Source organism: Apis florea, unplaced genomic scaffold, assembly GCF_048593485.1.
Source record: "Apis florea isolate Af1SG1 unplaced genomic scaffold, ASM4859348v1 contig_3170_pilon, whole genome shotgun sequence".
Classification (NCBI taxonomy): Eukaryota; Metazoa; Arthropoda; class Insecta; order Hymenoptera; family Apidae; genus Apis; species Apis florea.
This window is the reverse complement of record NW_028256714.1, coordinates 4,212,003-5,365,435: the sequence shown is the minus strand read 5'-3', so window position 1 is coordinate 5,365,435 and position 1,153,433 is coordinate 4,212,003. Positions and strand designations below refer to the sequence as shown.

Genomic DNA, 1,153,433 nt, shown 5'->3' with positions numbered 1-1,153,433 from the left:
TGACGTAACAGACTCGCGGTTGGAACAAACAAAAGCAGTTTCCCTCCTCTTAGAGCAGAATGCACCAATCTGTGCATGCCCTCTCTTTCTCTTTTCTCTCCCATTTTTATCAAACCTGTAAAACACTGATGATAAGCGGTGAAACTACTAAAACTCCTAAAGAACAGTCAACGACATCATCTCGTATTGCACCGCTATTTATACTTGGCGAAACGCGCTTTAAAAGGCAAACGTCATCGGCAGGTATATCGCGAAGATAAGCCGAGAATTCACAAGAAACTAACATCTCTTCGAAGAAGTGTAATTTCTTGGAAATATATTTGCGCTATAATGATTATAGATATTGATCAAATCGAGGACAATATAAATACATAATATAGAAAAATTAAATAAAATATGATACATAATTTGATACAAGGATGTAATTAAGGATCTTTCCGCAAAAAGGGTTTTATGGTTTCTGAATTATTGCCATCTAAAAAAGTATTCTATATCATAATGTAATTACCAGATATTGATGAGATATCAATAAAAAAGCAATTTAGTACAGTTTTTAAATTATTTTATATAATAGGCAGATCCGTTTATCTCATTTAATAAAAAATATCTTTAATTAGAAAAAAGAATAATAAATTATTAAATTAATTATGTTTCGCTGTTTATTAAATGATTTTAAAAATTTTTTTCTTAACATCAAATCATAAAGCAATTTATTAATTTCCTTAAAATTGATATAAATAAACTATTCTCATCTTATAAGATTTTATATCGATATCGATAAAAAAAATAACACTTGAATCAACTTGTATGATTATTTGTTATTTGATATTTCTTTTGATAGTATTATAATCTTTTGAAAATTTCTTTTCATAAAATGCATTTAGTCTTGATAAAGAAAAAAAAATATTGAAAATTATTTAATATAATCAAAGAATAATTTATAATTTAATAAACAATTGAGAAGTTCTATGGAAAAAAATATATCTATATAAATTTTTGTTTCTTTCATATTATCAAATTTAGTATCATTTTTCTATTTTCTAATATAGAATTTTCTAATATCATAAAATTATATTAAAATTTCTTGATAATCGATTTCCTTGAAGACACATAACAAATTTTATTTGCTATTATTCACAATCAATTTAAAAAAAGATAATAAGATATTAAAATTGTAATCAAATGAATTTTGTAAATAAAATTTAATAATTGAAATTTAAAATTATAGTTTTTTAATTAAACTATCACTTTGAATAATTAATAAGAAAATTACTTTTTGAAAAATTTTCTCTTTCTAAATATTATTAGAGATAGATTACACATGTTGTTATTATTAGGTTAACACAAATATTGAAAATTTATAGATGCGGATATAGAAGTGCTTGGATACTGAAGATTTATTTTTAACAATTTCTTTAGAAAAAATTTGCGTATACGTATAAAGTATACATACGTTCATTCATACGTCAATTCATAAACGTAATTTATTCTTCGTTATGATATTAAACAAGAAAAGTTAATACTTAAACGAGAAAAGTTTTACTGTAATTTCCTCTTTTTACTGTTTCATCTATATTTTTTATCTTATTATCAACATAAATTTTAATTGTATCTATTCCATATTTATACTTTATTTCATTTTCAATCAATCTACTTGTTTTCAAATTATATATAATATATTAATAAATATTAAAATATTTATAATCAAATATAATAGAAAAATATTTTTAATAAAGAATTAAATTCTATTTTATATAGATCTAACTTGTAAAATAATTATTAATTATTTCAAATAATACTTTTAATAAGTAATATCTGACTTTTCTCTCAATACCATTTCATAGATTATATTAATAAAAAACAAAGAAATGACAAAAAAAACTCAAGAAAATATCTTGTATCATAATCAATTTACAAAGATATATCTTGAGATAATAATTAAAAAATTACTTGAAATATGATTAAAAAACAAAAATATATATAATAATAATAAAAAATTAAATGCTAACTACTAATATAATAAAGAAATAATTAAAAAAATAATTAAATAAAAAAAATATTCAAAAAAATTATTTTCTACCACAATCACTTTTCTACATGAGCATATTTTGAGTTAATAATTAATTTCATACAAAATAAATATTTAATTATACGAGAAGAAATAACATCGAAATAATAACGGTACCTTCATCAACTTAGCTAAACGTTCTATCATCAAAGAAGTTTGAGAAACGGTGACCTATTTGCCTTTCCTACCGTCTCTCTCTTTCTCTCTCTCTCTCTTTCTCACTCTTTCTGTCTCCATCCGAATCTTTGCTTCATTTTCACATCGAAGAATCTCGGAACGTGAGAAAATCAAGTCCCTTCTTTCCCGCCGCTTACCAGGTCATCTTCAAACTCGTCGTCATCGGTATCCGAGTCCGAGCGACCTCTCAGCTTTCGAACTTTCTTTTTCACCTCTTTCTTCACCACCCTCGTTATCACATTTTCCGGCTGCGTGCAATCATTCGTCGGTTGTTAAAGAAAATTTCTACCAAAAGTTACCAATCGACTCAACCGGACGCTGGACTAGCTTAACTATCTCTCTATGTACTGGGATATCTCGTCTACCGATTCGATAAATTAGCGATACATTCGTCGTTCTTTTAATTTTTATTGTTATGACTATATACAAGGTATTTCAACAGGATTTAGCCAGTCGATAGCTTTAAAACGGTATGTAATAAAAAAAAATTTTTTAAAGAAAAAATTAAATAGTTTTAATTTAATATTTTATATTTATATTTTGTATTATTTGGTATACTTGATTATTGGAAATATTTTCAGATCTTATCTTTAAGATCATCTCTATTATTTTTTTAAACGGAATATAAATACGTTATAAAATAAAAAAATGCATTGCATAAAAAATGTACAATTTCATTAAAAAAAATAAATCTTACAATCTTCTTTTTATTTCTATATTAAATACATGGACTATATTGAACTTTGCACTTGAAATTTATTTAATTTTACCTCACGAGAAATTATTTTTTTATTTTATCTTCTATCTTCAATAATTATTTAATGTATTTTTTTTGAAATTAGAATTTTTAAGATTCTTCCGATTTTCAACGAATATTATTTTATTTATTTATTTCTTTTTTATATTAGATATAATCAGATAATCAATCATTTATCATTTTATATTTGTATTTCTAATGAATATTCGAATTTAATTTCTCTCTTTTAATTTAATAAATATAACTCATTTAATTTTTATTGAAATTTTTAATTAATAAATTTCATAATCTTTCAACAATTGTCAAAAAGAATAATTCAATAATTATAAAATAAAAATTTAATATTTGATATTATAACTATTATTATAAGTTTAATATGTTAAATGTAATATTATTATTTGAATTTTTAAAATTCGGTTTTTTTGAAAAATATTCATTGAATCTAAAAAATGTACCATATTTCTTTTCTATGTATAATCAAAATATGTAATAAAATCATATAATTTTTCTATTATACTATGATTTCTACAAATTAAACAAAATAATAATACATATAGCTTTCATATATATTCATTTACATATATCAATGTAGTATGTACATTATTTACAATTGCAGATAACATAATTACGTTATTTAATCTTCATTTTTATTAACATTGAAAATAATAAATATAAACTCAAAATATTTTTTAAATACAATTCTAAAACATCATTAATTTAGAATTAATTTAAATTAAATTTCAAAAATAAAATTCAAAATCAAATGATTATTTAATAATTGAAATAAAAAAAATTACAATCTAAATCTACTATCTTTCAATTTTTCTATTGATGCTACAAAATAATTATAAATAATTATTGATTTTAATTTATTATATATTAAGCCATTAATAACTATTCAATGTAAACTTTAATGTAAATTTATCCGTAAAAAAATTAAAAAAATATATTTTTCTTACAAAATAAAACGCGGATGTAATTGCGCGTAATTAATCATATTCAATTAAGTCTACATAAAATAGAAAAAAATAACAACTCTTCGGATGAAAAATTTCAAGATTACTACAAACGGATCTTATATTGTAAAAGATAATTTTATATAATAAATACGTGTTATAAACGGTTTTTCCAATCTCAATCATCGAGTCAAATCGAATTTCACCTGGCGACCACATGTCGTTCTACAAGTTTCTAATTTTCCACTGGAAATTACGTTTGTGTGTATATATATATATATAAATCCTGTTCTAGGAATGAAAACAAGGAAAAAAGAAAAAAATAATGATTCGAAATGTTGTAGTCGCCTAAAATTGATTACGTTTGGTCGGTTCGCAAAAATGTTGAAAGAAAAAACGATAAAGAAACAATAAAGGTATACGCGACTGTGTCAAGGTGAAGGCGCGTCTCATCAACCACTTGGTGAAAGCAAATGGAACATCCATTTGATTGTAACTGTTCTTTCAAATCATGTGTTGGAAATCTGGATATTAAATTCTATTTTAAAAAAAATTAATATCCAAATTTTTATGCAAATTTATTATTTTTATCAACATAAAGAAAAATAAATCTATATAAAAATTGCTTTCAAATTGCTTTTCTCTAAATATTAAGACATATATTTTATTATAGATATTTTAAGTGTTTTTTCATTATATTCATTTTACACATTTTTATATTTTTAAATTTTTCATAAATATATAAATATCAGCAATCAAATAATATTTTCTAAATAAATATATAATAATAAATTATTGAAAAAATCATTTTTCATAATTACTTTCCTAATATATATATATATATATATATATGTATATATATATATATATATATATATATATATATATCTTTTAAAAACTATTTATTGAAATGTGAATCATAAAATATCTCGAGTTGAAAAGGGAAATACATATTATATTTTTATATTAAAATCTAAAATATAATAAAATATATATTTTTAGATAATTGAAAATTTGAAAATAAAAATTTTAAAAATCTTAATTTGAATATTTTTTCTATCTATTATTGTAATTTATGATAAAATGATGTGAATAGTTCAATCAGTTTGAATTCTAATTTATATGCAAAAATTAAAAAAATTATTTATGTAAAACAATTTTTAAAAAAATATTTTTAGTTATATTTAATTTTTATGAACTAATATAAAATTATTAATGTACACTATAATGATTAAATAGTATTCTAATTATATATTCATTTCAAAAAAATATAAAATTAATTATAAACCATATATTATAAAAAGTAAAAATATTTTTTTAAAAAAAAAATAAAAATTATTGAATGATGTTATAAGATCAACTGTAAAGTTGAACGTAGTCATACATAGTGAGCCTACAAAAGTCGATGACATCAGCATCCGCCGTCACATCTCTACCTAGGTCACTTTTTTTTTATCATGATGACAAATTTCTAAATCTAATCTTTATCAATTGTGTTTTAAAAAAAAATAATGAGAACTTTTATATACATAATAAAATATAAAATAGCTAAATAATTTCCTTTATGAAAATTTATCTCGTAAAAGCAATTATATTATTATTTCTAAATAATAGTGTATTTATTATTATCTATACGAAGCAATAAATATTTAGCATTTATGCTATACAGAATATGTTTCACATTAAAGCAACTACAAAAGCTTTCATATATTTGCAAATTTGCTCAATTTTATATAAAAGAGAACAATTATAGGAAATAAGTAATAATTAATTGTAATAATCATCCTACCTTCTTGTATAATTTTATCCATGTTAAATCACCCTTATTGTCCGTGTATTGAAGTCCGAAAAACCACACCTCACGCAATCCGATCGTTTTTACAACTTGATCAAAGAGTTGTTTTCCTGTAGTCGTCTGCTGGATCGCGAACTCCAGTTCGGCGTCCATCGTCGTCACCCTCACATTCATCTTCACATACAAGAAAAGAAACAAGAATTAGTAATATAAAATTTAAAATAAATAATATTATTCGATAGAGAAAAGAACACCACTTTTAATTCTTTTCGTGATATAGAATATAAATTTTTTTCTTAAAAACGAATAAAAATTTAACAAGAGCACTAAAAATTATGATTTTAAATTATATTTTTTTGCAAATATCATTTAAAATAAATTCGAAAAAATCAGAACAGAATAAACGCTTACCATTTTAGCACCAGCAACCATGGCTACGATGATACGAGAACGTAAACGCAAATTCAAATGAGATCAAAACCGTTAAAACGATCTATGTCGATAAATGCTTACTTATTGCAGGTCAGAACACGAATAATTCGAATAGTGCACTGTAAATTTATAGATGTATTGTTCAAATTAGATAAACACTGAATATCACAAAACTTAACCGCTTAACTGTCGACTTATGCCGGTCTCAAGTCATACAATGAGCTAAGGGGCAAGTGCAGCCGGCAGCGTCTTTCCCCCCACTTTTCTCCTTTAAAGCAGTGCATCGTTGTTCTTCTCTTTTCGAATCATAGGTAGAATTTGTAAGAGAAAAAGAGAAGAACGAAAATGATCACGTGAGGAAGCCGGTGCGCGTAGCCATAGCCAATCAGCGTTTAGTTAAAATACCGGGTGTACAAAAGGAATTAACTTTTCAATAACGGTTCATATTCACCGACATAAATGGAGTTTTTAAAAAATTATAAAATACTATAAAATAATTATTTAAATATCTATGTAATATGTAATTTATAAATTTAATATTTTAGTTTAATTAGTTTTTCTTATATAATAATTATAAAATAATTATTGCAATTTATAATTGATATATAAAACTATTGATATATAAAACTATACAAAATATTACTTTATATACTCTATTATTATCCATTATCTATTATCTATCTTATACTTTATTCTTCTTTTGATTACATTTTTTATTTTTGTGTAATTATTGAAAATTAAATTTATTAAAGTTTCATATTCAAATTAATATATTTATTCATTTATAAATTTTATTATTTTTGTATATATAATTTCTGTATATATAATTATATTATATGTAATATATATTAAATAATTTAACTATTTTTAACTTTTAAGAATAATTTTTTATTCCTATAAATTACACAAAATTATACAAAATTATATTTGTTATTGTGTATTTTTAACACAAAATAAAATTTAAAATAAAATTAATAAATATAATAATTTAATTTTTTTAAATAATTTATTGCATTTCATAAAATATATATACATACCGTTTTCGGCATATTGGCACTTTTGTTTTTTCGTGTCAAACAACGAAAATGTAATCAATCTGTAACAAAAATTAATTGTAATTATATAATAAAATATATATTAATAGTAAATTGTAAAATATTAGATCAATATCAAGAAAAAATAAAATTGAAAAAGCTAAAAAAGTGTTCCAAAATATTATAAATGCTATATTTGAGAAAATGTCACATTTTTATATATTTTTTAAACACTACTTTTAAAATTTATTTTTTTTATAAAATGAATATTATTTTATAGTAATATTTTTTATAAAACTTTTTACAAAATATATATTTAATAGATATTTAACTAGTTGCAAATAACTAATAGTAATTAATGACAATTATTGATACTAATGAAAAATAACAAGATCATTACTAAAAATTAAATTCTCACAACTGATTAATTAGAATTTACTACAAAATTCTTGTCAACAAAAAAAGAAGTAGCACATTCACAGTTAAGAATTGCATACAAGTCTCCATATTGGAAGAAGAGACAGGTTACAATGTAAATCCGCGTGACCGACATCCGCTCGTAGCAAGGAGTGCCTGCGCACTGTGTCTAGCATTCCCCTTTTATCTAGGACTACTACGTTCGTTGAACCATTGATATCTCCTAACTTTTTGTTAATACCGGTAAAAAAGCTTTGTACGATGTATATGTCTAACTTTTTACGAAATATAGAGATAGAAAGTATCTATTAATAAAGTTTCCATTTCCGACTACTGCGTTCGAAGTCCAAAATACTCATCACAAAATCTCTGTTTATGTGAATGGTTAAAGCAGCTTTTGCGAATACTGCGCAAATTTAATATTTTTATTTTGACCTCAAGCATAATTTTACAAAAAATAATTGAATGAATATGATCAAATTTAAAATATTTGAATGAAAAAAAAATTTTTAAAAAATATGTAAAAATTTTGTACATTAAAAACGTTCACATAACCAAAGTGATGATGATGAACAAAGAAAATGTTATGATGAAAAATGAAATCACTTTCAAGGTTGCTCATTAACACGAAATATATACAATTTCAATAATGTACAGTAATTTATAGTAATATATATAGTAAATAGTAATTTACACAAAGGTTATATACCTTTATTTCATAAATATTAAATACATTGTCATAATTTACGTAAAATCAACAAAATAATTTTATATGTATACTAACATAATATATAAATCAAATTTTAAATAAGATACCAAAATATTTTTTAATTAATAAAAAAAAAGTTATAGGAAAAAACTTTTGCATACTCATATATTGTGTAAAGTAGTGTAGCTAATTGCTGAGGTTAGCTAGAAATGCGTAGGATTAACAGAAACGTAAGCTTCTGTATTCTATCGTCTCATTTTACTTTAAAGGAAAAAATGATTGCTAAATAGTATACGAGATTAGATATTTTATATTGAAATTATAGTAGTATTCATATATCGATAATTGCAACATTGAATTACTTGAATATTTTATTCTATAATGAATAATTATTTATCTACATTTACAGAATCTTTATTTTCATGACGTGTTTACTGCATGGTCCTTCATACGAAAAAAAGGTTGGGATGTAGTATGTCACCTTCAATAAATAAAATTATAAAGCAAATATGTTTGCAAAACTATTATATAAATATAATACATAAAATTGAAATGTCAGTCATGAATGAGAAATGTATTCATATTAGAAATTATTCAAGGCTATTATCAGATAACTTATAATTTAAAGAAATAACCTATATATAGTTAGTAAGCAAAAAATTTTCAAAAAAAATGAAAAGCAAATATATCTATTATTATAAAAATATTAATATTGAAACATATGATACTTTAAAGACAATTAAAAAACAAACTATTCTAAAATTTATATAAAATGTATATCTACTTAATATACTGAATTAGAATTCAGTATATAAAACTTACATTATTGTGATTATAAGATATAAATTCTACGATACATGTGCCACACATTCACAGTAGGCCAGTGGCACTTACACTTGCACTATGCCCGTTAAAGAAAATGACAGGAAATTGTACGATCCACACCCAAAAATCTCGTCACGTTCGGACAATACTGACACCTCACTGATAATATGGCTGCCGCCTGCCCACCCGCTCGCTTAATTTTCTTAAAAAGGAGGGATAAATCATGAACTATGCAGATAAGATAGATGAAATAGTCTATTATAAAATAGCAATTCAATACTAAATACAATCAAAGAATATATTATATTTTTTCCCCAAATTTTTTAATAATTTTATCATATTTAATATTTGTATTTTTATTTTTCATTAAATTATTTACTTTTAATTTTAATATATTATAACTTTTTCAGTTTCTAAATTTTTTTATTAAAATTTACTAGATGTAACAGAAAAAGTATATATATATATATCCTTCATATTTAAAATTAAATTGCAAAATTTTATAAATATAAACTTTATAATATATTATAAAATTTTATAATAATTTATTATTTGTTTTTATTTTAATGTTTGTAAAAAATTATTTATATAAAAATAATTAATGTTAAATTATATACATTTATATTTGTAAAGCAAAAAATATAAAATTACTATGTAATTGTTGTTTTTAAATATAATATATAAGTATTTTTTTGCATTTTTATCAATCTAAAAATATCATTATTCATTCTTTATTACCTCTTTTATATATCAAATGAATATTTTTATATAAATTTTATTATTATTTCATAAATTTAATGCTCTGTTTTGATATTGTATATAAAATTTTGTCATTCTTAAGATTGTGATCTTATGGTATTGAATGTTCGTAAGAATGAAGATTTTTACATTTGCAAATAAATTATAGTATATTCTAAGTTTCTAGTATTTATATTTAAGTGTTGAAACACTGTATTCACAAGAAATGTAAGTAAATGGTAAAATTATGATAGTAAAATTGTAATAGTGATATATCATTTTACTATAAAAATAAATTCTTATCGACTTACAAGTGAAATTTGCTGCATTTCATTTCTTGTTCATTCCTTCATTTTTAATTTGTTATTTTTTAAATCCATTAAATACCATCATAATCTAAACTATTTAATATCAAATATCTTTCATTTCTCTTAACCTAATTTGATAAAATTCTGCTTATGACAAGAAAAACAGGTACAATATAGTTTAATGTAATATTGATTTTAACTTAATATATATTTGCACAATCATCTTTAATGCAAATTAAATTTTTTCAGATTTCAATTAGAGACGATAAATTGAAATATTTATCTCTAAATTGAATTTTATATATAATTTAATTTTATTCGTCTTTTTACTTTAAATCAAAACAAAATTTTAAATGATGATAATGATATATCTTTTTTAAAGAAATATAATAATATCAAAATAATGTTTTTATTATAAATATTGTATATTTAAAGTTTTAAATAAGAAAAAATAAGAGAATTTAAAAGAGAATGTGTTATTTTTAGGATGTACCACATGTTTTTCATAAATAGCATATCCCATCCACACTTCTGATGCTTTCAGTATGAGAGAAATAGAAAAATATGGTTAGTTACTGATACCTGTTTTATCCCAAATATTATCATAAACATTAATTATTACTTTTTTATTACTTGCAATATAATATTACAAAAAGTATGTACATATAAGCATGCATATCATTTATTTTAAATCTATCAAATTCAGTTTCATTTTTTTTTTTAAATTTTTATATTTTTATATTTTTTTCATACTATGTATGAATAAAATAAAATAAACTATAGCATATAATATAAATAATATAATTTCTGTTACACATAAAAGATAATTGATTTAATCATAATATAATTCATTTGATTTTGGTTTAATTATTATATCATAATAATATGAAATTTTTATTAATTATATGATATAAAAAAATTAGTTTAATAAGATATTAAAATAATTGAAAAAATTATCTTTTGAACATAAAAAAAATATGTAATATAAATAATGAATTATTTTATTATTTACATTGATTGTAATGTATATAAAAAATACAAATACTAAGCAAGAAAAAATATTTATTTTATATTATTATTTGTGTAGGCAAACTGGAATAAAAAGCGACGTTTGGCCAGCGAGCCTGTTATAGCAGTGGAATATCCTTTACATAAAAAAAAAGATATGTTTTGTTGGGGTAGTACTATACATGGGGAATTAGGTTTGGGTGGTATAGAAGATGAAAATATTTTGATTCCCCGTGAACTTGATTTTAAAAAAGCTGCAGAAATACAGCAAAGTAAACTTATTTATAAAATCATATATTTATATATATATATTTTTGTTTTATTATTTATATTTTTAAATAATTTTTCTTTATAGTTGCATGTGGTGAAAATTATACAGTAGTTATTACTCAAATTGGTGAAATATATTCATGTGGGAATAATGACTATGGACAACTTGGTCATGAAAAAGGAAGAAAAAGATTACGTAAGTAAAAAATATAAATAATCAAATTAGATTTATATTAAATTAAATTAATTCTATATTTAGAATTGATACCTGGATTGGATGCATTTGTATTCAAAAAAGCAGCTTGTGGAGCATATCATACTTTAGCAATAAATGAATGGGGACAATTATTTAGTTGGGGATCTAATACTGAAGGTCAACTAGGTAAAGTTATTTGTAAATATTAAAAAGTTATTCATAGATATTATATTTAAAAGTTTTTATTTGTTATTTTTTTATGTTTATATTTTATAATTTTATTATAGGTTTAAATTCCAAAAATTTTATGGAATCTTCACCACGTATGGTAAAAACTTTAGGAACAAGTGTAGTAGTACAAATAGCTTGTGGAATGAAACATGCATTTGCATTAACAAATAATGGAGAATTATATAGTTGGGGTTCTAACAGTGAAGGGCAACTTGGTTTAGGTACTGATATTAAATATGAAATAAAGCCCAAATTTATCAGTGCCTTTATTGGAATTCCTATTGCCTTTATTGCCTGTGGAGGATATCATAGCATAGCTATATCAAAATCAGGTACTAAGATATGAAATACATAAAAAATCATTTTTATAATAATGAAAATAATTAAATTTTTAGGAGCTGTATTTGGTTGGGGAAAAAATACATTTGGTCAATTAGGACTAAATGATACACAAGATAGAAATTTACCATGTCAGTTACAAACATTACAAAATGCAAAAATATGTTATGCAGCTTGTGGAGAAGAATTTTCTGTATTTTTAACAGTAGTAAGTATTTCAATTGTTGAAAAAATAACTTTATTAATAATATCATTTAACATTTAAATTAGGATGGTGGAGTATTTACATGTGGTGCTGGAATGTATGGTCAATTAGGACATGGAAGCAATAGTAATGAAATTTTACCTCGTCAAGTGATGGAACTTATGGGTAGCACAGTTACACAAGTATGTTATACAAAAATAGTTTTATATCTTATATCTAATAATATGTTTATATTATTAAATATTTAATTTTAAGATTTCATGTGGTAAAAGACATACTTTGGCATTAGTACCATCAAGAGGTAGAGTTTATGCATGGGGTTTAGGTGGTGCAGGACAATTAGGTAATCATTCTACTCGAAGTGTAACAACTCCACAAGTAGTACATGGTCCATGGATTGCACCAAATGGTTCAACAATAATGGATGTTAATAAGCAATTCAATTCTCGTACAATTGGTTATATTGTTAAACATATTTTTACTGGTGGAGATCATTGTTTTGCCACAGTAATTTCACAGAATGTAAATATTTTTACCATAAAGTTTCTTACAACAAATTTTCTTACAACTACAAATAAAATATATATGAATGTAATTTATTAATGATAGTAATGTATATAATATAATATATTATATTCAATTGCTTTCAGGATATTGTAAAACCAGATGATTGTAGAATACTAGAAACCACTTCTCAAATTCTTACAATAACTGAAGATCAACTAATGGCATGTCAACGAGTTCTGCCAAATTCATCTATTGATCATGAACTTATGACGTGAGTAGAAAAGTTAGTACTTAAAGCTATTTTAGATGTGTAGAATTCATTGAATTTTTTTAAATTTATTTTTTCAATTGATAATGAAAAATTATGATTTTGCTTTTTTTTATTACATACAAATAGTAATATAAATTATAAATTTTATGAATTAATATACTTATAGATATTTAGAAACTGTATTTAAAAGTTTATCTTGTGTAACTGGATCATTCTTACTTAAAAATGATGCTCATTATGGATGTTCAAGTAAGCATCATGGGGTGGATCTTGATCAAGCTAGTAGATTATTTGGAATTATTAGAGAGTTGGATAACAAGACAATTCAAGAATTGGTATATAAGAAATATAGATTTTACGAAATATTATTATATTTGAAATTGCAACAAATTTATTATTCTTTTTTCAGATATTTACTTGCATAATAGACAGTTTGATTCCTTCCTTTGTTAATTTATCATCTAAAATAATTTGTACGGAATCTTTAAGAATCTATTTAATATTACCTTTATATCATGGTTTTGTAAATCCTCTTAATTGTAATTCATTGCATAAGCCATTCTGCAAAGCTGTTTTAGCATTAAAGCCAGAGATTCTTAAAACTGTTACAAGTTGGTGGCTTAAGACACCGCCCCATTATTTTGAGAGATTAGTTAGAGTTCATAAATCAGTCGTTTTACATTATGTAAAACAGTTTAAATTAAATAAGGTAATATTCAAGAGTTATTTATTTTATCATTATAAAAATAAATAATTAATACATCTTAAAAATTGTTATATAGGCTATATCATGGGATATGACATTGCAAGTTATCTTAGATTCTTTACATTTATTAAATAAATTGAATAATGAAGGCGATGAAGGCAATAAAGTACCTTATTCTACATTTCATTTACCAGAATTAATAGAACTTATAGATATAAGAACTGATTATATAAAATGGATTTCAGAAAAAGAATCTTTTTCTGTATGTTATGCATATAATACTTTCTTAATTTTCTTAATTTTTTATTATAATATTTTCTTATTAAATTTTTGATGCAGTAAAATTCTTTTAATTGAATATTTATAATTTATTTACATAATCTTTTTTCAGTGCCAAAAAGTATTCTGTAATTATCCTTTTCTTCTTGATGCAAATGCTAAAATTATACTTCTTGAAACGGATCAAGCTATTCAGGTAATAAAAATAGAAGTTTGTATTAAATAAATTTATATATTTTTTATATTAAATTAACTTATCTGTATTAGATGCAATCTGCAATGAATGAAGCAGCAACCTTAGCTGTAATGAATCAAATGTTTTTTGATCCATTTTCTATACCACATCATAATCAGTTTGTAATATTGAATGTTTCACGGGAAAATATTGTTGCTGATACTTTACGAGAATTGTCACAATATAATTCTAGTGATTTAAAAAAGCCTCTTCGAGTGAGTATTAGTACATAATTTTATTCCAAATACTTTATTTATAAGACACAACTCATAAAGTTACTTTATAAAGGTAAAATTTCATGGTGAAGAAGCAGAAGATGCAGGTGGAGTTAAAAAAGAATTTTTTATGTTATTACTAAGGGAAATTTTAGATCCTAAATATGGCATGTTTAAACAATATGAAGAAACTAGAATTATATGGTTTAGTGAAGATTCACTTGAAGATGAAAATATGTATTTTTTAATTGGAATCCTTTGTGGACTAGTTATCTATAATTTTATTATTATTGATTTGCCATTTCCATTAGCTTTATATAAGAAATTGTTACATGAACCAGTTGGTTTAATTGATATGAAAGATATGTCACCAGTACTTGCCAAGTAAATTATATTTTAATTATAAATCTCTATTTTATGTTTTATACTTTATTATATCTTTCTTTTTTAATTTAAAATGAATTTACAAAATAAATTTGTCAAAATATATATAATGTATATAATATATAATATTTTTAATAATTATTTAATATAATCAATATTATTTTAGAAGTATGCAAAATATATTAGATTATGAAGAAGCAGATTTTGAAGAAGTTTTTGGTTTACATTTTGAAATAGTTAGAGAAGTATTTGGTGAAAAGAAAATATATGAACTCATACCTGATGGTAGTAAAGTTCCTGTTACATGGAAAAATAAGTATGCATATTTTTTTAATTCTTTGTTTTATGTTCTTATTTTAAACATTATATTTTAATGAAATTATTTCTGTTTACAGAAAACAATTTGTTGATTTGTATGTAGATTATACATTAAATAAATCTGTAGATCTTCATTTTCAAGCATTTTATAAAGGTTTTCATAAAGTTTGTGGTGGTCGTGTATTGGAATTATTTCATAGTTATGAACTTATGGCTGTAGTAGTAGGAAATGAAGATTATGATTGGGAAGAATTAGAAAAGAATGCAGCATATAAAGAAGGATACACAAAAGATAATCCTACTATTGTATTATTTTGGCAAGTATTTCGTGAACTTCCATTGGAAGAAAAGAAAAAATTCTTACTATTTTTAACAGGAAGTGATAGAATACCTATACAAGGCATGAAAGCAATCAAAGTAAGTCGTTTCATATGTTTTATTTCATATTATTTAATATAGTATTATAATATTTTTTATTTTAGATTACAATACAACCAATGAATGATGAACGTTTATTACCTGTTGCTCATACGTGTTTTAATTTACTTGATCTTCCTCGATATCAAACTCGAGAAAGATTACGATATAAATTATTACAAGCAATTCAACAAACTCATGGCTTTTCATTAGTATAAACTTACTATTGTAATCATGCCATATATAACTCTATCTCAGGCTTAAATTGAAATTTTACTTATATTGAAAAATTATAAATCATTCTATACTTTTTTAGAGGCTATATATCTGAGTGGTTAAATGGAAAAATTTATATTATTGTTATTCTATTTTTCTACGATTTATTTAATCTAAATCTAATTAATAATATTTTGTAATCATGATTGTACAAGGAATAGATATATATTTCAAAATGTAAACAACTGGTTCAAAAAATAATATGCAAATGTTATATTATGTTATTTAAATATTATTCAAATAGGATTTACTAAATTTTTAATTTTATAATTTTATTAATGCTTTATTTTAAATAAAATAGTATTTAAAATTATTATATTATATTTAGATTTCAAAAAAGAGATGAACTCAGGGAAAATTATTAGTAAATATGTAAAAAATATTTGTTAATAGTTTAATTTTTAAAAATTAAAAATACAATTAAATTATTTTAATTGTATTAATTATTTGATAAAAAACTTGCACGACAGTGTTAAGAAGTTATTCTGTACATGACAAAAGTTTATTTAAATTATAAAAAAATGAAAATTATTATTAAAATTTATTTAAATAATTTATTGCTTTACTTTAGAATAAACATAATAAATAAATAGAAATATGATTTATTCCAAAACTGGATGTCATTCTATAAATTGTATAAAACAATTTATACACTGTTAATAAATAAACACATTCACAAAACAAAACCAATATAACAACATATTTGTGAAGTAAAAAAATTTTATCTTATATTCATGTTGTATCTTGAAATAAATTTTATTAAAAAAAAAAAATTATATAATAATATTATTTGTAAATATCTTTTATTTATACACATCAATATATTACATTATTAAAAAGTTTCGTTAATCGTTTAATAGACACATCGTCAATTTCTTTTTAAATATTTTCGATATTAATGATTTATTCATTAATTTATTCATTTTTCGTATTTTACTTTCGATTTTTATTCTAACATTGACTTCGTTATTCGTTGAAAAAACTGAATTAATCGATATCTTTTATTTTACAATGACAATACTCCATAGAAATACATATTTCATTTAATTGTGAATTATTCTGTAAAATAACAGTGTTTTGCTGAAAGTATTAATTTTTATTTATATTTAAAAGAGAAAGACGGAAAAGAACATGATAAATATTTTTAAAATATGTACTATTGTTATTTTTCGTTGTTATTGTTCAAATATGAGAGTACAAGTCATGGCAATAAAAAGCCAGTGTTCCATCAGTCTCAATATATACAAAGTGTATTGAAATTCGAAATTTGAATACGTTTTAAGAACCTTTTCTATATTTCGTAAAAATTCTATTATTTCAAACCAAGAACTGGCAAGAGCAAAAAACACGTATAAGTTATACGTGTACAGTTCTAAGTTTTATATATAAAAAAATAAATCGAAACATATATATTAACCAAACATTGAATTATTTTTATATTTATATTTATATTTTTGGTTCTTTTTTTCAATGCACAAATTTCGAAATTCAATGAGAATGACCCTGAGTGATTTTTTTTTGTTTTTTTCGTTTAAAATTTAAAAGAATTTCTGCAACATTCGAATAAGAAACAAAATATGCGTCATGCTTCTCTCAAACGTAAAAAATCGAGCTCAGGATAAAATTACGAGAAAAGTAAATAATTTTGAATAAATTTGCTAATGATGATAAGAAGGAGTAAAATATTGAGTGCCTGGTGGAGCTCGATAACCTGGATATGTATTATTCAAAGCATGTTGAGCGAAAAATCCGGAATAGTCCTTTTGCACCCTACGAGGCCTAAAAGCAGGACCTTTTGCCAATTCCATTCTAGCTCTGTTTTCAGCTTCTGCTTGAGCTTTAACTGATGGTGGTGGCCATTTCAGATCGCCTCTCATATTTCCACTTATTGGAGCCTTAGTTGCAGCAGGTTGTGCTTGATAAACTGGCGCTGGTGCCTAAAATAATATTAAATTATTTATAAATGTATATTATCATAAATGTTGTTTTATTATATATTATCATATATGTTGTTTTAATTTCTAAAATTATCACGCTTTAAATTTTTTTTCCATTTTGAACATATATAAAATATAAATAATTGATGAAAAAATTTTCAATTATTATTATAATATAATCAATAAAGAATAAATGCATTATTAAAATATATAATTGTTTCCTAAATTATCTTTTGAATTTTTTATAATTTCATTACATTATTAAAAAATTAATTATGTCCATTATTATCAATTTTTAAAATCAAGATTATCCCATTAAATTTCGATAACTCAAATAATATTAATAATGAAATAAAGTTTTAAATAAATAAAATTTATAGCGAAATATATCAAATGTTTTTCTTGCATATAATTAATAATAAAAAAGCATTTTTAATCTAAGAGATATTTTTTATAAAATAATCATTTGTTCTCTTACAGAAAAATTAGAAATATGAAATTAGAATATAATATTCATACAATATTATACCTGTGAGATTGGAGGCTCCGGGCGAAGTATGATTGTGGATGGTGGTGCTTCAAATGCCGTAGGAGCTTGATTTTGTATCGATCGTAGAGAAGTATAATCTTGAGGATGCTGCTGTAATTAGTAATATGCGATCAGATTAAATCTATAAAATATATAATTGTATAATATAACAAATAACAGATTGATCATGACAGATCAACGTATTAAATATCTGAAAGACATCTTGAAATTAACAGCCGTTGACTACACGTTTGTTTCCAGAGTAGAGGAAAAAGGTGTTAATAAGTTCCTTATCGCGCATATCTTCTTTGAAGCCACCTGTTGAATTTATCAATTGTACATAGATGTCGACTTTTTAAAATTAAGATCATTTAGAAGTTTAATTTTATATTTATAATTTTTGTTATGTTCATATTTTTTCTTATATTTATTGTTTATAAATTTTTTTTGCATACCTTTTGATTTATTTAATTAATTTTAACCTTATTTTTACATGATGATATCATTTATGAAATATCTTATTATTTTTACGAAAAACGAAGTTTCAAAAAAAAATTTTGTCCCACATTTTCATTTTGTTCTTTCACATTTATTTCAATTATTATTATACAATATATATCGATATAGATATATAGATATATCGATATATATCAGTTTGACACAAGTCGACATCTATGTTTCGATCACTTACTTGAAATTGCTGATTCTGTTGTTGTTGACTGTACCAATTTGGTTGAATCGATTGTTGCGAGATCGGCGAAGTTGCCGGTGGTGTAACCGGATGCCAACCCTTTGGCGTTGATTGAAAATATGACGGTTGTCGCAGTGTTCCACCAGGACTAACCGGGGATGGAGAGGATGGTATGGCACTCCGAGTCGAGGAACGAGCTATCGTTGAGGGCGGCTGAGGTGATGAACCTGATGAGGGACTGCTCTGGTACGAGGCGAGATCACCGATTCCACGGGTCTTTCGAAGGGAGAATAAAAGGGAAAAACAAAGGCTTTTGTAGGTATTTCTGTGTCGAATGGTAATTACTTTTCAATCATCCTTTCGAATTGTTTTGTTTTGTGCGTGGGATTCGAAGATTTTTCATTGGAGGAATTTATTATTTCGGGGTATCCGCCTCGACAACCACAGTGGTGTAGTCAACCGCGTCGTAAAGTGTGCATTTACAATACGTATTAATGTTTTACGGGCATATGAATCAGCAACGTGCACGAAATCCTAGAACGAGACTGTATTATGTTTCTCAAACATTTGTATATAGTTGTAAGGATGTAAGGTGTCACGATTGATTCGAAATAATATTTAAATGAAAAATGTATCTGAGAGATGCTATACGATAATTATAGAATATTATTTTTACAAAAGGAAAATGATAAAAGATAAAAAATAAGTTATTTTAAAATGTTCCTACTCTCCGTTCTTCTGTTTAAATATACACTTAATTTTCATCATTTATCTTAAAAAATGATTACAAAAAAATTCTACTAAATTTTATGTTTGTTTTATATTATTGCATTAGAGAATATATTTTATTAATAATTATCAAAAAGTCAATAATACAAGATAAATAAATTTTATTTTAATTGATATCTATCATGTTCTGTTTTTATTAGTTTTTACATCCTAGATATTAGGTTTTTCAATATTTTAATTAATATTTTTCACATTATTATTTTCAGTTTTATTTAAACTCTAATTTCATATAGTAGTGAAAATATCGCATACAAAGAATTTAAATAATTAAATTATTTAATTTAATACTATCAGATTTATTATTTCTATAGATAAATTTTAAATTTCTTCAGTGATTTCGCAGTATCGTTCTAGGTTTAACTGATTACGATTTCACAGCAAGCACGAAAAGAAATATGTACATACATATATTTATTAAAGAAAAAGAAAGAAAAAAAGGGAACATTTGCATAACAGATATACGAATAAACAACAAGGTAAAAGAAAAAATAAGACAAATATCACACGTAATTCGGATGCAAAAGTCTAATCGCATTCGTTACAATAAACATCGACAAAAAGTTGAATTGAAATCGCGTTTAAAAATTCTACAAAATTCGATAATTATGATTCAAGGATATAATTCATATTATAAATAGATATACGTAATCATTCTATTTAGTATCATTAAGCATACGTATCTATATTTTAATACGATTTTTAAAAATTATGAAATTTACCTTCGCTTGTACAGGTCCTTGTTCCACAAAGTCAAAATCTTGATCTTCCGGAGGTGGTGGCCAAGCTACGCGCTTAAGACCTGAAATGAATTCAAATAATCTTTATTAAATAATTGTTATTATAATACTCAAATTGAAAAATTGATTAAAACAATATATATAGGCACATATTGTGAATTTTATATTAGTTACAAAAATGTGCACAAGAAAGCAGTGTATTTACATTCATGTATGATTTATCTAATATTTTCACGGATGTATCTGTTATAAAATAATACGTCAGTCCTAAAAGTAAATTGAATAATTTATTATATTATATTTTCTAATAAATTTTTGTTAACTATATCGATAATTCAATATAAATTCTCATCAATACTTTTCATCGTATCTCGTATTTATATCATCGTACTTGGCTAAGAAACGTTGGATCGAATTTCATTCCTCGTGTTTGATAAAAAGAACCGTGGAAAAGAGTAGTTATTGCGTCAATAAAACGAATTATTATTCTATACCGCAATGTGATACCGGCCAAGTTTATATTTGCGCGATTATTACCGAAGAATTTTCACAATTTCGTTTCGACCTTGCAGTATTCTTAGGATCTTTGGTTTTGAAGCCTTGAATATTAAATATCAAAAACATGAATACAAAAAATATATTTTAAAGAATAAAAATTAATTTGTTATTAATGGACCTCATATATATTTAAATAATTTAAGATTTCAATAAATAATTAGCATATTAAAAGATCCTTGTCTCCATTTTGATTGTATATATTTCAATAATACGGCATTGATAAATTAAAATAAAATTTTAAAATATTTTTGATAACACATTATTCATATTTAACATGCTTAACATATTAAATATCTTAAATATACTATTTTTTTCAATACGATGAAATAATTTTAATTCTATTAAAAAACTAAATATAATAAAAAATTTGTTTATTTATATGATTTTTAATTTTATAATTATAGTTGTCTTTTTATAAATATTTATAAAATTTCAAAATAGAATTTATTTCTATATGAATATAATTTTAATAAATAGTAACTATTATATTCTAAATGTACAAAATGTTTGTGTATTGTATCACACTTGATATAAATTAAATTGATATTAATATTAAATTGTTATTACTACTACTTTCTAGAAACTTTAATCTAAAAGTTTCGTGTATTTTCATAAAACAAATACATACATATAAAAATTTGTATGCATATAAAGTTTTAATACAAACTTTATAAAATAAACTTTTGTTAATAAAAAATATCAATTCTTTTGATATTATTTCTATTTCAAAATAGTCTGAAGTATAATTACTTGTATATGTAATATGTTAAAAAAAATTATAAAAATGTAATTTCTCGCGCACTCAATAAACGTTGCACAAATCACAGTTTATAATATGCTAAATTCCTGACACAATAAAACCACAAAAATTGCATCACTCATACGAAATCATGATTTATAAATCATATACACACGCCGAACATTACATATATTAAACTTTCACTGGCAACTAGCAATTGGAACGAATATTCTCCACAAAACGTACCGTTATTTTACACGTTTTTCTACAAGAAATTCACTTAGTTAAATACAGAGAAGAAATCAAAGAAGAAGAAGGAAACGACATTGCCAAAACGAATACTCGCCAACAACTGATGCTATCCCGAAGTCACCTATACTTTTCATTATCGCAGATCATTCTAACCACCGATTTTGGTGAATTTTTGGTAACTGGCCAATACCTGGGGATTAGTATAAAGAAGAGAAGTGATGTTATAAATTTAACGAGTATCAGTTTTAAAAATGATATTTCGTTTAATTATTTAATTACATTTAAAGAATGATATCTTATTTTCTATTAATAATCATATCATGTTGTTATCCAAATATATTAATCAAGATATTTTACTGCGTTTGCATCAAGTTTTTTAACATTTTATCAAATTTAAATTAAATATCAAAGATTTAAATAATAAGAAAAAAGTGGTAGTTTAACATTGTATATTAAAATATTTAATTTTTCTATTAAAATTAAAAATTTTATATTAAAAAAACAGAAGAAAATATATTTTTATTTTAATATATTTAAATGCAAAAATTAATATTTATTGTATAGAGATTACGACATGTATATTGATTTTAAAATGACTAGCACATTTTGTAGAGATTATTAGACGTTATTAGAAGAAAAAAAAAAGGAATTTAATTTTTCTTAATCATGAAAATAATTATGATAATTAAATGAAATCCTTTTTGCTATTAAAAGAGCAAAAAGGGTCATCATTCAAAATTAACACAGGATGATCATATCCTTATTTGTTATCAAATTTGGATCAACGCGATATGACACTACGATCAAATTATCAAGCAGGGATAGAAGGGATAGAAAGCAAAATCTAAGAAAGGATCTCTCAAAGCTTTTCGTGCAAGTGATATTGTTAGTGTTCACCTCTCCGTAGATACGTTAAACTGGCTTGACTGAAAGTGATATTAGTCTCCCTGGCTCATGATTAACAGCTTGCAGCATAAGATTCGCTTCTTGTTAGTCTTCTTCATTTAGGTTAATGCGCGACTTCGTGCTTCAGTGGCTGAAATCTTTCGATTAATTTTCTTTTATACAATGCATACGTCGTCTTTTCGTAACAGTTAAATTTAAAATCGTTTCTTGCGAATAAATCATGTTATTTTTAAATAATGAGAGAAATTCGTTAAAAAGTCTAACTCGTGTATCTTTCATTAGAATGATACGAATAAAATATTTAACTTTTTACTTCGATCTGGCCAAAGAAATATTTTCTTGTGTCTTAATTTTGACTTCTCGCCAAATATGTGAAACGATAGAAGAACACTTGTATCTTAAGTCAAGAACAGTGTTAATTTTGAAAAATTAAATGGATAATTTAGAGAATTATATCGAATTAATATCAAATTAATTAGATTCTTAAAAAATATTTTAAAATTGTGAAATTTATTTATTACACATATATAGCTAAATTTTTCATTATTTTTAAAAAATTTGAAATCGTTTGTTAAGATAAATTTAAAACAATTACACTCTCTTTCGCTACGAAAGTTCATTGCACTGAATGATACAAGTTTCTCTAAACTTATATATCATTTACCGATTTATTATTTTACATTTGCTTATTTATTTAAAAAATAATATTATATATTACAGGAATAACTCATTTAATAGCAAGAAACAATTTGTCTAAAAGAAATTGAACGATTTTTATTTATTTACCAGCTTGACCAGCTCGTTGCCTAGCCTCTTCCTCTTCGAGCATTCGTAGAACCGCGCTGTTTTGTAAATTCGCTGGTTTTGCAAGCTGATTGAAATCAATTCTGAAAAATCCAATAAATATATGAGTTATTAGTGTATAATAACATGAATGATTATTATTAATATTATGAAGTTTCTATAATTATACTTTCCATCTGATTATATTATATTCTAACAATATAATTTCTATTGTATTGTAAAAATAAAATACTCTCTATTCTCTATATTTCTTTCTTTCTTTTTTTTTTATTATAAAACTTAATTATAAATATTATTTTTTTTTTACAAAATAAATTCGTTTTTATCTTTAATAAAAAGATAATAAAAATTCAACATTTTTGAAATCTCATGCAGTTCAAAATTTTGATATTTATATGTATTATGTAGATATTATAAAAATAGATATACATTTCGTAATGATGTACAATAATATTAGAAACAAAAATTGAATCAATTATTAATTTGTTATATTAAGAGCGTTATATCGATTTTTTTTAAACAATTTTTCTATTCAATCAATTATTTTTTTGTTTAAACAAAATTACACATTTCCCATAAGAAAAATATTACGAATTGAAATCACGAAATTTATTCGGAAGAGCAAACATGATTAACAAAAATGATTCGCTAATGTATTACAAATTCATATCGAACAACACTACTACTAACTGTAATACAAATTTTTTCTGTTAACTATGATAAATGAAAATTGTTGATTAGCAACACTTTTTTTCGTAGAGATGCGATTATGAAGAATGAAGTGTAGGAGGATCACCTGGTCTGAGCGAGCATCTTCGTTACGAGGGAAGGGCGCACGATACCGAAGGGAAGTCGTACAACTGACACGCGAAAACCGGTGGTGAACGGTACACCCCGAGGCCACCAAACGCAAAACTAAGTCAAGTACGACAGTGTTCGTGGATTTTGCGCAACAGCTATAGGCTCTGAGAGGGGTTTATTTCTAACTCGTGTGATTCGGACCTCTGAAAATAACGATTCGCGCGCCAATGACGACGAGAAGGCTGATTCATCGACCTGCAACCGGTCAGCATCCACACGTTGACGGAGAATCGATATGAATTCATCGAACGACACATGTAGACCAGGTGCAGCCTCTATTTTCATTGATGCAAAGTGCTCGCACATATCAATCACTTCTCTCAATGCGTTTTACTATTGATTCTTAAACTCACTTCCGGATTTATATAATACACGGGACGGAAAGTTTTCAAATAATAATTTGAAAACAATTATACACTTCATGAAATATTTATATTATTTCAAAAATAGATTAATTTTTAAATAACTTTAAAAAAGTAATTTTAAAATAATATAGTTTAAAAGTGTTTCTTAAAAAATTTCAAAATTCAAATAAGAACAATGTATTCAATTTATACATACATAAATACATATCTACATAAATATATACATTTTAATTAATTGATAATTGAACAAATTGTATTTGTTGTATTGTAAATTTTGATAGAGAGAGAGAGAGAAAGTATACGTGTTCAAAAGAAATTACAAGTTATAAAAATAAAAAAATTAAAAGAATTAGATTAGATATAAATTTTAATTTTAGCGATATATGTACTTGAATGATTTTTGCGAGAAAAGAATTATTTTTATTTAATATTATTCAAAAAGTTTCTTTTTATTATATTATAAAATTGTGAATTTTTTTTTAGTATAATTATCTTTTTAAAACAAAATTAGAAAATTTTCTAAGAAATGAAAAAGAAAAAACTCAATAAAATAAATAAAATGTATGTATGAAAATAAAATTTACATCAGTACAATATTGCAATTCTTAGTTAAATATAATTATATGTCATAAACAATTATAATTTATATTAAGACATAAATATATTATTATTAATGCATGAAAAAAATATAATAATATTAAAAATATACGAAAATAGTATACATACTATTTTTGTTTCTTGAAAATTTTTTTTAAATTGTATACTTAAACTGAAATTGGACGTAAATTATTTTTTGCTCTATATAATAAACAAAAAATAATTTTAAAACTTGCATTGCACATTAAATTTCCGCATAAAAATTAACTGTAGATAAAACTATAGATAATATGGGTCATTAAGTTTATTAATTTTTAAAAATGCAAAAATCGACTTACCCAACTGCGCCATTAGATAAAACTTGAGTTTGTCTGTCCAAGGCTTCCTGTATTGCTTGAGGCGAATACAAATTGATAGGAGAGTTGAATTGTTTATTCACGAACATTGTTCTTTGTGCGGACATACTTGCGCTTTTGTATAATTAATTTCTAATTCTGAAAAATAACAAGTGATAAATAATATAAAAAATTATATGTATAAAAGTCTCAACTTCTGCATTTTTTTTTCTCAATAATGTAAAAATTATTTTTTTATCATTGATATCGTGGAACGAAATATTGAATTTTTATATGTATAAAAATTTTTAAATGTAAAATTAATGATAAGAAACGATAAAACATATCATAAGGAAATTTGTTATTATAACAACCAAGTTATTCACAATACGTTAAGACATTATTTATAATAAAATAAAAATTTTAAATTATTTTTCGATTCATGCTATAATTTTTTTTTTTATTTACATTTATTATAGCCATTTTATTTTATATCTTATATATAACTGCTTAAAGAAAATTCATTTTTTTGAATAATAGATAATAAATAACTTATATTCTGACTTGTATTGTGATAAAACAAATGACCTTCGTAGCACAAACAAATGTACTAGTAAAAATAGAAATAATTAACATTTATTGTATGTATAGTTATGTTAAATAACAAAATTGTTATTCAAATGATATACACGGTATATGTATGTATAAAATGATATATTATGAACATATTACGGTATGCTTCGATAAATGAGGTCAAATTAAGGAGAAACAAATTAGGCATAAAATATAAAGTATAATTATCGTTTGGCACTAACACAAGATAACTAAATCATTCTATTAAACAAGCTTTAATTTAACATTTATGGCTACTAATTTAGAAAATTTTACGAATCTCTTATATGTTATGCCAACTTTTGTGTCGTAATTTTGACAGTAATTAACTAGGCAGCAGTTTCCAATCTAAATCGCGAAAAGAATCACACATTTTAATTGATAATTTTAATCAATTATATCAATAACTAAAATTTTCGACATTATTCAATTTCTGATTTTAATAATTTTTCGTAATAAAACGTTCTAAACTTGAAATATAAAGGCTTGCAAAGATTTGCCAAATAACAATGATATAACTAAATATTTGCATAATATTGTTAACTCAAAGACAATTTATTTTACAATCAAAAAATATTATATTTTTAAAATGTTTCTTAATTTATGATCGGACTGTTCACAAATAATTTATATTTGACTATTTGCAAATAATTTAAATATTGCAAAGTGAATCATAAGTAATTTTAAATATTACAAAATAGAGTTGTAAATAGTTTCAATATTATAATATTAAATAAAGATATTTAATATTGCTCGATAAAGTATTGGGAAACACTGAACTGTAGTTATTCTTGATTGGACGATACATTACTGCGGATTGGCACGTGAATAATTATAAGAAGAGGATCGAACGCGCGATCTCGTAACATAAATACTATTAGCCAACGATGATTCATCGTCGAACTGATCGCATATTGTAACGAAGTAAAGTACAAACGCAAAAAGTAGGTCACGAATCATCGTCACGATGTTTCGGGATCGTTCGTCGAATGTTTGGATATTTGATATCCAAACCGATGATGGTTGTACGAAAATTCGTGCCAAGAAATGTATTCAGGAGTGTAACATGAAAATGGGGTCTGAATCACGAAATGGAAAAGTAATCAGTAATCAAACATTTTCGCATAATTAATTGTTAAGACATATTTTAAATTTATTGGCACATATGATTTTTAAAAATTGAAAAATGTTTTATTTATGTTATTTAATTAAACTGATAAAAAAAAGAACAAAAAAAAGTAAAAATTTTATAAAAAGTATATTTGTTATTTATATTTGTTTAATGATAAAAAGTTTATTTTTAAAACAGATAATCTTCTATGATTTTATATTTAAGATAGAAACTCTTTAAACTTCTTAGAAATATAATTTGAAATAATAATAAATAAATCGTATATTTTATTTCAGTTTAATCGAAATGCGAAGTAATATTATAATATTGATCATAACTCAAGAATTCCAAAAATGCAATGATAGATATATTTTTTTCATAAAAAATTATGAAAACATTTATAATTATAATGAATATTTTGTTACTATAATATTTTACATATTTTCGATAATATTATTATTTAATTAAATATTTTTATTTTGAAATAGATCATTTTATAATAAAGAAAATGGTAAAACAATGATTTATATATAGTAATAAGATCTCTAATGATTCAAATGAAATAATGAAAATGAAATAAAAATTACATTGATCTTCTATAATAGTTCATTTATAATTATTCATTAATATTTTTTTATTTAATTGATAGTAATATTTATAAGAAATTTGAAGTTTATTAGTAAATAGTAAAATAGATTTCAAAATTCATAGATTCATTCAATAATCAAGAACAAAAAATATTTAAAACAATTAAAATTAGAAACTACTTGTTATGTTTATTGTTTATATGAACAAAAATCACATTATTATAAAATAAAATAAATTGTGATTGTATTGTATTTAAAACTTGTTTATTAATATTTGAAATCATTTTCAATTTTCAAAAATAGAAAGAATATCTCATATTCCTACTTTAATATATAAATTATACATGATAATTGAAATAATGAATGAAAAATCCATAATGAGTAAAGCAAATACGTATAATACAGAATAAAAACACAATTCTAAAGCCTTTTATATTATAAAATAATAAAAAATTTATTATATGTGTAATGAAAGAATTATTTTTATTTAAAAAAAAATTATATTTGTTTTAAAAAATATATCTAATATCTCTAATATTTTTTATTGAAAAAAAGCAATTTTTGGATACAAAAAAAAAAGAAATAAAATAAAAGAAAAAAAAATAATCTAAATCATTTTTTAAAACGAAAATGTTTAAAATGTCCAATCATGCATTAATTAATAAAATTAATATAAAAATTTAAATAGTAAATAAACTGTTTTTATCTAAGTAGAAGTATTTCATACTGGTTAAACTGTCAGCCTGGAACTCGGTTACGCTGTCATTAATGGCCGGAAACTCGAACGAAAACAGCGAAGAATTGAAAAACGAAGATGTACACGGGCAAAACGCACGTTTATCTTATGAAAGTTTCGGATTCTCTCTGACGCGTCACTGCTGGGCAGCCACCGGTAGTCTACCGAAGTTATTTTTGCTACGAAATTCCTCCGAATATATCTACATCATCCGCAAAATCTCTACATCTCCCTCTTTTCACTGCGTGACCCGAAGCACCTAATGATACTTCTGGATCGTATTAGATTACAGTGGAATTACAGATTCGACAATATATCGAGCCAAACTTTTCAAAAGATTTAGATGACAATTAATTTCAGAAATCTATTTTTTGAAATATACAATCTATACAACTCCGTTTTCTTTATGTAACTGTCTATTTAAATTTTTTAATATTTGGACAAAGCTTATATTACAATGCTTATATTATATTATAAATTGCTATTAAAAATCTAGATTTGAAAGATGAAACATCATATCAGTTTTTCAAAAAATTATCTATTTTGATTAATATTGTATCTAAAAATTTACGATCATATTTTTTAGTTATTTTTTACAATGATATTTTTTTAATTATAAATATATATTTACATAGTAAAATGTCTCTGACAAAAGAAATGTTCAAAATTGACTGAAATTTTGTCCTTGTTTGCTAAATAAACATATATATATTTACTACGAAATAGATATACACTATCTATTTTAACATGAATTACAATGTTCATAAAAACCTGTAATTATGCTGTATAATTATGTTATGACTTTTTATGATTACTTTTTTTAAATCACAAATAATATTTAATTAAAACTCAATAAAAAAAAAATGAGATTGAGTAACATTAAGATTTTTATTTTTAAAAAAAATTATTCTGTTTTAGTAAATAAAAACTAGTTTTAGTAGATAAAATTATATTTCTGACAATAACTGTACTTACGTATTGTATAATTTAATATCGATAAATAAAAATTAAAATATTCAAATCGATCGTTTGATATTTGACGAATAATATCATTCATATCATGGTCGATAATCGTTTAAAACGACTGTTACCAACGACCGCTTTAAAAATCAATTGTATCGTATCGCAACTGGATATACAATCGTTGATATATTCAGTCGATTCCGTAATCGTTTGTTACCGACAGTTTCTTTTTATAATAAGTATAAAATTCAATCATTCTTAAACAAATAAAGCACAAATAAAGCATAAAGCGAAAGCAAATAACTTTAATGTTTTAAATTTTTTTGTGTAATATAGAAAAAAACCAAACGTATAGATAAATTAATGGATTATATGCGGAGCACATTTCTTATCATACGTTCCACGTAAATATTTAAATATTCTTCGAATTGTATGATAACAAACTATTTATTCGGATAAAATAAACGGAAATCATTTGACACTTATTTATACAAAAATCATGAAAAGTTATTATGAAAAAAGTAAAAAAAAATGTGATTGAATATATATATTTTTATTTTTTTAATGAAATAAATATGATATAATGAAATATTAATTATGTAAAATATGTACACTTAAATAATTTTCTATTTTCACATATCACATTGCATAGTTTACATGAATTATGCGAATATATAAATCTTTGTTCATCGTTAATATTACTAAAAATTTTTACTAACACGATTCATATATTATTTTATACTATGGTAAACCTCATCGCAAATATATTTTAAGAAACATAATGTTACATCGAAATGCGTCGTTAATATATAATAAATTTTAAATCATAATTAAATCACGTATATATATATATATATATTTGTTATTAAAATACATATTATAGTAAAAACTTGTATTATTTTTCTAGTTTTTTCTTACACATTTTTCTTCAGTTAATTTCGTTCCGCTGTATCGTTATACAAATGAATCATCTCCTAAATCACTTGATGAAATTTCTGGATTTACAAGACGAAAAAGCATGAGGATCACAACGACGAGCACCTACCTTCGCGTTAAAACGCAAGGCACGCGGGTTCCTTCAGTGGCGAAACACACTGGACGGAAAAGCGAAAGCACGAGAGAAGTAATGGGAATCATCCCCTCTCTATCGGAAGAACCGTCGAATCACTCTCTTTTCCTCTTCTGACTTGTTAGTTATTTTCGACCCTTATTCTCCACCAATCTTCATATCTGACAATGTTTTTGGCAAACGTAGGAAATTGTTTTGCGTTTCCTGAAATTCTCTTTTTTTAAATTGTTGATAACTTTCCAATAAATTTTGTTGTTTACCATCGCAGATACCGTTTTCTTTTGAAATTAGCATATACTTATATCTGATGATAATGTTATCTTGATATAAATTATCCAATATTGAATATTGAATTGTTTATTGCTTATTCGATTAATGAATACATACATAAATATGTGACACATACATGCTCATAATAAAAATTTTATATTTATATTACAGTCAAAACAGAAATTTATTTTTAGATATCTGTATACTTCCTTACTAATATTTTTAAAAAATTTCATCTTGAAAAATACATGGATAAAAGATTTTTGCATGATTATAAAAAATCGATGCATCAATATTATAAAAAACATTTAACTATAATAAAAAATCTTTTTTTAAAATTTATTATAAAATTTAATTTTTAGTACGGATAAAAAAATTTAATTATAAAGTTATTTATGATTAAATAAATAAATTTTATGATAATTAATTTGAAATTTTTAAATACATTAATTATTTTTAAGACAAAACAAAAAATAAATTTCTATATTCTTTAATTATAATAACAATATAAAATTATGAAAAACAAATTATTTATCTTTTATAATATATAATTTCCTCTTTAAAAATAAAAAAAATAATTGAAATACTTTTAGATTCATTTAACTATTTTTATAATTATTATAAATGTGCAGATAACAATTTAATATAAATAAATATAAATATAAAAAAATAAATATAAATAATATAATAGAATAAAAAATATAAATATAAATATAAAAAAATCAAATATTACATTATGAAATAAATTATTAATAGAAAAACAAGAATAATTAAGTATATTAAATAATTATGTTTGGTATATTCATTTAAGCAATTTTACAAGTAAAAGTATAGCATTTATGTATATAATCTAATTTCTTACCAAGAGAGTCAGATAATGAATGTTAATGTTACTATCTCTAACTGCTATATACATTAAAAATGTAGAATTTATATCATAATTAAGATATTTGACTGTAATAATAATCTCTATTTGTATTATTTGTAATAATATTAGTGAAGAAAGTATGTATTAAAGTTTTTATAATACATATCTCTGAACGGTCGATATTCTACGAAAACCATTGTTCGAATGCAGTCCAATGCGAAACATTATTTCTTTAGTTAGTATTATGAAATAATAAGAATTAATGCATTTATTGCTATCTTTATTATTATTATTGATAATCATTTCTTGTAATCAATAATTTAATATAAGAAATAAGAAATATAATAATGTGAAAATATTAAATATAAAAAAATTCGAACATGCCGCTATAATAGCAAATGGAAGATTATTTCCCGCCGTTGGGAAGAATAGAAAATCAATAATAGTTACCGGCCTTACCGACTTTGCGATGACGAAGACCCTAAACGACGCAGTTTCTCTTTTATACGTAACCATCTTTCTCCTTCCCGCGTGTAGAAAATTCACAATTCTCCATCTTTGCTGTACTACAGCGCCATATGTCCGCCATTGGTCAATCGTCGCTGCCGCCGCAACCGACGCCGCCGCCATTATAGATTCCGTTGTGTGTGACTGAGTCTCGTTCTCCAGGGTTTTCCAGGGAAAACTCTATTTTTCCTCAACATTAAAGGTGAAATATCTACGTAACGAACGTGTAGAAGATTTCAAAGAACGTCAAAATGAAAACATATAGCAGAAAAAAGGGTGATAGCACGAGCAACGTAATCATTCATGTGAACGAGCTGTGCCGACTGTGCTTGGCAAAGGAGGAGGAGATGGTGCCGATTTACGACGATGAAACTATTCCCTTATCTTTGCGAATAATGGCTTGTGTTAATCTGGAGGTAAGTTAGAAGATTTAATTTAATAAATATGTGACAAATTTAAGTTAAAGTCCCATCAATTAATCATCTTTCGTACGTATATGGGAATCTTATCGAAAAATAGGAATCTAGTTTATCTCTCTGCGTGAGATTCTCTTTGTCTCTCTCTCTCTCATTTTTACCCCACTCTTCGATTTTGCTCTGTATTTGTGAGGGTCACTTACACATTCGATGTAGGTATAAAGGAAACGTTTAACCACAGACGAGGTATAGAACCGTCTATGATTTAACTTTAGGTCTCGGGCAACGCGCGACACACTGCGCAAAGCAACTACCGGCTTTACCGAGTTATCGACTTTACGTTCACGATATGTCGACGCCACCTTCCCTTTCATTACAGGAATCTAGACAAGGCGTATCATTGCATTACAGATCATTTACCCTATGGATTTATAGAAATCTGTAATATTATAGCCAATGTATTAATATTGACACTTTATATTTGTTCACTGAACTTTTTGCCTTTTTCCTTTTATTTTAGATATAAATAATTACAACATATAAAAAAGACAAAATATCTAATATTTCTTTTTATTAATATTTCACTATATCATGAATATTTTTTTTGAATTTATTATATATTTTTTCAATATTTTCATTATCTCCATTGTTTCAAAATTTTAAGACTTGAGATTTAAGTTACAAAATATAACTTAAATATAAGTTATTATATAAAATATAAGTTAATATAACTTAATTAAAATGAAAACATGTACAAATTTATTTTTATATATTGCTGAAAAAAATGATTTGCAAGTATTTAAACAATTATTATAAATATTATTTTATATAAAACAATAATTTAAATATTGTATTTTGTTTTATAAGTTTATATATAAATAATTAATATACTAGTAGAAAATTAATAAAATTTCATATATTAATAATATTAATAATGTAGGTTTATGAAGAAGATGGTCTTCCAAATATGATTTGTCACCCATGCAAATATCAATTAGAAAAATCCTATCAATTTAAGAAAAAATGTGAAGCTGCTGATGCAAAACTTCGTAAACATATGAAATTAATTCAACAATTAACTGGCCAAAGTGAAGAAGGAGAAAGTCAGGATAGCAATAGAGATGAATTAAAAGATTCTTCAAACAGTGGAAAATCTAAACAAGTTAAACAATTATTGGCAGATTTAGTTTCAATTAAAGGTAATAGTGGACAAAAAGATGGAGATCCGATTGAAGTGACAGAAGAAGAACTTGTTGGTGGTTATATTTTAGGTATATTGAAGGTTTTTATTTGTTTTTAGAATTTAACTAGTATATAGTTTTTTTTTAAGTTTATTTTATAAATTATTATATTTTTATTAAATATAGGAATGAATTCTGAAAATATAGAGATGGAAGAAACAATGTCAGAAGATCCAGAAAATATCACATTAGTACCTGCAGAGGAACGTGCTGCTAAAGCACGTTGCACAATACGTACATCACGTATTAAACAAGAACAAGAATCAGAGGATGAAGCAGAAGAAGTACAAAGAGCAATTGCAAATGCTGATCATAAAAATGTTTATATGATGGAAGTTACAAGTAATAGTTCAAGTCAAGGAGAAACATTAAAATTACAACCAATTGGTGATACCATGGGTAATAATTTTATATATATATTTTATATATATATATGATTTCTATACTATGAAATTTGTTTTTTCTTAATGTATTTAAATTTTTTATGCAGTTGAAACTAGTGAAGAATTAAAAGTATTTCAATGTGATAAATGTCCAAAAGCATTCACCCGAAGAATAATGTTAAAAAGTCATCAATCTGTTCATTCTACACAAAGAGGTTTTACATGTCAAGCTTGTGAAAAATGGTTTCCTACTAGATCAGCTTTGGTGAGACATGAACGTACTCATACAGGTAATGTTTGATTTTTAAAATTGAATAAACATGTGCATTTAAATATTTATTTTTAAAATTATATTTTATATAGGTGAAAAACCGTTTGGTTGTAATATTTGTCATCGTGCCTTTGCACAAAAAGAAATTTTACTTCGCCATCTCATGACTCATTCTGGTCAAAAACCATTCCAATGTCAACATTGTGATAAAAGTTTTACTCAAAGAGAAGCATTAAAAGTACATATGAGAAGACATCAAAAATTAGATCCAAATGATATTCAATTGCATCATTGTCAACTTTGTCCTAAAGCTTTCTGTCATGCATCTGGACTTAGCAGACATTTGGTTACACATACTGGTAGAACATATAAATGTGTAGAATGTGAAAAGTCTTTTACCGACAAAAGTTCGCTATTAAGACATAGTCGTATTCACGCACCTAAAAAAATATTAACAAATTAAATTTATTCTAAGATATAAATATTATCTCGTTTACAATATCAGTCATCATTAAATTAAAATTATGCTATTACATTTCTATAAACATTTTTTTAAGCACATAATATAATTTTTTTTTAATCTCTTAGAATAATTTATAAAACATATCTTAACTGTAATGATAATTATGCACTAATTTGTTCATTATAATTTCAGATATATTTTTATATAATATTCTATGTTGATTATGTTTCTCTATATGTCTATATCACCGAAATAGAAGATTAAAATTTAATATCATATTCTGCTTTTCCTCAGAATTAAAAAAAATCTTATAAACATAGATTTAGAATTTTTTCTGTTTTAAGATAAAAACATTTCTTACTTATTGTAATTTTATATATTACAATTTTTTTTTACATAATTTTTTCTTTTTTTTTTTTAATTTATTATTTGAATTCAATATTTAAAGTTAAAAAATTTATATAATGTATATAATTTTTTGAAAAGTAAATTTTTAGGACTATTACATTGACAATACAACTTAATTATTAGTTTATATATAATAATATGTTGAGTTTTTTTATAATTGCTTGAGAATATTTTAAATATTAGTAAAATGATAGAAAAGAATTTATGTAATCTACATGTCATTTTCACTTTATTAAATTTTATTTTATAATTATGATTATTAGTTTTGAAAAGTTATCAAATTATGTTGCATATAACGAAATTATCAACATTTAAATATTTCGAAATATTATGAAATATTAATACAAGAATTTTTTTATAAAACAAAATAATTTTCAGCAAAAAATTTCTTTCATATTCTATAAATAAATAGTATTTCATATCCTATAAATATAAAGTAATAGTATTTATGTCTGAAAGATAAAGATCTATATTTATATTTATATGATTTTTTTTATTCTTAAGAAAAGCATAATATGATTTCAAAATTTGATTACATATTATTTTAATTATTATATATATTTGGAATTTTAGTAATAATACCGTTTTCATATTATTTTTGAATAATTAAAGTCGCATAAAAAATTATAAGTATATAAAATATAATTCTATTTCATGAAATGTAAAGTTTATATATGTATCTCATTTGATATTTTCTTTTTCATTATATATTGTTATGTATATATTATATTTCAATAATGTATATTGTTAAAATTATGAATCAGTAACAGTATTTTAACATATTTTATAAAAAGTTTTTTCTTTATTCATATTTTCATGACTGTATTGTATATAATTCCGTGAATTTCTATGTATATATATATATTATTATAAGAATATAATTAAACATCTTATATGTCTTTTTACATTGTTTTGATTATTCCCAATTAAATTTAAAAATAATATAATTATACATAATATATTGTACATATTATAGTAAAAGCATTAATAATTCGTAAATTTATGCTAGTAAAATTATAATCAATTATTTAAAAACAAATTGATTTGAAAAGTGTGATTTAAAAAGAGCAAATATATTTTAACAAAAAAAAATCGTATTTTTTTTATTTTTCCTTATATCTAAAAATAAAATGATACAAATATATAATATTACGTTTCATATGTATATGATGTATTATAATTTATTTATTATAGAATATTATCATAACATACTGAATAAATTCGTTTATAATGGGTGAAATTATTAAAACGAAAAAAAAAATAAATTATTTGATTTTGTTATTTTTGCCATTATTCATCTACAAAATCTAACTATAATTTATTATACATGTTGAATCACAATATTGTAATTTATCAGAAAGGATTATATTCAGAAAATTATGAGATTTATTCCATAGATATATTTCACATTCGATATATAATGTTAAGAATAAGTACATAAATTTGTACAATAACAATTTACTAATCATTTATTTGTATTATATTCAATGTTTTATCGATATATTTTTCTGCTTTTTAGGCAGTGTATTTAAATATCAATAGCTGATAATTGGTATTAATGATAATTAATATATTAATAAATATATCTAGGATAGATAATTTTATACAATTTTCAAATGATATCATATAATACATATGTGGTAAAAATAAATAACATATTTTGTTTAAATTATTGTATCTGCAATAAATTTTGATGTTCTATAATTTACAATATTATATTCTTAATTTTTTAAAATACTACATCATACACATATAATTAAAATGTGAATAGAAAATAGATATTAACAAACTATATATAAAGAAAATTTTACTTTTATATTTTTTGCATTATCGTTAAGAAAAATAATTATGAAAATGCAAGTTATTTATTGATTTTACTTTACAGCTAATCGCAATTTGCAATTTGTGCAACAGAGCTCTAATTTATATAATTATCTAATTATAAAATATTAGGAGGAATTGCAGAAGGTATTAACTTATAAATAGTTGGAGAAAAAAATAAATAAAATCAGTGACAATTTAATATTTTATTAAAAAATCTTTTTTTATTATGATTTGCATATAATCTTGTGCATCTTTACACTGCCAATACCATTACACGATAGATCGGTACATCAATCTAACGGAACGAATTTACTAAATTTTCACATTTACACTTCTGTTGATGTTCAAAATACGATAATGTCACAGATCTTCACACTCTAAATTGAAAAAATCGTATAATTTTCGAGCTCCGCCACACGATCTGTATTAGACCTCCACAAAATAAGGTCTAACATTCGATTTTGCGTTATTTGCTATACATTACAAGATCGAAAATGTCTATTAAAATTATCTAATTAAACAAAGCAAAGAGGGAAAAAAATATATATATATATATATGTATATAAATATATGAGAGTTAATAGTATCGCCATTACTTAAATTTAAATATAATTAAAAAATTTTTTGTTTTAATTAACAATCAGATTTAAATAAATGCGATATTATTAACTCCTCGTCAACATTATACTGCATATGTCACAAAGGTTTAACTATGCAAAAAGTAAGTTCGTTTATAATTGGTCGCTTTAATTAATTCATTTTCCCACTTTGCTAAAATTAATGTACATAGTCGTTACCAGTTTATATTTGCACTCGAACGATAAATAATTCTAATGAAGAAACATACATGAAAGCACCATTATTATTAATTATTGAATTTGCTAGAATATGTAAAAACACAAGTTATTAAAATATTACATTAATATTCTCTAAAAGGAAGTTGGTCAAACTTTCATGTACGTTCATATAAAGTACTAAAACACTGTTAAAAATTTGAGAGAACGTTTTCATCTCAAATATTTGCTTTGAGGCACGGCCCGATGTTGCCAATTTATACATTTTTGAAATATAGATTGTTTTTCATTTTAAGTATTATTGTTCTTTTATCATTTTTTACTTCCAACACACACCACTTACAAGCCACAGTAATGAATTGCATCACTGAATAAACTACTTTACTGTTACGAATACATATGTAGGATAAGATACTCATAACAGGTTTAGTTTAGTTTATTTTTCCTCATTGTCAATAGTTTCATTATATCTAATGATTGATAAACTTCAATTCAGTTTTCAAATAGTAGAGAAAAATTGACTGCTCTTGTCTGCATACTGGATAAACAAAATTTGTACTATAATACCACATAATACCAAGTATCTCGTGATGTGGAGAACCTAATATGTCATTCTTCTTGCTAGTACTAAATTGGCAAAAGGAATTGATGGACTTGGCGAAGTAGCGCGGAGGTCGGAAAATCTCGAAGAACGTTTACGAGATATATGATTATTGAGAACGATAGACGTTTTATAATAAGAAACGTCAAACTGATTTATCTATATTCTCATCAATCGAGAATTAGAGTTTTTGGCTGTTCCCAAGTGAATCCTTCTCGACCGAAATGTCCATATGTACTAGTTTGTTGATAAATGGGATTACGAAGATTCAATTCTCTAAAAAAAAACCGATTATATTGCTATTTATAATATTTAATCAAATTTAATTATTTATCATTATACGCAGTGCATCATGTAATTTTATAATTATTTATATTTAAAATATTATTTATGATATAAATATACTCACTTAACGATTTTCCCAGGTCGTAAATCAAAATTTTTATTAACTATATCTAAAAGTTCATTTTGAGATAATTTAGAAGTACCATAATCAAAAACTGTGATTGAAAGAGGTTCTGCTACTCCAATAGCATAAGAAACCTAAAAATTTGTTATAAATATTTATATTTTCATTAAGAAGAATAAGATATTAAACAAATATTTCACTAATAATAATAATAATAAAAATAAAAATATCGGTAATTTATACTTGTACAAGGCATCGTCTGCAAAGACCAGCTTTCACCAAAGATTTAGCAACCCATCTTGCTGCATAAGCAGCAGATCTATCAACTTTTGTGAAATCTTTGCCAGAAAATGCTCCTCCACCATGAGCTCCCCAACCACCATATGTATCAACTATAATTTTTCGACCAGTAAGACCTGCATCACTCTAATAATATAATAAATAAACAAATATTAATATAATTTACAAAAATTAATTTAAAATTATTAATTAACTAAATATATAAAATATAAAAAATATATATTTTACCTGTGGACCACCAATAATAAATAATCCACAAGGATTAACGTGGAAGATTGTTTTATCATCTAAATACCTTGCTGGAATTACTTCTTTAATAATTTTTTCCATAACTACTTTACGTAAATCTTCCAAACAAATTTTTTCACTATGTTGCAATGATACTACTACAGTATGTACTCTTATAGGTACACAGGCACCATGATCCATTACATATTCACAAGTGACCTATTTTATAATTTTTAAAATATCAGAAATAAAATATATTCAAGAATATATATATAATTTATAATAATTATTATTATTCTCAGTAATATATATTACATCATGGCACTCAAGAGTAGCAAATACTATATGACATCATTGTAGATATTGATATAAATTATTAAATTTATTTAAATATTATTAAAATATATATTGCTTCAATTTATTAATAGTGTCATACTTGTGTTTTTGAATCTGGTCTTGCCCACCATAATTCTCCACTTCGCCTTAATTCTGCAATTTTCTGATTTAATTTATGTGCCAGGACAACAGTTAATGGCATACATTCATCGGTCTCATCTGTTGCATATCCAAACATCAGACCCTGAGATAATAATTTGAGTTATAAACTAAAATTTATAAGATGTAAACTTGAAGCAGGAAAAAGATTTATTGTGCTTTTAATTAATTTGCAATATTGTGTAAGTTCTTAATATAGGAAATTAAGCATTAATAAAGTAATAACGTGCACACAACATACAGTTTCAATGTGTTAATTTACATTTGGAATTTGCACATAACTATATATAATATACTATAAAATTCATTTAATAAAATACAAGAAAGGTGTCACACAGAGCAGAATTACTAATCAATATTGGGACAACTATATACAATATTTTTTAATTAACAATTAAATTAATAATTTTTATTATGTAATAAAATGTTATAGATTACTATTTACAGAGTATATATTTTAATAATAAAATAATATAAATTTGAGATAAGATTTCCAAAACTAATTAAAATACATTTGAGTTACATTTGAATCAGCAATTATGAAAAGAAAAATGTAAAATTACTAGTATATGAAAAAAATTTTAAATTTAAATATAATCATGAAATAAATAAAATGTTAATAAATATTTATAAAGAATTTTTAAGAAAGAGTAAGTATTAACAAACAATATTACAAGATTGTAAAATCATTTTTTTTAACACAATTAATTAGATAATTGTGTAAGTTCTTAATTAAACTGAAAGATACTAGAAGAAATACTAAAAAAGAAATACATTCTAAGTTATCAGCTAAGTTCCAATAATTTATACATGCTTTCATAATAATCATGAACAACAATTAACTATTACTAAGAAATGAAAGTTTGATGTAATAAACCTATACATAACAAGAAGAAACATGAAAAAAGAATAAGCTATACGATACTACTATTAAAATTAAACATATGTCTATAAATATATAATAATGATATAAGAATATTCTATTACTACTGTACATAGAAAACAATTGAAAATAGGGAAAACAAATATATACAAATATATTATTCAGGAAACTAAAAAGGAGTAACTATGCTAGGCAGTAGAACAAAAAGAAGAACAGAAAACTCGAATGAGCAGATCAGAATACTAATTGACCTGATCTCCTGCGCCAACTTCTTCATCACTACGGTTTTCATGAACTCCTGCTGCAATATTTGGTGATTGAGCATCAAGCGCCAATAAAACACTGCAGAGCTTGAAGTCAAAACCTGCAGAAATTATATGAATGAGATATAAATATTCTCTACTATGAACATCAACACTTTCATTATACTGATGTTTCACTGTATCATATTCCAGTTTATTCTGCTATTTCAACATAATAATAGTGTTACCTTCTTGCTTTGGAAAGAAATTAAAAATATAAGTTATTTTAATGTATAGTATATATAATAATACCATATAAATTTTCTTACAATTAATATTATATATAATTTTAAAGCCTAACTAAAATATTTAAAATAAATGAAATGTACTTTTATATAGATTGATATATTTTGTCATAATAATTATCATAGTATTTATTTAGTGATAAATAATTTAAGAACCTATAATAGAATTTATTTATATATGAAACTTCCTAATAAAATTTTTATATTATAAAATATATAATTTATATTTGTATGATTATAATACTTATTTGTAAACACAGATTCACTCACTCACACATAACATAAGGAAATATATGTGTAAGAACTCTATAAAATACATTATAAGAAAGAAAGAATAGGACAAAAAAAAATTAAAAAAAAAAACAAAAAAAAAAAAAAAAACAAAAAAAAAACAAAAAAAAAAAATAAATAAAAAAGAGAGTATGTTAATGAATTATATGGCTGCTCTGCGGCACGGGCTGAGAATGGGTTATGTACCTGATCACCTGCACCCAAGTCCTTCTCTTCCCTGGCCAAATGAACACCATCAGCGATATTTGGAGATTGTTGTTCGATCGCCACCAAAAGGTTCAACGTATGCCAATCGAATCCTGCCACGATCATGATATGCTTACGTTACATATTCATACGTGTTCTTTTATTTATTTTTTCCGAAAGATAATGAACAGGATATTGGTCATCCAATCGATCGAGTCATGGAATTTTCTCCAACAATTTATTAACGTGTATGTAGCGTAAAGCACATCTTTTTATAAAAACTTGAAATTTTTCATTATTCTTTTATATATATGTATATATATATATATATATGTATGTGTGTCTGTATGTATGTGTGTATATACATATATATTGTACATTTACAAAAAAATATATTTTTTTTAATTTAATAAATAAAAGAAGCATTCTAAAAATTTTTATATTTAAAGCTGGAAACTTTCGTGCCATGATTCGATCGTGTATTTATAAAATTTAATTCTAAAGAACCAAATGAGGCGAATTTTATGAAGGATAAGATAATAAAAATATCATCCGGCCACAGGGCATATATATATATAAGTTAGAAATTTTTTATGTTAGCAAGGAAATTTTTAAATGTTTTAGATGTACAGATAAAATAAATTTAACAAAATTGTAAGGGTTGCAAAGGATTTAACAAACATACATCACTGAAAAGAGAAAACCTAAAGAAATAAATAAAAATATTTTTTACCTTTTGAAGAATCATCATATCCAATGTGTTTAACAGTATCTCGAACAATTTTTTGATAATCTACCACAGCTTTTGATGTAATTTCTCCACATAATAAAACCATCCCTGTTTTTGTCACAGTCTCTAAATAATTCAAAAATATGATATATACATATACATATATAAATAGATTATATTTTGAAGATTATAATTTGATGAAAATACTTTATATTTAATAGTAGTAAGTTAAATTATATATATTATATTAAGTACTAGGTCCCTTCAGAATTCTATGATTCAAAATTAACTCAAGGTCATAGTAACTAATTTATAAATAGAGGTTATAGCATCAACTGCTTCAAGTCATTAAAAAAATTAAAATCATTTTGAGAAAACTCACCACAAGCCACTTTTGCATTAGGATCTTGCTTTAAATGTGCATCTAAAATAGCATCACTTATTTGATCACACATTTTATCTAAAAAAAGAAAAAAAAATAAAGTACTTTATATTTATAAAATAAATAAAAAATTTTTTAAATTATGAATAATTGACTGTTTTTATTCATATATGTGTGAATTTCATGATAAATAAAGCATATTCATAGAAACAATTGCATAATCATAAAATGAAATATATGCTACATTATTAATTGATTCAAACTTGCTATATATACGTTTATAAAATTTTATTAAGATGCCCTATTAAAATTAATATTATAACATCTATTCTACAATAAATCAAACAATATTTAACCATTTTATTCAATAAAAATTTTTAATTTTATCTTAAATTATACAAAATAGTTAATAATGTGAATTAAAAAAATTATTATAGTTCAATAAAAATTCATTAAAAATAAATATTAACTAATTTAGAGTTTACACGTGTAAAAGATAATTAGTGAATAAGTAATATAAAAAATTGATGAATAAAAATATCTTATATTTAATTTTAATAAGTTAAAAACAATTAGGTTAAGAAAAAATTTTAATATATACGTAAGAAAAAATACATATAAGTATAAAAAATTAGAAATCATAAATTGCAATATTAAGAAGCACATGGCGACGCCGGAATACATATTCGCTTCTGCTTGATATCAACTTTAAAAAAATATAATTTTAGTACCTAAATGAATCAATATTCAATATTTTATAAATATTAAGAAGAGAATTTAAACAATGAATAAATCGCAATATAATACCATCCCCACATTTCGAAGCTTTTAAGGAAAGTAAGAAAGCGGGAAGGAAGGGTAAAATTGCGGCGTGCGCACACGGTATATATGTATGATCCGTTCATCGAGTTTCATGGCGGCACACGCGGCTCTCCGACATGGAACTCAAGACGAAGTCGTACAATATCGGAAATACAGAAGAGTCATGAGGTGAACGCATGCTTTTTAAGGTTCCTACCTGGATGGCCTTCACCAACGGACTCTGAAGTGAAGAGAAAACTGCCTTCCTGTTGTAGCTCGGGTGGTGTATGCCCGTTAGCATATCCGTTCATGTGATGAGCGGTCTCCGGCATTTTCTTTCTTTTCGTGATCGTGGATATAGACTTCGGTTTCTTTTGTCTACGTTCCAATACTTTGGCCACGTGTTGCAATTTTATTGACACGTTCAGCTCGTTCGATGTCGCTAATACTTAGAGAAAATGAGAAAGTTTAGTCCGAACTTTATATCCTACTTTGGTTTCGCACGAGCGAACCTTACACCAGCACAGCACAAAACGTAATAGTCAGACAAGCGCGGAGCAAATGCACTATTGTACAGTGTAGAAAGTAAAAGAGACTCCCCACTCTGTAGTGACCGCTATTTATAACCTCGGTACCTTCGTTTCGTTCGGCTAATTTCGAGTCACGTGACACTCTATCACCCAGGAGATGATGGTCGGCGCGGAATTCGATTAGATTTGTGTGAATTTTATTTTTACTTTTCACGTTTTGATGTTTAATTCCGATATTTAATATTCCTGTAAGAAAAAAGATCACATTTTATTTTTTTTCTAAATTTCACAATTATAATTCAATGATTTAATTAATTTTAAAAATAATTAAAAATTATTTACAACAACAATCAATATATTATTATGTCATTTATTAATATATTTAATAAAAACAAAAGCATAAAATATAGATATTATTTTTTTTCAATATTTAAAAAAAAGAAAAATCTTCAAAAAATCTGTTATTTAGAATTGTATTTTTTTATTTATATATTTTTTTTATTTATGCAAATATATATGTATAATATATGTATATGCGTGTGTGTATAAGAGCAAAATGATTTAATAAACTAATTATATTAGTGTAAAAATTTTTATATTAAACGAAATTAATATAACGAAATATTCATGATTTTTAATGATCACATATTTTCATTAATAACATATTCATGTGAATTTATAATCTCCCATACAAACCATTATCTTAATCAAATTAAAAATATTCGTCACCTCGTTAATACAGCGTCTTGATTCTATAGAAAATCGCTGGTTATTCGAATGGAAAACTTTCAAACAACCGGATAATTGTATATTGAACTTTGAGCTTTGAGTTCAAGCCGACTTGAATTATCAAACTGCTGTACGTTTTGTATATTTCCTTCGAAAGAACAGAATTGCTACTGAGTAGATGTTATGTATTATTCGGACTTTTATATATTGTAGGATCTCCCTCCAAGTTTGAGAAATACTTGAGTGGGGTTGAAGAAAGCATTCATATAGTAATGCATGTTGCAAGATGTAAGTATTTATGTATATATAATTGCACAAATTTTTAAAAAAATATTAGAGTAGGATAAAATAATGAAACGATAAGATGTTTTTTTATTGCAAATTCTATTAATTTCAAAAAAAAGAAAAACTTTATATATATAATTAAAAAAAATGGTAGTGAAAATGAAAAGAAAAAGGAAAAGAATTTGAATTAATGAAATGAACAATGAAAAATAATTAATGCAATTTCATTAATCATTTTCAATAAGCATATTTTGTCAACAAAATATTGATAGTAATATATACATGTATATAATATGTATTTAATATATTTTTATTATATAATTATAATATATATATAATATGTATTTCAATGCAAATATTTATATTCTTTTAGATATTCTCTAAAATTAATTTTATAAAAATTTTCATAAAAATTCTATCTTGTTAAAAATTAATAGTAAAAAAATATTAGAATAATTTAACATTGAATATATACAAATAAAAGATTGATAAATAAATTTTATCTATTATTATTGCATTATATTATTTAATCATAAATCGATTTGTAAAGTATTTCAATTCGTAAATGAATCAATTTAAATTTCAAAATTAATATTTTTTTTATTTGAAAAATTAATAAAAAGTAAATTTTATCATTATATCATATATATCTGAATTATTTAAAGTAAAAATCATTATTTAACTATATCTTTTTATTCTTTTTCTATAAATAAAATAATATTATATAATTAAATAATAAAAAAATATTATATCAATATTAAATTATTTAAAACTGAGCAAATTTTTTATAAATCATTCTATATGTAGAAACTTTTATATCTTTTACATCTTTACAATAAAATTTACGATAATATATATATAAATATATATATAATTATATTTTCTGAGAATTTTAAATTTTTATTAATTATTCTAATTAATTTTTTATATTTAGTTATTTAATTAATAATAATAATATAAATTTTAAATTATGAAATGAAATCATAATTTTTTTTTTAAATTATACTTAGTATTAATTTTTTTTCCTTATATAAATAATAAAAGTTCAAATTATTTATTTTGTTTAATTTATGAAAATTAAATTAATAATAATTTAAATATAAATTAGATAATGTATTAAAACTGTTGATTCATATTCATTTTTCATCAATGTTTTATTTTTAATAAATTTATGTTTGTAATGTTTGTAATGCAATTTTTTTTATCAAATTGAAATTATCTTATGATATAATATGTTCGCTATGTAATTACATTCTATTATACTAATCGTACTTGTGATTTTTCCTTTTTGTAGAAGACACGTGCAATCTATGCAATCTCATTTATTTTGTATTTATATTATCTCATTCTATAAACATGCAATCTTTCTTAATGAAAAGAAAAAATAAACATAGTTATGTGTAATCTTTTCAGAATGAAATCATAGAACAGTCTGAATATCACTGAGACAATTAAACATGAGACATGCGTAAACTGCAAGCAAGCATTTCCTTTTTTGCAATTAAATATCTTTTTATTTAGGTAATGAAACGTCTGTGAAATTTAAATCTTATATTATAAGTTTCTTCTAGGATTTCTTACCAGGTATTTGTGTTATAACATTTTATTTTGTTTACAATTCGCTTATTATATATTTATTGTAAAAATAATATTTATTTCAACTTAATTATTAAATAATTTTTAGAAATGAAATTTTGTATTTTGTGAAATATTATCTTCTCAAATTTATATGATTACGTACATAATACGAAATTTGTTAGAAAAAAATAAAGAGATGAGAAATACAAACTACTTACATATATATATATACGTATGTGTTATAACATGTAGTTTATTTTTGTTAATCAATATAATTATTATAAATATTATATAATATGTTTATAAAAATAATTAAAAATTATCTGAAACTATTATTATCTGAATATAAGATAATAACTAATAATTTTCATTAAATAAAACATGTGAAAAATAAATCCAATTTTATAAATAATAGATATTAACACTTATTTTAATCATTGTTTTTTATAATTTTTTTTTTTAATGTAATGGTATCGGTCATTTATATTGTTCCATTGATTGTATGGTTCAACGAATTTTAATTAAATATTTTTCTGATGCAAGTTTTATATCATATTAAAGATATATAAAAATAAGGAAACTAATTATTAAAATGACAATTAATATAACCAATTGTTATAGATTTGTTAGTAAATTTGTAAAAATATAATTAAAACCGCATTACACAATATGAAGTCGCTTCCATACTTAAATTAACGCTATTACTATTTCAATAAAAAAACGAGAAAAAAACAATAGTGAAAATTAAGAAAAGTAAAAAAAATAAGTAATGAAAAAAGTTTACTTATTCTTTAATAATATCTGATAATAATAAATAAATAATTTTATCTTATTATTAAATAATAATGGAATAAATAAGCATTTTTTATTATTCAAGCTGAAAATTATAAAGATATTAATTATAAATGAAACTATACTGTTGCATGATATAAGAAAATAAAAAACATATTTCGATATTTCTAAATGTAAATTAACATTTTAATAAATAGTGTTATACATATTATTTTTTACAATTTTTGCTTGTTTCAAAACATTAATTTTTTAATTAATTCATTTCACTAAATGATTTAGCTAATTCATTTGATCTAGTATTTTATATATCTATATTTTATAGTAATCAAAAGAATTGTGATGTATCATTTTTTTTTTAATTTTTAACAATTTGGAAAAAGATTGTTGTCTTGTTAATTTAATAATTGTGAAATTTAGTCTGAGCGATCTTTATTGATAATGGTAATTTTTTTTTTTTAATCTCATATTAATATATAAATAATTTTTTTTATTTTTTTCGCAGTCTATTGATTTTTACGAGCTTACAAGATTTTTTTTCCTTTTTTGTTCCAATTATATTTTCCGGTGTTTTGTATTTGAAAATTTCGAAAAATATTTTAAACTCAACTAATAATTTTATTATCTATTATTTTCGTAAAGATTTATTTTTTATTTTCACGATAAAGTTTATGTGTAGTTTTTTCGTTTTCGATACATATAATAAATATATATATTTTTAATTGAATATATATTTATATTATATTCAGATATTGTATAACATATCTGAATAAGAATTATTTATTTAAATGATATGGAAATATTTTATATTTTTCTGTTTCCATCGTTTTAATTATATTTGCATAAAAACAAATTATAGTAAGTTCAAATCATTTTCATAAATATAGATCCATTATTAAAAATTTCATTGATTCTTTTCAAATATTTATTCTTTGAATGACATTCTTTTAGTAATAATTTTTAAAAGATAATTCAATTCATTGGATTACTGTTGATGATTAAGAATATCATATTAAACGTCCCTTGGACGTATGAAATCAATATCGTTTCGGAGTTCATTGAACTGATACGTTTTTGAACTAGCATTCTTAGAATTCTATTTAAAACGATTTATATCGCATTATTATTGATAAATATTATTTATATTGCATACGAATTTCATAACTTTATTATTTAATGTAAAATTAAAATTATTATTTTATTAAATATTATTATAATTTTATTAAAAATTATTTAAACTTGTTTATGTGTTTTAAATTTATAAAATTTAATAAAATATATATTCAATTAAAATATATATTTTAAGATTATTTGAAGATAAATTGTATACTATTATAATATCAACGTAAAAATATTTCATTCAACAGAACATTTTTCAATCGAATTATTATTATTATTATTCTCAAAATATTATACATTTTATATAGTGAAATTCGAGTATATTGTTAGTAAAATATCCTACCTTCAATTCGTATATATTCATATAGACAAGATCATTTTTTTTTTATCTATTGAGAAGAACATAGTAAGTATATACGTTGACATAAGTTATCTTACTTTAAAATTTTAACCGTACGAAACGCTTTGTTGAATTGACTTTTCGTTGACTTATTGACTTTTCAACTTGAATGACACACTATATGTATCTAGTATTGTCAATGGTTTTTTATTATTATTTTAGTATTTCAAGACTACATTTACAATTATATTATATTTTTCAAAAAGATTGTGTAAGAAATGATACATTAAAAGTATCTATATTTTAATTCATGCAATTTTTAATACATCATTTAATATACATATGCATTCTATCACACAAGTATATGTACACACATATAATAATAAGAATAATAAAATATTATCTCTAATAAGAATTTATATATATATATATATATAAATTATCTTTTATATTGTAATATTATATTTATTAATATATGCATATTATACGTTAAATATTACGAAAATGATTTTGTTTTTTTTAAATTAATACAAAGATCAATTTAAATAATGACAAAAAAAAAATACAAGTAAAATTGATTTGTCTTTAATTCGTACATTATTAATTTGTGTAACTTTAATTATATTCATATAGTATTCTTATTTTAAATTTAATAAAATATCAGAATATTCATGGCCAATAATATATATATATATATATATACATAATATATGTATACATAATTAATGAGATCGATATCATATCGATACTATTAATCATTAATATCAATCTACAAATTTTAATTTTGTGTACCAAATAATGTCAAAGACATAGGTATTAAAATGAATCGATACTTTGAAAAAAGTAGCGATTTCAGTTTCATACGTTACATAAGTTTTAATCCATTTAATATTTCTTTTTTTAATTTTCGATATCCTTAGATATTTCATAAAAATATTCATATTTTTTTATAAATTAACAATAGAATTTTAAGTCTCAATTTTATTTTGATATATATATATATATATTGATATTTTATTTATCCATGTATCTGGTTGGAATAAAATAATGGGGTAAGATGAACTTCTTATTTTATATAATTATGATTGATTCACTTTATAATTTTTATATTTTAAAATTATTTATTGCTTCATTAATATAATATAATATATAGTATAATATATAACGAATATATATGAATTATATATCTTTAAAGAACTGAATACAATGCTTTAACTGTTCAATATAAATTTTACACCAACTATAATAAGATTGACTTATTCGCATATCAAAATCATATTCATTAAATTAATATGATCATCTTACCCCGGTACCTCCGCCATTTTACCCAATACTTGGGTAAAGGTCGTCGCCCATTTGACAGCACCTCAATTGATCGGCAACTAATCGGTATCGGCATATTCATGTTAATTACATGTATTTTAATAGCAGTGCGCCAATTCAACGGCAACAATTCAATCATTTATCGACATGGTCTCACATCTTTTCGCTAGCAACCTGAATCTTTCGCCGATCAAAGTACGATCGTATGCTGCACGTACGGTGACATCGACTTTCTATTCAATTCATCTTATTATGAAATGTATATGATGTCTATATTTATGTTTAGACAATTGAAAGTTTCTGTACCGATGTCGTGATGCTGTTAAATTGGCGATAGTTGTGAATATGTTGATGCCAGTTATCCATCAATTGTCGGTTAAATACTAAAAGATTGGATGGCAACTTTTAGATGGCGAATTTATTCACAAATTAGTTTTTTATAATTTTATGACCACATCATATCTTGATGATATAAAAACAACTATAAAATTATTTATACATATATTTTCATTTTGTAAGATATGTAAGATTGGCAAAAATATTAATTTTTTTTTTTAATAAAAAATGAAAAAGTTATTTTTATTTTCGCCTTAGTATCGCCATCTTATTTTTTACTGCTATATTTAATTTATATATGTTCGTAGTTCATGGTCAATTTATATATACATATGAGAAGATATTGTTTGACATTAACTGATTGCTATATCATTAAAGCAATTTCTTTCTTTCTTATTTTACTAACAAAACATAATTTATTATCTTAACGGTAGGAAGAAAATATAAACCAATAAATTGGTTAGAAAATGATAAAATTTTCACTAATCACTATTACAATGAAATAGGTCAGGGTGTTGTGTTACATTTATCCTATTTTTTTTTCTTGATTATGATTATAAAAATACAATATTATCAATAAAAAGAGATTATTAATAGAAATAAATGAATCCATATAATTTTGAATTTGTTATAAGACAAGAATAATAAGACGGAAATAAATGTATTTACATATTATTTAAGTGCTGAGTATCTATGCCAATAAAAATAAACTAGATAAGAAACATCCGCAAATTATTATAAAAAGTGAAGAAAAATTTTTCTTTTTTGATGAAGTTAAGTAATTAAGAATTTTCTAAAAATAAAACAGATTATAATTTTTAACTTTTGAATAATAGGATTAGGATTTATTTAATTAGATTTTAATGTCGTAAATTGTAAATTATTATATCTAATTTTAAATTTTTCTTATTAAATAAAAAATGATATAAATGATGAACTAAATAATATCTATAAATCATTATAAAAAATTCATAAAAAATTTAAAAATATAAATAAAATTTATTAACAATTAATAAATAATTTCGTATATGAAAAATATTTGAATCAATTTTGAAAATAGAAATCGATACTATATCTCTGAAGTATACAATGAGTTAAATGCACATTTATTATCATATCTTTTTATTTGTATGGCGAAAATATTGTAAAATTTAGATTAATTGTAAGATTTTTTATTATTTTTAATTTTAATATATTTGAATCATCTTAAATTAATAAAAACTGACTAATAAAAAATGACTAATGAAAATTGTAATCATATATCATCATATATCATTGTAATCATTGTATATCGTTATTATATAATTTATACAAATCAAAATTACAATTACAAAAAAAAGTATCAATAGTAAGATAAGAATAAAAAAATGACATATAATAATGTATATAATAAGATGTTAATTTAATAAATTTTAATAAAATGTTTGTCTATCGCAACTTTTTGATAATAATTCAAAAAATTGATTGCGTTCCAAATTACTTTTTATTAATTTATTATCAGAAAATTAATAAATTTAGATAATCAATTTAAATTATTTTTTAAAAATTTTATTAAATAAAAAAATAAAAAAACCAAATTAAATAAAAAAGTTTTTTTAATTCCTAAAATTATATTTTTATAATATTTATATTATAGCTATCATCGATTTCTATAATGTTTATTTCAATAAAAGTGATTTATATAAAATACAATTTATAATTTTTTTTTTATGAAGATAATTTTGTTGGAGAACTTATCAATTTCTTCATTTTCCTTTTTCTTAAAATAAATAAAAAAATTAATTAATTTAATTTAATAAAAACGAATCCTATATATATTTTCAATTACAAATTTTTATCTGGGGTTTGCCAATCAATGTTTAATTAAATTTCAAATAAGCCAGAATTTTAAGTAAAATTGTAAAAACTGTTATCCATATTGTTTGTAATTAAGATTAGTAGAAAAATTCAAGTTTTACGCGCAAAGACGGTGACAAAGTTGGTTCGAATCAAAAGTTCAGTGACCCTTGACACTGACTCGCGTAATACATGACTGAGCTTATGTATGCTAGAGAAGAATATAAACAGTGAAAGATAGAAAATGACAGAGAAAGGAAAGAGTAGTTTGCCTTGACCCTGAAAACCCTTTGGTTCTGTCGTCTCATACTTCGTTTATAAAAGATAGATATATTCCGTCTCTTTTCTTACTTTGACTCGTTTTCTCTAACGTCTTCGTTGCTCTCTCTTTCTCTCTCCTAATGTATATACATATATGTATATTTGGTGTCTTTCACACAGAAAAAGCTGACCATGCGATCGATGTTCAACGAGGCAACCAGCTGCTTGAAATAGATGAGAAGGAGCCTTCTAAATATTAAAGGAACTTATTTCGACTTAATATGCTTTTACTTAAGGAAAGAGTTATATTTTTTAAAAGGCTACGTTTCTATTCTTAACTTTTTTCTCACATTATTCTTTTGTCTCTTTTTTTTATATATTTAATTTCTTTTATTTTTATTCACTTCACAAGTGTAAACTCAAGAGGTCAAAATATTTCTATTCAAAAATTTCTGTTTCTTTTAAAGTAAATTTTTTTTTAAATAGTATAGACTTCTTAATACGAATGGAAAAAATGTTTATCTGTATAACATGATACTATTGAATGTCTTATTTACGTATAAATATGAATTATGGTTTTCTTAATATTTAAAATATTATGATTTGGAATATCGAATTTTTATTTAGAATAATAAACATTTTTATTAGTATTTATTTTTGACAAATTACATAATTATAACATAATTATATTTTCAAAAGTACATAATGATGAAATATTAATGTAATATTATTTTTTATCGAATTTATGATTTGAATATCGAGAAAGTTACGAAATAATGATGACGAATGAATTCTTGTAATTTATCCTAGAATCGTAGTTTATCAAACGATATACCGAATCATATGATTTCTTAACCACCGATTAAATTGAATCATATAACATGTATACATACATATATAATTGAATAATATCGTATAAAGATTTCATCACTTAATTTTTCATATATAATATAAATTAAGTAAACGTTAAACGTACATTTCCTGATGCACTATATTTTTTATCTTTTTTATTTCTAAAATTTATCGATACATTTATCAATCACATTAATTAATAAAAATTGTTTCTGTGATCAAAAAATTAATAGTTTTTATATTATAAAATTAATAGGTTTTATATTGAATCAACATATGACTTTATATAGTTATTGAAATCTTATAATTAAAGTGAGAAATTGTTTAGTCTAAAATTTTAACGTGAATAATAGATAAAGAATTGTTTTTAAAAATGAAATAAAATATAAATTTTACCTATAAAAATGAAATATGTAAATACTGCCACAATGATGACTCCCAAATTCTCGTAACAAAAACAAATTCACATAATAATATATATATTATTTTAAAGATATTAATATTGATATAATACTGATATAATAAATATTCTATTTGTTATGGAATGAAATAGAGAAAATGATATCATGAATATCAAAATTTGTTACATGAAAATGTTCTTTTAATGTGTCTTCACCTAGCGGCAAAAAGTTGTATTAAAAGTTATACCATATTGTATTAAAAGTTTGTATAACGTTATATTTCTATACATAGATTGTATTATTGAAAATTTAAAATGAAAATTAAAAAAAGGTCTAATGCAATAAGGGTACCACCAGTTAAAAAAGCAATAAAAATTAAACGAAAATCATCAGGCTTAGAAGAGGAATCAACTGTATCCAAAGCAATTGAAAATGTTAAAAAAGTACTTGAGGTTAGACGGTGTTTAAGTATATATTATGTATTTAAATAATATTGTTAATATAAAATTAAAATATATTTTAATATTATAGAAAAAAAAAGTTGAAGTAATAAACACAACTTCAACTCCGAAAGTAGAAAAATCATATAAAATTAATAAAACCAAAATTAGACAAAAAAAAAAATTCCAAAAAAAACATTCAAGAGGTATAGTATATTTAGGACATATACCTCATGGCTTTTATGAAGAACAAATGACAGATTATTTTAAACAATTTGGAAATGTAACTAGAGTACGTGTTGTTCGGTCAAAAAATGTAAGTAATTATTATAATTATTAATTTATATATAATATAAATTAAGAATTTTATATTATATATTATATATTTTATTTCCAAAATCTGTTTATTTTACATTTTTTACAGATTTTACATTTAGAACCAAATTTTTAAATTATAATCAGTAAAACTATATAACTTATTCAATCATTTTATTAATAAACATTTTTTTCATTTAGTTTAAATTTATTATAAAATATTATTTTGTTCAATTTCTAATATATGATTGTTTTTGTTACATCATAATAGTATAAAAATAATATAAAATATATGATAATATATATATATATAATAGATAAAATATATATATATAATATAATAATAATAGATAAAATACAATCACATAATAATATGATAATATAATATGATATTTTTAGACTGGTAGAAGTCGTGGTTATGGATATGTGGAGTTTATGTATCCTGAAGTTGCTAAAATAGCTGCAGAAACAATGAATAATTATCTTATGTGTGGGAGATTATTAAAAGGTACCATAAAAGTTACACAATATTATTAAATGAATTTTTTAATTAAACTAAATTAATGTAATGTAATGTTTTTATTTAGCTACATATATTCCACCTGAAAAACAACATAGTGGTTTTTTTGATGGTAGATCATGGACAAGAGAAATTTATCCTAAAATAATAAATAGAAATAAAGTTACTAAGATAAGAAATGGAAATATTGATAAAAAGAAGCATATAAGGTTCATACAAAGTACAAAGGATAAATTATCTACTTTAGAAAAGAAATTAAAAGAAAAAGGTTTTGATATGAAATTTATACCAATAGGTGATTCTGAATAATATTAAGGAATATTTTTTAAAATAATGGTTTTGCGATATAAATAGTTTAACTTTACTTTAAGCTTTTTATTTGAAATAATAAATTTAATTGATTGATTTATTAAAAAATTTATAATTTCATTTAAAATATATATTTCATTTAAAAATCCGATTTTTATATATCTTGTAATTATAAAAAAAAAGCATCAAATTGTAAAATTATATTTTCTTCATTTAATTTTTATTTAAAATTTTTTGCAATGTAATTAATAGTTTCAAAAATATTTCAATTTCCAATCTCAGGTAACTTATATAATAAAGCAGATTATAATAGATATTATAATTAAGAATTGTAGAAATTTGTTATTTGATTGTATGATTTAATGTAATTTAATATTTACAATTAAATTTTAAATATTTAAAATTACATAAATAATTATCAAGATACATTAAACTTCTCTGATTCATTTAATAATCCTGCTTTTGTCCTCTTGCACTTCATGCGTCTATTTTGAAACCATACTTTTACCTACAAATATTAAGAAAATTTTATAGTTAAAATAAACATTTTGTGATTTATTAATATTTACAATAATATTTTTTATTATGATTTTTGTATATAATTTATACAATGATAATAAATTATTTTTTTTTGTTGAGATTAGAAAAAAATGTTAAAGAAATAAAAAAAATAATTTAAGATGAATTATATATTTATATTTTTTCATAAATGCCCTAATATATATGTACATCAAATTATTTTTGAACAATGTTAATATCCTAATACATTTTTATATAGAATAAAGATTTAATGTATGTAAGTAAAAACTTTTTACTTAAAAGAATAATACAACTACTATAATAAATAATAAACTACTAACAAGTGCATATTGTTGTATTTAATACAAAAATAAAATAATCATATACTTTAAATTATTAATTTTTGTTCATATTATAATATTTTTTTTTAAATTGAATTAAAAAAAAAATGATTTCTTACTATTATGTATTCATTTTTATATTAAGTAAATAATATTCTTATAGTAATTAACTATTTAAACTTCATTATTCTATTTATATTATTCAATTGCATTAATTTTATTAAAAATTACTATAAATTTTAATTATTTTAATCATAATCATTTAAAAAAATTTTTAAAATTGAAATTATTTTTTATATCTTTTTTCTTTTCTTTTTTCCAAAAAATTCTCTTTTCGTAATTTTTCCAACATTTCTGCGATTTTTTCACTTCTTTCACTTGCTTTCTTCTTTATTTTAGATTATTGATAGAATACATTTTGAACAAATTTAAAAATAGAAGAATTAAATATCAATGATGCTAATCTTACGTTTGGATGCTGAAAACTTTGATTTATTACTAGTACAGTAAAATATAGAAGGAAGTATTCGTGACGTCACAGCAAAGAAAATAATATTGTGCAAGAAGGATAAAGAAAATATACTATTACTTTTGATTATGCTCCTCACTTATTTTAAAAATAAGATATTAAAAATTAATTAATATTTAATGTTTTTTAATTTCGTTTGAAAAGAATTTCAAATTAAAATTTTTATGAGAAATTTCTTTGAAATCTTATTTTTAAGAAGCAAGTTTAAAAATATAAAAATTTTTAGTAAAACATTATTTATTAATTAATTTTCAATATTGCATTTTTAAATTGGTGAGGGTATAATAATATCTCGCATAATATTGGTTTCTTTGTATCGTGACGTCACGAATACTTCTTTGCATATTCTGTTATACTAGTAACAAGTCGAAGCTTTCAGTGTTCAAACGCGAGATGGAGCCACAGATATATAAATTTTTTAATTTTTGTTCATCTAGCCTATGAGTAAAAAATTCTTTATGTTTCTATATGTTTCTATATAAAAATTTATATATATTTTTATTTTGATATACCATATATATGCATATTTCATATATATTTCTATTTTATCGTGCATATTTTTTATTTTATTTTAAATTTTTATATGTCGGATATATATTTCATATTTATATATTTTTATATTCTTAAATTTTAGATGCATATTTTATATATAATTAATTATATATAATTATATATAATAAATATTTTTATATATAATAAACGTTTTAAGTGTTAAATAAACAAGATAATAAAAAATAACGAAATAAATATAAAGTAAATAAGTAGTATATGAAATTTTGTAAAAAATTATTAAAATTAGTTGTTGGGATAATATAATATAATATAAAAAATATAAATATATAAAAACACATTAAATTCTAAAAATTTTTTTACAATATTTATGTTCATGATATCTTGAAAATCACTTTATTCTAATAAATTATTATATTTTCATAAACAAAATTATAAATTCGAATAATTTTTATTTCTTATAAAAAATTTTAATTCTATATTAAAAAAATATAATTCGAAAAGTGCATGCGAAATTTTTCTTATTTTCAAAAATTTTTTATAAGACATATTTATAATCTGTATATTTATTTTATAATCAATGTACATGCATATTAATAACACGGATTTGTAAATTCTTAATAAATATACGTATTCAAAATTACAATTTCTATTAATAATGGATTGAAAATATCTCATATCATTTTAAAAATATTAGATTATTAAAATAAATTAATTAATTAGAAATTTACCTGACGTTCTGTTAAATCTAGAGCAACTGCTATTTCATAGCGACGTAAACGTGTAAGGTAATTACTATGCGCAAACTCGTATTCAAGGTGTCGAACTTGGTGTTTCGTAAATGCAGTTCTTTCTTTACGAGGTTTATCACCAATTAATCTTTTGTTTGTCTCTGAAATAAAAATTAATGATTTTAATAAATTGTAATAAAGATATGATTTTAAAAACGATAGATACAAAACTTTTAAGAAATAGAATAACATTTTCACATTTTATAAAAATTATTATATAACATATTATACATAAAAACAGTGAAAAATACAGTTAAAATCTAAATTTTAGAAGAATAGCATGTTATTTTAATAATTATGGATAATCATGTAAGTAGATATTGATTCATCATTGTTTTTTTAAAATTAATTAATAATAGAATTTTTCAAAACTTTTCTTCTAATAAAATAGAAGATTAGACTTGATTAAGTTTCAATTTGTCATAAAAAAATTTTCCTGAATCATATATATCTTATTGTTTGAATGATATTAAATTTAAGACATAATATAAATGAGCTACTCGATACTGATTTCATTGCAATGATATCGTGCGATTCGGCAGGTTATGTGACAACCTTTGTGTATAAGAGGATGTTTTTATATATAATATAACATATTACGATTGCACAATCTTGAAAATAAGTAACACAATAGTGTCGAATTATTATTGCGAATTTGTAACAGCATTATATCATTTATCAAATATCCTTTTGAAAAAAATATTGATTTTTATAAAGCTTATATTCTTCATATATCCACTTGAAAAAAATTAATAATATTAAATTATGTCACTTCTATTTCATGTAACATTTATCATGTAACATACAAAATATTTTTTCAACAAATATTAATTTAATTTACTAATTATTTTATTATTATTATTTAGAAGACTCATTCTGAATATCATATATTTGATATACTATATCTCAAAAGTATTTAAACTATTTTACAAGAAATTTAATTTTTAATTTTGATAAAAGTTTGCATATATACAGCATAATGAAGCAATTCTAAATATGTATTTTTTTTAATGGGAAATTTTTGTAAGATAAATTTAATTCCAAATTTTCAATATCTTTTCACATTTAAAAATTTTTTTATGATATAAAGATAAAAAAAGCACTAAATTCTGATTATTTTATAATTTTGCTCTGTTTCGTATCATCATGAAATTACAAAAAGTGCATTAAAAATTTGAACTTGAATTTTTAATTTCATCTTTTTAAAATTTAATATTTTGGTTGCAAAGAATTGCTCAAACAATTCATTGTACGTGCACAAAATTTCGTTAAAAACAGGAAATTCATTAGAAAATAAAAAAAAAAAATGTTCGAATACTTTCACTTTATATATTATTAAATTGTTATCCTCGATTTCTTATATTCGTTCTATTATACGTATTACATATAACGTAATCCTAGTAAGATTTTAACCAGTGTTTTTTATTTACAAAGCGGCGGTCAGATGAAAATAGCTTCATATTCGATGCGTCATTACCAAGCTGCTCCCGCGTACCAGTTAATAAACGTGCCGCTATAATGTAGGTTGTCGGAATCACAGGATTATCTACGGGCGATGATGTATAAAACATGGTCGGATCGGTGGTAAAGCCCTTAGCCTTGCTTCCGTACCGCTATCTCATTTACTATATTTGTTAACTGACGTCAATCGAACAAGTATGGTATATGCAATTTTTTGAATATCATATTTTTCCTTATTGGATTTCTCAATGTGTATCAATCTTAAAAAATTTAATTTTTCAATGGAAACTTTATATCGCAATGTTATTTTTATATCTATTTCAAATAAATCTACCATGTTTATTAACTGACGTCAATTGAACAAGTATATATAATATTTTTGAAACGAATCTTAATAAATAATAAATTTTTCTGTTGGATCAATGTCAAAAAATCAAGATTGAACATATACAAGAAATAGTTATATTAGAAATATTGAATTTTATAAATTTTCAAATTCGATTTCCAAGGAAATTATTTTTGAAATGAAAAAATTATTATTTTTTAATAGCAATATACATCTTTAAATATATAAAAATGTTCAAAAATATCCCAATTCATTTTTATACATATTATTTATTTTAAAAATTATGAATATATACTTTATTTATGAACATATGCACAGTTTAAAGAAATATTTGAAATGGAAATAAGAAAAAAAGTTTATCCTTATTACATTTATTACATATTAAAACTATACTACACGTGCTATTTGTATAAAATATTTTAAAATGATTTTATCGTATTAAATTCTTTACTATAAGGATAAATTTTTATGATAATTTCATCTTTTATTACTTGTAATGATATGAAATGAGAATGGTAGTTACGTTGCTTGATAAATATTTAGACTACGCTGGCTCCATTATAGCCATATTGGCGACGGTAATGCCATAAATGAAGTTAATATTGCGTTCATTATTAACCATTGGAAATGGTGAGTTCGAATTATATATTATAAATATTCTCCCATGCAATATTTTGAATTACATTCTCTCAAAATGTTGATATTGAATTTTTGCTTCAATCTTGCATGCTGATATATTTTATGTAAAATTATCTTACCACGTTCTTGTTCTACAGAGCACACCTCTTTCTCAAAGGAATTATTACTCCATAAATAATATTTTTGTTCATTCTCAGTGTTTTGCTCGGAGTTTTGACACGATGGAATCTCCCAAGCGTGAAATATTCTCGTGGTTGTAGAAATTTGACGATCTTGAGTTTTTTCGCAAACAAAATCTAAAGATTGTTCCGTAGAATTTACGTTTACTCTTTCCATCGTTCCATCTATTGTATCCTTTTCATCGATACTAGAATTTTGGTGCGAGTATTGCTGCCATCTTCTTGTGAGGAAGAAATTATTTAATAACAAATTATTCTGATTTTAATAAAATGATTGTTTGATTAATGTAATGATGACACTTTGTGGTTAAAAAATAAAATAAGTTAATAATAGTGTGAAGAATTTAAAATTGAAATTGAATTGTAGAGAAAATTGAAAAAGATTTTTAAAAAATAAGAATATAAGAATGTAAGAATGTAAGAATGTTATATATCAGAATTTTTTTCTTTTTATGGTTATTCTTTAACCATATTAATTATTTTAATTATTTAAAATAAATTTGAAATGAAAATAATTTATATTAAATGGACATAATAAATTTACCGATATTATATATAGTATAATTATAATATATCGTTCATTTTTTGCTATAATTAATTAGCGAAAACTATATTAAATGTTCTAAAAACTTCATTTCAAAATATTAAATTTGACAATTGAATGAGATATTGTTCTAAAAAAAAATTGAAATAACAATGTATCTTTTTTGTATTCATTAATAATTCAAAAATTTTTAATTTTTTAATTATATCTTGTAACAAATGAACGATAAGTGAAAAATTTTCATTAATAATCACAATTCTTCGAATATATAAAGTAATTATTTTTCTATACCTGTATATTCGGCAATTTCGATTTGTGTTAGAATGTTGAATGTTTGTGGTACAAAATGACGACAGATTGAGTTCACTTAATGCGTTAACCGATGTTGAAATATTGCAAGGATTTGAAAAATTGTTCCAAAGATATCCGTGGGTGAACGAAGGCTCGCGATTTCCATGAAAGTAAGTATTCTGAATATTCAATTCGGAAGAAGACGATGTCAGCGATACTGATGGATTTTCGAAAATATTTTCGGAATATTGTTGATTTGTTGTAGTCATATTTTCTAACCAAGACATTTCATCTAAAATCAAAAAAATTTTACGTTACTTTTATTTTTTAGAAAATTGTAATGGAAGATATTAAAATTATGCGATATATAATCAATAAAGTAATTATTTAAAAAGTATTAGGTCATTATATAAATAATATTATTTTAAGAGAATAATTTTTTGTTTTTTTTATTCAGGAAATTTATTTAATATTGATTTCTGTAATTTGAAAAATTTAACTAAAAATAATAAGTGGTATTTACATTGGTTTAGAAAAATATGATGAATTTAGCATATTAATATTATTTATGTATGTCATTAATTTTTTATTATTGCTTTTTCTATATATAGGTACGATCAGTTTAAGAAAAATGATATTATTTGTGATTTTTTGAAAGAAATTATAGTTGTGATGATTTAATTTTGTTTTAAAAACATATAAATATTTTTTTGCAATTGAACTTTAAAAAAAATTCACTGATGATATTACAAGATGATAAATATAAATATAATACAATAAAATTTATATTATATTTGACACGTATAAAATAATAGAATTTATACAAATTAAAAATTAAAAAACTAAAATGAACACAAGTATGTATAATGATTAAAAAATATACAATTAATAAAATATATAATTTTAAATTATTCGAAATTAATAGGAAAAAAGAAAAATATAGCAAAATATTCTAATACTTACCTAAGCGCAAATATTAACAATCCTGTTATCAGATTAATATGAAGGTCTATAAAATTTTCATAAAATCACGTAAGATCACTAATTAAAGAATTAAATATTTAATAATTGCATAGCTCTAGGGTCGAGATAAATTTTACTCCTAAAGTAGTTACAAGATCACCCACTACTTGTGAATTGTATTAGCACCAACTTGTAAATGTCAAACAAGCACATACGACCATTCTGCGACAGGCTAGTGAAGATCCGAATAAACATGTAGTTGGAGAACATGAGAGTCGTGGGGATGGAGTAGGGCTGAAAGGACAGACAAATGTTCCGAGTTAGAGAGTTATTCTGTCAAGTCCAACCAATCCGAACCGATCTCGATCAGCACGAGAAGGAACAACTAGACGATATTTCTGAGATTTCGGTTATTTTGAATGTTGACCATGTTTTTTTGTCACCTTTTTTTTAAATCTAAGACTTCTAACACAAATACGCATTATTTTGTAATTTAAATCTGTAATATATATGTATACACGTGTGCACCATTACCGTTAATAAAATTCTATATAATAATTTTTCGAATTAGAATAACTTCTTATATTTAAAAAGATCAGAATTGTTTTAATCTATCTATCAGTTTTTTCTATCTTATTAATTCTATCTTATTTTATTTTTTAACTTTTTGTTATTGATTTTAAAGTTAAAATTACGATTCTTTTTTATTGTGGGAATAAAATAATATATATATATATATATATTATGATTACATATTTTTTTTAATAAATAATTCAGAATATATTATTGCCAATATTTTACTTTCTGTTGTCGTACTATATAATAAAAAAACACAATATATTATAGTTATATATTTTGAAAATACAATTGTTGTACAATAACACATACTATTTTTATTGGAAATTTTTCTTTAGAAGTCAGAATAAATTTTTATTTCATTTACATTTGCATTTCATAAATTTCCTGTTACAAGAAACGTCCATTAAATAAAAATAGATTTATGAAAAACAATGACTATAAAATTCATGTTCTTCTCTCTGTTTTACTTAAATTTTGTATATATATATATCATATATTAATAAATAGGGTACATACAACAAAATGTATTTTCAACACAATTTTTCATTGCACCATTGTCAACCATTATTGCGTCAATGAGCGTATAAGTCAATTCTGGCTCCACCTAAGAAAACAGAAGAGAAAGAATAGGGACGATGAAAATGGATAGCAATCTTCGTTCTTCGTGTTTTCGAGGGTTGGTTTCCTTTCTCAGAGGGTAACTACGAAGATTCTATTAGTCATCGGTATTGTTTACTTTCCTTTTTCAACTTATTTATATCGAGTGACGTATGCTTGGGAAAGGACTTTTCCTCTTTGAACATTTCCAACATCCGCTTGACCAATAACGATCTTCTATATGAAACGAGAAACTATTAAATGCAACATAGTCTATGGAGACATATATAAGTAAGTAAGCAAATAAATATATATATATATACAGTGTGAAAAGAAAGTAACAAGATTAATAAAAACATAAGATAATAAATAATAATATTTTTAGAACTTATAGGATTGAAAATCTTTTTTTCTTCGAAAAATTCGAATTGTTTAAAAATTAGTCTATTTGAATTTTGTTTAATTGTTTTGTCATATTTCAAAATCAATTTTAAATTAGAATCATTTCGATTTTTGATTTTAATTTTAAGTGGCATTTAAAAAAGTTTATTGATGCTCGTATCAAGAAAGTAAGAAAGATTATATTATAAGTTAAATACAGGAATTGATTTTTTGAAAAAATTGTAAAAATTGTTACTGTTAACGATATGTGTATAATCTCTATATAATAACTATTACACGATAATGTATCTGCTCAGTAATACATCAATAATGATATTTTTAGATAAAAAAGGATTTCTATATTTAAATATTTTTTTATTTATTTTCTAGATTTAGCATCAGCAGATTTGTTGTTATAATTAAAAATAAAATTGAAAATTAAATAATTTCAATCTGATATTCAATAAAATTAAATTAAACACAATTAAACATATTCGAGTAGAATAATTTTTTAAAATTGTTTTAAAACAATTAAATAGTTGATGTAAACGTTACATTGAATTTTTCAAAGTCTTGTGAATTTTTACTAGTCTTATTACTTTCTTATCGCTTTCTTGTACCTTCTTATATACATTCAGTAGCAAAAATATATATATATAAAAGATAAAGCAAATATTAAATTATAAAATATTTAAATTTTAATGTTTTATTACGCTTTATAAAAAATATATCCAATTGAAATTGTTCACAAAATATGAAAAAATGTTAAAAATTTATGCTTATTGAAAAATAAATTGCTCTAATCTTGTATTGTTTATTGTGCTCTATATACACAACATTTTTATTAAAATAAGAGATTTTTCATAAGATAGTGTGAAAATGAATACTTTTGTATATGATTGATTATATAGATTCAAGAGGGTGCTTTGCTCGCTATGATTAATTCGTCGCGCATTTTAATATCATATTATTTGCATTTGCTTTTGGGTAATATAAAGTATGCATACTTTCATGATTGCATTCAATCTATATATCCATCTGATATCTATTCATATACATATAAGAAATACCTCGCAATTTCTTTCAGAAAATTTTTTCGGACCAATGAGTAATGCATTAACATACAATAATAACATGCATTATTATTCATTTGAAAATATCCACTTAAAATCTGTTATAAATTATCTATGTAAATGAAAGTTTTGCATAATCATTTATGGAAAAATGATTATCATTGTGATATATATTAGAACTTAGAGGAATAATGGGCATTGAAAAAAGCAATAAATTCTTGAATTTTCTTCTTATAACATTTTTTTAAATTCTGTGATATAAATTAACGAATAAAAAGATATTATGGAAGAAATTTTATGATAAATGTTGTAACATGATAAATATATTAAAATTTTATTTTTATCTATCTAAATAATATAGAGTTTAATAGAATTTTTTAATTATAATAATTTATCATATTACAAATTTTCTATTGTGTTTTTCAAACTATCAATCTATAAATATCTTCTATTAGAATTACTATTACTTCGTTCACATATTTAGATATTCCTAATAGTTACATATTTTTAGATATGATATCTAAAGTTTCTCACAAAGCTTCTGAATATGATGAGTTTAAATTTCGTTGTAGGTATATAAATCCGTAGTTGCTGCCTGTATTTCTCATTAACCATAAAGAATAGTCATTTATTCATACGCTATCATCAAGTTAGAAGTTACACACACTCCGGTTGCAATGACACCGAGATATTAAAAAAATTAAGCATGTATTAATTCTTCACACTATAGTTATAAAATATAAATTAATTAAATAAATAATTTTACATGTGTAAAATTTATGAAATTGAAAATTTAACGTTTCCATATTTAATTTTCGTATAAACAATTGCGAGATAGTAAGTCATAAAGATTAATAAAACATGAAAATTATACTTATCAAAGACTGATTATCAATTTGTTTATTCCTTTTACAAGAGGAAATTCAATTTTCTTATATTTTATCCCATTACAACTCTTTATTGTGTTACAATTTATATATTTTATCAATAATGTATTAACATTTGTTTCCTCACAATGGATTGTAAGCACACTTAATTTATTATCGATTTATTTTTGATTTTCATTATTGCCTTTGAAAAAATGTTTTCTATTAGATATATCATAATTACTATTGTACGTACTACTTTATGAATATGTATTTACATCTACATTATATGAACGACGTAATATTTGACATTAAACAAATCATGTCACTTCTTACATGCATTACAAGATTCATATTTTTAATATTTTTCAAGTATTTTTATTATTATGTACTTCATGAATATTTAAACTTATATTGTTTTCAATATTTTTATTAATTTTTATTAATTGTATAATCTGATTATACTGTTAAAATTAAATTTGATTCGTCATTTTAAGATTTTCTTTTTCATCGAGATATATAGTTTAAAATTTTTTAACTGCCAAGATTATTTTCTTTAAATAAAAAAGTTTAACAGAGTGAAAATACTGATGGTTCTTCGAACATCGAGGCGAAATGTTTACTTTACAATAAGTCTTTATTCATACGCGATAAATAGTTACAAGTGAACATCGAATTGTTAAATTTTATGGATCATCAAAATGAATACAATTTATTGTCAGCAATAAATAAGAAATATTACGTACGTGTATATTGAAATAGGGATTTGATCTCTTAACACGAGTGGGCGTTGTCGTCTGCATTTGGAATGAAATCATCGATCAAAGAGGTATACAAAGAGTTATTTACGGAATTCTTGTATAAAGATATGATCTTACTGTCACGAATTCTGTTTGATCGAGTCTCTAGCAAAAAAAAAATCTTCTTTTTAAGACACAATGAAAGTGATTTTAAGAACGATTTAGTGTTCACAAAATTGCAAAAGTTGAAAATTTAAGAAATTAAATCTTAATTAAAAAATAAATCTGAATGATTATAAAGTTAGTATCATTTTGAACATGTTTTCAAAAATTATTCTCCATTTAATTTATCAATTATCAAAATAAATTTAATTAAAATTTAAATAAAAATTATTATTACATGTAATATTATTGTATGTGTATGTATTGATGTTTGCAATCTAAATATTTATTTCCTATCAAATATCTTTCTCAATGAATAATACTCGTATGTAAATATAAAACAATAAATATGAAAATATTACAAAACAGAAGAAATGTTCATAATATCCGTTTACTTTTAATTAAAAAATGAAAAAAACTTTTACAATTAATGATACCCATATGCGAATAATCGATACATGTATAAACATGAAAATATATAAACGGAACACGATGAAAGGTCCAAAGTATCCCATTGAGAATGAAAGAAGAACACTTGTACAACCGATATTTTATATGAAAAGGATACGAAAAGAATAAAGTTGTACCTTTATCGACATAAGAAGTGGTACAAGGCGGAATAAGGACCGGTATAATGAGGTATACGAAGTTTCGTGTGGTCTACGAATGTTGCTAAGTAAGGGATTGATTCACGGGCAGCTATAATACCGCCAAACCAAAGCCCTAATAGATTCAGGTCAATGCCACTACCGTTCTTCGAAGTCGTTCATTATGTGAGAAGAGAAGGCCCCGTTCTCATGCCACACAGGTTGCAAGTTGCAATACCTGTGCGGCAGGCTGGACCCAGAGATTCGCAACGAACGCATAGATATATCCACGCTGTTCATTCATTTAATCGAAAAACGAAATAATCGCTTCGTTTACAGATTAATTTCATGAGCTGTACATACAGATTAAAAGAGACCAATCGTTGCAGAAATGTAGAAAGATCGAAAGAGTTATGGTAACTAGTTAACTTTTTAACATTATTTTTCGAGTACAAAAATTTTGAATAAGCTGAGATGAAAATTTTTATTTTTCGAAAACTTTTTTCTTTATATGAAAAATTTTTTTTTTTTATCTAAAGTTTGAACAGAATTTATAAAATTTACGATAAAAACGTATATTTTGTTTATTAATATATAAAAATATTTTCTATTGTTGTGAATAGTGTAATGATCTTAAATAACATCTTTTGTTTTATACAAATATATTAATGATATGATACTGTTAAGTAAAATTGATACTTGATTTAATAAATATTCTAAAATAACTTGATTGTATAAAACTTTTATTATGTAGATTCTAAAATATATATACTCCGTAAGAACACTTCTTAGAAACGTTCCTAATGATAACGCATCTTTCCATAAAAATTCCACAGGAACAGATATCCTCTTAAACGAAACATATAAATTTGAGCAGTATTTTAAAAATTTTAAAAACGAAAAATATTTATTATTATTTTAATGCAATGTTATTAGCAAATTTATGCGATATTATGTAATTTTTATTAAAATGAATTGATTTATATTTTATTATATAAATTTCCTCATTTTTAAATAAATATAAATAGAATGTTTCATACTTTTCTAAATTAAAAGAGTTTGCTCTACAAGTGAAAATGAAAAAAAAAATGTCACATGAAGTTAGTCTATTAACATATTGTAACAAAGTTGTAGACAATTTGAGTATATATATATATATACAGCGTTCAGACGAGATAAGTAGAAAATTTAAGGAATAATTACAAAAATTAAACAAACACAAAATATAATATATAAAATATATTCATTGAAGTTTATTTTTCAATTTATAAGCAATTTTGTACCAGATAAAGTGAAATGAAGATAATGGAGATAATGTCTTCCTCTATTGCTATCTCACTTCATCTGGTGTAAAATTAAATTATTTTTAATAGAAAAATAATAGAAAAATAAACTTTAACAAATATTTTTATTTTTGTGTTTGTTTTCTAAATCTATTCTTTAAATATTTTACCTGGACATTCTCTATATAACAGCAATTCAAAATTAAAGAATATAAAAAATCTTCTTTCAATTCCAATTTTAAAATATCGTATCATTATCCTCTTTTACCTTTCTTTCAGTCGATTTTCACATCATTTTTAAATCATTTTTCCAATCTTACTATTACATACATATATACAATATAACTAAATAAAAAAATTGAACCATAAACTAGAGAGAGAGAGAGAGAGAGAGAGAGAAAATGTATCAAAAATATTTATCGTATCACATTATTCGAAAACTTTTCATCGACCATCATAAAATAAAATATTAGAATAATATAAACGAAAACAAGCCATTTAAGACTACTTTAACGAGGCGAGATACCTCTTTCCACAAGATATCGAAACAAAAGCAGAAACACCCGAGACAAGCACGACACTTACATTATCCTTCCTTCCACTCTTATCATCCGTTACCTGCTTTACTTCCAATAAGTATATTCTCGCGTTCGCTTAAAAAGAAAAGAAAAAAAAGAAAAAAGAAAAAAGAAAAAAAAGAAAAAGAAAAAAGAAACGCGATATATTTCAATAATCTAATGCGCCGGGTGGAAATTCTTATCTCGGAGCGAAAAAAGACCAAGGTGAGTTGATCCGAAGGGAAATGCGAAATAATATTGGACTGGAAAGAAGATTGAAAGGAGAAAGAAAGTGAGCTCGAGAGACAGAAGAGCAGCGGGCAAAGCGAGAGACAAAGCGAGGAGGAGGAAAAAGAAGGGAGGAAGAGAAAGACACGTGTACACGCGCGCACACACTCGCGCGGGCACGGACAGAGATAGAGCGAGCGAGAGAGAGAGAGAGGGACGGAAAGGCTTGTATTCGCCACTGGCAGGACCCTTTCCAAAGTTAATGATTCGATCATTGCGATGGGTGGTAGCAGGGTGGTGGGAACGAATGGCGTGGGTCGAAGTAGTAGGAGAAGTGCCAGAGAAGTACAGGAGAGGATCGGTCCGCGCAAGAAAGTAAGCCCGATCTCAGTTCGAACGGTTCGCCGAGATCGGTTCGCTACGTCTTCTTCGGTTTTACCGGTTCGGTGCGCGGCTCGACGTCCTTCCGCTTAATTTATCAGCTAACGAACGAGGCGACGTCCTTTTAAAAGAGGGATAATGCCGAAGCACAGAATCTGCACGATGCCTCGTCTCACGTACAGAAATCGTTTGACACCCCTGATGCCCGTGGCTGGTCACTCGAGTCCCGGTGTGAAGTTGTCCGTTGAGTTTAGGTTACCGACTATTCTCAAACGTACGTATTGTCGAATTGCTAATAGACCTCGTATCCGTTATCGTCTTATCGTCTTTTCGCTCTAAGGTTATTGTACGAGTTGGGCACGAATAACGTTAGAAACCGTGATAGATGTATTTTGAAAAAAATTTTTTTTTTGAAGGGCTCGGTGTAAAATAGGGAGATGACAGATTTTTATAAGTTTGGAGGGAAGTTGAGAAAATGTTATGTTTAGGGGAAATGTGGAATCATATTTGTTTTAGGTAATTTTTATTATACAAAAAAAAAAAAAAATCGAATTGATATATTTATTTTCATCTAGATTTTTGGATTATATAATTAAGAAATAAATGAATTTGAAAATTTTGATGAAGATTGTTATTTCAAGATCACGATTAATTGAAATAATATCAATTTTAGTTTTTGACAAGTTTACGTATATATATATGAAGAAAATAATTAAGATATATTTATTTATTCAATTTTTGTTCGATACAATTGTTGAAATTTTTATCGAAAAAAAAAAAGATATAAGCATAATTTTATTTATATAGAAGAAATCGTTTCAAATATGTTCGATTATATATAAAAATATTGAGAGAAATATAACAAGATCTGTATGATATAAATATGGCATTGTTAGTTCTATATTATTTATGTCAATTAATCTAGAAAAAAGAATCAAAATTTCATTTCATTTAAATCCCTATTATTATTATTTAAAATTTAAAAATTATGCAAAACTTCTAACTTTTGAAAAAATTGATGAAATATATTTTGCAAAACATTTTATGAATAATTTCATTTTATAATTAAATATATTTATTATTAAACAGAAAAAAAAACATGGATATAAAAATGTGAAAGTTCTTTTATATAAATGCATCGTTCTTTCAATTAAATGTTAATGAAATATTTAATTTTATGAAACTTTAGTATTTAGATCTGTTCATTTTTTTATGATTAATCTTATGTAATTTCACTATATATGTTGAAAAAAAATTGTTAATGACGAATCTCATTGTCATTTCTTTATATATAAAACATTATAAATTTTTTAAATATAAATTCTTTAAAATATTACGTTATAAAAATATCATAAACAGTTACGTAAAGTATTCCAGAAATACCGAAAATATACTTAAATTTTTTATTATTTGGCATCATGAAGTACAGTGAAGTTATATCACAATAATTGAACCGGTTTTTTAAACTACTTCTTACCAATTTTTTTTTAGCTAATTTAAATGATTGAATATCCTTATGTTTCGCAAATGAACTCGAAGATATAAAGAATTTTTTGTTAATTTTTCCTGAAATCAATCACCATATATAAATAATTTATCTTGTAATATATTTATACAATATTAACAGAAGACAAAAAAGAATAATTTTGGCATAATTATTCGAAATAAAATTATTGTACATTTTTTTGATATACAAATATAAATTATTTGTTTTCTTTTTCTATTATATAAGATAACATTTGTAATAGGATTGATAATAGATAATAAATTTTTTAAAGTATATTCATATTAAAATATAAATCCATAAATATTTATGGATGTAAATTATATAAATTACACAAACAATCCCTAAAATAAGAATAATTTATAAATGAAAAATATAATTAAATGAAAAAAATTCTTAATTGCAAAAAATTGCAATTGTGATAGTATAACGAATGTATACATACCATACATGCCACAATGTGTATTTCGATTTAAGCAACTTGGATTTCACCATTAATTACTGTACATAATCGCTTGTATTCGTTAATGCTACACATACCAGTTTATACAAGTATTAGTAAGTACTTTATACATATTAATCACGCATGTCGTTGGACGTCTTGTTACCAAGTATGTACATACGTGATCAGAATTTCATCAATATGATTTATAATTTATATCGTTGATTATAAAATGTTTATTTAAATTATTGCATATCTATACATTAAAATGTAAATATTTTGATGTACAATCATTTATATCATTTTTTTCATTAATTTTACATTTACCATTTGAAAAATTATTTTATGAACACTATTTGATATTATATTATAAATATTTTATTATATTTTTTAATAATTTTTTAATACAAAGCTTTTTTATAAAATTTTAATCTTATTATTTATAAATCTTATAATTTTATGCTTACGTAATGCTTTGTTTGTATTTACTCACATATATCAAAAGCTTTAGAAATAATCATATTTTTGCATGAAATAAAAAATCTTTTATAAATATTACAAAACTAATTGCTTAAATAATAAACATTTATTGATATTGACTATTGATTAGACAAGGAAAATTGACAAATAGAATGTTTAAAATTTGTTTAAAAAGCGACAATAAAAATATATTGGTTGTCTTGATGAATCAAAAATTTAATTTTATCTTACATTTAAAATTAAAAATTTTGTTTCAATCTTTGTTTTAAAATATATTATTTTGTTATTCAACTTTTATTGTAATAAAGAAGTTTAATACTTAACTTTTGATGATATTATTTGGTATTCCTCATTGCTTTCAAACTTTTGGACAGTAGTGTATGCTATATACATTTACCAAGTATTCGTATCAGTATCAACCTTTCGCATGAAAGCAAATGCATGTAATTTAATCCATGTAAGCTCATTGCATTTTGTTTCATTGGAATTTCAATTTATTTCAGTCACAATGTTATTTAATATTGTTGTCAATTTTTTGCAGAATGGTGGCTTTGGTGGTTGCTTGTACCAGGATGTTTTGCATCTTGGACCAAATACATCGAGGAGTACGATTCTATCAATATTGCCAGATGTGATATCCATTGTGGTGGTAATTACCCTGATAAAGTAAGTGTTATTAATTATTTAATTTAATTTATAGTTTATCGTGCAAATAAATCGAAATTATACAGAAAGATTGACGAATGTGTAGATTTATTTTCTATTATTATGATAAATATTTCGAGAAAGTGATTTTCACGATAAATTTACATAACAAATTGGGACAAAAGTAAACAAAAGTAATTTTCAGGATAATTTTACTTTTCGAAGCACATTTAATGTATGAATAGATTGTAACAACCTCGTTACAAATGAAGAAAATTGAAAACGAAATAGAAATTTGAAAATTTATGAGTACTAAGATATGCTCTAATTTCTAATTTTATAGTTAACCATTAATTTGATTTTTAGACTAGATTACCTAATACAATAAATAGAGCGTTGTATAACCGTGAATTAATTCAAACGTTTAAAACTCACTTGCCATTGTATTTCAAATGTCTAGAATTTTATCTAAATAATCATACATTGTATGTAAAAATCAAAGACACTCGCTTTATGACATGTACTAACAATAGATATTTACTTAGATTAAATACTTCATTTGATGAATATTTTAATGGTGACATGAAATTGAAGTTTTTGAACAATCCGAAAGTTTTTCAGTTTCTTTTACATTAAGATTCGTAAGAAATTATTTAATATATTTCTCTGTTTTATATATTTCTGATAAATTATTAAAAAATAAAAAAATATTAATCAAAGTATAAAATAAAATCTTTACTGGATATTATGAAATTTCAATAATAAATTATTATTATATTTATTTGATGTTTCATAATAGAGAAATTTAATCTTTTCAGCATTTTTTAAAAATTAATTCTTTTTAATTTTTGAAAAATTATGTAATTGTTTGTCAAGTTTGTCAATTGGGCTGTCATAAGCTAACATATTTATTCTACACTTTACATCACAATTTTAAGAGCTAGAATTATAAGCAAATATTAGTAATGAGTATTTTCTTCTGTACAGTTTTTCTTATCTAGGTTAAAATGTTATTAAACATTTTTTCATTTTCTAAAATATGTCGAAATATTTATCCATGTCAAATTATGATTATTCTATTGATTTCCAAGATTTAAAAAATTCTAGAAATGGAAATTTGTTAAATTTTTCACAAAACATATTTAAATATCTATTACAAAAAAAGAAAAAGACAAAAATATATATTTTCGAGTTCTAAGAGTTTCGAAATCTCTGAAAATTTCAATTTCTATGAATTTTCAATCAATCCCTGAAAACAAACTAATACAAAATTGAAAAATCACTGGATTGTAAATCAATATATGTTTTTAACCTTTGAACAAATCTGTTACAAATCATAGAATCATGAAAGATATTTATCTTTATTCGAAAATTAATTGGATATGAATAATTTATAAATGATAGTATCACAGTTTATATAATTTTATTAATTGTTGGCAAGCATCGTCAATTCATTATATTGCTAGAGCTTGATATATTTTTTTCCAATAAAAATAAATATTTTATATAAAGTTTTTTTTCAAAAAAAAGAAAAAACCTGAAAAGTTAATATTAAACAGTATAATTAAACGTATTATTTGGAGTACGTGTATGTACATGTATGTGTGTATATATGTATATTACTATTAAATATGTATATAATTATGAATGTATCGTTTTGTTTTATGTATGTGTGTATATACATGTATTGTATATGTATTTGTACCGTTGTATTGTGATATATTACTTTGTTTTAGTGTATGGAAAATTGCTTGGAATCCAATTATACAAAACCTGGTTACTGTCCTGATAAAGCATCCATGACACCCTTCGAAGCTGTTTGTTTAATAGCTTGCGTAGATGACTCTCGTTGTCCAGATTTAACAAAATGTTGCAGGCATGATTGCGGTGTCACGTGTATGCATCCCATCGGTTTGAACAATGTAACTGGTATGCATTGGATTTTGTTACTTGTCATTGTCACTGTCGATATGATACAACAATTTATTTTTTATGTTTCCTTGTATTAAATATAATATAGGTTAATTCTTACATTGATTTCGCACATATTACGAATAAATCTTTGGATTGATTAAATTACTTACTTTTTGATTTAGACACAAACAAATTTGATAAACAAGGAAAATGCTTCAGATCAATTTTTCGAAATGATTTTAGAAAAGTGTACGTTAAAATATGTACGTTAAAATGTTATAACGTTATTATCAATACAATTACACATGTAATCACACATTGTAAGTACTTATTTTTGTATGAAACATATTTTGAACTTTGCGTTTCTAAAGATCTTTTAATTTTTGTATTTCGTGATGATCTGATTATTTATTTGTTTACAAATTTATTAAATTATATACATAAAAGATAAATGTACGTACACATACATCATGAAGTATTTATTGCAATTTCAAAATTTTCAAGATTGCAAATTTTTTTGCAAGATTCACAATCATTTAATTAACTCTTATTTAAAAATGGTTTATTGGTGAAAATTTTGCAATGGTAATCCATCTATTTTAATAATAGATAAAATTTATACAATATTAATAATATAAATAGATTGATAGATTTGTATATGTAAGATACGAGTAAGATATAAATGAAGTTTAAAATAGTGATGAGCAAATCGCGGCTCAACTACTTAAGTAAGGGCTATCGTTGCATTTCATTTATCTGAATTGAGATGCATATGACAAAAAATTTTAGCCACAGGCATGATATATTATCAATATGAAGCATGCATTAAAGTGAACACTTGAAAAATATTCACCCACGATGATTAATAATTCCCAGGATTGTCAAGATACGTTTCCTTGTAAATAATATGTTGAGAATAGCAAATTCTTTATAAATTCTATTTCAAAATAAATTATTAATTAATTAATGTACTTAAATATTTAATATAGAATATTAAATTTTTATTTTTGTTATTTATATTTAATACAATACTATTTTAATCTTAAAAATAATTCTTAAAGATGAAAATGAAGAATATATTGTTCGTGTAAAATATATTAAAAATTTTGAACAATCCTAATCTTCTACTGTTACAACTAATAAATTATTATTAATAAGATCAAATTCTCATCTTTTGCATATTTTTGTATTTTTTTCAGATTTACCTCTAATTCCCGAAAATATACAAATCAGACAACAGAAAAACAATTTAATTCTATTGTCTTGGCAAAATTCGAATACCCAACGAACGAATGATTCCGTCGAGAACGAAGATGTAAGATATTTAGTGGAAGAACGACATTTACTTGGGCCCAGGTATATAGAATCTAGATTAAGTTCTTGGATGGTTCGTCAGATATCGACGAAATCGCACGTAACGATACGAGAACGATTAAAAACGGGACACTGGTATCAATTTCGCGTAGCAGTTATTAATGGGAATGGTTCTCGAGGATATTCTCAACCATCCAGACCGTTCAAAACGAGAGGTAAACAAGAATATTATTCCTATAACACTAAATCTAACTATCTGTAATCAAACTAAATCAAAAATTTTAACTATTGGCTGATGAAATTAAATTAAAGTCATTTCGTGAAATGATTATTTCCATGGAAATAGATTGTTTTGATTAATTTTCATTTCAAAAAATAATTAATAATTTATCTTACCACTGTCGCGTTATTTTTATTTGTCTTTACATTACGTTAAAAATTAAATTCCATCAACAACAATTACAACTTTAATAAGTATTAACTCGTCTAGAATCTTCTAAAAGTGTCTGACGATTTATATTTTATATATATATCGATCGTTAGTCGTGTAATTAAAAATTCGTAGGTTTCTTTTTAATCATATTTATGCGTATGACTTAATACTCGTTTAAAATTTTATTTATTTGTTGTTACCTTTTTTTTTCTTTGATATAAAAATGAAAGATACATTTATATAAAAAAATTATTGAAAATTCGCGTTTTACTTTCAGAACCACGGAATCCAAAAGAGCCACAAAATTTAACTTTATCCAACGCACGATTGATAGATGGAAAATTACGTATAACCCTGAGATGGATTAAACCAGCTTCAGATGTGCCAATTACGTTTTACAAAGTGTTCTGGAGCCGTCTCGTCCATGGCCCCACTAATGATTCTATTCTTGTTTATCACAAAACAATTCTCAAAGTAAGTTTTACACGTCTTTCCATATTTTCTATGTAATTAATATTACTAATATCCTTTAATTATTAACAATCCATTTTAAATTTAAATTTTAAAAATTAAACTTAATCATTTCATTAAGTAGACACGTACTAATAATTAATAATTTAAACACGTTTGAATATTATGAAAAATCACAACTTCATTTATCGATATCTCATTTTTGCAACTTTAGATTAATTATAGATGTGTTAAAAATGCTGTCTTTCTGTGTAGAATGCGTATATATGTTGCATCAATTTCTTGTTGAATTATCTTTCGAACATAGAGAAAATTTGAAAAGAAAAATGATTCTCATCTTGTCGAATTTCAGGACAAAACTTGCTACGAGCTGAAAGATTTGGAGGTGAGGTGCCAGTATTTCCTCCAGGTACAAGCTGTCGCGCTGTACGGTGGCCGCCGATTAGTTTCGCGAAAGGCTTCGAAAGTTTTCAATAGCACCGATTATATGATATACGGTAAGATAAAATTCCAGCCTGATCTTCTTCCATCTGCTACTGGTATTTCTGTCGAGCCTAATAATTGGGATAACAAACGAAGAAGTGCCCTTTCATTGAAGCCGATATGGGGAGACGATCTCGCAGATGCGAGCGATACCATGGCGATCTCCATCTACGGCGAATGACTTGTCACTGCGGAGAGGTCAAGGCACGTTTAGTTTGGCCGATGAACCACGATGTAAAGGCCTACAACGTCTCCTGGAGGGAGGCATCCTGCTCGACACCGCAGGAAAAACTCGTATCCCATCGAAAGAAGTCTTGGTGGAAAGTTGTTCAGGTACTATGTCTATACTAATGAAATCTGTCGAAACTTGATTTTTTTCTTTTTTTTTTTTTTACTTTCTCTTGTAAAATAAGAATTAGCTTAGCCTCTTTTCATCTCTGAAATTCTTTTTCAAAGTTTATCATTAAATCGATTATTACATCATATGTAAAAGAGAGTACATATTTAAGAAGAGAAATGCATTACGAAAAATAAGTTTATCGTATAAGTTTTAACATCGTTTCAAGATATGTTTCATAAACATTATTAAATAATTGTCTTTGGATAATCAGTCATTTGGATGACCAAACCTTGAATAATCGATAACAGGAGTTTTGCCTTGCAAAAGATTGGAATTTTATATTTTATTTTTCGTAACTAACAATATCGATTTTATATTGATTAATATAAGATCAGTGAAATATGAATTAATTAAAATAATACTAAGATTATGAAATTCGTTTAAATTATTAGCAGTTAATGTAATTTTGAATTTCGAGAAGCAGATACACTTTTATCCCTTACAGACATCGCACCTTGAAATAAAACATCTTCAAAGTGAATGCACGTACAACGTGAACGTACGAAACATATTCAACGAGATAAGTAGTAAGGACGAAAATGGTGTCAGTATAGAATTTTTCACTACCGGTTGTTTGGGCGAGTCGGAAGAAGACAAGGATAACAATTTTTCACACGGTAGAACGACACAATGTAAAACTAATAATAAATTGTCAAAAAGGAAACGACATTATGCTACTTATTTCTGATTGATAAATTTAGATTATGTCGTAAAGTATATGATTGCCATCTTACACGTTCAAATGTACGAATGAAAAGTTAGTTTTAATACTTAAAGCCATATATTCGTATCGCTAATTCATCATGATAAACAAGATTTTTATTCTATAATATATCATCGTTGATAATAAATTAACTATATTATGATTGATATTTTTGAATGTGATCAATTGTTTTTTTTTTTTGTTACATTTGTTACTATATATAAAACAATGTTCATTTGGAAAAATACATAGATATAAAATAATTCTATTAAAAAAAATTACAAGTGAATTAGAAATGATAAAATTTATATAACATTCCTTGTAATTATATTCAAAATTTTTAATTTTTGATATAGATTGATATTATTTTCTCTAAAATATTCAGAATTTTTAATATGTTAGCTCAATAAATTATTTTTCCAAATAAAACATTATATGATACTATATTCAATATTCTCTTTCTCTATTATATGCTATATATACTGTTACAATATCTTAATAATCTTGTGATTTTATTATGATAAAGAGTTAGATTTCTAAGATTATATCCTTTAAATAATAGATAAAAAAATTACATTACACGTAAACATATATTGTATTTTTATATTCCATATATCATAATCATTTTTTAGCGAATATACATGTATATTTTAATTAATTATATATGTAATGAGTTCTTATCTTTTGGAGTATTTACATTTCAAAAAAAAAAAAAAAAGAAGAAGATATTCATTGTGATATTATAAGTTTATATCAATTGATATGAAAATATAATTTAATGCTGTAAAATATAGAATGTTTATTTTTGTTCTCCTTTTTTTTATAATTATAATTTAATTCGATGAAAATGATATATGCATATATTTCAATCATCTCTACTTTTTATAAAATGTTTTGTACTAAAATAATTTTATTTATTTAAAAGAAAAAATTATAATTAAAATAAATATATCATGTTATAATTGAATAAAAATATTATAATATGAGAAACTTTTAATCATAAGTATCACATATACTATTGATTAGTATTACAAGATTAGTATTATAATAATTTAATTTAATCTTGTCCTGCTTTCAAAAATAATAAACATACCGAATATGCTTGATTTAGAATCTGAAAAAAAAAATAGCTATATTATTAATATTAATAATCGAAATAATTTTCTGTGCAATATACATGATGTTAATATATTCACTTTTTCGTGGAATATTTTAATCGATTCAAAAACAAACGCAAAAGTTGAGTTACAAAAATGAGATTTATTTATTAAGTTATAAGCAAGTGAAATTTTCGTTATACGAGACAGAAATAGAATAAAACAGCTCTATCTCCGACATACCATTGCATTACATCGTTTTGTTTCTTTGTCTCGCTTTATATAACACAAAACTTGAATTGCTTATAATATAATAAATAAGACTGATATTTTTGAATACCAATTTTTGTATTTATTTTAGTTTCTAGAATCGAGGTTATCTATAAAGTTATATCTCACGAATATATTAACATTCTATATTTATCTACATACCAAACAACTTTTACAACGATATTTTTATATACTCAATTTCTCATTAGATATTCTACCTTCACAAATATCCTGTATAATATTTCTTTTTTTTTTTAATTTCACACATTTTTGTTTATCTTGTAGGATATTAATTAATTTACTTAATTATCATAATCATAAGATGAAAACTTACCGACATAAAAGATGGTAACGTTAAATCAATATTTTGAAAATTAGATATTTTACATTTTAATTCGTTAGCCAAGCTTATCATAAGAATTACACGTTGAAAGCGTACGTCGTGAAAATACCACTTTTCGTATACCACATCATCTGCTATAGACGAGCTCTAATAATTTGAAAGAATTATATTTTATTATTAAGAAAAATAATATTGTATTATTATTATTATTATTATTATTATTATTGTATAAATTAAATTAAATTACTTTTTTTGATATGTAATTATGTTTTTGCAAATAATTGAATAAATCATACCGCTTCAAATAAACGTTGAATACAATAACATAATATATAAAATTGTATTAATGCACCGAGTGTATACGATACAAGTAAACATTTTTCAAAATACTTGGCCGTAGTCTGAAAAAATTATTAGCTTTTCTCTTTATGAAATAAATGATAGACGAACGATAAAAAGAAATATGATTCTGCATTAAAATATTGGAATATAAAATGTACCATTGCAAACATAAAACTGAGAAAGCAGAACCGGAAAACGTAGCTTAAGTAAAGAAATCCAATATTGGGAGAAATCAATTTTTTCAATATAATAGTCGTCCTATAATAATTATAAGTTTCTTTTTATTTAAATTATATTATTAAAACGTTGTTGAAATATTTGTTATGATAAACGAAAAAAATATTAAAATACACGGATATTTAAATATTTTATATATAACTAAAAACTTTTGATTAATCATCGATACAAAATAAAAATTAAAAATTAATCATGTGAAAATATTGAAAAAAAAAAATAATAATATTGCTCATATTATGAAATTTAAATAAAATTAAAATTAAACATTAATAAGATTTACCAATTAATTAAACTTATATGAATACTTACTCGATTACAGTTTCAAAATGGCGGGTTAACAACTTCATTTCCTGTCTGATCGTTTCAACATTTTCGTTTTGCCAAATAATATCTTTGTAAAGATCCTTCGTTATTTCACGTTTCTCTTTAAGTATGATCGCAAATTTGATTTTAAGGTATTTGTATTGTGCCGTTATTAAAAGACACAAGTATATGGTATAGATATCCAGACTAATTTTCCTCATTATCATATCTTCACCGCCAAGCAATTGAAGAAGAACGCCACAAATAAAAATATCGTTCGAGAAAGGTTGTTTGGAGAAAACGGCTGGCATTATAAAATCCTCGTAATAAAACTCATTCTTTTGAAACAATTTGATCAACGGCGATAATATCCATATCATAAGCGAAGCAACACTGGCAATTATATAAATTTTTAAAGGCATCTCTAACGGTTTCACCGTGTCGATTATCACGCTTCGAAATATTTCGTCCTCTGTGATCAGAAGATGATTCAATTTTCCAATTAATTTATGTAACAATTTTTTACGACTATGTAAATATATGTTGAAGACGATCACTTCAAACGAGATGGCTATGTTCACCGTACCATCCTTCAACGCTTTTTCCCCCGACACGTTGAAAAGTCCGAGAAAACAGGCAGTCACGTATATCACTTCTATTATCCAAGCGATGACGAAATAGATTTTCAAAACTATGGATAATTTCTCACTTATATTGTTCATCGGTAAAAAGTTTCCCGAAATCATGTTTACGAGGACGTTCAAACGATTCAAATTTTGAAAATTCATCTCCCTTCTTTGCTTAATCTTCTTGTAATTTTTATGTGACAGAAAAAATAATAATTTTGATGAACGAAAGGAGGAAAAGTCTGGAAGAAAAATTTTTATGTATCTTTCTGTTCAAATTTGACTCGTGAAGAAATCTTGAAGTTCGAATTTAAAAATTTATTATACGATAAATTTAGTGACACTGAAAATGATATAAGAGCACTTTTCTTTTTTAATATCGTATTGTAGCTTACGAATATTGTGTCAATTCGAGATGTTGCTTGTCACTGCATTCTTCATCTGTTTATTCTTTTTCTTATTTTTATCAGCATTGCTGTATACAGATTATATCTAGTATCGTGCAATTTAAAATTCTTTCAGTATATAATTATCGATCGTATAATTACAACTAAGTATCTTTCCCTTTAATCGTATTTATTGTGGGAGAAAGAATTTGTATATACAATCTATATACAATGTATAATTTACATCAATTATCATCAAATTGCTTAAAATGTCTCATAGTTTCTTCTTCTTCTTTTCTTGTTTTATTTTTTTTGATGTAGAAATTGAATTTGATAAATTTATAAAGAAATTAATCACTTGAAATGAAAGAGAGTTGAAGTTTCTTTCCACCTTTGTCATTATATTATTGATTGAAGTGATAGTTTGTTTCTTCTATAAGCATGGGATTAAGAAAATTACAAAACTTGATGTTATCTGTTTGTAGATGGAAAATACGTCTTTCTTAAGTGAATTAAACCAATTATATTTTATAAAGTGTTCTAGAGTTGTCTTATTCAGCTAAATTAATGTTTCTATTCTCGTTTCATCATAAAACAGTTCTATAAGTTGTATATATTTTTATGTGTACATAAAATAGTATCACTAATGTTGCTGTTGATTGGAATCCAATTGTCAGGAAACATTGTATAATATATTATTTAATATACAATATTTGTTTTCAAATATAATAACAATATATCTCTGCTTTCGTGCATTTTCCAGGGACATCTTGTCGCAGAAAAAGAAATGGGAAACGAAAGATAAAAAGATAAATTTTAATAAATTTCTTTTGCTATTTGTTTCACAAGTTATAAAGGTAAGCATCACTATTATATAATTTGATTCGTTAAAAATTATCACATAATTCTTTGTTTATTGTTGATTTTGTTTCAAACATTTCCGCATTACTATACATAGACATGTCTCATATCTTTATAAAGTATTTTAACATTCTCTTGTTCATAGTTTGATTATTGATTTTATTCTTGTTATCATAAAATTATTCTTAAAGTAATTTTTAAATGTATATAAATAATATTATTAATTCATTATTTATTCACTTTAAATTAAATTTTTCTCAAATTAATATTCTTTTAATTAAATATTATCTCAATGTTTCATTTAAATACAAATTATAGAATTAAATATATATATTAGAAATATTAGAAACACACACAATTCGTTTACTTGCTATTTTTGCATTTTTAAATTATATTGGAAATGGTTTCTATCTATTCTAATTCGTTTTATATAACATATGTATCGACTGTTATTACAATAATTTAATTTAACTCTGTCTTGCTTTCAAAAATAACAAACATACCGAATATGCTTGATTTAAAATCTGAAAAAATAATATTGATATTTATAGTCAAAATTAATAAATTATTTATACGCAGAAAGTTTTTCAAAATGAATCGATTAAACTTTATATCATTGCATGAATAGAAATAAGAAAAAATTTATACGAGAATCTCGAAAATCGAAATACATTTTTTTTTGCACATTCATAAATATTTTTTTACAAAAAGAATTTATATTTTAATATAATAATCACTCACAAGATAAAAACTCACCGACATAAATGACGGTAATGTTAAGTCGATATTTCGAAAACTAGATAATTTGCATTTTAATTTGTTAGCCAAGGTTATCATAAGAATTATATGTTGAAACTTCACGTCATGAAAATACCATTTTTCGTGTATTATATCGTCTGCTACAGTTGTACTCTAACGATTTGAAAGATATTATATTATTTAAATTTTTAAACATAACTAATTAGTTTTTTTTTTTTACGTCATTTATGTATCGCAAACAAAAATAATAATGCATTATTGTGTAAATTAAATTGTAATTTTTTCGTGAATTATTGAAGAAAATCATACCGCTTCAAGTAATTGCTGAATGCAATAACACAATATATAAAATTGTATTAATGCACCGATCGTATACGATACAAGTAAACATTTTTCAAAATACATGGTTGAACTCTGAAACAAATAAATAGCTTTTTCTTTATAAAAGAATAAACAAACGGATAAGGAGACGTGATTCTGCATTAAAGAATTGAAGATGTACCGTTGCGAGCATAAAACTCAGAAAGCAGAATCGAAAAACGTAGTTTATGTAAAGAATTCCAATATTTGGAGAAAGTAATTTCTTCAACATGACGGTTATTCTATAATGATAATGATAATAAATTTTTATTATAAAATTATATAATTAAATTATATAATTTAGAAATTATATATTGGCAATATATAATTATTATTGTATACGTTCAATAATAGCAAAATTTTATCAAAAATTTAGAATTTTTATAAAGTATCTTTTAAATTGTTATATTTTTAAATAATACGTATTCAGATTATATTATATGATATGAAATTTAATTACACAATGAATTACTGCTTAAGAAGAATTAAAAAAAAAAAATAACATTATTAATATATAAATTAATAATTCGAAAGATTCAATATTAATCATATTTGCACTTACTCGACTACAATTTCAAAATGGCGGGTTAACAACTTCATTTCCCGTTTGACCATTTTATCATTCTCGTAAGAGAAATTATTTTGCCAAATAATATCGTAGAAATCTTTCGATGTTCCCCGCTCGAGTATCATCGCAAACTTGATCCTAAGATATTTGTATTGAGCCGTAATTAAAAGTATCAAGTGCATCGTGTAGAGATCCAGGCTGACCTTTCTGAGCAACGTGTATGCACTGCCAAAAATCTGCAGGACAACGCCACCGATGAAAACACCGATTGGAAACGGTTCGTTTGATATGACTGCCGGCACTTGATAATCCGTATAGTAGAACTCATTTTTTCGAAACACCTTGGTAAACGGCAACGATGCCCAAATCATAAGCGAACCAACGCTAGCGATTATATAGATTCTAAGAGGCTTTTCCAACGGTTTCACCGTACCAATTGTCACATCTCGAAGCGTTTCGTCCTCCACGACTAGAAGGCAATTCAACTTGCCGATTAATTCACGTAACAAATTCTTACGATTGTGCAGATAAACGATCAGGATGAACACTTCTAACGAGATCACAATGTTCACTGTACTATCCTTCAACGCCCTTTCCCTCGACACGTTGAAAAGTCCGAGAATGCAGGCAGCCAAATACGCCAGTTCTATCATCCAAACGAGGATCGTATAGATTTTCAAAACGATAGATAATTTCATTTTTGTATCGGTTATCGGTAAAATATTTCCCGAGGCTATGTTTACGAAAGTGTTCAAACGATTCAAATTTTGAAAATTCATTTTGTACCCTTACTTTTTCCAATTTTTATCGGTATAAAGATAACAGTTTGGATACAAATTTATTAGAATGAAAAAAAAAATTTTTTTCTTTTTCGACGATGTTAATTTATTATTACTTTTTTCTACGATTATGCAGTTATGTTCTTGCTTGCGAATGATCTATCATTTCAACGTATTCGATACAATTGTTGCTCGTCATTGCATCGTTGATTCATTTTTACCAGCATTACTATACACAGGCTACGCCATATCACGTGCAATTTAAAATTCTTTCAGCGTATAATCATCGATCGTTGGTCGTTGGTTGCAATTACAACTCGGTATCATTCTCTTTAATTTGAACAATTATTTATCTAAAAAGATCCCTATACGTATATATTCGTACGTATAAATGTACAATTATTGTACAAGAATTGTTTAAAAATCTATCTACTTAGTCACTCTCTTTTGATGTAGAAATTTATCATAAATTTATAAAGAAATTAGTCACGTGAAAAGAAAGAGTCGAAGTTTCTTTCTTTCATTATAATATTGAAAAGATAATTTATATTACTTTTAGAAACATTTCAAAAATCTAAGAGAGAATCACGAAACTTAACATTATTCATAGCTCGGTAAATGGAAAATTGTATAACTCTGAGATGGATTTTAGATGTGCCAATTATATTTTATGAAATTCTGAAATTGTTTTATAGTCGTTTATCATAAAACAATTTTTAAAGTAAGTTTTATATATATATATGCATATATTTTTATGTATATAAATAATATTATTAATTCATTATTTATCCAGTTCATATCAGAAATATTAAAAATTACAGTTTCGTTTGTCGATTATTTTTGCATCTTTAAATTTATTAATTATATTGGAAGTGATTTCATTCTAGAATTATTCTTATTCGTTTTAGAATATATGTATTATAATTAAATAAAAATTCCATAATGTAAGAGACTTAATCATGAATATCATCATATATATATCATTGATTTAATCTTGTTTTGTTTTCAAAAATAATAAACATATCGAATATGCTTGGTTTAGAATCTGAAAGGAAAATAGCACAATTATTAATAATCAAAATTATTAGATTAACTATAGGTATAATATTAAAGTAAAAATCGATTGATCGTATGAAAGAAAAAATATGAACAAATATTAACTAATACACATAAATAGAAGAAAATAATTCGAATAAATCGAACTATTCAACTTTAATTTATTTATAACATAATAAATAAATCTCGTATCATTTTTGCGTATCAATTTCATTTATTTATTTAGTTTCTAAAATCGATTATTCAAAAATATCTTGATATATTAACATCTTACATGTACATATTTATAATTTGTTATTAAATATCTTCATAAATGTATCATGTATAATATTTTTTCTTTCTATTTTTTATTCTATTTTTGTCTATCTTAAAATATAATATTAATTAATTTATTTTAGTATAATACTTCATAATCATCAAATAAAGACTTACAGACATGAAAGATGGTAATGTTAAATCAATATTTTGAAAATTGGATATTTTACACTTTAATTCGTTAGCCAAGCTTATCATAAGAATTACACGTTGAAATCGTACGTCGTAAGTGTACCATTTTTCATACACCACATCGTCTGCTATGGACGAACTCTAACAATTATATTTTATTATTAAAAAAAAAGGAATAAGTACTTTCTTTGATATTTAATAATGATTTTTACAAGTAATAAATCATACCGCTTCAAATAAATCTTGAATGCAATAACACAATATATAAAATTGTATCAATGCACCGGTTGTATATGATACAATTATCGTATACGTGAGTTTTTCTAAAAGTGAAGTCTGAAAAAATAAATATGTTTTTACTGAATGAAATAGAGCGAAAAGGACAGAAAGTGCAATTCTTTTCACTTAATCAAGTAGACCAAAATGCAATTAAAAAATTGAAATTTACGATATACCGTTGCAAACATAAAACTCAGAAAGCAGAACCGAAAAACGTAGTTTAAGTAAAGAACTCCAATATTCGGAGAAAGCAATTTCTTCAACATACCAGTCATCCTATAATAATTATAAATTTATTATTTCAACAATTGAAGTGTTTTTACCTTGTAAATTATCATATAGAAAATATGATTATATATTATGACAACCAAAAAATATGCATCTAGATATAATTTAAAGATAGGTATGATTAATTATCGATACATTGTATAATAATCGTTAATTATAATAATGAAATATAAACATAAATAAATTAACTTCAAACTTGCACGAATGCTTACTCGATTACAGTTTCAAAATGGCGGGTTAACAACTTCATTTCCTGTCTGATCGTTGTATCATCGTCGTACGGGATATTTTGCCAAGTGTCCTTTCCAAAGGTTTCACCCTTTTTCTTAAGCACAGTCGCAAATTTGATTCTAAGATATTTGTATTGTGCCGTTATTAAAAGGTTCAAATGCATCGTGTAAAGGTCTAAGCTGATCTTCCTAAATAACAAATATTCGCCGCCAAACAGCTGAAGGAAAACGCCACAAATAAAAACACCTGTTGAAAAAGGTTGCTCGGATAAAACGACTGGCATTGTAAAATCCTCGTAATAGAACTCGTTCTTTTGAAATAATTTGATCAACGCGGATGATATCCAAACCATAATCGATGTGACGTTAACAAGTATATATATTCTTAAAGGTTTTTCCAACGTTCTTATCGTGCTAATTGTCACGTCTCGAAACGTTTCGTCTTCGTTGATCAGAACGTGATTCAACTTCCCGATTAATTCACGCAACAAATTTCTACGACTGTGTAAATATATGTTCAAAATGATCACTTCAAACAAGAGCACCATGTTCACTGTACCATCCTTCAACGATCTTTCCCACGGCACGTTGAAAAGACCGAGAGTACAGGCAGCCAGGTATATCAGTTGTATTATCCAAACGATGACGAAATAGATTTTCGAAACTATGGATGATTTCTCATTTATATTGGTCATCGGTAAAAAGTTTCCCGAAATCATGTTCGCGAAAGCGTTCAAACGATTCAAATTTTGAAAATTCATCTCCCTTCTTTGCTTAATCTTCTTGTAATTTTTATGTGACAGAAAAATAATAATTTTGATGAACGAAAGGAGGAAAATTCTGGAAGAAAAATTTTTATGTATCTTTCTGTTCAAATTTGACTCGTGAAGAAATCTTGAAGTTCGAATTTAAAAATTTATTATACGATAAATTTAGTGGCACTGAAAATGATATAAGAGCACTTTTCTTTTTTAATATCGTATTGTAGCTTACGAATATTGTGTCAATTCGAGACGTTGCTTGTCACTGCATTCTTCATCTGTTTATTCTTTTTTCATTTTTACCAGCATTTTACTATGCACAAACTATATCTCGTTTCGTGCAATTTAAAATTCTTTCAGTATATAATTATCGATCGTTAGTCGTACAATTAAACTTAATATCTTTCTCTTTAATTGTATTTATGTAAAGAAAGAATCTTTATATATATATATATATATATACAATAATGTAGAACTTATTGTCAAATTACTTAAAATATAGTCTCATAGTTTCTCCTTTTTTTGATGTAGAAATTGAAAGGGTGAATTTATAAAGAAATTAATCATGCGAAAAGAAAAAGTCGAAGTTTCTTTTCATCTTTGTCATTATATTATTGATTGAAGTGACAGTTTATTTCTTTTAGAAGCACGCAATCAAGAGAACTATAAAATTTGATATTGTTCAACAACAGTCTGGTAAATAAAAAAGACGTGCCAATTATTTTATTTTATAAAGTGTTCCAGTGTTCCAAGTGTTCAACTAATCATTTATCATAGAAACATTCACGAAGTAAGTTATATATATTTTTACATAATATAGTATAGTATTCTTGTTGATATCGTTGATATTAAAATTTTTGCAATTTCTCAAAAAATATTGTATGATAATCAATTTGTATTCTATTTTCACATATTTGAATTGCATTTTCCAAAAGAATCTCTTGTACTAAAAAACAAAATGGAAAATTAAAGATGGTCTTTTTTAAAATTGATAATTTATAGAAAGAAATATTCCCTTCCTTTCCAACGACTTCTTAACAATTATCATATTTTTGTTTATTGTCGATTTTGTTTTAAACATTTTATACATTATATTACACATACATATAGATACATACTTACAACACAACACTCATCATATTATGTATCATACAATGAATCATTTATATATATATATGTTGAGTTAGATATTGCTTAATTTTCGTATATGTATTATTTAAACATTTATAAATACATTTACTTATACATAGTATATATACAAATAATATACAATAATATAATGTATATACAAACGAATACATACAATTTCTTTTACAAATAATAATTTAATATGCTATAAAAATATATTATTATTTTTCATGATGTGAGAAATATTTTTCAAGTAGTTAATGGTATATGTATGCAGTAATAACATTCATTGAATTTTGTCACTTATAGAGATTGATTAAAATTTTTTTTTTAAATTTTAATCGTACAATAAAAATTTGCTGATCAAAAGACTAAGGTATAGATTAAGTAAATTGCAAGAAACAATACCTGCGGTAGAATATCCAAGCAGATGGTGATAAATTGTCCTTTCTCCAATTGCTTGAGTCGGCCTGTAATTGAAACTCAAAGTGCCATTGCTTGTCTCTACACTTTTAAAAACGTTTAGCTGCAAATGAAAAAAAAAAGAAAAAGTATAATAGAATAGAATAATGATTTTGATTATCATACAGATTTTTTTTACATTCAAATTATACAGATAAAAATAATAAATCTAGTTAGATATGTTTGTATATATTTTCTTATAATAAATTATTATATATCAATTTACTTCTTTTGTTTTTTAAATAAGAACTAACTATTTTGAATGTAATAAATTTCAGAACGCTTCTTTTTTCTTGAATTAAACGGCATAGAAGTTTTCGTTCTCTTATTATTCTCGTAAATATTCTGATAAATATACAGAGAAACGGAAGAAGTGAGAACAGAGATCGAGTCGAGACTTGGCTTTTACATTCGTGAAAGAAATTCAATAAGTAATCGAAATTCTCAATTCTTCTTGAAACATCGATTTTGCCAACAATTAGAATTTTAAACCTCTTTTGACTTCTGAAATTCTTAAAATATTCTTATGATTCGTGTGAAACGAACGAAAATAATTTAAAAATTGCGGAGTATTCGATTTTTATAATATCTTTCTAAAAAAATTTCTAGAAAAAATTTACATTAGATTCTAATTACAGGGAAGAGGGAAGGAGAGAATTATTTTAATATTTATTAACTCGTTGCTTATTAAATATTCATTAATATGCCAAGTGTCAAATATATACATATGCAACGTTGATTGAATTAAATTTATTACGTAAATTTACCTGTTGTTCCGATACTGACAATTTTTCAGTAAGGATATACCACATCACGGTCTCTTGGCATCCAGGAGTAGTTAAAGATCCATCATAATGATAATACGTTGTATGATCTTTCGGTAAAAAGAGAGACGGGATAAACTTGCTTTCATTCAACTCTGCACTCTTCCCGATTCCGTTAGATATTAATTCCGTTGCTTTCAGAATTGGCATTATTTCCATATTGTCTTCGCTATCCAACTGAAATGGCATTTCTATATTGCGTAAAATCAACTCTTATTTATGAAATATATGAGTTATATTAACAATGAATAATAATAACGAAAAAAGTCGTAATAAATATTTAATAATAAACATAATACCTCGAATAATGTGGCGACAACAGCTATGCCATTCTCGTGCTTCGATGCAGCGCTTGTATTGCCATATTGTTCTTTGTAATGCACGAAATGTAACTCCAATGCATCACGATTGTTGTCCACAGTGTGCTCGGCAGGCCAATGAAAATGTATTTGCTCAAGGATATAAGTGGATTCAAGATTTGCCCCTTCGAGATGTACCGGTACACCAGATAATTGAAGTTGTACTGTAAAAACTTATATTTTAGCAGGTATTTAAAAAAAATAATAATAATAATAAAGTTAAAATTTTCTTTCTAAATAACGAAGAAAGAAATTTTTTCATGAAAGAAGATGTTATTTGAAAGTGTGCCAATTTTATAATTAGATAATTAGGTTCAACAAATAATTTTACTATCAGCTTCTATCTAGGATAATAATATTCTTTAACGATTTGAAAAATCGTTTGGTTTGATTAATGAAAAAGAAAGGAATTAGTTATGAATATATGTTTTGCACATTTTAAATTTTGATTTTACGATGAAATTAACATCATCGTTAAAAGTTTTTTTTTTTCTGCTTCTATTATACTTACCAGAATGACCGTTGTTCGTGATTTTGCATTCAAACGCAAAATCATATCTTATGAATTTAAGTTCACCAATATCGGTATTAATGGTATCTTCAGTGACGATGTTGATTGGTGATTGTTTCTTTCCAGTCACGCATAGACCTGGCCAATATGTCGGACCTAAACGAAGAAAAATGGAAAAGGATTATGCTTCTTACGAAATAAGAAAATTTAAGCGATTATTCCAACAGATTAAAATAAAAAGAAATAGAGATAGAAACTTTAGTCTAATTAACTAATTAATAAAAATTAAATTACACATTTATTAACTCAAAATATAATAAACTTCAATATACATTTCTACGTATTAACTTTTGTTTTTAGTCTTTAGAATTTTGTTTCGATGATATCTAGATAAAATTTTTAAGTAAAGTTAAAAATAATTACCATGCTCTCCCGAATACGACCAGTCAGACGCTCTCGCCGCGCATAAAACTGAAACAAAACAAACGTATCAGTTAAAAAGTTGAAAATTTAAATCAAATAATATCTATTTATTTGAATTGGATAACTATTTAAAAAACAATTTCGCTATTATAAAAATTGAAATTTATCCCTAACTTTGTTGATCGTTTGTATCACTTGAAATTATAATAAGTTAATTGTCAATAGTGTTGATAATAACGTATGTAAGATACATGAACTTAAACTCAATATCTTGAAACTTTTAAATAGGAATATCGAGCGAAACACCAAGAAATTCGCTCTCGCAATAAACTCTGTACGAGGTTCCGTGAAACGTCATGTTATGATTATCAATTTTTATTAATTATTATTTTCATTTTATCCTTTAATGATAATATTAATGAACAAAAGAGAAACGAAACTATATAGATTTGAAATTGAACAGAGTCCTAGATAGAATTGGTCGTATATGTTAAACCTGTTAAACCGGTTTTCGATAAAATGGATAACAACTTTATACTAAATTACAATCAAGTTCAAGAACTCTTAAAAAATATCTTGCATACTAGAAAACACATACGTTATATGTACTATCGTGGTTAAAAAGAACATTTTTATTGTAAAAAATAGTGTCAAATCAATATGACTGTGAAAACTTGTCCCGCTTAAAAGAAATATAGATATTTATATCAGACTACATGGACTTTCAAGATAAACAAAAAAAGAAAATATAAAAATTAACGTACTCAAGAATCTCAATTGGGGTTTATTTTTCAAGCTCTGAGCAATTGAATTCTTTATTAAAAATGCCTGTTGGCAAACTATACGACAGGCCAGACTCTTCAACAAATTATCAACAACAAATACCATATTATTTTAAACGCATGATTGATCATGCTTGAATTTGAATGCATGTAATAATACGCATGTGTATTTTTACTATTAATATTTAAGAATGAAATCCATGTAATTTGTTATTTAAAAAAAGCTTACCTGGAAATTAGTTACTACAAATTCCACGACAATCAGCATTGTATGGTGACTTTTACATATCATCTAAAACCATAGACGAATCGTTGTGTAACAGTCAACCTGCCTACTTGCCGAAATCCACAGGAGCAAATCAAAACGCATCCCTATAAAATTTCGAATTAGAAAGGTTGAATGTGTTTTCCTGCACATGTAACGTGACGTAACCGTTCTCTCTGAACGTGTGCTTCGTACTAAAGACAGCTCACTTCTGTGTAATGTAATGTTACGTTAACACGACAAAGTTATGGTTATAACGACATATAATGACAAGAAAATTGTATCCAAAGAAATGTAAACGTTATAAGTACGATTTAAACAAAATTACTTACCTTTTCTCATCATTGAAAGCTATATAGCTATATAGCTATATCGATATAGACAAAATTGGGCAAAATCTGATTAATGATTAAAGATTAAATTAAAATCATAATTACTAGTGATTAAATAACAGACTGTGGATTTTTATATTTTATAAAAAATATTATATGAAATATAAATTATATCTCTAGGAGTAATTTTTCATGTAATAACTTCTTTCATGAAAAGAAAAATTTTTAGAAAATCATGCCATTTCAGAAGTCACTTTTTATTTTATCCCGATATTTCAATCGGTTGTTGAGATATAAGCACGTAAAGTTGAATCTAGATCTATGACCTAGTGATTTATATTTTTTCCTAGAATTGTATCTCTTATTTATTTGGAATTAAGGGTTGAGAGGTGCGAGAGAAAAGTAAGTGACGAGAACGGAGGTAATATATTATTAAAAACACCTCTTTCTTTACACGATGATATCTCGAGAACCGAAAGTGGTATCGAGATAAACAAAAAAGCATTTCAAAGAACAAAGTTCCACGCTTCTAACGATCCTTCATTCGTTAACCAAAAATCATTATCTTCGATGTTATAACGGTTTAAGTTTTTCGTAATTTTAATACAGCTTCGTGATGTAAATTACGCGAGAAATATATTTTATTTCTGCAAGATTATCGCTTACAATGATCTTATATACAATGATATATGTTGCAGACCTTTAATTGATTTAAAAAGTCTTTTGATGAAAGTGAGTTGGATCTTTATTTAATCGACTTGTTCGGATTTAATTACATTGATTGCTCAAACTGGTTTTTGCGGGTCCCATAATTTTTGAACGCGTAAAAACTGTAGCCGAACATCTTATATTAATATTATTTATGTAAAATATGCAAAACATGTACAGTATGAATGAATAATATATTTGCATGAAAATCCTCAGTCTAATAGTTAATCAATTCTCAATAATTATTGATTAATAATTAAGGAAAAATAAAATAATAATAATAAGAATAGTAAAGTAAAATTGTAAAATTAAAAACTATAATTATTTCAATAATCTTTAATCATTTATTATTTACATAATTTTAGATTATTTATTTATTTTGTGATATGCTAATAGGGTTTTCTTTAATATAATTCTCATTTCAAATATTTTATTTCATAATTTACTCTCAGTAAATTTATTATTTTTTTTTCTTTTTTAATAAGAATAATCTTTATTTAAATTTTATTGTTGTTCACGTATAAAATGTAATGTTTCCAACTCTATTTTAAAAATTTCGATTGTATAATATGCATGATAATCATTCAAATGAGAGAAAAATCTAATCATTTTGAGCCTGGTCGTCAGTTTGCCTATGCACAGGCGCTTCTAGCACAAAATTAAATTACAACTTGAAAAATAAACCCTTACCAACATTTTTATACGTTAAATTTTGCTTGAGTGATGAAGTATTTTACGTGTAAAAGTAAATAAAAAATATAAAACAATAATTAATTCTTATTTAAGATCTCGTTTTTAAAAAAAATCAAATTTAAGAAATATGTAAAATAAACAATGAAATACATTTAATAATTAATGATTTGCATCTTTATTTCATAAAAATTCAAAATCTGTAATAAATCGTTATTTTTTTATCATACATCTCCATTTAGTTATTTGATATAGAACTTTTTCCTTTAAAATATTAAATATATTAATAACTTAAAATCTGATAAAAATGGATCTGACTTCCTCCTGTAAGGTCCTCAATTTTATAATTTCATCGATGTGTCGGAAATAAGAGGTCCGGAAACCAATGATTGAGTATATGAAGCAAATTATTAATGTACCACATCCTATTGCACATATATATGTGTATATGCACATTGAAATACTCGCAGAACAGAGTAGTAAGTATTTACAATCTGTCATGAGGGAACGTTTATTGATGCAATAATCAAAGATTGTCGATAAATAATATGCATTCATAAGTATTTGCATATGTGTGTGTACGTACATATGTGTATAAGGCAAAAATCATGGCGGGATTTGCAGTAAACAAAGCATTGTATCTTAGTAAAACATTAAAGAAATTTTCTTTTTACAAAAGTTTTTATTGTTAAATTCGCTTTGACATCAACTACAATGCTATAAAATCAAAAATATACTAATTATCAAAATAATCACTTATCGAAAAAAATATATATATATTCTTTTGTAATTTTAAATGTTGCGATTAAAAACTAATATTCTTCGAAATATTTTTTATGGAATTAACAAAAATGATCTAAGAAATCGAGCGAGTTGGAGCGAACATTACGTATAAAAGAATTTTTAAAATCTCTTAAATACTTACTCAGCCTCTCTAAAGATATTAAATTCGCATTGGATATATTTATATTACATATTTTTCTTGTAAAGTTCGATATATATGTGTGTTATATATGCGTGTTACAAGAGTTCATTACCCAATAAATTCGATAAGTAATGCGTGCGGCAGGAAATAAAATTAACCTCGATGATCGTTGGCTAAACTGAACATTACGGAAGTAAGCACTGTATATGTACTTACGTTTCTATTAATGACACGATTAGAATGATGCTGAAATTCTGAGAAAACTTATGCGATGTTGTGCACGTTCTGAATTGATACTCGATCGATCCTTAAAGGAATGTCGGTGTTTTTAAATTGCTGTTTTTAATGTTGATGAAGAATCTAAATGACTTTTAATGAGCATAAATTAAGCTTCCGGTTATTATAGAAAGGATTTTCCTCAAGGGTCAATTGTATTTTCATCAATTTTTTTCCCCTAATTATTCTAATCAATCTCAAACTTGCGAAAGATGATCACGACAAGATGAACACAAAGAAAAATGTGTTTATTACATTTTGGTACTGTTACACTATAATTATTTTCGTTTTTATTTGCGTAAATCAAAAGCGTTATTGTTGTGCTCTAAAATTGTTCTTCGTTAAAAATAATTTAAAAAATTCTGTATTCGGATTTACACTTTTTCTAGAAGAAGAAAAGTTGGATTTCTTCTTTTATAACGCATTCGTAAATAAATAACTAAGCACACTAAGCAGTTTGGAAGCAGTCAAATTTTTGCATAAAGTAAAAAAATCTCTTTTAATCATACGTAAAAAATATTTATTGACATTGACAACTATTTTAGGCAAGAAAGATTGAAAAATGAACGGAATGTCCAAAATTTGTTTAGAAACAAAAATGATCATATTGAAGAAGCAAAAGATTAATTTTAAGTCAATTTAACATTTTATTTTTTCGCTTCAATATATATTATTTTACTATTCAACGAATTTTAATTGCAATGAATAAGTAATAAGTAAGTTAATGTGACTTTGATCATGTTTTTATTTGAAATTCCTTATTGCTTTCAAATCTTTGAACAGTAAAATCAAAGTTTACGTTGTAAAAAGTGTATAAATAGAAATTTCTACAATGTGAGTATTTAGATTGCAAAAATTCAAATGTTCAAACGTTGTAGTAGAAAGAACCTTCCCTTTATGAAAATAATGGAATATCGATGGAATATCAAATTGCAATATTATTCGATCTAAGCATAATTATTTCCTTACCTATGATAGTTGTAAAGATTATGCAAAAATTCTTCATTGTGAAAAACGCTACCTGGAACTGTCAGAACTCGATGACACGAACGTGATAACGATGAGCATACAACTGGTGTACACGACGTTAATTTAGCTAGATAGCCCCGAGATTGACGAGACCCTACTATGTATGATTTACTTTGTGCATTGTGTTAAGCATTGTGATTGCTGCATGTATAAATAAAAAATTAATTTCTTATTTTTTCAGGAACACAAGCACGCTAAATTTTAATATTAATGTTACTTATGTGATAATCGAGTCAAATTTCAAAAAATAGATAGAATATCTTGCCATTTTTCATTATACATGTAATTTAAAATTAGATTAAGATTCTTGATTAATTATTATTATCCGGCTAATCCGGCTAATATATTTTTTACGAATGTTAAAACAGGAGATGAGAAAGGGATTACTTTGAAAGACAATCAAAATAGAAGAACAAATAGTATCAATAAAGCTTAGTAAAAGTTCGATTATTTAATTTATAAAATAAAAATTAGATATTTCTCTATTTTAATTTAAATCTGCCACAAGAAAATAATTATTATAATTATATTATATAAGTAATAAAGTATAGACAATCAAATATGTATTTCAATGATAAATGATTCCATTTGATGAACTCTTCTCTTAATATAATAAGATAATCAGATCTCCTTTAAATCTTTATTCAAATATGATATTGACAATATGTTTTAAAGTAAAACTGTACTCTAAAAAGGAATGCAAGTAAAAATATTAACCATTTGTTGAAAAAAATATCGATTTACCTAAGTGATGAGATAACATCAATAAAAGGATCAAATATTTTAAATCCATTGTCCATATACGCACAGACAACACGAACGTCGTTTTTATCCAATGACATGACATTAACAACAACTTTCACTTAGATTTTTTTCGCAAATTTCTTGATAACGTCGACGGAGTATCAGACAGAGTTTGCACAAGCTACTGAATTAATAGACTATGCTCTTCCTATCTATCTCTAGACAAAGTTATAAATACAGAGTACTTATATAAATATTTCAACGATTTCGTTACATTTTGCAGCAAAGATGTCGTAGAAATGTTCATTTTCTTCTTCTAAAATATTTTTAAAGATAAAAGATACAAAATTATAAATGTATCTTATTCATATGTCACAATCAAACGAATGATTGATATTTATGTACATACTTTTATAAATTAAATTATATAAACTTCAAGCAATGTTAAAGATTATGATATCATATAAGAATATGTTGTTCATTTAAATAAAGTGTTAAAAAAGTATTTTTATTATAGAAAATGTATATTAATAGAATGAACTACGTTACATTTTATTAGATATTCAAAACCTAATATATTTTTATTTTCTGTTAAAAGTATACATAAAGGGATACATTAAAACAATGTTTTACTATTGTTTGCTTCAACAGAACATATTTATGATTATTTCTTAAACACAATTGAAGGGATATTATATAGTTTATTAAATAATTACACCATAGCGAATAATTATATAGATATTTATAATTTCAAATAAAAATAGTCAGCAAAATTTAATTTCAAAATTATACTTAATTGCTGTTTTATACATATGACATATATTAAAATATTATTTTATAATTTATAGAATTCACATATCTATTAGAATATTATATTACAATTTTATGTCGATTTAATGAATGGATAATACTATTTAAATTTTATACGAATAAGTATTTTCCATACTTATATTAAATACATACGTATGCACACATATTTAAACATTTATAATGATTATTACATATAACAAACGAAATTACAAGCAAATTTTCCCACGTTTATACAGTGTACATTTTATTATTCAATTATATGTATACGTGCATGTGAGAATAATTATGATCATTAAACAAAAATTTTTCTAATTTATTCTTATTAATCATTGCTATTTCTCAAGAATTTATGTAACATAAATATAAGATCGAATACCTACCATTTTATTGAAGGAAGTTCGAAATATCTCCGATCTCGCGCAAGTATGTGTATATGTAACATTGTAAATACTAAAAGCAAGAAAGTGAAACAGAGAAGGACAGAGTGTAAAATGAACGCGGCGTGTTCGTACGAAAATAGAAAAGCGGGACGAAAATCATTTAGTGTTAGCCAACGTGCCGCTACCCCAGTTCCTTGTATCCCTCGCTTCATTCCGTTGTATGCGTAAATAAAATGACGCGAGTCCCGATCAGATCCTCGTTGAAAAGCCGAGATTCGAATTCGACATTGACCGATCCGGATCTGAGAGAGCGCATAAAGGATTGTTGCCGAAAATTGGTCGCGTTTATGTGCACTCAGGTTGGCGTTGGTGGACTCGTGGTTGGTTACGCTATAATAGGTGCTTTCGGTTTTATGATGATCGAATCTCAAGGTCAGATTTCGCCGCCGTCCACAGTTTGCATCCGCGAATTAATAAGAAAACAGTTCGCCGAAGAGTTATGGCTTGGCACTGCTGGCAATCAAACCGTAAACGTGTTCGATAAAACGGCGTTTCACACGGTGTCAAATCGAATTCTACGCCGGTATCAAGACAATTTCACCGGCGATTATAAGAAGGAGAATTGTAGCGGGTTAACGTCGTCCGATCTCTGGTCCTTTCCAGCCGCGATGATGTTTTGCCTTTCCGTGTTCACGATGATCGGTTATGGAACACTGGTGCCTCAAACAACCTGGGGAAAGGTGGTCACCGTTATTTACGCCGTATTGGGGATCCCACTTTACGTTTTGTATTTTCTCAACATGGGAAAAGTGCTTGCGCAGACGTTTCGTTCGTTGTACACGTGGTTATACGAATGCTCCGGTAAACGGAAACCTGGCCAAAGGATCACGGTACCTTCGACCGCCTGCCTTTGGGTGATATTCGGATACGTGTTGAGCGGTTCGATAATGTTCGCCGAGTGGGAAGGATGGAATTATTTGGACAGCGCTTATTTCTGCGTGACATCGCTATGCAAAATTGGGATGGGCGACCTTGTACCTGGTTGGACGCACGGCGATTTAACAGCTGACAGTCAAACCAAATTGATAATTAATTTTGTTTATCTGTTACTCGGTATGGGACTTATCGCTATGTGTTACGACTTAATGAAAGAGGATGTTTACGTGAAAGCTAAAGAAATAAAGGAACAGTTTCTCGAGATCATCGATGCCACTCACTATCAAATAGAAATGTGTTGCAAATCGGAAGTATTGAATTAAAGTTTTTATATCAATCTATCGATTTGTATCAAAAATTTGAATAAAAGAGAAATACGCTTTATTTTTATAAAAAGTATTTGAAGATAAGATAGATTTGATAAGATAAGAGATAATCGTGAAATTATTTTTAAAATTTAACTATTTTAACGTGTATTGTATAATTCTAATAAATATACATATACGTATATATTAAATATACTTAATATGAAATTCGTATTGAAGAAAGAATTATCGAATTTTGAATTAAATGTTTGTTTGTTTTTTTTTTTTGTTTTTTTTATTTGATTTTCGTCAAATTAAACAATACATTTACAAAGTAAAATTTAAGTATTATCAAAATGATATATATAAATAAGAGACAATGAGTATCTAAAACAATGATATTAATTTTTTTATAAATATAAAATGAAACTTTCATTTTTACAATTAAATGTTTATTTAATTTAAATTATGAATTTTAGAAATATAGAATATTTATTTTTTATAAATAGTATACTATTACTATAACTTAAAGTGTTTCCTTAAGTATCATCTGATTAATTAATTTGAATTATATTTTATAGCATACAGTGAAAATATAAAAGGAAATTATATTAAAATATCAAAGATTTAAATCATTGTATTTCTTTTTTTTTTTTTTTTTTTGATATTTAAAAAAGAAGAATTTCAACAAATGTTGCAATTATTCATCAAATTGAACAATTTTACAACATTCTTCGACATATAGTTTCAAGAATATTACGGGAAAAATAAAGTAAGTAATAACATTATTACTCATCATCTTTAATTTTGATTTTAAATATTTATATTTAATTATTTAATTTTAATTATAGACGAAAATGATTGTTTTTAATACATATATATATATTATTATTTCTTATATTATATGGATTTTACTATTCAATTTAAATATTATATTATAATTGTAAATAAATAATTAAAAGTGCTTCGTACGTCTTACTTACTATTAAATGATTAAAAAGATAAATATATATATTATAATTACATTGCTATAATTTTATAATGTTGAAATCTAAAATTTTTTTATAACTTTCTATATAATATATATATATATATATATATAAGTTTAATATTTTATTTATAAAAAATAACAAGCTAAATCAGCAACCCTTTATTCGAAGACCCCTTTTTTATATATTATATGATTATATATGTATTATATATTATACGATATTTTTACATTATTATATACAAATATATTAACAACCAATTGTAATGAAAGATTAATTAAAATTATTAAATATTTTGTTTTATTTTAACATAGTCTATGCTTCGTTTTGTTACATTTAGTGCGTGACCTAAAGTTAATATCAATGCATTTTTGTTATGTGTATATCATTTTATGAATAATTCAATTGATTCAATTTATATGAAAATTAGAATTATATCTTTCTTTTATTTCATTTTACTTTTTAAAAAGACATTATAAAGATTTATAAAATATCATATTATTTCTTGAAATTTGTAATTGTAATTGCTTGTATAATATATTTTTTATAACATTTATGTAGTAATCATATTATATCGATAAATTGTTAAATTTATATGATATCAAATTATAAGTAGAGAAATATAATATTATTTTTATACATTTTTTACATAACAAAAAATGCAAAATAATTATTTTACTATATTTTTTATAAAAATTATAAATATATCAAAAGATAAATGTAATGAAGAGATAAAAATTTCACATGTATAAATATATATATTTTTAAAAATGTAATATTATAATAAAAAACTAAATATATACAATATAAGAATTTTAAATTTTGAAACAAAATTTTATTTAAATACTAACAAAAAATGTATAGAAATTAAAAAATAATTAAATAATCTTTTAACAACTTTAAAAATATTTTACGAAATATTTGTTAGTTTAACATTTTAAGATTTAAAAATATAGTTATATAACAAAAAGTATTTATAATAAATATATATATATATATATATATTTGGTTGAGAACTTTAAAAGATCGTATATTATCGCACATTACTAGTTTTACTATTATCACAGATGGATATCATTAGTTTGCATCTGTTTTGTATTTCATTTATAATTTCATTAATACATATGATTCTTTAATTCCATTTATTTCATTTTATTTATATTTTTTTTTCATATAAATACAAGTGGCATAACCTAATAATTTATAAATTAAAATAAAAAGGTAAACATATATATATATATATTTTTTTTTATAAGAATTAGTTGCTCTATCAATAATTTTTCAATAAAATTTTCAAGTAAATATTGATACTAATATATATAATTTAATTTTTAGAATAAAATATGTATATATTTAAGTACTTACATATATATATATATATATATATATACATTTCAATTAATTATTTATCTTATTTATCTATAATTTTTCAAAATTTCCATGACTAATGAAAATTCTTATAATGGACATGAGATGTCACTATATATCTCAATATGCTGTTTTTCACATAGTATTAAGTATATATATATATACCGTATATCACATAACCATAAAATAACATCTTAAACTTTCCTAAAATGAGATATGGAAGTTAGTTACTGTTAAAAATAATTGTGAAATTGTATTAATTATAAAGTGATAAAATGTTTATATAAAATAATTATTTGAAAAGAATTTAATTGTTCAATTAAATAACAATTTTAAATAATATTAATCATAAATAACATTATTTAAATGGAAATTATTCGACGTACTCAACAATTGAGTTATATAATTTTACCAACATTTTTGAATTCAATCTCTTTTCATATAAAATATATACATTCAAATTCAACAATACCAATTGTAACACAAGAAATAATAAAGAAAATAGGACAATTATCTTTACTCAAAGTTGATAATGATTATAGCATTTCTGTTTTAAAAGCTGCAATTATTTTTACAGAACATTTACACAATACAAAGATTGATAATGAAATCAAACCTATGTACAGTCCATTTGAAAAAAAATCAATTTTGTTACGAAATGATGTTGTAGAAAATCATGTATCTAAACAAGAAATTCTAAAAAATGCTGCTATTTTAGAAGAAGAATATTTTGTAACACCATTGCAAACTATTTCAAAAACACAATGCAAATAACAAATATATTAAAAGAATTAAGTCCACATTTTATTAACTTTACAACACAAGGACTTAAATATGGACCTCAAGGTAAAATGTTATTGAAAAACCTTGAAGAACAATGGTTTTTACATTGTATTACAATGTCACGTTATAATATGTTTTTATCAGATGAATTTAATGATACTATAAACTTCATTATAAAAACTGAAATGAGTGATATACCATTTGGATTAGCTACAGTAAAAAATTCAAAATATCAATGGGATTCTAATATATTAACTATACAAAAATCAAATTTTCATAGAACTGCAGAAACAGCTATTTTTAATAATGATGCAGAAACAAAAGATTTATTTTATAAAGTACAAAAAGAACGTAAAATTTGGTGGCGAAAATTAGCACAAAATCCTTCTATATTTAAACTAACTGAAGCAAAAAAAATAAAAAATTATACTATAGTTGATATTGAAGCACAATTTTCATTTGGCAATCTTACATTAGAAAGAATAACTTACCATACAGATGTTCAAAAACTATTCTCTCAGGTATTTTGTTTCTTTTTTTTTAAGAAACTTTGTTTTAACTTTTACAAGTTTAACAAGTTTAAAAATAACAATTATTTTTATGGACCATTTTATTTTTAGGTTAATAGTAAAAAAGATTTTATCAACATACAAATGGTTGAACAAAGAATGTCTTTAGATTGGGGATGTTTAGCACTACTTTGTGACATATGTGATATGAATAACTCGACTACAATGCATCTTCATTCCAAATTAGCACCACACAAAGTTGCATTTCATATAAAAAAATCAAATGATAAAGAGAACATTCAAAATGATGATTTAAATCGCTTTGTACTTTACTTAAATAACATCTTAAGGACAAAAGGCCTGAATACAATATTAACCAGTTCAGAAAAAATTATAGATACATGCTTGGTACCTTTCATAATTTCTGTTAATACGACTAGTCTTGAAAATGGCATTATATATATAAAAGATAGAGCAACAACTCTAAGTGAAGCAATACATGTAACCGATTTAGTAAAGTATATAAGTCTGCGTTGTTAATCAACTAATGTGATTATTTGAATAAAATTAATATATCAAAAATTGAAAATATATTATTAGTATAATTATAATTTCTAATTCCTAGGACATGTAACAAATTTTGAAATGATAATCTTCATTTCCAATTATGTACTTTGTATTTTAATATGTTATTCATCATTGAAATGAAATAAGTATCACACATACATTATATATTATTTAAAGATGCAATATGCTGAAAAACCAATGAGAAAATAACAGTTTAAAATATAAATGTAACTATATAGGATAAAGATGAAAAATTATACATGGATGTTTTATGATGAAAATACAACAAAATGGAATGCTTTACAATTAATAAAATGTATACTTTGTACACGAGCATTCCTCGATTTCTTAAAGATTGCCAAAATTTATATTATATAAATTTAATTAATGATGATATTGCTCCTTTGAGCAATATAGAATTCTTTATGATAATATTTTTATACAACTAAGCAGGTAGTTGTAATTTCTTTCCTTTCAATACTTTGGTAATATAGAGGTAGAAAAAGTCACAATAAAGAATTGTTTGCACTAAACCAGCAACTATAGCAATTAGTTCATAATAATTTTCTGCATAGTAACGATACACCCAGTTTAACAGATATAAGCCTCTATAACATCCCAAAGCGAAAAGATAATGACTGGTAATGCTCTCAGCTTCTCCTGTTTTTGATACCAAAAATAATTGTGGCAATATTGCTACAGATTCCAAATAAATACTAAATGTCCATAGAATTTCTATAATTGTGAACTCATGATTAATTAATAATGCCAACAGTGATGTGGGTAGAATTAAAAATTCAATTCTGAAAATGATTAAGATATTATTAAATGATGAAATGAAATATAACTAGATTTTATAAACAAATTTTTTAAAAGTACATATATATTATTATATACATATATATATTATTTTAATATATTACTATTATATATTACTTAATAAGTACATGCATTATATAAAAAGAACATACCTAAAAGTATCATGATTATGATCATATGTAGCTTTGAATTTCACATACATTAAAAAAACTGTTGTATAGGAAGTTGCAATAAAAATGATTTTCATAAATGTATTGTATGCTGATATATATGTTGTTAACAAATCTAGATAACGCGTTGTATATACAATTGCAAATAAAATTTGCGATTTGCCACTAATACCTATAAAATATACAAAAAATATTATTAAAAATATATTATTAATAATTGATGATTATATTAATAAAATATAAACAATTTTAGATATAATAAACACATAAGTTATATTAATGATATATACCGGCACAGCTTCGTGTCTTCCATATTTTGAGAAGAAGAATAATAATTGCAAGAAGATGTGATAAGTCACCTAAGAGTCGAAATATATTCATATTTTCGGTTATTTAAAAGTAAATTTTATAAGAGGATCGAGAAATACTCCACACTCCTAAGTCACAAAGCATACAAAATATGACGTGGCTTTGGCTGCAACATCAGCAGATGGCTGACCGATCAACATTTAAGTTACATCTTTAATGTCCCCAATAAATATACGTAAACGCGTACAAAATGTACATAAACATTTTATTTTCGATTTTCAAAATTAGATTAATAATAGAGATATTAATCATAATAAAATAGGAAAAAGAAATACAGAATATATGAAATGCTTAATAATATTTTAAACAAATATCTTCATTAATAATTTTGTAATATTATTATTTATATAGCACATATTTATCACATGTCATTTTTAAATTTTAAATATTATATCATTTTAAATATTGTTATGTTTAAAAAATTATACATTATTACGAATGTTTCGTTTTATATTGAATTACTATATTTGAATTGTTACTAGATTAAGTTTAAGATTGATATATATATATGTACATATATATTAAATATATAATACATATTACATATTCAATATTCTATATTCAATAAGAAATTCATTATATTGAAATAAAAAATAAACAATTTTTAATTCAATAAACTCTAATACATAAAAATTAATTTGATAATAAAAAAATTACATAAATATCTCGTTCTTAAACATCTTATATTATTTAATTAAATATTTGTAAATCACGTATTATTTTAATAATAACATTTTAAATACATTTATATATTTTTTGTTAGGAACACTAATTTAATTACATTAAATTATAATATTTTAAAATTTTTAGTAGTATTTAATAATAAATACGAAAAAATATGTTTTATCAGCCAAATTTATTTTTGTCTATTTTTGTATAAATCTCGATCATCAAAATATTATTAAAATTTATTACAAGATTTATAGAACTTTTTAGCAAGTTATATTAATAAATTGATATCAAATTTGTATGAAAGTTTGTGTCAAATTTACATCAAAAACATATCAAATCTTGACAGCAAAAATATATCAAGTTTTGTTACATTCCCACGTTTTGTTGGCTGCACTGTAATAATCATATTTCTTATAACTTTAAGATAGTTTAGATTTTAGATATGCATACTTACTTATAATTACATATATTTATGAGTTCATATATAAGAATTCAAATTGAAATAAAAATAAGAAAGAACGTAAATCACATATTGAAAATTTAAAATCTCGTTTGATGAGCTATATGTAGTTACAAATTACATATACAACTGTGAATAATTTTTGAATAATTATTAATAATGCATCATGTTATTAATTTGCAATTACGATTATAAAGAAATAATTTATTAATAGATTTTAAAATAAAAGAACAAATAATACAAAATAAACGAAAATAAATAACGAAAACTATTTTATTTTTAGCTAATTTATTTTTTCTGAAAATCGTTTTTGCTATTTTTTTAAATTAAGTTATAAGGAAATAATTATTTATAGAATTTATAAAATATTGAATATTATTAATTAAAATTGAATTTGTTCGAAATTATTTATAAAATATACTATTTAAAACTAAGAATAAAATAAAAATTATTAAATAAATATATATATATATATATATTTCAAAACAACGATTAAATTGCATTTTGTAAATATTTATATATTGCTTTAAAAATAAAAACTTCCATAATTTTTTTTTGTTCATATGTATGTCATATCATAAAAATGATTTTATCTTTGCTTCAAGACAATTATTTGAAGTCGTATCTATAAATATATATGGTTTAAGTTCGTCACTTTTATTAATTTAGAACAAATGAGAATAATACTAATGTAAAATAACGGTTTCTCTGTTCAATGGAACATTACTTTCGTTCATCACGTTGCTATTTTCTAATGTCATTGACAACTATTTTATTCTGATATCTGGCAATTGTTATATTTTATAATATTTGAGTAAATTCTATCTGGTATTAAATTATGCTATGTACTTATCTTACTTTTTTGTTCATATCAATGTGATAAATTTTGGTACTTTTATTTATATAAGAGTATCAGTTTAAAAAAGTTGTTAATTTATTAAAACGTGTATATTTACGTAGATATAATATAATCTTTATTAAGAGTTATTAATTAACAGTAAATAACCTGCATTATACATATTTGTTTTATACGAAAATTTTAATATGACGCGATGGTTTTATAATCGTTATTATTGAATTAAAATCAATTATCAAGATGACATCGCCTGCAGTTTCAAAGGTATATTTTATAATTCTGAAATTATAGATATATTTTATAAAATCAAAAAAGAAATATTATATAGATATTATTATAATATTATTTAGAACCAAAATCATTTATAGAAGTTATTATTGTACAAAAATAATAAATATAATAAGTAATAAAATAAATAATAAATATAAATTTTAAATTTTTAATTCATTTTCATTATTTATTTATATATTAATAAATTGATTAGATTTTGTTTTATTACATTATTTTATTATATAAATAATTGGCTATAAACCTTTCTCACTTATTTTTGATTTGAAATATGTTACAGTATAAAGTATAAAATATTATATTTTTTATTTTATTTTATTAAATGTATGACTAAATAAATTTTTTTATAAATTTATATAAAGTTATCTTAATAACAAAAATATTCAATTAATAAAATTTATTAATATTAATTTTATGTTATTGAATCAAAGTTGAATATTTAACATTTTAAAATCTTAGTGTATTTAATTTTTTTATTGCTATATTTAATTTTGCTTATATTTAATGTTTTAGAATATACATTCTTTCTCATCATTATTCTCATAAATTGAAAATTATTTTTATAAGTGATAAAATATTAATTTTGAATAATAGTAATTATGTATATTTAAAAAAATTATACTTTTTTTTATTTTTAATATAAATAAATTATTGAAGTATTAAAATTAGATAATATTATTATTTACTATATTACTACAACTATAATTTTAGGTTTTAGTTGCACCTTCCATACAAGAATTTAGTATCAGAGTACCAAAGTATGTAATTTTTTTTTAATTATAAATATTTTTATAGAATTAATTTTATTAAATAAAATATTATATTGTTATTTTAGAAATAATAAAAAAAAACATAATGTAATGCGTTTTAATGCAACATTAAATGTTGATTTTTCAAAATGGACTCAAGTGAAAATGGAACGTGAAAATAATATGAAGGAATATAAAGGAATAGAAGAGGAAATGCCAAAATTTGGAGCTGGATCTGAATTTGGACGAGATGCAAGAGAAGAAGCAAGAAGAAAAAAATTTGGTATTACAAGCAGAAAATATAAGCCAGAAGATCAACCTTGGATTTTAAAATCTGGAGGAAAAACTGGAAAAAAATTTAAAGGCATAAGGGAAGGTGGTGTGAGTGAAAATGCTGCATATTATGTTTTTACACATGCTGCTGATGGAGCTATAGAAGCTTTTCCATTGCATGAATGGTAATTTGATTATTTGAACTATTAAAAATTTAAATTATTATTATATTATTTTATTAAAATTTTAATGCATGTAATTTATATTTAGGTATAATTTTCAACCAATTCAGAGATATAAAGCTTTGAGTGCAGAAGAAGCAGAGCAAGAATTTAGTCGTAGAAATAAAGTAATGAATTATTTTTCATTAATGTTACGGAAGAGACTTAGAAATGATGAAGAAGGTGCAGATGATGAAGAAATAATAGAAGGAAAGAGTAAAAAGCCGAGTAAGAAAGAGAAAGATTTAAAAATATCTGAAATGGATGAGTGGATGGATAGCGACGATGATGATTCTCTTAGTGATGATAATGAAAGTAAAAAAAATTCTGATGAAGAAGATGATACTAAGAAGAAAAAGAAAGGCAAAGGTGGATGTTATATCTGATACTCTTAAGAAATGCATGTGGTAATTATTCTTAATAGCTGTCTAGTTATTACCACATTTTCTTTATTTTTGCTATTAATAATATGATAATAACATGATAAAATTATTAATTGTGTATTTATAAAATTAATATTTTTACTATGCAAAAAAATGCATTTGAAAGCATATAAGAATAGAGTTACGACATTTGTTCTATCTTATTCTTTTTTTTTTTTTATTATGTGATTGTTATATGATATAAAACTTTTATCTAATTTCTATTTCTATACTTTGAATTTTTACATGCATAGTATTAATATTTTCATAATAAATTGATATGTCCAATGATTTTGAAAAAAATAGTTTATAGTAAGTTTTTTTTAATTCAATTTACACAAATAGATATTCAGTCGAATCTCGATAATTCAAATTTTAAAAAAAGAATTAAAATTTTCGAATAGAGAAAGAAATTTCAATTTTTCGAGTAAAAAAAATTTAATAAATCAAAATTCAATATATAAAGATTTTATACAAAAGTTAATATTTTTCCAATTGTAAGAAAAAAAAAATTTGTATATATTGTCTTATCTTTAAGTAATTTAAAAAAAAAAATGAAATCATAATCACTTATTGATTATATTTTAATAATAATTAAAATAATTAAAATTTCAAATTATAAAAATTATAATATCATGTATAGAGTAAAATAATAATATAATATAATATAATAATTATTGAAGTAAATTTCGACTTACAGAAATTGCTAGCTATTTTAAAGTCAAATTGCAGGAATAAAATAATGTAGCTAAAAATGCGTTTGAATTAAAGTTTATACTTAGAGATGTTAAGATTTTCATAACTGAATGGAAGGAAATGAATGTTATTGTAATCTTAAAGAAGATTTTTTAATTATAAAGATTCGAGTTACTGAGATTCGTCTGTATTATGAGTTTATTTTAATAACAGAACTTGCAATAAATAATTTTTCCATATTTTTATATAATTTAATTTAATAATAAATTTAAATAAATATTTATATTAGTTGATATTAAGAAAAAGAAGAAGAAAAATGCCTCAGACGATGAAGCATTTGAAGAAAGTGATGATGGGGATGAAGAAGGTCGAGAATGTGATTATATTTCTGATTCATCAGATTCTGAATCAGAATTGGAACAACAAAAAGAAATTAAATCAGTTGCAGAAGAAGATGCATTAAGAAAATTACTTGCTTCTGATGAAGATGATGAAGATGATGAAGAACAAACAGATAAAAAAGATGGTGATGATGAAAAAGATGATGATGATGAACATAAAGATAAAGATGAGAAGGTAAAATTAAAAATTTGAATATTATGGTAATATTTATTTTGAATAAAATATTTTACTGATTTTTTTAGGATAAAGATAAGATTAATAAAGATACAGATAAAAAAAGAGATAAAAAGAAAAAGAAAAAACAATCTAAGAAAAAGGATTTAAAAAAACTTACATCAGGAAAAGATTCTTCTAGTGATTTTTCTAGTGATTCAGATTCAGAATCTGATACAGTAAAAGAAAAAGATAATAAAAGATCTAATAGTGCACATAGTTCAAGATCTGCAACACCTACACCTGCTGGAATATCAGATTCTTTAAAAAGAAAACAATCGGGATCTCCAGATTTATCACAAGCGAAAAAATTAAAATTGGATAATTTTAATTTAGTACCAGTAAATTCTTACATTCCAGGAGTTAGGTATGTTAATTAATATAAACATATAATTATAAATTATAAAAATGTTATAATAGTTCTTAATTTTGTAAGTTTTTGTAAGTATTATTTTATGGTATTATTATAAATCTATTTTGTTATTTAATTAAAATTAATTAATTATTTAAAAATATCATTTTTAACAAACTACTATTGTAAAATAATTTATTACTATTATTTTGGTTGAAACATATTTATTGAATTTTTATTTTTTTTATTTTTTTAGTTTTTCTCATATCATAATCTTTTATTATTAATAATAAATCTTTTATTATTATAATTTAGAAAGATATTTATAATTCTGCAATATAATTTTTAATGTAATTACGTTGCAGTGAATCTGGAATTACAGAAGATGCAGTACGACGATATCTTATGCGTAAACCAATGACAACAACGGAACTTCTACAAAAATTCAAATCGAAAAAAACTGGCCTTACTTCTGAGCAGTTAGTTAATGTAATGACTCAAATTCTGAAAAAAATTAACCCAACCAAACAGACAATAAAAAATAAAATGTACTTATCTATTAAAACACAATCTAATTGATATTTTTTAATATTTTTATATTATAGTAAAATAATTTATAGCATAATTTCTATTTTAAATCTTAATATATTATTTATTTTATGTCATATATAAAGGTAATACTTTGTATAAGAATAAAATATATGGAATAAAAAAATGTTTTTTCTTTTATTTAATAATTAATCTATTCTTTAGTAAAAAATAATGGATTAATTAGATTTAGATTAAAAATGAAATAAAAAAATGATTGAATGAAATTAAAAAGAACTATACAAAAATGAGAAAACATGGGAACATATAAAAAAATTAAAAAAAAAAAGAAAGAAAATGGCGGGAAACTTTTGAAATTATTGTAAAAAAAAAAGGAGAATAAAAGATGAAAAAATGAATACAGAGGATATAAATCAATTTATAGATAAGAAAAAAAAAATTTTAATTTAGTTCATTATAATTATATAAATAATTTAATGTTAATTAAAGTTACACAAAAATTTATGATTAGAAATTATTGTTAATTTTTATTTTATTCTAGTTTATTTTATTTTTATTTAATTTATTATTATTAATAAGAGAAAAATATGCACGAGACGAAATATGAGGATAAAAAACCTTTGCAAATACGAATTATTATTAAGCTATTTTCTATTGATTCATGATAATATGAAATCAAATTTTTATTATTTATATAAAAATAATTAATGAATGGTAATTTATTAACACATAAATAATTAAAATTTTCATTCAGTATGTTCTTTATTATGTTAAAAGAAGTTAAAAACTAAATTACGCCTAATATATGAAGTTCAAATCTATGGAAAATATATGGAATCACATATATAATGGAAAATGATAGAAATCACATGATTTGAAGAAATTTAAACCATTTGATAAAGCTGTGACTTTGAGCTTATCAGTGATATTATAATTCTGAGTTTTTGCAATATTGCCCTCACTGACCCAACTATTATCACATAGTAATACAGTAACTTTAATTTAAAATAGAAGTAACCATATTACATTTTGTATAATTGTTTCTTGATGTCTTATTATCGTGGTTTTAATGAATTTAGTGAATATTAAATATTGTTTTCATATTCATTTTTTTATATTCTTTATATGATTATATAGAGAAACATTGAAGATTCTTTAATTACGCAATTGTGAATTTAATGTGAATTTATTGAGAATATATAACATGTCTTCAGTTCGTGGTATTAATGTAAGAGAAATATATTATATAATACAAAAATAAATAAATATTACACATAATCTTTTATGATTAATAATAGATAAAAATTAGTGTTATAAAATATATTATAAAATATTTTAATTAAAAATATTTTTCACAGAACTTGAAAGGTAAAATAATAGCAATTAGAAGAGAAGATCAGTCAGTATGGGAAAGAAGAGCTCCTTTAGCACCTGCGAATGTTCGTCGATTAATTAGAGCAGGAGTAAAAGTAATTGTACAACCTAGTAATAGAAGAGCTTATCCTGCACATTCCTATCAAGCTGCAGGTGCTATATTGCAAGAGGATATTAGTTCTGCTTCTGTTATTTTCGGAGTGAAACAAGTTCCTGTGGATCAACTTATATCCAATAAAACTTATTGTTTTTTTTCTCATACCATTAAGGCACAAGAAAGTAATATGCCACTTCTAGATGCTATACTTGAAAAGAATATACGTTTGGTAGATTATGAAAAATTAACAGATATTAATGGACAAAGAGTGGTTGCGTTTGGAAAATATGCTGGTGTAGCAGGCATGGTAAATATATTACATGGACTTGGATTAAGATTACTTGCATTAGGACATCATACACCATTCATGGTAAGATTAATTCAAATCAAAAAATTAAGTTAAGAATTAGATATGAATATTCTGTATAATGTAAAATAACATTATTTTTGAAAGCAAAATTTATTATTTTTATTATTAATTTATTATATATATATGTAGATTGGTAATAAAAAAATATTTGATAATAAAAACAATACGATTTTGGAGCTTGATAATATTTCAAAAGAAATAAAAAGTATTTAATATACACAAGTCTTAATATCAATTCGAAATTCAACAATGATCAACACGAAATAAAACGAAATTTAAAAGTTTGTCCTCATTTACAAAAATTATTCGCACTTCTTTTTTTAATTTATTTTATTGCATTGAGATGAACATTTTCAGGTTTAAGTTTTGAATTTTATGAAATGAATTTTTTAAATATCTTTGATTGATATCTTTTCTAAATTATCTCTTCTGTTTATATTTGATATACCATATAGCGAAAATATAAATAATTAATTTTTATTATATTTTATAATTTAAAAATTGATTTTAAAATACCAAATACCATTGTTGGTAACAGGAAATAAAATAACAAAAGTTGTTGAATTTTTTTTAGATATCAAAAGAAATTAGTCTATTCTTATTTTGTCATCGAATGATTTATGATAGGAATTAAATTTTAATGAATATGATGTCCTGAGTGAAATGATTTAATTATTATAGAAAGATCCTAAATGACCATTTTGTAATTGTGTTACAGTTAGCTGTTTAACAGTTAATTCTATAATAAATTTATACATACATAAATAACGATCATTATTGTTTACAGCATATTGGACCAGCGCACAATTATAGAGATTCTTCTATGGCACGACAAGCTATACGAGATGCAGGATACGAAATAGCATTAGGTGCCATGCCAAAATCAATTGGACCATTGACTTTCATTTTTACCGGTAGCGGTAATGTGAGTCAAGGAGGACAAGAAGTTTTTCAAGAGCTTCCACACGAATATGTACCACCTGAAATGCTAAAAAAGGTTGCTGAACATGGTGGTAAGTATTGCAAGTTTATTTCTGATCCCAATGAAAATATACATTGATATTCTATATTCTATAAATTATGCAAATTAATCCTGCAATTATTTTGTGAATATTTTTTTCATATATATAGATTCATTTAAAACATTAAAAACAATTGTTTCAGATACGACAAAGATATATGGATGTGAGGTAAGGCGAAGGCATCATTTGGAAAGGAAAGATGGAGGTGGATTTGATTCTGAAGAATGTGATAAACACCCTGAGAGATATATTTCGACTTTCAGCAAAAAGATTGCACCATACGCATCAGTGATAATTAATGGTATTTATTGGGCAGTTGATTCGCCTAAATTAGTAACGATACCAGATGCGAAATACTTGTTAAGGCCAGCTTATACACCTTGGCTACCATCAAGCGTTGGTGCGCCTTCTTTACCTCACAGAATGTTAGCTATCTGTGATATATCTGCAGATCCTGGAGGTAGTATCGAGTGAGTAAGATCAATATCAATATTTTTTTTTCGCAATATGAATAAATATATAATGTCAATAATTTATCAAAGATGCTTAGAAGAAGTATTTTAATTTAAATAAATGTAATTTAAAAAATGTTCATTTTCATTTCTAAAATTTTCCTAGATTCATGAACGAGTGCACAACTATCGACACACCATTTTGTTTATACGATGCTGATCGTAACAAGGATACGAAATCTTTTAAAGGACCCGGTGTGCTAGTCTGTTCAATCGATAATATGCCAACTCAATTACCAAAAGAATCTACAGATTTCTTTGGAAATCTTTTGTATCCTTATGCGTTAGACATTATTCAATCGGATGCAAAGGCACCGTTGGAGGAACATAATTTCAATCCAGCCGTGCACGGTGCAATAATCGCATCCAATGGACGGCTAACACCTAATTTTGAATATATTCAAGAATTAAGATTGTTGAATCACCGTTGTAAACATAAAGCAGACGATAAAGCACAAACTAAAAAGGTATAAAAATAAAATCTTTATTCTTCTATTTTCGTAAAATAAATTTTTGCGACAAATATAAAATAATATAGAAGCAGCATTTTATAATTAAAGTTTTAATTATCATGTTTTTTAAAAATTGAATTTACAAAAAATATATTATTGATTGATTGTAATGAAAGATTAATTGAACAATACTTTTTTTATATTTTTTTCATAATATCATTAAATGAAAAAAATTTTAATTTTAAAAGTTACTTGCTTCTAGGAGTTTACAGATTTTACTTCAAGAATTGCTATCTTATATAAAGCAAATTTTATAAGAAGCAACATTTTAATTTCTTTAAAAATCAATGCACATATTTTGTATCGGTAAATTTTTTATTTAAAAACAAAATGTTTTAGATATTAGATATTACAGATATCAATAATTACAATTAATTGTAATACATTAAAATATATTATTTTGTGTGAATAGGTTGTTGTCCTTGGTGCTGGGCATGTTTCCGGCCCGTTGGTCGAATATTTGCACAGAGATAACAACATACGTTTAATTGTTGCGTCCCAATTGAAAGAAGAGGCAGACATTTTAGCAAATAATTTTCCTGGCGTGGAACCAGTTTTGTTAAACGTTGTTGAACGTCCCGATACATTAAACGACATTGTTAAATCGGCGGATGTAGTGGTTTCGCTATTGCCTTACTCTTTACACCACGTCGTTGCAAATGCATGCATACATGCTAAAACTCATTTAGTAACAGCAAGTTACATGAATGAAGATGTTAGATCCTTACACGACGAGTAAGTCATAATTTTAATTTTAAGATATTAAGAAAAGTGGAGGAAAAGGATGGTATTGTGGATCTTTCGATTGATAAATTGAAACCATTCATGATTTTCGTATTTATAATAAAGGCATCTAAAATAATCCCAAATGATACGTTGCTTACGATAATGCCTGGTTAATTGCCGAATTAAAAAATTTTTTGTCCATTTAATCTTCGCGAATTTATCTCTACCAATTCTACTTTTTGAGACTTTTTGATAGACAAAAAGCATTGATTGAAACGGTTTAAGTTAATAACTTATTCGAGACTAAACTAAGACATCGCTATTTCTTAGTATTGTGTCAGCTATTTATTAAAACTCATTGCTCGAATCGATGCTTTCGATATGTTGTATACATTGCTTAAGATATGCATTTCAAAACACGAACACTTTCTATCTCTCGTAAGAAATATTCGTCTCTTTTACTTTTAAAAGAAAGAAACTGTCAATAATTTTCAGAATATCTATCTATATTTTCGAATAAGTGACAAGTTCTGGTTCTTATTATGCGACAATTAACTGGGCATTATATTATTAAGAAAATCATAATTGTGCAAGAAATTAGTAAAATAATTTAAAATATTTGAGAAAAATTGGAGATTCATTTTACCACTCTTCTCTCTATACATATATTATATGTATATTTAAAGATATCATTGATATGAACACAAATAAATGATAGTGATTAAAAAAAAAAATATAAAATATACATGAAAATTAAATATACTAACGTGTTAATTGTCAGGGCTGTAGCAGCAGAAGTAACTATACTTAATGAAATAGGCTTGGATCCTGGTATCGACCACTTGCTAGCTCTAGAATGTTTCGACAATGTTAAACAAGCTGGTGGGAAAATCGAGTCTTTCATTTCCTGGTGTGGCGGTTTACCCGCACCAGAATGTTCATCCAATCCTCTGCGATATAAATTTAATTGGTCACCACGAGGAGTGTTGCTCAATACTTTGGCATCGGCCAAATATTATTCTAATAGACAAGTAAGCGAAAATTATAGAATTTGCAGTTAAAATATGTCGAAAGAAAAATGGCTCATCATTTAGAGAATTATAAAACATTTATCTATCAGAATATTTCCCCCTAATGTCAAAATCATGAAATTTTATCCCCATTATAAAGGTTGTAGAAATAGAATCAGGAGGAAGCCTTATGTCTGCGGTTCAAGATTTAGATTTTTTACCCGGTTTTGCGCTGGAAGGTTTTCCGAATCGGGATAGTACGATTTATAAAGATTTATACGGACTCAATAATGCCCACACGATTCTACGAGGCACATTAAGATTCAAAGGTTTCTCTAATACTATACGAAGTTTGCAATATCTTCGGTTAACCGATCCTAATCCACATCCAAGTTTACATCCAAATGGTCCAGATATTACATGGGTATGTATACATACATATAATCATGGGAAAAAAGTTAATTATTTGAAAGGCTAGGACAAATACAAAATTTACTATATCTATAGCAAAAATTATTTATTAAGTTGTAAACGATTTAAGTTTATCTTAAGTGAGATAGAAACTAGAGAGCTATCTATCTCTATCTCTACACTTCATCCAATGCAAAAATTTTATTTGTAATTTGATAAATAAATCTTGATACTTTTGTACATTAACTTTGACTTGACGTTTAGAATTGATAGGAAAATGTATCATCCAAATTTATCTGTATCATTATTTCAGAGAGTATTAATTTGTAACCTACTTGGTTTAGCAAATGACAACATTTTTTACGAAAATTTAAAGAGAAAATTAGCAGAGGTGTTAAATTCGGAAGAAGGCGTGAAAGCAATCGAAGATTTAGGCCTTCTTCAGGAGGATTTAGTATTAAAGTTAAACACTCCACTCGATACATTAACCCATTACTTATCGAAGAAGCTATGCTATGATCAAAACGAACGGGATCTAGTAATTTTAAGGCATGACGTGGGTATACTCTGGCCCGACAATAAGAGAGAAAACAGAGAAATCAATTTAGTATTATACGGCGATAGACAAGGTTACTCTGCTATGGCACGAACAGTCGGATATTCGACTGCAATCGCAGTTGAAATGATCCTTGACGGTATATTCTTTTCCTTTTTTAATTGATTAAACGTTTTTAAACTTTGAAACTTGACAAATTTTATTTTTTCATTTCACGTTAATAGGCGAAATTCAAAAACGAGGTGTGATCCTTCCATTCACTCCGGACATTTATCGACCTATATTGAATCGATTAAAAGCTGAAGGAATTGAATTTTTTGAAACGTCCAAGTGGCTCTAATCTTTCCATCATATTAATTACAAGTGATTCTAAACATTGTGTAAATAAAAGAAAGTGTGTAGAAAGAATTGAACTAGTTATATTGATTTGTCACATTGATTTATCCTTATGTAATACCTTCAATACTTTCTTTACAATTATTACAAAAAGTGTTCTCACGTATTATTTATTTTTTTACTAAAGCGTTTTTTTATCACTTCTACATCTTATTTCATAATCTTAGATTTCTTTAAGATTCGACACGAATTTAATCTCGATATTAACCAGCGTAAATTATTATTCAAAACTTGTTTCTTATGTGAAAAATTATAATAGTTATGGATTGACGTTAAATCATGTAAAATAATACATTGTATACATTATATCTAAGCATGTAATTGCTCGTGTAAATATATGCACAAGTACTTTTATTCTTCTATAAATAGATTCTACTCTGGAATTCAACTTGCTCCCAAGCAAATTGTTAGGTACGTTTAGCAGTTAGAATATATTTTACTGCAAAGACGGACAAGTTATTCCTTTACAAAGTAGTTTTTATTCAGTGTGTTACGAAACATTGAATGGATTTTATAAATTATTTTTTGATTTAATTAAGTAGACGATTTTGACTAATCTTGCTTTATAGAAATAAGATGTAAAATTTAAAAGTTTTCTAAAATCTTTTTGTAATTCTTATAATTAAATTGATAAAAATATCAAAAATATTTTTATCCAACTTTATATTATATTGAAAGTTTTTCTAAAGATTTTAGATTAAATAAAAAAAATATATTTATTGAAATTTCTATAATTAAAAAAGATGTAAATTATATTATTAGATGATATATATATAAATACATGATAATATATTTATGAATTAAATGAATTTATTAATTATTCATTAAAAATGTTGCTCAATTTTGTATAATTAAATTATTATTTAATTGTTATTTAATTAATAATTAAATATTTGTTTAAGTTTTACTATAAGTTTAAAGTTTTTAACATATATAATAGATTATCTCGTCATAATTATATATATAATTAATTTAATATATGCATATCTTTTTACAAAACAAAACTGTTGAAAGCAATGGAATCTCAAACTTGTGTGATTTGTGGAGGACATTCAGTTCATAAGTGCAGTGCCTGTGAAAATGTTTATTACTGTAGCAAGAAACATCAAAAAGAAGATTGGAAGAAACATTCAAAAGTTTGTAAATCCTTTAAGGTTAGAAATATTTTATTAATATTTTTTATATTAATCTATATTTAATCAATTTCTCATTATCATTATTAAAATATTATATAAATATAACAAAATAATATGATGATTAATTATATACTTTATTTTCAAAATACAATTTCTTGCAATCCATATTATCCTATATAATTTTAATCCTTAAAATTTTTTTACTTTATTTGAATTATCAAATCTCAACAACTTTTTATTGCAAGTCATTTGTGACAAAAATGAGTAATTTTATTTGTTTTTACTTTCGTATTACGTACTATTACATCTTTTACGTAGAATAGAAATTTAAAATTTACTTTATTTATTAAACAGTTATACTTTGATATAGTTTTTCAATTGAAATATTCCAATTATTTTATTTTTCGTAAATTATATTATAATATATTAATAATTCGAAAATTTATAATTAATTAAATATCATATATACATTTATTATTTCAAAGTTAGCAGAAAATCCTTCATTGGGTCGTCATTACGTAGCTACGAGAAATATCAAAGTTGGAGAAATTATTCTACGGGATGATCAACCCCTGATAACAGGTCTTATGTACAACAGTGTCCCCGTGTGCCTTCAATGTTATACGGTATTACATCAAGAGATTGCAACACCTTGCGAAAAATGTGGCTGGCCTCTTTGTCAAAACTGTAACGAACATGGATTGGAATGCAAATTTTCATGTTCTCGCAGAGATTCTAAGGTAATTATTATTCTCAAGATTGCAAATTTTTAAAATTCATTGAGAAGAACTTATGTTAATATCGCAGATATCAATAACCGAATTTGGCTATCCCCATCCGAGTTATCAATGTATAAATATTATAAGAGCTTTGTCATTGAAGGATACTAATCCAGAATCTTATAAAAAGTTAATATCCCTCGAAAGCCACTGCAATGAAATAAATAATTCTAAGGAGCCATTAAATATTGCTCATTTTATCAAGAGGTTCTTCAAGGCAGATGACATATCGGAAGAAGAAATTGTAACAATCATTGGCATCTTGCAGGTAAATATTTAATACTGTAAATTTATAAACGTATTTCATTGATAATCTGAAGAATTGAAGGATATATTCCAATAATATGTACAATAAAATTTCATTTTTATTCTATTTATGCATTTTATATATATATATATATTTTGCTCTATGTTTGCTGGCTGGAAGACTAGTAATTCTGAATAGTCGATCATTGTTTTTTTAAAAATACATAAACAATAAATAGATTCTTCTTAAATTACAGGTTAATGGTCACGAAGTTCCATTAACCGACTCACCATACGTAGCGGTTTATGAAATGGCATCATTACTTGAGCATAATTGTAGAGCCAATTGCTCAAAAAGTTTCACCGATATGGGAGGATTGATTATTCGTGCTGCACTACCTATTACGAAAGGTGATCATATAAAATACAGATAATTTATTTAATTATGTTCTCTTATAATAATAATTAATAATTAATATTTTTGTGTATGCGTTGTAAGCATGCGATATAAATAAATTCGTATATTTACGTATTTATAGTTTGAAATAAAGCCTGTTGTACGTGCGTTATGTTTATTGAATGAAATAAAAAAAAAAAGGAGAATTTAGAAAGAACGAAAAAAATCGATGCTTGGTAAACGATTGTGTGTTACAAAAGTTATAAAATCCTTTTTCTCTTTTTGTAAACTATTGTAAACTATTCAGAGATCAATTCATCATTAATTATTACGAATTATTTATTTTTAATTGTTTATAAATACATATAACCTTATAATTGTAATAATGTTCTAGGAGATCACATTTCTATATGTTATACTGATCCATTATGGGGTACTGCAAATAGAAGACATCACCTTCTTAAAACAAAATTTTTTGAATGTATTTGTAATCGATGTCAAGATCCTACAGAATTTCAAACTATGTTCAATGCTTTAAAATGCAATAAAATGTGAGTTAATATTGATTCATATTTCATATAAATTATTCTTATTAAAATTAAGAATATTTTTAAAAAGATTCCATTTAATAAAATAATGTATATGCATATTTGAGTAAGAAATTGGTGAAAATAATAAAAATTTGTCAAACTTTTCGTATAAATTTTGAATTTTCTTGCTATAAATTTTTTCAAACTAAACATTTAATAGAATTTCCATAAGAAATTAAAGAAATGATTTTGTTTTATTTATTTTCAGAAATTGTTCAGGATACGTATTGCCAAAAACTTTCCTTGAACAAGAACAAGATTACGTATGCAAAACTTGTGAATCGATCGTTTCTTGTACAGAGATTGAAAAAATATTGGAAGACATTGGTATACGCCTATCAAATATGAAGAAAAACGATATTGTTGCATGTAAAGAATTTCTAGACCGATATAAAAATAATCTTCATCCAAATCATTATTATAACATCGATGTGACGATCGCCTTGACTCAATTGATTGGACAACAAACTGGAGGATTGGCGGTAATCGAGGAAGATCTTCTGATTGAGAAAATAAAATTATGCAAAAAATTGGATACTTTGCTTAAATTGCTCGTTCCAGGTATATGAAATATATATGATATACTTTTTTCCAGAATATAATAACTAATAAATATGAAATTAAATTAATCCTTTAATTTTTAATTGGATTAAGGTCACTAGTACATTGTGACGAAGTAACAAGAAAACTATTTGTGTACTCTCTGTGATTCCATTTTTACAAGGAAACTGATATCGGTGATTGATACACGCCGATTTTCATGAAATTTTGTATAATTGTTTGGACCAGCCTAGATAGATTTTCCCCATATTTGGTTCGTGCTACTTTTTTACTTTGATACCTTCTTGAATGATGGATCTGACTTGTCATTATAACTTAATGTGAAAGTTGAGCTACATAGAGTTTGAACTACTAATTGTATATGTAATAAAATTAATTTTGTTTTTTTGTGTTTGTTGAATTAAGAATTAATCATTGATAAATTTCTCATTTTTATTATTATTATATCTTTCGTATCAGAATCATCATTATCTCTTTGGAAGAAGGAATGAATCCTCAAACTTTGCATTACAAACTGATCTTTGAATTTTGGATTATTATAATTATTTTTATACGATATATTTATTATTGTAATTATTTATATACGAAATTTAATAATAAAATTTTTCAGTGCTTTTATTTCAATATAATCATTTATATAGAATATAATAAATAAAAATGAATTATGATTTATGAAAAAATATTAAAGATTCAATATAATCATATTGAATAATTATATTTGCTATGTCAAATTTTTAATATTTATTTTTAATTTCATCTTTCGAAACAAAATATCATAAATATTTATTTTCATTTTATACTTCGTTTTATCAAAGATATATTAAAACGTATGACTAATATTAAAAATTAATAATTGAAGTTGCATGTGATTACTTGTATGTGAATTTTGTGAATTTTATCATTTCTTCATTCTATTACATCTCAGAAATGAAGATAATTAATCAACCCATGCTATAATAACATTATTTTAAAATAATTATATTGACAAAATTTTATCTGGATCACCTTGTATATAAATATACTTGACCTAATATACTATGTTAGGTGAAGAATTCTTGAAAACCCTATTCGTTCTAAACCAATCCCTACGACGACTGAACGAAGTTGGACGTGCTCGTAATCAATCGTCTTACCGATCTCACACATGCTTGGCTATCGATAAATAGAGGTATAAGAATTCATTAATTGTAAAAATAGATTATAAATATTCATATTCAATACATATTCATATATACATATTCATATATCTATTAATATTGTTAAATCTTATATTATAATAGCAGATAATATTCAATCATAATTTTTTAATAAATATTAATACAAAACAAAAATTGCAAAGAAAGTTTCATTCTTGTTTCATATTTTTTGCACTAAAAATTATCAATTCATAAATATTGTACTTGATAAATATACACAGATATGTAAAATATTATTAATATTGATAAATAATTTGTATTTTTTGTTTCAGCTGAAAACCGAATTCGAGGTTTAATTCTTTTTGAGTTACATGCATCTCTTGCAGAATTAAGTAGAAGATATAAAAATGAGGAAACTATGATATCATTAATGGTATGAATACATATATTGAAATAATATGACATAATATGTGTATTTAAATGTATATGATAAAAAGACTTTTAATTATTACATACGAAAATATTTGAATTCTTTAGATTATAATTAGATTAATGTTAATATTTCAAAAAATATAAAGTGGTCAAATTTATTTTGGTTGATATTCTAATTATTCAATTGCGTTTTTTTTATGAAATTAAAATATGTTTAAATATTAATATATTTAAAATAATATATAGAAAATATGTCATATTATATAAAATATTATATATAATTTATATCCGTATAATTTTTTATATATATTCAATTATACAATTCATGAAAAGTCACAAATAAAACTTCAATATCGATCTTTTTCATTCATTGATCGACAATCATTATCTTCGAAATTATAATAGTTTAAATTTTTTTCTAATTTTAATAAGACTTAATCATAATGTAAATTATGAAATAAACATTTTTATTTCTAAAAAAGTTTTGTTTATAATTTTATTAATAATATATTATAGACTTTAAATTGGTTTAAGAAATTCTTGATCGAAGTACTTCCTCGATTGAGATAAATTGAATTTTTAATTTTCTATTTAATCAATTTTTTCGGATTTATTTGAATTAATCAAACAGGTTTTTGTAATTTTTTTTCATAATTTTTGAATACCTAGTCGAACAAATCGCAAATATTATATTTATATTGCTGTAAAATATGCAAAACAATATCAAAAATATTATTTTCATAAAATTTATAGTTTATAGATTATAATATTTATAAAATATTCCTTGAATAATTACGAAACATTCATTTTTTATCATTATTTATAGAAATACATTTTTAAAAAAAAATTATTAATGCATTTATAAAAAAGAAAAATTTAATTTATGAATACAAATACTGTCATTTATATTTGAATTCAAGATAAGATGTTTAAAATGAATAAATTTTTCTTTCTTTTTACAGCAGGAATCAAAAAAATATTTAATTGATGGCTATCAATTATTAAAATATGAACCAAAAATTTTGCCAGAAGGAAAAATTGCTCAACATGCTGAAAAAAATTTAGAAGAAATAACTAAGCTTTTAAAACGGTTTCATGTGAAATAAAATTCATAATAATTATGTATTAAATATGTAAAATTAAAAAATTAAATATATATTTATATTTGTTCGAAACAAATATTATAAGAAATATCAAATTGTAAGGATTCTTTTTAAAGAAATAAATATACCAAAATAAATTTGGTCTTGTTAAGTTTTTAATAACTGAATTATAAAAAGTATTAATTATATGAGATATCAAATGATATTTATACATAATACAAAAATATATTATGGTAATTTAATTTATTTTACTAATTTTATATTTTTTTTTAAACTTATAAATAAATTGAAAAATAAATTGAATTGCGAATAAAATAAGTAGAAAACTTATTTAAGAACATGAAAACGTAATAAAATAATCGATAATATAGATATATGTAAAGTATTATATATAACATTTTTATAATTTTTTAAATTTTTAATAAGAAAATATATCTTTATTTCAATCAATCTTAAAACATAATATAATAAACGTAATATATAAAATTCTTTTTATGTATCAAGTTATTTACATTTTATATTAAATTTATTTTAAAATTTATAAATAGGAAAAAATTTGTTATTTAACGCAGATCTTCTAATTTTTTTTTGCTGTCATTTAACCATTTAGCCATCGAGTTTGTAGATTCATAATTTTTTTGTATGCTTGTTATAAGCATTGTGAGCCATTTTATATCAACCTTATGACTTTTAATTGCAGACCTGTAAATAATTTTAAAATTTCTGAAACATATATGAATATAAATATACATAGCATATATATTTCATAAATGAAAAGAATATCTAGAAGTGTGTACAAGTGAGGTGAAGTCTAAATATACTTGATGTTAATATATTTGTAGGATATTTTTCTCTATTTTATTTTAGAGGCTAAAACAAACACAAAAATTGATATACAAAAATTTCTGATTTTATTATTTATTTGGAATTTATTTATTAAGTTATAAAGAAATTTAAATTTGCATTAGTTGAAATAAAATAGAGATTAAATTAGAATCATTTCACTCTTCGCGATTCGCCTTATAATTCAATTATTTATATAATTTAATATAATAATAATAAAATTCAATTGATATTTTTGTTTGCCAATTTATATTTATTATATTTATATATGTTTAGAATCAAACTTCTAAAAGTGTTCTACGAATATATTAATACAATATATATATATCTCACACCATCTGAAAGTACCTTCTTTTCCAAAAATCTTTTATATTTTAGGAAATTAGTCTTATTAGATTCATTTAATTTAATTTAAAAAAATTACGAATTATCATCAATTTATTAATTAGATGGAATTAACGATTTAAACGATTTTATTTTTTTTTCCTTTATTTAATGCAAAATAAAATTATATTATAATTTAATATGTAAGATTTAAGATTTGTGCATATTAATTTTCGTGTTTATTTTAAATCTCTAATCAAATTTCTTTATTCGAATATTCCGTATGTTAGAAAATAATTTTTGTTAAGATAATGAGTCAATCATTCAAGTATATATATATTTATATACTTGAATATATTTATATATTTTAAAAATATTGCGTTAAAGTTCTTTATAATCCTCTTCCAGAAAAGATATTCTTTACCTACTCCATTATTAAAGCTTTTAGATACAATATTCCTATTTTTCAAGGTAATGAAAACGTGAATTGCTTATCGCTTGTCACTTAAAATCTTTTATTCTAAACAATCAAAATCTTGATATTGATTCTCGAATCTCGATTCAACAACTGCATGATTTTAAATCACCAGTCATTACTGCATATTTGCACATAATCATAAATTATTTTTAAACTGAATAAACTTAGCTAGTGCCGATAACTTAAAGTATAATAATAATGTAAAACAAATAAAATAAATTATAGAAGTTGATATTTTATGATATTTTATCGAAATTTTAGATATTTTAGTAATAAAAAAATTAATTAAAAAATTAAATAAAAAAATTCAAAAATCAAAATTCATTTACAAACCTTGACAAAAATACTGCAATAAACATAGCCCAGCTTTCAATATTACCAGGATAAGTGAAAACAAGTTTTTGCATAGCTATAATACTGGTCGGTACTAAATTTTGCATAAAATAACTATAAGATAGAGCACATGCAACATGTGCATGATTTTCAGAAGTAATATATTTATTCAGGAACAATACTTTCTGAGCACATTTGCTAAATATATGTACATTAGTTTCCAATAATATCCTGAGTAATCGAATCCAATTTCTTACATTACCTGTAAATAAAAAATCCTATTCGAGAACAAAAACAAATCAAATTATGTATTTGGTTTGTAATAAATAATTAATCAGTTCTGAGCGAATTGTTAATTTTGGAATAATACTATATTACTTACTAGGATGTGTAAAAATTGCTTTAGAAAGAATAGTAATAGCTTTTTTAACATCATTTCCAATTAAATAAAAATATGCAGATAAATTTACAACATGATAACCATATTCAAGATGATTTTCATACAATTGCAATTCATTTAATACCAATGTAGTTAAATTGATATCACCATGTAATATTCCTAATGATGCAGCTGCTAAAAGGCCAGTTATAACAGGCGGTTGTATTTGTATACATTGGAAAAGCAAAGTTTTTGCATCATTTACTTTTTGAAAGGTATATGCTATTGCGCCCATTGCGCACAGTGCATATGATTTCTCTATTTCTGTATTTGCCAAAAACTGCAACGTTGTTTCGTATGTGGTATATGCTTCTTCATATTGTGCAGCTAAAAATAAAATAAATTTTATTAAATCTATATTTTTTAAAATCTTTTCAGTGAAATATGATATTAAAGATAGTTTTGAAACAGGGCATTATCATTCATGTATTAATATATTAATAAATAAAACATATTAATATAAAAATATAATTACCTTTGAATAAAGCCAATGCTAAATGACATTGAGAATTATAATTAATATTTTGAATTGCTTGACATAATTTTATAGCTTCATTATATTTTTTAAGTTTTATTAATACATGTGCTAGATTTATACAGACTAGATCTTTTTCGTTATTAATACTATTACATACAGCTACTGCAAATTGTTCTGCAGCTGATTTATAAAGTTTCTGTCTTTGTAATAGTAATCCATATGCATTTCGAGCATAACAATCATTTGGATGATTTTCTATAATATAATACAATATATATATATATATATATATATACTATAATGCATATATACTAAAATGCATAAAACTAATATCTATATTTTTATAATTTTAATAAGTAATACAAATAAATAATAATAAAGTAATAATTAAAAGAAAAATAAAATAAAAATATAAATAAAAAAAAATTAATAATATAAATTAATAATAATTATAATACAAGAACATTTGACAAATTCCTTTTATTTGTTTTATGATATTATTTGAATAATCGAATTTATTAATAATTATAATCGATTGTTTTGTTAATCAATATTCTAATATTCTAAATAATATAAACTTACCTATATACCATGTCATAACATCAGCAGCAGCAAATACAGCATTCATATTTTCTGTAACATATATATTTAAACTGTTCTTTTTGGAATCAGAATTTAAAATCATATCAAGTACCCAATGAGTATATCCTATGGCAGCTTGGCTGTGATATCCTAATTGTGTTGCATGTCTAAATAAATCCATTGCTTCTTTTCGGTGCATCATTTCGGCAATTAAAGCCTGCCCTATCCAACTATTTATGTATGCTGGATCTGCACGCTGAGCTCGAGAATAAGCTTCATTTGCTTTATATAAATTTTCTGTTACAAAAAGTATATATAATTATATCATTGAATTATACATGAAAATATAATTAAGGAGACTATTATTTAAATATTTAATTGCAATTTATTTTGTGTAATATAAGAAAAACATTATGATGATTCTACATATCTTAAAGAAAAGTTTATGTTATAATTTATTTATTTATTTATTATATAATTTATTATTTATTAATTATTGTAAAACATAATATATTTATTGTTATGTAGATTATTATTTTTAAATACCTGTGTACAGATACAATGTTCCTAAATTACACCATACTATAGCATTATTTATTTCTGTATCAATTGCCATAATATAAGCATGTTGTGCTAATGCAAAGTTTTTTATATATGGTGACATACAAATAACTCCCAAGAGATTCCAATGTATCCATATTGAAGGATTTAATTTAACAGCATGTTTTGCAGCAGCAAGACTTTTACTAGCAAGATTTTTATGATTGATTGATGGATCATATTGTAGTTGCATTAAGTAGCACAAAGCTAAATCATGCCATAATAAAGCTGATTGTGGAGAAAGAGAAAGTGCACAACAATAACATCTGAAAAATATGAATTTGAATTTTTTTTAAGCTATAAGAAAATTTGATATTTTACTTTTATATTTGATAGAATCTTGTGATCTAGAATCTCTAATGTTTCATATACCTTATAGATAAGGAGAACATATCTTGTTTTTTAAGCAATACTATATTTTCTATATCTTCATATTTTATTAAAATGGATGATACTTTTAAATAACTGTATTTCTCGGGTAATATTGCTACTTTATAACATATATCACCAAGTAATTTCCAAATACAGGATGTATCTTTACGTTCTTTAATAGCTATAATCAAACTATTCATTGCTTGTTGTAAACAATCATTGGCGCGACCCAAAAATTGTTTAGCAATATACTCTTTTGCTAGTGCTAAACAAGTTTCAGCTAATCCTTTTAAAGCAGGAATATAACGTGATTCATATATTAATATATGTTCAAAATCATTCTTTGCTTCATTATATTGACCAATAATCTATAAAATAATAAAATAATATTTTTTAAAATAGTTGTTAAAAATTTCGTAATATTTTAAATAAATGTAATAAATATAACAAATTTTTAAAATAATAACTAACCAATTTTATATTTGCTAATTGTATCATTGGATACAATGATTTTGGACACAATTCTAATACTCTTTGATAAGATTTTAATGCCGATGTATAGGCACCTCGTATAAAATACGCGTCCGCTAGTGATTCCCAACAATGACTGAAATAAATGATACATCAATAAAATTAGAAATACTTAACTTTAAGATAAAATTAATAAAACTGTATATATACTGTTAATTTTACTGTATTTTTACTGTATGGTAAATTTTAGTGTATTTTTTTAAATGATTAATTATCTATTTATAATTTGTGAAACACAAAACATAATAAATAATATATGAATAATTTGTGTGATTAGTTTATACAAATTGCTCAAGAATTTATTTTCAATATTAATGTATATGGTTGCTCCAATTTTATTTAACTATAAAGTAGTTTAAAAAAAAATTTATGAAAGTCATGTTTTAAAACATTCGAAATAATTCTAATATAAAATAACAAATATATATATAGCAAATAATTTAATTTATAAAGATTTTTACAACATATTGAAAAGAAATATACAGAATTATATCATTATAAAATTTGATATAATTGCATTTTAAGTTTCTATGTATAAAATACTTTAATAATACTGGAATTTTTTAGTTTTAATTTTAATGAATATTGAAAATTATTAATCTATAAGATTACCTGTCATTAGGATCAACTCTGATAACATGTTGAAATGCTTTAATAGCTTGTTCTGCATTTCCTTGATCTAGATATTGCAAACCTAATTGTAACCATGCCCATCTAGGACCACTACCTTGCACAGTTAATACTTGTAGCAATTTAATATTTGCATCCTATAATATATATGTCATTATAATAATTGATTAAAAAATGATAAAATATTAGTACATTAATATATTAATAAATAATTATAAATATTATTAAATATATATTAATAAATATATTTTATGATGAAATTCATTGTGCTTACTTGATTTTTAAGAAGTCTATATGCTGTACTTAGACCAATACCAGCTTCTTCAGAATTTGGATTAATTTGTAATGCACTTTGATAACATCTTCTAGAACGTTCCATGTCATTACCATATTCGCGATAATAATGACCTAAATAAACTAGACATTTCCAATTATAACGATCAGCTTTTATTCCATTTAAAAAAGCCATCAAGCTGTAATTATATTCTGCCATTTCCCAATAGATTATACCCAAAAGTAACCATGTTTCAGAAGTTTCTAAGACTGAATCAAGAACATTCACAGCTTCATCTAGTTGTTTATTTTGTTTTAAATATAACGCTCGAAGAATATTAGCTTGTGATTTAATTTCATGTTTTGATTCCAAATTATTCAACAAATTATATGCATTTGGCTGATTTAATAATATACTGAGACGTGCATGAATAAGATCCAACTGCATTGAAGTATGTGTCTTTAAATGCTAATTAAAAATTAAATAAATATATAAGTGCATATACATAAACAAATAATAAATAAATATTAAAAAAATTTATCATAAAGGATCAAAAATCAATTTTACATTTTAAAAAAATTGTATATTTTGTTTTCCAGAGATTTTTTATTAATTTTTTTAGAAATGAAATTTATCTTACAATCAATTGTTAAATTATTTCAATTTAAAGATGATTTCAGTATGATTTTAATATTACAAATATTCCATCTATACCTTATATTTTTTGGGTATTAATTATAAATTCAAAAAATCAGGAATTCAATCAAAAATGAAGTTTGTAAATGGAGAAAATTCTTACTTGTTCATATATTTGTAAAGCAGTTTCCCATTTATGTTTATTATTACACCTACTCATTGCTTCTATTAATATTAGTTCCATTTTATATTTTAATTCATCTTTTAATTTATATTCCTTGATTTCTAATACTCGTTTGGCAGCTATTTCTGCATCTTCCCAACAATAAAGTTTCATACTGATTTCACTTAATGCCATCCAACCATGTATTGAATGTGATTTTAATACAAGCATATCTTTTAATATTTCTCGTGCCGAAATCAAGTCATTTGATTCTTTTAAATATATTGCTTTAGTAACTGCAGCAATTTCAGATTCCTTATTTAATTTTAGAAGACATTCATAAAATTGTGTCATATCAATATCAGAAAAATTTTTACCTAATATATTTTGTTCACAATAAATACGACATATATATTCTGAAATTAAAAAAAAAAATAATGAAATTATTCTTACATATATATCAATAATCTAAAACTCAAAAGAAATTGCAAAATATCTATTAAATATCTTATAAATTTTAGATTTTTTAAGTTAATGTGATTATACATAGATATAAGAATAATGAGGATAATGTATAAACATGATATAGGCTAATTGATAAAATCATTTAACTAAATTAATATTTTGCATAAACATATTTGGAAATAATAAATATAAAAATTAAATATTTTAATTTACAAAAAATAAAAAAGAGAGAGGAGAAAAAGAATTAGCAATTAAATTTATATGAATGCGCATATAAATACACAATAATTCATATTCATGAATATACAATAATTTTGAGAATATTGCCTAATTATAACATGAGAACAAATAGTTTAAATATTAATATTGTTCCATCTTGATCTTTAGATTAATTATCTATTTCTTTTTTTTTCTTTGCTACATTTGTTCTAAAACAAATATTTTTCATATATGTTTTAAACATATTTTTGTATAACATTCATTATAAAAATAATTTGATTTTTAATAGATATTTAGTCTTATTTAGTTTACATTAGATTTCAAACTCTTAATTTCATTTTATTTCATTTCTCTTTATAATGCTCTTAAATTTTTAAATATAGAATATATTAAGAAATATATAATAATAATAATAATAATATATAATAATATAATATATATATATATATAATTTTTTATGTATATTTTTATGTATCTGTGTCTAATTTTTGTAATAGAAACAGTACTGCAACAATTTTAGAATATAACTGAAATTTTGAATTGTTGAATATTTCATGACTTTATATTTCAATAATATAGAATAATGAGATATTCAATAATTATATAATTATAGAAGTTACAGAAGATAAAAAAAATTCTGTGTCTGTAATATATATTAATTGTAAATAAAATTATAATAATAATAATATTCTTCAAAAACATCAACATAAATTCAATATAATCTACATACAAGTATTCAAAAGCATTTTTATATTATTTTCATACATTAGTTATTAAAAAAGTTATTGTATTATTTTTTTGAATATTTTACCTAATGATATCATATCTTGTGGAAATTGCTGATGCATATTTATAGCTTCTTTCATTAAAATAATTAATTCATCTTTGTCATATAATATTTTCAAATATTTTTTATAAAAATGTTGTTGTTCAATTGTCTCAAGATCATTAATTGAAGATTTAAAAACATTTTTTAATAAATCTTGATATTTATCTAACTTATTAATATTATCTAATAAAATTCTTCCAAGTACTTTATCAATCATTTTAATTTTATTATCATCCAATTCTTTTTGTAATTCACTTAAATCCTCAATGCACTGACTTAAAGTTGCAACATCTTTGAGTTGTAATGAAAGTTCTGAGATTTTATTCAAAATAAATGTAAATTTAGAGTCACTGAAAATAAATGATACATTTGAAATATTAGATTTAAAAAATAAATATAATTTTAAATATTATTTAATAATAAATTTTAGAATAAATTTATGAAATATATATAATATTTTTATACCTTTCAATCTGTAAAAGTTTGCAATAAGCCAATACTAATTTGTTATAACAATCATTATCATCCAAATTTTTTTCATAATAAGTTATTAAACCATGCCAAGCTAATGGATTATCTGCTTGAATTTGTATACCTTTTTGAAGAATTAATGGTACTTGTGATTTATATTCATCTATTTCTTTCATTGCAGCCGCCAATAACATAAGTGCACCATAATTACATTGATCTTTTTTTAATATCTTTTTACATTTTTTAATTACATCTAAATATTTGTTTTCTTTAAATGCTGCACGAGCTTCTTTTAAAGTTATTTTTATTTCATCTGACATTTTCGTATTAAAAATTTGTTATAAATTAAAAAAAAAAATTAAACGTGTGTCTAAAACTTAAATCAGATATAAATAATTTTATATGTAATTTTTATATCTAAATATTAATTAAATATTATGTTAAAATGTTTAATTAAATATTTTTATAAAAATCTTAAAAAGCTTTATTCATAACCAAATACGATAATATAATTTCAAATATATGTTATTCATAATGTTTATTTTTAAGTTTTATTTTCAAATTTTTAAAACTTTTATTTTACATATCCTTACATTTTTTAATCTATATACATTACAATCACATTATTATAATTCAAATAAAAAATATATATAAAAACACAGAATAAAATACGTACAATCTCTTTTAATTTCATTATTACATAACGAATATTTCGTTTAAATTGATGATATTTTAATATAAATATTTTTCATTTAAATTTTTATATTATTATATTATAAAATTTTTTAAAGAAAAAATTTTTTTATGAACTATTGTAAATTATACGGCCACAGGCCATAGATAGCAAGCAGAATAGATATTATACATTAAAGAATAGACAACATTTAATGTATTTTTTATTATATCTAAAAAAGTTTCAAAGAACCATTTTAGTATCATTTCGATGTTATAAAATTTGGTAGTAGTTGAAATTGAAATTAAGTTTTGTGAAAGTATAAATAAAATATATAATAAAATATTTTATAATATTAAATTTCATAAAATTAATCAAAAATAAATTAAGAAATATTCTATAACAAAAATAAAAATTAACATATCAATATATTACTTCTTAATGAATTTGAAATAATTATTAAACAGTTAATCATTTTAATCATCAATATATACAATTTTTTTTTTATATATTTTATAATATTCAATTGTAATTTTTGAATTACATGCAAAATACTATATGAATATGAATTATATGAAAATTATATTTTTTATGTTTTTGTATTTATTTATAAATTTTGACAAGTAGAATTATAAAAGAATTATAAATCAAAATACCTACATAAGTATGTACCTAATAAGATACAATAATTTTGAAAAATAATCGAAAATGCATTAAATTAACATTTCGTATATCGTTTGTATATCGGTTGTATAAAATAAATATAAAAAATTTAATATGGAAATAATATGGAAATAAAATATGGGAAAAGAATAGAGTTAAAATAAAAATTTTGGAATTAATTCTATCTTTAATACTGTAAATTGAATTGCATAGACAAAAAGCAAATAGAAAAAAAAAATAATTGTTAGCTTTATTGAACACAAAAAATATCTCTTTAAAGATAGAGTAAAGTAAAGTAAGAATTCAGAATTAGTGCTACCTTTTGATTGTTAGAAAAATATAAGAAAGATATTTTGAATATTTAAGAGATAATGTTGACTTTCAATTTTATATTATTTATAATCCATATACACATATAATGCATTTATAATATAGTGTTTCTTACTCAATTTAATATATCACAATCTAAATATATATATAATTAAATTACTCTAGAAAATATAGGATAAAAATTTTATGCTTATACATTTCATAATTTTAGAAATTGAAACGAAAATATTATTCATTATTATCTTAATAAACTTTTTTTTTAAATATCTTATGGTTTTTATAATAAAATGAAGTTTTAAAATTTTAAATTATTAAATGTTATTCAATTGTTTTTTTGATAATGGGTTATTAATAATGGGAGAAAATAGTATTGAAAAGGGAATTAACTACCAAATTTCTAAAATCTAAAAAAGCATTTTATATTAAGTTTATTTTGTACTCGTCTATGATATTATATTTGATAAATTTAGATCACCGATTGGATATTTTATATCACTTAAATTATAATATGGTGAAAAGCATAAGGAATACTTTTTTGAAGTTGGTATTTCAGAATATATGATACAAAATAGTATAAAATGTCATGCATATTCTATTTCTTATCTGTAGATTTATAATCTATGGTATATCATCTATATTCTACGCACATATGATGATCTGTGAGTATAGTCAGTTTTTGTATATTATCTTTGGTAAAACATAAGATGGTAGCATGAGAATTCTTTATAGTGTGGGTAGTATGAAATAACCAATAGTCTGGTTGTGGCAGTGGCAATTCACGATTCTACGCGTCATATATGGACAGATGTAGAATTGTATTCATTGTAATGAAGTTATTATATTAAATATTGTGTAATATTATAAATTAATATATGCATTTTGATAAATGAATAGATTTATTTTTCATTACAAATCGATTTGTTAAATGTAATGTAGCAATGAAGTTTTTATGTCATTATTGCTTTCACAGAAATATGGTTATATTTAGTATATGACGACTTCAGTGTTTTGGAGCACGAAGCAGTGCCACTCCCTTATAATATTTAAACAACATTTTTATTATATCTGATAATTAGAAAAATGGAAGATATTTTTCAATGGTGTCGTGAAGGCAATGCTATGCAAGTGCGTGTTTGGTTGGATGACACTGAACATGATATGAATCAAGGGTAAATAGAAGAAATTTAAAAAAAATGCTATTTTTTGTTTTTTTTTATCTTGTTTTGAGATCAAATTTAAATACATTGTCTTTTTATTACTCTTACTTAAATAATTTTTTAACTTTTATACTTGTTGTTTAATTAATTATATTATATTAGTGTATTTTCATTCATTATTTATATATAGGGATGATCATGGATTTAGTCCACTCCATTGGTGTTGCAAAGAAGGACACCTAAAATTGGCAGAGTTATTAGTTAGCAGAGGAGCACGTATTAATGCTACCAACAGAGGAGATGATACTCCTCTTCATCTTGCTTCTGCTCATGGACACAAAGAAATAGTTCAATTGGTAATGTCAATTAGTAAAATATATTTAATGCATAAAATGAAATGAAAAAAGATTTTAATTTTTAAAAATTTATTTTTAAGAATTTAATGAAATTTATATTTATAGTTGCTTAGGAATCGCGCAGATGTCAATGTTACAAATGAACATGGTAACACTGCTCTTCATTATGCATGTTTTTGGGGTGATCAAGCAGTTGCTGAAGAATTAGTAGCTGCTGGTGCTCTTGTATCCATTGCAAATAAAGATGGAGATACTCCTTTAGATAAAGCACGAGGTCACTTAGCCAAAAGATTACATGGTAAAAATATATTAAAATATTAAAAATAAGTTTTAAAAACTAAATAATTATTTTTTTTAAATTATAAATTTTGGAAAAAATTAAATTAAAATGTATAATTACTATTTAATTTTAGAAAGTCAAATAATTAATCTCAATAAACTTGATTAATTTCACAAATGTGAAATTAATTATTATTTACTTATATAAGATTTCATATAAGTGTAGTAATTAATTGATTGATTTTATGTCAAAAAATAAGTCAAAAATATAGAATAAAATTTTTTTATTTGAAGTTTTGTTTTCAAGATCAAATTTAAATAATTTTTAAATACAAGTAAAATTGCTTATTTTCCGATTAGACATTCAGATTTTTTTACATAAAATCAGTCCATATTCTTATAGGATATTCTATATATTTATGATTAACAAATTATTATATTATTGATTATTTAGATTTAGCTGTAGAATATGGACAAGATTTAAAGAAAATTCAATTTAAAGATCAAAGCTGGCTAGGTTTAAAAACTAGAAGTCGTAAGTAATGATTACATTAAATCAGAGAATAGATCAGAAAATAATATAATTAATGATCTATAATAATAAATTTATTAATCTATAATAATAACATTTATTCATATTATTCAGGTGATGCTACATTATCACGACACAAAGGAATAAACATGGCAGATCTATCTTTACATACTCGATTAGCTAGTACACCAAGTGGTGAAACATGGCGCGGACGTTGGCAAAACAATGATATTGTAGCAAAAATTTTAAATATACGTGAATGCACGGCTCGAATTTCAAGGGATTTTAATGAAGAATTTCCGAAATTACGAATTTTTTCACATCCCAATGTACTACCTGTACTTGGTTGTGTTAATCAACCACCAAAATTGGCTACAGTTTCGCAATATATGGCACGTGGAAGTTTGCATAGGCTTTTACATGGAGGTACAGGTGTCGTTGTTGATACTGCGCGTGCACTTAGGCTTGCTCTTGATGTTGCAAGAGCTATGGCATTTCTTCATGGGCTTGAAAGACAAAATAGATGCAGATTTCATCTCAATAGTAAACATATAATGGTATATATTTTGTTAATGATGATATTTTAATATGTAAACGTCAGAATAATAAAAATATTTCTATTTGTAGATAGATGAAGATTTAACGGCTCGCGTCAATATGGCAGACTCGAAATTTTCATTCCAAGAGGTAGGTCGAATTTATGAGCCAGCATGGATGTCTCCAGAAGCTTTAAGTAAACGTCCAGCAGATATAAATCTCGAGGCCAGTGATATGTGGAGTTTCGCTGTTTTATTATGGGAACTTGCGACTAGAGAAGTTCCATTCGCAGATCTTTCGCCAATGGAATGTGGCATGAAAGTTGGTTACTTTTTATATATCATTAATCTTTATTTTATTACATACATGTTACATAAATCTTTATCAGTATAAATATATTCTTTCTTGTATTTGTTATAGATCGCACTAGAAGATTTACGCGTTAGTATACCTCCAGGAATTTCACCACATCTTGCTAAGCTTATTAGGATTTGTATGAATGAAGATCCAGGGAAACGTCCATCTTTTGATATGGTCGTTCCTATACTCGATAAGATGAAACGTTAATTTTTGATATAATTTTTTTTACATCGTCAAATTGTTATAAAAAAGAAAGGAAAGAATTACATATTTCCAAAGAAATGTAATGAGCTTAATCAGATTGCGCTTATAAAACGTCTCAATTGTTAATCTCGATTAATCTGTGTCAGATTGTTTCATTGCTTCGATTAAAATGACTGAAGTATATTTTTTATACAATCGTATTTGAATAAATAATGTGCCTCGAAAAACTTTCATAATATAATATTCATATATTATAAGCAATTATATTATTTATTATTTATATAAATATAAATAATAATATTTATATAAATATAAATAATAAACAATATATGTTTTATAATTATATTCATATTTTTGAAATAAATATTAATTCATTTATATATATATATATATATATATTATAATAATCAGTTTTATATAGTTATTAATTTCATTCACAATACCATTTATTAAATGTTAATTATATAAGTTTGCATATTTAATATAACAGTTATTTTTTGGATTATTTTATTTTAAATATGGCCAGCTTATATTATATTAATGTTAAAAATTTATCTAAATATTAAATCTTGTAATTCTAAGATATTGTATATTATAAAATTAAAACGAATAAAATTACAGGATGTTTGTTTTATTTAGATTCGATATATTTAAAGAATTAAAGATATTAAAAAAATGTTCTTATAATAATTATTTAGTAAAGAGAATTATGGTATAAAATTAAACTTCTTTTATTAATTGGAGTTGTTTCAGAGATTTCAAAGCCACTTCGATTTTTTTTTTAAGCAATGTACTATACTTTTGTATTCCTAATAAAATAATATGAATAGTAAGTAAAAAAAATTTACATCATAATAGTTGTTCAAAGTTTCAATGTTTGCATTAAAATTGTTGAAAGACAAAAGACATATCTAATTGTTCACTAAGTGAATATTTTATTTTTACTTTTTAATTTAAAATTTAACTTGCTAATAAAATTATTAGCAATATTTCATTACTTAAAAAAATTTAATTGATACTAATAGAAAGAAAAATTGAATTTTATAATTAGCAATTATTATTTATATTGCTTATCATTTTATAATATTGATATTATATATATTAGATATTAATATTTTTTATTATTTTGTTTCATATTAATATAATAAATATGTAAAATTATATAATGATAATTAATATGAATTTTTATATTATATAACATCTAAAAACATATATACAAACAATATATAGACATAACAAATAATGAAAAGATATATAAAAAAAATTGTAATAATTCAAACGATAAAATTATTCTAAAATAACAAGTTTATTTTAATAATTTGATGATTTCAATTTCAATATTGTATCAACATAAACCATATCATTTTAAACATTTATTATAATATAAATTCATTATTTGACGAATGAGTTTGTATTAAAAATTATTGAAATCATTTAGATTATTATTTTTTACTTAAAATAGAAAAATAAATTTAAATAACATTTTAAAAAATCGAAATTATTTTCGAGAATTTTTTGGGACTTATGGAAAAAAAATCTTTTTCACATTATGATTCGTTCTCTTTGTAATATACACAAAGAGATAAAATTTATATAAATATGAAGTTTATATGAAATATATGAAGTTTCTTCATAATTTTAAAAATAACGAAAATAAATCAAATTTATCAAAATTCATCATTGCCCTACAATCCTCCTCCCCACTCTATTTATAAATATATTTCTACTTTCAACTCTTATCTTCTATTCTGTTCTTATATAACATATTAAACAAACTTCAATTTGATATCTGTAAGAACAAATGGGAATTATATGTAGTTAATTATATATAGTTAATTATACTGTTTCTATACTTGTATTTGTGCGTATGTTGTAATCTTTCAATATTTTTAAATTTTTTTCTGTATGTGAGATTATAATTGATAACGTATAATTGTCTTTCATAGAAATAAAAGCATATTTTCTAAATGTGTAACTTTTATGCAGAAGACATCGAAGTAGAAGGAACTTGGTTGACAATGAGCAAACAAATAGTAACTGTAAAACAAGGGAAATTAGGAGGAGCAGTACTTAAAAGTGCATTAGGATCATTATACATCGCTTTTAGAGGAATACCTTTTGCTGCTCCTCCTGTTGGAGACCTCAGATTTAAGGTATATATATATAATATATTTTATATTTTATATTATTTCACATTGCTAACTAAAATTTATGATAGCAATCATATTTCAAACATTTGTCAGAAATTCGAAAGCATATATTTTATTTCGTATTAATATATGTAATATATACATTTTATATATAAATTTAATATTAATATTAATATAATTATATATAATTATATTATATGTATTAATATTTATATGTTTATTAAAATAATATTAATTAATTATAATATTAATATCTATTAATTATTATAAGTTTTTTTCCGAGTAAAACAATTTTAAAAAATTTTCAAGTATAATTAAAATTGATTACTTCAACAAATTACAATTCTACAAATTAAATACGAATAAATCATCGATTAATTTACAAAATAAGCAAAATGTAAAGTAAAATTTTATTACTTATATCCTTCATCCTTGACTCTGCTTTAAAATTGTATCCAGTCAACGAATTGTAAGTTGGAGAATTTAAATTTTATGAAAAATATCAGTTGTAAATAAAATTATTTTATATATTTTTATCTTATCTTCATATGTTAAATTATCGCTAATTTATTCTTATTTGTTTTAAAAAAATAGTCAATTTTATTTACATTGTTAAACTTTTTATTCATATTATATATTATAATTTTTAAACTTTTTATTCATATTATTCATATTATTTTATATCTAATAAATAGGTCTGTTATGTAAATGATGTTTATATATTGATAAGAAACAAATATTTATTAACCTATTGTTGAAATTGTAATTTTTCATGTAGATTTCAAAATAATTAAAACAAAATTAAAAGAAAATATTTCAAAATAAAATAAAATTAATTTATTTTATTTTTAAAATTAATTGTTAAAATTAAGATTAATTTATCAAAGAATTCTTTTAATAAAAATTATTTAATCTTATCTCTTGAATGTTTTATATACTAAGAATAAAACTTTGTACTAAGAATAAACATTGAATTACGTTTAAACATTTGTAATTTTTTATAAAACGATTACTTAACATTAAAACTCATAATTGATTTAATAAAATGATTTCTTAATTTTAATTTATATTTTTGCAATATCTCTAAATATTATTTTATATAATACATTAAATATATATATATATGTAATATAAATCGAAAAACTTAGAAAAAAAATTAATTTTTCAAAATTTCTTCCATAATGAAATTTATCCAATAATTTGATAATTTTAAATAATTTGGATATTTAAAAAAAATTAAAAAATTCAGTTTATATTAATTTACAGTTATATTATTTTATAGGTGTTGATTATGAAAATATTTATGTTTCCATGTACACATCATATTTAGAAAAATATATTCTTGAATTATTCATAAATAAAATAATAATAAAATAAATAAATAAAATAATTCATATAAATAATCAAAATAATTATTAGTTAACTTATATATAATATATAACTTAATTAATAAACATTTAAAAACTAAAAGTTAAAAATTAAATATAATAAAAAAGAAATTAAGAAAATTTTATATAATGAAATTCCATATAATTTTCTGATAAACTTTCAATCTTAAAATTTTCTGATAAACTCTCGATATCGCAAATATATTTATCCACGATGAAGAGCAAAATACGATTAATATGATTTCTAAATCTCTTATTAATTTTAATAACTCATACTATGTAATTTAAATAATATTTTTAATTTCTCTTTAAATTAGGATCCGCAACCGCCTCAACCATGGACTGGTATCAAGGATACATCCCAAGTGAAAACACACATATGTTTACAACAAGAGGAGATCGAGCCTTTCAAATTGTTTGGCAATGAAGATTGTCTTTACTTAAATGTTTACACTAATTCTCTTAATCAATCGAAACCAGTTATGTTTTGGATACATGGTGGCGCATTTGTGGTAGGCAATTCAAGTTTTCAGGAAGGTTCGAGGCCTGATTATTTACTCGCGAAAGATGTTGTTGTTGTTTCAGCTAACTATAGACTTGGGGCATTCGGTTAGTCATATTTTGTTCATATTTTTTTTTTTTATTTCAAATTTTAAAAGTGTAAACAAGCAAAGAAAACAATCGCAAAAAATATTTTTCACTTAAAAATTTCAAATTAAACTTTAAATTTAAGGATTTTTAAATCTTGGCCACCGAGTCGCGCCAGGAAATCAAGGACTGAAAGATTTAATCGCTGCTTTGAAATGGGTCAAGGAAAATATTTCTAATTTCGGCGGGGATCCTAATAACGTTACTATTTTTGGCGTCAGCGCCGGAGGAGTTTTAGCTCATTCTCTACTTTTATCGCCATGTGCACGCGGTAACAATCAATTTCGATTAATTAATATTATGTTCTATGTACGTGATTTGTGGAAAAATTAATTTATTAATTAATTCCCTTAATGGAATGCTGGTTTTAGGATTATTCCACAAAGCGATTATGCACAGTGGATTTATGCAATGTTCTTGGGCCAGGAATCAAAGTCTTCCTGAACGTGGCTTTAAACTGGCCTCTCTTCTTGGAAAAGATTCCTCCGATCCCGAGGAGGTTGTCGAATTTCTACGAAGTGTGCCAGCTGAGGATATCATCAAGGCTCAATCTTCTATCCTTACACGCGAGGCAAACGATCTTTTCTTTTTTTTTTTATTGACATTTATATCGTGACATTTATTATTGAGACGAATTGAAACAAACGAAAATTTCGTCTTGTAGGAAACGTTATCCTATAATCTTGCGTTTGGAATCAATACCGACGAGATAGCAGAGTATCCTGTATTACCAGAACCTATAGAACAATTGTTGAAGAAAGATGCGAATATACCAATCATAATTAGTTACACGTCACACGAGTTTATTATGTTCATGAAAGGTGAGTTTTGTTTACAAAATACGAAATCATAAATAATAATACATCGATGTTATCGTTACTTTCTATTATCTTCAGACATAAGCGAAAAATCGTTGACTACTTATAACGAATATCTACCCACGTACGTGAAAGCTTTGGGGACATTGAAGAATTTAGGAGATGCGGATATCAAAAATTTAATCAATGCGGTGAAAGATCGATATTTTGGGGGAAAATTGATCGATAAAAATAAATTATACGATCTATCTAATTTTATGACCGATACGTTCTTCGGTATTCCTGCTATGTTAATGCTAGAAGATCGAGTGAAAAGATCAACTGGGCCCAATTACTTTTGCAAATTTTCGTACGTTGGCAACGAGAAAACATCCACGGATCTCCTAGTGACACGTCACATTTCTGGTGAGGCCGTCATTTTTCTTTTCAATCCGCGTAATCATCGCGGTGTGCTCTTTTTTATTCAAACAAAATATTTAATTTTTCTATCTCTTTTATTATTAAATTTTAGGAGCATCTCACGTGGACGACATCGCGTATTTATTATATTTACCGAAATGTAAAACTGAAAATCCTAATCCACCGGCGGTTGGAACGAAGGACAGGATTACGTTGGAACGAATGACCAGGATGTGGACCAATTTTGCTAAAACAGGGTAAATTTGATTTTAAATTTTAATAAATACAAAGATATCTTTGATATCTAACTCTATAACAAGTAATCCGGAAATTCAAAAAATTATGAAATTTTTAGAATATGTATTACTTGTAAGTATGTATTACTTAGCAATTTTTTTTTGCTAAAATTATTTTAAGGGGGTGAAATCAACTCGCAAACTATAAATAAAATACAGAAAAAGTTTTCAGGCAATTACTTTTTAATAAATATATATTGCTGAAGTTTCAAAAATTTATATTACATATGTCTTTTATTAAATATTGGATCAACCAGATGGGAATAGAAGAAAAAAAAGGGAAACTTATATATTATAATTATTTTATAAGATTTCTTTATCTTTAACGTAATCGTCAAATCGTTTTTAATTTTTTTTATGCACCATATATTACCAGAAGGACAAAAAATATTATGGTAATAGTACAATTATATTTTTATTTCGAATGTTTATATATCTGACATAAAGAATTATTTAATGAGCGGTTAACAAATGCAAGATTTTATTATTGAAATTTTATTATTGAATTCTTGAACTGATCATTGTCCATCTATATTACAAAATAGTATATGTTTTTCGTTAGCATGTAGAAATATTTTCATTACATTATTAAGAAAAGCATAGAAATGATATAATCACTTGATGTATAATTTTTCTTTAATATAAAAAAAAAGAAAAAAAAATTAAGAAAAATAAAGAAATTTGACGACTTACGTTATTTTAAAATAAAAAGATTTTATAAAATAATTATTTATATAAACGTCTTTTTTTTTCTATTTTCATCTGAAAGGAGTTATAATATATATAACAAATTTATAACAAATATATATAATAAAATTCATTCGAAAATTCAGATACAAGCTATATTTTATACTATAATTATTATTTAAGTTGCTTTATTTTTTTGAATAACAAATTAAAATTATTAATTTTTTTGTTTATAACTTATTTTTAATTGTATAACTAATTAATAAATGTTTTATCAGATGACAGTCAATATAAAAGTATATGATTTTAAATTTGCGTAATACACATCTACATTACTACTACATATCCCCCAATAAAGTTTCATAATTTTTTTAAATCTTTTTCTTGTAAATTTGCGTTAGATGAAGCGAGATGAAAATAGAATCAGACAACTTTATCTCTCTTACACCATTTCTCTTCTCTCTTCTTTAATTAATTAAATAAATTGCTTATAACTTAATAAATAATCGATCTCAATCGAAACTTTTGTATATCAACTTTTGTGTTTTGAATCGATTTTACAAAAATAAAAAAAAATTATAAAAATGTTCCACGAATATCCCGTAGAAAGAATGTGATTAACGATTATATTTTATACGTTTAATTTAGGGAACCTACTTCGATTCAAGATGAGTTTGTTAATGTCAATTGGAAACCTGCAACGGCGAATAATCTTTGTTATTTGGATATAGGGGATGAATTGCGCCTATTGCCTCTTCCATCACATCTTTTATCATACAAATTATCTTAGTCAATGAAAAATTAATATTTTTCGAATTTTAATTTTTTTCCTTTCATATAATTTTAATTTTATATATAATTTATGATAATATATACATATTAACCATTTTCTTATTTCATGTGTATATATATATTTGATTTAAGTACATATGTATATATATATATAAATATACACATACACACACACACACATATATATATATAAATAAGGAAGTTTTAATGCATTATTAGATTTATATTTAAACTTAATTATCAACACTTGGATACTTTTTATATATGAAAATTATTAAACATTTCTAAAAGAATTATAAATGATAAGAAGAAAAGATAGAATCTTCTCCCTATATATACACAATGTATTTCGTTTATGATAATTTACAACTTTTCAATCACGTAATGAAAAAAATATATTAAACGAACAGTTATGAATATTGAATGTATAACAAACGATAATAATTAATTATGATATTTATATATTGCTATATTCGTAAGACAATAAATAATAATATAATAATGGCATTTATTATGGGTAGATATATATATATATATATCTTTATTATAGTATATATATCTAAGAGTTGTTTTAATTTTATTAATTTTTTATCTTCCCTTTAGATGCTTCGTACTAAGATAAACGTTTGAATTATGTTTAATTATGTCGTAAATATTGTTTAATTCTTTCATCCAAATTATCTTACTGATATCAAATTTCTAATCATCTGTTAACTCAATAAATGGATTAGGAATAAAACGAGTTAAAGTAAGATTAAAAAATAAATTTTAAACACTTATAACTTATATATACAATAATTTTTTATCATTAAAATTTAAATTTTTTATTATCAAAAACTATACACTACACTATAAGATAGAATTTAATCGTAATTTTATGTAATAACTTATTAATAAACAAAAAAAAAAATCTTATAGCAACAATATATAATTCACAAGCGATCATAAATTGATATGATGCTAACAATCTTTTCAGAGAAAATTTTTTTATAAAGTTCAAAACTAGTAAAATACAAATATTGCTCTTGCATAACATGTTTTTTTACATTTATATTTTTATCTATTTTTTTTTTTATAGTTTATCATTATACATTTCCATTTATGTCCAATTATGAAGCAAAACTTTATTCTGTTATCATGTTAATTAATAATAATATCATATCTAATTACCAATTATATATAATGTAATGATATTTTAATTAAATATATTTATTAAGTAATAATAATGATAATAAAATTTTTAGTAATACTTTGTATCAAAAGATTATATTAGTTAATCAATCTTAAAATTTTTTTTTAAATTAAATCGAATATACAGAGTGAAGAAAACAATTCATATAATAATAACGATTCATATGTTATACATATAGGTAAAAAAATGTATATTGAAAAGTTAATTGTTTTCAAAATACAATCGTTTTTTACAATCTTGTTTTATGTTAGCATCATGACTTATTGATTTATTATTAATTTCTCGATATTTATAGAAAATGTTTCATATATGCTTTTCTTCCACATTTCCACACATATTTGGCATCTTTTTCTTGAAAGTTCACAAACTCTCTCAAAAATTCCAGATATCTATCAAATTATTTGAGCATAATATAAGCATACTGAATTCGGTTGAATCATTTGGTACACTTTTATCATATTGAAGTATATATGAAAATTGAATGAAGATATTTATAAATATAAATATTAAGAAAAATTATATGATATATAAATGCAAATAATAATTATAATGCTAATAAATAAGAGACAAAAAATAAGAAGATAATTGATCTATATTTATTTAAAACTTTTTTTTATTCATAATGATATATCATATACGAATTTTGAATGTTTTTTTTTTTTTTTTTTTTTTGATAAATGAAATTAAGTTTTATAATTTTTTTTTATAAAATAAAGTAAAATATAAAACATAAATTAAATTTCTTCAATCGAGGAACATTATTAGGGATATTTATTAGGGATATTTATATGCTATTTTTTGATTGATTTTGCCTATTGATAAATTTATTTTATCTTTTGATCATTGTTTGCATTGATCATTTTTTATTTTAGTGTTTTTTTGAATACTTTTTGATTGCAATTATTTGCAATTGTTTGCTATTATAAAACTTTTAAAAATCAATTTAATGCGTCGTTAAAATGGATAATGCATATATATATATATATATATATATATATATATATATATATATATATATACATATATATATGCATTAGAGATGGAAATAAAAACGAAAGATAAAAAAAATATAAATATAAATAAAAAATATAAATGCAATATATTTATCTTCGAATTTGAATGACATATTTAATTCTATCATTAACTATAATATACGATTTCATTATGCATATATTTTTAAAATTATAATTTTAATCGTGTATTTAATCTTATGTAAATTTCATTTTTTTCTTTATTTCAATATACATATGGAATACTATATAATCATACTTTTAAAAATATAATCTAGACTAATCATGTATCTAATCTTATATACAATACATTTGTTTTAAGTGTTTAAACATGATTTTAAAAATATCAGAAATATGAAAAAAAATATTTATCAAATGAAAATTACGTGATATGAAAAAGAAAATATCATAATGATAATTGTTGATCTTGAGATAATGTTGAAGAATTCTTTTGAAAATCAGAATTTCAATGGAACTTTATATATATAGAATATGTTTTTTTTTTTTAAATTATTTTTAAAATTACTAGAAATGCAAATATATATTAAATGAAATCGAAGAAAAAAATATTGTGATAATAATTGTTAATCTTGAGATAATGTTGAAAAGTTCTGTGAAAATTAAGAAATAAAGTCTCAGATAAAACTTTATATGTACACAAATGGATTTATTTTTTATTCTTGTATTTTTTATATACGTGTATTTTTTGTAAATTATTTTTGAATTATTAACTTTTAAGATTTACGCATTACAGATATCTGATGTAGTAAAGATTGCTCGATTAGAATATATTCTAGAAAGAATCGACATTTGGCCCAATATAAAATTTCATAAGGAACAAGAAAGAAGAAATATGTGATTTAACAAGATTTATACATATTATAAAATATATATAAAAAAATACTGATTAGTTAAAAGTTTTTAAAATAATAATTTGAACGTGGCAGATTAGTATCATGGCCATCAAAATCGTTATATTGCCATGCATGTTTTTCTATATAACAATAATCAATAATATAAAACATAATAAATATTAATAAATAATATATACTAAATAATAAATATTGCACACTTATTATATACTTATACATTTATACTATATATACCTTACTTCGAAAGTGTAATGGAATTACAATAAATATACAATAATGCAAAAATAACGCAAAAATGAAATGTTAAAAAAGCAATTCTAACAAAGATTACAGAAATGTATTTTAAATATATTTAATGTATTAATATATAATAACGAAATACACATTATTATATAGAATTAATTATATATAAATAATAATAAAGCAAAAAATTTTTATGCCCAAGTAATTTATAGCGAATATTCTAATGACATGCAAATTTAAAAAGTTGACAATATTACTATTCAAAAAAAAATACTTACAAATACATAAAAATAGATAAGCTAAAATATTAAAGATGCATGAATTACCAAGAATATCATATTAAAAATTTTTTGTTAATATTTCAGAAACTCGAATGAGGACTCGAAGCTAAAATTTTATATTCAGGTTTCTTTTCTTCCCTCTTTTCCCATTCCTTAAAGTTTCAGATCATTTTTGAAGAAATGCAAAGATTTTTTTTTTTTATATTTTCTTCGATAGATTTTAATCAATTAAGAATCGATTAACTCTTGATTTTCTTTAAACGATAAATGTTAAACGTCTTTTTATATTTTCAATATATTTTAATATCAGTAAATATATTTTACATATATTTTATTATAAGATCGTATTTATATACGATATATTTATTTACATACATTAATTATTAAATTATGTCGTTAATATCATTTATTATTTATTCAAATGTATTTAAATGCATTCAATATATTTTAAGAATTTGTTATCGATGAAAAAAGTATAATTATTTTTTGATTGAGTTTATAATTATATTTTATAATTATGTTTGATTTGACAAGATGAAAATCACGATCCGTAAGTTCAGAATAGAAACATTGAATATTTGTATTCAGTTTAGTGATCTAAGTTCATAGGTTCATAAGTTTTTCATCATTGAACGAATTAGGGGAAAGATTGATAGAGTAAAGTACTTTTTATCAAATTCTTTTTACAAATAGCTTTCATTAAAGCGACAAATGAATTTGATAGAGGAAAACTATCGATAATATATTTTTTATCTTGTGATTTTTTTAAAAAAAGACGAAACTGCTATTTTATTACTAATTATGATTATACAAATTATACATATGTGCAATAAAATTATACAAAATATTATTAATAGAACTTCATCTATACATTCTTAATGCGAGTTGTAAGTATTTATTTTTTCTCAATATAAATACATTGCGATAACAAAGTGATCAAAAAAATTAACCACTGACAAATTGTCGATTTATATAGTTTGAATATTTTATAGAAATTGTTCACACATTTGTTCATGTAATTATTTCCAAAAAAAAAAGAAAAAAAATATAAAACAATTTTTGAACGATCGATTTTACAATAATAGTGATATCATTATTGTTGTGTCTATTCTTGTCATTGTAATTTCGATAAAAAAGTATTCTTTTACATTTTATTTTCGCCTAAATTCCTCCTGAGTAGAACTAGAACAGAACTAGACAGATAATTCTGATCAAACTCGTAAAAAAAATTAATTATTCATAATTTAATTAATTCATCTATTTTGAACGTTGGTAGGTCTGATGAAATAAGTAAGTGTAGTAACAATCTATTTTATTTGAAAATATTTCGAAAATTATGCGGTTATATGTACAGTAATTGTTCCAAATATTGTTTTCTAAGAATCATCGAAATCGATGATTCGTTCGATGATTTGTTTGTAAATAATTATATCTAATCTTGCTAAACCGTTAGAGAAGTATAGACGGTAAGGAATAAAGTATGGTAAATTGCTGCCGTAGTTTATCGCTGCCATTAGTTATATCGTAGACGAGGCATAGGATAGATCTAGTATTTAAATTTCGTGATGACATTATGAAATAAATGTAAAATAAATGTAAATGAGTGATATTTCGATATGTTTTTAATTTGGTGCGTGTAGAATTATCAAGGTGAAGAGAATAAAAGTAAAAAATATATAATATTTTTTTATTCTCATATACGAATTCGTGTATTGTATATGTATGTGTGCCGTGTATTTATTGTATTATATAAACATTAAAAGGTTTGATTTTCACGATTTTCACGTATTAGATTTGAAGTTTTTAAGTCAATGGAGAGACTTTTGTCCATTAATTAAATTTTACCCATTAATTAAAAGATAAATTTAAACTTGTTATTTTTTGTTATAGTAGTAATAAAAATTGGCAAATCTATATAAAATATATCTTAACAAAATTTTATTGGATAGATATCGCTATTATTACAATTTAAATCATTATAATTTCGATTGCTCGATTAATTGTTTTACATTAAGTTATTGTATATGAAACGATCATTTTATTAATTTAAAAAAAACAATTCAAACGTTGAATAATATGTATTGCATGTCAATTTAAAGTTTAAAAATAAATGATTGCATACTATATATTTTTTATTTTATCAATATTGTCTTATAAAGAAGCAAGCTGTATATCGATCTATATTATAGATTTTAAATTTCAATATAAAAAATTGCTATTGACATTAATACGACTTTTAGAAAAGATTAAAGAGTCAAATAATTTTCGATTGAAAAATTACGATTGGAAAATATAAATGTAAAAAATAAGCGAAGGAATTATTAATAATCAATTAAAATTAATCAAATCAAATTGTAACAATTTCAATTTTGTTTTTCGCATTCTGGATAAGATGAATTGAATTTGAATTTAATCAAATTTCGATTAATATTATTTTCATTAAAGATATAGCCATCAACAAAAATATTTGTAATATATATATATAAGAAAGTATAAAGTAAAACTTTGTAATATAAAGAAATTCAATTAAAAAAATTCTAATTTTTTTAAAAATTTATATAAATATGATGACACAGCATTACTTATTTTATGAAGTGATCATTTTTAAATCGTTAAAAATATTTTAATTTAAAATTTTGCTCTATCTCATACTATTATAAAATTATCATATATAAAAAAGTTATTATTATATATATATAAAATAGTTATTAAAATATATCAATTATCAAGTTCAAAAGAATAAAAAAATGAAATTTTGAGCTTTAGTTTCATTTATATCGTAAATCATATTACATAAATAAATTAATATTACAATTTGAAACTGATTATTATTATATATTAGTCTTAGTTGTAATTACAATTTTAATATCATTCAGTCATCAGAACATCAGTTCAGATTAATTAGCGAATAACATTTTTTATTTTATATTAATTTTTCCTTATTTTACGAAACTGTAATGAATGAAATGATATTTTTTCCCAATCCATTCGTTTGTTTTAAGAATGAAACAAATTAAAAAAAAAAAATTATGTCGATTATTGTCAAAATTAGAATAGTTGAACATTAAAAAGAAAAAAAAAAAATACTTCATATCAAATAATATGAATCAGTATATATCAGCCATAAAATAGTTAACAATGTTGTTACAATGTTATATATCAATTGTTGGGAAATTGGTAGATATATTTTTAAAATTCAAGATTTCTTTTAAAATTCATTATCTCCTCTCCTATAATATCAGCGTATCATATGTTCGTCATATGTTCAATCTGTTAAGGGAAATCCACGTGCGATTTCAAAATCATTTTTAATATGAAGACCACTTTTGTCTACTCCGTATAACGTAATTTTCTTGATAAATTATTTCAATCATTTTTTTTGTAAGAAATCGCTCCTTTTCTCTTTCGCAATCTTTCGATAAATTGAAAATTCGAATCTTGAAAAAATCTTGAAAATTTCTTTATCGTTTTATCGTCGTGATTCATTCCAAATGATAATCGTCTTGCACAAATCTAGGATATGAGTAAATAGTAGTATCTTTTTCATCGCTATTTTATCAGAAATAACGTTTGATACCGAGATAGTTTTGAAAACGAATTATTCAAATAATTAAATTAATTAAGTTCGGAATATTTATCCAATCATATCATATAACTGTAAGAATCAAGCCTAAAATTGTTTATTAAATACAAGAGTGCCAATCACTTTTCATAAAAATGACTCTTCATAATCACGCTGCATAGAATGAATTGAAACGTAGAGTATGTTACGTTAAAAATATAAATTCAATTCTGAAAAGAATGCCTCGAAGTAATTATATATATTTATTACACACCTTTTATCCTTTTATTCAAAAAGAAAAAAAAAAGCAATAATGTTAAAAAAGTTTACGATATAATAAAATTTTTAGCACCGCCTATTAAATACAGACATGACTAATATATTGAATGCTGCCTATTCAGATGTTAAATGCTAATACAATAAGTAATATAATTGTCTTTTTTGTAATAATCGATGACATCATAGCGATATCGCCATCCCTGCTATAGATTGCCTCGTAAGTTTTAAAATTTTAATAATGCCGATCTTGGACAATGATGCCTCATTTTCGAGAAAATCGATTTTTATCAAAATTTATCTTTATTAATTGTACGTTTCAATTTTTGCCCAATTTTTGTTTTTCTTCTTTATTTATTTATTTTTTGTACATCATTTTTTTATATGTAATAACATTTGTTACTTTTTTTTGATACTTTCATACTTTTCCTGAATATCTGTTAGTAATAATCTATTATTCTCGTTACGTTATTCTTTTTATTTTCCGTATTATTTGAATCAACTCAAAGTATATATATTTGTCTTATTTGTGTTTTAATATCTGAATCAAAATACATTGGAAATTAGATATTATAGAAAGACAGTAAAGTTTATTAGTGTTGGTCTTCTATTATTTTTCTAATCTATTCTTATGTATTCATAATATGATACGTTATCTCTTGTTACGAGGCAATATTCTTTTTTATTTTTTGTTATTTAATGTCGATGTTGAAAATTTGTCTAGGTATTTTTTTTTTTTTTTTTTTTACCTAAACATAAATACCACCGAGTATTTATCGTTTTTTTTTCGAAAATTTATTATAATAACTTTCGTTGCAATTTATTTACCTTTCTATTGCTATTTTAAAATCTTTAAAAGTTACATATTCACTTCACGACGAAAGTCGTGGACAAAAAAAGTGCGTGATGGGGATAAAAAAAAAGATGATAGAAGATAAATAGGGTATAAATATAAATCAAAAATACACATGGAAAATGTACGGATATCTTTTAATCCAGGGGGTATTAAAATTATTTAGTTTTATTGTGTATATAAAACGCTATATTTAGATAATTATATTTTTTATATAAATACAGGATTCGAGATTAATCTAATCTTACATGTAAGTACGTTCACTAGCAGTTAAGCACTCTTACGAATTACAAGTGATAGTTTATCTTAAGAATCGAAATTTAGAGAGAGAAAATTAAAATGATTTAAAATACGCAATCTTAAATTAAAATTATATAAAATTAAAATTAAAAACTGTGAATATTTATACGAAATAGCAACGATAATAATTGGATAAAAACTTAGTGGAAAAAAAATGAGTGATTTAATAGTAATAGTACAAGAAGGGAAATTAAAAGGTGCGGAACTAGAAAGTAGCCTAGGCTCCCCGTACATCGCTTTCAGAGGAATACCTTTCGCTGCTCCTCCCATTGGAGAGCTCAGATTCAAGGTACGATAACAATTTTTCTTTAATAATAATTCTATCTTATGATTCGAATTTTATATATATATATTTATATATATATATATATTTTATATATATATAACGATAATTGTCGAGTCGATTTATTGAAATCTAAATAATGCTTTTCTGTGACTGTAACAACGTTTAACTTGATTCGTGAAATTTTTTATCAAAAAAAAAAAAAAAAAAAAAATATAGGACCCGCAACCACCTGAACCATGGACTGGCGTAAAGGACACATCCGAAGTTAACGAGTACATCTGCCCCCAGGTCCAAGATGCTCCACCATTGATTATCGGCAACGAGGATTGCCTTTATCTAAACGTCTACACTAATTCCCTTGCTCAATCAAAGAAATCAGTCATGTTCTGGATTCATGATGGTGCATTCACAATAGGCTCCTCAAGCTTTCAGCACTTCAGACCTGATTATTTGCTCGCGAAAGACGTTGTCGTCGTCACGACTAACTACAGGCTCGGAGCATTCGGTCAGTTTCGTATTATTTATCCATTTATCGGATCGAATAAATCGTAACTTTGGAATAATTTCTCTCTGTCATCATTGGACTTTTTTCTCCTTCTTCAATTTCTCAAAAGAGAACTTTGTACATAAAAAAAAAAAAGAAAAAAGAAAACGAATGATCCAATTAAAGAATAAGAATTAATTAATCAATTAATCGATTTAATTTTCGATGTATTTGAAGGATTTCTGAATCTGGGTCACAAAGTGGCGCCAGGGAATCAAGGGTTGAAAGATATAATCGCGGCGTTGGAATGGGTGAGGGAAAATATTGCCAGCTTCGGCGGAGATCCCGATAACGTGACGATTTTCGGGGTTAGCGCCGGGGCAGCTTTAACTCACGCTTTGCTCATGTCGCCGCGCGCAAAAGGTACAATTCAATTTTTATTCTTCTCAAGCTTATTTTATCGGCTCGAGTCGGGTTGTTCCAATTTGATATTTCAGGATTATTCCACAAAGCGATCGTGCAAAGTGGATCGATGCGAAGTTTTTGGGCGATTAATCAAAGCCGTCCCGAGCGTGGCTTCAATTTGGCCAAGTATCTTGGAAATTTGTCCAACGATCCTGTCGAAGTAGTCGAATTCCTGCGGACAATATCCGCCGAGGATATCGTACGCGCCCAGACAGCTCTCCTGTCGCAAGAGGCAAGTATCTTTTTCTTTCGTATCTATCTTCTCGCGCTTCTGATCAAACATTTTTCTTAATTATGTTGTAACGAGCGAAGTTTCTTCAAGTTTTCCAAGCCTAAAATAAGTCTTTATCGAGAATTTAAATGTTAAAAAGTTGCGAAGAATCGAGTACGAATATTATACGTAGATTATAATTTCACAAAAATCGATAGATCGCAGCAATCCAAGCTTTTAAACAAATTTGGAAAAATCTTGGATAAAAATGATTCCTGATCGATTTCGACTAAGACGCGAATATTTTTACGCAATTTCCCCCTTGAAATATATATCTTATCTCTTTATCTCTTTTAGGAAAGATTAAGTTTTAACCTTGCTTTTGGAATGAATAGCGACGAAATAGCGGAGAATCCTGTTTTACCAGAATCTTTGGAAGAATTAATTAAAAAAGAGGTAGACATTCCCGTGATGGCCAGCCACACGTCCAACGAGTTCATTATGTTTTTGCAAAGTAATTTTTTTCATTTAAGAAGAGAAGATAAATAAGACTGTAATGATAAAATCATACGTATTCGTTTCTTTCTTTTTCAGATAAAAGCGAACAGCTCATACGTTTATTCAATTCGTATCTATTGACGCATGTGAAAAACTTAGGATCGTTGAAGATGTTGGAGGATGAGAAAGTTAAAATTTTATACAAATCGGTGAAGGAGCGTTACTTCAACGGGAACTCGATCACCGCCAATGATTTCAACGAATTGACGGAATTTTTGGGCAACGTTTATTTTGTCATTCCCGCGATCCTGTGGCTGCAGGATCGAATAAGAAGGGTAACTTCACCCAGCTACTTTTGCAAATTTTCGTACGTTGGCAATGAGAAAACACCCACCGATTTGCTGGTGAAACGACAAGCTTCTGGTGACTATATTTCTTTTTTTTTGAAATTTCCAATTATTAGCTGTGCAAATAACGATCTTTCCCCCTTCTTTTTTTTTACGATCATAAATACTTCTGAATCTACCACTAGAAAATGTTGCTTGCTGTGTATGGAAATTTAATTTTTAATTTAATTAATGTGTTAATTATTGTGACCAACTTAATTTAAAATTCAATATTTTAATCTTATTATTTAACGTTTTAAAAATCTACGTGAATTTTTATTCTAATTAAAATTAAATGAATTAATTCGAACAAAAATAGTATAAAAATAAATCATCGATCACTATTATTATATTATTATTTGTTGGATGATAAATGGTTGAATTTTTTTATATTTCCACTTCACAATCGTTCGTGGCGCCATCTGGAAGAGCGTTCTTTCGTTTTCAAGAAGAGTCGCGATGAAGCATCATTCGTTGCTTACTCTTTGTATTCCAGCTTAGGGAATCAGCTGTCGAAGCTACTGAAATGGTGCTACTGGGAGACGCAGTATTTTACAAAAGATGCAAAAGGTACCAAAGATTCGAAGCCGGAAATTTTATATTTTGAAAGATGACGATATCTTGATACGTAATCTTGTAGCTGATTTATGTAATAAAATCTTGAATTTGGAAAAAAAAAAGGAGGAAAGAACTTATTTGCACTCTTATTTATTTAATGCACGTATCTTATATACCAATCTTTGTTGCATCACGATCCCATAATAATTATCCCATAATAATCGTGTTTTAAGTGACAAATCTGTAATTTCTTATTTAAAAATTAATTCGAAATTCAAGGCCATGTCGAGAAATTCATCTAAATTACATCTCAAATAATTTATCTCAGGAACATCTCACGTGGACGATATCGCTTACTTGTTATATTTGCCCAAGTGTAAAGTTGAAAATCCGGATCCACCGGCGGTTGGAACGAAGGACAGGATCACGTTGGAACGAATGACCAGGATGTGGACGAATTTCGCTAAAACGGGGTAAATATGAAACGTGTAATTAAGAAATTTCGTAGAATATTATTCCCCTACGTTTTTTAATTCCAGAGATCCCGTCTCGGTTAAAGACGAGTTTGTCAACGTCGATTGGAATCCCGTAACCACGGACGAATTCTATTATTTGGACATTGGGGAGGAGTTACGAATTCTCCCCGTCCCGGAACATTTATTATTCTTCGAACGGGCTTTATAATTTTTTTAGGATTGACGAAAAATTGATTTGTGTCGAATTTTTATTCCATTTTATTTATATATATATATTTTATAACAATACATTTTTAATCGCCTTCTTGCCCTCAGATGCAAGATGGCCAAATGATGCAAAGGATGTAATAAATACACTTGTTACACTTCTACCTCTTGTAAAATGTTATTGACAGCTATTTACACGCATCGACTAAGCAGACGGAATCTTATCTCGTTTGCCGTGTATCTGGGAATACCTGATACGAAACTCTGAAATCATCAAACAGAATCTACGGAGCAAAGTATGTAAATCTCGAAAAAATCGAGTCTTGTTTTCGCGGAAAATTTTTTTTTTAATTTCGATTAAAAGGAAGACAATACAAGATGAGACAATACAGCGTAATAATTACGTTTACTTAAATTAAATACGTATCATTTTTTTTTTATTAAACCGTTTATGCTAAAAGCGAACTGCTTAAACATTTTTTTTCTTTTTTCGTTTTCTCGTATCATGAATATGTGCACGTTTTTTTTTTCTTTAAATTAACTTGTCTTAACAACATATGTGCGTTTCGAGATTAAAAAAAAAAAAAAAAAACAACTTACTTTATTACGTATATACTATATTTCCCTTAAGAAAAAAACTAGAAAATTACACTTTCAAGTGTAATAAGTCATAAGGTACCGCGTAGAGCTTTCAGTCGAACGATTTTCAATATTCCCGAATTATTTTTATTCGCCAAGAATATTTTCGATTCTTTCTTTTTTTTTTTTTTTTCTTAATCCACGATCTACTTATTCCAAAAGGCGAAGGCCTTTTGTATCCTTTCGTTATTCGGTTTCTTCGCTGTCGTGGCGATCGAGGGATAAACGCGTTCCGACATTTGTGGAACGTTTGTGCCGGATGACTTGGATGTCGCCACCGTCGTCGCCGCCGCCGCCGCCGCCGCCTCTTTCTCGAATAATTTCGCGGTACGACTCACGTTTCCGGTCGGGACGAATTTGCTACGAATTCTCCCGATTAATAACCTCGGGTCCTCAATCTCGCTGGACACTGAAAAACACAAACGCCGAATTTCAACCCGATCTCAACTCTTAATCATCGAACGAAGTTTAATCCAATGTAATCGATTAGAAAAAAAAAAAAAAAAAAAAAAGAAAAGAAAACTCGTAACGGAAAAGTGTTGCACATTGAAAAAACACACCTTCATGCTGCCGATTAATTTCACGCGAAGCTTTATTCACACCGCCCAGCGTAGCTACCTCGATACTCCCTTTTTTGGTATGTCTCTTTGGATCCGAAACTTTTATGCCTCCCACGTTCGCCGATATTTCCCCGATATCGTCGTCGAGCAACGTTCCGCGATCCTCGAACTGTCCCAACTTTTCCAACAAGCCCTTATTATTATTATTGTTGTTGTTACTCTCGTTGTCAGCCGCCTCCTCCTCCTTGATCGCCGATATACCCAACTCGTTCACCTGTTGGGAGGACGTGGACAAGTTCGAGGCGCAGTCACCGATCCCGGAGTCGCGCGAGTCGCCCCTGAAAACCCGGCGAGGCTTCTGCGTGCCCCCCTCCTGATCCATCTTCTCCTTCAATTCCTTCTCGATCTCCGTCACGATGTCCCCCTTCTCCTCCTCCCCCTCTTCCTCGACGCTCCACGCCGCCGATCTCATTCGCGAGAAATCGATCCCCTCGACGTTGGCCGACGATCTCGTCGTCGGGTCGCCGTCAAAATCGATCAAATTCCTCTCGATCGATGAGATCGTCTCCTCCTTTATCGGCGATACGCGCTCCTCCACGATCCGCGCCACCGTTTCCTCCTCGATCCTCTCCATAGAACGCGCCGATTCTTCTGACCGAGACTCTTCTGTCTGGACCACGCTCTGCATCTCCTCGAGAGTATCAGTTCCCCCCCGGATTATTTCACCGGATTCTTTTCCCGGGGAACACGATACACCGTCGTCGCGATCCCTCGGTTCGTTTTTCAACGAGGGGGCGGCGTCCTTGCTCGTCCTCCCTTCCAGAGAGGAGTGTACGGTTTCTTCGGGCAAGATGCTCATCTCGGTTTTGTAACAGAAGGAGTACACGTTCTTCGGCACGCCTCTGCCGTCCCCCCCTTCCGCTGTCGAGTTGCACGACGATCTCGACCCGTCGCCGGCCGATCCCTCGAAATCGATCGTTCGAGGGGGGTCGGCAGAGGTGGGGGTTGGCGAGGATTCTATCGTGGTTGGGCCCCGTCTGCTGTTCGCCGAAAGGATTGCCATCCTTCCGAGTGCACGAATGGCGTTTCCCGTTTTCTATTGTAACAGACGAAAAGCGCACACGAAACGCAAATACGAAATCAAATCCATGCTTGGGATTAGTGATTTTTCTTTTTCATGTTTTTTTCAAGAATTTGGAAGATAATTTTTACAAATTGGCAAGCTGTCCACTGATTCGTGCATTGGATATATTTTGTATTTACAATCTTTTTCTTTATAAAGAAATTATGATTTGTCGTTAATAAGAATGGAAAAAAATCGTGCGTTCGTTTTTCACTGAATTTTCAATTTAATAGAAACACGGATGGGCGAGAAAAGTTAATGGTTCAAGCGAGAGACGAAAACTTGAAAGGCTACACAATCTAACACAACAATGCGATAAAATATTATTGTAAGCCAAGTACAAGCAAGATGTGTGAGAATAGATCTTCGTCTCTTCGTCACAATGTGAAAAAGTAATTCTTACCTGCCATTTTCTTCGCACGATGAATTTTTTCAGCTTCTCAGTCGGCAAGGCTATCCTACTCATTGCTTCCGCGTGTTGCGCCATCCAAGAGTGCTCTAAACACTGTCTAGCCGACATTCGCGATCTATAAATCACCCGTTCATATGTTAAATAATTGTAACGCTTAAAGAGATATTCTTAACGATACGATATAATTTCTAGAAACGTCGTATTTCAATAATTGACTGTTGTTCAACAAAATTACAGATTGTTAAAATTGTTACTTTATATGCATGTTTGGATAATCGACATTATACTTGTGCGACGGACACTTGTGTGTAATAAAATTTTAAACAAAAATTGATGTCGATTATGACTCGATAAATAATAAATTAATAAATAAATCGATTCTCAAAAAATGTTTCAAGTTTCGAATATCCATCTCCTCGTGAAAAAGTATTTATTTATTAAAGATATTATTATTTTGTCACGTACTCCTTTCGCTTGACAAGCAAACCGCTGATGAAGTCCTTAGCGTCGTTCGAGATCGCATCGAAGGCCTCATCCTCCAGGTCGTAGTCGGCTCGAGTGATGTTGGCGAAGGTTTCGGCGTCGTTGTCGCCCATGAACGGGGACAAACCGGTTAATCTGATCACGTTTTACGATCATGTTCATTACTCGAGAGATCCTTAAAACGTCGAGTTAAAATTACAATTTTAATCGTCACTCACAGAACGTAACAGATGACACCGACGCTCCACATGTCCGACTCGGTGCCTATCGGCTCGTAATTTATAATTTCAGGCGGAATGAACTCCGGGGTGCCGAAGAGAACTCTGATCGGCGTGTCGGGTTTCAGTGTCTGCGCCAGGCCAAAATCGATCAGCTTGATTTGATGGGACGTTCGTGTCCTGCACATTATGTTTTCTGGCTGGAAAGAATTGGAATTTATTTCAAATTTCAATCAATATGAAAAAGAAGAAAAGCATCACGAGAGTCTCTCTGTGATTAAATTTCATTTATAATAGAGATTGGCATCGATTATTACTAATATTGCGTAAGATATTAAATTGGTAGTGTGTAATAAGAGTTTGTCAAATAATTTTCAAAAGAATGAATTCGTTTAAATTGCAATATTATTCCAATATTAGGAATGTTACAACATTTATTTTCCTATTTTCTTAAAATTTAAACAACGATCCAATTATATTTGCAAATCTTTTGATCGACGAAAAGATACAAAATTTTAAGCTTTAATTTTAATTTTAATGATATTAATGATGATGTTAAAAAAAATAATCCTCACCTTCAGATCCAAGTGCACCACTTTGTTCTGATGCATGTACTCCACACCCTCGCAGATTTGTCTCATGAACAGTATGCTGTCCCTTTCAGTCAAGGTGAAGTCATCGGCGACCACCCTCTCGAAAAGTTCGCCACCGGAAATACTACGAGTAAATAAAATAAATATATCGAATCTTTCAAACATTCTTGACGAAATGACGAAAGCTTACTATTCCGTGACCATCACGATCTCTCGAGGGCTCTCGAAAGCGGCAGCCAGCAGGAGAAGTTTCGGATGCCGCAGCATGTTCATGATCCTGATCTCTTCCCGAACTTGCTCTCGATCCTTCGTTTTAATCGTTCTCACGAATTTCGCCGCGAAATTCGTATCCGACGATTTTTCGATTATCCTCCTCACGGTTCCGTATCGGCCTTTACCCAATTCCTCCAATACCTCGTATCGATCGTTGAACAAATGCCCATCCTCCATTTCGACTATTCGAGCTTCGAACGGTGGATCGAACTCTTCGAAAGGAAACATTCTCATAAATGGATGTTGCATTTTAAGAAAGTAGGGATGTTGTGTGAAAGTTTCGATTAATCTTTTCAAATTATCTATCTTTAACACACGTATATACTTTCAATGTTGGGATGAAATATTTTACGAGAATAATGTAAATCGATTTTTAATGAGAAATAATTTACTTAGAATATTTGCTCGAACAATTTTTACAATTACCTTCTTCATCCTCCTCCAGCCACATTTCACCTTCTTTCGGGATTCGAACAAATTGAGATTCGTCGCCGGGTTCGCTAACCCCGTGGATATTTTCAGCTCTCACGCGGAAACGATATCTTTCACCGGGTATCACGGTGTCGGAAGGAACGGTGATGCTGAGCGAGAGGCAGGATTCCGCGATCGTTGTCCACCTATTTTCACCGGCATGATTCATCTCCACGGTGTAACCGGTGACCGTGCAACCGCCATCGTAAGGTGACGACCGCCAATTGATGGTTGCTGTACCCGTGGAGCAGCATATGTTTGGAATACCTGCCGGTGGGTCGGGTGGACCTGCGAAAAAAAAGATAAGAAAGAAAGGTCGTTTCGTTGTGAAATCAATTTTGAATAGATACATCGTTAAGTATTCGTCGAATATTTGACATTTTGAAAAATGTTAATTTCTAATCTTGCTTTGTTTCTTATTATTACAAACTGGAAATGGATAAGAGAATTGTTAAAAAAATTTATTTTGTTTTGCAAGCAATTTCGTCGAAATATATTTTTCGAATATTTGAAATTTATTTGAAATAATCGATGAACTTATAAATTTATTTCTTTTCGGATTATTCATCGCGATAACATATCTCTCGAATGTTTGGTATTTTACAATCATTTTTATTTAAATTTCTAATCAATTTGTACTATTCTGCAACGCTAATTAGATGTTGGATTTTTTAAATGTTATCTATATTCGTAATGTAAACAGTTTTTAATCAGATCCATTAGTAAGACGATTTGTAGAAACACGTGGAACGCGTTTTTTCTCGATCTATCGTTTACTTTTCAAACGACTAGGTTTTTTTTTTTTTTTTTTTTTCTTAAAAGCGATCACTGATAAACAGTAAATGAAAGACCTCTTGTTTAACGATTCATTTGAAATTATATAAACAAGTATGGTTATTTTTCCTCCGATATGAATCATCAATTACTAATTACATAGATTAAAATCTTTAAATTAGAAGAGGATGAATTTTCACGTACGAATCGAAAAAATGAATCTTATTTTTAATCTTTGTTCTAAAAGAACAGAGAAATATCGAACAATTTTTAATTTCTTTTCTTTCTTTAAATTAGAAAATTTTCCAATTAACAAAAATAATACATTGTTACACAAATGTTACAAATTTTATCGATAATTTCAAATATAATTAAATTACGAATTTTTATCGAATCTTACGAAATTAAATGAAAATCATTATATTTTATTATAAACTCTTTAATTATTGCACTATTACATTAAAACCATTTAATCATATCAATTTTTATTAAAATGTCACATCTTTAAATCGTTGTCCTCCTATATTATCTACGCACAATCAATGACAATCATTCATAAAGATAAACATTTATACAACATTTCGACAAATTATTTCATTTTGCCAGCAGTAATTACTACACCAATAATAAATAACTTTCCATTACCCATTCTTGCTTCTTGTCAAGAATCTCTCTTCTCCTTACAATCACTCGAACAAAACCAATCTAGAATAAATTAGAATATTAAACGTAGTGAAAATTCCCTTGTCGTTTTACTGTCTCCAGTCATTCTAGACGAATATCGATTCACGTACACGGTACACGTACTTTTTCACCACTGTTTCGTCCTCTCGTGATCCCAAGCGAAGAGGAAGCGTAGACGAGGCATATGGTGGGGACGCAACGAAAAACGAGGAAAGGAATTATTGCGCGATACGTCACGTGAGACTGCCGTCTACCTTGTACATAAGAAGCGGAACTGGACCGTGTGACACGCGCTTACGCACGTGGAACAGTGCTTGTTTCGTTCTAAATTGCGTTTGGCGACGTCGAGTGACGTGTAATCATTCGTTATTTAGGCATTATATCGGAACAGCGGAGTTTTACGAATATTCTTAAGCTTAAGAACTACCTCCTCCAATCATAATTGATTGATTCTTTCTTTAAATTCAAAATTTTGACAGATCTCGAATTATTATTCGAAATTATTTATTATTTAGAATTTTTTTTTTTCATTATTTTCCTCTCTTTTCTTTCTGGATTATGAAATTGTATTAATTAAAAAGATTATTATCATTGTTATATTGTATAAACGTTCTCTTGAAATTATTCACGTACATTAAAAAAAATAAAATAAAATATTTAAACTTTTAATAAATTGACTGTTTAAGAAATGCAACAAATTAAGAAAAATGTATAATTTCGTTCGATCAAGAAATATTGGAATTAATTTTTTTTTCTATTTCTATGGCTTCTACGATTTTATTTTAACTCTGAAATTAGCACGATTAATTATTGCATTGTTAATTATCCGCATTTATCGTCCATATAAAATTTGTAATATTCTCAGGAAACTTTACCAAGAAGTTTATTTATTAATTAACGATATAAACAATTTTACTAATTTAATGAAGAAATTTTTCATTTTCATGCACTGATTCTCAACGAACAATTACTCACATTTACTTAGATTATGCATGTATGTTCAGGTTTGAAAGGGAGATGCTTTACATATCTACTATCTCATGTTTTATTACGTTACTATCGTGGAAGAACTGGAAGAAGATATTACTTGTTTTCTTCCAGTTCTATTTATACGGTCAAAATCTTTATAATTTCTGCATTATATGAAATTTTGTAGAATATGTAGAGCACAATGATCTACATGGGGTAATTTTTTTTATTACTGGAATTATCATTTTGAATGAATAAAATTAAGCTTCAAAATTTCAATATTTTCTTCCATTTTTAAAGTATGACTTTATAAATTTTCAAATTTTGTAATATTCTATTGTAAAAAAAAATATATATATATATTTTCAGACGAAATTAATATAAAAGAAAAAAGAAAAAAAAAAGAAATAATGAAAATATAAAGATTATGTTATGATTTCAAATACTTAAATAGATATTTTATCAAGAAAAAAAATTATTACATAATACATCATATTACTAGGCGATAAAATAGTAAAAAAATTATCAATCTATTATGTTCTATACTAATAAATTTTCAAATCAAATCATTTTTTAATTAAATCAATTTTCTAAAGATAATATAATTTGTGCAATCCACTTTACATATTGTACATCATTTATTATACACTGATAACTCTAATTACCATTTTTTACATTATAATTATCTATTTATATCACACAGTTTTTATATCACACAAATACGGATATTATGTCATACATAAGAAGCGCATATCGTCCCGCACACAGGTTAAGCGAGTGATGTAAGCTCATTTCATAGCTTTGTAAACATGAATCGTTTTCTTGTTCGTGTTCCGTATTTAAACACATATACAGATATGCTTGAATTTATGTCTTGCTTCTACTCGAGACCCACTTACGTAATGCCAATGTAATTTCTTTTAGAATCACTTCTATTTGATTTTATACACGATTAATAACGACTCGTTGACTAATAATAATTCGTTTCGACGTATATATCTCGCTATACGTACCTTCAACGGCAACGCTGAAACATCGTCGATCTTTCCCAAGTTTATTTTCCACGGACACCTCGTATTTTCCGGCATTATCAGCCGTCACATCGTCGGATATCAAGCAAGAGACACCTCCGCCATACGTGATCGCAGTCTTTTTGTTTGGAATTAATTCTCGCCCCTTGAACAGAAAATATATTCGTTTAAATACTCGATTAACCTTGCACGATTGCGAGCAGCGAATACGAGCGACTGATAGTCGCTCACATATCATTAAGCTTATCGTATTTGATCGTGAGCGATGTATAGGATGGGACGAAGTTTATGGTATATGTGAGGTGAAAGTAGATTTGAATGACTTTTTTTTTAATTCTAATAATAAAATTTGGAAATGTATAGTTCAAAAATTGATTTGAAAAATAAAAATTTTATTTATTCGAGAAATAAATTATATTTTAATCGATTTGTTTGTCAAGTGTTTCAATAATAGAAGATAAAAGGTAATGAGGCTGTTTGTATATCTATAAGAAAGATAGATTTCACCTTTTAGATAAGAAGTTAAAGATAAGCATTCAAGTAGTATCAAAAGGAATATATTTAAATTTAGATATGAGAAAAATTATTGGAAAATAGATATTTCACTTTTATGATTTCGTAGTAGAATTAAATATCAAATATCCATATCAATAAGTAAAATATACAATAAAGTATACAAATATTGAGATAATTTATTTTAAATATATTAATATTCATATAATATCATTTAGAATGAAATAATATAGTGGAATAAAAATTTTATTTGAATAATTATTTGAAAAAGAGTTCATTCATGATAACGTTTAATCCTAATTAAAAATTCTATGATTAAAAATGAATAATAATAATAAAACTGTGGACATGCATTATAGTTTCTTAATTTTTTTTTAATTAGGGATAAAGTTGAAAATTATTTAATTAAAAATAAAAAGATTAGCATTTCAATTTAATTAATATTGATTAATACTGTGCAATCAATTACAAGTTTTGAATGATTCAATATTTTTATGTTTTGCAATACACTTCACATATTTTCGAGTGATATTTTAAGAAACACCGACATATTACAAATAAATTATTTTATTTATTAAATATTTAATATTTAATAAATAAATTGTAATAGTATCTCCATTTTGTATAATCTTGTGTAATCCTACTGTACTAACTAATTTTAATTAATTTTACTATTAATAGATTGATCAACATTTTTATTTTATATCTATTTCGTAGTTAAAAAAATTATTCTATAACTATTATTTCTATTCTAATTTTTAAGGTTATTTTTCATGTATGAACTTTGAACAACATGATTATTTTTGCTTATTTGCGAGCTCGAATCCTTTCTTCATCTACTAGAAGAAAAGAATCGTATAAAAAATGATCTTGAAAATTCAATCACTTTAATCTATTTAAAAAATTCCATATCTCTTATTTTTAATACTAATAATCTTCTTTATCTATTAATCTAACCCCTCCCCCCCCCCCAAATTCTTCAACACCACATATATTTTCAATCCACCCTATATATAATTCATGTCCAACCATTTTAACTTCTATTAAGTTGCAATTATGCCCTATCAAGGTGAATTTAAACTCGATATTAACTATATTCAATGGATGTAAATAGGAATAATGACTCTCTTGTCCAAAACAATAACGTCTTTTTAATCCTTCCTTAATAACAAGAACTTCTTGTATTTTTTTTTTTTTTCCTCTTTCTCTAAACTCGATTAAACAAATCTTCGATATCTAGAAAACTAGAGAGAACGAACGATTGAAAACTGGACACATATGGATACTGGATAGATATTCACCGCTCGAAGCCATTTGACCGCCGGTTCCGGATGACCTCGATACGTGACCCTGAGGACAACCCTGTTTCCTCTGAAAACGGTGACATCAGCGGGCACCTTCACGATACAAGCCGCAACGGACTCCTCCTCCTCCTCCCCGCCGACAATCTTCTCCTCCTCCTTCATCACTATCTCATCATCCTTTTGTATCGAGCACTCCTCCTCCCATTTCCTCCATCTCTTCCGGTACGTGCTTCACGCATATTATCGGCGTGTTATCGTGCTTATTAACGTTATCTTGCCTCGTCTCGTTCTTATCAGTCTTGCAAACGTTTGAAGTCATCGTCGATGCATTCACCAATTCCTCCTCGTTCTCCGATAATCTCGTCTCCCTCGATCGTTTCTGCCTGACGAACGTCTCCTCCTCGTCCGACGACGTCCGCTCATCCGGTTTCCCTCGTTGCACTCGTTGCGTCGTTTTACGCGCGAATTTTTTAAGATTGACATCTTTCCTGTTCCCAGTTTTCTCGGGCAGTTTGGTCGACTTTCTGTCGAGTAACGGGCTCGGTGGTAATACATTTCTCCTGACAGGCAAAGGGGACAGGATAGGACTCGGCGTGGATCCTCGAGGTAACGACCTGGCTCGCAACGGAGACTCGTTGCGTCGTCGTTGAGGCGACGCAAGAGGAGCGTCTTTTCTCGTCCTTCGTAAGGAGTTGCTGCGATTGCAACTGGGCGGAGCTAAAGGCGGCTTCTCGTTTCGATTTTCGTTCGTGGATCGATTCAATCGTAGCTCGGCCGAGCAACTGATCGACGGCCCTTTACCAGCCACGGATGCTGTGCACCGTATCTCGCCGACGTCTCGCTGTTGCACGTCGTGTATCCTGAGAATACTCACGCTGTCGTCTTTTTCGATCTGGGGAATCAGTTCCGTTTATAATCTTTTTTTTGTTTGCAGAGAAACAAACGTATCGTGTGGAAATCATTCGAAAATTGCACTTTGACATACCTTGCACCTTGGATTTTCTTTAACGTCCCTTCCATTGATCGTCCACGTGATCTCAATTGGTTTTCCGCATTGCACTCGGGCACAGAAACAAGCAATGTCTCCTTTCGATGCGACGACCGACACTGGAGCCTTTGTGAACTGTGGCGCCAATTTCGCTACACCTTTGTAATCTGTGCGTGCAAAATAAAAATGTATGTTCACCGATGCATTTAATATCTTGCAAATCCTTTGAGAAAGGAATGTAATTAAATGTAGAAATGAACTAATAGTAACGAGTATACCTGAAATTTTATGGATTGTAAATAACTTTATCCTGATTCAACATACGTACCTTGAACGATAAATAGGCCATTGCTGGATGCTTCCCCGAAATTATTACGAACGAGGCAAGTGTATTCGCCAGCGTCTTGTGGACAAACGTTGGATAATCTGAGAGCGATACCACCATCGCTGTACACGACATACTTGTGCTCATCATTGTCGAGTATCTCGCGACCGTCTTTCAACCAAATCATCGAGAAGGGCGGTGTACCTGAAAGCATAAAAACCATTAATTAATGAAACAGCTTGATATTTTATTTTAAATTTACGTTTTAACCCTTTGCGCTTCAAGCAACTCCACACGATTTACTTCGATGAATTTTTTAGCTAACTTAAAATGATCTCACGGACAAATTAACGTATAAAACTTTTATATTTTAATATTTTTATCTTTACATGACGAAGAAAGGAAATTTGTTGAATATTTATAAAATCTATATCGTTGTTTTGTGTGATATTTTAATAACGAAGTAATTATCAAGATGGTTCGTGAGGGCAAGTTTGAAAGCAAACCCAATAACCCTCACATTCACTATTATCTATTATTCTTATTTTTCATTTTCTTATACTACAATTTCTTAAATAGAAATAATTTCGTTATTTAATAACGAATTACCGTATTCCATGCTTACAAAACTTTGAAAATAATATTTCTATTCCCACGGCTGTCAAACTTGGATACACTTTACACGTGAAGCGATACTTTAAAGAAATCAAACATAAATAAATCTACTACATCAAATCGAATGATACCTGAGAGCCATTGGAGCGCAAAGGGTTGATTAAATTGACAAGCGTTCGCGAAAATTGTGCTCTTGGCGCGAAATTCTTTAATGGCTCTTAGCGTGAAATTCTCGTTATCACTCGTTCTCAATTATTACCCGTGAGTCTCGTGTGCAGCTCGTAGCAATGACCTTCCACGACGATCGATTCCTCGGCGAGTGGGTGAAGAAATCTCGGCTGATCCTTGTCACTCGTGGATGGATTGGAAGGGCTAAGGACGGTCACCTGTTTGTTGGAAACAATTTGAAAAACAAAATAGAGATAATAATTGCACGTGTAAGTAGAACACAGATAACACGATTATTATAAAGCGTTCACCTGGCAAGTATTCCTCGTAGAGCCAAGCACGTTCGTTGCCACGCAGGTGTACTCACCCGCGTCGCTCGATTTCACTTTCGATATTTCGATCTTTGCCGTTTTCCCGTCGAAATACCTTTTTATTCGGCTCGATCGTTCCAACGGCCGTCCATTCCTGGAATCGTTATCCATTTTTTAGAAGAGGAAGAAAGAAAGAGAAATTGGGAGAGGGTTTAGAATTAGCTTTTCCTGAATTTCACCTGAACCACGTCGGTGTCGGGCTAGGCGTCCCTCTGATGCCGCACTCGAGGTGCAGCCTTCCGTTCGTTCTGCCGCTCGTGTCCAGGAGACTGCGGCTGAACGATGGATACGTTCTAGGCGATGCACTTCTTATTCTGATCGTGCGAGCGACCGACCCAAGTAATTGACGATCTTCTCGAAAGAGAGAAATGTATTTTGAAATTTTAAAAAAAATTATTACAGCTGTTATATTTAATCTTTTGCACGCGCAACGATAACAATAATTAATAATTAATAATTTACATTGCAAGTAATATGCACGTATGCATGCACAATTTAATTCTCTCTCTCTCTCTCTCTCTCTCTTCAGTAATAAATAAAAAACAATAAAATCTTGACGTTATATATTTCAAAATGAGAGAGATGAGTTATTAAACGTTGGAACCATATCTCATTTATCTTTTCGAATACGTAAATTCTCATTTATACATTTAACAGGATTTTTTCCTTTATTCTTTTTTTCACTCCTTCCGCTAAATAATAAAATTGACAAAAATAATAAAAAATGACAATAAAAATTCTCACGACGTAATTTGAAAAAATTTTTACTTATTCCTTCTCTAAAATTTACGACAAAAAGAGAGAGAGAAAAGAAAAGAAACGTTGGCGAAATTTACGCACTTATAACTTCCAGACGAGCGCTGGCTTCGATACGGCCGTAATCGTTCTCCACGATCACCCTGTAAAGTCCCGCGTCCTCCAGTGTTACCTCGACGATTTCCAATATCTTCACGTCGTCCCTCTCCTTCATCGAGATCCTCGCGGTTGGGGTGACCGTTGTCCCGTTCTTGTCCCATTTGGCCCAGGGCGTCGGGTGGCCGACCACGGCGCACTGGAAACGCACCGTTTCACCCTCCTCGACCACGCGGTTGTGGGGGACCGCGTAAAATTTCGGCGGACTGATCTTTGGCCGCTTCGACAACGTGCTTCGCGGAAGAAGCTGAGGGGATCTTAATTCTCGGCCATCTGTAATTGTTCCAATTCTCTTATCTATTGTAACAATTCTTGTGTGAATCTGTATTCGTATGTTAAGAATAATGTTATCCAGGAGACCTTAATTCTCGACCATTTGTAATTGTTTCAATTCTCTTATCTATTGTAACATTCCTTGTGTGAATCGTATGTTAGAATAATATTATTCGCGATGGGTGTTTTAAACACAGTTTATCGCCACGATTTTGGAAAACGACAAAGTCTTAAGTTTTTTACATTAAAGATCATCTAATGCTACGATATCTTTGAAAATCACAATTGTAAAATTGAAAACAAGATCTGCACAAGATCTATTAATTTGTGTATAATAATACGTTTATACATTGTGAACGATGATTAAATTTAATAAAACAGACGTAAATTTTACTTTAAGAAGAGGAAAGAGTCAGGGAAAAATGTACACTTACGCGAAACTGCCGGAGACAAACTCCTGATCGGCGTGGATCGTGGTGTCGATCTGGGTGTCGATCCTGCCGAGAGAAGACCCGCGGGTCTCGTCAATCTTTGGCTCAAAACATTCTCTTTCCCTTCGGGCACTAAACACGAACAAAACGGAATAAACTTTTATTCAACTTAACTTTTCCAGCTCGAGTTAACCTTCACATTTTCATCCGTTTCCACAACTGATCATTCGTTCCAAGAGGGAACGTAAATTTTCAGCCTTTGAAAAAACGAAGGCTACTTTTCCACGCATTTGTATCAATGTTTGCCTTATCGAAATTACCATCCACTATCAGGCACGCCGAGGTAAATGCCTTGCCGAGGTCGTTATATGCCACGCAGGTGTACTCGCCCTCGTCTTCCGGATAAACATGCTGGATGCACAAACGTGCGGTTTCACCGTCGAACTCAGCCGAGAAATCCCCGCTCATTTGCAGTATCTGAATATCATTTAAATACAAAAATTCATATTCACACTCGAACAGTTAGTTAATCATGCAATGTGCGAAAAATTTATCACACAGATCGATCTAAATCAATTCATCCAGACTTTATCCAATCAACTTCAGCAAAATGAATCAGTTGAATATTTAATCGTATGTAACGAAATTATAATTATACATCAAATTTTTAAATGTACTGTTTGTTAACACCTGCCTTTCCTCCGCGTTCCCAGCGTACCAGTGGCGGCTCGGGCGTAGCGTGCACCTTGCACTCGAGAGTGACAGCGTCGCCGTCGCAACACCTCAGATCTCGAAGCTCCCTCGTGACCATAGGCAAAGTGAGCACGTTCCTGTCAATTGTACGCTCTTATTTCTCTTAGCTTAAACCGCGTTTGGTATTTCTTTTTCTTTTCTTTTCACCGATTTTCAAAATACACACGCTTACCCGTGCGTGATCCCATCTGATTTCTTCATTTTCTCCTCCTTGCCTTGGCCTGAAACGATGATCGATTTTCGTCGAAAGCGAGATCGAACGTACGAATCACAAATCCTCTCACCTTTCGCGTAGATCTGCAAAGAAATCACGGCTTTGGCCTCCCCATGGCAGTTCCGCGCTATTACGGAATACGTCCCCGTGAAGTCGAGTTTCGCGTACGGTATTTCCAGACGGTAGTGAGATCCTTCGCCGACCAGCCGGAAGTGGGCTGCGTCCTTGTAGTAATCGGCCTGAAAATGGCGATTAAGTAATTTTTCTCATGTAAAATTTAAAATATCTTTAATGTGGTCTTTGCGAGCGGATGCATGATTTGTAGTTCGATATGATTTGAATTCGTGTGTAACATCGTGTCGATGTATTTTTCAGCAAATTATATACCAATTATAATTTGTTTGTTGATCAATTTAAATCTTGCGAATTCAAAGGAGGAGCTGAGCTAGAAAAAATCGAATAAAGATGACTTGGTGATTTTTCGAAATGAAAAAAAAAAAAAAATGATCGAATTGATCGCGTATTATCCACTCGACTGATGAATCAACAAACAAAGTTGTGAAACGTACTTGATTAAAACTTGTAGGAATGTTTGTAGACGAAGAGAATTTGATTTAAATGGATTTGAATAACGTCACAAGCCCTGAATCATACTGTGTCCTTTGTTCTTCTGCGAACACGCGAAACTTCTGAAATCTTTCGCTAGTAAACGCAACTTTTATCGCTGACAATGATAACACGTAACTTGAGTGCGTGTATAAATACCCAACGTGAACTCGATATAACCATCGAGTACGAAAAGGAGAGGCGCTACGAAGTTTAAAGTCCAAAAAATTTACCCTGTTAAACGGGCGATCTCCAATCTTCTCCAATCTTCGGCCTCGACCTGAATTCCCGCATTTCCGTGACTGCTACGTCCACATTGAGGCCATCCTTTGTTTATTCCACGATTGATTTTTATTATTTTTACCATCGATCTCTCGAGAAATCTTTTATTTCATTCTTCTCTTTACTTTTGCGAAAAGTAAATATTCTTTGTAATGATTTTAATATTTCTCTACGAAATTAATGTTATTCTTATTTTGAATTTTGATTGAAATTAATATTGCCATCGTAGGTTTGAATTCTTTTTTTCCGAAAAATCGAATTCCATTTCAACATTGTGAATCTTTTCCTTCAACTTGTCCAATGTTTTTACGAAACTACATTTGATGATTCGCATCGATTAATCGAATCCCCTTCAGGGGATCGAAATTGAATTAAAAACGTTCTAGATACATAGAGACGAGACCAGGTAAAAAGGAGAGGGAAGGGTAGTGATAAAAGTGAGATGGGAAACGTCTTCGTCGGGTCTCTAGTCCATATAGGGAGCGAAAGTTGAACAGATCGTTCGAGACTGATCTCGTTGCACGTATGACACGAGTGCCAACGCATATTACCGTTTTTCATCGCTAATTGCACGTCTCTCCGCCTGGCACGCCCTCTCAAAACCCTTGAAAAATTAAGGTCGCTTGAAAAAAAAAAAAAAAAAAAGAAAAAGGAAGATTCGATTGATTTACCTTTCGCGACTTAACAATTATAAATATCCTCCATTCGATCGCACTTTAAATCGCGCTTTTAATTGCTTCGTTTATTACCTCAATTTTTCTCACTGTCTGTCTGATAAAAGATTTATCCAACATCCTTTCTTGGATGCTAATAAATATTCAAGAAAAAAAAAAGATATTTCGATATATATTGTGGGATATCTTCCAAGAGTAGATTACAAAATAAAAATGAAATTTAGTTGAAATTTATTTATTCAGTATCTCTTTTGGCTTTTAAAAATCGAATATAAAAAAATATTCACTCGAAAGAGTGAGATGATGGAGTGATAAATATAGAATCGTCTCATTTATTCGATAACAAGCAATTTAGCACTTTACGCCTTATTTTACTTCATCGAATAAATTCTTCGATTAAAATGTTTGAAATCGAATGTAAAGAAGAAATATTATCCTCTCGCTTTATCTTCATTTCGTTTCATCTAACGCAAATCTATTCCTTATTTCCATTCTTTAAGATCGAAATATATTTCCATTTCATTTCTTCATCGAATACAAACTTAACCCTTTAACTTAAACTTTCGTATACCAACAGCTGTAAATTTTGCACTTTTTAGGAATAATAACGATCCAAGTTAACGATCGAAGACGAAAATTGACATTGATTTATCAAGAGATTGTCATGGAGAAATGAAGTTTTCAGTATCTCTAATGCTAGAACCCGTATCGTGACATAATGGACCTTCTGAGACCCATCTGTCTTTCATCTGTCTCGGTTCGCCTACGATGAAATTTATGCGGACGACACTTCCCGTTACGGAAGAGAGGCGCCATAAACTGAGGCAGAGCCGGCTGCTGCAAGGACTTGTTGCAATGTCATCTTATATAGATCTATATTTACGCGTGTAAAACGCGGATTCTCGACGTGGTAAAAGAGAATCTATTCAGGAAACACGAGCAGAAATTCTGCGACGTGTTTTTGAGAAATATTTACGTATTTATTGAATTCACAAACGACGAATACAAGTTATTTTTAATTTTTTTTGTTTTTTTCCCCCTCGTGTGTAATAATATATACGTGCACGAGTAATGGCGCCATAATTTTTAATCGAATTCGAGAGAAGTCGTATTTATTAATTAATTTATTAACTCAATTATTATCATTTAATTATACGAAGTTTGATGTATTGCGAATTACATGATTAAATTCAGTGCGATAATTTTTAATTAAACTCTAGGATGAAGGTGCATGCGATATTTTTACGAGTTGGTTAAGCAATAAATAATCGAACAATGATATTTTTATTAAAATTCATACGATAATTTTTAACAGGAACACTGATAATATTAATAATTAAATTCAAAGGTATTATTTATTACGTTTGTTTCGTGGATGTAAACGAATCAACGATAAATAATCAAATAATAAATCGAACATGGATATTTTTATTAAAATTAATAACGTGACAATTAAGTTTTATTGGAATTGTTATTTTTTTCAAAAAAACTTTAAATTTTATATTTTTTAAGCAAATATACTTGATATAATAAATCGAATAACGATTCTTTTATTAGAATCGTTGTAATAATTCTTCAATCTTTAGTAGTGCTAATATTTTTTTTTAGTACATAATAAATGTGCATAGTAATATGCGATTCGTTAAAAATAATATTAATTTAGAAAATGTAAAATTAAAAAAAACTTTATTTAATAACTCTGCTCTTATCTTTTTTTTAACAAAATTTTACGATCCATATCGAAAAACTACGCTTTTATTTAAAGAAAATATATCGAACGATATATTAAAGCCAATACAATAATTTTTAATCGATCCCTAACAGAGAGAGATTTTTGACATTATCTATTCGTAAATGGAATCAACGATTGTTTATGCATTTAAGAAAAATTTCAATATATATATGAATCTATATATGCGTAAAATGCATATGATATTCGAAGAACAAGACACTCTTACTTAAAGCTCCATCCATGTTCATAAGAATTTTATTTCGAGTGAAAGAGCAAGTCATCGACCGGATAAATTTTCCAAATATATTTTTGACCGATCAATCGTCGATCTCTATCGCGAAATCGTTTCATTTAACAGCGCCGCAGCTGCAGTTGAAAACAAACTTGGACGTATTTGGCGCGCATTCGCAGTCGAGACGCGTGCAGGTCGACGAAAGAACGAGAGAGGAAACTCGAACTCGGCCAATATTGCTGTGAACAGGCGCTGACATTCGCGCTCAAGCGTCGACCAGCTCGATAAATGTCCTAAGAGATCGATCGATGACTCAGAGTCGCGGAGATCGCGGCTTTGAGATCTTGAACACCGATTAGATGATATTTCAATAAACTTGAAAGGAACATTGTTCGACGATTGATTTGATGATGAAATCGCGCGGATTTGATTTTTTTGATGCAGATTAAAAGCAACACAAGTATAATAGACAAGAGTAACGAAATTAAGAATGCTATCGAAGGCTGATTGAGGAAGAAGAATTATCTTTATTGTAATAAAGATAAATAAATTGTAATATGGATATATAATTGATAATCAGAGGAAGGGGATTTGAAATTAATTGTGCAGTTGAAAGGGACGATGTTATCTTTGAAGTAGATATATGTTTCAAAAGGTTGCAAAATCATATAGATATTTAAATTGGACAATTTTAATAGCTTTTTAATTTATATTTTTGTAACCCTTGTGTTATGTAATTTTGATTTATATAAAAAATAAAATCTATACGATTTTGTCATCTAGCTGAATAATATTTGATTTTTGGATTGAGAGTGAATTTTGATTGATCGTCGATTATAATAAAAATATGAATAATAATGAACCGAGTTGAATGAAGAGAAAAAATTGTATCAAATAGACGTGTTTTGCGAGATAAAAAGTTTTTCATATAGATTAGGTGTCAAGTAGAAGAGAAAATGTCTTCTGTAAGGTAAACAAGAACGTTAATATATGTAAATTCATAGATTTTAACGTCAAGTTAAATAAAATGGAATATTGTGCATAAAACAAATAAAAATAAGATTGTATAAATGAATTTACAAGTTTTTGCAAATTGGATGTCAAGTAAAAAATACAATATTAAGTGTCACATATACGAGTGACAAACTTATGCAATATCAATTAAGAGAAAATAGCACAAAAATGCATAAAGACTCAATTGGTAATGATTGAAACATTCTCAATTATTTTTAATCGCAAACTATCTTTTTATAGTCTTACATTTCAAATAAAAAAAAAAATTGATATTCACGGAACGAAGATTGTGAAAATGCAGCTATCACAACACACTGTAATAAAGTTAAATTCTTCAAAATTCAAAAAGAATTTATATAAATTAAATTCAATTTCAAATTGTACTTGTAATACAATTTGAATTTGTACTCATAATACAATTTTTTATTATTCCATAAGAGAAAAAAAAAAAGAGGGAGAAAATCAAAAGAAATTAAGTAGAAAAAATAAAAAGGATTAATTTCTGCTTACGTTTCAAATGTCCACATCGAACACACTCCAAATCCAAAGTAGAAAAATCGGTCGGTCAATCGGTTTGATAGATCGGATCACTTTCTTGGTCAGGAGATTTTCAACGAATACACGGAATAGTCCGGACAAGAGATATCCATGTCACTTGTCGATCGCAAAAACCACGATCTGGAGGGATCGTTGGTGGACGAAGTGGCTATTCGTTGGCCAAAGACACGAGACGACTGTTTTGCCGCCCGTGGTTTTACACTACCGATCCATCGACGAAGAAAGTCGACTTCGTCAGGAAAAGTGGGGAGCCTCTTCTCTCGCGCTCTTTTCGATAATGCAGATATTAGTGACGCGGCTACCAAATACGCCTGTTTATCCGGTCACCGATCGCTTCCGGTTTCTTTTTCGATTTTGCATAAACGCATGCCTAATTTACTTATTGACAAATATCTTTTCTTCCATTGGAAATATTTTATTTGCGTGATTTGGTTGGCGTATTAAATAGAAGTGTATATATTATAAAAATAATTGTGAAATATTTTTGCGTAATATAGAAAATACTTAATGAAAAATATTCTCTCTCGTATTTAAAATACTTTATTCTAAATTTTTAAATTAAACGTATGCTATATTGAAATAATTCTGAAATATATGGATGTTCTATGTTTTTCATGCGATAAAAAATTTTTTTTATTAAGAAATTATACGGAAAATATAAAATATTAATAAGAAAAATGATAATTATTATTTTTCTTATTTGCTATACAGCAAAGTACGTATTTAATATTTATGTTATACTAGTTATATAAGTATAAATTTTTATCAACACCACTAAGAGCATCGATTTTAAATAGAGATTTATTTCACTCTTTAAATATCATGTTTATTTTGAATTTTTCGTATCTTTTTGCATATTATATGTATCCTGTTATTAAATTGTTTTATACAATAAATAATATATCGATACTAACGTATGATATAAGTATCTGTAGTATCACATTTCATATTTTTGTTGTAACTTAATAATAAAATAATTTATAAATTTTTAATTACACGATATTTTAGCCTTACTTGTAGACGTAAAGCAAAAATTGGATATAAAAAAAATCTGTATCTAACCTAATATTTATAACGAATGAATCTAGATTTCAGAAGTGTCAATATCATGTTCAGATCTTTTGACGATTTTCGTTTCAGGTATGCTTTTTAATAATCAGACGCAATTATGATCCATCGCTAGAATGACGTCAACGTATTTAAAATTACTATTAATTAGCATTCGTTGACCGTAGTTTCGCGCGTGCTATCGCCGGAAAAAACTCGGAAGAGTTCAAACTGTCGATGAAGACGTGAATGGCATATCGCTTGAACTATGCGCGATGATATTCTTTCGTCGTTTTCCTATGTACCTCTTTATACCAATTTACTTATTAATCATTATTGCAATTACTGAAAACAATGACTCCTCTACGTTTCATCTAACGTTTAATAAAATCTTGTCACGTAATTACATTGGATCATTTAAAAATTATTTGTCTAAAAGTTAAACGACATTGCTTTTGTCCATAATCACTTGTACTACTACCATTCAATAACTCTTACCAATTATAACCTTATTATTGATAATCTCTGTTGCTAAATAGATAATTTTTTAATACCTTGAACATCTTCATTTTCTAACGTTAATTCTCCTTTTAAATCCGATGATCATATAATTACGCTTATTAAATAATTTAACAATTATTTTGAAAACACTGTTCCAATTACAATATTTTCATTTAAATGCCAAACGTTAAAATTAACGAGATAGGATTTAAGAGCAATTAAGCAACAAGTTGTTCGTATCGGCCTGTGCCCAATATTTTCTTTCGCTCGTCGATAATCGCGCCACAATACCTCTCGATCTGATCGTCCCAAATAACAATACCGTGCACGTATAAGGAGTTTCGGCGGATCGAAGCGCGCAATTCCGTATCCATTGTCATCAAGAAGGGGGGAGGGGGGGGGGAGAGGAGGGGCTTCCACTCGATTGAGCAATAAATTTCTCTCTTTCTTCTTGGGAGCCGGGTGTCTAACCTCACTTACTGTTACCTTTTAAAGAGCCGTCCAATATCAATGCCGTTTCCCCGACGCATATAATGCTTGGCCCATTTATGGGCATAATGCTGTATGTTACGTTGTCATTTCTTTTTCGCGATCACCTTGACCCACATCAACACGGCATTAGGGACACGTCATTTCACCAATTGCACAACGCGCCTCTCTTTCGCTCGATCAACCACCCGCCGATCCATGGATCGTCTATTCGATCGATCATCTCGTGCGATCGTTCGAGCTCGAATTTTCGAGATCGAGCGTGCGGTAAATCAGAATGGTGTGATTTGTAAAGTTGACGAGTTACATCAAATTTATAATATTTGCGTGAACCATTTTTTTTTTTTTCTTTCTTTCTTTTGGATGTACGACCGTGCACAATTCGAGACAAATTGCACTCGCACTTTTAGCAACGCAGCGTTACGAAATTCTTCTTATGTGTGTGTTTTAGCTATCTATATAGGTCATATAGCTATATGTTCGGTTTATATCTGAAATTTCGTCTTGTGGTTTTTGATTTCATACGATAAATCACCGAATGTGTATACCGTAATTGCTGCGGTCGTCCATTTTCATAAAGAATTGCGCGGCAAACGTAGATTTATAAACTTGATACTTTTTTCTTTTTTTTTTTTTTTTTAATATTCAAAGACAATTAACAAAGAAAATTATCGCGAAATATATATTTTGTGATAAATGTATCTACTGGAGTCTCTTTTAATAATTTTCCATCATCTATTTCCATAAGCAAATTCTGGAATGGCAGTGATAAAAAATTGAAATCGATGATTTACTCGAAAATCTTCTGATTCTAATGTATATGCTGATCACGTAACGAACGTACACGTCGTGAGTTCCATAAAATTGGTGAACTATTCTAAGATCGTTTATTTTAATTTTGAGAGAAGAGATATACTTACTGCATGCAATCATGAATTACTCATGTAAGTCGTTCGAGCGATGAAAATACGATATTAAAGATCTTACCCTGAGGAAATCGCGCAGCCATATTACTTCCGGTTTGGGGTCGCCGACGACCTCGCAGGATATGATGACGGTGTCTCCTTCGATTGCCTCTGTGGATAGAGGTTTCGTGACGAACAGAGGCTCCTTCGAGTATCTGAGAAATTGAAAGTAAATCTTTCTTTTTTAAGAAAACCTTTTCATCTTTTTATATAATCAAAAAAAAAAGAATATATATTTTTCCATTGTTATTATTATCATTGTATTAGATATTTCTTAAAATATCCAACGATATAACTAGGAGTTGATTGAGTCTAATTTTAATATTTATCTCGAACGAAAGTTGATGTAAAGTAATCGTCGTTGAATGTTATATCGAACTCACGGTATGTCTGGCGTCGATATGACCGTCAAAGTTGGCACTCCATCGACGGACACCTCATCATTTTGCGATTCGGCGCCAATAATGGCGACCCGTGTCGACGTCTCGGCGCATCCAACCTCGTTCGTGGCTGTGCAACAATAAACACCGGCATCCCTTGCTGTGACCTTGCCCAAGGACAGCTCGACCGTACCATCGTGGTTCAAGGTCATCACTGCTCTTCTGCTTGGCCGCAAACGAATTCCGTCTCGATGCCTGAAAAGGAATGTACATCGAATTCATTTCGATAAAAATTTGATGTCATTCGATATCACATTATCCGTTTATATCTATTTAAACCTGTGAATTTTTAAAACCTGTCAACATTCTCATTTATGCTATTTTAAAATTTCATTCGAGCGAAAAACGAATTCTATTAATGGAAAAAATTGTAACAAAAAAAGTGATAATAAATATTGTTTCGTAGAATTGTGAAAAATTATTATCATTAATTCCTCTTTTCCAAGTATAGATATTTACCATACGATACCGACACTGGGATACGCCTCAACTTGAGCAGTCATCCGCAGATCTTCCCCTAATTTCACAGTATAAAGCGGATCCAAGCCGCACAGGAAATCCGGGGCTATGTAGGCGCGAATTCCTTTGTCCACGACCAGGATGCATCGGCAGGACACCGAGCCGCTCGCGTTCTTCGCCATCACGGTGTAACAACCAGAGTCCTCAAGCATCGAGTGAATAATTTCCAACGTGTGGAAATTCGAGTCGTTGTTCCAGAATACGTGGCGCTCTTCAAGATCACGAGAATATTTAATTTCGTATGAAGAAATGGTTGGTTAAGGGTATATTTACCGTCTTGTCGAATCTCCGCGCTGTCTTTGTACCACGTGACCTCAGGAGCCGGATGTCCTGCCACTTGACACGTGAGTCTCACAGGGTAGGACATTTGCACTCTTCTGTCCCGAATTCTCATTGTGAATTGGGGCGGCCTGTCCTCCGTCTCGTCCCCTAAAGCTCTGTGATATAAAAATTTCACATCGACGTACTTTACTTAAAAATTACTTGCATTTGTTATTCTATTCATTGTTTTGTTGCTGATTTATCAGTTATTTTAAAATTTGAATTTTAAGTCAGGATTAATATCGTGTATATAAATTATGATAAATAAAATTGAATTAAAAGAAATTAACAACGATATTAATAAAAATTAAAAAAAAAATATTTTTTTTTAATTTATCGTTATATGTTTTTTCACTCCGCTTATTATATTTTTCTCCTTTCTTAATCTTATCTTAATTTATTCCACGCTATTTTTCGAGGATTAAAATTGCTTTCTGCTAAAATTAGTCGCAAAAGTGTTACGGAGAATTTGCAATTCACTTTCACGTAAATTGTGTACTAATTTAAACGCTGATCTCGGCGTCGATTATTTATACCTCGATTTAAATTTCTCATCAGCCTCGATGATCTTTGGGTCATCGACGACGAGCAATCTTGCGAACGACGAAACCTTTCCGACCGAATTGCCCGCCTCGCAAACATATCTCCCGCTATCTTTCTCTTCAACGTTCTCAATCGTGAAGCAACATTTGGATCCGCTACGAGAGATCGACCACCTCGTGTCGCCGTCTGGATCGATTTCCATCGACTCGTAGTACCATTTTATGTCCACCTTTGGATCACCTCGGATCTGTAACACAGATTCGTATAAATCTTTGCAATTATTTTTTCTCTCTTAAGAAAAACAAGGAAAAAGAAAAGTCAGAAATTTTATAAAAATTTCACAGGAACTTGTTTTTCAAACTACAGAATTCGTTGGCAAAGTTGCATTCGATTTCTTCATTATCGAAAAGTACAGTTGTTCGGTGAATAATACACGCGTGTAATGTACTTTATGACACACGCGAAACGACCGTGTGCCAATGTAAAAAGGAAAAAGTTAAATTTAAAGTCCTCTTAAGTAAAAGATATGTGATCGCAGTTGCAATTCAAGCAACAAATTGTGTTATTAAGATCCATTTCGTATTTTAAACGTAATTAATTATAAATTTACCTCGTTTATTATTCATAACGGAGAGACATGTCGATGGAAAATATTGGTGAAAAATCAAAAAAAAAAAAAAAAAAAAAAAGAAAAACATCTCCACGTACTTTTATCATAACCGATGATTGGATAAATATGGACAACACGTAAAGAAATTGTAATCAAATGTAAAAATTCCTTCGCACAAAGATTTCTGTAAATTTCTCTACAATTTTCTTCAGATTAATTATCGTTGTCGCCACGTCCAAATTTTACTCACGCGTGAAAATCGTAGCCGAGTTTAATAATAAATAGGGCGAAACAAAAGTGGCGAAACGAAGGTTGGATAATAATAGCGCACTTGCCTCGCACTCCAATTTGACTGCGCTACCCTCGAGAACTTTCAGTTGACCTGGAAGGATCTTCGTGAACTCTGGAAGGTCGACGGTGTCGCTGACCTTGACGGAGTTCGTCATAGTGACAGACTCCCCCCATCCGTAACGATTTCTTGGAGTTACTTGGAACTTGTACTCGCCCCCAGGCTTCAAGTTGAACGCGTCGAACGCGTTTATCGGTGTCATGCCCAGCTGATATTAGAATAAAATCGATCGATTGAGAAAGATTGAGAAGAAATAGGTGAAAAGGGAATAAATTTAATAAAGAAGAGGAAGAAAAGTAGATAAATGAAATAAAATTAATTACAAGTTGGGGTAAAGAACAGTGATTTTTGTGATTAAAATCTTGTACGAGATTCAATTTTTTATAATCGGAATTTTGTATTTAAATAAGGAAAAGAATGATGATTGAATAAAACTTTTTTGTTTTGAGAAAGAAGATAAAATCAAGAATAAGTTGTTATTCATTACAAGTGTTCTATTGTTATTTTCTTCCGTCAGAAAAAGAAATTAAAAATAAATTATTATTAAAGATTGGCAGTATTTTATACTATAATAAGGGAAAAAAGTCAATTGATTATCCTGATCGTAAATAAATTAATACTGATTAAAGAAGCTACTATGTACTATAATTTAACAATATGGCAATAAGATGTATCAATGAGATAAATAAATAAAATAAAATTTTAAATACATATAATTTCTGAAATGGCATAACATTATAGATATATCTTACTTGTTCTCCTTGAGAAGTGATGCATAATAACACACAGAAAAGAAAAAAACTCATGTTATTGCATAAAAATTCAGAATATCTAATTTTAATGTATGAGACCTCGGCGTGTCAACAAGTTTACTTCTAGCGTGGCACGATTCTCATACATTATATCAATTGATATTTACATTTACCATTATTGGTATTTTTTCTTAATACTTTTCAAGTTGATTTAATATTTGATTTTTCAATTTCTTACGACACGTATTGCTTAACTCTTCGAAAACTTATACGTATCGGTAAGCAATATCGATGATACCTCGACCCATCGTGCACCACCATCGCTGCCCAACAACCAAGCATCGACTCTGTAAGCAATGACAGGCGCTGGTCCTCTTCTTTCAGCTTTTCCCCAACTTAAGGATAGCCAGTTCTTTCCCCCATCAACCACCACCGGCTCGCTTGTAATTGGTCCTGGAACATCTGGAACGGAGACGAATGGAATTGATTTTGAAAAATATTGTTTCGAAGAAAAAGAATTTTTGTAGAAAAGAACTTTTCTATGAAAATTCTGATTCTAATATGAAAATAGATTAGAAGTAGATTTTCAAAACTGGCAAGTATTCATTATTCGAAACCAGAAATTCTACTCGCAATTCAACACTCGCAAATACCAAAATAGAATAATACAAATCTTACTAATAATATTTGAATCTTATGAAATGAATCTCTTACATTGAATTTATATTATCTACACATTGAACTTGATTTTATTACTAATAATTGCCACACGTTACAGCGTAATCACGATGATCTCACTGTTTAACTTGAAGCCGGTACTGCTTACAATCTTCTCGCCACTTAAGACGATCCAAGACGATAAAAACCGCGTTAAGAATCGTAAACAGTTACCACGAAGAGGCTAATATATAAAATACGTAAATTTCATCAAATTCACAAATTTTCTAATTTTAATCTAACCTCTATGCCCGTAAAGGTACTCCAAAAAATCCGTGATCAAGCAATCCTTCTCGGACCACGACCGCCTCAGACGGGTGATCGTCACGTCCTCGTCGCCGTTGTTCACGACGATCCCATGATCGTGCGGCTTCATCCTCATTTCACACCCCTTCTCATCGTTTCATTGAAAACCAGAGTCATGGAAAAATTCCACGTATTCAACGAAAGTTCGAAAAATCGTCGACACCACTCATCTCACGAATTCTCTTGCAAAATTTTTTCTTTGGCAGAGTAAAAAGAAAAAAAATGTCAAGGCGATTGTGTGTTTATTTGCCTTGAAGCCTCGCTGGTAAAAAGTGGGATGACGTACGAGATGACTCGCGTCCCGACGCCGACTGAATTTCGAATTTGTGGACGCTCGAGGATGTTGGAGGGGGGAATCACCGAAAATAACCCGAGTGAGTGAGGTGTTCCCATCGGTGCAGGTACACGTAGTGGGTGGTGTCGCGTATTTCATCCGTCATTACGGCTCGATCGTTACACTTTGTCGTTTGAATTTGATGTGTCGCCTGTTTCACGGATCGATGGATCGTCGATCCACTTTGTATCCAAATTTCTGGCCAGATTTTGACGACGAGTTGACGTTTATTGTTAAACCGTTCACTCGTTGGCAATTGTGTTATGGCATTGGCGATGATTTAAAGCAACAGCTGTTTCCAATGTATTAAGTAAGAGTTCGTGGACAGTTATTTTGTCAATATATGCACGCCAACCGTAGGTTTTTTGGATTATTTTAATTTTAATTTTGTGAACATTTTGTAGTTTTACTTTATCAATTATACGATTTTTAAGGTATTCTCTCTTTCTTTTTTCATATTCAAACATTTATCAATTTCATGATAAACTTAATTGTTGCTGATAAAATTTTCGAAACGAACGAATAAAAAATAGTTTTATTCACGGTTATTGAACCTGGATTAAGCTCCACTTTTGTTACTTCTTTCCAGGAGACGAAAATTTATTTTTTTGTTTAAATTTATGGAGAAGAGATGTATTTGAAAGCGCGCTGCCTCTAAAATTACAAGTTCCGTAATACGATCTAGAATGTTTATTTATTGAATGGCCTACTTTGTAGGAATCAGGTGTTCCTACAGTTCGCTATGTTTATTTTTGCACGTTTTCTGGAGTTAGGAGGGGAAGTATATTATCATTAAATAATCTATTATACTTTTTTTATAAAATGTTTAATTTTGCTATAATTATTTTCATATAATACGAATAAATATAAAAACGACACAAAAGAATAATAATGTTATATAATAATATCCAGTCTGAATATATAATCTAAACGTAAGATTTATCGAAACACTTGTATCTATCAAAATAAAATCTATACAATTTCACTGGACAAAGAATTAAACGATATACAAATATTGAAAAAAGTGTTTGTATATTATTATTTTATAAAGAAATTCACACAAAAATAATGTATAATGGACCATAAGATAATTTATTTTTTGGCGAAATTAATGTTCAAAATTTTGAATATTTTGTTTGATAGAACATTATAATTTGTAATTTAAAATTTTGCTTTATTTCACACTATCATAAAGTTTTATTTAAAAAATAAGAGAAAAAGAATTGAAAACTGTAAAAATTGATTTTCTTAAAATATTCTAAAAATGTAACTCATCATGCACTAGAGTTTTTCAAATTTTCCATGTATCGCTAAGATATTTCAAAGAATTAAAAAAATTAAAAATTACTTTATCTTATTCATCGTTTCAAATAAAATTTTTATCTTAAAAATTTTAACTATTCTTCTAAGCTTCATGAACGCCCAAAATTTAACCAAAATCAGGATTTACTGGTTGATTTTAATAATAATAAAAGCTTGTTAATCGAACTTGCGTAAGAATGGACTTTTGTCTCTCGCTTTACATATCGTGCAATTTAGAATCACGCAAATATTTGCATGAAATTAATTTACAACAGGCCTCGAGACCTTTGGGTCTAATTTGAGAATCGCGATTCCCTTCCAATCTCTGTAAATTCTCTTCCCTGTGTACGCATTTAATCATGCTATCCGAGTTTCTTCTCCGTTTCATTGTCATTGTGATGTATTACATTTATTTAGCAATACCAATTTTATATTTTAAAGGTTTGGTCAAGGAACCGTCACATTTGGCTCTGTTCCAGCATCGAGTTCAAATATTCGAGTGAATCGAAAATGTTTATAATTTTATTCGAACGATCATCACGTTTCTCTTGAAATTTATTTTATTATCTTTTATTGCAATTTTTATTTTCAATTTCTCGTTGGAAAATTTAAGGCTAACCATTTGATATGTGATTCACAGATAACATTATTTTCTTTGTTTAATCAAAGAATTTTGGCGAATTTTCAAAATATTTATCTTACAATTATAAATTAATTATTAATGCAAATATTTCAAAATTTAATAATAATCTAAAGGAATGGAAATCATAGGAAATCATTTTCTTTTTGAATGCAATCAAAAAAATATTTTGCAATTGCAACTATTTTGCAATTGAAATTTTTCAGAAATAATGTAATTGAACATTATTAAAATTTTACTTTTTTGTTAAAAAGTACAAGTCATTGAAGAAAATCAAAAACATGCATTTTTGACATGTTGTTTAAAATTTTTTAATATTTAATTCATTAGAAAAATAAAACTGACTAAACCTAAAATAGATTGACTGTATATTTCTCAAAGAATTCTCAAAAAAATTTTTGTTCCTAGATGCTTGAGAGGTGGCAAAGGAAATTTGACATACGATCAGCCTAGACATTGACGTCATTTCATGTAAAGTCATCATGATCCAGGTCTCGTTTGGACTATGTCCACTTAAATCTGAGCCAAGTGTATGAGTAAAACCCAGTCACTGTCATAGAACTTCTAATTATAATTGCTTGATTATACGTTTTAACGCAATTAGTACTGCTTGACATTATTATATTCACGAAAAACTATTATGGAGAAGGCATTGCATAATTTTCAAAATCAAAATTTCTGTGAAAGAATTTTCTTTTTGTTACAAATATTGAATATTAAATGAATTGTCATCGTTATCTATGTATATTTATTCAATCCCAAAATCTTATACCTGGAAATCATTGATTGTTACAAGATACTTATATAAGATTCCATTAATTCTAGCGATGTTTTAATCGTTTTTATAGAAAAAAATATATTTTTAACATTTTCTAGTTAAAATGACTTAAAATAACATAGTTTCTATCGCTTGGATTTACACCACTATGATTCTCAATCCTTCAATTGATTATAGCAATTTAATTTCCTTTTCTTCATTTTCTCAAATTAAAACAAAACAAATACTTACTCTTCACGTAAGAGAGTTCCTCGTCACGGCTCTCGCTGGACAGACCAAGAAAACTTCCGGTCTCGGTGCGGCTGCTCAAAGAACTCCAGTCGGGTGTCAGTGACCTGGCACGTTGTTTCACCTGAAACAAATGAATGTACAGATATGATATAATTAGATACAACGAATTAAATTTACCTTGATCGAGAAGAAACTTCTGTCACAACCGTATCTGTTTTTAACAAGAATACAGTAAGTGCCTTCGTCTGTTGCTACCACTCTCTTCAGTGTTAATCTCACGTAATCGTCGATCGTTTCCTTGTGAGATCGGAGACCGTCCGTGATGTCTTTTAATCCTTTCATCCATGTAACTGGAAAATGAATACGAATTTAAGCATATCAATTGCTATGCTGGTGAATCGAGCCAATTTATCGAAAATGTTCACAAGATATGTCTCTATCCTGTCGAACTCTACAATTGTTATTATTTTATTAACTTTGTAATTGTTACTGTTATTAATTAAGAGTAACGGACTCACCACGAGGTTTGGGAATTCCGGTGACCCTGAACGAGACACTCACGTCCTCCCCAGAATTGACCGTGATCGATTTTTCCGTGGGCCTAGAAACGAACATGGCCGGTTTCCCGCCATCGATCGCACTCGGTGAAATTACTTCGACCGTGGCAATGCTGTCCACGTGGCCGTAAGCGTTAATTGCTCTGCAGATGTACGTGCCTTTCTCCGATTCAGTGACTTCGGGTAGAACCAACGTGTGAACACCGGATTCTGTAAATGTCTTCGCTTTTGGGATCGAGACTGGCTCCCGCCTTTCGCCGCGGAACCATCTGACTTCCGGTGCCGGTACACCTGTGACAATTGTAAAAAAGTCTTTTGTTGGAATCGATTAATAAAATTTGACGACTGTTTATTATTACAATCATAATAATTGTAATTTATTGATTTTGCAATATTTATGTAATAATGTTAAATATTAATATTGTAATTAAATATTTATTATTTCTGTTCTTTGATTGTTTACATTTCGTATGTAGAAAATTCAAATATTTTTATATTAGTTAATTTTCTCGAGGAATTTCATAAATTTCATTAACTTGATTAATTAATTGATTAATTAATACCTTTGACCTCAACTTGGAGGGCAATGGTGCCGCCAGTGGGAACACTGTAGTCGCTCAAATAACTGGAGAACTTTGGCCTTTTGTAAGTTTCAAGGCTGAAGTAATCGTCGAACAATTTCTCGTGTTTACCCACGATTCGTCGATCTCGTTCTTGAAAAATACACGTTTTTAAATAATTTTTTAAGTAAAGTAAATTTACTCAAAGATATTTAATAGGAATACCATTGAATTGAACAACGTGCGATATTTCTTCGGTTCGTAGATCGTTCATAGCTCTGCAAGTGTATCGACCATTATCTGTAGATTTAGGCGCAGCAATCTCTAATCGATAGATATCATCGTCCAGATAACTTTGTTTGTAACGATCGCCTCGAAGAATGCAACCGTCTTTCAACCAGGAGATGACGGGTGCTGGGTTGCCACGAACTCGACATTCCAGGATCAATTCATTGTCAGATGGTCGATAAGTATCTATTATATTAATACGATAATACTGTGAATGTAAAAATTTATATTTTCAAATTATATTACAAATTCTAACAATATTATTTTCGTACAATTACAAAATCTTATAAGTCTGTAAGTAATCACATTTAAAGGTTTTGGAATCTTTCTCAAAAGTAGCAAGAGTTTTCATGCAAAAATTAAATAGTTAAAAGATACATCTTGACGTTAACACCACGTGTAATTCTTTTTAATTTTTTTTACGTTAAGAAATTACGATATTTCTTCTTAATACATTTTCTTACAAATATTCAACACTAGGTTAGTACATTACTCACCTCTGATCGATCTTGTGAAAGTAGGGGGTGACAATGTTGGTTGGAAATCGGGGTAAACTTTTAACGCGGATTCGGTACTTGCGATTCCATGAACATTCTCGGCAACACAGGTATACAATCCAGAATCTTCGGGGAGTGGTTCGTGCAATTCAAAGTAAGCCATACCGTTATCGAATCGAGTTTTATATTTGTTCGTGGTTATGTCGAGTTTCTCTCCATCCTTCGTCCAGTAAACCCTTGGTTCCGGGTGGCCAAGGACAGTGCAGGTCAATCTCGTCTTCATACCAACCCCTACGGTCCTATTCGTCAATCTTGTGCAGAATGACGGCTTCTTTCCTTTCTCGCGCGGAGCAAGCTGTAAGATAAAATTAAAATCATTTTTTTTTTTGACAAATCTTTTTTCCGATATTTGACAATTTTTTTTTTATCATTCTTCACGAGATAATCTTATTCTTGGTTTTTATATAGACTTATAAATATGTAATTTTTTAATATCTTTGAATCTAAATACTTCTTGAATATTCTTAGAACAATACTTTAACAACTATTATATATTTGCTTAATAACAATTTTAATTATTATCTATATTAATATTTTATTTCTTAATAAAGAACTTATATATTCTTACCTTGTCTTTAATAGGAGGTAAATATATGGAAAGATTCGATCCATCCAGATTCGTTCGTGATGTCATCTTTGGTCTCCCGCCATATTTCGGTGGTTTGCTAACACTAACAGCTGTGATAGTCGCGTCACTATCCCCCGTCGAATAATCATCGTACTTTAACAAACTGATGGATCTCGCTCGAGTAATTCGATCGTCCCTTTTTCTTCTTCTCCTGTAATACGTTCCTGTATCGAAATAGTATCTGTCGATCGAAGTATCTCTCAATTTATAATCGAGAAAATCGTCGATCCTCTTCCTTGTTAGAGAAGTAAGAGAATCTCTCCAACTGTATGATCTGGAAGTGCTGGAAAGTCCAGAATCGAAACCAGAATCATATCGATAAGATTTGTCTCGTTTGTCTCGCCAAACAAGATCCATATCGGAAGAAGTGGTTTTTGTTTTTTCAATTCTAAACGCGTCTTCCGTCATTTTTCGGAACAATTGATCGGATTCACCTTGTCGCATTCGTGACCAAGTGTCGTCTCTTATCTGTTCTTGTCTTCGTTTTCGAAGTCTGGATGCTTCTTCGTCGTATCGCCTTCTTAAACGTTCTTCTTCCTCTTTCATCGTTCGTGCTGCTTCTTCTCTTCTTAATTGCCTGTCAGCTTCCCTTCTATCTCTCCTCTCTTCGTCTTCTCGTCGCAAACGTTCCATTTCTTCTCGTTTCTGTCGCTCCTCAGCTCTTCTTCTTTCCAAACGTTCAGTTTCTCTTTTTTTCATAGCTTCCTCATCTTCTTTCCATTGCCTTTCCGTCTCTTTTCTCTTTCTTTTGCGTTCTTCCTCCCTTTTGATTTTTTCTTCTTCTTCTCTGCGTAACTTGGCCATCTCTTCCTGCCTTCTTTGTTCACGTTCCATTCTTCTACGTTCGTGAGCTTCGTCTTCTTTTCTTAGTCGTTCCTCCTCCGCTTTTCTCACTTTTTCAGTTTCCTGTCTTATTTGCTTCTCTTGTTCTTCTCTTCGACGTTTAGCTTCCTCCCGTTTTTGTTCCTCTCTCTCTTGTTTTTTCTTCAATCGTTCTGCTTCCTCAGCTTTTCTATGTTCTTCTTCCTCTTTCTTCAACTTCAGTCTCTCCTCTTTCTTTTTACGTTCCTCTTCCTCGCGTTTGAGCTTCTCCTCTTCTTCTTTTTTCGCACGCTCTTCTCTCTCATGTCTCCTTTGTTCTTGCTCCTTTTTACGTTTTTCAGCTTCTTCTCGTTCCTTGCGTTCATCTTCCTCTTGTTGTAATTTTCTTTCCTCTTTCTTTTTTCGTAATTTTTCCTCCTGTTGTTTCAAAGCTTCTGATTCAAATTCTTTTGCTTTTTCAATTTCTTCTTCCTTCTTTTTACGAATTTCTTCTTGTTTCGCTTTTTCAGCCTTCTCTTTTTCTTGACGTTCTTTTTCTTGTTTTAATTTCTGTGCTTTTTCTTCTTCCTTTTTACGTTCTTCTTCCTGCTTCTCTATCTCCTCCTTTTGCTTACGCTCCTCTTCTTGTTTCAATTTTTCAATCTCCTCTTTTTTAAGTTCCTCTTCTTCTTGTTTCAATTTCTCTGCTTCTTTTTTCTTTTTACGTGCAGTATCTTCTTTCTTTTTAGATTTCTTTTCTTGCTCCAACTTTTTAGTTTCCTTTGTTTTAAGTTCTTCTTTTTGTTTTAATTTCTCAGCTTCTTCTTTTTTCTTTTGTTCTTCTTGTTTCAATCTTTCAGCTTCCTCTTTTTTCTTACGCTCTTCTTCTTGTTTTAGCTTCTCAGCTTCTTCTTTTTTCTTATGCTCTTCTTCCTGTTTTATTTTTTCAGCTTCCTCTTTTTTCTTACGCTCTTCTTCCTGTTTTAATTTTTCAGCTTCCTCTTTTTTCTTACGCTCTTCTTCTTGTTTTAGCTTCTCAGCCTCTTCTTTTTTCTTACGCTCTTCTTCTTGTTTTAGTTTTTCAGCTTCCTCTTTTTTCTTACGCTCTTCTTCTTGTTTCAGTTTTTCAGCTTCCTCTTTTTTCTTACGCTCTTCTTCTTGTTTTAGCTTCTCAGCCTCTTCTTTTTTCTTACGCTCTTTTTCTTGTTTTAGTTTTTCAGCTTCCTCTTTTTTCTTACGCTCTTCTTCTTGTTTTAGCTTCTCAGCCTCTTCTTTTTCCTTATGCTCTTCTTCTTGTTTTAGTTTTTCAGCTTCCTCTTTTTTCTTACGCTCTTCTTTCTGTTTTAGTTTTTCAGCTTCCTCTTTTTTCTTACGCTCTTCTTCCTGTTTTAATTTTTCAGCTTCCTCTTTTTTCTTACGCTCTTCTTCTTGTTTTAGCTTCTCAGCCTCTTCTTTTTTCTTACGCTCTTCTTCTTGTTTTAGTTTTTCAGCTTCCTCTTTTTTCTTATGCTCTTCTTCCTGTTTTAGTTTTTCAGCTTCCTCTTTTTTCTTACGCTCTTCTTCTTGTTTTAGCTTCTCAGCTTCCTCTTTTTTCTTACGCTCTTCTTCTTGTTTTAGCTTCTCAGCTTCCTCTTTTTTCTTACGCTCTTCTTCTTGTTTCAGTTTTTCAGCTTCCTCTTTTTTCTTACGCTCTTCTTCTTGTTTTAGCTTCTCAGCCTCTTCTTTTTTCTTACGCTCTTCTTCTTGTTTTAATTTTTCAGCTTCCTCTTTTTTCTTACGCTCTTCTTCTTGTTTTAGCTTCTCAGCCTCTTCTTTTTTCTTACGCTCTTCTTCTTGTTTTAGTTTTTCAGCTTCCTCTTTTTTCTTACGCTCTTCTTCTTGTTTCAGTTTTTCAGATTTCTCTTTTTTGTTACGCTCTTCTTCTTGTTTTAGCTTCTCAGCTTCCTCTTTTTTCTTACGCTCTTCTTCTTGTTTCAGTTTTTCAGCTTCCTCTTTTTTCTTACGCTCTTCTTCTTGTTTTAGTTTTTCAATTTCCTCTTTTTTCTTACGCTCTTCTTCTTGTTTTAGTTTTTCAGCTTCCTCTTTTTTCTTATGCTCTTCTTCCTGTTTTAGTTTTTCAGCTTCCGTTTTTTCCTTACGTTTTTCTTCTTTTTCTTTCTGTTTACGTTCCTCTTCTTGTTTTAATTTTTCAGTTTCCTCTTTCTTCTTATGTTCTTTTTCCTGTTTAAACTTTTGTTGTTCTTCTTCTTTTTTACGTTTCTCTTCCTCCTGTTTTAATTTCTCAGCTTCTTCGATCTTTCTATATTCTTCTTCCTCTTGCTTCAGTTTCTCAGCTTCTTTTTCTTTTTTTCCTCTTCCTCTTGCTTTTGTTTTTTAGTTTCTTCCTGTTCACGTTCTTCCTCTTCTTTATCTATTTTCATTTTTTCTTTAATTTTTTCTTTCTTTTTCTTCTTATCTTTTTTTTTCTCTTCATCTTTTTCCCACACTATTTCCATATTTAATATTCTATCACGAAGCAGATTTATATCTCTCATTAAATTTGAAATAGGTGTCTCCAGTTCCACAAGACCTTCTCCACTTAAATTATCTTTCCAAAATTTTTCAACCTTCTCACTAGACATTTCCAACTCATTTAAGCTTATCGTCAATATTCTCAACATTCCGAAGATATCTGCTATTTCAGAATGTGATGGTTCAACCATTGGTTTATCAGCAGATTGTTGACGAATAATATCAATTGCCCTTCGAAGTTTCTTTAAAGAATCTATCGAAGTTTCTTCAATTTCAGATCTTTCCAATACATTTTGAATTCCTTGTTTCAATTGTTCAAGAGGCTTAATCAATGCCTTCAAAGCTTCATTCTCGATTTGAATTTCTATACCCAATAAACCTTTGTAACTTTCTATCTTATTATCAATCGATTCGATAGAGTTGTTCATCTCTTTAATAGAATTCATCAATTTTGTCGATATTCTCATCACTTCTTCCATCGAGACAGTAGTTTCTTTTCTTTTTCTTTCTACATTCTTAATTTGAACAGTCGAAACAATTTCCAAAGCAGCTTGCAAATTTTTCAAAGGTTTCTCCAAATTTTCAAGATATGCAGTTGACGATTCTTCCACTGTCATAATCTTTTCCTTCAATTGCATTAGAGGTTCAGCCAGTATTCCAATTATAGTTTCATCTATACTTGAGGTCTGTTTCTTCTCAGAAAATTGTTCCTCAATCAATGATATACTCTTTTCTAAATTTGACAAAGAATCTACGATAGCATCGATACTAGCTTCTTCTTCTTCTACACTCATATCAGTTTTGTTTTTCAACACCATGAAGCTTTCGTACACGTCATTTAGAGGTTGCACCAGTATTTTAACTGTCTCATATTCAATTTCTTTTTCCATCTCTTTATTTCCAGCAATATTTTTCTCCATTTCAATGATCGTTGATTTTATAACTTCCACTGGTTGCACTAATTTCTCAACCATTGTCCAATCTGGTGTATCGATCCTTGAGAACTCTTCAGCAATTCCAGGCTCTGGTTCTATCACAACGCATTCTCGAATCTCAGCTATAGATCTCTCTATCTCTTGCAATGGAACGGCCAAACATTCGGTAATCCAATTAGTCGATTCCTCTGGAATTGGCTCTACATCAGGCGACATTACTCTTTCTTCAAGTATTGAGATACTTCTGTGAAGTGTCATTAAAGGCTCAGCCAAAGCAGTCAGCAAGGATACTTCATCAACAGGTCGATCTATTGCGGATTCAATCAGCATATGATCCTCGATCAACGCGATCGAATTGCAAAGTTCTTCCAGAGGCTCGATCAACGGATTCAGAGTAGTGTCCATCCTCTCTTCATTATCAAACGACTTCTCTTTAGCAGACTCGATAGTGGTTTGCTCAAGGATAACGGACGCTGCTGCATTTTTCAGTTCCAACAATGGTTGCGCCATAGTCTTTAGCAGAGATAGATCCTCCTTTTCCGACAATGCAAATGTCATCTCGTTCGCGTCCATCGATTTCCGTTCTTCGACAACTATCGCCAAACATTCCTTCAATTCGCTCAGAGGTTTGGCCAAGCCTTTCAATGCCTGCGTCTCCTCCTCAGAAATTGACAGAGCCATTTCAGAGGGTGATTCTACCGTACCTTGATCCACTATCATAGGTTCTGTCACCTGAATCTTCAGTTCTTCAACAACATCCGCCCAAGTTTTCAAGGACGACACGTCCTCGGATATGGTGTCTGCTATCGGTTCAACGATCATCTGCTGATGATCTACAGTCGCCATGCGTTCTGCCAGATCGTGAAGAGACTTGGCAAACGTCTCGAACACACTCTCAGCTTTGGATAATTCACTAGCGATTTCCGGAATGGATTCAGTGACCTGCTGAATGGCGGCCACCGAGGTCTTCAAATCTATCAACGTTTGCGCCATCGTCTTCAACTGAGAAGCATTTTCTATCTCTGACAAACTCTGCACACCTTCCTCGATCATCATGTGCTCTTGGATCGTTGCGATTGATTTTTGAAATTCTTCCAGTAATGGTTTCAGTGTCATCTTCTCGAACGACACTCGATCAGTCTCCATGATTTCCTCCATTGTTTGCTCCATCACGTGTTCTCCTTGAATGGCAGCGATGAAAGATTTCTCCAATCGTTGCAATGGCGGTATAAGCTCGCTCAGTATCGTGACAGATTTCTTCGTTTCCGATGTTTCCAATGCTTCCGTCTCTTGGAGTTTGATCTCTTCTATCGTCGAAATGGATTCTTGCAACAATTTAGCAGGAACAAGAATGCGCGGGATTTGAGTTTCGAGCTTAATTGCTTGTTGTGATTCTATCTCTTCTAAAATTGTGGCAATCACTCTTGGTCTCGAAACAATGGCGGTGCATTGTTTCTTGAATTCTTCCACGGATTTTCCAAATGCCTGCAACGCGGACGCATTTTCGACGTCTAGAATTTGTTGGCCAGGTTTCTCTATCGTTGTCAATTGCTGAACAATAGCTACAGACGTTCTTAGATCGCTTAACGATCTTTCCAAATTTTTTATCGCGGCGAAGTCTTCGGTATCGCCTGTCAAACTTATGGTTTCTTTGGCAAAAACTAACCGTTTCTGTATTTCTGCAACCTGCTCGTTCAATTCTTCCAACGTAGATTTGACTGGTAATTCTTGTAATGCTGGAATTGCCTGAGAAATCTCTTCGACAGTCTCGTATTTGGTTATTGTCTCTTTCTTCATAGCTGATAAAAACGATTCCTCAAGCTTGCGAAGCGGCTGCACCATATTTAAGAAGATCACAGCTTCCTGTTCTTTCTTCTTCCCTAATAATTCACTTTCTTTGTCTATATTCATAATCGTATTTTGCAACGCATTGATCGGTTCTATTACAGTTTTCACAAAATCCTCGCTTACTTTCTTCTTTATCGAGGCTTCTTTCACGAGTTTCTTCACTTCCTGTTGCTTCATTGCACTCAACAATTTTTCACTAGCTTCTTCCACTGATCGTGCAAAAGCCTCCAAACGGGAATTTTCTTCTCCTGTTTTCAATTTTTTCGTTTCATCTTGCTTGGCAATCGTGATCTCTTGAACAGCTGCTACGGATAACTTCATTTCTTCCAACGTTTTTTCAACTAACCTCTTCGTCAAACCAATTTCACTAGTAATCTCTGAAGTTGAAGCTGATTCACTCGTTTGATGTTGAATGATGGTTATAGATTTCTGTAATTCTTCCAGAACAGGTTGTAAATTCAATTTTTCAACAGCCACTTTATTTTTCTTCAATTTTTCCGCAGTTTCTTCTTCTACGATTTTTCCTTCCTCCACCGCAGTCAACAAGGCTTGTTCTAAGATATACAATGGCTCTATAAGAACATTCAATTTCATTTCTTGTTCTTTTGGTATTTTTAATTCTTCGACTTCCTTTTCTTGTTCGATTCGCAAAAGTGATTCGCGTAAAATATTAACCGTGCTGCTAATCTTCTGAAGAATTTCAACATCCACCTTTGCTTGCCTTTGTTTCTCACCTTCCTTCAACTTCATTTCAATTTTTTGTTGATTAACCACTGTCGAGCATCGTTCTTCCAATTGTTCTATCGATTTAGCAAAGGTCTCTAATACAGATGTTTTCTCAATCTTCATTTCTTCGGTTTGTTCTACGACTATTTGCTGAACCGCACTAGTAGACATTTTCAATTCCTCAATTGCTACAACGATATTTTTAACAGTTTCCAATTTAGACGTTTCTGAACTCGCAGTTAATTGTTCTTGAACATTAACCATGCTCTCTTTCAATTCTTCTAAAATTGGTTGAAGAGCCATCGTTCGAGGAGTTTCCTCTTTTATTTCTTCCACAGCTTCGAACTTCTGCCCACTCGCTTGTTGAACAGCATGCACCAGAGATCTCTCTAATTTTTCGAGAGGATGCACCAATGGAGTCAACGTCTGCACATATATCTTTTCCGTATCCAATGTTTCTGTTTCTTCCAAGCTTTCTTCCTGTATCTTCATAATAGTCTCGCGCAATGCAAGAACCGGTGCAATAATTGTCTCGAGAACTCGTGCATCCAGTTTTTCAATTTCCTTCAGCTCAACTACCGTTTCCTTCACCTCCACTTGCTGCTGACTGACCACAGCTAAGCATTCTTCGAATTCTTGCACCGATTTGGCAAAGTGTTCCAAGACAGCTACCTTCTCTGTATCTGATAATTTTTCTTCTTCATTCGATTCAACGGTAATCACGCTTCGAATGATATTAAGAGAAGAATTCAGTTCTTCCAATGACTTTTCAGCTGTTTGCACGAGAGAAGCTGGCTCGATGAATTGTGTTGTCGTTGCGTGCAGTTTCATTTGCTCTTGCACCATTGCTACACATTTTTGAAGTTCTTCAACGACAGGTGACACGTTCAATTTTTCCGTGGAAAGTGTTTCTTGTGACATCTCTTCCGCCTTTTCGGTTTTTATCGAGACAGCCTGTTGAACAGTGGAGGATAAACAAGTTTCTAATTTCTGTAACGGTTCTATTAAGACATTTAATATATCTGTTCTTTCTTTTTCAATCATTTTGGAAGAATCGAGAGCTTCGACTCGTTGCATCTTTTCTTCCTCGATTTTATTAATTGTTTCTTTTAAAACTTGAAGGGGATTAATCGCCATTTCCAGTATTGCTATTTGTGATTTTTCCAATTGTTTAGGAACCAGTTGCATTCTTATTTGCTGCTGAGACACCACTGCCAGACATTTTTGGCCGATTTCTTCCATGGATTTCGCAAATGATTCCAAGATCGATGTTTTATCAATTAGATCACTGACTCGTTCTGTTTCAAAGCACATTATCTCTCGAACAGCCGCTACTGAAGATCTTAAATGCTCCAATGGTTCTTCTATAGCTTCCACGAGTGACATCTCCAATTTATCGCTTGTTTCTTCTTTGGATGGTTCCAAAGGTACTTGTTCTTGAATTACTGCAATCGATTTTTCCAATTGGTTCAGAACAGGTTCCACATTCAATTTCACCAAAGATTGAATGTCTTTCAAACTTGAAGTAGATTCTTCCTTAATCGTACTCATCTGTTCAACAGCTACGGATAACGATTTTTCCAATTGTTCCAATGGTTCGATCAAACTGTGCAAAACAGTTGCTGCCTCCTTTGTTTCAGCCAAAACTAGAGTTTCAACCTCTTGTGTTTGCTGTTCGTCAAGTTTCGATACAGTTTCGCGCAAAATTTGAATTGGACTTGCTATAGTCTCCAAAGTTTGTTGACCAAATTCGAGTTTAGCCACTTGTGGCTGCTCTATCAAGCTTACTTGAATCTTCTGTTCACTAGAGACAACTGAACATACTTTTGCTATTTCTTCCATGCATTTGGCAAATAATTTCAGAGCCGTTGTTTTCTCTTCACTCGACAATTCTTTAGCCTCTTCCGTTTCGAGAGTTTGTATGGCTGTTACAGCCGACTTCAGATTTTCTAATGGGCTTTCTATTAATTCAGCAACGGATGCTTCCATTTTTGTGACAGATACATCGAGTTTTTTCGGTTGCAGTGCTGTTTGTTCCTCTATCACGGCAATAGACTTTTGTAGTTTTTCCAACACAGGACTTAGTTTCAATTCTTCCGCAGTTTTCTTCACTTCTTCAGCCGTTTTTATTTCTGATACGCTCACTTCACGAACAGCAGTGCACAATAATTCTTCCAGCTCTTCCAGAGGATGGATCAGAGGTTTCAGAACCTCGACTATATCCTTATTCGTTTCGTCCAGACTTCGAATTTCTTCGATCTTCTGTTCTTCAATCTCGATAGTTGTTTCACGTAATAGTTGAATAGGTTGAACCATCACTTCCAAAACTTGCTCTAATTCTTCTTTTTGGATCTTTTCAGAAGCTTTTACTTTTACTATAGATTGACTGACAATTGCCATACATCTGTCTCCCAATTCTTTTATTGATTCGACGAAGGATTGAATAGCCAATGTCTTCTCTATATTGGATACTGTATTTACACTTTCAGCTTCCGTGGTTATGACTTTTTGTACTGCACCAACAGAGAATTTGAAATTTTCCAATGATCGCTGTACCTCATTTGTAATTTGTACTTTGCCTTCAGAATTCTTCATTTCCTCACTCGTCTCTAGGATCATTTCTTCTTGAATTGTAACGATGGATCTCTTCAATTCTTCTAGAACATTGGCTACTGGAATTAATTGTAACGATTGAATAGGTTGTCTCATTTCCTCGGTGATTTCTTCAGTTGCTAATGTTTGTTGCTGAGCAGAGACGTTCAAAGATTGCTCCAAATCTTCCAGAGGATGGATAATAGTATTCAAGATAACAGCAGCTGTCTTCTTCGTAGGCAAATCTAATGTTTCAGTCTCTTCTAATGTTTGCTCTTCTATCTTCGCAATTATTTCGCGCAAATTTTGTACTGGACTTACTATTTGTTCCACGAGATACATGTCTAATTTCGTTTCTTCTTCACTGATTAATGCTTGTTGTTCTATTAATTCGACTGATTCTATTGAAGGTGAAACAGAACCAATTAGAGAGACAGGTTTTACTTGTTCCTGAGAGACCATGAGGACTTCTATGAGCTCTTCCAGAGGCTTCGCTGTGGTTTCTTCGATATCTAGATTTTCTTCTTTCGATTTCATTACTTTGATTTCTTCGACCACCTTCATACTCTTCATTTCAGTTGTCTTTCGTATCACTTTTATAAGTTCAGAAATTATTTCATTCACGTTTTGTGCATTTGTAGACAAGAAGAAATATTCCATAGGAAACTGCCCAGTTATTTGTTGAAGTGAAGAAAGTTCATGTTGAAAAGATTTCAGTGGTTCTAAAAGTACTTGCAGCGACACCATCACATTTTCCTTCAATGCTGGAGCTAGATCTTTTTGAGTTAAATAAAGAATTTTTTCTGTGGCTTGTTCCACATTTATTAAGGTATCTAACAGACGAATGAATTGCACTTCTAATTCTGGGATCGAAGAAGAAGATAATGTAGTTCGAGTCGATGTACTCGTTGCTTTTAAATCGTAAAGAATTTGTATTAAGGCAGTTAATTCTCGTATTCTTCGTTTTTCTTCTTCAGATCTCGAGGAAAGTGGTTCTTCTAAAGCTACAGATACGAGATTAGTTAATTCTTTGAAAGGTTGTTGCATAATATTGATTGACGATGCTGTTTTTTGTATGAAATTTATTTTTGCTTCTTTCCTTTCTTCTTCTGCTTTTTCTTCAACTTTTGTCAACTCTTCCATTTTTTCGCTCAAAGTTTCTATCATCTCTTCTTGTTTTACCGTTTCTTTATCTCTTTTGATCGTTAATTCTGTACTTTCATCTTTTTGTATCTCGTTCTTTATTTTGTCAGAAAGTTCTTCAATCTTTTCTTCTATTTGTATTTTTTCTATATCTTGTCCTTCTGTTAATAATTCTGATTTTTTGAATTCTTTTATTTTTGTTTCTTGATTTAGTATTTCTTCTATTTTTTTAGATTTTTCTATTTCTATATCATTACTCGTTTGTTCTTCTGTTTCTTTAATTGCTGGTTTAGAAATTTTTTCTTGTTCTTTTTTTAATTCTATCTTTTGTCTGCTTACTTCTTCTACATTTTTTTCAAGAGTAGATATTTCTTGCGATTTTTCTAATATTTCAGATTTTTCTTCTTTGCTTACCAATTGTTTCGTCTCTTCAGATAATGTCGTTTGGCTATCCGAAATTTTAATTATTTCTTCCGTCTTTGCTATTAGAATTTCCGGTTTTTCTTCTTTTATTATTGATATTTGATTATCTTCAGAGGAAGCTTCTACTTTTTCCACGATCTTAACCAATTCCTGTGGCATTTCAGATAAAATGTCTACTTTTTCTTCTTTTATTGCTAGTTCTTCAATTTTTTCAGCTAATATTTCTACAGGTTCTTCTTTTCTTATTATTGCTTCTGTTTTCTCAAATTTTTTTTCTTCTTGAGTAAGTTCCTCAACTTTCTGAGGTAAAGTTTCCAAATTTCCTTCTTTTGTTTTTTCTGATACCGCGATTATTTTTTGTTCTTTTTGTGTAGTTCCTTTTATTTTTTCATGTGATTCTTCTATTTTTTTCTGCTCTTCAATTTTTTCTATCAATGATTCAATAATTTCTTCTTCTACTTTTGGAGGTATAATCTTTTCACTATGTTCTTTTATCTCTATTACTTTTTTCTTTTCAGTATTTTCTTCATTCTCTTCTACATTTTCAAATACTTCTATTTTCTCTGCTTTTGTTATCTCTGTTTCTTTCTTTTCTTGTATTTGTTCTTCTACTTTTTCTTTTTTTTCCAATATTTCTGTTTTTTTACCTTCTTCAATTATCTTTCTTTCAACGATTTCTTTCTTTTCTATCACTTTTTCTTTTGTTTCAATCAATGCTTCAATTTCTTCTTCTTTCTTGATTATTTCATCTGTCTTTTCGGATAATATTTCTGGCATTTTTTCAGTTTGTAACGATTCTTCTATTTTAGGCATTGCTTCTGCTTTTTTTTCTTTCATTATCTCAAGATCTTCAATTTTCTTTTCTTTTATTTCTTCAAAAGATTCTATTTTACTTTCTTTCATTATTTCAACACTTTCAATTTTTTGTTCTTGTTTGATCTCATCAAGAGATTTAACTTTTTCGTTTTTCATTTCTTCGAGAATTTCAACTTTTCCTTCTTTATTTACTTCAGAAATTTCAATTTGCTCTTTTATTACTTCTTCAGGAATTTTTATTTTTTCTTTGATTTCATAGATATCAAATTTTTCTCCTTCAGTTTCAAGTTTCTCTTCTGTTGTTATTTTAAGAGTCTTAGCTTTTTCTTCGAGAACTTCAATTTTTTCTTCTGTCATTCCTTCAAAAGTTTCGACTTTTTCTTCTCTCTTCATTTCAATTTCTTCAACTTTTTCTTCAGTAGTTTTAATCTTTTCTTTTTTCTGAATTGCTTCGTGCATTTCAATCTTTTGTTCTGTTATTTTTTCGAGCGATTCAAGTTGTATTTCTTTCGTCACTTCAGGAGCAATAATTTTTTCTTCTTTCATTTCTTTTAAAATCTCCACTTTCTCTTCTTTTATTTCTTCTGCGATTGCGACTTTTTTTTCTTTTATTTCTTCTATTGTCTCAGCTTTTTCTTCTTTCATTATCTCAAGAGTATCAATCCTTTCTGTTTTTACATCTTTCTGAAGATCATCTGTTTTTTCTTCTTTCATTCCTTCAAGAATCTCAATTTTGTCAGTTGCTTTTAATTCAGTTTCTTTTACTAAAGATTTTTTATTATCTTCACCAACTTTTGAAACACTTTTTATTTCTTTTTCAGATTCAGACTTTATTTCTTCTATCGTCACCGTTTCTTTCTCTGGTGATAATTTTTTGATAGTCAACACACTTTCTACTTCCTCCTTCGAAACTTCGATAATTTCATCAATAATTGTCTCAATTTGCGTAATAGTAATCGGTAAAATATTTTGTTCTTCGATTTTTTGACCTTCTTCTTTTTCTACTTTCTTTTCTATCGTTGTTTTCTTCACGTTTATCATTTTATCGATCTCTATTATAGAATCTTTTACACTCTCCAAAACATCCACCATGGCAGACAACGTTTCCACAAGAGAAGATCCTTCAGATTCCCCTTCTCGAATCAATTGGGCTCGATGAAGCGACAAAGAAGAAGCCAATTCAGTTGTAGAATTAGCCAAAGCTTGAAAAAGTGTCACAGATTGACTCGAAACCATCGATATTTCTTTCTTTTCAATTTTCTCTTTTAAAGTACTCAGAGCTGATCGAAGTTGATTAGTCGGATAAAGAAATCCTTCGACGATGGCTTCTTCGTCAACTCGTTGCTCGTTGTACGTTTGCATAAAATGTGTCTGCGATAATGTAATTTGTTTCTGCAAACCTTCCAAAGATTTGGCGATTATTTCGTGGATCGGTTTATCTACACTCTCTTTCAAAGTTGCAATCGTGTTTCTCAAGTGATTGAACGAGGTCGAAAGATTGTACTGAAGAGTGAACTCGGCGGTGCTAGATCTTCGTGAATAATCAGTCTTGCCAATTTGCTTCAGAACAGAGATGGAAGCATTTTTCAAGGAGTTCAATGCACCTTCGAACATCGAGGCGCCTTCTAGATTGGAGACTCTATCCAAGATGGCCGAAGCTTGCCTTTGAAGACCTTCCACAGCCTTTGAAATGACGCTTCTTCTTTCGTCTAACAATGCCCCCTCTGGAACTAAGCTTTTTCGACTGCTTTGAACCATCGAAAGACTACTCAAAAATTCCACCAGAGGTCCAACGAGGCTTCGAAACTCTACGATGATAGCTCTTCGTTGATCCAATAGCTCGAGTTCCTGAGATGTGATATTAATGGTGTTTATTAAATGATCTAAAGGTTCCACCAAAATTCTTGCCACGTCTGTCTCCAATGTGTCCTCAGCTTGATTCTCGAGAATCTTCATTCGTTCCTCGATATTCTTCAAGGGTTTTGAAATCTCACGAAGAAATCCAAGAAGCTCTTGTCTAGAATGTATGTCTTTTACAACGATTGGTATCGTGTCTTTGATATCTCTGAGAAGATTCAGAATTGGTTCGCAATTCTTTTTCAATTCAGAGTCTCGATCGAGCTTCTGAATTGCGTAATTGATCACTTCTGTCTCGATTACATTCAAAGGTAAGATTAAATGATTTAAAATTACCAATTCTCGAGCGCCATGTTGATGAGACTGTTGGAGAACCTTCTGCAGATCATTCAGTGGCTGCACGAGATTTTGTATTAAGGAAATGGTTTCATTGACGATCTCTTCGCGAGATTCTACGGATTTTCCACGAGTTTCAATCGTTACTTGCATCGAAGAGATTGTTTTCCTGAGTTCTTCCAAAGAATTGGCCAACAGAGAGACTGGAACAGTGATGGCTCCAGTCGTAGGCTCTTCGAAATCTTCTAAAATATTCGTCACATCCATCTGAATCGTATCTAACGTCTTCGACAATGAGAAAATCAAATTCTTCATTTCTTCTTCCTTTTTTGTTTTCTTCGTATCTTCTTTTCCTTTTGGCAATTCTTCTATCGTCGTAAGCAATTGTTCCGTTCTTTGAGAGCTGATCTCTTCACCTGTAGTCTGTTCCATTATCGATTCAGTGAATTGCGTTTCAGGTAATATTGTAGTACTTTCCATCAGAGTTCCTTCAGGAATAGTTTCTTGAGAAATATTCGATGTAATTTCTTCCTTCTCTCTGACAATGGTTTCCAAGGGAATAGATTCTTCCTGAATAGTGATGTCTTGAGAAGTTATTGTTCCAATTACTTCTTTTTCTTCTCGTGTCATCGATTTTACCATCTCCTTCAATTCTTTTTTGTAAAGCACTTCCTTGATGGAAATAGGTATTTGATTCTCGATCTCTTCCACGATATCAATTATAGGCCTTAGCGATTCTTCTTCAGCATGGTCTCCAAGAACGTCCATGACAGTTTGCAGAAGATATTTCATGGGTCTGCTCAATCCTTCCAAAGTAGATAAGTCTGCTGGTTCGTGATACATCGATATGGCGTTTCGTAATCTTGTCAAAGGTTCACGGAGTCCAGTCAATGCCTCTATCAAATTTTCATCACTAGGAGGCTCTGAGTATGAGGTCTCGATAGCAATTTTGTTCACGTCTCGTTTCAAATCCTCCACAGTGGAGCTCAGAACAGATTCTTCTTCATCTTTCGCACTGTCATCCGATATAGTGGACAACCAGTGTTTCATGGGATCCAATGATTTATTAATTCTATTAGCCAGAGCAAATGATTTAACCTTTTCTTCCTTCGGTTCTTCCTTTTTAGGAATTAATTTCTCTGCCTCTCTTCGAGCTTTCTTCTTCGCTGCTTCTTTAGCGATCAACGGAGTGTCCTTTTCTATTTCTTCCAAAAGTTCCAAAACGGGAAGAATTAAATCTGTCTTTGCCTTGCTGTCTATCATTCTTTGAATCAAACTCTTCAATTTCTCAATTGGATTTAACAGATCCTTCAAGATTTGTTCCTCCTCAGGCTCGTGTTCCTGGGTCAACAGAGATCTCTGAAGGCTCAACAGACTATCCTTTAGCAAATATATTTGGCCCACGATTTGTTCGTCTATTGGATTCTTCAAGTTGGCGATTGCTACTGCTGTCGAACCAATATTCTGTCGAAGATCTTCGACACAAATGGTCAGACTCGAAGTGTGAGCAGGAAAACTTCTCTCGTGTCTTTCTAAAGCTGACGAAAGAGCGAAATGAACGTTGCTAAGATTCTGATCCGTGTTTAAACTTTCCAAATAATGCTTGGTCGCTTCTTCAGCCTCTATCAATCGGGCCACAGTCTTCGGCAATTGAGTCTCGATTTCTTCCAATGTCGTCGACAGATCTTTTATCGAGTTGATAGCTTCTTGTGATTGACAATGGAACAACACTTTCGATACCGTTACCTTTAATTTCTCTATAGGAATTGTTATTTTACGTATCATTTCAAGTTCCTGGAACGTTCTTTCTTTCGAAGCAAGAGCTTCCCGAAGATCTATCAACGGTTCCTTCACATCCAACAGACTGTTCAACGTTTGATCTTCTTTAAGTGTCATCGCTATGTGAGCTGCATCAGACACGTATTGTCTGAGCTCTACAAGGCAAACAGTTATCTCCGAAGAAGCTAGCAATTTTTGAGAATTCGCCGCACCATTTGTAACCGAATCCACATCTTCTATGCTTTGCAAAGCAGAGCTTAAAGCCGATTGAACGTCTATCAGTGAATCTAAAATTCTATCCGTCAAATTTTGTGGCTCTCCTTGCGTCGATTTCGAAGATACTGTGTCTTCCAACTCGTTCTCAGTTCCACGAACAGTTTTCTCGAGGTTGTTCACCATGTCCAGTACAGATTGCAAGGATTTCTCGTTCAGATTCGTTATCGTCGATTTCAATTGAGAGATCGCAGGTTCCAACAGCTCGAACACTGTTTCACAGTTCTCAGCCATGGATGTCGACGTAAGAGCGCATTGGAGGGAATAGAGAAGACCTTCCAGGCTTACCAGCGATTCTACACCTATCTCTCGTTTCTGAGGAGTCTTCAGTCTTCGATACATCTCGTCAACTCGATCGAAAATCGAAGACAGCCGAGGATCGAGATTACCCGCCACGTTTTCGTACGATCTCAAAGCTTCTTGAAGAGTGAGCCTCACCTCTTTCAGAACATCTTGCTTAGATTCTTCTATCGTTGTTTTACGATCTTCGATCGGCTTCTCGTCTTTCACCTTGTTAATCTCCTCGATGGCCTGCCCGACAGAATCTTGCAAAGATTCTATCAGCTTCGTTCGATGTTCCGACAAAATTCCTCTCGTCTCGTAAGTCTCCAAAGCTGATCTCAGTGTGTCCAATTTCGCCTTCAGTTCACGGGTCGGAGGTATTAATTCGTCCATGACTTTAGACGCTCCTACAATTTTTGTTTCGATCGCGGAAAAACGACCCAAGGCTCGAGCCATGTCCTCAACAGACTTCGAAAGAGACTCAACCACAACGGTATCTACAGTTTCTATCGTTCCCTTAGTTGGATCCACGGAAACGTCGTTCAAGAAGAAATCCAACGTGTTCAGAATATCATCGAATCTAGCCACTAATCGCGAAGCTCTTCTGTCCACGGTCAAAACCTCTCTCACGTTCTCGTCTAGCTTAGAAACCGCGGATGTCATCCTGATCAGAGCAATAGGCTTCTCACCTTTTGCACGACCGGTCAATTCGTGTTCGATCTTGGTGATCCCCATCAGAATCTCGTCGATGGGATCGGTGAGGCTTTCCAAAATCGCGATCAAGTCCATCTTACGGTTCTTAACGTTCTCCTGGCGTTCTATCAATTCCATGCCGCGAAGAAGCTCCTCGGTCGGGCCTCCAATGGATTCCAAAAGGGAGATCCGTACCGTCTGATTCAACGATCTGTCTCCTGCACTCTTCAATGCCTTAGACTCTATGGACGAGACTTCCTCGCACAGCGTTTGAATCGGTTTGATCACGTTCTCTTTCACGATTGCTTTACACTCTTCCTCGCTGCCGCTGTTTAATTTGGTCTCCAAGCTATCGATGCTGACCAAAGTATCGCGAACTATCAGCACAGGCTCTTTCATTTTCCTCATATTGTCCAACAATCTCTCCTTGTTGCTCTTCGACAAGGATTTATCAGATTCACCAACGCTCCGTTTCTTTTCGTCAGATTTGTCAGCCGCTTCTTCCACGTACGGTTCTTCGATCCTCTTTATAGACTCTATTCGTTGAAACGTCTCGGTGTTGGCATTTACCGGCCCACTTTCTCTACGTTTTCCATCGATCTCACTGGCAATCGATGATTCCTCTGAGCTACCTTTCTCTCGTCTGTGCTTCTTCTTTCGATGCTTCTTCTTCCTCTTAGCAGCGCCGGTTACAGAGTCGAAGGAGGAGTCGCCGCCTATCCCATCATCTACGCTGGAACCGGCCGTTTTCTCCCCGCTCAGACTACGTTTCCTCTCACGAATGTCTTCGCTCCCCTTCTGGATTTGATTCTCAGAGATGGATAATCTTGCGGAGGAGAGAGCATCGGCGAAGGTGTCGCTGTCGTCTTGCTTTAACGAGGATACGGGAGACATCGGTGAGACTGGTGAAAATGGCTCGTCCCTTTGGGCGCTGTGGAAGCTTTCCGATTCCATCTTCTGACTCTTCTCGCTTTTCTCGCTCTTCGACGAGGAGCTCGACTTTTTCCTGGGCGGTCTAATTGGCGGTTTGTCGTCCTCGTCCAAACTGTACTTGGCAGATCTCTTCAGGGAGCTGCGAGAGTCTTGATCCGGGGATGAGAACACTCGAGTCACGTCGTCCATTATGGAGACGTCCTCGAAATCGGCCTCGGTACGAAGATCGTCGCCGTCTTCCGCGCTGACGAAGTAGTCTGGAGACACGTCGATCACCACTGCTTCCATCAACAGGTTGCCAGAGTTAGAGGACTCTTTCACGAATCGCATTGGCGGAAGTTCGATCACGTTGTGCTCTATAAAGGGTAAGGAATGAGAGGAAATTTGAATTTCATAGTAATCTTTTCTTTTTTTTTTTGTAGAATTTAATAATATGCAATCATAAAAATTATAAATTTACGAACTATACAATCGATGTCTTTTTAAAATTTTCAAACTTTTTCAAAATTCAAAATTCTTGAAATTATAAAATATAGAATAAATTATATAATAGTTAATAATAAGAATTTTATTTAAAAACGAATGTTGCTATGTGTGTATATTTGTAAGTAATAGTAAAATTGTACATGTACTTGCCTGTAACATGTTCAGACAATTGATCAGCGTACATCTCGACGATTTGAAGAGCTTCTTCCTCGGTGAGATCAGGGGTTTCGTAGAGGCTGACGGAAACTTCTTTGCCGTCGAAGCTGAATGACACTTCTCCTCGATCGTCTAACGTGACGGAATGGTCGGTTTGGGGCGTATCGTACAATTGAGACGTTCTTTCTTCGTGAATGGTCGAAAGCGACAAATTTCTGGCAAGTTCGTGGCCGTTTGGAGATTGTGGTTCCTTTATTTCCTTTCGAACGGGCAGTTTATCTGTTAAACGAATTAGTAAATAATTTAATAATTATTTTCTTGATAAAAATTCGTTTCAAATACCTTCGAAGCCAAGAAGAGAGGCAGAACTGCTGACAGTTCCCATGCAATTGGTCGCCTCGCAGGTGTAAGTCCCAAGGCAACAGGTGCCATCTTGTCCGGAAATGATCCTGTGAATGTCTCCCGGCTTCAACTCGACGCCATCTTTGTACCATTTGAGAACCGGTTGCGGAACACCGATCACTTTGCACTCCAAGTTGACGGCGCCCTCGTCTGACAATATGGCGCGCAAACTCTCAAGAAATTTCGGTTTCTTGTAGTGCTTGGGAATGATTAGTTTCAGAAAGCAGGAAGTGATGCTTTGACCGTGATCGTTGGAAGCAACGCACTTCCACTCGGCCTGTACGACAATGAATTTCTCGTAATTTCTTTTTTTCTAATTATTATATCGCTTTCTTAAACGAGACAATACACTCACTTGATCGGCGAATTCGAGTTTTTGCACATCGAGATGGCAGATGCCAAGATTCTCCTTGGCAACTCGATATCTCTCGTTCTCCTCCACCGGTGTATCGTCCCTGTACCAAGAGAAGCTTGGCTCTGGGGAAATACTGACTGCGAAATTTTGAAAGATAAATATCACTTGAAATATTGCGTTCATGAAAAATCGTGTCTCTTATAATTAAATTATAATTCAAAGATTTAGAGAAATTGGAAATTATCGGAGAATGTTTAATATAAATAAGAATAGATTCGTTATATTTAAATTAGAATTTAAGTATATTATAAGAAATAATTAGAATAAAAATCAGTATATTAATTTTAGACTTATTAGATTTATGATTAGAAATTAATAATATTTAAGATATTTGTTTATATTTCTAGTGAGTTTATTTATTTGCAAATAAGATTAAAGAAAAAAATTTCACTTTTATACCTGATTTTAATCTAAAAGAATCTATAATAATGACAGAATTATTATATAAAAAAAGTAATTTACCATTTATAGCATTCGATTTATGATTAAAATTGTATCGAAATTTGCAATCATTACCTTGTACTGTAAATCGAAAATCCTCGTTGATCCTCGCCTCGCAACTTCTAAGACCTTTGATAAAAATGGGCGGTTGATTCGTATTTAGCAGTTGCAGGCGTTCTTCTTCGTTTAATTGATTTTGAATATCTTCGATCGTTAATTCGGCTGTACTCCTTGCCTCTCCCATACAGTTTCTTGCAATGCAGCAATAGGAACCTTATCGAAATGAAAATGAAAAATATTAAAAAAATAATATCACGAAGTTATAAAATTATAATTGTTAATGAATTAATAAAATTAAAAATAAATAATTTGATAAATAAATTCAGATTACAATTCTAATAAGAATATTTATTAATCTAAAAAATAAAATAATTGGTCAAAATTTTTTCCCATTTTAATTAGATTCTGAAAAATAAAAAATTAATAAAATTGAAAATACACAACTTTGAATAATTGATATGAAAATTTCTAAAGTCAAAATTGTATTAAAATTTTTAAAAATATTAAAATTAAATGACTAGAAATTAAATTAGCTGATAATCGATAATTGATAAAGTTCATGTTTGAACAGTCTAATTAATTCGATATTTCAAATTTTTGAAAATCGATACCTAAGGAGTTGGTCCCGGTCAATTGATAAACATCTCCTGGTTTTAGTTCCTGACCGTCTTTGAACCACCTGAGCAATGGCGTAGGGAACCCTACGACTTTGCACTCGAACGACACGAGACCTTCTTCCGTTAGGACAGCTTTCAAACTTTCCATGAAGCGTGGTTTCCTGTAGTTCTTTGGAACTTGACGAATAAAACAATACTGGTCAATTTTTAAGAATACCAATCTTATATATCATGTAATAATTCTATTTAATTAATTCTGAATTCTTAGAATTTTTAAGGATCATTCCTTATTTTTTAATCTTTTTAAAAAACATGGAAAAACTTTATTTTTTGACTTGATTATTATTATTTACTTTGATATAATTTGTCAATGGTTAACGAGGATAGTTGAAAAATTTAAATGAATTTAACTTCTTCAAAACTGATAATACATTTCAAAGTAATTTTTACAAGGATAGTTTAAATTGTTATATTTCATTTTGAAAATTAGATTTAACCTTATTTTTTAAAAATTTTTATTATCTTGGAAAAGATAAATGTATTTTAAATTTCAGAACAAAAGGAAAAATATATTTCTCTCGAATTAAATTCTTTATCAAATGATGATAAATTTACCCAATATTCAAATAAATTTAAATATATGGTAAATCGAATTAAAAATTTAAAAAGAGATAATTTTTCTACTTACTGGACATTGCAACGTGACAAGTAGTAAACTGTTTCATATCTTCAGCGCTCGTGGCGACGCATTTCCACTCGCCCTCGTCCATGGCTTCGACAGGGTTCACCTCTATGAAGTATCCACCAAGGCCATCTTCCATCACGTGGTATTTTTCGCTGGCCTCGATGCGCCCCTCCTTGTTGTACCACGTAATTGCTTTCGGCCATGGTGGTACTTGAACTAATGTAAAATCACAAAAATTGAAACGTAAGTAAATTTTATAGATTAATTGGAAAATAGCTCAATAATCTAACAATAAACACAGAAATATCTAATCTACGTTTGTAATTATGTTTGTATTTGAATTTAAATTTGCCAAAAGTATTCGTATAACAGAAAAACAAAGAAGGAAGATTTTTGTACCGTGACAAGAAAGCCTGAGAGTGTCTCCAATCCTGCAACACTCGTCTTGCAGAATCTTCGTGAAGGTAGGAAGAGGTCCGGACGGTGTCAAGGAATCAGCTGGTTTCAGAGAACCCTCCCTGCTACCTTTTCCGACTACGTGTACCTGAGAAAACGAATCGATACACCATAATTTGAACAATTTTATTTGTTTCAATTGAATTTTTTTAAAGTTGTTATTAAAAATAAGAAACAACAAGAAGAAGAAGAAAAAATTCATTAATAACGAATAATTTAATATTATTTATCTTATTACTTTTTTTTCACTAAATTATCAAAAAATTTGAGAACATTCTTAAAATGCTTATTGCGAACTTTCTATTTTATTATACAATCGCTTGATCTAAAACGTTTAAATAGTTTTAGGCGAAAATAGAAATTTCTTCGAGAATGGATTCAAGAATAATTAAGTAATTACTTACTTTTGAAGAGGAGTAAGCAATTCCCATACAATTCACTGCCTCGCAAGTATAAATTCCAAGGGATGTTGGATCGTCGAGGTTGGCAGTTAAAGCGAACACATCGCCAGCCTTGATTTCTTTGCTGTCCTTGAACCATCTCAACACGGGGGTGGGAACACCGACCACCTTGCACTCCAAGGACACTGTTCCAGTCTCTGTAAGAAGAGCTCGTAGCTCCTCCACGAATTCTGGTCTTTTGTAAGCTTTTGGGACTGTAAATTAAAATAAAGAAAAAAAAAAAGACAGAAAGAGTTATAAAGAAGTAACTTAAGAATTACTAAATGCGACGTAAATAATAATCGTTCTTTTATTTATAATAAAATATTACTGAGGATTTTCTTCTTGAGTGTGCGTAACACTGAAATGGAAAGTAGAAAATGATTGCATTTGAAATAAAATACAAAATAATAAAATAAATCATTGTTTTGATTATCTCAAATATTCGTCTTAATGATTCTTCGTAAATAAAAATTCTTCTAGATCAAAAAATTAAAGAATAAGAAAAGTATAATAAAAACTTATGAAAAGAAGCAAGTGTTTAAAATTTAAAATTATAAAAGTATTGATATCTACGTTCAAAAATTCCAATTTATAAAAGAGTACATCAATATCTTTCAAATTTATTTTTACAATTAAGAAAATTCAACAGAAACAAAGTTCAAAATTACATTCCTTATAAAAATTTCCCAATCTTATCAACCACAATTCGTTTACGTTTCCAACTATACAAATTTCCAAATATAAATGAAAAAAAATTCTAGTTTAATTTCTTTTTTTTTTTTAAAAAGCAAGTTACTATAGAAATTTCGCAACTTCTTTGGCCACAATCTATCTCTCTGTCCCAAAACGCTCGTTCGGCTCGGTTTCTATTTTCGGCAACAAGAGACTGAGCTTAGCCGACTCCGAGCCGAGTTTCTGGAAGTGTCTCGCTATCACCTCTCCTCGAATTTGACACGCGTATCCTTACCGATCACGGTGAGACGAGACGTGCAGGACGATCGCCCCCCTCGATTCTCCGCCATGCAGGTCCAGTGCCCCTCGTCCTCGATCGTGACGGGCGCCACGTCCACGCAGTAGAAGTTACCCTCGTGGACGAACGAGAATCTCGTACCGGCGTGTATCTGCTCGGCATTTCTGTGCCAAGTGATCTGGAATTCGATAAGAAGGACACCGTTGCGAGATTTAAACGGCGGCGAGCGCGTTGACGTCAACGACCTGTCAAACGACAACGCGAGCTCGTGGAAAATACGTTATTCGAGTGTAAAAGATTGTTTAATTTACGAAAAGAGGGAGTGAGTAATATCCAAGCAATGCGTTCCTTTTATTTCACAATTATTTTAAATAATTGTGATTAGTAATTGGTATTTTTATGCGGTGATCGTCACGTGTAGATAGATGGAAGAATTTTTGGTTTTTAGAATTATGTTGTATTCGATATCTTTTAATTTTATAAACAATGTTCACGCTAAAAATACAAATAAAATTCTTACGACAATTTTTAATTTATTTAAAATTTCAATTACTTCAAAAAAAAAAAGCTTGAATAACTCATATTTTTTCCCCTTTCCATTCTAATTTTCCAATCTTCTCTGTCATCCAAAATCTTGCCTTCTCAGATTGCCTATACAATACACAGTTTCTACAAGATTAATTTTTGAAAACAGAAAGAAACAGAAGAATTTTAAGGTTTTAATTTTTTAGAATTATATTACAAACAATATTCATATCGCCATCCATAATCTCACAGAAAGAAACAATACTCCCTCGAAGGAAAAAGCTTAAACAACTACTATATATACATGTATAAAAAATCAAAATTCTCTTTGCCATATTTTTCCTCCTTCCATTCCAATTTTCTACAACCATTACGCAATCCGCTCAAAGAGAGCATCGCGGAAAACGAGAGTTTACAGCAGTTTCTCTGCGGAGAGCAGAGACTTAACGCGGATTTAGCCGATCCGGGGGCATACCTCGAGGGCCGTAGTATACGCGCGAGCGTAATAATAGTCGTAATACGACGCGTAACGACCGTTCCGTTCGTTTTCTTCGCCTTCCGTCTCTGAATCCCGGGTCATGGACCTCTTGGCTCCCTTTTAGCGCGCGTTTCCCGCTTCGAAGGCAAAAAGTGGGAGCAGAGATCCGTAATAAGCGACCGGGTGATTTCGATCGCAACCCTTCCGGGTTGATCACCGACGTTGGCACGGATTCCATCTTCGCTTCACCCGGCCTACCAATTTTGGAAACGTTAGCTGCTCCTTAATTCGAGTTTAGTTTGAGAGTTTTATATTTTTGTAATAGGTTTTCGATTTGTTTCTCGTTCAAGCGGGTTTATTTTTAATTGTAAATTTTAAGTGTTTTTTTTTTTTTTTTTTTTTAAGTGTCAACAGTTATGTCGTTTACTTTTCTGAAAATTATATTCATTTGGCGAGAAAAATCGTAATGAGTTTGGTTTAACAAGTCTTGAATTATTATTGAATTATCCTATGCTTCAAATCAGATGTTTATTTCCATTGCGTAATTTAAGAAATAAAGGTATCTAAGAGTTTTTTTAGAAAAAAAGAAAGAATCTACTTTATCAAAATTGAAACTTAATTACTTATTTATTTAATAATTAAAGTAGTGCGGTTCTTAATTAATTAATTATTTAATATTAATAATTACCTTCGGCGTGGTCGAACTTCGAATTTCCACGAGGAATCTGGTCCTGGTGCCAACTTTAACAGCAAGGTCTGTCAATCTTCGAAGGAAGATCGGTGGATCACCCTCTTCCGAGATGGCCTCGTCGACGCTCAGATGAATCTTCTTCGAGGATCCTTTCTCGAATCCTTGGCCAACTCTCGTTGCCACAAGAGCGTAATGCCCAGTGTCGTCCTTTTGAGACTGCTTCAGGGTCAATTGGACCACGTTCCCCCTCATTTGTACCCGGTATCTGTCGGACGGTATCGGCACATCCCCGCGTATTCTGTAATTGGATCGAAAATCGTCGTTGAAAATACTCATTGAGCGAGTGTTATGTATTATCGAAGATATGAATTTTTTCCATGATTATTATGATATTTTTATCGCAATTAAATAATATGCTATACATACGTCATTTTGAAAAGTTAAGGAGTTGAGTATTTTGTTACACGAGTAATATTATCTATGTGTCTTTTGTTTCTTGGAAATTATTAATAGCTTACGATTTTACGCTGGAAAAGTGATTTATTCTGAATTAGAAAACATTTAAAAATTGTAATATTTATCATATATTATATTTCTTATTTGTCGAATAATAATAGGAATGGTTTTAATAATTAATCGATCCTCGAGATTCACGCCACCTTTGATATTTACTGTCGTTATAACGTGCGTGGGAGGCAGGAAAATTTGAAACAAGTTAAAATAAACATCGGGGGACTAAAATATTTCGTTCAAATTCTTCCAATTAAATAATATTGTTCGAAACACGGTAATATATCTCTTTTAACGATTCCAATAAATTTCAACGAAATTCAATCTTCATATATACACATTGTTGAAAATATCCCAAGATTAAAACGCATTCTATTTTCACTATTTGTTAATTCGTGAATCGTGAGATTTTACAACATCTCGAGCAAATGGAATAAACCCTTGTCTCGTCTTTTTTTCTTCGATTATCCAATCATTCACGAAATCGCATGAAAGACAGGTAACACTCGTGGATAACACCAGTGGTTACGATTTCTCGGTATACGTGGGCGTTCTATAAATACCGTTGGAACAAATCGTTTTTTGCTTTGAAACAAGACCGATGGAAACGAATTCACATCCTATGCGAATTCCACGCATTTCTACCTTTACGAATTGCAACTCATCGAGATTTCATTTCAGAGTAAAAAAGTGTTTGATAACAAATCTTTCTTATCGATGATCTTGTAATTTTTTGAAAGAAAATATTAAATTAATAGAATATTCAGAGAGATCTCGAAGAAAGTTCTTTTAAATTTTCTTTTTTGAATAAGTGCACGTGAGCTATTATATCATATAATCAATATAATCATTCGAATTAATGATAAAGAACAAGTCAGTCGACAAATAAGTCAGTCAATATCAGAGAAATACCTTTTGAACTTTTTGTCCACATACACGAAGCTACGCGTATAATAAATTAATGAGTGTCAATTGTTTAAAAAGAATGAATAAAATTTTTTATTATCAACAAGAAACAAAAATACTATTTATACATAGTCGCCTAACATTTGCAAGTAGCAAGAAACTAATTTATGTGTATCGTAAAAAGAATTTACATTCGATTTCCCAACGATTTCGTTTCAACGTTGAATCCTTCATTTCGTCATCCGTGTTTAAAATAATTCCCAGTCACATTTCTCTTTCATTCATTCAAGAAAACCGCACCGCGAATATGAACGGTGGTCGAATCGTAAACGCGCGATGGAAATCATAATTTTTTCCCCCTTTTCAAAAGGATCGCACGCATTAAATTCATCCGCGTCTAATCCGAGCTTCTGAATCATTTAATCGGGATAATTCAATTCAACCTTATTTATCCATTCAACGAGGTAGACTCTCGCAACTGTACACCCTTTAAGGGCAATTTATTCCACCAATTTTCAACAGCTCGCAAGAATTTTCTAAGAATTAAAACTTACGATCTTTAGTTGTTACATCTCCATGTATAGAAAATAGTATGCATAATAGTGCTGAAAAGTCTCGGACCAATGATCGATTGGAAAACACAGACGAGTCGATTGCCAGCAAGAAAGCGCAACTAGGAACACTTTCTAAAGGAACGAGGTCGGTTTTGCAATATCCAAATGCCAATTTCTGCCTGCCGCCGGGGCGATGGCCGATGTCCAATCGGACCGGCGATCATCGTCTTTCTTCTATTTTTTCACCGGTATGGCAGACGGTCGGGAAGATTCTATTATTTGCGCCGCTCATTCAATTCGCCCGTTTAGAAAATCTTCGTTTGCGCAACGCGCGCCATACCGCGTTGTAAAATTCGCGCCCTTCTCGACCTCGCGTGCACAGGCGCCTCTCCTCGTCGAAGCCGTGACGCAATGTCTATTTTGTCTAACTAAATAAATTCAGCGATTCGTGATCGATCCAATCGTCGTTTACCAAGCCTGCCATCTGATTTTCGCTGATCAACGAACAGTGAAATCCGTGGGAGAATCAAAAATATTGGAGAAAATTTGAAATAGTTTGAATAGACCAAGTATTGAGATGTTTCTAGAAGCAAGGAAACACTATTTTAAAATGTCGTTTCATTTGGCTGTTTGTGGGACAAAATGCATTTACAACGGTGGGTGTCCAGAATAATATTATACAAAAGTTGTAATAATATTCTCTTAAAGCGAACAGATCTATTTTAATTATATTAAAGCAATATCATATAATTTTCCATCTTATTCTCACCGAGAAAGAAGAAGATATCATATATATCTTTATATCTATCACAACTTTGCCCCAAAGATATCGTATCATGGAGAAACAACAGGAAGAAAAGAAGAAAGATATTCTCTAGATCGTAGCAAGATATCTCAAATCCATTCAAACCCTTCAAAAAATTCGGGCAATACGCGCGTTTCCCGCGGTCGAACGACACGTTTGCGCCGCCATGCTTGCACGGCCGAGTAAAAAGACGACGAAAATAGGGCAGTAGAGCAATGCCAAGTGTTTGAGGCGCTCTAGATCATTTGTTTGCTCGAAATACGTTGGAAGCGTGCAACCGATTTTTATTTAGACGCTTTTAGACGGAGAATGGAAACGTGCAAGATCCATCCTTCGATATTCAATATAATCTATGAGGATTATTTCGATAAGAACAGTCTCAATAAAACGATTCCTATTGATGCACTTGCAAAATTGATAAGAATATTTCGAGACTTTTACGAGATATTTTATATAGAGAATAAAATTTCAATTGGTGATGGAAATTTAGTTTTTAAATGCGTCATAATATAAATAAATTGAAATTGAAATTCTTTCTAGAATTTTATATTCGAATGATTACAGGATTTGGGGGGTTATGTTTTCAAATTAAATCGATCATCAATTTGAAACAAATATAAGTTAAAGTTGTTTTCGTATTTTGTCAAACCAATTTGAATTATTATTAAAATTAATCAATCGTTTAAGACAACAACAATTCTTTACAACAATGAAGATCGTCGTACCGGTATCCAGAACGTTCCCTAAACGATCCCGCGATCGAGTGTTTGTTGCCATTGGCGCATTTGCAACAGTCGCTTCCCATCTTCCCACCACACTTACTGCACACTTTTCCCACTATTTTTCCACGAATCAAGATTCAACACCACCAGTCCATGCATTTATCACTCGCGAGTTCCTTGAACCAACTGTCCCGAAGGAATGTGCCAGGTTTCGAGGGTCGAAGCAAGGGTCGAAGAGGCGGATGAAATCCGAACCGATGCATCGATCCTTCCTCTTCCCTCTGCCGCCCACCCTCATCGATGCTTATTCGATCGATAAACGTTGAACGGACGCCTCCTCACACGCATTGGCACCGCGTTATTATTATTATTTATCGCGGTATCGACAGGTATCGACAGGGTTGCAAAAATAAAACCGAAGGAAGCGTCCTCTCGTGCCTGAAACGTATGCCCGATGACTTCACCTCGACTATTGAAACCTATATATATTCCGTTTCATTATCACACGTTGCAGAACAAACTATTAATATTCACTTCCGTTGTTTCTCTTCCTTCAACTGCCCAACCACGATTTCCCTTTACTTCACTTTCGAGATTCTTCCTTGCCCATCCGCTTCATCGATGATGACAACGATTCACTCACGTCAAAAATTAGAGAGAAGAGGGAGGGAGAGGGGAAGGGCGGGGGGCAAGGAAGAAAGGAGATATTTGGAGACGCTTTGGAGGAAGGGAAGGGAGGTAGCGTCCGATCGTCGAGCGATCTGTCAGCCAGATTCTCTCTGTTCCGATTAACGTGGAACGCGTGTAAAATAGAAGAATAGAAGAGAAAGAGAGAGAGCTGATTTTTGGCCGCTCGTCGATCGTCGCGACGCTCCCTCGGAAGACTGATAGCGGGATGCCAGAGGAGGATCGTCCGCGCCCGATTTTCCACCTCCACCATCGGCCCACCTTCCGCTACAGTTGGAAGGAAACTATAAGCAAGCGTCGTCCACCATCCTAGACGCGAGAGAAACGCCAAGGGGCAGCGCCACTTTCGCCTTTTCGCGAAAATTTTCGCGAGCTGGGTCGGATTTAGATTGCGTTTAGAAGGGGCGAGGTAGGGTGAGAGAGAACGTGAACGCTTGCCGGGATTTTCGTAACCACGTAGGCGGGAGGAAAGCTTCCGTCGTCGTTCGTCGTGACGTAGCGTCTGAATGGTCAGGGGAAGTGTTGGCCTGCCAACAGATGCGTGTCGATCGGATCTCGATTTTCGAATCGTTTTCGATCGTTCGTGGGAGGAATTTTTCCACCGTGGAATTAACTCGACGACGTGGTATACCGCGACAGGTTTTACGAGTAATTGGTTTCTTTGAACGAATGTTGTTTTGTACGAAGAATTAATTTGTACATTCAGTTTTTTATTCTTCTGACGAAATGTCTCGTTTCTGAGATCGAAGGAATTCTTTCCTCAAGTTGTACTTGCGATTATGTAATTTTCACTCGGTATTTGTAATGATAAGAGTTAGTCCGAATTTTAAACGTAATATTTGGATATTTTGGATTAATAAATTGTTTATTATTACTCCAATGTTTGATTGTTAATCAGATTTGAAGAACGAGGCAGGAGTAATGTGATCCAGCTGACAAATCGTTTGAAAAAGACAACAAATATCATCGATCTGTCAATCTTCTTGTCTTATTTAAGCGGCGAGGCTAGATGAGGTCATGTTTTACGTTCCCGAAATAAGCGTTCAATGACTATCTTTCACCTTCCTAGACAAAATTTATTATCTTAATGATTGCTAAAGAAACTACCTCGAATTCAAGAAAATTGAAAATTTTCATATTTAAGTCATTAAGTAATCCATGCGTGCATATTTTTTTAAAAAATATTACGCAATCTTATAGATCTTAATAGGCTGATAATTAAACTACGATTTTTGAATATTAAGTAATACCTTTAAAAAAGATTACACTTATTTTATATTCTCTATAATATATATAAGATACTATGATGATACTTAATTAAATTAAATTAACTCTCATTCATAATGGGTGCAACTACAATCCTACTGTACGAGGCTTGTTATATTAAAAAATTTTAATTCTGTTATTCGACACATATTGAAAGATTCCCATCTATTCGCACTCCTTTCTTAATTTTTCGTTAAAACGACCAACAGTTTCAAACTTTAATCAACACTTCTTTCTCGTTTCTTCTTTCATTTGAAGGATGTCATTCGCTTGAAGAAGAATTTGACGAAGAATTATTTTCCTCTCCTTTTCCACTATGAAAATCGGAAATAATCGATCGATTACGTTTCCGGCGTTGGAAAATTCGATCCGGGAATTATGTGCAAAAATTACGGCGGTGCAATTTGGTAACTTCGCGAAAATTAAGTGCGCGACAGCTCGAAATAAACTGCGTTCGATCCTTGGCACGTTTCAAGGTTTCCACGGAATTAGGGCCAATAGTCGAGAATGAACGATAACGGGTAAACGACGGATACTCGATCATTGTAGTACGAGACGAAACAAAACAGGGGCCGTGAACTTTTGCCGGTTTAACCCGTCCTTCGAACATCGAACAGATTCTACTTTCATCCTATAATTATTCTGGTAAACTGTAAAATTCGTGGAATTTGTGCGAAAAGTTTTGAATGAATATTTATCGATTTATTTAGAATCTAATTTATATTGTAGATCTGTAGAAATTTTAAACAAATTTTTTAAGATCGATCTAATTATACGATTTGACGGTGTAGAATTAAATAATTATATCGAACAAAATCAATCAAAACGGATTAATTTATTACACAGAAATTTCTTTAAAAAGAAAGAACAAAAAGATTATATTTTTATTCCAATATTAAACACACAAAATTAAATTCGTCAGAATTGCAAAATCTATCATATCGATTTCAGATCATTTGTTATCATAAAAAATAATAATCTGATACGTAAAAGGCAGAATAATTGAATAAAAATCCGATAAATTAAAAATAATCCACGAGTTTATCACAGAAGTTTATTCAAAAGGAATGAATGATCATAGTTCAGTAAAACGTAAAAAATGTTTGGTTATTACTAAACTTGGAATACATTTCTATCACTTTATCCAATATCTAAACAAATATTCGAGATAAATTAAAATAAAGAGATAATCCTTACAGTTCAAATCGTAACTCGTCGAAAACATCGGACCATCGTAATCTCGGCTCGATGACGATGTCTTCACCGACGCGTCCCTGAACCGGAAGTGCTTGGTCCGGGTCCAGCCATCGTGGCGGTCCTTTAGCTTTCGTCATGTTGTCTGTAACCAATTGCAATTGTATGTAATCAAACAGATCATTAATAATAACGACTACTATATCTCTTTTAGGCCCAATTTTTTAGAAATTTTGCACAGAAATTCTATTTTCATAAAATATATAAAAGATAAGATAATTTCGGTTGTTAAATCGATAAAACGATAATAAATAATAATTAAATTAATTAAATCGATTATTTATTTCGATGAATTGGGAGGAACATTTTGAAGAAATAGAAAAGTTTATTAATCTTTAATTAAATGCAACATATGCTTCGTGAAAATTTCCATGAATTTTTCCAAGATGGAAAAACATTACCATATATTTCCATGTATTAATTTTTTTCTTACGCGCAATCATTTCTTTTAATTTTGCATTTTTTTTTTTTTTTTGTAATCTCACGTTTCGAATCAATATCCATATATTGGGGGAATCTCCTTCGATTTTTGGTATGGTTTCAAATATGTTGATTCGAAGAAGAGATATATCCGACGTTCGATAGTAGGCGAAAATTTATTATTCGCGATCGCTACCTGGTATTTGGCCGCTCACGTGGTCTCCAAAATGGCCACGGAAAACGTACGCGGCCAGACGAAAATCGCGGGCGTAAATATAGATGTCTGAGTGGAGAAAGCGGCGGTCAAGATGGAAACCGCTTTGGAAGAATATAAAACGTTGCTTGCTATCTCTTCCCATCCATCGAGTTTATGTACAATGTATTCGATGCCTGTAAAAAATTCGCGAATTTCGAAGGAATTCCGAGCACCCGGCATCGAACCTGTAAATAAATACGACAAAAAAAAATAAACATGGCCGCGAATGTCTCCGACACTTGGTTCCATTTTCAACGCGACACTCGTCACATTTTTTTTTTTTTCCCCCAACTACATCGTCGTCGTTCCGTGCCGCGATTGAAACGCCCGGTTAAAAACAGTTTTGCTCTTATTTTTAAACGCAGATTCGTAAACGCGTGTTATTACCGCGTATAAATACTCGACCACCGGCAAGCCTCGAGATTTTTATGTAACAACGATCGTTTCGGAATCGATTACAATTACGTCGATCGATGAGGAAAGCGAGTCAAACGTCATCGATGCACATTTCTATGGAAACGGAGAGGTCTCGTTCGAAACTTTCTAACTCTATTCTTCTCAATCGAGATAAATTGTATCGAATTTTTCTTCCGTGAGATATATACACAACGAGATTTAACGAGATAAAAAATTCGATGAAATTTTCGCCAACATCGAGATCCCCTTCCATTTCCAAGACATTTCCTTCCCGTTTCTTTCTGCCTCTCTGAGACGCAGATTCGCGGTTAATACGCGGTAACCGCTTACCTGTTAAGGTCATCTCGTCAGACGATGGGAAAACCGATTCCTCCTCGCATTGACATCACTCGCGAAGGGGCCACACTCGCGTTCGATACGACGAAAGAGTTGCAACCTGCACGTCCTTCCGGTCGCGGCGTACGGCGCCTCGGCCGCCGAAGAAGCTTCCGTCTCCTCCCTTCGACCGTGCTCCTCTCTTCGCGCTGGTGACCCGTGGCACAAGCACACCCTGCGCCACGAAATCTGACGGCGGGAGGCCCTGCTCCGGTCTAAAATCGTCTCGACACGCCACTCTCGGCTTCGTCGTTTTAACGAAACGCGCACATGCGCGGTAGGGGCGAGCCGAGCTTCCTGTACGCCTCTTTCTCCCTTTCTCCCCTTTCGAGAGGAACGCCCCTCGCCCCTCTTCCTTCGGCCAACTATCTATTCCCTGATGTAACCCGGCGCATCGATGTTTTTTTATCTTTGAATAACTTTCACTCTCTCTCTCTCTCTCTCTCTCTCTCCTCGTAAATGGTGAGATTTGACTTTCTTCTCTTCTTTCTTCGATTCTTCTTGTTTCTTCTTTTTCCCTCCCGCTTTGTTTTGGATTTTCTTCTTCTTCTTTGGATTTGGTAGGTATATAGTGGTTATTATTGTGACCCAGCGCATTTCGTAACTTTGAATAATTTTTTTTTTTCATACAAGCGGGCTTTCTTCTTTTCTTGATCTTTCTTGGTCTTGGTTTTCGATTTTTCGATTTCGTTTTTTTTTTTTTTGGATTGTAGGTAATTGATTATTATTGTGGTGGCTTCCTATCTATCCCTGACGTGACCTGGCGCATTGCTTCGAATAATTTTGAATTTTCTCTTCCTCTCTCGTGGTACGCTTTTCCTCGACCTTTTTCTTCTTTTATTTTATCTTCGATTTGAATTTCGTTTTTGGGGATTGCAAGATATTAGATTAGTGACTTTTTCTATAATAATAGAGTCCAAAGAATTTCACAGAAAAGTTTAGAATTGGTATAATAATTTTTAAATTTTTGGTTTGGAAAAATGAAAAATTAATAGTTTATTATTATAGAATTATAGTTTACTGAATCTTAGGAGAATTGTTTATACATTGGCTAGGTAATAGTAATAGCATAATATTTATGACGAATTAATTTATTTAATTTTCATTAAAATTCATTATTTCCTTTGCATAATATTCCTACTTTATATCTATCGAGTTTTCGAGTGATTGTTTCGCGGGATCATTATTCGAAAAAGATTTTTCTTCTTTGATTTATCATTCTACAGATGACAATATTTTAAATTTTCTACCATTTTCTAAGTACAAATAAATATATATATTTCTGATTGAATCTAAAGTAAAAATATTCGAATCGACGTATTATCTTTTTGATTCAAAATTATTATAAAACGACATTAACGAAGGGGATGAATTTCTTGAATTTGGAAGAGATAATATTTAATTGACTAAAATGGGATGATTGATTTGCCAGCTAATAATATAGTTTAATGATGAAATGCGATGTTAATTTTGGAACAGGAGGAATTCGAGATTCTTGACTAATAATACGAATTTAGTGATTGATAGATTTTTGCAAGATCTGTAAATAATTCGATCGATAATCAAAAATTTGAAACTAATGAATTCAAGTATGAGCAAGGAATACCAATAATTCCGTTATCATGATTATTATCTTAAAGCTTGCTTTTGTGTTAAAATGGAGCGTCAGACTTAAATAAGGAACAGAGTAGATTCTTGGCCAACAGAAACGTAATTGTCGTGGTCATGATATCGGTAGAGAGGCTTAAATTCTAGATGAAATTAAAATAGAATGTAAGGCTTATACAATACGCATAAACGTTTTGGCTAAAATTGTAAAGCGATTGCTTTATTTCTACAATTTATTTCTTAACTCTTAAACAATAATAAACATCGTGAAAGATCTCTTCTTCCTAAACTTTTACCGTAATTATTACACGAAATATATATATAATTCAAAATCATAAGAAAAATCTAAAAATAAAACAGAAAGAAGAATAAATTTAAATTCAACAGTTATGTACACATTTATTGCACGTAAGAATATCCATAATAAATAGGAATAAATAATAGTTACAACAAATAATAATAATAATAATAATAATAATAATAATAATAATAATTTATAATCATATACTATTAAATATATCTCTCTTGTAAAACATGTACTATCATTTTTGATACTCGTTCCGCGTGAAATTCTCAATTGAAATACAACAATTGGCTCATCATCGAACAAGCCATCAATCGATGCACTGTTGTTGCACTTGACAGATTGCCATACGAATGCATCTCGAAGTCTACAACCTTAAAGGTCGAGAATCGGCACGTTGCAATGCCGTCGAATCGAAGGTCAAGAATTTGTTCTTCGAGCGATCATCACGAGTAAGCACGACGATAATCACGACGATCTCCAATATCAGAGATTCGAAAATTTTCAAATACTCCATAAATATTTCCCCCTATTTATATCTTCCCATTCGTGATAAAATTTCGTCGTATCCTCGTCATGAATTTCGTTTCGACAACCACCATCCTCTCGACACTCTTCCCTTGATCTCATGCTGGATCCTTCTATAGAACAGGAGCGCTATGAAGGGTATTGCAAGGGTCTCTTTCTTGAACAGATATACGTAGACAGCCGCGAGCAACAAAGTTAGATCAGTTATATACTCCACCATGGATCTCACGTTATGTTTGGCCTCTATAGCAAGTTGTTCCTCGTTCAATCGACTCTCCCGCCAAGCTTTCTCAGAATACTCCCTCCCTCGTGAGCTCGATCCACGTCTAGAGTGGGATCGATACTTCTTGCTCTCCAAAGCTTTCTGCAGACGTTCCATCTTCGACTCGACGGGTGTCCCCGCTCTGTTCCTGTCCCTGGAACTAGATCTTGAAGGCGTCTTCGAGGAGGATCTCCTCGATCGACGACCACCACCTTCCTCCACGGACCACTCTCGAACGAATCGTTGCTCTTCCGAGCCGGTCCTCGAGGGTGGCCTTCTGTCTTGGGACGGTGCACGAGCTCTGCTCTTCGACGAGGACCTCGAAGAAACTCCTCCTCTTTCGGTGGACACGTTCCTCGACCTCGAGACCGGGGACTGGTTCCTGGAAGACGGCCTGCTCGGTCGTTTCTCCTTCGTGTCTCTCGCTGGAGTCGTCCCTCGAGAACCTTTCATTTGTTGCCTCTCCTCCTGTTGTCTCTTTACAATTCTACCCTCAACGTTCTGCCTCTCAAAACGATCCCTCTCTCGATTGCTCGCCTCCTGATCGTCCGAGATCGAGGACCTCCTCGAACCAGTCGAATTCTCCCCAAACTGTCTCCTCTCCTCTGAGCTTCTGTGGTAATTCTGATAACGAGAGAGGGAGGAGTGCTCCCTCACTATCTCGGTATAGTGATTGACGACCGCCATCCTCGCCTCGATGTCCTCCTCGTCCACCTCCTCCTCCGGCGTCGCTGTTCTCATCTTCGCCTGAATTCTTCGATTCTTCGCCGCTTCGCCCGCGGATAACACGCTGTCGGTGTCTGACTCGGACATGACAGGCACCCTGGCAGGCTCGGGTGTGACCTGTCTCTCCTCGTTCTCTCCTTCCTCCTTCTTTTCCTCCTCCTCCTCGTTCTTATTCAACGGATGAACATTGGGAGGTAAGGATCTTCTAATAGGTTTCTCGGGTGGAACAGGTCTGCCGAAACTGTTCACAGGAATCGGCTCCTCTTTCGGCTTCTTCAGAATTGATTTTGGAACTACGGTGCTGGGAGAGACGATCGATCGGGCCGGTTGCGAGGACGACTCGGTTTCGACGTGAAGAATCGGCTTCCCTCTCGGATGATAGGTATCCTCCTCGTCGAGTACCTGTCTGGCTAGGATTCTGGCTTTTAGAAGCTTCAAATCCTCGCTGTCGGCGCTGCTGACCTCCTCCGAGGATTCCTCCGACGATTCCACGCTCTCCTCTTCCTCTTCCTCCTCCTCCTCCTGTTTTTCTTCTCGCTTCGTTCCCGGTTGAGAGATCGGTGGAATTTGGTCTCGAGGCGGTTCCTCGATGCGCGCTGCCTCGTTGCTTGCTGCCTGCCAGGCTATCGATTTTTCTTCCTGCTTCTCCTCGACCAATGACACGTTGGTGTCGTGCCACCTGCGCAATGGCGTGTCCTCCAACGGTTTATTCTCCAATCCCCATTGGGTCGCAATAGGTGACTCTGAATCGCTGGGTAAATTGGGATCAGATCTTGCCTCCACGTCCAATAAGAAGGTAGTAGGGGCCAACAGTTTCTGAGGAGCTTTTACGGTTTCCGTTTGGCTGTCGCTCAGTCTTCTGCGATTCTTCTTCGACTGCCAGGTGATCAGGTTCGAGGATGGAACGTTTGGATTGGACAGCCGCCGTTTGAACGAAGATCTTTGACTGTCCAGAGAGGTGATATCTTCGGTCCCTGTTTTGTTCGCTGTCGTTGTCGCCAGCTCCCCGGTTTTTCTCTCGAGTTGGCTTTTTCTTTTGGCCAGCTCCGATGCCTCTTCGGCCGCCACTGCACGATAGAAACGTTCCATGGCACGCTCGTGGAGCAGCTCCGTGGAGCTGACAGCCTCTCTCAGGGTTTCTACCACTTGGTGCTCCGCGCTGAACAGTTCTGGAAGGGAGAGGGACATAGGCGGTGGTATCAGGTCCTCGATGTCCTCTGCCCCCTCCGTTGCACCCCGTTTTGCCTCTGGAAATTGGGAAATTATCGGAAAGGAAATTAATTTTTATCGTTTCGAAAAATGTTTCTATATACGAATGATTGTTAAATAAAATACTTGAAACTTTTTTCATTAAAAATTTAATATTGAAATTTTCTTTCAGTTCTTAATTTGCTTATGGAGAATTAATATTTTTAGCGTAAAATCGAATCGATTATAAATGTCAATTGCAAATTTTTCATTCATCATTTTTAAATCTTCGTAGCAATGCTATTAATTTCAAAATATTAATGTCAGAATTATTGATCTGTAGTCATTTAAAAATACTAGTTTCATTTTTTAAATTTACACGATTTTGTGGCGTAATTTACATCTCAAAAATAAAATTCCAACGAATATGTTTTTCCAATTAAATAATATCATAATACCTAAATCTTTTCGCGTTGGGTCATCCATTTTCTTCGCTTGATCTTCCGGGTACAAAACCAGCATAAATTCCGAACTTCCATGCATAACGGTGACATCATCCTCTCTAGGAGAGATAGGCAATCCTAATTTGTCGTACAAAGTGTCACTTTTTGTTACTTGCGGTGTTTCAACCTCGTCGACGACGGCTTGCTGCTTCTTCAAAGTTAAACTTATCGATGGACGCGAATAGTTGAAAGTTTCTTCTTCGTGCTGTTCCTGAATCTTGGGCATCGACAATGGCGACATGCTGCGCTCCCTGGACATGGAAACTGATCGCGAACGCGATTCTCTGAACGCTGAACGCTTGTTGGATTCTTCCATTGTAGGTGGAGTCACTGTCACGGTTGCCAGTGGTATTTGTATTGATGGAGGTTCTTTATTTTGAATTAAAATCTGTTTGCAACAATATTTTGTTATATTTATATCAAACTTCATAATGTTTATGAATTGTTTATGAAGAGTGACAGGTCTTTTTTTGTTGATTTTTGTTGAAGATTAATTGAACTTGTATGTGAAATAAAATTTCGTCAAATAATAAATTCATAATGTATTTTTAAACATATAATTAATATTATGGATTCAATGGTAATAAATAGAGATAATTCTAAATGCAAAAATAAATTTTTATTAATATCCTTTCGAGAATTAATTAAATTCTTTTTTCTTTTACTCAATCACTGATTTATATTTAATCCTAATATTAAATAAAAAAAACTAAATTTAATTATATAAAAAATCTAACTTACATTGTATTAAATATTAAAATTTTTAAAAATTCAAAACTCTATCTGTATCTATTTTCTTTGAACTTTATATTAAAATTTAATACATAATTTTTTAACTTTGATTTTGAATCAATATCTATTTAAATTTTATTATTACAATAAAACTACTTGCCTCGGTGTTTGATAGATTCGTGTTAACAGTCGAACGATCCACGTGATTTCCAACCTGATTCTCCTGCCTTGAACTGGAATGATCCTTCGATCTGGCCGGTGGAACAGGTGGCTTCGACTTATCCATTGTATCCAAAGCAAAAGTCACCCTGCTGTCAGCTCTGGATGGCCTTCCTGTTAATCTTTGAGCCGATATCGATCGACTAGCCGGCCCAAAAACGTCGTCGTCTCGGGCCTCCTCTCTCGTCAAACTTCTGGTTCTCTGGGTTGGAACGGCGAAACTCACTTCTCGTTTCTCTCGCGATCTGATTTCTCTTTGACTCTGCGATTTTCCGCTCAACAAGGGCGCCACAATACTGAATTCGTTCGAACAAACGTCGTGTTACTTATTTTTATTCAAAATTAACGAAGATATAAAGTAAGAACACGTTTGTTCTTGATAAATATTTTTTTTCTTACGTGAAAATATTAATAATTTCATCCTGATAAAGTGACAAAAATTTGAAGTTTTACTTTTAGGAGAAATTGGAGAGCTTATAACGAAAATGATTTTTGCTTCAATCGAAACTTCATCTTCCATGATTTCATGACTCAATTATATATAATGTTCTATATAATTAACGAATAATAATATATTTATCGTTTATAATGTTTATAATGAATGTTTTGTTGAAGAAAAATTTGTTTTAAATTCAAGATTAAAAGATTGACAAATGCATTTTTTAAAAATATTCAATATTTATAGAAAGTATCTATAATTTTACATTATTAAACATTTTTTAATTAACTATGCTATTTAATCGAATAACAAACGTACCCTCTTTTCAAATCTGGAATGAAAATTACATCGCTCTCCTCGCTCGGCTCGCTCACTCCATACGGATTCTCTGCTTTCACTCGAAATTTATACTCCGATCCTTCGATCAGCTCGGACAACGTTGCTTTAGTTTGCCTACTCGTGGTTGCCTTCAACCACACGTCCCAACCGATCTGAAATAAAACGATTATTTCAAAGATGATAATCAATCAAAAAAGGAAGAATAAGAAAATTAAATTTCAAAAAAAGAAGAATCTCATTGCAATTTTTATCGCTAACTCTATAATACTCGACGATGTATGTGCCAATCTTGCAACCACCGTCGTCTTCCGGCTCTTGCCACGTCAATGACACCGATCTTCCTAACGTCATCGTGACTTTCGCTTTTCCAGGCGCAGCAGGCCGATCTAATAAAATAAGAAAAAATACAGAGCAATTTACTTTACATTTGGATCACAATACAAAAAGCAATTTATACAATGAAACGATGGTTCGTATAAAATCATCTGTTTATATCGCAAAGAAGAATAGAAAAATTCGAGGAAATTGAAAGTTATACTTATAATAATAAAATAATAAAATTGTTTACGTAAAATTTTTTAATTTAAAAATTTCAACAAGCTCATCCTTGCTTTGTAATTCGTTTCTCTCCTACGATGGAATATTAAAATTTACATAACTTGGATTATCGATTAACTTACTATGTAATTCATAAATAATTTAAATACATAAGAAATTTGGGTGTAATCTTTTATATGTAATTTCATACTTTCATAACCAAACACCCACATCTGATTCAATTTTCAAAATGATTAATTTTTATTCGTAATCATAATCATCATAATAACAACCTGTCACAGTCACCAGAAAGGACGACGTGTCCTCTCCAAGCTTATTAATCGCTTTGACCACGTATTCTCCTCTGTCGATTCGTTTGGCATCGGGTATCTTCAAGATCGATTCGCCGTCCATCGACTCGAAGACGTGCCTTTCGTCGCTTGAGACCACCTCGCCATCGTGGTACCAAATCACAGAGGGTGGAGGTCTTCCAGCCAACGACACCTTCAATCTAATCGTTTCGTCTTGCTCGAAGAGAAGGCCGTCCTCGTATTGACGCGGAAGTCGTATCTTTGGGGGTGCTGCGGATAGAAAATAGAGAATATTATTGGAAATTTTTTTATTATCATCGAGTGAGAAATTCAAAAATTGAAAATTAACCTTCCAGAATTAATCTTGCTTTGGTGCTGGCGTGGCCAGCTCGGTTCGTGGCGGTACATTTTATTTCTCCCTCGTCGTTGAGCGCGGTTTGATGAATGAGAAGAACGCTCTTCCCACTCTCGGTGATGATCCTCGTCCGCCTGCTGCTGAAGATCTCGAAACCATCCTTGAACCATGCGATTTTTGGCAGGGGTGATCCGGTAAATCGCACCACAAATTCGGCCTGGACGTAAGAATCAATTAATAAGAGAATTATCATTTTTACGTAGATATGAATTAGAACGAAGAAATCGAAAGATTAGATGATTAGTTTCTGTAAAATTTATAATTTATTATGAACAAATTTCAAAACTGTGCGTTTCAATCATAAGATTTTTAATGAAATAACATGCTACGCATTTATTGCAAGAAACATCATTTTCCAATACATTTGATAAGATAACTTCGTATATTCTGAAATATCCTTTAACACAATCGATATTTATATTTTACTCAATCGTTCATCAATCGATAATAGGACGTCGATTATTCAAAATTATTATTGAATTCATATCTCAGAACACCGATCGTGTCCAAAAAAAAAAAAAATAATTAATTTATTGATTTTACATTTTCAGCTACGTTCCTTAATTTTTAATTCGAATAAATTTATCCTCCAGATAAATCTATTAACTTATCGAAGCAAAGTACTTGTCTACGTGATGATCTATCTCAGCCTCTGTTACAAAGCCTTTACCTGCTCGTTTTCGAGCACGGTGGTGTCCTTGACCTCAAGGTCGAACTGGGGCGCGGACGCAACGGATCTCTGCAAGGTGACGGTCAAAGGATCGGAGATCTCGCTGGGCCGGGACAGGCCAACCGCGTTCTGGGCCCTGACCCTGAATTGGTAGCGCCATCCTGGCTCGAGGCCGCTCAAGGTCAGTTCCGGGAAGGTGCAAAGACCCGGCGTGCTGCGCGCCCAATGCTGCGAGCCCAGTCTTCGGTGCTCCACCAGGTAGCCGACGATCGCCGAGCCACCGTTACTCGGTGACCTCTCCCAACGAATCGCGACCACATCCGGCTGAGACTCGTCCGCGCCTGGTATCAAAATTGGCTTCCCCGGTGGCGCCGGAAGTCCTGCAGTAGGAATCAGAAATCGTGCTTCACCTTTTTCGTCGCGATTCGTTTGAAATGGTGAAAAATGGCGAGGGGAGATCTCGTGCTTCTTTGTTTTATTTGTCTCGAGAACGAGATGGAAATTGGAATCGAATTTATAATTTAGTTTAATTTCTAAAAAGGGCTTATGAGGCTGTAGTTCTGTTTTGTAATATTGTTAATATTATTTATTAATGATAATGAGTAGGTATAATTGTGCAGAATGGAATTTTGTTAAGTGTGTAATTATTGAATTATTTTCAAGCAACATTCCATAACGTATTTCTCTCAAAGTTTTTTTTTTATTTGAAATAAAAATTCACAAATTTGTTTAATTTTACAATATTTATATTTATAGATACAATTATTTTAACGAAGGATTTAAAATAAAATATTTTAAGATCCACTTTTTTCCTTCATATTTCTCGATTTTTAAAAATTCAGATACGAAAAGAATCCAATAAGACTGAGAATCCATTTTTAGATTACTGTTTATTTAATCTCGAACATACCACAGCCCCGTATCGTTAACGGACAAACATCTCGAACCATTTTCTCACCGACTATTTCACTCAACAACTTTTTAATATTTTTTTTTATTTTCGATACTTTTTAAAAATCGAAGGCGATGTTCTATTTTAGAAATAACGATGTCGATTCGACTCGAGAAATGGCGTGCAATGGGGCTAACTGGTTAATAAGTTCACAGAAAGTTAGCACGTGCCAGGGCGATGCTCACATGCGAACGAGATACACGCAGGTGGCGCTCCCAAAATAAAATTTGAAACTCTTTGGCAATCTTAGGGCGGCTGCCTCGCTGTTCTGAGGGCACTATGCGAGAATTCGATATCAGATTCATTGGCCCGACATGTCTTCGTCACTCTTTTACAACGTGCCTATCGTTTTTGAATCGATTCTGCGATTCCTATCTAAAAGTTGTGCCAATTGATTACGTATCGAACATGTGCGTTGAATAGAAGAAAAAATTATTTGTAACAGATGTTCATACATAGTAGATTCAAAGAAGTATTTATATTAATATTATATTTACAAAGAAATTTATTGGAAATTAATTTTTCGAAGTTATATAAAAAAAATGAAAACTTTTATTGTTGATTTTCAATTAAAATGTTTCTATTAAGTTTTTTTCAATAAAAAGAAAATTGTTTATGTTCTTCATATTATACAAAGTTTCATTAATAATGAAAAGTTAAAATGTAATTTGAAAATAGAAAAATATTCAAATAAATTATTATCCTCAATCTAATAATAAAAGATTAATAGTGTTAACAATAGTGTCTAAACACGTCTAAAATCTAGAATTCAACGTTCTTTCGAATACTTTAATCGTTCTAAAAATAAAAATGTGATATCTTCAAGGAAATAACACTTAAATTAAAGAAAGATTGTTTTCAATTTCTTTTTTTTTATTAATAATATTCATTCGTTTGAACCATCAAACTTGTATTTGACAAAAAACATGCTAATAAACAAGTTAATACTTAAACCAATAAGTTACATCGAATCGACTATAGTACAAAATACAAATGTAACGATATAGAGAATATTTCTAATCCGAGCAAACTTCACGTTCCATCGTTCAACCGACCGACCAATCGTCTATTAAAATAAACGCCCCCAACGCGGAGGAAGTTAATTTTGGATTTACCGGTTGATTTGATAGTAAATAAATCCACGACCTCCTCGAATAAACCATAGAACCATCTTTCACTGACAGAAATACAGTCCCTCATTGACTGTACCACCACGAAAATTTCCAACGTGATCGTTCCAATTCCATTCCCGATTTAATAACTCGATCTTCGCCCACAACAATCCATCTCTGCTAGAGGAACGAGAATCCCACTGACCCAATGAACTTGCCGATCACCCCAATTCCCCGTCCATTAACGATCACTCAAACGTTGCGCGGGCTTGATAGATACGTCGGCAGAAGCAGCCTAATTTTAGATATCATCCCACTATCGAGTCAAGCCAATCAAGAGACAGCCACGAAAGAAGCATCTTTATACCGGAAACTCTGTGTCACCAGAGACGCGCCCTACGATCGTCATGTCTCCTCCGTCACCCCTTCGTTCCTCAACGAAGCCACGTTTCTTTCGATCCCAATATTATCTAGAAAATTTAAATCGAAATAAAATTCCCTTCTCTCGAGACGAAACAAATATACGAGATATACAGTTCTATACAGTTCTGTATATTCGCGCGAAACTTTGACGAAGAGAGTAAGAGAATCGAAGCCTCGATCAAGATGGCGATCGACAGTCAATCCCGGGTGACGCATTGAGCCCTGATCATCCCTCGGGATCGAGATGCGTCCAAGCGTCGAACGACGCGTAACGAGCAGAAACGAAAATCAGTGTGTGTGTGTGTATGTCTCTCTACCTGATCCCTCCCAACGTGGCCTCCTGGTGGCGGTCAGAGGCTGGCTCTTCGAGTAGTGGCTCTTCGTGGTGGCGTTGCCCATGATCGTTCCTCCTCTTCCTCTTCCACGTCGAGCCTCGCTCGACGATCACTCCGTTGCTGGCCACCTTTTCCACCGTTCCGCGATCATCGAGCTTCGAAATATCCTCATCGATCACCGGATCTTATGGATCGATCGGAGGAAAGCCTCGAGGTGTATCCACGGCGAACTGTCTTCGATGATGGCTGAACCGAAGTCGAAACAGAGAAAGAGGGAGAGAGAAAGAAAGACAGAGAGAGAGAGAGATAAATAAGGGGAGAGAGAGAGAGAAAGAGAAAGAGCGTGTTCGGCTCGATATAGCACGAGGCTCGGTGCAGTACTGGCGGACCTCTTCGTGGCCGACGACCGTGGCGACGCCAGCCTCTTTGGGCTTCCTCTTGTCGAGCTATCTTTGTCTCTCGCTCGCTTTCGTCCCGCCTCGAACGGGCGCGCTTCCTAAATTTCACGAAATACACGTAGACGTAGTGAAGAAAACGTGTCTGTCCGCCCGTCTGTCGTTGATTTTGCGCCCGGGATGATTGAAATTTAACTTTGTTTCGATTGTTGTTGTTTGAGGTTATGTAAGTGAGTTGGGAAGATGGCGGTTGGAACGGACCGTTGCTGACACCTCATGCGGAATAAGAGAGTTAAAGAGGAAGCAATGTTGTTTGTTGAAGATTGTAATGCTATTTGTGTGAATAAATTTCTTATTACAAGTAGAAAGTACAGTTTATTTGCTTTTGCAGAATGAAAAGTTTGTTTATCGAATCGAATGAGTGGTGAGGACGAAGATTACAATTCGTCTCGAAGCATATTCTATTAGATTTGGAAATTAATTTCCAAATGCATCGTAGCTAAATAAAATCTGATTAGAGGAGCATGCATGAAGAAGGATTTCTTCAAAGAATAAATCGCTGTTTAATGGTGGCATAAAAAAAGTGTAAAATTAATTTAGAGTCTTCAAAATTAATTTAGATTTGATTAATAAAATATTTCAAAAGAATATATTGTAAATAAATTTTCAACGACGTAAGAAAAATGGTGTATCGAAATATTTCCAAATTAATGAACGATCCAACCGGATGTCGTCCAAAGATGAACGAGATTCTGATGTCATCACCATCAGATATTCCTGCTTCCAACGATCTGATCTCTCGTTTTCTCCGATACTCCCACTGGAATGTATCATATGCTTATATTTACTAAGGCACACCTTGCTTTTCACGGTATTTGGTCAACGCCGGTCACCGACCTTGCAGCTCGCGCGAGCCATCAAACAGATATGATACTTTTGCATTATGCATTAATTGCTAAACGATTTCAAATGAAGGAACAACGTGAAATAACGAGAATATATTCATTCATCTTCCGTTCATAATATTAATTATCTCGCAAAGTAACACACGAGACTATATAATTACTTCTATCATTTTTTATCATTTTTATCTTCTGCGTGAAAATGAATCGTAATTTCAATCATTCTGCGATGTAAAATAGTATTATCGCTATTTAGAAGATATCTTTAATTACTTCCTTTTTCTGAAACATGAAATTCTGATTATTTTTTTTTTTTGTTCTCCTTTCACAATTAGTATAGCTTTAATCATTCTGTAATGTAATATTCGTATTATCGTCGTTTAAGGCAATTTTTAATTACTTCCTTTTCGTGAAACATAAAATTCTGATTATATATTTTTATATATTTTTCATTTCTTCTTTATACAATTAGTCATTTCGATTATTATGTTGTGTAAAATATAATTGTTATTAAAAAAATTTACCTTTCATTTTCTTCTCTTTCTTTCTTCGCAAATTTTCAATAAATATTGATTTTTATTAAAAAAATTCTGAGAGGAAGAAGCGAGAATTAAAATTGATGAACAGTGTATAGGGATATCCATGTCTTACGATATATAGTTAAGTATCGATGTACATGCTTCTCTTTATAACGTCGAAAGAATTTGAGGTTTCGTACTGGATATGGGAACAAGCCTTGATCGTCCTTCGTGGTCATCTTGCATGCCTCAAAGTAGGTATCGAGAGGCCATGTGGTATCTCGTACCTGTAAACAAAGATGATAAAAAAAACAAAATTAATTTCTTCAAGTTAAAAAATCGTTGAAATCAATATTAAAGAAAATTGATTTATCCTTGTGCCCAATTCGCAAATTGATAAAATTTCAATCAGTCGTGACTTGAATATAATCGTTTTATTGAAGACGACGATTATTTTAATTTTGGTAAATCACAATTTTTCTTTTTGTCGTTTGTCATTATTAATTGAAAATTAATTTATTTTTACGATTATTTGATTATTTTAAGCAATAAGATATTGAGTCACTTCTATATTTGATTGATTTAACTATTTAATTAATATTTTTACGGATATAATAATTAATTATTAATAAATGGTAGATGTTCATTTACTTTGTTTTTTTTTTTTTTTAGTTTTAAGTTTCATCAAATACACAATAGATCCGGAGGTATTCGTGATTTTGTCTGGAAGTGGAAATATTTTAGTAACGTGACCTTAGTAGGAGAGGTTAATCGCGTCTATAAATCACGTTGCGAAGAAATATTCTTCTCCGTGACTGTGAGAAACATATCGTCACTTGGATAGTGGTGATTTCATCGCTTACGATGTTTTTTTTTTTTGCGAACGTCATGATCTTCATCTTCCTTTGACTTCTCGATAGAGAAGGAAGTAGAAAAAATTTTTAGAAATTTAAATAAAAATTATTAATAATACAAATGAAGTTTTTATTTCAACTTTTAAACGAATAATTATTTATTATTAGGATGAAATTAAAAATTAAAAATCCTTCAGTACGTGTCGATAGATTATGCAAATGTTGTATTAATTCAAGAACATAAAATAAACCAAAATATTATTCTTTTAACAAATTTATAAAGTAATGAGATTTTTATACGGAATAAAGAAAAATCAAATCAACTTTTTGTTGCGTATAAAAATTCAAATTTCAATAAAAAATGGACATAAATTATTTGTATAATAAGCCATCAATATGATCGCTATGTTGAATCTTTAAATTTTTAATGTTCCTTTTTCTAAAATTATAGAATATTCAAATTTTAGTATTCTATCTTTTTCTTATAATAAATTTTTTCAAACTCGTGTATTCAAAACACGAAGAGATTAAAATTTTCTTTCTCTCCTTATTATACAATCCATTATATTTTACATATACAAACTTCTTCTGTAAAACAATATTCAAATAGTTTAGTTACCAAATACGAAAACAAACCATTAAATCAAATCAAACAAATCAAAACATCCCCAAATCTCGATCATTTCAGAACTTTTCCAATCAGCTATAATTTAAAATCTGATCTCGTGCAATAAAATTCACGAAGAACTAATCTATCCTTTCCTCTTCCAACAAATATTCTATCATTTTCTTGTAAAAGTACCTGGATGCTTTGAGAATAAACTTCCACCCCTTTAAAAAAAATTTTCTCCCGCTCAGAGAAACTTCTTTTCTTCTAAAAAAAAAAAAAAGAAAAAATATAGCTCCATATATATATAAAACACTTCGAAAAGCACATTCGTGAACCACAGCGTCAAACCAAATCAAACGAAACGAACCTCCAAACCACGTTCAACCTTCAGAAATTCCACTGCCATTCAACCGCACGCCTAATTCCGAAACCCGATCCCGTACGTCCAATAAAATTTACAAAGGATTAGCCATTTTTTCCTGTTTCACCCGGCATTTTCGCGGCCTGCTCGACGGGAGGAATACAAAAGAGGACGCGGAGAAAGAGGTCGTCGAGGCGGGAAAAAGAGACGGAAGAGCAGGAGGAAGAGAAAGGAGAAGGGGAAGACGGTTAATCGGTGCCAGAGTACCGTTGTACCTGAATGGAGCAGCGAGATGGCTTTCGGTTTCCCTGCAGCCTCCGTCGCAGCTGCAGCTCCGCTCTCTTCGACCAGTGACTTCGACAACCGGAACACGTGACTGCCGCGCGTGTACACTGTGACGCGCGCCACGATTTTTCCTCTCCCCGAATCGAGCGAACCATTTTTCCGTTTTTACACCGAGGGTTGGCAACCACGTGCACCTGCACCTGGGACAACAGCTGCCACGTTTGGCCGACTCGCCTGTAAACACGAGTCAGTAGCCACTGAGACTGTTCGTCTTCCCTCGATTCGAAAATATTGGAAATATTGGTCGTGTTTGAAGGTGTTTGCGTTACCAAGAAGAAGGACGGCGATGGATGAAACAATTTCGAGGTGTTTGTGAGTGAGTTTTCGAATTTTGAACGTGGAGGATAAAAGTGAAGGACTTGTGGTCGCTGTTTCGTAAGGTGACGGATACGTGACCGGTTTTGAAATGGTCTCGAGTCGAACCTTTATCGTTCCTCGATCGGCGCGTTATCGTGGCGCGGATCGGCTCGAAAAGTTTTTTCATCGTTCGATATTTTTATCTACCCGCTCGATTTGAATTTTTAATTTTTGCCCGCTCACGTTTTCTTTCTTTTTTTTTTTTTTTTCCTCGATCGACGAGTTCGAGCGACGAATCTGCGATATGTAAGCCGAGGATCCGTTGGTCAAGGTTTCGAAGGAGGAAGGAGAAGGTTCGAACCACGTTCCAACTTTCACTGTGCTCTATGCTTCTTCGAGCATGCAAATTGCTCGAGACGCACTATTCGAGACGCACTATTAATCCTGCGGGGAGGGGGAGGCAACAAAATGTCTCCTCGACAGGCGAGATAAATCAGGATCGCGTTACTGTGAACGCATGCCGCGGTATGCAAACCGCGAGGTGCTGCCCTTTTTCTTTTTTTTTTTTTTTTTTTTTTTTTTACGCAGTCAACGAATCTGATCGCGCGTAACACAATTCCGTCGATCGTTTGTGAAATCGATCGTTCACCCGGCCGATACGTGTGTGTCTCGCGTTACGTGTTACACGATGCTCCACTTTCCATAAATTACGAGAATCCTTGATGTAATTGTTGTGTGCGAGTTTATCCTCGATAGAAAAAAGAAAAAAAAATATATATATATTCGTCTCGTTGATGATCGAATCGAGTTCGATTTTCGAGGCGTCTCCCATTCTGAGCTGGAATGCAAATTGGATGGGATTCAATCGATCGAGGATTGGACGATATGTTTTTCGTGAAAAAAAAAAAAAAAAACAAGGGTGCTTGATATCGTTACTTTTGTATGCACAAGAAAGTTAAACACGTAGAAATACGATGCAAATCGAAAAAGCATATCGAACGATGATGACTTTTAGTTTTCGAAAGAATCGTTGATATCGACTTTTATATTTTGATATTTTTGGTTGGCCTGTTATGTAACGTTATATAACGTTGGATATATAAAGAGATATTATTTCCTCGATGTAATTAATCGAAAATTGAAGTACGATGAAGTAAGAGATTCAGCCATGCCCACGAGGAATCTGGAGGTAGTGGATATTTTAGAAGCCCTCGAATCGAAGCTCGCGTACATTCCAGGAGGACGTGATCGGGAAGGAAGACCTTTGATGGTGGTCAATGTTCCCTCAGAACTTCAACCGACCACGAAGCCAAGGTTGGAAGTATTGATCGCCTATTTTTTGTCCATTTTTAGGTAACTATTTATTTTTTTTTTTTTTTGGAGTTAGGATACGAATATTTTACTATAACGTTTATCAATTCTAAAAAGTCTTAATTTAATTTAGTGTTTTTACATTAAATCTTTATATAAGTTTGATTTAAAAATTTGCATTTTTTTTTGTAAGATACGAATGGAGTAATATATTGTGATTTATTCCAACGGTGTATCGCTATCAGCATCGATTGGTAAAAAAGTAATAAACTCGAGAACAAAAAATACAAAATTATATTTTTATTCATTCCATGAAATCAGAAAAAAAAATCCATGCAAATTACTTTAACCTAACTTTATTCGATTCTCATCCATTAAATCAATCCGTTCAACTTCATTTGATATTCAAATATTGTATTGAAAAGTAACTTGTATGATTTATTTTTACTTCATAAAAAGCCACGAAGAAATTAACTTCTGTGATCTAACACATATCGATATCCTTATTATGATTCTAAACTTTGTCAGATGTGATGACGTTTTGCATAATTGAATGCAAATGACACTTTGTTTTCACGGTATAGCGAGGAGACGAAGAGGAATGGATTGGTCTTGATAGTGGACGCGAGAAAGGGTGCATGGAGGGTGGCAAGGTCTTGCATCAGGTTGTCTACTGTGCTTCTGGGAGCATTCGTGGCATCCGTCATCGTGGTGCGCCCTGATGGCTTCTGGGACAAGAGGGTGGACAGTTGCACTAAATCGCACAAAGAAGGAGAGGTTTGTTGCATCTATGACACTTCTTAAAGTCGACCCTCTGAAAACTCGTTTCACGAATACGTTAAATTTTATGCACATCATCACACAATTTGTTATTCATAATTGATAAAATTATTTTGCGAAATTTGATTCGTCGATAAATGTTGCGAATGGAATTAAAAGTTACATGGATTGATATTAAATATTTTACGATAAAAGATTCAATTGCAAGTTACTCTCGAGATAACTAAACTAGTGATTCTTAATTGGTATTCCTTGGAACATCGGTATTCCGCGAACCTGTCACAATACCAGAGTAAACGTAACTCGTTACAAGTGTTCCGTGAAATCACGAAAGCGGTTAGGATATTGCTACGATTCTTGCCAAGAGGAATATTCGTGCAGATATATACATATTTCTCATGTACATTTTCATTCATAATTTTACGATCGGATTATGAATTTCGATGCATCATCGAAACGTGCAAAGTATATATTATTTATTTTCATTACATAATATTTGAATTATTTACATTCACAATTTACATTCAAATGTATTCTTAAATTATCATACGAATATATAAATCAGCATAAGAAGAAAAATATCTAATTCGAGGTTGTTCAAATAATATATGCGAAACAGAAAAAAAAAAAAAAAAAAGAACATATTTCCATCATGTAATCCGCATAAAAAAAATCCAGAATCCATTTATCTGTTCGCATAAATTTCTTCGAAAATCCAAAATGTTAAGAAGCCACTACTATAAATCGATCGAGCCACGCAAAGAAATCGTACGGCATTATAAACACGTCACGCGTATTATCTGATATGAAGATACATTGAAACGCCATTGAAATGGAACGTTTCTAATTTTACTCGAAGGTTGCACAATTCACGATTTTTCTATCGACTGTGTATACCAGCCGACAAACTAGTTTTCCTTCCAACCGTTTAATCAATCCTCGACAAGAGTCGCGGTGCTTGGTCGATTCGAGGCACATGTTATCGCGTGAAATATTCACGCTTACCTGTTAAAATCGTGACAAAAATGCACGATGGGTTCAATTGCAAGCGTGAACACGTATACACGTGAATTAATTAGTTGTTGTTTCAGCCGACGTACCTCACCCTGACGAGGCTCCATCTCCACGTCGATTTCGCACAGCTGCCGTACGAGCTGGGTGGCAACAAATTTTACGATCACGTGGATTGGATCCAGAAGCGCGTGGTAATCGTCTCATCGATCTTTCCGTGTTGAATCCGTGTTAAATCTTTGGAATCTTATTTTGTGGTGTGAATGGTGCCATGGTGATTGTAGCTGTATTAAGTAAACAAAATATATATATAGTGAGGATGGTATTGGTAGTATTAACCATTAAGAGTGTTGGATAATTATAACGTAACATAAATTTAGAATATTTGATTCGGTGAATGGAGGGTTTTCTATGATAGAAATTGGTCACACAGTTCATTTATTTTCTTTTGCACAGATGTAAGATAATATAACAATATATGATATTAATAATGAAAGTAAATATACGTAGTGGAATCTGATATTGAATTTTGCTGTTGTTTAATTTTATGTAAATATAGATTTTAACCGAATGTGATTATAGAAATTGGTTGTAGCTTATTAATTAATCGGTATACAACTACTTTTTGCAGCCATTGTATTAATAAGTTTCTTGTGAAGAAACGGAAGTTCTATAACGCTTTCACTATCCTTTCCTTCCTATCACACGTTCTCTGTGTCGATTTCACAGAAAGTGGAGGACTACGCCAAGGATGCGTCCGATCTCATCGCTAAAATGGCAGATTTACACCGAAGACTGATCAGTTTGGACGGATTTCGAATGTCAGAGTCGGACGACGATTTGGAATCTTATTGGGGGATGAGCAACGAATTGACAGCTCATGCACGACACATTCTTCAGTCAGGTGAGTTAAGATTACGCACAATGCGATAATATAAATGGTTTATTTGAATTATTCAAAAGAAAGAATGTCGGATCGAGGATCATGGATATATAATTTAATTTAATCAATTAATTGCAATAAAAATTTTAATAGATTTCTTTTCAATAATTTCCTCCTTTTAACTACAATTATCAGTGATTTTTTTATATATTCGACATTTTTAGAGGATCAATTCTAGGAGCTAAATCAAGCACAAAAATTATTATAAAAAAATATTATCGGTTTTATTTATTAAATCACAAACATTTCAAATACACATTAGAAGAAACAATGTGAAAACGAGTAAGATTGCAGTACAGAGACATGTGTCACCAGAAAAATTCTTTAAAAGAAATTTTAACAGAATGATCGAAAGTTCAATCACGAATCCAAATAATTCCATTGATCCATTATCGATCGAAAAATCCCATTCATGCCAGTTACTCAAAGGTTGACTCGTGTGTCATCGTTATCGATCGCTCGAACATCTATTTCCTGGCCTACGATACAATCAACCAGTTGTGCAGAAGGATCGACACTCGGATATGGATAGATTGGCCGGAAAAATTGAAAAACCGGCTTAACCGGATGTTGGACAGGATTTCTTTGGAATCGAGTCGCGTGCTCGATGGATCGCGCAAGAGTGTAAAAACACTGACAATGCCGGGCTCGTGTCGTTTACGTTTTTATCTCTTACTTCTTTGTCGTTTTTCTGGCATAGGATACCGCTATAAGATAGGAATCTTATTATGTATCTCTTTCGTGAAGATTATTGAAAGAGGGTTTTATGGCAGAACTTATATGCAGAAATAAATAATTGTTTTCTGTGTTGTGTATATTGTTGTATTATATCATCGTATTTTTAGGTGAATCGAGACGAATAAACGAATAAGTGAATTTTGATAAAATATATCTGTAAGATGCGATAGAAAGAGATTTTATTTAATATTACTTGACGATCATTTCGAGGAATTTGGATTTTAATATTTTAATATAATGAATTATATAGTTTTAATAGTAGTAGAGAGTTTCACAATGAATCTTATTGTACTTATTTTTGCATCCAAGCAAATAATACAAATGATAATTCTGTTATATTATTTGAGTATAAAGCTGAACAATTTTAATTTATAGGATAATTAATTAGAAGGGGAAATTTCATTCTTTTTAAATTATTTGAAAATTAAAAAGTTTGAAATATTTTTAAGTTTCTGATAATTTGAATAATTTTTTAAAAATGATTCTAGCAAATAGATTTATTTGTAAAAAGAAAGGAAAAAAAGAAACGTGATCAAACGCAATGCAAACTTTATAATCATCACACATTTTTTAACAATTTAATTTCTATTTTAAATTAATCGAAGAAATTTTTCCAGATAGGGAAATTAAGATCATGCATATTATGATTTTAGGAAGAAATTTAGTCGGTTCGATGGCCAGAGAATCTTCGAAAGATACATTGGACAGTACAAAAAGAATTCACGAGCTTATCGACTCCATCGAACTGAAGAAGGTATCGTTTTCGAAACAACGAGGAAATGAAAAGCAAAAGGAAAAAAAAAAAAAGAACAAAGATTTATTTTCAAAGATGATTAAACAAGTTTTGTATTTTTCAGTTGGACATAGAAAATTCTTGGTCAGAAATGGAGAAGAATTTGGATACAGCCAGGGTGATTGGTGATCTCGAAAAAGGTGTGTCACGTGTTACAGATTGGATCTTGGGACCAGCTGATGCCATGTTGAACTCTTGTTGCCAGGTTGGATTTGACGTCTCTTCCTCGGAAGAACTTCGCAGACGTCACGAGGAACTCGAATTAGAATGCAGGGTAAAATCGATATATAAAAGATAAAAGTAAAAAATATTGATCATTCAAATTATTTGAAATCTCTACTATCCAAATCAAAGCAAGAGATGACTTCGAATAATAGAATTTTTCGATTTTGTTCAATATTCATTCTAGTGTTCAGTTTCAAATTTTCTTACTTTCTATAAATTAAACAATTTTATTAATTAACAATTAACGTTTTTATTATTTTATTCCGTATTTTCTGTATTTGTATTTTTCATTCAACTTTCTAATCATTTCGATTACTTTTAAATATGTAGAAATAAAATTGGAATTATTATTAATTTCTTCTTCCTTCTTTTCTTCTATATAATTTTATCTTGCATATTCGTTATATTTGTTCCATTTATATTCCACGATTTCATTATATTGAATCAAATTCATAAATTCAACTAATTAATCCTGTTATATTTTCAATCATTCAATTATTCACCGATATTTTAGGATTTATAAATTATAAAAAAAACCTTGTAAATATTTGCAAATTTTTAATTACAATATGCCAAACTTTTCTGTGAAAGAAGATTCGAAGATTTTGTTAAATAAAGTTTAAATCGAAAATTATCTCGGGTTGAAAAGAATTTTTCGATTGAGCGAGAAATGAAAATGAAAACGTTAATTTCAATTTTTAGGAAACTTATGGACGATACGCGGAACTGCTTCACAAGATCGACAGTTTACCAAGCACGCGTCTATCCGAGGATTTGAAATCTCAGAAGGATTTCATGGATTTCGTGTGCAGAAGCTTTGCAAACAGGCTCGAGAGACGGCGAAACGTGTTAATCACTTCGCAAAGATTTTTCAGACTAGTTTCCGAGGTATTATGTCGCTGTTGGACAATGAAGAGAAATATTATTATACCTCCTATTATTCGTTATTTTCAGTACTTTGACAAAACGAGCGAGGTCTTCGATAAATTAGTGATGGGCAACAGAACTCACGATTTTTCACAAGCTGGAGCCAATCTCTTGAAATTGCAACAGAGCCAAGGAATCTTGGGTAAATAATTTCTGTTGTGCATAATAGTTAGTGACTTTCATAATTATTAAATTTCTAAAATTCATCTCTGTCTAATTTCCAAAAAGAAATGAATCGTTTTCTCTTTCGTATATTTCTTTTTTCTTTTTTAATTTTTGCTCGAAAGTGGAGGTAAAAATATTGAAAAATTTGGGAATATTGAACAATCATTGAATATAATAACAGATAGAAGAGACATATACGATGATTTATTTTAGAATCTTTGGAACGCGAGTTGGTAAAAGAAGGTGAAAAATTATCGGACATTTTGTCGATGCCAGTGAAGGACGCGCTTGGACGCGATGTGCATGTTGACTATGGCGAAGATATAGTCAATGTCAGAGATATTTTGGATGCGACGAACGCCAGGAAGAATATTTTCAATGACAGCGTCGAGCTGCAGAAGCTCTCCCTAAAGCAGACAGCGTTGATATACACTTACGAAAACGATGGCGAACAGGTGAACGAAATATTAGAACAATTATTGTTGTAATAAAATATTTCTAACTCGACGATGTACGTATTATATAAAAAAAATTCTTTTTCTCCAACTTTCAGGCTGTAAAATGGTTGAACGATTTGTACAATGTTTTATTGAAAAATCATATGGAGATCGGTTGCAACGCGATCGAGATACAGTCGCAGAAAGAGGAACATCAATCGTTTCAAGAAACTGCCAAGGTGAGGAATCGAATAATAAATATAAATTCATGATTGAAATTAATTTAAAAATTAAAATCGATGCATTTATGATATCATATCTCAGAAAACATACAGCTATTATTAGATTCTCGACTTTTTATTTATTTACAAAGTGAAAAATTGTACGAAGTGGTTGAATTAAAGTCACGCGCGTATCCTTTGAACGTGTTCCAGGGAACGTACGACTACGGTTGCCAATTGGTGAATGGTGCACGAGTGTTAAGGTTATCGTGCAGACTGCCACTGGAAAGTAACGCGATTCTGTTCTCAAGGCTGCGACAGGCTTGGAAACGGCTACGATCCGTTGGCCAAGAACAATTAACCAGACTGAGAGTGTGCGCCGTTTTTCATAGAAGCGTCGAAGATGTACGCACGGTGACCGTCATTTAGAAATTTAAATCCGAAACTTTAAATTTTCATTTTATAACGAGCCCCTCGCTTCCATTTTCTCAAATCTCCAACGTGTTCTTCTTCTTCTTCTTCTTCAAGCACTGTTCCAAGCTGCACGACTTAATAGAGATCGTGGTATCTCTGCGTCGGTCATTGAGACTCGAGGATCTAGCCGCGGAGGCGCGAGCCAAGGCCGAGATAAGGAACATCCTGGGCAATCGCGAGAAGCTCCTCCTCGAAGTCGGTCGAATGGTGAGGCTGGGTCGACTGTTGAGGACTCGGCTGAAGGAGCCACTCTGTCATCAACGGCAAGTACGACGGCGATTATTTCGAAAGAGATGGGTTCTTGTTCGAGAATAAAAATTAGTAAATCGATAAAAAATATTCTCTTTTTTTTTTTTTATTGCATTACAACGATCGGTCACAATAATATTTTATGATATAAGCTTGCAAGGGAATCCTATTGGACTTTGAAATTTGTATCCTGGTCACTTAAATATCTTAATCGCAGAGATAACCCCATTATGATGTTGTAAATGTTTGGGAATACAAATATAGACAGCAATTTCGATCTGTTTCGTAGACAGATCACTGGACTCAATTCGTGTTGAACAGTACAACGATATCTATTTATATAATAAATTCAAAGTTTTATTACTACAATTATGAGCGTTTGTGTTTACCAATCAGATTCTTTAATACAAAGTGATTTTCTTCCAATCGCCATTGATCTTTTTGTAAAAAATTCCATTATCAACGATATTGAATACTCATACATTTTCTCAATAATTCTCTAGCTGTTAAAATTTAAAAACAATATCGTTGAGGAAACCGCCCTAACCCACTTTTATCGAACCCACTTCTGGCAAGGTTTCCAAGCTTCCAAGCTTCCTCTAACGCGTCCTTGGCGTTTCCTCCGCCATTATATGTGGTGCAATCGGGCGATAAAACAGCGCGCACCTCGGTCGAGCATCGCAAGAGCAGGATAAGAGTTCGAGGCGGAGTTGTCGAGAGAAAGATCGAGAGCATATAATATAAGAGGCGAGGAGGGCACTGTGTGTAACGTGAACGGCCACCTCCGTTTTTAACGGAGGCGGTGTGTCAGTCCATGGCTGCACGTCGACCAGATACCTACACCTTGATATCGCTGCATGTAAGTCAGTTTCGAAATACGATATAAACGCGGCCTGCTCTCGATCTGGGTTCCTAGAACCGTGTACCAATTCGAGGTCGAGACTCGATTGATTCCAACTCGATCGTTATGAAACGAATCGAATAATTAATACCGATAAAATTTCCACCTTTTTTCCAAGTAATCTCGTGTCAACGACAGACATTCCACTTTTCGGTTGTGAAATTATTAAATAATGGGATGGGATTGTTGATTCGTTTGACAACGAAACAAATCTAAGAGATCTCGATTTTCGATAAGTTGTAAAACGATAAGAAAATCCAAAATGGCTGATGGCATGTTGATCGTCGTGTTTTTCTGGCTGCGAACGTGTAAATAATTGTGGCGCCCAGTTGGAGGAATCCGGCCGGAGCGAGCCACGAAGAAATAATAAGTGGAAAACAAATATCTATTATTGTTAACACGATTTTTGAAACGAATTTGATATATTACTCGTGTAATCGATGCAAAACCATAGATAGAGAAATATCTTTTTCCTGTTGAGATAAAAAAAGTATCTCTAATTCACGTGACTTTCGTATTCGTAAGAAAAAAAGATCGATTTCAACGAATCGATCTTTATTATATTTCTTCCTCCACTATTTCTATCTTGTCGAAATTTCATACAAATATGCAATTCATTCGAGCTTCGTCCACATGTTAAATATGGGTCAGTTGCGTGTGCAGATACACGAATACGTCCTATTTTCACCCACACGGAGGAGTTTGTGGTCAGGGCCAAGAAATTGTAACTCGTAGACCGTTTCGAATATTCACGAATTCGTTTCGAGAAGACGCGCGAGAGGAGAGAGATTCCGATCGCTGGAAAATGCAATCGTGCCGGCATCCTGCCAAAACAAACAAATCTCGTTCCGAAACGAGAACCCTTATTTTCCTCCACCTTTTGTTACTTAACTATCGGTTGAAAATTGTTTTCAAGCAAGGGCGGCCGCCCGTTCTCCAACGTTTCTCCAATGTTTCTCGTTTCGCGCACGTGCGCGGCTCAACTCAAGAGATTGTCAGTGAAACGCGGTTGGCCGCGGTCCACGAACTTCGAAACGTCGATCGGGGGCAGAATCGAGCTTCGATCTTCGACTCGATTATTTTTGGCTCTTCGAAATCTTCGAATCTGTTTCACGTAATTTTATAAGGATTATCATCATTTCGAGATTTTTTTCTCTTTCTTTATTCGATCACACTGTTATTCTCTCGATGTGCCAAGCTTGAATTTTAAAAAAAAATTTAGAATTACTGTTTCAAAGTTTCTGTTTTATTTTCCTTATTTCATTGGAGAGAGAGAAATTAAAAATTGAAATAAAAATTACTTTGTTTCTTAATGTCGATACAATGTTTCTTTTTCATTGAATATTCCTTGGCGCGTTAATGCATTGAATTTTTGCATAAATCGAAAGAAAAGTTGATGCATCTTTCCATGAATTAAATATTTTGCAAGATATTTTCAATTTATTTTGAGTTTTAAATTTTCTTTAAAACTTTTCCATTGCAATTCTCTATCTTATCGCAATATGTTGTGCATCGAATTATTTATTGTACGTTATCCTTGAAGAAAAGGAAAAGTTCCACTCTATAATTTAATAATAAATTGATTGGAAAATTGGTTCGGCGGCAAAGATTGAAAATACCGCTTAAAAGTGACGCTTTGCAGATTCGCCGGCTCTTGGTTCACCGAAATTAGAACTTCGCCCCACATTGAAGCCACCATCTGGTCTTCGACCATTCGTCGTGGCGCTGTCACTGTCGATTACGTAATTCCTTAGAAATTTTGACGTTTTCTCCACGCTAATTTTGCCGATGCATTGTGCGTGTCGATGCATCGCGAATAAGAGATTTGGCACCGATTGTATTTTCTTATTGCGATCAAGTGAAACGAGATTGATCGGTCATATTGATACGCGCATATTTTGATGCATGTTGACTATTTGTTTGTTTGTATTACGTAACTGGACATAATCGGAGATGATGCATTATTTAGCACGCTAGAAACAAGTTGATGAATTAATTTCTAATATCATTAAATGTATAACACGATTGAAGAAAATCAAATTCTTTTTTCTTTCTTTTTTTTTTTTTAGAAAAGTGAATAAAAGAATAGGTTTTATTCTATACTGTATAATGATGAAAGAACAGGCGAGCTTGGTTCAAGTTTTAGATTGAGTTAAGAAAAGAAACACGGTCGTAAAATGGTAGCTTAACAGGCTGTTAAAAGTATAACTTTCTTAAAACGTGCCAGTTTTATTTTTGCTTTTAATATTATCTCTCACTTCACGTATTATTCCAATATAAATACATCCCTTATATGTATTTCTGTAAAGACATAACATAAACAAAATTAAAAATAACAGCAAACGATAAACTCTCTATATTCCATCAACTCGATCGATAGAAAATCATCACACATCTTATATACTTCATCTCGGAAGTTTCAGAATATTTTACACAATATCCTCCAAGATTATATATCTCATTCAATTTATTATAATCCTAATTTTTAAAATCTACAATCCCAATAATTTCTAACAAGATTTATCACGTTTCGATAATAATTCTTCCAACGATATATCTCGCATTCCATCGAAATATCCGCAAACGTTCAATTAATCCAATAATAACGAAATGATTGCTGATCCTCGAATCTTCTTTCACTTCTTTTAGAGTCGAGGTAGCCCAGAGTCGACGACTCCAGAAAAAGTTTATTAATAGCCTGAACGAGGAAAATTTATTTTTTCTAGAATGTCCGAAGCCGAGGATGCCTCCTCGGGCAAAGGCAGTAACCTGACAGCGGTGGAGGCGATCTCGGCGAGGTTGGCGGAAGTGACTCGCCTCGCCGAGAAGTTGGACGCGAAACTTTGCGAGGCTGGGGCCAGGACTCGTCCAGTTCCAATGTCGTCGTCCGCTGTTTCCTCCTCCACCTCCTCCCTCCTCTCGTCCTCGAACGCGCCCCCCTCGAGTCAAACCCACCCGATTTCTGCGCTCACAACTTCGTCGATCGGGATCACCGCGCCGTTGATCACTTCCTCGACGGTGCAGCTTCAGCCGAAATGCGTGTCCACGATACTCTCCTCGGCGACGAGCAACGAGAACGTTGGCAAGGAATGCACGACCAAGGAATCGGTGGAGAACGGCACGGGTGTTGGTGGTGAAAGGATGGAGAGCAAGGCTGAGGAGAAGGCTGGAACAGGGGAAGAATGTAGGCAGGACGATTTGAGCGGGATGATTGATGAGAAGTTGAAGGAAGAAGTCGCGGAGGTGAGTGAAATTTAATTTATTGTAGAGATGTATACCTTCTGTTTCTTCCTTTTTGAAATTTATTTTATAGCAGCGTTGTAAAGACGCAGTCTGGTGATGATGTGGTGGTCCTTCTCAATGAAGAATACTTTAGTGGAATTTTCGAAACAGATTGTAAAATATTAAAATATTAAAAATGGATCGAGAAGTTATTAGTAACAATCTAATTGTAGTAGTTTAATCTTATTTTTATAGATAAAATAGTATTAAATAGTATAAATATATAAATTTCATAGATAGATATACTTCCAATCATTTTTACAGCAATTGTGAAAAGTAGAGAATGAATTAAATACAAAATATTGTATAATAGCATAACGAAGAGTACAAAGACACGTGTTTTTTGCTTGATCAGAAAGATCAAGATATAAATATAAAATGATAGCTAATACAATTCATGTAACGAAAAGGAGGAAAAGAATAAAAAGAAATATTTTCCGCTTCGTCTAAGTCTTAAAATATTGGACGATATTCTACGATGTTTATATTACGTAATAATCTTACGCAATGATGTATTTATATATTTACATTTGATTTGGGTGCAGGACGTGATCGAAAAGTCATTCGACGATAATCTAGCCGAAGATTCGAACATGGACGAATACGTAACTGCGACCGAATGTTCAATCACTCCGACAATTCGTTCGAGGAGCGAATCTTTCGTTACGTCTCCAGAATGGGAGGACCTCGCTGCTCCAACATCCGTGGCACGTACTTGCTGCGATACCGGGTGAGAAACGTATCATTGTAAACAATAGTATTCGTTAATTGATAAGTTTCACAATGGTATCGCAATTTTCAATTTTTTCCTTCAATTTGCAAAGGTGGAACATCGAAGAATCTAATCTTAAACAGACAGAAGTTTCGAGAACAGAGAGAATCGACCCTTTGATGGATAATCCAAAACCGGAAGTCGCGGAGACGAACGAGGAGAAACAGACTGAGAAACTGGTGTCGATGGAGAAAAGAGTCGAAGTGTGTAGCAAAAAAATGTGCAGATTGAATTTTGTTCTTCTTTTTTTTTTTTTTAATGCGTTGTTTTATCTTTCGTCGATTCAGGAGAAATCCGGGAAGATAGTGAAAGAAGTTACGGAAACGACGACTTTACGAGTGTCTCACGATACTCGTTTAGATATTGCGTCTTACAAGGTGATATCCAACACCACGCAAGATCATCGAGAAAACGTAGATGTTAAGGAAATCAGGGATCTCGAACGAATCGTGTTGCCGGATGTTCACGAGAAAACGAACGGATCGCACTACGAGATGGATTCTGCTAGCAAATGTAAGATTCTTCATTATCGATATTTCCTTTATTATTCAAGAACAATGTAATTTTTATATATTGTGAATTACTGTTCTTTAATACGAATGTGTTGAAACAAATTTTTATTTAAAGGTTAGGATTTAAGATTTTTTTCCAAATTAAAATCTCTCAATCTTTTAAATTTACTGATTTCACTCTTTTTTCTGGTGTTTCCTTTTGATTTGTTTGTTTCACTGGAAATATTATATTATAATCATTAAAAAATAATTTAATCTTTGTTATACTCAAAATTGTTCACATCATTCAATTTTGATTTAACGTAATTTTGGAATTTTAAATAGCAGTGATTCAATTGGATTTGAAAATCTCTCGATGAGAAGACAAATTTTAAGTTCAATCTTAAGTGAAAAATTATCTGGATATAAAAATGCGAACAATACGCTTGCATGTAACTACAATATTTATAATAACAAATATGTTTGTCATAAAAATTTATATTGTTCAACAGCGGAGTCGTACAGTCGCAGAGACGAATTATCCACGAAAACGGACGATACCGAACGCGTGGTAAAATTCGCGAAGATCTGCGAAATAAATCAAGAATCGCGCACGATCCCTGTCGACACGTCGACAAAGGATATCGCTCTGTCCTTGAAGGAATACAGACGACGCCACGAGGACAGTGGGATCGAGATGTCGCCGACGAAGAAAGACGAAAACTTGGAGGGTCAAGATTTCCTCGAAGCGGCGAGGAAGGTGAGTTCGATCGAGGCTATCTCGATAAATGGTGATCGAAGAAACGGATATTGCAACTGTAATTGTAACCACGAAGCTGCATGCTTCGATCGTTTTTCCATGCAACAGAATTTTATCGAGCTTAACAGTGTCAATGATAATCGTTGTTTGCCATTACCTAACGCAAGCTAGTTGTTTTTCTATGTGTTTTATGTGTTTCTATGTTTTGGATTGAAGCAATCTTTTTCTTTTTTTTTTTTTTTCGTATGTATGCGTTGAACTTGGTTCGATCGATTTTCCTTTTTTTTTTTTCTTTATAAAAGAATGAATGAATACGTTGTAATATCTTTTATTGAAAGTATACATTACTCTGTAATTGTTTTTACCGATTAATTATAGCCTGATGATAGTTTATACGTGATACTTTATCATCTGTTAAATGAATGTGTTGTTAAACGCAATCTATAAAGTACTGATAAGTAATATTATATGCATAATCAAAAATATCCCGAATTATAAAAACATTCCTATAATTATATAACGAACCAAAAATTACTTTCGAATACGTGTACACGATTTTATTTACATTGTTATAAATATATTGGATTTGTTATTATCGAAACTTGTTATTTTAACTCATTCGCAATTAATATTAGAAAATCAAAATTTCTTAGGTTAAAGTGTGCATAACCATTATAACAAACATACACGTTGCGTGCATGGCTTACGTTTGTAAATAAAGTGTTACCCAAGAATCAGGAAACACGTGTTTTATACCCTAACATAAAGGAAACTCGTCGTATTTCAAAGGAACGAAAATTATCGACAATTAGAACGGGCGATTCTTATTATCGCATTGATGTTTTTTCGAATGTAGCGGGTCACGGGTAATCGGCTACGGCTTCGAGCATGATCGGCGGTATTCGGTCGCGTTCGTGCGCGTTCGACAACGCGCATGCGCGGCAAATCACTTGGGCGGCATTCGAAACGGGATGATCCGTCAGTCTTGAGTCGACTGGCTTCTACGACCGATCGATCGGTGATGTGACACGATTGTGACATGTGTCACGCGAGTGTTGTTGCTGCTGCGGTTTACGTTGTGGCTGTCATTGCTTGAACGTGGGTCGATTTAGGTGATTGCCCGATAATTAATCAGATAAAATAGCATAAGAGTATCTTTCATATTTTTTCGAAACTTACTCGTTATACCATATATCCGTCTTTTTATAATCGTATCAATTTTTATATAAATCACGTAAAACAGATCGAGTCTCGTATTAATTAACGAAGTAAAATTTATCTTTTATCATTAATCCCACGAATCGTAGTATCCCATTTTCTCTCCAGTGTTACGAATTCCAATGGATTTTTTATACTCGATTTTTATATTCCAGAGCAACAACATTGCCCAAAACTCGTCCGATTTGTCACGATTTTCCCTCGACCTCGATTTCATCCTGTCCTTGGGTATGCTGCTCACGAGCTCGTCTTACCTTGAAAACGTAATATCATCTTCCTTTCGTAACCCATCTCGAAAATCACGCGATTCCCATCTCGTTCGAAATAAATTCCTTCCTATCTCTCTCGTTATCTCGAAAGAAAGCTCGGCGAAAGTGGCCATTTTCGTCGTCCTTGCACTTTTACCTAACTCAAGAACAAAAAATATCGAAAGAATCAAAACGGAAAGAAAATAATGTACATAACATACACGTAACTACCGTTCTCCACTCGTTAATCTCTCAGCAACGCTTTGGTTGCCAGATAACGCGTAATTAGCCTGACATAACGCCACCGATAATACCATAAACAGCAACAATGGCATCGCTCATTGTTACACGAGGAGGCGGGTGAAGGGGGTTACACACGATTTCCGGGCCGCGAAATCCACGAACCGTGGAATCACGATTCTAACCTGACTGTACACGCGCGATCTCGCTTAATTTCTCGTCTCCTCTTTTTCCACCAGGGATCGTCTCCGATCCCCGTGGGTCGCGGTGTGGCGAACCTCACCGTTCGGAGAACGCCACCAGTCAGTCCGGTTTTATCCTACCATTCGTTCGTCCGTGTCGGTGACGTCACCTTACAAAGATACCTATGAGGCATGAACACATTGACGTTCGATCGAAACGTGGTACTACGCTCGTTGCTTTTTAATCCAAGAAACGTGTTTTAATCGTACACGCCACGGTGATTAGTGGCGCGCCTCTAATACAGGAGGTGACGAACCGGAGAGATTCCTCCGGTTCTTGGTTTTTGGATGGAGATTAGTTTTTTCTTTTTCTTTTTCTTTTTTTTTTTTTTTGAAGACGTTGATGTTTGTTGGGGAGACTGGCATGAATAACGGATATATTTAACTGTTAGATCAGAATCGAAAGATGTCGTAGTTACGATAATGGAGTAGTGAGAGTTTTTATTCAATTTTGATTCTTTTTTTTTTTTTTGGATGAAAGATCGATTTCTGAATGGTTCGATCGTTAGATTGATCGATTACATTTCGAGATACGATCGAGATACTTATTTTCGTTGAGAGAAGTTAATTTTAGGAATTACACTTGTTTTCATCGAGTTTCGTTTGATAGGTGAATAGGAGAATATTTTATATGAATTTGAAATAGAAATATTTACGATTGCGAAGAATTCTAAGGAAAAATGTTTCTTTCGAACAAAATTTTCTTTCAGAATGTTGAAATCTTGAAACTCGAGAGACATTTATTTTTGAATATTCCAAGTATGAAAAATCTTGAATAGAGTATTTCATTTTAAAAAAATTTCAAGATTCTTTTAAAACTCTCGATTGTTTGAACGCACGATCGTTTACGCTTCCCACATTTAAATAATGAATAAACGCATTCATTTTAAAATAGCGGAATTTCAAAATATTTTCAAAATTCCGAATCTTCGTTCAAGCATTGAAGAAGACTGTTTCATGACTTCTTCTTAACAATAAGTTCAAAATTTTCTCAACGGAGGTATTCATTTTAAACTGGGAAAATTGGAATAATTCCTTCAAAACTCCATTATAAATCTTAAAATAGAATCAATAAGTGAATTCAAAGATTCATGAATAAATCCATTCATGTTTCAAATCTTTTTTATTTTTCAATACTAGAAACGAAATTAAAATATTTCTGAATGGAAGTATTCATCTCAATTTCTCCAATTTTGAATCGGAAATATTTGAGAACCTCTTCAACTTCCATTTCAAAAAACAAAGTTCAAAATTCTACGAATGAAAGTTTCAAATATTTCCTTAAACAAATATATTCATCTTAAAAAGAAGTTTCCAAATTCTTTCGATCTCTAAAAAATTTCTTCCATTCCACTAGAACTTAATTCTCGACCATTCTCTCCTCCGTCGTTTCGAATCACCCACCCAGATAATCTTTTTCCTCCGAGAGATAACTCGAACCGACGTGGCCGACTCGGCACCTTCTCGGCAGAATTCGCTCGTTTGGCGAATCGCCAAAAATAACGTTAATCAGTGGAGAAACGTAAACGATTCGCCGATCGCCAAGAAAGAAAGGAGACGAGTCGATCTCGAGTCGCGTGATAAAGGCGGTCTCTCAACGGAATGCGGAACGTTGATCAAAATTAATTCGACGGTGGATGGACGCTTTGGCTGTTAAACCTTCGCCCGCCTCTTTTGCATATCCGCTCGGCCGTTTGGAGGCAGGCCAATCGAATTCCGTGTTTTCGCTGAAATACTGCCGGTCGAATTCCCCGCCACGAACTTTGATATATCTCAAAGGTAGAAAGTCGGAACTGCGATTCGTGGGTGTAAAGTCTCTGCCCTCTTTGTGTAACGTAATACGTCGTCGGGGAGTAGTTTCAAAGAGGGAGGGAGGAAGAGAAGGAAATTTGTTCGATTTTAAATATTATCTCTCGTCTCGTTTCTATTCCTCGTGTTTTAGAATTTGATTGGACAAGAGGGAAATAAAATATTGTACATTGTGGCGAATTGATATTTATCGATCGAGAAAGGAGAGATTATTATTAATTCTGACTTTTGTTTTCTGCTTTCAAGTTGGCAGATTGGTTATGTAGTTGACATATTGAGAGAAATGGAGATATCGTATATCATTACAGCGAATTAACAATTTATTAATGTTATAATGGCGGGTTGAGTTACGTAAGTAACTTGTCCTGCTCGAGTTGATAATTTAATAGTTTGTAGGGTTAGCGAGAATTGGATTTGATGTGTTAAACGAAGCCTAAATTTTCGATATTTATGAAGCTTTGAAATTTGCAAATTTTTGAAAATCTCAAATATCTGAAATTTACAAGTTTAGTTTGTTTAGTTTTTCATATTTTAAATATTCGAAACGTTTCTTATTTGAATATATATATTCAAAAATATTTTGTCTAATATCTTTTCCAAATTATGAAAGTCACTTGAATTTCAAAGAATTAAAATCTTCGAGTTATATTTTTTGTACATATCAAATGCATTTATACACAAAATTTAATATTTTTCCAATTGTAATTCAAAGAAAGGGAAATTCATCGATTTATTTTATTCGAGACAATTCTAGAGAATAAATATCAATAAATTACACGACACATAATTACTTCGAATTCTACGAACCATCAATGATAAAATGTTTCATTTATAATAAGATCATCTCTATAAAAATCTACGAGATACGAGTCTATAAATCGTGCATAAAATAGTTTGCATCATCGCAACTTTATATTTTCGAGACTTTAATCTCATTTTCTCTCTCGAGTTACAAAAAACGACTTTAATTGTTCGAACATTTAGAAAAATTAACTCCAATCCCCTCAAATCCAAATCTCGCTTTGTTAATCTTTTTCGCGCGCATATCATTCTCCTCGATACGATTAAAGTGACGAGGTACGAAAAGAAAGTCGATCACCGAATCGATCCACGCCGATATCTCGAACGATTTTGTTTTGCCGCGAAAGAGAAGAGTTGCGAGAATGGTAGACGGGCACGACTCGATGGAAACGACGGAGAATAGCGAGGGTCCTCGTGAGAAGGAATCACGAACAATGGTGGAGAGCAACGAGGATGGAACCCAACAAACCACCAGCCCGACCACCACCATAAGCACCATAGCAGTGCAGAGCGGTGAAACGCGTCTGGTGATCGCTCTACTTCAAGTAAGGAGCATCGTACCTTATCGTACACGACTAATGTATTAATTTCTCTCCACGATGGTCTTTTTTTTTTTTTCTAAAAAAAAATCTCTTCCTGGAATATTTTTATAAATAGAGAACTAATACCTTCTAACAATCTCGTCTTGCTCGTCTTCTTTTTTTCTTTTTTTTTTTTTCTGTAATATTCTTGGATTCGTTTCATTTGTATATTATTACGATTTCGAAAATTTAGAAACGATTGTATGTAATTTATGATTTTGGAAATGGATCCAAAAATATTACTTAGATTTGATTTTTATGGGTTTTTTGATTGATTTTTGTGCGTAGTTTTTGCTAGTTTTTTTTTTTTTTTTTAGATTAATTATTTGAGTGTTATCTGCTGTTTTTTTGAAATTGGATGAAACATTTTAAAGATTGAAATATGTTTTATTTTCAAGATAGATTAGCAGTAATTCATGTTTTATAATATAATGTGATATGTTAAACAAGAAAGTCATAAAAAAACGTGAATATAAAAGTAAACTCATATTTCATTGGAAGTAGACGTTTTATTATACATTTTGACGAAAAAAAAAACAAGTGATAAACATATCTTATCATTTTTTTTCATCCTAAGATTTATTAGACTCTCGTATAATTTTTATCCAAAATAAAAATAAAAAAATTATCCCTCGTAATATAGAATTGAATTATTTTTATTTTTAGCTTAGAAAAAATTTATATTGATAAATTATTTTGATTCTAATAATGAAAGTAAAAAGTCTCATAATTACCTTTATTATTTTGACAATTATATTTTATACAAATAATTCTCAAGCTTGAATAGATTTGAATAATTTCCATAATCTATTACATATATTATTATAATATATATAGGCCTTATCTCAATCTCGAATGAATCATAAAGACAGAGTATACCATTATACCAGTGATACGATACATTGTGATTTTCTGCACATACCCTCATTACGTTATGCGAAACAGAAAACGCAATTTTGATAAAGATACGTCTGCACTTGCGTATCATCGTATCATATCGCATGGTTAAGTATCGTCAAGTGTACAGGGGAAACGTTGAATCGTGATGAGTCGTTGTCCATCAAAAGTGCGAAAATACAGCAATGAAATCCGTTCACCAATTTCATCAGATTTTGATCTTCACGTCGAAGAAATAACTAGTTCGAACGAAAATTTATTGCTTTACTCTGCTATTTCTTAGTTCAATTTCGATTATAAAATCCATTCATGAATTCATGATTCGATTAAATACAATTTCTATTCAATTATAATTACAGGTAACACAATCTTTGTTCAATACAATGAATATTTTTGTTTTTAATGAAAAAGATGAAAATTAATTACAAGCCTCGTTTCTTTGACATTTAATTTAATCTCTTCTTAAGTAATTGGGATAAAATTATAAATAACGATTGATAACAATTGTAGATTTATCTTTAAGGTTGATGTCCTGTTTATTCGTATTTTGTACAGTGTCTAATAAATAAAATTAGAATCTATTTTTCTTGCATTGATCTTTAGGTATCGTGTATTAATGCAATGATTCATAATTTTATATCAAAATAGAAAATTTATATTTTTCGCGATAGAAATAAATTAAAGAAGACAATGCAACATTTTCCATTTAAAATAGCTTATTGTATTGGATATCATTCCTTTGATACACGATGGTAAAAAACCGACAAATAGTGGATCAATTCTGTATCAAATTTAGATACACATATAAGAATATAATGGCTGATAATGTAATGATGATTCACGGTTTAATTTTCTTAAAAGCAATTAAACAACTCTATTCCAAGTCCATTCTTCCTTCTACGATTGTTATCTTAATGTTCCATTTTAAGTGTTCTCCAAGCACATTTTATCTTCATCGATGTGTATTATACTTTACATAACCACTTGAAATATGATATCAAACATGTTTCCATATTAAAATCCAAAAAATGGTAAATATTATCAAAATATTATCAATATAAATTAATCGATTTATTTATATTTATGATTTTTCAAACATACTTTTTATTTTTCAAACGTTCGAAGTTACATCGTTTCAATTTAAATATTCATATTCAATTTCATCAATTTTTAATATCTTTCTTCCAAAATCACGTAATAAGAAATATTATTTCCTGAAATCAAGCTCAAATTTCAGCTGCTTATTATTACATATTCATTCCTGTGAAACACAAATATACAAACACTTAATCTCCAAAATTCTTGCGAAACGCAACTCGAAATCTTAGAGAAAAAAATTCCTTATATTTCATTCTCGAATCGTCAGGAAAGCCATCAACCTCCCCTCGTTTCGGGATTTCGCCATTTCCCTTATTGTCGAAAGACGCGCGTCATCAGGCAGCCGTCAAAGGAACGATCTTCTCTCTTCGATCGCGATCTATTCAGGAGGAAAGACGTGGCCGGTCACACGCGTCCATGATCTATGGCGTTAGATATTTCGGGAGCCCGTAGTCCATAGCTATTTCCGAGTCCTCTCGAAACCGTGAGCGTTTTAGGCATCTCATCGAGCAAAACGAGCTCTTGGAAACTCCGCGAGGGATAAATTTAACCGCTACGGTTCCTACCCTTCGTGAAATCGCGCCGCCTCATTCCTCATCAAGCGTGGCCCGACCGGTCGGTCTCGTCTTCGTTACGCCACCGAAAATAATTGCCGGTTTCGCACGAGAGAAAACTCTCGCGCAACGAGAGTGTATCGGCTCTCGAAAGGATTCGTAAAGGAGAAAACGCACTTGTTGCACGCGATTATGTAATATTCTCTGGGGGATACGATGGAGCACGGTGGGTACTCGAGTATTGCGTATGCGCTTGCTCGAGGTATTTATAGGCACGGTTACCTTTCTTCTTTTTTTTTTTATTTTTTCTTTTTTTTTAGAGGCGCGTTATCGAACGGACAGGGATTCGATTCGAAGGATTTCGTGTCGTTTCATGGTGTTGAACACGGTGGTGGTTAATTTTAATAGGTTTGAAGAAGTTTGTGGAAGGCTGGGGAGGGGAAGGGGTTTGGAAAGTCGGGGTTTTATCTCTCTGCGTCGACCTGGAACCGGTCGAACCGAGTACTTTTTTCTCTTTTTTTGGTGAATTAGGTTCGAATTAGGTCTCTGCTCGGAGTAATGTACGTTTAAAAGAGGTTGATCCGATCTTCTAGTTTTAATTATCGTCCAATTTCCAAAGGGATTTTAATTTATTAACAGCACTCAGAGAAATTTTAAGGACAGATCCAAAACGGATCTCTGCAACAGGTATTCTTCGTCGTGTTTATAATATGAATAATTCGTAATAATTCATTCTTACGTATTTAAACAAATATTATACACCAATTGAATATTTATTCTAAAATTTCGTTTCAGTCGATAAAACTGAAAATCATTAAACCCGGCATTAAATTACATTACAATACGGTATCTCGCGTTAGTCACAGCGCTTTCAATGCAAATACGTAGATAAGTTTAACGGCCGTGGCCGTAAAATAAATCGTGAGGGGTGGAGTTTAAAAAAAGGAGAAGAAGAAAAGAAAGAAATTTATATTCGATCGTTATCCGCTTGTCGCTCCAAGTATACGAAATATTACCAACAGAATCTGTCTGTCACGCGCACCACCTCCCATCGAGAGGATTCCCTTGGCTCTCGAGATAACTTTGATTCGTGAACGAACGTGTCAGACCAAGTCAGACTGGCGTTCGTTTGTTCGAATAGTTAGTCTAAGACGCGCTGGATTACGAGCCGAGCAATTTAGCAATTTGTTTCGTGGCGGCGATTCGCGGCTTCATAGAGATATTATCTGACGATGCAACGATAAGAAGTGGCGCTCGCAGTGGAGGACAACTAAGGAATCTTCTCCCTTTTTCCCTTCGTCTCATCTTTCTTCCATTTTCCGTTTCTTTCTTCTTTCATTTTCTTCCTTTTTTTTGTTCTTTCTTCTTCTCTTTTTCTTCGAGTTTTCTTCACCTTTCTTCCGTCTCTTCCTTTCGTTTTTCTTCTGTTTCTCCATCTCTCTCCATCTTCGCCACGGGAACAACAAACGATCTTATCGTAAAAACACGTGATAATAGCGGCACAACTGGTTCATTGCTTCGCATCACGTTATTATCGGTTAAAGTTACATCACGACGTTATCGATTACACGCCTCTCGGAATATTCATTTGCATTTCGAGCCAGAATAGTTCCTCGTGTCGAAATAATGACTCATTGTTTTCATGAGTTCGCTCGTTCTTGCGGATTTTCAGTCGGGTCAGTCGTGGATCAGTTAATTACCTCGCTTGGGTAATTTACGAATTGTCGGATAATTATTAGAAGAGCAATTAGCTGGTCATTGTTTGGATGATCTTGGAACGGTGATTAGCAAGATTGTTAGAATTAATAGTCGATATTTTATTAATTATTAATAAAGAAGAATGAGTATTAAAAAGTAGAAGAAGAGAAGGAGGAGAGAAGAAGAAGAAGAAAGGAAAAACAGAATTGTGGAAGATGGGATATCGATGTTATCCGTATATTTTTATGGCGAAGTTAAATACCTACTGTTAATTATATTATTATACTTATACAGATAACATGATTAAAGAAGTGTTACAGAGCTATACACTCTTAATTATTGTATTTATTAACTTTTCTTCTCTTTTATAACAACGTGTCTATTTCGACACGAATCAGCGTTAATTTACAACTTCCTTCCGTTGAACGAAGTAATCAACACGTGCCTTGACATTTACATTTGTTACATTTATTCTGATTTTTATCAACGTTTCATTTCAATTATTTTACAGATATTAATAATGTTAACAATCTTATCATTATTTCATACAATACAATTTATCGTACCAATGATTTATCATACAAATATTTCATGCATTTGTAACGTTTCCTTTTTTTTTTTTTTTTTAGAAAAATAAACTCAAAGATTCAACGACATACGATGAATGTATTATTTTCAACGAAACTTGCAAACTAGATGTAAACGTGACTCGTATACAACTTACAGAGACGAGAAACTATAGTTTCAAAAATACTATAGTGTATTTCGACTTAGCAAAAAATAATTGAAAAAATATATAGAACGCAATGATCATTAATTAATATTAATAATTAATACTAATTCCGTATAAAAACTTGGATTTTTTTCACAAAGAAAGAAAAGAAGGTGAAAATATTTATACCATATATAATCCATTGCTATATTAATTCTGTCAACGAAACTTGTCACGTAAAAAAAAAAAAAAAAAGAAAAAAAAGAATAAAAAAAAAAGGACAGACGGACAGGTAGGAAGACACATTTAGTTGGTAGTTGGAGGTCGATCCAGGAGGATCTACCGTGGTATGGATCCGCTGTACACGTTCTCGTGTAATCTAACAAACCGGTATTATAGGAGACGGCGGGCGTGATCCTTCCTCCGCACCTCTGCCTATATCGTAGCTACGACCTTACGACACTGGCTCCTGCCTCCGAAGGGGCCGAAGAAAAAAAGAAAAAGGGAAATAAGGTGGACGGCCCAAAGACGGGACCCCATGGTGGCGGTACAGTCATCTTCAAGTACCGCCTTCGATCTGGGATCGAGATAGAACGTGGGCTCAAACCTCGCGCGAGGACGTTGTACCTTTGCCTCTTTTCGATGTTAATTCGTCCCTTACAACCAAACTCCGTTTTATTCATCCGTGAATTTCGTTTCTCTCGACGTGAAAACCGAATTTTTGTCGTAATTTAACCTTGGTTGGAGGTTATTCACGAAAACTTACGAATATTTCGAAAAATCGAATTGGATGGATCAGGTTTTTTTATTTATAAATTAGTATTTTATACGTGGATTAGTTATTTCTTGAAAATTGAAGCATTTTGAAAAGAACAATTTAGATTATCTTTTGCTGGTTTACTTATTTCAAGTCAGATAGAAAGTTTTATATAGGGAGTGAATTCTAGTTATCCCTAGATTGATTAAAGAAAAAGATACAGCTTACTTTTCGATCGATCTTGAAAAATAATATAAGTAGTGTACGGAATATTTTATACATATGGAAACTTTTAACAAGTGAATATTTAATAATAATATATACGAAAAAAAAATTCTAGTTATCCCTAGATTCATTTAAGTCCCAATAGTATAAATTTCTACTTTGAATAATATTAATTAACTATGGATAATGATATTCATATTCCAACCAAATAAATATTCCAAATTTCAACGAAATTAACAAAGATCCTTCACACTTTCACTCGCTAAATAACCAGAATATCTCTCAATCTCTCGGGAATTCGTGTCACCAGAAGGCTCTCGTTCGATTTCCGGGTCGATTTCATAAAGGAAGGGGACCGCGTGGATAAAAAGAGCGTGAACGGGAACGGTAATCACGCAGGCTGGCTCGTCCTAATTTTCTGGCCGCCGAATATGGCCGCGGTCCAGCGCGACTGGTCTTCCATCGTTCCCTCTCGAGAGGGCACGCGCGGCTGTACGCGGTACACGCGGCGTGCACGCGTGACTTTGCGAGACCGCGCGCAATCCGACTCGCTGCAAGCCCTCACTTTCACTCTGCCCGCCGTGGAATCCGTTTTCATTGTCATCGTCTTCGCGTGGAAACGCGGATGTATGGATATGCACATTTACGTTTCGACACGGTTGAACACAAAATTCGCAGGGTTCAAGGTTGAGCCGGTCGTCCGTCGTTTCTCGAGATTTAGGAATCAAGAGGAGATGATTTTGGATTTTGGTAAATTTATTTAAAGGTATCCAGATTTTTAGGATACCTTATTCAGTGGATATTTCGTAAGAAATGTACGCTTTTTAATTGTTTAGAGTGGAATTTGATCATCAACAAGGTACTCTGGGAATATATTGTTACCAACGACGATATTTAAAATATTATTGATCCCCTTTAATAAAATCGTTTCTTGTTTCGCACGAGAAGAATAGAAAAAGGGAAAATTATACGTATTATAACAGATCTCTATTTGAGCTTCGCTTATTATAATAACAGGTGGGTGAAGATAAAATCATATACGAGATGAATAGTAATATTGATTATGTCAGATTACACTGTAGTGTGAGATAGTTGAAGGCTTTGGCTTCTATTGATTTGTAATCCTTCGACTTCTGCAGTTCCTTCTTATAATGTAGATATATATGTATACATATGTATTATACTGACGCATAGCACGTGACCCGATTTCTCCATGTCGTCTTACGATCACATTTACCTTATCCTTTTGAATAATTGTAAGAAATGCATATAATAATTTATATCGTTTAATTTTACAATGAATATTATTTATATAATAATTCGTACGAAAATTATTTTCTTTGTGTTTATATGATTTCCATTTTGTACAATTCTATTATACGTATCTTCTTCGCAAATATTAAAATTCCTTCTAATTTCGTGTGCTTTTTTGAAAAATTTTATCAAAATAATGAGATAAAATTGAATATTACTTGAGAAAATTTTTTGATAAAAAAGGAATGGATAAAATTTTGATTTTACTAATTATAATAGTAACGATTTTACGATATTTGATTTATATTTTTTTATATTATAGTATTACGTGAATTTAAAATGCTCTTTTAAAGATATGCTATGTACTATGACTTAGTATTCAGTATGTCAAATAACGAGTAATTTGATAATTCTAGTTTCACTACTGTTTTACGAAGTATAAACTCGAGTAATTCAATATTCCGTCTGATTACCATATTACTTATTTTTCACGAGAGATATTATTAACTCTTACCTTGACCCGCGGCATATTAATTAATATCTGAATTACAAAAAAACGATTGCAAAAAAATTCATAAACTTGTAAATGATATAACGTTATTTATATTCAAGCGTACGAAAGAAAAAGAGAGAAAAATTTTGCACATTTATAAAAACTATTTTTTCTTTTCTGTTTTAATCAATGTTGCATCATAAACAACAATCACGAAGAAATAAGGAAAGTTTTACATGCTTCAAACGACAGAAAACAATTTTCTTTTCGAGAATGAAAGAAAAAATTTACATATCTATAAATAACGATATGCATTCTTTCTTTTCCATTTCTTTTTTCCATAGTCACGTTGAAGAAAGAAGAAAGATGAAACTTTCTCATATACATACATATATAAATATACACATCCTTTCATTTTCGAATGTAATTTTACACAAGCAGACATTTTAAATTTTCGCATATCAATCATTTGTTGCAATAATCGAAAGAATAAAACATTTTGATTATTTTATATAAAAAAAAAATCCTTTTTATCGATTTAATAAATGAGCTTGCAATTTGAAATTCTAATTTCACTATCGTATTACCTTTATTAAAATCCTTTTTTTAATTTTTACATTACAATAACAACAAACGTGCAACAAATGGCACGATTTCTCGTTTTTGCATATTCAAAAAAGAAAAAAAAAAAGAAAATTGACAAAGAATATTTACCACTCGCATCAAAGTACAACACAAACAACTTCCAAAGAAGATAAGAAGGAACGATAACGCGACATGACAAGAAACAGCTCGTGGACACGTCACAGTGTTAAGTGTTTCCCGCAGAATTTTTTTCGCTCGGTTTTTCGCGCGATCCGAATCGGCCGATATTAAAACTCGTTTTGCGATAGTATCTCGGCAGGGTATCTCGATCGGGCTCCTCGTCGTGGCATGCCAACGCCTTTGGAAGAGAAATTGCGGTGGTTTGCCGAAGAGTTGGTGCCCATGTTGGTGAACTACCTCCTCTAGCATGCTCCTCTGTTGAAATCTCTCGCATCCGCGTCGACGATGCACAGAGATATTAAAGATTTATTTTTACATTTTACGTTTCGTTATCGAAATAATTTCGAATCTAATACGTCGAATTTATTAATATTTGAATTGAATAAATCGGATTTATTATTTAAAAAACGTATAGTGTATTGTTTCGCATTATTATTTAGAATAAATGATGATTAAAATCATCAGATTTTTGAAAATTTTTCTTAATCCATTTTCTTAAAAAAAAAAATGAAATTTTCAAAAAAGATTCATTTTAATAAGAGATAAATCATTATTAAATTGAAATTCATCGCGTGGTAAATTTTTTCTACTCGAAACCTCTTTTCGACGAAGAGGTCTGCCATTTTGGGAAAAATCGAGAAAATGATTTTCAAGGGTCACTTTTGCGGCGGGGAGAGATCGTCACGATGATGGATTAGGATCGTTTAGCTCTTAGATAAGGATACCTCGGTTTATTCCTCGCGACTCGAGCAATTTGTTTCGTGGTTTCTCGCGCGAACCAGACGATAGGTGTTCTTTCGTGATGGATGTTTCCAGGGGGATGCGTTTCTCATAAGTAATGGGGGATTTGGCGAGTTGAATTGATTATTCGATCGTGAGAGAGTCCGTTGGCAGAGATAAACGCGGTTTACAGTTCTGTACAGATGTTACCGGGTTTTATGAGGCTCATACGACTTTTAGAAGGAAATCTATGAAAAGGAGTTATTCGTTCTTTTCCACGTGGTAATTTTAATTAATTTTCTTTTTTTACATTCGCGCAGATGAAATAAAAAAGATCAATTCAATCATCTTATTAAGTTGCATGTACACGTGCACACACGTTATAATAATAATAATAATAATATGGAGTCATTTTTAAATTAATCAGGCAGATTTTCTCGAATTTCCCGATAATATTTTCTCGGCAAATGATTTATTACGACGATTCGTGCAAATATAATATAAACAAAGATATGATTTTTTTCAAGATCGAATAATGATATATTATTATACGTTTACGGAATAAAAAAACTTTTTTAACCGAACCGAAAAATCACAAACAACCGAAGAATTATGATGGATTTTTATCTATAATCTCTCTATAAGTATAAATAGAGGTAAAGATAGCCGAACTTTTAGCCTGTATTTCTAAAAATTCGTTCGTACGATATAAAGAAAGGGGAAGAAAAGAGAGAAAAACGGGGTGAGGGAGAGGGGGGAGGAAGAAATATTGTCGCAAACGGATGACAGTTTGGAGAGATGAGATCGGCCCGGACGAAATTTTGGCAGGCTGCCAAAGATGAAAATGGAAGCATATCTCGTCTTTCTGTGGCCCAACTGCCGGGTCGACGAACCCAGCACAGATCTCTCTAGTTTCTGCGCCACCTTTCTCCCCCTCCCTCTCTCTCTCTCTCTCTCTCTCTCTCTCTCTCTCTCTCCTCTTTCTCTCCGCGCATTTTACCCGCGAGCTCGCGTTTAGAATTAGAACCATCCCTGGCCGCTCCGGAAATCCGTCGTCGCTCTCGTTCCAAATGTTTCTTCGTTGAGACGACGATGGCGTCTCGATGATGCATTTTGTAACGTTCGAAGGATTCTCGTGGAGTTTTCTAACGATTTGGTTAGAACGAAATTGTTTTTCGACTAAAGTAAAATCTTCAAATTGTTCAGATTTCCACGATTGATGGATCCAAGAAAAAGAAGAAGGTTAAAATGTTACCCAATACTTGATTGGCTATGCTTTAAAACGTGTAACGTACACGAAAGTAATACGATCGATAATTAGAAAAATTGTGGTGGAACAATGACTCAAAGGACGAGGTGATTCCTGAGAAAATTCCAGGCGAATTAAAAAATCTCTCCCTCTCCCCCTTTTGAAACTTAATCTCAAAGGATGAGGAGGAGGAGGAGGAGGAGGAGGAGGATGTAACGGTTGAACTTGGACGAGAAAAAAAAGTGGCGGGGATCGTGGGCGGCAGAATTCTTGCGAGAGAGCGGCGCGTAAACGAAGGATTTAGAATGACGATTCGCTACAAATAAACTCGTTGGTTGGCAGAGGAAGAGATGCGTGATGTCACCACCGAACGAGTACCAATGTCGTTTGCGCGTAATAAAATTTCGCGGCTAGCCTAGCGCTAGCGAGGATAACCGCAGTTTCTATTCTTCTGTCCTCTGTGGAAAGTTCCGTTATCTTCGTATGAAAAATGTTATACACGTTTCATCCGTAGAAATTTCCATTTGAATTGTCGAGCAGATGTCTCTTAATTAATTGTGAAACGTAATTAGAAAGTAGTATCATCTTAGGGGGGATCTTAGATATGGGTCTGCAGATATTGGAGATTTAACTTTTATTAATATTGTTATTTGCACTGGACAAAAAAAAAATGGTCAAATGGAAACGAAATAGTATTTGAGCAAAGATATAATGTTACTTGTATCGATACGTGTTAATTAATATATAAATTTTTAATTTTTGCATTGAAAATTGTAGATAATTTTAATAAATAATTAATGTATATGTATTAATAATTAGGTATTAAAGAGTATTTGCTTGATGAAAATATTTCAGTTTTTAATATATTGTTTCAAAGAATTTTGATTATCGAATATTTTTGGAAATAATTTAATTTTCTAAGATTAATATAAATACAATGGATTAGAACAAATTAAATCTCATTGATATTTCGAATTAATTGCAATTTACAAATTTTAATATATAAATAGATCATAATACGTGGTTCAAATGTTTATAATTTGTTCCAATAATAATAATATTTCCTACATTTTATTTCATAATATCTAAATTTACATAAGTTGAACGTATACTGGCATCTACTATCCATCTTCTTCTATAAATTTTCACATTTTATAATGTGTGAAATTTAAACACAATGAATTAAACTTCTAAAATATTTATATGTTCTTATGTTTGTGTGGAATCATTGTATTCAGTGTAGTAACTGTGCTGTAATCTGTTTGGCTTGGAATGTATATATCTTTAAATACGTATCTATCCGTGAATATCTATGTGTGCTGTGACGAATGGATGCTGTGAAGAACGAGATTCTAGAACGAAATTGTAGTTCTTTGTAAAAACACATTATACAATTCAAAAGATTTTATATATAACATGGTAAATGATAAAATAAAATTTATTTTATTAAATTTATATTTATTCCTTATGTTTAAGAATAGTTTAATTTACAATTTACAATGGTTGAATAATAAAATATTTTGGATTTTATAATATAAAATGATATTTTTATTTATAGTATTTACATATTTGATATGAGAATATATTTTGAATAATTACATTGATTATTTTTCCAGATAAATTATTTTGCAAATGAAATTAGAAATTTTTAATTTTATGACTGGAATATTGAATAATTGTAAATAATTTATATTTGCTATTAGATTAATTTCATAAAAATATATATTTTCTTTTAGATTAAATTTTATAAATGTATATATGTATATCTATGTATAAAATTTTTGTATATTTTATAGACTTACAGATAATTTTCAGATTCTTTCATATGTTTCAAATTACATTCAAAATATATTCGTAAATCGATGGACTTTGATCATAAATAGTACAAACACGTATATATTCTCTACTCAATTCTTCCACACGTAAGAATTAACTATATATACCTATTTAATTATAGCTTTGATCACTATGATGATTCTAACATGTTGATTGTTAATTCAACAAGTGTAACAAAGATTACGAAGATAAAATAAATTTTGCATTTATATTATTCGATATTTTTAAAACTAGTTTCATTTTACAATTAAAATTAAAATGGAATGATCTACAATGAACGAATATACTGTAATAATTTTTCTCGTTAAATTACCATATTGCAACCAACGAATAAATTTACATGAATATGCAAAATGTAAAATGTAAAATTCAAATTATTATTGTAATTAATATAATGCTAAATTTTCTCGATAATGAATTATAGAAAAAAAAAAAAATTACAAGAAAAAGAAACTCGCTTTATTTTCGTTTTTTACGAAACGACGTCTGTAGAACACAAGGTCTCAAGGTCCTCCTCGTTTATTTTTATATACAACTATCATAATTCATATCTGAAATCTCATCTTCTTTTTTTCTTAACGATGCCTTTTACCTTCAACGATGAAATCTCATCAGTGATTCAAATTACCGTTAATGTAAATGAAAATTAAAAAGAAAAAAAAAAAATTCTTCATAATTTGACGCATTAAAATCGAGAAAGCGTTACAATTGTTCGATCAACGATGCATTCGATTAGAAATAATTGACATTTGAGCGTCGATTGCACGTAAATCTCGCTGGTTATTCTCAAGTGTATGATTGTCGCTGCTCATGAATCTTATAATTCTTCATTTTCATATAATTACGCCTCGTATAGAAACGGAGAAACGGTTAGGTAAGAAACGACGTAGAGATTTGAAATTTTTAACACGTATTATATATATAATAAATTCTTATGAAATTATAATGATACAATTATAATTTTTACAATATATATTATAGAATTTCAATTTAAATTGTGTTAAAACTAATTGTGCGTCTTCAACAAAATTTTCTGACAACATTAAATTAGATTAAATCTTAAACGATTCAATAAATAAATTTAATACCAATTTTAAAGAAGAAATCATTATCAATTGTTCATATTACGTTACAATTCATAATCGTCAAAAAAAAAAAAAAAGAAAAGAAAAGAAAGAAAAGAAAACAAATAAAAATAGATACTCAGCAGTCATATTTTTTTCTTGTCGCAACGAAATAGAACGTACACCTTCGACTCTATGAATAAACTCATTTGCATACAGACAGACGCACAAATATCTTTATAATACATATAACAAATTTTCAGATTAACACAATTTATCATTAAAATTTTTTCCTTGCAAATATATCTTTTAACTCCGCTCTATTTTAATTATTTTAAAACCATCTTTCAATTTATAAACAACTTTATAATTAATCGTTGTTAATTCATTCTTTTGCTTATCTTATCGTTCGTTAACCCAGTCATTGTGTACACACGAATTTGCAAACACGATCGAACGGGGAAACGTTGAAATTTTACGGCCCTCCTTGAGATTTGCGAAAGATTGATCTCCCCTCGCTCCTCGAGGCAGAAAAATTGGGTCGACGATATTTCAGCACGTTGGATAAACAAACGCGTCGTCGAGATGGTTTCTGGATGCTCGTTCGCGTCTCTTGAAAACGATTTGAAATAGATCCGGGGTACAAAAGGAAAATTCCACGGACTCTTGACGGACGCGTGTCTCTCTAAAACGTGCACAAAATATTTTCGTAGATTTATCGTGTTACATTGGACTTAATTTCATTTTTAAATGTAATTATTCGTCGTCTATTATACACGATAATTTTTAAGGATAATTAGATACGAAATTTAAATTAGAAAATAGTTAGAAACATCTAATGGAACACGTAATCCATTTAATTTAAGAAGACAGAAAGAAGAAAATTTGTTACAATTAAAATTAAATTTTTTTGCATCATATTTTTCGATGCAATTCTTTCCAAGTGTATTAAAATCTTAATAAATAAAACGCAACGTCCAATATAAACCTCTATACACGTTTTTCGAAAAGATCCTCCAAAGGAAATGATTCCAAACGTGCGCATACGTAATTTTCGCTTCGCAATCGGGATGAAAAAGAAAAATCGAATCTCATAACGTTGCAACGAGGTCGTTCGTACAGCTCAATGAAACGCGTTCCCATTTTCCAATTCCAACGACTAGTCGGTTTTTGCAGGTGATCTTGCGTGAGATTTCCTAAAATGGCAATGACATCTCGCTCAGTATTGCGCGTCTCTCGCCTTGTTACGAGTTTCACGACCGCCAATTATCGAGAAATATTATTGTTAACGAATATCACGCGTGTTATTAATTATCACAATTCTTTTTATTTATTTTATTATATTTTGCTGTCCGGCTTTTTTTAGAGCGGGGAATGGCTGAGATTGAAGGTTCTGGAGGTTCAACCAGAACTAACGAAGCTCGGTGCCACGGTGAAGGAAGCCACCGAGCTCTCGAACGCGCACGACGAGGTTCTGCTTCGATTGCAGGTAACTGACACAAACTTATCTAGAAAATTCGTTTCATTTTAAAATTGTTAATTTTATCCTATCTATGCATAGTTTAATCGATCTTCTTTTTTGACATATTCAATTTATTAATATTTAATACATTATTATTATTATTCTGTGAATATTACGAAATTACGAAGAGATCTCAAATTCAATTTCTTATATACAATTTTTATATTTAACAATTTTGTGTTAATATTCCTTCTGTTCCGTTGAATTTCAATTTCAAATATTTCTGTTTTTACATTGGAAAGATACATTAAAAAGGATACGTAAATTGGATTAAATCAAAATGAAGATCCGGGTAACGGATGTAATTATTATGCGGAGAGTAAATAAGTTTTCTTTTTTTTCTGTTCTCGACACAAGAGCAAACAGAGTCCGGTGGAGGAGTTGCTCCGTCAGGCTGATCAGTTGATCTCGAACCAGAGGCCAAGAGCGGAAGTGTACGCCGCGATGGCGGAAACGTTGGGCCAAGCTTGGCGCGATGTGAACGAGCTTCTGGAACGTCGAAAACAAATCCTCGACTCCAACGTGTTATTCCAATGGTTCGTACAATTATCTTGACATGTGTAAATAAAACAAAATTGTAATATAATTGTAATATAATATATCAAATACTGTCACAGAAAATTGCGAATGATAGGCACACGAAACATAATGAATTAATTAAAATGAGACAATTCCAATAAAATGTGTCGTAATCTCAAAAATTGATTGAATTTTTCGAAAAAACTCTGAATTTTCACTTTCACTGATTGATTCTAAATTCTTTGTAGTCAAGCGTGATAAGAATACTTCATCGAAACGCACGATAATAAAATGTTACAGCCGAGCGGAGGAGTGTCGAGAGAGCATGAGGGCACTGGAGATGGCTTGCAACGACACGTTGCTGCCGATCGAGATCGAGGCGGTGAAGAACTTCTTGTCGAAAATCCACGATCTTCGAAAGAACATGCTCGAGGCGTTGATGGGCGCGTTGCAAGAGGGGAAGAATTTATTGGACCGGCTGAAGGAGATAGCGAACGAAGGCACCCTGGACTCCAGGCCTGAGAGAATTAAGCTCGAAGCTGATCACGGTGAGTTTTAATTGTTGCGATTAATTGTGGAGCACAATTATATCCATTGTACGTACACCTTTCGTTTTTAATCGATGACACAACCGACGTGTTCCTTTCGCCTCTGTTTTGGTATGCGAGAGGAGTAACGCGAGATCGAATCGAATGCTCAATAACGATCAGCAGTTATCACGAGATTTTTAGATAAGAATTAACATTATATTTGTTTTTTTTTTTCTTTTAATAGAAGACGAGACGAGTATATACAGTTTGAAAATCTTTATATTTTTTTTACTAGATCGATAGAAGATAGAATTATTAATAATTAAAGAGATACTTAACGATTGTATTTTTATTCTCAAGATAAGGCTTGTTCATTTTTATTATTTCTCTTTTTTCAGATGTATCTAAAAATTTTTATGATTCGTTATGTAATTCGACGAAAGAAGTAATTTGTAATTAACAATAAAGTAATATGAATCATCTTATTCAGAGACACGCATATTTAACGTTCAATGATTACATTTTCTAATTAAAAGTAAATATTCTTGTTTCCAGCAAAATCTATCATCGTTTTTCGAGGGAAATATTTTTTAAAATCAACGCTCTTCGTATTATTTGCAGCCGTGTTGAAGGTTGAGAAATGGTTGGAGGAGCTCCACGACAGGAGGCGGTTGATCGAGGCATCGTTTCGCAGTAGAAAGACACAATTGGAGCAATGTTTGGCTTTAGCTCTGTTAGCGACCGATCTACGCGATCTCGAGGAGATCTTGAACGATAGAATCGCTGCTCTGTCGAGCAGCTGCGATCAGCTGGGAGATTCCGCGTCGAGCGCGGAATTGCTCCTGTTCGAATTGAAAAAATTACAGGCTGAGGCTAAGGTATTTTATTGAATTATTACTCCTCTGAATTAACCACCTCTAGTTTCTTCATTAACATAATCGATAAATTAACTTTTCTTATTATTTATTTTACAATCTAATAGGAAATATTTTTATCGAATTATTACATATCTTATTTTATATATACTTTTTTTTTTAGTTAATTATTTTTAAGATTTGAAATTATGAGATATCTTTCGACAGAAAAGGAGAGAGAGAGAGAGAGAGAGAGATTTAGATTTGAATAAATTTGGAAAATTGATTTTCCGTAATGATTTGTAGTTCGATTATTATGTTAATTATATTGAGATTCACAAATATAAATTTTTAGAAATGGAATAATGAATTATGAAACGATGAAAGAGAGAAGTTTGATTGAAAAAAAAATATCGTTTAATATAATTCCGTTTATACGATGATCACAGGAATTTCAAGACAGATCGATCAAAATAACGAAATCGACCGAACGATTAGTGTCATCGGGACACTTTGCCGGTGAACAGGCGACAGAACAAGCTTATGCGATCCTTGGCGCCGCGGCTGATTATGTCAACGATTTAGATCAGTACGAGTCGTTGTTGAATAGAGCGGTGGCCTTCTTTGATTCGGCAAGATCGGTGAGCATTGACCTTTTATACTTGTTCCATTTAAATACTTTGTCTACATCGTCTACGAAAGAAAAATCTAAACTAAATAATTATTATCAAATATAAATAATAAATTTTGTTACATAGAAAAAGTAGAATTATTTATAGAAAATAATTTTTCATTAAAAAAATAATCGCGAAACATTTTCTTTTTTATTTAAAAAAATTACGAATAATTTATGACGATAAAATATTAGGAGGGGAGTTAAGTTTTGCAATTTTATTCTTTTTCGAAGGCAATCACGAAGTTGGATCAATTGGAGATTCAGCTGGTGACCACAGAGCATCCCCCGTATTCGACGAGATTAGCTCGTTTCCATGCCCAGACCGTCGCCACCATCGAAGACGTTACCGCGAAACCTTTGGAGGAAGGATACGCCCTCTTGGACATCACAGGAAGAGGAGCGCCTGGGGCTGAGGTTAGAGATCGAGAGATTAACTCGTGGCAGTTGAAATTGCGAAAGCATGCATAGCGAATAGAAATCGTTCGCCAATGAATTTTCAATCAGCATTATTTCTCGACGATCGTATTTATTCGTATTTCGATTGTACCTTTCTAAGTAATTTAAAATTATTGTATTCAACTACAGAGTGTTGAAAAATTTACTTATATTTCTGAAGGATCTGTATATCTTTTTTTTTAAACTTCAAATTAGAATCTAATTAACCGATATTGAATATATTTGTATTTGTGAGCAAAGACATTATATCGAGAATGATGGATGAATTATGAAAATTCTTTTACGTTTATTAAACTGTATCAGAGATAAAAAGAAATGTCAGAGAATGAAAATTGAACATATTTGCGTGCATTCCTCTTTCGAATAAGATTATATAATTTTCAAGAAATATAGAACGTTTGCAAGTACAATAAAAATGAAAGATAGATTGAAGAAAATATACAGGGTATTAATATGTTCGAAGGACACGGGTTTGGCGAGTAGATTTCTAGAGACTAAAACAAACGCGAAAGATTGGGTATACAAAAATTCCGTTTCAGGCTTATTTACGAAGTTATAAATACGTTTTACGTTTGCTTTAGACGAAGCGAGACGAAGACAGAGTTTAAACAACACAAACATAAATTGCTTATTAACTCGATAAATAAACCTCAACCCACGATTTTTGCACGCCAACCTTCTTTTTCTTTGTCTCGATCCCTCTCAAAATATATCTCACATTATCACACGTAATAATGAAAAAATTACCAAACATATCGAATACCACATTCACTAACGAACCACTAATCACGAGTTAATCAGGATTATTGATCTTAATCAATAGAATAATATTTGCGTTTAATTTTTAAAAATTCTTAAACTTAAAATAAACGATCATAATTTTCCACTCTTAACAGGGTGTGAAACGGGCGGTGGAGGAGTTGGAGAACCGGAAGATCCGGTTGATGGAACGGTGCACGGCTCACGAGAAGGAGAATCTCGAGATATCGAGGATCATAAACACGTTCCTGGACAAGCATGACGAGCTGAGAAAGTGGTTAATGGGCATACCCGAAGCGTTTCTTCAGGGTCACCAAGACATGGGCAGCGACGTCACAATGGCGGAGGATTTCTGCAGGCTCCACCGCCAGCTGTTGCACGATCTCGAGCAGAGAACCGACGAGGTCGAGCATCTCGAGTTCGAAATTCTTCCGATCGGGGAACGGCTCGAGGAGTCGCAGAAGTTGGAATTGCGATCCAAGGTCGAGGAGTTGAGGAACTCCTGGTCGAAGACTAAGGATTTGGTGGCGAGAAGAATCGATTTAGGATCACTTTACCTTCAATTCCACGTGGTGGTCGAGGAATTGACGAACGAGATCGAGTCCATCGAGGGCGAGTTGAAGAGGCACGTTGACGTTTTGGACGAAGGAAGGATCGAGCTGATTGGAAGACGTTGGAAGGATCTTCAACCGCTTTATGTGAAATTAACCGGTACCGGGAAGGCGTTCTTGGATGCTGCTGTCAAGGTACTCGATTCATTTAATTTTTTAGGCCTTTTTCTTTTTTAAAAAGAGCGCTCTATCTTCCAGATCGACGATCCCTATTTGGATGTGCCAAGGGCTTGCATATGCGTTCAGATGCTTTTAGAAAAGTTTGCCAATAAACAGTTGACCGTGACCGAATCTTGGGAGAAGTGGCGAACCACGATCGAGATTTTGAGGGAGAAACGGATCGAGCATGAACGAAAAATAGAAGAAAGTACAAAGGTACAAATTTCTCGAATTCAACTGTTTTTATTTTTATTATCAAAAGAAATTTATCGCGTACTGTTTATATTCGTTGCTCGACAAATATTATTCGATTCTGTTTATTCTTTCCAGACGATGGAATGGGTGTCTAAATTCAGCGACCAACTGTATCCAGTGATCACGTCTCTCTCTCATCAGACAGTGAACATTCTTCAAGATCTGGCAGGATCCAAGGATCGTATCCTGCCCGAGTTGAACAAAGCCGTGGACGAGTTGGATTCGAGGATCAAAGGATTGAATGCTTTGGCACAAAAGGGTAACGTAACGTAAATTCTAGAGATTAATTTTCCACGATTCGAAAATCTTAAGTGAAATTTTAAATTCGAAAGGCGAAGTGCAAATCGAGGATGAAATCTTGAAGAGACTTCGCCGTATGCACGAGAATCTTCGCACGACCGCCAGGGATTATGAAAATCTCCTCGAATCGTTGATCTCTATCTTCAAGAATATCGAAGAGGTATAATTGATATAATTACACATATCGTTTACAATTTTGTAACAATTAAGAATTTGTCGACAACATTTTTCAAATTTAATTTGGCCAATTTCAAAAACGTATATAGCATAAAATTGAACTAACAGTAAATTTGAAATCAATCTGCATTTATTCTATTCGATAAAATTTATTGCGATTTATTACGTGTGCATAAAAATACTTTTTCACGAAAGGTCGAGCACAAAATCGAACAGTTGAAGAGCCAAGTGTCGCGTGTAACGTCTCTGAGAAAATTGTCGGAAGTGGAGGCTCTATTCAACGAGCTCGACGCGATGAGATGGTCCATTTCCGAGAGGCAAGGTGAGATCGGATCGAAGGTGCAAGAAACGATGGTTAAAATCGAGCGGCAGGAGCCAGCTGAGGCTGGTGTTCGCGACATGGAGAAATTGAGACGCGCCTTCGACTCGTTGTCCACCGATTTCGAAGTGTTCTGGTCACAGACGACCACTAAAATCGAAGAGTATCGGAGAACTTGTACCTTCGCCGAGGATCTGGAGAGGATCGACAACGAGCTGCACGATTTGAACGAACATTTGAAAAAGGTGGATACGAAGATCGGTGAGAATCTTCAGACGGCAAGGGTTGCCGCCTCTTCGTTCGTGCAGTTCGAGAAAACTGTCACGGTAAGAATTGTTACAATTCTTTCGGGGTGGATGACAATTTTTAGCAAAATTTTGCTAACATGTTTTTTTATTTCTGTCTTTAAATTGTTGTTCCTGGTAATTGAAATCGAGAGATAGATAAGATTTACATAATCAAGTTGTTCATATAGAAATCCAATCTAATTCTCTTTGTTGAGACTTAATAATTTGAGATTTAACGAAATATTTTATCCAAATAGATATTTCAAATTTGGAAATAATGCTTCAATTGTGTTCATTGTCTCATATTATGTCTAATTCTATAATGAAAATATTTATTAACAATAATTAGATATTATCTAAAATTTTTAAATTTGGAGTTCTACTATAATAAATTTTATTGTATTCTTTTTTGTTGTAATTAATAAGAAATTAAATTATAAACATACTATTGCTAAATAATATTTTGATAATCTTTTCTTTTAATCTCAACTAATGGTAACAATAAATTTTTTTACGCCAATCGTAGGAATATAATGCAGGTAAGCAGAAAATGTTTAAAATAAATCAAGCGAAGAGTATTTAATATAAAATGAAATTTGAATATAATATATGCAAACACTTATATATTTTCAATTTTTGAAACAATTGAATTAAATTTATTTCTCGTTTCATAGATTTTGGAAGAGAGGATCGAGACTTTTGTGAGAACGACAGAAGAGTCGATCAATGTTTTGACGCCTCAAATCGTGAAAGACGTTTCTTCGTTGAGAGAAAGATGGAGAAATTTGAAGAGGAAGATCGAAGAAACGAAGAAACGAACGAATTTGGCCATAGAGTATTTCATGCTCTTAGAGGAAGCCAAGGAATGGAATAGGGAGGGCAGTAAATTGTTGGTGGTGATAGCAAGGAAGGCAACCACGGTAAAGACGCCTAAAGACGCAATGGTATTGCTTCAAGAGATCGAGAGTTATCTGAAGCCAGGCGAAGAGATGCAGGAAAAGAGAATCGAAAAATTAAAAGAATTGTCGACGATTGTTTTTGGTAAGCGAGAAAAATGTTCGATTCAAATTCGAAAAATATTAAAATTTTCGTGTATTTTTATATTTTTCTGTATTATCTTTTTTTTTTTTTATATTATTTCATTATCAGACACGGATAGATTACCACAGTTCAACGAAGTCGTGGTCGAGAATCGACAGATGTTGGATTCCTTCGCCGTCATTTCATCCGAGCTTCGAACATTGGCCCAAAATTTGAAAAATGCCGAAGATTTACAAGAGAAATTAAGAATAGAAAAACGGGAAGCGGATGAAAAGTTAAAAGCCGCGAGAATGGAAATGGCTGCCGCGGAGGCAGCGAGAGAGGAAGCGGAGAACGCGAAGAAAATTGCCGAGAAATTAGCAGCCGAAACATTGGAGAAAGCAACGATAGAAGCGAAAAGATTGAAGGAAGAGAGGAAAATTCAAAAAGTTTCTACTCCTCCTCCATCGTTTTCGGTGTCGGCACAAACGGAGAAGATCGAAACCGATCAAAGTTATGTCAAAGAAATGATTACTTCCGCCACCATTAAAAAAGAAATACACATCTTACAGAAGGTGACAATTGATAACAAATTATTTCAATTGAACAATTTTAATCGTCAATAAATGTTAACTATTTGTCCAAGAAGTCTAAAAGACGTGCTAATTTTTATATAGCTAAAACACATTTCAATTATTCAATTAGTATAAAAAATATATATATAACATTATATAAGACAAATTATGTCTTTATAACAAATCATTAACACAAAATTTTAAACGAAACATCGATTTTTCACCTAAAAAAAACATGAAAAGAAATTAGAAATTTTGTGATTAAAACCTATTCGAGAAACAGAGAAATCCATGCCATTGAATCTCCTTTTTGTTTTATCCCGATATCTCAATCGGTTGTTGAGATATAAACACTCAAAGTTTTCGTAATATTTAATACGGCGCGAAGATTATGAATGGGGCAGTGACCTATATTTTTTCCTGGAAATGCGTACTACGAGTTTTTCCAGGAATCGCGTCTATCGCTTGTCTGCGGTTTGGGATAGATCAGTGAGACGAGGTGCGAGCGAGAGGTCCGAATAAGAGATAAGGATGGAGACAATAAACGATCAAAAATTACCTTTCTCTTTACACGACGATATCTCGGGAACCGGAAGTCGTATCGAGATAAATAAAAAAGCATTTTAAAGGGGAAGCTTCCGCGGTTCTAACGATCCTTCGCTCGTTGATCGAAAATCATTATCTTTGAAGTTATAGCGGTTTAAACTTTTTTTAATTTTAATACCGCTTGATCAGGTTTAAGGTAAATGGTTAAAAATCATCTTTTCGTTTACACGATGATATCTCGGGAACCGGAAGTCGTATCGAGATAAATAAAAAAGCATTTTAAAGGGGAAGCTTCCGCGGTTCTAACGATCCTTCGCTCGTTGGTCGAAAATCATTATCTTTGAAGTTACAGCGGTTTAAACTTTCTTTGATTTTAATATCAGGTTTTATCAGGTTAAGGTAAATGGTTAAAAATCATCTTTTCGTTTACACGATGATATCTCGGGAACCGGAAGTCGTATCGAGATAAATAAAAAAGCATTTTAAAGGGGAAGCTTCCGCGGTTCTAACGATCCTTCGCTCGTTGATCGAAAATCATTATCTTTGAAGTTACAGCGGTTTAAACTTTCTTTGATTTTAATATCAGGTTTTATCAGGTTAAGGTAAATGGTTAAAAATCATCTTTTCGTTTACACGATGATATCTCGGGAACCGGAAGTCGTATTGGGTTAAATGAAAAAGAGTTTTAAAGAGCAAGATTCTCTGTTTTTAACGATCGTTTACTCGTCGATTGGAAGTCATTATCTTTGAAGTCATAGCGGAATTGAATTTGTTCTAATTTTTAATAAGGTTTAATCAACTTTTGGGATAAATCACGTTGTATAAATATGTTCATTTCTGGAAGAATATTGCTCACAATTATTTTATCAATATATATATTGATGAAGATTCTAAAGAAAAAGTTATTCGGTTAAAGTAAATTATACTTTTATTTAATTTGTGTTTAATTATGTTAATATTGTTGATTTCATAATTTTTGAAGATAACTGTGATGACATTAGAATTATTTCATATAAATTTAATATTGAATTTGCATTCCAGACGGAAATTGAGAAAAGAGTACCGTCTCGTGAACCAAGTCCACAAAAGAAAATCATCACCGAAGAAATTCGCGAAAAATCAGTTGAAAGAGCGCACAAGGAAAGTGGTCCACCATTGGCACCAGAGTTTACGATTCCTTTACACGACGCCACCGTACAGGAAGGAGAGAAATTCACTTTCCAGTGCAATCTCGTTGGCCAACCAACACCGGAAGTAATATGGTACAAGGATGGAATCTCGATTTTGAATAACCCTGATTATTTGACCACTTACATTCATGGAATTTGCACATTGACGATCGAAGAAACTTTTGCCGAAGATTCTGCGAAATACACTTGCAAAGCCTTCAATATAGCTGGATCAGCGGAAACGTCCGCCACATTGACTGTCAAAGGTGATTTTGCAAGTTTTAATATTTCATTTCATGAGAAATTAAATGTCTACTTAAATGTAACTTTTGATAATAGAGAATTATACTATCGTTTCTAATATTTTTAAATTTGTATCAATTTGGTAAAATTTATTTTCTTCTATAATAATATTTAATATTTTATTTCTTTCTAATATTATGAGAAAAATAGATACAATCTCTTTTCGAAAGATAAATATTTTTATCATAAAATAAAATGAAAGTAAAAGAGAGCGTTTCAATATATTTTTCTAAATTGAAGTTAAACATGTGTTACAATCTTTTCCAGAGATTAATTTTATTTCAAAATTAATTTTCATTTGCTGACTTCCAGTATTACAAATTTATCCTTTTATAAATTTGATTTTTAGAAACTGCACCGGAAGAGCAACCGAGTCCTCCAGTTTTCGTGAAAGAGTTGATGGCCTCGGTGGCTTTGGAAAATTCTTCTCATCGACTGGACTGCATAGTCGAAGGTAATCCACTGCCAACCGTCCAATGGTTCAAGAACGACGTGAACATCGATAATTCCCCCGATTACGTTATCACTTACAATAATGGCGAGGCTGTATTAAAATTCGAGGAAGTTTTCTTAGAAGACAAAGCTACTTACACGTGCAAGGCCACGAACAGATTGGGCCAAGCCTCCACTTCCGCTTTTCTCGATGTTGAACGTGAGGAATTATACATTTTATCGCTGAATAACAATGTTTGGAAAAAATTTTGTATCCAGAAGTAAGATTCATATTATCGTTTTATCTACAGCTGCGGAATTCACTTCGGAGAAACCATATTTTGTCACACCTCTTTCGAATGCCATGGGAAGAGCAGGTCAAAGAGTGAAACTCGAATGCGAAGCAAAAGGGAATCCGATGCCCACTTTAACTTGGTATCACGATGGAAGACCCGTCGAAGAAAGCATGAATTTGAAGGTAATCATTTGATAATTAAAATTTACATTCACAATTTTATATTTGGTTTGTTTTAATAAATATCTCTAAAAATTTCAAAAGCAAAATTTGTTTCTCCTTAATTTTTTTCTCTAGAAAATTTAAAATGCACATTTTTAAAAAACAAAATATCAATATTTCTTCTCTATAACATTCAATTTCAATTTCAATTGATTTTCCAATAAATTTTGAACATAATGTTTAGTGAAATTTGTTTTTATTACTGATATAAATTTTTGTTTTTCTTCTCATCAAATCGATCTTGACGTTCATTGAATTTTTCCTTTATTAATAGTTAGTTAACACGTACTCTTGTAATCTTAAAATAGTCCCAGAACGATCGACGAGTTGAAGAATAATATTACAGCCACCATTGACGAAATAAAAATCATCTAATTTCAATGACCTCCTACATCTCCATTCCCTTTTAACTTATTTTACATTTTAATATTACCACGATAATAAAAGCAACTCTCTCATTAACCAATCCAATAAAACCAATACCATTTACAAAATAAACAAATCCAATCAATCTTAAAGAAGAAGAAAAAAAAAAAAAACAAAACGACGTAATTTTTCAACGAAAACATCGTCGTTTCCTCGTCTCCTCTCGCTTCTCCTCCATTCGAGGCGAGGCGACCGAAGCAGCGTTAATTATAGCCGGATCGCGCCGAATTCGAAATAAAGCAACGCGATCCGAAAACGAAGAATTGAAACTTGCACGCTCAGGGATTCGCTGTTTTAGATACAAATGGACGGTGGACGGAGCAGTTTGGTCATCTCGGAGGCGTTCGCCAAGGATGCCGGATGTTATACGGTCGTCGCCAAGAACGAAGCCGGCGAGGCCACCGTCTCTTGCAACGTGTCCGTGAAGGGGCGGCTTCCGCACGAGACGAGCGACTCGGAATTCGCCTGCAGCGACATGGAGCCCGTCGTGCCCAAGATCCAGATGCCGTTGAAGGACCTCAAGGTTCAGGAGGGCCACTCCGTCCGCCTGGACTGCGTGATCGTTGGACAACCCGAGCCGGAAGTGAGTGTTTTGTGAACTCGTTCATTTTCTGTTTCTTCTTATGGAATATTGGGGAATATCGAGTTTCTGAAACGATCGAATTCGTAAATGTGGTTTCGAAGTTTCTCTCGAAAGTACTTATTCGATAATGGTGAATTGAGATTGGATTAAAATATTAGATTCCTAATAAAAGGAGAGGAAATAAGAGTAAGAGTCTACGAGAATTTTACAATTTTTCAGATATAATATTAGAAATGAGATTGTTATTTTGAAAATTGGATTTAACGTGATTTATTGAATTTATTTTTATAACAGAAAATTTGTAAATCTGTTGGGACAGGTGATTTGGTATCACGACGATCAACCAGTGAAGGAATCGGCCGATTTCCAGCTGTTGTTCCAGGGTGACAAGTGTTCCTTGGTCATTCACGAGGCTTTCCTAGACGATGCTGGCGTGTACAAAGTAGTCGCCATTAATTCTGGCGGTGAAGCATCTAGTCAGTGCACATTAACAGTGACGCGTAAGTTGAATCGTTGAATGTAGATATTTAATAAATGTTAAAATTATCTTTACTACAATAGTTTTAATAATATTGTAAACGTAAATATTTTAAACTGTTAAAAAAGAATGAAGAACGAGAAAAGAATGATCGTGTATCAATTTTTTATATTTGAAATATTTTTCAAGAAATAAATTTAAATTTAATCTTTAATTTAATTATTCCAAACATTTTGTACGCAACGTGTTCCTTTGTAAATTAAAAATTTCATATTCGTTTCAATCTTTATATAATTATTCAATCTATAAACAAATAACAATATAATGTTTCAGCGGTTACTGTTTCGGAGAAGTTGGACAGAGCGCGAACAGAGATCGAGGAAACATTCGTGGCGGGTTCACCACCAAGATTCGTCAAACTTCCAACCGATTCTCTCGTCGCGGAAGGCGAGACCGCCATTTTCGAGTGCGCGGTGGTTGGAGAGCCGAAACCGGAACTCAGATGGTTCTCCGACAGTGGCGAGGTCACTGAGAACGAACGTATTCTGGTGAGTGTTCGCTAAAATAAAATTCATCATTGGAAAAACATAAGATTCCTGCTTTCTTTTTTGTATTTACACGAAATTACGATTCGTTATACGATTTCCAATATATTCATTACACGATTTAAAGAAGAAAGAACGAAGGATCGTATTTTTCAAAAATTATTTATTAATAAGTAAAAATATTTACTTATTTTTATAGAATAAAATAATTAATATACTAATGAAGTTTTAAAAGAATTTGCGATCTGTAATGAGAATCTTTTCATAAAAATAGTATTTGTTTAATATAAAACTGCAATGCAACCTCGAATATAATATACATTCCACTGTTAATTTCTATTTACAATCAATTTTCGAGGAAAACAATGGATAAAAATAATAATTCATTCGATATATTTTTCATTTTTGAAATGTGCATTCGCTTTAACTATATCAATATATTCACAAAACTTTGAAAAGGCAATAACATACACAATTTTTGTTTTATCATTCAGATCCAGCGAAAGGAGGATGGAACGAGCATCCTGAAGATTTCTTCGGCGATTCCCGAGGATAAGGGAAATTACGTGGTCAAAGCGTTCAATGAACACGGAGAAGCGAAGGCTTTCGCTCGATTGGTCGTCAGATCGTTGGGTGACTTTAGGAGGAAGGAAGAATTTGTGAAGATGGAGGAGAAACTGATTGCTCCTACGTTCAAGGAGAGATTCGAGGACAGAAGAGTGACGGAGGGTGTCTCCACGAAATTTGAATGCATCGTGGTTGGAAAACCATCTCCAAAAGTAAGATATAATTCTTCTTTCGTTCTATTTTCGATTGTGCAAATCATAATTATTAATAATGGGACACTTGGGTAAACAATAAATATATGTAGGATAAAAGAATATAGGATATAGGCGTAGAAAATAGATAATAGCTATAGGACATGGATGTAGAGTGTATACATGAGATATAAATGTGGAGCATAAGTATAGAAAGATGCATAATATAGAATATAGAATATAATTTCTAATATTTTATATTAGAATGAATACTTGTAAATATAATTTTTACGTATAAACATAGAAATTATCTTTTCTCAATTCAATTTATTAATGAATATTAAGATTCATAGAAAAGCCTTATGTATTTTTTATGTATTAAACAAATTTTGCTTCTAAAGAATTTTAAAGGCACAAATCTATAGCTATTGTGTTTTTGATGATTAATAATGGATACATGGCTGGAGTATCTCTTTAATCACAAGCTAAGTTATAAAATTAAATATTTAAATATTACAATTTATCACATATATTTGGACAAAATAATAAACATTTCGGTATCGATATTATTGGATCAATATCATAAGATCAATATCAGTTTCAATATTGACTGTCACTCGACTATATATCACTCTCGATCGCAAGGAAAATCATTTATCAGAATGAGAAAAAGCAAAACAATCGACAGTAAATCGTCACTTGACGAGGATAAATTAAACGAGAGAAGAAAACAATCCCCCAAATAAGAAAATTATTATACAACGAATAACAAAAAACAAACGAAGAGAGACGTTGAAGTTTCTGTCAAGCAACTGTCGTGAAAGAAAAACGATAATCTTCGAAACAGAAGACATGGTACAATCAGAGCGCAAAATTTATCTACGAAACAAGGATCCACACAATTCCATAATCCATGAACATTATTCGAAACGAGCGAAGCTTCGTAATCCGAACGAAACGATATCCAATAAAAGCTTCAAACTCTCTGTCAAACAAACGTATCACGTATCACCAACCTTCAAAACACGCGTTCAAAACTCGCACCAACGTGTTAAACGTCGCTAAACATTTCGCAACTGCCGATCGACGAGCAGTTAATTACGATTAAATCGAGTCGTGGCGTTCGAATTTGTTGAATCGCTTTTTCGAGGGAAGATGGGTCGCAGAGTTGGCCAGCCTGACAGGAGGTGGCCAACCAAGAGTAATTTCGTTAGCCTCCGGGTTATATTTAAACGGGAACAATGTACCTGATGTGGAAATTCGCGGGTGCAGCCGCGCCGCGAGGTTCTCCGCGAAATTTTCAGTGATAATCTCGTTGAACAGGTATCGGTATCGTATTTCGTACGTGAACTTTCACCTTTCCATCTTTTCACAATTGTTGATTTTATTTTGTAAAGAAGATTTCTTTCTTTCTTTCTTTCTTTCTTTCTTTATTCTTTCTTTTTTTTTTCATTCGAAATATAAGTTTTTACGAAAGTTTGGAGAGTAAAGGAAACGATGGGAGGAGACACATTTTTTTTTTGTATCAAAAGTAAATTTGTGTACGTGCAGTATTGATAGAACTTCCCGTGATACGATCTTCTACGAGAAGTTGTACGTAGAAACTGGTTTCTTCGTCGAGTACCATTTCGTGGAATTTTCTGTGCCATTCGTGGGTCGAGTATCGTATCGAGTAGTTTGTATTTCAGAATTTTGTGATGCAATCCGTTTGGAGTACGTGCTCTCATTTGTAACTGTACGAGAGAAGGCGTTCGATAGTCGAGGAAATTTATCTTCCTTAACTGTAATTTATTTTCACGTGTTTTTCGAAGTATTAAAAAATAGCGACAAGCTGTGAAATTTCTTTCTAATCGGTGACGATATTTATCAATTAACGTTATTATATTAATCGTGAAAAAAATATGTAATTTTGGAATTAATACATCGAATTATATTAATTGATGTAGAACGTAATTTTTCAGATTCAATGGTTATTTAACGATCGCCCCGTCCACGGCAAGGACTTCTTGGTCTCGGTCAGCGGGGATCGACAAGTGCTTACGATTCCAGAGACCGGAAGTACGCATGCCGGTACGATTTCCTGCGTGGCGGAGAACGCTTCTGGAAAAGCGATTTGCAGCGCTCGTCTAGAGATCGGTGAGCAATTTATACTTAATCTAATTCAATCTCGAATCATTTCAAACAACTGTTGGTTTTTCTTAGAAACCAACAAAATTTTTTCATTCTAATAATATTTTCTATAAATTTTCTATAAAATTTTTTCTTTCATCACAATTTTTCTCCATCATCTCTATCATTTCTTTTTTCTCCATCTTTATCTATACTACTACCATAATTTTCAATATTTCACTTTTCTCAATCTCCAATCTTTAATAAATTTTTTTCACACGTTAACTTAAAATACCGTTCCACGTGGACGAGTATCAAAAACGCGGTTCCCTCGAAAATAAAAATAATACCAATTCCCCGGCAATATCTCTCAAATTTATGCTCCCATCGTGTATTCTCGTCGACGAAAACAAATCAACAAATTCCAGAGTACAATATAAAAAAAAAAAAATATCCCCCGGTTATTAATTCGATCTGATTTCACGATTACGATTTTTTTTTATTGCCAGCCGCAATTTACGGTAAATTGGTTAGCGCGTTGCCAAAATATCGGTCGAGACCGGCAACGGTGCCACGGAGTTATTAATACGCGTTTATCCAAGTCGAATGGCAGCTTCATTCACCGCGACTTCGAGCGCTGTCATAGCGAAAGCGAGAAGCCTCGATGATCGAGAAAGGGATGGATGGATCACGTAGGCGCGGATAAGAGATACGCAGCGGCGAGATGTTGCGACAGCGACGAACTCTCTGAAATTCGACACCTCTCTCTCTCTTTCTCTCTCTCAGTGGCGTGAAAAATTGCTCGACCACCCACGGCTTGGAAATTCGGTTTCGTTTCTTTTGTTGCCAGCAATTTTTTTTTCTTCTTTTTTTTTTTTTTCGGTATCTCTTCCGTTTCCTTGGTTCGAAATTTTTAACTTTTCTTCGTTTGAAATATTCATGTTGTGTATTTTCCATTATCTTTTCCCTTAATTTTTATGTATTTATAAACTCAGGGCCGCATTTATTCTTCTGTTTTTCTAGGAATAACCTCTTCTAAAGTTTAGTTTATTAATTTTAATTTATTAAATAAATTTAATATCCAAGTATTTTATCTCGCGTAATTAAATTGTTTTTTTTTATATTGGTTTCATAGAAAAGCCGAGTAAATTTGATTCTTTATCGCTCTTTCCTGAATCTTTGAAAGGAGCCAGTTTTCATCTTCTCTGTGCCGTATTTTAAATATCGCGAGTTTGTACGCGTCGCATTTGTTTTTCAAATTAATTGCGAAATAAGGTTTCCATCGAAATAACATGGACGAACGGTAGCTATTCTTCTCGGCTCGTGCATGGACCGAAATGGTAAATATTGGTTTCCGTTTCGCCATCGAGTAAACTCTTTTCGACGGGGTACGCCCGTATCCCATGATCCATTACCGCGAACCAGCCTGTAATATAGAAGGGAGGGTCTTATTTTTAACCAGGGCGACTAAACAAACTCTTTTCTCTTCTTTCACCGACGAAAAGTCACTTTGAGTCACGACTAATATTAGGTCGGTGCACATGCCGCGGCAATTAAATCTGACGTTTCTACGCCCACCTGTACGTGTCCATGTAGAACACGATCCGTGTAGAAACATTAGTCTGCCCGATCGATTCGCTTTGCTTCCGATCCTATAACGTGTAAATTGTCCGTGAAACTCGTGATTTTTTGTAAAATTGTTTGGCGAAAACGACGAGCTCGATTCCAGATTGATTTTCCCTTCGTTCAAAGTGCTAGTTTGGACGTTTGCAAATTCTACAGAAGCATGGTGTATAAGTGAGAATAAGAGAAACGTGTTTTATATAAATTTGTTAGTGTATGATTTGTTATTATAGGCAAGTATTGAACGTAGCTTGAATATATTTTTATTTGTGAGGATTATTTTTTAAAATTCTTCTCTATTAGCGGAATTCACTGTTACATTTTTTCAATAAAGTATTTGTACACACATTTTTATGTAAATAATCTTTTTCTTAATTTTCATTTGTAGTTCATGTTTGGCGAAATAGTGGCCAAAACATTCTATGCGTGTAATCTATTATTATGTAAACATATGTATACTCTCGCTCAAAAATTGTTGCATTATTTATTTAAATTTTAAGTAGCTGTTAGATGTGAAGAATATTTTTTTAATAATAATTAATCGTGTAATTCTCTGTGATGATTTTATGAAAATATTCGTTCAATTTAATGTTTATGATCTCCAGCAAATATCTATCAATATTTTAGACGTATCTTTTAAGATTTTTGATCATAGTTCAAATCTATGATAAAGAAAATTTGTGTTTGTGTCAAAAATTTTGAATTTTCTTTCCAGTATATTGAATCTTTTGCTAATTTTTAATATTATTAATTTTACTAATTTCTTTCTAATAGATTTTATATTTTTAGCAAGATTCTTTTTCTTTTTTTCTTAAATTTTTGATTCTGATTCTGATTGTATGGAAAATGTTGGATCTTAAACTTTTGTGTATAATAATGTACACAGTTTCGTACAAATATATGTTTTTACTTTTCTTTATACATTAATTTTTATTGATAATATAAGAGTAACGATTGCTTTACGTGGATCACATCGAACTCTTAATATTTAGAAAGTTAATGCTTATGGATCAGGATTAATTTCTGCAATGTAAACAGTCAGTGTTACCGAATTAGTAACAACGTGACCATCAAACTGCTAGTGTACCTCCAAAGTTTGAACTTCAGAAATAACATCATTATGGTTCAGTCTGATTCAACATTCCAGAGGAAAACATAACGATGAATTTAACATCGTTCCAAGAATATATCATATCATTTGTTATTATTTTCATTAATCTAACTGTTGTGAACATTTTGTCATGAAAATTGAAGGAACTAAGTTAAAATACTTGATTATTATAAAACATTACTTTATTAGACATCGTTCCATTTATTCCAAAAACTCACAAGTAACAAGATTAATGACTTTATCAATTTATATAAACAATATAAAAATTGACAAATTCTTCAAAAAAAATATTAAAAATTTCGTATTTTAAAAATCTTTATCAAACATTACTTCAACGAAATTTATTTTTAAAACACAATTACAACAAACTCTACTCTTTCAATTTATCATATCATATTTATCTCCCATATAAAATCATCAGATAACGAAATAAATTGAAAAAGTGTATATTAAAATATGAGTCTTTCCAATTCTTCTTATGCACTTTAATTTTTCTTCAATGAATTAAATTTTCTTTAATAAATACATTACAATATAAAAATAACCTAAATACACATCTAATCAGAAAACCATGACGAACGATAAAATTGAAATTAGACAAATTCCACATTATTTGCACAACTGAAAAATTCAATTCACCTCTCAAATTTCGTCAAATTTCGATGAAAGCACACAGTCCCTTATCGACACGAATCCCCTTCCAAATCATCGACGAAATCACAATCGCTCGAACGAGGTGCACCATCCCCTCGAGGACAGGTCAGTTCCATTCGATTTCCGTGTTCTCTTCGCCCCCCTTCGTGTGTTAGGAGGCCTGTCTTACCCTTTCTCTCTCTCTCTGTCTCTCGGCCGGTGCACACACGCATAAAGCGCGTTATTTTTGTCGACACGAATACCCGGCGCGTAGCCTAGTCCAGAGTCGCTAACCCAGGGAATTCGAGCGCGTCTTCTTCGGGGAGCCTCGCTCCTATTCGACTCCGACCATCCACTCACCCCATAAATCGACAATCGGGAGCTGATTCACGAATCTGGGACTTGTGCTCGAGGTAAATGGAACGAGGGGTTTGTGATCGGTTGTGATGTGATTTCGAGCGTGTTTCAAATTGCAATTTTGGGCTAGATCGCGTATATCTAGTTGATTCGAATTAAAAATTGGACTTGGTGATTCAATCTGTAAATATTACAATACTTGTAGTGTTTGAGGCTGATCAGAAGAAATATAGTTTGAAAAAAGAAAATTATACTGTATTGCAATTACATAGTCGTTGAATATATATTTAGTATCTAGTTTTAATTAAAGTACGTTTTACCACCAGATCAAAATATATATAACGAGATTTATTGCATTAACAAGTTTATCTATATATAGAGAATTTTGTCAAGTCTTCTTCTTTTTTTTTTGAATTTTAACAAAATTATTAAATTTAATAACTTTCACCAAATTTACTCGAAACTCGAATTCGACTCGATCCTTTTCACCTTTCCACGCCGAAACAGGTGACCGTAATTCGAAACGTCATTCGAAATCCCGCGCTCGGGTTAATAAGTCCCGGTGATTTCGTCTGCTAGGTGAACTATTTCTGTCTTCGATTCGTGGGCAAGGTATTTTCTCGGCGAAGGGCTCCTGCGGATAAAAGTGTGATAAAACCAAGAGTTCGATACGAGTCCAAACTTTTATGATCTTTCGACAAAACTGATAAAGTTTGAAAAGAGAGAGAGAGAGAGAAAAAGAGAGAGAAAGAAGAAACGCGAGGGAATAAATTTTAGATCCTCCGTAAATAACGCTGGACCAATGACTCGAACGGATGTTTCGTGATTTCGTGCGTGAATTCAGGACGAGTTGTGCCGAATTTTCGCGGTCCAGATATGTCGGGATGAATTTCTCGGTTGGGAGAGTATCGCTTTTTGGTTCTCGGCCAATGTACACACACTTCTTTCGATTAGCGTGAAACTTGTCGTGCGATGCAAATTTTGATCAATTCTTTTTTGGGAATTAATCAGACTTGTTAACAGTTCGTGTTTATTCTCTAAATTGATTGAAGCTTGGAAAATTTTTATCTATATTTTTTTACTGATCGTAATTGAAAAAAGAATGTAATGATTGTTAGAAAATGCATTTTATCAATTCATAAATGGGATCATAAATAAATGGATCATTTATATATTTTTCATTAAACGTACGTATATATGTTTCTTCATTTTTTAAATTATAAATAATATATCGTGTTTTAATTTTATATAATTTCACAGATGTGTACGAATAACAATGTTATGTTACTTGAATGAGCAAAGATGAAAATTTTATTACTTTTGCTTTACATGTTGGTAATAATATTTATTAATATTTGTAAATATATATTTTTATTCTATCTTTTTGCAATATAATATACAAATGTATATGTATTAGTAATTCTCTTTCTCTTTCTGTTTTAAAGCTACTGAAACAATGAAAGAAATTAAAAAAATTACAAGAGTATATCTCAGATCAAATTAATGCAAATAAATTAAATTAGCAAAGCGGCATTAAATTTCCTTGTAAATACAATCTTACGGAATCACAATTTTCTAAATGTAACTTAATATTACAAAAGAAAATATTCGTATCCAATTATTACTTATTTCTAATTGTCAGAGTCTCGACTCATTCATTTCAACAGCAGCAACAACCTGCTATGAAACAAAACTGCTTCTTTCTCCGAAGAAAAAGATGAAATCGAGGTCATCGTTATTATCTCAAAATCTCAAAGGAATAAATTTCCATTAAAAAAAGAAGAAAACAAAAAAAACTAGTATTCTCGATGACCATGCCCATAAAACACGCGATTCTCATTAAGATTCTTCGATGTTTCCTCCGTTTACACGCCAATTACACCTTTTTCCTATCCTTCGAGAAAAGAGAAAGGTGTGAAGATATTTCTAGAAGGGGATCGAAGACGTGTCTAGGACGTTCATTCATTCCCACGATCGACACCACTTTTTTCATTCGTTTGACAAATGTCCGAGGCAATGTCTACGTCCTCGAGTTCCGTTTCCGGTTGCCCATTTCAGAATCGAATAAAATCTCGCGGAATTTCTGCAGGGCGATTTCTTGTTGCAACATCCACGCGGATTCCAATCCGACGATTCTAATGTGGCATTAAAACGGGCCAACTATTAATACATCCGTGATTCAATATATTAATGTGACTCGATTTTCGAACTTTCGTGATTTTCGATCGATATATTTACATGGCTCTTTAAAATTAACGCTTTTAAAATAATATAACGAAGAATGATAAAGAGGAGAGTATTTGTAGTCTTTAAGTTTCAATCATGTAAATCGATTCATTTTTTCGTTAATTTATGTTATTAAAAATTGTTTTTCAATAAATCGTAAAAGGAGAACTTTAAGATAATTTTGGATTTTGTTATTTTTCTCTACAACTTTTTTCTTCTATAATTTTTTTGAAGATTGATAAATTAGAATGTTTCCATTAATTTAGCTTCATAACATGTATGATGATTAATTCTTCATCTTAAAATTCTCAAAATAGTAAAAAGTTGTCATGAATTTATTATTCTATTTAAAAATTAATTGTATTTTCCAGAGGAAAATTGATGTTTTACGCGAGTATTTTCCAAATTTTCCAAATGACAAAAATAAAAATTGATAAAAATCCATCAATTTAAAGTATTCAAAGAAATATTCAATATTTTTAAGCGACCTTTTTGTTCATGTCTCTATAACACAGTATAATATATTTCACACGACTTGTTTTTCTTTTTTTCTTTGATAAATGTGCCCCATTTTGTTGAGTGAAATTATATTTGGTATGCGTGCCTTCCTTCGATGCCAAGTTGTCCGGAGTTTAGGTTGACCAGAGAACGTGAATGAAATTCGGCACATTTTTCGATGACATTCGTCTTAGCTTACTTTGTAGCTAAGTTATTTTCATACGATTTGTTGTGTAACGACGATCTTGGAATTCAAAATCGTGTACATTAATTACAATAATTGATTATCATTCTTTATACCTCTGTTTCTTACTTATTCACATAATACTGTTACTTTTAATAATTATTTTATTTTTTTATTACTTTAAGTTATTATATTTTAAGATACTAGATAATATACAATCAAAATATTAATCAAAGATTACATCCATTATTTTCTCACTCATTACTATAATTGCATAAATTATACATGTATACAGAAATTATAGTTTTATTCTGATCTGAGATCGGTTAATAAGACAGATACTTATAAAATATTCAATTATTACCTAAATTTTTATATCACATATTTTATTAAATCGTATTATAGTTTATGTATCACTTAAAAATATTTACTATTTTCACGAAACAAATAATAATTAATATCTATCTTATCTTAACGATAGAATATCAAATATATCAACTTTTCCATGAGGTCATCTTTGGCATGACAAGAACTCAATGACTCACATCTTTCACTTTATATAATCAATAAATAAAAAGCAGAAAAGAATAAAATCAAATTCGGCCTAAAGCAAGCTAACAAATTAAAAAGTAAAAAAAATAATAACTATCCATCATTACTGATACGATTAACTAAAATTCACACCCAACTTCCGGATAACGAAGAGCTGACGAACCCCCTGACTCTTAGACCACTTGTGTCAGAGCCAAAAAAAGAAGAAAGAATCACGATCTATTCTATTGATATCCGAATTAATCATGCTCGTCAGGTGGCAGGTCGGTGGAGGAGGTGAGAAAAGTTGCGGAAAAGAGGGTGGTCGACTTAGTGGAAAGATCGCCCGCCGACGAAATGCACGCAGCCAGCAGCAGCGAGAAACACTTCTCCTCGGAGAAGTCCGAGGGCGAGGGTGAGAGCCAGGTGTTGACCAAGATGTCGCAGACCATCACCGAGTCCACGACCACCCACAAGACGACCAAGAAGGAGTACATCTCGTCCACTATGTCCTCCACCTTGTCGAAACCTGGACAGGAACCCACCAGCGTGTCCGTGAAGACTACTGTACATAGCACGGAACAGTCGTCCTCTCAGGATGGAGCGCCTCCTGTTGTGCAGGTTTGTTAACCTTAAGGTGTACATTAACAAGTATAATTCTACGAGTAATGTGAAGTAAAATGTTTCAATATTAATTTCGTGTAATAATTATTTGGATTTTAAAAAGAATTTTTTAAAATTGTAAGTTAATTGTTAAAAAAAATATATTGGATTTCCAATGTGTTTGTGAAATTTTTGTAGATGCATAAATTGATGAGAATATATATATATATATAAATAATTATTTTTAATGAAAGTAATTTTAAAGATTTATTCCAAGGAGGAAGTTAAACAAAATTCTGTTCGTGCATCGTTAAATTGTTTTAATGCATAGCAAGATTAATTTCTTTTCTTTTCAAGTAAAAAGGATAAGAATATTTTATTTTGTGAATTTTATTACTTTTGAAAAATGTACAGTTCGTGATTGGTAAAGAAATATATATATTTCGAAGTAAAGAGAATTGAAAATTACGAGAGAGAAATATTGACGGTGAATGTTATTTTGTTTGAACAGTCGTACAAAGTCGAGGAACACGAAAAGATCATTCAAGACCAGCCAGGCGAGATTCGCCAAGAAAAAACCGTGGTGGTATCTCAAGACGAGGAAGGGATCAAACAGAGGGATGTGAAAGCTGCGCAAATACCGAAGCCAACGAGAAAGTCGACTGCGCCGAGATTCGTTTCGCCTCTCACAGGGATGATCGTGGATCAGGGCACTGATATTATCCTCGAAGGAATTATCGATGGTGAAAAAAATAAAGATCATATCCTCTTAACTTGTGATAATAGTTATATGAAAGAGTATATCGTAAAAAATCTATGCAAATCTTAATTCAAAAATTCGCCTGTGAATCACTTTTCACTATTGTACATAATAACTATAAAGTGGAAGAATCATCTTGCATTAAGTAATTAATATGGTCAATTTTAATTTTGAACGAATATTTCCTCTAATTACATTGAGAAATAAAAATGGATTTAACAGATTAATTAGGCAAGTTGAATGATAAACTAGGAAATTTTATTTTCTAATTATAGGGTTCCCTCAGCCTTCAATTTGCTGGTCGAAGAACGGGCAGGAACTGAAAACGAAAGATGGAATGACGATCACTTATACTCATAATCATGTCCGTTTGGAACTGAAGAACGTAAATGTTAAGGATGCGGGACGATACACTTGCACGGCGAGCAACGAAGTCGGTTCTGCTAGTAGCACAGCTGATCTCGTCGTAAAAAGTATACAATTTGATGATTACATGTTTTTAATCGAAAGAAATCTTGTTAAATAAATTTAATTTTTACAACTTGTTTAATGTTATTCCATAAATTTCAGAGACGATATTCCCGCCGGTATTCGGCAGAAGATTGCAAGCGCAAGTTGTGAAACGTGGAGAACGTGTCAATATGGAGGTAGAAATCACAGGAACACCGGAACCCACGGTTACATGGTTCAAGGACGATGTCCCTATCAAAGAACGTCCACCCGAATTGAGGATTAAGCAACAAGGAAATTGTTACATGCTCATTATCGACAAAGGTAATTTAAAGAATTATTTATATTGACAATTTTAAAGTTGTTAATTTTAAATAAAATGGATTTTTAGCTGAAAAGACGCATGCAGGAAAATATATGGTTCGAGCAACGAACGCCGGTGGTGAAGCCCAAAGTATAGCAGATTTTGCAGTTTTTGAGCCAACGCCTGATACTATGACGGAAGTTCATAAAACTGTTATTTACGAGAATGTGCAAGACAAGAAAGTCACTCAGGTAATTATTTCCTCTGATTAATAATTAATTTTTCAACAAAGATCTCTCGATATAAAATTCAATCTTCAATATAATTAATTTTCTAATAAAAGGAAAAGAAAGAAGAAAGATTCGAGTCAATCTCTAAATAATATCTAATTTGAAATAAAATACTTTTCCTAATATAAGATTGATTTTAACAAATTTTGTTAAAATTTTTGATACGAGGCAAAGTATAAAAGCACTGTATTCGTATTTAGTCCGACGAAAAGAAGAGAGAGGTTCCTTCTAGCAAACTTCCTTCATCAACCACGATTCAACAGATTCCACCGTTAAAAACAACACCCATCGTGTCATCCACCTCGATATCGGAAACCACCAAAACCGTAGAAAAGATAGAGGAACCGGAAAGCAGGATGAGTCGTTCGGAAACAATCTCGTCCACGGTTGAATCACATCAATCGCAATCCAAATCGGAGCAAAAGTTCCACATGAAGTTGGAGCACAAGACGCCAACCATACCGGAGCCAAGGAAGGAAGAAAAGACGATAACGAGGGAAGTGATTCGCGAAGAAGTCGAGAAGAAAGGCATCGAGCCGAAGGCAACAGTGATCGAGGAGAAAACGAAGATCGAGAACGAAAATATCGAAACATCGACGATAGCTAAAAAGGATGCATTGAGTTTCTTCGAATCGATGACGAAGGAAACGGAAGCTACGCCCAAAGGTCCTAAAGAAATGATTAAATTAGTGGATGACGCTGATGGCCACGAAGTGAAGGTTGGAAAATTGACGAAGAACTATGAGAGATCCACTACGTTCCAGGACGTGAAGAAACCTGAACCGAAACCTGCAGAGATTCAAACGACGAAGAAAGCTGTCCACGAGATATTCACGAAATTGGAACAAGGAAGTGCAGCTTCTCGTGGAGTGGACAATAAATTATTTGATTTTCCGTATGAACCGTATAAGCCACCTTCGGTAGAGACGAAGAAGACAGTCGTGGAAGAAACAGTTAGCTCAGGATCATCGTCTGTTCAAGGATCTCTGATAATGTCGTCGAAAATGGAGAGTAAAGTGGAAAGTAAAATGGAGAGCAAGTCAGAATTGTTGGAGGGTTTTAATTTGGTGCCAGAGCCTCCACCGGAGATTGGTTACATGCCGAAACCGGAAGAGTTAAAAAAAAAACGCCCTGAAGTATCGATCAAGGCTAAACAGCTCCAAGAATCCTTTGATAGAACCCTGTCCCCGATAGATGCGCCTGTTGGCGGTGTGAAGATTTTCCCCACACTTTCTCCAAAGGTGGCCCCAACGTTTTCCATGCCACCACCATCCTTTGAGCTCGAGAAGAAAGAGGTAGTCGAGGAGCCTTGCGTGAGAAAGGAAATCCACGAGAAAAGGGACTACGTGTCTTCGTTCAGAGCTATGTCTCCTAGCAGACCTTGGTCATCATCGTCTGACGTGGAAACCAGGTCACACGTATCCACTGATCTGTCAGAATACAGGTGTCACTCTGCAGCATCGAGTCATCAGGAGATACTCAGATCTACCTCGCCCAGACCATCGGCTGACGCCTTGGCTATGGAGAAATCCTGGGCAAAAAAGTGTGCCGAGTCTAGCAGGAAATCATGGCCTCCGCAGGAAGAGTCGAGATTCAAGCAAGAATGGCAGACTCCTGGTGAAGACTATAAGAGTTCGTCGAAGGAGTTTAGGAAGGAAGTCGAAGAGACGCCTGAAGGTGGTATCAGAAAGACCAGTATGGAATCATCCAGCACGACGGAGAGGAGATCCTGGAGTTCGAAACAGGAATCTATGGAGAAGATTTCGAAGAGGGCTCCATCACCACCGAAAACGCAGCCGATCATCTACAATGCGGAAACGATTAAAGTAGATCACGTGGTGAATAAAATGGAAGAGAAGTCTTTATATGAGAAGTACACTAGTGAGAGCGACGTTAAGAAACTGGAAAAATCTGAAAAATTCGAGGAGAAATATTCGAAAAAGTGGACAAGCTCGGATGATTTAAAAGCTCCTGGTCTTGTCAGGAGTGTGGAACCACCTAAAAGACCTGTGATTCAATTGTACCACCTTACCCCATCTACTGAGCAAATTATTCTAGAACCTGGCCCACCTCCGGAAATCGGATATATTCCAGCACCGGTGGTCAAAGAAAAGAAGATCGAGAAGATAGAGAAGAACTTGGAAGTGTCGTTGGAGCATCAGCCAGCTAAGATCCCTCCAGGAGGAATCAGAACTATTCCTCCTGTGCCGAAGAAAGAGGAAGCTCCAGCACTGCCTCCGAAAGACGTCAAAATGACTCCACCACCGATTCCAGCCAAACAATCTACACCTGTCGAACCTCTGGAACCGTTTCCATTCAAGCCTTCCCCTGCATCTGCACCGATGAAGAAAGTGCCACCCCCTCCAACTCCTACGAAATTCGTCAAAGGAAGTTTCATTCAGGAAAGCGACTACGAATCGGACATGGACGGTCACATGAAAGCAAAATGGAGGCCGTACGAGAGTGACGGCGAGGAGCCACGTTACAGAAGAGTCCAAGCTCCAGTGCCCAAGCCGACTAGACCTAGATCGACCGAGCCTGAACCACTTCCTCCCTCTAAATTCGAAGTGCCTGCATCGACTGTGGGTCCACCTAGACCAGTGGTTACCAAGGAGCAACAGGAAAAAGTGTGCAAGAAAACTATCACTACCACTGTCAAGAAGCAAGAGAGAGAGATAAAACAGCAGCAACAAAAGTTCCAAGTGGGCCAACCACCTGCTATCGAATTGAAACCAGGCTCTCCACCTATCTACGTCCAACCAGCCGCGAAAAGTCCAACTCCAAAGAGTCCACCTATGAAAAAACCAGAATCTCCCAAATTCAAGGTGAAAACGTTCCAACAGGAAAGTGGTTACATGGCAGACACGGACGAGCCTTTCCAACAGAAGTCGTCCGTTCAATCGGTGCAAAAGAGCTTTGGTAAACACGAATCTTCGTCGTCCATGACCTCGCACACAGAGTCTCGTACTTCGTATTTGGAAAGTCGATCGGAATATTTCGAGAGCAAGAGCTACGACAGCCGACAACAACAGCAACAGAAGAAAGAATCGTTCGTCGCACCATCCGCTCCCTTGGTTACGAAACAACCTGTACAACCACCAGTTCAGCAGCAACGTAGCTCGTTCGTCGAGAAGAGCTATGTATCTTCCGCGTCCCCATCGAGATTCAGTTCCACGAAGGTTCGAGAAGTGTGTTTGCACCGCTTTAATCTACGTAGAGTGATCGTAGTGGATTTGTTTGGAACGAAGAAGAACGGTTCTTTGTTTAATCGAATGAAGTGATGCTGCGTCTAACAAATGTCGTTTTTCTTCGTAACTTTTTGTGTTAAGCTAATAATTGCAATGTTGTACGTTTTTAACCAATTTATTTATACAAGTGCACACAAACAATTGGATATATAGTTCTGTTGCTTTAATCAGTTCTCAATCGGTAGACATTTTGATTAAAACACTTTTTATTATAATAAAATTTATATTAGAATTTTAGTTTTAACAGAATTAAGTCTGAAATAATTTTTGATATGTATTTTTTATTTTATAATAATTTTCAACCCGTTTTCTAAGTTCTTATTACACGAAATGGATATTTTGAATGTCTCCGTTTTATTTCGCACGTATAAATTCAACATAGCGACACATTTCATATTGAAACAAATATAATAAAGATTGGAATGTAGGAAATAATAAACAAAATATTTCTAGAATTAGTTGTGCAAAAACTGATTGAGGACTAATTGTATGTTTTTGTGTTTTTCGTTAACTATTTTGTGAACAACTGAAATGTATTTATATCGAAATAACATCTTTACTTTTTTCCAGGAAACTATTTATACTACGGATCAATCGCACAAGAAGCTAGAGACAACGAAAAAAATTTTGCCGCCCTCTCCAAGTCCTTCCAAATTCGTGAAGGGCGAATTTCGCGAAAGTGACTACGAGAGCGATTACGACGGCAGAATACCACCCCTTTGGAAACCGCGAGGCTATGAAAGCGACGACCAATCTTTCAGATCCGTGAAACCGAATCTCGCTGGTCCAGGTATTTATAAATCCTGACGTAAACGAGAACTTCCTCTTACGATATTATTGAATACACACGAATTTATTAAAAATTATGCATAATATCAATCACACTAGTAGTTCTTTTTTCCATAAATACTGTAAATAAAATTACGTCTACACTATGTAACAAAATCTTTTATATAAAGAAGTACAATTATAAAATTTTAATTATAAATGGGATGTATATAATCTGTATAACAGAAACAGAAAATTGATTCAAAATACGTTGTGTTAAATAATATTTCTGCATATCTGGAATTATTACAAAAGTATTCAAATTATAAGTGATATTATAAAATAATAATATTTTGTTATTTAGTGTAAACGAAGCTTAACATTTATAAAACATTGGTTATGGGAAATGTCAAAATAAGAATTGCTTTCCAACAGCGTCAAACAGAACACAATCGACTGGCCAATATCGATGGGTCTCTCACTCTTTTACGACTTTTTTCCAGCTTACAACAAGTAGTCCTCCTGGCAAGCTTTCTTCCCTTCTCGTTGTTTACCTCGCAAGACAAGTTCTCCTCTCTTCCTGCTTCGCTTGCTTCTCTCTTTTCTTCTCGGCCACTCGAAGTACGTACTTTGTGCACCCCAGCTTTCTCTCCGAGTCTTTCTCCCATCATCTTTTGTGGCTAACTTTCATTTTCTTCTTCTTCTTTTTCTTCTTCTTCTTCTTCTTCTTCTTTTTCTTCTTCTTCTTTTTCTTCTCCACTACTATATCACGCTGGTTTCACCCTCGTTTCAAGACACATCCGCGTTTCGCACGATGCTTCGCGCAAAAACGAAACGAAAAATTAAAAAAGAAAAAAAAAAAGAATTCAAAACCACAACACCACGGATAATGGAAGCTCGATCGTCCATCGAGAACGAAAAAGGAAAAATTCGATCAACGACGAGTGAAACCAAAGTCGGCGCGCCCTCTGTCCGCTTATGTCTTCGCCTCGTCGATGAGGTCAGCTGGGGTCACTCATTTTGTACCGATAGGAAAGCCCAAGGAGCCTCGAGCGCCGTTCATCGAGGAGCTCGAGAAAAAGAAGGAGGACAGAGTCACAACGCCGACCAAACCGAAAACAGTTCTTCTTCCCGGCTCTCCACCTGAGATAGCCTATGCACCGCCTCAACCGACTTACTACGAGGCTCGATCGGGCATACCTTTCCACAACGCGATCGGTACAGAGACGAAGAAGACGGTCAGGATGGACGAGTCGACCGAGAACAGCAGAAGGATCGTCACTGTCGAGCAAACGAGTCGGGTGATCAAGTTCGGCGATCAGAAACCCACCGACTTCAGAGGCTTCGAGGGCTCCGATCAAAGGCAAAAGGCGGCGTTCAAGGTGCCCACCCCGAAGAAGTTCGTTCAAGGTCAGTTCAGAGAATCGGATTACGAGAGCGACATCGACACGAGGATCAGGGCGAAGTGGGCTCCGCCCGAGAGCGACACCGAGGAGCCGAGGTACAGGAAGGTCCAAGCGCCCACGACGAAGGCACCAAGATCGGCCAGCGCCCCTGTCAGACAGGAACACGTGGTGTCCCCGTTGGAGTTCGACACCGGGCCACCCGTGTTGAAGAGGCAGACCTCGATGACCCAACTTCGATTGGACGAGGGCAGGGCCACTCAGGTGAAGAGGGATGTTGTTGGCTCGGGGCAGGAGGAGGTGCTGAAGCCCGGCTCGCCTCCCGAATTTGGTTTTATCTCGAGGAGCGATGTGAAAAAGGCGGCTACTCGTAAGGATCACGATTGATGTCTATATTTTTGCGCACGCTTGCCGGCGGGGGGTGCTTTTGTTGTTTTACCGTTCGGAGAGGATTTGTACAGTTTTATATATGTAAAGTTTTTGCATTTAAACTCTTCTTATTTTAAGTAGAAAAGGGGGGGGGGAAAGAAAATTGAAATCTGTTGAAAAAATCCTCGCTATAGAATAATAAAATATTTTATTTTACTTGATATTATGATTTGAAAGTATTGCTGTTTTGGTGATGTCTTATAGTGTCTCTGAAGAAGTTAAAGAAATTTTGAAAAGTAATAATTATTGTTGTGGAAATATGATATTGATGTATATGTATGTATTATAAAGGAATTGTAAAAGCTTTTGTTCATAAAAGCAATTAGGACAAAAATTAGGAGTTTATTTGATAAGAATTATTTGATAGTTTATTTGATAGTGAAATTTTAAACTTTATGTTTTACAATTACTAAAATGGAAAAATTAATTTTGCATTTAACAAGAACTCGCATTAAATTAAGACTTTTATTTTCAAGAATTTTTTAGAAAAATATTCACATCATAAATAGAACTTATGAAAAAGTTCTTTACATTTTATCTAAAACTCATACTCATTTTCATACCCGAAGAAAATTTCTCTTCGTCTTTGGTCATTCTTCTCTAACCGTCTCTCTTCCTTCGTGCGCTTTCTAAAAGAAACAAAAATAAAGAGTATCCCGCTGGCGAGCATTGTTATCCCGTAACACGAAAAATCTGACACATCCGCAGACGTCGCGTCGCGACACATGAGCGACATGACCACCAGCTTCAAGTCGAAAACCGAGAAATTCGTCAGCGACATCCAGTCGGATCTGAAGCAGGGCAAGCCGATCCTGAAACATCCGGCCGACAGTCGAGCAAGCGATGGCGACGAGCCCAGAACTTACAGAGAGGAATCTCGACACTCGGAACATGGTAATCGATTTAGACTCTGTAATTCCAATTCCAACGTAGAAATTAAGTGTAAATTTTAATCAATGTGATAGAAATTAATTTGATTATAACGAAACCGAATAAGCATTTGCTTAAGAACGAGAAATTAAGTTTATAAAGGATGTACGATTACGAATGAAGCCCCCTTTATCAGAGAATACGTTACGAATTTTTATCCAAAATAACATTTAGAAAGAAATCTCAACGATGCCTTTGATGATTCGAAAAAAACAATCTTTACTACATTGTTATATTTATCATAAAAGAAGTTCAACAATGCTCTCCCCTCTCTCGTTTCTTCAAAAAGTAAATCTTCAAAGCAAAACATCTTCGAACAGAACGAACCACGCCGCTAGCAATCCACAAAAATACCATAATCAGCGCAATAAAAATCTCCAAAAATTAAATCGAAACCAAAACCAAAACCAAAAAAAAAAACGCAGGAACGAAGCACATCGACCCAGACACCGGCCTCATATACTTCAAGTACGACTTCGGCTACGAGTTCGGGATCGTGCTCCCCGGCGAAGGCAAGAGAACAGTGACCAGCACGAACAGGACCATCCAAGGTCAACGGAGAGCAAGCGACATCGAGGTGCCCATCGTCCACGAGTTCACCACAACCAGAAGGGAGAACGGTTTCGCGAAGAGGAGCAGCTCGACGTCGTCGCGTCAGGGCAAACCGGCGGGGAAATTCGGCACTTCGAAGAGCGTGAAATGGGAGCCGACATCCGAGAGCGAGTTCTCCGAGGCGGAGGACGCGAGAAACGCGAGAAAGAGGCAGCAAGATGGCGGTAGCGCCATGGCGCCACCTAGCCTCGTTATACCTTGTTCACCATCGCCGTCCAGATGGGATCACACGACGCCCAGTCCGCTTTCCCTGAGTCCAAGCTTACCAAGTCTCTCCCCCAGATACAGTAGTGCCACAGGACCACCCAGCAACGTCGACTCCGCAGGTATTCACCTGCTTCTGCGCCGATATTAATCAGCCTGTTTCATTTCGTCTTTTGTTTCGTCCACCGAAGTCTTTATCTCTTTTCGTCATTTCGATATTTTTCACTTTGCCTTTGCATACGCTGTATTTGCTTTCAACACATTGCTTTTAACACATTCAATGCGAATTTATGGAGATCTTCTATTATATGGCGGATAACGTGAACGTCGTGGAGATCTGTTCCTTGACGATTGACGTATACAGTCGTGATGTTTTTTCATGATAAACGAAGGATGGAGTTTTTCATACATTTTGGATTTTTCACTTTTTATTATTGTTGTTTTTGTATTTATAAAAGTTGAATATCTGCCACGAGGGAATTGTTTCGATTTTTGATGCCGCATTGAATGTGTTAAAGTTAATATGCATTATTTTATGTTGGCTTTGGTTTAGATCGCTTTTTGAAAAGGGATTTGTTATTTGTTTGGAGGCTTCGCTTGCGAGGATTTGATTTTACGTGTGTTATTTAATGATTCATCCTGGTGTGCATTTGATATGTTACACGATTCGTTTGGGGTGTTATTTCTAGTTTTCACCCTATTCTTGTTTACCTCAAATGATATTGCAAAATTCACTTCTGTCTGTTCCAATTTCTTGTGTTACACTTGGAGAGAAAGGAAAAAAATATTTATGGATTTATCTTGATGTATGCACATGGAACACAATGTTTTACTTCTATTTTTCGTTTCTTTCACACTTCTGTTTGTTTGCTTTTCGATGTTTTTCCTCGTGTTGAAAAATTCTCTACTCCTCTGCATCTTCCAATCTCGATCTCTTCTTCTGCTTTTCTCTTTCCCATTGAAAGAGTATCGTGTATATAAATATACACGTGCAAAACAATTTCAGTTTTTTTTTCTCTCTTTTTAAAGCTATTCTTCTTTCTAGTTCCTGCCAAGCCTTAAATCTCTCGATACAGTGATACACTACTTTTTCCCACTATACTCGAGATATATACTCGTACGTTGTTCTAGTTAATCGAGTTAAATCGAGCTGATTATTCTAGGATCACCGTGGCCAACCACTAATGGAGTGGCCTCGAGCAAAGAAGTGATTCAGCCTTACCTAGAAATACTACCGAAAAAGGCACCCCTTTTCATCACGGTACCGTATCCACAATTAAACGTGACATTTTTATCAACGTTGACTCAACGGTTGATTAATTATTCACCTTTCAAATTTTTAGCCTTTGAAAGATATAGCGGTGGTGAGCGGGCAAACAGCAAGATTCGAGTGCATCGTTCAAGCTGAACCTCAGCCTAACATCCTTTGGTCCAAGGACGGGAGGATTATTGAGAACTCTTCGTGCTACGAGATCCATTATCGAAATGGCGTTTGTCGTCTGACCATAGTGCGAGCTTTTCCTGGTACGTTATTAATATCATGGAATAACGAGTAGAAAAATTGAATTAATTCTAAATTAGAAACTTTTATATTTTATACAATTTTGAGAAATGAGTATACAGAGTTTGATTTTGAAAATTTATCCAATATCAGATGATTTTTTGATTGTTTGATTTGGCATTTTAAAAAAGCACTTTTTTTGCTTCTATTTCCAAGAATTGAAAAGAGAATAATGCGGGATATTAAAATGAGTGAAAATTCTAATGCTATTAATTATGCTATTAATGAAAATCATTATGATAAGAATTTCATAAACAGAATAAAAAATTTCTGATTTTACAAATGGTGGTCAAAATGAAATAGTAGAATCTTTACATATATATATATATTTTATTAATTATATCCAAAAACATTTTGAAATCAATATCAAACGTAGCAGAAAAAAGAATTTCACGAAATTAATAAATTAGAATCTTAAGGATTAATTAAAGATTTCTATACAAAACATTTATGAATTTTTCTTAATTACTATTTATTAATTACGAATTTCTCTTCTTCTTTTCCAGAGGATGCTGGCACTTACGCGTGCACCGCAACGAATAGCTTAGGTTCGACAGTAACTTCTGCCACCTTGCAGGTGCCAGGTAACAGACGATCAGTATACGCGCCTATTTAAATATAACGGTCGAGAAGGGATTAAGTAAAAAAAAAAAAAAAAGAAAAATAGAGCAATCTAATACGAAGGTGGTGGAACATTAAGCCTCTAACTTCAACCGAACTCATTCAATTCTCCATCATTTCGCTTAATCGATCTTTTCCATCTTCTTCGAACAAACGAATTCAACGAATACGTATATATATTCCTATTATCGTATGCATTATTATCAGAGAGAAGAAAATTTTCAATTTTTGAACGAACAAATTATTCAAAAGTAATCGAGAGAAAAGTCGAAATATACGCTCGTGTATAAGCAAAAATTATTCACGTCGATGAGATAAAATGCGAGCGTAAAGAAAAAAAAAAAAAAAAGAAAAAAAAAAGAAAAAAAAGAAAAAAATGAAAATTTTTTATTTCAAAGCAAAAATATATTAGCGCGTGTATATTATTCTTTCGAAGAGTGCGACATTTTTTTTTTCCTGCATTTTTTTTACGTGAAAACACGAGATGATTTTACGACAGGGGCGAGGAGAACTAGTCAAAAGTACGATAATCGAATAGTGAGAAGTCGAAGAAATATATTTCGCGAACGCTGATGGATACGCTTTTTATCTTCTTCCTTTTTTTTTAATTTTATTTTCCTTTTCTTTTGATCAGCGCGTAGTGAGCTTTCTCGAATGCATTTTTCTCTGTCGTTGTTGCCGTGGAACACGCTTTCAGTAGGTCGTTTCTCTTTCTAGACTGATTCTATTCTACACACCCTCCTCTCTTTACTATGCTCCTCCATCTCCTCTTTTCATCCTCTTTCGTTCTCGAGTAACTTTTATCCTTTTTTATCTATCTTTCTATCTACTAGGCATGTAGCATACGTATTTATAATTATTCCCCCGTTTTCTTTCTCTCTTTCTTTTTTTTTTTTTTCTTCTTTTTTCGAAATTTTTTTCGCCCGCCCTGTCTATAGATTAGAATCGCGGTAATTTTAAATCAATCGTGGCGAGAAATTACGTAAGATTAAAAAATTTTGCAATGGACAATAAAAATCAATTTATTATTATGAATCGAGCAATTTAATTTCTATAAATTAATATAATTCGAAGCGATCGCAATTTGATTCTATTGTATTGATCTTAATGTCAAATGTTAAATTTTAATTTATTCAAGACACCGTGATTCTCCACGAAACAGATGCTAGTCAAGCTGTCCTCGAACAAGAGAACAAGATTAATTTATTTATCGAATGAGCGAGAGAAACGTTCAAGGGAAGGTTTCGATTATCGATCTTCTTTCAACTATAGTCTGAGATATATAGCATTATTAATATTATTATTATTATTATTATTGAAGAAGAAGAAAAAAACGCTTCGTTGCTCAGTTTTGAAATAAAAATATATATATATATATACAAGAACGAAAAAATTCGTTTATTGTTATCATATACTTGTCACTCATCGCAGCAAACAATTTATTGGTATAATGTGTAAATAAACGTGTGCTTCCTCTGCAATACAAAAAACTTGGGTACTATGGTGTAACGAATTATTTTCTCATCCCTGTTATTTATCCACTATTCCTCTTCTGTGTCTCTCTCTTTCTCTCTATTTCTATATGGCTGGTTGTTATTTCTATTTATGGCAATGGTGCGATTTTTTTATACACACGATGCTGTGATCGAGCATCGTTATGGTTACGAAATGGTAGGTGTTTATGCTAATTTAACTGGGTATCAGCATGATGTAGCTATAAGGGAGTGGAGTAATTAACGCTTTCTCGTTCCGTTTCGAATTTATTTTTAATTTGTTAATTATAAGTGTATCGCGGATGTTTATTAATTCATGCAAAAATTTGATGCACAAAGATTCGTGGTATAGATAACGTATATGAAGAAAAATATCCACGAAATATTCAGAAATATTTGCATTCTGTTTGAAGATTTGAAGAATAAGTCAAATCTTTGTACAAGATTCATTTATTTGTAATAATACAAACATCTGTAGTCTAATTATAATAATTATTTTGTACTATTTTTAAATTCGTTTTAATATCGTGACAATGAATAATTTTTCATATTAAAAGAATTTTTATATTTTGAATATTATTCAAAAAAAGAAAGAAACTATTGCAATAGGATAGAAGTATTAATAATTTTTAAATAAATTATGAGGTAAAGGTATTCTTATATAGTGTATTTATTATAATTATGATATTCAATTATAATTATTATTCATATATGCTTTCTTGCATGAAAAAAATTAACTTATATTAAATTACATTAAATTATAGTTACGTTACATTAAAAACAGTTAAAATATTATATAAATAAATTAGATAACATTTCACAAAATCTAATGAAATCTATTAAAAGAGGGAATTCTTAAACCATTAACAAGTTAATCAGCATTAATAATAAATATAAGTACAGTCATAAATTGGTAATAATAGTATAAACAGTATATATTATATTCTAAATAACGACAAATTAGTCATGATTTTGAAACCAGCAAAAACAATTCGTTCCAAGCTATTACTCAATCATGATTTACATTTATTGAGTGGCTAAAAATTCTAAAATCGCTTCTCTCGACAATTCAACATAAAACGATAATGAAAAATAAAGTCCAAAAAAAAATTCTCAGAAGCCGAAAACCGATCAAACTTTTTCCAGAAATTTCTTACTTATAAATAATCGAAAATATCTTCGGATCAAATAAACCGAAGCATCCTCTCTCGAGAAAGAAAAAGAAATAATAAGAAAAATAATCATTTCTTGATTACACTAAATCGTACGTAAATTTCACAGTTTTCGTATTATTCTGTTCTGTGATACACGTGGAAAATTTACGAACAATTCTTATTCGAAGAATAAGTATCGATATGATGGCTCACGAAATTATTTAAACTTTTTTATATTTTAATAAAATTCGAATGAATTTTCTTTATTTTTAAAATCTTATAAGTATATATATAAATGAAATAGTTTTTTTTCAAAAATCAAAATATCATTTTCACGAAGATGAAATCAACGCTCAAATTTTTAAATATAACTTTGCAATGACGCGAAATAAAGTAAAATCACGAAATGTTCATAATTTATAATGCTCATTCAAAATATAAAAAGATGTTGAAACTTTTTAGATTTTTTTTTTTAAATCTCCTCAAAGAGATTTCTCGACAAAAAAAATTGCTCCACATATAATCTATTATATTCTACATACTTCGACAAAATTATCGGATTAAATGAATTTCCTTATAAAATATGTTCAAATAATTTTACGGGCCACTTGCATACAATTTGAAAGTACTCTAATTATCGAAAACTCTCAAATATATGAACTGTCAATATTTGACAGTATACCTTTTTTGACAAGATATTGCATTAGGAGTTAAAAATTATTTCAAGACTTCTTAACGTAGTTTAGAATAATGTAACTTTCACTTTGACAATCGAGAAAATAAAGCATCGTAAATAAATATGTCGCAATAATCGTATCGAAAAGCATTGTTTTCCGTCTTGTTGCGCGATTAGTCACACGTATTTCAGGCATCCACTTATTTTCGGAAAGCAAAAGAAATATATAGAGCGCAACGTCATTGCTTAACATTCGAATTACTAACATCATCGTGGCTTGTATAAGCTTGTTAATTGAGCTTTTCCTTAATCACATTTTGGAATCATGCATATTCGTCGAAAACAAAATCGAGGATATATCTGAATGATTGACTATATATTATCCAAAAATATTTTTATTTTATAAAATTATTATTATTATTGAAGTTGAATATTTCTAGAAAAATCGTAATTGATTCCTAATTGACGAAATTTAATATCGTATTTGCGAATATTTTAACGTCTTCAAAGAAACGAAATTGATTAATGCTAACACGAATATTTTGTTAATTCATTGAAGGAATGAAGTTGAGAGTCATTTCTGATGATTGATTATATTGAATATTTTTGGAAAAATTATAATTAATTCATAATCGATGATCTGTCCTTTATTCTTCTTTTTGAAAAAAATTAATATAAAATTTAGATTTATAAAATTCATAAAATTAAAAAATTTGTTTAAAATACAATTTTTACGTTATTTTTATTAGAAATGGAAATATAAGGCAATAAAAATAATTTAAAAAAGAAAATTTTAAAATTATCAATAGATAAATTTCATTTTCATATAAAATTTTTAATATAATCGAATCGTAATATTTCTTCGAAGAATATATCTAATTTTAAAATTAGCAACATTCGATATATACACATGTTACATTGTCCGTAAGTTTGGAAACGCGATTCTGCTGCACTGCTTTGAATTTCGTAATATGTAAAACAGGATACTATTACGTTCAAAAGTGATGAAATTTAGGCATTCCTTATGAAACGTGGCAAGATAATATTCGATATCGAATTAATAAAAAAAAAAAAAAGTGAAAATAAATTAATCAAATTTTCAAACTATAAAAATACTTCTTCTTGCAAATCAAAAAAATTGCTAAGGTAAAAATTCGATAAATGAATAATAAGAAAGTAATAAGAAAAATGATATCATATAATTATACAAACTGCGATTTAATCGCATAATGCGATGACAGATAATATTTTTAGAGATTTGGAGAAATTAATATTTTACTCGAGCATTCGTATGCAGGATGAACGATTATTGGATGATGCGGTATGAAAATAGACGGTAAGGTAATCCCGGAATGCGATGGAAAATATGAGTCGACGATCCAAGAATAAACGAGAGAAAAACAAGCGATTGCGATTGTTAAAGATCCTGTTACTATTTCTCTTTTCTTTCTTTTTTTACAAAAAACGCGTCATAACTGTTCGTTCGTGTCATTCAATCTCGTCTGCTCGCGATTCTTGCATGATTTTTGTCAAATTTTTTTCCCATGATTTTCAAGGGGTTGTTGAATTAATTAGTTGTGCGTGAGAATTATTATTATTAGCATAAAAATATTGATATTTATTAATGTGATAATTTATTTTTTTATTTATGAATCAGTAACTTGATTTCATACAACAATTATTATTCAACTGAATAGAAATATGAGGTTAAGAGATGTAATACTTTTACGAAGATGATGAGGAGTTATGAAAATTAAAAATATTTTAGCATATTTATGTACAATATGTTTGCAAAGAAGAAAAGAGATATTTAAAATATGGTGGTGGAATTTTTAAAACACCTTATATAATTTGAAAACTGTTTTAAGGAACGTTAATAAGTCTATAAAGATAACAAAATGCTTAAAGATATGTACTAACAATAAAGCTATGTCATAAAAAATTTTTAATCTTTTAAATTTAATAGGTATATTCATAGATAGATACTTTATGATCGAACCAACATCAAAGTCGATTTAACTGAAAAAAATAATTGTGCAATTTTTTTGCAAGGTCAATAAAATATAAAGAACGAAAACATATAGACAAAATAAATGAAGAATTTGTCCAAGGAAAATCACGCAGTTTATACAATCTTCACATTAAAAATGATACAATATTGTTTAAAAGATTCAGTAGAAAAATAACCCAAATAATAAATTCTCAAAAGTGAGACAAGTAAAGAAAATAAATTCACAAGATTCATGATACATTTTATACATCTAAAAGATATTTACTATAAATTTTTAATACGTATAAAAAAAGATGAAAGTTTCAACTTTACAATTTTCTTCGAACTTTTCTTTCAATTATCCTCTTGAAAATTTTGTCTGTATCTAATATTATATTCAGTTGAGTGAACCTATAAAATCATTTAATAATTTTTCGTATCACATTTTAACGTACAGTTCGAAAAACATAATTGATTGAAATCATGTTGACAGATTGTCTTGTTTCGATTCTCGATTCGATCGTTAAATGAGTGACGTAACGAAAGCGGAAGTCATTGTTCGAATTACAAAACAGAAGTTTCGTTTAATCGTTCCGCACGGAATTCAAGGAAACGTAATAAGATGCGATCGCAAATCTCCGGGAGGTCTGGCATGCAACACTTGGATAAAAATAGTTTTGGTTCGACTAAATTTTACGAAGACGCTTGTTCATCGAGCGAAAACGTTGTTGCATCCTCTTTCTTTGCCCCTTCTTTGAATCGGAAGTCGAGGAAACTGCGAACGAAAATTTGATATTCCAATGAAATGACAATTAATTCAAAACTTGACACGATTCTTATCGACTAAGATGTTTGTGCCGTTTGGCATTTGGATGAAATAAACATTTTTATCTAATTTTATTTATACTTTATTGCTGTATAATTGAATTTTAAATAAAAATGAAAATAAGAGTTTACGATCCAATTATTGTGGATTTTAAAAGGCGGAAAACTAGTATGTTTCATGTTTCATAAAATAGATTTTTTATCAGATTAATATTTGTTTACTGTTTTTATTATTAATTATATTAACTGTGTGTATTATTATATTAATCTGTGTGTGTGTAAAAAAATATGCATGTTTATTTATATACTTGCTTCCAGTGTTATTTTATGTATATACTTGATCTATATTTATTTTCTTCTACAAATATTATTGCTTGTAGTTGCTTATATATTAGATTTCATTGCATGTATTCTTATTTTGCATCAATGTACTAGAAATAATAAGGAAAATATTATGAAGGAAACTTGTAAATAAATTCACAAGATACATTTACATACATTGAAAAAGTTAAGTAATAAGTTTCTTCTCCGACTTTTCTTCAAAAAAGTGTCAAGGATAATATACATTAATTTTATCTAATCAATGGTATAAGGAATTGGTTTTTATTTTTTTTCTATTACAATCTGCATATATATTGTATCAAGTAATTTAATCTATTTTTTCCTTTTTTTTTAAAAACAGAATCGTAATACTAAACGGAATATATTTATAATAAAATAATTGTTATTAATTTTTTCTTAAATATTCATAATGTTTTATTTAAATAGACACAAGTAGTTGACTTTTTCACACATGTCAATTGTAACGAATCTAATTATTCTTGTAATATAAATTCTTTTTATCAGATCTTTTTCTGTATGCCAAAATATATAGTGTGCACTCATAGAAGCCTAAAAAACGAACTATCAAAAAGAATATAAAAAAATCATTCTACATACTTTCTCAAACAATAACACATTCATGCCTCCAAACACAGCACAATGCTTATTACAAAAATTCCACCTCTTTCAATAATAACAAACACTTGAATCTAATTCCAGCAGCATCTTCTCCATTTTACAAAAATAACAAAAATCTTCCTGTTCATTCGCACAAAATGAAATAATAAAAATTCGCCCTCTTTGAATCATCTCACGACAAGCGCCTGAACCTAAATTCCAGGAGTGCCTTCGCCATTTTACGGAACGTACAGGGACCAAAACATCAACGAGAGGGCGATGGAGAGCCCGCCCAGGTACGTGGCTCTCAAAGACCTATTTCTCCCGCAAGAGAACGACGTGAAATCGATACCTGCGGATCGTCAACATTCTACGCGACACGATTACTCGGTCCCGTGGAATTTGAACGTGGATCCCAGGTAGGTGGCGATCGATCGCGATCGATCGTTCAACGTCGTCGTCGTCGTCGTCGTCGTGGTCGTCCATTCGACTAATATCGAGACGTGCTCTGGTTGATTTCTAGTTGCGCAGGTGGCGGCTATCGCGAGAGGCGAATTACGACGGAAGAATGCGAGGAGATAACGGATCGAAATACGATAGCGCGGCGACTCGGGTATTCCGATTTCGAGGCGAACGATTCGTTTCGCGATGATTTCTGCTTCGATCGCGAGTGTTCCCGCTCCGCGAGGCCGAGGACGGAGGACGGAGGTAAGCCTTTTATTTATCCACTTCCGCGTCGAATTATTATTTTCGTTGTATTTTGTTGGCCAAATCCTTATACTCTGATTTGATCGAATTGATTCAATTTTATGGAATTGTTATTTTTGGATTTTACGTGTGCTTTGATTTTTGGCGAAAAAAATGACGATATTTTCCTGTGAAAATATTTTATTTAACGTTTTAAATTTAATGGGATTATGGAGTTAGACATTTTTGTATCTTATCGTTAAATTCGTGCATTCTGATTTGTGAAAACATTGATATTTTTTTTCTGGAAAATTCGATTTTTCGAGAAGAAATTCTTAACGTGCGTGAGATTTCTTTTTTATTTTTTGCCATATGTAAATTTATCTCGAATGCTTATCTCGATTTGAAGAAACGGGATGATATTTTTTTTTTTTTTATTATCTTATCATGTTTTTATTAAATTAGATTTTTATGAATTGTACGAGTTTTGAATGATTTACATGAATATGAAATTTCTAATTCTAACTTCTTACTTGAACAAGAAAAAGTACTTCTTTCTATTTTCATATGCAAAATCGATATAGATTTTTTGATTTGGAAAAATCTATAATACTTTTTGCATAATGTATCTGTTTTATGAATTATAAATATTCATAATTTTACTTAATAAATAATTATATTCATTAGTTTCTAATTTTCGAAATTAGATTCCATTAATCATTCTTCAAAAAGAATGCATCTATTTTATTGCGATATTATAAAGATAATGTACATACAACAGACAGATATATTTGTTCAGTTAAAAGTATCCGACAAATATATATTTATGTTAATTAGAAAGTCGTCTCATCCAAGCGAAATATTTGCAAAAGTGCGAACGTGATCTAAATTATGCTTCGAAGAAAGTGGAGAGAAATTCTCGATTCTTTGAAAATTTCTCAACTTCATTAAAAATTACACACCTCTTCCGATTACGAATCTATAAAAGAGATTCAATGCGACCGCAAAATGGCGAATCGAATTCGAAAGGTCCAAAAATACACTTTGACACCACTCAACGCGTTACACTTATTCGCGTAATCGTTCCGTTTCCTTGTTTGTTTCACAAAATCTTAATAACGAACGAATAATTCTTGGAATCGAAAAAATTCGAGCAAACTTATCCACCCACGTCTCAAACAATTCTTCGATTCTCGTTAAATCTTATTCATAGATTCTCAATCTGAATCGTGAACTTCCAAAAAAATTATTTTTCAATTGTTGCTACAATTATTCTTCTTTTCAATTATACATAGGAAATTTTAAATAAAATGGAAATTGTTAAAAAATTGTTATATTTATTATAACATTTATTTATACTTAAATTAATAATTTATTCCCTTATATTAAATTTCGTTTATTAATACGAGGCAGCGAAAATATAATCAAATGTTAGTTTCAATTTTTATATAATTATGAGAGAAAGAGATCGCAAGTTATCTAACAAAAAATATCAATTAATCTCCATTAATTTCGATTCATAATTTTATCATACTATCAAATAATTAAAAATGCATTTTCATGTAATCATTAGATCAAAGGTTATTCAACCAGTGAAAGAGGTTTAGGAAACGCAACTTTTTACCAAATATCAAGCGTACATTATTCTCGATTCGTTTCATTTCAATCTCGAAATGATTAAAAATGCATTTTTGTGCAATATAATCGAGACAAAGAGTTCGACGCCATTCGTTTCGAGCATCGACCACAGATTAGGAAACAATTGTTACCAAAGACATCGAGCATCGTCAATCTGCTCGCGATGCCGCGTCCATTAATCTCGATTCATTGCCTCGAAGGAACGTTGCAGAGTAGCTGGCTAACCCACATTCAGGGTCCTTCGAACGATTACTCTCGGCCGTCCGCGAAAATAGCATACGTGTCGTGGCCAGGTGGGTATCCTCCGATCATTGCTGATTTCGCACGTATACACAGAGGGCAGATGGTGTGTACGATGCACGAGTCTTCTGGTGGTGAGGCGATCGTTGAATCACAAACCACGACCACCCCTTTCCGCCACTCCGTCCCTAGAAATCCATCCAGAACTCGAAAATAGACGCGTCGCTATGCGCTACCTTGGCGAAACGCGATGATTCATCCGATGACCCATCTTTCGAGTGGATCGTCTACGTTGTCCATCCATCCATAGGGAAGTGCATTTTTATATCTTTTCTCTTTTTCCTTTCTCCCGATTTCTTCTTCACATCTTCCATTTCCATTCTGATAATTCTTTTAAAACTCACTGATCCAACCTAAGGTAACCTAACCTCCAAAGTTTGCGCGTCAAAATTCGTTTCACGAATATTTCTATCGAGTGAACAGTTTCTGCCAGTTTCTAGAGTCCTGCGTGAACATAACTTTCAACGAGTTACAAGCGTACTTACAAAGCCAGAAATAAACGAAACAAAATCCAAGTCTCGATCTTTCACGTAGCCGCTACATGATAGTTTCACGAGTGAAAGATATGAAATATTATATGAAATTAGAAATTATATTTATTCAGCCCGTAATTTCGGGAACAAATGGTCGTTATTCTGAATTTTCGCGAAGAGATAAATATCAATCTTTTTGAATTTATTTTCTAATTCCAATATTTTGTAATGTTTCCATGTACGTATAATTGTGTTGCCAAATTATCAACTGCGTTAAATTAAACAGGGATTTTAAATATTTATTTATTTCATATCGACATTTACACCGTAACATTTTACCTTTTAAAAATTACACATATAACGAAGTTGTATTATTGCATTTAGCTAGAGATAATTAAATTATACAAGAAATCTACTAATTATTAAGCAAACAGATTGATAATAAACTTCAATAGTTTTTAACGTTGTCCACTTAAATAAAACATTTACAGAGATTTGAATCATTTTCTAACGGGAAAACTTATTAACCCAATAAAAAAGAACGTTTCTTTTAACACTGAAGGAACTCTCGGAACACAAACAATTAAACGAGGCAGAGAATATTCTATTTTGTCACGATTGCAAAAGATCGCCGTTTTTCGCGTAAGTCGTGTGTTCACGCGTGTGCCTCTCTCACCTCGTAACATGAAACCGAACGCATTGTACGCTTTATACGATTCTTGCTTGCCGTAATGTCTGAATTACACGGTCGCGCGGTTTGCATTTGACCCACAACTCGCGCCTCCAGTGTCGGATTATGCAGAGGTTACCGTTTGATCATTCTCCTCGCCACTGTTCCCTAATCGATCGCCGATCTACGAATTTTACACTTCGATATAAGTATCTTTTCTTTGTCGATTTCATTCATATCTCTTCATGAAGAATCTACGTTTAAATATTAAATATTATTATTATTTCCAATCTATGCTCATGTGATTTTTCTTTCTTCGTCGATCGATATTTCTTCTTGGAAGAAGATTATGAACAAATTGGGAATTTTCTTTTGATATAATATTATGATGAATTAATTAAAGATAAGGCTGAGCTTAATTTTCATGAAATACTATGCCTCTGTATCGATAAAAAAAATTGAATAATGTAATATCCTAATACTTTAATTATCATCTTTGTCCCTATTTCTATTACATTATCTTCTTCGGATATTTTAATTAATTAAATATTTGTATCATAACAGTACATGAACATTTTATAAAAATTTATTCTGAATATCGAAAAGGAATTTTTCTAACGTTATTTTCCTCGAACAGTGTATTCTCTTCCATTCTTATTAATATGAAAATTTCGTGTTACATCGAAAAACACGTGAGCACCTTCGTTATTGCCCGCTCGAGTCTCGCTCCGATTCGTCTCGACGCTATAACGGTTGGACAGAATTTTTCGCGTATACGTGGCCGGCGTAACGAACAATTAATACAAATTGGTCGCTCGTGATATTATCGGGGCAGAATTCTAGGGAAGAGTTTAGGAATGAAAACGAATTTACGACCGTTGCTTCGACGAATCTAAACGTTCGACTCGGGCTAATAGCGTGTCTGGCACGTACAATGCCCGCCCGAAAGCGATAAATCGTTTCATTGTCGCGTTTTAATTTATTGGAGGAACGAAGAGGGAATATCGGTTGGAAATATTCGACAAGTTGACCTTCGACATTATATATATACATTTGTTCGATCTGTTTCACTCGCGAAAATTTATGTAATTTATTGCTAGCAACAAAGTCGAATAATAACGGTTTTAAAATTCGTCGAATTTGTTTCGAACAGAGGAGACTGAGTGTTGCTCTGTACGATCGTCATCTGATGCAAATTGTTTAGAACTTGAAAAATGAACTACGACCAATAGTTTTGTATCTATTATGTTTTTGAATTTTTAATTTTTTATTTATTTTGTTTGAATATTGAATTGTAGGTGAAAAAATGATTAGAAAAGGAACGATAAAAAAGTTATTGCGTTTTAATTATTTATCTGCAAATATTATTATGAGAGAAATAAATGAAGATAAAAAAATTTCAAATTGTAAATTTCTTCAATGATGGATGATCAAGCGCAATGAATTGTTTCTCAACAATTCAATAACAATAAGATTAAAATATGTTTAGAATGCTAAGAATTGATTCTATCATTAGAATGTGATTTAAACTTAATTCAAACTTATAATTAGCAATTTCAAAAAATATAATATTCGATTATTTTATTAAATAAAACGATTTTTAAAATTATACATTTCTCTAAACTATTTTTTTTTTTTACATTATATAAGAATAACTTGAAATTTAATTAAAAATTTAATTAAAAAAATATATATATATTCGTTTCATTTAAAAACTTGAATGTGTATCACATGTACTTTTTATATTCATTGTAACCATTCTTCTCAAACGAGTCCATATCAATTCATTATTCATAATGTGAAAGCGAACTCGTTCATATCGCTTGAGATTATCGTTGATTGTAACTTATATAATTTTAGAAGACACAAATTTCATACATGACACAGATGCATGAGAACAAGAGATTGTTCAAAAACCTGTTTAAATGATTTGTATTATACACGTACAAATTCGAGAAAAGGAAGACGACAAATATGTACGAGTAGGACAAATGATTTTCGCGTTGAATAGTGAGGAATGAAACAAGAAGTCTTTGAGAGCAAATACGTATTTTAAGTGGATCATTTTATGATTAAAATTTTGTCAGAAAAATCACCTGAAGATTATTTCGAAAGAAGAATAGAAGAAAGTAGTATAGTTGATCAACTAGTTATTTGTTCTTCCACCTTTATTTGACTTGGCTTATAACTTTTTTTCTTTTCCACTTTCTTTTCACAAAAGGAATTTTGGTTCAATAGAAAGTACCTAGATAAGAGAATTTTTGAACGATTTTGAAATTTCAAAGGAAATTTGATATAATTGCCAACATTTATATTTATTGAAAATCTTTTAAAAATAAAACATGTTAATTCGATCTAATTCGAACAATATTCTCCACTCTAATGTCAACTCATATATATTTCCTCGAATAATTTAAATATCTATACACAAATAAGGAAATAATAAGTAATAAGACAATAAAAACATTAGGGAAGTATCTCACACTTTATTTTTCTAAGTTTAAGTACTTCCTCAATTACATCTATTCTCTTCATGAACTTGTTCCTACGTGTGCACATAAATTAAGACTTCTTCAACCGGATTGAGCGGAGATGTAACATTCATCAAATCATTAAAATCAAGAGAATCTTCAATTTCACTGTGAAAAAAAAGAAAAAGAAGAATTATATTCCTAGCATCTAGGTAAGATCACAATTGGCCCAGATTCGAGTAGGAGCAACGGTGTTCTCGATACGACACGCGTTGCTGGTGTGTCACTTGTAAAAACTCCAACGCCAACGCTCTGTGAGGGAATAAGACGTGGTCGACTGGTGTCGTGCGAGCAGGAAAATTAAACGAAAGAAAAAAAGGAAAGAGGGAGACAAGTAAGGAAAGAAAGAGGGAGACGGAGAAAAATACGAGAAGCGGATGAAAGAGAGGAACGCGCTTTATAGAGTGCGTTAATACGTTAATACAGTGTGGGATACCTTTCCAAGGTCAATTTTATAGGCCACAAAAATTCGTATGTAAGAATTTCGTCGAGATTTATTTAATAAGTTGTACTGTTTCACTTCATCTAATCCTTAAATTGCTTATAATTTGGTAAACAAGCCTCAATCGACATTCTGTATACCAATTTTTATATTTATTTTGATCCATATGTATCTGTGATTCATTAGAAGATTATCTGAGAAATATTTAAATTCTTATGATTATTTAAATTTTAATCTTATTTCATTATCATATTTTTGGACATACATCTTACATTGAAATCATACTTTGAAATATCATAAGGCGTTAATATATTACATACAAAAATTTCTATCGTTTAAAATTTCTTATTCAGAACCACTGTTATAAAAATAATGATTCAAGTAGAACCAAATATTAATTTTGCCAACAATCCTTTCAATTCTCCTAACAATTAAAAATCCATCCAGCTATCCATCTATTCAAATTAAATAATACTGAATCCAATTTGAAAAGACAGAACCATCTTGCCCCGTTTCATCCAACAAAATGGTTTACAATTTTATAATCGACCAATTTTTGTATTCTTCCTCGGTCTCGAAATGCGTGTTCAAAAATATATCAACACCCTGTATACGCTAGACACGAGTAGCGGTGGAAGGAGAAGGCGGCGGAGAAAGGGGGCGATCGTGGAACGGTTCGAGGGGACAGAGGTGTGTGTGAGAAGTGCGTAGATGCGTGGGCGTCTGTCAGTGAGCGCGAGAACGCTGCGTGAGCCGCGTGTCGACTTGCGGCTCCGCTCGGGCCACGGGTTTCTCGTTTCGATTAATCGTTTATCGCATTCACGACGATTATCAATCGATTTTTCCATCCCCTCATTTGGTTCGAATAACAGGTATTCATACTCGATGGAAAGGAGATTTTTTTTTTTGGATCATGGTCTTCCACGAGGAATGGTTAGGAAAGAAAGTTTTGATTTGAGGAATTTTTCGAATTCTGGTTGGAATTGGGGATGGTTCAGTGACTTTTGAAATAAGTTACGTGTTGGTATTATAAAGAGGAATTTGTTTGTTTCAAATTTTTATTGATCATGGTGTGTTGATCATGGGTTTCTGTTTTATTTATTTTCTTTTTTTTTTTTTTGCAATTTAATAAGTAATTTAAAGTGAAAATATTTTGATATTAAAATGCGCGAAGGAAAAATATTTGATATTGAAGTATCAAGATTTAATAATTAAATAAATTGTTTTGAGGAAGAAGAATTGAGAATTGAGAGGAGTAGTTGATTTGATTTGTGATTTGGATGATTCATTTGGAAAATTAGAAATGGAATTGTTTGTTGATATTATATAATATAAATAAAATATAATAGGAATTTGTTATTTGAATATTGGTTTTTTAAATGATTAGAAAGTTAGGTGAATATGTCATTAAGAATATAAAAATCTTCAAAAATCAATTGAAGATAAAATTATATTATGACTTGTGTGTTTTTTGTGAAGAAAGAATTGATTCGCAATTTGATGTTTAATTCAATAGGTTATTTAGGGAAATAGGTAATCAATTGTTGATGACAATTGAGTCATTACCTTTACCGTTTCAAGGAGAATTTATATAAATATCTTATTCATCATTATCCATTGATGAACAAAGAATGTATTAATAGTAAGAAAGTAATAATAGATTCTCTACTTTATTTTTTTTCTAAATATACTTAAATGAAAAAATTTTTAAATAAAAATATTACAAATGTTAATATTATATTAATAATAATATTAATATCAATTTTATTTTTCTAAAATATCAATAATCATCAAATCAATCTGAATAAATAATTATTATAGATACAAAAGCTTTGAATTTTTTTTTTTTTTTTGAGGATTGAATAATTTCAAGATTATCAGATTTGAATTCCTGAATAAGAAATGTATATTCTGAACGACGTTTGTTTCGAACAACTAGGACAACATGATGCTCTTAGCATAATACACGTTTTATTTTTAAAAAGACCGACACAACGTGAAAGTTTTGATGAATAAATTTTTAACATTGAGCAAGAAGTTTAGGAGAAAGGTTAAGTTTATGATATTCTATCTACTGTCCTTAATATAATTCTTATTCAAATTTAATATTCAAATTTGTATATAAAAATTTACAAAAAGGTTAATTGGAATGCAAATTATATAGAATTATATTATTTATTTTAGTGAAATTTAAAACTTTTCAAAACTTTTACTATTCTTCATTTAATTTTCTACAATGAAATAAAAATTTATAAAATTTAAAATTATTCAATAATTGCCTGTTTGATTTTTTATTTTAATTATAAAATTATACATGAATCATTTGAATCTTTTTAAAGAATTCAAATGAACTCACACAAAATTTTAACTAATAACAAAAATATTTCAGGTGAGAATTAAATGGAACATCTTGAATTAATTAAAAATCATTTGAACAAAAATAGTCTTTTTATAGAATTCAAAATAACTTTCTTGAATAATTGTATATTCTTAGATTCCACTGGCCAGATATTGTCATAACATTCTTTTCTTTTTCCTAAGCTCTTTGAAAAACTTTCTCATTATCTTTATATCATTAATCAATCTTGTGATCTAAGTCGCTGCAAATATAAACACTTATCATTGAATGCTCATCATGCCAAAAAAATATATATCGAGCATCATCGACGAAGTTTTCTCTCGAAATAACTTTAGAAAACAGAATACGAGAAATTGAATTCAAATGATATGAACAAAATTTGACGAAATTGTGGTTATTATTGTATAACGATGATACATATTTAAGTTTTAACACTGTAATAAAAAATGCATACAACAAAGTGTGCATACAGAGTAATTATTCATGAAAGTTCACAAATTAATGATTACAGGTTACAAATATTATACATATCTATTAAATTATTCCCTATTATAATTACTTGATTAATTATTATAATTATCACGTAATGAATATAAATAACGTTCTCACGAATCTTCTTATATCTTTATCAAAATTTTTAAACATTTTCCCTTATATATCGATTATTCAAATTAATTGAGAAACAGTTCTTGGATAACTGATCGCCAAATTTCTCAATAATTGTCACGAAACAACTAAAAATTAACCAGAATTTAAGAATTATTAGACATTTATTGAGATAATCGATCATTTGAGTAATCAACCTTCGTTGAATAATCGACGTTCTATTTTTATCAAGAACTCTCTTCTTTTCTTCGTTCTTTTCGGGGAGGAGGAAAAAAAAGAAAAGTTTCCCTCAAAGCTCTCTTCATCTCTTCATAACGAAGAAATATCCGTAAAGGAAGAAGAAGGGAAAAGAAACAGACCATTTGTTACCAAAAAAAAAAAAAAAAGGGGTAGAAAAAAAGAACCAGGAAAGAAAAGTGGGAAAGGGAAAGCGATTCTATTTCCATCCAAGCGATTAATCTCTACGAGATTGTGACGAGGGTGTGAAAAATTTCGTATCGCCCCGTCCTCGTTCCACGAACTCGCGCATCTTGTGCAGGCGTCGGGACGCTCGACGTCCACCCCACCCCTTTTCCATCTCTAAAAACCCCAAGCCTCCTCCCCCCTCCACCAACTCGACCCACGTCCTCGTGGAAGGCCGTGTTCGTTTTCCGCGGCGGCATCAGCCGGCAATTCGCATTCGACCGACGTCTTGGTTTAAAGAGTCTCGGGGACAAGAAGACTTTTCGATGATGACTTGACTTCTGCCGACTGGAGTGAGCCGCGGCCTCAGGCAGCACCGAATCACAAATATACACGAAGATAGAAGATAGAAGAGAGAGTTACATTGGAGACGAAAGGACGAGAGAAATACATATCGATAAGAAAAACAAGAATAATATAAGAGGATAAGAGGAAGAGGATTTAATTATTTCGAGTATATATATATATATGTATACGTGTATATATATATACTATATATATATATATATTCGCGAGTGACACGAGGATCTGTTCCTTTTCTTCGAATTTTTTTTTTCTCGGCTGCGTTGCGTACCTTTTTTGTTGTTGTTGAGTGGCCAGTGACGGAAGTTCGTAGACGTAAGTTCTTCTGGGGGGAGAAGGAAAAGAGGGAAGTAAGGAAGGAAGAGGGGGAAGGGAAGTACGGGGTGAGATTGTTCCGGCCTCTTCTGCGTACAATATTTTTTTTCTGTGCTCGACCACACGAAGAATCGACCGAACGACTTGGATTCCATCGATTGATCCAAGATGAAGCGACAAACGTCCCAGCAACAGCAGCAGCAGCAACAGCAGCAACAGACGATCGTGCAGCAGCAACAGCAGCAGCAACAGCAAATGAGCATGCAACAGAGGACCGAACGACACGTCACTCGGCAGCAGATCACCAGTCAGCAGAGAGGTCAGTTTGCCGATGATTTATCGCGATATTGTTCGATCCACTTTCGAAATTTCTGTGCGTAAGAAAGAATATGGGAGGATCGAAGGGGAATCAGTGGCGAGAATCGTTTAAACAGAATCGTCTAAATCTAGGTTCAGAAGATTCGAAGATTCGTTTAATTAATCATTGAGAAATTGGGATATATTTTTAGAAGAACTCGTTTCATTGTGTTAGCTTGTTGCACATGATGATCATGATTAAGCATAATAATAATAATTAATTAATTAATTAAAATTATAAAATTCGAAACGATTGCATTAAAAGAACAAACAGGAATTTGTATCAATAATGATCAATCGATACAATTTTTTATGAGCAAAACGTATTAAATTTATTATCTATATATAATTGTCAAAATTCTTCTTCGTCAAGATTCGATCATTTTATCTGCAACAACCTAATACAGTTTAGAAATTGACAGTATTTTATCCAAATACTCTTCTGCTTAAAATTAAAAATCCCTTGTCTCTCTCATCTGTTATCGATCAGCTATCGAATCAAAAATCAATCAGTCTGAACCGGCTGTTGACAAAACGATAAGATACAAAAATTCAATCTATCCGCGTGAAGCGCCCTTCTTAATTTCTCGATTTCATTTGCCTCGACGAAAGAAACGAACGTTTCTCGACGAGAGGAACGAAATCCAGAGGAACCGTAAGATTTCTCAGCAGAGGCTCTATATCCCCTCGACGAATATTCTATTTTCGAGCGAGAGCACCGCCCCTGCGCGAGCTCTAAAGATAGTTTTCCACGTTGTTCGACGCCAACGTTTCGAAAATTCCTGCACGCGCGACGCATAAACGCGCCCTCCCCCTCCTCCCTAAGGGCAGCCCTCCCCGAGGAGGGTTGCCCGGAGGATCGTGTAAAAACCCGGCGCGGTGCAGCTGTCAAAATCGCCGCCGTGTCGAGGCCATCTCGCTCGGCTGCATAACTGTCATTGGCCCGTGGATCGCGTCCTGGTTCCTCTCTCTCTCTCTCTCTCTCTCGCGCGCGCGCGGGCGCGAAGAGGGGAGGAGGGAGGAAAAAAAATGCGGCTTCTAAATTCGGCCAGACACACTTTTCACGGGGTACCATTTGCCGAGCGCTCGTTACCTCGAGAATCGTGCTCCTCGATGATGATGGCCGATGGCTAATTGGGGAAAATGGGGCGGCTATCGAAGATGAAATCGTCGAAATGGTGGATTATCGGGAAATCGAAGGATTAGAAAAGATTGTCGAAAGAGCTTCTTTTTTTAAATGTAAAATTTAAAAGAATTATTGAATGAAATTCAAAATGGCAAATTTTCTTTTAATAATACGTTGTCAAATGTATTATTACGTATAGATATTGGTAATTTATTTTATTGTATGAATCTAATTGAGAGTCTTGAATATTATTCGTTAAAATCGTATCGAGAAGTAAGGAGAATATGATAGGAGAAAGGATATTGTAAAAAAAAGGAATTAGAAGAGCTGAGTAATTGATGTAGAAAAACGTTGAGAATTACGAGTGAATTTTTTGGCCTTTGTAGATCGTCGTTATGTTTAGAACGTAAATTTTAACAGCTGTTTTCGAGAATAATAAGTATTATGATAATGACACTGGTGATAATGACCCTTGAGTTTTTGTGTTTTCAATTCCCTTATGTTTTAACAGTGTGTAGTGCGAAATCGAGGCAAGGAACTAAATATATCGATGATGATTCTTTCGAGAAATGTTTCAAACGTGAAAGAATTATACTTAGGTCAAAAACTGAAAAATACGACATTTAAATGGGTATTTGAATTTCTTAGGCTGATTTTTTTCGATTAGATAGTCATAAATGATGTAATCTGTTATAATATTTTTGTGTTTAACGAAGTAAATTATTAAAAATTGGAAAATGTGGGTATTTCTACAAACAAAGTATTCGTTCTTTCATAGAACATCATGTTACTTATTTAAATTACTAATCTTATCTTTGCTCCACTTATTCTTATTCATTTCTATGGTTACTTCAAGCTTATACTTGTACGTCCATTCACATTAGACTTCGTATTTCGAGACAGGTAAAGTTCAAAGAACTTTTACTTGGAAGTTATAAAACACTCGAAACTATATTTCACTCACTAAATAACAAGTTTGTGCAAAATTTGAAAACTAAATAACTCATTGAACAAAATAATTGTAGAAGGATCGAAATTCAATTTAACAAAATTCTTCGAAAACAAAAGTTGTATATTATATCATATATGGACAGAAAATGACAGACACTTAATAATTTCACTTAAGAAATTTTCGATTCATCTTTATAAATATACCTTGAAAATAATCATAAGTATAGACAATAATCTACAAAGACTTCTCGTAATATTTTATTTTCAAAAAATTACATTAAAATCCCTATTTTCATCAAAATCTTCAATAGATGTCACCAATAGATAATAATTTAATATTCCAATAATCCTTTACTATCTTTATTAACATGCTATTTTATTTTTTGAGATTAGAGTAAATTACAGATATTTAAAACACGGAATACAGAAGTTTCGTTGCAACATATTTTCCTATTTCTCTTAAAGTAAGTACTTACACATGTTTCCTTTCGGGACAAAAATATTCGTCCAACCCTAATACCTTCAATATTCTCACTTTGCATCCTCCAAATCTAAATACAAACCGTGACGCATGTTGTTAGAAACGCGACAGTTGACAGGTCTGCAACAAAACGTCAACGAGAATTCGAGCGCGAAACGTATACACAAATCGTCCATGCACATGAAATCTTCTTAAAACATTTCGAATATAGTCACCCTGTAATGTTTAATTTGTATTGCCAGACGCAGGATCGTTATTACAAGTGACGAAAATTAACGATCCACTTAAACCTCTTTCTCTCATAGAAATACTCATACTTTCGTGATGAGTATATACAAATTGAAAAGGATTTTTCTTCAGATATCGTATTGTATATGAAATCCATCATGTAAGAATCAAACAATGACAATTCTCCATTTATCATTATTAAATTATATATGTTTATGCATTGATGAAAAATTTAAATGACATGTAAAAATACATAAAATATCAAAAGCAAAATTATGATATATTCACTTATTTCAAGTTTATTTTTACATGTATGTTCACGAAAATTTAATTTGCATAAACACTCTCACTCAAAATTCAACTTATCTTGATCATGTTATGATCATGAACATTGATTAATCAAGAATTCAAAGTTTCGATGGATTTTTCGAATTTTTCGCAACAAAATTGTTTAATTTATTTAAACGAAAATAATCTTGAAGAACGTTGAACAAAAAAAAAATATAGTTTACATATAACTCATTATATACACGCATATAAATTTCCATTAAAATTAAAATTATCTAGTTAGATAAATTTTCTTGTAACATAATCAATTTCATGAATCACTGTATATAAGATGATTCTGTATCGCCATTAAGCGAATTCCGCGGAAGACAAGATTGGAGGCGTTCCAATATGGGGATGAAAATACTCTTTTCATTGCTGCCCTGTTTACGTTCGTTGCGCGATCTCATGCAAAAAAAAAAAAAAAAAAAAATCGAGTTGCCAGAAATACGAGGGAAAAGGAAATGTAGGAGAAATAAGATGTGTGTCGGATAAAGGGACAAAAGAAAGATGAGGAGGGATGGTTGAACTTGTGTACGTTCTCAGTGAATCATTTGGCCGAAATAGGGCTGGTCTCACACGCAATATTTTCGTCGCTTTAATCACCAGCAATAGAGCCACTAATCTCCACTTTTTTCAATTCTTCGTCCATGATCTTAGGCCTTGTTCTCACAATTGATAGGAAAATAGATTCGTAAAGTCTTCTAAATTGAAGAATCGTGATCGATTATTACTTTGACAGAATTTTGTTAAAGATATTTAATGAGAAAATTTACAATTATTTATCTAAAAGAAACCTGTTATTTGTATTTTTTATCGTGGAATCTTGGAAAATATGTTTTCAATTTGTTCCAACTTGATATGAATAAATATTTATATAATTTATATATTATATTATTATTGCAACAAGTATTTGAAAGATTATAGGGGGTAGTTTGGATGGATTAGAAAAGATACGATAGAAATGGAAATTTTATTGTAAATTTTTTTCTCTGTCGAGGATTTTGAAAATATTTGAGATATTATTTGAATGTCAGAAATTTGATGAAAGTGAGTAGAGTGTATGAAGACAGGAAATAAGAGATCATAATGAAATGGCCAATAAAAACTGACATAAATTTATTCTCTCAAGGTCTTACGAATACAGATTGCTTCAAAATAAGTGTCTTTCAATCTTCCTTCCTATAAAATATTTATGATAAAAATTTCTTTTATATAAAGTAATTTTTTTACAGTCTGTTTTACCTATCAAATTATTTTATTAAAAATATTTTACGAACAATAAATTTGAATTTATGTAGAATGAAACTAAATTCTATACATATCGTTCATTTACTAAAATTCCAATTTCTTAAATTATTAATATAGAAAAATAATTATCTTTTCTTTTTTGTCTTTGAATTTTCAATTGCACATATTTCGTCAAGTAAAAAAAAAAAAATAATAAATAAATAAAAGAAAATATGCCATTGTTATTCCAACAAACGCGTCGCTCGAATTGACACGAATTATTTTGAAACGATCTGTATATCTATGTGTATGCATTCGTCAAGTTTTATCTCTCTAAATTGTACAACATTTTATGTAACGCTCTCGTGTAAATTTTTTTTTTTTTCGCTTCCATCGATAGCGAACGTGAGAAACCGCCTCGGCCAAGAGGGAATATCGAGTGACACGCACACGGTGCGGTTGATGTAAGAATTTTCAAGTGGTTGCGCATTTCTTCCGCCGGTCACGCGGGTGGAACAACCGTGAAGAAAGTAACGTAATTTTCCACGAGTCACGGTTATAGCCTACGACTGTGAATTTAAACGCGATTTAAGGCGTTCAGCCACAATGTCCGTGCCAACTGCGCGCTTTCGTTTAATAAGAGATCATGGTAGCTATCGACAGCACCCGTGTTGCGTATATTGTTGGCCTCGTTATATGCGTTATTAAAAACGAATTATCAAGCGAATTTCGCGTTTATATGCCGATACGAGAGATGAATCACGAAGAAATGTCGATGATTTGGAAATGAATTTTTAGTTAAAAAAATTTGGATGGATATTTATTTCTTTTTTTTTATTGGCGAACAAAAATTCTTTGAACTAATTAATTATTTATGTAATTCAATCCATATCGTGTAGATTAAGTTTTCGTGGATTGAAGATTACGGCTCGATATGTTGTTTTCTTTAATATAGATCGAAGGGGGTAGAAGAAAATAATTTAATTTTTAAATAATGAATTGATTTTTTTTATATCTAAGTGTATTAATTTATTCGCAAGCCAATGGAAATAGCCAGGATACTGTATATCGAAATCGATTGCTTGTTTGTCGAGTAAGTATTTATCGTTATTTTGAAGGCATTTAAGTTAAAATCAGAATATAAATCACTTATTCGTATTTTGTCATTGTTTCAAGACGATTGATCTAAAAGTTACATGTAGAAAATAACAAATAATTTTCTTTGCAAATTTATCAACTAAATGTTCTTCGTAAATCCTTTCGATAAATGTTTTCAACATCAAAATGCACGGATGTACAAATGTTTGTGCAAACTTGAACAACATATAATAAAGTTTCTAAACTCTAACTGTCAGATGTGCATTCTAATAAAATTACCATTCAAGATAAATATGAATACTACGTATCAATTCTTCCGTCGAATGAAAAGAAAAGAAAAGAAATTTAAATGTCAACAACGACATACGTATTCACCAGCAGCTTTCTCTTATCGATAATATTCGCATATTCAAATATTTGAACATTCTTCAAGATTCTTACACAGGTGACGTTCTCGCCAATTCGAATCATCCTCTTGCGATTTCTTGTCAACCTTTGAATAAATCAAACTAATTAATTGTAATAAATTTCCGTCCAACTTTTCAAACAATAATTGCATCCTCGAAACACTTATAATTTTAAACGTTTGAGCATCGTTATAATCAACTATGATTGGTATACGATATTTTTGTCGAGAATCCACTTTTCATCAACCTCGAAAACGTTTCAAATTTATCAGATTTATGATAAAATTTGAACGGTTAAAATATAATGGAATAATGGAGTCGACTTAACTTAAGAATTTCGTAGAATTTTATCAAGATGGTGAAAAGGAGTTATCTGCAATTTTATATTTGTGTTGAGAATTTGAAGCGTTTTGTGTTGTTTCAATTATTCGATAAATTTTTTCGTATAAAGGATCGAATTTCGAAACGAAAGAAGGGTGAACTATAGTTATAATGTATTAAAAAGTTTATAATACATATGATATCAGAATTCAAATTTGGAATTTGATGAATTTTTTATATTGGAAAATTTTAAAACGAAAGAAAAGAAATTTTCATATTAAATCGCTGAATTATTTCGAAATTAAATGAATTTATATAAAAATTTCATTGACTTGGGAATTTCTTCGAATTTCTAAGCAAAAGTAAATCTTATATAAACTGCAACAAATTTTTGGATCATTTTTTTTAATTTTTTTAAATTCTAAAACATTTTCTAAAATTTTAACTTCAAAATTAACAAATTTCCATTCGCAAATTGGTTGCAATAAGTTTAAAACAAATTCTAAACGATGTGTTAATAACATTTCAGTAATATTGCCAAAGATCTTTTAGTAATATTGTTAAATACGTGTGAAGAAAATTGAAATGTGTTGGAAATAACGTTATTGCTTATATGTAGATCCATTAAGAAACACAGTAATTTTCAACAAACAATCGTTTTTATGACAGACCTAAATAATTTTCACTTTGGACAATAACAGTGCGAGGAAAATAAATTCTTGAAACAAATATTTTTATTTTCATTGAATGATTTTCATATTTCTTTTTTTAAAATTATAGCTACATGAACAAATAATAATATCAAATAGCAAACGTATAATTTAAAACCTAACTATTTTCAAAAAGAACATTTCATTAAAAAATAAAAAAAGTTTCGAAGAGTTCGAAATAACTTCCAAGTCGTATGAAAGAATCAATTAATAATTAATATTCAGTGTTTAAAACAGCAAGTTTTTAATATATCATCTATATTTCAATTAAAAAAACAAATATTTCATTTACACCCAATCATAAATAGCATAATATTTTCTCGCAGAAATATCTCAAATAATATCAAATTTTTCTCAAAAATTCATTAAAAATGCATCGTCCCAAAGCAATGTCAACGGACGAATAATCTCTCCTTTATTGTTCCTTCAATCCGTTCGACATTGACTCTCTCTGTGTCTGCCAACAAAGCGTATCTGTCTCGCGCAGTCGAATTAGAGGAGTGCCAGAGATATCATCCACGATATCACGTCTAAAAAAAAAAAAAAAAAAAATATTGATCGCGTGTAGGATGCGCGAAATTGTACGCGAAAAACGATCCTGGACGACTTTGACAAGTTCGTGATCACTCAGAATTGTGGCGAGCTCGTATTTTTCAAAATGTTAAATCATCGTTATTAATAAAGCGATACCTTGAGTTGAGTTGCACGAACTTAAAATCTGCGAACGTTCCAACGACGAAGTTTCGATCGTTAATCTTCGATAGTTAACGATCCATTAACGAATCGATGAAACGTTACTTGTATAATAAATAGAGTCGGTTGATTGGTTTATTTATATCGAGGACGTGGAGTTAATTAAAATTTTTGTTCTCGTCTTGATTTTTTGGTTATCTGGTGTTTCGTAGTAATATATAAATTTTTATTCTTTCTTTAAAAGTTTTTCTTATAAAAATATGCATTTGCATGAAAATTTGATAATTGATAGTGGATCGTAGAATTTTTAGTTTAAGCAAGTTTAATAATTGCATCTGCTCAGTATTTAGACCGAGATGATATTAAATATGTATATAGTAATAGAAGTTTAAATGTAAAGAGCATCTATATATCATCGATCCATAAATTAAAGCATCCATCGAGGTGTCACTTCCTCTTTAGTCTACTTAGTCTAAAGATCGCAATTGTCTAAGAATAACTACTTAATAACACAAAATGCACAATGTACATAGATACAATTTCATGTTAAATTTAATTTTACTTCCAAAATTTCTCACCTATCCGAAATTGAAATATTTATAATATTTTTCATTGCACAATTATTGTTTGATATTTATTATAACTTTGTTTCTTATACGTGTCTAAATAATTGAAAAATAATCAAAAGAAGCACATTTTATCATTTAAACATCTCACATAATTTTCCAACCAACATTGTAAAATACTTATTGCATAAGATTTTTCATTTATACTATAAATCACAAAAATATGACACGAGTGTTACTACTAACCGAATAAATAAACCCTAAAAAAGAAATCTCTCTCTCTCTCCACCCATTTTTCAACACGACTCTAATTACCACAACCGTACTCAAACCTCGTATTCAAAACCAGCCAACCTTCTTACATCACTCGAAACACCCCCACTCGAAATCAGCTGATCGTGCCGGAAGCAGTCGGCCGACCTCGTAAACAATAACCTGACCCAACCATCGATCAGTCAACCCACTAGCAGAAGGAAAATGGCCATCAACGATCATGAACGAAAAATCATCAAAATTAACTCTCCTTACACCCACGAAAAAAGCATCCATCCGAATCGTACATGTATAATATTCTCATCGACCTAACCTAACCCGTTCCCACTGTTATTTGCAATAAACGATTTATAAATATTTTCCAAGACAAGATCAGAGAAAGATTCGCGAGGGGTAGGGTGAAAGGAGGAGGGATGTAATACAGCGTTTGGAGCTGTTTTATTTTGGTCAGTGACTGGCTTTGCGTAACGTCTCCGCCTATTGGTCGAGGTGCATGTAGTAGACGCGTCGCGGCGCTGGGCGCCGCGCAAAGATAGTTGCTCCTAAAATGGCCCACGGTAACGCGATCCCCATCTCGATGCAAAAATAGGATCCCGCGGTTATCCGACCACGTTACGTCCTTCTCTCTCTCTCTCTCTCTCTTTCTCTTTATGTGCGTGTCCTTCTCTCTTTGCCGCTGCTCCCTAGGTAGCGTTCCTCTTTGTCTGCCCCCCGCCCCCATTTTGTTTGTTCCAAGCGAGAATGGTACCGATCTCCTTTTCTCTCAGCTATCGTCTATACATCGTCCTCTTCTTGTTGTTGTTGCACGTATATGTGTGCGTACATTCTTGTTAAAAAATAAATTTTGGAATAGTTAGTTATTGGTCGAGGTTTCGTTACGAATTTGAATATTTGAAGTTTTGAAAATTGATTTTTCTTTCTTAATATTGATATTAAAGTTGAATCTTATTTTACGAAGAAATAGAATTGTGTTAGTTTAATGAATTAAAATTATTTAGGTTAATCTATGTATGATACTCTTTAAACTGAATTGAATTTGGAAAGTATTTGATGTTGAAAAATGTGAAGAAAGAAATTTTATTTCTTTGTATTAGTATTTTTTGTTTCCAATTTGAAAAATATATTTGGTCGCTGTGAAAATATAATACGTTTGCAATAATATTTTTTAATACAAGAATTTAATATCTCAAAATTAATATATCTAATATATTTCACTGATATTATGAGATACATTAACGAAATGTTGAAATATTGTTCAATTAAAATAAAAAAGTAAAGAAATCTCCTTTCTAAAAAAAGGCACAGATCTCAGTTGTAATTATCATTATGCTTTTTCTTATCTGAATTATATGAAATATTGAAAAATTACTCAAATCCAATTCGAATCTAATTTAGATCAGTGTAATTCAACGATTGATTATTAAAAATAGATATTTAAAAAGTAATGTTCCTTAAAAATTAAAAAATAAATGTTCCAAAAACTTTTTGACCGAGAATGTATTTCGCATACGTGACCTCATAGCAGTTCTTCCTGGCAAGGTTATGAATGGCTCGTTGTCACGAGCTGAACTGAGCTGTTGATGGATTTAAGGATTTCCTTCGCTCGGTTTCGGTATGATCGATTTGCATATTCTGGGTGGCGTGAGCAATCGAGTTGCGGTTTTTTACTGGCTCACAAAGTTCAACAAAGTTCTTATTGGCATCTTAACACGAATCCTTGATGGAAGTTGACTGATTGTTGGATGACTAACATGATGTCTTGGAATGGTATCGGGTGTAAAAAGTTTAACTTTGTACAGGAGGCTTGTCGTCCCAATATCATTAAAAAAAAAAAAAAAAAAAATTGAAGATTTCTCAATATTCTGAAAAATTAACTGCCACGTTGTATATTTTAATTGAAATAAATTTAAAAGGAAAAATATTAAATATAGGAGAACTCTTGAAAGATAATTGAATCTTTAACTTATCTTTAATTTCTGTTCAACTGTTCTTCGTTTTGTTTTTTCACTCGTCAATGAATAAAAATTTCTTCCAAACTGATAAATCTTGGAACAAGAACAACAATTTTTGAAAATTATTATACATTATCACATTAACCTTTTTATCATTATATATTTTATAATTCTTCTACAAATTAATTCTACAAATTACAGATATTCTTATTCTTACTTTCATTACTATTGATCACTACTTTCTTGCCATCATGTAATTACGTACAATCATGACAACACTCTCAACTTCTTAATCTCTCTTTTCACTCTTTCCTCGAAAGTTATCCCGCGAGGCTTAAATTTCTGAACGATCGCGTCACCGCCTCCAGATCGCTTCAAACCGTGATAACGCGAGAATGGCTCGAACATTATTGTCGGAAGTTTATTCTCAAAGCCTCGCCTCCCTCCACCCTCTGTCAATTAATTTCCTGTAGCTGGCGCCCGTTAATCGTCGAGTATATTGGCCGCGCAATCTCGATCGAGAGGGTCCTTTGGCCTCTCGTCGAACGAACGACGGAAAGAAAACACGGTCTGAAGAAGAAGCTTCGATCCTTTATTTTTCCATGGGCGGTGAGGCGGCGCAGATGTTGGCGATTGGATGATTCAGTTCTCGGCGAGAGTTTTGGTAGAAGACGAAATTACTTAATCCAGGAATCCGTGTGTGTAATAAAGATCGGTTATATCGGAATTCTTGCGTTGTAAACAAGAATTTAACGATTGATGAAACATGATTTGATGGATGTAAGCTTCTTTTTTAGGGGGAGGAGAGCGAAAAGGAGTGTTATATGGAATAATAATTTTGTTATAATTTTATTTCTTTGAAGAAGAATATATATATTTTTATTCTACAGTTTCTACATGAAAGAAAAGTGTTTCATTCTTTCCTTCTGTAGATTACTCAATTTTATACAATCTTTTGATTCAAAAACTTATTGGATTTGATTTTTCCGAAATTTAAAGATTGATGAAATAGATAAAAAAATTCCTACGATATTAAATATAAAAAATACTATTAATAATGCAAAAAATTTTTTAAAAAAAAGTATTCCAAATTAACGTACAAAATGATTCACTTATATAGAATTAATCGTGCAATATAATGGCAAAAATATTAATTTAAATACAGAAATATATGGATCACAAGTATTTGCTTAATTAGCAAATAGACTTAATTGCGTCGGATGAGTCTAATAAAAAAGTTGCACGTCGACATGGGGCGTGACGACGACAGAAGAAAACGGCGTCAACGGTTCGTTTCCTCGATTCGTTCTGGCCCAGTTAGGGAGAACGAGAGGAAATGCATTAGTAGGAAGCATCCCACAAACGAGCAGGAAATAAAAACGACGAGTTTCGAATGAATCGAATCTCGTAGCGTATTTTTATTTTCCTCGAATCATCGAAGACTATAAGGAAATTGTTTTATTATTACGCGAAAGAGAAATGAAAATTGGATATATATTAAATGAACGACGAGCTTTGAAATGATCGAACGAGAAAGTTTCGTGATGCGTTTAAGAGCGAAATTTTTTTTTTCATCACTATGCACGAAAGGGAAATAAAAATTAGAAATATTAAATCGATGATCGTGCGATGAAAGTCCGACTTTCATTAGCTTTATTTTTATTCAATGAATTCAGATGTGCGAAAGGGATTAATGACTCGTTTGTTTTCTTATTTGCAGTTCAAGGGGAGATTGTGATGCAGACGACGCCCACCGTACCAACGTGAGTACTTTAACGATTTCTTATCCCGTATATATTTCTTGCCTTTCTTCTAAATAGATTACAGAACAGAAGAAGTAATTCAAATTGTATTTTCTAGAATTTCAAACAATAATTTGATACATTAATTTACGTGAGAATTATTATCTAATCGAAAAAAATTCAATGGAAAGAATCTCGAAAAATTTAATTTAATTTAACTTTCTTATCTTATCTTGCTGAAAGCATATAATAAATTCTGAAAAATTAAATTTTAATGTACCACTTATATCGAATCAAAGATTTCGAAAAAAAAAAAAAATTAATCAATCAAAGAAGTTAAAATTTCTAGAATATTAATACAAACTCTCTTCTCGTAGAGATTTAATAATTCGTAGAAAATTAAATTAAATTTAAATTCATCTTCAGATTTACCGGCAGACCCGGCGATCCATCGCCGCCGGTCTTCGAACAGATATTCAAAAACGCCAGATTCGCGCAGGGTGGAAACGCAATTTTCGAAGGTCGCGTGAGAGGAAATCCAAAACCTATCGTCTCTTGGACGCACAAGGGTGCACCGTTGTTGGAGTCGTGGAAGATTCACATGTCTTACGACGAGAAGACCGGGGCCGTCACGCTTCAAATCAACCAGATTGGCCCTGGAGACGAGGGTGAATACACGTGCAGTGCCAAGAATCAATACGGTAAACTATTTCTCAAAACATTCTTTAGGACATTGTTTAATTTCTATTTAACGTGGATTAGTGGATTAATTATCTATTAATTAGAGGCTCTTAATTAATTAATCTTGAAATGTTATCTTTGATACGTTATAGATTTGCAAGAATATGAAATTTTGCAAGTGTAAAAATTCCATTCTACTCTTGAAATCTAGAAATTGAATGTAGTATGCTTTGCTTCCTAATTGCAATAGAGAAGATCCTTTTCTTATGATGATTCGTCGTATCTGTATGTAAAATACTCACAAAAATCAAATTTAAAATTTTTATTGGAAATTTTCAATAGAAAAAAACAAAAGAATATAAAAATTGAAGCTTATTGATTATTATTGTTTTATAACCAGATATTTCCTGTTCTTTTCATTTTCTGATTTTGTTTTCACTCTTCGCTTATTAAATGAAAATTCATAGAATATTTTAAGAATTTGTTACTTCACTATATCGTAAAATTAAAAAAGAAAAAAAAAAGGAAAAGAACACAATGATTTCTGTTCACCAGGCGAAGCAATCTGCTCCGTTTACATTCAACCAGAAGGATTTGGACCTCCTCCGCAGCAGCAAATGGGTGGTTACAGGAAGGAATTCGCGCAGACTTTCCAGTCCAGTGAACAGAAGACTCAAACGGGAACACAGAGCTTTCAACAACGTAGCTATCAACAAACAATCGATAAACGAAGCTACGTTAATGGAAGTTCCGTCAGCATCGAAGATTTCAAGGTTTCCTGTTCATTTAAACAGAAAATAAATACAATTCCGATCAAATCAATTGTAAACAGAATATCTGGATCTATTTTTTACATGTTACTTTCTTATACGATTTCTTTTAATACGAACGTTTTTGTTCGTATTCAGCTACACAATAATTTTTAACACGTTTTATCTATTTTTTCTTTTTTACAATTTTAAGAAAATTTTTCTCCCTCAATTTTCTCGAATTTTTAAATTTTTTTATTTCAACATTATTTTTACATACTTTCCTCCAACATACAAGTTTCATTTTTCCAAATTAACTGAGATTACAAGATTTTTTATTATGCATCAACTGTCCGTAAAAGGAGACCCAGAGATGTATTTAAAAATGACGCATATTGCGATATTTCTTTTTGAAAAATGCTGTTTTTTGGAACAAGGATTAATAGCATGATTAATTTGCAGGTGGACACGTTCGAATACAGATTATTGCGGGAAACAGAGTTTCGAGAGTCGATCACTCGCCGCTTCGTGGGCGAATCCGACGTGCAGATTTCGACGGTGGTAGATCGTAACCTGGGACCGGTTGCACCTCCGCAAATCACGCAGAAGCCCAGAAACTCGAAGCTCGTCGAGGGATCCGACGCCGTTTTCACTGCGAAAATCTCTGGCAATCCTAAACCGAGAGTAAGCAAACCGATCTTTTGATTTGTATATTTTTCTTTTTTTTCTGTAACGTTCCAAACTTTCTTCGTATATTTTTCTCTTTTTTTCTTTCGACGTGAAAAAAATTGATATATTTTTCTAGAAAAAATTGGTAACAAGCTAAAATTAAAATTATCTACGAACAATTGATGAAAATGGTAAAGAATTTATAAAATATTTCAAGAAGAGAAATCGAAAGTTTGTAATTAAATTTCTAATCGAGATATGTGCTTTTCCATGTTTTCCATCTCGATTTATTAATTTTATTGCGAAAGATCGTTTGTCAAATGTTTAAAAAAAAGGACAAGAAGAATAAATCGTATTTTTCGACGAGCATTTTTAATTCGATTGTAGCCAACAAAATAGAATTTTAAAGTAGAAAAACAAATTCAATTCTCTCCTCTATTTTTCTATTCCAGTTAACTTGGTTCAAAAACGGGCAGAGGATCCGCGAATCGCAACGCGTGGAGATGAGCTACTCGAATCAACAAGCCTCTTTGAGGATCAGAGTCGCCCTGCCGGAAGACAGCGGCCATTACACCTTGCTCTCGGAAAATCCTCAAGGGTGCACCGTCAGCTCTGCATATTTGGCGATCGAATCAAGCGATCAGGTGGATCAAGCGTACCAGGTCCAAAGGGAGACGGTGAAAACTCAGCAAGTTGAAACGATCGGCGAAACCGATTCTGGAAAAGTTCTGCCGCCGAATTTCGTTCGCACCTGTACCGACCGCGACGCCACCGAAGGAAAAATGACCAGGTAAAGGATCGATCAATTAATTTCTTGTAATACAATTGGCCAAAATTTAATCACTTTTTATAGAATAATAAATTTTACTATATCTCGTGTCTTTATCTCTTCGAATAATTAGCGACTAACAAGTTTTGTACGTGAAATGATGAGATTTTAAATGACAAAGACGTATTAGAAAATTAAAAGTGTTTTTTCTTTTTTTAAATTAGTGTGCCATGAATATTAAATTTTCATCAGAATTTATCAAGATTGGCAATAATAAATAATTGACTTTTTGATATTTTCTGACGAAATCTCAATTTCTTGCACTTCTTCAAAGATTCCTACCAGAATAATAATCAATTGTAAATTACAAATAAATTCATTCTTTGTAACATTTCAACATTTTTCCTCTTCCATTTTTTCCCTCCTAAAGGATGGACAAAGGAAACGATTATGTAAACGTGATTTTCAGGTTTGATTGTCGCGTAACGGGCCGCCCGTACCCCGAGGTGACATGGTACATAAACGGCCAACAAGTGGCCAACGATCTGACCCACAAGATCCTCGTGAACGAGTCTGGTAACAACTCTTTGATGATCACGAACGTGAGCCGAGCGGACGCCGGCGTGGTGACCTGCGTCGCAAGGAACAAGGCTGGCGAAACCTCGTTTCAGTGCAATTTGAACGTGATCGAGAAGGAGCAAGTGGTCGCGCCAAAATTCGTAGAACGATTCACGACTACGAACGTGAAAGAAGGAGAACCGGTTGTTTTCATGGCCCGTGCGGTTGGCACTCCTGTACCTCGCATCACCTGGCAAAAGGTCTGACAAACATTTTATGAAATAAATTAAATTAATATACATATATATACACGCTTTGATTAATAGAGAATGAAATTTATTAGCACGTGAATTATTAGTTGGACGATTTATATTCTCTTAATATATTTATGTTTCAACTTGAGCTAATTAAAATTGAATTTTGATAAATTTTCTTTTCTTTATTTTATGTAAAATTAAACTCTTTCGGTTTAATAAATATCTTAAGAATTTCGAGGGAAGGAAATTCTTATATTTTAAATAAAATCTTCGATTAAATAATGGAACTTAAATTTTCTATACTTAGTTCGATTTTACGTAGGAAATAAATTTTGGTTACGGGATGTATAAAATATAAATTGAAATTCGTTGGTACAGGATGGAGTGCCGATAACACCTGGACTGGATGTGCGTATATCGACGGATGGTAGCGGAGCTTCGACTTTGGACATACCCTACGCAAAATTATCGGATGCAGCTTGGTACCAGTGCACGGCGCAGAATGTGGCCGGCTCTACTGCCACCAGAGCACGGCTTTTCGTGGAAACACCGAAAGGAGCAGCCCCCGAACCAAGACGCCTGAACTTACCCCGACCGACGAAAGTCATCGAACCAGAGTGAGTTTTTACGATATGATTTCTTTCGATACCAAAGTTAAAAATTACAATCCTAATAAGAATACTTTACATTTTACGCGAGTCGAAGGAACAAAGATGGTAGGAATTGATTATTTATCATTCTATTTTTAATTAATAGTAATAAAAATTGTATAATGAATAGTAGTATTAGAATATATCATTCGACAAAGTTTCAGTAATTGGGATTTGGTATTAATTGGATAATATTGAACGAAAGAAACGATTAAACTTACATTTTATTTATGAGGAAACGAGATGAAGGTGAGGTTGATTGCAGACCAGCGCCTGGCCCCGAAGTGATTTATTTGAGACACGTGGAACGCGCCAAGCCATACTTGCCCCCACCCGAGGAGGACAGAGTTTATCCACCGCCACGTTTCATCATACCATTGAAGGACGTCCATCAGATCGAGGGTGGACGAATCCACTTCGAGGCCAGAATCGAACCGGTGGGTGATCCCACTATGAGGGTAGAGTGGTACGTCAATGGAAGAGCTCTTGACGCGAGTGAGTAACTTAAATCGGTTATTTTAATAATATTGGAACAATTGATCAATATCATATCCTTGAATTAAATATAATATATTAGTTTTAATTCTTTTAATTGAACTTGTTAAAATCCAATTGAAAATTAAAATGAAAAAAACTTTCAGGCTCCCGGGCGACTTCTATCTTTCGATTTGGCTTCATCTCTCTCGATTTAATTAGCATCGTTCTCCAAGACAGCGGTGAATATTTATGCCGCGTCGTAAGTTCGACTGGAGTCGCTGAATCTCGAGCTACCCTCAGCGTGACACGTGAGTTGTATTTAGTTTAGCTATTTTCTACCTATCTCTATATATTAAGAAAATTAAATCCAATAAAATTCACAGCAAAAAATTATTTAAATATACGTACATACATTGCCAAAAAAATTGCAAAACAAGTCCAAATTCTATTGCGTAATTACCAATAATGCAAAATGGAATTTTAAGAGAAATCTGTTATTAATTTTCTTCGATTCAAAATTATTCGAAATATCCATCGTTTGAAATATATTTTTCTACGAAGTTTTCTATTTTTCTTTGAAGAAAATTTATTGAAAAGAATGTTCGACTCGAGGGATAATCTGTTATTCCAGCACGCGCAACAATCGAACAGACTAGCCAACACCCCGACAGTCTCCAGTACATCCAACAGCTCGAGGATTACAGCAAGTATCAAAGGCAGGAGAGTGTGGAGGACATCTCTCCACAGCGGCCGGTCTTCATCCGGCCACTCCAGGATCTAGGAGAGCTGCAGGAAGGTCGTAACGCTCATTTCGAAGCGCAACTGACCCCTGTAAGCGATCCCACGATGAAAGTGGAGTGGTTTAAGGATGGTAGACCAATCACAGCTAGTAAGTAACTTTCCAATTTCTTATTTATCGAATTTCATTTATTCAACTATTTTAATTTTCAGGTTTAACGTTTTAACGTTTTAATTGTTGCAACGTTTGATAAAATAATATACGATTACTCGCAGGCTCAAGAATCACAACCATCTTCAACTTCGGATACGTCTCGCTCAATATATTGCACCTACGAGCTGAAGATGCGGGTTCTTACACTGTCAGAGCTGTGAACCGCTTGGGAGAGGCTGTCAGCTCCGCATCTCTTCGTGTCTTTGGTAAAAATTATTTTTATTTGCAAACGTGTTCGATTGTTTTTCACTGCGCAATAATTTTCCCATTTTAGAATATTAATTTGTGAAATAAGATAATCAATATTTATCTTAAACTGTTCTCCTCTTTATAATCGGTAATAGAATTGGAAAGGAGATAATTCTATGTGGCAAAAGATGATAGAAAATTTTCAATTTATTACATAAATCGAGTAATGCAATTTATTGACCAATATTGCATTTCAATTAATTTTAATTTTAATTATCGCAGCACGCACAAGCGTTACAACAGATCTGGGAATCCCCGAGCAACAGAGGTACATCGAGGCTGCCGAGGAGTTGGAAGCCTATCAACAGGCGATGCACCAGAAATACGTGCAGGAGCAGCCTGAACCGACAAGCCCACCGGAATTCAAATCTCCTATCAAGGATCAGAACAGCATACGAGAAGGAGGATTCGCTCATTTCGAAGCACGTCTGGAACCAGTTGGCGATTCCGACTTGAGAGTCGAATGGCTCAAGGACGGACGCCCTGTAGAAGCAAGTAAGTCCTTTCTCACGCTTGAAAATAAAAGAAATATAATATTTCGAATCAAATTTTGATCAATCGAGTCGTGATAGAGCGGAATTCTGTGAAATCAATTCTAGAAAGCTTTGATTCGAAGCTTAAAAATCTTTCGAAACCATCGATTACTTTCCACTTGTTGAAGATATTAACGAGACTTTCAACACACGTTCCACAGGTTCACGGATCACGACGTTCTTCAACTTCGGTTACGTGGCACTCACCATCAAATACGTAACGATTCACGACGTCGGTATTTACACGTGTCGCGCTTACAACCGCGTCGGTGAAGCTCACACAACCGCTCAGCTGAGCGTGATAAGCAAGAACGACGTTATTTACGACAGTCAACACCCGACCGGACTGCAGAAGATCCAAACGTTGGAAGATTCGAGCAGATACTCGAGGCAGCTCCAGGAGGAGACCCAGGTGACACAGGCCCCGCGATTCTTGGGCACCTTGAAGGGCACGAACAAGATCGTCGAGGGCCAACGCGCCCACTTCGAGGCGCGCGTCGAACCCCAGAGCGACTTGACCATGGCCATCGAATGGTACCACAACGGAAAACCGATCACCGCGGCTAACAGAATTCAAACTTATCACGATTTTGGATACGTGGCTATAGACATCCTTCAAGTGAGACCAGAGGACGCTGGCACTTACACCGTCGTCGCTAGAAACGCTCTTGGGGAGGCTCGATTATCCGCCACCATGGTTGTAGAAAGTGAGTCACCTTTTTAAATCGAGAGATTTGCTCGTATCATATTTAAATTTTGCTGGAACCGCAGATACTTTAATCCGATTCGTATTTCTGTAAATTCGTTTTAGATCAAGCTAGATCTAGAGTCGATTAAAATTGATAAAAGTCTTCCTTTCAATCGGAATAATCGACTAGCACAATTTACAAAATTTCGTATTGAATAAATCGCACTAAATATCTTTTATTTGTCAACAACAGAGGAAAAATATCGAATTGTAATTTCAGCTCGTTCAAGCGTGGATACGAGCAGCATGCACCGCACTTCCTACGAGAAAACGCAGCGTTTGGAGGAGTCGAAATTCGTCGAGCCCCAATACCACATCGAGGAGATATCGAAATCGAAACCGATCTTCGTGCAACCGTTGAGCGATCCTAAGCCGGTGAGCGAGGGAAAGAACATCCACTTGGAGTGCCGTTTGGAACCGATGGGCGACCCAACGATGAGAGTCGAATGGTTCCAAAATGGCCGCCCAGTCACCGTTGGATCCAGATTCAGGACTTACTACGACTTTGGTTTCGTCGCTTTGGACATCGTGCACTCGACCGTGCTCGACTCTGGGGAATACACCGTCAGAGCCACCAATCATCTTGGCACCGCTCACACTTCCGCCTGCGTCAGAGTGATAGGAAAGTCAGACGTCGTCACGGAAACGCAGCACGAGCAGTCCCTCGAGCAGATTCAAATGCTCGAGGATTCGTCAAGGTTGGTGATGTTTGAACCTCGAATATCCAGGAATTGGGATCGTTAGATATTCGTCAAAATGACAGAGGATCGAATTTTTATTGTTGGAGTGGAGGAGATTATTTCTTTGACACATTCGAACTAGTATTTCTTTGAATAATATAAATCGTATCTAACGTAATGTGTGTGCAATATCAGAAGAAGAAAGAAATGGTTAATCATTTTCGATAGTAAGTAATTGATAAATAAATATTTATTCTTGCTTTGCAATTATTATTACATATACTATACATAAATGTTTCTAATTTTTATCGCGATAAAAATATACTATACCCTTATATTTATTTTCATCGTACTATTTTAATTACAATCGTTAGTGTTATATTTATAATTCTGGTACAAAAATAAGATACTCCTTATATACATCATACATTCCAATTGATCTCTTTCCATTAGACAAATAAACTTTCTCGATTACGATGTAATAAAAACAATAAAATATACGAAATGCACATTCTCAACGAACAGATACCGCAAGACCCAGCAAGAAGAAGTGACGGTGATGCAAGCGCCCCAATTCACTCGCCCCTTGCACAACATCGAAACGGTGGAGCTGACCAACGTGCACCTCGAGTGTCGTCTCCAACCTGTCGGCGACTCAACAATGAGAGTGGAATGGTTCGTGAATGGCAGGCCGGTGAAGACCGGCCACAGATTCAGACCGTCCTACGAATTCGACTACGTCGCCCTCGACATCCTGGGCGTCTATCCCGAAGATTCAGGCGTGTACACCTGCCAAGCGAGGAACCAATTGGGCGAGGCAGTCACGTCCTGCTCAGTGAGGGTACACGCGAAGAAAGATCTGCTGCTGGAGTCCCAACATCCCGAAGGTTTGGAGAGAATACAGTACTTGGAGGATGCTTCGAGATACAAGAGGCAAGAGATGGTCGACGAGGTTGTCACCGTTAAACCGAGATTCATCACGGCTCCGAAAAGTCAAGAGAATCTCCGCGAGGGGGAACACGCTCACTTCGAGTGCAAATTGGAACCAGTGACGGACTCGAATTTGAAAGTTGAATGGTTCAAAAATGGTCGTCCGGTTACGATAGGTATGCGCCGATTTTAAAGTGTTATTTATTAGAATGAATTAATATGATTTTCTAAATTTAACACGCAAAAGATAATTTCTATAAAATTAAATTTTCGCGAAGGTTTCAATGAGAGTTAGGATTGATTATAATATATTTCCTTTAGTCTCACGTTATAAACATTCTTCAAATATTCTCAAATCTGATTTTCTTGATGTAAAATTATTTTTATATATCACAATGTAAATTATTGAACAAAATTTTAATAATTTAGATTAAAATTCGATATTCTACAATCTTCTTACAATTCTTCTTATTCAAACAAATTTGCAATATAATTATTATCAAGATTATAATATTTAAAAACAAAATATTTCTAATCCATACTTTCGAATTCATCTATTGATATTATTCTTCATGATACTTGATCATATTATTGATCATTACGTTTTATCAATAGTTTGCTATTATTTCAAGATTTATTCGTTGATCTCCATTAATTACTGTCTCTTATTAAATAATTCAATTTACTTATAATATTTATTGGAATAAATTTGAGAAATTCATATTATTGAAACTAAATTTCATCAATAAACTTCATTACAGGACACCGATTCCGTCCAATACACGATTTTGGCTACGTTGCCCTGGACGTGATTGACCTGATCGCCGAGGACTCCGGCACCTACACCTGTCGCGCTGTCAATCTGGTTGGCAGCGACGAAGTATCCTGCACTCTAACCTGCCGATCAACTGCGCAGGTTCTAACCGATTCGAAGAACGAGATTGGCCTCGAGCAAATTCATTATCTCGAGGACAGATCCAGATATCAACGACGAGAGGATGTCGAGGAGACGACCACCCAAGCTCCCATCTTCACCACTTCTTTGAACAACGTCGAGATCAAGGAAGGGCAGAGAGCGCATTTCGAGTGCAGGTTGATTCCAGTTTCCGATGCAACGATGAAAGTCGAATGGTTCCACAACAATAAACCGGTGAAGGCCGGCTCCAGATTCGTCGAGACAAATAGCTTCGGCTTCGTGGCGTTGGACATCATGTACGCATATCCTGAAGATTCCGGCACGTACACCTGCAGAGCAAAGAATATTATAGGAGAGGCTATCACCTCGGCAACCGCAGTTGTGCACTGTGAGTTCTTTTTTATTATCTAGTTATTTTTAAATGTGACTTTTAAATATTTCAAGTTAGCAAGTTTATTATTACAGTTTTCTTTTTGAATTTTATTTAAAAATGCAATACAGTAAGTATAAATTGTACAATTGATTTACAATTTGATTTGGTTGGATAATTTTTTTTAAAAAGTTTTACTATCTCGCTCATCAAACATATTCAAACTCTGAATTTTAGTCATAAAAAAAAAAAAAAAAAGAATCAATATCTCTGTCGAAAGATTCGAAATCGAAACTTTACAGTAAATAATAATTGCTGTATTGAAATAAGAATAGCTTAAAAAATTGGCACATTCATAATTTTTATGCAATTAAAACGTGTTCAAATCGTCTGTAAATTTGACATCAAACATTATAGATTACTTTTTATTAGAATTTATAGTATAGATAATGAAAATTCAATTAAATTTTATGTAGTCTTAAATTGTTAAAACGAAATTATGTGTATATTATTCAAATTGAAATTAATTGCAAGAAATATAGGATTCGATAATAGGATTATTTTTAATCGCGTTAGTGTCCAATTATTACATGCCCAATCTTTTTTAAATAGCGAAAAAATCGATCTACACCGAGTCCCAAAACGAGGAGACTCTTCAAAGACTGCATTATTTGGAGGATACCTCGCGATATCAACGAAAAACCACAACTGAGGAGATCGTTACTCAAGCCCCAGTATTCACGATGCCCATCAAGGATTTGAAAGTCGCTGAAAACCAAGCGGCTCATTTCGAAGCTCGTGTAATCCCTGTCGGTGATTCCAAGCTGAAAGTAGAATGGCTTCGAAATGGAGTTCCGATTGCAGCTTGTAAGTGATATAATAATAAACGTTATTAAAAAATTTATGTAACTTTTTCGAATATTTTTAATTTTGCAATTAAAAATAAATTATTCGGAACTCAAGAGATAATGTCAGTTAATAATTTGAACGAGTAGTATGTCATTGCAAAGCTAAAATTGCCAAATTTAGAAAATCTTTAAGAAAATCTTTTCTAATAAATATTATCTTAATAGCTAATCGTGTAACAACGATGCACGATTTCGGATACGTCGCTCTGAACATGAAGTATGTCAATCCTGAAGACTCAGGTACCTATACTTGCCGTGCAGTGAACGATCTTGGAGAGGCAGTGACATCGGCAACGCTCTTCGTTCAATGTGAGTCGAAAAAAATCCATTCAAAGTACAGAATCATTTTGAAAATGAGGCTTCAATCTCTAATAATCTCGCTTCTCTCGTGAGCCAGCTTTCGAAACGCGTAGAAGCAACGTAGCTTACGTAGATCACTTTTTTTTTTTTGTATTTTTGTGTGCAGCGATTTTTTCGCTTTTTTTTTTTTGGTGTTAGATTTTTTTTCTTTTTTTTAACGTTTCGATGGATTTTCGTACGACGAAACTCGCGAAGAAATGCAGAAGAAGATTTTTTACTCTTGGCCGCAACAGACTTTTTTCAACTATTTTTTTCACGTACATCAACATGTGCCGATCACACATCGCAATTGTAAAACTTTTTCAATATATCATATCGTTCATATACATAATACTATGTTTTAAAATGATTTAACATTTTTCGAATGTTCATTGATTGATATTTGCAGTAAAACTAAATTACATATGATAAATCGTAATTAATCCTTTCGCTATGGTAAACTCACCGGATTTATAATTTACGCTATAACACTTGTTATCTCAGAATTATTCTTTATTTCTTCTAGAAATATCCTCGTAAGAGTGTGATTACACAATTGATTTTTCTACAAGAATATTACACATTATTGTCAATGAATAATCTCAATATCAATTTCTAACAAGACAATTCGAAATATATAAATCGACAAAAAAATTTAAACGCATAAGAGTTACAAAAAAAAGAGTATAAGTAGAAAAAGAAACACAGGCAAATACATCGTTATTATCTCAAACAACCTCAAACAAACTCAAATAGCGAAAGAATTAATCTAAGCACTGTAAACCAAGGGCCAAAAATATCATCCATCCTTAACAAAATCCAATTTCCACGATCTTTTCACGAGAGAGACACGCACTAAAAAATAATCTCCATATATCTCATGCCACGACACGTGTACAACGACACACTGACAAAACCTATTCCGAAACACAGCCAAGGCGGCCCTGCAATTCGAGTCGCAGCACGAGAGCGCTTTGTCGAAGATCCAAGCGCTGGAGGACACGAGTAAATACCAGCGGCGCGAGGAGGAGGAGATCGTGGTGAAGGAGAGGCCGTCGTTCACGGTCCAACTGAACGGGCCCACAACCCTCGTCGAGGGCCAAAGCGCACACTATGAGTGCCGCATCGAGCCCTACCCCGACCCAACCATGAAGGTGGAGTGGTTCCATAACGGGAAACCATTGTCCACCGGTCACAGGTACAGAACCACTTGTGACTTTGGGTTCGCCGCGTTGGACGTGCTCACGGTGTACGCGGAGGACTCTGGCACCTACACCTGCCAGGCCACCAATAGACTGGGATCGGCGAAGAGCTCGATCAATCTCGACGTGAAATGTAAGTAAGCCGAATTGTGGAATTGTGGAAACGAGGATTTCTCGCCTCGAGGATTTTCGTAAGTGTAAGAGAGGGGAGTGGAAGTATCGTTCCTTTGTGAGTTTATAGATTATGTTAAATATTATTTATTCCAATCTCGCTTGGAATATTTTCTCTCGTATGTTATTATTATCTAAGCTGTCGTTGTATCGTAAATATTCGTGATGCGGAAAATATAAAATCCAATTTGAAATCGATCATAATTCCACGAACTTCCAAGAAAGAAATCACGCACGGGGACAGCAGGTGGATGTAACCAGGCACTTTGTGTTACCTAGACACCCTGTTTTTGTAATGCTTATTAGTTAACCGTGGCTTCGAAACGTAGTTCTGCTTTTTTTGTAAATTGTATACACACACGATGTATAATCACCTCCCCCCCCTTTCTTTTTTGAGTGTTTCATCATGTTTTTTCCCCATTGTTTCTTTTTTCTTTATATTCGTTCACGTGTACTTCTTGTACTCTTCCGTACTTACACGTACGATTGATCAAGAAACGAATAATCTTCTTTCGATGATTATTCTCGACCCTTCTGTCCTCCAAGCGCAATATTTACTTAATAAAGAAAGAAAAAAAAGAAGATAGGAATTTAGGATTATTGAATAAAAACGCTAAATTACAGCTCGCTCCTCGATTATTCGCGAAACGCAACACGAAAGCGCCCTGAAGAAGATACAATATCTTGAAGACGATTCGCGTTACAAACGGGTAGAGGAAGAGGATCTGATCGTCGCCGAGAGACCGAAATTCGGTCGGCCATTGAAGAACATCGAACATTTGCCCGAGGGGAAGAGCGCTCACCTCGAGGCGACGTTGACTCCTGTCAATGATCCAACTATGGTGGTGGAATGGTTCAGGGATGGAAGACCTATTCCTCAAGGACACAAGTTCAAGACTACCTATGACTTTGGATACGTCGCTCTCGATATTCTTTACGCTTATCCGGAAGACTCTGGAACTTACATGTGCAAGGCAAGGAACGCTGTTGGAGAGGCTGTTACCACTTGCGTCATCAGCGTCGACTGTGAGTGTTTAAATAAATTTTTATGTGAAATTAAATATAACTCTTAAGTAAATTCGAAAGAAATTAAAAAAATATCGTATGAGGAATTTGATAAAAAAAAATTGGAGAATGATAAAATCTAGAGATTTTAAGAAGAGTGATGATGGTAGCGAAATATTTTTATAGTTCTTTTTTTGTATTGTCGTAATTTTAAAAAGAAATTATAAATATTTGACAATCTCATATATGTCGTGCGTTATAACCTTTCGATTCGTATCCAAATTTATAAGTCGTCGAGTAATTGTTTTATATATTAAATGTATTTTGTGAGAAGTGGCAGAGCTAAAAATTATCTGCTCTTTTAAACAGCGAAACAAGGCCTATATTTGGACACGTTAGACGCTCAGCGTTTGCAGAAGATTCGCGAGTTGGAGACCGTGGAGGTGAAGCAAGAAGTTGAGAAAGAGGTTGTGCACCAAAAGCCCGTATTCTTGACGCCCTTGAACAACCTGGATCATCTAAAGGAGGGTGAACACGCACACTTGGAATGCCGCGTCGAGCCTATCAACGATCCAAATCTAAAAATAGAATGGTATCTTGATTCGTATTACGAATTAATTATAAATTATTCGTTCGTGTGAAAATATTAGATTTAATAAAGTTGAACCGATTTTAATCAAAGGTTCGTGAATGGAGTTGCTGTAAAGACAGGACACCGCTTCCGCAAAACGCACGATTTTGGTTATGTGGCTCTCGATATTCTTTACACTTATCCTGAAGATGCCGGCACTTACATGTGCAAGGCCACGAATTTGGCTGGCGAGGCTGTCAACACATGCACCATCAAAATTGGCTGTAAGCAATTTCTTGCAATTCATAATCATTGGAATGGTACAGAATATTTAATATCGAACAAAAATTAAAAAAAAAAAAAAAATTCGTAAATTTTAAAGATTAGAAAATTGTATCTTCGCTTTCCCAGCAAAAAAAGAACGATTCCTCCCCCCTCGTTTCCTACCCTTGAAATCTCCCGAAAGAGCTTGCAATGTTAAGCGTTACGAGAGTAGAAAGATATATCCACCGCCATACTTTCGAAGAGGAGACGCATTTAAACCTAGATTTGGCCCATTTTCTTTAACCACGTTTAAATGTGACGAGCAATTCATGGATTCCGGTAAAGTGCATAAAGATCGTTTATGCGACAAGAATCAATACGAGCATGCTAGATGCTCATATAAATCATATCCCGACGATGAAATTTATTTCGGAAGGGGAAGAAAATCTGAATTAAATTTTCGAGATAATAGAGATTGTAGGAAAGACGAATACGTGTAAGCAACCGAAATTTCGTCATATTAGTCGACGTGTCACGTTTGAAGGATTGGAAGACAGATCACGAAGCGACTATAGAAGTAAATGTAGAAAATATGATAGAAGCGGTCGATATTTGTCGTGCTTATGATAAGAGAAGAATATAATTGATAAATTGAAATAGTAATTTATATACTTACGTTTCTTATTATTATTGGTGAGATTATTTTTAATAATAATTTTTTTTTCCCCTAGCTCGCCGCAGCATACTTCTAGATACGCAACATCCAGATGGCCTTGAAAAGATTCGCGAACTCGAGGCCCAAGGTCGTCCAGCCCGCTTAGAGGTCGAAGAACCTCCAGTGACGCCACCGAGATTCGTTACGGAACTCAGGGTAAATATTTTTTTGAAATTTATTTCAAATTATTTCAAATATTTTCAATCAATAATCTCTTTGTATAGTTAATTTTAAATTTATAGTATTCAATAGTGTAATAAATTTTAAATTCTTGAAATTCTTGAATATAATTAAAAAAATATTCTAAATAATAATTTCAAATTTTTCATATCTGCTAAATTTTCTTTATTACAATACAATTCGTAATATTTCGAACTCACAAATGTTCAATGCTCAATGTAGTTCTTAAAATTTTCTTTTTATATAATCAAAACACGATCTCGCGCATTTAACGCATATTTTCAACTCCAAAATACTTTATCCAGGGTACTACCGAGGTCTACGAAGGGCAAACAGCTCACTTCGAATGCCAAGTTGAGCCTCTTCACGACGCCAACTTGAGGATCGAGTTCTTCCACAACGGCAAGCCACTTCCATCAGCTTCCAGGTTCCACGTGACGTTCGATTTCGGATATGTGGCTTTGGATATCGGCCATGCTGTTCCCGAAGACGCAGGAGAATACTCCGTACGAGCGATCAATGCTCTAGGTCAATGCGTATCCTCGATCGAGCTGAGGGTAATCCCACGGGACAACATTATTCTCGATTCGCAACGTCCTGAAGGAATGGACAAGATCCGCGAATTGGAAGCTCAGCAACCTTGGAAGAGACCGGAAGTGCCAGAACCGCAAACCAGGCAAAGACCTGTGTTCACTCAACCATTGCAGAACATCGATGCCATTCCCGAAGGACATACAGCTCATTTCGAGTGCAGGTTGATTCCTGTTGGAGATCCCACGTTGAAGGTTGAATGGTTCAGAAATGAAATCCCTCTCGAGACAAGTAAGTCGAGTTCTTTCATTTTTTTAATTTAAAAATTCGAAAATTGAAATTGAAAATTAAGTTAAGTTTAAGAATTTATTGGGGTTAGAATTAGAAAATTACGAAGCATATAAAAATTTGGATATATGTGTTTATTTGAGAATTCAAAGATTAAATTTGTAAAATTAAAATTAAATATGAAAATTTATATGAACATTTATTCTTCAGGTTCACGAATAACCAAAGTTCACGATTTCGGATACGTGTCGTTGGATATCACTCATGTCAGAGAGGAAGATGAAGGTGTCTACATGTGTCGTGCTACCAATCCACTTGGTGAAGCAGTTACAACTGCTTCGATGAAGATCAGAAGTCAGTATTTAATTTTACATTTATCAATATATATCTTCAACTAAATCTAGCATCTATATTAATTTCTATTCTCGATTTCTCGTATTTAGGTAAAGCAAGTATTCAGTTAGACACCCAACATCCCGAAGCCCAACGGAAGATCGCCCAACTTGAAGCCGATAAAGGACCGAGTCGCACTGAAGAGCCAGAAAAAGTATTCGACAAACCCATCTTTACGCAATTATTGACTGGACCCACAGAATTGTGGGAAGGTCAAACGGCTAGATACGAATGCAGAGTCGTTCCAGTTGGTGATGCCAGTTTAAGATTCGAATGGTACATAAATGGAGTCGAATTAAAAATGGGTAAGGACTTTACTCATAACGATGAAAACGAATTAAATAATCTATTTAAGTACCCCAAAAGGTATAGCTATTATACAAATATTTTGCATTTTTTGATGATATTCTATCGAGTTCATCTACTTAAAACTTTCAGTATTTTATTTTTTTTAACTCTATTTAATTTAATCAATTTTGTAAAAAGACCCAAAATATTTAATAAACCTAGATAAAACTTAAATATTCTTCAATAGGATCTCGGTTCCATGTAAGCCACGATTTCGGCTACGTGACTTTGGATATCCTGAAAGTAATCACGGAGGATTCAGGTGTGTACACCTGCAAAGCGATCAACAAAGCCGGCGAAGCAGTTTCCTCGATATCTTTGAAGGTCAAAGCGCGCTCGGCCATCGATGCTGAAAGTTTGCAACCGGATGCGTGGCAAAAGATCCAATTGAAAGAGGCAGAGATGAACAAAGTGCCAGAAATGTTCGTAGACACGACGCCTCAACAAGCGCCAGTGTTCACCAAACACTTGGAGAGCTACGACAAACTCGTGGAAGGTCAACACGTGTATTTAGAAGCTCAGGTAGAACCAAGAGCAGATCCGAATCTGCGCGTGGAATGGTTCAAGAACGGAATTGCTCTTCAAACTGGAACCAGACTTCGCAGTACCTTCGATTTTGGCCTCGTCACGTTGTCCATCAATGGCCTCAGATCCGACGATTCCGCCATTTACACTTGCAAAGCCACCAATCTCCTCGGGGAAGCTGTGTCCACCTGCAGCCTGAAGATCGTCGATCGCCACTGGTTGCTCGGTGATACTCTTCATCCTGACGCACTTCCAAAGATCGATGCTCTGGAACAACCTCACGTCACCACAGCAGAGCAACCAGAACCGATATACGAAGTTCCAGTCTTCATCACTCATTTAAACAATGTCGAATGCGTGGAAGGTGACAATGCGCACTTCGAGTGCAACGTGGAACCGTCCAAAGATCCAACGATGAAGATCGAGTGGTTCATCAATGGAAAACCGCTTCCAACTGGAGCAAGATTCAAGTCGACTTACGATTTTGGCTACGTTGCTTTGGATCTTACCCATGCTTACGAGGAGGATTCAGGAGTGGTGATTGTTAAGGCAACGAATTCGAAGGGATCAGCCCAGACGTCAGGCACCCTGAAATGTACCAGCAAGCAGAGCATCTATCTGCAAACTCAGCATCCCCAAGGAGAGGCTGGATTGGAGAAAGTGAAGGAAGTGGAGGACGCTTATCTGTCCAAATTGAAGAGACCAGATGCTGGACCGGAACAAGAATATCCAAAACCTGTATGGACAGTACCTCTGCAGCCAGAGTTCAAGCTGGGTGAATCTGAACCTCTTCATCTGGAAGGTCAAGTTGAACCCAAGGATGATCCAAATTTGAAGATCGAATGGTACTTCAATGGAAAGGCTCTGGAGCATGGGTCTAGGTTCAAGATGACCAGCGACTTTGGTTTCGTCACTTTGGATCTGACCGACGTGTATGACCGTGACTCTGGAATTTACACTTGCAAGGCCTACAACAAGGCAGGAGAGGCCTTCACTTCGACCACGATCTATTGCTCGACTAAGGAGAACATCATCGAGAAATCTCAACATCCAAAGGGCAAGGAAGGTCTCGAAGCGATTCAAGATCTGGAAGAGTCGTTGAAACGACAGGAAGGAGCTCCACCGGAGAGCGAAGAAGGTCATCCACCTGTGTTCACGTCTCAGTTCGAGAACCTGACCAACTTATCTGAAGGGGAGATAGCTCACTTCGAGGCATCTCTTACGCCAACTGGTGACCAAACAATGGTAGTCGAGTGGTTCTACAATGGAAAATCGTTAGAGGCCAGTCATCGCACGAGAACGGTCTACGCCTTTGGCATGGTCGTTCTTGAAGTTCTTGGAACTAAGATAGAAGACTCTGGCACTTACTCCTGCAGGGCTACCAACAAATGGGGCGTGGCTGAAATCAGTGTGCAATTGGAATGCGTGGACAAGTCTAAAGGACAGAAACCAAAGTTCACCACCCATATCCAGTCTCTGGAGGGTCTGAAGGATGGCCAATCAGCGCATTTCGAGTGTACTCTGATTCCAGTCGGAGATCCTCACATGAAAGTCGAATGGTTCCACAATGGACAACCTCTGAGACACTCGTCCAGATTCAAGATGGTATCCGATTTTGGATTCGTCGTGATGGATATTGCTGGTGTGATGGCTCACGACACTGGAGAGTACGTTTGCAAGGCAAGCAACAAATTCGGCGAAGATTACACCAAAGCCACGTTGAAATGCTTTGGAAAGAGCGGGGTATACCTCGACTCGTTGCAACCCGATTCCCTGGCTAGAATCAGGGAGTTGGAGAGTTATGGTGGTGAACAACCTACCACGCCAACGACACCAGTGGCAGAGCCGCCCAAATTCATCACGCAAATCTCAGATATCACGAAACTGATTGAAGGACAATCCGCTCACTTCGAGGCTAGACTTACACCCGTCAATGATCCAGACTTGAAAGTCGAATGGTACTACAATGGAAAGAAACTGCCTCATGGACATAGATATAGAACCTTCCACGATTTTGGTATCGTTATCTTGGATATATTGTATTGTTACGAGGAAAATTCTGGAGTTTATGAGTGCAGAGCTTTCAACAAGTACGGCGAGGACACGACTAAAGCGACCTTAAAATGTTACTCCAAGTCGAGTCTCATTTTGGAATCTCAACTTCCTAAGGGAATGGAGGGTGGATTGGAGAAGATCCAGACTTTGGAGGACTCGATGATTCGTACAAGAGACGAAAAGATCGTCGAAGAAAGAGGAAAAGCTCCTGTCTTTACCGTGCCCTTGAGCAACATCGATGGCCTTCGCGAGGGGGAGAGCGCGCATTTTGAAGCTAGACTTACACCCACTGACGATCCAAAACTAAAGGTAATTGCATTAATTCATTGTTTATTATATAATTTTAATATAGAATGGCAAATGTAGAAAATTTTTTAAAATTTTACATTCCAATATTCATCACAGAATTTTTATTAACAAAGTCAACATGTTCCAACATAATTCGATTTAAGATAATCGCTTCCAAGCATCTTCGAACAAAGAAAGAAAATAAATTATAAATTATAAAACTATTCATAGGTCGAATGGTTCTGGAACGGTAAACCACTGCGAACAGGCACTCGTTTCCGCACCTTCTGCGATTTCGGCTTCGTGATTCTCGAGATCTCACCGATCTATCCAGAAGACTCTGGCGAATACAGTTGTCGAGCAACGAACGACTACGGCGAAGCAGTGACCACCTGTACCATGAAATGCACAGGGAAACGAAGTATCATCCTCGAGTCTCAACTGCCAAAGGGAATGGAGGGCACCATTGACAAGATAGCCGAGCTGGAAGGTCTTGGAAACGAGCCAGGCGAAGTGATCCCGGACGATGATACGGGGAAACCACCGGAATTCATCACAACTCCGTCCGACTTAACCCTAACCGAGAATTCCTTGGCGCATTTCGAGTGCAGATTGACACCCATCAACGACTCCAGCATGAGAGTGGAATGGTTCCACAATGGAAAGCCTCTTTTGGCTGGAACCAGGATTAAGACCATCCACGACTTTGGCTTCGTTATCCTGGAGGTGGCCAATTGTTACCAACGCGACTCAGGCCTGTACACGTGCAAAGCGACCAACCGCCATGGCGAAGCAACGGTCTCGTGCAAACTTCAAGTCCGTGGACGACAAGGAATCATCTTGGAACCTCAGCTGCCTACCAATTTCAAGACCGGAACGGAGAGTATCCAGAAATTGGAGGAGGCTTTGTACAAGAAAGATGAGATATTGACCGAAGAAGAGACGCCCAATCCTCCCAAATTCACCGTCGAGTTGAAGGATATCGAGGTGGAGGAAGGCGCGCCCAGTCATTTCGATTGCAGAGTCGAACCTGTCGGCGACTCTACGATGCGCATCGATTGGTTCCACAATGGAAGATCGTTCGCCACTGGATCTCGCGTGCACCAGATAAACGACTTTGGTTTTATCTCGTTGGATATGTCGTATACCTATGCCAGAGACAGTGGCGAGTATGTTTGCAGAGCTACCAATAAGTGGGGTTCTGCTACTACCAAGGCTACCATAACTTGTAAATGTAAGTAGAGTTATTAGTAGTTACTTATTTTCTAGATTTTTTTTTTAAAAATTAATATCTCTGGATATTAAAAGTATTCGAAATTTCGTCAGTTTCCAATCTTAAAATAATTTATCAAATAAAAAATAATATATCAATTTTCAAACATTTCAGCTAAGAAAACCATAGATTTCGACTCACAGCTGCCTTCAGGCATGAGTGGCGAGAAATTGAAGGAACTAGAACGTGGTCCAGTCAGCGAACCACCGCCTGCTGAAGAGCCACCACGTCAACCACCGAAATTTATCACGCATATACAATCAGCAACAGTGGACGAATCGGAAGCGGTCAGGTTCGAGTGTCGCGTGGAACCGAAGGACGATCCGAATCTCCGTATCGAATGGTACAGAAATGGAAAATTGATCCCGGCTGGACACAGATACAGAACGATGTACGATATGGGATTCGTGTCTATGGATATTTTGTATGTCTACCCTGAAGACTCGGGAGAATACGTGTGCAAAGCTATAAATGATCTCGGAGAAGACACTACTAGAGCATCGGTATCATGCAAAAGTAAGTTTCTTGATTTTATCTTTTGAAAAATTTAAAATTTGTTTATATATTATGTATATCTTTTGTAAATTTTAATAATATTTTATAAAGTTTTCTTATTATTTTTTTCATCAAGTTAAAAGTTTTATCAAATAAATTACTTCATAATCTTTACAAGTTTGCTACTAACTTTTCAAAAAGTATAATTACTTTTTGATAATTCTTATTTCAATAATACGAAAATAAAATTTTTATCAAAAATCTTATCTAATAGAAAAATTGCCAATTCTTTTATTTACAGAGTTGCCCAACATCATTCTACAGAACCAAGTGCCAAAGGGTATGAAGAAGTCGGAAGCGTTGATGCAGATGGAAGCGACCATCAAGAAGTACACCTCGGAAGTCCACCTTACAGAGGACGATCTCTACGACGCGGACAAGAAACAACCGCCTCGTTTCGTCACCCAGATCCAAGATCAAACCGAGCTGGTCGAGATGAACAGCACGAAATTCGAATGTCAATTGGCGCCAGTCGGCGATCCAAACATGAAGGTCGAATGGTTCTTCAATGGCAAACCTCTACCGCACAAGAACAGATTCACTCCTATTTACGATTTTGGTTACGTGGCCATGAACTTTGGCTGGGTCTATCCTGAAGACAGCGGCGAATACCTTTGCAGAGCCACGAATCTTTATGGAATGGACGAGACACGGGCTGTGATTCGAACGGCTGGCAAGCCTGGAATTATTTACGAGTCCCAATTACCGAAAGGCATGAAGAGTATCGAAAAGATCAGAGAAATGGAAGCTGCATGGCAAATGTAATAAACATTTTTATTTTTTATTAATCAATATTTCCCTTTTTCAAGAAACGTGTAGAATAGTTTTAAATATAGTTATAATATGACATTGAATAATTACCTTATGCGTGAATATTCTGCACAGAGTACCTGAGGAAGAAGGTGAAGAAGAGAAGGTAAGAGCGCCTCCAACATTCGTGAGCAAACCAGAACCAGTGACCGTCGAAGAGGGCGATTGGTCCAGATTCTGCTGTCGTGTCACTGGTCACCCAAGACCTCGTGTCATGTGGATTATCAATGGACACACCGTGGTCAACGTGAGCATCAATATTTTTATATTCTCGAATAAAGGAAAAAAATTATTTAATTTCGTTGGATTCTTCATTAAAAGTTAAAATCCCCCATATAATACAAAATTCTACGATTAAAATTAAATTACGATTATAATAATATATTAAATTTTTCTAATTCACGAATTCCCTTTATTTTGTAAATTTTCACAGGGATCGCGTTATAAACTGACTTACGACGGCATGTACCACCTGGACATCCCGAAAACGAGGCAATACGATCACGGAAAAGTGGAGGTGATCGCGAGAAGCTCGGTAGGCGAGGCACGCACCGAAACCACATTGACAGTGAAACCACGAAGCGACGATTATCGTGGCGTGTTGAAGAACTCGCCAAGACGTAAGTTGCCTATCCCGAAACATATATCCCAATACATGAACATGTCGTCGCATTCTTTGCGTCTCATCATTTATACCTCACTGAAACATAATATTCTATTCTGTTTATGAACTTCTGAACACATGATTATCATAATACAATAATCAATTATTCGAACAAATAAATTGATCGATCGATCCACCACCTCGCAAAGAATGCACGCACATAGAACAGAGAACAATGTTAGATATATTTCGTCGATATATCGAACATAGGCACTATATATAATACTACACGAAAAAAAAAATATATATATAAAATAATATTAAAATTAAATAGAATAGTATAGTATTACGTATATAGTATGCAATCGAAAGATATTATATAAACGACAACCGCAACACAGTACCTACATGAGATATCGATACGACACATACATTTCCATTCGAGTACAATAATAACACTCGAACATATACCTTACCCATGTATTGTCCCTTTCCTCCTTCTTCCGCCAAAAAAAAAAGAAAGAAAATGTTACGAAAGGATTCGAAAGATCGTCCTCGGGCGACACAAGCAGCTTCTTCTTCTTCTTCTTCTTCTTCTTCTTCTTCTTCTTCTTCCTGTTCGTCTTTGGGGTTCGGAATTTCTACGGGCGTATTCGAGCAATGTCGGCTAAAAGGTATCTTCGTTTCGGCGTTTTCAGGTATGAGAAACATAAATCAAAGAGAAACCAAGTCGTTATTATAGATTATTTTGTTATATACTTTTGTATATATATAAATATATACACACTGTATGTGTATACACACATATGTATTGTCATTGTCTTTCATTTTCTTGTTTTACCAAACATGAAATGAATTGTGCACGGAGAAAAATATTGATTATCGTTAATAGAAGTAACGGCGGATCATCGAATTTATTTTTATTTTTATATTAATTCGTATTTTTTTTTGCACGATATATTTTCCTCCGTGTAATCAATTTTTATTGCACTGGAGAAAACGGGTGTATTGCTCAACTATTATTTTTTCATATTTTGTATTTATCTATATATATATAAAATCATTTCATTTAATCAATTTTATTTAATGTATTATTTATTATTCATTACATAACAACATTCATCTAATAGATTTCATTGTTATTAATTTTGTAAAATTAGTTGTGAGCAGGGTCCGTATTTCTCAGAGTGCTATTCAACATCGATGTAAATAATACTCGTCGTGGATTTATTTAAGAAACGTGTATATAAAATCCCTCGTTACCCATTTCCCTTAAAACGATATTTTCAAACAGCAGAGATTCAGTGTTTCATAAAAAAGAAAAAGTATCGTCTTTATTTCGTCGTAATTTATTAAAATTTTGCAATTCAGAAATAACTACTTACTGGATCTCTCTGTATGTGTCAATGAGAAATGTTCAGTTGATTGTTCGATGTGATTCCAACGAGATTGGAACCGTGGTTCCACGTGATCTAACTTGAATCATCCGGATGTCCACCTCTGTCTCCGGTTGCCTGGTTTCCGGGCGTCCTGTCCCTCTCGCGCAGCTGGCGTCGTTATGTGTTGCATCGCCAATGAAGTACTGTGTCGTAATTCCCCGTGATTTTTTTCTGTCTTCTCTAAAATATAGCGTTCCTCCTCGATTCCACTTTGTCTCTTATTATCATCTCGATAAATTTGATAAATAATAATTTAGCTATAATCTAATCTTTATTTATTATTTTCATGTAAATCCTTTGTTTCATTCATCTCGTTATTTTTTTAATAATTAACGAAAAATTCGGAATTATACAACATTCAACACTTTTTTAAAAAAATTTTGCTGATATTCGAATGAACTGAAATATTCTAAGATACTTTAAGGGTAAAGTTTCTTTAAAATACGACTGTATATATTATTGTTTCTTGTCAATATTTCAATTATTTATTTGTAGTGATATAAAAATTCAAAGTGATCGAGGAAGCGCTATATTTTCGGTCGAAAAATTGAATGTTTCCGAAGTTCGTCTGGCATGCGTTGTGACGTGTAAATTCGAGAAACATGGAGGTCTAACGTGTATTTTCCCTAGCTTGGTATGATTACGGGCTGACCCAATACCAAACGGAGCGACAGAACACAGAGCTCGAAAGAGTTTTCGACGAGAGGCACCACAATATCTCTCAGGGCATCGAGATCGCCACCGAACACCTTGGACAGAAGGTCTACAAAGAACCAGAGACAGAGTGGCAAAAGTCTGTGAAGAGTAAGAAGAACGAGGACTATTACAACAAGCTGATGACCCTCGAGGAGGAACAGGTCTTAAAGGAGAGTAGATTGAGAGAATCCAGCCACCAGTTTGCCATTCCCGGCGAAAAAGTTGTCGCCCATTCTGTGGCGAAGGGAATGGCCCAACAATACGAGGAGACGCTGTAAGTAATACTTTCCATTTCCATTTTCCTTTAATTTTATATACTTTTATATTCATATTCATATTTACAAGATCACAAAAAGTATATATAAATATATATTGTTATTTATTTGTTATAACATACTTTATATCTCGTTCTTGACAATACAATTGTGTTACATATTAATGAATGGACACATTATATTTGATATTTGCACTTATACTTTTCTATGAATATTTATATGTATCACAAGTTACATTTATTAACGTTATACGCACATTTTATATTTTCTAATTCAATTTACGAAGCCATTATTCAAAAATAAATAAATAAACGAGTGGAAAAATTTCCAGGGAAGACAAGAAGGACGAGAAAATTCAGGAAACACAGCAGACAACCACGACGAAATTCGTGAAGAAGCCACACACGACGGAAGTGGACATCGATATGGAGCGCGTGAAAGGAAGGTATCCTCCAGAGCCGTCGGAATCCACGGTGCACGGGCGCGAGGTGCACGTAGCCAAGCAAAAGCAGATCCAGAAAGAGGTCAAAGGCGACCTGGAAATCACCAGGAAGATAACTGCCACGGAAACGACCGAGGTGGAGCACAAAGCGAAAACTCAGGAGCGCATCGTTCAAGGTCCAACGAAACCGGCCAAACCTCCTGTGTTCACGAAGAAGATTCAACCTTGCAGAGCGTTCGAGCAGGAGCAGGCACGATTCGAGGTCGAATTCGACGGCGATCCATTGCCGACCATCAAATGGTACCGCGAGGATTTCCCTATACAGAATTCTCCGGATCTTCAGATCTACACGTTCAGCACGAAATCGGTGTTGATCATTCGCCAAGTTTTCATGGAGGATTCCGGTGTGTTCTCCGTGATCGCTGAGAATCGCGGCGGGAAGGCGAAATGCAGTGCAAATTTGGTGGTCGAGGAGCGTAGAAGGCAACCGGGTAGAGGTGGAGTGGTGCCACCTAGCTTCCTGTCCACCATTCAAAGCACTTCGGTCACCACTGGCCAACTGGCTAGATTTGACGCCAAAGTGACCGGAACTAAGCCTTTGGATGTTTATTGGTTGAAGGTAATGGGTCTTCTTTTTGATTTAATATAATGGGATGATTATTAATTATGATCTGAAAGAATAAAGAATATTGAAGGAAGCTAACCTTTCGTTACAATAATACGATAATCGTATTGGTGAATAATGAGAAGAATTGCAAATTATAGACTTCTACCTAAACGAGTTTTTACAATTTTACTTTACAAATAATTCTTCTTTTTATAGTACTATTTAAATAAGAAATTTATACAAAGATACATACAACACATTTTTATATTATTACATATCATCAATGTAGAAATATTTCAATTGAATTTATTTAGAACCAGTTGTAACCAATTCTAGATAATTATTAAATTGATTTATATCGTTTCTAATTTATTTTTTATAATTACAGAACGGCAAAAAAGTGATTGCAGACATTCGTTACAAGACGCTCGAAGAGGACAACATCTACACCCTGTTGATTCTGGAAACTATACCAGAAGATTCGGGCAAATACGAATGCGTCGCGATAAATAGCGCTGGAGAGGCGCGTTGCGACGCCGAGTGCACGGTCCGTGGCCCTCAATCTCCCGCCAAAACCGCGAAACCAACGACACCTGGCGTCGAGAAGGCGCCGCAAGTGTTGGAGCCGTTGAAAGATCAAACTATCAGAGAGGGTACGTCCGTTGCGTTCGCGTGTAGGATCACTGGGAAACCAGTACCCACGGTGCAATGGAAGAAAGGCGACAAGGTATTTGTGATAAAATAATACGATTGGGTTAAAGATCCAGATTTACCCGTAAAACTAAAATTTATTTATCGTTCCAGGTTATCAAACCATCTAAATATTTCCAAATGCAGAAGGATGGCGACCTCTGCACCCTGAGGATCTCTGAGGCATTTCCCGAAGATGAGGGAGTTTACAAGTGCATTGCCAAGAATCCAGCCGGTGATGTCACCACTTCAGCAAACCTCAGAGTTCTTGGTAAGATGCAGTCTCATTCACCAATGCAAAAATTTCAATAACATTCTAATCCTCTTTGGCTATAGTCCTGAATAATTTGAAAATATGAAATTAAATAAATTTGACTTGTAAAACCATGAAATTTTTCAACTATCTAATTTTCTTCAAAGTTATAGCGGTTTAAAATTTTGCTAATTTAAATAATAATAATAGGATTTAAGATAAATGATTAGAAATTATCTTTTCTTTATACGATGATATCAGGAATCGAAAGTCGTATTTGGATAAGTGAAAATGTGTAAAAAGAGCAAGGTTTCACGCTTTCAATGATTTTTCATTGATTCGTCAAAGATCACTATCTTCAAAGTTAATCGAAAATCTAATTTTTTTTGTTTAAAGAATTATCTTTTAAATTTTTAGACACTTTCAGGCATACTATAACATGCAAAATCCTAGGTCTAATAATCGTTGTAAATTAGATATTTATTTATTATATATTAAATAATGATTATCTTGCTTTAGCCCCCGATGCAGCTGATGTTCTCCCCAAATTGTCACCACTGAAAGATCAAATAGTGTTTGAAGGACAACCGGCACAGTTCAAGACTCAAGTTACTCCAGCTAAACCAAAGCCAACGATCCAATGGTATCGCGAAGGTGCCCTAATTCCTCAGTCACCTGATTTCCAGGTGAGTTATCTTCCAAGATCGAATTAATTCTTCCAAACAATGGGATATTAAATATTCATAATTAAATTTGAATATAGAATCAATAAAATATTTCAATGTACATTCTCTTCTAATTTCGATTCAATTTCGAACTTAACGATAAATCGAAATTTTCCAGATGATTCACGAAGGCAATAACGCCGTATTGCTGATAGCAACCACGTACGAAGAAGACACTGGCACCTTCACCTGCCGGGCTACCACTTCAGCCGGCACCGTAGAAACCTCCGCCAAACTCATCGTAAAAAGTAAGAATTGAATAAAAGATACAAATTCAATTGCTAACACGAGACGCGATTGAATCTACGGGATATGCCTCTAGAGTGTTACGGAGAAACACGTGCACACGTGAAACGATTTCTCTTCCATGTTCTAAATGGAAAAAGAAGAGAAAGGAAGAAAATAAAAAAATTCAAAAGTTACTAACAATAACGACAGTCTGATGATTAATATAATGATTAATTTCAAAAGATTCAATTTAATTCACTTAATTATTATGTCAAAATTAATAGTTTTTTCATTTAAAATCAATTTTTTATCTTCTCATTTAAATTTTAATTTTTTAAATTTTATTATCAAAGAATTACTGAAATCAAAAATTGAATAATTATGCGTATTGATAATAATTGAATCACTCAACAAATATATATATATATGTTAAAAATAATTAACTTTGTGACTTAATTGGAATAAATCGTTTCAAAAGTCACGTGTTCCTTCGTCGATTATGGTTCATCGAGGACACCCGTGCGTATTTTTATTTTTTTTTTTCGCTTTTTTGTTGTTTTTCTCTACAAAAGAAAAAAAAATGAAGAAACCTAACCCACCAAGCGAATCGTTACCAATGTTCAACCCTTTGTTCCCCGCTCTCGACCCTTTTTTAATCAAAGTCACGAGCGAGCCCGGGGAGTTTTATACTAACTCGTCGTGTTTTTTTTTTTGTTCTTTTTGTTTTTCAAAGAGAAAAAAAAAACATAATAAAAAGTAAAATAGAAAAAAAAAGTACACAAAAAATAGTAGACGAGCGAGTGAAACGAGGAAAGTGATACATGTTTTTGCAGAGAGGCAAAAATTTTTGTCTCGAGTGTACGTGTTGTTTCACAGAAGAAAGAAAAAGAAAGATAGATAATTATAGAGAAGTATAGATATAATTATAATCGGTAAACGTACGTAAAAGGGAAAGAGTTATTAAATGCAACAAATTTAAAATTTAAGATTAAAAGTGAGAAATATCGCGGAGGTGGTGCTGAAAATGAGATCGGTTTTAATCTTGAAAAAAACGGTGAAATGTTTTGTAGAATTGAACTCGTTTAAGGTGGAAAACGAAAAAAATCGAAGCGTGTCGAGATTCGACCTGTAAGACGAGCGTAGCCGATTTTCCATCCGACAAGGTGCGATTTACGAGAGCGAGACACACGAGACTACGAGCGTCTTTTCGAATGGTCGAATTCGATTCCTTTTTTTTTGATTTTGATATTCGATGAGGTGGTGCTTTGGACAAGAATCGTTTGAGAATTTTGAGAACGAATCGCTGCGAATTCTCCTCTTTTGCTCCGCTTTATGTATATAAATCTCGATGGCGGGAATTTCGAACAACATCGAACAATGGAATCGAGATAAGAAAAAATGTTGTGGTGGAGAAAATATGGATGAAAAGAGAAATTCGGATTTTTTGGAAACGGTACAACGAACACGTAACTCGTTTTCTCGTTCGATTTAGCGTCGATGTTCATTATTGAAAAAAGAAAAAAAAAAAAGGAAAAAACATGATAAAATATATATATCGTAAAAAAAAAATATATATATATAATATATAAGTGTATACATTATTCACACGATGCATTAAATATATTATTATATTAGGAATGATTTGTTAGTTAGTTCTACACTGACGTGATGATGAATTTTATTTAGTTACACAGCCTACACGCAAATAATTTCTCCTTTAACGTTTTACTAATCGATTATTTATTATTGTACAATGGAAAGGCCAATAAAAACCAATGTTTTAAATACGCACAAGCCTCGTTTGTTGCCGATTCGATACGATCTAGCATTGCATACATCATATGCATTAGGATTGATTAAGGGTCTACTGAAATGTTTATTATTGATGGCATCTCGAAATTCATAGTTACGTATCCATATATACGTGAGTGAAAATTTGAAATGTTAAACGCAAAAATTAAAATGAAACGAAAAATTAGATTATAAAATTTCTCTAAATATCAAATTTAAAATATACAATTAAAAAAGAATATCATAAAATGTTAATTTTAAGAAGAGTGAGGATAAAGAAATGTTCTACGAAATATTTTAAATATTCGAAATAAAAAAAAAAGATGACGAAATGGATTTGAAAAGAATTCGCCACGAGAGACTTTAATACTTTAAAAATTACGAAATCAGTTAACGCAGTTGAATTCAAAGAAATTTTTCCTGAAACACATTAAATACCTGGAAAATTGCCCTGAAAATAGAAAAATCATCGTATAAAAGAATTTTCCACGAGGTTAAATATCCCCAAAGTAATCCCAAACAAATATAAAACCAAAGGAATTTCCTATGCAACATTCTAAACTAAAGAAATCTATCAAATTGATTAAATTCACACCAAAAATTATATTAAAAGAAATCGATAAATGGTATAATATGTAGTATGATATCAAAATTAAATAAAAAGAAAAAAGAAAGAAAAAGAAAAATCAGGAAAATAATCACAAAATCCTGAATCGAAAGAAAGCCTTTCTCCCGCATAGAAGATTATCGTCTCGGAATGTACGAATGTGCCAGGCTGCGGACAAATATAGGAGCAGCGAATGTAAATTGACTTTTGCACTCCGCGACGTAATTGCCAGCCACGTTTCCAAGCGTCATAAATTCGTCCGCGTTTTGCTTACGAAATGCGTACCCGGGAAACACACCGGGGTACACACGGGATGAATCACGGCTCGTAAACCGGCTCACCACCTTGAAAATAATCGCGAAACTTTCGTAACGGGGTGGGTGAATCGTTGGATGGAAATCGAGGTGGATAGAAATAGAAACGGGCCGTTCTTAATCAGCGTGACGATCGATCGGACAATGAGTCGCGAGGATTGTTAACGAGCGATCCCCACGGTGCAACACTTGGCAGATTTATACAACGGCTAAAATAAGGGGAGAGAAGATGCCCAAGTGTTGCTACTTTGCTTTGAAAACCGAGTCCAGATGCAGGGCTATATTTGACATCGAAAAACGAAAGCAAAATCCGTTGAGTTTCGTTCGAGAAACGCGCGAAGTTTAGGAGTTTAGGCCGGTTCGGGAGGCTCTTGGAACGTTCAAGTTGTTTCACAGTAGTTGGCCGTGTATATTAAGACGATGTTACGGGGTAGTATATAACACCTTTCACCGATTCGTTTCTATTTGAGGCGGGAATTTTTGAAAGAAGAATATTAGCAATTGGACGAAAAATATTCGTGGGTGGATAATAATAGTGGATTAAAGATAAATTAGGAATTTGATAAAAAATGTTTGGCACATAATAATTGAATAATTGAAATCTTATTGGTTCGCATCTATTTTAGGCGGGAAATTTGAAAAGAGAAAATTAAAAATTTGATGAAAAATAGCCATATCAATGGATAATAATAATCGAGTAATTAAAATTGTATATTAACATTGAATTTAACAAATTTTCTCGATATTTTTTTTTAAATAAAATAACGATCAATATCTTTTTCTTTATGTAAAAATAAAATATATCCAGTAAATTCTCTAATTCTTTATCAAATACGTTTTATAAAATTAAATAAAAGATAATTTCAATTACGTATATTTCACCTATCTAACCCAATTTTTAATTACAGAGTAATAAATCTAATTTAATTTTAAAACTTTGTTTTTATAACGCCAATAATAAACATCTTCGATTTTTTTTCTTTCAATTTTCGTTAAGATAACGAATAATAAGTTATTAGTAAATAAGTATTCATAATTCGATGTAAAATATACCAATTTTTAAATTAATCAAATAAGACAACGAAAGTTTCACAAATTTTCACAAGAATTCTTAAACGATTAAGAAGATCCACTTATTCCAAATTCCATTGTTTCTATCTCAATGTTTTCCCATTATACTATAATAAAATAATTTAAAGAAAGAAAAAAAGTGTATTCTCCTTAAACAACTATATATCATAGAAAGAAAGAAAAATCTTTTCTTCGCATAATTTTCATTTTTCTATTCGAGATTCTGGCTGCCTCGAGATTCTATTCATGGCTGCCTCGATGGATTAAGAAAAAAAAAAAAAATTTTCGTTTCGTCTCCCTCGTTATATGTCGCTCGTTGACGCGAGGGATTTCCACCGGCATATACCGCTTATATACTCGTCTTTTACGATCCACGTTTCTGTCTGTACCCGGTATCACCTTTCTCTCTGGTAACTGGTTTAACGAGCGTGAAGAGGTAAACGTATTTTCCTCATCGCTTCTGGTAGTCCGCCTCGTTTCAAAACGGAGGGACGGCGGAGGGTGCACCAGTGCCGTGTGCACACTCGGCTAGGCCCTCTTCTTAGGCTATTTCTGACCACGTGACGTGTATAACATTACCCGGCTATATTTGGTCGCCGATGAAGAACTCGGCGAACATACGGCAAAATTCACGTGGGGTCTAGAATCTTCTTGCTTCGATATCGTGCACACGAGTCGTGCACGATACCACTTTTCGATATTTTGCTCGAGAGACGATTCGATTGGATGGATTCTTCGTCTCGTATCATCGAGTGTGATGCGACACGGTCCAATGAATTATTTTATTGCATATTGTCATTCGAAATATAAAGGATACCAATTGTGAGAAGGATTTCAATTTTCTTCTGTGATTGAAATATGAATTATTTAAATGATAGGATGCAGTGCAATTTATAATTTTGTTCTGTATTGTCACTGTGAATCCGTATTTAAATAGATAATGCCACACGATGATGTATGAGAAAGAGTCGAATTTCTTCTGCGATAGAAATAAATATAATTGGACGATGTCTTGCAATTATTTTAAATGATTTTATTTCGTACCATTATTAAGATAGATATTATTGTAATAGCAGAGAATTGCAACACATTTTTCTCGAAGATTAATTTAGTTAGATTTTGTTATTTTGATTTGAAAAATTGAGAAATTTTACGAATTGATTTAATTTCTGATATTTAATAAATAAAATTGCATTATGTCGCAAAATTTTCTGTGATACTCAATGACGACATGACAGCAGAGGATATACAACAAACATGTAAAAAAATATTGGGTTTTTATTTATCGGCCTTTCAACACTTTCATTGTTTACTCCTCGATTCGAATTATTTTATGATAGATTTTATGATATTACGAGAATTAGATATTATTGTGGATATAAATTTTTTTTAAACTTTCAAGATTTTATGGATAGATATTTTATAATTATAGAAAGTGCAGAGTGAAAATAAAACTTATGGCAATAATTAGTGCCAACTGGAAAATTTATGTAATTACTCACTTTTTCCTGATGTTTAAATGAAATTACTACATTTCTTTTTTTTAATTTCTTTAATGAAATTATATTATTACCAGGTAATAACAAATATAATGAAAAATCCAAACTAGCAATGAATCTCGAATAGAAAATCGTTTGTATAGGAAATGGGAGTTGACAAACAGATGACTATTTATTAAATATCGATACAATTAAATAGTAACAAAAGTTTTCTTAAACAATCATTAAATGCAGTTTCTGAAAATATAAATTGATCGTATAGGGCTTACAAAATACATAAAAATTCTAGAATAACATTTAAATCATAAACTTTGAAAATAATAATATACAATTAACGTAAAATTAAAATCATTTGGCAACGACTTAAACGAAATCCTGTTAATATTAAAGAATTAAACCATAATTCAAATGTCAATGATATAATATACAATAACTTACATAAAAATTAATTTACTATAATTAATCTCATACTTCGAATCGTAATTTCTTCACAAAATAAAAATCTTAAAAAAACAAAAAATCATATACCACGAGTCCTCCATCTTCTCTAAATTCTTTTAAAAAAAAGAACAAACGATATTCTACGATACAAACAATTTCATAATTTCTTCTCTCGCTCAGAATAAAGATTATCACGAAATCATTCTTAAAGAAAGATTAGAAGTGGAGCAGACCCGTAACTCCCCATGATCAACGCGCGTGACCGGAAACAAAGAAGATTCCCTCGCGTTCCATTGCGTGAACCAGGCCTGCATCCAGCGCACGATGCTCCGTGTACGGAACGATGGTATTCTCGTGTTGCCCACCGCGTTTCAGCCTCGCGAGGAGGATCATCGTCATATTACTTGACCGGTCCTCGCACGACACCGTTACGAACCGACGACCTGATGCAAAATTAGACCGTGAATCCGGTCTGCACGGCCGTTTGATTAATCGCGGGGAGGGGTCGTAATGAATCCGCCATCTTCTTCAACGTGCCAAAGCCTCGAACACGGTCTTAACTTTGTTTAACGTAATTATATCGTCAGATGAGAGACACGAGCGGTGAAAATTTCCGTCAAATTTAATTATAATTGGTATAACACGAAGCAGTTTTGTTGTAGAATTTCTCTTACAATTTATTGTAACGTGTTGTTTGACGAGGAAGAATATGATGTATTGTAAGACGATTTGTTCCAAACTTGAAATTCTCGATGCAAATCGTTCATAAAAATGACTAATGGATACATTGGAAGAAGAATGTTATTTGTTCCTTGAAATAAGAAATTCTTTTATGGATTATTCTCTTAATTTGATTTTATTTAATTATCGTATTTATTCGGATCACTTTAAGCTATTTAATATTGGAAAAGATGGAAAAAAAGGATTTTATTGCTAAGAAATTTTATTGAAAGTATAAAAACATGAAACGAATACATGAAAGTAATTCATTCAAAATTCATTTTGAGAAAGAAGATGGAAAGTAATGGGGAATGGTTTCACAAAGAATTGACAATTAATAAATTTCGTTTTAAATAAATGGCGATTCTGAATTTTCAAGACATCATCGAGTTAAATTTTTAATAAAATTATCGATGAAAAATAATCATGAGAAAAGGGAGAACGAAAAGAGAAACAATCCCGGCGTTTTCGTCGATCATAAATAAATGTTAGATTCGACCTAGCTGGGTAAGAACCAAGAAAATTGATATCGTGCATGAGATTATTTCGAGCGTGTGTGTGTGATCGTGCTATGAGATCAAGGCTGTTAAACCGCTATACGAGAGGTAATTATCGTCCCCCACTGTGAACTAATGAATTCGAGATGCCGAAATAACCGACTTGACAACAACAGAATCAAGATCGTTGTCGAACGAAATATAGCGAAGTATTTTTCTCAAGGTTTTCAGAGACCCTTAAGATTCCATCCACCATGATATCACGTGTATCCTGGACAAGATTCTTCTTTGCGTACACGAATCGTTTTTTAGATCGAGTGTAAGAGAAATTTTAAAATTTTGTTTATATAAAATGTAATGTATCACGTATCATGATCGTTTTAGAGAATTTTAAAAAAGAACGGATTATTACTTGAATAGAAATGGATTTTTGCTCTGGAAGAAAAAATTCCATTGCTTTGATCATAAGAAGAAGGATAAGGCCACGTGTCGAATTTAAAATTCTTTAAAAATAGATTCCTCTTCGTGTACACAAAGAATAAAGATCAAGAGACTGGCTATGATATCAGATTTTTCAAAATCATAATCCTCAAGAAATATATTCCATGCTTATTTGCATTAATTATCATAAAAAAGACAAAACCAAAACGATTCTCTGAAAAATCAATGATGACATCAGTCTTTTGAAGTTGATATTTCTCATTTCATCGAAACAAATTCCTATTGTACACACGATATTTAATTTTAATCCAGAATCCTCGAAAGAAAAATAAATTCTGTCCCCTGGTTTTATCCTTTGATCTTCGTTCCTCATCCTCCATTTTACTATTCCAGATACCTTTTCGTATACATAAAATCCAAGAAATCCATAAATTTCTCATTATGCATTTTCAAAATTAATTCCTTGAATTCGAAATTTTATTAACGATCCCCCAAAGATTCTAAAACAAATTCCTCTTTACGTACAAATATTCAAATCCAAAATCTTTAAGAACAGAAATACAAATTTTACTCCTTCAATAATCCGATACTCTAGAAAAACAAATTCTCCAAAATATCCTCCCTCTATAAAAAAGATTAATTCAATCTTCCTCATCTCCAATAATCCTTCGAGAATTCCATAAAAATTAGATTGTCCATCCATAGAAACGAATTCCATCCCTTCAATCGCATCCTCTCATCCTCCAAAAGGATTCCAAGAAGAACAAATTCCTTGCTCGAACCTCGCATCATTTACTCTTCTCCATCGACTTATTCGCACGACCTTGAATCAACGACGACCGAACCACCTGAAGCCATCAAGAGGAAGACAAACTGCCAAACATCTCGTCTGTCGGGGGAAGGGAGAAAAAGAAACGGGCAATGATTCATCGTGCGTGCGTGCTCGGGCCCTTCTTTTCATCTTCCACCCACAGCGGCCAGCCGTTGTCGACGACTGTTTGCCCGTTCGGCCGGGCGTCGATGGAGGGAGAAGGCAGAAGCCGCCGACGAAGCCGACTATTTCGGCCATCCCAGCTGCCTCAGTGATTCAGACCCGCTAGAAATAATACGACGGTGGAGCGGGTGTCAGCGCACTCTGGAACACGGGAACGAATTATTTCTGGTTGATCCGCGGCCCCTCGATCGCTCTTCGGCGAGGGAGGCCCTCGATTCAACATCGAGAGAAACGTCGAGATACACGGTCACAGTGTTGGCCATCGTCACGGATCGGTCGACTTACTCTGGCTCCTTCCAACTTCAAGCTTCGAGTTGTTAATCCCTTGTTATCGTTAGCTCGGCTTTGAACTTGTGTATTTTTTTATTTTCGACGATACATCGAGAAATATATCGGCTCGATTCTTGAAATTAACTTTTAGTGGGATGTGATTGGAAGGAATTTTGAAGTAGGCAGTTGCTTTGAAAGTATTGGAAAAATTTTTGACAATTGTAGTAATAAATAATAAAGGTATACATAGATACAGTAGAATTATATCCTAGATAACTTAATCTAAATCTTTAAATATAAGAATACATATTTTTCTATAAGCAGTAAATTTTTGACAATTGTAAATAGCGATGAAAATTAATAAGAATTTAAATATATAATTGTGATATATTATGAATCGATATGTTATTATGTATAAAAAAGAGATTAATAGAAATTGAGTGAAATTAGCATGAACGAGGGAAAGAAGAAGGTCAGGGACAACCACGTCTCGCTAAACGTTGATTTTATTTTTATTTCTGTACATGACCACTCCAATCGTACGAATGATTCATCGAATAAATTTTTGTGTGTCATCCGTTAAATCCTAGAGTTATTGTATCACTCCATCCGTCATCACGTGTCAGCCAAGGAACGATAAACAACAACCATTGTCTTGCCTACCTATATCATGAATCACGCTCCTAAAAAAAAAAAAAAAAAAGAATAATCATAATCGTCCTTATCTTGAACAATTACGTATGAAACGAGTCTCATACCTCACCAAAAAAAAAAAAAACGAATCTCAATTGCGAATAATTATTATCACAAACACATATATATATATCACTCACGAACGAGAAATTAAAAATTTAACAAATTTAACACGGAAAGAACGAGAAGAACCACCACTTGTATATTTCCACCGACGAGTCTTTCCCTTTTCTTCACTTTTTCACCAACGTGTAATTGTATACCGAACGAAAATCTCGAAATCTCAAAATTCTCGAATTGTTGTGAATTAAATTGAAAAAAAAAAAAAAAAAAAACCATGCACACCACCTTCGCGACGCTCGATCCGAGCAAAGAGTCAGACGTGTCCAGTTCAATCGCGGCTGCACTTCGATCGAACCAACTCTCTCTCTCTCTCTCTTTCTCTCGAGAACAAACCGATGCGGTCCGATCGAAGGCAGCCAGCTGTCAACAACACAACGAATGTTGATAACGAACGAAAAACTAGTAGTGCACTGAGTAATTCACCCTCTGTATCACTGAAACACCGCACGATATTTCTTCGAACGTTGGATATGTCTACGCGAAGGGAACGATGATGGAAAAGATTGAGAGAGGACGCGTGATCGTGGCGGACGACAGACTCGATCGTCTCCGGCTTCCAGTGGATGACTATTAAGGCTAGACTAAGCTCGGGGTAGAGAGTGTGCGTGCGTGAGACACGAGAGTCCAACCCCACCAACGAACTCGGCCACTGAAAGTAGCCTCCGCATGCATCATCCCCACCACGTGTTCGGGTTTTTCATTTTGAGTGGGAAACTGCGTGGCGACCGCCGTCACCTCCTTCTCTAGAATAATGACCCGCCGCCGGGTTATTAGCGAGCTTGGAATGCTAGACGGGGCTTCCGCGTTGCACCTACTCTCCGTGGAAACGTTCGTGTCTTACAGAGAGACGAGAGCGTGCAGACTTGTGTGCTGGAAGGCTGTGCACAGCGATGGGCAAAATAAACTCAATAATTGAATAAAGTTACTTCGGGTAATTTATTGTTCAAAGTATATAAAAAAAATTGAGATTATACTAAGAATTAATTATAATAGCTAGGAATAAATGTTCGAGCATTTTAATAAGTAATTAGTTAAAGTAAAGTTTATTCTTCAACGAGTCAATGTCCGACTCTGGCTGTGCACTTTGTCTCGTTTCGTTGGAATTTTTGGAAGAGAATTTTTTTTTTGGTTTCGTTTGATTTGACGATGGAGATTCGAGGGGAGAGGAAATTATTGGAATTTTGATGGTTTTTTTTATATTCATGAAGATTTAGTTAGAGATTTGATTGGAATGGAGGAAGATATTGATAGGGATTTGAAAAAGAAAAATTAGGAAATTGTAGATATTCAGATAATAAATGAGAAAAATTTCGAATTGGAGAATTGATTGATGAAGGATTTTTTAATAATTTTATAAAAAACGAAGATTAGAATTTTGAAAGAGAATTCTACGATTACAACTAAATTATAATAATTAGAATATTTGAAATTTGAAATTTGTCAATGAAAATTGTTCAAACAAGTTTTGATATAGTTGAAGAAAGTAGAGAATAATTTAAAAATAATTTAGAAAACAAGTTTAATAATAAATAGTGTAGCAGAATTGTAGTGTAGAGAATTTAATAATAAAGACGATTTCGATGCCAAGAAATTTCTTTACGATATGAAGAGAAAATCATTTGTACATGTTGCAAATGTTAATGAAATATATTCTGAATTAACAGTTGAAAAATTTGTCAATGAAGAAGAGAATTCCTTAATAATTTGGTAGAAATTATTTGAGAAGAAAATTTTACGATAAAAATGTTGATGATCAATTTCTTTATTTGAAAACTGTTAAAGTTGGGATTGATTCATTAAAATAATTTTAAATTTAGGTAGAAAAATGGATAATCAAAAAAATTCAACAGTGAAGAAAGGAATTCTTTTATAATTTCAACAAAATTATTAGAAATTTAAAAATCAATTAATATCATTAAATTACAAATATCTAACAAATTATTTTAAATATAATTCAATTTAATCTTCAAATTCTATCATTCGAATTAAAAATCCGAAATAAAATAATTCAATAGCAAATAATCGAACAAATATTATTATATTCGTGAGATATCAGATAATATTCATTATACATGTAATTGATTTGTAAATTATATTAGAAACGCATATTTATAAAATTAATAATATTCATTCATACAATTTTATTAAACTTTCGCGTTTATTTTGACACAATTCAACACAAGAAACAAAAAAATCCTATTAATTATTTATTCTCACGAAGAAAGAATTGTTCACGGTTAACACAAAAATACCCATAAAAGAGATGAAAAATAAAAAAAAAAAAGTACAAAACCGCGAAAAAGTTTCGTTTGGATTCTCCCTAGCCGATGACGAATCGTCCGTTTCTCGTCGTGTTTAAAAATAAAGTCACGCGAAGTTTAAGACCAGACCGTGTTCTACGATTTCGTTGATATTACGGCAAAGCCTCCTGCTGAGGATGAAAAAAGAAATCAAAGTAAGCATCGTGCCTGCGCCGACCATTTTCAACGTTTCGAGAATCGGTTAATCCCTCCTTTCGAAAACAATTATCGTCATAAATTCAATCTCTCTTCTTGAAAGAAGAAAGGGGGAAAAAACGAAAGAGAAGGAAGGAAATCAGAAAAAAATCATGGCGTTAAAACAAACAAGTTTCACGATTTTTTAATGAAATTTATTCGACTCGTACGACAACTACGATGCCGTAAATTCGTTACGCAAAAATACATCGTGTTTTGAAATGGAGGATCGTGGAATCAGATGTGATTTATTTTTAAAAATAAATCGCGCTTCATCAAGATTATTATTCCACGTCAGAATATTAACAATCCGAATAACTCGACTTTTCGAAGGCCGATCCGCTGGCGATCTGCCTTGATTTCTCTTCTGCGAGGTCGACTTGGCCCCGGTCCATAGGCCCCATCCAGACATTGCGAAACGTGAATTTTCAAGTGCATTTACACGCGAATACCAAGGAAAATTTATAAGACCCGTTACATTGCCGTGTGACCGTATTATGATTAATTGGAATTGTGATTTATCCGCGATTTTGCAAACTGGCCGTGTGTCGTCATTCATTGTTTTTATGTCACAGTCAGTCACAAAAGTATCTTCAAATATTGTAATAGGAATTCGCCTATTTTGAAAAATTGGATTTTAATGAAAACAAAATTACGTACACGAAACAATTTATTTCGTATGTAGAATTTTCTCTCAAAATATTTTTTAAGGGATATTAAAATCTGAATATTTCAGTTTAAAATTTATTATTTTGAAAAAGAAATATAATATTTCAAAAATCGATTTCATCCTTTTAAAGTTATTAAACGAATAAACATGATTCTAATGAATATTATTAGATTTTGATTATTACTGCCAATCTTAGTATTTATTTTATCCAAGATCAGGTTGAACTGTTTACTCATCTTATTTAGGTTACAGTTTTACATATAACAAGAATTTCATCGTCTTATAGATTTATTAAATTTAATATTAATATAGTAATGACAAAGTTTGTATTAAATCATTTATATGTACAAAAATTTTATTAATTTTAACAGAAACTATTATTATTATTTGACAGAAATTTTAATATTTTTTTTTTATCCAATAGATGAAGAAGAATTAAAAAAAGATCTTAGATCATTGTGATTTGTTTACAGTGTTTCATATGAAACAGAATTATTGCTGGTTTTGATAATATAATTTATTAGTTGGATTTGTCTATCAAGACTTCTGTGATTGACTATATGTATCATATTAAAATGAAACATGATTCGTTTCCTGTTTGCAATCTCGGTTGGTCTAATTATTCCATCCTTCCTTCAGACTCGTTCATTTTATTCGAGTTGTTCGGTGGCTGTGGTGGTAATAATTAAAAATATCCTCTGCTTGGATGGGCTCTCGTTTGGCATGTTACAGCACAAATGACGGCATTGTTCGTGAAATCGAGATACAAGGGGAGCACAGAAATTGAGAATAAATCATTTTGGATCGTTTTAATTTTTCGTTTCACAGTTCACGAGTGTTTCATCGTGAACTAGAGACGTAAACTTTTTATTGTTGGATACGTAAAGGAATTTTGACACTCGATTTATCAATGGAAGTAAATCTTTTGTTTTTATGTATATTTAATCGTTTTCCTTGACACTACAATTTTTTAATTCGATTGAATTTTCGTTATTTGTTCTGTTAATGTTTTGAATAAATATTTCGAATATGAATTGAATAAAAAGAATTTGTATACAAACGATACGTAATTTCTATAATTATAATTATGAGTACAATATTTTGCATATTCTATGAAATATTAATTAGATGACATATATATGTATGATTCATGTGTATGACTCATATAATAACATATGTCTATTATTTCTTCTGTATGTGATATTTCAAAGTTGAAATAATTTTGAAAGAGTTATGGAGAGAAGTTAATAGTAAACGAAGAAAATTAATTCCAATGAAAGATATTATAGAAGGAACAAAATAATTAAATAATTGATTTATAATTTTTGATTAACTGAATTTTTCTTGGATAATTTATTACATGATAAATAATTTAAATATTTATATAAATTTATAAATTGTTTTCACAAAAATCAATCAATATTACAACTTTTTAATCTTTTAAACTATATATATTTACAAAATGATTATTGAAAACCATTATTACATATCACCAATTAATCTTAAGCATGTATTAGATTAACTTATAACTTATAACAAAATACAAATGATGTAACAAACTTATTTCTATAATTAATTATAGTTATATGATTATATCTATCTATAACTAATTAAAGATAATACACCATATTCCACTAGAACACAAGAATCATTAAATCTTTAAAACGATAATTTAACATACACTAATAAATCACTTACCCGATTCACTTTTCATTTCGCGTACTAGTCTGCCAGCTTGTTTTTAGCATGATAATCAAATATCTCTTTCCCTGAAACGAGTGATGATTCAACGATCGCCATCGTGAAACGCGATTTAAAATTATTCTGGCGCGTGTATACCATTGCAGAGAGGAAAGGAGCGTATTACGAGGTTCCTGCTGAGACGGGACCAGATGTAAAACCGTCGACAGATTATGGAAGAGATATTATCCTAGAGCCATTGACTCTAGATGAAAATGGATTGCCACTCGAAAGTCTACCCTTGCAATCTGGTGACGAATCGTTACCTTGGAGAAAGGGACGGGTTCATCATCGACCTCGACTTGGCGACGTGACGCCATGGAGGAAAACGAAACCAAAATCTCGCGATACATCTTTGGACAAGTTGCAGACCGCGGAAGGCCAAGTGAAACCTTGGACAGAGGAAGCCGTAGTACTGAAGAAAACTCCGCAGGTGCCTCGTGAAACGCCGAGGGAAAAATTGGAGGAAGTCGAGTTGAAACCAACGAAAATCGAGAAGAAAGATATTACAAGAGCTAGCCTCGAAGCGGTTGATCTGAAACCTGTTGTTAGAGAAGTGACGAAAGAAGTAAAAACTGAAGAAGAGAAAATCACTCGACTGGATAAGACTACGGAAGAAGTTTACGTGGAAGAAGAAGATTCTAGATTTGTCAAAACCTCGAAAAAAATAGATGAAACTGTTCAAAGGAAAAAAGAAGAAGCTAAACCTTGGACCGAAGAGAAAGTTACGTTAAAAAAGTCAAAACTCGATAGGAAAGAGATCCCTAGAGAAACTTTAGAGACTGTGGAACTGAAACCTTCAAAGATCGATAGGAAGGAGATTGAGAAAGCTACTTTGGAGAAGGTAGATTTGAAATCTATTCCTACGACAGTAACTGAGAAGATTACTGAAGAAACGATCTCGAAGGCTGAATACCTTGAACAGGAGGACATTTCGATGTTGGATGTGACTAAGATCGAAGAAGTGAAGAAATTGAAGAAAGAAAAGATAGAAGAAAAAGTGGAACAAGCGAAACCTTGGACGGAAGAAAAGATCACCTTGAAAAAATCTAAACCAATAAAGAAAGAGATTGAGAAAGAAAGTATAGAAACTGTAGAACTAAAACCATCGAAGATTGAGAAATTACCTGATCAAAAACCAAGTTTGGAGAAAGTAGACTTGAAACCTATTCTAACGACTGAGAAAATCACCGAGAAAAAAGTCACTGAAAAAACTAGGTATTTTGAAGAAGAGGATACTGTTTTATTAGAAGTATCAAAGACTGAAGAACTGAAGAAAGTAAAGAAAGACAAGGTTGAAGAAAAACCGGAAGAAAAGCCTAAACCTTGGACTGAAGAAAAAGTTACATTGAAGAAGATCCAGCCTGTGAAAAAAGAAGTTGAAAAGGAGACGATAGAAACGGTTGAATTGAAACCATCGAAAATAACGAAAACTGCAATTCGAAAAGAGAGTTTAGAAACGGTGGATCTTAAAGCTGTCACGAAAGAAACAGAAAAAACAGTGAAAGAAATCGTGCAGAAGACTGATTACGTGGAACAGGAAGACACGACATTACTTGATATTTCTAAGGATACACAAATGAAGAAAACGAGGAAAGAGTCAATCTCAGTGGAAAAAGTGGAACAACCTAAACCTTGGACTGAAGAAAAAATAACACTGAAGAAAGCCAAACCTGAAAAGAAAGAAATATCGAAAGAAACGTTCGAGACTGTACAATTAAAACCATCCAAGCCAGAAAAGGCAGATATAGAAAAACCGAGTCTCGAAGAGGTAGATTTAAAACCTATTCCTAAGAAAGAAGTTCTTAAAAAACTTGAAGAAAAAGAGGTGGTCGTTGAAGATGACACGACTCTTCTTCAGATCACCAAGGACACTGAAACTGTCAAGATCGACAAAAAAGTAAAGAAAAAGGAGGAAGTTGAAAGAAAAACTTCGGAAACTAAGCCTTGGACTGAAGAGAAAATAACCTTAAAGAAAGCGAAAGTCGAACAGAAAGAAATTCGAAGGGAAAGTTTGGAAGAAGTGATCTTGAAACCAACTAAAACAGAAAAAAGAGAGATAAAGAAGGAAACATTGGAGAAAGTAGATTTGCAAAAAGTAACTGACAAGACTCAATTCGTAGAGGAAGAAGATACAAAAGTTTTGAAAATAGACAGAGAAGAAAAGATCGAGGAAGACAAAATAGAGAAAGTAGCGACTTGGAGAAAAGAAAGGAAACCGAAGGAACAAATACCATATCATGAAGAAGAGGATAAAACGATATTGGACGTAAAAAAAGATGTCGAATTCATTGAGAAACAGAAGGAAGTTCCAGTACCTTGGGCGAGAGGTAAGAAAAAACCTACAGAAAAAGTTCCTTATCATGAAGAAGAAGATATTACTCTTCTTGATGTTGAAAAGACTGAAAAGACGACTGAGAAACAGGCGAAGGAGGAAGTACCGGTTCCATGGGCACGAGGAAAGAAAGCAAAGAAAGAAAAACCTGAAGTTCCACAGAAAGTGCAATTTGAAGAAAAGCCAGTGGATGAAAAAGAAAAATTGGAGCCAACGCAAGTTCCATGGCTTCGAGATAAGAAAGTGACAAAGAAGATACCAGAAAAGAAAGAGGAACCGGTTGAGGATATCAAATCTGTCACATTGAAACCGGTCAGGCACGAACATATACCGGAAGAGAAGGAGAAAATAGAAGAGATAACATTGAAGCCTGTTAAACGCATTCCACGTGAAGAAGAAAAGAAAGAGGAAATACAATTGAAACCCATTCCGAAACCCAAGCCTGAAGAGAAATCACATGAAGAAGTGATGTTGAAACCATTCCAAAAATCGAAACCGGAAGAAGAGAAACCGAAGAAACCGGAATTAAAACCATTCGAGAAACCTAAACCTGAAGCACCAGAAGAGGAAAAAATACAGTTAAAACCATTCAAACAAGAAAAACCGGAGGAAAAGTCGATTATAATCCCACAAAAACTTCCGGAAAAACCACAAGAAGAAATAAAGGAAGTTGAAGAAGTATCATGGCATAGGAAACCGAAAAAACCGTCGATTACAGAAGAAAAACCTGTTGAAAAAATACCAGAAAAGATAGCAGAGGAAAAAGTAATTAAAAAGGAAGAGGAAATGATCGAAGATTTCAAATCAGTAGCTTTGAAATCGGTTAAACGAGAGAAAAAACCTGAGGAACGGGAAGATAAAGAGGAAATCACATTGAAACCAGTGAAACGTACTCATAAAGAGGAAGAAAGCACGGAGGAAATTAAATTGAAACCGGTAGAGAAACCAAAACCAGAGAAAAAGATCGAAGAAAAAGAAGAGAAACCCTTGAAACCGATCGAAAAAGAAAAACCAATTGAATCAGAATTGCCTTGGCGACGTGACAAAAAGAAACCTATCGAGCAAAAAGTTACCGAAATCCCAATTGAAGAGAAAAAAGTGGAAGAAGAACAACAGGAAGTTAGTTGGCGAAAACCACGGGAAAAAGTGATGAAGGAAGTACAAAAAGAAGAAGTGGAAGATTTCACGGCAGTTAAACTGAAACCAGCAAGAAAAGAAAAAAGACCGGAAGAAAAGGAGGAAAAGGAAGAAGTAGTATTGAAACCAATTGAGAAAATACTAAAAGAGGAAGAAACAATTGAAGAAGTGACACTTAAACCAGAAACAGTCGAAAATGGTGAAATTCTTGAAGAAAAAACTAAATTGCCATGGCGACGTGGTAAAAAACCAATAAAGAAAGAGATTAAACCCGAACAATTATTAAAATCTGAAGAAGAAGTATCTAAAAGGATAGAGGAACAAATAACACCTAAACATAAAGATGAGAAGCCTGACGAAAAAGAAATACCAGAGATTAAATTAAAACCAGTTAAACATATAGAAAAACCAGAAGAAGAGAAACCTGAAGAAGTAAAATTGAAACCTGTAAAACGACTTCCTAAAGAAGAAGAGGAAAAAGAAGTGGTAACGTTGAAACCAATAAAGAAAGAAAAACCAGAAGAAGAAAAACCAGAAATTAAATTGAAACCAGTAAAACGTATAGAAAAACCAGAAGAAGAGAAACCCGAAGAAGTTAAATTGAAACCTGTGAAACATCTTCCTAAGGAAGAAGAGGAAAAAGAAGTGGTAACGTTGAAACCAATAAAGAAAGAAAAACCGGAAGAAGAAAAGCCTGAAGAAGTTAAATTGAAACCAGTAAAACGTATAGAAAAACCAGAAGAAGAGAAACCCGAAGAAGTGAAATTGAAACCTGTGAAACATCTTCCTAAGGAAGAAGAGGAAAAAGAAGTGGTAACGTTGAAACCAATAAAGAAAGAAAAACCAGAAGAAGAAAAACCAGAAATTAAATTGAAACCAGTAAAACGTATAGAAAAACCAGAAGAAGAGAAACCCGAAGAAGTGAAATTGAAACCTGTAAAACGACTTCCTAAAGAAGAAGAGGAAAAAGAAGTGGTAACGTTGAAACCAATAAAGAAAGAAAAACCGGAAGAAGAAAAGCCTGAAGAAGTTAAATTGAAACCAGTAAAATGTATAGAAAAACCAGAAGAAGAGAAACCCGAAGAAGTGAAATTGAAACCTGTAAAACGACTTCCTAAGGAAGAAGAGGAAAAAGAAGTGGTAACGTTGAAACCAATAAAGAAAGAAAAACCGGAAGAAGAAAAGCCTGAAGAAGTTAAATTGAAACCAGTAAAACGTATAGAAAAACCAGAAGAAGAGAAACCCGAAGAAGTTAAATTGAAACCTGTGAAACGACTTCCTAAGGAAGAAGAGGAAAAAGAAGTGGTAACGTTGAAACCAATAAAGAAAGAAAAACCGGAAGAAGAAAAGCCTGAAGAAGTTAAATTGAAACCAGTAAAACGTATAGAAAAACCAGAAGAAGAGAAACCCGAAGAAGTGAAATTGAAACCTGTGAAACATCTTCCTAAGGAAGAAGAGGAAAAAGAAGTGGTAACGTTGAAACCAATAAAGAAAGAAAAACCGGAAGAAGAAAAGCCTGAAGAAATTAAATTGAAACCAGTAAAACGTATAGAAAAACCAGAAGAAGAGAAACCCGAAGAAGTGAAATTGAAACCTGTAAAACGACTTCCTAAGGAAGAAGAAGAAAAAGAAGTGGTAACGTTGAAACCAATAAAGAAAGAAAAACCGGAAGAAGAGAAGTCTGAAATTAAATTAAAACCTGTGAAGCGTCTTCCTAAAGAAGAAGAGGAAAAAGAAGTGGTAACGTTGAAACCAATAAAGAAAGAAAAACCGGAAGAAGAAAAGCCTGAAGAAGTTAAATTGAAACCAGTAAAACGTATAGAAAAACCAGAAGAAGAGAAACCCGAAGAAGTGAAATTGAAACCTGTAAAACGACTTCCTAAGGAAGAAGAGGAAAAAGAAATGGTAACGTTGAAACCAATAAGGAAAGAAAAACCGGAAGAAGAGAAGTCTGAAGAAATTAAATTGAAACCAGTAAAACGTATAGAAAAACCAGAAGAAGAGAAACCCGAAGAAGTGAAATTGAAACCTGTAAAACGACTTCCTAAGGAAGAAGAGGAAAAAGAAGTGGTAACGTTGAAACCAATAAAGAAAGAAAAACCGGAAGAAGAAAAACCTGAAGAAATTAAATTGAAACCAGTAAAACGTCCTGAGAAACCAAAAGAGAAGAAACCAGAAGAAGTGAAATTGGAACCGATTCCAAAGCCTGTTCCTGAAAAAGTTGAAGAAAAATCTGAAGAAGAGGAGGAAAAAATATTACCATGGCGTCGTGGCAAGAAAACGAAAAAGATCGTCGATTTCCGAGAAGAAGTAACTGTGGTACCGATCGATCAAGAGAAAGTGATTACAGAGGTAAGCAAAGAAGAAACAAAGATCGTCGAACAAAAAGTGGAGGATAAAAAAATAATTCAAATGAAGGTAAAAGAAATTGAAGAGGAGAAACCGGAAGAAATTGCACTTCCATGGAGAAAACCGACGAAAGAGGTAAAAGAGATCATCGAAGAAAAAGTCGTAGTTGAAGAAATTAAACCTGAAACAAAGGAAGATAAAGTTATTGAAGAAATCACTGAAACATCGGAAGTCTCTTGGAGAAGGAGGCAAAAACCGAAAAAATCGAAAGAAGAGAAAGAAATAGTTGACTTGAAACCAGTCGAGAAACGCGAAGAGTTCGTAGAAAGAATAGAAGAAATCGTTCTTAAACCCGTCAAAAAGGAGAAAGTACCCGAGGAAGTCGAGAAAGATGAAATTCGTTTGAAACCTGTTCCCAAAAAACCAAAGGAGGAAGAAGTACCCGAAAAGGTGACTTTGAAACCTGTCAAGAAAGAGAAACTCGAGGAAAAACCTAAGAAAGAAGAAATACCAGAATTGAAACCGGTAAAATTAGAAAAACCGAAGAAACCTGAAGAAGAAGAGATAAAGGAAGAGCAAGTGACCGAAGTATCATGGAGGAAACCTAAAAAGAAACCGGAAGAGGTACCTGTATCTATAGAAAAAGAAGAAGTTTCCACGCAAGAAGTTCAAGTGATCGAAGCGACTAAAGTGGAAAAGATCGTTGAAGATGTAGAGATAGAGAAGAAAAAAGTCCAAGTTGAAGATCGTAGGAGGAAGCATAAACAACGTACGCAAGTCGAGATATCTATCACAGATAAAGATAAAAAAATTGCTCCGAGATTTATTCAGAAACTTCAACCCGTTATCGCGCAACCTGAAACAACCGCAAAATTCACGTGTACAGTATTTGGCAATCCATTCCCCGAAATTACCTGGTACAGAAACGAGCAGGAGCTTCATGTGAGTGAGAAGTACATAATGACCATCTACGAAACGACCGCATCGTTGGAGATAACGAAGGTGAAGGAGGAGGACGCTGGAATGTATTCTTGCAGAGCGTCGAATCCGGCTGGAGTAGCCACGTCTACCGTCAATCTCGTGATATTTGGTACTAGATCTGTGTGTTGTGACGTCTGTGTGATCGTTTTCTAACATCTTTCAAATTTATTATGAATATTTTAGGAAGATGTTGTTTTTTTTTGCGCTTGCGTGTTTTCTTTTTTATTATTTACAGGATAATTTTATATATTTCATATCGACACTTTAAAATTAAAGATTTTCAAGTGTCAAGATTGCATGTCTCATTTGCAAAAAAAATTAATCATTATCTTTATTGATAATTGTTTCCAGTTTTCTCCAGTTTCAATTATAAATAAAAATAACTCTAATAAAAATAATAAACTGTAATTTACAAGAATGTATTTTGCACGAAGTTTTACAGTGCTGTGCTATTCCCCCATAATTGACATAAACTTACCACAATATTTTTTTTCTCCGCAGAAAAAGAGGAAGAGGGCATAGCGCCACATTTCGCGACACCGATAAAGCCTCTCATGGTGGAGGAGCACAAGCCAGCTCAGCTCGAGTGCATCGTCACTGGCACACCGATGCCGGAAGTGAAATGGTACCGTGGGGAGGAAGAGCTGAAACCGGAAAAGGGCAGAGAGATTACGTTCAATCCGGAAACTGGGGAGGCGAAATTGTGCATATTGGAGCCGACCGAGGAGGATGAGACGATATATCGTGTACGAGCCGTGAACAAATTCGGACGCGCCGAATGTAGAGCGAATCTGGTGATCAGTAACGTGGTGAGGGTGAGCAGACCGGAAGTTCTGAGGGCGCCAAAGATCACCAGACCCCTGCCAGCCTTGGTCGCCGAGTTTGGAAAGCCTTTGACCTTGTCCGCTGATTTCGAGAGCAGGCCTACACCGGAAGTGAAATGGTACCGCAACGGAGCCGAGATTGTACCATCTGACAAACGTGTGATTAAGATTTACGAAAATACGACAGAGTTATACATTCCTGAGGTGACGAAGAAGGATGGAGGGAAGTACGAGGTCCGAGTGGAAAATCCTGTCGGTGAGGCGAGAAGCTCTGGCTCTGTGACGGTGAAGGAACGAGAGGACAAGGCGGACGAGGTGAAAGCACCAAGATTTATCGAGCCGTTGCAACCGCAAATCGTAACCGAGGGAGAGGTCGTGATCATGGAAACACGTGTCGATTCCTACCCGGCAGCCTCCTTCCAATGGTTCCACGATACTCGTCCTTTGGAGGTATCCCAGCTTTTCTTTTCGTTCGATAAATTTTTTTACTTTCTGGTATTCTCATTATCTTCAAAATTTTTATATACATATAATAGTAAATATAAATATCTGTCTAATCAAATAACAAAAAATGTTTCTTGATATCCGAGATATCAATGTACAAACATAATACAACAAAACGATACTTGATTTAAAAATAAGAAGTAAGAAAATCGATATATTCACATCTAAAACCGTGCCAAGAATTCACAAAAAAGTGCAATTAATTGTATAATTTATCAAATATAATAACTTTCCGTTGCAGTCCACGCCACAGATGAGGATCGTAACGCAAGAGAACAAATCGATCCTAATGATCAAGGAGATCAAACCCGAGTACTCGGGCATATATACTTGTCGTGCCGAAAATGTTGGCGGATCTGTCACCTGCACGGCGACCATAAATCTGCTGGATACACCTTGGGAAGAAACCGTGGAGCTGGTTTCACCGACGTTCGTCAAACGGTTGTCACCGGTCAGGATCATGGACGGTGAAAGCGCCAACCTGACGTGCATCGTCCAGGGAAAACCCACGCCTAGGGTCGAGTGGTACCACGATAATAAACCGATCAAGGAGGGCAAGGAGATCACGATCGTGCAAGACACGGAAGGCGTTTGCAGTTTGGCCATAACCGAAGTATTTCCAGAGGATGCTGGAGAATACACTTGTCGTGCCGTGAATCCTGTTGGGGAAGCGGTTTGCACGTCGTCGCTTATCGTGGAGGGTGAGAAATCGAGTTTTATTGTTTCTTGATTATAGGAGAAAAGGATTTGTTGTTTATTAGTAAATGTTATGATAACTGAAATTTTTTAATTTTTTTGATTCATTGAATGATATATTCATTTTTTGGATACATATCATGCAAAAAATTTTTAGGCTATATGAAAATTTTATATCCCGTGAAAGAGCACAGTGCCATGATATTAAATTTATACTCAAATCAAATTAAATTTCACAATAATAATATAACGTTAAAAAAATTTAAGAAATTTATAACGAGGAATATTTTGATTTTTAGCGTACGAGTATGTACCGGATTCAGAGATCGCTTCTTCGATTGTCGCGACGTCTCTTACTACAGGGCAAAGCGGTTCGGAAGAGGATCTTTTATCTCCAAAGGTATTTTTTACGAATTTCAATCGTATATCTCGATATTTCTTTGATTATAACTCATGATTATTTCTTTCCATCTCTAGGAAACACCTTTGTTCGATACGGACGAGGAGTCTGCGCCGGAGATAGTAAAGAAACTTCCTCAATTAATTCCTACCAAAGTCGGAGAACTAACCAGGTAAAAGATGAAGAAGATTAAAAAAAAATATTGTTAAAATATTTTTAATAATTACTAAATATATTGAAAATTAACGTTATCATGATAAGTATTTAATTGTTACTCAATTATTTTAAAACTTTCTTATTTCAATAATAATTCGTCAGGTATCTTCTATACATAATGTACCTAAAAATTGATTATCTTAATAATCGGATAAATTAAATTAAATCCAAACAATTTAAAAAATTACATCAATCATTATTCCTTTTTTTAGATTGGAAGTGAAGGTAAAAGGGAAACCAAAGCCAGAAGGAAAATGGTACAAGCAGGGCGTCGAGATCGTGCCGTCCCAAGAATTCCTGATCGAGGAATTCGAAGATGGCACTTCCGTGTTAACGATAGCCGAAACTTATCCCGACGACATGGGTGAGATTGTGTTCGAAGTGCACAATCCACTCGGCGTATCGACCACGACCACCTATCTGTCGGTAGAAGGTAACGATTCATTGATCCTGAACGTGAAAGACGACATTAAAAAAAAAGAAAAAGTAGTGAATGCTTCGCTAATCTGCTTGACATAAGTTATTTTCAGCTGCGCTCTTCTTCGATCGGAATCATCATCGAGAATCCCCCAACGCTCTCCCCAAACCTTCCTCATAAATATCTCAAAACTCACACTGAACACTTACATCCTATCATTTACACTTTTTTTTCTTTCTATTATTTTATTAAAATTTTCACCAGCTAGCTGAGACCTTTTAAGTTCCATCTGTTGGCCGTCGAATCATTGCGTAAAATTGATTCTTGATTTGATGATTTTTGAATAATTTGGATCGAGAATATAAATTTTATAATCGTGAAAAGTTTCACAAAAAATGGAAATTTCAAATATAAGAAGAAATTTTTAATTTATTTTTAAAAATATCTCGTATAATGAAATTTTTACATATAAATTTTTTAAAATTTCGAAGAATTTTAATTATTTAAATTATTTTCATGCAAAGTTTTATAATAAATACCGATACTTTCTAATCTAATATTTTCGAAATTTTACAGTAATAATTTCAAATTTTATTAATTCTAAAATATTAATAAATAATCTGTTTTGAATATTCTCCAATAAAATTTCGAGATTTCAACAAATTGCAACAATAATAACAAAATTTCATTAATAAATATATTCTAAAAAATTTCACAAAAAATTGAAATATCAAGCAATTTCACGTAACAGTTCGAAAGTCAAGAAACGAGAGAAAATGCTTTGTATAACTGAAAGCTTGAGAAAATTTCAGCACCGTTTGAAGGATGGAACTGGAAGGGTCGAAACGTTCCACACGTATCTAACGACAGTTTTATCATTTAGGAATCGTCGGAACGAAGGAGTACAGGAAGCCATCATGGGTCATCCAGATGGAGGAGATGCAAGAAGCTCTAAGAGGTAAGAGCCGCCAATCTGAGGCGATCGATTGCATGTTGAGTGAGGCGGAGTGCACCTTTTCCACGGATAGCCTGGACGATCGAGCCATTAGGGAAGAAGGTTCTCAAAGGGACAGCTCGACGATGATCAGCGAATTCTCCTCGACGAGAACCTTGATGAATATCGACGACGAAGGTAAGAGGTGTTTCGAGGAAGAAGATCCTCACCAAAAAGGGTTCTTCCTATCGAGAAGGTTCTCAGACTCTTTGGAAATCGAGCAAGAGATCACCACCACCGAGTATTCGTGGGAGATGAGCGCATCTAACAAAGAAACTTCTTCTTTCGAATGCGTAGAGAATGTGTCGTTCGAAAGCACGAAACGCGAATCAAAAAGTGGAGAGCAGAAAAGCAAAGTGGATAAAAAGACGAGAACCGAGAGGGTGAGTAAAGTGATGAGAAAGAAGAAATTGGAGAGTACAGAGGAGAAGAGTGTGGCAAAAAAGTGCACGGAGACAAAATCGCATCCCGTGAAAAGCAAGCGAGATTCTGCAGTAAGTAACACGAGTGGCAAATTTTCCAATGTGCACAAGGTGAGATCGTCGACGCCTCTGACAATGGAAAAGTCGATAAAGGGAAGTGTGAAAGCTAGATCTCCATCTCCTGACCAGGCGAAATGTTCAAAGATGAACGAATCGAGCGAGAAGCACAGAAACGTGAAGTCTCCTTCACCGACGAGATCGAGGCAAGTAAGATCCAATGACAAATTGATCGCGACGAAACCGGTAAAATGTGCGAAATTCAAAGAAGAGGAGGCCTCTATAAGCAGCGACGAGGTCGCGTGTAGAAGAATGGAGAGCGTGGACAAAGTATCGATCGAGAGTGAGAATAGAAGTGAAAGGAGAAAGAAGATCGTGTTGGATTTCGACGAGTTTCCGCCTCCGAGATCCGAGAGGAAGACTCAAGCTAGATCCGATCTTTCGAACATCCAAGAAGCTAGTTTTTATCTTTCGCCTATCGAGGAGAACAGCGAAGCCTCAACCGGAAGTGGGCAAAGCAAACAAGTTGTCGAGCACTATGGGAAAGTGATGGAAACATCTATGGAGTACGATCATGCAAGGAAGTATCACACTTATCCAAAATCGAGGATACCCGTTGCCAGATGGTCGAAAGAACGTCGTTTCGGCAACTTGATGATGGACCCGAAGATGTACCCTTTGGAGCCGAGAGAGATCGATTTGGAGGCATTCCAACAATTGCATACGGCGGATAGTCAAGAGGAATTGCAAGAGTTTTTGTTGCTGGAAAGTCAGTGTAGCGGAAACCTCGGTCTGGCTGGAAATATATCGACTTCCGAGGTATCGTGCAACGAGCACCACAGCGAAGATGAAAGAGGCACCATGTCAGGTATTATTGTCGATCGAATTATTAACCATTTAATATCGATTTCTTTTTCTGTAGCTTTTCACGAGATTGTCGTTTTTTTTTTCGCATGATGAATCTTTTTGTGTACGCGTGTTTTTGTTCTTCTTTCTAACCAGATTACTGACATCGGAGTCACGCGAGTCGCACAATCACCAATCAAGAGATCAGGTAAATAATTTGTTGGAGATTTTTGATTTTTTATTATGTGTTCTTTTTTTTTTCTTCTTCTTCTTCTTTGTTTTAGTGGTTTTAATCGAAGTGTTCTGTTCATAGCCACGCAATCTGTACCACGATTCATTCAAGAGATTACCGATGTTTATGCGAAGGAAGGTGAAACCGCAGTGTTTGAATGCATATACTCTGGCAATCCTGTTCCAGGTATTGTAAAAATATCTTATGTTACTTTTCGTGTAATTTCGATTTTTATATTTTTTTTTATACTTCTAAAAATCAGCATATTAATCTTAACTTCTAGTTTATCTTTATTGATTAACATCGATAATTTCTAGACGTCGTATGGTACAAGAACGATAAAATGATCATTAATACCCCGAACGTGAAAATACGTCTCTTGGATGAGGAGAAAAAGACAATATTGACAATTAAACACGCGACCGAAGAAGACGATGCCACTTATGTGTGCAAAGCAACAAGTGAGATTGGTTTAACAACGACGAAAGCTAAACTACATGTAACAGGTAGTGTTCTTTAAATTTATCTTTTAAGCTTAATATATTTCAATATATTCGAATACATACGAATATCATTTTTAATTATAATATACAATTATTCAGAAATAACTGGCAAGAAAATCTTCGAGGACGAAGAACAGTTCGAGGAGGAAATAATAGAGGAGAAACCTAAGAAGAAGCCTGAAGAAGAGAAACCTCACAAAAAGAAGAAGCCAGAAATGAAGAAGGCTAAAGAGACGAAGGAAAAAGTGAAAGGGGAACGTGTGAAGGTAGATAAGAAGGAGTTGCATAAAGAGAAACTGGTTCCCAAGGAACAGCCAGAAGAAAAGTTAGTTGAATTACTTATTAAATATTCATAACGAACATATGAATACGTGCAAATTACATTGACAATTTGTTGTTCAGGAAAATTGTGGATATCGAAGAAACTCAGGTGCTTGAAACGACAGAAGTTATCGAAGAACAACCGACAGAGGTAAATGAAAAATATCAAGTACATTAAAAATCATAGATCGTTTAAAGCGATATTAAATTAATATTGATGAAAGAAAATTGTATAAACGAGAGTCAAACAAATTTTTCCCATGTCTTAATAAATTTTGAAAATTAATAAGCAATAATACTTCTAAAAAAAATTATATTATATAAATTTATCTCAATACCTAATCAAACTTTTAAAAAAAGGATTCAAAAAAAAAACTTCAGTTTCTAATCGATTTTTTCTTCTACTCTCCTCTTCTCATCCCTTAATTAATATTATTTATCATAATCACATCGATATTAAAATTATCCAAACGATCAATTCTTTCTTCTTTCACAATTCTCTTCTTCTACTCCCCTATCCTCCCTCCCCGACCGAATAAATCGATAAATAATCCTAATTCGATGCAGGTGACACGAGCAAAGAAAGTGGTGCCGATCCAAGAGCCTCTAATAACAGAGGCGACCGCGTCACTGAAGAAAATCGACGATGAGAAAGCGCGGGAAATTATACCGAAGACGGAGGAACGCGCGAAGAGGGTGGTGGAGGAGCGAGAGGGAGTGGTGGTTTCAGAAATGGCCATCGAGGACACGGCCCGTGATTTCACAATAGAATCGGTGGTGGATCGTGCACAGGTCACGTCAGAAATATTGCAAACCGTCTCCGTGTCGGAGGTGCACACGGAGGCCAGCGTCCAAGAGATCAAACGAGTGGACACGAGGAGGAAAGCGAAGAAAACCGTGGTGACAGAGGAAGAGGAGCGGCCAAGAGAAATCGTGGTTGAGGAGAAACCGAAAAAGAAGAAGAAGGAGAAACTGAAGCTGAAGGAGGAAGTGACCATCGAGGAAATAGTGGAGAGACAAAGGGAAAGTATCGCGAGAGAGGTGGAGGAAATTATGGAGACTCTTCACGCGAAAGAGTTCGGGCCAGGGGAGGCTCCTCTTCGAGAATTGGCCACCATCGGTTTCTTGGTACGCCAGGGTGTCTCTGTGAACGAGATCAACGAGAGCTTGTATAGAACGGACAATTTCCCTGCGTTGAAAACCCCCGAGGCTCAGAATGCGCTTGTCCAATTGGTCGAGAGGGAGGGTCATGGGCCATTGATCACCCAAGTTCTGACGGAAGAAACGACTACCGACGAGAGTGTGGTGGCTGCTACCGTCGGCTTCCGCGCCTTTATGAGGATGATCGAGTTGCAACACGTCACTGTTGAAGAGGTCCTCACACATTTCGCGCCGGAGGACTTCCGGCCGCGAGCTTGGGAAGTTACGGAAGCCACGGAAGTAAGGAATTGTTTTTTTACTTTTCTTCTTTGCGTTCCAACATGATGTTTGTGATGATGCGTGTAAAGATTTTAGAATCGCTTGAAATTCGATTTGGATTTATCGAAAATTTAACATTCTAGTTCAAAGTTGTATCAATTAGTAAGTTGTTAATATTAAAAATGATTTTTTTAAATAACTTGATAGAAGAGAAAACAATATTGTGGAGAGAGATTATATTTTGTATTTATTCTCGAAAAACTTTTTAATGAAAATTTAAGTATAATTGATAAAATATGATTTAAGTATAATTTTAATTAGAAGCATACTAAATACAATTATTTATAGGTTGAAACAGAGGAACGGATTACGGAACGAGTGGATGTCATCCACAAAACGGAGGTCCATTTCATGGGTAAGTGGAGAATGCGGTGTGAAGTTTGAAATATACAAATAAATAAATAAATAAATAAATAAAAAGTACCTATAAAACACGAACAATGCAATGTTACGAAATCATTGCAGCTCGTCCTTTCCATTTTAATAAATATTTAAACCATCATTATTATCATATTTTGGTGTGTGTTTGCGTGGCTGCCTATATACATAACTTGTACATGTTTTCTTTTTTTTTATACTTTAATTTTTTGTATATAGTCCACGGCTAATATAAGCTCGAATAAGCATGCGTTTTATTTTCGTTTTTTTTTTTTCTTCTTTTTTTGTAAATATAATTTAATAAGAAAGAAGAAACTGAAAGTTTCTTCCCATGTTTGTATTTTATATATTGTACATCTTGAATGATATTGAATAAAAGACGTTTTTTTACCATGTGCCATAATCCTGTGTGTTTTTTCTTTTTTTTTTCTTCTTTTGAACGTCTTTTTCGCTCTTTTCACTACTTGTCTTCACCCCGTTCCCAAAAACTCCTACGAAAGAAACTATGGATTTTCTGATTGCAGAGAGGAGGGACGAAAGAAAAGCCGTCCGCACACAGGATATTCGTGACATTAAAGGTTTGAAGCAACGAGTTTCAATGCATGGGATATACATTCGTATTATTCGGAATTCGAATCACGAATGGATACCATCATTAATACTATCTTTTATCATTTTCTTCAACGCTAAAATTTCAGTGTCCACACAGTCGACACCACATCGACATTCCAATTTTTTTACTTATTTTTCAATTTCTATTTAAAATATTCCTTGTAGATTCAATTTTTGAATCTTAATTTATGATATAATATATGTATATTTTTTTTCATATCTTAATATTATGATTCATATTATATATAATCAACAAAAAAGTTATATATAAATTATATTTTTAGAGAGAATTCTTAATTCTTGATTAGTATCAAATATATATATATATAATTTTTGAATATTTAATCAAAATTGAATTGTTTATTATGTAAAATATAAAATAAGCATTGAAATATTTAAATATAAAATGATATAAAAACAAATATAAAGTAATTGAATGAAAATATAAGGTAATTTTCGTGATATTTAATTATGGATATCACGATTCAACGATGCCAATCAAGGATTCATTGAATCAAGAAAATGTGGTGATTCTGAACGGATACTAAATTTTTCATCAAACATTCCGCTATAAGCTTGAATCGATCATCTTAATTGTTTAATGATAAAAAAAATTCATATCGTGTTTTTAAAGTTCATTTGCGCTGACTAATATCGGTTATTGTAGATCAAAAAAGTCGTTGAGAAAAAAAAAAATGTGCGTGATCGATTATACGATACGGTCTCTACGTAATGATTATATTTTATTATTCTTTCAGATGCATGAAGCTTTACTTGATCGAATAATAGCAGTAAAATCGTTCTGCTTATGCCGCTATGCTTTCCACGCGCCGTATCCATCTTTGTTCTATTATATATAAATCCTCCCTATTCCTTATTATTTAATCACCTAAATTATTCGTATAATCCGATCCACATGACCGAATCAATGATCCAGCATCATAAAGCTTCTCGTTTTGAGCTTCGCTCTGCTAATCGCAATTTCAATGTAAGTAGAATTTTGTTTTGCGCTTCGATTCATTGTATCTCATACACACATATATGCATTTGGCAACAAATTCACCATAATTTTTCTATTTAATGTTTCATGTATCTTTCACGTGTTTCGTTTTACATTTTTTTTTTCAGAAACTGTGAAATAAAATATAGAATGTCATTGTGAAATTATGCGATAAAATTTCATTTACTTGTAATATCACATTTATATTTTTTAAAAAGTTTACAAATTTTCTCTTTCATCTATAATTTTTAACAGAATTGATCGAAATAATAAGTGAAGAATTTCACTATAAACTGAATTTCAATTTCAATTTGAGAATAAAAATTTATTCCAATATTTCATAGTTTCTAGATGCAAAGTGTAACACCTCATCCATTTCGTATTGATATTCTTTACATAGTAATTAGTATTGCAATGTTAGAATGCAAATGTACCGTATTTCTTGTTACTGTTACACATTCAAGTTACACACTCACATGAATCTATAACAATATTGCATACAAGATATATTAGCGACTTATTTTATACCAAAAAATTTACTTTCTCTCCTCTTTTCTTTTTATTTTTTGCATTCTTTTTTTTTTTTTTTTCTTAATTTTATAGCCGTAGTAGCAAAGCACGATGTGTAACAGACAAGCGTCTCCTTTTTTTTCTTTCTTTTTTTTTTGTGGTTTATGTTGGTTTGACTTCTGGCCGGCTATTATATATATTTATTTTCACTGCCACTACACGATATTTACACACCGCATATCACTTGTTATTAAACAACGCATGCCCCGGGTGCCTGCGACTCAAGCACTAGTCACACTACTCTTTTAGATACCGCAGCAAACATTCCAGAGACATCGTAATTCGAACCAAATAAAACCCAATATTCAATTCTCTCGAATAAGTCATACCATGACATAATGAGAAACACTATAAAACAATCCATTTCCACTGTACAAATGGGCACATTATCTATACTATTTGACAGACAAGGTTCTATCTTTTGACCTATTGAGGATGATAAAGAGAAATTGTAATTTTCTACTATTTCGTTTCGCCCTATCGATGAAATTATGTATAGGATATTTGGCATAAGTGAATATTTTTTTCATTTCTTCTTTATGTTGTTCAAAATATAAATCATGTTTATTTCTATTATTAATTGATTAATTAGCAAATTTTAAATTGTAATAATTTTTAAATAATTTAAAGCTATAAATAGTAAACACTTTATTGTAGAAGATAATTATAAGATAATATTCTAGTTTGACAAAAATTGTGTAGAATTCATATGAATAAATATCTAAAAATTAATGAAGAATATATTGCATTCTGTAAAACTTTATTTTTTTTTTTTTATCTCAAAGATTTCGTTCCAAGAATACGCATAAAATATCCTATATACATATATATAACTGTCTATTTTTCTTTTTTTATATTTAAAATTTAAATATTTTCCTCAAAAGATCAATACTTCGTTCAGCACAATGAAAGCACAATGAAAGGAAATTGTACGATACCTTTGGAAACCGCGTAGAATAAAAAACACGCTGTTCACACTTTATCCGCTGTAATCCACTTATTTTTATTTTCTTTTTTGTTTTCTTTTAGTTTTTTTTACTTTATTTTTACCTTTTATACAAGTTCCGTCCGGCGTGCAATGTACGTAATAGTAGGTTTTTTGTCTCACTCTTGTATTATATTGAAGCACGTTGAATTCTGTTGTCTGAGCAAGCAGCATCCGCATCAATGGTTCGTCGCATGAAACGCTGCTGTAAAAAAAAAAAAAAAAGAGAATTAAAAGTAAAGGAATGATATTTTTACGTCTAACGGCAAGTGAGACTGAGCGAACGAACGAACGAGCGAAAGGCAGAACGTGAGAAAGAGAGAACAATCGCGTTTATGATTATGACACGAATATTCTCACATACTTTCCACAGAATACGAGGACACACGGCAGGCACACACGACACTGCGCGAACGAAAATTAACGAAACCGAAGGAACAAATCGAAGAGAGAAAAGAAGATAGGGACGAGGGGGTTCAAGTTGTAGAGATTGAGGAGATTGAGGAAACCGAAACCGGGAGGAAGAAGAGAAAGGACGTGGAAGAAATCGAGGAGGAAATCGAGACAATTATCGTTGAGACAGACTCGAAGGGCAAACTGACTCAGAAACAAAAGAAACGTGATGATTTGAAGAAACGCGTGGATGTAGAAGAAGAGGAGATCATAGAAAAAGTGAGAAAAGAATTGACACCTAAAAGGCCACGTATTGGACAAGATGAAGTTGAGATGGAAGAAATCGAAGAGTTCGAGATAAAGAAAGACAGATCTATGCCTTCCCTCATATTAAATGTTTCTAGCCAACGTCACCAAATAATACCTTTGGATCGTACCATTGAACAAGCACCTGGTAAACTGGAATTGGAGAAAGCCAAATTAACAATGGATATCATTACGCCATTAACCGAACATTTGGTCCCTGTTCAGGAGAAAGAAATCGATGACATTAGCCAAATTAAACCCATAGAACGAAAAGCGTCTTTGTCCATCTCGCCAGTGGAACCTTATTCCATCATGGAAACAACCGTTCAAGCCTCCACTGGCGAATTCGCGGGTACTTTCAAACCTACATCCTACGAAGCGACACCTGGCATCGTGCCATCCGAAAGTTTGGTAGTCAGCGAAACTCTGGCTAACGACGCCGAGTTATCCAGTTTAACCATTACTAAACAGGAAATCACTAGAACTGCAGATGTTAGTATGACTCTTCAGGAAGCTACGACTGTTTATGAAACCATGGTAAGTCAAAAGGAAGCTCCGACGGAAGATTTCGTGTCACCATTGGCTGTCAAAGCAGAAGACACTATCCTTCCTCAAATGGGATTATCTGTATACGAGATTCAGGAAGGACTAACAGAGGATAAGTTAGAACCCTTGAAGACTTTACCGACTAAGCCTAGAGTGAACGTCACTGCGGTTGAACCATTGTTCGTGGAAGAGGTTAGAGCAGAAGACAAACCAGGAAAGTATTATCCAGAACTTGTAGTTCCAACAGAGGTCGCCACTAAAACCGTGATTCCTCAACGACAACGAGTGACTGAGGAAATGTACGCACCTGAAAAGGAGGGCATGTATGTTCCAGGAAGATTACCACCTAGTCAGAAAGCACAGATTGGAATATCTTATGGAAACGAAACTGCTATAGTTCAGCAAAATATCATACAGGAAAGCGAAGGGGTATTTATTTTAGAAAGAAAAACTGACACTTTTGAAGCTACACCCAATGTCACTATGCTTGAAGGAGTTTCCGTGTCTACAATTCAAACTCAAGATACAGAAAGCGATTTGGTGATTGAAGAGATGAAGAAGGCAGTGGCTGACTTGAACATCATTGAGATCGCATCAGCAGTGACAAGTGAAACTGTGCTATCTGAAAAAGAAAAAGAATATCAACTCGAAGACAAACCAATTACCAAAACGGCTGAGATATCTATTTCTTCATTGGAAATCGGTTCTATCGCGAGCACTATCGTTCAAGAGTCTGAGGGAATATATCATCCTGATCAGAAACCAACCAAAATATTGGCAGAGACTTCTATCAAACCTGAAGAATATGTGCAGATATCTGAAATTCAAACAGCGGATTATCCATCTGATTTTAAAGAAGAATTGAAATACGTGCAAGAAAGTGGAACAATTGCTGTACAATTAATGGAGGCTAAAATGATCCAAGAAACTATGACCCACGATCGAGAAGCAAAGATAGAGGAATTGGTGAAACCAGAAGAGCGTGTTGTAGAGACAAGCTACGACGCCATTAAAAGTGTCGAAGTATTCCAAACTACATCCATAGAGAAGGAAGCTGATCTAAAGATCTTCGAAATGCCAGAATCTCATCGTGGAAAGACAGTACCTACTCATCCTGTTGTTTCATTGGAGATCGAAATGACTCAACCGGAAGATAATTTAGGCATGATCAAAAAGGAAGTTCCATCGTCTGGTATCGCTAAAATAGAACCTATTGGTTTGCAAGAAACCATAATAGGTGAAACTGTGATCGCTGAAGATGTAGCACCGGTTCAAAAAGATAAAGTTCCTGAATTCAAGATAGCCGAAATGACAATGAACGAGATAGAGAGTTTGCACACCACAATGGTGATAGCCAATGAGAAAGCTGAATATACCGAGATTTCTGAAGTGAAAGGAGCTTATGCTAATACAGAATTCACTACACAGGTGGCGCCAATATTCGAAGAGGTTAGAACTCACTCACCAACAGGAGAATATGTTTCGGAAGAAAAACCAGTTTCTAGCGTAGCTCAACCATCGCACATTCCATTGGAAAGTATAACAATTGCTATGCAAGAACTGGCAGAAAAAGAAGATTTGTATACGACTAAAATACAGCCAGATAAAAAGACTGCCATTATAGAATTGACCGAACCTAGACCTGGTCCAACTGTACTTGAAGTTATTCCTCACGATCGTGAGAATGTGTACAGTCCTGATGTAAAACCACAAGATTACACCGCTGAAACTTTAGTATCTGGTCATACAGTTGCATTAAAATCTGAGACTTCGGTGGAGCAAAGCACTGCTGACATGAGCATCGATCAACCTAAATCAAGAAAGGCCATACCTCAACGAGATGCTTTGGAAGAATTGATCGTGACAGAGACAACTGTTGCCGAGACTGAAAAGACCAGAGAAGCGGATATTCTTCCAACTATTCAAAGTGCGGAGATTGAAATTCAATCGAAGACCGAAAAATTAACCGTAATCGAGGTGACAAGTATCCAGAAAGAAGAAAAATTGGAAATAGAGGAAATACCAAAGGAAAGAAAAGTTATTCTGGGTATCACTGGAGGACATGAGGTGGCTGAGATGCAAGAGAACGTTCTAGCAAGTAATGTTAATATTTTAAAAGAAGAAAAAATCAAAGAGGAGCACGTTAGTCAACAACAAAGTGGATTAGAAGTGGTAGAGCAGACAGAAATATCAATCTCTGAGAAAGAATCTCCACTTCAAGAAGACGTGAAACCTGATACTAAGAACATTGATATTACATTCCAAGAAGGAGAGGGTATCGTTGTAGGTATGACATATCCTGAGGATAAAGAGGGAATATTTACTCGAGAAGAAAAACCAAAAGGTGTAGAAGCTACAGTAGATATCATTACGCAAGGAGTAGCATCCAAGTTTGAAATTTTGAGTGACATAGGTTTGAGTAATTTGCCGGATGAAACGATTCAAGAGATGAAACCTAAAACTACGATATTGCCTATTGAAGCTGCAATTGCTGAAGAAGTACAGACTAGAGAAACAGAAGCACCATTCAGTGAGATTAAACCTAACAATAAGAAAGCGAATCTCGAGTTCGTGACAGGCGAAGGTTTGATTATTTCAGCGATTACAGCTGAGGACAAGGAGAGTCTACTTCCAGAAGCTGAAAAACCGGAAATCAAATCCGCCAATTTCGACATTTCAACGCATTCCGTAGCTCAAACCAACGAGACTACTACTACAGACAATGTAGGCGAGTTTAAACGAGAAGAAATGCATACAGCAACAGCTACAACTGATCATATCACATTCCGCAGTGTGATTACATCTGAAACAACTGCTGGTGATCTTGAAAAATCGATGGAAGATTTCGTTCAACCGGACAAAAAGATGGTCAATGTTTCTTTCCAGGAGGAAGAAGGAGTAACAATCATTGAAACAATTACATCAGATAAAGAGAAAGAGTACTTCAAGAAGTTAGAAATACAAGGAGAACAGGCTACTACAAGCTTTGATGCACATAAGGTTGCACAATTAACAGAGATCAATCCAGCTGCTATTTCTGGAGATTTAACTGTGCCTGCTCCAACCACAGTAGCTGCCAAGGAAGAACAACTACCATTTGAAAGTATCGTTCAAACAGAAACCATCGTGTCTGAAACTGAGAAGGAATTGAAAGATAAACCTGTAATCACTAATAAAGCAAAAGTTTCTGTCAATGAAATTATCAGTGCAACGACTACTACTGAGATTCCAGCTGATAAAGAGGATATTCTTCAAATATCTGAGAAACCATCTGAGAAACAAGCTAATGTACAATTCGTTGGACATATGATTGCGGAGAAAACAGAAGTGACTATTGATTCCAGTGCTGGTAAATTGGAGAAGATGGAACCAGTCTCCGCATTAGCAGTGCCATCTACCGTCCCTTTGGAAGCTGTAATCAGCTCGGAAACTCAACCAACTGAAGTTGAAGGATTGTTTATCAAAGACAAAAAACCATCGAAGGCTCTAGCAGACTTATCTATAGTAGAAGAGCAAAGTATACAAGTGTCAGCCGTGATTTTGGAAGATAAAGAAGAAGAATACAAGTCTAAAAATTTGCCAGAGATAAAGACTGCTGGAAAAAGCCTGGTTTCTGGCCATATGGTAGCCGAGACGACTATGCAGATTGTAGATTTCAGCACTGGAGAATTCATTCAAGAGAAGCCATCAGGTGCTACCGCTGCACCAGAACATGTTCCGTTCATTTCATTGATAGAATCTCAACCAATTATACAGGAAAGCGAGGACAAATTCATACCAGGTCAATTACCAGAAAACAAGACCGCCATTGTAGATCTTGAAGAGAGTAAGAAAATTGTAATTGTGTCTCAAGTGACTCCAGCAGACAAAGAATCTTCATACATCTCTGAAGAACAGCCATCAAAACATGCAGCCTCGTTTGGGTTAGATACTATCCATGGAATTGCTGAAACAACCACCATCTCCGTAGAGGATTCAATAAGTGAAGTGAAATTAGAGAAACCAGACACTAAGAAAGCACTAACCAGTCAGGAACTGTATCAAAGTTTGCTGGTCACGCAAGATATCGTTCAGGATCAAGAGAATACCTTCGAAGGAGAGTTCAAGCCAACTGTTCAAAAGGTAGAAGTATCTATCGAAGAAGGTAAACGTGTGATTAGTGCCATCGAAATCAGCGCAGCTGATAAAGAAGAGATATTAAAGACAGTCCAAGAAGAAAGAGTAAGATCAGCAGTGCCAACTATCGTCTCTGGACACGAAGTAGCAGAAAGATCTGAAATTATTCCTCATTTGAGTACTGAAGAAATGGACATCGTCAAACCTACTATAGCCACTGCACAAGTAGGTCAAAAACCATTCGAAACGATTGAAATGATGGAACAAGTACTGGCAGAAAAAGAAATAGACAAGATTAAGGAAATATCATTGCAGAAGACTAATGCTCGAATTGCTATAGATGAAAACAGATTTATCGCTATCACAGAAGCGACCACAGCACAAGATGTCGAAGCTGAATTATCGACAATTAAGAAACCTCGCGAAGAAATAGCAAAACCATCGATGGAGGGTAAAGAAGTCGCTGAACAGATGGAGATAAATCTTAGAGAAGAACTGGGAGATTTACCTGTAGCATTACGACCAATAACATTCGAAGCTCATCCAACACAGATCATATTGGAAAGCGTTGATATTAGTGAGATTGTTCCGCAAGAACATAGCGCGGTATTCGAGGAGAAGATGAAAGTGGACGAACGAAGTGCAAAAGTGAGTTTCGTTGAAGGAAAGAGCGTTAATGTTTCTCATGTTATTTCTCAAGATAAGGAAGACGCAATGATTATACAAAAACGTGAAGAGAGCACAGCGGAAGTGACTCTGACAAAGGTTGGAATGGATGTGGCACAGAAAGCTCAAGTATTTACTGAACAGAGCACTGGATTGATTCAGCCATTCGAGAAACGTGAGGTACAAGCTCATCGTAAACAGGATGCTCTAGAACCGATTATTGTAGAAGAAATTCCAAGTGCAGAAAGTGAAGGAGTTTTTGACAAATATCCAAGAACAGTTTTCTCCACAGCAATGCAGACGTTCGAGCAAGGTCATGGAATATCGATAACGGAAATCACTTCAGCGGAAATGGAGTCTGCGCTGAAGGAAAAGAAGCCGGATACTTCGCAGACGGCTAATAGTACTCTCATCATGGAACGTAACATCGTTGAAACAACCATGATTGAATCTCAAATCAGCATACCGGATAAGATAGAACAAGCAAGCATGAAGCCTCAAGTAGCTGTTCCTGAACAAGATACTTTCGAGAGCATCATAGTGAACGAGAACATATTGCAAGAAAGTGAGCGTACATTTGAAGGTGTGTTCAAACCTCAGACTCAAAAAGCAGATATCGATATACAGAAAGTCACATCTTTTCAAGTGACAGAGACTATCACGGAAGACAAAGAAAGTGTTTTCGATATAGTACCTAAACCAGAAGGAATTAAAGCTACTCAGGAAATCAGTTTACACGAAACCGTGGTTGGATCTTTAGTGGAAAGTGTTCAGAGTATTCAGGAAATTCATGAGGAGAAACAAATATCGTCTCAAGCTTCGATGACTCAAACTGTAATAGAAACAGCTGTAAAAATAGAGACAACTGTTGGTGAAAAAGAAGACACATTTGAAGGGAAAGATTTCAAACCTGAACAGCAAAAAGGTAAACCTCAGATGGAGGGACTCAGCACTGTGACTGTCACGGAAATTGTTTCTAATGAGATTGAAGATATTTTACCAGCAACAGTTGCTCCTAAAGAGCAACAGGCTCAGCCTACTCTTATAGGCAGAGAAGTTCCGGAAGTGACACAAGTGATTGCTGCGTCGACTATCGAAGAATTCGAAAAAGTGACTCAATTGCAAAAACAGCAAGGCAAGATAGAAATGGAAGAGATGTCTTCCGTCACAATTTCTGAAGTAATTTCTAATGAAACCGAAGATATATTCGCTTCAAAAGCTATGCCTAAAGATCAGAAAGCAAACTTTAATATTCTAGGCCGAGAAATCGCAGAAACATCTCAAGTGACTACTATATCGGAAACAGAAGATCTTAGATTGAAGAGACCCGAGGAACAAAAGGGAAAACCTAAATTAGATGAACTGACACCTCTCACAATTTCACATGTGATATCTGAAGAAGCAGAGGAAACATTGCTAACAGCTGAAGTTCCAAAAGAGAAGACAGCTCAGCCAAGTCTGACCGGAAGAGATGTTGCAGAGATTATGCAAGTATTGACTGTTGCTAGTGCCGAAGAAATCGTAGCATCCAAGGCTCCGGAAGAACAGAAAGGTAAGCCACAAGTGGAAGAATTGGCACCTTTAACTGTCTCGCAAATAATTTCTCAAGAAACGGAGGAAACATTACCTACACCGGAAATACCGATCGGAAGAGAGGCCCAGCCTAGTCTAATAGGCAGAGACGTGGCACAAACGATGGAAATATTGACTATGGCAAATGTCGACATTTTGGCTGAAGATAAAAAACCTGGAGAACAAATAGGGGTTCCTCGTTTGGAAGAATTTGTTTCTTTATCTGTGTCACAGATGATTTCCACGGAAACGGAAGACGTGTTAGCCAGTCCTGAAGTACCGACAGAGAAAATTGCTCAATCGAGTTTGACTGGTCGCGATGTTGCAGAAACAACTCAGATATTGACTATGATCGTTGCTGAAGAATTAACAGCCGACCGTACACCAGAAAAACAAAAAGGAAAACCAAATATAGAGGAATTGACTTCCGTTACAGTTTCTCAAACAGTATCTCATGAGACCGAAGAAACATTGGAGAAACAGGTAGCTCCAAGTGCAGCGATAGCTACATCTGCATTATTAGGAAGAGAGATTGCTGAGACTAGTCAAGTTCTTACAGTAACTAGCGTAGAAGAATTGGAAAAACCTGTTCTACCAGAACAACAGAAAGGAAAACCAAATGTAGAAGAATTGACTTCAATTACAATTTCTCAGACGATGTCTCACGAGATTGAAGAAACATTAGAGAAACAAATAGTTCCAAGTACAATGACTGCTAAACTTGCACTGGCAGGCAGAGAAGTTGCTGAAGTCAGTCAAGTTCTTACCGTGGCTAGTGTAGAGGAATTAGAAAAAGATAAACTACCCGAACAACAGAAAGGAAAACCAAATGTGGAGGAATTAACTTCCATCACGGTTTCTCAGACAGTATCTCATGAGACTGAAGAGACATTGGAGAAACAGATAGCTCCAAATACAATGATTGCTAAACCTACATTGACAGGTAGAGAAATTGCTGAAATCAGTCAAGTTCTTACTGTGGCTAGTGTAGAGGAATTAGAAAAAGATAAACTACCGGAACAACAAAAAGGAAAACCGAACGTGGAGGAATTGACTTCTATCACGGTTTCTCAAACAATGTTTCATGAATCTGAAGAGGCATTGGAAAAACAAGTAGCTCCAAGTACAATGATTGCTAAATCTGCACTAACAGGAAGAGAAATTGCTGAAGTCAGTCAAGTTTTTACTGTGGCTAGCGTAGAGGAATTAGAAAAAGATAAGCTACCGGAACAACAGAAAGGAAAACCCAACGTGGAGGAACTGACTTCTATCACGGTTTCTCAAACTGTATCTCATGAGACCGAAGAGACATTAGAGAAACAGATAGTTCCAAGTGCAGCGATAGCATTACCTGCATTATTAGGAAGAGAGATTGCTGAGACTAGTCAAGTTCTTACAGTGATTAGTGTAGAAGAATTGGAAAAACCTGTTCTACCAGAGCAACAGAAAGGAAAACCAAATATAGAGGAATTGACTTCCATCACGGTTTCTCAGACGGTGTCTCACGAAACTGAAGAGACATTAGAGAAACAGGTAACTCCAAGTACAATGATTGCTAAACCTGCATTAACAGGTAGAGAAGTTGCTGAAGTCAGTCAAGTTCTTACCGTGGCTAGTGTAGAGGAACTAGAAAAAGATAAACTACCCGAGCAACAGAAAGGAAAACCAAATATAGAGGAATTGACTTCTATCACAGTTTCTCAGATAATATCTCACGAGACAGAAGAAACATTGGAGAAACAAATAGCTCCAAGTACAATGATTGCTATACCTGCTCTAACAGGTAGAGAAGTCGCTGAAGTGAGTCAAGTTTTAACCGTAGCTAGTGTAGAGGAACTAGAAAAAGATAAACTACCAGAACAGCAGAAAGGAAAACCAAATATAGAGGAATTAAGTTCTATCACAGTTTCTCAAACAGTATTTCATGAGACTGAAGAATCATTGGAGAAACAAGTTGTTCCAAATGCAACAACTGCTAAACCTGCATTTTCAGGTAGAGAAGTTGCTGAAACCAGTCAAGTTCTCATTGTGACTAACGTAGAAGAACTAGAAAAACCTACATTACCTGAAGAACAGAAAGGAAAGCCAAGATTGGACGAATTGACGTCCATAACTGTTTCTCAAATAGTATCGAATGAATTAGAAGACAAATTACCTTCTCCTGAAAAGCCAAGCGAAAAAATCGCACAACCGCAGATGGTTGGCAGAGAAGTAGCTCAGAAAACGGAGATTCTAACAGTGAGCAATGTCGAAGAGTTACAGAAATCGGAGAAACCAGAAGATCAAAAAGGAAGACCGGATGTGGAGGAACTGAGCTTTCTCACCGTTTCCGAAGTGGTGTCCACAGAAGCAGAAAAAGAACTGCCTGCTCCAAAAGCTCCCAAAGAATATAAAGCGCTTCCACAATTAGGTAGTATCGAAGTAGCAGAAACATCTGAAGTATTGACAATAACAAGTACCGAAGAACTTCCAAAACCTAAAGCTCCTGAAGAACAGAAAGGAAAACTTCAATTAGAGGAATTGCTTTCTTTATCTGTCTCAGAAATCGCATTTGGTGAGGTGGAAAAGAATCTCGCCACTCCAGACGAACCCACCATGCAAACAGCCAAGCCTAGCTTGATAGGTATTCAGGTTGCTCAGAAATCTCAAGTGATCCCATCAGCTACGGCTGGAAAATTGCAAGAAGAGATGAAACCAGATATCAAACAAATAATTCCTGAACAGATACCATTCGAGAGTATTGAGCAATTGCAAGAAATGGCTCAGGAAAGCGAGGGTACCTTCGTTGTGGAGAAAACAGCCAAGTCAGTCACAGCTGAGATGTCATTCCGCGTGTCTGAAAGCGTGGAAGTGACACAGATAATGACTACTGAACAAGAATCGAAAGAGATGATCAAAAGCGTTGCCAAAGAAGTTTCTGCTCAATCTGACGTGATCAAACACGAAGTTGCTTTGAAAACAGAAGTCCAGTTAGCGGACGTGGCTGATGAATTCAAAGTGATGAAATTGGAAGGCAAGATGGCTAGAGGTGTAGACGAGATTCAACAAAGTGTAATCGTTACAGAACCGCTGAGTACCGATGAGATTGAGTCAGAAATGCCCGAGTCTATATTACCTTTCGCAAAGTTAGCAAGCGTTACTGTCGAGGCAGAACATCTGGAACATGTTGTGGGTGAGTATTATTGTTATCAAGATATGAAATTGGCATCGACGGGACGGACAGATACGTGGACAATTAGGAACAGACCAGGAGACGCTTGGACATTTCGATTGTTGACTTGTCTTCGTGAGATCGTAGGGAATAACTCGATCGAAGCACGATCAACTCAGTGAAAATGATTATTCATATCTACGAATTTGTTAGGGTCGTGATGAGTAGGATAATGATTGTAAGATGGGAATAAAATGTTGTGTAAGGTAGGTATGTAAACAACACACAACAAAATCTGACACTAGATGTGGAAAGAAACATAGAAACAATACAAATTAATTCTTCACACATAAAATACACAACAGTTCATTCATGTCAAACATAAAACAAATAATTCGTATAAGATGATTTTGATGTTCATCGCATTAAATAATTTTTCTATAATATCCTTTATGTAATAAAATTTGTATCGACACATGTCCTAAGACCAGTAATGGGAAGCAAATTGAACTTTCTAGACAACATATATCATATAAAGAGCCAATATATATATTCAATCCTGTTACAAGTTGCAAAGTACATGCCGAGACAGTTTTATTACATAACGAGTATTATAATCGGATAAAATCAAGAAACAATTAAAAATTTTCAAAAGGCCTCGAATGAAACTTCGGCAGCAACATATTCGCGATTATGTGAGAAGTCAAACCAAAAAAAAAAAAAGATAAATAAAAAGAAAAATGCAAATAGTGCAAAAACGATTGTACCACGAAACATTAATCATATTACACTTCTTCTTGTATACATTTCAGAAACTACAGAAGTACCAGCGCAACAACATCACATCACAATCACACAACACACAACAAAACACGATACGCCACAGTTGATTGAATCAGATACAGAGGTAATAGAAGAATATACAACGAAATTCAGACGCGGAAGCAAAGAACACGAGACCGCGGCAGTTAAAACAAAGAAAACGATTATACGTAAGAAAAAGCCAGAAAACGAAGAAGACAATGTCGTCGTCATTGAGGAAGAATTAGAGGATATCAAGCCAAAAATACCATTCATACCAAAAAAACAATTTATGCCGATTGAAGAAATAACGACAACTACAGATGTCGAAGAGATAATACCGACGAGAATAGACGAGGTCGAGGAAACAGAGCAAAAAGAAGAGGAAAAAGTAGAAGTGACTCAAGTTCAAGATATGAACGAAACAAAGAAAGATATAAAAAAAATTATAGAGAAACGAGAAAAAACACAACACGTAAAAGAAGAAACTACAATAGAAGAAAAAGATAAATCAAAAACAACGGTGGTAACAAAACCAACTGAAATAATAGAAACAGCTGAGAAAATCAAACGAGAAAAATCTCTAAAAGAAGAAGTACCAGCAGAAGAAACAATAAAACCTCTTCCTGCTCCAGAAAAGATTAAACCAACGGAAGTGGAAGAAGTTCGAGAACAAGTGACAGTTACGGAGGAAATTACGAAATTGGGAAAACCAAAGAAAACTACTAAAAAGAAAATCGTCAAACGACGTGGAAAGGAACAACAAGTGACAGAAGTAGTTACAGTTGAAGAGGAAGGAAAGGCTCCCGAAACATCTGTAACAGAAGGACCAATTGAGGAAGTTGTCGAAGAAATAATAAAACCTCTTCCTGCTCCAGAAAAGATTAAACCGACAGAAGTGGAAGAAGTGCGGGAACAAGTGACAGTTACAGAGGAAATTACGAAATTGGGAAAACCAAAGAAAACTACTAAAAAGAAAATCGTCAAGCGACGTGGAAAGGAACAACAAGTGACAGAAGTAGTTACAGTTGAGGAGGAAGGAAAGGCTCCCGAAACATCTGTAACAGAAGGACCAATTGAGGAAGTTGTCGAAGAAATAATAAAACCTCTTCCTGCTCCAGAAAAGATTAAACCGACAGAAGTGGAAGAAGTGCGGGAACAAGTGACAGTTACAGAGGAAATTACGAAATTGGGAAAACCAAAGAAAACAACTAAAAAGAAAATCATTAAGCGACGTGGAAAAGAACAACAAGTGACAGAAGTAGTTACAGTTGAAGAGGAAGGAAAGGCTCCCGAAACATCTGTAACAGAAGGACCAATTGAGGAAGTTGTCGAAGAAATAATAAAACCTCTTCCTGCTCCAGAAAAGATTAAACCGACAGAAGTGGAAGAAGTGCGAGAACAAGTGACAGTTACAGAGGAAATTACGAAATTGGGAAAACCAAAGAAAACTACTAAAAAGAAAATCGTCAAGCGACGTGGAAAGGAACAACAAGTGACAGAAGTAGTTACAGTTGAAGAGGAAGGAAAGGCTCCCGAAACATCTGTAACAGAAGGACCAATTGAGGAAGTTGTCGAAGAAATAATAAAACCTCTTCCTGCTCCAGAAAAGATTAAACCGACAGAAGTGGAAGAAGTGCGGGAACAAGTGACAGTTACAGAGGAAATTACGAAATTGGGAAAACCAAAGAAAACAACTAAAAAGAAAATCATTAAACGACGTGGAAAAGAACAACAAGTGACAGAAGTAGTTACAGTTGAAGAGGAAGGAAAGGCTCCCGAAACGTCTGTAATAGAAGGACCAATTGAGGAAGTTGTCGAAGAAATAATAAAACCTCTTCCTGCTCCAGAAAAGATTAAACCGACAGAAGTGGAAGAAGTGCGAGAACAAGTGACAGTTACAGAGGAAATTACGAAATTGGGAAAACCAAAGAAAACTACTAAAAAGAAAATCGTCAAGCGACGTGGAAAGGAACAACAAGTGACAGAAGTAGTTACAGTTGAAGAGGAAGGGAAGGCTCCCGAAACGTCTGTAACAGAAGGACCAATTGAGGAAGTTGTCGAAGAAATAATAAAACCTCTTCCTGCTCTAGAAAAGATTAAACCGACAGAAGTGGAAGAAGTGCGGGAACAAGTGACAGTTACAGAGGAAATTACGAAATTGGGAAAACCAAAGAAAACAACTAAAAAGAAAATCATTAAACGACGTGGAAAAGAACAACAAGTGACAGAAGTAGTTACAGTTGAAGAGGAAGGAAAGGCTCCCGAAACATCTGTAATAGAAGGACCAATTGAGGAAGTTGTCGAAGAAATAATAAAACCTCTTCCTGCTCCAGAAAAGATTAAACCGACAGAAGTGGAAGAAGTGCGGGAACAAGTGACAGTTACAGAGGAAATTACGAAATTGGGAAAACCAAAGAAAACAACTAAAAAGAAAATCATTAAACGACGTGGAAAAGAACAACAAGTGACAGAAGTAGTTACAGTTGAAGAGGAAGGAAAGGCTCCCGAAACATCTGTAATAGAAGGACCAATTGAGGAAGTTGTCGAAGAAATAATAAAACCTCTTCCTGCTCCAGAAAAGATTAAACCGACAGAAGTGGAAGAAGTGCGAGAACAAGTGACAGTTACAGAGGAAATTACGAAATTGGGAAAACCAAAGAAAACTACTAAAAAGAAAATCGTCAAGCGACGTGGAAAGGAACAACAAGTGACAGAAGTAGTTACAGTTGAAGAGGAAGGAAAGGCTCCCGAAACATCTGTAACAGAAGGACCAATTGAGGAAGTTGTCGAAGAAATAATAAAACCTCTTCCTGCTCCAGAAAAGATTAAACCGACAGAAGTGGAAGAAGTGCGGGAACAAGTGACAGTTACAGAGGAAATTACGAAATTGGGAAAACCAAAGAAAACAACTAAAAAGAAAATCATTAAACGACGTGGAAAAGAACAACAAGTGACAGAAGTAGTTACAGTTGAAGAGGAAGGAAAGGCTCCCGAAACATCTGTAATAGAAGGACCAATTGAGGAAGTTGTCGAAGAAATAATAAAACCTCTTCCTGCTCCAGAAAAGATTAAACCGACAGAAGTGGAAGAAGTGCGAGAACAAGTGACAGTTACAGAGGAAATTACGAAATTGGGAAAACCAAAGAAAACTACTAAAAAGAAAATCGTCAAGCGACGTGGAAAGGAACAACAAGTGACAGAAGTAGTTACAGTTGAAGAGGAAGGGAAGGCTCCCGAAACGTCTGTAACAGAAGGACCAATTGAGGAAGTTGTCGAAGAAATAATAAAACCTCTTCCTGCTCCAGAAAAGATTAAACCGACAGAAGTGGAAGAAGTGCGGGAACAAGTGACAGTTACAGAGGAAATTACGAAATTGGGAAAACCAAAGAAAACTACTAAAAAGAAAATCGTCAAGCGACGTGGAAAGGAACAACAAGTGACAGAAGTAGTTACAGTTGAAGAGGAAGGAAAGGCTCCCGAAACATCTGTAACAGAAGGACCAATTGAGGAAGTTGTCGAAGAAATAATAAAACCTCTTCCTGCTCCAGAAAAGATTAAACCGACAGAAGTGGAAGAAGTGCGAGAACAAGTGACAGTTACAGAGGAAATTACGAAATTGGGAAAACCAAAGAAAACAACTAAAAAGAAAATCATCAAACGACGTGGAAAGGAACAACAAGTGACAGAAGTAGTTACAGTTGAAGAGGAAGGAAAGGCTCCCGAAACATCTGTAACAGAAGGACCAATTGAGGAAGTTGTCGAAGAAATAATAAAACCTCTTCCTGCTCCAGAAAAGATTAAACCGACAGAAGTGGAAGAAGTGCGGGAACAAGTGACAGTTACAGAGGAAATTATGAAATTGGGAAAACCAAAGAAAACAACTAAAAAGAAAATCATTAAACGACGTGGAAAAGAACAACAAGTGACAGAAGTAGTTACAGTTGAAGAGGAAGGAAAGGCTCCCGAAACATCTGTAATAGAAGGACCAATTGAGGAAGTTGTCGAAGAAATAATAAAACCTCTTCCTGCTCCAGAAAAGATTAAACCGACAGAAGTGGAAGAAGTGCGAGAACAAGTGACAGTTACAGAGGAAATTACGAAATTGGGAAAACCAAAGAAAACTACTAAAAAGAAAATCGTCAAGCGACGTGGAAAGGAACAACAAGTGACAGAAGTAGTTACAGTTGAGGAGGAAGGAAAGGCTCCCGAAACATCTGTAACAGAAGGACCAATTGAGGAAGTTGTCGAAGAAATAATAAAACCTCTTCCTGCTCCAGAAAAGATTAAACCGACAGAAGTGGAAGAAGTGCGGGAACAAGTGACAGTTACAGAGGAAATTACGAAATTGGGAAAACCAAAGAAAACAACTAAAAAGAAAATCATTAAACGACGTGGAAAAGAACAACAAGTGACAGAAGTAGTTACAGTTGAAGAGGAAGGAAAGGCTCCCGAAACATCTGTAATAGAAGGACCAATTGAGGAAGTTGTCGAAGAAATAATAAAACCTCTTCCTGCTCCAGAAAAGATTAAACCGACAGAAGTGGAAGAAGTGCGAGAACAAGTGACAGTTACAGAGGAAATTACGAAATTGGGAAAACCAAAGAAAACTACTAAAAAGAAAATCGTCAAGCGACGTGGAAAGGAACAACAAGTGACAGAAGTAGTTACAGTTGAAGAGGAAGGAAAGGCTCCCGAAACGTCTGTAACAGAAGGACCAATTGAGGAAGTTGTCGAAGAAATAATAAAACCTCTTCCTGCTCCAGAAAAGATTAAACCGACAGAAGTGGAAGAAGTGCGGGAACAAGTGACAGTTACAGAGGAAATTACGAAATTGGGAAAACCAAAGAAAACAACTAAAAAGAAAATCATTAAACGACGTGGAAAAGAACAACAAGTGACAGAAGTAGTTACAGTTGAAGAGGAAGGAAAGGCTCCCGAAACATCTGTAACAGAAGGACCAATTGAGGAAGTTGTCGAAGAAATAATAAAACCTCTTCCTGCTCCAGAAAAGATTAAACCGACAGAAGTGGAAGAAGTGCGAGAACAAGTGACAGTTACAGAGGAAATTACGAAATTGGGAAAACCAAAGAAAACTACTAAAAAGAAAATCGTCAAGCGACGTGGAAAGGAACAACAAGTGACAGAAGTAGTTACAGTTGAAGAGGAAGGAAAGGCTCCCGAAACGTCTGTAACAGAAGGACCAATTGAGGAAGTTGTCGAAGAAATAATAAAACCTCTTCCTGCTCCAGAAAAGATTAAACCGACAGAAGTGGAAGAAGTGCGGGAACAAGTGACAGTTACAGAGGAAATTACGAAATTGGGAAAACCAAAGAAAACAACTAAAAAGAAAATCATTAAACGACGTGGAAATGAACAACAAGTGACAGAAGTAGTTACAGTTGAAGAGGAAGGAAAGGCTCCCGAAACATCTGTAATAGAAGGACCAATTGAAGAAGTTGTCGAAGAAATAATAAAACCTCTTCCTGCTCCAGAAAAGATTAAACCGACAGAAGTGGAAGAAGTGCGAGAACAAGTGACAGTTACAGAGGAAATTACGAAATTGGGAAAACCAAAGAAAACTACTAAAAAGAAAATCGTCAAGCGACGTGGAAAGGAACAACAAGTGACAGAAGTAGTTACAGTTGAAGAGGAAGGAAAGGCTCCCGAAACATCAGTAACAGAAGGACCAATTGAGGAAGTTGTCGAAGAAATAATAAAACCTCTTCCTGCTCCAGAAAAGATTAAACCGACAGAAGTGGAAGAAGTGCGGGAACAAGTGACAGTTACAGAGGAAATTACGAAATTGGGAAAACCAAAGAAAACTATTAAAAAGAAAATCGTCAAGCGACGTGGAAAGGAACAACAAGTGACAGAAGTAGTTACAGTTGAAGAGGAAGGAAAGGCTCCGGAAACAACTGTAACAGAAGGACCAGTAGAGGAAATTGTTGAGGAAATAATAAAACCTCTTTCTACTCCAGAAATGATTGAACCGCCCGAGGTAGAGGTGATAAAGGAACAAGTGACTGTTACAGAAGAAATTACCAAAGACAGTAAACCTAAAAAAGTCACAAAGAAGGATGTAACTAGACGTAAGGGAAAGGAGCAACAGGTGACAGAGATCGTTAGTATTGAAGAGCAAGGAATGGCTCCGGTCACATTTGTTACGGAAGGTCCAGTGGAAGAAATAGTTGATGAAATTGTAAAATCACTTCCTGCGCTTGAGGATGTCAAGCCTGAAGAAGTGATAGAGATGCAAGAACAATTAGTCATTACCAATGAAGTTATTAAGCAGGAGAAACCGAAAAAGACTACGAAGAAAGGAATAATTAAGCATTCAGGCAAAGAACAGCAAATAACAGAAATAGTTACTGTTAAAGAAGAAGGAGAGCAACCGATTACGACAGTGTCTGAAGGTCCTCTAGAAGAAGTTCTTGAAAAAATCTTAATCTATCCAACATCTAAATATGTTGAAAAACCATACGAAGTAGAAGAAGTACGCGAACAAGTAACTGTCACAGAAGAAATAGCAAGAGAAGGTAAACCCAAGAAAACCACTAAGAAAAAAGTAGTAAAGCGTACAGGAAGAAAACAACAAGTGTCTGAAATATTAACAGTTGAAGAACAGGATCAAGTTCCAATTACTACAATTACCGAAGGTCCTACGGAAGAAATAATCGACGAAACTCTTAAAGTTCTGCTTGCTCCAGAATACGCTAAACCAGATGAAGTGGAAGAGATTCGTGAACAAGTTACTGCCACACAAGAAATGACCGAGGAAGGCAAACCTAAGAGAATTATGAAGCAAAAGACCATAAAACGTAAAGGAAAGAAACAACAAATGACGGAAGTTGTAACAATTGAAGAGGAAGGCAAAGCTCCTGTCACAATTATCACTGAAGGTCCTATCGAGGAAATTGTGGAAGAAGTTGTAAAAGCATTTCCTGTCCCAGAACATGTAGAATCAACAAAAGAAGAAGCAGTTGAAGAGATAACAGTTCCTGAAATTGTTACCGAGGAAGGTAAACCAAAAATTGATAAGAAGAAAATTCCTAAGAAAGTTTCTAAAAAAGTACCTGTTCCTAAAGAAGAAAAAGAAGAAGTTACAGATGTTCCTGAAATTTCTGAAATTCCATTAAGAAAACTTAAGAAACCTGTTAAACTTGAACGTCTCAAAATAACTAAAGTCGAAGCTACGAAACTTGAAATACAAGAAATATCTGTGGATAAACCTCAATTTGCACAAATTAAATTGCGTAAGACTCCAACCGTAAAACGACCTGAAAAGAAAGAAAAAATTCCTCGAGTTCTTCTTCGAAGTCGAATTACACCCATAGAATGGCCTGCAGCGATAAAATATTTGAAAATCGAAGAACTCGAACCGAATGAAGTTCAAAATGGTATTTTGTCTCGCAATGTCGAAGAAGCTATTATTTTACCAAAACCTAAGAAGAAAAAGGTAAAACGTTTGGAAAAGGAAATAGCCAAACTAGAAAAGCTGGATCAAGAATTCGAGGAATTGAAAAAGGAATTACCTCTTGAAAAACTTGAAGAGCCTCTAATAGAGAAATCAGAAAGGAAAGTGAAGAAAAAGAAGCCTGTTGAAAAGGTTAAAGGCGAGAAGCCACAATTGATGAAGATCAGTATCAAAGAGCAAAAACCTATCAAACCGAAAATCGAGGAACCAGTTACTCCTTTGTTTGCACAGATTAAATTAAAAAAAGCACCTGTCAAATCGAAAACGAAACAAGACAAAGATGAAACCAAGTTCCCTAAAGTTTTATTACGCAGTCGTATCACGGAATACGAATGGCCACCATCTATTAAATATCCTGTTATTATTGAACTTGAACCTAATTATGTGCAGAATGGTGAATTATCTCGCACTATGGAAGAAGCATTGAAACTAAAAAAAGTGAAACACAAGAAAGTAAAACTTCCAGAAAAAGAAATAATAGAATTGGAAAAACTGGATCAAGAATTCGAGGAATTAAAGAAAGTTCCATTGGAAAAAGTAGAAGAAATAGCGCCATATGAACGTAAGCCTAAACCCAAAGAATCCGAAGAGGAGAAACCGAAAAAATTGAAAATAGGAAAAGGAAAGCCTCGGTCTACGGAAGAAGAGGAGCCACAAGTAATCAAATTGAAGAAAATACCGGAAAAAGTTCCAAGCGTTTCAGAAGAATTTACTCCTGTTCCAAAGAAGAAAGATGAAGTAGACAAACCCGAAGAAGAAAAAGAAGAGAAAGAATATCCTGAAATAAAGCCATTCGAACCGTACGAAATAGAAACAACTGAAATAAAATTAGAAGAACTAGAAAAACCAGAATATCCAGAGAAACCAGAGAAAATACCTAAGAAGATATCAACTAAAAAACCAAAGAAGGAACGCAAGACACCGGTTCAGGAAACTGAAGCTGTTCCAATAGTACCCGGTATTCCAAAACCGAGAGAACCTGAAGAAAAAGAAGAAATTAAGAGAAGAATTCCTGAATATGAAGCTCCAATGCAAGAGCCAGAGAAAATTAAATTAAAACCTTGGAAGAAATCTGAAGATGAAAAAGAACAAGAAAAGAAACCTGAGGATTATCTAAAATTCGTTCCCAAAGATGACGATATTGTCGAGACTGTCGAGATTGTTATGACCGTGATCATGGAAGAAACACCAGAAAAGAAACAACGAAAGATCAAAAAGAAGAAAACCACAACGAAACGTGGAGACGAAAAACCGAAAGTTATCGAAGAGACAACGGTAGAAGAAGAGGGCGTAGAACCTGTGGTGACGGTCGAAGAAATTGTCCAAGATAAACTCGAAGCCGTACCGGTCGAATCGAAACCTATGCCTGTCGAAGAGATCAAAGAAGAGATAGTAACGAGTGAGATCGTGAGCGAGGAAGGAACAAAGAAAACGGTGCACAAAAAGCGCATCACAAGGAAACGCGAAGGTAAAGAACAGATCACCGAAGAGGTGGTCGTGGAAGAAGAAGGTAAAGAACCATTAACAGCAATAACAGAACTTCACGAAGACACTACACGAGAAATACACGAAAAACCAAAACACAAAAGACCAACAAAACCAAAAGCTGACGAGAAAGTGACGGAAGGTAAGCCCATTTCTTACGTATTACAATTATACCATCACCATAGCCTACAGTTATATTATATATATACGCCATTTTTCATTTATTGAGCATAAATGATATACGATTTAAACAATACAAAATACAAAGACATGATGGACAAATATACTTGATGTTATACTATATACATAACTTGTAATCGATGTATATGTTTATAAGCACTTTGTCTATACGCTTCTTCTATCTTTTCTATTCGTTTATTCGTTAAATAATTTGTGATATGCTATAAAGAAAAGCTTGAAACGAGATATTTTATTTTAATGATCAAATCTAAAATATTTTATTCTTTTCGCAGATATCACGGAAGATGTTGTAGAACAGGTAAGATTTATAAGATAGTTGATTTTAAAATTATTTATATTTTAAAATGGCTACAATTATGGATACAAAATTTACTAAGATTGAATTTATTTTAAATAATAGAAAATTGTCGAGGAAATCCAGAAAGTGCCAAAGGTTGTCAAAAAGATTATTAAGAAAAAACCGCTTAAAGCTAAAGATGAAGTAACAGAGGAAGTCGTAGAGGAAATAATAATAGAGCAACCTGATGAACAAGAAGCACAACCAATCGTAGAAGAATTAGAAACAGTGACAATCACTGAACATGATGTACGAAAGACACCGAAGAAAAAGAAGGAGGTCGTCATTAAGGAGGAGGAGGAGATCTTTGAGACGATCGAAACACCCACCCAAAAAATTATTAAAAAGAAGATTCGTCCTATGAAAAAAGAAGGAGAAGAAATCGTGATGGAAGAAATAATTCAGAAACCACGCGAGGAAACAATTGAAATGGAGGAACAAAGAATAGTAGAAGTGATCGAAACACCTACAAAGAAAGTAGTGAAGAAAATAAAAGCGATAGTAAAAGATGACGGTGTTCCCGAAGAGATTGTTGAAGAGATTGTGATCGAGAAACCGCAGAAAGAAAAAGCAAAACCTATCGTGGAAGAAGAAAAGAAAAAGATCAAAGTAACAAAGATTGATCTAAAACAAGCACCCAAGAAACCGGAAGAAATAGTTGAAGAAGAAGAAGAAATAATCGAAACCATCGAAACTCCAACACAAAAAATCATCAAAAAGAAACCAAAAGATAAAAAGAAAAAGATAGTGGAAGAAGTTATACAGAAAACAGTAGAAGAAGCAAAAGCAATGGAGGAACGTGAAATTGTGGAAATCATTGAAACACCGACAAAGAAAATAATCAAGAAAAAGAAAGCGATTATCACAGAAGGCAAAATTCCTGAAGAGGAAGTTGAAGAAATCGTAATTGAAAAACCTATTAAAGAAAAAGCTCAAAAGGATGTTGTACCTCAAGAAGGCATAGAAATTACTGAAATTATTACGGAAACTACTGTCGAACAGTTGCCTGAAAAGAAACCTAAACTAGAAGAGAGTAAACCCTCAGAAGTGGAAGAAGAAAAGGCAGAGATCACGCAAATAGAAGTGAAGAAAGTACCAAAGAAGAAGAAACCAATTACATCGATTGAAGAGAAAGAAGAGATCATAGAAGAAATAAAACCTGAAGTGAAAAAAGAAAAAGCGGAACCAACTGAGAAAGAGAGCGTTGAGTTAACCGAAATGATTTCTGAAGTAATAACAGAAAAACTTCCTGAAGAAGTTAAACTTAAGAAAAAGAAAATTGCTAAGATTAAGGAAACAGAAGAAAAGATAATAACGAAGGAAGTAGAAGTAAAAGAAGCACCAAAGGAAGCTGTGCCTCAGACAGAAGAACAACCAGAAGAAGAAGTACAAGAACTAATTACAGAAAAACCAAAGAAAATTAAAGCAAAGAAAGAAGTCACGTCTCAAGATAGTATCATAACTACCGAAGTTATTTCTACAATTGCAGAAGAAGCGTTAGAAGTAGAGAAACCGGAAGAAGATAAGGCTGTAGTAATCGAAGAAAAGGAAGAGAAAGGTAAAATAAAAGAAAAGAAAATAACTGTGAAAAAGGCTCCTAAAAAGAAAGTTATAGCAACGGAAGCTGAAGAAGAACAAGTAGAAGAAATAATAGAAGAGATAACACCAGAAGAATTAAAAAAGAAAAAGGCTAAAAAGACTGTCCTTCCTAAGGAAGAAATACAGACAACTGAAGTGATTACTGAAGTTACAACAGAAGAGATAAAAGAGAAAAAACCAAAAGAGGAGAAAATTGTTCCCAAAGAAGAAGAAAAAGTGGAAGAAGAGGCAAAGATTAGTGAGATTTCTATAAAGCAAGTACCTAAAGAAAAGAAAAAGAAAGAAATTGTAACGAACGGTGAGATCATTGAAGAAAAGCCAAAAGTAAAAGAAATTTCTGAAGAAAAACCTAAAATAAAGGAAACTCCAAAGGAAGAAAAACCTAAAGAAGAGAAACCAAAAGAAATAAAACCAGAGGAAAAGAAACCAAAGGAAGAAAAACCGAAAAAGAAAAAAATAGCAGAAAAGAAACCTATGGTTGTAGAAAAGGAACAGTTCGAAGAAAGAATAGAAGAAATAGTAGAAGAAAAGCCAGAGAAAGTCAAACCCGAAAAAGAAATTATACCAAAGGAAACTATAGAAACTACTGAAGTTATTTCAGAAATAGTTGCCGAAGAATTATCAACGAAAAAACCTGAGGAACGCAAAGCAATATTTGTCGAAGGAAAATCAGAAGACAAAGTTACAGTTGAAGAAGTCTCAGTAGAAAAAGCTCCAGAAAAGAAAGAGAAAAAAATACCAGAAGAGAAACCAATCGAGGAAATTCCTGAGAAACCAAAGGAAATAAAGAAGAAGAAGAAAAAGAAGATAATTAAGAAAGATGATATCGAAGAATGGGTAGAACCAGAATATGAACGACCAGTACTGGAACCTATGCCTGAAAAGATACAATGGGAACCAAAAAAGAAGAAAGAAAAGAAACCTTTACCAGAATCCTTGCAGAAATTGGTACCTCAGAAGATCGAAAGAAAAGAGATTAAACCCACGAAGTTAAAGTATTCAGAACCTACAGAAACTGTTCAGTTTGCTGCAATTAAATTAAAGAAAGTAGCGATTCCAAAAAAGAAGGAAATCGAAGAACCCAAATTTCCGAAAATTATGTTACGAAGCAGAATTACATTTGTTGGAGATTATCCACCTGAAATACAATATCCAAATATAACCGAATTGGAAGAAAATCCAGTTCAAACGGGTATTCTATCTAGAAATACGGAAGAAGCTCTTGAAGTTCTGAAGAGAAAAGTAAAGAAGGTTAAACTTCCCAAGAAGGAAATGACAGAATTAGAAAAATTGGATCAAGAATTCGAAGAATTGAAAAAGGTTCCTTTGGAAAAAATAGAAGACAAATCCATATATGAACGTCCACCAAAGAAACCTGCGGAAAAATCAGAAGAACCACAACAGTTAGTTGTTGGAAAAGGCAAGGTGCCGGAAGAAAAGATAGCAGAACCTGAAATGATAAAATTAAAAAAGATTCCTGAAAAGAAACCGGAAAAAATTGAAGAACCGTTGAAAAAACCGATCAAACCAGAACCTGAAAAGGAAGTTAAGCCAGAAAAGAAAGAGAAACCAAAGATAAAATTAGAACACGAAGAACTGAGACCATTGGAGTTCGACAGACCAGAGCTCGAAAAATATGTGCCCGAAGAGCATGAAGAACTAGAGAAACCGGCACCAGAGTCAGTACCAAAACCATATAAAAGAGAGGAAAAGAGAAAACCAGATCAAGAAATAGAACAAATTCCATTGATAAAAGGAGAATCCAAACCACCAGAACCAGACAAAGAACCGGAAGTTAAGTTTAGAATACCTCAGAAAGAAAAACCAGAAGAAGAGCCGGAAAAGATAACGTTGAAAGGCTGGAAAAAAGACAAACCTGAGGATGAAGGTGTCAAAGAATTTCCAACGAAGGAAGAAGAAAAAGAAATTCCTACGGCACCCAAAGAAGAAGCGGAAGAAATTACCTTGAAGCGCAAAATAAAACCAAAGAAACCTAAAGAAAAAGCTCCTAAAGAGGAAGAGGTGACACTCAAGAAACCAGAAGAAAAGAAACCGGAAGAAGTTCCAGAAATAATTGAAGAAATCACGCTGAAGAAAAAACCCGAAAAACCAATGGAAGAAGCTCCGGCAGAAATAACTATCAAGAAACCAATTGTAGAGGAAAAAGAAATAGAAGAAGAGGAAACAATTACTGAAGTAACGTTGAAGAAAGAACCGAAGAAACCAGAAGAAATTGTTGAAGAAGCAATTGTAAAGAAGCCAAAGAAAAAACCTATAAAGAAGGAAGAAGCCGAGGCCGAAATTACGATTAAAAAAGTTGAAGATGAAGAAGTCGAAGAGATTAAAGAAGAAGTGCTTATACAGAAAAAGCCGAAAGAAAAGCCTACTCCAGAGGAAACAACTGAAGAAGTTATTCTGAAGAAACCAAAAGAAAAGATATCTGAAGAAGTAACTGAAAAAATAAAGAAACCTAAGGAAAAGAAGCCTGTGAAGGAAGAAGCTGATAAAATTACTGTAAAGAAACCTATTGTAGAAGAAAAGAAGGAAGAGGAAATTCCTGAACAAATAACACTTAAGAAAAAGAAACCAAAAGAGAAACCAGTTCCAGAGGAAGTAAAAGAAGAGGTTACATTAAAGAAACTAAAAGAGAAAGTGTCTGAAGAAACAACAGAACAGATAGAAATCAAGAAACCCAAAGAAAAGAAACTAGTTGAGGAAGAAGCAATTGATGAGATCACCATTAAAAAATCAGTTCCTGTAGAAAAAGAAGAAGAAGAAATTCTAGAAGAAGTGACTTTGAAGAAAAAGAAACCAAAAGAGAAACCAGTTCTAGAAGAAGAGATAAAGGAAGAGGTTACATTGAAGAAACCAGTACCAAAAGAAAAAGTGCCAGAAGAAACAAGCGAACAAGTAGAGATAAAGAAACCGAAAAAGAAAAAACTTGTAGAAGAAGAAGCAGCTGATGAAATTACTATCAAGAAACCTGTGCCTGTAGAAAAAGAAGAAGAAGAGATTACAGACGAAGTTATAGTGAAAAAGAAGAAACCTAAAGAGAAACCAGTTCTAGAAGAAGTGAAAGAAGAGGTTACATTGAAAAAACTAGTACCAGAAGAAAAAGTGCCAAAAGAAGTAAGTGAACAAGTAGAGATAAAGAAGCCGAAAAAGAAAAAACTTGTAGAAGAAGAGGCAGCTGATGAAATTACTATCAAAAAACCTGTGCTTGTAGAAAAAGAAGAAGAAAAGATTAAAGAGGAGGTTACATTGAAAAAGAAAAAACCAGTTTCTGAAGAAATAACTGAGGAAGTTATATTGAAAAAACCAATTTCAAAAGAAGAAGAAAAAGAAATAACTGAGAAAGTTGAAATAAAGAAACCAAAGAAGAAGCCAATACAAGAAGAGGTTGCCGATGAAGTGACCATTAAAAAGCCAATTCCTATAGAGAAGGAAGAAGAAGAAGTCATAGAAAAAGTGACTTTGAAGAAAAAGAAACCGAAAGAAAAACCAGTTCCAGAAGAAGTAACGGAAGAAGTTACACTCAAAAAACCAAAAGAAGAAGAAAAAGTACCTGAAGAAGTAACCGAAAAAATAGAAGTGAAAAAACCTAAAAAGAAAAGGCCGACAGTAGAAGAGGCTGCCGATGAAGTAACGATCAAGAAGATTGTTGAAGAAGAAAAGAAGGAAGAGGAAGCTCCTGAAGAGGTTATACTAAAACCAAAACCGAAGAGGAAATCAGTCATAGAAAAAGAAGAAGAGGTCACTGAAGTGACCATCACAAAACCAAAACCGATTGAAGAAGAAAAGAAACCGGAAGAAATTGAAGTGTCTCTGAAAAAGAAACCAAAGAAGAAGCCCATTGTCGAGGAAGAAGCTGCTGAAATAACCATCAAAAAGTTGGTTCCTACAGAGGCTGAAGAAGCGCCTGAAGAATTCACCATCAAGAAAAAGAAGAAACCAGAAAAGAAACCGACGGTCACGGAGGAGGTCGAAGAAACTGCCGTGACCATAAAGAAAGCTCGTGCTCCCGAGGAATCGAAAGAAGAAGAAGAAGTGTCGACCGAAATACAAATAAAGAAGAAACCTGAACGCAAGATTAAAGAGGAAGCGACTGAAGAACTAACTATTAAAAAGATCGAAGAAGTGAAGCCTGAAGAAGAAGAAGAGGTGCAAGAATTCACCGTGAAACGAAAACCTCCTAAGCAGCCTCCTAAACCGATCGAAGAGATCTACGAAGATGTTACTCTTCGAAAATTACGTCCAAAGAGGAAACCAAGGCCAGATATCAATGAGGTGACCGAAGTGGAAAACGTGACATTCCGACCACGGTCCACGAAGACAAAAGAAGATGTAGAACAAGAATTCAAGATCTCGTTGAACACGTACGAGGAAGAAGACATTTCGATGTCCGGTAAAGTTCGATTGAAGCCCAAGAAACGGCCAATGACATACTCTGAAGAGGCTGGAGAAGAAACGATCAAGATAATACAGGAAATCGAGGATGATTCCGGACCTATCATAGAGGAGATCATAGAATCGGATGAAGAGGCCAAGGATCAATATAGTATCGAGGAATTGGAAACTGATGAAATGAGGCTTCCACTCAGAAAGAAGAAAAAGAAGGAACCTAAACCCTATAAAGTGGAGGATGTCGAGGAGGGTGACGTGAAACTGAAACTGAAACACGAAAGGAAATACTCCGTGGAGGAAGCTGACGAAACGTTAGCATTGAAGTTGAAGGCCAAAAGACGCGTATCTACTTACGAAGAAGGTTGGAGGGGATTTCACAATTATCGATTTCGCAGATAACGTTTAATCTGATGTAACGTGCTTTCAGCTATAATATAGAAATTAATATGCTTCGTCAGGTGCATTTAGTGAGTATGCTTGCCCCTAAATCCCTATGCCATCGAAACGAAGCCTAAAAATCTCCCGCTTCTTAATCCATTGCGAATGAAAAGCATATCGGTACTTTGTATAACGTACTTGAATAGCATTAGAACATTGTAACGAATTTCTAGTGAGAATAGGTATAGATCTAACGATACTCATACCTCGTCGAGAACGAGTATGATTAATATTGTGTAGTATATCGCCGCTTCAACTTTAATTGTTATGTCAATAGATGATTGTAATAATAAATATCAATTTGTATGATTAATACTGCTTACCTTTATTATAATACTTCGTTTGACACGTTACAGAAGAGGCCTCGCTTAGTATCACCAGAGAAGAAGATATTTCAGAGGGAGGTATGTATTTCTATCGTCCGCATAAAACACTTTTTATTTTTGTTTATCGAGTTTATTTTATTTTGGATATCGATAAATATTTGAAAACGATCGAAATGTTACAGAAGAAATCGAATACGTTGTCCGCGATGGCGACACAATGTTCTCGATTTGTTCGTACGTGGCAGAAACCGACGAAGCCATTAACCTCGTTGAAGGAGAAAGAGTTTACATTATCGGTAAGCATTTATCTTTTTACGCGTTAAAATGGTATGGTATAATATCATAAAACTGGGTCAACGTTTACTATTCATTGTACATATTTTTTCCAGACCACACGAATCAGGATTGGTGGTTCGTGAAAAAACATTTGACAGAAGAAAAAGGTTGGGTTCCAGCGCAATATCTTCTCAACGAAGTCCATTATACTCATTATCTACAACGCAAATTACACGAGAAAATTGATAAATTACCTGTATTTGAAAGTATGTCGTATTTTATTTATGCGTATGGAAATATATTTGAAGAAAACAATTTTGAAAATAACATTTCCATTTTTTTAATACACGCGTAACATATTAATTAATTGAATAAATTTGATGATAAATTAATCTTCAATGTTCCAGAACCTGGGCCTGGAGAGAAAACATCAGCACCGAGATTCATCGAAAAATTGCAGCCAATTCATACACCGGATGGTTACACGGTTCAATTCGAGTGCCAAGTGGAAGGTTTACCAAGGCCTCAGATAACATGGTTCCGACAAACTGCCATCATCAAACCGTCCCCTGATTTCCAGATGTATTATGATGATGATAACGTAGCGACTCTGATCATTAGGGAAGTATTCCCTGAAGATGCAGGCACTTTCACCTGTGTCGCCAAAAATGCTGCTGGTTTCGCTTCCAGTACTACGGAATTAATCGTGGAAGCGCCTCTTTCTGATCATGGATCAGATCTAACTGGTCCATCCAGAAAGAGTCTATCAAGGTACTTTTTTTAATAAATGGAAATTATTTTAATTCAGACATCAATTTCTTTTTTCTTTATGAACTTAATTTTTCTCTTAAAATAAATTTTTTTTTAATACAATTTTATAATTTTCATTTTACATTATTTCTTTAATATTTAATTTTTTTGATGCATCTTATTTACATCTAATGTACAATATTACAATATTTTTACAATCTTCTTTTTAATATAAAATGCATAATTAAATAAAAATTAACTTCTTTCAGACATTAATTTCTTTTACAAATTATCTCATATCTATTATTTTGATGGATACTTTTTAAAATTTTTATACAATAACTTTATTTTTCATTTTAGAAATATATATAAATTGAAATAAATTAACATTTTAAATTACAATTTTTGCAGAGAATCATCGCTCGCCGATATCTTGGAAGGAATACCACCGACGTTCTCCCGAAAACCAAAAGCGAAATACGTCAACGAGGGTGAAGATGTGATACTGGAATGTCGATTGGTAGCAGTACCGGAGCCTGAAATAACGTGGTACTACAAGGACACGCAGATCACAACCAAAGAGAACATCGTAGTTGCTACTGAAAGTGATATGCATATGTACTGCAGCGTGATTAAAATTACCAAAGTGCAAAAAAAACAAGAAGGAAAGTACACCATCGTCGCTAGAAACAGGGAAGGTGAAGCTACCATTGAAATTCCTATGAAGGTTTGTTGAATTCGAATACAATAATTATTAATTTGATAATATTATTATTGAATATTTATTCTTTTTTAATCTTTTTATATATCTATATTTTAAAAGTTTTTTTTCTATTTAAATATAATACACAAAAATATATTTTCTTTGAAAATACAGAATTTACAAAAATTTACAACATAATATAATATTTTCTTCCTAAATTTGAATATATCATAATTTTTTTCGTAATTCTATATTCGAAAGGTATAGAATTTAAAGTTGAATATAACTTGAATTTAACATCACACAGGTGAAGACTGGTAAACATGAACCACCAGAGATTCTAGAGCCATTGCAATCATACGTGGTACGAGAGGGTGAAACCGTGGTATTGTCGACACAAATCGTAGGAAATCCAGCTCCTAAAGTGACTTGGTACAAGAATGGTAAACCACTGAAGGATCTGATCCCGAAACAAGATGGCCACGTGAATACGTTAACGTTGATTCAGCCCCAAGTATCTGACAGTGGAGATTATTCTGTCACAGCCATTAACGATCTTGGCAAGGTTGAAACGAAAGCTACATTGACAGTTGAAAGTAAGAACGTGTTAATGTTAACCCGTTGCCATAAAAAGCTTATTACTCATTCGCTTTTTATTCTAATATTAAAATTTTTTCAATATACAAGTCACACTGATATCCAAACTGATCAATCTTATTAAATGAATTCTTTTGATTTTTAAAAAATTGAAATGCCAATGACATATATTGTGATACAAAAATCAAGAAATTGTTCAATTTAGATAGTGAATGGTTCATATTTCTGTTAGAGAGTCCATTTAAATTTCCTTTAACATTTTTTGCTCGATCTTAAATAATTTTTTTTTTTAATTTAAACGATATTACATCATGCTTATAATATATTAATGCTGCAAAATTCATTGCTTCGCTACATCGTTTTTTCAGTAAACTTGAATCCTTCGCTGACCATTAGCTTCCAACAACACGCGTACGAACACTACACTTTAACTAAGGGTAGGATATGCTTCTGCTTGCATTTATTCACAGTGTATCTTAATATTTTAATAATTCTACATTTATTGAATAATTCTACAAAATTCTAAATATATAAATATTTTTGTAGAGATACCAAGCGGAGCACCAGAACCGCCACTCTTCACGGAACGATTCCAAGAACTTACTGTTCCGCAAAAAGGTACCTTTAAATTGGTCGCGAAGGTTACTGGAAATCCTGTACCAGAAGTCACGTGGTTAAGGTACTATCACTTATTTTATTATCTTTAAAGATCACATTTTTAATCCTTTGTAACTCGAAAAAGGAAAAAATTACTTAATAATTCAAAATGACATCTGATGGTCGAAAAACGTTTACAAATAATAACAAATAAATACGTACATAAGTGAATACATAAAGTTAAAAAAAAAAGCATTATTTAATTTTTTTCAACAGGAATAATAAACCCCTGGAAAAATCGCCGAATATCACTGAAACTTATGACGGTGAGAACATCGTGTTGGAGATCAAAAACGCGGATTCAGAGGTGGATGCAGGAGATTACAAATGCATCGCTAGTAATCCAGTTGGAAAAGCCTCTCACGGTGCCAAAGTTACGGTGGACGTGGAAAAGGTAACGTTCACGAAAACTCTGGAGAAGGAAGTGACCGTCGACGAGTACAAGACCTTAGAATTGATCTGCGAAACATCGCATACGGTATCCACAAAATGGTGGCACAACGACAAAGAGATCAGTGGAATGGATCATCGTGAAATTATTCAAGAAGGACGAGTGCACAAGTTGGTGATCAAGAGAACTAGTCCTACTGATGAGGGAACTTACAAGTGCACTGTGAAGAATCAATCAACATCCAGCAAAGTTACTGTAAAAGGTGAGAATTATAATTAATTAAACAGATATTTTCTAATCGGCACATACGCGTTTTATGGAAAAAATGCAAATTGATTAAAATTCGTTTGAACAATTTTTGTCAAAAGAAATTATAACATTTATATGATCTAAATGTACAGCTACCAAACCAGAGTTCGTGAAGAAGTTACAAGACTGCGAAGTAAAGGAGCGTGATGTCGCCATTTTGGAAGTCGAGATCACGTCACAGACAGCGGATGTGAAATGGTTCAAGGATGGCGAGTCCTTGGGACCAAGTAAAGAAAAATTAGAATTCGTGAAAGACGGTACCATTAGAAAATTATTAATCAGAAGCACATCCGTCCATGATGAAGGAGAATACACGTGCACCCTTATGGATGAGAAATGTACAGCGGAAGTCACTGTTATTGGTAAGTATTAATTTTCTATTTAATTTATTGTAAAAGTTAATGAATCATAAGACGAAGTCTATGCTACTCTGTTCATTAATCAACGAAATTACTAAAATTCTTCTTAGATTTTTTCTAAAATTTAGAATTAAAGTTTAAAATCCCAAATTTAATATAAAAAATGAAATTTCGAAACTTTTTCTCCTTATTCCAAAATCATTAAATCATTAATTGATCCCAAAGTTGTCGTTATTTGTTATTATTATTTATTCTTATAATATATTATCAACATTTTACAAATTATTCTAGAATTACCACCGGAAATCATCACGAAGATGCAAGATGTGACGATAGCAAGAGGCGAGCGTGCAATTTTCGAGATAGAATTGACGAAAGGAGACGCTTTGGTTCGATGGTTCAAAGATGGCCAAGAACTACAATTTTCCGAACACGTACAACTATCGATAGATGGCAAGAGGCAGAGATTGAAGATATACGATACGGAACCAGAAGACGCAGGTGTTTATTCCTGCGAAGTTGGCCAACAAAAATCATCTGCCAAGTTGATCGTGGAAGAACCAGGCGTGGACTTTATCACTAGATTACCAGATGTCACTCTTGTACCGTTGAATGCAGATGCCGTTTTCGTCATAGAAATATCGCGGGATGTTCCAGTTACATGGTTGAGGTAAGAAGAAATATTATAATGACAAACAAAAAAGTAATTTCAATATATACAAGATAAAACACGTAAATGGAATCAATTTTATAAATACTGATAATTTTTTTTTATTTATATTAAGTGAAGATAAAATTATTATCTTCTTTTCTAATAAAATTGTATATATATTATGTTAATCGATCTAGCGATCGATCTCGAATATTTCTATAAATGAATATTAATCTGTTCATAAAATAAAAATTATTGATTTAGTCAAATATTTAAAAAAATGAATTTCGTAAAATTTATTATATAAATTTTGTGGAGAATTATCAATGATAAGAAATACATTATTCTATTAAAAAAAAATAATAAATTTGAGATTCATTTAGATATATTTATTGTCATCTATTTTTTTTATTAATTTACAAAATATTATTTACTGAAATAAAACTAATTAAATATATACATATATAAAAAGATTAAATAAAATATAATAATATTACAGGAAATCAGAAGTAATTAAGGAGTCATCGAAATATAGCATCGTCGATGAAGGCACAGTGAAAAAACTGATAGTGAAGAAATGTACCACTAAAGATATTTCAGAATACACAGCTGCTGTAACAAATGTGAAAACATCATCGAAATTAAGGGTCGAAGGTAATAGATTAAATATTTCTTATTTGTCAAATGGCACTTTTAATATTTTTAAATAATTTAATCAATCGAAATATACGAAATATATTATCATATCTATAAAATTTTAGTCATTGAAGTGGCACCAAAGATTAGTCCAGACACACCCAAGAAGTACAAGGTGAGAAAGGGTGAAGACGTCGAAATAGTGGTGAAATTCAGCGCGACACCGAAACCAAACGACGAATGGACAGTAAATGGCCATGTGGTTACGAAATCGAAACGTGTTGTGCCATCGATCGATGAAGAATCCGCGATTTTAACTATCAGAAAGATTCAAGAAGAAGATGTTGGTGATTACACTCTGAAACTGGTGAACAATGTTGGAGAGGCTAACATAGAAATCAACGTCGTCATCGTTCGTGAGTATCCAATGTTTTTTCCTTCTGTTTTCTTCTTCTTTTTTCTTTTAAAATTAAAATTAAACAATCTTGTCTCTTTATCGAGAAATTTTACTTCTATGTTATATATCTTTTTATATTCTATTTTTATATATGTATTTGCAGAAGTACCAAGTGCACCTGGAGCACCAGAACCATTGGAAATAACTGAGAACAGTGTTACGCTTCACTGGAAGAAACCAGATTCAAATGGAAACTCTCCTATCGTCGAATACATTCTAGAGTATCAAGAAAAGACTGAAACTACGTGAGTGTACTAATTATTTAATTATTTTAATTTGTCCAAACTAACAAAATATTTATAAATATCAATAAAATAAACCTATGAATTAATTCTACTTAATAAACTTTTATTTTTGGTAACAAAAACGATGAATGTAAACGGCAAAAATTACATTTTTTTATTTAAAGGTGGACCAAGGTTGCAGAAACAATAAAAGAAACAACTCACAAAGTAACGAAATTAACAACGAACAAAGAGTATACCTTCCGTGTAACAGCTGCAAACGAAGCTGGACCAGGCGAAACATCGCCAACTTCTCCATACATTAAGATAACAAAACCATCAGCTGCAGAACCACCAATTATCTTAGAACCTTTGAAGAGTGTTGTCGTTGGCCTTGGAGAAACCGTCAGTTTAACTTGCGTCATTGGTGGAACACCGGCGCCTGAGATTACTTGGTACGAATTTTGAATCGAAAATTTAATTTACTAAATTTAATTGATTCGAACCAATTTTTCTTCTGAACTATTACTACAAAAAATATATTAATAATAAATTTAATAATATCATTGCTCCAAATTTAAAGAATTAACAACATTGCATATTATAATTTAATCTGCAATAGTATTAACAGTATTTGAAAATCACATATGTATCTATATTTTTTAAATTTTATTTCATTTATTTATCATTCTATATTGTCTATATTAATCTGATTATACATTCATCGGACAATCTACTCATTATGAAATTATTGCTTTGAAATTGAAATAAAGAAATAGTCAGTCAAAACTATTTTTCTTTCATAAAGAAGTAAAATTTTAAAATGGCAAAATATAAATATCAAAAATTAAATTAACAATAATCAACAAAATTAATATTTTCAATCAGGTTAAGAAATGGAGAAATTTTCGAAGATACCAATATCACGTACGAAAATCGTGTGTCCAAATACACAATCACGAGGACAACGGAAACTTCATCGGCAAGCTTCACTGTGAAAGCGAAGAACGACATAGGAACAGCGGAAACAACGTGCGAGTTGAAAGTGCAAGAGCCGCCTAAGATCACTTACGACGAAACACTGGCAAGCCAAAATCTTCCTGTGAACGGCCAATGGAAGATCGAGATTCAGACGAGTGGATTCCCAAAACCGGAAGTAACGTGGTTGAAGAACAACAAGAAAGTCGACAAACATGTGTCTATTGAAACGGTGGAAAATACATCTACCATCTTTATTTCTTCGCTTAGCAGGGAAGATAGCGCCACTTACACGGTGAAGGCAGTGAATGAAGCTGGCAGCTCTTCGGTTGAATTACATCTTAGAGTCATAGGTATTATTGTTATTTATATTGTTATTCTATTGTTATTTAATATTATTATTATATATTATATATACTATTGATATTATTTTGATTATCAATTCAGTTTATTGATCGTATGATTAAGAAGAAATGAAATGCATTGTTATTATCCATTGTATCTTAAATGGATTGTTAATTCGGATTTTCTTATTTTTCTTTCTTTCGAACTATTTATCTAGATAAACCTAGCAAGCCTCAAGGACCAGTGATCTTTAAAGAAATCAGGCAAGATCGTGTCACTATCGAATGGCGGCCACCGGAAGACGATGGTGGAATCGAACTCGAGAAGTACACTATCGAGAAGTACGAACCTGGCAAGACTTGGACGAAGGTGGTCGATATCGATAAAGAAGTAGAAAGTTTCTGCGTGCACAAATTGCAACAGAATGCCGAGTATAAGTTCAGAATCATCGCAAGGAACGCTGTTGGAGCCTCTGAACCTTTGGAATCGGAAACAGTCAAGATGAGGACTTCCTTTGGTAGATTGAATTTTTATATTTTTAGTAAAATTTTATACGATAGATGGATCAAATTTTAATATATTTTATATTTAATTCGTTCTTTCCGTTGCTTTTTATAATATCTATTAAATTTTTTAAAACAATAAGCAGTGGGGTTGTTTGAAGTTTGTTCAAATATTACGAATAATATATTCTTTCAGAACCACCTGGACCACCAAGAGGACCTCTGGAAGTATCAGGAATGACGAAAACATCGTTCACGATAAAATGGCAGCCTCCAGAAAACGATGGTGGAACACCAATAACAGAATACATCATCGAGATTAAAGAAGAATCGAAGAAAGCTTGGCAAAAAGTCGATAAAAATTCTCCGCTTTTGACGAATATTTTCGCAGAAATCAAAATTCAATTGTTTTATTTACATTAAAATATTTTACAGATTGGCAGCACAAAACACGAAACGACATATTTCGGCGTATCGAATCTAAAGACAGATGTGCCGTACAACTTTAGAATAACAGCTAAGAACAGCGTTGGCACTGGTCCTCCATACGTGGCTGAAGAACCAATTGCACCAGGCAGACGAATCAGTAAGTCATACAGCAATCAAATTTAATCATGCAGAAAACTACAATATTAATTGTCTAAGCTTAATATATAATGATATAATTTGTCCGATTTTGCAATTGAAATTTTAACCTCTCGAGCGTTATGATTCATTATTAAAATTGTATCCCATATTGTTAGGAATTATTTTATTAATTTAATTTTTATATTTATTTTATATAATATTATTATATTATACTGTTATTTATTTCTTATCATATTCTATTTTTTTTTATTTGATACATACATTGCTCTAATATATACATTGAATAAAATAAATAATGTAATAATTTTTATAATTTAAAAATATTCTTATTTTAGCTATAGCATAACAATACGAATAATCGTAATCACTCGAGGGGTTATAACGCATAATATAAAAATAATATAATAATTTTGCAAAGCTTAGTAGTACTCTATACCTATTATAAATGTTTTAATTAGCATTTCTAACAATTTCAAATATAAATCATCCAGCATTTCAACTGCTTATTACTGCTTATTTATTAATTTCGCTATCGCTTAGAAATAACAAAAATGACTGAAAGCACTATGTACGCTCTGCTTGGTATATTTCCGCCGACGAAAATAATTATCAGCAAAAGTAAGTTATTCACAAAACATACTCTTATTGCTTATTGTTATTAAACAATAAACGTTCGTTCTATTTAATAAATAACGTTTGATTTGTAGCACCACCATCGAGTCCACAACATGTGCAAGTGATAAATGTTACCAGCAAGAGCGTAACGCTCAGTTGGTCTCCACCAGCCAGCAATGGAGGAACAGAACTCACAGGTAATTAAAAAAAATATATACATAAAATATGTATAATATAAATAACAAAATAGAAACGCTACAAATCTCTTCCGTAATTTTTAAATAATTCTCTTCAAGTATTTATTTGAAGATTCGCTATTATATATCGAAAGAATAAGGATTTAAAATTGGTATATTATTTAATATCGTAATATTAAATTGTATCATCGTTCTCTATCCAAACTAATTGAATTTTTTAATATTTAGAAAATATAGAGAGTGATCAAATAATATTTAAAGCTTAAACTACTCCATTGTTTTTGGATATGTGAAAAAACTTTAGTAACAAAAGTTGTTTAATATGAGGAGGGCTATAATATGGCAATAATAATTTTTCTACAATTATAGAAGATTTCGGAGATTTTAAGCCCCATCTTTTAAAATAGAATCATATATTTTTATACGTGTTATTTGATTCAGCTCGATATTTTCTATAAAAGAAATTAGTATGCCGAAAAATTATTAATTTATTAATTTCGTTAAATTAATAAGAAAGACAAGAAAAATATAGAGATCGAAAAGAATCGAATCTCGAGTCCACACGTATTATGTTTACTGATATCAAGTGTGAGAAACGAGGATAGAGCGAAAACATAATACCAGTATCTTCAAAATAGCAAACGTCAATTGCTAATGTATCGATATCGATTACTTTTAAGATACTTATAAAAATTCGAAACGATCGTATAAATGTTACTTATCTTTCATTTAATAGCCACAGAATTATATACTTACGATGCCGTGATTCATTCTTACTAAGAATTAATACTTCTTGAAAAACATCAACTAATAAATATACATACAATCAATGATATTAAATAATATTAAAATTATACGTATAGAATTACGAAAAAAATAATATAATGTTCACTTGCTTCAATAGGATACATAGTCGAAAAGAGGCCATTGATTGGAAAAGGAGCAAGATGGACGAAAGTTGTCACCTTGGACGCTACCACGCTTCAATATTGTATAGAGAATTTGAAAGAGAGCGAATTTATCTTCAGAGTCTTCGCTGAGAACAACATGGGACTCAGTTTACCTACAAACTCAGAACCAGTTACCTTGATGACACATGCCAGTAAATATATTCGTTACCCTTTTTGAATAATATTTAAATTTAAATTTAAACCATTTAATAAAATTTTCTTTTGAATTTTTTAATTTGAATTAAAATTTTTATTTCGTTTTTTTCAAAATTGCTTTTCAAAATCGCGTATAAATTTTAATCGATCATTCCCATATTCAGATGTTCCATCACCACCAACTGCACCATTGGAAATAAGGCAGATCGCAGCAAACACAGTCGTTATTTCGTGGGGAAGACCGGAATCAGATGGCGGTGCGCCATTGGAAAGTTACAAAATTGCCATCAGGGATGCAAAGAAGACTATGTGGATGGAAGTAGGCAGGGTGAACGCAGATACACAGAAATTGAACATCAGGGATCTTCAAGAGAATCACATGTACCTGATCAGGATCTTTGCCAAAAACGAAGTCGGCCACAGTGATCCTCTAGAGTCTGATGAACCTGTCAAAATCATACCAGTTTCCGGTGAGCTTCCAATATTTTTATTTTAAGAATCTACATTTTTAATAAAATCTGGAAAATATTTGAAAACATTTTTGGAAACAGAAACTTTAAATTATTTTTGAAAAGTATTTCCATTTTCAAATTTCACAAATTTCAAAAATAAAAAATGCATAAAAATTTCTGCAAATGTTTCAACGTTGTATTCTCATTTAATTTTCTAGAATTAGCCGTAGTGGAGCCAATCGCAGAAATGACCGAAAAGGGTGAAACCGCATCGGTCAGCTTCAGCACAGAGAACACGAGTTCTTGGCTACGCGAGCACAATATGGACGCCGACATCCATTCGTACGCGAGAGCAAGACTTCTTAGACAAGACGAGTACTTCTTCCGCATTTGGCATTACGCTAAGAAACTTTTCGAATAAGCATTTCTTTACGATTTAACGGCGTGAAGAACGAGATTCACATTCTTTCTTCGTCTTATCGAGGACCATAATAATTTAACGCGTTAGCGAGACAAAGGAAACGAAACAATAATGAAGATAGATTTTTTTTATTAATTTAACGTGTTATACTTCGATTGATATTTCGTTCTTCTTCTCTTCTATTTTTTTTTTCTTCAACGAAATTTGAGAAAATCGTATTTCTATAAAAATTGAAAATTATTTTCCTCTTTCACGAAACTTTTTATTGTAAATATTTTCGACGTTTGATCTCTCACGTGAACATCGTTATATGTATAATATACGAAAGATTAATGACATTACATCGTTCCTCTTTTAGAATCACGTATAGAGACTAGATCTATTTTAAGGATCGATACAGGATGGGTGTAGAATCTAGTCAACGTAGAGTAATGATATTATTATTATTATTATTTTCTTTCTCATCTTTTAACGGACCAAGACTTCCTCATGCATACTTGGAATCAAGCACAAACGGAAGAATTACATTTCTTCCGGTTCACGAAATAATCGCCATGATTTAGTAATGAACGTGTAACTGAAAATTCGTAAGTCGAAGAAAAAGAAAAAAGGAAAGATAATTTGTGAAAAAAAAAAAATTAAGAAACTTTATCGGTAATCTTCATGATATTTAAGTAAGCATTTTTAATTAATTAATTTAAATTTCATTGAATGTATCATTATTTGAAATTAATTAATTTTAAATTAAGTTTATGATAAATAATATCAATCGATCTCGTGAAGATTCGGTATAACGTTTCTTTTCTTTTTTTTTTTTTTTTTGAATTATTAAAAATGGTAAAAATATTCAAATTTTATCTTTCAATCGAACGGACGAATTTTCAGTCGCATCGAATTGTATTTAAATACGTTGTATTTAAAAAAGGAACACCCTGATTTCCTCGAGATATTATTATCCTTTCGGTAAACGAGAAGCTTTCTATTATCAATCATTCGACGAAGAAAATTTCCTCCCCCGAGACTCGATTCGTCGGTGAATGTGATAAACGATCGGAATCGATCGAGTATCTTGTGTAAAGAAGCGATTTAGAGGATTAGTTGAACAACCCTCTTTCCACCAATCCTCTATTATCCCTTTCGTTAGTCCTATCCACCACCTTTTCTATTTATATTATGAATACGAACGGAAAGAAACGTTCGTTTACTCCTACCCGAGTTTGCGAGGATTACTTTTAGTATTTATTCGTAAATGTATAATATTATATTTAATTGTTACCATTATCGTTATTAATTAATTAATTAAAATCGTTCGTTAATGTGATCGGCATCGTTGCTGATGCTCGTACGACTGGTTATTTGAAGAGACTAGAGAAAACGAGGGAATGCCACGCGTGGTTGGTGTCGCGAGACGTAATAAAATATAGGTGCAAGAACAACAACAACGTTCACCAACTGCGTGTCGCATACTTCGCGTTATATTGTAAGAAATCTTTTTTTTTTTGCGAATTAAATTATTGCAAACGATATTTTTGATGTTCTTTTTTTTTGTTGATTATTGTATCCTTTTCCTCTCCTTGTTTCATATATATAAGTTGTTTTATACAAATCTGTGTGTAAGTAAATATCTGTATTAATAAAAAGATAAAAATGTTCTGATGGAAGGAATCAATTCTGATATCAGAACAATAAAATACTCGTATTGATTATAAGAAATAAAACATTTTTTAAGTTACATTACAAATGTTAAAAATCTAATATAATCTAATATAATTTTTGATGAAAAAATTATCTCAGAAAAATTCAAACAAATCTATAATAATTACGAATGCATCTTTTAAATAGATTTTTCTCAATCTTATTCTAAATTATATTAATTTTTACTTTTCTAATTTTATTTAATTATTTATTAATTTCATTAAATCATTTTATTTATAACTAGAAATTAAAATTAAATATCAAAAAGTGTATTTAAGTATTTCATATTCAAATGTTCGTTTGAATTTTTGAATACACGGCTAATTATGCGCTAAGGATTAAATAAAGAGAGCAAATAATAAGTAAAAGATAAAGATAGGATAAAAATTAAGGAATTAGCGCCATCTCTGGAGTGCCGTAAATAAAACAAATAAAATACTCAAGAGATGGCGCTGAAAGTTAATTCTTTACTTTATCTTTATCTCTATTTTATTATTTGCATCCTTGTCTACATTTGATAAATTTGCAAAACTTTAGAGATGGCGCTAATTGCTAAAATTTTACTATATATTTTTGTTTCACTTTTTTCATTATCTTCTATCTTTCACTATTCTTATCTAACTTGCATCGAATGACCATGGATAAAATATAAAATATTTATATTCTTTTGTAATTATTAATTTTAATTTAATGAATACCAATATAATGATTTTTATAAACGTGTTCATTCATTCAAATTTATTAATTTTATTCAAAATTCTTATAAATAATAATTATTATTCGAAAATCAGTAAATTTTTATATAAAAAAATAATGAATGAAACATGATTAAGATGATTTTCTAATTTGCTATCTTCTCATTTTGAAAAAATAATCAATATCTATTACTTGATACATAAGTATTAATTATGATATGAATTAAGAATTTTTACATATTTATAAGATTTTTTATGTTCATGATATAATCTATATTTTGATTTCTAAAATCAAGAAACGTGAATTCAGATTTTTAGCTTTTCGAAATACACTGTTATATTATAACAGACGTATTGTTACAACAACATTTTACATATTATTATTAAGATATTAAAATATATACGAAACATATAATTTTTAATAAATAAAAACACTTTAATTATATCGTAAATTAGTTTTTTGCATTAAACGTATTATTTGAATATTATTTATTTTTAATTTTTCCGATTGCATAAAATTATTTTATATATGCATATATATGCTAGAATGGAAATTATGTTGTTTTATGATAGATTACCTTCAGATGTCAATTATATATACTGAAATGCTAACAATAATTATTTTATATTGTTTCTTCAAGGTTTAATCATAATTAATCAATTTTGTTATTTTATTTTATATTATATTTTAATTTTATACATGTATTTCTATTTGTTACATTAATTATTTATAGAAAATATATTACGTAAGACAACATTCTTTTTTATCGATAATTTAAATTAATATATTGAATATTTTTATACATATATTAATTATTTCCAAAAACATGGAAGAATTTGAAAGATGGATCAAATAACGATAACTTTTCATTTTCTATAAATATAAAACAATGAACGTCATATCTTAGGAAAAACTTAATTACACAAAGCCAGGAATAAAATAAATCCATAAGAAAATCCTCTTATCGTTCTTTCATTCCGCTTCTGTCTCGCTATCATCCTTTTCAGGGATAGTTCTCATACTTAATTTTGGATTATATTTTCTTCCATGTAGAACGATAATTACACAATCTCTTACAAATCGATTATTAAGTAACTAATATCTATCCAATATAATATTCTATTAAGTGATATATAGCTACTATAATACTACATGTGATATATGAATATAATAGAATACGTATTATGTATTATGTATGCGGATATTCATTTTTTTTTAATCATCTGATAATGTTATTTATGCATTTTCTGACAAACATCTTTCATAATTCTTAAATGAACAATTAACGCGTATTTAGCCGAATGATTTTTTTTTTTTCAACAATCGATGATCTTATTGGTCTCCAGCCAGGCAGGCCTCCGATACGTGATAATGTGGCAATCATATTTGAATTGGTAATACACGAGAAAAAAATAATGACACGCCCATAGGTGTGAACGATTCACATGATTGCCAATCAATAATTACCAAAGGTGATGATCTTCATCTGTTACCTTGAATTATATTAATTCAATTTTTTTTTATTCCAATTTCATACCAATCAATATTTTGTAATTATAATCTTTATTTTTTAATCCTTAACATTAGAATAATATTTTGAACAATATTAATTTTTACATAAAAATGTAAATACTATTCTGATGTATCATGATATAGAATAATTACAGTAAATATACATAATGATGTTTTTTTTTTTTTGATTGTTTTCTTGATATGTATTCAAATCATTTTTTTTTTTATAAGTTAAGAATTATATTGCAATCTTAATAAATATTTAAGAAATTTATACGTATTATTAATGCTGCACAATGTTATACATTAAACATTTATCAAACGTATCATGACTTGTGGTATTTAAATTTATATATTTTTTATTTTTTATTTATTTATTATATATTTTCATTTAATGAAATGTTAATGAATAGTTTTTAGTTTTAATGAAATTTTGTAAGTGTATACAGCATAATAGAATCTATATTGAACAATCTTTTGAACAATCAATGTTGAAAGTTTCAGTTTGTATATGTTTTCGATTTTTTAAATATAATTATATTTTTTTAATTTCAAATTAAAATTTTGAATTAAAAATGTTCAGAATTTAATGTTAAGTAATAGAAAAATTAATAACTAAATTCGTATTTAAAACATCGAAAAATTTTATTAAAAATTTGAGGGTTGATTTTCATTTCCCATAAAAAAATTATTCCACGTGTAATGTATTATATTTTACATATATGCAATAGTTCATTAAAATATGAATTTTTTTAATTTCAATTGTTAAATATTCATCAATTTGAACACTACTTACAAAACTAATTATCAATTTATTTATTAAATTCAACAGAGTATAATGATTTTTATAAATACATCGCAAACTTATTTCAGAATAACTTAATCAGAATCACTTACTGTGTAAGAGCTTGGAAAGTAGGTTAGCCACGTGACCAGAAAGTGATTCAAGATCTCGGAAAGAGGGTGAAAACGAATGGACGAAATTATATCCGAAAGATTGCAAAGATGTTAAACTCTCGATAAAAAAAGGTAAAGAAATCATTGCAATATAGAATAATTAATTTTTTTATTTTTCGTTTTGTTTCTCATTTATCGCATTTAACGCATTAACGGAACCCGTTAATGTTGTCAATTCCGTTTAACTTAATCCAAGTTAATCTTATTTCCGTATTAAAATGATATTGTCATTGAATGAGATACTTTCGTTATTCTGCAGTTGTATTGTAAAAATATACATGCAATAAGTAAATGTATTCGTTCGTCACGCCTCTAAACGTAGAATGAAATCGAGGATAATAAATTACTGGCACGTGAGAGAACTTCACACTTGGAAAGAACAGACGGGTTTATGATGGATATCGTTAAAACCATATCCCTGTTTTATGCGGGACGTGTTTTTATATGGTGATTTAGAAGAGAAACAATGGCGCATAATTTAAAAGTGCTAAAACAATTAACCATTGATATAAATTTTAATTTTACACGCGATGATTAATCGAATTAATAGTTAAAATTACAATGGTGCATATTATTCATGGTATATCGAATAAATCTAACTGAATTATTCAATTTTTTATTTTAATCATGATGAGTCACAAACAGTTAATGATAATCTTTTTTATAATATATCGTTGAATGAAATGATTGTGTAGAATCATCAAAATCAAAATTCATGACAAAATGATACTATACTTTACGATTTTCAATATTTCCAGACTTTGACGCAATGTATTCAAATTTTATATACATATTTATTCTTTTAATTTCTTTTAAAAAATTGGTCTATTTTAATATGAAAAATTTTTTATATGATAAATTTTAATTTAGTCACAAAAGTTTATCACATTGTATTCAAAAAAATACTCAAAAAATAATAATTTCCAACATTCTTGTTAATTGTATTATATATATTAATCTTTCTTTGTAGTAAATGAATCAAATTTGACTTATAATCATATGATATTCTTTTTTTGTTTTCAGACATACAATTTTGAGGTTAGTCCACTAAAATCGTATAGTGTTTTATCATTTTGTCACAGAGTATGCTTATATAAAAGTAAGTAAAATGTAGCAAAATAAATTCAATGTATTGGCATACTGGCAATCAGATAAAAATCTAACCTTGCTTCGCAGGTGTGGTCTAGTAATATAATTTTTACATTGGTTTCACGGTGTTACCGAGATATGAGTAACAACGACTTAATCGGTCGATTCCCGCTCGTTTACGAATAATAATTTGAAAATTGCACATGATAACTCAACTCAAGTTCCCTGTATGTATAAAGCATTCTATCTTTCTTCCTTCTTCCCTTTCTCTTTTTTTTCTTTCATCACTTTTTAACCTTTACGCGTGATTTAATTAATTATATTGATATCAATCGATTAAGCAGATCACAATTCAAATTGACTAAGCATGCGTGATTGGCAAAAAAATATTTATGAAGATAATGTAACGACGGAAAATTAGAATTGTCTAAAAAGTTTTCCAGCAATATCGTAAAGATTTGGAGAAAAGAAGGATATCTTGTGGCGCAATAATATTGCCCTTGTTCTAGATCGTTTCTTTGAACAGTCTATGTTCAACCTCGAGCAAAAGTGGAGGCCAAACACCGATAGAAGGGGAAAAATATTGTCTACAATGATGAAACTCGTAGCAATTACTAATAATTGAGACTTGTACACGTGAAAACATCAAAAAATTAAATGTGTATTTATAAATAATAATAATAACAGTAATACAAGATTTATAACAAGTTTTATAAACACTGTTTTTCGATTGATTATGAAATTAATCTGCGTATTCGTGCGTATATCGATATTTAATTAATAAACGATTAAGTCGATTTATCATAGAAGACCGCCTTGTGATTTTAGATATACACATATCCTCCTCCAATTTATTTATCATAAGAATTTAGATATATAGATCCTCCCACTGCAGAGCGCATCAGGATAATTGTTACATATTGAAAACATCGAGGCCGATGATTATGTAAAATAGAAACTACTATTTAGCATAAAAAAAAAGAAAACAAGTATTTAGATATAGAAAATAATCGTTGAGATATACACAATATTGCAAATATGTTATTAATAATAATAATATATATGTTATTAATAATATATGTTATTAATAATAATAATTAATAATAATAATGTAATTTACTGGATAATTTATCATTATAAATTAGATTAGATATTTAATTATTTAGGTGTCAATTATGATATTTATACACTGCCTTGTAACTTTTTTATATATATCTATATGAAAATTATCTTATGATATTATAAAATATGAAATAACAAAGTATTTATTAAAAACATAATTTATATAAATAATATTTATGTGTATTTAATGGAATGTGTACTTTAGAAAATCTAATGATTTAATTTATCCATACCTTGAAATAAGCGATATGCAAATTAAATAGTGATACAATTTTAATTTGCTGATTTATACACAATTTTTCAATTCAATTTGAATAATTAAATAATTGAATCCAAATTGTAATTGATCCTTCTTTTTTAAGTCGCTGCTTTTTTGATGCAATTTTAATAATTTTAATAATTTAGTTTCATTCACTGAAATCATCCAATCATGGAATTATGTACACAGTAATTCACAAAAACATTCTAATTCGAATTACCACAGTAAATAAAATTATTACCACTAGAACAATAAATTAAGATACATGCATCGAGATTATATAAATTATGCAAATTTATTCTTTTTATCACTGAAAAGCTGAAATTGTTTTTTAAAATTCCGATATATTTTTTTAAATTTAAGTTTGTAATGATAGATTAAAAATAAAATTTTTTATATATATAAATTTTCAGATTTTAATATTACGTTACTTTATTGTAAAAGAAATATATATATATAGATGAAATTTATCATAAGTATTCAAATATAAAATTAAAATTTTCATTTTAAATGAAGTAAATCTATTGCATGATAAAATTAGCGATAAATCTTTTATCGATCATTGATCGATAATTATTGTCATTTTCTTATTTTTTTTTCTTTTTTCTTTTTTTCACAAACGTACCCACTTTCGTATCGAAAGATTATGCAAAGATTTCGACAATCGTACGGCTTTGTTTTGTGTAATACGAAAACTTAAGAAATAATTAAGACGTTCAATGATTCATCGAAGTTGGTTGATGGATCACCTTAGACATTCGGCTTTCTATTCATAATGATTTGTGTTAATGAATTTGCAGAGAAAACGTCGATTCGTAATAATTCAAAGAAAGGAAACGAATTTATCTTTAACGAAAATTTAACGCCTGAATAAAATAAAAAATTGCAATTTTACAAATTTATTAAAATTAATAAATCGAAAATGAAGAATTAAAACATTAAAAAATTTATCATTTTCAAAGTTAAGAAATTTTATAGATATTTTGGAAATTTAAAATTTTCAAATGTAATATGTAAATCCAGAATTTTTGAAAAGCCGTTGAAAATTTAAAAATTAAATAATTTCTAAGTTTATGGTTTTAAAAATTAAAAAGTTGAGTATTTTCGAAGTTTAGCAATTTGAAAATTCGAAAATTTGAAAATAGAATTCTCGAAAACTTTAGAAAATGTAGAAACGCTATCCGTATAGTCCTTGGCATAAACGTAGATATATAGAGCATAAATCAAGGACTTTTTACACTTAGAAAGCCTGCCGATTATTTTTTGTAATTCATAATAACAGTATCATTAATTATTATCTCTGTTTTTTTAATTACCTTCATTAAATGCCAATAGCGTGGAAAGAATGTAAGTTAAATATAAAAAAATTAGTTTATTACTATACGTATTATACTTTTCGAATATATTTCTTTCCTATATATTCTTCGACCTCATAATCTTTATTATTGGACATAAAACACTAATTTGCATATCAATATTTATATATTTTGAAGATTTCGAAGAAAACGATAATTGTTCGTTTGCAATAACTTGCATTGATTAATAAAAGCATATTATAATTTTAACATATATAACAGTGATATTAAATCAATAAGATTATACCTTACTGAATTTAATTAAGAGATTTCATATTTTACTGTCTATGATTCTTAATCGATTGTAAAATTTTAGCATATAAATTTTTCAATACAATAATGTATTTAAATCATTATTATTTATTTCAATATTTCAATACAAATTATTTAGAATGGTTGATTTTTCAAAAACCATTTTTTCATTGTTTAAATTTATATTATTGATCTATTTATTTTATTGATCTCAGAAGAAAGCTGTGTTTCTTTTATATCCAATAATCAAATATTTATTAAAATCACTTGAAAACAATATATTTTTCAAATATTACATTTTCATTTCAAATAATAATGCCAAAAAATTAAAACTGATTCAAGTATCATTCAACTCCTTTAGCCAAACATTAGCGACGAATTAAAGAAGGAAATGAAAGTGAGATCGAGGAAACGAAGAATAAGAATAACATAATTACATCACTATTGTTGTTTCTGTTGGTACAATTCGCTTTCGTCACTTCTCATTGTGTATCTTATCGCGTTAACTACGTTCTATAAAAATTATCTCTTTTTCCAGTGCATAAATCTGAACTTTGAAAGCGAAGCCTACCGTTTCTCGATACGCCTTGTGTTAAAGGCACGATCGTGCTAATTATCGCGCCACGTGCCAGTTTTCTGTCAATATTATCCGGTATCCAATCGTAGACACGATCCAAAGTGAAAAACATACAACGATTTATAAATGGATAAAATTCGTTCTTCGAGTTCAAACTTGACCTCAAGGTCAAACGAAACAATGGGTGTCTTTTGTACCATTCTCTCGACTCGAGATAAAATCACGAATGTTGAGGATAAAAGTTCGATGACATCGATGAATAATTTAAGAATTGAAAGAGAGAAAGAGATAGATTAGAATTTATTGAAAAATTTTTTAAATTTGAAAATTGAAAAATTTATAATTTTAAATTTTTGATATATAATAAATTATGGGATTATATAGAATTTATATAATTGTTTCAATAATTTTATTCTATCAGTGTTGCTGTAGAAAAAAATTTAAAGGAGAAACATGATTATGTGAATTTATGCAAATTTGATCTAGAAATAGAAAGGCGAATTTGAAGTGAAGTAATTAAGGGCATATTTAAAATGAATTATTACCTTAAACTCATATTTCTTATATTACTCTTAACGTCACTATTCAACAGATTGAACAATCTCTTTGAAAGTAACTTATTAATCTAAGTAAATGTTAAATAACCGTATAATTTACATGCATTATATACTGATATCTATAAAAAAAAGGTGACTTAAGGTCATACTAAGATCATTTCATTTATACGCATACGTGTGTAAACGAGCTATACATTTTTTGTTAATTTTTATTACACGAGTTGTGCAAAAGTTTGATTAATTAAGAAACGTATTATCATGCCACGTAACATTGTATAATATCAAAATAAAATTTTGCATTTTAAATTACATATATTTTTTCCTGTTCGCCTGTTGTGCAATTGTGCCAATCATCGTAATTGATAAACGATCTCAAACGTTAATGTTGAAACGTTCATTGATTCGTCGAAAATTTCCAGAGATTTCGATCAAGAACTCAATATTGTGAATTAAAATTTATTTATCTTTTCTTTCTATGAATTTCTAATGAATTTTTTTCTACATGTTACGTTTTCTTTGTATAATCAGTATCCTCTATAGTGATATTCGTTTCGTAGTAATATGGAATTCAACTATGATGTCATGTGAAAAATATTTGCATATAATTATATTTGATTTAAAATACTAATAATTTACGTGTTAATAAATAATTTGATTTAAATATATCATATTTTTTTATCATTTAATAATATTTTTATTAATTTAATAGTATTTTACACGGCAACAAAAACTCGATATGAAATCGAGTTGATCAAAATACGATTCATTTGTAAAATAAAAATTCAAATAGCAACTTATCGTAACTATTGTGTAAAATGAGTCATCAAATTCTGCCATTTTAAATTATTTATATGTAAGCTGCATAAGTTACATAAAACATATGTTTTGAACAGAAGTTATATGATATCAAGTTGCAATCATTACTTTAAATGACTAATAATAAAATAGAGAATATTCACAGGATTTTAAAGAATCTCTGATCTCTTGATATTAAGTTATAAAACAATCAATTCTATTTTACAAAAGATTGAAGAATAACCTTTGCTCTCGTTTAACTGACAATTTGACCAACAATAGTAATCAATATCATCATAATCATAATCAGTATCAGATCATTTTTTATTATTCACGTTAAAGTTTCTATAATAAATCAATGAATGAAAAATTAAAATTACACCTTTTTATATTTGTCGAGCGATGATTATCTAACACTGCAAAATACAAATTAAAAGTCGCTATATATTAATTATTACAATTAAAGAATTTGAAGAATGAAATCTCTAAAAGTTTTTCATCTAAAAAAAAGAATTACATATTTTTGTTTTATATCGTATAATTTTCGTATACAAAGTTTATCTACGTGCTGTTTAATATCTATATATATTTCATATATAGACATATCTACACATATTTCATTGTCAATTTCAATATTTATGAATTCGACATTGTCTTTTTCGTGTACAAAGTTTATCTACGTGCTGTCTAATATCTATATATTACATATATTTCATAATATTTATGAATTCGACATTGTCTCTTTCGACTGATAATCATAGGATCCCCTGTTGTCATGTCATTTATTGGAGAGTGAATCATGCTTGGAGGAACGTTAATATAATAATGATCGTGATTTTGGGAGCTTTGTTAGCTTTCGGTGTCATAGTGACTTATATTGGACCATATTGCAAAAAATTATGCACAGATCATGGTAAGCATCGTTTCGTGTTCCATTTGAAAATCTGTAACTCAAAAGAAAGAAAATGAGATACAAATCGAGTCGAAAATGATATCATAAATCAATGTTATGATTCATTTATTATTTCTAATTGATTGATTTATAATTGTGAAAAGTATTTTTTATTATAAATTTATTCGTAATACGATTTAAGAATTATTTGTAATACGATGTGTCAACCAAAAACCGATAATGTTTTCAGCTTCGTCGTTATTTTTAATTGTTCATCATAATTGTGTATAAAAATTATAAGAGAAGACATTTATATTTAGATAACATGTGAAATTATAAAAATTATTTTTACAATGAAATTCTACGATTTATAATTTGCCTCTCTGTAAATTCGTGAAAAAATTAATAACATTAGAACCAAAATTAATAATCTATATTTAACAAATAAGGGAAAGGAATCAATAAATCATTCTTTTTTAAATAATTATCTGTGATTATGATCGTGAAAAAAGAAAATTCTCTTAATTATTAGCAGGAAAATAAAATTTGATACTTGATAAAAATATTTCGAAATTTAATAAAAAAAAAAAATAATAAATCAATGATCGTTTGTAAAAATATTATTAAAATGTCGTGGAATATTGATTTATTCGATGGAGGAAAAAAAAGCAAGATTAATTTTTTAGATAGAAACAAATCAACGAACAGCGAACACACTTTGGCGCGCTTTATATTTAAAGAGGAAACTTTAAATAGAAATGCATCTGATAATAAGAACAAACATTTTATCGATTCGAACGAAGATAAGAGGTCGAAACAGATTGTGCAAGAACAACAGGAACAACAAATTTTAAAAATAATATTACCTCACAATCAAAATAGGTAATATCGTAAGTACTTATTCAATCATTTAGCAATTAGATTTTGTTAACAAGACTATGAATCTTCATTATTTTCTTGAATTAATTTGACATTAAACTTGTACAAGAAAATTTTATATCTATATTTTCGAAAAAATAATTAATAAATGAAAGTATATATTTATTTTGTAATTAAATTAAGATTATCAAAAAATATAGAAAGAATGGAAGAGTAATCGTAGAATTGGAATATTATATTAACCCTTGGTTGTCATTTAGAATCGAAATAATACAGGATTCGATTAATTGCATCAATTAGAATATAATATTTTATTATAATGTTCAAAGTATATTTCAAAATATTTTACAATAATAAATATTCTCGACCAATAATTGATAAAAATAATTCTTCTTTTATATAATGCTATCATATTATCATATTACTATGTTATCGATAGATTTATTCTCATATATAACGATATAAGTACGAAACATACAAAAGCATAAATTATTATATAAAATGTTTGAAATGAAGGCTATATTATATAAAAAAAGAATATATATATAAAAACAAATTATAGATACATCCATCTCAAGATAATTTATCATCCAAAGTAATTATTCTTAAAAGTATGTAAACAAAAAAATGTATTTCTTAAAAAAATATTTACAGAATTGTTGATTCAATCATTATCAAAAGTGTAATTATTTCATGATTATTGAATTAATCATGACCATCATTGATTACGACTTTGATTATTTCTCTTATTTATCTTATTAATACAATTATTACTGATTATTTAATTATTTAATAATCATACGATTTCACATTAATCATAATCTTCAATCAATCACTAACTCTGATTCACCGTACAAACATACACGTACGAAATAAGTATGACTGAGAGTTAAATTACACGTTATATTGTTTATATCATCTTTGTACATACTGTGAAATAGATAAGACAAAGTCTAGTCCATTAACTAGAATTAATCAAATCATATTAAATCGATTATTACTATTATTTTTTTGCAATTATTAAAAATATATAATAAATATATTTGCTTTTGGCAATAATAATTTGTATTCACGTAGAAAACAATATATTTAATTATTTTCATAATAGTTGCTTAACTTTATTCATAACATTTTTAGATAACATTTTAAATATTACAGATTTGTTAAACTAAAAAAAAAAATCTTCAAATATAACAACAAGAAATTTGTATCGCTTAATCTGACAAAATGTTACAGGAAGTGGTATTGGTCACCTAAATTGAAAAATCAATTAAACATTGCTGGTTCTTCCTCGAAGAGATATCAAATCTATGAGAACCCTAAATCGAATAGCTCTTCTGTTTCTCCCAATGGGATAAAATCTCCAAATCAAGACAATTCGATCGGTGAAAATTCCAAGAAATCTGTTGTCGTAGAAAAATTGAAGAATTTCAAGAACACGATTTGTTCCAGGTTTATAATAATCTATAATTTATAAACCGAAGATTCTAATAAATCGTTCTGAAACTTCATTCAATATTTTCGAGCAATATATTATTAACCAATCTTAATTAAATTTAAACAGTTAATTTTTTTGCTAAATCTTTATAAGATTTCATTTAATAACAATTTTTGATTTTTAATAAAAATTAATTTCGTAACATCTCTTTCTTTATATTTAAAATAATATTATGGAAAAATATATAATAATTTAAAAAGAAAAAAATAAATAAATATATATCAATTCTTAATTATTTAAGAAAATCGAAAACTTGATTTTCTATTATATCTATTCTATCAAAAATTCTAACGATTTATTATTATCCGTTATTTCCAATTCATATTATATACCGTCTTGAACACATTGCAAAAATTTCCAGATCAGAGAAAGACATTCTTACTACTGGAAATCAGCTCTCTCCAATCGCGTATTCGACGATGCTGAGAAAGAGACGACCTGTCGACGCGTCCACGTCGACAAGAATAAGCGCGAATGGTTCGAAAAATCGTAACGAAGATCGCCACGAAGAAATCGGGGGAAATTCGAAGCGATCGCCGAAAGCAATCTGCGACATAACGATCAGGGATATAAGGATGGACGAGTCGGAAGTGTTGAATTTCATCGAGTGCAAAGGAATATCGACGTCCGTTGTAACGACCAACGAGACCTCGATTATTTCCATCGGGTTTCATCGTCAGCAACCCAGCGACGAAGCGTCTCGTAGAGACACATCCTTTTACGAATGCCTCGGGATGAATTTCTTCAAAAGTTTTCGTCAAAGGTTCGAGGATTCGTCCATTTTTAAATTGGAATCGCGGAGAAGATCGATTCCTCGTATTCAAATCTCCGATTACTCGAGGATGCAGAACAATTCGGGCCACGAATCCTCGAACAAAATATTTCCTCGAGCCAATGTTTCCAATGAATTTGTTGACAAGTTAAAGCAATGATGATGGAGAAGTCGAAAGTCAATCGGTGTCAAATCATATTCTTTGAAAATAGCTTTAGAAGCGTTTAAGAAAAGAAGAGAGTCTCTTTATTGTTTAAACTTTCTAAATTATTAGATTTACAGAAATAATTATTTAATTGATATCAATCAATTGAAAATTTAAATAACGAGAGAGGTTATTTATGCTGGTTGACTTTTGAAATCCTTGAATAATAACACGATATCCAGAATTTTTAAGAAGACATTTAGTCGATAAAATAATTTATTTTTCATTCTGCGAATCAGAATAAGAATCTCGGTTAAGATTCTTAATTCTGTTTCCAATACTGAGAATTATCTTTTTTTATCTCTATATTTGTAATTATCCTTAGATATGTGATTTTTATTAATTTCTGTACAATCATAGGTTGAGTAGCAGAAATTAACGAAAGGACATACATTCTTATATTTTTTATACGTATACGTATACAATATAAAATTTGCACGATAATTTTATTTTTTTAGGAAGATGAGTAATTGATAAGCTCTTTTTATTGGTAAGCATCCTATTCATTCGATGATTTCGAAACTTTTTACAATTGACCATACTTGCATATGTCATACGAATATATTGTTTGTATACAGTATTGCCGTATAAATCTTATCAGATAATTTTATTTCATAATGATAAAAATAAATAGTGGATACGTTTAATCATAACATTACATATATTTTTTATAATAAATTATACGTGTGAATATCTTTCTTTCACGCCAATATATTCTTTATATATAATGTTATATTGTATAAATCTTATGAAATAATTTTTTATCCCTTATGTTAATATTCAAGTATTTTATCCGAAATAAAATTAAAAATTTTTTATTTCTTTTTCAAATAATCTTCGAATTCGATTTATATTTTAAATTTAAAATTTTATTACTAAAAAAAATATTATTAAATTCAAAAATCTTGAGTGTTGACATGGGATGATTTTATAAACATTTTGTAAACGAATGGCAATAAAATATACTACTCAAAATTGTCAACATATTTCTTTTCCTTTTACATTTTACAGACCCATATAGATTTTTAAAATATTCGTAACGATTGAAATAACTTTCTAATTATTTCTCTATATCGATTATTCCGTTTAAGTACTATTTATTGAAATATCAACAAAAGTCGACAAAATCACAAAAAATAGAGAAAGAAAATTTTTTAGTACAGCTTTAAAAATAATTCCTCTTTTAGATTATCACACACACATACACACACACACACACTAAAAAACACTTGTATCATTTCAATTATACAGACGGAGAGACAAAGCGCTATAACTTTCAATAATTAACGTTTTAAAACAAATTTAACATCCGTGTAACTTCTCTTTTCGATATCTCGATCCGATCAATCCACGATTCTATTCACCGTGCTCATTGACACGATCAGATAATGGCGGACAACGAACGATCGAAAAACGAATTCTATTTCGCACAGCACAGTGAACATTAGTATTCTTTAACTCGACGTTCAATTACACCAACACAATTACACCAACCAGATAAGGATCGAGCTGAAACTGAAACAAATCGCGATTTTACTTTCTGAAAAGGGGATTTCTTTTTTTTTTTTTCTTTTTTGTTTTTTTCTTTTTTCATCGAATATTCGATGAATGATGATTTTCCTCCTAGTTTATATACCTAATAATCCCGCAAAAAAAAAAAGACAATCTTTTTAAATTACAATTAATTACACGATACGTCGCATCATTGTCAACAAGATTTAAATCGATCTACACACCTCCGTTACGCAATCGCCAATCCTCCCTCCTTCTGGCAATTCATGTAAAATAATTGTTATGATATGTGAATAACATAGAGTCGTAGTAGAATGAATAGAAGAAATCATATCTGCATACCGATCACGGTAATTAAACGTCGATAACTGATAATTCATTCAAATTATTCGTCGATGCAGAACCCGATTCATTTTGTCGTGGCCGCTGCTTTTTTTCTTTTTTCCTTTTTTTTTTTTTTTTTGCTCGCTCGACATTTTATTACGCCACGAAATTTTTATTTTTTTCAAGTTCGCGCGTGTTTTTTCTTTTTTTTTTTTTTTTTATCGCGATCGATCGTACGTCACGCGTAATAAATTGTTTTTAACAATATATCCGGTATCCTTCGTGAATTAACTGCTGTTAACAACCAACTAAACGTGATCCACGGAAAACGGAAGGAACGATCGACGATTATGATTGGAGGAGAGGGGGATCGATACGACCTTAAAGATCGATTTCTGTACAACTCTGGTCCACGATACATAGGATGGTGTACTTTTCTTGGATAATGATCGCGTTAAATGCCTCGGGTGATCAGCTGTTTCGTGACTACAGCGCGAGTGATTCACTTAACTCGTTTTCACTTAACTTCCAGGAAGGAAATATTGAATACCAAGTAATGTATGTTCATTTGCATGGCGAAGAATAGCGATTCGTATACTGTTGTATATTTTTTTATATCGTATTAGAATGTGTGGGTTGTATCTTTGAATTTGTTATTCTTCTGAAAAAATGTTTTGACAATATTAAAAATTATATTAATGCAACAATATTAATAAGTATTCTTACGAATGATACAAATTTCCACTGTTCATTTTTTTTATTTTGAAAAGAGAGTGACACGTGTAATGATGATGATTCATATCTTTAAGAGTTCTTCGAATGTTAATATAATCGTATAAATGGAATCATTTCTTTAAACTTATTTTTTCTCGAATAAACTTCGATCGAATTATCAATGCTTTTCTTCTAAATTTGATAACGTGAAACAGTTGCATTATATTCTGAGTAACATGGCCACGATATTAATGTTATTTCCGCAGTGTTCTTTAAAAGGACATTCTTAACGAAACTCATTATTTGACGTTTCTTTTTTTTTATAACTTTGTAATTGCACGTTTCAATGATATTTCCTTATTATAATCCAGAATGAAACGTATCTACGTATAATAAATTCACGTTGACAAAAGTGATGATGATTATTGATAAGTATATTTGAATGAAATAACAAATATCTCTAAATATAAGCTTAACAAGAAACTCTTACTTTCTTGTCTTTAATTTGCACCTTTATCTCAGGATCGAACAAATATCAAATAACAGAGAATAATCTAATAATCTTGCACAATATAGAATATATAATCATTAAATATTTTATTCTTAGTTTTATTTAATTTTATTACCAATAATTTATACCTTTATTTTACAAACAATTAATCAGAAAATAATTTAATTATTTACTTTGATTTTACATTTAAAGATCTGAAAATATTTCAAAATATCAATACAAAAATAATTCATATTATTCGTATTATTTGATATTAAATAAAACTGTATTTAGATTTTTGAGTTAAATGAATTTCTTATTAAAAAAAAAAAAAAAAAATGTCTGAAACAAAGATACGATCGATCTTGCCGATAATTCGTTTGATAATAATTCGTATTGAACCTGTTGATCGGTAACGACTAAAATGTTGCGCAACTGATTTATTTTCTCATAACGATCGATAAGAATAAAATGTCGTGACAATCCATTATATCTCGATATTTTCTCTTTCTTTCTTTTCCTTCGGTTGGCGCGCGTGATTTCGAGACAATCTGGCCATGGATCTTATCCAGCTGCGCGAACCACTTGCGAACCTTGAATTCTTTTATCCTTATTAGACGTTCGATCTTCCAAATGAGGATACCACCTATCTACACCTTGCTCATTCATTTGAAAAAATCGTTCTTTGACCGGTTCATGTGTCATTATATCGTTTGAAGAAAGACGTAATCGCGTAGCATGACATAGATAGTGACGAAAATTGTAAAATTAAGTTCAATGAAAAAAATATGTAAGAAATACCTCTCTGATCGCATGAATGCTTGTAACGTGAAAAATATCCGAAATTTTTGATATTTAGAAAAGTTATTCTTGAACTTCTTTTCTTTTATAGCATGAATTAAAACGATCGAGTTATCCATATACGTGACATCATGATTAAAAGAAATCATCAAAATTCGCGAGTAAAATTGGTAGAAATAATAGCGAGCTTTGATTTTTAAAACTCAAGTCAATGAACATTTTGAAAATATTAAATTTTTATGCTTCGTTATTCATATATGTCGATATACCGAATCGAGGATACTAATTTTAAAATAATTAAGTTCGAACATTCGTAAATAGCTTTTGTATAATGTTACAAGTATAATTAACAAGTACAACGGAGTGCAAAAGAATCCGTTCATTTGTTATAATTACGAAATGTGTATAATTAGAATAGAATCGTGACGCATTATTTTCTAGACACGATTCTAGTAATCGATTGATTAACGATGATATAAATTTGTGCGAATTATACTTTCATTTTATTCTCTTCTCTTATTTCTTTTATATCATTGTAAATTTTTCCACGTTTCAGTGTTGATTATCAATGAGATTTCGATCTAATCCAAACACATCGTTTGCTTGATCCTTGAACAATATCGGTGCCTGTTCGATCGATCATGCTTACCTTACCTCCACTTCCTCAAACGTGTCGTTCGTGGATTCTTGGTAATAATAAACATTAGAATAAACCATTTAAATCCAATGATAATAATACACGTCCATTTCATTTGATCGGTTGATGAGGTTCGTTAACGATTTAATAATAATAAGGTTTAACCACCAATCGCTGTTATGTCTAAGAAAAATGGAATTATTCCTTCGCGTTGTTTTGCATAGCAGCTGCTTGGACGAAGAGCGCCATGACAGTTTCACGCAACAGCGTTACTTGGAATTTCAAAAAAAAAAAAATGCTCCTCCACTTTTCTGTGTATAAAACCATTTCCTCTATACTTTAATCGATAATTTAAACGTTTCCTCGTATTAAAGAATATTGCACCTAGTTTTGCAATCCTTCGTCAAAGGAATCAAAATACGTTTGCATTGCACATCAAGCTCTATGTGCTTTATATTCTTCGTAAGATGAAATTGTTTCGTCTAAAGCAACCTTGAATGGAATATTTAGTAATATTCGAACAAATATTATTGTAAATTAATATCGTGGCAGTAAACTTTTGAAGATCGATTCGATAGATAAATATCTTTGAATAAACAGCATGAGACAAATGGATATCAGAAAATGTAACTAATTACATATGTTGTTGAAATTTGTAAATTTCAATTGAGATTATGCAGAGCTGTGTGTACAACAGCTTTGAAATTTTTTTTTTTTTGGATAATGCCAAAACTTGTTCCTGAAACAAGCAAAAACTTTTTTAATACAAAATTTCATTCGTATTTGACAGGCCCATATTCGTTTGATCGTTATTGCGTAATTATATAATCGATATATTTGTATGAATATTAATATCTTGAAAAGCTCCTTGCTTCGATAACACGTTCTCGTTAAACTCGCAATAAAAAATCTTCAAAGAAGAAACAGAAGCGATCGAGTAATTTTTATGCAAAAATTCGCATTAAGTGCGCATTTTTAAAAACACGTGTCATTTCTTACACGTGCCCATACATTGAAAAATACCCAAGACCCAAAGTAGAAACGATAAAAACTCAACTGATTGAAATGGGAATGAAACCCTACTGAAAATTATTCGCATTCCATTCAAGATGCTTCAGAATCTTGTTATGGCGTAAATCGTCGCGTTTTTATCATTTTTCGATTGCTGTTTGAAAAGTCCAAAAGGCCTTGGCAAGGGTATCCTCAACGGATGAAAATCTTCAGGAATAACCGCGACGATTCACCTTGACAAATTGATAAATGCAGTTTTTAGTTCCCATCCCAGGAAACGTAATTAAACACTTCATATGTGTTATTCAACGTCTCGAAATCGAGGCGAGTACGTGGAAAGAGTAATTATACGGATCAGATTCACCTGTTTGGTGACGTGTGATCAATTCTATCAAACATTTCGTAACGCGAAATTAATAAAGCGTTTCTTAAAATCGATTATTTCGTAATCGTTCGTAACCTTGCATTTTGAATCACACGTGGAAAATCACACGGAATTTATATTAATAAATTGAAGAATAATTATTTCGAACACGAAATCTATCGTTATCTAACTCAACTTGCAAAATAGAATTTTTATAATATTTAATTTTGTAATTTGAATATTGAGATCGAAAGGGATAGAGTTTAAATAAAGATGTACACGTATCTTCAAATATCATAATAAATATATTTTGGATATTTCTTGTTTTCTTGCATATCTTGGATATTCTATAAAGTTTTGTACATTTGATGTTACGTTCTTTATTCGATAGAAATAAATAAAATTTGAGAAAAGAATTAGGTTATTTCTCGATTAAAAATTTATATCTGAAATAAGATTCAGAATAAATTATAATATAAAATGAGTACATTGAGTAGTAATGTATAGTATGATATATAATATTAATAATTGTATTAAATATGTAATAATACTTTAGCAACAAACATTGGATGCTGCATATTAAGAAACCAATTCTCATTGAAACCAAATAACAAATAATTTATATCATGAAACGACAAATAAATCGTTTAATCGCAAATATATTTGCTTTTCATGTTTCATAATATATAAATATTTGTATCATTTCAAAAATAGATCATTTTTCAATTAAAATGTCCAGTAATTTGCAACAATATAACAATATAACATCATGAAATATCAATAATAATAGAAGAGCAATGAGAAAAAAAAGAATCTATGTTATCTCGTATATTAACCTTGCCACTTTGGCTCTGTGTCGATTTAATCCCATCTTATTTAATAGTAAAAAAAAAAGTATAATTAGCGAATAGTTTAATTTCTTGTTGTTCTAAAATTGTATCTTAAATTATTTAAAAAAAAAAGTATCAATTATCAAATTCTTGCAGGGAATTAAAGTAAATTAATTAAATATCTTATTTCCCGTTCCAGTTTCATCAAGAATCAAGTTTCAAGAACGTTTAATTACGTTTAATATTCTTTTCATTTATGATCGAAAATAAAAGCAATAATATAATTCAATCGAGTTCGTCGAGCTTATTCTCGAATGGCAATTAATTCTGTTAATTTCCATCGTTTTTCCCCCCCCCCCTTTTTCTTTCATAAATTTCCTCTACGCTATACGTGAAACGGATATAATGGATTTTTATCATTATCCACATCTTTCTTCTTTTCTCTCAATTAACGTAACGACAAAGATCTGATTATCAAGTCGTAAATTATCCAGTAACCTGTTTTGTATAGATATAAATAACCCATTGACGAATCTCTTTAATTGGGCATGCACTTGTTTCTCTGTTGGAATACCAACGACGAGCTACAATTCCGAATTGCCTTTTTCCAACTCGTTCGAAGTATGTCATCGCAATTATCATAGTGTGCCATATGCACGTATGATTTTCGATTGTGTCCTTGTCAATATCTTATCCTTTAACTTACGTTAATTCCTAACCAACCTAATCTGAGTGTTCGAAATAAAATTAGAATCTGAATAATCAAACTGTCAGGTCAACAGATTCTGTTCATTGATCGTTGGAGAATGACGGAACTTTTCAACCGCCGCTCGTTTCACGTTTAACCGATCGGATCGTGCCGTAACGCTTGACGATTACACGCGTTCTAAATAATTACAATAATTAACGATCAATTTGCATCCCTCGCTGTGTTGGGTTTCACTCGAGATCCACGCAAGGTCGCCGAGCACACGTAGCACGCGTGTCTCGTTATATCACGATCACGATACGCGAGTGAATAGAAGGAACAAAAGTGTAGGGATTCATTGTCTTCCTGCAATTTTCGTCCCATGCACGTTGCGTACGTGTAATGATATACCGGTTGATTTCAATTTTTCCCTGATTCTTAATTTTAATTTTGATTAATCGAATTAATTGTTGTTGATCGATCGATTTTTGTGAAATTTCTTTTTATCGATCGTTTAGATTGGAACAGAATACAAAATCATTGGGGGACAGTAGAAGAAGGAAGATCAGATTTTTCAGCAATTATTAGAGATGCATAGCATAGTGATTAATCAAGACTGTCCATCAAACACTTTATCATCGGTAATTTTAAATTACTTTAATGAAGGAAATATTTGCCATGAATTATGTATATTGAAACGTAATTACCAATTGTTATGAATAATTCTAATTCTCTTGGTATGATTTTTTTACGCGTAATTGAACTAGGAAAATCTTGAACGCTGAATAAATAAAGTTTTATGGCTTGGTGCAAGAACATGTTAAATTCAGTTTGCCAATGATTGCATGTATAAAAAGAAACCTTAATTTTGTAATTGGCATTGATACTTCTTGCACCAAAGCCGTAGAATTGTAGAAATCGAGATTCAATTTAATACTAGAATTATTACAATCGTTAAATTTATCGTCAAAGATCCGTTCGATTCTCGTTTATTTTGATTTTATTTATAATATTTAAGCTTGCACCACAAATCGGTAATTCCATCGTTAAAAAAAGCTTTATTTTTCTCGAATCGAAATTAAAATGTTCGGACATTTGAACGCCTTTTGCCACCCCAGGTTTTTTTCACTGGTAACGAAAAGATATCGCAATATGATATACCGATATCAACGTTATTAGTCATCGATTTTAACATCGTTCCTACTAATGTATTCCCTTTTTCGCAACCACTTCACGGTACAATGTATCCGCGTCTTATTTCTCACTCTACGTAAAATTTGAGTTTCTATATATCTATCTAAGAATATCGGATCGATCGCGAAACAAAACAGAAAACGCGAAACAATCGAAAAATGTAAAAATCGTTGGGGCGATGGGGAAACAGAAAATGGTGCGCCTTGGAAATGGAATCCTAGTGAGATATAACGAATCTACTCAATGATAATACGAAATTGATTAGACGAAATACTATTATACTTTCATCTTAATAATTAACATATTGATTGATAAACATTGTTGAAGAATAAAATATAATTTGTTGAAATATAATGTTTTCTATGATTTAAATTATTGGAGAATATTGATTAAATTAAATTATTATCATTGATAGGTAATAATAAAAAGAAAAAGAATAAATACATGCATTAATATACGAGATGTTCAGTTAATCTTTATATATAAAATACTTGTATGTAAAAAATAAATCAGATAAGAATTGAATAGATGTTTCAAAGAGAATATAAAAAAATTTTCAATAAGTATAGTTAATTTTTTTGTAGATGAACGCAAAATATACGTTATATAAAAATAACGTTTATTTTTTTTCTAATCGTGTAACTTTTGATGCACAGTAATCGATGCAGCTTCTCTTATTCTTATCTATAAAAAAAAAAAAAAAAAAAAGTATCGAGACGTGCCAAAAAATTGTTAAAAAAATATTATTTGTAATAAAGCTATTATAAATGAACAAGACACGTACGATTGGTATTAAGTGAAATGTATTATTGGTTATCTGTATAATTACTTCGATATGGAAAATTGAAACTTGAATCGTTAACCGCAATTCCCGCGATCGGGATAAATCCTCTCATATTTTTCCTCGTTCCTACGTAACAACATATGATAATTTTAACCACGTATCACCGTTCTTCCCCCTCCTCCCCTCCTTCCTCCTCCACTCCTTATATTTTTCTTCATCCCACGTCGCCCTTACCTTCTAACCTCGCATTATCGCATATATATCGCAAATAAATCGTTGATTTCAATTGGCTAAATGGAGAATAAAGACAGCCTGTTTTTCGTCACGATGTCACCACGAATCACAGAAATCTCTATACGGTTGCTTATCCGCAATAAGTGGTTCATGGATCGCGAGGATTCCAACGCGGGAATCCCTATGAAATATGTCGAGTCTTAACCTCATGTCGGCCATAAAATGTGCCGGCGTTCCAACGACTTAACTCGGTCACCAGAGTGGAATTATGGTCGAATTATGGGAACGATTTCGAGAAGATCGTCCCACGAACAAAAATTCTCTTCTTTCTCTCTCTATTCGCTTGATATTTATTCTCGTTTTATCGATCTCTTGCTGTCTCGAGTGTTGGTGGTAAAAAATAGTCTAGGGATTTTTTTTTCTTTCGAATGCTCGATTGTCATTAAAATATGGAAATCATATTATATTGGTTAGATTATCGCTTTTGTTCGTGTCGTTGTAAGTTTCGGATTAAATTTCGATGAAAAATCCTTAATTTAGTTTCTTTTCCTCTCCTTTTAATACTCGATCATCGTCTAAATGTGAAAATTATATTAATTCGAAGAGAGATAGATAAAAGATATCCGATCTAGTTTCTTTTTTTTTCCCCCCTCTTTCCTTTGAACTTTTCATCATCGTCGAAGTGTAAAAATTCTGCTGATTAGATTATCGTTCGATTTATTTCTATTTTCATTTGATCGACGTCTCGCTATAACTCTATTGAATTAAATTTCGATGAAAAATATCTGGTTTATTTTATTTTATTTTATTTTTTTTTTTCTTTCGAATTCTCCATTATTGTCGAAATATGAAAGTTGCATTATCGCTCCATCTGCTTGACCTTTATTTTCATTCAATCGATTCACTATAACAGATCTCAGGTCATATATTTCGATGAAACACACTTGGTTTAATTTCTATTTTTCTTTCTCTTTCCTTCGAATGCTCGATCATTTCAGTCGAAATATGGAAATCACGCCCGTTAGATCATTATCGATCTAAACTCGAGAAAACAATCACGCTTCGATGCTAACGTTGATTAACGCACGCAAGACAATGAGAGGTTAGAACTAGGATGAGCGTTCCTTGAACTCGCTGAATCGTTTGTTACAACCATTAATCGGATTGAAATCGCATAACACAAAAAACAGACGGTTTAAATTTGACCAGCACTACGACAAATTGAACGAAAATATAAGAATAAAAAAATTACTGCGTGTGATCATAAAAAGTCGCATGGCCTCTATTCTTTTCGGTCCAATTCGAATCGATTCTTTGTTTCATCTTATTTCACGTTGGAATTTGCTCACATGTTCGATTAAAGCCTGTTTCAAGGTAACGCGGATATTGACGAGGATCCACGAGAGTGAAATGGATTTAAAACGCTTGTCTTAGCCTAAAAATCGACTTTTGAAATTTTGTGACTCGATGACATTTGGAAAAAATGGAAGAACTTTCTTGTAACAGCTCTTATAAAAAATGACGAGTCGAGCGGACATATGTAAAATCAAGGACAAATGGAAGCAAATTTGACATAGATGTACTTTGCCAAAAGAAGAAATGTCAAGGAATTGATCGTTTTGTACGAATAGATTTTTCGTTTGTCTTTTTTTCTTCTTTGAATTCATTTGAATTCATATTTTGCATCGCCAAAATTGAATAGAGTAATAGAATACAATTTTTAAAGAAGATTGAAGAATTTTTTTAGAAATATCAACCAAATTGCTCTATCTTCTTATCATTAAAATTTTTCCAGATATAATTTTGTGATTTTCCTTTTCTTATCTTATCTAACATCTTCATTCGAGATGAATATGATAGGATCGAAGTCTCGATATGTAATAATTTACTAATTTATTGTAATTAAAATATAGATATTTAAGGAAAATTTAACGAATCTTTATCCAGAAGGAATTATTCGATAGAGGTAAAATGAAAATCAGAAAGGGAGAATAACGAATATTTCAAAGTGCGTTTTAAGAAAATTTATGTTATCATATTTTCATTTTCATTATATTAACAGTTTCCTTGAAAATAATGCGTATGAACAATAAATCGTGTTTTCTCTTCTATTATTCTGCCGATTGTGAAAATAAGACAATGCAAACTCATTGTTTATTTCTCACAGTAAAAACCTATTGAAATTTCGCTTTACGACGTAACACATATTTCAATGATATCTAACAATAAATGATAATTGATATATATTTTTAGATTAAATCTCCCATCCGATCGAATATTCGTTTTCTCATTTTATTTTAATTTAATCTTAAGAAGTACATCAAGTAACGATTCACTATATATTTAACGTATGTTCATCGATGGAAAAAATAAAATAACCAGAAGATTTGAAGATTTGCTTAATTATATAAAATGACACTTGCATAAAAATAGTTTGCAATTAAAGCAAGACGATAACTCATCCAAAAATTCTCCTTATATATATATATAAATTTGTTTTATCTTCTCTTTTCGTAATTAATTTTAATTAATAAAAAACTGTAATGATATCGAAGAAAGACACGTAAGAATATTCCTTGTCGCCCAAACAATCAATTTAATCAAAATGTATTGATTTGTATTTTCCATGGTTATTTTTTCCATGAATAACCAACGCAGATGATCCAATCGTCCACATAAGGGTGAACGATGACCCTAATGATCGTAGTAGAACTGTACTCTCATTAATGTTATTGGGAATGCAACAGTAACAATAACAATCCTATGATCCTTAAACGAACGTCCTTGTACATTATTCCAGTTTTAAAAAGTACATACTTCGAATGCAGGTCAGAATTGCAATACATCTCTCTTACGAAGAGATCTGATTAACATAAATTAATATTTTCTAATAATAAGCCAATAAAGATCGTATCGACGATCGTATAATGGCAGATTTATCGAAAAACCGGGATGTAATGTGAACACATATTAATAAATATACGCTTTTTTAATTGCGACTGCCTTCGAGATATAGGCTCGAAGAGGCAGGCGCCTCCTTCATTCATATGACGCGCATCGTAGGAACGCGTATATCTTGTTCAGAGATCCAGCCATTTTCGAATATCCGGTGTCGGTGTCGGTGGTGGATCGCCGCGATGGCGAGCCCTCGTAATTATTAAAAACCTCTCTGACCTGACAGAGTGGCCTTCGTGCCACTGGCACGCTCATTGTTAGCCCGTCAATCTCAGAGTAATTTCCCGCGTTCTGGAACCGAGTTCGACTTCGATTGTACACGCAGTATCGACCGTGAAGATGTTTCTAAACGAGTGAAAAAAATAATAATAAAAGAACGGGGGGAGGGGGGACGAAAGGAAGAATTGGGGAGAAAGGATTGTGGAAGATGATTTATATTTGTAAACAAGTCGATTAACGATTAAATTGGGTGGGATCTTTTTTTTAACGAAGCAATTTTTACGGTACGTATTGTTATGTGTCATAGATATACGTATATTTATTTTGTGATTGTGATTATTCAAAATGGATATTTAATTAAAGTACCGCTATGATTATTTTTCTTCTTTTTTTTGTTGTTTTTTTTTTTATGTTAATAAAAATGCCGTTGAGGGTTAAAGATATATCTGAATCACTTAATATCTAGCCTTTGAATATTTATGCAAATTAATGATTTTAAAAATGTAAAAGAAATGGAACTTGAATACAGAAATATTGAATAATGAATATAATTTAATTTCAATTATCTTATTTTTGCATATTATGTTTGTTTTGTTGCACATTTTTCAATCTTTAAATTCTCCATAAATATTTGCAATTTTTTATTAATTTACATTTATCTTATATTTTAAATTTTTCTAATTATTTATTTAAAAATATTGTAAATAATTTGGGAATCTCGTAATAATTTTATTTCTAATATAATGTTTCGTCATAATGACAATATTTACGAAATCTTAAAAACATTACTCCAAGTTTCTTTTTTAACGTTTGCTGATTCTAAAACGTAAGAGTTCGAAAAGTGTGTTAACAATTGCAGAACATTGTCTGACACTTGTAAAACGCCCATAACACGTTTCTATACTATCTGGACAGACGTGTCGACGTGAAAAATCAATCGGAATGAATCAACGGAGATTCACGAGATCACAGGTATCTAAATATAGCGCGATGAAAAAGGCAATGCAAATATCGTTCACGCGTAGAGCTGTGAGATTTACTTACGACATTTATACCCGGTTGTTGACTCGCGCCAACATTTTTCTTCGCGCAACAATTACAAAGAATCCAATACAACGATCTTTCGCGAAGCAAAATCACCATGCTACACGAACACCGTTTTCTTGGATTCTGAAATTGTGCAATTTTGCAAAACGTATTATTCCGTCAACGACGTTTTAAAATTCAGAGAAATTAGCTGTGAAAGCGAGTGACTTCGAAACGTGGTTTATTAGTTGTCTGTGCTTGACAAAATATTCTTCGAAGAACAGAAAATATAATTGAACGAAAATATACAATAATCATCATATGGATTTTTGAACTTTGATAGCATCTCTATATCGTTTCTAATTTTATTATAAAATTTATTTTCTGTTCGAAACAAGTGTTAATCTCAGAGAAGGAATATAATAAGTTTAATTAAATATAATAATTTTTATCTTATGAAACAACTATAAAATCTAATCACTCGTGAATGAATTTTGGTCATTTCTTTCTCACTCTTCGACTGTTTGAGATCACGAGGAATCGTTCAAATTTACTTCTTTCGAACCTCGTCACTTCCTTACACATCCTCCTTCCATCTTCAAGAGGATACTCTCAACAGGATACGAATCGATCGTTTGTATTGACACCACACCTCGATCGCGAATTATAAAAGAAAAAAAGAAATTAGAAGAGAACAAACCCAATCCTATTCCAGTAGCGGAACAAATTCCTCGTTAGACACCCACCGGCAACCCGGGGATCGCAAAACGATCTACCAGTCGCTGGATAATTGGTCCTTGAGTTTGGTTCCGGCCGAGGTCGAATTGCTTTCTGTTTTGCGTTGATCCGCCCCGCCCGGACGTGAGTAATCGTCCAGCAATCGGTGCATGTGTTACACGGTGGTCGGCCGGCACAATCCGTCTGTTCCACGGATGAAAAGAGAGAGGTAGAGGCATTGAACTCACCCAGACCTCATTCGTTGAAAAAAGTTTCGTTTCTATCGTGGAAAGGTCCACGTGTGATACGCCCACACCTTTGCTCTTCTTTCTTTTTTACTCAACTTCTCTCTCTTTTTACTTTTTACCACAGCAATCTACACCAAATACAGAGATAGATCGTACGTAATTTTTATACTCCTGAAATCGAATTTTTACTTTTCCTTTTACTTTTCTCCCCCTCTCTTTTTTTTTTTTCTTTTTACTCGCAGTAATAATTCTATGCAGAAACGAAACCTACGTGATCGCGAGAGCACGCGCGCGATGTCACGAATTCTCGACCTTGCGACTGAAATCTAGTAGAATTCCACTAGGAATGCGGTATCGTTGGTAATATTTCTGTTTCACGAGACACTCGTTGCGATTTTTATGCGGTTCCGCTTCGATTCGATCCGCGTCGACACCACACGCGCCGTTTCTTTGTGCAATCGCACATGAAACGCACGCCTCCTCTCTCTTTTCACCGTGCACGCTCGTCAATCGATCGACCACGTCGCGTTGATGTCACGGATCAATCGAGAGTTTTTCGATAACGCAAGACGCTTGTAAATTGCACGCGTTTATCCACACGATTTATTCCCTTCTTGCGCGCAGCGGATAATTACGAGGCGATGCTCGTTACTTAGCGCCGGCCTAATTTCGATCAATCGATATATTGAATCTCTAACCGATCGTGTCGCCGATTTATGAAACTGGATGACGCACGATAATAATCTATTGGCCATCAAACGACATTATGCAGCGGTTCGTTTCCACATTAAAATATATATATGTGTGTGTGTGTGTATATAAAGCATTTATGAATCTCACCGGTTTTACACACCCTCGATGATGAATATTAATACGGCAAGCACGGACTCGCGTTAAATATGCCTATGAGATGCAGATAATCGTTTCGTTCGATTTGAAAATGGCCGATCTGGAGTCGTTCGCTTATCTCGAAACGGGCTGAGATCGGTGTTGTGGTGGGGGGATTGTTCGCGCTATTTCGCGTTTCTTTCGAACGTACAAAACGTTTTATAATTTATAACCAAGCGATAGGATAGAGTGTCGCGTGGAAAAATTAAATAATGGTTTCAAGTGACGAATGCGCTTGACTTGCAAGATGGCATATCGATGTATTTACGTCGAAGATTATCGTATAATTGAATATATTAATTTAATGTTCTCCTATTATAGAGGGAATATGTTTCGATTGAGACTCGCATTCAAAAAGATATCGATCACCCTGAAACTTTTTAAACATTAACATTTTCGTATTGAAAAAACGTTTCAGAATTACGATCGTAATGTACTTTATTACACGAGAGATTCACCCCTGTGGAACAAAAACGAATGTGTTGCTTAACACTGTCAGCACACTTTTCGCGCGTGCGATTTAAATTGCGCATCACGTTGATTACGACTTGTTGCCAACGTGATTACCCGCGAACGTCAAAGTAACGCACCGTCGTAATGATCGTCGATTCTATCCTCCAAATCACCTGATCGAAGGTATTCCAGCCGTTTTGTCGTCGATTAGCATCATAGCTATAGCGGTTTCCTCGGTAAGATTACGTATTTGTTTATTCAGTTGGAAGGTTTACGAAGAAACTCGACTTTTCAATTTGTCCTGGAATGGGGTGAAAGAAATCTGGTATAATTACACGTGAAACGGAAGCGCGATCGCAGCGCCATTCGAGGTTAGGTTTGAAGTGGACAACTTATCTTCTCACCTTCTCGTAAAGTAAATTTCGATTTTTCGTCGTGTGACATTTTTACACAGAGCTTTGTGATTCTATTCTTAATTTATTATTTTTGATAAAATTGACAGATTTTAGGTGTGTGATTTATACATTTTTAAATTGTATAATATAGTGTTAGTTTCAAAAGTATCATATCGAATTTTTAACATCATTTTGTATATTTATTATTTTATTCAATAATATATTATATTATAAATGATAAAAATTCATACGTTAAGAATTAAATACGAGATTGGATACTTTTGAATTCAATTTGTACGTAATAATTGATAAGAAATTCCTGCTTTTTTCAAGAAAAAAATAATACATAACTTCGTAATGAATTTAAGTCAAAATTTTACGAGAAATATCTTTTATAAGATAAACAACTCTATAAAATCGAAAAGCTGTAATGTAAATTTTAACGCCTCTTTAAATTTATTAATCATATGATAAGAGATAAAAAAATTAGTCCATCCTGATATTTTTTGACAAATGATCGAATTGCAATTGTCGATCATCGATCACCAATATAAATATAATACCATGCGACAAATGCAAACGATATTCTGACTTAGCGTGTTACGTAATCAATTGTAAAAATTAAAAGTAAAATGACAAATGGACGAGTTTATTACCGGTATAATTACCATAATCGAGCCCCTACGTTCCGTTTACAGTTCCGCCGCGATCAAGGCTCGCTCGTAGACGATCGATCTGCATTAGAGAATTAATTATTCACCTATTGTATAAGTTTCTTGTTTGCACAACAAGAAACGCTGTATGAATGCGATCTCTGTAAGATCCTGTAAGACAAATCGTCGATCGTATTCGTGACAAAAAGCGGCAGAAAAAAAAATGCAAGAGGGAAGTTGTAGGAAAGGTAATAAATAAATATATAGATAAATTGTGGGCATTGAAAGCTCTATCTCGTGTTAAAAATCTTATCAATTCGTGAACTTTTCTTTTTCTCGAAGGCGGAGAAGGTTATTCGTCTATAATGCTATAATAGAAACATTAGTAAAATGCGGTCGATTTGCATAAATATATGTAGATATATTCTTATTACGTTTATACCAGATTACTGCTATTTGATATCATAATATTGTTGGTAATATTGTTCAAACCAATAGAGATATTACGAAATTCAAATTAATTTAATTCATTGATTCAATTTTATTAAAACAATAAAAAACGATAAATTTAGACTTTGGACGATTTGGATGATACGTTAGATTTTTTATTCGAGCCAAAAAAAAAAAAAAGAAAAAAAAAATTTCTAAATTTTAAACGACGTGGAAATATGAGCTTAGAATTTGAAGAATTTGGAAACTCTCAAAACATCGATTAACCTACACTCGATTAAATCTTGATCTTAAACTTGATAATATCTCTATAACATACGATAATGGCTTTTCTTCGTATAATAAAATTTCGTTAAAGAGAAAGTTGGAAAACGATTACGACATATAGTTATAGAATTAAGATCGATTAGAATTGGAAAAGAATTTTATTTTTCTGATTACAACACTATAAATAGCAACTCTTCTGAACTTATCAGAACTCCAAATATAAAAGAGATGCTCCAGTCGAAGCAAAAATCTCATTAATTATTTTCATTATTTCCGATCATATTATAAGAGCACAAAATTCCAATCAAAGCAAATGAGAAATAACAATTAATCAATTTCCTTATTACATTTCACTCGTACTTTCGAGAGTTACTAAAAAGTTAAGAAATAACGTTCACTGAAAATTCCCCAAAAATTTGTCAATCTTCGTATATTCGTTTAAATCGCATTAAAAACGCAACATTAAAAAATATATCTTCGAATCTTTAATCCAAGCTATTATCGACCGCTTTTCTTTCTTTCACATTCCAATTTTTCGCACAAAAAAGAAAAAATCAATAATATAAGCGTTACGATTCATCGAACGATTTCCCTCCCGTTTCTGCCGCTATCTACATATGTGCCATGTACACGTAAGACGACCTTAAACGCGTTTCCGCGATCTCAAGCGACAATTAACATTTCGTGGTATGCCGTGTGGGGCTTCGTATCGCGTTCAAACAACGAGCGAGCGCACGTATTCGAGCCGTATTTTCATCGAAAAACGCTTGGACAAGACACGTCTAGGAGTTGCACGCCTAGTTAATCAAGGTCTCTCGCGCGAGAAGAAGAAGAAGAAGAAGAAAAAAATGGGGAAAAAAAAAGAAAAAAGAAAAAGGAAAAGAAAAAAGAAAAAGGAAACTTTTGTACACTTTCCTTGGAAGCAATCAGTGTCTCGCGTATTTCGTAAATACATCAATCAGCGGTAATCCCGAGCGTAATAATGAGTCACACGAGGGAGAGGAAAAAAAAAAGAGAGATGACGATATATCACGGGGAAGAATTGCGTTCCCGTGAAACACGAAACCGCACTAACTTCGTCCGTTCAACGCGTCTCAACTCGGAGAATGTCAAACTATTATCAGATTTATCGGTTTATCTTTTTCCTTTCTTCGTCGTTTCGTTTGTTCAGCGGGAATGTATCGATTAAAAGAAAAATTAAAAAAAAAAAATGTTCGAAGAACTTAAAAGATTTTATTATTATTCATTTGGCAGAAAGATGTTTGGTTAACAAATATTTCGATTAATCGCGAATTTTAATCGTCTAAAAACCAAAGATTAATCTACTAAAGATCTAGAAGAAGAGAGTCGATTAACCGCAATTTTATTAGAAAAAGAAAACAAAATCATAAATACGTAGATGTAAAAGAAAAATCATTTAATCATCTTCGTCGGGATCATGGATTTTAAAATCTAAGATAAAAAATCTCGATTGGCAGCGATGTTATTCGATTTAAAAATTGAACGTAATTTTATTCCCCTCCCAAAAAAAAAAAAAGAATTCGCCTAGAAGAAATAAATTTATGATAAAAAAAAAAAAAATATATAACGACTAACCAGAATGTTAAACGATCCGCATTATGACAAAGAATAATCTGTTTGACTATGATTGATAGATATCGATGACAGTGAAAGGGTTAAAAGTGGCATTCAGAACAAGCCCTTATCGTTTCGCTGTAATGAGAAACAGGATCGTTGCAACAGTTGACGCCTTGAACGAGGCGGATTGATACACTCGCGGTGCGAAAATTACAATCTCGAAATACCTTTCCACGTATTATTCATTTAAATCGTGGCCGCGAGTACCCGCGAGACTAATTGGAAATTATTGGAGTTACTTGGAAACGGTTGGAAAATGAGAAGCATAATCAGAATTATTGAGTTTGTACATTTCCATGATAATGAACAGGCACGTGGAAATTTTTGCATTATTTATCTTTTTGAGAAGAAATAATAACACGAGAAGAAGAAAAAGAAACTTTCAACTAACTACACGCTTGCATTTTTCGAGCATCTTTATGTTTACATTGTTTGACGTATTGGCCGGAAGTGAATTGTGAACTCACACAGTTTGACATTTAGACATTCCTTTGTGAGAAAATTTTTATTTCGTGTTTTATTATGTAATATATCATTCCAAAGATATTATTGCATTATAGCTTCATGATCATAATTATTTCTATGTTTCTCAATATAATGATACATGTGTAATTAGAAAGAAGCAAGGTTGTACAATTTTTTTACACGAATTGAAAATAACATTATAATATAAAATTGTTGAAATGTAAATTAGGCATCTTTCAATTTCATGCAATGGAAAATATTATATAAACGTTTTTAACCTCTCGAAGGACGAATTCATTAAGAAGTAATTATCTTTCACTTTTCTAACAAGAAGCCTTTTCATTGAACATCAGTTTAACCTTTTACAAAAAAAGAAAAAACTTTCATGCATTCAGAAATATTTGCTCACAATTCTCATTTACAATGTGACAAACGGGAGAAAATTAAAGAATTGTTAAGAATTTTAGATTTTTGAAACAACAAAATTATATTATATATATATTCTCAATTACGAATGAATTCAGTAAATCATGTAACGACACGACACGTCGAAAATCAGAATTTATTTCCAAACGAATAAATCATTAGATGAAACACTCGTTAACTCCTTGATCATATCGTGTTATGTTCGAAAAGACATTTTAAATATTATAACTATATATATATTACTATTAATAACTTACATTAATAATCATGTAGATGGCACCATTCCAGCAGGTAACGTTTCAAACATTTTTATCTACAAAAAATTTTTACTATCCCAGATATTGAAAACCTCTTTCCCTCTAATAATTTTGTTTTGTTTCAAGAAATTTTATCATACTTCGTGTATCTATTACATTATTGATTTGCATTTCGAGTAATTGATTGCAATATTTTTTCAAGTAAGTGTACAACGAGTCTAGTCTAATAGTGCAAAACGTGCGCTTTGCATTTCGCAAAACGCGTTCAATTCTTGCCTTTCTCATTCGCTCGACCACCTCTCTAAATTTTGATATACTTATATTTAACAAATCCATTCAAATATATCACATCTACGCGCCTAAATTTTCCCCGCTTCGACGCTTCGAAATTGGCTCGAGCCAGAAAAGAAGAAGAAGAAGAAGAAAAAAAAAAAGAAGAAAAACTGAAGAAAGAAACACAGCAATATCTGTATATCGAATACGAATCGCAGACCGGTTTATGGGACTGGGTAATTCAGGAACCTGCGTGGATTACGTCTTACGTTACCCTGACGCAGAGCAAGTGCCACTCCGTTTCCGTGCTCTTAGATCGGCCTTGATGCATGAAAGTAAGATCATTTAGAACAAACGTCGATGCGAATCAAGTACGTACGATCGTTTCTACACACGTGTGCATACGTGTGCGGTATCATCGAGATCTATGCAATTTTTACATCCTTAACGATCGAACATGTGGATCCTTAGATAAAATCGAAGGCCGATCCCGAAACTTCCGGCATGCACGTTGTTTAAAAAGGACGATGAATCCGTTTCCAAAATTTTCGCGATATTTTAATCGATCGATATTCGCGATAATTGATTGAAGAAAAAAAAAAAAAAAGAAAGGAAAAAAAGAACGGTTCTTCTCTGATCCGATCTCCGCCTCAGGAATGGAATTATTCATAGAATCGCGTGAACGCGGAACAGGTGTTCGAACAATGTAACGATACGAACGGTTTCGATCCGAATCGTCGAGCGTGATCGAGGCATGGATCTTTCGTTCGGATCAGTCGGTGACTAACCGACTTCAGCTTCGAAGGGGAATCCTGGAGTGGAACTGGATTCCCCTTTTTCCGCCGGCGAGACGAGATCGATCCGCTCTCCATCTCGTAGAACATCTCGTGAAGAGAGAGAAAGAGAGAGTGTGACGAGTAGTCGTTGAAAGATCGTTGCAGAAATTACAGGAGTTTCCCAAATGGTTGACGATGACGTTGCCGATCGTGACGTCGATCGAGAGGCGGAAAATCGAGAAACACTTAGATCGTAGAATATATTACGATGGCTATTTGTAGAAACCGGTTCGTGGAAAAGGACGATTTTTCCTGTTAATGAGTGATGCTATTTCCAGATTATTGGTTCCGTGCGAAACTGAAACCTATTATTTAGAGATCAACGAACCATTTAACGAGGCAAACCCGTTTCGATGATATTAGCTTCGAGACAATTCGAGGTACAATTGCTCGATAAAGAAACGATAACGAGATGGGATAAGACGGATCGACTTCGGATGGGAGGGAGATCGGCCTTGAGATCCGATTTGCAGCCGATCCTCGCTAACGATCGAGAAAATCGTTCAAAGAAGGAGAATTTTTGTTCCGTCGATGTGTAATTCGATTAATAAACGAGGCGTTTCAAGAGAATACGACACGAAGAATACACTATCGATAATAAACGATTTCGATCACTTCGGAACATTCACTTCTACTAAGAGTCTATCGAGATTTTCAAACTTTCTTCCAAAATCTTCGAAAATCAAACAAATAAAAAGATTCAAAAATCAATCATTATTATCACTCACTGACCTTTTTTTTAATTTAATATCCCAAAATTCACAATCGTAAATCGTCGCGAATTTATGAAAAATTTAAGTATTCAGAAAAAAATTTACAATCTCACTTGTTGAACACTCGAAAATCTTGGTTCCACGCTCGAAAGAACAAAAAAAAAAAAAAAAAAAAAAAGAAAACAAAAATAATAAAACAAAATGATAAATTGACACGAGAAAATGCTCGACGAGGAGAAGAGGACAAGAGGAAATCGTGGAAATACCTCGTGGTGTTCGTAAATGAGGTCTGCGCGATCGGTGGAAGAACGACGATGCTCGAACAGGCGAGGACGACGACGGCGGTGGCGGTGGTGGTGGTGGCGACGGCGGAGGAGCTGGTGGTGGTTGCAGCCGATGGACCACCCGAAACGGGGGTGGGGTGGGGGCACCCCTGACCCCGGCATTAGCCGGCGGTGAAGGGAGGCAACGTTTATATGCGGCGGCAATCCGCCCCGTAGGCGCATTCGCTCGTACGCTTCATCCAAAGCGGACTTATACCGAGAGGAATCCGTCGTTCTGTCGTCGTATCGTCGTCGTTGTTGTCGTTGCCGTCGAGCCGGATCGAGGTCTCGAAGGGAGAGCATAAGAGCGTAATAAGACGAACTCTCGAAAAGAGAAAGAGAGAAAGAGCAGAGGAAGAATCGGGTGATCGTTGTTGCCTCTTGATCCATCGAGTTCCCTCGGCCGGACGGCAGTGAAAAGCTCGGGCGAAAAGAAAAAAAAGCAGCCGATCTCTTTTTTCCTTGGGGGCTCGAAGAGTTTTTCGGTCAGGAAGAACAGCACGGCGAGTATGATGGCTGTAGCAGCGGCGCAGAAGAACCGCGAGATGTTCGCTATCAAGAAATCTTACAGCATCGAGGTGAGTAGTTCGAATAGTGAATAAGGAACGAGTTTGGGGAAATGAAGAATGCGTTACGAATATTTCCTACTTTTCGAAAAATATTTCGACGGATGAATACATGTAATACGACTTGTTGATTGATTTCGGGGAAAAAAAGTTGTTGACAATTAATCAATTCGATGTTAACCGGTGATATTGAGCAGTGGATTTAGAAAGAGAGGGAATTTTGTAGATATTTATTTGGAGAAAGTTATTGGGGTTACGGGAGTGTCAAACGGAGTGTCGCGAGAAAAGCGCGGGAACTTTGCCGCACGTTTGAACTGCCACGATTCTCGCGCGTCACGCTATACTTCATTCATCTCCCCGTTTAATCTCGTTTCACTTTCTCTGTTCCCAGTATCATTGACACGATACAAAACTTTCGAACGATGATTCTCAGCTTGAAAATCTATCGTGATAAATATCTCACGAGATTTGTTTCGTTAACCTCTAACGCGGGATATATTATTTAGAAACTTGAGAACACCTATATCTTTGGAAATACTTTCATACACGGAAGAGTTCTCTTTCGTTTTTTTTTCTTCCTTATTTTTTCTTTTTTTTTTTTTTTTTTTTTTTGCCTACGTGACTTTCTTGATAAACGTCCGGTATATTTCGTAACGGCTGAAAAAAAAAAAAATAAATGACAACCGATCCTCGTGTAAGCGCGTGCATGGACACACGTACACAAACGCGGTATTTCACCTTCGTACAGGCCGCTCGAGTGAAATTCTCAAACTGGAAATGATGAAGATGCCCAAAAGTATAGAGAAAGTACACGTGATCGATTACTACGATGGTTACGTAATGTTGGTAACCTTGCGTTTATACTTTATTGCAACAGTATCGATCGAGTTCGTTTCGATCATTCGATTTGATCGTTTGATAGTTAGTCTCTAGCAACTAGAGTTGATTTAATAGTTCGATTGTTATATTTTTGATATTTCAAAATTGATAATTCCGTTCCAATATATACGATCGATTTAAAAATTAAAAAAAATGTTTTGCTGCTTCGTATGAATAATTTAATTTTTTCTTTTTTCGAAAAAGATGATATAATTTTATAAACGAGATTTTTATAATCAAATCCATAATTGGAGCATATTCCTATATCCTTCTATGAAAATTCAACTCCATTCTTCATATTTATTCGTGGAAATTATCGAAATCGATAAAACAAATGTAAAACATCATCCGAACGAACCGATAAACTTGAGCGTGGAAATTCAATTTTCACCAATCTTTCTTCCATTGCTTTCGATTCAATGAAAACATATACTTCATAGAAAAAGAAAAAAAGAAACACAACATCTAAACAAACTACTCCATTGCTTCATTCATTTCATGAAACTATAAAAAAAAGAAAAAAAAACAAATTCAAAAAATAAAAAACGAGAGGAGAGAAAACGCGACGCAGAATGGAAACCGAGATCGTAGCCAAACAGAGGCAAACAGGTGAAAACGACGCGTAAAATAACAAATCGACGAGAGTTACGCACAGCCGTGCTTCGATCTTTCACTTTTCTATCGATCGCTGGAGGAACGGGTATTTATACACGATTTTGCGGAAAAAGGAACACGAACGCGCGTCCAAGGTCCGCGTTTGATCATTCTCAACACATTGGTTATGTGTGTGTTTCACGACAATAAAGAAATCAAAAAACGTTTAATAATGTCAATTACGGCTTATCGTTTCGTTATCGAATCCGTGATCCCCCTCGATCCCGCTTGGAAAATCGCGCGCGCGCGCCAAATCGCTTTCAAATCGTCGAACGATCGCGCAATAACGACTTTCGATCGAAGCCTCCTCTCTCGAGGCCGTGATTCTTTTTTTCCATTCATAAACGAGGGAGGTACGGGCCCTCGGAGAATTAGAAACGCAAGGACTCCTATCCGCGTTTTCTCGCGTGCATTTTTTCTTTTTCCTTCTTTTTTTTTCAAATCGTGCGGCGACTGAAGATTAATTGGCATCCCGGTGCAAGGTCTGGTTAGTTTCTTTTTTTTTTTTTTTTCATTCATACCCGGCCTCATCGTCGTAGATTCAGATTTATTAGTCGCACGCACTGTCGTTGCGTTCTACTTATGCAATCGTTTCTTTCATTATTTATATATGTGTGTATATATATTTTCTTTTAGTTCGTGATTTCTTTTTTTTAAGTGTAATAAAATTAAATTGCCGTTTCGTGTGCTATAAAAGAGAATTCGAATCGAAATTGATCATTGCGAAAATATATAATCGCTGATTTTGTGATACGATGTTTAAAATATTCATAAAATACGCGTAATAGTAATAAGATAATAAAAGTGTAACACGCGAGATGTACATTCATTAATATAGGAATTTTTTATTTCCTCGCTCATGTCGATATTTTATAAATTGTTATGAATTTTATTAATGCGAGGAACGTTAGAAATCTTGGAAAATGAAAGAGACGCTATAAATTTGAGGAAATATTACGAATCTTTGAAATTCTATTTCTTCGAATAACATGTTTTTAAAAGAACATTTTTTTTTTTTCTTCCAATCGACATTAGATATGCAATTCAATGATCGTCCAACTTTTATAATAAGGAAAATAAAAAAAAGATCGATCTTCAGTGGAGGACGTGAGTTTCTCATTTCACCGGCCGAGAAGCAAATTGATTCACACTTGACCCGTGGCCATTAATCCTTTACTTTCTCCGTAAATTAAACCTGTATCGTACAGGCAAACAGTGATGAGCAGGCGTATCTGATGAAATTTTGGAAATCATGATATCACGTGTCCGAGTTAAGTAAATAAAATCACATTTCGATGATTATTATAAGTGGAGATAATTATAGTAATCACAATTGTGAATCAAGTAATTATAACGTACAACGAACGATTACTATTTATATATGTATGTGTATATGTCCATTATATACATGTTACAACTGAAATGTGCAGACAAAAGAAAGACAAAAGTGAAGCTTTTTAAAGAAGTTAAAAGCTTAAAAAGCTTGAAATTTTTCCAAAAAAAAAAAAAAAAAAAGAAAGAAAGAAAGAAAAACGAAAAATTAAGAAAAAAAATGTCACTTTTGAGAATAATATATTAAAATATTGATATATTTCTTAAGAAATATTAAATTTCTAAATTCGTATGAAAAACAACGAAATTTAAATATTCTCGGCCAATATATTCATTAATAAAAATAATTCTTCTTTTATATAACGCGCTGTTACGGGAGATTATTCTCACGTGCGCAATAAATAGAAACGTAGATTTTCAGATAAAATGTTAGAAATACAAATCACGTTAAAAACAAACCGTAATAACGTATGTAAATCTACATGAATATACATTAATACCATTAAATTAATAATCAATGCTAATCACGCTTCTCTTCTAATCATCGATCAATAAACATTAATTAAATATATCCTTCGTCGAATAATCGTTGAAATTCGAGAAAACTTGTCTTTTGCAAAAAATTTAAAATTCACTTGCGCCTGTTAATGCACAATGAAATATCGCTTAAGTGAGCGTACTTACGTATGCGTTGTGTTAACGAGAGTGGGAAAGAAACGACGTTGATAAGTCTGACTCACTCGAACGGAACTCGTGCACACGCCGGATCTAGATAGAGATCGGATCCAGAATCCGCTACGCGCTCGCACGTAGTTCGATCTCTATCGATCGTGTTCGCGCCATTCCAACGAGGGGGTGAAAAATCATTCGACCTTTCTCGCGTTTCTCATTACGCATTCGTAATCAATTTATTTCATCGACAGTGTCGCCAATTGTCATCGTTACCTATCCCACTCCTCGTTCGTTTATCTATTTATCTTGTGCAAACACGATCCGTCTTATAATATTGTTTAGAAAAATTCCTACGGTTTACCCAGTCGCGCCCATGTGTGTTTAGATTAATTAATTTCCAATAGAGTGGAAATCCATCCTATTTGAATATCGTTAACGTCGCTTTTTCAACGAAATCAATGAAATTCGTATTGTAACAGATTCGCTCCGCCGAGTATTTCAACGATCGTTTATGCACTCTTCCAATTTGCACAAGGATTGATTAACAAGCTCGAATATTATTTTAAAGCGATTGAAATATTATCTCTTGCCTATAAAATTATCCTTTTATTGCGGAAATGTACTGGATGTTGATATTAACTCGCGTGGAACATATTTAAAACGCGATAGAAGTTTATCGAGTTAATAAGCAATTTACGTTGGCTAGAGCGGGATAGATTCAATCGACGTTTTTGTATACCAATATATCTTATATTTCTTTTCCAAAGATATCGAATATCTTTTGTACAAATTATCCTTCGAGATAAAATTCATGGATGAAAATGAATCCACATCATTCTAATGTTAAGAAGTTCTTCAAAAATGAATAAATAAATAAATAAATTCTGTTTCGATCTCTCGAATCTTTTCGATCGATCCAATTGATCGAGCCACGTTTATCAGCTACGATTAATTAGAAAAATATCGTAATTAACGGCGATTAACACCCTCGAACGAGAGGCTGGCCTTTGCCACGCGGCAAGGATCGCATAATTGTATCGCGTTGCAAAATCGGCCGACCTCGGATCCCGCATGATAATTATATGAATATCTTATAAATATGAGAACGTGAAGTGATTGTAAGTCCAATGGTTGAGTCCCTGAACGCTGCTCTAATCTCCGTTATTCGCCTTTGGAGGCTCGCCACGCGGTTGACAACGCCTCTAATCGACGACACCGACACGGTCAATCGCGACGCGTTCCGAATTTGCATACGTATGCGGCAATAATCGGGTTTGGCTCGTCTATCCACTATGCTAATTGTTCTATTTAAATGGCCTTTTTGCTTATTTAAAACATCTCTGAATCTGAAAAGAAAAATCGTATTAATGAACCAGATGCATTATGCATATTGATCACGTAATGATTTGCGGTTGCTATCATTTTTCCAGTATTTTTTCTTCTTCTTCTTCTTCTTCTTCTTCTTCCTCTTCTCCATTTTCGATTTCGAAAACGTTTATTCTTAACGACGGATGCTTATGAATGGAATAGTTTACGCAATTGTTAATTGTTAATTGTTATGGATTAAGTATGAAGTAAAGGTGAAGAAATTTTTGAAGAATTGGAATACTCGTGTTTTATAGAAATTTAAATTTAGGAAGATTATATTTTTTATCTCTATCTTCATTTAGATTTTAATTTCGATCGATATATTATTTTAAATGAAATTATTAGATTTATTCTGGGAAAATTGTTTTAATTTTAAAAACAAGAAAATTGCTTTGAAAATTTTCTTTCTAAACCTCGAGTAATTAAACACTGGCAAAATTGTACGATCGTTATTTTGAGATTAATTGTACAGTTGCACAAATTACGTATCATTAAATTTTTGTTTGAGAATAATTATCACTAAATAGAAAGAACAATCTCTTTCCAAAATTATAACTTATCCTAATTCTCTTCTTCTAATTGTGAAGAGATTACCAGGATTTTATCGAATGTGTAATTTGAAATTTGTCGAGGGAAACTCGTTTCGTTGTTTAACCGGTAGTTGCATTTCAGTGATGCATACCAGGTGTTACGTCACTAAACTAATAGCGCTGTACGACTATGATTTTAATGGCGAAATAATGATCGACCTTGAATACGTTTGTCACGCATCATTATCCAGCTTGATCGATAAAAAAATATCCAATTCCATGCAAATATATCAATCAACCGCGAAATTGAAACGTTCATTTCGCTTCATGTGTAACGAAACCCGTGATTAAAATTAGGAAATTCATTCGATTTGTAGAAAAGAAATTTGTATAATTGATACTTGAATGATTTTTCCACCATTACTATTTTCATTGTCAAATCTTTCGATAAAAAAATATACCCCCAAATACACGAAACAAAGAGCATAAATTATTAAAATCAGTCGAATTAAAATCAGAATACTCTCAACACGTGGTGCACAAATGTAAATTTATCACCATCCAGCTCAATTACGATTCACTTTTCACTTTTCTTTACACGAACTCGTGCCACACAAAACGCTATTCTTATCGCGTGAAACAAAGAGCAATCCATTATAAATCGAGCCTGCTAGCTACGCGCGTGTACATGACTCACGATCGAGTTAATTAACCAGGTGGCACTGGATAAGAAACTTCAACTTCAAAGGATTCTAATTGAATCGGGAGACCGGCTACTTTTTTTCTTTCTTTCTTTTTTTCTTTCTCTCTTGAACACAGGTGACAATATATTTTAGATCAAATGCATCTAGTGACGCACCAGAATCTATAGAGTCATCGGTCATTTATCCATCGTCGAAGTACTTGGCCCAGTTCGCGCGATGCGTTGTTAAGGGATTACTACACGTTTTCTCTAAACCGTGCCAACCGCTTTGAAAAATGGAACTGGGTGGCCACCTTGCGTGCGCCATTCATGAAAAGCGGTCGTTCTGAATTTGAATGATGCCTCTCCACTCTTGCATCGGCCTCTCGCGCGTCCAAGAATTTCTAACGAGCCTCTAATTGTCGATATATTCTATATAACCGTGTTATGGTTATACACCGTGTGATACTCTTTCGAGTTTGATTCTCGAGCACAATTTTTGTAAAATATTTTTTCAACTTTTCGTTTCATCATCGTAATTATCTTCTTCTATTTATTTTTAAGGATAAATATTTTATAAAATAGTATAGAGCTTAAGATAGAAATAATGAATTTTTTCCTGTTATTAAATCGATTTCCCACCTTTCTTCATTTTTAATAATTAACGAATATTTCTTCTTTATCTTCTTTACATCCACGACAATGCAAGGATCAGATCACACAGAAAGTCATCGATGCAAGTTCTTCTTTGTGCTTTATATCCACCGTGCCGGGATCCCTTAATTTCCGATCCTTCAACGACAACCGGATACCTGCCTTCAACCTTAATTTCCGCTTCTTTATCCCAACTTGTCCAACCTTTGAGAATTAGATAAACTTTGATTCCTCGTTAAGAAGAAGTTCGCTGAACAATAAGAATATCCTTATATCGTTTAATTTGTATGCTTGATTAAATATTGATTGAATAACAATTTTTTGTTTTGTTTTATTTCAGAATGGATATCCGGCGAGACGACGATCTCTCGTGGACGATGCTCGTTTCGAAACTTTGGTCGTCAAGCAAACGAAGCAGAGCGTTTTGGAAGAAGCACGTCAACGGGCGAATGGTAAGTTGCTGTTTTACATTGCATGTAGGATATGAGAAATTTTTATCTGAATTAAATAGGTGTATCCCTTTGAATCTTTTGAATGTTCGTACGATTGATTGTATTGCTCGTATTATTGCATGTGTATTATTTTTATCAATATGATTAATATAATCATGATAGTGATAACAAATCTTATTGGTTTGCAATTATTTGCGAAAATCTTCGTACGTTTCATAATCGTGATGATGATTGTAAATTATTTTATAAATTATCGAATTATATTTTATTATTCAAATGTTCTTCGATATTTCTGAAACTTTTTTATAACTAATTGATTTTCGCAAAATTAGAGAATTGTATATGTAGTGGCCTCTTCTTGAGGACTATACGAGGACTTGTTTAATGAGTGAATGAAAATATGAGTTATGCAACAATAATATCGATGTTGCATGATAAATTCATTTGCTATTAACCTCGATAGGCGAAGAAACTATCTGTCCACATGACACGGAACGTTATGCTTCGTCGAGCGATGATGAACAGTTGGAAACATTGGCTTGCATCGCCAAGAATGGAGGTTTGTATTTATCTAAAATCTTTCGATGGTTATACAAGCATGTTAGATATTGCATTTGGCATGAGCACGCAATTGTGTTTGACTTGCAGAGATTAAAACGGAAGACAGTGACGTAGTCAAACCAGATGAAGATTACAACAATGGTAAGTATATTTATATGTAATAATCTTTAATTATTCTATTCTTCCAATTACCTTTTTTTCCAAAACAAAATTGTAAATTCTAATAAATTTTATATCACTCAGTAAATTCGAACCGTGATAAAAATAATTATATTAATAATATGATTAATAATGATCATAGAAATTTCAATGAGATGGGTGAGATTTTCAAAAAAACTAATCGAAACTAATATGAAAAACAGTATAAGTCAAATCAGTTAAAAATAAAGATACAAAAATATTCGATATTTAATTTTGCTTGTCAGCACTCGTTCAATATTAAAATTCGAATGTGAAATCAACTTCTGTACTTTCGATTTTAACAGAAATCGAAAAGATCGAGAAAATTTTCGAAAGTACGAGAAACAAAAAAATAAATGCACAAACGAATGCATTAAACGAAGCACTTTCTATCCCAGGATGGCACAGAACACACTTGACCAAAGAGGGTGGAACAGAGAACCTTTTCTCCCTCGTCACTTTTTCGAATCCGCTTTGTGCATTTAGAATCGTATTAGCCCTTTCTGAAAACGCCTCCGCGCGATAAATGTATTTCTTTCTCTGCCGTCTCGATCTTTGCCACGGGGCACGTCCGACAATAAGAGGTACTTTACTTCTTGTCCCTACTTCCTCCCTCCGAGTGCAACGACGCCCCGTATAAAAGTGGGCACACCGCGGAAATGGACTTTGAATTGCTCGATTATTACCGGCCATGGAAAATCACTTAGCCGTTCGGGACATCGCGTTGAAATTCGAAAGGAAAGTGGCGTCAAATTTGATAATTTAAACGGTGGGTCAAATCATTTTCGTACGAACTCTCTTAAGAGAATTGCAAACGATTTGCAAAATAAATTTAATATTTTCACTCTTCGTTTAAACTGTGTTAGAATTTTTCTCAACGAATCTCGAAGATTCGAAACTCATCCTCGATTTTTCAAAATATAATTAATTCACGCGATAAAGACGATCGATCTAACGATCTCTTCATGGTTTCCATTCAGACGCTGGACTGACCGAGGAGGAAGTGGTGTTGGCGAAGACCATAGCTGAATGCCCGGAGAGCGAGCACACGGTGCAGAAAGCGGCACTCGTGCTGCGTCTGAGGGAGGGGATCGGTTCGTTGGCGAGGATCTTGAAGACGATCGAGAACTTCAAAGGGACGGTGACCCACGTCGAGTCTCGGCCGTCCAAGAAAGAGGGCCTCCAGTTCGACGTGCTCGTCAAGATCGACATGACGAGGCAGTACTTGCTGCAACTGATCAGGAACCTCCGCCAGAGTTCCGCTTTGGACGGCGTCACCCTGCTCGCGGACAACTCCGTCAGCATCAAGGACCCCTGGTTCCCGAGGCACGCGTCCGACCTCGACAATTGCAACCATCTGATGACCAAATTCGAGCCTGACCTCGACATGAACCATCCCGGTTTCGCTGACAAGGAGTACCGTGCCCGCAGAAAGTTCATTGCTGAAATTGCGTTCGCGTACAAGTACGGTGACGCGATACCAACCGTCCCTTATACAGAGACGGAGACCGAGACTTGGACCCGGGTGTTCAACACCCTGGTCGACCTGGTCCCGAAACACGCTTGCGCCGAATATAGGAGAAATTTCAAGAAGATGCAGGAGGAGAAGATCTTCGAGCCTCACCGTATACCCCAGCTGCAGGAGGTGAGCGAGTTCTTGAAGAAGAACACGGGATTCACCTTGAGACCTGCGGCCGGATTGCTCACGTCCAGGGATTTCTTGTCGAGCCTCGCGTTCAGGGTGTTCCAGAGCACTCAATACATCCGTCACATCAAGAGCCCGTATCACACTCCTGAGCCGTGAGTTTGTTTCTTCTTTTCCTTGGTTAAATTCCTTTTGGAGAATGTTTTTAAATATAATCGTGCGTTATATAACGAATTGTTAGAATTTTATTGGAATTAAATTTGGTTACTCGTTTGATTTAATTATAATTATCATATTGTCAATTATTAATTCATAAAGATGGACTCGTGGTTAGTCGATTCTTTAATTTTTTCTAATTTTCTATTTCCTTAAAGTTCTTTCTTTCTTTTTTTTTTCTTTTCTCTCGTTTTCATATAATTCTTCTTTGAGATCTTCTCGCACGAAGGTATAATACGGGAGCAATCGATACTGCGTTATGATGAGAGCGACCTCCCGTTACACAGAGAACGATAATAATAGAATTACCGTGCCTCTCTAAGCTCGTAATGGAGCTCTAATTGGCTTTTAACGACACGATGGCGTTGATAATTCGGTTTCACAGTTACGGACACTATTTTCTCCATCGAAATAACCCTCGTCAAAATTTTCGATTTTGACGAAAGTGTATCTCGCGAAAGAAACGTCTCAAAATTATCACATCGATTTTCCTCTTCACCCAGATCGAACATTTTCAAATTATAATCAAGAATTCTTATTGTACAATTTGTATTATAGATATATATCGACTCTATCTCAACGTGGAATATTAGATAATGAAATTACGCTTCGTAATTAAAGATGAAAGCTTCGCTATTTCTGATTTCGGTCTTCCTACACTTTGTTCTCTCAGTTCAATTAATTATACGAATATATATATATAAAATAAAAGTAATATTATCACGTTCAATCTTATCAATCTAACTTCTCTTCTTCGCAGAGATTGCATCCACGAGCTCTTGGGGCACATGCCGCTGTTGGCCGATCCAAGCTTCGCCCAATTCTCCCAGGAGATCGGCCTCGCTTCGCTCGGCGCCTCCGACGAGGAAATCGAGAAATTGTCCACGATTTATTGGTTCACCATCGAGTTCGGCCTCTGCAAGGAAGGGCCGGATGTGAAAGCCTACGGCGCCGGCCTTTTGTCCGCCTACGGCGAGCTCCTTCACGCGCTCACGAGCGGCAAATGCGAGCATCGACCGTTCGAGCCAAAGTCCACCGCCGTTCAAAAGTACCAGGATCAAGATTACCAACCGATCTACTTCGTGGCGGAGAGCTTCGAGGATGCCAAAGAGAAATTCCGCCGTTGGGTAAGTGTCGATCGATCGAGCTTGGAGACTTCGATGCCTGGCATCACCGCCATATCTATAGACCATGGATTTTTGCCGTTTTTTTAATGGTCATAAAAGATTAATTTGTATAATTTGCACTCTACGCTTAATATGGATCAATATATTTTACGTAGAAATTAGAATGATTTTTCTTTCCGTCGAATATTAAGATGTTTTATTCTTTAAATAAGTATAATAGTCGAGAGAATAAATTAAGTTAAATTGAAACGATTATGTTTTAACTCTTGCGCTCCAATCACTATTCAGTGTAGTGCGATGACTCTCCGGCATTGATGCAGCAATTCGAACGACAATATTTATATATGTTTGATTTTTTTTTAAAATATCGCTTCATGAGTAGATTCCTAAGCTCTTTAAGTATAATCTTATAAGGTGTAGAATAATATACTATTAAATAGTTAGATTTTTATGTGAAATAAGACCGCGATCTCGGATCGAACTATTTTCGGCGTTAGTCCGAGTTTGACATTCGTGACGATCGAAATATTATTTTCAAAGTTTCTGAGTTTTGTGAGCGTGGAACTGTAATGAAATTAGTTCAAGTGGAGATGAGTTTGATTTTTCGTTATTAAATAACGAAATGATTTCTATTCATTAAGAAATTGACAATAGAGAGAAAGAAAATAATGAAGTAATGAAAATTGAGATGCTGTAAGAGAAGGAGAAAAATAAGAATAACAGACTGTGAATGTGAGAACAAGTTATTGGGATATCAGTTCAACATGAATTTTTCGTTATTAACTTCCGTCAACTGTGTTCCAGGTGTCTACCATGAGCCGGCCTTTTGAGGTTAGGTACGATCCGTACACGCAACGCGTCGAGATACTGGACAGCGTGGACAGGTTGGACAACCTAATGGCTCAAGTGAACACCGAAATGACGCACCTCACGAACGCTGTCAACAAACTGAAGACATCGTTCGCGTAAAAAACAAGAGGGTCCGCGGTGACACGATACGACTTCACGTATCATCGAGCTTCCTAAAGTTTGCCGATCTTCGACGTATGCTCTTCAAAATGTGTTCGCAGGGAAATATCGCGATATATTCTTTACTTCGTTCAAATTTGCTCATTCGCGATTCTTCACTCCTCCCCCTCAAGATATCCATATCAAGCCGAGTGTAAATAAGTATTATAATTTGTATCTCTTGTTTCCTTCCTTCCTTCTTTCTTTTTTTTTCCTTTTCTTCTCTTTTCCTTTTCGAAAAAACGTCGAAAATCTCGCCAAGTCATCATCGTTCACATTCGATCGTTCGTTCACTCTGTGTATAAAGTCGCCCATACTACGCGTATCCGGATTACCACGTTCAAAACGCGGATTCACTCGTATTGTTCTCCGTGTACGATACGAGTATTCGATCAGTCGACCCCTTGTCTCTCGTATTATTTATTGATAGTGATATTCTTGCAAGAAGAAGAAGAAAAAAAAAGATAGTATTATCGGTGGATGTTCGTGCCTCGTGAAAACCGAGCCGAATCCGCTTTGAACGTTCCATGCATACGTACGTATTCGGTTATTTTGTTCCCTATTGTATTCTATATTATTATTGTATTACATATTACTATCGTAGAATATTACAAGTAGTCGCGTTTTTTCCTTAGTTCGCATCGCGACACAACAACGGTGTCGTCTTCGTGTGTCAATTGCCAATTGGGCCGAACACGAGGACGGCTATCAAGTATTATAAAGCAACGTAGGTTCTTTACTTTAATTAATTAATTAACGTTATCGAGCTTGAGATACACGTGCTCGTTCTTCGAACAGCAAGATTCGTTCGTTCGTTCGTCCATGCATCTGTGAAATTATTATATAAAAGATATCGTTGAATCATTGTTACGTGGATGTTATTTATGTATTTTTTTTTTTTTTCTATTTTCGAAATTTTAGGAACGAAGAACGCATTCGTATCTCGAGTATGATATGTAGTTACTGTACACACACACACACACACACTTACACACGAACACAACTTCGATGACGAAGTCACGGATCAATGTTGCATTAGAGACGCACCAACGTAGCGTGTAGTGCCGAGTAATTGCTTGCGCACCTTGCACCATACTCCCAATAACTCGTTACCAAATACTTCTTTCCCCGCGCTCGATGCGCGCACCTCCTCCGCGCTTGCTGTAGAAAATTATTGGCGCGCCCGTTAGAATTTCCTTTGTATTATATTGTAAAGTATTCTGAGCATAATAAAAGTCTAAGATATAAATCTTATAAATCCTCTTCTTTCGTTTAACATTTTCATTCTTTCTTTCTGAATACTCGAATAAAATGGAAAAATTGTATTATAGTGGCTTCAAAAAGTATCGAACTTGCGAAGAGAACGTTCCTTTTCTTCAACGTGAATCGAAACCACTATATCGTTCGATCGATGATAAATTTTTGTAAAAATTTTGGATTGCACGTTATATAATCCACGTTCGTTTTAGCGCCAGCTCGATACAAACACGCGTGCAACACATTTCACGCACGATGATGAAAAATGGATGATCATCATCGAAGTGAAATCGCTTCCGGATCATTCTTCTCGAGGCGAACGTCCCCTCGAACAGATTCGTAGCCATCTTCCGTCTCCACTTTTCGTTTTCGATTGAAAACATCATGGCGATTCCCACATAAAACCCCTCGAAGAGTATTTAGCCATCATAGGGCGATCAGCACCCGCGTTCTCGTTCGAGATCATGAAACTTTTTGCGGTGCTATGCGCGCTGATGATACAATGCGCCGCGTCAAAATCATGGAACAACGATAGTAAGGTGAAAGCCCCGTATGCCTCGACACCCGATGTGACTTCCTTCTTTGCCCGTCAGGTTATTCGGAGGAGTTCTTCGTGTTTAACTGGTTCGGATATTTAAAACGTTTGTCTTTGATAATCCTGATGTTGTCCGGTATTATTCTCTACTATATTCCGGAATCACGTCCACGTGAGTAAAAAAAGAAAAAAAAAAAGAAAAAGAATAGACGTAAATGCGGAGTGGAAGAGACGAGGGTTGTCTAATTCTATATATATTATATAATAATTGTAAATTGAATTCTCGACTCGAGGCAAATATTTTATCTTACTTTTTTAACATCATCGTGTGGAAGGAACGTTGTGTTGTAACATGTAAATGTGATTGAGAAAAAAGGACGAAGACATTTGTTTTAAGCGATGCTTGAATTAGTAATTTCTAGTTTATTCTAATTTCTAGTTTATTAAAATTGCTCGATTTGATTGATCGAAGTTTGTAAAATTTAAAAGAGAAAAATATTAACTTTTTATATTAACGAATCAGATGTCTATATATCTATATATATCTTTATTCGATCTAAATAGCCACGAATGCTTCGATAGTTTAAATGCAAATTACAAATATTTATTTTCCACGAATTTCATCCAATTTTCGTCAAGTTTACAAGTTATCGTAATATTTGTTTTTCAGATGCTCGTCGAATATGTTATATGTTGATCGATTTTACGGCAAACGGTTTAAAATCTGCACTGAGTGCACGGGAGAGCGAATACCTGTACGAGAAGATTAAATCCAAGTACGATCGTATTCGATACGAGCATTCGCTCGCTTCGCAGAAATATATGTCGCCAGAGATTCAAGATGACAACGAACACATCCATCGACCCCACAAAAGTATTTCAAAAAAGTCGAAAGTGTATTTGGCCGATGATATGATGGGGTCAGTGAGGAAATTTATCGAATTTTATCGAACGATTGCCAATATTATTCTTTCCTTCTTTTTTTTTTTTTTGTTTTAAAATGGCGTTAATTATATATTTAGAAATAAGGAGAGGATAAGGAAAAAACACAAAGATCGAATCACGTTGTCCAAGTCACGTCATCTTCGCAGCAGCATGAAAGATATCTCTATGGGTGATTGCGCGGAAATCTCCAAACCGATCTATTTTTATCCCGAAAAATTGGACGATTTTCAGAAATACGTGAAAACAAGTTTGTCCGGTTTGAAACGCGATAAGAATTTAGAGAATTACACGCTTTTGATCAGGTATATAATTACATTATCGAACTCTTACTCTTTGCTATTATTACTTTTTCCCCGTTTATTATTTATAAATGTAAAGCGAACAATTTTATCAACAGATTTCTATATCCAATAGACCGTAATGCAATGTAATTTTTTAATTTCCAGCAAGGTGCCTCTATCGGTAAGAATGGGTCGCTTCTCTTCCGGCATATTTTTCCGGCATCACAAGAATACGTGACATCACATTAGCATCCCACTTCCAGATTAAGCAGAGAAACTTGTTGGCAGAAACGTGGTGATTCGATAAAGTTAATATGACGTCACGTGTTCTCATCCTATCGAAATTCGCTACTTTCAGCGGCGGTAATTCCAATTTGTAGTAAAAGAAAGAAATAAACCATGCGTATACAGATGATTTTTATCGTCTTTGTTTCATTCGTTGCTTTGATTAAACTGTTAATCTTTTGCATATATTAAGAGATTATATATTCGCGAAAATCTATTTCGCTCTGAAACTCTCGAGAGGAGAAATTGTAGAGTGCAAGAGATTAACACGTAAGCAAATATATCAACGAACAACGATTAGCAATGGTATCGTGACATTTGGCATTGCAGTTCTTCAACTTTTCTGTGAAGAGAAAAATGAACGGACAAATTCGAATTCAGCTGAGAATTGATAATATAATTTCGTTTAAAATTTCGTTCTTTTACAGTGGCAGTCCACAACAAATGGCGATATTCGATCAAAAGTTCGATAAGGAAGACATGGTGATTGTTCAAGATCCGTACATGAAAGTGGAGTACAAGGAATGCGGCACTTCCACCGACAAACTGTCGGCGAAAGTGGAAGCCTCAAGCTCGGAACACGAGGGGCCAACTAGAGACCTTAACGAGAATGTAATGGACCCAATAAATCGAAGAATTTATAAGATTTCGTTCGAAAAACAATCTTTATTTAAAATACTCCCTAATAATTTAAAAAATTTTGCGTTTTCACAATTCTATTCTACTTTCTTTCTTTAATGCAGGACACGGAAACGTACATAAAGGAAATTGAATTCAGCTCGATCCCGGAACACACCGGGTCAGGATATTCTATGAACAAGTTGTTGTATCAAACAAGTCAATGCCAATGTGATCAAGATTGTTGTAAATCCAATGAATATTCTTTTGGATCTTTGAATCCAACTTTGAACAAGGCAGCTATGTCAACGCAGTATTTGCCCGAGGTAAAAAAAAGAAAAAAAAAATGCGTTAAAGTAAATGAAAGATTGTTATTAACAGGCAAAAATTACATAAGAATATCATAATTCCATAAAGCATCATTTAAGATTGTCTCGAAGCTCGAATCCAAAATTGCGTAAAGTGTTACAAGAGAACAACGAGAATCTGTATACATCTATCGATTGCAATAATCACATGGATACTTGTCCTATGAAGCACGTTAATTCGAACACTCGAAAGGTTGATTTTAGAGAGGAAAATATACACGGGCATAACGAAACATGCGCTGAACAGGTATTACGTTATTGGTTCGTGAGAGAATATTTGAATATGACTTTTTTTTCCTTTTTTGAACAGAAACAAATGGAGAATAAATATGCGTATGAAAATATGACCAAATTACGGAAAAAAAGGTCTAGGAACAACGAACCGTCGAGTGGTTACTATTGCAACGATTTTTCATACCTCACTGATCGAGGAGGAGAAGCTGACGACGAAAATTCTCAACAAGTGGAACGGCCGATTCGAAAGCACTATCTCGACGAGAAACCTCAAAAAGAGAATACTTTGTTGGAAAGTTCGGACGAGTCGATTTTGGATTATTACGAAGGACTTGATATGGAGCCTATCCTGAAAAGTAAGTAGTTTAAACATTATAAATTGGAAATATTACTGCATATTTCGCAGAATCTTCAATTAAATTTTACTTTTCTCGTGTATATCTTTTCTTTTTAAATAAGTTTTCAAGAACACGATATTTGAACGATTCGTGGAATATCTTTGAAAGTTAAAATTGTAAAGATTATATTAGCCTTTTCAATATTTCATCGAAAGAAAATTTATCTATGCTCTATATATGCATAAAGCGTTCTTAAAAAGAGATTTCATTAAAGATAGAATGATTGAAACTTGAAAGTTTATTGGAGAAAAAAAAAAAAAAAAAGAAAAATCAAATAATCTTGAAAATCTTGCGAAATTATTAAAAAAAAAAAAAGAAATCATATCAAAATAACAAATTCTAAATTTCACATTCCACGATGAAAATTCAACGAACAAAATTATCATCGAATTATGACTTTATTTTTAACGATCCAGATCGATTCAAACCGGCTCTGCTACGAGCGGTGAATTGGATCTTCGGTGGTTGCCCGGAAGCATCGAGAAAAGCGGCGTTGAAACGCAACAAGATCGAAAAGGAAGAGAGCCAAGAGACCGACGAATGGTGCCTGTAGTCAAGGGCTTTGAATACCTCGTTGCAAATCGTTTCACACCGTCGGCAAAATCGTAGTTCTGTCGCATCGAACATTTCACGTAATACATCTCATCGATCGTTAAATTTACGAAGTTTATCGATAAATTTAAAAAAAAAAAAAAAAAAGAAAAAAAAACATTTTGTCCGTCTTTAATTTGAATAAATGTGGGTTTATCATTTTCTCCCTTCATATTGCTTATCTTAACTAGAAACAGGATACGAGCGCATCATTCAAAACTCGAAATAACGACGAAACGATCCGTGTTTCCGCGAATCCATTAATTCACAAACAGATTTTCTCTGGATTCCTACCGCGCATCCGGAAGTGGGCGAATCGAAGAAATCGTTCCACGAGGCATTGATTCACTTTACGAGGTTGGCCGTGGCACGTTCGCCAAGTTAATATTTACAATAGCATTTAAACTGTTTATATATCCGTGGAATACCTTTACAGGATCGATTCCAGAGATTTGAACAGAGTTGAGAAAACATACAAAAAAAAAAAAAAAAAAACGTTAGAGCTTATTCATCAAATTACAAACAATTGAATACGAAGCGAGACGCGAATAGAACGAGATATCTCTATCTCCGTTCCACCACCGTCTCGCTCCCATTCCTGTCTCACTTCACCCAACCGCGACTCGATAAATTAAAGCCTCAGCCGACATTTTTCTCTACACCAACTTTCGCTCCTTTCTTTCGAAACTGTTCCACGAACGTATTAACACCCCATATACAACATTCTCTCTCTCTATATATATACATATATAACATTCGTGGAGACGAATCTTTGAACGCGGAGTATTTGGCCTAAGGAAAACGCGTGTTGCCGAGTTTTCGAAACGGGCGACCTTCTCCTCCTCCTCCACGTTGGTGCGCGCTCTGCCGCTGCCGGAAGTGGATATCGCGTGTATATATGTGGCTTAAGAGCAATAAAGGAGGGCCGGACTCGCCGAGCCGCCAAAAGAGAATGGGGAGAGACAGTCGTGCGGAGACCAAGAACCGCGTCGGATCACGCAACGGAACCGCGAAATTCTCAGGAACCACGTGACACTGAGAGTAGGAGGAGAAGGAGGAGGAGGACGATCGATCGTTTCCCTGTTTTTCTTTTTTTTTCTTTTTTTTTCTCTCTCTCTCTCTCTCCCTTCCCGTTTCGATAATAACTAAGCCGCTTGGATTTCTAATATCGATCCCTTCCGCCCTGTTTCGCGCGGTTAACCGCGTACCTCGCCTCCCTTCCGCGACACCGTAAAGGGAACTTCCAACCCTCCCGATAGTAGGAGCGAAAGTATCGTCGCGAGTTCACGTGTCACGCTCCGCTCTTTTTTTTTTTTTTTCCCCTTTTTTCCCCCCTTTCTCCCGTTTGGAAAGAAGAGTTTAAAGAGAAGTCGTCCCCGCGATGCCCGACTGTTGTGCGAGCTGATAGAAAGTGTATAAGCGACGTGGAATGCTCGAGGAACGGTACATCGGTGTGTTCTAAACGATTGGTGAGTACGCAATGGAATAAAAATAACGTCGATATTTTTTTTTTTTTTTTCGTTCGATATTCTCGCTCTTTTACCTGTGCACTCGATTCGTAAACAGGGGCCGACTTATTATATAGATAGTAGAAGAAAACATGCTCGAACTCTCGTTCGCCCGATTTTTCGACATTAACGAGGATGCATGAGATGTCACATACACGTATTTTTTTACTTTATTTGCAGCCTAGCAATTGTATATTACCTATACAATTTATCCATCGTGCATCCACTCGCGCGTATTGACATCGTAATTGCAATTCTGCTTACTTAAATTTAAGGGGAAATCCGGTGAGAATTAGGCGGAACACGTGAACGCGCAAGAACAACATACAAAGAAAATCGAGTTGAACCGCGAACCCCGATTTATCCGACTCGGTTTAGATTCGCGACCAAAACACGGTCAGTCGAGCCTATCGGCTCGGTTCATCCGTAACGCGGCTTACACGCCGGGATGGTACATTGTTAGACGCCGGAGTAAATTCTTTGAATTCCACGGGACATGTGCGAACTGTTCTATTAATGTACCCATCACGGGTTCCCTTCTCTTTCCTCGGACGACCGCGCGCGCGCGCGCGCACCTCGATTCCCGCTCTTTCTCCGCCGCTGTTTTCTCCACGCCCCTCCCCGCCCCTTTCACCCGGCGCCGCGCCGATGGAACAGGAGAGCCACGGTGTATTTAAACTTTCGTTCGAAGGGGAACACGAGGCGAATGCCTCGGCCCAGATGGACCCGTTCTTGTCTCGATGAAGAAGACACGGGACACCCGGTAAATGGAAACCCGCGTTTACGATATTCGTGAACGTCGAACGCAGTCTCGAGGATGGAGGAATGTAGAGATTGACGAGAGGGTTCGAAAACGCGCAATGCTTCTCTCTTTTTTTGATAAAATTTTAAGGATTTCTCGATTATTCGGTATACATCCAATATTTCAAGACAGTTCGTATATCGTTTTTTTAACGAAGTTAATCGGTAACTAGATCATAAATGATTTTAGCGTTTTATAATTTTCATAGTATCAAAATTATATAAAAATTCTACTAAACGATAATACGAAATACGACAATAGTGCATGCACCTAATTAATTTGTAAATATATTACTTATATCATTTACATAGTATTTTAAAAATTTAATAAAATCTTCAAAAACTTATTTAAAAATAATCAATATAAATTTCGATGTTTTTATTCGAAATTCCCTACGATTTTAAATTCTCAGTGTACAATGCAGATACATTTTCTAACCTTTCTCGCTATTTTTTCTTCCATTTAGATTCTACGAAACCTGAAATAATATAGCAACTTTTTTGTCTAGCAGATTTCCAAATTACAAATATCATTTTACTTTTCCTATTTCGTCAAAAAGAACAGACACGTATAATAAGTTGTTTATAACTGTTTGATACCGATGCTGAATAATATTCAATCGTTAATATTCACAGATCTTTAAATGCGTTAAATTTGTTTGCTAGCCGATATCGAGCCGATATTATTAACTGGCCGCACTCGAGACCACAAATTTCGACAATGTTTTCCTTGGCAGACGCGATCGGTCTACCTGTGTCAGTGCTCGAATATTTTATATGAAATTCGGAAACGTTATCGGCGACCGTGGAAACCGGCCAAGGAAAGATGTAACCGTGACAAATTTTTCCTTGGTCCTCGGCCACGCGTGCGGAAACCGCATAAACACGCCCCTCGTTTCTTCTTCCTTCGTTCCTGCCGCTTCTTCTGCATTTCAATCTCGAGTTACACAAGTTATGTTACACTTTGTGCAGCGACAAATGCGCGGAGTATGACGTCAAATGCAATTAGAGGTATTCGGAGGAAGAAGAGTTCGTTATGCGAGGTGAAGGTGGCCGTGATTGGAGCGCCAGGTGTCGGCAAAAGCGGTGAGTATTACGTTTTATCACGAATCTTGCTCCATCTCTTTGCTGCATTGTCTTTTGCCTCGGATCGAAACGAGTGTTTACCTTTTTTTTTTTTTAATTAAAATTTAACGTATTCTCATCTTTCAAAACGTTTGAATTTTGTTAATATTTCTGAGATTCGAAAAGTACATTTTGTAATTACTTTGTACGGTCTATTAAAGATAGGATAAAAAAATTGATGAAAGCTTAGATTTTATTAACTGAAATTTTTCAACGTTCACTAATAAAATTAGTTATTTTTATTGATGTATTCATGCAAATTTCCATATACTTTTATATATTTCGATCGAAGCCACGTTTCGATGGAATTGTTGAAGAGTAAGAGGAAAATAGGGAATGTCTATTTTTGATTAGTGGCTGAAAGAGTGTGTATTTATATTTCAAAAATTGAAGAAAGAAAAAGCTATCAGATTCCAAGGCACACCGTCGTTTTAACTTTAAAATTGAAAAATTTCTTCTTTTCAAATCGTTTTTTTTTTTTATCTTCAAAAAGATCGAGAAATCACAAGATTGAAATCGAAATCTGATTTTCTCAATAAATTTGCTCAAAATATTTCCCGCTCTTTCCTTTTATCCATAAGTTATGTAAAATCCGCTTTTACTTTCAGCGCTGTTATTTTGTTTTCATCGGTTGACGTGCTCACAACGCGAGTGTTTTCATCTGCATTTTCACTTGACTCGCTTTCGTGAGCAAGCTAATGCACGTGGTAACACTTAATTTTGTTTTTAACCAGGACGATAACGAGCGTGACATTAACCATAATCCTTTGGATACAATATCTTGCAAACTCGCGGTCAGAAGATTGATACGACTGAAGAAACGTTCTAAATAGCAAATGATCGTCCTTCGTCAACGTCGTTTCTTGCGATGCATATGTATTATCATTATATTCGTATCTTTGCTCTTTGTAACATGGAAACATATTCGATATTATGATTAAAATTTAATTTTAACTTTGATTTTCCTCTCAAAAGAAAAACTTTCGTTTTTAATATTCAAATAACAAATTGTTGACGTATGTCATTCATGAAAATCTTCATTCACCCGACAAAGAGACATATTTTACATCACATTTATATAAAAAATTTTAAGAAAGATGCACAGAATGCACAAAATATATCAAATACTGGTTGAAACAATTGATAATGAAACAGTTCTTATATCATACATAACACATGTATGTGTTAACAAGAAAAATCATAAAGTAAGAAATGAAGTGATCAGAAATAAAGTAATCACACGTTTTAAGTTTTCGCTTATTAATAAAAATATTATTAGCGATAAAACATCGATAAAACATTCGATTGTTAAATTATTTCGAGCTCGCGCAAGAACGATTGAAGAAAAAAGAATCTCGAGCCCAATTAATTCAAGTACACATGTCCACGCGACAGATGTGTGTACGATAAACGTGGTTAAGACCCTGAGAGAAGGCAACCGAGCGTATTTTTGGTAATGGCACGTGTGAGGCATAGGTGAGTGCATAATCGGTCAAGTCTCGGCAACGTTTCACACTGACCGCAAAATATTCGATATAATTTAACAAATTTTATCATCGAAATTCCTTTGGATCCTCGTTTTAATCGAGCTATTAGATCTTCGTGTCAATTTAAAAATCTTTAAATAAAATAGACGAAAAGAGACAGAAAAGAAACGATTTTATATATATATATAATTTATACGGTTTCCTATACGATTCAACGTTTTCGTATTCGAGGGTATTTTTAACTCGAACAAATAATTGCTCGATTCGTTGAAAGAAAGGGAATAAAGGCGATTCGTGTATTTGAGAATGATCCGTGCGAAGAATTGGCACGAGAATCGAACTTTTAATGATCCGTTCGAGGGAAAGCGTCCAAATGATGCTGTTCGAATCTTTTGAACGTAAATACATCATCGATAAATTCGAAACGAATTTTCAAATGATTCTGTCAATCACTGAGATAAAGCACGTCGAAAACATTTTGCATTTTTTAAAATCCCCACTTTGGCATTGATTCTTGTTACCTTGAAAAGTCGGGAAGTTTTTTATTTTTATTTTATCAACCGCCTCGCCTCAATATAAAAATCTTTCGCCTCTCCTCTTGGAAATTTGCGCATCGATATTGCCAATACACCACACCGGCCTCGATTCGAATCATTGTCTTCTCGAAGGTTGTCTGCTCGAATGAAACTCGCCCGCGTGGCGCTTATAAAGCGGGTCACTTTACATTGTGTTTAAGACGAAACACACCATGGTGACGTTTAACGTTGGTGCAAGGTTTTGTGGCGCCGTGGCAGGTTCGAGTTCGAGGTAAAAATAGTGTGGTGTGCCTCGAAGCGGGTCACTAGGCTGTAGCTCTCGTTTCTCTCGCGATTGGATCGCGATATGTCGGGACGCGTGGTATCGTATCGTGCAAGATCGCGTACATTTCCACGTTATCAGAATGGAAATTGATTTTGCTCCCTGGAAAATGGAGGAAAAGAGCTGGAGGCTCGAAGGCTTGGTTATTTGTGTAAAACATACGTAAAATCGATATCCATGCTACACGTGACGTAACGATACTTCGAAAAAAAAAAAAAAAAAAGGAAGAAAGAATTTGTATTTTTTTTTTTTTTTTTTTTGTAATCAGCTTGCGCCCCAAATAAATAATTCGAAATGGGACACACGACTCTAAGAAAATGTAGGTTGATTACTTTCTAACACACGTGTGTGCATGGAATTTGTATTGACGAATGAACAATCTAATACATGTCACGCTCGTAAACGTCTGTCACGTTAGATGAGCGGAATAAAATACAAGTAGAGTAGAAAAGTATGTATGAATACTAATAAAAATAGAATCGAATCGCGCGTATTGTCCCTCGTAACGTGTATATACCCGTCCTTTGTATCGAAGTAATTCACGATCTCGTTTTCTAATTAAATAGAATATAACGAACGATTAAAAAAAAAAAAAAAAAAAAAAAAAACGTTTCAATAACGCGCACGTTCTTCTTAAATTTCAGCATTGACAGTGAGATTTCTAACGAGGCGGTATATCGGGGAATATGATCACCAGTCAGGTAAGGAACATCTCGATTTACAATTGGCGGCGTGCTCGCGATAAGATGCGGCCTCTCGATGCGGTATAAATTACAATGTGAATGGTACAATAGAATGAGGCGTTTTTTTGAAAAATTGCCAGCAACTGGTGTGCCACCTCGGGGACCGTGTGTATACTCGGCCTGCGCATACTTTGGTCGTCCGCGTCTGATCTAAATTTATCGAAGACGAATTTGACACTAGAGACAGGACGGATACTAATGCGAGGTTGATATTCGAAGAAAAAACTTCTTCTTTTGTACAAATAGAGAGACGTGGGTAGGGGGGGGATAGCGAGCGGTTTCCTCTAGCGAGCACGTGCTTGAATCGAGATCTAAAACTAGACTGTACTGGAAAGATCTACTTAACGGCCACAACGGCTACCTGATCTCTCTGTTGCAACCGAGTTTTAGCGGTGAAAATTTATTACGTAATTTTTCCTCGTCGTGGCTGTCGAGGATGTCGAGCATCGAATCGTTGTGCACATGCCTATAACTTGTCATTGGTATTAACAAATTTTCCTTTCTTTGTGCCAATTTTCATTTATTTTCTATTTTCTTCTTCTTCTTCTTTCTTTTTTTTATTTTTTTAGAGAACAGATACAAACACGAGGTGTTAGTCGATGGCGAGCCCATCCTTTTCGAAATTTTGGACACCTGCCCGAAGGTAATACTTTTATCGATGATCAAAGAGATTCGAGTCAAGTGATTTCATTAACAATCGACAAAATTAAAAATATTCTTCTTTTCTGTTCCATTTACAGAGCGAGGATGAGTTACCTTCTACGGAAACTGTACAATGGGCGGATGGATTACTTTTAGTCTATTCGATAACAGATAGAGGCTCCTTCAATTTCGTGAGGAAAGCGAAAGAAACTCTCGCGGTGGTTGATCCCGAAGCCACTATGCCTCTTGCCTTGGTTGGGAACAAAGCCGACATGGTACACTTGAGGCAAGTTAGCACTGAAGAAGGAGAAATATTAGCGAAGGATTTTGAATGTTGGTTTAGCGAAGTATCTGCCGCGGAGCAAGTATGTTTTTCTAATTTTCTTATCTAAGTGTAAGATTTCTATACCTGAACTTTATTGTGAACGAGTAAACACGTTTCTCCAGGTCACACAAGTTGCCGAATCTTTCCACGAATTGTGTCGAGAGGTTCTGGCAGCAAGAAGAAGGAATAAACAATCTTTATTGGATAGAATGCTTGGTAGCAAAGCAACGCGTGCTTATTCACGAGGTAAAAGTGACTCAGCGCTTCCGAAAGATTAATATATACATATATATATATATGAAATTATACATTTTTACTTATATGTATATCATTTCGTACAATTTATACTATATACAAATTTTATAAAAGAATCGTTTTTAAGAAAATTTACGATGTAATCTTATGGATCAAAAGTAAACGGCACATAGTTTATTATATATGTGTGTGTGTACTCGATATTGAAAGTTACCAAAGATTTATGTAGCATTGTGTAATAATGTTTTTAATTTATATGATATTATACTATGTAAATGATATGTAATACATAAATTTTAGAGATTCATATTTCAATATTTTATCAACGTGTAAGCAAAGAGTTTTTTAATACATTCTCGTGTTTTCTAATGGAAAATTTTATAGTTTTAGTATGAATTAATATCTATGTAAAAATTTAATGCAATATATAAAGTATTTAAGTCAAAATTTCATATTCTATCGTGTTATAACATATAAAAATTGTATAATTCGTTCATTCTGTAAGGCTGATTACAAATATGTAACCTATGTGAGTATAGTTTAGACGGATATAAAAACATAAAATAATTAATCTATATTTATTTTGTACTTATAATGAAATTATGACAATAAATATTTTACTTACTTATTATATCATTGTGATATGTAACACTAAATCTTAACTTCAAAATAGAAGATTTTCTTTATGCAATAATGTTCACGTAATAAAACATTTTTAGTTCTCTTTCAACACTTAGGTCACATAGATTCACTTTATATACAAAATTAGAGAACTATTTATTTTGTATCATCATATGTTTCTAGAACATCTGCTAAATGTTCATTATCTCTTGGTTTTTTAAATTGTTTTCTTTTACTAATAGGTTTCTTTCGTTTAATCGGAGCAGGTTTTTTAGGACCATGATCTTGCATGGATCGTATTCCTTGCTTCTCTAAATACTCATCGATTTTTTGATCGTCCATAGCATCTACTGCAACAGATCTCCATAATTTTTGAAATTCATCATCTATTGGAAATTGTGCAGTTTTATCATTATAAAATACTATCTTTTTTTTATCTAAAGGTCTTGTTATAAATAATATTTCATTTTGTAGACTCTGAAATTGATAAATGCTTATAAAAATTGCTGTTATATTATAGCGACAATATCAGAACTATCGCATTTCTATTTACCTTTAAATGTTTATCACAGTGAGGCAGACTTTCTTGTATATCTTCTAATAATATTCCACCAAGACCTTTTAAATCTTGTTGCTTTAATAATCTTAAGAGAGATTTCTTATCCTTAATTTTATACATAGCTTTAAATACGAATCTACCATCTGAAGTTACTTCTATCTTTGGGTTTTTAACAAGAGCTTCCGTTTGAAGCCATTGTTTCACCTGATATAAAGTTTTGTATTTTTATATATTTATATGTCATTAATATATTATCAAATTTACCTTTGATCCAACATCTAATTGATTTGTTTCATCTAAAATTTCTTCTAATGTTAAAGGATGATCATCTCCTTCTTGATGCCTAGCTTTCATATGTTTTACAATTTTAGCTAGAACACCAAATTTGTATTGCGTACTACCAGACATAGTTTTGTAGTTAACCATATCCAGTTTTGGTCCATTAGACACAGAGGATGGTTTAGGTTTTTTCTTAAATGGTTCATCTCGTATTGAATCTTTCTCTTGTTCCTTTCTCTTCTTTTCTATCCTGCAAAAATAAAGCTTATTACTTACAATATTGTATCAAAGGTTATGTTCGTATAGGTTATATTCACAATTTATACTATATTATAATTTTAATTTGAATATTTACATTAAATTCCGAATATTGCAATAATGAAGAATGTTTTTATTCCATATATAATTTAAACATAATTTTTCCTTTTTATAAAAGTAAGTATGCTTCTATAAACTTAGAGGTTAAGAGAGAAAAACCATAGATAATACTTACGTTGGTGTACTAAGAGCTTTTTTCTTAAAAAGCTCTCGTTCTCTGAGTAATGCTGGATCCATTGTATTAGAAAATTTAAATTATATAAATTTTAAAATTCTTTTTCGTATATCTTGAATTGTCACTTTTCCCACATTCTAAACACCGAATGAACAATCTACCAATCAGAGATTCTCAGTTACTGTATGTTATATTCGAGCATCGAAGTAAATGAATTTTACTGCGCATGCGCCTATGTTTTCGATTAATCGTTTCATAATTAAATTATTGAATCGTTTGACAATTTCAAATATCGAAATACGGTGGCACGAATAAAGTCAACGGTTCAGTGAAACGTGTGCAGTGTCTATAAAAACCGAAAAAATTGTATATTTACAAATTGTGTATTTATAAATTATATTAAATTAAACGTGATTTTTGTTTCTAACAAGTGAACATTGATATTTTTCTGTTGTGATAATCTTTTTTGTATAAATAAGAATATTCGTGACTCGATCTCGTGAATCTCTCGATCTCTCAGCCACGCCATTACATTCATTATATATAAAATCCGTCAAATTTGTAATTTGAATTCGATATTGGTCGTTGCAATGAATTTATTTTATAATTTTACACAAGTGTGAAGATTTTCTACGATGAATAGCTAGTAATTCTCAAACGTGTTCCTCTCATTCTGATATTTGTGATATTTTACGAGCTATACAATAGGTTTCCTTTACTTCGTGATTTTACGAACGCCGCGTCAAAAGGATAAAGCAACCAACGGTCTTAAAAGCACTTTCTTCCACATGTTTAAAGAAAGCGGATAGAAAGAACGCATTGTTCTCCTTGCTTAAGGTAAAGTTTTAACTTTTACATAAAACGAAAATTGACGTGTTTATTTTGTCACATATCATACGATCGTTCTATTTTATTTACGCTTTATTTCTTTGGAACCCATATAAAATTTTATTTTTCATTAATTTTAGACTCTCTATTTTCTCTTATTGATCGATTTACCCAATATATTTAAATTTTCTAAATTCGTAAATAAATTTTTCCATCTTCTCCATAATGCATGTAAAATTACCAACTTTGAACATGCATGTAAATTTTTATTCCCGCGTTAAAAAAACTTGTGATACGCATTTGGACAAACTTTGTAATTCTCCCAAAAGCAATCACGTTTTAATCGAACGTACAAGCGAAACGTATCGTAAGAAATCACTGTGCGGCACGCATGCATACATTGTTATATACGAGTGGAAGCAAAACAATTGTTCGCTAACATAAACATCATTCCGAGCAGATTTGCAGCGCGTCGTGATGTTTACATTCGATAACCCGTTCCATAACTTGTTATCACTTCCTCACCTAGGAACGTTTCCCGTTCCTATCGCGCGCGTTCATTCGATTTTTCATTTCTTTCGTACCGACCGAGCAACATGACCGGGCGTGCATCGGTATCCGCGACAGAAAGTAACAGGAAATGCCGTACATGGGGAACGCGCGCGGTGCGCTCCGATCGTAACATGCGCGTGAAGCGTGCGCTTCAAGCTCGTGAACAGAGATAGAAGAAGAGGGAAAAAGCAGTTACAGGAGTGAGAGAGGGAGTGTACGTGGCAGGGTTGGTTGGTGGAGATAGCACGGAGACCGGGATCTGCAAGCAAGGCGAGCGGTAGAGGGCGGGAGGAGGGTGGAAGGGGGTGGGGGGGAGGATAGGGAAGAGAAGGGTGGTAGGGCTGGTTAAATGACGGCTAGTTGGCGGCGCGGGGATGAGCGGGCGGCTGGTGCGTGGAAGAGAGGGATGCTGGGGCGGTTCAAGCGAGATCGAGTTCACGCCAAGTGAAGTACGGCAGTTTGTGTCAGACCACGGAGCACGGAAGATGCTCCCGGTTGTTTACGGAACGGGTGGACCACCCTCGTCGCGGTGGCGGCGCCGCGCCACTATTTTTCACGGTTCCGCGTCTGGAAACACCAGGAACATCGAGAATTCTTCTTGGATCATCAGGCCAACGTCCACTGCCACCGTGATGACCACCGCTTTGGGCCTTTTAATGATGTTGCTGCCTGCGGCGTATCCGGAGAAGATCTCCATCGGTGAGTGCGGTCCAAATAGTGTATATTATCGTCGATCGAATTTTCGCGAAATACGCGGAATGGCTATGAAAGCCACGAAAGAGGAACGGATGCGGAGGAACCGTTGTGCGACCGTTCCAACAGTTATGGAGGGTTGTTGCACTCGACTCGACCTGTATGTGTCTATTCAACGGTGGATGGAAGTAAATACTCTCTGTTCTTGATGCACAGTTGCTTCACCGTTCGCGTGAAAGCATCTGCACATGATTCTCTTTGACTTTGTGAGGGAGGGGGAATATGGGAGGAATCGTCGGTCGTGTAAATAACGCGTTTTTCACGAGAACGAACGATCATCGTCCTTTCTAGATGCGATTGCTTCGCGTTTGATACGTGTGTTTGCTTTTTATGAAAATACACGTAACCGTAATAAAGTAAACAGTTATTCGGGTCGGGTTTGAAATGAAACGGTAATTTTGTTATTGTTGTTTTAACTCGTATGCTATTTCTAGAAAGAGCGAATGAAAATCTTTAATATTATCGATGGGTTGTTATGATTTTTCGAAAAAATTATCGAGGTTTCAATTGTGATAGGAAGTGTTTATAGAAATCGTATATTAGGAACGTTCGAATCCTTATGAGCAAGATTGTTCTAATGTAGTATATGAGAATTTCGTATCATTAGGAGTCTTAAATAATATCAATTTATACTTTCCTATTCACGTGAAATAATATGAGTAATATTAATATCATATTAATACGAAGGATAATATAAAATCTATGCAAATATCGATATTTTTATGATAGACGTGGTTATTATAGCTCTAGCTATTCTTTTTTTTTTTTCTTCTTTCATTGAATAAATACACGCGCATTTTTACGAATAGATAGGTTCGAATAAACCATCTGATAGCAAAATCGTGAATGGAAACTCGCGATAAAAGTTTGTTCAATTCATCATTGATTACATTTCTGGTTGGAATAAATGCGAGCATGAAAATATTCATTATTTATCCAACCGTTCCTTCGTCAAAAAAAAAAGATAACGAGAGGAAGCGTATTTTCAAAGCTTCGGGTATTTATCCGACGTCATAACCGACAGTCTATTTTTCCAATCTTTTGTCAATCAAAATTACCGCTTTTCTATCCGCGTTCAAATTCAATAATCAAATGTTACACATTGATCGTACACACAAATCGTATTTCGACACGATCAAATCCGGTTCAATCTTTATCTCAAACTCTCCCGGACTTAATTTAAACGAGTTCAAAGTTATTTCATATAACACACCGGCAACCTTAATATTAATTCTGCCACCGAGTGACGCCATCGTGACGCATATGTAGCAGGAAGCGCAACTTTGACTCGTACAAAAGTAATACGCGCGTTCGAAAACGACGAAACGATGAGAATTATTAAAATTTTATCATTTACACTCTTCTTTAGCATCTTTCTTTCACGCCTCTCTCTTTCTCCCCATCTCTCCCGACAACTTTACCGCGAGAAATCTCTAAAATCGGTCGTGAAAATCGTCGAGCATCGTGCAAAAACCGTGATATTACCAGCGTTAAAAGCCATCGCAGTAAGGATTACCGTCAATGCCCATCTCGTACGCTACGTAACGTTACGTGTCGAGAAAAATGACTAGGGGAGAGAGTTAGAGGAAAACTGTCGTGGCCTCGTAAGACGGAGAAAGGACGACGATGACGAGAGATGTCGTGAGGGTGGATAACGTAACGGAGAAAGTGGGCGCGAGAAGGAGGGAGGCAGGGACAAATGCAGAAACAGGGGTTGGGTAAGAGGGTACGGAGTGAAGTGGAAAGAAGGCGAGACAGAATAAGACGAGGGGGGTGGAGGTAAGAGAAAGAGAAAGGGAGGAAGAACGTTGAGCGAGGAGTGAATGATGAATGCCTATAGAAATATCGGTGTCCTTGTTCCGCCCGCGCGAGGTATGCAGGTAGAGAGAGGTAGTCGGCTAAGTCGACGAAAAGACGAGGGAGGAGGTCGTGGCACGAGAGATGGTGGTGACGAGGATGAGGATAGTTGGAAGGTTCGTTCGCCTTGGCGAGTTATACTTTCTTTGCTACTCGAAGCCCATTCTCTCTTTCTCTCTACCTACTTCACTACTACCATCACTCGCTCTGTATATTTTTATGCGGAATTATGCGAAAACTCATGGCGAAAATATATCAACGCGTCATCGGTACTTGACCTCGCTTACGGATCTCTCTCTATCTCGCTCTTCGTTCGTCTTCGTGGATCGCGACACGATAATTTTCCCATTTCTGCTCGACTTCTTGTTGCATATATGAAATCGAATCTTTTTTTTTTTTTTCCCTAAAATCGTTATCAAAACTTTGAACTAGTTTTCGAGACAGTGTTCTAATATTAGAAGGTCTTCGCTTTTTTTTTTTTTTCTAATTCAGCAACGTAGATACCTGCCATAATTTTAATTTAATTATTTCCTATAAAAGTGTAAGGATAAGGGTAGACAATTAGTAAAGATCCAGTCGTTGATCGTTGATAGTTTTTTTTATATTAAACCTAATATCCTCTATGTACAATCCCATTAAAGTTTAATTCTGGTCATAAACCCTTCTAGCAGAATAACGGTAGGTTAATTGCCTTCGACGTTCCCTTTAAATTCGCTGTTGTTAGCATATACATTAGATATTTCGATGTATAACAGTTTTAGAAAACCTTGGTACATTGATCCATGTAGAAAAATTTGCTTAAACCAGAAATCTTGATTTTTTTTTACAATTTACAATTGCCAGGCAAAATTATATTTAAAAAGTGAAGGAATGAAATTTTACAGATTGATTTAAAGTTCTTCTCTAATAAAAAAAATTATTACTTTACGCATACATATTCGTTGAATTCTCGATGTGGTCAATTTTCTTCTGGGTCTGTAAATTCTCTAGATTGAAACGTGATTCGATATGGTCACTGCAACCTTGTCAACATTTGAACGTTTATATATCAACAACCGATCGCTATTATTTAAAATTTCCAAGCAGCATTCGCTTCACTGATACGTGTACAACAAATATGTCATATCGAAAAAAAAAAAAAAAAAGAAAAAAAGAGAGAGACTGCAGTATTCAAAAATTGCATTTTAACCAACTTTTCCTCCAATTCGATCACTGCTCGCATTCCGTTCTTTTGACATGGTCGCGCGGATTGTTTTCATTTTTTATTTAACTCGTTACTTGTTTTCATCCGTCAAAATATCCAAAATATCCCTCTCCTCGCGATAATTATAATATTTCGCGCACGGCGTTCTAATTAATAAGTAGAAGTACACGTCGCGTGCATTCGTCCTCCTTGCCACTTTGGTGTTATATGCACCTTTTCTGGGAATGGATAAAATTGTTTTTCCAGGGATCATTAGCGTATATACTTTCAAATTCTAGGGGAGGGAATTTCGGGAGGGAGAGCTCCAAGTTGGAGATTCTTTTTTCAAAGGTGGAGCGCGTCGTGCGGGCGGAATCGCGGTCAAGGTTCAACGGTGTGGAGGGAGTGGGATTTTTTAAACAGTTGAACTTAATTGCGAATTTTACTTACGTCGTGCTTACGACGTCCTCACGTTGATGAACAAAGAAGACGAAAAAAATTCCATTACAGTCACTTGCGGCAGCCACCTCCTGCCTTTTCAACTTCCCTACTTCGCTTTTAATGTTTTATTTTTCAGACCTATTTTCCCGTCGCGCGTAACATTTCCACGAGCTCGTTCAATTCAACCCACTTCCTTTGACAGGGCATTTTATAGCATCCCGGTTAGATCTTACAATTAGTCAGAAAATTCTAAAATTAAGACCATCGCGCGAGACTTTATTTATCTTGGAAAACGTGTTATACACGCGTACACATTAGTTACACGTTAGTGTTATACAGTGTATTCAAACGTGTCAGATGTCTATCTAAACTTGATTCGAAAAGATCGATGCACAAAGGAACTGTATAGCGCTCCGATTTATTCGAACGAAATCAATAAAATACTTGATAATTCTAATGCGAATCGTTAAGACGTTTAAAATTAACTTTGATTTTTCTTAGAGATTTTTAACCTGTTTATTAGGACGTATCTCCAATAATATAACTCTATTACAAATTTTCGAAACGTGTATTTTATTCCCAGATTTTTATCGAAAGTTCCACTTTAGTTCTTCTTAAGGCTTCGTTTCGAAATGTATAACATTCAAATTATTATTATTATTATTACTGATTCGTACTACTGATTTTATTATAAAATTAAACGCTTCTTTCGATCTACTTGACGAACGCGAGGAACTCCGAATCTCTCAGGTTGAGGATCGAAGGAAAATTCCAAAAATTTCCGTGTAATCCAACGCGAGACATAGGCGAGGCGAAGGGAGGCGAATTGTAGAGCGGTTCTTCCTCGGCTCGGTCGAAATGGAATTAGAACGGGTGCGGAGTGGTCGAGCGTTTGATTCGTTGGAAGACAGAAAATTTCTGTCTTCCGGCTGCGCCGGTTCGCATCTCGAGCAAAGGCAGCACGCCTTTGTGGGGAGGAAGATAGCGGTACCTACCACTCAAGCGACCTGCCGTCCGACTAATGCGATTAATAGCGCGCCGCTATCAGACAAGGGAGACAGGGTTGCCTCCGTATCGTCGTGTTCATCGTTGAAGAATTTGCCTGCCGCTGCTGAAGCGCGCGCGTCGGGACGAAATCGAATTTTAACGCGTTCCGTGGCCGGGAAATTAGCGATCAGGAACAAAAAGCGAGAAGAACTCGAGAGTATCGAGTTGTGAATTACTTTCCAATCATGTTTCTCCAATCTTCATCTTAATTGTTTCAAGTTGCAAGTACTTGAACTCCTTTTTTCTTTTTGTATCGTTTTGGGGAAAGATAAGTATTTATTAGGCACGAATCGATTCTGAGTCTGTTTCGAACGAAATGAAATGATTATTTCTAACTCTTAAAGGTACGATATCAATTGATTGCTTGTATATAAATGTATTTCACGAAACTTATCTCTGATAAATATTTCTGGACACGAATATTAATTTCTCGATAAATATCTCTCGATCATCTGACAGGATAAATCGTTTACGTTATCACTCGGTTATTAAAACGAAGCGAAAAAAGCGCAATTACTTACACAAAATATTTTTCAATCCTCGATGGATCTCGATCTCACGAATCGATAATCGTGATCGTTACATTAATTCGTGGTACACAGTTATTATCTGGAAAAAGGTTGGCATCCCGCGCGATTCTGCGAATTCTGTCTCGGGATACCAACGGATGCCAATTTATTATTCGCATAATCGGGCGCAATCGGGCCGCGTTATTCGCCGGCCGTGTAATGCGAGACCGGCTCGGCCGTGTTTCTATAATTGATGCATCGGCTCGCCTATTAGAATGACAAAACCGGCGGCCCGTGTATGGCCGTCCACGCATATTCCGCCTTGCTCGAACACGCTTCGATATCTCTCGAAAGCGCGCCATTGAACTCGCCCGATCTAGGAGGAGGAATCCGTTGAAATTAGCCAAAATTCGTGACGGCTGTTATCGTTACTTCCATCTTCCTCGTTCACCCGATGCTAATTGCATCGATGATTCAAATTCGATCGCTCTATTTTTACTCGCTTCTCTCTATAATTGCGTTTAATATCAGAGTTAGTTGTTACTCATTACTAATTCCTTTGCGGCGCATAATTACGGTGTGTTGATGCGCGAATCGAAGAAATTTTGAGCAGAAAATCTTTTCCTTTTTTTTTAAGTGAAGTAGTGTTTATCGATTCGATTAACAAATTTGAAAAGAAATATATCTTTCATCGAATTTATTTTTATATTGGTCTCTTATTTTTTTATTTTTTTTCATTGTACCAGTTAAAAGGATCTAAATCTAGTTAAAAAAAAAAAGAACAATAAAATACGAATCGAATTCGAAGTATTTTACAAAAAATACTATTTTATATGCGTACACAGGGTTTGTTTGGATAAAGATAGAAAATTTAACGGATGATTCTAGAGACTAAAGTAAATACAGGAATAGTATCGTACAAAAATATCCGTTGAAGTTTATTCTTCGAATCATAAACAATTGAATTCGATATTAGATGAAGCGAAGATGAACAGAGTTAAAATGGAACAATATTATCTCGATCTCGCATCATTAACCGCAAAATTAAACTGCTTGCTGAAATTCAATTCAAGTAGCCGAACCGTTTCGTTTTTTCCTTCAGAATCATCCTTTAAATTTTCTATCTCCTTCGTATATATATACCGTGTAAAAATAAAAAGAGAATTTAGGAAGAATGATAGGCAGGTATCACTTCACACATCTCATCGATCATTTACAACGTTCCTATAGAAATTTTGAGCATCGATATTGCAATGAAGAACGAGCACAGTGCTTGTTCCAGTGAAGTTGATCTTGTGCGAGGGGGTGACAATAGTTTTCTCGCGTGAATCTTCGATTGAACGCATTTTGTATTCTATAGAGGATGGATAACTCGATTGATAAACTTTTTTAGATCGAATTCGAAGCATTAATTGAGACGAAATACGGTTCTTTTCATTAACAAAATCGAATGTAATAAAAAAACAATTTTATCGTATAAACGTTACACAACATGGTAAAAGAATCAGCAAAGAATGTAAATAAACTAATTAGTATAATAATTTGCATACATCTAGGCAAAATAAGAAGCATTATTTTGAATTGCTATTTGAAAATGATCGATTCATCCAATTAATAATCTCAAATAATTACGTTTTAATCGAAGTCTATACAAAATCATGAAATAAATCATGAAATACGTTATTTATTTAAAATAATATCTGTAAACACGGTCTGATAACTCATTATCTTTTAGAGCACATATGAAAATATATAGAATTACTATTATTACCGATTCAAAAACGATCACCCGAACAAGCTGCGGCATTTCTTCGAAATATTTTATATTCGAGAGCATTTCAGACGACATGCTCGTTCCACAGTGTCGTTCTCCACTGTCTGATCGTCGGTATCAATGGAACAGGTACATATAACCTATACCTGTTCCGTATCGGAAAATAATGTTACTTCGGTGTGGCACACGAGCTTTGCGGTATCGCTGAGGCGGAATACACCCACCATTACGAGCAATGTAGCAATAGCAGAGAGACGTAGAGGCATCAGACACGGCCAAGAGTAATCCGATATTACCGAGCCGCTTTTCCACATAGAGATGGGGTATGTCTTTGGCGGAAGACATCCTCGGGGTTTTCAGGGGGGAGCCTCGGTGTCGCCTCGTTGTAACGAAAGATACGTTCAGTGGTGTAGCTAAGCGATAAGTCGTACATACGCTTTGTCAGGTCACCGATATCTCGCAAAGTGTTTTTTATTTTTTGCGTTTCCTATTTCTTATCGTAAGGATATCTTTCCGCGTATTAGAGGCAATTCTTTTCTTCAAATTATCCATGATTGTGGAGAATTTTGTCGAAAGAGTTTGGCCTGTAACGATTATATTCCATTTCATTTGCGAGTTAATATTTCTGAAATTTGAAATTACGTTTCTTGATTCATCTAATGTGATTTTTATACTGAATTTCTTGGACATATTTACTTGTTAATTGAATTATTTAATTAATCTTACTTTCTCTGAAGTATTCTTTAAGATTCTCGTCTTGTTTAACGATAATTTGATTATTTTTGGAAAAAGTAATTATTCTTTTATTTTTATTTTTGTTATTATTCATTTACATTTATTAGCTTGTATCCCATAAACAATCTTGTTTTCAAAAAAACAGATATTTTTATTATAACTTTTAAATTATACGGAAGAAATGTACGTTCCTTTTCAAAAAGAAAAAAATAATAATATCTCTACCATTCGCTCTTAAAATTTTCTTTGACATATAATAATTGACATATATCGTATAATTTAACATAATCATATTAACGTTTGCATTAGCCACGATGAAAACAATTTCTGATCCTCTATCCTGCATTTATTCATTTCTATTTTCCTTCCTTTCTTACATATGAAACACTTGATTAAAAAAACGATGCAGTATGTCCATAATGTCACATAATTGCACACGACGAATGATCACATCTGACGTTAATCGAATAGGATTCTCAGTAGCATGGCATGTGTCTATGTCGCTTCTATTCTCTCGCATTAATTCGATCCAAGGAATAACGTTACCTTCGACATTTGCACACATAATGGCCGATACGTATTTGTATAACGCGTGGCTCCGTCGCTTTATCATTGGAAACGCACGGTGTACAATTCTGCATAAAATGACCGTCCCATGTCGAATTAACGATGCCTCGTTTTCTTCTTGTAACTAAAGAGAGAGAGAGAGAGAGAGAGAGAGAGAGAAAGAGAGAGAGAAAGATAAAAAGGAGCGGAATTTTTCTCTATCTTGGATATTTATCTCGCGAAAGGGGATACTCCACTTTGATGTTTCCCTTGAAGGACAGGTTGGGTCGTTACGAAACTCAAGTACGAAGTTATGCGACTCTCCCGAAAAAGAAACTGTTTTCACTCGCCTTTGCGACCGTGCACAACCGCGAAAATTTTTTACCGAGAAGAGGGTGGAAACTGCAAAGAAAGGAACAAGTGGCGAGATATATATAATATTGCAGGAATAGATGTATTTATATTAATACATTCGTATATATCGTCGATACAATTAAAGAATCGGAGTATAAATTTAAGATCTCGTTCCCTGGACGATATAATTAGTCAGACCGAATTTAAGCAAAATTTAAACAGAAAAAAAGACCAAAATAAATGATATTCAAAATTTATTATGATATTTGAAAAATAGGGCACAAATTTTGCATAAGTATCTGTATGCAATCAATTTTCTATCTTAGATATTTTGCATTATCGTGTTCGTTTCGCAGATTTTTATTTCGTATATGTTTATATTAAATAATAATTTGAAAAGACGGTTCGATCAATTGGCATCTATCGAATCGTGGACATGGATGCTTTAAAATTATCGACCATATTGCGAAGGTCCCAGATTGGCTGGCTGGTGGGGAAGAAAAGAAAAAAAAAGAAAAAACGTGGGACGAATACTCGAGCAGAAACGGACGTAACGAAACACGAGGAGATACATAAGTAGATAGACGTGTCGCATCGAGACGAGAAACGGAATAGCGGAATACAGAAGGTATAAGTAACTTCACGAAGGGGTGGATGTGAGGCGCGCGTTCGAGGGTGGCGCGTTCTAAGAGCGAAAGAGTAACGAAAAGAAATGGGCGAGAAGGGTTGAATCGAAGGGGATGGGGAACGAGGTTAGACGAGGATGCAAGTAGGGAGATCGATGCCTGAGTTGCTCGCCGAGCTTGGATACTCTTCCCCTCCATCTTCCAGTTCCATTTGCCAGCTTCTTCTTGCCTGGGACGGTTATTAAAACCCGCGTGGCTTGACCCGTTCGAACTTCTCCTCACTCTCGATTCTTTGGAATTTAATTAAAGCCAGGATAAGAAACGCAACATCGATTCTCGACGATGTCTCGACGATTTCTGTAAGCGCAGTGGAATCGTAAGGCATTCGATTCGTTGTTTTTTGAACTTCTCTGAATTATTTGTATTTGTTTTTAAATTAACAATTATATCTTCGAATTTCTGAAATTATAATAATTTAAAAATATCTTAATAAATGTTCTACATGGAGAATAATCGTTTGAGGGAAAGCATATAAACAGAAGTGATTACAAAATCTTTGAGATGTTTCCACTTCTGTATTCAATATCACTAAAAAATTGTTAGTTTCGAAATTCGTAAATTATTAAGCCAAACATTGTTTAGGAATCGTGTTATAAAAATATATTGTCAAATTACTTGAACAATAATTTACAGAACATTCCTTTGGAAACGCGAAACGCGAGGTTATCGCTCATCCGAATAGTTCTCGACACATGGTAACGGTAATCGTGGAAACGTATGAATATCATTGGTATTCGTCACGTCGCCACGTCGAATGGCCCCTGAAAACTTGAGAAAATCCAAGGTCCCAGTTGTAATTCTCCGCTTTGGTGATTCCGTTACCTCGTGCGGCCTCGGCCAGAATCCCACTTGGCAGACCGCTGCGGTTTAGCAACTTGACGAGGGGTGCGCCGTCATCCAACCCTCCACGCTCTTATTCGACCCGCGATATTCCTATTTATGTGTCGGGGAAACCTTGGGCCACGAGTATTGGATCCGGGCGAAGAATACAAGTTGACTTTCTGCCTTTTCCTTTTTTTCCAAACCCATCCTTGAGCCCTCTATTCAAACCGTTCGATCCATCTTTTCACGTTTAAGAGATGAAGCGTTTAATATTAAACGGGTGTGTTTGCAGATTACGTTGAAACGATCGAATTTTTAACAGGCATGCAATAGTTGTTGAATAGCAGATAAATATCTACAAACTTTTGATTAGAGAACTTTAATGCTAATTCTTTTTTTTCCATTCTTCTATCTTGAAAATTCCTGTATCAAAAGGAGGAAATAGGGATTCTTTGTCCACATGTAAATAAAATATGAATAAAATATGTTGTTCAATTTCTTTTTATTGTTATCGTTGTTAATTATAATCGCGATTTCGAAATCTTGTAATAAACGATTCGAGTTTTTCGAAACGAAATTACTTATACAAGCGTTATACAACCTAATATTTGCGCAATAACACGAGCCTTATAATATAATTAAAAAGTATAATTCCGCGGGAGATTTCACAATTTCCACGAAACGTTGCTACGTTTGCATTATCATAATGAAGGGGGTGAAAAAAAAAAAGAAGCATCTTTACGATTTCTAGAATTAAATTCCAAAATTATCCTCTGTAAGAAAGCTGCATATTACACGATGATTTAATGATTACCTTATATCATTCTTTGCGCGATCATCGAGCTTTCAAATTACTTACGCAACAACAAGGATAGATAATACAATATTAACGTTACAATTTTCGTGGAAGAGAAAATTGCGGAATTTCCATGAACACCGTTGCTTCGTAACCTTTCCACCCTTGTTCCTCTAATGTGGAATATTATTCGATGTAAGGTCGGCAGGTTAAAAGGAACGTTAGAAGGCGTCGGGCAAGAAGGTTAGGTTGGAGAAAATAAAGCGATAATTATAGGGAGACGATTTTGCGTGAGCGGTTACATAAATGCATGCGGGCTGTTCCCCGTTTCATGTTGTACGTTTCATGTTTCACGCATGTAATAGGAGGATAACTCGCAAGTTACAGCCCCACGGTTGACTCTGGTTTTCCCTTTAACGCCGGATTAGCGCGGCATCGCCGAGACTCGTGGTGGCGTTTAATCATTTTCGGTGCACACGGAACGTTGCGAATCGTTGGAAATGTCGGGATGGTGTCACGCGTGAGACCGGAATGCAAAAGAGCATCGAAGCTTTATATAAGCTTGTGCGTTATTTCTTTCCGCGTGAATTTTAATATCGCCTTCCTTCTAATTTTCATCCTCGATTAACAGGTTATTTTGCAGGATAGTTTGGATTGTTGATTTAAGTTTGATTTGTATCGCGTGTGAAAATATCCTTGGAAACGTATATACTTTTGAGAACGAGAATAGCAGAATTGAATAAAAAACGAATCGAAAAGAAAATAATGGTAAAGTGAAATGACTAAAGTCTTTTAAGATCTTACTCGACTCATAAGATGGGATTTGGAAAATAATCATGGTGTTCCATTGTTTGAAAATGTAATTTAATTATCGTCCAACCGAAATAAATAAATATAATCCACAGTATTAACTTTACCTCTTTAATCATCTTTAAATTTTTCTCTTTTATTTCTCTATGAAATTCTGTGAATCCCATCACATTTAGTTAAATTGTCTCGTACGACTCGAGAGTATCAATTGATCGTTAATTATACGAATTATTTCATTCGAAATGTGGGAAGATAGTTAAATAGGAAAAATCAATCTTTGATTTCAAATTTCGATAGGAATACCTTATGCAAGATCTAGTATTTAGAGATCAACTCGTGCGTTTGAGCTTGCCTCTGAGCTTGCATTTAACGCTAGATTGAAGCGCTTTCTTTCCAGGATCTGACGAACCGTTTAATCATCCTTATTGCATTGCTATTCGAAGAACGAAACGCAGACGCGCCAAGAGGTCGAATACTTTGAGAGCTGACGTTTGTAAGTTTTATGCAACGAGAGGGAGAAACGAAACCGATTTTCAAACCGATTCCATTCAAAGATATTTTTTTCGTCTGCGCGTTTGATCAGAGTTGAATCCACGGGAAATCTTTCAATCGCCAAATGGTAATTAGAAAATTCATGATGAAGATTAAATCTTTTCTTCAATTGATCATCACTTAATTTCATCGCTATTTATTTTTATTTTTTTTTTTTTACATTTCAAAAGTTTATTTTTATAAAGCAGATTTTCAAGAACTACAGACAAATTATTTTAAATTATTTATAAACTATATGCAATGTGTTTATCGAGCATCTTTATCAGGATTGATTAAAAAATAAAGTCAAAAATCAAGTCATAATCACCGTACAAATGTGTCGTTTGAATAATCTGATCTCTAAATAACTTAATTCCAAAAACTCTTTCTTCCTTCCTTCTTTCCATTCTTTTAACACTCTCGTTTATCCTAAACGATTGCTCTTAGAAAATCGTTCGATTAGCGCAATCGAGCGTGCACTCGCTTAAGCTGTTTATCATATTCGGCAATGCCAGAAAAGTTTCGACTTCGATTATCCAACTCGTTGTTCCAAGTAACGCGAATTCATACGTTTAGTTTGCCTTATGAATACGCGAAGTAGGCCGACGGGGTGGGATCGAGCCAAGAACTGTTTCGGAAACCTGTATCGAAGGAGGGAGCGCGTAAAATCGCGGAACTGGAAGTAAGATGGAGCTGGCTTCGTGGAATTGTTTTGTATCGCACTAAAACGTAGCAAAGTTTCGGTTTGGCACGCGCGCATACAGGATGGAAAAATCGTGAAAGGAAGGGATCAGGATGGGGAGCAAGGTATTGGAAGGAACGTGGGCGCCAGCTCTCGACAAATTATATTGCCCGCTCCTGTTTTAGCCCCCTCGAAATGTTTCGCGGAACGTGTTCGACAACGTATCCCGTCCCACGGAAACGTATCGCGGCTCGAAACTTTCGGAATCAGCCGAATAATCGCGCCCCTCTTCAGAAACGAAGAGGATTCAACAATGTCGAATCCGAAATCACGAGCTGACTTTCCTTCCACTCATGAATGGATCGCGCGATTTTGCGCGTAAACGAAACGCCACGATATTTATGAAGCTGAAAAAATAGTTATCGTATTGTATTTCCGTATTTCGAATTTAAACTGTTTATAATAAATAAGCGTCGATTTTATTTTGATCTCTCAGGGAATCAATCCTTCAAATGTATTTCACAAATTTATCGAAATCTTATATAGGGTTTTTCGAAGAGGTAATTTTATCAATAAATTCTGTGATTAGAAATGAAAATATTAAAAAAAGAAAAAAATGAAAAGGTAGTTACGAATAATGTCGAATAATATTTCTAGTTTAAAGCTTTGCTTTCCTTTACGAATCAATTTTATTTTGATCTCTAGAGTCAACCCTTCAAATATGTTCCACAAATTTATGGAAATCTTATATAGGGTGTGTTAAGGTTTTCGAGTGAACTTTGTCAATAAATTCTGTGATTAGAAATGAAAATATTAAAAAAAGAAAAAAATGAAAAGGTAGTTACGAATAATGTCGAATAATATTTCTAGTTTAAAGCTTTGCTTTACGAATATATCTGTATCATTGAACGTTTGTACATTTAATTTCATTGCAGTTTTGTCTAACTTCTTCGCGTGCTATGTTTTAATTAATTTGTATATGTTACTTTACAAAACACAATGAAACTGGAATTAACTTTGTAGTAGTAGAGTTTACTGGTTTAATGAACCGGTATGCAAAAATGTTGTATCAATGTTTAGTACGTACGTACGCTTTATGTTAAAAGATAGCACGAACATTACGTACCTTTTCTTGCTTTGTACAATGAGCCGAGTGGGAAATAATATTATCGTGTTTCTTAACTTTTTATATTTTTAGTTGTAACTTCTCGTTGAGAATATTCAAAGATTTTTTTTGTTAAACGGCATTCTATTTTTATTTCTTAAGATTTTATTTTGTAGAATGTATTATAGCATTACAAATACGTGTTATTTTTCATAATACCTGTTAATTTATTATTCACTATCAATTGATTAATTTACTCAGACTTTTGTTTCCCCTTTCACCTAAAGAAAAAAAAAAAAAAAAGAAATCAGTAAAACAAAATACCAATTCGTTCGCCAATTAATTAATCCTCACTTATTCCTCATCGATTGATTTTCACAATAAACCCTTCTCGAATCGAACCGAAAATATTCCAAAATAAAATTAAACGATCCATCAGCTACTATTGATGATTAAACAACTCAAATTTCAAAAATAAATAAATCGGTAAACGAAAGAAAAGAACATGGCTGCCACTGTGTGTATATCGACATATCGTTCAAAGTTACGATTCAAATGTGATAAATAGCGGCGACAAGCCGTGTGAGAACATCGTCGAACGCGAGACGATTTGACGATGAAAGGAGAAAGAGAGAGAGAGAGAGAGAGAAGAGAAGGGAACACGACAAATCCGAATGTTTATTTGGTCCAGAAAATTTCAGTGAGGAGTCACAATGAATATTTTAATGACTTCCTGTGGATGCTCGCGCCTCTGAGCCAGTTGCAAAGTCGGCATCCGAGAGGAGAGTGGCACGAGTCTGTATGGAGGGCGGGCGAAGAGGGAAAGGAGTCGAGAAGAACAGACTGCAGCAGAAGGGAAGTCCTCGGTCTCTCCTTTCCTTGGAAATTATAATCGCGCCACTTACCGTGCCACGGCTAGTTCCCCCCTCTCTCTCTCTCTCTCTCGTTCCATCTCTCTTTCTCCGTATCATCCACCTTTAGGCCGACCCGTCCCCTTGCCTTCACGGAACGTTGATTTCATTTTACGGTAATTGTGTTTACGGGACGACACGCGAGTTACAAGCCTTTGTAATTCCGTGGAATTGTCAAGCTTTAGTTGCCTTCTTCAAAGGGAGAAAACCTTTGGATAGTTCTCCTTTTCGACGAATCGTTCACAACTGTTTTCGTGTTTTGTCAGGAAGCGTCCTCCTGAATATCCATGATCGTGAGCGTCGTTCCTCGAACTGCGAACTACTCGTGTTTGTTTGTGAGTAATAAACAATGAACTTGGTAGAAATTTATGATAATTAAGAAAAATTAATGATCGAGTATCGAGTTTAGCTATTAATACAATTATATACTCGTAGTATGTAATAAAATGCTGGTTGAAAGCGTTGGTGGTTTCAAAGTTTATTTGCACGAATGAATTTTTTGGTTCTCGCGTAGTTGAACAGTAAGGGAACGATGCTTTTTTTTCTTTCTTTCTTTCGATCAGCTATTAAATCACATATTACGATTAAGGAATTAGTTAATTACTCTTGTATCTTGATAGAAAAATAAAAGAATTTATTGTTATACATTTGTTATTGTACATTTTTATCGATATAACAATTTTCGTTTAAAAACGATATTGAAAGGAATTAATTGTTTAGAAGGAGAATCGATTCGTGCAAATCGACATAAACTTTGATGGTACCAGCCATTATTAACATTTTAAGGAATACAATACAATGTAATTACCTAAGTTCCTTCTATTTGTATTTATTCTTTTTACTGAAATACAGATATTGCGACTGCTTTTCGTGCACAATTTTAAAACGAATTTCATTAATACACGTTGTTTCTCTTTTGCAATATTTCAACGAAATTTCCAGAGTATTGGAATAAAACCGTAATTTTTTCTTCTTCTTTTTTTTTTTTTTTTCTTTTACAATGTAGCATCAAAAGTAAGAAGTAGAAAATTATTCGAAGAAAAATTTTACATCCTTCACACACATACATATGGACACAAAATTTTGATCAATTGTTAAACAACAATGGGCGGACAGATGTTAACTGCACTAACACGTAGACACGAATCGGCAAACGTTCGAATAATTCGAGGGGGGCAGGTATATATATACGTTTTATCATAATGAAAGCGACGTACGTCTCCCTCCTGGAGAAAAACGATTTCACGAACGGCGAACGAAATTTATTTCCGTGAAATGAGAGAGGCCGTCTCTTCGTCGACCATCCCTCTTCCTTCTTCCTTACCCCACCCTCGGTGTATTAAAAATGCTTTTAAAGCGAAAAAACAGTAAAGTGCGTTATAAATTACTTTTCAACCGTGGAAGAGTAGCTTTTACGTAGCCGGCCGGTATGAAAGTTCGTACTTCACCTCGGATATTCCCACTTCCGGCCATGTATAAATGCATGACCGGCGTGATTTCCAACTCTTTCGATCGATAACAGGGGGGAAGGAGGGGGGGAGGGTCAAACATACCGAAAACTGTGTTCACCTGTTCAAATATGTAATACGTCTTCTTGCCGCCAAGAATCGGTATTATTATTATTAAAATTGAAACTGGACAGGTTCATCCACTCCAATTTTTATCGATCGAAAATTCTTCTTCGTCGTTCCCAATAGCCTATCGCATTTTTATCATTACATCACCCTCGAAATATACGATATCCTCGTATGGGACGAGTCGGTGAAATTCATTTTAATTAACCTGAAAAAGAAATATTTAAAAAAAAGGAAAAATCCCTTTGAAACGTCGACTCTTTGTACGCGCGTATATATATATATTATATCTATACTTTTGGTTACCGTACGGTTTCAACCATCGTGACAGAATACCCCGGATGGATGATCTGTTATCCACGGATCAAATGTTCCACGGGTTTCCAGTTACATTGAAAACGTCCACGAGGGGTAAAAGGTAAATCTAATCTCGATTCAGACGGCATAAAAGCTAGCGCGACATCTCATTTTACGATACGACGGCTACATACGTATAACCATACGTATATATGTGTATATATATATATATATACATACATATATGATATGCGCAAGGACCGCCAGTTCGACTTTCTAAGATATATTAAGCAGTCGGCTTATAGAATAGTAGTAATATTCCGTCCCTTCGAGCCATCCACAAATCCTTAATCGAGCGTCTCTTCGACGATGCTCCATCGTCGCGGCGGGTTAAGCCCGGTGGCTTGAACGTGAGGAGGGAAATTTCGATCTATTTGGTTTTATGCGATGGAAATTTTCGATCGTGCACTTGTACGATGATCGATTAAAGTGGAAAATGAACATTTTTCGGGCGGGCGATAACTGTTTGTTCGGATAAAAATTTATCACGCGTGATCGGTGTCATGGAATAATTGATACGGGGAAAAAAAAAAAGAAAAAAGAAAAAAGAAAATGGCAACGCGAAACAAAATGGTAAATCGAGTAAAATTGCGATGAATGTTTTAAATTTCGCCGTTTAAATGGGAATACGAATAATGGGGGAGGGGAGAGGGGGAAGATACGATGAAAATCGTAGTTATAGAGATATACTGTAATGGGTCGAGTCGTGTAACACGAGAGAGTATTTTGAATAACTTATAAATTACTGAATATAGAATGCAGAGACGGGGAAAAAATATTTTGAATACGTGAAAGTTGGATGGCGTGAAAAAAAAGAAATATGATTCGATGCTATCAATTTCGGGCGAAATATATAGATATATGGAGGGTTTCTTTTTTTTTAAATGTTATGTTTTTTAATGCATTAATCGATACAAATTGTTGTTCCCTAAAAGTCTATTAAATCATTTATAATGAAAAATTATTACTTTAGCAGTATACAATTTTAAATGAAGCATTTTCTTCTACGCGACAAATAAAATTTACGAGCTACTTGGATTACGATCGAACGTGTAAGAATAATTTTCCTAGAAAGATTTTATATTTTATTTCACAGACGATTCGATTACAAGATGCAATAAAAAGAGAAAAGTTAGTCAAAGTATTACAAACAAGTTCGAGCAATAAAAAAGTATTACAACCATGAATTCTATATTCATTAGAAATAAATAAAATATGAATAAATGAATCGAATTGGATACTTTTTTTTTTATAACTCCAATTATTTGTAATTGTTATAGCTTTAAATATGATATAAGAACGTGTATAAAAGTTTAATATAATATTACTTTCACCATAACACATTAAGATGAAACGATTAAACAAAGAAATTTTCCGATTTTTAAATTTCTTACTTGGAAAAATTTCATTATATATAAATCCGTCGAAGTATCGAGTTTAGAACGTATTTCCCGCACCGCCGGTTAATTATTGCACAAAACCCGATATCATAACTTGATATCGTGGCTTTCCAGATATTAAATTCCTTTCGTGCATATTTCATCAGTTACGCAACGAGCTTGTTATACGTACGCTATTACCGGCGTGTCTGTTGACTTTGATTTCATGTAATCAACTTACTAATAAGAGTCGCGCGGGGGGATGCGATCGATTCATGTCGAATTTCCGATAAATCATTTTTCACTTCTTTTTTCCTTTAAATCGATCGTATACAATGATTATATACACATCCATTTACTTATCCATTTTTAATAGCTTTTGATACATTGATAATATAATCGTTAAAATATCGTTAATATATATATATATATAGAAATAATTAAACTTTCTATTTCCTTCTTACTCAAAATTATTATTGTAAGAAACGTATAAATGTTAATAAGTTAAAAATTGATACAAAAGTATCGGTTTTATTTTACGTTGTAAAATTTATCTCGTGTAATTTATTTCATCCACTTTTACCGATATAATGATATCTTTGAATAAAGAGAAAAGAAATTTCAATTATTCTCGTCCCCTTATCGATATATCTCAATTACATTTTAAATATAGTGAAAAAAAAATTGTTAATCCATAGACAATCCATCGACATCTTTAATAACAACAATATAAATATAAAAAGAAAGAGAAAAAAGAAATTTTTCCAATTATCTTCGATATATTGTAACGTTTATCGATATGGTTAATCGTAAGCACTCGTACTTCCAAGTGCTTCGTCAAAGATGCGACAGGGTAACTAGCCCACGACATTATTGAATGATAATTTCTGATCACTCCCTAGGGAGAAATGTCTCCTGGCATCCTTGGCAACCACGCAACCCGACCTCGAAATAACGTCAGCATCCATTATACCGTGTATTCTCTCGGTTTCGTACGCGTACCACCGCGCACACACTTAAATCTTCAGCCCCTAGAGTTATGGCCATGCACGTGGAGCCGAATATATACGGCCCCCGCATTCGCCATTTCTTCCCCGCGATAATTGCAATTTAATTCGTTATGCGGTGTTTTATTAAGAGACGAGAAATCGGATCTCTCGGCGTTAAATCATGCCTCGTGTTGTGATTCGTTTGCGGGAAATTTTTCGAATTTTTCCGCGATTGAATATGTAAAAATTCTTCGTTATGAATTTCACTCCAGTATCTCCAGTTCGTAATGTTTTGATTGAATATTTCGTACATTTTATTGTTGAATATTTTGAATGTTTGTGAAAATTTTGAGTAGGAGGGAGCAAGATAATAGTGAATTAGTTATATTGCCAAGTATAGTATTTGAATATAGTTTTAAATATAAAAAGGGATAATGTTAATAGTTAGGAAAATTGCGAAATTGTATTTCATGGTGAATTTTTTTGGCAATCATAGGAGACATGGTAAAAGAATGCAAAACTTTATTTCATAAATCTATTTTGTAATGGTACCCTTTAAACAAAGTTTATTCAATGAATTCAGATAATTTCGATATGATCCTTTTTAAATTAAACGAGATTTAAATCTCATCTCTTTCAATTATAATAATAGTACGAAGAAACATATTTTATATATTTTTTCTTCTTGAAGTTATCATTTCATTCAAAGTTTTTAAAAAAATCGATCCGTTTCTTTTCAAATTATTATTACATTTGATTTCAATTTCAAAAATTAAAACATTGAAATTGAAATTCTTCCATTTTATACACAAAGTTTATAAGTAACGAAATATTAAAATATTCGTTATTTTAAGAAAAAAAAAAAAAGGAAATAATACAAGATATTTCCATAAAAAAATACCCAAAGTTTTTACTTTTGAACAAATATTAAGAATTTTCTTTGAGAGAAAGAAAGAGAGAGAGAGACAAAAAAGAAATCCATCAAAAAGCAATAAAAACGTCTCTTTCAATTCTCCCCTCCACCTCCCATTCTTCCATTCTCTTCAATTGAAAAAGGTATTCAAGATAACCGTTTAAACGTACCACCCTGTACATCCACCGTGCCACGTTATCGTACTTTATCGGCCAACGAAAATGAATTCTCCGTACCAATTGCTGAAAGAGCTTGGCTCCTATTAGCATATAAACGAAAGGTATAGACTGGTGCACGGTTTTAAACATTGAACGGTTGTACGTGGGTGGTTCATGTACGCCGTTACACCCTCCTCCTTCCTCCTCCTCTTCTCCCCTGCTCGAAATCTATCTGTAACGGCACCCCTGGCACGGGAATGATTCGAACGTGATATTATCGGTGATAATGGGCGGCGTTAGCGCGTTCAAAAATTAATATCCAGGCGAATTCGCCGGCCGGTGCTCGCTGTGAAAGTGAATGTAATCAACCGGCCGACATAACGCAATTATCGTTCCCGAGTCTTTATCATCTGATTAAAACTAGCTGCGCTGTTCTAACGCAACGTTTATCTAACATCGGATTAATAGGCGGAACAGTGATTCCCTTAAAATATAGCCGATAAAACAATAACGATCGATCACTGAAAGGAGGGAGGGAGTAGTAATGATTTATCAATGATTCAATGGTTTCGATCGATTCGTGCTTTTGTCGTTGTTTAATCATTTGATGTTTGTTAAATTAGTGATCGAGATTAATTGTGTGCGACGCGAGTCGTTAATATTATGTGTATATTAATTCTGTAATGGTATTCTGTTTTTCTTTTTTTTTTTTTTAATTTTTATATGAGCTACGAGAATCAAGAATGAATGAAAATAATATTAATAAAATAGAGAAATATAAGTTTCTTCTAAGATTGGATCATTCGATTCTTAGAGAAGTTCTTCTAGAGAAAGAGAGAGGAAGAATAAAAATTTTTACGATGAGATGAATATTTGGAAGGTGACCAATAAATTTACTATCAAATTTTCTATAACATTCTTCCTGTTTTTAATTGGAACGTTGAGCAAGATTTCAGATTCCTTTATTTTTCATTTGGTACGTTTTTATATAGAATATTGAGAAAGAAAGAAAATAAGAAGTGAATGAGAGTTTAAAAAAGAGTATTAATAAATTATTATAGATAATATTTGAAAATATCGTATCGTTATAATTAAAAACTATCCTATTCCTGAATTTTAATTATTTTGTGCTTAAAATTATTTAAATATTTCCTTATTTGTGATACATGTTTTTACAATTTATATGTAAATTATTCTTACAAATAATATGAATAATATTGAATAATATTCAATGATTAACAATTAACGATAATCATAAGCAATTAATGGTAATAATTGAAATATGGAAATGATTGGTGATTAAAATATTATTGTATCGATGTATGATATTAATTGCAGTTAATGATTAAAATAGATATTCAATTGTTCAATTAATCAATAATTAATTATAAAAGTTTTTCTCTATCATGAAATTAATATTTTGAGGTGTAGTATCAGTCTATTTCGTTTATATAGCGTATTCTTTTAATAATATGGAAATTTTCATAAATTACGAATTTTTAATCAACGAAATTATATACTAATAATTATTACCTATTAATCATTAATTTTTTATTGCTCAATGTATTAAATTACAAACTTTAATCAATTGATGTCCAATATTGGTTATAAATTATTAATTATAATATTATACATATTTGAAAATTATTATTCAATTCATATACATTAGCAATCAATATATTTAATTATTAATGAAAATATTAATTGTAACGAAAAGTGCAATTATTAAATCCAGAATTAAATTCAATATTTTTACATTCAATAATTAGTAACTTTGATTTAAATATTTTTAACATTTCCTTTGATAAATATGGAATTATACTAGAAGATACATTATGATTTATTCCAATTATTAGACAATCAATGAAATCATTATTGTCAGCATCAATTGATTCATAAAAATAATGAATTTATAAAATGTAACAATTCTTTCAGTCACGTACATTGAAAGAAATATTTCCTGAAAAATTTAACTATTATTCACTCATTTCAACATCATCAAGAATTATCCACATCTTCATTTCATCCGCCGTCTTTTTTTTATTATATTCTCTTTTCAAACGACTAGTAATTTTATTTTAGAAGCGAATTAACTACTACACCAACAATTAAAAATAAATATATTAATAACATTATGAACCATGATATTACGTAGTAACTAGCAATTAAGCACGTAGTAACAATAAGCTCTCAACGTATCTACTGAAATATTCAAACTGTTTACAGTGGTAGTTAATTCATAATATGATAATTCTAACGAACAATTGTATAATCGACAAAGCTGTCGAACTTTGTGAAATGAATTCTTACTTATTGTATGAAGCAGCCTTTCATACGTGAACTTAATCGAAGATACAGAATGTGTGTTCGAGGAAAGTTCTTAAGAAAATACATTCCGAGCAATCGGTATCAAAGTACGAAGTCTGGTAGTCGAACTTTCACGACTGCTCCTTACCTTAGCCGACCGACTAAGCAATCTTCCTGAAACTCTTCCTCGAGAGAAACGTTACTCCACTTACAAAAGCTAAAAGCACGCACGCATATCGTTCGATGAACGAACATTAATGAAGTGGTATCACGTGGATAATCCAGATGATCGATTTTCGATTCGAGAGGGATGAAAACGAATTTGAGTTGAACGTTTAATATTAAGATTTTAATCCTTGTTTCGATTAGTTTATTTAGTTTATTTATTCCATTCGAGTAATATGATTTATTTGAAAATATTTGAAGAGTTTAAAAAGAGTTTCTATGAATATTATATCTACATGTGTCATATGAGATTTTTAAAATTATTGTCAGCGTTATAGGTAAATATGATTAATTGGTTTGAAATAAATTAATATTAAATTAATATTTTCACTCAATTGTGGAAATAAAGATTTTTGAAGAGGATTTTTCGAAATTTATACGATAAAATAAAAAATGTGTACAGTTATCTTCGAAAAAATAATATTTGGGAAAAATATATACTCACATACGTGGATTATTTTCTCAAGTGAAAATCTTTTAAATTCAAAAGAATATTCTCTCAAGTATTCATAATCTAATTTAATTTTGTTGAATACAATACAGATATACACCGTGACCAATCAATGCCAATAATCCAACTTAAAAATTAGCCCTCAATTTTTGTACAATTATAATTTTACACGCCTGTTTAATTTTTACTCGACCTCGTTACCTCAAATTTTTACGAGCAAGTTATATATATTCGCGAGTACAATCTTCGTAGTCCAGCAAAAATTTTATTCCGCATGGAATACTTTCATTGTTCCAAGAATTTTTAATGCACCCTATTACGTCGATCAAGTCGTAATTTTTTTTTACCACACGAGTAAATTGAAACGTTAAATAATTAGCCGCTTTTTATTTCCTCGGAGCGAATTCATCAGAAGGCGGAACAAGAAAAAGCGTAATAAAATTCTTTTAAATGTCAAACAGAATTGTATTTCTCTCTTCCATTGTTTCACTCCTTTTTATTTCCGCGTTTCTCTGTTTGATTGTTGACGGATCAACCGATAAGACGACCGATGGCCATCCATCGTTGAAATGGCAAAAATAAAAATATATAAACAATTTCATCGACCCGCTATCGAAGAACGAAGTTTAACGCGTGAAATAATTGAAACGTCGATTAATTTTTTTCTTAGATAAAATTTCAACAAGGAAACTTTACTTCTCGTGACCTATTTAATTAATAGTTCAACCGGATCGAATAGGGTGAAATATTTATCCCCGTTTTTGGTCAGAAGTTAAACTTCCCGTCGACATTCAAAAAAGGAAAGTTGAATTAAAGTTCGCCAAGTTATTTATGCTTTCACGAGTTTTCCAAGAGGGCGTTTTATATCTTTGGGGACGTTCTCATTTCCACGAGAATCTTTAAGCACGGTTACATCATCTGTATGTACATATACATGAAATCTCTTTAATTTCTTTATTAAAAATTCGCATTTTTGGTTGGAAATTGATTTCAAATATTCACGGAAATAATTTTCCAAACGTCGTTCATCTAACGTTTCATTATTTTAACGTTTTCATTAAAAAGAGAAAATAGGTGTATTGAAATAATAAATTCTTTATAGAAAATCATTAAATTGGAGGGATTAAAAAATCAAGTAAAAACGGAGAGCTTAAAAAAGAAATAATTAACATATTTTTATTTCTTCGAATTTCTTAACTTCTAATAAAAAGAATCTGATTAGAATATTCTTTTATAGTCAGAAATATTAGAAATTAATGTAATTGGTTTTTAATCCGTTTAATTTGCATAAATTTTAACTTTTATAGTTATAAGCTGCTTCTCTAAAAGCATCATTAAAGCAACGAATATAGATAAATAGTGTTTTTTAATACAATATTTAAATTAGTTTTTATATAAATAATTATCCAGAATGCATTCGTTGCCTAATAATTCTACCTTACTTGCAATAAAATTACATATTTTTATTTTCACAATCAAGAAATTATCCTAACAAGATTTAAAATATATTTGTATAACTATCTTCTCGACTCAGCTTGCCTTAATCTCTCTCTCTCACGAGATTTATTGTAAAAAACGCTTAAACGTTTATCTTGCAAGAATTTACATTGTTTATTTTAGACGGGATTGGTTTTTGTTAACAAAAGTTAACAAATTCCCGCGAGATACTATAAGATCGTTACGAACACTTAATTGTATGTAAGGGGATGGAAAGAATGGGTAAGGAGAAGGAGTGGGAGGGGGGGGGGTGAAGCGATGCAGATGACGCGAGGTCGCAGCTCCGCGAATTATAATTAAATTTAATTACGCAGCTCCGGTAGTTACCTAGAAATGCATGTGAGATTTTAAAGCAGGAATTACTTGATGACTCCCCGCGAAAATTCTCTCCTCCACTCCATTCCAGATATCTTGTGTATACGTAAGCAATTCTATTAATTTTTTGTTGCCAAAAACGAATTTTTCCATCCTTCTTTACCGAAAATAATAATATCAATGAAAATCGATTCGAAGAGCAAGATTATTAATCTTCCATTGATCAATTAATAAAAATCATTAATTATTCTTTATTTTTCGTATCAAAAAATCATTTTAAACTTTTAATCATCCTTCAAAGATGAAATTAGATTGCAACGAATGCCAATCAAGGATACTCGTTAAATTTCTGGAAAGCGGAAATTTTAATATTATTTTTAAAATCGATCATCTCACATGCGACAATATTGTTCCTTGTTTTATTATATCTTTTCCATTTCTTTTTCCACACCGTCGAACAAAAGTCTCTCGTCGCTTGATCTCTTCGCGCAACGATGTGCGTTGGGACGTTATGCGGTGTCTTTTACACGATAACACAATGCTACAGGGAGAAAACAAAAGGTACAGGGGGGGGGAGGGGAAGGGCTTGGCTGTAATAATTAGCGGCTATAGAAAATTAATGTAGCGTGGAATGCGAGAGAAGGGTAAACTTTCGGGCATCCTGGAACAACGGCATACCGCGTTACGCTATCGTGACGCCACCCACCGACTCGTTGTTGGGTTACTGATCATTAATAAGGACGCCCGGTCTTGCTTCTTATAGGCCGTTCTATAAACATGCGACAGATACGCCTGGCATCGACTTACGTATTAATCCTTTAATCTCTTGTCGTTATGCCCCGGGATCATTTGTCATCCGGACAAAGGGTAAATTTGAAATAAACAGTTTCTTTGATAACCTGCCACCTGCCATTCTTCCTATCATTTGAATAACTGGAGTATCTTCAAAATTTATAACTCGAGGGCAAAAAGGGAAAATATTTTTTCCTTTGAAAAATTTCCAATTATAAAGAAAGTAATTACCATTCTTTTTTTTTTTATAAATAAAAGTATCAAATCGAACAAAACGAAAAATATTTTTTAAATCAATTTACGTAATAATCGAATTAAAATATTTTGATTTTCCTCACAAAATTGTTTCAATGCACAATCTCCAATAATTTTTATTTTTCTCATCGTATGATCTACAATCCGAGAATATCGATAGAACATGCCAACACGTAGAAAAATAACACAAGAAGATAAAAATATCCACGTATCTTTTATTTCGCAATTTTCTGATAAAATGTCTCTCGTTAACGAGAGTCAAAGAACCGGATATCCCTTCAACATCGCGCGTACACCAAACGACGTCTAATTACGAGGATGGCTGTCATTCGAATCTCAGGTTATTTCAACCTATCTGACCAGAGAGGATGAAAGTAATTACCTTGCCGTGCGAACGATTAATTAAGTAGCTGCACCGGTGAGTGTACGAATTGTGGATGGCCAGGGTGAATTGGAGGGCCGTTGACGCGTCCTGTTATGCACAAGCTCGTGTGTGGCACAACGGATATCCAGAATCCGTGCCAGGCATCGCACCAGGATAACACTTCATGACATCCCGAGCGGAAAATTTCACGACGAAAATTAATTTTGTATTCCGCCACGAGGACAGTCTCGATCGATAATTAGTACAATCTCGTTCTTCTCCCCTAACTCACGCTTCGTACACACCAAAAACTCTACCTTTTTCAATATTAAACGTGCAAACACGTAAAATGCTTATTTCGTGGGATAAAATTTAATCCATTCAAAGAAGTGACGAGCGTATGGATATATCTCATTTCGAGATCTTTATAGAAATTTTTTTGCATAAATCCAGAAGAACATTTCCGATCAAAAAATCTGCTCCGCCAAACAATATCAAAAGAAAAAAAAAATAGAAAATAGAAAAATGTTGCACCCACGATGGAAATACAATGATTTTATAACCAAATTGCCAGGATGGAGTGGCGCATGCGCCATTAAAAAAAGAAAAAAATCCGCGTTAATTACGACTGTGTAAATCAAGGAGACGGTGGTAATTACACGTTTGAAGAACGGTTCGCTTTGATACATAACCGTGTCCCGCTGTTGAATTTCTCAAAGAAGATCGGCGAGGGGGGGCCCTCTTTATTACCAGGCCACCTTGGAATCGTGCGTGCGCGCGTGTATTCTGACACAGATATGCAGCCACGCGCACACCACTCCTCCCTGTGTGCACTCGTCCGGACTGGAAGCTCGTCCACGTTGATGACACCACCGACAACGGGCTAATGTAATCATTCCTGAGAGTGTGCCGCCGGTATACGTGTCACGGCATGCACCCGCACCTGAGCTCTCCTCCTTCTCTCTCCTCCCATTTTTACCCTCCTCTTCTTCTTCGCCTTCCTCTTCAATCAACGCGATCCACGTCATCTTCGCGCACGGAAGTCGCGGTGCAAGAGGTAAATAAGAGGAACCAAGGTACTCGAGGTGTTCAGCATTTGAGCGTGGATATATATATGTGTGTGTGTGTGTGTGTGTGTGGGTATAGAAACGAAGCTACGTGACCGACCTCGTAACTGCCGTTTCTAGTCGATCGACACGTAGAAGGGGACGAGTATTGCCGGATCAATAATGAAGCGTGTCGCTGAAGAATGTAACAACAATCCGCCCCCACGGGATACTAAACGAGACAACTTCGCGTGCTCGTTCAAACGGCCACCCGCGATCTTACCCCGTTATTTTCGAATCTCGAGCTCGTTCGTTCCCGTTTATTGCGCCTCTTTCTTTCTTATATACGGTAAATTGTGCGGGGAGGAGTAAAGAAGGATAATGGAGGATTGTGTTCGAGGGGATGAAATTGTATTTGCCCGATTATTTCGAAAGAATTTGGATACGACTCGTGTACGACTCGTTGATCATTCGAAAGTGTATCGTTATTGTCCGGGATCGAAAGTATCATTATTTGTTTGAAGGGGATACGAACAGGTTGTGAGCGACAGGTTGGCTTCTCTATTTTTGAGAATCATTTGAAATCGAAAATTGGAATTGTAGTCTCTTAATCTTTGACGTTATTTCAAATTGTAAAGAGATTAGGACATTTATTCGTTTAATTGTGAATGTGTTATGTGTAAAAATTCCGTACGTTTTGTTGCATTTTGAGAATTTTTATTATCTTGAAAATTATCGTATATTTAAAAGAAAAAAAAAGGAAAAAACTTTTCGACAATGTTGAGCATTTTGGAAAATCGATGCGTTGCAATTGCGAATGGTATTATTCCCGAGTTTTGTACAGCGATGGCGGACAGTTATTCAATGCATGCCACTTCTCGCGATAAACGACGCAGCTAGGAAAAAACGTTCGCATTGTTGATGCGGATAATTATTGCGGACATGATTAAACGTGAGAATAACTTTGCGCGCAAGTGTGCACGACGGCGGAAATGCCGCAGTTTGCACAGTAAATTGCACGATTTCGATATCTCGCGTTGCCAAGAGTAACCGGAGAATTAGTTGCGGAGATTTCAACGAGATCTCACGGAATTTGATCGATGAAATTTCTCGATGCTTTCTTTTTGAATTCTTTTTGAATTCTCAAGAAATTTTGGTTCAAATTTGATTCAATTTATTCTCACTTTACTCTTTTCGAAGTTTCAATTACAGAGAAGTGATCGTTAAACTCGCATAATTAAACGAATTATTGCAAATCGTTTGAAATCGATTGGATTCGGAAGAATTTGTAGGTTAAGTTCTTTAATTTGAATTAAATGATGCACAGTTCCAGTCCAGAGAAACTTGTTCATGATTTTAATTAAAAAGAACGATCTTGGGGCGAAGTGTTACATACGGATGAATTTGAATGTAATTCGAGGAGAAACTTTGAAAATTAGAACGCATTAGAGAGGGAAATTTATTTTCGAAGAGAGGGGCTGTTGTTGGTCGTCACAGCGCGCAACGAGAATAGCCGAGGTCAAACTTAATTGTAGTTAACGATCACAGATTAGTGTTTGGTCCCCAGGTAGCCAGTAGATTATTATTAACGTGATGCTAGATACACATAATTGCTGGTGTAGCTCCAACTGCAATTGCAACTATTAATTTTGCCCGAAGGTGGATGATCTTGACGGAAACGCGTGTCTTGAGTCGTCGTTACGCAACGTTACACCAACGTTGCTGATAAGATTCGTCCATAACACGAATTTTTAATTAATTAAAATTCCTGTATTTTACACACAACCTTCGCTTACCACCTGACAAATTACCAACGACAACAATTTGAACAAGAGCAACATTTAAACCTTTATTATTTTTAATTCGTACGTTATATTCTTCCCATCTTCAATTCTCAATTTTAATTGACATTTCTCAATTGTTATCCAAAATTCTCACGTTTAAAAATTACATTATACTTTACAATATCATTCGAATACAAATAAAATTCAACGATAATTTAATTTACAAATTTTTTACAATAAACAATTCTCTAATACGCTCCTATACCCCCTTTCAACCGTCCAATTATTAAAATCGCCAAACAATGTCGATACAATTGCAGAAACAAATTGTTGGAAACCGTAAAAAGCAGCCAGCCGCGCGATCGTCCGATTTTTGTCACGAGCACGATATGACGCATATATAATCATCCCCCTCCGCGACACCAGTTGCATTCGTCGTCAAGCTAATACCGCATAGTGGATAGCGTTAAACTTCCCGTTGACAGAAACGCGTCTGAAATCTTGTCCCGTGAAACGTATCGCGGCTTGTAGAACGAGGCTTGTCACGGTTAAACGTGTCTCGAGTCACCAGCCAGCCCAAGTATCGTGTATCACGGTGGAGGGTGAAACCCTCCACGGGCAGGATGATAACAGTGACTGTTATTAATCTACGTAGGACCGAGCGGCAATCAATTACCCTATCTTATGCCACCCCCTGCATGTAACCCGGCCTTTCTCTCCCGCAAAATGGTAACGCTGGCAAGTCTATGGAACGATCTATCCATACACTAACGAGTTTCTAGGGTAGGTGTACGAGGTATGCACACGGTGTTCGCACATTCGCGATCGATTTTAGAGGAAAAAAGTAGCAGTGGAAGTAGTCGACGAGTCTTAGCTGTGATCGAAATTTTTCTAAAGCGACTTTAAGCGTCAGAAGAATTGTCGAATTAAATTAAATTACGTTTGGTGGTATATTTCGAAGGCGAAGCAATGGTATGACTCGATGATGAAGGAATAAATAATAAAGACGAAGGAACGATAGGTAATTTGTTAATTATTATAATAATTCTGAAAAAGGTTAAATATACGTTTGACAGAGAGCTTAATGCCAACTCAACTGAATTATTAACTTCGATAAAATAAACATTTTTGTACATTAACTTTTGTTCGTTCGATGTGAATATATTATCTCACGAATGTATTAACACCCTGTATATATCGTGAGAAGTTGTGTTGGTCCACGTTGGTGTCCATGTCCGCTTCTAAGTACAGGACAACATACAGGTGCCGTTTGGCGTTGCGGCACGTACCTTCTGTATTTCCATCTATGAATTCACGTACTCGCAATTCCTGCTTAGATATATACTATATATATATATATATATATACGTATATGCGTAGCTGAGACGTGAATGCACCGAAGGACACCATTAAACCGGCGGAGGAATAATACGTTCTGAACGTGACATAAGATTGCCTCTACGTGGCTGGCCAAGGCGATACGTGTACGCGGTGGTTCGGGCGCAATAATAACAAACTAGGAGAAGAAATTACACATCTTAAGGATCTTGTGAGTGGCGATTGGTGTAGATAATCCTTATGGAAAGATATATTAGGATTAGTGGATTTTAAATGAGTTTTCCAGCATAAAAAGTTAGGCGAGGTTAAAATTAAAATATAATATGAAAAAGGGTATTTTCGTTACGTTTCTATTATGAATTATTCATAAAAAAGCCGTATATTGATTTCATTTTTTATGGATTCTGATTTCTTGCCTATTTGAAAGATAATTTGAGAAATCCTCAAAGTTTCATCTTCAAAGTTGAATTTCTTCTTCGAAAAACTTCAATTCTTCTTTGAAGGGAAACAAAAAAAAAAAAAAAATCACAGAAATTATCGATGAACATTCTGCTTTAAATTTAGATCAAAGACTCGTCGATTAATAGATAGTCCAAGTGGGATTCGAGGAGGTTCGTAAATTCTGTAAATTGTCGAGCTTGTCGAAAATCTATTTAAATATCTGATGGCGAAGACAAAGGGATTGGAAGCTTGCGATACAGCACCTTGCAATGCCTGAAAACGATCGGTGCTCTCTGTCGAAGGAAGGGCCGATCCTGCTAATCGGTGTGGACGTAAACGACTCTCGTTATCTCGTCCCTCAACGCTTATCGATTCGACGAATCGCACGAGCGGAATCCGTTATTTAGACGATGCTATTTGTCAGTGGCAAATGAGCCGATTACACCGTATATATCTCCTGATATTTAATTAGAAACCGATCGACGTTGCTGAATCGTCAGCTTGAGTCGAGATAGGGAAGACATACGGTCAGAAAATCGAACGATTCAATTGTACCTCCACGTCTGGTATATTGAATGCGCTACTTGAATTGATGATTATGAAAATGATTATGAAAACAGTAGAGGAAGCTGACTGAATTGATTTTCTTTATTTTAACGTTAAAATTAAACTTTTTCAACGGTAAAGATTTCTTTGAAAATTTGCCTTGTGAATACGAATATTACAGTGGGAAGCATTTGGAAGGAATTTAGTGAATTAAAAATAATGATTTAGAAATCTTTCGATATTGGATATCCATACTTTTCATTTATTATTTTTAAGAAATTGTTCCCTTCCATTCTTTATAAATTAGAATATTAAACTATAAATTAAATTAGATAAAAGAAACGTATAATAAATAAATAAGTAATAATATTTTTATAAATATCAAAATTAAAACATCGATCATTAAGAAAATTGATTCTGTTATTCCATGGCATTATTCTGAAAAAACATAGCTGTTTGAATAAAATAAATGTGAGGTCTGTTTTTATTACTTTATTAATCGGTAAAAACTTTTATTTCAAAGGACAATACTTTAAAAAAAATTTGCACAATTCTCGATAATATAATCTCTCTCGTTCAAAAATATACATTTTCTTATATTTTAATTCACCACTCTCACAGTCCATTTCTCGAGCCACTTTACTTAAAATTCTAGCTAATTTCGTATCGCTTTTCGAATTACGAAGATAAAGAGAGAAAGAGAGAGAGAGAGAGAGAGAGAGAGAGAGAGAGAGAGAGAAGGAAAAAACGTACGATATTTCTTTTTCGGCCGGAATATTATTTTTCAACCCAGAAGAATGCCTCTGTTGGAAATAATAGATTATATACGAAAAACTCTCGTGGCCACGAATGCATACGCGTTTCGCGGTTAACAAACGCAGACGAGCGTGCCAGGGAAAAAAAAAGGAAAAAAAAAAAAGTTTCAACAATGAGTGCCATTCCATCTTGCTCCGTGCACCATGTAAAAATGTTTGTTGATGCGTTTTCAACCTGCTGTCGTTTACAGCGACACATTCCCCCGGCGACGGATGAAAATGTTGGACAGTCTGTATTGGTAAATGGGAAACGTTCTTCTATCATTTTTTCCCGTCTTTCCATTCTTCCTGCTCCTACGTTTTATTCGATATGATTAATTACAGGGTCGGATGGATTAATGAATCGAAGCCTTTTATGATAGTGCGCATTACACGTGATCCTAATACATTCGTGAATACATCTTCGAAGGATTGCACACAGAGTTCGAAATAAATATGACGTTATTCGAAAATTTCGTAATTATCTATTAAGAGATCCATTTTTGGTCTATTCTTTATATTTTATAGACTTTAGAATTGAAATAGCGTATTTAAGTTCAAACACAATGCCAATGATAACGTGTTAATAATTCGTTTCTTATATTACTTCTTCTCCCCTATTCTTCTTCACGAAGAAAATTTTTCTTGTAATCCTGCTCGCATTGCGATTCATACGATTCACAAGTAGACGTCGAGTGTTTACGCGAATGAAAATTTTATTGTAAACAGAAAGAAATGAAAATGGAGATAAAAATCTATTTCATCTTTTAAATATCGTCTATATTTTATATCTCTATTGTGAATTCAACGTACAACAACTTTCTTCTTCTTCGTAGTTGCAGTCACATGGCTGAAAAAAATGAAAACTCTTGGAGTATTTTTACGCTCCCCTTACGTGTTTCGAATTGGACTCTCCACTCTTGATCAAAACTCAATCGTTGTTGTCGCAACTTAATTAATGGCAAAAAAAAAAAAAAAAAAAGTAAAGATTCGAGAAGAGAAAAGTTTGTCTTATCGAATCGATCGTGTTTGAAAAAAAGAAAAAAGTTGACTGCAATATTTTCTCGGCCGAGGAGGACGACTCGCATTAAAACGTCCGATCCTGCGGGAAGTCGGAGGATAAGCCGTCTGTAGAATCGAGATGGCGTGCGCCGAGGGTGGAAAGCGAGGGGCAAGATGAATATTCCATGGTAAATCCGTGGTAGAATCACTGCAAAGAAATCTAAAGTCGACGGAGAAAAGGGACGAAAGGCGTGGTAACCCTTTCTCGTCGAGGATTTAGTGGTTCTTTGGATACGTACTCCGCTCTTTCTCAAGGTTAAAGTTCATTGGAAAACTTTCCACCGTCCTTTTCACATCTCGTATTCGTATTTCGCGGTAAGGGAAAGCAGGAAGATGGATAATTCGATGATTCGCTAATTTTTTACCACTATTTCTTCACATCGAATTTCGATCATTTATTAAATGAGATAATAATAATTTTTTCCTTTCCATTAATCCACAGAATTATCCGCATCTATTTATATTTATTCTTCTTAGATGAAATTATTAATCTTTTCTGATTGTGAAGTTAATTTATTTATAATTATTGATCTCAAAATGATATACAATATGAAAAATACTTCTTCATTTAATAATAATAATAATCACAATATGACGATATATTAATCAAATTCATCGCAAATTATTAATCATTAAAAAGAAATACTCGAAATTTCTACAACCAACTTCCTCGTCGTATTTTCCATTATTTATCAGATAAAACAAGTTATAATTTCAAAACAGTTTTTCGAAGAAGAGCAAACTCGAGACGAAACTTCGAAATTCGATATTGAATTAATTTCTTAACCAACTCCCCCCTTTTCTTGTTCTTCCTTCGTTAACCTGTTTCGAACGTGTATCGATCCTTTCTTTTTTTTTTTTGAAGAAAGAGTGTACAATTAAATCACTTTCGCTTTCCTTTTCCCACGCACGTAGTAATTTTAGGTCGTGGAGCAAATCCACGACGGTGTGCAAAGTCAGGCCAGATGACGATGCATCAGCCTACTTCCGCCCGAGTAAATACAACGTTAATTAACGCCAAGTCTGCTCGCACCTTCCTTTACAAATCTGCTGCACGGACATGGACGTGATTCAGATGATTGTCCCACGAATGAGCCGGAGGTTTCTGCTACGAAGACGGCGCGCTCCTATTCCTTGTCTTCTTCGCCCCTGGAAACGAGATCCATTCTGATTTCTTGCGCGATCGTCTTTTGTTCGCTTTCTGTACACCTATTTCATGGCTATTAACAATGGTTGTATAGAAAGTATATCGCATGCATATTCGCTTATTTTATAACAACGTGCTTTTTTCTTTCACGTTCTAGATTCCATTTCTATGCTATCGCATCCAATTTTTATAGTTACATAATGATGCGAAACGCGATACTTAATTAGGAGCATTATACGTGGAGATATTATACTTCGATAATAAATGTTGCAAATATCTTTCGTGGCATATTTTTAAAGCAATTTTTAATTTTCTAAAAGTAATTAATTAAGAGACATTAGTTATCGAAAATACACATTGTTTTAAATTAATTTTTCCTTTACCTTAGATAAAAGTTTTGATTTCGATCTATTTCGTGTTAAAAAAGAAAAAATCAGAGATCATTGTAATTCAACGTTTTCAACAAAAAATATCAATCTCACATTCAATAATTATGTCTTCTCATCTCTCAAAACGAGATTCATGGTCTATATATTTTGATTCAATATTCGTAAAAAATTCAATAATGTTAGATCAGTCCGGTTTTTTTTTTTTTTTTTATCATAATTTCTTTATACGTATCATCGAACTCGTACGTGATTCATGTTTTTCCTCGATCGTAAAATGCGATTTTCAGAATCCTTTGGTAACATTTGCAGATTTGTCTGATGGTGGAGAAGGGTGTGCCTTCCTCTCTTTCTGTACTTATTCATGAGTTTTTCATTTATTCAAGAAGCGAGGGTACGAAAAGACCGGAATTCCGGGAACGTCGGTCATACATCCATGGCCGATGCGAGCGTGATATAAATCAAAAAAAGCTAAACTGACCGTTTCAGATTTTCTCACCGACGTGACGTTTCTTCTTTTTTCTTCTTTCTTATTTTTTTTTTTTTTTTTTTTCTAAAGGAAAAATTATTCAAATCGAAATTATTTTTCAACGGTGAGTCAAAGTGGAAATAGAACACTTTTATGGAGGAATATTTCGCGTATAGATTGAAATTTGGAAAATATGAAAGAAACTCTGTTTTATTCATACGCACCGTTCATCAAAGAATCTTTTGATCTTTGGGAAATCTTCTGTCCTTTTAATCTCGTTTAAAAATTTTCCAAACTTTCTCCAATAAAAAAATTAATATAATTTTAAAATCATTCTCTCTTTCCAACGATAAGTTTAGAAATTTTCTCGATCAACTTCGAGTTTCATCCCATGCCAAAGATCCTCACATAGATACAATTTTCAAAAATCTTTCCTCCATCGCATCGATATATTGCCTTCATCGATATTTCGAAATCTTTTCAAATCTTTTCAAATAATTTCCCAAACGTTTCTTCGCTATGGAGTCACGTGTCATTTCGCGCTCTTTCACGTCAAACTCGAAAACTTGTGCAACATCCTCCCCCTATAATCCTTTTTCAGCTTCCCTCAATGTGATCGGCCGTCAACGTTTTCCGTCCCGTGTTTTTATCTTTAGCCTCGCTGTCCGTTTAATAATACGGATCGAGAAAAAAAGAAAGAAAGAAAGAAAGAAAGACGACGAAGAACGTTTTTAGTAAATTTTATATCGCAGTTACCCTCCCGAACTGCTTCAACTTTTTACCCCGGGACTCGGCTCGACTTCCGGTCGTCCAAGTGACGAGGGTGACCGCCGCTTCCCGCTGTCGTACTAAAAAGTTTTTTTAAACGCGAAAATATATTTTAATTCTATCGAAAAATTCCAACTTAATCGAGGCGTAACATTGGTAAACTTTTCCACGATAATTGTGAAAATTCTCATTCGAGAGGAATTTTCTGAAAGGATATATACTCGTTGTGATTCAGACGAGACCATTCTCATTGAGCTATGAAAGTTTTGTTGGTGAAGTGAGAGATAAGACGTAAGAAAATTCGTTCGTTTCATTAGAGTGAGTTCTTGTTTTTGCTTAGCGAAGAAAGAAATTATATAAATCAAACATAAATTGTAACAATTGGTTGTTTTAAATTTTTTAACTTCTTATTATTCTTTTTAATTCTGGAAATAACAATCTAGATTTAACAAAGAGTTATATAATGATTTAGAAAGGGAGAAGTAAATTTTTGGTGGTTTCGTTCTCTCTCGAACGAGTCAAGCTCGTCGAATATTTTTCGAATAAAATTCGTGATTGCGCACGAGCGCAAAAAATAATTAATGAGTCGAAGAATAATATTACGGCCGAGATTAACGAAATAAAACCCCCCATTACGCGCGAACACACTGGAAAATTAGATAACCTTATGTCGCCTTTTGTGAATTAAAGCCAAAAAGATCGCGTTTGAACGATATCGTGTTCCATTAATAAATGTGATAAACTTAATTTTTTTATTATAAAACAAAAGAGACTCGTGTTGTGCATCTCAATTTAAGGATACGACAATTTCAATCGAGATGAGAAAATAAATACGATGAGATACGACGTTTTACACCGATATATAAAGAATTATCTCGTGGAATTCGTGTGTTATTTCAATATAAAGATGTCGACCGCTCAACTCGGATGAAATTCTCCAATTCATCGTGAATATAACGATGACGGTTCCTCGTCAGTTGGCGGCACGAGTACACGTTCGACAGGGGACATTAAATAAACGGTGTGCATAGACACTCGTGGAAAATCAACAACGCGAGTGACAAGGTTGAGCATTTAATTCGATTCCTCGAACGATCACTTTTTCATCATCAGAATCGTTGTTAACTAGCTAATTCAATGGTATCAAACGAACATTGTTTAATGTGTATATATATATATATATATTGTACGCGTAACATATTTTGCTACATTCTCTCTTTGATTTTATAATATCTGGATAGATTTTCATATTTACGAGCACGATTCGCGCGATAATTGAGCCTGTTGAGGGGGAAATTTATATGGTAATTATGTGGAATGGTGTAGCCGTTAATTATTCATTTTAAACGATGCTCCAGTTACTGTTGCTCCGTTGTAAAGAGATAATAAATATTATATTGTTTATTCGCACCAATGGAGGTCGTTTTGGATAAATTTTAACTCGATGAATGGTATTTATCACTTTTACTCTCTCTTTCGCATACATATTTATATTTCGAATAATGTTGCATTTTTATAGACTTTCGTGTAGATGAAGAGAGAATGCATTAAAGACGTATTAAATTATTTAATAAGTTCCATCATTTTCTTATAAATGGATTGAGAATTTTTATGCATTCGTGTCAAATTTAAGCGCACAGAATGTATAAAATGTTGGAACGATAAAATATTCAAAATATAACACGTGATATATTTTCAAGAATAAGACGAATCCACGTTCAAGCTCCATTCCTTTAATTTGTTTGTAAAAAATTATATTATTAATCATACGGATGTTATTTAATTGTGGAACAAGATCTATTAAATATTTCAATTAAACTGCAATAATAATCGTATAAACGATACTTTCGATACTTCAATTACATTTAACCACACTCTTTCACTGTTAATTAAAAACGGTTCTTCGTAGAGACCTGACCCGAAGAAAAATGATCACCTAACCCAGCCAACCTCGACTTAACCTAACCAAATATTTACTACTATTTTAATAACACCCAGCTGATTCTCAATCGTGGGATAATTAATCCTTTTCATCGCATTACTTCCACGCGAGAAATAAATTATTCATCCTCCCATTCCACGTTTTAACGACCTATTTCAACAGGAAAGGATCGTTAAATTATTTTCAATGGAATATCCGATACGCCCTGTTGTCCGTAACACCGGCACAGTTGATACTCCACCGAACTTTGGTATAGAAGAATGATGACGACGACAACGACGACGACGACGACCTCTTTCCCCTGTGCAGGCCATTGCCTCCGTTTGCCATCACCTTATCACCGACTTTCCTCCAAGAGAAGAGTGCTCGCCACCCTCCTCTTATGTATACTCTCATCGGGGTTAGGTCGTGCTCCTGGATAACGGGACACCGATATAACTTAAAGCCAAGACCCCCTTCAAAAAGACGAATGCCAAGCCGTCGACTGGTCTTTTGCCCGGATTAACGGCCCACCCCCCCCCTTCCTTCCTTCCTTCCTTCCTTCCTTCCTTCCTCTTTCTTCCTCTGTTTGAATCGCGAGTCATACCCCTCGTGCCGTGTCTCGGGGCATCGCTCGTAAACAAAGCCAGGATAAATTGACATCCCTCCATCCTCCGTCCCATTTACCACCCTTTTCTCTCGCCACCTTTCATTTCGACTCTCTCTCTCTCTCTCTCTCACCCTCTCTCACCCTTGCGTCGCTTCCTCTGCTTGGAGAAGGACAGGGAATCATAGGACCGAGCCTAATTTTCGAATATAAACCTGCTTGCCTGCATTGTCTAACGAATAATTGAGCGTGGCTATTATACATGCGATTTATTGGACGATGAAGTATGATTGTGTGTGTGTGTGTGTGTGGGCTTTTTTTTTGTAAGTCGTGCTTTAATCGATATGCTGTTTCACCGAATATTGCATCCTGAATATCGTGTATCATGCTGCAGCATTATTTATCAGAGAGTGAGGTTATGTTTTGTTAAAGGAATTTTCATAGTGAAGGTCATGGTTAATATGAAAAAAAGTAGTTGTTGCATTGTAAAATTGTAACATTGGTCTTCTTATTGGATTAAAGAAGGAAAATAAAAGTAAAGAGTTATTGGATAATTTGAAGGAAGAAATTAACTATTAAATTTGTTTCTGTGTAAAAGTAAAAGTATCTTCGACAAATAAATCACGATAATCATAATTTAATCATCGACGTTTGAATACTTTTTTTTTTCAGACTTATTAATTAAATTATTTGATGATACAATACGTAAATTTAAGTAATTTTTTAGTAGCACAAAACTTTATTAATCCGTTAATTGTAACGATTTCAAAGTCACGATACTCGTTTTAACTTTAACTCCATGGCGTGGGATTACCATAACGTTTGCGTGAAAGAAAATTACTTACAATTGGAAAGTTTGACGAAACTCGTTCAGCGTAAGCGTTATTCGAGGCTGCTCCCTAAATGTGTATTCTGGATACGAAACGGAGGCAAAATGTTTAGGAATCTTTAAAAAAAAAAAGAGAAGAGAAGAAAAGAAAAAGAAAAAAAAGTAGGAAGGAGAAGAAGAAGAGGAAGAAATGAGCGACGGAAATGCATTTCCTTTGTTCTCTTTTGCATTCTTGGGACTTCTTTTTAGCGAGAAGCCACTTGCGAAGAGCTTATTTAAAAGAGAAAGATAGCGAGACACAATGAAGGATAACGCATTGTCCACCGACAGGGTAGTTAAAACTTGTCTCATAATTACTCTCATTTAGCACCATCTACTTCCAACTTCAACCTCTCGTATCTTTCTCTCGCCATTGTCGAGTGCCAACTTGTCAACACTTTCGTTTTTTTTTTTTTATTACGTCATACAGCTTTACTATCGAATTATATCAACGTGCAATGATATTAAACACTCGTTTCAGATTGAAAGTTTGGAAGGAATATGGAATGAATTGAAAATAACGAATAAACTGTTAGAATTACACAAATTTAGATCTATACGTGGATTTTATTATAAAATTGTTAATACGATATTTCTACGAATTTTCAATGAAAATTTTTCGCGATAAAAATAAGTATCGATAATAAACAACACTTTTAGAAATAATTCGATCCTCTTCTTCACTCTGTACCAACCATTCCTTATCCCTTAGTCGAGTTTATATAAATGTCATTCTATCGTGGCTCTTGAATATAACGATTACAAGAATTAATTATGCATTATTCATAATCAGATGGTAAAATAAATAATCGTATTTCGATGGATGGATATAAAAAATAGAAGGATTTTTCGAGGATTTAACAACATTTAATAACAATGGGCAGAGAAAAAAAGAGAGAGAGAGAGGTAATAAGTTGGTTTACCGTGAATGGATTAAGCGGCATCACGGCTGAATTACTCGTAAAATGGAAGTCTCGGTCATCGAGGGACGTGGTGTTAAATAAAGTTGAGCAGCTAGCCAGTTTGACGATGGCACGACGTTTATTCCGAAACTATTAAAGCCGAAGTTCAAACCGAATGGTTTGCGCAGCTGTTTATTGGACAGATGGCGGTATTATAATATATGCTCGGAAATTGCAAATAGTGGGGCGTAGCATCCGCAAATTGTTAATTAATTTTCGAGAATGCTAATTGAAAGTACCATATGTATATACCAGATCGAGATTCCGTTAAATTAACGAGCAATTCGATTTATAATTGACGATCATGATCGATCCATAAAAATTCAGCATTGACTTTCGAATTACGAAATAAAATGTAAACAGGATAATCGTGTAATTCGAACGAGTATACACTTTATCGATTGTCAATCGAATCGCTTTAGAAACATCCTTCGTCGATTAAGTATATTTATGGAATGGCGACACTTGAACACTTGGATAGATGTAAATTCAAATTTAATTCGAATTCAACATTGGAAAGGATAACACGCGATTCTTGTGTGTACCAATTACAAGTATGTTGGTGCAGAAGTGTGTCGATTCGGATAATTGATAAATTCGATTTTTAAACATCCTGTCATTAAAAAGAGTGTGTCTATCCGAATTCAGAAACAATATATTGTTGCGGCAAAAATATTGTATTTGTTGTTATATTTTTCGTTTCGAGATCAACGAGATCGATATAAGACCATCTCAATCTAGTAAGCGAGCCCATTCTCGCCTTATCAGGTTCACGCTGTGGGACCAATTTTATCGACGACAAAGTAACAATTTACTCCTGTTGGCAATGTTCCTGGTAGACGTGGTAGACTTCCAATGACCGGGTCAGCTAGTAAACGCTTCCGTTATCAACCCAGGTTTACGTGTCGTAAGTTAAACTGTCAGTTTCTTGGAAATTCGCTTTCCACCGTGTCAGTGTTAATATCAGTTATCTTTCTTTTTTTTTTTGTTTTCTAATCGATCAAACTTTTTTAACACCTTCAAACGATGACTCTTCCCCTGTTTATGTTCTTAAACGAACATTTTCAAGCTCAATTATAATTCCTCTCTTATTAAACAAAAAATTGCCAGAATGATAATAAAAAGTAAAGAGCTATTTGTAAAGATTTACGAGAAAAAAGAAAATTTTGATTCGATTCATCAACAAACAACAAAAATAAATAATTATCCATCCTCGTATACTGTACAAAGTTTTCACGAATTTTCCCCGCTATTTTTAACCGAATTATTTTTTAAAACGTTTCCCACCCTCGTAGTTACACGGAATAACTCAAATTTTTCGCGTTAAAAATTCGTGGGAAAAAAATTCGGCAGAGGTGACGAGTATCGTTGATGCGGGCAGACGAGTGACGATAATTTATATTTCACCTCATCTAAATCAACAGCTTTCCGATAAAGCCAACACCATCCCGGCTCGTGTTTCGTTTCCCATCCCTCGATTCGCCATCGTGCACTTTTCAATGAATACACGTCCCGCCTATATTTCGAAATATGTATATATGTATATATAGAAATATAGTATACATATATAGTATAGAAATATATATATATATATAATATAGGAATACAGTAGAGGCCCGAGGCGCTGCGAAATAGAAAATTGGCCCATCCATTTCTCGTAACACTTTTCCTGCCAAGCGGGATTGCTCGAACCGCGTTGAATAAATGCATGTATCTCGAAGGCATCCCGTATTTCGCTCGCTTCTTCGGGATCTACGTATGTATTCTCCTTAGGTAGCAGCGAATAGAAAGGGGGATCAAGTAGCAACGATTCCAAGGCTTATCAGTATTTACGTCTTCCCTTGTTTCACTTTTCCAGTTCCACAAGTTCGTTGATTAGATTACGAGAACGATTAGGCTCTTTTCCTAAGTTGGAAAAGATTAATTATCAGGCTGGTTTGGATTTTTATATTAAAATTTGTTCGACGCTATATCTTTATATTGTAGTTTATATTGCGACAGCATACGCTCGAATTTTTGTGCGGAAAGAATCAAAATTCACTCGAGAAAACGTGACTTTTTGTTTCATCGTCCGATAACTCGATGCCGGGATAAATAGAGGAAGTATGGATATTTCTTCTGTGTAGAAATTATGAATGGGTGACCCAGTGACCTACATGTTTTTCGTGGAATCGCGTCTGTCACTCGTCTGGAGTTTATGGTAGGTCAGCGAGACGAGGCGCGAGCGAGCGAGAGAAGTAAAATTACCTTTTCCCTTACGCGACGATATCTCGGGGACCGGAAGTCGTATCGAGATAAACAAAAAAGTGTTTGAAAGGGCAAGGTTCCGCGCTACTAATGATCTTTCGTTCGCTCGCCGGAAATTAATATCTTCCGAGTGATAGCGATTCGAATTTTTTCCAATTTTAATGGAATTTCATCGAGTCTAAAAGTAAATTATAGATAATGTTCATTTCCGAAAGAATATTTCTTACGATCTTATTAATAGCATTGAAGACTAAATTTGATTCCTTTGGTTAAATAAGTTGAATTTTTATTCAGTTTTAATTGTTTTGATCAATCGAACGAAAAGAATTTTTTGAATTTCGAAATTGTTTTTGGACAACTGGGTATCCTGTATTTCATTCTGAAATAAAAAATGAATTTTCGTGTTCCAAAACTCTATATTATTCGTTTCTTCAAATATTAGTCATAAAATTTTTTCATACTATTCAATTTTCATTTCTCTTCTTCGTGCGAGTGTTTTATCGAGATATTTGCGATCGATCGATAAACTTCTTAGGCCGTTCACTCAAAGTTTTTGTTAAATTTGAAACTGCAAATTTATCTATATATTTCTTTATTGATTAATCGAAATTGTTCAAATGGAGATAAATGGAATGTCCCGAATTATTCGAGCAAGTTGACCGACAACTCGACCCTATATTAGTGATAATAATCGTAACCGTTCCGTCATTCCCCCGGTAATTGTTCTTATATCTCGAGTACTAGAATTTCACATTATGGAATGTGGACGATCAGGAATTAGGAGCTCGATGTTTAATCGATGTTCGAATAATCCACATTCCACATTGTATACTCGAAGACAAGATGATACGTGGAAATTGGATCGATTTCTAATCATTTCTGTCTTGAATTTGATAATATAGTGTGATCAAAAATCCTTCTTTACATTCTTATTTTTAATGATATATTCTTTTCCTTTCAAACAATCTGAAATATCTGTTGTCATTTTTCAAATTTTCCAAAAACTTTCTCTCCATCCTTTCGATAATTCGTGTTAATCTCTAGTATAGCTGTTTTTTTAATTCTTATCATTCTCTCGTATAATTCTTATAATTCTTATAAAATGATAATTTTATCATTAACATGTAATACAAAAGAAAATATGGAAATGGTGATGTAAAGAATGGAAAGCAATTTGCTGAAAAACGATTTGTTGCTTGTATCTATATGTACAGGATGAGTTGGAATCATTTCGAAGCTATAACATTGTTGAATTTTTTTTATTGATATTTTTCAATTGATCACAATCCAGTTATTTCTTAGTACTCTAAGTGTTTTATATTTGAAATGCATATTTTAAGCGTTTTACAAAAATTTATTCGTTTCATAAAACAAATTATGAAATTTTAAATTTTCTCGAATATCTCGAGAAGTGCAAGTGATTTTCGGAATGATCTCTTAAATACACGTTACTCGAAAATATTGTTATCGATAAATTCGTACGGGTAACGTTTGGTAGTTCAATTAATATCCCTGAAAAATATGTTTCGTTTCGATGAAAGCTTTCGATGCTGCTCGTTTCCACTTCACAATTGTTTCACAAATACATCTGGGGAACGTCTCTCAATCGTTGGTATGGTAACAGTGATTTTTAACAGTTTTGAAAAATATATACGTGGAAAACGAGCAAGCATGGAGTCAGGTTTACAATAATTATATATCGAAGCAACAAAATAATCGATGAAATTTCGAGTGAAATTTCCAACGTGGCTGACATTATACAAATAATGTAATACAAGCACTTTGAAGTGTATTCGAATCCGGGCGTTGTATGGACGAAATAATAATAATAATAATAACGATAGTCGGTCAAGTTTAACGGCTTTGTCACGATTGATTATATTTCGACCTGCCAATTTTGCAACCAAGGATTATAATTATTCGAATTATTACAACGCTGAACATTGATTGCAATATTCATGGCGAAGAGGACAAACTCGCGTGAAAACAATAATATTTGTCCTCTTGTAATCCCTAGAGATCTCTGGAGAGATCTGCATATAAACGCGAAACAGAAATCTCCAATAGAAAATTCTTAAAAATTTAACGTTTTTCCAAAAATTTGTTCGAAATAACTCTAAATCAACATTTTGCAAGAGATTTTACAAAGAAGAAAAGATAGCTGCTACGAAATATCCAATTAAAGTTCGAATTATAAAAATCTTGATCTCTGTTCTTCTCGGCCTCGTAAATAGAATAAATAGAAGAATGTCTAAATTATCCATCCAATCCAATCAAAATTATCAAAATTTTACTCTAAAGTTTTACTGCTATAAATATCTCTCGAATCGCCGGTGAACAATCGTGTTTCAAACGAAACTCTGAAACAGATTCCTATAGAAGAACGGGCGTTTAATTTTCAACGACAACATCTGTATCGATTCCTTGCGCATTAGTCGGGATATCCGTTCGAAAAGCCGGAATATCGACGATGATGGATTCCGCGGGATCCTGATCAAGGGAAGAGAGGGGTAAATGCATATTTAATACGCCGGTGGATCGAATGGATGGCTGGCCGTATAATTATTTTCTGCACGCCGGTGAATGACGTTTACCCAGCCGAATTACCGTTATTTGCGGCGGCACAGAGGCGGCCGATGAAATGTAGCGGCCGGGCGAAAATTAGGTGATTTTAAACCGTGGCGGAACAGAGTCACGTTTGATGTATCGGCCGCGCAACGAATTGTCAGACTCGAATCAAAGGATGCAATTCGAAAATCACCAAAATTTCGTGTCGATGTCGGTCGAAACGTGCCACGATCACGTCATCACGGCGTGTTTCCATTTGACTCTTGGAAAGATAGACTCCACGCGCTGTGAGAAGAGTGAGAAAGTTTCTTCCAATACGAAGAAATGGATTAGATTTATTTTGGACCAATTTCGGTTTCTCTTGTCAAGTATTTCGGGGTTGAAATTCGCGTTATTTGAATTTTTTGTTTCTAAATCGAGAGAAATTTTTAATGACAAAAAACATATTTGTTATATATTTTCGAATAACAGGAACGTCGATAATGTTTTGCTGGTCCAGTCGAATTTTATTTATTTTATCATCCTTTTGTATTATTTCTTTCGAGAAGAATTTCGAATTTTTCTTAATAATAACGTTATAGAGGAGTAAATATTTTAGGTTACCTTTTAGAAATACGTTTCTACTGTATAATAGAACAATTTTCATTTAATTGAACCTCTTTATTGTTATTCGACACGAAAAAACACTGACTAAAAATCTAGAAGCAAATTAACGAGATAATTAAAGTATGCAATGTTTCACCCTCTATAGATTTCAGTTTTAAGTTGGCGTTCACACAAATCAGTATGTTTTGTTAAATAATAGTTAATAGATGTTTAAAAAAAAAACACTCGAGTTAAAGGAGACACCCTGTATGTGAGAGAATCTTGAACGAATGGTGGAACGTGCAACGTGGGCCGCAACAAAGGTTCCGTGCACTTGTCTACACGGAACTTTTAAAAGCTTTGCCATTCGAGAAGTCGAGGAGCCATTATCGACCGATACGTTATCGATACGAAACTATAATCGGTCAATCGGAAAGCTGACCCGACTGAGGCCGTAACATGCATGCACTTCTTAATTCCAGACTCTCTTAATTTAACTCTCTTTTTCTTTTCGTTTGTCGATCTCTTCTTATCTCTCTCTCTCTCTTTCTCATCGATTTCCACTTCTATACACGCATCCATTATTCGTCAACTGGATTGCAACGAATAGAAAACAGTAAAGAAGTTTCGTCGAACGCAATAAAAGATGTTAAAAAATGAAGATGAATCATAAAATGTGTAATGAAATATAATATAATGATAATATGATAATGAATAAATCATATATATCAGCTTCTTCATAATATACAAGAGTTTTATAATTACAATTGTCTATATTTTCAATACTTTCCTTCGTATTTTATTTATTATCACCGAATTTCCTTCCAGACGAAATTTAAAACGATTTCAGAAAAAATATCGAAGAGTTTTTCAATGGCATTTGGCGGGCCATTACACGAATATGATACGATCGAGAGTCAAGTTTTCCTCGCCAAATGCATTCCTTCCGAGCAGTGGATGAAAGCATGCCGTGGTTGGTATTAGCCTTCGTTATTACTCGTGTTTAAAGCTTCCTGAAAAATTGGTTATCGTATTGGGCCGGTTGCCCTCGATAGGGAGCATTGAATTGTATTCGGAAGCGTATAATGGCAGGTGTTTTTAAAACCCTCTTTTCACAAGGATTCATCGGTGGAACGAAGTGTTATTGATCCCCCGGCGTCAGCTTTGTGCGGGGGAGGTTTGAAAGGAAAATACACGAGTATCGTTGATCTGTTTGATTTCAATTCGACAATAACGCGCATTGTTAAAATATCGGAAACAATTGAACGATTTCATTCATGCCACACTTTTGTATTATTTCGTGCCCGTGAACACCTGGCGTTACCATCGAAGAAAGGATCGAATTCCTCATGAAACGCCATTCGAGCCGAGCACGTAAAGCGAATAGTTATATAGAAATACGCGACACCTTCGAACAATCGATTTGTTTTTCAAAAGAATCACATACACGCGTGATTCTTGAGGAAGGAAAAATTACGAAAATATCGAGCGACTTTAACTTTTTATCAGAAATATTGCGCTGTTCTCGAACGATTTTTCATTTTTTTTGTTTTTTCTTCAAAATGATCCAGGAGATTGAAATTAATTAGCAACTTCTTTATCATTTAAATTTTCAGCAATATTTATAGAGAAATTAAATAATTAACTGAATCGAGTCCTAAATGACGTAGACATGGATTCCTCTTTTCAAATATCTCAGTGGAAGATCCAGAAATTATTACAAATTAGTTACGCGTCTGATTCTAATCGATCGATTGGAACGTATTCAATTAAAAATCTTCAATTCGCGAAAGCACGATGAAAATTCGTTTCTTCGGTTGTCTATTTCCCATTCGAAATATTTAACGCCACGATTGAACGTTGCGATTTTTAATCAGATCATTAGCACGTTTAGTAGCGAGACGAAGTGGTCATTGCGGTAGGGAAATAAACGGAAACGGGTGGCGTTTTATATCGCTTCCGGCCGAATTTCATGGTACGGAGCGGATGTAACCGCCTCACGTAGAACGTATCTGGAAGCTTTATGCTCGATGAGAATGAAATAAAACGGAACGTTTATGCTTAAGTGTAAAACAGCAATTCTGTTTTACCTCGCGTACGCGATTCGTTTCTCTTAAACGCGGCGAGCGAGATAAAAGAGATATCGTTCCAATAACACTGTGTAACCCTCGTTTATTGCTCCGGTCAATTTTTACTCGAAACGAGAAATTTAATATAATTTTTATTTCGATCCTTCAATTCGCCTGATATCTGGATTTGTATGAAATTTTCAAACGTTTCTTTTAAAAGTAATAAAATTTTCGATATTGTTTTGAGTTTAATAATTTTTGAAAAATATAAAAATTTTCTAATGTTAGAAATCCAATTGGATTTGAAGAATTGTTTTGATCCTTTGATTTTAGGCTTAGTGTGTGTGCTTGTGTTAATATAAATGTTTGAATCAATTTTTATTGAAAAAGAAAAATAATTATTAATTTTTTATTTAAGATTATTGGAAGTTTTAGGAAATATATTACACGTGAGCCATTTATAGAATTGAACCGATCAATTTTATTTGTTAAAAATTTATATAAAGTTTATTACAGGTGTGCATAATCTAAAATTATGTATGAATATATATGAAATAGAGTTTTTTTTCATGTACAAATACAAAATAAAAATTAACATTTATATATAAATAGTTTCATCATTTCGAATCTTTAAATGCATAATTCCTACAACATATATTTTCTGATGTAGTGGGCACATACAACACTGCATCGTATGTATTCAAATGTATTCATATTACCAGAGTATGAAATATCGATATAAGCGAATAGAGATAAAGCGTATATTATCCAATAAAATATTTTCCGTTCTCGATTCCTGCTATAACCAGAATTTCTCTGTTTTATTCATATTATTTTATTTTATAGCTTCTTACTTTAAAATACTGTAAAAATTGTGTTACACAATCAAAAAAGTAAACGATTTATTCCATTTAATCTTTCTTTTCGAATAGTAAGGGATAAAAGAATGGAATGAACTTTCAATCCTCGCATATAAATATTTACAAATTACATTTTATTACATTCAAAAAAAATCTGAACTACTTTGGTTTCCAATCTTTTTTCTTCTTTATTAACATCTTCGTAACGTAACATTCATACACTCGAAAATATAAATTATGTAAAACAAGAAAAAAAAATTCATCGAGAAACGAGCAATCGTTACATTCGCAAAATAGTTTCCAAATTTCGTAACGTTTGATGCATCGTCGTGCATCATTTTTGAGAGTAAATATTCCACGAAATTTCCTCGCACGAACAACAAACTTTTAGCAAGGAGAAAAGAAAGAAAGAAAAAAAAAAAAAGACAAAAGCGAAAACTGGCGCACGGATTTTTTCCACGAAACTTTTTCGTTCGTCGCTTCTCGAACGTTGCCTCCTCTTCTTGTTGCTTTTCTTACATTATGCACGAGTCCCGTCCATTCGGCTGTAATTTGAATCCGAGGAATTTCGAGATTCTGCCGGATTGTTTCCTCGTTTCGTTTCCTCCGGAGGAACTGGAGGAAAACTGGAGGATCGATTCGTTAAATAATTCCTCGCTATGGGGACAATTAATTTCGAAACATCTCTTCGAGACCCCGTCGCTTTGTTTCCCTCGCTCGAACGAAACCGGAAAGTGGAGCGACAATTGGAACGTTTTCTTTAAGGAAACTCGAAACAATTCCATCTTTTCATACCTTTCCTTCTCTTTTTTTCTTTATCTTTCTATTTTCGTCCCGCCCTTTCTTTAAAACTAACGACGAGGAAGCGGAAGAATTCGTTGCGCAGGATCGTGAAATATCGCGAAGAGATATAGGAAGAATATATCGGGAAACGATATATTCTTTTTTAAAAGAGATCGAGGAAAGAATACTTCTGCGCAATTCCCCGTGAATTGAAATCAAATCACGCGAACGTTTTAATTATTCGATGATACGCGGATTTTCTTTTTCTTGACAATTTTTTCAAGGCATCTGTAAAGAATAATTTACACTTTGCACATGTAAATATTTAGAATTTTATAAGAAATTTGTAAAATACAGGTGAAAATAATTTATAATCAGGGTAAACGAGAAAGTAATAAAAGTAATTAACACGTAAACGATTCACGATCGTTCGATCCTAAGTTTTAATGAAAGTTTGTGTGCAGAGCATAAGGAGTTGTACTGCACAGAATACATCCACTTTCAAAGTTTCATTTTTTTTTTTTGAATACAAAAAATCTCTTGCGAATATTTTTTAAAATATTTTTGATGAAAGTGATAGAGCATTAAAATCTGAACATTATATAAAAAACTCAAGCGTCCTCTCAGAGTGGTACTCTGCTAAAATATAACTTCAATATATTCACATTTTATAATAATTACTAATTTTATAACTTAAATGCAACAATAATATTACTTACGAAATTAAAACAAAACAGCGTAAAAAAATTCCAAAAATCATCGATAATCTCACGTACTAACACACACGTCTCTTCTCTTTCTCCAATTCACACGAAATAAATTCAAGTCGAAAAAGAAAAAAAAATTCTGATCAGTCGCAATAATCGATAAAATTTTATCACATACCGAATTAATCCATCCCTTCCCACCAAAATCGAATTAACTTATATATATATATATATCGAGCGAAGTGGACGTCTCGTAAAATGCAGATTCATCGTGACCCGATAAGTCGGGCCGAGTGCACCGTGTCCGATAATATCCGGATTGAATCGAACGGCAACGAATACAGTCCCTGGTGAACAGCGAATCGCCACGCCGCGTAATTGAATGATGGCCACCGAATGATATTAATGCACGAAGATTGGCACCGGGACACATTGGAATGGTCATGGATCTGCGGCCGTGGCACGGTGGCTTTCACAAAGCGGCCGCTCCGTAATCCTACATCCGGATTCCTCTCCCGGAAAGAGGGGAGAGAGAGAGAGTATATATCATACGTGGGACAGGGAGGCAGGGAGAATTATACGGGGAACCGCGACGCACGACCGCGATCCGTCATTACATCTCTGCGAGTCGAATATATACTGCGGGGCCGATGATAGATGCAGGAGACCGAGGAAGGCAGTGGCCCGTGAACGAATTAACCAGGATCAGGTATGCGATCGAAGATTTCGAACATGAGCTCCTCGATTATTACGCTTTTGATGGATCTTCTTCGTTTCCTGGACGAACCTCGTCCATGTTCCGTTGTTTCTTCGCACGGTTAAAGCAGGATTGTGAAAGATTCGGAATGAGTAGTCAAGGGATTCAATTCGAACGAATATTATCATTCGATCGTTTTTGGAAATTCTCTTATGGCCAATGGTAATGATAGGTTAATTTTTAATTTAAAAAAATTAATTCAAAAGATAAGAAATTATTGTATTAACAAGGAATGTTAAGATTGGAAATCATTTATGAAGCGTAAGGAAGGAACGATCGATGGTGACATCTGGCGGTGACGAATCGAATGATAATCGAAAGACGAAACTAACGCAAATCCACGCGCTCTTCGACTTTCTTCGTATATTTTCACGCGTGAAAGAGTTCAATCGCGAGACATTAAGATTAAAATTACGATCCCACTCCAAACGGAAGTCGAAAAGTCATCGCCGTTTACCGTTAAATTAACACGCTGCTCGACCAAATCCGTCTACTCTATTCCTTCGGTTTACCGGCAGATTAATACCGTAGCTTTATGCGTGCGCCAGGCCCACAAACGGTTTAATAAGATCGGTTAGCCGCGTGGCTCCGCACGCAGCCCAGCCAAACGTGTTTCCATGCTCCACGATACAAATTCCGGGTAGCGCGCGGGATTAGAACTGATCCATCTACAGTCCAACTTAATGGTACGTGTGATTACGGGAGTATCCTGTCGACTGATAGCCCACTACCAGCAGACAGTTGCTCGCACCTCTCCGTCCGATGTATTCGATAATTGTCACTAGCTAGTCTCGATGATCGCCGCCAATTATCGCGTATACAAGCGTGCAACACGCCGAGAAGAACGCCTCTCGTTCACAGAACGCTCAGACTCTCTCTCTCTCTCTCTTCTTTCCAGGAATAAAATTGATCAAATTTTTCGAATCATCAGATTTTATGCTCTTTCCTTTATTAAGAGATAAGCGATCGACGCTTGAAATTCTTATTTCTTTCGGAAATTCCACGATTCCAGCGCGAAATCGTGATTCCAGAGACGCGATACGAATTTCTGTCAAAGAAATTTCTGGGTAAAAAAAAAAAAAAAAAAAAAAAACTACGATCCGGGAAAGTAAACGATTCCGGCGTGCTATGAAACTACGAAACGCATCGACAAACCAGTTTCCACGCATATAGATCGATAAAGCAATCTGCTTGATGCAGTTTGATGCTCGCGTAGATGCGTTCGTCCCGCGCATCGAGTCGATACCCGATTTTTTTTGGGGGGGGGGGGGGAGATGGAGAGAGAGAGAGAGAAAGAAAAAGAGGAGGGGGAGAGAAAAGAGGAGAAAAAAGCAAACGATTCCGGGAATCAACCGGATCGCGTTCCAATGGCCGACCGTTGTCGATGATGAGTACAAAGGTCTCAACGGCGTGCAACGGGTTCTTGATAGCGAAACAATTACACGGAACGCGTTTTAGTTTCGTCCAACTGTTGGTTTTCGACGCGTATCGATATGGCTTGTTAACTCTGTCGATGGGAAATGCGCGATTTTTTTTTTTTTTCTTCCTCTGCGCGTCCGTTTTTCACGTTTAATCCGTGTATTCTTTTTCCCTTTCTCTCTTTTTCGTTGTTTTTTCTTTCTTTCTCTTTTTTTTTTTGAGGGAGGGGAAGAGGGACAGGACACGTCGAATCGCGGAATGTTATTTAGCGGGGTATGTTTGATCTCGGTTTTAAATTCGGTTGTTACATATCAATTAAAGGTATCGACGAGTATGATAAAGTATGATGAAATCGCGTAGTAGTGTCGTTACCTTCGCGTTTATCTCGCTGCTTTTTATTGGCGGAGAAAATTGGATTTATCCGACTTTTTCGATTATACGGGATTATGCGTTGATTGACGGATAAACTCATTTTCATCATCGTTTCGAAAACGAACGAATCCCGGGCAGAATACACGTTTTTACGTTACGTTGTTCTCAATTTTCGAACGATTTTCATAATTGCAGGAAACGTCTACAGAAATCTGAACAACAAATTTATCGAGCAAATCTCTTATAAGAAGTTGGAAGAAGTGCGAGGTGGTGGTATTATTATATCGATCGATTCACTGATTTTTGGCCGAATACACAAAGTTGAGGTGTCACAAAGTTGACAGATGTGCGAAACGGTACTTGGCGACGTTCGAATATTCGGTATTGATTTTAATAGCGCATTGATGGTCCGCATGCAAATGAATCCGTACAAAGCACTCGGTTTCAGAGGTGTTTAAGCGAATACTGATGCGTGTGCCGATAGTATACTATCGAATACTAGGTAAATATTTTAATTGACACGGAATCATATTCATTCAAACAGATTCAAAGTTCAGCAAAGAGAATTTGGAGTTTTGGATTTATAATAGTTTAATAATCAAATTCATTTTATTAATCTTCGAAACATTGACGAATGAATATTAGAAGTAAGATAGGGAGATGTTTCATTGTCAATTTTGCTATTAGAAAATAATTACATAGATTAATTTAGATCAGCTAACGATTCTTAAAAATTATTGATGGTATATAAATTTTAAGGTACATTCTCCTTAATTTTTAATTAATTTTAATTGAAGGGATCGTAAAAACATTGTCTGCAATAATTCCAATAAAAGATTCCATCGCTCGTGGAATTGAGCGTAGTTTTTCCTTTTCAAAATTGTCGTCCAGGATCATTTATAGAATTTCGTTCGACGTTGGAAGATGACTCGAATTCCAGTTTTTACAATCGTTTCTGCTACACTGTCTTGCGCGTATATTAACGTTCGAGTGGAATGTATCCGCGAATGCGTTCTATTTACCGGGTATTCTGCGTATGATACATGGTTAGATCGTGTTCTCGATATTGCTGTTGATTGCTCGAAATGCAAGACGATAGAGAGGAGGGTCGCCAGTGCTTGTTCTGAATTTCATATTGAATTTATCTGAATTCTGGATAAAGTTTCCTCTTTTGATTTTCCCACAGCTATAAAAAATTTTTCGAAATCAATAATTCTTTTTATTTTCCTCCTTAAGGATAGGAATATCTATTTATGGAGATTTCTTTTCAGAACAGAAGATGTATAAAAACATACCTTACATAACAATATTGTTTATTGTTATTTTTCTTTGTGATAATTAAACGAGGAGCGTAAAATAAAAGTGCTTTAATACAATGCATTTTTGTTTTGATTACACTATATATATAAATAAAATTTTAAATTCAAGTAAGAAATATAAATTGTTTTTAAATATTTATATAAAGTTAGAAGCTTTTAATTTTTATAATTTATTTTCAGTTGGTAAATAGAATATATATTCTTGTTTGAAAGAAATACATCACAATTAATCGTAAAATATTCATATATATATATATTCTTATCGAATTTTTTCCCCTTAATTTTATTCTCTCTATCGTACCACAGATACAATTTCGTTACTAACCCTACTAATAAACATAGCACACACTTCCCTCGTTCCATTCACGGTGCAGAATCGTTTATAATCGAACCTGAAACTCTTGTTTTCATCTTCCAAAAATCTTCCCCCGTTCTTTCTCTCACGGAACACGCAGCGCGGAGAGGGGACACGACTGTTTCGTTGCCCTCTCGTGGCCGATGTGGAAAGCCTCGCACGATTACGATCGTGCGCCACACTCGCGAGTAAGCACAACGAGGGTCGACGAGAGACCGTCGTGGAAAATAGTCCAGGAATCCAGCAACGCGCCCGTTGTCCTTGCCTACGCGCCTCCTCCCCCCTCCCCCTCCCCTCCTCTTATATCCGGAATCCGTATTCTGTATTCTATAAAATACGTCTGCGCACGAATTCTCCGTTCTGCACAACTTCTCCTCCCTTTTCCCTCTTCCTCTTCCATACTCTTCCCTCTGTTTCCGGTCGACGGGGCGCGCGGCTCGTTGAAATAGGTTAATTATGAAAATCGCGAGAGCTCTTCACTCCCCTCCTCCCCCCTGTCCCCCTTGCTCCTCCATCTGAAAATCCGCCAAACCGCGGAATCGTGGAACTTTTTTTTTTTTTTCTTCCCTCAAATTTTTGTCCCCTGTTCCCAGCCCCCTCCCTTTTCCTCTCCCCTCCCCCTCCTTTTTTGAAAGCCGAAGAACGAGGAGAGGGGGACTGGAAAAGGGTTTAACCTTTTTCTTGCGCGTTTCCGTTTTTTTTTCTTTCGCAGGTTTTCACGTCAATGCGCTTAATGTAACCCGCATTGTACCCGCAGGATAGATTCCTACGTTTTTTACAGCGTGCACGTGTGCCAGACGCACGCGAACCACCCGTGGATAACCGCGAACGAGGTATCTTGGGTATACATTGGTTTACTTATATATAAGAAATATTGTTTAATTGGGGGAGGAAGAATTAGAAATTCTTCTAGGAAAAGTTCAATCGCGTCGCGATATTAATTGTGCTCTCGTGTTTGGCAAGTTTTTCAAGCTCGAAGGAAGCCTTCTTACGTCCTGTTCTAAGTATAATGGATTGCATGAAGGGAAAGGAGCGTCGAACTTGCCGCATTAATTCGCATCAGGCTTCGTATAAGGCACGCCAAATTAATGTCTGACCGTGTGCACCGTTGAAAATTTACACGATCCTCGTATCATTTCTGAGGAATTCGCTCGAACGTGTCACGTCTCTTCTAGTTACGGGATTCTACACGGTTAACCTCTTAGATCTGGTTCGGTGGCGTGGCTACCGTGTTCATTGGATTATGGTTGTACACTGTAAAATCATTTCATCCGTCCTTCTATCTCCACAGGTATATCTGTGCAGGTATACAGGTTCGAGACAAATAGAATTAGAGGTGAACGTGAACGAGGAGGGACGTGTTCTTCTTTGCGCGCTTATTGATTATGAAATATTAAACAATTTGTGTTAAATTTAGTTGTTAAGAAGAATCGAAATTGTGAGCATGTGATGAAATGATGACGAAGGAGAATTTCAGATGTCTATTTCAAATAATCGAGGATATTGATATATTAAGATCGCGTACAAAGATGAATTCTTGAAATTGGAAAATAATTTTACGTCGGAAAATTAGATAGTAATTTAAATCCTTTTTATGATTTTTCAGAGCAGAAAATTTACACAAAAACAATTATTCGCTACAAAACGTTGTAATTTGAAATTAATTCATTGATCTTAATCTTTATTATTTAACACGCGGAATTTCTAGAAACAAATACAACGATTTATAAATAAAAATTTCGATCGATTTATCATGAAATTACGAGCTCACTTGATTTAAACTAATTCGTATCGTGCATAAGCAGATCTAAATTTCGTTTTTCGGGTCAAGACGCGTCGACCTTCGAGCATCACCTATTTTTTCACCTACTTTTTAGCCTGATTTCCAAGTCAAGGCCGTTTCGTTGAAACACCCTTTCTCGTATCCAATTCATGCCTCCCGTGAATTTTTCGCGGTATAAATTGCGGTTCTAGAATTCGCGGTTGTATTATTCGATGAAATTATAAAGCAGCTTTGATTAAATAATCGATACGAGGGGCGGGATGGGGGGTGGTTTATAAATCAAGCGATACCGAATTGGCAACGATTGAATTAATAACAATTCGCATCGCATTATCGCGTTGTATCCGTTAACGAGAACGTCTATACGCGATTTATTTGCAAAATTAAATTGATTCCCGCGCGTAATCTCTTAGCTACGGTGTGTTTTGTTACATGCGTGTGAAAATTCGATTTCTTTTATACAATTATATATTTTTCCTAATAACGCAATGGAATCTTCTTCTTATATCTTAATTATATTATATTAAACGAGTATGTCGATTCTTAGTTCCATGTGCACGAAATATAATAACGTATCATCTACGAATTATGATATATAATTATGTATAGTTTCGATTAGGTATTCTCTAACAATTCAATGCTTTTCCAAATATCTCTCAAAAGTTTTCTAATGTACAATTTATTCGAAATTAAATCACCTATGCTTAGACAAATACACGTGTTCGAATCATCGATAAAATTCTATTGCACACAAACTGGCAATTATGTTCCGTCTGAATAAAAATCGAGGAACAAAAAGGGAGAAATATTTATCTGAATTTATCTATCTACGACAATTCCTTTCCACCTGTTAATACCTTTATCTTTCCCTTTCTCGACCAGTTTCTCCAATATCGCGCATCGAACGACAAGAATTCCTTTCGGTCGTCGTAAAATCGAAACGATGGCGCGCACGTACCAGAGCGCCCTTTTCATTTATTTACCACCCCTCTTTGTCTTCTCGTGCTCCGCTCCTCTGATCGAAACTATTTGCTCGTTCGCCCACCGCCCAATCCCCGTATATATATATAAAACTGCAGCATAGAATTTCTACAATTAAGCTTCTCCAATTTCGAATTAATTCTTTCCGCCCGTGTTTTCGAATCCATCCACGGTCACAACGGATGGCCGCTGCGTTTCCAATCTCATCGCTTTGTATTTTGCATGTTTTCCCGACCAAGGTGTTTGAACGTTCGATTGAACGGAAGGGTGCAAATATTAGGTCGTTGCAAACTGAAACAGTCAATGCTTCGAATCCGTAAAATACCGTTCGGGTAATGAACGATTTTCGTGTATTTTGGAAGAGCGAATATCTATCGTTTATTTATAATATTACGAGGAATCGAGTTAAATTATTTATACGGATTTATAACGACGCGTAAAGGGATTGAAAAGTATAAATTAACCGTTTGCGGTCAGGCATCGCTTCATGAATTCCTGAGCTTAAGTATAATCTTATATTTTCAAAGTTTTAAGTAAGCATGGAATGAAATTAGTTCGAGCGAAGATGAGTTTGATTTTTCGTTATTAAATAACGGAATTATTTCTATTCGTTAAGAAAGAGAGAAGGAAAAGAGAGATGTAGTATAAAAGGATGAAAAATAAGAATAATAATATGAATGTGAGAGAGCACGTTATTAATAGATTGCTGAAAGACATGAAACAACATTTCATCATGACACTTGACAAACCGAGGGTGCATGGTAATTACTTTATTATTAAAATATCGCATAAAACCACAATATAGACTTTAATATTCGACAAATTTTCTTTCTTTATAAATATGAAGATATATAAAATATTTCGTTAATTCATTTTAAGTTAGTTAAGAAATTTACCGAAAAAAGTCTGGAGCGCAAAGGGTTAATCTCGTTTCTCGGATTAAATATATCGAGTCAAAGTTCGATCGATAATCTTATCGAGAAATTTTCCTATTTCGTTTACAACAATCTAATATCGTTTTACTATATATTTACGCGATATCGATATACGGAGAAAATAAACTCGGATGCATTCGATATAAAGCAATAAAGCGTTCGTTATGAGCGCGTCGTGTAGAAAAAGGAGGATTGGAATCGATAACCCGTTGTTGCGGAAGCACGTCTTCTTCAGCTGCCGAAGAAATTCGTTCGAATATCGCTTGCCCTTTGTCGTTTATTCGTGTGTCAATACAATCGATGTGTGTGCAGTTTATCTATCCGTTCACGAAAAATTCGAGGCAAAATCAATCCATTGTGCAATTACAATACAAATTTGAAGCAATTATTCTCAAGTATTTGTAATTTGCAGTAATTATTGAGTATAATATACAATTAACTCTTTTTCACGGTGTCTGTTGTAAAAATTGCAAAGCTTAGGTTAATAAATTTGTAGACAAGCTTCGTATGTTTACAACTCTCTGATCTGTAGATAGAACACAGAATGAATTAATCGCGTTGATTATATTTTCCCTTTAAATTTCTTCGCGCGGAATTTAATTTTATAATTTTTTATTTCTCTTTTAAATTGCGCTTGAAAATTCTTTGTTATAACTCTTCAACAAATTTTCTTTTCCTTTGCACCATGAAAAAATAACTTTTTCACAATACTTATTATTATCGTTGCATCTTCGTTGGTTTTCGGCTAGCTTGAATTAAATTGGTTTCCATGTTTATGGATTCAAAAATTACGAGGCTGAAATTATCAGAGTGGATTATTCGATTCGATGTGTTATCGACAGAAAATTAATTTAAGAAATTTAACTTCGTTCTCGAAACTTCATAAATTCTTAACGAGATCGAATCCAGCAAAATGTCTTGTCAAATAATATAATTCGACAGAGATTCGGCATTTTCGAGAGATTGTTCTTGAGACCCTTCTTGAGAAAAAGATGTCAAGCGTGTCTGGACAATGGAAGGGGGACATCTTCTGTAAATATCGAGAAATAGTAAGTCGTTCGTGATGCCAACATAAAACGAGGAGAAGGGAAGGGAAGAGAAGAAAAATGAAATGCATCTCGAGCGAACGATTGAGTTTTTTCGACCTGTTGTTTACTCGACTCTCTTTTCACTCGACGTAATGCTTCCTTTTTTTCAAACATCCTGCGCGTTATCGATCTCTCGTGTTCTTGGGCAGAGAGGGGGAACGAAAAGTAGCGAAATAGGAGAAGGTTGCAGGATTTTCTGAATTTCCACGGTATTTTCTCGCATTTCCTTGAAGCGTCAGCGAAGCTTTTCCTGCGCCAGCAGGTTTTCAGCTCGCGGAGCGAGTTCCATGCAGGGATTCGGGTCAGCCACAACTCGGTCGTGCTATCGGTCTCTTCTCTCTGTTCTTCCCTCTCTCTCTCCTTTTCTATCTTCTTCTGTCGCGTTCCTTGTCTGTCTTGCTAATATTTGAACACAATTAATCCGAGCTTATGGTCGCTTGCTTTGCTCCATCCGCATTCGTTCATCCGCTACATTGAAAGCACGGCTTATTACTGCAGATTTTATTCTCTCCTTCTCTTCATTTCCTCCTCTTTGCCTTTTTGTTTCTACTCGAGCCGCCTCTGCTAAAAACGAACGTTGCTCGACGAAATTTCTTTTTTTCTCTCTTTTCTTTTTCTTCTTCTTTTTTTTTTTTTTTTTTTACGTAGAAAGTTCCTCGTCGCGACTCGAGTGGATTCGAATTCGCGGTGGAAAGTTGTGGTGGTTCTACGATCCATAGCAGGTGATCAAAAGCACTTACGTACGTTAAGTTATTCCCGTGTAACAAGTTTTATTCGCGAAAACTTTTCGATTAATTATCGAAAATCCATTAAATTCGATCATTTATTGGAATGATTATTCCAACGGTCGAGAGTGAATTGATTAATTTCAAACGAAATGAAAATCTCAGGATTCAGGATAAGGAGAAGTTCGTGAACACTCGAAAAGTGTGCTTCTTTTAAGGATCGATTTAATTAATGAATATAAATTGAACGATCGATAATGCAAACTTTGTCGAATGTTCATTTCTTCCAAATATTCTTCGAAATTTACGGTTTAATTTTTTAAAGATATAATTGCTTATCATTTATCGAATCATCATTAAAAAAAAAGTCAGAAATGTAGCTTTGTTAAAATTCACATCATATCGAATGATATAAAAATATACATATCAAATATTTCAAAAGTATATAAAATATAAGTTTGAAAGTATTGAATTGACCAATAATTATCGCCATTTTGTCTTTTCGACAAAAATCACATGCACACACATGTATAACAACAATGTATTCAATACATTTCCTTGTAAGACTTCAAGGAACCTTTACTTTTTAATATTCAGCTCAACACTCGAATTCAAACAAATATTTCTCTGTAAAATTTCTCGACAAACTTAAACAAATGTTGAAACATGTTACGATGCAACGAGCAATAAGTTTAAGTCGATATCTCACACGGAACTAGGAGTGAAACAACGATGTTCCACTTGTTCGTGTAAACTGTCGACTTAAACCCATCGCTCGAGTCGACGCATGCATCGGGGCACGGTTTCGGCGCGTGTTCGGGCTACTTTAAAGTCATCTTCGCGGAGAAAATGCACGAGATACGAGGATTCGTCGGTGGTTTTTCAACGAGAGTCGAGGACAAGGCCGAGACGAAGCCATTGTCCAAGGTGCACCACCCGAACCGGCGCGTTACCCAAAATATTTGAATGTGAATATGGCGTATCCAAAAATATAATTCAGAAACCATTTCAACAATGGGTGGGGTGACGGTACCTGGCTGTTTTATCTGTTATGTAAATCGATGCAAAATAGTGTTGCGGTGTTCCCTGGCCTCGTGCAGATGTGTACAACGCGCCGCCCAGTTGTACGACCGAAACCGTGCAATTCGAGTTAACATTTATCATTTTTTTTTTAACGAATCGGTTTGCTTGTTGTACGACGAATTATAATATTTGTATTTTGGTTGAAACGGCATTTCAATTTTGCAAATATTTTTATGAAATTTTAAAAATATTAATCCGAGGAAAATTTAATTGGGAAACGTTTCAATGAGAATTTTGAAAATATTTTGAGTTATATTTTATCAAAGAGACGAGTATTTTCTAGTATCTTTGTAAGAATAAGTTAGAGCGTGCATATTTTATGATTAATTATAAATTGAAATTTCTTTGAGAATCTATAAATTTCGAATATATAACTTTTGTTACTTTATCTTCTATGCTATTAGATTTATTATTAGTATTAATAACACAATCCGTAAATTCGCTTAAAGTACAGGAAGACTATTGTGTCTCCGATTATACATTCGTTTCCAGTAAGCACTCCACTGTGGCTTTCTTCGTTCGAATAATACGATATCAACGGAATCAATTGTAAAAACCTGTATAACTCGTCGTGAATAATCGCCACGTTTCGTTAAATAGTAAATAAGGTACGGTCCAAACAATAATTAACAACGTCGAAACGGAAACAATGGAAACATTCTCAATAGTTTTCCTACATCCCGAATAGTGGGGATAATTCCAAAGTGCTTAAGAATTTAACAAAACGTCGTTCGATCGATCGAGTTTTTCCATGATTAACCGGATCAGGTAAATTCAAACAAGCAGCGGTTCGCTTATTTCTGCTCGAACGTTTTAATACGGCGCATAATAGGAAGTTGATTTATTCACGATCGACCAACAACAGCCGGTCTTTAAAAGTCAGCCACATCCATTTTGCTCCCAAGTACATGCAGCAATGATAGCTACAGGTGTCATAGTCATCGATGAATCGTCACACACTCGTGTATCGTTTAACGGGATAATACAAGGAAGTGGATAGAGAGTGATCGATCAATCACGCAATATTTGGAATATTAGATTAGTTTGCTTGGGAATAATGTGGAAATTACGTCATTGTCGTTTCTCAGATTTTTAATATCTCGTTGATCGATGAGAAATATTCGATCGATAAATGTTATAAACTCGTAGCGGAGAAAAATTTGTAATTAGAGGGGAAATTGAAAATTCCGTGATAAGATTAAATTAAAAGAAACTATGAATAATTCCCGCGTGACAACTTGGATTGCATTAATGGAGGAAGAAGAAGGAGGGGTGGGTATTCATCCCCGAGCAAAATCGATTCATCTGTAATTTCCTTAGACGTCAAAGTTTGTATCAAAGATCTACATCTACGAAGCAAATAGATGACGAGCAGCGGCGAGAATCATACTAATCATGCTGTCACGTTCACATTATATTCAGAACTTCAAATTACCTCGCCCTCGAGCGAGATCGTACTATCATGATTGATCTTATTCTTTCTCCTTACTTAGTTTTTCTAATCGAAAAGTAACGAAGACGAATAATGTCATTTTCCAAAATCCAATCAACAAGAAATCAACAAATTCGAACAAGTTTCTCGAATATACACAATTCAATCTTAACGTTCACTGTTCCTCCGCTGTTTTCAAAGAGACTTGAAATCGCTTCCACGTACAACAGCCCCATTATTAAAATTTTGAAGCAAAGAAACTCGTTGATCCCGTAACAATTCGTAACTGCGCGATAACAAATATTCATTCGCAGAGTTTACAAGGGAAGGAAGCAAGGAGAAAAGGTAAACCAATTCAAACGGTAAAAGCTCGAACGTGTTCGAGCTACGAAATAACCGTTAATAGCGAAGCAGGCATGTCTCGGCGGGTAGACGTTCGATAGGCGTCTCTACGAGCGTCCATACTTTTTCCTTTCCCGCTCGAAAATCGTGGCGAACAAACGAGAGAGCGAGAGAGAGAGAGGAGCAGCCCGAGGCTGCGGCAATCAGGAGGGTTTTTCCAACGATCTCGTTGATTCTCCCCTTTTCTTCCCTCCCACTTCTTCCCAGCATTAGCTATTTCCTCCCTTTTCTTGCAGCAGCTGCAGCCACAGGAATCGCAGAGCCCTCCTTGCGCCGTCGCTATCTGATGGCCCGTGCTAAATCGCCCATTACCCGATCGCCATCGTGCACGTAGCGCGCGTATGTAGATGCACACGTGTGTGCTGCACATCTACACGCTTGTAAACGCGCCTCTCGAATCCTGTGCCTGTGCTCGAGAACGTTCGAATCTCCACGTTTCGATCTTCCCCCCTCCCCCCTTTTTTCCTCTGTTATTGTCCGTGCGGCGTGTACGTGCCTTGTGTCGAGCTACGCGTATATACAGAGTGATCGATCTGCACGTCATAAATCGTTCTCAAAGATGCGGTGAATGAATGGTGAATGAGAAGAAGTTCGATTTGGAAATTGTTTGGGTCGAGGGATAAAGATGTTAGGGATAATTTATAAGATCGTTTTGTTAGATTGGAGAGATAGTGGTTTTGTTTCTATACGAGGTATTTTTATTTTTAATTCTTTTGATGCGTTTACGAACGAACCTAAATGTTCACAGTGAGTCTTTGCTATAATTATGTATTTGCTGTAAATAATTGTAGACTCGTTGTAGGATCGTGCAAAGACGTTTTCGATAATTAAAGAGTAAAGTAGTAACGACACGGTTCCTTTTATTCTTTATTTCCATTTTATTTTTATATACCAAAAATATTCAAAAAATTCAGAAAACTAGTAGCGATACTTACGTTGTGAATGCGGGATGTACGTGTACATTAGATGAAACAACTTCTGTCTTCTGCTCGCGTTTCACATTTGCGCAGATTCCACCGGTTCGCCCAGCCAGCACCACGACGTCGTAAATTGAATTCTTTCTCTTTTTGCTCTCCACGCTCTTTCTCCTCCATTACCCTCGCTGTTCTCTAGCCGCTTTCATGTAGAAATGGTTGTTCGATTCTTTCTCGACTGGGTTTCCGGACACGCGTGAAATTTCGCGTAACCTTGCATCCCACTTTTCTTTTTATTTCTATCTCTTAAACTCTTCGTTTCGTCGGTATTTTATGTAGATTTTCTCACAAAAGTTTTCGATCAACGTAAAACGATTAGAAAGCTATTCGGATTAATTGATAAAAACTTCGAAATCGTTATCAAGAAATTGATATTTAATTTTTTTTTGATATTTAGTTTATCATTTGTTTAAATAAATTCATTCATAAATTTCACGTAAAGATCATACGAATATGTCTTCCAAACAATGATTAATTATAACGTTTGACGGTTTATCTCTCGCGATGATTGCGCGTTTCTTGATTATTTTCAGAAATCTTGATCCCGCGCTCGTTTCGAATCAAGTTAGAAGTTATAGCTCGAACGAATATTTAATGCTGCGCGTGTGGACCACGATATTGTACTCTTGCACACATTGTTCGAGGAAACGTCTGACTACGGTCGATCATAATGGACCTTCGTCGCATTGCCTGTCGAAACTTTGATCGATCGTTACTTACCATGGATTTTCCGTTTTTCCCATAATAGAGTTGCATTTCGAATCGATAGACAAACTTGAATTGGTTAATCTGAATTATTACGATTGCGCAGCGTCGACTGGCACTATTTATTTTGTTACTTGATTCTTAACGCTTGTGACGCAGGTATAACGTGAGAATGAAATTGATTAAAACTCTGTTAAAATTAAAAGAAAAAGGAAAAAATCAAAAGATTTCCAACTAATGGACGAAGAATTATTAGAAGGAACTTTATCCTTTAAAATACTTTTTACATTTTTCAAGGGAAAAATGTGCGCCTTCACGACGAAATTTTGCATTCCTTTTAATATTTTTTGATGAAAATTCAAAGCCATGTGTATGAATGTGGTGATGTTGTAATATAAAATATACATACATTTACGTATAATACCATAGAAACAGAAGGATCAGTATTCTTCGGCTCGAAACGAGCGATTTAATTAATACGAAAAAAAAAAAAAAAACTGGAGAAAATATTTTCTGTGAAAACACGAGACGTTAACAACGTGTTCCACGCGCGATTGTAATTAATTATAATTTATCCGATCGCGTTTAATCGATGCTGTACAAGTAGGTAGCAAATTTCGTTTAATCACAGCTTCCCCCTTTGCCCTTTGGTTTCAATGATTCGAAATTGGCATCCATTCGATGTTGTCGATCTGCAACCCTCGTCGAAATTGCAACCGAGTAACGAAGCGATTGGTGTCGATTGGTGTGTCCGACCGAGTCGATTTCTCACTTTCGTGGAGGGGGAGGGTGTAGAGATATCCGCGCGGGATATGAAAGAGTTTTGCAAGAGGTGCAAAACGTAATATTCGACATTCCGAAAAGTTTTCAGTTGATTAAAGCCCCCCCCCCCCCCCGGTTTTAAACGTCCCCGGCCCTGAAAGGTTGTTGGAAGTTGCGCCCTCCCGTTATATCTCGGCAAAGAGAGTTGGTTGGGCAACTCTTGGCAAACACCGCGCTTCCGGCGTTATTTGGATCGAATTTAATATTCGCTCATTATTCAAAATTAGCTCGACTTCCCTCGAGTCCCGCCGCTGTTCTTGCAGCTCGATGCTGAAAATCATGATAGTTAGGGATCTCGTGGGATAGATTGAAGGTGGAATAAAGGGAGAACGAGGGGGAGAGATAAAAGGTGAATCGATATCTCGAAAGCTTGATTAGATATTCGCTCTTGGAAGATAAATTTTCAATTTTTCACCGCGGAACCGTTTAATTTATTTAGAAGAAAAAGAGCGTATCATCTATATTTTCATTATAATCGATGCAATTTGCCAAATATCCATTCAGCCTGATTAATACCAATTTATCCAACTTTTTAATTTTCGGTATATACGATTCCACTCAAACTGATCAACTCCACGTTTCGAAAAATGTTTAATCAACCTCGGTTATTTAACTCTTCAAAAATCGAATGATTAATTTCGATAAAATTGTAATTCACCGCGTGATTCGTAAATAAAGAAAATCTCTCTTATACAATTAACATCTTCTCTACAAAGATCGACAAAGTTGAGGGAAGATGGAATTAATTAATTTTCGCTCAAATTTTTCGATCGTTTCGAAGAGGATCGAAGGAGAGTAAGTACGATCGTGGGAAAGAGATTTCCAGTTATGTGTACAGTTAGTGCTGATCGGGACATTAGCATGCGCGGTGGTCGTTCCAGTGCATGGTGCGGGGCCATAGCGTATCGTCCGATTATTTGCCAGGAGGGGTGCATATCCCTTCGCGTTGAGTGCGGTTGAGTATTGGCTATGCGGAAAACGTGCCCCTCGGGAAGGGATGGAGGTTAATACGATCACTGTACGAGGTACTATATATATATATATATATATATATATATATATATATAGAAGAGAACGAGGATAGTACACTTCGGTGCTTTCGCGTCGACGTTCGAACGACACCTGGAAGAGAGAGGCCGAAATTAAACATCTACAAATTTAATATACCCGTTAAATCTCTTTCTTTGTCGCGATCTCCAGTATTCTGGATGTATTAAATTGTCCAACTTCTTAAATCTGTTCGATGTGTAATTTATATTGAAGTCTTTGTTATTTATTCTCTATCTTATATATATACTCGTTCGAGTTATTTACAGGAATATTTTATACAGGAAATTTTGATATTTTAATCTTCCCAAATGATTTTAGTTGCACGATATTGAGAAGGCGATATTGTTAATTTATTAAAAAATCTTAATACGAAAGAAGAGTAAATTGTTCCACTTGCAAGTAAAGTAAGAAGAATTTTCAGAATAAAATTAAGAAAGTACAGAATTGCCGAGTAAAAGATTCAGAAAACAAGAACAAACAAATTCTGAATATTGGACCATCAAATAAATATTACTTGTATAAATCCCTAACACATTCGTAACAATATGAATTTCGACCGAAGAGATAATTACGTTTCTCGTTTTCATCATTGAAAAAAAAGAAGAAGAAGAAGAAGAAAGAAGATATCCCATTACACCATATCGGTACGAAAGAGGAGCAAAAAGAGGATGGCTAAGATGCGAGCGAAATCGCATTCCGCCATAACTGTATCGCGAATCGAGGAGAGGGAAGAGAAAAGTCTGATAGATCTGTGGAAAAGGAGAAGGCTTCCCGGCTCGGCACGTCACGGTTACTTAGGGATTAATCCGGTATCGCTGATATCTCGTTCGAGGCTGGTGATGGGTCAGAATGGAGTGGAGGAAAAAGAGAGAGAGAGAGAGAGAGAGAAAAAAGAAAGAAGATGAAATTACTTGGAGGTTCGTGGCCGAGGGAAGTTATGACGTAGAACGATGGATGGGCGAGGGAGAGAAAATTTTATCGGCGGTCAATCGGCTATATGGGATTATCCTGTGCGGTCATGTGTGGGAGTGTGTGTACACTGCGAATCCGTAATCCAGTTTGGGTCGGCAGGATAGTTTGCCGATACCTACCCTCCCCTTCCATTCTGTGTATGTGTATGCGCGCGTGTCCATCGCCGCGCCACGTAGATGGCGTCTCTGAGTTTCGGCCGCGTATAGTTGACAGGGCCAACAATGCGGGGGCACAACCTGACCGCAGCGTAAATCGCCTAAAATCCTTTCGGCCTTCTCTCTCTCTCTCTCTCTCTCTGTCGCCTCGAATTCCGATGATTGTTCCGCTCGAACGATCGTCCTGTCGTTAACGAGCGTCTACGTGCAGGAAGATTCTCCCTGAGAAACCTGATTTCAACGAAGATCGTTGGTGTACGTAGATTACTTTCAGGGATATCAGGGTTAAAGATTGATTTTATCCTCTCGATACAACGGTACACGCATGGAATAATTATTAGTGGAACACGGTGATATTGGTAGTCGCGGGCGACGATAATGATTTTCATAATGCAGTTTTTCTATTATTCACGAGGTAATTATCCCCGGTCGATCGCGGTATCGCTATTAAGTCGGGTTATATTGAAACAGGCCGTTGTAAACGTCGCGTTAGCAACTAGATTCCTTGGATTATCCCCCGTGTGTAATTCACCGTTTGCAGATCTCGTAATTTTATTAAATCGATATACCCGAATTGGCCTCCGCGAAATTTTGGATCATCGTATAAATACGGATATAATCCCGCCCGGGTTTCATCGTTACGGGATTTTGAGAGGAGGATGGGGGATTTTCGTTAACAAATGTCCTCTTTCTCCGCGCGAATGTTCATCGGCCGGTAATTCATTCGATCGTATCGCTTTCGAAACGAACGAAGTGGTGGTGCGTTCGTATTAACGAAGCCGCGTTGCAAAATAATACATTTCGTACGCTCGTCCATTATCGTTTCATATAATTTTGGAAATCGATTTTTACCTCGAACAAAAACCGATCCTCCCCCTTTTTTACCTTCCCTCTTTCGTTTCAAAGGCGAATTTTCCACCACTTTGAGGAACACTCCAAGTCGACTTCGTCCCTTGGGATATCATTAATGTTCCCTCCCTCGAGCATGAAGGAGGGGGAGGGAGAGGGTTGCGTTATTATTCGTCACATTTCGTCGGCTCTTTCATCGCGCGGATGTTTCTTCAGAGGAGCGGAAAGAACAGAGGACTCGATCCACTCCGATACGCGTTTGATCGTTCCCTCTTCTTCTCTTTCCCTTCGAATTTAAATCGAGATCCACTTTTCCACCCTCCCGTTTTCCCCCATCGTTTTCAACGAGCGACGTACCCGAAGTTTGGTGAATTCTCGTGGAGCGGGCATTAAAGCGCGATAAATACGGAGACAAAGGTTTGGAAAGCTGCCGCTGATCCAGTTTCGGAAGTGCTTTTGATCGGCACCGGAAATGTAGAACGTGGATGAAACCGCGGCAGTGTTCGACGTGGGTATTTAACGAACCGATTAAGCCCAGGAAATGATGATCGCGTATGATACGATGTACGATTGATGGACAACGAATGAGGCTCGATGTATCTTTGTTTACCTTTTGGTAAATTCGATGAAAATGGGGAAATGTAAAAATGTCTGGTAAAATGAGAATTATTTGCTCGATTCTTCTACATTGATATTTTGCTACTAATCATTACACGTAATTTTAAAAGAAAGAACACCTATTAAAAATTCCACGAAAGATAATTAGAAATGGAGAATATTAAAATTCATTATGTAATTGAGTTAGTCAAAAGGATGTAGATTTAATTAAAATTCATCTTTTATAAAGGAACTTTGAAATTTTCCAGAATATATTTAATCGTAATAGAAGAAATTTTCAAAGAGGAGATGTAATTTATCTTGAAATTACTGATTTTATTATAGCATTATAAACAAACAGAATAGAAAAATACAAATTTGTATTATCTCTGTAAAATCTATTTAAATCATATGCAAATTGATACACGATCTTCGTCTACGACCGAAAAATCCCAAAAACCCTAAAAAAAAAAAAAGTTTCACTTATAAAAGTACCGCGTTAAACTCGAAAGTTCGTGTCAAAGTCTTATCCGCCACGCAATAGGTGGAGAGAAACGATTTCATAACTTATCGACCGAGCAACCCTTTTTACGACCCGATGGAACCACTAACGAAACTTCCTTTCATCGTGTTTAATAAAGATCCCATTTTGATTGGTTGCTGTACAAGGACAGCTATGCAGTATCATACATCGGCCGTCCGAGCCACGGTTTGATTAATGAGCGGTTCGATGCGGCTTTTAATTAAATCCCGTGAAAGAGATCGTTCACTTCGCAGCTTACTTTATCCCGATCGATAAGGCAGGTTGGAGACGTGCATCGAGCAGAGGGAAAAGAAAGAGGGAAAAGAAAAAAAATGGAGGAATGTGAAGGGTGAAAATTTGCGAGTTTTGGTAGTTGAGGGTTGGAAAATTTGATCCTAGGCATGCTCGTCATCCTAAAAACATAATCAAACTTCCCTCCATTTTTGCTCTTAGCCATTTTCTCGAACCCTTCCCTCGTCTTCCAATTCCGTGGGGGTGGCGTACACGGCGCCTCCAACCCCCTCCAGCCCCGCACCCTCGTGTAAATTGGGGCATAAAAGATGACGCTGACGCTTGATAGCGTTATCTCGCGATAGAGAAAACTTTTTATTCCCTCTCTCGCCCCTTGTGTTTCTTGTCCTCGTTATCGGCCGTAACTCACCAACCCTCCACCTTTCGTGGAAATTGTTTTCCGCTTGACAATTTCGTCCCCCCATTTCACCCCTCTTAACGCGGATCTCGAAAAAAATCACGATGCACTCCTTTCTTTTCTCTCTCTCTCTCTCTCTTTCTCCGCCTTTCTCCATCCTTCTTTCTCTCCCCTTCTTTCTTCTGTATACGTTCTTCATTCATCCACGTTGCTCGTGTCAAGCGAAATAACGTTTATTCGTTAAGCGGCCACGATTTCGTGGACTATTCAGGGAAGAGAGGAAGGAGGAGAAAAATCGATTGGAACATGCTGGAGAGAGGATCTTTTATTTTTTTCTTTTTTTTTCCCCGCTTTCTTCCGCGAGCACAAATTGAATCGCGAAAAACAGCATCAAGTCTTGCCACTGTTATACGATAATAGAGGATCCCTCTTGTTTCCCTTCAACGGTACGCTGTCGTTCGCATCGTTTCCACCGTGATGGAAAAACTCTTTCTCTTTTTTTCGTTCGTGTTTCTTTTTTTCTTTTTTCTTTTTTATTTCTACTCTTTCTTCTTTCTCCTTCTTCCTTCTCTCTCTCTCTCTCTCTCTGTTCGTCCTTTTTTGTTGCATTCATGGATGACCTATATTCGCGCAAAGGTCTGAGTAGGTTTAACGGTACGCTTTCGGGGTTGGGTTGGAACAAGCCAGGTGTAGCGAGCCGGGTTTCTCGCCACAAATGGATGTAAATTGCGGAAATGAAAAAGCGATCGCACGTGAAACTCCGGCTAAAGTATCGAACCCAACCAACCCTCCCTTCTTCCACGAGCTTCGTCACCCTTAATGTAAACCGATAACGAACGTTTGAACGAAATCACTTGAAATTATCCTTTCGTTATATATTCGTTATAGATTCTAATATTTTTTTTAAACGTACAATGGATGCGACAACGTGTGCCTCGTCGAAATACCACTCCATACAATGGTGCCATTAATGTGCGAAAGAAAAAGGGGAAATTATAATATAATTTAATTTTCAGAGGCGAGATTATTGGTTAATGTTAACGATTCTGAAAATGTTCAGCCACTATATCGAGATTATTCGAAATTATCGTATCTTTGAATGAATATAATAATAATAATAATTATTATTATTATAGGATCATCATATTAGAGTGCTCGTTTCTTGAATCATTTATAAAAAAAAAAATCTCATAAACACGTTTCTGTATAAATGAATTAATTTTATTTATTTATAATAATATAAAATATACATTTGTCGTTTCGAAAGAAGACCAATCGTAGTTGAAAGAATTATTCATCACAGATTGTTATTAGAAACGATGAAGTTTCACTGTGACGATGCTTAACCATACCCGATGAAAGTAATAATAGCAGAAGTTATAATTGTAATTAAATAATATTAAACAAACATTCTGAAATTTCTTTCGAATTGTTAAAATCCGACTCGAACGAAGTATTACATTATTCAAATATAAAATTTCGTTATAGAAACGTCCGAAAAAGCAGAAAAATGCAACAATTTTTGCTCGCGAATATTCGATACCAAAGTTTTTCAAAGACCAAATAGGAACGTTGCTATGATCGATGATTCCCACGTGAAGAGTTCACCACGATTTCGAATCGTTTCCAACCTCTCGCATCGAGAATGTATCGCGGTCGTTTGTTCTTTATGCGATAACACGGGGATGCTTCCTCCCGTGTATAATAAAAGGGCGATTTTTGACGAGTCACAGGAAAAGATGAAGCTCCACGTCGATGGGGCAAAGAATACAGCTTTATTGGCCTCAAGATCCCCGATTTTATTCGCTCGGCCGAGCCGATACACAAAAGAATCGCCCCCTCACGCGTTGCATTTGGCCACGAGTTATTGTTCGATCGTGACCAACCGAGGGGATATCGGCTTCCTCGTATTCGACGAGAATGATTCGCGAATTAAACCCGATCATCGTCGATATTTTATTTTAGTCAAGTAACGAATCATCATATAGATCGAAACTAACGAATTATTATATATTCGACTTCGAGACAAGAAAATCAACGTTACAACAGTTTCGACTATAATAATTCGTATTCGAGATTGCCACCCCCATCATACAATTACAACGCTGGTGGATTAAATTAATTTTACAAATTAGATATTCCAATAATTCTGGAAACTCGTTACAACGCGAGTAATATTATCGCAATATCGGATCCTTTCGAAGGAAAGATAAATTCGTTTCGTTTGAAATGGCAAACTACATTTTATATTAACATCGATCGGTCGATTACCCGTGTAGATTTCTTTCGTCGTTTGAAAGGGTTCGTCAACCGGAAACAAGTGACAACGCCCGCTCTGAGGACCAAACGAGAACCACCGAGACGAAAAGGGAGACGCCTCTTTCTTTTTCTTTGCCCGCGCTTTTGCGGCGACTTTTGACAACCGCAAAAGTGTCACCGCGGAGTTGCATGGGTTAACGTGCGCGTCGGATACATCACGGTTCGCTCGCCAACACAAGGCCGTCCATTTTCATAAAAGTTGACGGAAGAATGGCCTGTGTTTTCTTTTCCTTTCTTCTTTCTTCTTTTTTTTTTTTTGCACGCGTTTTCCAGCATCGCCTTCGCCTTTGTCCTCTGTCGTAAGAACGATCGTGGCCATCTTCCGCCACACTTCACACGAGACGTGACACTAGGGTGTCTCTATAGTGATTTCAAGCGAGAGTTGGAAAGAATGGTTAATGGATTTGAAGCGATTACTTTTTTTTTTTTTTTGAATCTTTCTCGTTTCAAGTTTTGAGGAGAGAGAAATTGAAGAGAGGGAAATGTTTGTATGCATTTGTATGATTTTCGAGATTCTAAGACATTTGATTCTAAGATATTTTTATAAAATTTCTTCAGATATTAAGATAAGATTCTATAAAAATAACGAAAGTTCTAGAAGAAATTTCCATACGAAATTGTCTAGATTAAATTCTACTTATAGTAACGTGAAAATTCAACTCGTACAATAATGAAAAGGAGGAAGTTTCCCAACAAATTCCGAATGAAATTCTTTCGATCTAAAAGTATTACACGTTTTCTAATTTTTATTTAAATAACTACGAATAAAAAGGAAAAGGAATGTAGGATAATTAGTGAAAATTGAAAGGATCACAGTCGAGGAATTTTAACGAAGAAAACCCTGTAAATTTGCCTGCTCGGGAACTGGAAATATATTTCCATCCGTTGTTCGCCAAAGCTTTTCCAGATTCTTGATTTCTCGCTCGGCCAGTGGCGAGTCCGCCCATTAAGCGGCCGCTTTTCGTCGCGCGACACTTTACACGCGTAAAACTTTTGCTCCAACTCGCGTCCGCTGCGAGTTTACGTTGCAAAGGATGCAGAGCAGAGTCCCGGATAATCGATCCATGGGAACGGTTTCTCCCCTTTTCATCTCGCGCTACAACTCTGAAGAACCAATTAAAGAACAAAGTTGCGTTCCTTCTTTCTCTCTCTCTCTCTCTTCTTTTTTCTTTCTGTTTTTTTTTTTTTTTTTTTTTTTTTAATTCTAGAAGAATTCTGAAAACACCGACTTTATTAAACTTTGGCTGCTCGTTATAGATAAGAAGATTTCTCGCGAAGTGAAATACGAATCACGGCCATTTTGTTTCTTTTTGAATTTTTTCCTCCCCCCAATTAATTATCGCATTTACTTCGTGTTTCTCGACGATTAAATTTCGTGACACTCTCTGTCGCGATAATTGTTCAATTGTATAAAAATTCGTGAAATTAAACATTGTCAAATTCGACTTGATAAACGTATCGATGTTATCTTGCTATTTTTATCTGTTTCGAAAGTAATGTTTGTAAGTAAAGGTGCCAAGTGAATTTTGACAATATTATTTGTAGATAATTTAACGCTTTATTAAATGTCCAGTTATATTCAATAATAATTACAAATTATTCGTATAATTTTCTGCTCGAACAACCGTGTAAATTAATCTATGTATACGCTGGATAATGCGTTGATCGAGCTAATTTTTACAACGAATAATCGAAATTAAGAATAAATGCAACCAAATCTCTTGGAATATTTATGTACGAAAATTTGCATATAACTTCTACTTCAGAGTTAATCCTTAAAGGTAACTGGTTAAAAATTTCGAATAAAGTTACTTTAAGCAATTACTTATTAAAATACTTATTCACCTCCACTCTTTGATACAATTATTTGCAATTATCATCACTACTTGTCGCTTTGCTTCAATGCTTTATTTCGATCTCTGACTTATTTTTTTTTTTTTGGAAAATTAAAAATCGATCGACAACGAAGGATTTATATCTATATCCGTGATAAAACGTGCATGCAAATAGCAGAGTAGGGTGCATAGGTATTGTCGGGCGCGGCAGCACGCCAACTCCTTAAACAAACATAAGCTTTTAAGTGTTGGAGCTCGCTTAAACTTGGTGCAACGGAGTTTTGGCCCAGTTAGAACTCTGGCCAAAGACTTGCAAATTACGGAACGCAACGTACGTTCGAAATGGACCGACGAGACGCTCCATCTCTCTCGTTCATCGCAACCCCCTTCCTCTGATTCCATTTCTGTCCCTTCTCTTTCGTGGCCGGCGTTCTGTCAGATTACAGCGCGGGTATACATTCACGGCACACAGACCAGACTTTAGTCCTATTTCTCACAGTGGATTGCCAAGCCAAAGCATTGTACACTTGTAATCTAGATACTATGCTTGATTACGGAATAGTTAGTGCTTTAGAACCGTCTTGATGTCGCGTTTGACAAATTAGTCACCGAACCTGTATCGGATCTTAATTGCAATTACTGGTTACTGCCATGTGCCAAGCTATGTTCCAGATTTTCCACCTTTCGTTCCGATGATAATTTCGTTCGATACGATTCTTGGAATCTCTTTGGAATCGTATCAAGCAATCGTATTTGACACAAGTGTCAATTTTGATTTCGCCGGTTTTCGAATAATTTCTTCGAACAATTGAACCTTTATTTATCCTAAATAGATTCAGAGAGAAGAAGAAATAAAACGAAGAGAGAAAGAGAGGATTGTATTTAAAAAAAAGAAAAAGAAGGAAATATTCCACTCATTTTGGTTATTTGGTATTTTATAAGGATAAAAAGTGCGGATAGTGGAGGATATTTGCGAGGTTAAAGCGGAGAATATCCTCGAATCGTGTGTAATGGCAACGTTGAAAAAGTTCGTACTTTCGTGGAGGAATCGAGGGAAAATTATCGGATTCGATAAAACGGGTATATAAATTATTCCCGTTAAAAGCAAAGTCATAAAACACGAAGGAAGGAAGGAAGGAAGGAGGAACGTTTTGTTGTACACCTCGCTAAAATCGAGCAGTAAGTTTGTTCACTCTGATATTTGCCCGTTCCTTACATCTTTATGACGTACTCGTAACTTTTAATATTTATCTCTTCCCTCAAAAAAAGAAAAAAAAATGAGAGAAACAATTCTCCAAACTGTACATTAGAACGCTAGTACCAGCAATGAGGGATGAAAACATTGAAAAAAAAAAAAAAAATATAACGATTAACGTTATTCAATATTAATATAATTGAATAACAAAGTTATTAATTTTTTCCTTCTATTTCACCAATTTGCTTTCTTTTCGTGTAAAGGAATATGCTTGAAGGGGATAAATTTATAAATTTATTTATAAATTTTTCGTTTTTACAAAAATCTGTTTCCAAAACGGTAATTCTTTTTGTTTTCGTTTCAAAAATGATTTTATTGTCCAACGGATTAGTAGAAGAAATATATTTAATTTGCAACAATAACGATCTATTGCTTCTTAGAGCAATAGAAGATAATTTAGAAAAGTGTTCACACATAAAAAAAGAAAAAAATAAACTCCTTTATTTGTTTCGACAGAAATTTATAGCTCGTTGGGGACCGTCGAACAGACGAGGTGGGAATTTCGGAAATTTCGGTGCGAATAGTGAATCGCTTTAACGCATTCTAACACAGTGACTATCGACCGGATCGAATGTTAGGGCGAACGTCGACACGAACGATACGACTCTTTAACGACAGTAACCCGGGGCCACGTGTCCTACTCTGAAAACTCTCTGGGGGATCATTAGAATACCACGTAATCGTGCGTGTCTATCACCTTGGGTGGGAATCGATGGTCGTTCGAATAGAGGCGAAATAGAACTGAGCTGAAAGAACTGAGTGGAACGAAATCGAAGAAACAAAACGATTGGAAAAGATCTCTATTCCGTGTTGTCGTACGACTTGAAAGATTTATCTATTTATTTATTATTCTTTCTCTCTCTCTCTCTTGTGTATAACATATAAATTCTAAACTTAATTCTAATAATTTGTCGATGTACAAATGATTAAATACTGTTTTTAACAACGTATGCTTCGTACGATCTCAAAATTGTTATAAATATTATACGACAACTTGATACTCTTTTCTCAAAAGAATGCTTTCCATTTCGTCGAGATGAAACGGATACCGTGTATTACATTTACCTCTGACTTAGTTCACTTTTAAACTCAACGTTTCTAAAGAATAAATTCTCAGATGACATCCTTATAATTCCTCCACCACATCCTTTCTCTTATTTTTTTACTCCCAAAACATATTCTCGAACACTGACAATAATCCGGAATACGCGAAATTCTTCTACTGTTTCACAATATATAATCTTGTAACAATCGTTTATTAAAAACCGCGCGTATCAACGTCGCCACATTATTTCCCAAGAATAAATTCCCCGTGAAACTCGTACGAGTAACTCGTGGAAGAAATGTCGTCTTGAGGCGGTCAAGTCACGATCGTGAAATCGCATCGTAAAAATTCGTGGCAAAAGAAAGAGACGTAACGACGCTCTCTCACAATAAAGTATCGCTTGGGGGACGTGGTGCTTCGTACGCGCGATGTTTATCCCGATAAAACGTCGCCCGCCACCCTTTTAATGGGGCGTGTCTGTGCAGCGAGAGAGAGAGAGAGAGAGAGAGAGAGAATCTGCTATTACCTTGCGCGCTTGCATTCCATTGTTGACAGTGAGCATAAGCACGGATCCTCCGTTCCATAACCGTGGTGGATAGACTTAAAGTTGCCGCATAAATTTCTCTCGGCGAAAAACTCGAGCGCCCCCTGTAATGGCGCGACAATAACGCCGCTATTATCGAGTGAATCGCGGAGAGATCGAAACCCAGCGAAACCAGATGCGCACGGTTTTTCAAGCGCGGATTTATTCGGTCCTTTAAACGCGACGTTTATTACCTGTACAGCGGTGGCAGCGAAGGAAAATAAAAATAAAACAGGGACTTTCTCTTTCCCCCCACCCCCCTTTTCTCAACGACTAGCTGCCTAAAAGTTGAACGCCTAAAATTTTTTACGGTTTACGACCGAGCGATATACCCTTGCAAGACGTTTACGAGCGTCCCTATCGATACTAATGTCCACGGATTTCACGAGCTCTTGGATCGTGTATCTTTCGTGCGGTTTTTATCGTTCTCAAAGTCGCGGAATTATTATACGTCATCCAACGCTTACCAATTGATTCGAGGCTCGTGTTTGCTCGTATTTGTACCAATTTTTCGATTATTTTGTAGAGCCTATCATAAAAATCGTATCGATCGTTAGAAAACGAAATTTACTTATTCTTGGTAGAACAAGATACATTCTATTAATGAATATACAGAGGATTTGTGAAAAAGGATCTTCTCTTCACCGAGAAGGTATCCATAAATGTATTCACACAATCAACGAGTAATAAGCATTCAAATTAGACGAGAAATAAAACAATCTCCCTCTATCGTATTTATAACTCATTAACTTAACTATATACACGTACACATATACACGAACTCTTTCCCTCTCCTCGTCTGGAATCCACTCCTCAAAGGCGAATCCACACTTTTATAATTCCCATTTGGTTATTTATGAATCGTTGTACGAGCTATGAAGAAATTCTTCATAGAACGCCGCTCGATATTGCCTCTCTCCGAATCGAAGGCATCCTGGCCACCTTCCACCAGGTGGAGGGTGGCGGTTTCGAAGGTTTCTCGGACCCCCCCCAACGATTTACGAGGTCTCTCGGGGTGCCGGCTATCTTCCCAGGAAGTAATACCTTTTTCTTCGCGCGAATACCAGATACCAGGTATATTTTCCACCGCGTTCTCCCTCGCAGTTTCTCGAGGGGGAGGAAGGAGGGTCTACTGACCCAAGAGGTACGAACGAACCAATCTTTCGCTACGGCGGATCCCCATAAATTCTTTCACGCAGATTCTCTGGCCACGGAACACGCTACGGAATCATGGATTACGATGTCTGGCATAACGTTTCGCCTCCTCCTTCCTCCTCCGCCACCTCCTCGCGCGCCTCGCTTCTACAACTATTGATTTCCATCCTCGTTCGACGCCATTTAATACCGTGGCGGACAAAAGAGGAGGCGACATCCGTCGAGCGCGTTTATTTCGAACGATGAAATCGATATATGAGGATTTTCTAGATTTTTTTTTCTAAGTTCGATCGAGGGATAATTGGGATTGATCTGTGTAACGAGGGAATGGTGAGAAAGTCTATGCATATTGTTAATCATCAAGTTCAATAATCTTGTTCGATCAGAATTATAATTCTGATTATGAGTTGCTAGTCATCACATTGCTGTCTCATTTCACTTGTCCAGTTATGGATGCCTTGTTCTATCTGCATATCACTCTAATTTCTTTACTAAATCTGACTCTCTACTTTATTACACTATTCTCTTGCTGACTGAAACTGCAAAATTGTGCTGTACACTATGTTCACGAATAAGATACTTCTTAACTTAATTCGAAAAGTTTCCAATTTAAGAAACGTGACATTTTTCCCCTCCTCCTCCCCTGGCACAAGATACATTTTCATCGGTTAAAAAGCGTCGTCTCGCAGTATCTCATCCCGGGACAATATCATAAGGCAAGGGCAGCATCTCGAGAAATTATCTCTCCGCCAATTGCCAGGAAAAATTGCAACGTGCCACCCACGTACATATGTACATTGTAAATAGGGGGATTGTCACGTTATTTCCGCCAAGCGCACAGTAGTCTGGCTTTCGGGACATCTGCTGTCGGCTAGTCTCCCATCGTTCCATAATAGTTTTCTCCTCGACGATATTGCAAGCACTATCGAATTTGATTTATCGAATGCGATATCAGAAAGGGCTTGCCTCTGCAGAAAGATGTTAACATCGTAACAAGTGTGCACTTATTTCCGCGATTTATTTGGGATATTGGAATATATTTACAATTTTATTATCACTGATAATGATTTAAATGTTTATCCTCTGGACTCGATCTTAACGAGATCTTTTCCCAATGTTTCAATATGGTAGAGCAAACATAGAATTTTGCAATAGTATTGTATATTTCTGGAACGTTTCCGAAAGATCGATAATCGTAAGTGAAGTGTCAATTGAGCCTTATTTATTAAACAGACCGAGGATCTTTATTTATTAAAAATTTAAATATACATTGATTTATTTAAAATGCGTACGATGAAGGGAGATGGAAAATAGTTATTCGATCACGCAGTCTCGTAGAAAATTATATAAATTAATCCACAATCTACTTGTATATTTCACCTCTTTTCGCGATCATCTTCGTGAATGCATCAACATGCCCATAAAACAGGTAACGGATACACTACGAGCCCTGTTAAAATTCGATTCGTCGAAGGAACGAGGGAATGGATAGAAAGAGGCTCGAGCTCGAGAGAGGATGAAAAACAGAGAGAAGAGGTTGTTAGAAGGGGAGAGGGGGCGGAAATGGCAGAAGGACTAAACTCAATTACAAAAGTTAGGGGCTTTCCAAAGCTTCTTTTCTCTTCTTTCAACCTGCTGCTCCTCGACCCGTGCCGATGTTTCGTTTCGAGAAAACGCATCGTTTCCTCCCCCTCTTTGAGCGCGCCGATCGTGCTACACTCTCCTTCACGCGCCTTCACGGAGACGTCGCGTTTCTTTAATATGCAACACGCGACTCGCTGAGACAATACGAGAAGAGGGAAGCGCCTCTCGTGGAACGAGCTCTTGGAATCAATTTCTGAGAGACGAACAGGGCGAGGTGGAGGACGACGGATGGAAAATGAAAGGAACAACGGGGTGGGGAAGGGGAAGAAGGGGAGTTGACAGCCCCATGCGTTTTGGGATAATGTATTTCCGGTGGATTCCCAGTCTTAGCCGATTATTTTGAATTTCGAGGCGAAAATTTCGTTGCGAATTTAATCTTGCGGGTAAAAGGGTGGGATAGAAGGATAGGGTGACGCGAGAGTTTGGAGATTATCGAGTGATAAAGGATATGTATATAGAAATGTTTCAAGATTGAAGTAAAATATTCAAGTTGGAGAGGTAGTTTTATTACGACGATTTGGGAAAAGTAATTGTGATAACAATTTTATTACGTTTATTTGGCTAGATTTAGAAAGTAATCATGGATCGATTTAATTAAACTAATAGATTGATCTCTGGATTATTTTGTTATCCGAATAAGGCTATTTTTTTTTATTTCATTTTGCCCTTTCTATTTTCAAGCTTATTTCAATTATTGTCAAAAATATGAATTTCTTTGTAATCTTTCATTACGTTCTACAATCTTAAGTACATATTTGTCAAAGATAACGGATAATCTCACTAAAATCTAAAATCATTTCTTATCTTAATAATTTTTTTCGAAATTATCACAACTCGTGTAAAAATTGCAAAGTTTGAAAGTTCAAATTCAAGCAAGCTTAATCCTCCTCGATAACACACATATACATATACATCCAAGGTGTCTGAAATTTGTATATTCCCCCAGCAGTTGTTTATGGCGATAGAATTTTACAATATATCTCCCCTCATTTACTCCCAAGAGGGGGTTTCGTACACGCGTTTCAAGGAAGGTTCGACATCCAGGGCCGTAAAAAAAGGGAATTCATATGGGAAATACGATAAAATATTTTGCACGGTTTGCATGGCGTGGTGGAGGGACGAAGGGAGGGAATGGTTTGCCATGTCCGGCGTGGAGATGACAGTTCCGTCTCGCCTTAAAGTTTGTTGTCTTTTCACCCAGCGGGGGCAGGGGATCGAACGGTTACGTGACGAAACTGCGTTATACACGTTGCTCCTTGTCGCGGCCTCCCCCTCCAAGGAAATGAGTTTTCCTCGAACAGAGGGGAGGGGGAAACTTGGACGAAAAGTGGGCTGCGGCTGTCTAAGGTCTGGCTGGCCCGGTAATGTCATTATCTTTGGCAGAGATAAAGCGAAGATTGCCTTTATGGATCGTCCCACCTTCTCCTGCTCGTGTAAATAGTTCGAGAGAATGTGATCTGGAATAACATTTTCGATTCGAAATTTTTTACTCGATTATTTTTTTGTTCAATTGACAGTAAGAATTCTATTCCCTGAATGAATTAATTATTATACTTCTTTCTCGTGTATCATCGTTTTCTTTTTTATTCTCATTTTTCTCACGTCACAATTTTTCGTGACGGACAAGTCGATCTCGAGAAACTAAGAATGAGACTCATATAACATGAGGTCAGTTCGTAATAAGAATTCTATGCTGAATGAATGAATTATAATACTTCTTTTTCGTAGATCATAGTGATGCTCGTTTGCAATCAAGCATTCGTTTCCTTTTTTATTCTGAAGCAACGAAATCTCATTTTTCTCACGTCACAATTTTTCGTGACGAGTCGATAAAAAAAGAATATACGAGAAAGCAAGTTTACATGGATGCAAGATTTGAATGCATCGGAGAAACTAAGAGCGAGATGTGATATCATTTTATGGTGGAATACAGTCTCAAAGCTTTGAAACGAGCAGCAACCGTTGGTCTTACAACCCTTCGTAAAGATTTACGGGTTGATTCGGTTATCGCACGAAATTGAACGACTCCGTTCCTGCGACCCTTTCGCTGTTGGCGAAATGATGGAGTGGCGCGTGTAACGTTGAACGTGATGATCGGAATTGTCTTCCCGCTTCGGTATTTTGTTCCATTAAACGGCAAGTGCGTTGATTGATAAGTTCCCTTCTTCGCAACGTGTGGCCTTGCCAACGAGAAATTTGTATCCTCTCCTTTTTAAGATATAAAATAATTGAGATAGACATTTGTCTCTTCGTATATATTATTATTATCATGCAACGTAAATTTTGTGTTTATTATCAATCGATTCGAATGTAAAAATGCAGAATATCTTTCGAACAAAAACCATTATTATTGGTTTGAGATATATTTTTGAATCTATAGATTCAGGAATCTGAACAATTACTTCTTGTAGAATTATATTTTTCTAAATCTCGATATTATCATTTAATCGACTAAACATTTTCATCCAAAAATCTAGTCAACTGTATTAATAAAAATAGATGAAAAATTAATAGATTTTCTGTTGAAATCATGCGGAACGAATACATAGCCAGCTGAGTTAAAAAGGAAAAAGAAAAAGATTCGTCTTGATCCAAGGAAACGTTCGTTTATTTTCGAATTAGCGTGAAAAATATAAACGTCCCTGTAAGCAAGAGACCTGGCAAATTGGTTGGCAGGCTACGTCGAGGGGTAATTTGATCTAGCTGAAACGCTCTAACGTCAGCCCGGAACGCATCTATTTACGGGGGTGGCGGTGGTTCTGGTTGTCGTGCAAAGTGGTGGACACGCACGTCGCCCCGGCGCTTCTCGTGGTTGTCTGCTCCGACGACGACGATGAGCGCCGCGCGGTTAATTGCTACGTGGAGGAGAGGAGAGTGCGAGCCATTGGATGCGAATCGTTGAAAGGAAAAATTATCGAAGGTGATTATTCGTCGATTATGGTTCGATTTGATCAAAATCTGTTTCTCTTATTTTAAATATCGTTTGATACGACGATAATTTGTATATTTAAATACGCGAAAAATCTGCAATCTAATTATAAAGTAAAATTATAGTACGTGTTTTATTTGTTATTTTTCTATTTGGCGAAATGAGAGATGTTTCGAATGATAATTAGAAATTGGAACGATGGAAATTCTTTCTATCTGATTTAGTAAAATTATCCAGTTACGCGGAATATAATTTTTATCGTTGCTATATTTAGAAATAATTAGAGATTAATAGGATGGAACGAACTTTCGTTCCCTCTTGTCTAACAATATTTTCTAAATCTTCCACTATCGATCATATATATTTTTCTAAAATTAATCGCAGCGGAAAAGAAACTTTCTCTCAAGTCTATCTTACAATTTTTCAAAAACCTTCTACCATTAATCTGAAATATTTTTCCCTTGATCGAAAAGGAATACCTATTCCATGTACTTTCTTACAAAGCATCTATCAGATTCTTGACAATAAATCATTCCTTATCACACCTCTTTATCGAATATTTTTCCACTTCCAAAATTGTTCCTTATTAATTGTTAAAAGGAAAAATAAATAAAGCTGTTAAAGCTGCTACTCATCTCTTTATCAAATATTCCACATTTGTTCCTTAAATTCGTGTTTAAGCCTCGATTTTTACGAATCCTTTCTTATTGCATCTATTTCTAAAATTATCGAAAGAAAGAAGGAAAGAAACGAAGCTACTCGATTGAATTAACGCCTCGTTTGTTGCTCTTAAATGGATCGGTCGTAGTCACAAGTGTAAACGCGTTTTTATCCTCGAGACGACGTTTTTAATCGCGCGAGAGGTGGCGGTGAAAACCGGTTCAAAGTGAATTTGCATTAATAGTTCACGCCGTCCATTAGCCTGCTAACTGAATTTTTGTTTCGTTCTACGCGTGGCGGACACGTTCGGCGAACCGTCTCGTTTAACGAAGTCACAAAGAGGGCAACGTTACGGACAGCTCCTCGTTTGATGGCTAATCAGGACTACATTTTACGTCGATTAATTGTCGATTATATATAATGCTGCTGAGGAAAGGATGGGATTCTCTTCGTTTATTATTATTAAAGAGTTTCATAGGAAATGTTTTAGGGGAGATTTAAGTTAATTAGAGTTGGTTAGACTTATAACGTTAGAGTATTGTGTGAAATTGTATTATGTCGTACTTGTATTACGTTTTCACGTGTACGTTTAATTATGTTCTTTTTACAAATTGAAATTATTTTAAGTAAAATCTGTTGAAGAATTTTTCACTAAAAGATAGCATGATTTTAATAGTATAAGAATATAAAGAACGAAAAACTGGAGACAACACTGGTGATATTTTATTCGCTTTACCTGGCAATCACTGCTTTGAAATTATTTTAAGGCGATCTTGAAGAGGTTCAAGTATTCAATCTTATCGAAAATATTTGTACATTTTTAACTTTTGCAAATCCGTAACTAGTTAATTTGTGTAATACAAAAAGTAGAACATATGGAAAAATATGGTACAGAATGTGTTTATGAAAGTAAAGTAAAGTAAAATATTCATTGAGATATTTAAAAGGTGGATTAAATCCTTTAGGTTTAGGTTTCATTTTCGTAATTGAAGTAATACAGTTATTCCACAACTTCAACTTTGTACTCTTGCGACTCTTTGATTTCTTTAACGTTTAAACGTTTAAAAAATTTTCGATTGGAAACGAATGCAACCCCATTATGAGAATCGGGAAATATTTACCGAGTAAGAGGGACTTTTAATTTGCTTTCTGATTTATTACGTGCCCCGCAGGAAATCACGTGCCCGTTCCAAGAGGGTGCGCTCTCTTTTAGGGGTGCACCATTCCTTACGAAACATTTAACATCTGCTAAGGATTCAGAAATTTCTGATCTATCCACGTAATGTACTTTGAACATATTTATTTTTATCTAACATTTTATTTATCAAAAAAGAAACTTAATATATATACTTCTTGAATTTTAAAATTCATTTATTTAAATGTTGAATCACTATGAAACGGAAAAAATTTCTTACAAGATAAGATAATAAAGAATTGTATAGTATCGTTTGAAGAATTCTCTGAAAAAAAAAACGAGTTCGAAAATAAGTTTAATTCGATACAACGAAACTAGAAATATTTCTCGAGACTTATCCTCCTCCACAATTTTAAGAGTCAAAATATCTCGTCTCGTCGTAATGCAAATTCAATCAAAAAGAGGCCTTTCAACTTTCGCGTTACTATTAGAATATCTACGTAACAGATTCTACATCAAATCGACACTTTGTACAATTAATAATCGATCGCGTTTACAATTCGAATCGAACAACAATTCGTTCACTCTGGCTGTGTGACAGCTGTGGAAAAAGGGAGTTGTTGTAAACAGGAATCGGGCATTCGGGGCCGATTTACGAATACGAGGAATTTCGCCCGATTCCTCGAAGCGAGCGAAAACTGGAACGACATTAAACGTTTTCAAAAGCAAACTGGAAAACTCCGAAGCAGCGAGCCCTCGATCCGTTTAACCAGCGAATTAAGTAGGTTGATCTTTTGAATTTGCGGTCGGCGAATGCGCCGCTTCCAACCCTCCTCCCCCTCCTCCCCCTCTTTCGTTCGATTCAACGCCGGAGAAGGGAAAGTTGGCAAAGGTGTCGCGACAATCCGCGTCCACAGAATCCGGTTGCGAAAAACTTTTCTCGATGCTGCCCGCCACCCTTCCTCCTCGTCTCTCCTTTCCAAACCCCTTTTTAAACGTTTCACGCGGGCGTCGCAAGGACGATGATTCGCCAAAGTAGATCCCAAAGATTCTCTCGATGGATTCATGTGTTTCTATTGAATGGGCGGTTAAATTAGAATTTGTCGTTGTGAAAGTTTTAAAGCAACGTGTTTTACGTTATCGATACATTTTTGCCGTTCTGTTTGATTAACATTTAATTTTCATCACGCTGAATCTGTGAAAAAAGATTGGTTAAAAGGATTATATTTTAAGCAAAGATGGTAGCCTGTTCAAAGTAAACTTTTCCCTGTAAGGTTTAATTATTAGTGTATTCATGAAACATTCTTGGAAGGATCGATTGTAGAAGCGAAAAGAAAAATTTGCAGACAAAAATTTCAAGTTTGGATGAGATGCGAAAATAGCGTAAGATGAAAATGACTCGTAATTTAATTATAGAAATAGTTCAAGTTTAAACAAGAAAGTTCAGAAAACTTTGGCGAAATCGAGAAATCAGTGAAAATGAAATTATTTCTCATTTCGAAGTGTAACTCGAGTCTAATTTTCGTCGAATCGGTCACAAGAAAATCACGATCTAATCCGTTTGAAAATTTGAGGAGGGGAATAAAATCGTTTGGTTTCGTTCTTATGGATCGAATGTGCAATCGAGTCGAATGGCTAATTCGAAACGTGCGACGACTCGGAATGTCGAAACGATGCCGATTCCTCACCGGCCAAGCGAAAGAAGAAGCGTTTCGAGGGGGGCGAGGTAAAGAACGATCTTCGCTTCGGTGGAAGGGGGAGGAGGGTCAAATGTACCCAATGCCCCTTTCTGAACGCTGTTTCACCCCGTGAATCTGTTAGTCAACCCTCTGATGACTGTCCTCTTGAATTGAATTTCATTTTGATTCGACGTTAAGAAAGAGGAGAATGTTTAATTCTCGTTAAATTGTTGCGGTTTGTTAAAATTTGCATGTGAAGAAGAGGTGTGAACAATGTGGATGTGGATATAGATTTCATGGTATTTTATATTTTTATTTAAGAGAATATTGAAAAATATTGTTTGTATGTTATGCGACATTGCCTCGATTCATCAGCCACTTTCATTAATATATATATGTACATATTTCGTTGCTTTCCAATTTTTATTAAAAAAATTACAACGTTCTAATAAAAATACAAATAAAATATTTCATTCGTGGTATAAAGGAAAAAATATTAGTATAATATCGAAGAGCAAGTATGATAATCCAAAACGAATCTCATTCACTTTATTTATGCGAGCAAAAATTGACTCGAGAAAAGAAATGTATATCACTTCCATATTGATTCAAATCATTCAAACAATTAGAATAAATAAATGAAAATTACAATTACAAAATCAAATCATATTATACTTTTCATATACTTTCATATTCTATTTAACCTAACAAAAATTATACGGATCGTATACTTCAATTTCAACTTTGAATTCTGATTGTATACAGTTTCATCCGGTTGTATTTGTTGTTTGTTTTTATTCGGTACACACACACACACACACACACACACACCATAAAAATATCTTTTATAAATTTATCGAGAAAGTTTGCGAAAGAGAAAATTTCCACCATGTATGTTCGATTCGTTTTTATTTTCGATACGCATTTATATGGATATATCGAAAACGAAAAAACGAAAAAAAAAAAAAAAAAAAAAGAAAAAAAATGGAAGGATTCGAATACGCGAACGAATCGAATACGATGTCCATTTCTGTGGCACGGAAATTTTGGTATTCTCGTGACGCCAGGAAATGAACTTTACCATGTGATCATGGTCTGTTGATACAAAGCAGTCTGCCGTGTGATTCCTTGCATACCGGATTTGTTGACTTTCGACCGAGAATAATTCCATCCCCGCCGGCTGAACAGTGACCACACGTATTCTTAGCATTGGGAATACGTGCTTTTCTCACACATTTGGGACGAGGATCAAACCTCCTCGACTCTCGCGCGACTTTTGAATAGATTAATGAACAGTTTGCTCTAACGATTAGATTGCTTTTCTATGACGTTATCAGCTTCTCCAGAGAACGAGAAATATGATATCGTAAAATCGCTTTATCAAGGAAATACGTGATCGTATTTACGGGATATTAATTCGAAAACAGTCACGTTCAGTTTAACGGCTTCTTCTAATTTTGACAATATTGCTTTTTTTAGAAATTTTATTTTAATATCGAAGATAAAATTTTAATAGAGGTTGATAAGTTGTATTAAATTATTTGCATTATATACGTGACAGAACAGCCTTCTGATCGTTTGAAGGAGTAAAACAAAGTGAGTTTTATAAAGAAGAGAATTATCATTAAAATTGTGAAATCAGTAAATTTATCAATTATTTAAATTTCATTAGTTTTTAATTCAATAGTTCTGCAATAGTAAAATTAAAAAGTAATGAAAAGTATTGGATTTCGATTAGATTTCAACGAAAGTGAAACGATTCTGAAACGAGAATTATTTAAAATTTTCTCTATCTAATTCATCAATAAACTAAACATAGTTTATGGTAAAAGAAATTGGGTGTTTCAATCGTAATAATTTCGTTTTTATTAATTTTTAATATATTTACAAAAATACAAAAAAATTTTATATCAAATTCGTATAACAAAAGAATATATTGAATTCATATAATTCGTGAATTGTAAAATGTAGACAATTCCATTTATTAAATTCAAGTTATATAACGACGAATTATAGTTCGTTCAAAAACAGAATTTATAAAAAAAAGTTTTCAATTTTTCGTTATACCGTTTAATTAATATTAATTAAAATCCATTTACAATAATAATTTTTCAACAAATATTTTTGATATTTCTGAAAATCGAAACACCAATTGAAGAAATCGACAGAAATTCTTCATCGACCTAAATTCCACTTTGCCATCCAAGTTAAGAATGTGAATTGGCAACAGCGATATCACATTAAGAGCAGAGTTTCTTCGGCCTTCTGGATCGAGGTGGAATGATAAATCTTGGAGAAAGTAGGAGCAGGTGTATGATTACGAAGATGCTGAAACCATGTTTCACAATGCGACTAAATAACATCTTGTCGTTAGTATCTATACATATACAAGCGTAGAATTTTTATTTTTATTTTTTTAAATGTATTTTACTCGTCCGTTTATTTCTTATTTAATTATCGTACATACAAAATATTCAAAATATAAAAATTTGTAATATATTAAATATTAAATTCGGTATCAGCATTATCTCATTTTCCATATTCTTTTTAATCCGGAGAAAGGGAATTCTAAAAATTTTTTTTAATACATTTTTCCACCATCCACATTTTTCAACACGATTAACGATAATAAAAAATATTAAATTTTATGACAATACGATAAATTTAATTTAATCAAATATCGTAAAAATATCTCTTTTTGCCTCTATTCGCGGTGTAACAAATGTCTATATATACACGTAGTGTACATTATTAGATTTCTTTTTTAAATTTTATCGTTCGATGGAAATGTTCGAAAACATTTAATATTAGATAAACATAATTTTATTAAAATCAACAGCATTCACGATTCTCGTATATCTTGATGATAAATTTTAAATAGTTCTATTCGAAATAAAAAAAAAAAAATTATCTCACCGATCTTTAATGGATTAACGACTCTAGATAAACGTCAAACTATATATATATATATAGGATGCATCTATCCGTTTATTCGGCCACGAGAAAGAGAAGAACGGTATTGAAGTTTGAAAGTTAAATGAGAACAAAGTGATTGGAGAGAAACTCGAATGAAAGAGTAGGGTGAACGTTTAAATGGAAGAGTGTTTATACATCGATGTTTGCTTTGCAAGGTAGTAGTTCTCGGGATCGACACTCGAGAGTGGCAAGGGCCCCCTGTTTGTCGATCGTGTTATGCCACTGTCCGCCTCCAATCAATCAAGTACCGATTTTGTAAAACCTTCCATCAATTTTAACAAGATTTAATTGCACCTTATAACGAAACCATGCTCTTACAAACACTGCAATCATACTCGAGACAATTGGAAATTGGCAAACGATCGTCAAATTTTCGTTTATGCCTTCACAATTTTTTTTTTTAATATTCTAATGTAATGATATTATATCGATTTTAATAATATTTTTTAAAATCGTAACTCAATTTCATTATTAAGTTATCGCAATAAAGTTGGAAAGGAAGGAAACGTGGACAATTTTATTCCAAGGACGAGTTTTCGAGAATTCTTCTCGTAATTTTATTTTTTTTAACTCAATTTTCATCTGGAAGAAAAAAGTATCGTTCTTTTCCTTCGATTAAATTCTTATCGTTATAACAATTCATCTTGAAATAATCGAACATCTCTAAACGATATCCATCTTTTCATCCACTTTTTCGATTCAAATCTCTCGAAGTAGGTTAAAACATTTCCTGCAAAAGATCTTCACAACGTTCAATTCGATTCACATCCCCAGACTATTATACTAACGTTTTCCTTCACAATAACAGGTGGTAATTACCGCATTATACGTTGCGCACGCGAACATCGGGGTAAAAGAACAGGAAAAGAAAAATGATCTCGTGCGTGAATGAAAAGCGATCGAGGGCTGTATCGCATTTAGAAATCTCGTTCCTCGAAAGATAAGGTACTTTTCAACGAACGAATGGATTGAATATGACGACGACGAATATGAAGCGATCGATCGATGTTGTTCGAGTTGTTCTTTCACTGTAATTGGAGCATCTCGTTTCGTTGTTAATGCGAAATGTTAAATTAGAAAGAAAATTTGTTAAATTCTCATTCTCATTCTTGGTCACGCGTCTAGATAATTTTAAACGATATTAATTTCATATTTAAACCACGAAAGAAGCACAGAAAACAGATTCGAACCATTCAATCAGAAAATGTACTATTTTAATAATTTTTAAGAATTTCATTTTAATTTTAATAATCTCTTTCATCACGGTCAATGTAACGATGATATATAATTAAACAAATTGCGATTTTGTATGTTTCGACTTGTTCATACTATAAGTAAGTTTTTTTTTATATCAAGTTTATTTGCACAATAATATTCGTAATATATTTAAATATCAAATAATAATGCACAAGTATATGAGTATATTTGAATATAAGTGGAAACGATCAAAGAATAGCCAGCCACACTTTATCTTTAATATTTATCTCCAATATTACATATTATGAGTATTTTTTTTTAAACGCTAATACGAATATATGGAAATTTAAGTAGACACAGTCAAGGCACGATCAGACATGGCATATCGCCTTATAAGTGACGATATAACTTACCTATACTACTTTTCCTATACAAATTTTCCCCTCTTCCTCGATAATTTTAACAATGTCTCCAAATATATTTGCTCTCCAAAAATAGATTCTCTCCATATTTAACTATATTCTGAAAATCCATCGAAACGAATTCGACAGCACGGAAGGTCATCGAGCTAGCGCTACCAGGATTCTCGGGGGCAAGAGGTCGCAAGACTCGGTTCCACGGGGGGCGTAAAAAAGGTTTCTCCATCGTAGCCGTGGAATAATCGCAGAAAACAAGAACTATCCGATGTGTATAGCAAGTTGGTGAAAGCTGGAGACCTCGAGGAGAGCACACAGTGGCGCTTCCATAGGGCGACCAGCCTGGTCAGTATGGCATTGTCCGGTCTGTAGCCGCAATGCGACGTGTACCCTCTCCATCCCCCTCCCCCCTTTCCACCGACGTTTCTCTCTGTCGAAGTGGAAGTTTTCGGCCGGGTTGTTAGCGAAGTAACAAACCCCTCCCCCCACCAGGAATTCTCCCCTTAACCTTTCTCTCGCCTTCTCGAGGCGCACCACTTTTCACTTCTGTTTCCCCCGTGTATTTTGTTTAACGTTCCTTTGTTTGGTGCCGGTTGTTCGATTCGAAAGAAGTGGAGTTTGATTTCGGACAGGCCGAGTTCGAGTTCGTTTCCTCGATTCAAGCGTTTTCATTCCTTTTATTCCTTCTTTTGGAAATTTCACGTCGTTTCATGCATATGGGATTTATTTGGATTTAGTAGCATCTGATCATAATGTTCCAAGATAAGTAATTGGTCGAAGTTCTCTTATGTTTTCTTTAATTTTGAGTTTCGAGTCGATAATTTTGATTTGTAATACTTGGAAAAAATGAAGTTTAATCTAATCGTAATTCTTTCATAAAGGCGGGAATAGATTTTTAATTGAAAATTTAATTTTACTTTATCCTTTTCCTTTTTCCAGTTTTCTCGTATTGTTTAAAATTACTTAATCGAAATTCGCCGATTACTTTTCTAAATAATCAACAAATCTGTTAAGTCACATTATCTCAAAACGAAACGAAGCTTTCACATACTAATGAAAACGAATCGTTCAAGAGAAGATCGATGCGTCAGGAATCCAAACGTTATTTCTCTCTGAAGCAGCTACAAGAATGGTTCTATAAATTACAGGTCAAACCTCCACTAAAAAAAAAAAAAAAGAACAAATGATTAAAAACCAAAAGTTCCAAAAATCTTCCTTCATAAACTCCCCCATAAAAAGTTAAACGATTCGAAATAATATCATACGCATATCGATGATAATTCCGTTCCAGCGTGCAATTTCGAAGAGTGAAAGAATGGCGGATAAGCGATTGGGGAGGAAAAAATCTCGAGGAGATTGGCCCGGCAACGTGGAGAAACGAACAAAAGGATCCTTTGAACGGGACTTGGCCGCGTCTGGTTCCAATCAAAACTCTTTTCTTTGCGCAACCGAGGAATCCATCATCGCGGCAAAATTGAAACGTAACGCCGTTTCACGCGTGCACGCGTATATACACATATATATACGTGCATGTGTATGTGTATATACGCGTGCACGTGTGTCTCTCGAATCGCGAATCTTCTCACGCGTCCGCCACATTGTCGCGGCTGATTGGAATCCCCATGATGTTCCTCGTCGTTCTCATCTGCCTTGATTCTGCTTACCAACCACTTGGAAAGCCTATTTATAAAAAAGTGTATTTATAAAATGGAGGATAATGCAAACACTCGGCCTCGCCGTTGATCGTCCCCTTTGGATTTCTGTTGATGAAAGTATCGTGGCTGATAGATGGACGATCGTTACTCCTCGCATCTTTACATTTTTGGATGCGTCGTGCCAATGATTGATTCGTTTCACTGAATATTAGGTTATCAACGAAGATGGGTTAACAAGTTTGGCGATTGAACGATTAATTTCATTTATATACTGTTAGATATACTGCCTTGTTTCTTCTCTCTGTTCATTCATTTATGACGATCTTATACCACTCGTCCGTTTATATTATAATTGACTTGTTTCACTTTCACGTTCAGTGTTCCTCTCTCTTTCTTTGCTTCATCCAATTAAATTTTCTACAACTTTTATATTTGTTTCTAGAATCGATCCTCGAAACACGTGTGTATTGTTCAGTTCTAGAGACGAGAGCTCTCTCGAGAGATGAGAATCTCAGCGCGGGGCCTAAAATGCCGACAGATTTTTTTTTTTTTTAGCCACCTGAAATTCCGAATATCGATAAACCTTCCTTCCTTCTCGTCAACCGAACGAAGAAGAGAACGATCGACGAACGGCGAGATGAAAGTCGGGTTCGATTGAACGGGTTCGAGAGGGATCGCGTCGATACCAATCCCCCACCCTTCGTTCTTTTAGCACTCGACGCTGAAACTCAGCCACCTCGCGGCTTTTCTTCTCGCCGACCTTTCATATCTCGAGATCGCCTCTTGTCGACCCATCAATATTTATCAATTATCCGCACCTAGTGTCTCGACTACTTTCATCGAATTGCAAATGCGCGGGGGCTAAGAAGGATATTTTTCAATTCCACCGAAGTGTGATTCGATTCGATTAAGTTTGGAATACTTCGGTGAATGGGCTCAATTTATCCAATTTTCATCGACGAAACTGGCTTAAAAGTCGTATCCCTCTGGTCATCGTACCCCTTTGAATCCGAAGTGGTCGTTAAATTATCTCGCGATTATCTCAACATTCCATAATTTCGAAAAAGGAAGAAAAATTCCAATTTATCGTCTCGATAATTTCTCCGTGTTTGCCAAATTTCAAAATGTCCATTATAAATATGAGAGGAAGAGGAACAGGGTAAGAGATCCAAGACAAATATCGGCCCAATTGAATTCCCTCGAGGAGACACACCATTCACCCCGATACGACGCGGCCGGTGTTTTTCGCGCGACAACCTGAAAGCCACCTTACACGCTTCCTTCCCTTCTGTTCTTTTTCATCCGGCATCTTTTCTTTTTCGACTCCACCTCCACCCACTCCTTTCTTCCGTCTACAGCCGCTGTCGCTCCAAGTTCTTACTCCTCCCTCCTCCAGCCTCTTTCAGTTTCTGTTGTTTTCCCTCTCCTTTTCACCCATTTTTCTTTTTTTCCCTTTCTTTCTTTCTTTCTTTCTCTCTCTCGGCAACCGACATAAAACTTCGTAAAGAGAGGCACGCCCTCTGGGGACTGTTCGCGCTCTAACAAATATTTTCAGATTGTAGCCGCAGCAGGACGCATTATTAAAATTTACACGGCCACAATATGGGGTGGAGGCTTATTAAATGCAACCTGGGAAAAGACACGACGAAATATCCGCCATTCTTCCATCCTCCCTCTTTTATTTTCCCTTCGTTTTGTTTCGTCTTCTTTACCTCACTCTTCCCCTTCTTTCTTTTTTTTTCTTTTCTTTTCTTTTTCTTTTTTTTCTTTTTTTTTTTCCGCGCTCGAGAGTCCTTTTCGAGACGAAACGCTACGAGAATTGCCGTTTTCTTCGTCTTTATCGTCGAGAGTAGGCTCGGGCAGAATGGAGATTCTCGTTTGCTTGCTCGTGAAATACTTCTTTGAGTTTTGTTTTCCTTTTTTTTTTTTTTTTTTTTTTTCGACGAAGAAGTGTCGAAATTGAGGAGTTTTCTGAATGAAGCGAGACTTCTGAATGATTCCGGTAACAAACAAGATTCGGGGAGAGAGAAAAGGTTGTTTTGGCCAGGTGGTGAAGTATTATTCTTTGGAAAGGGTTTCTCAATGGGGATTGTTTCGGATTGTTAATCTGGTTTCTTTTTCCTTTTAAGCGTGTTTGTATTTATGCATTTTTCTTGGAAGAATACGTTTTATTCCGGTTTTAACCGAAACGAGCGACTTTTTCCCCCCCCCATTATCGTACGAGTTTTATTATATTTTTGCAAATAAGTGAATTTATTTTTATCTTAACGTTAAACAAATATTAAAACTGAAAATTAATTTCGATGTTATGTCATTTGATAAATTTAATATTGATAAATGATTCCTATATCAGTTAACGCGTTAAAGATTTTATTTTAATAATTAATAATTATAATAATAAGTAATTTATTTCACACATCAATTTATAATTTGATCTATAAAGTACCATCATAAATCGTAAATTGATTAAATTAACTAGATAGATCGATTAAATTGATTCAAATTCCTCTTTCGTAGATTCGAAGAAAACATTTGATTTTTTTTTTTGAATGAATGAAACATAACCTCAAATCCAAATTAATTCTGCTTTTTTGCGATCACATTTCTTCATCTTTCATCCCTATTAGATCATTTATATCTCTTCTCGCACATACAGTTTAATATTATAATCACGAAATTTATATCAGAATTGAATAAAATAATAAAAATTCGCCAAATTATCTAAATGTAATTTATTGCAAAATGCATTTTTCATCGATTATCAATCAACGTTACAATTAATTACCAACCAAAAACAATTTTCACCCGATTATTCCAAAAATCTCTTGTTAATCCACCCTCCTCATCTTTGAAATCCAATCCTTTCGAGGATTACGCATCCTACGAGTATCATCGAGTTTCGGGAGTATTAAACACGAGAACGGGAAGTTATTTCCCCCTCCAAAAGTTTCAATCTCAGCCAATATACTCATCCCTCGCTTCAACCCCTGCTTCGAATCGTTTCGAAATAATTTTAATTTCACAGATGAAGCTTCCCGTCTCGAATTTCGTTGTTCGACCGCGAGAAAGGTGAATAAACGGTTTTTTAACGAGAGCAAGAGACAAGAGAAAGAAAAGAAAGGAAAAAATGTTTCCTTTGTCGTCGAATACAACGCTACTTTTGGGAACGATGCTCGCGCTACCCTTTTCGACCGGCCATGGAACAATAAAGCAGCGGTGTAAAACCATGCGCGGCTAGTAAACAAGAAGGAAACACAAACGAGAGAAACCGTGGAGAATGGCGATGTTGCGGGAGAATCTTGGAGGGTTTATCCTGCGGGCTTCGCTCGTCTCGTTTCTTCGACGACGTAGAGCGGATGAATGGTGTTTATGGCGCTCCTCCGGCGAGAAAAAGAGAGAACTTTTTAGTTTTGTGTTCGTTTCTTTTTTTTTTTTTTTTTTAAATGCAATCGAATCGCCAAGCGTCGATTCGTTATTCACGAATTTGATTAATATTAATATTAATATTTTTAATATCGTGCGAGCAAAATTATGGTTCTCGAAACGGTATTATATAATACAATGCCTGATTTGCATATGTGTAAAGCGTAATCGTTTAATTTAATCAATTAATAATCGCGTATTATGCATTTAGGAGGGGGTTGTATTAATGTATAAAACAATAAACCTATGGGCTATGTAAATGCATGAATATAATTTCCCTCCTCGCCGTGCGTTTAAGGGTGGAGAAGGTCGTCGTGGAAAGGAATAGGGAACACGGAGGGAGAGGGTTGGCCGAGTAGTCGACGGCTATAAAAATATAAGCACGTTAAGCCAAGGCCGACAGGAATATGCTTTTAGCCACCTCTTGATTGTCTCGGCCTCCAGTTTGTTTTCGTTCGATTTATTTGCATTTATATATATATTGTAAAGCTACGTGGGTTGCTCTCTTTTTTTTTTTATTAATCGCTCGATTTGTTAGAGGTGTTTATCGTCGGTTATAAAGGAGACGAAGGATGTTTACTTTGGGATCGTCGAGGTCCTTGTTTCAGGGACGTTTTCACGGATGAGGGAAAGTGTGCATGGGAAATAGGGTCGCTTCATTCGTATGTCCTTCGGTTCTGGATCTGGATGTCTCGTGACAGGCATCGAAGAGGAAAGGGATAAATCGAGTGTCGTTTAAAATTGTACGTGGAATATATATTCGAAAAACGATAGTTGAAGTTTATCGAGTTTATTAAGTGTCGATAAACGTAACAAAAATACATTATGGAAAATTTTCGACCTGTTTCTCCTTTTTATTTCTCGCGATAAATTCTTCATTCGCATGGGAAAGAAATCGTGAAGAGATACTCGACGCTGTGATATTACTCGAAAGCTTATATATTTCTAGGTATTCTCGAATTTTGTTCAATGGTTATGAAAGTTGTACAGTTTGAAAAAATATCTATGAAAAAGACGCGAAGAGATTTCGACGTAAAATAAAGTTAGAAATAGCAAAGTACATTTATCCAAAATCTTCCATACTTTTAAATTTGAATAATATCTCGCTGTTACAAGTATTGCATTACACTTCCACATTTATAGAATACGTTCTTCCGCAATCTGCATATTTCTTTCAGATTTACATAATCATCTTGAAATCGTAATTTTCACGAAATTGGTTTTTGTTCGGCAAATAATTCCCTCCTTGCAACTGGAACAGTAATAAATAGAAAAATTTTCTTCCACTTCCAGAAAAATAACGCAACTTTCTCGCCCCTAATTATTTCCCTAATGCTTGTAAATAACAAGCGATGGAAAAACAGAAACGTACACAGATAATTAATAGACTTGAGCTCGAAACAATTCCAATTTATCCCGACGAATATACGCTCGTTCGATTCGAGCAACTGGTTCACTGTCCGAGCAAGTTTCTTTCCATTTGGGTAAAGGGAATCAGGACGCCACGGCCGGCCCATTATCGTCGCGTGAACGCGTCCTCGCGACGATTCTTCTGCTCGCGGAATCACGAGAACGAGCCAGTCACGCTCGTTTCCTTTTTCTTTTTCTCCTCCTCGATGGCCCGTTTCGTGGCCCCGATGCCCAATTCAATTCGCCTCACTCGTTGCGCAATTACAATCAACGTAATGGCGTTCCACGGGCCTGCCTCGTCTCGTCTTCGCTCTTTTTTCTTTTTCTTTTTTTTTTTTCTCCCCCTCTGCCAAGCGATCGCATTATTGCCTTGATTGCCGACCTCTGATTGCACACGTCGGAGGCGGAGTGAAAATTAAACGCTGGAGATTTGTTCGCTCGATGATTTTTTTCGCATTTACAATTGTGTTTCATCCTTCGAGAGGGGTGAATTCTACGAATTTTGGTGTTATGTAAGATCGTAATATCTATGGATAAATGTAATAACGAAATGCTCAACTTTGTATATGGTGATTTAATACGAACAGATTCAAATACATTCGTCTACTCGTATAATTAAAAATTGAATTCCACCATCAAAAAGCACCGAATTCACACGTACTTACTTTCTAATTCTACGATTACTCGTACGGGTGCATTACTGCGCTACCTCGAATCGATTACGGTTGAATCTATCCCTTTTTCGGGCGTGTCGTTTTAATTTTTCAGTGTACTGTGAATTCGATACGAAATGGGTTCCATTAACAAAATCGCCCTTTATTCGAGCCATGACTCGAACACGATCTCCATGGACAACGTCATGTTGTGACCACGAGGAGGTATTTTCGACATTATCCTTTCGAGGTTGCTGCGTACGAACGTCTTGACCGTGATGATCGTTTCATTTCCGGCTCCATCCTGCTCGCTATTAATAAGGAGAAACGAGGGAAGACGATGATCGACGTAAGAAGGGAATGAAATAAATGAAAAGAGAATGAAAAGACTATCTCGTAAAAATTTTTTTTTTCTTTAATGGTTTTGTCGCGATAGAAGAATTGGTGATATGAATTTTTGGAAGAGGAATTTTGAAATTTTGGAATTCGATCGTCGATTGATTTCTTTGTGAATTATTTTATTATCGTGACAGTATTGAAAAAAGGAAATTGTAAAGATCGGTATTGATGAAATTTTTAACATTTTGTCATCGCGTTTATGTATGTATTTTATGTATAAAGAATAAAATCGCGTTTGGCGAGTTACATTTTGAAATTCAATGTACTTTTTAGTGCCGATCTCATATTGTTATATTTTCATTGAATATATGTGGTTTAAAAAAAAAGGAATTAATATACAAAATTCCCAAAGTGAATTGTATTGTTTAAAAGATAAAATTTGTATTTCTATTATTTTCTTTTTTTAAATTCAGAATCGCCGAGCAAAATTCGATTATTGAATAAACGAAAGAAAATAATAATAGCATTTTTTGGATAAGATAATAGAACACTCGTTACAATTCTATCTTTCTAATGATCGAACTTTAAAAAAGATTTCATTTGTTTGTTAAAATATTTGTCTGATTATAATTAAATATATTTTCCTATTTGTCCAATCATTTTTACTTCAATTTGTCTATCTACAATCTTCAATCAAATTAAACATCAATTTATATTTTAAATTAAATTAAATTAAATTTCTAAAAAAAAAAAAATCCATGGAATCAACGAAATCTTATATCAAAAATCGTATGTTGAACAAATTAACAAATTGTCCATTAAACAAATCACAGCCCGCAAAGAATATCAGTTATATATTTTCGAACTAAGATGGAGACACGAGAAGAAACGCCACTTTCAGTCAGTCGAACGATTTAATATTTTTTTAAACGAGAATTCAAGATAACCAAAGAAAAGGGGGCCGGTAGCGTTCTTTCGTCCCGGTTCTCGTATTTTTTAACGCCTTCACACTCAATTATATCTGACGTATCTCATCCTCGACAGGTTTTCCTCGACACGCTATCTTCATCCCTCTCCCTTTCCTTCTCTCGCTCTCTCTCTCTCCGTTCAAAGGCCACGATCCAGTGCCCTCGCTTCACCCGGAATTAATTTATTACGGCGACTGGAACGTGGCACCGGTGATGGTAACTCTGTTAATGGGTAACAATGTTTGCAGACCGCGCGTGGACAAAGAGAAAGAAAGAGAATAGGAAACGAGGGTGCGGGTCGAACGAGTTTTTCACCCCTCCCCTCCCCAAGTGACCCAATTAATTCGCGGAGAGTTCGCCGCGGCAAATGCGAAAAAAACTCAAAAATGGGTGAATGACGAAACATGCCATCTGTCGGGACGGAGAGGGAGAATTCATTTTCTTCTTTCTCTTCGCTTCTTTCTCGTTCGAGTTTACCAATTTTGGATTCTTTCTTTCTTTCTTTCTTTCTTTCTTTCTTTCGCGAGAAGAATTGAAGAGGACACGTTTTTCAGACGCTGTTTTCGCATCAATTTTGACCTAATTTCGCGACTAGTGGGCTTTATTAGAATACTTTGTTAATCGATACAATTGTACGTGAATTCTTTTCACGATATTGTTTTAAGAAACTTGTAATCTTATCAATTGTTATTTCATTTATCTCATTATTCTCTTCCCACCCCGTATCTTCATTTCATTTGATTTTCGAATTAACGAGGATTCAAATTTCCAACATCAATTCTTCTTTTGAATATTCGTATCTATCTGGTCACAGAAAAAGAGAAAAGAAATGTCAATCAAAATCGTTTCGACCGTTATTAACTTACTTATCTCTCGGGATGCCGAAACATCGCACGATCGTTTAAACAGCGTCCTCTAAATCCTATCCGCGTTTTTTCCCGCGAAAACTGAGCACCCGTCGAAGTAATCGCATGCAAATTGAGTTCGAAGAGCGGCACACGTTGCGCGGATTAAAGCTCGAACGAAATCTGTTTAAGCGTGAGCGCGCACAATCGATCAGAACCTTTGTGGATATCCTTCCCTCTCTCGATGGCGGCGAAAGATCAGAAGATGCCGTTCGCGAAAAATGCGAGCGAATCCTCGCATTACTCTTCCTCCGTTAGAGTGCACCTTAGGAATAAGGGTTTAATAAGTGAATGGAGGGTTGCTTCCGTATGAAATTTAATTAAGCGAACAGTGTTACACCGAGTGGAGATACGAGGGGAGTTGGGGATTTTTTAATATGAAAATGCTGGCGGGAGAACCGGTTTATCTCGGCGCGAAACTTGGAAAACTCGCGAGAGACATAATCGTAAAGGAAAAGGAGTAGCTTCCGAGGTCGTTTCGAGGAAATCCTCTCTGCACCTCTGCAGGATGGAGAATAGAGAAACAAGGTCGCCATCATCTGCCTTACGAAAATTTCTTTTCCAAAATTATCGATACTTCTAGATCTTTTCTATTTTATGGGAAGAATTATTTCGTTGCAGTCTCTCGAAGTCAGTTTTTTCTAATAATTCTTAATAATTTCTTTGGATTCTTCAAATTTTTAGTAATATCTTTGAACGAAAATGATTATCGAACAGACTGCTCAACGATACATTCTGACAGTTTTACTCGATCCATCGTCCATCCACTTCCTTCCTTCCAGTGAATGAGAGCAGTGACGCAGAGTTTCGTTCACGAGCTCGCCGGCAATTCGAATCGAGCCAATCGACCAGAAAACAGTGGAAGGAAGGAGGGGAAGGAGAGGTCGAAAGAGAGAAGTAGAAGGTCGGTCGAAGGAGGTGGAAATTTCAGCGGCGTCACTGGTTTTATGTCATTCCCGCCATTCGGCGGCTTCCATTTCCAGTCTGGGCCACTGGAGCTCGTAATTCAAACACGATCCAGCAACGAACGAAAGCCGTCGTCGTCGTCGACTTCCTCTCCCACATTTCTCCAACCCCTCTCGGCTCGTAACTCACGCCGACTCGCTCCCTCTTTGGCGTCCGGTTTTCCAACAGACCTTGCCTCCTCCCACTCTGGCCCCGCAGCAACCCGATAAATTCGATATTTGTTTCAACTTACAGTTTCGTCCTCAACCCTATCTCTCTCTCTCTCTCTCTCTTTTCCCTCTCTTTCTGTTCCTCGTCCCGACTCGAAGAAAATTGTTTTTCGTAGCGAGAAACGAGGCACATACACACGTAAACACGTACACGCGGCGTCAGATGCATGCCCCACCCCTATGATGGACGCCTGCCATTACTCATTGAACGTATAAACGTGGATATATACGGTTCATATAATGCACGGCTGTGCCGGAATTAAACGATCGACGTAGTAGTTGGCTCGATATTCGACGGGGGTTCGAAAGAAGAGAAGGAAAAAAAAGAAAATTGGTCGCTGAGACGAGATTTCGAGGGTCTCTCGTATCGATCCACGCCCACGTTTCACGCTTCGTATCGATGATGTGAGTTGAGCAAGTTTGGTGGACAATCGTCGCGAGCCGTTGGATTATTCGTTAAAACGTGTAAATATTCGATAAAAATGTTCGTTTCGATTCGATCATTGATTCGATTTTCTCGTGTTATATTGGATACGAGTGGATATTTCAGATACGTTTTGCTACGGGTGTAAGTAGAAATAGTCAAGGTATAGTCAGACGCACGTCTCGGATCTAATATAAACGATATATGCATTTTCTTTCAACGTATTACGATCTTTGGTGGTGTCTTTATATTAGAAATATTGGATGTTTCAGGCGAAATAGGTTGTATATTAACTGTATAAGTATAAGGAAATACAGTCGAGGTATATTTCAAAGCCTGTAAAGTAAGCAAGATTATTTGCATTTATTTATAATCAGTTGACAGTTTTCTTGTAATATTGAATACACGAATATATTTCAGAGAAAATAAGTTGAGCTGTTATACCCTGAATAGAAACAGTCAGGATATGATCAGCCATATTTCATCGCCTCTACCATAAACGACGTATTATCTACTTTCACTTGTCTCGTATTTATAATCGTTGATAGTTTTTTTATAATAGCTTCTCCATTGATTTCCTTTTATAACATATTATAATTTTACTTTTTAATGAACATGCTATAATTGTACACATTTTTATTGTACTAAAGATTGTTACATAAGTAATCATGCAATCTTATTTTAATCGAGTAATTCTCACGCTTTTTCCAAATTTTTTGCAAGCACAATTTCACATCCCTCCTTTCTCGATAATTTCAATACTTTCGTAAAAGAAATTTATGCAAAGTATTAACAAAATATTCAGCGCTCGAAAATATCACACACACAAAAGAGCGGGAACAGTTCTTTGATTACAATTTCGTTGCGTATATCGTGAAAGTGGAGAGAGAGAGAGAGAGTTCAGCTGGCTCGAAACGAGAAAAAAAAAAAAATAAAAGAAAAAAAAGGAAAAAAAGAAATAAAAAGTATCTTGCGTGGCATCCGTCCGTCTGTGTACACGTACACGGGCCGTGCACAGGCCTAGAATGGAATTATTTGTTGGTTATTCACGTCGAGTGGAGGACGAATGGTTTTGACGTGAAAAACGAGAGAGCTTTTCTACTCTTCCCGCGACGCGTGACCGTGGTATTTTTAACGGCGTAACGTGATATTTGTCGTGGTTAGACCTTTGCCTTCCGTCGACTGTTCGTCGAATTTCGACTTCAACCCCCCCTCCTCCTCCTCTCTTCCCTCTTTTTTCAATTCGCTCGGGTCTTTCTATTTTTTGAAAAAGAGAAAAAATTCGAACGTTAAATATTCGAAACGAATAGAAATGTCGACAAATATATCGAAGAGAGATATGAGTTGGTTCTTTATATTATTTTCAACACTTGTGCTTACGAAATGAACGAGAGTAGCGGATCGAAATATCAGCTTTTAGCCGGTTCGAATAATAAAATTTTTTATTATTGCTTTCCGTCGGGGGATACGTCCTCGTGAAATTTTATTTCAGGCATCAGTCTTGTCTAATACCTCTTCCGTCTCTTTATAGGTGACATCTCTCTTTACGCGGGGCTGGCGTTAAAAAAGGAATTATATTTTAATTGCGAAATAATGCAATGCTCGTCAATAAATTTTAAATATTTTGTCGTTATATATCGTCGCATGATAAACGATATTGTATTGCAAAAAATGAAATTTCGAAACACGCTTTCGCAATCCCACGTTAATTTGTGTCGATTATTGTAAGAGTACTTTGAAGAAGTTTATTTGAAGTTGTTCTTTATGCACCATTGCATGAATTAATTATACGTTATACGATTTTTTGATGGAATTGTGTTTGCTTGGAATTCGTTTCGCCAGAATGAGCTTAAACTTGATTACATAAAGTTTATATATTCATAATACTTTGTTTGTTCAGTTATAGAATGGACAAAATCGAGTAATTAATTTTTGAAATAAAGAATTTTTCAGAGTTAGATAGTTTGCTCTTTGAATAGAAGAATTTAAATAGTTTTACTTTTTTTTTTTAAAATTGAGAATTGATATATTTGATTTCCGAATGGTTCGTAAATTTTATCAACGATAAATTTTCATAAATTTATGCAAATTGTACGCATACACTGTTAATACATTCGTGAGAACTTTTCGATCGATTCTGGAGATCAAAATTAAAATTGGTATACAAAAATAAGCTAAGAGAAAGCTTATTTATTAAATTACTAACAATTTAATGATGTTTAATAATTGACAGAGAAAGATCCAATGCAATCTTAAATTGCTTTATAATTTAACAAACAAGCTTCAACTTTTATTTCTAGAATCGTCTCTCATAAATACATACAGTAGACATAAATAATACAAAATATAGATTGACAAATTATACATTAATAATCAATGTAATTTACTTACTTACTTTAACACAATTTGTTAACGGATATCACAGTAATCAGTAATTGTCTCGAAACAAGAACAAGAATCTGCTTACCAGGTTAAATGTATCTCAGTCTGTCGTATATGTCTTTCTTCCACTCTCTCTCTCTCTCTCTCTCTCTCTCCTCTCCGTTATAATAGAGTTTAGCTCTTATTACACGAGCCTCTAAATGCTCCGGTCTTGAAACACAACCCCTCGACAGCCTTCCCCGTTCCGTTCCTACTTGATGTTTCTGTCAAACGATAGGTAGCTACAGATGTTACCAATATCCTTGGCTCATTTGCTCAGACAGCCGATATAGCGACTAATTAACTCCGGAATACGCGGTATCGCGATTCCCCGCGAATTTGTCCGTAATTTGTTGGATGAAATGAGACGCGCTTAGAAATAAGGTGATTAATGACTCAAGATCAATTCTTAAAAAGCCTTTATTTAGAAGTATTTGTTTAACATCGCTTCGTTTCGTTGTTGAAAAAAATAATTTTCTTAATAATAAAGTTTTTATTCTACTTAGTTTCATTTATTCATATAATTATTCCTTGCACGTAATTTCGATCGTAGAAGATCGCTTCGTACATCTCCTACGTTTTAAAAATATATTTGTAATATATATATCATAAATCATTGGACACTAATTTTTAGATCATTTATCATTATGCATTATGTAAATATTCAATACCTTTCAAACAATTCTTTCAACCTAATATTATAAATTATCTAATATTATATTTCTTCCTCTCTATCCAATGTTTTTCGATAACATTCCACTGGAATGGAAAAAAAAAAAAAAAAGAAACCGATTAAAACGATGAAACGATCAACACGATATCGGAACGATATCCGTCTATCCATATCCTGAGACGTATCGTTAACCGACCAGTGATTTATAAACGATGTACAACCCTTCATCCCCATTGTTGTCCCGCATTGTCGACGTCGCCGGGTCCCTTGGTCGTTAAACAGATCGCCGGTTCGAGTGATCACGGGTATACGTCCTAGTAGGAAGCGATAATATTGTCTGTACACGATCTCGTGCCAGTAATTAGGTACACGAGGCCACGATACAGCCTCACTTCAGGTTGTTGTTCACCAACGGAGCCGCGATGTTATCCCCCTTCGATAACATTGAACACCGAAGATCGTTCCCTTCGTTCCCTTCGAAACGATGGCAGATGTTGTTCCCAATATCATCTTGGTGGAACGGCAAACACGGCGGCGGGTTAACCGTTTTCGAGCCGTGGACCGAGTTTCTCGAGCGTGACCCCCTCTCCTCCCCTCTGTAATAGTCGAGGAGATACGATGTTGTTCACAAGGGTGAAGTTCGAGGGCGGGGGAATTTCCTTGAAATCGAAACTTTTCTCTCGTTTCATCTTGGCGCGCGAAGAGTTACTTGTTAATTATGTTCTATAAGGTCACTCGAATACTTTTGGACTGTTATTGCTTGGAATGTGTCGGATCAAATTTCGTATCGCGAGGGATCGAATAATTTAAGTTATAATAAGAGGGAGAATAATTTATTCTCGAGAATTCTTCGCAATGGATTCTTCTTTGCGATTTAGACCATATCTAGTAACGTGAAACACGTAGATGGATAAAATATCGCGAGATAATATATTCATGGCTAGAGAATGAATAATGAAATGTAATTGGATCTTCGTTTATATTCGATGATTCATGTTATCGCGAAATTATCATATCAATCGGAAGAACGAGTTCTATTGTTATATATAAAGTAATTTTCTTTCTCTCTTTATACATGTATAATATAAAGTGTCTGTAAAAAATAAGAAGGTTCTTAAGGTAATTTCGAACGCGTCTTCCTCTGTAGAAATTTTCATTTTCGTCAACTTCAGAACCCGTAGATTCGTCGCACCACGCGGTAGCGTTGGGTACGAACCGTGGTTGAACTCGAACAAACAATATGTATCTAGGCAACAATATTTTGGTAGCTATATAGAACTGTTTGTCTTGTAAGTCTTAACACATTTAACGCTTTCTCAAAAAAATGTAAAGAATCAGTTTGGATCCTCTTTGATCATCTCTTGCAATTATCTGGAATTATCTATTTTGTCCAAATGTTGTCGAGAAGTTGCGTATTTCGAATTTCATTTGTCGTGAACAACGAGAGAAGTGTCTTTATCTTTGCCTCTACGCGTTGTCTCCTGTCGTCCTTGCCGTGCACGTACCTGATCGGCCATGAAACGAGTGTATCGGTGATGTATTTATACGTGCGCCACGTCAATGCTTCTTCTTTCGCGAGAATAGTCGCGCGACAGGGAATAATCTCTGCGTACGTACACAACGTGATCGTGCTCCCCAACCGGATGCTATACAGCCAAGGATAATATTTTCCCCGACATTGAGAACGTGTGTGTAACAATCGACGACTTGTAGCTCGTTCAAAGGAATCTATCCATTAAGGAATTATTTATTTTTGGCCTATCTATTTTTGCTTTTAATCGTGTTAAAATAATAATATGAGTTTAATCGAACAGTATTTAAATGTCGAGTAATCTTATCGTTTCTTTTTAATTTAGTTTCTTTCCTTCGATTCTCATTTAAAATATCATTTACAATGACATTTTTGTTATTGCAATTCGTTAATGCATGCAGTTTATTAGATAGATGACAATTGGATCCATAAATGGTTCAAGATTCGTTGCGCGATTGTACAAGGTTTTAATAAAATCATCATTGATTTGATCATTAGTTATTGATCGATTATTGAATTCTAGTTAAATTCCTGATTATCCGAAGTATTATTCCAATTATTTGAGCATCTGTTGTAAACGCAGAAAAACATATAAATTAGTAGATTAATGCTCTGCAATTCGAGTTATAATTTTATCAGTTTGGTTGAATCCACTTGTTCGAATCTTATTTGAAATTAAAAAATTAAAAATAGCGGGACATTTTAATTAATTATTCGATCCTTCTCTTCTATTACATTTTCAAGTTATTACACTTTTACACTTGACGAAGAACAACGAACGAAATTATTATTTACCCTCTTTTGCGTCCCCTAATCCACGACATTATTGAAATAACAAGATTGAATCGCGCTATATGCAAGATCCTTACTGCACTATCTTCTCAATCGACGCTTCGAAAAATCGTGTCCCGAGCTTCAACGTTTTCCAATCTTCCACCTCTTCGAGAATAGTTTGATTTTTCCATTCTCTTCCCCCTCGTTCTTTCCTTCTCCTCGCTTTCTTTTTTCGCCTCCCCTGGTTCATCTCCTATCGCACGATGGATACTCGTCCACCGGTAGTAATGGGCGTATCTTCGTTCCAAAGCAAGTCAGAAGGAAGGGTAAAAGGAAAAGGGAAGTCTTCTTTTTTTTTTTTTTTTTTTTTTTACTCCTTTCATTCGATCGATCCAAGTTTTCGGACGAAACGACTTATTCCAGTCGATCCAATCTGTCCCTATTCTATTCTTCTCCACGTGTAACCATGCAGTTGAGAATCCTTTGTCACGGACGTTGGACCCGGATGGATGGAATGCGATTTCTGGTGACCCGTTTCCTTTTCACGTTTAAACTGATCGATCGTGCCTCGATGAATCCAGCCCGGTAATTAAGTCTTTGAACATTTTTTCCCCCACCCCGGGGAATTTCTTAGGGGAAAATTGGGGAGGCGAGAAAGTTTGTTACGCAGGAAGGAAAGTTTCTTATGCAGTTCTTCCGCGGCGACCTATTTCAGCTTTGCCCGCGCCCATCCTTCCATTCTGGCTGGCCATTATTCTCACGAATTATCCGATTAATTCGATTTATACTTAAATTTCATAGGAATTGCGGTTGATTCGGTTATTTGAGATCATCAAAAATTGTATCAACTATGTTTGTTAATCCTTTTTTTCAATTTCTGCTTTCGTAATTAATATTTCTCGGTTATTCGTTTTATGTGAGAAATTATGTATTTAACAAAATGCTTTTAACTTTAACTTCCATATCTACATCGTTAAAGATTTTCTAATTGTTTCTTATCATTATTTTACTCCAATATTTATATTTTATTATTCTCTAATATAATATGATGTTTTCTTAAACGAATCAATTTATCATAAAAGCCAGTAGATCTCAATACACCAAATTACTCAGAGAAAGGACCATCGGATTATTTTCCATTATTTCATAGATTTTTCGTTCGTTTTAATTCGGAAAATTTTTTTTCGAAGGCTTTCGAAAATCGTTCCTTCCCCTTTATGATATTCAACAATATCATAAACCCAACAGACATGCCAAGACAGATAGATACGCATCAATCATCTTCAATAAACGAATCGGTTCGCCGAAGAACCTAATTGGTCCAACGATTCGACCCTCCACCCTCACCCTCGAATTCACCGATACCATCTTAAAAATCTTCCAACTGCCTTGTCGCCCATCGCTAATGGACGATTCATCTTCCATCCACGACAGGCCAAATGAATAAGAGTATAAGAACTTTCCTTCTCTTCTCCCCTATTATTCCTTTACCATTGGACAAAGTCGACTTATTCCGCTCGATCCGCTCTCTATATAATATCATCCTCTCTCCACCGTCCATCAAGGATCCAGTTAGTGGAAAGCATGGAGGGCGCATGCGTCGATTGGATGAAACCGTCTATATAACTGTATTTTTATCCATGCCTAACCGTTTGTACGGATTTGATTCGATATCACGGTTCGCAGATTTGTGTAAAGCGTTGCTGTCGTGTTTGAGACCCGATGTGTGACGTTGAAACGTCGAATGAGTCAGATCAGAAATTATATAAGATGCAATTTTTCTTCTCGTTTTTTGAATTTTTTGGATTTTTGTTGCAGTTGTGATATCGTCATCACAGTTTATCTTAACCCAAACAATTCAATTTTCAACTTGTCAACGATATACGTAAGCTGTTCTCATAGCTCGCTTTCGACAATGTTAATCCTTGCATCTCCCACATCTATCGATTGTGTACAGGTTCAACCTCTCAGGGGATCACTCGAGAGTGGCAAGTTTTCTTTCGATGTGGAAACGTTGCATCGATGGTTGTCGAGTTCGAGAAGATGGCGGTTGTTGTTTGTTCGAGGAAAATTTCTGACGTTAACGCAGGGAGCCGATGGAAATGATAAAGTAGGTTCGATGTTTTATTACCGAAGTAGTTTGGTAAAAATAATATTTGGGGAGATTTTTTTTTTTTTTGTTTACTCTATCTATCTAACTTTTCATCAGGATCTTCCATCGTTTGAAAATTTATGGCGATTTATAATTTATAAGCTTGAAAGATTCTCTTCAGAAAATTTATAACGATTAGCTGAAATTCACAATTTCTCAACAGAGAGAAGCTAAAAAATTAGGAATAGATTAGCATCACACATAACAATTGCATGAAACATACTTTAAAACTGTATACACACCATGCACGTATTTTCCTCGGCAAGCTAAAGAATTAAGAATTAACGATAAAAATCGAAAGAGAAACAGGAAAGAAATTCATCCTGTACATAATCTGTCCAATTTCTCAACCTCAAGCTTTTTTTCCCCTCTTTCTTCCCCACAGAGATCATAATAAGAGTTACGGTTTCAATATTCCGGGGAACGGTTTCACCGGAGCCGTGGCCAGATTCGCGCCGGTAGTCGGCGGGCAAAAAGATTGAATTTATGGAAATCGCATCGAGAGAGAAGGAAGGAAGGAAGAACAAAAAACGAGGCGGTTTCTGCCGCCACGTCGTAAACGCGCCTCTATTTACGAGCATCATCGACCCCGGCGGATCCAAGAATTTCTTTCTTCCGCGAAAATTCGAGGAAGAAAAAGGAAGAAGTTGGAAATTTCACTCTCTCTTTCATCCCCTTCTTACTTCCATCCACGTTTCTGTTTTTAACCTGAGATAGGATATAATTTTTCAAGATAATAATCCCCCTCTCGTCGTTCCAAGCTAGAGTCTCTTTTCTTCTTTTTTCCCCCCCTTTACTTGGCCATCCACCTTGCTAAAGCAAAAGGATCACTCGATTCGAGGATCGTCGTTTCTTTCTTTCTTGTCGTGCCTCTTCTCTTCCTTTCTTTCTTCCTCTTTGCTTCTCCCTCTTCGTTCGTTTCGAACGAAGAAACGATGCACGCTCCACGGGTTCGTTATATCGTTTTTTGATAATCGTTGGGGAAACAGGCCTCGTTATTCCTTTATCGTGGCACGATATTATTTACCGAATCGATGGGTTTACGATCGGTATGATAATGATTCCTTAACGACGTGGATTTGCGGTTTTCTTCTCTCCTTTCTTTTCTTTTCTTTTCTTTTTTTTTTTTTCCTCCTTTCTCGAGTGGGAATATTGACTCGGTTGATCGGATTGCTATTGATCTTGTTTACTGGACGTCTGATCAAAGTCGTCTACCCTCCACTTAAAGAGGTAGGACGGTATTACGATTTAATTGGATGCGTTTTGATTGTTGGTTCGATTTTGATCTCGGCCACTTTAATAATCGAGTGTCGATTTTCGATCAATAAAAATTCATTACGATTGAACGATATATATTCAAAGAGTTAATTTATTTTTAGAATATTTTTAGAAATATTATTAAAAATTATCGAATTATTATAGAAATCTACACTGCTTATCACTGCTCGTGCTATCGTTCGTTAAATGGAAGAAAATATTTTCTCGCAATTGAGCGGGAACGGGATGCTAATTATCCACGGAAGAAATGTTTAAACAACGATTAATTATCCCGCCAAGTTTAAATAATCGGTGGATAAATAAATAACGATGAAATTACTTGATTCGTTCGCGCGATCGTTTAATTATCACGATAAAAGCCAGCTCGGTTATACGGATTACGCCAGAAAACGGTTCCAAAAGTCGTTCCACAACGAGAGCTAGTTTGTTTGCCTCCATGTAATCCCGGCAAATTTACAAGTTACAAACCAGCTTCGTTTTCTTCTCTGCGAAATGACCCATTCATCAGCTGTCTTTATACACATATTACAACAATTAGCAACTAATAGGTGTAATGAATTAACGTTACCACGCTTGTGATCAGTATTCATCCATGGAGAGGATATATTAAGTGTATATTGGTATCGATTTGGATATTGGATATTCATCAAGTAGCATCAAATTCAGAGATAACGAGAGATAACGAAACTAATTTTGATTAATTGATTATAACGATTATAACAATTTTGAATTTGGTGTACAGAAATGTCCATCGAAGCTTATTACGATTAAATTAAATGTGAAGTAGAAATAGATTGAGACTACTCTTGTACGTCAATTTTTAAATTTTCTTATCCCTTCTGACACTAGCGAGCAACTTCTCAAAAAACTTCTCATCTTTTTGATGATCTCTCTATCAAAAAAAAAAAAAAAAAAAATCAAAGGAAGAAGAATGATTGCACGTACAATCTTTTAAAAACCAAAAAATCGGTACAGTTCCTCTTCTTCGAGGAGTCAATGCTCGGTCCTCGAATCTTCGACGTCTCCTCTCCTCCATCTTCCCGTCCACCTCCATTCACCCCCATCCTCCCCTCGTCGTATTTTCAAGCGGCCGTGGCGCTCGAGTGAGACGCGATTGTGCCGTCTCGGCCACTGAATTCATCGACATGGAAAACCCATTCTTCCGTGAAAAGAAGCGAACTCGTTCACGTGGCCGCGACCGCCACGTCATAATCCACCGTGTACCCGCATCCCAACGCGAAAATCTTGCGTGTTTCTTTTCCTTTTCTTCTTCTCTTTTTGTCAATTTACCGACCTTTTTTCTTCTCCTTTTTTGGGCGCGGATCGAGGATAAGGTCGATAATTTGTCGACTGCTGGAACGAGGATTCTAGATGGTTTGATTAATTTTGCTGATTGCGGGGTTGATCGAGGGGGAAAAAAGTAAGAAGAAAAATTCGTTTCGTCAATTTTATTTTCATTTTGTCTCGAAGACGAATTTAAAAGAAATATGATTTTGTATTTGCTACGAATATTAGGATCTTTCCAATGAAATTTTTAAACGAAGGATTTTGAAGAAATTTTAAAAGTTAGATTTCTAAAGTATGTAGACGTTAATGTTACTGCAAAATTGATTGTGTATTCAAGCAATAACAAACGAAAGCAAGTATCTTCTGCCTGGTAAAAGCGCCACAGAACACTTACTTAACAATCGAATGCATTCACTGGAATTCGAAACGTATTGCTTGAATGCTCGAGTGATCTCGACGAACGTTTTTATTCTCTATAAGGTGTGAATACAACTGAGAATAAAATTTTCGAGAAATCATTCGCGAATGTGTCTGCTTTTATCCTCAAACAGACTCTCTCTCTCTTACGTTGTTTAATAATTTAAAAGGAGAAGCGAAAATTATTATTTATCGTTGAGAAAAATTATCTTCGAACCGAGCCATATTGAAAATCGAATTTCGATTACACAACAATTAAACGCTTATTAAATTGTTCCGCCAATTGAACACACTTCTTTGACGATCACCGATAAACACGAAACAACAATCGCATTGCTCCCCCCCCTCCTCCCTCCCCTAACTAAAACTAAAATTCGCCGCAACTTCCAAATCGTCGATCGATTTGGTTCGAGAGATCCGATCACCAATTTTGCACCTCGTTGCACAAAGACGCCCCAACGCAGAATTAATCTCGCTTCCAAAGAGGAGGAAGGGGAGAAAAGATGGCCAGCTTTCACCCTGATTTTATTCCTCGTGCACGTTGCCACGTGCAAAGATCCTTTTGCCCGCCGCATCGATCGTCTTCCCTCCTCCACTTCCGCTCAAGAACCGCAACCACTCGCCGGCACATGCACACGTCGAAGGCCGTGCTCAAGTATGGAAGCGGCAAAGGGCGGCGGGCAATAAAGCCTTTCCTTGGCCCAGAGGCCATCTTCCGTTATTACGGGATACTTTACGTACGTACTCGAGACGTATTCTCAGCTACTAGAATTTGCCAAAGAAGAAAGGAGAAGAATAACGAGAGCAACATGTGTTGATCCAGTTGTCGACGCAGGTTGAAAAAGGAGTAATCTATGATCTGTTCCACGAAGGAAAAAGAATCGATATTATTTTTGCACATTTTTAAAAATAAGAAAATTAGTTAATAAGAAACTTGTTTGATTTCATCGAGTTTAAAGTATTTTGAGTCGAGCTTGGAATTATATATTTTTTTTATTTTAGCATATTGTGGAGGCCATGTTGTGGAGAATGAAATAATCTTTATAATTCTTTTCTGTGTTTGATTGTTTGTAATTCAATTATAACCTCTTCGATTGTTCAACTGTTAATACGTATATTAAAAGAGTATTTGATGATATAGGTAAATTAAATTACACGTTTAATTTCGTTTCTGTGTTCATAAAAATTTGCATAAAAATAAGTTACACGTAGCGATTTATTAAAAATAACTTATCTGAAAGGATCTCACGGAATTATAAATTCATTTCTTCAGAATCCTCTCCAGTTATAATTATCTATCGTGTATTGCAACACTAATGCTTAATCCTTCAATAATGAACATCCTATTGCACACAAATTATACACATAATTATCTAATAGTAATTCGTGTAGATTTTGCCATTTGCCAAAATTGCCAATAATAATTTAAAGGACGCTTAAATCTTTAGATAAAGTTTCTCTGTCGTAGCTAAAAGTCGAGAGATGAACTTTTCGGGGCTGAAATATTATTGTGTATTATCTCTTTTTCATATCGAAATTATCGTTAACAATTCACATTCAAATTCAAATCACGCTTGGCAAGTTAATTCTCCATCTCGTATCGAATTTCAACCCCTTTCCTCCTCATTGATTCCACGATTGAATGGAAAGTTGGAATGTTTCATCCCTTCTTCTCAAACGAAGAAAGTATCCCAGAGAGTGGAGTTTACAAGTCTCTCTCTGTTGAGAGCGGAGTGTATTCACCAGCAGGTTATTTATCTTTGCCGGGTGCGCGTTCCGAGGTAAAAATCAACGAGGGAGAAAGGAATTCGAAACCGAAGTTTAAAGCAACCCCCATAACCCGTATAATTAATTCAGCCTGAGAAAACCGATAAACACCCACTCGCTGAGAACAGATTCTCTCTTCTTATCAAGTATCCGAGCAATAACAATCTAATTGCATAATCTTAGACGTTCGATTTCTCGTCTCGATCTCATCTACATCTGATAATTTCTGAATGTTGTGGAGGATGGACAAATTATTGTCGAAGATACGTGCGCATCGTGGATATTTGCTACAATAACCAAGGAAGGATTATGATTGGGTAGGAAATTTGGCCGGGATTAGGAATTTCGTTCGATGGAAATTCCTCGAAACTCTGTTATTATTACGGAAGCTTGGAGAAGCTTCGTTCGGGCAATTAATCGGTTGTAGCTTATATTAATCCGAGCTGTTCTTAATTTTTCAGACGATAGAAATTCTCCAATAAATTGTATATTGTAACGTGACGTTTGAAATATTTTTTTGAAAAATTTACTCAACTTGAAAAAGATTCGCGATCGTTTAATTGTTACTCGTGTCGATTGATTAATAGATCGTCCAACAAATATCTTACTGACTTTATTCCTGAAAATAATAACGTTAAAAGAAATTTTCGTTAATTTTAACGCGTATATACAAAGAGAAGAAAAAGAGATTATTGTTCTAGTAACGTCTTTCAAATCAATTCGTTCGAAGCTACAATTTCGAACGCGCCATTCGAAAATACATCCTCGACGGTGCCATAAACGCACAACTGCCATAAACGCCATTCCGTGAAGGGTTGTGTAAAACGTCGAAGAAGGGGTGGCGCGGGGGAAGAGAAAGGACGTATACAAAATTCATAATCTCACGGCGTTATAATGTTTGCCAGGATAGCGGGCTGTATAGAAAGTCCTGGTATGCATAAAGCGCGGTGATGGGGCGGTATATGAGAGGGGAGGGGAGAGGGTTGATACTCGGCTGTGAGTAAGGAAATATTATGACTGGAAGCATACAGTAGACTGTAATGGATCGCCGTGAGCGGCCCACCTAGTTGCATTCCCACTTTATAAATCACCACCTGTACTTACCTGCTGAAAAATCGGCCGTAGCGGGGAATAATCGAGGGTGGGTCGTTCGTCGCGTGTTTTCTCGCGAGATCATTCTTTCTTCCTCTTCCTCCTCGAGTTCGAACGGGATAACGGTGTATCAACGCGAAAAGGAAAACTTTGCTTCGATGGATTTCCTTTTGAAAGTTGTATCATGGGATTTTGTATTAATAAATTGACAGGTAGATTGACATTGTTTAAACATTTTTGCGATTTTGATGGCTGTCTTTATTGTTTATCGTTTTTCAAAGGTTATTGCGATTGTATTGAAATTGAAATTTTTATTATCGCGTGAGAGAAAATATTTTTATTTATATCTTGGACAAAATTGTGTTACTCGGGATTTTTCGATTGGATTTTTCTGTGTGATATTCAAAACGAAGGTGAAGCGTAAATATAAATAAACGGATATTTAGAAGAAAGGTTTGTGTTACAAATTTTTCGAAAGCAAGTTTCCTTCTTTCTGCGAAACAAGAATTGATGCGATGTAGAAGACGCCGCGCTTTGGCACCGTTTTTAGTACTCGAAAACGGCACTAGAGGTCGGGAGTTGCGCAGAAGAAGAGAACAAATAGTGGTAAGGAAATGGAAGAACGTTTTAAAATATCTTAGAACGTTTATTAAAATGAAAATTATTCTTACATTTCGATTGATACGTTCTGATATCAAAAATCATCTTTTTTATTTTTATTTTCAGTTAATAAATCAATCTCTCTTTATTCTTCAAAGTAGAAAAAAAGATGTACGTTATTCCAAAGCTGTTTCATTCGTTGAATTTTAAAAAATATTCCTCTCTGTTATTGAACGAAAAAATTTAGGAGGAATTAAAGTGAGAAGAATACAATTTTTTATTATCTATCTCATTAATTGCAATTCCAATTACCTTCAAATTACAATTTTTATAATCACCAACTTCTCCAATCGAGAAAATAAACAGATTTGCAACCAGTTGAACGATCAACAATTCAATTTCTCCTTTTTGATTGAAATTCAAGCTCGAACGACCGATTTCGCATAACGTGAATAATATATAAACTCCGGTTGACCAAAAGTTGCCCGATGTAAACACGGGTTAAATAAAAATCCACTTTTTTAAATTCCGGTCCAGCAATCTCCCAGCGTAACCTTCTCTCTCTCTTTCTCCCTCTCTCTTTATTTTTTTTCAAGCAAAAGTTACGTTCTTGGCGTGTGTCCGTGTTGTATTAAATCCGTACTCGGTGGTACATGCAAATGCGCGAAAGTTACACTCGCGTTTACGCGATAAATCATTGTTAAAGTAGAGAATTTCCCCCCTCCTCCTGCACTCCCTTCTTTTTTTCCTTCTTTTTCTTTTTCCCTCCACGCTCCAACATAAACAATCATAAATCACACGCGTGAATGTAGTGACTGGTAAAAAGATGTCAGGTCATTACTTAAAAAGACACTTTGACGATTTGTCATAATCGTTGAAAGAAGACGGAAACCCATTAATCCCTCGGTCGAAAATTATTCATAAATCTGGTGTGTGAGCTTGCGATGCTTAATCTTGGTAACCAATTTCCATCGAGAGTGATAACGTATGCGGGTAAACGAATTCATTCATTTCGTTTTGATTATTGTTATTATTGAAGACGCATAAAGAAATATAAGTTCGAGTAACGAATGTGTTTAAAAATTTTCTTTTGTTTCTTATATCGATTATTATATTGGTGGTTGAGTGTTATATTTCGAACGAAAAATCTTGATTATATTGATAATATTGAGAATTTTAGAGATTCATAAAAGAAAAACATTTAAAAATAGCTAAGAATATATTTTGCATATTTCGCAATATGAAATGCTCTTTTTCAATATACTATTACTTAATTTTTCCAGATATTAATTTTTTTTAGAAAATATGCGAAAAACTTTTATTGTAAAACTTTTGTTCCAATTCAGATATAAATATTTTCCACATAGAACACACATAGATGAATGTAATGTTTAATAATAAAATTTATATTTGTCAGATTTTCTACATCTGGAAGACTCTTTTCAATTCCTTTCTAATTCTCTGATAGAAAAAACTGTGATCATCGTTTTCTTACTATATTCACAAGAAGAACTATTATATTATTATATTATATTTATACTATTTTCATAAGAAGAAAAAAAGAAATGGCACGCAGAAATATTAATTTAAATTTAGATTAAACTTTTTCAAAATTTCCAAAATGCCCAAGAAAAAGAGTTAAATCGTGTCAAATATTTTATACGTCGAAGACAAGAAAGAATCGGAAACGAGCATAGCTATTGGGAAATGTTCCTTGGAGAAAAAGGGGTGGCGATGGTGGCGCCATGAAAAATACAAGCAGCGTGTACTTCAATCGCGCGGGCGGCCAGTTCAAGAAAATTTATGACTTGTTCGAGAACGCCAATAGAGTTCTACAACGGGGGCAGTATATCAAACAGGTTGATAGGGTACATCAGTCTCGACGAGAACGCTCATGAGAGAGCGCCACCACTGATTCTTGATCGAACTTGTAGACGACCTTGTTCCCAACTCATAGCTTTCCGGTCAACTGTCCAGCATGGGGGAATAGATGGATCGTCGTCAGGCCTACCATTCTCGAATATAAATTTTCGGGGATAATGTTATCGAGTAATGAATTTCGTTATAAAATTTTATACGAATTATTATTATTCCTATAAAAATTGCTTTTTCAAATTGTGGAATTGTATAGACGTGCATTTAAATTTATTATTTCTTATTTTATAATTAATTCACGTCATTGTTTCGAAAAAATTATTTTTCAAATAAATTTTGTTCCAGGAGACGATTTGCCTATGCTTTTATCTAGCCAAGTTTGTAATCTACTTGAGATAAATTTATTTGATAAAAATTTGTTTGTAACGAGTTAAACAATTTAACTTAAAATTATAAATCACTTCACGTGTGATATTTCAAACGTTATTCTATATTTTATAAATTTTTTACGAAAAATAAATAAATTGCAATAAAAATAACGAATAAAAGACTTATACACAAAGTATAAGCCTCGAACGATAGATTTCTTCATCTTTTTCGAAAACCAAAATAATTTTTCCAAAGTTTCAATACAAGTTTAACTTGGACTTATAAGGCATAGGTGACAGATGAAATGTCTCGGTATTGCCTCTTGAAAACTTGGACTAATTTCGCGGTAAAATGTCGTCGAAGCGTGGAACTAAATGATCCAACTTCTACATTTCGACGTTTAATACCAAATCGATCGAATCGAGCGAGTAGTTTTAAACGGGGGCCCAGTCGTTCGAGTTCCCCTGTCCGCTCGTAAATCTTTGAACAAAAGAACGAAGACAGGATCTTTCGGCCATCACCATTACTCGAAGGAGCTTTTAAGCCAACCCTCCCCGTTTACATGATTAACAATGTTCCTGGCTTGGTCGCCTCTTACTTGCCCCGAAACTTTACCTACTTTCTTTTCCACGTTCTTTTTCACCAATCATGATTCTGTCTTCTTCCTTTCGACTTGCATTTTCGAGAAACGTTTCGAAAATATATTTGCAAGATAAATAGTAGAATTAAATAGATAAATAAATTTGAAATTCGTGTTTCAAAGTTTGAGTATATTTTAAATTACGATAAATGAATGGATGTAATAAATCGTGATTAAAGTTATACAAAGTTATGGAGGAAATGAGGAAATATATTATTTTGTTCAATATATATATATATCTAAATAATATAACGTAAAATGCAATGTTAATATACTAATTTATAACAAAGATTAGTACAATAATTTGATTGAATATAATAATGAAAAAATACTTTTCGTAAAAGCTTCTCAATTATGAAAATTATGAAAAATTCAATACACATATTTTTGAAAATTATAAAATCCTAATGAAGTTGTAACTTCGTTATAACTATGAAATTGGACGAAACTTGTAATCATAAAATTTGAAATATAGTTTTCATAGCGATTCGTGTACATACGTGAAGTTGGGCTGTCTGACCATCTCTAGCATATTTCACTTGCCTTATTCCACTCTACTTCTCCACTGCTTTATCCTATTTGTTTGATTACGATCGATTTATCCTTGCCATTTATAAGAATTTCATAAAAATTCTAGCAGAATTTTCATATAAATAATAATTAATCTAATATGAATTATAAGTTAACCTTGGAAGAATTAATGTACAATAATCAAACGAATTCTTTGTTCCTCGAAAGACACTTTCAACGATCCTGCAAAAATTGATCGTTTCATTTTCCAACATTCTTGTTCCATCGAAATTTCAACGTTTAATATTACATTCGAAATTTCATGCAAAATGTATATCGTGCACAGCAACTTGTTATTTAGGTAATACCGGACACCATGGACATACCATGAAGCGATAGTTTACGAAAGTTGTACGCCCGCCGAAATTACCACTCGTATGGTAATTAGCGACGAATTGGCCATGATTGCGACGAAAATAAGGAAAAGTTGATGGTTCGCGGCTTGTTAATTAATTAATTGTTCATCGAAAGATTTATCTATTGCGATCGAGCATCAAGAGAGGAACGATTGGTAATTGTTAAAGAATCGATATCTTCCTAAATTCGAGAGAACGTCTTAAAACGAAGTCGAAATTAAACGATATATCATGCATGAGTAGCTGCGCGTTGAAGGGGAATTAAAAAATTCCAGAGTGATTAATTTTAAATTATTTGCGTTCGAGGCAATGATTGATTGGAAGAATGAAATTCGAGAGGAGAAAAATTAACAATATTATATAAATAGGAGCATCGATTATTGGACGATAAAAATAATCTTTCGGATAATTGGTTGGGAACGAATTTGATTTTAGGAGAAGATTCAACGATTTTCAAGTATATTCTAGAGAAATAAAATATGAAAAATAAATTAATTGTTTTTAGACGATTCTAATTATATATATATAATTATATATATATTAAAATTAATTGCTAAATTTAGAAAAAAAAATATTCTCGAAAAATTCTGTATTAAAAATGAATGAAAATTTATATTACTTTTTCAAATACTTTGAAAGTTAAATGACATGAATTCTTTCTTTAATTGAATTTTAAAATAATGAAACTCGTTATAAGTAATTTTATATTCGGAATAAACGAATGAAAAGAAAAAGAAGAAAGATAATTATAAAAAAATTTACTCGCCAAAAATCGTATTATTTACGGGATAATCAAGTACAAGGGTGCGGGAAGAGATCTTAAATCCTCGTGATTAGAGGATGTTTCGTTAGCAGTAGGGTAATTCCGTATTAGGAAGGAAGTGGGCTCACATGCGGGCTCTAATCTGAGCATCTATTAAGGCCTGTTTACACTGCGGCAACAGCCAAAGCCGGCTGGCAAGTTGGGACTTTCAACGTGAAAAGAAATTCAAAAAGCGTGCGAATTTAAAATTACAATTTTAAAAATAACTATAAAAAATAGTCAGAATATATACGAATATACAAAACTGTCTCTAAACATTAAAATTATCGGAATCATTGCGTGAAAAATCAAATTTTCGATTTGCGAAATGATAATTAAAAATTAAACGCGTAAGAAGAATGCATCCAGAAGAATCAATCATATCGTACAATTAAGATCCATACAACAGGTTCAACGAAAATAGTCACCTTATCAGTCCATGTAGACCATGGACCACAGTTCACTACCACCATCCTCCTTCGATCTCGAAAGAAATCTCATTTCTCTTCCTCGATACACGTTTCCCTATTCGAAATAAATCTCTAAACTGGACTCGTGGCAGGATTCATTAAATCGGTTAATTGAATTATAACCGGGGATAAGGGCGATAGGGACAAAAGCTCTCGAAAAGGGGGAGCTCGAAGAGAGGGGCGGATGATTCTTCTTCGACCGAATCTTCTTCCTTTCCCAGAAACCTTTCGAAAATTATTCACTCGTTCGTCTTCCTCCTGGTGGCTTTCGAGGGTGAGGCGAGGATCACCCGGTATTAACATAAAGTGGATTCAATATCCGCGGCCAAGAACTTAATTTAAATCCTTGGAACGTCTTAAGGGATACAATATCGGATCCAAGACGTCTCGAACGCGCGAAGGAACGACTTCTCGATATTGGGACAGGATTTTAAATCGAGTTTGCTCGTTAGATCGTTGTAGACCGGATTTGTTATGGAGCCGACTCGTCGTTGATTGGCCACAGGGCGAAAAAGGGTTGACCTTATGAATCCTCCTTCGAATCCTCCTTTGGAAATCGATTATGGAGCTGGAGTTTGAAGGTGAGCACACCTTCCATCACTATTTTTCATCGATGGCTCTCCTCTCTCGCTTTGGTGGCTTTTTTTTACGGATTTGCAAGTTTTATTATTATTGTTTCTAGCTTTTATTCGTTTCTTTATCGTTGTTCGATTTTTATTATCGATCCGTTTGGATAATTACAAATTTTAATGCGAGACTGGAATCGAGGAGAAGCGAAGTCTGGAAGATTGAATTGAATTTTAGTTTCTTGGAATAGTGAAGTAGTAGAAGCAACATTTAAAGTGTTTGTTGTACAATTATTAATACGATATGTCTAGTGAGAAATTCAATTATAAATCGTGTAATCAAGCAACTTGGAATTTATCCAGATATTAGCACAATTGTTATAGTAATTGGTGAAGGAGATCACTTGGAGATCGCATAACATTATAGTGAAATTAAGATGATTAATTAATTTTTATGAAAGAGATATACGTTTCCAATTAATATTTCTTTTTCAATTTTAACTTGAAACGAAAATAAATAATTTCACAAGCAGCTTTTTTCTTGCTAATCTCTTTCAAAGTTGTTATAAACAGATCTGTCGTTCTCTTGCAAACCGATATTCTTTCAATTTAAATATATATCTTCTGAAGGGAATGTAATTGGATAAGCAATGACTTTAATAAAAAATATTTCGGATAAATAGTTGAATAGTTTTATTTCATAAATAAATGTATCTTTTTAAATGGATACATGGAGGATACGTATTTTTGAAAAATTTTTATCGGAATATTTGGAATAAAGTTTCTCTTCGTACAAAATGTATCATATCCATGCATTAACCTCTGCTATACATGATCAGTTGACTGCTTTGCATAATATATAATGATGCTACATATTTCACTTTTTGTCCGTGCATACGTTCCAATACAAACATGACTAACGTTATTTCCCATTACACTATTACTACCGGTTTATTATCCATGAACTATCGGTATCTATTGGTTTATCGATTCTGCTTTGCCAATATTGAAGTCTATGCATAGTTCCTACTTCAATTTCGAAATCGATTTTCTTGGAGCAAAGCTTTGCTAAAAAAAAACAAAAAAAAATCGCATTCTTTTTAATTTTTCTTTATCCAATTCTTTATAATTCTATATAGTTACAATAATTAAATATAACAATATCAGTTCACATAATATATCATACTTATAATTTTTCTTACAGCAAGATGAGCAAAATTAGATTGCAATCAAGAAGGCACAATTACAAAGATAATTCTCGTCATACATTCTTATCACGAGAAGAATTCTCGAAAAGATTTATTATTAGTCTCAGACAATTATTACGTTACAATATTTAATAATATTTCAAGACACGAGATATAAAAATCGAAAGGTCCGACGAGTGGTCGAGTTTTCCACTAATTTTCCACTATCGAGTATTGAACCACTTCTATTCGAACGCGTTTCGTTTAAACGTTCCGCGTAATTTTTACGTATCGTTGAAATTCCAGAGAAATTTTTCCACGAGGGCGGAGAACAACTATTTGGACGGCGCATCCAACTCGAGAGAAACCCCCGTGCACCGTAAAACCTCTGTACCGACACCATAATAAAAGATAACGAATAAAGTTAATGGGGGGAACGATCGAGGCGAATCCCCAAGTAACCGAAACGTAACGGCATTGTCGATCGTTGAGCCGTCGTTCAGCTTGTAATGCCTATTATTCGAAATTTCCTCCATTTCGCTTCGAGCACCGATAATTTCAAGCTTCGACGATCAAACCGTGGCCCCCTTTTCCCTCAACGACGTCGATTCAGCTGAATCTGCTTGGCTCCTGGATTACTTAAACGTTACGTGTTTTGTGTCGTGAATAACGGCCCCCCTCCTTTGTAGTCGTGGACCGATGAGAAACCCTCGGTCGCATGGCGGCCGAGGTGAATACCGTATCAGAGAAAACGTTTGATTTTTCGTGCTAAATGGAACCTTGTGAAATTGTCACCCTTCAGTTTTTTCATTCTCTTTCGGTACAATTAATTTAGAATTGGAAATTAGAATTTTATCGTTTATCTTAATTCGATCGTCAGGATAATGTCTGATCGTAATGTGCTTGTACCACTTGTATAATCGTAAATACTTTATTCTACTTGCATTTCTGTTTGCAATGTGTCTTTAAGTTGATTGTCAATCTCCAGTTTTATCTGTTTATTATTTATTTATGAGTACAAACAATTTACTTTACTTGTTCTACTATTGTTTTTTACTGTTACCATCTTAACATTTGTCCATCTCATTCCAATTTGTCGATTGTCTGCAATGCTATACGTCTATCATGCATCTTTACTACTTGTCTGATAATCGCTTTGTTCCTGATTACCTGTCTTAATTCTGTGCCTGTAAACACAGCTTATTCTACTTGTCTGTCCGTAGGATGCGCCTACACCACTCGTCTAATTGCACGTCTGTCTATTACACGTCTTTACTACTCGTCTGACTACTACCACAATGTATCGTGGACGTATAACAAATTTTAATCTACGATCATAACACACAATTATCAAACACATTATTCTTTCTATCTCGAAAATAAAATAGTTATACAAAATGAGTGAGGATCACGAACAAACGTTATATAAAAAAGAAACGCTTGATCGAATTTTACGAATTCTCTTCTGAAGGAGGGGTCACGAAGAGCGGCGAATACGAACACGATTTGCAAGATTTTACGAAAGAACGAAGGGAGCCGAAATAAATTACAGAGCGGAGAAACGATTAAGCCAGCCGAAGGAGGGGGGAGGGGGGGAAAAAGAGAGAGACGAAACCAAAGACAGAAGAAGAGAAGTTCCAGAAATCGACGATCAGTCTGACCATCTTCGAAACTCGCCCCGAATAACGAATGAGCGAGAAAAATCATCGACGTCGTCACGTGCGTGTACAAGACTGGGACAAAAGAGAACTTTCTTCTCGAAGAGAAAAAAAAGAGACGCAAGATACTCGTTCGAAAAAAACGTTCCACGCGATGGAATACCGATCCTCGAGGTGTCGAAAAAAACTCGAGCAGCAGCGGGTTCGAAAGAAAAATATAAGAAGGAAGGCCTCTCCGAGGAGAAAAGAGGGGGAAGAAACATCGGCTGGAAAATCGGGGATGGTTGGAAGAGGGGGAGGGGAGGGGAATCGATGTGAGTGTGGGTGTGCGTGGTGGGGAGGCCGGGCCACCAATCGATAGACGCGCGGCGGCGCCCCACCTGTCAACGCTCGCCGAGATAAACACTCTCGGCCATCGAGATCGGTATTTAAAGGTGGCATTGTCCTCGATACACGCTTTTCGTCCGCCCTCCTCCCCCTTCTTCACAGTTTCCAAGTGAATCTCGTCCAAATATCGTCCAAGTTGACGGATGAAGGGAACGGATTGGGGTACGCGGTTTGTATAAATTTAACCGTGTATAAATTTCGTCGGTTCGTTGTTCTCCACGATTGCTTCGCATGTCCGTTTCATATAGGCCACCTCGAAGACGGATATGATGGGGGGGAGAAGGGATGTTGTTTATGTAGGGGGTAATAGGAGGAGCAGTTGAGGATTATTTTGGGCGATTAGTTTGAGGAGAGTGAGAATGGAGGGTGTCTTTGTTTCGTTGTTATTCGAATTTGTAATTATTTGAGATTATTTATTTGTAAAGTAAGACTTTTTCTCTAGGGAAAGCCTCGTGGATTGTGTTCATCGAGCTTTTTGAAATTTTTGTTGATTTAGGAATTGAATTTTTAATACTTGATTTGTTTAATCGGACTGTAATTGTTGTTTATCAATTGAAACGTGATGGAATAGGTTAAATTTGGATGGAAAAATTAAATTATTGAACAATTTTGTTTCTCTATTAGAAAGAGAATGTTAGACAGTTTAAGTTGGACAGTGAAGCAGTTGTATAAGGTATTTAGGCAGCTTGTGATAATCTTACTATACTATAATCTTTCAGTCATTTATTTGTTAACAGAAATAGTATTTTATGTTATCAAAGATTTAATCGAATTTTGAGACAAATCTGTATAATGAAAAATATCGAGAAATTAATTCAAACGAATCATCGTCACAGTTTTGTTACCTGCCTCTACACACAGGTAAAATCTGAAACATATTAGATCATGAATGGTCGATCGACCGTGAACAACTTTATGCTCGTAGTTCATCAAACTTCTCGCAACTACACTATTAGAAGCTTGTTTCACGAACGAAGCGTCAATGTCTTAGGTATTAAACAATGTTTACACTTCTGCTTGTATCAATTTCACCGAACCTCATTCCCTCGGATCTCTATCCACCTTCGAAACTTGTAACCTTGTGATCCCCCGCTTCGTTATAAATAATTGGTTATCGACTCTTGTACATGCTATTGTAAACAATGCATTCATCAACAAGTATCGGGATAAAGAGAAAAGAAAGGAATATTAAATTATGACGAGGGTGAGGGAGTAATTTAAATGAAATATAATCTGATCTACATCTACGTCATTCGATCGATAAATTGCTTATTCACAAATTATTATTTCTTCGATACTTGATGTTGCCACGACACTTTCGAATCGAATAAAACGTATTCGTATGTTACGCTTATGTTTCTTTGACTGGTAATTAATTGTTGAAATAAAAATAATATGTTATTGACGAAATAAATTCGATCGATCTATCGATGAAATTAATCGTTGATGATTCAAATGTACGATCCGAATGAATATATATATAATAAACATTTTCAATCGACTTCTTTATATGCAAATAATTTATACATTTTTATATTAAGGTACAAACTTTTTTTCTCTATCAGCTTCACACTTATGTTTCAAATTTAATTTAAATCGTAGAATTACAAAAATTTAAAAATATATATATACATAGAAAATTCTAATAAAATATTCGAAATAATCTTCTTCTTTTTGAATCTGAATATATATATATCTAAATAAAAGAAAAAATTGTATCACGAAATGGTTATTCTTTGATCGATTCCATTTGATAGCCTCAGGTTGAATAATAATCTCGTTCTGATACGACGAACTTTGCCAGAGCGATGCGTTTCAAAAGGTAGAAACATTGGTGGTTCGATAAGAGTGCAGAAAGAGAGAGAGAGAGAGAGAGAGAGAGAAAGAGAGTTGGAGTCGCGTTGATATCGGCCGGGTTTAAAGAGACGAGAAAGAGAGAAGTTCTTTCGTTCTGTTCGCCTGGTAACTCCTCACAAAGAACAGAAGAAACGCTTTCCTTGCAATCTTGGTCTTACGATTTCTCTCACATTGTCGCGAAATATTCAAAGTTCTTTCACTTCGAATATAGAGATAAAAAAAAACAGCAACGAGAGTTGTTGTAGACACCTGTTGAAATAATAATAGGGGCATAGTTTGATCTTATATAATTCATTGTTCAATGGAATTCCTTGCAGAAGAAAAAAGAAGATTTTTTTTTAATTGGTACAATTGAATTTCATAATATAAATAGAGACAGGTGTAATATAATAGTAAGAGTAGCTATCTGAAACAAAAGAATTTTTAAACATTGAATACGTAAAAACATATGAGTGATGGATTTTAAAATACATATTGCAAAGTAAAAGAAACTGTACAACCTTTTATGATATAATCAGTAAAATTAATTTAACTTAAGTAAACATTTTCTTATTTATAATCTTGCTATTTCAAGTATTCATTTTTCATGAATTCTGACGAAAACCTTTACACAAAAGCAGCAGAATGTCGAATAAATTAAAGTAATCCAATCTGAAAGATTCTAGATTCTATCAGGATTCCAAACTTTCGTTGAGGTTTTTATAAATCTTGGATTATTGTATTTCTTACTATTCCACTTGGTTAATTACGATTGATATATTCCATTTGTTCAATCAATTCCTGTGTATTATTCCACTTTGCTGACTATGACTGATCCATGCTATTAACTTGTCTGATCATGGCTAACACGTTCCACTTGTCTAGTTATAACTAGAGCGAAGCCGTAACTTATAACCAAGCATTCTACTCGTTCATCCATTCTATTTCGACTATTCACCCATTATTTCACTTAAATGTTTTATAACCAACTTGTTCTAATTCTGTGGCTGGCTTATATCACTCGTCTTAACACAACAATGCGATCGCTGAGATTAAAAAAAAAGAAAAAAAAAAAAAAAGAAAGGAATACAATTTTCCAAGTACTCAAATTCCTCTTGAATACATTCCCCTCTATAAATAAGAATCATTCACTGATGCAACGGAGGAGAACATCGCGTTCCACGATGATTCTTTAAGAAGATTCACCGGATTTCCGGAACGGCAAGGAGAAATTGCGTAGAGGCGCGAAAGGGGGGAGGCGAGGGGAATAAGAAAAATCTCTGGGACGATATTACGGTAAGGTTACAGTGAGGAATGGCGGGAGAGGAACAAGAAGTTCCGCGATGGAGAGGAGAAATGCTCTCCCGGAGAGGAAAGTCAAATTCACCGTGCGGTGAGTTTACAAGTCGTAAAGAAAATCATTGCGAGTTTCGCCCCGTTACTTATATTTGTTCTACGCCGTGGGCAAAACACGGGGCGATGTTTCCCATTTCGAAAATTTTCGAAAACTCCCTCCTGAAAAGTGGAAATTCTCTCTTCCTGCCTCGGTTCGCGACGATTCTTCATCCGTACGAAGTGGATGAGAAAAAAAAGTAGAAACGCGCGTGAAACTCGCTCAATCTTTTTCAATGTTTGTCGAAAAATCAGTCGCGATAAATCGCTCGATCGCACATCACCGATAATCGGGATCTCGACACTCGTTTCGAGAGATCTGTATTTTATAGGCGACGTGGATTTCAGATTGGTTTCGAGAAATGGATGAACAAAATTTGTGCGCAGAAAATTTAATCAATTGGACAATAGTCGATTTAGTGTAGAATTATTTTCTTACTTTTCTGTGAAAATCACGTTACACGAGTGATAGATTTGTAGATAATTGATAATTTCAAAGAACTTCAAAATTTTGAATATCGAAGGAGATGTTATGAGAATTATTCTATAAATTGTTCCATTTTCTTGAAATGATTATCAAATGATATTATTGTTTTTATAAATACTTTAATGTTTATGTTGAAATTATGTTAACAATGGATAAAGCCAGTGATCAATGTACGTATTTTCTAATTACAGGTGCAATTTTCGAGCAGGGTACCGACGAAGTTCAGTCAGCCTTCAAATTTGCGATGTTCAACCACAACCAGAATACCACAACTCGGAAGTTTGAATTCCAGGCTTTCGTAGACGTAATTAATACCGCGGATGCTTACAAGCTATCTCGCCTTAGTAAGTACGAACTTTGTCTATTGGTCAAATCGACAATGCAACGACAATTCCTTAAAAATTTATTAAAACTCTATTTTGATCATCTTTCGATAACTCAATAAATCGCATGCTTTAAAATATTATGAATTAGAACTGAAACTTGCAATCCACTTTACTCGACTCTTCGAGAAAGAGAGATCGTTGTACGAATTTTATATTTTAAATGTTATTGTGTAGCACAATTATTACAATTTGATAATTATGAAAAGCTGAAGATGATGTTCAAACATCATCATGAAAAATTCAGAATAACATTTTTTTCGTAATAATTGTATTTATGAAAATATTCTCGTTTTAAACTATTATTATCTCTTGTATAAATGCAAGTGGACGTGTAATTTGAGCGCATCATTTTCATTTTCTTCGCATCTTTTCATCAGATTTATCCATTAGTTTATTTTCCACATCTTTTCTTTCAAAAGACTTTCTCATTTATCGAACTTACTGCTTCGCGTAAAAACATACTCAATTCTTTTCAACCCGAAGAATCGCCATGATATATATTTTCCAAAAGGAAAAACAATTCCTTCTTCGAACTTCATAATTCGATTACTGATAGCTGCAGAACGGGAAAATAACATCATAATGTACGATAGTCAGAAGTGGACTTACGATCCTGAAAATCCTCGCGTAACTTTTCTCACCTTTTCAAACGAGAATTATTATCTAACTTCTTTCGAAACTGCCTCTCCCCCAGTCGAAAAAGAGTCTTATCTATAGATCTTCGTAACACGACCCCCGACATTCAGAGAGGAAAAATTTTCAAACTCGAAATTAGAATTTCTAAATTGGGATTTAGAAGCTCAGAAGTAATGAATGAATACAAAAAAAAAAAAATAAAAATAAAATATGGGACTCAAAAATAGCAAATATTCTGTTCCACATAGTAAACGAAATTTTGTGTGTTTTTAAACGAATTTATTTTAAGATTGATTGCCGAAAGTCAATGATATTCATATTTCATCAACGAAAATTTATCGAATTCGTATAAATTTGTCTAGAATTGCCAAGTTTTACAAATTTTTAAGTTTGATAGATTGATAGATAATACCACGTTCCACACTGTTTATCACAAATTCGACTGAAATACACGAACGAAAATATTTTCGAGTCTGCAATTGAATTTAACGGGTGATTAAACGGTATCAAAGTGGAACTGTTCCTTAAAATTGATCGTATATTCCAAAAAAACCATCTTTTCTAAGATCAACAGAAATCAAAGTAATGTAGCTAGATAAAGCTTGCGTACGGTGATCCAAGAAGCAGCTCTTCGAGTGTTTTTCCTCGATGATTTTTATATCCAGAAATGGAGCTTATATAGAATCGATGTCACTTTGTTCGCGATATCTGGTGTATCAGAAACATCGAAATGATCGACAGTGTCGTGGCTCATACGTGCAAGAAACGCGATATCGCACGCGCCATTGAATCTGGCGTGGAATCGTTGCGCGGTGTAACGTTTTCGATATCGTGGCGAAGATACTAATCTCGTTCCTTCATCGGGACACAGCTATTTCTCGTCTTTGGAACTCGTGCACGTACAGGACTGCTTTCCTATAGCCGAGACAAGAAGCTGCATTGTCGTGGATACATTTCGTGAAACAGATTGATATTGTACAAAAGAAAAGGATTTTAACGTGATTTTAATTTTAATCGAACTTTGTCGATTTAATTCGAGGGAAAGAATTCTTAATTTTCTCTCTCCTTTTTCGAAGGAATTTATATTTAATTTAATTACATTGCGGATGAATATTATATTCGATCGATTTTATTTGGTAATTTTTTTCCTGAAATATTTACAGCGTCTTTATTTTTCGTAACTAAAAGATAATATATAAAAGTATATAATTAATTTAAACATAAATAAATTTGATTTCATTTGAAAGAATATAATATTCTTCTATTACGAATAATCGTTAGATATAAATATCGATTAATAATCAAAAGAAATATAATATAAGGATATTTTTGTTCAATTTTATTTTAGACAACAGCAAGACGTTATTTAGAAACAATATCGCATAATATTATATATACTTTATACTACTTTTTGAGCAACACGAGCTTCCATTATCATTACGAGCCACATTATCAGTCACACTTTCATATTCGATCGTCGAATTCCACGCATACACACACACACACACACGTATATCTCGCTATAAATCTATCCATTAAAAGAAATCGTCGAAACATGATTAATATCGAACAACACAAACTTCCATTTCATTAACCAAACGTATTCACTCACACTTGTTAATTAACAAATTCTGCATCTCTCGCGATAAATCTACCCCGTTATCATCGTTTCGAAATCGTTATCACGGATGGACGAAAATAAATATCATTGTTCAATCAGCGCGACAGATCCGATGAGCGATCTCTCCGCCAAAATTCGAATTATAAATTAATGCAATTTTTTAAATGGAACAAAAATGAAAAAAAAAGATGTTGACTTTTACTAATCGTGAGAAATGTCAAGTTCAACTACTACAACTCCGTCATCCTTATCTCTAATGATCTATCAAAAGCAAATACGATAAAATTGCAGACGATAGAGTAAATTATTTTTAAGAACAGACGTTTCCTGTAATTTCGATGATCGATCAACAATCAAAAGTCCAGATTTAAAATTATTATCATATAAAATTCACGACTGTTGCAATAATCGTCTTTCGTGATAAAAGTCGACACTTTCGTCCCGGTGCGTGAAATTGGTATCGCGACACCTGTCTCCGCCAATTCGACACAGACTCATCGTCCACTTTGTCGAGGAGGAAACGAGGAGGCTGACCGGCCATCCGCAGGATCGTTTGAACCGCCCTTTAAACCGGCCACTGTCACTGGCCAATCGAGCCGCCCTCGCATCGCCTTTGAAGCCGAGCCGGCCGCCTCGTTGTAAACCGTGAACGAATGGCCACCTGGCCGGCGAAGATATCGACGTCTTGTCGTCGATGGGACCCTTATGAGGGTTCGTGCCGCGCACAAACGGCCAGCCAACCCCCTCTCATCCCACGATTAAAGGATTTCCTTGATTTGATTCGATCGAAATTTTGATTACGCCGCCGTTGAAATATCGCGTCGATAATTTGTTGGTGAGAAATTGGATGGATTGATTCTAATGTTGTAATTATGGAAAAGTGTTATGGACGAGTGTATTTGAACGAAGCGAGAAGAAGAAGAATTTAATTTCGTGGGTGAAATTGTTGTTGAGAAGGTTTCGCTGATTTCAATAGTTTCGAAATATTTTTACGCAATAATTGAGAATCGAGTAGTTCTCTTTTCCGATTTAGATTCGTTTACGATCGATATTAAAAATTTTAAGCGCGCAAGTCGTTGTAACGGAGAATATTAAAACAGAATAGTTATGGGAATCGCGACCGGTCCACTTTTAAAAGTTAAATTGTTCCTGTTTTATATTTACCAATCGTAGAAACTATAATATCACTTGTTCAAACATTATAATGCTTTATTATTATTGCTTTAATATTATACCTGGTAGATCGTACAACTTGAACATCCTAAACGTAACTAATATTGTTTTACGAACACGTGCAATATAATTGTTAAATTTCCAGGATGTTCTACTTCAATCTCAGGCAGATAAATATCTCAAGAGATATTATACGGAAGATGTGAAGAAGTTACACGAGAAAGTAATATCTTCTGTCATTTAATCGATCAGAAATAAAATTTTAAAAATCAAAATCTTAAGATCAATCTATACTACTTGCCAAATTATGACCGACTCGTTCCACTTGATGGCTATTCTCAACCTGTCTGATTAAGATTAGTCTATTCTACTTGTTGATCCGAATGATTTACACTGATCATGATTGCTTCTGTGACTTCATCTGACTCCTATTAGACTATTTATGTCTAGACTACGATGTATTACTTGTCTTATGATTGACTTATACCACTTGTCTTGATCACGTTCCATCCAATCCAAGAGAATTCGTTAAGGAAGAAAGAAAAAAATATTTAATTCAACTTGGATGATGATTTCTCAAAGAGAACTTAACCGCCAGTTCCAAAAATTCTCCAAACAAAAAACACAAATCGAACAGATTCGATCGAGCAATAACTTCGTATTGTTTCTTTCCTACTTTCGATCGTAAAATCTTTTAAACCTTCCAATCTCTGTTCCACTCTGTTCCTACTCGCTATTTCCTTGAAACGCCATAAAACATCGGAGAGCAGCAGAGGCGGCGTACAGAGACCAGAGATTCGGTAATAGAATTCTGGTGGTTTGGCCCCATAGTCCCGAATATTTGGGCCAAGTCCAAGGGTCAGGCACCGTTCGTGCACCGCGTCACGGTACTCAGGAAAGCTGTGCTAATTGTATTAATGCTAGTCGGGATCAAGACCCCTCCCCTCCTCCTCCCTCCGTTGTTATAATCCCATGGTAAGCCATGTTGCTCATCCCTTTCCCTCCTCTCCCTACTCCACATCTATTGTCGAGATGCGATCCGTTTAAACGTTTCCACGACGCTGCGTTTCGACGATGAAACGACTTTCTTGGCGTCGATCAAACCGAAACTTGTACCCTGGCCTTTCGTTCGACAGTGTTGGAACGAAGATTGTTCGCTTTCGAAATTTTTCTAATGTCTTTATCGTAAATAGTTTTCTTTTTTCTCTCCAGTTTCGAATTCTCGAATTCTTAGAAAATGTGGAAAATTGTTTTTAAATAATTATATTCGAATTTAAAGAATATAAAGTTTTTTTTTAAGAGACATTTGTGTAATTTTTAATTTCTTCGTGATTTCGAGTCAAATCTCTGCCAAATTTTCTAAATTTTTTTATTTTGAAACGTGTTGAAACAAGTTGAGTAAGTTTTTTTTTTTTTTCTTAAAGAAGAAGATATACTTGATAATTTTAGATAATAACATAACGATTATTCGTTTCATTCTAATTCGTTTTAATCGTGTATTTTCAAAGCAAACTAATATTCCGAAAATAGAGCAATTTTCCTAATTTTAATCGACCTCGAACTTAGTCGTTCGAGAGTTGGTTTAATTTTGCAGGATGTTGAATCTTATACGCGAGACGTGTTCAAAGTTTGATTACCGAAGACTTCCCTATGAAAAATTTTAAATTAAAGGAGGCTAAACTTAAACGAAGATCTGAAGTTAAACGAATAGCACGAGATAAGCTAATATCGTTCAATATTTTCCTATTAAAGATTTAAACGTCGTGTAAACGTAAAAAAAAAAAAAAAAAAAAAAGTTATCTATCTTATAATTGAACGTGATATCGCTGAAATTACCTTAAGTTTTGAGGCCATACTTTCTTAATAATAATCAAACAACATTTTCTTCATCGTCGACATTATTAGATTTTTCAAGAGAAAACGAATATCTATTTTTCTTCGTAATCTCGTTCAAAATTTTCAAAATATAGTAAAAAAATATCTTGTATCATTAAAATATATCAACTTCTTTTTAATTATTTATGAAAGAAAGATTCGGACAAAAATTATAAAAATATAATAATTAAGAATTAATGTATAGAAATTTTTTAATTGCAATCATTTTTTAATATATATTAATGTCGATTGTTATTCTCTCGATCTTCATATGTCCTTGCAAAAATATTGATCAAATTATGATTTCTTTTACATCATATAATTTTTGCTATAAAACATTTTTCTACATTCATCAATCATTAGATTCGATTAAACGATGAATCCACTTATCAATTCTTTCTTCCAATTATCAAACACATATTTGATCTTAAAGCATACGTTTTAACGCATCTGGTAAAAAAAGAATAAAAATTCAAAATCAGTGAAAATTTATAAAAAAAAAAGCATCATTCTTGCCTACAATCAATTATCAAATATCGATAACTTTCAATTTAAAAATTTTAACGTGACACCCTTTCCAAAATTCCAGAATCAAGTTCGATCCTACCATTCCCTTCCACGGAATCCTATTTTTTGAACGCTTGTAGCAGCGAATTACACTACGAAACAAATTTCAACGAGGAAAAAAATTATGTTGGACGGGGGACAACGGGTGGACATAAGTCCTTATTTGCGCGTGTCTCGTCGAGCGAAACGTAATACGATAATGCATTCGCCGTTATCGCGACCAGAATTTCGCGCGACATCAAAGAATACCGATTTTCCTCCATCCACGTCGGCCATTTAATACGGGAGGGGCGTCGTTAAAAATTCGCTCGAAAATTAAAAAAAAAAAGGACCTGCTTCGACGTAAACTAATACAACATTTCTACAGCACGTTAATGCGCATAGATTGAGATTTTTCTCGTTAATACGCCGGTTATTTGATCACGTTCGACTTGACTTCAATAGTTGGGGATTAAAGTCCAAGTTATTTCGCGAAAAATATATTCGAAGATATGAAATTTTTTATTTCTGAAAGTTTATTTGTTTTTACGCATTATTTTTCTTGAATGTCGGGATAGGTTTTAATCGCGTTCGAATTATCTTCAATGGAAGAAATATTTTATCAAATTTTGATACATTTAAAGTTTTTCTTTTATTTTTGGTTTTAGATTTCATCTCTTAGATGAATTTACATATTACTTTTGTGGAGAATTAGCCAATATTGGATTTTAGAACTTTGTTCAAATGTTCAATTAATTCCTTTCTCAGTTTACAATTGGTATCGTTAAATTATAGGTGATAAATATACGATCTTAATCATATGAAACACATAGAATAGAAATATCTATAATAGAATCTAGATTGAACATCGAAATATGATTATTTCAAACACCCATTATAAGAATATAAAACGAATATATAATATTCATTTCCAGATTTATCAATACTTAATTTATTTTTTCTAACGCATTTCTCTTCCTTTATATTCTTCTACAATAATGTAATAAACACATTTGAAAATTATTTATATTAATTTCTAGTTATCTAAAATAATTACAATTCCAATATACATGAAAAAATAAACCTAGCATACCCTCTAATCTTCTAATCAAAAAACGTATTACCCCTTTCTTAATATCAAAAACAAATTTCCCTCAAATACAGTTGAAAATTACAAAAATTAACCTTGCATCCATTTTCCATCCCCTTTCTAAACTTTCCTCTTTCCCTTAGTTTCACTATATCTCGACAAACTTACCCTCTACGAACATTCCCTCCTCCTCCTCCAAAAAAATCTCACGATTCGTACGTTCCTCAGTGAGGAGCAAGAAGTCGGAGGGGGCGATTCGAACGAGGACCAAGGGAACCTTTCCACCGAAAAATCACATTCGTGGGTTCGTACTCCTGCGGATTGAACACAAGGGGCAAAGAAAAAGGGGGGTGAAGGATGAGAACGTAGGAGGGCATTCTCGTCTTAGCGGAACGTAATAGCCATCTATCAACTTTCGGTGCATATCGCATAATAATCCTGCAGAAACTTTTGGTTCGAAGGTAATCTCGCGGCCAAGGGCGAAGGTATATAGGGTGCGCAGACTTGCCAGCCAGCCAGGGGGTGGCATAAATTCTACCGTGGAGAAATCCCAAGGGTATTTCCCGCCTTTTTTTTTTCTACGGGGTGTCTCGTTATAATTCGAATCTCTCGAACGTTTTCTTCGGCGTTTAATGGCGATATTATCTCGTTCTTTTTTACTGTATTAATATTACATTACTTGTATTACGTAATAATTAATTGTTTAATTTGGATTTTATTCGAATTTGAGTTTTAAGAAGGGTTAAGAATGGTGTAAGTATGAAAAATGTTTTTATATTCTCATATTATGTATAATTTTAAGATATGATCCGAATTTTTAAAGGAAAGGAAGTATAGAAAGTTTGTTAGTAATCCATGGAATTGTTAATTATCGATTATTTTTTTCGCGCGAACCTTAATATTGTTTCTTCCGTAACATGTTTGTAAACATAACTTATCACGTGCAGCATTTGTCGATAGCAACCCACTGTTCCGGAACACGCGATGAATTGAACGATTAAAGTTCACGGTGCTATTATTCCGGTAATAATTTTATAGAAAAAAAAAAATTTTATGTATGCTGTTAGAAGATTACATGCATTATTCTATTAAAATTTGATTAAAAATTTTCTATCCCATCAAAAATTTTTCGAAATTTCAAAATTTTCTATCAATTAATTGTCTTGTTTTATAAATCGTTTCATTGAAAGAGACGAACAAACCTCTAATTAACACCCGATATTTCCCGAATAAATCAAACGAAATCTGAAAGAAGAGTGTTCTTCAAAAAGCGTTCCAAAATCTATTCAAATTAGAATTTCAAAGATTCCAAAGAAAACGGAATTTGACGGAACACCCTATATATATATTTTCTTCACCCTCTTCTCCACGCTTTTACACTTTCCCTCCATTTCCTTTCTCTTACTTCCCCCCCTCTCTCTCTCTCTCTCTCTCTCTCTCTCTCTCTCTCTCTCTCTCTTTGTCTCACCATCACTCGTCCCATCGCCAGACGAATCCCCGAGAGCTTCAATTCCCGCGCGATTTATCCTCGAGCAGACATTGGGTCTGCCGACACCGCAACCGAGACGACAGAAAGCGACCATGCAGATATACCCTCTTTGCAACACGCTCTTGTCGGAGCGCACAACCGTGGGATTATGACTTTTGAGTTTTGGAACACTTGCCGGATGACTTCTGCTTGGCTTGAGTAGATTTACTTCTTCTCTCGAGAAGATTGCGCGGCGAGTGACATTACCAAAGAGTGAAATTGTTCGTTCCATGCCCATTGTTTATCGACTGTGTGTGCTTATCTCGTGATTTTTATTGATTCGTTTTCAAGAAACGTGATTACACTTCTGTTATTTTATGAATATTTTTATTTCATTGAAAATTATTGAGTTTTTGATTCTTCTTGAGTTGGAAATATATTTTTTGGTTGTTTTAGGCTTTAAAATTAATCTCTTTGAATGTTAATTTTTCATTTTTGAATTTTTGTTTGCATCGTTGGTTTTAACTTTAGAAGTTATAAAAATAATAAAATATTCATTCTCGTTTCCTAAAGATTTTACGTATATACGATCTAACTGTTCAATTAAATATTAATTCGTAAGAGAAGAGGTCATAAAATCAAATAAAATTTAATACTATTGAAACGAAGAGCCATTGTTTCAAAATTTACCATCGTTTGCTCTACGATATAACTATATATCTATCCCTCCCCCTCGACAATCAGGTTATTTCACGAAAACGAGAAAGTTGGTATTAAATTCTTTTCCCACCGAGACAGTTTCCATTAATGTTCACCTCCGTGCTGGCGCATAGAGAGAACCATCATTTAATATTTGTTTCGAGAAAGTTGAAAGGGTTACGAGGGTTGGAATTCGGTCGTGGTGACACCAGCGTTGCTTCAATCCCGCCATTTCCGATTCTCGTTTCTCACCCGAAAGGAGGCATCCAACTGGTTGAAACAATCCAAGTTCTACACTGTGTATTATACAGAAGGAGGATGGTAGCGAATTCCAATTTTTGCTAAAAATTAAAGAGAGAGAGAGAGAGAGAGAGTTGCGTGTTCTCTTCGCTCGAAAAATTAAAGTTGACGAGTTGGTCACGCGTGGAAATTTTGATACTGAATGAACTGGAATCATCGTTGCAAGGTGATGAGGTGAAATGGCGATATTGAAACTGGGATCGAACGTTGGAATGAATTCGGTTGAGAGTGAAATCGAATCAATTATTTTGTTCGATTGATAATATTGGAAATATCGGGACTGTAGTACAAGTGATTGAATTTGAAATGTTAAATTGCGCAATAGATCTGATGATGGTTGATGAAAATAACTGATAATTATTTAATCTCCAATGTTGAGGATATCCTCTTTGATCTTTAAGGGTGTAAATAATTCATTTGACAATTATTGAGACAAATAAAAATGATCAAATCGATCGAATTATTTTTAGGGATGCGAGATTCAACGAAAATCATGCTTTCTTTTTTTTTTTTTTTTTACACCGAATAATTATTTATATATTTACATCACGCACAAGAAACATTAAGTACAGTTGCAAATAAAGCATCAAATATTATTACCCAACTTTCCCCTATACCTCTCTCACAAATGCCTTCCACAAGCCTCAAAACAATTACCAAGACTAAATTTCCGACATCTTCCTCGCAAAGCATTCCTCCAACAATTATCTCTCTTCTTCCTTCCGCAACTATTCCCACGGATTAACGATCCTTCCTTCGAAACTCATTATCAAGACTTCCAAAGAAGGGGAAAAAAAAAAAAAAAGAATCGAAAGAACAACAAAGAACGAAGAGCACAGGAATTAAGCAAATCTGTAAACGTCGAATTGCACGTCAAATACATATAAGAGCTATTAATATTAACCAGCCTCGATAATTCGAAAGTTTCGAATTAGATCGCCGCTCGAAAAATTGGCCACCCTGAAATCTCACCTCTGAACTCGTTTCTTCCACGAGGCGAGGATTACTACGGCGATCGTTTCTACCCCGTTCTCGAGATTCTTCGAGATTACAGGATGCGCGCACACCCACACACCCTTGTCGATTAATTCTCCATCGAGTGGACTCGATAAATTCCAGACGCGTCCCAGAGCAACCCCCCGGTTAGTTACTCGCCTCGTTTACGATCACTCGTTACGTTTAGCTGCTCGTATTTTCGAGAGGATGCGGGCCGAGTATCTCGCCTAACGATCTCGTTTCCTTTGGAATTCGTCGGTTACGATACGAACAAAGTGAAGGAAAGGGCGAATTGGTTGGAAGCTCCACCGGTTTTCGATTAGAGGCTTAGAAGGGGGAGGAATGGACGACTTGTTTTCGAGATCGAATTAATATCGAAAATGCGATGCAAATAAAAGTGGATGGATCGATTCGAATTTTGGATCTTGAAAACTCGAGTGGTTTTTGATTACAGTAAAATTGGATGAGATGTGGAATCTTTGAAATGTAGTTCGAGTAATGTTTCAAAAGAGAATATATCAGGATTCGTTTTTCTTTTTAAGAGAGATGTAGATAGATTTTTAAGTCGAATTAATAAATAGTTTGCGAGAATCTTTTCAGGATGGAGGAAAAATTTGCAACAACCACCCCTCCTTCCTTCTCTCTTTCGTGTAAGGGGAAAATATAGTTCGTTAAATGAATAATATACCAGCAAACGCTTTTATTTCGTCGATGCTCTTCCTTCTAACTCGCCTCGACCCCGATGAAAGTTTACGGAGGTATCTTTTTATCGGTCACCTGATGGTTTCTCCTTTCGACGAGAGGCATCGTCTTCCCTGAAGTTACTTACACTTCACTTACAGCGAACTTCACTTCCAGTCTATAAAGGTTTCAACTCTCCCACTGGAATCACCCAACGCTTTGCCAGTTCGTCCTCCCTTTTTCTAATAATAATTTCTTATTTATATCGGGGAACATTTTTAACGCGATATCATTTATTTAAGGGGAGAGGATAGTCTAGCGTTGCAAAATGGCGGAAGGAAGAGTGAATTAAATTGGATTGTGATCGAAGCTTTAACGGGCGAAAGTAAAGAATTTTTATGAATTTTTGTCGAGCAATGTAATTTTTCTATCATATTTATTTTAATATATAACGAATAAGTGTTATGATTAATAATATAATTAGTCAATCACGTTTTCTTCGTTATTGGAAAATATCATCGAAATTGTTTCCACTATTAGAATAATAAAATAAAGAAAATTACTTTCACCATTTTTTTGAGAAATATTGCTTTCTCCATTGATATTTACGTAGCTATCGAAAAAAACTTTAAACACACTTTAATAACTTTTTAAAGAGATATTAAAATAAGAGATAAAGCAACCGGATTTGTTTCAAAACTTTTTCAAAAGCTTCGTTTAAATTAGAAAATTTTGACAAACTCTCCTTCCATGATATAAAACGCATATAACGAAAATACAACACCGGAGTTAAATCTGCACTCGATCGAAACTTCTTACCCTTTGATACGTTAAACAGCCCAATCGTGGGTAAGGTATTCTCTGCATACATCCACTTTCGACGATTTTTCTCGTGAAAAATATCGATGACTTCATCACGAGAAAAAAGAGAAGGAAAGAGAGAGAGAGAGAGAGCAGTCGGCGGAAATCCGATATGTCGGATGACGCGTGGGATGGGTCGGATTTTCTCGTCAAAAAGAGGCGAGAGACGATCAGGCGGACTTGCTGACACCGGGAAACATCGTCTTGGTCGGAGATTAGCAAGAGGGCGAAACGTGCGAGTAACGACACCCACGAGACGACACCGAGCGATCCTCGCTTTCTCACCTCTTTTCCGTGTTGGTGGAGGGCACGCCTCCGAGTAATAAGAAATCGATAAGGGGTGTGGATTGGATGCAGAACCGACGAACAATCGTATTTTCGTCGAATATATATCGAGCTTGGACGAGAAAATTATGGAAATTTAATTTTTCCAAGTGCATTTATTGTACGATATAAAATTATATATTCGGTCAAATAAATGTAACAATACAACGAAATTCAATAGGATAATTTTTCTTAATAATATATTTATTTTCGTTAACCTTGGTAAAACATTTCTGATTGATAACAATTGATAATAAAATTAATAATAAAATTTATTAAAAGAAATTTTTGTATTTTGAGATGTTAAGTATCGTGATATATGAGGAAAGAAAATCTTGAATGAAAGCAATTATGAATATCAGATGTATTTTAAGAATAATTCTTTTGGAATTTTGATACGTATTTTCTTCGTGGACAAGGAACAAATATATGAAGAATATATATATCTTCGATGTTATAAAGATTACATTCTCATTTATACATTACCTAAAAACATACAGAGAGTAAGATCGGAGCAAATTCTATTTCCTCCTATTCCTGAAATTGAAGTTTCGCTTGAATTTTCGACGAGATCGAATTCATCGAGTGAAATGGAACAAAAGAAAGAAACGAAGGAAAGGAAGGGCTTTCGCTTTCAAGGAAAAGAGATCGCCCATCTTCTTTCCCGCGGCGAACTTTCTTAATTCGCGCTCGGCTCAATGGACTAATTAATATTGATGATTAAAAAAGTGCTCTCGCGGGTGATCAATTTTCATCGGTATTAATATTCGCCGTTTCGAGGCAAAGCCCCCGGGGATTCGCTTTCTTCGCCCTTTGGCTTTAAACGCGTCCTGGAATGCCACTTAATTAAAATGGAACGTGAATTTTGATTAAACTTCCAAAAGGAGGGGAGAATCCAGGTGACTTATAGCCGTGTATGTGCGTGTACGTTCCTTGGCCGGGATTTGTTCTCCACTTTTTCCACTATCGTTGAAATTCATTTAATACATCGACGGAGTTTTATATCTGGAGTATTATTACAGGTTATTCAGGGGGGATAATATCGATAAATCGTCGATATATAAATTTTGCGATATTGAAAGAGAGCGAGGATGTTAAGATAGAGAGTGATGGTGACTTTTGCCATCTCTTTCGTAATTGCAATAAGACGTCATGAACGACGCGTGCTAATTTTTTTATTAAAGGCAAAAGTATATCATTTTGTATTGAAATTTCATATGTTAAATTCAAAATTGAAATGTCTTTTAATGCATATATATATTAGTATATATTTAAATTTACATTCGATTATCGCATTGAATTAAACGTTTGTTTGTTCACGCGGCAAATAATTACCTGAATTATTCGATCATGTTGACCCCACCCCTTCGTGTAATAAAAAAAAATTCAATAAAGGATATGGAACGAAGCCTCGAGCTTAATAATCCAGTGTATTAATAATATCTCCTAATATATATTATCCGTTTCTCGTGGAAAAGTGATCGAACGAATTTCTATGGTCGATGCATGAATAGAGTGACAAACAAGACGGGTATACTTGAACGAAAAGGAAGATTCATGGTATTAACCAGAGGGGGGGTTATTAAGTCCTACTTCTTTGTTGCGCTCGAGGATCGATTGATCGAAGAGGGAGAACCGGTATAATTCGCTCCGTTTGATTTATTCGATTATTCGATATTTATACGATTTATCTCGTTTGCATACTTCTTCCTTTTTTTTCTTCTTCAGTCGGCCGGTTCTGCGTTAAATCACGCGATATCGCGCGGAAACTAACAACGCCCGAGGCGGAGATCCTTGAAAATCACGACTGCCCCCCTTCTTCTCCGCTCAAAAAAATTTCGATTAATAATCCTGTGTTCGTTCACGTGAGCAAATGACGTAGATGGGAAGTTAAGTTGAGGGATTAGGTTGGAGGGATCGTCGTTAACTCCGAGTCTCCATTATCACTCTGTTATCTTTGGGAAAGGATTATCGGTACAGTTACACCAGTTAAAGTTATATTATACTGGGAAATTACAAATGAAACTTTGAATTTTCAGGAGAAAGAAAGTAAAGAATTTTTGTCGTCCAAATATATAGGGAAAATCGTGAAATTCTTTTTCATTTTATCGAAATATAAGTTTCAAAGTTCCCATAGCGCTTAAGACAGTGACCTATATTCTTTTCCCTTTTGAAAATGCGTATTATACATGTGTTTTTAGCAGCCAAAGATTTTTCTCAGTTGCGTGAAGTTTGAGCGAGAGATATATAAATAGGGACGAAGATAAGAAGTTATTAAAAATTTCTTTATACGAGAACCGGAAGTTGAATTGAGATAAACGAAACAGGATTTTAAAGAGCAAGGTTCCACGTTTCTAATGATCGTCGATTCGTTGACCAGAAGCTATTATCTTTGGAATTACAGCAACTCAAATTTTAATAAAGTTCAATCGGGTTTAAGGTAAGGACGATTCAAAATTAGGCTTTTCTTTATACGACGATATCTCGGCAACCGGAAATTGAATTGAGCTGAACGAAAGAGGGTTTTAAAGAGCAAGGTTCCGCGTTTCCAATGATCGTTGGTTCGTTGTTAAAAAATAATCTTCGAAATTGTAACGAGTTCAAAGTTCTTCCGATTCTAATAGAGTTCGATCGAATTTTAGGCTAAATTAGATAGATATTCCTTTCGTCCCTCCTCTACGACGAAATCCTATCACTTCCAATGGAATATCGGCATCGATCCGTAATCGAATGAAAGAAATTTGCAATTTGCAGGTAATCGGTAATAATCGAAACCGGTCGTGGGCCAGGCATTGGATAACCGATTTATGATTATAACGCTGCAAGGTTAACGAGAAAAGCGGGGCGCTGGTTGGCCGCGACGCGACGTTGCAAACTCGTTTGTTAAACTTAAAATTGATCCCTTGGTCGTTCGAACGGCGAAAGGGGAGGGCGTTACATTAATTAGAACGGCGATCCATGCGACAACCGGAAGAGGATTTTCAGAGAGGATTTCCTTCGGCGTTCGAATTAGAGGGCACGAAATGCCTCGAAATACCCACCACCACCTTTGGACGAAACTTTAAAATTTCCCCTTACGTCTTTGACTTTGAAACAAGGGGAGGGGGCGACGGATGGACTTCTTGCTTCAAAGATCAACCGTGGAGCTCAAAAGAGGATCCTTTTTGCGGCTGTTAATTCGTTAATTTCAGTTTACGTGCTCGACGAGAGAGGTCAAAGGAAGGAATGCTGTATAGACTTTGCTTGCTGTCATTAGTTTAATGATTTTATTTAATGGAAGGACGACAGCAGTTAATTCACATATACGTACGTTAACTCTTTCCTCCCTGATACGATGGAAATTATTTTGGAAAATAATTTATAAGTCGTTTCGAGGGGGAGGAGGAATTTCAGTTTGAAGAATGTTAATCAACCACATTTTTGAACATGTCGTAGCTGTAAAACGATATACAAAGATTTATTATTTTTTTATAGATATTGTTATTATTATTCCAATATAATCTTCTAACTCGTGAAAAAGAGCGATATTTCGTCGAATGTTTCATGTTTGTTCAACAACGTTGGAAAATTAATCGATCTCTTCATAAATTAAAAGTATTTCTTGGAAAGTTGTTATCATCATTAACTTTTTTTTTTTTTTGAATTATCGCAACGGAACTCGACATTCTAATTAATTTAAAAAAAAAGTCATTAAAATTTCATTTGCGATTCAAACATTTTTTTATCATCTATTGTTCTCTGCAAGTTAAAACGAAAGAACTTTCCCAGAATAAATAATATAAAACTAATATAATTAATTGCAAATTTTCCATTTCATCGAAATGAAATCCATGAAGCCTCGAGATTGAAGAACCCTGCCTCTTTATTTTCTACCCTGGATGTATTTAATCCCTTGTGATCGCACAACAATATGGGAAAAGAAACGAAAATCGTTTACAATTACAATTACCAAAAAAAGAAAAAAAAAGAGAAAAGGGAATAAATAGGAAATGAAGAAGTTATGGAATAGGATTTAAGAAAAAACGATCACGTTTCTTATATTTTAATTAATCTTTTCCAGGACAGGATAATTGTACTCTCAAAAACACGCGTGCACGAAGATTAAACTGACGGCTGACCGGCATATTTCGAGCAAGAAATTTTCCTTTTTTCCTTCCGTAACGATTTAATTAAATCTCGCACACGTGTACCTCTCCCATACGTCCGAATTTCATTCCTACGCGTTATTTATCTCGATACGAAACGTTCCTCGGGGCCCAAGGGGTGGCTTCGCAACTTTTGTCGTTTCAAAGGAAGCTTAGGTGACGTTTAGACCGCGACAAAGTCTAGAGAATTCCATCGAAAAGCAATCTGTAAACAGAAAGTTCGAACTCGACCTTAACATTGCCCCCACCACCCTGGCTTTCATCGGTCAACGCTCCGGTAATAATCGAACTTGCTCTGTCATCGTGTGGACGACATCGATTACAAAGATATCCTTTGTCAGAATTATCGATCAGTTATACGATTTCCGAGATCGATAAAAATCCTAACCCAAATGGAATTTTGCAAGTTGTACAAAGCATACAGATCTCATTGATGTTAACAATAATCGATAATATCTTAGGATAATATCTGATCTATCCAATTTCGAAGAGATAATAAAATCTCTTCGAATTAAATAAAGTTGGATTGAAAAAAGAAATGTCGCTCTTCGAAGAGAAAAATTGTTTCGGTTTAAAAGATACATTTGTAATATCCATTATGCTGGCACGAAAACGCAGCTATTACACGAATATCTTTATAAAATATCGCGGCAAGGCTATTGCGACCGAGTGTAGGTACTTCCGTATTCGATTTACGAACAACTCGGATACCAACGTGGCTTCCATTCCCTCGACAAAAATATTTCCATCCCCGTGCAACTCCCTCCGTTCGACTCGTGTTTAGTCGGCTTTACAAGATTACTCGTTTATTTTAGAGATGGTACGCGTCCTCGATAAAATGCATTATGGAGTATCGTATCGCGAATCATATGACGTTATTCGATTGCTTCCTTCTGACTTTATGACATTCCCTGTATATATATGTGTGTATGTAATATGAATGAGTTTTTCAGAAAACTTTTACGCGTCCTTTTGTGTCTCCCTGCTTTTTCTTTGTTGGTTGGGAATCTTGGTAAAAAAAAAAAAAAGCGAAATATCGTGGTTCGAAGAATTGCGTAAAATCTTCTTTAGATGATAAATTGATTATTTTACCTATAATGTTGATTTATATTTTTTGTTTATATTAATTCGTATTTATTTTCATTTGTATGCATAAATGCTTTTAAAATGCATACTCGTGCTTCTTTTGATTTTTATGATATGTCAATAATACAGAAATATAATTTGTACACGAATCACTTAATGCAATTTATGCTGCCAGAAATAATCGATTATTATATTAAATATAAATATGTAGTAAGGGGAGAGGAAACGAATGATATGAAATACTACTTATTCAAGGAATGTAATATAAAATATAGGAGAGAATTTTTCATGAAAGAGACCTACGCGAAACTAAAACATTCTCTAAAGCCTCTAAAATACACGTTCTCAAAATGAGAAACCATAATTCCCTCAGTATCGAAATTTACAGCTTAATACAACCCTAGGTAGCACAACATTCTTCCTCCTAAAAATCAAATCGAAAGTAATGCCCCTCGATTTATCCAGCCACCGTTCCAAAACCACCTACACGAATCCCTTCACTCGTCGACCTTCGACCCAATCACCGATCGTAACCACCCTACTAATCAAAGTATCTCTCGTCCTACGCCCAACCGTGTTCCAAACATCGATCTCGCGTGAAACGTGATGCGCGTATTCATGCACCGATCAACGCGCACTGCACATTTTTCAAAATAAATTCCTTGCAAAATTTTGCGGTTTTCGAAAATTTTAAACAAAACTGTAAAAATAGTGAATGAGAAAAAATTTTTGGTAAAAAAGAGGTCAATTTATTTTGTTCTAACAATTTATTTCATCGGCAATAAAATTATTGCAATATTATCATATATGATCACATGTTCGAAGAAGAGTCTTAAATTATATATGGAATGTTTTAGTCCATTCTTCACTGTCTTTTTTGGGTATTTAAAGGACACGAAACTTAATTCTTTGAAGGCTATACCAACTTGAGGAATATCGATAATTTTTTTACAAGAAAAGAGAATACAATAGAATTTCAATCATCCAAACCCTTATTGATGAACTATTGAAATATTGTGAGAAATAAGGAGAATCTCGTTCAATGAATTACAATTTAGTTTCAAATTTCTGCTTTCTTTATTTTAACACTTTTGCAAAACTTATCGTCTCACATCGTCTCACATTGCAAACATAAAATTATAGATATTAGAAGATAAATTAACTCACCAAATATATAATTATCAAAGAAAACTCACGGTATATAAATCAAACTTCACCTGTATTTTCCAAATAACGAAAAAGAGGAAAAAGAATCATCATCATCATCATCAGAAGAGAAAGAAAACCTGAAAACTCTCCGTTTCGCCCGATACTTTCTCTCCTCCTCCGATTTTTCATTCATAAGCATCCCTCTCATCGCGGCGAGCTTCTTCCCCTCATCCCCCGCCTTTCCACTTCGCAGCTTCGGCCAGCTTTTTACAGCTGGTCGTTAGGAACCGGACCGCAAATGTCTCCGCATGAATTCTAATGTCCGATCCTTACACTTGCCCCACCCACGCTAATCCCGGCCAGTTTCCCCTCCCTCCATGGTTCAAACCGTTCCTCCGTCGTCGTTGGAGGAATTTACGCGAGGGCCACGAAGCGCGAATTCCACGGAAGTCGTGCGAGAAACCAGGAAACAGTTTTGCTCCCCCCCCGCATTTTCATAAGACGCCGACCAGCCCAGGTTAAGGCTAATTGTCCCCGCTAATTCTACCGTGGTTCTATATGCTAACTAGACGCGAGCAATTAGCTAGGGTGGACAGAAATTGGATTTGGATAAGAGATGCCGATATTTAGTTTCGAAATGTTTCGGAATAAAATCTTTGAACGATTTTGGAGATATTGTTTCTTCCTTTTTTTTTTAAATAATTTAGTTCAGAGGAGGATCATAATAGAAGGTAATAGAGATAAAAGAGATAAGAATCGAACGATTTTTGGATATTGTTCAATTTAAGTTAATGGTGGAATGGTTAATTTGCGATTGATTAAAAGGATGAGGGTGGATTTCGATCTGTATCTTGTAAAGTAATGCATTCAATTGTGTGTGTTACGTGTTAATTTAATTGTAAGGTTGGAAGAAAAATGGCAGTACAAATATTTTTTTATAAAAGGTGATGTGGATAAAATTTGTTACGCTTGTTATTTCATATACTTATTTCGATTCCTATATATTTGAACGATCGATGTATGAGAAAGAAAGAAAAGTGTCTCGTGTGAAGCGACTATGAGAAGGGGGAATAATGACGTTGTTTCGAGTAAGGTAACAAATTTACATATTTTCGTTAATATTTTCTGGTGGGGCATATAAATATCCCCGGTGGTGTTTACACTTTCTATATTTTTGTAAGAACGTGAAACACGAAATTCCAATAATATCGAAAGCAAACATTTCAAAAACGACTGCTGTTAAATTCACGTACACATTACAAATCCTTTAAATCCAGATTTAACGGCGTTTCGAGGAGAAACGGAATTTCCGCCATCTATGTAGAGATATGGTTTCTATAAAAACATACATAAATCCAGAGAAGTGCTTCTGAAGTCTCTCCTTTCAAGACAAACTTCGTATCCGCCTTTATACATTTGCCGCCTTCTCTTATTTATGTAAGCGTAGAAATTCAAAAACGCTAAATCGACGTTGCTACGCGATACAGGAAGAGGAAAAGACGATAGAAGAATTTCATTTGCATTAATCAAATTGTGCGATAAAAATCCACTTAATTCCACCAGATATTATTCCTCGTTTAATCAATGAGGGGTCAGGTTTATACGAAAGAATATATTTTCTCTAAAACGATTAAATATCTGAAATTTGGATGCAAGGATAATTATACGATGCTTAATGAATTGGTTTTTGAAACGATCGAATCTTTAATAAGACTTTTAATATTTTCAGCTTTATCGAAAATAATATCAATCAAAATCTGATTTAGCGAATTTAACGAATACGATACATTTTGTTTATAAGAACATAAAATTAAACCATACGTTATTATAATTATAATTGTTTGTGATAAATAATTACGTTAATTCTTTACATTTTTCAATTTTTATTTATTGTGCATATTTATTTTTTTTTTTTTTATATTTAATTTATTCAAAACTTTTATTTTATCAACTATTTTTACATATAACGTTCGATATTGTAGAATAATTCATTGCAATACATAATTATAATGAAACAATTTATAATAAATTAATCGAACAGTACAAACAATTATTCATAAGACAATAATTTTATTTATCTGTCAAATCTCTATTCAATTACGTTAAAGTAAGTCACTTCGTACTTCACCATTTTACAATTTATCTTTTTTTTCAAAATCTTTAATTATAAAACTTCGTATTAATAATTAATACGAAAGGGTCAATTAATATTTCAAGTAATCAGTGTAAAATTTTTCTCAAAGAAAGGAAAATTTTCGTCAGAAGGGACAACAAGAAAGAAAAACGTAACAATAAAAAAGAAATCTCACGGTTCTGTTTATGCGTACGATAAACAGGGTGTTGGTCGTCGATAATTCCGTTTGACGAGGCGGGCAAAACGACTCGTTTTTTAACGAAGCTGCGAGCGGCTCGTCGATAAAAATGACAGAACTTTATCAGAACGCCGTACTGTCGCTTGCTCGATAACGCGGCCTCGTCCCTGTTGCGCGATTTATGTCGGAGCCGTTATCGTGCAGCGCGAAATTTTTGCATCGTGAAAAATTGGAAAAAATTATTTTGTTCCCGCTCGTCGATGAGAAGGCTAAGCGGCGCCATACGTCACGATATTTGCCCGATATCGGGTTTTCGAACAATCGCGCTCTGATATTTCGTCTATCCATCGAGGAATCGTCAAATGGTGCTGTTTGAAGTTAACTGAAACGAAAAAAAAAAAAATATAAAATAAAAAAAAAATATATCGATACCTTCGTCGTAATACCCTCCGTGCATCGGAATTTTTTTATTATCCAAAGCTGATGTGTAATTTTTACCGTATGCAGTTGGTAAAAATGTCGTTGAAGGAGGTGTTGAGGAGGAATAAATATGAAATGTATATTTTAATGAACGGATGAATAAAATGTTCGTGTAAATTTAAATTTTTGAAAATGTGATTTTGGAAACGAAGATCTGTTCGCATTTCGAAATATTATAATGTACATAAGTTTTCATAAAAAGTAATATTTATAAATTGTTAATTTTTAACGGTGACAAAAAGATTGTTACATCTACTTTCAACGATCGATTGGATAATTCTTTTACACGTGCTAAATTTTCATATTCGAAATAAAATATCCAAGAAGGCCTTGTTATATAAATATTATCCCAATATTTTCCCTTTATCGCATATTATCGTCGCATCGATTAAATTAAAATTGGCCGGGCGTACAATATCGTTAACTGAAATCAGATTCCACCACTTCGTTTCTTGCGACCCTCTTTCCCCCATAAATGAAACGACGAAACTTTCTTCTCGCCCGATACTCATCCCCCGATTGCCGTCGAGGTCACTCCTATTTATTCGCCCCCCACCTTCCCCTTATTTATACACACCTGTACAGATATAAAGTGAAGCGATTCCGCATGCAAATGAACGGCCAAGTTTCAGCCGAGGAAAAGTTTCGCCTGCTGAAATTCGGCCCTTCCCACGATAAAGGGAAGTCCAAGTGTCGACGACTCGAAAATACGCTTCCAAGATGAACTCCTCGCCTCGCGAATCGTGCCGAGGCCGGGTAGATTTCGCGGCGAAAATTCTTCCCAACCGGATGAAAAGGTATTGAAAAAAAGGGGTGGAGCTCCACCGAACTTATCCACTTACTCCCCTCGTTTTGTTTCCGCCTTCCATTGCGCTCTGCGACCGGAAGTTTGTCGTCTTCTGCTGTCGAGAATCTTCTTTTTAGGACTCTCTCGCCCTAAACGTTTCCCAAAAGCCATTGATCTTCCATTTTCTCGGTTGTTCGATCGTTTTTGAACGTGTTCTTTGGTTAATTTCGAGTTGTCGAATATCGATGCGAATAGGAATTTTAAGAGGTTAGATACCTGTGCATTTTGCGATTTCGGTTGTTGTTGATCGAATCAAACGGCGGATTATTTTATTAACGTTACGGTTTATTAAAATATGGTATTTGCTTACGGTGCAAACAGTTAATTATGGTCAATATTATGTTAATTTAATATTGTAAAACGTGTAATTATATATTAATTATTCAAATACGGTATTTCCTTATAATAGCACAGTTAATTACAGTCAATATTATAATCATTCCGTTCATTTATCCTAAAATATATTATTAAGTGTGTAATCACCAGTTCGAATAAAATATTTCGTATTAAATTTCAACTTATTGAAAGATTATATATTATAATAGATTAACTAATTAAATTCACTGTAAATAATATTTGGATAGTGTTTTATTATTTATAGTAAAAAAAAAAAAATCTTTCTTATAAAAATTAGCTTTTCAGCCTTATGAGAAACTTTATTAAGTTAAAAGAATCAAACAATCTATCCTTGATGTGAAGAATTTAATAGAAATTTTATTAAATTTATTAGAAATAGACAAATACAGACATTAGGAATGTGAGACGTAAACATTTCTTGAAAATTACTATGATTAATTAGAATATCAGTAATGTGTAATGAAAACGTTCTAATTTCTAAATTGATAATCTCAAGATATTAACGCATGCTTCAAATTTATAGTCGGCTTTACTTCCCTATGAATTATTAAATTCTTATACTTGTCAGACGAGCTTGCACGTGTAAGCAATACTCGTGCTCATCCAGTCTATTGGATTATTGCTATATTACATTTCAACCCTATTCGCGTTCTCTCTACACGATGTCTCGTAATTCACGACCCCGAATCCGCCATTTCTTCCTCAACTTCCCCTTTCTCGATGCTTCTTGCGATGCTTCTCACGGTCTTTTGCACTCGAAAATTGCTTAGAAATCTGTTCCATATTCGAATTCTTAGTAATTTCATTTTTTACGATCATTTCTTCGACGATATCACATACATCAATCGTCATTCGTAGTTTCTTAAATTTTAGATAGACCTTCCTCGAAATATCTTTAGAGAGAATATTCAATTGTTAGAAGTAATTTTAGTTTTATTAATTTAGTATCAATATATAAAATATTTATAATATTTATAGTGTATAAGTTATTCGTGTAATTAATATTTTAATATCGTATTATTTCGAATTATGTATTATCCTTATATATATAAGTACGATTGTTTAATAATTTCCCTAATAATTCGAACAATCCATTATAGAATAGATCGACAGATACCATCTCTCAAATTATTTCGAAAGATTTGTCGACTCGACAGAAAACGAAATTTTACTTTAGAATCGAGGAAATCACCTTTGTCCACGAAAATCTGTCGCATTAAGCGTGGCAATCATTTCACGATTACCTGAGAGAGGTACATTCGAGTCGTCAACAAACACCGCCCACCCATAAAATTACCTTAAGAGCCGTTTCTTGTCAGATTTCAGCTGAAATAGAAGCGAATCCACTCCTCCTCGAGCCCGATCCAAACAAATTTCTCTCGTTTTTCTTCTTTCTCCACCTCTCACCAATCGCGGCAAATACATTAAAGCTTCTATCGATGAAATTCTGTTTTTTGGGCGAGGAAAAAATCGACCGATACACGAATCACGTGTGTGATCGTCATCGTTACGTGAATGTAAAATGGAAATGTCGATTTTTCGAGGACGTCAAAGGATCGAATATGAAAGAAGAATTAGATTTTTATTAAATATTTCTATAATTACGATTGTTAAGAGACGAAAGTTTAGACGAAAATTTTTCTTTCGATTTTCTGGCGAAAAAGAAAAATCGATTGGATCGAAAGATGCTTTGCTTCCTTGTTAGTTTTTATGTATGAAATATACACACTTTTGTATTTCACAGGCAAATTTATTAAAGTTATTTGTTAAATTGAGATGAAAGTTTTTTTTGTTGAGCCTTTTTTTTTTGAAAAATATTATTGTTACGAATTTATTGAAATTTTGGGGCGTTTGTTTTATTGATCGTTTTCAAGCATTGTTACAGCCAGAAGAAAAATATTATTTGATTATAAAAATGATATCTTCTTTGAAAATTCTTTTTAAACATTACCTGTATATAATATAAATAATAATACGTATATTTTTCAATCAATATTAAAAATCAAATCAAAATCACCACTTAAAATTTGATCGAAAATTGAATTATATGAATGTTAAGATGATAAATATTAAAAATTAATAAATATAAAACAAAATATATATTTTACATTTTTGTATTTACAATTATACCATAACCATAACCAATAGGGAATTTAATATTTAAAATACAATATTTAATATCGAAAAATTACCTTATTTTATTCCAACAGTTTCATATCACAATCCATTCAATAGTTACATACACATTGTTCCAAATTCCAGAAACTTTAAAATCGAACGGTAAAAAGAAGAAGCATCGTGCATATTTTTAATCGAAAATCGAGACGAATAATTCGATCATCCGTGTTTAATCTCATTTCGCGAAACAAATATGCAATATACACACGAAATATCTAAATCTAAATTGAAACGGATAATTCACGTATCACGATCCTAACGATAAACGATTACAAAGGTAATTAATTGAAAATTCTCTTTTCTGCCCCCGTGATGACAAACTGGACTTTTGATCAACCCCCTTGTAAACATAATGCGTCCCCCTCTCCTCGATCGATGAAACTGCCATCAAATCCCGTACATTCTCCGATAATAATAATCCAGAAATTTAACAGAACAAATCCCGGAAAAGGGGTCGGCGGGGGCCGTGGTTTGGGATATTTACGAGGCTGGCAATGATGGCTCAATATTTCGTTTATCCGTAATCGTTGCTGGATGGCCGGTTTTTATCGATTTCGTTTACCGCGCAAAATGGCCGCTATATTTACGTTTTATAATTCACTGTGGTTCATTCGACATTGCAAAATTGGCACGACGATATATATATATGTATATATATTTCACGTATTTCCTAGTTCTTTCTTTGTCTTTTTTTCTTCGTTCCCATTTTCGTATCTCATCCTGTTTCCCTTCTTTTTCCTTTTTGTTTGATTGTTCGAACACGATTAATCGATTGGAATCGATGAAATAATTACGAGGGGATATTGGATTTTGAGCATATATGGGGAATATTTCGTTGGTTTTTTGCGACCACGCGTTTCGAATTATCGGTCGAGAGTAATTTTATTATACACGTTAGGTTGCATAATGTGTTCGTTTCGCTAACTATACTTCGAAAGGAATATTGTACGAGTTTCGTAAAAGTACTATCTTTTGCGAAAATGTTCCACAACTTGTATCTCTCTTAAATCGAATTATCCAACTTCTTACTCAACTGCTATGCTTTTGTATAATTTGTGGAAAGAGTGTCTTTGGATCGGAGAGTCGGATAGGGGGGAAGGAAAAAATATTTGCGTGCGTGTATGCGCGTGTAGCGAAATATTAATTACTGTTATTTCATTTATCGCATTGAAAACACGATCTACCACCGTCCATTCAACACGATGAAAATTTGCAATGGTTATTGATTAACGCTACATTTACACAAAGAAATCAATATCGTGATAACTTTGTTATTCTTTTCGAAAAATATTTTCGAAAAATTATCTTAGTCTCGATCATCGCTATTAATAAATGTATATTTTGATAAAAGATAGATAACAAATTTAATTAAAATTGAATCGATAAATACTTTAATATTATCCACTCAGAGGATAAATTAATCAATTTCGCACACTAAACAACAATTTTTAATTTTCAATTTCTTTCAGAAAGATCAAATAATTCACCAACGAAATTGATCAGATAAAAGTTCCATTTCCCTATTCAAATTTCAACTTGACTTCCCATCCTTTACCAAAACAACGCAAAATATTGATTAAAATTATCGAAATGCACATTCGTAGAAAAAAAAAAATTAAACTGATCGATAAACGACAGGCTTAACCCGATTAAAATCCAAGCCAGCTTGAATACATCGAATAAAAATCTCTTCTGATCCTGGTTATCGAACGTAATCGTTCCTCATTAAAGATCAATGATGCTTAGACGGATCAAACTATGAAGAGAACCAACTCGAAGGAAGGAAGGAAGGAAGAAAAAAAAGAGAAAAGAAGAGAAATAAGAATTTATCACGGAGAAATAGAGACCAATAAGGAAAGAAAGAAAGAGAAAATTTTCCACGCGTGTAACAAATAAGAAACGGGGCCAAGTGGCAGAGAGAGAAAGAGAGAGAGAGAGGCGAGAATTTACCACGCGGGTAACGGAGGAGTAAGAGAGAGAGAGAGAGAGAGATAAGGACGTAGATGAGGGTGTGAGAATGGCCCACCCAATGGGATTAACCCTCGTCCCGTTAATCCTTTTATTGGGGCGGCAAATCCTGCGACAGGTCACGAAAGAGGGTGTCTGTTGGACCCTCGGATTCGCGACCTGATATATCAAGCACGATAGATAGAGAGAGAGAGAGAGAGAGAGACTGGGAACGGAGGTGTATATATCGAAATGGTTACCTGGCCAACGATGGTCCAACGATCACGATAACGGATCTAACAAAGGATCCACGTGTGTAGGAGAAAATTTCGGGTCGGTCGCTATATAAGAGCGTTTAAGACGATTCGTTCGAGCGATAATTTCGATTAATTGCCCTGGATTTCGTTCGATTTTTATCCCTTCCTTCGATGGCTTCATTCAAAGACGAAGAAAGAAAATGGTAGGAAAAAATAGGGTAGTTTCCTAGAATCGATGATGAAACAAGATATCACCAAGTTATGAATATTTATAGTAGACGAAACGTTTTTCATTTTTGATCTTTATAAAAGAATCTGTATATAATTTTATCGACAATTGTTCTTTTTCGACTTTGTCACGAATATACGTGTGTATATTGGCGAGTATAGATGAAAAAGTGGAGGCAGGTGATGATAAATAGGGGATGGATAGAGCTCGTGTTCGTGGTCCAACTTGGCTACTTGGTACGACAACCGTCTAAGGTGTCCAAGGTGTGCATGAAGAGAGGGTGGATAAGCTCGTTGGATCGCGATCAAAAGGGAGGATATTGATTTCCATTTAAACACGAACGTGCCCCTCGTTTGAGCAAGGACGTGCCGCCTGTCGATCAAACGACGAATTTTACCAGGCCTTTGATGTCTGGATGCGCGGCTGATTAAGTTTGTGGATCCCTTGCACGGTCAGATTCTTCGAGACATGGTAAAATTGTGAATCGGTGAAGAGGGAGCGAAGGAGGATGATGCAAGTGTGAAACAAGAAAGAGGAGAGGAGAGGTGATGGAGAGGAGAGAGGATGAAAGGGGAGAGAAGATTATGGAAGGTGATTGTGTTTCACAGATAAGAGAAGTTTGATTGATGGAGGATTCTTTGAAGTTTTTCTTTTCTTTCTTTTTTTTTTTTTTTGTTTGTTGTTTATTTCAGTGGACAAGTTCCCTTTGAAAATTTTAGCGTGCCGAGATTCGAAAGATTAAGGGTAATTTACCCGTAACGTGCTCTCAACAGTTACTTCGAATAATTTATTTCTCTCTTGATTATTTCTTTATTCGACTGGAACGTCCGTCCAGTCACGAACGCAACGTCTTAAAATCTCTATTTCTATTTAGCGAATAAAGATTATATGATAATTATCGATGGAAGAATATAAATGAAATATACTATTCTTTTTTTTTCTAATTTAAAAATTATTCACTTCACTTGTACCCGAACAATAAATAATTTACTTTGTTGAGAAAGTTTTATACTCTATCTTTCTGTATAAAATTATCACATAATACCACGATTTCAAAAACATTTTGTATAATCATCAATCGACAGAAATATACTTCTTTCGAGAAAAGAGAAAAAAAAAAAAGGAAAAATTAGAAACGAAAATTATTAAACATTTCTCCAAGAAAACGAGCACAATTTGCAAATATATGAAAGAAGCAAATAAAATTAAAAGAAAAAAAAGTGTCGATTTTCGAGGTATCCTTTCACGAAGGACGTAAGAAAGGGGAGAAGAAACGGAAGAAGGGTGGGGAAAATTCACGAGACATCGGTGGTGGTGGAAAGGGTTCGAAAGAAAGAAAGAAAGAAAAAGAAAGGCGGTTTGGCCTAACAAATAGAATGGCGAGGAACGAGCGGTTTTATCGTAACCGATAGGATCTCCAAATACGGCCGACCGAGTCGTTTGTCTCGAGCAAACGACGACACGTGCGAGACCCACGCTTTCCCTTTCCTCCTGTAATTAATCTTCTTTCGTGATTTTTCGCGCCACGCGTTACAGATCGTGCTACGTGCCACGTTTAACGATAAATTCCTCTGACGTCTCGTTTGATCGAACGGTGAGTATATTTTCCTCGCGAGAAATATATTCATTCGCGTGACAGTTCGAAAGTTGATAGAGTTTTCTTCGAATAAATTTATTTGAAATGAACATGTTTGCAAGTAAATTTTAAAACTAGTTAGTTGAAGGGTGAATTGTTTTTAAACGATTTCGTAAAGATATCACACGATAAATTATATTGAAGAATTATATTATATTATATTATATTTTTATGATCGAGTAAATGTCTAAAAAATAGCAACGAAAAATTAAACAGAAAAATAAGATAAAAATTTTATTCGAACAGTCCGAATGATTAGTTTATCTTGATAATACTTGATCTTACGATTTTTGTTGTTTCATTTTCTTTTATATTTTTCGAGCATTTTTCATTTCGCTTTGTCTCATTAATTTCATTCAATCATCATCCGCTTGTTATTATTTCCCTCTCTCTTTTTATTTACTATTCCATTTTGAATAAACTCGAAATGACTTCAATAATGAGAGTTTCTATAGCAGAAATTGGAAGAAAATTATTAACTTTCTAATTAATAATTTAATATCGAAATTTGAATTTCCGCTCTTGGAGAACAATTTTAACAACAATACCCTTATCGAAAATTCCATTCAACGAATTCAGTGAAAACTGTGTTGTGTGCTCGTTACATCACTATATACAGTCATTCGGAGAAATGAAACACGACATTTTTACGATTATCGAGGAGAATCGATCCTTTGTTCTTCCACTCCCTTTCTTTTTTTTTTTTTCTTTTTTTTTTTAAAATGCGGCAAACATACGTGTGTACCATTAATTCGAACGAAAACGTAATCTACGTTATCGTTACACGGTCCTGTAATTAATCTAACTTTTTCAAACTTCAAAACAACGTCCCCGGTGCTCGAGTAACAAACATTTGAAGTTGGAGCACCTGTTTACCGATGTTGACGCCAGATTTCCCTGGAACTTTTCTGTTTGAGTATATGCTCGAGTCATTCTCTTACTCTTTTCCTTTTTTTTTCTTTTATTTTTTTTTTTTTTATTATTTTTTTTTTCCGCAACGTAAAATTCGTGTCGATAAATCAAATCACTTGATGGCTGATTAAATCATGAGAAATATCATTTTCACGGAAACTGTATCGAAATATCGTTGATTGTTTCTGATTGAAATATCAAACATTCAGAACGTTGACAGAAAACGACGAGTTTATTCGTTTTTGAATTAATTTCTACGATCGTTAAACAACGAATTATCGAAATCTTTCCAAATTTAATTAATCCACTGGCAAAAAATTATAACTAATTATAAGATGCAATATTAAAAAATTCGAAAATAAAAAGATAATAAATATTAAAAACAATAATGGAATTAGTATTATTAATTATAAAATGATTCGATTTCAATTACACGATAACGAAAAGTTTTGTCGTTTATTTGCATGTTAACTTGATTTCAAGTAAAAAATTGTAAAATATGTCAATGATCATCACCATGGATCTCTGTGGAAAAAAAACGTTGAAAGAAGTAAATAAATAAAAGGAAACGAAAGGAGGAAAAGGGAAAAATATATGTAAGCTCAATTAAAACTGAGAATTAATTTATAACATGTAACAGAGTTGGGGGGGAGGGAAATATAAAAATATTTAAAATTTTAATCAGACACGGCTTCACAAACGAAATAAATATCGATAAATTACTTTCCCTTTGAAATGGATATTTCGTTCAGAGTACAGATATTTTTTTTCTTCGAAATAAAGTTCGAATGATTTCATTAAAAGTCTTTACTTTTTTAATGAAATTTTTGCCCAGTTGAAAAATGTTGATTATTTACCTCGAGAAGTTCGAATTGTTCGTTTGGTTATTTTTCACCAAACTTGTTTTTTTAATTATACATTACACGTGATTTGCAAAGGATGAAATACCTCAATCGATACAGATATGATATATATAAATAAAAAGTGGTTGTGCTTTCGTTATATTTATTTTGTTACAAATTTTATACACGCGTGGACACTTTTCCAACCCCGATTTCAGAGAAAGAGAGAGAGAGAGAGAGGGAGAGAGAGAGAAAAAATTACATCGAGAGAAATTTATGTGACGTTCGAAAATAATTTTTGAAAATATTTCCCAGTGGAAAAAAAAATTGGTAAATAAAATATTTAAAAGGGGCTATGCAAATGTAAAACAAAGAAAAGATTCGAACGATTGAAACATGAATCATGACGATTGAAAAAGATCTGTAAAAACAATGTTGTTGTTTCGACGTCAACAACAATAATGATACGTGAAATATTGTCAATGTAAAGTTAGATATATACATAACATAACCTAGCTGCGACAAGGTTTTACAATCGTGGGAAAATTATATCCATTTACGCGCCAAATCGAAAACGTGTATTGACATCGCAAATACTATATATGTATATAGTATTGAATGAGAAATTTATAAAAAGTAATAATTCGCAAAATGCAATAAAAAAGAAGAGTAAACTGAAAATTTTATGAAAAACAATTGTCTAGAATCGATCGTGTACTTTTCACAATTATTACGTTTATTAAATGATTTTTTTCTAGAATTATTCGAATAAAAATTTTCCTTTCAAATAGTTAAATTTACAACATCTCGTCTCTTAGAGCATATTAGAGAAATCTTCTTCTTCAAAATCAAGTATCAATAGCAAAATATCATAAACAAATCGTTTAATTGCTGGTTTTAATTAAATTAATTTAATTTCAAAATTCCTCGATACGGCCAAATAATTGTTGAATGGTTACATCGAACAAGAATTAATAAATTCATAATAAATATAATATTCTCGAAAAATATACAAATTCGAACGGTCTCTTGACATCGTTTCAAAATTATCAACAATCTCAACGGGTCCAAGTCTAAAAATTCCCAATATTTCAATTTGTGATCTGTAATAAGAAAGGAATGAGAAAGGAGAAATAATTCTTTTTAGCTCGACACGACTCGAAAGATCCTCGACTATCCTCGATCCTCCAAGTCTCTCTCTCTCTCTCTCTCTCTCTCTCTCTCTCTCGTCGGTTCTCGATCCGAGGCGGTTCGTTCGAGAACACATCTTGGCGCGAGTCAGGTGCTCAACATCTTGGTTTCGTCGTTTTGCCATCGGAAACCTGTCAGGCGCAGCCAGTTTCTTATCGTGTCGGTGATCTTCCATGAAACAAGTCGGGAAAAGGGAGGATGTTCGCCTCTCTCGTTTCCTCAACCCCTATTGCCGCCTTCCGCTCCTCAATCGAACACCTTTCTTCCTCTCTCCCCTCCCCCTCCCCCCCCTCTCTCTCTCTCTCTCCATCCCTTTTCCCTATTCCACTCTCGATGGTTTCGCGGTTTGTTAAAAATGATCGCGATACGAGACAAACTTCTCCTCCTTTTTTTCCTTCCACCCCCTCCCTCCCTCTCCTCTGTTTGCTAACTTTTCCGATCAAAGTGCAGATAGAGCGTGTCGGAGGCAAAGAAGAGGAAGAGGGGAGAAAAGAAGGAAGGAAGGAAGGAAAGAAAATAAAGGAAATCTCGCGGGAAAACACGAGGTGGAAGTCGAAAAGGAGGGGGAGGGGGGAGGAACGTTAAGGCGAGCAATCTCGTGCTCGTTCCTTCCCTCCCTCGCTCCCCCTCTTCACGAAATTGCACACGCGTTATTGTTCCTGGATGGATGAAGTTCAATCGAGGATTTCGAGTAGCGAAATCGTGAGCTTCCATTTTTAGTTTCGGGAACTTTAGGGAAATTGGGAAAGCTTTTTGCAAAATTATCGTCGCCCCCGATTCAAGTAAGTTAAATTGTTGAGAAAATGTAACAGCTTCTCAGCCGGGGGAGGGGAAATTGGGATGTGCGATATGGTTGTGATCCGATGGATTGGAAAGATTTGGACGATCGATTTGTATCTTTTTGTTTAAGATGTAACTAATAATTTGGATTAGAAGGTATTTTTATGTAATTAATGAATTGAATTAAATCGGTAAATTTTTGTTTCAATTTTTGATTCGTATCAAAATGTAAAGAAAAAAAAACTTGACTTGTTGTCGATTGTTGTATTGTTATTTTGTATTGATTCATTATTGTCTCTACGAGAAAAATATGTCGATACTTTTTTATAGACGTTAAAAAGTAATATTAATTTGCAATCAATGTGTTGCACGAAAGGAAAACGAATGGGAAAATCTGCAATAAATTTGCTCATTTTTTATCCAATCTGCGAAACAATTTGTTTCGATGATAAAATAAAATATTTTTTTTTTTTTTTAGGTTCATTACGCGTAATAAATCAAAATCGTTTAAAAATAGAACTACTATTCTCTTGCTTCGAGAGTATCGAATCGTCCATTTTGTTACACGTGTTTGCGAAATTATGATAATTTTTCACGACTTACAAATGACGAATCTATTTATATTTTGATAACCGTGATGCTTTAATTGCGAGTAATCAGTTTAAATTATTCAATTTGCAAATATTTTATTTCAAATTTTATATATCCAAATATTTTAAATTTACATTGTGCACAAGTTTGAAATTAAGCGATTTTAATCTCAAAAATCAATGTGAAGCATTGCCCTTTAAGCTATTTTAAATATCGTATTGATGTACGAAAAATTATAAATTATAATCCATTATAATCCACAAAATTTATAAATGTAATTTTCCCGTTTTATTATGAAACGATTAATTTCGTTTGATTAATTTATGCAAATTTTTATTAATTATCTGTTTCGCAAATAGAATACGAAGGATATGAATAAAATAATTTTGTAAAATTATGTACATCGTTTTGCATAATACATTGCGAATAAATTGAAGCAATTAAAACAAGTGAAGAATTTAGATTAAGGAATATTATTCAAATTTGAAATTTCGCCTGTGTTTTGTGTTTTATTTCATACTACATTACATATACATTTATACATTTTTATACATTTCTTTGATTATCATCATTTCCTTTTTCGTTTCCTGATATTAATTTAAAAAGACAAATGAATCAAAGCATCTTGACAACAAGAAGGATACAGTTCTATTTTTAATCTGTTACTTCAAGAGTAATCAATAATTAATTTTATCATCAATTCTAACTATTACTCTAATCAATTCTAATTATTACTCTATTACTCATTTCATAAAAAAAAAAAAAAGAAGAAACGTCTCTTCAATTTTATTATTACCATTCCTTTTACCATTGAGAAATCAAAAAAGTTTCTCTACAGATCGCTACAGATAAAAACTAAATTTATCTACGTTTCTCTTTCCAAAAAGTTTCTCTGAATCTTGGAACAGTACGATGTCATCCGCATCCCAACACGGTCGGTCAAGCGACCAAGGTGGAAAAGAAAAAGTGGAAAACTCACACATCGTCTCAAAAGTCTCAAAAGAGAGGGGTGACTAAAAAAAAAAATTAAGAGAAAAAAAGAAGAAAAGAAAAGAAAAGAAAGAAAGAAAAGGTGGAAGTGAAGAAAAGAAAAAGGAGGACGTTGGGTCCGCCGGGGAGACTGGACGGTCCTTGAGAAATTCCATGGCGTTATTACGCGTCTTCCGCGCCACATACAGCGGAGAAAGAATAATGGCCGTTTCCTGCGCCGACTTCCAACCCTTCCCTCCCCCCCCCTCGAAATGAAAAATCCGGGGTACGCGACGCTTGCGCAGGAAATGAGGCCGTGAGCTTGGTCTCTTGACTTTCTTCTTTTTCTTTTTCTTTCTTTTTTTTTTTCTCCTCCCCTCCAATAATATCCGATTCAAGATGAATATCGCGAGACAATCAGGCTTAATCTGGTGTTTGCCGAACAAGCGCCACGTTTTTCTTGATTAACGTTAAAATTAGGGAAAGAGATTCTCGAAAATAGCTTGAAGAGTTTGTCCTGTCATGGTTAGGAATTTGATAGTTTTCTTTTTTCGGTTTGTTTATGGATACAGGAAGAATTTTGGGAATTTTGAAACGCTCTCTCTTTATCTTTCTCTTTTTTTCTTTTCATTGTGTTGATTCATATTTGTCAAAACGATCATTGTAAGTAGAAATTTTGTTAAACGGATAAAGTTAGTTTTTAGACTAGATTTCAGATAATTATTTGGATTATAATTATTTTATTAATCTGCAGTTCTGTTTGTTATTAGTATAGAATTATGTTATGTAATTACATAATATCATTGGCAAAGTTTCTTCATATATAAAAATCAAAAAAAGGTGGAGTAAAAAATCTATGATATTTTTTAAAAGTGTTTAAGTTATTTTAAATGAAAATATTAATTATATCGTATCGATTCATATCGACTGGAACAATTTTAATTACAAAATAATAATAATAATAATAATAATCAAAACATTCGTTTGTAAATGACAGAATTGCAAGCAAATGAAATTTGTTTTTGGGTCAAATAAATCCAGAACGGTAAAGTATAAGTAATTTCCTGATATAATTCAAAATTTATATCGAGCACATTAATTTTCAATATTTTATGCTATTTTTTCATCCAAAAATGTAGACAAATATATTTAAAATATTTTCTGTATTGTGTGAATCATTATATGAAACAACTTTCTTCACAAACTGTTAAATTATTATTATTATTTACATTTATATAAATATATAAATATCCTAAAATAATTTTACAACAGAATTTCAAAGTACCACATCAAATTGATATTCCGTTATCAATAATAAATTTTAGTTTCTATTGTTATACAACAACGTTCAAAAAAGACAATCTGGTTCAGCCACCATTATCATTCGATAACAGTTAGGTTCAGCTCAAAGTACCATCGATCAAATGAATTTTCCAATCTCTTTAACGATATAAATTTTATCATATCATTATACAATAACACGTTTAACCTCCTTTTCATTCAATCTTCAAAAAAATTATACACTTCACCTCCAACATTACCATCTTTTCCCATTTACCGTTCAACAACCATTCAATATTTCATTTCAAAACATACCATTAATTTTCCAACCTCTTTAACAATATAATTTCTATCGTATCGTTATACAATAACACGTTTAACCTCCTTTCCATTCAATCCTCACAAAATTATACACCTCTTTCCAAATCTTCCCCTATCATTCATCCACCCTACAACAATTTCAAATTATCAACCACTTCAATCAATTCTCCAACCTCTTCAACGCTATAATTACACAACAATAATCCCAAAAAAACTTACGTTCCTCCCTTCTTTCGAAGTCTCATCGTTATCAAACGACCGGAAGCCACCCGTACGCCGCCAACCTTCGAATTTTGAAAACGTAACACGGTTGCGCGATCACGACGATTCACTTTAGCCTCCCCCCTCCTCACGAATACACACCAGGCGAATTCTAGAAATCTCTAGAAACCGGCACTGGTGCTCCAGTAACTGTGCTCCAGATAATCGGGGAAACTTTCTCCATTGTGCGCCGCAAGTTCGCGGTTCCCAGGAACGGATCCCAGGAAACGGGGGCCTGATAATTCTGATAAGGGCCGCCACACGTATACACAGGTGTTATACACGTGTTGTACGTGCATGTGTGCATGCACAGGGGTGGGAGGCACGTAGGGGGCGGCTGTTAAAGGACAAGTAGGAACACGCGTGATAGGACGAGTTAGCAACTTAAATGGCCCGTGAACCGTAGTTGGAATTACTTGTTGTCTAGTTGCTAAATATAATACGAGGGGACAATTCCAGATATACGCGTCTATACTTGTCGCTAAATTACGATTTCGAGCGTCTTAGGAGGCGAGGATGGAGACGTGCATGGATATAATATTCGAGGTGGAGTCTTTTAAAAATAAAAAATTCGAGGGATCGTATATTTGATTGATTATGGAAATTGTGTGGAATAATAATATCAAGTTAATTATAATATCGTTCCTCTTGGAGAAGCATTTCGAGATAAAAAGTAGAGTTTTTGAAAAAAAAAAAAAAGAAAGAAAGAAAGAAAAAGTATCAATTTCGTTATTTTATAAATCTGGAATTAATTTTGACTAATGAGTTACACATAAAATATAATTAATATATTGTATATTCTTCAATTTTAAAGAACATTCAATCCAATACCATTACTTAATTAAATAAACGTCCTTTCAAAAAGAAATCAAGCCTCTGATAACTTTTATTTTATTCATTTACTTACTCTCTCTTTCCCTCTCTCTTCCCCTCTCTCTCTCTCTCTCTCCATAAATTTCATTTCAATTTAAACTTATTCACTTTCTCTTTCGCAAACACAATTTAATTTCCACGCGTTTCTCAGTTTTACAAATAATTATAAGGAAATCAAATTCATTCGATTCCGTTTCATCGGGGAGAGTTATAATAATATTCTAACCTCTAACGTTTCATTAACCCAGTTCCATCTGCGTGATCGAGCTCGTTAGCATAGCTAACGTCGTCGAGTGGCTTTTCCTTTTTTTCGGCTCTGTGTGTCGTCGAGTAGTTCCGGCGACGAGAGAAATCCGTCTGACTTTCTTCGTTCCTGGCCCACTCGAGATCTCGCGCTGGTTCCGTTACAATTCCACACAGCTCGAAACTTTTCGAGTGAAAAATAATTCGCGCAATATTCGAGTCTTCGAGAAGAATTTCTCGCCGGCTCGAGTGGGCGAATCCGAGTAGAGGGCGCGTGTGAGTTATGGTGCCGACTCGTGGAAACTTTTTCGCGGGAAAAAGGGGGACAAACTTGAAATAATTAATTAAAGTACACTCCGTATGACACGTGGAATTTCTTTGCTATGCAAATTTTGCCACGTGAAATCGAACTGCTCTGAATTCGATAAATAAAACATTGAATCTAGAAAGAGTATGTTTAAGTTCGCATATTAAATAGAGATTTCGTTCGTACATTTTTCCACAAATAGATGTATCAACTTAAGTAATAAAATTGAATGACAATTTATTGCAACAGTCTTGTATAAATCAATTGTGAAGAATGAAAGAAATTTTATAAATAATTTTCTGCTTAGAATTTGACCTAAATCATTATCAGAATTATTTTTAAATTTCTATCGTCTAATATATGATTCAAATCTACGAAAATTATTATGAAACTCGATCAATGATTTACATTCAATTCGCATTATTTTTTTACCATCAATCCACTTTCAATTATTTATCACAACAACTATATATTACGATATAATTAGAATATCGTCGTACAGAGATTTCTTCGCAATGTGTGAATGTTCTCATTTGTCGATGTCAAAACGAAAGGGTGCGAGGGGACGCGCATCGTGCGGTTGAGAGTGGTGGGGTTGAGAGTGTCATGTGCAACAGCGCCTATGGAAACTTCGTATCATTAGTCTGTCCAAGGGCGGAAAGCGTAATCTATATAATAATAGACGTCACCTTGCCCGTACCGATACGCGAAGTCGATAATACCGTGGCCATCTGCCGCCTATTTTATCGCGAAACCCTTCTCCATACTCGTCCCAACTTTGGTGCATGTATCTCGAAGGGAGAAACAGGTGTTCTTCTCGATTATAATCGATGTTGTTTATCATTGGATGCTCGAAGAACAGGGCAATAGTTGTAGTTTTGATCAATCGCAATTTATACAATTTTTTAATTTCCAAATAAATCATATGGAATAGGTTGAAAAACTGATATCGTTTTCCAATTTTGAAATGGAGATAATACGAATTTGAGAAAATACGGATGAATTTACAAATTAAATCGAAACGTATGTTTTTCTACAAAAGGAATGATATGATTCGATGATTCAATAAAGTTTCATTAAGCGAACTTTGGGCTTGTCAAAATTGAAATTTGAAATTTTCTTGTTACAAGAAAGATCTTCAAAAATACTGTGTACGAAGATACATAGAATGAAATATACGTATATATAGTCTTCTTTTATCTTACTATACATATATTATTCGTTACAATATTATCGAATGTAAAAAGACCAGGTTCAAAGATATTCACACGTATGAAAAAAAGTTGGAGTGGTATGAATCAAAGATAAATTACAACATAAATTGCATCGATCGTTATTTCAAAGATTTTATAATTTTTAGTCAAAATATGGAACAATCTTCACATTTTATCCTCGAGTATTTCGTGCGTGGATCGAAATCGAGTCGGCTAAATGCTCGTAAACGTTTCGACAATTCGGTCGGCGCGAAATCGTGATCGATATACCTGCGGCAAACGGCGGAGCCTGACACTCGATAAAACGGAAGCAGAAAAGTTTTCGAAGCGGGGAGAGGAAAAGGAGAGGTTACGGAGGACGATATGATATCGAGTAGAGCAACAATTCAAACGTTTGGAGCTTTGCCAGAACGCGAACGCTCTGGATGAAAAGTTGGGCCACGATGGAAAGAAAAAGAGAGAAGAGCAAGAGGCATAAGAGAAGGACAAAACACTAGGTGCTTGTTACTACTTTTGTAGGTTTTTAGGGGAAAATTAAATAACACGTCTCGTTTTTGAAAAAGAAATCGAGAGATTTCCTTTAAATAAATTTAAGTTAAATGTTATGAGTTATTCATTTAATATAATAATACTTAATGACGTGATTTATTTATAAAATATTTACTTTCATATTTCTCTTTGTAGATATTCTTCGCTTATGAAACATAATGTGATAATAATTTTTAGATAATTGTACTTATTTACACATATTATAATACATTATATGAAGCATAACTTTGGATTTATAATTATAATTAAAAGGATAAATATAATGATACAACTTTAAAGTGTAAATTTATCAATATATATATTAAAAAAAGAAAACTTTGGAAAAAACTATGATGGCAATTTATATTGGAGTATCAAGTTTGGAGAGTTGACGTTCCCAGGAAAACTTCAGAATATCAAAAAGCGGAAAAACGCGGATCGATCGGAATGAGCGTGAAAGTTCAGTGACCAATGTTTTCGAAGAAGAAACCCGCTTGGCTCCAATTACCTCGCACGAGAAACCCGTTTTCGCTTCTGCATTATTCATGATTTCAGGTTCAGGAAGTGGGCCGCCGTATAAATCCCAAAATTCCGATAGCTCGTTTCCCGCAACGTTATGCGAATTCCATAGGAAAGCTTAATGAAAGAAATTCCGTTCCACGTGACTCGGCAAAGAGAAAGAGCGAAGAAGAAACGAGCCAAGAACAAGAAAAGCCGAGGAAAGAAGAAGAAGCGTCCGAGCAACAAGAGCGAGGAAAATTATTCCGAATAAAATCGAAATTCACGAAAAAAAGAGGAAACGAAGTGAAAACGAGTGATATTTCACTTCGAATCACAGCAATTCATGACATGAATCTTACAACACCTTACTATATCTAACAATATTTCCTTCTTTAATCGTATCAAATCGTATCAAATTCGTTCGAAAAAAAAAAAAAGAAAAATTAAAAAAAACAGAGGCAAAGAAAATTATTCCTCTCATCGATCAAAATTCCAAAAAAAAAAAAAAAAAAAAAATAGTTTCCACGTCGAATATAATACTTTCCTTTAGCCTCGTGTAATTAGAGGGGGTTGGAATCGCGCCCGCTCCCTTATTAACCATCTCGTTGTTGTTATCGTTGCCACGAGTAGCCGAGCCGCAATTTCGGCAGAATTGCGCGGAGCCTACTTTATTTTAATTATTCTTTTATGCCGGGCCGCCGCGCGGTGCCATTCGTGGTCGCGGCCCCGCGAAAAGCAAAGAGAGGGAAAAAACGAGAGAGAGGGGGGTGGTTGGAAGCCACCACGTACAGAGGACGTGGACAGGGGAAGGGGGAGGAGGAGGAAAGGAAGAAAAACTGGCCGGCGGCGCGGCGACTGGCCTTTTATTTTCGTTGTTCCACCGGGCAGCGCCGCGTGTAGTAGGAAAGGGGCCAGAATTCAGGGGATCCGCTGTGGCCGGCATTTATTGCGACCACCCCCAAGGGTGCATTTATATTCATAAGCATAATGGGGCATCGTGACGTATACGCGCCACGCTCCGCTCTGTCCCTTCGCTCTTTCATCATTATTAATTCCATGACGGGGCCCCTCCTCCTCCCCTCCATCAAGATTTCCGCCGCTTCTTGCGCCCTCCCCCCACCCTTTATTTACGATCTTATTTATCGTCTCGCAGCCCCTCGCCAAGTTGGAGAATGTCGTTGCTGATCTGTTTGCCCCGTTTTCGTCGCTTGTTTACCAAGTCGACCAAGTCGATCCGTGATGCAAATAAAAGAATACAGATTTTAATCGAGCAACGAGTATGTACAATATGACTGTAGAATATAGAATGTAGAATATATAGAATATGATATTATTCTTTTATACAAGAAGGTGGTGAGGGAAGTCGAAAATGTTGTGACAAGTTGTGTAAGTTATGTTGGGGTTAAAATCTTGTATGGGATGTTTTAATTGCGGAAGTGAAAATTTTGTAACAAATTATTTCTGAGAAATAATAAAGTGTTAAATGTAATATCACGATGTAAATTCTTATTAATTAAGATTTATTTTATTGGAAATTTTTCTATTCCACAAATAAAGTAATAAAATCTTTCTATTACGTTATAATACACAAGACATCTCTAATTAATCAATAAAAAAATCTTCCAATAAATTTTCATTCTTGAGAAGTGGAGGCTACGAAAGATGGAAACAAAAATTTAAAGAAAAGAACGACAATCGTCTAATTATTAAAATTCTCCGTATTGAAACTTTTGTTGAAACTTCTTCTCTCGCCTTAGACTGAATTGTTCTTCTCTTCCATTTCGCCGCCGCTTTGCTCCATCGGTTAACCGATCCATATTATGCGACTTGGCGGAGTTCGCGTTTATTAGCTGTGCACCTGGTCTCGCAAATGTGTCGAGAGGAGGAGAATCGTTCGTCACGGAGACCTTCTAATCGATATGCGATGCCGTGTGTTGCATGCAGCCACCGTTGCGTCTAGTACGCGGGAGGGATGCATGATCAATCCCCAACGGCCGACCTATTATCGACTTTACACATGTATACGACTCCTTTTCGAAAAACACTGCCTCCTTGGGAGGAGAGGATGGATTCTGGACACGTTTCGCTGGTTGGAGTTGGCTCTTTTTACGGAGACGCGAGAAAAGACTTGGTAAAAATTTTGGAGGAAGAGATAGAAGTTTGAAATTTTCTTGGAGTGGTTCATGGAAAAGGAGATTAATAATTGTTATTTCAAATTTGGAATATTGGAACAAGAATTATAAAATATCCTTTTATTTTTTATATATATCTATATGTGTGTATTTTTAACAATATATGTGATGAATCATGAAGAAATTCGATATTTTTGAAAAAGTATCTGCGAAATTATTTTTTTACTAGAAACAAAATAATTGTTGTTTCATCGCATTAATTATATTGTTTAATTAGAATAAAATTTTCATCGATAATACGAACGTTTTATCATTACATTTATCTAACAACATTTTGGAAAATAGATTCCAAACGTTATCTCGATCGAAAGAATGGAAATTAAAAGAATTATAAATTGGACAAAAATGGAATATCAAAATTTCATATTCACAATATGAAATTTCCCTTTTTTTTTTTTTTATCAACATTGATGGAATAAAATTTCAATGCTAATGCGTCGGTATCCGCGTGTTTCGACGCGAGCTCTCGCGCGCATTTCGCGCGAGAAAAAGGAAAAAATCACGATGGAATTCCCTTCCCTTTGTCCGCGACCCAATAATGAAAAACAGAGTTATTGGACTTCTGACTATGCTTTGACACTTTTGAATAGATATTACCCGTACTGCGACTGTGGAGGCCAACATGGCTGCGAATGAAATTACGCGTGAAATGCCAACGCGATTTGTTGAATTTTCTCGCATGATTCTCGCGAAAATTCGCTTCGTTTACCCGATAGAGGTCTCAGAGAGCGGTGGCGATCATTTTTCCATGTTAATCGACGACGAATGTTGCAGTGTCAGACACGTGATTCTTTTAATTTTTGTCGTTGGGATTAAAACGTTCTTCACTCTCTCTTTCTCTCTTTTCTTTTTCATTACGATTATGTTGATACACTTCATAAACTTTTATTTCGTTGATAAAATTTTACATCGTCCAGACTGCTTTTCTTTGAAACGTTTTAATCTTTTTTATTTTGTTATTTCTTTCTTTATCGTCTCTTTGGTAATTCTTTCTTTTAATCATAAATTGTAAAATTTTATATTCTTTATTAGACTCTGGCTATTAAAATTTTTATTTTGTTTACCTTTTAAGATGTAATGATTGAAATAATTTAAGTTATATATATATATATATATATATTATTTTTCTTAATGATTCTTTGTCTCGTTAGTTAAATTGTATATATTATTTACTAGATATCGCATTCTTTAATTAAATCTTTTTCAATGTGTCTTTTGATGAATATTTCAATGCGTTTTTTTTTTTTTTAATTTTTAAGAATCATCTGTACATTGTTCAAATATCCACGACAATTTGAATATTCGAATAAATTAATTTAAATCGATTCATATTAATTTTTCCAATAAATTTCTGCTTATTCTAGATTTTAAATACGTTTAATAATAAAACGCTAAAAAACAATATTAATTGCATTCTTTCCTGAATGACGTACGATTTCATACATTTTAATAAGTTTATAAGAACGAATAAATTTTCGTTTCCGAACGAATTCGAATTTCCTCGTGTTACGTATAATTATTTTTCTTAAATTTTCAAAAAAATTTAACAACTTAATCGTTTGTTACAGTTTGCAGTCAATTCAGCAGAGGGGTGTTCTCCATGCTGGGCGCCGTCAGCCCGGACTCGTTCGACACCCTTCACTCTTACAGCAATACGTTTCAAATGCCGTTCGTGACGCCCTGGTTTCCCGAGAAGGTAAATAGCACGTTTTTTTCTCCCCCTCTGTAATAAAAACTTATAATATCACCGCCGATATTTATTCTTATCCATCGATCCCCTATATACCGCTTATTTTCACTTATCGGCCTTCGATGCTTATTTTTATCATCTTTTCGAAGCTTGATGATGAAAGAGGATGTTTCTCAGAACGTGTTCGATTCGATTATCGATGAAAAACGTGAGGAGATTAATTGATACGATCATTTCTTCGATTTAATTCCTTTAAGATACAAGTATAAAAATATATAAACACGCGTTATATAATGTAATACATACTCGTTTGAATAATCGTATTCTATTTAAGTTTCGATGAGCAAATGTAATTCGAAGAAAAATCGTAAAGGAGAGGGATTAAATCGTAAATTATATCATTAAAGGTACAAAAATGTAATAAATACCGAATAAGTTTAAGTTAATTGAAGAAATGGCTGAAGGAGGGGGGGAGGAGGGAAGGTATAATTTCAAAGTATCAAAAATCCCAAGAATTTTAATTCAACTTATCCTCCAACTTAATTACCCAACAAAAAAAACTTCATCTCCTTGCATTCCAACTTTACTCGTAAACTCTTCCTTAACTACCATACTTACGTTCACTTCCAGTAGGTCAGATTCGTGGAAATTCTTCAAAGTTTATCCTCATACCTATCTCATTAGTCATACCTCGCCAGTTTTACTTTCATTGTTCTTTCCTCCGTTAAATATTTTTCCTCGTCTCGAAAAATTCGCGTGTTACACACACACACACACACTACTTTGGAACAAGAGTAGAGACTGATAAAGATTCATCGTAATGGTCGATGTTTATGGACAATTACCAGAGTACCGTACTCTATCTATCTGTTCTTTCACGGATTATTTATATAGCTACAGTTCATCCATAAATGTATGCGCAAACGTATCACCAATAAATCATCCTGACTCGTAAACACCTTCTTAACTTACCGTACATACTCACGTACGCTTACTTCCAATGGACCAGAGTTCGTAGTATTTATCATTATCATTATTGTATCATTAATCATTCACAAGTTTTACTTTCTACGTTCTTCTTTTCACTGTTAAGCATTTACAAACCGAATTCGAGAGAAGTGTCATCGTGATAATTATCAAAATCGAAGATTCGAGATCGAATAAAAATTCATCGTTTGTTTGTCGATAATTATCACCCACTCTTCCATTTATATCACTCCACTCTGATAAATAAATATAGGATGTGTACGAACATATTACAATTCGACTCTCGAAATGAATCGGATAGGGCGAAAATTTATTCGTCGCATCGAGCTGCATTTGTCGGGTGGCGCCACTTGCAAAACGTGTATAGCACGTCCATATTGGATGAATGGCGGCCCCGTATATCTGGATGTAAGTGCGCGTTTTTATCTGTTTCGACATGTTGTACGAGCACGCAGCAATCGTGTAACGAACGTTCATGCTGTTTAAATGCTAATCGCGCGGTAATGCTAATTCGAAACCTCTCTCGCTCTCCTTTTTTCCCTCTCTTTTCTATTCTTCTCTCTCTCTCTCTCTCTCTCTCTCTCTCTCTTTCTGTCTTTCAATCCTCTCCTTTCTACTTTTCTCTTTTACCCCCTACGTGGCTAGTCAATTACGGCTCGCAGGAGAACTGCCATTTATAAGAGGAGATCTCTTTCAATTTCCCTCCATGTTATTGTGCTATTTTCCCTTAACATCTTGTGGAACTGCGATCACTGTTCCTTTCTGTTGCATTATCCCTTTCTTTGTTCTCCCTTTGCTTTTTCCTTCCTTCCCAGCTTTTGTTGGTGGAGGCAATATCCCGTTTGGATCGGGATTCACGTGGCTTGGACTCGAAACTGCTTTGTCATTATAGATTTATGAATCGAGGAAATATTTCTTTCTCTTGTTGATAAATAGATCGTTATTTTTATTGGAAAATAATTTTCTAAACAATCTAATGTTATTTCCAATTTCGTGCTTGCTCGTGGCATCAAAAATGCAATTCGTATTATTTATTTCAGCTTATATCATATAATAAACGATTTTTGATACACATATATTTTTCTTAACTAATTATTGTTATTCTATATGACAAGTATAACAAGTAAATACATACATCTACCAAGACTTATGAAAACAGCTTGTAGCTATTTGTGAATATAAAAGAAAAGAGAAAGAAACAAAACACCACTATTCCCTGAACAAAAATGTAATTCGCTGAAAATCAACCGGTTACCTCGCCAACAAGAAAACTCTTGAAACAGTCCAATATCACGTTGCGAAAGGAGCTTTCAAACAGACCGCCATTCACGCCACGCTGCGCGTCGTAATTATTTACGATTACATTTATCGTGCCGGGTTTTCGTCGGTTGGCCCTCCACCTCAGAGGAAACTACACCATTCAACGCTTCTCGAGTTTCGTTCGCGGATGAATAAAATCTGAAAGCCAAAACGTGTATACGTGATCTTGTATTTGTAAGGTAAAAGCTGGCAGCCAAGTGATTTCACTGTGCGCGAAAAGCGGATCGAGAAAAATTTTTTGTCGTTCAAGCTTTGTTCTCGATTTTGGAATCGTGTTTGGATAACTTTCCGGCCATGAGTGGATATAGAAATTGGCTAATTCTCTAATTGGATACGAGTAAATTTTTTGAATAGAATAGATTGGTTCTTTGTGTGTGAAAGTAAGCGAAAAATATAGTTTTATATATTGTTTCTCTCTCTTTTTTTTTTTTCATTTAAAAATTAGTTCGAAGATCATAGGATTTAATAATTACTTTTTCGAATCGTGCGTTTAATTCTGTTCCATCCCTCCAGAAAAAGAGTTTAAAGATAAAAATTAAACTAACGTATCCAATTCGATAGTTATTCTATTATTATTTTTTCCGGTACATAATACCTAACTTCAATGATTTTATTTCAAATTTCTTCTAGACAGAGTTTTTCAGAAACGCTTCTCGTCTCCAATTCTTCTAGATAGACCACTAGATACAAGTATACACGCGTGTTACAGGTTCTGACACCGTCCTCCGGTCTCCTGGATTTCGCCATAAGCATGCGTCCGGATTATCATCGCGCTATCATCGACACAGTGCGATATTACGGATGGAAGAAAATCATCTACCTCTACGACTCCCACGACGGTAAGTCGGCTCCCCTTTCTCATGCATTTCTCATTTTACGCGGCCTCCACCCCGCCCTCGGCTCGAGGCTTTCCATTTTTATCGCGTCCCGCCAAGGATCCGTTCTCGGCCGCCCCCTGGTGGCCCCTCGTTGCGCGATATAAGGGTAAATCGACGACGTTCACTGCCCTTTTGAATACGTAATGGATACGTAAGTAAGGAAATAGTAATTCTCTTTTCGTGACTTCTATTCTCGAGGATTAGAAAAAATGTAAAGGGTAAAATTTGTACTCCCGATTTTGGATGGACGTGGTTCGTTTTGAGAAAAAGAAAAAGGAAATTTTTGGACGGTGGAAAACTGTCTCACCGCCTGCTGTATGCAAATTCGCTGACCTCGCGTGCTTTTGAATAATAATGGATACGTTGGAAATAGCATTTCTTATTATACGATGGTTCTCTTGAAGTTGAGGATTAAAAAAGAGCAAAAGATGAAATGGTAATTTTTGATTTGAAATAGAATAAGTTCGTTTTTTCTTTTTTTTTTTTTTTTTTTTTTTAGAAAAGGAAATTTTGGAAATATGGAAGTTCGTTCATCGTACTCGAAAATTGGATATTGGATTTGAAAAATAACTTATATGATTTTTTGATTTGACGGTGAAGATTAAAAGTTTGATAGTTTTGTATTTATCAATAATTTTTTTGGCATATTTCTTTCATTTTTCTTCTCCACCATTAAAAGAGAAAATATTCTCAATTATCTAATAAATAATAAATTTAAATTTGAAGGGGGAGGCACGACTGTGATTTCATTTAAAATGATTCGAACAATTCTTTCTTATTTTTTGAAACGTCACAAAAAAAGAAATGAAAGAGACGAAAAGAGGATGGATTCTTTTGAAACTCGTAGATGTGTACACATTGCCGTTCATAACTCACCAGAGATTTAATAGATTTTGAATAAAGATAAATGAACATTCGTACGTAGATGCGTGTACATTACCATCCATAAATACGTCGGACACTTATATATTTTGAATAATGATAAATGTACATTACAGATTTAAAAAAAAAAAGGGGAGAAAAATAAAAATGAATCACGAAACACTAAGTATACATATATTTCAGATAAGAATAAATAAACAAATTGAATTAAATTCTTATTAAATATTTCTTGCTTCAAAATGGAATTATTAATATTATACGCATAATTCGATCGGATTAAACAAAATTTATTTCATTTGTTTAAAATTTTACTCGACGTATCCTTAATATCAATTGTAAATTTTTAAACTACTAAAAATAATAAAAGTAGTTATAAGTAGTTTCAAGGTTATTATCCTTCCGCGAAAAGTTCGAAATTCCCCTGCTTCGCGTAGACCATAAATTCTCTCTGATAAAATTCAAAATTACATTCTATTCGTAAGAAGGAGATAAAATTTGCATGTATAATCGTCATACATACACATACCCGCATTGTACACGTCGAAATTAACAAAAGATTGGTCGCTTCCAAATTAAAGAAAAAGTTCCAAATAAGTTGCGAATATAAAAGTAAAACAAGAAAGAAAAGTAAAATGAAGAGGAAGAGAAAAAGAAGATGTTTATCATCGGCGTGAATATGAAATGACCGTGCACCCCGATCCTTAACGCGTGCACGAAAAAGAAATGCATTTGCATGCTTAACTACGACGCTGTGTTAATTTTAATTTCATACCAGACACGGTCTAGTAGTTCGTAGAAATGGAGATTTTTCGTGTCTGTCTGCGTTTCGGATGTGCAAACTGAAAATATAGGCGACATTGAGTCTCGTAACGTGGAAACCATGTGGACACGATGATATACGGTATCTCTTCTCACTCGTTTTCACGTGTTCTGACAAATCTGAGAGTTAACAAAAAGAAAAAGAGAAAAATCCACGATCGACATTGAACTAGTAATTATCTCAAATATTCAAACAGAGTAGACGATTAGATAGAAATATCCTAGAAAGAATATTTATCAAGGATATTGCAATGAGTCATGTAATTAATATCAATTACTTCCTACTACTTTTATGTAGATGTTTGTTAAATTCAAAAATGGAATAAGGAAATAAGTGAAATAACAGATCGTGAATAAGATCCGAGAAGAACTGGCGTTTCTCTATTCTTTCAATGTTATCGAAATTTTTATTGAAAAATAACGATTTACAGGGTGGATGATGATATTTATTAATGTTTACAACATTTTTAATGATTTTTGTGATTATTTTTTATCAATATGCAACAATTTATATGTACACAATGAGAGTTGTGTCATATTTACATTTCTACAAGATTATGTAATTATAAGAAGAAGATAAAACAAAACAGTATAATTACAACTTACAATTATACTTATACTTATTTTTAATGAATATAATTTTAATTAATCGTGAAATTTACCGATGCAATAAAAAAAATTATCTTCCCTCATTATTTACGTCACATTAATATCTTATTTCTCTTATGATTAAGGAACAAGGTCAATAAAATGAACATAATCACTTAGATATGTTAATTTCTTTTTTCTAATAAGGTACTCATTTATGTATTATATTAATTACACAACAATTAATAAATAGAATTATCATTCATCTTTGGAATAATGTAAATTCACGATCCATAATATTTGAAGAAAAGATATTAATCTAATTAATTCAGAAAAATTTATTTAAACATAAAGACAAATCAACAATAAGTAGACGTTATCAGGATCAATGAAAATATAAAACAATCCCAATACAAAGAACTTATATTACTTTCAAAATAAATGGAACATCTAAATTGTACAAAATTTAAAAATTAAATTCAATGACACAGACGATTGAAATCGTGTCTCTGCACATCATATTTCGTATACTATCACGTTTCAATTATATTTTTCTCAATGCATAAACACAAATTTAAAATTCATTTCTATTCACGACAATAATTGAAACGTTCGAGGAAATAATTTGGCCTCGAAGATCGAGCCATTCAAGGCGATGTTTTTCCTCTTACTTTCGCCATTTGCGTAAGCCCGTTGATCATTCGAACCGCTGATTTTACTCCGTGTAATTCCTCTAACGATCGTTACATTCTATAATTAAGCTACTTGTCGGCAACATAATTGAAAATTTCGCGGAACCACGCTTTTGTATTCGTATTAACGAATGGAGGCTTAAAAATTCTCAAAGATTAACAAAGCAGACTAATTGATAATTATTTTTAAGAAGGGCGAGAATGAAAGAATGTCAATTCCAATTGATTTCGAATTTTAGATTTTTTCGTATTCTTCTCTGTCTTTTATCACTTCAGATTGCGAATTGAAAATTTTTTATTTCTCGAATCTTTATAATTGTAATATATAAAATATAGTTTACAATCTTTAAATTGGATACAAAAAAATATTGCATATAAATATGAATAAAATTAAGATCTATAATAAAATGTGTACACGAATAAACACTGTGTCGTATTCGAGATTGTTACATCGAAGAATAAATTTTTCGAGATATATTAAAATTTAACGGATTCTTAAAAATGTTTTCTAATTTAAGGTATTTAAAGAATTCCAATTAAAATTGTAATGAAATATTCATTCATGTGTGTAATATATTAAATGTGCGAAATATCAATAATTATCATAACTCGCAAGATTAGCATATTATGGGAAATTGAATCGCACTGTTATATGCATTATGCATGCTTTATTAGCAAAAATCAAGAGTCGTATTATTCGAATAACAAAACGAACAAATTGTTCTTTTATAATGGCTATAATGTTAACATTGTTTCCACATATTTTCCCCGACAAACATTATTTGAATGTTAAGTAGCCAATTATCATTAATGAATTCGCAAATCCTCTTATTTTTTGCGTCGTGAATCATTACAATTTTGCATAAATTTTTAATCCGATTTTCCTTAAATGATAGCGATCACGTATAATTAAAATAATTGATCTGAATCTTATACAACTTTTTACAAGATTGCATCAACGTACATCTATTCTTTATTACTTTTTAGATCACAGATCATTCTGCATCATAGATTTCAATCAATATGAACAATGAAATAACGTTATGAACGAAATAATTTAAATAATGAAATAAAGTTACGTAATAAGTAAGTTTATCAAATTATCTTACAAGTGCGTATAATTGCACAGGTAAATATTGAACCATATTATCGGAAAATTCTAATAAACATGCTCTTGCATTTATGCACTCGATCGATTAAAAGTTTAGGATCACTTTTCGCGTTAAGAATAAAACTTATAAGATTCTAAATTTAAAAATTTTGTAATATTCATTGTTTGTGAAAATGTACATAAAATAGCGTGGATTATTTATTAATAGATTTCTATTAGTATATTTTCTATAACAATATTGCTGCAAAAATTATTTTAAAAAATTTATGAAATTTGTTCTTCATTCAAACAATTTTATCTTTCTATTAATACAAAAAATCTTATCAAATACAGGATTCTTCAAACCCTCGTTGCTTATCATCGCTCAATATGATTTTCAGGCACAACCATAAAAAAAATTCATATTACACGTAAATCCCTGCTCAAAAGTTTTATCTCGATTTATTAATCTCGCGCGATTATTACTCGAGTACTATTTCGAGTCGAGTTTGTTCCATGTTTATTCTGGATTGATAGAACTTGTAACTTTGACACGTTGCATTAAGATCAATTAACTATGATATGTTGACGATACAAACAATAATTTATGCCTCACAAACGCAATGTATATATTCGTAGAACGTATTTATCGGAATAATCAATGTTTGGATAATCGATGTGTAATCGAAATTAGGACAATGTTCGAATAATCCGTATTTAAACGATCGATATTTGAACATATTCGGATAATTCAGATGAGGTTTGGATAATTGAATAATCGATGCTCGAACAATCAAGATTCCATCAAGCTGCTCGATGAGTCTGGATAAATAGTTAAACGATTAAAATCATCGAGCATCTCTTAAACCTCTGCCAATTTCCGTCTCGTTATATCGTCGATCTTCCATCTTTGCTCCAAATCCAATTTCACAATTCCGGGCAATTGCTCTTCTTCGACGGACGAACGATAAGAACGGGTCCCATCCCATCCACGAAACACCATCGTTGCTTTAATTACCGAATGCAAATGTAAATATACTTTAGGGACCATTGTGGTGGCCTTCGTGCGCCATTGCATTTGTGTGCATCCCTCCCTGCCTGACCGCCTTTTACAGCCTTGCCCTTTACCCTCCATTTTAATCTGCATAACGCGCGATCTTGCCCGATTACCGCTCAAACCGGAAGGGGTAATTGCACAGGTGAATTGTTGGGGTTTAGCCTGGATTTATAGATTTGGTTTTTATACGTCCGATAAAACGTTTCTTCTTTTTTTTCTTCTTTTCTTTATGGTTCGTTCGATTTATGGATTTTCTATAAAAAGAAAATTGTTAAATTTAAATTTTTTACTATTCGTTTGTAATTTGTATAAATTTTGTAATAAATCAGACAGATCATTTGAGAAAGATTCGTTTCTCGAATTTATAGAATTTAGTTATAAATATCTTTAACGTCGAATGGATTTATTTATTTTTGAATTAATTTATTAATTTATTACGGAAAATTTCACAGTGATTTTTAATATGAATATTAAAAAGCATTGGTCATTGTATATTTATAATCCTATCGAGATTTCATTAATTTTATATATATTCGTTATAATTATTATTATTATATTCAATCCTGTGACTAACCTTGATTAAATTATCACTTTAAACTGCTTCAAACTACCTGAAACGAACGAATGATAAATATATTTTATTTCAAGATCATATGCATAATGAATCGAAAGAAAAAAAAAGAAGAAGAAGATACATGCACGAACGAGAAGGAATTCTCTCATCCTATATTTCTTCCATTCGTACTGATAAATATATATTAATATATATTAATAAATGCACATACAATAATATTCAATATCCCGTTTATAGCTTCGATTTCTCAAACATTTACATATCATAATTATTTCTCTTATATCATGCAAACCGATCGTGACTTGTGTTATCGATGTGTGAACTGTAAAAAAAAAAAAAGAAATCCCTATAAATCTCTCTAACTCGATCTCGAGAGATCGTTTTACAGATTTCACGTTGATTGCACACAGGTTATAACACAAGATATACGCACAAATTACTTCGAAATGACGAATTTTGAAATAAGATCCTTATCGCAAACGCTCTAAACGCAATTATCCACGTTCCTGTCCGCTGGAATGATTCGAAAATTCCCTTTCTCTCTTGTAGCAGTTGCGAGAGCAGTACCTTTTATTCCGTTTTTTTTTTTTTTTTTTTTCTAATTCGTAAGATAACAAGGGGAAACCAGATTTTGCGAAACGTGGCCACGTGGTTTCTTTTGAAACTGAGATTCTGTTCCGTGAGTTTAATACATTAAGCTCGGTACATGCCTTGTCAATATTGTCGCAAGGTTGCTGCTTATTTCATCACCATACATTGTAATGTATCTAATTAACTCTTGGAGTGCTATTGGTGGATACGTATGCCTAGGGAAAATTGTCTCTGACGGATTTATACGATGTAAATGGTCGTTTATTCAGACTAAAATGCATCAATTAATATGGTACAGTGAAATCTGTATTCCTCGTTAATTGATCCTTGAAGAATAGAAGATGAATATCGAATTGAAGGAACGTTAATTTTGATTGCGAATTTCTTTTTTTTTTTTCTCTATTAATGGCAATTAAGTAAGAATCAAAGAGGATTAAAATTTAATAAGAATTTAATGTTGTGGATCGAAATTCAGCTGAATAAAATTTGTTTAGTAGAAAATTAATTTTTATTATAAAATTGATGAGCAGAAAGTGAATTATGCTATAAGAAATTGAACTTTATCTTGTTAATTAGAGTTTATTTATCAATAACAGTCCTTATCAATAACAATAATATTAAAAATACAATACAATACAATTTATCGTAATCATCTTGAGACGACCAATAATATTTTACACATTTTTAATTAATAAACTTATCGTGTATTTACGCAAAACTTAAATGTATAAAGTTCCATTCGTTCAATCACATATTCGCAAAAATTTAATTTTCCACAAACCTTCGTAACGTGACAATCATTCGTATTAATAATCACCCCATTATGAATCTCTCGAGATGTTACGCAACTATTTACTATTTTCAATCGAGTATATCTCGAAAGTTTATTTTATAATCCGTTCACAAACAGTCCCACGATTTCTTTCCTAAAACTCACGAAACATATATCGTTTTATAACGGAGGCGAGCCGTCAAAGACAGACCACCTTTCAAGGCCACCGAGTTGGCGAATCTTTGACGACTTTTTCTTTCCTCTTTATCCGTGGCCTGGCGAGAAGAAAGTGATCGATCAGAAAGAACGTGACTCGTGTTCGCGCCATAACTCGTCGATCCCACCTCGTAGATGACGTAAAAATCGTCGAAAATATATCGTATCGATCGAAAGACACTCATGTGTTTCATTATCCACGAGGATGTCGAGGATGTCACGCATTTTTACACGCGTCGAAAAAGGTGAGTTTATCAACTGTTTATCGCACATTAAACGATTCATTTTCCATTCACGATCGTGATTCTTCGCAGGTAAGAAAAGAAACGTTTCCATTGAAACCGGTTCTGCAAAGATATACGCATATTTAGATTAAAAGTTTATACGACAAGGATGAGGATTATCGAAACAATCAGATTTGCTTAAAATAAATTTTTTTCCACTTGGCGGGGGATTGGAGATGTATTAAAATAATGGCGGGTCGATGCCTCGCGGTCCGCCATAATGGGAATATTAATCCAATTAAAATGACAGTGAGACTGGCCTGTTGTTTCCATTGTTCGAGGTACAATGACGATAGAAATGAAACGGAAACGAGGTGAAATCAATCAACAACGGGAAACGTGTAACAACGGGTCTACGTTATATATTCCTCTGTTTCATAGGGAGGCCGGGTGTTCGATGTTTAATATCTTTTGCTCGGGTGGAGAATCATTTGTTCGCCGGTGCTTGCCCGCTTTTTAAATGAAAACGTGTTCGGCGTTGTGCGTTGCTTCTCGGTTAACTGGATCGATCAGAATGTTGTGGCGTTCGGGGCTTGCTTTCGGAGGGATTGAGATTTGGGGAAATTTTTTTGACCAACTAATTAATCGACGATAAATCTTGTAGAAATAATTGCATTTCAACGAAGAGAAGAAAGAAGAAGGAGCAGGCGAATGATAGAGAAATCGAGACATAATAATTATATATGAAATATTATTTTGGAAAATGTTTAAATTAAAGGCTTTTTTACAAATTACTTTTAATTATATGCAAAAGTAGGAATAAAATATCTTTCAACAAACTTTTTGTTCACAAAATGTAGAAGCGAATTCGATTCGTTTCAATGCGATCCTTGAATTATTTACAATTATTCGTGGAAAGAACGATCAAGTTTTCAAAGTTGACCGCAGAAATCTCATGGAAAATCTTATTGACTTTTTTCTTAAACTATTATCTTTTTTTTTTTGTTCACATAACAAGTTGAAGTAATGTAGATGTATAATGACGTAATGCAATGAACGTATTATCCAATTTTATCCTATATTTATATCGTTATATTAAATTGTTGCACTCAGATCGATCGAATTTATAATAAAATAAAATGAAATTGATCAAAGTTCGAAGAAATTCGATATATCTTAATAATTTTTATATGATTCTATGTATCGTTCCTTCTTTTTTCTCAATGCGATATTTTTCAAAAATCCCAATTTGCCAACGACATTTCACACATATTATATTGAATTTTAAATCTGTAACAGAAAAAACGGATATAATTCTTCATAATTGATAAGGCAATATTTAAAATCACCCAACTTTAAAATGTGCATACAAAAAAAAGAAATTATTCAACGGTGCATTTCAACTTTTAAATAATTTTTAAGGATTTGTAAAGCGTGCAATGCCACTTTCGTTCGTAAATAATATAAATTCGACAATAAACGTTATCGATATTATATGCGATAAACAATGTTTCGAGGGAACGCTGTTCGACGAAACTGACGACCACATTATACTTCATGACTTAACCTAATTTAACGCCGTGTCAATTGCGAAAACGCGGGAAAAAAAAGTACTCGACTCTTGTCCACACAGGAGGATCGTGGATAAAGTAATTAACGGCGTTCGAGCGTGTCGTCTCAGTTTATAAAAGCGGAGGGAGTGGGGCTCCTGGGCAAAATAGTGTTTCACGTGTCCGCGTATCAGTTCAGTTTGCACCTTCGCCGTCTTCGAAGATGAGATCGAGGCTGGCTGGCGACGATCGATCGCTTCCTGGGATCCGCGCGCGCGTGCCTCGAATGTTCGATTGAAATTTTGATAAAATTTTTGCGGGGAGGAAAAGAAGGGTGGAAAAGGCAATTTCATTCCCTCCCTCGTGTTTTTCTTTTATTTGCAATACAATAATATTCGTTTATACCAGAAGAGAAAAATCGCGTTGGGACGGCCGAATTTAAAGTGAAAGGGATATTCACGGAGGCGGAGGCAAGGAGAAGAGAGTTTGCTTGGAGTCATTGCGCTTTCTAAAGGGGGAAAAAAAAAGAAAAAAAAAAGAAGGGGGAGAAAAAAGTGTCTCGAGCGTCTCTTTGGGTTCAGTCACGTGCCACGGTAACTCACTCACTTCCTCTATCGTTGCTACAACTGTCGGTAGAGCTACGCTTTTCACAGGTGTCTGCTTGGTTGGTTTTGTTGGTAATTAATCACGAGATATCTAGTTTATGATAGTGCCTGATAAGTTGATAGAAATCCGTGATTTTTACTCCTCGGTCATTATTGTTGAGCTGTGAGTGACATATTATTTATTTCTATTGATTTTTATATTAACGTCAGATCGAGAAATAAGTGGCCAATCATTGGTTGAATTAGCAAAGAGTAGTATAATTATATATTATATGAAATGTATTGTTATCTAATTGTTAGATAAATGATTATATAGAAGATATTGTCTAACAATGTAATATTATTTACACGACTATTCATAAATATCCAGATATCTATTACTTTGATTAATTTGTAGTGAATTTAATCGGTGTACAATTTAATATTGAATTAATTACTGGACAAATCATAATTTGTAATTAGTAATTTGTAATTAGAGAATGTTCTGTCAAAAGTAATTGTTATGAAAAAATTACTATTGTTATTTATGGCTCAATAATATTGATATAATAATATCAAATCAAGTAATTATATTGTCAGTGTGTAAGGATGATTCTAATTCGTAATTATTATAATAGCTCAATGATACTAATCGAATGTTTAATAATTTGTATAGGATTAGTGATAATTATTGAGTATATTAAAAAAGTATTTGTTAACCAATTTTATCAGCAATTGAAATTTTATTTTCCTATGCAATTCTTATTCTTGTGAAATATCGAGTTTTTTTCTGAAAATATTTATTACACGATAATATTATGAATATGTGCAGAATGTATCCGACCTTGTATATTCATTAATCCTATTGTAAGCTAAACCTGTGCCACTGGTTTCACTTGAATGCTTGTCGATGAAGTTACGTATCTCATAGTTTGATCTCTCTAACTATTTGTAAACTCTTTCATAATAATGTATGAATCACTAATTTGCCCTTTCAATAATGAAAGTAAAAAAAGTTAAATTTCATTGCCTTCTATTCATTCCCATCGTTCTTACTTTCCTCTTCGTTGCACATACATTATTTATTCAGTCGATTAATATTTTGCTTTTTTTAAATATAATGTAACAATTGATTCAATTATTTATATAAATCTGAATGTTTATAAAATTTCGATACTATTAATGCACAGTTTGAAACATTTTACATTTTTTTTTACATGAAAATCAGTGGAAAAAATATTTGATTACGAATATCGATAATAATTTTTATTCAATTATCTATGGTTACAATTATTGTGTTAAAAATAAATTAATTAAGTCAATGAGGTAAACTTGATCAAAATTAAAATTCTCTTTTCAATATTTAAGGGTTTAGATTTACATTAATGATTGTTAATAATATTCACTTGATAAATGTAACACATATGTTCATGAGTCACATATGTATAGAACTTAAATTAAATCAAAAAAACAATTAATGATTGAACGATCAATATTTACAATTGACAAATATAATAAATTTCGTCGATCGATTGAATCACTCACGATGCTCCAATCACGATTACAAATTTTAATTTATCGACTCTTCAGCATAGCTATGAATATCGTAGTCTTATATAGAAAATAAAAATTTTTACAAAAAAATTTCAAAACCTGAAAAGAATGATGCTTATTAATTCATCGTTTATGCAATTCCTGTAAGGACATTGGAATATTATCTCATTGCATATTATTCACACGTTGAAAATTAAAAAAAATTACAATGCCTTTCGTGTGAATCATTCTCGATATATTATCTGTTTAACAAAAAGAAAAAAATTGATTCTTTCTTTCGAGCTGTTGTATTGTGTTTAAAATATTAACAAACTTGGCATCAATAGCTCCTAAATACAGACTGCAATTATCAGAAGTGCGATAAAATATAATTACAATGTTTCCAAATGCGGGTTTACCAACGAGTTTTTTAACCAGTGCCGATACAATCGTATTGCAACTTTCGAAATGCATACGCGGTTTTTTTCGCAATCTTGAGAGATCTTCGTTTCGCTTCATTCAACGCGAACTTGAATATCATAACTTTGTATTTTATTGCTTCTAACTTCTTTGAGATTTTCATATTTCAACTATGGAGTATGATCTTTTATTGCTTATCATTTAATAAATAAATTCCAATTGATTGATATATTCACATCAACTTTTGCTCCAACTTCTAGAACCTTGATTTGCAAAAGTCGTTTCAGGAATACATTAACATATATATTTTCTCGTTATTCTAAGAAGGCAATAAATAATAGAATCGATAATGTAATGGAGAGCAATATAAAAATCATAGAATCCAAGACTCGAGATTTTATCTTGGGATTTCTGTATAACAATTTGGGATTCACAAGCTAACTTTTTTCTCTTATTTTTTATTATTTTATCTTTGGAGACCTATTTTCAAAACAGATATATAATAAATTTTGATCGATTGATTTATTTGTTAAACAAATTTAAATTCATTATGCGACGAAGATAGTCCGAGAATTGATACAAATCACTAAATGCAAAACGAAATGGAAAGCGGAATTTTCGTAAATTTTTTAATAGTTTAAAACAGAAAAAACTCAAACAAGATTTCTAACGATGTAAAAATAGAATAATAAATTATCGATTTAATCATAAATTTTAATCACGAATTTTAAACAATAATTATCTTCGACGGAGAGTCGAAGTAAATTGCGAAAATCAAATTTCATCGAATACATAGACGAAAGATATTTTCTCGTGTAACATCCGGTTAATAAAGGGATCAGACGTAGGTAAATATTTCAAGATGTGCATATTTTCATGAAACCACGCTCTTGTACTCGAAAATCCGTATAGATAACGAATCAAGGAATAACGAAGCCAATTTACGCGTGAAATTTTCACGTATCCGCGCCATCTTCAATGGCTGCGAAAAATCTACTTCCGTAACAAGATGCGCACAGTGTACGAGGAAACAAGTTGGTTCAAACCGTTTTGAAAATGATATTTCACGTGTATCCAAACTTTTTGAATATAATAGATTTATCAGGTTTTTTTCAGATCGATTCTTAAAGAATGCTTAACGAAGTCACGTGAAATTGCATTTGATGAGAAAAATGTATAAGAAGAATTATAGATTTCGCGAGAAATCTATAATTAGCAAGGAAAGAAAATATACAATTTTTAATAATTTTCGCGAAATAGATTTTGAGAAACAGAATTTTTCTATTAAATTCTTTCTCTTTGTACATAGATACATTACTGTATCACTTGTATTATATGCATTTAAAAATACACATATATTCAGCGATTCTCTCAAAATTACTTCTTCTTAAATATTCCAACTTTGTAAATAAAAAATTTTAAAACTACAATTTCTTAATCACGTTATTAATCTTAACGATAGACATTTAGATTTGTTAAACTTTTCTAAAATAATATCTTAAGAAATAGAGGATATTAATCTTATTATGTCTATAAATTTTTTATTACAAAATCTTAAAAGAATAATTATTTTTGCTTATCCTAATAACTTTTTTTACAATCATAAATACTTAACGAGATATGTTTTTATTCATGAAACATCGCGATTTAAATAATCGAAACTCGATAATTTATAGCATCGACTTACGATTGCAAAAAGAAAAACAAAGAAAAAACAAAAAAAAAAAGAGACGAAAGACAAAGCGCGATATTTGAAAATGGAAATTACCTGAGACTGGCGATGAAAACACGAGAGAGATTCGGGAGATAACGGTTCGTTTTTCGGTAACTGCGATTTATTAATCGGAAGAAGAACACCGGATAACTTGGGATAATAATTCACGCACTGGATTTTCCTTTCTAAGTTAAATATTCACCGTTGGAAAAACAGTGTCATAAATTATAAAGCCGTGCAGCCGCTCGTAGGAGCTTCGTTGGAAAAATACAATCTTTCAGGATTGCATTTTCCCAATGTGAAAACAGATTCTCGGATAGTGGCGGATAAGAGCTATAAACTGTTCCGTAGAAATGAATAATTATAATATGAATATAATTGCTGGAATATTATTTTTCAAAAAAAGAAAAATTTGTTGTTTCAAATGCAATAATTATCTAGATCTTTGTTCGATCCTTTGAATACAATGAAATACATAGTGCCAATAATTTTCTATGGAAAATTTCATCAAATTAAAAAAAAAAAGAAAGATAATTGCTGGAATATTGAGATTTAGATATATAGTAAATTATTTATTGAATATATTTAGAAATGTGGATGTGTAGAGTGGATGATCAATTGCAAATATATTTCAAATAAATAGTAAAATTTAGTAAAAATGATGTGTAGAAAATGACCACGATGAATCAGGTTCTTTGAAAAATTAATAACAGAAGATAATATCTTTTCGTGCTTACGTATATATTCATACGTTTTTTCGTCTCTCTGCTTCTCTGTTTTTTCTTCTACGCTTGTATTTCACTCTTCCACGTATTCTTTAATATTTATTCTCTGTACACGTGTATATAATATCATTCCATTATGTTCTTCTTATAGAGGAAATATACCAAACAAGATTAGGAAGATATGTAGTATAGTTAAATTTATTAAAAGTTGAAATTTCTCGAAGAAATGATATCTTCGTATGATTTATTTCGATGATACATTTTAAGGATTTAAAGTTTAATAGCTAACTGGTACAACGAATTATTCTTTTCAAAATTAAAATCAAATTTTGAATACAACATTATCAAACTAAACTTAATGAATTTTTAATATATCACACATGTAAACTCTAATCATTGACTCTAATCTAGTAACTTATATCTAGTAATATCTAATAATTTTCTATTCTTCCCTTCTTCAAATCTCAATATAGTAAGAAATGTTATTTAAATTAAACGAATTTAATATATACAAAAATATATACATAAACTGTAATCATTGAATAATTTCTCACACACGTAAGATCTAACCATAGCTTATGTAATGGAAAAGAATAAATACTGGAACAAGATTCCTGAGGAATAATCTACTCGGACTTGTAGTTAATTATCATACGACTATGGAAGATTCATTGTCTATATTATAAATCGGTATAATTATATCGTCGAGCGTTTCAATCAAAACTACGTAACGATCATACGCTAATGTGTTCTCGTAATTGGATATTTTTCACGTTCACTCATCTCTCAACCGAAGAAACAAGGAAAAACGCGAAATAATATTTATCAAATCACAATCATTGATCGCTACTGGCCAGCTTCAATTAATTACAACTTTTTCTTGGAAATTTGAATAAGCTATAAAATATAATAATATTTCAGCATTGATGATATTATTGCATTTTATTTAAAAATAAAGATTATAAATAAGGAAATGGAATACAAAGATCGTTTGTTATTATCACTGTTGCAACTTATTTTGTCTGACTTTGTATCACCATAGAACAGTTTATAATCGTTAAAATTAAGGATTTAGTTAATTGTTATCGATAAAAGTGTTGTTCATAGATATTTAAAATACATTAAGTTAAGAAACACGTTTATATTTAAAATTTTTTCATTTAAATTTCCAATTTTGTTTATTCTTCATTTGCAACGAAATATATCTATATATCTAATTAATTATTTTTAATTTGTCGTTGTACAATTGAGCAAAATATCTATTATTGAAATACTAATTTCAAGCTTCAAATTGATTCTCCTAATAACTAAAACATATCTCTCATTTCCTAATAATTTACCAGTTTTATGAAATACGAACTCGTGGAGAAAATTCCGATTATAATAAACAAAACGAAAAATATTGTCCACCTCACCGATTCATCGATAACTAGACGACATATTATCGTAATTACGTTTTAATTGCTCGACAATGAGAATGGACCATTGCTAACAAATGACGCGATAATAGAATAAACAACGATGTAGCCGCATTATCGAGATGACAAATGGACAGATCGAAGATCTAGGTTGCGGCTGGGAGGAGAGAGAATCGTGGTGGTGAAGCGTATCTCGTTCCATAGCCAGGTAATTGAAATACGATATTGAAATGATCGCGAGAATTCTATTGTTTCGCGATGTAGGAAATGCGGGACTTGTCGCGAGAGTAATGAGAATATCGAAATAAATGTGATGAATGCTATCGATCGATGGGAGTTGATGGGGCAGGTGTAAAAAGGAAGAAATTTATTCGTTGATTTCTTTTTTTTTTTAATTCGTGCTATTATTACGCATGGAAATGAACTACTGATAATTTAGTAATGGCTTATTATATATTTATTTATATTAATTTCAATTCACTTGGTTATCGTTGGATGCCGATTTGACTAATTAACAATAGATTAAAGTTATCAATTATTTCTAATTATTTTTAGGTACAAAAGTATATCGATATACGAGAAAAGATTGATATAGAAACTAATTGACAATCGATACTTAAAAGCCACTGAATATCTGTAGATATATATATATATGCTTCCTTCATGGGATGCTCAATTATTCATCGGCCCCTAATTAAAACAGGATTGGAGCAAATATTTGTGAATATCTCTTGAAAAATGGCTTTTTATAATATCCTAGGATACCTGTCCGTTGAAAAGTCGGCCGATAAACAGAGAAACGAACAGAAGGAGTTCCTCCTCGACGTTGCATCGCACGAATTTAAGACTTTGGAATGCGACTGTGAATTCAAATCGATACAAAAGGTTAAATACGAGGAAAAAGGAAAAAAGAAAGTAACGATTCGTTGAATAAGAAAGATTCGTATCTCGTTTTGAAAGAAATGGACAAATCTTTTAATCTATTAATTGATCTACGATAAATAATTAATAACAATTCTTGAAAGAAAAATTATAATTCGTATAGTAAATTTTACTGTTTATTTACAACATTCTAAACAAATTCTATGTAAATAAATATAAAAGTGTCTTGTACGTAATAAAATGCACAAGATATGATTAATACAATGCAAAATATCGTTCTATAATTGTCTTTAGTCCTCTTTATGACTAAAGAGGATTTAGGGATCAAAAAACGTATATGAGGAAAAGGTGTTATATGTGATAACGACAGATTCGAATGAAAATTATTAGTATCGATATACTCATATCTTAACGATATACACTTAATGAATGTAAAAACATTAAATTCAATCGATTTATACATTCAAGAGAATTCTACAATGAATACTGATATTAAAAAAAAAAAAAAAGAAAATACAAATTTTTAAAATTAAGAAAAAAAATTGTTTCCCTTTTTCTTTTATTTCGATAATTTTCACCGTGCGTCAATTTGTCGATACGAAACGATATGAGACAAGCTCAAAATTCGAATTTTACATTTGAAGGATCAAGTTAGATTAAAAAAAATAGAAGAAACCACGCTAACTCACGATTCCTCGTTGTCTCGCATGTTCAGAGTGGCTAATTATTATAGCATATACAATTGCAACACATTGTTAATCGTCGTTGACACGATGCATGGAAATAATCCCCCGTAAAATCGCGTGTTATATGCATAACGATCGTGTCGTTACGCAAGAATATTAACTCGCCTGCTTTTGTGTCGGGCGAGAACGACTTTCGGGACGAGTTTAAACAACGTAGTTAGACTTAGTCGTTCAAAGTCGTAAACGTGTGTAATAAAGTGATCTCTGAAGTTGCATACGGCCGCTGAGACGAGACGAGAGTAAATCCTGGAAATACGTGTCAACGCAATTTGTATTAGACGTCGTAAAACGCATGATGCGATAATATCAGTGTCAGGTCGGGTAAAGAATCCTCGTGGATTCGTTAAACGAGTATGTTGATCATAAAGTAGTGGTGACGTGCAAACAGTAAGTCTAAGAGAAGAAATATTTTTTTTCGTTTAAGATTATTTAAGATTTTGTTTTGGAAAAAAACAAGTGAAAGTGTCGTAAAAGTGAATCGAAAAAAAAAAAAATTGTGTTCCAAGAATAATTGATTGCACTATGATTATCTTCTATGTGTAAAAGAGAAGAATAACATTCTCAGATAAAAATCGTATTAAAATTGGTTAGAATAGATTGTAATTCTACGTGTCAAAGAGAAATCGAAAAGAAATTTTTCCATTTAAAGCTTCGTTTTTGAATAAAAGGGAATTTCAAAAGTCAAGGCTATGTGTGTATTAACTGGAAATTGAAAATAATATATCGTGAAACAATCTAACACTTTAAGAAATTTCAGCATTAAATAATTAAGTAGTTGTGTAAATAATTGTCCATTAATTGTTGTGTATTGTGTTCGAAAGACTAAAATGAATGATTGTTAAAAATATCCGTGTTTAAATCATTGTATCTGGCAAGCTAATTATTTTTCAGCCAAGTTTGTATAAATGCAATGAATAAATTGTAGACAAAAAAGATATTTATGAATCTCGTTACGTTTAAAATAATATTTTTGATTTAATTTAAGGTTCTTCTGTTCTTTCAAACAATACTTGAAATTATTTGAAATGTTCACGTATATTGCAGTACAAAAGATTTCATTTATTTTTCTATCTAACACAATCGATATTGTATTAAACTTTTTATATGAATCTTTAGAATTCCTATTCTTCTTTACGCTTCTCTGAAATAATGCTATTGTTTTTCTCTCTTGTCATAAGTCATTTCATCTGTAATTTCATTCTTCTAGGAACAGTTTATTGTATAAACACTTTTATTTCTTTTCACGTTTTTGTTATTAATCATATGCTAAATATCGTTTCATATCAAATATTTGAGATTTTTATTCTACCATATTTTTCTATAGAAAATAAGAGACGAAAAAAAAAAAGTAATACAATTGAGAACTTCGTAGCAAAGAAGGGACAGCTTTAGTTTTATCAAAAATTTTTTCAAAATTTTTTTATTTCAACGTTCAAAAAAAAAAACATAATTGAAAATACATTTGTACGTGTTTATATAAATATTTAAATATTTATTTAAATATTTTATTTTAATATTTAAAATATCTCTGACTTGTATCAAAATATTAAAAATAATCACGTTATATTGATAAAAATTATGTTAACATCGAAATGTAACGTTATTTTATATTCGTGTTGTGAACAAGATATTAATGCAAGCAGAGCCAGAAATCTGCAATAAATCACTCATTTTTAATCCAATCTGAATAAAACTTGTACCAAACGATGCAGAATATTTTTTGCATAAATACTCATCATTATATTTGCATAACAACTCGACAACGATAAAAAAATAAATTTCTTCGCGTGATCAGAAATAAATTTCTCGTCACAATGTCCTCGATTTCTTTCTTTTCTTTCCTTTTTTTTCTTTTCTTTCGAAATAAATTAATTCTTCATCAACGAATTTAAATTTCCCTCAAAATTTCCTGTACACCGATACAAAAGTATAAATAATACACGTTATACGTTTATATCATAAAAGAACCATATTTAATCATTTTCATCATCCTTCCTTTCCTTTACACTCACTCTGCAAACTGCATATGCAACATGGAATATATATTTATATTCCATGGAACTTTCAATTCTCACCCCTCTTTGCAAACGAGTTCTTGTCTGATTCTCGAAATACTTTTATTTATCACAAATTTTCTAAATCTTTAGAAACAAAAGAAAAAACATTGTTTACTGAAAATTTTATTATCCTCTTAGAAACATTGTACACATGGTTAGAACTTAATTTAATTTAATTTTCATTGTAAAAAGTTCTCTTAACATCGAGATAATCGTATCAACAGATACTCACAAAAAGGAAGTGTGAATCGGGAAAGTAATCCCGGAAGCCGAAAGACCGGGGGCGGTAAATTCCAACCGCGGAGGATTTGGGGTGCGAACCGCGTTGTCCTAATGACACGTCGGCGATAAAGCGTCGACTCGCAACAGGGGATCGAAGGTCACAAAGCGTGGCAAACCCATGCCTTATTGTTATCCCCTACTGCGGGATACGCATCAACGAGGATCCTGTTAGTATCTTAGTCGATTTTATTTTCGTATGAAAATGTGCACACGCCTACTCCAAGCGTCCTCCACTCGCACGAGGATACTTGATGGATGTTAATCGAACGTTTGGGAACGATTTCGAATTGAATATACGCTGGTTGTGTAGTGAAAATTGTGTGCAGATGATTATGTATGATACGATATGAATGTGGGAAAAAATAAATGGAATAATATAATGATAATAACAATATTTGAAAAGTCTTTTACTTATACGATATTTCTGCTCAATTTTGATTTTCTTCAGAAAAACAAGCGTTGGAATAAAAAAATTTTTATGCATGACGTGTGAATTTTTAATGGAAAATTCTCAAATATTTTCGCTATAATTATATCGATGCATAATAAATTGAGACAGAAATAAAAAGAAAAGAATTTAGAATACGATCTAAGTACGAATTAAAGTATAGTGAAGAGCTGTATATCCTTGAAAGGAAACATTTAAATGCCTTTTTGTCATAACAGCATAAATCTATTTCATTTGCTTGTATTCAATTTCAAGAGAAGAAAAATTCCAATTTTATTTTTATCTTTTTTTTTTTTTTTGTTTCTAGGCAGATTTAAAATATCTCCTTCCCTGAAGGATTAAATTCTAAAACTTCTCCGAACCATTGGATCTAAATAATTCAAAAATTAAACGAGTTCCTTACCCATATTCCATTTAACTCACCAATGAAACAGACTTCTCTCCTCCACGCTCGATTATCCACAACGCTCTCGCTTCTTCAAATTATCCGATCGTGACGAGTGAAGAGAGGCTCAATAATAACCATGGAAGTTGGGATACTGCGACAGATATATATTGGGATCGTTTGTAAGTAAGAGAAAACTATATTATACAAGATCGAACCATTAAAGTATATTAAACTTACGTAAAGACAAGATAAAATAGCACACCGATACTATCTATTTGAATTTTATAATATTTAGTCTTCTTTCTTTGATAACACAAAGAAAAATCGAATACAATTAATAATTTTCCTGTAAAAATTTTATTCGTTGGAGAAACAGATTAAAAGCGAAGGAAAAATTTTTAAAAGTAAAAATTAGATTTAAGATGGTTTAAATGGACACAAAGTGTATAATTTTTGCTATTTTTACAAGAAAACTAATACTTTTTTTTATCAACAGAGAATCTTTTTTTTTTTCTTTGCTTATACATATATCATTTTGAAATCGTTCCAATGTTTCTCTACTCTAAAAATTTGGATAAATTGCATTAATCTCGAGAAACATCATAATAAACGCGTCATCGTTTCATCCAAAAAATGTATCATCAACGTACGATCGATCAAAAAAAAAAAAAAAGAAAAAAAGAGGAAAAAGAAAGGAAAAATTTTTCAATTAATTCGCGATAGGCAACCTTCTGATCATCGATAGTGGATTGAACGAGGGATGGAGCACCCCCATTATACCAAAATTCAAGCAGGACGATCCTTTGAAGGTGTCCAACGACCAAATAGTGTGGGTGGTGAATTTGATGTATGTCGGGGTAGGTCTCGGCTCGATTGTGCCGTTTCTTTTGATGGACAGAATCGGGCGTAAAGGAACGCTGTTGTTCGCCACGATACCAAAGATTGCAAGCTGGATTTTGATCGGCTTGGCAGCCACCATCGAGCAGCTTTACATTGGCAGATTGATGGCCGGTGTAGGCTGTGGAATAACGTACTCGGTGATGCCTATGTACTTGGGCGAGGTTAGCAGCAAAAAGACTCGTGGCCCTTTAGGTAGTATTGATTTTGGTTTTTTTCTTTTTTTTATTTTTTTGCTTCCTCTTGCGATATTATTTGTGAAAGAGCCGAATCTTCAATATTTATACATGCACGTGGATACAGAATTAAATTTTCCTCGAAAAATGTTATATCTTTGTTTATAATATTAATCAAAGTATGTAATATAAAATATAATATTCGAATATTTCTTTTCTTTTTTTAATGAAGTAGTAATAACCAATCCTATTACACTGTTGAAAACATGTTAAAATTTTGGAGTCAAATTTCCTTATAAAATAGTGTTCAAATATCTTCATAAGTCATTGTACATTAATGGAAATCGCTTTTATCGTGTTACATATGCGAGATTAAATTTATAAAAGAAAAATATACCGATTTAATATTGATTTACATTTCGCTTTGATATGCAATTGCCATTGTACAATAAAACAATAGCCAAAATGTCCATTATCTTATATTTGGATAATTTCAAGCTTCAAATTGATTACTGCGAATTATATTCAACAGTATAAAAGTGTATGCTATTAAACTCTGAAAGTGTATTAAACGAAGTCGGCTATTTCACGTGCAATAACCTAATATTTAACGCTTTTTATCATCATCATTTCTTATTTTTTAGTGATTTATCATTATCATTATATTTGTTAAATTAATCTTCTATTATTTTTCCAATTTGCAATGCATCAATTATTAATTTAAGAATTTTAATTCAACGAATATTCGAGATCGTATTTACATATTACATAAAATTCCAATGTAGAAATACATTCAACCCTGGAATAACACATCTAATTTATTTCACGTAGCATTTAAATATCCACTTTTTAACTCGAAATTAAATTATCACGCATATTATTCCGTATTTATATCAAAACTTGATAAACTCTCTATCACCATCTATTCCAAACCAAAATATTTAACAAAAAATACTAATTCTACAACACATTTATTATTATCGATTAAATAACCAATCCTCGTGAATTTTAACATAACCACAATGCGGAGAAACCACTTGCTTCAATAATCCACTCCAATTGTAAATATTCAAAGTTCGATTAAAATCCAAATCACAGTGAATTCCCTCAAAAGCGAATCTAATCCTCGCGTAACCCAATCAACCGAGGGAACGCTTGAAAAACCTTGAAAATCAAAAACCCCTAAAGCTAAAAGGAAACAAAGTTGAACGTTCGTTCAGGTACCGCGATGGCCGTTCTCCTCAACACCGGCATGATGCTCGCCTACGCGATCGGCCTTTGGACGAGCCGATTCGTCATGTCGATGATCTCCCTCACCCTGCCCGTCACGTTCCTCTGGATCTTCGTCTGGCTGCCGGAGAGCTCGGTGTTCCTCACGCGCAAGAACAAGCTGACGTCGGCCGAGAGGACGTTGAAGTGGGCCCTGGGCAAGGACGACGTGATCGAGGAGCTCGAGGAGATAAAGAGGATAGTGGCGACCGAGGAGAAGAATTCGGAGAGGAGGGTGGCGAGGTCCGTGCAAGAGTTGTTCACAAGACGCGAGAGTTGCCGCGCATTTCGGATCGCCATCATCCTGCTGAGCGCGTTGACGTTGACGGGGGCCGCGCCCCTCCTCGCTTATCAGTCGTTCATATTCGTGGAGGCGGGATTCGAGGTCTCGACCAACGTCAGCATCGTGATGACCGGTTGCGCGATCGTGATCGCGGGCAGCGTGTGCGTGTCGGTGGTGAGGCTGACCGGCAAGAGATTGCTGCTGCTCATCTCGACCCCGATCTGCGTCCTCTCCCTTGCCACGATCGCGATCTTCTTCGGCCTGTTGTCGAGCGGCCGCGACGTCTCCGCGCTGAGATGGGTGCCCACCGTGTTCCTAGTGATTTACGTGCTCGGATACGGCCTCGCCCTCAACCCGATCCCCCTCGCCTATATCGGCGAGATATTTCACATGGACGTGAAGGCGCCCGCTGCGATATTCTCCTCCCTTTATTACGCCGTCACCACGATGCTCGTGGTGAAATTTTATCAGGTGGGTATCCTCGAGTTCAGTCGAAAAATATGATTTTTATGATATGATCAATACTTTATGCTGGAAAGAATCTTGAAAAGTTGTACTTCGAACGTGTAGAAATTATTTACATTTGTGAAGTTAGGTTGGAGTAAGATTAATATTTTCGAAAATTATGTATTTATAGATTGAACTGTTGTTACAAATCATAATTGGTTTAGGCGTGCTAATGCAGGCATCGATTTAGATACAGATCGTCGGGACTTCTTTTCAGCAGTGAACTGTACATATTTGATTGATTGTAGATTTTTTGAGATAATTATAAAACATGGTTAGAATCAGGTTAATATTCTATATTTATAATTGTAATTTCGTTTGGCGAAAGAAACTAAGATCTGACTTTGGAGAAAAAAATTTTCACAAATAAATATATATATATATATACGTTGAATTTTTATTTCAACAATTTTACTGCACGATCGAGTAATTGGCTTATTCGTTCAAGGTGCTGCAAGAATCGCAAGGAACGTACATGCCTGTGCTGGCGTTCACCGTGATTACTCTCCTTATATGGTTACTGATTTATCGTTACGTGCCAGAGACTGAAGGGAAGACCTTGGAAGAGATACAAATAGAATTGCGAAGAAAGAACTGACGATTTCGATGCTAAGTTGTAAATTGTTCGACAATAAATGGTATACGATTCCTTTTTAAATGAAAATATTTCATTCTTTTCCTCGCTTGATAAATTGTAATTTTCACGCAAAGCATATCTCTAGGTTGGAGTTCTATCGATACGAAAATTATTAATATCGAATCTGATTATGGTATCGAATATTTAAAGATGGATGCACCAACTTTAATCAGAGACCGAATAATCTTCGAAACTTGTGAATGAACGTGCAGTGACGAAGTATTATTAGATTTCCTGTCGATTAAAGTTTCACCGCGCTATCGTTACAATTATTTCTTAAAAATAAGAAATTCCAACCAGTTCTTTTTACGCCATGGTGTCTTATTTCTTTAATTTTTCGAACAAATTTTTCTATCTGTAACAAAACTTACAATATGCAATAATGAAATTTCATTGAAAATTCCCTCTCAAAAATTCATTCTTCCCTTCTTTTTTAATTCTGTAATAACACGAGCTAGAAACAAAACGTTACAAAGCCTCTCTATCCTCGCGTTGTAAAAACAAAATTATATTCAAAACTTGGCAAACCGAGATCTCAATTATTCCTTCAAAAGAGACACCCGTGAAAAATTGCTCCGCAACGATAATCTTCCAAATTGGACGAATTTTCTTCCAATTATTCCAATGCGAAAAAAAAAATGCTCAAAGAGAGAACAAGAAAGAAGATCGATACCCACTCTCGATCCTCCCACAGGAATCAGATCAGACTGTAATTTCGACAAATTACGCTGGAAACTGCGCGAGAGGAGGGTGTGGCGAAGGCCTCGTTTGATCGGCCAAGTTTCTGCAAAGAGAATCGTTGATATCACGGCGCATCCTTCCCTCCCCAACTATTTGAGTTTCGAGAGGAGGCAAAAAAAAAAAGAGAAAAAAGAGAGCGCGTGCCGCGTTAACTCCGTTCGAACTCCACCGTTCGAAAACATCGCCGCAACCATCCTCCGTGTGTTTATTCGGGTTGGGCCGGCGCTGGATTTGTTTGCGCTCGTCATACGAAATTTCACCCGGCCGAGTGTACACACTTTAGCGAGCTTTGATAATCCTTTTATCTCCACTCTGCTCGTTTCATTTCGCTCTCCTCCTCCTTTCTTTCGTCGTTGTTTTTTTTTCCCGCACGCGCGCGAAATTAGTCGCTGAAGTATCGCGAGATTCGCGTTTCTTTGCGCGAATCGGCCGCAGTCTGGAACGCACTCCTCCCTTTTCGCGAGTTTTTGGAATTTAGTTTGACCCCGGAAGAATTCGTGGCCGCTCCACGACGCGACGGTGTTTCTTTTTCCTTTTTCTTTTTCTTTTTTTTTTTTTTTTTTTAGAGAGAGAATTTCGCTCGAAACGTTTGCTCCTGTGAATGCACGGCTTTGTGGAGATTTCAAGTGTATGTGCATACGTGTTAAACTCGAACGTTTAATAATGTGTTTCTCCTCCCTCGTTCTGTTGATAATTACTCTTTTCGAGGGGAAAGGAGTTTTCTTGGGAAAAAAGGAAAAAAATTCGAGATATTCGAGGCGAGTGGGTTATTCGGATCGATGCGAAATTGGAAAAAAAGGGATTGGAAGAGGGAGGTGAACGACACTGCGAGGCGTTCGATTCTGAATTTGTTTCGTTCCTTAAACAGAACGCGAACGAGCTGGTTTCCAGGTGTAAATAAATTTAGTTCCGCTTCTCACTCTCCGCGAAATTGTATACACCCCCTATATACTGAAACTGAAATTACTGTACCGGATATTAAAATTTACACGTCACTCCTCCGGTTGGAAATTAACGGCCCGCCTTGTTTGTTCCCCCCCCCCCTCCCCTGTAAGTTGTAATTTGTGCAAATATTTTCACACGTAATCGTGGAAATCGGGTCAAAGAAGGTACACGTTCCGTTGTCCATTCACCATTTTTTTTTCTTCAATTAGATTCTCAGATCTGTTATCCTTTAGAATCGAGTTATTATTATTCGATAAATATAAATAATTTTTCTGCGAATCGAAATCTTAATGGAAATAACACGATTTTACGCATTAAATGTGAAATTGCGCGGGGAAAAAATTCCGTTCTTTCATATTATACTCTCAACGTTTCCAGCGTGGGTTAGCGAGTCTTCGAAAATTCCATTATACCGCACAATATTTCTCGCAATCAAACTACACACTTTTTCGATTATCGTCTTTTTCGAACCCTCTTTCTAACGCGGTGATCGAGAGTCCTGTCGACCGATTTTATAAAGTTCGAACCATATTTCTTCTATCCCAATTTGTTCCCTTGGGAAAAAAACATTGGCTAAATATTGAAACAAGAATTAGCTTTACCGAAATTTCTTTTTGTTTAATACCTCAATCGAATAAAATTTCCATAGCGCTTAAAACGATGCAGAAATTATCACAATCCCTTGAATTATCATCCCTATTCAGGATAAGTCAGAGTTTCGAACAAGAATGAACATAATAATAAATAATTAAAAATTATTTATATTTCTCAGCAAACCGAAAATCGCATCGAAAAGCACGTTTCATGTTTCTAATCATTTACATTCAAATTTTAATACAATTTTTAACCCTCATGATATTTCGAGGACAGATGCTATATCGAAATAAAATATTTTTTAACTTTATTCTTCGTTCGAAAAAGCATCGTTATTAATCTCTGGCGTGCGAGATTACGCCCAGAACGCTCAAACTCTTCCTCCGCCCAGACGAGGGGACTCGCCCCCACACGCACGCGTCTTACGTATCCGTGGACACGCCTGTGTGTAGTGGAACGTCACGCCGTGTGTGTTAACTCGTGGCCGCGGATCGGTCGCGCACGTGTCCCGAATACACACGCGTGAATACGGAGGGATCAAGATTGATAGGGTAGAAATCGCAACACGTACGGAGCATCCACTTGGCGGTGCATTATCCCGATGAGAATGCGTACACAGATATCTGATGCAACGGTCGCGATCCTGATAATGACAGCCGCTTGTCGAGGAGAAGACGAAGACCCGGAGTTGGCTAATCCATTGTTTTCGTGTGGAATTGCGAAAAATCGAGCTTGACGAGGGATACTAATCACGTTGTACACGTTGATAATTGATTTGAAGCAATTTTTAAGTTGCAGCTCGCGAAGATGTGACTCGTTCGATTAACTGGGGGATATAAATTGTATTAATGGACATTTTTCGTAGAATGATGTATCGAGTATAATAATAATAGAAGAAATATAAGAGAGATCGAGAATTCTCTTATCTATCTAATTATGCGTTATTTTTTATTTCATTTTTCTCTCTTCTACTTCCTTCGCATCTGAGAGTGCACGACAGTATTTGCAGATACATGTATGTTACCAAGCATTGAACGATCCTTCTAACGATCCTTGGCAACGAATAATTTTATCTGGCAATTTTATTCTTTATAATGCAAAACAATTTCACGATAAAAAAATCGAATGACATCGAGTCGCGAATTTTAATTTTAATTTCATCGTATAAATAAAGATAAAGTATTGCAATAGTGGCCACGTATATTTGCTCTCAGCATTGGTGAATGGCCAAAAGGGGGGAGGGAGGGAACAAAAGAAAGGGTGGAAGGGAAAAATAATTCGAGTTATCGAGAAGAGGGTATGTTAGCACGGAAATCTGTGGTTCGAATCGATTGTTGGCGTCCGCAATGCGTTTTCCTGTTTGTTTGAAAAACGCATTTCGTGTTTATTAAAAAGAGATAATAAAAACCCGGGTGGCGGAGAACAAAAGCGTTCGAGAATTTATATCGTCTGATAAGAGGGGAGAGCCCGTTTACAAAGCCATTATTTTGTAAAAGCTGGCGAATATCGAGGATGCTTTCAACCCTCCGATGATAAAATAATTGTGGTTAAATAATTTCTTCGCAAAAATTCCTTTCAAGCAATTTATTGCATTATGATTTTTTAATGCATCAAAATTATTCGTGCAGAATTTCTTTTTATTCGAGCAGCAACGAGTTTACGAAAATAAACGATGTAATATTTGCACATATGAAATATGCATTTACATTAAAAATACTTTTCTCGGCAATTCTATATAAACAACATACTTTGTTATCCAAACATTTTATTGCTCTTTATCAATCCGTATTATTTCATATGTTGGACTCGTTCTTTGAAATTTCTCAAAATGGTTGAAATCGAAAATATTTAAGAAAGTGGTAAGAATCCAAAAATTCCCTTATCTCTCTCAGATTAGCTTGCTTGATCCTTTATTGCACAAATTTCTATTCCTTTTTTCTATTTATTTCGTTTATATGAATTTTACAATCCATTGTTAAATTTTTCCAAAATGATTTTCTATTTTTAAAATCTTCGATTTCAGTATTGCAAAATATTTCTTTTTTCAAAATTTCAACTTTGCTTCGATTTGCTTCGTTTTATAAATAATTTTACCAATATCATCAAGTCAATTGATCGAACGAACAATCCAACAAGATGGAAAATAACTCACCTACGAATTCCTCCGCTTGAGTCGTCTCGACGTGTAAACAGATCGCGCGGCTCCCATCCATTTCCGCGTGTCGGCCATAAGCCGGTAATTGCGGTTGATTCATCACCACGATCGTTCTTCATTACCACCAAAATTGTCCTGGAAGAGTTTAAACGATCCACGCCGCCGAGCTCGTACGCTTCCCGAATTCGTCACGCGTGTCGAAAGAAAATTGCATCCGCTCGAAAACGATGGAAACTGTGCTCGGAAGTGGAATTTAATTCCTCGTGGATATAGCCAGGGTTGAACATTTAGAATATTATTTTCATTACCCGGGCACAATTTCTGGAACAACGATCGCACGTTTTAAAATTTTTATAATATCATTATTATTCGAATAAATAATTTCCATCATTTTCAAGATCAACATCTTTGTCCGTCGATCGTTTCACGCCTCTTAAGAATATTTCCTTTTATTCTATAAACATTCTATGAACAAAAGATCTTCTATAACCAGTGTTTCTCAACCTCAATTCCCGGGCGAGATAACAACAGCCTCTTAAATCGCTCAAAACAAGATTCTCAACAAGAATTTTATTAATTCATATGATATACAATCCATTCTGATCTACATTTCATATCAATTTTTATTTATCTCTGCCTCCCTGAATATATTATTATCAACACTCTGAGCTTCGATTCTCGCGTGAAGAAACGCTTTGGAGAATCCTTCGAGGTTACCATCCACCCCCACCCCTTTCATCGGTCTCTCTTCCATCGCCTCTCCCATCCCTTTATATCAAGTTGCGTCCACTGAAACCGCGCTCGTTTTCACGCACGACTCGATAAATCCCGTGGAAATAAAAGGAGGGAAGGACGGGTGCGACAAAGCGTTGCTCGCGACAAAAGGGAAACAAGTTGATGGCGAATTACCCGCTGCGGAAGATCAAACAAAGTCTTGCGAGAGACCGTCTCACGCTCATCTGCTCCGCGTTTCTGCCGGCCCAGAACAGAGCCCCCTTTCATCCCTTTCCAACCCTCGCGTGCCGGGGGTTCACAAGGTTCGGATGGATCGAGTTCAGCTTTGCTCGGCTCAAGGTCTTTGGATAATGGAGCGGGATCAACGTGTTAATGATTATAAAAAGGTGTTCGTCGAATCTCCACGATTCTATATCAGTTTTTTCCTTTCGATCTACTTTTCACAGGATGATAGATTGAGCGTGAAGCGAAAGAAAGGAAGAGGATCGAAATCTTGGGAATATTCATATTGTGCTTAGAATTACGAGAATGAACCGTTTTCGAAAGATTTTTACGAAGATATTCGAGAATATTCTGATAACGAGTCGTGGTTAAATAATGTATCGTGAACGAAGGATCTATAAGCCTTTGATAACGCTTTGATAAAATATGTATATAGCAGTAAGCGGATTGTATCGCTTTAAAAATTTTTGAAAGTATTTATTATTAAACCTAATCTTTCTTGAACAATTATCTCCCATCCCGTACAATACTTGTTCTCGCTTTATAAAATTTTCAAAAAACTTCTTAACCTTTTTTCCCCCTCGTAAAAATTCTTCCTCCTCGACAGTCGTCAATTCTAAGACAGCTTCGAAAAAACAACGTGAATCCCATCTCGCTCGCGACAAAGGAAGAAACTTCCGCTCCCATCCACGAAATTAAATCGATCCCGACTCGTGAAATAAATATAATCGGATCACAACCGGCGTGTACAGGATCAATGGAAGATAACGTTAAGGATCGTTCGAGAAAACAAACTTTACCTCTTCCGTAATCGTTTATTGCTGCCAACGTTGGCGGCAACGAAAAAAAAAAAAAAAGAAGAGGAAGAAAAAAGAAAACCCGCGAAAGGATGGGATGACGGGAGCAGGAAAAGAGAGAAAAGAAAAACGTACGTGCACGCGCAACAAAGGCAAGGAAAAGTTCTATCTGGTAAAATGGATTGCGGCAATTACGTGGCGGTATCGAATTTCGTTTGCCCGATCCCGTGGGTGGAAGGGGGGATGAGAGGGGGAGGGCTGTGCATGGGAACGAATGAAATTACCGAGCGATTCTCGCCTGGAAGTGGAAAAATTGAATATTTCCTCGGCTTCGAGGCTGGAGCCTGTTCGTTGATTACGCGAATTCCGGAACGCGGCTTCCTCCTTCGTGGAACGTGACTCCCCGAATAGGGAAAAGATGTTGGGGATAATTTAAGAAAAGGAAATATCAGATGACGATGGGTAAAAAGGGATTTTACCCCTCCATGAGGGGTAAGAGAGATTTCTTCTTTCGAGGAAATTGCAAGTTCTGAAGATATCGTTACGGATCAAACGCGTGTCAAAAATGTATGTGCATATTAAAATTATTACAACATTACAAACTCGATTTATTTTCCTCGAAAACTATCTTTCAATCCTTGGATTGTCGATATCTCTTCAAGTATCCGATCGACGTATGAGACGATTGATTATTATTACATGTTTTATCGTGTCTTGATGCTTGTTAATTTTCGTTTTTGCGCGAGATGGTTTTAAGAATGGTGGAATATCGTGGAAGGGTGGTTGATCGTCGATGTCGATCGAGATGGAAGCTGCAGGGGTCACACGATTCGATATTGACGGGACGTCGAACTCTGAAGTCTCGAGTCGTAAGACTTGATCTCAACGATCCTCGAGATGTAAGTAATATGGACCATATCCGTCGTGAGGCATCTGGGGATGCGAGAGTGAGTATTAACATCTATGGAACTCGTGGCCTCTTGGGATACGAATATCATTATTGATAACATGTGAAGGCAAGGGATTAAATATTCAACGAGCTTTGAAATGTAATTTGATTGATCTCGCGAGGTTTAAGAACATCGTTGAAAGAAATTTGGATCTTTCGTAACGTGAAAGCTCGTTTGAAATCTTTAATCAGAATATATATGAAATCACTTGTTCAAATCATGAACTTTTTATCCTTTATTTTAATCACAGTCGATTGTCGAGATTGACAAGCAAGTTTTTGTAACACTCAAGAAATTGAACTGTGATCTATACTTTTTCTTGGAAATGTGTACTTTCAAAAATCAGTTCTAAAATCTGGAGTTTGGGAGTTTGGTCAGTGAGAGGAGGTGAAATTGTTCGAATAAACAAAGTTCACGACATTTGGAATGAATTTCGTTCTAATTAAGAATCGGTTACGGAATGGATTCAGTAATGAAACTTTACAAATTAATTTAATTGCCGTGGTTTGATTATTTAGAACTCGGTGATTCACATTCTATTTAAAATTCTTCGTTAGAAAAATTCTAATTGATGTATTTCTAATTTTTCATTAACTATTAATTTTGGAGATATGTAAAATATATGTTGTCCAAAATGTATGAGAAATTACGTATGTGCATAAAAATTATTACAACATTATAAATCTGAAAATTCGTAACTCGATTATTTCCCTCTTGATCTTGAAAACCATTTTTCAATCCTTGGATTCGATATCTCTTGTTTTAAGGATCACATTGATTAAGTGACGGGAATCAAAATCCTTTTAGGCTTGATAAAACAGTGTTGAATCTGCCGGGATCAGATTTACTTTACTTATCTTCCTGAGCAAGGGTAATCGTCTGTCAGGAAACACGAAGCCAGTGAAAATCTTGGAAAAACCATTTCTCTTTGGAGAAAGAAAAGAAACGAACGAGAAATATTACAGAGATAGAAAGAGAAGAAAAAGAAAAGACGGTATTAAGATAATCGTTGAAGCGCTTCGATCCTTTTTCTGATGATCTGCATATTCCTTCTTTTTTTTTTAATTTTATTGCACGAGTATCGAAATATTCGTACGACGTAATAATTATGGGAAATATTCAATTTCCAATTAACGAAAATAATAATTAATTTCACGAAATAAGTAATGTTCGAAACAATGTTGATATTAATAATTATCGAATAAAATAAAAATGGTTATATGGTATAAAATTTGCCTATATAAAAAATTCTTTTTGTGCATAATTTATTCTTATATCCCGACAGTCTCTTGGATATATATACATATGTAAATTAAAAATTAAATAAAACGTAACCGTTACTCTTAATTTAAAATGATAATTAATTTGAATTATAACGTAGATTTGCGAGTAAAAAGTGAGATGAAAATTTCTCTTTGACTTCCATCCAACTAAATATTTCTAATGAAATTTCAACAATAATTTAGCATTTTACATCCGTCCAATAATAATAAAGTAATTCTTCCTTTTTGAATAAATTAAAAAATTTCCATTCTTATTTTATTTCCTATAAAAATTACTTCTCCATTTTCTAAATTAAAATAACACGTCCGATTCGATAAGAAAAGGAATAAATCGAAAGAAAACGAAGGAAAATTACCTGAATTCTTCTAATTCGTCGAAAAACAAAAAAAAAAGAAAAAAGAACCAATTAAAGAGACGAATGCACGGATAAAAACACGTGGCACGTTTTACGTCGTTGCGTATTAACGTTTCTACACGTGGCGCGAAAATAAAACTGCCAATGTCGTAGCCAATAATTCAAAAATGGCGCGGGCGGGCACGCGTTGCTCGCAACAAATTTCGCCCGCGCTTCCAATTAGAAAAGTTTATACTCCCTCTCCTCCCAGTTGTCGATGAATCTTTTATCGATGTGCAATCGTTATCGTCCCGGTTGCGTCGAAACACTTAAAATTTCGTCGAAAAATATCGTTTCGACGAGGGAGGAATTGAAGGATCGCGCCACTCGATGCAGGACCGCGCATGCGTGCGCGACGACGAAAATAAATAATACAACGTGCTTCGCCGTGACGTGAGAAATTGTTTCGGGTCGAAAATACTATCCTAGCGCGTAAAAAAATTGACAGAAAGGAAGCGAGCGTGTGAATAAATATAAAAAAAAAAAAAGGAAAGAAAGAAATGGAAAAGTGGAATAGAAAAAAGAAAAAAAGAAAAATGAATGAAAATGGAATGAAAAAGAGATGAAAGAAAGAGGAAATTATATTTTCGAGGTAACGCGATCAATTCGACGAGAAATTGCCGGCGAGCAGAGCGTCAAAGTGCTGTTAAAAATTGTAAATAACATTTTCAACAATTTCACGGTCCTATCGTCGATATACGGCCAGAGTGTCACGATAAATTTTATCGATTCGTTCGGTCAAGAAAAAATCGTCGCTAATTTCATTAAGAAAATAAACACGTGTTGCATGCTCCTGGTTTTGAACACAATCGTGTTTTTTGAATAATACGTTTTTTTTTTGAACGATTTTTCGAAAACGAAAAAAAAAAAAAAAAGAAAAAACAATTCCGTTTAATCTGATCCGATGAAAACGCTTGTGTAATTCGATAATTCATTTTCGGACAAAATGTTTTCAGATAAAATGTCGGGGATTATTTATACGGTAACAATAAATTTTTTATATTTTTATATTGTTAGCAATAACGCAGGGTGTCTATTTTTAATACATATCATTGCAATATGGACGCTTAATCGAAGGAAGGAAATTAATTAATTTTTTCAATTTTGTTCAAAATTGTTGCGTCGAGAATCGAACGATCGAATTTTCGAAGAATCGGTTTAAAAAAAAAGACTCAAAGATTCATCAAACGAAACGATGGAAAAATAAATAAAAATTCATCGATATTTATCTATCGTTATCCTACATCCGTATTAATTTATTACTATTCTACATCCATTCACCAATATATATATATATATATATATTATTATTATTACATTTATTCGTTCAATTAATCGCTAATTTAACCACACTAAAGTCGCGCATTGGCCAATATTAAATTCAAAATTAACGATATTGGTGTTTATGCTTCGCTAAAGTGGTTCGTTCCTATCATTTGCTAGTCACGTGTCCTCTATAGAAGCGCGATTATTCCGTGTATACGGTGGAGGACAAAATTAATAATCCAAGCAATTTAATAATCGCCCGTGTAGCTTCCTGGAACGAACTCGATTCCCGCGAGATACGATCGATCGATATCCGTCTAACTCTGTGTATCCATACATGCGCGATTCGTGTGTTACGAGATAGTTTCGCGTGTCCTGTTGAAATTTTGTCTCGAGTAGAAATAATATAAAAATCTCGCCCACATTGATTAGGATAAATATCTACCTGATCTTGCGCGAAACCAATCTGGGATGGAATCGATTTAATTTCGAATTTCGAGAAAATCCAATCACGAAATCCTACGAGCGAGATATCGTAGATATCGAGTGTTAATACGGCATTTTTTGTCGCATTGCTTGGATTTTTGAAAGTATGCAGCATGGAAGTGCTTTGTTAAAAAATTTTAAAAGATTGACGTGTATCGAATTCTGTGTCAAGCATTCGATACGTTTTATATTTTACATTTAAGAGAAATGAAATTTATTTTTCGATGAAGATAGTTTATCTTATGATGAGAAATTAAATATACGTTATAACATTTCTCGAGAGATATGAAGAGAGAGATTGTTGGAAATTTTAAATTTGTTCTATAATCAATTTTAATATTAGTTCACTGATGAAAAGAAGAATAATGAAAAGTAATGAACTTTTTCTTCAAATCAACAAAAGTCTTTTTGTATCTTGTTATAATTCTGTTTTTAACGAAACTTTTAGACTATATTCCTTTTTATCATAAATATGCAGCAAAATGTTCAAGCAATTTCAAATTTCTTCTTAGTAAAAAAGTATCTATAAACATGCAACACGCAACTTCCATTAAAATCCAGAAATCCTTAGACTGCATAATAAATTTCCTTATATCAAAAAGACAAAAACTTTCACGATCAATCTCGACTACCAATTATTTGAACGGAAACAAGTCGACTCGACAAAAATTCCAAAAAGTCCGCCCATAATAAAATAAACGATATCCTCCCGATTCGAAATAAACTCGAATCCTCCTCCATCATCGATCCTCTCGATCGATAGGGCGAACAGGATCGGCGAATATACGACAAATATCTGTAGGCGAAACAAGAATTTCAATTTGCGTGGCGGTCGTGTCGAGCATGCCGATCGTCGAAAAAATTCCTCGCGTCTGGTGGATCTCTGGCCGGCCACGCTTCCGATTTCCGGCCTGGCCACGCGTCTTACACGTCTGCAATTCCGCCGCATTCCGTTTCCACGGTGTGAACGCCTTCCCGTCCACCTGTTCCCGCGAGTTTCATTCGATCGAGGGGAGGCCAGAGAGTGTTGCTTGCTCGGCGAAATTTCACGAATTCGTGACGGGCGGGTCGCGATTCCTCCACTTCCGGTTTACGCTTCGGTCACGTCGAAATCGCGACGGCCAAATTGGAACGAGACAAGGGTGAAACGGGGTGGAAATCGGGGTGATCCATTTCAGAGGGAAAATTCTTAAGAGGGATACTTTTTTCCAAATGGAGTATTAAGGTAGTCAGTTTCGATCGTTTCTGAGAGAAACGTGCAATTGGTACGTTTTCATTCGTTGCAAATGAATTTTTTTTTATCGTGGCAACAGTTCATGTTGGGTTCTAAGGCTTCGTTAGGGCTTGTAAAATGTTTCATGAGATTCTAATGGATGATAGTGATGTAGTATATAAGATTCACGTTAGGTCTGGAGCTAATTCGTAGTTGATATCGTGGTCGCTATAGACGTCTTATGATGAATATGAGATTAAGATTGAAAATTGCAACGCAAAGGAGAATTCAATACGGGTATTAAATGCAGGAAGAAGTTTTGAAATTCAGGGAAATATAAAATGTATTATGTATTATTTGTATTAAAAATTCCGTGGTGTTTTCGAGAAAATCGAAAGTTTATCAAGTGTATAGATATTGTAAATTTTGTTGGATTTGTTTTGTCTCTGCTTGTATTTTTGTTTACAAACACGAGGAATATTATTATCTGTTTTCTGTCAATATTACTATTATCGTTATTTCTGGTTAACTGTTATGTTCCACGTTACGCATGGAATGATTTCATAAATGAGAATAATGCATTGCTTTTTACAAATGTGTTTATTAACATAGAAATTTCGACGTCGAAATGATGCTGTATGCATAATTATAAGTGAATCATTATACGTAATTTATAATTTTCACTTCTTCATTCTTAATTTAATAAAATCTTATCATCGATGATAAATTATCAAATTTTCTTCTTCTTTCGTACAAAGGAATTTTATTGTTTCTCTGCTTGTTTCGAATGATGGAACATCCTATATTTTCTATATAATATTTTTATATCCATGTATAATTGTTTTTACATCTGTTAATATTAATGATAAAGTTTTAAATTGTGCGTCCAACTATGATTTTGCCTTTTTCATATTTTTTGCTTCATAAAAGAAAATTCTAAATTGTCTTTTTTTAAACATATATTTACTTTATTGTATTTTATTGCACTTTGTGTATTTATATGCATATATTTGCATACGTTTGATATTAAATTTTTTGATTTTTTGAGAAATGGATTCAAAAGAAATGTTCGATAATCGATTAATCTTTTGATTGATTATTTTTTACAGAGTAATTACACGATAATTAAAAAATTGTATTAATTTTAAGATTTTAATATAACTTAAGAAATTAGCACATTGGCGAAAAAAAATGTGAAGAAAGGTTGAATTGATGTAGAAATTTACAACATGTTTATGGAAATGAGAAACGTTTAATCAACATAGTTCCAAAATTAACACTTTTAATATAAAATGTAATTCTCATTGCAAACGTGCTTAATGAGCTTAATTTGCTTCATAATAAACAATGTAGGTGAGTTACAATAATGAGTTGTATACGTATGTACAATATGAAACAAGGAATATTTTAAAATCATACATCATCATAATTAAAAATGATTTGTAATTTATACATGTGATATACTTGAACGAAAGAAAAATACATATCCTCTTCCAGAAAGAGAAAATAAATTTTAATTATGTTATGTTTGTTATATTAATGATATTTATCTTGAAAAGATATATTTTTTGAAAAATATTTTAAAAATTAATTTCGTTATTTATATTTTAATATCTTGCAACGAGATTGCGTCATACTGGTACGTATGAAAATAAAAAATTGAATTATATTCCAATTATCGATAAATTCATTTCAGATTGCAAATTAATTAAATTATTATTTCTTTTTTTTTTTGCAATATCAATGAACCTTTAAAGTTGAAATTTTTATATTCCAACATTACGTACGTGTAAATTGGCGAAACTTCCTCGATCTTCACGTTTACAATTTCGTTCGCACGATTAAATCGTGAAAAATTGTTAAAAAATGTAAAAACTAATTTCGTTTACATTACGAATTCAGGATTAACTAGTTTCACCACATTTGTATTGTACTCGCCACGATAGATACGATTAATTTAAAATATTTTCAAATTTTAAATCGAAATTTTCCGTCTGGTTGCTTTCATTATTTCAATCTTTTTCCACTAATGAATATACAACCTAAAACGAGAACAATTTTTCGAGACGAAATTATTAATTTTATTTACGAACTGGAATTAATTATGATCAAACAAACCGTTTCGTGATATTTCATTTAAAAAAAAAAAAAAAAAGTACATGAAAATGTAAAGCAAATTTTGTAAATTTTTATCGGATTTAAATGTGATAAAAAAAAAATTTTTTTTGAACATACGTCGCAATACTTGAAATATATTTTAATATACGCATATTTCTACGCGTTACTATCGTACAGCGTATTATTATACACTACACGTTTTCAAACTTAATAACGCGATTCAAAAGAAAATCGCGTTCATATAAAAATTAAATCGGGAATACAGATTCTCCCCCCTCGCGAGCTTCATTTCTGAATAAATCAATATTGAAAATTCATCAAGTTTCAATATTGCAGAATACGTTAAAAGAGTATTATAATAAACGATCTTTCTGAAAACAGTATATTCGTACGAATTAAATATACTTTTTCTTTCTTTTTCACACTCTCTCTCTCTCCCTTCCTTTTTCACTCTTACCCCACCTATTCCCATCGATCGTCGATCGATCACCTTCGGATCAAACAAACGAAAATTATAAATCGGGCGGGAATATAAAATCGTCCACGTTCTTCGATTATCCTCGATTCGAGTATCGCCGCGCGCTACTTTTCGCGAGCGATACGATCTGGAATACTGGATCGGGACCAAATATCAAATACCGTAATTAAAAAAGTTCCCCGGTTAAAAGTTGTCGGCCCGAGGGCCCGAATATCGAGCGCGGTGCGGCGTTCGACAGGTATCCATAAAATATTGCATCGCCCCGCTTTGATGAAAGCTTCGCGCTTTCATGAGAAGGCGAAATAATGGGAGGGGGGAGGGGAGAAAGGAGGATGGAGGAGGAACGAAAAAAAAAAAAAAAGAAAAGAAAAAAAAAATCCCTGTGATCCCATGAAAAGGGAGAATCCCGCGATTCTCACTCTCTCCCTCTCTCTCTCTCTCTCACTCATTCTTTCGTTCTTTATTTACTCAGCCGCTCGCCCATTCACTCATACGCTTCACTTATTCGCTCGCTCGCTCGTCGATCGATCCCATGGGATACCCTCGAACAGGGAGGGGAGGAGAGTCGAGGGAGAATTTCTGGTCGGCGACGCCGGCGGTGGAACAATGCGCCGCGATATGTCACGCGTTCCAAAGTGTCCTCGACGTGCCATTAATTGGAATTCAAATGGACATAAACATCCCCCCGCGCCCGACCAGCGCCACCAAGATGTGGCTCGATCGAGGGATCCGAACATCTCTAGACGCGGTCTGATCGTAAATTGTCCCCTCCCCTCCCCTTCTGCCACCGATCTCGTATAAAACGTTCTCGATATTTCTTATTCGGTTAAGATCGTCTTTTATATATATGCGTGTATTATATACTCGTTGGTTTCTCGTGATTGTAAATCGTTAATATCGTTGATTGAGGATTTTTTAGGGTTTTATTCGTGCGTGTACAAGTTTGTTAAGTAATTTTCTTTTTTGATGTTGTTTCGCAATGTGTGTACATTTTTTAGTTTAGCTTCATACTATCGGTTTGATCGAAAAACTTTTTTTATAGAAGAACTCGTATGTTTTCTCGAACTCTCTCTTCTATCTGTTTTTTTTTTCTTCTATTTATTTTTTGGAGAATAAAAATGTAACGTACAAGCTAACGCATGGAATATGTATATGCTTTAGTAAATCAGTGTCATGCTGATATGGTAATTAGCAACACGTGTAATCTAAATTTCGTGATATTTCTATTCTGTCCAAAAACTTTTGTTTTTGTCTAAAACTATGAAAAAAAAAAAAAATTAAGTTATTAACGAGCTGTGCCCGGAAATTTCTATCGACAAAAATTTAATAGCTATAAATTCTTCGCTTTTGAAATTATTTAAAAAAAAATAGCCGCCAATCGAAAGCATTGTAAAATTCGAAATGATATTTCTTTATCGAAAATATCGAAAAATTATTCAAGTTTCTTAATAATGTTAAACAAAAATCGTGACATTGATTATCTGATAGATCCATCTCCAAAAATTCGAAATATATACTATGACAATTAACAAAATATTCCTATATCGCAAATAATCCATTATATCCGAGCATCAACGCGTTATCCATCGATCTTCTCGAAAGAAAAAAAAGGAAAAAAAACCCAGAAGCAAAATTCACGCCGACTACTTCCTCCATTCGGAAAATATCCTGCGATAAAAAGATGCAGACTGCACGAGGCCGGCATTAAGCATTCCAGGATGAAAAATATATCCTCCCAGATCCCATCCTCCCTCCACTCGTCCGCATGCTCTCGCATCAGACTCGCCTCGCGTCAGACAATTTAAGGCGGATATTAAAAGGATATTAATGTCGGCTAATTAATTCAGCTTTTTTTCCCTCCCCAATTTCGTCGATCCGCGCCACTGCGCCTCGAGTTTTGCGAGCGAAGCGCAAAACGTCCTCCGCGAAAAATTCGCGGTGAAAAAAAAGCCGGCCGCTTTTTCGCCATCCATCGGCCATCCACCGAGCGGCGCTCTCGATCGTCGTGGCCGGTCGCCGGTAATCGAGCGGAAACGCGGCGAGTCGTCGAGAAGAATCGTCATCCGGTCGATTTTCCACCGAGCGTTCCCCGTTTCCGGTGAAATTTTATCGCGCGAGAGCCGCATTTCTCGAAGCCGTGCACTCGAATCGAGGGACACTTGCTCGAGCAGGCGATATTATTTAGCGATAAATATCGCCACCGATTCGATGACCGATTCGTCGGCAACAGATCCAGCTATTTTCCAAATTTTTTCTTATTCAATTTGATTCGTTTCTGGCCTCGAATGTTTCTGTACTTCGAGAATAATAAATGGACCAGTAGTTGCGATTAAATATGAAAGTTCGATCCAGGTATTTTCCAAATTTTTTCTTATTCTATTCAATTTGATTCGTTTCTGGCCTCGAATGTTTCTGTACTTCGAGAATAATAAATGGATCAGTGGTTAAATATGGATTAAATATGGAAGTTCATAAGTTCGATTCGTAACCATGGAAATAATTAAATGGATTTCTTTTATATATCTAAAATTATTCTGAAGCCTATTCCATTCCATATTGCGAAATTCTGCAGATTGACACTTCGCTTCTCTATACGTTGAATTATTAAATTAGACCATTCGTCCACGAATGTTGACAGATAATTCGTTTCTATCGTTACGTTTATGGCGTTACAAATTAGGTAATCGGTATTTCCAAATTATCAACAGTGGTGCGAATGTTCTGCTTCACGTATGAAGTAAAATTTTTACGAACATGATGGGAGAAGCTTGAACAAATATTCACCTCATTTTTTTAAATATTTTTTCCTATCAACAGTTACTTCGAACAGATCTTTTTCGAGAGGTTCTTGCCACGTTTATTTCATTTTTTGAGATATTGGATCGCGTTTCATTTTACGACCCGGGCGAAATGTTTTTGCGAGGCGTAATTTTCTACGCGTCATTTGGCACGAATTTTACATAATGAACGGCGCCGACCGAAATCGACCATCCAGCTGCGGTTTCGTTTGTTTTTCGGCCAATCAGCTCCGGATACCGTGTAATCGGTCCTATTAAAGAATCGTTAATGAGAGTTTTGTGTCGACGAATGATGCGCCCATCGCATCGATGATGATGGATTTTATAGAATATTATTTGAAACGATTAATGAGAGTTTAATCACTACGAATTATATTTTCTTATCACAGAAAATTGTTTTTAAAAAGACAAATATGATATGAATTAAATAATTTAAATTATCCTTTTATTGATCATTCCACTTTCTTATATATATATAAGAAAATTGATATCGGTTGAAACATAATGTCTCTGCTGTATTTAAAAAAAGTAGTGCATTCGAGTACTCGTCAGATCTTAAGAAAAAAGAATATTTCGCAGAAGCTGTCATTGAAGAAGCTCAAAAGAGTTTCTCTTCTCTTCTCTTCAAAACTGTTAATCTTTCGTTTCAAGGGGAACACTGTCCACGTATATTTCGATGGAACACAGTTCACGAAGTGAATAAGAAATCGAGTGAAAAAATTCATATTCGCACGTGAATCCATCCTCGAGATCCATTATTGGCGATGACTTGTTGGCCACAGCCACAACCCGGCGGAATTAATTTCTCCAGGAGCACGAAACGATCCTGCGTGCAAGAATATTCTATTTACCCTCGCGAGCTAAGCGGCGGACAATACCCCTGCCTATGACGGCGTTTAACTCAGGCTTAACAGGGCTTTAAGCCTGACGTGGCCCTCCCCCCTTCACCAATGCGCCCTGAAAATCGTCGGATATCCACTGTTTCAATTCATTCGCACGTGGCCATTCGTCCTCCTTTCGCCACACTCTCGTTACCCTAACAATGCGACAAGGGTCGCCAAGGGTTTCCACGCAAAATCCACCTTGGGCCTCCACGAACGGGGCTGCTACGAGCTGTTGCTACGGTGTTGACTTTGCTTCGATCCACGTTTTAGATTGTTTTCTTCTTGAAGAAAATTAGATGAAGGATAAATGTGATCCATGATCTCTGTGTTGGTATCGATTCGTGTATTTTATAAAAATTGGACAATCTCGATATTCAAAGCTGATATCCGAATATTAATCTGGAAATTCGAAATGGTTTAAGCAAGAGCGTTCGTTTTCGTCTTGCTATATTAATTTGGAGGAGATACATTTTCAGAGAATGTAGAAGATTATGTATACGTTTGATAGATTAAGATAGATGCAGTTTAGTCAATGTAAATCCTTAAATCGGATTTACGTCATTAGATGGGTATTAAATTCGAATGGAATTATTGTTATGATGTGATAACTTGTTAGATGGGTTCATCCGTCGAACAGTAGTCTGAGAATCGTGTTGAAATCAGGATTGTTGGAAAATTTATCGCTAGGTTAACAGCAAACAGAAACGGTAGAGTAGAAAGATCGCGTAAAAGTCGGACCGTATCCAATTCCCACAGCTATTAACTTTATTCTCAAATGTTTGCCTCAAAAACTATCGTTCCACGAATTCCACCCAAAATATCGTACGCTATTTACATTTAATTTTTACGTCTCCTCAAAATTAACATTTAATATCGGTATTATCATAAACAAATTATAATAAAAATTCCAAGAATTCTGTTATACTTAAAATTATCTAGACTACTTGTACTATATTCAAATTTCAAAAAATAATTCGAAATCAAAGAATAAAAACGTGGATTTTCCATCGATCCAGATCAACACACTCTTTCGTATTATTCAAACGCGAAACAACACGGACAACGATATTTCTTTTCTTTTTGTCTGGCCGCGAGAGATCGTCCACCGATACCGACCCATGTTCTGATTACAGCTCCATGCTCGGGGCCTAATTACCATCCGACCAGTAATTCCAACCCTCCATTCACCCGAACACCCATCATCCCTGCGTTAACCCGGCTGCGAAAACTAATTACGGATACACCAATCTATCGACGAGTATTCTTATACCCGATTGATTCGGATTTTGGCGAGTAGATCGTTTTCGTCCGAAAACGAGTCGATCGAGCTAAGATGAAATTGTAATCCATTTTTCCAGGAAATACAATCATTTTTATTAAATGAATTTCACTACGAAAAAACTTTTCTTCAAAACTGGAATAGGAACAATTTGTTTTCTTGTTGGATTATTTTAGAGATTCCTTTTTGAGAGAATTGTTATTCGCGGAAATAAAAATTTTGTCGATTCCGGTGTTATCGTCATGGGGAGCAATAATTATTCCGAGAGAAACGAGAAAAGAAACGTAATCATTAAGCGAAGGCCTGGTTGCTCCATTCTCGATGTTTCTGCGACTTCGGCCGGGCGTTGATTAAACAGTCTCAGTGTGACTGCGAGCTCGACAAAAGCGAGGCGTGTTTTTACACGGCAAAGTTGCACGCTTGAAAGCGCGTAATAACTGAACAGTAATAAGCCCGGTCGTCTGCCAGCCTCTTGTTTCAGACGAACGCCATGCGACACCTGCTCGAAAAGAAAATATGGAGGATCGATTACGCGTTTACGCGAGAAAATTCTACCTTCATTTCTTTGGGATGCAATTCCGTTGAGTTTAAGCTCTCAATAATTTTGAATTGCTATTTCGCGATGTTGGAGAGAATTAATTCGAAACGAAAGATGTGAAAGATGAAAAAGAATTTTCCTTTTCCGTTCAAATTCAAATAATTTGAATTTCCTTACGTTTTTCATCGTTCTATTGGTTAGTGTAGTTATCAATGTAAAAATATCAAGCTAGATGCATTCAATTTATTTGAACGAAGATTTGAAAAATTATTGTTATCTGTTTCATATAAATGGAGTTCTATTATTATATTTATATTTACAATTTTTCTTTCGCGTTGCTTTTAAATAAAAAATCTTCGCCGGATGCGTTTTCAACGCGTTTCATTTCCCAAAATATCAAATAAAGGAAAATTTGAAATGGACAATAAAATGCATCGATCTAGTGTTGTTTTATTAATCAAACACGAGGATAATATGTTGGTATTTTCTATAGACACCGAATAATAGTATTCGTATTCGAGCAAAGGCAATAATGGACAAATTCAAAAAATTTATAATCATCGAATTTTTTTCGTCAGTCTTCATGAAACTTGTACAAACAGAATATTTTTTTTTTTACATATATATATCGTACACCCAATAACGCAAAACTTCGTTAAAAAATGGAAGCGCTCACGTACACTTTCTCTCTTTCCTCTCGACTCGTTAAATAATAATTCCTTTCCAAATGAAAATTCAATCATTTCCGAATCAAATCCCTCTCCTTGGAATATCTTCACCAAGAAAGAAAACTTAGAAAACGATAGAAGAAAAAAAACGAAAAGTACTCCAACCAACAAAAACATTCCACGGTTTAAAATCAATCCTTCCTTTCCATCTCTTCTTCCACAAATACAAGAAACCTTTAACCAAGGAAGGGAAACTTTGGATCGAGAAAAATCGAGAAATATTCCACAAAAGTAAACATTCCAAATTAAAAACCAATCCTTCGACCATCTCCCTCTCTCTCTCTCTCTCTCTCTCTCTCTCTCTCTCTCTCTCTCTTTCTCTCTCGTATTTCTCAAGTTTAATCACCGATAACCCTTCGAAAGGAATAGTTCCACTTAACGAGGCCATTTTCTCCATCTCACGACCATCCTCGTGAAAATCACCACGATTCGACTCCTCCCTTGGTTAAATGTAGGACAGGGAAAAACGAACGGTGAGGAAAAAGAAAAAAAGAAAACCTCGTCTTAAATGAATCAACGCGACACGAAGGATTAGATTTATACGTCTCTGTATTCGGTATTCGTTATGAAACGTATTTTCATTTCACGTAACTCGTTAAAAAAGCGCAACCACGGTTCTCAAGGATGACCTCTCGTGTCGACCAACCCGTGGAGGAGGAAAACATGCAAAAGCTTTCTCGTTTCACATCGTCGTGACTTCTCGTAGCGATAATTATTCCAGCATTCAGTTTATTTTTTTAGGAGGGGCACTGTTTTTTGATTCAAGGGTTATATTAGAGGAGGGGAGGGGGTACTTTTACTTCGATACGTTTTCCATTGAATAGTTCGCTGTCGAAGAAACTTTTCTGCCATGGTCAAATGAAACGAGCCTCGAAACGTGTTGAAATAAGCACAACTGATCGTTGCTTTGCTTCTATTCTTGTACGAAATTCGAGGAGTAAACGAAAGTTGTTATAATTATACTGTTTATTATATTATTGTAATTAATTATTGGATAAATAAGTAGTGAAAGTATAAAGATTAGCTCTTAAAATTTGTCATTAAAACTGGATCAAATAATTGCTTTTATTTTGTCGAAGAAAAGTATATTTTTAGAATTTTTTCCTGATATCATTTATTACAATTGTAAACGATTATTGATTTAACTCAAGAAATATTTCACATTGATTGTAACCCAACGATTATTCCAATTATTCTTCTCCCCAAATATAACAAACAGTTACATATTCGATCGAAATTTACACCTTCGATTCAAGACCCGTGTTTCCACCTTTCTCTCCGAAACAATGCTCCACCTCCAAGAATAGAAGGAGTAACGAGCCTTATCCTTAATTTCCCTTCTTACAACCACCTTTCTCAGACCCGAAAAAACCAAGACCCCCTTTGAAAGAATCCTCGCCATCCCCTCGAAACCCCCTTCTGGTTCTCCACGAGGGCAAGAAGAAAAGAAAAAAAAAAAAGCAAACGTTTCGTTCCCCGCGAAAATTTCCCGACGAAGATCAGCGAAGACGAGACAAAAGGTGGCAAAAATGGACAAAAATCTCCTTCAGAGACAACCTTTCCCCTCCTCCTCTTCCTTCTTCGCGGGATTACCAAGGGGACACAGAATCGCCCGAGGGACGTTGAGGAGGACGCGTCGGTAATCAGTCCTCCGCTCTTATTACGTCCTTTTTCCTTTCTTTTCTTTTCTTTTTTTCCTTCTTCTCGTTTCGAAAGAAACGACGCGTTCTTAATACACGAGGAGCAGGCGAATTATCGTTGAACCCCCGGTTGAACCACGGTATTAAGCCGGGTGAATGGAGGGGTCGTTAGCCTGGTATGTCGATTATCGACACCGTTACTAATGCTATTATTGGCCACTTACCTCGTCGAGCGTCCTCCTGGGGCCGAGTCTCCTCGCGGCTCCCTGTTACAATCGTCAAACCCGCTCGAGACGCGATCGATCGATCATCGACGGTTTATTATTTATAGGGGGGAGGGATGAGGAGGAAGGTTTCGAAGGGAATTATAGTTTAGAAGGAATTTGGGGAACGAAGAAGATTTGTAGTAAGAAATATTATAAGATGAAGGATTTGGGGAGGATTGGGGAAGAAGGAAAATTTGAATGTGGGATAAGATGTGGAGAATTGTATTGCATTGTGAAAATTTCGATAATTTTGATATCGAGGTATTTGAAAGTACGGGAGGGTTGTTTACAACAAGTTAAGGAAAGTTATATGGGAGCGTCCCGGATGTCCAAGTGGCGAGGAATTTCAGGGGTTCGCCGACTTCTCGACAAGTTCTGAGGATTCCGCCGGTCTATGGAGACGGTGAAAGAATTTGCTGTCTAGAAAGCTCGAAAAGCTCACAATACTTTCCGAGGTGTATCGGGAATACATAGCTTGGGAACTCTTGGGAATCGTCAGAATTTTTCGGAATTTCTCGAAGTAGTGCTTCAGACACATGGGGAAACGCGGTTAATCTTAATCTTTTTGTTAAGACAAATTTCTTAATCTTACGAACGAATGCAAAATATTTCACGTTGAAAAATGATTTTCAGTTACTTTATATGAAGTCTCTAAAGCTTCCATTTTATAGAGATATCTCGATAGATTTTATAGATTCCATTTCCATTCCTGAATTTTCCTCTTCCAAAAACCTAGATCAAAAATAAACAAGTTTATTATCCACTTTCGTTCTTAACACTTGTCCAGCCAATAACTGTTGCTTGCATCCTCTTTTTCTAAATATATACCGCTCGAATGCGTACAACGATGTCAATCATACTAATAAATCGCTTAAATTCTCGGAGAAATTTCGACAACTTCTTTTTTCGAAAATTTCTTTAATCGAGTCAAATCGCTCGATCTATCGTTCGTTATCGGCACGATTCGAGGGGACAATCGGCAAAGATTAAAACTCGTCAGGCTTTTGTATCGTTTAATAAATTCGGCACACGGAACGAATAGAATATCGATCTTTCGGGGGAGAGAGAGAGAGAGAGGGCGGTGCGAGCTCGGTGTCGAAGTTTTCCAACGGCGGCTATTAACGAGAAATGGCGGCGGAAACCAATATAGGGTGGAAAGTTTACGATAGGCGAATTCGTCGATCACGAACTCGTCCCAATAAAACAGTTCGGTTCCACGAGCGTTATGATCATCGCTCCACGCGTTCTTTGCCTACGCGCTCCTCCCCCTTCATCGCCACGCGGTGCTTTCCGTTGTCCAATCGATAATTCAATTTCCCTTTTTATCTTCGAAGGGGGGGAGGGGGGAGAATCGTGCGGATACGACGTGGCTCGACGTTCGCGGGGAATTTGGGAAAAATGTATATTTACATCGGAATTTTTTGGTTAAACCCGTTTGTTACATTTCCCGGGTAACTCGTTTTTGTACATTTTTGTACAAGAAGTTATTGGAATTCGATTAATCAAATGGCGTTTTAAAAAAAATGGTGTTAAACTTTTTTCTATGATTTGCATCTCTTTCTCTCTCTCTCTCTTGTATTGTGATCATAGTGGTTTCTGATATTAATTTAATAAATACTTGGAAAGGGAGGAAATTTTTAAAGAAATTTTTGGTTTTTTAAATTAAATAATCAAACGAAGAGTGAAATATATTAGGCTAAGCTTCAACATTTTTATTATCCTGCATTTTATGTAACACAGAGATTTAAAGATTTGGGATCAAAATAGAGGAGGAATGACGATCCTCCTCGATTCGTTAAAACAAATAACGAAAAAATACCGATATGAATATTTTTGAAATCAAAAATTCAAGGATTCGTCGTGGCGACGAGACCAGCCGGTAAAAGGAAGAAGAAGAAGAAGAAGAAGAAGAAGAAGAAGAAGAAGAAAAAAAAGATTAAAAATCAACGCTGATGCGAAAACTATGTTCGCGCGGAAAATGTTGTTTCACGGGGATGTCTCGCAAGGAAATTCCGCTTGGCGAAAAGTTTTAGAGGGAATCTCGCTTGAACGTAAACCCCTCGCGAGTAGGGCTCGCGAGAAAATTTTACTCGACGCTAATCTTCGAGGGCACATTTCGTTGTCCGTAAATCCTAGCGAGAAAATTTCGTTGCTCACGATCCATCGCGAGGAACATTCTCAACTTAAACAGCGTTTCCTCGATAGGAAATATTAACGTTGCTGTTCAAACACAAATTTTCGTACGAGCTTGTTTCCTCTGTGAAAATGAATTTCCATTCGAAATCACGCCACTTAGGCGAACGAATTCTAAAATCCACGCGTTCATCTAAATCAATGATAGATTCAATTTTTTTTTTTTTTTATTTTATCATTTTCAAACTCGACAGAAATTTCGACAGTACGTTGAACACAGCATAACGAATTAGGTTGAAATATTTTTGGAATATATTTTCTTCAATTTTGCATATAAAAATTTTCCATATGTCTCGAACCAAGATTATCCTACTATCTCGTTCAAAAAAATCATCTCTCGTTCCATTCTCGAACGATAATAACGTAATATAAGATTGTTCAAAAATGATCCACCTAATCGCGGATAAAAAATTTCTCCCTTCGAGAGACGCCAATAATAAACAAACCTCATCCCCTTCCCTAAACCCCTTCTCCCCATCCCCATTTCATCAGAAATTCCACTTAACTCCATTCTTCCCCGGGTGGAATTCCATCCGACGCCATAATTTTCGCCCCGAAAATTTACTTATCCCGAGCCACGTCGCCCGTTGAAATTTCGCCACCAAGATCCATCTCCTCTCCCCATCGCCGAGGAGATCCACCGAGATCCGAGAGGCATCAATCGTGTTCTCGACGCCCAGCCTAACGAGGGGAGGTCCTCTCCTCCCTTTAAAGCCGAGGGGAACGGGGCTTACCGCGGATAGAGTCGGACGGCATCATCATCATCCCCCTGTTTCGACGTTAGCTTCCGCTCAGCCGCGATGGCATTTCCGAGCAACGAGAAACCGCACGCCCAATGCCGTGCGAGACGGCAGACGGGATTGTTCGCGTAGCATCGGGCCGAGTGACTGACGTGTCATCCCTTACGGCCATGGATCGTTGATCGCTCGATCCTCGAACGTCGTCCTCGCGCTTCTTGTTCGATGATTAAAAAAAAGAGGGAAGGACGAAGGAAGGAGGGAAAGGGAAAGGGAGATGTATCGGTGCGCGGATCATGTAAGGGGATGTCTGGTGGGGATTCGTTTCTTTTCTTTCTGTTATGGGGGGAAATTAAAAATCTGATTGGAAAATTTGGGAAGAGAATTTATTAATGGCGAATAAAAATTGTATACAGAAAATTTTATTGTTACCTCTTGATCGGTTTTTCTTTAATGAATCTTTTGTGTTATCTGTAGATTATGTATCTTCGAAATGAGCGTTAACTTTCGAAAAATGTGACTTAATTAGGCTTAAATTAGAAAATGGAAATTTTAAAATAAAAATAATTTGTTAATATAATGTGATTAGATATCAAGCATAGAAAGATATTAATTTTTTAACATGAATGTCATGAATGTCATTGTTAAATTAATTGAATATTCTATTCCTTTGAAATTTCAAATTTTGGAAATTTTGAAATTAAATTTAATGAAAAAAAAAAATATATCACTTCTCTTAAAATAAAAATCCATATATTTAAAAATAATTGTTTTTATAATTTGATTCAATAGCCCGATACACGTAAATGTGAAATTCAATTGCTTGGTTACTCAATTTTATTTCAATCATCCAATTAAAACGACATCGTGTTACAGTTTAAGCAGAAGAGCTATAAATTTCTAAAATGTTTTCACCGTAATTATCCATCATTAATTAATCAAGAATTTTAAGCAAATTTTAATACGAATTAAACTTGAAAACTAATTAAAAATGTTCGACACCAGTCTCTCTCATGATTACTTTTAAAATTGACAAAGAATATCAAGGTGGCAATAAAATAATATATCAGAGAAATGACGTGATAATTTTATTAAGCGATCATGAAAAACCTGATTTAAATATATACGTGACGAGATCTTAGACAAAATTAGAAAAAAATCTTAGACAATAACATTTCAAAAATTAATAAAAATACTTTTCAAGTAATTATTTAGTTTTATTTTAACAATAAGAAAATTATTATTTAATTTTATTAATACGTAACAAGTATTTAAATATCTTTTAATATACATTAATTATCAATAATTTCCTTCATTGAATAATTTCAAGAATGATCGATAATATTCATCTAAATTCAATCATTGATAAAAAAATTTATATATCTATATGTATTTAAAATAATTAACGTAATTAGGTTCACAAAAAGCTATTTCGAATATATACATTTATCATCAATATTTAAAATAAATTGATAAATATATATCTTAATAATTATTTCCAAATAATTTTTCCTTAAAAATGTTTTCCTCAACATTGGATATAAAGAACGCTTTATCACTCTTGCGCATCCAAGAAATCGAGTGCATCGGAATCGAATTATCACGTTCGAGCACCTGATTATTCAATTATCAGGTAACAAGAGCCTCGAGGCATCGTACAAATCCTTGGAGACACTTCACGAGTCAAGTTTCGAAACTGGCGATCAAATCAATCGTGCGATTTCGAGGTTTGTTAAGTTTCGCTTTTTTTTTTTTTTTGATCGTTATCCTCGTTCGCTTCTTTTTAAATCTTCTTATTAAACGGATCTTTGCATTCATTCATCGTTAAACTTTCCCTTGACGCTTTTATAAACACTTGAAAGATTATTCACCGATATTCCTTCCGGATATTTGAAAATTATTGAGCTTCGAAACTTAAGAATTATTCCTCCTGGAACTCATTCGGTCGTGAATCGAGGCGGTGAATACAAAATTCTTACAACTTTTTCATCAGTGCTTTCGTACTTTCAAAAAATTTTCGAGTTTAAAAGTGGAAAAGTTGAATTCTAAATTTATCTTTTTAATAACGCGTATTAATAATAATGCATTCGTGAGGAATAAAGATTGAAAAAGGATTATAAAATTAGCGCGTGATAATTAGATTTTTATGCGAGATTAATTAGCAACATGTCGTCTCTCAAACGTGATAATGCATCGACGATTAAAAATATTTTATTGTCTATAGGATTGCAAAGAGATTGCTTTTTTTATATTCAAAATTTATATTATACGCATAAAATATTCATAATCTATCGATAATCGGGGATAGCGTTAAAGCATTAAAAAATTCATTATCCAACAGAGAATCATTGCTCGACATTTTAAGAACGAGACAATTTTAAAAAAAAAACTTTCTAATCTACTTTCAGTGCCGTACTTCAGTGCGAGTTAAGTCTTTAATGCAGAGTGTCGTCATTTGAAATACTGTTAGTGGAATATCCGTGGCCATAAGCGGCTACCGGAAGTTCCGGCCGTCAATCTGGTAATTGAAGTTGAACGTTTGCTTGATACAATGATGAAATCACTTAAAGGAAGTGCAACAAAGAATCGACGTCCCCTTGAGAAAAGTAACGTTGAAAGGAAGAAGAAGGTAGAATGGAGCAAGAGATAAACAGAAATCGAAAAAAAAAAAATATCAAATGGAGAAAAATTTAGATTAAAGAAAAATTTGGATTAAAGAAATTCAACTTGTATTTTCGCATCGAAAGCATAGATTTTAAAATCTCGAAATGAGATTCCACGGATTAATTGTTTCGATTAATTTATCCATTAGATACCACGTCATTTTTGATTAGGTTTTATCGACAAACATCGATATGCTTTTATCTAGTGAGTATCTAATAAAACAATGACAATGTTTGTCAAAGATACGAGATAATTTAGCACGTGTTAATAATTGGACAAATAAATGTGAAGACATTCGTGCAATAATCAAATATGCTGAAATTACAATAAATTCAGGATTGTCTTTCACGATTCGGTACTCATGCTGAAATGTGGATCGATTTTTGATTCGTTTCATTTCAGTTAATTGTTTCCTGTAAATAATTTATCATGATGAAATATTTTCAACTTAATTTTGGATTACGGAGCCTTTTCATTCCTTTCTCCTTTTTTTTTTTTTTTTTTTAATATTAACATTATTATGCGTATATTAAAGGTGTTTTTATCCGAAATTGAAAACTAGGAAAATTTAATTTGACCTTATTATTATACTTCTCATAAGTAAATTGAGTTAAAAATAAAGGAAGATGTTACGGAATTTAAGTAAAGTTTACGTTTTTCATTAAGGTTTAAATATTTTATTACCGTGCGTAATTAGGAGAGTTTTATCGTGGAAAGGATTACGAGCTGAGATTAAAGTGAAAGAGAGAGAGAAAGAGAGAGAGAGACGTAAATTATTAAATGTACGTGTAATAATACTTCAGTATTTACATTTGAACTTATATTCGTATGTTATTTTTCTAAAAGTGACAGATAGTGAAATTTGTAAATATAAAGAAATCAAAAATGAATATTTTTACGGAAGAAAAGAATACGGATAACATTAAATCTTTCCTTTTCATATCAGCTATTTGAAAGATTAGTTCATGATCTTGTGATATTCCACTTTTCTTGAAAAGCTGGCGTATTTCTACCAAATCATACTCGAACCATTCCCATTCGATCTTCTCTTGAATTTATTTTCACTCTTATCGGGTTTAGAATCGAAAAACGATCTCGCAGAACTTCTTGAGATTGAATTGAGAATAGAATCGAAGAATAAGAGATACGTTAGTTAATTGTTAGGAAAAGTATTATATCGAGTATCAATAGCGAACGAATGTTAATTAAGACCGTTTGTGAATTCATTGTTACGGATTCTGTTGCACGATAATGTTAAAGGAATTTGATTAATGTTCAAATCGAGCCGACAGAGATCAAAGCGAATAGATTATCATGCGTGGAATAATCTTCCAGTAAAGATTATATCGCATTTCTGGATGAAATTCAATTCTTTTGACAGTTTTCGATAAAGGAATCGTATTCATGATTTTACAAAATTTTTATACAAAATTGATAAATAATAAATAATGATGATAAAAAAGAAAAGAATTATTCATTGACTTTTAAAAATAAGAAATTAGATTCTTTGGATATTAAAAGTCGGCAAAGATATTTTTTTAATAAACCTTTTTAAAGAAAAAAAAATATAAACTTCAAAGAACATAGATATCTTTAAACTCAAATGTAGAATAAAAAAGTGTCCGAAGGGAAACTTTGAACCACTATAATTCCGAAATTAATGGCTTGTGCGAATAAAAGATCAGCAGAAACGCGAGAACTTGCTCTTTAAAATGTTTTCTTATTTATTCCGATACTATTTCCAGTTCCTGAGATACTCTATTAAAATTAACAAAACTTTGAATCGCTATAACTCCGAAGATAATGACTCGCGGTGAACGAATGAACGATCATTAGAAGCATTGAACTTTGCCCTTTAAAACGCTTTTTGATTTATCTCGATACGATTTTCCGTTCCCGAGATATCATCGTGTAAAGAGAAAGATAATTTTTAATCATTTACCTTAAACTCGATTTCAATCCCGATTGAAATTAGAAAAACTTTGAATCGCTATAACTCCGAAGATAATGACTCGCGGTGAACGAATGAACGATCATTAGAAGCATTGAACCTTGCCCTTTAAAACGCTCTTTGATTTATCTCGATACGACTTCCGGTTCCCGAGATATCGTCGTGCAAAGAGAAAGATAATTTTTAATCGTTTACTATCTCCGTCCTTGTCGGATAATCGGATCTCTCGCTCGCACTCCCCTGACTGACCTATCCCAAACTCCAGACAGTCGACAGACGCGATTCCTAGAAGAACGTAGTACGCACTTCCAGGAAAAAATGTAGGTCGCGGTCCCATTCATAATTTCTGCATTATTTTAAGCGCTATGGAAACTTTGAATCCTTGTATCTCGGCAACGGATCGAGATATCGAGAAAAATCAAAAAGTGACTTCAATGGCATGACTCCCTCTATCATTCGAATAGATTTTGATAACAAAATTTTTACAACTTACTATGTATAACTTGTTATAAGTTATCACGATCGACTAATATTCGAATTTATCATTACTCACGGAATGGAGTAGTAGCAGTCTTTCGAATCGTTCGAACGCAGGAAGGCTGTTCACGAAGTATCCGCGCTCGCCACTCGTTGAAACCCGCTTGCCGCCCTTTTGTAACGCGCTCGTTAACCCGGCCATCAGTTTCACGCATCGCGCTGCAAAAAAGCACGAAACGCGGCCGATTCTGTTGACTGTTCCCACCTTCGTCCTTTTATTTCTGATTTTTCAATTTCCACCCCCATCTATTCGCATTAAGCCCTCGCCCGTATCCGCGGTTACGAGTCACTCGATCCTTTCATCGCGGTCGATTGTTCCACGTCCTCCCTCCCCCCTTCCCCCCTGTCCGCAAACAGCGAGAGCGTTTAATATCTGCTTCCGCGTGAAACAGACGCGGATGAATAGCAGCGGAGTTTTGATTGGAGTTGCGGAAGACTCGGGGAAGATGGTCGGTTTTGGGATGGCTCGGTTTGGAGGTTTGTCACCGGGAATTGTATCTCCGATAATATTGGCCATCGGCGAGAAGGGGTGAGATATGTGTGGTTTGGTTTGGGTTACGGTGGAGTGACAGGTGTTGCGTTCGATAGCAGGAAAGGAAATTATTGATGTTTAGGATAGGGGATTAAATGTAGGGAGGAAAAATTGGATTCGACTGGATATTATAGTTATATGTATATATGTATCAGATTTTGTATCGTTTAATGTGGTATTTTAATTAATAAAAATTTGATAGAATTACTTTTTCTAGTAATATAGAGTATAATTTTTTTCATTTAAGATTTCTCGGTTTGGGAATACAATTCATAAAGAAATAAGGGTAAATATTTTGTTTCTAAAAAAACTTTTTTCGTTTACCAAAAAAAAAAAAATCGGTTTTGAACATTCTTCGAATATGAACTACACGTTATTAACAAAATAATATCGCGTGTAACGTTAATTCTTTAATCAAGATACGTGATTTTTAAAATTTAGATATTACAATATACATGATCTATATAAAGAATGTTGAAAATCGATTTCTTCGAAAAAATAACTCGAAATTATCTCGATTGTATCATAAACAATGGAAAAGTTGCATTTAACTCGAGAAAAAAAATTTTTTACATCGAATACCAAAGTTTCGTTCATTCTATGCTCGTTCGTCCTATTTTCTCCATCCATCCAGTGATCTCTGTAAAGTCAGGAAAAATTTATCAGTGGATAAGAAGGGATAAAATTCCTTCTTTTTTTTTCTGACGAGCACGTCAAACGATCATCTGATCACGAGATTAGAGACGGTTCCGCCGAAATCACCGCGAAACATTTGGGGTGTGGACCGCAGACCAAACGGAACGTCTGCCAATGAATAACGACCGATGTGATGCGCGATCGTGCGCGCATAATTTTCGGAAAACGCGAATAGTATAATGCGTAATGACGAGCGGCGAACCGCGCGCACGGCCATGGAGAATTTTCGAGCTTCCACCCGCTCACTGTAAATCTCGTCCCTCGTTTCCAGGTCTGCTCAGGCTGCAGCAAATCTATCAGGGTTTGAAGCCGGGAAACGAATCGTTTCAGGTCGAAACGGTGAAACGGATACAAAATATGTCCGAGGCGATCGATTTCTTGCGCAGTTTGGAAGAATTGAATAGGTGAGTGTGCAAATTTTTTTTATCCAGATTACCTTTGTTCCTCGATTTCGAAAGAAATTGACTTCGATTGTCTCGAATATATATATATATATGATCGAGTGGAATATCAAGAAATTTACTGGAGAAAAAATTTTTTTCAAATTGATGCTCCATTTGAATCCATTTCCAGGATTAATTCGAGATCACTGAATATATATACATACTGCATTGTTATTTTCATTAAAAAAAAAAAAAACAAAGAGAATTCAATCGTAGCTTAAAAATAAAGCCGTGATCCAATAAAGATCAATAACTTCGAACTTGAAAAAAAAATAAACAAATTTGTGCGCAATGAAAAAGTTCGTCTTAAATTCCAAAATTACAAAGCGCAAAATTCAACAAACAAGTTTGTAACGCGTACAAAAAACTAATTGAATTTTACGGAGAGAAATTCAATCCGGTGGAATGAAATAAAAATGCTTGCTGTTATTTCTCGAATAGCAAAGTAAAGCGTGACGGATCCACTCTTTTGCGCGAACAGAGGCGGCCACCGCGTGTCTCGGCCGCAATTTACCGGTGGCCACGCATTTGCACGGGCCAGGTAATCAACAAGCGGACTGACAATGAGACCGAATCGAATGACCGTTCCCATTACCGAAAACAAAACGTAACTATTCGAAACGTCACGGGCAAACAGCTCGTTGCATCGAGACTTTATCGTGGGAGAAGCGACGCGGCTGGAATTATGTAAATTCATTATCTGTCCACCGTTGTTAGGATCTCATCTGTATGAGAGAGAACACATTATATTGTCGTAAATGCTGTTTCATTTAAACGTGATTAAACTATCAACGTGAAGCGATACCAACAATCGAAATTTCCTAAAAAAAAAATATACTTCGTAATACTTTTTCTTCGAATTTCGAATAAATATAATACGACAAAACAATTTAAATTATGTTCAATTTCATTTCATTTCGTATTCGATTCAGATATTCGTTCATCGTTGAAAATCGAAGAAAACTCTTACCATTACTATTATTAATTATTAAAAATAACACGATTAATTTACACACCATTATTACAATAAACACTTAAACAAATCTTTTTACAGATGGAGCAACAAATACGTCGTACTCGACTGCCCCACGGACATGGCAAAGGATATCGTGGTGAGCCACGTGAGGGACGTTGCTCTTGGCAAAAGAACGTACCACTACTTATTAAGCGGATTGGTAAGAGATTCGAATTCCTCCGCATCACCGAACTCTCTCTAATTCTCTATTAACCCTTCCTTACTTCTCCGCCGTGTTTATTGAAAAAAAAAAAAAAACAAATTATCGATGCCACATTTCCAAACCCAATCTCCAATCATATCGTTTAAAATTTATATTAAAGCTCTCATTCCATAAACCATTCCAATATACCTTCATTTTATACCCACACACGCATACACACATATCTCGATTCGAAGATCAAATTACTCGACTAATCTTAGAATTGGATAAACGATTGCTTTTGTCACGCCGGCAAATTGCCTGTATCTATATACCTTTCATTTCCGCGCACGTCCAACCGGAAGTGGGGGTGGATGTGCCGGCTCTGTGTGCTTTTACATCGTTACAATCGGCCTGTTTTCGCGCGATCAGATAATGGACGATCGATGGGAGAGCGAGGTGATCGAGTACGGGGCCATCAACATCACCGGATTTCGAATCGTGGACGCGACACGGCCCTACGTTAAAGACTTCCTGGCTGGATGGCATCGCCTCGACCCGGCAACGTCTCAAGGAGCTGGCCGCGAATCCATTTCTGTACGTATATATATCACCCCCTGTTCCGCCTTTCTCCAGTTTCTCGTTCGAATATTCTCATTGGAATATCTCTTCTCTGAGAGGAGAATTTATCTTTTTTTATGCATGTTTGTTTCGATTATCGTTTGGATAGATTTTTAACATTGATGAAGAAGATTAGGATAATGGTTGATGAATGTGTCGTTGTTTGTTACTTTATTATTTTTTATATTTATTATATGAGAGTATGAGAAAAAGGAATGGATTTGCTTTGACTTTTTAATGTTTTTTTTTTTGAGAATATGCATAAAGTAATCAGATTATTGCGAAATCATCTTATTGTGAAATTTATTAAAGAAATTATATTGCTGTATTGAATACAAGATGCGAAGGTATTCGTTATCATTTATGTAAATATAAGTTGAGAGAGTTAAATATATTCTGTATTCACTTTATGTATTTTTCTTTTTTTTTTTTAAATTTAAGAAAATTTAGAATTATTTCTTTGAATTAAACACGCCTTCGATATTGCATTCGATATTGTTTATATTTCTTTTCACAACAAAATTAAACGTCTTTTTCGCCTAGCATTTATTCGCGAAATTATATACAGAACGAATTTAAAGTTTTCTCATGTGGAAACATACGATTGGCAACTTCGCTCGATACAGAAATCAGATTCTCGTAAGTATAATAATCCTTCCTCGAAATTTACCAAGCATTATCCCCGGTTTCCAATCTCCAATAACCGTGAAAGCACTCGTGAAAGCAGTACCATCAGTCAGGCTGGGTAGTCAATTTTCGAAAAAGGAGAATCCTCCCCTCCCCCCCCCCCTATTCGAGCTCCATATTGTCGAGTACCTTTCGAGTACTACAATTTTCTACCCTAAGCGCGTCAATCTACTCCGGTTTCAGGCTTGTTTTCAGATACTTGGCACGGTCAAGGAGGAGCGATTGCATTCGAAAAGGGTGGCCGAGTCACCGGAAAAGAAAATCAAACAAGGGGATACGTAATCCCGAGTCTGAAGATGGATCAGAGCAGATCGAGTCGAAAGATATTCCATTTAAGAATTTAATTTAATCGAGTTAAAATTTTGATCGTGTTGATTTTACATTTAAAAAATTTTAAAGAAAAATGAAAGTATACGATAAAAGTACAGCGAATAGTATTAATAATTCTTTAATACTATATGTGTAATTATTTTTCTGGAATATGAAAAAATTTTTACAAAAGAAATTGGAATGTTAAAATTGTACGATATTATGTGTGATATTACTAATAGTAAATTTGTAATTGAAATAATTGATACGATTTTTGATATAAAGAAAAGTATTATAACGTGGCACATACGATTAAGAATATTCATTTAAATTTTGGTTTTCACATTATTTCGATATAAAAAAAAGTGCTTTGATGTCTTACAATTAAAACACGAATACAATTAATAAGTATAGAGATATGATAATTGAAAAATGGATTGGAGAAAATATACGTACATTTGTATAAAGTTATTAAAATTATTGAAATTTTAAGTTTTATATTTTTTGGGCAAATGCTTTAATATTTCAAAAAATGATAGCAATTTGCTGAATTCAAAGGTACAACCTTTTTAAAATCGACAATAAATCTACGCAATCTGATAAAATGTTAAAATTATGATCGATCGATTTTATTTTGAAATAAAGTAGAGAAAGTGAATAGAAAGATAAATATTAAATCCGAAAACTAAACAGAGAGGAAGTATTATTTTGAAATATACAAATAGGATAGAAAAATACACGTTAAATCCGAAAACTAAACAGAGAGAAAGATAATTTATAGTAATAATACGAGTTTAGCGAAACGTTGAAATTGACAAAATTGACGTTTAAAATTGACAAGAGTTATCACACGTTTTTTTTTTTCTGTATTTAAATTCAGGGAAAAAAATTCGACGTGAATAAATTTGACAAAAAAAAAATTGCCTTGAAGAACATTTTTCAATACTTTTCAAACCTATTTCAAATTGTTTTTTCAACTTTGTAAAAATTAAAAAGTAACCAAAAAAAAAAAAGACACAAAATGACAATATTCACTTGTAATTTTGTAGATATATTTTTACTCTTATCATTTCTCTTCAATTTGACAATGTATACGTTATACAAAATATTTTAAAATTCTTTCGATAATACAATCTTGAGAATATGCAATTTGGTATGAACATTCAAAAATTCACGACTATAAATCATTGTGGAACTCTTGTACTTTGCGTATTGGTTTCCAGAAATCATATAATGCTATTTATACAAACTGGCCAACGTTTAAAGCGAATATCGAAAATCGATGTAAACGCTAGTCCAGCAAAATTTCACGGTATTACAACGTATTCTTTTTTCTTTCTTTTTTTTTTCTTTTTTTTGCAACAATACCAACCGATACGTGTCGTAATATTAAGTTAGATTAGCTGCACACAATTGCTTCTTCGCATTTTATTCATCGAATTGATTATTCCTCTTTCTTTATCGAACAACACAACACAATTACCAAATTTTAATCGATTCGTTCATCAACTCTTTTCCGACTAACTTATCTTTCAATTTCGAAATATCGTACTTGATGTGACACTTGTTCGAGACGTCGATCTTCGAGAAAAATTCCTTCGAGGAAAAGAATCAAAAAATTGGTTCAGCCAACCAAGGACATACATTCGAAAAAGCTGTATAAAAAGCGGAACGGCGAATTTCATCCGGCCATAATCGTAACCGCGCCCCGGCTATCAACCGCTCGCACAGTTTTACCATCGTTGAATCGTCTAACCTAAAGCATGAACGGATCCAACGTTATCGCGATCCACGTCCCCTGCCGCATCCTTCGATCTCGTCACACGGTGGCTTCTCGAAAGACGATCCAACACACCGATTATCCCTGATCGATCCCCCCGCAATTTCCCAACCTGCTTCCCTCAACTTTGGCCACGTACGTGATTCTGCATACATCCGCCCCTGGCCGATCTTCTTGCCTCCCCCCTTGTTAACCCAGCATCGACTGGGGATCGAAATTTATTTCAAACAATAACGATTTAGGAATATTTATTATATTGGAAAGGTTATCAGGTGTGATGGATAAGTTATCAAGTTCCTGGAATTTGAAGAAATTTGGGGGAAGGGATGATTAATTTTTTAATCTTGAATTATTGAATTTAATTTTGATGATAATGATGATAACGAGGATTTTAATTGTTATTGGGACAAAGGTTTTAAATGATCGAGCAAGCTTGATGAAATTGATTCGCCTGTACGCCTGTCCCTTGGAATATTGATGGATGGAGGGTTGAATTGAACATTGGCGAGGATCGATTGGATGTTTTCGAAACTGAATTTTTGTTAGTCCCGATCAAACAAATTTTGATAGGGGGGGGAGAACTCGATTTGACGGGCGGAATTGGTAATTTATTTTATTCTGTGTATCCAACGGTGTGAACGATTGGGCACGAGGCTGGCTGCAAGTGTCATAATAGAATTGTCGCGGGCTATGTACCAAACTTTCAGTTTTCCCTTATATAATAGTGGAACTATTAGATTTATTGGATTAAAAGTAAACTGGAATTGTAACTGGTCGCTATATTTGTCGTTCGAAGCGACGTTTGAAGAAATTTTATAACACGTTCCATCCTTTTCAATATCGTGATTTAATTAAAATTGCACGTTTCTAAATTCGATACGCGCACTCGAAGAAAGTAACAAATTACAAAGCAACAATTGATATTTTAATTACATACACTTTTTATTGTTAACAAAAATCGCGAAGGTAATTAAATTGAGATAATAATTGAGATCGTGTATAAAATTGTTTATTGAATATTAGATTATTATTATATTGTTAACGCAAGAAATAATAAGTTATAATAAATTTTTAGTTAGTCGATGTTCGATGTATACGTACATATATATATATATACATTCGTTTACATTATCCCTAGGAAACCCACTTTACATTCACGATACTTCTCGTGCCGGTTTGAAAACAGCTTCATGTATAATTCATGCCGATACTTATAGTATATCTCTAACAGAAAAAGAAAGCAATTTAAAAACCATTGTAATTACCATGATTCCCCGTCTTTACCGTACTTATGGACACTTTCGAATGAATAGTTTTTCCAATATTTTACGATATTTACAGAAAAATATTTTATTCCGACCCACCAACAATAATATATTAACTTTACAACGATCCTTTATTTTTCAGATATATATTTTCTTACATCTTCCATTTTATCTTCAGGAGCAATAGCCTTTTAAGGGGGGAAAATTAATTTTCTATCGATCGATCGAAGAAAATGTGTACTTCGAACGATACATTTAAAGAGAAATTAATTTTGAAATTATGGGAAAAATATTCGAAGAAAAATTAATTTTCTACTCTCATTGATGTATACTAGAAAGATGGAGAAACGAATGAAACACGTTGAATAAAAATTATTCTTACGTTGCAATTAACCTAATCTTTTTCTCGTTCTCGAAGCAAAAAAAAAAAAAAATCACGATTCTGTTCGCATTAGGCGCAAGCTGCGCTGATGTACGATGCCGTATTCGTCCTCGTCGAGGCGTTCAACAAGTTTCTGAGAAAAAAGCCTGACAGAAGCAACGTGAGACGGACCGGAATTCCTGGAAGCAGTCAGATTACTAACGGCACCAGGGCGCTGGATTGCAATAGCAGTCGAGGCTGGGTGACACCGTTCGAATATGGCGATAAAATTTCCAGGCTACTCAGAAAAGTAAGTGAAATCCCTCCTTTCTTTTTCCTTGGAGAAAGATTAAAAAAAAAAAAAAAAAAAAAAGAAAAAATGATTCAAAAATAAATATGGCTTCGTTTCAGCGATTTTAATATCTATTAAATCGATCGATACAAAATTTAAATATTGCTCCACTCGTATTAACTCGTGGAAAGATAAATTTCACTTTATCAATCACTTTCAATCTCTGCAAATTGATTGAAAAATAAAATTTTCGCTTCATTTATTAATCTCGGTCTGTATAAACCGTTTGAAAAAATAAATATATCTTTATCATTAATCCCAATATTTACAAATTGTTCGATTTAATTAAACAACGTTTTGTATATCAATTGCAATCTCTATTAATCGTTTAAAAGATAAATATTGCTTCATTAATCACTTTCCAATCTCTAGAATTATTAGCTCGAAAAATAAACGTCGTTTTGATTATTAACGAATTGTAAATCTCCGGAAAAATCTCTTTAAAATTTATGGATTATGAATTTCGATCTCTATTAATTGTTAAAAAAAAAAAAAAAAAAAAAAGAAAGAAATAAAACGTAACTTTATTTACTCGCTCCCGATCTTTAAAAATCGTGTGAAAAATAAACATTCGCCTCGATTAATAACAAATTTTTCTAGCTTGAAAAACAAAAAGAAAAAAGTGAATATAATCTCATTTGTTAATTGTCAATCCATCCATAACATCCGACAACCAAACAGCGAAAAGCGTTAGAAAACCATAAATCTAAGAACTTAACAAACTATTCATCTCAATAAATCATTCAATCACCCGCAGCTTATTTCCACCACCGTTCCCTCCGTTCCTAAATTTTTTTTCGCATCCCTCCAATTTTCAGACCTCCACTGAATCTCACTTTTTCGTTCCGCAAATTCTGCTCCCATTCAATTATTTATCTCAATGTAAGGTCCTCCTCCGCGTACAGTCGATCTTTATTCGGTAAAATTTATTTCACTTATACTCTTTCTTTACGTCATTGCGCAATTTGATTTATTAAATATCACATGATACCCCTGTACTAAAATATAAAATTCAATAAATACCTTACTCTTACTCTTGACAAGTTAAGAAGAGAAATTAAATATTTTTAGCATTAAGAGGTATTGGTTTGTAGCGATAACATATTCTTAAAAATAGTTTCAAAAAATGTCAAACAAAAATAATACTTTATGTGCTAGCTAATAACGAATAAAGAGAAAAGCTTATCAAAATTATCGGAGAATTGGCAGATAATTCCCTTTCTATCACACGAAAAATATCACACTACGATTCATTTTCAAATTACGATGTGTAGAATCAATTGGAATATGCATATAGACAACAATATCCTTCCTAGCATACATTCAAACGAACGAATCTTTCCGTATTTATCTTTTTAATATCGCATTCACGACGAACGAGTTGTCAAAGCGTTATAAAAGGGTGAGAAAGTTATACGTGGAAACGACTCGGTCTGAAATTCTTGGAGCACGGAAGTGCTTTATATGTTTCGAATGCCGATGGCAACCGAAATTGCCGGGGACCCTTCCCGACATCTCTCTGCCATTGACAGTAATTGGTGGTTATTCCGACTCTAACGGCATTCCTACGTCCACGTCAGATCGTTCCCCCTCCCTTCTGTGTACACACGTGTACAATTACACCGGAAGTGCCACCCCTCCTCCTCCTCCTCCTTCTATTACGTGTCGATTCGTCTTTTGACAAACTTGGAAAACTCGGAAAAAATGAAAAGAAAAAAGAAGAATTTGTTATTTCTGAGAATTGATAATCGTTATTGGTCAAGAATTTTATTTTCACGAGAGGGGAGAGGAAGTATTAAATTTTCGGCTGACTTTAAAAAATTGATGAAATTTGATAGAAGATGGAGAGGTTCGATCGTGTAGATAGGTATCTGGATGAGGGAGATGTGATTTTTACGTGTGAAAGTAGGTCGAAAATGTGGAATAAAATTTGTTAGCTCGTTTTTGAGAAATTTTTCGAACGAAAGTAAATTTTGATCGATTTTTCATTTGGAAGGATTGTAATTAAAAATGAATTTTTTGTTTTTAATCCTTTGAATCCTCTTAACAAAAAATTAAAATCGCGAAGAGGATCGAACAATTTTCAAATTCAGAAATTCGATTTCGTCGAACGGAGAGCTTTGAAAATGGAAAAGTTTTTTTCTAGATTTTTTTTTTTACATATTTTTGGTAGATAATATAAGCCTTTATCTATTATCCGTTCGTATGGACATTGAATCGAGTTCACTCGAGTTTGAAAATTTTTTAAATTCGATTTTCTCGAAAATTCGAATGAAAAAATTCTATTCCACATTTTCGATTCATTCTTGCGCATGGAATTACATATATCATTCTCGTAGATCGTAACACAAACGAATCCATTGAAAAAATCTTGGAAAGTGATACGATATATTCACCCTTTTTTCCAAACAATGTTTACAAACGCAGGCATCCGTCCGCTGAACAATCCGACCCTTTGATTCCTATTCAACTTTCAGGTGGAAATCGAGGGACTGACAGGGGAGATCCGCTTTAACGATGACGGTCGCAGGCACAATTACACCCTCCACGTTGTCGAGATGACGGTCAACAGCGCCATGGTCAAAGTAAATATTTTTTTTCGTTCAACGAATCTCTTCTTCCCTCTTCCATCATTATCTCTCTAGTTTCACCGGTTTCCAAAATGTCCAATCAGCCAAATCTCGCGGGAAAAGGATGGGATTATTATTGAATTATCACGCACGAGAAAAGAAAAACAAATTACAATGCAATTGCAATGTTTTAATTCCTTTTCTTTCTTTTTTTTTTTCTTTTTACAATCCTTCGATCGACGACTTTGCTCGACATTATTGACCAGTCTGTAACTACGAACCCATACACATACGTTCATCACACGTTGATTGTAACGTATCTCGACCAACTATCAACTATTCAACGATTTACCTTTCAAGGTGGCTGAATGGACGGACGAGGCTGGATTCCAGGCAATCGCGGCAAAGTACATTCGACTTCGACCGCACGCGGAAATCGAGAAGAATAAAACCTACATTGTCACCACCATTGTGGTAAGAATGGGCGAAACGAGTGGATTGTGTTTGTTTGAACGATCGATGTTTTTTTTTAAACTCATCTTAATTTGCTCATTGAAATATTGTTTCTGATGGTGCAGGAGGAACCGTATATTATGCAGAAAAAATCGGATAGCGGAGAGATATTGACTGGAAATGATAGTTACGAGGGCTACTGCAAAGATTTGGCTGATCTCATAGCTAAGAAACTGGGAATAACGTGTAAGTATATATTTATCGTATTAGTCAACTTTTTGCAAGAATATTTCAATCATCCTTTCTGATTATTATAATATAATTGCAGTGTCGTTGTGCATCTCGAGATAATTTAAATCTTGAATGCTTGTTCATTGTCTGTAGGAATAAAAATAAAAAGAAATATTGCACAGGAAAAATCCAATCCTTTCGAAACTCTTTTTTCTTTGAACAAATCAAAAGACCAATTCAACTCTCGAAATAGAATATAAATATCAAAGCTTTCGAATTTTAGTTTTGATAGATAATCGTTTAATTAACAAAATTTCTATGCACGCTATATTACGATATTTTTATTTTCCCTCATTGACACTGTACAATATTTTCTTGCACGCTACATACAATAAAAATCATAAGGTAATCTCGAATCCAAGAAATAAGTTATTAAAAAGAGAAAGAAAAACGATAATTTTTTTAACAATCGAAAAAGGAAAGAATTTATATAATACGAAAAAAATAAAAATCCACAGCTCGTCGTTACACTTACACTTTTCTTTATATCCAATTATATCAATTTTCTACATGAATAACGTTCCCCAAAAAAGAAATGAAAATAAAAATTAAACAATATCGATACAAGCATCCGCCTGGTTACCCCGCCCTAAAATAGTTCAAGAACTTTCCACCTTCAGAGATCCAATTAAATCGGCCACTAAGAAAAAACTTGACTATTCCACTAATTTAACAATCTCAATTTTACTTTTGAAATCAAATGAATCGAAATAGGAAATTTTCCTTTTCCAGACGAGCTTCGTATAGTAAAAGACGGTAAATACGGTATGGAAAATTCTGATGTTCCTGGTGGTTGGGACGGCATGGTCGGCGAGCTGATCCGCAAAGTAAGTTTCAAAGAAATCAATCAATGTTCTGGAAAACGTCCATCGAGATTTCGATACGATTTCTAGAACAAAGCATCCCGAAAGTCAGCGTGTCGGGATGGTTTCGAACGATTTCGTCCGACTAGGCGAAAGATTGCACTTATTGATCGGCCAGTTCTATCTCGAAATGGACGGTGAACGAGCTGTTTTATCTTTGGTCAGAAAGTACGAAACTCCTCCACCAGATGTCTCGAGCGTGCAAGCTCTTTACAATCGTCTGCCCTGTTTCCAGCTACATCTGGCGGACGAATTTCGAAAAAAACAGAAATTCACTTCAGAGATTTTCTATAATAAAATTTATGATGAAATGAAATATCATTATTAGATAGATGAATTTGTTTAAAAGATTAAAATTCGAATGAAATATCGATTTTAGAAGTATTTTTAAACAGTTAGTTGTGATTTATTAATGTAATTTATTTTTGTAACGTTATTCATTATTGATATTTGTTTGCAGGAGGCGGATATTGCGATTGCCCCCATGACAATCACGTCCGAACGTGAACGAGTGATCGATTTCAGTAAACCCTTTATGTCACTTGGAATCAGTATAATGATCAAAAAACCCATCAAACAGAAACCGGGGGTTTTCAGCTTTCTGAATCCGCTGAGCAAAGAGATATGGGTGTGTGTGATCTTCTCGTACATCGGTGTGTCCATCGTTCTTTTTACCGTGTCGAGGTAAATGCGATTTTCTTAAAGATATTCCCTTTTTTCGACGGATAAGTAGTTACAGTCGATATACGGTCAGACTCTGAGTAAAAATATATATGTTTGACTCGCTTAATCTCTCTTTTCACACTAATGATACTTCGTACAAATCAATTTATATTTAAAAATTATATTAATTTTTCTCTGTATCGTGTATTATAAAAAATAATTTGTATAATCAACTATAACATTTTCCACGAAATATCACCCAAATACGAGATTTCACAATATAAATGTGAAAAGAAAAAGGACAAGAATTGCATACAAATGAATTTTAATTAATTTTCTCGTTCATACATTATCACACTGTTACTCACTGTCTCACAACGTAATTCTTCAAATTGTAACCGACGTAAATCAACGAGAGAAACGAAATTTATTGTCGCTGAAATTTCCGTGGCCGTGATTGATGTCGCGCAAACGACCCACGCCATTACCTTCTAGTCTTTCGCCTCTCGATCTAGCTAATCACGACTAACCTTGTTTGCTATTACGTGTCGACTCGCGACAATCACGCGTGCATTTATCGCGATCCACAGCATTGTTCGCAACTATAAATCGTCCCGGTTCGCTTTCGTCTTCATCCCTCCTCGTGGTATTCTCGCGTGACTCCCCCAAATACGATTTTAAACGATCGCGATCCGAGGATTCGATCGTAATCTCGATGGACTAACGATAAAATGGAAATATCTTATCGTTTGGAACGGTGGATATCTCGATCGATCACTGCCTTCCTAACCGAGTTAATTCACGAACAAAACGGATGTAGATTTAGATTTTCTCTCGACGATAAAGCTTTATACGTTTCAACGAAATCTCTTAGTTTCAACTTTGCACTCGTTGGTGATTTAGATTATAACTTTAATATTTTATATAGGAGATAAGATAAGAATCGTTGACAATGTTTAATCGTGTAAGATGGGAAATAAAGGATAGAATTAAGGGTAAAATTACTTGTTAAATCAGATACCATATCGTATTACGTTATTATAAAATTAAATTAAAAATAATATTTAAAATTATTTTCATCTTAGATTCTTTCTATTCCATGTTTTACATGTCAAATATCGTTCGATTTTTTCTATTCTATTCTCTTCGATTCGATCATTTAAAATTTTTTGATTGACAAAAATTACGTTCGATTAAAAATTAATTACACGTTTCTCTCGTAGGTTTTCCCCGTACGAATGGCGAGTACTGACTCTAAGCAGTGGCGGTGATCCCACAATGGGGACGAGAAACGATCCCACGTTGCAGCATCCACACGGGTCGCAAGGATCGCCTCATATGCCCACCTCGAGCATGGCGAACGATTTCAGTATCATAAACAGCCTTTGGTTCGCTCTAGCCGCTTTCATGCAGCAGGGTTGCGACATATCGCCCAGGTAATCATTCATTTCCTACACCCAGATCCCCGTGATAACCTGGCTCTGCGAAAATTACCAGTCCAGGTGCTTTGGGTAAAAATTAATTAAACCTTAATCTCGGTCAATTATCGCGCACTCTTTTCACATGGCGCATACGAGGCCTCTGTGAATTGGAATAGGTGGGTTATTTTTCCTGGAAATGTCGCAGTGACAAGCTCTCGAATAGCAAAAAATATTCCAATCTTTTATTTATTTAGAACACTCGTACTTCTACCTGGATAACTATGAATGTATATCGTGTACTTGTACGAAATCGAAAATGTATGTAATACGTTGTATTCAATTCATTATATTATATTATTGAATTGTTTTATTTTGTGTATATCGCAGTAAATATTCATTTTTGTATTCATTGAGAAAATTTGATCGATGAACTTGATTCTCAAGAGATTTTTAAAAGCTGTGTTTCACAATCGAGGAGAATGATATTGTCAAGTGTGAAAAACAAGTTTGCCAGGTCGTGTGTTATGGAGAAGAAAAACAGTTCAGATTTCTTTCTCAAATAATTATTCCTACTTTTGACCTGTTCCCTATTCCCATTTCCACGGCACGAGCGAAAAGAGTAAAGTGTATGAAGTAGAGTGTAGAGAGAGAAAGAGAGAGAGAAAGAGCGTCTTTTATTCGAACAGGTCAACCATACTGTCTGTTAATAAAAAGAATCGGGTAAGATTCTAAAGGTTCGTTGCTTCCAGCTCGCTTAAACTCTACTATAAACGTATCATTGCTCTTCTATCATAACGAGCAACACGATCTTTTCTAAAAAGAGGTTACTTTTGTGTAATTAATTACAGAGTTTGATTCACGGCGCGACAAAGTACATTGAAAGTATAATAAATGAAATTCTAAACGACACCTTGCTCTCCGACACCTTTTGTCATCATTAATTACATTAACAATGACAATGATCTTTAAGGGAAATTTTTCTTTAATTCTTTACAATAATTGTTACAATATAATATATTAACTCGAATATAGAAAAAAGACTGCGATTATTGATGAAAATATATGAATGAAATCTTATTAAAAATTAGAAAAACTTTAAATCGCTATAACTTCGAAATTAATAATTTTTGCTCGAAGAATGAAAGATCATTAGAACCGCGGAAACTTGCTCTTTAAAATACTTTTTGATTTATCTCGATACGACTTCCCATTCCCGAGATATCATCGTGTAAAGAGAAAGATAATTTTTAATCGTTTCAACTTAAACTCGATTTCAATCCGATTGAAATTAGAAAAACTTTGAATCGCTATAACTCCGAAGATAATGACTCGCGGTCAACGAATGAACGATCATTAGAAGCATTGAACCTTGCCCTTTAAAACGCTTTTTGATTTATCTCGATACGACTTCCGGTTCCCGAGATATCGTCGTGCAAAGAGAAAGATAATTTTTAATCGTTTACCTTAAACTCGATTTCAATCCGATTGAAATTAGAAAAACTTTGAATCGCTATAACTCCGAAGATAATGACTCGCGGTGAACGAATGAACGATCATTAGAAGCATTGAACCTTGCCCTTTAAAACGCTTTTTGATTTATCTCGATACGACTTCCGGTTCCCGAGATATCGTCGTGTAAAGAAAAAGGTAATTTTTAATCGTTTACTATCTTCGTCCTTGTCGGATAATCGGATCTCTCGCTCGCACTCCCCTGACTGACCTATCCCAAACTCCAGACAGTCGACAGACGCGATTCCTAGAAGAACGTAGTACGCACTTCCAGGAAAAAATGTAGGTCGCGGTCCCATTCATAATTTCTGCATTATTTTAAGCGCTATGGAAACTTTGAATCCTTGTATCTCGGCAACGGATCGAGATATCGAGAAAAATCAAAAAGTGACTTCAATAGCATGACTCTCTCTATCATTCGAATAGATTTTGATAATAAAATTTTTATAACTTATTATGTATAACTTGTTATAAGTTATCACGATCGATTAATATTCGAATTTATCATTATGGTTTCCTCTGTTTCTCGAACAGATTTTCACGATGAAATTTTTCAAAGTTTCATTGCGTGTTTCTTCACATAAATAGAAACAATTGGGATACGATATAGAATATTTGTTGTTCCGTAAATGATAAAATTAAAAAAAAAAAGAAAGAGCAAGGAATTCTAGAATTTCCTAATTTATAAAACCCTCTCTCATAAACATAAGTCTAAACTGTCCTTCAACACAGGCACGATCTGGCATCGCCATCCGCCAGCAGATAGCCCAACGATGATAACCTTTAAGAGGGTGATTTACGGGGGCTACACCCCAGGAGGGTTAAGGTACACGGTAATTACTATTGCAAATTCCTTTAAATTACAACTGCGTGCCGGGTAAACGGCGATTATAAACCGCGTGGCCGAGAATTATCAGAATATAATCGGATTACGTTTCTCATGCGGGGTGTAATTTAGAACGGCACTCTCGTAATCAGCGCCGCGATTAGGCGACCAAGCTATATAAGGGCGGCTCATTTGAATGAGCGTGCCGTTTCGTAGCCGCTCGAAAATTCCATTAGCGACACGCTTCGCCGCGCCGAGGTCGTATTTGTATATAGCTTACGTTTTCACTCGATTCGACTCCCCCCTCCCCCCTCTCCCCCATTTTTCACACAAGTTTTACGTTCCTTTTCTTGTCTTTTCCTTCGTTTATTAAATATCGGATCGTTTACTTGAAAAAGAAAGAAGAAAAAAGGAATGAAAATTTTTTGAAAATTTATTATTCTTTTTTGTTTATTGATGAGAAAATGTAATGAGAAATTTCTTTCTTTTTTTTTTTTTTTCTTAATAAGTATGCTACATTTATAATTGGTTTTTGTGTTAAGGCAATCAGTAAAGATAAGATAGGATTCGATAATGCTTTTGAAATCTTATTTTTAATAGAGTTTCTTATAAATAATACCAAAAATTGTGACGATCCTTCGATCTTTGTAAAACTTATTTTAGGATACATCATTTTAATCGTAAAAAGATTAAGATATAAGTTTTTATCGTTTTCAAAATTGTTCAAATTGGATTTTTTTAAATTCTTTCTTTCTTTTTTTTTTTTCTTTTTTTTTTAAAGCTTCTAGACTTTCAAGCTATCGAGCTATGCCAGGATCAGGAAAAATACGTTTCGTGCCAATGCTAATACCAGTTATTGCCTATTTTGCATAAATGTCGACGTTATTTTATGGCATTCTTGAATGGTATTCGCGTAATATTGAATATTTTATACGAATATATTATGTTTATATACGAAGGAAAAATAAAAAGAAAAGAATTAGAAATCATGAAATGTCCAAATCATATCATTTTCAATCGAAGAAAAAAATCAAAGTTTAAAAATATAATTATATAACTTTAACACTTTCTTTTTTCTCCAATGTTTCGCATAACATTCATTTCATATTTTAAATCCTAAAACAAGAATTTGAACTAGTATTTTACGATAAAACTAGATTTAAAGAATATAACGTTTTATCCACGAGAATCAAAGAATCTTTCTTTTGGAGAAACTTTTCAAGGGAATATGCGGTCACTTTTAAAACAAACAAAAGTTGGAAATTACTGGACGGATGAAACTGTTCACGAATGGACTGTTCTCGTAAATTTTCGGAGAGATAGTTTTCGCGGCCCGTTTCGGCCACTTTGAAATTGGGTCTCGATTAATTTCCATCCAGCCCGTCGCGGTAGATTCCTTGATTAATGGTTTAAATATTCGCCGATATGAATTGTAAATTTTCGTAAAACATTCTCTGTCCACCGCCTCTTTCTCGTTCCGCTTCTTTCCTGATACAGTTTCTGCTTGATTCCGTGCTCGAAGTTTCGTTATTAAATACCGCCATATCCATTATTGGACAATTCGGTTTAATTTTCGATTGCAAAGTTACACTTCGGAACGAAGAAAGTTAGAATTTAAGGATCTTGTACTTAAGAAACTGGCTTTGGTGAAAAAGGTAAAAATAAATATCGGGTATTTAAATTTTCGTCTTTTTAATCTTTTCTGTTTAGAAGAAAATTTCATTTCTGAAAATTCTTTCAAAGAGATTTTTATTTTTCCTAATAATTGACTGGTCGAATTCTTTTCTGAATAATAAATAAAACATAAACGATTTAGGCTGCTTAATGGAGCATATTGGATTTAACTTATGGATGCGTTAATCAATAATAAAAATTCGAAAGAAAAAAACGAAAGATTTGTAAAAAGATTTTTCCTAATCTCCTTTCGTTCTCAAATAATTACGAATTGAAAAAAAATAAACACGCTTGCAACAGATCGATATCAGGACGAATAGTGGGCAGCGTGTGGTGGTTCTTCACCCTGATCCTAATCTCCTCGTACACCGCCAACTTAGCCGCGTTTCTAACGGTGGAGAGGATGGTCGCGCCGATTAACTCGCCGGAAGACCTGGCCTCGCAAACGGAAGTGCAATACGGCACGTTATCTCACGGATCAACTTGGGACTTTTTTCGCGTAAGTGGATCAAGAGATCGAACGTATAATAATATATATAAAATTGAAAATAATCATCTCGAATGAAGACATTCTATTTTCATTTTACAGAAATCGCAGATTAATTTGTACAGCAAAATGTGGGAGTTCATGAACTCGAGGAAGCACGTGTTCGTGAAAACGTATGACGAGGGTATTCGAAGGGTGAGGACCAGCAAGGGGAAGTACGCCCTGCTGATCGAAAGCCCGAAGAACGAGTACACGAACGAGAGAGAGCCCTGCGACACGATGAAGGTCGGCAGGAACCTCGATGCCAAAGGCTTTGGAGTGGCGACGCCATTGGGATCCCCTCTCAAGTAAATCTTATTATTAATACTTTTCTCAAAAATAATTAATCTAAAATAATTGATCTTGTATCTGTAAATAAAATTTACATGGCATCAGAGTGAATACTATGATAAAAATTGAATGAAATTGAAAAGATGTTTCTTTACAAAACGATACAAAAGCAAAAGAATCGAATGCAATGGATGCGTGGAATATTTTTGACGATCCTTCAAATCTGAAACAAATTCATTTTATTTAATATTGCAATATCCTTAGAAAACGAACTAGGAGAACAAAAAATCTTGCAATTTCTTAATAATCTTTTCAAGGGATCCGTGAACGAAATTGAAAAATCGACCAGCTTATTAGGTATTTAACAGGAAAAGTTTCTTTTCGATATTTCTCGACAACAACCATTCATCACGTATTCGCGAGTAACGCAGGGATTGAATGGTTCGACCTATTTCCTCCACACGAGGGCATAATTAACGAGGTTTTGTAACGGCAAGAAAGGGGCGAAAGTACCACTACCCCTCGTTGCCTCTTTGAAATACTTTCGAAAAGGTCGTTCCACACAATTAGCATAGAAAAACTCGTACACTTATTCTTTTTTTTTTTTTTCATTACTGTTTAAAGGATGAGCCCGATTCTCGTCGACCGACCAATTCAATCTCTCTGCAACCCTTCACAACGTTCAATTTGTGATTCAACGATTACACGATCTCGATTTTATTACGTTCGTGTGACACGATCGAGTTTTTTGTTTGGATATTCTTGCTTGTTGCTTCTTTTCATTAGCTTTGCCTCTCATCGTTTTTTTTTTTTTTTTTTTTTAATAAAATTGGATATATTTTCCGTGAATTGTCAGGAAGATTAAAGGATTTTGTTTAACGAGCTTGTTTATAAGAATTTTATTCCTCTCGTTTCGTTTCCTTTCAAATCTTGAATGAAATCTTGCATCAAATTTCTATTTTTATCAACTTTATATTTCTTATTCCGATATGTATTATTGTATAAAATAATATAAAAGAATTTTCATAATTTAATCTTTTGAAGGATTCTCATTTTTAAATCATTCTTAATAAGACTTTCGACATTTATTTAAATATTTAGCTTTCTAAATAGAGATATATGAGCCATTGAAAAATATCAAATTTCTGAATCTTAGGACTTTAGAAGATCAGCTAATTGTTCAAAGATTAAATTTTTTTGCATAAATCATTCAAATCTTATATCAAAATTTATTCAACTTCTGATGTCAATTAAAATTCTGATATTTTTAAGTGTACATTATATTTCATATTTTGCAGGGATCCAATAAATCTGGCCGTGCTCTCGTTGAAAGAGAACGGAGAATTGACGAAACTGGTGAACCGATGGTGGTACGATAGAACAGAATGCAGGCACGGTGACAAACAGGACGCCTCCAGAAACGAATTATCCCTCAGCAACGTGGCAGGGATATTCTACATTCTTATCGGTGGACTGCTTCTAGCCCTAGCCGTTGCATTGTTGGAATTCTGTTACAAATCGCACACGGAAGCCACCAGAGCAAAAGTAACGAATTCATATTATTCTCAGTCAAATTAGAAAATTCCTCTCCTTGACATTCATCCTCCCCAAATTAAGAGACTCGCTTTTATTAACTCGATTAGATAATATCAAACAAATTGCTAGAAGACTAATTTTCTGGAAAAAGAAATTGTAGAATATCTCTCACTTCAAAAAATCTTTACTATATTCCGTTCATCCTTGTCAAATTAAAAAGCTCACTTTTATAACTTAATTAAGTATCAAAAAAATTTTATTGAAAGATTATTTGACTAATTTTCTGGAAAAAGCAATTGTTTGTTGTCACTTAAATCTTCACAACAAAGAACAAAAAAAATCTGTTCCTAAACAATTCTACTTTCTCTTCCAATCTACTTCGATTCTTCATCCCCCAAAAATTCTATTCATCAAACCAAAACTTTTCAGATCCCGTTGTCGGACGCGATGAAGGCGAAAGCCCGATTGACGATCGGCGGCGGTCGAGATTTCGACAATGGCCGGGTAAGTAGCGAAATCCTCACCAGATTCTAGATCATTGGTGTCGATCGTAACCACGCGGCCATGTGTAGACAACACGCTCGAATAGAATCGACGAACAGGGAAACAACGGTTGCGAAACGATTCCGTTTCCATCTTTGAAATTCGAGAAGAATTCCGCGAAAGGAGGGAAACTGGAAACGTTTTCATCCCTTTTCCGCCCCTGTTTCGAAACCAACGAAATGTATCGTGTAACATACGCCCCCAACGTGGCGGCGTCGGGCTGCATTATGCATATCCGTGCAATACAAGAACCTCTATAACATACATATGCATATATAGAAGCATATATATGTATATATATATATATAATACAATAGAGTAAGTTAAGGCATGCAGTTAGCAGGGTGTATACGTTCCACGTGTGTATTGTGAAAGACGGTCGGGCTATCGAGAATTTCGAACAGGGACGTGGTTCTCGAACGATGTTTCTCACGATCGACCTAAGGGCTGTCATCGATCGTTCTCGATATACATCGTACATTTTATTTGGTGCGAACTTGTATACTTGTATAGGATGTTGAATATAACACGCGTTCGTGAAATAACTTTTCACGAGGGATCGAATGGAAGAACGTGCAAAATTTGACCCGCAAAAATGCGCGAGATAAGAATGTTTCTTTTTCTTTTCTCCAGACGATACGATAAAATTTTGAAAGAATCGATGCCTCTGAAAGATGTTCCACGAGTGCATTAACGAGTCTGTGCATAAATAAATATTACGTATAGAAATATACAGATTATTTAATTTGTATATATATATATGTTGTGTGTGTGTATAACATATATATATATATATATATTTATATCATACGTACATGCGTGCGATGTGCGGCTGGCTGGATGTGTTGCGCTCTTTTCTAATTTCTATTTATTATTACTTACATATATCACCTCCCCCTATCTCTATCTCCACCTTACTTTCTATCTATCTTTCTCTCTGTTTGTAACTCGATGGATGCAGATGGAGACCGTAATTTTTGCTCGTTTTGCGCGTTTCGTTCTACTTTTGTTTTTGTCTCTAGTGGTACGGACTGCAGAGTTAGACGGAGGATGCATGCGCCTTTCCCGGGACCATATGTGAGTACTCTCTAACCCTTAATTATACGTCCCATCGTGCGCTCTCGATCACGATTCTAAACGCGCCTATTCTCCATCCCTATCCCCCTCTTGCTTCACGCCATCTTTCTTTTCTATCTTCTCGAATAGAGATCATCGATCATAGTGTGTCGCTCGATCTTCGCTCACACGATTCGTTCTCACTTCTCCTTTTCCACGATTTATTTCAAACCGTTGTTGTTTCGTTCACGATTCACAAGCAGATCTCTATGTTTAAAAAATAATTAATCTCTTCTCGAACGATCTTCATTGATACACGATTCGTCGATGCACGATTCAGTTGTTGAAATTTGAGACACGCGAATTGATAATGATAAAATTGTAAAAGATTAGTGAATATTTTTAAAATAGTGGAAATAATTTGCTCGGATATTTGTTTTTTTTTTTTTGAGATTCACGTACACACACATACAGGCGTCCTTCTACCTCCTGCTCGCTCCTCCATCTTTGCAGCTTTGGTTATCATGAAACTGGCTTACGATCGCGAAACAAGAGCATGGCTTGCCGCATTATTTTTTTAGAGGATCGTGAGGAATGAAACCGTGACTGATTTGTCGAGTTCGCATGCAGCTTTGAAAATGCTTGTACGTTAGACAACCGCTGTGTTTACACTGCTATATGAAATTTCTTCCTTGTTTTCAGATACAAATATATGGATTCGCCGTGAACATAATTTTATAATAAATGCTAAACACACGATCCACTCCCTTCTTTTTATAATTTCTACGAATCTGATTCAACGATCCGTCTATCTCTTTGCTTTGTTAAAGCAAAACAGTGGCGAATCTCAATGCGGGGAAAAAATTAAACTTATTCATTCGATGAACGAACGGCTCTGTTGCACCATCGTGGAAAAATCTCCAATCTGGATATTGCAATTTCAAAGAAATTTCAAAGCGAAACGATTTGTATCGAGATTTTTTGTCCACGAATCGAATTTAAAAACGAGAAAAAAGAGCCAAGTGCCAAAAACGCGTCTTTTCCAAAAAAAAAAAAAAAAAAAACCAATACATTTTTCAATAATTTTTGCATATCTCTTTTTACTTTTTCTCTCGTTTCTTTCTTCTTTTTTTTTCTCTTTTCTTTTCAAACAATATATGTCAAGCACGATTACTTGTTTTAAAACGCTTTAACGCAGCGAAATGGAATTTTCAGTAGCAGTGTAAACAGACCTTTGAACGGAACTGTGCATCGAATGACGACTCGCGTCGTTTCTCTCGCGCCAAAAGCGCGATACGATCCCTCCCCTCCTCTCGCTCCTCTCACTCACTTCTCTTCCGGAGCAAGTACGTTTCACAAAAGGCAGGACGGTAGAACGACGACCGTGGAGAGAATTTTTATGCATCGTTCGCGAGACACTTTTCTTCTTTTTTTTTTTTTTTTTTTTCACAAACGGGACTCCGTGAGTCGCAACATCGCGACTCACTTCTTCGCGATTACTTCTTCTCCCGCATAATTTCCAGACAGGTAATTTCCTCGAGGGGTAATCATCTACGGATTGTGGAGATATTTATGCGGATGAGCTCGATCGTATGAAAAAAAGAAAGAAAAAAAATACGAGAGATACGAATATACAGAAGGATCCCCTATTTAAATACCATTTTCGAATTTCTGCGTCGTATGAGGGAAGCGCAAAAAATTGGAAATGAATAGGATTTTTTTTTTTTTTTTTTGTAATACCAGAGACAGAGAATAACGTGCATTTTAATCTAAAGTAGCATTTTCCGGATACGTATCGTAATATCCGAATGTTCTATTATCCGAGTGTGTTCATTTATTATTCGCAAATACGTGTCTATTTTTTTCATCACAATGGAACGTAATTTGAAATTCACGTTTACATTATTTATATATGGAATGGAAATGAAACTATGGATGTGGAAAAGTACGATCTTCCAATTTTTTTTTTACATCATTATCATAATTTCGTACACTTTGTTCGTAATAACATTGTTCGGATAATAGATGTTTATTCAGAATCATTTGGTTAAAATTTGATAATATCGCGTGTCTTCTTATTCTTACCTCTTTTCTCACCAGAATTTTACTTTTATTTTTCAAATTTATGGGATCCTTGCTCACCGCATCTCCAAGAAAATTTCTCTTACGTGGAAGTACGTACAGTATGCACTATTTGAATCGCTCCGGTAATTGAAACGAGATGAATACTACTCTGGATACTAACGAGAATCGTTATATTCTTGGAAATACGGAATCCGTTCTGAAAATTTATTTATACTCGCTCGTTACTTTCATGTTTCGTAATCGTTCTAAATCGAGACGAACATTGCAAGATTACAAATAAATTGCAAAGTAATTGCAAAAAATTTCCAACCCAGCCGAAGAAAAATACACGCAATGCGTCGTCCATCACAACCGTGCGTCCCACAAAAATAAACTCGCATTGAATGTCCACCGTTGAACTTTAATCGAAACACCAAAAGAAAAAGAAAAAAAACGCACCTACGTTAAAAAGAATCTTCACACAACACCCCGAATCATCGAATCGCTCCTCGACCCAAACCGACCAAAAATACCAAAGACACCAAACTCACAGATCCGCGAGGAGCACGATCACCCCACCCCCTCCTCCCCCTCGAGCACCGTCACACACCCCCCCCTTCCCCTCAATTGGAAGCGTCATAACGGGGGGACCGCTTGGATTTGCAGTACTACGCTCCGGCAAACGCGATTGGCAACACCGAGGGCGACCAGGTGCACAGCAATACGCATACCCAGGTGTAAATTACCTGGAGACGCACAGCATGGAAAGCCCTGGCGAGTCGCCCGCGATCTCCCTGCCCACGCCTCCACCGCCGCCCCTGATGGCGTCTCTGCCCCCGCCGCCGCCGCCCCCGCCGCCCAGAAGGCCGCAACGGAGAAGCGTCACCTTCGCGGAATCGCCGCCGAAGAGCCCGAAGAAATCGAGGTTCTCGCCGTTCATACGAAGGCCGAGCATCACGATGCTAGACGTCGCGGTTCCCTGGACACCGGCTTCGCCAAGGGTCTGGTCGGGCCGTCCCGGCGACTACAAGCCCGAATACATCACTTAAAAGGATATATATATATATGTATATGTACGAACAGACGATAAGAGAAGATGAAAGAAGAAGAAGAAGAAGAAGAGGAAGCTCCTTACCCACGTGGAGGAACTGGCTCCCGCAGCTCCTCGGAACATCCAAAGATCCAATCGATCCCGCGTTTGCCGAATCACCGCGACTCTCGTTCTCTCGGCGCCGCCCTCGATAATATATATATATATATATATATGAATGATGAGAAATTGAATTTTGAGAGAGAGAAGTGGACGGATCTGTCTCGTTCTGCTTGTTCCAAGTTCCTCGAATCGTACTGCCGCACGCGTGATTTGAGATCGTCGAGGTGGATCGATTTCGTCAGGTCGGATCGACGTGTATCCATCCGAAGAGGAGAGGTGTGTGTATGTGTACGTGTGTATATGTGGCCGCGAGCAAAAAGAAGAAAAAGACTCGAAAAATTTTTGGAGAAACGAGGGGATCCTCCTCCTGTCGTTTCTACATTGTATATATATATATATATTGCGCCATTGTGATCGGAGTGACGTAAGAAGGACGAGGCAATAAAATGGTGGTGGGATTGTAATAACGAGATCGGCGATACCGAGGAACAGGTCGCGATATTCGATGTAGTAGAACTCGATGGTCCTGGGGTGGGTGCATGTGCAACTGCCCGCAACTTCGAACTCGACACACAACTCAACTGCCATTGGGAGGGACGTACGTGTGTGAATGTGTGCGCGCGTACACGCGTCCCGAGAGGAAGAGTAAATGGTCGACCGTGGTCAAAAGAAGGGGGAGAAGGAAAGGGGAAAGGTTGACCATTGACGCTGCTATTATTATTATTATTATTATTATTATTATTATTATTATTACGTATTTACCATTATTGATATTATTCGTTATTCTCTATCGATATTACACCGCGACGAATTGCGTTTTTTATTACGGGATTCGTTTACAGATTCGTATTTCATACACGAACACCGTGTGTTTTGTGTGGATCTGGAGGGAAACAGAGAGGGGAAAACTGACGAACACTTCGTGTGTGATAAAATAATATATATATTCATAAAGAAAAATATAAATATATATATGAACATACATACGTATATAGGTATATACGTTTATCGACATGAACGTGAGATGAGAAAGAAGGAGAAAACGAAGTGCGAAAGGAGAATGTTTCAAAGTGTATGCGTGAGAGGAAATTAGGATTAATAACGATATCGTGTAAACGCATTATTAAGTACCTATCGCCCGCCAGTTCGCGCCGATCCCAGAGGACGAAGAAAAGGAAGCCGATCTTTCTTTTTCCTTTCTCTCTCTCTCTCTCTCTCTTTCTCTCTTTTTTCTTTCTCCTCGTACGTCGACGGCCGTAATTTTTACACGCGCGCGGGCCGATTCTCGAAGGCCTCCTTTGCCTTCGCCGCGATCGCCGCGATCTGGCGCACGTACGAACGAACGAACGAACGACGTAACGTTTACGGCCAAGGTTTCTCGTGCCAAAACGACGATATCTCTCCCCGATATAACGCGATAACGTCCGGTGCCGCGATGCTGATACGAATGGACACCGACGCAAGCCAACTTTGAGTGTTAATATCGAAAATATTATTTCGAGTGGGTTGAAAACGAGTGGGGATGTCGCGTTAAATAAGAGGGATTTTATTGAAATTTATTGCTGGTCAATGAATTGGAAGAAAGATGTTCGGAACCTTGGAAAACGAAACGATTTTTACAATTGGAAATTTGAAAATTCCATGCGATTACGAATGAATCGTTACTTCTATAGATTCGAAAGAAGCAAGGATCAAATCAAAAAAGCAAGAAATGTATATTTTTAATCAAAATTTCGAGAAAAATCAAAAACGTAGGAGGAGGATTCGAAGACGATATCACCATCGTGGCGTACGAACGATATTCAATCAGGGGAGATATATTCTCAGCGCCAAATTACATGTTGCGACGTATAAAACTATTTTTCTGGTATCCACGCTAACTCTTGTCTCGAGCACAAAAACAGGAACCGGTTTCGTTTACCGACTGCCATAGATCGAGAAAAAAAAAAAAAGAAAAAGGAAAAAAAAATACTTGTCAATTGTTCGGTGTCTTCTTACATTCCATTTCCATTCATTCAACCCTTTCCACGATCCTCTCGCCGAGGATCGATCTGTTTTATACGTGGCAGCGACCGATCTACCTATCATATCGCCAGATTTTCTTATTACGACTAATTGTTATCTATCCGCGGTTCAAATAAACGATAGATAAATACCGGGTATCGACACGTGGCACACGCGATTGATGAACACCGTGGTGCGTTTTATCGGAGGATGTCGAGCCGATCTTTGATCGAAGGCCGCGCGTTTGCAAAGCGTGATCCATCGATTGATTGAAATCGAAACGCGAGTAGTTGATACGCGAGAAGAAGATATACATAAGTGTACATCAGGCGGGTATTAAGTTGTTCCCAAAAATTCTTTTCGTCGGATGATTGGCCTTCGAGAAATATACATATATCCGATATTTCTTCGATTTTCGTTCTTGACGTTCAACGTTGCCTCGAACACGACATCGCAAATAAATCTACGTCATTTTTTGAGAAGAATAAGATAAATGACTTGCATGGTAATGGAAGGGAGACTTGGAACACTGTATATACGATTTTTATAAATAATAAAATGTATCTGATTATTATAAGGTGTGTAAGTAAAGTTTTCAACAGCTCAAAATTTTTAAAAATAATAATAATAATAATAATAATGAAAGAAGATCTGTGTAATGAGAAAAAAATTTTTGGGACAATTTGATAATAATGGAATTTCGAATTGGAAGGTAACTCGTGTCCCTGGCACGTGACAGCGTGGCGCCAAATTCGAATTGTATAAACGCGACGGTATTTTTGTTGTTAACGTTTTTTCATGTTGATGTTCGTCGTCACTTTTTCTAATCAAACACACGAAACGAAACCAGCAATTTTTGAAAAATGAACAGACAATGTCCCCGTATACCGTCCCGTATATCGTTACGAGAGAATTTAACTCTGTTTTTCGCCTGTTCGTTTTCCTTTTTTTTTTTCCTCCTTTATTTTTTTTTCTTTCACGTGAAACGAACGAAAAGAGGGGAAAAAAACACAGATGAACACGAAGCTCGAAAAACATTCAGGATATTCTATCTGCTGGATGATTGTAAATACTTTTCTCCTGCGAGGGAAACAGAAGAAACGTGTACGATGGAATTTTTAATTTTGTAAAATATAATAAAGGAAACCTAGGATGGAGAAAAGCCTTTTTTAGAATATATATATATATATACCGATGTTTCTCGATTATTAATTGTGATACAAATGTTTCTTAAGCAATGAAATCGCGAGGAAGAGATAATTAACATTTTGGAAGTGTTTACAGTGATTCAGTAGAATAGATCGGTACGTGGTCGGTCAATGGTTTCCTCTTTGTTCACCTTCCTCACCTATTATACTCGAAAAGGAATTTATAGGCAACGTTATAAACTGAATGACTGTAAATATTTCCTTATTCACAATGAATAACAACAGTTTTGTAATTTTTTCAAGAGAAAAAAATATATATATACAATATTTGCTTCCTTACTTATAACATTCTATCTATCATATTTTTTTTTTATTATTATCCAAAAATCACGTTAAAAGATTTTGCAAAGATCCACAATCTAATCGATCCTAATAATCACAAAAAAAAAGGTACAAAGAAAGTGATAAAAACTTTTTAAACTTTTCTCCGACGTGTCGAAATGCTAGATAGAACATTTTAACTAAGGATGACAAAAGGTAAACCCAATATACAAAAAAAAAAAAAAAAAAAGAATAAAATAAAATACGATTCATCTTCGATGATTTCGCTTCGACTCGCAAAGATTAAATAACAAAGATTCTTAACCGGGATTAACCTGAAAATAATCGAAGCGATTAAAGGTGGATAGTATTTACGGGAATCCAGTAGAATATCCCATTATCTGATCAGACGATTGCGCCACGAGCCGTGAAAGGAGGAAGCGCGCAAAGAGACTGAAAGGGGGCGAAATAGAAGGCGAAACTCCCTTTCGAGAAACTCGTTCGAAAAGGAAAGAGAGAAGCGTGTAATTACGTGTAAAACGTGTGGAACGAGATCACGCGATCTCGGGGATCAAACGAGAAAGATGAGAGGCGAGCAACGCAAGCAAAACGAAAAGGAATGAGATGAGAAGGGGAGAAGAGGAAAGGAAGGAGGGAAAGGAGAATAAAATAGCGTCTTCCAGTTTGCGCTTTCACCGATCGCCGCATAAGAATTACGCTTGTACCTTCGATTCGAGTATCCTTCGTCATCTCCCGTACCATTCCGTGGCATGATACGATCGATCCCCCTTGTAAACCGTTGTATACCAATCAAATTTGTCACAATACAGGATCGTTTATTTAAATGTAAACCGCGATGTGATTCGAAAACCCTCCTTTTCCCAATTGCAAGGTAAGTGTGTATATATACATATATATATATGTACGTATATGCCTCGTTAATTGGAAATTTACATTTAAATCTCTGCCTCGTTGATCGGTAAAACATTTAATTGGAAACATTTCTTGGAAAAATTGTAATTGCTTCTTTCTCTTTAATATACGATATCCTCTCTTCGCCAGGAATGTAAAATAAGAAAGATCTATCGAAAAGAGGAGTGATACAAATTGAAAGAAAGTAATTCTTTCTTTTGTTGCAAATTGTCGCAAATTCGTAGCCAGAACTCGTAGACAAAAAGGAAAAAAAAAAAAAAAATAAAGAAAGAAAGAAAGAAAGAGAGACTTCGTGCCTGTAAACCGTGCATCTCGCGAAATTTCGAGAAGAAAGTTGGCCGGGAACAGGAGCGTTGAAAGTACGGTATAAAAAGTAACGAGCATGCGGAACAACCGAGTGTACCGTACAAATTAACATATAATGAATAATAAAGTGGTAGAAAATCTGCTTTTATACGGTAAGTACAAAGTAAAAACCGTTTTAAACCGAACGATAAAGAAATATTCCTCCCATTACGCTAAGTACAAAAATTGAGGCAAATTGCTGTTTAGTTACGCCGTAAAAAAAAGAAAAAAAAAGAAAAAAGGAAAAAGGCAGAAGGGAGAAAAGAGAAAGGAGAAGAGAAAAGAGAGAGAGGGGAAATATTTACGTTCAATGTTTTTCGAAATAATAGGCGTTACTTTCTTAACGAACGACGTTTCTTCAATGTAATTTTCAGAGGAGTTAGAAGTCTCCTCTCTCTCTCTCTCTTTCTCTCTTTTTTCCTCTTTCACTATCTCCAGGCCAGAAAGGTTTCTCTTGTATTAAATAACAAGATGTTCCTTTAAAGTTGGATTTGTTACGATTCAGGCGACGTACAAAGCGATGCTCGGCGGGAAAGCGTGGAACGGGACTTTAAAAATTGTATCTCAAGGCGGAATACGTAAACAGAGAGAGGCAGACGCGAAGAAACAAGGGCAAGTGTATAAATATTTCTACGACGCGGTGTAAGTGTTACGCTTAACCCCTTAACTTCATAATTATTCTTTTAAAGGGGATAGGCCGATACGGGATACACGAGTTTGATTCTAAAAATAATCGAATTCAACAAATTTGTGTATAATACAGTTGACTCCTTCTTCTTGTTCCTCTTTTTCTTTCTTTTTTTTTTTTTTTTAAGGGAAATATATAATCTAATTTTCATTTCGGTTTATATATACATAGATTATTATTAAACGTAGAGCAGTGTTTAAATAGATTTTCAAACAAGTGTTATTTTAACTTACAGTATTTAAACGGATGTCCAAACGTGTGTCTTAAATAATATATCTGTACAGAAATACAGTGTGTTATTTCATCTTCATACGATATTATTTAACATATTTTTTTTTCCTTGGCACGAATATGAGTACGAAATAACCGTGGCCATCTTCTTGCCATCGATCAGCATTAACCACTTGGACCGATTTATCGTTTGAAATATCTGAACAGATTTGCAATGATCGACAATGATCTTCATTCGATGATGACACAAATGATATACAAAAACCAATCTCCATATATAATTAAATTTATTTATAAATAATTCCAGCATGAATTAATTTCACGAGACTGAAGAGAAGAATATGCAAAACAGAATTCTATTAATTTTAAAATTAATTTTTAATAATTTTATTCACACGATACGAATAATTTTCTTGAAGAACAATTAAAACAACACGTTCCCTAAGATGCACCAATCTAAATCGCTAATTACTTGAAATCTCAGCACCGACGAACCTCACCAAGATCGAGACAAGGTAAACGCCATCTCCCGATCATCTCGTCATAGTCAATCCCACGAATGTACCGCGTTAATTTAGCTAATGCAGACTAATACGACCGATACATTCGAAGCCAAACCCTATTATCCACTCCCGCTAAAGAGCTATCCGTGTTAAAGGAGCGTTGGAACAGAGGCACGACACGTGTCTCCATTTTCTCTCTTTCTTTTTTTTATTTACGACCCAAGCTCACAAAAATATTCGAATGCTAGGAGAAAATTCGGCAAAATCGATACGTTACGAAATAAAACACACGAAAGCTTCGTTTCATCGAATTACTATGAATCAAAACTTGTAATTTTAATAATTCACTCGTAAACTAAATCGATCGATTCTCGATCTCACAACTTTCAAATAACCTCGATCCTCAACGACCATACACATATTTTGATCTTGCTTCGAGCCGAGCAATTACACGAAAAAAAAAAAAAAAAAAAGGAAACAAGAAAGTAGAGAATGAAATTCACAATTGCGAACAATGTGGAAAATTTTCGAAATCGAGACGGTACGTGCCGCGTGCTAATTTCCACCCCCGGTGGTTGGACTGGCCATCGCGGAACCGTAAAGCCTCTTTCTTCCCTTCTCCCCGCGATGTCGCATTTGCATTCGAATTATTTCAGCCAAATGGCCGGTGATCGATGGATCCCTTCCATCCACCCCTGCTCCGCGAGCTGAATTCGAACGACTCGCTTCTGCCTCATTCACATGCTAACGACGAAGCGGCACGACGATCGATGCGGGCCAATCACGGGCCTCGAGACGCGCTCCAGATGCGGTATTACATATACACCGGCGGAGGTATGATGAGCTCGTCGATAAACATTAATCATGATAATTTAAACGAAGTTCCTACGGGAGAACCGATGGTGGAGGGCCCCTATCGATCCCGCCTCTACCTGGCCAAACCTGGTTGATTGCAAACGTTGCTCGGATTTACACGAATTTTTTTTACGGCCGATTCTCGTGCTCGAGCTCGTTGAAAGATCAAGGGTTTATGATATACGGCGATATACGGATTCGCGTTTTATGATTTTCGATTGTACGACACTAGCGTAGGGATAGAATTGATATTGGATTTATACGCGTAATATTTATTCGTAATTTTATTTCTTAGGTATAAAAGTCAAGTGTTGTCTCGTTTATGATAAACTACCTTGTGATTAACTACTTAGGAAATCACGATTGCTCGTACGAGGCTACGCACGAGATATGTCGTGACTTTGTTTATTAGAATCTCGCGAGAGATACTTTGTCACAAAGAGGAAAGGAAAGGAGGAAAGGGAAAATAATTAAATGACTGAATGTCATGGATAGAAAAAATTTTGATCGATTCAATATACACGTGTCGTGATATCACAAAAGTCACACACACGTTATTATCTTAAATAGCAATGGCAGTGATAAATTGTAACAACTCTTGAAGAGTTATTCGCATTTTATGTTATATTTTAGATCGGAAATTAAAAATTAAATGATCTGATGATTCTATGTTTAAGATTGCAAAAGATTTATAGGTATTTAAATATTTTAGATTCAGAAATCATATTGGATTTTGGAAACAGGTCATTGCTGGTACAAAATGACTTACTAAATGATCATTAAACAGCGATTAAAAAAAATGATTGATATGTTTCAAGAAATATATCGTTTATTAAAAATACTGCACGATTATATTTCAAATTCGAAATATAGATTACGAGAGTTTAACAAATAAACTGGTAGAATTCGATTGAAATGAGTCGATCGTTTCGTTTCAAGCGTTATAAATTTCATGTAATTTTAGATATTTTATTGGAAAAATTGTTATCGAAACAACAAGGAATAGAGAAACTAGATAGTTGGAATAACCTGATGATTCCGCTTTTAAATTTAGATTTCATAGAATTGATTGTAACGGTGTCCCGGCTATATCAATTTTAGAAGTGGGTCATTGATATTGTACGTATGAAAGCGACGAAAAGTAGGAACTGGTTGAAATCACTCGATAATACAAAGTTTATCGATATTTTAAATTTTATAGAAACGATCGTTACAATGTTCCCCTATCGTACAAGTTTCAGATTCAGTTAGATATAATACGATATTTGAAATCGTATTTAGAGCAACGACGAGAGCAAGTTTGAAGATAAGAAATCGGGGGATAAGGTGAGTGTTAACGACGTTAGTTTCTTGTGAATAAAATATATAGTAAGAAGAGAATCTTTTTGCGCCCTCCTTCTTGAATAGAATCTATGGAGGTAAAAACGATGATCCCATTGTTTCTTCTTGAAACGCGATCCTTCGTTTCGTCGGCTTCATCAGCCGGGGGAATCCTTGTCTTTATTCTATTTGAGAAATTCCATTTCCGCGACTCACACCCTTTCGAATTATTTTTATCTTATCTCTCGTTCCTCCCATTAATATGATTTAAACATTCGATCGAAAGAAACCGGTCAAGTTAAATTGGAAACGTCTGTTGAAAATACACCGGAATTCCATTAATTCGACATCCAGCATATTTTAATCCGACACGTATACGTAATTACAATCGTGCCTTACTTTATATATTTCTATTATCCCGTAAATATATTTTATACCTTTCATTAACGTTGTATCAGATATCCAATAATCATACACGTTTATTTTATATAATACGATAAATTCGCCAAATTCTCCAATCATCTAAATTCCATTGCGAATTTTTACAAAATTCAAACGAAGCAATTCGACAAGGAACAAATTGAACGCGAGTCGATTGTTTCCGCTCGACCGATAGATAATTGTTGGAAGAATTGATAAAAATTTCGTGGCAACAAATGGCAAACGATTCGAGACGGCGAACGGGCGCAAAAGCGAGGGAAGAGAATCGAATTCGAATCGAAGGGGCAGAACGATTGATTGAATCGAAGGAAGGAATTTTCTTTTCCAGAAAGAAAATTCGACGCCGGTTTATCGACAGCTTAGAGATGCTTTTACAGATGAAATCCCATTCCCTCTAGGAGGGACGAGGTGTGTCGTAAAAAGAAAAAAAACCTACGTCATCTTTCCCAACAGCGCCATAAACAACCAACTTCTCTCTCTCTCTCCATCCTTCGTCCAATCTCCCTCCCCCTCCTCCTCCCTCCTAACCCCTTCTCCTCGAGCGAAACAAGTTCGCAACAAGTACCTTCCTAAAAACTTAATCTCGATGAAAGATCGATCGGGGCGGATGATCTTGGCAGCCGCGCGTGATCTTCCTCTCCTCGCTCGTCCACGTTTCCAACGCCAACAACCGGGCCGTGGATGATGCGTTTCCCATGGCGGAAGAGGAGACGCGGCGAGCGCGACCCGGGCCACTCTTTCCCTGTGTCTGTTTGATCGGGCGTCGTTCGAGGGCCGCCGCCTTTCTCGCCTCGGTCGACGCACGCGCACACGCCTTGTTTATATCGTTCACAGTGAAACGAACGAGGAACAACAACGAGAGAGAGAGAGAGAGACGAGGCCACGAGGCCTCGGAGAATAACGCGAGGAGCGACGAAGCGGAAAGAGAGGAGAGAGAGACTGTGACGCGATAAAAGGAAGAAACGACGAAGATGGATTTATCTGTGTTTCTTCGAGAAAGACGCGCGAATACAGGGTTGATCGAGTGCGAAGGAGAAGGAAGGAGGGGGATCCTCGAGAGAATTCTACGCGGAGAATAGTCGTAGTGGATTTCGGAAAATCAGAAAGAGAAAGAGGAGGAGACAGGGGGGAGAGAGAGGGAGAGAGAGAGAGAGAGAGTAGAAGATGCGACTATATGGTGGGGAAATGGAATGGATGCTAAATATAGACAGGGTTGCCAGGTTGCAGAAACAGCCGCCGCCCCTTTGAGTGTGCTGGGACGGGTTAGTTCAGCCCGAAGGGGGTGAGAGAGTCGCGGAGGGGGAGGGGGTGCAGAAGGGCGGCAAGGTCGCGTCATTGATCGAGGGTGGAAGGGGTGGCGGTATGACGCTCCTGGTGACGTCATACCCCGCTACAACCCCCTCGAACTACCCGCAGGCGCCCTCTCTTTCACCACCCTCTCCCTCGTTTGTTGCCTCGCCCTGTGTGCGATACACCTTATTCCCTCCGCCGCCCCTCTTTCAACCACCCGCAACACCCCCCTTTCGAACCAACTAGCATCGCGGCCTGTATCCACGGCCTCTCTTCCCCTCCTCACCCCTCCCCCATCTTCTCGCTTTGACTCCCGCTTTTTTTTTCGGCTTTACTTAACTCGCGCTATGCCGCGCTTCGACGCGTCTCTCTCTCTCGTCTTTCTTTCTTTCTTTTTTTTTTCTTTTTTCCATCCCCATCCGCTGGATTCTCTCGATCACCTTCGAGGATAATTTCGAGCGAATATGGAGCACGAGGATGGTATCGAGATCGATCAATCTCCATTACTAACTTGCTGTTCCAACTTGTGGCTGCGTGCCACAACGACGACGTCGGTTTTGTCGTCGATTCTAATTACCCCCTCGTTAGCGGATCCGCCCCTTCTTCAAAGGGTAAATAGGCATTCTTCGCGAGGAAGAAGGGAGGAGGAGGAGGGAGAAGAAGAAGAAGAAGAAGAAGAATAAACGATTTTGTTGGCAGTGATGGCAGGTTGAATGGAGACCGAGCCGTCAGCCTATTATTGCCATTTGGACCAACGGTTCGTTCGATGAACGAAGTCACTTCGTTCGTTCGTGCGAGCGTGAGAGAGAGAGAGAGAGAGAAAGGGGATTGTTGGAGGAAGAAAGGCAAGCCGAATGACACAAAGGAGAAGGGAGAGTAAAGGACGAGGACACTCTCGAGCGATGGTGCTTCGATGTGGGGGTGAAAAAAGAAATATTCTGCTCTGTAAAAGAAAAGAAGCATGGGTTGGAGGAATTCTTGTCACGAGAGGGAACAACGTAAAAGAGAGAATATATATATATATATGAGTTAGAAGTTGGAATAAAAGGGATCGTGTTAGCCGTGATCCGACAACCCATGCGTGTTCTGCAGCTTCTCGGTCGACAGTTTGGATCCCAGCAGACCCGCGCCACCAGCTCTAGGCATGACGGGTATAAATTATGCCGCTGGCCTATTTACATGGCTGCCATCCTGGCCAACTCGACCCGCTCGCTCTTCGTGGCAGAGATACCTACTTACGTACGTACGTGAAAAAGGTCCTCGAAAAAGCGTTCGATCGTCGTAGAGAGATTCGATCGATTCGTCTGGCCGGATGAGAAACATTCCGCGGATTCACGGTTCACGAGCGACAAGAATTCTGAAGACGCGTGAGGCAGAGACGGAGAAACTAGTCGTTCGATCAGGTTTCAAGAGAGAGAGAAGGACGCGACGGTGTGAATGAAGATAGAGAAACTGGTCCTCTGGCACTCGATCGAAGGAATTCAAGCAATCCAAGAGAAAAGGAGAAAAATTTTTGGAGAGATATAGATGGATGGATAGAGAAACTGATTCTCTATCGCTATTTCAAAATTTGTCTAATTAATTGTCCGATTTTCGTGATTGTTTAACATTGTTTTCAAATGAAGAATCGATATCTGATAAAAAATTTTTTATCGAATTATTAAGGGATTCTCTTCTTCGTTGACAAATTTTTATATCGTTCTTATTTAACTGTTAAACTGTTTTTTAAATTATTCTTCTAACTTCTTTAAACTTTCATTCACAAATTCCTAATTTCAAAAAATTTTCTAATTATCACAATTCAAAGTTTCTTTCAACTCGTGATCTCGCAGAATTCTCTCTCAAAATTCTAATCTCTAGAGGAAGAAAGAAACCGATCCTTCAACCGATTCGAAATCAAAAAGAATACAGAAGTTGGTTCTTTGCATCGCAGAGCTTTGATCAAAAAGAAGAAGAAAATTCTAGAGACGCGTTTATGTGTCTCAAGGAGCAAACATATATCAGAAATTAATTTGGAACGAATTTTATCGAACTTGGTATTCTTTGTACTATTTTTCGATAGAGATTATCGAATATCAATTATTCAAATTATTTGGTCATTCAAATGAACAATTATTTGAACAGGATGAATATATATTTAAATTTAGTAGATTTAATTTATTTCTTCTATTAACTGTATATTGTTTTACGTAATAAACATCCATATTTGAAAAAATTGTTTAATTTTTAGTTGCTTCCTGACAATTTGGTCCTCCCTAATCGATCATTCCCTAATTAATTCGGATAATCGAGATTCTGCTACAGATGTATCTATTTTGTTTTGATTAGAGGATAAAGGTTGATTTTGGTTATTTGTTTATTTGCATATATTGATCGTTGATTATGGAAATTATGGTATTAGAGGAATATGAATTGGATGGGTGTGATTAAATGAATGCAATTTGGGATGTGGATTGTGGATTGTTGCGTATAATATATGATTGAAAATATCAAAAATAGAATAATTGTCGGAAAGGGATTGATTAAATTATTTTCAGAGTGATGTTTACTGTTATATTTTTGAAAAATGAAAATGTGCAAGAAATTTATATGAGAATTTATTCGAGGAAAAAAGAAAAATATAGATATCGATGCGGACTTCCCTTGTGCAACGTATAACTCATGCATGAATGAAGTAAATTATTATGACAATGGCTATTCTCATATTTTTTTTTTTCATGTTTAAAATATGAATCGTAAAAAAGGGGGGAAAAAATTGGATGTGAAACAATATAAATTATTAAACTCGGTCACATAGAATATAACACCTTGATATTCGATTTAAAAAGTAGAAAATCTCTTTCGATTAATACCTTTTTAATATAGCAATTAATATTCGTTTAATTTTGCACGCGAAACAATGGTAGAGAAAATTGTGGAAACATCTCGCTTCGTTTCACACGCATTAAAAGGTGAGAGGTGAAAGTAAAGTAAGTAGGTGAAAAATTACATTGTCCTGATAATGCATACAAATACAATAGAAAAATAAAATTTTATACATTTCCATCGACGTAATAAATTATATTCAAACGAGCTTTTTCCCTTATCAACATATAAGTAAGAAAAGTGTGTGGATCATAAATTCTCCGCTCCTTGGGGATGAGCAAAAAGATCTTATGAATTTTTAACAATAAATGACAATGATATGTGCTCGAAGCTTTTAAGCAGTGGTAAACAGCAAAGGCAGAGAGTAGGTTCCAAAAATAAAAGTTAAGTCTCCTTAAAGTAGAGAGAAAAAAAAAAGAAAAAAGTAACTGATAACACTCGTTTATTTATCAATATTATTCCTAAAAAAATGACTAGTGTGGATTATCATTTCCCTTGAAGTGAAAAGTTTTTCACAATTTAGAATGTAATTTTTTTCAAAATCAAATATTTTTGACTGGTTTTTCTCATCGCGATTCAATTTGATTTTTAATTTGTTTCATTACCAAATCTGTACAATACAAAAGATTTTTAACAAACTAATTTGTAAATTATGAAAAAAAAGAGAATCAAATTATTCGATCCTATGAATTACAATAATAAATTTCTAATTTCGTCAAAGAACGAAAAATATTTAAAATCCAATTCATTGACCATTTTATTAATATTTAATTAAAAAAGAGAAGAGAATTATTAACTGTTTGCACTCTGAATTTCAGTTGCATTGTAGATTAACACATTGAAAAAAATGTTGAAAATTTGTGAATAATCTTCGTGCTGTAACAGAAAAAGCGATCACAAGAAATTTCGTAAAAAAGAAAAAAATTAACGAGACAGATTATTGATCGAAGATTTTCGAACGAATCAAAAAATTACAACCAAGATCCAACGATGAACGAACGAAATGAATAACGTTTAAACAAAGATTAAATAACTCACGATCAAAGAAAATATAGTTTTCTATTAAAAAAACTAATTACACCAGATCATATTTATCGTTCGAAATCACTATTCAATTCTTTCTCATATTTTATATATGCCTGTATTTTTTTATTTTGCGAATAATTTGCATTTACTGATTGAAAACGGCGCATCCCGTCCTGTATTCTAAATAAATTAAATAAATATCAGAACCAGATATGCATCATAATCCTGACATCACCATCGCGCTTCACTCAACCGAGGATCGATCATGGAAACGAGCTCGCATAAAATATATATTAAAATAAAATAAGAAAGAAAGAAAGAAAGAAAGTTATTAAGAATACAAGGAAAAGCGCTAAAGTTATAATGCAAAATGATCGATCCTCGTCGCAATTTTCCCTCGACTCGATTATCATCCCGATGTATATCCACACAAAAAAAAAATGATCATCACTCGGAAAGAGACGAGGGATCAAGATCGGGGAGAGGGGAGAGATGAAAGAAAAACAAGCGGTGAAAAGCAGGGAGAGGAGGCCTGGAACAGAATCGGCCGAACATCGAAACTCTTCCGGATATCGTTTAACGATGATGATTCTCTTTTTTTTTTTTTTTTTTTCAAAATATTTGCTTTCAATTTCAAGAATCATCGAGACACTCGACTCCTCGACTCTTCGAATGTCCGTTAATTTCTCGAGTCGTTACGTTAGAAAGAAAAAAAAAACGGAAAGAGAAAGAGGACAAAAGAGAGGAGAGAAGAAGAATGGAGGGGCGGAGGGAGGAAGCGAGGGAGAAAGGCGAAGGAAACAGCGGGGGGGAGGGAAGAGCGGCACAATGGGGCGAATGAAAAGGAAGAAGGAGGCGAAAAGGGATGAGGAAGCGAAAGAAAAATAGACGGTGGCGCGCGATGTATCCGCGCATTCCATTTTCCGTGTCTTTCTTTTCCGCCTCTGCGCCAGCCAGACAAAGGTCCTTCCGGAACCCGCAGCCAGGTATTCACCGGACCAATTAGAGACGAGAGGTGTCAAATGGAAAATTCGAGGGAATAAACCACTTTTTCCCCGGGAATAAGGCAAAAATGCGTGCAAATTTTTTTTTTAATTTTTATCGCACCTTTTCCCACGATTTATCGATTTATCACGCGTTCATATATATATTTATAAGCTAAAATATCGCTCGTTCGACAATTATTTCCTTTTCCCTTTCAGACAGAATTTCACTCTGGAAAAGACATTCTTTCCATTCTAAATATTAATATCTCAGTTATGAAGTAACGAAGCATTTTAATTCGTTTGATTATTCCATGGAAAAAAGAGAAAGTATCCTCCTTTCGTTTCTCCGCATTATATAATGTGTTAATTACGAGAAACAAGGCTTTTCGTCGATGAATTACCACAAAGTGTTTCTCATTTCTATATCTATTATTACCACTTTACAAATATATCAAAAATCGTGTCTTTATATAAGATCCGATTTCTACTCATCCAACAGCAAAGTTACTGGACAACCAAGAAGTTGGAATAATAACGAAAATTGTTATCGAGCAATACTCTCTCGAGAGTGTGATTCTCGAAAGATAAGGAAAAAAGAAGAAGAAAAACAAGAGAGAGAGAGAGGAATGGGACGAACGTCACAGGAGAGATGATCGACTTTTTCGTGGAAAGGCAAAATGATCCACGAAACTGGGTTACGAGACACGTAGATCGTATTTCCTGGCGTGGCGTGTTCCATTGTGGCCCGCAAAAACGGGCAAGAAAACGTCGCCACTTCGATCTTCCGCTCCCCTAACGATACTTTGAATCGTTCGCGCCCTGCCGTCTTCTTACTCGACTCGCTCTCTCGATCTCTCCTCCGCCTCGTTAATATTATATAACATTCAGTCGACTACGTGCGAAACCATTTTTCCGAGGAGGAAACAATGGCCGCGACATGATTGATCGATCGACCAAACAGATTTTTCAGAATTTGAAAAAATATGGAAGGTGGTGAAATGAAATGAATACATTTCTTCGACGCAAAAGTGAAAAAAAGGGGGAATTGTTTTGCGTAGAAAGTCTATGGAGAACACTCGTTATTTGCGCTCACGTGAAACATTTCACCTTTGCAGAAGTATCTCCATCTCGTTGAAGTGTTTATCGAAAACTTTTTTTGCTATTGGATTCGTGAAATTTTCCTTAAATAAAATTCTAATCACTCTGCGACTGTAAGAATCGATAATCTTTTCGAATTTTTCTTTTCGTCGTTAATAATAATCTGGATTTAATTTTCATCGAGGGGAAGAAAAAAAAAGAGAAAATACACGTTTAAAAGTTACTTCGAAATCGTATCACCGTATCAGTCCCTGGTTAAACGATGGCCGAAATATGCAAATGGACAAACGTGTCGGGTCTGAATAGCCGAGTCACGTTCCATTCGATTGGCCGGAAACCGATCCGTGATCGTTAGGGCCAGTTCCCGAGGACGGAGATATGGCTGGCTTGATCGCTGCCACTTGGCTCAATGAATTAATTACAGTTAATTGGCAATTACTACCTTGCGCCGCCTCGCGACCCTGATAGGTTGGCGCAGTGACGCTGCGGAGGAAAATATATTTTCTTCGTAATGCGATCCTGCGCCACCGTGTGTTCCCTCCCTCGAATTGATTTAATAAACTTTCGACATTCGTATCCTGCCTTTCTCTCTCTCTCTATTTCTCTTTTTCTCTCGCGTTCTCCCTCGTTTTTATTCGATCGACAAACTATTAATTCATCGACGGGTAAATAAAAGTTATTTTCTACGCCGTGCTTTATTTATAATTACTTTCATCGATAGGATCGCTTGATACAAAGTTTCAAGACTTGGACGGATGGAAGGAGGAAGAAAGAAAGGGTCGAGTGAATTTGTTGCGTCTTTTTTTTGGATTCAAAGATGAAACGATTCGCGTTTCTTCTTTATTTTATTAAAAATATTAAGTGGAATTGATAAATGGTAGGAAGTCGATGTATAAATTCGTATTATGCGAGGTTTTCGAATTGGTAATTGGTAATTCTTGGACGTGTAATTTCCTTCTTAGAAATTATTCTCGCCTATTTTCATATTTAGGATAAACCCTTCGATCGAAAGGTTCATTCTTAATTTACTCGAAAAGGAAACTCCTTCTATTTCCAATTATTAGAATCTCGCTGACCTCGTTTGTAATCACGAATTCTGTATCCATCCTCTGTGTACTTCTGATTGATAAAAGCAAAAAAGTCAAAGTTAATGGCAAACCATTCAATTTCCATTCTCATTCGGAAATAATTATTTTAATTCAATGTATAATTGCATCGCTAGACGTCCTTTTCGTTCGTTCCTTTGTTGTATCTTAATGCTCGATATCAGTGGTAGGTGACCACTAATTAAAACGAATTTTTAATTAGAGCGATACCTTTCCACTGTCCTCCACTGTGTAATTTCCACGACACGATTTTTCTTATTTCCTTTTCCTTTTCTTTTTTTTTTAATTCAACCGTTCGTACTCGAGGCAACGCATCAATTCGAGAAAGGAAGGATCGCGACCCTCGAAAATATTAATTTGATAATTTCTCTTAATTAAGTGGAACCAATTAACGTTCGTTTAGAATGCCTCTCCTCGCTCTCACGAGGCCTGGTAATATCAAGCACGAACCATTAAACACAACGTTGAGGGGAGGAAAAAGGAAATGATAAAAGGGAATAAATTTCATTCCGCATTAAAGTCACAACATTCAAAGCGAAGGGAAAAGTACCAAAAAATTGTAAAATGTCCGGATAAGCGGAGAATATTTATGGAAATTTTATCGCTTGTTATTCAACGTTGCAAATGATCATTTTTATTATTGGAAAGAAATATTTAACAAGATAATAAAAAACAATTGTTACACGCATTACACACTTAAACTATTTTCCGGTGATTATTAGAAAAGGAACTGGAACTGGCTATTAAAACAATGGTGAAGAAAGAGAAAAAAAGGTCATTGAAAAGTCAACGGAGATTATATCGTCCATTTTATGTCAGAGGCATGATATGCAATTTGATAACTTATGAAAGTTTAAACGTACTTATTACACTTTACTTATACTTCGCGTTATTACCCCACTTAGACTTATTATTATACTATAAACGCTAAGCATAGTAATAACGGTGAAAATCTATCTAAAAGTTATTTCGAAGAATAACCCATCGTATTAATATCAAGAGTTATAAATTAAAATACTAAAAAAAAATATATATATACAACCTCCTTTTTCTTACTTTTTAAAAGAAAATAAAAAGAAAATGGCGTATTAAGAAAAGAAAAACTATACTCACGCCAAAGCACTTCATTTATACACGGATATTTCATTGTCGAACGAATAAAACGAAACGAGTAAAAACTTAAATACGAATTTAAAAAAAAGGATTCCAGAAAATAACATCACCCTGTAAACTCGAGCATCCTTTCCCAAAGATATAATAACACGTCTGCAAAAAAAAAAAAAAAGAAAAGAAACCAAAACGCAACTTCAAATCCTCCTCCTCCTCCTCCTCCTCCTCCAAAAAAAGAAAAACGATTTCGCTCGTTTTAAAAAAAAGAAGATCATCAGTTTGAAAAGAGAAGGGTTCGAAAGTCACGGCACTCGTTAAGAGACACAGAAACGGAATAACGTTCAAAGGGCGATGGTTTTGTCGCGTCATTAGCGGCGCGCAGCCTAATTTACTTTCCCTCCCTCCCCTCCCTCCTCAGTTTCGTTCCGTTTCCGCGGATCTAAATTAAATCCGCCGCTGTTGAAAAGCGAACGCGCGCCCACACACACACACACACACACACACACACACAAGGATGCGACACTCGAGGACACGTGAATGAGGAGGAGGAGGAGGAGGAGGACGAGCCGCGCGCGCGTTCCCGCATTCACGTGCGAGGAGGAGTTTACGATTCAACGACGCCAAGGAGGCATGAATAAGCTCGTATTATGCCCGTCGAGATAACACGGCTGTGCGCCGACGCCTCTTCGCGACGTGATCCACGATCCCGTCGATCCGTGGATCGTTACAAGCGCGCCTGTGTTTCCATTCCATTTCGTCGAACGTCTTTTAAGGAGATGGATGAGGCAAACTTGTTCCCCTCCCCCGTTTAAGAAGAATGTCTCGTGTTTCTCGGATGTTCAATGTTCGACTAAGGAAGGGTAATAACGGGGAGGGGGGAGAAGTAATCTATCGTGCGTTTTGAAGCACGATACTTCGAGCAATTAATCGCAAAAGTTTCCAAAAAATTATATCAACTTCTTTTTGAGGGGGAGGGGGGGGGGGGGTAATTGGTTTGTTTCGTAGATTCTTACGTTTGCGTTTGGATTAAGATTAAGGTTTCGTGATCTCGAAATCTCGGGATTTGGAATATAAGGAATACAAAGTAAGGATAAAAATTGGTTTCTTACGGCAATGAATACAATTTCTAAATAATTTAAGAAACGAAAGGATATTTACTGGTAGAACTGTACGAATGGCTGAGGTTAAAATATAATTATAAAAGAACCAATCATTTTGCCAGGAAAAAAAATAAGTCACGCTACCCTCCACTCCTTAAACAAACAAAATTCGAAAGCAGAGCACCGAAACGCTTCGTCCCCTTCGACGCTTAGGGGAGAGTTAGATCGTCGATTAATACAGAGTCGAGAGATTTAACTCCGATCTTACGCACTTTATCCACCAAGTAATCGAGGGATTAATTAACCAAATATGAAACCCCATGAATCTCGCGGACCCTCCATCAACTATTTAACTGGGATAAGGTCCGATCCACGCCGCAACCCTGTAACACGGTTAATCAATGTGTAGCAGGAAGTCGGCCAAATGAACGTAACGCGACCGACGTGCTCGCAATTAACGGAATTATGCCCACCAGTGTCCGACGCTCCATTAACGATCAATCGCAATGGCGTCCAAGTGGCCCGCTTCGAAAGCCTGCTAGATGCTCGCCTCTTAGAGGATCGTAATCGAGGAAGGTGAGGAAGGTGTCGAATCGAAGGTTAATTAATTAATTGGATCGCGTTTCGTACGAATATTCGAATATAAATTAAATGGTGGACGGTCGTCGGTTATCCGACCGTCGTGAAATCGATTTCACGGCTGGGCCGCGTACCGTGCGAGGAATTTCGGAGATGATTGTGGTGAAAGCGTGGGCGACGAGGGATTTATAGGGATGGATGAACGTTTCTTGCGGGCCACGGAAAGCGTTCGCCTGTAATCGATGTTTGTTTGATATTAAACATCGTTAAATTTCGCGTTCCGTTTGACGAGGCGTAATTTCAATCTTGATACTTGGAACGAGATGGAACGATTAATTTCTTGTTTTTTTTTTTTTTTTTTTGTTATTGTCTCTCGAAGGAGAATGTAAGATGATGAGGGATATTAAATTGGTCGAATCATTGCTTCTGAGGCGAACAAATTGACAAAATTTAATCTGTAGATCTTTCAACGTACAAATTTTACGTTTAATAATTCATAAGTTAAATTAATTAAAAAATATTTAAATAAACCACTCGTTATTGCTTATCTCACTATAGATACTGCATTTTCAGTCACTGAGAAAGGGAAATTAAAAGGAAAGATCGACCAAGAAAATGTGAATCTATCCTTCTTCCATTTTTACAAAGATGGAATTTTGAAGAGACTCGTATCGAATAATTTCTAATCACATGTATTAAATTTTAGATACAGATACACGGTTTAAACGCACACCGTGTACACGTCGTGTAATGAAATTTAAGCCACCTCTATATGAACGTATAACGAAATTTCGGGGTACCAACCGAAGTGGAGCTAGTAGATCAGCGAGTTATTATTGCATTAGACGAAGAGTTTGATGTTGGCGCGCAAACTTGCCTCGGTATTTCGGTTCAAAGTACATTATATACGTTTGGGATATACGTTTGTTATCAATCAGATGATAAAATAGAAAGGGTTCAGGTTGAGCGAAAATACAAATAGTCAAAGGAGAAATTGATGACGATAGAAAATGAAATTCAAATGTATTCCCTTCTTCTCTTAATATTACTGCGTGACGTCTATTAGGCGAGCGAATAATCATGCGAGCCGCCCCTCGCGTTTCCATCTCGCCCGTGGAAATTGCGGTAAAATGGCATCGTTCCAGCTCATTGCGTTGAATTATAAACCGTTGGATCGAAGCAACCAGCCAATCCTCCCAAGGTGTTACAAGATTGAATTATTGCCGACCTGGCTAAATGGATTCTTAAATATTACAATTCGGGTCGGGCGAATTGTACAATTTAAGAAATTTGAGACTCGAAAATCTCCTCGGAAAAAATACGTTCGTCGAATACGTTGGGCGTAAGATTTTAATTTCGATCCTATAATATCCCAACGCAGTGACGAGAGGAACGAGAACTTGAATGATTTCGCTTGTGTCGTCGTCTCAAGGACGACGGCTTCGAGATTATCATTAGCCCTCCTCGCGTGGATGATAAAAAGTGGAACTGTGTGAATCAAAAGGCAGGGATCGGTAATGTTCTTTCTTTTTTTTTTTTTTCATTCGACAACCAGCGATCGCGTGTAGACACGACAACGAGATTTCCACGGGAATCTTTTTCAAGAGGGTTGATATGCGTCAACCGTTAACGAAGTTTTAATTAATTTCGCGTCAAAAGAATCCCCCACCCCTCCTCCTCCTCCCCCCCTCCTCCTTACCTACTCAAGACAGAAACGGTGTACGTGTGCGATGATGGGTCAAGGCTTGGAGCAACTTTCTTTTTATTTTTGTGCTCCGGGAAAAAAGAGGGGAGGAGGAGGAGGAGGAGGAGGAGGAAATATCAAAACTTTTTTAGGGACGTCGAGACTTTTTAGAAAGAATGCTTCGAACATTCCACGGCCGATTGTTTCAAGTTTTCGGGTAATCGAAACTTCGAGTGGGGAAACGAAGTAGGAGGAAGGGGAAGAATGCGAGATAGAAGAATAAGAAGCGACGATAAAATTTCTTTCACCGAGCGGTGAATAGAGAATAAAAGAAAAAAAAAAAAAAAAAAAAAAAAGGTAATCAGTAATAAATGCACACAGTGATACGCGATCGCAATATATGTCCAATCGGAATACGCCTTCTTTGGACATGCACGAATGTTTAAACGCACGCGAGTCCGCACCGCCGAATGTTAAAATAATTAGTCATCGAGGAAGTGACGGAAACGTAAATGAGCCGCGTGGTAGTAGCCGCGAAGTGTAAAAGCATGACTCGTATAAATAGGGCGAGAATCAGCATCGAGCATCAACGATTCGTAAAATTAATCATTTGTTACGTTGTTACAGTTATTTAACACGAACGGGTATGTAAATGATGCGTCACGATTCGTTCCATTCGCTTGAGATTCGAGCGAAACTTTTGACTTTTCACGCGAGGAAATTCTCGTCTTTGAAATTCTCACTCGAGGAAACATGGGAAACCAGCGTGTGGTTGAAGCCATTTTTTTCTTTTATCTCGATCGATTGCCGAGATACAAGGATTCAAAGCGTCCGTAATAATGTTCGAGACAACGCAGAGATTATGAATGAGCTCGCGACCCAGTGACCTATATATATATATATATTTCTTTTTTTCCTGGAAATGCGTACTACGTTTTACCAGGAATCGCGTCTGTCGCTCGTCTGGAGTTTGGGATAGGTCAGTGAGAGGGAGCGAGAGCTTGTTAGCGAGCAACCGACAAGGACGGAGATATAATAAACGATTAAAAAAATTACCTTTCTCTTTACACGATGATATCTCGGGAACCGGAAGTCGTATCGGGATAAACGAAAAAGTATCTTCAAGGGTAGGGTTCCGTGCTTCTAACGATCCTTCGTTCGTTGACCGGAAGTCGCTACTTTTCGAGTTACAGCGATGTTAAGTTTTTCGTAATTTCGATCGAGTTTATTCCCGAAGTAAATTTAGACTGGAAACTATTTCTTCTTCGTGGGACGATATGTTGGGAACTCGTATCTTGGAATAAATGAAAAAGCGTTGATCAAAGAGTAAGATTCAACGCTTCTAACGATCTTTCGTTCATTAACCGGAAGTCGCTACTTTTCGAGTTATAGCGACGTTAAGTTTTTCGTATATTTCGATCGAGTTTATTTCGTTCGAAGTAAATTTAGATTAGATACTATTTCTTCCTCGTGGGACGATATCGTATTGGAATAAATGAAAAAGCGTTTCAGAGAGTAAGAATCCGCGCTTCTAATGACCTCTTGATTCATTAACCTCGCTAGCTTTAGAGCTGTTTATAGTAGTTTAAAGTTTTCTCAATTTTTCATAGAGTTTAATCGAAATTGGAATGGTAAATTACGCAACGCAGATTTCTTTGGGAAAAAGTTCTTCCGTTAAAATTAATTGGATCCTTATTCAATCGGCCGATTCGATTGTTTACATCATGTTACAATTGATCAAAGATCTTTTTCCAAAATTCATCCCGTATACGTGATAAAGATCGAAGATCCACGATTCGATAATTATAATCGATCTCTCGGATTTTACATTTACATAGAGAACGGGGCAAAGATTGTACCAAGTTTCTCGATCTCGCCAAGAGATTATACTCATTACACTCTCGGTTGTATAATATCGCGGAAGCCGAGAAACAAGATCTTGAAACCCGGGTCGAACAAAATTCCAAAGTTTCGATCGATTCTGCGGAAAGTCGCCCGCAGCTATGGGATCGAAGTGAAGCGGCGTTTCCCAGATTCATGGCCCGGCGGATCGTGGGCAAATGAGAAGGAAGGAAAGCTTAAATCAATTCGATGTATTCGCACCAGCCAATCGCCCAGCTAGGTGTATTATGCACCTGTTATCGGGAAAGCAAATAACGGGAGGTTGCTCTATTTCCTCGATCGAGCCTGTGTATCTCGGCTCACGTTTGAAAATCTACTCGTTCTCTGATAATCGAGATAGAGAATTAGAATTCGAATAGCCGGCTGGTTGAAGAATGTTGGACAAAATGGAAATTACACTGGCACAAGTCATTTTTATTAGGTCATCCTGTAATTAATGCGGTTTTTTCTCCAACAGGGTGAATTTAAAACAATGGTTCTAGTCACGACAAGGGTTTTATAAAACGGAGGGGGAAGATTGGTAAAAGGATGGCAAACAATTGGAAAAAAGTAAGGGAAAATACGTCGTGGATTAACCCGTTAAGAGCCAGCACAAAAGTTCCATTTGAAAATTCTTCCTTTCGATTAATTTGCATTATTTTTATTTCGATTAATTTCTGTAATGGGTTTCTGATAGCCGACGGGCTATCGTGCAATTGAGAGTATAAACGAATAAAATAATTAAGCTCTTGAAATTGTTTTCAAGAACCGAGTGAAATTGATTAATCGAATTCGAACGAGCTACGCTCTACGTCGTAACGTGCTTGGATACCTTTAACAATATTAAACCCGCGTTTGTATTAACGTGTCGTAAATACATGTTATTGGCACGACGTGGGCAGTCAATCTGCCGAGCAACTTTCGATCGATCTATCAAATCGTTCGAAATGACACGTTTAAACCACGTGTAATATATCAATCAAGATAAACTTGATAAATTTACCTTTGTAATTTAACTTTACATCTTCGAAAAAAGAAGAAATGCTCGAAGACTTATAAAAAAAAAACACAGAACGAAAGTGCGAGGAAAATCTCATAGAGATCGATTCCTTCCCCGTAACGAAAGGGGGATCCCCGTGAAGAATTCGTTCGCCGCGTGGCGGCGCTGCGATCAGAGCGGACGGGAAAAAAATCCCTGTGGGCGGCTCGGTTGCTGGAAGTAGTCGGGCCACCGTTGCGCCGGTTGAATAATAAATACGAGGAGCACTGCGACCCAGAGAGAGAGAGAGAGAGAGAGAGAGTGGTCACAGATGCGCTAGGCTTAGGATGCACTTTACTGCAGTGCAGTGCCGCCGCGTCCTCCTATATAATGCAACGTATGTGCCGTAAACTCGCTTTAAGTATCCTCGGCGGCGCCACCTTTTTACCTGTGACGAGGCCGCCTCGATTCAACTCGACTCGAGTTTGGTAATCTCGCCTCTCTGAAAGCCGGACGCGTCGAATTCGCGTTTGGGATCTGGGTGGTGGTGGTGGTGGTGGTTGGCTGTTGGCAAAGGAAAACGTTGCCTTGGGATTCAATTGGATGATGTTTATGGTCTCGAACGTGGATGTACAACAGGAATCGTTGATGTGTTGCTATTTAACGGGGAGGGGGGGAAAGGGAATCATTTTTGTCGATAGAATTTTTTTCAACACGTTTGATCGAGCAAATGTACGTAATCGGTGTATGTGGCAAAATTTTTTGGGATCATCGAGTGTATTGGATGTTGTACAATTGACATTTAAAGAGAAACATTTGAAGAAACAATACGATTGTAATTATTTTTCTTGATACGTCGTAGCTGTTCCTGAATATGACAAAATTTCACGATATATAAAGATAATGGAAAACACGATTGAATGGCTTAATCTGAATATTACTTTAATTGCAATTAAATATTTAGGTATTTAAAATTAAACGAAACGATAAAAAGAATTTCAATTATAAGCGAAAACGAGGTGAGAAAGGAATTTTATTATATATTTGCTCTTGCCAGGCATCAATTCAATACGATTTTTTCTTAAAAAATAATATCTCAAACGATTATCTTATCGATTCGAAAAAAAAATTTCAGCAATAATAATGAATTAAAGTTTGCTTGAAATTTTTCTTGACTTGAGTCAAACTTTTATAATAAAGTGTTATCAAAATTTCAAATAATACACGTATTGACATTACACGAATAAAATAATATATTTTTCGAGAGGAATAGCTACAAGAGATTAAAGTGGTTAAGTACTTCCTGCTATTCAATTACAAATTTCCAGGACCAGAATCCGACCAAGGATTATTCAATCAAGAAGTTGCAATAGCGCACGAGCGGAATTTAATTTTCCAAGGAATACGTTTCGAGGAGCGTGGTTTGTTGTTGGGAGAGTTTCTCTGGTTACAAGAAAAAAGAAAAAAGAAAGGAAGGAAGAAAAAAATATATGATCGAAGAATCGAAATGGTGGTAAATCCACTCGAGTTCGAACGAGTTCTATCACGTGGACTGGAATTGAATCAATCCAATGGTATGGTATCTTGGATAATCTGAAAAGTTCTCGTCTCGGATTCGGGGGGGGGGAGGGGGGTCTCTCTTAAAACCGGGAAACTTCTCCCCTCCCTCCACTTCCTGTCGACACGGAGAAAGTTCGTTACTCCGCTAATTACCTGCTGATTAGACGCAAACTTGTGAATGAAATTCACAAGTTTGCACGAAATTTGGTAACGACCGTCGCCATTTTCGATGAAGACAAAGAGATACACGTTATACAACACATTCCAAAAATTGGAATTTTTTTTTTTTTTTTTTTAAGAATTACCTTTACCCTTTTGAGAAAGAACGATCCTCTTTGCTTTCTTATCGTGCAATTTAGTACACCTGCCAATTGATTTCGACGAGAATAAGGAAAGAAAAATATATCTGTTCGTAATTATAAGATAATTCAAAGATCATTCTTTCTATGGTCAATTTATATTTAAAGTTCAGAGGAAATGGAATGATCGGAATTTTCAAAAGAATTAGCTCGATTTTCCTCTAATCATATCGATTAAACGACTCCCTATCGTACAATTTCAAAGAACAAACTTATATTTATAATGATCTCGAAAGGAATTAAAATTTGTCAAAATGCAACAACGAATTTCGTCCCAAAGTATCCCCTCTTCGAAGTTTACCTTCGACAAATCGATTAAATCTCGATCATAATCCCCTCGTCCATCCGTGTTGAGCACAGATTCCCCGTGATTCTACTTGCACAGAGGAAAAGAGCGCAAACAATCCGAAGAAAAGCCGTAAAGCGTGATAGCTTCGTTACGACACACGTTCCAGGTGACACACCCGCGTCACGCCGCTCCCATTTTTAATCCAATCTCCTTGCCAATCTGTGAAACCACTGCTAACGTGCCATCCAATTGTGTAATTGACATTTCGAATTAAATGAAACGAGGAAATAATGATATAATAATTACCGTTTGTGTAATTTAATCAGTGATACAATTATTACATATGTGTATAAATATTCTATCATTATTCGTTGAATAATATTTGTTAGATTAGAACTGGATGAACATGAAGGAAATTTTCAGAGCAGATAATAAAAATCCATCAAGATTCCAATCATTTCAACTAATATAATACTCGAAAATTAATACCGAGCTTTCTCGTTACGCTAGTAGAAATTATTTTTATCTTTATACGCTGCCTCACGTAGCAGTACGAAACGTGATAAAGTAGTACACGTATTTACGTATTCGCTCATTCAATAGAAGCTTAATATCGTTAATCAACTTGCACTCGTTCGAGAGTATCCCTCGTAAATTGATCAAATTGTATTTCTATCAACATTCCTCCCTCACCTCGCGAATTTCCTCATCCCTTTCAACTTTCAACTACGCCTATCACTGCCTCAGACCGGTGTACGAACGAAGTACGTGTGAAGTGGAAGGAAACGTGGAAGATTTCAACCGACAATTAAGCAAATCCCCCCCTCGCGTCGTTTTCTTTTCGAAAAAACGAAAAACGACGAAAACTCGAGGAGGGGACGTAGAGCAAAAGAGAGGAGAGGAGAGCGCGCACAACACCGTTTTCGCACAAAGCGAAGAAAAAAGAAGGGTGGCGCGCGGTGTTGAAGAGGGACTCAACCGGGTTGGAACGCCAATGAAATAACGTAACCGAGCACGTGAGCGAGACGGATAGGAGTCGAATGGAAAATAAGAGTCACGCGATGCCGCGTCGCACTGCACCACGCGGTGGTACGCCGGTCCCCCTGTTGGCCGAGGTCGTGCCATTCAGGAAACGAAAAAAAAGAAAGCGCCACGTGTCGTCACGATCATCGAATGTGATAAAAAATAATTTACTTACAAATCGAATTCGAGTTTGACAGGAGAAAGTTTCTCTATCTATATTCTTTTTACTCGTTTTACTATATGAAATTTTTGTTATTAAGATAAGATATTATCCTTGAAGTTTTGCACTGTGAAGTTTTATTGTTGGGCTTCTTTGACACTTTTGTTTCTTCGATTCGAATATCGCTTCGTTTTTCTTCGTGCAAGCATATTCTAAGAAAAAGTTATTGCTCATAATACATCGTACGGGATGTATGATTACTTCTATTGATTTTTATCGTTCAATATTTCGTTTAAGTTCTATCATTTCTCGTTTATCTCTTAATATTTCTACAATATCATTTTATTACGTGCTCCCTTAAATGCTGATTCGATTATTTTCTCTCTCTCTCCCCCCCTCTCTCTCTCTCTCTCTCTCTCTCTGAATGTACACACGATCATTTTCAGGGAAAATGGGAATGGAAATTTTTGCAACTTTAATGAACGAATTCCTGGGAACGATGCTATCGAATCAATTATCGTAACGCACGATAACTTTCGAAATATCTCAGGAACGATGTATTAGTTTATATGTGCGTTACAGTTTGAAAGAAAGAAGGGAGAAAAAAAACAGAAGAAATTTGAAAAAATTTGAAACTTTTTTCCTAAATTACGTTTCGAATGGATATTTTATGCGCGAAAGGTAATTACGGTAATGATTCTATTCGTAAGAGCGAGGAGGGGGAATTATATGGATGTACGAGAGATAATTAGGGTAATGATACAATTCATTATAATAAAGCGATATATTCGGTATTTCAAACTTGCTGCTACATTTCGCGGAAATACTGAAATGCGAATTTTAAATTAACACGATCTCTAATGAATAGGAAATGTATCACGGTTTTATTTCTTATTTATAATATCCATCGAATGGGGGAGATGATGAATAAAAGCGATTCAATGTTCGTTTCTCGTTATATCTCGAAGTAGAAAAATATCTCTTTTCTTCCTTTTCTATTTATCGTGGCCTTAAGCGGTTTTCTTTAATTTCTCGTTGACAAATTTTATAAAATAAAATAACGTTTCCGCTTCGAAATGAATTAACTTTGAAACAAATATAATTACCGTGAACAACAAACTTTCGAATCGAAACGAAATAAAATTTTAATCCGTGGAATAAAAGTTCGAATCCTCAAATTTACTTTATTTATTCTCTTCTTTTTTTTTTCGTATACGTTCTTTCATCTAAATAAATTAAAAGATTAAGTTAACGAATTAAAAATTATTATCTAAATAATAGAACGTGTATGGAATGTATAATACATGAAAATGTCATCTAGACTATTATCCTGTACAAAGTATATGGACGAAGTAGATAAGGAATTGAAGGATGATTCTATAGACTAAGACAAGCACAAAAGTATGCAGAAATATTCGTCGAAGCTCACTTTTCAAGTTACAGAAAATTTAATCTCGCGTTAGATGAACCGATCTCGCGTACATACATACAGAGAATCTATCATCTTGAATCGAATGACGTATCAAAATATGTTCAAACATCAAAGTAACCTAAAAATATCCTTTTCTTTATTATTATTATTATACCAATTTTTTTATCCACACCGAAATGGATCAGACTTATCTCGACAATAAAATTTTAATGTTTCTCCAAAATTTCTCGTTCACGCAACTGGAAAGAAATTTCAACGAAACAACCGATACATGTACACTTTACTCGTCTCGTATTCGAACAATCCAAATTCTATGGTAATTAAACGCGATTAAAAAAAAAAAAGAAAGAATCAATTCAATTTCCCGCTCTTCTTTCTCTCGTTTCTCAAAGATTGAAATTTGCGTGAAATTTCCAAACCGCGCAACATTTCTTTTTTCCTACGCGTTACACCTCTCCACTCCTTCCCTAAACAACCTTTCAAAGTTGCATCCCTCCGCTCGTTCCAAAAACATCCTGTATAATTCAACGTTTTTTTTTTTTTCGACAGTTTTTTCCGAGAGCCGCGTAAATATACGGTTTTTTTTTGGCTTTTGTTTTCGAACAATTCGAGTTTCTTGGCCGGCTACAAAAGGAAGTTGCATGGATGTTTGATATCACGTGGGAGGGGTGAACGATAAACTAAACCGGGCAAACCGGGATAGTTTTTATTGCCGGCTCCGGCCGTGGCAATAAAGATAAATAAAATAAATTCAACCCCGTTGCGATTATTATTCTTCTCTCTTCGTAATGAGAAATTGTTCCACTCTCTCTCTCTCTCTCTCTCCAGCTTATTTATATGTACGGCTCATTTTTTATTTCGTTCCTTTTTCACGGCGACGTTGAATTATCGGCCGAATATCAAATTGGATGCGTCGCGATTTCGAAGGATAACAGTCGAACTGGTTGATCTGCAACGCGTGTTATCTATCGATCCATTTACGATTTATGATATACAAAGTGTCGTGGCCGATGATTCGAGTAGGGGAAGGGATGAGGATATAAATTGAAACGTTTGTTCCCAAATTTTATTCCCAAATTTTATTATAATGAATCGATATTGAGATTATTTATATATCGTGCGCGTTTTTGATTAGTAGTTTCGTTGCATTCGTAAAATTCGCTTTTGATAGAGCGACTTGGATGACAAACGGGGCAATAATGAAGTGGATGGAAGGAAAGATTTATTTATTATGCTGATAATGAAATTAACGTTTGTAACCTGTCGAGTCGACAATTTAAACGTGTTGTTTTGTCGCTCGAGAAAGTGATCGTCCTCGAATCGTGTTCGATCTCTAAATTATATATATATATATAAGATTCGATGCAAAGACAAAACAATCCAAATAGTGAACGTCTGGAGAAGACGTATCTAATTGTAATCTAATTGCTGTCAAACTTTCCAAGATAGATAATTTAAATTCATCGTGTACTAATAGCATGATAAAGCAGCTACTAAACCTGTTACTTAATCGTGAAACGTTAATTCGTATCACGAATTAATGAAAAATCTATCCGGGCACAGGGCAAATGCACGAATATATTTTCGATGAATTTTGATCGATCCATCTTATTCAAGCCATGTATTTCAAATATACATTCCCAATTAAACTTACGTTTCAAATCATAGTACTTTATCGAATTATATTTAACATCATCGAATACAAATTAACGAAATCAATCTTATAAGAATTATATATAATTCCAATTTCTTGTAATACAATATATCTAATGTAAAAAAATAATAATAACGATAATTCATTCGAGCTTCCTTATTCTCCAATAAGTTCAAAGATTTTAATAATACAATATAATATCTTATCTTACCTTAATTTGTTTATTGTTTAATAAAAAAAAACAAACAACAATAATTCCAGTTACCTTCAATGCAACAACACACAGAATATTTTACCTTTTACCCCGCTCGTTCGAGAAAGGAAGAAACAAACGAAAGATCGATCCATCTTTCAAATTTTCCTCCCCCTCGATCGCGAAACCAAAACACAAAGTGCAAAGAGTAACACGAAATTTGTAATACAATATACACGTTTGTATAATTCATTTATCCTAACAAACGTACTTTAATATTTTCCTTGCTCTGCTCTTCTATATATTATTCCAACACAATTACAATTGGCAACTCGATTTCACACCGTCACTACTTAAAAATAAACGAAATGAAGCGAATTCAAATAAATTCAAATTATTTTGCACGATCCATTAGCATCCGACTCGAACAAGCTTCAACAAGATTTAACCGCACAATTCCCATTGATTAATTCCCATTGAAGGGAAGAAGAGGAGGGATTTCAGAATTTACCTTTGGCCCCCTTTTGTTGTTGCACGGCCGCAAGCCGTAATCCGCCGGCATTTTCGCGAGAGCTAACTTCGCGACAGGTGAAGAAGAAGAGCTTAAAACCCTCCCCCTGTACACGCTCGTTTCCACGAGTTTCGCGTGGGATAGAAGGAGGAGGAGGAGGAGGAGGAGGGAGCTGTATCACGCGATAAGCATCGTCGTCGCGATCGCTAAAAATGGATCCCGTCTCAGGCCGTCTACGATATCGAACCACGGCTGAGAAAAGGAGAGGTGGAGGGAGAGAAAAAAAAAAATAGAAGCTGAAAAGAGAAAGGGGCGATCGATATATCGAGGGGGGGAGAAATTATCTCGTGCATCGATCGACGCCTTGTTCCTTGTCTCTCTATTTAATTATCCCTCGCTCCGCTCCGCACGCCCCCCCCCCCTCCTCCGCGCGCAATGATCATTCACCGATTCACTTTCGATTTAATGCCCACCCCCTTTCATCCCTTCAGAGGAGGAGCAGGCTGTAATTCGATATTACGAATTTTTTGGATTATCGAATCGTTTCGATCTCGATCCTTTCTTCGCCTGTTAGTCTTCGATCTCGGGGAATCGTTAAATCGTTTTTAAATCTCGATTTAAAAAATTGGAGATCTTAACTCGTTGAAACGAGTTTCTCTCCAGAAAATCCTCCAACGGGATTAACCAATCCGAGAGAAAGGGTGGAAACGATTCTAGAGCGATTCCTCGAGAGAGGACAAGTGGTTGGAGTAAAAATTTTCCATGGAAGAGGAACGGTGATCACCGAAACGGTTTAAGATCGTTCGAGCAAGCGAAGGTCGAACGTTGGCCGGGGACGAGACGCGGGGAGGCGAAAGGTGGGCTACCTTATCGGGCGAGCCGGCGAGCCGTGAAATCGATAGCTCGATACTTTGCGCCGCCGCGCGCGGCCTCGTTCCGCCGTGAAATCCTTCTAACGAGTTTCCGCGTTTCCCGAACACAGCCGCCGTCATTCCTTCGATCCATCACCCTCTTCGATACCTTCTCGAAACAACCTTCCTTTTCCTCCCGCCGATTCCTCTCCTTCGCGGTTAATTTGAGAAACACGTTTTGCATTTGTATTCGTAATAGAATGGGTTTTTGGTGTTTTTGTGTGACACACAGGTGACGATAGTTTGGGACAATGATGCAGTTGAGATGACAAAGTACATGGTGTTCCTCCATAATAAGAATTATAGGAAAGGGGTCGAATGAAGAGAGAAATTTCGATATTTTGTAATGCATATCACCGAATTGAACGTGATTTTATAAAAGAAAATAAAGAAAAGTATAGAATTGAAAGAAACTGTTCGAGAGCATTTAATTTTTCCTCGTAGAATTTCATTTTCTAATTCTTATAATACCTTTCTCAAAATAATAATTTTTCCATCTTCGAATTCGCGACTCTCTCTAAAGAATTTTCTAAAGAAAACGCGACAGAGTTCCAAGACAAAGAGAGAGACGATGATATGACGTCTTACTTATGCAAGCTTACACCACTGAAAGTTACATACAAGCGTTTTAATTGTTTCCAAAAATTGTTCCAAATAATTCCAACCAATTATCCCAACAACTCTACAACACGCGATTCGATCGGGAAAAAATCCTATTCCAACTTGTAAGCTTGTTAGCAAACGTTCTCTTTGAAAGAATATTCTCTTTTTCAATTTTTCAACCTTCCTCGAACCTCTCCCACGAGGAGGAGGAATGAATTATACGCGATAATCGAGGGGAATCTCGATTGTCTAGGGAATTGCGAGTATCTATTTCCGATAGTCACGTCGAGGAGGACTTTGAAGTGGCGCGGCAAGAAGCACGCTACCTGTCGAGCGGGCACTTGTCGATAAGGAATCGCGATACGACGGCGCGATAAGCCGGCGCCAATTGCGGCTCGACGTTTCGTGAGTCCTTCAATTCCGCTTCAGGAACACGCGTTACAACGGCCGACCCTCGAATTCTCCAGCAAAATTTCTCTTCTTTCTTAATATTAATCGTGCCCCTCGGAATTTTTTTTAACGCGAACGATCATCATGCGCGAATGTATTGCGAAATTCGAGCCGAATTTGTTATCGTTGATATTACATTATCTTTCGAAAGAGAAGAGAATTTGTGATTCTAAAAGAAGGGCGAAAATTGAAAATTGAACGATTTAAAGTAGCGAGATTGAAATGTAATTGCGTATAAAAAGTGATTAGATAATTTACTTCGAACTTGTTCTTGCATCTTGTACGCGCTATCAAAAACACGTTTCTCCTTTCTTAACATCGTACAAGACGCAGGATCCGCTAATTATCCTTACTAACGAGTTCAAGTAAGAGAATGAAGATAGGAGTTGCGCGTCTCCTTTCCTGTTCTATTCTTCCGCGATTTCCTTTCTCTTCTTTCTTTAATTATACCGTGTCACCCTTTATCACCCTTTCAAATTTGATCTTACCTCAGTTATTAAGTCGCATGTCACGATTCTGAACGAAGATTTCTGAACATCGTTACATCAACCTTTATTTTTTTATATCATCGAGCAATTTAAATCAAGGATGCTGTCAAAAATATATGATATATCTCGAAACTTCTTCTTTTTCTTTACTCCAACAAGAGAAAAAAATTTGAAAACATTAACATATGTCAGTCTAACATTGTCAGAAATTTATGCTGAATCAAAGAAACAAAAAACTCGCGGAAGGATAAATTAATGCAGGAACAGAAGAAATCAAAGTGGGCCGATCTAAGATGATTGTCCCGGTTGCTTGCGGGTTGCAACCCAATCTTGCCTCGTCTAAAATTGGTCTCGAGCCGGCCTTCTCCAGATCGCTCCCCCGACTCTGTAATGAATCAAATCGAGTCCTTTGAGACGTTCGAGTTATCGTTCTCCTCGAATATTTTGAGCGCGATGCCGAGGAATTTCTCGAGCCCGTTGAATTATTTTAGCCCGGGCTTAGTTTGGGCACGTTCCAACTGGAACATACTAGTCCGAATCTAGACGATTCTGATCTATTCTCTTGAGCACCAAATATCTCTGGGCGGGTTCGAATATCTCTGGTGATTTTAATCAAAACCCTAGATTCTGTTACGAAGCTTGGAATCCGTCGAGTTCGCAAGCGGTGCTCATCGAGATCGATCATATCCGATTCCTCTTCCTCCTTTTTCCCAACCAACCGTGCTTTACTTCATTTAAAACATTCGATCTCGCGAATCCCTTTTTCTCGAGTCGAGTCACTTGTGGCCACCAATCGTACAAATTTCCTATCGAATGCGATCTCTTGGAGATCACAAACGTGACTCGAGCAATACGTATGTAAATCCAATTCTCCCGTTATTGTCCATTAAAGGCGGTCCAAGTGGCCGATATCAGTTGCATCGAGATCATGAGAACCGCTATTAAAGATGCTTAAATCAGGTATCCAATATCGCCACCGGTGAAACGCAATACTCGTGAAACTCGATAGGCAAAGACCTCGGAAGTCGCGGGACCGATAACTTCCATTGTGGTCGTTAATACCGGCTACTCGCAGTTTGCAAGATAACCTGGGTAAACGTATCTCGTTACGTATCGAGGCGAAAAAGAAACAATCGTCCCCCACTTCATTACGTCCACACTGCCGCGATCGTCGATAGAAACTCTGAGGAGGGTCCATCCAGATGACCGATTTATTATTATTTAATCGGCAGAGTTATTACTTTTCAAATATCTGGAGACCATGAAATAAAATAGAAGACAATACGCCAAAGTATTTTGACATTGAAGCTATTGTTTTCCATGCAAGGATGATATTCGTTCGGAAGAAATATCGAAAAATCATAATCATCTCGTTTCGAAGAAATGATAGAAGGCAGGAGATGATAGAAACATCGCTTTGCGGTGCAACATCGACGCGGATCGATTGACAACCGAATTTTGCCCAGCCTGTGCGAAATTTCGGTGCGCGCCAACTTTAATCACATTCGACACCACGGACTCGAGGTCAATTCCGGCCGAGGGGAAACCGTGCAAACAACAGGAAGTTAGTTAGTGGCCGTGCGGCTTTCGAGCGGGCGCACTATAAACGCGCGCATAAATACGTCCGGATGCGCCCGATGCGAGTTGGAGCAATAGATTCACCGAGGGATGCGAATAGAAACCGTGTCTGTGCAACGTATTCGCGTTGTAACGTGATATAATGGTCGCGGTATACACGCGGTGATTCGTAAGCGCACGAATATATATTTCCAAGAATGTCTCTCGTTCTCTTTTTTTTTTCTTTTTTTTTTTTTGACTGGGACAATGCGATTTTTTATCATCAGAGGGCTCAGAACAGTTTTCAGCTGTCGTCACGAGTACAAGGTTTCGTGATGGTTTTTGAAAGGAGGTGATACGTTGGGTTTGTGTGACCGTGTATTTAAATAGATGATCTTGTGATGCTTGATATCGATTACTTATTTTTTGATGAATGATGATTTTTAATTAAAAAGAGATATAAATTTCTTTATAGAAATGAAATATTTTTAACGTTGTTCCTTTGCCAACAGTTTAAATTGTCCATCGATATTGAAATATCGCGATTAATTGAGTCGAATTGAGATTTTTTTCCACCACCAGGCCGATGCTTCATCGATTATCGAGCGAAGATAGTGGTGAGGCCGATTATTAAAAAAAATTTGATTATTCGACATTCCTATCGCATACTAACGCGTATATTGTCGTGGAGGCATGCGATAAACAGAATCCAATGATATATAGTACGAAAATTTTTCCCCGAATATCTGGAAAACCAAAGCCAACCGGCGAATCCAATTTATATACGAAAAACAGAAAACAAAAAGAAAAACAACAGCTTTCCACGACATTTTTCAAATTCGTTCGAAACTCGTCAGAAGGAGACCTAATCGATAGCTTCGTCAACCGAAAACCATATATCGCGTATTCATTTATTTTCCATTATCTCCTTCCATCATTTCCACTTTCACATTTCGAATCTCCCGCACTTACGAACCACCCGGTACGTGAGCGCGAAGGGAATAAGGTCGATAGAGCGCCCTTAATTTCCTTCTCCCTTCTGTTGTTGTTCCGTGGGTGGGAAGGAGAGGGAAGGGATGGAAGAAAGGACACGTGGGGGGAGGAGGGGGGGGAGCGAAAGGCAGAAAGTTGGCCGGATTCCAAGCCTGTTGAGCGCCACGCCCTGGGGAAAGAAAAGCAAACGAAAAAGGGGATGGACTCGGAGGCTGGAAAATCATCGCTGCGATTCGAGCCAGGTGCCGATCGGCCGACCGGCCGACCGCTGTATATAGATATATAGATATATATAGATATATATACATATACACAGCAGACCAGGCCTCGTCGTGCCTGTTGCATCCTCTGTGCCGAATACTTCCGCCCTAGGCGAGTCCACGGCCTTTCCTTCCTTCATGTAGATGTTACCGGATATATATAACTTTCCTCCTCTGGATAAACGCCTTTCTTCTTCTCGACTGTGAGTTTTTCTTTTTCTTTTTTTTTTTTTTTTTAAGTAGTCTCAATCGTTTACTCGAATAGATCATCTCGACAGATGTAAGAAAGATGTTTGAAACTTAATATGAATAGGATTTTTGATTATCGGCCTCGAACGCTTGTAGTAAAATAGTATCATTTTTGGCAAAGGATATGATATTTTTAAATATCACAATGAAAGAATCGAGGAATCGTCCCATGCTCGAGAAACAAATACGAGAATTAAATTCGATAAGGATAAAACAATGTAAACATTGCTTTCGTTGACACCTCGATAAAATATAGCCAATACATTACGTTGTTGCTGTAACCAATAATAAATTTAAACATGGAAGGCAGGCTTTATTCCCTTCCTGCTGACTGAGTCTGAGATATCCGAGGCGGTTATTTGCCAAAACCAACAACAATTACACCGAATTTCCTTCTCAAGATTAATTCTCAAGCATCAATACGTGTTGGAAACATGAAACAGAAGTCCATAAGATTCGCTTATTTAATCCCTGTGCAACGTTGTTTAACAATATTCAAGCAATAAACGAGGATCGACGAGGGAGAAAGTCGTTGGGAATTATTTTCAACCCGTTGTAAAGAAGAAAGAAAGAAAGAGAGAGAGAAGGAGGAATAAATGAGACGATAATGAATGAACGAATTAATCGGGGATCGCTTAATTAAGCGATTCGCTGGAGCGCCCTTAAAAATTCATCGTTTCGAGGGTAGATAGGATTCGAACTCCTCCCTTATCTCCTCATTTATCGGTTGTCCGCGTAACGGATAATGGAACGACGACAAGGCGTGCACACCTACACGATAACATCTGTGCACGTCTGTCTGCACGGCCACCTCGATTTTATCCAGGCCCATCGCGGTGAACGATAACACTTCCGCCCATTACAAGGATCTCGCCTCTCTCTCTCTCTCTCTCTCCTTCTTGGCGGCCATGATTTTTCTCCAAGCTGCTCGTATCCCAAGAAAATCCAACGTGGTTATCGAATTAATAGCACGCCCTATGTTTCTTTTTTAATGTTAACGAAGTAACTTGAAGCATACACGTTTTGGCAAAGGAAATTACAAAGTTAATATTGTACGATAAATATACGATTTCTGGAATCTGATTTCTGGAATAGATTCAAAGTTGCATACGAGAGAAAGTTAATACTTTTTACAGGATTTCGATCTCTGCTCGTCATTTCTCGCGAGAACAAAGATCAAATTTGTGGAAAGGAATGATTATATTGCGTTTTCCTTCCTGTATACATGTCGGATCAAGCTAGCACGCGTGAAATTTAGTGGATCGAGAAACACATGGAAAATCACGATTTAAATCAAAGGCGAAAAGGAGACGTAAGATCGTGTGCGCCCCCCTCCTTCCTTCTTTTTTACGCCCCTTCGGGAATTTATTATGCGTTCGCGTTTCTTCGACGTATTACTCATTTCTCGGCGTACAAGCAACTCGTAAACTCGTATCGATTGAGAGAAAAACTGCAGAAAAATTTTTCTGGGAAAAATAGTTTTATAAATCGGCTGTACGAGGATAAATATATATATAGGAAGGGAAGGGGAGATAAACGTGTCGAGGGATACGTACGGGACGTGAATACAGATCGAAATAATAGGTGTGCAAGAAGGTGTACTGAAAGGAAAGAAGGATAGATTTGTAATTTTTATTTTATATATATATGGAGAAGAGAAAACTTTGAGAGAAATAATTGATCTCGACTTGATCTGCACTTTTAGATAAAATCGGGGAGAGAGAATGGAAAAAAGAAGCAATAAAGAACGCGAGGGATATTTGGAGAAATCGTTCGATCGAATAAATTCGACCCTCGAAATTATTCCCTCGTTTTAATTAGTGATTCACGATTATTCCTTGGCGGAGTTAAATTGGACAATCTTATTTATTGGAGGAATCCTGGCGAGGAGGAAATGTGTCGCGCGATATTACGAGGCCAAGTTGGGGGCCCGTGAAACGAAGGGATGGCCATTGCGGACGATCCTGATGGCTGGACTCTATGCTCAACTCTGAATAACGGCCTGGAAACTTTGTTGCAGCCGGAAATTCGGGCAAAACAAGTTCGAGGCAAATACGTTCCGATTTCGAGGGAAGGAAAATCGCTCTTCGCCGTTTTGAAATTGAAATCCGTGCGTTTCGAAGAATGAGGGAAAATTATTGTTATATCTGTTTTCAATATCGTTTAAAATCTGAGAAGAGAGAAGGTTTGATCCGGTTGTTTCAGTTGTTCGTTCCGTTTCTTCTTTTTACACGATCTATCTGTGCGTTCTATTTGACTAGATTGGTTCGTTCCACTTGTCCGATCGCGACTGACTTATTCTACTTGCCCAGCTACGCTCGCATTCTACTCGTCCGAAGGCTCGCTCTGTTTTTTTCCATTCGTGCCTTTCTATGCAACTATTTATTCAATGATAAACGACACTGAAAGGAATACTGTCAAGCATTGCCATTTATCATTGGCAACGAGTATGAATCGTGTGTGAAAATCGCAAACAAGTGAAGGATAATTGGGGCAGGATTTTCGAGGAAAAAAAAAAAAGGAAATCTTGTATCTCGGTGCACATTTTTCTGTTGGGACGAACAGGGGGAGATAAATCTGGATCCGGCGCGAGGCTAAATAAGAAAAATTCAGCGGGATTAATTTCAAAGGAACGGACAGGCGCTAGACAAAGTGCAAACTACTCCGCAAACCTCGGTAACCATCCTTACAAACTCGACACCTTGAACCCGACCGCAACACACCGGGCACAGAAAAACTGCTTAACAAACCGAAAACTGCTTGCTGTCAGTTTCAAGTCCGCGACAAAACTTGAATCGCCATCCAAAAAAAAAAAAAGAAATTGCGTTTTACACTTTCGTGATCACACTCGATATCATCGTTAATTGTATCTTTATTCGATTCCTCAAATAAGGCCAGATTCGATAATATTTCTCGAGCTTGTTTTCCACGGTGAACACGGTTTCTTTTAAATATAATAAAACAAAAAGTATATATAAATTGCCAAGTGATCGATCTTTATCCGTATTATTTAACAATTTTGTGAATTATAAAGTGATTATCATTTAATTCAAAAATTATGAAGGTAATACTCGTTTCATCGCGGAAAATATTATTTTAAATTGACAAGGCGATATGAAAACAAACCTCGAATAAGAAAAGATAAGAAACAAATAATAAGAAGAGGAGGATAACTGTTGAATCAACAACAAGAAGATATTAACTCGTCACTGAAAATATCTCATCCTTCCTTAAATCAACAAATACCAATCTTGAATAAAAGAGATAAAACATTGACAACAAATTAATGAGACAAAATAACAAGACGAATAAAAAAGATAAAAAAGTTTACCACGTTTCATCCCTTATCTTAAATTAATAAGACGAAATACCGAATAGGAAACGGATCCTGAATAAGAAAAACAGTGCAAAAAAAGGAAGAAGGATAACTCGAACGAAGAAGAGAACTCTCTCGTTCTCTCTCTCCCTACCTTAAATCGACAAATAACCAAGAAACAAATCCTTAATAAAAAAAAAAAAAGCCTAAACGTAAAAAAACAAAAGTTTACCTTACCCTAAAATTAACAAGACAAAACGGATTCTCAGTAAGAAAAGGGGATAAAGCTAGCCAAGAAGATTAACGTTCGATCAACTCGATCTTGGAATCGGCTCGTCATTTCGAGGTTAGGCGGGACGTGGCGAGCAACGCGCACGAGGAGAGCGCGCAACGGTGGCCAAGATCAATAGACGGGCCACGAGCCATCATCCCAGGCGACATAGAACCCGCTCGTTTTGATCTCTCGCGCAAGCGTCGTTCCTCCACGCTACGCTAATAACGGCCACGCTATAATGATAACGTCATCGGCGAGATCCCGACCGAGGGGTGGGAGAGGGCCCAGAAATTTTGCGTATGGGATCGAAGCGGATTCGAAGAGCACCGAGAAACAGCTGTCGAAGAGAATGGATTACAATTGGATCTGGATGAATGCATGAATGTCGAAGTGAGATTGGAAATTTGAAAGCTTCCAAACAATTTTCATACGCTTCGAAATAAGGGCTTCGTCCTGTGCGTCCTGTAGTTATATTAAATTGGAGATTAAAAAAAGAATATGATAAGTATCGTCGACACTTCTGATTAGCAATCTGATCTTTCGCGTTTGACTTGGATCTACAAGTACATATTGAACTCGATTCCATTACCGGGGGATCCGTTGGCGACTGTAGATCTCGAGAGGGGAGAGGGGAGGGGTGGTCGAATCCGGAGGGTTTGCTGATACGTTCGATCGGCCGCGTTAATTTGATTTAGTAATTCGGTTTGTTTGTGAGGCGCACGGGTGATTTGGGACGGATACTGTTCGGTGATTTAAAGGGTTAAAGGGGCGATCAGTGGGGGAAAAAGTGGGGGGAAACGTGTATTGAAAGTTATTTTTAATTTAATATCTCCCTTGTCTCATCTCGTCCTTTTATTTTTGTTCCGAAATTTGATTGTTCGTTTATTACGATTGAAAGAAACGTTTGAAAGAAGAGTTTTCTTCTTTGATTATTGAAAGTATATATTTGTTTTGGAGATTTTTCTTCTTTTTCTTTCGTTTCCCCCTTTCGTTTCTCTAATTAGGTGAAATTTGTTTTAGGTGTAATTATCTCGTGTGCTTGGATGATGCGTCTATGGATTTTTTAAATATCGAAATGTAAGAGATAAAACTTGAATAAAACGAAGATCGCAATAAAAATAATTATTGCAATTCGTTTTCTCGTCTAATGAACGCTTTTTTTTGTTTCCACTGTAATAATAAAAATGCTTTTGCGTATTTCAATAGAATTTGTTCTGGTTTATCTTGCGATTTTTCAAAGAAGATAATTTATCGCACGAGGATAACCACGAGGATTTGAAGTGTTTTCGATTGCGTCATAACGATAGAGATGTAGAAATAATATAAGAAACTTGGAGTAAACTTACTTTGAATAAGTAATAAAATGGATTTCAATTATTCGTTGCTGGATGCCACGACCAGACGCAAAGAGAAGAAAAGAAAAGATTTAAAAATAACTTGGATAAATAAATATTCATTTCTTCTATCGTTGTGATTATGAATTCGGGACGAAAATGTTCATATATTATTATTGTAAAAATAAATTGTATCCTCAGAGATAAATATATAATAAATATAATCCTTTATAATAATAAACGAGAGATATTACGTATAAACAAATCATTTGTTTTAATATCGAGGCTATCAAGCCGGCCAAATTAATCCGAATCAAAAATTTATTTTCACGATTTATTAAAAGACTTCCGCTGTTCTCCTCGTAATATTAAATATTTCGATAAATTATTACTTGTGTACAATACACACAATATCATCAATAATTTAATATTTAACGAATAAAACAAATTCTCTATAAATTTATTATTTGCTTACATCTGAAATCTACACAGCAAACAATCGATCCATCTAAATATTTAAATGTAAATAGGATAACAATAACCTGTATAGTGTATGGAACAAATAGTATTTGTAGCGCTCTTGTAATTATATATATACAGGTATTACGAGAACAAAAGAATCGCGAAACCTTTATTACAATTATCCCCATTCAATCTTTGAAACGAGTTCAATGACCTAAATTGAAAAATGTCGATCCCTGCGTCAACATTACAACAGATTGTATTGAAAGTAGTAAGCGTTTAAAACCAGTCAGACAAGAAGTCGGAAAAACGGATCACTGATCTCGTCCAAAGTTTCCTTATAATTCGACGGTGAGAGAGAAAAACGAGCGAGTGAGAAACTCTCATCTCCCCTTCCTCCAAAATTAGGGAAACTCTTTTTTTTTTTTAAATCACAACGCGTCCTACAACTAGATCGATTTTTTCCCTTCCATTTCAACTGATGGATGCGTACGTAAATGATGATAAAAGTAAACGTTACGGGCATGAACCGGTTACTTCACGAGAATTCTGAGGGTTTTAGAGGGAATAGGGTGGTTATAATCGAAACAACTGTACCCAAGTTGGCCCATTAAAGGGGTTGAAAATACCGCGTGAGCCTGACCACTGACCCATACTACTCGCTGAAGAACTCTCTCTCTCTCTCTCTCTCTCTCTTTCTCGATATCCTACTTTCGATGTGGCAAAGACAAGCCGTTTTGAACCTTTTGCCCAACAATTTAATCGAAAAACGCTGGAGACGATTAAAAATATCGGTGAAGAATAAATAATCGAAGGAGATGGAAGATAATCGACTCTTTCGATAATTTGATCACAAAAGATTCGTGCAGAAGGCGAACAAAAGCGCGTTCCAATTTAATTAGTATTTCGGTGATCCTCCCGTGGCGAAATTTTAATTTGGCGACGAGAGAGACACCACGCACGGTTGTGTTATTAACCGAAATAAACGGACGAAAACAACGGTTAATATCAGCACAGCGTGGATAAATATCAGACGCCGGTTAACGCGCTTTGAACGCGAGTTTCCCTCGTTATATACCCGACCACCGACACGATTACACCGTAACACACGTTGCACTTTTTCACGCGCAGCAAGATAAATCCTGTCGCGGTGTCACGAGCTGTTCCAGATCGCGAACGAAATCACACTCTGTATGCAAATAACACTGTTAGAAAACAAATACCGTGGTCAGGATGTATATATATATATATCAGGAAGGGAGGGGGAAATTACTCTGGGCCCGTGTGAATTATATCGCTCGCTTGCCTAGCTTCCTGTCTTCCTTTATGGAAACTGGTGGTGCAAGAAATACTCCATTGCCCGAACATAACGAGGGATTAATAAGATAAGGTGTACGAATCTGTTTAATCTATAAAGTCGAGTGGAATAAAATTGCGTCCGAAGAAGATACGTTATTTGTATTTATATTTATCATTGTACACGTTTACAACGAGTTCGAATATTCAGATAATGGAGATTCTATGCTGTGCTTATGTACAATACAGAAAAAAGAGAAAAATGCATACAGAATTACACGGGTTTGCTGGACATAGATGCGTGCAACAGAGACGGATATATCGACAGGGAGTGAAATAGAGAGATGGACGAGGTAGAAGAGAGAGAGAGAGAGAGAGAGAAAATGACACTTGCACGTGTCGCTTTGTGATGAATGTCGAAGCGGAACTGGCGAGCGCAGAATTGTAAAACGAGAAGGAACACGTTCCAGAGATTATACATAGGCTTGGTGGTATCTTGAATTAACGAATCGAAAATGAATTATTTCTCGAAATTTTTAAGTTTAAAGATCGAGGTCGATGCTTGATCAGCACCAGATCAGCATCCACGTATTCACAGTCCATTTAATAGCAACGTTGCAACGTTCGACGTTCCACGTAATAGGAGGCTACGACTACAGCTATTGTCTGTGGATGAAACAAGATCGAATCGTTGCTAATGATTTTGAATTTTAAGATACGCACGATCGTTCAATTTTATTGTTCGATTTTGCAAAATCTCTTTTCGTTTCGTTTCTCGTATGATTTGTATTTATGGAAAAGTGGATATTTCCGAATTAATTCTATTAAGTTTTCGTGATAATTTTTCATTTTGCCAACGGACCGCTTATTTACCAATACGCGAGCAGCACGTACGAGCAACCAAAACATTTTGATTCGATATCCAGGCGATCCAGGTTGTGCATCGATGCTGTATTTTGTTAAACGGGCGCACTTTCTCGTTAAAATACACGTAATTAATACGAATGTGTGTGGATTAATTGCGCCCCTGTCAAATGGGCGACGACCTTTAAGGTTTAAACTCGATCACCATCGACATATTCGTATTAATTACACGCGTTTTGATAGAATATGCCCATTTAATGGAAACAGGCCAGCATCGGCAATCGTTTCACCGATCGAACCACCGCAATGACAATCGTTCACACGTTTCAATTCTAATTCACGAAATTTTTGATTATATTCTTCGTTTTTTTTTCTTTTTTTATGTTATTATTCTTATATAAAATACAATTCGATCGATTTGTTTCTTAACTCGTTAACGAACAATGCCAGTTAATTCGTCGATATTTTTCGATCCCAGAGAAAAGTTGTCGACAAGGATCGACACGGAACGAGATGCACGATCGTCCAAGACACCTTTCCCCTTCTTTTAATTAAACGTTAGTCTCTTAATTAGAGGCGGTATTTTATATTTGATACTTTCGTCTCGCAATGACAAAAGACGTCGCTTAATTAGAAATCTCTGTCCGTATAATACTCTCGAGTTGATCGGCGGTGAAAGAACGAGACCGACTCGGTTATTCGCCTCCGTTTCTGTTTCAAAAATTCAACGAAAATTTCTCACTCCTTCGATCGATCAATCCCCTCGCACCAAAGATTTTCCTTTTTTCTAGAAACAGAGAGGAATTGACGCGTTGAATTTTTCACGTTATTAACAGTTCTACAATTCTTTATTAATTAGCATCCCCGCGTCGAGAAGGAAATAACACTCCCGTGTGTCGAACCTGTGTGATTCGGATTCGGGTGATCGATCGCGTCTCCAGAGCTTTTAGCTTTCGTCCGGATCCTTATTTCGAATAAAATCCAATTTTCCAAACTGGTGGAATAAAGAAATTTATCGAGCCTCTCCTCAAATATTTTTCTATCGTTGGTTCGACAGTTCCCTGTCGCGAGCCGCCCTCTTTCTCCTTTCGTTTCCGCGAGATCGAGCGGAGGAGGAATCGTTAAGCAAGAAGGGTCGAGCCGGATCTTTCCTCCTCCTCCTTATTCCATTTCCAATTCCTCGCGAGTTTTAAACGCACCGTCCCGGAAACGGAAGGGGGAGGAGGAGAGTATTCCTCCTGCGAATTCGACGAATCGAGGAATTTACGGAGGGCGCCCCCAGCGGGACACTCGAGGATTATTTTCATCCCCGGAAATTCTGTTTCTCTCTCTTTCCCTTTTTACAACCGCCACATCCCCCCTCCAAGATCGCAATTATATTCGAGCCGCCGCCACGGGGGTAAATATGTACCCAGAAGTGAGCGCGACGGGTAGACAAAAGCGTTCCCCTCCCCCCGCTATAATCCGCGTTTATGAAAGAGAAACAAAGCGATGAAAGAAATTAAAGTAGACTTCGGGGGAACGGTGGAAAAAAACGTTTGGGGAGAGGGGATCGTTGGAAATTAGACCGACCGCTCCTTAGAAAATATCATAATAGCGTCGCTGACCGAGTGGCTCGATCGACGTCGAGCGAGAGAGAGAGTTGGACGAGGAAGCTTTTTTTTTAAAGAAGCAATCCGTGTTCAGGCTCGAAAAATTGAATATTACGAGCGAGTTAAACACTTCGAAAGATCGCGAGTTGGAATCGCCGATTCGCAATAACTCGCGGTGGAGGAGGTCGAGCAAAGATACTTTCGAATATATATCTCTCGAACGATCGATCGATCTTCTCACCGATTCGTTTCGCGGGAAACGTTGGGCCGGTTTCGAGAATCAATGGAAATACTTGTAACTTTCTTTGTCCATACGTGTGTATCAAAAATCGTGAATTCGAATTTCATTTCTCGTGGTTTATTGTTATTTTTATTAACGTTGTATTGTAAACGAAAATAAGTCTGGTCGATCGTTGATTATTCTACTCGTATCCGATTAATAGTCGATTTTACTCAACGCGTTCGTTCCAATTCGATGAGCGATTATCGTATCCGGGGAATTAGCCAAATCCGCCACATCCACTTCATAAATTTTCAAATTTGATTTTCTCCAAAAAAAATTCCTCCAACGCGATTATTCCTTTATTCGCGATACTGCGATTACGCCATCGCGTAAATACCTCGATATTAGAATAAATCGAGAAGAGATATCGTTCGATATCGCGATTCTTCGTAAAATATTTTCTCTCCAAATTTCCTAACAAAACTAACATTATTCCTTGAAAAATTCGCAATCGAAAATCGCAGAAAGATTCGCGGCCGAACAACAAACGAAGTGAAAAGAATTTCTATCCGATTCGTTCTCGAAGGGAACGCGAATGGACAGGGGATAGGAGGGATAGAGCCCTTGAAAAGGTATTCCCTGGTTTCGATGGATCGATCGATATGCGACCAAGATTCGACAATGGGTTCTCGAGTTGCCGCGAAATGCCAGCGTTAAACCGTCGAACGAACTTTTGCGCGGCCAACAGCTCGAGAACCGTAATATCGACTCTTGTTCCCCATCCGTCCCTGTCGACCGATCGGATGTCCCCGTCTCTCTCTCTCTCTCTCTCTCTCTCTCTCTCTCTCCCCCTCTATCTCTCGCTCGTTCGCGGCTCACTTGCCGCATCATTCAGCCGTGCGAATGCACCGGGCGAAACCTTGCGCTCGGTTAATTCGCGAACACTACCGACACCCTCCCCCTCCAACGTAAAACCGGTCGAAACGAGATTCTCGTTTGGACCGTCCGCGTCGTTATTTGCGGCATCCTCTCCTTTGTAATCAATGGAAGGCACGGAAAAGTGTCCCTCAAAGCTCGAGTATGCACTCTATCGAGCCTCGTGCATACACACGGACGCGTTTAACCCCCTCGATCTGGATCTCGTTAAACAGTAGCGGCGATGCGTGAATCTTTCTCGCCGATTCGTGTTTTCGACGACGTGTCTGCGGGTGACAGGAGCAGGGGAGAATGTTAGGAATGAATGAAGTTTTGATCCTTCTCGCAAAATCTTTAAGATCGAGACGTGCCGTTATAATGCCGGATATTAACATGGAAAACGAATAACAAGTGGTAAAAGGAGCGATGTAGAGTCGAGGGAAAAAAATCGATGGGTTACTGTTTAGGGTGTAAAGGGTCACGTGGTTTGTCGCAGCGTGTCACCGCCTCCCTGTTTCTCTTCCCCTTTTTACGAACTGTGTGTGTGTGTGTGTACGAAACTTTAGGAGGGAACATCGAAATCCAACGCCACCGCCCGAAAATTCAGACTTGGATGCACGTAACCCGTGGAATCCAAACACCGCCACCGGATCTTGAGGCAACATCCCGTGTTGTCGCATCCCGTTTCCCGACCGCGCTCTCCGCGGTGGAGAAAAAGAAAAAAAAAAAAAAAGGCCAATAAAACTTCCCCGCGTACACGTCCCCGCGTTTCACATCCTACTCCACCACGGTTCCATTGTGCGAGCAAGGAACAAAACCAGAACTGCATCAACGATATATCCCTTTGAAATCTAAAAATATACATATAAGGGGGAGGGAAAAGAAGAAAAAAGAAGAAAGAATCTGCTCCCCTCGATTTTCAACCCTTCGATCGGAGAAAGGAAAAATTAACGATCGATCGATCGATCGATGGAACGAGGCAAGGTTAGGGGCGGAGGAGGAGAGGGAAGAAAAAAAATTGGATAAGAAAAAAAAGGAACGCGAACGATCGAAAGCGAAAAGAGGGGAAATAAAGGGGGAAAAAAAAATATGGAAAAAGCTTTGAACGAATGGAACAGCCGCAAGGATACACGCTTTTCACGAGCAATTGAATCGAAAGGTTCGGATACCTGACGGTTTGAGTACGCAGGTGTGCACGCGCAGACGCGCGTTTACACTGCGTATCCAATGTTTATCCCGACGAGCGCGCAAGGGGGGAGAGGAGAGGAGAAGAGACGTCCCGATTCCGGAATCACGCGGATGGAAATTTTCAATAGTCGAGAATGATGCTGCCTCGAGAATTTATCACTCGAGGCATCGAACGACTGTAACCGTTCGACTGTGTAATAATAATTACGAATAAATGTTATTTTACACTTTTTCAACTTGGTTAACTCGATGATGGAAAGAATATTGGAACGAAACGTGGGGTCGAATCAAAATATCGAAAACTGTTGTGTTTCAGATTTTCACATCGTGAAAAATATAAAATTTAGACACGTTATTGGCAGATAAATATTTCGCGATATATTTCAGGAAGGGAAACGCGAGCTTTGGATACCGCGTCCCTCGATTACATTATATGCTCGATTGGCCGATGTGTCGCGGATTTTCCTCAACCGTGTGGGCGTGCATACACACGTGCACCCGCTCCTCCACTTTTGTCACGCCACGTATTTCGTCTTTGTGACGTAAAACGGTGCTGCTGTTGCTGCTGCTCGGCGATACACACGCTGAATGAACCCCCGGACAAGCCACGTCCTCCCGGAGAGAACAGAAATGGAAAGTTCAAGATTAAACGCGGAACGGGTTTCTTTGTTAGAGGAACGAGGGGCACCCTCGTGCTGCTGAGTTTCAATGCTCGGTACGAATTTTTTCAAGGGATGGAAATTTTTCTTACACAGCGGTGACAAAAGTGCACAACCCGTGTATATATACACACATATATATTTATATGAATATTAGGTGCACGAAAATTTTGACTCGATAAATTCTATATATATATATAAATAACATTCTAGTTTAATTAATTAATCCGAAATCAAAGATCAAGGGATAAATAAAAAAATACCGCAATCAGAGTCCGCGACAATTTCCCTTTCAGGCGAAAAAAACCAGCCCACGAAAAACCAGCGTCGGATCAAAGAGACCGAAAAGAAGGGAAAGAAGGGAAAGAAAAGCGAAGGATGAAGAGCGAAAGGACGAGGTGGAAAAGCATCCTTGGCGGTTTCTCGAAGAGGTGGTGGTAGTAGGCAGATACTAGGAGGGCTAATCACGGGCGAAAGAGTAAGGACGAGGGAGGCAGCAGGTGAGCGGGCGGGGAGGCGGCAGGTAGGCAGGGAAGCAGGAAGAGGAGGAAGGAAGTGCGCTTGCGCGGTGGTACGGCCGGGCTAGACGCGAGAGCCGCCACTCCCGAGCGCGTAGCGGTGTAGCGCGGGTGCTGACCGAGTGTCCCCGTGAGAGAAGAGCGAGAGAGAGTGCGAGAGCGCGAGCGAGCGAGAGAACGAGTAGAGAGTGTGAGAGAGAGAGAGAGAGAGAGGGAGGAGAAGAGAAGAGAGAAGAATGTCCATCGTCGAAGGAAGGATCGGCAGGAAGCGGAGCCCGCGGCAGGACATCATCGACGATCGTCAGGCGGCTCCGTGCTTGTAGGACGAACCGAAAAAGAAGGAAAGAGAGAGAGAGAGAGAGAGAGAGAGGTGTTCTCCTCGAAGAGGATCCTCGCCGCTGTTCTCCCTCCTATCTTTTCGCCGCGTTTCCCTGTGTGCTCTCGACCCGACGCAACGATTCCCCAACCTATCTCTTCCTCCCTTCCTGTATTCCTCTCCCCCCCTCCCTCTTCCTTCCCTCCTGTATCCAGGTGAGGAAAAGAGCAGGAACGGTCGTCTCGTCTCTTGCGAAAAACGGTGGAATCAGAGGTGAAAATCGTCTCTCCCTTCCTGAGAGGAACGGTGTCGCGTAATAGTGCGTAGCGAGGCCGCGACGGAGACGAATACGGGATAGTGCGTAATAAGTGGTGTGGTCCCTCGAAACGAAATAATAATAATCCAAACTCTATTTCTCCGTTCGAAAAACGGGATAGAGAGGTTACAGCGTTGTGTACAACGCCAATTGTGGAAATCGAATCGATGGGGGAACTGTATTCGTGTACGGTCGAACCAGTGAGCCGCGAAGATAACGAACGCTGAAGGTGACACCAGCGGGTAAACGATAAATATTCGCCGCGTATTTCGGTGAAGGCTTCGAGGCCGAAAAAAGACGACGAGGGAGAGAGAGAGAGAGAGAGAGAGAGAGAGAGAGAGATTACACAGAGAGGTGGAAGAAGAGAAGAGGATCTCGTCGTTCGTTGTGATATCTGATCGCGAGTGATAAAGCCGAGAGAAGGACCGGGGTCTCTCGGGGCTCGGCCGCGAGGAAGAGATCGTGTGAGGTGATTCGAGCGGCGATATACATACACACGCACGTACACATACACACACACACACACACACACACACACACACGTACACACAGTGTTTCAAACGCGAGTGTCAGTGAGAAGCCGAGACATTTTCTGGGTGAAAATTTTCAACGACAGTACATATCCGACTTTACTTTAGGCGGACCCGATTCAAACGAGGAGAAGGAAGAAGAAGAAAAAGAAGAAGAAGAAGAAGAAGGAGAAAAATAGCGAGGAAGAGAAGCGAGAAAGAGAAGAGTGGAAGAGAAAGAGGGAGAGAGCAAGACGGAGGTAGGAGGGCGGGGCGGGTTGGGGGGAGGTAGGGCGGGAGGAGGAGGAGGAGGAGGAGGAGGAGAGAGGTGGAGGAGGAAGAAGGGGGGAGGGTGAGACGCGGACGGCACGCAGAGAGGCGCCGGGTCAACGCGCCAGGTAACAACGCCTCAGGACATCCGCTCACGTCCTCGTCGCCGACGTCCTTCCCGTCGTCCTCGTCTTCGTGGCCGTCGTGGACGGCGCCGCGCCGTTCTCTTCTCCTCGAACAACGTGGATACCGAGCCTCGTCCCACGGATATTACCATGTCCTTCCACGCCGCCTCCTGGAGCTTCGCCCTCCTCGCGGCCACGGTCGCGTTGCTGCCCGCCACGCATCGTGCCCCGTTCGCGCAAGCCGCGTAAGTACACAAATTCTTTTCAATTCCATCAATGTGCGTGTTCCACGCTCCGTGTAGATAAACGTGTAAACTCCGCGAGAAGATTGCAAACTTTCGTTTCGTTCGATACATATATATATATATATATATATAACATCATCGGATAGATTGAACAGACCGATTAAATAGCGCGGATAGAACGATAGCTGACCTCGCCGAAAGAGAGGCGCAATTCGCGACGGTGGAAACGTGGTTGTAGCCGGCCACCGCTCGTATCCTCGAATCGATACACGGTTGAAACGCTCGGTTTCTAACTTCGGTCCCTTTGAACTTCCCATTGAAGTTCGCCCGTGTTCGGATCGGGTTTCCACGAGTTGATGCGCGTTGATGACGATGATCGGTGACACGCGGCAGTCTTTCGCCAAACTCTCTTCGAATAATTATTCCCTCTCTCTCTCTCTCTCTCTCTCTCTCTCTCTCTCTCTCTCTCTTTTCTCCCTCCTGGATGCACCCTCTCCTCGTCGTGACCTCGAGCGGAGTCGAGCCGAAGTTAATCGACGAAGCCTAATGTGCCTAGAATACCACGCCGCCAATCGATAGGCTTGCAGCTGATTCCACGCCGCGGCCTAGGTGCAAGGATTTAATTAATGATCCATAATCCTATATCTCGATTACGTGTTTCGCCTGCGGTGAGCCGTGTGCATGCAGCACACTATCGGGCCACGCGAAATTGGTCGATAAACGGATATAATGGGGGGAGGGGGCGGGAGGGGAGGGGGGAGGACAGAAGAGGAGAAGAGAAAAAGGAAATATATACGCGCGTCTCGTATATATACACATACATACGTGTGTGTATATATATATATATATATACACGGTTTAACGAGCGAGCGTGGCCAACACGATTACCGAATACGATATCCCACGTGCGACCCTGTGCGCGCGACCAGACATCTCTATCTTTGACGATACGACGAGGAGGAGTTTGCGAGGTTGTATCACATTGTTCTCCGCCTGGATCCACGTTCGTGATTGCATGTAAATGAGTGGGAACATGCAGGCTCTACGTTGCACGACTCTCCAGACGTGCACGGGCTCTTTCAATGATCGCACAATGACGACGCCCGCCCCCTCCTCCACCCTCCCCACCTTGTGACTCGAAGACGACGAGGACGGCGGCCAGGCGTCGTCTCGCGCTTTAATGGAAGCGGCGCGCTCGCTGTTACGTTAAAAAATTCATTCCCCCCAGGAAGAATCGCATCCGATGATCGTTGCAGCCGCTCTCTCTAATTGGATCGCGTTAAGTTTTCATCTCTCCGCTGTTGCTACCACTAGTACGCTTTCAACGAGGAAGATTTGTCTTGTTAATTGTTTCCTAATTGGTTTTTCTGGCTTGTTCTTGGTTTCCCCGGATATTTTTCCCTTCCTTCCTTCGTTTGGCTAGTTTTTCCTTTCGATATTTCTTCCTTGGGGGGAGGGGGGAGGGGAGGGGGAGTTTTTTTTATTTTTATGAATGGAAAGCGCATAAAAGCGTTTCGGGAGAGTCAGAGGGAGGAGAAGATATATCGTTTCGTCGATTTCGGTGAAATATTTTTTTGTTACTTTTCAAGAAACGATGGATCGGTTTTCATTCAATGGAAACAAACAAATTGGATTAGGATTGATCGCGGGGGGGGGGGGGGAAGGACCAATTTTCATTTCTCTTCGTGCCATACGTCGTAAATACGAAATTATCTATCGGTCTTACTTACTAAAGTTTATAGATGCAATTGATTTATTGCTATACTTTGTCTCTGCTATAAATACATACGTCGATATATCAATCACCAATCAACTTTCAAATAAATTATCTTCTCCACCGGAGGAGAGGAACTAAAGTCGGTTAATATATTTTTACTATTTTTCAACGGGACCTCGTTATTAGAATTCCCTCGTTTCCTTCGATTTCTCCAAAGGAAAGGAAACGAATATTTCGCAAATTATTTCGAGAACTATAAAATATGAAATAATACCTTCACTACATCTTCCTACTTCTTCCCTGTAAAAATCAGATTTTTTTTTTTTTTTTACAAATTTACAATATACTTTCCCCCATTTTCGAATTATAACTAATTTAATATCACCTAGATACGAACAAATTTACTCCAAAAATACAAGAAAGGAACGCTGTCAAAGAAAAGCGCGTAAAACCACGCCACGAAGAAATAACAAAACGTGTTATATATAATCCATCCGCATGATCAAAGGTCTCGTGACTAGCGAGCACAACGGAGCTCGGCTTTATAGCGTTTAATAACCGAATGGAATACACGTTTGGTTAATAAATACGCGATCGCGCGTGTGTATGTGTGTATGCGCGACGCACGAAGGCTTAGTCGGTACACAGGCCACCGCTGTCTCGAGAGTGACAGCGGCATCGCGAGAACAATGGCGGAGCTGAAATTAGTTGTACCGGCTCATCCCTTCTCGCATTAACGCCGCGATCCAGTCGCCTCGTATACACGTAATCCGCAAACGTTTCTGTAACCCGAGCGGCTGATATCGAGCGCCATTTTCCGACAATGTTTAACACGTTTACTTATCAACCACCGCCACCACTGACAGCTTAATCGATTCTAATAACGGAGAGATATTCTTCAAAATGCACCATCATTCAGAGCGACGCGCTCTTTTTATACATATCTCCCTTCTTTCTCTTCTCTCAACTTCCATGGAATAGTCGTGCTCGTGCGAAACGACGGGATTTATAATTCTGAGAAGATTTCGATCTCGTCGAGCAACAATTTTTTAAAATAACATACTCGGTCTTTAATTTCGAGAGATTTATCTTCGAAGAAGGGGGCAAAGAGGATGAGAGAGAGAGAGAGAGAGAGGTGCACGTCGAAATTGAGGTGCACGTTAGAGGAAGGAAAGCAAAGCCCCCGGGTGAAAAACCATCGCTTTATCCACCGAATCGCCGCTTATCCAATTACATCGCAATCCTATCCCCATCGTATATATATGTATACACACGTACAAACACATACACACACACACACACGGTGCATCGGCTGTTTAGAGTCGAATCGCATCGACGAAATCCTCGGGAGCCGACGATATTAACCTTAGCAGGGTTTGGCTCGCAACAAAATTTCGAGCGGGGGCCGCGCTCTAATCCAACGAGGAAGGGAAGGGGTGTAGTTAGGTATAGTCGAAGGGATTATCAATATTTACGCTCTTCCGGCGGCGAGCTCGCAGCTCACAGCCGGGTCGTTCCACCTGTTTTCTCCTCGAGGGCCCTGCTGCCTCTCTCTCTCTCTTTCTGTGTAGCCTCCTCCAAACCCCTACGAGTACCAACCGCGGACGGGTTCTGTAGTGTGGTATCGGTGATCGCAGTAGAGCTCTCGAGCAAGAGGGTGCTCCCGACGTGGCAGAGCTCCAAATCCTCCTACGCCGTCGTTACCACCACCCATCCTGGATTCCTGGATTCCACCGACGCACGTCTTCCTCCTCCCCGTCTTATCGAGGAGAGACCCTTTTCGGACCCCCTCCCCCTTTGTCTTCCTTCCTTAAGAGGAGTCCTCACACTCCTCCCCGCCCCTCGAGTATTATATCTCGTTCCCACTTTTCTCGAATCGAAATCCACTCTTCGTTGACGTTCCTCTTCCTCTTCTTCTTCTTCTTTCTTGATCTGTGCCGGTGTGGATCCATAATAAGGGCGGATTCGTGCCCGATTTCGCGGGGCGATTGAAACGGGGTGATTGTGGAAACGGTATACAGGAGGAATACGAAACAACGTTCCTCGGCGGAGCTTGAGGCTAGGCGGGCTACGCTTCTTTGTCTTCCTCCCCGGAGAGAACTCCCCGGGGCCTTTCAGCCTTTCTTCTTCTTTTTTTTTTTTTTTTTAGTAAAGCGAAATCTTTATATGTGTTACGTGCTGAATTTATAGCCGTGTAATACGTTAGGACGTACGTGTCGGATTGTTTCGAGAAGAGAATTCTTCTTTCATTTGAATGAAAAATTGGCAGCAATTTTCACATCCGTTCGATATCCTTTTTCATATTATCCAATCGTAATAATCCTCGGGATAATTCTTGCCTTCCGCGAAGAGAAGAAAGAGGCTTCTTCTCGATTCGGGGGGAGCGCGGGGATGTCGTTAACCGTGGTCGTTTTCCCTTGGAAAGGAAAGGGCGCGTGGCGCGGGACGAGCGGATTGAAAACGGATGCGGTGTTTTTGCCGGTGGAGAATCCGGTGGAGGGAAAACGTCTACCGCGACGAAAACGTGCCAAGTCATTCGCCACTCGGTCTGACCCACTTTCCGCGGAAGCGTAAAACGCGCGCACTTTGCCACGGCGATCCGGCCAAACTGATTTCCCCCTTTTTTTCCCTCCTCTCCTGCCGATTTCTATACGCGGCTGCCTCGCCGTTTCTTCTCTTTTTTCTTTTTTTTTTTTTTTTTCTCTTCGGTAGACACAATGAACGAAGAGCTGAAAAAGAACGCCAATCTCTGTGCACGCCTCTGTGATTCTACGTTACTCGATGATCGCGGCATTCGTCGCTGTGTTTTCGCCTCTTTTTCTTCTTTTTCTTCTTTTAAATTGTATCAAGGTTTCCTCGAATAATTTTAACAACGTTCGATTCTATCTACCTTCTATTCCTAAGCAAACTCATTATTCATTTTCGTTTCTTCTTCTTCTTCTTCTTCTTCTTCTTTTTTCAAATTGTATCAAGGTTTCCTTGAATAATTTTAACAACGTTTGATTCTATCTATCTTCTATTCCTAAAAAAATTCATTCTTCATTTTCGTTTCTTCTTCTTCTTCTTCTTCTTTTTTCAAATTGTATCAAGGTTTCCTTGAATAATTTTAACAACGTTCGATTTTATATATTCTCTATTCTTAAGCAAACTCCTTCTTCATTTTCATTTCTTCTTCTTCTTCTTTCAAATTGTATCAAGGTTTCCTCGAATAATTTGAACAATTGTCCAACGTTCGATTCTATTGCTGAGCAAACTCATTCTACTTTCGTTAAAGGGAAGAGAAGATGTTGCGATTAAATTAAATTTATACCGTTTGAAATCGAACTTAATTACGTGTTATTTTACCTCTCTCTCTTTCTCTCTCTCTCTCTCTCTCTCTCTCTCTCTCTCTCTCTCTCTCTCTCTCTCTCTCTCTCTCTCTCTCTCTCACTCACGAGTCGAATCCCCCGAGAATCTGCTGGAATCGGGCGGAACGTTTCTTCCGAGGCGAGGCATTCTTAATTAGCGCACCGTTTAAGAAACACGTAAAAACCCGACACTTTGAATCCCCCTTCGCGCCTTTCAAGCCTTTCTGTGTTTACGTACACATCGCCACGGTTCAGCGCAACGCCACCGCCCAAGACTTAATTAAGAACAACAAATAATTATTCGCCTCCGCGAGCGCAAACAATTATTACGCGCGGCACGACTTGTCCAGCGGCAAATTTACCTGTTACAATTTCCACGCAGGCTTCGAGACGAAATCAGAAACGTCTTTATTTTATCCTTATCCTCGCTTCTTCAAAGAAGAAATTCTCCGTCCACTTTAAATGTATTTTCGAAAAGAAAAGATTCGCGTTGCGGAAAGATAAAAAGAGGGGGATAAAAATGTAGAAGGAGCGCGCGAATATTTCGAATCTCTATGCTGCGGCCGAGTCGAAGCGTGGAGTAATCAGCGGTGGCCGCGCTGTTAATTATCAACGACACTAATGGATACGATTCGATATTGCGATACACCGCGAAATCCTGCGGTGAATCCGCGCAAATTTGATAATTCGCGGGGAGGGGACGCGTCATCCATCCGTCCGCCCGTCGAGGCAAGTTATGGATTTACGTTGGCCTTTAAAACATTTAAAACATTGTGTAGAAATCTCGTTTAAAGATCTCGGCCGATTAACCGTTCTGTTTGAAATAACGTTTGATGAACGAATCTAATCTACGGCCGAAATTAATGAACCGCGATAAACTTGGCGTGTTTTATTAACGCGGATTGATATAATACCGGCACAGGGGAGGAAGAGGGCAAAGTGACGATATAAATCAGGATAGAGAAACTAGAGAGCCTGCGTCACCGCGTTTTCGAATGAATTAATAATAGTCGAAGAAGCATAGAGTGGAACGAATTTCCGCGCGTGTATTCAATTCTGGTGGAAAGGAAGAAATTGATTGTTGTTTTCTTAGTGTCTGATTGTTTCTTAAATAATTATTCTTTTTTTTTAAATCATTTCTTATTGATTTTTCCCTCGGGAAAAAGTAAAGAGTAATAAAATATAAGAGTAATACATTTTGCTTTGTATCGAATGAAAAGTAGTATGGAATATATTGGCGGGGAGACAGTTAATTTCGAAATAAATTCGATACTTTTATTTCTTTCCCGTTTGAAACTATAAATTTTTTTTCTGTGGAAAAACGTTAAATTGTTAAACAATACACCAGACGTAATACATGGAGGATGAAAGAAACGAAATAACGGAAAATGTTTATTTCAACGCAAAGAAAAGAAATCTGAAAGTGATGTTAAAAAGTGCTATAAAAAAAAAAATATATATCTTGTGAAACTTTTCAATCTTTTAACCTGCCACCTTTTGAACTTTAACTATCTCCATTTAATTACCCGATAAAAACTGTAAAAAGAGATAAGTGATAAAAGAAACAACGTAATCAACGAAATGGATAATATCCTAAGAACACTATACTTTTCCGATTGTTCCAATATTTCTAAAAGGTGGCTCAAACACTGTGCAACAATTGTTGCAATGAAATATAAAATACACCAACTGCCTCCAAATTTAACCAACTCTTCAACAACTTATACTTTATTTAACACGATTTATTACAATTACGAATCAAATCTAGAAAAACTTCTAACGGATATAAAATATTCTCAACTCAAATCTCAAACGACGAATAAATAAGAAATGGAAAAATAAATCGAATTTTTCCTCCATCCTGCAACATCCAACCGAGAGAAAGAAAAAAAATTAATCATCCGCTTAACAATTTCCTATCTCAACCAACTAAAAAAAAAAAAAAAAAAAAAAAAAAAAGAAGAAAAACAAATCGAAGAACGCGTCAAAGAAACAAAGAAGCCTCGAGGAACGGATTATTGATATGGAAATGGCAACGAAGAGGGGAGGGGTAACGAGAAGAAACGGGCGGACGAATGCATATTTGATAGCGCGCGATTATTAATGCTCGCTTACGAGCGAGATGATTGATGGAATTGCGGGCCACGGGGGGCCTTAATGATTTCCTCCCGTAATACACGAGCCGCGATAATCGCGGAATTTCCGTTTGTCTCGATACGATGATACCCCTCCTCCTCTCTCTCTTTCGCCCCATCGAAACGAGCCGTAACAACGAAAGAACCGTTTCGGTCTTCACGGCTTTCCTTTGAGAGAACGGGCACGATAAGCCCCTGGTTGGCTGAGGGTGGTGGTGGTGGTGGTGAGAACACAATGGAGACATGCTTGCAAATATCGGGAACGGCCTTCGTGTTGTGCAAGAACCGTTTGAAGAATTAATTAGAAGCGACCAAACGACACTCGCGTCGTCGACTCGCGTTCGTGAAAGGCAACGAGCAACTGAATGCCCCGTTTACAATGCGCGTTATTAACTCTGCCGACGACTCTCATTTATTTTCAGACTCTCTCTCTCTCTCTCTCTGTTAATTATGGTTATAAGACAATGGAGGAGGAGGGGGGAGCAAGCGGATTACGGTTATAAGCCGTTACGTTTTTCTGGATATCCCTCCCCCCCTACTTTTTTCCCTTTTTTCTTTCCTTTCTTTATTAATAATCGTTTGTTTCTCTCGTTTGTTTCCAGATTTAATATCCATCGTCAACCGTCGCGAGGTTGAAACAATTTTTAACCTGATTTCGTTTCTTCTTTTTTTTTTTTTTTGTTTTTTATTCTCGACGTTTGGATTTATTCGTTTATTCGTTCGCGTACGGTTACGGATAAAAAAAAGGTGCAAAAAAGGGGAGGAGGAGTTTAATCGAGGGTTTTCCATTCGCCATGAGGTTTAAGGTTTATAAATGTTGCCAGGTTTCACGATTGTTTTTTTTTTTACGTGTTAAAGGATCGATTTATACGTCGTGGGGAATTCTTTTCGATTTTTTTTTTTTCTTTTTTGTGAATTTGGGAACGAAATCTTCGATTCGGGAACTCGAAGAAAAAAGAAAAATTTGCAATTGTTGCGCTTTTAGAAAATTTTCAAAAAAAAAAAAATTTAAGGGCCAATAATTATTCCGAATTGTAAAGTCAATTTCGTTTATGTAGAATTTTTTCGAGATTTTCGGTCAACAAAGAAATTGACGAGAAGATCAAAAAGAAAGGCGAAAAAACCGATGTTTAACCGAGGTGGAAAGAAACATGAGGAATCAGCATCGAGATCAATGAACGAACCCTCCTAGTTACGTGGAAATCAAATATTCTTCAGTGACTGCAATATCCGGCTGTGCGGTTCAATCTAATCGGGCTCGTAGGTCTGACTACGCGTCGGCCTATACCACTGCCGCCGCAAATTACATATTCGAGGATCTCCAGGAAATCATCGAGCAGAGATCGATGCTAATCATTCCATCCGATTCGAGCGTAACGTCTTCCCAACTTTATTTAATTATTCGATCTCTCCCTTTCTCTCTCTCTCTCTCTCTCTTCCATCGAGGCTGGAAATTTCAACAGGATCAGGTTCGCGATCGCGACGATCGTGGAAATCAAGGATAATAGGATTTAACTTTAACGATTTCACCAATAATTTTCCTATACCAAGGAATCCCAAATTTTTCTAACTCCTTTGGGAATTTTATCACAACTCATTCTTCGATCTTCTCGAATATCATGGAAATTATTTATTAAATTAAAATTAAATCTCTTATATTTACAACGAGTTTTATAATCAACAATGTCAAAACAATTAAAGCCAAACTGCAAAATATCTCTGTCTAACGATGACGAGATAGAATCATCGAAAAGAAAAAGAAAGAGGGGGCACGAAATAAAGGAAAAACCATGACAAAATCCCTCGCGCTAATCCTCGCGCAAGTACTACTCTAAAACTTCCGTTTCAACCTCTCCGCTCCCTTTAAAACTTCCTCCCTCTCACAACTCCCCCACATCTTTTTACGGGCGCACAACAGTGCACAAACTATCTGCAAACTTTTCGAACACGCACTGTTTATTCTGGAGAAGGCTGGAGAAGATTCGAGGCGAGTCACGGTGTGTAGAGATCGAGATCGACGGGCAGAGTTGTTAGGCAGAGGGTGGAGCGCGAGGGGTCACGCGATTCCAACACTTTCCTTCTAAGGATTTTAACGTTCGAGTAAATTCGCGACTCGATTAATACGCGGTCGCGTGTCGACCACTTTCCAAATTTATTCTTAACTTAATGCGCCTTATCCTTTACCGTATAACAAGTTGGCTCGCAAACACTTTTAATTTACAACTCGTCTTGGAGACAAATTCGTTTGATTTCGATCGAGTTCTCATCGTGGAAGAAGGTCGAACAACTATTTTTTCGAAGATAAATAACTGCATCGATTCGAGGATGAATTTGTTGTACGTGCTGCTTTTTGAAAACGATCGATCGATGTTGTTACAACAAATAATCGTAAAACTTGAATTCGCAAGCCTTGAAAACCCTTCGCTGCTTCTTGGAGGCAAATGTTGATCGGGGCTTATTTCGCTTTAAGTGGCAGCGTTGTTTAACCATCCTCGACATTTCGGTCTACGAAATGTTTCGGGACGAAACGATGTTGATTGAGGAGGAAACGAACACGCAGTTTGTTTCTAAGTAATTGCGTTGCGACGCAACGATGCTTGATGCAAATGCCGTGTTTGCTTTTATGTTAATTCAAACTTGCTCAACCGCGAGTCGAGAGAAAGGTAGATTTAATCTCTTATGACGTTAAAAGATTAGGAATTGTAAAAATGTGAAAGGTTAAAGAGGCAACCCCTCCTCTCTTTCCCTCCGTCTTTCTCACTCTCGTCAACGAAAAGATGTACCAAATATAACCAACACCCCTTTTCACCCCTTCACAAAAACACCTCCTTACCAAAAAAAAAAAAAAAAAAAAAAAATCACTCGAATCCAATCCATTTCTAATCGAATCGGCCCCAACGTCTCATCAACGACCCTAAAGAAAGAACCAACAAACCGTCCCATCTCGATGTCCCATCTAGGGGGCAGGTTGGAAAAGCAGCTCGAGATAAGTACATTGGCGGCAGACGGAACGCGAAGTGCATTCGAGGAGAGGGAAGGAAAAAAGAGGGGGGGCGGGGGGGAAGAAACGTGGAGAGAAAGGTTGGTGGGGGCTCGACGGAGGTTGTGGGTGGAGGGTTTCCTCGCGTGCAGCCTTGACATGGGCCAGGAAATCAATGGGACCTCCAACACGAACGCAAACTCGGTCAGTCGAGCCGCGCACACGGCCCATGCCTATAATTCGCAGCCGCACGCGGGAATGTTGGGCATCGGCATCGATCCGATCGAGGGAACCTCGCCTCTTTTCTTCGCGCGATTAGAGCAAGATTGGAAGGTCGAATTTGCGCAAAGGGAGGATCCGACGGAGGATTAAAGCAGTTGGAATGGAGCTCGCTCTCGATAACTCTGGGAAAAATTCTGCGCGCCCCGTGAAAGTTTAACTTTAACTTTAACTCGAGTTGGGGGAATAGAGCGAGGAAATACGAAATCTGTAAATCGAAGTTGTAAACTTCGTAAGCGGAATTCCTCTTGTTCTCTGCAACTTGGAGAAATTTATATACTTGTGCGTTAGGGGAGATGGAATAATAATAATTGAATCGTGTTAAATTTTATTGAATAGTTATTTTTGTTGCAAAGAAATACAATCAAAATCGACATTGAACAAATAGAATAATGTACAAAACTTATTTGCAAAGTTCGATTCGAATCTGTCAATTATACTGTGAAAAAAAAAATCTGTGAGGGGGCAAGGAAGGGGGAGTATCGAAGTCGTGGTTGCTCGAGCCGTGGTTCGAGTTTCGCGAGGTGGTGATCAACGTCCATGATGAAATATAATTGGATTTGTTGGGAAAAAATGGAATCTCGAGGAGGAACGATCAGAATTTAACGAAAAGAGAGGAAGAGAGAAAATCATATACCCGACTAATAGCAGGAGGATCGAGGAAAAAGGAAACAATACGAATTAAGGGAGAAATAAATGAAACTTGTTTGTGCGCTTTTAGTTGCTGGAGCTAACTTAGATAAGATTTTGAAGAATGATGGCCAGAGAGGAGGAGGATATATTGTTTGTAATTCGATTCTATCGAATCGAGGCACGGAAGATTGAATTTCTCGTCTGTCGCGAGAGAGAGGAGGAGAAAGAAACGGTTAAAACGCGGTTATCGGAGAAAGGTAAGCTTGTAATAATAGATCGATTCGCGAGCACACCTCGCGGTCGAGATCTCGATACAATGTCCATTGCAACGTCTGTCCCGATCTGACGGCAGGCAGCGATACCGCCGATAGCTAGGAAATGAAACGACGTCTCGAAGGAAACGTCGAAACGGTTGAATAAGGACGCGGTTGATTCCCCGGAATCGAGACGGAGGCAACTTTCCTTCCCCGACTTTCTAAATCTATCTCCGGCCCCCGTTCTCTCGCGATCTTTCCCTTCCATCATTCTCATTCTCCACGAATAATTTCTTCGATTTCGTTTCCAATCGAAACCAACAATTTTTCACGTCGTGAGAAACGAGGTTGAATGTAATGTGATACACGTTTCTCTCGATCGAATTGGTTAATTAAGAATTCCACGAACGAGTGGTTGGCAAACCTGGTTACATAGAAAACGAGAGGCAATCGAAGTTTCGAGGCGAGGAAGGGTATATCTGGCGAAGGCGAAGGAACCTTGACGAGAGCTCGGCCAGGGCTGCCAATCAATGGCGAGGACATCACCCTCGTGCCGGCTAACGTCTACGTCCTTGATCGTCCGTTCGCCGCCACTGCTGAAACGACACTTGGCTCTGAACAACGATCGCAACACCGAGGACAAGCAACTTTTAAACCGTCTATTTATACCCGCCGTACCTTTCGCCTCGCCCTTTCGCGCGTATTCCCAACGAAGGAGAGGATCGCGTTCGTGCGAGTTGGTGGTAGTTCAGAACGAGAGGATGGGAATTGATCAATCGTTCAAAAATGTAAATTCATCTTAAGATACTTTGACATTTAAAGGTGGCCTGATCTATTTTTTGTGTGTACCCTCGTATCGTATCGGAGGAATTGCATCTTTGTGTATTAAAATTTTATTATTAAGAGACAGCAAAGGAGGAGGAGAGCGGCTGATTCGTTGTTGGGTAATTCGGTAATTCTATAGTTTCTCTTCTTTTTTTTTTTTTTTTTTTTTTAGAGAAGCTTTGTCCCGTTATTATCGAAATAAGATTTCAATCCGAAAGAAATAATAATAGTAATTTTCTTTGTCTTTTTATTTAGAAGGTTTCTTGGTAACGTGGGAAAGCAGCAATGTTTGGTTATGTTTGGGATAGTATGTTTAAGGCTGTAGTTCTAGTTTACCTGATTCTAATACATCTTCTTTCAAGATTTGTTTGGATCAACAATATAACGATTCTCTTTATTTCTTTTTATATCGTATATCATAAAATTTCTTTTTCCTTCGATTTTTCAATTTTTTTTTCCACGTGATAAATAAAAATTCCATGAATAAAAAAATCAATTCCTAAAAACCGCATCAAAGATGATCGACCATCGTCCATTTCTCCAACCAGAATCCAACCTTCTTCCTTCTCCCCAAAAAATAATTATTTCCGCGCAACACGCCAAAAGATCAGGAGTAAAAAAAAAAAAGAAAAAAAAAAGATTAATCACGGCGAGAGACATTAGAGTTCCAAAAAAAAAAAAAAAAAAAAAAAGCGGCGTCCACGAACTGAAAAGTAGGAGAACTATGGGCTCTCTCTCTCTCTCTCTCTCCCTCTTTTTCTCTTTTTTTTTTCTCAATCCAGCATAGCAATAGGATCAGAAGCAGCAAGCACTTACACGCGAGATGGTGCGCGCGTGTGCGTGTAGCAGCGGCATTCGGCCGTCGTAATGTGTGCGCCCGAGTACGAGTGTAATAAAAGAGCTTTCTGGGTCGCATTAAGGTAATGCTTCCATGGCGCGCGGCTAGGCGCGAGCGAGGCCCAGCTGAAAGTTAGGCGAAATGGTGGAACAACGAGAGACTTTTCGGCGGTATCAAAAGGCCAGCCAAGTCGCGCGATTTTTCTCTCCTTGCCCACCACCTCCCCTTTCACTCTTTATTCCCTTCCAGTCCGATAATACTTTGGCTAGCGTGGCTGTATCATCTTATTCTATTGGTGTCTGGTAAAAATTAGGGATGAATCGGCAGAACGAAGGTGATTCCGTCAAATGCGTCTCGTCTTTTCTGAAATAAAATTTTATAAGGGGAAGCAAATAGGGAACGAATCGTGAAAAAAAATTTTCAACGAAAATTAAACGAACAAATGAAATTTTGTAAACATTTTTACAAATATTTTACAGTATTTGAAAAAGAAATTATTCGTAAACGAATACGAATACGTTTCAATCTTTCTTGATTAATGTTTTAAGAACTCATTGCAATAAATCGTTCGATTATACTTTTCTCTACGTGTTTTTTCTTTTTTTTTTTTTTTTTTTTTGACATCACAGAGCATTCAAGACACCAGTGGAATTACCAGTTTTAAAACATCTGCTGAATATTTCACGAAACAGCAAAAAGAAGAAAAAACAAATAATAGAACAAAGTCCGATAAATTTCACCCGATAACGTCCGCCCGCCGACCGTTTGAAAGATTAAAACTTGAAATCGTTCTCCGAAATCGTTTGCACTACAAAATAGATGGGATCTGTCCAAGAAGATGGATACCCAGGGAAGAAAGAAATTCCACAAACCGATCCGTTAATTAATCGAAAGCCAATAACTCGGTTGATAAATTATGATCTACCCTATCGATCGATCGTCCACTATCTCTTTTCCTCCTCGCGATTCTCCAGACCGCCCGATTCTCCCCCTCAACCCTGAGACGATGATCACGGCTACGATAAATATAATAACGAAGCAATGCGATCGAAAACATCATTGACGAAATCGATCGCTTCTAGTGTCAGGGCCACTCGTCGTTCCATTCGCTTATAGAAACGCTCGCCTCGCCTTTCTTACCGTCTTCGTTAACGAAGTAACAATGGCACCTGGCGTTCCACCACGGTGCTCGATCGAAACACACTCGCGTTTCACACCTCCTCCATTCAACCGGACGTCTTCAACGTGTTACGTGAAATTTCATTCACACAGGCTTTCTCCTTGTACGGCCAATCGTAGTTAACAGCCCTTTTCACGCATATAAACTTCGAAATAAAATAGAATAGTGCACTGCCGTATAACACGTAAACAGGACGCCTCGAAATTCGTGACGTCCAATACAAAAATCGATTAGATCGATCGATACTTTTTACTGCTCCGTTTCAAGATGAAATACGTAATCAAACACGAGCATATATATCCCTTGCCGCGGATCTCCTCGGTAGAAAAGAAACTCGTCGTGGAAAAACCTTGATAGTCCGACCGCGATAATTAAGCGGCGGATGAAAAAAACTCGTCCACGTTTCGAGCAATTTTCAAACCCTCCCTCCCCCCCCAATAAAACCCTGGAACTCGGTTAGAGGCTAAAGAACATCCTGTCGAATAAATTGGAGGAGGAAGAAAGGGACGAAGGAGGAGGAGAGTCGTCCCTCCTTTTCGGGTATGACGAGGACGACGACGACGGTGGTGGTCGGTCGAAGCAATCCCCTAATTGGATAAAACTCAACCCGGCAACCCGGTAACTGGTAATTTCCCTGCGCCAACGTAATTACTGGCCCGTATTTACGCCAAGAGAGGGGAGGCGGCCAAGGCGGGAACGGCGTGCTCGCCGTTTCTCCGCTTGTATAAGCCAAGTGGAAAAAAAAAAAAAAAAAAAAAAAAAAAAGAAGGCAGGAGCACGCACGAGAAGGCGAAAGACACGAGAGAAGGAAGGAGAGGGGTGGCAAACCCTTGCAGAGAGGCGTGTGTATAAAAAGCCATCGCGATCCCGTGGTATACAGTGGCACGCTAATGGGGCGCTGATATAATTAACCGCCATACCTACGCTCTTATCGAGCCCTGGCAACGTTGCCGGCCAACGTTGCCGACGCCGCACACCACTCTCGCCCCACACCTTGAATAAAAATAGAACGATGGATAACGCTTCCCCCGATACGTCATTTTCTTAATCCTCCCTCCCTTTACGTCAATGCGTCTCGTTTTTCGAGGAGCAAGAGGAGAGGAGAGGAGAGAAGAAAAAGAAGAAGAGGAAAGGAGGGAGGAACCGTGGGGTTGTTCGTTTCGGCGCCCCCATCGAGGGGAGGAAAAGGAAACCTTGAAACGCGTTGGAGCACGCGAATGTCGAAGAGGTTGATCTTTGTGCACACGCACGCAACGTTGGATCGAACGTAATACGCGAGCAAAAAGAAAAAAAAAAGGAAAGAAAGAAAGAGGTATTCGCAAGGGTGTATAGAATTTCGAACGAGGGAGGATAATCTCGGGAGAGGCGAGGATTGAAAGAGGTCCGCTCCTCGATTACAGACGCGATGGAGGAACTTAAATCCGTACTGCCCTCTCGGGACCGATACGTGTAACCTTAAAGACAAACCGATCCTTGGACCGATCCTCGTTGCGAAACGGATTTTTCACGACTCTTTCACCCGTTTCTGATCCGTATCGTCGTCCAACCTTCCAAACATTTTCAATTTTCGAATCATCGAGACGAGAAACGAAGTTGAACGAAACGTTTGGAGGAATCGTCGAGAAATCGATATCTGCTCTTCGAATCGCGAAATTTAACGTCACGTTTATTTAATCCACCGATTGTCGTCACCGCCCCGCTTGCGGCTAATTTTCATCGAAACGCTGCCAACTAGCACGAAAATGTCCCCGCCGCGCCGTTTAATTGGGGCGTTTCCCGGCCGGCTGGGAGGCAATGTTCGTTATAAACGAACACACGATGACAAGGGGGGAGGGTGGATATCGTGTCTTGCAAATTACACGGATAAACACCCGTCAAAATTGATGTTTATATCGTAATGAGCAACGCGGCCATGAAGACATGAATTGCGTTCAACGATCGAGCAACGATCGCTGGACTTGGCGAGTTGGCCGTTAATTAAAACGCGCCCGCAGCTTCCAATTGTGCGCACTTTTAAACCGCGCGCCCTTCCACGCACGAGTTAATCAACGATCGGCGGCGAAGCGATCGAAACCAGCAAGCGTTATTATTTCGTATTCGTGAAACGAATCATTTCGAATCCTCGAAATTTGTTAAGAAGGTGGAAATAGTTTAGTGGCCACTTCTTCTGCGGTGATTGCAGTATACAGAACGTTTCAGAACTGCAGACTCGATTTGTGAATGATGCGTGAAGTAAAGGATTTCTTTTTTTTTTTTTATTCGTAAATCAAATAAATACTCGATGCCATTTGAAAGAGAGATGATCGAATCGAATAGTGTAATATTGTTGTGTATATATCGTGTCTCAATCTCGCGTCTTCCTCGAACGGAGTAATATATAAATAAGAATTTTCATCATTTTATGTCATTTCCTCTATGTAAATTCGATGTTAATATATTCATGGAATATCATTTGGAGAGGGATTTGACGTAAATTCAAATTGCTAAGAATTAATAATAATAAACTTCGATTGAATTCTTTTAATAAAATAGGGATTATTTAAATTGAAATTAAGGGCAATTGATTTACATTATTTAATAGCAACCAAGTTGTATAAATCGTGACAAATTTTTAACAAAAAAATATTCGATCGCCCCGTAATCTTGAAAATCTCACATCGCTTAACCCAGATCTTAAACACGAGCTAAAAACGTCTAATCTTCGAGCGAATATTTCATCTCTTTTAATTAAACGAAAAACTCTGCCCCTGCTTTTATAAACGTTTTAAAAACTACGAGTGAAAAAAACACCTTTGCGTCGAAGATAGAAAAAAAAAATTCACGCATCCGCTTATTCAATCCTGCCTAAACGCCCAACCTCACTCATTCAATCCTTCGACCGTAATTGAAATTTCTGCCAGGAATAAAAAAAAAAAACCATATTTCTTTCTTCCAGAATCGAGTCTCCGATAACTTTTTGCATTTCTATTTAACCAAATATTGTTAATAAAGAGATAAAATAAAATATTTCGTCAATACGTATCAAGATGTATCTCGTCATCACGCGTCCAAGCGAACGAGCATGCTTGCACAACCTCCCTCGACGATCGATTGCCCTTTCTCCTCTCGATTCACAATATTACGAGATTATACACATCGGATCGAGAAACGGAGAAACCCTCCATCGACGGACGACCGCCCAGATCCTAAATTTTTCCCTTCGATTTTCCTTTCGATCGTGAAAATTTTCCAGAGAAGAAAAGGAGGGCGGAATGCGTTGAATAATTCGAAAGTTTCCACCGTTAAATTAGCAACTGTGCTCGGTTGAAAATCTGGGGAAAATCTCGAGTTTTGCGTAACGCTGTTAATTCCGCGTCTGGCCGAGGCTTCGTGTTGGACACGTCCCGGATTAATCCGGGAATCGGTAGTTTTTGCACGTTGCAGAGTCGAGATAATCTCGAGGACACGTATACGAGATCTTGTATCCCCGTCGCGAATTAATTACTCGATTGTTCGCGTTTGTTTCGCAAACAAGATTTTTCTTCGATCGAACGTCGATTTCATTAATTTTGCGAAGTCAGTTGTTTGAAATTCAAAGAAAATTTTAGCTCGAAATCTCGAAAAGGAGAAATCATCAACCATTCTTTTTCTCTTTATTTATTATAAAAAATAAACGAGATATATATCCTCGTTTAATCAACTATATTTCGCGTAACATATATATTATATTTTCGAATATTCGAATAAACGTCTATAAAATATGATTTCCCCGCGTGTTTAATTTCGTGCATGGATTACATGCTGTTTATATGTAACGAAAATTCATTCGTTACGAGTTAATTAAGAGTTAACCGATGATCGGTCGACGTTCCAACTTGAAAACAGAATGACGAGAAATGGAGAGAGAGAGAGGGAGGGGGGAAATACGTACGAAAGTAATAACGTGAGAAAATTGTCATTAATCCGTGCTAATTGACAGGGATGGGTAATTCGAACGAAAATCCCGGGGAACGATGTTGAAATTTCTGAATGTGAAACTAATGGAACTAATGATCCCGGGGAGCTGTCACATTATATGCACGATATATATATATTACACATAAATAAATACAAAATAGCGGATCGATGAGATCATGGTGTGTCAACAGCAGCGTTTCCACGCTGTTGATCAACCTAAATATCGATGCCTCTAACGCGTGCCCCTGTTACAATCTTCACGAGCAATCAATTTATACAGGGGGTAACGCATTTCATACTTGTGTGTATCGCGTATAAATAAATCAAACGTTATTAAAGAATATATATAATTCAATGAAGCACAGTTATCTAAACTTTATATCGAAGTTATATTGTCTTGTTTCACTTTATTTATTCTCGCGATAGAAAGTGTAAATCGTTCCTCGATCCCATCGTCCTCCACGATTATTCGAAACGAAAATTCGAATTCCTCTACAAAAATATTTCAAATACGAATCGTCGTCATTTATAAGTGAAATCGCTTCACAACGCCTTATTAATTAATCGAAACGAAATACGAACAAATTGCAAATACTACGTAATGAAAATGTCCTACAACATAATATACATCACAAAGAATAATATCAATTTGATAATATAATTCCTGTTAATCCTCCAATTGTGAAATAAATCCTAATGAAACGGAGATATTTAATTTTTGCCCCATGATATGTTGCTACGAACAACCCTCTTCACGAAACTTATACGCGATTCATAAATATAACAAAAACCCAATTCCATCTGCATAAATATTTCTCAAGCCTGTTCCAATCGAACGAAATAGAAACGAGGAGAAGGAAAGAGAAACAGGGAAGGCACAGCGAAAAGAGAAATCCAGAGATGGTAACTAAAAGCCATTCTCATCGACTGCTCGTGTAACGCGGTTAATTCCTCATCCGCGTCAGCTAACCGGGCAACGAGTTTCCCAGCTAGGAACAGTGAAATCAAAGTAATCCGCCACCGGCTCGCTTCCGCACGTTGGAAGAGGATCCTCCCTCCGTGTGTCCCTATCTCGACACATGGACGCGCGTGTGAACAACAGCACGTACACAGATGTACAGGAAGAGAGGGGGTGGCGTTATCGGAAAGTGCATTAGCAGCGGGCGTCGATCGCTCGATTCCTATGCGCGATTTCGAGTCGGCCGCTCCTTGATCGACGGATCCTGGATTAGCCGAGGCGCCGATTATAAAGGCAGAGCCGGGGATTTCGGGTGTGTAATTACTCCACGCCATGCCAGTTTCGGGGTGGCGGCGAGATTCGAATTTTCCGGGTCAATTTCTCGATATTACGCGGTTTCTCTTCTCGATCGACAGAGTTTCCAGATGTGTTTTTATTAAACGCTGTTTCTTTCTCTCTCTCTCTCTCTCTCTCTCTCTCTCTCTCTCTCTGTTTAGATTGTGAATACTATATTGTACATTCTATTTGTTATTCTATTTTATATTAATATTATATTTTATTCTATTTTATTTTTAATCGATGAGATAAGGTTTTCAAGGTTGTCCTTGGTGACGTTTAGCAAGTTTGTTTTCTGTGAGAAAAGTAAGGGGAAATTTTGCTTTCGAGGTTTAAGAGAATTCGACATTGTATCGAGAACGTGGCATCTTGGATAGATAGAATACGTGGGGAGCGTATTGTTAATTGATGTCGATCTTTATTTGAGGAGAAGGAAGGATTCTACTTAGAGGAGGAATTATTCAGCGGAACGAGCTGCGCTGGCCCTGCAATATCCTTCTCCCGTCCGTAAAATATGATTTTACGATACTGCAGGGGCTGAATGGCTTGCATAAGTACGAAGTGGAAAGATTGTTAGAAATGCTTATCGGAATAAATTTATCATAGATCCTATTTTAGAGTAATCGATCGAGCTAATTTAATCGACGTGAGTTAGATATTGCACAAAGTATTGATTAATTTTAAATACAAATTGATATATCGAGTGGCATCTTTATGATAAAGAAAAATTTTCTCAAGTGTATACTCGGTTCGTTTTAATATGATTTCGCGCTTTAATCTTTTTCATCGATCAATCGCGTGTCAATTTATTGGATGGAAACGTTATAATCGATTATATCTTTCCTCCAACTGTATCCTATCAAACTTCGATATTAAGATCGAGCAATGCATCATCCGGAACGACATGCGTGAATTTGAAATTAATCATGAAAATGTCAATTGGAGTCTGGATAAAGATTCCCGTAGAGATAAAAGTACGATCGAGTTCAATGTTTCTGTATTGTTTTCAAGAATATATTATATAAATTCGATTTCTGCCGAATAATAATTGTTTCAAGAAAGGACTTCTTGAGAGACAAAAGTAAAATGAAATTGTTCTTTTACGATATCGAGAAAAAGAATAGAGACGATTTTTTCATTAAAAACTTCGTTAAAAGATTAATTTACACGTTGAAATTTATATCGAATTTTAACCACTGCAAACGAAATCTGTGATCGGTCAACGGTCGCATTCTACCAATTACTTGCTCGACTGCATCCCAGATAGATCTCTACTTTCGTGAAACAGTCATCCCTTAACAGTCAAAATGGTAGGAAATGATCTATCGCTCTACGAGTTTCTACAATAACTTCTTACCCTCTGCCTCGATGAAATTCGGATAAAGAACAGAAAAACAATTCCACTATGAGAGAAAATTTCAATAGGGTATCTTGAGATTAGATAAAAAGAGGTACGAAAGAACTATGATTTTATAAACGGATTAATCGATTCTTCTCCTTGATTCTCAATGATTCGACAAGATGTAATTTTTAAGAAATTTGAAAAACAAGAAGATTCCATGTTCCTTAAAATTCTTATTTCCTTCGATCGACGTGATTATTATATGTGATATCTGTTATTCGTACAACGTTCCAATTACAAAATTAAAGTGGGCGAAATTAAACAATGCGATATACGTGTAACGAATCGAGAATAGCCAAGTGTAAAAGGAATAGGGAAAAGGGAGTCTAAAGTGGCCGTTATCGCGAACGCAGATCTTCATTGCGTGTTACAACAATCGTATAGGTGAACTGGCGGCAATTTCAGGGCTATGCTTATCGGAAGTGGCCCGATACATACCGCTTTGCCTTTTCTTCCCCAGCGCTGTTTTCACACTCGACCCCGTGTCGAGGACGACGAAAATAAATTGCGAACGCTCCCAACGGAGTTACTTCGACAAATTTTTCTTATCCTTTCCACCCTCGACGTTAGATTCCTATTAAATCGATCGAACGTTTTCAAAGAAGTTTTCCAAGAAATATGGAAGAAATCCAATTAAATCGATCGAACGTTTTTCAAGAAGCTGACGGAGTTATTCCGACAAAATTATCCTGTCCTTTCTTCCTCCCTAAAGTGTGTCTGGACACGTTAGATTCCAATTAAATCGATCGAACGTTTTTAGAGAAACATCGAGATATCGATCGAAGAAATCGATCTGGGCACGTTAGATTCCAATTAAATCGATCGAACGTTTTTAAAGAAACGAAATATCGAAGAAACGAATGGCTGGAATGTTAGAATGTAGAAAAATTTGACCGAGAAAAGGAGCGAGATTATTATTTCGAATTCGTTTGATCGTTTTCGAGTCGATTCCATTCCGTGGAATCCTGGCACGATAGTTCCACGAGCCGAACTCGTGATTGGCAGATCGAAGTAAGCCGCGTTCGTGTCACGGGAAACACGATAAAGCGTAACTTTGTGACAAGGTCTCGGTGCGCGGAACTGCAGCTCGCAAATCGTACCAACTTTGTAAGACGAGCAACCGCCTATGCATCGATGCACGTTTGTCGATGAGCAAACGTTTCGTTTCGATTCGCTTGATTAAATATTCCACGATTGTTTCTTCTCTTCGAATTCGATTCATTCGATTAATGCATGGAACGAAAGTACAAATAGTTTGGCTTCTTTTTTTTTTTAAATAAATCTCATTAATTTTCACGCGAAAAAAATTTTTCTACCAAAAATTACTCGTAAAATGGAGGAAAAATCATACCTTCGAAGTCGCTTTTCGTTTCATCCGAACATCTCAATCGGTTATACAAATATAAGAATTCAAAGAGATTAAGAATAGACTCATTTTCACTCTATCACTTGTCTGCACCAGTGCGAGCGAGAGATTAACAGACGAGGACAGATCAAAAATTATCTTTACACGTCGTATCGTAATAAATGAAAGAGCGTTGAATGAAGAGCAAGATTTTCCTATCTTCGGAATTATTGCTAATTTTAAATCGAGCACTTTTCTTTACGCGACGAATCGAATCAAAAAGTTCCACGCTTCTTTGTCCATCGATTGAGATTTGTTCTAATTTCTCACAAGTTTCGAGGTCAAATCGCAGGGAACGAATCGATTAAATTCGATCTCTGTTCGATCAGCTTATTTTGTTAAATGGCCTTATACCAACTCTTACAAAACATTTTAGAAAACCTAATTTCCTATCAACGAAACACTCTACCAATTTATAATCGAAAATTTCCCGATCATCGTCCCGAAAGGAAGAAAGTTGGCGCGAAACGAGGCGCAAAAAAGAAACGAATATAACAGAGAGAAAGAGAGAGAGAGAGAGGAGGGGAAAAAATGATAGCGTGCCACAGCTGCATTTCTTCCGGGGCAAAAACCGAAGCCGAAATGAAAAATGTTATTTGCCAAGATTACAGTGGCAACGTATATATGTATATATATATATATCTATATATATATATATACACACACACACACACACACATATTGCACACACAATCCAGCGTCGGGTCGAAATCGCGCAATTTCTCCTTTCTGGGTATGCAGCCACTTATTAGAGGCCCACTCCCTCCCTCTGGATGATTTGCATGCCGCGAGGGAGAGGCGCAGCAGTCCCGATTTACTGCTTATTGCTTATCGATCCCCCGATTCCCCGTCAAAATCATCGCGTTCTCGCGTGCACGCCCCATTTTCCATTCCGTCATTATCGTCGATAACAGTTGTCCGCCTTTATCAACCGCCTCTTCCCCCGCCTTTCCCAAGCATTAAATCACTGATGGTGGTGATGGTGGTTTAATTACAAGCACTCGGATCGGATACGACGTTTATCGTTGCCCGCCACCCTGTCTCGTTCACGCCAAAAGGATTGATGAAGAAAAATAAAAAAATTTTCCTCGCCTTGTTTCAGAGACGTGTATATATACATATATATATATATCCATTCAGATGTTCCTCCATTACGGATCAACAGCCACGGATTAAGGGAAGTTTTCAAATATTCAAAACTGGGATGGGATGGGAAACGTGTTGGTGATAAGAGATAAGAGGCACGATTCTTTTATATTTTTTACCTTTTAAGAGGGAAAAGATTGATCTCTCTGAGATTAAGACTCTTTGTTTAATTTTGGTATTGATATTTTTTGATCGTAAACACGTGAGAGAATAAATTGCGAGTAGGTTTATTTTATCGTGTTTCGCATATCGTTCACGAAACCGCAGCGTGTTATGATATTATTATAATAAAAAAGGTTGTTGATTTCAACTGTATATCGCAAGGAATTGGGAAAGGATAAACTTTAACGCTTGGAATGGGCAGAGAAGCAGCCGGCCATGAAACGATAACCGTCGACATAAAGGGAAGAAAAATATCTGGAGGATCCTGAAGGGAACGACGTTTGATTTATGGGATTTCATCTAGCCCAGGTTGGTCGAAACGCGTAAACAACTGTGTAAACCCGGGCATTTCTAACGTAAAAAACGGGCGGCCAGTTAATCCGGCCGGTTATAGTCTCGGTGAAGTCGTGAACGAGGGTGAGCTTTAATAACGCAACGCTACGCCCTGGTGGAGAAGGTCGGTAAAAGTCGTAAGAATAACGGCTCGTTGCGTTCGACTGGCTGTGTCCATTAGGTAATGGCTGCCTACAAACTCGTTGCAGGCATCCGGTGATTTTTTCACGGAATTTTTAATTTCGGTTGCGAGATCTTTTCCAGGGGACGTGAAAGGGAAAATCTAAGGTCTTTACTCGATTTGAAAATAATGATTCAGCAATATAGATTTTAAAATTACCCGTCTTATTATCTGGAAAAATATATGTGCAAATCGAATATCAGCGTTGGTAGATAAATGTGTCGATAACGGTGTGTATAAAATGGCGTTTGATATAATGTAATTTAAGTCAAAGAGAAAGCCATTAAATTCGAGACGTTGAATGAACAGTAACAGAATCCAAACAATTCATCTGGAAGGAAAATAAAGGGGAGAAAGAATCTCTCGAGTCTCTCGAACGATAATTATATTTTCCACGTTACGTAAAGCGGGCAAACAATCTTCGCGGCGAGCAAAGACGGGAAAGTAAATCCGCCCGCATCCAAGCGTCAATCATCGGTTACAATCTCAACGGAGGATGGTATTAAAAGATTGTTTCATCGAGGTTATAACGAGACGATGTCGCCCGTTGTCGTTTCCCGTCTTAGGTATCATCGATCTTGGTTAATTATATGAGCCGACCTTTAATAACACGGACGACAGGGTGCAAGCGACATAACGTATTCTCCACCTAACGTTTAATTTAATCTAACATTTCATCGATCTAACATTTCGTAGACTTGATGTTTCATGCATTTAACGATTAATTCGATCTAATTTCCTTAACCTTTTCTTCATCCAAAGATTCGTCAATCTAACGTTTGGCCGATCTAACATTTGATTGACCTAACATTTCGTACACTTAATGTTTCATGGACCTAACGATTAATTCGATGATGTAACCTTTTTTTCATCTAAAGATTCGTTTAACGTTTGATCGACCTAACATTTGATTAACCTAACATTCGTACACTTAATGGACCTAACGATTAATTCGATCTTATTTGATGTAACCTTTTCTTCGTCTAAAGATTCGTCAATCTAACGTTTCGTCCATTTAACATTTGGTCGACCTAACATCTGATTGACTTAAACATTCGTCGACCTAACAATTCGTCGATCTAATGTTTCGACGATTTAAAAATTCGTCAATGTTTTGTCCATTTAACATCTGTTTAACCTAACATTCGTACACTTAATGGGCCTAACGATTAATTCGATCTAATTTGATGTAACCTTTTCTTCATCTAAAGATTCGTCAATCTAACGTTTCGTCCATTTAACATTTGGTCGACCTAACATCTGATTGACTTAAACATTCGTCGATCTAACAGTTCGTCGTCTAATGTTTCGTCGATTTAAAAATTCGTCAATGTTTTGTCCATTTAACATTTGATCGACCTAACATTTCGTACACTTAACGTTTCATGGACCTAACGATTAATTCGATCTAACTTCATCGATTTAATCTTTTTGTTAATCTAAAGATTCGTCTAAAGATTCTAACCTTTCGACCATTTAACGTTTGATCGACCTAACGATTCATTAACCCTGATGTCTCGTCGATCTAACCTTTGTTCAACCTAACATTTCACGTTTAACGCGCGGAACAACGACACGTACAACCAATCCACGAGTGGTAGGTGGATGCACTTTTAAAGTTAAGGCCGAGAAAATACTGGTCGTTCCTCGACTTGCGTCCTAATAGCCTCCTTTAAACGACTCGACCTAGCCGAGAAACGATAAAGAGAACGATCTAAAATAACGAGAGAGAGAGAGAGGGAGAGAGAGAGAGGCGATGATCGTGTATAAAGTTTCGATTGTGACACCGGGGCATGGTCCGGGCCAAGGGATGCTTATCTAAATTCCCCGGGCATATCGCGTGCCCCACGGATAAGCCGACCACCACGAATCGTAATAAGGACAGCTAAGGAGAATTTACTTGCAGCGAAATACGAGACGGCGCCGTCGTCTCGGCCGAGAAACTTTTATGAGAAAACCTACCCCAGACGCCCGTGATGGCCTCCTCCCTGCGCGCCATACTACGAACGAGTTTACTCCTTGAAATTCGTCCGCCATCCTCTTATAGTATCTCCGAAATTTCGACCTCCTCCTCCTCCAACATTTAATTCCCAGCCACATCTGTATCGATAAATAAAGGCGGAGAACTTCGCAAGGGTAAAAAAAAAGTATCGAAAATTCGATAAGGACACAGGAATCGTGTAGGGAAGATTAATAAAAAAAAGAAGAAAGAAATCTGCACGTTTTGTGGAGGAAAGTGAACAAGTTTCCCAAGAGGAACTATTTTATATATATATATATATCCACAGAAATTGGTTGGTGGCGCGAAGGAGGCGGATTTCGTAAATTTTTCTTTCTCTCGCGGACAATGCGAGTTTTTTTTAAGTGGCATTTTACCTCGTGGTAACGAGGATTACGGCAATAACGCGGGTTGAAGATGTTGCTCGCTTCGAAAAAAGGAGGAAAACCTCTTATCTGAGAGGGAGAGAGAGAGAGAGAATCGAGTCGAGAGAACATCGCGTGTCCCGCAGATAAGCTCACGGACTCGCAATAAAGACGATGAGAAGAGTTTCAGCCGAAAGGTCGACCCCTCCATCCGTGTCGTCGTCGTCGTCGTTCTTGTCCCGGTTCCTCGCGGCCATGCACGGCCAACTTGTATCTTCGATCTTGGTTAATCGCTTGGTGATCGTGAAACGCGTCACGGGTGAAAAGGGCAAACGAGTGAGGCAATAAAGACAACAAGAAGCCAGTCTTTGTTGCCTCTTTGCTGCGTATCTACGATCTCTCTTGTTCACGCGCCGTTATTTACGTCTCCATCGCAACACGGCCACGGTCAAGAGTGCGGTGAATGGCGATAAAGAGCACCCCCTCTCTCTCATCACCCATTGATGAGACGATCTCGATTTCGAGGCTAAGTATATTAATATACGAATGGGAAGAAGTTGGAAGAGAAATTTGAAGATCTGGTAATAATTGGAAATATTGAAAACGTTTTGGACGAAGTGGAGGAAACTCAGGTGACGAGACTCGTGAAATTTCGAATCGGTCTGCTCGCACGTATTGAAAACTATCGAGATTGCGAAGAAACTTGGATCGAGGCCACGTGTCGTTCATCTAAGGATCGTTCAGACTACGCGACAATTTAATATAATTTAGAATATAATGATCTTTTATATACATCGGCCGATTAAAAATAAATACAAAAACTGGTTAGTTTAACCCTTGCGGAAGAATTTTGATAGAATTCCATTGCAAGATTATTCGGATGGGTCCGTTCGCGCCAATAGGTCGTGTAAGCAGAGTCCAAATCCGAGATTTTCGATTGCTTGATCCGGGAGAGAGGACGGAGAGAGGCGCAGTGTTCTTCGTTGAATAATATATGGCGCTTGCCAAGAGGCTGCAGGATAAATGTAGTCGTATTTGCACAACAATTTCCAGCGTGTAGCTCTTGTGCCGTTGGTCCGTTTGCCGAGGGAGAGGAGGTCGACGTTTAATGAGCCGTGTCTCACCCTCGCCCTCGTTCCCGCCCTCCCGTCGACATGGCGCGGGGCTCGTTTGACGCGCGCCACCGCGCTCCTTCGCCATCCATCGGTGAAACGAAATCGGCCGAGACTCGAGGAAAGGGAGACACGCTGATGATGTTGATGATTTTTCTAACGAGGGGGTGTGACGTGACGAGCCCTCCGATTTGATCCCACCTTTTGCAAAATTCATCGATCGAGGAGAGGCGGTGGTTCGTTTGGCCGAAAGAACAAGACGACGAACTCCTCTATCGATCGGATTTTCGTTAGAATTGTGATTGAGAATCGATTTTTGAGAGAAATCGTGAATATTTCTGGAAAGATCTGTGTAGCAGAGAAAGGAAATTTTTCGTGAATGAAATGAATAAAAAAAAAGAAAAAAAAAAAAAGATAAAAGAGTATCGAGATAAGCACGTGATAAGCGATTTTCTTGTTTCCTTTTTTCAATTTTTAAACAATCTTTTAAATATATATAATTTTCTAATAACTAAAACTATTCGCAAACGAAATTGAAAAGTATCTGAAAAACGTAAAGGAACGTCGAAAATTGAAGGGTTACTTTTGCTTCCTCGAAAAGATTTAAAGAAAAAAAAATTGTTCCATTCATAATTCATTACACAGATAAGTACACATATATATGTATATATATAAAAAGGCAGAATTTTCTAGTTAAGTAAATTTCCCTTTGAAACGGTGTCCAAATAATTTCCACCGAGTATCATAAAAGAAACGTGGAATATTTGAAAAAAAAATATGATGACAGGGCGCCGGGGCTGACATTTTCAATGGTTTAACGAGTAAGCAGCCACGAGGAGGATAATCCTTCGTTAAAAACAGCCGTGGCGTGTTTCAATAATTAAAAAACTTGCTTGTTGTTAAAACGATGCTTTACTTCACTGCCGACGAGAAATCCAAAGAAAATCCTTGCCGATATTCAAATGAGATTCCTCAAACTTTCACGGGCCGGCTGTTTCCAATCGAATCTATTAGAGGTGGTGTAAACCTTTGGGCAAATAATCCTCCTCGAACTGGCCTCATCATGGATCTTAAAAACTCGTCCCCCCCCAAAAAGGATGAAATCTCGATTGTAAATTTTTCCCTCTTCGAGGAATCTATTCGCAGAAATATCAAATTTCAGTGGAGGGAAGGGAATTTTAGGTTTTTCACCTAAAGGCTTCAATTTTTGTCCCCCTCTCTTTTCGATCGCACAAGTATCGAGTTTCGATATTTCGAACGTTTTTCGTCCGAAAAACTAAAAATTTCCACACCGAGTCTCCAAGATACGAGCCTCGAGCCGGGATAAAGAATCCGAAGAGAAATATCTTCTCGTGGAGCACTATCGAACGAGTTAAAGAAACGCCACGACGGCAGAATCCGTTTTCGAAAGCTCTTTCTCACCCTTTCCCTGCCCGACGGTCCGCCCATATTTACAAACCAAACACGCCAACGCGGAGAAAGCACATCTGGAAATGTTTCCCCACGTTTCCCCCACTGAGAGATGTTGTTTTCTTTTCTTCTTCTTTTTTCTCGACTCGAGTTAATTCGCGAGTCAAACGATAAAATGGAACGGAAGGACGAAACGAGAGAGAGAGAGAGAGAGAGAGAGAGACCGATTCAAGGCTTGCCTAATACGACTTCTCCGTCTTTCTTAACCGGTCGCAACAGTGCCGCTTACCTAAATACCGGAAGTGGTTGCCTGGAAAACGGCGACGCTCTCACGATGGTCCTCTCCTTAAGCCGGCCTGAAACAAGAAACACGGATGAAAGGAGGATTACGCGAATCGCCTTTCTCTCTCTCTCTCTCTCTCTCTCTCTCTCTGTTTCGTTGTTCGTCGACAAACAATCAGGGGGAATAAAAGTGGGGATGAATTTGAAACGCGGGATCCGAGACACTAGCTGATATTCTCAATTTCTCTCTGTTGCGTGTTTTATATGGCAGAAATATTGGTATTATTTTTCGATCATTTAAAGACTCGTGGAATGGATACGCTGCTTTAATCGTTTATAACCTGTAAAACGTAAAAAAAACTTTCGTAGAACGAAGTACTCAAAGTATCAAATTGCTATTTTAATTCCCTCTTGAAAACGAGAAGGGACGAACGAATTCCTCCGATTCGCTCCACCTGTTTTGTTGCAGCGCGAGATAGCCGGCCCGTGTATACTTGCTCCTAATAAACTTTTCCATCCGGCCCCCAACTTTTTCGTTCCATTGAAACCACCGTCGCGAGACTTTCGTTGAAAATCGGTCGACCTTTCGGCGAAAAGAATATACACGAAAACGCCTATCTCGAAAGAGAAAGAACACGCAACAACGACGACAAGAACAACTACGAGAAAAGAAAGAAAGAAAGAAAGAAAGAAAGGAAGGAATAAGCAGGAGGAAAAACAACGCGCACTTTTATATTCCGGTGTGTGTGCCGTTTTACAAGCGTGAGCTGTAAAAGTTGGCCAAGGGATGGGCTCGCATCGTGCGGCTGTTTTCGCAAGCTTGAACCAAATATACGTATACACAGCCAAGGGGTTAACCGAGCGCGTATCCCCCTGCCGCTATCGTCATAACCCACATAGAGGGCGTCACACCGAGAGAGAGAGGGGGGGGAGGGGCGCGAGGGTGAGGCCGGTGACGTCAAATTCGCGCACACAGCCTCACACAGATGCGTCGATAAGCTTCGCCGCTGGATGCTGCTGCATCCCCCTCGCCCCTTCTGACCCCTATTCCTCCCACCCTCCCTTTTTCTATCCTAACTACCGAACTATGACGTAAACCGTTTTGCAAACCTCCATTTATCTCTCTTAATTTCTCTCTACGGAAAAATCGTGGAAAACCAGGTGTCGATACATTTCGAAGCGTCGACTCGATCGAAAGAAACGCGAGGAGAGGGTTGAAGAGGAGAGGGTGCGCGAAATTGTGCACGCGTTAATTTGACGAAGGCACGGGGCTTGAATTCGTAATTGCGCGGATTGTCGATCGGAACAGGGGAGGGGGGGGAAATGAGATTTATTTGCACGGAACGAGACGTCGCTTGAAAATTCGTTGTAACGTAATTGAAACGTATGCGCGTGGAGTAGGAACGAACCGTATTTTTCGAACGCGTATTTATAAATCGATCGATGGGGAATGCTTGTCGTGGGCTTCAGGTTCTCGTGTTTTCTGAATAAAAAAATTAAATAACAGAGGTTGTATAAAAGTAGTCATAAGAAATGTTGTTATCTGTCTTTCCGAAGAAGACAGTTACAATGATACGTAAAAATTTCTTTTGTCCAAATTCTGGGTAGTTTTTAGAGACGACTATTCACGTCAAAAAATCGGCCGAAAACCCTGTTCGATCGAACACGTTTATCCGTCGAACACAAAATTTTGGAAAATTTCGGTGAACTCGTCGTACGCGGTTCAAGATTATCCCGATACATTCGAGATGAGTGGCAAGAGCCAGAACGGAAGCAAGACAGTTATATTTATATCTGTACACCTTACGGATCTTACGGGTGAAGAGACAATAGGGGGAGGATAATTCATGGCCGGCCTTATTAAAACTCGCGTGACGCCTAGTGTGGAACGGGCGCGACACACAGTCTCGTCGGGGTAATCGTTTTAATTGAATTTTAAAACGGTTTCCGTTGGAAACCGGTTTGGCCATGTTCCAAACAGCTTTCTACATCTCCGACTTTCGGCCAATTGTCTTCCGTTCGATTAAAAATCAACGGAAATGGCCGAGGGTATCGTTGAACGCGTCGTTTAACGGAGGAGAGGGACAATGCTCGGCCGTCAAGACTTTTAAAAATCGGCGAGAAACGATCATCGAGGAGGAGGAGTTCAGGAGTTGTATTACGGAGTTACGTTTTTTCGTGTCCAAACTCGCGTGTGAAAAGGATTTGCTTGAGTAATTAAGTGAAAAAAGTGAACTAGGGGAGAAATTGAAATTTTAAATCTTGTTGGAAAAACATTTTTACTTCGAATAAATGTATTTTGGAAGAATTATATTACGTATAAAAAGATGTATAACGATTCGAGAGTGATTCGATCTCTCGCGTGGAAACTTTAGAAAATGAGGAGGAGAAATTGATCGTTTCGTCGTGCATGAGAATAACAACGAAATATTGCAATTCTCGAGAAGAAACGAGAGAATTCCTGAAATTCTCTCGCCTTGTTAAAATTTAACAGAGTCGGGTGTTCGAAAGTCTGCATTATTTACGTATATTTTTCACTCTTAAAATTAGCCACGATACTTTTTTTTTTACGCTACCTCGAAATCGTAGTTCCGCGAAAGAGAGAGAAATTTTTTCTACGCCGGAGCCCATAAATATATATATATATAGCAAAGACGAGGTAACACCGTATTAAATATAGTTTCATTATCATCTAACCAGTGAAAAAAAATACATCTTTGTTTTAACCATGGCTAAGACATCTTTTTAAACAAATTTAATATCCCGATCCCGCTATTCTCCATTTTCCCTTTTAAAATTGAAAGAAAGATATATCTCGTGAAAAATATTATTAAAATTGCATTTTGACTTTAAAAGAAACTTTAAAATACGTTTTAGCGTAAATTTAATACAAAGCATCGAAGAATTTATTTTGCTCTTTTTCCCTCGAACTTTATTAAAAACTTACAATGTCGTATAAATTTAGAAAAATTACATCACTGCTCGCTTCTGTTCTATCCAAACCTATACAAATATTCCAAAATATTCCAATTGAATTAAAAATATACGCACTCCCCTTCGCAAAAAGGAGAAAATCACTTCGCCGCAGAAAGAAGAAAAATTCTCAAAACCAATCGTACCGACTCTGTCTTTATCCGATGTTCCCTGCGTTCATCCCTCCGATGATCGATCCCCCGTGGATTTTCGTTACGTTACGTGGATTCGAGAGCATGGCCAAGGATGAGAAGATTCGCGAAAGACACCCCTGGACGAACAGTGACAAATGGAACGATGGATGATGGATCCAAATCGATACGAATTCCTCTGCCTCCCCTTTTCCTTTTTTTCCTTTTTTTTTTTTCCTTCGTTATTTTTCCAATCGTGAACAAGCTTTTCCGATCCCGCGTTATTTATTACCGGTGAAAATAGCATCGCGCGACGTCAATGAAGGCGTCGTCTGATAATTACGAGAGGAAGGGGTGGAGAGGGTGGAGGAGGAAGGGGAGAGAGGTTGACGAGAACGCGGAGGAACAACGAGTGTAGGGAGGATTGGTGCTCGTTCGATCGAGAATCGGCGATTTATCAGAGAGGAAAGACGATACGATACGCGGTGTGACGCGTATTTGATGAGGGAATTACGCGAAAATTAGGATTTCCCTTTCGAGATTTTATGTCACGTATGAGAGAAAGATGTAAATGTTTTAAGAGAAAGATAAAATTTAAGGGATAGGTAAGAATTTGAGAATTGTAGGTATTAGAAATGTGTGAAAGATGTGGAAATTGAGGAAAGCGAGATGAATAAATTGAATCGTAAAAGTGAATGGAAAGAAGGATAGAAAAGAAGAATTTTTAATGTATAAATCGATGGATGAACGATTTCTGATGAAACGTTACGTTTTATTTGGCAAAGTTTTTTATTATTGCGAAAATAATAAAAATTGGCACGTAAACGTACGTGAAAAATTGTAGGGGAAAAATTTGACGTTATATCGTTTTTATTATATTTGCCAAGTTTTCATTGTTTTGATAAATATTAAGGTATTTCCTTTTAATTACCGAATGCACAAAAAACAAGAACAAACGCGATTTCTGTAATCTTCACGCGGAACGCCTGATTTTGCAAATATGCAAAAAATATTCACGGTTTAAACCGGCTCACCGTTATAAATAAAATTTATTACAATTTCGAATTTTTGATCGGCCTTTTATTAATTGTTTCATCGCCGAAAAACGAATTCGGTGGGGAAGAAAAGAAAAAAAAAACGATATCGAATTTTAGTTTTCGTTATACAAGTTTAAATGATTGATTTTAATATTAATGCTCTAAAACGATTACATCGAAAGAAAAAAAAAAAATGTGAAATCTGTTATTAATGCGAAAAATTTAAATCGAAAGAATACGAAAATTGAACAAATTGAAATAAAAATAAAACCGAACTGTAATCGATAACTTCGAATAATAACTTCATTTTAAAATTAAATTTCGTTAAAGAAAAAAAAAAAAAAAGTAACTTGATTGAATTAACGATTCGATAATTCATTTACCATCTACCGCTGACAAATAATTTTACCCTCCCCCTCCCCACGATGGAAAAAAAAAACAATTCTCAACAAATAACGAAACAATACGTATCTCGCATTTATTTTTACAATTGAACCGATACTTTCACCCGCAACATTAATTCTACACAACGTTGATAAACACCGTTCGGATAAAAATTACAAATTACGAATTCATTAGCTCCACCATTAGCTCGGCGCTATCCATTTTCGAGGAAAAAAAGAAAAAAGAAGAAAAGAGAATAAGGATAAAACAGGGGATAAATTCCACCCATTTGCATCATTTAAATATGTATATCACACCCAGAACCGACACGAACTCTTACCGAAACACACCCGCAAGCGTGGGAAAAAAAGGAGGAGAAGAAGAAGAAGAAGAAGAAGAAGAAAACACGCATAAAACCGAGGAGCCGCGGCAATGAATTCGCTAAGAGCCGAATAAATAAAACACGCGGGCTTCCTCCACCACGTACACACCCTTTATTCTTCCCTTTTGCCAGGAATATTAAACGAGAAGAGATAGAGATTTAATCGGTACTCGTCCGTTGGCACCAAGTGGGGCAACTCAATTCCCCCTCGACCTCGAGAAATATGGCGGTTTTAGGGGGGATTTGTTGGCCGACAGGTAAAAAAAGGAGCGCACGCGACGCATCCTTTCCGTGTAAATCGGCGCCGAAATTAGCGTGAATCACACTGCAACCCGCTCCTCCGTTTCTGCACAGCGTCCGGTTTCTCGCTCGATCATGAATAATTCACGACCGATACGACCGTGTTTGGCAAAGGGGTAGGGCGGTGGACAAGGAAAGAATCGAAAGATGATCGATATATGTGTGTAGCGGTTTTCGATCGATTTCGAGAAGGGGACGGATGACTTCTTAATTGCGAGAGGGGGATCTTGACAAAGGCCACCACTTGGGACGACAACCGCGTTGCCGAAACGCTACTTGCAAAGCGATCGAACGGGCCGACAAACAAAGGGCGATTCGTGTTGGCGAAAATACTTGACGGGGTTGATGAGACGATGGCCTCTCTCTCTCTCTATCCACGCTTCGCTATTAGCCCTCGACTGGGCTAATTAGGAGGACAAATTTACAAATTTACGTATATTTGTATTTCGTTTCTCTTCCACCCCGAGTCTTAATATATTTAATATATATATATGTTTAAAATAAATATATATGAAAAGAATTAACATTTGATTAATAATGAAAATAGAATAGAAATGAAAATTACTTAAAGTTTTTTAAATATGAACGTGATACGGATTGTTCTGATCGAAGAAAAAGACACGTTTCTCGACTAGACTCTTGCCAATGAAATTTAATAATCTTTCCTTCCCTTCCCGTCGAAACGAGATAAAAGAAGAAGACGAAGAAATTTATCTTGTTACACGGGGTACAGAACTTATCTAAAGACTATTTTTCTATCCGTCCATCTCGGAAGCGGAAGATCGATTTAAAGAGGGGATCGTTTTATCAAGATGTGTAACCGTATTGCAGAAATTGTCCCCCTCAAAAAATATGGTATTAAATGGAAGTTGGAGGAGAGAGAGAGAGAGAGATACTCGAAGAGGAAGGAAAGAAATCGGCCACGAGGGGCTGTGCATTTTACTGTCTTGGACAGTAAAGCTGGTTTCTACCAGGCCGGGCACAAATCAAATCGAGGAGAGATATGGGGAGGAGAGGGAGGGATTTCGTGGAACGATCGAGCGGAGAGAAATTGTTGGATACACTGCTTGCTACGTGCACTATATGTTCTGCGGCGACTCTTGATCTCCATCCTTTTTCATCCCGTTTTCTTGGCAAGGGGAACGAGCGACGAATGGAAGATAAAGCTGTCGCAACATGCAAGATCTTCGGCGAGGGTGCACTCGATGAGCGAAGGAAGAGCGTGAGTTAGCTAGGAACCCGATTCGTGAAATTGACAAATGGAGGGTGGAGCGATCGAAAACAAAATAAGAGATGGTGAGAATTGGCTTGGGTTGGGAATCGAGGAGGGAACGCCAAGTTTCTCGAAGTAGTTAGTAGTAACGTTTCACGCGCATGATGAAAAATTCCAATTCATAAAAACTTTGTTAACATGGATATTATTTTGCATATGCTGAGTATTGGAACGAGACTGTCAAATTTAATATCATATAACTTGAATTATTTTATACATTTCTATATGATATAAACTAGCATCGAGGAAGAGTACTTATCGAAAAAGATGGAAAAAAAATCGTGATTGACAAATTAATTGAACAAAAACAAAGGGGTTTAATAATTAATTACGAACGATACTTCTGCATGATCAGATATAAATTTAGATTAAGAAACGTGGAAGAATTTTTATTCTTTGCTTGTAATTATAAATGTGAAATAAATCGTTCGTTTCATATTTCATATTCTCAACGAGCATTTGCCAAAATATGGGCGTAAAATTTGTCTCCAAATCTCTCTCAAAAGTTTCACGACCAAACGAAAGTTGGCCACCCCCAAACCCTGCACCGTAATTTCTTCTCTAACTTCTGCGGCATTTCTCTAACTACGCGGCAACACCAAGATGTGCACAAACACGCCATCGACGCGCAGATGCTCGAGCGTCCGTCGAGAGCCTTGCGAAATGTCAGATCATCGGCTAACCCCTCTCGTTCACGGTTCAACGCTTCCCGGATTGACGTTGACGGGGGTTAACTTTCTTATTTTCTTCTTCTCTTCTCTTCTTCGAGGCGATTATCGACACGAAAATCGCTCCCCTATCCTATATTTACATCCTGAATTTTAATAAAAAAAACGGATATGAAAATGTCGAACGTCGAATATCGTTAAGAGGAATATTCAAAAAAGGAAAAGAAGAAAATAATTTCGAAAATACATTGTACAGAGATACCTCGTGTATTTTAAATGGAAATACGTATTTTTTTTTTTTTTTTTTTTTTACATATTTGATGCATTAAACGAATATATTTAATCATCTAACTATTGATTAAACAATATCAAAAAATTTGCAAAAGAGAATTATCTATACGTTATCTAACAAATTTACATAAATTTTTATGCATTTTAAATACACCATTAAAATAAAAAACGATTGCAAAATATTTTCACAAATAAAAACGAAACGAACACCTTTCCTTTCGAATCGACAAAAAGAAGAAAAAGAAATCACTCGTCGCTGCTGCACATTTCTGAAAAACTAAAAAATACGTACAATCCGTCGATTCGTTCGACGGACACGAGTGACACGAAGATAATGTAAACGAAGATAACGATAAACGAGCCCGAACGAGTAACATTCCTCAAAGGAGAGCGTTTAGAAAAAGGAGGACATGGAGAAGGGGTGGACGTGTCGGAGCGACGTTTCTGAAGCGAGGCAGACCTACAAAAGGCCTTTAGATTTACGCGTTTCCGCCACGCTTCTTCTTCTCCCCGAATTGCTCCCGATCCCCCGAATACTCGATCGAAAATGTCATCCATCGAGGACATGCCCTGCCCTTTCCCGTTAACAACTGAACTGAAGAGAGAGGATCGCTCGACTCGAAGTTGATTAAAGGGGCCTGTAGGCGGTGTCTAGAGGCCTCTCGAGCGAGAGGCGGCGTGGAAAAAAAAGAGGGGGAGGGCGGGTGGAGAAAAAGGAAGGAAGGAAGGGGCGAAAAGCCGTCAAAGGATCGCGGCCAGGTGAAATTTGAATAACGACTCGGGGATGATATCTCTCGCGAATAAAGTAAAATTCCTGGTGTTTCTTGGCGCAAAGGAGGGGAAACTTGGAGCCGGCCGAATTAATCACGCGTGACTCCGCAAGGCGCATTTAATTCCTTTCGGAATTTACCAAGTTTCCCGGCACTTTGCCACTTCCCCCGCAATTAACGTCGCCCGCATCTCTTACCGTTTCTCCATTTCTTCTTCTTTTCTTTTCTCTTTTTCGATATTAACGAGGGAAGGTTGCGACTCCAATCGATTAATGAAGATTACGTATGTTGCGAGGCAACATATTGGAAAGGTAAAGCTTAAAAAAGTTGAGAAGATATAATCGTGCAATTAACATGGTCTGTTTTTTGATATTTCTCTTTTTTTGTTTCTTAATTTTTCCTTCCAAAGTAAATTGTGATTTCGATACTGGCCAGGAGGGGATTGGTAATTTTAAATAGCACGAATGAGAGGAATTTTTGGATTAATGCAAAGATACGAGTCGTGTGATGATCTGTTTGAGGTGATGAAAATAGCATCAAAGTTTTATCGTTCTTTCATTTTGAATGTTTAAAAGTTTTGCTCTGGAATAAATAATAAAGTTATACTTTTAAAAAAAGGCAAAAGATAGATTGAAACTACACGTTGGAACATTACTACACGTAATGCACGATAATCCGTTAACATGTTGCAACATATGTTTTGTACAAAATTAAACAAACGTTTCTAATATTCATTCCTGAATTATTATTAATGAACGTGGGTGTAAGTAGATTATAACAATCCGTAATCAGGAAATTATGTTCCCAAATGATTATAACATATTCTCTCTCTCTCTCTCTCTTTGGACGAAGCTCGTTCATTAGTAGAAACTCGAAATAACATTGCCGAAAATTAGCAAAATTATCTCTCGATAAACAATAAATAATAATCCTTTTTCTTAATTCTTGCGAAAAATAAATATCAAATGAGATGTACACATTGTGCACAAATTTTATTTCAAAATACATTTCCACGCTTCGAAGAAGATTAATATTCACAATCCGATCAAAACAAACAATTCTTCAACATTAAGATGTAAAAATTTTTCGTAAACGAATTTTCGAACAGAATGTATGTTCAATCGGTACGATCCTTTATCCTAAATCTTCGTTATCCCTGGAGGAAACCTGATGAAGCAAAACTTTCGACGCACAAACCTCGAACACTGTCTACACCCTGGCGTTCTAAGAGCGGGTATCCGCGGGTATCTAATCGATACGCCTAACCTCTGACCTATTATCGCCGGTAGAAGTTCTTCGGTAGATATCGTTGCGCAAGATTTAGTTCACAGTTGGGTTCTGGAAGTTGCTCGATAAATCGAGGCCTCGCCCACACACGCGTGGACACGGTCAAAGCCACGGTTCCGCCCCCTCTTTTTAAAAATAGTGGAACCAGGATCGACCTCTTCTTCTCGTTGTTCAGGATGATGGAGAAAAAAATAAATGACGCATCGAGGAGGACACGGATGTCCCGCCCGACTTGGGAAGAACATCCAGATAACGATTTGTCGCGAGATTTATCTCCGTATACTTTACCATCGAGAAGAAGAAAGAGGGGTTTAGGATGGATATTTATAGGGATGGTATATTATTGTGTTTGTCGGTTTTTATTTCAATTTTTATTGATAGCGAATTGTTGATCGAGACTGTCTCGTTCGAGAAAAAATATATATCGAAAAGTGAAGGCTGTGTGATCTTTCGAGCATCTTTCGATAATTTTATTTTAAAAAGAATTTTGAAAGAGAACGTAAGAGAATTCGATGTTTCGAAATGATTAATTTTGGGAGCCAAGACGAATTCATTTGGTAAACTTCTATAATTTCCAGAAAGGTAGATAAGGACAGATCGAGAGCTCGTGAAAGTATTTTGATATTTAGAGAAGGGAAGATTGGACGAATTTCTACAGGATCATTTCATTCTGCAGATATCTAAAATCTGTTAAAACTTGCAAAGGCTTCCCATCTACCTCTGAAACCGCGGGTATAATTGAACCAGCCCAGTGAGTGTCCTGAACTGTTAAAGGCGGGGAAACACAGTGATACCTTGGAAACCGCCGGAACTCCTATATTCCTCAGAGACATTCAGAATCCCTGAAACACGCCAATGCCTCGTGAAACTTCCGGAATCACCAGAGCTCTCGAAACTTCCAAAATTCCGGCAACCTTCGAATCAATCAAGAGTCCTTCAATCTAGTCTTATACCCCATTGCCACTTCAAACTTCCCGAGCATAGAATCCATTGATATCTCAGACATTGATATCTGTCGTTTATACAAAAAAAAAAAAAAAATTGAACATCAACAAATTGTATAACCCACAAAATTAAATGAATCCTACTTTACTTCTAATGAAAATCTATACGGAGTATATAATAATTTTTTTTAAAAATAAATATTGTATATTCGTGATATTTATAATTGCAAGATCCAAACTCATTCATGTGCAATTAACAAGTTCGTTAACGAGGAGAGTAAACGTTAAAAAATATACAAGATGGATCGTGGAAGTATGAGAAACGTTTCGTGTGCAATTACGCAATTGGAAGGAAAGCATCGATCAAGCGGTGAAAGGAAGGTCGCTCGAATTTCCACGATACCCGCCCAACTGATCCGTGATAATTGAAGCTCGTGCAAAGCCTCGGTACCGCCCACTATTGTCGCATCGGTAAGTTAACTTTATCACGCGTACGGTCATTTATTCGACGGTAGCGTATCTCGATCGAGCCTATCTTTCACACCGGGCCAACATCGCGGGCCTATATCGCTTCGAACACGGTTCAAACGTGAGATCATAATCTAACTATCGGGCGAAACATCTGTTTAAAGTTATCTATATATGCTCGACGTATGTACGCTTCGATCAATTTCGAATCCGATTCGATCAACGCACGGTAATCAAATTTACTTTACGGGCAAAGAAACTTTGTGCAACGTTTCAACCAAAAGCTGAGGATTTTTTTTTTTTTTCGAAACGATCTACACAAAAGCCCGTTTCCATCCATTCTACGTATAAACATCATCCGCATGTACTGTTCATTAATATTCATAACATTGTCCAACCTTGTAATTATGTAAAGAGATGGTATGCAACTAAAATGCATTCAAATATTCAACGAATATACATAAAATATGTCGACATTGTGTAAAATATATGTTAAATTATGTCCAGGTACACTTTGCATTACAATCACATTACAGAGTTTTCGCGAAATGTGTCATGGATAAAACTTCAATTTGTTCGAGGGAAAAAAAAAGAAGAAAAAAAAACTACTAAGAAAAAATTGAAATATCATCATGAAAATCCACTCGGGAAATAGGGGGAACTATGCCATTGAAGTCGCTTTTTGTTTTATCCCGATATCTCAATCGGTTGCCGAGATATAACGGTTCAAAGTTTTCATAGCGGTGCGGCGATTATGAATGACCTATATCTTTTCCTGGAAACGCGTACTATGCTTTTCCAGGAATCGCGTCTGTCGCTCGTCTGTGGTTTAGGATAGGTCAGTGAGACGACGTGCGAGCGAGAGTTTCGAATAAAAAACAGGGACCGAGGCGGTAAACGATCAAAAAATTACCCTTTCCTTTACGCGACGATATCTCGGGAACCGGAAGTCGTATCGTAATAAATGAAAAAGCGTTTTAAAGGGCAAGGTTCCCGCTTCGAATGATTTTTCATTGATTCGTCAGAGATCATTATCTTCGGAGTTATAGCGATTCAAAGTTTCCCTAATTTTAATAGAGTTCAATCCGGGTTTAAGATAAACGATTAGAAATCGTCTTTCCTTTACGCGACGATATCTCGGGAACCGGAAGTCGTATCGTAACAAATGAGAGAGCGTTTTAAAGGGCAAGGTTCCCCGCTTCGAATGATTTTTCATTGATTCGCCAGAGATCATTATCTTCGGAGTTATAGCGATTCAAAGTTTCCTTAATTTTAATAGAGTTCAATCCGGGTTTAAGGTAAACGATTAGAAATCGTCTTTCCTTTACGCGACGATATCTCGAGAACCGGAAGTCGTATCGTAATAAATGAGAGAGCGTTTTAAAGGGCAAGGTTCCCCGCTTCGAATGATTTTTCATTGATTCGCCAGGGATCATTATCTTCGGAGTTATAGCGATTCAAAGTTTCCCTAATTTTAATAAGTTTGATAAGTACATATATATGGATTAATGTGAAATTTATGAAATTTCTATTGGAACAAACGATTAATAACGCAAAATTTTCTTTCGTCAAGCATCGGATTCGTTGATTCGAAGTCGATTGATTGGCACACCGACCTCATATCTGCTGACCCGTTAAGTCAAACCCGGACAATCTGCATTTTACGTGTCTAACTTTGCATATAAGTTCCCTGGTGCACGACTACGTTACACAAACTGTTACAACAATGTCTCTCCACTCTGGGAGGAAATCTCTGGGAAACGTAAGATAAGAGGGGGGACGATAAATTGCCCGCTATTGGAGAAACCTCGGATATTAAAAAGCTATTAAGCGTTGGATATTAAAGAGAGTATCCGTTTTCTGTCTCTCCTTTTTTTTTCCCATGCCTTTGAAAAATAATTATCTCGAGGGAAATGTTCAACTACCGTGCCATGTTCAGATTTAATCGGTGGAAATTTAAATTCGATTCGCAAATTTTTGCATTGATCAGATTACTAATACATGGAAGAGTGCGATATTTTTTTTTAACAAGTGGTATGAACTTCGAAGCATTCTTTTAATCTTTTTTTCCGTGTAAACAAATTGTAACAAAAATAATTAAAAGAATCGAAAACGTTGCGTCTTCTTCCTTTTATTATTATCAAAGAAGAAAAAAAAAAGAAAGAAAGAAAACTCGATCAATATTAAAATCGATGTGTTTCTAGATTTTGAGAATAATCGAAGGAAATCTAGTACGAAAAAAAGGAAAAGGAGAAGAAGAAAGAAAAAGGGTGGAAACACACAACAGGAGCATCACAAACTCGCTTATTTACATCGTTGAATGTAAAATACAGGATAATATTTCAACGAGAAGGTTCGTCTGCAGTCGCATCGCCGCTGAAAATATAATTATCTCTTGCCTTTTCACGCCATTGACCATTTAAACGCGTTAGTCGGTTGTAAGCGTCAAAAGCATATTATTCGTTTGAACGGGTGATACGCGGTTACGAGGAGCCTCGCGCTCGTTTGCTCGATACACAATTCTGTTTAACGTTATATACACACGTACGCATACACCGATGCGGTGAACTAAAGTTCCTTAGTCGAATGCGCGAGAAAAAAATTCACGAGCGTTCGCGAAAAAAGGGAGGAGAAGAAGAAAAGAGGGTTGAAAAAAGAAGGAGGAACAAGAAGAAGAAGAAGAAGAAGAAGGAGACAGAGAGAGGAAGGCTGGAAAACGAAGAGAAAAACAAAAAAAAAAAAAAAAAATAAACACTCTCTGCTCGAGCTACTAGGGATGATGCTCGTTGCACGAAAGAGATGGATGGAAGAAGAAGTCGGTGTCCTAAATTTAGTAGTAGTCGCATCGCTCTTTCATAATTAAAACGCAGTACGCGCGGAGAGCACGCGTGCAGACGTTTCTAAAATTCTTTTTTTTAAAACTTCGTCATCGTACTACAACCACTACAGCTACTACTATTAGATGAAACTTTAATATACTCCTCGGCCCTCTCTGTTCAAACATCAGACTTCCCTCCCCTCCCTTGTTATCGTATTAAAAAAGTGTATATTCACTGTATGTGTGTGTACAGAAAAAAAAAAAAAAAAAAAAAGGAAAAGAAAAAAATCGTTATCCTTTTTATATTGCAGAACCGGCGGAGGCAGTATGCTGAATGACGTCAACATCTCGGCGATATTGGACTCGTTCTCCGTCAGTTACGATAAAAGAGTAAGGCCGAACTACGGAGGTGAGTAGGGGACACGACGTTTATAACATATATCTTTTTCTCTCTCTATCTCTATCTCTCTCTCTCTCTCTATCTATCTCTCTCTCTCTCTCTCTATCTCCTGCCTATCGATAGTCTGATCATTCGACCACACTCTATGTGGTAGTACAGAATCGATATATCGTGAGGCAAAACCGCGATCGCCAAGCGACTACTTAAACTCTATCCTCCTACATATATATATATATAAAACTGCCAATTAATTATCGTTTTGCCCCGAATGAATCTAGAATGAACAAATTCCACGAATCTAAATCCAACCTCTATATATCTCCAGGTGTATACAGAGGATCCGGTGTAACAGAGTTTTGCCCACGATGTGTTGGATCTTGACTTTTTTTTTTTTTTTTACTTCGCATATGATATACCCCTTACGCTTACTCGTCGCATTTATCGATAGTCGTTGCACGGACTGGGCGTAAAAGAAAAGGAAAAAAAAAAAAAAAAAAAGAAAAAAGAAAATCGAGAGATCCACGCGGCGAGCGAAGTGTCCACCGAATTATCCGTTCTCGTTCTCGGTTTGTCGCGTGGCGAAGAAGAAGGAAAAAATAAGAGTAAAGAGAAAGAGGATTCGGAACCGAATTCTCACGGGTCAAGAATCCGGTGGGCTTCGTTCGCTGCGTGTACGAACGCAACCGTGTACGAAAAGATTGTGCGAAACCGTGTGCTTGGGACGAAGCAAGTGGTAAATGGGATGATAAACTCGATTCGGCTCGACTCGAAGTGGCTGAACTGAACGTGCACGCGGTGCTGAAACGTTTTTGCTTTGATAATTTGAGACGAGACAAACGGATCGTTTTGGGGGGGGGAGGGGGGAACGAGCGGTGAAGGATAAAGTTGGGATCGATTCGAGGAGGAGAATCGAAGGGGGGAGAGTGTTTTTGAAACGTGGAAGGGTTGAAAACGAGCCGGATAATGAGCGAAACCGTCGGGGAAAACCGTTGTTGATCGGCTCGGTGACAAAGGAAAGGATGGAGAAGCGCGACAATGGAGCGGGGAAGGGGAACGCTTGGGGAAATATTTTTGACGCTTACTCTTTCGCCGCGGCCGATACAGAGGGGAATATTCGGTACAATCGGGGGGAGGGGTGGAAAGAGACGAAACATCCGAAAAATCCTCGAACGACGAGCGATTCGTTGTTTTTTCTTCTTTTTTTTTTTTTGTCGACGATTTTATCGTCGTTTCTATTGCGACTCGATTTTCTGACGGCAAAGTTGGACGCTGGCGGATGCTACTCCCAGGAGGAGATCGACGACAAGTTTTATCTAAGAGGGAATCGTTTTACGCAAGAGAAGAATTAGCGTTCGGGATTATTATATCGATATCGATACGCGTTCTTTTCAATTCTTTCCACCGTGTATTGTTTCGCTTTATCGGGAAGTTTGTCTATTTTTTTTTAAATATCGATTATACGATATCCGTAATATAAATTTCGAGTATCGAGAGATGGAACGATTGGAAGGGAGACAAGGGTAGAAATTTTATCGAAAAATTTATTCACACTTCTACTCTACTTTAAATCCTTTGATTATTCTACATATAAAAATATAAAAAAAAAAAAATACGTGGTTGAAAACTTTATTTTTCCATTTTGTGTGTATAAATATACGATATTTCACTCGTTACTTACGTAACAAATGTTCGAAAGGAAAGCGAGGTTCGAATCGAGGTGCGCGCCAGCTGACGTCCGAAGGCGATCACCTAAAAATTTGTTTACGGCCGCCGGATCGAAGTCGGCCGCATTTCAATTGCCGCGAGTCGAAAGTCGAATTTTCGAGCGGCCTCGCGGAGGCAGGGCGGGGCTGGGCCGCTTCGATAAAACTTGGATCGATGCTGGGACGCGGCACGGGTTGCCACGGGTTACCGTTAACGGCATCTCTCCGCTCCACGGCCACGCTCAGCCGCACAGTTCTTCACCTTCGATTACAATTTCAACATTGATTCCATCCCGGCTCGTCTCCCTGGGCCCCGTCCCGTCCCCCCAATTTCCGCGGCCCTCCTCGCGCCACGCCGCGAAAAAAGGAATTTCGTGGGTGGACGAGGATGTTGATCGGCATAATTGGCAATAAGACGGGATAATTTAACGGAATATGGTGAGTTTCGAATTGTTTCGAAACAAGGATTTCGCGATTGAAAATGCAAGCCGAAGGATGATCCATAAAGATAATTTGTATCTCGATGTTGCATCTTGCAACATTAATTGATAATCGTTAGAATAATTAATGGAAGGTTGTGCAATTTTGCTACTATTCTGATATTCTGATAAATTTTCGAAGAATATGTTTAATAAAATTCCTTCCAGTAATCTTGATTGTTAGCGTTATAACAATATAAATATGCATCGCTACGTGATAATAGTAAATATATTAATTATCGCGTGTCAGTTTTTTCTTCAATTCGAAACTTGGACGAAAAGAAAGGCGAATCGAAAAAATGGGCCGAGTTAACGTTTGATCCATCTGTGCGATGCACCGTCGCTGAACTTTGGATTTTAAAAAGCAATTAGAATCGGGGTGGAGTAGAAGAAATTGATCGATATTCCGAACTGTCGATCGGCCACTAAGAACGGTTAATCTATTTCTGATCAGTTCGATCGAAAACGACTGAAAACGAGAAGCGGTTGGCGAGTTCTTGTTAGAGGTGAGATTCTTAAGGGAGGCGTGATTCGATCGGTATTCAAATCGGCCGAACAATTAACACTCGAATTAGTCGAGCCAATCACCGGTGGTCAACCAAGATCCGAGCTTCAAGCAAGAAGTAATCAGTTCCAGAATTAAAGCCCCCTCCTCCGAACAATCGAAGGATTCATAACAAAAACGATCATCCCTTGTTAACTCTTCCCTTTTTTGCCCAGAGGAACGAAAAATATTACTATTACTCCCTGAATTTAAATGAAAGAAGAGAATTTTTACTCTTTATCGAGAAAATACTCGCCACTTTTCAATTGTTTGCTTGATATAAATAAATTTACTACTATCAAAAAAAAAAAAAAAAATAACGTGCAGAATCGAGAGATAAAGACACGTTCACAAAAATATAATAGTCGTTTTTTATAATTCCCTGTAACTTTAAATTCGAAGAGAAAGAGAGAAGAAGACGAGGAGGAAAGGAAGAAATAGTTGCACGCACAGTTGGCGACGAAGCCGCGGCTAACGAGATCGTTCGGGGGGAGGGGAATTCGAGGAGAATTTCTGGTACGATTCTGGTCGCGAACGTGCGGTGGATGAAAGGTGAACAGGTAAACAGCAACACGATTTATTTATTCGGGGACGGGACGTGCGCGTTCATTTTCATTCCCGGCCCGATCCCACGCTGGGACGGTTCCAGGGCCGACTGTTGGCGCTGGCCAACAGCCACGTTGACCCACGGAGGCGCGCCCACAATTGCGGTTTCTTGCTCCTTTCCCGCAGGGGACAATGCCGTGGGATCCCCCGCGAAAAGTGTGCGCGAATTACTCAGCCTATCCTTTCTTTCTTTCATCGATCCTCTTGCTATTCCACGCCACTTTTACGATCGCGCGCGAGAAGACAGGAATCTGTAAAATGCGTATTCTTTGGAACACTGTGCGTGTGTGATATATGGAAGAATGTCGTCTTCAACTATTATATTCTGTAGAAATGAATCTCCTCTGGTTTTCGGAATGAATATTTATATTGGAGCGAACGAATGGAATTATCAAGGATTCGATTTAAGTTCGAGTCAATTTTTATTGAATAGTCGTGGATAGTCGAAGATAATGCAGACCCTCGTTAAAATTGAATTCAACACACCATCAACGAAGCGTTAGCATCATCTTACCCCCGCATGGAAAAAATTCGATTCGTTCGTATATGAATTGATTTCGCAGGAATGCGAAATACGGCGTCGTAAATAAGGGAGCCTATCGCGGAATTTCATTCGATACCCATCGTCCGTTTTTTATCTCCCGATATTTCTCGTCCAATAGAATGCATTATAGCCCGCGTCTCGAATTTATCGCTGGCCAGGCAAAAATGCCTATAAATCCAGCAGAGAATTTTCAATGCCCCTCTTATTTTTAGCACCGCTCGGCAAAGCGACTCGAATCGTATCGGTTTCCACTCGGTCCTGCTCGAATCGTCGATTCCTCCTCCACGATGAGGGAGGGGAGATGGAGGAGGGCCTCGAGGATTCGAGACAGGTTGGATTTACTAGGATTCCAACGGACGAATTCCTACGGAGGTTTTAACATTTAAAATTTAAATGGCCACCGCTCTTTCTCGAGCGTTGCGGAAAACGGGGGATAAATAGACCTTCCTGCGGCTTCCACCCCCGCGTGCAACTCATTCGATATTCTTCTGGTACCACCGGAAGAAGGATACGTTTCCTACTCGCTTTTTAGCAAAGTGATGATTGCAAACTTCCTTTTCTCGTTTCTCTCTTTTTTTTTTTCTAAAAAAAAAAAAAAAAAACACGTCGACGTTGTCAGGGCTCGTGTACATTACGCGAGCAAACAGAATTCGATCGATGAGCGGCCACGTAATTCAATATAGTTCAAGGACTGTGGTGCAATGATGCGCCCTTGGGTGTTCGTTAAACCGGTGATCGATGGAGGGCGTAAAGATTCGTTGTTGTTAGCCTGTAACGATGTTGGGACGCCGAGTATCTTCGATGAGACTTGGGTGTATATCGGTTCCGGGATACTCCGAGGCGGTGCTTAATAAGGACGGAATATTGAGATGTCGAGAGGCTGATACTGAATACCGATCGTTCGTGCCTGCGATAAAATTAATAAAACGGAAAATGGGTAAAAGGGAATATTATCCAAGGATAATATTAATCGGATAAATAGAATATTGAATTAACGTTACGATAATAATTCGAAGCATTATTTTTAAACTTAACACGATATTTAAGAAAGGAAGAAAATTTAAACTCCCTATCTCTCTCTCTCTCTCTCTCTCTTTATCTTTCATCTAACACGAATACAAATGTACATATTCCGATTCTTATAAGATACGTGAAAAAATAATAATACTGAGTGAATGAGATCAATATTTTCCCGTAAAATTGTTCCGACCAGTGCCTGTCAGCTTGTTCCTATTTTTTTTTCTTTTTTTTTTTTCAACAACGCCTCTCCTGATGGCGATTGGCCCGGAGAGGCCAAGCCATGCCGACGCATTTCAATTAACTGCGATACCACCGTTCGACCGCCGCGTTTTGCAACGTGTACACCCGTCATTGTGAAATATGCGTCCCATATGGAACGTTCACGCGGCTATAGGGTTTTAAAAACATTCCAGAAATGGAAATGAAGATATATATATATATATATATATAAGAGGCGAACGATGCCTCTGGCAGAACCCGTTGTTTACGAGTCAACTTTATCGCTTCTTTCTTCTTTTATTTCTTCGCCCCAACTTTTCCAAGCGCTACCCCTTCCCTTTCTCGATCCCCCCAATGAAATTCCCGCGGAATTCCGAGAAGTCGAGCGAAGGTACTCGGAACAATTTCGAACAAATGTTGATAATGTTAACACTCCGGCGAATAAATTCGAAATTACGAAAATTTTAATTCTTGATCAAAGGTGAAGCGAGAAGGAGTTAAGAGATTCTTAACAGGGGAAAAAGACGCTTGTCGCTCATTGATCGACAAGCGTCTTTCTATCCGAATACGAGTTATTACGTCGGCCAGAAGATGCCAGAAAAAGGCATCGATCGAACGTTTCAGCACCGTATCGATGAAACGCCGAATATATATAAACCAAGCACACGGTTGTGTCAACGATCCTGGTGGTCCTCTAATCGAGAGCAATTACCACTTTCAGCGATCCATCCGACGTAGCGATATAATACCACTCGATACCCATGACATTCCACACTCACAGTATATATATATAATAATAATAATAATAATAATAATAATAATAATAATAATTCACGAAATGAAACGAAAAAAAAAAAAAAGAAAAAAAGAAACGAAAAAAAAAAATAATAATAATAATAATATATATATACCATACGTACATATGTATTTTAGATATACCGTAATGAGAATGATATTTAAGAATTAATAATTTAACGATCAGTGAACAAAAAAAAAAAAAAAAAAAAAAAAAAAAACAATGCCATAGTCATCCCATCGTGTAACTTGTCCGCGGCCGGAAACGGCCGACTCAGTCTGACTAACCTTCGATTTCAGGTCCTCCTGTCGAGGTGGGCGTCACCATGTACGTCTTGAGTATCAGCTCGCTATCCGAAGTGAAAATGGTACTATACCTCCTAGGTCTTACTCAGTCATATACGCTGAAAATCGACTTGCTACTAAATCCATTTTCGATCATTCGATTTAAAAAAAGAAAAAAAAGAAAAAGAAAAACATTCCCCCACCCCATTTGCCCGAGCAACCACTTCTCTCTATCTAGCGCCCGTTTTATACCGAGACAAACTGTCGATTGGCCCGTCAATCGTTTACTGCCCACGATCTTTCATGTACATATATACCGACACGATGCACATGTACACACGGAACGAATACCAACATCCACATATTTATATATATATATATATGTATGTACATATATATATATATATATATACATAAATACAATAAGGAAAACAACGAACACACGCACACGTACAACGTGAGTGCATGCACGCGCACAGGAATGCATAGATTCTCCTTATGAAGCTCCTTCGTTCCTTTTCGCTGGCATAACGTTCGAAAGAATATTCATAGCTGATAGCCTTTTCCTTCCACGCGAGCAAAAAGTAAGTTGGGAATGCTTGGTAACTGTGTTTACAATTTATATCATGATCGAGATGAGCGAGATTTTTCGATCGACGATCGATTGAGCTTTGAAAAAGAAATAACTGGTCGGGAAATCGGGCGAAATGGTAATTTCTTTTGGAAACGCGCGTAAAATAACTGGAATAAAGAAAGCATGGTTGACGGTGAGTATTAAACCCTTCTTTTTTTTTTTTTATCATCCTACCAAAGTTGAAGAATTGCATTTGTATGTATACACTATGAATGTGTACGTGTACCTTCATTCCGTTTGCATCGTAATATATATTTTAGAGAAGAGGAATGACGTATAATTACCATGCAAATCGAAGAATCGTGTGTTGTTAAAATTTAAAGAAACTTAGTCGAAGAAATATATTATTAATCATTAGCCTCCTTAGATTAGATAGAATTAGAAGTACAGCATGGATCATAGAAGAAAAAGCGTTTAACACCGATCGTCGACATCCCATGTTTGCCCAAATTCCAGTTATTTTATTCGCATGTATATAAAAGAAAAAGTTGCGGAAAAAATATTCTTCGAACATATATCGCGATTCTTTTCGAATTATCCGAAACGCAGAGAAGAATTTCTTTTGAAAACCGATGCTCGACATCGGTCATCATCTCCGGAAAGAAGAAGAACCTTCCTCCCCTCTCTCCTCGAAACATTTCAAATAACCGGAGGACAGGGAAGCGTTCGAGGTTTTAAATACAATTTTCCGGATTACTTGTCCGGATTGGATGTCGGCCGATCGCGCAATAACGTCGCCGTGATCGATCGCCTCCCCGTGAGACGTGCACGAGATAATCGATTAATTGCAGCCCGACCACAGGAAATTCGTAGGTTTAATCCGGTTCTATAGGAGGGAGGGAATAGGAGGAGAAGGGCGCTTGGTTCGCCCATTCGTTCGCCACGCGCGTTTCGAGGGCGGCCGATTGGCGTTCTCCGTCGATGAAATTAGTTCGGTTGCCGTGCACAGAATCGCATCGCCTCGGGCTGTGCGCCCCTTTGATCTACTCCTCGTTTTCGCGGCGAACACCCGCGACACAATCGCGTAACGCGATTACGGATCGGGGAGCGCGCCTCTCGTCTCGGTGTACAACATTCCTTGACGCCGATCGAATAAAATTTTTGACTCGTCCTTCGTACGTACGTATCGATAAACGAATATCGATGTGCGTACCGATGGAACGGATTGATTTTCAACGCTCTAGGGTCTTTTGAAAAGAAAAAAAAAAAAAAAAAAGTGTTTGTTTTTTTCGTGGTAAATGTTTCTCTCTCTCTTTCTCTCTCTCTCTCTCTCTCTCTCTCTCTCTCTCTCTCTCTCTCTCTCTCTCTCTCTCTCTCTATAGGTATTTTTTTTTTTTTTTCTATCAAATTTATCAAACAAGACTATCTAACGGGTGGTAATTAAGCTTCCGTTTGTTTGCCTTTTTTGTTTTTTTTTTTTTTTTTTTTTTTTTCCTATATTTGCGCACCGCCGAGATTCGGTATTGATTTTATCTTACTGAAAAAGTAAAATACATAACGGCGAAATTGTTATTTCCGTTTTCGGCTCGTAAACAATCGGATATCGTTCCCATTTCGAGTTGCAAAAATACGACGCGAATTTGACTAACCTTTGATATTTAAACAATCGGATGATATATCTCGCGATAAAATTTACACGTTCGAGCGGAAATTTTTCTTTCTTTTTTTCTTTTTCAAATTCTTCTCCGAGTCACTTGCTCACTGCTCGCTACGGCGATAAAATCGTAAGTAACGAAGGTAAATCGATTTACAACGAGACAGACCGAAACTTGAACTCGAAAGGTGCGACGATCAGCTTGATCGACATTGCATTAACTCGTGTTAACGTTAGAATTAATTGTGCGCGTGCATGTACAACAACAACAACAACAACAACAACAACAACAGACACGAAATCACACACCTCGTGGCGCGAGAAACCACGAGCGGTGTGTAACACGACATAAAAAAAAAAAAAAAGAAAACACGACATCGATACCAAAAATGGACAAAGTACTATTTCGCGTGTATGAAACGATCAAAGTGCTCGCAATCACCAAAGTAGGCTACACTCAGAAAAAAAAAAAAGGAAACGAATTCGAATTCTAATCGTAAATAGAGATCGGCTCGTGACAATAGTGATCTGGCCCCGTGATATAACGTAGTCCGATTGGATGGTTTGTATCTGTTATTACACGCATATAGTTTTTAGATGAAGCACAAACAAAAGTATCTCTTTATCGTCTTATTTTTTATTCACTATCTCTCTCTTCCTTTCTCTCTATCTCTCTATCTCTAGCTCTCTTTCTCGTCGAATCAAATGACGACGAGATTACGAGTTACCACTTACTATCAATTTCTTTTTTTTGCATTTTGTATTTACATACACACACACACACACACACACTATATATATACATATACATTCTGAATACACGGCCTGATCTTACGTTTTTCCGAGTGTAGACCAAGTTTATTATTAGACTCCACCATCTGTCTTCTGCTTGTCACTTTGTTTCTTTCTTTCTTTTTTTTAGCTCTTTTTTTTTCAAAATCTGATCTGCTCTTGCGACTCGAAACGAATATAGATTATTATCAAAATTGTGTATTACAACAAGAGGAAAAGAAATCGTGAATCACAAACTCGGATGGGATAATAATGGAACAAGCGAACGAACACCGTTGTGTTCCCTCTCTAATGTAGATGAAAATAGTATCTTGTTCAATTTTGGACTCTATATATATATATATATATAGTATATATGAATATATATTTTATATATATATATATATATTACATTTATATACGCACGAATCGTCCCGTTTAGACCATTTTTTTTTAGACGCTAGCTGCTATGCCGCGGTTGCTAAGATGGGCTGCCCGCCTGCCACCAATTATATTATATTATATTATAATTATATATATCTCTCTCTCTATATATATATATCTTTTATTCCGCCCGATTAATTAAATACCGCCCTGTCGCCCCTTTTTTTCTGCCCCCGCCGCCGCCGCCGCCGCCGCCCGCCCGCCCCCTCGCCGCCCCCCCCCCCTCAGCCCATCACCACCGTTCACCGTTCACACTTCTGTCTTCACCACCACCCCCACCCCCCCTTCTTTGTGTCTGACACCGCACCACCGTATCACACGTTCGTTCTCAAACACGAGAAAAAGAAAAAGAAAGAGAAAAAAGACCCCCACGTTTAATACTCTCAGCTGATTCTGTCCTCTGTTGATTCGTCGAAAAAAAGAAAAGAAAAGAAAATGTGAAAAGAGAGATTATAAGCGCGAGGAGATTAGAGATTAAGAATCTAATGAATGACAACGAAATCTTTCTCCTTGCTGTGAATACGTATAAATACGTATACGCTTCTCGAGGAGATGAATGGACGAGATTAAAATTGAAGAGAAAGGGAGAGAGGGAGAGGGAGGGAGGGAGAGGGAGAGGGAGAGGGAGAGGGAGAGAAGGAGAGAAAAAGGAAAGAGTTACGAATGACCGTGAGGATGGAGAAAAGAAATAGAGATGCGATGCGATGAAAGAGCGTGAAAGAATCGCTCAGGGGGGATGGATGGATGGACAGGTGGAAAGAGACAAAAGAGAAAAAAGAGACGATTATAAAAATATAGAATACTTTCGACTCGTATCGTATGATACTCGGTTAACAACGCCGCAAAGCAAGAAGAAATTGAAATCGTGTGAAGGAAAAGAGATTGAATGAGAATGAAAAAGAATGAAAACGAAAGAGTAAATAAAGAGGAAACGAAAGAAAAGAGAAAAAAGAAACGACGTAATAAGTTGAGTAAAGTAACGTCAGTAACTCGACTCAACACGTGACTGTGATGGGTGTGTATATGTATATATATATATATATATAAAAATAAGAATTATATATATATGTATACATATATGTATATATAAAAGAAGTGAAGTGTAAAGATTAATTCTTCTAGCTCGGAAAAGCAACGTGGCCGACGAGTGCTGTTGATTTGGTTCCGTGCAGGGTGCGAGCTCTCTTCGACTTGTACGCTTGCATTTTTACCCCTGATTCGTGATCGTGAATTCGAAAAATATATTTTCGAATATAACGTACTTTCTCCCCCGCCCCCTCCCCTCGACACCCCCCACCCCCCCACCCCCTATATTGAACAATTAAAATATAGAAAAAAAAAGAAAAAACGTGTTCACGTGTTTTCTCCTCCCTCTTCAACGATTCAAGGATTTCATCCCCGCTCGAATCAGGGGTAACACACGAACTTATAGAACCGTTGTTCTACAAACGTGCAAATGCACACTTTGTCACACTTGTACGGTAACTTTATAGAAACTACATAGCGGATAATCAAAGCGACCAAGGCCGGATGGTTTTGTTGATTGCAGGTCCACCAGTGGAGGTCGGCGTCACCATGTATGTCCTCAGCATCAGCTCCGTGTCCGAAGTGTTGATGGTACAGTTTGCATTCTCAAACTCATACAGAACTCACAACGACAGCCGTCCGTTCATTTCTTTGTTACTTGTTATATTTACTTATTAACCCCTCCCCCCCCCCTACTACTAGTACCCCCTCGTGCGTGTACCGTCGCGCGTGTACCCCCACCCCCCCCCGCTCCCCCCGCCCCATTTTTTTTCGTCCGTCACCGAGGAATTTTTCGCGATCGCCGTGCCAAATGGTGGATCGATCGATCGATCGATCGAACGTAGCGATCGAGCGCGCACACGTCACCCCGGGGAACGAAATCAACTTTTCGAGCGCGCCGCTCATCCCACTATGCCGCTTGTTTCCTTGATTGTTTGTCTCGCGCCATTATCCAATTGTCGCGCGCGTACAAAATATAATCCGCGTTTCCGCTCGAAAATTCAACAACGAAAGAACGATAGACGGAGACGGGAGTCGTATATCGTGTATACGATAAATAAATATTCGTGAATATTCATCGTTCGTTTCGCATCGGCGCCCATTTCCAAAAAGGGAAATGGTCACCGTTGCGATTCGAATTCGATTCACCGCGTGTAAAGATTTCGGGGCAGAAATCGTCTGAAATGTGTTATTTTCCGTATTCATGCGTCGAAATCTCGAGGAAATTCTCGGCTCTCGGTAAAAAAAACGTGCGCCAAGAGACGCATAGGCATCGCGATCCGCGATATTTATGTTGGCAGCAAGGGGCATATTGGCACGTATAAACGCACACGTTTGCATACATATACACGTATATACATGTATATACATGTGTGTGTGCGCGCGCGCGTGTGTATATATGTATATACCTGTACACGGCCCGAACAGCGACACACCGTGGGGGGGAAAATGGATACACACGTACGAAAAAAAAAGACATACACATACACACGACACACCCTACACGGATGGCCTACTAACCTACGTTTTTATAGCTCGTCACAGCTGTTTGGTTGGCTGAACTGTTACAAGGGAACCTTGCTACGTTCCACAGTCTTCGCAAGATATATTCTTGTCCACTTCGTTTATGGTTTATGGTTGACTCGTTTAATTCGATTTGCGATGTTCTTTCTTGTTGCATGGCCCTACCCGGCGGTGCTCGAATCGGCGAACGAACGAAAACGAACCGTTGTACCGTAATTGGGCGAAAGAAACGAAAAAAAGGAGGGGGGGGGGGGGGAGCAGAAAAAAAAATTCGTTCGATCATACGCGCCAACTCGCTTTCCAAGTTTTCCCTCAGCGCGATTTTATCGCTCTCCCTCGATTCGTTTTATAGAACGGATTCGACAACGAATCGAGGGATGAAAGGAAACAGCGGAACGGTGCTCCAACTTTTCTAGATTCGAAAGAGTGAAAAATATCGCGTGAAACGAATCGTTGTCCGCAATTTTGTCCAAATTTCTTTTTTTTTTTTTTTTTTTCCCCTCCCTCCAGGATCATCGCCAGTTTTTCAAGCGCGATTCCTCCGAAGCGAAGTGAAACGAGTCGCGATTCGAGCGCTGCAGGCCGCACATACGTTGAGGCACGCATATATACGCGTAGACGTACACGTATTTTCGCAATCTCTAGATGTATACGTATATAAGCGTGTATACAGCGTCACGTATGATATATATATATATATATGTCTATATATATACATATACATATATATATATACTATATAAATATATAATATATATAAATTTTCTTTCTCAATATTTAAGATACGTATATATAGCGTAATCATATATGACGTATTGTGTATTGCGTATACTCCTGTAGTATTCAAAGATGTCTGTTCCGGTGTCTGCAATCAGTCAATCAAACTGGCGCGAAAACTGGATCCATGAATAAAGATGAATTGAATGAAAATGAAGAGTGGGGAAATTCGAAAAAAAAGGAAAAAGGGGATAGAATTTCGCGATCCAGAGATGCGAGTTTGAGAGCTGAATGCACGAGGCTGGACCCCAGGTGTTGAGCCCTGTGCGGAAACCAAATCAAGTCGACACTGTCACCTGGGACGTGACTCGCGATTTTTACACCCGTTGGCGAGCCTCCATTCGTACGTTCCTCTTCCCTCACTCTTCCCCACTCTATATATATATATATATATATGTCCAACATATAATCCAGTCGTCTGATCGTCTCCGGAACGGAAGACTTGTTCCCTCTTTCCAAGAAAGTAGCCAATTTTCCTATCAATTTGTCATCCCCTTTCATCTTTCCTTTCAGAATTTTCACAACGTTCGTCGAGGTCGCATCGGCGAACGATGCTGCCAGCAACTCTTTTTCTCTTTCTCTCTCTCTCTCTCTCTCTATCTATCTATCATCTATCTATCTGTCTGTCTGTCTATCTATCTTTCTCTCTCTTTCTCTCCTATCCCTCCGTCACCTAGATTCTGGACATCGCGTTCATCAGACGGACGTTTCTCGGGTGTCGACGAACGGAAACATGCAAAAGAGGGAAACAGTGGAAACAGTGGCAAAAGAGAGAGTCCGTGAAACAATCGAACGAGATAGAATGTTCCTGTTTCCCCGAATCCCTGCTTCCTTCCGGCCAGCCGACGAACGCATAGAATATATAAATATATATATATATAAAATAAAAGGGAAAAAAAGAAAGAAAGAAAAAGGAAAAAAAGGAATAGAGAGTATATAGCTTTTGCGACGTTGCGATCACAATATTCCAGATTATATATACGAAGTAACGTGTCTATAGATATCTATATATATGTATATATATATATATATATACATACATACATACATACATATATATATATATACATATAATTTATATCATATCATGGATATAACTACCACGACACCTATTTTAATTAAGCTGTATCATTGTCAGTGTGTGCAGTACTTGCTTATATGGTCGCTATGAATCACTACGACGCCCTTACACGTTCTAATATTATTGATATATATACGTGTTGTGTGTTGGTGCGCTTGCACAAAATCGTCACATGCGCGCACGGATAATCCACGCACGCAGGTGTGCCGCGAGATTACGTGCACGCAGCAGATAATCACACATCAGATCTGGCCGCCCCGTGTCGAGAGGGGGCAGATAGCACACGTTGGGCCGAGCACTGGTACTCGTACCGAGCCTCTCTTGCCTTCCGTCATTCGTCGTATATATATATATATATACGTAAATATATATATATATGCGTACACTGCTGTTTCTGCGTTTCTCCTTGCGTTTTTTCATTTTTCTTTTCCTTTTTCTTTCTTTCCTCTTTCTTCTCCCCTCTATCTATCTATCTCTTTCTCTCTTTTCCAGTTTCGATTCGCTTGCGAGCTTCCGCTTTTGAAACCGCTTCTCTCTCTAACTCACTATCTGTGTTACAAGAGCTACTCCCGAGTTACCTGTATCACATAGCCGCTAGTAGAGTTTCGTATTCCCTCGTATTTCTCTCTTTTCTATCTCGATGTAGGCGAACGCTTGCCCGCGCGCTACTTGCCTGCGAACTCTCTTCTCTTGCCAAGGAAAAAGTTGCGAAGTGTCCTTAGATACACTCGACGTTTCCTTGCATTCGAATCACGAGAAAACGTGATTCAAACGTACGTATCGAGACGGATGTACGTACATTTCTTTGGAATCGAATCTGGACAGCGATCGACGTGAGATTATCTCGTGTCCACGAGAATCAAATGGATCAGGAGGGGATATATACGTTTGAATATATTTGACCGTGTATGGATAACGTAACGTGAAAGAGAAAAGAGGAGCGTAGAGGATTAGGCGTCCAGCGCGCATCGGCGACACGACTGCACTGCGCCTGGAGAAACGCCAAACAGCGGGCAAAGCTCGCTGCCATGACAACTTCCGCCCGAAGTGACATCAACGCCACGGAGTTACAACGGAGTTACTTTCGTGAATACATTTTAATTAAAATCGCGTTCAGAGCGCGCATTGTACAATCGCAAATATCCTCCTCGCCTCGTTTCGATTAATAATATAACAACGGCCAACTTTTTGCCTCGCGAAAGAAGCGATACAATTTTAGAGAGTGGATACTCGTTGAAAAGTGTTGTGTGCGATGTATATATATATATAGATATCGAGATATACGCGGGATAGGATCGTTCGCGAGCGAGTGCCACTTCAAGGGTGCATTTTCCACCGATGAAATACGGTGAAAAATCTCGGTTGCAAAAGTTACTCGTCATTGGGTCATACATCGGTTGGAAATTTCCCTCCCAGTTGGTGGTTTATACGCGAGATAATCTGATATCGTGTCATATCGTTCGAAAGTTGAGAATTACACTTATAACTGTACGTAAATGGTGAAACGAGATTTGGATAGATCTCGAGCGAATTTTCATTTTTACGACGAGGCATTGACGACGATTTTAGTTCTTTTTTTTTTTTTTTTTTAATTAAAACGATAGGTACTTTATCATTCTTTTAATTATATTTAAACTTGTGGAAGCTTGTGTGTTAACTCTTATCGGTTTATAGAGATTTTTATAGAAATTTTCAAAGTTTAATTTTTTTTTTCCATTTTTTCATAAATAAAGTTTGATTTTACTTAAATATAAGCGAGAATATGAGAAGAATTTTTCTTTATCGAGCAGATGCATTTATCTTCTAACTTATTTCAATTCACGGTCAATTTTTTTTTTTAAAACGACGGCTCGTTGAAAAAAGGAAGAGTCGAAATAAAAAATACGAAGGAAAAGGAAGGATTTAGTTTGTTGATTTGCCAACCAATGGAAAATAGAGAATTCTCTCTCGCTCTATTAAAATTAGAGGTCTCGTTATTCCGATACAACGAACAGGATAATTCGACCGACGCCGCACTTTTCTATTTATTCCTTCCCTTTTCTCCTCTCCTTCTTCTTCTTATTTACATTTTCCACCCTTGAAGCGGTATCCAAGCATCGCAATAGCATAAAATCCGTACATTTATCCGGCATAAAACTTTTCGCGCTTGAAAACGTCACAAAAATATCGCGGCAACGTATACAACGTCGATGACGGTGGTAAGCGTCGCCTCGGGTTGAAATCTTTCCAGCATAGCATTGGAGTGAGTGTCAGCCGTTATTGGAGCTGTAAAATGTCCAAGTTCGTTCCTAAAGTTTTCCTCAATTTCTCTCTCTCTCTCTCTCTCTCTCTCCCCCTTCTTTATATATATATATGTATATATTTTTTGTCCCCTCTCCCCCCTCTCACCCAACGAAATTTCACACCTATAACGATCGCGAAAATTCCGCTCGTACGTTTGTAACAGTCGTAAAAATCCTCGATGTAACATCGACATCGGGGATAAAGTGGAGGGAGGGGAAAAAGAGCGGAAGAATTCGCGCAGAGAATCTACGAATTTATGACGACAATTGTTATTTATCTTGTCGTAAAACCCAACAATTTTTTCCTCTCTCTCTCTCTCTCTCTCTCTCTCTCTCTCTCTCTCTCTCTTTTCTCTCCTTCCTTTTGTCGCGCGACTCGTTCCACCGAATCGAAACCTTTTTTTTTCTTCTTCTTCTTCTTCTTCTTCTTCTTTTATTTCTTCGCTCGCTGAAAAGGAAAATCATCCATCTCCACATACATGCTCGGCAAACGCGCTTCGATCACGAGATCAAAAGGTGAAAATAATGTTTTATCGCGCGTGATAAAAAGAAGAACAACACATTTTGCGAGAAATTCTGATCCGTTTAACAGGAAGGATCGAACAATGTGTGACGAATAACGTGTTGAGATATTATTATTATTGTGTCATCTCGCATGCAAAATGTGGTACGAGAACGCAGATGAATTACAAGAGTTGTGGATCGTGAGCATGGAATTTTGATCAAGCAAAATTATCAAAGACAGAGAGAAGCGAAGATCGGTTTATCATGATCCACTGTTGAAATTGTTGGCCTCTAACAATTCTTCGAGTAAGGGGATAAATGATATCGAAACTATTGGACAACGATACAACGTCCATATACAAAGAATTTCAACAACAAAAGTTCCAACAACTTTCAGATCCTGCTGCATACCTTGTGCTACACACAAGTTCGAATTAGATATAAGTATTTTATATTAAATTAGATATAACGTAAGATTGCCTCTTCGCAGCACAGAAGTAGGCAGCAGTGCATGTTGCTTCGATAGCGTCTCGTAGCATGCTTGCACGTTGTACGTTGCTCTAGTGTTGTAGCGCCCAAGTAGTGTGAGTAGTCTACGTATGGAATACATATAATCACCATATATACACGGTCCATGCACCTCAACCGCTTTCGCGTGTACACACGAATTTACCTTTCGCGTCGCGGTACTCCCCCCTCAACTGAGATCGACCACGTCGACAGAGATCCGAAGTTAGTCGAACTATCTTATCGTTCCAGGCCTCGAAATAATCGGATAAAAAGGGTATAAAAAGAAATTTGTCGTCGAATTTTAATTTTTCCTTTTTATTTTTTGGAATTTATAAATTTCATCCATATCCGTTTTATTATTATTCGAACGATATAATCAAGTTGAAAAGTATTATCGATATTGATCATCTTTCGATTTGTATAACGGAAAAATTCGTTTAAAGAAGATTCTAACTGTATTTATGCGATAGAAGAAGAATTTTCAAAATTTTTGAAACGCGTATAAAATTCATTTAAGATGTCTTGTTTCAACAATCTAAATTTCGAAATACAAATTAATTTAAAAAAAAAAACAGAAATTTATTACCGCGATTATAATAATTCTAACTTTTTATTTCTAAATTCTTCCCGCCCTTTTTCGCGCATTTAAACTCGCATCAAGATTCGAAGGAAATTGGATCTTATCTCGCCCTTTTATATCTTTTAATCTTCCGAGTGAGAATGCAAATGCGAATCGGTTTACGATCGATGCTTTCACACCGCCTTTGATAAGTGAACTTTTAATAGCGTCTTCGTTAGCCCCGCGGGCGAAACTTTAACCACGTTTCAAATGTGGCTCCCCGTGTAATTACGCCCCACTAATAACAGACTAATCAAGAAACTTTGATCTCGAATAATAAATCTAGCCCATCCGGATCGCGGATCCAACTATTCGCCCCTTCGGTCACTTAAACTTTCTTCACGGAACGGGTTACGAAGGATTGACGCGCGCAACAACGTTCACGACGAATTCGCGATTCGACTCGCGCGAGAATCGATGAATCGAACGGAGCAATCAAAGTTTAAACGACGAGCCTTGAATATTTCAAGAATCGTTCATCTTCCTCCCTTCGAATCACGCCGACGAAAACGCCCGTTAAAACGATGGCCACTTTTGAATTACATCAAACCTATTCGCATAAAATCCGGGCCCGATTTCGATCTTCTTGAAAATGAAAATTTTTCATCGTTTCCCGCTCGAATCGAATCGATTTGTTCGCGCGAAAAGTGGAAATTCGTTCGAATATATATAACGCATAAATCCACACGTCGTTGGATGGCAGGGAGAAGTTATAATTCGAATCGATCGATAAGAAGAAGTTTTGAATATTTTCATCGTGGAAACGATCGGCGAGGGAAAGAAAGGGAAAGGAATTTTTGTCAAAAGACCTCGTCACCACGTTGGTCGAAACGAGACGAAGGAGCGAAGGAGGTCTCGATAATGTTAGGCGAGTGTTCAAGTAGCCGATTTAACGCGTTACGATAACCACGACGCAAGATCGTCGAGAGTTTGTCTGTCGACGTTCACGATCTCAGTTCTGCGTTTCCCAAGCAATCGATCGCCCGAGACACACTTGTATCTTGTCACGATCGCGCCGCTTCACTTTTTTTTTTTTTTTTTTCGTTCTCTCCCTTTCGTACCCCCCGTTGTCCCCCCACCCCCACCCCTCGCGTAATCAATTCGACCAACCCAACAACAACAATTCCGCGTAACGAACATTTTTCTCTCTTTCTCTTTTTTTTTTTTTTTTTTAATCTCCTCGCGATCTTCCTCGTCTCTCTTTCTCTCTTTCTCTCTCTCACTCACTCTCTCACTCACTCTCTCTCTCTCTCTCTCTCTCTCTATTTCTCGCGATCCCTCCGATAGAACGGAAAAACACACCGAACCTTCTCCCCTCCGCCTCGCGAGACAAAGAAAAAAAAAAGAGAGACAAAAGGCGATACGCGCGAGACAAAAAAAAATAGAAGAAGAAACGTGTGGAACAACGTGTTGAAAACTGTCTAAATCTGCCTTTTACGTACTGCGTACGATTCTCTCCGCGTTGTTATCGACCGTTTATCCGACGATAACTAACTCTTGTTATTTTCTTTCTTTTTTTTTTTTTTTAACGAGAGGCGCAATGCCTTATTACACAACGCGTCACGTTGCATTGTCCATCGTTCGATTATTTAATTTTCTCGAGTTAAAAATTTTATTGTATATTCCATTGTATATTCGATGTATAATAATAATAACGCGTGGTTCAAACGTTCTTCCACCATTTTCTTCGCGCTATCGTACGTATATATATATATATGGGACACGTTGCCATCCAAGGGACTAATGAACGCGCACGTGTGCGTGTGTGTGTCTCGTACCAGGACTTCACGCTGGATTTTTACTTCCGCCAATTCTGGACGGATCCACGGCTCGCGTTCAAGAAACGAACGGGGGTCGAGACGCTGAGCGTCGGCTCCGAGTTCATCAAGAACATCTGGGTACCCGACACGTTCTTCGTCAACGAGAAGCAGTCGTACTTTCATATTGCTACCACCAGCAACGAGTTCATTCGTATTCATCACTCGGGAAGCATCACACGTAGTATACGGTGAGTGAGTCTCAGTCTACGTGTTAATCGAAATGTAAAACGAAATGATTTATTCTTTGATCGAACGGATTATTTTTAAGAAATCGTGGACCGCGTGTGTGTGTGTGTGTGTGTATCTCGAATTTATGTATGAAAATTCTTATATTTGTTGTGAAAAGATTCTAAAGAAATTCTCTGAATTGATTATTTTCATTGTTAACCCTTTCGCTACGAAAGATCGTCGAAAGTGGCCGCAATTCGAGTTGCTTTGACGGTGTTCATTGGGGAAAAAATTGGCGATAAAATATCGATGCAGACGTTTCCAGAGAAAGATATTCGATGCGCGACAACTCCGATCAATATCGTACGATACGCAGCATCTTATGCACAGCGATATTATAATAGTAGCGAAAAGGTTAATGGATCGATGAATATTTTTTTCTTTGCGTGATAATGTGATTTTTAAGCATTGACTTTAATTGTTCTATCTTCAATTTTCGTCTCGAAGATAAAAATCTTTTGAAAAGAAAAAGTATCCACTATGTAACGAAAATAATAAAAGGAAATTTTCTTTGAACATTAAAAGCATTCACGAATAAAAAAAGTCGTGACTATAACTAAGATAGTTGAACTCGAGAGCAGGACCAATAATATTTCTATAAGCGAAAAGACGGGGCGTACACGTTCGATATTTCACTACGTGAAAAGTCTTCGAACTACCGAAGGAAGAGTTTTTCGTGGTAATGGAATATATTTTCTGGCAGGCAACGCGCGCGATAAAACTGCCACGTTCAGACGCGATTTTAACCCCGTTTCGATACCACGTGCCGCTCGACCGCTAACCGTCTCTAAACAGCTCGAGCAAGCAGTTGTATACGTATATATATATATATATATATATATATACAGCAACCACGACAAATTTGTCCCGAGCATCGGTCCGACCCCTGCTTCCCTCGACGCCAGGCCTCGTATCATCCCCTTCCGAACGTAAAGTGTTCTGGTATTAACGGTGTCGCTATATCCGTGCATAATACCTAACCTTTTCCACCCTTTCGCTCTTTTGTATCTCGAGATTCGACGAGGGTGGAAAACATCGAGAGAAATTGAACGGATCGAGGAAAAAATATTTTGTTTTGTTGTTAATCCGAATTTGACGCTCTTTCCTAAGCAGATTCGTTCCAAGTTGAATGTTTCTCTTCCACCGTGTGAAATTAATTAACGAACGTTTCTAAACTAGATTTAGAATCATCGCGAATTATCGTTTGTAGGGAGTCTAGAAAGGAGTCTAGAAATCTGCCTATCAAAAATTTTATTCATACATAGTGAATAGCATTGTGAAGTTTATATCTAAGTATATATATATATATATATATATAAACCGATTCTTAAATGTGAAATCGATCCTTTAATATATCGGACGGAATTATCAATTTCTTTTCAATTTCACGAGTCGAAATTAATGTTTTGTGTTTGTTACAGTTTAACGATCACGGCATCGTGTCCAATGAATCTGCAATATTTTCCAATGGACCGACAGCTCTGCCATATCGAGATCGAGAGCTGTAAGTACGCACGTGCGCGTGTAATAAATGCATACATACCGAAACGAAGCGACGATATGAGAAAAAGTTCGACACCCTCGTCACAGAAACACATTACATACGTATATAAACACATACGATCCAAATTCAATCATTGGAAACATGAACAGTGTCGATCTTACGAACGGCAATCGATCGTCAACCATAATATTTTTCGAATATCGTTTTTCGAAATACGTTTCTCTCGATTTCATTCGTTCTATATATATTCGATAAAAGTTGGAACATTTTTAATAAAATGAAAAAGAAAAGAAAAAAGAAAAGTCGATTGCCGGTTCGTAATAAACCGCGACTCAACTGTACATCGCTTTCAACCCCTTTTTCAGATAAACTCGGAAAGACGCCTCTGTCGTGTCGACATTTGCGTTAACATAGAGGGGGAAAAAAAAAGAAAAATTAAGAAAACCTCGTATATTCTTCTTTTTTACACGCTCTCATACCAACGAAATATCGTTACCCCAACAAACCCCCTTACAACCCACCCCCTTCAAACGCGACCGACCCCCGCTCTCTCTTTCCACACGAACTCTCTTCTCCCACATCCCACGAGATACACACGATTCCTCTTCCGTATCTATTCTCTCTTCTCTGTCTACTCCTCTCTGGCTATCTATCTATCTATCTATCTATCTATCTATCTATCTACTGTCTGTCTGTCTGTCTCCATCACTCGCCACTTTACACGCTCACTAACACACCGAATCAGTCACACGATCCGCGACGTCGTCGCGGATCATTTTCATTCACTCACTCACTCACTCACTCACTCACTCGCTCACTCACTCACTCACTCACCCGCTCGCGCTCACTCTTATTGGGTTTTCTATACCGTTCACGATGACTACTTTATCTATATACGTCATAACATCGTGAACGTACGCCGAGCCGGGCGCGTACGCCTCCCTTTTCGAGGAATAAATTTCGAGCGCAATCAAACGATTCTTTCGCTGATCGGTGAACTGTATACGAATTATATCGAACGTGGGCTCATCTGAATAGAGGGGTAATTCGCAAGTGGTATCTTTGGAAAGCGGATGCGACGCGTGCGGCTCGGCTACGAGGCACCAGTGTGCGAACAACAAGAGCACCTTGACGAGAAGCGTCCGCAATAACCGAGACGATCGTCTCGATGTGTATCATGCAATCAATCCCCCCGAGACTGACTCCGTTGACTCTCTTCAGCAAACGAGAACGAGTCGACGAGACACACACGGCTCGATCAGACGTGCCGCTGCGTTCTTTTTTTCTTTTTTTTTTTTTTTTTTAGGCTGCTAATAGCGTTGTTTATCGTCATTTACCAGAGAGAGCGTAGAGAACGAAAGATCTCGTGAAGAAAGAAAGAAAAAAAGGCGAGAGACGAGCTGGTCGCCCCTGGTTAACACACCAGTGTACGGTGCGGGAAAATACCTGAACCTGACCACCTTTGCGTGTGTGTGTGCGTGTGTGTGTGCGCGCGCGTGTGTTTGAACCAAATGGCTTGGATGCGTGTGCGTTGTTGTCACGAGCTCGCGCCGTTGATTATCACTGCTGCAAATTGCACACGCGAATCGTGTGGCTGTGTGAAACCGAAAGAGGATGCTCTCCCTCTCTTTCGAGTCGAGACATTTTTCATTCTAATTTTCTTTTCTTTTTTTTTTTTTTTGCAGAGAGAGAGAGTGAAAAAAATCGTAATCGAATGACGATGACGCGGTGTTTTCGAAAAATCATTCAAATTTCGAATATATTCGAGAGGTGAAATTCTCGGATGTTACGAGGGCAATCTTTCTTGAAAGTTATTCACTCGAATAAAATCTTTCGAATCTTTTGCAAGATGTTTATCTCGGGGTATAAAAAAATATATATTCTCGACAAGTTTGGAAAGTTTCTCTTTCGAGAGTGTTATGCTTTTCTTCCGATCGACTCTTTTACCCTTTTTGACTAATTTCGTGATCGCTCCGAAATTAATCGATCCGATGAACGATTCGTAAATGAAACTCGAACGAAACAATGAAAACGAAAACGCATCTGGCAACGAACCTGGCCAGATTAAATTGCAACGATCAAACGACAGGAGGACATACGATTAAACGAGGGGGAGGGAGAGAAAAGAAAAAAGGAAAGAAAGTCGTGAAACGCATCCGGTGCCTTTGATTATACCAGAAGTCTAACGGAGATTGGTAATCTATACGGCGAACAATGGAAAAAGTTTCGGCCTAACTCGTCCACCCCAGCTAAGAGATCTATATTAAAACTCAGCCGTTTGCGGGACGATACGACGAAAGGCCGGCGGGCGGGCGGCGGAAGTCGGACGGCTCGAGATATCAAAGTAACTTGACCAAGTTCCTTGATTAGTTTCGCGGAGAGCCGTTTCGTGCCGTCGTCCTTAATTGCTCCACCCTCGTCCCCGGTTGAAATTATTACTGTCGTTAGAAGTATTTCTCCTCCGATCTGCCCCCTCCCCTGGTAATTAATAACGATTAATATCGAGGTCGATGCTACTTGCATAAATACGGGGGAGGGAGAGGGAGGAAGTATCGATCGTCGATCCTCCTTCTCCTCTTGTGGCATCGAGGGTCGAGCATCGGGCAAACATTCGAGTTGAACTTGGCGAGATGAGAAATAAAATTGCTCCGTTAAGTGGCAATATGGATAGATCGAGGGTCGATAAATGAGCCGATGATCAACGAAGAATGGCGAATAATCCAAAATTGTGCCGATCAGCGTGACTTTGTTTCGTTGCAACGATTAAAAACGTTTGTTGTTCGGCATAATTTGACGGCGCGACTCGTTAATTTCGAGAATTTAAAATGGCCCAATGGTTTGTCGCCAGATTGCAGAAACAGTCTTGCTCGTTATTTTTAATCTCGTTACGCTATCTACTCGTGTGATTGTATTTAATGTCGGGAGAGCCGGTCGCAACTTGGTCAAGCTCTCTTCGGATGGAAAAAACAAAAAAAAAAAAAAAAGAGAGAGAAGGATTCGGTATTCGCAGATCCTCGTTATCGAGCCAATTTATGACATATTGCATAACGCATTAACCGCGTTTCCCAATTTGACGTGCAATTTGCAGTAACTCCGAACGACAGGTAGTCGAGCTCGATCGCGCAGAAGTGCGGTCGGCTTGGTTGATCCACGCCTTGGAAGAAATCGAGCCGGCCGACGTTTACGCAGACGCATTTTCGTGGTGGTTTCACACCGCGTGTGAAAAGGAAGAGGAAAAAAAAAAAAAAAAAAAAAGATTGAAAATACAAAAAGAGATTATTCTCTCTGTTGTTGAGAATAATTCGAGGAAAGAGCATTTCTCTGCATCCTTGATCGTGACAATCTGCGTAACTATATCGTAACCGTAAGATGTATTATTTATTACACGAGCATCCTCCGAAGGGTCTCCACTCTACCAATTTATCTATATATATGTGAATATGTCACATATCAGTACTTAGCCAAATCTAAGTGTAATTTCTCCGCATCTGTCGCTTCGTGAACTCGATAAATATCATTGCGAAAATCGTGCATATGAAACACGTGTATACGGAAAAAGAAAAAAAGAAAAAAAAAAAAAAAAGAAATATCGAACGACGGAGAAATCGCACGTAAATTGAGAGAGAAAGGAAAAAAAAAACCGTTGAGCACACGCACACGGCTGTACATATATCGAGAGTTTTTCGAGGAAAAAAAAAAAAAAGAAAAGAAACGATGAAAAAGAAAGGAAAAAAAGAGAAAAAGAAAACGATCTTTTTTTTTTTTTTTTAACTCCGACGACGAAAAAACGTCTTTAAACGAACGTGTGCTATGAACATGAACACACTGAAAGTCACCACTTTGCCACTGTCACAATACCACCACCACCACCACCACCACCACCACCACTACCACCACCACCACCACTTGACCATCACTATCACATAAACCAAGCCCCCCGGCCCCTCTAAAAAGCCTCCGACATATAGCACTGAGCCTCGTGTCCGGGGACGTAGTAAGGGCCGACGACGGCCAGCCCCGAAGGAGGCTAAAACACAGAAAACGACGTGTCGACTACGGTGCGACCGAATTAAAACGCATTGTGCATCTAGCCCAGCGCATGTAAGAACGAAACGACTGCAAAAGCATTTTAGCCACGACGAGACGTGCCGTGGCCCCCGTTCGGTATGCCTATATATATTATTATTATTATTATTATTATTATTATTATTATTATTATTATATTATTTTTCAAAATAATCCGGTTATGAACTATCGACTTTCAAAAACCGATCTTTTACTTCTTCTTCTTTCTTGTTTTTTTTTCTCTCTGTTTTCTTTTTTTTTTTTTCAAATAATACTCCAAAAAAACTACTGATCACCCATTCCCCCTGGCCACTTTTGCGTATGCTGTATTACTATATATACATATATATATATATGTGTGTGTGCGTGCGTATATATATGTATATAGATCGTAGTTTGATGATATATCCCGCCCTAGATGAAAGTCGGCATGCCTGTGGCACGAAAATATTTTGTTCCGCTCTCTTAACCCAGGACCGAATTTTCGACTGCGCAACTTTAGTCGGCATCGGAGTTTTTGCTTCCTGTTCTACTACTTGTGCGTGCCTTTAACGACCCGTTGAATGCGCCGCTTGGGTCGTCAGTTAATCTAGCAGAAACGATGTTTTTCGTTGCCTGTTGAGGTGGGGCTATAGTATTTTATACAATTTTATACATTTATTTCGCGAAGATGTTACCCATTTATTTTCCATATAAAGGAAAAAAAATATCAAATTTCACCGTCAATCGCTTTTGAAAAAAATTTCCTTTGCGAGCAATATCTCTTTTCGCACGCGATATTAAGCGCGAAAGGGTCGAATAGATTCTTTGGATCCGACCAAATGTCCGCAACGTTTCAAAATGTATTGCTGGAAGGAAGAAGTCCGGCAAGAAAAAAATTCTCGAATCTTTTTTGCTTCGAAAAGATACATTTCGCTCGTTGTATTAACGTCCCGATATTTGAATAATTCGCCCGTTTCGAAGAAACGAAAAAAGAGAGGATTCCCTTGTATAGATGGGAACATCTATCGTTAACGTGGAAATTGATCGAGTGAAATTCGATCCCGGGCTAAATGGGATCCAATAATAGCGTACTTTGCGAGCGCGGATATTGCAAACGACCATTCGAACGGGGGGGAGGGAAGGGAGAAAAAAAAGAAGTTAAATTTCGTGTTCAGAATTCGTGTCACTGGTAAAGCACAAAGCATGCGGCATCGGGCATGACGTACAAAATTACGTGGCACGAAGCATGCGATTGTATATGCTGATGCATGTGTGTCTCTCTCTCTGTGCGTGCGTGTGTATGTGTGTGCGCTCTGTGTGTCTCTGCGTGTACAAGGGAGCGAAATCCACGCCCTAACGTTTTTTTTACCGATTTTCCAAATCCCGCACAACCGCAGCATGCAAATGGCACGAGACTGTTTTTCTTTTTTTTTTTTTTCTTCGCTTCTCCATATAAAATATCTACTTTCTACACACTCTCCACTTATCGTCTTATATGATCCAAACTTGGCCACCACCACTACCACCACCACCACCACCGCCACCATCCCATATGGTTATTACTCTTTGCTAATGTTGCCGCAATCCTCCCCTCTTCACCGGTCACCGCTCTGGCCCCTCCCTCTTTCCCTCCGCACCCCTTTGGACCTCGTAACGCTTAACGTTAACCCAATCCAGGACGTTTGTTTTTTTTTTTTTTTTGGCGGGGGAGAAAGAGAGAAAAATCCCATTTTTTGATCTGTTTTCGGTTTATGATATATTACGTGTAGCGTAACCTAATGATAACGATTAACACGATTGCGATGAACATCGGCGAAATAGAAAAGTATTTTTGAAAAAGTGGAATAATACGCGTGGATATATTAATATTTTAAAACGAATTTTGAAAACTTGATCGAACCTTCGAACGCGTTTTTTCCACGCGTTGACAATTTCGACAAAAGCGTCGGGAGGAAATCCTTTGAAGAGGAAAAGCAATTTTTTATATATTTCTTGAAAAAAAACCGAAAAGAATATGATATGATAAATGATAAAAACACGAGACTGAAAACTGGCGAAATTTCGCTCGAGGAGGAAAGGAAGAAAGGGGGATCGATAGTTTAAAATTAGCATCAATTAAATTACACGGTTTCTTCTTCGGTTTCGAAGCGGAGCCGTTGAATGTTAACGAGGCTTGTGCATGGTGGAAACATCGAGGCTGGCAATCGGCGCGCACGCCAGAGTCGCGAGCATTGCGAGCAGATAAATCTGGGAGGGGAAGCATTTCGCCGGCCGGAATTGTACGAGGGCGAGGGAATCCGGCGAGCGAAAATGAGCAAACGGAAACGGGGCGATAGTATTTCCGTGTTCCAAAAACAAAAGCAGTTAATCCCGAATGGCGGCCGGGTGGTGGATCGCTTAATCCACGTTTCGCCGATGTTCGCGCAATGTGGCCGTAGCCGCGATGGAATGCCACTTTGGTGCCTGGAATGCGGTGTAACGATCGTAATCACCTAAGATTCAGTTACGGAGGAATGTTTCTCGGCCCGGTATGCGCACGCTCGAGGCCGCGAGGCGAGGCGAGGAATCAGAGAGAACATAAATAGGCGCGAATTCCGATCGATCGTGGAAAATTCGATCCCCCTCCTCCTCGTCGGTCGGGGATCGTAACACAACGCGACTCGCAGTGATAAATTATCGTCCCGCGTCATTTGTATCACGCGGCCCGATTATTATTTCGAACGTACGCGACCTGTCCCCCTCTCCCTCCCTCCTCCTCCCCCCGTGGCCTCGATAACTGGTGCCGTGCCGTTCGTTTTTTTTTTTTTTTTTTTTTTTTTTGCGAGAAAAAATTATGGACGTATGGAAAAAAGCAAATCACTGATAGCATTGACGGGATAAACAGGAGGGGGGGAGACGGTTGCTGCGGATGAATTTAACATCCGGAAACGGAGTACTTTTCATGCGTCCATAAAAGGCTGGATATTAAATATATTATATATCGTATACGCTGCACAGCGATTCGAAGCGATCGTTCGGATCGTTTCCGCCGGCGATTATTTCAAATATTCTCGCCTAGCTCGATTATGCCAAACGATTTTTTGCAGCGCATAAACGCACCTTAAGCCGATCCAATTAGAACGGTGTGCAAGTGGAATGAAGAACGTGGTGTACGAGATTGATTAGATTTATTAATCTTTTTCGTGAGGAAAAGAAAAGGACGGAAGTAACGGTCGAACGGTTTAGGGTGCTGGATGAAATTTTTTGCTTCTATCTTTACCCTTGTTTACCCCTTCTCCCCCTACCAAACCCTCCTTGGTAACATCTATGATCCCCGATATATATATATATATATATATATATATATATATATATATATATATATATATATATATACGTCCTTTTAATATCTATCACACAAAACTTGAGTGTCTAATTATTGTATGTTAGAGCGAAGATATTTGTGTTCTTGTTCTCCCGGCAGTTGGATACACAATGCGCGATATTCGGTACAAATGGAACGCCGGCCTACAGTCGGTCGGCATCTCGAACGAGGTGGAACTACCGCAGTTTCGCGTGCTCGGTCACAGGCAACGACATTCGACCATACACCTATCTACAGGTAGATATCCCCCTCTTATTAGTTCTTCCTTCAGAACTTCGTCCAGAGGCTCGCGCAGATGAATAATTGAATAATTTATTGACTTGTTATATTGTAACACACGCGTCTATATACACACCGTCTATATACAAATTCGATATATATATATATGTGTGTGTGTGTGGAGCTGTTTTTTATTTCATTTCATTTTTGTTCTACCTTTCTTTCTTTTTTTTTTTTTTTGTACATGTATATATGATACATATTATATAAAAATACGTTATATTTTTTTTGATTTATTCGTTTCTTTTCCTCTTCTTTCATTTCTGGTTTATTCGTACCGATTCGCACCGATATGCACCGATCACCGTGTTGCCTTATACCGTGAACACTTATCGATCGTTCGGATCAAGGAAGAACTTACCCGCTAGGACGAAACCCGTCCCCGGGGCTAACTCATTCGACCAATCGACCAATCAATCAACCTCATCGACCTTTGAATCCACGGAACGAAGGACGAAGACGAACTCTCCCGATCATACGTTTATCCATCCTCGACTCGAGCTCCCCTTTTTTATCACCGGGTCCGAGGTAGACGACGTACTATTTCACGACTATCCTAACGATCTCTGTGTATATATATATATTCTTCTCTATATCTATATATATATACATAGAAGAAGATCGTTATGGAAAATAGTACCGAGTCAATCTCCGACGAAATATATCATCCACCAAATATACATCAGATCAGAAACCGACACGACGACGGGCTCTCGGAAAATCGAGTGAGAGAGAGAGAGAGAGAGAGAGAGAGGAATAAGATAAAAAAAAATAAAAAGCAACATCACTGCGATCTTCTTTCCAAAGAACTCGCACTGATCGAGATCATCATCACGACAGAACAGAAACAGCTAAGCTAAATTAAATAACGCTTGCACTCTCCTTTTCCGCTCGTGTTCGATCGTCCCCTTGAACGGGGGATTGTTATTATTATTATCTTTATTATTATTATTATTATTATTATAATTATTATTATTATTATTATAATAACTCCCCGGAACGAATGATTCTCTCATGGTTAAAAAAAAAAAAAGAAAAAGAGAGGCAAAGAACGAACGGAGAGAGGGACAGATAGATAGAGGAGGGAACGGAGAAAGAAAGAAAGAAAGAAAGGAAGGAAGGAAGGAAGGAAGGAAGGAAGGAAGGAAGAGAGAAGGATGAAAATACGGAACAGAGATACGCAAGAGCGGAGATCGAAGTATGAGATCGAGGAAGCGAAAAAAAAAAAAAAAAAAAAAAAAAGAGAGCGGACTTGTTGGGGTTTTGACGGGGGTGCGAGGTAAGTGGAGGCCCCCTCGGAGTTGAAACGCGTTTGAGGGCTTCCGCGAAGGTACGTACCAACCGCGGGGGGTCTCTCTATTTTTTCAGTCGGATACACGATGAGGGACATCCGGTACAAGTGGAACGAGGGACCGAACAGCGTCGGTGTCAGCAACGAGGTCTCCCTGCCTCAGTTCAAGGTCCTTGGTCACCGCCAACGAGCCATGGAGATTAGTCTAACTACCGGTAACGTATGAATATAGAACCCCACCCCCACCAACAACCAAAAAAAAAAAAAAATACATATACATATAAATAAATAAAATAATTCGACCCTCGCTTTTAACGGTATGGGCAAGGTGGAGAGACACGTTTCGCGCTATCCGATGTCCGCAGCTCCGATGTCGCTCGAACCAACGTGTTATTCTGCGTATTGTCGATCGATCGATCGATCGATATCTCTCTCTTTCTCGCGATCTGGCTCTCTTTACCTGATTGCTTTCGCCAACCAACTTCGATTGGAGAGGGGGGGATTTTTTTTCGATCATCAAGCGTGAATCTCCTCGAGAAATTCAATTCTTCGAAAAATCTAGTAGTACTAGTACTAGTAGTAGTAGTTGAGGAAGGGGAGAAAAAAATCTTTCTTCTAGAAAATTCTTCCCGAACGAATTTTCCCTCCCAGGGATTTTCTCGTCGAATTCTTAATAATATCCTTTCGCTCGCGAGCGGCGTGATCATCATCGAGGTTGACACGAACAACCTCCATCGTTACCTCCCCTTTCGTGCGCTTTCTTTGAATTCTCTGCCATTCGCTCTGGCAGCTAACGATTCGACGCTCGTAACCGAGGGGAGAGCAATCAGAGCAATCTCAACCCTCGATTCTTCTGCGAACGAATCCGTGGGAAATAAGAAGCTCCTTCTTATTTTCTTTCTCTTCGGCGAAACTTCTTCCTCTCGAGCGCACGCACGAGATTCTCCATCGAGGCTTTGCCTGATCGTCGCGAGAAAAAAGGACGAGAGAACCGTTTTTCCATGCGCTGGTCACGAGAAAAGGAAAAGGAAGAGCGAGAAGGGACCGGTGGAGAAAGAGAGAGATACGTATATACATATATAGAAGAGAGAAGTATGGAAGAGCGAAAGAGAGACGTGAAACAAGTAACGAAGAAACAAAGAAACGGGAAGAGACATTTCGTGGCGCCTCTCCGTCCCCCCATCCTAACTGTCGATCTTTTAATCGTAGGAAATTATTCGCGGCTGGCCTGCGAGATCCAGTTCGTACGGTCGATGGGCTACTACCTGATACAAATCTACATACCCTCGGGCTTGATCGTCATTATCTCGTGGGTGAGCTTTTGGCTGAACCGTAACGCGACCCCCGCTCGGGTCGCCCTCGGAGTGACCACCGTGCTCACCATGACCACCCTAATGTCGTCGACGAACGCGGCGTTGCCGAAGATCTCCTACGTCAAGTCGATCGACGTTTACCTGGGCACGTGTTTCGTCATGGTGTTCGCCTCGTTGCTCGGTAAGCATCATCCTTCTCTTCTAATCGACGAAAATATATCGAATCGATGTACGCAAAAACATAACAAATGTATAAAGTATAGGGTGAAATGTATACCCAATTGAGGGAAGATATATAAAATGAGGTATTTTGAGGGGGGAAAAAATTGACGAGATTCGAAATCTCGGTTTCAAGTTTCTTTCCAGCGAGACAAATGGGCTCGATCCATAATTGATGATCTCTCGTGTCTGTCTCATTGTTCGGGTTCCCCGTGTTTTCGCAGAATACGCGACGGTGGGCTACATGGCAAAGAGGATCCAAATGAGAAAGAACCGGTTCCAAAAAATCGCGGAAAGTATGAAGACGGCGAGGGAAAACCCGGGCCCACCCGGAGTGCCCGGTGACCACGGCGACCACGCGCCTAAGCAAACTGTGAGTGTAAAATCGGCCAACCTCTCCTACCCCATTCGTCTTTCTTTCCGATTAGAATTTACTTTTTTATTCGATCGACGTTGCGAGAAAACTTGCACTAGATTGATTAGAGAAAAAGAAAAAAGTCTCTTTTCTATTCGCAGTAGAATAGTAATCATTAGCGTAGATCTCGTTAGCGCTTAGAATTAGCCTTTCTTATTTTCTTTTCTTTTCTTTTCTTTTTCACATTTGCAATTTCGATCGCACAGTATCGAAAATAGAATTGTTTCGCTACGATAACGTAGAGATCGTTCGCGTTTGGTTCAACCGCGAAAAAAACAGAGGGGAAAATGGAAAAACGAAATATTCTTTTTTTTTTTTTTCTTTTTTGCTCTCGCTCAAAAAACGAGTGAACCGCGAAAGGTCAAAAGCTAAAAGGTTCTGTGAAATGAATTCGGTCGTGTTGTGCCGGTCGGCGTGGTTCTCGCATGCCCGGACACGCGATGCACTATAAATTTTCTTTTAATCTCGGGGATTGTGAAACGAGAACGAAAAATATTAAAGGGAGCGACGGAGGGGAAGAGGAGACGAGAGAGGAAGAAGGTTGTAAAGGAGGCGGTGGTGACGGATGGATGGATGGCATTGCGGTACCGCGCGCATGAAATGTCGCCAGGATAAGACGTTTTAATTAATTCTCAACCGGATTAATTACTCGTTCTTTGACACCGCGGTTGTAGAGATCGCGGTATAAACAAGAAACGAGCCGGCTCGTCGCGCGGCTCATTTCATCGGCCGGGTTTTTTATGACTTTTATGGAGGGAAGATAGAAAAAAAAGGGAGAGAGAAAGAAAGAAAGAAAAGCGTTAATATAGTATTAAGGAAGTAAAAAACGGAACAACAACAACAACGACGTCTTCCTCTCCCTTTTCTCCCTTTTCGAACGTGATCAAACCGAGGCTTGCATTAAAACCGATTGAACGTGAGAATCGGGGAAGAAAGTCGTTAAAGGTGAGTCGCTCACAGCTTGAAAATAACGGGAGATGAATCGTAGAAAAGAAAAAGTAGCAGTAGAGCACGCGTTTGCCCATCCTCGATGTCGCATGCCAATCTACCAAAGTAAGGGGTTCTCCTCGAAAAAGGACACCCCACGCCGAACTGCCGTGTCTCTTGTAAGTGGTCCCGTGTTGTCCAGGAGGTGCGGTTCAAGGTCCACGACCCGAAGGCACACAGCAAAGGTGGAACGCTCGAGAACACTATAAATGGGCGAGCTGACGAGGAGGCAGCGCCGGCGCCGCAACATCTCATTCATCCTGGAAAGGATATCAACAAGCTTTACGGTAAGGAGTTCAACCCTCGTCATATTTCTCTCCGATTATTGCAACGCGATTTTTCTTCAATCAAATCGCATCGACCATATATTCGAAGAGCTAACAAATTAGCTTCTCTTTTCTCAATCTACGATCGATAATAATTATATTATTATATTTCCGGCAAGAAGTCGATGTGTATTTATATATACAGGAAAATGTATTCGCATCGATAGTTGCTTTTAAATGACGAACTGAAATTGCTTACTCCCCGAATATATACAATACATAAAAACTGTGCTTTTTTTTTTCTTTCTCTCTTTTCACACATAGGTATGACGCCATCGGATATCGATAAATACTCCCGCATCGTGTTCCCGGTATGCTTCGTCTGTTTCAACCTGATGTACTGGATCATCTACCTGCACATCAGCGACGTTGTGGCGGACGATCTGGTGCTTCTCGAGGAGGCGAAATAAACGAAGATGGCGCGGCGATCGCGCGTACAAGGCGGACGAAACGTGCGGTCACGAAGGACAGTTACGAAAGTATTAATTAGGGACGGGGATGAGACGAAAGGTTCTACACGAAGAGGGAGGACTATATATACGAGATCGATCCAAGGATCGATGGTCCAAGCCGATGAGCGCGATGGACTGAAATACAACGCTGTGATCACTTCGTTACGAGGTTAGATAAACTGTACAACGGTGGAGCCGCGTTCCGATCGACGAATGGAACTCCGAATGAGAAAAGAGGAAGATAAGAACGGATGAAACGAAGAAAGGGGGAAGGGAATGTTAGCAGTCGATCGATCGACCGACTTGACTTGCGGGGGGGGAGGGGGAGGGGACACTGTTCCGCGACACGGTGCGAAAATGAAAAAAAAAAAAAAAAAAAAAGTGTCGGATCGGAAGAAGACGAGCGAGCAACCGGCCTCCTCCGGTAGGCTTCGAGTAGGAGTTAGAGACGGTCGCTGGTCAGACCGGTTGGACGATTAAAACACGCGCTGTGACTACTACACCTGTGACGTTCTTCAATCTCGTAAATTTCGCCTGCGATGCGATGATGCTCGATCTTACTCGTCGCTGATTCTCGTCCCCCCGTGTTTTGTTTTCCTATTTTTTTTTTCTTTCTTCAATCACGACGAACGAATACGAAATATATCATATAACGATACGCGAGAAATCGAAAGTGGGGAAACATGGTGGCAGGAAGATGGAAGGAAGAAGGAACGACGGAGATCGAGGTAGAGAAAATCGGACGAAGAAAAATAAGAAAAAGAAAAAAAAAAGAAAGAAGGAAGGAAAGAAAAAAAGTAAAGATTCGAAACGAATTCGAAAAACTAAAAGAAACCGCGAATCCACGAGCGTGCATACTTTAAACATTGCCAGTTTAGGTACCTAGGTCTTTAAAAAAAAAAAAAAAGAAAGAAGAGAATATACCTTCGATATAAACACTTGTCAATTTAGCCACCATTATATACATACATATATACATACATATAAATATAAATATAAATATAAATAAATATATATATATATATATATACATAGTAAAAAGAAAAAAAAAAGAAATTAACTAAACGTAAGAAGGAATAGAACAAAGAATAAGGAGCTCGATTACGGCGAATCGAGACGAATCGATCGATGGAAAACGATGAAATTCTAAGAGAAAAAAGTAAAACGAGTCGATCGAGATATTCAACGATCGTCGCTCGAATGGCGCTCGAGTGTACATGTGATCCGAGCAGAATAATCTTGCGTGAATCTGCGTGTGAGAATTCGCGTGATTGCGTGCGTGTGCGCGCGCGCGCGCGCGCCACTGTCCTACGTGTACAAGTGCGTGCCTTCGAGTGCACCGTGTATGTGTGTGTGTCTATATATATATATATATACATATATATATATATGCATTGCACGCGTGCTTTTAACACGCGTGTCTATTCTATATGTATGCGCGTGTGTGCCTCCACGTGTGTGTGTGTGTGTGTGTATTCAACGAGCGCCAGCGCACGTGCACGAAAAGAATAGTGGGATCGAATAAGATAAAAGGAAAATTCGATTTTTATTTCGAACGAGGACGAGGAAAGGAAAAAAAAAAAAGAGAAAAAAAAAAAGTAATAATAATAATAAAAAAGAAAAAAAAAAGAAAAAAAAACGGTTCACTACCGGAGACTGGTGCGACTTAATTCGTTAATAATACGAATAGACACGTTCTAATAAATAATTATACTACTTGCGTATGCTACGTACGAGGAGAGACTACGTGTGCATACGCGCGCGCGCGTGTAGTAGACACGGGATGCAATATTATTACAAGTAATTACGTGCAGACGCAACAACACGTACACCACGATTATCCGCGCGTCGACAATCCTCGATGTCGCGTCCACGCGATGAAAAAAAAAAAAAAAAAAAAGAGGAGGAGGAGGAGGAGGAGGAAGAACGATCGATCCTCCGCCTCCTCCATCGCGAGCCAGGAAGAGGATCGATCGGCGAAGCGGCGAGGTGGCGTATAATCAATCAAATAGGTTTCATCCGTCGTGGACTCGATCGACGAGCGGAACGCGGGCAAACTTCTATTTCGACGCGAGTCGCATCATTTCGAGGTAGAGCTGTTTTCTCGAATGTCTTTTTTATTGCCACATGAACATTATTGTGTGTCCGTTTCATTTTATACCACTTTTTTACCATTTATAGAACTCGTCGAAGCGACTTTTATATATTTCCGTCACTTCTCACCACCGCGGAATCCTCCCTCGGAATCGACTGTAACTTCCGTTCGAATCGTCGCGGCGCGCGCGCGACTCTGTACGTGTACATGGCTCAAATGTGGGGGGAAAAGGAGAGGAGGGGGAGGAGGGGGAGTAACAACTTTTCAGCAACCGAACCCATCGTCGTAGAACGTATGTAGAGTATCTACTACTCCCTGGATGGCGCACGATTTTCGATCGGAACGTAACGATTTATTCCAATTTACGCGAGTTTTTCGACCCCTCGGGGAGGGGAGAGGGGCCAAGGAGCGAATCGAAGCCGAGCGGCGCGAATTTCCATCGTTCAATCAAGTCGAAACGAACGAACAAGAAGAATTATCAAGAAAGATAAAGAAAAGAGGAGAGAGAGAAAGGGAAAAGATCCTTCGAATCGTTTCTTTTTAATGGTTCTTCTGAATCGTATGTCGTTCGCGCGACGAGTTATTTCCCCACCCGCGAACCCGCGTCTCTGTCTCTCCCCCATTCGAATTCCTCGCACGCGGCGTCCTCCTATCACAGGGACAGGAGCGAAGCGAGAAATTGTTGCGAGCGGATTGTCGTATATACGCCGCGCATAAAGCGTGGAACACGAGGGGGGGAAACGAGCCGCGATCGCATTCATCGCGTGGATTAGTTTTTTCGAAGCGCACGTACACCAGTGGCGCGGTCCTTCCGTTGGAGAGGCCCTTCGTCTTCTCCCTGTTCCGCCCGGTACAGCTTTTTGCCGAGTTAATTAACGCCAATTGTATGCCGTTCTACTTCCGTCTTTTGGATACTCCATACTCGCGTTTTTCTATCCACCTTCTCCCTCCCTCTCTCTCTCTCTCTTTTTCCGTGTGTGATGGGGTGCGCGCACACACACACACACACACACATATATATAGACACATCCGTGGAGCATACACGCATATCCCTTTCTTCCTCGATTCATTCCCTGCCTCTCCGTCTACCGCTGTCTGTCTCTCACCTCTCACCCCTCATCCCCCTTTCCCACTACTCTCTTTCGTCTCTTCCAGCGTGGTTGCTGGCTGCAGACTGGGTCGTGGAAGTTTGCCATTCAGGATATCGACCAGCTGACACGCCCAACCCACCCTCCCTCTCGCACATTCGATCCCTCCACCTCTCTCCCTCTCTCTCTCGGTCTCTCTTCCCTTCCTCTCTCTCGGCGAGCGCTCTCCGCCGCTCTTCTCTACAATCGCCAAACAATCCGTTTGCCAGACGCTCTTGCTCATTGTGCATTTAATAAGGAGCTTCTTGCTTTCGGTACTCTGCGAGAATTCTTTATAAAAGTAGGTAATCTTGCTCGAGGATCTCCTTGGTCGCCATCGCTCCTCGAATATACGGAAGAAGAAGTGGCCGAGGGATGTATTTTCGTATTTTGGCCGCCCCGTTCCACCCACCCGCCACCTGGACCGATGGCAACATGACAAATAGTCCCTTGATCGCGACGCCCGCCACGTTGTCGGCTACTTATCGACAACGCCGCGTTGTTTATTTCGATAATGATAGATGATATACTGTGTATATATATATACACGAACGAACAAGAAGAAGAGGAAAAGGCAAAGTAGCGAACTACGGCTCGCGTGCGGGGAGGACGAAGAAAAGGGACGAATCGATACCATTCGGCGTGATTGGAACGGGACGAGGCATTAACATTCTTAACCCTCGTTCGTCTCTTCGTTCTGCACGTATTTATTCTGATGATAATTGTAAGTATATCGACGATACTTCCACGTCCGCCCCACAGGAAGCAATTATTATGCAATTTATATTATAATTGATATACATCCGTTATCTCTGAGTCTCTCTGTTATTAGCGGGAAAGGAAGGGAAAGGAACTAGCGTTTTATCGTTGTGATATACTCTAATAGTGTCTATATGCATCTATTCATACGTATATATCGCGTATGCATTCATGCATACCCACGTGTTTCTACGTATGTACGTTATATATACGTGTGCCTATTGTTTACGTTTAATCTACGAGCCGTGTGCGACCGTGTGTGCACGAGGAACTGGCAGCCACGTCCATAGAGGTGGCGGAGGATAAAGGGCTCTTCCGTAGCTGGCGTTAGCTATAATATATAATAGCAAGGTAGTTAGGCTAAGCTCTAAGCGAGTTATAATAATACGAAAAGACCTTCTTTCTGTCTTTTCCTCTCGTCTCGTTTCTTCTTTTTCTTCTTCTTTTTTTTTTTTTCCTCTTTTGATTCTTCTTACGAAGGAAGATAATAACGATCAAAGTGCTACACCGAGAAACAAAATTGTCGTAACATAGAGTGGGATTTAATCTTGTGTCGTGACCGATCCCAATCGTTTTATTCGCGATATTTCTCTCTAAAAATAAATCGATTACATAAGTAAGCGATACAGAAAGCGAACGAATATATTTTCGAAAGTTCATTCTTCGTAGTGTGTTTTCTCGAACACTATTTAGGCAACGGATTATCATTCGCTCAAAATTTGTCGATCGTTGGCTAAGTTAAATATCGATTCGCGACAACGTATCGAAACGAATCTTCTTTTGGAATCTTCTTAACGTTTCTTTTTGTTGCGACGCCTCGAGGCGAAAAAAATGAGAAGATAAAATAAGTAAGAATTCCTTGACCCGCGATATAACGTTATCGACGAGCACACTTGTGATCAAGTTGAAGCACGTGTTGATATTGCCTTGAAAATCGCGCGCCAGTTCCTCCGAAACCGACCACGGTCAATTATTATTATTACTATTAATTATTATTGCTATTATTATTATTATTATTATTATTATTATTATTATTATTATTATTATTGCTGTTATTATTATTATTATTGCTATTATTATTATTATTATTATTATTATTATTGATATTATTATATATATATATATTATATATATAAACGTCTTAAAAATGAATAAGATATTTAACGACGATCTCTGTCCTCTGACAGGATGAAAGACATGCAAATAAACAAAGAAACAAAAAAAGAAAGAAAGAAAGAGAGAAAGAAAGAAAGAAAGAAAGAAAGAAAATAACAAAAAAGTGTGAACGAGAAGAAGAAGGTGAAAACGAGACTCGCGTTATCGACGGTCACCTACGTGTATATATATATATATATATATATATAGATATAAATAATTACATTATTATATTATTATATATATATTACCGAGAAATGAGACGACATCGTTTAATCACCAGTGAGCACCATCGACGCGCGCGCGGGCATCTCGGCACTCGAACTCGAGGCGAGATTAAACAAAAAAAAAAAAAAAAAAAAAGAAGAAGAAAAAAAGAAAAAAAAGAAAAAGGAAAAAAAAGAAGAAGGGAAAACCGAAATATTAAAAATAAGATAAAAAAAAAAAAAAAAAGAAAAATTAAAGAAGAAAAGGGGGGGAGAGAAAGAAAAGAAACCTATATAATTAATAATAAAAACTATACAAAATCGATCATCTTGTAAATACGAGTTTTATACAGAGCGATTGTATTCGTTAAAGTAAAAGAGGAAAAAAAAAAAAAAAAAAAAAAAAGAGAAAAAAACAGAGAGTACCTACTGCGAAGTAATATATATATACATATTATATATATATATATATACATATTATATATATATAAATATATATACGCAAATGTAGTGCACACGAGAATGTGACTGTTCGCACATTATTTAGGTAAATCACTTTTAAAAGTTTAGGGGAAAAACAAAAAAAAAAAAAGTAGAGACTGGAGGCACGTCGGAAGCGAGATTACGTACGTACGTACGTTCGTTCGGTGGTGATGAATGATTTAATTTGGAATAAAATGTAAAATCAGTGTGAAAGAGAAAGAAAAAGGTGAGAAAGAGGGAGAAAGAGAGAGAGAGAGAGAGAGAGAGAGAGAGAGTGAGAGAAAGAGAGAGAGAGAGGGAGGGAGTGAGAGAGAGTGAGAAAGAGAGAGAAAGAGAGAATATTTATAATCATACATAGAAGGAATAACGGAATAATGATTGATACGCGGGCGAGCGAGAGTATTTTCCAAAAATCGACCGAGAATCGATCGAGAATCGTGCACAAAAAGTGAAAAAAAAAAAAAAAAAAAAAAAAAAGAAAAAAAAAGAAAAAAAAAGGAAAAAAAAAGAAAAACACGAAGACGACCATCATACACATCCACGATGTACGAAATCGCGTATCGTGTACACGCGTATATCCTCACGATTTTTTTCGCGCGTCGTGAAGAAAAAAAGAGAAATTCGTCGCGGAAATTTTGCCGAACGATCGAACGCAAGATCGAGAACGATTCTAAAAATATAATTACGTAGTAATACCGAACATTGACTTCTCGTTGATCTTGGACGACCGTTCGAGCATAACCCTCGTCGCGTTACAAGTTCGGGACACGCGTAATTGCTCAAAACGAAGAAAAGCTCCTCGATCGGCGTGCACGGAATTTTTTTTCATTTCGTAACCAATCTTGTTTCTCGTATACACACACACATATATATATACAAATACAAAAAAGACGTAGATCTTGCATTGATCTTGTTTCTCATTGTTTGATCGATAATCGGGGGCGAATATGCATATATGGGGGAAGAAGAAAAAAAAAATGTTCCTATCGAGAGCGCAAAGTATTTTCTAATAGAACGACCAAGAGGAGGACAGATTTTTTAGATCGCCCGCATCGAAAGGCATCGTGACTCGGTAGTAATGGTCGTCTTCGTGGAGGGGGAAAAAAAAAAAAAAGAAGCAAAGCCACGGGCGTGCACACGACAAGACCATGTGAGTTCAAATCGCGATGTAACCGAAAACTGCCAACTTCATATTGCAATATACGTTTTAGTCAATCGTGGCGAGATGCACGGGACAAAAAAGAAAAGAGGTACCACAGTCGACGAAACGAAGGAATTAGAGGAAACAAAAGAAAAAAAGAATAATAATAATAAGAAGAAGAAGAAGAAGAGGAAAGAAATCGACTAAGGAATTGGAAAAATTCTATCCGATAAACGGGGATGTTTAAAAAAACTACCGAGATCTATATATATATATATATTTTTTTTTTTTTTTTTTTTTTTTGGTTCGACGATCGATCGATAGCAGGAGAATACTCGGAGCAACGTGTTTCTCCCATTGTATTTTCGTTGCACCCAGAGATTCGATTTCACGCGACGAACGATCCGCGCGGTTCGCTGCACGCCGCTTCTCGCTGCCTCGCGTCGACGCACGGGACGAAACGCGCGCAAGCTCAACGATCTCGCGAAACACGACGAGCAAAAAAAAAATCTCGATCAAAATCTTCGATCGTATGGCTGATCTGTATCTTTGTCGAGCGGATAAAGAAAAAGGAGAAAAAGAAAAAAAAAAGAAAGAAAGAAAGAATAACGTGTTCAAACGTGTTTTGTAACCTGTGTATCCGTTCCCCATAGCCCGTTTCTCGAAGAATAGCCGAAGATATATAAAAAAAAAAAAAAAAAAAAAAAAAAGAAAATGAACAATTTGTATCAATCCTGCTCAAAATAAAATTAACACCGCCGGGTTCACGAATATACATACATATATATATATATATATATAAACGTGTATATATATATTTATATATGTATATATATACACACACTGTTAGGTGCGTGTCTGATTACACACACACACATACACACACAAACGTTGATTGATTTAGCAGCCAACAATCTTTTTAATTTAAGAGAAGGAGGGAGGGGGGGGGGGAAGTTAGAGAAAGGGAACGCGAAACGGAGTAACTCGTTGCTCAACCCTCGGTTTTAAACCGAAACTCAACGTTATATATACTATACTATATATTATATATACTTGTTTTAATGTCGTTCATAGCACGTTGAAACAGATTTAAAAAGAAGAGAGAAAAAAGAAAAAGAAAAAAAAAAAAAAAAAAGTAAGGAACAAACAGCGCGAATTATTAATTGATGAATATTAACAAGACATCAGACTCGAACAACTATTGAATATTTACACTTTAATTTTAGCTTTCCTCCCACGTTGCTTTCGCTAACGCGAAATTATATTAGATTCTTAAGAGTTGCGCGGCCTCGCTTTTTCGCAGCTCGTATTGTTCGAGGTTGTAAATCATTTTTACGATCTAAACGGGTCCCCGCTTTAACGGCGTCGTTAAAGAAAACGGAATAGGTTCTTAGGCAAATTAACTCGCGCACGACATACGTGCGAATACAATATAAATCGAAATCGATAATATTGGAAAAAGTTCGATATCGATTTCTCTATTATTCTCCAACGACTCGCGTTTAGAAAAACCTCGAACAGTATTAGCAGCGGTAAATAGATAGGTTGGGAAGCGAGAACGGTGTATTTCTGTTCTCTGGGTGTGATCAACGAGGAAGCGTGGCTCGCTTCGCGTGTTACGCAAGTTTGCAATTTCATTCGCTGCCAGAATCTTCGACGGGAATTTGGCACGTTCGTAGAATCCGCTTGAAAAATTCGAAACCGGACCTCTCTCCTACCCGCGTTCCATTCCAGCGAGGAAAGACAAACGAGCTGCTCCCTATATGACGTGGGATAATGTATACGTGTGGGAAACGTGTTTCGATTCTTTCGAAAAAGAAACGAGAAGGGACGGCGTATCGAACTCGAGGACCGAGAGAATCGCGCGGAATTGCATATCGGACGACCGAAGGATTGAGAACGAAAGTGCGATTATGGAGAAATCGAGCGAGTCTTGAGAGGAGTATCAAATTCTAAAATGTATTCAATAACACGCATTAACTACGATCGTTAAGAAGAAGAGAATGTAGATACATTTTGCAGCACATTCACGTCTACGTATCGAGCAAACATGTACACGTACATACATACATACATACATACAAGCAGCATAACACTATACACGCACACATATATACAAACATACCCCGTAGGTTGGGCGAATTATCATCTCGAAGCGATTATACATATATATATATATATATAAAGTTAATTATAAATATATATATAAAAATATACATATACCAGCACTTGGTAGATATAGGTACACCTATACGTTTACCTATACTACCTTAAGGAAAGAGAAAGAAGAAGAAGAGAAAATGAAAAAGAATATTATTAAACAAAATCACTTTTAACTGTGGCTGTAACGCGCCGATTCTACGAAAGAAAGAGAGATATGGAGAGAAGAGAGAGGACGGTGTTACATTTTGCACACGACAGGGGCGTATATGTACTAGAAATGCGAATATACATACATATACACACAATAGGCGTAGACTTAATAGAATCTGAGAGCGTATGGCTGATTTAATAGGGAGAACGTGAATCCGTGAAAGAATGTGTATTACTGTGTTGCATACGTGGCACATGTGCGAGAGTATATCCGTGATTCTGTATTTTATTGCGGAAGTTCCTGTTCCTCGAAAGAGAATTAACGAGAAAAGAAAAAATAATTAAGACGAGGACGATGAGAGAAGAAGAGGATGAGAAAGAAACGGATGAAAAAAAAAAATCGAATCGAGAGAGTCACCGAGTTTTTGTTATGATAACGCGGGTGCCTCGATATCCACCCGATTGATCGATCTTTCTTCTTGCGATTCGACTTCGAAAAGAGTCGAGAAATCTCGTTTTGCGACCACGACCACAAAAATAATCATTTTTTTTTTTGTTCCCATTTTGAGAGGATAGAATCGTATTGGCGAACGTGAATTTCTTTCCTTTTTAAAAATTAGAGAAACCGATGAAAAATTAAATTAAATTATTATAGAGATAAATAAAGAAAGGAAAAGGAAAAAAGCGGGCGGTACGCTCTTAATTTATGATTAACCGTGCGCCATTATTAAGGAAACCGTTTTTTGTAATATCCGAATAAAATGAATAATCGACGACAACGTAACATAAATATCAGCTCAATTATCATTGATCGTTCCATAGAAAAGCAATTGTCCATTAAAGAACAGTCCACTCCCACCCTTTCAACGAATAAATATCGACAAACGCCGCGTATTATATTAGAAAAGAATTATCATGATTAAATTATACGGTACAAATGAAACTTTGTTAAAGAGAAGAGAAATTCTATCTTGATGTTCACTGAATAACGGTGGAAGGAAGGAAACGAGAGCAATTTATAATATAATACTATCAAGAGACCAAAGAATACACGAAAAGCGAAATTCAACGAAAAAAAGAAAAAAAAAAAAAGCATCGTTTAGTCTTTTGATACTTTTCAAAACCTATTTCTCTTCGTTGCTCGCATTCCATCGTATCATCGCTCTCCTTTCTATTTTTGTTCCCTTTTAACGCCATTCTAACAGTATTACTGTTGATCCTCTTTGTTGCGCAACAACATGCCGAGCAAACATTATACCGTCGTGTTACGCGAATCGCATAAATCGAATTACAATGTCTCTCGATCGGCCATACTCCTAATATTTTCACCGAACATCTTTGCCAAGGGAGACCACGATCTATTTTCATAGGTCGATGCCTTGGAATCTATTCCTTCTCCCACGCGCCGCCTACTAATAAAAGCTTATATGGGTTTCGACATATATTATCGAGAGACGATGTTCAATAAGAGAGATGGCCAATTTTCGTTCGATCATTTTGCAAGAGTTCAAAACGCTCTTCCTGCGATACGATTTATATTTATAGCCGCGAATAAATTCTCGACTGGTAGAATTAAACTGAGAAAGTCTATATTGTTATTAAATACTTATATAGTAGTAATAAAACTAACGGTACATTAACATTATTTTAAACAAATAAATCATTTCGAAGCAAACTGAATTTTCATTAGTTGTTGGAAAATATTGATTTTACACGTTATTCTTCAATTATATAGCGGATATTTCACTCTACCAGTGGAGAATTAATTTCCGTTCGTTCGCAAGCGTTTCGTCGTGCACCGTGCTTCACTTTCGTCCGCTGCAGCAATCTTTTCGTATTTTCATCGATAGATATACGTTTGTTCTCATCAATCGTAATTCACGAACGTGAAACTGACATCCAACGAGCGCGATTCGAGGCGAAACGATATATTGTAAATAAATGATAGAAAAATCGAAGAAAGAAAGAGAGAGGAGAGAGAGAGAGAGAGAGAGAGAGAGAGAGAGATGAGAGAGAGATGAGAGAGAGATGAGAAAGAATGGTAAATAAGAGAATATGAATGAGAGAGAGAGAGAATGTGAGAGAGAAAATGAAGATGCATTAGGGAAAAAAAAATTAGAGTGTAAGTGTTCGATCGTAGAACTTATAAATTATAAACACAAAATCATATTACATCAGAATTGGAGTATTACTCGTGCTAACTGCCGAGAAAGGGACATATTAAAGGGACATAAGCGTGTCCTCGCGTTTGTGTCGTTTTGTTAAAGAAGATTTAAAAAAAAAAAAAAAAAAAAAACAAGAAAAAAAGAGGGAAAAAGAGTTGGTAAAAAAAAAAAAAAAGAAAAAAGGAGTAAATAAAACAGAGGCTCTCCTAGTTACTTGCTCATTGAAATAATATTCTAAATAACGTTCGTAACGGAACAAAAGTCTAGATACGCATCAGTATAATGAGAAATAATTTTACGTATATATGTATAAGTAAGATTCACATTCACGCGCGCGCGGCTGCAGTCATGCGCGCGCACACGCGCGCCATTTTTTTTTCTTTTCAAGCTATGGATGCCCTTAATCTTATCGGTAATCCATATCAATCTCTAATCTCCGCGAGTTGTTCCGTAAAAATGTAGAATATATCGAAAGGTTGTAATATTTTAACGATATTTTCGAGTAATAGCTACTGTTAAAAAAAAAGAAAAAAGAAAAAAAAAGAAAAAAAGAAAAGAAAAAGAGAGAAAGATACAATTCTTCCCTCCCTTTATCGATACTTATTATAAGTTTACGCTTTCTAACAAAAGGATATTAATATAGCAACGGTGGAACTTCAACTTAATCGAGAAATAGAAATTGTTAAAGAAATATAAATAAATATTGAAAGTAGACATCAGAGTAGAATCACTTCGCAATATTGGTGCTTTTTAACTACGGAAAAACAAATATTTCTAGATTCCACAATAAGAGCATAACACATGTTTCTAATTATGATTACGATGACGTATGGCATGTTTTTGATTCAAATAATAAGTATTTTGAAAAATCAACTCTGTTAATTGAGGACCCACTGTATTTATGATGCAATTTATTTCTTCAAATTGCACAATTATTTGTAAATCCATTAAAGATAAAAAAAAGAAAAGATAGCTTTAATTAAAAAAATATATATATAAAATTATTCATATAATGTTTTATAAATTACGTTTTTAAACGTACCAATGAAGTATTCGATAGAAATGCGGTGGCGTGCGCGTGCCTGCTCGCCGCTATGCGTTCACGAAGGATCACGATTTCTATACATTAAGGTCGATCGCTGTACGCCGTACAATTTACAGTGAGCATGTACGGCTTGTAAACAATTACAAGCTTGTAGCGGAAAAAAATAATAAGAAAAAATATGCACTCGAAACCACCAGAAGCATAATCGTCTTCAAATGGCGGTAAATATAATTATAAATTGTTACAAATATAACGCAAGAGAAAATCGTATCGTTGCATGACCGATATACCTAAATGAAACTATTACTACGTGATACGACATTATTATGTAAAAGTTTTTATTGCGTGAGTAAAATTATGTTATGGATAAAAATGTGTACCTTATGACTAATAAATCTCGTCCTTTTCTTCGTGCATCGAACACACTACCGACCAAACAATATCCTTTCACGCATTTCAATCAGAATTTGACAATTTGATCGATCTTCTTTGATTCCCAATAACTATTCACATTTTATCTATAAAAAAAACTTTTAATTTTCAAATTTTATACACTTATTAATTAATTAGAACATTTTTTTATAAAATAATATTATTTTTTAACGGAGAAAAACAATTTCGAATACACAATTTGAACGATACATACGTTATTTTAGAAATGACGTTAAAATCTATCCTTTTTAGGTCACGTGACTTACTCCTACTATACCCGACGAAGGTAATACGAGTACCAAATGTTTATTTTTGCCAATAGATGGCAACATAATTTAAAGTCAACATAATTCTTACATCAAAAATGCTTATTATTAAAAATTAACTTTATTTCACCAATAAACCATATCTGATTTTTAAATTCATATATTTTTTTATTTCTTTTCCCAAAATATAAAAAATATAGATATTTTTAATGTTTTAGATTTTTCCACAAATTTTATTCTCATTTCAATCAATACTTTCACATACATGTTATATGTATATATATATATATATACATATAAATTTTTATACTTGTGTAAAATCAATTTAAAGTGATTCATTTAATATACTACTTAATTTAAATATTTATTATACTTCAAAGAAAATTTACTTATAGAACATAAAAATTTAAAATAATTATGAAAATATATATATATATATATCCACATTACATATTCATATACTTATGTAGATCAGAAAAAATTTAAATCAAGTATCAATTTAAAAATGATTAGTTGATAGAATATTTTAGTAATCGTTGTTTTTTTTTTTTTATTTTTCTAGATCTTTAAATATTAAAATTATTTATATCATAACCAATAGTATTGTTTTAAATTGCAAAAAAAAAGTTAAAGTCTTCCTAACCTTCTTTTTTATAGCACTTGCTACACAAAAATAAATATATGTATCACAATTATAATAACTGTTTCACTTATTTGTTCAATCTGATTTTTAAAGATGCAAAAACACAATATTGTATTCTCACTTTTATTCATTTTACATTGCTTTCATAAAATAAAATCAAGGTTAAGGACATTCACTCGAACATTCTCGTATTTCATATTCATTATTTCTATGTAAAATCATTAATACATTGTATATATATATATATATACAATATTCACGGTATAGATATAATATTTAAAAACATTGAAATATATCATATTATATATATATATATATATATATATATATATATATATATATACACAATCTAATATTTTTTATTATATTATTTCTTGTACAATTCTGATTATATTATAGAAAAATTTTCTAGTTTTCTTGTTTATTTTTTTATATTTTCTTTATTTTACAATGACTTAAATGCGAAGATTTATCAATTAAACAAAAAAACTTCTATTGAGATTACTTTTAACGAAATTAATGCAAAAATAAGAATCACAAATGAGGTATACTGTTACACGAATACAATTTCTAATACTGCTGTGCGAATACAGTATCATTGATCGTGCCTAGTTGTCTGATATTCACTTTCTTGAATTATGTAAAAATAGATAATTTCAACAAAATATATTATAAAGATTTTTAATACAAATAATAATTTATATTTATTTTTATATTGTCGTCTTTATTCTTAAACAAAATTATTAATGAATCATTTTGAATATTCGAGAATAAATCGTTTAATAAAATATTACAAAATATTAAAATATTATACAATTATAAAAATATTAATAATATTTTCTTTTTTTAAATAAAATTGATTAATTTTTTCATATTATTGTATAAAATAAAATAAGACTATAATTCATAATATAAAACATTTATAAAAATGTTATAATAAAAAACATGAGGTAACTATTCGTTTAGAAAATATGTTTAATATATAATATAAATTCAGAAACTAACACAAAAAAAAGCAATTAATATTAATTCCATAAAACAATTACTATAAAACAATTAAATAATATTCATATATAATTTCATCTTAATTTAATTTTTTCAATGTATATATCAAATCTATTTTTGCACGATGCAGATGTATCTTAACATGTATTTAATGAAAAATATAATTCAGAATCCTAAAAATAATTATATATTAAATGTTATAAAAAATATTGTAAATATAAAAAAATAATCTATATACATGACAACAATTATTATTACACTTAAGTTTCATATACATATATATATATATGTATATATATATATACATATATATTTAAATGTTAGTCCCATTTTTCATATTTGTCACATAATCATCTTTTCTCAATTCTTAGCTTGGAGGTATCGCGATGTTTCTAGACATGTGTAGCCATGTCGTCATTTCCGGTCACTACGTAAATACATTCAAAAGATACTTACTGTTATTATATTTTGTATACAAATTATTATTAATACAATATATTGAGTAAATTTTAAATTCATTTTATGAATTTTGAAAACATTTCTTTTTAAATGTTATGCTAAGAATTATTAATAAATATTGATTATAACAACATTTTTGATAGAATGTTCTAGAAATCGGGCGTGCTTCCGGCAGGTGCCTTCTAGAATTTTCAAAGCTCGATAAAAGCGGCCCCTGCGCGCCACTATTCAATACTCTGAAAAGTGACGGCGCGAGAGTCTGATCTCTGACGCGAAGCTATATTTCCTCTGCGGTTGTACGTGCGATTATACGTGCGATACATTCTCAACGTTTGTGTGAAGAAATTTATTTTAAATAAACTTCTGTGTTTTATTATCTGATTGTACGTAATTAAATACATTGTGAAAAGATGCCGGAGGACGTCACCATGGCTAATGCCGGAGAGGTTGAAACTTTCGCTTTCCAAGCTGAAATTGCACAATTAATGAGTTTAATTATTAATACATTTTATTCCAATAAAGAAATTTTTATTCGAGAATTGATTTCAAATGCATCTGATGTAAGTATAATTTATTTTAACATTTTATCATATAATTAAGTTAAGAATTTTTTTCTCGAAAATTTCAAAATAATATTTTTAGAATTTTTTTTTTTAAATATAAATTATTTAATTATTTTAATTTCCTTTGTATAGGCATTAGACAAAATTCGCTATGAATCTCTTACGGATCCATCTAAATTGGATACATGCAAGGAATTATTTATTAAAATTGTTCCTAATAAAAATGATCGTACTTTAACCATACTTGATTCGTAAGTATTATTTTATTTCCTAAATAATAATTAAATAATTATTTTTGATATATTAATATTTATTTTATTGTGTTATATTTATATTTAATTTTATTTATTTAAATTTAATTATTACATTACATTAAATATGTATAAAAAAAAAAGAAAATAAAAATTTTTAATTTATTATTATTTTCAATAATAAATCATTTTATCAGTTAAATTAATACTAAAATTTTTATAATTTATCCAAATAAAATTTTATTAAAAATGAATAATAAAATTTTCTTTGTTACAGTGGTATTGGTATGACAAAAGCTGATCTTGTGAACAATTTGGGTACCATTGCTAAATCTGGTACAAAAGCATTTATGGAAGCTCTTCAAGCTGGTGCCGATATTTCTATGATTGGCCAGTTTGGTGTAGGTTTTTATTCTGCTTACCTTGTAGCAGATAAAGTTGTTGTAATTTCAAAACACAATGATGACGAACAATATGTATGGGAGTCTTCTGCTGGTGGTTCTTTCACTGTCCGCCCTGACAATGGAGAACCAATTGGAAGAGGTACCAAAATTATTTTACATATTAAGGAAGATCAAACTGAATATTTGGAAGAATCTAAAATCAAAGAAATTGTGAAGAAGCATTCTCAATTCATTGGTTATCCAATTAAACTTGTTGTTGAGAAGGAAAGAGATAAAGAATTAAGTGAAGATGAAGAAGAGGAAGAAGAACCTGCAAAAGAAGAAGGTGAAGATACAGGTAAACCTAAGATTGAAGAAGTTGGAGAAGATGAAGATGAAGACAAACCTAAAGATGAAAAGAAGAAAAAGAAGAAAACTATTAAAGAGAAATACACTGAAGATGAGGAATTAAATAAGACAAAACCAATCTGGACAAGAAATCCAGATGATATTTCTCAAGAAGAATATGGTGAATTTTACAAGAGTTTAACAAATGATTGGGAAGATCATTTAGCTGTCAAACATTTTTCAGTTGAAGGTCAATTGGAATTCCGTGCATTGCTTTTCATTCCGCGACGTGCACCTTTTGATCTTTTTGAAAATAAAAAGAGAAAGAATAACATCAAATTATATGTACGTAGAGTCTTCATTATGGATAATTGTGAAGATCTTATTCCAGAGTATCTTAACTTTATTAAGGGTGTAGTTGATAGTGAAGATCTTCCATTGAATATTTCTCGTGAAATGTTACAACAAAATAAAATTCTTAAAGTCATCAGAAAGAATCTTGTCAAGAAATGCTTAGAATTATTTGAAGAATTATCTGAAGATAAGGAAAGTTATAAGAAATGCTATGAACAATTTAGCAAGAATATAAAATTAGGTATTCATGAAGACAGTCAAAATAGGAAAAAACTGTCAGAATTACTTAGATATCATACATCTGCATCTGGAGATGAAATGTGTTCATTAAAGGATTATGTTGGAAGAATGAAAGAAAATCAGAAACACATTTACTATATCACTGGTGAAAGCAGAGAACAAGTAGCCAATAGTTCATTTGTAGAAAGGGTTAAGAAGCGTGGTTTCGAAGTAGTATACATGACAGAACCCATTGATGAATATGTTGTACAACAATTGAAGGAGTTTGATGGCAAACAGTTGGTCTCTGTAACGAAAGAAGGTTTGGAACTTCCAGAAGATGAAGAAGAAAAGAAAAAACGTGAAGAAGACAAAGCCAAATTTGAGAATCTCTGTAAAGTTATGAAAGATATTTTAGACAAAAAAGTAGAAAAAGTTGTAGTATCTAACAGGTTAGTCGATTCTCCATGCTGTATTGTTACATCACAATATGGATGGACTGCAAATATGGAAAGAATTATGAAAGCTCAAGCTCTCCGAGATGCATCTACTATGGGATACATGGCTGCCAAAAAGCATTTAGAAATTAATCCAGATCATCCAATTATGGAAAACTTGAGGCAAAAGGCTGAAGCTGACAAGCATGATAAGTCTGTGAAAGATTTGGTCATGCTTCTTTTTGAAACAGCTTTGTTGTCTTCTGGCTTTGCCCTTGAAGATCCACAAGTACATGCTTCCAGAATATATAGAATGATTAAACTTGGTCTTGGTTTTGATGATGATGACACACCAAATGTAGAGGATGAAAAAATGGATACAGAAGTTCCTCCACTAGAAGATGACACAGAAGAAGCATCTAGGATGGAAGAAGTAGATTAAGACTTCTACTGTTTAAAATTATTTAATTAAATCCAAAGACTTCTAGGATGTAGAAAGACTGTTACAAATTAATTACTTAAGTACTGAACTTTCGTTTTTGTCTTTCTATATGTGACAGAATGAAGTGCCATGCTTCTCTTAAGTATTGCATATTGCTAATTCTGTATTTATTTGATAAATATGAGATGAAGTATAGATGTTTTGTGCATTCCTTAAGTAGTGCTATATCTTTAAATCAAGCCTGTCACTTGATTCTGTCTCTAAATTCTTTTTTATGACATCATTTTCATGTGTCTGCATTGTCATTTTAGTTTTTTTTGCACTTGTACATCATTACGATTTCATTTCGCATTTTCATCATTCCATTTTGAAATCGTCATGTAGTCCGATAAAAGATTAAAATCGTTATAAACAGTTTTGTGCGTAATAAAACAACCTTACACATAAAAAATATCTAATTCATTTCTTATGATCCTTCCCTTTATTTTATTTTAATTATAAAAAAATTTTAGTTATTAATTATAAAATTATTTAATCTCTAAAGAATAAGTTACTTATAAAGAAAGAAAATATTAAAAATATTTTATTATTTTTAGAATTTATTTTATAGTAAAATTACAATTGTCCATTTTAATTATTGAATTAAAAAAATTTGAAGAATCAACTATTATAATATTCTGTCTGTAAAAAATAAATTGCTTATAAAGAAATATATTTTGTTTTTAATAAAATTATTGTTATGATATTACATAAAATTTTAATAGTGAAAATTATAATGTATAATTTTAATATATTGACGTCATGATATGTCGACTATATTTATCGATTGTTTAGGTATATTAATGCATGGTGAACAGATAAATCAATTTTTTATTGTAATATAACAAATATAAAGAAGTTAATCTGAATAATATTAAATAAGGAAAATTTTATTTAAACATATTTTGAACAATAAAAAAATTATAATAAATATATATATAATACATGTAAAAATAAGTAATAAAATATATATATATTAATTATAAATTTTGTAATATTTATACTTTTTTCTACCGATTGAAACCATGGTAGATTGACCGATAGAGCGCGACACTGCAGATTGCCGAAGTGTTGCGTGTTGCCACATCACCACCAAATCAAACGTACTTGAACGATGTTTCTGTGTAGATTGCGCTCGTGCCGACTCCTCCACAATACGTGGAAAGCGTGAGTTTCTCCACTCCGATTCAACATGTCAAATCTTTCTTGAATTTCTAACGAATATTCACGAAAAAAGCAAAAATCAGAGTATAGATAATCTTCTGTTTACCGAATTGCTTTTCTGGCATAGTATAGACTGAGAAATTATAGATTTTTTCGTGGTGCTTAGCGTGGTAAACGAACGACACGATGAGCGCACCTCAGGGGCAAATGAAACCGAGAAACGGAGTAGTAAAACAGGTATAATATTAAAATTTTACTGCAATTTGTTCGTTAAGAATTTTTTTATTTGAATATAAACATGATTTATATGATTACTGTCATGTATAACCTCATATTTTGACATGTGTGTGCTCGCGTTCAACGTAGTACAAATAATCGGTACGGACAACATATGGTCCTTATATCAAAGTAATTTCGTTTTATCTATTATTTTCTCTCAAAAGAAAATTATTAAATACCATTTAAATGCCGCAGATATTATTAAAATATTATATATTTAACAGAAAAATATTTTTCGTCTATTTAATATGTTTTTTGTTCTATATCTATGTATTTTAAAGTTTTCAATAAAGCTTAATTTTAATTTACTAGATTTTTCTCTGAAAAATATTATGTTATTATGTAGTATTATATTATGTTATACTATAATATTATTATATCATTATATACAGCATTATGTAGAAAATTAAAAATAAAATTAATTATATCTTGTTTTAATATAAAATTTTATGTTTAAAGGTTATTTCGGGAGATACTATTGTTATTCGTGGCCAACCTATGGGTGGTCCTCCTCCAGAAGTTACTATTACCCTTTGTAATATTACTGCCCCAAAATTAGAAAGATGGAAAGGAAATGATAGGTGCATTTAATTATTTGTTATAATTTGTTAAATTAGTTTGTTATATATATTATTTATTATAATTAACATATACATTTTTTTCTTCAGTACGGATGAAAGTAGGGATGAACCTTATTCTTGGGAAGCTAGAGAATTTTTACGCAAGAAACTCATCGGACAAGATGTAGCGTTTATAACAGAAAAATCTGTTAATACAAATAGAACTTATGGTACTGTGTGGTTAGGAAAAGGTATATATTTTATACAAATTTATATATTTATTATATAACAAAATTGATTGAAAATACTTTATTAAATTTTTTTATAATAATAGATAAAAATGGAGAAAATGTAATTGAAACATTAGTATCTGAGGGTTTAGTAACTGTAAAGAAAGATACTAGAAATCCCAGTCCTGAACAAACTCGTTTAATAGAACTAGAAAATGCAGCTAAAGCAGCTAAAAAAGGAAAATGGTCAGAATCTCCAAATTCTGAACATATACGTGATGTAAAATGGACTGTGGATGATCCCCGCAAATTAGTTGAAAAATTCGGAAAGAAACCTGTGAAAGCTATTATTGAATTTGTTTTTGATGGATCCACAGTAAAAGCACTTTTATTACCTGATTTTTACAACATAGTATTAATGATATCGGGTGTTCGATGTCCTGGATGGCCAAATGGAAGACGTGAAAATTCAGTAGGTGATCCTTATGCAGATGAAGCAAGATATTTTGTAGAATCTCGTCTTTTACACAGAGATGTTGAAATAGTACTTGAATCTGTTAATAATAATAATTTCATTGGTAGCATTCTTCATCCAAAAGGTTAATATTTTAGAATAAATTAAGGAAACTAAATTGTTTATAAGTTTATATAATTAGATATAATTATTAATTTAATGGATGTTAACAGGAAATATTGCTGAAATTTTATTGAGTGAAGGGTTTGCCAAATGTCAGGATTGGTCAATTAATAATAGTAGAGCTGGTGCAGAGAAACTTTATCTTGCAGAGAAAGCTGCAAAAGAAGCGCGTTTACGTTTATGGAAAGATTACAAACCATCTGGTCCACAAATTGAGTTTACTGGTACCATTGTTGAAATTATAAATGCAGATGCACTTATAATTAGAACTCAAAATGGAGAAAACAAGAAAGTGTTTTTGAGTAGTATTCGACCACCGTCCAGAGAAAAAAAAACCAATGAAGAATCTAATAATGCAACTAGAAAAGATTTTAAACCTCTTTACGATATTCCATGGATGTTAGAAGCTCGTGAATTTTTACGTGAAAAATTTATCAGAAAAAATGTAAAAGTTGTAGTTGATTATACTCAACCTGCTAGAGACAATTTTCCAGAAAAATTATGTTGTACCGTTACATGCGGTAAAACGTATGTTATAATATAATTTGTTCATTTTCTAATATATTTATTATTTATTCTATATAATACAATTTTTCTAGGAATATTGCTGAAGCTTTGGTTGCTCGAGGTTTAGCAAGAGTCATCAAATATAGGCAAAATGATGATCAACGTTCATCTCATTATAATTTGTTGCAAGTTGCTGAGAGCAAAGCAGAAAAATCTCAACATGGTTTACATGCGAAAAAGGATATTCCAGTTCATAGACTGGTTGACCTTTCTAATGATCCATCGAAAGCTAAAGCATTTTTAACATCTCTTAAACGAGCGCAGGGGATTAAAGCTGTAGTTGAATTTGTTACCAGTGGATCGCGTTTAAAATTGTTTTTACCAAAAGAGGATCAACTTATTACGTTTGTCTTAGCTGGTATAAGAACACCACGATGTCAAAGATCATTACCAGGTGGTGGTATTGTTAAAGCAGATGAGTATGGTGAGAAAGCATTAGCTTTCACTCGAGAGCATTGCTTCCAAAGAGACGTAGAAATAAAAATTGAAAGTACAGAAACTAAAGGAAGTGGATTTATTGGATGGTTAACAGTAAATGACATTAATATGTCTGTTGCTCTTGTTGAAGAAGGTCTTGCAGAAGTAGTTACTTTTCCTGATTTTGGAGAATTAACAAGAATACTTAAAGCTGCAGAAGAGCGTGCCAAAACAAAAAAATTAAATGTAAGTATATAAGTATCATATATATATATATATATTTATATCTTTTATGTATCTATTATATTTTCTAGATGTGGAAGAATTATGTAGAAGTGCAAGTTGAAAATGATAAAAATGAAAATGACAAAGATATTGTAGAAAGAAAAATTGACTATCAAGAAGTAGTACTATCTGAAGTTACTGAAGATCTTCATTTTTATGCACAAAGTGTTGATCAACGTAGCATGTTGGAAAATTTGCTTCTACAATTACGTCAAGAATTAGCATCTAATCCCCCACTTCCGGGTGCTTATAAACCTACTAGAGGTGAATTAGCAGTTGCTAAATTTACTGGTGATGATCAGTGGTATCGTGTTAAAATAGAAAAAGTTTCTGGTTCAAATGTCAGTGTATTTTATATTGATTATGGTAATAGAGAAACAATTAATGTCACAAGAGTTGCCGATTTACCATCAAGATTTGCTAATGATAAACCCTATGCTCACGAACATATTCTCGCTTGTGTCGCACTTCCAAATGATGTAAGTAATAAATAATTAATAAATAATAATAATTCGTATAAAATTTTTTATTTGTAATTACAAATTATAAATATATTTTTATCTTATTTTTTTGAAATTATAATCGAATATAATTTTTTTCCATATATAGAACGATGACAAAAAAGCGGCAGTTGAAATTTTTAAGGAAGACGTAATGGATAAAATTTTATTGAAAAACACGGAATTTAAATTAAATAATAATGTTACCGCTGTAACATTAGTTGATTCTTCTTCTAATGAAGATATCGCGAAAGGACTTATTTCTGACGGGTTATTACTGGTTCAAAACCAACGTGATAGAAGACTTACTAAATTGGTAATTTTGTGCTATTATGTATTTTTTTATATTTACATATATTAATATTTTATTTTATTTTATATTATGATTGTTTTGTATATATAAAGTGATTTTAATATATAAATTCATTGTAGATTGAAGAATACAAAAAAGCAGAAGAAGATGCAAAACATAGTCGACGTAATATTTGGAGATATGGTGACATACGAGCAGACGATGAAAAAGAATTTGGATTGTAAGAAATAAATGCTCAAGGACTGGTTAAAAAGTGATCAATACAGGGAAAAAGACATGTTAAAACTGCATAATAATTATGTAAGAACCCATTACATAGATTACAAAAAATAATAAATGTCCATATGAGAGTTATATGTTGCATTGATTATGATGCAGTTATATTTCATTACATAAAAATATGAATTGTACATAACAATTTCATTAATTCTTGTAATTTTTGAATGAAACAGTGGCATAATATATTGCATAACATGTTGTCATCAATCATTATTTGTATTACACTGTAAAGTTTTTCTTATTAATGAACTTCAAGAATTCCATGTATAACTATTTTCAAATTTTCATAATTCATGTGCAATTTTTCATGCATTATAATTGAGACAAATTTCTTTAAAAAAAAGTACATGTTACATTTCGTCATATAAAAATTATATGAATGAATATAAAACCCATAATTGTATATTTTGTCAAACATACTCATTTAAGTATGTAAGAATTTATATTAAGAAAGTATGTTATATTTTAATTGAAAACAGTATCACAGTAGATTATTGGGCAACAATTTCAATTAAACGTAATTATTACGTATTAATATTACGTATATACATATATAAAAATTTTCATTTATTATAAATGAATATTTCTGACTTATATCTATTTTATTTCATAGTTGTATATGTGTGTAATATTTTATTTACAAAATATTTTTTTCAATATTGAAATTAAATATTTCTTTTCTTTATTTATCTATAACAAAATAATTAATTTTGCTTATATATTTTTTCATTAATGAAAAAAAATCATTCATAATATTTCAAAGTTAATTAAAAATTATCGATTTAATATTATAATATTGTAAACAAAAATAAAAAAATATATTTCTTTATCGAAATATTTATGTCCTTTATATATATAACACATATATATAACTTGAAATAATAATTCATAAATAAACTATATTATTATAAATTTGTGAACAGAGATATTGAGTGTGTATGTTCAAAGCATAAAGTTTTTAATTGATTTTTTTATATAAATATTCAATTTAAATAATTGAGTTAATGATTAGTGATTCTTAATATGTATTTGAATATGCCAGTAATTAAAATGAAAATATTATTAAAATATATGATCAGATAAAGATGCAACAATTTCTAAAAATGAAATTAAAAATGTTTAAAATATAAATGTAATACCAGTTATACAATTTAAAAATTTGACTGATTTGTAACTATTTTATGACAACATATGATATATGCTGTATACCATAAATAAACTATAAAACTTTTTTATTTACACATTTATTTTTTATTTTAAAAAATATATTAACAATGATTTTTCCAATATAATATTTTTATTCTTTAAATATGTTTATTATTATAATTTAATATCGTAATTTTACATATAGTTTTTATTTTTGAATATTTTATATTTAATATTTTGTACAAAATATATTATTTCTAAATATTCTGCTATCTTATTGCAAAAAAGTAAAAATATTATAGGATGCAGTTATACAACTAAAAATAATTTATATAAATACAAATAATAGATTATTCATTATTCACATTATGAAATAAGAAGGTGAAATAAAATAAATACACCAGTCAAAAAATCTATTTTTATGTATAGGAATACAAAAACTTATAAATGGATATATATTACAATTTTAATCATAGTTATATATTAACAAGTTATACATTAATTTCAAAGTCAATTGTATGTTTTAACACTGTATTATCCCAAGAACAAGAGTATAAATATCTGTTGAACCATGTAAGACCACGTACAAAATCAGTGTGATGATCATCTTGATACATTAGTAAAAGATCATTACTTATATCAAATACTTCTACAAAAACATCGTTGCAGCATGCAGCTAATTCTACCCTACTATGTAATAATATTGTATAATTTATTATATTGATAACACATTGATTTGTATTTATCAATTTATATTACCTTTCTGAATTTGGATTAAATGAGAGTCTATGTACTGGTCTAGAAAATGCAGATGATTTTGACAATACATTTACACCTCCCTTTCTGACATCAATTATTAAAATTTCTCCATCATCAGTACCTATTGCTAAAATATTTGATAAATTTGGACTCCAACATATTGCATTTAAACTAGCATCTTTTTTTAGAATACCTAATAAATAAATTTAAATTACATTTATAGAAAGTGAGAAGAAAGATTAATTATAAATAAATGTTTATGTGAATATTTGAATATATACTTTGAGCTGGCTTTGATTGCCTTATATCCCACATTAATGCTTCACAATCTGATGATGTTGATGCAAATTCTGTATTACTTTCAGGTTTAACATCAATACAAGTAATTGTATCTGTATGAGCAAAACCAAATGAATATGTTGCCATTAACTCTGATATGTCCCATATTTTTATACTATAAAATAGTTATAGTTATTTATTAAATATTTAAAATGTTATTTAATATAAAATATTAATTGAATTTACCAACAATCCATCCCTCCTGAAACTATATGTTCTTTATCTATAAATGTAGATAAAGTTAATAAACTGCTATCATGTAAAGTAGCATATCCTGCACATTGTAATTCTTCTGAGTCACTAGGCATTTTAGATAAATCAAAAATTTGTAAAGCTCCACTATCTTCACCAATTACAAATTTATCGCTTTGTAAAAAAACAGCATCACAAACACAACTCTCTGTTTTTATAGCAAAGAGAGCTTTATCTCTATCAAAATCTGCAATATCATTATAATACCAGACAATACCATTCCAATAGCGATCTGTCAGATTATTTCCTCCAAGAATAGCACTTTTTTCTGTGAATAAATAAATATACATATTAAACAATGTATATATAAAGAAATATAAATCTAATTATATATATATAAAATTAAAATTTTTTATGCATATATTTACATAATACATTACCATCATAAATTGTAATAAACTGTAAATGTTTATTAATAGTAGGTGGCCTATCTGTTATTGTCATATTTCTGTAGACATCAGCGTTTAAATTTGGTGGTGTTAAATAATCCATAATGCATTAATTTTAAAAATTAATAATGCTAACAACACCGATCTTATTTAGAGTATGTTACTGTAATATAAATTGTATCATGTTCATATTGAGTTAAATATATGTTATAAATTATTGCAAATCAAATAAACAAATTAAATAATATACAATAAACACAAGATAAATTAATTACCCTGTATACTTTTGTATAACAGGACTTCGCTTTGCTATCACGTGTTTTCAGATGAGAGAAACGATTATCATTTTTGTATGATTTTCAACTTTACCGATTTAGTATAGAATAAGATTACAGCACTAGTGGTGGATAAAAATAAAATTAAATATCATCACAATTACAGATGATATTCAAGATAAATCTAATATTTAATAGTGGACTTTGTATTTTACAATGAGAATTTATATCCGATGAAAATGTATTCAATTAATATCATTCGTGTTAGTCACGTGCCAAGAACAAATATAGAAGAGCAAATAGTGCAAGAAAGATAGAAAGGTAAGAATTGATTATTGGCGGTATCTCTCGAATAAACAAAAACATTTCTTCAAAGATAAGATGCGGTAAAGTAAGAGTTGAAAATTAACGCCATTAATGAATATATATATATTATATTTTTGGAGAGATATCGTTAAAGAGATAATGTTAACAATCAATTCTTACTCTATCTCTATTCTTCTTTTACTACTATTTTTTTTTTGTTATTTTTATCTTTATTTATATTTTATTTATCGTACTATAAAAATAGTGCTGATTTTCAAATTTTTACTTTATATTTCTTTCACTTCTACTCTCCTTGTTTATACTTCTTTTTAGTGTATCACAAACAAAATTATAATCTGATTTTGACTTAAATCGGTAATATTGAGAATGATACTAAAATGATAAAAGGTTCTAAAACATGAAATAAAAAAATAAATTGAAACATATAAATTGAATGTTAGATCTATTCTATATTTCATCTGTGACTATATTTTATTTATGCTATGAAATTGCATAAACGAAACAGAATATTCAATATTGTTTGAAATGTAATTATATTTTATCTATTTTGTAAATATTTAAAATTATATAAAAATATAATTGATTTTTGACGAATTTTATAAAAGTATATAAGATTAATAATGATAAATAATATTTGAAATTAATATAAATATAAATATAAATTATTATATATTTTAGTAATGATTTATTGTTAAAAAATCTTATATCTATGTAAATAGAAAATAACCATAATTATTATTAAAAATAGGGATAAACAAATAATATAATGAATTGAATAATATTTTTAACATATTTTTAACATATAAATTTGAAATACAATAAAATTCATAATTTTATTCTTTCACATTTTATTTTTACTTAATAACAATTAAATATAATTGAACGCCTCGATAATTAGGAGATAGTTCCTATCGACAAACCTCTAGAATTCATATCATGCGTTTTACCGGCATTTCAACTTTTGGGCTATGCAGAAGTAGCGAATATGATTACCGCGGTAATGTCTGCCCATGACGTAACGGCTATACTTCTGATAATTTCCGTCGTGACGCATGCGTATTCGATTCAGAGCAAAAATCAGAATTAGTTCAACGGAATCCCGGAAAGTAGCGAGTGTGAGACACGACGGTACCGCTCTATAAAATCATAAAGAGCGCTGAGTAACCTGTCAAGACGTCGTCTCGTATCGTTATTTACGTTCTCAAAGGTGTAGTGGGTAATCGTTCATAGAATTCGGTCGGCTTCCAGACAGGATGGTGAAGCCTGAGCAAATTTTAATTATCGAACCGCGAAGTGAACTGCGGTTCAGGGGTACGCTTAAACGACGAATCATTCTTTTATATACATTTTACTCGCACATTTTCTTTCTTCTTCATTCTTTCGAGTTTTGTTCGATCCGTGACTGGCAAGCGCTTTGTTGGTTAGTTAACACGAGCTGCACACGGTGCGCTACGTTGTCAAGATGACGTAAGGTTGACTCTACTAGCCAATTTTGTTGCATTTTGATTTGTAACCAAATAGGATTACGTACGACGACCCAGTAGAAATCATCGGCCTTTTCAATCGTACCTAACCCCATTCGTCGTACGTCATTCGCTGTCAAAGCTAAGTACAGTCACGATTCAATTCTCAATCTCCCCTCTCACTTCTCTTTCCCACTAACTGATATACAGCATATTCGTCCAGTTATATTGTATATATTTATTTTTTGCATCATCATATTTTCAATATTTGTATATTTTTGAAGAATTTTAAAGATTAATATTAAATTTTTGTATTAAGATTTGAATTAAATGACATATGTTAAATGTTATTTAGGATATAAATTTATTTGCATTTATTGTGAATTTAAGAATATATTCGATTTTAAAAATATCGAAAAAAGATTATTTATAAAATAATGAATGGTTTTTATTGAATGACGTTTATCAAAGATTTATAATTTTGTTATTTATGTAATAAAAACATATTATTTTATTATAAATGAAATCTAATTACACAAAACAAATATTAAATTTTATTTATAATTATATTTGTATTATTAATGATTATTATATTTTGCATTCTAGTCTATAAATTTCTATTTTACCTATAAATGCATAAAAAATGCAAGATAAATATTTATATCAATCACACATATTTTATGAAATTAATTAAAACTTTTATCACTTTTTTTTATTTAAATTTTGTAAAAAAATAAAAAATGATAAAAATAATATTTTAACCTTTTTTTAATATAATTTTCATGTTAAATTATAGGTCCATTCACAGAAAGGACAGTCACATCGTATATAAAATTAACTAATCCATCAAATCACAAAGTTTATTTTAAAATAAAAACAACTGCTCCAAAGAGGTATTGTGTACGACCAAATTGTGGATATCTCAAACCAAAGGAAATTTCACAAATAGCTGGTCAGTTTTACTTATTTAATTAAATTAAAAAATAATATAATTTTAATTTTTTAATTTAAATTAATTATAATTTTTGTAGAAATAAAAATTTTATCAATATAGATTTTTTATAAAATTCAAATTATTATCATTTATAAAATAGAAAATTTAATTCATTAAATATTATATTTTTCAGTAACTCTTCAACCATTTGATTTTGATCCAGCAGAGAAAAATAAACACAAATTTATGGTGCAAGCTTTAGTAGCTCAAGATAATGATGATGAAGAAAATCCTGACATGGTATGTAATATTATAATGATTAGTAAATTAGTGAAATTTTAATAGATATTATTTATTATTATTTTTTTTTGCGTGTTTTATTTCTATACTATGTTAATTGTAATTCTCAATTTTGTTTGAAAGTGGAAAGGCATAGATCCAGAACAATTGATGGAATCTAAATTAAAATGTGTATTTGAAAATCCTGTAATTAAAACAATGACAGCTGACACAACCAAATCAGATGTTACTACAAATAATGGCAAAAATAAAGGAGTTGGTGATTCTGTTAAGTCATTGCCAAAGGTAATAACTTTATTTTCATTAATTTTAATAATTCTTCATTATGTGAGTGAATGATATGTTTATTTTATTAGGTTCCTGGAGAAACAGAAGAAAAATTAATAAAAGCAGCACAAGAAGTCAATCAACTTAGGGAAGAAGAGAGTGCCCTTAGGCAGGAAAATCTCCAATTGAAGGTAAACAATTGAGAATTAAATTATTTTCACATAAATAAAATAAGAAAATTGACAATACTAATAAAAAAAAATTATATAATGATAAATATATAGAGTACTAACTCTTATTTGTAGGAGGATTTGTTGCACTTACGAAATGCCATGTTGGTTAATGAGGCTACATTAGCCACTAAAAATATTAACTCACAGAACAGTAGCGAATCGTCACCGCCAGTTATCAGCATCCTTATTGCTGTTCTCATGGTTATAGTGGGATATGTGCTGGGAAAAATGATCTGAGCAGCCATTACTTTACCGCATAACTTGGCACATCCCCTCTTCCCCTGTGTTTCTTAGCCTGCCCCCCTGCTACCATATACCACGTACTGATCGCAAAGGTCGAAACCAATCATCGTATTACACGATTGTTCATAATAAATACTATAAACATGAACGGGTAGTGGTTTACAATAATAGAATTAATCGCTGCAGGAGTGTGCTTCTATTTTGGTAAAGCGATTAAATTCGAAATCCTTTTTTAAGAAATAATCACTATACTCGGATGGCACATATTGACAAATAGGTGCAGCAAATCCTGTGGATAAATTTTGTTTATTACGTATCAGAAAATATTATTAAGTAATCAATTATCAACCAAAATTGAAGATTATATATCGTCATGTTTTTTAAATTATTCTATATTTCTTATATTTCTTATAAAAGGATTCTCGCTTTACAAATTTGCTTGCGGCTGTGTCTTTGAAACCATGTTGCCACTAAGTAAATTATGTATGGGATATAAAAATTTATGAAATATAATTCTTTTAAATGAATACATTTAATTAAAAAAAAAAAAGTGAATTCAATTTTTCCAGGAACAGTGATGCATTCTTACATAAAAAGGATAAATTTGAATATTCTTTTTGACATTCTAACAGTACTTAACAATCACACGATGTAAGATTGTACATAATGTATTTTAAGATAATATATTAATGTATCTAACGTATATAGTCAGGAAGGGAAGGGGGGCTGGCTGATTAGTAGTGGTTCAGTGACTCAGAATTTGGATACGCTGGCTCTATCCATCAGCAATGATATATCATTTAAGAAGTTGATGCATTAAAGTTTTTGACGCTTCAGTGTATTTTTATTTCTTTATGTTTGTCTTATAAAAATTCGAAATAAAGATATCTCGGATGTCACATGGTGAAACTTTTATATTTTAACCTTTCTGCTAATAATTGTATTTTTGAATAATTTGCAGTGGTACATGGTATACATGGATATGGTATCGCTTAAAAATTCTGTCATACAAATTCATACAAATCTATATAGATGTGTATATAATAAAATATACATACATACATACACATCTATATAACAATTCGTAAATTGTCATATCACAAATAATAATACATCATAGTTATTGCATATATACAAACTTAATATACAAACAATAAATATCCATATATCTGTGCCTTAGAGACAAAAATATGATATAATTGTGCTTTATTAAAATTCTATTCTTCTAATATTTTCAGATTCTATAAATCCTTCAGATACTTTTTAATAATAAATATTAATTTATTAACTACAGCATGCAAATTCAAACTATAACTAAACTGGTAAATACAAAGATGTAGACATTTTTTATATACAAATTATTTATTATTTCGAATACGTATATATATATATATATATATATATATATATATTTCATTGTTGAATACTTTTAACAAATATAAATTAACGTTTAATGAGTTAACATTTAATCAGTAATTTATAGAATGATGATAATAAGTTAAATATATATAATACAAATTACATTTTTCAGCAAATTTTTATATTTAAAATTATCGAAGCATTTAACATTTTTAAATTTTCTTTATTATTTATATTTTTATTATTAATTAATATTTTATTATATTTTATTATTCTATTCTTTATTATATAAATATATATTTTTTAAATAATTAAAAAATAATCGTCCAATGTATTGTCTAAGGTACAGGTATTTTTCGTGTGAATACATAGAACATATAAAAAGATGATTGAAGAATTTTTCTGTGATCAGATATGTTGCAACTTTTTGAACAAACAATTTTTTAAGTTCCTGATAAAAATGTTATTTAAATAATAAATATATAAAACCGTGATATATTATATACTAGCACAAATTTTTTTGTCCAAGGAACATTATGATCAAATATTTTGCAGACAATTATTCCATTTATCACTTGAATTCTTAATCCATTATAGTCTCGTTATTATATTATCATTATAATCATTGTTACGATGAAAATGTTACGATAAAAGGATTATATATAATAACATTAATAATACAATCGAGAATAAAAAGAAAAGAATATAATCGAAATTAGAAAAGTTATAAAAACGATGATTATATAAATAATGCGTGTACACATTCGAATGATCGATAACATTTCAGTACTAATGCAAGATAATTATTCCAAACGAATGTAGCATTCGATTTTTCTCATTATACACGTTCAATAAAATTACGTTAAACAAGTTCAAAATAATGATACTTGTATTTTAAATATCGTCAATCAATTACGACGAAGGTTATTCGATATCGCATAACGTTAGATTAGTATAAATATAGTTTCGAATCGATCGGATGAGCGAGATAATTTTATAGATGAATTTTAAACCCTTCATTCCCGAAAAATAGATACACGAACTAAAGTGGAGTAGGTCAACTTATAATCAGACTACCTTCTCGGGTGCACATGCACTCGCATACTTTCTCCTTGCGCGTCCCTCGTACGGAAAAAGAGAGATAAAATGGAGTGGGGGCAGGGAGGGGACGGGCGAAAAGAGAATGAAAGAAAATATCTCAACCGAGATATATTAAGATCGTTAATTTGCAAACTTTACTCTATTTTATCGTTATCTGGATGTTTCATCCGAAAATAGCAAAAAAAAAAAGAAATTGCAGTGTCAGCTGAATAACAATATCGTAACTATTACATATCGTAAAACTACGTTAAGATAAAAAAAAACGGAGAAATCAACATAAATGCTACATCACTCTTATTACTTATATACATTGAAATTGTCCATTTCTTGATTAGTCATCTTATTATCTTTCCGCATTATACTCTCTATTTTCTATCTTCTCGCGAAAAAACACCATCGAGGATGGAATTAATTCTCACTTTATATTTCGAAAAACGTAATGCGAGGCACGTTTCGTGTGCACCTGATCGACGTGAATAAAATATAATGTAAAAATATTCATAGGGCGGAACTTGGAAAATTCGCTCACTGGACACGTGACTTCCTTTAATGGAGCTCGTCAAATGACACTCGTAGCGAGACGTTTGACTGCGAACTAAGGTCGAATAGGAGGACTTGGTCGGCCTGAACGTGCAGATAAATCAGGATCGAGGAAGAGGGAGGTGGATGGCGGATACAGCGCAGAGCAGCCTGATCAGGGTGGCGGCGGCAGTAGCGACTGGCTATTGATTTCAAGGGCTTCCTTAACCCCCCGCTTTGCCGCTGAGTGCCCGACGGCTTCAGGTCACCCCAAAGGGCTCTTGGTGCCCGCGACTAAAACAATTCCATACGTTTACTCCCACTACTGGCCCACCTATCCAACACCTTTCGCCTGACTAGTTAACCGGCATGCAACTCGGACGACTCTTTCTTCTCCGTTTTCTTTCCTCTTCGACTTTTCTTCATTCACCTTCATCGTTTCAACCAGCATCGAGTTTTTTTTTTTTCTTTCTTCTGCGTTGAAAAGGTGGAAGAAGGTGCGCCGAGAGAACGAATCAGATCAAATTCGAGGATACCCGTGTGCAAAAGGACAGAGGAGAAAGGGAGAGGAAGCAAGATCGATTACTTGGTATCGATATAGAAGTTTGAAAAGGTACTCGATTATACTCGTTGATACCGTTGGCGTAGGAGACGAGAAGTGGAAGACAAGTTCGCGGGTCGGTCGCCGCCCAGACGGATTACGAGAGGAGGAGGAGATACGACGGAGGAGGACGACAGAGGGAAATTAAAGGCGTTCTTCAAAATTTCGCGGTTAAGTGGCCCCGTTTGGGGGTGAAACGAGGTGGACACAGGGGCGGAGAGGAGGTGAGAGGAGAGGAAGCGCATAGAATAGTAAGAGAGCGGGGAAGGGAGGGGTGGGAAAGAAGGAGTAGGGATGACGTGGGGATCCTGGACGGACGGGAACCCGTGGTGGTTACGGTACTGTGCGAGTCGGGCCGAGCGCAAACGGATCGCGGGGTGAGCCGTCGCTCGGCATACGTCGAACTGGGTGCCCCGCGTTGGGGCGTCTCCTGCCATCGAGCATCGGTGTCGTGCAGTCGATCGGGGGACGACCACCGCCTTCTTCGAAACCTCGCTCTTGGTTCCGGGCCGTGTCGGACTGGATTGCAACGGGACGGTCCCGCCTGTTCATCCGTACTTAATTCCCCATCCCGGTGTGTCAGCGCAGACACGGCGACGACGATGAGACCACGACGATGGTACTCGTGGTAGCGCGACCACAGTGCGTCGTGGCCAGTGCGGGCGTCGGCATCGTCGTCGGTTGTGCACGCGATCGGACGAGCAAGGAGATGGTGTCCCCGGATCGTTCGGAGGAAAGTGACTTGGTTGCCAACGCTATTACTGTCAGTGCCGCGTCCGCGTACAACGTCCCCGACGTCGTCGTAGCCGCTGCCTTAGCCGCCGCCGCCGCCGCCGCCGCCACCACCGCCGCCACAGCCAGCCTCGTCGTCCTCACCGTCACCGCTGCCGTTACTATCGCTGCCGTCACCACCGCTACCGCCACCGTCAACGCTCCCGTGACTGCCACCGCCAGTCCCGCCACTGCCAACACTGCCGTTTTTGACGCTACGAGCATCGTTGCTCTCTCTGCCAACCAGGCTTCCAGTGCGACTCGTCACACGGTCTAACATCCCTAATTATCCCAAACGGTGAGTGCCCGATTCGATTCTCTCTCACTTCTTTTTCTTTTTTTCTCCTTTTTTTTTTTTTTCTTTTGCGTTTCCCCTTGCTCGACCCAACCCAGCCTCGAGACTTCCTACCTTTTTCCTTCGACCTCGAGCTGCGCTTGTCCTTCTTTCCCACGGGAGAAGAACGAGTACGCGTTCCGACGATGGAACGAGGGAGAGGTAGAGGGAGGGAGAGACGGGGAATGGGAATAAAGTATGCAGACGGAAATCGAGGCAAGAGAGGAGAAAGAGAGAGTGCGAATGCTGTGTGTTGTATGTGCGAGGAGGAGAAGGAGGTGGAGTAAGTGAGAGAGAGAGAGAGAGAGAGAGGGAGAGGGTGGGAGAGAGACAGACAGAGAAAGAACGTCACACGAAAGGGTGGTTGGTGGGAGATGGATGATGATCAAGGATAAAAGGGAAGGAAGAAGCGCGAACGGCATAAAAGATTTTTATTATATCCCTCGGCATCCCGAGTGTACGCGATTAGAATAGGATTTCTCGTTCTGTGTTGTACGCGATCGTCGTGCCCCGGCGACTCGACTCCACATAACCTCCGTCAATCGATAATACAAGACGACGGCACCCGCGGCGCTCGGCAAGATCGGCCTAGGAACGAACACGGCCCGCGTTCCTGGGTCGAGCTGTGCCCTATCGATGAATGTTGTCGATACTCTATTATCTCTTTCCATCGCCCCCCTCTCTCTCTCTCTCTCTCTCTCTCTCTTCCCCGACACTCTCTTAGAATCCCCTATCCATTGTCTATTATTCGCTCGATTGAGATGTTGACGGGAAATGGAGCGTCGTCACCTCTCGGATTCTTTCTTTCCACCCGTTTGATTGGGCGGTGAACACGGGCGCGTTGCTCACCGTGTTCACCCTCGACCTCAAATGTCAAGATCCAGCAGGATATATCCTGCTCCCAGTTGGTTTATGACACGGCCTCAACCTCGCCCATGTTAATTGGCGGGGATCGATTTTCTTCGAAATACGATTACACGGCCTCGCGGCCTCACGGCCGTTCGATCGCAGGATCCCGGTTTCCCGTAAACGTCGAGGCAAACCGGTTGTTACTTGGACTTAGTTTACTTAGCTGGTGAACTGGTTTCCGTGGCGAGGCATCCCGATAACGGAGTGTGTGAAGATAAAATAGAGGAAGAAAATCTTTAAAACACCCCTCACCTTTCGAGTTCCATCGAATTCGCGTGCCGAAACGCAATAAAACGCGTTTTTGATCACCGTGCAAAATGCCCGAATGCGCCCTCAGCATATATCTCTATGCTTATATATTCACGTATACATATATGTATATATATACTTATATATATATATATATATTCGTATTATATATATATATATGTAACGCGCTGCACGAAGCGGATGAATGAATGCTGTGAATAAAAGTAAGTAGGTTAACGAGAACGAGATCGTGCGTTCCGAAAAACGCGATCTCTCCGTTTCCTTTTTTCTCGCCCACGATACTTCCGCCTCTCTTTTCTCGTCGAATCGTTCTTTTCAAATCGTCCCACGTAGAAGAGCACGGCCGCCGGAATTCGAGAAGCGGATCCGTGCTCTTCTCCTCCGGGAAGACGAAATTCTGGTGTCTGGCTCGGATTGTTAAATCGAACTCGTAAGGCTGGAATCGAAGGCTCGCCCGCTTGGGACTACTTGGTAACTTACTAAGCCACTAACTTTCCTCCGATCCTTCCGCGACCGTAAACTGCGCCCTATTGTCATATTGTTATCTACACGCGAGCTATAATACACCCGGGCCCGAGGAATAATCATACGTATCTAGTTTCTGGTTCGAATCAATGTTTGCAATTGTGGAACTACTTGGAAATGCACGGGCCTCCGTGGAAGCGTTTTATACACAGTGGCACGAAATCGGTGAAAAAAGGAACGCCTCCGCCGGTTTTAACTTTTTTTCCCATTATTAGATAACGATCGTAAGACGCATACCTTCCTTTCCTATGTTTCGAATTGGTTTTTTCGAATACGTGCTACGTGTTCGTTCATGTATGTATGCAGATCTCTCGTCGAATTCGTGGGATCGATTCGTCTTTCGAGCACACGCCGTCACGAATTTCCGTTTCTCGATTTAATGATTTTTAATCGTCATATCTGATAAAAAGCGTACGTATATTTTTTCCCCTGCTCCTTTTATATCTCGTCTGGTTAACTACATATTTGCATTTGAAAGTCAAAAGTAAGTACAAAAATGATATTTTAAATCTTGAATTACGAGATAAATTACTACTCGGTTTTTCGTTACTAAATTTGTATCTTTTTCAATGAATTCTCAATATATACGACATAAATGTAAGATTTATCGAATGAACAATTTTATCTTCCGAAAGCAATATATTTTTTTTCAAAATTAACTTGAGCCATAATATATTTTCCTTATCGTAACGTTATGAGATTGCTTTTAACAATGTCATGTTGCGACAAAACTAATGCATTCGTGCGTCATTGGTTTGGAGTTGCGCTATAGAATCGGAATTATTCTGAACAGGTTACGCAAAACAAGAATCATTATTCATGATACTAAAAATTAAACTTTTATTGAAATATAAGTGTTTCTTTTTTTCCAACAAAATGTTAAATATATACATTTATACTCGTGTAGAAATAAATATTCTAATCTTCCGTTAAATATTCCAATGCGAAAAATCAAGTACGCGACAACGATAAGTGTTTTTCAATTTTTACAAGGCTCGCGACAGAATAATTAAATATATACTATCTCTTGCTTTTTTTTTTTTTTTCACCGATAAAAGCTCGCGTAACATGCGCATATGTGCACGATCATGATACATGCACAGGTAAAGTGCATGTTCCTTACATATGCATATGCATATTCGAACACATAATATACAAGAACCGCTTTCAGTGCGCTAAGTGCACGGAGCACACATGACAAAGTGTGTGTATTTTCCTAATTAATTTAAGGTAACATCTTTCAAGAGTGGAATAATCTATATCTTATATCTGGTTTCATCGAAAAAAAAAATCACGATAAAGATGGAAAATATGATGTTCAAACAATCGACGATATATAAAATACTATAATCGATATATACACACTATAATTTTTATTGCTGTGTTTTGCAAATTTAATCGAAAAGATATTAATCATAGAATTTATTGTTAATAATATTTTATTGCTGTGTTTTTCAAAGATTGAAAAGATCTTAATCGTAAAATTAATTATTTATTAAGGAAACGGTTCTAAATTTCAAGATCCATCCTGTACCTGGTTGCATCGAATCGAAGAAAGTATCGTGGCGAGATTAGAAAGCGGATTAAAACTATCAATCGTGAAATGCAATAATCGATATTTTATTGCTGTGTTTTCTCGAGAATTCTTGAGAAAAAAATCTTAATCGTAAAGGTAATAAAGAAAGAGATAAAATTTTGAAATTTCCTATTATTGAAAACTATAATATTTACCATTTAAACAATATAATTACGATATTGGAATGTTGGAATGTTTTGAACAAACATTAATCGTATGTTTCGTTTGACAATAAATCTCGTTTTCAACGGGCTGTCTGGAAATTTAAGAAGTTGTCGGTAGATTTAAGAAGTTTAGAATTCACGGAAGAAGCGTAGCTTGACGAGCGTACGCTCATGACCTACTTCTCTTTCACGTTTACTTCATCGATTACACGTATATATATTTTTTTTTTTTTTGAAACTAAACTTTTTCGCATCCGTGGCCACGATCGTCCATCTCTAAGCTTTGGACCAATCCTTGTCCCGTCACAACCGAAATTGTAACCCGCATTTCTACGTTATGGTCACACAGTGCGACATTTTAGCAGTTTAGTAAAGCGAAATTGAATTTTGTTCAGAGGTCCAAAATTACAGTTTGTGCAAAGGGCAAAAAATTATTTCCTCCAAATGGTATCTATTGTGAATCAGATGTTGGTAGTTCCGAATTAAATTTTTTTTTTCAAATTAGAAGATTTGATATTCTAATAATAATTGTTTTTTAATTAAAAACTTAACTTTAAAAATGTTGGAAATTATAAACAAACTTTTAGCTTGCAAATTTTTCTTTGAAGGTTGGATTATTTTTAAATAAAAATAAGAGTGTGCATTTTTTTCCTTGAAAATTTATGTGTAAAATAAGTTTGTTTTTAGAATGAGATTTTTAAAACTAACGTCATAATTATTGTATATATAATTATATAAAAAATTATAGAATTCATTTAATTATTTCAAATTTTTATGATGAAAAATAGTAAATAGATAGTCATACTACTTCTTGAAATTATTCAGAATTTTATTTTTCTCTGTAGAATTGTCTTTTTCTTTTTTTTATAGTATCGTCACATCTGGCAAGTTAATATATTATTTCTGGAATATTCTAGAATATTTTTATATTTTTAATTAACTTGTACAAAAATTATATACATATCAATAATTATTTCCACTTGTGCTCCTGTGGGTTTACCTTTTATTCCTTCCAACTGTTTTTCACCAACATTCACGCGAATATTACGCGTTTTATTAATATAAAAATAATAAAAAAATAAAAACTATTATTGTCCTGTTAGATTGGTAAAATAGCATACCGTGAATACATCGTTGCACCTGGTGCATATATTTTGGCAATCAGGAGATCGGCCATTGGCAACGCGAAGCAAAAAGGATTTACATATATTGCGAAAACGACGATTACGTATAGCAATATATATGTGTATGTGTACGTATACACATACAGGTATATGAGATAATATATATTTCCCAAAGGACCTGTTGGCGACATGCCAATCCTAGATGTATCCTCGCGTCGTCGTCTTCATCGCAATGCCGACGCTTTATGGCGCAGAAATGAGAAAAGCCTGGCCTCTAGCGTTTCGCGGGAGTGCATCTCATTGATCCATTTAAATCACAAGCATCCGGAGACGTATGTATGTCATCGTGAATGTTAGATATCACTAGATATTCGATATTTTCGTAGGATCGGTCTAGTTTTTCAACAATCTCGACTTGATCTCGGCTTTAGAGCCGATATCGTTGAAAAGAACGTGGATTTCCTTTTTATTCCTCGAGATTGATACCAGAGAAGAGTTACACGAATGTAAATATTGCCTTGTACGATGAACTATTTGTCATTTTTATTGTACCGGTTCAGACAGAGATTTTCTGAAAACTATTACAAATGATGTGAATATATACGTAACTATATATGATATACGTTTATAGGTTATTATTTATCGAAAGAATTTTGTATTATTACGTGCAATTTTACTCAATACGTGTTTGTTCGCATTTATAGTTTTTTAAGTTATAGATTTTTCTTAGACTCGAGAAATACGATAACTTGTTTTAACGTTGGAATTTATTTTTGTTTAAAAAAATTATAGATTTACATATTTCTTTAATAAATATAATAATATTGAATATTTATTATTTGAATATTCTTTTTTTTTATTCCATAAATACTCAAAAATGAAAATTTCTTTAATAATTTACCTTAAAAACGTTGTTATTTTATAAAACATCAATACATTATTATTATTAAATTAAATTAAATTAAAATACAAAAAATGTAAGTATTGAATAAATAAGAGATGAATATTTTATCTAAAAAGAATCATCTAAATTAGAATTTCGAATTAAATTTAATATACGATTATAAAAAAAAAAAATACTTTACTTCTGTATGATTCATTTTTTCTTTGTTGTACTGTTCACACATTAATCGAATAAAGATAATAAAGAATAATGAGTAATTAATTAAATCATTTTTGTTACAACATTATTTTTTACATTTTTCTTTGATTCATTCCATTGTTATTTTTTAATATGGCCTTTTGAATTTAAAAAACGAATAAAGATAAAGAAATATATATATATATAAAGATATTTTTATATCATTTCCATGATTATATATAACAAAAGAAAAAAAAAAAGGAAAACGTGTTGTTATCAAATAATAAATTTATGTAATTTTATTATGTATGGTCTAGAACATGCGATATTTTACCTTTACTACCAATAAATTTCATATTTTATTTGACAATGAAAAATATTGCATAACATCATTCTCTATTTCGCATCAAACTTTTTATAACGCATATGTACATATATACAAACACGCGAAGAATAGCCATCTCGAAAGAACCAGGAAATGCGACAAAGTGTGCAAACTTCGTATTTCTTCATCAACAAGCATCTATCGATCTTTTACGGCAGACATCGAGATAGAAAAAGTATTGGAAAAAGAAAAAAGAATAAAGAAAAATTCACGCATTCCATACACTAGGTTCGCTCGGTATCGCTGTGTTCAATCTTTCACAGTAGATATGGACAGCCAAGGTAGAAAAGAAATAACACGAAGAATTCGTATATAAGACTCGTTGCAATACTGGACAGTAGAACAGACATGTAACAGGCATGTTGAGAACAATGACGGATAGATTTGCTCGACAGACGGAACAAGGACAGTGAACGAAAGCGATCAGCAGAGAAACAAGTACGAAGGGAGGGGAGAAAGTCTTTGGATTTCGTTTAATCTTCAACGAGAAATACGGAATGAGTACGCGTCAGTAGCACGACATTCGTCGAGTGAATAGTATCGTTATTTTTTGTTCGGTGTCCAATATATATTTAATGTTCATGTTCTAGTTCTTCGTAAATACATAGTTTGTGTATTAAGAATGCTATAAACTTTACCGATTGCAACTTCAATGAGAAAATAGATATAGTTCAGATTTTCGATAGAAGGTGAGCGGATGAAAGTTGTACGTTGAAAGTACGATGTTCGAGACCGTTCGTTCGAAAGGCTATCGATTTTGACACAGTAATTATCTACGATAGCACAGAAAGGGAAAGTTAAAGGATTTCAGTGACCTTTCATTCAGACTCGTTTTACCGTGCATCCGTTATTGTTGCGTTTCTACGTGCTCATATATGCATATATAGTACATAGGCATCGATCTCAAATAAGTGAAAAATCGAACATGTCTCTTCTATATCTTTTAATTATACCATCGTTAGTTTGTTTACTTTCCTCGTGCTATTTATATATCACTTGATAATTCGACCTATAATATATACGTAGATCGTGTTATTCCTAACTATAGAAATCAATACATCGATCTTGTTAAATCTGTGTTAAGGTGTGATTATAATGGTTTATAATTTTTTATATAAAATCAGTGAATCAAATAAAAATTATATCTTATTTCGTTTTTCTTTCCAAAAAGAAAATTTTGGCAATTAGCAAAATTGCTTCATTATCGCTTGGAGGCAATTTAAAGACGCGTTCGATATTGTTGTCAGTTTACAGCGCCACCAAAGAAAACAGTATTCCGTTTACCGGCTGTGAAACGTGTATCACGTGCATTAATTGTGAATTTTCATCGTTGAGTTGATTTCACGAAACGATTCGGGAAACCGTCGAGTTCTAGGACGATGTACTGTGAGAATTCTGACTCGGTGGCCCGAGAGAGTCGCCAAGCAAGGTCGTATTGGAAATTACACTTGCAGTCTGTAATTATACATTACTCGGTCGTGTTTACAACCGCCTTTGTGCAGAGACGCATTCACGGTTTCTACAGCGAGCATGCTATCCTTTCCCTGGCATTCAGGCAATTTCACCACTCGCATTCTTTTCATTCGTATATACCAGCAACAAACAGGCGTTATAAAAACCGTGGCCGATTAAAGGGAGAATAATTATCGTCAGCTGCTTCTCCTTGCTCTTTCCCTTGTTTCATTTCGTCTTCTCGATCCTACTTTGTGTTCAATCTTTCTTCTTTTCATTTCTTTTGTTGTTTTCTCATTTTTCTTCTTTTCTTTTTTAGAAATGACAAATGACGACGATTTTTCTTTCGTTCTTTCGTTAAAATTGGTCAGGTAAATGGATTGCACAATCTTATCGGAAGATAGTTTAATATCAGGGATTTAAATGTCAATTATTTCATATCAGATAGTTATAATCAATCTTGGTAACATACATTTGAGAAAAATCTGTTAGAATCAAATTTATTGCATCATATAATTTTTTTTTATGATAAATCCTTATGAATATTTTTTAGCATCTCAAAGACGTTTATTTTACATTCATTTTAAATTTAACCGCTTCACAATTCTTATCTCAATGAACAAAAAAATATATGATAAATAATAACGATTCGGTTAGATTTGATTTATTTGTCTTCTGATATTAAATTTTAAATTCAAGAAAAAAAAATACTCCTATCAGATGGGTAAAAAAATATAAGATATTCGAACAGAAATTGATATAATTATTTCTGTGATATAATTATTCTGTTAGTAAAATAAAATAAATAAATATATAAATATATATTCATAATTCAAAGAAGGATAATTTCTTCTTTAAACGTATTGATTCATAATATAAATTTAAGATGTTCAAAGAACATTTTATGTTATTCGAGTATAATACATGGATAATTTAAATTTTTTATCTGGATTTTTTTTAAACAGTAATAATTTTTCTAACGCATAATTTTTTTTTCTCTGTTCTCCACAGGTTTACCTAGTGTCACATCGCCGTCTCACAGTGAATCGGATAAAATTTACGATCAGAAAGGAGGAACGTGGCTCCTCGGAACTCGTGATACGCCAGTGATCGTATCGCGTTGGAAATCCCACTGATTCCTTCGTTTACGTCCGTGTCGTTCGCGTTTTACCTTCACTACCTTCACGGTCACGTGGTCGAGACATTAGGCAACCTGTTAGAGAAAACAGCGATTGTCTCTGCGCCAAATTGCAGGAATCCCAGAGTGGCGAGTGGTCTCGCGGCTCAAAATCGGGAAACGTCGTGGCGTGATAATATCATCGTCGAGCACGATGGCTTGCGAATTCTTTAAGGTGAGTCGAGAAACATGAACAACAAATGAAATGAAAAGAAAAATAATATAAAGAAAAAAAAAAATATCGAAACACTTATCATTATTCATAGTTCGTGCACGTAATCGCTTGCCAATTTACCGGCAGTAATATTTAACAAGCAGCTAATTGTTTTGTAATTGCCGGATTATATACCTATACCTATTCCTATTTCTCGAGATTACGAGATTACGGTGTTAATTGATCAAGATGAGAGAAGGCTCAATCATTCCGTAATCGTTGCACCAGACTAGATTATGCATAAGGATGTTGCATACTCGTTATGCATACACGGCTACGTATTATTTATTTCGCTTTTGTATCATTAAACGCTTCGAAGTGCAGTGCACGACGTTAAATCATCGATTCTGTGTTCTATTAATATTTTATTCATGTTTATAAACAACGAATTATACAGAATGATTCTCGATATTCAAACCTTTGTATGCGATATGATTAAAGGGGAAAAAAAAAAAAAAAAGAAAAATACATTTTCCCGTATTTAATCGTATTTATATCTTATCGATGTGTGATTTATCACACAAAGTATCATCGGATCGTTATTCAATCAAAGGGAAAAACTCATTTGCTCGACAAATCTATGTTATTTCAGATGTGAAATTTCGTATCGGACGCGATGCTCGAATTTACTTAATGACGACGAACGATATTAATAATACTCGTTACTGTGGTACTTTAATTGTCGTTGGGAGACGAGCTCGTGCATGTAGAAGGCCCGGCTTAATTACTGCAGCACGATCTTGCAGTAACTTGGTAACGTCGTTACCAATTTCACGTGTATCATCGGGTGGAATGGAAATTCATAAGCTTCGTTTCGCTCTATCGGTCGGAAGTTATTGAAATTTCGAAGAAATTTCTCGCTTATCTCGTTCAATACGTTTAACACCTATACCGGCGAGCAAAATTTTCATTTCGATTAAATAACAGCAGCGTTAATCGGTGTAATTTTCCTGAATTCGCACAACACATTTATCCATTTACGTTGGAACGGCTATACGCGAGCAACGTTCTCTGTCAGCGAGCAGAAAAGTTGCCCTGACTTTCGTGCACGCTCATGATACGTGAGGCGAGTTTGCGTGAATTAATTAGCGCGCTTCTGGCTACCACGTCAGACTTTCGCCGAATTGACACGAGAATCGTTCTGATTAATTTGGAATGAACCAGTTATGGATACCTATCCTATGGCGGTCTGACTGCATGTCAAACCGAATTGTCAGGGAACGCGGTAACGTGAGGCAACACGCATACACGTTCACCGTTGCTTTTCCTATACACGGTCAGACATATTTTCTTTGTTTCTTTCCTTCTTCATGTCGTTATATAATTTTAATTGAATCCCGCTTTCTGCGTGGCTGAATTACTATTTGCGCACTCGTAACCACGCGCTTGTAACGAGGCGTGCCGCATAATGATAAAAAAAAAAAAAAAAGGCAAAGAAGACAAAAAAAATCTAATCATATTGCAAAACGGTTACGTGATATATACAACGTGATCGCAAAGATATTTATTTTTCACGAATAAAAAAAAAAAAAAAAGTAGGCGCACCACGTACCGTTGCTGTGCAAATCTCTAGACGAAGCTTGCTCCAATCAATCTAGAATTATCATAAGATATCAGACGCACACGAAAAAAAAAAAAAAATAACGAAATCAATGAACGAGAAAACGACAATACAAAAAAGAAATTTTATCGCTCGTTGCTCTTAGTATTCCTCGGAAACGCAGCATCGGGTGGTGGCCTTTAGTCAACACAGCCGAGGAAGACGTTGAAGGGGACGATGATGATGATGTCGATGTTGTATAAATTCTTCTCTCTGTGTCTGTGTCCTGGCGTGTAGCTCAAACGATGGCCGATTCACGCGGCTTCAAGCCAATAAACCAGTTGTGGCAGAGCGCGGCAGTGTCGACGGACCCGGATTCGGAGTGCCTCTACGAAGAGATCTCGGGCCTTTCGGGGTCCCAGGATACGGAACCAGGGCCGGCTGGTGCCGCCGTCGGGGAGGAGGAGGAGGAGGAGGAGGAGGAGGAGGAGGAGGAAGAGGAGGGGGAGGGGGAGGGGGAGAGAAGGAGGGGCGGGGGAGGAGGAGGAGGAGGAAGGGGGAGGGGGAGGGGGAGGCTCGATTTTGGCGCACAGGTCGGCGGTAGCAGCTGGTGGAGGCAGGGGAAAGGGAGCGAGAGAATCGCCTCCAGCGGGGGGCATACCGGCACGACCGGTCGTAAAGCGAGCAAAAGTGTTGGAACTAGCGCGAGATCGCGCAGCAGATCGGCCGATCGGCCATCAAGCGGACGTCAGGACATCATCAGGGTGGAGGAGGAGCAGTATGCCTCACGAAGAAGTTACGTGGAGCCCGGTACAGGCGCCGTACTGCCGCCTCCTGTCACCGGCCTCAAGCTGACCAGGGGGCGTGCAACCAGCACCGTCGCCCGCTACTTGCACTCGGCCTCCACGAACACCGGTCACTATCACCATCATCATCACGGGCTGCACGGACAGTATCCGCCCGGCAGCACCGGTAGGCCGACCGGCAGGCATCACCAGCATCATCACCCAAGCCGCGGCTCGTTCAGTAATGAGACGCAGGAAGAGGTACAGGAGGACGATGAAGCCACTCTACGGGAGTTGCTTGTAAGGTACGTTTCCCCGACGTACCCACGATTAACGTATATATATATATATATATCTCTCTCTCTCTCTTAAATATATATAACGTTTTTTTCTGTGAAGAACACCTCCACGCGTCTTTTTTTTTTTTTTTTTTTTTTTGGAACATAATTGATGTTCGACACGCGGCTCAGTTCACACGAACTTTTTTAATATATATTATATTATCAATATTGTTGCGTACGAATTTATTCGCGATCGAAATAGAAATTCGGAACTCGAGCGACACTCTGCTATCACGGAAAGGGATACAAGTTTACGTTTTCAAAAGTAATTGATATACACGATAATACAAGTAATTTGCCGAGGGGGACGTTGTTACATTGGGCGTCGCCACCGACGTCTTTGAGAATTATCTGGATTGTTTGGATGTACCGGGCAAGATCGATCGTTTTTTTTTTTCAAATTCGTCCATTGTTCGAGCCAGATATTTATATAAATTTATATATATTTAAATATATATATATATATTTTTCTCTTCGTTTCTTAATAACGATGCGCGAACTTGAATATACATATTTGAAAAAAAAAAAACGTGGAGGATATTCGGCCGAAAAAATTCGCGAAAGAAAGTTTATCGATATCGTTAAATTCGATCGTGAACTTTTGAATCTTGGCGAATCCTGCGGGCGACGAATGTCTCGAAATCATCTTTATCGTCTAATTTTCTAGTTTAGCGCCTTTCTAGGATCCTGTATCGATATTCCGTAGTGAACTTTTTTTTAGGCTCTTGTCAATAGAATTATTATGTAATTCTACTCTATTCTATTTGTTTCTTCAGCGATTACATATATAAAACAGCAGTAGTACAATTACTCTTAGTAATCCTGCGTCTAAGCCGTTTTCCGACCGTAGTTGATCGAACTTTGACAATTTTTCAAATCTCATTTCTTTTTCTTTTCTTTCTTTTTCTTTTTTTTTTTTTTTTTTAAAAAATAAAAAATCTTTCAAAGTAATTTTTAGCTTAGTGCCACGACAGTTCAGTAGAATAACGTATATAAGCTCTTAAAACTTGCATACCAATTAAGAGAACACTTCTCGCTCTCTATTATTCGCCCTGAAGTACCCGAATCGATAGCACTTACTTATCGATCATAAACTCTCTCGTAGACAAGAATTACTATCCAACGAACCTTTTCCACAGACATTGTTCTTTTCAATGTCCAACAATCTTTTCGATATTCTCTAAACGCATCCAGGTAATTCCCGGCCTAAGTGGCGGTGCCTCGTTTCACCCTATGAGTTACCGATTTAAACGGAGAGGAAAAAAAAAAAAAAAGAAAAGAAAGTAGAAAATAGAAAAGAAAGAAAGGAAACGAAAAAAATAAATAAATAAATAAAAAAAGTAGAGAAAAAAAAAGGAGAAACGAAACAGGAAAAAAAAAAAGTAAAAGAAACAGACGTTTTCCCTGCTTATCATTTTACATAGACTCTTTATGTATCAGAGAATGCAATGCAAGGCTTTGTGCCGTGCCATTTATCATTTATACATAAATCACACTCGCTCTAGTCCTATTCTTGTACATACTACACACCCTTGGTCATAAACAGTAATATCGAGACACCGATGATACGTTGTTATACGGTTTTACATGACAACTCTTTTTTTTTTTGGCTGCGGCGCTCGCAGGCTTACCACTGATTGCTCATATTCCATTCGATGTCATGTCACTTTTCTCGGAAGTCAGGTACACAAATAAGTGCGCAAACAGCACTGCGAAACGATAACGGAGAATATCGAAACGGGACAAAGGAAAACAAGGGATAGGGATAGCGAATGCACAACGCGGCTACTTTAGTTTGTGAATCACACCGCACATGTTGTAATATTGTATTACGACCGTTTTCTCACCGATCATTGTCTGAAACCACGTTTGCCTTCTGTGTGTGAAGCACTGTGTTCATAGAATTCACGCGAAAACGTACTGGAATTGATTCGTTCGCGATCATCATCGAGACGAGAGAATAAAACCGTCGCATCACGTGTACAACATAGATATAATACACGTTATATGTTTTCCATATACAGCCACGAGGCAAGAGATACAATCATATATTTCCTTGGCATCGTTCTAATCGATACACTCATATATCGTTACCTCGATGTGCCATCTTTGTGACTTATTTGTGTGCGTGCCTCCTTGTTATTTATCACTATCATGAGATCATTGCTAATTTTTGTCAATTATTTTGCCGATCGATCGTTTCGCATTTAAAGTGATGGGCCCAATTCAAATTGCAAGCTCGCTTGTGGACGCGGGCGACTAGGCAGGGGTGAGTAAGCTGGCGGCGCGTCGCATGGCGATGCGTGAGAGAAAAAAAAAAAAATTTTAGAAACAAAAAAAAAAAAAAATGTGGAAAATAAAAATTACAAAAAAAAAAAAAAAAAAAAGAAAGACGAAATGTCTTCACACGTGACGAACCTCGTCCTCGATATGATGAATTGGACGTCACGTGGCTAATTCGAGCGAATATATCATTATATGACATAATTTTGACTGAACCACGACTGTGTTTCCAAACTAGGTAAAGTTTTACAGAGTGAGTGAGATAAGAGGCAGGGGCGGGCGTCGTCGGCCTTTAAACCCCCCGCCACACGTTACCCCTCCACCTTTGGTTGTGGACCCACTTGACAACAAGCTGTGCAATCGTTCAGAGTCAATTGATTGGATTTGGTGGATAATCCAACGTACGTACATATGTCGTGAACAAAGCAAAGAACAAATAGATCTGTGAGAATAAGACGAAATACTGAATCAAGAGGAGTGAGTGGGGAGGCATAGAGGCTACTGTAGTTTCGGAACACAGCCATGGTCTCCCTACCTCCCAGGTACATGGCAACATCATCACTGCTCTTTCTCTCTCTCTCTCTCTCTCTCTCTCTCTCTCTCTCTCTCTCTTTATCTATCTGTCTACTTATATTTTCATTTCTTTACTTATTTCCTCTTTAAACCTCTTTTTTATTATCTCCGTATACCTTTTGATCCCTCTGAATTAAAAATATTTCTTTCTCTTTCTTTCTTTCGGTTTTCACTTTGTCATCCGGGTCACATACATTCTCTTTCTCTCTTTCTCTCCTTCCACTACGGCTCATGTGTTCATTCATTTTTCACTATTCACCTGTCACTCGACATGCCTTGCGTAAATTTTCTTTCTCTTTTTCACTCTGTCACACGATCACATACACGTACAGATTATCTTCTCTCTCTCTCTCTCTCTCTCTCTCTCTCTCTCTCTCTCTCTTCTCTCTCTCTCTGTCTGTCTGTCTGTCTCTTTCTTTTTCCCCTTCTACTTCTTTAATTTCATTCCTGATTAAAACCACCTTTCTGCTTGGCTGTGCACATCGATCGATAAGTTTGCTAAATCTCCTTCGATCGAGAGATTTCTAATCGTTCATCATAATCTATTCGTTATATTATTTATTCATGTATACATGCAACATTCGAATTAAAATCGTGCATCGAATCATATTTTCTATCCATCTTGCACATTCCCGCATCGTGTCAATAGTAGAGAATCACGCTTCGCGCGTGCCGAAGCTGTCTCATATTTACGGGGAAAACGATCGTGATTTTTATTCGATATAAAGAAAAAGGAGAAAAAAGAAAGAATACGAAGACCAAAGAATGATCTTCTTTTCTTTATCGGGGGGGGAGGAGGGGGGAATTCGAAATTCACGAGGCCGTGTCTTATACACTAACTTACTTACTTACTTACTTACTTACTTACTTACTATACGGGGAAATATTCAGTTTTCATCTCTCACTTTTCACAAACTTCCATCTAATGTGCACAGCTCTGACAATTATATGTATATATATATAAAATAAAAAATATATATATATTTAAATATATATATATATATATCACAGTAGTGTTTTCTCACCTTGACACTCACCCACACACAGTTTAGACGTGCTTTTAGTGGCGTTTGTACTATTGTGCTATTTTTCAACTTAATATATATATATTTATATATATATTTCTATGTTCGTATATACATAGACAGATTATGATATATGTATATAATACATATATATGTGTCTGTATATCTCTGTTTACACGCTACTCGTATACCCAACGTTTCCTTAGCTGCCGAGCTACCGCTGGCTCGCTGAGATTTAAAGCACGAGAGAAGAAAGCATGCGGTGTATACGTTGATTATACACCCAGTGTATAAGTAGCATATCTTTTTCCCTTATGTATAATCGTAATCAGAATCACATTGTCTCCACGCGTGTAATGGAAAAAAAAAAAAAGTATATATATAACGATAATAATAACAAGTAAATAAAAACATAATGTAACATAAGTAGTAGTAAAATAGTAGTAAATAAAAAAAAAAGAAAAAAGAAATTAACAAGCGAAAGAGCGGGATAATATGACATCCCGGTGCAGTACTGAAGCGTACTGAAGGCTCGGCAGTTCTCGCGCGGAGGTAGTTGGACTTCTGTTTAGGGGACTAGGCATAGCTAGCCTTGATCGTGTCTAGTGTGTCAATGTGCTCGACAATGTCGATTTATTTTCCCGGGCGAGCCAGCGAGATTCACGTGAGGGTATGTGTGTGTGGGCAGTCTGCAGAAACAGGTCAGCGTTATGAGTATGAACTTGAGTGCCAAGCTGGACGAGCTGCAGCGGGGTGACCGCCAGCTGGAGACCACCGTCGCCCTCTGCGAGATCCGCACGCAGCTGCAGGAACTCACCAAGAGCGTAGAGTCTTGCCAGAGCGAGGTCAGCGAGGTCAAACGGGACATGGTCGCGATCAAGGTACTGTCGGTCTCCACGTTCAACGTTATCGAATCGCTTCCACGGCCCGAAATCTTGCTAATTAGAACCTCGTACGAATTGCCGCTTGACTTTTTTCTATATATCTAGCCATGAAAGAACGAAAAAACAAAGATAAGATAAGACTGTGTCGAGAGAAAATATAAATCGAGGTTGGTAACTTCCTGTTTGAAAAAAAAAAAAAAATCTGCCGTTCGTATATATGCGCTATATCTTAGTGAAAATAAATTTCTGAAAAAAATTGTCGTTTTATTATACAAGCCGTTCTAACGTATCAATCTTAATCTATTTACCGTATTAATTTATTATCTTGTTGTGTTAACCACATTTCGAAATTTGGAATAAAACTTTCACATTTCGATTGTGAAACAATTCAAATTCACGTAACTTTAATGAAATATCGGTTTACATCCTGTATCCGCCTGTAAACGAAATTTTATAGTCTCTAATAGTCTTTAAAAGCATCGATATTTATAATAAGTAAGTAAATTGATTAAGCGGGATGATATATCGGTTTCGGTATAATTTGTCCATATAATGCAGTAATATGCTATAATATAATCGGTATTAAGTTTTTGAGATTAAAATGCTAAATTTTAACATTCTAAATAGTATTTCCTAATGTGTTACGCAGCACGAACTAGATACGGTACAGCAGGTGAAAGAAGAAATAGAGGAATTACGAGAATACGTGGATCGACTAGAAGAACATTCTCATCGACGGAAACTTAGACTTTTGGAGCAGGTGATGCTTGATCTCCACGATCTTAAGAAAAGTTTTTAATTTTTTCAGCGTGCTATTTTATTTTTCGTACCGAAACAAACTCGGTGCTCGCTTTCGATGGCTATTTATTTGTACCAATTATTATCATAAATCAATATCATGATAAAATTAATATCAGATATCATCAATCAATATCATCAAGATCATCATCATCATAATTGTATTTGGTTTTTTGCGTGGTGTTAAATATTACAATTGTTCTGTTTGGTTTTTTCATATGCATCTCGTTGTACCTGTGCACGATGATTTTATAGCAGAATGATAAAAGTATTTTTTAATAAATCATTATGACATTGTTTATGGCGTAGTTTTATTTCATCCTTTATCGTTATTTCAATCCAATTTGCCTTGTATTTGATTTTATTTTCAGTAGAACATGCGTTCATTGATTATTTTATTTCAAGTATAAATTATTGTTTTGAATTTTCGTTGAATGAAATACTTTTTTTTTTTTTTGCAAATTTTCCGATATTCAATAACATACGTTCGATGATTTCAGGGGCTAACACTTTTCCTGTCGTATGCAATACTGGCAGCAGTTTTAGGAATGTTGCAGTTTGGATACAACACTGGGGTTATTAATGCGCCGGAAGTGGTACGTTCTTTTATTTTTTTTTTTAAACAAATACGTTTACAGTATATAAAAATTTCAATTATAAAACAAATTTTTAACTAGATTGTTCCATTTAGATGATTCGAAAATAACTCTCCGTCTTAAATAAATTTAAAATAAAGGAAAATTAATGCAATTGTATCTCTATCCAATACATGATTTATTCATTTCAGAACATTGAAAATTTCATGAAAGATGTGTACAAGGATAGATATGGGGAGGACATTTCAGACGATTACGTGAAGAGATTGTATTCCGTGGCCGTAAGCATATTTGCGATTGGTGGTATGCTAGGCGGTTTTAGCGGAGGGATAATTGCCAACAGATTTGGCAGGTTTGTACGAAAATGTTTCCATTCCATTTGCAAGTAATTTGGCTTCCTTGCGCGCCAGACAGACATTCATCGATATAGAGCGTATACAGTATATTTATATATCGACATTGATTAGACACGTGTGCGTATTATTTATAATTAAATATGTGTTGCGATCAGGTCGATCAGACGATTCGATCGATCGTTATATCAACTCATTCTTTCTTCTCTTTTCTTTTCATTCACCGACAGAAAGGGGGGCTTACTGCTAAACAACGTGCTGGGCATCGTGGGGGGGTGCCTGATGGGTTTTACAAAGATGGCTCACTCGTATGAAATGTTATTCTTTGGACGGTTCATCATCGGTGTCAATTGTGGCTTAAACACCTCGTTGGTTCCCATGTACATATCGGAGATAGCACCACTGAACCTGAGAGGCGGCCTAGGCACGGTGAACCAGCTCGCTGTTACGGTGGGCCTCCTGGTCTCCCAGGTGCTGGGCATCGAGCAAATCCTTGGAACAGACGAGGGTTGGCCAGTTCTCTTATTACTAGCTATCTGCCCTGCCATTCTACAGTTATTGCTGCTTCCAGTTTGCCCCGAATCTCCAAGGTAGAAGCACAAATCATATAATATGCATCAAGAAAAATATCCCAAATTACTAGGGCTTTTCATTAGAGAGTAACGTGTAAAATTTTGTAGCATGTGTGTACATATATGTTCTATTTTCACCAAGGATTACAGCTTCTCTTTTTTTCTTTATGCTTTGCTCTAGATATTTGCTCATTACTAAACAGTGGGAGGAGGAAGCCCGTAAAGCTTTGAGGAGGTTGAGAGCCAGTAACCAAGTGGAAGAAGACATCGAAGAAATGAGAGCCGAAGAACGAGCTCAACAAGCCGAGTCTAGAATATCGATGACAGAGCTCATATGTAGCCCAACTTTGAGAGCACCTCTTATCATCGGTGTGGTTATGCAACTTTCCCAACAGCTTTCAGGCATTAACGCTGTAAGTAGCGCAGTCCATAAATTCCGTGTACATTACCCACTTTATAAGGGAAGTTTGAATTGGACACGATGAACTTGCTCTCGTTTAAATTCCGAAGCGCGATTCATCCATTAAAAGGGATGTAATAGAGCGTGAAATTGGTTTCTGGTGTGTGTTTCAGGTATTTTACTATTCGACAAATTTGTATACTAGTTCTGGTTTGACAGAGGAGAGTGCCAAGTTTGCAACCATTGGCATAGGTTCCATTATGGTTGTTATGACGTTAGTATCCATCCCTCTTATGGATAGGACAGGAAGACGTACATTGCACTTATACGGTCTTGGTGGCATGTTTATCTTTTCAATATTCATCACAATTTCTTTTCTCATAAAGGTAAGTTTAAATTTTTAAGACTCCTCTACTTCAACTATGCTACGTATTGTAATATCGATGTTATACTAACTAACAAGTAAATGTAATTGTCATCTTAAGATCCTCTAATAATCACGTTAAAATAAAAAGTAATAGTATTTTAGTAGGATTATTATTAAATTATTCTCAATTAGAAAGTATTTTATGATAGTAATCATAAAAGTAGAAAGTAATCGACTCTTGTTAAGAAAAAGAGAAATAAATAATCACGAAGAAAGATTGTTTTATCGAACGTAGAAAGTTGAAAATGAAAATCAAGAATTTCTCAGGACATTAAATTACGCCACAAAAAACGTGGATTGTATATAGCTGTCTCTCTTTGTGCTTTGTCACTTCATGCACCTTGGCGAAAGGTGTATCTAACACTTTGTTCACAGCTGGAGTGCAGCACTGCACCGACGACAGTGAGAATTATCACCACTTAACGTATATAAATATGCATTCGACAACTCATTTTAATTTCTCCCAATTATTCATGTAACTTGTAAGGTCTATCCCGTCTCCTGCATGTTATTTTTCATTTGCATCTTTTAGAAAAAGATTATTAATATTCTACCGTTTGACTCGTCAATTTTCGATGAGATAAGAAGAGATAAGAAAAGAGAGGGATAATATCATTTTAATAATTCTATCGAATCGATATAATTACTTACAAAGGCAAATACATATTTTTAAAATTAAAGAATGAATATTTTTTGAAAAAAATATGTATTGATGTGTCAAAGTAACCTAAGTAAGATGCATGCAGTTTTATTTATTTGCTTAGGCTTTAATAATTGTGCTTTTTTGAAACCTTGTCACCATCCTTCTCCCATCCCCTCCCTTTTTCATTAACGACCTCTTTCGTGACTGCCTGGAGGAGACATTTACTCCCTTTTTTTATTAGTCTATATTCCGGCTCAAACCTGTCATCTTCTCGCGCATAATTGACAATCAATGACAATCGTGTACTCGCTTCAATTCAATTTACAACGATGAGAATAAATTCATTTCTGTACGTGTAGCACTATTGCTTTTTTCACAACGCTATTTTAACGTGTACTATATACAAATAATCGTAATCGTGTTCGTGTGACGCAGATGGTGCACACACACGTGTAATTCATAATTCAAAAGAGCCACAAGAGAGTCAGTGAACGCTCGCGACGACAGCGATAAATATAAGCAACGTGTTATATTGTATCTTCTTACACTCAGACATTTAATTTATCTGAGGTCTCTAAAGAAATCGTATCCTGGTTACTCCTTAGATAAAATATGGCCAGTCATATCGCTTGAACGCTTAATAACAGAAGGATGTTATTGTATATAATAAGAGAGCACGTTACGCATTGTCGCAATCGCATCATCGCCTTAAACACAGGGTTGAGCTGCACACAATTGCATGCCGTATATATATTATTCAGTTCTATTTGTTTGAGTTTCGTAGGTATTACGATTAATTTTCTCCTGAGAGAGAACTCCTCCGGCTGCTCAGGAAAGAAGAACACGATTCTACTGCCTGATAGGAGTTTTTCGGTTATGTGCAGGAAATGATTGACTGGATGTCTTATCTGTCGGTCGTGTCCACCCTCTTTTTCGTGGTATTTTTTGCCGTGGGGCCTGGCTCCATCCCGTGGATGATCACGGCCGAACTGTTCTCGCAAGGTCCTAGACCTGCGGCCATGTCTATCGCGGTCCTCGTCAATTGGATAGCTAATTTTGTGGTTGGCATCGGTTTTCCAAGTATGAAGGTAAGATATCATCCAAATTTTACTCAATATATGCTCAATAATTTCATAATTTCTTCTCAATTTATATATGATGCTTTTTAATTAGGTTAAAATTTATATAATTTGTAATTTGTAAGAATTAAACTTATTTATATTTCACGGTATCAGGTTAAAGGTTAAAGCTCGAAAGATATATATATATATATATGGAGCAGAGGCAGCGAGGAGAATTTCAAGCAGAAGGGCACGATTGATATTTGCTATATTTATACGTTGACCCCATGTTTTTATGTGTTACAGACTAGCCTTGAAAACTACACGTTCCTACCATTCAGTGCATTCCTAGCCATCTTCTGGATCTTCACGTACAAGCAGGTTCCTGAGACCAAGAATAAAACATTCGAAGAAATTCTAGCTTTATTCAGGCATGGTAACGACAGGTACGCAATAAATAAGCCACTTAACACCATTCCTAATACGTATAGCAAATCATTAGATAGATAATCTTCAGTTCTCAAGCCCCCCTTTTTCTTTTCGCTGATTTCCATCGATTTTTCTTACATATATACATATATATATATACGTATTATTCTGTATGTATAATGGCTCTATCCAAAAGACAGCTTGTTCGTTTTTCGTTATCCGTTTTGATTTGTTGTCTAAGTGCGGAAAGAGGTTCAATCAACAAGAGACTTTGTATCCATGTTTTATAACACGTGTTGTCGATTTGTTAATAATGAAACGCGAAAAGAATTATTAATTTTCGCATCCTGTGCATACTCGATGCATAATATATTGTTATCATATCCGTCCACACATCCGCCCGTCTATATTTTACAATGAACCATCAAGTGTATCACGAAACGCGTGAATTCTGAATTGTTATATTCGAATCGAAGAAAAAAAGAAATGAAAGAAGGAGAAAAAAAACTCGAATTTAATTCTTGCGAAAAAAACCGGAAGGGTTTTAGGAAATGCACGCCTCTTAATTTATTCAACAACAAATCGATATAATATTTATAGGAACGTTCATCGTGCGAAAAATCGTAGACAAATAATTGTACATATGATTAATCGAGTAGATAGCATAACGTATATCACGTATTTGTTTGACGAGAAGAAAAAAAAAAAAGAAAAAAAAAGAAAAAAAAAGAGGGGAAAAAAGGAAAACGAGCGCAGCAAATTATCTTAAAACGAATCGAATCACGATGTTGCACACATTATATATCGAACACTTAAAGAACTGTAAGAGCTTTTTTCAAGCTACAATTACACAACAGTACTGTTAACTTTACCGTTATTATTGTTATTATTATTACTATTATTATTATTATTATTATTATTATTATTATTATCATCATTATTATTAATATATGAAGCATATCAGTAGTACAATTTCTTTAATATTACTTTCTTCTGCATTATATAGTCGAGGCATGAAATGCGTTACCCTGTAATGATAAAACGGGGATCGATCAATTTGGACATTAATACCGTCACACCACGTGTGTGTATTGCCGCCTAATCGAGGCTATAATACGAATTCAACTGTGATAAAAAGTTCGTTCGATTTTTCAATAGAAATATATATATATATATATATCTCTTCGAAAGAAAATCAATCGATTCGTACGCGTATTTAATTGTATCCGGTGTAAGAGAGAACCGAATAAAACCATTTTTGAAATTTCTTCGCGTGTTACGAACCGATCGCGAAGCCCAGCGTTATCTTTTCGAGATGCTTCGAGATTAAAATGACCTGAAAGCTCAACAATTGGGAACAGTTGTATAAAAGTTTCGAGATTCGATATAAATATAAAAAAAGAGATCTTTTTATTAATTCCGTATAATATCGTAACGTAGAGAAGTATATCAGTTACAAAGTATTTGAGATTACAATATGTGTATAATAATATCACGAAAACGTTCCATGGTGATTGTCGCATGGTTGTAACAGTTTATTATTCATATCATAGTAGTATTGTCGAAAAGAAATTATCTCGGCATTAACCGAACAAAGTCTTTCTTGTAATATACAGAAGGTACAACATTGTTTTCGTAGATTCGTGTGTTCTCTTCTTTAGTAGATAATATCTTTTTTTCTTCTTCATTGATTGAACACGATCTATCTAATGATTTTTGTTATCATTGTTGTTGCTGCATATAAATATACATATATAATATAACGAATAAAATTAACAACATGGAATAAATCGAATTAATTTTTTTTTAATATGGTCGAAACTACGATCGATTTGTTTTACCTTCACCATGTTTATTTGAGATTTCCGTATATTATTATGGACATTATTCATTTGTAAAACGTGCTGAGCTTGAAGCTTTATAGTTTTATTGTTACGTATTTCCCAAGGCCAAAATGGATATTATTATATTTATTTGTTTAGCATATTGTATATGTATTATTTCAATAAATCGTTATTTAATGGTTCTGGTAAATTCTTTAAGTTCTGAAACTTCCGTATTTTTTTTTTCTTTTTTTTTTCTTTTTCTTCTTCTTTTTTTTTTTTTTTTCTACACAATGAAAATTATGTTCTACATATCGTAATTGTGCTTTCTATGTTATTTGGAGCAGGAGCAGCTTGCGGGACAGCAGACTTTATGGGTGAGTCAGACAATAAATTCCCTGTTACTGTGGTGGCTTTGTTACAATATACTATATGAATTTCTAAAGATTATTTAACTGCATGACGATCAATTACCAAAGACACCACTAGTCGTCTTTAAAGAAAGGATTATTTTTTAGCAAATCATACATCCATTCTTCTTCTTCTTCTTTCATTCTCCCGCCAAACCGTTTATAAATCTAGCCGCATTAATTATATTTATCTATATTACATTTGTTATAATATTTTTTTTCCCATTTTCCACGAAGGTGAGATTTTGATGTGTATCAAATTCGAGCTCAATTTACCCTCGATCATTGCTTCTGCAAGCGAAAAATAATCCTGCCCCTGCCTATTTTTAAGTGACCATCATTAACTTCGGTCTAACAGCCTGGCATGTTGAAACATCTTTACTTACTACTACTATCAGCTCATGTGAGTTTCCATCTCATGCGCTACCAGTCAGGCTAATTATTAATCGTAAAGACGAGAGGAACATATAGATTGCATGAATAATATCTCGTTTACGACAAATTGTAATTCTTTTTTTTTTTTTTTTTTTTTTGTTTTTCTTTTGCGAAGATACATTTCACAGTTTCTAATAGTTCTTCAGGGCTATTATGTGATTAATATTATATTATATAATGCTTTTAACGCATCTATAACGCAGAATAGAAAGATTAACAAAAAGAAAATAAATAAATAAATAAAGTGCAATACAACCTGATTAATTGTTGACAAGGTTTGTTATACATAACAGCCCCGACTACTTTACTTACTTACCGATTCCCTTCTTGGAGCCTTGTATTTTACAGCATGCTCCTTTTTTTAGTCTACCAATACCCGATAAATGTTCGACGACAGATCAGCTCTTGGAATAATTTTCATGTCGATAGTTGGCACGAGTTTATGGCGCTGTACTGTGCGATTGCATGTTAGTGCTTACATTACTGTTTGGCGTACAAATGATTTCTCAGTTGTATACAAAGTGATATATATTACATATATATATATATATAGATACATCTTTTACTTCGATAGGCAAACGCAGCAAGAGCCGCTTTGCATAATCTATTATACCATCGTTCGCGCAAAACATTAAAAAAAAAAAAAGTAACTGAAAATTAATACGTGACAAAAAAAGAAAAAGGGAAATGTTAACGTGAAGCGTGAAAGCAATTTTACGTTCACGTTCCCTTGTTTGATCAGTGCAGCTCTTGATAAACTCGCAAGCTACGCAATTATATTTTTTTTTCTTCTTTTCTCCTTTCTTTTTTTTTTTTTTTATTTCTTTACATTCATCCTCTTTGTTTTTTTTTTTTATTATTATTAAATTACGCTGAAGAAAGGTTTTGCCGAAACATTCGATGAACATTCGTTAACAGCTTTTATATACATACACATATATGAATGAACTCTGATTGATAGTCAGTCTGTGGTTGCTTATGATTTAGTGGAATTTTATTAAATTTATTCGTTTATATAACAGCCATACGCTAGTTGATAAACGACATAGAATTAGTATAAAAAGCCATTTTCTTCTTGTCTTTTATGATCGAATGAGTGCTACTTATCAATTTATGATTGTGTATGTTTGACTTTTATTGTGTCAGTAAACGCATTTATGTGATCATTATTATTATACATATACATATATACATATCTATTTATATTTATGAACTATTTAGGTAAATCATGATATGAACGGTGTAAGGCATCATGCGAATAATAATTTTTTTCATACGTAAAAAAATATGTATATATCTTTTTTACAGCTTGTATCAATATATTCATATGTATTACAACATTTTAATTACATTAATTACAAAAAGTTTCGAACAAGCTGTACATCTAAAATACGTGACAAAAAAAAAAAAGAAGTAAATACATATAGATGATTCCTATTGAGAAAAAAACCAATCTTTAATATTTCAAAATTGAGATTGGTTTTAATAACACTAGGAATTACTTATTCGTAATCCAAAATATTCATTCCTTCAAAATTTTATCATTTCATTTTTCACGTTGAAGATAGATCGAAACGACGATTTACGGTAGATCCACGGTAAATGAAACGGTAAATCACTTTGTATCAAATATTATTGTCGACAGACGACACACAGCCGACCAGATTATTACACGGCGTTTGATAAATCTCGAAACGGATGTTCCACGATAATTACGATACGATTTTGGGAATCTCCCAAACGATTCCCTTTTCTCATTTTCTCTTGATCCATAATGCGCCCATAATACGTTCTTATAATGAAAAGTTTCCTTGTACGTAGGGCGCGAAACTACGATTTCTCTTTCAAAATTGAAACAACAAAAACGATTCGAGGCTCGTTGGCCATGTAACATTATTATATTGCAGGGAAGAGGAGCTCGCCACTAACTCTAGCAAGGAGACCGTCCTATCTGACGCCACCACTGCCAACCATACCCATGCTACTGACAAACCATAAAAAAAAAAAAAAAAAAATAATAATAATAATTAAAAAAAAACTGATAATTAAGAACGATTTTAATCGAATATCGAAGACCATTATAGATTCTCGTATCTCCGGTCAATCTAATGGAATAATTGTTATCGGCAACGATTTAGCATACTCGTAGCACACAAACTGCTATAAGATATCATTATATCACTGAGTACACACAAGTTTAAAGACTAAAAGACATGAAAAAAAAAAGAGGAAAAAAAAAAAGGAAAAAAAAAAATACTTTTTGGAAACATTCGTTACTAGTATATATTATATTAATGAACGAATATTTCGGCATCACCGATAAGATCGTATACATATACATACAATATATATATATATATACACACATATATATTCTATGTTGTAAAATAAATCTGTTTGTTTATTTAATTACCGGTTTTAGTTTTTTTCTTCACTCGTACATGGACGACCTCGATGTGGAGTTTTTTTTTTCTTTTCTTTTTTTTTTTTTTTTTTTAACTTTGGTCAAGCTTTTTGACCTAATTTTCATCCATCTTGCAGGAAAAGTCAATTAAGAAATATTCAGTCACGCTGAAGAGATCGAGGTATCTCCGTGCAGCGTGTATATTCACCTTTCGTTTTTTATGGTTAACCGCGATCCCGCGAATCTCCCGTTCGATGAGAAAGCGAAGTAATCAAAGTAGTTGAAATTCGATAATTATGCAAGCGATAAGCGATACATACATACATGTTTGAAGTCTACTACACAGGCCAGTGAACCACTGAAATCCTACAAGGCTAGAAACTGTGAAATGAATTGTCATTTCTTGAGACGAGACAGAAAAAAAAAAAAAAAGAAAGAAAGAAAGAAAAAAAGAAATGCAAATCGGAGTTATCCAAGTAACGAAAGTTATTTTTACTTTAGCGAAGTGCGAAGAAAAATAGGCAAAATTAAAGTTCGACTAATGGTAGCTTTTGTTATTTTGTTATAACGTGCCACAGAACAAAACGAAATACAAGCAATCATATTATAATAGTAGTAGTGTTAATAAGCCGGGATACATGACAAACCCAAAATTTTTAAATCCAGGTCAATTAGGATAGAATAAAAAAAAATAAAAACGGATATGTATTACTTACGTTGACGAGTACTTAAGTTGATAAGCCGCGATACTGTTTCCCCATGGTCCTACGATGTCGGTGCATGTTAAATCGATGCCCTCGACGAAGATGTGGAATATAATAAGGGAAGGAAAGATTCAATAGACATGTATCAAGAAGCGGAAACTTGGACAAGTCGCGTGATGTTTTGCAGGAGCATGCTAAACTGTGTGAATGCATTAGAGGGACACATACCGCCAGCAGAGAGTGCAGCCCTGATGGTGGCCGAGGAGAAGCCACATCCTGATTCATGTAAGGCTTAAAAACCTGACCAAAATCGTCCACAAACATCTGTCATCATATAGCCATTTCCGTCTTTATACGACAAACAATTCTTTTCATTTTTTTTTATCTTTAATTTGTTTCTTCTTCAATAATTGATACTTATAAATCACGATAAAAAATGTCATCATATTATATACGTTTTAATTTAATTTAGTAATAAAGATCACATATGGAATTACATATTAATTTATTTAAATAAATTATTAATTTTTCGAAGAATTGTTTGTCACTTGTCGCTTATTCCATCTACCTGTCATTGTGCATGACATAATGCCATCTATGTATGTGTTCGTAATTTTTATTTATTTGTAGTTTCATTGTGATACATTCGTTTCAAATTTATTTGCGACTATTATTTTTCTGCTTTCAGTATGATTCAAAAGTGCAGAGGAATCAAAGTGCTGATTATATGAAATCAAAATTACATTGCTGCTTCGCTACTACAAGATATACAAGTGGTCCTAGCAGAGAACAATATCACACTATCTATATTTTCATGTTGACAATAGCAAAAATTAGAGAGGGGTGCAATCGAATATAATTCTGTAAATGATAAGAGATTATTTTAATCATATCATATCATTGATTACAAATGTATTATATATATATATATAAGATGTTAGAAGTTAAAATTTAATTACATCAATATTTTTTGTAAATGTCCATTTTCCAATTGTTCGTTTCTAATTATTCATTTTTTATTATTTCAAAGAATTCATTAGCAATTTATTCATACAAATCATAGCAATGTATCTCGTAAAAAAATTTGTTTCAAATTCAATTTATTATTACATACGATGCCCTCTTTTTTCAGGAAAAATCATTATTAAATTTTAATTATCTCAAACTCATTTTCATTATGTAACTATTTGCATTTCATTGATCATAGTTCTATTTTAGCTTTTCATGACTCTCACTGCTTCAGCCAAACACTCACACCATTTAAACTCAATTAAAAATTGAATAGTTGAAATATTTTCATTTATAGAGCTTATAAACTTGACTAAATTCACCATATATGTCAATATAAATGATTTATAAATAGGTATTATAAATATTAAGAAATATTGTGAATAGGTATAGATATGTACTTTTCTATAATTTTAATAACCTATAATTTTTTTATCTTAGATCAAGAAATTCTCAATATTATAAGCTCTATAATTTATACATATTATACAGTGTTCCATACTACTGGGTGAAATTATAGAGTATTAGAGAGAGAAGAAAATATCAGAGAACAAAATTAAATATATGTTACATGTTCTATATTATTATTATTAGTAATATTTTTACTATTTCCAAAGTAAAATAATCTTTTCTTTAAATATATACATATAAAATATTTTATATTTTATATTTTTCATTTGAGTTTATTACGTCACTTACTTTTCACTTTCGTTGTTTCTCTCACATTATTATAATTTTTTAGGCAATTTAAATATTTTAAAATTTTTTAAAGGAAAAATCTAAGAATAGTCAAATATATATTGATTTTTATTGATTCAAATGATTCAAATATTTTTCATTTTAAGTAATTCTACTATTGTGTACCGGAAAATTCTAAAAATAATTAATTTTTTATTTAAAGCTGTTATTTTGAATTATGTAAAAAAATTAAAAATCGAAAATATTGTTGAATAAATACAAAAATAAATAGAAATTTTCAATCTTGGATTGACAAATATCTGGATAAATATACGTCAGTACTACTGAAATTTTTTCACTGATTTTTTCACAAGTTTCTTAAATGAAGTATTATGAAGCATTAAATGAAGCAAATTGAATTCTAAAATATATATCAATTGAATGAAAAAAAATTAAACAGAATACGTATTCCAATAAAAACTATATTTTGCAAATATATTAATGTTAATAAGAATGAATAAGGATAGTAAATATATAGAACATATACTTTTTGTTTGATTTTATTCTCTCATTTTTTTCTGTCTTTAATAATTTTGAAAATACAGCTACATCTAGTTACATGGGAACTCTGTATGTATATATATATATTACATGTCTCTCTTCTGTCATCTGTGTGCAGTATGATAATCTGTTATCCTATATATAATATGATTCTAGTCAATTTTAATATATTCCTATAATTCTTATAAATAAAACTAGTAGATATATTGGCTTCATTTCTATTTCCATTCTAAGAGTATACATGTATTGTACGCTATTAACACTGGCCTTTGTAGTAGTTTATATGGAGGGAGGCCATTGAGGATCTTATATTAACACATATGGTCTCCATAAATCGATTTAAGAAATATAAAAACATGAAAGAGTGAGGAGTCATATGAATGTTAAACTTACAAGATTTAAAAAGAAATTACATTATCATTATTTTTTATATGAAGCTGCAAAACCAACTTTTTTCAATATTATTGCAATTGAAGCATGAATGATGTAATGGGCATGTCCGCATGAATGTAATTTACTTCATTTAGATTAAAAAACAAGAAAAAAAAAGTTATGAATAGTAAATATCAATCTTGTGCATTTTTTATTTCAAAATGTTGCCATTCTTAAGTTTACTTTTTACTTGATGAAATGCTAAAAAATAAGATATCATAGAAACTAATTCTACTTATTAAACAATTTAACCAGAATAAATAATAATCGTTCATATATCTACGTTAGAGATTCTTGAAGTTATGTATAAGTGTTTCAAACATAATCATTAGATGGATACAAATAATATTTTAAAAAAATATTATTACAATATACTTATTACAAGCAAAATAATTATTTATAAGCGCATCACACAATGCTTGTAATTATAATATTTAAAAGTTTTTATATATATGTTTTTTTTTTTTAATATTACTTGACAATATTACTTTCAGATTTAAAAATAACCGACTGAATTAAAAATAAAATTATATTTTATCATTTTTCAAATCATATTTTCAGGATGCTGACGATTAATTTAACTTTTTAATAGTAATGAAAATAATAGTAGATTTTATATAATTCAAATATAATATTAAGTAATAAAAAAAGGAAATTTCTACATTTTAAGTTTCAAAATAAGAAATATATTATGTAAAAAAAATTTTATAAAATATAGATTACAAATATAGATTTATACATTCGTCATATTTTAAACAGACACTATTTATTTATATTTAATATTATTTATCACGAACCAAATAATTTTTTATAATCGTTATATAAATATATTCATGTACTAATACATCAAAGTAATCATTTTAAAATAATTGTGAATAAAATAATATTCTATTCACAATCAGAAAAAAAATATATTGAGAGAATTTTATAATTTTAATAGTTTATTCGATTATTCAATCTTGATCTTGATATAAATCGAAAATCTCGATATTTAAACAATTTAAATTTAAATATACAATTAACTCAAAAATCACATTGCTAAAAAAGCAATTCAATTTTTTTTTAACAATTTTTCCACAAGAATCGTAGAAGCTTGTGCTATTTGTCGTCTATCTAAATTGAAACGGTTTAAGTAGATGAATGCGAAGAGTAGTGTAACAAGTATTGAAAAATACGCATTGAAAATGTGCATCTGATTAATCTGGGTGAACAGTTGTGTTTGCAGCTGGATCAGAGCGATCTTCCGACGCACCCGCTCAACCGGAGAGATCACCGCCCCCGCTTCCCCCGCCACGCTTTCCGAACAGCGGTGTCTGACAATGGGAAACAGCTCCTCTTAATATTGGTAATCTAGTGATCATGAACGCGTCAATTCCACTGCCGCTACTGCTCACCACCAACAGCCTCACATTGGAAAATCAACTGTACGAGATCATCACGGAGAGGAGCAAGGCCTGCGCGGCTTTCTTGCGGAACAGTTTACGTCGAGCAGTGAACGCAACCACTATTGGTTTGAGTGTCACGGAGAATTTTGAGAATAACGTATCGTGCAATCATGCCTAATTCAATGATTGAATGAAAAATCATCTGTTGATTGTATTTGAATACTGAATGAAGAATGAAGTCAATTGCGAACGTTTCTTAGCGCGGCCTGATTCAATTCAGTATGTTCGTAGTACGAACGTCGTATGTAAGGTTATCTTCACGAATGAAATATCTAAATACAAAGATCGAAACGTTCTTAGTTTCGCAGAACTTAGCAATTACAATTTTTCTGAACAAATAGAATAACAACGGTGTAAACGAGTGATTGCAATGGCAAAAAGACTTGTTGATGGTTTGCAGATTTTTCGATACGGTTTCGATAGATAAATCACAATTATATATAGCGTTCAATATGACACGCAAATCTTTTTCACGTCAAACCAAAAACAAAAAAAAAAACAAAAAAAAAAATGAATTAAAAGAACGAGAATCTTCGAGAAAAAAATCTAATGAAATGTTGCGAAAGTGATTGTGCCTAGACATATGTACGTTTGAAAAAGAGATAAAAAAAAAAAAAAAAAAAACAAAGAAAATGCATAAGAAGTTGAATCGTGATCATTAAAAAGTATGTGAACTTTGTGCGACATCGAAGAAAATAATAGAACATATAATTGCTAGATGCGACGAATCGTTTAACGAAACCCCAGAAGAAAAGAGGTGTATATCTATATACTTCACTTTTATATTGTTAATTTCATAGAATTTATTGAAATTATATGTCATTTTATATTATTGTTATCTTTATAAGTCGTTGCACTGTACTATGATTATGGATTATATGTTTATTGATAAATTGAATTTAATGAATTTTACGACTGAAGTTAGGAACAAATTTCGAATCTGGAATCGACCAAATTATTATTCAATCAACATTAAACTGAAAGATAGATTCAGTCTATCGTTTTAACAGTCGCAATGTTAAAGACGTTAATTACGATAACGTCATTCTTATACGGTGCCTCATAAAAACAATATTTACAACTCGTTTTATCTTATAAAAGTACGGGGACACAGTGCTACAAACGAATGGGTGTTAGTTATTACGATCAGTAAGCTTTGAATTATGCGCATGTGCAAATTTATTTCGATAGTCGATTGTTTTAGGATTTTAAATAGATAAAACTTATACAAATGTTTTACAAATTAAGATTAATATTAATGTGAAAATTAAATTGCAAATTAAACTTTAATTAAGAAATTTTAAAAATGGCAATTTTAATATTAGATATATAAATTTTGCACGAAATGTCGAACCCTTTCGTTTGAACTATAACGCTATAATACCTCGTACATCTAGAGGCATGCCTTTTCTTATTATCTTTTGTCATTAATGTTTTACACCAAAATGCACGTCATTTGATGTTATGCAAATTCTTTGAGAAAATTTTCTTTATATGTATATACATGTACATACTGTATACTTCTATGGTACTTATTACGTCGTTACATAAGAAAATGTATAATAATCCTATACTATTCGATGTAGTATATTCAATTCCCTATTCAAAATAGCGTTATATGAAAATTAATTCATCGTTCGAGCGATACCGATACTCAATACCGATACACAAACAACTGATTACTTAAGGTGAACATTAATCGAATACATTATATACCGTTATATACCAAACTCTCTCTTTCCATTGGAAAACTTCCTTCGTAATTTCATTTTTTAAAAGATATATTGGATATTAAAAAATAGATTTTATGCAATGATGCAAATTTTAATTAAAAAAGAAATTAGAATGTTATTTAAACTATTCTATTTCAGCTTTTTATGATATTTTAATGCGTATACATTACATTACAGATTAAAAAGTCTAAATGAATTTAGATTTTGAATAAATTACTTTTAGTTCTGAAAATAGGTTCAGAAATAGAATAATAAACTAACACTAAAGAATATACTGATCGCGTTAGCTTATAAATAAATTAATCTCAAATCGGTTTGCTATTTAAATATTGCGGTATAATCGCAACATGATATCTAGAGTAGAATAAACAAAAAATAAATAAATAACATCGTGTGCGATAAATCGTATATTATAATTTAATGAGAAAAAAAATGACAAGATAAAGAAAAAACTTTTAATTATAAGCTGTCCAAATCATACAGAATCAGTGAGAAAGGCAATAAAGCTATTGAACTGAAAATATGCTAAAGTAGATTTCCTTGCATTAGAGTATTATCAGAATTCCAAATATTAATTATGAATACTTAGGATAGAATTATACATTGATACATAGCTACTAGTTTATAGTAGCACAATGTTACAGACTAATGATAACGATCATAAACTTCGTTAATATCGTACTTATATGTATGTTGAACAGAAATGAACTGTTTCTCACTCGTGTTATGGTTGTACAATAATCGCGGACCGAGTGCTGGTAGCATATCCATTTTTTAAAATCCTTACAAGCTTAAACACAATAATTATATATACTGTAGTTGCAATTATTTCGATTCGAAATAACTACACATTTGAACAAGTGAAGTTGACGAGTCGAATTCGAAAAAAAAATGAATCGTATTAAAAAAGTTATTTTATGACATACCAAAGATTTACTTTTCACATCTTGAAATTTGTTAATCTATACTTAAATTAGTGACAGAAATTACCTTAAACTGTTATATATATGAATTCAGAATTAACTAAATAAGTTGTAGAATTTTGAATCATATTTCTTTATTAATTCTGTCGAGAAAAGGCATGCTGTGATACATGTTCATTGAATATTTCGAAGCAAACACAAAATTATCTACATCTAAAAATGAAATAAAAGATAATCTATGAACGATTTTTCTACTTTCGTCACAATGAAAATTATAATTAATGTCATTAGATAAATATAACAATGAAATACAGTTATGCCACATATACATATGAATATAAAATTACAAAACATGAGACATTTCTCTTGTTTTCGAAGGTCTAAAATAATGTGTACGTGTTTAAAGTGTTTTAAAAAGAAAACACTCTCTCGTACCAAAAAATCAATTTCACTATAATTCATTTACACGTAACGATATATAAATAAATAAATAACTCGTTTCTAAAGCTGTAATATTATGCATATATAAATATACATATACATATATGAACGGCAAATCTTTATGCGAGGACCTATTCCGCACTTACCATGACTTTGATAAAAAAATCAGTTATGATTACATATATAGTTTCAAGTCAATGATATGATATTAAATTCACTGAGTATTGCAACATTTATAGAGCCTTAAAGAAAGATGAGAAAAGAAAAAATTGGAACAGTCCAACAAAGTGATCAGAATAACGATTTGTAAAATAAGTTCACTGCCACTTAAACGACTTGTGCTCCATAGAGAGCACCAATATTCCAAATGTGAATGTGTACAGTTATGTGAAAAGTACTTATATAATTATATTTAAATAATAATAATTAGAGTTACGTAAAACTAATAGCATGTAATAACATTAAGAATGGTATACATATGTAGGATACAGAAAAAAACCATCGATTGCAAAACTATTATATTCCAAATAAGAAAAATTTATGTCTGTTCATTTTTATATTATATGTAAATCTTGACACAAAAAATAAGTATTTTGTCTCGTAGAAATTTTACTTTTTATTGATATAATTCTTTTTAACATTTATTTTATGAAGAAGACTGTACTTAATTTATATTATATTTTAGTTACAATATGTTACAAGTATTCAATGAAATAAAAAATTAAAATTTAATTTAAGAAAACTTTATATTTTTAAAATTTACGAACAATTTATTATCTTTCGAATTTGTTAAAATTATTTATATATTAATTTTGTTTATCAAGTTTTATTTTAATTTTTTTTTTAAAAAGAAATCATTTCATATTTTTTTCATTTTGTTTTTTAATTTATGCAATTTTAAGTTTGTATTAGTAAAAAATAAACGCAATGTATATTGCAAACATGGTTTTATTTGCAATTGTATATATGTGTAGCAATTGTCTATATTTTAATTACTTATGATTAATGTATTTAAGCTGAACAGATAAATTTAAGTGGAAGATCATACACACATCTTTTAAAATCTATAAATAAAAATATTTACTAAGTAATATCATTGTTCTTTTATTTATTTAAACAGGAAAAGGTATAAATATTTATCATATTTTTTTCATAGATTTTATGAATTTCCATTTTTATAGATTTTATATGATAGATATTTAAAATACATTTTTTAAAAAAATGAAAGTATATTATTTAATATTATTTTTACAATTTATAAAAATTTTCTATAAATACTTATGGTTTACATTCTTGATGATAGGGTTCCAAAGTTCGAAAATCTCTCCATGTTGGAGGTAAAGCACTATGCAAATGTAAACCACAACGCTTACATGGATCACTAAATAAGTTATTTAAACTATAAAACCAAGTCTATAAAATAAAAAAATATATAATCAGTTAAATCTTTAACATATGATGTATATTCTATGATGTATATTATTCAAAATGTTCATGCTTCCTTACCATAAATGATCTAACAGCTAATTCAGGTAATGTAGGAGAATAAAAATGTAACATTGCAGCATGAGCATTTTCTGTTACTTTTCGGAAAACTTTATGTCTAGATTCTGTCCATAAATCCATAGTTTCTCCATAACCTTTAACTACTACCCATTCAATCATTAAACCTTTAAATGCTATAACTCCTTTCAAAACATGTCCTAGTGTAACATGTAATACTGCATTTGATGCAAATGGTCGAGATACAGATACTGTCATATCACTAAAAAGTCTATCAAATGTGGCTATTAAAGAATCTACTTGCCTACAAAAAAAATATATATTAATAATAAGTAACTTATTATTATATTGATTCATACATATACATTTCTAATATTATAATAATATATATACAACTTACTGTTGAGGAACATTATGATTACTTGTTTGAATTCTACCTCTTTTTGCTCTGCTAGTTGTATTATATGATCTTTTTAAAGAATTTTGACTAAGTATTGATTGAGCAACATTGCTATATTCATGGACTTTATCTGTCCATTTATAACTATTAACTAATGTACTATATAATGCTTGTCTTTCTTGTGTTGTTTCTTGACTAAGATATGTAGTACTTGCTAAATGAAATGCTCCTGGTGGTGGATTTAAACTATTTACAGCTTGTTCAACATCTCTAAACATAAAAACATATTTGATATATTTTTTTAAAAATATATATATATTTTTAAAGATTTAAAATAATACCTTAAATTCACATTAACAGTTGTTAATAGTTCTTGCAATTCAAGCAAATATTTATTTTCTTTATTTTCTTCTCCATGATCAGCACGTAATCCATTTCCCAAAGAATCAAATACTTGACCAACACTTGAACGTAAAACTTTAATTGCTGTCAATGCAGTCTGTAACTGTTGTTGTTGTTGTTGTTGTTCCATTGTTTACAGTTCTTAACATTTATATAAATAAAATATTACTTTAATTATACATTTCATTATAATTATATATTTATTACAATATATTTAAATATAATTTGCTTAATATATTTAATTATAATAAAGCTTTTACATGATAAAATACATTAAAATGTAATAACAACTTAATTTTTTAAAAGTTTATTATGTCTAACTTTATATATAAATATTTTAAATATTTTAAACTTATAAATAGAATTTTATTATATATAAATTATCTTACTTTATAATAAGACATTTTTGAATTTTTATTAAATATGTACTAAATTAAAAATTATTTATAAAAATAATTTATAAAACTTACCCCGATTATTGTACGTACAATCTTATAAACAAAGGCAATAACAACAAAGTCACAAAAGCCGACATTTTTAAACGTCGTACCATAAACGATATACAATATAGATACAAATAATATTATAATAATAATAATAATAATAATATTACTATTATTATTATTAAGATTTTTCAAATAAATATTTCCTTGTAATATTTTATTGATATATATATATATATAAATAAAAATGTTGATTTTATAAATATATATATATGAAGTTATTCATAATCATTTTATAAATCATTCATACATTATTTCATAAAAAATTTTATAAATTTATTAAATTTATTTATAAATAATTTATAATATATACATTCTAATTTTAAATAATTATATAATAATAACAAGAAAAGAATATTTATTTTATAATTTCTATTATTTTCTTTCTTTTTTAAGAAAAAATAAAGATTGACATTTTATAATGCTTTAATATAATAACAAAAATTATATATATTTTACTTTAAACCATTATTTATTAATTTATTTTCACATATATTTTATTTAAAAACGCATGCGCTAATATGACAGATAAAAATTTGAGGTTGGAACAATATAGAAATAACTGTCATTTTTTGTAATTATTTTAATGTATATTTTGTAATATATAAAAATTTGATATTAAAAAATGATGTCTGAAAGAGATTATGCACCTCTTAGTCCTGCTTGTGTACGTTCTCTTAATGACAAACTTTACGAAAAACGAAAAGCAGCAGCCTTGGAAATAGAAAAGTAAGGTTATATATTTTGTTTATCCATGTTTCTACATTTATTTGTATTGTATTTTTTATTTGGGATATTTATTAATTATATTTTATTTTAGAATGGTAAAAGAATTTGCTGCACACAATAATACTGTTCAAATTAAACGATTGTTAAAAGTGTTAGGTCAAGATCTTGCTACATCACAAAATCCACATACACGAAAAGGTGGTTTGATAGGTTTAGCAGCAATAGCAGTAGGATTGGGAAAAGATACTGGTCAATATATAGAAGATTTAATTCATCCTATTCTAGCTTGTTTCTGTGATTCTGATTTACGTGTAAGATATTATGCTTGTGAAAGTTTATATAATGTAGTAAAAGTAGCAAGAGGAGCTGTATTGCCACAGTTTACAGATATTTTTGCAGCACTTAGTAAATTAGCATGTGATTCAGAACAATCAGTGAAAAATGCTACTGAGTTACTTGACAGACTAATGAAGGTAATTAAAATTTATAAGAAAGAAATATATATAATATGAAGATATTTTTATTAAAAACTATTTCAGGATATTGTAACAGAAAGTGGTTTATTTGATTTAGTTGGATTTATGCCTTTATTGCGAGAACGTATTTATACTAAAAGTCCATTTGGTAGGCAATTTGTAATAGCATGGGTATCAGTTTTAGATGCTGTTCCTAATATGGATTTTATTATATTTCTACCTGAAATTCTTGATGGTTTATTTAGAATATTAGAAGATCCAACACAAGAAATTAAAAAAGTTACAGACACAGTTCTTGGTGAATTTTTGAGAAGTATAAAAGCTAATCCTGGAAGAGTAGATTTTCCTGGAATGATAAATATTTTAATTACACATGCTCAAAGTACAGATGAATTATTACAATTAACAGCAATTACATGGATTAAGGAATTTGTACATTTATCAGGTCCTCTAATGCTTCCTTATATGTCTGGTATTCTTATAGCAGTATTACCCTGTTTAGCATATGATGGAGATACCAGAAAAAGTATTAAAGAAACTGCAACACAAGTCAATATAAATTTGATGAAATTGATAACAATGAAGAATAAAGAAATTGTAAATAGTGTTAGTGAAACTAATATTCAATCTCAAAAAGGTAAAATTATAGATTTTTAAAATTAGAATATTTAAATAATGGTAATGGTCATAAAAAGAATTGTTTTTTTTTTTTAGATTCTAGTCAATCTTGTTCCTTAGCTGAAAGTTTAGATTTATCTAGTGTTGTCGAAGTGTTAACAAAATATTTAATGTGCATGTCAGTCCAAACAAAAGTTGCTGTTTTAAAATGGATTCATCATTTATTCACCAACATTCCACATAAAATGTTTAATCATATTGAAAATTTATTTCCAATTTTAATGAAATCTTTAAGTGATAATTCAGATGAAGTAGTACAACAAACATTAGTTGTAATGGCCGAAATAATTAGTTCAAAATCACCTGAAGCAGCAATTACAGATTCAAATGCAAAAATGCAAAATAAGTATTTTACAAAATTTATTGTAAATTTATTAAGAATATTTTCAGCAGACAGACATTTATTAGAAGAAAGAGGAGCTTTTATCATTAGAGAATTATGTGTTTTATTAAGTGCTGAAGATATTTATAAAACATTAGCAAAAATATTGTTGGAGGAACCAAATTTAAGTTTTGCATGTACAATGATACAAACTTTAAATGTTATACTATTAACAAGTTCAGAATTATTTGATTTACGCAATAAACTTAAAGACTTAGATTCTTTAGTGAGTATTCTTTATATTTTTTATTTATATTTAATTATTATTTTAAATTGTGTATATTATTATAGGAAAGTTGCGAATTATTTAAATGTTTATATATATCTTGGTGTCACAATCCTGTTGCAACTGTAGCATTATGTTTTTTATCACAACATTATGAACATGCATGTAACATTATTCGATCATTGTATCCTTTATTATTGTGAATAATTAATACATATTCTTTTTTTTTTTTAATTAAATTTTTATAATCCAATATTACTTAACTAAAATCAAAAAACAGTGAAAACATAGAAGTAACCGTGGAATTTCTTACTGAAATAGACAAATTAGTACAATTAATCGAATCTCCAATTTTTACTTGTAAGTATATTAAATTCTTATTATAATTAATTATATTTACAGAAAAATAATGCATTTTAGACTTGAGGTTACAGCTTTTAGAAAGAGAAGAAAATGATGCTTTAGTATATGCACTTTATGGTCTACTCATGATTCTTCCTCAAAGTGAAGCATATGCAACTTTACAAAGACGTTTAGCAGCAATACCACCAACAACAAAATCTATACCAAGAACAGTATCGAATCCAAAATCTTTTAAAGACATATTTGATTTTTCTGAATTATTAAAACATTTTCACACTATTCAAGAACAGCATAAAGAGCAGAAACGTAAACAACGATTAACAAATTTAACAGAAAAAAATACAAATCATGCAGATATATAAATAACATTTTTATAATATTAAATTTTAGATAATTATAAATAATAATTTAAAAATTGGTGTATATATAAATATACACACATACAACATATAAACATACTTTTAAACTTTTTTATCATATTAACGTACTTATCAAAAAGAATTCATGCATTTATAATATCTTTTCTTTTATCACAAAATTATTAAATATTATAAAATCAATTATTAAATTATTTTTCCATAATATTTAATATATATTATAATTAACATTAATATATTTATTAGCTTTGTATATACAAATACATGAAGATATTAAATAGATTAAATATATCGCTATTTACAATATATTGGAATTCATATCATCTTTTTTAAAAAGAAAAGAAAAAAATATACTTTTTATATATAAAATTTTTTAAAATATTTTTTTTTATTTGATAAGTAAAACTATAATTTTAAAACGCATGAAATACGTTATTTAATAATATAATTCAAGGGGAATTTTATTTTTTTCTATATTTAATGTAAATATATTGTCAGTCTTTTTCTCATTAAAAAAATAATAAAAATTAAGAAAAATTTTGCTAGAGCGATGTATATTCTGAGTCATCTGTATCTTCTAAACTGTCGAGAGTTGATAAACGATCAAGTTGATCTATAAGTAAACCATTTTTATATAGAATCATTGCAATTTGTTCTTGCATAACACAAATATTTTTCCATTTTTTTGTACTTTCTTGAGCAGGTGAATTAGTTTTTTCAATAGTTTTTAATTTCTCTGGAAATCTGTCTATTAAATGTACAAAATTCTCATATCGTTCTTTGCTTTCGTGCGATAAACGATAAGAAAATGTCTCTAATATATGTTCATAATTATCTACATCTTTGTCTAAAATTTGAGTTTGTAAGAAAACCGTTTGTGCCATTTTGTACCAATCAGCAACACATTCAGATCGACTTATCATAGAAGGAATACAAAATGTTTCAAGAAGATTCTTTATTCTTTGACCTGTGGATGTAACCTGAGAATAAGTAAAAAATTTAAAATAAATATTATTTTGTCATTGTCTTATTTTCTTATTTATATACTTATATACTTCTTACTTATATATTTATTTTAAAAAAATACCTTTATTCGTTCTAGAACATGAAATTGTTCATCATTGTATGTAAGACCACGAGTAGCTCTATCTCTCAATAAATGTTGCCAACCATCTCGTAAACGGTCGACTAAAGTGGCAGCTTTTTGACTTGCTTTGTTAAACCATGGACACCACAATCCACGAATAATATTATCCCATTCACCACGTAAACTGCCTTCTTTTACATATCTATGTTTGAAATGATATATAAAATGAATATATTTTTATTATATGAATTAAAAGAATTAAAAGAATTAAAAGAATAGGTAATAATAAAATTTAATTACCTCTGATGAAGTTGTACTACTGCAGGAGCTAATTCAGTTAAAAGTTCTTTACTTTTTATATCTAATTCCTTTTTCCAATTTTTTATTTCTAAGGTGTTCTGCCTTCCAAGTTTTCTAGAAACTTGCCAAGCAAGATTTTCACTTCTTTCTATTGCTATAGTTGTATCTTCTACAGCTTTTGTAAATTCTTTGGAATGTTGACATTTTTCTAATAATCTTGTAAGTTCTGTTGAGACAAGTCCACTAAAAGCTTCTATTGCATCCTGTGATAATTTACTACATAATACTAATTTATCAATTCTTCTTTTACAGACATAACCAACAGAACAAGCTACTTTTGCTTGACTAGCATCATTTTCAACAGATACTAAATTTGCAAATACTGGGAATTTAGGTAATTCTGTATCCACGGGTAAATCAACATTATTATTTTCTTTGGAAAATAACATTAATGGCTTGTTTTCTGATGTATTTGGATAACCTTTTCCAGGAGTAGATTCTTCTATAATATTTGTTAAAAATGTATCTCCAAAAAGAAGTATCTGAGCATGAGGTGCAATATCAGTTTGATCTTGTATATGTACTTGTAGTGCTGTCAATTTTTCTTCAGGATGCAAGAATACTTTTATGAGACTACCTTTATGTATATTAAATATATGTATACGTTTTCTACAAAGAGTATCTGTTACTTCTGAAAAAAATCTTTCAAAACTCCATATTTTTTGAGGATCAACTTCTAATAAACCAGCTAATAATGGAGTTACAATTTTTTTTAAACCAGTACTCAGTTGACAATTTTGTGGTAATTCTCTATTCCATTCAATAGGTCCATTTTCAGAAGTTTGTACACCTGATATAACACCAGAAGCTTTTTTTGTAATAATATAAAACATTGTTTCTTTATTTCTCCGTCCACCAAATGGTCTAAATGGTAAGTTTCCTGTAGCTACATGATATAATGTTACACCTATAGACCATAAGTCTACAGTTGCTCCAAATGTTTTGCCCACAGGTTTACGTAAAACTGCTCTTTCATATATATCTGGATGTAAATATTCTTCTGTACCATACAGAGAAACAAACTGTTGATCTTCTTGTAATTCTCTAGCAGCACCAAAGTCAGTAAGTTTATAAATTGTACTACCATCATCCGCAATGAATTTCATTATATTACCTACAAGAATAATTATGATTTTATTTAAAAAGATGTATAATATGTATAATTATATATATTTTTAATTTCTTACCTGGTTTTAAATCTCTATGTACTAAATTATTATCACGTAAATGTTTCATTCCAGCAGTTAAGTGTTCTAACACTAACAAAAATTCACTTTCTGCTAATCCATAAGTATTTTCTGGATCATCTAAAATATTAAAAAGACTACCCCCAGTACATAGTTCCATAACAATCACTGTACCACGACCATCTTGTTCTTCCTCAATTGCTAACAATTGAACAATATTTTCATGATTTACTTTTTTAAGAACTTCAAATTCTCGCATTTGTACATCATGTGGTCGCATATGACTCAGCTGATTGAATGTTTTAACTGCAACTGGTTCTCCATTATTTTTATTTACTCCTTGAAAAACTGCTCCAGTTGCACCTTTACCAAGAACACTAGTCGTACACCATACAAAATTCGTTGATCCACGTAAAAAAGACATTTTCTTAAACTCTTAAAAGTTTATACAAGATTTGTAAGTTTGACAAATAGATTAACCTCTTTTCAAATTTTAAATACTATTTCTGTATATATTTATATGTTTTACATTATACATATCATGAACAATTAACTATATATATACTTCATTACTAAGAAAAAAAACGTAATATATAATACAGATAGAAGTATAGAAGTATAGAATAAAATCTAATCAATGCATTTTTTCTTCTTTGAATTCTTCGAAAACACTAGGATTCTCTTACCATTTTAATATCATTTTCAATGTTACCGACTTAGAACAAGATTATAATTTCTTTGTATTCATGCGTCAAGAATAGTATAAAGAGCAGATAAGATAGAAAAGGATAGAGATAGAATAAAAATTGTGAAATCAGCGCCATCTTCAGAGTGCCGTAAATTAAACTAATATAATAAAGACAACAAATAAAAGAAGAAGGATAGAAATAGGATAAGAATTGATCGCTATCGCCATCTCTGAATGGCAAAAGTATCTAAAAAAAATCGTTTTTCTAAAATCACTCAAGAGATGGTGCTGGTCTTCAATTTTTATTCTACTTTATCTTATTTTTCAAGAAATATCTTTGATATTCAAGAGATGGCGCTAGTTGTTAATTCTTATCGTATTCTATCCTTCTTTATTAATTTTTTTTTCTACATTAGTTTCATTTGCGGCATTCTGAAGATGGCGCTGATTCCATCTATTCCAATTTTAAATTTTTAGCAAATTTAAACATTTAATTTTATATTAGAAGAATATAATTGAATAAAAAATGATAGTGAAATTTTTCTAAAAATTCTTAAGCTAAAATTTTTGTCTAAATTCTCGATTTTCTAGAAAAATACTAGAAAACTAAGAAAAATATAAAGAAAATATGTAAAATTTGTCTAGATCTAGTTTATCGCAGCTATTTTTTGGGTTTATTTTTTTCGACATTTTTCTTAATTTTAATGATACTTACTTTTTGTATTTTTATCGCTTACAATAAAAATTGTCATATTTTTATAATATTAGATGTTTTTTGAATTTTTTCATTCTGGAGAATTCAATAATATGAAATGTCTCGCATAACTTTATATATAATATCTCATTCATGATATTAAAAAAATACTTTGAACAAAAGTTGAATAATTTCAAAAAGCCTATTCTGATATAAATTTTTGTGTAATTAAATACATAAAGAACTTGTGAACTTTTAATTTTATATTTTTAAATAGAATTATATATTTTTTAACATATGAATCAATATATCTAAATATTTTCTATAAAAAACTATTAGGTAAATCGAAAAATTATTTATTAAAATAATCAGTAATAATTAAATATTTCTTAAATTAATAAATTTTTACTATAAATGATCATGATTTTCATTAATGATAATGCATTTTTGCCAGATTTCGCAATGATTGAGCACAAAACAAATAAAAATTAATATTGATATTAAGTATTCAGAAAATTGATTGATCAAGAAATAAATACTTATGTATACTTATATAAATATACACAATTATATTTTTTATATTCATATATATATCATATAACTTAGATAACCCGAATGATAACCCATAATAAAGGGACATTGAAAAGAAGAGATAATACTAAATATTGAATCATTTAACCACTATAATTGCAGTATTAAGAGTATTATAATCAAAAACTATATATAATTTCTATATAAAATTTTAAAATAAATTACATTTCAACATAAAATGCAAATATATATATATATGTGTGTATACTATAAATATAATGTTATTATTTATATAATAAAAATAATCTTATATAAAATCTTATAATAAAAATATCATAAATATCTTTGTTTTTTTTATGTTATAAAAAGAATCATATGATATATTAACAAAAGTGTTAAAAATTATGATTATGATTATGATGGAGAAAATTCTTTAAGAATTCATTATTTATAATCTACATTGAAGAAATGAATAGCTGAAAGAATAGCAAAATTAGCAAACCATTATTTTTTAAAAAAATAATAAACTCAACGTCAAATAAATTTGAAAAAAATAATGAAATATTAATTAAGTTAAAGTTTTATCAAAATTATAAAATCTTAATATAAAATGTAATCAATAATTTCATAATTAACATTCTTATTCTTCAACAAATTATCATTCTTATATATACTTTTTATAATTTAAACTCAACATTATAAATTTTTTTTATAACATAAAATATCAAAATCTATTATTATTCTTCTGTTTTTATTAATACTTTCATTGGTTTAAAATTATTTCCATTAATTTTCCATTTATAAATTAATAATAATCTTATGATTTTTTTATTATATGTTAAAATTATTAAAATATATAGAAGAAAATTAAATACGTATATACGTGCATCGTGCTCTTCAGTGCATTCACAATCAGTAGCGAAATGATCTTTCCTCTTTAACCCTTCTCCTTAGAGATCCAAGGGGTTAATAAGAGGGACCGAACGAATATCATACTTTCAGTCTGCGTACAGCGTAGAGCTGTACATCAGTACATTACGTTAAACGTTACATCTTTGTTGCACAAGAATTTAATAATATTTGTCATTTAATCAAGAGATAAAATCCAAGTTTCGAATAAGCAAGTTAAGCATGATTGCGAATATAGTTTATCACAAATAAATGTAAAAATAGTGTAATCATACAAGATATACACGATGAATAAATTGGTGTTCTTAGTGTTGTTCATTTGTTCAGTGACTTTTTTATATTGTTGTGATGCCGCTTCGAATATAAATCGGTAATTGTTATAACCGATTAAATTCATTGAATTCAAATTACATTATGGATCAGAACAAATTATTAATGAACCGACTGATAATTTATCAATGACGTATATCTTATTACATGGAAAAAGTGGTATTTTAAAGTATTAGTTAATCGTTAAAAACAAGAGAAATTAAAATTAAAATTATTATATTATTTGATAGGATTCCTAAATTTTATTTGTGAAAAAATATCGATTCTACGTCGTGCTTTATTGATAATCTTCAATTTATCCCGCATAATAAGACATACAGTACAGTGAGATCAATTCGAATCATGCGCTCAGATCCTGCTTTATTTTTTAGGGGATACGTGTTCACAGCGCCAAAAAAATTATATGCCGGTGAAATCGAAAGTGGATGTTTATCTTTGCATAATTTAGAATTGCCTGCTCACGTTCATCTTGAATTAGTGTTCTCTTTCTTAGAAGAACAAGAAGTGCTTGCTAGTACTAGTGCTGTTATAAAAACAGGTAAATTCTGTTTAATTTAATTAACTAAAAATTGTAAACTCTGCAACACGTAAAAAATTTCATCTCGATTGGTCGATCCATTACAGAATAGTTGTGTAGCATACAGAAAAAAAATATATATGTACTCATCGAATTGAAATCTCTCCTTTTCGAAGTCGATTAAAAAAAATCTATAAATTAAAGATAAAAATGTGCAAGACTAATAACATTTATAAAGGCATCGTACGAATATAATTTATTTTTATACTTTAAAGTTCTGATACGAAATTGTGTATGCTATAATGAATATTTCATTAGATGAAATTTCGTATGTGCCAATTTATATTAATTTATATACCGCGTCTATTTACCACTAGTAGAATAATTAAAAAAATTTCGAATTGTCGAAAAGTTCTTTTCCCAAATCAATTTTCGGCTTATCACTTCCTGTTTTATTTTTGATGGTATTTTTCTACCGTATCAGACTCTTTAAACAAATGGTAAATTGAAATTGTCGTCGCTTCCTGCGGGGGAACTGAATTGGCTCCGACTCCCTCTCTGGAAAGGAAATAAGCAATCGCTAGAATATATACATGGGAAACCCATTTATATTGTTATACATGGGTTGAACAATGAATATTGGCCGTTTAACGTGATCAAAATACAACTTCGACTAACAGTTTAATAATGAAGAAGTGTCAAAATGATATAAATTTTAATCAAATTATAAATAGTGATTGACTATTCGTTCAACAATTAATGATCAATTTTAACTCTATTCGAATAATAAATTATAAATATAATAAAAGATAATATCATTAAAGAATAAAAAGAAAAAAAAACAATGTTTACTATCATATACGTAGTACGTGACTGCAGAAACAACAATTAGCTAAATCGACATAGAAGGAACAATTTAGTAGGCTTTCTTGGTATAGCAATTTATCGATTAAGAACATTCTTTTGCAGTTATGTCAGTTTACATCGCAAAATGAAAATTTCAATCCTGAATTATATGAAAACACAACGCATCAACATAACATTTTTAAATTTATAATATTGAATTACTTTAGAAATGTTCGATCTTAATCTTCCTTCTTTTTATATCATCGACGAACCTGTATTAATGATTATCTTTATTTAGGTACAGAAACATGTTTGCAATTAGCAGTACCTTCGCCGATTTACAGAACCGCAACACTTCGATTAAAAATCAAATTCGACAAATATCCTGATTACGTGATAAAATCGGAAACAGACGTGGAAATAGAACATGATTCCTTGCTCACTTTTGTGGAAACTGATAAACCAACTTATAAGCCTGGTCAAGACGTTAAGATTAGAATTCTTATGCTTATGCATGATTTAAAACCATGGCAGAAATCGGTAAGAAGTTGAAATCGTTTTTCTATCTTATAGATAGAATAATAATTGTCCTATTTTATTTATTAAGTAATATTTTAGAATTTTATTAATTCTGTTCTATTAATTTATGCTCAGATTCCAGAAGTATGGATTGAAAATCCATCGTTTGTAAAGGTAAAGCAATGGACAAATGTAAGCACGGAGAATGGAATGGCACAGTTGACCTTTCCACTGTCACCGGAACCTAGCTTGGTAAAATTGAAACTTCGTTACTTTTGTCGAGAGAATGAAAAAATATTAAATGAAAGAGGATAAAATAAAATAAAACAATTGTTTCATAGATTAAGGACAAATTGTTATTTTGTTAAATAAGAAATAGAAGTATAAATGTTGTGAAGAAAATTTGTTAATTTGTGTAACAGGGATCATGGCACATAAAAGTGATGAAGAAGAAACCATATCCTAATTTGATTCACAGTACTACGTTCAAAGTGGAGAAATATGTTTTACCGAAATTTCAAATGACGATCAATTCGCCACAATACATCCTTGCGAATGTAGAGAATGTGACTTGGAACATCTGTGTCAAGTATCATTATTATATCTTTATTATTAAGTTTTCAATTATTTAGAACATTATTGTATCTTAACATGTAAATCATTTTACGTCAAAAATTAAATAATGATTGCAATTACAGATACAGCTATGGTAAACCCGTGAAAGGTACTCTATTATTAAAATTAACTCCGCAAACACCAAGTTGGACAAGATTACCCAATCTTCCGGCAATACGTTACGAGACTAAAGTATCTAAATTTATTCTGATGTGTTTTAATTATTAATATAGAAAGATGTTTCAACGATAAAATAAATATTTTAGCTTGATAAAGGGGATGGTTGTACCGATTTTGTCCTTTCTGGTACAGTTCTTGGATTGGCCCATTGGAAAATGGATCCGAACAATATTGTTCTCATAGCTGAATTCACGGAAGCTGGGACTGGTATAGTGGAAACTACGATTAGTAGAACCGTGGTGTTACACGAAGCGTTGAAGTTAGAATACGAACATTACACACCTAAATACTTCAAGTTTGGTTTACCTTATCATGGAAAAGTGAATTTTTTCTCTCATACTTTGTTATTTTATACTATTACTTTATATTATATTATCGTAATTTTAATTCATTCCTTAATAATAATCATTGCTATTTATTAAATGAATGTTTCTGTTACGACAGTTACGAGTATTGCGATACGACGATACACCTGCTCCAAATGAAAAAATTCAAATTTGTCTAAAAGTACGTGGAAAAATCGAATGGGAGAAAGATGTCGTAGATTGCCGTGACTTTATATCATCCACCGATGGTTTCGTCGATTTTGTCGTACCACCGCAACATAAAAATATCGTTTTATTAAGTTTTGTCGCAACAGCTGTTGATTATCCAACGACGTATTATTCACCAGATCAACGTTGGAGAGTAGGTAACATTAATAATAATTTATTAATATTACTATTAATTATCACGATATCAAATACTATTAAAAATTTTTAAATCAGTTATTTTAAATCTTTAGAATTTTTTTATATTCTAATTTAAATTTAATATATAATTTTTCTTAGGTTTTTATGAATCAACCTTCAGCATCTATCACTGTAAACCCTTGGTATTCACCGTCCGATAGTTACTTAACAGTAGCTCGAGGAAATCAACCAATCGTTTGTGGCGAAAAATATTCTTTCAACGTTATGTACACGACATCCTCTAATATGAACGAAACCATTTCTTTCCATTATTCGATTAATTCCAAAGGAAGTATTCTGATATATGGACATGTAAAGCACAAACCCAATCGAGATACAATATTAAATTATTTCGAGTTTCATAATTTATTGGGCACCATCGAATCTTCTGCTAACAAGACGAACAAAGAAGCTATAGTGCACAGGCAAATTTTTTTTTTTTATTAAATGATGAATTTCATTCTTATCATGTTTTTATAACATATTTTTGTCCATAGAGTATAAGTAATTATTTTTATTATTACTATCTATGTTATGAAAAATATGTGTATGTGTATGTATGTTTCTTTTAATTAGATTCCCGTTAAGTGTTAAAGTTACACCAAGCATGGCTCCAGTTTCAGAATTGTTACTTTATTACGTACGATCAGATGGTGAAATTGTTGCAACCACTTATACAATTGAGGTTGGCCATTGCTTTGAGAATAAAGTGAAATCTACATGGCATACTGATGCTCAAATACCAGGATCACCCACTCAATATCACGTTGAAGCCGCTCCTAGATCTCTTTGTGCAATTTCTGCTGTAGATAAATCGACTCTATTCTTGAGTAAATCGGAATCCAATCTGATGAGTTCTACTCAAACATTTGATGCATTGAAAAGATTCCATCCAACTCCAAAATTTTATTTTCCATGGAAGAATTCTCGTTGTAAATGTACGTTTCTAATCTACGTAAAGCGACGTTTACATAGCGATTACGTCTAATTTAAATAAAATACAAATTACAGCAGCAATTGGTCCGGAAGAAATGAAAGAAGAGATCAATCATCTTCCACAATTTTTAAGATCGAAAAGACAAACGATAACATACAGCAAAAGAGTTAATTACGTGGATGCTGTACAAGCTTTTGTTGTAAGATATTATGAAGTTATAAACTTTGTTTATCTTTTTTATCTTTAAATAATTGTAGATAATATTTAATTTCAATTTTTGTTATTCACAGGACTTTGGAGTAATAGTAATGAGCGATCTTGTGTTGGAAACACGACCATGTCCATGGTTGTTCATGGAATACAAAGCGTTGTCCCGTCAATATATTTCAATGAATGAATATATGTCAATGAAGGATAATTCTGGTAAAATCTTTGTTCTTGTAAATAGATGTAATATCGGCTAATGAAATGCAAGCGATAAAATCATTGTTTCTTATTGATTTTTTTTACAAAAAATGAGAATGTTAAACGCTATTTTATAAATCTCACTCAATATTAAGTAATTTCATCCTTCTGATTTATTTTTTTAATGATTAATTCTTTGAAAGTAGTTATGATTAACTCTTTGAATTATTTTTATTTGATCAAATACAAAAAATATCATAAATTTAACTTCGCTATTTTGATGAAGTTAAATACAAGCATTGAATCTTTTAATCTTTTCATTAATAGAATTCGCAGTTGCTGCTGCAGCGATGGATTCAGGGATAGGATATGTTGATCAAAATCAGGCTCAAATGGCTACACTTAGATCATATTTTCCTGAAACATGGTTATGGGAATTAGTACCTATCGGGTACGATTAAATTAGTTTTTAAAATCATAATAAATACGTAAACTAAAATGTATTATTTTTAAATACATTTTACATTGATTTTTTTTTAAAAGAGATTTTCTTTTCGATTCTATTATAATTTCTATAATTATTATTATTAATATATTAATATATTAATTATTTTAAATCTTTGTTATCGATTATTTTGTAATATATTAATTTTTTAATTCTAACTACAATATATTTTTCACAGAGAAGAAGGTAAAATCACAATAGAACGTACACTTCCACACACTATCACTGATTGGGTGGGCTACACAACATGTATTTCTCCGACACACGGACTTGGAATAGCACCACCAACCGCTATAACAGCATTTCAATCATTTTTCCTCGATTATAATTTACCTTACAGTATAAAACGCGGCGAAATTATGCGTTTTAAAGTATCTCTTTTCAATTACATGCATCATAGCTTACCTGCAAGTATAAAAAACATTGTTTTGAACATTAAAATATATTTTTCACGTAAAAAATTTTTATTCTTGGAGACAAACAAATTTCATAATTGGCCATAATTTATGGACGCAGGTAAAAATCAAATTAGAAGAAATGGATAAAATAGATTTGCATTTGTCAGAGCCTACAGCCTCGTTTTGTGTAAAACCACGAGATAATATTGTTCACGAGTATATTCTGAAGCCACGAGTGATCGGAGAAGTTAACATAACGGTTACCGCTTTTGTGGACATTGATTATCCTGAACCATGCGGATCAGAGACTGTGATATTTACACAGTAATTAAAAATAAATATCTTGCATAATAAATAAAAATAATAAAAAATAAAAATTAACAAATAAATAACATATCTATTCATGTTTTAAGGGACGTAATCGTGAAACCGATTCTAATTCTACCTGAAGGTTTTCCTGTGGAAGAAACAAAATCTGCTTTGATTTGCCCTAAAGATTCTAGTGATGATTCTTCGTTCATGTGGGAATTAACGTTGCCTAAAGACGCTGTACCAGACAGCGGAAGAGCATACTTAAATTTGATAGGAGACATTTTAGGTCCAGCTCTTGAAAATTTAGATAAACTTATAAAATTACCGAAAGGTTGTGGTGAACAAAATATGATATTGTTTGTTCCAAATAATCATGTGATTAAATATCTGGATGCGATGAGAATCAATAAACCTGATCTTCGAGCGAAAGCTATTAGAAACATGGAAAAAGGTGTTGTTTTTGGATTTTACAATGGATATATTTACCTGAAATATTTTAATAAAATCAAGAATGTTCTTCTTATTTTTTTTATATTTTATTTTTTTATAATCATATTTAAACAACAGTTTAATAATTATTAATATCGTATATTAAATTTAGGATATCAGAGAGAGCTAAAATATAGATTCATGGATGGTTCTTATTCCGCATTTGAAGAAGGTGAAAGCTCCATATGGTTGACTGCATTCGTATTAAAATCATTTGCTCAAGCTGCAAGTTTAATTCATATCGACAAATATGTTCTTGAATCATCTGTTTCTTGGATCACGATGAATCAGTTGGAAGATGGTTGCTTTCCTGTAATAGGCACTGTTTTCCATAAATCGATGAAGGTTTGTGAAATACATCTGATTAAACGTTTCGTCGATAAATTGAAAGCAATTTTATTTTAGGGCGGCCTCCAAGAACATGGTTCATCGTCAGCATTAACAGCGTATATCTTAATTTCATTGCTTGAATCTGGTGTTCCTTTGTCACCATCTGTTATTAATGATGCCCAAAAATGTTTAGAAAAGGGAATGAATAATGATGATCTATATACAACTGTTCTTACCACATATGTATTAGCATTACTGGAACATCCAAAAGCTAATTCTAGCATGAAATCTCTAATGAACCGTGCTACGCGTTACAAAGTATGAATAAATAATATATATATATATATACACACAATATAATTTAAGAAAATAATAAATATAAGAATTTAAGCGAATAAAAGATTAGTAAAATTTAAAAACTATTAAAAAAACTTAATTTTTTTTTTATTTAAAATTTACAATTCAGAATATATTTAAAAAAAATGAATAAATGCATTCTCTAATATGAAAAAACTTTTTACGTTATAGAATTTAATTTGGTGGGAGGATAAATCCAAGCCTTCAATCGGTTTAAGCATCGAAATGACTGCATACGTGATTCTTACTTTATTGAAATTAGGCGAAGAAAATTTAAGTGAAGCTTTGAAAGCTGTTCGTTGGATATCAAAACAAAGGAATTCTGAAGGTGGATTTACATCCACCCAAGATACAATCCTTGGATTAGAAGCTCTTACGAAGTATGCTATGATTGTACATCGAAATAACATCACAGATTTATCTGTTCTCGTCACTGCATCCAAAGAAGTGGATTATGTCTACGAACTACAAGACGAAAATCGTGTAATTCTTAAGCAAATTCGTTTACCTATTCTACCAACTATTGTAGAAATTTTTGCTCAAGGTGAAGGATGTGTTTTAATACAGGTAAAATAAATATCTTTGCTTTTACCAAAAAATATAAAATATAGATTCCATTAATAATTCTATAAATAATTGTTATATTTAATAATTAATAATATTTTCATCTATGTCACACAAATTATATATTCATTCTGTTTTAATTTTAATTTTAGAGTAATCTTAAATACAACGTTGCATCCAGTACTGGTTCGGATGCTTTCGATCTTTCAGCAGAAGTTCGTTCTGTTAGTTATGGAAACGAATGCTCATTACAAGAAATTACAATTTGTTCACGATATAAAATGGCAGATGAGGAGAGTAACATGGCTTTACTCGAAGTTGGTATAATAAGTGGTTACGTGCCTGATCGGGCAAGTCTACATTCGTTATTGGATCCATCTTCAAGTAAATTTATTTTTTTTTTTTGTTAAAAATAAAATTAATAAATATATGTAATGTAACAATTAAAATTATGAATTATAGAGGTTAAACTATTCGAAGAAGATCAAGATATTGTGACAATTTATTTCAACAAATTGACTGGTCAAAAAACTTGTATCTCGTTTAGAATAATACAAGAATACTTTATCGATCATCTCAAACCAGCGAATATAAAACTTTACGATTACTATCAACAAGAGCTTACCGTGTCCACTGTAAGTTTTAATGATTTTTGTTTAATCTCAATCAGAATAAAAATATGTAATGATTGAATGTTTTCAGAATTACAAAATCCCTTCAATTTGTAGCAGTGCGGAGCCAGTAGATGAACAATTAGTAACGCCAAATGAGATGATTATCACGAAGCAATTATCATTTGATGAAAGCCCAATAAATTCCTCTTTTGTTGTCAATAATGCCGAGCTAGCAATTCCTGATGGAATGGAAGGACCAATTCCAGTTTATGTGAAATTGAATACTTATGATTACAAAACAGAAGCAACTACCAACGGATTGCCTGATTTAACATCGACATTCGTAACAGAAGATCAAACTGTACCAACAGTACAGACAGAGGATGAAGAACCTATAAGGGTACATTAAAATCTTTTTTCATGATTCCAAAGAATTTGCAAATAAACGGACGCAAAAAATAAAAAAAGTTTAAAGAAATAAAAACAACACTCGTCAAGCTATTGAAAGAGACCATTTCTTACAGATAGATACAGACAATCCCTCAATAACGAATCCTTTTATGGAAGAAATCTTAAGACTTATAAAAATAAACGAGACGAATGTTCCATGTAAGTAAGTAAATATATTTTACAATCTACAACAGTTACACGTACAATTATTGTTTCTCATATTATATGTTACTTTAGCGCTACTAACAAGAATAAATCAATCTTGTCCCATATGCATGGATGTATTACCGTCAAACATTAGCGATATTTATTGCTCGGCAAATAGCGCGATTAAAGTAGCAATTAGGCGATTCCGTAAAGTGAGGTTGTTATTGGATTTGCATATATCCAGAGAAGTCAAACGTCTTCGTGCCATGATAGAATTCACTTTGAGTCCAAATTGCTCCTGTTCGCCACTAGATAATCGTACGTAAACATTTCCATCATACTAAGACAGAATATATATCGATAATTTAATTCATCATTGAATATATATAACACGTACATTGTTTTTCAATATATTCACTATAAAAAAATATTTTTTGCAGCTGGAAGTTTTGCATTAATTATAAACAAGAATAATGATTTTCTTACATCTGGGGATCAAAAGCAAGCACTAAACGATTCTTTTTATATATATGGTTTACCGTTAGTAAGTGGTGTGCCATGCAAATTGGCGGAAATACGAGCATCCTGTCTTAACGAGGATAACATTCAATGCACGTATGAAGATCCCCCTGTTTATGGTTAAATTAAATTCGCATCTATTTTAATGTTTAAATTGCGTAAAATCTTTAAAATATGTAAATTTCGATTTCAAGAACGTAATATTTTGTTTTCTTTTTATTAATTTCGCGCAGGGTATATACGTATATAATTATTTTTTTTAATTTTTTTATATCTACAAGTATGTCAATTATATACTATAAACAAATATAATATAAACTACGTATAGTCTACGTAAAAATAAATATCAGATATATACCAAGAAATGAATGATTTTTTTTTTTATTAAATTGAATAAAGTTTTTAATATGATAAATTGGTAAGTTATATATTCTCTCTCTCTCTCTCTCTCTCTCTCTCTCCCTTTTTCTCCCTCTCTTCTCTCTTCCTTCTCCATCCCATTATATTATATACATATATTAACATGTAAACAAACAAAAAAATATCGATTTATTTTTTGTTATATTTTTATTTATTATCTTTGCATTTGATCTGCTACTGAAATAATTATTACAAATTAACAATCACCTCTCGAATTTTTACTACATTAAATATTATTTTATTACAGCAGATTTTATGGTTATCTATTTCATTATACGGCTTTTTTATTTATTATCTTACTAAGAATATTTGCCATTTAATGCTGATCGAAATGAAACTGAATTTTTTTTATTTTTGCATAATTATAGAACATAATTGTTATAAAGCCATATTTTTATTTATTTTTTCTTTTTCTTTTTTATTATTTATATTATTTACTAAATTCATTTTCAGCATTAAATATCAAATCGCATTATCACTGAAAATATGTTAGCTATTTATCCACATTTGTAAAATATTTGCTCGAAATAAATAAAAACTATTTGCATTGTTCACTAAAGAAACTACCCGTCGCAACGCTTCACTAAAGTAAAATGCAAAACCTAACTTGCATCAGGAATGAAAGGAACGACTTTTAACGTCTATAAATTGGCAGTAGCGTTTTCAGTTCAGTCGGCATCAGTTTCAAATATTTTAATTATATCCCATGAAATAGATATTTTCTTTTCATTTGAGATTAGTATATCACCGTCATTCATAATAAATAATACAATATATGTGTATCATAGAATTCTATTCAAAAATGGTTAACTTAAAGAAACAAGATGAATACAATTAATAATACTTTTGTTACATTGGGATCATAATTTGCATCTTTTTGTTAAATATGCATTAAAGGTACACATTCACCAAAATGTCATATTAAAAGTAGTAAATTTTTTCGCCGATCTGATACACGTATATGTTTACTTTTAATATTTATCGATAACAGCATTGCCCAGGCAGAACACAAGTACTGGGACGAAATGTTGACCCAATATTTATGGAAATATTGATCGAACTATCTGGCAGTAAATTCTCGAGCAAATAGTAAATGCATATATCTCAACAGTTCTCTTAATATCGTAAATATTGATATTATAAAACAATATTGTACAATACTTATCCTAATTCCAAAAAACACACAGACACAAAAATTTTGATATGTAGAATCAATATACAAAAAACAGATATTGCATTGAAAAATATTCTAAATATAAATTTATGATAATAGATATGTTTCCAAGATGGAAACTAAGATTACAATATATGTAAAAGAAAATTGATATAATCTAGAAGACTATACTAAGTTGATATAAAAACTTTCAAATGTAATAAAATCGATTAATTGTTCTTGAAAAAAAAACAATAACGTAATAATACTGTAGTTTAAACGATATAATTATTGTATATCGATATTGAATAAATATTATAGATAAAAATCTTGATAGAATAATCGGGCCAATATAAAAACTAATTCTAAGATTAAGTTCCACCTGGGCAGTAATACTTATATACATTTACGTTCAATTTCGTCAGACCAAATAGTATTATATTGGTTGACAAATGTTTATTATTAGAACCTGTGCTCACACGAAACACGATACTAAGTAAAAAATAAAAATATTATGAAATAAAAACGATACTTGTACTTGTGCGCTTCATAAAGAAAAATGAAAGACACATAATATACATAAAATAATAATTACATATAAAATAATGATATATTAAGACATGTGCTCTATATTAAATTATATATGCGGATATTTCTTTTAAATTAAAATATAAAGTATTTTACATCATTAAATTATTATTAAATCAGTCAGGTTTTCCATAGTGGCAAGCATCCGGCATTAATATCAAAAATCGATTTAAATTAAAAATCAAAGTTGAAATAATATATAAATATATTATTTTAGCTTATAAGTATATTATTTAAGTCTTATTGTTTTTAATTATCAAATGCGAATATGTAATCAAATTAACTTTATAATTAAATAAAATTCATTTTATCTTTGCGAATTAATGGAACAATACGCAAAATATATTTAAATTAAAAAATAAAATTGGACTTAATATAGAGCCTGCTTAATTTACTCAATTTTAATAAAACTAATCATTAACGAATTCATCTAAAGAATTTTCTTTGTTCTTTACTAAATTTGATATTAGAACACCGAAGTGCAAAAAAATCAGTCTAATTCATTATCAGTTATTGAATGTATCATAAAGGTACATATATACGATCACCAATGACAAACGCCATTTTATTTGGCGTTATAAACGCATTATTGTTCAAATTTGATAATGCGTATTGTGAATGTTCAACAATCGCAATTCAGATGCTTCAAAGATAGCAAAGGAACTTGCATAAACATCAGTATTATAATATTTAATAAATTTTAGGGGCTGAACGATCATTAATGGGACCACTGGTTTTTCTTAAAGAGGTACCTTTTCGTATTTGATCCATAAGAGAATCTCTTACTTGTAAAGGATCCATAATGGGTACACGATTACCCATTATGCGTCTCACGCTTGCAGATCTACTCGTTGTATTATTTCCTTGCAAGTTTTGTTGTTGTTGGGCTAATTTAGCATTTAAAGTTTCAAGAAAGCCAGATGGTGTTTTAGAATTTTTACTTATTTGTTGTTCAACGGAGTGTTTTCTAGTAGATTTAGGACTACTATTTGTATTGTTACCACTTGTGGCAGTATTACCTGCACTATTAATGAGTTTAGCACTAAGAACCGCCATAAAACTTTGGCCAACTCCTCCTGGACCTTGTCCTTGTACATTTACACCTGTATTAATAGCAGTTATTTGTGTGGTATTTGAACTACGTTCTTGAGAAGCTGAACGAATTGCTGCACATGAACGTTCAACAGAAGATCGAGTTACTTGCAATACAGTATTATGTGGTAATGTAGTAGACGAGTTATTATGAGATTGTGCTTGTCCTGTAACCTTTCGTAAAAGAGATGGACTAGCAGGCGTATGACGTAATTCTGTAAGAGTTCTTACTGTTTCTGACACTGAGATAGATCTATAAATTATAAAAATAGTAATAGAAATAAATATAATTTAAGTATTTCATTAAAAAAAAAAAAAAAAGAAAAAAAAAGAAAGAAATTAAAGAGAATTATTTCTTACCGCTGAGGAGTAGGACTGGCTGTAGGCGAAGAACTTTCTAATAAAAATGCTGGCGGCGGAGGAAGATTTTCGGTTTCGTCACACGTATTATCAGTGCGTTCATCATTAGAACCTGATGAAGGATTATTGAATGTGGCAGTTATAATAGTAGATGTTCGTCTTGTTGGTGGCAAAGGTTTATTTGCTTGTTGCATCGAACCTCTTCGAACAGTTAAAGTAGACGCAACACCAGATATATTCCAAGCATTTTCACTTGGATTATGGAGCGAATGAGAATGCGGTATAGTAGTTTGACTTCCATATCCACTACTAGATTCAACACTAGATTCTGATGTCTGACTTCCACAATCTTTTTCCGTAATTTCAGTCTATAAATATTTTTATATAATTTAAATCATATAACTTCATATGTTATTATTCATATATTATTGTTTTACCTTTTCAATTCCTGATGCTGATAATGATGCAGGAGGTGGTGGTAAAGGTAATTGCATCTCTTGAGCACGACTTGCAGCTAAATTTGCTAATTCGTGCATATTTACATACATAGGTTGTTGAAGTTGATGAGTTGCTAATTCTATATTATATCATAATATTAAATATCATTTAAAAATAAATAATTAATTAATAATTAATAAAATATATATAAACTTATACCCTTTGCTAAATGTGCTGGAAGTGGTAATTTAGGTTTTCCTCGAGGACTTCCAGGAGGTTCATTTTTCACTGGAACTGTTGGTCGTTCTAAACTGGAACATCTATTCGGTATTGGAGGACGATGACTACCATTATTTCTACGCAATTGTACTCTAGATGCTTGTTGATTAGAGGAAGAACATGAAGAGGAAGATGAAACAGGAGAAGCAGGTTGACTATGACAACAACCACTATTATCTGGAGCTTGGAATGTGTACACACTGAGTGCTGGTCTTTGATGGCCCTTTTCGTAAGCTATATAATAATTAATTTAATAAATATTATAAATAATGACTTATAATATACAAGCTGATTCTCTTATTACGCCACCCAAAGTCAATATCATCGATCATATGTTCTCCTTTTCACATATATTAATTATTTTAGTATTAATATTTTGAATTATAATGAATTATTATGAAATATAGCATTGTTTTTGAATGATATAGTAAGAAAACCTTGCTGTATACATTTTTTAAGTATAAATTTTAATTTATAAATAAATTTTATAAATTTTAAATAAAAAAAATAATGATCATACCAGATGAGATCGTATGCGGCCGTTCATTGATTGCGTTCTGATTTTGCCTATCATATTGAACTGATGTTTCCTGTAAGTCAGGCCAAGTAGCAGTAGTTACAGGTCTTGTTGTAGTACAACCAGTATTTTGATTAGTTTGAGAAGACACATTTGATACCTATGACAACATAATTTAATTTTAAAAACATAAAAACGACATATTTCTCGAAAAATAAATAAAAATTCTATTCAATGCCACAGATAAAAGAAAAATATGAAATGCTAGCAAGCAACTAATTTCTAACAACCTTACCTGATGTTCGGAAATTGGTTGTGTATATAATGTGTCCTGAGAAGTGAAGCCAGAATCACGGGAACTACCATTTATCAAGTGGCGTAGTGTCATCATACCGCTGATGCTGGAGGGCCTGACTCCGACAGACTATAACGAGTACAATATCGACTACCACATACACTAAGCTGATGCCAAATGGCACTCGTGCTATCATCTATAAGCAACTACGTGCTTGAAATACGGTTAGTGCATAAACAGTAACTAATATGCCATGCATTTCAAAAGATTGACATTCTTAGTACAATGACTAAGCAAAACAAAAAAAAATTTAATTGAATTTTTTATTTAATTTTTTACCTGAGAGAGTGATCTATGCCAAGGATGTCCAGATGGACTTGGATGACTTTTACAAGAACCACTACTACTACTAGTTAAAGAACTGATTGAACACATTGAACTTTTTCTTGATCCAAGTGATAAAGAAGGACTTGAAGGAGGAGTAGCAAGTGACCATTGTGTTACATCGCAACCTTTTATATCTGTTATCACTTGTTCTGATGCAGGAGGCAAATGATGTGGAGAAGCTGCATGACGTTGTAATTGATCAGAAACTTCTTGAAGATGTGTCAATTCCATTAGCATTGCGATTTCTTCATCCTGCATTTTTTTGTATATATTATTAATAGTATTATTTTTTTTAAATTAAATAATTAATTTAAATATAATAATATAATAATTATTCACTAACTATAATTATCTTTATATCTATACTAACTAATATGATTATCTATACTAACTAGTACTGGTTTCAAAAATCTGGCAAGAAGACAATATCTTCCTCTTTCTTCAAGTAAAGCCGCGCGAACGGCTTTTCTTTCTGTTTCTTCTAAACTTAATCGTTTTTCTTGAACAACAGCAGCTGAGGATTCTAACATTCGATTCAATTCAATATCTCCTGATGATGTTCCATATCCTTGTGATTGTCCTTGTAAATGTTGACCTTTACGCGCTTTTTTCTTTTGCAAGCGTAATGTATCAGTAGAACGCTTTCTTAATTCTGCTTTTGCTTTTTTATATTCTGAAAAAATAATAGAATTATAAAATAAACATTAAAATCACAAATTTTATAGTAAATATTGTTGAGATATTTTATAATGGATAAGCTATTACTAACCTTTGGCATGTTCTTTATCTAAATTTATTAAAGACTTTTTCCAATCTTCTAATTTTTCTTGAAGAGGTAATACTAAGCAATCCATAATAGCACTAATAAAAAGAGATAATTAAATTAAAATTAAAAATATGATAGATAAATACTAAAAATTATTAAAGTTTTAATGAAAAATTACCTAGTAAATGATTTCATTCGTGTTTCTACTGCTTTGTGTCTAAGACATATTCGAGTTAAAGCAGTTCCAATTTCTTTCGTTGCACCTTTTTAATTATAGATATTTATTTAATTTTATATTATTTTTAAATTATCATTATATATAAATAATAAAATTAAAAAATATAATAAATTAAATTTGAAAGTATTCCATAAAAAAATTTTTTAAATAAAAAATGATATAAATTATTTGTTTGTATAATTAAAATATATGAAAAATAATATGTTTCACCTCTTGCATTAGTTGCAGCATCAGCAATTTTTTGAAAAGTTTCAAGATATGCAGAAATGGCTAAAATAGCAGCCCTAAAAAATGAAAATAAAAGAATAGTTAGAAATATTATATTAAGTATTCTAAATTAAAATAAAATATTTTGTAATTATAATATTTATTTTACCTTCTATATATTTTAGTGACAATTAATATTATTAAATCAAAATTAAGTTTAATAAAAATATTAGATTATAAATAAAATATAAAATATAATAATTACCTTAAACATGAATGTAATTTGGTTGCTTTTGAAATTAAATCTTCCCATAAAGGTGCTCCATTCTAAAAACAAATATTTATATTTATAATTTTTTTTATTTATAAACGTAAATATAATTTTTTTTATAAATTATTATTATTATTATTATTATTATTATTATTATCATCATAATTGCTCTCAGTATTTTTATCTTTAAAACTTAACATCTATGATATAAAAATAAAACAGAATTCATTAAATACAAAATCATATATGCTTACCTAACTTCTACGATTAGATAATTTTATGAATTAGAAGATCACTTTGAAAAAAAATAAAATATAATTGCATATACAATATATATTTATATAGATTTCTAATGAAATCAAATATTTTCAAAAAACATCAAGGTTAACATAAAATAAAACATAAAATAAAAATTTGTGATATATATCATTAATTATGTTAAATATTTATTAGTATATTTAAAGAAAAAAATATACATTTTCTCTAATATCTTGTAAAAAAAAAATTTTAGAGTAATATTATAAAAGTGGAACAAATGTAAATTAGCTTTGGTTTTCATTTTATCACATTAAAATATCGCAATAATTTTAAATTTTAAAAAATAATTTTAAAGAATTAGAACAACGGAATATTAAAAAAAAAAAAATACTATAAAAAGAAATAATGGAAGAAATATATTTTTTCGATTACAATATTTAAATATATGTATTAAGGACAATCGCATCGACAACGCGCCTTGGCCTGCATCGTTACTTGTGCAAAGATAATAAAATATACAAAAAAACAATGAACAGGAAAAAACGCGGTCGTGTAACAAAATAAATATTAAATATTGACATGTCGATGTTACTTACTTTCATATCAGTTATAATCTGTTGAAAGAGGCCACCTAAAGCACTACACTCTCTCTCAATTGTTGCATCCATCTTTGACTATCCAATTTTTTTCCTTACTTGGCCCCAATAAAGTTCTTCCGCATTAGAATCGTAGAATAGTTCACTTTTTGTCATCCATATAAAAATATATAAAATTTTCGTACGTATATCGGCGATTCATAAGATTCGCCATTTTCGTAACAAGAAATGATAAGTTTGAAATAACAGAAAAATACAACTAAATGTATTTACCTATGCGTTCTCATATATATACATACATATACACATATGTATGTATATATATATATCTCACGATTGTTCTCGAATAAATTGATTCAGAAATCAATGATCACTGTAAATATTTCCTAGATATTTATAATGATTTGAAATCATAATATCAATTACTTTTGTCAAAGAAAATTGTAAACACTAGAGACTGTTTTTTCAACACAACGCACTCATTCTTCATCGAGCAAGTATGGCTCGCGTCTGCGTCGATTCTGTTTTCGTTGCAATACCAGAATATCGGTGCCCCCTACGGCGACCTCGTTTCAGAACTTCAAATTGAGGATTTGGGGTATATCTAATCGTTACTCAGGGTAACGGCTTTCTCTACCCCTTAGATGATCACTTCCGGAGTGTCGACTATTGAAAGAAGACATCTTGCATCATTGCTTACTCATTCTGATTGGTTCAGAATAATTTTGAGGAAACGTTTATCACATAGATTCTTATCTTATTTCTAAATTGTGAAATTAAAAAGATTTCATTTAAAAAAATATTCATAAAACACAAATGAAATAAAAAATAATTTAGAAAAAACAAAATCATGAGTCTTATGTTAAAATATAACGAATTATTTTATGATATATTATTTAAACATTTTGTAACATTGAGTGAAATTTCAAATATTTTTAAATTTATTATTGTCTTTGGATTTATCATTATCATTTCTTATATACTTTATTATATTCATGGTTATTATATTGTATTTTGAAATTTAAAATTTATATTTATTAATTGCATAATAAGTAAAATTTTATTAATTAAAATTTTGTTAATATTATATTTATTTTTATATTTTTTAAAGTTACGTATTATTCACATCAATTTATTATATTTTAAATTTTAAATTGTTTATTTTGCAGATAATTATAAAAAATTCATAAATAAATCTAAATATGATGATTTAGAATTATATAAATTAAAGAATTATAATCGATTAATTACGCGAAATCAAAGTATAATCAGTCATAAAGAAATGTTAAATACTTTGGAATATGCAGCTGATGTAAATTAATTTCTAACTAAATATCATATAATATTAATTATGAAATATTAAAATTCATATAAAATTTTATATAAAAAAATATTTTTAAAAATTACTGATTCAATTTTCTTAATTTATTTTATGATGATTATATATTCAAGGATTTATAAAATTTATACATTTTTTAGAATTGTTGTAAAACATTTTTTGCATTAAAATGTATTGATATAATAGTACATTGTCCACAATTAATAAATGTAAAATGTCCATCCTCTGGTTTAACACCTTTTCATCGTATCTGTTTGCAAGGTCATAAATGTTTAATTGCTTTTATGTTAGCAAAAGGTATGCATAAAATAAAATAATAACACATATCATAATTGTATATTATATATATATATAATAATTTATAATTATATTACAATACAATTTTTTACAATTACATTAAATAATTTATTAATATTAATAAATATCATATTTAAATATTTATAATATTTAAAATATATTAATAAATATTATCATAATACATAAAAATTAAGAATTAAATATATTTTCTAAAATCATATAGGTGCTGATCCTTTTCTTACTACAATAAAAGGAGAAAATGCTTTGTGTATGGCTATTTATTATATTCTTAAGAATCCAACAGAAAATGATTTTTCTTGTCTTGAAATGCTTGCAGAAACAGGTTAATCATTACAAAGATTTAATTTTTTATTAGCATCATATATATTTTTAATATAATATATTATATTTTCATAGGATGTGGATTTGGTTTTAAAGATAAATGGTACAATAATTTATTAAAAATGGCATTTAATAATAATCATATACAATTAGTACAATGGTTAATTTTACATTACAATGTTCCTTCATATAAACTTTTACGATGTTTATCTACACCACCAATGAAAAACTTATAAATTCTTAATATAAATGTTAATTAAACATTATTTTTATAAAATAAGTTATGATGTAATTATAATTATAATATAAATTATTTATTTTTATTATTTTTAATTATTATTATAATATAAATATAAGTAATAAATAAAGTTAATTTTTATATTTATATTTAAAGAAAACTACTTATTATAATTTCTATTTATGAATTAATATTATTATAGATATTTTAGATATCTAATATACAAAAATAATAAATATTATTTATTATAATATAATATATATTATTTATAATAAAATAAAATTGAATCAAAAAATTGTAGTTTAAAAGTATAGTTTAAAATTAATGTTAAAAATTAGAAATTAAATCTGTAATTATGTTGCAAACAATGATACATGTATATTTTATTTTACTTATTTTATTTAAAAAAAATTGTAATTTTTTGTTATTTTTATACTATAATATATTTTATATTATATATCCAAATATAGGCCTGTATGATTTGACAGTAGATAGTAGTACTGAATTTTTATTTCGAAATAAACATAACCTAATAAATATTCTGCAATTCTATGAAATGTTCATTTATGATAATATATTATGATAAATATAATACTAAATAATGACACTGACAATAATTATTGTGCAGTATAGTTTATGCATTATTAAAAATAAGATGTTTTTTATGTAAAATTTTTTAATACTAATTTTTGAATAAACACAAAAATATGTATATTATATAAACTTTGATTTTAATTTAATAATAAATTTTATTTGTATTATTTCTTATATATTATGTTTTTATTTAAAATAATTGAAATAAATTAAAATAAATTAAATAAATAAACAATTATTAAGTAACTAATATTTATTGAGACATATATATATATATAGAATGAATATTATATATATACGTTCATTGAAATGAATCATTAAGGCAAATCAGCAATTCGTGAATATTGTTCATAATATTTCATTGATCAATTTATTGTATTTATCGTTCACAAAAATATTGTATAATATAATTTATGAACTGTTGGAAATTATTCATTGTATAAAATAGCAATATGAAGTTTCATTTGGTTAAAATCAAATCAAATAATATAATGCTGTTATAATGACAAATGTTCCAACTTAGGCTATTAGCTAGCTATTAGACAAATTAGTGATTAATAATATTAGCAATTTTATACTGTTGTAATTTATGTTTATGAATAACTAATGTAACTTAATGTAAATAAATTAATATATAAATATCTTATTTTTAAATTTTAGAATTATGAATTTAATTCTAGTTCTCTAAAGTTTTAATCATATGATTTTGTTTGTATTCGATAACTCGATTCAGTCATTACGTTGTCAGCAAATAGAATAAGATAGTCAGCAATGACATAGAAAGTAGAAGAGTGAAAGAGCAATGTTACGTAATACGCAAATACCAAATATTTTATTGTGATGTAATTTTCATATGATTCTAGAAATAGTTTCTACTAAATATTTCAATACAGTAACGTGCAATGTCATTTTTTTAAACTCTTACGCTATTACTAACCATTTTATTCCGCTTATTAGAAAAAGTTCCAGAATTGCAATTCTAATATTTATAAAAAATATCATCATATAACATTATCATTTTTATGTTTGAAGTAATTGTGTATATAATACACAATACGAGAATTAATTTTTAAAATATTCTATTACATTAATTTTATTACATCATGGAAAAAACAGGTTTATTAGTTTTAACAAATCCTGCGAGAATAACACAATTATTACCAATTATCAAGAAACATGTATCAGAAACTTTATATATTCAATATTTGCCATGCAAGAATATTTTTAGTGAAATATTGCATATAGATTATACATGGGGAATAAATCGTTTCGCTCAAGCAATTTCCAATATTTATTTGTATACATCTTCTATATCTGATCAACTTGATATTCGTGTGTTACTTACAAGTATAAAAGAACGTCATATACGATTACATACTAAAAAACATGTGGAAATAGTTATTTTTGATCAAAATTGTAGCAAAAGTCAAGCTGATAAATTCATCGAAAGATATTTATTTTCTAGTTTTATTACTTGTGTTATTCCTACTGATGATTTGGAATTAGAAAAAACTAAAAAATATCCATTACATTTTCATGGATTATATTTTGATGTTAATGAAAAAAAAAATGATAAAAATGATGTTAATGAAAAAAAAAATGATAAAAATGATGTTAATGAAAAAAAAATTGATAAAAAAACTTATAAGAATGTAGTACTTGGTGGTACATTTGATCGAATACATAATGGTCATAAAATATTTTTAAGTGAAGCTTTATTACGTTGTACAGAAAAACTTACAATTGGTGTAACTGATCAATCTATGTTGTCTGGTAAGAAACTTTAATTATAAATTATTAAAAAGAGATATAATTTATATATTAATTGTTAAGAATGGATAAAATAAATTTTATTGATAATATTCATAGAATAATTTTTAAATATATACTTTAATTAATTTAGATAATTAAATTTATAGGAAAATTATTATGGGAATTGATAGAACCTTGCTCCTTAAGAATGTTTAATTTGGAAGAATTTTTAAAAGATATAGATAATACTATAAAATATGAAATTGTGGCTATAAATGATTTGTATGGTCCAACTAAGTATGATTCAACATTTGAAATGATAGTAGTTAGTGAAGAAACAAAAAATGGTGCAGATAAAATAAATGAATTACGAGTAAAAAAAAATTTAAACAAATTGGATATTCATGTTGTAAAAATTGTAACTGATGAACATCATAAAGAATATGAAGAAAATAAAATCAGTTCTAGTAATCAAAGAATACGATTATTAGGAACAAAACTTTATGCTCCTGTATGTATTATATTAATTTTATTATACAAATGATTTATATTAATAAAACATATATTAACATTTCAGCGAATTGAAAATAAACCTTTGAAACCTTATATTATTGGTTTGACTGGTGGTATAGCAAGTGGAAAATCATCAGTAGCTGAGAAATTAAAAAAATTAGGTGCTGCACTTGTTAATTGTGATAAAATAGCACATGATTTATATTTACCTGGTAATAAGTGTTTTAATGAAATTATTAACAATTTTGATTCTACTATTTTAAAATCTGATGGATTTATTGACCGAAAAGTACTTGGACATATAGTATTTAATGATAAAGTAGGCTTCTATTTTTATATTATTACAATATTTACTATTATTATTATTTTTGAAATTATATTTAAAAATATAAATTTATTTATAGAAACAATTAAATAAATTAAATGAAATTCTTTGGCCCATGATTTTAGAAGAAGCAAAAAAACAGATAAATGATTTTAATACAAAAGGATTTGATATAATTGTAATGGAAGCTGCTGTTTTAATTCAAGCAAAGTGGCAACACGAATGTCATGAAATCTGGACTTGCATTATTCCACAAAAAGAAGTGAACTTTTTATGAATTAAAATTATTAATATTTTATATTGGAATATTTTTAATTAATCAAATTTAAAACTTTTATAGGCTATACAACGAATAATGGAGAGAAATACATTAACAGAAACTGATGCAAAATTAAGAATTCAAGCTCAACCAAATAATAAAGATCAAGTTGATGAAGCTAATGTTGTAATATGCACTTTATGGAGTCATGAAATTACTGAAGAACAAGTACAAAAAGCTTGGAATGAAACAATGGCATTTTTAAATAATCAAAAAAAAAATTGAATTTTAATATTACAAAATTATAGTTAAAATTGTTAAAGTTTTATAGATTATTTTATATTATATATTATTATGTTATATTTTATATATTATTATTTTTATAAATATTTATAGAAATATTGTTTATTATTTTAATAGGTTGTATACAAATTATATAATATATAATTATATAATATATTTATTATATTTGAAAAAATTTTAATAGTTTTTTGTATTAATTAAAGTGATTAATATGCATTTAATCAAAAAAATATTTCTGCAAAGAAAATAAAATTGTTGGTTCATTTACAGATATGTAACATAATATTGTATAATTGTAAATTTTCTCATAAAGTACATAATAGTTATATAATAGTTATATAATACTTATACATTTGTTATAATATAATTATATCTTTTTTTTCTGTTGCAATTTAAAATTACATCAATTTTTAAATTATTAGCAATTATAAATAATTTTAAATATTAAGTTACATTTTATCATTTTAAAATGATAGCACATCCTGATTTTCAATGTTTCTTGAGATTAATGCAAGTTATTACAATTTTATATACATAATCGTATAAAATATCTTTTCCTTAATAATATAAAAAAGATTACAAGTATAATTTTTTTTACAAGTTTTCTATTTATATAAAAAATGTACAAAATAATAGCACATTTATGAAAAAACAAATCAATGTTTTATTGTTTGAGAATAGAAAAATTTCTTACATATGTTTATCACATGTTCAATCTAAATTTAGTTGTAAAAATTGTCTATTATATTAGATTTAGAAGATGAAAAGATAAAAAATATTGATTTCTATTATATTTCAAAGATAATAATTTTTTATTTTTGTCAATATAAATTGTTTAGAAATTATTTCATTTTTAATACAAATAAAAATTTATTAAAAAATATTTTGCTTTGATGTTTCAAAAACTTTAAATATTTAGATATTTTTACTGCATTAATTTTCTATATGAAGAAAATGAGTTCAAAATTTTATAATAAACTTTCATAAACTTCTTTTTATTGTTAATAGATTAAATTTTATATCTAGAAATATAGTTTGTTTTTTTAAAAATTTAAAAATGTAATTATAAAATATACAAAATATATCTATTTTGAATAAAATAAATATTTTGTAACAAAGAATTTTAAGATTTATTACATATTTAAATATCTTCATCTTTTTACAAAATATTTATATCTTTTTGATTTTTATAATTATGTATTTTGTTAAGTATTGTACTTATGAATGATGAAAAATCAGCTTTTAGTTTACTTCCACCACTTTCGATATTGCATTTAACATGAGATATTTTCATAAATGTTGAAGCTATGAAAATTAATTAAAAATGTATAAAATAATATGTTATAATTACTAATATTATTATATTAATATAAGTACTCACAAATAATTTTTGAAATTTCAGGATTTTTGTTTTCGGGATCGTAACAAAAAATTACACATCTGTCTGGATCTAATTTAGTTTGATCAATAAAATAATCGTATAATTGTTGAATTTTTTTTAAACATTCATTCGATTGTTCACTATAAATCAACATAACGCCATGTACATCCTTTCTTATAGCTGGCCAACAATATTCATATCTAAAATATATTCACACATTTTGTTATAACTTATAACTTTGAATAAATAAAATATTTATATATACTTATGATCTCCACTACAATCCCATAATTCAATATCTTTTGTAATGTGACTATTATTCACATTTATATTTTGCACTTCAAATTCTAATATTCGTACTCCTTTAGTTGGATAATAATCATAGGGTATTTCTGTAGCATCCGCAAGAAAATTAGATATTGTTGTTTTACCACTCTAAAAGATATTTTTTAAACAATTGAAATTTTAGGATTAACGCAATTTGTATTTATATGCATATTATATACATATTAATTACAAATTTTATATAACATTATTTTTACTGTACATATAATGAATACGATAAAAAATAAATTAAATTTTTACATAACAAAAGATAGATTATTATTTATAAAGTATGGATTTAAAATATTACCCTAAGAGATCCAATAACTATTATTTTTAATGATTGCATATCTTATATATATTAGTTTGATACAAGTAGTTTTTTCCTGTATTGAATGTTTGGAAAATTGTCTCTATAACAACCATTTATATCTACATACAGTAGTGTCTGTTTTAGCATTTATTGTTATCTCTGATTGATTTTTGGAAAATGGAACTATTAAGTAAATGTTAAATAAAAGATAAATTGCTAATTTGATATTGATTTGATTCATATTTATTCAATTTAAATCGAAATTCTGAAACTTATTTGAATTTATAAATCACTTCTATAAATTTAATTTTAGTAAAGTTGAATAAATGCTAAAATGAACATTATTGTATCTTACAGACTTAGCCTTTTAATAATAAATCAATATAATAGGTCAATAAATACAAAAATACATATTTCATTGAAAATAAAAAAAACTTATATTTTAGAATATAGTTAATTATTGATAAGCATAAAATTTATTTGTATATGTCCATTTATTATGATACATAAACATTTTAGTTTGAACATGATACAAGTGAAACATTAGATATAAAATAATAGATTATATATTATATATATATATATATACTATATGAAGTAATTTTTTAAAGAAAGCAGCTTTTTCTTTTTTTGGATTGGAATTGAATTTCAATTATGTATCGTTAATTAATAATGTATTTACAACTACTTTTACATTATTATCATCTGTACTATTTTAGGTAAATAGAATTCGATGATAAATAAACTATTAATATTAATATGTAATGAAATAATTATATAATAAAAAAAAGTGAAAATTAAAACGTGATAATCAATATTAAAATATTAATTTCTGTAAATATAAATTAAATATCTATATAAAGATATATAATCAATAAATTTGATAAGCATTGATATCATTTGATAAGATTATATTTATATTTCTGCTGATAAAAGAAATATATTGATTATTTTGATTTATTTATAATATATTCATTATATTATTTATTACTTATATAATAATGCAAAATTATAAGAAAGAATATTTCCATAAATTTTTCATACTGATATGATATCATAGACTGATGTATGATATTTGCAATTATTAAATTTCTTGAATTTTTTTGTAATATGCAATAATTTATATAATATATGAATAAAAATTTTCAATGTAAAGTAACACTATAATATAGTATCACAATTTACATGTATAATTATAAAAATTATAATTATATATAATATTAATTATAAAAATTAATATTATTTTTTAAACCATTGGTTGATCTTGGATTATTGGCGTGGTTTCATCTGGATAGTTTAAACCATATAAAGCAAAAAGTGCAGATTTTGCTGCTATTTTCTTCGCATCTTTCTTGTTTTTTGCTGTAATATATATCCATACATTTTTTATATAAAAAAAAAAAAAAATAAAAAAAATAAAAATAAAAAAAATAAAAAAAACAGAAAGAAAAAAAAACAAAATTAAAATAAAAAATTATGTATGTTATATATATAATTTTTAAAACGTTATAAATATTAAATATTAAATATGAATTATAAATTAATCTTTATTACTAATAATTTACTTTAATGTACAAAATATCTTTTTGTATAGAATAAACATATAAATATTTAAAGTAAAAAAGGAATCAAACTATATATACAAAATATATATATTACATTACCTGTTCCCGTATATTCAATGCCATCAATATCAACAGCAAGAGTAAACATTGTATTAGGTGGATTGCCAACACGATTGAGTTCTACATAAGTTAAACCAGGTCTCATTTGATTTAATAACATAACAGGATGTATGTTTGTTGCATTGGGCGGAAGTTCTTTTTGAACTGGAGTTTTTTGAACATGAGAAATTTCTCGTTTGTTTCCTTTAACAGGCGATGGTAATCCTGGTCTTGGAACTGGAACTGATGTTCCTTGATTATGCCATTCGAGGAAAAGTTTATACAATGCAAAGCTAGCTAAAGAACTCCATGGAATTTCATCACTTTCATCAACACTAGTATCCATTGGTGTTCCACTTTCTTCATTATTATCTTCTTTTGATGCATTAGATGATTCTATAGCTTGATTTACTTGCCCATCTGATTCAGCATCCATACGTGCTTTCATAGTTGCAGCTGTCATTTTTTCAAGTAATAAAGCCTTCAATGCATTTTCAGCAGCATTCTGACGAGCAAGTGGCTTAGATAATCCTTGTCCAACATAAGTTTTACCATCAAGCTGTTTTATTTTCATAGAAAAAAATTATTTTATTAAAAATTTTGTCATTTAAAGTACATATGTTGAATTATTTTAAATACCTCTGCATGAACAAGATATAGAGAATTTGGCATAGGTCCTTGAGTTTCAGGAAATGTAAACTGCACTCCAGGTTTCATTTCATTTAATACCATAATTGCATTTTTTGGTTGCAATGTTTTTCTTAGACGTTGATTTAAACGAAGTCGTTTTAGTCTTTTATTTACCCTAACTAAAGATATAAATTTTAATCAATTTATTAAGTAATAATATAATTTATTAATTTTTTTTCAATATTTATATCAGTATATTAATATTCACAATGATTATTAATATCTCACAATTCAACAATAAGTTACTGGAATATATAGTAATAATTCTAATCTTCAAATTTGCGCAGTGAATTATCATCATTATTTCAATAATAATTATATTCTATAAATATTTCTTTCATTTTTTAAAATAATATATATAATTAATTTAATAATTTTTCAAAACAAATTTTTGAATTAATTAAAAAAACTGAACTTAAATTTGCTATATACTTTTTGATTATTTTAGACACTTACATCCAGGTGCCTTACGCCTCCATCTTGGATGTTGTTCTTGTATTTCCATATCTGTATTTTCAGGCACTTGATTTTCATTTTTTACTTCACATATATTACTTGGCAGTGTAGGATTAGAATTAGTTGTTAAAGGAGATGTTGGAGTGGAAACTAATGATTGAGATGATGAAATAGGATTATTTTGTGCAACTGCTGCATTTTGTTGAGAAGGTTGTTTTAAAATTGGTTTTAATCGTTGAGGTTGAGGCTGAGATTGAGATTGTGACTGAGACTGTGATTGAGATTGAGATTGAGATTGGGATTGGGATTGAGATTGAGGTTGTGGCTGAGATTGAGATTGAGAAGAATTTGTAATTGATTGTTGAGGTTGCTTAATTTGTGATTGTGGCAATTGTTGTTGTTGTGGTTGAGATTTCCCTTGTTGCAAATTCCTCAATGCTGCTGGTTGCACTTGTGCCTGTTGAGATTTCCCTTGTTGTAAGTTCCTTGCTGCTACTTGTTGTATTTGTGGTTGTTGCTGCTGTTGCTGCGGTTTAAATGATTGTGAATTTTGTGCACTTCCTTGTTTGTAATTATTTTGCTGATTTGGAGAAGATTGTGTTCCTTGAAAACTGCCTTGCTGATTGTACTGCAAAACATAGGGTGGGTCGCCGCTACACAAGGAACCTGTACGGTTGTGCTATCCCACCAAGGTCTAGCATCGCATATGCATTTGAAAGCAGTCTAATGCTACCCTCATAATTCATACCAACCAAATTTCTTTTATGGCCAATATTTCTTTATATATAACTGAACTGAGTTTATGTATAATAAAAGAAAAAAGATTGTATAACATATAAAAAATAAATAAGTAAATAAATAAAGATTTTTAACTTTAACTCTTTTATTCTTTCTTTGTAATTTTATTGATATATATAGAATTATGAAATAAAATATCATTTTCAACAGAAGTATTTTATATATATTTTACACCAAAAAATTACAAATAAATTCTATTGCAGTTCTAGATAATTCTGTCTTTAATTATTTAAGAAACTTAAGAATCTTTAATTATTTACATATTCTTATATTCTTATTTTTTATGTAAAAATTTTTTTAATTATAATAAAATAATTTAAGAATGAAAGAGTTAAATTAATATGTGTTTTATAATTAATATTAATCTATATGATATGTCAAAGCAATTTACAATTTAAGAAAAACAAATATTTAAACTAATTATTTAATTAAAATTTAACAAATAATAATATTAAAAAAATATAAAACTGAATATAATTTTTTCTATTAAAATTAAACATTAATATTTGAAAAAATATGATATATATATATATATATCATATTATATATATATATATATATATATTATATAAATTAATGAGTTTATTATAAAATATTTATAAAAATGATAATCATTTCTACATCATTTAAACATCAGTTCAGTATGTTATTAAAAATATGGCCTATGGAGGCTATGCTATGTGGGTAACTGACGAACTAGTCCCTGGCTGAATAGACCTCCTCGGTATTGTTGTATAGCTACTATTTCCTGCATTGCAGGGGAGGGGAAAGTAGGGACCACTAATTAGTACATGCAAATGGATGGAATATTGGAAACAACAAATGGAAGAACAATATATTATAATTGTGATGAATCTAAGATATTTCTAATGCTTTCTCTTTTTTTTTCAATATAAAATAAATATATTCCATAATATTTTTCAATATAAAATGTAATGTTTTTAAGAAATAGTTAAGATTTTTAATTTAAAATATTTTATAATATAATTATAGAAAATATTTTGTTTTATTATTATATATTTCATATATTTCTTATTAAAAAATACTTAAAGATGAATGATTCATTTAAATTAATTAACTTTATTTTTATTCTATTAATTATTTACTTTTATTCATATTATTATTTAGAGTATAAGATTTCATTCAAAAAATAATTAAGAAAAACAGTAAAGTATTAAATACTTTGATTATAGAAAAAATATATGATTAATAATTTTGTAATATATATATTTATATACATTTATATACATATATATACATATATATACATATATATACATTTATATACATATATATATTTATATACATATGTATTTTATACATATAAGTATTTTGTGATAAAATTTCTGATACATATACAAAATGATATTATTACATACTTATAACTATATAATATATTTATACATTTATATCTTTATATTCTTAAAACTAATTTATATGTTGATACATGAATTAAAATATTATATAATATATATAAAATATTGTATTATAATAATATAAATCCAAGCAGTAAAACTATTATATTTTCATATTATTTTAAATTATGATATAAATTATTTAAATATACTAAATTATATTATAACATACAAAAAACTGTTTATTTTTTAAATATCAAGTTACAAATATAAATTTATCAAAATATTTTGTATGTAACTTACATTACTATAATTATATATTATATAATTATCAATCTGCCATATAAATATACATATATAAAATATTAAATTCAAAAAATACTTTTTCCATAAGTGTTTAGATAACATGGAAAATTTAAAAAAAGATCTTAAAAATCAAAACAAGCAAAAATTAAATTTAAAAGTTTTCTGAAGCATTTTTTAAACTTATAATAAATTTAATTATATTAAATAAAATAAGATGAAAATAGAGTATGATAAAGAAAGAGATATATTTACTTTTCTTTATTGTTATCTCATTTCATCTAATGTAAAATTAAATTGCTTACAGTTTGAAAAAAGAAACTTTAATGAATATTTTTTAAAATATTAACTTTTATATTTATTTTAATCTCTAAAATCACTCTTTAAATTTTCTATCTATGTCATTAAATATATTTATTATATTTAAATATATTTAAATATTTTGAATATGTATATTATCAAATGTAAATGTATCTTATATTGCAAAAATATGAAAAGCAGAATTTCATTTAAAAATAATATAAATTATTTCAATCTATTTTTAAAATTTCAAATATTAATACTTTACATTATAATTACATATCTTTCATATATATGTATACTAAATGTATAAACCAAATATAAAAAATTTATATTATCTTTAATATATCTATTAAAACAAATAATTAGAAAAAATAAAATAATTTTATTTTTGAACCATTCAAATTTTCATAAATGAATATTTTTATGTTTATTTCTTAAAATATATTATTTTTAATGTTTTATCATATAATGTATATTTTATTTATAAATTACAGAATTATCGAAAATAATTTTATAAATTTATATGGTTAAAATAACATTTATGTTATTATTTATTTACTATAATCATATATTAAAGTACAATATATTTTTACACATATTTTCATTTAAGTAATTTTCTTAAATAGTTTTTGAAAGATATATATATATTTCTTATAATTATTAAGAAAAAATTATATCGTTAAATTATAAGTAAAATAGTATAAAAAATAAGAAACTTACAGTGTTTTGACCTTGATATCCCACGTTCGGACTATTTTGGTTTCTCACTGTAAATATAATATAATATATAATATAAGAAAATTACTAATATTAATTATTAAAATAAATATATATATATATATATATATATATATATATATATATATATATATATATATAATTTTAAAATTATTTATGTTTAAATTGACGTAAGAAATGAAAATATATATATATATATATATACATACATATCATTCATATATACATATATATATACATATATATTTGTAAATAACATATATATTAAAAAATTATTTTTATCATTAAAAAAGTATAATATAAAAATAATTATGTTAAAATATCCATTTTAGGACGCCATTCTTTATAAGCCGGTATATAAATATCGATTTTTTTTATTAAAACTATTTACATTTTTGAGTATTAAAAATATGAAACATATATAAACATATTTATTATATTAAAATGTAAATATAAAATACATATGTATTTGAAATAATTTGATTTTTCTTTTAAAATTATTTAAAGTAACTTACTATTGGCATAGCCTTGACTCTGTCTGCTTCTTGTATACATGCTGAAGTTTCTTTAAGTTAAATTATTTTGGATATAATCAGGTTTAGAATATATAAATATTTTTTTACATTTCATTTAATTTTTAAATATAGAGTAAAATTAATTTATATAAAACACCTATAAATATTATTACTTCCAACTCATAAATTGGAAACGACTTTCTGTCTCGTTACATAGAAGTAGGAAATGACGTTTTTGCTGTTGTCGGAAATGGCAAGTCTACCATATTGATCATTAAGCGCATGCTTTAATAACGACAATTTCATAAATTTAATTAAAACATATTCTTTTGCATTATTATTTGTTTTCTTCATAATTTTTTAAAATTAAATAATAAAATTTTTCATTATATATTATTGAAAATAATAAATTTTTACGTAATTATTTTTTCTATAAATTTAAATGAGTATTATTTGTATTTTAAAATATACAGGAAGTCCTATTTTATAATTTTTTTTATAAAATTTTAGTAATACATTCTAGTAATACATTCTATGAATAAAAATAAGATAAAAATATTATATGAATATATTCATAAATACACAAAATTATAATAAAAATATGAAATGATTGAATCTTTTATTTCATCAAATATTGGTAAAATTTGTAGAAAAAAATTGTAAAAAAAAATTAAAACGTCTATATAATAAAAATAAATAAAAAAAATTTTATATGGTATTAGAAATATGTTATTACATTAAATTACATATTACATTATGTTATTAAATAAATTTGGCATTTTTTTTGTATTATAATTTTTATCAATATTTTTATGTTAAATGTAAAGTAAAAGTAAAATAATTTAGAGAAATTCTTTTATTTACTAATTGTTAAAATTATTAATATTAATTAATTATTACAAAATACTATAGAATTTTTCAATAAAAATTTTTTAATTAGTTTTACAAACAATAGTTTATGTAAATTTATATTATGTAATAAAGAAACATAAAATTTATAAATTTAGAGGATTTAAAATTAAAAAAAAAATATATATATACATCATTAGTTATTTAATTATACCAATAATATATTGTAACATATTTTACAAGATTTAACTTTTTACTATTCAGAAAAATTATGTTATAAAATATTATAAATTTAAAGTAATCCTTCCATTTCTTGCATAAATTGCATATATGCATCATCTTTTGTTTTAGGTTGAGTAGTTCGTATTGGTTGTGTTTCTGGTATCCTTTCTGAAAGTCTTGACAGAGTGCTTGGTTTTTTCTTATCATCTCTTTTTACACGAAGAGAGGTAGGTAAAAATCTTGTAACATCAGCTGCTAAATTTCTAATTTGTGGTTTTGCTTCAATAGTTGTAGTACATTTACCATCTTTATCTTTTCTATTAATTAATTGTGGTGCAGCAGAAAGTACATTAGGTGTTTTAGGTTGTGATCCTGTTCCAGATTGTGTCTGCAATTGAGGATTTCCTATGTTTGTCATATTTGATAAATTTGGCATTTGCATTTGTGGAGGAGGCATTCTAGGCATACTTGGTGGACCAGGTCTTAACATTCTTGGCATTCCTGGTGGTGGACCTATAAATAATTAAATTTTAATTAATATTTTAATATTTTGTATTATACTGTGTCAGTTTTCTTTTTTTTTTGTAACACAATTTTTATTTTTAATAATAATAATATTTAAAGAAAAGATTTTTAATTAAAATATTTATATTATTTTAATGATTTTCATATAATATGTATTGTATATTATATTACATAAAACTGATAATGATCACAAATATTTTGATAAATTATTAAATAATATAATTCATTCTTACCAGGAGGTAAACGAAGTCCAATACGAGGAGGAGGTGGTGGAGGCATTCTTAAATGTAATGGTGGTGGTGGAGGTCTATACATTAAAGGAGGAGGTGGTAATCCCATAGGGGGCATTGTATGTGGTTGTGTATGCTGAGAATGAGAATGTGACGTATGTTGATTATGGTTTGATGAATGATCTGATGCTCCTGGTGGTTCTAGATCTTCTTCTTCTGTTTTATTATTAACAGATTTGTTATTAGATTTTGAATTAGATTCATTTTCTGCTTCAAGTAACGATAATCGAGCATTTAAATCTTGAGCTCGTTCGGTTTCTCGTTTTTTATGGACAACTTCCATTTCACGCATAAATTGGTCAATATCTTGTCCTGCCATGGCTAACATTTTCTGTTGTAAAGTAGTTGGTTTTACTTTAGATATGTCTCTTTCTTTTTCTTTTTCTTTATCAGTATCTTTATCTTTATTTTCTGATTCTTGTTTGTTATCTTCTTTGTCATCCGCAAATCGAATTGTTCTCGATTTTGGTGCTGATTCTTTAGACTATATATAATTATATGATTACATTATTAATAATGTATATATATATAATATATACTATAATAAATATATTAATTGATTTTGAATAAATTTAAATACCTTTTCAGATGTGTCTTCATCATCACTTGATAAATCAGGGGGAGGAAAAGGTGGAACACCAGGTGGTTCTTTATTAGGTGCTAATGTTGGTATAGAAGATGATGTTGCATATGCACTTGTTTTTTTTAAAATGCTTGGTGGAATTGGTATATTCATAAGAGGATGATGTTGTGGTATGTAATGTGGATGAGGAGGATACATATGTGCTGGTGGTTGTGGCATATCTGGTAAAGGTATCTGAGAAGTTAAGGAACCTAAAAACATACTTTATATAAAGTATTCAAAATTTTAAATTGTAAATAATATCATAAATATTGTTAAATACCTGAATACATTCGAGATATATCATTACCAGCTGATGGTAATGGAATTTCATCAACTTGTACTTGTTGTGCATGTCTTACAGCTTCAAAATAAGAAACTAAATCTATTCTTCTACGTTCATATTGGATTAATTGTTCTTTTAATTCAGCCCATTTTTCTTGATCATCTTTTGCCTACAAAGAAACAAAAGTAAAAATGATATATATATTTTAAAATATGTAAATTATCAACATTGATTTCATCTTACCAATAATTTTTGTAGCAAATATATAGTTATTACATAGGAAGTACTTACATACATTTTTAAGACACGGTCTAAAGTCTCCTTTAATTTCTTCCGTTTATCTTTCAATACTTTTTCATTAAGAGGTGGTGGCTGCATAACATTATATTCTAAAAATTATTTAAAATTTTAATTTTTTTTATATACATGTGTATATATTATACAATTAATAATAATTAATATTTTTAGATTTATAGGATATTAAATATTTTACTAACCCATTTGATCTATTTTTTCCATTTCTTCAATAATTTGAGCAGGATCTTTGCCTTTTAAAACAGCAGCACGTACTAACTGTCTCTGTTTTTTGTTTTTCTTTAATTCCTTTTTACGTGCTTCTTTACCTATAATAAATTGGTAAATAATAAATTATAACTTAATAATTTATAATTTTAAAGAATAAATTTTTAGGTTATGTTAATTACTAACGTGCTTGATCAGTGGGATTCATGTATTTCCCACTTTTTGTGGTATTTATTGAACGACGACCCATATTTTATTATTTAATAAAATTACTTAAAACGTAAATTTATGTTGTGTTTTCACAATTTTTATATTAAATAAATTATTATTTACATTCATCATAACTATAGATTCACCATTAATACTGAGAATATACTATAGAGTGTACACTAAAAAAGTTTACTATAGTTTGAATTTATTTGTCCAGTATACATAAATTGATTGGAGAATAGAATAAATTGAGAACACAAATAGAAAAATAAAATTCTAATACTTAAATTCAATTTTCATAAAATATAGTATATACATAATGATTCAAAAAAATTCATAACCTGTTTCTGTTATAAACAGAAGCCGGTTCAATAATAGCTTTACATAGTTAAGTAAGTATGCATTTTTTATTAATTGTGTAAATAATATTTTTTGCTTTACTAATATATAAATAAAAATTATAATTTTAATTATTATTAAATATTAGTCATTACATTAATATATTATAATATTATAATGGTATTAATGAAGATTATAATAAAATATTATATTTATTAGTTTTATTATGAGTGATATATAAAGTTCTTTATATATTGATTGATTTAATACATGATTTTTTAACAAATAATATTAAAAAATATAAATTAATATAAATTAATATAAAATTAAAAATAATTTATAATTGTATAATTATAAATGACAATATATTATAAACAATATATTTAATATTATATTATTAAATTTATGTGATATTACAATATATAACTATGTAATATTACAATATATAACAAAATTTAATTTTAAAAACTATTTTCATAATTAAATTACAAGAAAGAACAGAAAAGAATGTCTCACATTATTGCACATGATATAAATAAAAAACCACGAACAAAGGATATTAAAATACAAGATGATGTTACATTTTTTCAAATGGGATTTTCTCAAAAAATTTTGGATGGATTATCTGTTTGTGGTTTTCAAAGACCTTCACCTATTCAATTAAAAGCAATTCCATTAGGAAGATGTGGTTTTGGTATATATAATTTTTGTTTATTTTATATATAATATAATCTATATTTTAATATTTTTATAAGATTTATGTTATAAATTTAAATTTTAATTGTAGACTTAATAATGCGTGCTAAATCAGGCACTGGAAAAACTTTAGTATTTTGTATAATATCACTTGAAATGATTGATATAGATATATCATCTGTACAAGTATTAATATTAGCACCTACTAGAGAAATTGCTGTTCAAATTGCACAAGTTTTTTCATCTGTTGGTTGTGAAATAAAAGGTTAAAAAAAATTTTAATCAAACTTGTTTTTTAATAAATAATAAATAATAAATAATAGATGAAAATTATAATATGAAAATTTTTTTATTTCAGATTTAAAAGTTGAAGTATTTATAGGTGGACTAGCTATAGAGAATGATAAGAAAAAAGTAAACAACTGTCAGATAGCTGTTGGTGCCCCAGGGAGGATTAGACATTTAATTGATAAAGGATTTTTAAAAGTTGAAAATGTTAGATTATTTGTTCTTGATGAAGCAGATAAATTGATGGAAACAAGTTTTCAAAAAGATATTAAGTTTGTATAATAATATTTATATTGAAGTAAATCAAAAATATCAAAATATTTAAAATATAAATGATTTTCAGCTATATCTTTTCAAAATTGCCATTGAGTAAACAAGTTATAGCATCAAGTGCTACTTATCCAGGAGATTTAGAAATATTTTTACAGACATACATGTGTTCTCCTGTTTTAGTATCTCCAAATAATAATGAACCAATCCTTATTGGACTTAGACAATTTGTAACAATTGTTCCTTCTCATCCAAATGCTATGAAACAGGTGAAATCTTTATATTTTATATAATTATATAATATCAGATTTTATAAATTCATACGTATTTTTGTATTAAACTTTATTAAACTTTATTTTTTTTTAAAGATATTAATTAAATAAATAATTAAAAAATTATTATTAAAGTAGCAAGAAATAATATAAAATAAGTGATAAATATACAATTAATTTATAGATTAATTTGATGTATTAAAATAATTATATGGATATTAAATTTTAGGTTCAAATAAAAGTAGATGAATTAATAAAAATATTTAACAAAGTTCCATTTAAACAAAGTTTAGTCTTTTCAAATTACCAATCAAGGTAAATATTTTTATTTTTCTTATTTTTTTTTTATTTATAATCTTTTATATAATAATATATCACGTTTACATTAAAAATATATAATTATTTACAGAGCTCAATCTGTATGTAACAAGATTAATTCTATAGGTTTTACAGCAACTTTTATTGCTGGAAATCAAAATATGAGTAAAAGACTTGAAGCAATTAATAAATTAAAGACTTTTAAATGCAAAATAATGTTAACAACTGATTTAACTGCAAGAGGTATAGATGCAGATAATGTAAATTTAGTTGTAAATCTTGATTTACCTATAGATGCGCCAACATATTTGCATAGAATAGGAAGAGCTGGCCGTTATGGATCTTATGGTATCTCTATAACAATAATTGCAGAAAATGAAATAGAAACATTAAAACAATTACTAACTTCTGTTGGTGGTCCAAATTTTTATCTATTGAAACTTCCATTAAATTATCCAAATAATATTTGGGCTACTTCCATTACAGAATTTGAAAAACTTTATGCAAAATCTAACATTAATGATGAAAATCATTTTGACATTAAACCTGTCATTAAAGCTATAAATGATTTATCTATAACTAGTATTAATTCATTAAATAATGTAAAATCAGAAGATAATAAGACAACTGATGATGTAAATAAAGAAGTTGTAAAAAAGATGCAATTTTCTAATGTAGAAGAAATGGAGAATAATATAATTAAAAATGTTAATAATTTATATAATCTTTCCTATTTAAAAAATATGCCTAATGTACAAAATAAAATAAAAATTAGTTCTCTATTTGTGCCAAGTACTAATTTAATAGATGAATTTCAATATATTAAAGAAGATGAAAAAGAGAATAGAACTACTGTATCATATAATTTATCTAAACCTAAGGTTATACATATTTTTACATTAAATTTTCCGATAAATAATTCCTCTAACTGGCAAAAACATAATGAAAATGTAATATTTGAAGTTGATTTATCAAATGTACAAGATGATATATCAGAATCTAATATTGATATGATTATTGAGCGTGTAAAATATAATTTTCACAACAAAAATACAGAAGAAACTTCTTTATGTTTTAATTATGTAAGTACTGATGTGTATTCAGAAAATATAATTTCTAATATTATTTATGATAAGATACATCAATTAGATTCAATACAAGAAATTCATCACATTGAAAATACTAATATAACTGAATCAAATAATGTTCAAGATAGAACAAATGCTTTTATTTTAGAAGAATTAAATCTTCGTCTTTCAAACATAAAAAGTTTTAATACATTTTATAATGAAGTAAATTTAAATGATGAAGAAATATTATTGAAACAAGCACTTAATTGGAAACAAAAGCTTGATTTTGAAATTAAATTATTAAATAATACAATGAAATTTATAAAAGAATCTATTCAAAAATTTATATATCAAAAACATATTGAAATGATTACAATATTTTACAAAATACAAAAACAAGCTCTTTTATGTATTTATCCAGAAATACGTAACGATAATGAAATTAATGATACTTATTTATATTTTACAAATTCTTTAGATGAAAATATAATAGAAATGTACAAAGAAATAGAAAATTTCAAAAGTTATAATCGAAAATCTGGAGAAAAGTTTAATGCATATTTTCCATTTCCTCTTAAATTAGATTCATATATGCCAAATCTTATGATTTCTAAAACAGATATGGAATATTATCATAATGCATTACAATATTTATATTCAAATCCTCGTGTTAGAGAAAATTTATTGCAAATATCAAGTTTAGTAGCATTCATTGATGAAACTAAAAAATTTAATTTGATACAAAAATTAGAAACTTTGAAAAACTCTTCATTTGATGAATTATTGATGGTAATACAAAATGAATTACAGGATAAAGAATCAAATAGAAATAAATGTATAGAAGAGAATGTCCAGTTATTAAGACATTACAATGACAAAACTCAAGATGAAAATATTATCAATGCACAGGATATCTTAGATAATTCATTATTTGATATTCAAAATATAAGTAATTCTACAGAAAAAGAAAACGTAATTGAATGTGATGATAAGTGGGATAAAATAAGTACTAATTATAATTCTGACAATTCTAATAATTCTAATAATTCAATATCAGTTGAATTAGCTTTGAATGATTTATTCAAAGTACAAAAATTTAAAAGTTCTGAAAGTTATAATTCTCATAGCAGTGTTTCAAGTACATTTTCTAGTGAAAATGATATTGTTAAGCAACATAGATCCAATAAAAAAATCCATGCAAAAAATAAATTTTATAAGCGAAAGAAGATTCAGAAACAAGAAAATAGTACTAAAGACAAAGAAAAATCTTTACATAAAATAACACTTTATTCAAATAATATGCAATGTAATGAAGGTAATAGATTACTTGATAATAATAACATATATGAAAAACAATTTAAACCACAGATGCAATTAGATTTATCATCCAGTTCAATGACAGATTATTTAAATTTATCTTTAATAAAAACAAATTTATGTACAAAAAATATTAAAAATACAGAATGTATATCATCTAATTGTCAAGAATTGTATGTAGATACATTACAAAGCTCTAGTTCTGTTCCTAAATTTTATGAATATCCAAACAGTTTACATAATTCTATATCTACATCTTTGATAAAAAATGTATCTCAAAGACATTCAGACAATGAAATTCCAACAATTAATATTTGTAAGATTAATCACTTAAAACAAGAAAAATTAGAAAAACCGGTAAATATACAATGTCATACTCCTTTATATAATTATATGTCTAATGTTTCCAGACATTCGTCAAATTGTATTTTTTCAGAGAATGCACTTAATTCTTGTCATTTTTTAAGTAAAAATATTAATGAAATGGAAATTGATCAATTTTTATTTTCACTAAGAACTGAAACAAATCGATTGCATTTAGAACTTTATAATTCTGAAATGCTTTGTAATTCAATGCAAAAGCATAATTGAAGATAGTAAAATAAAATAAATAAATAATATCTTTTGGTGCTTTTTGATTTTTAAAATTATATTGTATAAAAAAAAAGATTAAGAACATTATATCTTAATGTAAATATATATATATATATATATAATAATAATAATATTATCATAATAATCTAAATAAATATTATTATACAATTTATTCAGTATTTATGTTATATTATTAATTTAAAATAGAAACAATAAGAATGTGATAACTCTTATATAAAAATAATATATTTAAAATTTTTTCATTTTTGAAGAACATAATTTTTATATATATGTATTAACATATATATTTGTATATAGTTATTATATTATTTTATAATAAAATTTGTAAAATATATATTATTTGAATATTTTATTTATATATTAATTTATGCTATATTAATTTAATGTACTTTTTTATTTTGTGCAAACTTATATAATAATCTAATATTTTTAAAATATGTAATATGAGCAAAACAAATTTTATTATTCTTTATATTGAATTAAATTTAAATAAAATTTATAATTATTAATAATTATATAATTTAATATATAAAATTTATATAATTTAAATTGAAATTATACTTTTTTTTAAAAACATCAAGTATAATTATTTATCTATCATTGATTTTGATTATAGAAAAAAGTATTAATATAATGAATATATATGTCAATTAAATAAAAATTAACTAAAATTCATAAAAAATATTTAAGAATTTTATTTATTCGAGTGTCATGTACTGATTGTGAGTTAAAGGGATCAGGTTTCTAAGGCGTTTCTTTAAGGGGAATGAGAAGAAAAAAACACCTTACGAAACTCGTCTCGTGAGAATTTGGGGTACGCGCTTGTTATGTCCGTCCTTTATTCGCAAAATAATCGTTTGAGCAGCCCGCCTAGTATACTTCAGTCGGTTACCACGTGCTTTCGCGTGAAGGAGTCTTTTAATCGCGTTCGCGGATGTCGTATGGTATTAATTATTAAACCTATTATAATTGTGTTTTGTAGATTAAATTCGTCTTTTGGATAACTTTAGTTTTCGGAAAGAAACATGTCATTCTCTAGAAAATATTTCAAAAGAATCCCAATTCATATAGTAGAGGACCATGACGAGGTGAGAAACAAATGACCAACGTCTTTCTAGTTTGTTTACATCGCAACTTGTTCTGTCTAAATTTCCTTGTTAGTACACTAGAGGCGCTACCAGCGCTTCAACTACCAATGACGAATTGATCACGTGATCAAAAAGCGTTGAAAATTAAAATCGGATTGTATTAAATTCAAGTGATAATATATTAAGTGATTTTTTAAATAAAATTGTACGCTGTTTTTGTTAGGTTCTACCATTCATTTATCGATGTTTGGGATCGAAACATCTTCCGTTTGAAGGAAATGTATTCGTGCATTTAGATTCACATCCTGATATGCTTATACCGAAAACAATGTTGGCGAACACCGTATGGGATAAAAATCAATTATTTAGGTATTTAAAATTTTTTATTATTCAAATAATAATTCAAATTATTGATTAATTGAAGATTAAAAACATTATTAAGAATAATCTATTTTATTCTTAAATATTAATTACGAATTGAATTAAATATAAAATTAATTTAAATAAATATAAATTACTTGCTGAATATATTTTATTTATATATTCTCTACAATTTTGTTTGTTCCATATTTTTGCGTATTTTTTTCATACATTTAAAATATTATTTATTATAAATTACATATTAATACACAAAAAGAATATATTTTTCAGGATAATAATTTAAATATAAAGAAAAAATTAAATAAAATATTAGATCTCTATTAAGAAAAATCTGTAAGTAATGAAGATGAAAATATTTCAAAGTTAGTTATATTTAAAAAAAATGCTTTAATTTAATTTAATTATTTTTCGTTATATATAATACTATTTTGTAGAAATAGATTTGTCTAATTATTCATTTATTAATTATTCATTATTAAATTAATTAAATTATTAATTATTAATTATTATTAATTAATTAAATTCATTTATTAAATTAATTTGCATTCTAAATTATTTTTTTATATTTAAATTTCAATTATTTTTGAAATATTAAATTATATGTTTCTTTTAACAGTGAAATTAGCATCGAAAACTGGATATTACCCGCTGCGTATGCTGGTCATTTTAAACATTTGATCTGGGTCAAACCACCGTGGGCAAATCAGATAGCTGATGGCGTGACAACCTTTTTCATCGGCAAACATAAGGACAATGGATCAATAAGGTAAGTTCAGATTTTACTAATTATTTTTTTTTCATTGCATGTTAAATGGAATCATATTTATAAATGTATCAAAACTTAAGATCGTTATTACTTGTATTTATTACTCGTATTTACATTTCTTATTATATCGTGCAAACATATAAGCATAATATGCGTATAATAATTATTTATTATTAATTTTATTTTATGATTAGATTCATATAGATCAATATATATTTTTATATTATTAATCATAAATTATAATATTTATATTATTTATATAATAATCATATCTTATGATGATTATTAAATATTATAAATATTATTTTATCATACAATTATAATTAACTCACTTTTTCGTAAACTCTTAATTGTAATTGTATAGAATTAAAAGTAAAAATTTATAGAAATTTCTAAAAATAATCAAATAACAAAGCGCGATGAAAATTTCTAAAAAAAATATGAACAAAAAAAGAAAGAAATTTAAAAAAAGAAAAACGAAATCTTTAAATAATTTAACATGATATTTTCATTTTATAAAATAAGAATAATAAATAAATAAGATAGATTTGAACCATTATGCTTTTATAGTGCCAAGTTTAATACTTTTTTTATTATGATATATCACGCGAGATGTTTATAGAATACATGGAACATAATTCGTTAAGTATTAGATTAAATTTCAGATAAAATATAGTTTGCCATCGAGAATTATTTTTCACAAGATTGTGCTAGGATTGTGTCCGTTCTTGAACCGATTAGCATATATGAACACGCTATTTCGTATATATTTAGAATAGTATAATATTACATGTGTTCTTTTCTGTATTGAGACAAGCATCAGAAAATTGTCGACAGATGGTACTAGTTTTGGTAACAAAGTATTACATTTTACCATCGCCGTTAATCTTCACTTACATGATAACTCGTATTTTTTTTTAATAATAAATTATGATTAATTAATATATTACCATAAATATTGCATGTTTAAACTAAAGTATTATTGCACATTTTAAATTAAATCTTTCGATATTAAAAAATAATATTCGAAAGTTAAAAATGAGTTATTTTTCTAACATCATGTCGCAGAAAGATTATATATATAAAGTACTATAAGATTTGATTATGAAATACATATATCTAAATCAATAATTGTCAACTTCTACAAAATCTAATGAATTTTGATTTAAATTTTAATCATTGATCTTTTACGAATATTAACTTAGGAGAAAGAGATTGTGTTTAAAGTATGATTCATGAACTTAAATGATTATTCAATAAAATTATCTCATATCATTTATTTACAGTATATTTATATTTATTCACGTTTTTTGTTTAATTTTTCATTTAAATGGCTGAATATAATATATATGTATTTTTATCAATCTAGTTTTCATAATCCAATTACAGACAAATTAAATTAAAATCACTTTTAACAATCCATTATTTACGAATAAAAATATTTTTGATTATTTTTCAAATGATTAAAGTTGTGATAAAAGTATGATAAAAAATAAAGTATGATTAAAGTTAATTGATAATACTCTGTAAAGAACTAATTATGAGTATCATTATGATGACAAACGTTACATTAATAATAACTAAACTATAGAAATTCATGCAAATATGAAAAATTTAAATTTAAAACACAAATTTTTGAAATGCACAAATCTTGTACAGAGCTCGAACACTTCAAAACACAACTTTAAAAATTGAATTTTAAAATTAACATTTCATAAGCCATAGTGAATTTATTTATTTCTCAATCTCAAGAGTTTAAAAGACTTGAATTTTTCAAATCTTAAATCGCAAGATTATCTCTTACGCTTAAGCTTTGTAAGTTGTTAATCTTCGAGATTTATATTAACTCACACGATTATCGATAAAAAATTTGTTGATAAACATCAATGGATATTTTATACACATAAGAATGCTTAATTTACTTTTCAATTTCTAAATGATTAACTGTAATTTGTTAATACAAAATATTATAATACGACTCGAAGTTTGTACAATAGTTCGGAATGGTTCAGTTCTGGTGAATACCGCGAACGTCTTTGATATCGGTTTACGGGGATCAGAGGAAGGTGGGGAACATACATCGCGATGAAAAGTCATCACAGTCGGTTAATCTACCACAGAAGGGGTAGAAGTTGGTTGACAAGGCGGGTGGGAAGGGATAAAAGGAAAAAGACAGGTAAAGTAGCAAAGGGAAGCCGACACGGTGCACCGCGGCGATATCTGCCAAGAAACTGGTGGCCGTGATGTAGCGTTCCACCGGGACTTGAGTTATGTTTCTCGAATTACTGTGGATATATGTCCGTGTACCATGAGTGAAGCATGCGAATTATGCCGTTGTCGAGACCTCTCCATGCGCTCCATGTACACTTTCGTTGATTCCTTATCCGATGGATACTTTGATTACATCGATTTCCGCGATTGTTTGGAATCTTAGCTATTCTTAGCTAGATTGGAAAAGACATTCACGAACGAATTCGATAATTTCAAATATTCGTTAGAATATTCTTGGCTATTCGGAGAATTAGATATATAATTAAACTGACCATAGAAATTGGAGTGAATTTACTCCGAATGATCAACACGTACATATCCGATTAAATTTTTATTTGTATATCGAAGGAATTTTCGTTATTTTTTTATTTTTTTTATTTTTTTAACGAAATACCAAGTATTATATCTATATAACCCTTCTCTATATAAAAATTTGGATTATTTTATATAGAGTTGTTATTATTTTTTGGATTATATAATTTATTTAATAAAAATGAAATAAAATTTGTTGCAATAAAAATAACTAAAATTTCGTCGTTGATTACCTTAAACGCGTAAAAGCTTTTGATAGCATCTTGGATCATTAACTATACGTGTAGCCATTAAAGTGAATTACGACAACAATTTGCTCAAGTTACTAATAATTGCCCCTCTTCGTATGATCGGGATATCGTGGGTAGAATATTCTCTCGATAAAATCTAAAATACGATGCCAATGATTGCTTTTCGTCGAAGTTATACATATGTAATCACGTGTACCCACGCGCAGGTGCTGATCGAGAGTGGATCGATTTGCATCGTTGATCCACAGTATTCGTTACTCCTAGCTTTTTGTATATTTTGTATGAATTAACACGATTGAAATTATGCACGACGATTCTCCTTTTGCCGAGGTTACGTGATTAAACGAACATTTTTTTTTAATCTTCGACCACTTTGAGGAATTATCGTTCGTATCATTTCCATTTCAGAGTTTTTCAATGAATTCCAACGAAAACGCTCGAGCTCGGATTTGGAATCGAATATTTTTTGCGCCCGATTAATTAGTGGAATTACTGGAATTTACAATTTAATGAATTTGAGATCGTAGATTTCTAGGTAAACGCTTCCTTTCGCGTCTTTTGGTCGAGGTGTTTATCTCATTGGTGGTTACGTAATTCTCACGCATCGTTGCAAATAAAATTGTTAAAAAAAACTAAAAACACATAATATGAAAAATATATAAAGATTCTGATATATAGTGTAATAACATACGATCCGAGCAAAAATACCCATAATAATTGAATTACAATTACAATTTACCATTAAATTCTTTCATTTTCATGGCGGAAAGTTCGTTCTTTCCACGTGCTTTCCCTTCGCCTTGATTCGCCGTTGACTCTCTCTCCCTTTTTTTCCTTTTTTCTTTTCTTTTTTTCTCTTCGTCGTCAAGAAAAGAGCTCAAGAAGCTCGTGGTCGTGGGGAGGCCGCGACAATGGACAATGGCGCAATAATCTACAATAGAGATCCGCTTGGAGATTCCGTGTCGAATGAATAGGGCCCCTAGGACAATCATCTCGTAAACTCGGTCTCTTTGCACGCCCCTCCCCTATCGCCCCGCGTTCGTGTGTTCCGTATTTCACCGTTTCGTGGTTCTACGCACGCAGAAGAATCCGAATCACCTACTTATGCGGCAACCTAACGTTCTAACTAAACAAGTATCGTGCATTCGATGGCGGAGCGCAACGTGACCTAGGCTACTTTGTAACTGGCCACGGACATTTCCCGAATCGTATTCACAACCGAGTTCCTCCTCGGTCTTGTTCACCGAGATGCTGGTAAAAAGTGTTCACCGTCCAGTCGACAAATTATTTGCGAAACATTCGTAAAGAGGAAGAGGAACGTTTCTCGCTCTTTCGAAAAATTTCAATAGCTGAGCAGGCTATTACGCGTAATCCTTTTTCCTCGCGCGCAACACTTGAGATTTTTTCAGATCCATCAGAAAGAGAGAGAGAGAGAGAGAGAGAGAGAATTGTTGGCTATCTTAAACGAACGATAACGATAACTCTCGGACCTTCTCGGAGGAATGTGATTCGCACTTACGTAATTAGGACCTCTCCGCTCCTTCGGGGATCTCGAGCATTCCTCGAATTTCTAGAAAAACGACCTCGGTGTCACGGAATACGCGATCGATGTAACGCGTAGCAGTCCCCATACTAACTATACCTAAGGAGTAAATACCTTCAGCGGCTCGAGAGAGACTCGACTTCGCGTCCCGGTTCTTTGAATACCGGTATGGTAGAAGCACGTCGAGATTTTCACTCGGTGTCTTAATCGCATAACTTGTTCCCGGTAATGCAAGCGTGGCTTATATTTCCTCCTTTTTTTCCTCTCCCTCCTTCTCCAGGAACGTTTATCCCCGCTTAAGGAACGCGGCTAAGGAGAAAAGTTCACGGATTGTAGAGCACAAATTGTTCTTTTGCGCGTAAAAGTCTTTGTTTGCCGCCACCCCGGCTGACCAAGTTTATTCGCTGTTTATCCCTGTTGCGCGAATAATTGTTTGCGGAAATGTTCACATTCACCCGTGAAATTAGACGTTAATTAAATATCCATGAGATAGTTGGAATTTTTATTCCTTCGTTTCTTAAATTATTCATCGCGCGGATGTGTGTTTTTACCATTACACGTTTAAGAATATTCGCGTGGAATTTCAATTTTTTTCTTTTTCTCTCTCTATCTCTCTCTCTCTCTCTCTCTCCTTGAAACCGTTCTCATCGAAGATTTTTTTCGTATTAAACTTCGTTGCGCTTGTTCGGTACGATAGACATTCGCGTGGATTGAAAATTTTTTTACAAATTTCCAACTTTACGTTCGGGGATCGAAAAGAAGAATGAAATGGAAAATAGCATTTATTTTCATGACGTTATCCATTGATCTCGCTTAAAAAAAAAAAAAAAAGGAAATTATATTATATCACCTTTTGCAACAACGCCATTTTGCAACAACAATAATCGCAGCCGCTAATTGAAATCCCTTTCGATTCTCCTTTGTGCGCGTTCTTTGCGTCGATCTTATCAACTTTTCCCATCCGTGATCCGTTGCGAAAGCGAATGTCAAACACATTTTTACAAGCGAAACGAAGAAAGCTATCGGTTCGAAGCGAAGGTCGCGTGCAATTAACATAAACGCTTCGTGCAACTTGAAGGCGTGACGTCGCAGATTCGAATCGATAACGCATCGTGACTGCATCAGGTTGCATCTGCACGTGCATCGCGTGTGCCGCGCCGTGAATTCGTTCCGTGAGATTCCTAGGTGAACGTTAGAGAGATCTGGTATCGTCCAATTGGTAGCCTTGATTTCCATGGCATCCAATCGTTGATGATGGTACACTTTCCTCGGGAAGAGGTGGCTCAACTGCCGCCACCAGAGTAGGAGGACAGAACGCTCGCACGAGGTGGGAGAAATTCGCACAGTGGATGGTGAATGCAATCGTCAGACATCGTCTTTCCTCATTGACTACTGCAGAAACGACGAATGATTGTTTGTTTTTTCTAATTGCACGTTTATTTAAGAAAAGTGTTAATTCGTTGGACGATCAATTCGAGATTTCGCAATGATTGGAATTTTTTTTCAAATATGAATAATATTTATCTTTTCTCTATTTTTCTATGGAAGATATTGAAGATACGTAGATTTTTCACGTATATCAATTATAAGTCATACATAAGTTGTGAATGAATTATTAGTAAGTTATTATATACGGGAATTATATACAGTTTAAAAGATGATAACAAACTCCTTTTTTATATCTATTTCAAATTCTCGATCTACGAATTTTTTTAGAACAATTTTCTTTCCCAATCTTCCGAACGTACAGTTACCTTGGTCTAAAAATAAATTCCATACCAATTTTCTTCTATCATACGAAGCTATTAATCTTATCGTCATTAGGAATCCTGTTCATCCATAATATATCTTCCATAACGCATTGCTACACGTCATCGAGTTTAGAGAAAATTATCGCTCGTTTACGGATAGGAATGAATTCAATCAGTGGGCGATCGTTATATCCTATCCAGCTCGAGATCCGATCATTTCTCGTAGCGGTTACGATCCGATCTCATCTTACCGTCGATCCATCATAATTAATCCAGTTGAATGAAAACGTACGTGTATATATTCGAACGGAGCAAGCAAGAGCGATATGTCTGGGGCAATAGTAAACACCCCAGGTGCACCAGGAACCTGCGGATGTATAATCACCGTTAACGTATAAAAGGGTGTTGGTTTTAAAGAGTGTGCTCGAGGTGATGGCAGGTCATGGCCGGGAAGGTAGCACACGTCTCAAGTCGCAGGAGCGTGGGCGCCAGTTGGCATATCACGATGCCGTCGTCAGGTTGCTCTACACATATCGCCGGCTCTTGATGAAAAAGAACAAAAGGGGCCGCCACCAACGTGGACCGAAATCGCTCTCGCCACGATTCGATCTTTCTATCGATTTTTCCCCTCCTTTTCGGCCAGTTCTTCTTTACCGATTGATTCGTCATAGGTTGGTTCCATTAGTTGATTAACATCGAGAAGGGTACATAAGTATTTGAATTGTCTCGAAACCGGATCTTTTATTGGATAATTTTTGACACATTTTTTTTTTATAAAAATTATATCGAAACTTCCTCGATCGATTCGCGTATTCGAACGAGATCTTGTTATATGGATTGAGAGGAAGAGGATCATACTCTGGAATTCCAACTTCGAAACAACGCGTATGTTTTCTAGCTTGAAAATTCTAAATGCTATTTTTAAAGACCTGTCTCGAGACCGTTTCAAGTTTCAAACTGAGTTTTTTTTCCTCACCGCGTAAATAAATTCGAAGCGATTCGAAGTGTTTCAAATCCCATTGTTGCGTCGAATCTCATCGGAAGTCGACACGTTCAAGCGTTTGTAATTGATTTTACGAATCGCATACGAATGAATCGATGTCTATCGTGGTAATCCTTGTCCGGAATGGTAAAGCTTCTGACCGAGAGATCGTCCAGCACTTCTTGGAATTTAGCGGGTAGTCTTGTTGCGAGATCGCGGTTGAAAAGAAAGAAAAGAAAAAAACGTTCGCGGTAACTCGAATGATAATTAGAGCAGGATCGGATGGAATTTAGGCCGCTGGGTCCGATCAGGCACGCACGCTTAGCCGGAAGCCTATTAAGCTGGAATTTCATAATGGGGGAGTGCCTGTTGACTATAGTTTCGATGGGTTATGCAACTTTTCCTCGTTACGGCGAACAATCGAGTCCGCTTCGAACGTAGGAATTAATTATTCGTTTTTTGCGGCGATTAAAATATGTTTATTATTATTATTTTTTTTTTACAACTCAGTGTAGTAAACAATGGATAAGAAAATATAAAAATTGGATCGAAAGTTTTAGATTGGCGCGAGAAGAATTTTCAAGAAGCGTTTTATTTAGCTTTTTATTTAGTATGTGTAAGTGAAAGTAAATTTTATAGATAGAACTGATTAATTTTGTTATTTTATATTTTATAAAGTATTGATTTTTACGAATATCCATAATAATATAATCGTTTTAAAATAACTTATTGAGTAAAAATTATAAGAAATAGGGGATATCTCTAATCAAATGTTTTTGCTTCGAATTCTTTTAATAATCTTTTGTGGTTTATATAAAAGTTACATCGAATATCGAATTACATTCATAAAGATTTACACTTACAAGATTCTAATATTTTACCACCGATCTAAAAAAATAAATTTTTTCATCGACTCGAACAAGGAAATGTTCCCCTCAAGGGATTTCCTTGTACGAAAATGGACAGGAAGTTTTACGTCCGCGTTCCAAAAGTGGAGCAAATAACTATGTATGTAATTAATATTGATGGATATAGAAGGTTAAAGAAGAAAAAGGGAAACCGATTTCTTCGAGAGCAGATGTCTGTTGTAAATAAGATGGTGTACGCGATAATTTTGGTAAATGTAATTCCGAGAAATTACGGATACGTTTAATGCGAACAATAACGGATAAGGCCCTCGTTGCCATGAGCATTGCGGCCTCCCCCAATTACATTCGATTCTTGGTATTGCATACGTTCGCATGACTCGTTTCTTAGATTCTTGAACAGAGATACGCGTATTTGCCGGGAGGTCCGATCTGGATGATGATGATTATGATGATGATGAAGATGATGATGATGATGATGGAGAGATGGTGATGGAAATTGCGATCGTGTCAGTCGGACATACATCTGTCCCTTGAATCTTGAACTGTACTGCGCAGAATTAAGTTGTGTTCACGGTGTGAACGATATCTTGGGTAAGCTGGATACTTTGTACCCACGAAAAAAAAAAAGAAAAGAGAAAAATATAAGCGAAATAAGCAGCTGTTGTAACTGTAACTACAAAGGAAAGGATATATAATTGCGATGAAAAATATACCGTGCAACGCGTTACGTTATAGGCAATCTATGTACTCGAGCAATTTCTCATCTTTCTCCTCCCCAATTTCTCTCCATTTGAAGTAAGTAAATTTGAAAAAGAAATGGTAATAACCTAGAGATAGGTGATTTCGTTATTTGTCACAATCTGGCAATCTTTGCACGTAACGCGTGAAACTTATGAAATTCATAAATAAGACGCACGAGTCTACTATCGCGTTATTATTACGTCACACGAGGCAAGCGGAAATTAATTCTATTCTTTATTTTTCCATTCGAGACAATTCGAGAAACAAATACTCGTTCCAACCACGTAATAAGATCGAGTATTTTTAACACGCCGATAAAAAAATATATATATGTGATATCGTTTCTATCATTTAATTCTCTTTATTATATCCTAGAAAATCAACGGGATCTAAAAGAACGAAATTCCATCGTTTATCAATATACGTGCTCTCTCGATTATCCGGTATCGAGCCGGGCTCATTGAAAGCCGAGCTACACGCAATTGAAATATGAAGACAGCTCAATGAACTCTTTCATTTTTCTACCGCGTTTACTGTCAATAGAACCTAGCTCTGGTATTATAGCGGATCGAGATCATAGAGAGAGAGAAAGAGAGAGCGGTATTCATGTATATTCGTTCGAGCTTGCCGCGTGTTTCAAATCTCTGAATGATTGGCCGGCAATGGCCGCCCGATTAAAAATCGGAGCAAAATAACCCACGTGGCTCGCGCGGCTCTGGACACTGACTCGTTCAATGCACGAATGCCCGAGAATGTCACGTTACAGCGAGTTTTACTTATCTATCTGACTGCGAGCGAGGTCGCCCTGTCAGAAGCAGCCTTGCAAGGCTGATACCACCTCGTCAACCTCGTACCCACGGAGAGAGAACGGTTATTTCAGTTGCCCCCTGGAAAAATTGCTTCCCACTGGAGCAACATGGGGGATTCGAGAATAGAGGGAGGAGGAGGGAGGAGGGAATGCGTGGTATTCGAATTGCGGCTGCGCGCAATTGGTTCGAAAGAGGGCCGGGCAACCCCGCGTTTTCTTCTTTTTTTTTTTTTTTACGTTTTTCTTCTTTCTTTAGCGCGCATAACGTATCGACGTCGGTTCTCGCTTCACGCTCACGCGGTTTCCAATAGTCACGATCCATATTTAAATACCGGACGCCAGTATTAGGCCCTCGACTCTATTATTTCATCAACCAGATGCGTAATAAAACTCGGTGCAACAGCTCGCTGGAACTGGAATGCTGCATGTTGCGCAATGTCGCGCTGTTTCCTTTCGGTGCATCGTAAATCTATAAACCCAGCAGCTGTTCAGCCAGCCGATCGTTCGAATTTTCTAACCGTTCTTTGTTGTTAAATCGCACCGTTATTACGCACTTGTCGAACGGGTACGTACGTTTACCAGAAATCTTTATTATCTATCCATCGGGCAAGCGGGAAAAACAATCTGCCCGGATCTTGAGAATTTTTCCACAACTTTGCAAGACTTTTTTAAAAATCCCTTCTTAATTTTAACCGAGCAGATACACCGAGCATAACGGTTCGATCAATAAACAGATATTCTATCGCGTTCAACGAATATTTATAACATTTTTCTATTCACGGATCCAGAGGTTTCCAGAATCGGGTAAAGGGTTCGTGTGTGACGAAATTATACGGTGACGGATTATCCGGCCGGCCGGTCGTCGGCACGCCACTGAAAGCGAACGTACGCTGGGTTTTTGATCTTACCGCGACGATTTGTACCCGCGATCCACGTATAAGAAGAACGTGCCCCGGCGAGCCTGTAGAAGAGCATCCTCTCTCCTCCAACCTATCTCTTCTCTTTCCACCGCTTTTTCTCCGCTCTGTAGGACCAAAGGGAGATAGATACATAGAGAGAGAGAGAGAGAGAGAGAATCCGCTGCCGTCCCTCAGCCGTTGACAAATAGTCGTCGTGGTCTTTTCCACGTATAGGAGCGTACACGCGGCCTTCTGCCGTGCTCGCCTCCCTCCACGGGCTTTCGCGATTTCTTTTTCACCCTCGTCGTCGCGCGGTTTCACCGTGCGCATAATTGCCGGTGGGTGTCTCGCGTGAAATGTGCAGCTGCGCGCATGCACATTCAGACGTCCGTCAAGGTACGGGGACGTTGGCGCGTAGGCAGCCGATCCAACGACCACGAAACCACGGGGGGATAAGGATCGTGGCATCGCTTTTTCACCCATTTCTCCTCCATTTTTTATTCGTTCTCTTTTTTCCCCCCTTCCCCTCTCCTCGATCGGATCGCAGGAAGAGGAGATACCGGTCGAAAATTGCAAATTCATAATTTGCCCGGGTATCGCGTTTCTTCCGTCTTAACTCGTCCCGCGATCAAACGGCCGGGGGGACAATTTAAGTTAAGCGTGTCGCTTCGAATTATTCCCGCCTCGCGTATCATCGCCGTATTTTCGAAGCGGGCTCGTTCTTACCTCGTTTCTTTTTTCTTTTTTTTTTTTTTTTTTTTTCGAGAGAAAGGGAAGGTTCGTTGTAGATCGAAATGATTCATTTGTAAGGGAGGAAGGGGGGGGTTAACGTCGGTTACACTTTGTGATAAGCAACGCCGACGTGGATATATCGGGTTCGTCGTATGTCTGATAATATCGCTTCGTGCTCCTTGTACCTTCTATTTGTTACGCTTTACGTTACAATGTTGCGCGTTGCAAACGAATTCGTACTTGTGAATACGACGATTTCTGGTCGGAGCGGCGGATCATCGATTTTCATCGCGGTAGAGATTTAAGAACAAGATTTTTCTTTCTAAGATTGAATCGTAATTATATTTCGTGCAATTTCGTGCAATTTTTAAAAAGGTTTTTCGTCATAGAATTTTCATTTCTCATAAGAGATGCATCACTTGCAATGTTTCTATATATATATATATATAATATTCGTATAAATTTAATTGAATGACACACATCATCGTAAACATTATGTACCCGATTTCGTTTTGCACAAGATGATTGACTTAGATAAAAGATAAAATATATTTGAAATTTTTAAGCTTGTTTGAACGAAATATTATCCCATTACTTTTGTCTAATATTAGCAGCTCTTGGAGAAACAATATATAAATACTTGATTCGATCCACGTTGTATCTCACGTTCCCTTAATTCAAAAGGTCGATCCATCAACGCGCGATTTTCCATCGCGCGAGAAGTTATCGTTGATGGAGGAAAGATGTCGTAACTCATCAGATCGTATCCAAGTGTTTAGATTTGGCGCGAGGCACGCACTCGTGCTTGTAGTTGTACGTACGCACTAACTCTTTGCTCTGCGATAAATTGTGGCATGCTTTGCCAGGATGTACGATCGTCCACCTCGTTGCGAGTGTATTAGGCCACGTAGTAGTAAATCTCGAATTTTTTCCCGCGTTGAGCGCACGTGAAATGAGGAGAAAACGTTGCAACGTGTGCAGCCAAAGGAAACAATGAGAACGAGATGCATGGGAGAAAAGGCACAAGAGAAGGCACAACAAAACTCGATATATGTTGATATTGATTTCCTACGTACACCTTTCATGTCGACTCGATTTTACAGAGAAAAAAAAAACACAAAAATATCAATCTTATCTATCGAATTATTACATTAATACAAAGTTAAAATGCGACGAAGATACAGATTGCGATTGTTCAGTCGCAAATTTCAATCGGTTGTAACTAACATATGAATGAATCACAAGCGGTATAATATATTCGTATATACCAACTTTTCCAACTTTGTTGAGCAGAGTCTTGGAATCGATTTGCGCAAACTGTTCCACGAATGTATTAACATGGTGCGGAGCTTAGAGAGGCGAGGATGGAAAACAAAATTCTTCGTGGAAGTTTCGAATGATGAATTGCCGGATTATTTTTTTGATGGTGTTCGGGGTCTATAACAATCTAGCGATACTTTAGAGCGTAATTTTCCGCGACGTTACAAGTCGGCGAGACGGAGATACACGCGAGAGATTTATAGCGTTGTCGCTGCAATGATTTACCCTTTTTTTTCTCTCTCTCTCTCTCTCTCTTTCTCATCGATGCATTCCGTGAAATCTTGGCAGAAATTTGGAGCGAATCCATTAGCGGGACGACAGGGTGCGAAATTAAACGTGGTGAGAGGTAAACGCCATTAGGGGATGCGGGAAGATTTATATTTTTGTGGTTGGCTCGGTTTCTCTCGCCCTGTCCGGTGACGAGATGATCGTTTGATTTATTGAAAATAGATGAAATCCCCGCTTGGCTTATACGCCGTCTAGTTTCTTAATTGTCCAGCCAAGATTTTCTGATAATTTTAGAAATACTAATTTCCTCTCATTCATCTATATCACATCGTCCATTAGTCCGCGTGTATTTTAACTAGGAGTTAAAACTAACTGTTCAAATATATAATTTTCTAGAATTAAATTGTAGGAAATATATCACACTCGAAATAGATGCCAAGCAACTTAATATCAAACAATAGATGGAATGTTTATTTCTTGCAATATTGTAATTTCTTTATTTACATTTGTTCATTATAATATTTGCATCAATATTGTTTATCTAAATTAATTTGCAAATTGAATAGGATTGTTTTACATTATTTAAGAAACAATGAGAATGTGTTTTTCTTCAGCATCATCCTTTTTCTTTCGTATATAATTCTTTATTATTATTTAATCATCATAAAATTAATATAATTGAAAAGAAAATATAGAAATATAGAGTAGAACTTTTTAAAAAATATTCATTTTAAGATTGGAGATAATAAATTTCATTTCAAAAGTTATGAAATTCGATTCTTGGAATTAACTTTTTTTTTTTTTTTTTTTTTTTTGTATCACGAGCTATGTTTAAAATCATAAAGTTAACCGTGTGGCATTTTCTTTAATCTTTCACCGTGAGATTTATTCGAATTTGGATCCTTCTAACGCATGTTTCTTGTTAAGTGCGTAATAAATTCTGAAGTATTAATTAATTATGAAGTATGCGCGTAAATCTGTTTGTCTACGAGGATACATTGTACGAGAGTAAGTCTATAAAGTCTAAATTTAAATGCTGTTCATCAACCGGTATTATTAGAAATCTACTTTCAACGTGTCGTAATTGTTGCATTGCGAACCATCCCGGACCAGTGTGGACGCACATTTGTACTACACTGATGGAAAGCATTTATTTCTTTTAATTGCATCGCGTTATGTTTATAATAGCAACGAGAATTTGATGTAGATACCCAATATATTTTAGAAAGAAATATAACTGGAATTTTCAACGTTGCAATCTAATTAAAATGTTAAATGAATTAAGCAAACATTCAACTATTAAAACGTTGATCGAAAGGACTTGTTCTTATAAAATTACGTATAGTGGAAGGAAATATACTTTCAATATTCAATGTATAGATATTTATAATAGCATTTTAATATTCATTTTATTGTGCAAAGCTTTGAATAACAAATTGATAATAAAATTTGATAACAATAATGACTTTTATATCTTTTCACGATAGCTAATAATGTATGTCAAAACCACGCACAAATCACTCACACACTTCGATTCTGTTGTGCGAAGCTTACATCATTCTGAATGCTTATTAGTCAAAATTTATTCTCTATATAAATATCTTTTATCGCTTTTCACTGGAAAACCCCGATGCATCAATTATACTTCACGCAAAAGTCTTAAATCCATACAGTCGAAAATTTCTTGTTTATTTTATTACTTCTTGCTCAACTACAAAATTTAAAAACTTTTATCTCTTCTATCCGAGAGATTAAAATATTACACATCAAGAAAATGTTCTTCCTTCTAAAAATGCAACTTGAAAAAATTAACTCAAACCAATATCTCTCTTTAAACAACGTTCGTAAGAGACACTCTATCTATCTTCTGAACAAAAACACCTTATACACGCTTACCTTTCTCGACCTATTAAACACACACTGGGGAAAGGGATGATAATTCTTCCTCGAAATTATCCCTGCTCTCAATCGTGGATGGTATAATATTTGCCAGATGTGCCGCTCATATAGCATATCGTTTTCTAGAAACGCGCCGGCATTCCTCCATTCCATCCACTCTCTTCCAGCGAAAGGTTGCCCTCTGAATTATTGCCGGCGCATCGATCCGAGTTTTCACTTGGAAGCTGGCTCGGTTAAAGCGGTACACAGCGCCATTCCGTTGCCCGCGATCACCGTCCACGTTGTTTATTATGCGTTTGTCTTACTTACGCACCGGGCCGGGATTTATTACCCGGGTACACCTAAGTTTTCATTGAACAACCCCGAGACCTCTCGCTCGTAAATGCTGACGAGCCCGCCGGGTTCGCAGCTAAGAACTTATTTGGAGTCGGTTGCCAGCTTGCAAGAAGAGAAAATTGCTCATTGTTCCAGATTTCATCTCTTTTTCTTAGCCACTTTTAACCGACTGCCGGACTGCTTTCGACGCCAAATACGTATCCCTAGTAATGTACTAATGGAGTTTGAAACGGAGTCTAGTACGATCATCGCGAGAACTTCTTTTCGATAGTTTCTTCGTTCTCTTTGGCTTTGGGTCTCCTTCTCGACGCCGACGCAAGAACGAGTTCGATTTATTATCGGGAATACTTCTTATCTTATTATACGAGGGGTATATATATAAAGAGTTGTAAAATGGAATGATGAAAGCTTTATGAAAGGATAAGTTGAAATAAGAAGCGAGTAAGAAGGTGTTAGTTTTTTTTTTGATGATGAAGATAAAGATCGTCGTGTGGCTCAATGCAACAAGAGTCATCTTCGTATAATAGTCTGTAAAAAATTAATTATACGAGATTATAGGTACCTGTTCCATTCACTTTCGTAAAAGTTAGTTTTCCAATAATTTGTTTATAATCCCATGATTTAAGAAAAACTTCATTAAACGCGTGAACTTAGATGTACCTGAGATAGCTCAAACGATGAATTCTTAATAAAATACTCGAGTAGATTTCTCTTCTTGAATATGTAATTCTTTTTCGATAACCTCATCGATCTCTTCTTTAGATAAATCTTTTCAATGCTTCTCGCCGCGGGGTAGAAAGTGTGAATTAAATTTAGATACTTTATATCGTATCTCGCGTTCGAGAAAGAAAAATTTTACATCTTACGTGATAATAAATGAATGAACTTTTAGAAGGTATACTTTGTCGAGAATTCGATTTCGATTTTTCCAATCTCGAATCGAAGAGAAGATAGAATTATTGTCCAATTCTTATTGTTTATAATAAAAGTATCCTGTATAAATTAACATGTGATATATTTGTAATTTATTCATATGGAAATTACGAAATAATGATTATTTGATCGATTGATACGACGAGACTCTATTAAATTTTAATTTTCAATAAAATCTGACATTAAACAATGGTTTAATTTGTTGATCTCATTATTTCACAAAAAATTGGAATCAATTGTTTAAACTGTTGGAACATAGTGAAAAAATAATCGTAATCTTCGTAGGATTATTTTAAAGATTGGATTCTTTACTTTTACATTTCTCGTAGAGAGGATCTTTATAAAGAGAAGGTTTCAATTTTCATAGTGATTTTTGTTGCATAAGAAATTTTTTGAATTTTTTAAATCCTCTTGAAGAGAAGACAATCTTCGATCTTTTCAATCACTTGTTAATGTAAAATGATTTTCAAGGAAATTTAACTTAGAGACACGAATCCTCCACAGTGTATCATATTTTTATAGCAATTCAAAGATTGATAACTTGAACTTTGTCCATATAATTACAAACAACAGTATTTCTATCACGATTCAGAGGAATCTTTGTTCGTTATCTATACCGTATCGTAATTAACGATTAATTACCGACTTATTTAATAGAGTTGGAACCTTTTCTCGATAGATCCATTGGTGGATCAATTGGCTCGAGCTCTAGTTTAGTATTAATTAGCTCGCGCTTGCTTCGACCTCCTGTGTGTATGCCTTGTTAATTATCGTCCAAACGATCTTCCGGATCCATTCAACCATGGCCGATGCGCGCTTTGTAGATGTATTTATTTCACCTGGTCGAATTCTTTTCTCCCACGGTATCGAGTGTTTCTATTTTTATGGATTTAACACGCGGTGTTAATCGATAGTGCTGGCAATTAACTCTCGACGTATCTTCTATTTCATTAAGTTGAATCGATCGATTTTATTTAGTTTTTCCCGATCGAAGAAGTTTTGTAGACGATAATGCTATTCTTGCTTATATTGCATTGGATAGTTTCGAATAATTTATCAATGAATTTTTAGAATGTTTATAAAAAGTAATCGTGTCCATATCATGATATGATCATGTATACAACTATACATTGATAAACAATATAAAAATATTTAAATTATAACGAATATAATGATTCAGTTGCTATGGAAATTATCAGAAGATAAATGATCTTGATATTTCCTCAAAAGAAAAAAAAAAAAGAATAAGAAATAAATAGTATCACGTATCGTATAATACAAGGTTTATCCATCTCGAAATTTTTTCGTTTCGCTTTCCCTCCTCCTCCCAGACTAGAATAGGCAACATCGTTAAAGTTGAATGGAATGATTTTCACGTTCGAGCAAGCCAAACATCCGCGATGTCGGGGCCACGTAGAAAGACGTAGATGGAACATCGCTCGCGGAACGAGCAATATTTAATCTATCGTGTTGCGTAAACCCCTACGGGGGAACATTCGTCTTTCCATGTTGGCCAACTACGGACGATCATCCAGCCAGAGTTCGAGCACATCCGGTTGCACGGATGGAGGCCACGCGGCTTATTATTCCTTCCTTCCCCGACGACGAGCGCGGCTTTGGAGAGAAAAATCTTAGGATGAGCGTTCGCCTCTATCCAGGCGAATACGTGGGCGAATGTATACCGAAGATGGGCCGAAGAAGCGAATCGAAGCGGGGGGACTTGGGCAAACAATTCGTCTTATCTCAATGTGAATCAACGTTTGATCCTTGGGAACGAGTTGTTCATCGCGGCCGGCCATTTCTTGTACCCGGTACCCGGTAGCCGGTAGTTGTTTGAAAAAACAGGAACGTTACTTGAGAAAGTAAACGGCCCCTGTGGTTAACGAGTGGGTGCTAAACCGTCCGCGACACGGGTATTCGATTAACCTCGTAAACTCTGTCTCCAAACGTTGGGGAAAAAGCTCTATTCTCTTCCTTATTCTTCTTTTCTTTTTTGCCCTTTTGCAATAATTACGCGCGCGTTTGGTATCATGGTTAGATATAGATAAACGAGGTATATCTCATCGATTTCGAGCTTTAGATTAAAAATGAAAATGTCTACGATAACTGGTTATTCATTTTCGTATTATTCCAATTCAAGTTATATCACATAATATACGATATTAATTACAGAGAGTTGGAAAGCAAGCGTTTGGTTATTAACAAAAACAGAGATCTTAATATCATAGTCGGCCTGATTGTTTCGTATAAAAGTATACCGCTACATTTTCCAGATCCTTCACTTCTCGCGAGTTTCCCCATACGAACCATTCCGTTTCGAAACATGTCGTAAAATCGAGGCAGCTCCTTTTCGAAAAGCCGATAACATGTGCCTTCCCTTTCGCTGTGACGCACGCTCTTGTGTCATTAGCGGTTGTTTCCCCGATGAAAATTAGACGCGACTCAATCTGTATTCGAAACTTCCGTTAAAGGGGGCAAAGGAGTCGGCGTCGCATTAAACGAGAGCGACGAGAAAAACTTTGCCATCTGTCGCATCCCCGCCAACAAAAACGTATAGCCGTTCCTCCTTTGACTGCTCATCGACTTTTTCAAACGTCCCGGGGAACCTGCGTTTTTCCCCCTGCGTCGGGCCCTACTCCACCGCTGTCAAACCATATTCGATCGCGGACGAGCTCGTCCCCCGAGTTTCTTCGCCGCCATTAGCCTTTCCCGCTTGGCCCCCCGGGTTTTTCCGCCGCCGCGGAATCGCCGATTATACAAACTAGCCGTCGACCGGATCCAGAAACCCCGGTTCTCGAGAAACCGATTCGTTTGACGGAATCGGAACCCGGCCCATTTAAGGGACATCCGGTATTTGTCGCCTTCCCGCCGTCGAGGGGACGCCACCCAATTAATTGCGAAAAATCACGTTAATTGACGGCGCGCGTCGAACGCGGTGCCGGATCGTGTGTTACTTATATAATCCGATCGATCCTGCCACCGGATACGTTGCGACTACCTTTTATTCGTGTAATGGACAGAACCTATTTTTCTTTGTACAGTGTTTTTTACAGGATTGAAGATTTAACGAAACGTGGTGTTTCGTAGGAGACATCGGATCTTTTTTAATCAATAATAAAAATTGTGATGTAATATTATTAATTGGCGGTATTTTCATCACAAGTTTACATTCGGTACAAATCGATGAGTTGAATAGTCAATTCTTGCAAACAAAATCATATCTTCTTTCACAAATTTCGCAAAACTCGATAATCCTCGGGCAGAAGAAGAAAGGAGAAAAATCCGATTCGGAGTTCGAAAATTCGTAATTAATTTTCCGATTACGTTCGGATGAAATTGTAAGTCGCTGCGGGCCGGATGTCGTATTTACGTCATGTCTGCGCCGACAAGGGACACGTTTGTCCCTCGACAGCCGTGGAAGGTACCGATGCTATAAGGCTATATACGTGTCCGTGTTCGAACCGGACACGGTTGCGCGGGGACCGTGCCGCATTTTATTTCACCTCTAATGATTCCTCAAAACAAGCTTTATGTCCCCGGACGACTCGGCCGTATTTGGCGCGGCGCTTTTATCGCAATGTTTTCTGCCTGTCCTTCGTGGCTCTCGACGGAACGGCGAGAACCACCGACAGGTGGCAACTATCGGTCTCGAGACGCGAAAAAGAAGAACCGATCGTCGTTATGATATTTTTTTCATCACACCTTTTGTTCCCAACCTTCGAAGACCGCGAACGAATACCAATTTTATATATATATACCCGGCCTCGGGATTATTTGCGAGCTGCATCGGAGCTGAAAAAAACAAGGGGCCTCTTTCTTTGTCCTCCTTCGCCTTTTTTCTCGCGCTCTCGTCGAAATTCTCGTGGAAGAAACGCGGAAACGATGCTACGAATTCGTTTTATCACGTACGAAATTCGTTGACGTACGAATTTTTAGATTTGTTATAAAAAGTAGTAATAACACGTGATAAAAAAGATTTATATCGTTTCATTTCGATACAATTTTGATATAAAAAAAAAAGTCGAAACATCAAATCTGAGCTAGACAAGATTGATAAAAATTTATTCCCCGATTTAAAGATAAGAAATTATGATCGTGTCGTTTCCTATTTATCCTATTTGGCAGATGACGTTAATTAGACACAATTAGATGGTAAATGGTCGTCGAATTTGAGCGTGAATAACGGTACGTCGTGATTGTTATCGATCGAGATATTGGGATAAAACGGGTCGCACACGTGCATAGCATCGGCGATCGTCCTCGAGAGATCGTTAACGAACGGGCGAGTTTTGTCAACTGCCTTTTGCCGTGTACGAGCGTGCACGTAATATAATACGATTAATGTAAATCATTTTTTTCTTCTTCAAAGATATCCATCTCGATCCCTTGTTTATCGTTCAACTTTCAATTAAGCATAATCCCGTTTAGCATAATCTACGGACGTTCAATTTGACGTATGTCTTGCCACCATGCCGTATACATAAATAATAAACACCTCTAAAATATTAAAATATATAAAAAAGTATAATATAATAATTTCGCGGTACAAACAAAGTATTTTTATTTCATAATTATGGAATAAATATTTAATTTCATGTATAAAATATAAAACGTCGAAAGAATGCTTTTTATCCGCTTTTTATCGACTCGAATACGGAACGGAGAGGAAAGTGGATCATCGATGTCCGCACCTGTCGTTTTTTCCCCCCTCCCCCCTTTTTTTTCCCCCTCCCCACCCCGAAAAAACGAGCGAGCTGTCAAAGAGGAATTGCCGATGCGGTAAGAGGCGATGCGCTCGTCGTTGTTTTCCGAACGGCGAGGCAAAACGAAGCTCATTGTTCCACGGTGTCGTTCGTGGCAACGAAAAATCATTTGATCGTGCCATAAAATCACGTTGGCATTTATTGCCGCGCGTCTTGCCCTCGCCTTGCGCTCGGGTCCATTTGTAAAACAAATGCAAACTCGTTCCTGGGACTCGTTGCCGCCTAAGGTTGCCGTTCGTTGCCGCTCGTACGTCCCTTTCACAATCGGCAACCCGCAAAAATAGGAAGGATATATACGGTTTACGATCATCTACAAATCGTGCGGATAACGATAAAAAAAATTTTTCTTCCTTCTCCTTCGTCCATTGATCCCACGAGGGCGAGGGAGATGCTATTTCTCGCGTATATATATATATATATATATATAAAGACGTCACGTCATTTCATCGCCATTCACGCAATATACTTCATCATATTCGTATTTGATAAATATTATTGGCCCAAGATTTCCATTCTTCTTCCAAACTGTCTATCGTAGGTGTATCGCGAGAAATATATAATCTTCTCTCGTATAAATATAAAATCAACATTGCTCGTGTCACTTTTATTAACGATCGGGAAGAAAATTTCCACAAATATGATCGAAACGTTGCTTGCGCTTATTCCAACAACCTTAAGAAATTAATCGTTGTGTCCGAATCTCGCGTAATCCGATTCTTCCTTGCTCAGCGCCGAGTAATTGAATGAATCGCGCAAAAATGGGTGTCGTGATTTAATCGCGGGGGAAGGGGAGAGGGGAAACGTGTTCAGGTGAACGTGTTCATTTGCTGGCCGCGAAGTGTGTTAAACACGGATTTTCACGATCTACATTATTCAAAATCACAAACAGATTCCCGCCTCCCACCTCTCTCTCTCTCTCTCTCTCTCTCTCTCCTCGTTCGTTGAACGATGGATACCGTGGCCGACTCCGGTACCAGTTCCCAGCACGAGACGGCCATTTATTATCGGAGACAAAGGTTATGCTCGCGGGCCGACAATGGTTGTAAGTGCGCGCTTCTAATGGCCGTCGAAGACAATGCCTGAAGCCGGCTTAATGTCAGAAGGGCGAGCGATGCATAATTTATTAAGTTGGCCCTCGTTTCGCGCCGCGGCTTCCGCGCCATCCGAATGATCCTCCACCTCCTCTCCATCTTTTCCCGCGTAACGAGACGGTTTCTTATCGGGGGATATTGACACTTCTGCTTCCACTCTCTCTCTCTCTCTCTCTCTCTCTCTCTCTCTGTGTTCTCGATATAAATCGAACGAGATGAGTTAACGAAGGAATTTTAAGGAATGTTTACGGACAAGCGTTGTAGATTTTTATGCTTTCGTTAATTGATGGGGGTTGAATGATATTATTCGAGTGTGTTATTTATTTTATACAAATTTTTATAGGAAAGGATGAGTCGAAATCTAATTTCTTCCTTGAAATTTGAAGCAACGAATAGTCACTGAATAGTATTTTAAAACAAATTTTATATTTAATCGGGATCTTATTTTTACTTTAAATTAATTTTCTTCGAAGGAGAAATTCTTAAATAAAGAGTTCAATTGTACTATTTTTAACGGAGTGAAATAATGAGGTTAAAACATGCGCAGATTGTATTATACATATTCATTGAATTTTCACCGATGTCGAGAGGGAAATAATTAATAAATTGGTTGTCGATTGGCCCGTGAGATGGGGAAAAAATTACTTTTTTTCCGAAACAGACAGACAGGATCGGTTAATGCGATGAATTGTTGAAATTCGAGAACGAAAGGACACCGAAACGAACGACGGCCGAAAAACTTGAACCTCGGCCGCAAATTAATTAAGGTGGTCACAATTAACAGTAATGAAAGCGAATGTTTCAACTACTTCGTTTTTAAGAATCCGTCTTTTGCCGACCACGTTTCTTAATCACAATTAACCGACTGCGAAAGTAATTAAGACCGAGGACCGAGTGTAGAAATGAAGAAAAGGTTTAGTCGTCGAAATGAAGAAAAAAAGAAGAAGAAGAAGAAGAAAAAAAGAAAGAAAAAAGGAGGAAAGAAGGAAAAGAAAAAAGAGAAGAAAAAGTGAATAAGATGACCGTTCACGGGAACCCTGTAATTAAGGTGTCTTAATTGGACGCTTTCACCTGCCAATTAACTTTCTGATTCTTTCGTGGAAAATTTTTATTAAATCTATCACTGGAAACGGGTCGTTTCATATGCTCGATGCATATATCAAGTATCGCCTGAACATGATAGCTTGCAAGATAGCTTTTTAAATTTTGTTATAGGACATTTAAAGAAATTTTAAAAAATTAAATTTTTTAATAAATAGGATAATAATTTGGAAATACACAAATTGGAAAAGTCGAATACAAATTTTTCTCAATATAATAATTTTCCTATGTAAATTGGAAATCTGAAATGGTACTATTATATTAAGAATTATCAGATAAACCGATAATAAAATATAGATGGTATTTATCGAATATATTATAACTACCAGATAAATTTATCCTATCTGTAATTACGTCACCGATACACGATCTGCCCATCCCCGTGTTCATAAAACACGCCTGCTAATCGTTATATTCGGTCTTTTCGGGACGAGTTCCGCCTTAATTGCAAGGGGTGACCGTCAATTTACCTGTAGATGCGCGAAACCGGCCGAATCTTTCGCAATCTGCCACTAAACGTTTCTCCCACCCGAACGTATCTCTCAAGAATTATGTCCGTCCAATTGTCATTCGCAAATTTTCATTCAAAATATTTCCTCTTCGTTAAAATTTACTATCAATAATAATAACGTTCCACTCGAATGCTAATCTACAAAATCTGTTTAAAAATTTCAAAATTTTTTTTGTAGAGCTTTACTTCGTTAAACGAAATTAAATTTTGCTAAAATTGTATTCTCTTCATGAAAATCTCTTCCTACGAAATTCTTACGAACGTTTTTTTACTAGCACAGTTATCGTCGAACGTATCTCATCCTGGGAGGATCCTCTCCTCTCCCGGCTCCTATCGCATCCTACATCCGTTCCTTCTCCGAATAAAAAGAGGGCGTAGGTCACGTAGGAAGCGATATTTTTGGCGAACCAGGGCCCGTCATCGCGATCACCGAGCAGCTCGTTTCAGAGCCCTGTCTTCCGATGGAAGAAGACGAGAGCGATACGAAGCGAAAAACGAGAGATTCGCACGCCTAAACGTTCCGCACCCTAATTAAACGATAAACTATGGCACCAACTGGGCGAGCGGAAATACCGTGGATCCGGTGTCGGAGGCAGCGTCCGGATAAATCCTCTGTTCTTCAACCTGCCAAGATTTGCATTCTTCCGTTACGCGGCAGCCAAAGCATAAAACGTCGTATCGACTTTGTTCTTCGTTCTACACGTCAGAGTTATGGCTTCCGTCCTAAAAAAATCTTCGCTCCTCTTTCTGCGAATGATCTTATCCACTCTAACAGTATCTCATTTGCCTTCGCTTTTTTTTTTTTACGATATTATTATAATTAATATCTACTAGATCAATCTCCCTCCTCTCTCTCTCTCTCTCTCGTGTTCGTCTCAAAAATTCCGAAATCTAACTCTCTCTTCCTCGCTCCCTCCCTTTTTACACGCAACAACGTCGTTTCGTTACCCGCGATCTTAATTGCGTCCTCTGTTGTCTTTCACAACCGAATCTCCTCCTCCACGGACAGTCGTCTCTCCGTCCAAGCGATACCTATCTAGATTCATTACCGGTTATAAAATACGAGATTAATTGCCACGATAGTTTTTTCTTCTTCTCTCCTCTCGTTCACGAAACAGTGGACACCCTTGTCGTGTTCCATTCATCGTTCTCGCCGCGGCGAGATATCGAATCGGACGAATATGACCGTGTACATATATATATATACATACGCCAGCTTGTTCCAGTTCGACGATCGACCCGGCCTCTCTGTTTCGAGTCTACGATTCAAGATGTCCTTCGGATCGTGGTGCACACCTGCCTTTTAGGATCTTATTTCGCGATATCAGATCGTCTTGGTGCCAAGCGCCAATAATTAACTGCTAATACATTGAATAGAGGCGGTGAAGAGATGGAGATTGCAGATAGATCGGCAATATTTATCGATACGAACGATCCGTTCCAACGAATGGAAATATTTCGCAAGGATATTTGTGTACAAATGACAGTTTTCATACGTGACTGCGGATAGTGTTACATGTTATTTCGTAAGTTGGAAATTGTCCGTGTGATTAATGAAACTTTTAATTTCGGAATCTTATTTCTTTCTTTTTTTCGTCGAGATGATAAATCGTCGTTGGTAGCTTTTAAATCATACGATATCTTCATTTCAAGAGGTTTGATCAAAATTTGTAGCAAATTTTTCCTTTTCTGCAATTTAATATTTCATATTTTTACACGCATCATTATCGCTATCACGTTTTTTATATTGCTATCTTCGTATTCTTCCTCTATATAGAAAACTTGCAATCTTTCTTTTTCAATTAACCGTACATTGTATTCGAATATCAAACGTATACACCGTGAATAGGGATGAACCAGAGAATTCTTATATCACGCAAATGGCAAAAGTAGTCCAAATAAAATGTTACTGCTCTTAACCAATGAGGACGTACATAATTTTTTAAATCGTGTAAAAAGAGCTAACATTATATATAGATAATAATAACTTTTTAGATACAATATATCTACGAACATAGATAAACCCAAAAATTATACTCCCCTTCCATCTTCAAAACGAAGGAACGAAGAAGAAAAATCCATGAAATAAATACTCGATGCATACACGAAGAAATCGTAAGAAAAGAGTAACACTGGTGGAAGAAGAAAGGAAAAAAAAACCTGGTGACTCGCGGCCAAGTATCCGTAATCTTCATAGATTCTGGACAGCGGATGATAAGAAGGGGGGGGCAGGCGGGGAAGGCGGCAATTTATCGAGGAGAGGGGCCACTGGGCTCTAATATACCTTAATAGATATCCTATCGGTTGATTGGGGTGCTTCACGGTTGCTAGCGCAACCCTAAATGCCACGGTCCACCGAGCTGAACTGTCGGCATACGCTTGCTATTAGAGGGCCGGGCCCAACGTTTTACTGCGCGGTAAATGCAGGTATAAGGCGCGACTTTTAAATTCACTTACACCGCGCCGCGGCTTTCGAATTAAAACGCGAACTTTATTGCGTACCCGACCGGTTCCCCCTCTGTCTCGCCCCGCATCACCGACCGTTTACCCCGCGGCCGCCGAGGAAAAACGAGAAGGAGCGCTTCTGTATACTCGGGGGATGATTTGAACGATCGACCGTGTATAAATGCTAATGGAGAGATCGTGGACCTCGTTTTTTCGATTTAATTTATGACGACTTATTTTATGTTTCGCTGTGTGCTCTTTCGAGATCACTTTGCTCTTGCGATTTTCGAAAATTATTATAGAAGAGTTTTGAGAGTCAAGTGTACGGATTAGTGCAGTGATTAAAAAATTCTACTCTCTCAAAGATCTATCTTAATTTCTTGATTGAATGAAAAAATTAACTAAATAAATAATTGTTTAACTTTCGTAAAAAAAATTTGCATAAACAATACGTTATTATTATACTTGTATAATTATCATACATTTCCTGAGATAGAGAGGAAAAACTGTAGTCAGCTTTTCTTAATCTCAAAACTGTGTCCCTTCGAGAACGAGGCGCAGCCTCGCTTTGTCTATTATCATTCAACGCGTCCGTTCAAAAATGCAGTTCACTTACAATTAGCAAAGGAAAACGAGCTCGCCATTGAACGAGACAAGCCGACCGAGCGACGCCTTAACGAGAAGAAAAGCACGAGGAGAGGTAAACGGTAACAGGGTTATTTAAATAATACTACTGCTAGAGCGTGGTCGATCGTAAATTTTAGGATTCCATATTCTTCCGGTTTCAAAGCAAGCGGCGCAAAATGAATTTATGAATACGCGCGGGCAATACATTACGGCCACGTCTAATAAATATCGAGCCTCTTCATTTACCTGTCCGGACGATACACACTCGTACAGGACGATGTTAGAACAATGGAACGAACCGCGTATTACGCAAACGCGAATTTCGCAAGAACGTGCCACGTTCAACGTATAACGATACGTGAATTTGTGGGTGGAGTTTGTGTCTCTTGCGTTCTGGCACGAGAAAATGGCAGATCCGTATCGCGAAACGGATAGTTCAGGAACCACAGGCAGTTTTGTTCCTTACTTACGAGACACGATTTTACCAGATCGTGCAAAACACCGAAATGATACGCCGCTCCCGATCTCTCCTTCGCCCACGAGCCTTATTTTTCAACAGCGTGTTAACATCAATCTGCCTGGCGGTGGCTACGTGGGTGTAGCATCATGATCGCTGCGTCGATTTTTGGTGTTAGTTCGTTGGATGAACGATATCGACGTGAAATAATAGAAAGGGATTTTAATTTTAATTTTAATCGGTTAGTGGCGGAGAAAGATAGTAGCTTTATGAAAACTTTTCTCCAGATTTTCGCGTTATTAGAGGAAGAGTGTAGATTTGACAATATCTTTGACGAGATTTGACGCGTGAAAGACAATGGAAATGGAGGATGAACGAATAATTGAAAAAGGGATTCAAATTTTAATTGTTAGTGGCGGAGGAGGATAGAGTGGTGCAGCTTTATGAAAGCCTTTTTTGTAGATTATCGGTGGAAGAATGTAGATTTGATAATATCCTTGATATATCAAAAATGTGACGATGAGAGATGGAAAATAATCGAAGTAGGATCTAATAATTTCGTTGATAGCGGAAAGGTCAATATTCGGATTTTTAAATCTCTCGATTAATTTAAATAACGTTCACACCTGAATCGGGGAATTCATTTTTTATTCGTAAAAAAAAAAAAAAAAAAAAATGGAAGAATAAACGATAGCCAGCAGAGTTTGCTGCATATAGATAGTAAAATGAATAAAATGAAATTGTATTTTTTTTACATTTTATCTTCGTCAAACGACTTTTCCTGCACGACTCTTAAACTTATATTGCATTCCGTATATTTTTTTCAACTACTTGTTCAGATTTAGATTTAGATAGAAATAAAATGTTGTGCAGGATTATTTCTCGATACGATGTTATTAGTTCTGGTATTAAAAGAATTTTTTTCGTAAATCGGTAAATCTAATAATGATACTTAAAAGTCACGGCGTTTTTATCACCCTTCAAGATCTCGCAATCACCGTGGAAATCATTTCTTTTTTGCCGATTGAAATTGTTGAATCTTCTAAGACACTCCGGTGTTTCGAATAATCAGTATAAATTATCACTAAAATTTTATGCACATTCGTTTTTATTATCCCTCGGGATATCTTGATCAGTGTCCATTCCATAAATAATTCTTTTTCTTTATATATCATTAAACTTTGTACATCTAGAATGTTACGCGCCGAATGTTTTTATTACGCCTTAAATTCTAATATCCGTCTCTTTCCATTCTTTTTTTCTTGAAATCATTAAAGCTGCCGAGAATTTAATATAATTTGAATAATCAATGTGCCACTATGTAATATTAAAATCTTTTGGTAATTTTATTATTCCTCAAGATCTCACGATCCCTATCCACCGTTATAAATAATTCTTTTCTTCTTTTCTTTCTTGAAATCGTCATTTTAATATTCGAGATGATATTAAAGATAAGATCAATATGTATTTTATCTGAAATCATTAATTAAACTACGCAACTACGATACGCGTTGTTCCGATTCCATTTGTTGGTAGACAGAGATCTTCATTGACGATGGACGATTCGACGATACTCGTGCGGTAAAGAAGAGTGTAACAAAGACATAACGACAGCAGAAACAACAGGAAGTCGTATATAGCGTAAACGGTGGCCATAAACCCGCGAAAATCGAAACGGGTTTAAGGCAGATACCCGTTTTATTATATCGAGATAATTTGTCCGAGTTGCAAATAGATTTAACTAAATTAAATATGACGATTTTTCCATCCGGTCCAGCTTCATATAACGACGCCTTATTATTGAAACGGCCGATCTTATAGGACGTTAATTGCGCGAATTGGCTCTCAGTAGCCGGAAATCGAACGATCGAGCGTAAATTTGCGCGTTGATTGGGAAAACTTTGCAGGAAATTGCATCGAAGCTCGTTAAATTTCAATTAATTGGATAATTTTAAATGTTTCGCAAAATTTCCTGTCGATATTTCTTATAAAAACGAATAATAAAATCTTTACGGCTTCTTGATTATACGAAGTATTTTATAGAATTTTTATAGAATTGATATTTTTCAACAAATTCGTGCAACAACATAAGAATCAAATTTTCTTTATGGGCATAATATTAGAATTTGAAATGTTTAGTGAACATTATTTATTTTACGTTAAACGTATGAAATTTTACGCTTTAATTGGATGTTTCCCACAATGAAATAAATCGAAATCAAAATAAATTTAACGTATATTGCATTTTTGAACATATTTCTATTCGAAAAGATCGATAGATAGTCTCTATGATTATCTTCTCTCCTTACGTAATCAGATTTAAAAATAATCGTGTCCGTATCTGTCTAATGGTATTACGGATTGAAATAAGAATATCGTTCATATAATATAAATAACGCGAGAGAGAGAGAGAGAGAGAGAGAGAGAGAGAGAGAGAGAGAGAGAGAGAGAGAGAGAGAGAGAGAGAGAGAGAGAATATTACTCCTAGCAAGAAAATATTTTTCGAGATCGAATCTTTATTGGCCGATTTTCGTTAATGAACATGAGCAATCATTGGCGCGAATTTATCAGAAAATGAAGCAATATCGTAAAACAGTTTTTCTGGAAATTATTCGAGGATACTTTAGCCGGCGGCTGAAGCGATCCGGCCAATCGCTCGACGATCTCAAATTCACGATGCACCACCGCGCGTTTGACGTTCGAAAATAAAATAATTACTTACACGTCCACGGTGTATAATAATATAACCTTCGTTACACTTCGAGGCACGCTCGCGCTGCTGAATTTAGTAGCTAATTCCAAGTTGGCCGTGTGTACGGGATTATGGTTTCATCAAGTAAAAGGCAGAGGCGAAATAAGTTGGTAGGGGGGGATTACATGTCGAGGTTGCCGATCAATTTTTTTTTATGAAAGCGTTACCCTCCCTATCCGGTCCTTTTGCTCGATCGTGTAATCATCCCCGTACATAATCAATAACCGATGCTGGCTCGAGATCGTCGTTCCAACCTTCCCCGGTTTCGGTGATGATCGATAAAGCCGCCCACGCGGCTGAAAGAACGCCCTTCGTTGCACTTCCATGATTCCGCTGACGCGCGCTTTTCATGCGAAAAGTTTTTCATTGTGATGCCTGCGTATATCCGTGAATGCATCGTCATATCCATCAGGGACGGCTCGCCATCGGTCGCTCGTTTTATTGCGGCCGGTAGCCAATGTAGAACATTGATTTGCAAACTCGCCTCGAGATGGGCGCAGCATCTATGCCGGATATCATACCCGCGCAGGGTAGTTCGTTTATCTCTTATGCGAGTAAAATGATGCAAAGAATAGGTGTAAACGATAGTTTTATGATTTTTTACGATTCATCTCGATGGAAAATTTTTGTATTGTTTTTTATTATCGATTAAAGTTTTAATTTTGCATTTTAATTTTTTCGTTCGTGTTCGTCGATGTATATTCCTATGTGAATGTATGGAAGCGCTCGGTCTATTCAAAATTTGGAAAAATTTTTAGATTTAGATCTCGAGTAATTTTTGGAGTTTAGAAAATATAGAATTCGATTGGGCTGTGATTACGTTCGAGTCGAGGCGAAACGACGAATATTCGACGAGTTTCTTCTTTTCGTTTTTTTTTTTTTTTTTTCCAGGAAAAATAAGACCGATACGAATTTCTCGATGTCGAAACGGTCTCCTATGAATTCTACTTGTGTGGCAAGACGAGATCGTGCGCACACAGAGTACGAATTAGCTATTTGCTACGGTATCGCGTTCCTTCGGCACTTTAACCTCCTCATTCTTTTACCTGCCAGGCATACACAACTTCTTGCCCCAGAAATCACAGTGCTTTAGTCCTGCCAGGTTTATATTATCGAAATTGCTAGTGAATGTTTTACCGCAATCAGATACTGACAATTTCATACCTCGCTAAAGTTCGTATGACACAATACTCGATCCAGGGAAAGTCGATGATTACAGTCGGAATAATAATACGAACTATGATATTTAACGTTAAATCTAAAAAGCGGTTTAAGAAAGATGTTAGATATCTGTTTCTCTTCTGAAGAAATGGAAGAATTTTCATTTCAAAGAGAAAATATATCTGTTATTTCTACCGTGTAATTATCAGGATTGCAAACGTTTAATATTAATTATACAAATACTTTTAAAAAAATATGCTCGAAGAAATAGAAATTGAAACAGAAACTCGTTTCTAGTCATTATAAATTATCATGCTTAATAATTAAATAGTTTCTTCATATTCTTTGAATATCTTATATACATTTTCGCATTATAGATATCTTTCACATTTTTACTTTAAAACAAAAATTCTTCACAAAAAATATTATTTATTTGCACACGCAAATACAATTTTTCATAAGATCTTTATTCGTCTCACGTGTTCTTCATTTAAACTTTCGCCCACTCGATTACGATTAAGTGCAATCTAATCTTTTCATCTTTAATTACTTCAATATTCTTCAGCAATTTGTTTCGTGGAAAATTAATTTATCGCGTAAATTGCCACATTATTCTTACACGCAACAAAAAGATTCCATTTGCCTGGCCACAAATTCTCAGATTTTTCACTTCGAAACTACTCTGTACCGTGTATACACCGACCCGTTACCATCGGTTTTCCTAATTGGAAAACGTAATTGGCAACGTGGAAACAGGTGACGCCTCGAAAGCCTGGGCCCGTCGCAAGACTCCTACGCGCGCGAGCATCGCATTATCCCTTTTTCCATAGCTGTGACGGAGAATAGGTAGCGGGAAGAATAAGAGAAGTGGAATAAAGGAGGAAGCGCGTGGAGGGTAGCGCGAGCAAAAGGAAATGGGCATGGAACAAAGAACAAAAGTGGGCGAATTCCCGTTCGCTCGAGATAAAGAGAGGAGGACCTCTAAGAATAAGGAGAGGACGAAGAAGAAGAAGAAGAAGAACAGGAGAAGGAAGAGAAGGCCGGTACTACTCGCCTTGGTCCACGACGAGATATTCGCCGACTAATTGAATTTACGAGCTCGGCGAGCAAACCGTGGCGTGGGTCGTGCCGGTCTTTGGACCAGATTCAGTGTCGGTACACCGCCATTAGCGGCCACTCCGCCTGATTCCTCCAGTATTCCACGACGATAATCGTAAGTTCCGCGATCATACGACGAACAGCCGAAATCCTTCGCCTCCTCGCGTATATACGTGACCGTGATATTTGATACGATACCAGGTGTTCGCCATTGGTGCCATTATTATGCTTCTGTTCTTCTCTCTCGGTCGGCGTACACGATCAACGACTGATCCACGGGTTTGTATAATACCGTTTTCTTCTACCGTTTTGTTGCAAACCGAAACAGTGCGTATTTTGCATCGTGCGCAATTTTTATTCGTTCTTCAGTTTTTCTCTCGAACGCGATTATTTTGAATTCGAGCGTCGTGCGTGCCCGCACGAATTTTTTCCCCATCGTCTGTGCGTTCCTTTTTTCTCTTTTCTTCGACGATAACTTGGTCGATCCCCGGTCGCGCCGAGTAGATCGGTTCAATGGAAAGGAACCGGTCCCTGTTTGTTCGTGAACTCACCGCACCGACAACCGGTATAACTAACCTCCCTTAACGGCCAACGTGCGAGAGCGCAAAGTCGGGGAGGGGGGAGGGGAAAAAACAAGGTGGTACAGGCGACCAACACTCGCCTCCACACCTGACCATTGCTCCTCTATTTTCGTGGAAATATTTAAAATAAATTCGCCATTCATCGTAAGTTCGCGATGACGATAATAACGAAAACAAAAAAATCATCCAATTATTTTTTGCAAAAACGAAATATTCGAAAATATATCTCGAAATATTTCAACCCTTATTTAAATCCTCCGAGGATTCTTTCTTCCATCGAAAGAAGAACGTTTTTTTCTTCGTCGTTTTGCGAAAAAAAAAAACAGGAATATTTCCCAATGGAAATAAGAACAAATAACGCGCTCCATCCACGATTGAAAGAAACGCGAAATCCCGAAGTAGGGATCTCTTTTCATCCCGGTGATTCCGTAAAAAATTTACCAGGACCACGCTTTAAGGGAAAAGCGGTTTCATCCATTTTTTTTTTTTCTACTGCAACCTCCTCCTCCTCCTCCTCCTCCTCCTTTAGAAAGATGTCCAGATTGTGTCCGACTTCGTTCTTAACGAGCGTGTACAAACAAAATTGCTGTTCCGGTAATGGCCACGGTGGTTGCCGGTTTCGAGGATGGTTATACGCCGTGTACGAGACTGTAAAAGGTAAAGGAAGAAGAAAGTGGTGAAAGCTCGGTGCTGCGCGGAGGCGTTTGTCGAATAAATGCCGACGCTTTTAGCACTTTTCTCCGAGCCGTTCAAAGCCTGGATCTCTCTCTCTCTCTCTTTCCCTTCTTTCGTTTCCTTCCCTCCCCCCCTTTCTTCGTTCCCTTTTTAACCGCGCGACTCTTGGAATCGCAACCGTGGCGCGTTTCGGGGACGATGTATACACTTTTTTTTTTTTCTCTTCTTTCTTTTCTCTATACTTGTCGCTTTTTCCCCACCCTTCCTCCTCTTTCTCCTTTTGTCGAGCTTTCCCCGACATTAAAAAAAACCGCGGCGGCGCGACTTCTCCGCGCATCTCACAAAAACTGTATCCACGGTTGTTAAACGCTCGCGTTAACGTTAATAATCATAATGGACTCGCGAGATTAAGAGAGAGAGAGAGAGAGAGTCGAAACGAAGGCACACTCGCGTGTTACCAATGTGGTGTTTCATAATTAGAGGAAACGTGATTAAAGCTTACCTCGAGCTTTCTGGCCCGCCACGAAAATTAATTAACGCGGCGTGAATGCGTGAGACGGAACGGAAGCTTGTTACCTTATTTCGCGCACAAGTTTTCAGTTTTCGTGCGCGTTGCGAAAGAAGAAAGGCGAAAAAGGATGCTTGTGTATTCTTCTGTGTGTTTCATCGTTCGATTTCCATTTCTCGAGAGTGGAAAAGGGGGAGAAAGAAATTTCTTCCTCTGTAGGGTACAGAGAGTTCGATATTATTCAAGCTTTTTCTTCCTCCGAGGATTCGAATATATAATGATCTAAGGAGTTGCTGATCGAGCAAAGCCATCGAACCTCTCTTCTTCGTTACTCGTTTAATGGGTAACTGTGAATTCACGAGGGGGAGAGGGATGTAATAGCGGTAGTCCAACTGCAACGGGAGGCCTACGACAGATGCACTATTCAGAGATCTCGAGAGATCTCGAGTATTCGTACCTCTTTGTAAACAAGAGGTTTCGGAGGTAACGATCCCTTTATATATAGGATTTTCAAAAGAGTTTGACCAGATATCGGCGCGCGTTAAAGGAGAGAAAGAAAAGTATCGTTGGTAAAGGCGAGATCTTAACAAAAATCGTAATGATTAACGATTAGTACGACGAGATCATTTCAAACCGTGTTGCGAATGTTATATTTAGAAGAAAGTTGATATTTATTATAAAATATCTTGCTTTTAATCCTGTTTCGGATAGCAATATTTGTTTATCGTTGTCCTTTTGTATCGCGTTATACGTTATTCGTCGTTTCAACAATGTAAAACAAGATTAGGGAACAAATTCGACGATTAGTCAAGGAAAAAAAAAAAAAAGAAAAAGAAATTAAATTTGTTGTCATCAAGTAATTAAACAAGATTGGAAACAAGTATTTTCAAAACCCTTTTCTTCTTATCTTCGAAGCAAAATAACGTTTCCGTTGCAACACGTTGTCTCGTGTATTTTCTATCCTCCCTTAACATCTACATTGCTCGACCAACGATAGGAAAAGAAAACTACGGCGATTAGCAATAACCGAGAATTTTTCCAAAAAAAAAAAAAAAAAAAAAAAAAAGAAAAAAACACGAAACACCGAGTTCCATGTTCATTTCTTCCGTGAAGAATGCAGTTTTAGAGAGTGTGTATCTAGTGTTCGCAGCGGCGACGACTATTTTTGTGCACGCTCGTTGCGAATAAGGTTCTGGCAGGCGAGTTCTTGGCGCGCAAAACATGTTCAAGATGTACGAACGCGAAATCCAGACGTGCCGTGGATCGAGATGATATCAACACGAGTTGGCGCCAACCTTCGCTTTACGACACATCGCTTCCTGTTATTGGTGTACACACGGCCGTACCACGATGAATCATACGGAGCAGAACGACATATCGGCCGCCGTTGACAGCCGTCGCGTAATTAGAAGGATTCATCGTTCTAATTAAAATCCAAACTTGAACACAACAGATTAAGATACAGACTGTTGAAACATTGTATCGCAACAAGCGTGTATCTCGGGAACGATGATAAATAATGTTGGCTTGATAAAAAATTTCAAGCTGTAAAAATAAAACATCGATACTCGAGAGTTAAAGAAAAATACGAATTAACAAAATTGCATTCATAACAACGATCCGATTTGTCGACAATCGGGCTTGCCATGATCTTCTCGCTTTCTCTCTCACCTCTCCTCCTTCTTTTTCTCACAAACAGATACGACAATCGCGACTTTTAATTACGATTCCGTTAAGATTACAAAATAAATTTAACCCCTCTAGCATTTCTTTCGTATAAAAAGAAAAATCCTTCGTTCTCCTTAACAAATAAGAGAGAAGAAGAGAGACTCTTTCTCTCGTCACTTTAATTTTCCTCGCTGAATATTTTTCTTCCAATTTCCTTCCCCTTGAAAAAAAGAAAAACAAGGAGAGACAATTTGCAGAGGCCACAATCCTTTTCTTCCCCTCCTTTTTTTTTCCCCTCCCCCCCATCGAATCGCAGTTCTTCCACCGTCTTCCCGCGTATTCTTCCGCCGCGGAGAACCCGGAATATCCCGTTGGGAAGTCGGGAATAATTGGATCGGTACAATTAGGGAATGCACCCTTTCCTCCTTTCCATCCTGCTTTTTCTGGGATCCTGGCCAGCTTCTTTGTCTCATCGTGTTTCAGGCAGCGAATCGGGCGAAAGGGGACACCCTCCTCCTCCTAATGGAATCGGATGGCTTCTTGTCCCGAATGTGCCGGCTCAGCAATGTCAATAAAATTTAACAAGCTTCCCATTTACCATTTGCGGAATCCTTCGCAACCGCGCCTCTTCTTTCCTCCTCCTCCTCTCAAAGGATAATCACTTTTATCGCGTCCTCCTCCCCTCACAGCGTTGCTTCCTGTTTCTTTTTTCTCTAAGGAGAAGTCTCCTTCTCCTCCTTCTTATCTCGAATACCGAGGAACCACGGATACTGTTATTTCAGAAATTTTCTTCTGGCCGGATGTATATTATTCGGTCGCTGGGGAGGAACGCTGTTCAGGCGTTTAAATGATGTTTCCGTCAACTACGCGCCGCGGTTGTTGTTGTTGTTGCAGCAGCCAACCCAGGAGGAGGAACGAAGAACCGGTTAACGGGCGTTCAACAGTTTTTCTCAACGGAAATTTATTACGTTCGTATTTAATTTTCGCTTCCCTCGAATTCTTATTTCGTGGATATGCGTATATATGAAATGATTTGACCACCTGTGCATGCGTCGGTGGAATTAATTATCGTAATTAATCTGCCTGTTTTTAGAGCCAATGCGATTATCTCAGTGTCGCGATCGCGCTGTTGTTGTTTCCATTTTTGTGAAAGAAGAGTGGAGAGAGAATGGATATTATCGAACGATTAAGTAAAGATTTCTTGTAATTTCGATATCGAATCAAGTTTGGTGAAAATACTTTCGATGTTAGAGAATATCGAGAGGAGCTTTATGCAAAAATGATCGAAATATGATCTCTTCGGTGGAGTACTCGCTTCGAAGAATCTCTGTGCCTCCATGTTTCGAACGTTAGACACGTTAGGCATTGCAGGACGTGTCGTGTATCATCGGCATACCTGGCTTACTCGCTCCTCTCGCGTCGGAAGAAACGCGAGGAAACGCCGCCGATTCCCACAGATAATCAAGGGATCCTCCCCGCCCGTGAAACCAGTTTCTTCCACCAGGGATATTTTCTTACCCCTCCGCCCCAATTATTGACCCGTCAAAAGCCATCCTCCAGATGGAAGCTCGGAGGGAAGCGAGGATCCGCGATTTACTTTTACAACCGTTCGTTTCTTCGATGTTTTTCGTCCGATACCGAACGGATCGATTCGATCTGTTCGATCGAATCCGAGCGCGAGAAAGAAGAAAAAGGAAGAAATTCGAGATGTTACGTTTCGTGTGTCGGGTTCGTCATTGGGAGAAGAAGAATTTATGGTTGACGATGATGGAGACGGACGTGTTTCCTGGATGAAGTTGAATGGGACGAATTACGTTTGTTAACGCAAGAGATTCAGTTCCGCGCGACGAAAATGCGTGAAAAAGAGTTATCTGTCGTCTAGGCGGTTTAAAATTGTATTGCCAAATGTTGGATCGAAGAAGATTGTATTTGAACATCGATGATTATTTTCCACGCGAAGACTGATACAAAATAATCGAAGCAGAGAAAGGAGTCGGTAAGGCTGAGCATTCGATCTGAATTTTAAGTGCGAATATATTTTAGAATCGACACCGCGTTATAAAGTTCCACATTTCGAATTATTAAACGCGAAGAATGTACGGAAAACGCCACCAATCGCCATTTTCCTGGTTGCCAATTAGCCCCACTGTTATATTCATCGATCGCGAAAAAGAGAAAAAAAACTTTAATACGTTTATTCACGCACATAGCGTGCGCCGCAATTCCCACTTTGGCATTTTGATGAACCGCAAAGATATTTCCAGCTGATTTTTCCCTCCCGCTTGTTTCTTGCGAGTATTGATCGGAATAGACACATTAATCATTCTTGTCCCTCGGAAAGAAACCAATCAACCCGCGCTTGTTGCGCGTGGTTTCAATTAAACGTGGTAAATTACAGCGTGCTTCATTTACAATTAACCGTACTTCTTAAGGTCGGTTGTCGGCGACTGGGTTACACATACGCAATCAGCGTTCATAATCACGCCGCGCACAGTTCCCGTATCCGCCTTAATGAGCCTCGCGCACTGTTACTCCATCACAACTTCTCATCGTAATTGTAAATGGATCCTTAATTTTCTCGAACCAGCCTCCTCCTCCTCCAACGGCCGCCGCCGCCGCCGCTCGTAACCCTCCGCTTGTTACCTCCTCTGTGTTAACAAGAATTTTTTCTCTTTCGAGGCGTACCGTTTCTAGCGTCACAGTTTCGATAGATTATTTATTTATCTTCCAATCACCGCGCATGAAACGTGAAAATTGTATTTTAACAGTTTATCTACAATTGTATTTACAAATCGATTTCCATCGAATAATTCGTTTACCTATCCATAATTGGTAACGTTTAATAAAACAGGTTAAAAATTCGAAGAAATTTCTCTTCCATCCCATCCTCTCCACGATATCATCGACCTCTTCCCTTCTCGTGACAGTCGTCGACACAGGACAGAAACGGAGAAACGAAGCGGGAAACAGGAAAATCCCGGCAAAGAATCCTGGCATAGAGAAAAGAGTCGGCTCCTAGGAGACAACTCTTACCTCGCAACAGTTCGCCCCCGTGTTCCCTGCCGTGGCCGCGCCCGATAAAGGTATTATTTCCCTTTTTTATCCGCGACACGTTCCATTAAGCTGGAAACTTTCTTTCTTACCGCATCGATAAGGAGGAGGCAGAGTGCATCGGGATACCGGGGCACGTAAGTAGCCGGTGGTACTCATCGGCACGTACGTGAGCGTATGTTGGCACGTACGTGCCGTTAAGAAACTTCCTTTCCCGGATTGCCGGCCTCCTGTCACGTGCAAACCATCCGGCCAACATTGTTGCATTCTCGTTGCATTCTTTCGCCGCGGCCTTTCGCCGAATCCGCGCCTCCTCGAACTCCTCGAGTCGAAGAATATTCCCGGGGCGGAGAGAAATCGGTACGTGTCCGCGATTTTATCGGGTCAGCGCGGGGAAAAAAGACAAGGTTCGGCGTCTGGAAGGAGGAGGAGAATTCTTGGCGGAAGATGGGGCGGTTAGATCCCGTTTCCATCCCGCGGATTTATGAACGATCGCGCGGGGAAAAAGTCGAAGGAGGGGGGGATAATATCGTTAAGGGGATCCAAATTCATTCGATCCCCTTTGGAAAATGGAAAAAGTTTCGAATCGTTGTCTCTTTTCAAGGGATAGGATATCGATGGGAGCATGTCGAGACTCTTGAAACTCGTTTGCAAAAAATGCCTGGATAGGGTTCGAGGGTTCTGAAAGAGAGTTTCTCTCGTGATATGAGAGAAGAATAACGAGAAAACAATAAAGTTCGAGCGCCGATGTATCATCGATTATTACTTTGGCTTCGATGCTCAATCCCTTTCACTCGATATGCATACGAGAACTTGGAAATCGAAGAAACTCTCAAAATTGTCGAGGATTTTAAGGGTTCGAAGAAATTTTGAAAAAAAGATTCGAATTATCTTATCGTCGATCGAGGAAAACTTTATTCCACATCATTGGCGCGTTTGATCAAACCGTTCTCTATCAAAGTACACCTGCCAAGTTTAATCGTAAACGTACTTATTTGGATATGTTTGGACAGGTATGCATTTGAAATTTTATTGTTTCGTTAAGAGCAGAGATCTTTTATCTGTTTCTCAAATTGGAAAATAAATCGGTTATTCGAGTGAATTCGTTCCTGTTCTCTATTTTTTTTTTTTTTTTTTTTTTACAATGTCTTTCTCGCCCGGTTTAATTTTCCGATCGAAATTAACAGTTTGCTTTATTAACGGCGGACGGTGATAGATATCGGACGAAGGAAATCCTGAGATCCGACTATTGGCGATATTTCACCGGATAGCAATTGAAAACCATTTTTACGAATAGAAGCTAATTGAATTTTTATTGGGTTGTTGGCAAGATCGACAAGGGGGGAATTCCGCTTTCGAAACCGGATTCTAATTACCGTGTTTGAATTAATACTGTTGGTTAGACAAATGCGACTCCGATACCGGTTGATATATGTACATATACGCGTACGTACAATTTATGGCCGGAGTACGACATTTCTAATTTCGTATTTTAACTTTATTTTAAAATCGCAAATTTTTCTCCAAATTTGCTCCAAGATTGTAATTATTATTTTCGTCGATTTTAAAGTATTCGAACTTCGTTCATTTTCGTTCGTGAAATCCAAACGAGCGAATAGCAGCTTGTTTCTTAATTCTTTTTCTTATCGCCTGATATATCGCATTTAAAAAAAAAACTCCACAAAGTTTGTTTCTCGATTCCTCTCGTACTGTATCTATATCTATATTTCGTGTATCCATTTCTCAAAAACTCCGCGGGAATTGATCAATACGCGGATAAAAAATTGGCAGGATGAACGTAATCGTGAATCAGTAATTTGGAGGGATCGTGGAAGTCATTAATCTGGGGCGGTGATTAAACAAATTGGCGAGGCGTCGATGACTAGTCGCAAGGTGTATCGCGAGGTATGATTTGCCGATCGATCGGTTAGTGGTCGATTGAAAAAAAAAAAAAAAAGAGAGCTGCGTCATCGAGATAAGTGGGGCTACCTTATAATGAGAGGGCGCTACTTTAGATAGGTTACCGTTCCTTTCGAGACCGTCTATCGGCCCATTTTCGATATATATACACACATATTGCGAGCCAAACGTGTAATTTCACGATACGCATAGGATTCTAATTAATCGCATTTTGTCTCTCCGTTCGCCTGATTGATTTACTGCCCGCAATTACACAGCTGGCCGAAACCAAGGATAGACTTTCTCGATTGATTTCTATTCTTGACATTCTCGAGCGTGAAAGTTCTCTCGAGACTATTATATCGAATAAATTTGGAAAATCCAAAATGTGATTTAATGTTCGAAACGAATTCTCGACAGTATTTGCTATCTAAATTTGCCTTATTCTCGAACTTTCCGGCCGAGAATAGTTAAAAAAGAACCGATTCGAAATTCGGTCAATATTTGAGGAGAGAAGGAAATGATTCTTCGACGATCTTTCGAAATTTCGACGACACTTTCGCGCGGGATATTTCCCCGTCAGAGTGTTGAATTAATATTATCGATCAAGAGCAGTGCAAATTTTTGAAATCTCCAGAATTCATTCGGAGAATAGAAAGAATACTCCATCTTTGAAACATTTCCCTGACCTTGCATAAAAGGATAAGAAAAAAATATGTAACGAAACACGCTTGGATCCTTATCTCTGCGCGAGCAAAGATTTTCTCCCGCTAATTTCCCCGGATAATAATTTTCTCCCGACTGTCTATCCGCCGCCATTTATCCGGGACAAGCGACCATTATTCGCCATACTCGAACTCGCTAAAAGCAAATCCCTGCTGTCGAAGGCACGCGTCCTCTCTCGTCGCGAGACGGGTAAATCGTTATCGTTTCCATGGTTTCCAAGCATTTGCAAAAAGACTTGCCACATTCGGCCGGCACACTTTGTCCCTCCTTTCCACAATAATCCATGTATTGGATAATAGGTAAAGCGATTCAGGCGACCTGCCATCCGAGCAATGATACAATAGCGTAATAGATAAAGCGATAAACTAAATGATAACGCGGGACAGGCTGCAATAATTCAACCCTCCTAGAGGCGTACCGTTTTATTATACGCTATCGTCTCGTTTATCTTGGCAAACCGTGAGAGAGAGAGAGAGAAAGAGATAAGGAGAGTAAAAAAAGAAGGGAGAAGAAATCTCTTCGACTGTTCGTTCTATCGTTTGAGAAACGTGGTGGGAAAAAGATCTTGTCTGCATATTCCGGGGTTGGGGTTCAATAGGTTAGGATCATTATTCACTTTACAATATTTTTATACAAGGCTATGACTCGATATACACGTTGCTTGACTTTTATTTCTAAACGTTACGATCATAATGTGGAAGAAATATTACTCCATGTACGTAATCTGTTACGTTCGAGAAACTTTCATCATCAGAATTTTAGGCGGATATTTTGAAATAACAGTTCGAACGGGTTTTTCGAGCCACCGTGTATGCTCCGCTCGATCATCGATTCCTGACGAGCGCAACGTCTATCGTAACAGACCGCTTACAGATGACTGTTTACGAGTATAAACACGAGAAGTCGAACATCGAAATTCCATTTGAGCCTCGACTCAGAGTGCTTACAATGAAACGTAATGTTCGTCGCGTGTACGCGCGATGGAAATACCAAAGGATTGAAATATAAACGGTCTTTAAATACGTTAATGCTGGCGCGGTGAGAAATACAGAGGAAACGCGACGATACGATTAATTATATTCGTATACGGACTCAAAGATCAAACTCGAACAACGAGGGATTCAAATATCAGTCGATATTATCGATTGGATCGATATGAAGTTCGAACGCAAAATTTGGAAATTCTTTTCCCGATACTTAAACGATGCTTAATAAAGTATCGTTACCGAATTTTCAAATATTTCATTATGTTGATGAATGCTAATATTTCGTTAACAATTGATTGATGCTCGTTAAATTGATAAATTGTTCAGCTTTTTAGATTAATTTTAGATTATGCCCCATGAATGGCCTTCCTTGGTAAATTAATCGGCCGTCGGGCAGATCAGAATCATTCTTATAAAATCACTGTTTTGTATCAAACATTGTTGACACGTTTAATAAAATCCAAGAATTTAAAGAAAATTAATTAGACGAAATTCGAGAAGATTCGATTTGTTTTGCAATTTTTAAATATTATCCACGATTACGCATTCCCATTTATACTGTTTCTAGCTTTAAATATATATCCTCGAATAATATGCATACGCGTGAAATGATCAGAATTTTCACAATGTTTCGCGAAAACGCGTAAAGAAGGGGAAGAAAAACGCAAAAAGAATTTCTCCCCTAGAAACGGTAGATCGGTCAATCGAAAGCGAGCGATAAAGTGAATTTATGCCTCGTTCCATCGTTCCCAACCGGCGAGGAATTATTCGGTAATGTGCCGTGTTTTATGCAACGCGCCGAACGATAAATAAACGTATCTATGTGTCATTTACGAGCGTAGACCCTCGACGAGATTCTCTTCTCTCTTACGTGCGTTCGTAATGCGCGGCAACGTGTGTGTTTATTGAATACGAGAATAAACCGGTGAATAAACTTTATTTATTTATCGAGGGGATAAATCAAACGGGAATAAATCACGCGGGCGATATTATCCTCCCTTGTTACAATAATAATAATTGCCTCTCCTCTTTCCACTAGGATACGTAATAAAATTGCCAACTACTTATCTTTCAACCATCGCACTCGATGTGCTCGTTCGATGCTAATTATGCGGATTGAGAAGAAGTTTTTACGTCTCTATCGATATCTCGTGCGATATTGTCGTTGGGGACAGGTTTCCCTTTGAAAAATTCGAAAACGAATATTCGAATAGATATTTTCTGAAGCCGTTGCCACCGCTGTCGCGTGTCTCGTTTCGATTATAGCTCGGTGGAGGGATACGGCTGTAAAATCAGCAGGGATATTGTAAGCGCTCGCACGCACCGCAATTGTATCGCGAAAAACGATCGAGCTGACGGATTTATGGAAAAGTCTCTCTCTCTCTCGGTGTTCCCCTATTTAACTTTTTACGTATTCGCTCGTCGTCACGCTGTTATTATCATTGACACGGTTCTTCCTTATTTTTCGACCACTGTTTGTTGCAAAAGACTGTTGGTAAAAGCTTGATTTTACGATGGCAAATGGTCTCGAATAATATGAAATTGTTATTGAACAAATATCACGAGAAAGAAAAGTTGAAAGGAAAGACTTCTTACGTTATCTAAACCTCGTTATTTGCTTCTTTCCACGAAGTTGAAGAGCGTTATTAACTGGTTAATAATTAGGATTAGGGGAAAAGGCACGTTTCACGACAGTATCCAGTTGTTGGCCGCGCACCGGCTAACAAATCAACCGGGTCGAATTCATAAGACGCGTGCCTCGTTCAGGTGCACGAAATCAGGTGTTGGCGCGTCTGATCGAGAACGAGTGGATGGCGCGAGTTGTAGAAACTTACGTTTGTAGCGGATCCTTCGTATCATTACTCGTGACGGTAGGTGGGCCACGGTCGAAAGCACGGCTACCTCCATTTGCCGAGAGGAGAGCCAATCCATCACGATGAATGCAATCACCAGCTGTTCCAATCTCTGATGGAGCGCCATTACGCCGATACGCCGATTTTTTCCCTCCTCTCTCAGGTGAATACACGCGTGTCGTTATCGGTATCATTACAAGAGCCGTAGGTGGTCGATACGTCCAGATCTAGGAATCGAAACGACACAAACTCCTCGCCTCCTCCTCTTTGCGATCGCTTTTGCAACTCTTCTCGCGCAATCCATCATTTCGCCATAGATCCATCGTGCAATCATCGGTATTCTCTCTCTCTCTTCGACCGTGCATGCCGAGCCATTCTCAAGTCGCCTCATTTCCGTCCCGTAACGACATCGACCTCGTCGTATCGTAAGGATAGCGGCAGGTTCCTCTCTCTCTCTCTCTCTCTCTCTCTCTGCCTCTGTTACACCCGGAAGGTTTCGCGATTACGAAACGAACGGAACACGCGATTCGATCGTAGAATTATCGGCCGCAACTCGTGCATTTTTACGACCTTCGCTCTGTCCTGTATAATTTCGAGCTGCATGGACCTGTTCAAACACTGGCTAAGATATATATATGTACAGTGAGGATCAAAAGTTAAGCTTTGTACGTTTCGTTCGTTCTTGTAGGTTATTGCGGTAACGATTATCTCAATTTAGAAGATTTACTCTTGTTTTAATAAGGAATAAGGATTGAACATGTTGCGATAATCTCGAGAATCTTAAACGAAGCGACGATATAATATATTTTTGTGCACAACTTTAACTTCTGCGCTTCTCCTTCGATCAATCTCGTTTATCAAAACGATTCCTCTCCGTTCCACTTGGATAATTCCACCACCACCAGGCTGATAAAGCGATAAAGCGGTAGCAAATTTCATAGCCGTCCTCGATTTCATCTTTTCCTCTTCCTCTAAACACGCTTAGATAGATGGATGGACAGAGATTGTCACTGGTCGAGGAGCAGCAGGAGGCGATCCTCGGAAGAAGAGGGATAGAGGAACCAGGAACTCGTGGCACCGGTCCTCTCCCTCTCCACCCGTGCGTCGGTCGAAATGCGCGCTTACGTAATCGTTTGGGAGCGGCGGCGTGTATTATCCGATCCTGGGACGATATTATTTCACGGAATGATTGTTGGGGGGGTTGTTGGTTGTCGGTGTTGGTTGTCGCCGCGACGATGTTGTGCACGCCTCGTCGTTCCTCGTTAAAACCAGTTCGGCGAGTAACGCCGTGTGTACCGCGCGAGTCAAAAGTGAGAATGCATCGAAGATTATTCCTTCCTCCATATTGGATTCTTGTTTTAATCGATCGAGTAATCTCGTTTTACTTTTCGGTATTGTTTGATGAGAAGTGTTATTATTAAAATGAATATGAATGAAATATGAATGAAATGGTATTACACGTTTCTCGTTAAGAGACGAATTTATATATTCACGAATCGTTTGTTTAGTTTTCCATGTTGGATGAATGGAGAAGGTGCCGGTTACTTTTGATTTTGACTGTACTTATGCTGTGTTTATTATCACGCATCGGCGGCGAATCGATTCGATCGCGAATATGCAAATATTCATAAAAGTTTAGCTTAACTCGCACCAGCTCAGACGTTATTCGTCACCGGTTATTCGCGATTGAAAATATCGGTATTTATCGATGTTGTAATCGTGCGTTTATAAAGACTTTGAAAGAGAGAGATTGGTTTGAGCCACGCGTTCTGTTGATTCAAATTTTTGTAACTCGAATTTGTAGTTGAAAATCGATCTTCTGGAATAATTTAACTTAGGGAATATAAGTTTAACCTGTTCTTTAATTTGTTAATCAGAGATCGTTACTGACTCGTTGCAATGATAGTAATTACGTACGAATAATTTTGCAATTTCATCGAATAATTGTTAAAGGTTTGATCAATTTTGTATTTAAATGTTTTTATTTAGGTGTAATAAGGTCTCCTTGATTTCCTAGCTCATTCCGGATATTTATCAGGAAGCATTTTTGGGTTAAAGATTGATTATTAAAAGGTCGAGTTAGGCGTTTCACATTCAGGAATTCCTTACCCCTTATTATCGTTCTTACAGACGATTTAAATCGGCGATACGGCGTCGTTACTTTTAATAAGATTGTTTAATGTTCATAAGATAATGGCTGCAAGGCGGTGTTATGAGCGTAATTGTGCATAAGCCTGGCTACGCGTTACTGCGTTATTTCACGGAATTACGTTCAATATATCACAAGTTGGGCGAACTTATATACAGAGACCGGTTAACGGTACAGATTCTGTGCACCGCTTGATAAATGAAGAACAGAACATCTAATTATCTTAAAAGCTGACTGCTTTCACGTAGCAAGTCAGGTGTGAAGATTATTTTTTTTCCCCCTCTCCGCTCGACCGTTCGAAACCATTAATTCCAATTTTTCTTTCGTTCAGATATATTTAATTAAAGTACGCTCTTTCAATTGGTACCCACTATTCCATAGATTTCGATATTAAATCAAGTTTGGCTACTTATTATCACTCGGGATCAAAGAATTGGAATTTTATTGGTCGATCGAATAATGATTCGATAAATTTGAAACAAACGTGTTTCATTAGATGGTTATCGACTGAAGAATTTTTTTTCGTAAAATTATTAGTCTTCGATTGTATATAACCAAGTTATACCTTCTTATTTCGATCATATATTGTCGAAATCGTGTAACTCAAAAGATAATGCCCTGTCGAAGTTTTTCAGCGAAGGAAAATTTAATCTCGACATAGATTTTCCATATTATTCTTTCATTCTTTTAAAATCTTTTAAAAGAAAGGAAAAATTCTTCGAGTACCGTATTTTATCATATTCGATCACCGAGGAAATTCTAAAATCTCGTTTTCGAAGAGATTCGAAATTAATACTTCGACAAATATTATAAGAAAGTTTCAACTTTACGTTCAGTCGTTGGTGATCGATTTCCTTTTCCAAACGAAAAGAGTTTCTCGCGTGTCAAAAGGTAACTACAAGGCGCGTGGATTTATCGTTTTCCCGCACACGCGTGCCACAAAGTGGGTCGTATATATTTTTCCTACTACACTGATTCAACCCCTTCTCCCTCCCCCCTTTTTTTCATGATTTATGTCCCTCGCGAGTACGCGATACGCTAATTAACCGCCGTCTTATTCGTGTCTTTTTTGTCCCTCGATAGAAGTCGCGTGAACGTAAATACCGAGTTTTTCAGATCAGGGAAAAAGTATCGAACCAGCGACAGGTACAAATAACTTCACCGAGGTTGGAATAATATCTCTCGTATTTCCTCCCTTTTTTCCTTACATTGTCACCAAGAGTACGAAAAGAAATTTTACTCTTTTTTTTTTTTTTTTTTTTTTCAAATAATTATTCTCTTCTCAAGAAACAATCGAAGAAAAATTATAATGTACAATTTTTCCCCCCCAATAATTATTTAATTATCGCTACGAAGTCAAGTTAACACCCATTCCTGGCTCACAATCAAAATCAAATCCACCTTCTTCATCCGTTAACACGCACCACCGATTGTCGATCTCCTATCTAATACACGAAGATTCTCGATCCCGACAAGGGAGCAATTGACACTCCTGGTTTATCTCTGGTTCATGAATAAAACAGCAATATTCATATCGGGAGAAATGAAGCACAGGTGTGGGGTATCTGACCGTGTCTCCCCACTTATCTTAATTGTCAATTAACTTTCGAGCCTTGTCTACCCGCTAATGACACGCCCACTCACCCTTCTCGTCCTTGCTCTCGCTCGTATCGTCGGCTGCTTAGGCCGATGCCACGCCGATTACGCATTCCGGACGACTTAATTAGTCGGGCGTGCAATTAGCAGGCCACCGTGCATCCACCGGGCCCAATTCGATCCACCACCGGTCGCTCCCCCTCATCCCAGTCGTCGCAATTTCTTTTCGCAAGCGGCTCCTCCTTATCCTCCTGGTTACATCGTTTATCGTAACATAAATAATATACGTGTCGCGTATACTCACTCACGAGTTAGAAATGAGCAATTGTGAAATGGGAAAGCTTTTCACGCGGCTCTGAATATTCATGAGGTGGTGTCATTTGCATGTTAATGAGTTACTTTTTTTTTTAATTACGGAACTGGATACGGAACATCGGTTTTCCTCCTTTCCTCTTTTTCGACAATGGGGCATTGATTTGTGACCAGGAATGCCAGGCGGAAAATTAAAACTTTTTAAAATATGCATCTTTTTCTTCTTCTTTTTCTTCTTCTTTTTTTCTTCAACGTACTAATTTGTCAGTCATTTTAAACGAGTATTCGCGTGTAATAAATAACATATCGTTCATCGTTATTAAGTTTCCCCTGATATAATGCTGAAAATTTCTCGATTAACGGTTTGAAAGAAATAACTTTTGAAGTATTTATGTACTATATTGTAATAAATAATATACGTTTTTTTTAGGATGTATTTTTATATTCAGTTTAAGTATAATAATTGTTTAATAAATTTTTCTTTTACGCGTCAATGTTTCAAGAAGGAAAGCCGTAAAATTTTTTTTTGTCGAACGGCTCGTTTCGTATACGTATACGTCGTCATACATCAAATTAAATTCGCGATCATTAGGGAGGAAGGAATGTCGTCTCGTTCGAATATTTGTAGACGGATAGATATATATCCAGCGATATTTCTCGCGTACAAATTATCGATTGGCCGGAAGATCGTAAAAGAGATTTGAATTTTAACCGGGCTACGCGATCCTCGACGAATTAAGAACCCGTAGGATCGTGACATTCACGACTGTCTAGGTACTCCATTATTCAGGCCAGTATTATTATTATGTAGACGGCTCGTTATACGCCGCTCAAAAACTCGTGTCACCAAAGGAACTTCTCTCTTTTCCTCTCCTTTTTTTCTTTCTTTCTTTCTTTCTTTCTTTCTTTTTTTCTTCTTCTTCTTTTCTTTTTTTTTTTTTTTACCTCGACGAGCGTTCCTTTCTTTGTACTCTCTTCTCTCCCTCCGTTCCCTCTTTACCTACCGCGATTCAAAGGTGTCGTGCTTAAAAGGAAGCGAAGAGTTGTCTTGAGGATCTCCTTACAATTCCTTCTACTTCTCTTCCTCTGTTCGACTCCCTAGATTCCCCGGGCGTGTACCGAGAAATTCAATTCGAGAAAGAATGTTCATTAAATTTTACACGCGCATACAGCGGCATAAAAGTCGCGTGCCAACGTTTCCTTTTTTTTCGCCTTCCGTTTTCATCGCTCGATATTTGCATGTTTTGCCCGTTTCGCGTCCTCCAGAAGGACAACGCTCCTCTTCTCGTCCCGAGAACAACTTTCCTTCTTTTTCGCCATATTGAATAAAAAATCGAAAAAATCAAATCCGTGTCTTAAAAAAAAGCATCCCAGCAGAAAGAAGAATAAAAATTCCAACGAGAAATAAAGAGAGAGAGAGAGAGAGAGAGAGATTCGTGCTCGGCAACGAGCTCAGCCAAGTGTGGCAGCGCGTCGATACTGTATAACCCTCCGCATAATCCACCCTCGCATCTCCGCACCCTCGATGCGGCGGCCTTAAAGGAGGTGCTTTTCAAGGTTATCCAGCTGCCTCCTTCCCCTCATTCCATCCCAGCCGAAGAAGAAGAAGAAGCCGAGTGTCCTCTCCTCTCCTGCCAAGGGTTTCCAGCCTTGGCGGTAGTATTAGTAGTTGCCATGCCAACCAGACCAGCTTTTCCTATTCCTCCTTCGATCCCTCGCCCGTTTCACCCTCTTCCCTAGCGGAGGGATCGAGGGTGGCAAGTGGCCGCCCGTCGGAAGATCTTCAAAAGGAAGAGAACGCGATTTCGCGAGCGCCATTCGTTCGGGGACCCTCCTCCCCTTCCCCGAAAAACGAAAGCGCGCCACGGAAGAAGAGAGAGAGAGAGAGAGAGAGAGAGAGAGAGAGAGGGTTTGGGGCGCAACGTTGGAAGGGGTGGTGGTGGTGGCAGCAGGGGTCGAAGAAGGGTAGGGGTGGAAGAATAGGGTCGGGTAGAACGGTGACGAGGAGGGGACGGGCGTTGCCACGGCGACCAATTATCATTTTCGCCCCCGTGCACCCCAAAAAGGGAGTCGCACCCTCTCTCCACCGCTCTCCCTCCACCTGACTCCGCCCCTCGCGCGCCGGTATGGATTTTTCCCGGTCGGCGCCCACTCGAGTGCGACGCGGCGCCCGAATTTCTTTCTCTCCCTTGCCCCCTCCCCCTCGTCCCCCCGTTCCCTGTGTGTCGAGTGCGCCCAGCGACGACCTTTTGTCGCCGGTTTTTCGCCTCCCTTTTGTCGTTACGGACGGTTGGCACGGCGACGTCACTGTCGACGCCCGTCGCTACTCGTCGTCGCCGGCGTCGCGACGACGCTTGGTGGCCCCGCGTCGTGTCCCGGATCTCTCAAGGGTTCCAGCTGCTGCTCGCCTCATCTTTCCACGGCGCCAAGATTCAAGTAATTCAAGATGGATCTTAAGCGGCGAAATATCTTGGAAAAAAGGAAGGATGGGGGAGGGGAACTTGGCGTTTCTGTTATCGATGGGGTGACGGAGGCGGCAAGTGAAAGACCCGTTGGGGATCTTGAATGATCGCTGAATGTATTTAGAGACGCTTCTTTCTTTCTTTTTTCTTTTCTTTTGATTCTTCTTCTTCTTTCATTCTTCGTGTCGTCGTGAAAGAAATTTTATGCAAACTCGAGATGAGATTTTTCGAGAATATTTATAAATGGAATCTTTATATTCCTCTTGAAAATATGTTTCAAGAATTATTATTATTTTATGCGCCAACGAGAAGAATATTTCTCTTGGGATGTACGCTTCGTTGCATTCGTATTCGCAAGGAATATCGAAACGAATTGTTATTTTTATCCATTTTTATCCTTCGTCGAAAAGGAGAGGCTTGGTCGAATCGAAGTTATATCCGATGGATCATTATCAGATCAGATACGTTCAAATTTTTGTTTCGTTTCGTTCGTTCTTCTTCCCGCCCCGCAATCGAGGTTTCCGGCTGAGTCCACGGAGATAATTAAGAGTATTAATGGCTCGAAACGCGCCAATTGGAAGAATGGTTTTCACAGGAGGATGACTAAGTTTCTTTTCTCCTCCTCCTCTTCTTCTTCTTCTTCTTCTTCTTCTTCTTCTCTCTCTCCTTTTTTTTTTTTTTTTAATTTTTAGAGAGAAATCCCGGGCGAATTTCTATTCCGCGCCAGTAAAACCGGCTTCGATTACGGCTAATTAATGAATGTTCTAACGAGTGCTCGTGTCTGGAAACGGGTGGCTCGGCGAAAGGGGCAGCCGAGTGTTCTCGAGTTAATTTCTATGGGGATTTGAACGGATCGATACTACGAGCTTTCGCCTGTGTGCCTGTACGCGCGCAGCCTGATCCAGACGAGTGGTGGACCCCCGTCTGCCCCCGCGCACGGACGGAGTGTCCGTGAAGCCTTTTCCAAAAACCCTTTTTAATAAAAGCGGAGAAGAGGAGAAAGAAAGAGATCGCATTAAAATTACAAAAAAAAAAAAAAAAAAAGGGAAGAGGCAGAGAAGTTAACGCACGACGAGGAGAGAGGATAATTATACACTTTATCCTCCGAGTTATCGTAGCGAGAGAACTCTGTCTGGCTACTGAGCACGCGATTGAAACTACCAACCAACGCCCACGCCACGGATGATTTACAACGAGCCGCGTTTCGAAAATTCATTCACGGATTACAGTTTTTCCTTTCTCCTTTTTACAACAAAGTTTCGAGCGGATTACCTTACCCTCCCCCTCCTCACGATCGCGGCGTATAAATTTAATTAATTCGTTCCGCATCGCTCGTTCATCGTTCCTTACGTATACGCCGCCGTTCCCTTTCAACCGTGCCGGGAACCGTTTCGAACCTCGCAGATCTCTTTACGGCCAAACAACATAAATCATACGGAACGGTGGCGGATTCGTTTCGGTTGCGCCTATACCGAACCTATACCCGATCCAAACCATGTATATATACATATATACACACACATCAGACGCAGGATTTCATTCCTTTTCGAGCAGTATTCTTCCTTACGATCCGAAAGAGAGAGAGAGAGAGAGAGAGACGGACGATCGTTGAGCCCGGTCACCTCGGTTATGAAGAGCGACCACCGACACATCGACTCAACCGAGGAGAGGGAGAGAGCCGTATACGTAGAGAGCCGACACAGCGAAACGAGAGAGTGAGTGGCACTCGTACTCGTGGAGGGTTCTCGGGCCGGAGGTACACACGCCATGCCCCATGGGGGTTTCTGTGGGGGTATTCTCGCCTCCGCCCCCGGCGCGAAAGCAGCCCCTTGACACGGGCAGGGGAGCCGGGTGGAAGTTGGACGAGGGGTGGGCCACGCGGCGGCCATGCTGCGGAGGGGGTGTAGCCGAGAGGGCAGTCACCATGACGACGCGTTTCTACCCCGGAAGCGAGGAGGCGGCGCTGGTTCACCCGCCAACCGGAAGTCGAGGCAACCGGAAGCCGAGAAAGGGAGAAGAAGAAGAAGAAGAAGAAGCAGACGGGCTGGGGTTGGGGAGTGGGGAGACAGGGAGGAGGGGGGAGAGAGGCAGTATGGTCGACTGGCGAAAAAAATGAGGAAGAGGGACGCGATATAGCGCGTTGATATACCCATGGTCGTACGCGGCCTACCGTGACGCCGGATGATCGATGACGATGTCGGCCACGCATGCACGCTGCGGAGGACGCCGCCACTGTTTCCATGTGCCTCGTATCGAACCTGCGCCTCTACGTTACCTTACCTTACTCTACGGCCCCTCTACGCGCCTTGTATATATGCGTCGATGCTCGTGTGTGTGCGTATGTGTGTGTCTCCTTTGTCCAGGTAAACTGTGCGGCGGATCATTCGGCAGGTTCGATCGTAGGTTTCGTATTAAGTGCATTAACGTGTATCTAGCTTCGCGCGCTAGATAGGATTCCTCCTTTTTCGCTCCTTTCGTTCGAGGCTGTTTCTATTTTCTATTTTGGCATTGTTCGATAGGGCATAGGGGATCGCGACATAAGGCGTGGTCCGCGTCAAAGAAAAATCGTAATTCCTCTCGTTTCCTACCTAGGTATCTATCTATCTATCTATCTAAGGACTCGCATAATTTGAAAAGGAGAAGCACCCTAACGGTACCACCCACGAAGCGGAAGAAGAGAGATGGTAGATTAGCGGAGCACGATCGAGCGCCTAACGATGACTTACGATCGGTTTAAGCGTCAATGCCGTCCCTCTCCGCGTGGAAAAGGCGCCTGCCTCTTCCTGTCTCCCATCGATAAGCGTCGATCCGAAGGAGTGTCCTACCATTTCACGGAATTCCATCGTCTTCTTCCCTCCGCCACGCGTAAATATCCTCTCTCCTCGAGACACCGCCGTGGTATCTCTCGAATTCTAACGGTACGTTGTTGCGCGCCAAGCACGCAACGCACCGTGCACGTGCGCATTATAACCGCGGCTGAATTATTTTACAGCTCGTAAAGTTCCGGCCGCGAATATATACATCGGGCCACGGCTAACAAGAGAGTCGCATCTATCAAGATAATAACGATTACGATCGGCGGTGGCGCGCACGGTAACGCGGCCGACCTTAACTCGCGGACGGAAGATGAAACGGAGATTAAACCTTGGAGGAGGTTCCCTCGAATGCGGTCATGCGGCGGTGATTCCATGGAATTGCCAGGAATTCGTAGGATTCCGCGTGTGTAACGCAACCGAGTGAAGTTTTAAGCTTTCCTTTTTCCTCCTCCTCTCGATGGAAATTATTTCCCCCCGATATAATATAATATATATATATATATATTTTCGCGAAGCGAGCGTTGGCACGAGTATAGTTAAGATTGCAGATCCGATCTTGCGGGGTTCGCGAGAGTTTATTTTTGATGTTCTCGATTTTAATTAAGTTGCGAGAATAATGTGTATAACGTCGGCGGAGATGTAGAATGATAAAGTGATAGCGTACACAAGCGCGGGACGTACGTGTAATTTTATATACGTAAGAATCCGCGTTAAATCCTTTTAATGATAATGATGGATGGAGGAGATCGATCGTCGCTCTTTCTTTCTTCTACTTTTTCTTTCTTATCTGCATTTTTCACGAAACGATCGATCATTTTGTTTCCTCTATAAAATCTGAAATTTTATTTATCCTTTTATTTAATTCGAGAATCTTATTCTCGCGCATTGTTCTTATCTTAACAATTCTTAAGATCTCGTTTGCTTTTATTCCGTGATTATTATTTTTACACGCATTAATCGAACTGACGTTAATCTCCCTTACGTGTATTAATTTTTCTTTCTTTTTAACTCAAATTTCTTTCTCGTAATCCTCAAGCCGATTCTCATCCCGGCAGAAGCTGTAAGCGATTCGAAATACCGGCACGAGTTCACGTTCCACGCGTACGTGGAAAAAGCTCGTACGGCAAAACAACTTGGGGGCAAGAGCTCCGAAGGCAGCGGCAGCGGCAGTAGTAGTAGTAGTAGTAGTAGTAGTAGTAGTAGTAGTATTTACACGAACTATAACGCGGTGTACGGGAAACTTTAACACCGGGTAATTTCTGGTACCGTGTACGTTATTGGCAGTAACGAAGGCTACTTTCTTCCCGTCCCTTATACAACTTATAAAACCCACCACGGGGCACCCGTCCTTTTCTTAAACGGCGAGGAATCGTTTCTCTACGCTTTCGCGGCGAGCACGAGTCGTCTCCCCTGTTCCGGCAAACTTATTCTCCTCCTTTTCCCCCCTCCCCTCCTCCTCCTCCTCCTCCCTTCCCCTCCCCCCCTTTTTTCCCCTTCCTTTGCCTTTCCTTCTTTCACGCGGGGCCCGGCCTTTCGAGAAAATATCGCTTCCTCGTCGCATAATTCCAGAGACAGGCATTGTGCCGGGATGAAAGTTGCATTCATTCGGTTCCTTCTCTCGGCTGGTGGTTCCTCCTCGGTAATTAAGTCGTGGAAAAAGAGCGAGAAGCATATAATTATTAAATTAAGTAACACAAGTTGTACTCTCTCCCTCCTCCTTTTTTCCCTCCTTCGTCTCTCCCACTACCGGGCACCGCCGCATCCCGCCTCCCCAACGTTGGGTGCAACGAATGGCAAAGACCTAGGCTCACCCCCCTGGCAACTACGAAATCGCAGGACGAAGGGTGAGGTGGTGAAAAAGAGGGAGAGGGTTTTTCGAGGTGGTACACCCGATCGATCGGGCACGCCCAGTCGGCCATTTTCGTAGCAATTAACGAATTCGTAATTAATTAATGCACCCTTTGTCCTCCCCCCCCTCTATTTCTCTTTTCTCCCCTTGCCCTATGGCTGTCTGTCCATGCAGCACCCCCTTTTCATGCGTACACGAGGAAAAAAAGTTTTTTACGCGTACGCCACGGTCCTTTGCTGCGTTTCATACATACGTGCGCATTTACTCGTGTACCACACTCGTGTCTTGCTTCGTTTCGCGCTCGCCTGTGTATGGACGTGCGTGTACACTGCCGTTCAAAAGCTTGTTTTGCGCGAAATGTCTTTTTTTTTTTTTTTCGTAAATAAATATGTATTTGCAAGCTCTTTGAGTGAAAAGAAATTTTAATTTTAATTTACACACACACATACACGTATATGTATAACTAACTGATGAGAGATAAAAAAATATTTTTGCAAATATTTATTATCGTAACACGAACATTCGATTTTTTTTATCGTAAAAAGTAATTCGAGAGAAGGAAAGAGTAGCGGTTGCTCGGTTTCAATGTTATATCGAGCTATATTCAAGCGAGCATATTTTATTCGAAATATCCTCCACTTGCTGGAAACTTTTGACCGATAGTGTATATACGCGCCCGTACACGCGATCGCTGGGCTGGAAGAGTACGAGTATTTTCTTTCGTGCGATGGATCGGCGTGCGTATCGCCGAGTTAGGGGCCCGAGACCATCCACCGATCCGGCGTAAATTAAATTTTAATTAACGCTGGCCCGCGAGCCGTCGAGATCAAAACGGGAATGCGAAAATATCGTGGCCGTAAATGGAACGCGGCGGGACGTGAAACGCGTCGCGTTTTGCCGATCGGATTCTTCGAGAACTTTGATCTTGCTCGAGACGGGATAAATAATACGCGAATTCTCGTCCGACCGAATTGCTTTATTTCTGCTTATCGCTGCTTTTCCCCCCTTGAACGGTATGAAGTAGTAACGGAACAAGGTGATATTTTGACCGATCGACTCGATCTACGTACGTGTATAATATAGTGTAATGTGAATACAAGTAGAACGTATTGCGGTTAGAATTTATATGGAATATAATTTCGCTTGCGCTCGGTTTCGAATTTTATTAATAACGTATATTTCTGAAATGAAATAATTAGAGAGAGAGGAAATGTTTAAGCGCGTGGTAAGATCACGTATAAAATGTAATAGCAATTTCTTCTTATTTGAAAAATATAATATGGCGTATAGATGCATCGCTGATAATTTTGCAATCAAACTCGAATCGTTTTCCAATTTATCTCAATTTTATCAACACGGATGGATCGAAGGCTTAGCAAGCATTCATCGTCTCGTTTTTATTCCCTTCGAAATGAATAATAACAAAACATTGTTCGTCAAATCGTTTGCCCGAGAAAAAGGAAATGAATCGAATACTCGATCATCGAGTTAATATCTCTTTTGGAAAAACGCGCGCAAGTTTGAATTTCCGTCTGGAGAGGAGAAGAGGAAAGAGAGAAAGAGACTTGCAGTAGCGGTCGGTTATGCAAAAATCCTTTTTCTCATTCCGCAATAATTTCTCCCGTTTGATTCTTGTTCTGCAATTAGTCGGAACAGGCGACTTCCGTTCGATTATTTTCTTCTTTGATCTACATACACGCTTGTCCAATTATCCCGCGAGCCGGAGGGAACGGTTCCCTAACGAGCAATTCATTTATGTCTTTTGTGAGAGACCCGATTTCTGCCCGAGATTCCAACCACAATTATTCCTTTTATCATATTTTCCACGAGTTTCCTTCGTCGAAAATTCCTTCCTCGAAGGAGAAATTTAGAAATTCTCGAGAAACTTTGAGAATAAATAATTGGTTCGCGAACGATTCATTTTCAAACATTGAAAAAAAAGATTACAAATTTCGTCGCAATTCTCTTGAACTTCTCTCGAAAAGTGTCGAGTAAGAATACCGATTCTACGCATTGTTTATTATTACCATTCCGCTTGAAAATATCCATCATTCAACGCGCACGTATCTCGGTAGCGAATATCCTCGAATTAACAATGCAATTAGGCGGCCGCGTTAATCTAAGATCTTTTAATCGGGCGCCATTAGATTTGCGAGGCTGCTCGTTTCGTTTGATTTCAATTTCGAGGGATGGCAGGAGGGGTATGCCGGGATAAATCATTTGGCTTCGTTTGTTCAATTAAAATGTAAATCGAGATGTTTCCTCGGCGTGCACGCGCGTGTATCACGAATATACACGTTGCACGCTCGTGGCGTTGGCCGTGTTGTACGTCGCCACGGCTTGATCGATGATAGCCGTTGCGTTAGGGTAGAGATCTTTCTTTCTTCCTTCTTCCTCTTTCTTTTCCTTTCTTTTTCAGAACAAATCGATTTTCTCCCGCTTCTCGATCTTATCGGGCGGCCGCCGATTTTTACGGGCGCGAGTTGTTGCCCCGCCGCAACTTGTTATTAGATGTCGAACGGCAGCGACATTACTCCTTTTAATATCGGCAATTTTCTCATTAAAATTTAATCGTTCCCATTGGCTCGAGAGAGGCGCGTGTTGCAATATTTCGAGAGGTGGAACAACGCGAACAAATTTATGCTGATTGAAACAATTAAGGGAAGAATGGCAGGTGCTTAGGATCGTCTAAAGACGCGCATTCCGTTAATTTTATTACCATTTTTTATCACCATTCTTGATTCTTTCCCTCTCGAGTCGAAGCTATCGCGAGAACTTGACAAAATAAACTTTTAATATTTTTAATTTCAAGTAAAAGATTATTGAGCTTCATTTGATGGGAATATTTGTATCGTAAGCAAGTTATTTTTTCGTTGTCAACTTTTTGATTTAAGTCAAAGTAATTAAATTTTATAAGCTATCTTTTGAAAGAGGATGAAACGCATTAGAATCTACGAAAATTTATCGATAAAAATCGATGTCTCGATTGTTTAACAAGGAGATTTTATTTACGACATCGAGTTCTCAGGCGCAAATATAATTCCTGTTTGTGCACTATGTTACACGTATGCAGGGACAGTATCTGTTTGGCATCGATGAAACTGGTACGATAAGTATGCGGACATGCTGCAAGCGGCCTGAATATTTGGCGCAGCCGATAATCACGCAACTCGTAGCTCGATCGTTGTTCGTAGAGGCTGCTCGCAGGGACGTGTTTCAGATTGCACGACCTTGTAGAATTTTCATTTTTCGATCGAATCGATCGGCGGAATGCCGACAAATTTTCCTCCTTTCCTCCTTCGCCGACGATTCGAGATAACAGCGAGAAAAAATGCTCACGGCTCGTTGAGCATTTGTTGGATTTTTAATTCCTTTTCTCAAAGAAATAACGAATTTTACATCATTTTATCTCAATCACTTGGATATAATCGAAATAAGCGTTGTCGGTTCGATTTACGGCAAATTATACAGCAGGACGTGTTGCAACACGTGTTGGCTCTCGTGGAATGCGTTAATAAATTATGGGATATATATATTTTCAGATGAACAATGAAATAATTCCTTCTTAAATTCCTCTGCAACAATCGAGTCCCCTGTACACAATTAATTCGCGTTATAATAAAACTATTTTCTTTATCTTAATTTTCTTCAATCATGTTTGCACCGATTTTTTCATTTACGTAATCACGATCCAAGAAATATATATATATATGGCTTGTTCGAAAAATAGTTTCGTTTTTTCACACGAGTGTCGCTAGTTTGTTGAACGTTTATCCGGCCAACTTCATTCTAAACCGTTGTTGCGTTATTATATATTTTGAGAGTTGGAATTTCATGGTTTACTTATAAGAAAATTTCGTTCGATTCTATGTTTCTCGTGCGCGATAAAGATGCAAAAGGAATATTTTACTCTTTTATTACCGAAAAAGTAAGAATGCTGTCCAGGCAAGAAAAAAGTTACGTCCAAGTCTACGAAGGTGTATCAACAGTACGCCAAAAACTGGTTTTCAAAATACGTTAAAGACGCGCCTTGTTCTTCTGGAAGATAACGAAATGAAAGCAAACCGAATAAGAAACACCTCGACAAATTGCTACGAGATCGAATTTGTCGACTGTTTCATTGTCATGAAAAAGAACGAAATTACTTTTCGAACGAGCCAACAACAACATATAGAAAGATTGGTCGTGTTTCACGCTCGGCCTCGAGACTCGAATCGGTGGGGCAGTGATCCCCGGCCGAATAGAAGCACGGAATTACGGTGTTCCCGTGCGGACAAGTGGAAGAGTTGTACAGTTAGACCGGCTGGACGGTTAAAGGCTTAGCAGTAATTCAAATAAACGAGAGAGGGTCTAGGAGAGGATCGGGCCGTCTGCCTGCGATCCTTATGATTCCTCGCTTCCTCAAGTGACCAACCTTTCGTGGCCTCCTCTCTCTCTCTCTCTCTCTCTCGTTCAAAGGTGGTTGCCAGCCGGACCTCGACCCCAATGATTATAACTCTCGTCCACCTTGTGCAACCTCTTCCCTCCGCTTTCTGCGTTCTTCTATTCAGAGCCCACGATCCTCCCCTTCCCTCTAGTTCCCCCTTTTCCTCTTCTCTTCTTCACCGTGGTGATGCCGGTTGTATAACTCCTTGCGCGGAGAGAGAGAGAGAGAGATTCGCCAATAAATGAAGTTCCTACGGAGAACCTTTAATTAAGGCGGACTCGTCGAACACGTGGACGTTGCCTCCTCGTGTCGCGGAGGGCACGCGTTCCTAGCCTCAACCTTTCTCGCTTTCCCGCCGTTACATCCGCTTTATCCCTCGCTTCCTCGTTCAACGAGTGCAACGAGGCAATGAAATAGCCGGGCCGGGCTGGAATTCCACGCGGCGAAGATCCTCATCGTTCGGATATTGATCGCACGCCCCTCTCCTTGCGCGACCTCTATTTTTTTTTTAGGAAACACGATACGACGGACGAATATATTCGACAACGAGGGGGAGGCTGATCGATGCGTGTAAGGATATCGTGCCTGGGGGATTGGCAGAAAGTGATTAAAATACGATGAAAAAGATAGGAGAGAGAGAGAGAGAGAAGAGAGAGAGGAATGATATTGAGAGGAAAAAACAAACATGGAGGAAACGTTGGAGTCAACTGGAAAAGATCATAAATGGGGGAGGGTGAAAGGATTCTGTTTGGCAATTGTTGAACCGGGCTTAAGTCGAACTTTTGCAGGGAGAGATACGTCGATTGCATCATTCTGATAAAAATCAACGATTATTCCTCGAGTAACGATTCTACGATTGAAAACAAATCTAAGAAATTCTCTCCGCAACTTCGTAATGAACAAGAATCTTTCCAGAGGAGTTGGAGAACTCTTTTTTTCCCTCTTTGGCGAAACAGGCCTGTTAACGAGTTGCGAGAGGAGACGAGGAAGATCCTCCCCCGGAAAATTAGAGCGAAATTAACGCAGGGAGGAGGAGTGGATTCGCTGCACTAATTGATCGGCCGATTCCGCAACCGTGAGTCTTCTATTTCTGCTTTGTCGAGCGTGTGAGCCAGGCCTCTTCAACTCTTCACTCTTCGAAGAGGATTCTGATTCGCGTGGAACACGATAGTTTGGATTTACGAGAGATTGTTCGAACGGTGGTAAACACGGTGGTGGGCAATATATTATGCAAATCGTGCTTCCACGATCGTGCGCCGTATCATTATAAGAATTACGTGAAAAATGGCGCGTTTAATTGACGCGCGCTGTTATTAATATTTAATTAACGGGCACGGACGAAACCGATTTTACTTATTCCAGCCTGTTTACTTATTTATTTTAGAGGAAGATCACGAAGATAATCGGGGTTTAATGGTTTCGAGGCACGAGTCTGAACGATTATTTATGTATTTTTTTCACAATCGAGTATCAAATCGATTTCTTTTCTTCTTTTTCTCTGTTAACACGTTTAACGAGGTGACAAAATTATGAATTATTCATTGGATTTCTCCTCTGGAAATTGCACTGTTCGAAATCCTTTTCGATCGAATACTTGATTTTAGATTTCCTTCTTTTGTAAAGATATACAGATATAAACTGATCATTCAGACTTTTCTTATAATTACATTAACGCAGTAATGTTACTTAATTGATGAGGTGAAATAAGATAGATGATCCATCGATTTCGTGTAAAAATAGTTTCAGCAAATTTCTTCCGTAGCTATTCCCAAGAGCGGATATTTCATCAAGGGGCGGAATAACGTGTTATTACCCCGGCGAATTCGTATTATTTTGATATTAAAAATTTATTCTGATCGATTTCTCATTATCCATTTTCTATGCGATATCGTATTCCTGAGAGGTTGGGCGAGATTATCATAAGCTTCTGTAATGACTTTTAGGCATGCCACGTTATTATATCATATTTCGAGGCAGGTCGCCACGATCGGATCGCTCTTTCGTATCTCGTTTATGCGAAATCGGGTGGAGAGAGAAACACCCGATCAATTTATAGCCGCGAGCTTAATCGCGATTCACACGTGGCACCGGCCATTAAACTTAATAACGACTCTTGCCGTTGTTTTTCCTTTCGACTTTTTGCACTCCTTACCCCTCCCCCTTCCTCCTCCTTTCGGTAAACGACACCGATAAAAGAGACTCTTGCGAAATCTCGCAATATTTTCCCTTTCTCCATTTTCGTTCTCTTCGAGATACTCTTTTAATCCATATTCCATAATTATTTTCACGATGTTTCACTACAAAAAACTATGGTATTCGCTTGCTATGTTCAACTGTAGTATTAAATCGGCAATATTTCACTCCTTGGACGAGCAAAATCTATCCGATAACGATCCTCGATTCGGTTTTTCGGGGAATCCGACGCCATTCGACGGACATCGAGGAGGAAAAAGATCGATTTCATCCCCCCGTGTTGCTTTCTCCTTTAAGCGTCCAACATTTAATGTCAATCGTATTTTACGTGGCAATCTTTTTTACAACGATAACTCAATTAGCGCGTGGCTCAACTATCCGACGCTTATTGGATGGCATTAAACGTTCGAATAAAACTTATAGCCTGGCTCGTATATTCAAATATTTACCCCCTTCGAATATAATTCGAGAATAAATTGTGAAAGAAGTACGCGAGCAGAGATAAATAATGGCGGATGGACACGATAAATAAATTTGGCGGGAAGATTCTCCGCCGGTTAATTGGGATTGTTTCAACTATCGGTGTTTCTATAAATCACGCGATATCGCAATACACCAATATGATATTTCCAATCTCTTCCAACCTTTTTTCCCAAATAATAGAGGTAATAATGTTAATAATAACGTAGAGGCGAAGCAAGTACTCATTAATTGGATTTCTCGGGCCTGAAAGGTCGAAAGGTCGCAAAGCGGGCAATTTATTTGCGGATTTTGTTTATCGCCTATTCGCCGCTTTATTATTAATTAATTATTGACGTCTCTATCCTCTCTCCCCTTCGATTAGATATCTCTCGATCGGTGTCGCGATGACGGATCGTGGTTGTAAATCGCGCCATTACTATGCTCCTCCATAAATGGAAAGGAATAGTTGAATAAATTGTCTTGAATATTGGTGCTATTTTATCGTTATTCTCTTCACGACTAAACGTAAAGCGATGCTAATTTCTAATTATTGATTTTTCATGAGACTGTTTTACAAACCTGTAAAAAAAAAAAAAAACAAAAACAGATTTACTTAAATCTTAATATTGGTATCCATCCATCTCGTTTAAATTGTATCCACCAAGATCGAACGACAAACTTGTTTACAATACGACGGTACAAGATTACATTACGAAATGATTAAGAATATATTCCCGTACAGCCTACGCGCATAACCTCACCGTCGCGTGTTGGGAACAGTTACTAGATAGACTCCATTAACGCACGGTTCGATCGAGCACGAGCGATATTTGTGTTATTGTTTGCGGGACGGCGACACGACGGCGTTACTTGGGCGAAAATATTTCCACGATCGGTCGCAACTTTCGTCCAAATCGTGTCCAGATTCTTCTCGAAACGTCGTTACGATGTTGAAAATTCCGTGGAAAAAGGGGCTCGATCCACGGATATTTGAGGTTAGGTTATCGAACGGCGTCGAACGGTAATGGCGGCCGACTCGGATTGCGAATTATCGTAAAACACCGCGGCTGTTTACGATATTAGACCACATTGGCTGAGAAAATTGCTATCGGTTGTAAACCAGCCACGCTTTCTTACCGTCCCTTTACGATCCATGGATTTTACATTTTAAATGGAAAGCCTCGCACGGGCGTCGCTTCGGCTAACGATATCTTGACCCGCGATAGAGATAAGGGGACATTTTTTTTTTTTCCCCTCTCCCCCAATGCTGCGGCGAAAGATCGACCGCAATAATGCTCGTGGAATGTGATTTCGTCGCCACGGGCGTGGGACGAAAAAGAGGATTAGGAATTTTTAAAAATTTAAAAATTTATAAATCTACTAATTTTGCGTACTTCGTATTCTTTGTATGGATTTTAATTTCACGTTATTAGTTTTAATTATATAGGGAATTCCAATGATATTACTTGTAATTTTAGCAGAAATTTTATTACATCTATCTATTTATCTTTGACAATTTTATACGTAAATTGAAAAGTTTAAACATTCAATGTTAGTAACGAGATCGTAGTATTAATCATCGATCAATAATTTCCCTCGAATCGCGAAAAATTGAACGTATTACTCGTATCAAACCACTGCATCGAACCGCTATTCAAATATCAATCATTTCTCGGCTAGCCATAATAATTGCGTCTTATAAATCAACCGTTGTATGGAAAACTCGATCGTAATCGGTGGAATTTCTCCGGCCTACGATTTATATCTTGTCATCGTGCACCAAACTCGATTATTCAACGATAACAACCACACCTTTGACCGTAAAAAAAGAAGCCTATTGGAATTATACAAATGCTCGTGTTCACATTCCAAAAATTCTTATTTTCCAAAATAAATAATCGCATAAAATTAACTAATTTTAAATTAATTTTGTAAAATTGTAAATATTTTCTTGGAGAAAGTGACAAAACAACATCTTTGTTACAATGTTAATATTCTATTCCATTCCAGATAGTATTTACTTTTGATTAAATTGAAAAAGAATTTTAAAATCTAGAAATCTTCTTCATCCTCGAACGAATCGTTACGCATTTATCGCTCAAATCTCGCAAAAATAATCGAATAATTCGAGAAGATTGCAGATTGGCATCTTGTTATCGGTATTAACGATACCCAAGATAGCCACTTTGGTGGCTGCGCGCGTACCGATAAAATACAGGGCACAGTCGACCGCGAAATTAGTACGATCTACCATTTCCAATTTATGAACCGTGGCGTGGCTAACTTATCACTATTACCGATCCAACAATATATCAACGACACGCCGAGTACGACAGAGATCTCAGAACCGTTGTGTATCCGCGTTGTACACCGACACTGTTGTAAAATATTCTATCTGTCTGCCACAACGGATGATAAAGATATCACGAAAGATTTCAACGTATCCGCAATTTTCGAAAAACACGACACGAGGACCGACCTCGTCGCTCGAAATTATGAAATTCACGAGGGTGAATATTCCAACAAAACGACAAATGTTGTTGCAACAGTTTTGCAGGTGACCAAGAATTTCCTTGCCTCGTAATTGCTGCTCGTAAACGTCCTGGCTGATTTAACAGCTTTCGCCGCGACCACCGTCCATTTTCTCCCTAATTGCGCTCTAACTTCGCCCATCCTTTTCCTCCTTCTTTTCTCTCTCCACCGTTCTGTTTTAATTCTGCCTTAGATACGCGACAGGATTCGATATATTCGCGGAGCATTTTCACAGAAGGATAGAGTGTTTCGTTTCGCTTGATTTTCTTTTTTAAGAAATACAACTGTATTGGAAATATTAAACGAAACAATATAACGAATAGTTAAATTATAGTAAAAAGTTTCAATTATTGAGCAGATTCGTATAAACAAAGTTAAGTCGAGCAACTAATAGATCGATAGAAAATCAATCGAATTCGCTTCGGTCGCAAATCTGCATTTTATGACTCACGCCTCGATACGAGCCTATGCAAAAATCTCACGCTTTCACGCAGATACGAGCATAAAAATCGAATCAAAAAAAGAAAGAAGGAAAAGAAAAATTCTTACGCACGTATTAACGCAAACAGGTGTGACCGGTATGATTCAACACAGTTATGAATTAACACAGAGATCTGCTTTCCTTCCTCCTTGTTGAAATCGGTCAGCTTGTCGGCTGATTAATTAATTCCAACGGAGATAAAATCGAGCCGTTTCAAGGCAAAGTTTGACACGAGTGGAGTGAATGTGAAACGAAATTTGGAGAAAAATAGAGGAATCACGGATCGATTCCAGCCATTATAATAATTAATTCGGGATTGAAAATGGCCCCCCACCATTCATTAACACCTATTATTCGAACGGTTCGACCCGATTCATCCCCGTAACGAGGGTCCATTGTTTGCCGATCATTGTGCCGAGGCCGATGCCACAATTGCCACTATGCCACGAAAGTTCGGGTATCGCCTCGCCACACTGTCGCCTTTATACCTTTGTCACGAGGACGACCTTTGAACTCGAACTAGCACCAACTCGCGGATCACTTCTGTGAACCGTGTTTCGAAAATTTCTTGCTCTCGATTTTAAATGCGTGCACACCTCACTTTCACTCCTTTTTCATAATTATATTATTCGTGGTTACGTTTCTTTGAACTTGGACAGACTTTGACGATCGTTATTTTGATTCTTATCCCGTAATTTATTATTACTTTTTTTATTATTCTCGATTGGAATTGGAACCAGTGAGAAATATATATTTTCTTTTTATCTAATAATGAACTTTAAGCGACGAATTATTTCGTAGATTTTAACGTAACACAGGCATTAAGGAATATTTGTATCGATCTCGAGTCGAATATTTAGATATTGCCAATCTTCCATTTCTTTTTTGTACGGATTTATCTACTTTCCATATGAGGATCGCAGGTGTGGAAAGGAATAAAGATAAAGAAATATTCATCTCAAGTTAATACCGTCCACTAACCGAACTTGGAAACAAGCCTTTAAAACGCGAGCCGATAAACCCGATCTCGTTTGTTCCGCCTTTATTACGGTGCTGCTTAAACGTTCGTATAATGGTCTCGTAAAAGTCTGGCTTATCTGTATTTAATTGTTGTCTTATTGCTAGGTTGCTTCATTCGTAAAAAGAGAAAAAGAATCCGTTATCGCATCTGCCAACGATCATTGAATCTTAGAGTTCACACCTTTACATATCTAGCGTGAATCTTCCATAGTATTTACTACTTGCAATCTCGATACGAGTATTGCAACAGTTCGTTCTTGGAAATTTTTGATAATATTGATGAAATATTGTTCAATTAAATTAAATCTTAAGATTTATATCATAGAAAATTAATAATGCCATTATAAGTATTCTCGAGTAAATTTATTATGATTATTTATACTCGTTTATGTAAATGTGATTTAACATTATTGATTTAAAATTTTTTCGATTATTTCTTTAATTTTATAAACCGAAAAACGTCGGGTGAAAGGTGCAGTGAAAATGACAGAACGCGGTAGATATCTCGGGCAAATCCAATAAATTGTTATCATTAATTATCGTAATAAATTTCCGCGGTTTTTAATTAGCCAAGACGGCGTACCTCTAATTTTATCGTGTCGTAAATAATTAGTGAAATTCATTGACGCGTAGTTAAATCGATATTTATAGCCCTGTTATTTGAATTTCTTGCATAACGAATCAAGGGCCGCCATTTTGTGACACGCAGCGTCCAAAGTGGTTTTTATTAGCTTTTAGAATTTTACCAAGTCACGATCTCAACCGATTCATAATACGTGTACGTATTTTTTCCCGATTGAACAGCCAGTTGGAAATTTAGGAAGTTAAGGTAGCTGTTTGTTGCCTGTTGGAGGAAATTGATCCAAATGCGCTGAACGCAAACACGCCGAGCATGCCGTATATCTTAATCTTACAAATTTAGATTTCTCGAATGGATGCTGTTAATACCAAGGAAACATAATACTCGATGTATCTATAAAATTAATTTTATAGATCACTATGGATCGATAAAATGTATATTCGTATGTATGTTTCGTTTTTTCCTTTATTATTACATTTTATTCGCACGTTAAATCGCGGATTATTTCGCGAGAAATAAAATTCGACAATACTTGTTATTTAATTTATTATGTATTAAAATACCGATGAAGATTTTTTTCAACGTGCTCTCCTCTAAAATTATGAACATATGTGATTGTTCTTTATTGTGTTATCGTCGATTATTAAATCGCACGCGTTATTTATCAATTTTTCAAAATTCGCATAGATATATAAGACAGCGATTTCGCGTTTCTCAATCGTGAAAAAAATTAATATTTTTTCGATTCTGGTTTCTTCAAAATCTTCACACAATTTTATAAAGACAGAAAATGAAGAGCTAAAATGGCTGCTGATTATATCCGATGAAATTAATAGTATTGTAAAAATACTTCATAAAATATCAATCTTATGGGATAAATTCACATTTATTTGCATGTTGCATTCGCTTACACTCGCCGTAAAGTAAAATTGATTGCAAAATAGAAGAAAGAAAAAATTCTTAAATTCCGTGATAATTCCTCAAGTTTGATTCTTATAAGTGTATCACTTTATTCAACCAAGTACAATATATAATTGCACAATATTTAATGATAAACATCCAACGCTCAAAGAATTAAAATTTCTCGTTCCACTTAATCCTTCTCCGTTCCTCCCCTTCGTTTTTTACTCGAATCATTGAAAAACTGGAAAATCCAAGGCCGAGAAGAAGATGACCGTTCGCTCCGGGTTGAACGAAACGTGACGTTGCGCGGCGAGAACGAGTTGATTGTCAGAGGAAACCGCGCGTCCGTATCCGTGGAAAGACGCCGCGGAATGCAAATGCCCTGCGCTCGGTTTCGTAATGCATGCCGGCGCGACCTTTTTCTCGTGATCGTCCACTCGAAGATGAAAGTAAAAAGTGCGCGGGGCAACGAGACGATTTCTCGCATCCGCGCGTCCACTTCACGGCTCCGAGTCGAGGACTGTTATCGGATCTCTTAGAGCTCGTTTATACCGGTTCAAAGACCTATTTAGCATTTTCTTGCGAGACTTTAACGACGCTCCCGGCCACTCGAACCACGCTCCAAGAATAATTCCCTCTCCTCTGCGCTCGGCGAGGCGGTTAATATCGCGCCCGAAAGAGGGCCGGCCGCCTCGAACGCCACCTGTGCGGACGAGATGATCGAACTCGATCTCCCCCCCCCCCCCCCCCCCCGATTATCGATTATCGCGATAATCGCGTCTGTCACAAAGGGTCGGCCTCCGTTATATTTCGAGCGAAGTTGAGGTCAGAGAGATCGGCGAAGGATCGAGGCTCGTCCTTTCACTTTGTTCTCGTTCTATGCCACGTTTGATATGGTAGATTTCGTAGATGGATAGAAGAGCGTTTGTAATTTGATGACGGCGTGTTGAGAGAAGATCGAGAGCGAAGGGGAGGGATTCGGTTTCGAAGTTTTGCCAAAGATTTTACGGATTGAAAGGGTAGATTTATGGGGGAAACTTTATTTCTTGCGTCCATTGACAGTGATGAATTAAATTGGTATTATTATTATGAGATGTGATTGAAATTAATTAGGAATTGTTAGGATTTAATTTTTAAAATGGGATTAAAATTTCGCTTTTTGGATTGGAATGATTTAGAAAAATTGTGACAATTTCTACAATTCGTACAATAAAAATTACTTTATAGGATGTAATATTCTGTGTTATAGGTTAGAGAAATAGAAATAGTTGTAAAATAAATTATTGCGATCAGAGAAATTATGTAAATAGAAAGTTGACGATTACTAAAGAAAATTTGCTTTTATTGTGTTTGCGATTGAAATTTTACGTAACCGTAAAAGTGAAGAATTTCTTAAGATAGATAATATATTATGCAGCTTTCGTGTAATTTTTAGTAAAAAAAAAAAAAAAAAAAAAAAAAAAGAATTAAGATAAAATTTACTTTCAAACTAGGAAAGTCACTCGAACTAGTTCTGGTTATCTCACGGAATGGAACACGTTCATTCTTATTCATTTTAATAAATTTTCATTTCAAGTATGTGATATGTAATTGTTCAATAAATCTGTCTCGAAAGATGTACAACTTCCTAGACATTCTCGATGTATTGAGAGCTTGCTGGAAGACCGTCAACCGAGAATGTCAACGACTTTTCTCACTGTAACTGTTCCCTGAATTAATTTATCATTCTGTGACGGTCTAAATTATTACTGCTAAAGAAATCTACCAGAGACACACTGCCTGAACTGTGCAAGAAAAATATATGTATGGCATACTAAAGTAAAACAGAAAATTTATTAATTATTTTAATTTATAAAAAGTTAAAAAATACGATTGGAAAGAAATATAACGAAATATCTTTTTTTATCTCATTTTATATTCATACATTTTTGAAGTCTTTCTCTCCACGAAATTTGATATAATTGGATTTGATTAATTATAAATTCTATAATAAATAGATGTGGCCATGTATGTATTTAAATGTATTCATATTTATAATGGTAAAAATATCTTCATTCTATCGAGAGAAATTTTACAAAATAACTTTCACGTTTCTTTTTTATATTTTCTAATTTTGACAAAAGGATAAAATAATTCTAGAAGATGTTCATTTCTCTTCCCTAAAGATAGAAAGAAAAAAAAAATAAGTAAAAAAAGAAAAGTTTAAAAATGGTAAAATTAAAGAAAAGTAAAATCGATAAAATTATTCCGACGGCTAACTCGTGTTCACGTTTTCAACATACAATGAAACTCTTTATATTTTATCTTTATTTATACATTTTTTGCAGATACTTGATCTTAAAATCAACAAGCGTTCTTTTTTGGATAGTATTTTACTAAACAAAATCCTTATAATTAGTATTGTTAAAATAATGTGCTCTGTAAAAATAACAGCGTGTGATTGTTAAAACTGAAATAATATATCTTTACACAATGTTTTTGAAAAGGATGGATTCTTTAGAAGAGATAACAACGAGATTAAGAAATTATTCTATCGAAGATTATTTATTTTATTTAAATAAAAATTGTTCGAGAAATTGATACAAACTTCTTGTATCTTGTATCTAAATTTATTCTTGATTAGAAAATTAGGACATTAGATATCCTTTTAAGTATTGCAGATGTATTATTACGATAAATTGTCTATGAATTTCCAGGCTATTTGAACTTTGCTCTCTTCTTGATGATTCGAATCGTACCGAGTTTGAACTTTGCATAGTACTTCGTAGAGATTGTAACTTTGGATATTAGCTATTCACAGCAATTTGAACTTCATCCATTATTCTACCTTGTAGAAACTTGGAATAGTGTTTATTTTATGGAGATTTCAACTTTGCACGATAATTTGATGTTGAAGATTTGATGTTCAAGTATGATACTTTGTGGAGATTTTAACTTTGCACAGTACTCGAGGCAATTTGAACTTTGCATTGCACTTGGTGGAAATTTGAATTTTGCGTAGTGTTTAATTTGTGACAATTGAAACTTTAGTTAGTTATCTCGTAGAAATTTTAATTTTCCATGATAATTTATGAAGATTTTGCACTTTAACGGTATAGTATATATTTTTTTCTCTCGATCGATTATTTCAACAAGGGAGTAAATACTTTTCACGATTTTATACACGTAATAAAATTTCGTTTGCCGCATATTCACGCATGTATCTTATTTTATCTAATTGGTGCAATGATTCTCTGTTTCTGTCAACATGACGCCCCATTTTATCATTTATGATAACATTTATATCTGGTAAAATAGTTCAATGAAATTATGCGTGTCCTTTGAAAGTCATATCGTGAAACTTGTTGATAACGAGTTTATACACGTTGTAAATTTTCCATTCTTAACATTATCAAATTTTATTTTTTTTTTGTTTTTCTTCAGATAGGAGGTTGCTTATCTTATGTTCATAAAACTTGTGTGAACTATAATGATCGTTGAGTAAAGATATTCGAAAGTTTAGTCGAATAAAAATTTTATTATTGAATCGTCATGTGCGATTTTATTTATTAACCATTCATTTTTTTTTTTTTTTTTAGTACTTGAAATTATTTAGATTAAGAAATCTAATCCAAATGTTTGAATCATGAATCACAAATATTTTGAAATATCATTTCTCTTAATCATATCGCTCGTCAAATCGTTGCAAACTCGTCAAATCGAACCATCGATCAAACATTGTCAAATTACCAAAGCATAAAAAGAAGATTGACGATTCACGATGAATACTTCAATAACCCCAGGGAGTGTAAGAAATAAATCCTAATAAACCCCAAAGAAATCATCGATTTTCTTCAAATCGAATCAAACCGAGAGAAGTCTGAACATTTAAATTCCGAAGAGATCGTCATCGTCACTTTCCTTCAAACCATCTCCAATTAAACCAAACGAAGAAATAAATCTGACAAATCTGAATCCGAAGGATCATCGGTCGCCAACTTCCTTCGAACCAAACGTCGTCAAACGTCGTCAAACGTCGCCAAACGTCGCCAAACGTCGTCAAACGTCGTCAAACGTCGCCCCCCCCCCCCCCCAAAAAAAATCCAATTCCACCACGAATACGATGGAATACATAACCGGGGGAGGGAGGGAGGGAAGCGGGGAGGGAATAAATTCCCGCTAACTTGTCCATGCAAGTGGGCGCTAGGGCCGGGCATCGGTACAAAACGCGGCGCGTCTCGATGGGGGAACAATGGGGTCCTGGCTAGAAATCGCTCATTGTGCCCGCGAACCGGCAAAAATAATCACGTGAAAGACTGCGAGGACGGACGGAAGGACGGACAATGAACGGGCACGTATTGCTCGGCTGCCACTCGTGCTTCGCAAACGGTTTCCTGGACTCGAACGCTCGTTCGTTTCGCATTTGTGCTCTTACGGGCTACGCCATTCTCCCTTTCTAACTCAAGTTCCTGTCACGGTTCCTGGCCGAGTTTCTTGCGAAAAGAAAGAAATAAAAAAAAAAACCTAGAAAGAGAGAGGGAGAGAGATGTGTATGTATGTATGTATGTATGTAAAAAGAGAGAAAGAGAAGGAATGGGGGGAAGTAAAAATTGTTTCAGCGGATTATCAATAAGAGGGAGGAGGGCAGATGGTGATTTTTTGCGAGGAGGAAGTGGTCGAGAGGATTGGATTAGTAAGTAGAATGTGAAAGTCTGTATCCGACTTTTGATTGGTGGATGACGCTTCGATCGGTTTTTTTCCTTTCTTTTTTTTTTTTTTATTAGATAACTATAAGAATGTTTCGTCGTACGTTATGAAATAAGTGAAATTTGTTTAACAGTGTTCCAGATAGTTGTGAACTTGGTTGTTGGGACTTAATATTGGGGATGGTGCACAACGTTCGATTCTCTTGAGATCTTGATTGCCAAACAATAACAAGAAATCTTCTTCAAGGAAGAATAAGTTAAAACTTTATTCTAGATGGAAAAACCAGTTGAAAAAGTATCTTAAAAATTTTCCTCGTCCACAAAGAGATAATCGCGTTTCTAACGGCGTCCCGTTATCTCGTCTTCCATATTTCTCTCTCTCTCTCTCTCTCTCTCCATCAAATCGATATGAATTATCATCAACTATCGAACATTCCCTTCCTTCTAAATCGAATTCTTTTTTCTCCTCCGTGGAAAATAAAAGGACGGTGCGGGTTATAGTTGCAGCCAATCAAGTCGCGTCTCCATCGACGAGATGATCGGTTCCAGGATCGATTCGATCTCCGCACCCCCCTCCTATCCAACCACACGAGTGACGTTACGACGCGCGTAATTACTTAATGAATCCAATTAGGGATGGTAATCGGGAATCCCCTCCCTCCCTCTTCGATCGTCCATGGATTCGAGACTCGATTTCTTCGACTTTTCCTTCTCCAACCACGATCCTTCCTCTTGATTAAGGCCGTCAACCAAATTGGATTACGCGTTTTAAACGTAGCATAGCTAGTTTCAACCCTCTATGCGCGTCGATCTCTCTCTCTCTCTCTTTCTCTCTCTCTCTTTCCATCGATCCGGGATACGATGACGGGTTCAATAACTGGATGAGATATATTCCTTCCTTCGACCCTAATTGCCCCGTAAATCATCTCTCGGAAATGACTGCGTATCGAGGCGATTCAGGCAGAGTCTACAGTGATTCTGCGCGTTCCTTTATTTTGCACACTTCGGTGGCAGAGTAGTAGTAGCATTTGTCGCGAGTTACGTTAAAAACTGGATAATTAAGTTAAGGAACTAGATTTCTGCGAAGAGTGGACGTTTTAATAGTGGATGAAGAATTTTTAAATTTCTTTATCTTGTTATTCGAAATCTTATTGAATATTTATAAGATTATTAACTGCTGCTATTTAACCAAGGGGGAAGAGTGGTACGTGACTTTAATGTTGAAAGAACTGACTTATTGTATATGTAAATTTGTAATTTTAAATAGTTCTCGTTTTATGTTATTTTTATTCCTCTGCTTTTTTTTAATTTTCAATCGATATATCTGAGTACCACCCATATGATATATATATATATATTTTCATTTGAACTTATGTCTGAGTATTGAACGAACGATAATTGGAGGAATCAGGTTATAATAATTGCGATATAAAATAGTGAATTTTTATGACAGAAAGAGACAGACCGTTTATATTATCCATAATAATTCAAATAATATAAACGTACACCTTGTAAATCGTAATAAAAATCTGGTGGCGTGCAATTAATCACGCGATATAGTTCTCCCATACTCGATTAATCTCTTTTCACGAGACTCGAAACATTCGCAGTTCGATTTGTTTTCATACGATTGTCGCTCGAAACTGTCGCCTTTTCCCGTCGCAACTCGTGATAATCGAACCGCGCTCCAGTCTCCAACGAGACCGAAACTTTTTTTCCTTTTCGAAAAAACAAACGACACTTCCAATAGCGAACAGCTCTTATTAATCTTCGTCTTCGTAACTCGATGCAATGATTCATCGAGGGGGGGAAAAAAGTAAGAACGATCTTTAAAATTAAAAGAAACAGAGAACACGGGGGTAATTTGTCACGCACGTAGCATGACAACGCATTTGTCATTAGCGATGGGACGAAACGTATCGCGAGCTCGAACAAAATTCGAATTCTTAAGAAAAAGAAATGATATATTCTTTTAAATAGAAAGAAGTGGAAAAAAATATTCTTCATTCGTTTTTCAAAAGTTATTACCATTTTTATTGTTTCACATTGAACGAGCGTATTCAACACCAAGTTTTATTCGTCATTCGACTTAAAGACGTGAAAATAAAAGGATTCGACTTTTGAAATAATGAATAGCAAAGTTACATCGATTCCAAACACTTGTCAAACGAGTATTAAACTTGATCCCATCGCTATTTGTCATAACAGTTTCACGAATGCGAGAGACAAGTTGGTTCCTTCCTCGATCGACGAGATTTCGTGGCCGGCTCGTATTTCAAATTCGCGGGGGATCTACAAGAATCTAGCAGCCGTGGAAAGTCGTGAGGCTTTCGCATGCTTTTCGATAGATCGCCGCGATCGATACAGAAAATCGTGACGTTGCGAAACCGAGCGAGCGACGACGCTTGATCCGCGTCAATGCAAAATCCTTCTTTCCTTATCCTTTTTCTCCTCCCCCCCTTCTTATTCTCCTCTCTTCCTTTTATTCTCTTTCTTTTTCGCGTTGTGTTCGTTTCGCAGATCATCGATAGAGCCATTCGCGATGCACACGCGAGCGAGACGAAGAGCGAGGGAAGAGAAAGAGAGATGGTTTTAAGGTTGAAAGAGGTAGCGACGGATGTTGAAGTCACGACTTCTGTTTGCCAGAGGAGGCTGACGATTAGAATCTTTCGGTATTTCTATCGATCCAACGTGCTTTTGCGCCAGTATTGCTCCTCCTTCTTCCTTTTCTGCTTGTTTTTAAACGATCTTCCAAGATATATATACATAAGTTTTAACTCTCTTCTTGCCTTGATACGTTGTTCACGAGGGATTTCTCAAGCAGCCTCCGTGATTATGATTCGAATCCACGACTTATTATTGCTCAGACTTTGGGATAAGAAAGTAACGGATCCTTTTCGAAGGGTTTAGTGGAGTCGTGTGGACGATTTTTCTGGGAATTTTCTTGGAAGATCGGTGTAGAAATTTATGCAAAATGTGGATCAAGTGTTTGTGACATTTTTCGATAATTCCAACAAAACGATTTGGATTTGGAAATAAAATTAGAAAATTTTAAATTTCCATCTTAAATATAAAGAGAATTAGAACAAGCTTACTTTACAAAATTATCTAATTTTAGAGAGATTTCATCGTTTGCTCTGTAAATTCCTCAATATTTCTTTCCTAAAAAATTTGCGGGCAATCGATCGAAACCGACAATGCACTTATAATAACTTCGTATCGCAATAAGCCAGATTACAAATTATCAATTTCCATTTTCCCGATTCCGTTAATATATTCAATTGCACAGTCGATTCCCTTGCTAATTGATTTGATTCCCTTGGCCGGCCATGATTTATTCCGCTTTATGGCTTCCGGCAATCGGAATGGCGATCTGTTTATCTACTCGCGAGAGCAATCAACGGTAATTTCTTTCGAGATGGAGAGAGGAATTCAGCGTCGAACATCTGTTCCGTGTGTGTAAAATCGATGATTCCGATGATAGAGGAGAGAGAGAGAGAGAGAGAGAGAGAGAATAATAGGAACTGGATGACTGGAGGGAAAGTACGGATAATTTTACGAGTGGATTAATTCCGTTTGTGTTTAATTGTCTCGTTTAATTGTGGAGCAACGATTCCAATCGCCGAATTAGAAAACGAACGAGGGAGAAATTTTATATGTCCTTTGTTTTCTATTTCGCTTTATTCGTCGTCCTTTTCCTGTTTTAGATTTTTCGTAACGTCGAAAGTGATATTACAGTCTGGTCAGGAGATTGGATAAAAACGTTGTTTGAAATTATTTTTGCACCGGTTTCAAATCTTGCCGATTATTATTGGATATTTATTCAAATTCGTACTTCTGATATATAATTAAACGTTATTAAGTAGATTCTAGAGTCATTTTAAACTGTTAAAATCTGTGAAACGAACGCGTAAATTAACAGACGGCCCATTAATCATGATTAGATCGATTAGAAATTACGAATATACCATTTTATCTCGGCTCAAGTTTTTCTCCTTTTTCTCGTTTCTCATAGGATATCCATTTTTATTGAATTACAAAATTGCTACCAATAAGAAAGTTTGTAACAACTTCGAAGCGTTTAATCAATCAGGCCAAAAAGTAGATATTGTAAATTTTTGCGCCATTCCAAGATTAACTTCGACCGATGCAATTTGAAAAAATTACGGGAAAAAGAAATATTCGAAGGCTCGTTCGAAAGAGATATTGAAGATGGCACTCGATCAAATAATAAAATATCGAGATTCGCCATTCCTCTATTCGCACTGACAACCCGTCGCTGGTCACGCAATTTATTCGAGGCCTCGAGTAATCTCGAGGGGAATTTATATTAATCAATTTTTAACACGCGATTGTGTGTTTACCGTTCTCTCTGATCTCCATCGATCTTCGATAAAAATCGTATTGACGCGTTAACGCCGGTAAACGGTAGAAGGAAGGAATTCAATCCAAGTGGCCAGTGGCTCGTTAAAGTGGCCTGTCAGATCCGATCTGACGCATCGATTGGACAAACATACTAGTTACTAATCGTTGAATATCGGAGATTGTCGAGATCGAGACGACAGGCAGGAACGCGTCAGCTTGAATAACAAAATTCTTCGTGATGGATAATGGCGTCTCGTTGACAGGGGGTTGCGAGTCAAGGCGAAGTTTTTTTTTCTAATTAAAAAACGAAAAAGCAAACACATCACGCCGGCGTTAAAGCTGCCCATTCGTATTCCACGATGACTAAACGTTTCTTTCCCTCTGATTCGATCTCATTTCGCAGGGTTTACGCAACGTTTTTTTTCTTCTTCTGGAATCGATTCTTTTGTCAAAGATTGTCGAGAATAGCTTTGCAATATGGAGTTTTTAAAAATGTTGATACGTTATCCTGTTGAAAATTAATTTCATATCAAACTTTAGAATATTAATCGAAACATTAGAGAAAACATGTACAAGAATAAAATCATGCGAAGTATGAAGAGAAATTAAATTATTAGATCTAGATTCTTCTTCTTTTATCCATACATTCTTAAAGTACGACACATTATTATCAATAATAGAAAATTCCTGATTCATCAAACGTTAATATCCTCTATCGACAGAAAATTCGATTTAGAAACATCGGTATAAATACGGATAGATGATAATATTTGCAAGGAATTAATAAAGAATCGCAGGTTGAGAGAATAATTCTCTAATTAAAACCGTTGCGAAATTAGAAATCGTCGCGGCATCTTCGCCTAGAATTTCCATGCAAATTCCACTCATAATTTGCATTTCCCTCGTTTTTTTTTCCCTCTCTCGCGTTTCACCAGCGCGCATTTTTTTTCCACCGACCCCGCACATCCTACACAACCGCTGTTGCACAAGCTTTGCATAATCGCCGCTCGATGATCTACACGGCGAACATCGTACGGCCAACGATCCATTATTTACCGTTTCGTAAGGTGCAACCGTGTGTAAGTGGTTTGCCCGATCTCGATTGTTGTCGCGATAGCGGACACGCTCCACGCGAAAATCGCCACTGGATCTCCTCGAGATCTTGTTCCTCCCACAGCAAGATGCTGTGCCCCTTATCGAATAACATCCGACCGTGGACAAAGACGATTTTGCAATTAATTTTTCCGACGACTTCGTCCTGTTATCAAGGGCTCGCAATTAATCCCCTCGCGAATCTCATTGTTCTCGATCTCTCGAGGATTTTATAATGTCGATCTTCTTACGAACGAAATCGTCCATTGCTCTTGACGAGTCGTGAAAATCATTCGATTTTTTGATTTGAAGATTCGTTTCACTCTCGAAACAGGATCAATCTTAAATTTCATTATTTTTTTTTTACTAATATTTTTTTTACTAATTGCTCTCGAGTCGTGAAAATCATTCGAGGATCTCTTTGAAGATTCGTTTCACTCTCGAGACAGGATCAATCTTAAATTTCATTACTTTATACTAATATTTTTCGAATGAATCGATAACGAAATACACGAATACGGGATAAATCGTATTTGAAGGATCGAGGAAGTGGAAATTGCAAGAACAAAGAAAGTGGACAGAAAAAGGTGAGGTTCGTACGAGGGGCCAGGTGTGGGAGTGACCGAGATATCCTGTTCGATAACGCGATCGATCGGGTGGACAATACCGATCGATGAAATCGGTAAAAGAGAGGAGGGAGGCGTATCGTCCACGCGATAGATGAGCCGAATCGTTCGAAGGGCTTCTGTTTCGCACGCGCCGCGCGATCGAGCAGCGCGATTAAAGCATCGGCGACCGGTGCTCGCCGCGTAATTTTCGCCTCGAAGATACCGATTTCGCGAGATTCGATCGGCGATAGATCGGCGACATCGTGGAGGGGAAAAGGGGGGCGATAATTGAGGATGTTACACGTGTAACGATATCGTGGCACGTTATGGAATGGCAGGAAGTCGGGTGTGTTAATTTTCCTGTGTGTTTTAAAATTTTTATTCGGGCCTCGCTCGTACAAATAATATGGATCCTGCGCGTAAGGATCGAATAAAGATAGACGGTGTAAAAGAAATGAATGATTTCAGTTCACTTCGAGTAAAAATCTTTTTATTTTATCTATTATTTATAGATAAGAATATATTCTTCTTCTTCCATATTTCTAAGAGATTTAAATTTTTCATTTAATTTAATTGCAACATAGTCGAATAAATTGATAATCCAGAATTATTTATCTATTATACTCACAGTAAAAGTATATTCTTGTTCGATATTTCCACAAGAAAGGGATAACGCATTAATAAATAATTCGAGATCTAGATTTAATAATCGCAACTTGGAAAACCAATAATCCAGAATTTTTTTTGCTAGATTCTACAAGAAAGAGATAACGTATCAAAATTCGAGATCTAATAATTCTAATAATAATTGCAACATGGGAAACATAGTCCGATAAATTGTTAATCCAGAATTACCAAAATTAAAATACATATTTTACACATGTCTATAAAAATCACGTTCTCGACACGTTTCACATATTTCCACATATTTCACATCCCTTACATCCCCCCTCCCAAACACAAGAAACATACTCATTACACTCCCATAAACTTCCCATCCAACGTTCGCTGTTCGCGTTATAATAAAAACGGGTTGCAGTGGAACGTGATCCGTAGAAAGCAATGAGGGGAGGAGGGAACGCTGTGCGCGTATATAAACGCGGCGGAGACGATTAAAAGGAGGCCACGGTGTTGTACACGCGATTGCGATAACGCGTAAGGAATAAATCGAGGGGGAGGGGAGGAAGAATGAGAGGAAGGATCTCAGGAAGGATCTCAGGCAATTAAACGATTGGCTTCGATTGGCTCGACAACCGGCGATCGAGTTGGCTTGTTGTTGTCTGTTACAGGGGGAGAGGGGGAAGGAAACTTAGGAATTCCGACAACGTGGGCAACGCGGGTCGTATGCAGGCCGTATGCCAAAACGCTCGCGCACACGCTCCACCTCGCCGTGACCCGCTGAATTTATATTTTCTTTCTGGCTAACGTTCAATGAGCGTGGTGGTGGAGAGAACTTGGGGAGGGGAGGGGAATCGATGCGAAATGCCCTCCTCGTCTCGCTTGCTTAGTAGATTGTGGATGTCGAAGAAATGGTCGAAGGAAAAGTAGTGGACGGATTTTTTTAAAGTTTTTTTCAAGTTTGTTCAAATTTCAGCGAGAAGAATAATATAAGAATATATATATATATATATAATATATAAGAATAATATTTTAATTTTTCTAAATGTATATAGGATTAAGAAACGTGACTTTGAAACATGTACAATCTACCAATTATGAACGTAATTTAATTAGAAGGGATTTAAAATAGGAGAAATTCGAAATGAACGAATGGAAAGTTTTTAACAATTTTTAAATCGAATCGATTGGAAACGAAATTGAAAGGGGATGTCTTGTGTTTTCTTTATTATCGAAATTCTGCTCTTGTTGTTATCGTTAACGAGATACGTTTGCACGGTAGCACAATGTTGGCGGAATTAGTTAGTATGGGCGAACAATAAACAAGAGTTTGAATGCGAACGCATAAAGTACAAGCATGTGGATGTGGAGAGAATACGTTCGAATGCGTGGGTTTCCGTGCTTTTGATCTTGGCTGAATAGAATGTTCGTGGACGGATTACCCGTGTCAGCCTACGATCGTTACCCAGCGATCCTTTCAAACGACTTTTTGATCCTTGCCACGCTATTATACATCATTTCTCCGATATTTTGCATAACGATATCATTCACTCTGACCCTGTTCACTTTCGCAAATTAAACGAGAACAAAAAAGAACGAGGGGACGAGTTTCACGAAAATTTTAAATTTACTTAAATTCGTAGATCTTTTATTTACAATATTTACAAATAAGTTAACGGTGAAATTAATAGAAATGCAATCTAAATGAAGATTTGATGCACTAAATATTCTAAATGTCGTGTATTTTTGCACAAATAATAATTCGTGAAAATTTGTATCCTCTTGTTTTGAGAGAACGATAATGAAATTTTATTAATTTATACGTGAAAAAAACTCGAAACTTAAAATTTAAATCTAATCACATTACAATCTAAAGAACTAAAAAGAAGTAAAACTTACTTTAACATGTGTTATAGAATAGTATTATTTATTATACGAATATAATATTGAAATACACTTATGTAGGTTAATTATAAAAATTATTACATGTATATAAGGCCATGCAGGTGTCCAGTGGTTACGTTAATATCCAGTTTGGCACGATTGTTATCACACGCGTCGATATGGCAAGTTTAACTTCGACATTCCTTTCTTATTGTTAGATTCTGAATATATTTTCCATATATAAATTATCATTCCTCCAGTATCGATGAATTTTCATTTTTAATTTCAGTTACAACTTTAGAAATAATACAAAACTATCTTACTGATTCACGAGAGTGGAATAGAACGGATTAAAAAACTGGAATAATTTTAATCGATGTATCTCTGTCACATCTGTTCGACTCGTTTCATTCGTATGATTCATTTAATAAAACGCTTTCCACGCTTTCTTTTCTTTTTCCATTTCGCATGTAATAACAACTTCTGAATTCAACGTGTGACCTGACAATCCCGGCCGTTCATTGTCCAATGTCTCTAAAGATATTACAATACTTCTCCAAAACAATTTATTCACCATTTACATTTCGTTTCATAGGACCTTTCTTCCACGAACGTCCATTATTTAGTTTCCATCCTTGAAATGGAAAGAGATTAGAAATAAAACACGAGAAACTCTAGGGATCCCTAGAACGTATTCACGTTCTGAAACGTAACGAACATTCGTGAAGCCTTAGTTGAACCGCGAGCGTATTCAATTCACGTAATTTCTACCCGTTCCTCGTAACGTTCACGCACCTGTAAATGTTAAGAAACCTCCGCTTGCTTTCAACAAGGGACGCATACATGCACTTTCCCAAGAATACACCGATACACTCGTGCTCGTAGTACATCTTCGTCTTCGAGCCACGGCTTATTGCAATAAGCGCCCGCGTACATCTAGGGCCCACTTAAATCAGGCAGGTGCGTGGCGCATAATAAATTTCCAACGTCCAACGTTTTTTTTTTCCCTCCTCAAGCATTTTGTATGTTTTGTACGTTTATAATTAAAACGTGTTATCGTTATTGATACAATTCGAGTATCGCGATATGTAAAAACGTAACGAATTATATATACTATCGTTTCAACTATCGCGTATAATTCAAGTGGTTTATTAAATGCTAATATAATATTTTTAAAATTGAACGAACGAAGGAAAGAAAGAAAGGATCTGAAACGAGTGAACGTACGAGAGAAACGAATTATATAAATTATGACACGGGGCAGAAGAGAAATGCGGAATTTCTTACTTATCAGATGGAAAGTGGACATTTCTGTGATAAAAATATTTTCCCTTCCCATATCTTTCATAAGTTTAACGCCATCGATCAAATGATTCTCGAGCTTAAAAAATTGCTCAACGATTCCCCCAAACAAGAAGAAGAAAATCCTCTTATATATCGCGTCGATGTACAAGAATTGAATTGAATCGAATTTTTCAAATATTGATCAATCGAGAATACTTGCAGTACGTAAAGTACTCGAAACATCCTAAGAGATCTGAAACTCGTTCCTCCACGTCGTTCAATTTAAAATTCCACTAAAATCTGCGCGCACTCCTAGTTGACATCGTGCGCGTAAACGTTCTGAGGCGGTAAGAAAATTGCACCGTAAGCCAAGGAAATAACGAGACTGAGTAAAAATATTCCGCGAGGAAAGAGGGGGCGCCATTACGAGCATTCAAGTCAAATGTAAAACGTGTCGCTGGCAATCATCCCGTCGAATTACGGGACAGTTTCATAAGGGCATTGGCCATTCCACCTCTCGGAGACGTATGATCGACGAATGCCGTTTTGTCATCGTCGCCGCGCGCAACACAATGCCGGAAGATCGGTGAATCTCGATACGCCCCGAAGTTTTTCGTAACGTGGAACAATAGATATTCGTATCTAACGCCGCACACATAAATTCAATCGACCCCCCCGTCCGATTTCCATTCAATGAAATTGCCCCTCTCTCAACCCTGCTCTTCCGTGTATCCCCATAAATCAATCAACGATATTTCTTTTCTTCTTCTTCTTCTTCTTCTTCTTCTTCTATGTGGAACCGATATACGCGTAATTGAAAAAACTTGCAAATCGATCTCGAAGAGTTCTCTCTCGAATTCTATTCGTCATAATCGTATTATTGGACACGTTCGAAGAGCGAAGTTAAGGTAAATTTTTCTTTATTTTATTTGTATATATTTGTGCAAAAGTTATCGTCTATTTGAACTTGGAGTTTTTTGGTTAGATTTGTAATATTTTTACAGTGATTTATACAGATTGCGCGACTATGATTTTGCCTTCGTATCTGATAAGTTAGTGTAATAAGGAAGTTTTAATTACAAGAAAGGATAAAAATAGTTACGTGTTGCGGATTGGTTTAATTTAAATTATTGTTTCGAATAATTGCAATCTGGGATTCGTAATTATACAAATTTATTTTATAATTGTTATCTCTCTAACGCGTGCACAACGGTGCAGAAACCGTGTAACAATGTTCGCTGTAATAATAATAAAAAAAAGATTGCGTTACTCATTGAAGAAAAATTGTTTGAAATAATATCACAGCGATATCACTTAAGAAGAGGATATTTAATAAAATCAGGAATAGAAAACTTTTGTGAACACGACAGAATAAATACGATATTGTACAGGAATGAAATTTATATAAACAACTATAACAAATATAGTATGATCAAAAATATATTTATACAGAATAAGTAATGTTATTACGTATGGATAAAATTTATATAAATGCACCATTATCTGATGGCACAAAATTTAAACTATTCATATTAAAGAAAAGAGAAAATATTTTGTACAAATTTCAATTAATTTGTATTAACATTTTAATTAATATCGCAGATAATAAATTTATATAAATATACCATAATCTCTGACGGTTTAAATCCTGAAAAGTTAGCTTCATTTTTCAAATTATAATCAAACAATTATTTACAATTATTTAAGTAGACTTAAGGAAAAGGCGAAGAAATATTTCTTTTGTAATGCGTGTGTTACGATTAATTATTATCTCTGCAATAATAAATCTGCATCGTATAATACAAATTTTCCCATAATCTTTCTCGAGCAATCTACATAATTGCTCATTATTCATTCGACGTTAATCAGATCCGACAATTTTTGAAGCGAAATTTTCACGAACTGAATTTATCAACGAAAAAGAAAAAAAAAACGAGTTTTTTTACTTCCCTGTGTAACAACACCGGTCGTTTTACCGATCTGGCCGATCTGTAGCGCTGGAAGGCAGTCGCTGCAACATGTTAGATAAGCCTAGTTAACTTAGTCCAGAAATGCGATTTCGCGCCAAGTCACACCATCAGATAAACGCGTTACAACCCTTAATTAGGAAAAAAGTAGATATAACCAACAACTTTCTTTCTTCTTCTTTTTTTTTTTTTTTTTATCTCTTCTCTCCTTCCATTCGCGATTGCGGACCGCGCCTAAAGGCGGTTGGTTACGCAATGGCGCGCAATTCGAAACGTAGGCATGGCCGCTAAAAAAAAACGAGATTATTACATGTAATTGGATCGGTTTATCGTTTGACTGTGCAACACTGTGCAACACCGATTGCATCGTGAAGTTCCGCTTTTTGCCTTTCTATCTCTCTTATCCCGACACTTTGCGGCCCGACATTTCCCTCGAGGACTTAATTCCGCCATGATGGATGCGCCTCATTATAAATGATATTCGGCTGTCATAACGTTATAATTTTTAAAACGAGCGTCTTTTTTTTTTATTTAAGGATTCAGGATTTTTTTTTATAATTAAGACACGCACATTTTTTCCTTAGGTGTGAGTATTGTGTGTAAGTGAAATAATTACACGCATGTGTACGAGATGTAATGCATGAAATGTATACAAGTCATTGTTGGGAACAAAAGTAAATTTTCTTGGAAGCGGATCTTTTTTTTCCCTTTTTTTTTTTTCTTTCTGTAGAGACGTGTGCACACGGTAAAATAGGGAGAATAGAGTTTCGCCGGTACAGTGCTCACGAGTGCTCGTAAAAATTAATAACCGAAACATCGGCGTTATAGACGGTCTGTGAACAGCGTGAACTGGCTGTTATCGTTTTCCGCGATCTTCTCTATCGTCCTGTTGGTTTTTACTTGGAAATGAACTGAAGATAAGTCGCGTTGCGGGGCACTTTGCATGAGGCTTCAACCGAAAAGGAAGGGTTAGAGTTCGTTGATATTTTCTGAGAATTAAACGAAGATCATTTTTTAGAGGAAGGAAAATGGAAAAATAATTTTTTTTTCTCCCTTCCTTTTTAATAATTCTTTTTAATTTAAAGCACGGATCGGAGAGTACATTTTTTTTTGTACGAGAAATAAAAAGTTCATGGCAAATAAATAAAGTTCGTCGCACGAGTGATTTGAAAGAAAGAAGGAGACGAAGAAAATTAAATTTTCTTTTTTCACGTTTTTGAGAAGCGTTAATTTGATTGGAGGATCAGATAGTTTGTCGAGAAGATGGCCAAGATTATAGGGCGAGACGCGTGAGAGGATAATTAATTGAAAAAGAAAAAAAAATCGGTACCTAATTCGAAACAATTATGGTTTCGTGATGTGATTTAGAGATGTGTATACATAGATATTAATTACATTTTGCAATGTTAAATCGAGCGAAATATAAAACACAGATATGTTTGTTTAAATTAAATCGTTTGTTCCTCGATTAATTCAATTATATTTTAATAATTCTTAATTGATATCGAGTTTGAGATATCCGTTCGTTGATTCGTAATGGAGAATATCACGGAAAATTAACTTCAACTCGCGGAATATTTAACTCACGATGTGTTGTACCGTTTAATGAAACTGTGCACCGCACCGTATCGAGGACGCACGATCAATTAATTCGATTTTATACGAGGATACAATGTGTCAAATGGAACATTTCAGTAAACACCGGATTCTCCGTTTCTCTAAATGCGTCTCTCTTGAAAATTTAGCTTTGTCAAATCTTGAACTTTTGCAGAACTTGATTTATCTATCTCGACGAACTACAAAGAATTATATTACACTTGCTTCGTCATTCAAAGAAATAATTCACTTCAATTTTCTGAACGTGTAATATCTTAAGAATAACATTCCACTCCAAAAAAGAAAAAACACATTCTCTCGCTATTTTACAAATTATATAGTTCTACCTACTTCATCACGTTCCAAAAAATAATAACGCTATTCTAAGAAACACGTTCACCTAGCCACACATCATTTCGCAGATAAATGTTAAACGATTATTACTTTATAAATCGCAACAGGATTCGTACATTTCCGTGAAGATAATTTGCCTCAAATTAATCACGTCATAATCTCCTCTTCGATTCGACAGATTCCAAACTCGCTTTATCGCAAAAACCGAAAAGCAACACGATCTCCCGATAAAAGTAAACAGCCCTAATCGTCAAATTATTCCATCGCGCCAACGAATAATCGTATAGATTTCCAAGAGATGTGGAAACAGGAACAGAAGTCTTCTCTCGTAATCCGCAAGGACGAAACGTGGTTGTCGCGTTTCACAGATTTTCGAGAGCAATTAAAGTTTCTTCATCGCCCCGGGCGTTCATGGACGCCGTAAAAATTAATAACTGAAACATCACCGGGCCGGCACACGTGCACACCGCTCGTGATGATCTCGAGGCTGCCGGTTTTCGCGGCACGTTCGAGAGAAGATAAACTGCTCCGCCATTATGGGCGACGAGGCGTTTATCGCGTGGATGCGCTACTTTGTAAGGGAGGGGTCTCTGGATATTGGAACTTATATATTTATACGGCTGAACAGATCGTACGGTCGGCTCTGAATATCGTATTAATGACTCGAGATGTGTGATGATATAGGTGTGTATAGGTATAATTATAAATGGAGATTTGTCGTGAAAAGTATTAAAGTATTTGATATTTTTGGGAGAAGTAATCTTTAAGTAATTTTAATAGCCAAAGGAAAAAGCGTTTTGCGCTACTATTTTGTAGTAATTGTAATATCTTAAAAATCGTTATATCAATTTTTTTCTTCTTTCTTCAAATATAAATTCGTATTCATACTTTTGCCATAATTAAAAAAAGGGCGTAATTTTCATGTTGTACAAGATAAGATAAAATTTTACGATACGAGTTTATTATTCTACTTGTAGTTCTCTTTGTGTCCGAACTTCAATCACCATTACAGAGGAGGAACGGTGTTATAACGAAAATTAATTTAAGTTAAGGGGAAAGGGGCTGAAATTCATTAAGGTTGTTCGATTCTTATCCAAAAATTAATCGACGTCGTAAAAATTTGTGTATAATCACTTGGGAACCTTAATTATTATTCTCTCCCTGTGTAATCAGTTTTTCGTAAAATAAATCCCTCGATTCGTGTATTGTCGGCCGATTTTTTTTCGCCGAAATTAAATTATCACCGCACATCTTCGCCGGAGTGAGAGATCGTGCATTTGGTGTGCTTGAAGGTAACGATTGCCTACTCAATCTTTAATCAAGTATTGTAATTTATTACTGTGAATTACAGTTAGTTACGGTTCCGTTCAAGTGTTGCGCATGACGAAGCATGAAGCACGTATTCCGATATCGTGAATATGATTTCGTTTAATTTTCGATCCTCGAACATTTTGCAACGAAATGTAAAATAAGAGCATTAATTTTGCGGTGTTTTTTCCCTCCTGAAAGAGTATCTTTTGCGAGAATTATAGAGGATTACAGAAGAGGATTATGTCGGGTATTCAGAAAAGATTTGTTGGTTTTTGCTGGCTAAAAGTTAATCTGTTAATTAGATTCTTCCTTAACAAAATCGTTTCAAAGTAGGTTTAAATACGTTATTCGAAATTTTATTGCCGAAAACATTCGAGAAACTCGTAATTGTAATATTTTAAAGAAGAATAGTTTTCTTTTTCTTCAATTTATTTTTTCATTAATTTTAAATTGTATTTAAATATATTTCTTGGGCGTATATATATTTATATATATACGAAAGAATTATTCGATGAAGCATCTGGTAGATACTTTACGTAATAAATATGCGTGTATCATATGTCAGCCATGTCGTTCTGCCAACTATTTTATACTCCACTTAACAATACCAAATCATTCGAGTGCAAAGGATTTTTCTTAGGTTGTTTTATCCTCAAAACTATCTGCGGTATACCAAAGCAATAGGTACCTACCAACATTGAAACTGTTCCTTTTTTGCAAAAATTTGCAACAAAGTCGTGTCTCGAGAAGGCCGCAGGAAGTTCTGTAACTTAATCCTCTTTGTGTTCTCTGTACTTCGTCAGTTGTATCGAATGGACGGGGGTCTTCGAATGTCGTGTAAAACCGCTGAACTCCAATGAAGTTGCAGTAAGTAGAAACGACTTCATCGTCTACCTATTGTATCCAATTTTTAATGCATTTCACAGTTGGTGAACACCGGTATACGAACGATTTTTAGATAGAACGACCACTACCGTGCCAAATGTAGGATTATTATCAGTGATTTATAAATTTAATAATATCACTGTAATACTCTATTAATATCGTGTTATTGTCAATTTTTATTACAAAGAAATAACGAATATCCAATTCGATTTATCGAGTTTTTAATTAACTCTGCATATTTTCATTTCTCTATTCTCATTTACACTTCTTCACGCTCTATTTATATGTAAATATAAATGTATAATAACAGCTTTTCGAATTACGTTATATCTAAATTCTAATTTAAAACAATTAAATTATCCAATATAATACCATTAGATATTGTTGCATTTATGGTATAATTTAATAACACACATTATAAAAAAATTTTCATTATGCATCAATTGCTTATTAAAAAAAGCTCACTTCCTTAGGAACGAGAATCTACGTATAGTGTAACGCATTAAGCGTATATTCACCTCCTAAATAACACATAATTAGACATAATTTACAACAAAAGATGAAAGGTATCATTTCGCTTTTCCTTATCGACTAAACCCAGTAGCTTCTCCTAACGATTCCCTCCATTGTGCCCGTATAATTAACGGTAAAGAGATACTCGAAACGCAGCGACGAAAAGAAAGAAAGAAAGAGGGAGAGAAAGAGAGGAAGAAAAATGTTTCCCATGTCCCATGAAGTTAGTTTTTTTTTTTTTTCAACGGTTGGCCAGATAGTCAGGAATACTTCCACTTCCTTCGGCTGACAATGGAACGCTTTCAACATTGCGGATAATTCAAGCAATTAAGGCTAACCCATGCTCACCTCTCAAGCCTCCTAATTACCCGCCGCATCGCGTAAACCTTCGCTCCTTTACACTTTAGGTATGTCAACTCGACACCGTTTTATCGCGGTGGATAAGGAAGGGATCGCGAGATCCTTGGAAGATTGCGTTTCGTTTCGTTTCGAGGTATCGGATTTCAAGGCTGTATCGCGAATTCCATTATCCCGGTAATTGCTCCACTCAAAGCTGGGATATAATGGAATAATTCTTGGTTGGCGTAATCTTGATAACGGCTGGGAAGAAAAATGAAAAACTCCCCAGGGATTGATATAATAAAATACATTGTAACAAGAGTGTGTGTTTCGTTGGTTTCTTTATGCGCATGCGTGAATTCTAGATCGATGGTTCCCAACATTTTTTTCTGTTACTTCTCGTGTATTTTCGTTTATTCTTCCGTATCGAGCGATCTGTGAATCCTTTCTCGTTGTTTAATAAAAAAAAAAAGATATTTTTAATGGGGTAGAGAAAATGCATGTATTATTCTTCGAAATGTAATTGATTTTAGAGGCTAAAACAAATATACGAGATCAAGGTTATTACAAGTAATTGAAGCTTGTATTAGCGAAACGGAAGTGGAATAAGACTATTCCGTCTTTGTGGTATTACGCTGTCGTGCTCGACTTTATTATCTTTTTATACATATCCTTAATAATTGTGTAAAACTATTAAACTATTTCTATTATTAAATATAATTTTGGTAGTTCTGGATTATTTTTGTGTGTTCCAAAAACATGAAAAATGTCCAAATCAACGCGAGACATAACCTTATTATTTTTCATTTAAAGTAAAACTTCTTCTTCTTCATCATTTTCGAAGAATTTCAACGAATCATCACCATCACCATCATCATCATCATCATCTCTCGTCAATACAAAAATAACAAGTTCGTTATCTTCGCTCATTAAACACCATATTTATACGATATGGCACGATTTTACAACAACGTTCCACAGGGATTAATCACGGAATTAGTTAGTTACTAAAACGTTTCTCGATCTCGTTAACGATCGTGGAATAGTCCGGTGCAACGCTGTGGCGAATTTAATATCCGTTTTCTCCTCCTTTGTTTCCTCTCCCTTCCCGTTATACGGGAAGATTTTAGGTAAAAGATCGACGCGTTTCATCGATTTACAAATTACCAGCAAAATTACACGTCTCGAGCTTGTGCACAGAGATAGAATAAACTGGGCAACGTTTCTAACGAGGGAAAAAGCTTGGCCGCGTCGAATCATCAAACCCGATCTAAGCGAATAATGTTGACGTATTTTAATGGATCGTGGACGAGAGATATCGACTTTTATATCGTGCGCCTGTAATTACGAGCCATTGCATCGCGGTGAAATGAATTATTATAGCGTTACGTATGGAAAAAGTCGATACAACGTTGCACCTCGATCGTGCAAGTATGTAACTTGAAATTGTCCTTTCTTTTTTCTTAATGTATCGCGATGATCCTGGAAAAAGAAACAATAGATTTTTTTGTCCTCTTCGATTTTTATTTCTTAAGTAATAGGATCAATAATTCTTTTGAAATCAATGAGTTGAATAGTAAGAAACACAATTCACAATAAGTTGGTTTAGTTCAATTATTACGTAGAAAGTATTTTATTATGTTATTATATACGATATGAAGAGAGGAAAATTTATCTATGTTAATTTGGATAATTATTTATATTTGAATTTTTCCTCGAAGAAACAAAGAAATCATAAATTAAGATTATAAAATACACACATCTTCAAATTTTTAAGCTTTTTAATAATCTCGTAAATTAACGAGAGAAATGAGATAGATGTAGAATAAGACCTTCTACTTCTTCGTAATTGTATCGTTTCATTGTATCGTTCACTGAGATTTTTAATTATCCTGATTTTCATCTATCCTTCGCAAAAACTTCGTTTTAAGGATTCGACAAATATAATTAACGACGCTTAAATCGTCAATACATTCTACACGCTACTATAAAGGATTATATGTGCTTCGAGATGATCAAACTATCATCTTTCCATGAAAAATTAATCAAACTTATTAGCGCGTATCCTCGTATCGAATCATAAGCGTAATCATCGGGCTTAAATGATCGTAAAAGGTGTTTAGAGAGCGGTAAAACCCGGGGGCCAAGAACCGGAATCGCGCGGCGACCATTCCTTCAACCGTGTGTGCAGGTAGGCAGGCCGTGTTTTATTGTTATTTTATTAATCGATGTTGCCCGGTTATTGAGTAGGCAGTTGGATACATACACGGTCGTCCGTAGGTAGCGAATAAAACACGGCAAGCATGATCGGATGCCTACGTGTACGCCTTTTGTCAGCGCGTCAAGCCAAACCAGTATTGCAAACCCGGCTCCATGATTTCTCTTCTCTAACTCGATTCCTCCAAGCCTGTTTAGTTTCCATCCTCCATTATTATCGATTATTTTCTTATCATCGCAGTTTAATTTTTTTTCTTCCCTTCTTCTTTTTCTTTTTCATTCAGTGGAAAATATTGGGTAGAATTCTTTCCTTTTGGAGAAACGATTTAGTTTCTAGTTTGCTGTTTTTACGAGACATATACTTTTTCCATTTTACATTGAATTTATTATATTTAAATGGTTCGTATCGTAACATTTATTTTATAAATTGTGTTTATGGTTGAAATGGTATTAGGGAAACGTTTGATTATCTCGATAATCTTCCATAGGAGAAATATGGCGTGAAAACAATGCCACGAGTTTATTTTTTCCTTTTTCTTTTTTTAAACAATGTAACGATAACACAAACAGGGAAGCAATAAATGTCTTGGAAACATAGTAATCATACGTTATTAGTCATTATAATATATAGGTTTTCGAAAGAGTGTGTTTCGAAAGATCTCATAATTAGTTTCGATAAAACATAAAGTTTATGGGAAACTTGTTTGAATATACTGTAATTAGTTGGAGAGTTGATAGTGATTTACTGTTGCTATTCTTTGCACGTTGTTATGGAATGAAGTACCGTTAACGATGGGAAATTTTCTTCCTCCGTTCACTGTTATAAATTTGTCGAACACCTCGATCCACTTGATATGCGTGCATCTGATTAAGATTCGATTTCTCTCTGGATTAATGCCCCTACTTGGATGAATCTCGATAATACGCCGATGCTAACTATGTATCCTGGAAAACGTAGTTTAAATTTTTAATATACTATTCATTTATTCCTTCTTTTTTTTTTTTTTTTTAATATCGTGGAACACGTATATTATTTCTTTTTTTTTTCCCATAAATAAGATTTATAATACACGATTAAAGATTCGATTATTTAAACGAAAATATTTGTGTCAAATACGATTTTAATATATTATTATTTAATTAAGATCTTTTTCTACAAGGGTCGTAATTCATTCAGAGGAGCTTATTTCAAGGGAAAAAGAAAAAGGAACTTCAATTATTATAACAATATTTTACAATAATATTTGCAAATTCTTCTATCTGTGATTCGAAATACTTCATACTATTTCTATTAATATTTATTGCTGTTCGACGTAAAAACAAAACATTAACAACTATCTTTACAAAAACTTGCCTTACATTTTTCCACAGTTATTTTCTCCATGCTGTTGAGCAAGAAGAAATACAATATACTTTCACATTTTTATTCTTAACAATTTTATTTAATTACATAAGATACATACTTTTTCCTATCTATATAAAATCGTATGCAAATTCGAATCAATAGTAACGAGAGAAACGAGAGAAATTAATTTCACACGATACAAGCTATCTTCTGCAGAAAATTTCAGGTCGTGATCAATTATTTCACCACTGCACAGATTTAAAAAAGACACCCTGTATATCGTGTTGAAACACGACCGTTCCTGAATGTCGCTCCGGTTTTTCGACCTTTCTTCTATTCCATTTCGCAAACTCTCCAGAAGTAAGATCTTTTTCGTCCCATTCACCGGAGGGCGATCGATAATGTTCGTAAAACGGGAAACGAGCGCCTTTCACAGAGGAAACACAGCCCGGGCAAATAAAATGGATTTCAGGTAATTCATGTTTCCGCTGTTACCTCGAGCGGACGAGGTGAATTGCGACAGGTAAACGAAAGTGAACGCGGTAAAAATCTCGATCGCCGCTTGTTGTAGCCGCGAAGTGTCGTGCCACGATTAATCATCCCGACGGAGGTGGTCTGAAATTTTATTCGAAAGTGATATGAATCGATTAGACGACTCGTTGTTCCATAGAACGCGTCGTTTAGAATATTCACAAAACTGTAGATTTATAATAACGCTCAACATCTCTTTCTTTCTCTCGATGCATCTCTCCACAATCCTGTTCTCAAACTCTTCGATCGTCGATCTCGTCACCACGATACGCGTGTTCGCGAGAAGAACACAACAATATTGTCGAATGACGGATATGCATATGTATTTTGAATCTTTCGCGGCGCCCGCCATTATGCGTCACTCCTCGAGGAGAATGGATTATGTAAATAGCGGATTTTGAAGGATTGTAGGCAGAGGCCGATCGATAAATCACAAGGCAAATCACAAAGCGTGCGCGGGTTTGCATGGAAATCCGGGAGGAGGTGGTATCCCTCTTTTGTCTACTTGCGCGTCGTTTGAGGTAAGTTTGAATGGGCGGGATAATGAGAAACGATTCATCATAATTTTATAACGGCGGAGAAAGTTGTATTGGATGGGTGGCGTGTGTCGATTTCGATCGATCGTGGGGGAATCAGCATCCCTCGAGCGATCCTTCCTTTCGATCCTTTCGAGCCTTCGGGCCCAAGTTTAAATAAACGAGCTTTTTTATATTTCGAATTGGAATTTTGGTGAATATATAATATTTAACGAAATATATAATATTTCGTTTCGATATTTCCAAGTGTTGGAATTTTCGTGAAACGTTCAGACACGAATTTATAAATGTTCTGTTGAAGTTGATATCTCTTCAGAGTGCGTGGATACTTCGAATGTTTTCTCTCATTTCGCGATATTATACACGCAAGGCGTATACACACAGTTTTGCGAAAATGTTTCACGCAAGATCCGTTATGTTAACATTCTCTATTAACCTAACGAAACTTAATCACCCTGTTTACGCGAACAAATATACCGATATGTACGAAAAATTATCGCAGGTATGAAGGAAAAAGAGAAAAGAGGCGGAAAAAAGCCGTATCGAAACCTGCGCGTAATAAAATTCCAATCCTACGTGATTCATAGCGAATACATATTCATTGGCACGTTCGAAACCCTCCGAGGCAATAGTTCACTCGGTATTTCTCACAATCGGCACGCATATATCAACCGTGCACACATATCTCACTTAACAATATCCACGCAGCAAGAGAAAGAGAGAGAGAGAGAGAGACCTGCCCACTTTCAATTACTCGAGATTTCATTACGATTTGCAATCGAACTTCTCCTAAGTTCTCTGTTAATCGTACTTTACACGACGGAACGAGGACCATAAATCTTTCGCGGAGGTTTCTCTCCGCAACAGATTGCAGAAACTGTTCCTCCGTAAAAATGACTCTGCACGGGTGAACAGTAGAAGAAAGGAGAGAAAGAAAGAAAGGAAGGAAGGAAGGAAGGGAAAAAAAGCAAGGAAGAAAAGAATAAAATTTTCTTCGTTCGAGGCGCTTTAACTTAAACGTGGCAATTACGGTTAGCAATGGCGGTTGGACAGTGACATAAATACAAATACGCCGGTATCACCGGTGGGATCGATAAATTACACGCGGACGCGAAATCGAATAATACGAAAGGAGTCGTGAAATCGCGTTTCTGCCTCCTCGATCTCTCGATACGTATATATGTGTGTGTGTGTGTATATATATATATCGCTTCGAGACTTTCGAAGAGTTTTAGCGTCGAGGCCGCGTTACAATCGTTAACTCCAATTTCCTCCGGCAGTGATACGAACAGTGAATAGCCCCGGCTGCCTGCCATTTACCCGCAATGAATTAGAAACACCGGCTTTTCAGACTGCGCCCATTCAACCTGCTCGGCTCGCGTACGCGATATGTTGAAATTCTTTGCCGACTTATTTGCGGATTCCTTTTAACCGGTGATCACTCGATACGGTAGATAAGAATTGGCTGGATAATCCGCCGTATTCGAATCGAATATACATATATATATACGGGCGTATCTTTAATACGATAATTTAATACGCGGTAACGCAAAATGGGAAAAATGGTATTCGATAAATCAACTTTCATATCCATTCAGGAAATAACGCGTCATTAGGTTGCATTTTTATAAAATATCGCCGATCGAGTGTTCGAACGAATATGCAGAAATTAATTGAATAGAGATACAAAGTTTAATTTTAATACATTTTACTCGCGTGAATTTTTACTTGATGATCGTTCGTTTGTTTAAACTCTTCCTCCAATTCGAGAAGACGAATTTTATCACCTTCTAACTTCCTCCAAAGCGTATACGAGAAAAATCCTTCCAAAATTCTTAATTTCTCCCCCCCCTTAGATAGATATATCACTCACTTAAATATATCTACTCCTGCTGAAAAAAAAAAAAAAAAAAAAAAAGAAAAAAACCACCACGGATTTCGTTAAGACACGAGAATTGAAATTTACGCACGTTTCCTTATTCGCGTGGAGGAAGGGGAGGGAGCGAGAAAGGCGTGGGCCTTGGATGAAATGCCGCGATCGAACAATAAACAAATTATTTTACAGCCCGACGATTTCATTATTTAGCGATATCTGGGGACCGGTTAATAACCGACCAACGTTCCGCTTGAAACCGGCAAACCAGCTCTCCATGGAATTTCGCATCTACGGTCGACGACCCCATCATATATATACGATCAATTCTACCCTCCATTACGATTTTTCTTTTCTTCCTTCCTTTTCATTTTTTTCTTCTTCTTCTTCTTCTCGAAAATTTTCCCCTTATCGTGTTTCTCGTATCATCATCATCATTATCATCATTATTATTATTATTATTATTATTATTATTATTATTATTTTTTACGTCACGAGTTTACAGTCCGGGGAGGAAAATTTTCAACGGGCAATTTAATTTCTAATGATGCGCGAACAACGAATGTACACGATGCGCGCGCGCGATAGAGGCTTATTAAATTCGATGAGAGATCGAACGGTTAGATCGTTGTTCGAATCGTGCATGCGCGGATAGAAAAATATGCATCTGTTATTGCGTGACGAAAGGTTAGAGGCTGCTTCGAGGCTTATCTTTCGAGTCGCTTCCAACCGCTGCCTGCGCCGTTACGATCCTCCGTTACGATTGTTCGCGGTTTAACGAAAAGGAATGGCTGATCAGGTTGTATTGCGTTGTAGAGGGATAATTCGCGTGGACATACTTTGTGTGTTAAAAGGATAATCGATGAGGCTTAAGTGAATGTTAAGAGGAGGAGAAATATTCAGTAAGTTTATATCGTGTAGATCGTAGTAAAAGAATATATATGTAATATATATTTGAAATTTTTGAATACACGTTTTTGCGATTCCACGAAACCGCGTGCAATTCTAATTGTAATAAATAAAATCCCAATTCTGCGTCCTTTCTCCTTCATCTTCGTCTCGTTACGAGCGTGTTCTTCTAACGAAATCGGCCGGTTTTACGGTTTATCTTACGGATAATAAAAAATCGATTTGGTTATTGCGCACGGTTGCTCGAAATAGTTGAGGAAACGATGCGTTTCGAAGAGATATCCCCCCCCGATAAATGGGCATTCGCTTTTCTGTACAGTGATCACTATTACGCACTTATTCCACGCACGCATTGAAAAACTTGCCTCGACCATTTTGCCACCCTGGTCGCCGATTTTTTGACACCTGCGCGTCCAATCGGATAGAAATCGATCCGGTTTTCTCCTCGTTGAAAAATCGTTTATCCGACACGTTCTGGAACGCGAGAAATGGAAATCATTGGCATTCACTAGGATTATTGTCGAACGGGGGAATAAATATTATTGGAACGTTTTATCGGCTACGATAAACGTTCGATTTATCGATATCGAGATTTGTGTATAGGGTGTTCCTGAAATTTAGGAACCCAGCCCAGAGGAACAGCTCGAGATAGTTTTGAAAATTGGAGGTTTTTTGAAAAAAGAGATCAATTTCAAGGGAAATTCAAGTAACGAATTTTTGAAATTTATCTTTTTATTTCTCGTCGCATTAATGACGATTAACAAACGATATTCGATATCTAAATTGGATAATAATGATAAAGCGAAATGAGTCTGGTTGAATAAAAGATAACACGGTTAATGATGATCAGTTATGAAAGAATTCCTTTGGATAAAGATGGACGCGTCTTTCTCGTCGTTTCAAATGTGAAATCTAGAATTTAATAACAAGTTATAAATAGCTGGACGCAATATTGTCTACGAACGTAGATAGAAGTATTAAAATTCTAAAAATATTTATCAGGTATGCATCTTTCGGAATCGGATAATAATATTCTAAAGATTTAATTAAGTCGATACGTTGAATAATATATTTATAAGGACAATAGTAGACGGAGGGAGAGAGGTAAATTGAATTTAATTTACTTCCACTTTGATGGGAAATTAATGCTCTGTAACCGAGTTTTTGAATGCACAGTCTGAGGTATTAATTTCTGCAATTTATTAAATGGATTTTCCCATTAAAACGGTAAGATAAAAATCGTCCAATTATCCCTTTCTCTTTATTATTAAGAAAATAATAATTCTCCTCGAGATTCTCTCTCGCAGCTTAATTTCACGTAATAAGTTTTAAATCGATAAAACGCGCAAATTATTTTTCTTTTTTAAAAAAAAAAAAAAAGTACCTTAAATTCAATCCAATCAATCATCAAATTAAACTCGTTCAAATCTTCAAGTTGAACATCTTCTCGATCTCTATTTCACATACAAGTTCAGGTAATAAATTATTATCAAAACCAGCAATAATTTCGTTTCATATAATGCAAGTATGCAGATCATGGTTAATTTTTAATGTTCAGCAAGTAATTTTCAAATTTCTTTTTTCAAATAAGAATATCGCCTAACGATACTAACAAACGGAAAAAATTTTAAATTATAAAGTAACACGTTCCCTCCCTACTTTCGTAACCCACTTTTCTACATCTCAGCCAGCAAGAAATTATTCCAAAACATTCTTCTTCCAAACTTAAAACGATCGAACGCCGCGAGATATTTTCGATGGATCGAACGAATCGAAGAACAAGACGGCGAATTAGGAATAAAATTCGTTTCCACGCGAGCGCCATTACAATGATTACGTAATTCGCGCGCCAGTGTCCACACAGGTGGCGGCTGGCCATTTACCCGCCGCCTCTCTCCCCGCAAAATCCTCCCCGCCACGATCGTAAAAACTTAACCGGCGCTTATATTTTACGTTTTACGAGCTGAAATTGCGCCAGCCCCGCGCATATTAAACTGGTTCGACGCCCCGGCCTGCGATTATAACCACCGAAATAGTCGATCCGCTAATGAGTTACGAGGCCCCCGAGGAATCTCGTGCAAAGGATAAGTCCAAGTTTTTCCTTTCGCTCCTTCTTTTATTATCTCTCTCGGTTTGTTTCCAATTACAGCGAGGAGCTATATATTCACATGGAAAGAAGAAATGTTGTTGTAGACTCAGTTGTTTCGGATTTTTGAAGGAGAAGATTGAAAGGAGATAGGAGATTCGTCTTTTTCAGTTATTAATTTTTTTCCACCCCTCTCCCGTTCTTTGTACAAACGGATGAAGAAATTGGCGTTGCAGATTTGTTTTCGGAAAGGGAAGAGGGGGAATTAGTTTTTCCAAGTTGTATAAATTTCTCGGTTGGTGACGAGTGGGTTTGAATCCATTGGGATGGTAACTTTTTTATCATCTCGTTGGAACAGGGATTTTAAAGAGTGATTGAACGAGTTTCTGCCAAGGGGTTATAAATCGTATTGTACTTGGGTAGAATCGGATTCCTTCTGATTTACGAGACGCGCAACTAGTCGCAGCTAGAACTATCCTCCTTAATTAACATCGTACTAATAAATTCTTCCTCCTTACCCCATAATATATTCATACGTATCTTTGAAATAAAGAAAGAGAATAAAAGAAAAAGGAGGCTTGATTGATCGCGTTAAAACGAATTTGCAAACGTATCTTTTTCCTTTTTTCTGCTCAAGCGGCTCGATTTACATAGCTAACTATCACGAGATCTTTTAAAAATAATCGAAACGAATCAATTCTGGTAGGGAAGGATTTCTCGTTTTCTCGTTCGCGCCGATTAAACATGGCGAAAATACATTATAAACCGGGCTTAATAATAAACGAGCACCGGAAACAAGTGTCACAATGATGGGTACAACATACTTCACAGTCATTAACGACCGCCGCTGTACACAGCCGATCCCTCAAAGAAATCGATTTCCTCCGAAGAAACGACGACCGTCCGACGAGAAGAAGAAGAAAAAAAGAAACCGTAATAAAAAGAATATTCATTATAAATTCGAATCAATTAACGCGATCGAAGTTGAGAGAATTACTATAAAACTACTATACTTTTTTTTGCGCATCGATGAATGAGCCAACGCACGCGCTCGCCAACAACGTGTTTCTTTTTAAATATTCGAAGGAAAACGATGGAAAAATCCAACGATTCCAACTTTTACTTCTTACTTCGCTTCGTTCTTTTTTACATTAAACCACGCGCGTTTTTATTTCGACTCGCGATTTTTTCCCGATTCATCCGATTTAAGACAGGAAATCAATTAATTATATTCGCGGATTATTAATTCCCCCGCGAACACGCTGCTTTTTGTGTCGCAGCGGGATATCGATTTCGATGAATATACGTTTCCTTAATCCGACGAGAGGAATTATGGACGAGGGTTCGAGCATCGAGGCGAGAGAAATCGCTCGTCCCTGTTCGCTTGTCAGCTAGAAAAACTTGGCATAAAATCTGGGAAATATCTTATTTCGCACACACACACACACGCAGGGGGCACAGAGATTTTAACGATCGGTCAGAGATCGTATCTCTTCGGCTTCCACATTTAACAACACACGTTTGGATTAAACCGGCGTTAATAAGTGTGACGAACGCAACTGTTCGAGTTGCGAGATACGATACGATATTTCAATTAATAACCGTTTCTCCGTTTCTTTTTACACGCGCGTTAAATTTCCACGAGTTCGTATTTTCTCCTCTTTTTTTCTCTTTTGCGAGGATTATTTATAAGCTTTAGAAATAATCGATTTTCCTTTCTCACTTTTGTAGAAATTAAAATCGAGATATCACGAGTCGGAAAAACTTTAGGGATAGTTAGAAAAGTTTCAACAGATGCGCTAAGCGAACTTTGAACAAAAGTGTGTACACTAAACTGTCCGACTAAAAAAAAATTCCCTACTCCTCTTCCATTCTAACTCTCTCGAGCGGCAGTAGAAAGTGACTTCGATGATCGGACACATTTTCATCTTCCTCATTTTTCCACCGTCCTCTTCGAACGATACCATCTCACCACGACAATGTAACGCGAAATATCAAACGTTCAAACCCGGACGAAAGTCCGTTTGATTTACGATATTATCTCTCCTTTCTCGGCTTTCTCGAGTCGATTCCTCGCTATTTTTTTTTTTCCTTTCTTTCTTTCTTTCTTTCTTTTTTCGTTTTCTTCTCTTTTTGTTTTAGGTAAGCGCAAGGTGAAACGCACGCACAATGCGAAGTGCTCGCTTCTCCCTCCACGACGATTCCATGGAACACCATTTATGGGATTGTCCATTACTGGTAGCAGGTGACTGCCATACACACGGTTTTACCACCGATGACTATCCATCAACCGGTTGGAAATATGTGGGTCAACCGTGAAGTTAATCCTCGATGATCGCGGAGAGGAGTGATAAATTAAGCGCAAAGTTATGGCGCCCACCTTTGACACCTCAGCCACCATTCATTGTTCCATTAACGTAAACGTCGGCCATCGGAAATCGCGTTTTCAATCGCCCTATATTAAATTAACCTTCCTTCGTCAAACTTTCTCGCGCGATCCATCGCGAACTCGGCTCGTTCTGGAATTCTAACAGAGGGGAGGGGGGAGGGGGACTTGTTGCGATTATTATTCACCGCCGTGATTCATCGATTCGTTCGATTCGCCGACGATTTTAACGATTAATATCATCGTGTTAATTCTTCAAATTTATCGGCCCCGCCGTTTATTGGCAATTTAACACCGGAGTTGGGCCGTGATAATTATTTTCGCGGCCTCTTTGCCCGAGTAATTTAATTATCGAGGGATATCGCTTTTCTAGATTTTTTTTTTTTCGTTTCGTTCGAACGACTTTTTTTTTTTTTTTTTTTTTGCAAAATGAGATTTTTCTTTTCGATCGTCGAGAGGCGTGGATAATGCGACAAATTATCGCGGTTAATTTTTGTAATTCTTTTACGTTCGAAATTAACGATTGTTATTGGAAACTTTTTTTAAACGGTTGAATTTTCTATTTTAATTTTTAAAACCGTAAAAGAAAGATGAAGGATAAAATATATGGTAAGTAAACAGAATTGGAAAAGATATATATTTTTATATTTTTCTATTATGTAGAATAGTTTAAAAAAGATTTAGAAGGAGGCTGAACGAAAGGTAAGTTGTTGATGATGTGTGTGCAATCACGGAAAGAGAAAAATAATTTTGTCGATGAGAATGAGAATTTTTTTACGCAAGAAACAATATTTTAGAAAGAGGTCTATACGTAATGAACGTATTACTTGTAAATCACTAGTAAAAATAACAGAGTTACATCGGTCAAATAATTATGCGCGTTTTTATAAGTCGTGTTGCGCATTGCGAATGAAAAATCGATTCAGTCGTACCCTTCGCGGTTAATTTCATTTCTCAACTGTGGGGCAATTTGCATGGTGCGGCAATATTTCACAAATTTTCATAAGTCCCGCGTTTCATTAACCCTCCGGCCTGGATTTAAATGACTCTTAAACGATGCAACGTACAAACACTCATAAATCACCTCGTGCACTTCCAGTTCCACTCGAGAAAAGAAGAAGAAGAAGAAGAAGAAAAGAATTTCACAATGCGACCAAGTCTAAAAATAACATTCGTATTTGCTCGAGACGATACTAATTTACAAATTTTCAAAAATATTTTCAATTTATGAGTGACACTCACGAGAGTTCGAATCTCTTGCATTTTAACGGAAACTAAAGTAATAGAAATTAATTGAAACACGAGAAAATGTGTATAATTATCGTCGATGCTAAACGCAATAACATCTTCTCGATCGAAACCAGTTTTCCTTGCGTTTTCATGCGTTAACTCGAAATTATTTATTGCATTTCCTCGTTAAGTACACAAGCGTCGTATTCACGAGGTGGTATTCACTTTTTTCAAATTTTTCTCTTTTCTCTACAATTTAAAATATATATTTAGATAATCGTTAGTTGTAGCAATTTCATATCTTTAATCGTAAGTACATTTTGATACTTTTTGAAATTGATAAGACACTTGAAATTTATTTTTAAAACAATATGAACGGGAATATCTTACGAATGCGAATATCGTAATTAATATTTTTGATTCCTTGCATCCAAGGAAACATTTCATGAATTTTTCCAGCTCGATGGATAAACATCTGATTGATAATATATTATTTATCAGAATATTTATTTTTGTATCTCGTTTATTTACAATTACGAAGCATTCAAAACTTAATTCCACACTCAAATTTAATTACACCAATAATTCTACTTAATAAAAAAAAATGTAGGCCATACTAAAATTATACATATATTAATAGATCGATACACGATTTCCAATTCTTTTTAACCAAAATTTTAAATTACAACATATTCACGTAAAAAGAAAAGAAAAAAATTCTAAAAATTTGTTAAATCAAATTTATATTCCTCTACAACAGATAACTACGTATCGATCATACTTTTATTTCCCTATACTACTTTTCCACCCCCTTCTTATCTTTATCCTAAGAAATTCCCCAACGTCCTTCTCCCAACATCTTCATCCGAGATCCTACGCGATCTCGAGGCAAGATCTCGGGGATAAGGCGTTGGAGATCGGTATCACGAGGGGGAGGGTTGCCGCGCATTCCAGCGAGCTGTAACAAGCGCGTTGGGACATTGGAAATGCCGCGTTTAACCTCTCCCCGCTGGAATCCGTCCAGGGCTTGGGACGTCGCGGGCAAGGAATCCGTCCCGCGTGTTGGAACCGCGGTGTCGTTCCGTAATGGCGGCGCAAGAGGATCGTCGTGGCCCTCTCTGGCTTTCCAGACACGGATCGTCGAATTAGGAGGTGGAATGCCGGTTAACGAGCGCAAAAAGGGGCGCACGGCCTCTTTGAAGCCCGCCTGTTACTCTTTGTACTCCCGTGCCGCTACTTTCGTTCGTCTATTTAAACCGTTGTTATTTATCTTAACCACCGCCTGTCTCCCCGCCTGGCCTCAATGAGGCGTGCGCGCGGAATTGGGCGTATCCGGGGGGCAGAGAGGGAGAGTCAGATGCGATTTTCAAAACTCGATACGCGTGATAAGGTGGATACTTGTACTTGGATGAATATCACCTGAAGCCGAGAAACACAGAATATAAAATTTCAATGATAGGTACAGTTAGTGTCATTGAATTTGATTATTTAACGTATAAAACGATATTTTTCTACATTTCGCAATTAATTCGATGTTAAACATGCAACTATATGCAATACAAATTTAAGTGTGATATAAATTTCCAATCCATAGGGGATCCATACAAGTGTATAAAATCTCTAAAAGAGTGTGGCGGGAGATTCAAACCAGTCGGTGATATATCCATCTCTCGACGATATTTTTTTACATTTCGCAATTAATTCGATATTAAACATGAAATTCAACTGTATCCAATATAAATCCAAGCGTGATATAAATTTCTAAATTTCGACGGTATACGATTATCTCGAACGAAGAATTTCTAATCCACGAGGAATCCATAAAAGTAGAATCTCGAGTATGGCGGGAGATTCAAACGAGTCGATGATATATCCATCTCTCGTGTTAATATATTTCGAGCAGACTGGGCGCGATAAATATCACCGGATCGGATGTATAATAGGGCTCCTCTGGCATTTGTAAGTTTCGTCCAGGAACGGGGGAGATGTTTTGAAATAACAACCAGCCAGATTTCATTTTCAACGATGCGCGATAAACTGCGTGATTGGCGTGCTAGCAGCTTTCAGATATGGTGGCCCATACGGTGCGGAAAATAGGCGTGAGTTGACAGGTCAGGATGGAAGATTTAAGCCTCGTTCCTCCGGAGAGGAACACTTTAAATCCCTTCTTGAACGTCATCTCTCACGGCCTCTTTTCCTTTCTTCTCCTCCCCTCGAATTTGCGTATCCCGCAACCGCGTGATTTACCGCGCTCCCTCGATCCTTCCCACTTTCTGAATTCTCTGCTCGAACTCTAGAGAACCGCATCCGTGTTACGGGAGAAACGGTAATCATTTTCCTTTTTTTTTTTTTACTCGTTTTATGACGTTTCGAACACGTAAATGGATGGCCCCTTTGATGGATTCATGGAGAAGTAAGCGGAATAAGTCCAGATGAGGATTTATTATTAGACGTAAAGAGAGTTGGGGAAAAATTTTTAGATGTAGCTAATTTCATTGTGTGGACTTTTTTTGTGGATTATTGCATTCAGAAAATTGTACAGTTTTGATAAACAATGAACGATGGTTAGAATTTTTTGAGAGTTAATTAATGATATTAGCACAGATGTCATTTTGATCTTTTTAAATTGTAAAAGTTTTTGCTGATATTTCAAAATTCGAGCAGTTAGAGTACATATGGGGAAAAGTTTAGAATGCAAGATTATTTTTATCATTTTCTTGTCATCGAGAAAATTAAAGAATGATTTCACAAATTTCTAAATTACGTAATGAATACAAAAGATAATTTTGAAATACGAAACATTCTGAACGAATATACACATAACCATTGCTCTTAATTTAAGTTTGACCGTGTAATATACATTCCATTCGATATTTTAAATATCTCAAATATCCCAAAAATATTCCAAATCTCTTAAAACACGCTACATCAATACTGCCACATAAACATACTAGCAACATCCATGCGTTCAGGTTTCGAATTCTTCTTTCTTCTTCTAGCACCATCATCCTCCGTCATCCGTTATTCTTTTTCTCAGCCTAAAAAAAACTTGCAGTTTCCCAACCCGAGAATAAGTCACACGAAAGGTTAAACGGTCGAGGAAAGATGATATTCGTGTTTTCGAAGCTCCCCAGTTAGAATTTCGGAAAAAATGTCGTAACATCGTGTGAGAGACGATCGATCGTAACTCGCTTGTCCGGCAAAGGCATCGAGATTTGCGAGGGTAAGCAAAAATATTCGAGCGTGGGGCCTTGGACAGTGTCAAATAACTTCTCACTTGGATATAACCTTGCTTCCTCCCCTATAAATTGACTTTCTCGTTATGGGTGGGGATGTTCGAAAGGGAGAGAGGGAAGGAGAGGCTTCATATATATTTTCGCAAATATAAATACGCGGTGTTGGTGCGCGGTAAATAAGCCGGGGAGCGAGATGAAAGATGCTCGCTAGGAACGAGGGATCGAGTTGAAGGATATAGCGCTCGTTTTGCTAGGACTGAGATCGAGGATCCTCGACGATGGAGCTCATCGATTGTAGTGGTATTACTCGTCGACTACATGGAAACGTACGCGTTTGTTACTTATGAAATGGATTGCACGGATTTTATGCTCGATTTTGAATCTTGCTTTATGAATTTATTTATTTACCAAGTCATTCACTCATCACGGTGCGAATTGTTTAAAATATATTTGTTGTTTTGAAAAGGAAAACGCGTTTTATTTTTCAACGCTTGACGGTAATGTATTTTGAATTGTAAATGTAATATTTCCTGGACGAATTAATAGTAAATTTATCGACACGCTCGCTATTATCGTGAGTAAATGAGATGTATTTATGACTATACTATTTTCGTATCCGATAAAGTATTAAGCATGCACGAAAAGTATAAGATATGATTTATGAGGTTATTTAATAAAGTAATTCTAATGTATGAATTTATCGAAGAAACGTTCTTGAAGTAGTTTTTTTTTTTTAAAGATATATATCTTACATACCAAGGATGAACCAATATGAGGAGACCGGTCAAAATAATTCCTTACTTATTCATTTTATTGAAAAAATGTTTCGAATAAAATTTGTTGCGTCTGATGAATATAATTTAATTTTTTAATATTTTGAGAGTCAATTCGAAGATCGTTATAAGAAGAAGATCGAAAGTCGTTGAATTAAAAAGATACAAGATATTAAAAAGTCAAATTTTATTCATTAGACAAGCCTCTTTGTATAAACAGTTAGTTGAATGATCATTTTTTTATCGACTCATTCGAGGAATAATTTCGTTTGAATGATAATCGAACGTTAAGCGAGAAAAATTTAGGAAAGATTATTTACAAAATTATCTACATATTATAATTCAACAAAATTATATCTGTCGCAATATCTACGTAACAATTATAATAATATTATTTATCTGTCCATGATAAATTCTTCTTTGATATTTTGATATCAATAGATATATAGATATATATATACAGATATATTATAAGATGTATAGATATATTAAAAAACTCGCATTATTTATTCTTTTTTAAACATGTTTTACACAAATTAATAATGTATACAACTTGGAGAGATTAGATTAGATTATGTAAATATAAATATGTAATATTTGTCTAAGGGAAAGATAAAGCAAAGTAAAATGGAAGAGGGGAAACAGGGGAAACGGGTCTCCGTTTGTTCCACCTGAGTACACTAGCGTATTGACACAGTAATAGGATTTTTAGTAAACTTATGAAAACGCATGATTTGTAAATAGTTGATATAACACTGCTTTACGCCAATGCTTTAAAAATTATCACTTTGTTTTAATTACACTCGATATATCCATTTACATTTTTATCAGCCGATTCGATTATAGATGCGAATGTTTCGGCCAATTATAAAAATATGCCAAGTAGGAAGGACATTGGACAGTGAGGCGATATTTTTTTTTTTTCTTCCACTTCTGCCATCTTTTTATGGACGTACAATACCTATATATAAGGATGTCAACGGATCGGATACACGTTCAGGTGTGCAGTTTATAAATACAACGTACGTCATAGTGTGATCGATCATTTAGGTGAGAATTGTTGATTTCTCGTTCAAATTTTACTTATTTAATTTTCCTATTGCACCATCTCAAATATATATTTCGAAATTCTTTTTCTAAAATATTTTAACAAATTTTTCGCACGAATAATCATCGTGATGAAAATACACGTGAACATTTTTTTTTTTATTAATTCATTTAATCTGTTCCTCAAATTATACGAGGAAAAATTGTTTAGATTGTTCTTTTTATTGACGTTGTATTTTAAGATTCAAAGAAAATGCCATACACCAATATTCACGATAATTATCATCCGTTAGTTAATTCCGTTTGAACAAAATACAGAACGACATGGAGTCCTGTATGGCGCCAGCTTGCGCCTTGGTGCAATCGACGCCAGGCTCCACTTTCACTACGTTGATACAAACGATAATGGCATCCTATTGTGCATTAAATGTGGATGAATATCCCACGAATCGAGCAGAGGAGATCTTCGCTTCGAAGAAGGAGGAATTCGATTTTATAATAGTTGGCTCTGGATCGGCAGGATCTATTCTGGCGAGCAGGTTGACGGAAATAGAGGATTGGGATGTACTGTTGATCGAAAGAGGGGAGGATCCTTTACCGGAAACCTATTCGCCTGCTCTTTTCATCAAAAACATAAATGGGCCGCAAAATTATCATTACTTGGTAAACGAAATTAAATTTTAGCGATTATTCTTCGAAAAGAGAGAATCGTATTTAACATTAACTTGCTTAAGAAATATAGAACACGATAACACGATTGTTATTATTTTTTTGTTTCGCAATTTACAGATAGATTACACATTTTCCCTTAAGCATATACGTTAATATCATTTTGATTTATTTTCTATTAAAATTAGGATAAATTTGAACCGCTATAACTTCGAAAACAATGACTTGTGTTCAACGAACGAACGAAATCTTGCTCTTTAAAACGCTTTTTCCTTCATTTCGATACGACTTCCAATTTTCGAGATATGTGAAGAAAAAGGATAATTTTTAATCGTTCACCATCTCCATCCTGTCGCTCATTCTCTTTCTCAATGATCCATTCCAAACGACGATTGCTGGAAAAACGCATTTCTAAGAAAAAAACATAAGTCACTAGGATCACGAGCCCTTTGTCTCTCATCTTAAGCATTATGGAAATATTTCCATGTATGAACACATTTCAAATTCCAATTATCTTTCACAAATTATTTCTTGCTGCTACGAAAAGAAAATCTATAATTTTCTCGTAAAAATACGAAACTTTTATTATCCTCCCCAAGGCCGAGTACCAAAACGGTTCCTGCTTGGGCATCGTTCACCAACGGTGCAAATGGGAGAAGGGGAAGGCGCTCGGCGGAAGTTCGGTGACGGCCGGTATGCTGTACGTGATCGGGAACGAAAAGACGTACAACGATTGGCAGGTTCTGGGTAACGAGGGATGGAACTTCGAGAACGTGCTCCCCTACTTCACCAAGTCCACGAGTTGCTCGCCGGAATACGTGTCCAAACACGGGACCAAGTATTGCGGGGAGGACGGGCCCATGAGAATCAGACACTTCCACCCTTCCCCGACAGACACGCAGAGGATCTTGATGGACGGGCTGCGCGAGGCCGGCCATCGAGTTCTCGAGGAAGTGAACGGTGATCGTTTCATAGGTTTCGGAAGGGCGATGGCCACCGTGTACCAGGGGCGGCGAGAAAACGCCGCGTTGACGTTTCTCTCCCCCGCCAAGGGAAGGAAGAATTTACGCGTGATGAAGTCGAGCATGGTGGAGAAGGTATTGTTGGAAGACGGGCGAGCGATCGGCGTCCGTGTTCGGTCGGAGGGCGATCGAGGCACGGTCGTCGACGTGAGAGCGAGAAAGGAGGTGATCCTTTCGGCTGGAAGCCTGGCCACTCCTCAGGTACTGATGCTTTCGGGGATCGGGCCCAGGGAGCAGCTCGAGCGGATGGGGATACCCGTCGTGGCCGATCGTCCCGTGGGCACGAATCTTCAGGACCACCTCGTATGGGGCGGCATATTCGTAACTTTCGAGTCGAAGGAAATATCGAACGACTCGTTGATCGCGTACGATCTGCTCGTCACGATGAACGTGAACGATCCGGATTCCAAATATCCGGACGTTCAGTTAATGTTCATCCACTTCGAGCGTTACCAGACAATCGAGTTGTCGGTTTTACTGGACACGATCGGGTTCCAGGAGGAGATGGTGGAAAAAATGAGAAAGGAGGTGGAGAGGACGAGCGTGATATTGGTTTTCTCGATCCTGCTCGAGCCGAAGAGTCGAGGTGTGCTCGAGTTGAACAGCACGGATCCGGCCGTTCCCGTGAGGATATACACGAATTACCTCGTGGAGAGGGAGGATACGAGGACGTTGGTGAAGACGGTGGGCAAGATCAAGGATATTTTGAACACCGAAACGTTGAGGAAGCACGGGATGCGTTTCAATTACGTGGACGTCCCCGGATGCCGACATTTGAACCCCGACACGGACGAGTATTGGGAGTGCAGCGTGAGACACGTGTCGGTCTCGTATTATCACCCGTGTGGAACGACCAGGATGGGGCCGGCCAACGACTCCAGGACCGTGGTCGATTCGAGGCTGAGGGTGCACGGCGTTCGTGGTTTGCGGGTGATCGATGGATCGATCATCCCGCGAATCCCTGCCGCCAACGTTATCGCGGCGGTTATGATGATCGCGGAGAAGGGGGCGGATATCGTTAAACAGGATTGGGACGCGAAGAAACGTTGATTATGTCGGTGTGCAAGGAAACGAGAGGGAGGTAGATTAAAAATTGAAAAACGATTAAGAGAGAATTAAAAATTTTGGAAATTGGCAATCCCGTTTTTTATTTACTTTACAATACTTTCGTATTTGATAATACGAATTTTAAGAAATTGAAACTCTTTGTTATAAACTTTCTTCGAATTTTTTTAATAATCGGCATGGAAATTATATTTTGTATTTGGTAATTGTTGGTTCAATTTTTAATTGAAACTGGTTTTTACAAATTTTAATCAAATTTTGATGGACATTCCGGATTCAGTAACGTTTTCAGACACGCTCGCTTCGAGAAATCATGATAGTCTGTTCAGCCTATTTTTATTTTTCCCTGTTTTTCTGTTTTTCTTCCGAGAATCGAGCTCGATATAATTTAAATACGAATACAGAAGACTTGTGGGTATATATTTTTCGCGATGCGTAAGAAAAGGAAGAGGAAAATATATAAAACGGTCGTGTAAAAAAAATAATATCTCCACGTGATATTAGCATAATAATTCATACGAGGAATCATTTATAACACTTTATTAATCGCGTATATTACAAAAATCGAAACGAATATTCACGAGCCGGAGAAAAATAAATAAACTTGTTCCGAAACGTTCGTGTGATCGTCGTCCTCCTCATAATTCCGCCAATTACATCTCGTTCTGTACACAACCTACTTACATTCTGATTAATGGAAACAACACCAGAACCAGGTTATCCTGTGCTACCTCATCAATAAGCGCTTTTATTTTTTACGATCCCGGGTCCAATTCGAAATTAACTTCCTCATATCCCTTCAAAACCCGTAATCATTTTATTTTAATTCCCTTGCTGAGGTGCGATAAGTCAACGCATCGAGGTCGACTCGAGATTTCCATGTTTCTCGCTTTACGAATTTGTTCTCGTAATAAATAAATAAATTCACCGATAGAAATAAATTTATCCTCTTATATTTCTGGGCTGACCAGAGTTATGAGTGATGACCCTCTTATTATTGTTGTGTATTTAATTGAAGATAGTTAAATCCTAACTAAAACGTGAATAAATTTTTTTTTTAAATGAGATTTATATTAAATGATCGTGTTGATCTATATTTCTAATAAATTCAAAACAGAAGCTGCGAAAAGTATTTTTGAACACGAATAATTGTAACGGTTTAGGAAGGTTAAATAAATTGGAATTGTTCTAAATCTTTTAGAACTATCTTAAATTCTCAAATCAAATTGTCGATCAATAAATTTCTTTCATTTTATATCATGGCAATCCAACTTTCACTAGAAACATAATCTGTTCAATCTATTTCTTTATTTGTTACGTATATATATATATATAAAACATATTCAGGTGTAGAATTAATTATTCCAGTATAACTGTATTCAAAAATTTCGATCGAAAATTCGATTTGTAATTCAGGAAATTAAATTGGGGTAAAAATTCTCGATTCACGCGTTTAGAAAATTTGTAACGCGTCAACCAATCGGAAAAATATTCGTGGTGGTAAACGGTAGTTACCAGGACGGATGTATATATATATATATATATATTTTTGCACGCGGATAAATAATTCTCGTGGTATCTGTTGCGTGTAATTTCCTCTGAAACTTCACGCGCCAAAGGCAGGAGAGAGATCTTGTGGCCGCTGCATAAATCTTCATATCGATGTTATACGCGTATAGCGTATGGCCATTGTGAGGCGGATAGGCGACAAGTAATAAGTTATTTTCACGAGCGTGTTTGTAATTGTAAATAGGGGATAGAAATTTATGCCTCTCGAGCCGAACAAAAGTTTCCTCCGGACATTTGATTGGAATGTCTTGTCCCCCTCCCCTCCCCCCTCCCCTCTACACCGTTGAATCGCAATTTTATTGGCCGCGATAAATTTTATTGGCTCGCCTCGATTTCTCTGGGGACATTTAGCAAGAATGCGGGCTTTCCACGTGAAATTCGTGTTAAGGAGTGGCTCGCTATATTATTTATGGCTCATAACACGATATCCATTATGTGTTAAATTCGTGCGCGTGTCATTTTTAGAGTGGAGAAATTTGTTTAATTATTAAATAATGAACATCCCTCGTTGACGACCAAACTATCGTTAAATGATTATTAAGCGGTGATCGACAGATTTAAACGAGATTTAACTTTGTTGGTAAAGTTTCTGAATAACTAATTATGCTCGAATATATATAACACTTTCACGTTTCTTTTCTTTTTCAATTTCAATTGTAAGAAAATGATCTGATTTCTTACGATAATTGATCTTTCAAAAGGGTGTAAATTTGCAATATTTGAGATGATGAGAAGTAGAGTGAAGTGTCGACACTTGGATTATCCCTTTCTAAAGATATATTTTCCCGAACTGAATAAAATTAAAAAAAAAAAAAAAAAAAAGAAATATCGTAAGAATTTCGAAGAAAAATCATTGAAATCATTGAATTGTTAACATAATCGGTATAAATACTCTTTTATAATTCATCGACATAAATAATATTGGCGATAAACCGCGCGCGCATTTTATCATTTCGTTTTTTCAAAATCGGCACAGCATTTGCATATTTTATCGCGGGGACGAGCGAAACAAAAGGAATAAAACTACTGCATCACTTATCGTTCAACCATGCAAAACTATCCCAGTTAAAAAGATTAAATATAAAACTCCGTGGCGAGAAATTTTTCTTCCCCCCCCCCCCCCCCTCCGGTTCTTTATTGCCAAATAAGAGTAACAACACCGTCTATCCGAATGGCATGAAATGGTTCCGTTCCAGGCGCTGTCAGTGCGCAAGAAATATAATCGCACGCATAAGAGCGTAATGGTTACACGTGAAAACCGGGTATCACCGCGGGTAGGTACACCATCCGGTTAATTACACGTAATTATCGTTGCAAGGAGCAGCAAGCGCGAGAAAGAGGTGGAAACGGAGAGAAGAGATATAAAAGTGTCCAAGAAAAATGCTTCTTCGTGCTTCGCCGTGATTCGATCGATTCTCATTTCTGGCGTATAAAATCGGCGCATAAAAGAATCGTGGCATAAATGATATATATATATATATATATACACGAGTAAAAAATAACTGTTAAACGCAATATAATTTTTCTTTATCTTATCTGAACAGCGAAGGTATCTTGCAAATTTATTATTTTCCAGATATATTCATTCTATTCCCATTTCCTTGTTACGTGTAATCGAGTATTACGAAATTCGATTCCTGTATATTTACCAACCGTTCCAATAATACTTTTAAATATTTGTCGCGTGTATATAGTTTGTATCACGTTTATCGACTATTAACATGCGATATATATTTATTATTTTTGACACATCATGAGCGTTCAAACAAGCGTGCATAATAATATATTCGAGACCCAATGCACGTCTTTTCTTGCTTAATACATTCGATAGAATTCCTTTCGAGATCTCGCGAAATGCGTGGAACGTAAAATTGTTTGAGAACCGAGAAGCAAGGATCATACCCATCGCTGCCAAACACCGAAATGATCTGAGGGACAGCTTGTTGTTTATTGAATTATTATCGCTTTTTTTCCGAGCAGCACGGAGAGATTCGATAGAAATGGCAAGAATTCGAGGATTAGAGATAATTAGGGATGACGAATGGAGGGATGTTAAATGGATGTTTAGTCGAGGCGGGTTGCCTGTCGTTGCAGCATACGCAGGAGCCGATGAGAAATCGCTGCAAATTACGAGGAGCGATCGGTATTCGCCCTCCATTCCTGGCTTCCGCTTCGCGTTGCTACGCTTCAAAGTGTTCATCTTCCTGTAACGAGGCTTGCCTCATTTCCAGCCTATTATCGCTTGTCTTCCTTATTTTATGTTATTCCACGCGTTTCAATTGCGATCGATTCGATCCTTTTCACGAGTCGATCTTCCAACCATTTTGAGGCCGAGTAAAAATTTATGGCGGAGAGAGAGGTAATAATTTTGTCGAGCTTTTGCTTTGTTCGAGAAGGGATAAATGTTTCGATACAACTTTTTATTTTACGATGAAAGATATTAACAGTTTTCTTTCGTCATAATGCGTTGAAATAATAGAAATACTTTTCTATTCCAGTGTAACGATTGTATTTAATTAAAAAAATAACTGTTGAGTTATGCAATCAATCCATGAATCGTGAGCTTTTTTCATAAAGATTCTCCAATTATTCGGCTAATGTGTTAATTTTTCTCATTTTGCACAGAGTGTTAACATATTTCTGGGATACTTTTGAGGCGGGCCAAGCGAACAAGAAAAAGTTGCTTTACGTAAATTATAATTTCTCCTAAAAGTGTACAAGGAAAGGAGACGTTGCAGATTGTTGGAAACTTAAAACTCACGAATGATTGGAGAGGAACGGCGAACGTATCGAAGCTTCGCACGTAACAATCCTTGAAAATCTATCGCTCTGTCGTTGGAAAAAGCACGCATACAATATGATCGAAGGGGGAGGGCGCAGCCTTGAGAAGAGGCAGCCTTAATGATCGAGGCATCGCGTTTGATTTACGCACTGTGGCGCAGAGTGTCGAAGCAGCTTTGTCTTCCGGGATCGGCTCGTTAATAAAATTTTCTATAATGGAAGGCTTCGTCACGGCGGAACTCGGTTGTTTTATTATTGAAAACCGCCATAAACTCGTGGCCACGATAACATTCCGTGCGCGTTATAGCTCTCGGGGACGAGAGGAGTTTATCGAGATCATTATATGCTCCGTCTACACTTGTCACAAAAGTATCCAAGACACGATTAAATTAAATCGAGACTGTTGAGACGCTGCGTTTACATAAAAAATTAATCGATCATGAAATAGCAAAGAAAATTGCAAATAAATTCTGACCAGTGAGAACGCAGTCTATCGTAGTTCTTTTGAGGAAAAATTGATTCGCGATTAAATAGAGACCATTATGCTGCGTTTACATTGATCGAAAATTAATCGAAAATATTGTTGGTTTTATCAAATATCGATCAGAAATTGTTGAAATAAATTCTGGCATTATACGTTCTTTGACAAACGAAAATAATGTTCATAAACTGTCTGGACGAGGAAACGAACAGAAGGTTCAACAATTGTTCGCTCGTGTTAGCAGCAGTGTGGACGCGGCATAAGGACGAGGGAGGGGGAAAGGATGGGCAGAAGAAGCGCGGGGTCATCGGCGAGGAGCAGATAAGACAAAGTATGCGCCTGCGGCGACAACGATGCCGCGGCAAGAATTTTAAATTTGTCGCGCGTCGACGTGGAAGCGTCGATCGGTTAATCGATCGAAATCGGTCGAGGATCGATCGATCGATCCAAAAGTTCTCGTGGAATTCTTGGGATTCTTGGTGGATTGGATCGAACGAATATTCGTTTCGTGATTTTCTCGTAATTTTTTTTCCTCCCCTTGATTCCTTCTTCCACTTGTTCCATCCACTCGATTTCTTTTTTCTTTTTTTTTTTTTGTTCTTTTATTTTATTGTTTTGTTTTTATTAGAGCTTAGATTGTCTTGCCGTTTCGCAAGGTAATATACGGTTAACGGGAGGATATATATGGATAAACTGTGAGAAAATTCTTGCGATAGACGTCCCGATAGACGTTTATGGGATATTTATCGTGTGTTTATGCGCGTTTCGCTTGACAGTAATGTATTTGCAAATTTACCGGTATGCCGAGTGTTTTTTAGGTGAACATTGTGAGAAATTTTATATGTTGAATTATGGTTTAATGGGCGGTAAAGTTTAAAAACCTTTAGGAGGGGGGATGTTCGTTAATGAATGCGCATAGTCATCGTCATCGTTTCGTCCTCTTATTCTCATTGTATATACACTTCTGTCGTCACGGGTGACGTGACATTTAATTTTGTTTGACCAGAGAATTATTTTAAATCGTAATTTGACTCGAGAACGTAAAGAAAGGCACGAGAGATTCTCGCGTCGAGAATCAAACGCACGAATAAAGAAATTATACGCACAAAACACGTAATCGTAATCTGGATAAGAATAAATCCCTTTTAACCCTTAATTAAAACAAATATATACTTAAAAAGTGTACACGAAACGAAGCGGTGGATCAAAATCGTCGAGAAAAGAGAAGAAAAGAGAAAAAGCAAAGATTCTTCCGATGCTTTCTCTTGAATAAAAGAGAAGAAAGCGTGCGTCAACCCTATTAAAAACCCTATAAAAATCCCAGGAAGGTGGGAAAATGGGAGAGCGTCTGTCTCTCATTTTTTCCACGATTCGTACGGGCGCCTCGTTAAAGGGTTAATCTACGACGCGCTACCGCGTAGAAGCGTGGAATGCGGATCGTCCACGGCAGCTGCGACACCACTTCACGAGGAAGAAGATAAAGGGACACTTTTTTTTCTCCCCTTTCCTTCCCTTTTCTTTTCTTTTCTTCTTCTTCTTTTTTCTCTTCCCCTCCTCCCCTCTTCTGCGAGAAACCGGCACAACTTTTTCACGCGTTAACACCGAAATCAAACCGACTCGGCTCACGAACAACGGTCTCTCGACGTTATCGTGCCGTAATATCGAATGCTAATTCACCCCGTGTTACATATGCGGGCGACTCCTGCATCCTCTCCAGGTGCACCCTCTCCGTTAATGGGCCGAATAACTGTCGATGGAAAGTGGAAGACAAATATAGAGCAGTTGGAAATGGCGTGGAACACGGCCCCTTTGCGTGCGTTTACCCAGTTCCGACCGAAGTTAATTACTTTATAACCGTTTTTAACTTTATAACCTCGGCCAATCGCAGAAGATGTTCTGGAAGAAAAAGTTTTTGATCGATTGAGGTAGGAGATATATTTCATTATTTCGACATTATTTACTTTTCGAAAATTCATTCGACCTCACTTTCAAAATATCAGGTATAATCGAATCGAAGAAATAATCGTATTGGCTTGATAAAAAATTCCCAAATGCAATTTCAGGAACAACTGTCCCTTATATAAATAATTTCACATAATATATACACGAGTATATACACGGATAAAGAAAAAGTCCAAGACTGCTTATCATAATCATCTCTCGGTGAAACGACGGCATAGTCGGGCACGGCTACCCCGAGGATCCCAATCTCGATCGATGATCAACACCTGCACGGCCAAATTCCTGTCCATATACGTACGACATCGATACCTACCGTCGAACTATTTCCAACTTCCGGTTGACACGGGTTACACAACCTGCGACTAGGATCACCTTAATAACAGCCGCGTATCAACCGAGCCGTGCGAACAATCGAGCGTTATCTCTCGTTGGATCGTTGCCGTTCAGACACCCGGCCGATCAAATATTTATAGTGTCGCCCGTCCTCCTCGTGCACAGGAGGCAGCACTTTTCCTTTTTCCCTTCATTCGTGTCATTCGTCCGAGATCCGTGAGTCGGGGAAGAGGAGGGCAGGTGAAAAGTGGTCACCAAGGTGGAGTATCTTTAAAATCTTGCTCGAACGATCGTAAATTTGGGATTGATTAATCAATATTAGTCAGTGATTAGTCAAATGGGATTGATTGATTTATCAATATGCGAGAGAACAAGAAAAATTAAAAGAAATCTTTCGAGATTAGAGATTTATTTCTTTTCAAGAAGATGAATTTTGGTACAATCTGTTAACTCCTTTCTATACATTGTTCCAATTTCGATTGAATTGTGCGTGAGTGTAGATTATTTTTCAACCGACCCGTATACAGTCACCGTCAGCCGCGACGGTAATTAAAGCAACAAATTCATACGACGTCCGTATGCGTTTCGTATCGCGCGGTGATCGGTGGCTGATGAATCGCCACAGGTGCGTGTCTCTCCTCTCGATACGATGTCGCTATGGGTGTCACAGGTATCACTCGAAGGTAGGGCAAGCTATCGGTCTTGCCGATATTAATTATTCGATAAACGGCCACGGCCCAATTAACGCCGACGCTCCATCATCCTCTCCGCTTCCGGCGGAAGCGGAGAATCTAACGAACGATCGATCGCTATTTCTATAACCGTGCTCTTTTCTAATATTTTTCTTAAGTCTTAAGCAAACAGAGAACTTGGCTTAAGAAAATATTTATCGAACGATTTTTATCCGATATTCATTCATAAATTGGAATATATTCAAAGAATTACGAATGAATCGTTTTATTTATCGTGAAAATGGAAATGGATCAAATGATTAAGAGACTTAGATCCTTCAATCTGTCAAGGAAATTCATTTTTACAATTATTTATAGGTGCATTAAAGAACTATCTGCTCATTCACTGAGAATTGAAGTATCGTTGCGAGATCTACGAAAAGCGCAAAGAAAATTCGAGTGGTCCGGGAAGAGATCGATTCGAGAGACGAAAAACAATTCTCGTCGTTTACACGGACGATTGATCAGCGATCATCCCAGATGAAATTTGCCCGCTTCCTTCTCTGTTATCAAAGGATCGTTTCCTCCCAAGAAGGCTGTTAACGTGGCGGTTTCAATCGATCGACGTAATCGCTTCGAAGGAAGGAAGCGAGATCTCGAGGATTCGCAGGGCAATTTGACGGATCGGGGGGCCCCCTGTATTAACAGAGCGGACGGTGTCGACGGTTGTCCGTGCGAAAGATCGATGGGGGATTTTTATCGAGGAAAATTTGTCTCCACGCCCATTCCGTTTTTGGGCGCAGATGTTGGCCGCAATGTTGTGTGCCGCGTGGTCGGAACGGCGTTGACAGAGTTACACGATAACCGAGCACGGGGACACGGTTAAAAATTGATCGATCTCGGCCTAATGTCGATCGTCGGCCGATTACGGTTTTCATCCGTGTGCAACGATGATTATGCTAATAATTTTTGGCACAAAATACGAGGCGGCGATGGGAAATTAAAATTCGTGAATTTTCGTTTCAACGTGTTAAAAATGATTAATTCGCGAGTTAATGTATGTATGCAGATGAAAGTAGAAGTCGAGATCATTCAAAGAAACAATTACGATAAATAAGAGCGTAGATGTTCGCGATAGATAAAATGTTAATTTTGCCGGAAAATATAATTCGTGTATAATCGTCGCGAACAGATGCGAAATCAACCAGCTTGATTTATTGTTAAGTAATTTTTTCTTTGCATCTCTTATTTTTAAATTTTTAAACAGGACGAGTACCTAAAATTTTAAAAGAATGAACTTGTAATATGTAATTTTCTAAATTCAAAGAATCAAGATTCTCATCTACAGAATTCATTTTCGAAATATTATTTACGCAAAAATTTTAAACGTTAAAACTATCTAAAAAAGAAGATAGATTTTTCCAAAACCTAGTAATTTTTAACACGTTTCATCGACAAGTGCAAAACTTATCTGTTTCAATTTGATTCCATTCGTGTATCCAATGAATCCACGCCAACGTCGAGAATTTATTAACCATTATTTACCTTTCCTTCTCCCGGAAATGCGGATTTAATAATGCGAGCTACACCTGTGAACGACGATCCGAAATATGCGTGCCCGTTGACGCGAGCCGACTCGTGGACAGGAAGGAGGAGGAGGATATAATAACAGTGGTGAAACCGTTCGTTGGAGCGGTCACGGTTTTTGAAAAAAACATTTCGTTGGCGGAGGAATAAGCGAAAAGGCCTCGAAAGGGCCTCAGGTGGCCCTGTAACGAGTGGTCCTCGGCGACACGCCGTAAATTTCCACTGTCAATACACGGTGTGCACCTGGTAGGTAGCCTGGTAGGTTAATCTTAACGAGATCGTTTCGACGTTTCTCTCCATTCCGCCCTTTCAATCCCTTGTTATTATTGGCTCGCTCGCGGAGCAAATTTCACGACGTGGCTTTCATTCGTATCGCGATCCTCGAGTCAGCCATTATCCCGCACGAATTATCGCGAACAAAGTTTGCCTCGACGTCTGTCGCGTACGTTGATGTGAATTTTCGCGTGGAATAAAATTTTGGGTGAATAATTGATCGGCGTGTATTGTCAAATTGGCGTATGTTAAATTTTGTGGATTAAAATAGTTTTCGAATAAATAATTATTGTGGATAATGAAATGTTATATACATGTATCGTTTGAGCGTGGTATTTTATTCTCTTCCATTTCATTTGGAATTGTTTCAGTTTTCTTTTAATGTCAGGTTTATAAGAAGTTGAAATGTTAATTAAAATAACCGTTGTGAAAAATTCTATTTATATAAATTCTTTTCTTAAACTTTCCGCTTTTTATGTGCAAAATTGTCAGAAGATACAAATTTCCTTTCAAATCTTTCTTTCAATACAGATTATAATAAATCAAAGGTAGACGACGAGTAATTTTTTAGAACAAGATGTGTGGTATCATCAATTCTCATAAAAAACTTTATTCCAACTCGTATTCTTTCTACGTTATTCTCGAAAAGATTAAAAGGCACGATTCATCCTACGTCAAAATTCCAACGAACGATATTCGGAGCAAGTATCCATTTCCAAGCCCTCCTCCCATTAAGCCAGGAACTCGTCAGAAATTCGCAGTCCCCATATAAAGGAAGGATATATTCGTCGTATCTGTCGTTACGAATAAAGCCATTAGCCAAAATCAAACCGGTCAAAAATTGGGGCAAACTTAAAATTCACCGTCGTTTCCTTTATCAAAGGAATGCTTCTAGATTTCGCGTCGAACGAAAATTACTCTCTGGTCCATTGGATCGGTCATTAAATTGTTAATCCTCCGTTTAAACGTCGAAATTACGGTGTATATTCACGATGCACGATCGAATATAACTGATAACAATTTTAACGTCATAATTCAAGGAACACGTAGCAAAAGAGAGAAAGAGAATATGTTATTAAGAAAGGTAGCAGCGTAATTACCCTTAATTGGACTGATTTTTTCTTCCTCTGCTTTTATGAAATCTGATTCACTAAATTATTTATTTATTTTAAGCGTGGACGAGATATTCCTCATCTGTGACGTTGTATAAATTACTATATGTTATATATTGTAGAGAATATCTTATCCCTAATTGGGACATCAAAAGTCGAGAAGGATTTCCTGTGAGTGGGATATCAACTTTTTTTGATAAATAAAAGATATATTTGCCATCCATCTTACTACTAACTTCTAATAAAAATATTCGTGGCGCGAGCATGTACGTCAACTGTTACGTTATGAATATCCGCAATTGAAAAGCAAAACGAAAGGAGAACATTTTTTTAGAGGATCCTCCGTGACGGAGCGCTCGTCATTTCCGGTTGCCAAGAATTACCCGCCCTTTACTTTCCGCCGTGGTGTGGCCGGCCCTCGATTCTGTCCCACGTGAAGTGATGTACCCTTGATTATAAGCCGGTGTGACCAGCGCGAAAGATAAATCGTTTGCAATCGAAACTCCACGAGGCCCAGGGCGATCGTGATCATCGCCCTGAAATATCCAAGTCCCTGATTGCGATTCTCATTACACCGCCTGACAACTCGTGTTGCGCCACTTTTTACTTCCTTCTCGGACGGCTAATAATTCCGTCCGATTGGCCGAAACGGCAATTAGTCCTCTTCTCTTTTCGCGATTTGCCAAATGTCGAGCGAGTGTAAATGATTGGTATCGATTTTTCGTGGAAAAAGTGTTAAAAGGAGGGTTGGGTTAGGATCGCAGAAAGGAATAGATTTTTGCAAATATTCAAGTATAATTTTAGTGAGACTTTAATACTGGCGATCATTCTCGATAAAATGTATCTTAACATCATGCTGTTTAGATATAGAATAATTATGAGTCGCGATATTTTCACGATTTTTGTTCAAAATTGTCGTTGAAAATTAATTATACATTACACGTATTTGGATCTGTTATAAATAGATGTTTAGGATTAAATTGGTATCGTAGAAATAATTAATTATATATAATTATCGGTTATATAGTTGATTCGTTCGAGCATAATTGAAATTTCTCTCGGCTATTAGATCGTCAAGAATATTGCTGCGGGATGGAGATAGCAGATTTCATGGCGCGATGAACCGTGCTTTTTTCTCGATTTCCAAATGAAACGTAAGTAGTATATTACCCGATGATATCTTCGCGTTTCGAAGGATCAGCTCGGGTTTCATCGCTCGTACGCTGGTGGTGCAACAAACTCGAAGGAATGAAACTTCATCGCCGCACGTTATTTCCGCTAATTTATCAGCGGCGACCATCTTATGGTAAAACGTACGTAAACCAAGAAAATATTAATCATAAACCGCGATCAGATATACATAAGACTGGTGGCTCCGCCAAGTGTTGACACCCTTTCAACGTATTAGCTCATTAGGGATATTATGAGTTGGAACTATTTCGATTGACTTTTCGTGAAAATTATTATAATTATTAAATTTCGTATCAAAATAAGTTCAAAAACGATTCTTCGAGACTGTTTGGGCTATATTATATTAGATTAGGTTAGGCCAATTAATGATTAATCGTAGCAAGAAAGTTGACCGAAATTAAAAGTTAATCGAATCTAACTTACGTTTGTGTCAATAATTTTTTACAATAAACAACGTCCATCGGGTAAAAAAACTTTCGTAACATTACGATTTTGAAGATCTCGTAAATAATTATGAAAAATAAAAATTCTTTGAAATAATAATTCGATAAATTAATCTTCGATAAACACAATATTATATGATTTTCGATTCTTTGCAAACTTTTAAGACAACGTTATTAACGGGACAATCTAATATTCACTTTTCAAATCATCAATAAATATTTGTCCAACCGAGTTAATACATTAAATATTTTAAGATACACTAACGTGTTCGTTTCGCAATTTCTCGCGTCCAAGGTAAAGCGTGGGAGTACAAAGAGAAATACGTATTTCCTCTGCGTGTTCCATTTGCGTATCCTCTCGTAAAACCAAACGCTTATTAACTCAATAGACGTGTGCCTCTAATGGTCCATGGACGAGCAAATAGGAGGCACACTCCTTTAGTCTCTCACCACTTCCCACGATTTTCCTTCGCTTTTACAAACGATTCAACCTTGCCCTCCTCCTGTCCTACACTCGTGACCAAGCGTGGGTTTCACCGCCTTTTTTTTCTTTTTTTCCTTTTTTTTTTTTTTCCTTTTCTTTCCCCTCCCATTGAAGACCGATCTTATCTCGTTGGAGCCATTTTCGTTCGTTGCAAACTGCGTTTGGGAGTGGTCGTGCTGTTGGCAGCGTTAAATCTTGTTAAGATTTCAGTTGAAGATCTCTAATTCGATTAAACTTCTTCCTCAAGTTGTTCGAGGAAATTGAGAATTACACCGAAGGAGTGGCACGCAAGGCTTTTCCTTTTTCAGGATATGGGAATTGGGTTTTGCCTCTGTTTAATAGTTTGGGAAACGTTCGAGTTTCTTGAAGTATGCGTATCGAAGTTGTTTGCGCGATAGATGTAAAAGGTGATGCAAAAGCTAGACGGCTGGCTTAATTAGTGATTTAGTCGAGGTTAATCGATTTGAGAAAATTGTACGTACGTAGAGGAACTGTTTCAAGGAGGAAGAGTTTAAAAGTAGTCGTAGTTTAATTTCAAGAAATGGGGATCGCAATTCAACTTTTCCATTAAAATCGTATTATCAGAGAATCAATTCATAGAATCTAAACCGATCTCAGTATAATTTTAAAGTATATTCTTTCTCGAAGAAGAAAAAAAAAAACATGAAAATTGAAATTTTATTAAATCGTAGAAAATATTAATATCCCAATCCCTCGAACGATCACGCGATTAACGAACTTCTACGTTTCCTTTTAAATTTCGAACACGAGGATTTCCTCTCCACTAGCAACGAATCTCGAAACTTTATTACTCCGTATGGAGTACAGTGGAGCTCGAAGGATGTAAAAAGACCGTTCGAATCCGTTTGATGAATCTGCCATTTCCCTTCGAGATGACGAGGCGGCAGGTTGGAAGGGCGGTAAAGGAGTAAACGAGGCATTTGTAATCCGAATATAACGTGGACGTAAAGTCCCGGTTTGGTCGAGGCCGCGGCCAATAGCGTAATAGCGAGACAGTAGTCATCCCCCTTAACTTAAATCACGTCCTCGAATGCACGCGACTCAACGCGAGTCCCCGCCGTCGTTCGCAACAAGGAGCTCCTTAGCCGAGCATAATGGCGCAATAAATTACGCCACTTTGTGAGCGCAGTTAAAGCCACTATTATACGCCAGTGCCATAACTAGCCGGAAGAGGGAAAAATGATCGTGTATCGGCCGCGAGTTTGGTAAAAATGGCGGCCCCGATCGCGCCGATTCACCGGCCGTCCGTTGGGGGGCCTCCTCCGCGGAGGACGTTGTCAACGGCGTCACGTTTCCACGAACTGTGTGTACTTTTATTGTACAGCCTTGTAGAAGTTGTGCACCAACTTTGTTGTTTGTTTTTATTTCTTTATTGGAGAAGTTGTGCTAAAGTTTTATTGGTTTTTGTCGTGGATGTCGTTCGAGGCAAGTGTACACACCGCTTTTATTAGACGGTTCTTGTAGACGGTTAGTTTTATTGGATTTTTAGTCGAAGTTGATCGTTCGTTCTCGGCCACGGTGCTTGGGATTTATCGCATAATTATTTCTAATTTTAAAAGTAGCGAAGTAAAATTTCCTTTTGATCCCGAAGACCACACTGGACGTATCTTGGATATGTTTGAAGGAGAAGTTGTTGAATAGAGAATGATGTTTACAGTAGTTTCTAAACTAGCTTGGAATTACTACTAATTTTAAATTTAATCTGTAATTAATTAAGTTGAGCGAAACAAGACGAAAATCTTCTCGATCGAGAGCTAATGCAGTTATATAGTATCGATCAAAATCACTATAAGAAAACAGATGAATGAAAAAAAGGAACCACAAATATCCAATCTCTTATCTCCATATTCACCAAAACCACTCCAATTCTGTTCCACTCTCTTATTTCAGCCAGCAGCTCGAAAAAAGAAAATTGGTCACGGTTCGTTTAAACTATCTCCCTCTCCCCCCCCTCACTCCTGCCAAGAACAATCAAAAGAGGAGAGATCTTTGGATGGGTGCAAATAATGGCGCGACGTATTACGCCATTTTGTAAACGGGGGGAGGGGGGAGAGGGCCTTGAAGAGAGCGAACTTACAATGCAATTCTCTCGCCTCTCTCTCTCTCTCTCTCTCTCTCTCTTTCTGGTCACCACATCGTTGCCATGTGGGTGCGCCAGGTAATGTCGTAAATGGGTTGAGTCGGGCTTGAAGTAGCCGCGGTGAGCATCGATGCATTAGAGAAGATGACTTCATTCGCGCCCCTACACTGGCTGTGGCTTTCCCCGAGTTTTCTTGACGAGTGGCCGCAAGAATAATAATGATAATGAGAATGACGATGGCGAAGATGATGACGAGGATGATACCGATTATGGTTTCGCCATTCTATTATTTCATCGTCTCTAATGCGAGCCTTGTTGCGTTATTCCGTGGATATCTTGATTTGATGGATTCTCTCACTTGGGACCAGATGTTCGCTGGTTTTATCATTGTTATAGGAAGTGAAAGTGGAAGTAGGTTAGATGAAATTGTTCGTAGATGGAGGAAACGAGGAAGAATAATGAGAATAGTTGGGTTTCTTTCGTTGAGATTTGAGAAATTATTTGGATTTCTTTTGGATTGGTATTTGATGGAGTATTATGCTTAATTTTGATTATTTATTTTGATCCTCGATGTTCTGGGAATTTTTTTTATATATTTTACGTTTTACCTTAGATATTAGAATATTACCTTAGATTTACGAATATTAGAATATTTATTTCAGATATTTTGTTATTATTTGATTCAAATAACAATATTGAGAAGAATTTTTTTTTATTGTATTTTCGATTCGATTAATCCTTATTACTTCTAATCCTAGATATATATTTGATCGCCTTATTATTTATATATAATTTCATTTATAATTTTATTAAAAATACTGGATATTTTATTGCATATAGAATTTCAAAACGACGGTGAATGTTACGTAAATAATAGCCAGGAGGCTAGAGTTGAAACAACGAGAATATCAGTGCTCCCTTAGCAAATTATAGTTGTATTCTTTCCAGGGTCCGTATCAATAGGCCATTGTTTTAGGTTCTCTAGATAATAGTGCCTCTATTGTTGATAAATTGCTCTATTGCTTACAATACTGCTTGCATATCGTGGTATAACGTAGCGTAGCTACACTATCGTTACACGATTTTTAACTTTTTCGCTCCATATATTTTTCTAAAATTGACTTCCAACCATTCGAATTCAATTACCTTGTACAAAACGTGCATGTCCACCTTGCTCCACAATTACTCAACGATACCATTTCATATTGTTTGCCAACATTCCACAAAAAATAGTTTTAAACATGGCAGTCGATATCAGATATCCGATTACATGGTAATAAGATTCATTCAATCATTGCTCTCAAAAGTAACTACAGACTGCAGCTATAAGATCGAAGATTGAATTATGTGAGATAATTCGCTTTTCAGTTATTTAGAACGAAAATATACCTAAAATAAATTATTAATTTGTATTTTTCCTATATCATAAAATTCCAAAGTGGTTTTTTCCCGTAATTATTCTCTAATTATTTTTGTAAGATAACATTTATAATGAAAATTTTTATTCCCCTTGTTTATTTTGGCAAACAGTAATGTCTTACCTTCTCTGTTGAGAGAAATATTAAAAATATTAGAATCATATCTCGAAAAAGATCAGAGATCTAATTTTTTAAACATACCTTTATAAAAATCACGCTCTTCAAAAATTTTCTCAAATTCAAAATGAATCAATAACTTTCCTCGTCTCAAAATTTCCTCGTTGTTGAACACCCTCGTTCGTAATTCTCTCCTCCCTTCTCAATTCAATCTTCCCACCTTAATTTAACCGCGAAACACCTTTTCGTCCCCGTAATTATGGGCGGACAATGGAAACGGGCCGCGAGGAAAGGACGTCGTCGTGAGATCGTGGACAAAAGGTAGACCCCCATGCCATAATTAACCATTCACCGTGTACACCGGGGCGGAAACAATAAGCCTGCGAACGTCGTTCGGAAGTTGCCGCGTTTTGCACGAGTTCTTCGCCCGTTTCCGGCCGCGCATCCATCGTCGATATCGAAAGGTGTCGCCTCTTCCTCCGGATGCTCCTCCATTCACCTTCGCCTCGCCCGAGATACACGCATTACCGTGATTACAATTACCGCGATGTCGGCGATGTTCTCCCAAACGGGGGATCCGCCGAAGGGGTGAACCGAATGAGCATTCATATTCTTGCCATCGAGAGGATTACGTATTCTCTCCTTCTCGAAAAAAGAGGGAGAAAGAGAGATTGAACATAGCGATCGAGAGAGAAATAGAAATGGTGGTAAGCGCATGGAGAAAAGGGGGAGTACAAAGGGGTGAACGAGGCAAGCAGCGGAGGAAGCAGTTTTTGTGTGTGTGTGTGTGCGTGGAGAGGAGGAGGAATGGAGACAAAGTGAGGCTGGTGTGTAGGGAGGGAGAGAGGTGTCGATGAGAGAAGAGGTAATTAGAAAGGCGCGGAAACGAGGCGGGAGTGTATATTGTTTTTTCGACAAAACTGGCTCGCGACGCGTGACACGGTCGTCGAATAAGGGAAGGAGCGACGGCCCGTTGATAATTCCGGTGACAATCGATGCTCGTTCGCGCGTCACGAGCTTCATGGTCGGCGAGCAGCGGACAAAGCCTGTACGAAAACAAGCGAGTTTCGAGTTTTGCTGCGTCGCAGAATTGCCGCCATTTTGGGCCACGAGCCGTGAAAAACGTGCAAATGGCCGAATTGGGGCGGTCGACAGGACGAAGTGGAAGAGAATCGTTTCGTTTCGTTCGATTTCGTGAAACGGAATGAAAACAGATATCGTGGAATTTATATTATTTATATTATTTTGTGTCGTTTCTGTTTCTTTCTAATTTTAACAATATCCTTTTGCAACTAATTGTACAGTAGTTTAAATAAAATTGGTATTTTTTATATTTTGCGAAAGTGTAGCGATAAATTTTTTCCAAGACAAGAAAGTTATGTTATTCGGTGAATGGAACCATTGCCAGAGTTTTTGTCTGTTAAAGCATTCCCTCTTCTTCTAGAAAGGATACTTTCCATTTCCGCTAGTTAGTTTTTTTGCAAAATTTATTTGCAATAGAATTCTTATTCCTTGGATCATTGAATCGGGATCTGTTCAAGCTCGAGTAACTCGAATCAATTTGACGATCTAATCTCGATCCGATATCCAAGAAGAGAAGCTTCATATTCGAGAAATCGTAGGAGGAAAAATATATAATCAATAGAGATAGCAAAAAGAACGTGAACACGGAAATATATTTTACAAAATATATCCATATTCCGCTTTAACATTTTAACGATCGAGTATATCGAACGTTGGTTGAAGGGCCAACGTTTTACAAAATATTCTATTTCAACGATCCACGATGGTGAAAGACACTGCTCGAACTTTCGAATTAATTACCTTGCATCTGCGTCGCGAGTTTTCCTCTTCCCCCCCTCCCCCCCACCCCCTTTTTTTTAATGGAGACACGTTGTACCGGGTTTTAATTGCTCGGTACGCGAACGCGACGATTTTTCGTCTCGTTAAACCTGTTGCGATTCACGCGACATGTTAAATAGCTGTAACCGAGTGTATATTTACATGGCGCGCGTTTAATTACCGCCACTGATAAATTCGTTCACTCTCGCGCAATTCGGTAGAAAGTAATGACCATTAACCCGTGCCTCGTGCACCCGGGTGCGTTGTACGCCATCTTGCGCTTCAATCTTTTTTTCTTTTTTTCCCTCCCTTTTTCTTTTTTTCTTCCTTCCTTTTCTTATCCTTCCCCGCGCGTTTATGACGGATACACGATGGGGAATTCGCCACGTGGAGAGGGGTAATAGATATTTATCGATTTCCGTCTCCACAAATAATTTTCCGCCTCCGAATAAATAATGATTCTTTGACGCTGTTTGGAGAGTTTCTACGACGACGAGGACGACAGTTGAATACAAAGTATTGGAATATTACTCGGCTTTGGGTAATTTCGTTTTGGCTCTCGGTCGATCAATTAACAATCAACGTTGTAATTATTTCTCTATATTATTATTATTATTATATATATTGGAGGTAGAAATGTAATTATTTTGAAATTAAGTTTATCTAAGTGTTTAAGCGTTTTGTGATTCATAGTCGATTGTGTATGCGCAGTTTTAGAATCGTATTTTGTATTATTTTTACATTTATGCTGTCGGGCAATTTATTATTATTAAGCGGTTAAACGTGTGTGAATAAGTAATGAGAGACAGTAAAATTAAATTAAATTTTTAAGTAAGAACGCGATATTTGTTGTCGGATAAATTGGATGGTAATAATTAAATTTCGATGAACGAAACTTTACAAATGAATACAATTTCTATGTTTTTTTTTTTTTTTTTTTTTTTTTTAATTATATCATTCCTTTAATCTTCATCGATGAAATGATTCGATCCAATTGATCCAATTTTACGGACTCTTGAAAATTTGTAAAAAATATTTTCCACGAGCATCATTCCTTCCTTCAAAGATGATAAGTATATAATCGAATTTTGATTAAAAGTAACGCTGTCCAAGTTTCTATTTTTGTCGTAAATAACGGAAGGGAAAAAAAGAAAAAAATTTAATCCCGATCCTGGATGACGTTGAAGATAAACCACAGGAAATAGGATCGTGGTTGGCCACGTGATCCTCTTATTGCTTTACTCCTCGTTTTTCCCAGCGATGCGATTGCTACAAATTGTTTCACGCCCCTATTACTATTTCAAGATACGTCTCGACGATAAAGAGAGAGACACTGTATGGATAAAGGCCTGCTTTATAATTCAAAGCGATCCCGTCTCTCTATGGCTTGGCTATGCGCGACGCGTTTTTAAACGATCTCTCGCGAGTTTACGCGCCCCTAAACGCTCATTAAACTCATTCGTGACCGATGAGTTGTTCTCTCTCGAGTATTATTTTTACCATTTCTTTCTTTCCTGAAATTTTAACAGGGATTTATTAACGAAATTAAAATTCAAAAATTAATTACAAATTTCTTTTTTTTCTTATCGCGTACGAATCTTCGATCGAGAATACAGCCACGTTTCAATTAGTTTCAAGGTTAACGATTAAGTCATTCTATTAAAAAATTAAAGTAAATCACACAGATTTAATTGAGTTTCGAAATGAAAATGAATTATCTTGTTAAACCATTTCGAAGAGATCATCGAAATCTCGTAATTCTCGATAATTACGATTTTTCAAAACATTTTCGAAGCAAATGCACTTAACATTGTTTGCATTATCAATCAATTTCAACGTCAGTACTCGCCAACACCGAATATATCAATAAAACGCGATAATTACCAATTCCCTTATTTAAAAAAAAAAAAAAAAAAAAAAAAAAGAATTTAAGTAAACGGAATGACGCTTGGCAATATTTGCAATTGTGAATCAATTCTATTCATAATTTTAAATGACACTTTATAACATACGTGAGAACTTCTAGTACAATATTGTTTGGATTCGATTGCTCGGCGCAAATTACTATTTCCCAAAGGCAAACGCCAAATCATTTATTTAAGCAAATACAACTGCTATTTCTTTTCATTTCTTTCGTTCTTTCATTCTCGCTTCTTAATTATTATTATTATTATTATTATTATTATTATTTTATATATATATATATACATATTTTCTAAACCCTGCCTCAATTCCAGTTGAAATTTCTCCTCTGTTGCCATTCTGTTGTATTAATAAAAGAGAGACGCGTAACAACTCCTCGACTCCTACATTATACCCAAAAGGTTAATCAGTTTTCTTCCACGGTACCAGGCCATAATTTCTTTCAATTATACGGACAATGGTCGGTTACTGTATTTCTTTATAACTTGTTCTCAACTCCATCCGTCCATCTTTCTCCTCCTCGCGTATCTCGCGCAATTAAGCTCGTTGTCTTGCCACGGCCATTTCCATATTTTCTTTCCCATTGCGTGCCTCAGTTCTAAGAAAAGGGCGTCGCGCCGCCGATCCATGGGACCGCCTCGCGGATCGTTTCTTGTTTCCGCGTTTAATGAGCTATCACGATGGCCGCGGGGACTCGCGGAATAAATTAATCCGCGCTGAACGGGTCCACGAACGGGCTCTCTCCAACCGCTTTTAGATCACCTTTCAGATAGCCAACGTCCCGCTGGTCACGCGCTTTCGCGCCTTCGAAAAAGAACCGCGGATTTCGAGCCGATTTTCTTCCCGAATTTCGCTCGAATTCTCTTTCGATTATTTGGCATTGCGATGTGATCCATCAGGGATTTTACCAAGGAAATTTAGAAAGAGGAATACAATCTCAATTTATGTATAAAGGTTGTTCGATATAATATCGAGGAAAGTAACATTTTAATTATTCTTATATCGTGTACAACACATGAAAAGGAATTAAATGTGTAACGTTGTTTTATTATGTTAGTCTGAATAATCAACATGTTGCAGAATATTATTTAAAAATTGTTTGCTCGAATCGTAATCCCGACGAATTCGAGCCACGATTGTCATCATTGTACAATTCCTCATTTTCAAGATGGCGGCTCTCGTTAAACGTAACGAGTAAACGTTTGCAAAAAAAATGGCGCGAAAGAGATTAAGGGAGAAGGAGATTAAGAGGCAGGATCGTTGAGTGGGTATAACGATAGTGTTAAGGCCTTTCATTAAAAGGAATAGTTTCGAGTATTATGCGCACGGGCAATTAACGTTCATTAGACACGGAGTATCTAGGAGGGTCGAGGGAATGCGTGGAATTAACGTTAACGAAGAAGAAAACGAGGAATCATGGAAACTGTAAATAAAATATATAAGGAGGAATCGAGTAAATTGTTCGCTGGAACGTATCCTCGGAATGCAGAAATCTTTTCCCTTCCTCCATCGTTTGCCAGGAAACCCCTAACTGTATGGAGGATTATCACGCGCTCGAGCGCGCACACCTTCGATCATTCTCCTCCTCCTCCTCCTCCTTCGAACGGTGTGCAGACCCTTTAATCGCCGGCCGTACATTGTCGCTTTCTTTTTTTCTCTCTTTCTTCTTTTCTTTTCTATCTCTTCCTCTCCCACTACGAGAACCTTCCCCGAGGATCTTCCTCGAATCGCGCGCGGATAACAGATATTCTTGGAAAGGGAAGGAAACGAGACGATCTTGTTTACCTTGTTTACCTGTTCCTTTATTTTATTTAGCTTTTTGATTTGATTTTTGAAGATTTTATTCTTAATAATAACGAGGCAACGTGTGCTGTTTTAATATAATTTTGGATAATATTGGTTAATTTGTAAAATGGTAGAAGAAGGATTAATTTATTCGAACCGAGCGTGTGCGTGAGAATTAAATGAAAATCGAATATACTTGAATTTTGTATAAATGGATAGCTTTATTAATAGAAAAATATTTTAATTATTAAGATTATTAATATAATTGGAAGTGGAATCGATTTAATTTAGTTTGTATTACCAGAGTAAATAATAATTGTTGCTCATTCCTACAAGATAATTTCTCAAAAAATAATAGGGTAAGAAAACATCGATCAAATTTATAACATAATATATACGCGGTTACATTCACTTTTTATTCAATGAACAAAGCCTATTATTATTATTCTTCGTCCCTATTGGTTTTCATTAAATTTAACCTTTATCAAAGGTCACGAGCAAGATTCTTCTCCGAGCGCAACCTTTCGATCGTCGATCATCTCGGAAAGGAAAGATCCGCGTGGAGACCTTGTTGAAAGCGATGGGGATTCAACGGCAAGAGAGGGAGGAGGGATGGATAAAAATGGATGGAGAATCCCCCTTCTCGCGGCATTTCTGCATTATCACACTCCATTAAGGCCATTTCGTAGCGACCACTCGTTTCGCACGGCCACGACCACGCACGAAAGTAATATCTCATTTTACTTCCTTGTACACCGTGGCTCAGATATGCGCGCAATTCCCTGCCCATGTGAAACTTCCTTCTCCCTGCTTCTTGATAATTCAGTTGTTTTTTCTTCTTCTTCTTTTCTTTTCTTTTTTTTTTTTATCATACGCAATGATAAATTAATTCAACGTACAGAACGATGACATTATCTCTATCTCGATGAATAATTTTTGAGACAATATTCTATGTGCACCGTGGAATACATGAATTTAGAGTTAATTTTTTTTTTTTTCTTTTTTCAACTCGAGTCGGATGAAATTGATAAGATTGCACCCGTGAATTTAAAGTAAAATTTATGAAAGATGAATTTTAATAAGTTGTTGCACGATGTATCAAGATTGAACGCTTTGTTCCTTCTTTCTTTATTTCGAAAATAAATGATTCTACCACGCGTGATACATTCCACTCGTAACTTTTTCGATGATAAACGAAATAAAATCGTGAGTATTTGGCCGGATTAAATACCGATTTCATCAGTGTTTGTTTTTCATTCGACACGAAAAGCCACCTGAACGTTTACCGAGCGTTTTACTCGGTTGTATTATTATTTCGCGTAATAACATTGACTCAAGATAATAACGCAAAATCACAGAACACAATATGATAAATCTCACGATGCATCAGAAGCATTATTCCAAGCGAAACGAGTTAAAGAAGAAGAAGAAGAAGAAGAAGAAGGAGGCTTCCATCAATCGCTATCACGATCTCTGATTATAAATTCTTCGTCATAATTCTCGCCATCTAGCGGATAGAAAATTACTAAGCGGAAGCAAGATGGATCGAGGGACACCATGATGGCCGAAAGGCGAACACTTTCGAGAAACACTATCCTGTGCCTATTCGTTCCATTAATATTT

At 34.0% G+C, this 1,153,433-nt stretch overlaps 51 protein-coding genes and 10 long non-coding RNA genes across 192 annotated transcripts in view; 35 read left to right on the top strand and 26 right to left on the bottom strand.

The window, feature by feature from the left end:
• Moe (moesin) overlaps positions 1 to 9,358 on the bottom strand; it is a 28,804-nt gene extending 19,446 nt beyond the window's left edge. For 2 of the 9 annotated variants that reach the window (XM_086910147.1, XM_012485514.3), the window contains exons 1-3: positions 9,168 to 9,358; positions 7,223 to 7,281; positions 5,748 to 5,927 (exon numbers count right to left, since the gene is read on the bottom strand). In XM_086910147.1, coding sequence (XP_086766273.1) covers positions 5,748 to 5,769 — 22 coding nt within the window. In that variant the 5' untranslated portion in view covers positions 5,770 to 5,927; positions 7,223 to 7,281; positions 9,168 to 9,358. Of the gene's footprint in view, positions 1 to 2,382; positions 2,488 to 5,747; positions 5,928 to 6,164; positions 6,458 to 7,222; positions 7,282 to 7,637; positions 7,910 to 9,167 lie in introns of those variants that run through there. The other 7 variants (XM_086910142.1, XM_086910144.1, XM_086910143.1 and 4 more) reach the window with 6 other exon arrangements.
• A 637-nt stretch (positions 9,359 to 9,995) lies between these two features.
• Positions 9,996 to 16,857, top strand: Herc4 (HECT and RLD domain containing E3 ubiquitin ligase 4). Of its 4 annotated transcripts, none has more exons than XM_086910140.1 (19): positions 10,000 to 10,136; positions 10,703 to 10,783; positions 11,304 to 11,496; positions 11,580 to 11,690; positions 11,754 to 11,876; positions 11,978 to 12,253; positions 12,317 to 12,468; positions 12,531 to 12,647; positions 12,721 to 12,987; positions 13,116 to 13,243; positions 13,410 to 13,578; positions 13,653 to 13,952; positions 14,026 to 14,211; positions 14,341 to 14,424; positions 14,496 to 14,678; positions 14,752 to 15,062; positions 15,229 to 15,378; positions 15,458 to 15,797; positions 15,863 to 16,857. In XM_086910140.1, exons 2-19 carry the CDS (start codon positions 10,781 to 10,783, stop codon positions 16,013 to 16,015), a joined length of 3,246 nt encoding a protein of 1,081 aa, XP_086766266.1. In that variant the 5' UTR covers positions 10,000 to 10,136; positions 10,703 to 10,780; the 3' UTR covers positions 16,016 to 16,857. The 4 variants fall into 4 exon arrangements, with proteins under 4 accessions (XP_012340963.1, XP_086766266.1, XP_086766265.1 ...); XM_086910139.1 differs by lacking the exon at positions 10,000 to 10,136 and adding an exon at positions 10,143 to 10,382; XM_012485509.3 differs by lacking the exon at positions 10,703 to 10,783 and having other exon boundaries at positions 9,996 to 10,136.
• A 2-nt stretch (positions 16,858 to 16,859) lies between these two features.
• LOC100873005 (uncharacterized) lies at positions 16,860 to 31,366 on the bottom strand. Of its 9 annotated transcripts, XM_086910156.1 has the most exons (8): positions 24,812 to 24,923; positions 23,998 to 24,098; positions 23,203 to 23,348; positions 22,400 to 22,495; positions 20,739 to 20,818; positions 19,231 to 19,506; positions 18,540 to 18,650; positions 16,860 to 18,010 (listed from the first exon to the last, which is right to left on the bottom strand). In XM_086910156.1, exons 4-8 carry the CDS (start codon positions 22,437 to 22,439, stop codon positions 17,732 to 17,734), a joined length of 786 nt encoding a protein of 261 aa, XP_086766282.1. In that variant the 5' UTR covers positions 22,440 to 22,495; positions 23,203 to 23,348; positions 23,998 to 24,098; positions 24,812 to 24,923; the 3' UTR covers positions 16,860 to 17,731. The 9 variants fall into 9 exon arrangements, with proteins under 9 accessions (XP_086766282.1, XP_003692910.1, XP_086766278.1 ...); XM_003692862.4 differs by lacking the exons at positions 22,400 to 22,495; positions 23,203 to 23,348; positions 24,812 to 24,923 and adding exons at positions 26,177 to 26,332; positions 31,228 to 31,366; XM_086910152.1 differs by lacking the exons at positions 22,400 to 22,495; positions 23,203 to 23,348; positions 24,812 to 24,923 and adding exons at positions 26,177 to 26,332; positions 31,228 to 31,366 and having other exon boundaries at positions 18,540 to 18,647.
• A 1,607-nt stretch (positions 31,367 to 32,973) lies between these two features.
• On the top strand, positions 32,974 to 36,983 carry LOC100863099 (uncharacterized). Its single transcript, XM_003692863.4, has 5 exons — positions 32,974 to 33,312; positions 34,253 to 34,583; positions 34,680 to 34,952; positions 35,044 to 35,226; positions 35,300 to 36,983. The coding sequence occupies exons 1-5, from the start codon at positions 33,148 to 33,150 to the stop codon at positions 35,668 to 35,670; spliced, it is 1,323 nt and encodes a 440-aa protein (XP_003692911.1). The 5' UTR covers positions 32,974 to 33,147; the 3' UTR covers positions 35,671 to 36,983.
• A 1,103-nt stretch (positions 36,984 to 38,086) lies between these two features.
• On the bottom strand, positions 38,087 to 51,481 carry Sam-S (S-adenosylmethionine Synthetase). 4 transcript variants are annotated; one of them, XM_086910135.1, is made up of 10 exons: positions 51,225 to 51,481; positions 44,767 to 45,325; positions 43,749 to 43,826; positions 43,370 to 43,492; positions 41,864 to 41,976; positions 40,671 to 40,814; positions 40,235 to 40,453; positions 39,950 to 40,132; positions 39,707 to 39,840; positions 38,087 to 39,573 (listed from the first exon to the last, which is right to left on the bottom strand). In XM_086910135.1, exons 2-10 carry the CDS (start codon positions 44,879 to 44,881, stop codon positions 39,468 to 39,470), a joined length of 1,215 nt encoding a protein of 404 aa, XP_086766261.1. In that variant the 5' UTR covers positions 44,882 to 45,325; positions 51,225 to 51,481; the 3' UTR covers positions 38,087 to 39,467. The 4 variants fall into 4 exon arrangements, with proteins under 4 accessions (XP_086766261.1, XP_086766262.1, XP_086766264.1 ...); XM_086910136.1 differs by lacking the exons at positions 41,864 to 41,976; positions 51,225 to 51,481 and adding exons at positions 42,637 to 42,749; positions 45,809 to 45,980; XM_086910138.1 differs by lacking the exons at positions 41,864 to 41,976; positions 43,749 to 43,826; positions 44,767 to 45,325; positions 51,225 to 51,481 and adding exons at positions 42,637 to 42,749; positions 43,574 to 43,676.
• A 1,674-nt stretch (positions 51,482 to 53,155) lies between these two features.
• Positions 53,156 to 55,073, bottom strand: LOC147657387 (uncharacterized). The gene is made up of 2 exons (XR_015292574.1): positions 54,924 to 55,073; positions 53,156 to 53,896 (listed from the first exon to the last, which is right to left on the bottom strand). It is a non-coding gene; the product is annotated as an uncharacterized LOC147657387 (long non-coding RNA).
• On the top strand, positions 54,576 to 56,945 carry LOC100868411 (MKI67 FHA domain-interacting nucleolar phosphoprotein-like). Its single transcript, XM_012485522.3, has 4 exons — positions 54,576 to 55,380; positions 55,460 to 55,684; positions 56,083 to 56,191; positions 56,271 to 56,945. The coding sequence occupies exons 1-4, from the start codon at positions 55,243 to 55,245 to the stop codon at positions 56,510 to 56,512; spliced, it is 714 nt and encodes a 237-aa protein (XP_012340976.2). The 5' UTR covers positions 54,576 to 55,242; the 3' UTR covers positions 56,513 to 56,945.
• Positions 56,851 to 63,882, bottom strand: btn (buttonless). The gene is made up of 5 exons (XM_031916004.2): positions 63,626 to 63,882; positions 62,663 to 62,954; positions 61,768 to 62,045; positions 59,143 to 59,303; positions 56,851 to 57,020 (listed from the first exon to the last, which is right to left on the bottom strand). The coding sequence occupies exons 2-5, from the start codon at positions 62,947 to 62,949 to the stop codon at positions 56,931 to 56,933; spliced, it is 816 nt and encodes a 271-aa protein (XP_031771864.2). The 5' UTR covers positions 62,950 to 62,954; positions 63,626 to 63,882; the 3' UTR covers positions 56,851 to 56,930.
• On the top strand, positions 59,299 to 80,641 carry Kal1 (anosmin-1 Kallmann syndrome 1). 4 transcript variants are annotated; one of them, XM_086910128.1, is made up of 9 exons: positions 59,299 to 59,511; positions 60,637 to 60,786; positions 74,027 to 74,151; positions 75,867 to 76,059; positions 77,244 to 77,573; positions 78,069 to 78,265; positions 78,615 to 78,759; positions 78,861 to 79,078; positions 79,591 to 80,641. In XM_086910128.1, the coding sequence occupies exons 4-9, from the start codon at positions 75,870 to 75,872 to the stop codon at positions 79,831 to 79,833; spliced, it is 1,323 nt and encodes a 440-aa protein (XP_086766254.1). In that variant the 5' UTR covers positions 59,299 to 59,511; positions 60,637 to 60,786; positions 74,027 to 74,151; positions 75,867 to 75,869; the 3' UTR covers positions 79,834 to 80,641. The 4 variants fall into 4 exon arrangements, with proteins under 4 accessions (XP_086766254.1, XP_086766255.1, XP_086766253.1 ...); XM_086910129.1 differs by lacking the exon at positions 60,637 to 60,786; XM_086910127.1 differs by lacking the exons at positions 59,299 to 59,511; positions 60,637 to 60,786 and adding an exon at positions 64,609 to 65,092.
• On the bottom strand, positions 73,572 to 76,030 carry LOC147657386 (uncharacterized). Its single transcript, XR_015292573.1, has 2 exons — positions 75,904 to 76,030; positions 73,572 to 74,143 (listed from the first exon to the last, which is right to left on the bottom strand). It is a non-coding gene; the product is annotated as an uncharacterized LOC147657386 (long non-coding RNA).
• Positions 80,642 to 80,809: 168 nt separating the features above from the next.
• Or170 (odorant receptor 170) lies at positions 80,810 to 83,554 on the bottom strand. 4 transcript variants are annotated; one of them, XM_086910131.1, is made up of 6 exons: positions 83,462 to 83,554; positions 82,447 to 83,308; positions 82,059 to 82,158; positions 81,855 to 81,959; positions 81,550 to 81,705; positions 80,810 to 80,962 (listed from the first exon to the last, which is right to left on the bottom strand). In XM_086910131.1, the coding sequence occupies exons 2-6, from the start codon at positions 83,226 to 83,228 to the stop codon at positions 80,906 to 80,908; spliced, it is 1,200 nt and encodes a 399-aa protein (XP_086766257.1). In that variant the 5' UTR covers positions 83,229 to 83,308; positions 83,462 to 83,554; the 3' UTR covers positions 80,810 to 80,905. The 4 variants fall into 4 exon arrangements, with proteins under 4 accessions (XP_086766257.1, XP_086766258.1, XP_086766256.1 ...); XM_086910132.1 differs by having other exon boundaries at positions 82,447 to 82,912; positions 83,027 to 83,532; XM_086910130.1 differs by having other exon boundaries at positions 82,447 to 83,525.
• A 435-nt stretch (positions 83,555 to 83,989) lies between these two features.
• Positions 83,990 to 92,181, top strand: LOC147657383 (uncharacterized). 3 transcript variants are annotated; one of them, XR_015292571.1, is made up of 4 exons: positions 83,990 to 84,124; positions 84,216 to 84,309; positions 90,485 to 90,630; positions 92,069 to 92,181. It is a non-coding gene; the product is annotated as an uncharacterized LOC147657383 (long non-coding RNA). The 3 variants fall into 3 exon arrangements; XR_015292570.1 differs by lacking the exon at positions 92,069 to 92,181 and having other exon boundaries at positions 90,485 to 90,856; XR_015292572.1 differs by lacking the exon at positions 92,069 to 92,181 and having other exon boundaries at positions 84,018 to 84,137; positions 90,485 to 90,856.
• On the bottom strand, positions 84,686 to 86,984 carry LOC100863329 (uncharacterized). Its single transcript, XM_003693048.4, has 5 exons — positions 85,995 to 86,984; positions 85,575 to 85,674; positions 85,382 to 85,486; positions 85,070 to 85,225; positions 84,686 to 84,837 (listed from the first exon to the last, which is right to left on the bottom strand). The coding sequence occupies exons 1-5, from the start codon at positions 86,777 to 86,779 to the stop codon at positions 84,781 to 84,783; spliced, it is 1,203 nt and encodes a 400-aa protein (XP_003693096.1). The 5' UTR covers positions 86,780 to 86,984; the 3' UTR covers positions 84,686 to 84,780.
• Positions 87,636 to 90,216, bottom strand: LOC147657384 (uncharacterized). The gene is made up of 5 exons (XM_003692864.4): positions 89,062 to 90,216; positions 88,738 to 88,837; positions 88,511 to 88,618; positions 88,268 to 88,423; positions 87,636 to 87,824 (listed from the first exon to the last, which is right to left on the bottom strand). The coding sequence occupies exons 1-5, from the start codon at positions 89,838 to 89,840 to the stop codon at positions 87,768 to 87,770; spliced, it is 1,200 nt and encodes a 399-aa protein (XP_003692912.2). The 5' UTR covers positions 89,841 to 90,216; the 3' UTR covers positions 87,636 to 87,767.
• LOC100868988 (carbonic anhydrase 6) lies at positions 90,875 to 99,517 on the bottom strand. Of its 2 annotated transcripts, none has more exons than XM_031915997.2 (6): positions 99,299 to 99,517; positions 93,548 to 93,595; positions 93,125 to 93,280; positions 92,554 to 92,777; positions 92,198 to 92,431; positions 90,875 to 91,494 (listed from the first exon to the last, which is right to left on the bottom strand). In XM_031915997.2, exons 1-6 carry the CDS (start codon positions 99,399 to 99,401, stop codon positions 91,306 to 91,308), a joined length of 954 nt encoding a protein of 317 aa, XP_031771857.2. In that variant the 5' UTR covers positions 99,402 to 99,517; the 3' UTR covers positions 90,875 to 91,305. The 2 variants fall into 2 exon arrangements, with proteins under 2 accessions (XP_031771857.2, XP_086766260.1); XM_086910134.1 differs by lacking the exon at positions 99,299 to 99,517 and adding an exon at positions 98,495 to 98,876.
• A 337-nt stretch (positions 99,518 to 99,854) lies between these two features.
• Positions 99,855 to 101,945, top strand: LOC100863447 (TWiK family of potassium channels protein 7). The gene has a single exon (XM_003692865.4). The coding sequence runs from the start codon at positions 100,722 to 100,724 to the stop codon at positions 101,745 to 101,747; it is 1,026 nt and encodes a 341-aa protein (XP_003692913.1). The 5' UTR covers positions 99,855 to 100,721; the 3' UTR covers positions 101,748 to 101,945.
• A 1,749-nt stretch (positions 101,946 to 103,694) lies between these two features.
• DNApol-gamma35 (DNA polymerase subunit gamma-2, mitochondrial) lies at positions 103,695 to 105,967 on the top strand. Of its 4 annotated transcripts, none has more exons than XM_086910125.1 (4): positions 103,695 to 103,939; positions 104,664 to 104,932; positions 105,014 to 105,390; positions 105,490 to 105,967. In XM_086910125.1, exons 2-4 carry the CDS (start codon positions 104,851 to 104,853, stop codon positions 105,916 to 105,918), a joined length of 888 nt encoding a protein of 295 aa, XP_086766251.1. In that variant the 5' UTR covers positions 103,695 to 103,939; positions 104,664 to 104,850; the 3' UTR covers positions 105,919 to 105,967. The 4 variants fall into 4 exon arrangements, with proteins under 4 accessions (XP_086766251.1, XP_086766249.1, XP_086766250.1 ...); XM_086910126.1 differs by lacking the exon at positions 103,695 to 103,939 and adding an exon at positions 104,197 to 104,308; XM_086910123.1 differs by having other exon boundaries at positions 104,664 to 105,390.
• KdelR (ER lumen protein-retaining receptor) lies at positions 105,465 to 108,375 on the bottom strand. The gene is made up of 3 exons (XM_003692867.3): positions 107,225 to 108,375; positions 106,917 to 107,106; positions 105,465 to 106,748 (listed from the first exon to the last, which is right to left on the bottom strand). Exons 1-3 carry the CDS (start codon positions 107,313 to 107,315, stop codon positions 106,391 to 106,393), a joined length of 639 nt encoding a protein of 212 aa, XP_003692915.1. The 5' UTR covers positions 107,316 to 108,375; the 3' UTR covers positions 105,465 to 106,390.
• A 637-nt stretch (positions 108,376 to 109,012) lies between these two features.
• On the top strand, positions 109,013 to 113,622 carry TfIIFalpha (transcription factor IIFalpha). The gene is made up of 7 exons (XM_086910122.1): positions 109,013 to 109,555; positions 110,291 to 110,337; positions 110,415 to 110,786; positions 110,872 to 111,191; positions 112,230 to 112,516; positions 112,585 to 112,922; positions 113,273 to 113,622. The coding sequence occupies exons 1-7, from the start codon at positions 109,532 to 109,534 to the stop codon at positions 113,484 to 113,486; spliced, it is 1,602 nt and encodes a 533-aa protein (XP_086766248.1). The 5' UTR covers positions 109,013 to 109,531; the 3' UTR covers positions 113,487 to 113,622.
• A 928-nt stretch (positions 113,623 to 114,550) lies between these two features.
• On the top strand, positions 114,551 to 120,454 carry LKRSDH (lysine ketoglutarate reductase/saccharopine dehydrogenase). The gene is made up of 10 exons (XM_003692868.4): positions 114,551 to 114,684; positions 114,815 to 115,297; positions 116,085 to 116,310; positions 116,462 to 116,789; positions 116,938 to 117,298; positions 117,756 to 118,078; positions 118,851 to 119,100; positions 119,240 to 119,503; positions 119,804 to 120,185; positions 120,271 to 120,454. The coding sequence occupies exons 1-10, from the start codon at positions 114,661 to 114,663 to the stop codon at positions 120,384 to 120,386; spliced, it is 2,757 nt and encodes a 918-aa protein (XP_003692916.2). The 5' UTR covers positions 114,551 to 114,660; the 3' UTR covers positions 120,387 to 120,454.
• A 367-nt stretch (positions 120,455 to 120,821) lies between these two features.
• Positions 120,822 to 126,959, top strand: LOC100869106 (SET domain-containing protein SmydA-8). 12 transcript variants are annotated; one of them, XR_015292566.1, is made up of 11 exons: positions 120,862 to 120,913; positions 121,457 to 121,596; positions 122,064 to 122,318; positions 122,386 to 122,625; positions 122,861 to 123,014; positions 123,395 to 123,551; positions 123,799 to 124,151; positions 124,245 to 124,404; positions 125,196 to 125,319; positions 125,620 to 125,720; positions 126,682 to 126,959. XR_015292566.1 is itself a non-coding variant. In XM_086910121.1 (9 exons), the coding sequence occupies exons 2-9, from the start codon at positions 121,459 to 121,461 to the stop codon at positions 126,823 to 126,825; spliced, it is 1,542 nt and encodes a 513-aa protein (XP_086766247.1). In that variant the 5' UTR covers positions 120,856 to 120,980; positions 121,457 to 121,458; the 3' UTR covers positions 126,826 to 126,959. The 12 variants fall into 12 exon arrangements, 5 of the variants coding, with proteins under 5 accessions (XP_003693098.3, XP_086766247.1, XP_086766245.1 ...); XR_015292568.1 differs by having other exon boundaries at positions 120,840 to 121,596; positions 126,685 to 126,959; XR_015292565.1 differs by having other exon boundaries at positions 120,840 to 121,596.
• On the bottom strand, positions 126,960 to 136,334 carry LOC100869223 (tetratricopeptide repeat protein 37). 3 transcript variants are annotated; one of them, XM_086910118.1, is made up of 13 exons: positions 135,484 to 136,334; positions 135,001 to 135,368; positions 133,506 to 133,921; positions 132,707 to 133,174; positions 132,415 to 132,569; positions 131,743 to 131,878; positions 131,272 to 131,639; positions 130,846 to 131,165; positions 130,300 to 130,596; positions 129,715 to 129,972; positions 129,183 to 129,566; positions 128,801 to 129,062; positions 126,960 to 127,545 (listed from the first exon to the last, which is right to left on the bottom strand). In XM_086910118.1, the coding sequence occupies exons 1-13, from the start codon at positions 135,807 to 135,809 to the stop codon at positions 127,386 to 127,388; spliced, it is 3,918 nt and encodes a 1,305-aa protein (XP_086766244.1). In that variant the 5' UTR covers positions 135,810 to 136,334; the 3' UTR covers positions 126,960 to 127,385. The 3 variants fall into 3 exon arrangements, 2 of the variants coding, with proteins under 2 accessions (XP_086766244.1, XP_003693099.3); XM_003693051.4 differs by having other exon boundaries at positions 126,960 to 127,524; XR_015292562.1 differs by having other exon boundaries at positions 127,229 to 127,524; positions 128,801 to 129,078.
• Positions 136,335 to 137,838: 1,504 nt separating this feature from the next.
• On the top strand, positions 137,839 to 141,200 carry Ilk (integrin linked kinase). The gene is made up of 7 exons (XM_003692869.3): positions 137,839 to 138,324; positions 138,503 to 138,668; positions 138,774 to 138,966; positions 139,402 to 139,482; positions 139,594 to 140,036; positions 140,107 to 140,337; positions 140,437 to 141,200. The coding sequence occupies exons 1-7, from the start codon at positions 138,236 to 138,238 to the stop codon at positions 140,581 to 140,583; spliced, it is 1,350 nt and encodes a 449-aa protein (XP_003692917.1). The 5' UTR covers positions 137,839 to 138,235; the 3' UTR covers positions 140,584 to 141,200.
• Positions 141,201 to 142,348: 1,148 nt separating this feature from the next.
• On the top strand, positions 142,349 to 147,860 carry LOC100864160 (esterase FE4). Of its 3 annotated transcripts, none has more exons than XM_086910108.1 (9): positions 142,349 to 142,483; positions 142,567 to 142,733; positions 144,436 to 144,727; positions 144,852 to 145,037; positions 145,138 to 145,337; positions 145,431 to 145,587; positions 145,663 to 145,989; positions 146,096 to 146,240; positions 147,615 to 147,860. In XM_086910108.1, exons 2-9 carry the CDS (start codon positions 142,599 to 142,601, stop codon positions 147,754 to 147,756), a joined length of 1,584 nt encoding a protein of 527 aa, XP_086766234.1. In that variant the 5' UTR covers positions 142,349 to 142,483; positions 142,567 to 142,598; the 3' UTR covers positions 147,757 to 147,860. The 3 variants fall into 3 exon arrangements, with proteins under 3 accessions (XP_086766234.1, XP_086766233.1, XP_086766235.1); XM_086910109.1 differs by having other exon boundaries at positions 142,389 to 142,445; XM_086910107.1 differs by having other exon boundaries at positions 142,355 to 142,733.
• A 5,011-nt stretch (positions 147,861 to 152,871) lies between these two features.
• On the top strand, positions 152,872 to 160,082 carry LOC100869344 (esterase FE4). 6 transcript variants are annotated; one of them, XM_086910114.1, is made up of 10 exons: positions 152,905 to 153,021; positions 156,272 to 156,297; positions 156,464 to 156,636; positions 156,850 to 157,138; positions 157,355 to 157,540; positions 157,615 to 157,814; positions 158,151 to 158,307; positions 158,388 to 158,714; positions 159,564 to 159,708; positions 159,775 to 160,082. In XM_086910114.1, the coding sequence occupies exons 3-10, from the start codon at positions 156,502 to 156,504 to the stop codon at positions 159,917 to 159,919; spliced, it is 1,584 nt and encodes a 527-aa protein (XP_086766240.1). In that variant the 5' UTR covers positions 152,905 to 153,021; positions 156,272 to 156,297; positions 156,464 to 156,501; the 3' UTR covers positions 159,920 to 160,082. The 6 variants fall into 6 exon arrangements, with proteins under 6 accessions (XP_003693100.2, XP_086766236.1, XP_086766239.1 ...); XM_003693052.4 differs by lacking the exon at positions 156,272 to 156,297 and having other exon boundaries at positions 152,872 to 153,006; XM_086910110.1 differs by having other exon boundaries at positions 152,872 to 153,006; positions 156,272 to 156,636.
• On the bottom strand, positions 159,946 to 226,720 carry LOC100869469 (uncharacterized). The gene is given in 49 exon segments (XM_086910097.1): positions 159,946 to 160,966; positions 161,118 to 162,213; positions 162,644 to 162,767; positions 163,118 to 163,270; positions 163,354 to 163,553; positions 163,929 to 164,070; positions 164,137 to 164,431; positions 164,646 to 164,978; positions 168,131 to 168,293; positions 169,963 to 170,175; positions 170,177 to 170,857; positions 170,951 to 171,120; positions 171,282 to 171,482; positions 172,153 to 172,279; positions 172,373 to 172,526; positions 172,612 to 172,783; positions 173,273 to 173,617; positions 174,052 to 174,180; positions 174,369 to 174,525; positions 174,743 to 174,878; positions 174,974 to 175,022; positions 175,086 to 175,254; positions 183,138 to 183,270; positions 183,499 to 183,750; positions 184,015 to 184,285; positions 184,348 to 184,511; positions 184,932 to 185,185; positions 185,884 to 186,105; positions 186,948 to 187,111; positions 190,958 to 191,078; positions 191,135 to 191,307; positions 191,476 to 191,805; positions 192,078 to 192,227; positions 192,300 to 192,548; positions 192,860 to 193,214; positions 193,488 to 196,687; positions 196,690 to 211,851; positions 212,132 to 212,416; positions 212,480 to 212,816; positions 212,895 to 213,031; positions 213,471 to 213,668; positions 214,067 to 214,249; positions 214,761 to 214,973; positions 215,157 to 215,301; positions 215,618 to 215,868; positions 216,624 to 216,804; positions 218,318 to 218,618; positions 224,968 to 225,109; positions 226,448 to 226,720. Coding segments are annotated over 49 exon segments (29,058 nt in total). The 5' UTR covers positions 226,461 to 226,720; the 3' UTR covers positions 159,946 to 160,703.
• LOC147657382 (uncharacterized) lies at positions 188,045 to 190,685 on the top strand. The gene is made up of 2 exons (XR_015292559.1): positions 188,045 to 188,362; positions 190,357 to 190,685. It is a non-coding gene; the product is annotated as an uncharacterized LOC147657382 (long non-coding RNA).
• Positions 226,721 to 228,479: 1,759 nt separating the features above from the next.
• On the bottom strand, positions 228,480 to 238,852 carry LOC147657381 (uncharacterized). The gene is made up of 9 exons (XM_086910116.1): positions 238,078 to 238,852; positions 235,274 to 235,653; positions 234,538 to 234,760; positions 234,171 to 234,458; positions 233,599 to 233,726; positions 233,320 to 233,492; positions 232,489 to 232,858; positions 231,567 to 231,999; positions 228,480 to 231,167 (listed from the first exon to the last, which is right to left on the bottom strand). Exons 1-9 carry the CDS (start codon positions 238,157 to 238,159, stop codon positions 228,979 to 228,981), a joined length of 4,266 nt encoding a protein of 1,421 aa, XP_086766242.1. The 5' UTR covers positions 238,160 to 238,852; the 3' UTR covers positions 228,480 to 228,978.
• Positions 238,470 to 239,922, top strand: LOC147657380 (uncharacterized). The gene is made up of 2 exons (XR_015292560.1): positions 238,470 to 238,815; positions 238,882 to 239,922. It is a non-coding gene; the product is annotated as an uncharacterized LOC147657380 (long non-coding RNA).
• On the bottom strand, positions 239,803 to 242,036 carry LOC105735270 (uncharacterized). Its single transcript, XR_015292556.1, has 2 exons — positions 241,742 to 242,036; positions 239,803 to 240,197 (listed from the first exon to the last, which is right to left on the bottom strand). It is a non-coding gene; the product is annotated as an uncharacterized LOC105735270 (long non-coding RNA).
• Positions 242,037 to 242,956: 920 nt separating this feature from the next.
• Positions 242,957 to 313,039, top strand: LOC147657379 (uncharacterized). Of its 9 annotated transcripts, XM_086910098.1 has the most exons (52): positions 242,957 to 243,730; positions 244,273 to 244,465; positions 245,560 to 245,673; positions 246,209 to 246,383; positions 247,814 to 247,914; positions 248,018 to 248,227; positions 248,881 to 249,066; positions 249,133 to 249,247; positions 249,484 to 249,725; positions 249,824 to 249,946; positions 250,142 to 250,333; positions 250,457 to 250,665; positions 254,279 to 254,795; positions 255,380 to 255,564; positions 255,659 to 255,809; positions 255,894 to 256,119; positions 256,610 to 256,857; positions 261,763 to 261,960; positions 276,685 to 276,807; positions 277,198 to 277,376; positions 277,660 to 277,907; positions 278,511 to 278,767; positions 279,193 to 279,384; positions 279,651 to 279,833; positions 280,772 to 281,380; positions 281,444 to 281,620; positions 281,735 to 281,918; positions 281,992 to 282,119; positions 282,332 to 282,781; positions 283,417 to 283,783; positions 283,892 to 284,337; positions 285,925 to 286,318; positions 286,705 to 287,007; positions 287,099 to 287,265; positions 288,029 to 288,313; positions 288,633 to 288,813; positions 289,125 to 289,339; positions 289,831 to 290,115; positions 292,056 to 292,230; positions 299,644 to 299,987; positions 300,481 to 300,712; positions 301,005 to 301,202; positions 301,300 to 301,503; positions 301,571 to 301,734; positions 301,974 to 304,952; positions 305,592 to 305,811; positions 306,822 to 307,562; positions 308,330 to 308,515; positions 308,977 to 309,489; positions 310,531 to 310,628; positions 310,711 to 310,891; positions 311,435 to 313,039. In XM_086910098.1, exons 1-52 carry the CDS (start codon positions 243,546 to 243,548, stop codon positions 311,542 to 311,544), a joined length of 15,288 nt encoding a protein of 5,095 aa, XP_086766224.1. In that variant the 5' UTR covers positions 242,957 to 243,545; the 3' UTR covers positions 311,545 to 313,039. The 9 variants fall into 9 exon arrangements, 8 of the variants coding, with proteins under 8 accessions (XP_086766224.1, XP_086766225.1, XP_086766232.1 ...); XM_086910099.1 differs by lacking the exon at positions 261,763 to 261,960; XM_086910106.1 differs by lacking the exon at positions 301,974 to 304,952.
• A 5,851-nt stretch (positions 313,040 to 318,890) lies between these two features.
• LOC100869706 (sallimus) lies at positions 318,891 to 443,627 on the top strand. 15 transcript variants are annotated; one of them, XM_086910086.1, is made up of 83 exons: positions 318,891 to 319,045; positions 319,150 to 319,334; positions 341,853 to 341,895; positions 342,301 to 342,575; positions 343,111 to 343,328; positions 343,767 to 343,988; positions 344,426 to 344,763; positions 345,212 to 345,560; positions 345,936 to 346,174; positions 346,473 to 346,702; positions 346,849 to 346,992; positions 347,316 to 347,573; positions 347,699 to 347,842; positions 348,108 to 348,380; positions 348,580 to 349,125; positions 349,387 to 349,864; positions 350,372 to 350,952; positions 351,538 to 352,080; positions 352,675 to 352,929; positions 353,136 to 353,279; positions 354,243 to 354,644; positions 355,307 to 355,708; positions 356,057 to 356,279; positions 356,370 to 356,542; positions 357,254 to 357,393; positions 357,723 to 358,239; positions 358,447 to 358,590; positions 358,680 to 358,934; positions 359,165 to 361,866; positions 362,077 to 363,079; positions 363,233 to 363,634; positions 363,915 to 364,434; positions 364,559 to 364,730; positions 364,917 to 365,103; positions 367,157 to 367,496; positions 367,829 to 368,558; positions 368,935 to 369,273; positions 369,351 to 369,507; positions 370,009 to 370,175; positions 370,333 to 370,462; positions 384,916 to 389,052; positions 389,158 to 391,719; positions 392,112 to 392,884; positions 393,180 to 393,639; positions 393,934 to 394,034; positions 394,112 to 394,206; positions 394,463 to 394,683; positions 395,552 to 395,626; positions 397,301 to 397,405; positions 397,537 to 397,725; positions 397,822 to 398,047; positions 398,125 to 398,194; positions 398,611 to 399,483; positions 399,811 to 399,877; positions 400,425 to 400,478; positions 403,441 to 413,838; positions 414,630 to 423,722; positions 424,054 to 424,079; positions 424,182 to 430,482; positions 430,916 to 430,963; positions 431,068 to 431,181; positions 431,275 to 431,427; positions 431,569 to 431,932; positions 432,323 to 432,638; positions 432,922 to 433,210; positions 433,580 to 433,648; positions 433,758 to 433,890; positions 434,085 to 434,521; positions 434,661 to 434,930; positions 435,219 to 435,597; positions 436,079 to 436,233; positions 436,341 to 436,631; positions 436,776 to 436,917; positions 437,082 to 437,351; positions 437,785 to 438,227; positions 438,437 to 438,736; positions 438,919 to 439,073; positions 439,158 to 439,308; positions 439,851 to 439,928; positions 440,018 to 440,122; positions 441,027 to 441,224; positions 441,393 to 441,698; positions 441,899 to 443,627. In XM_086910086.1, the coding sequence occupies exons 1-83, from the start codon at positions 318,906 to 318,908 to the stop codon at positions 442,099 to 442,101; spliced, it is 55,905 nt and encodes an 18,634-aa protein (XP_086766212.1). In that variant the 5' UTR covers positions 318,891 to 318,905; the 3' UTR covers positions 442,102 to 443,627. The 15 variants fall into 15 exon arrangements, with proteins under 15 accessions (XP_086766212.1, XP_086766213.1, XP_086766214.1 ...); XM_086910087.1 differs by having other exon boundaries at positions 384,916 to 389,709; positions 389,818 to 391,719; XM_086910088.1 differs by having other exon boundaries at positions 384,916 to 390,144; positions 390,253 to 391,719.
• On the bottom strand, positions 324,691 to 329,481 carry LOC147657378 (uncharacterized). Its single transcript, XR_015292558.1, has 2 exons — positions 329,369 to 329,481; positions 324,691 to 325,033 (listed from the first exon to the last, which is right to left on the bottom strand). It is a non-coding gene; the product is annotated as an uncharacterized LOC147657378 (long non-coding RNA).
• On the bottom strand, positions 340,131 to 340,452 carry LOC147657377 (uncharacterized). The gene is made up of 2 exons (XR_015292561.1): positions 340,350 to 340,452; positions 340,131 to 340,225 (listed from the first exon to the last, which is right to left on the bottom strand). It is a non-coding gene; the product is annotated as an uncharacterized LOC147657377 (long non-coding RNA).
• LOC147657376 (uncharacterized) lies at positions 379,576 to 380,653 on the bottom strand. The gene is made up of 2 exons (XR_015292557.1): positions 379,846 to 380,653; positions 379,576 to 379,770 (listed from the first exon to the last, which is right to left on the bottom strand). It is a non-coding gene; the product is annotated as an uncharacterized LOC147657376 (long non-coding RNA).
• A 10,050-nt stretch (positions 443,628 to 453,677) lies between the features above and the next one.
• Positions 453,678 to 457,502, top strand: LOC105735218 (uncharacterized). The gene is made up of 4 exons (XM_012485396.3): positions 453,678 to 453,880; positions 454,546 to 454,741; positions 455,975 to 456,190; positions 456,598 to 457,502. The coding sequence occupies exons 1-4, from the start codon at positions 453,691 to 453,693 to the stop codon at positions 457,166 to 457,168; spliced, it is 1,173 nt and encodes a 390-aa protein (XP_012340850.2). The 5' UTR covers positions 453,678 to 453,690; the 3' UTR covers positions 457,169 to 457,502.
• A 22,670-nt stretch (positions 457,503 to 480,172) lies between these two features.
• ple (tyrosine hydroxylase ple) lies at positions 480,173 to 493,782 on the top strand. The gene is made up of 7 exons (XM_003692873.4): positions 480,173 to 480,576; positions 487,676 to 487,787; positions 488,251 to 488,346; positions 488,436 to 488,489; positions 489,509 to 490,328; positions 491,150 to 491,516; positions 492,321 to 493,782. Exons 1-7 carry the CDS (start codon positions 480,508 to 480,510, stop codon positions 492,483 to 492,485), a joined length of 1,683 nt encoding a protein of 560 aa, XP_003692921.2. The 5' UTR covers positions 480,173 to 480,507; the 3' UTR covers positions 492,486 to 493,782.
• Positions 493,783 to 494,024: 242 nt separating this feature from the next.
• Positions 494,025 to 498,208, top strand: LOC105735255 (uncharacterized). Its single transcript, XM_086910078.1, has 9 exons — positions 494,025 to 494,315; positions 494,375 to 494,488; positions 494,987 to 495,236; positions 495,339 to 495,563; positions 496,256 to 496,439; positions 496,571 to 496,771; positions 496,863 to 497,060; positions 497,124 to 497,403; positions 497,862 to 498,208. The coding sequence occupies exons 1-9, from the start codon at positions 494,246 to 494,248 to the stop codon at positions 497,996 to 497,998; spliced, it is 1,659 nt and encodes a 552-aa protein (XP_086766204.1). The 5' UTR covers positions 494,025 to 494,245; the 3' UTR covers positions 497,999 to 498,208.
• Positions 498,209 to 498,639: 431 nt separating this feature from the next.
• Positions 498,640 to 506,411, top strand: LOC100864874 (ras-related and estrogen-regulated growth inhibitor). Of its 2 annotated transcripts, XM_086910079.1 has the most exons (7): positions 498,973 to 499,505; positions 500,236 to 500,307; positions 501,318 to 501,431; positions 504,460 to 504,516; positions 505,128 to 505,201; positions 505,299 to 505,565; positions 505,648 to 506,411. In XM_086910079.1, exons 3-7 carry the CDS (start codon positions 501,335 to 501,337, stop codon positions 505,801 to 505,803), a joined length of 651 nt encoding a protein of 216 aa, XP_086766205.1. In that variant the 5' UTR covers positions 498,973 to 499,505; positions 500,236 to 500,307; positions 501,318 to 501,334; the 3' UTR covers positions 505,804 to 506,411. The 2 variants fall into 2 exon arrangements, with proteins under 2 accessions (XP_003692923.1, XP_086766205.1); XM_003692875.4 differs by lacking the exon at positions 500,236 to 500,307 and having other exon boundaries at positions 498,640 to 499,505.
• Positions 506,345 to 507,944, bottom strand: TfIIEbeta (transcription factor IIEbeta). The gene is made up of 4 exons (XM_003692874.4): positions 507,733 to 507,944; positions 507,225 to 507,489; positions 506,955 to 507,164; positions 506,345 to 506,878 (listed from the first exon to the last, which is right to left on the bottom strand). The coding sequence occupies exons 1-4, from the start codon at positions 507,792 to 507,794 to the stop codon at positions 506,558 to 506,560; spliced, it is 858 nt and encodes a 285-aa protein (XP_003692922.1). The 5' UTR covers positions 507,795 to 507,944; the 3' UTR covers positions 506,345 to 506,557.
• A 1,528-nt stretch (positions 507,945 to 509,472) lies between these two features.
• Positions 509,473 to 765,561, top strand: GluRIB (Glutamate receptor IB). The gene is made up of 19 exons (XM_012485610.3): positions 509,473 to 509,811; positions 638,694 to 638,846; positions 682,356 to 682,483; positions 685,494 to 685,623; positions 741,776 to 741,908; positions 743,002 to 743,122; positions 743,537 to 743,701; positions 748,222 to 748,437; positions 750,957 to 751,064; positions 751,410 to 751,523; positions 751,628 to 751,748; positions 752,526 to 752,620; positions 753,117 to 753,340; positions 754,543 to 754,755; positions 759,050 to 759,248; positions 759,339 to 759,583; positions 760,865 to 761,111; positions 761,532 to 761,606; positions 765,432 to 765,561. Exons 1-19 carry the CDS (start codon positions 509,487 to 509,489, stop codon positions 765,504 to 765,506), a joined length of 3,087 nt encoding a protein of 1,028 aa, XP_012341064.2. The 5' UTR covers positions 509,473 to 509,486; the 3' UTR covers positions 765,507 to 765,561.
• LOC100866639 (facilitated trehalose transporter Tret1) lies at positions 694,882 to 710,078 on the top strand. Of its 7 annotated transcripts, none has more exons than XM_086910029.1 (6): positions 694,882 to 695,394; positions 705,834 to 706,093; positions 706,638 to 707,006; positions 708,208 to 709,010; positions 709,495 to 709,684; positions 709,769 to 710,078. In XM_086910029.1, the coding sequence occupies exons 2-5, from the start codon at positions 706,051 to 706,053 to the stop codon at positions 709,642 to 709,644; spliced, it is 1,365 nt and encodes a 454-aa protein (XP_086766155.1). In that variant the 5' UTR covers positions 694,882 to 695,394; positions 705,834 to 706,050; the 3' UTR covers positions 709,645 to 709,684; positions 709,769 to 710,078. The 7 variants fall into 7 exon arrangements, with proteins under 7 accessions (XP_086766155.1, XP_086766157.1, XP_086766156.1 ...); XM_086910031.1 differs by lacking the exon at positions 709,769 to 710,078 and adding an exon at positions 705,021 to 705,245 and having other exon boundaries at positions 694,882 to 695,310; positions 709,495 to 709,704; XM_086910030.1 differs by lacking the exon at positions 709,769 to 710,078 and adding an exon at positions 705,021 to 705,245 and having other exon boundaries at positions 709,495 to 709,704.
• Positions 714,116 to 909,085, bottom strand: LOC147657375 (uncharacterized). The gene is made up of 3 exons (XR_015292550.1): positions 907,942 to 909,085; positions 846,748 to 846,814; positions 714,116 to 714,439 (listed from the first exon to the last, which is right to left on the bottom strand). It is a non-coding gene; the product is annotated as an uncharacterized LOC147657375 (long non-coding RNA).
• Positions 817,242 to 896,711, top strand: Rdl (Resistant to dieldrin). Of its 11 annotated transcripts, none has more exons than XM_086910026.1 (11): positions 817,242 to 817,525; positions 860,778 to 860,875; positions 867,077 to 867,144; positions 880,609 to 880,835; positions 882,297 to 882,379; positions 889,890 to 890,027; positions 891,438 to 891,575; positions 892,570 to 892,854; positions 893,117 to 893,265; positions 894,419 to 894,581; positions 894,885 to 896,711. In XM_086910026.1, exons 1-11 carry the CDS (start codon positions 817,431 to 817,433, stop codon positions 895,028 to 895,030), a joined length of 1,590 nt encoding a protein of 529 aa, XP_086766152.1. In that variant the 5' UTR covers positions 817,242 to 817,430; the 3' UTR covers positions 895,031 to 896,711. The 11 variants fall into 11 exon arrangements, with proteins under 11 accessions (XP_086766152.1, XP_086766141.1, XP_086766144.1 ...); XM_086910015.1 differs by lacking the exon at positions 867,077 to 867,144 and adding an exon at positions 872,054 to 872,121 and having other exon boundaries at positions 817,294 to 817,525; XM_086910018.1 differs by having other exon boundaries at positions 817,294 to 817,525; positions 894,440 to 894,581.
• Positions 909,086 to 910,517: 1,432 nt separating the features above from the next.
• On the top strand, positions 910,518 to 913,814 carry Hsp90 (heat shock protein 90). Its single transcript, XM_012485429.3, has 3 exons — positions 910,518 to 910,926; positions 911,062 to 911,180; positions 911,458 to 913,814. Exons 1-3 carry the CDS (start codon positions 910,777 to 910,779, stop codon positions 913,361 to 913,363), a joined length of 2,175 nt encoding a protein of 724 aa, XP_012340883.1. The 5' UTR covers positions 910,518 to 910,776; the 3' UTR covers positions 913,364 to 913,814.
• Positions 913,815 to 914,457: 643 nt separating this feature from the next.
• On the top strand, positions 914,458 to 919,872 carry Tudor-SN (staphylococcal nuclease domain-containing protein 1). The gene is made up of 9 exons (XM_003692878.4): positions 914,458 to 914,803; positions 915,305 to 915,426; positions 915,514 to 915,656; positions 915,740 to 916,234; positions 916,323 to 916,800; positions 916,872 to 917,502; positions 917,571 to 918,020; positions 918,151 to 918,357; positions 918,474 to 919,872. Exons 1-9 carry the CDS (start codon positions 914,753 to 914,755, stop codon positions 918,576 to 918,578), a joined length of 2,682 nt encoding a protein of 893 aa, XP_003692926.4. The 5' UTR covers positions 914,458 to 914,752; the 3' UTR covers positions 918,579 to 919,872.
• A 303-nt stretch (positions 919,873 to 920,175) lies between these two features.
• LOC100865946 (methylosome protein WDR77) lies at positions 920,176 to 922,222 on the bottom strand. 2 transcript variants are annotated; one of them, XM_012485443.3, is made up of 6 exons: positions 921,794 to 922,222; positions 921,510 to 921,681; positions 921,064 to 921,397; positions 920,820 to 920,992; positions 920,539 to 920,731; positions 920,176 to 920,469 (listed from the first exon to the last, which is right to left on the bottom strand). In XM_012485443.3, exons 2-6 carry the CDS (start codon positions 921,619 to 921,621, stop codon positions 920,271 to 920,273), a joined length of 1,011 nt encoding a protein of 336 aa, XP_012340897.2. In that variant the 5' UTR covers positions 921,622 to 921,681; positions 921,794 to 922,222; the 3' UTR covers positions 920,176 to 920,270. The 2 variants fall into 2 exon arrangements, with proteins under 2 accessions (XP_012340897.2, XP_012340898.2); XM_012485444.3 differs by having other exon boundaries at positions 920,176 to 920,466; positions 921,794 to 922,054.
• An 805-nt stretch (positions 922,223 to 923,027) lies between these two features.
• Positions 923,028 to 926,459, top strand: Vap33 (VAMP-associated protein 33kDa). The gene is made up of 6 exons (XM_003692884.3): positions 923,028 to 923,431; positions 924,380 to 924,535; positions 924,711 to 924,817; positions 924,941 to 925,102; positions 925,174 to 925,275; positions 925,390 to 926,459. The coding sequence occupies exons 1-6, from the start codon at positions 923,374 to 923,376 to the stop codon at positions 925,552 to 925,554; spliced, it is 750 nt and encodes a 249-aa protein (XP_003692932.1). The 5' UTR covers positions 923,028 to 923,373; the 3' UTR covers positions 925,555 to 926,459.
• Positions 926,460 to 929,487: 3,028 nt separating this feature from the next.
• Glut1 (Glucose transporter 1) lies at positions 929,488 to 963,308 on the top strand. Of its 28 annotated transcripts, none has more exons than XM_086909986.1 (15): positions 929,532 to 930,209; positions 938,743 to 939,083; positions 940,960 to 941,752; positions 946,358 to 946,550; positions 947,203 to 947,313; positions 947,852 to 947,947; positions 948,139 to 948,299; positions 948,531 to 948,890; positions 949,054 to 949,285; positions 949,446 to 949,658; positions 951,206 to 951,430; positions 951,710 to 951,849; positions 954,003 to 954,032; positions 957,796 to 957,893; positions 961,501 to 963,308. In XM_086909986.1, exons 3-15 carry the CDS (start codon positions 940,968 to 940,970, stop codon positions 961,602 to 961,604), a joined length of 2,748 nt encoding a protein of 915 aa, XP_086766112.1. In that variant the 5' UTR covers positions 929,532 to 930,209; positions 938,743 to 939,083; positions 940,960 to 940,967; the 3' UTR covers positions 961,605 to 963,308. The 28 variants fall into 28 exon arrangements, with proteins under 28 accessions (XP_086766133.1, XP_086766130.1, XP_012340894.1 ...); XM_086909989.1 differs by lacking the exon at positions 961,501 to 963,308 and adding an exon at positions 958,297 to 958,707; XM_086909988.1 differs by lacking the exon at positions 957,796 to 957,893.
• A 2,609-nt stretch (positions 963,309 to 965,917) lies between these two features.
• Positions 965,918 to 968,132, bottom strand: MED27 (mediator complex subunit 27). The gene is made up of 5 exons (XM_012485445.3): positions 967,605 to 968,132; positions 967,074 to 967,275; positions 966,733 to 967,002; positions 966,336 to 966,636; positions 965,918 to 966,242 (listed from the first exon to the last, which is right to left on the bottom strand). The coding sequence occupies exons 2-5, from the start codon at positions 967,262 to 967,264 to the stop codon at positions 966,108 to 966,110; spliced, it is 897 nt and encodes a 298-aa protein (XP_012340899.1). The 5' UTR covers positions 967,265 to 967,275; positions 967,605 to 968,132; the 3' UTR covers positions 965,918 to 966,107.
• Positions 968,133 to 968,226: 94 nt separating this feature from the next.
• Positions 968,227 to 971,898, top strand: LOC100865346 (protein VAC14 homolog). 2 transcript variants are annotated; one of them, XM_003692879.4, is made up of 7 exons: positions 968,227 to 968,366; positions 968,458 to 968,839; positions 968,906 to 969,479; positions 969,557 to 970,128; positions 970,194 to 970,312; positions 970,409 to 970,488; positions 970,549 to 971,898. In XM_003692879.4, exons 1-7 carry the CDS (start codon positions 968,263 to 968,265, stop codon positions 970,851 to 970,853), a joined length of 2,136 nt encoding a protein of 711 aa, XP_003692927.3. In that variant the 5' UTR covers positions 968,227 to 968,262; the 3' UTR covers positions 970,854 to 971,898. The 2 variants fall into 2 exon arrangements, with proteins under 2 accessions (XP_003692927.3, XP_086766139.1); XM_086910013.1 differs by having other exon boundaries at positions 970,563 to 970,945.
• Positions 970,295 to 974,206, bottom strand: IKKepsilon (I-kappaB kinase epsilon). The gene is made up of 4 exons (XM_003692880.4): positions 973,503 to 974,206; positions 972,256 to 973,429; positions 971,956 to 972,157; positions 970,295 to 971,848 (listed from the first exon to the last, which is right to left on the bottom strand). The coding sequence occupies exons 1-4, from the start codon at positions 973,924 to 973,926 to the stop codon at positions 971,411 to 971,413; spliced, it is 2,238 nt and encodes a 745-aa protein (XP_003692928.1). The 5' UTR covers positions 973,927 to 974,206; the 3' UTR covers positions 970,295 to 971,410.
• Positions 974,207 to 976,413: 2,207 nt separating this feature from the next.
• LOC100864988 (alpha-2-macroglobulin-like protein 1) lies at positions 976,414 to 986,504 on the top strand. 5 transcript variants are annotated; one of them, XR_015292548.1, is made up of 25 exons: positions 976,414 to 976,694; positions 977,026 to 977,192; positions 978,316 to 978,557; positions 978,672 to 978,788; positions 978,959 to 979,125; positions 979,235 to 979,343; positions 979,418 to 979,651; positions 979,776 to 980,018; positions 980,162 to 980,487; positions 980,639 to 981,000; positions 981,074 to 981,198; positions 981,290 to 981,422; positions 981,732 to 981,855; positions 982,088 to 982,316; positions 982,426 to 982,631; positions 982,721 to 983,070; positions 983,221 to 983,453; positions 983,514 to 983,756; positions 983,967 to 984,362; positions 984,512 to 984,743; positions 984,822 to 984,994; positions 985,088 to 985,373; positions 985,498 to 985,582; positions 985,661 to 985,888; positions 986,011 to 986,504. XR_015292548.1 is itself a non-coding variant. In XM_086909981.1 (25 exons), the coding sequence occupies exons 1-25, from the start codon at positions 976,612 to 976,614 to the stop codon at positions 986,211 to 986,213; spliced, it is 5,319 nt and encodes a 1,772-aa protein (XP_086766107.1). In that variant the 5' UTR covers positions 976,414 to 976,611; the 3' UTR covers positions 986,214 to 986,504. The 5 variants fall into 5 exon arrangements, 2 of the variants coding, with proteins under 2 accessions (XP_086766107.1, XP_012340882.2); XR_015292549.1 differs by having other exon boundaries at positions 985,498 to 985,586; XR_015292547.1 differs by having other exon boundaries at positions 985,062 to 985,373; positions 985,498 to 985,586.
• Positions 986,505 to 986,637: 133 nt separating this feature from the next.
• Positions 986,638 to 994,518, bottom strand: LOC100865108 (uncharacterized). 2 transcript variants are annotated; one of them, XM_003692877.4, is made up of 14 exons: positions 994,228 to 994,518; positions 993,955 to 994,099; positions 993,095 to 993,156; positions 992,833 to 992,906; positions 992,563 to 992,647; positions 992,388 to 992,479; positions 992,011 to 992,291; positions 991,571 to 991,870; positions 991,232 to 991,360; positions 990,940 to 991,096; positions 990,360 to 990,653; positions 990,140 to 990,279; positions 989,703 to 990,070; positions 986,638 to 989,595 (listed from the first exon to the last, which is right to left on the bottom strand). In XM_003692877.4, the coding sequence occupies exons 2-14, from the start codon at positions 994,024 to 994,026 to the stop codon at positions 988,941 to 988,943; spliced, it is 2,709 nt and encodes a 902-aa protein (XP_003692925.1). In that variant the 5' UTR covers positions 994,027 to 994,099; positions 994,228 to 994,518; the 3' UTR covers positions 986,638 to 988,940. The 2 variants fall into 2 exon arrangements, with proteins under 2 accessions (XP_003692925.1, XP_012341129.1); XM_012485675.3 differs by lacking the exon at positions 991,232 to 991,360 and having other exon boundaries at positions 993,955 to 994,518.
• A 61-nt stretch (positions 994,519 to 994,579) lies between these two features.
• On the top strand, positions 994,580 to 996,319 carry LOC105735262 (uncharacterized). The gene is made up of 4 exons (XM_012485677.3): positions 994,580 to 995,266; positions 995,434 to 995,590; positions 995,814 to 995,933; positions 996,008 to 996,319. Exons 1-4 carry the CDS (start codon positions 995,237 to 995,239, stop codon positions 996,166 to 996,168), a joined length of 468 nt encoding a protein of 155 aa, XP_012341131.2. The 5' UTR covers positions 994,580 to 995,236; the 3' UTR covers positions 996,169 to 996,319.
• Positions 996,320 to 997,067: 748 nt separating this feature from the next.
• On the top strand, positions 997,068 to 1,000,364 carry Ppat-Dpck (Bifunctional Phosphopantetheine adenylyltransferase - Dephospho-CoA kinase). Its single transcript, XM_031915964.2, has 5 exons — positions 997,068 to 998,537; positions 998,684 to 999,027; positions 999,094 to 999,348; positions 999,434 to 999,616; positions 999,695 to 1,000,364. Exons 1-5 carry the CDS (start codon positions 997,868 to 997,870, stop codon positions 999,896 to 999,898), a joined length of 1,656 nt encoding a protein of 551 aa, XP_031771824.2. The 5' UTR covers positions 997,068 to 997,867; the 3' UTR covers positions 999,899 to 1,000,364.
• Positions 1,000,180 to 1,009,017, bottom strand: LOC100867400 (intraflagellar transport protein 22 homolog). Of its 3 annotated transcripts, XM_086909985.1 has the most exons (8): positions 1,008,757 to 1,009,017; positions 1,008,224 to 1,008,270; positions 1,004,745 to 1,005,372; positions 1,004,238 to 1,004,407; positions 1,003,599 to 1,004,157; positions 1,001,563 to 1,001,689; positions 1,001,298 to 1,001,497; positions 1,000,190 to 1,001,221 (listed from the first exon to the last, which is right to left on the bottom strand). In XM_086909985.1, exons 1-8 carry the CDS (start codon positions 1,008,794 to 1,008,796, stop codon positions 1,001,076 to 1,001,078), a joined length of 1,917 nt encoding a protein of 638 aa, XP_086766111.1. In that variant the 5' UTR covers positions 1,008,797 to 1,009,017; the 3' UTR covers positions 1,000,190 to 1,001,075. The 3 variants fall into 3 exon arrangements, with proteins under 3 accessions (XP_086766110.1, XP_086766111.1, XP_086766109.1); XM_086909983.1 differs by lacking the exons at positions 1,000,190 to 1,001,221; positions 1,001,298 to 1,001,497; positions 1,001,563 to 1,001,689 and adding an exon at positions 1,002,410 to 1,003,296; XM_086909984.1 differs by lacking the exons at positions 1,003,599 to 1,004,157; positions 1,004,238 to 1,004,407; positions 1,004,745 to 1,005,372; positions 1,008,224 to 1,008,270; positions 1,008,757 to 1,009,017 and adding an exon at positions 1,001,932 to 1,003,157 and having other exon boundaries at positions 1,000,180 to 1,001,221; positions 1,001,563 to 1,001,732.
• A 771-nt stretch (positions 1,009,018 to 1,009,788) lies between these two features.
• LOC100867521 (uncharacterized) lies at positions 1,009,789 to 1,012,463 on the bottom strand. Its single transcript, XM_003692891.4, has 7 exons — positions 1,012,259 to 1,012,463; positions 1,012,048 to 1,012,173; positions 1,011,842 to 1,011,939; positions 1,011,548 to 1,011,719; positions 1,011,223 to 1,011,476; positions 1,010,586 to 1,011,126; positions 1,009,789 to 1,010,340 (listed from the first exon to the last, which is right to left on the bottom strand). The coding sequence occupies exons 1-7, from the start codon at positions 1,012,320 to 1,012,322 to the stop codon at positions 1,009,898 to 1,009,900; spliced, it is 1,698 nt and encodes a 565-aa protein (XP_003692939.1). The 5' UTR covers positions 1,012,323 to 1,012,463; the 3' UTR covers positions 1,009,789 to 1,009,897.
• On the top strand, positions 1,012,430 to 1,017,618 carry LOC100870064 (uncharacterized). Its single transcript, XM_003693057.4, has 7 exons — positions 1,012,430 to 1,012,674; positions 1,013,114 to 1,013,315; positions 1,013,409 to 1,013,582; positions 1,013,676 to 1,013,877; positions 1,013,949 to 1,014,144; positions 1,014,377 to 1,014,462; positions 1,014,557 to 1,017,618. The coding sequence occupies exons 2-7, from the start codon at positions 1,013,129 to 1,013,131 to the stop codon at positions 1,017,441 to 1,017,443; spliced, it is 3,732 nt and encodes a 1,243-aa protein (XP_003693105.3). The 5' UTR covers positions 1,012,430 to 1,012,674; positions 1,013,114 to 1,013,128; the 3' UTR covers positions 1,017,444 to 1,017,618.
• A 747-nt stretch (positions 1,017,619 to 1,018,365) lies between these two features.
• LOC147657374 (UPF0489 protein C5orf22 homolog) lies at positions 1,018,366 to 1,153,073 on the top strand. 3 transcript variants are annotated; one of them, XM_086910192.1, is made up of 4 exons: positions 1,018,366 to 1,018,555; positions 1,018,779 to 1,018,924; positions 1,019,553 to 1,019,702; positions 1,057,867 to 1,058,098. In XM_086910192.1, exons 1-4 carry the CDS (start codon positions 1,018,493 to 1,018,495, stop codon positions 1,057,937 to 1,057,939), a joined length of 432 nt encoding a protein of 143 aa, XP_086766318.1. In that variant the 5' UTR covers positions 1,018,366 to 1,018,492; the 3' UTR covers positions 1,057,940 to 1,058,098. The 3 variants fall into 3 exon arrangements, with proteins under 3 accessions (XP_086766318.1, XP_086766319.1, XP_086766320.1); XM_086910193.1 differs by lacking the exon at positions 1,057,867 to 1,058,098 and having other exon boundaries at positions 1,019,553 to 1,019,706; XM_086910194.1 differs by lacking the exons at positions 1,018,366 to 1,018,555; positions 1,057,867 to 1,058,098 and adding an exon at positions 1,152,301 to 1,153,073 and having other exon boundaries at positions 1,018,630 to 1,018,924.
• Positions 1,127,306 to 1,129,810, top strand: LOC116414236 (glucose dehydrogenase [FAD, quinone]). Its single transcript, XM_031915952.2, has 2 exons — positions 1,127,306 to 1,127,644; positions 1,128,250 to 1,129,810. Exons 1-2 carry the CDS (start codon positions 1,127,306 to 1,127,308, stop codon positions 1,129,720 to 1,129,722), a joined length of 1,812 nt encoding a protein of 603 aa, XP_031771812.1. The 3' UTR covers positions 1,129,723 to 1,129,810.
• Positions 1,153,074 to 1,153,433: the final 360 nt, after the last annotated feature.

Excerpts from the sequence above, each read along its gene's own strand:
- LOC100863447 (XM_003692865.4), top strand. The coding sequence starts at position 100,722 with ATGACGCGAGTCCCGATCAGATCCTCGTTGAAAAGCCGAGATTCGAAT.
- LOC100864988 (XM_012485428.3), top strand. The coding sequence starts at position 976,612 with ATGAATAAATTGGTGTTCTTAGTGTTGTTCATTTGTTCAGTGACTTTT. Across the intron at positions 983,071-983,220 it reads TATTAGAAACATGGAAAAAG|GATATCAGAGAGAGCTAAAA; the intron begins GTGTTGTTTTTG and ends TATTAAATTTAG. Across the intron at positions 984,995-985,061 it reads AAGAGCTTACCGTGTCCACT|AATTACAAAATCCCTTCAAT; the intron begins GTAAGTTTTAAT and ends GAATGTTTTCAG.
- LOC100866639 (XM_086910029.1), top strand. The coding sequence starts at position 706,051 with ATGGAAGTTGGGATACTGCGACAGATATATATTGGGATCGTTT. Across the intron at positions 706,094-706,637 it reads GATATATATTGGGATCGTTT|GCAACCTTCTGATCATCGAT; the intron begins GTAAGTAAGAGA and ends AATTCGCGATAG. Across the intron at positions 709,011-709,494 it reads TCGTGGTGAAATTTTATCAG|GTGCTGCAAGAATCGCAAGG; the intron begins GTGGGTATCCTC and ends TATTCGTTCAAG.
- Herc4 (XM_086910140.1), top strand. Across the intron at positions 11,877-11,977 it reads TAATACTGAAGGTCAACTAG|GTTTAAATTCCAAAAATTTT; the intron begins GTAAAGTTATTT and ends ATTTTATTATAG. Across the intron at positions 14,212-14,340 it reads CAGAAAAAGAATCTTTTTCT|TGCCAAAAAGTATTCTGTAA; the intron begins GTATGTTATGCA and ends ATCTTTTTTCAG.
- LOC100864874 (XM_003692875.4), top strand. The coding sequence starts at position 501,335 with ATGACGTCAAATGCAATTAGAGGTATTCGGAGGAAGAAGAGTTCGTTA. Across the intron at positions 504,517-505,127 it reads GGAATATGATCACCAGTCAG|AGAACAGATACAAACACGAG; the intron begins GTAAGGAACATC and ends TTATTTTTTTAG. Across the intron at positions 505,202-505,298 it reads TTTTGGACACCTGCCCGAAG|AGCGAGGATGAGTTACCTTC; the intron begins GTAATACTTTTA and ends TTCCATTTACAG.
- LOC100873005 (XM_003692862.4), bottom strand. The coding sequence starts at position 26,301 with ATGTCCGCACAAAGAACAATGTTCGTGAATAAACAATTCAACTCTCCT. Across the intron at positions 24,099-26,176 it reads TTATCTAATGGCGCAGTTGG|AATTGATTTCAATCAGCTTG; the intron begins GTAAGTCGATTT and ends TGGATTTTTCAG. Across the intron at positions 19,507-20,738 it reads AAGGACCTGTACAAGCGAAG|ACCCGTGGAATCGGTGATCT; the intron begins GTAAATTTCATA and ends TCCCTTCGAAAG.
- DNApol-gamma35 (XM_086910123.1), top strand. The coding sequence starts at position 104,851 with ATGCAAATAACAAATATATTAAAAGAATTAAGTCCACATTTTATTAAC. Across the intron at positions 105,391-105,489 it reads TTCAAAAACTATTCTCTCAG|GTTAATAGTAAAAAAGATTT; the intron begins GTATTTTGTTTC and ends TTTTATTTTTAG.
- LOC100869706 (XM_086910080.1), top strand. The coding sequence starts at position 318,906 with ATGGAGAGCCCGCCCAGGTACGTGGCTCTCAAAGACCTATTTCTCCCG. Across the intron at positions 356,543-357,253 it reads ATGCACCATCAAAATTGGCT|CTCGCCGCAGCATACTTCTA; the intron begins GTAAGCAATTTC and ends TTTTTCCCCTAG. Across the intron at positions 369,274-369,350 it reads AATGGAAGAAAGGCGACAAG|GTTATCAAACCATCTAAATA; the intron begins GTATTTGTGATA and ends TTATCGTTCCAG.
- TfIIFalpha (XM_086910122.1), top strand. The coding sequence starts at position 109,532 with ATGACATCGCCTGCAGTTTCAAAG. Across the intron at positions 110,338-110,414 it reads TTTAGTATCAGAGTACCAAA|AAATAATAAAAAAAAACATA; the intron begins GTATGTAATTTT and ends TTGTTATTTTAG. Across the intron at positions 112,923-113,272 it reads TCTTACATTCCAGGAGTTAG|TGAATCTGGAATTACAGAAG; the intron begins GTATGTTAATTA and ends ATTACGTTGCAG.
- LOC105735255 (XM_086910078.1), top strand. The coding sequence starts at position 494,246 with ATGAAACTTTTTGCGGTGCTATGCGCGCTGATGATACAATGCGCCGCG. Across the intron at positions 495,564-496,255 it reads AATTACACGCTTTTGATCAG|TGGCAGTCCACAACAAATGG; the intron begins GTATATAATTAC and ends GTTCTTTTACAG. Across the intron at positions 497,061-497,123 it reads ACGAAACATGCGCTGAACAG|AAACAAATGGAGAATAAATA; the intron begins GTATTACGTTAT and ends TTTTTTGAACAG.
- LOC100865346 (XM_003692879.4), top strand. The coding sequence starts at position 968,263 with ATGATGTCTGAAAGAGATTATGCACCTCTTAGTCCTGCTTGTGTACGT. Across the intron at positions 969,480-969,556 it reads TAATATTCAATCTCAAAAAG|ATTCTAGTCAATCTTGTTCC; the intron begins GTAAAATTATAG and ends TTTTTTTTTTAG. Across the intron at positions 970,489-970,548 it reads CGAATCTCCAATTTTTACTT|ACTTGAGGTTACAGCTTTTA; the intron begins GTAAGTATATTA and ends AATGCATTTTAG.
- Ilk (XM_003692869.3), top strand. The coding sequence starts at position 138,236 with ATGGAAGATATTTTTCAATGGTGTCGTGAAGGCAATGCTATGCAAGTG. Across the intron at positions 138,669-138,773 it reads ACAAAGAAATAGTTCAATTG|TTGCTTAGGAATCGCGCAGA; the intron begins GTAATGTCAATT and ends TTATATTTATAG. Across the intron at positions 139,483-139,593 it reads AGGTTTAAAAACTAGAAGTC|GTGATGCTACATTATCACGA; the intron begins GTAAGTAATGAT and ends CATATTATTCAG.
- LOC116414236 (XM_031915952.2), top strand. The coding sequence starts at position 1,127,306 with ATGGAGTCCTGTATGGCGCCAGCTTGCGCCTTGGTGCAATCGACGCCA. Across the intron at positions 1,127,645-1,128,249 it reads CGCAAAATTATCATTACTTG|GCCGAGTACCAAAACGGTTC; the intron begins GTAAACGAAATT and ends ATCCTCCCCAAG.
- LKRSDH (XM_003692868.4), top strand. The coding sequence starts at position 114,661 with ATGTCTTCAGTTCGTGGTATTAAT. Across the intron at positions 116,311-116,461 it reads AAAGGTTGCTGAACATGGTG|ATACGACAAAGATATATGGA; the intron begins GTAAGTATTGCA and ends CAATTGTTTCAG. Across the intron at positions 120,186-120,270 it reads AGTTGAAATGATCCTTGACG|GCGAAATTCAAAAACGAGGT; the intron begins GTATATTCTTTT and ends TCACGTTAATAG.
- LOC100869223 (XM_086910118.1), bottom strand. The coding sequence starts at position 135,809 with ATGTCAGATGAAATAAAAATAACTTTAAAAGAAGCTCGTGCAGCATTT. Across the intron at positions 132,570-132,706 it reads ATAGACTTCTTAAAAATCAA|GATGCAAATATTAAATTGCT; the intron begins GTAAGCACAATG and ends TATATATTATAG. Across the intron at positions 129,973-130,299 it reads TGTTATGACATGGTATATAG|AAAATCATCCAAATGATTGT; the intron begins GTAAGTTTATAT and ends ATTATATTATAG.
- MED27 (XM_012485445.3), bottom strand. The coding sequence starts at position 967,264 with ATGGAACAACAACAACAACAACAACAGTTACAGACTGCATTGACAGCA. Across the intron at positions 967,003-967,073 it reads ACTGTTAATGTGAATTTAAG|AGATGTTGAACAAGCTGTAA; the intron begins GTATTATTTTAA and ends TTTTATGTTTAG. Across the intron at positions 966,637-966,732 it reads AATCATAATGTTCCTCAACA|GCAAGTAGATTCTTTAATAG; the intron begins GTAAGTTGTATA and ends TTTTTTTTGTAG.
- Or170 (XM_086910131.1), bottom strand. The coding sequence starts at position 83,228 with ATGAATTTTCAAAATTTGAATCGTTTGAACGTCCTCGTAAACATGATT. Across the intron at positions 81,706-81,854 it reads TTCAACGTTTATTTGAAGCG|AGCTCGTCTATAGCAGATGA; the intron begins GTATGATTTATT and ends TCAAATTATTAG. Across the intron at positions 80,963-81,549 it reads CGTTACCATCTTTTATGTCG|ATTCTAAATCAAGCATATTC; the intron begins GTAAGTTTTCAT and ends TTTTTTTTTCAG.
- LOC100863329 (XM_003693048.4), bottom strand. The coding sequence starts at position 86,779 with ATGAATTTTCAAAATTTGAATCGTTTGAACACTTTCGTAAACATAGCC. Across the intron at positions 85,675-85,994 it reads CATTTTGAAATTGTAGTCGA|AATAACCGTCATGTTGAAGA; the intron begins GTAAGTGCAAAT and ends TTATCATTATAG. Across the intron at positions 84,838-85,069 it reads CATTACCGTCATTTATGTCG|ATTTTAAATCAAGCATATTC; the intron begins GTGAGTTTTTAT and ends TTATTTTTTCAG.
- GluRIB (XM_012485610.3), top strand. The coding sequence starts at position 509,487 with ATGAGCGGGCGGCTGGTGCGTGGAAGAGAGGGATGCTGGGGCGGTTCA. Across the intron at positions 751,065-751,409 it reads TCAACAGCGCCATGGTCAAA|GTGGCTGAATGGACGGACGA; the intron begins GTAAATATTTTT and ends TTACCTTTCAAG. Across the intron at positions 761,607-765,431 it reads GAGATTTCGACAATGGCCGG|TACTACGCTCCGGCAAACGC; the intron begins GTAAGTAGCGAA and ends TTGGATTTGCAG.
- Tudor-SN (XM_003692878.4), top strand. The coding sequence starts at position 914,753 with ATGAGCGCACCTCAGGGGCAAATGAAACCGAGAAACGGAGTAGTAAAA. Across the intron at positions 915,427-915,513 it reads AGATGGAAAGGAAATGATAG|TACGGATGAAAGTAGGGATG; the intron begins GTGCATTTAATT and ends TTTTTTCTTCAG. Across the intron at positions 916,801-916,871 it reads ACCGTTACATGCGGTAAAAC|GAATATTGCTGAAGCTTTGG; the intron begins GTATGTTATAAT and ends CAATTTTTCTAG.
- IKKepsilon (XM_003692880.4), bottom strand. The coding sequence starts at position 973,926 with ATGTCTTTTTTACGTGGATCAACGAATTTTGTATGGTGTACGACTAGT. Across the intron at positions 973,430-973,502 it reads ACATAGAGATTTAAAACCAG|GTAATATAATGAAATTCATT; the intron begins GTAAGAAATTAA and ends TTATTCTTGTAG. Across the intron at positions 972,158-972,255 it reads GTAGTACAACTTCATCAGAG|ATATGTAAAAGAAGGCAGTT; the intron begins GTAATTAAATTT and ends TTTCAAACATAG.
- LOC100864160 (XM_086910107.1), top strand. The coding sequence starts at position 142,548 with ATGTGTAACTTTTATGCAGAAGACATCGAAGTAGAAGGAACTTGGTTG. Across the intron at positions 142,734-144,435 it reads TTGGAGACCTCAGATTTAAG|GATCCGCAACCGCCTCAACC; the intron begins GTATATATATAT and ends TCTTTAAATTAG. Across the intron at positions 144,728-144,851 it reads CTATAGACTTGGGGCATTCG|GATTTTTAAATCTTGGCCAC; the intron begins GTTAGTCATATT and ends TTTAAATTTAAG.
- Vap33 (XM_003692884.3), top strand. The coding sequence starts at position 923,374 with ATGGTGAAGCCTGAGCAAATTTTAATTATCGAACCGCGAAGTGAACTG. Across the intron at positions 923,432-924,379 it reads AAGTGAACTGCGGTTCAGGG|GTCCATTCACAGAAAGGACA; the intron begins GTACGCTTAAAC and ends GTTAAATTATAG. Across the intron at positions 924,536-924,710 it reads GGAAATTTCACAAATAGCTG|TAACTCTTCAACCATTTGAT; the intron begins GTCAGTTTTACT and ends TATATTTTTCAG.
- Glut1 (XM_086909986.1), top strand. The coding sequence starts at position 940,968 with ATGGCCGATTCACGCGGCTTCAAGCCAATAAACCAGTTGTGGCAGAGC. Across the intron at positions 947,314-947,851 it reads AACTTAGACTTTTGGAGCAG|GGGCTAACACTTTTCCTGTC; the intron begins GTGATGCTTGAT and ends CGATGATTTCAG. Across the intron at positions 948,300-948,530 it reads ATTGCCAACAGATTTGGCAG|AAAGGGGGGCTTACTGCTAA; the intron begins GTTTGTACGAAA and ends ATTCACCGACAG.
- TfIIEbeta (XM_003692874.4), bottom strand. The coding sequence starts at position 507,794 with ATGGATCCAGCATTACTCAGAGAACGAGAGCTTTTTAAGAAAAAAGCT. Across the intron at positions 507,490-507,732 it reads AAAGCTCTTAGTACACCAAC|GATAGAAAAGAAGAGAAAGG; the intron begins GTAAGTATTATC and ends TTATTTTTGCAG. Across the intron at positions 506,879-506,954 it reads ACTGTGATAAACATTTAAAG|AGTCTACAAAATGAAATATT; the intron begins GTAAATAGAAAT and ends TATCAATTTCAG.
- LOC100865108 (XM_003692877.4), bottom strand. The coding sequence starts at position 994,026 with ATGGATGCAACAATTGAGAGAGAGTGTAGTGCTTTAGGTGGCCTCTTT. Across the intron at positions 990,654-990,939 it reads GCCGCATACGATCTCATCTG|CTTACGAAAAGGGCCATCAA; the intron begins GTATGATCATTA and ends ATTATTATATAG. Across the intron at positions 989,596-989,702 it reads GCCAGTCCTACTCCTCAGCG|ATCTATCTCAGTGTCAGAAA; the intron begins GTAAGAAATAAT and ends TATAATTTATAG.
- LOC105735262 (XM_012485677.3), top strand. The coding sequence starts at position 995,237 with ATGTTAAATACTTTGGAATATGCAGCTGAT. Across the intron at positions 995,267-995,433 it reads CTTTGGAATATGCAGCTGAT|AATTGTTGTAAAACATTTTT; the intron begins GTAAATTAATTT and ends TACATTTTTTAG. Across the intron at positions 995,934-996,007 it reads TGAAATGCTTGCAGAAACAG|GATGTGGATTTGGTTTTAAA; the intron begins GTTAATCATTAC and ends ATATTTTCATAG.
- LOC105735218 (XM_012485396.3), top strand. The coding sequence starts at position 453,691 with ATGAATTCGACATTGTCTCTTTCGACTGATAATCATAGGATCCCCTGT. Across the intron at positions 453,881-454,545 it reads AAAATTATGCACAGATCATG|ATAGAAACAAATCAACGAAC; the intron begins GTAAGCATCGTT and ends TTAATTTTTTAG. Across the intron at positions 454,742-455,974 it reads TTACCTCACAATCAAAATAG|GAAGTGGTATTGGTCACCTA; the intron begins GTAATATCGTAA and ends AAAATGTTACAG.
- LOC147657379 (XM_086910098.1), top strand. The coding sequence starts at position 243,546 with ATGCCCACGAGGAATCTGGAGGTAGTGGATATTTTAGAAGCCCTCGAA. Across the intron at positions 254,796-255,379 it reads TGAAGGAAGAAGTCGCGGAG|GACGTGATCGAAAAGTCATT; the intron begins GTGAGTGAAATT and ends ATTTGGGTGCAG. Across the intron at positions 287,008-287,098 it reads CGCTTTTCTCGATGTTGAAC|CTGCGGAATTCACTTCGGAG; the intron begins GTGAGGAATTAT and ends TTTTATCTACAG.
- btn (XM_031916004.2), bottom strand. The coding sequence starts at position 62,949 with ATGTCTTGGTTAGAAAATATGACTACAACAAATCAACAATATTCCGAA. Across the intron at positions 62,046-62,662 it reads CGAAATTGCCGAATATACAG|ATGGCAGCAATACTCGCACC; the intron begins GTATAGAAAAAT and ends CCTCACAAGAAG. Across the intron at positions 57,021-59,142 it reads TAGATTTAACAGAACGTCAG|GTAAAAGTATGGTTTCAAAA; the intron begins GTAAATTTCTAA and ends TAATATTTGTAG.
- LOC100870064 (XM_003693057.4), top strand. The coding sequence starts at position 1,013,129 with ATGTCTCACATTATTGCACATGATATAAATAAAAAACCACGAACAAAG. Across the intron at positions 1,013,878-1,013,948 it reads AGTTTTCAAAAAGATATTAA|CTATATCTTTTCAAAATTGC; the intron begins GTTTGTATAATA and ends AATGATTTTCAG. Across the intron at positions 1,014,463-1,014,556 it reads TTTTCAAATTACCAATCAAG|AGCTCAATCTGTATGTAACA; the intron begins GTAAATATTTTT and ends AATTATTTACAG.
- Sam-S (XM_086910135.1), bottom strand. The coding sequence starts at position 44,881 with ATGCCGGAGACCGCTCATCACATGAACGGATATGCTAACGGGCATACA. Across the intron at positions 43,493-43,748 it reads TAATGCAAAAGTGGCTTGTG|AGACTGTGACAAAAACAGGG; the intron begins GTGAGTTTTCTC and ends TGAATTATTTAG. Across the intron at positions 40,133-40,234 it reads TTATTATTGGTGGTCCACAG|AGTGATGCAGGTCTTACTGG; the intron begins GTAAAATATATA and ends TTATATTATTAG.
- KdelR (XM_003692867.3), bottom strand. The coding sequence starts at position 107,315 with ATGAATATATTTCGACTCTTAGGTGACTTATCACATCTTCTTGCAATT. Across the intron at positions 107,107-107,224 it reads GAAGACACGAAGCTGTGCCG|GTATTAGTGGCAAATCGCAA; the intron begins GTATATATCATT and ends TATATTTTATAG. Across the intron at positions 106,749-106,916 it reads CATAATCATGATACTTTTAG|AATTGAATTTTTAATTCTAC; the intron begins GTATGTTCTTTT and ends AATCATTTTCAG.
- Kal1 (XM_031916012.2), top strand. The coding sequence starts at position 71,198 with ATGCCGAAGCACAGAATCTGCACGATGCCTCGTCTCACGTACAGAAAT. Across the intron at positions 74,152-75,866 it reads GTGGTAATTACCCTGATAAA|TGTATGGAAAATTGCTTGGA; the intron begins GTAAGTGTTATT and ends ACTTTGTTTTAG. Across the intron at positions 78,266-78,614 it reads ATCACAAAACAATTCTCAAA|GACAAAACTTGCTACGAGCT; the intron begins GTAAGTTTTACA and ends GTCGAATTTCAG.
- LOC100868988 (XM_031915997.2), bottom strand. The coding sequence starts at position 99,401 with ATGTCATGTCATTGGATAAAAACGACGTTCGTGTTGTCTGTGCGTATA. Across the intron at positions 92,432-92,553 it reads TTGTCGCCACATTATTCGAG|TTGGATAGCGAAGACAATAT; the intron begins GTATTATGTTTA and ends ATGCCATTTCAG. Across the intron at positions 91,495-92,197 it reads TGTCAGTATCGGAACAACAG|CTAAACGTTTTTAAAAGTGT; the intron begins GTAAATTTACGT and ends TTTCATTTGCAG.
- LOC147657374 (XM_086910192.1), top strand. The coding sequence starts at position 1,018,493 with ATGTCATTCTCTAGAAAATATTTCAAAAGAATCCCAATTCATATAGTA. Across the intron at positions 1,018,556-1,018,778 it reads TAGTAGAGGACCATGACGAG|GTTCTACCATTCATTTATCG; the intron begins GTGAGAAACAAA and ends TGTTTTTGTTAG. Across the intron at positions 1,018,925-1,019,552 it reads GATAAAAATCAATTATTTAG|TGAAATTAGCATCGAAAACT; the intron begins GTATTTAAAATT and ends TTCTTTTAACAG.
- LOC100865946 (XM_012485443.3), bottom strand. The coding sequence starts at position 921,621 with ATGGATTATTTAACACCACCAAATTTAAACGCTGATGTCTACAGAAAT. Across the intron at positions 920,732-920,819 it reads GCAATCAAAGCCAGCTCAAA|GTATTCTAAAAAAAGATGCT; the intron begins GTATATATTCAA and ends TTTATTTATTAG. Across the intron at positions 920,470-920,538 it reads TTTAATCCAAATTCAGAAAG|TAGGGTAGAATTAGCTGCAT; the intron begins GTAATATAAATT and ends ATTATTACATAG.
- LOC100868411 (XM_012485522.3), top strand. The coding sequence starts at position 55,243 with ATGAAAATTAAAAAAAGGTCTAATGCAATAAGGGTACCACCAGTTAAA. Across the intron at positions 55,381-55,459 it reads ATGTTAAAAAAGTACTTGAG|AAAAAAAAAGTTGAAGTAAT; the intron begins GTTAGACGGTGT and ends TTAATATTATAG. Across the intron at positions 56,192-56,270 it reads GTGTGGGAGATTATTAAAAG|CTACATATATTCCACCTGAA; the intron begins GTACCATAAAAG and ends GTTTTTATTTAG.
- LOC100869106 (XM_003693050.4), top strand. The coding sequence starts at position 121,459 with ATGGAATCTCAAACTTGTGTGATTTGTGGAGGACATTCAGTTCATAAG. Across the intron at positions 124,152-125,619 it reads GCTTAAATTGCTCGTTCCAG|CTGAAAACCGAATTCGAGGT; the intron begins GTATATGAAATA and ends TTTTTGTTTCAG. Across the intron at positions 125,721-126,681 it reads AAACTATGATATCATTAATG|CAGGAATCAAAAAAATATTT; the intron begins GTATGAATACAT and ends TTCTTTTTACAG.
- Hsp90 (XM_012485429.3), top strand. The coding sequence starts at position 910,777 with ATGCCGGAGGACGTCACCATGGCTAATGCCGGAGAGGTTGAAACTTTC. Across the intron at positions 910,927-911,061 it reads TGATTTCAAATGCATCTGAT|GCATTAGACAAAATTCGCTA; the intron begins GTAAGTATAATT and ends TCCTTTGTATAG. Across the intron at positions 911,181-911,457 it reads ACTTTAACCATACTTGATTC|TGGTATTGGTATGACAAAAG; the intron begins GTAAGTATTATT and ends TCTTTGTTACAG.
- Ppat-Dpck (XM_031915964.2), top strand. The coding sequence starts at position 997,868 with ATGGAAAAAACAGGTTTATTAGTTTTAACAAATCCTGCGAGAATAACA. Across the intron at positions 999,028-999,093 it reads GAACAAAACTTTATGCTCCT|CGAATTGAAAATAAACCTTT; the intron begins GTATGTATTATA and ends TTAACATTTCAG. Across the intron at positions 999,349-999,433 it reads ATATAGTATTTAATGATAAA|AAACAATTAAATAAATTAAA; the intron begins GTAGGCTTCTAT and ends ATTTATTTATAG.
- LOC100867400 (XM_086909985.1), bottom strand. The coding sequence starts at position 1,008,796 with ATGTATACAAGAAGCAGACAGAGTCAAGGCTATGCCAATA. Across the intron at positions 1,008,271-1,008,756 it reads GAGTCAAGGCTATGCCAATA|TGAGAAACCAAAATAGTCCG; the intron begins GTAAGTTACTTT and ends TTATATTTACAG. Across the intron at positions 1,001,498-1,001,562 it reads GATTGTAGTGGAGATCATAA|ATATGAATATTGTTGGCCAG; the intron begins GTATATATAAAT and ends AATATATTTTAG.
- LOC100863099 (XM_003692863.4), top strand. The coding sequence starts at position 33,148 with ATGAAAACATATAGCAGAAAAAAGGGTGATAGCACGAGCAACGTAATC. Across the intron at positions 33,313-34,252 it reads TGGCTTGTGTTAATCTGGAG|GTTTATGAAGAAGATGGTCT; the intron begins GTAAGTTAGAAG and ends TTAATAATGTAG. Across the intron at positions 35,227-35,299 it reads ACATGAACGTACTCATACAG|GTGAAAAACCGTTTGGTTGT; the intron begins GTAATGTTTGAT and ends TATTTTATATAG.
- Rdl (XM_086910026.1), top strand. The coding sequence starts at position 817,431 with ATGTCCTTCCACGCCGCCTCCTGGAGCTTCGCCCTCCTCGCGGCCACG. Across the intron at positions 860,876-867,076 it reads AGTAAGGCCGAACTACGGAG|GTCCTCCTGTCGAGGTGGGC; the intron begins GTGAGTAGGGGA and ends CTTCGATTTCAG. Across the intron at positions 882,380-889,889 it reads CCATATCGAGATCGAGAGCT|TTGGATACACAATGCGCGAT; the intron begins GTAAGTACGCAC and ends TTCTCCCGGCAG.
- LOC147657381 (XM_086910116.1), bottom strand. The coding sequence starts at position 238,159 with ATGGGCAACGCCACCACGAAGAGCCACTACTCGAAGAGCCAGCCTCTG. Across the intron at positions 235,654-238,077 it reads GCCACGTTGGGAGGGATCAG|GACTTCCGGCGCCACCGGGG; the intron begins GTAGAGAGACAT and ends TTCCTACTGCAG. Across the intron at positions 233,727-234,170 it reads CTTTCTGGTGACTGTGACAG|ATCGGCCTGCTGCGCCTGGA; the intron begins GTTGTTATTATG and ends TTATTTTATTAG.
- LOC100869344 (XM_003693052.4), top strand. The coding sequence starts at position 156,502 with ATGAGTGATTTAATAGTAATAGTACAAGAAGGGAAATTAAAAGGTGCG. Across the intron at positions 157,815-158,150 it reads CAGCTCTCCTGTCGCAAGAG|GAAAGATTAAGTTTTAACCT; the intron begins GCAAGTATCTTT and ends TATCTCTTTTAG. Across the intron at positions 158,715-159,563 it reads GGTGAAACGACAAGCTTCTG|GAACATCTCACGTGGACGAT; the intron begins GTGACTATATTT and ends AATTTATCTCAG.
- LOC100867521 (XM_003692891.4), bottom strand. The coding sequence starts at position 1,012,322 with ATGGGTCGTCGTTCAATAAATACCACAAAAAGTGGGAAATACATGAAT. Across the intron at positions 1,012,174-1,012,258 it reads GAATCCCACTGATCAAGCAC|GTAAAGAAGCACGTAAAAAG; the intron begins GTTAGTAATTAA and ends AATTTATTATAG. Across the intron at positions 1,010,341-1,010,585 it reads TGGACTTCGTTTACCTCCTG|GTCCACCACCAGGAATGCCA; the intron begins GTAAGAATGAAT and ends AATTATTTATAG.
- LOC147657384 (XM_003692864.4), bottom strand. The coding sequence starts at position 89,840 with ATGAATTTTCAAAATTTGAATCGTTTGAACGCTTTCGCGAACATGATT. Across the intron at positions 88,424-88,510 it reads TTCAAGATTTATTTGAAGCG|AGTTCGTCCATAGCAGACGA; the intron begins GTATGATTTATT and ends TATAATTGTTAG. Across the intron at positions 87,825-88,267 it reads CATTACCATCTTTCATGTCT|ATTCTAAACCAAGCATATTC; the intron begins GTAAGTCTTTAT and ends TTTTCCTTTCAG.
- ple (XM_003692873.4), top strand. The coding sequence starts at position 480,508 with ATGATGGCTGTAGCAGCGGCGCAGAAGAACCGCGAGATGTTCGCTATC. Across the intron at positions 487,788-488,250 it reads AGCACGTCAACGGGCGAATG|GCGAAGAAACTATCTGTCCA; the intron begins GTAAGTTGCTGT and ends TAACCTCGATAG. Across the intron at positions 491,517-492,320 it reads AAGAGAAATTCCGCCGTTGG|GTGTCTACCATGAGCCGGCC; the intron begins GTAAGTGTCGAT and ends ACTGTGTTCCAG.